The sequence below is a fragment of the Rhipicephalus microplus genome, chromosome 4, assembly GCF_043290135.1.
Source record: "Rhipicephalus microplus isolate Deutch F79 chromosome 4, USDA_Rmic, whole genome shotgun sequence".
NCBI classification, from domain to species: Eukaryota; Metazoa; Arthropoda; class Arachnida; order Ixodida; family Ixodidae; genus Rhipicephalus; species Rhipicephalus microplus.
In genome coordinates, this window is record NC_134703.1 from 60,429,301 (window position 1) to 61,537,076 (window position 1,107,776).

At 44.3% G+C, this 1,107,776-nt stretch overlaps 9 protein-coding genes, 1 long non-coding RNA gene and 1 pseudogene across 19 annotated transcripts; 9 read left to right on the forward strand and 2 right to left on the reverse strand.

The window, feature by feature from the left end:
- Positions 1 to 151,989: 151,989 nt before the first annotated feature.
- On the forward strand, positions 151,990 to 839,412 carry LOC142814287 (uncharacterized). Its single transcript, XM_075892840.1, has 4 exons — positions 151,990 to 152,196; positions 835,992 to 836,431; positions 838,442 to 838,638; positions 838,891 to 839,412. The coding sequence occupies exons 2-4, from the start codon at positions 836,042 to 836,044 to the stop codon at positions 838,988 to 838,990; spliced, it is 687 nt and encodes a 228-aa protein (XP_075748955.1). The 5' UTR covers positions 151,990 to 152,196; positions 835,992 to 836,041; the 3' UTR covers positions 838,991 to 839,412.
- A 34,878-nt stretch (positions 839,413 to 874,290) lies between these two features.
- On the forward strand, positions 874,291 to 889,885 carry LOC119172034 (serine hydroxymethyltransferase, mitochondrial). The gene is made up of 12 exons (XM_037423004.2): positions 874,291 to 874,444; positions 881,029 to 881,187; positions 881,452 to 881,531; positions 882,000 to 882,200; positions 882,325 to 882,406; positions 882,530 to 882,652; positions 882,739 to 882,878; positions 883,437 to 883,599; positions 884,133 to 884,232; positions 887,161 to 887,316; positions 888,106 to 888,213; positions 889,678 to 889,885. The coding sequence occupies exons 1-12, from the start codon at positions 874,388 to 874,390 to the stop codon at positions 889,806 to 889,808; spliced, it is 1,500 nt and encodes a 499-aa protein (XP_037278901.2). The 5' UTR covers positions 874,291 to 874,387; the 3' UTR covers positions 889,809 to 889,885.
- LOC119172033 (lysosomal acid glucosylceramidase pseudogene) lies at positions 874,454 to 878,846 on the forward strand (annotated as a pseudogene).
- A 64-nt stretch (positions 889,886 to 889,949) lies between the features above and the next one.
- meigo (Solute carrier family 35 member B1 homolog meigo) lies at positions 889,950 to 907,795 on the reverse strand. Of its 3 annotated transcripts, none has more exons than XM_075892843.1 (9): positions 907,658 to 907,795; positions 906,910 to 907,011; positions 906,513 to 906,610; positions 905,801 to 905,931; positions 901,956 to 902,150; positions 898,564 to 898,690; positions 894,607 to 894,713; positions 891,902 to 892,055; positions 889,950 to 890,200 (listed from the first exon to the last, which is right to left on the reverse strand). In XM_075892843.1, the coding sequence occupies exons 2-9, from the start codon at positions 906,990 to 906,992 to the stop codon at positions 890,151 to 890,153; spliced, it is 945 nt and encodes a 314-aa protein (XP_075748958.1). In that variant the 5' UTR covers positions 906,993 to 907,011; positions 907,658 to 907,795; the 3' UTR covers positions 889,950 to 890,150. The 3 variants fall into 3 exon arrangements, with proteins under 3 accessions (XP_075748958.1, XP_075748957.1, XP_037278902.2); XM_075892842.1 differs by having other exon boundaries at positions 907,635 to 907,767; XM_037423005.2 differs by lacking the exon at positions 907,658 to 907,795 and having other exon boundaries at positions 906,910 to 907,278.
- On the forward strand, positions 900,522 to 902,181 carry LOC142814289 (uncharacterized). Its single transcript, XR_012894900.1, has 2 exons — positions 900,522 to 900,585; positions 901,902 to 902,181. It is a non-coding gene; the product is annotated as an uncharacterized LOC142814289 (long non-coding RNA).
- A 76-nt stretch (positions 907,796 to 907,871) lies between the features above and the next one.
- On the forward strand, positions 907,872 to 920,187 carry LOC119172036 (sarcoplasmic calcium-binding proteins I, III, and IV). The gene is made up of 7 exons (XM_037423006.2): positions 907,872 to 907,992; positions 914,943 to 915,043; positions 916,399 to 916,451; positions 917,164 to 917,277; positions 917,800 to 917,932; positions 918,719 to 918,816; positions 919,782 to 920,187. Exons 2-7 carry the CDS (start codon positions 914,995 to 914,997, stop codon positions 919,950 to 919,952), a joined length of 618 nt encoding a protein of 205 aa, XP_037278903.2. The 5' UTR covers positions 907,872 to 907,992; positions 914,943 to 914,994; the 3' UTR covers positions 919,953 to 920,187.
- Positions 920,188 to 920,994: 807 nt separating this feature from the next.
- On the reverse strand, positions 920,995 to 936,445 carry LOC119172687 (uncharacterized). The gene is made up of 6 exons (XM_075892841.1): positions 936,110 to 936,445; positions 934,633 to 935,624; positions 933,715 to 933,780; positions 933,124 to 933,298; positions 932,859 to 933,052; positions 920,995 to 932,671 (listed from the first exon to the last, which is right to left on the reverse strand). The coding sequence occupies exons 2-6, from the start codon at positions 935,572 to 935,574 to the stop codon at positions 930,008 to 930,010; spliced, it is 4,041 nt and encodes a 1,346-aa protein (XP_075748956.1). The 5' UTR covers positions 935,575 to 935,624; positions 936,110 to 936,445; the 3' UTR covers positions 920,995 to 930,007.
- A 354-nt stretch (positions 936,446 to 936,799) lies between these two features.
- LOC119172038 (kinesin-like protein KIF20B) lies at positions 936,800 to 979,290 on the forward strand. Of its 5 annotated transcripts, none has more exons than XM_075892845.1 (13): positions 936,835 to 936,938; positions 938,298 to 938,345; positions 940,972 to 941,105; positions 949,367 to 949,518; positions 953,260 to 953,466; positions 953,702 to 953,923; positions 956,397 to 956,930; positions 961,116 to 961,480; positions 967,144 to 967,318; positions 969,096 to 969,223; positions 974,063 to 974,351; positions 977,768 to 977,888; positions 978,776 to 979,290. In XM_075892845.1, exons 3-12 carry the CDS (start codon positions 940,997 to 940,999, stop codon positions 977,855 to 977,857), a joined length of 2,271 nt encoding a protein of 756 aa, XP_075748960.1. In that variant the 5' UTR covers positions 936,835 to 936,938; positions 938,298 to 938,345; positions 940,972 to 940,996; the 3' UTR covers positions 977,858 to 977,888; positions 978,776 to 979,290. The 5 variants fall into 5 exon arrangements, with proteins under 5 accessions (XP_075748959.1, XP_075748961.1, XP_075748962.1 ...); XM_037423007.2 differs by having other exon boundaries at positions 940,972 to 941,075; XM_075892844.1 differs by lacking the exon at positions 938,298 to 938,345 and having other exon boundaries at positions 936,800 to 936,938.
- A 4,500-nt stretch (positions 979,291 to 983,790) lies between these two features.
- Positions 983,791 to 1,020,299, forward strand: Grp170 (hypoxia up-regulated Grp170 co-chaperone protein). 3 transcript variants are annotated; one of them, XM_075892848.1, is made up of 22 exons: positions 983,791 to 983,928; positions 984,180 to 984,277; positions 984,733 to 984,797; positions 985,178 to 985,209; positions 985,323 to 985,401; positions 986,843 to 987,074; positions 988,144 to 988,272; positions 989,207 to 989,384; positions 990,172 to 990,358; positions 990,939 to 991,073; positions 992,629 to 992,847; positions 997,226 to 997,410; positions 998,114 to 998,255; positions 1,002,199 to 1,002,288; positions 1,005,576 to 1,005,698; positions 1,006,426 to 1,006,512; positions 1,007,944 to 1,008,092; positions 1,008,372 to 1,008,582; positions 1,009,489 to 1,009,701; positions 1,013,382 to 1,013,562; positions 1,014,587 to 1,014,670; positions 1,019,916 to 1,020,299. In XM_075892848.1, exons 2-22 carry the CDS (start codon positions 984,202 to 984,204, stop codon positions 1,019,993 to 1,019,995), a joined length of 2,877 nt encoding a protein of 958 aa, XP_075748963.1. In that variant the 5' UTR covers positions 983,791 to 983,928; positions 984,180 to 984,201; the 3' UTR covers positions 1,019,996 to 1,020,299. The 3 variants fall into 3 exon arrangements, with proteins under 3 accessions (XP_075748963.1, XP_037278905.2, XP_075748964.1); XM_075892849.1 differs by lacking the exon at positions 983,791 to 983,928 and adding an exon at positions 984,071 to 984,093; XM_037423008.2 differs by lacking the exon at positions 1,002,199 to 1,002,288.
- Positions 1,020,300 to 1,023,910: 3,611 nt separating this feature from the next.
- Positions 1,023,911 to 1,058,454, forward strand: LOC119172040 (centrosomal protein of 152 kDa). 2 transcript variants are annotated; one of them, XM_037423009.2, is made up of 21 exons: positions 1,023,911 to 1,024,050; positions 1,025,314 to 1,025,420; positions 1,026,262 to 1,026,338; positions 1,026,730 to 1,026,796; positions 1,029,024 to 1,029,294; positions 1,029,776 to 1,029,913; positions 1,032,004 to 1,032,143; positions 1,035,128 to 1,035,328; positions 1,036,136 to 1,036,283; positions 1,037,886 to 1,037,977; positions 1,038,085 to 1,038,161; positions 1,039,437 to 1,039,617; positions 1,042,454 to 1,042,555; positions 1,048,628 to 1,048,758; positions 1,049,186 to 1,049,314; positions 1,050,042 to 1,050,220; positions 1,051,798 to 1,051,958; positions 1,054,638 to 1,054,709; positions 1,055,880 to 1,056,137; positions 1,057,165 to 1,057,231; positions 1,057,942 to 1,058,454. In XM_037423009.2, coding segments are annotated over exons 1-21 (2,964 nt in total). In that variant the 5' UTR covers positions 1,023,911 to 1,024,049; the 3' UTR covers positions 1,058,307 to 1,058,454. The 2 variants fall into 2 exon arrangements, with proteins under 2 accessions (XP_037278906.2, XP_075748965.1); XM_075892850.1 differs by lacking the exon at positions 1,035,128 to 1,035,328.
- Positions 1,058,455 to 1,060,233: 1,779 nt separating this feature from the next.
- Rab11 (RAS oncogene family member Rab11) lies at positions 1,060,234 to 1,101,370 on the forward strand. The gene is made up of 5 exons (XM_037423012.2): positions 1,060,234 to 1,060,480; positions 1,064,888 to 1,065,083; positions 1,068,464 to 1,068,657; positions 1,070,005 to 1,070,085; positions 1,100,646 to 1,101,370. Exons 1-5 carry the CDS (start codon positions 1,060,441 to 1,060,443, stop codon positions 1,100,786 to 1,100,788), a joined length of 654 nt encoding a protein of 217 aa, XP_037278909.1. The 5' UTR covers positions 1,060,234 to 1,060,440; the 3' UTR covers positions 1,100,789 to 1,101,370.
- The last annotated feature ends 6,406 nt before the right edge of the window (positions 1,101,371 to 1,107,776 follow it).

Sequence of the window (1,107,776 nt, forward strand, 5' to 3'; positions counted from 1 at the left end):
GCGCTCCATCCGAACCATAGAGTTTTTGAATATGCACTAGAGGGAACTCTTGCGCTAGTGTTTATGGGAGCTGCAGTGCACGGCGCTTGAGCGAGTATGGGAATGATGGGTAGTACACACATTTGTCTAGTTTTCGTACTCCTGGCCTGCTTCTGGCTCCGTGTGTGTTTGTGTGGCTTAGAGAAGTTTTTTCACGAAAAATAAATTAGCAACTATTCAGCGTTTGCAGACAACCTTATTCTTTTAGACTTAGCTTCAAAAATCGGGTCACAAAGTTCAAAAGGGTTGAATCTTTCTTTTAAAACAAAACCGAAACACAGCAATAAACAAAGCCGCAAGTACGATTCACCGCTCTCAAGTACGAAGACTAGGCAAATGTGTGTACTACCCATCATTCTCATGGTCGGTGAACGATCGCCACGCCAGAGTCCCCTCTATAGTTAACTTCAGGAAGCTCTATGATCCGAACGATGAATCATTCGCGTCGAATGGCACTTTATTTGTTGTTGTTGTTGTTGTTGTTGTTGTTGTTGTTGTTGTTGTTGTTGTTGTTGTTGTTGTTGTTGTTGTTGTTGTTGTTGTTGTTGTTGTTGTTGTTGTTGTTGTTGTCGTCGTCGTCGTCGTCGTCGTCGCTGTCGTCGTCGCCAGTCGATGAAATTGTTCAGTGCGTAACAGGTTCACGTATAACACAGGTGGTAAGAACTTCCTATGAGCACTCGAACGCGCCACCTGAGAAATCAAATCGTGCCCCACAAAATCTTGAGAGACGTCTCTGGGAGCCCACGTGCGAGCCATAAATAATTATCTTACTCCTTCTCAAAAATAACCACAACTAGATTTTCGGTTTGCGCGTGTTGATAGCTTTTACATTACAGCCTCGCTGCGCGGGCGGGGTATCCTTGTTTTATTAGCCCTTTGCTTACGCCACTCACTGCCCACCTTCAGCACTGGAAAACGTTCGATCGAAACGGCGATAAACAAACGCGGTTAATATGTTTTTCTTACCACTTGGATTCTTAGCGCACTCTTGGTTACGGCTCGGTTGAAACGGTATGTGTTCCTCGTCTCTCATTCACGAGAATCCCGGCGCCCTCGATTGGGGACCACTTCACTGGATTGAAGAAAAGCGTGAGTGCACGATGAATAGTGATTGGGGGGGGGGGGGGAGGCGAATATAGCTCAGCGAGCACCGGCGTGGCATCGGCGTTTGTTTCCTGGGGGCCTCGTTCGAATTCCGAACACGGTCGTCATTGATTCTTTTCACAACTTGCACACAGGGGTAGTAATAAAAGTGTTTGATTGGATTCACATAACGCGTGCGGTGCGGAATACCATCCTAATCGGTGGCTGATGTTTGCTGAAAAACAACACAAAAGCGGCCGCACGATTGCTGCACTATTAGGACGCCACGCAAGTTTGAGTACGTGAAGGTTGTGGCAATCGGAGCGCAATCCAATCAGGAGGAATATCACTGTCTCGTCGGCTTGACTGAATCATGGGGTCCACGCAGATTCCACTAATACATCGCAATGAAAGTGGTACTGGGCGTGGTGCATGATTCCTTGAAACAAATTGGCAACAATCGCGCTGTGTGTTGCGCAAGACAAAGGGAGAAATTATCATTGGTTAATTAGGACTAGGCCTGCTAAGGAGATTACCAAGGTCATTTTTGCTCGACAAAATCAATCAACCACCCTGTGTTGCACCTGAATTATTTTCCTACAAACTCACTCTTCCTATGCAAGAAATGAATGATTGCCTCTTCCCTCATGCGTGCTGACTCTTATGTTTATGAACAGATGCACAAGCTCGAAGTGAACGGTATTCCACAGTGGCGCGCACTTGGCGCAGCCATTCATAAAACGCCCACAAGAAACGCTTGCAGGGAGGCCAGTTCAATGTTCTATATTCACACCCGAGGTTGTTACAGGGCGACTTACATGTGTAAGAATGCGCATATGTTAGAGTGCGTGGACTTGCTAAAAATGTGCTTGGAGGGACGTTTCATGGCCAGTAACAGATCTATTCTTGACGAAAAACTCAGCAAAAGTTGCAGCTAAATCTCTATTTCAATGAGGATATTTACAGAGGAGACAGAATTACATAAAACTCCCGAGCACAATACCGTTAAATCCAATCAGATGAATAGAATGATCTTATGTGCAGCCGTCTTCGGCATGCGTTCCCCGTCCTCCTTCAATTTGCACCTGTTTATGGAAGCGCAGTGTGCGAACAACGTGCAACACACTTTGGCCAATGCTGCTATGAGTTCGGGTTTGAGAAGCGGACCTTCTCACAAATGTATGACAAAAAAAGCAAGAAAGAATTTTATTATACAATTCAATCATTAATTTGCTCATAATTACACTCATTACTGTTAACCTTAATTAAGCATTCTGCAGCACAAATTCACGCCTTTCAAAGTGGTTTGCATCGAGTCCTTTGATGTGCCGAAGAGACTTGCTCATTGTTTCAAAATCAATAAAATTTATCTACTCTATCACGTAGCACACCTGCAGAGTCACTCGTATTGCCTTCCACCCGCATGTCAAATTCATTCGTTTACGAATACATACTGACAACCACACAACTGTCGCTGAATCCCACGAATAGAACTAAACGAGACCAGTTTGGAACGTTTACCAAGTTGTGTTAGTTAGCATTTCATCAATATTATAGCCGGATTCGTGTGCTAAGCGAGCTGGCGTTTCTATAAGAGCGGCAAGTAGAAGCGCACACAAAGTAGGCTGACATAAGAGAGAGTATAAAAATAACGGAAATGCAGAGAGGTTAGTCATGGCTGAGCCCAGTAGGCTACCTTGCACTAGGGAGAGGGTAAGGGGAATAAAATTTAGAGAGAGAGAGACGGTGAGAAAATTTAATCACGCCCTCTACAAACCGGCAGTTCAACACAGATGATAAGTCACACCCGTGTCTTAATTAAATGAGCACATTGCATTACGTGACTAGTATGCGCGGTCCCATGCACCCAAATTCTTGCCGATAATGAAGCCATGATGGTGCCGCTTGAGTTCTCAAGCAGCAGACTTCTGAATATTTGCAAAGACTGGAGCGATGGTGTCAATCAGTTGCAACATGCTTAGAGCTGTCGGTGTCTGCATCTCGCTCAGCAACAAGCGCATAGCACTAACCAGGATGCTGACCATACCAATAACTTGTCCTTGTTCGTCGGTCGAGCTATGAGGTACCGATGAAGCGTCGCTTACTGACGAAATCTGATGCCTCTCATCAGGCGCATGTATCTTTGGGAGTTCGGGTCAAACGTCACCTGTATTGCTGGTAGAGGCGTCATTTTCCTTTAAAACGGCTGTGTTCTGACTGAGTAATAAGGATGAAGCGGCAGCTCCACTGCTAGCAGAAGCACCTTTGTTCTTGGAACCGACAGCGCTTAGCCAGAGTTGGGGAGGTGGAGGTGGTTTTGGACGTGCTTCGCGAGGCGACGAAGTTTTTGGTGGCTTTGGTGCAGCGCCGGCGACGGGACCGTCGTCGCGTAATGGGTGAAGCTGCTTCTCGGTATAAGATGTCATTTCTAGCCCTTTTCTTCGGTGTTGTTAGCTCCCTTCGAATCAAAGGACAGTCCTTCGAAGAGGCACCATGTGGCCCATTGCAGTTTGAGCACTTCAGAGTCGTGGCTTGGCTTGTGTCCTTGTTGTGGTGCCCAGTGCATCGGGAACAGACAGTAGAATTCATGCACACACCACTTACGTTACCTAACGTCATGTACTTACAGGACTGAAGTGGCTTCAGTACAAAATGGCTAACTGCGTGTCAGAGGTATATATAGCACTCTTCTGCATGGATGGAAGTGATTATCTGTTAAATGTAATCTTTACGCACCAAGATGTTTTGATACGACATATACTTGTAATAATGATATCTTCCGACTTAATCAAGAATGGTAGGTCCAAGTTGGTAATTAAATATTGAAAAACCCTGAAAAAAGCACAGTGGGGCTTATTTACCTCAACGTGGCTTACCAAGAACAAATGCGAAAGCTTTAGCATCTTTTCGTCTTGAGTGGATCTGCGATGTAAAAACAGCAAATGCAATCACATTATTACTTTGCGGGGTAGGTAATGTTGCAAAACAATACATGCTGGCAATACATACCAAAAGGAGCAGATTCTAGACCCTGTATTGTAACTGAAACGTGAAAAAAAATGTGTTGGTGGCGTATCTGCGTGTTTCACTAGCAAAGTTCGTCGAAAAACGATAGTCTTCCGTCTTGGGAAAGAGAGAATGAAATGTTCATTTGATGTTCTTCGTAAGAAAATCAGTCAATAGGCGCTTCATGATATATGAACGCCATCGAGCAGTAATTTGAAGAAATGAAGTTTTTCTCAAAATGCAAACCCATCAGCAGGTGTCAGCACCGTGTAGTTTTAGTGAAGCGTAGGAAACATTCGTTGTTTAACACGAAATTGTGTTATGGTGAGGTCCACCATGGTTTCGTGACGTATTTCCGTCACGCATTTGATGTAAAATATTTACTAAGAGATTGCAACGAACAAAAAAATCACAGCATTTTCCATGGACTGAATAATGACGAAAGGGGCGAAGCGTCCGTCAGTCCCCCCGTGCTTACGTTCATCCGTGCGTGCGTCCATCTAGTGAACACTCCAAGTGCTGCCATCTCGCATCTCTTCATCATATAGAAGTACCGCCATCCAACGAACGTTTTAAGGTCTAAACTAGAGGTGGCTACCTACTACTACTACTACTACTACTACTAATAATAATAATAATAATAATAATAATAATAATAATAATAATACTAGTACTACTACTACTACTACTACTACTACTACTACTACTACTACTACTACTAGGACTACGACTAATACTACTACTACATACATCGCGGACGCACGAACCACGGCATAAAGAGCTGCACCCCTAAAACGAGAAGGAAAAGTACCGTAGCGGCGCGCCGAACCAGTGACTTACGCTCCTTCGCACTCGACGCTAACCACTACACCACAAAACAACCCTTTTGGGTTAAGCTAAAGGCGAGCCATTTATAAACACCAGAGCTCAAAAACTTCAGCTCGTTTTAGTAATCAGTAGCCAGATGGCAAGGCGGGCGCGAGTTGGGCGCGCGTGGGCTCTGAAGGTCGTCGTGCCGCGCCACCCCACGTGTCGCTGTTCGTACGCGCCTCTACATGGCGCGGTCAAAGTGCCAATCGATGTTCTCTACCGTAAAGGCTCGCACGCGCAGGCGCTTATCTCGAGATTCAGGTAGTTTGTACCTCTTCTGATGGCAAGATCTTGTTGAGTTCCCGGGTTTCTGGTTTCACCTGTTTATACACTATGATCTATCACGCGTCACCTTTCAGTATTTCGAGAATTTCACATATCCTTGAACAAACGAAGGCAATGGTCCGCTGCGAAACGGCTGTCGTTACAGTACTCGGTTACTGACCAAAAGGTGGCGGGTTCGACTCCAGCCGCGGTGGTCGCATCTCGATGGAGGCGAAACCGTAGAAGCACGTGTACTATTCGATGTAAGCGCACGTTATAGAACACCACATGGTCGAAATTTCCGGAGTCCTCTACTACGGGGTCTTTCATAACAATAATTGTCTTCTGAGACGTGATACTCCAGGTATTTTTAAATTAAATGAAAGCAATGTTTGCGCATGGTAATAATGACAGCAAATCATGGCATCTGCTTCTCAAAATTTTGCGGAGAGCAATCAAACTGCAATACTAAAACATCTTTTTTTTATATTTCCAAGGAATGAGCGATGAACACTTCACAAATACCTCTGTCTTTGTATCTTCAATAATGGCCGACAAGATTCTTAAGACTCTCTACACTTCTTTTCCGCTGTCTCGTTTCTCGCCTATGGGCGACAAGAGAAAGCACGCAGTACAAAACAGTTGTATGAACAATGCGATCGAGCCCATGAATAAAATATGCAGCCGGGTGACTTACCAGCTTTGTCTTGCCTTCTTTTTTTAGTTTTTCTTTTCTGATAGAGCCCCGCTTCGTTCGAATCCTGCAATTGTTCCTCCGTGATGACTATGACGGAGACGACTCTTCGCGCACTCTCATACGCGAACGGAAGCCAGTGACGACTTAATCGCTTGTGAACGCAAAGCTACGCCCCTTTTTCATTCTGCTCTCTTTTTTTTTGTCTCATGCTCTCCCTCTATTACGGTATCTAAAATCCTGCGTGGAGTGTCGCACTCTCGGAGCCCTCAAGCATTTCACAGAGCAATGAGGCACAGAGGAAACGGCTAAGCGAACAATGGCTCGATTAAGTGCACCGGGAAAATGCGACCACCGGACAAATGGACACATAGAGAATGTTAATGACCACTTACTGCGCGAAAAAGAAGAACCGAGAATGTGGGATCACCGCGTTCATCTTTTCGTTAGTATTTTTGTTTTGCTTTGTTTCTGCTCCATTTTTATCTTGAAGGCTAAATATGCTGTCGTAATTCAAACATTTCGCTCATTTGTTTTGCTACGTAAATGAAAAGCATCAACTTAGCGATTGGCTACATCTTGAGTAATACGAATAAGTCACGATCCAAGTAAATTGTTTGAAGCAAGCACGTGCACCTCACAATAAAATCAGGAATCGTTTAAAACAATGCGCGAAAAGGATTCCTACAATCGCACTACCGATGCATGTGCAAAGTTTCTGGGCCCTCCCGTTTTACGTAATTATCCAGCGAGGCCTTATCCAGCGAAACTCTCCAACTTGACAGAAACAAACGCCGCCTCGCATCAGCAGTGATTAATTCAAGCACTCTTCGAATTCTGTATCGACACCTGCCACCGCCATGCACTATATATCCCGGATGTAGTCGAGGATAATTACAAGGCTCAATAGAGTGCTATATTACTTCATAAAGAAAAGCGGCCGCGTTACCTAGGCTTCAAGAAACAAAATATAAAGCCGGGAGATGGGTTTCGCTTCGTTCCACAGTCAGGCTACGAATACTACGCGCCTACTAATTGCCTGCTTAGTAACGCCCGTCCCCCAGTTCACGAGGGAGCGATTGTTTGGCCTGGCTGAAATCGACGGCGAGGAAGGAAATAAATTATCCAGAATACTCTTTCTGCAGCTTAGCTTCCGCGGACACTTACAGTTGTTCTCTCAAGCCGATCACTAAGCTTTTGTAAGCGCTTGTTGGTCGACGGTTACGAGCCTGATCGATCATTGACATCTGTGTGACGGGCGTGATCCCAGACGAGTATTTGATGAACGAAGGTGCAGATCATGGCACTAGCATAATGCTATGGCAGAAAAAAATACGATGCAGCAAGCATTTGTTCGCCTTTGACCTTGCTTGTGAAGCTACGTTTGTAATCTTGATGCTCTGGGCATACCTGCTTCGCAATTACTCACATGGTACCTTGTGCGTTTATTTAAGATGGCTGGAAGTCCAAGTACATTTTTCTCTCAGCCCATTGCATTGATCACCTTCCTATACTAGTCCAACCACTATGCTGGGAAGACCCACCGAGACGACTTAGAACATGAACACGCTGATAAGCTAAATAGGGATGGTTTGATTTCCGCCCTCGGCTGCCTCAATTAGAAAGGGGCGAAATGCGAAAAACACCCTTGAGTTTAAATCAAGGCATACGCTAAATAACCCCAAATTGCCGAAACCAACATGTAGTCTTCTTTATGTCTCAATCATACCGTGCTGTTGTCAGGTGAAACTCGAGAAATTGTTATTATCAATAATGACGAAGCAAACATTGAATCAGAGCTCAGCCTTGCGACTCACCCTATAACCACACCTTGAATGTCGAGAAATTTTTTCAGATTCAGTTTAGCGTTTAACATAACCTGTACGACTTCCTTCCACCTTTTTTATATTTTTTTACAAGTTGTCGTATGCTAGCAAATTACCACTACGTAAAGCTGGCACATTCTATTTCCATGACGCGTATACTTCATAGCTAGCACGATTTCGAGGAATGTTCTCTAACGTCAGGTTTACTTTGGCATACGAAACATATAAACAGCGTAAACTGCCCCGCATGCATCAAGACACCTTTATCCCGCCTTTGTTTTGGTCAGCACTAACACACTTTCCTTGAACGTTAACGTTGTAGTTAGTCGCGACGAATCTTCGGTGGCTGTATCGTCCTGCGACTGGAATCATAGTTAACCGCTTGAGCGTTCAGCAAGATGTCCTCTCTCTCTCCCCTTCTCTGGGTCAGTGCAGTCAAAAGAGGGCCATCCAGCACCGCACAAAAGCAATTAGAAACCCCCGCATGGGACAGAGCATCTATCGCAGCCCAATTTGCTACTTCCCCATTGTTTTCGGGAGTGGTTGTGGTAGTGCTCATTTTTCACCGCGATCTTTCGTCGTGTCTAGAGAGCTTTGTGAAGGAGCTTCTGATGCAACAACTGCCTCTCAACAGGAGCGTCTCATTAGGCTCCGCCCATGTGGCGAACGCTTTAGGCTGGAAGAGTGGAAAAGCACGGAAAAAGAAATGACAAGGAAGATGATGCGGTTAAAAAACGAAGCGGTGAGGCTTGGTACGCTGGTCTTGTCGGTGACAGTGGCACACTCATATGTGTAAGATCGATGCTGGTGCGTGAAAAATGGAATACAGAAAATGAAGCCTTGTATTGAACTATGAAGCAGAACGAAAAACCTGATAAATGACGTATAATAAAATATAAGAGACTTATAAAGACCTAACCGCAAATTTTCACAACGCAACCCACACACACAAAAAAAAAAGAAAATGAAAGAAGGCAAGAGCAGGCAACTTAAAAATGAGTAAATGCAGCTTTGTTATCTTTTCCTCCTGTAATCTCTATATCTTCGCATTACCTCGTTCTGTTTTTTTTTTCAGTTTATGGATTTCTACTCAGTGATACAACCCCAGCTGTTTTTCTGCTCACTAGAATATTGAAAAATTTTAGTGTGCGGACACCTGATACACACTGTTTTTTAACTCGACCCTCATTTTGCCAAGACAAAAACGTCAATATATGAAAGCGAATGAAAAAGGCAGCTCATTAATAGCCAAGTACAGGTGTTTGTTAACGCATTGCACAAGTGTCACAGATATTTTTATGACAACAAAAATTTTCTTACAAAACTGCCGCCACCAGTGAATGATTTTTTTCACGAGCTCAAGGCCCATACTAAATAATTAGATCTTAACTGGTAATCTCGTGGTCAAAATCACTCGAGTTTAAAACTCCACCACATGCCGAGAGATATGAGAATTCCTTCACCCTATAAGAGCTTAAACAATTTGTTTTCGCGTGTGACGAATTGTCACGTATCGCATAGATGGCACGTTTATACCCCTTTTCTCTTTGTAAGCTCCCCATGACGCCTTTCAAGACACCAAATGCGCGAGCTGCGTCACATGACACGAAATAATGCAGTCGTTGTTTTAATGGTAAAGACTGGCATGGCAGCCAGAGATGGTGTGTGTCATGGCAACATTAATGCCTTTGAATCCGACGTGACATTCGCGGACACAAGCGGGTCAATGCAGCGAAGAAGTTAGAGGCACTCGTCTTCGCCCCCATATGGACGATTGTTTTACTAATTTGTACTCATTTCTCCTCGTTTTGCTCAAAATTCTATCTCAATGAAACGTGATACCGCGTAATGAAAGAGGCCTGACGTCACTCTATTTGTCAAAACAAGTTCTACAGCACGCTTTTATGCTCTCCTACTCACTCGTAATGATCTCGCAATCCCTCTCCGAGCTGCCATACTGCTTTACTTCTCACTTCACCTTTAGGCCGCGTACAGTGAGAATACCGACAGAAAACGAAGCGGCAAAGATTCGGGAGGTTCGTGCGTAGTGTTCACACTGTTCTTGCAAGTGGTAAAGGCCTAATTTGACGCGAATGATAATCATGGCTTACACGACAGTAAAAAAAAAACAGCATTACGTCGCCTTGTAGGATGGAAGAATAATAAAATGCTGATAATCCCTATTGGACATATGAGCACCCAGCAGTCAGCCGATAGACTTCCCAAGAAGCACCGTACTTTTCCCGAATTAGCACTGACAAAAAGTATCCAACGGATATTGAACTTCTGATGGAGCAGTACTGATGCTAACAAAACAAAAAAAAAAACAAATCAAACCATTGTTCCTACATATTTTCTTTTCCGCACTGGAAGCAGCAATGAAAAGCGCAAGAACTGATATAGCATTGTTTGCTTAACTATCATCTGCTACGAGTCGTAGTATGAAAGGACTTTGCCACAAATGAGACTCTGTGTATTTTTTCTAGCTCTATCGGGCAAGTTTACGGACGACAGAGCAAGTCGACGGTGATGTGTTTACAGTGGCTGGTTCAATAAGGGGCGTAATGGAGATAACAGTGCCTCTGGAAAAGCAAACATGGCTCAGAGAATATATATATTCAAAACAAAAATAAAGAAAAAGATGTGCTGTACGACCACAAGTGCAAAAAATAAGAGAACCTCCTCAATATAAATAAATTGGGGAAGGATCCTTGAAAAATAAGAAGCTTTATAATACAAGGGGGAATCAACCTATTCACTCTTCTTGCCTTTTTTTTTTCAGGTCTGTATTTAATGTCTGTGGATTTTGACGACAGCTAGCGATCATAAATAAAATTTTAAGCATAATTGCTTCAAAAGATCAAAACATTAAGAAATATAGGAAGTGCTCTTACGTATAGGAAGCGCTCTCAGCGAATGCGATAGTGACACTTCCTTATCAGAAGTGAATACATATAAATTAGACAAATATATATGAGCGAAGAAAATACCTTATAAATAACTATATGGGCGAGCGTTTTTCTCGCCTATACACCCGATTTTCGTTTGTGGTACTGTCTCTAAGTGTGCCCTTCCTCTGAATTCGAAGTCCTAAATACCTTATCATACTGTTTTAAAGTTAGCGTCAAAGCTAAAAAGTTTGGCTTTAAAGGTTTCGATTTCAGCGGTGTGCCTTTATTTAACTTGATTGTACTGAGGAGCTCGTCTCGCAGTGATTCTGGCATCGGCGTCGTTAGCTCTACAGGAAATTTATCAGCTTTTGCTTGACCAAGAAATTGAGGAAAATGTAAATAAACTAAACAAATGATATTTTCGGGTCAGAGTGAAAATGGTAACCAGCCCGTCTGCTTGGAAAGTAAATGTACTCGCACAGAGTTACGATATCTGTTGAAGATACTTCGGGAGAAAAAAAAAAGACTACGTGGATGTCATGCAGTAGAAAGAGTCACCTTAACGCGTCATATATTTGTACCAGAAGCTTAGGATCGCGCATGGTGTCAATACTTGTGAACTAAAGGACGAGTGGGTGTTTTGAAGACCACCTATAACAAAGCGCTAGAACATATTTGATCATCGTCAACCGCAGAACGATCAACAAAGTGAACAGCTGCGTAGGTTCGCGTATTGCCCTACTTAAACGCAGTGGGTCTTTCGCTGATTCGAAAATGGAATAATTAACAACTGTGCCTGCAAAGGCGTCATATGGCACTTTGAAACGATCATTGTTCGGCGCACAGTTTTCTTACGCCAAGGTTGAGGTGCGCACAGAGAACCGAAGCAGGCCATCTATCCTGAAGGCGTTGCGCACGAAGCTATCGCGATCTTCGCTTGAACGCGTGGCTCAAGCAATCTTCGTTTTTCAACACACGTCGTGCATTTCATCTGGCATGTCGCATGCGCTTGGCATTTTATGTGAAATGGCCCTCAGTCTTCACCACTCATGCGTTCTTTCCTTCAATATTTAGTACACCAGTGACGAGTAGCGTGGTGCGCCCTATTTATGTGGCACTCACGTTTTGGTACGGTAACAAACGCAATGTCGCAGCTATATATAGGTTCACTATTAGAAGGTTCTCGAAATTCACAGTGACCCAGAGAAAATACCTTCAAGAAACCAAGCACAAAGCGCCTGGCAGTGACTAAAATGGAGGTACAGCACGTGCTACATCGTGCGACGCTCACACGCAAGAGAGTCCTACTTTTGCGCACGTCGCAGTCAGCAGGTGTTGGTCGACTTTCTTTTGGCGTACAAAGAGAGCGAACCAAAGTGACACGCCGGAGGAGCCTGATCACCGGACGCTGCACTGCATGCAACAATCCTTGCAAACAGCGCCCATCGATTCAGATGATAACAGTGACTGCAGAAACAAGGAAGATGCGAGAGAATGGTTGGAATATAAGTTAGAGAATGTGTGAGAAATTGGGTTCCGAGGAATGAAAGAAATGTAAGAAATTGTGAGCTGGGAACAACGACCAAGAGGTGAAGATATGGAAGCTCTCCTTGCCCGGTGGACAAGAGAGAGGGTTAGCAAGGACAGAATGGGCAAATGGTAGATGTTGTTTGGTAGTTAGGGAAAGATGAAACAATAGGAGGATGACAGAAGGAAGCGTAAGAATGGGGAGTGTTCGTCCACCGGGCGACCATTGGAAAGAGGAAGCACGGAGAAAATTGCGCATAGTAAAAGAGAGCTCTTACTTTGGTGATAGACGCCAGAGGGAGTACAAATCAAAGTTGGAAGATGGGAAAGAAGTGATCTTCTCAGAACATCGAGGCGTTAAGCTCCCGTTGCTATTTATTTACTATTGTGTTCTTTTGCATCTACTTGTTGGCTCAATTGGCTCTCATTCTGACAGCTTTTTCAGCCGCCGTGCTGGTGCACGTTCACTGAAAAGGCGTACTGTCGTGCGTTGAGAGATAAGCGACGAATGTGATGCAAAATATAATGTACATGCTCAATAATTACAGGGTCTTACCATAAATTAGTTGCTACAGTATCATCACTATAAAGCGTATTTCTCCTTAATTCATGAAACGTACCTTTCGTGTAGCCTCATTCCTGTTTTCAGGAAGTAGATCGCACATATAGGCGTGCCTTACCTTTTCCATCTTCGTCTTCCCTTATCTCGGATGACTGGGAGCAATTTGTCTACGTCTCGCTCCTCAGTTGTCGACACCTACAGCTCGTTTATCTATAGCTTATCTTGCCTGAACCTGCTTGTAGTTCGGCAAGTCGTGGCTCCCTTTGCTGCCTCCCTATCCCAAAAACCTTGGTTATCACGCATGCACTAGCATGTTTGGATGGCGAGTCCGGCTTTCTTTTGCGTTTTTTTTTTATTTAACGCTCCCACTTTCTCTTCCTCGTGTCTCCTTTGATGAGAGTCCTCCTTGGTACTTCATGTGTGAGATTACGCTTGACAATGATAGTGGCATCATTAGGACAGAGCACTATTTTGAACAGCGTGCTTTTGTTGGGTATATTTTTCGTGGCTTGTTTACTTGGCTGAAACAAGACTGACTGATGTCTGCTACTTCAGAAAAAAAATATATGCGACCCACTATTCATCAAAATATCGTGAATACTTGTTCCACAATGTGAGCTCAACCAAGTGGAAAGTCACTTGTAAGCCATTCCGGACTTCTGTGCGCCTTCCTTCTGAAATTATTTGGTGTTCGTTTGTTTTTTCTCTCCACCTTTATCTTGTTGTTTCAAGCTGCGTTTCATTCCCTTGCGTGTTTGTGATCGAAAGGGTTGGATGATAAGCCTCGTCTATCTTTCACCCACTCTATTTTGTCCATGCTATATCGTTTTCTAAGGAGGTAAGCTTTATCACCACGGCATAATGTTCGGCCTCTGGAACGTATACTCTTGACTCCACTCGTGGTGGTAGGTTCTTCAGTAAAGATCTTGCTTTGTGTAATTGGGAGTGAGAGAGGATTACCTGGCCGAAACCATCCTGCGCTTCAATATCACCGAGTTTTGTAGTAAGGAGACGCGCTTTCTTTACTTCTCTGAGATAAAGAGTTTGCGGAAGCACCTCTTTTCAAGTCATTGGTAATGGGAAAATCTCTCGCTTTATTTCATTGTTTCATTGTTTACTCATATCAAAAGGTATAGAAACTTTCGAAACACTCCGCCAATTTTAATTAACAATAAGAAAAGCAATAAACGTCCTTATAAAGTCCGCACTTTTTCCAGTGAGCACTCATATGACTATGAATCTGCGTTTGAAATTCACACAAAACAATGTTTCAACAAGCTCCTGTTGGAGATTACTTGTATCACGAGACAAACGAGTGTTTTTATTCTCAAGCAATATGTTATTCGGTCATCTGCCAGTTATTTTTCTCCCCTAGCTTTATAATAATTATATACGGGGTTGTACGTGCAAAACCTTAATATGATTATGAGGCCACAGTGGAGAAGTTCAGAAATTTCGACCACCTGGTGTATACTTTAACATGCACGGACGTCACTCGGTCCTCTAGCATAACGTCTTCATTGAAATTCGATCGCTATGGTCAAGATCGGACACGCTACCTTAACGTCAGCAGCCGAGCGCTGTAACAACTGTTCCACCAAGGTCGACACCCTCCAAGCTTTTATATAGATTTAAGACAAAGAAAAAAGCAGAAAGAGTTTCGGCTCATCTATGCACCAGCACATGATGAGGTGCCTGAGGTAAGCGTTTCGTATTCGTTCTGTGATGAAATATTAAAGAACAGTTCGTCAAAATGCCCCCTAGCTCCTTGTGCATTGTGAACCGTCCTTCCATCTTTTCCTATAAGAAGTTGGGCTGCCTTTCTCCTTAGCTTGTAACTAAATACGCTGTTTCTTGTAAAGCCATGAATAAATAAAACCAAGGTGAATAAAAACGACTGCAGTGATCCCGAAAAATACATAAAAAATAGGCGAAAAAAAAAGACTGGTTTCAATTTCTCCCTTTGTATTCATAAGGGGCCTAACCTTAATGGGTGCGTGACAAAGGCGACGCATATGCCATTCGATTCATGCTGTGCCCGAGGCGATAAATCACCCTGTGAACAGAAAAGGCCTAGCAAGGCTACACTCCCAGCCTCCTAATGATGGCACCTTATGAACTCATAATATTGCTATATATACTTTATACATGTGCATATATAACAATATGCGCGTGTCGCATTAAGGTCATCTTGCCGCGTTGGTTTTATCTTCTAGCGACGGCGGAGGGCATGCGAATCATTTTCTTCTATTACTGCTAGGCACTGTGTAGCCAGCCTATTTGGCGAAGCAAAATAAAAGTGAGCTCATTATGCCTCCTGTTTATATTTATGCGACGCATTCGTCACAAAATTTATTATTCTTGCTGCGATAGATGCCACAATTACGTCAGTATACCGCTTTTACTGAAGACAAATATGCTTAGGACAAATAACCTAACTGATCGTTCTTGCAGTAATGCTATCATTCTAGTATTGCTATATCTGCCGAGTTTTTAGGACTATAAGTTAAATGGCGTTGGTGCTCTAATGAAGGATTTATTATTGATTTCACCCATCACATTCATTAGGTTTTGTTAATATTTGTATCACTCTCTCAATTCTAATTGCGCTGGTTGGTTTGACTATTAGGTGTATTTTTCACTCAGTTAAACAATCAATGGAAAAATCAATCGATTGACAAGTAATCTAGAAAGAGGATGAAACCAAATCGGGGTCTTGCAAAAAAATCTTTATTTGTATTGTTTCCTTGCGGAGAACGCTATTCAAAAGCAAGTCATCTTTCTCCGACTCCTATAGAGGGTGAACCCCTTTGGCACAAATTTAGTAACAATACAAGCCCTCTATCAGGGAAGCAAAGCTTCCTAAAAAATTTGATTTTTTTCTGTATATAATAAACCCACATGCATATTTTTGATATGCTGAATTTTATCCCTGAAAACGGTGATTTAACTGCAAGCAGCAATTAGTACCGGCAACATTACTTGTTGATAATAGTCGAAAAAGGATTTCAAATGTATAAAGCTGGAAAAATAAGTAAAATAAAGTTCAATGCTGAATCAAATGTCTCGTCTTCATTCTTGAAAGCAGTGCTTTCGTAATACCTTCATTACGCCAAAATATTTTGTGTACACCTTTGAAAAAGATGTTTAGTCTCAAATCACGAGAGAGAGAGAGAGAGAAAAAAAATAAAATGATAGAAAGGCAGGGAGGTTAACCGGAAATTAGAGCATCCGGTTTGCTACTATGCACTCCTCATAGGCCAGAGTGGCCTATGAGGAACAAGACACAGCCAAGTAGAGAAAGCTCTTGCCATATTGAATAGAGACATTTATATTGTGCTTGATATCATTTATCTATATAAAGAAAAAAAGAGAGCGAGAAAAAAAAACTAAAAAAAAGTCTGAAACGGAAATCCAAGTAGCACCGTAGCCGAAGGTATTCTATATTCCACGTCCCTCTGACTCCGAAAACAATCATAGGCAACAAGCAACTAAATGCACACGCACAACGTCCAATTAGTTTTTATCGTCCACCACAATTCTAGAGCTTCCGTGGCAAAAGAATTCGCAAACAGAGCCACAAAACTGCAAACTGGTGCAAGCGTGGCGTGGCTCGTCGGATGTCACCGCAGCGGAAATGCGCAATGCTGTCCGATTACTTGACGGCGCTTTGTCGTATTACGGTCCTCCAAGTGGATATAGTGAAGATAGAGTGGAAGGGAGGTTGGCACGGGCTCGTAAGAACGGTGTCGTGAGAGTAAGTCTGAGCACGTGAAACTCGCAAACTTTGTGCCCAAATTCAGAGGGGTAGCTGCAGTTGCCGCTTATCGGTTACCAGTGACAAACAAGTGGGTCTCTTATGTTCCGTGTTCACTTCGATGCTTTGTATTTGACCTTCGAACAAGCGCAAATGCGATACATCTCGGGATTTGTCGGAATGGTCGCCCGGCAGCGTGCTATCTCCACTTCCGCAGCCTCTGATGCGGGTCGCCTTCACGGGGATTTTCGAACGTGACTCTATTTTCAGCCCTTTCACCTCCACTGGTTACCGAAGCATAGCAGCTTGCTGGGTGATATCAGCCACACAACAGCTTGACCATAGCATTCCGGTGTCACTTGTGGTACATTGAAATTCATTTTTCATCGCCCTCCTTTCACCTCGTCGTTATGTTCCGATCACAAGATTATTCTGGCTCTGATCTTAATATGCTGTCCTCGTTTTCGCGATAGAGGGCAGACTTCAGGTGTAACTTTAGGCCAATGCGAGAGATGAAAACAGATGAAGGGGGAAGGGAGATAGGAATGTTAACCGGTTTGCTACGCTTCATTGGGTAGTGGTAGCGGACGGAAAGGAGTCATAAGAAAAAAAGTTGAGAAAGAGAGCTCTACTCGAGAGATATTGGCACCGTGGAGTCGATCATCACGTCAACATACAACCAAAAAAGCAGTGATACATTTTTGAACACTGCTGTGCTTCGCGGTGGGTAGCTCTCAATTGCGTTGGAAGCGTGGTTGTGTGAACATGAAAATCACATGTTATGTTATCAGTTTCTTTTTTCTTTCTTCGCGGTAATATGACTGCCAATGTTAAACGGATTAGGCTCGGCGCAAAACCAGTCTATCTTTCTTGCCTTTTCATTAGTTTTCTCTTTCTGTATGGTTCCTATTTAACACCGGTGCTGTTCGAACTCACTGAAATTTGTCTGTCAAAAACAAAAATTATCATTATCATAAACTAGCACGAACTTTTGTCGTCATCATCATCACCTTTATTTTATTCTTCGCTCCTTGATCATGAGCGGCAATTTCTCTGAAGTGGACTACAATAGCCTAATGAGCAAGAAAACGACTAAAGCGAGAGAGAAGAGAAATAAAAAGAAAGAAAGAAGCAAAGACAGAGAGAGAGAGAGAAAGAAAGAAAAAAAAGAGTAAAAATCATCAGTGAAAAAGAATTTTGACAACGCGAGATTCGAACACGCGATCCCACGATGGGTAGGTGAGCGTCTTGACCACTCAGCCATCCACTTTCTTTTTTTTTTTGTTGCTTGCGCGTGCTTCAAACCACAAGCACACCAAAAACAAGCAGTGATAGTCTGACAGAAACTAAAATATCCTAAATTCTACCCTTCACAACCACTCAGGTACAATCTCTTGAGTTTTCTGCACTGCATTAAACTTGACCATACTTTCACGGAAATACATTCGTTCAGGTGGTGCATGCTGAACGCAATAAAATCTCGCTATACAGGCCCGCCATGAACAGTGAAGGCCACATAGCATAATCAAATCAAAAGACATTCCCTCTTCGTCAACTATTGGCAGAAATCTTATACCACAAGAATTTTTCCTTCTTTATCGTCCTTTGAATTACGTCCTAAATGTATACTCCTTCCCAACACTGTTAGAAAACATTGTTTATAGTTTCCGGTTTTTCACAGATAAGGCAATTTGTTCCCCAAGGTGAGTGAGAATTACGGTCCACTTCAAATGTCTGCTTCCCTTGTGTGGAAAGTGACAGGCCTTTCATCTCCGCTTGTTCACAATTTCTCTGGTGAGCCTCGAGTTGGACGTCCCCAGACAAGGCAATGAAAGTTGTGTTGTTTCTTTTCCTGAAGAAAACTTGTTCTAAACAACCTCGAGTTTCTTTAAAGCTCATTTTTACACTGCGACACTCTTTACTACATAAATGACAGACGCAAATAAGCCTTCAGCGTTCAAAAGCCCGATTCTGCTCTCCATAGAAATAAAATTTAGGTGCAATGAAGCTTGTAAGCTTGAGCATTTGGACGTTCTGCATGAATCTTCCATATGCTTCTCACATTACGACGTTAGATTTCAGGCATGTGTGTTAGCAAGTCAGCCCCGTTTTCGCAAACTTTTTGTAGTGAAGCAGTCTTATGACCATGCATCTGACCATGCGCTATGATGCGGGAAAACATTATGTGTACCTGACGTGACAACCGGTTCGTGCTTGTATTTTGAAAATTACACTGAACTGCTATCTTAAACTTCAATTCAAATTCTATTTAGCAGCACCGCAATATCTGACACGTGGAATTGAAACAAAAAACCTGAGAAACAAACTATACACAATCATTTTTCGAGAGTAACGAAGCCAAAGAGCTTACAAATGCTAATACGTCAATCTTTATTAGATTAGGCCAGGTCAGTTGGTGTGAGGGCATCTCAAGGTATATTTCTAAAGGCGTTGCATTAGAAAGCGCTCTTCTCATGTTTACGCTTCGTCTTTGTTCATTGTATTATTCTGTTCTTAACCAGCTCCCCTTTCCCACTACTTTTACTACTAAATAACGCAGAAAACCTTATAGAAATAGATACCCTCAGTGATCAATAGTTGTGGTAAGAATACCACCTTCGCACGCTTCCTTTCTCACTTGCGCAATACGCTTGGCTTCCGTACATGATCTCTCTTCTTTCTTGTAGAGTCGCTTCGCTCTAAAAAAGCACTACGTATTCGAACCAACTTGCCTATCAACGCATTGTATTCTACTCCGACCCGTTTACTGTTGAGACAACCTTCGTAGCCCGCATCACTAGCTTAACATGGTAATCGCCTTTTGCACCACCACTCGCTTCTTCCAAGCCATCGAGCGCTGTGTGTGGCCCCAGCGGTATACTAGTGGCACTCCACTTAGAAGTGGCTTCAGCAAAGTAAGTTAAATCTTACCCTGCCACCCTTATGCGTTTTTCCTTCAGGAGACCTACAAAGACGACTCGCATTCCCAGTCGTAAGGATGCTGCTCTTTTTAAAAAGTGTTGGAATCGGGCCTTTAGGTTCTATTTGTTACTCCAAGAAGACACCTTACTTTCAGCTAGTTTGTTTGTTTGTTTGTTTGTTTGTTTGTTTGTTTGTTTTTAACATGTACGTTCAACCTCTCAGGCCACCACTCCAAGATTTGTGATCATAGCAATCGCGTAAATAGGTTTTTAACGAATAGCTGAAGCATTAGAAAGATATCTGTAAATGTTCAGTAACCTAGCAGGAGCTGCATGCCTATTCATGTGCGTTGCTTATATTCGTGCGCTGACGTGTGAAAACACAGTGAAACGAGCAAAATGTTAGGTTATAGCCTAATGTTTAATTATAAACAAGCCTAATTATAAACAATTATAATTGCTTCAAGCCAGCCAATGTTGTTGCAGTCGCTGACACCGGGGCATTTTATGCTTGTAAAACCACAAACACTGGTTTCGTAATCTATAAAACAAAGAAGGCTTTAAATTCAAGCATTATTTTGCTTTATAAGTGACAACCATTTCATTCAAATAGATGCTGTAAAACGATAACGTACAAATAAACGCTGCCAGTCAGTGAAAGGCAAAGAAGAAGAAGAAGAAGATCGCGGTCGATCATGGCGACAATGACTTCTGGCTGAGTTATTCCGCGCCTTAAACGTTTTAGCATCCACATAATGTTTTAGCGTCCACAGATGCCAAGTTATGTTCAATGCTAATTCAGCATGCTTAGGTACCTGAAGCGGAGTATTGATTGCGCTAGATTTCATTGTCAACCGTAACAAACTCTACTAGTTTTGGGAGTGGTGAGGATGAGCCTACTGTTATTGCGAAGCATTGAGAGAAAGATAAAGGTTCTTCGCATACAAGAAAAAGGTTCAGAGCCGAGATGGCACACTGCTATTCTCAGCCTTGTTTGTTTGAATTGCTTTGAACGTTGTCAGCCCAACCGTCGCAAAACGTTCAGGCGCTATGATGCCATTCTTGTACAGCCTTTTTCGCAGTGTCTTTTCACACTTCAGCATCAGGAATAATGTCGTGCCATTAGGGAGACAGAATTTTGATTATTTTGTGTTTCCTTCGTGATAAAAGTCGTTCCGACTATCGATATTCCCCGTGATATAAACCGGTTAGGACGAATCAACGCGAACTGACGGGCCTTCAGGCACATCTCGAAACTCTTGGAACGGCTGAAAGACTGTCGTAAAATTCAATGGAGCGAGATGCTTTTTTGCTATCTCATAGGTCGTTCCACAGGCAGCATTTTTTTTCGAAGCATCGTACAAAGCAACATCGCACGAGAGACAGCATTTAAGACAAAGGGCCTCGGTAACATCATCAGAAAAGACAAAGAAGCAGTCTACACTTATGACAGCAAAGTCGAAATTCGTGAATCTAAGTGTCTCAGACAATAATATTTGCTCACATGGGTTAAATGGTGTTTTAGACTTAATCAGAGACCAAAATACGATAATCGGTGGTTGTGCGCATCGAATCAAACAGGAGCGAGATTGTAACAAAAAAAAAACTTTCCAGAATTCAATCGGCTACGCACAGATAGCGTTTGTTGGTACGATACACCATTTACGTTACATAACCTGGGCACGCAAGAAGTATTCGCAGTGGCGACCAACGCTAACGCAAAACTTTGCACGTACAATTCTAAAGCTGACTTGTATCTCAAAAAGTCTACAATTAGAGAAGATGGCGCTCCAACAAGATGAATCCTTCGGAGAATAATGTGCTGTCATTCGGAAAACTGCTACTTCAGGAGCTTTTCCAGCAACTAGGTCTATGGTGAAAGCCTTAGATACCACATCAAACTTCAATATTGAATGGCGTATCGCATTGGCGGAGGCAGCGTTCCATGGTGTATAATAACTTGGATCCGAGTGTAAATAATTCTCTTAGAAAGGCGAGTTGGTCCTGCGATAATCTATACTCACAATACATTATTACTACTTAGCCATGCGCCAAATTTAGTGACGTGCACTCACTTTGGACATTCATTCTGCCCGGTGTGCGCACTGTGAACGTGATGGCTTGTGGAACACAAAACAGCGAGACACTTGGACAGGAACGCACCGGTAGGCAAGAATAAAACATACGAGCAGGGCCACTCTACGAGGCCCACCGTTCTGGTTATTCTCGTTGATCGAAGCAATCCATGGTTTTACGACTGCGTAGAATCATGCCGAGTGCCATTCGGGCAGGGTACGGTGCAGTCTATAAGACGGGCACGCTGCTGATATATTTGAACAAAAAAAAAAACGCGCATGAGATTATCTGCTTTGCGAACTTCCAGTACACTAATTAGGGAGGTACGCGTCCGACGGAATCAGTATCGTGCATGCAGTAAAATATCCAAAGGCAATAGTCATTCATCGGCCGTTATGAGCCACTCGAGTCTGCGTTCGCGCAGAACAGTAAAGTGACCGACTGTGCGCGCACAGCATTCCTAATGTACGCTGTTCAGCTTCTCGTAACATTTCGCACAACCTCGAAAATACGATAATGAAAGTTGCTTCGTCATTGTCGCCGAATGGTTCATTGTTCACTCGAGGGGATGGTATTTGCCGGTTTATCTAGACTTGTGCGATATGGAAGCTATTGCCGCGCCCAATTGCCTACTTTCAGAATGTGCAGGAAACATGGCCGTCTTGAATACGTTGCGGGCGCAGCATAACGTGTGGAAAGAATCACATTTCGGCAGCTTTGAGTGCTCTCGTGAAATACTGTGCTGTGAAATGATGTTAAATGGCTTTTACGCGAAGCGTTCTATGTTCTCTCTCTACAATGCTCGGATGCTACTGCCACACGGAGCACGCGTCATCTTGGAGATGGACACATAATGACCCAGAGTCCCCCGATTGATTTGTGGTGTTTAACGTCCCAAAACCACCATATGATTATGAGAGACGCCGTAGTGGAGGGCTCCGGAAATTTCGACCACCTGGGGTTTTTTAACGTGAGCCCAAATCTGAGCACACGGGCCTACAACACCCAGAGTCCCCCAGAGTTGATATATGTCACAGTGGCATAAACAGTACAGAAGTGTCAAATGTAATAAAATGTGTGTTGTTTTCTGGACGTATACGGCATTCATTACACAAACGAAAAAAGCCGTCCGCATCTTCTTACGAGGGACACTCGAGTAAATGCGCCGCAAAGTGGTGGGGGCATCACGTGAGTATGGCGTAATTTCAAATGGTTGGGAAATTCCTAATTGTTAGTTTGTCTTTTTTATTCTTATTTACTGAATGAAGGAGAAGCGTTGCCATCGAAGAGTGGTGGGACGCTGCTGTTGCGGTGTGCACCATTACTGGTTGAAGGTGCTGTTGCTTCCATCGCATTTACTTGAGTCTAGCAAAGCGTCAAGTCAAGCGAAAGCCAAGTAAAGACACCCTTAACTGTGAATAGGTAACCAGTAAAAGAGTGAGGGATTGTGGGATGCACTGTCTGCTGCCGGCTTCCGGTTCGAGAAGAGTAGACGACAGCGAACGGCTCCACCGGAAACATCAGATTATTCGGGATTCGCGCACGTGGCCGCCCGTTTATCTTCGTCCTGATAAACCGCGGTCGGTTGTTCAGCCGTTGGCTGCTCCAATTTGAGCGTAAAAAGCAAACGCAGGTATTGATTCTCATGGAATGAAGAAAGAAAAATGAGGTGGGCCACGGCTGTGAAGAAAGCCACAGTTACGGGGAGCCTTTGGGTGCCCAACGTTGAATCCAGAGTGTGCGAAGACCATTTCATCACAAGTACGTGTATATTCCGCACTAACGAAAAGCTTACAGATGAATTCGCTGCAATTATTATATCAAGAAATAAATTGTTGCGCAGTGGCGCCTAGCAAATATATTATGAAAACGCGCGGGCGAAATCTATACCTGCCATACGAGATGAGCAACGGCCGTTGCACTATAAATATGACAAAAAATTGGCCCGAATCTACATGTTACACTGTAAATATCGTTGAAAGACGATAGTCTTGCTTGCGTCTGGAGAGAGTAAACAAAACGTTCATTTGATGTTTTGCGCAAGAAAATCGGTGAATGGTATTCTGAAGGCGCTGCGTTAGAGTGCCTCGAGCGTGTAAAGGAGGCGAACAAGCGCATCTAGGCACGTTAGACACGAGCGCCATCTGGCAGTTATCTTCGAAAACGAAGGGATGCGTGACCGCGGAGAAAAATGTGCGCCAGACATGGAGGTGATAAGGTGTAGAATGGAAAGCGATGGGCAGGTGCCACCACCGTGCCGTCGTAGCAAAGCGTTGAAAACACCTTCTTGAGCACCGCGTTGCACTGTCAGCGCAGCGCGTTAAACGCTACAGTCCTTAGAGTGTTTTGTGTGTGTCCTCTTCTAGTATAAAGGCAGACATACAAAACATAGACATGTTGTTATGGCGTCTCAGATATGCGCAATTTTTTTATTTTTCAGTTGACAATCGCACAACTATGAACGCTAAACCTCGAGCATTATTGGTGGGCGCTGCGGATGGGGTTGACCGTTCGGTGCCGTTTGAGGTATCCTTAGGGCAGGCAAACAGACAAGTGTACAGACAGACAGACAGATCAAAATTTTTCCGTCAAAGGTCCCCAAGAAAGACTATCGTCTTTAAAAATGCGAAAGCATCACTCTATTAGGAGTAAGTTTACACGAAGGGCTGGACGGGTCCATTGGCGTTTATCTAGTTCAAACTGTGTGCCAGGACGGCACACAAAGGCTGAAGTGCGTTAAACAAGCGCAGGGTTTCGATTATCCGGCAACGTCTATCTATGTCTGACTGCATTGTTTATGTGCCGCCGTGCCGCGCAGCTTAACAAAGATCAGCGTTCGAATAAGCATGTGGCTTCGAGTAAGAAATGCATCTTTTAGCGCGCTGAAGTCTATAAAAAATAAGGATATCTCAACGCGCTCAATAAGTGCTGTGCTACATCGCGATCGACTGACGATATCGGCCAAAACAGCGATCTCAAAATGAACTCTTAGCATACTGCTACAGCCATCCCCATCACCTGATATTTTTAAAATGGTAATTTTTGATCTGCAGTAACATATCCTGCAATTAAAATTGTACCGACTGATTTGCTAGCCAAACTGACAGTACCTTCCAGAACCATAAAAGCATTGCAGATCATTTTAGTGCGATAAAAAGTTTTCTTACCATTCATGGCTTTCGTAGCTTGTCAGCGTCGCAGTCACGGTTAGCATAAACAAAAAAAACCACTTCCAAAGCAATTACATTGCACGGAGAGGTGCTTTTTTCAAATGAGCGTAAAGAAATGCGCGCGTGCCTCCGCTAACCCGCGTGGTGCGTCGAACTGGAAGCCGTCGTATCCCACAGTTCCTTGCGATTGCCCAAATTACCGGTCACCTGTTCCAAACGTGCGATCTATTGCCAGTGAACGGTTGTGCAGCGTGAGCAGTTGGTTTTTACAAGCAGACGCTGCCTACGTCGGCTTTGTGAGACGATAAAGGTGGGGGGGAGCGACCATGAAAGAACAGTTGGCACGAAACGCGAGCATGCGCAGCAGGTGTGTAGATGACACCGCCGACGCGAGATTTGCGAGTAGGTGCGACTGTGAGATGCTTCGCATTAAAAAAGGCTATTTCGGAACATCACCCACCATTAAAAAGCATGATACTCGGCATTCGCCCTTAATGGGCGACATGTGGTGAGGCTGATTTCACTGTTCAAGGCGAGTTTTTGACAATACGAGTGAACATACAGGTACGAGCAATCAAGCATGCGCACCGCTGATAGTAATACGCATTATTGTTGCTCAGGTGCATGTAGCTCTACATTATAACTTTTATTTCAGTAGCTTCAAGTTAAAGCTACTGACTGCTTCTAATACCACAAGCGCGGATAGACTCGACGAGTGTTAAGAAAAATATGTTGGGTTTAACGTCCCAAGAGAGAGAGAATTTATTGCGGAAAGGCAGGGAGGTTAACCAGAAAACATATCCGGTTTGCTACCCTGCACTGGGGAAAGGGTAAGGGGAAAGGGAGGAAGAGAAGCACAAACACACATACACACACTCGCACACAGTAGTGTCACAATCGTTCAACGAGGCGGGTCGCTCGCAGAAACTTCATCAGCGCCTTCGTTGCTTTCTGGCGTGAAGCTCGATCTTTCCGACATTCCAAGATTGACTGCTCAGAAAATGGCTGGTCGTCGAGGCGAGCAAACACTGCTGAGAGGGACTGTCGCTGAGAGCTGTACTGGGGGCACTGACATAAAATATGTTCAATTGTTTCGTCATTGTCGCAATGATCGCATGTAGCGCTGTCTCTCATTCCGATGCGGCAGGCAAAAGCGTTCGTGAAAGACACCCCAAGCCACATACGGCAGAGAAGGGTCGTCTCGGATCGGGGTAGGCCAGATGGAATAGTAAGTCGTAGGCATGGGTCCAGGCGGTGAAGACGGGTGTGGAGAAAACCGGGCGTATTCCGCATAGACCTTGCGACATCCTGCGCAAGCGTATTAATCTTTGCTGCTGCGTCGCTTCTTGATAGTGGAATAGGTTCCATCACTCCATTTTCGTGAGCATTCTTAGCTGCATTGTCGGCATGCTCGTTACCGATGATGCCGCAATGGCCTGGTAACCACTGAAAAGATATGTCATGTCCTTCGTCTATTAGGTGATGGTACAGTTGTCGTATTTCGAGCGCCAATTGATCTTGAGGTCCACGACGTAGAGTATTGTGTAGACATTGGAGAGCTGGTTTCGAATCAGTAAAAATGCTCCATTTTTGTGGTGTCTCTTGGTCAATCCTGCGGAGTGCGCTGCGGAGTGCCGCGAGCTCCACGGCTGTCGATGTCGTCTTGTGTGACGTTCTGAACTGGATGGTTTCGGCTCTTGCTGGGAAGATCACAGCTCCTGCAGATCCTCCAACAGTTGTCGAGCCATCCGTGTAAAGTTTGACATGATCTTTGTATTCTTCGTGTATCATGAGTAGAATCATCTGCTTTAAAGCTGGCGCCGAGAGCTCCGCCTTCTTGCGAATCCCCGGCACTGTCAAGCGCAGTTTTGGTCGGTCCAAGCACCAAGGAGGTGTTAGTATCCGTTCCGGAGGTGTGTAGACTGTTGGAAGGCACTCACGGAAAGTCAATACTCTCTTACAGAAGGAGGCACTCGGTCGATCTTCTGGAAGCGAAGCTAGGTGGTGGGCAGGGGCGCGAGCAAGGTGTCTAATATGAGCTCTAAGCACCTCCAAAGTAATGTGCACAGTGGCCGGATGATCTTTGGCGATTGCGATGGTTTCCGCTGTTGATGTACAGCGTGGTAATCCAAGACAAACTCTGAGTGCCTGGCCCTGGGCGTTTTCTATTGTGCGTATACTGCTTTTGCAAGCGTTCGTCAGAACCGGCAAGCTATACCGCAGGTACCCCAGAAACAGCGTTTTGTACAAATGCAACATCGCGTGCACTGATGTGCCCCACGTTTTGCCTCCGAGGAACTTGAAAAGTTGTGCGATGGCCGTTAGGCGCTTCTTTAGAGTGGCCACATGGGGACTCCAGCAGTGATTTCGATCGATCGTGACCCCCAAAAACCTGTGGGTCCTGGCGTAGCAGACACTGTGTCCATTGATGGCGATGGGATATGACGTCATTGCCTTCCGCGTGAACGCGACCAGCGCCGATTTCTCAGGAGAAATCTCGAGGCCTTGTTCTCTAAGGTACGCCGATATTGAATTCGCTGCTTTCTGGAGTCTCGCACGTACCTGAGGACGTGTTACACCTGATGTCCAGGCACAAATATCATCTGCATAGAGAGATATCTGCACGGAATCTGGTATGCGTTCAACGAGACCGATCAGAACCAGGTTGAACAGTGTGGGGCTCAATACACCACCTTGAGGAACACCACGGTGTGTATAATGTTCAGAAGTCGGCCCATCATCAGTTTGCATAAACAATGATCTCATATGTAGGTAGCATTGGATCCAGCGGTACACTCGCCCACCCAAACCAACTGACTCGAGGGCGTCAAGTATGGCTTCGTGAGAAACATTGTCATATGCTCCTTTGACATCTAAAAATAGTGCGACAGATAACCGTCTGCTCATTTTCTGGTGTTGTACGTAGGTCACCAGGTCAATGACATTGTCAATGGAGCTCCGAAGACGACGAAAACCGGCCATGGCGTCTGGATATATTCTATGGCGTTCTAGGAACCACTCGAGTCTGGCAAGGATCATTCGCTCCATCAGCTTCCCTACGCAACTAGCCAGCGCTATTGGGCGGTATGATGTCAGCTCTAGAGGCGATTTTCCAGGTTTGAGAAGTGCAACCAACCGGCTTGTTTTCCACTCTCTGGGGACCGTTCCATCTCTCCAAGACTCATTGAATACTTCCAGCAAAGCATTTCGTGCTCGATCACCGAGATTGCATAATAGGCGGTATGATATGCCATCCGGCCCAGGCGATGACGATCGATTGCATGAAGCAAGAGCCACATTCAGTTCTTCCATTGAAAAAGGCAGGTCCAGGTGCGGGTCAAGTGAATGTGGCGTGTAATCAGCAGTAAGGGCTTCTGTGCAATTTGGTGGGCCCGCAATCTTCCTACAAAAATCTTCCGCTACCTCGATATCCCTTCTATTTTGGAAAAGGGCCAAGGCTTTAAACGGAAAACGTTGTTGGGGAAATGTGCGTAGGCCTCGCACGGTTCGCCATATTTGAGAAAGCGGTTTGCGAGGGTCTAGACTCGCGCAAAATTTCGCCCACCGTTGAAACTCCAGTTTGTCTATACGACGCTGGATCTTCTTTTGCATGCGCCTGGCCATCCGTAGATCTTGAATGGATTTTGTGCGTCGATATCTACGCTCCGCACGCCGACGAGTCGCACGGAGTCGCTCTAACTCCATGTCCGTTTCTGAGGGCCTTGAAGAATATGCCAGCGTGCGCATCGCACTCTGCGCTGCTTGTTTGATCGCTTGCTCAATGCCAGAGGTTAAGCCTTTTTCACAAGCGTGTTCAATGTTGGTTGTGAATGCTGAAAGATCGATCCTCCGTACGGTTTTCGGCGGGTGGTCGCTAGCAAAGCCTTCGATGGTGAGATAACTGGGGATGTGATTGCTACCATGTGTCTCGATGTCTAAAAACCACTTAACGCTTGTGGCGAAGCGACGTGACACGAACGTCAAGTCCAAACAGCTGCTGTACGTTGATCCTCGCAGAAATGTAGGGCTCCCATCATTAAGTAGAGACAGTTCATGAGTCGATACAAATGAAGCCAGCCTCCGGCCCGTGGTATTGACTTTTGAACTTCCCCAGATTGGGTGGTGGGCGTTGAAGTCCCCTATAATTATCCACGGATCCGGGACGCTCGAAAGAATGTCATCCAGTCTTTGGCAATTAAAACGGGCTGAGGGAGATAAGTAGACACCTATTAATGTGAAGGTGAGGGTTTTCTGCTTCACAGTCAGGCAAACATATTGGTTCTCATCATGAGGCGACACAGGTTGAATGATGTAGGTAAGCTCCCGACGAATATACACAATGACCTTGCTGCTTTCGTTTCGGGTTTTGGACGGGATTGATTCGTAGCCAGATAGCCTGATCGGGTTTGATAATTTCGGTTCACATATTACGATGATTGGGAAAAGGTTAGAAGACACGTACTGACGAAAATCGGAAATCCGTGATCTAAGTCCTCTTGCGTTCCACTGGATGACTGATGCTTCTCTGACGTCTTTGCGGAACGATTGTTGATCTCCTGCCATGACTCTACGCGAGGGAGGCGAGGACTGGGCTCAGCGCGTCCAACACCTGTAACCCGCTTCGAGCGGTTGGAGTTCCCAGGCTTCTTAGTATGTCTGCCATGACAGCGACGAGGGATCGTAACATCGGGATGATCTGTCGATCGACTCTTGACACATCCTCAACGGAAGTAGACTCGGTGGAAGGTGTAGGGCGGCGAGGCCTCGCAGGAGGCTCCTTTGCAGGCTGTGTACGCGGAAGCGTAGGCCACTCATCCGCAGCTGTGAGCTTCTCCACTTCTTTTCGCTTCGTGCTTACTACTTCACTCGTGCTCGGAGGAAATGGGTTATGCGCAACACTCTGTCCTACACGCCTCCGTCGGCGACTACGTCGCCGCCGTACCCTTTCAGCAGCTTCTCTGTGGGTTGAATTGTCCCTAACCATTTGTTTGATAATGGCGATTTCCTTCTTAATCCGAGGGCATTCCTTGGATGCAGCATCATGCGGACCATCACAGTTTCTGCACTTCAGACTTGTTGCCCGACATGCGTCTGCAGTGTGCGGCTCAGCGCATCGGGGGCATACTGTGGTGTTTGTACATACACTCTTGATGTGACCAATTTTCATGCAGTTATGGCACTGGAGTGGTTTAGGGACAAATGGTCGAACAGGATGTCGGAAGTGTCCCACTTTGACATGCGACGGAATGGAATCTCCTTTGAACATTATCTTTACACATCGGGTGTTTCCGAGGCGAAGTACATTCGCGATGAGAACTCCTTCGTTCGCTGGTTTTATGAGAGTTGGGAGGTCCGAGTTTGCTATGGCCAAATCAATGTCGTAGATTACTCCCGCCGTGCAGGCACCGTCCATTGGAATAACCGGTCGTACTTTGATGCCTCCCAAATCTGATACTCTGCGAAGCTTGTCTATGGCGCTGGCAGTCATTGTGTCCACAGCTAGAATATTCTTCCGCGTGTTCACCCGGATATCCTTAATGTCGTTTGGTGCTACCCCCTCAAAGTACATAGAGAGAGCTTGCCTGTTTACTGCTCGAAGGCTGATGGTGGAGTCCTCGGGCATGAAGAGGATGGTGTGCGGCCAGCATTCTCCTTTTGACTGAGACGTTAATGTCCCTGCTGGTGAAGACGACTTGATACTTCTTCTTTTGGCCTTCCTGCTTCTCACGGTCTCGAAGTCGTCATCCGACGAGTCGTCGCCAGTGGCCGAGTACAGTTCCGTGTCCTCGCTGGTGCTCGAACAGGTGCTTCGTTTCCGCGACGAGCTTGCCAAAGGTGGTCTGTGGTCGGACATAGCCGCAGAAGGCTCCACGTCCACAGCCATGATGCAGTGACTATCACCGTTGGCCTCACTGGTTCTGGGCCAGGCGCGCTGATTTACCGAGGAGCTCGCCATAGCAGACCTCTGTCTGGGCGGACCAGTGGATGACTCCGCGTCCGTCGCCTTGGGGCAGGGAGCAGCGTCTCCCGTAGAAAGCGAAAAACTTGATAACAATGCTCTGCTTTGCTTCTGCTTTCGGCTCCGAGCATTGTTATTAACGTCCCAAAACCACCATTTGATTATAGAGACGCCGTAGTGGAGGGCTCCGGAAATTTCGACCACCTGGGGTTCTTTAACGTGCACCCAAATCTGAGCACACGGGCCTACAACGTTTCTGCCTCCATCGGAAATGCAGCCGCCGCAGCTGGGATTCGAACCCGCAACCTGCGGGTCAGTAAGTGTTAAGAAAGAAAAAGACCGAATGAAGGCTTAAATATATAGCCAGCTTCATATAAAGTATGTGAATATCGGCGGCCTTGAGCGTATCTTGAGCCTGCACAACATTCACTCTGATACTACTGGGGAGACACGAGCAGTAGAACAGTGAATGGCGGACACAACTCGGGAATCGTAACATGGCGTCGTATAAGTATAAATGAACAAGTGCGAATAGAGTACTTGCCGTTGCTAGATCGGCACACTCGCAGTAGCGAAGCACCTCCTGTGTTGTCTCAGCCCTTGATTGATTGCACTAGTATATGGGCTGTGCGTGTATATGCTCCTAGCACAATCATTATTTCGAGTAGCACTTCACGTTTGTCGACGACAGGGCATCGTAAACTGCCAGAGCGGCTCTGCCCGAGACACACGCGAAAGATTCCAGCAAACAACTTACCTCGCCATAGGGGAGTACACCGGATACACAAAGGTTCCATCTTAAACACATTCATTCCACTACCCACACGGGTAGCTTTTGCTTCCAGGCAACAGGGCACGTAAGGTAAACAGTCCGGCCAAAAGAAAAAACGAGGAACTAGGGGGTTTGCCTTAGGAGTATTGAGGGGAGATGGAAAGAAAGCATTAGGCAGTAAAGCAAACTTGTGTGGTCAAGGTTCCACAGTAAACAGAAGAAGGAAATAAAAAAGGACACTCAAGAGAGATTCATGGGTGGTGGCTCGTAAAAAAGAGTGTCCCGAGTTCTCCACTATGTCGGGAAGAGTGACCTGTTCCTATTCATTCGGTGCTAGCAGGAAAAGACTCTCTTCTAGGCTCTCTCGGTGTTCAGGTGGCCACACCTGTTCACGTCCTCATTGGGGTACGTTTCCCTGTTTGCTTTTTCGCGCATCACCTCTTCTGTCTGGGGAAAGTATCGTAGCAGCGAAAAATAAAGAGAAAAAAATTGTGGCCTTCAGAAAAACTTGTCGTCTCGAAGAAGGCTAGCAGTACTTCAAGAAATGTCTCTTTTCATTGCTAACCCTTGTCTCACGTAACAGGACTTCCTTATGTATTCGGTGGTGTGCAGGCTACCATGCAATACCTATAGATTGTGCAAGGATATTTCGTTAGTGCCGGCTGCAAGTGCTCTACTGGTAACGGCAGTATTTAGCTCCACTGAAGTTTAGCGGAAGCTGAAGAGGATTATAAGGGAGCACTAGAGCGCCGGTGAAAAGCCCAAATAGTTTTGTGCAAACGCAGATTGAGTTTAACCTGGAAGGGTCTGAACTAATAGTATTGAAAGCTTTATTTCGACATTTTTTTTCTTTAGGTTGGAAGAAAACACGTTCTTTGATAAGAACTTATAAATATTTCCAGAGTCCAAAGAAAATCAGGTTCTTTATCCAAGCAAGCTCACAAGCAATTTTACGAAGGAAGGACGATTAAATATAATTGACTCTTGTTGACTACACTGCTCTGGGTGGAAAAAACAAGCGAAGGCTAACAAAGAGAAGATAAAGGTGAACGTTGATCAATGTCAGTAACTTGGTGAAAGTTCTCTGCCCTGCCTCATGGACAGTCGCCGAATCCGGGCCGACGATGCAACGTGGTGAGTTGATGCTAGTTATGTGCATGATGCACAAGTGAACGTAACTTGCTGCAGCGTGGATCTCGCTGGAGGCGTCGTGGATGAGTCTGGGTCTCTCTCATTTGCCGGTCAAGCACGAAATCTCTAAAGTGCAAAAGGGCGTCGACGCTTCACTTTCAGCTATAGCAGTCGGTAGATGAAATACTAGGCACACCTTCGAGTGGTGCCCTTGGGTGCTACGCTGTAATGAGTCAACCATGTGTGTTCTTCATTTTGACGCGTGCTAATAGTGTATAGTGCTCACGAGGCGGTGACCCTGAGGTAATCGTCACCACCGACTATCATCCTCCATTCAATGAGAGAGCACTGAAATATAAAGAGGCTTAGCGGGCTCTTGTTAAGTAACCACATGACCGTGTTTTTGATTCTCAAGAGCATATGGTTTTGAAAGACGTCTTTGGTAACCGCTTCTCTCTTCTTCGGTCTGCGAGATTCTGCGTCTATACTTTTCTTCTATTATTCAATTTTGGTTCTAGTAAATGTACTTACCAATAGCTATGGCGATCTCGACTATGCTTCTTGTTTGATGGTCTGATATGCAGTTTTGTGCTTAATTTATTATTAATATCAAGTTGCTATTGCTACCCGGTTTCTTGGGCACCTGTAGTAAGAAGCTTGTTGTGGTTATTGAAGTGTTATGCTAAATTCGCTAATATATATTTTTTTTTGCAGGTAAGCTCGGCTTTTCTTGCATGGAGCTCTACCTACGCAGCCATCATAAAAGCACAGGCTTGTGCAGCGTCATTGGGTGAGAAGGACTTGCGCTTATATAAGCCTACGGCTTCATTATTTGGTTTTGGACATAACAACGACAATCTAATGCTTCTAAAAACATATTTTATAGCATTCACGTAAAATAGTCGCCACATCCGCTCGCATCTTAAACAATTAAACAATGTCTACCTGCACGCGAACCACTATAACGTTTCCTGACGATAGCAGCTGTAGTAGCAACACACCTGAGGCACTAGTCTGGACTTAGGGATAGCGTGCAATTTGCAGGAAAAAATTGAATAAATTCGCTTGACCAAATATTTATATGAATTTCCTGAACAATCATTGGTTCATGTAAGTAACAGCACCGGTTCTCCCCTGTGTGTAGAAAAACGTAGGTTTTTCGCTCTGTCAACAACATTGTACACTGATAAATGCTTTGTACAAATTTCTGTCATCTTCTCGTACGAACTTACGTTGTGGCCACTCTTTTTCCTTAAACGTCCTTGCAATGCTCGTACAATAATATTTACAATTATAGGTATAACTAGCCTGCCATGCGTGATTTTGTAGCGTGCCGACGTTACACCAACCACCGTATCCAGATGGGTTTACATTTTCTACGTTATTATTAAGTGCGCATATCATTATTCTTGTCCTCGTTTTCGTAGTTTTTTCATTGATATATATATATATATATATATATATATATATATATATATATATATATATATATATATATATATATATATATAGAAAGTCGTCGATCAACCTCGTATTATAAGGCCATTGTGATGCGCAATAAACCGCTACTTGCTGTCCTCGCACAAATGGAGCTTGATATATATGGTTTATTCAGTTTAATTTTCTCTCTTTTGTGCATTTTCGCTTTGTTACGCGTTCTTTATTGGCTTCATGATGTTCGAAATAATGATTCAGCTAACCAATTCTGTATTTTCACCAGCTAACTATATGCCTACATGTCTATATTGTATCGGCTCCGCGCCGCCTTCCGTAGCGTGTTGCGTGTATGACACAAGCTTTGGTGAGGATATTTATACGGCATTGGTAAATAGAATTCTCGGGGGCGAAAATGAAGTTACCTTTTCCGAAAACAACGAAGAGTGGAGCCCTTGCAGAGGGTATTGTGCTATGAAGAAACAATGGTGCTAAGTGCAGAGCCGAAGAGAACCTAACGACAACAGCAAAATGCATACTACCACAGAATGCCATAAACCAGAAGCAACAACCACCTATCTGACGAAAAGCGCGAGAGAATAGAAAAACTGAACAACATCAAGCGGGTGTGCGGAATACGTTCAGAATAGAAGCGGTAGTGGATGCTGTGCGCTTGGAAACACATAGATAAGAACAGGGTATGGTGTACAGGACTGAAAATGATGTTGAGAAAGATTGCATATGAAGGTGCGATCATAAACAACGCCGTTGCGAATCTCTACGGCTGACCATCGCTTCGGGCTGCTGAAGTTGAATGGAGCCTCCCATAAAGTGTCAGCCTGGTGACATAAAAAAAAGAAGGGGGGGGGGGCTTGCAAGGGGGATTGCTTTTGTGACGAAGTTTATAAATCAGCACGAGCGAAAACAAAAGATAAGTGCCATTAAAATTCTAAATAAACAACATACATATACAACGATGCCATGTACAGACAGCAACAGCAGCGATATCAATACAAAGGCACTGAAAACAACATCAAGTTACAAGTTACAGATGCGCAGATCTTATCGAAACACGTAATTAGATTGTAGCAGGATCTACAGGGCCTGAAAACAATCATGGTTTGATTTCGGGGTTTTATGCGCCGAATCCACGATACTAACTCTCCCAGACTGGCATGCGGGAAAGGGGGTGCGAATAAATAGACGATATTTGTTTATTTGTAACTATCTTCTATTTATTGAATTTTATATTTTATGCCATACATGTCTCATGTAGTATTTTCCTCTTCAGGTTATCTCAACAATTCCTAAATACGCCACCTTAATACAGAGCAGAAGTGACTCCTTTATTTGTATTTCCTTAATGCTGTTACTCGCACACAACCCGTTAATTAGGGCTTCCGAACAAACACGTTTTGATTAAACGGCCCGAGAATGTTGGAATTATTTCAGCGAATATATATTTGCGCACTCGTTCTAAAGAATTGATCGCCGGGCTTTTTACATTTGTTTGCGCCCGAGCACATTAGGAATAGTCTTGCGGCATTTTCATTACACAAACGAAAGTATATACATCTTTTTGTTTTCTCAATTTAAAAAGGTGGAAACCAGTATTGACATCATAAAAAGGTTGTTGGAGAAGAAAGTGCATACTATTGTAGAAGTCCTCTATCTAAACTTTTCACACGCAATGTACAAACCACTGCCATGGATAAAGTCTTTTTCAAAGCTGTTTTCACGCAAATTCAGCTCAAACGCTATTGGTCGACACATCTTCGTGGTGAAAACCCGCCAATCGTCTTCGTGTGCTGCTATCCGCACGTGAAACGCCCCTCATTTCATCGTAATAAACGAACCGCAGTTCCAGTGTCCTTTGGTTTCCGTGCACATCACTGGACGCCATAGCTTTCTGTCCGAGCTTATGTGTAGTTGTTAGAACGAGTGGAGCTTCTCACTTCTCGTCGCGTCAGCGGCTAGCGCCTGAACGCCCTGTGGGAGGAGCTGCAGTGCATGGCTTCGACAACGTTGGCGACAGTCTAGTGGTCCCGCCTCACTGCAGACACCATTTGCGCGCATGCATGTACGCATGCTCAAGAAGCGACAGCGCGTTTTCCGCCTGTACTCACCGCCCCACTTTTGGCACAAACATTGTACTGGACGAAGACAGAGAAGGGAGAGTTAACAAGAGCGGCACTGCGCATAGCCTGGAAGAACGGAGTTGTCGCGGCGGTTCGCTAGACAGTGGAAAGCGCAGGGTGGCGTTCATGTCCCTTTGCGTCCGTCCATTGCCGCGGCTGCTCCCTCCGCCTAACGAGCAAGTGTGAGCCCCGCGGGGCAGTCGTACACAAAGAGCGTCGTTGTGGCGTTTCTCGATGCCAAGGCTCATCGGAATAACGGCCCGCGGCGCGTCGGCGACAGACACCACTTGCTAACGAACGAACGAGCTAATAGAATCACCGTGGGCAACGCTGACGGCGATGACTGTGAGCCGATGGTGACGCACCCAATGCATCCCTGTATGAGCACTGTCATCACAGTCCTCGTGTTAACTGGGCATATGCTTTCGCGGCAATCACATCCTGTAGCTTCCATCGTATAGAATTTCGTTTCTCCCTACAATCGGCGACAACTTTTCTTGACATTGGAGCGAAAGGATGTTCCAGACATCAGAACCCCCCCCCCCCCCCCCCCCCGACATCGTCGGGAGTTCGAGACATCGAGTAGCTCCGCAAGTATAGTACGGCAGCGTGCACCTGATTTCGTTTTTGCTCGTTCGCATTGTTAATGCGTTTAGAAATTTATATACAGAAAATGTGAATGGGCAGACATTTCGGTAGTTCAGCGTACATATTAGTGTCATGTATAGCATTTTTTTAAAATAAGCAGTGAGCTTGCGGCCGCAGAGTGACCCACTACGTTATGGACACCATGTTCACTTGGCGAATAGGTCTGCTGAAAAGGTGGTGCTGTCTAAGAAATAGGAAGGAAAGCAAGGCATCCTTGCAAAGTGAACAATAAGTGTATTTTACTTACGACCTCCCGCAACTGTCTTAGTCTCATAATAATAAACCACTATTTATTTCCGCGCGGCTAATGAGCAAGTTAAGTTTAATTGCGGTACCAATTTTTGGCAAGCAGAAGACGTGCGCTTCGGTTGTGCAGCTTCCACCGCCCTGCCCGGAAACGTTGTTGCAGAATGCAGTTACAGGTAGAGAGCGCTTGGGCAATGGTTGAGCTGATGCCGGTTAGTGATTGTGAAAATTTTGTATCTGTGACACGCTTGGAACATCGAGCATAACAGCTTTGCTGTAAAAAATAGGCACTGACATTTAAATTATATACATTTGCACAGACATTACACGTACACAGTATAATGATAACACCTTTGATTGTCATTCGAGTCAATATTTTATCTATCGCATCACAGTGTTTCTAACGCTTGGAGCAGCTTATAAATGTTAAACATGGGCACTAGAAGAACTAAGACCTTGTTTCTGTAAATTACAAGGTCATGTGTTCAGTGTTTTATGAGCCTTTTTCTTTTTTTGAATAATATCCAGCGTGAAACAACTTCTTGGTTTTTTTTACATGTTCTTATACCGGGAACGTTCTTGGAGATTAGGAACATGCTAGGCTATGTACAGTCTGCATGATTTTCCGTCTGCAGTGTAACGGTGTAACGATACGTATGTGCTCAGCGTTGCAAACGTACAGGCTGGTCTTGCCAGCTAACTTCTACCAGGCTGCTATTTTCCCGTAAACTGTACTTATGGTGCGTCACCTGATGGGTAAATGGGCAGCATTGCACTAAAATCTGAATGGACCTGCTTCATCTATATCAAAATATTTAACTGGGGCATTGTTGAGCCCGACGTCAAGCGTTAGATCCCCGACGATAGCGACTGCTCTCTGGTGAAAAAAAAAAAAATCAGAATACTCGTGGAGCGCATTCCTCGGTGCACGTCCAAGAAACTGACATGGTCAGGATATGTCCTAATACGCGCGTTGGCATGTTTCAATAGGAAGATTGCGATTTCTTTTCGGAAAATATTTATTTTCACCAGCACTAAAATAAAGCAAGCACTCGGACCATACGTCTCCTAGATAGTTAAACATTTATTGGGTACACCACAGCTTGTAGAAGAAGCCTAAATGTCACAGTATTAGAAAGCGTACCACTATATCTCCTTTTCTTTAAGAATTTCGCAAGTGCTAACAGCGGCCAAAGAGGCCATTTGCCACGGACTCTTGTCACCCTGTTCATAAAGTTTATAATATTACCTTTGCACTGCTGGTTATTTCAGATCTCTTGACTTGCTTCGAAGGTCCCCGAATTACTTCGAAATCTGCTGCCGCTGTTGTGAAAATCTACGCAGTTTCTAACCTTATTGTACGTGTTTTCAATGAATTTTTCATTTAGCGTTGTCATTCACAAAATCTAACTGTTGACCATAGGGCTATCTATATTGACCTTGACAAACAAGCACTGCAAAACGATTTACATTTAATTGCCACATAGTGTGATAAATATGAAATGTCGCTAAACGTGAAAAGAAGCGTCCGCATTACCTTTATAGAAAACTCTCGCACTACAAAAATCATTACACGATAAATAACGCTAATCTTCAGCATGTCACGGAATATAAATATCTAGGCATATTTTTACTGCTGATTTGAGGTGGTATAAACATTTCACTTATGTTAGGAACAAGGCAGTAGGAAGATTAAGTTTACTGTAAGGTAACTTCAGTAGTTTACCACAAAAACTTTGAGAGCACCTCTATTTCACACATGTCTGCAGTATGCTGTAGTATGCGTGCATCTACTGGGACCCATATACTAAAGAACTTGCAGATAAACTTGAAAAACTGCAGAATAGAGCAATTCGATTTGTCCTTGGAAATTTCGACTGGATGCTTAGTGTGCCAGAGAGCAGAAAAACATTAAATTAGAATCTTCCTGAAAACCGTCGTCGAAACCTCAGATTAAAATTGTTTATTAGCATTTATCATTCGAGAACATGGATCATCGGGCAATTGTATTTTCAACCACCCAACTATGTTTCTCAAAGACGTGATCATCACTTAAAAATACGCGAGATTCCTCTTGGGGGTGACCCTTTTCGCTACTCTTTCTTTGTCCACAGTATATGAGAATGGAACACTCTGCCACCGGAAATAGTCTGTATTGATTTAAACGATGATTTTTTCCATGCTTTATGAATGTTTTTATGTGTTTGATTATATGTACTGGACCCTCCCTATTGTAATGCCTTATGGCGAGGCAAGTCCTTAATAAATAATAAATAATAATAAAGCACACCGAGTATTTGCTCGTTTTCAGCGCAAATATATGCAAACTGACATCTTCAATGCACATCCTTACTTTCCAAGCATCGGGTTTTATTCAGCTTCAGCTGCCGGTCATGTGCCAAGCATTCGTGTAGATGGGTAAATTCAAGAAGAAGAGTGTTAAAAGAATCGTAAAACATTAGGTCTGGATGGATACACATGTCACTACACAACGTCTTCAGGGAATAAATAAATCGCAAGATATTTCTTAGTTTAATTCGAGGAACTGTCAGTACCAGAAGGTTACTTCAGTACAACCACCTTTCCTTACACAGCCCGGTCTAGCACCAACAGTGTTTTTTTTTATCGCTACGAGAAAACACTGCCACTTTTATTGTCTCTCTTTGCTGTCTGACAAGTTTCCGAACGCTAAGCCGCGAAGAAAGTTGCGTGGAAGTTCAGCAAAAAAAAAAACACCAATGAGCCCATATAAACTGACAGCACGACACTGCGAATTTTGCCTCCTCCAGTCTGAACTTTTCGAAAGAAAATGAGGTCTTGGCGCAAATCCCCATCGCACTCTTGTTTTTGCTGCACGGACTGCACGGACCGTTTCTCACCGCTTGCCGTCGGGTCCTCTGGTGCAATAATTACTTCAGAACCGTTTTACGGCTTCCCTGCTGCTCTTCGGCCTGATTTATGTCCAGGAATGTCCTCGCTCGCTTTATTGCCCACGGACGCCATTTTCCTGTGAATGTCGGAGGGCTCCGTTATTTTTACAGCTCGTAGTGTTTTCAACAGTGGGTCTGAGAACAAAGATGTGAGGTTTCATTATATTTAAAATTTTAAGAAAAACAATAAGTGCATTTTACCTACGACCTCCCGCAGTTGTCTCCGTCTCATAATAAATAAACCACTACTTCCGCAAAATTAATAATAAAATAATAAGTTTAGATTCCGTACTAGTTTTTTTTTTGTGGTATAGTCTTCACCAGGAATGATGAAGGCCATACTCTGGCCGAAACTGTCGAAGGAAACACTTCTGTTGTTACTGTTATCACGGAGGATCTATATAGACTTCACTATATAAATGTACAACGTCTTGAAGAATGGGCTGACACAATGAATACGCCAATGAATAAATGTTCAACGCTCTCCTTTTCATCCTTAATCCTTTTTCAGTTTTTACAGCCTTTACTGTGTTTTTGGTTTTATTTCGTTCTCACCTCTCTGCTAGTACGTGATGCGAGTTTTGCTCCAAAGCGATTATTACTTCACTGAGGACCGACGCCGTGCCTCCTATCTCCCAGTGTTGGCAAACTTTCGCTCGACTGCAGCTCACGCTTGATGTTGTCATTCTCTGACCTAAAGAAGAGACCGGCCACCGCGTGGCACTGAACTTTCACTGTCTGCTATTTCCGCAAACTAAATGGGCTTTGCGCTGGTTTCCACTTCTGAGCATGCGGCATCTCTACCGCTATCCCAGTCCCCTGTACGGCCCTTACACTCGTCTGCTGGTCGTTACTACAGTCCCGAAACAGACTCGACGCTTTGCTTCTAGACGTGACGCTTGCCTTGGAGGTTTACTTACTTATTTTTCTCTCTATCCGCTCGACCAGTAACAGCGCGGTAATCGACTGTCGCAAAGGAGCGAATAGGTGTCCCTGTCGGCTCGCCAGCCGATTAACGGTATTCTGCTCGATGGAAGTTGAACAATTCTGCAGAAAGTCATCCCGCCCCTGGTGCATTGCTCGATACTGAGCGCGAAAAACGTTTTTATAGCTCTGACAATCAGAGTGTAATGGGCTTTTCATTGTTACACCAGTTATGAGATCAGAAGCTTGGCGTATCAGACATACGTCAAGCTTCTGATCTCATAACTGGTATCCTGTCGAAATTCGTGCTCGACATTTTCGGGGAATAAAAGTTTACGACCGTAGAAAAACGGAGTGGTCAACCGGAATGGAAGTTCGAATGCCACTGTTCAGATTTTCAATTCAGATACGCTGAAAGTTCAGTGGCGGAGAAGAAAAAGGGAGATAACAGAATTCGCACCTCTACAATTTCACACAGAATCTTTTGAATTCACGTCACGCACTACAGGAACAACGGAAAGATGTGCTTCCCTCAAAAATTTTACCGAGGCGAGAGTTCACCCTCAAAGTACAAAGAAGTATTTAGCAGCGTGGCGGTTCGGGCTAGCTGGCAAGTCATGACGATTGTTATAGCGTGAGCTCAGAACGACGACAAAGGGACAAGAAGACAGGCTCAGCTAAATACAAGAAGTACTATAGCTAAGCACTTCTACGCGCAAGAAAGTTTTGTTCGCTGGCCTTTACATCAATCGACACGATATAGCGAAAACGTCTGTATACATTACGATGAATATAAGTGCAAATGGCATACTAAGTGCTGCTAGAAAAACAAAGTATCGTCGCCTGGCAAAGGTGCCTTACTCATTAATAAAATTCTGTGTGGTGACGTAGTGTACAAGTTCCACGTTCATCTTAGCTATAGTGAGCTCCGGTTAGGAACTTCTCGAGGCCCGGGACAGTGAAAAAAGTTGGAGCTTTTTTTTTGGGGGGTGGGGGGTGGGGGAATCAAAGATAACATGAGCCAATATCTGAAAGGAGGCTAGTTTCACCAGAAATGAGCTCGTTTCACTGAAATTCTGGCGTTAACGTCATTGTGAGCGAGAAATCATCTTCACCGTGACGAAAAAAAGTCAAGAAAAATGCCCCTAAAATATAAATAATAAGCAATTCCTGTCCGAGTCAGGAACGAACCCAGGCCCGTATGCCTGGCAAGCAACTGTTCTACCTCAGAGCTACGAGATCATTTAAAACTGCTTCAAAAAAAGACACTCTACGAATGTAGTGGATGGAGTCTCCATAACGCATCATATACTGCATGCCAGATGCGTAGAGTAGTGCCAGACGTGGAAAAGTAGAAAAAATCAATGAGTCAATGCTCGTACCACCCACCCTCTACAAATCACTCAGACATATTTCAAATTATCAGCAGCAGCACCATCAACAAAGTGAACATCTACGTAGGTTTGCGTGACGCTCTATGGACAAGTGGTGGGCCCTTCGCAGACTGGCGAAAGAAATGAATCTGGCATATCGGGCACTTAACAACTGTACTTGCAATAGGGATTATTTATTTATTTGTTTTGCATACACAGATACACAAGGACACAGAGGAAAGAGGGAGAGAGCAAGCTGGCAACTGCCACCTGGAGGGGCACAACGCCTGCTCACTTTTTCGGGAGGAGGGAAGAAACAGAGGAAACAAAGATTAGAGGGAAGAAAGAGGAAAGAAGATGAGGAAGGGAAACAATATGAAGACTTCAACGAGTATGAGTAAGGAAACATAAGTAAGAATAATAAAAAGAAAAAAAGACCATCTATCAACGGGTGGCTAGGTCCCTTTGGTTGATAAAGGTAAGGAGAGCTCGGTGGGTCTGGTCGCGCCGGGAAGCACAACCACTCGGAAAGAGATAGTCCTCTATGGTCACGCACTTAAGTCCTAGGCATTTATATTTCTTAATCAACAAATACCGCTGATGATACTTTGAAACAGTCAGTGTTACGCGCACAAAGGTTCGCTTCATACGACACGGTTGAGGCACGTACCGGAAGAAGTTTGTCAGTTCAAAAGGCGATGCGCAAGAGGCGCTCACTACTCGCTAGAACTACTTCTTTGGTCCAAATTCTATGCTATATAAACCACCGAATCATTAGAAATACTTGACCACTGTGTAACAGACTGTCTCGCTCAGTTCTGTTTTCTTCGAATCTCATGAAAGCTTCTAGAGCCAGTGACTTGTTTGGACTATGTCGACATCTATACAGGGTGTCCCACGTGACTTGAACTGGTATAGCGCATTACGGGGAAGAAGAAACGGCCGAGCAGGCCGACACAAGAGGACAGAGAGCTAGTCCTCTTGTGTCGGTCTACTCGGCCGTTTCTTCTTCTCCGTAATGCGCTATACCAGTTCAAGTACGACAAACCAACTCGCCAAATCTTCAACACTCATGGTCCCACGTGACATTAGCCAGAGTTTAACAATATGCGAGAACACGTAATTATGACGCGACCAAATGCATGTTGCTCACCGTCGCCTGCAGTTAGTCAGACTATTTTTTGTGTTCGCAAATATTGTTTTATTAGATATGTTTAATTAACTAAATTTTCAAGAAAAGGACGTAGATAAAAAATTCAATGAGAAAATTGTAGACTGGTTTCCAAAACGTCTGACTAGACAGTTTTGAACTTTATGTCTGTTAGGTATTAGTGTTTTTCTGGTAATTACAAACGCCCGCGAAATACAAAAAATACCACGTGACAAACCCGCTCGTGCGCCGGCGCGCACAATGATTCTAGTGCTCCCTAAAGTTCCGCGTACGAACGACCTTAGCATTTGTCCCATTGTGCTGTCTCGGCAGGGCCGCAACGATGGTGGTGGCTTTACGATGAACACGTTTTGCTATCGGCCACAAAAACGATAAGCGCTGTGACTGCTTATCGCTGTCGTGAACCGGTGCGAGGGAAGCGTGTCGTTCATACGCGGAACGGTAGGGAGCAGTAGAATCATCGTGCGCACTGACGCTCGAGCGGGTTTGTCACGTGGTATTTTGTTGTATTTCGTGGGCATTTGTAATTAGCAGAAAAACACTAATACTTAACAGATATAAAGCTCAAAACCATTTATTTGGACGTTTTGCTTAACCGATCTACAACTTTCTCGGTGAAATTTTTTATCCATCTTCATTCCTTCAAAAGTTAGTTAATAACACAGACCTTATTAAACAATATTTGAAAACACAAAAAATGCTCTGACTAATTCAAGGCATCGGTGAGTAAGATGCATTTGTTCGCGTCGTAATAACAAGTTCAGACATTAAACTTTGGCTAAAGTTACGTGGAACATCCTGTATATACACAAACATTATCATTCACCATAGTTGAAGCACGGTAAAAAAAGTAAACGCTGGTGCATTCGTCTCCTGTAGTGAATTTGTATTTTCTGAAATCCGACTCGCGTCCGCTGAAGACTTCCGCATTCAAGCGCCCTCGGCGCACATTACAGGTGCACAGTTATAAAGCCAACCGCTGCAACCCGTTCCGAAGTGCCACGTGGCCATTTCACCGACTCGCCTGATTTGATTGCATCCGCCGCTTGTTTGCATGGCACAGCAGGCAACCAACAGATAGGACGCCGAGATTGCTGTGAGGGAATCCGGGAGCGGAACATCCAGCTTTGTACATGCCCGCATTCTCTACTTCCTGTACTCCCGACTCTGGCCGTGACCAAAGCAGAACTTCAATCAAACGTCAACCGGATGTGAAGTTCTTCGTGTCTCACAAAAGCGCGCGTGTATGCCCGGGTAATTGGTCCCCTATGCGATTTCTGTAGCGCGTGCCTATTCCCCTGTTGACAGTTACTTCAGTGAACCGAATCAGCGACCGTCATTTGTGTGAATTCAGCCTTGCGGCCGTGCTTCATTTTCTGTGGTACCTCAGCTTTGGTTTTCATGTCGCGTGCTGTGTAGTCTCGAGCTGACTATTCAAGCTTCCCTTTCTTACTCCTCTTCTTTTCTATCTCTTTCCGTTCTATTATTTTCTTTTTCCCCCACCCCAAGTGTAGGGTAGCTAACCGAGCCAAGCTTGGTTAACCTCCCTGCCTTTCCTCTCTATTTCTCTCTCTCTCTCTCTCTCTCTCATGTCGCGAAGTAAACACGTTCGCCTTTACTAAAAAAGAAAAAACACCGCCACATGTGCACAAAGTGGTTGATGTTAGAGGAGCTTGCTCGAAAGTGCACGGAGTGATTCTTGGCGAGACGATTTCCGTAGGTAGGTTTGTTAACGAGCCGACGCATGATGTGTACGTTGAAGTCAGCGTTGTGGGGCACGTTCGCGGCCGGCACTGCACAATGTTGGTCACGTCGATCGGCACGTTACCAACATGCCCCCTTTATGCGATGCTGGCCGCTGCCAAGATTCAAATGCCTAACGCTCATAAATGGAAGACGTGGAACTATCAGACGTTCTTCAAAGAGCAGGCAGGTGACGGAGTTTGGTACGATATCAATACCCACGCGTAACACTTATCGTAGGAACTTGTCACGTGATGCCGTGCCTACGAAGCGACGAGAACGAAGTGGACGTAGTCGCGAGAAGGCAAGCGTGATGGCCATCAAAAACCAATGCCATAGGTGGCGGCGCGTCATCTAGTGAGCAGTGATTGAATCCCCGAAGAAGGCCTTTATCGGCGACGAGCGAAGTGTACATTGGCAACACGCTTGTACACGCCGGTCGCCGCCGCTGGACAAGGCGACAGCATAAGAAGCTTGCTGAGCAAGCACCTACAAAAACATACAATTTTTATTTGTCGAAGCAACAACTCATGAGAGACATTTCATCAACAAAACAAAATACGACATATTTTTCACCAGAACGACAGCCTAATGACATGTTTTTTTTACGAAAGCGAATAAAAAAGAACAAAGATTTTCAATCATGAGTGCGGGCACACATATGGAAGATAAGCTTGCGCACATGCACGTGCTTGCAATTACACTGAAAGTAAGCCATGCGCTATAACATAGCGAAAAAAAAGAAAAAGTAGTCAAGTTCCTTATGCGCACATGACATAACTTTTTTTCTCCGTGCAATCCCTCCCTGCTTAGATTCCAGCGCATTCTTAGGGACGAAAGAAGAGAGATATTCATTAAAGCGTACGACAAACATATGTAACCCCATTAGTACTTGAAGAATTTACAAATTTTTGCGGTCGTTCATTTGTGAGACAATGAACTTTTTTAGTGAATTCATTCGATGGCGGTTAGTTGGAAAAGTGTTGCAGGGTGATTTAAAACGCGAAAAAGTTCCAGCGAAGGCCCACCGTGAGGCGACTTCTCTCAAGAGTCACGAGGCTACTCGTGTGTCCACATGGCAAGCTCAGAGGCGCTAAAAACTATTAGCTAATTGCGCGAAAGGCACCGTTAATGCAACATCGAGTACAGCTACCCTGAGCGAAGTATAACAAGATTAACACGAATGTCCGCACCTGTGCCTCTTTTTTCTTTTACCAACCATCGGATGGTTCTTAGAACGCGCTTTCTTTTTGTCCGGCCATCGCCTCCCGCTCTCCACGTTTGATGAAACTCGACCCTGTGATCGAATATCGCCAAGGTGACCACTGCGCCGCAGTGGTCTGTGCGAGTTCCATGTGCACGAAAAGAGCGCACCAAGAACGATACTCAAAAGCCGATTGGTCATTTGTTTGGAGCCGTTTTGCGTTCCTGGCTTTTCAGACTTTTGCGCCTTTTCTCCGACTTTATTAAATGTTGTGAAAGTTTATGTATTGCGGCATAGTATGTTAAAGTCAAGCAGCAACTTTGTGCTCTGGCTTCATTTTTTTTCAAATTTTACTAAACATTTGGGGAGTATTCGTCCATGTGCACTACCTATTTTTGTCAAAGAATGATAGTTTTGCTGACAATGTAACGGCAAGGTTACAGCCTTGAGTTTGAAGCATCGGTGAATTCTGAACTGCCAGCAAACTTTCTGGCAAAACGCAGTGTCAACTACGTTTTGTGCATTGCAATGCATTCCTGGTCAGAAGCTTGTGTTGCATTACAGTTGTTGAACAACTTCTGCTACTCCAACGACGACCACAATGACAACGACGAAGATGGTGATAATGTACAGAACGAAGATCTCCTAGGAGACAAGACAAGACAAGGCATCAACAACAACAACGAGAGAAATGGTAAAGACCAGCCTGTACTGTTGCCCGAACAGAAGCGGTTCGCCTTGGAGCGCGAGCAAGCAAATTGGAGCCTACGTTTCAAGAGTGATAGCCAATATGACTAAAAACACCTGAGAGAAAGAAATAATCAGCATGACCAACGGTAGAGTCATAGCAGCACGGTAAGCCTAGGAAATGCCTTTAGCCGGGATGTCGCGGACCTATTTCGACACGACAATGCCGACACCAACGACAAAGAACACACGCAAGTAGTATGTGCTTTCAAAATGTTACAATATTTGCACAGGTTAATGGGAAGACAAACCTTTAATCAGTCACGGCATTCAATCTCATGTTTTCGCTGTATATGTAATTTGTTCGGAATAACATGTCCAATCTTTGATGGATTGAAGAAAGATATGAAGCACATGCAGCACAAACAAAAAAAGAAGATGCGGAAGATAGTAAGGCGAGGGAACGCCAAAGAGAGCCGTACACCTTCCGGTGCTCCTTCGTGGCTGAAAAGTCGGTCCTGACAGAATCGTTGATGTCAGGTGGCCGAAACCCCGCGACAGCCCTAGATACGGCGAGTCTCCTTTCTGAAGCTAATCGCAATGAACGTGACTTTCGCCCCGCCGTAATTGGTGTGGGCATCCCGACAGCCGTGAGGGTAGAGTAAGAGCAATTGCGCTGTCAGAATGAGAGCAGCATCTACCTGCAACACGTTCTCCGCTTCTGACATTCGCGACATAGCTAGTGCTGCTGCAATGTCGTGTACAGTGACGAATGAATAAATGTCGACCATCAGGCCTTGGTTAACGTGCCTGACTCGAACTTCTGCGAAACTGATATATAACGTGTTCCTACCGACTCGACAAATGCTAGCCCAATATATCGCTTTTATGCAAGTCAGAATTACTCCTCAGTGTTTCCACCTGCTGTCGCTTTGCATCTCACCACTTTCTGAGTCGTGATAGGGTGATTCTCTAAATGAGGCATCCAAAAGCAAGCCGGTAGCGATGCATTTACCCGAAGTGGTGGGATTATCTTTATCTACTGTTGCGCAATTGAATGCCGCAAAGCTTATATTTCTATTCATCTGAACTAAAATTACGATCGTTGAGACATTTCTTGCGGCGTTTTCGCTATGTTCAACAGCGAAAAGCGGGAGTAAAGTACAAATATGTGTAGTGTATTTTCCAACCTATTGCTTTTGAGGTGTCGATGCTTATCTAAAACATTGTTTTTTGGCCCATTCGGCTTACGTAAATGAAGATAAAAAATGTACGGGCTTTTTTGGCAATGCCATTACAAGCTTAAAGCATATATCTGCTCACAAAAATACACAAAAAGCCAATAGAAGCCTTCTAGAGGAAGTAAATACAGTTGATACGCCCATCGTTTATGCTAGAATTGCATATATACCAACCGACACCTTCCGTAAAAAATAGCCAAGCCATGTAAGCAATGAAGCCAAATCGTAGTCATATACGCATTTGAACTAATGTTGAAATGGGAAAAAGAAGCCATATATGTCGCCATCCTTTCGTTTTTTGACTCTCTGTCTGCGTCAGCCCTGACCTCATGTTTGTAGCAGCAGAGCTATCAACGGCCTTTGCAACGGTCAGCTACGCCTGCGGCTTCACTTTTTAAACGCTTAACGTTTTGATATAAAATCCTTACTTTTGTTGAAATTGGCATTTTTGAACATCATTATTTGTCTCAAAATGTTTTGTGTAGTTTCCTTCGTGTATTTCAGCGTCTGATGCCCTTTCCCGACACTGTTCTCACAAGCAGATGGCGCGAAAAAAAAAAAGAGCGTGAAAGTTACGCTGACCCGATCGCATCGCCTCGGGAAACAGACACACGCAGCACTACGACTGGCGTTTTGGTGATTGATTGATGTGTGGAGTTTAACGTCTCAAAACCACCACATGACTATGAGAGACGCCGTAGTGTAGGGCTCCGGAAGTTTAGACCTCCTGGGGTTCCTTTACGTGTACACAAATCTGGGCACACGGCCTACAGCATTTCCGCTTCCATCGGAAACGCAGCCGCCGCAGCTGAGATTCGATCCCACGACCTGCGGGTCAGCAGCCGAGTACCTTAGCCACTACAGACCACCATAGTGGCTTTTTGACGGCTGCGTGTTGAACAGTTATATCAGCTGCAGGTATGCGTGGGCGCTTGAAATGTATGCCACCAATGAGAAAGTAAATCCGCCCTTTATGGCTGTGCCCACAAAAGTGCGCTCGCATAAACTTGCTCTCGTCCCGTTCTTCGAACGCCTCAACCTAGTCGGTCCAGGCTTTTCAATGTTTTAACGAGACGCTGAATACCTGGCATTTCATACACTCTGATTCATGCTGTCGGCCATATTTCGGACTCGCTCGCTGGATTTCGTGCCGACTGGTTGCGCCCTCGCGATCTCCGACGTCTGGACTTGCCCTACGCTATCTCCTGACGTCGACAAGAGCTCTCGCCAGTGGTGCCCCGTCCTTGGACTTCTGCAACTGTGTCCATCTTTCCTGTCTTCTCCTTACTTCCGTCGTTCGCTGTCCCTGCGCCTCACTCTCTCCTTCCACTTTCTTTTTATCTCTTTACCTTTTAAACCTATTCCTTTAACCCCTTCTCTACCCCCATCCCTCGTGAGCTACTGTTGAGGTGTCCTCCCCCTGAGAGACAGTTACGGGGCTCACTTTTCTCTTCTTTTCTCTTAAAATCACCCCCCACCCCCGCGGCCATATTTTATGCTGACATTGCGACTGACAGGTGAGAGAGCAGTAGTTTAGAAAGGTTACCCGGAATAAGGGGTAATACGACCTATTTACAACTCTGTAAGTTGATAAAAGAACGTCTAAAATCAAGAATTTGTCCTACTGTTTTGCAACTCAAAGGCCATTGTGTTTCACAAGTGAAATAGCGAAAACAAGCCTGGCTTTATCGGTTGATTAAAGAACCATACCTGCGCAGAGATTTAGCGATAGATTACCTGACTCTACAAATTGTTTCGAAGATATGTTACTCTGTTCATCACTCTATTTTTGTTTTTTGTTTTGCTAGTAGACACGCTCAGTCGCTAAAGGCTAATGACGCACTCCTTGCCTTTCATGCTTTCTAATGATTTCGACTTGGGGCTTTACTCAGGCGCAAGGCAGGTGCAAATGCGGGCAAGTCGACCAAATTCGTCATGTCCCATGATGCACTCACTGACACACTGAAAGCGACCTGTCATCGTTTCTGCGCGTTCAATATCAACCTGAACTGTGCGTACGGTGTTTGTGGTATGTGCAATATGTATCTCCTCTTCCTCTCTTTCTCTCTCATTCGTCTCTCCCCCTCATGTAGGGTTGAAAACTGGACTATGTTTCGTTAACTTCCCTACCTTTCCGATATTCTTTTTCTCTTCTATTACAAGCTCGGTCACACAAGATGGTTCACTATTACAAGATGGTTCAACCCATCTAAGGCTTTCTCTTTTCTCTGTAGGGACAAGAAATTCCTTCGAGAATTCCGCTTGCATGGTCCTTTCACGCCGAAACCAAAAATAGGTGAAGTCATTTCGACTATCATTTGAACTCTTTCGCAGTAGCAAAGTCTCCTAGATATTCCTTTTTCCAACCATTCAGTCGCATTACATCCTTATTTATATATACAATATTGAGCTTAGACGTTTTTACTTGCCCAACAGCAGCTTCTGTTCAAAGTTCAAAAGGTGAGTTTCTTGTAAAGGGCAGCATCCCCCGAGCAAAGAACTTCTACTGGCTCACAGTAACAAGCGCGATGAGCAAGCCCGCTGACAAATTTGAGGGCAGAGCCGAGGAGCATTGTGCTCAGACATCTTGCCGCTTGGCCGCCTTTCGTAGAAACCGTGCGACGATCTTAATTTCATTTTGCCCGTCTGAATCGCTGACGTCAAGTTTCTTTCTTTCTTCCTTTCTTTCTTTCTTTATTTCTTTCTTTATTTCTTTCTTTATTTCTTCCTTTATTTATTTATTTCTTTCTTTCTTTCTATCTTTCTTTCTTTCTTTCTTTCTTTATTTATTTATTTATTTATTTATTTGCTTTCGTCGTTTCTGTGTGCTTTCCTTTCACTTGCTTTCTTCCTTCTATTCTTTTTTCCCTTTCTTTCTTTCTTTCTTGTTCTTGACAATATCGCAGGCTGAATCGTTCTTTATTGTTCTCTGATTTATTCTGAGTACCAATTCTTTTCCCATTTCGGTGTGCTTTTTCACTCCCGCTAGGTTAACCTCTCACAAGGTGGCGCAATTTCTTGTGCTCAAGAAAAAAAAAGAGAGAGATAGAAAACAAAACACAGCATGAAAATAAATCTCAGCCACAATGCTAAAGAGCCAGTTTCGCCCTGCAGAGCGACTACACGGCGTCTCCGTTAAGTCAACCAGGAAGGCGCGGAACGAGGATTAGTGCGCCGTGTGCAGGGGCACGGAAGAGCTTTGTCCTGTCGCCGGGTCACTTGGCACAGGGTCGGCAGCATGGTACCTTTGTTTGCCGGGTGGCCGCTCGTGTATGTTGGCGAGCCAGTCTGCCGGCATAAGCAGAACTGCGCTCGTCTGCGAAGTTTTTCTGGGAGGTCGGCGCCGGCAGTGAGAAAGTCTTTTTAATTAGAAAAAAAAACAAGCAAAAAAAGAACCAAAACTAAAGAACACACTGTACTATGGGCCGAGAACATGAACAGCTTGGTAACCGAACACAGGGTTTTTAAAGAATGAGCTTTGTAAAAGACGCGACAAAGGAGAAAAAACGCCGAACAGTAAGCCTGCATAGGTTTATTAACACGTCTTGCGAGAAACTAACAAAAAAATTGGCAGATCCCACGTACAGTGGGAATCAATGATATGCGAAGCACGAATTAGAGATGTTGATATGTCCCTTTAAAATCAGAACAACGTTACGAGGTGGAAGTAAATAATGCCTTACATGACTTCCGTGCCATGATTATCACGTTTGGATGTGTCGTTTACCTTCGCCATTAATCCACGTGACGTGATACCTAATCTAGTATATTTAGAGGTATCTAAATGGCTGTGAGCACGCTATGAGCGTGGTATGTTGCCATGGTTTTACATGACACGCGTGTCAGGAGTACCATTTTCGCACCAGTCATATACTTTCGTCATCCATTGACGTCACGTAACACCAAATTTGGTATATGTGCAGCTAGCAAAACGGCAGCGAGCGCATCATGAAGCGCCCAATATACTCATATGTAGCGTTGACGCACGCTGGGCACAGCGACACTACGTTAGCGAAACGCGAACACACTATAATCTGACGCCAGACGCAAAGGGTGCGACCAGCGTCCGTCGGCGCAGCCCGACGGAAACCACCGCGGAAGGCGACATGCTGCATTTCACACCGATGCGTTACCCAGGCACCACTGCGTCTCCCTTTTTTCCTGACGGGGGGACGCCCGACGCGCTGAAACGCGCATGTGTCAAAGCAACGCAGCGCGGCGCGCGCCTGCGAGTGTATATATGGCAGGACGAGTGCATAGCGTCGCAACCCCGGTGTGACGTCGAAATGTATATGAGCCTCGACTGTGGCATGTAGTCATGTTCTCACATGACAGGCATCTCATGATGATCAAGTTTGCACCATGCAGTCGCATACCTTCATCATTCACTGGCGTCACGTAATACAAAATTTGGCATATGTGAAGCTAGCGAAACGGCCGCGAGCGCATCATGAGTGTGGCATGTCGTGATTATCACGTTTGTATGTGTCATTTACGTATGCCGTAGGTTCACGTTGCGTAATACCGATTTGGTACATGTCTAGCTATCGAAAAGGCTGCGAGCACTTCATGAACGTAGCATGTAATTGTGTTGTTACATGACACGCATATCACGTTTATCATGCTTGCACCAGTCACATACCTTCGTCATCCATTCACGTTCCATAATACCAAACTTGGTATATGTGACACTAGCGAAACGACGGCGAGCGCATCATGAGCGTGGCATGTAGTCATGTTGTTACATGACACGCATGTCATAATTGTTATGTTAGGGTCTGTCGCTTGTGTTCGCCATGCAATCATATCATACCATACCAGTTTTGCAACATGTCATGTGAACGATACCACCGCAAGAGCTGCAGGTCCATGAAATGTAAGTCATGAGATTCATGACAAACATGTGATGATTTTCATATTATGATCAAACATGTTCTTCATACAGCCATGTTATGGCATACCAAGTTTGGTATTGACACCATTATTGAAACGGCCAAGAAAGCTAGAAGTCGTAGGCGGCTAGATAGATAGATAGATAGATAGATAGATAGATAGATAGATAGATAGATAGATAGATAGATAGATAGATAGATAGATAGATAGATAGATAGATAGATAGATAGATAGATAGATAGATAGATAGATAGATAGATAGATAGATAGATAGATAGATAGATAGATAGATAGATAGATAGATAGATAGATAGATACGCTCAAAGTCGCCAAAGTTCGCTAAGAAATGCCTCGCATCTAAAAAAACAAGCGCGGATAACTTTCGCGTTATTTTACGCACACGGTAGCGCGAAAACAGGTTGAATGATAGATCACCTAGTTTGCGTATATCCCTTATATCCCCATCACATTCTGAAGCGCCAAACATTCTCTGTTCTGCAGGAAAGAGTTCTGCTTTTCATTTCCATTATGAGACAGACAGCGGCGCTTCGATTCCGTACATGTTCTGGAAATGGCCCTCTATCATTGCAGATACCACGTTTCCAGCTAAGTAAGTGTGTAAGTGCGGATTGCCTGCGCTGTCTGCAGAGCTATCAATATCAGCGCCGGAGTTGTCAAAGCACGATTCTCTGAGTGCTTACGTAAAGGTGCTACATAAGCAAGATGCCAGTGCCAATGAACGCCCACGCTCTCGACGTACATGTATCTTAAGCTTTCATATCTTCTCGAACGTCCGAAAAATGCCTCGGAATCCCAACAGTTCTTGTTACATCGGAGCCTTCGAGGGTGTTTTGTAACACCACCTACTGAAATGCCTGGACTAACGGGGTGGATTGACAGAGATGGCTTTTCAATACGGTTGTCTCCAAACTCGTTTCGCAACGTGTGAATACCTACGCGATACTCTTTGCAATATAAAGCAATAAAGTCGGTGTCTGACAAGTTGCCTTGGCTCCCGTGGATGTATTGAACAACCACTTGCGATCACTACGAGGGTAATAACTTTGTATATTAAAATGCCTCTTTATAAACTTTATTTCGGGTGTTCGGATTTCAACCGCAAAAACTGTTGGCGATGCTTGGTTCATACTGCACCACTATGATTGGGAAGCTTCGCAATTGTGTTAGATTATTCGATTAGGATTACGCGCAGGACACGAGCAGTCAAGTTTATTTGTGAGCTTACGCGAGCACCAGCGATTGCGCAAGAACGTTCGATGACGATGATGAAATTACATGACGACTGACGGAGGTTCATGCCGCAATCGTTTACTGTGTGAATCAATTTGTTTTGTTGTATTTGTTGGTTTTTTTGGACACAAGTTTGTCCAAATAAAAAGTTTATTCTTGATAACGCCAATTGCCGCCTTCATCAACATCACGTCCACTTGACAATATCGATTACCGACACGTAGGTAGAAAAGGCACTTTGCAAAATTATGAATGCAAGCGTTTTGCTCACATTTCATCGAAGCTGAGTGATTCTGGAATGAAATCAATCGTGTTTATACTGCATTAATATACGTTTTATTGGTAAGCTTTGTTTTTACTCGCTAACTGGCCGGTACTTTCTCTACTAACACGTTCAACATAACAGAAACTGTATTATGCTAGAAACAATTGTTTCTGCTTCTTTCTGACTTCTTTTTTGTAAAATCCATGTTTATAAGTGCACATATTTTATTTAAGTCGAATCGCTTTTTTGGCCAATATTGTGTTATCTAAGTTTCGTTTTAAAAGACACATACATCATCGGCTATAATAATGAGTTGTTTTTTTTTCTCAGAAAAGTGAAATTAAAAAAACAAAAACTTGACGTGAAAGGATATACATCAATCAAGTCCGCTGAAAGGTACAATTCACAATATGTACTTTATCCTAACTTTCCCATGTGCAAATTCAGGCCAATCTTGACCAAAATTGTATTTGCGACTTTATCACCAGCATTGCTTCTGAAGACAGCCAAATGACATTAGAATGCTCGACATAAAACCAATTGTGCCGCAAGGTGTGACCGAGCCTTGTTACACATTTAAAAGGAGACGCTTCCAATACCGGCAGGGTGTCAAAAATTTAGTTTGCTAGCATCATTTACATTTAGGACAGTCTAGCTAACGCTTTCCATAGCATGACACTATGTGCAGCTCCCTAATCTACTGCCCCACCCTATTTTTGCAAAAATTAATCGCTAGGAAGCGGTACTCTGCTAGAACATTTACTGCGGACGAAACCAATGCAAGAAATCTTAAAACGAGAACAGAACATGAATAAAGTATAATTCAGAGTGCACACACACACACACACACACACACACACACACACACACACACACACACACACACACACACACACACACACACACACACACACACACACACACACACACACACACACACACACACACACACACACACACACACACACACCTCTCCTTTTCGACCAGAATGCTCAGCTGAAAACTTCAAACTTTGCCGAGTGACCACCACGCCCCACAGACCAAAAACCGCTGCGTCAGCAATCCTCCGTTGACGCTGCTAGCGCTCTGTCTCCCTCTCCTCCTTCCTTCACCGAGCTTTGGAGTGACCGTATGTCAGCTTGAGCGGAGGTCCTTGCCTTCAAAAGCGCGTCAGGGACAGGTGTTGCCGCGGCCGCCAACGAGCCAATCTCTTTTCGCGAATCGAGTGTGAACGGAGTAGAGGAGGGTGACCATCTGCGGCCATTTGGAGGGAGCTGTCGGCAATGCCGCTGACGATGATTTCCCGCACGTGGCGTCTTACCATTCTCCCCACATACCTTGTCGGCAGGGCTCGAGGAATTGCTATCCAACACACGGATTTAGAGAAGGCGTCGCGGGCTTCAATGACGCGTAATTAGCATCAACCAGCATTCGTAGCAAGGGTCCTCATTGTCCAACACTTGTGTTTTGTGGTTTGTTCTACGCTTACCTGACAGTTCTTCAGGGGATAGTCTATTCTCGATGATGGCGAGCGGAAGGAAACCAGAAGGTGAGGAAGGGGGGGGGGGGGGGGGTCAAGCTCTGCTTTGTGTTTAGACGCCTCGACACGTTAGTGAAAATTTATGTCAATAACCACGGACACGCGCGCCTTCGGAAGACATAAAGGGTAATTACAGAAAGATATACGCACGCGTTTTCGATGATGAATAAAGAACTCTAGGTACACCAGTGAATTTTGGTACATACAAGTTCCATCAATACACTGTAATTACACAACGTGCTACGTAACTGCATAACATTTTATGACTAACTTGAACTTTCGTAACCGCCTGCATCCTCTGTAGCAATGCCATTTCTGTATAGAAGGATAGGGTGAATTGGTACAAGCATACGATAATCATCAACCTTTACCGGTCCTTATCGAGAGTGTTCATTTAAGTCACCTATTTTTTCTCCAATATGTTACTTTTTAACCAAAACCGCACAAAAACAGCAAATTTAACATTACGAAAGAGAAAAAATGAAACCTAAAATACGCTTGCATGAAAATTTTGCTAAAGAAGCTTGCATGCTTCAGCGGCGAATCATCCAATATCTCTCTGGTTGGTTCTTTGAAATGCAGTTTGTCGGCTTTTTGAAACTATTCGAATACTTTATGGATGGGTTTTGGTGCCCCCACATCAGGCCCTTAAGCTTGCCGTTCAGTGTCTTGAACAAGTAAACAAAAAAAAAACTACAAGAGACGTGTACGCAGGAAAACACGCCGGTTAGATTTTTTTATATTGCGAGACCCTAATTCACGTCACGATATGCGAAAATAAGGAAAGGTTCCTTTTAGCAGCCCAATGTGGGGGCGCCCATGTGTATTATGTAAAATCATCTATGACGGGGCTCTTCAACGAGAGGCCCACAAGAATTTCGCTTGTGGCATGCAGCCCACACATGAGTACCTTCACGGACATTTTTTTTATTTGCTTAATAAATATGCTCGTCAGCTAGACAGTCATGACTCCTTTAAAGCATTGTTCTCGTGAGGCAGAACATGCGGTCACTATGTGTTTAAACATAACCATGAAACAAAAAACTGCATTTCAAAATCAGAGTCTAGATTTTTGTCATTCTGACGATCAATCTAACCATGGTGTTCGAATCCTAGAGACAAGTCTGCTTCAAAATTGACCCGTTACATGAGATGTTCAGCATGTTTTTTCAAGTGCGAATGTTTGCTGGCAATATGTGTCAACTGCTCCCACTTCCCTCTTCTCCCCGCTGTTAGCAGCTCCCCTGTGCCGGCATTTGGGGGAATAAATTGATTGACTGTGGCTTACTGGTTGAGTGTGAAGCCGTGGTCTGTGGCATTGCCTAAGCGAATGACGAGCTTTGCATTTAAAATGCAAAACAGCATATATACTTGTCCTTCTTTGTATCATTTTATTTCCTTTGGTTCGAGTGAACTAATATGAATAAAATGAAAAATTTATATGGGAGCCGACAGATGGAAACACGTAGTGGGATAGTCAGGTTGAACAGTAAATGTGCCTCAGGCAGGCTGGCCAAAGTTTCGATAGGAGGACCTATTTTCGTCAAAGGCATTTTGTCATCCTTGGCGTGTTAGTCTTAAGAGCGTTAATAGTGACGTCATCTTCTGGTGGTGGCGCGTGTCCCTGCGTCACATACAAGGATGACAAGGTGCCTTTGACGAAGATAAGTCCTTCTATCGAAACGTAGGCCAGCCTGTCTGAGGCACTTCTACTGTTCAACCTGACTATCCCACTATGATTAAATTGAGTAAACTAATATTACCGGTGCAAATATGCGAAAACTTGTTCCCCCTGAACAAATGAACCACTCAGAACCTACGCAAAGAAATGTTATTGGTATATATAAATAATTATGTAGGTCGATCAATCATACGTCTCTAATGCATCCTGTCGGCGTATATCTTTCAGTGATTACGCAAACGCCAATCTGCTGGAGGAGTGGATGGCTTTCTCACACGCATTGCGCACCCGTATATACTGCACAAGACGCAACATCGACATACGACACTAATACGCACGTCGCTAATACTACGTGTAATATTATAGTAAACATCTGATAAAATCCGCTGATTTACTAAAAATAATAATTCCTTTTTGACTTGATTCCTGATTAGCGACGCAGTGTTGCCACGCATGCCCTTAAGGGGTTTACTATCTTTGGTAATTTTCGAAATGAGGCGTTTTTTTTTTTGTTTTTTTCGGAAAGAGCCAAATGAACTTTGAGTGAAACTAAGAAAAATGCACTTTTTTTTACTTACAATTTGGTTGGGCCTGTTCAAACCACTTTTTTTCCAGTATGTTCCTCTTCCCTAAATACCACAAATCTATATTATGGCTAAAGTCTACATAGCCAAATATCGTCAGTATGGTCGAGTGAAGTTTGTATTTGGCTTTTATAGATTGGAACATTTCATTTAGCTTGTAAAGTAAGTGCAAAACGGTTCGAATGTACAGTATAGCAATCTTTTGCGATAGAAGTCATGTCATACTTGTCATTGCGCCAGTGTAGTGCTTCGACGCATAGGTGTAATAGCGATTACTAGACTTCAAAAAAGAGTGGTTCTTCGTGGCAAAAGGCACACTATTCTTGACTGTCATCAGTATTTTCTTGTTCCTGGCATCTACTGAAGGCCTTGGAAGTGTTCCAGTTAGTCTTGTGCAATGCCATTTTTCACAACTTTGTTTTCTTGAGTGATTAGTGATCTGTGAGATTATTGAAGTGCTGTGTGTTACATCCTGTATATTTCTTTTGTTTGTACACCCCGCTGAAGTGATTTTGTTACACCAGACAGTTGTACTAACCTGAAATGTTGTTACCAGTTTGCAATAAACTTCCCTGTCTTTCTCACAACTACTTCTTGTTTAGAAAATACATAGACGCCCAATATCTTTATTTCATTTCTATTTTATTTCACATATACCGTGTCGGAGTGAACGGAGGACACGATATTGCGCTAAAGCAAAAAAGAATCACTAAAATGCAAAAATAGTAGGCAAGTGAGCCTCTTACTCATTGCAATCGATTTTTGTCACTAGACACCATGTCCTTCAGTAAGTACCAACTGAGTAAGTGCCAACTTCAGTAAGTGCCAACTTCAGTAAGTGCCAACAATAAGGAATTGCTCCATTTTGATTATAACTGTTCTAGAAATTGAAGATACTTAGGCATGCTTTACGTTCCACATAAATTTAGCCTAGTTTCGGTTTCTGTATCTGGCTGTTTTGGAGAAAACAACGCCTCAAATGTAGTCAGTTAATGCTTAGCGCCTGCCCTGTGCACTGTGTTTTCTTCTTCTCCATTCTCAGTTATCTAAATTTCTACTTTTGCGCTAAAAAATATGTTCCAGGCGTCTATGAGTATACTCTCCACAATGACATCCATCACAGACGGCCACGAGGCGGCGCTTCTTGTCTCATATTTCCTCCACAGATCTGCCTCGTCTATTTGTTTTCTCGCACGACAGATCTTCGACTGGGTGAAAAGAGAGAAAAGTTACACATGGTGACAAAGCGTAGATATCACCGCATTGTCAAACAGGCGTGGCACTTCAAACAAAAGCCACCGGTCCAGAGTTGACGTGGCGCACGCTGAAAGCGTCACGAGGGTTTACTCGTCCGAGAGAGTCATCCATCTGAGGCTAGATGGATGTAGCTCTTCAGTGCCTTCAAGCTGCTGCTTTCGGCTTCACGCTTGTGCAATCTGCTTGCCTTTCCACTCATCCTAGTCAAGCGGAGTCTTCTTTCTTTTCAAATATTTGTGTGTCCGTTTATGTTGTGCGATCTATTCTTCGAAGTAATCCAGTAGAGAGAAATTTGAGTTCGTACGCGAACAATAAATGGAAGTCTGATGATGACACAGGTCACCCAACCGGCTTCTTTGTGTACTCTGCTTAGTTTGATTTTTGCCTCGTCAAACACTGATAGCAAAAAGCAACCGACACCAAGAGAGAAGTGCTCTCTCGATATATATAAAAATAAATCAATATTTTCAAATGAGTTTCAGAAAAAACTGAGAAACAAGACGACTGTAACGAATGCGGAAAGGTAGCGAAATGATACAGGTACTTATTGCGGCCGCGACAGTTGTAAATGACACTTGGCACTCTATTTTCTAGCCACGTTTAAGTTCCGCGTTGTGCTACATTATTCTATTTCTTTATACAGCAACTGGAATTTCTCTTTTTTCGGTCTTTCAAACCATCTCCATAGTCTCGTTGTTCTCGTCGTATTTCTATAGACACTTGTTTCGTGTTGACAGAACCGTCTTTCTATCCCCATTCCCTTGTTTTGTTTTTATTAAACCTCATTTTGTTTATCTATTTTCTTCATCTTTTCCTTAGCTCACGAAGAAAGTTCCAAAAAATAATAAGCGGATTTGTACTGAAACACTGTCACTAAGTTTCCCTTCTCTGCACCTCCACTTCCTGTCTGTCACTTCTCTAGCTTAACTTCTAACTCTCGCTCTTCGCTTAGACTTTCCATTCACACCTTCTTTCACAATAGCGAGCGCACTTTCTATTCCCCCTTGCAAAACACCGATTTCTCCATCAAAGTGTCATTTCTCGCCGCGTCATTCGAATCTCATTTGAGGCATCAGCCGCGGCTGGTAATAACACCGCCGATTGCGCACCTTCTCCATCTCCCTCCGATGAATTCGATCCCTTTTGTTTCTGGCACCTTTCATTCGTTGTATTTTCGTGTTCGCGCGCTTTACCTCGAATGTACTCACGCAAAGGTACCCGCGCGATGTATTCTCATACACCTTATGTTGGTCGGAATTGTTTCTCGAGGCAGCAGGGGGGGGGGGGGGCCTGTCGACTGGAAATTGTGTCGCGAATCAGAGCCCACACGCAAGCACGCCCGACAGAAAACAGCGGTTCTTTCCAGCAGAAATGACGGCGAATAAGTGAGACGATGGGTCGTTATGCAACGGTACCGCATACTTTTTCTGCGCACTCCACAGGTTCGACACTCCCTTTTCAGTTTTACTTAAATGCTTCCTCTCCGTTTTACACAGTTAAAGCCTCACCAGCGAATTCTAGCACGTCACGGCAAAGGCCCGGGCCAAGGAAAGAAACTGTACAGCTCTGTTATGAAGAGCATACAAGTTCTCTTTCAAAGCCGTCGCTTGACGTTCATTTCGTTTCGTCTGTAAGGTGTGCCCAAATATATTGATAGAAAATTTTTACAGCGAAAGCTGTTATGAGATCACGACGTGGGGTCGTATTTGGTGCCGTAGTTGTCCGTCACCGCCTGTATCCGTAAACACTATCGCGTGAAATTAAAAAAAAAAATGACAGATCCTACGTACAGTGGGAGTCGATTGTATGCGAAGCACGAATCAGAAATACTGATATGTCACTTTGAAATCAGCACAACGCTACGAGGTGGTGGTAAATGATGCCGTGCATGACTTCCGTGTCAAGATTATATTGTTTGGACGTGTCGTTTACCTTCGTCATCTATTCACGTAGATAGATATGTGAGGTTTAACGGCCCAAAACCACCATATGATTATGAGAGACGCATCTATTCCCGTCCGTGATACCAAATTTAGTATATGCGGAGCTAGCGAAACGGCCGCGAGAACGCTCTGAGCACGGTATGTTGTCCTGTTCCTAAATGACAGGCATGTCAGGATTATCATGATTGCAGCAGTCATGTATTTTGTCATCCATTGACGTAACGTAACACCCAATTCAGTATATGTGCAGCTAGCAAAACGGCCACGAGCGCATCATGAAGGGCCCAATATACTCCAATGTAGCGTTGACGCGCACGGACGCTGGGCACAGCGACACTACGTTACCAAAACGCGAGCACTCTATAGTCTGACGCTAGGCGCGACCGGCGCTACCTGCAGCATCCGTCGGCGCGGCCCGACAGCAACCGGTGCGAAATGCGACATGCTGCATTTCGCGCCGATGCGTTACCCATAAAACACTACTTCTCCCTCTTTTCATGATGGAGGGACGCCGGACGCACTGAAATGCTCATGCGTCAGAGCAACGCAGCGTGGCGCGTGCCTGCGAATATAAGGCAGGGCCGGCGCCTGGCGTGCAACGCCAGCGGGACGCGACGAAACGAACGCCGGCGAGCACGCGCACTGCGTCACGTAGAAATGCATTGGTGCCTTGACTGTGGAATGTAGTCATGTTCTCACATGACACGCATCTCATGATTATCATGTTTGCACCAGTCACATACCTTCGTCATCCATTCACGTACCGTAATACCAAATGTGGTGTATGTGATGCTATCGAAACGGCCGCGATCCCATCATGAGCGTGGCATGTAGTCATGTTGTTACATCACACGCATGCCATGATTTTCATGTTAGGGTCTGTCCCTTCTGTTCGCCATGCAATCATGCCATACCACACCAGTTTTGCATCATGCCATATGAACGAAACCACCGCAAGAGCTGCAGGACCACGAAATGTAATTCATGATATTCATGACATACATGTCATGCTTTTCATTTTATGACTTGTCAAGTATGTTCTTCGTACAGTCATGTTATGCCATACTACGTTTGTTATTGATACCATAACGGCCAGGAGAGCTAAAATCGTAGGCGGTTAGATAGATAGATAGATAGATAGATAGATAGATAGATAGATAGATAGATAGATAGATAGATAGATAGATAGATAGATAGACAGATAGATAGATAGATAGATAGATAGATAGATAGATAGATAGATAGATAGATAGATAGATAGATAGATAGATAGACAAACAGACAGACAGACAGACATATAGATAGATAGATAGATAGATAGACAAACAGACAGACAGACAGACATATAGATAGATAGATAGATAGATAGATAGATAGATAGATAGATAGATAGATAGATAGATAGATAGATAGATAGATAGATAGATAGATAGATAGATAGACATACAGACAGACAGATAGATAGATAGATAGATAGATAGATAGATAGATAGATAGATAGATAGATAGATAGATAGATAAGCAGACAGACAGACAGACAGACAGATAGATAGATAAACAGACAGACATCAGACAGGCAGATAGATAGATAGATAGATAGATAGATAGATAGATAGATAGATAGATAGATAGATAGATAGATAGATAGATAGATAGATAGATAGATAGATACGCTCAATGTCGTCGACAATTCTTCGCATTTTCTTCGCATTTTAAAGAAATTCTTCGCATTTTAAAGAAAACTACGTAAATAAGAGCAGCAAGGATTACAATCCGAGTCCCCTGCGTGCCGGAGTATACACTTTCAACTTTTCTGTCAACCAGTCTAGTAAAATGCGAAAGTTTAGCCTCTTCCCCAACGGCCAGCCATCTATATCTGGGTTTCTGCGTTCATACGTACTGACATTGTCAGTCAGGAAACAAATATTGCGCATATTTTGACGCAACATCAGTACGGGGTCTTTCGGTATTGTGTTACTTTATGTCTAAAATGCACAGATGCGTAATTCTAAAGACCGCAGTGCTGATTACGTGGCACTGACAATGCGACTCTATGACCGAAAAAAATAGGTGTTTCCTACGCTTCACTAAAGCTAGACTCATTCGAACTGAAACTACAAGGTGTTGCCACCTACCAGTTACTTTGCGTTCCATAAAAACTTGATTTCTTCAAAAAACTGCTAGATGGTGTCCACATCTCACGCAGCGTAGAGTTACTGTGAATGCTGCCTTTAGGTAGCTAAAGGTAGCATATACAGCAACTCTAACTTAGCACCTACTCGCGAATTTTCACGCGCAGAACATCAAGTGAACGCTTTATTCTCTCTCTCCGGACAGAATGCTTTCGTCTTTTGCCGACCTTTGCCAGCGAAGCAAGCAGATATGCCGCCAACATCTTTTAAAGAAACTGGGAGGCCCCAGTGTGAAGTTTTAAAACTCAACACCGAGAACTTTCAGTGGGCTAGGAATTTTTTTACTACTTTCAGTGGGCTTTCAGTGCGCTACTTCGCCATCAATCATATTCTTGTCCCGAAGGTTCACGCTAAATGTTTACATACATCGCGGTAGACATATGCACTCTTCGATTAATAAAAAAATAAAATATTTGCTAGAATTTTATGTTCCAAAACCACAACATGTTTATGAGAGATTCGGTAGTAGAAGGTCCGATACATTGTTACCATCTCCTGTTCTTTAAAGTGCACCTAAATCAAAGTACATGAACCTTCAGCAATTTGCCTCCATGAAAACGCAGGCACAGAGGCTGGGACTCAATCCCGCGCCCATCTGGATAGCAGTTCAGCCCCGTAGCCACTTGACCACCATGGCAGGTGTGTTGTATAAATAACAACCGTAGTCGCGGAATACGAGAACCTTCGTCTTCCGAAATGCCACATAGTGTATATCGACACTAGAGTTGGCATTTAGAACGAGCCAGGTCGACACTCGGGTCAGTTGTGCGGCCTCGAAGTTGCCTTAATTACGAACGGTGTTCGTCGCTTTCTGAAATGGCTGGCGTTGCGTTTAGGCTGTCATCGCCCTAACGAAGAACACAGCATCACAGTGCGTTTATGAGAAAAGAATGAAAACATCGAGCTCAACTAAAACGCGTTCCTACTGAAGTCTTGCTTCACCACCATGCAGCTTCCGGGGACCAGCGATTAACGGTCATTTAATATTAAATACGTTCGTTACCACAGTGCCACCGATTAAGCAGCCGGGCAACACGAATGCCTCAGTGCGCGAGGCGTAAAACGGCTAATCTGCGGCAAGCACGATAAGCTGCGAAATTGACGTGCCTATACCCATAATGAATTCATTCTGACACGCAGCTGTGGCGTTCAGGGATTTATTCAAAGTTTCGCAAGACCTCCTTTTACCTCTCCCCCCTCCCCCACTACCATTAAAAATAAAATAAAGAATTTACTAAGCAACAAGTGCCATGGCATCGCTTTACTGCAACGAAGGGCAGATTTTTTCGCTCCCCTAATAGATAAAATACTCCTAAAATATTTTGGCCACTTTGTTGTACTAATTATTCTTAAAAGTTTAGAGAAATCACCATTCAAGTTAATTGTATAAAGGAATTCATAGAACAAACTGATTACGTTTTTTAAACAACATTATCGTATGCAAATCGCCGTGCTCTCAGGTGTTATCACTATATGAAACTCTGTGGAGGCACCAGTGGAAGCCAATTTAGCTCAGGCGAACGTCAAACTGAATTTGGGAAGCTTATACGCAGTGATAAAGAGGCTTCTAAAGTAATAACACGCGCAGCTTATGGCGAAGACGTAGAAAAGTTTTCTTTTTATCAGCCAAGCTGTTAAGCAGAAACGGGAAAAGCCAACGTCGGCTTCAAGAAGACCCTGAAATTCTAGAAGGCGTACGTCAATTACTACGTGGCTGTAGATGTACGAGAGAGATACGGACGCTTGGTTTCAGCGCCAGTTTCAGTCTGTCTAGTTTGGACATCTGTGTCTTGTCTGTGACTGTCTGCGCTTTCACTCAAGCCTCTCTGGGCTGAAAATCAACGCAGACACAAACAAGCATCACATATCCAAAGCCTAGCAACGACACAGAAGCAACAAGATTAGTCAGAAGAATCGTAGAGTTTGGCTGTGTCAAGCCCTGTGTTGGTTGGTTGGTTGGTTGAACACAAGAGGAATGACTCAACCCACCACGGGGAATCGGCCATGAATCGCGCGGCAGTTGGATTTCGGGGGACGGGAATTCTTAAATATTTTTATATGACCAAAAAGCTCAGTTGTGCTAACAGGCAGTTATGAATAATTTAAAAATAAAGCAAATAAAAACAAAATATTAAAAATAAAATACAGTAAATAATATATGAAATAGACTAATTACAAAAATAAGCAATGAGTATATATGTACTTGTGAGATTAGCATGGTAGCCGTTTTGATTATTTGATATAGTTATATATTGCTCCATATATGTCCCTGTTGCAATGACGCAGTGCCAAAGCCCCTAGGGAGAGTAGTACCGTTGCAGACAGCTCAAGCCCATGTTTTTGGAAAGCTGGTATTAGGGATTTTTGCCTTAAATTTTAAATTTAAATTTTGCCTTAAAAATGTGCTCTATAGTTTCTGTTTGTGTACAGTAGTGACAATGGAGGGGGGGGGAGAGAAACAAAACCAAGTCTGTATAAATAAAAGTTTAAAGGTGGGATACTGAATCACAATTTAGTGAATGTCACTTTGAACTGTCTTGTTACACACCAGGCGCTGTGCTACAGAAACTTAAGGTGCTGAAAATCTGCGACATTTAGAACGGAAGAGTTGCTGTATTCCTGCTATATACAGAAATTTCGGAATCGCACGACTGTATATAGGCAGCAGGGTCTTAGAATCTTCAAGACGGGGCCCTGATTTGATTCTGCCACCAGTGTGTCCGCCACTTCATTTAATTTTATTCCAGTGTGACCTGGCACCCAAACCAATCGGATAATATGAACGTGATTGGGTATATACGTATGAAATTTTAATAAACAAGGCGATGTTTTTGGTTCTGTCAGAGCAGTGTAAACTGACAAAGAATCGGTCATTATAATAACCAAAGAGATATATGTTGGGAGCTTGCGTATGGCCAAAATCACTGCCATTTATTCTGCCAGGAATATTGGCGTGAAATCGGGCAATCGCAATGAATAAGACCAATCTAATGCTGTTGAGTAGAAGCCCGCTCCTGCTTTCTCGGCATTAACGGAAGCATCCGTGGCTATAACTGAACTTATCTGTAGGCTATTGAGCTGGTCTTCGAGCCACCCATTCAAATAATCTACCGACCAAAGTTTACCAATTTTACGAAATATATTGTCAAACTCTGTTCTTACCGTAGGATTTCGTACCTTTGAGAAACTCACATCATGGAATTTTAACCCCTAATGGCTCTAAAAGTTCTTGCACATAAACTATTCGACGTCAACGCAGTCGAGACTACTAACAATCAAAAACTATGGAAAGCTCGCTTATAAATACCTATTGGGAGTGTCTCTGTGGGGAGGCATATATGTTAAGAAATGTTTTAACAGATAGTACGCGAAACTTGATTTGTAGAGAGGGCAGATAGGCTTTATGATAAAGAACATTAGTAGTAACAAACTTAGGGAGGCTTATACATGAGCGCAATGCCTCACGCTCTATAGAAAGAAGAGGACGTTTTTTTATGAGCGGGTCCCCCACAGAACAATACACATCCAAAATCTAATATTAGGTGAACATACATGCAATATGTCATCAACAAAGCTCTTTTACGCATTCAAATTCGACCATTGCTGATGCGCTTGAGCAACCCAATCGCACATAATCCCTTAGACGCAATATACTAATATGTGAACACCGCTTAAGATTTGCAGTGTATATGATACCTAAATACTTTAATAAGTCTACCTGTGCAATGAAAGCCTGTTCGTACATCATACTATTCTCACAGGTGAACGCAATGAAAATGCAAGATGAACACTTTTTTAGCATTAAGGGACATGCGCAGGTCACTAAGCTATATTTCAATAGCATTCAAATATGATTGTAAATGTTGTACAACAAGTGCATGTCATTGGAAGCTGAAAAGAAGGCTATATCGTCTGCGTATACATATACTTGCACTTTATCGTGAGTAGGGATAGAGATTAATAATATATTGAATAAAATGGGTAAAAGAACGCATCCCTGAGGAACTTCCCTTGTTTGTTTGTATTGTTGTGATGATAGCCCATTATGCGAACAATAAAATGTGCGTCCCCTTCAAAAATCTTGACTCTATGCAAAATATATATTCTGGAACGTTGACACTTAGACGTTTACCAATCAATATGGCGTGCTCTACACTGTAGTACGCCTTAGCAATATCTAAGGTCACAAGAGTAGCGTGTTGCTTTCTGTGCCGAGCAAGCTCAATTCTAGCTTCCGGGTAATTATGCGCATACCATAGAGGGCAGCCAGGTCTTAATCCAATTTGAGATCCACTGAGTACATTATTTTGCTCTATGCATTTTTCAAGATTTCGATATAGAACGCGTTATATTAGCTTTACAAGATTACAGGTTAGGGAAATCGGCCTAATGCTGTCTGTCGCTTAACCAGCTCCCTGTTTTTAAAGACGATAGTCTTTCTTGGGGACCTTCGACGCAAAACTTTGGTCTGTCTGTCTATCTGCCTGCCTGTCTATTTGTCTGTTTGTCAGCCCTTAACGGTACCCTAAACGGCACCAAAATGACCAAATGATACTCTAAACGCCCGTGCCCATCCGCAGCGCCCACCAATATTGCTCAAGGTTTAGCGTTCATACTTGTACGATTGTCAATTAAAAAGCAATTGACAGCTGGGCAGCTGGGTAGGTTTGGGAACAAAAACAGCTGGGTAGGTTTGAGAACAAAAATCACCAAAGTTGCGGTCGCAGGCACTGGAAGACATTTCCCTCATCGTTTTAGTGCGCTACGCGTGACAGACAATAGACAGTAAAGATGTTGTCTCACATGACTTTCACAAAAAAAAGTGTTTTAAACGACTTTGTTAAACCGCTCCCTCAATTTCGAAACCGAAAGTTTTTTTTCCTGTTGTTTTTAATGCGAAGCATTTCTTAGCGACCTTCGGTGACTTTGAGCGTATCTATCTATCTATCTATCTATCTATCTATCTATCTATCTATCTATCTATCTATCTATCTATCTATCTATCTATCTATCTATCTATCTATCTATCTATCTATCTATCTATCTATATATCTATCTATCTATCTATCTATCTATCTATTTTTAGCTCTCCTGGCTGTTTGGATAATGGTATTAATAGGAAACCTGGTATGGCGTAGCATGACTGTATGAAGAAGATATTTGGCTTCTCATTACATAAAAATCATGACATTTATGTCATGAATGTCATGATTTACTTTAAATGCTCTTGCGGTGGTTTCGTTCGCATGACATGTTACAAAACTGGTATGGTATGACATGTTTGCATGGCGAACACAAGCGACAGACCCTAATTTGAAAATCATGGCATGCATGTCATGTAACAACATGACTACATGCCACACTTTTAATGCGCTGGTGGCCTTTTCACTAGCTTCACTTATACCAAATTTGGTATAACGAGACTTCAATGGATGACGAAGGTATGAGACTGGTGCAAACATGATTGCCATGACATGCGTGTCATGTAACAACATGACCACACGCCACGCTCATAATGCACTCGCGGTCATTTTGTTAGCGTCATATATACGAAATTGGATATTATGACACGTTAATGGATGACATAGGTAAATGACACATCCAAACATGATAATCACGACATGCGTGTCAAGGAACAACATGACTACATGCCACACTCATGATGCGATCGCGGCCATTTTGCTAGCTTCACATATACCGAATTTGAAATTACGTGACGCCAATGGATGACGAAGGTATGTGACTGGTGCAAACATGATAATCATGAGATGCGTGTCATGTGACAACATGACTACATGCCACAGTCAAGGCGCCAATACACTTCAACGTGACACGGCAAGCCTGCACGTTGGCGTTCGTATCGTAGCGTCACGCCGGCGTTGCCACACAAGTCGCCGGTCCTGCCATATACTGGCAGGCGCGCGCCGCGCAGCGTTGTTTTGACGCATGTGCGTTTGAGCGCGTCCAGCGTCCCTGCGTCACGAAAAGAGGCGTACGCTGTGCTGTATAAGTAACGTAGTGGGTGTGAAGTGCAGCATGTCGCATCTGACGCCGGTTGACGTCGGGCCGCACCAACGGACGCCGGTCGCGCCTGGCATCGGACAATAGAGTTCTCACGTTTTGCTAACGTATAGCGTTGCTGTGCCCAGCGTGCGCGCGCGTCAACGTTACGTTGTAGTATATTAGGTACTTCATGATGCACTCGTGGCCGTTTCGCTAGCTCCACATATACTAAATTAGGTATCACGTGACGGGAATTGATGGCGAAGGTAAACAACAGATTCAAACATGATAATCATGACACGGAAGTCATGTACGGCATCATTTACCGCCACCTCGTAACGTTGTGGTGATCTTAAAGTGACATATCAACCTTTCTCATTCGTGCTTAGCAAATCATCGATTCCCCCTGTGCGTGAGCTTTGCCAATTTTTTTTAAGGTAGCAACGTTAAAAATATATTGAATGCATTTTGACGCAGCTTCATTTTCTTTTTGAGGTTCTCTACACCAGTTTATCACTTCGAGCAAAAATATGTTAACCTATAACATTCGAGTCAAATTTTCTTGAAGAGCTGCGCTCTCCCAAAAAAAACATAGCAAGAGTTTATGAGGCCTATAATTTGCGTTAGCTCATTACGTCAGGAAATAACAAGAAGTGGTTTTTAATATCCAGCGTAGGAAACTCTTTCAAGTTGTTGTTGTTTTTCTTTTAACTGTCATTGCCCCATGTTTGTGGTTTAATGAATAACGCAGGTCATTTATTCTAATCACAGGCCCATTTATCTCTATATCGCTCACTGATTCTCCTCTTTAGGAAAAGTTTATTGTCACAGATGTCAATAACATTTCACCAGAACATTTTCTTCTTAGACAATATAACGATGGTGACAAAACACTTCATTTACATGAATATGGATATGAGATGACGTGTAAAGAACATGAACATTTGATGGTTCGCACAAACACAGCCACACCAAAATCTCCTTAAATTGAGAGGTCGGTACAATAGTTCACCAGCAAAGGTCAAGTGGTTTCAGCTTTCTTTGCGCTTTTTATGAGGAAAGGAAATCACAGCCATGAAGACGACATTCAACTTGGTCCGGCAGTTCAAGCAGAGAAAATTGTGCAGCACCGTTTTGCATTTCTGAAAGCTTTTCATTTACGCGTTATTGCATACTGGCGATCAAACCTTTAACGAATGAATTAAGACCGAGTGAAATAAGCTTAAAAGCCACGCTTTTGTTTCTCTCAAAGTGCAGATTTGGTGAAGTGCAGAGATTTTTTTTTTACATGCGCCAAGAAATTCCAGAAAACTTGTAGCTGCACCTGATAAATTTTGAAGCTCATTATGCAAAACACATTTCATTACTAGGAGCGAAGCTGCTTTTAGTCTAACCTTGTCCCGCATCAGGCGTAACCAGCCCCAACGGTATAATACATGGAAATACATACAAACTGTATAGAAATACATACAAACTGCAGTTGAGGGAGGATATTCTAGATGTCCTTGTACCGCCACTCTCCGATTGGCTGCTGTGCGAGCTGTGCCTAGGTGCGCGGGGAAGGAGTGCCTCCCTCTCTCTTACTCCTGGAACGTCGCAGTACGTGTCGGTTGGTTGGTGGGGCATGGATGAAGCGGAGCGGCGGGCGCTAAGGGCCGCGGTGGCTCGTGCTCATCGCCAAACAGACACGCGGGTGGACAACTGCACGAACGGGTGGACGCACGGACGGACGGACGCTTCGCTCCACTCATCCTCATTCACTCCGTAGATGTGTTGTGCTTTTTTTGTTTTTTGTGCACTGTTTTATGCTATAACCTTTCAGTACATCATTCTTGCGTCATTCTTGGATGCTTTCGTTCTTTCTTACGAATCGGGGTGCATGACATGAACGGATGAGTAAAGTATGCAATGCACGCGACGACGTGAGGCTGAGGTGGGATCTACCATTTATGACTCATGTATGAAAGCCGGAGTATTAGGTGTGAGGATCAGATTATAGATGAATGTGCTTGCCTCTGTGGTTTTAAAGTGATTATTACTCATTTGCTGGGGCATAGGTTGGCTTCTTCGATCTCCACCTGTTTCTCCACTGCGTTCCTCGCCGTTACGACCACATGAAATATCGGGTTCATATAAACAAACAGTAATAAATCAATCAAGTGCTACTTTGCTTAGGAACCAAGCTGCCGTAGAAGCTTTATCTTGTGTACCCCCGAATGCTAAGTTCGATATGTGACGTTTAACGTCTCAAAACCACCATATTACTACTATGAGAGGTGCCGTAGTGGAGGGCTCTGAAAATTTAGACTATCTGGAGTTCTTTACCGTGCACCCAAATCTAAACACACCCGCCTACAGCATTTTCGCCTCCATCGAAAATGCAGCCACCACAACCGGGATTCGATCCCGTGTCTTGCAGGTCAGAAGCCGCGTACCTTAGCCACTAGACCACCACGACGGGGCTCGAATGCTATGTTCATCGTCTTGCCAATCTCCTTCGTTCTCTACCGTTATGAGCCACTTTCTCGCTTGCAAGAGCCAACCAAGCCAAGCTTGGTTAACCTCCCTGCCTTTCCTCTTTATCTATATATATATATATATATATATATATATATATATATATATATATATATATATATATATATATATATATATATATATATATATATATATATATATATATATATATATACCTTCCTAACACACATATGCACGCCCCACCGCGGTGGTCTAGTGGCTAAGGTACTCGGCTGCTGACCCGCAGGGCGCGGGTTCGATTCCCGGCTGCGGTGGCTGCAATTCCGATGGAGGTGGAAATGTTGTAGGCCCGTGTGCTCAGATTTGGGTGCACGTTAAAGAACCCCAGGTGGTCGAAATTTCCGGAGCCCTCCACTACGGCGTCTCTCATAATCATATGGTGGTTTTGGGACGTTAAACCCCACATATTAATCAACACACATATGCACATACCAGCATCTGCATACTAAACGTGCGCATCTCAGCGTAACACCTTTATAATCTTGTCTTCTTTTTCTTCGAATGATGTTCTGCACTGGTGTACACTTCTAACAGTGTAGGAACACACGAAATGATGTCTCTGCATTCAGCTAAACTATGGAGTAGACAACGTAATAATGTATATCTTGAGCCCACAAAAAAAGCGCATCAATGCAGGGTAAAGTACATGGTTTCCACAGAACGTAACCAAACGGAAACATAGGTAGTTCAACACGGGAATGGCGGAGGAATCAGAGCCAAGGACTACCTTTATACCCTGGCGAACAACTTTTCTCGGCATTGATGGTTAAGCTACAGGGGCGTAGCTTCTTCACATGCACTACTATGCGGAGTATTCCGGTATATCATGCGTTCTATACCGCTGTGAAAAGCGATAGCTATGTGCGACCAGCGTTTCATGCCGACGTAGACCTCACGTGGCGTTCGAGATACGTAGAAAGGCGCGGCTTTCTCATGCGTTCATAAATGCGAAGTGACAACGAATAAATTTAAAACAATATACGTATCTTACTGATTTGAGTTGCGTTCTGTGTCAGAGAGCTACATGAAAAAAAAAACGAAGGTAGTATTTTTCACATCTCATGGACAAAATGAGCACAAAATTGTAGGAATATAATCATTAGCGGTAGAACATGCGTGATTTGACTGTGTAGCTTTCGCTGCATTGCCAAATTCAAAGAAAAGTTGTCCACGACTATACGACATTGCAAAAGAAGACATTCTTTTTTTTTCAAAAAATGGCAAGGAAAAGAAACAAGAAATATGCAATCTTTTCGAGAGCAAAGAGAATTTTACTCGATGTGAAGGCGAAATCATGGTCCATGGAGGATCGAGAAGCTGAAAATATAAAGTTTAGAGAAGCGAGAGGGGAGCAATGAAAGAAAGCAAGGGGCAGAACGACAGCCTGATTTGACTGCCCCACGGTGAGTACGCATGTCGTACCAACTCTTCGCATAGACAACGATGATACCCCCTACCTTCATTTCTTCCTTCACGCCGACACAGACAGCGATGGGGGATGGTGCCAAGCACGGTATAATTTGAATTACAAAACTCGCCCGCTCCGTGGCTGAAGAAAGGGCCACGCGAGGATAAGCATAAGTTATGGCGAAAAAGAGGGCAGAGTGTCAGCAGCGGAGTGTGCTCAAGCAAGAGCATGAGTGCGAACACAAGACGGAAGGTACGCGTACACGAATGGGCTCGGTCCAACAACGCCACGACGAGAATGAGGCCGTGATCTGGAAGGAAATGACAGATATCATGCAGGCTTCACGTACTCTGTGGACTTGTTCATCCGGCGGAAAAAGAATGGATGAATGAATCTTCGTCTATGTTTTTTTTTTTTTTTTGGCGCTCGTTCATTCGAAGGCGCGTCTTAATTCCAACCCCAGCCAGTTCTCCGGCCCCCGTTTCATACATTTGCCTGCTTCATTGTAGCGCCACATTTCTACTTCATTTGTTTTTACTCGTTGTTTCCCACTTCTCAAAGCTTTCCCTTTCCTTCGACGCGACAAACGTGACTTCTTCTTTAAGGTGTCCTGCCCGGGATCGCACTTCCTTTCGTAGACTCTATTCATTTCAACGTCACTCCACGTGCCCCACTTTCGGCCGAAGGAACTGAGTGCAAACCTGCGTGCTTGCCTATATTCCGGTGGTCGAAGAGAGGTGACGAAGGGGAAGCTAGATTAAATTGAGCTATGCGACGACTCGTGTGCACGATGTATGCACGTACCAACGCATACTCTGCCTTTCTCGAACACAATGTTCCCTGATTTGAATCTAGGCACCATGGAACAGAAATTACGAGGGAAGTTTGAAAAGCGTATGTGAAACACGTAAAGAAAACAGCCTCCATGGTTGAAGGGAGGAAGATTTGACAGCTGCGTTGAGGAATGGAAGAAGGACAGTGAGAGGGGTCAGTGCAAGGTCATTCAGCGCGAAGGGAGACTCCTCCTTGGTTCTTGGCTTGGAAACACTATTAGAAAGAAGGGCATAATTCGTCAGTATTGTCTGCAGACGTGCTTTATTGGATATATGCGGCTCTCTTTCTGAAACACTGAACCAAAGAGAGCTGTCGAAAACACTGAGCAAACCGAGGCTGTGAATATGGCACCTTTGTTTTTGCGAAAGAAAAGTGATGCATCGTGATTTTGTTCGCGCTGCGTGAGAACTGTTTCGGGATGAACAAACCAATGCCATTCGAAGGGTCATTACAAAAAAAAAAATGGCAGCATATCCACGGAGTGAATGATGGAGAGTGGGGCGAAGCATCCGTCCGTCCATGCGTGCGTCTGTGTGGCAGCCCGTGCGTCCATCCACCCGTCTGTGCGTGCGTCTGTTCGTGCGTCCGCACGTCCATCTGTGCGTCCGCACGTCCATCTGTGCGTCCGTCCATGATTTCGTCCATGCATCCACTCCTGCGTCCGTCCATGCGTTCATCCGTGTATTCAGCCATCCATGCGTCACTTCCATGCATCTGTCTGCGTGTCCGTTCGTCCACCTATTCAACACTCCAAGTACCACCATCTTGCATCTTTTCATCATATATGCGTCCGTCTGTGTGACCGTCCGTGCATCCATCCGCCCGTCCGTGCGTGCGTCTGTTCGTGCGTCCGTCCCTGCGTTCGTCCATGCATCCACTCCTGCGTCCGTCCATGCGTCCATCCGTCCGTGCAGCCATCTATGCGTCCGTCCTTGCATCTGTCTGCGTGTCCGTTCGTCCATATATTCAACACTCCAAGTACCACCATCTCGCATATTTTCATGATATATTCCCCATATAGAAGCACCGCCATCCAGCGAACATTCCAAGGACTAAACGAGAGGTGGCACAAGCACACTTTTTTGCGGCTTGCTCTTCGTGTCTACTTCCCACCTTCAACTACCTAGAGTTCATGGTATATACTAGTTCACTGTATTCATGGCTCTGCGGCCCAACGCACGCTAAAACTTGCTAAAACCAAGGAGGTTACACCCAGCGAGTATAACGTAGCCACACTTTCTTGTCAGATAGTGCTCAATGTACATGCCAATGGCTGCTAAGGGGAATGAGAGACAGGAGAATTCGGCTTTTAGTTTACGCGCACGCTGCAAATTTTTTATTGTTCGACAACGCACAGAAGAAATCTCCCACCGGCTCCACCTTGGAGGTCAAAATGGAAGACTGGTTACACACTACTACTACGACTACGAGGGACAAACGGGTGCCGCTGTAAGAAGCTTCGCCCCTAAAACACACTTTGATGGCGAGCCCTTTGGCTGTTTGAAAACGTATTATATCATTTTATGATCAAAACCTTCGGTTGAAACTAGTCTATCTCTACTGTCGAGGTTTATTTAGTCACGTAAAAGTGGCGATGTGACGAAAAGAACGATGTGACGAAACTGCCTCCAACGAAGCGGGAGATGTTCTGCCGCACTACTTTGGATGAAAGAAAGATGGCAAAAACAGGTATCAATTTTTAATATAGCTGATGAGGGATAAGCACATTTTGGAACATGTTTTTGTTTTTGTTTTTTCTACGAAGACCACATGTGTTCAGCGCCAGTGTCCGCCTACAAGCAAAGGACAATAAGAAGAGTACGAAGAAAAAGGAAGGATGAGGTAATTACGGACCAATCATACCCGCGTATCGAGAACACGTCATTTGTCACCCGTGGTGGCTATGATGTTCGACTGCTCACCGGAATGATGTGTGTTCAGTCTCAGCTGCGAAGGTCGCATTTCGGTGGAGGCTAAATAGTTGAGGCTCGTGTATTGCGCGATGTCAGTGCCCTTCAAAGAACATCAGATGGTCGAAAATCCCGGAACCTGATACTACAGCGGGTCTCGTAGTCGTATCGTGGTTATGGGACGTAACACTCGAGATATGATTATGAGAACGCGTCATCTATTGTCAAACAACAGCGAACAACAAGCTATAGGTCTCAATGAACTGATCAAGTGTTCCGAGTGCGATACAGAAATAACATCGGCTTTTGTTGCGCTAAAATAACTACCAGAATAGCAGTCAAGCTCACTAGCTCCATCACTTGCTGCAACCCTGCGTTAACAGTCGTTTTTTTTTTCTTTTTGCTGCTCACGCCGACGATTTTTCCGCCAGCCACGTGCGTAGCAGGTGTTGCAGGCTGCTGCATTTCAGTCCGTCTCAAACAGCTTGTAAATGAGCTGCTAACTAACGTCGCGCCTGCCGTTGCTAGCCAAGGCGGGATATTTTAGGGTCTCCACATGTGAATGCTTGCACAGCTTTCAGTGCCTGCTAAGTGAAGGCAGCCTGTAGTTAGAAGGGAACGTGTGAGGGTGTGGTGTCGTTAATGTGAACTCGCATCTGCATGGTAGAGTCTACACTCTATAAAGAGCAGCGGTAACATGCTCTGGATTTCACGTGTGGTGACGCAACAACAACAAATGAACTTGCGTGATTAGAACAAGAGCAGAAGCGGAGAATTTCTGTTGTCTAAGACGGTGAAGGGTGGGAAACAAGAAGAAAGTTTTTATATTCATCGATAAAAAGGTAGAGATGGAGGAAGAAATATTTAAGATGGGGGGGGAGGAAAAAGGTCATCTTAGCCTAAACATTAAAATATTGCAAAAGACGTACCCTTTTGGGGCTACAAGTAAAATCATACGGAAAGCTGTGGAAAGCTGCCATCTTTAGTGCGACGAAGTATATCAACATATACCTACATGTTAGTTCCTTGTCAGATGTGCGTAAAGGGCCTCGCTTTGTAAGAGAATAAAGATTGTGCGTCTGTTCAACTTATTTAGTTGGCAGGGAAGACATCGAAGGTAACGAAAGAAGTTAGGAGGAAGAGGATGAAAGAAAGAACATGAAGTTAGTTCTCAGACCGGCTGGCTACCCTGTGCTGGGGAGAGGAGTGAGGGGAGAAAAAAAGGACAGAAAAGAGATTTAAAAAAATAAGAACAAAAGAGAAAAATGGGGGGCAATAGTACAATAGACGACACTACTTACAGTCTGTCTCAGAGATTGTAAGAAGCGCAACAGCGCTCAGAGGATGCGCTCGGCCATGCAATGTTCTAAGAATCTTTCCTCCGAGAATAGGTGATTGTCAAGTCTACCTAAAACTCTCAGAAGTTCTGTTCTTGGCGCACTGAGGCGAAGGCTTTCACCGAGAAAACGGACGATTGTCTCTGCTTGTAAAATGTCGGGCTGCTGGCCAATCCGGTTCAAAACGAATAAACATTCGTATGGGCCACCCCGACCCACAGGCGAAACAAGAGCGTCTCCTCAGATATGGTCATTCCAGACAGAAGACGCAGCTATATATTTTGGTCCAAGTTGGGAAAATGGGCGTCGGTTAATTCCGTCAAGTTCCACTGTGTGAGTGTCAGTTCTCGCGCAAGTGAACGGCATTTCCTAGCGGCATCCGTTCTTGATAATGGTATAGCTGCCTACGGGGTGATCGCAAGCATAATGATATGTGGTCTTGGGGGAGAAAATGTTATACGCAAAAAGGAATACGAATACTAATAATGAGGGCGTTATGCCTTTCTTCTTTGCATCGTTTGCACGCTTTACCACCATTCAGCACATATAAAATACGTGCGAATGAAAATTAAGCAGACGCTTACTATCGTTAGCAAAAGTACGAGCTATGGTTTGCTATTTAATACCCTGTCTGCAATCGCGTAAGTGAAGCTTGCTGACTGATTTTCAGCAGAAACAGTCTTAGGACCAACTCTCCAGTTCAGATATTCTATTGCTGATTCGATGCTCAATGTTTATGTGTTCTTTTTTTTATGAGCCCGGGAATAGCGCTAGGCACCAGAATAACTCCACAAATTTAAAGGCACCTGAATAGGAATCGTTAAAACCGTTAGGTCATAAATGTTATTTCTTAACGCAGTACATACAACGGACACATTCAGAAAAAAAGTTCATCATATTACGCTAAGCAATTCATTAATGACAAATAAAAACATCGGCACATAGAAAGCACTTCTATAATAGCTGCAATAGATCGAAGACTTTAGCTCAGCTCACAATAAAGGCTACAGCAAAGATGTGGCTATGCAAAGCGATAAATTTATTGAACGGGTACACTGTGTATGTTTAGATTGATAAATTCTGCTGATAACTCTAATGGCACCAATTGCACTATTACAGATTGATTAATAGTAAAGAAATGAAGTTCGAAGTTTCATTTTTAAATCTTCCGCCGTAATCTGCGCACGTTACGCCGTGGATGTTGAAGGCTTCTTTTCGTATTCTGGCCCACTTAGTTCATCGAAATTTCCCAAAACTTGATATCGTAGATCCCTGGCTCTCTTTAGATGCAATGTTTTTTTGTTTTTGCCAATAACAATGCATAGTTACTGGTAGGTGGCGCCAATATCTAGGACGTCAGGCTACTGCTGTGTGCAATGAGTAAATTATTTATACGAGAAAACTCATTTTTCTCTCCCGTGTATCTTTAGCTTCACTTTATTGTGCCTAAAGAAACAATAAGTTTATGCTACGATTGAATTTTCAAAAGCAGTCCGTTGTTTTTATGTTACTTACCGTTTACATCTAGGTACTAGTCTTGACGCCCGAAAAGCCGAAAAACCTTGAAAACGATGGCTTGATGGTATGCTACTCAGTAAATGGAAACAAATAAGTTCAGTCCTCAAGATAGACTTCATAGACTAATGACCAAGGCCGAGCCAGACAACGCTGCATCGTCGCGTTGCAGTAGGGTGTTGCAATGTCGTAGGCTTAAGTGATACTCACGGCATGTCATCAGCCAAGGCCAGTTGTGTTGAAAGCAAGGTATTATCAGCACGGAGATACTTCTAAGCGTACGTAATGAATCTTTATTTATTATTATGTATTGAATTTAGCAGCAGACCTTGGCGTCCCTCATTGATTTCTATTCAGCGCTGAATAAGAAAGAACATACGCCCCGAAAGAGAATATACTGCTTGAAGGCTTCAGCCCTCTTGTCATTAGCATGGAATAAAACACATTATGTATCTGTCTATTGCGTAGCTGTTTCGCTTGCGCACGTTAAACTGGGGTTGCCAACACAATTACTCTTCCATTGCAAAACTCAGTGATGTAAAGATATATCACTTAGTAACTTACGAGATGGTATAGTGGCTGCATCGGTGTTCGAAATCAAATAACCGTGTTTCAGTGCTCCTAACTGCAAGCTACTGTTATTGACCCCGCCGTGGATGTCGCTGCATATAGATTGTCTCGTCGTCACATGTGCACCGCGCACAAAGTAACGGAGAATGGAGGAGACGCTTGACGTGTTCAGATGTGACGAAACTGTCTAGCATGCGAAGCTTTACAAGTGAACCCCTTCTCAAAAGCTTAATTGAATGTGAAAGACGATATAACTTATTACTTGTATCTTTTTCTGTCAAAAAAGCAGACAGATTGCACCATGAACTTGAGTCTCTAGGCGACTTAGGCATGACTCACACCTAACTTCTACCAGAAGGCCACAGTTCTATGAGGTCATTTCTTACGGGAGCGATTTTATTGATTCTATTATTGTTTTCAATGTTTTCATTATAAGAGAGAGAGAGAGATGAATAGTGAGGAAAGGCAGGGAGGTTAACCAAGCTTGGCTCGGTTGGCTACCCTACACTTGGGGTGGATGAAAGGGGGAATAATAGGAAGAATTTTATTATAAAAACTGCAAATGCCTTGGCGTTCGCTTCAAAAGCACCTGGCACTAAGAAAGATGTGCTGAAACAAATGATTCTTTCAATGTCTCGTAGCTTCACGTATTCACCTAACACTGTACTTATGGCTGACATCACGAACATCCCACGTTCATGCGAACCGCGCGAGGCTTAAATTTCGCGCAGGGATCAGCATTCCTCGACACAAAGTGGTATCGAGCACACAGCCGGGCCATATCAAAGAACACAATTGCAGCTAGTGCAAGTCAGAGTCCTCGAGTTCCAAGTGCGGTAAGGTGTCAAACCACGAAGCTGATGCCGTGGAAAGTGTCATTATTGACACGTACCACACAGCGTCGTCGTAAAAGCTATTGAACGGCAACTTTCTGCACCTGCTGCGCCCTACTTCGTTCACACCTTCAACTATGCCATTCAAATACAATTAGCTTTTCTCTGACTCACTCTACGTTGGCAGTACTCACAAGGCTTACGGATGTGTCCATTATAAGTTCAACGGCGCTTTTATACTCGTTCAATCATCTATCCTGTATATGAAAACAACGGAGCCTTAAGCCACCCCATTTTGTAGCCAATCGTAGTCAGTCACAAGCGGCTGTGTGGTTGAAATTGTGCTATTACATGACATAATCTGAAGGATAAAGGAAGAAAATAGCCAGTCACAAGCGGCTGTAGTTGACATTGTGCTATTAGACGACATAATCTGAAGGATAAAGGAGGAAAGGGACGAGTCATATGATTTGTAAAACGTTGTTGAAAAAGCATCAAGCTCAATGCTAAAAAAAGCTCTCAAGAAAACAATGATTAAGAGTAATGGAATACGTTGGGATGGTGATGGTAGTGGTGGGGACGACGACAAAATAAAAACAATAGATAGTATTCGCCTCAGAGTCGTCTTAGAATAATGCGTAAGGACCCTAGTGAGTTTTTATATAACTAATTATTTATGTCAGAAAACATTACGCTTATATGACATTGAATACGGCGTACCTCAGGTGTTTTCGATGAAGCGAGATGACCCGTTTATGGGACCAGTGGCCATAGCTTGCCTCTAATGCATGTGAACGAAGAAATAAGCCAGTCAAACGCTGGAACGGGAAATGGCAGTAGTAATTTAAGAATGAATTGGCTAAAGGATCAATGGGCAATTAGGCAGGTACGTCAATCTATGAGCCAACTGGTCGTTACGGCTCGCTAGGCATGATCTAGGTCAATTCACAACAATTTCTTGAGCATCGAAACCAGCCACCGCCTGTGTCTTGCGCCTTAAGTGGCGAGTTGAAATTCGGAGACTCGTCCACAGTACGTTGGCGAGAGCCAGTGGCTCCGTACGAAGGACACGAAAAGGCAGCGCAAATAACGCTGCTATATCTTTAAATGTTTTGTTCGCAGCATAAGAAGTAATAGTTCTCTGAGAGAGACGCGGGTATAAAATAGCGCACTTAACGAAAGGCGCGAAAGAACAAGCGCATTTTCTGAAGAACATCCGCGGAGTTGCCTGATATTACGACAAAGAGCACAGCAAACTACAACTACAACTTTCAGCTTTACGCAGCAACTATCGGTTAACCCAACGTATCCTCCTCATCCTTTTGTTGCATCTACGCTCAAAAGACAGGTAATTCAACTCTCCTTAGGTTGGCGTCAACAATGGCTTGGTACAACACTAGGTAATTTTCCCGAAAAAGCCAGTGAACGAAGCGCCAACGCCTACTTTCCTGAGAAGCATGGGATCCTTGTTAGCACAACTTCGCAAAGACCAAACACTACGTTCCTCCAGAAGAAGAATCCCGGAGAGACGAAGACCCACCCTGCCAACTCTCGGTGCTCAGATTTCTTTTTTGCTAACAAAGAAGCTCTTAATTTGGGCCCTGCCTTAAAATGTTGTCTAGTTTTGTTGTTATCGTTTTACCTTTTCTTTTTTACCCTCAGTTCCCGTCGTGTCTTCCTTGTCCCCTTAACGCTTCATTAAAAGTCAGGCAAACAGTAAACAAGAGGCCAACGCGTTTGCCGCACTCTGCAGTTTCTAGTCGAGGTCGAGGCCTCGTCGAGTCCCGCGGGCTTCCCATTATCACCCGCACTTCCTTCGCGTTTCCCACTTCGCAAGCCAGCGTCATCTTTCTTCACGGTCGTGTCACCTCGTGGCCTGTCTTCTTTTGCTTTCATTTCGTCCTTAACTTTTTTTTTCTCGTTTCTGCTGCTTCGTCTTCTGCTGAAGAAGTATGTTGCCTCCCTCGGCGGGATTTCACGCTCACGTATTGCCCAGGCCGGCCCTTCGTCCAAACCCAAGTTGTTGCTGTCACCTCACTCAGTGCTTCATCTCCTGGGATCTAATCTAGTCTACATGACCCCTTCGTCTATACATGGCACGAAAACAAACATGTGACACCGTCTCTAGGAACATCATGTCTGCTGTTTTTGCTCTATGCACTACCAACATAGTGTTTTCCGTGATGGACTAAATATCCAAGACCCAGAGACAAACGGCGAGTTACTTGTTTCTTTTGTTCTCTTTTTTGTAATTTTTCAGCAGATTTACTGTATTTAATGTTTCTTTTGTTGACAGAGATAACAAACTGAGGTGCTCTGTCTTGAAGGTAATTCTTCATAAACAGTTTTCTGAAGGCATCGCCATGACATTACACTTCGAGTCGGCAACACTGTACTCGAGTTATTGCGTGGAAGTGTTGTGAGTCTCTGAAGACTAGTCAGCAAACAACTTCCTATTTTTTTAGCTGTTGACGTTATACCTAAAGCTAAGCTTTCTTTCGCTCTTCTCCTGACTGGCAATTTCCGCAGTTTCGTCAAAGCGACACATTTATAGATAGATATATGCAGGCAGATTGAGTAAATATGCGCTGCCTCATGTTTTGCCGCGCAGACAATTCAGGTCCCCACAAATAAGTACCTGAACAAACGTCTTACTGCTGGCTGCCGACAAGCGTAAAAGACGACTGACAGCTTAGATAACTCAATGTTTGCCTGAACAATCAATTTGTACATCGTGTATGCGTGACTGCGCAAGTGTCACTGAAGCATGGAGCGCACGAAGCGTCGAATTAAATAGGTACCTCTCCTACGTCTTTGTGCACACGTCCCTCTTCTAAATTATTTCTTTGAAAATCACCATGCCTCACTTTCGCTTTCAATTCGTGGACAAACGGCAATAAGTAACACTAACTTATTCATGCTATCCGCTCATGCTGCTGTTCCGCTTCATGCCATTCAGGTTGTAATAATGACCTGAACGTAACAGTTTAGTACCACGCCTCTTTTGATTTGATGCAATTCCTATATCAAAGAATGAGGCCCAGAATACAAGTTATCAGATACTCGAAATAAAAAAAATAGTGCGTGGGTTAGAACGAACGTATGTAGCGCCATCATTCGAAGAAGCCAAGGGCGTACGTCAAATGCATCACAAAAGATCTCAGTTTCCCAGTTTCCTCTTCTACGCCACAAAACGCTGTGAACGTTTTTCTTGTCCGCTTTTTCGGAGCAATCTTGTTCTGCTGCCACATAATATGTCCATCACTGTTCTGAACTTTGTCAACTGTCATCGTCGGTAAATGGCTGAGAGCCATTTTGTCGGCCTATTTCCACAAAAGTACCAGTCATGGCATGAAATGACGTAAGTCTTGCTGCATCAGCCTCTTTAGGATCAAGTGCATAGGGTCGTGCAAGGCTTTCCTGCAACTGTTCTGTTCATACCGGAATTTGTTCGTTAACTCGCGTCAGGTGGTCTTCTTAAAAGTACCCCAGCACCTTGCTTTCCTGCATGGCTTATATATATATACATATACATATATATATATATATATATATATATATATATATATATATATATATATATATATATATATATATATATATATATATATATATATATATATTATTTAAATACAGTTGCATCCATACTTTTTCAGTGTCTCTATATATAGAATATTTGCGTGCAGCTTAGTTCACTGTTGCTCAATATATATCGAAAGAATATACTGGTGGATCTATACAAACGACTTTCTACAGAAATGTAACATATCGCTGTTTTCTCTTTCTTTTTTGGAGGTAATCTTGACTTCGTTCGTTTCCCTTGAAACCCACTTGAGCACGTATGACTGAGAACTCAGCACGGACAGTTGTGCCTGGAGATTACTTGTTTCTTGTCGGGTAAGACTAGCACATAATAAATTCGCCAGTGTACTGATTGCTAAAAAGTTCGTGATACAGAAATAGCGAACGCCATGAACAACAGGAAAGGTAGTTCACGCAAGAGCACCTTACTACCATTATGCAATTGAAGCATCAGTAATAATTTTTATATTCCTTTTCTCGGTCTGGTACAAGGCATCATTAATAGCAGTGGTTTCACGTGTGTTTCTAATTGTAAAAAGCCAGAAAACTTCGATAGTCGCGAAATCTTTACACGTTCTGTATCTTACCGCTGGGAATTTGGAACAAAAACAAAATAGTGTTCCTTGCACAACCTCAGCGACTTAAGACGCCATGGAATAATTTCACCATTGTTTCGCAACATTTCCCCATCCGCTAGGGTCCTGGGCTAACCAAACAATTACAACGGTGCAATTCCCGCTCCCAAAAGCAACAGCTGTGACTTATTCTCTGCGGTATTGTCAAATAAATCCTGACACCCGGAAACAAAGCACAACCGTCACGAACAAAGACGAACAAAAGGTAACAATAAATGTGTCGTCTACGTGCGTTGCGAAACTGCGTCGTCCAAAACAAGACGTAGAAGTACCGTTCAACCGTCAACCGCTGCGTAGCCATAAAGGCCAGCCAACTGCTCAAGAATGATCAGGAGCTGGTGACGCACTTCATCTTAGGAGACATGTGCAGAAGTGAAAAGCGTAAGACCTCATATCAGACAAGGAAGAAATTAAATTCTTTAGTTAATCTCTAATATAAAAAGATATTATAATTGAAAATATATATGGTATAGGGACCAGAGTGAATACCTGAAACACAAGCAAGATAATAAAATTCTCATTCCCTGCCATCCTTCAATCCTTCAATCGCAGCATCTTCCTCTTAATCTAAAGCTAGTAAGCCAGACATGAAGCACGCTTTACAGGTGACACTTTACCAACGTATAATATATATATATATATATATATATATATATATATATATATATATATATATATATATATATTGTCACGGCCTAAGTAGATGCCTGAGGATGACGACGACGAAGTGCTGAACGGGGAACGTGCTCGGACGGCAGCAGCGTCGTACGCATTAGCTCGCCAGTATATTCGCCAGTACACATTTGTTCATCAGTGTATACTTTATTCCCCGTAACATCATTGGTGGAAGGTGCGGGGTACCACTCGCTATACAGCCCAACGAGCTGGATCTTCGCAGCGGACGGTGCATTGCAGCTACCACGATGACTGACCAGGCTACTCAATGTCAACAAGATCCGTCAGCCCCGCAGCCGATCGTTGTGGTGCAACCTCGTGACCCAGGTCCATTCAACGGCACAAGTGGCATAGACGTCGATGACTGGCTTGTTCAATATGAGCGCGTCAGCAGCAGCAACCATTGGGGTCCAACGCTTATGCTGGCGAACATCATCTTCTACTTGCATGGCACGGCAAAACTCTGGTACGAGACACATCAAGAAGAGTTGACTAGCTGGGACGTCTGTAAGCAGAAATTGCGCTATCTATTTGGGAAACCCATCGGACGTCAAGTGGCCGCAAAGAAAGAGCTTGCGACTCGTGCCCAGACATCCACGGAGCCGTACATCGCGTACATCCAGGACGTGTTGGCTTTGTGCCGCAAGGTCGACAAGGACATGCTCGACGAGGACAAAGTCGGACACATCCTGAAAGGAATTGCGGATGACGCCTTCAATTTTCTCCTGTGCAAGGACTGCTCGACGGTGGAGTCGGTCATCGAAGCATGTCGTCGCTTCGAACAGGCAAAAAGTAGGCGCATAGTTCACCGATTTGACCGCCTTCCCAACACGGCGGCTACGTCCTCTTGCGAAGATTTGCCCACACTACACCAACCACCAGCGACAGAAAACGTCACCAGAATAGTCCGTCGGGAACTCGAGGCCATGGCTCCCGCTATGTCTAGCGTCAGCGCGCCAGGACACAACCTCGGTGCTGTTTCAATGATACAGGCCGTGGTTCGCCAAGAGATCGCGAATATGGGCATTTCGCCACCTCATCAAAATGCCTCTGCTACTTCCAGCTCGGCTCCAGTCGTTGCGGCTGCCACTCCGAACCGCACGTTCGCGCCACGACGAAACCCAGCTGAATGGCGCACTCATGATGATCGGCCCATATGTTTTACGTGCCATCGGATAGGACACATCGCTCGCCATTGCCGCAGCCGGTGGACCTCATCACCTCGACCGAGCTTCTATGATTGGCGGCCTCGCTCTGAACGTGCACCTTATGCCCCGTCCTACCGTGCTGAGACAGGTGCAGAGTATAATCCAGAACGTCGGACCAGCCGCTCGCCATCGCCCGTGCGTCGTCAGTCCCGCTCGCCCCAACCCCGCCGTTCTCGGTCTCCTTACGACCGTCGCTCGGAAAACTAGCCGGTGCAGCCCCCGGAGGTGACGCTGCATACACGACTTGGACTGCAAATCCTCTGATTACTCCCGACCAGCGGTGCAACCTCCTAACAATTCTCGTTGATGATTTACCTATAACGGCTCTTATTGATACCGGTGCACAAATATCTGTGATGAGCTCAGACCTCCGCCGCCGCCTCAAAAAAGTTCTGACGCCTGCGATTGCACCTACCGTTCGTACCGCGGATGGGAGTACTCCTGCTGTGCTTGGAATGTGCACTGCGCGATTAACAATTTCTAAGCATCAAACTTCAGTTCTGTTCGCTGTACTGGAAAATTGCCCTCATGACCTAATCCTTGGACTCGACTTTCTGACTTCACACGCTGCGCTCATTGACTGTTCCAAAGGTCTTCTTCAGCTCGAACTACCATCCTTTTCGGAGACCGTCTCTACCAGCCCACCTCGTCTACGCTCTGTCGATTTCCTTAGACTTCCGCCGCAAGCCGCAGTCCAAGTCCAGCTCTCGCCATATCCTGCAGTACCCGATGGTGATTATGTTGCTGCCCCGATTTCTGACGTCGCCATGACACGCAATGTTGCACTCCCCAACACGGTGGTTACCGTTAAGGACAACCGAACTTCGTTTCCCGTCCTCAATTTCGGCCTCTCAGCGCAAGTTATTCCTCGCGGCATGTCACTTGCGCATCTTACACCACTGGTCGACCACACAGTTTCCGCTCTAACCACCAATTCGCCACCCGATTTTTCATCAACGTCGTTCTCGTCACGTTCCTGTTCCGACCTTTTCAAGCCAATGCTATCTGACAAGCTCACCTCTGAACAAGTCTCTGCTTTCTGCCGTGTGCTTGCTCCTTATAAGGCAATCTTTGACTTCGGCGACCGTAATTTGGGCCAGACATCAGTAGTAACCCATCGCATCGACACCGGTGACGCTCGACCCATTCGCCGACGACCCTACCGTGTGTCAGCCCCGGAGCGTGCTATTATACAGCGAGAAGTCGATAAAATGCTTGATAAGGGCATAATCGAACCCTCATCTAGTCCCTGGTCCTCACCCGTTGTACTTGTTAAAAAGAAGGACAATAGCTGGAGATTCTGTGTTGATTACCGCCATCTCAACCATATTACCAAGAAAGATGTCTATCCCCTACCGCGCATAGATGATGCACTCGATTGCTTGCACGGTGCCAAATATTTCTCTTCAATAGACCTTCGAACAGGCTACTGGCAGATCGCTGTGGACGACAAAGACAGAGAGAAGACGGCCTTCGTGACTCCTGATGGTCTTTATCAGTTCAAGATGATGCCTTTTGGATTATGCAATGCCCCCGCGACATTTGAGCGCATGATGGACTCTCTCCTTCGAGGCATGAAGTGGACCATCTGCCTCTGCTATCTTGACGACGTTATTGTTTTTTCGACTACTTTCGACGACCATCTTACCCGTCTGTCCGCAGTGCTTGATGTTTTTCGACGTGCCAACTTGCAACTTAACTCGTCCAAATGCCGCTTTGGGCAACGCCAAATTTGCGTACTCGGCCATCTTGTTAACGCTGCGGGCGTTCAACCAGACCCTGCGAAAGTCCGAGCAGTTCGCGACTTCCCCACACCCCGCTCAGTCAAAGACGTTCGAAGTTTTCTGGGACTGTGCTCCTATTTCCGTCGTTTTGTCGAGAAGTTCGCTGAAGTAGCCCGTCCTCTAACCTGCCTCCTCAAAACGGATGTCGCATTCACCTGGGGCCAACAGCAAGCAAACGCCTTCTCGTCGCTCGTCGACATTCTCACCAATCCACCAGTCCTAGCACACTTCGACCCATCTGCTGCTACGGAGCTTCGTACTGACGCCAGTGGCCACGGCATAGGCGCAGTGCTCGCGCAGCGGCAACAAGGAATGCACCGCGTCGTCGCGTATGCAAGCCGTCTGTTGTCGCGCTCGGAACAAAATTATTCCATCACAGAACGCGAGTGCTTAGCTCTCGTCTGGGCCATTGCGAAATTCCGACCGTACCTGTATGGCCGACCATTCTCAGTTATTACGGACCACCATGCGCTTTGCTGGCTCTCCTCACTCAAGGACCCTACGGGACGCCTTGGTCGCTGGGCACTGCGCTTACAAGAGTACACTTTTTCCGTATCCTATAAATCCGGACAACTTCACAAGGATGCCGACTGCTTGTCCCGTTACCCAGTCGATCCCCCTGACACGAGGGAAGATGAGCAAGAGGCCCTCGTTCTTTCAATTACCGACTTCACCGACATAGCTGCTGAACAACGCCGCGACCCCTCTTTGCGTGCTATTATCAATGGTTTGCACTCTCCCCACCCTGACCACTCCTTACAACTGTTCGTTCTTCACAACGACATCTTGCACCGCTACAACACCCGCCCTGATGGTGCTGAGCTTTTACTCGTTGTTCCTGTGCATCTTCGCTCAGACGTTTTGGCCCAGCTGCATGATGCCCCCTCCGCTGGACACCTAGGGGTGTCACGCACGTATGACCGCATTCGCCGCCGATTCTTTTGGCCTGGCCTCTACCGTTCTGTGCGACAGTACGTTGCGGCATGCGACCTCTGCCAGCGCCGCAAGACACCTGCTCTGAGACCTGCTGGTACCCTCCAGCCCATTGAAGTACCAGATGAGCCATTTTTCCGAGTCGGCCTCGATCTTCTAGGACCCTTTCCCGTGTCGGCCACCGGTAATAAGTGGATTGCTATTGCTACCGACTACGCAACGCGGTATGCCGTTACACGCGCCCTTCGCACCAGCTGCGCTACTGATGTAGCCGATTTCCTTCTTCATGACATCATTCTGCGTCATGGTGCTCCTCGTCAGTTGATCACCGACCGCGGCAGCTGTTTTCTATCTAAAGTAGTCGACGAGCTCCTGCGATCCTGCTCTACCCACCACAAGTTCACTACAGCGTACCATCCGCAAACCAACGGCCTCACGGAACGCCTCAACCGTACCTTGACGAATATGTTAGCGATGTACGTTTCCAAGGATCACAAAGATTGGGACATCCACTTACTTTTCGTTACCTTCGCATACAACAGTTCACGTCATGATACAGCTGGATTTTCCCCTTTTTACCTACTGTTCGGTTATGACCCGCCTTTGACCATGGACACCATGCTCCAATCTGACGCCGCCTCATCGACTGCTTATGCTCGTGATGCCCTGGCCCGAGCTGACATCGCCCGCCATGTCGCCCGGGATCGTTTATGTGCCTCGCAGCTTAACCAAAAGAGTGCTTACGATCGCCGGCACTGCGACGTACAGTACTCTCCGGGGTCACTCGTCTTGCTGTGGTTACCATCACGTCGTGTTGGTCTCAGCGAAAAACTGATGTCCCGTTACGTTGGCCCCTACCGCGTCATACGCAAGGTCACCAGCGTGACCTATGAGATAGCTCCACTCCATACCACGTCAGTACCAGCTTCAGTCCCGACCGATATAGTGCACGTCTCACGGCTTAAGCCATACTTCTCACGCCCCGAGAATTGATCGCACCGGGACGGTGCTTCTGCCGCCGGCGGGTAATGTCACGGGCTAAGTAGATGCCTGAGGATGACGACGACGAAGTGCTGAACGGGGAACGTGCTCGGACGGCAGCAGCGTCGTACGCATTAGCTCGCCAGTATATTCGCCAGTACACATTTGTTCATCAGTGTATACTTTATTCCCCGTAACATCATATATATATATATATATATATATATATATATATATATATATATATATATATATATATATATATATATATATATATATATATATATATATATATATACAGGTTTCATGTTACCCATTCAGTTCAAAATGCAACATACATAGTCATTTTCTAACATACAAATATAACAAATAATAATATACGTGATATAGGGACCAGAGTAAATATGTCAAACACGTAGAAGTGAAGGAAATTCTCCCTCTTTGCCATCTTTCAATCGCAGCATCGGCTTCCTCTAAAGCTAGTGAGCCAAACAGGAAGTACGCTTTAGAGGCAGCACTTTAGCAACGTTTATGTTTTCTATACCATACAGGTTTCTCGTTACCAATCCAGTTCAGAGTGCAACATAATTTGTATGCTTCCTCTAAAGCTAGTGAGTCAAACATGAAGTACGCTTTACAGGCAGCACTTTACCAACGTTTATGTTTTCTATATCATACAGGTTTCTCGTTACCAATCCAGTTCAGAGTGCAACATACTTAGTATGCGATAATAAACAGTACTTTTTTGCTGAACTTATTACGAGGTGAAAACTTCACCTTAACATTCATGCTGTCGCTGAACGCGAAAGTATGAATCACGTCCGTTACGTAGAAGTTATTCTATTTCAAGCGCAAAGAGCATTCAAGGCTCATCGGCGTTTTCCCGTATATGAAACAGCAGCAGTATTTTGACGTCTTCAGCAAGCTCCAAGGCCCTGTCTCAGGTACAGAATGACGATGAGTGTATTACCCTCTGACGGCGATGCCAGGCTGCCTAGCAACGGCTTCACTTGCATTGTTTCACTTGCTTTTGCAGCGCGCTCATGTGAATCCAGCGTTTTCGTTGTGCCGCTACGGTTGATTTATCGTGCAGTTACGATCACGAATGTGATAATTTGAAGTTGTGGTAATCACCAACAAGTAAAAAACACGCAGCGTTCGTATGCCTTACCAGCCAGCGTCGGCCAGACGTGCGCCTTCAGCTGCCTCATCGCTGGTTGGTCTAGCGTCGATTTCAGAATTACTGCTCAGAAGACGATCAAATTGAAAATGATTTGCCACGCCACGAATTACCGTTATTCCATATTTGTTGGTGTTTCCATCATCGCTTGCGGACACTTATCAAGGCCGCGGTGACAATTGTGATGGCGAAGAGATGCCTATACGCGTGGGCGCTGAGCAGATGAAATGTCAACTGAAGGTCACGTCATCCTTTCGTGTGGCCACGTGATTCAATCACAGGGACCGCGGGTGATGACCACTTGGCAGCGTTGGCAGCGCTGAAAATTTGCAGGCTTTGCGCCTGTTTTGAATTAGGTTTTATACTGGTCATACTAATAAATTGTACACATATTATTCGTCACTCTGTTGCATTATTAGTACCAAAACGTTACTAGAGGATCAATAACTACGCGTTGACAGAAAAAAACATGACATGCCTAATGTTGACGTCGATGCTTCATTAGGTGTCTAGAAATTCATGGCATCGTCTTGTGAGATACTTTTTTTGTACCATCGTTTATTGACGCAGACCATAATATTACGACACATACTGTCCAAATTTTAGCAGCGGAATGCGCTAGTCTTTTAAAAATTATGGTGAAATCACTGTAGAGCTGTCTAACCATAACATTTGTTTTTTTTTTTTTGCTTTTCTTAGCACTTTACCCAGAGAATAACGCAAGTGAAATTTACGGCAACCATTTCACAAAGCGTGCGCGGACAATGACTCTTGCTACAGAGCGTACTTCGCAAACACTCCGCCTCTCATCACGCAATAACGACGGAGGGCTTTGCTGGAGCAACAAAACCGATACAAATTGTCATTTTGCTCTTAGTTATATTGTATTACTGCATGTCATAATAGTTCTGACACAACGGTGATTGGTACGAAAAAGAGCAGTTTATCTTTGTCGCACCGAATACCAGCAAACCCGAGCGAATCCTAAACATCACGTCATTCTTCGCCGCAGATTGAGAATGAACTTAGGAATGACCAACACAGCTCAGAACGACGAATCTAACTGGACACGCCAAAGATTAGCCGATTGCACTGATAGGAAGTTGGAGTCAGTGAACTGAACTTTAATATTTTAATACTTTCTAAAAATGTAAAATATAAAAGAAAAAATGAATATCATGAATTCTCAAGAAATAGAACTAATGAGCTGCCAATAATATAATTGTTCCCCGGTTTTCCTTACGCACTTTTTCTTCTATATTTTTCTCGTTACCTCGTAAACGAACTGCCACATAACTGGACCTGTTTAGGGCTGGCTACCATATAAAGGCATGCATACATTCTTCAGGCAGACAAATTGCTCGTCGGTTGGTGACCCCTTCCTTAACCGGGATGAGATAACCATTCAATACTAACTGCGTAAAAAATTAATGACGTTAAGAAGGAAAAGTTGTGCATCCTCTTTTCTAACCTCACTTCCTTCAACAGCATGCGATCATCTAGATAAGACAGAGGAAAATGTTCACCTATCTTTTTCAGGCTGATTAAGAAATCTTTTCTTGCGTTATCACAACCTGATTGCCTACCTAATGAGAAACAGAGCCCCACATGGCAATATAACACAGTCCTTGCCACTAGAGTTGGCGTAGTGAATGCATGTAGGCCTAATGAGAGGCCGACGAGTCTCTGTGGAGCAACGCCCGCTAATGAAGAGATGCTTTTTCTGCGCTCTCTGACATTTCGAGCAGAAATGACGATAGCAACAAACCACCGTGGCAGAGAAACTACAAGTGCATCTGTGGCTTTCGCTGAACGAAGGTCATTGATAAACCCTTCCTCCACCATTGTATCTCTACTTCATCTTTTCATATAGAATACCCAGCTTCGCAATAACGCTACGTTGAAACACAGAAGTTGCTGTTTGCGTAATCAAATTGCAGCCGTCCTTATTCTGATTTCCTCCGTGGCATCTGAAAATCACCTACTTAGCATGGAGCACCATCTCGAAGACAAGCTCTAGACGTTAGTTTTCAGTTTAGCGCTAAACAGATGAAAAAAGACAGATATATATTGGGCACTAGGTACGTCTTCAATTTAGTAAATTGTACGGCTGCGTATTGCGACACCGTAGGTTATTTCGAGAGGAGTAATTACACTTCTGTTAGTGCAAGAGTAGAGATTGCCTAATGCCCGTACGCTAGGCAATTATCGTTACCGTCGCTCTGTCTGGTCACGAGATAACGGCGATTTCTTGCACGATCGGTGCGTAGCATGTAAACTACAAGACCTTGACGACAAAGGCGCTTTGATTGCCCCTGGTTATACCGTATACTTGATTGTCCCATGCCAGCCTGTGAGAAAAAAAAAGTCACAACTATGCTATAACATGAATGACCGCACATTGCGCTCGAAGTTTCGCAACACACTTATATCTGCAACTACTCCCTAATGTAGATAGGCATTCACATCCCGCATCCTTTGTTTCCTTCTCCTCTCACTGCTTGCATAAATTGTTCTGAACACAGATTGAGTATCGGTTTTATCCGCAATGGCTAAAAATAAATAACGAATGTCACAACTCTTTTTCTTGTTGCTTGTTTTTGTGGACACCCTTACCTGCTATTCTCTTTGGGGACCTCACGCACTAATTTTGGGAAGCATTAAAGCAGCAGTAGTGTTAAATCTATGTATAACAACAGTACTACAACAAGCAGCTGTCAAAGTATACGATCACGTCATACGCGGCCTGATATTTTTCACCACTTTACAACATTTGGTCAACATACGCGAAAGTGTTGTAGAATAAGCATTCCTGCCACAAAAAGAGGGTTAATGTTATCCGCAATGTGTTGCATACTTTTATACTTGTAATTTAATAAAGCACAGAACGCATTCTCAAAAGAAACTATCTTTAGAAGATAATATTTTTTTTATTCAATTATCTGCGGTCATGTGGGCAGTTATCGAAAAGCAGTAATGTCTGTCTTAATAAAATTACATTTTCTCATTTATGTTGCTAGATAACAGAGAATTTACTGAATATAGCACGACTACATGTAAATTTTTCTTGCATACAAAGTGCGACGAAATTGAACGCTCGCTTCGGTGAGCCATTGTTTCATTTTACCTCAATGGCCTAGTATCGACTGTGATTTGGAGCGTGACCCTTGTAGTATATTTGTTTATCGAAAACATTGGCATTATTTTTATATTTACAAATGCAAAATAATGTCTAGTTTATAAAAAATGTAGTTTTGTACAGTTACATGGGTACCGATATCACGCTGTCAAGATATCAAGCCTTATTGTCTACAATTTTAAAACTTAGTATGTTATGCTATTCTTAATTACTAAACAATATACGTGCATTAGAAGGGTAGACTCGTTTCACTGCAAAAACAAATGACATGGATGAAAGACTGCTTCAAAGCCGAGCTGTGTTTAAAGTTAACAGCCATGTATGCTGTGCGTGGCACCTGCGTATTCTCAAAGTACGCAATCGTGCGAGTGACAGTCTCCCTAATTCGAGAGAGCCCCATGATTGCAAAGAACGTCACAAAGTTGGGTGCATTCCTTAGAACCATTGCGTGTTTGCTATTCAGCGCGTTCTTCTCGTTTCAAACATTCACCCGAACCCGCTGGTCTATAGCAACCATTACACAGATATAACCAATTCTTTCCCAAGAAAAGTATTAAAAACATGCAAACTTGTTCAAAAATCACTACTATTGTGAGCACGCACACACGGTGCTCACACTATTTTTTATTATAATAATATTTTAGAAGTTAAACTGAAAAATCAGACTATTTGGGTGACAAAACCGACCTGCACTTATGTGTGGGCTTGGCTTTTCTTCCTGTGATTGGTTGTAGCGAGACGTACGCTCAGAACAGCTAATAGAAACAAAATACAACTTCAGTGGTGCACGTGGAAAATTTTAGAGAATTGTTTGTCACTCCGATTGACATTGTGCCACTTGCACTTTCGACAACGTGTCCCTGCCCACCAAGGGCGACCTGGAAGCTCGCAGGGATGTGCCGATATCAAGCTAAGCAATGATTACCAGTGGTCATGTGGCTCAAGTAGCTTGTCGGTGGCAGCATTTTTTTTTTCACTCCAGGAGACATTTCTATGCATTGATCTGTGAAGCTTTTTTCGCAGCTTTCAGTCGCTTTGGTGATATGAAGAATTCCTCAGTGATCTGGTGTAGCCGCTGATCAGAGACATACCTGAAGCTGCTTGATCTTTTGTGGGCTTCCTCGTGGGCTTTTGTGGGCGGTACGAGTGAGTTACTTAAGGACAGGGTGAACTTCCTCTATATCCCCTGAGCCTGTTCAAAGGTGGTCCAACAGGGTCGCACAATAACCAATTACCAAGATCATGCTACGAGGCAGTAAGAGACATGAGGACTCCTATAGCTGACGTCTAGGCGTTGAACTCACAACACCGAGGCCACTGCGTTCTTTATGATCACATTGCGTTCTTTTTATTTCGCACAGTATTTCCTCACAACCACTGCTTCCGATTCAGAAGAAGATTTATTCCGTGTTTGTGAACAGATGAACAGGTATACAGTTCGACAAAACTGCGGTCGACTACCATGTTTTTCTGTGCATTATTTTTTTCTCTGTCTCTTTGCTGCGTCGGCCCGTCAGCTTAGCTCGTACGCATGGTCATTGACACAGAGGAGTTTCACATTTCGTTCATTACAGCTCAGGGACCAGATCGTATTCTCTTCCAAACCTCTATCGTAGACACGGCAGAGGTTTCATCCGAGTCCCCATGGTTCGGTGATCAAGCTTTAATGCACACTAGCGCCGCCAGAAAACATGCACCTTGTTCCACAAATACGCACTTTGCCCCGACACTAGCCACTCTCCACGAAAACCGATTTACATAAACAGAAAAGAGGACCACGGAACAAACCTATGGCTCCTGTTTCCAAGTTTCCGGTACCGGCGTCACAGGTGGTTTAATGAGGCACAGGGCACGAGAAAAAGAAAAAAATTAGAAGAAGAACATGAGAGCACTGATAACGCAGGAAACAATGTTCTGAATAAAATACCGCGCTACAAGGGTAGGCGCGTGCAAGACCACGATGTGTACGTCGGGAAAACAGTGCGATAAACAAAAAAAGCACGTAATATGTTCATCTCCAGGCACCATAGGGGGGTCAATAAACAAGCAAAACTAGCTTTGCAGTGTCGCATATTTCTCTAAAAACGCGTGCGGAAGATGCCCGAAATTTATTTCTCGAAGAAAAGCAGCGCACTGATAATGAAAACAAGAACACTCGCCCAGCTTGCTAGCATACCTGAAATTCATTGGTAAAGTGATACGCATATGCGCCAACGCCGCAGTGTCTGTACCACAGCACCAAATGACAGCGGTGCACCCAAAGTCAGGTAATGGGAAGCGGAAGCTAAAAAATCGCAGCGTCGACTCTTCGCAGCGTCTGCACGCAAGAAACACAAAGCTTTTGCCTGCCTTCGTTGGAAGCATAAACACATTTGCTAGAATAGGACAGGAGAGCAGGCGAACAACCGGTAATGTACTGAATGCACATAGAAGCCGCATAGTATGGCTGATTTTTATCACTGGAGAAAGATTTTGTGACCATTAGTCTATCATTACGAGTAGCCTTCGGTGACGTTACCAGAACGCACTGCCTAAAGTAATTTTCCAAATGTTTTCGGGGAAAAGAGGGTCTCAAGTAGACCAGGAACTAAGATTTTTTGCGACTCACCTTACTGGTAGCTCGAAGAGGCAAAGTACATTCATTTGTTCATAGACACCCAAGCAAAGATTGTAGCCAGCTGGAGAAACACATTTTGAAATTGAAGTTGTATCCGCCTTGATAACATGACCCTGAGGCGCTAGCCGAAGTTTTATAGCGTTTTTTAGAACTATTTCTTTGAAAGGCGCCTTTTCATATTTTCAGCATGTTTGTTTCAGAGGTTTGGCAAATAACGTCACATGGCGTTGTTGTAGAAAACTCTGTTTTTGATGCGTTCTCGCCTATAAAAACTTCAATCTTAAGCATAATGCGTAGAAATGACACTTTATCTGGTGTAACACGTATATGCAGCCAATGTCGCACAACCTCGAGTTGTGTCCGGTGACGTAGGCAGTTGCAGATGCAAGTAAGCAACCCAAATGAGAATGTCGACCATGGTGGAGCATTGCTCATGATGCTGAACTGAAGGTTGGCTGTTGAGGCTCTGATCTGAAAAAGGCTGTTGAGGCTCTGACCCAAATAAGTTCTCTTTTTGCATCTTTGGCGCAAGCTATGTCCCCTGCTCAGCGATATCTGATACCTTGAAAAACAAAAGCCCATGTCCCTCCCTACATCACCATAGTCTGACTATCATTCCCGAAAGGCAAAGTGGTCTGAGAACTGGCTAACCTCCCTGTCCTTCTTTTCCTCCTCTTCTCCTCTTTTCGTCTGCCTCGTTTCTTCACCATCGCGTATCATCACGTCATCAGAAAGAGTTGTCGTTGTGCCGATCAAAGCACCTTTGCGGACGCGTTATTGGAAACTTATTTGCTCTGTCGTCTCTAGCGAGCCGTAACCATCATCGTTTTCTCTACTTCCGCACACTCTTGCCTAACGCTTATTTCTCTATTCTTCGTACCCTCATTACCACCTTGCTTTTTTCTCTTTCTCCCACTATTCCTATTGTGCACAATTTCCCAAATGAATAGTCGGACGTACTTTTCGCGCTGGCTGCCACCGTAATTAATCTCGACTGAAGCCGTAACATTTCGCACTTCGCCGGTCTTACTTATGCGTCCCACATTCACGAAGAACGCGAGACAAACGCGTCAGTGCGAAAGCAGATATTTTGCAGTGGTAAAGCTTCTGCAAATTAGGGTGCCATTTAGGTAATGCGTTGTTCGCCTACCTTTCGTGATTTGGGTTCTTTCCTTGTGTCAGCTCTGTGTTAAGAACAAGCTCGAAGTTCAACCTTCACTCGACTGGGTATCGTACCGCTAAACTCGAGGATGCGGGTTCAATTCCTGGCAGCGGGGCATGCAGAAGAAGGCTACATGCATAAACACTCGTGTACTTTGATTCAAGCCCACGTTATAGAAAACCCCAGGCAATCGAAATTATTTCGAAGTCTTGCACCACGACATGCCTCGTAATCACTTTGTCGCTTCAACACGTGAAACGCGTGGGCTATTATTGTGAAGTCACTGCGCTGCTTTCATAATAGTGCCACAACCCTAATGAAGTTCACGTGGCGCTTCTATAGCACTGCTTTCAATTATTGCTCCGTGGCCTCCGTGATCAGCTCCGGCAGCACACAGCCGGAACCGATCGAGGAGGCCGCGATCGCTCATATTTAGTGGTCTCTTCTGCCTTGACGCGGCTATGCTGTCGACAGCTAAAAGATACCACCATACTGGTGAGCTTTCACATGATTGTAGTTTGGCCCACATGTGCCGATGAGTATTAAAGTGTACCTATAACAATAAAAAGAACACTGTCCCACATTAAATACTCTTCTACACTGTTCTTAGCAAGCCGAGTCGTTAAGAAGTTCACGTTTCAAAATTTATGCGAAAGTATAGCGCGTGGCAGTAGTACACACATTGCATCAATATATGAAACAGAACCATAAGATTTCATGCAACAAACTTACGTTATGTGTTTAAATAACAGTGGCATATAGGGCTGCGGAATCACTTTTGCAAAAGAGTATGAGTGTGACGAAATCCTAGATCCCGACGCAACGTTATCACAATAAACATCTAAGCACTGCACTCAACTATTTGATGCTGCGGTGTGGATCGTCAGCTAAATAGTCGTACAATATCTTCAGATTTTGCACCTGCGAAGTAATTCCATCAGTGTTCAGAAATGTCACTCGGAAGTCGAGAGCGAAGTTTCCTGGTAATCGAATGAATGCTCCGAGACATTTAAAGGCTGCCAGTAAGTGCGATGAGTAAACGTTTTTCCGTTCAATGTTAACAGTTACTAAGGTTTGAAACTACCCAATCCCTAAAGTCGTATAAAACGATTCTTCTAGTCTCAGTTTTTGCCCTTATTTCGGTGTCTGACTTCCCAGCCCATAACTGCGGAACGTGTGGCACAATACCCACTTTTTTAAGTGGTGGTTTTTTCCCCATAACTGTATAATTTTATGGTTTAGAGTATTCCGTCTTCAAGCGATTGAATGCCAAGATTTCAACAAAAGTGGCAGGAAGTGGTGGAAAACGGGGCGTGCTTTGTATTCCGCTCAGGTATATCACCATGTACCTCAGTGAACTGAAGACAAATGGGAATGTATTGTAAAGATACACACGTTGTTCGTGTCACATGTGGAAAGGCAGTGTTCGAGATGAACCGCACCTGCAGTGACAAAAAAAACTATTTCTCTTCGTTGCACGTGGCGACAGGCAAGAAGTGAATGTCAGGAAAACAAGCACCTAAACCTGAGCGCACACAGATATATGAGAAGAAAGAGAGCAACACTCCAAGGGCAAGAAACTTTTTTTACCGCGGTGGCATTTTTGCGAAGCAGTCGCGCCTAAAGCGCTGAAGACTGAAATCTTTTGAAGCCACCGTGACGTGTTTGCACCGGGGCTAACCCGATACGTCGTTGTGATACAGCGCTTCCAGCAACAAGGAGGCCAGACCCGTCCACAAGACAGCTGAAATTGTGCGCACCACAAGACAGAAAACGTCGCTTGTTCTGGCGTGGTACTTGCCGAAGACTCGGTACGTTGAATTATTTTGTTTAAACCACAAATCCATTTTTTTGCGTCTCGCATGCTATATTTAAAACTCTCTCTGTCTCTCTCTCTTTCTCTCCAATTATTCGTCGACAGATATGCTACGAATCACCCAGAACTTGCAGTAGCGGATTACTGGCAGACTACTCTTGACCATCGGGTCTCGTCGCAAAGCATCCGAAGCTACAGCTCTCGGTTAGAAAATCCTTGCGAGTGGTCTCGCGACCACCCATATCATCCTAATATGGACAAGAAACGCCACAGCCATTAAGTAAAAGCGACCATTAATGGGCTATTCTCGTTAGGCAAAGTCAGGTTCATGTTTTACTATGAATATGATATATGAGTTATCCCCTTCGTTTCAGCGCATAGGCAAAAACGAAAGAGAGGAGGGGGAGAAAAAATTGATGTTGAAGCACGCAGCGACAAGCGTAGGCAGTTCCTCTTTCACTGATTTTCATTCAAGTCAAGAGAGAGAATAAATTGAGAGAAAGGCAAGGAGGTCAACCAGAATTGTAGCATCTGGTTTGATATCCTGAACTAAGGGAAATGGGCGAGAAAGATGAGAAGGAAAGCGAAGCCTAAAGAGTATACATGCGAAAAAAGAAAAAAGTGGAAGTCCTATAGCCTATTCAATAGGCCACTACCATGCAAAAAGTTCAATAAGGCCTTGACTTATTTTCTGTGCGAAGACATTTCGTGTCGGCATTCGAGCACTGAGTGTCCTGTCGTCAAGGCGGGCTAACACAGCAACTAATAAAGAACGAATATTATCCTGAAGACATTCAGCCACAGTTGATGTGATACCATTCAGACATAATAATGGCGGAAACGCGCACAGCCTGTTGCGTTACTCCATTCCAAGTGTTATCAAGTGTGCAGAAAGGAAAACCGTGTCGGAGGGCATCGCATTATGCGAGGCCAGTGCAAAATCTTGTAGACACCATGTTATTCATATTATTGAGGCGGATTTTCATGTATACTAAGAAATAATATGCACAAAGTGGGTGGCAGAGAATGTCGGGGTTGCGAGGAAGCTTCGAAAATGATTTCGACCGAGGTCACGTCTGCGCATGCCCCCCACCTTTTAACCTTTTCAGTTTTGAACGGTGAGGATTCAGGCAATACGTAGCACTCGCGTGTACGTGAACGGAATGCGAGAGGACGCGAAGCAGCGTGATTCGACTCTCGAAAAGACAAAAACTCCAATCTCTCGTTGCCTACGCCGCCTCTGCACTGAACGGACGCCGCGTGAAGAAGTGGCAGGATAAAAGAAGCAATATAAGGGATGAGGCTTACGGCACAATAATAAAGAACTGCGCGCACACTTGCTAAACATTTACGAGAACTTGTACCAACATAGGGTTACGCTCGTCTTCTTGGAAGACAGTTATCTCTTCCTGTGAATACAAAGGTTCCTCCCCGTGTTGTTCGGGTTGTTTTTTCGCGTCATAGAGCCGTAGAGTACTTTTGTCCACACGAAACTCCCAGCTGCGTTCCCTCCGTCTAAACTGTCTTCTATTATTATTATTATTATTATTATTATTATTATTATTATTATTATTATTATTATTATTATTATTATTATTATTAAAGGCATCGTGCGGTTGTCACTGCGAATTCTCGAATGAACCATCACTCCGGATTTTAGCTTCCTGCTTCCCCCCCCCCTTTTTTTTATTTCTGAGCAAAGTTTTGTTCGCCATCGTCATTACTCAAGTGAAAAATCAGCTGCATCGCTCATCGTTTGTCGAAATCACAACAAGTAAGCACCAGAACTATTTCTGCGGAACCTAATGAAGCACAAATGATGATCGAGACGGAAGAAAACATCGATCGCTGACCACAAACACTTGTTGTGCTGTTTCAGTGAATTTTCTCGTTCTTCTACATAGTATGGCTCCACAGGCCTATAGAAGCACAATGCAATAACTAAGCACATTATTTCTTCTGCGATGACCGTTATAACACAATTAGTACAAATGAATGGACGAAGGCGCTCTATTGACATTCATGCCGGCAGGAAATGAAGGAGGCAGGTGGAGCAGTGCATATCACCTTTTGACCTTTAAAATGGGGGCTGGTTGATTAGATTCTAAACGGCCGAGAAAGGGAGAGAGCAAAAACTTTATTGTAGCTGTCGAGAGAACTGACATGACGACTGAATGAGATATATTGAGCGCATAGGAATACTTTCAAGCACAGGACGGCATCAAGTCACGCAGGAGAATACAACGTGGGTGACCCCGGGTGGCAGTTCTGAAGATAAAGTAAAAAGTGTTTCACAATATCAGGATAAAATAATGAGGCACGTCGTTGCGGGGCTTCAGGTTACTTTTGACCAAACATTAATTATTGATCATTTATTATATATATCTGATTGATTGATTGATTGATTGATTGATTGATTGATTGATTGATTGATTGATTGCGCTTGTATTTCCTCGGGTGGACGAATATTTAGCGTAGAAGAAGATACTTTCTTGGGCTATTATACACTGTCTTGTGCACTTATCCACAGAGGGTCAGCGCCAAGCGTCGCGTTCCTTGAACTGTTTTTTCCTAGGTTGTGCACTGTAGACGCATTGGCGCAAAATGCAAAGCATAATCTTCACTTGGTTTATGATTTTGCAGTACACGTCATAAATTGTACTTGCTCGTGCATATTGATATTATCGGCATCTGCAAGCGCCAGTATCATCCGTACATAAACTGCAGATTAATACTTACGTAAATGCTCTATTTTTACACAGCGCTGAATTTCACCGTGGCAAACCACCATGTGTAATGACCCGAAATCACGAAACCAACACGAACGGGTAACTCGTGATCCGTGAACTCTATGCACGCGCGAATTGCGCTGTACAAAGCAAGCGCAAAACCGACAATAAAATAAGTGGAGAAAGATGGCGGTAATTAGCACCGTTCCGCTTGCAGATAACTTCAGCTGTCCGTGTCTAAATGCCCAGCAGGCAGGGAGCGCGGGAGTGTAAGCCGTGATTTCGAAACTGCGGAAGCGCATTGCGCATTCCTACCGACTTAGCACCGCAGCGCGAACTTGAGGCTGCACTGGGGCTGTAAGGTTACCACGATAACCTGAGCGAGTTGTAGAGAACCCATCCATTCAAGTTAGCGATGCTTTTCTCTGTGCTATAACGGCTCCGACGGACTGTTTCACTTCTGAGAGCTTGATACCATGTTGCTTCAGTATTATTACTCCACCCGGCTTCTCACATGAATCGCCAGCACATTCTTTGTTCGCGCTGCTGAACATGGTGTTTCTATACATGTCCGCTTATACGACCACCACAGCGTGTGAGGAGAAAAACGAGGCACGACTCATCACAACCCTCAAATGCAGATTAACCTATAAAGCGTCTGTGTACATAAACTGAGTGCGTGCTGTGTGAGATAAGTGCCGACAGGGAGCAATAAACGAATGTGGATAACTACTCCCGCCTTCCCCCCTCCTTCAACCGAGAGGCCACCTATTAAAGTTAACTCTGAAAACCACTCATTTTTTTATTCTTGCAGCGCACAACACACCATGATGACCACTTCAAGTGCCTGAACACTTAGTCTGGGTGGAATAATTAAGAATTTAACTACACCGAGTAAAAGGGCATGTTGTGCATTGTTACGGGGAGTATTTATTTAGGGGCCATGAGTCTGCAGGACAGCTGGGTCACAGTGCACAGGGCGCACATAATGCCAGACAACAGGGTAACCCAGACTGAGCCCCACAACACCAACGTCATCATCTTCTTTCGTTAGGTGCCATTTCAGCTGCTCCACTGGAAAGGTATTTCCACGCCCGTGACAATATGTTCAAAGCAAAGCCTGCAAGATGTTTAAATGAGTGCGCGTGATATGCGATGGGATTCGCACCGAATAAAACAAAACATAAAACGCAAAGCAGCCATGACTTATGCAACATTGCTTTTTTTTTAGAAAAAAGAATTGATAGGACAGTTTATTTGCTATTCTGATATTATTTTTTACCAGTGCCTTATTCATCTATGCCCAACGTAACCATTATTCTCAACAAAACATAAAAAGATATTTCTGTTTCGGCCTTATCGGATGATAGCGACAATTGTCGGTTTCTTCGTAGCCCTAGGACTGCCCCGATGCGCTTCTACTTATGCCATAATCATGCTTGCCAAAGACCATCCGGTCAGGACATATATAGTTGTGGATTGCCTCAGAGCGCACATTCGACATGCTAGCCGTGTGCCCGACCACCACTTGGCCCTTCTACCTTCCGGAAGACCACGTGCTACGTTTCAGACGTCATAGCCAAGCACCTAAACAGCATTTCATCAGGATATACGCCAGCTGCGAGAACGGCATGCCCTTTGTGGTGCCTCGACCAGCCGCAAGTACGTCTAGAAATTCCGGGAATCAAAAAGAAAAGCAGTCACTCCAGAGTAGCATTGAAGCAAGCAACACTGCTAATATTACATGAGTTGTACTTAGACCGAACGCAGATATACACTGATGGGTCCGTCTCATCCAGCAGCTCATCAGGTGCCGCTGTAATTCCAGCTGCAGAAATGACAATCAAGTTGAAGTTGTCGCATATGACTACATCTACGGCATCAGAGCTTGCTGCTATAAGGGCTGCTTTACAATATCTCGTTCAAGAACGTCCAGGAAAATGGGTCATATTCTGTGATTCGAAGGCAGCACTTCAGAGTTTGCAGTCTGCCATGCATAGGAGGAGCCATGACCAACTGGTACAAGAAATAAGACATTGCCATCATGAAGCTCTAGCACGAGGGCATGATATTATATATCAATGGCTGCCTGGACATATCGGTATTACCGGAAAGCAATTAGCCGATAATGCAGCCCGCTCAGCCCATGAAGAAACCCGTGTAGTCCCGATTCCTCTATCAAGGAATGATGCAGCAAGACAACTTTACCTGCTGGCTCGAGATCTCACACGCACGTTCTGGTCGTCTACCAGCTTCCAAAGGTGTCAATTTTATAAACTGGATCCTTCGCTCAAGCTAAAGCTACCATCACAACTTTCCCGCTCCGATGCGGCCCTGTTATGCCGCCTTTGGTTGGGTGTTGCATTCACAAAGGTGTACTCCTTTCGCATTGGTATGGCAGACACTCCTACATGCGACTACTGCGGAGATAAAGAGACCATCGAACACGTCCTGTGCAGCTGCGCTTGCTACGACACACAGCGATGCCAGCTACGGATGGTTTTGAATAGACTTGACCCCGGACCATTTTGTGTGCAGAAGATACTAGGACCTTGGGCATCTGCCTCAGTTGCGCAGAAAGCAACTAAAGCACTGCTACTCTACATTAAGTCAACAAACCTGAGCGACCGCCTGTAAACTGTGTGTGCTCCCCGAGTGTGCTCGTGATTGTGTGTACCTTCTCATCTTTCTGCAACCTCTTTTCTCCCCTTTATCCCCTCCCAAGTGCAGGGTAGCAAACCGGATGTGCGTCTGGTTAACCTCCCTGCCTTTCCTTGCATCTTTATCTCTCTCTCTCTCTCTCTTGTAGCCCTCTTTTCGGAGATGAAGAAAAAGCGATAGAAAGCAAACTCGCTAAATCTTGTTTCCAGATGGCCCCTTCGGCTTCAACACGAACTTGAGAAGAGATCAAACGAATTAGAAGGGTCCAAGTACAGGAAAAAGGAAGCTCGCTTTTGCAGGGACACTCCGTTTTTTATCCCGGCCCAATCGCATCTTGATGACAAATGATAAAAAGCGCTAACCCAGTAAAAGGGTGGAAATCAACATGTGCCAATAGGAATGTGGATATAAGGTACGCATGCGTGAACTTTCGATAGCAGCCAACGAATTCGAATATACATCATGTTTTATTGATGATTGATTTGTCGGGCTTAACGTCCCGAAAGCACCATATGATTATGAGAGACGCCGTAGTGGTGGGCTCCGGAAATTTCGACCACCTGGGGTTTTTTAACGTGCACCCAAATCTGAGCACATAGGCCTACAACATTTCCGCCTCCATTGGAAATGCAGCCGCCGCAACCGGGATTCAAACCCGCGACCTGCGGGTCAGCAGTCGAATACCATAGCCACTAGACCACCGCGGTGCGGCTTGCATCATGTTTTCTTTCTACCTTCTGCTTCTCGGCTGTCGATTTGCGGCAACCTTTCGTAGAAACTTGAGCACAACAGAGAACATGAAAGCGGTTTCCCAATGGCTGCCGAGGCTAGTTGACAATCTCGCTGGTACAAACAGGACAAAAACGCATTTCGAAAAATCTTAGATCAAAAGATAAAGCTTTGCCACAACGCTGTTCAATTAAAGCTCGACATTGCACTTTTTTTATTAACTCTGAAGCCCGAAATTTCGTTGCGCGAGTAACCACCGCTTGAACTTCTGATTCTCTTTGTCTAAAACCATTTCAGTTATAGTTTTTAAATAATAAACATGTCCTCTGAATCTTTCAACAGTGATTGAAGCTTGGTCTGTTCTCCGACGTGACTGTTCAGAGGTAAAGAGTTACTTCAGACGCATATATCTACTTCATCTGCGCTGACTCATGCTAGTTCGCCAGTTATCCTGGATTAAGAGTATAAGAATACGTAGCACTGAGGTATATGTTATCCCAACTTGCAGACCTATTTCTCGGACAGCGCAATGGCTATAATGTGCTCCAACTTATATGTAAAGAAAGTATATCATGTTTCAGCGTGGCCTGCACGATGAATCGAGAGGTCACATTCATGGTGTGAGCTGAGAAAGCGCTGTGCGTCCATTCATACGAAGAAATGTCGAGACTGCAAGAAGATAGTCTAAGGCGCACAAAAAAACGCGAATATCAAAGTTCTGCAGGCAAGCAGCCAGTGCACGAAAAATTGATAAGGCGCGGCGACACCATAAGACAGAGGAATAGTCTGTTAGGACGGTGGTGGAACGAAAAGTCCCTGCGTTGTCTTCCATACTTGGGCCTATAGCCGCGTTGTCGGAGAGAAAAGAGATGCTATGCTGCACGTCCTCAGAGCATGCGATAAACTAAAGGAACAAAAAACGAACCGCCCCCATAACCGGACACATGCGGGTCATTCATCATACATCGCCGTCCGGTCTCGGCAGCCAAATAGCGCTGTATGTCGTTGCCACCTGCCGAGAGAGGTCGTGGCCGCCCACCTCTGTTTTCACGAAGCGTGAGCGCCTGACCGTGCGGACGGGCGTGCGTGTCTCGTGCTATGGTCACGCATTCACTCGCAAGAAACGCCACTCGGCTTTTAGATCATCGCGCGATTTGGTGATGTCGGTGTGAGGGTCACGTACATTGGGGCAGCGCAACATGATACGAAGAACATTCCGCTAGAAAAGACTTACAGGCACAGCGTTTCAGGAACGCTATACCTTTGCCTGCAAAATATGGCATGATGACAAGCAACGAGGCCATTACTAGTGCCGCTGAGAGCCTGTCGGTCTCATGGCAGACGAACCGACTCATTGTCCGCTAGAAATTAAAGCTCGCGATTGCGCTTTTTTATCGTCAACGAAAGTGACCGAGCAACGCGGACGCTTTCTTTCGAAATGGGCCAGGGTAATATTTTTACGTCAAAATTCAGAATCATCAATGCGCTGACGAAACAATGACTCATTAGATGATCCATACAAGATTGGATCGCTAGTGTAACATTAGATCGCTGCCGAATGCCGCCACAAGAAGCAAAATCGTAGTCCATGGTGTCCGCGTAGAAGCACTTGATCTAAATAAAGGATTTCTCGATTTCGATCATTGCATGCGTGACATATTTGATAACAGTGAATTCTTCTGAATGCACATGTCACAAGCGAACGTACCATTGGCACCTAAACTGTTCATGTCTTTATCTTCTTTGTTCAGAAGCTCAGCCTTTTTAACACTCTCCTGCTGCTGACAACCTACACCATGCTGAATGATCTTTTGCAGAGTTGCTGGTATTTGTTTATGCTAACGTGCTACACATCAGCCTATTGAAATAGTTGTTTTTTATCACACTGCACAGAAAAAAAAAGAAACGTGGGAATGCAAAATAATATCCCAGCACGAATATTCAGGCGCATCTTTTTTTTTGTATGCATCCTCTTCTTTCTAAATTTTGACGCAGTGCGTACATGAGCACTTGTGGTAAAAACACGTGTCTACAGATATCATTACGCAGCATCTAATTCGGGCTCACTACACTACAGTCGCGTGATTATAACGCAGTTAATATACCGTTTACAATTCAACCCACCATGACTGTAATATCAGCAATGCTTTATAAAAAGTGACAAACAGAACAGCAAAATTTCAGACATACTATTAATTCGCAAGCTTGCAGCGCAGTTCCCAGTTCATGTCACTACTGCGGCAAAGTGCTGCGCTCGTGTGGCTTTTCTTTTTGTGTTTTTTTTCTCGCGGTAGCACACTGACTCAACGCATGCTTCTTTCCCGCTGCGAAGGGGCGATACTGACTGCATCAACAACGCTGCACTCTGAGCTGTGAAATCCACGAACAGTTAATGTTTCAACACGATGCCCGCGAGAAGAGTGGACGATGCCAATGCACGGCTAAAAGCGAGTGCCGAAGGTGCTGTTCCTTTATAGAATTTATTATTGTTAATTGAACGTATCATTTCTATGAGTTTATCGCAGTGAAATTTAGCACTTGGATGCATAATATACGCACCAGTCTACGTTTCCGACGCGGATGAAGGTGGCTGGTAGGGAATCGCTTTCCTATATAGGCCGCATCATCGGCGCTGACATCGTCTTCGGTCTTCACTCGTACAGGGGTGACCGGCTCGAAGATGTACAGATGTACTATGAGCCTCAAATGAAACCCGAACACCGGCAAGCCTTCGCGATGGCACATTGAACACCATCCAGTTATCACCATTGACAGGCGCACGCATCCTGTTGGGCATCTCTGTCCATGTATGCGTCCCTGCCCGCAGTGATAGGCAGACGACGTGCACTGTAATATACCAAAGGCTTGCCATTGTTCGGCTTTCGTTTAAACTGATAGTAAAGCGAACTCATTACGACTGCCACAGTTCGCCATACTAATAGCAACTATCCGATCTCAAAAGATGAACCCGGCATCGCCTGCATGCCAGCGAGCGCCATCAGCTGTCCTCACCGTCCCGCGCTTGATGTCATGGAACTTCGACCAATCACAGGACGTGGCCAAACACGCAATGGCGGCCTTGGCGCCTGTTGCTTGTTTGCGGCAAAGTGAAATAATTTACAATGGTTTGTACAAATTTTCGACCTAATGTTTTAGATCTCCGCACGAAATTACGTGTCATGACTCCATAATCTCGTTTTTTTAAAGTCCTTCAGTGTTTCCTCAAGCTTTGTCATTAGGAGTTGAACGCGATAGCGATATCTAACGAAATATCAAAAGTAAAGATAAAGATTCCCGCCCTCCTCAAGAGCCTATTTATAACAACAACATACCACTACAAGTATGTAAGAAAATGTGTGCACTAATCTGTTCCCCTTGCAATGGGTGGAATGGTTGAAAGCAGCAGCAATTACGCACGTATTACTTTTTCTAAGTTTGAACACAGTCTCCACCTGTTCTTAAGGACATGCGCGCAGGTATGTATGTGTCTTTTCAAATCAGTGAGTGGCTTTAAATCACTCGCTCGTTATGGAGTTCACAAGGCCCAATGGTCACGTAAGATTTCCCCATGCTTTACTGTCATATGACGTCTCGTACTGTGACGACTCTGCACATATGACACGCATGTTTGTGACGCAGGAAAACTACTTCCAGTGCAGTTTAAATTACTCACGTGGGTATATGACAGAACACCTGCTTGGCACGCCAAAGGCCTCGGTCTGCTTTCACCTGGAGTACATCGTTTCCATCCACAGCAATTTTCAGGTCACGAACAATCATGGTTTTTCGCTCACAACCAACAATGCTAACACTGAGATTTCTGCGGAACGGTCTCTGTATCGCTCTAACGTCGATACCTAACAGTACATTTTACATGAAATGCAGACAACTTGCGCAATCTCCAGCTCCACCACTTTCCACTTACTCTATTCTCCCCTTTCATCATCATCGATCACGTACTCTTCTCGCCCGTCACATAGGTTATTAGGAAAGATAGAAAGTTGATTCGCTATTCTTCGTCCGCTATGATTCTATAGGCCCAGAATGCGTGAAGTTTGCCAATGCGTGTTATGGTGGTCAGGCCGGAGCGTGCTCGCCAAGACTCGCTATTTCTGCACACGCGAGCCGCTATTCTCGGCAGACGCAGGCCCATTGTCCCTATTTTGGGAAGAGAGGCTGACGTCGCAGCCATGGAGAAGAAAACAAAGGAAGTCTCTGAATTCAATATAAGAGGAACGTACAGGAAAAGCGAACACGCAAAAGAAAAGCGGAGCTATCAGCGAAATCTGCACGACAGCCACAACCTGTGCTGCTACAGTCATGGGTCTTCCATCGACTGAAACGTGCCTTCTTGCAGCACGGTTAAAGGAGGTCAGACTTCTTATAGCAGGTAGGGAAAATACAGATTGGTAAGGAGAAGCCAAGGCGAGAAAAGGTGAAAGGTGGGGAACGAACGCTGCTTAATGCGGATTTTCTCTTCCTCGCCACCAGGTGGGCATCGCGAAAGGGAAGTCCGAAGAAAGGAGTGCGGATAAGCAGAAATAAATGGATATTCTTGGACCCTTGCTTTCGTACTGAATGCCGCGTGAAAGTAGACAGAGCAAGTGCATTTGACGTTGGAAAAGAGTCCTTGCGTTCATTTTCACATCCTGTACCTACCGCTAAAAGAAACTCATTTGCCCAAGTCATCCGTACTACCTTTTCATTCCCCAATTGCTCACATGCTGCGTTGCTTACACGCGCCTAGAGTAGCGGTATACAATATTGCACATTGCCACAAGGCTCTGCATAAGAAAGAATATGCTGTCACTTTCATTGAAAGAATTGAAAAAAGATGGAGACGAAGAAACAGAAAGCACAAGATATGCTTTTATTTAGAAAAAAATGAGGCAATACTCTCCTTGGTTAGAGAAAAGCTGCTAAGCGCATTTTTGTTGGCGAAAAAACTTTATTGCCCTTTTTAGCAAAGATATAGGATGTAGGGGTCACAGACAGGTCTGCGACCAATTCCAGCTGTCGTGCGTCACCCTACTTGGTGTGGCGTAACATCAGTTCACAAGTCGTGCTTGGCCTCCGCTACCTCCTCAGCCTACATTAGACTCCGTCCTGGAGGGCGGTGTAGGGGCTCAGAAATAGGATATTATTAAGGTCTTGACAACTCCAAAAATGCTTTCTAGGATCTGTTCTTTAATATCTGAAAAAAAATAAAAGTTAGTGACAGGAAAAAAGAAGTGACACCTGTGAAATTAAATACGTGTCCTCATTTCTGCCGCCAACCAAACCAGAAGTTGGGGACATGGCACGAATGCACAGATACACGCGATAAGGTTGAAAAATGCTGCCTCGGAGAAGATAATGTCACTTATCAATACAATGGCTCCAGTGGCATTCTGCCTTTAATGGTTTCTTCAACGCCACAAGCTTCCATCATGCGCTGAACTTCATCCTTATTTGAATTTTCAGCGTTTAAAGTACTTTATGTCTTGGAAAAGCGTTTGCCTCAAAGTTACTTGTAAGACTTGTATTCAAAGTGCTCACCATGTCTCAGATCGTATTAAGCAAGAACGAATAAATTAGACTACTACTGGGACACTCATTTTGTCAAGTAAGGCTCAGTCCTCACATCTATGATGACAAAAGTATCTGAGATAACCCGAATCATGCACCACCTGATGTTCGGAGACCTTGCGCGGCTAGCAGTCTCAAAATGATTATGAACATACTATGCACACCTTAATTTTACTTTCCTTAATTAGAGTCAAAACATGAATGTGGTGCCAGAAGCCTTCAAACACAGAAAACACATAGCTACAAATCTACGCCTACGCCTCCAAGCCAAGCAAGAAAGCTGCCTTCTAGATGACTCTATAAAGTGTCGCCATGCTCAGCCCTTTCATACTGCTCGTGTTTCCTCCCTGCAGTTTGAACTGTGGCGCGTTCTGCGTGTGTAGCCGAGTTGTTCCTCACAGAAGCAAGACGGAAAAAAACATATTTTTCAGGAATGGCCAGCCGGAAGCTGTACATAAATCGAGCATTCGAAAACTAACGTGTCCAGAAGTGTACAAACAAGGCTTCTGTAAAGGCTCCTGGGCATAAAGACCAAAAAAAGCTGGAAAAGGGGGAAAAACGCGTCAGTCGAGGCAAAACAAAAAAAAGCCTACCCACATACTTTCGTGCCTGCAGTTTTTTATCTGAAAAAAAAACGGGGAAAAACATTTACACATAATAAATAAACTGATGAAACAAATACCAGCGATTGAGGAAGAGCTCGGAAAATTGCTCTATCTATAGGGAGCGCTCTCTGTAGTAGTTTTTCGGGCTATCATCTTTATTCACTCATCCGCAAATCTTTCGTTGCCATATTTCTTCGTTTAGTTCAAATCAAGCTGTTGCTTCCCAGGCTCTCGATGCCTACGTCTGTCGTTGTTGTGAGATCGCGGTGTGTAATGTTTCCATTGCGGATGTGTATATACGGGTGAATAAAATTCTGCTGCACCTTTAAAAGAATACCATGGTAGTGTTATAGCGACATGTGTACTCTGGGCAATAAAGCACCTCCCATAATGGTTCCAGCTTACAGAAATCTCCCGCTTGTGTTTTTCATCGCACTTTTGAAAAAAATAGTAATGAATACGCAGAAATGTTTTCTAAGATGAACCGTGAAACATTCCGGCACAAGAAGTACGTTCAATGAAGAGGGAACCAATCCGTGAAACAGCGGAATATTTTTAATTACGTGCTTAGCTATATGACTAACTTAAGCAAATACGAAGTTGGGATATTTTTGCGTGTTGATTAGGCACACTATTGTGGAGGGCTCTGTAAAATTGAAACACTTACAGCCCCTATATCAAACCAGGTGAGAGAATTCGCATATACTCTCCATTAAAACATGGCCGTGGTGTATGTAACTGAATCTGTGACCTAAACTTAACCCGTCAATGCATAGCTGTTGCATCACTTCCTCGCTGGCTACTGAATTCACAAGTTCTTGAATAGTTGTCTATCTAACCATGAATCGTACATTTTAATGCATCCAAATACATTGTACCAAATCACTCCCATCCCCCGATGCATCTGTTTTTTTGTGCTTCTGTTTTTCTATTTATACCTTCCTAACCTTCTTCTATTTTCTTTTATTAGAACCACAAATTGGTACAATGATTCTCTGGCGGGCTTTCGAAAGCTTAGGCACATGCAAACTTCCTTTATTGATTCAAACTAACAAACAAGACTTGGAACACCTTCAGGAGCATGAGTCTTCATGCCTTTCATATAAGTATTCCCGCTTCATCACCGTGGTAGTTATAGTCGAAAACAAGGACTGACGTTCCAAATAGCACCAGTCTTATTTTTTTTTTTCGGCCAGTGGCACGTGGCCTTAGGTCGTCAGAACAACGAATGGCTTTCACGCAGCACTTCCATATAGTCTACAAAACATGAATATTCAAGAGTTTTAACTTCTTCGGGAAAATGTTTAGAATTCATCATTCTTGATGAATTGCTTTTTTTATAAACTTCATTCGACACCACTCACGCAATCATGTCGACCTTTATTTCATTTCATTTATTTTGGAATAGAGATAGAGTGCAAAAGCCGGGATTACTTTTCGGACGACAGCGACTGACTGAGCTGCCATCTTCTTCATGCTTCCTTATAAACGCAAAGGTTGCTGAGCAGAACGATGCATTTTCTCAAGAATCTCGTGCTTTTTTTCGGCCAGAATTATAACAAATTTCGATTTCCTTTTTGCCCGAAGCCACACTACACATTATATTCAGGCACTCACAACCACGTATCGTCACACACCTGGCTTTCAAATCGTGACCCAAAGTGCCCTTTGACATCGGAGATGAAAAGTTTAAACATTCAGGAAGAGCCACCGTCAACCCGGTCATTGCGTTTCTTCGTCCTGCCAGCTCGGGAAGGCAAGTTATATGGCCGACTGCTGTACAGTAAGACCAGCAACAGCTGACCCGGAAACTTTTTCATCTTGGCTGCAGTCTTCACGCCCTTTTCACGCCGTTTCACAACGCCGGTGAGCCCGCATTAGAGACAGGAGAGACGCGTCACAGACAGGTGTTGCCATGGCCGTCGAAATTATTTCTCATCGCCAGCGCGAACGCCCGCTTCAAGCAGGAAGGCGACGCTGACAATGACGGCTTCCTGCCCTTCGGCGTCAACGTTGCCACCGACTTGACTTCCGCCGTCAGCGCGTCAAATATTTCGATCCCGAACTGGTGCGGGTTTATTAACGCTTCCTCAACGCCTTTGGCGCATAATTAGCACAGCGCTGTACCAGTCGCACGCTCCCTCCGTTGTCATTTTTTCTTCCATTTTTTTTATTGCGACGTATTTATTTGCGCAACATCACTTCAGTCAACTCTGTTCAGTGATTATCGCAGCACTAGAGCGCCATTTTGTCTGCCGAGTCATTCTAATTGAGTTTGAAATAATTAAAGACCAAGAAGGGTACACACTTGGTATAAGAAAGGAAAATAATAATGAGTTCCAACAGCGCATTGGTGCTTATGTTTCTCTAAACTATTCAGTACCCCATAAAAATAAAATTTGGGGACCATAAAGTTTCACCTATAGCAGTTGAAAACATTAGCGATATCCTATTTCTAGTACGTACTTCAAACATTTCGTACATGAAACATTTTCAAACTTGCTATGCACACACTACGTGGCCTTAAAAGAACAGGCACAGTAGCATGTGTGCCTGTAAATGAGGCTTGCCAACAAGACATCTCTACACAAAAAGAAAAAAAAATGATATTGATGATGAATACCTAGCTGTTGCCCATTTAATGAATTCATCAATTTACTGTTATCTCGCTGTACTTCTGCAATAGTGCAGATTTTTTTTAATGTGACGATCTCAAAACATACTTTTTGTACTTATGTTCCTTTTTCTAAGTAACCACAGTAACCATAGATTTCAGCCAGTATTTAGATAACATAAAAGGATATATGCTGAAGCAGATTTTTTTAGAAAGGGCTCTTTTGCAACATGACATCTAATATTAACTGTTATCGAATGCTAATTAGGTACCTAGAGTAAAAAAAACTTACAAAAATGAATAAATACAATTTTAACTTCTAAAATTGCTTCAGTAAGAAGACGAATGGCTCGTAATCACATTGATAGTAAAAGAAATAGTTTTGCTTTTATGGTTATAAAGAAAATGTACAAAATCTTCGGCTAAAATACATGGCAGGTATAAAGTTACACTGTTCCCTTAAATCCAAAGGGAGTTCAATGTTTATAATCTTCAAACTGAAAATGAGTTTTCTTCCTCACCCCAAAAGTACATGACGCGTTATTCCTGACTCGTGATTATTCAATACCGATGTTATTCCTTCTCTCGAGTTAGGACTGTTAATGTAGAGGCAGTGAAATATGTTGTGCCATCTCACATATGTGACTCCCCGTGGCAGAGCGAGGACCATATATAAATCGCAACTTTAATTGCCTTGATAGTGAGGAGGAAAATTAGTCATAATCATAATCAAGCTTCTACTGATCAGAAAGGATGGTCTCGCAGCGTAATTGACAGCGTATTCTTATCCATGACATTAAAAATTCTACGCAATGCTGATCACCTTTTCTACCTCTCTCTATCTGTGCCGGTAAGCTCACTTTGATTGAAGTGCCCGACCTCTTGCACACAGCAAAGACCTCCAGAGATCGCGAAGTAGCCGCGATTTTCTTACATTCCGGGTGAGACGAACCCCGCGTGCGATTGCTCCGCGAAATCTACGACCCGTTTTTCGACGGTACATTCTCATGCCTCTTCATTTCATTTCAATCAATTTTAATGAAATCCAATCTCACTTTGCCAATTTCCTGGAAGATAATAAAGTGTCTCGCGTGACCCGCAGGGTATGGGGATAAAAGAGGAGCGGATGCTAATGCTCTCTTGGCACGCAACACGACTGCATCCGGCGTTTCTCTAGCAGCGCATGTTCTCACTCCAAAAATCTTGAGAGTGACGGTAGTGTTGCAGGTGCTATTTTTGCGCTTGCTTCCATTAACCCCCTAGCAGATCTCACCATCTTTTTTTTTTTCGTACCACCTCAGCCAATGACATTCAAGAAAGCTGGGCCGATCACAATGCTCAAGGATAGAGAAAAATTCATTACCCAGCACGCCTCTTCTTTTCTTTCGTCGCTAGCCTTGTCGTCCCAACGTGCAGCCCTTAATATGGCGTGCTTTTGGTTCATCCTCATAGACGGGTGATCTTCTCTTGAGTGATAACCTGTTCATGTCGTTAGCTCCTCGGTGATGCTTTGGGACTAGGATCATTCGTTACATCTGCTACTCTCCCTGCTCTAACCTGACTCCTTTTTTTTATTCTTTTTCTTTCATTAGCCCCATCTCTTGTGCTTGGGCAACGAAAAAGGAAGTGAGCTTGTTGAACGTTCACCAACCTTTTAACAGCGACAGACAAGGAAGGGCGCGACCCAGCGTTCACTCGCGTCATTCTAAGACAAATCGTCGCCGATGCCTTAGCACTTCGGCTGCCCGGTACGGATAACGCGAGAATTATTCAAATGGTCATGACACGAAGTTTCTTGTTCACTAGCTATCCCCTATTTTGCAGAGGGCTCTAACAAAGCTCATTTTTAGGCGATCAAAGCTTCGTTCTTTGTAGGTGCGTGTGTGTGTGTGTGTGTGTGTGTGTGTGTGTGTGTGTGTGTGTGTGTGTGTGTTTGTGTGTGTGTTTGTGTGTGTGTGTGTGTGTGTGTGTGTCTGTCTGTGTGTGTGTTTTCTATCTTCCGGCACGTGATCGAACATCTGTGATATGTTACAGCGGCGGCATTACAATGCAGGTTCCTTGGCGATGTTGGCGCAATTATCCTGCGTAGGCAGCGCAACATAATGGTTCCATATTCTTTAAGTATGAAGTTTCACTTGAAAACTTCACGCATCGGAGATCATGAGCAGATAGATGAAACAAGAGATTGCTACGAGAGATAGTGAATGCCTAGACTATATAATCGATAGATCTCCCCATCAAGCAGCAAAACGATGGTTCTGAGAGATGTCGTAGCGGAAAGGCTCTGAGTTGATATCCACCATATCAAGATATCTAGCACATGCCAAGAGACCTAAATATGTGCGTGTTTTGCCTTTCTCATACCGTGGTTGCCATAATATCAACTCTACAACTCGGCCTTGCGCTTAGCAACAGGTCACCAAGGCGACCGAGTCACCACGGCGCTTCTATTACTAAACACAACACACGACTTTCCCAAATGCTGCTTCTACCAACACTCCCGAGCCACGAATGAAGACTACTACACAAGGAAGTACGTCAATCGTGACTTGTGTCTCAAAACTGCTCTGGATGGACACTATAATGGAGGTCTTCAGATTACCACGGGGCACGTACAATTCCTTTATGTCTAGAAAATATATTACACACGAATGTTTCATTCTATTTTTTTATTGTACCTTCTTCGCAATGCGGGCATGGTCACTTGGAATCAAACTCAGGACTGGATCTTCAGCACATGAGCGCTAACTAGTCACTGAGCCGACGCGGTTTTTTTTCTTTGTGGTGTCTTTTAAACAACATATTCAATATATTTTTAACAGCCAAGCTGTTCATGGTAGAGTGTTTCATGTCCGGGATCTGTAACAACGCTTGAGGGCGACATGAACAGGTGTGTGCCACAGACACTGGATTAACTCCACTACTAACCACTGGTCCACAAAAATGAAGGCAACGGTTAGCTTAACTAATAGGCATGTGTTACGGGAACTGGTCAAATCGCACTGCGCATTCCTAGCACCAAAAAAAAAGAAAAACAGCAACAGTCATCCCGACAAATGGCGCGCTCGTTACCACATTCGTACCATTGTCACGTGATACTTCGTGCGTATAAAACGCGGCGGATCTACCACCATTTCAAAGTATGATATGTGAGGTGTGACGTCCCAAAATCACCATATGATTATGAGAGACACCATAGTGAAGGGCTCCGGAAATTTCGACCACCCAGGGTTCTTTAACGTGCACCCAAATCTGAGTGCACGGGCCTAGAACATTTTCGCCTCCATCGAAAATGCAGCCGCCGCAGCCTAGATTAAATCCCGCAACCTGCGGGTCAACAGCCGAGTACCTTGGCCACTTCACCACCGCGAGTAGCCACCTCCCCATATTTTATCTGTGAGTGTTCAGTAAAGAGCAGTGATAAAACATACCTGAAAGACTTGCAAAACACAGAAACGCGTTGCCTGACGAAGGCAACACCGCCAGCTTCGCTGTTTCTCTGTTTTATCGGTGTGCACAAAATGAAGCTCTTTATTTTTTATTTGCGGTTGCACCTTGCACTTTTTCGTAAACGTTAGTGAAAACCACAAACAAACGTGAATTTAGTTCCTCTTTCAATACAACACCCCATTTGTCCAAATCATCAGAAACGTTGCATGGCACTGCTAAAAATCGGTAATATTTCGTCGCTTGCCAATTAAGTGAATTTTTTTGTCTGACTATGTCTACAAATCCTTATAATGCTTAGATTTAAAAAATACTGCTGGAAATAGCTATGCGCTCAATTTATGTGGGAGTACCTTTTAACCTATCCGTACTCTTCTTGTTTCTTGGGATTCATGAGCCGGCACTATGTACACTCTGTCGTACGCTATAAAAATACAAAACTAATCTGTTTCGCGAATGAAAAAACATGTAAAGGTCACACTTCATGTCGAAATATAACAATGGGAGTTCATCAACCTTTGTCATTTCTTTAGCTTTCAAACGCGGACTACCGTGCTCATTTTTTATTCGTCTGAAACGAACAATATTAAGAAAGACGATCACCCTATTGAAACAAATGATCATCACCGACCAAGAAAGAAGTACTGCATGAGAAGAATAAATACAGTGGATAAACAAATATGTTAAAACTTTTATAAGGTTAAACGTAATTGTCCATCACTGAAAAGAAAGAACAGTAAATTTATCACTTTGGTGGATAGAGAAAAAGCACAGGGACGTCTTCGCTGCTTTCTTTTGCGAATTTTTTAGCACCAGTGAAGGCTTATTTCAAAATACAAAAAATCAGAAAACAAAATTACCATCACGTTTGTTTGTTTTTTTGTTTTTGAGAGAGTGGGGATTTCAAGGTTTGGCTCAGGAGTTCATTGCGAGGTATGCTTCTTTGCTATTTGAGTCCATTCAAATACGGCAGTTAGGATTTCTTATGCTTGCACTGACTGACGTTATTACGGCAGCTCTTTAATTTTGTTTGTTTGTTTGTTTGTTCGTTTTTTTGTTTGTTCGTTTATTTATTTATTTATTCATTTGAAGATACTGCTAATCCCCGAGTGATCATAGGAGGAGGGCATATACAGTAATTTAATACAAGTTTGACAAATTGTGATACAATGATAACAATAAATACATACACAAAATTGCAACAAGATTGGTAGCTCGTGAATAAAAAGGAAAAGCTCTCAATTACACATGTCAACAAAAGGCAAAAAGGAAAAAAATAGAATGAGGAAATGATTGTCTAGCATAGTTTCTAGTTCGTTTCTAGTGCATTTAAAAACAGTGTTAGTAATGTGCTTTCTATGATGTCTCAGGGGAGGTTATTCTATTCTTTTATGGCCAATAAAAAAAATTTTAAAAGAGTCCGTATGAAAGGTATATTTTGTGAGCATCTGACTGTGTTATGTCTTGTAGGTCATGTTTGTAAACTTGTTATGTGGTGAGTACCATCAATATTCACTTTATTGTGAATAAGTAAGCACTATTTTGAATAAGTAAGCATTTAAGTCTAGCTATTTTGGCTCGGCGCTGGAGGGAATCTATACTAGCACTTTCCACCAACGGAGTACGTGAAATCTCAGAGTATGTTAGAGTATCTCTGAAAGTAAGTATTCCAGAAGTCCAGTACTGCCCCCTCCCCCAAAAAAAGTATACATTAGTACCGCAGGTCTTGAGAGATGATTTGGTTAAGTAATTTCACTTCCATTCGAGTACTGGGTTACTTTAAGGATCTATTTTTATCCTTTCAGCCGGCTGTTCCTCGCCACCTTAAGTCTTCTGTGCTCGTTACACAACAGGATAAAAAAAAAACGCGATGGTAACAAACTTTATTGTTAAAGTTTTCTGGTCTTCAGTCTTCTGTGATGGAGGAAGCATGGTTTTACGACCAACTACTCGGCAAGGCATCATTACAAATGGCCAGCTGCCTTTGTTACACTTGTAATTTTGAATTATCTCAATCAAACTTATTTCTAGAGGACCGTTGCTGGTTCCGAAGGGGCTTTACACAGTGTCTAACGTCCACTGAAGATGTTCGCTGGAAAGAGGAAATGAAAGGGAGCCGCTAGTTTTTAAAGAAGGCTGAGCACGGCCACTAAAGTCATTTCCTCTTTCGTTTCCGGCATTCATCGTTACCCTGCTGGATGCGAGGAAAACTTCTAACGGGAGAAAAAGTTCATAATATGATGTGGGACTCAGAGCAAAAGCCTTCCTGCTTACTAATTATCACTTCTATTACTTCTTTTTTTAAGAATTGCGCAGCGGAAGCCAGACTTCATTACACGAAGAAACTAAAAATTATGTTATGTGGCATCACTCCTTATGCACGCAGTGTTTGAAGAGTTTCGTTCTTCATCCTCATCTAGTTATCCTTCCTACCTTCCTACCCTCTCTCTCTCTCTCGCTAGTGCCAGAAGTTGTGTAAGTTGAATGTGTTGTTTTTCAACCACAACGCAAAAACGATCATGTTTGGCAAACTCTTTTTTTATACTCAGCATGCAATTCGAGTCGGACATTACGAGAAAAAAAAAAAGCGGGTCCACCGACACAGCCTGCCTAGGAACATGTGTTTGCGGTGTATGTCGTCCCGCATTTCTTTTTGCGAAGCCCGACTCGTAAAGCTTACTTCCCTGGTCGAGAGGGTCCACTCTCCTTCTCACAGAATGTTGCAGAGAGTGCAGGCCGGGACGCTTAGACCCTTACGAACGGGTTTGTACCCCAATTTTGTTTTATTTCTTAAAATTTATCCGAATATTATCACTACTAGCTCGTGCCCACGATGTGGGAAGCTAATTTATAGCACGCGCTCTGGTGATGCCCTTCGTTACTGGGCACCTATCAAGCAGACCTAGCCAAGCGATTTACCGCAATTATGAGCCCAAACAGCGTGAATCAGCTTGGTGCCATCTAGAGAGTCGACGATGTGGTGGTCCGGCTTACCATGCCGGTCCCAACTTGGAAGGAGACCACTGCGCACTATTGGCGTCTTTCAAGATCAATAAGAAAGATTCAACAACCAACCAGCTTGATACACAACCGCTGAACTACCATAAATTGTCTATTAAATTATTTGTTAGAAAGAAAATACCAGTAGTGAGCTCACACCGCTGTGGTATGATGGGATTGAACTCATTCTTGAAACACGTCCAAAAATATAAGTCTACATAAAAAATAGATCAATAATATGCGGACACGGGCTTCCGAAAATGTTTTAAACGCGGATACGAATACAGTGAGGCTTTGCATAAGAGCTCTGATACCGAGTGACTGATTCAATTTCAGTGCGATAGCCTTAAAGAACTTGTTTCGCAGAAATTCCGGTGTCGGCATCGTTGGTAGTGAGCGAAAAATTATCATCCTATGCATGACCGAAAATCGAGAAAGATAGAAATAAATGTATTAGAAGAAATCTTGAGGGAGAGTGGGGATCGAAACCTGCTCGTTTGGGCCCGAAACCAGGGTAGTTTGCGTGGCAAGCGAATGTTCTACCACATGGCCATAGGGCTGCTTGTGCATACAGTGAAAATAACTTCTTCTGCTTGGAAATTCAGTGAAAGAAAGATGCTTTACAAACGCGTCCTGTGTACATACTTCACAGCACAGCATGAGCTATCGTAGTCAAAATGTGTAGTACAAGCACCAATTTTCATCGGGTGTCAGAACATGTGATTACTACATTGACTTGGTGGTTTAAAGCCTTTATCACACTACAAAAGGCACACACGAAACCAATGCGATTTGCGAGAATGAATGAATGAGTCTTATTAATTGTGCAGTATCTTTTTCTTTTTTTTTGGAAGGGGGGGGGGGGCAACATGTGAAAAAAGTATCTTCAGATCACATGGCGACAGTTGTTTAATAATGACGAGGCGACATTTCTCGAAAGTCTTCAGCATGGTGTTGGCATGTCCTGCCAACGATCTCCACACCATGTTGATTACGAAAATCATTCAATGAGCGTCGGTGTTTACTTTCTGCCCTCGCTTTGAGGCAATTGATTGCCCGGCTGTCACCCTCATACGCACAGCGCATAAGAAAAGCAAGTGGAGGTCATGAAGATTGTCGAGGTTAGAAGAAAATTGGGCAGCCGGCGTTTTGGTGGCCGCAACAGCTTGACGTTGCGGGGAGGTGGCAGGAAAGTGAGCGGGAAAAAACAGAGAGGGAGAGAGCGTGAAGCTAAATTGGGCAAAATAGCGTGGAAAGCGTCATCGTGCCTATGCCGGTTGCAAGAAATAGCCGGAAGGGAAAGCTCCTTGTTTTGCCGTCACGCAATTGGCTAGGTTAACAGGACAACAGGGACCGTCTTTGCTGGCGTACTGGCCTGCAGCAAAGCTGTCATTGAAAAGCATGATGGCAGCGGTGAAAATGGACTCAACATCGAGCGGAACAATAATAGAGCACGGGAAAATGGAGGGAGATAGGAATTGAGGTGATAATTGAGGTTGAAACTGAAAGAAAGAAAAAGCTGATTGTGCTACAAAGTGCGCGAAGAGGGGCAATAGAACAAACTTAATTCAACTCAAGCCATCAACTTGTAATCCTGTCAAAAAGAGACCCATGGTGGCTTCGCCTTGCATCTACCGGGCTGCCAGACCCCCTCGAAATCCTTGGCTTATCTTCCCTAATCGCACACTTTACGCGGACGTCGGGAAAGCTCAAGTATGGACCATGATGACGGCCTCGGTTGTTCACAGCACACTTATCCGCAAGGCATACAGCTATTGTCGGCAGGAAAAGAAATCACCTCGCGTAAAAAAAGAAAGCCATCTTCTTCAGCTGCACTCACGACGCTACGGGGTCACACGCGCGAAACACGGTGTAACACCTCGCGAATGCTTCGAACGCAGTGTCTGCCCAGATAGCAGAGAAATACCTCCAAAGTAAACCGTGGAGCGAGAACGCTGCTGGAAATAAATCTGCCCAGGACGAGAAGGGAGAGCCGTGAAAAAAAGGCCTGTGCAGCAATTATGGCCCCGCGGGATTAAAAGGCGAGCGAGAAAGATAACGCTCCGGACAGGCTAGTCCGTATATTAAGGTGCAGTGCAGGGTCACGCCGGATATTGCGTCAAGAACGTTGCCGCAAGGTAGGACGTTCAAGCACTGGAAATCCCTTCCCTTCCCGACGGGTCTTTGTACAGTATGCCATTGTATATATTAACGCTATTACACTCATCTCTCCTCTCATTTTCGTCTTCTTATTGTGCAAACGTACTCCCAAAGCAAAGCGCCAAACTATAGGTGTAATCTGGATAACCTGTCATATGACATGACGCCAGTAACTCACACTAGTTTACCATATTAGATTATAGTACTGCGTGGGTCAGTTATCACACGTAATCATAATGGAGTTTACACAGAACAAAATTATTCATAGTGACAGCGGAAAAGCTTCAATATCTATAGTAACTGCAACATTTATGCACCAAGAGTCTGTGAATTGCATAAACAGGCCGTAAAATCTGGAACACAAGTTAGATATTCAAAGAAAGAAAGTTTACATTTATGCTTACTGAATGAATAAGGGTGACTGAGGTTTTCTCGCATTATAATAGTAAGTAACAGGCGCGAAATTTAATTTAGGAGATGCAGGTTCGTTGACGCGGAAAGCAAAACATAGCGCCAGGTTATGTTTTTTTTTCAGTTCTTTTTTTACCTTTTGCGCATTTTCTCGTTTCACGCTCCTTTATGATTAACCTAGAAGTAGCGCCTCAAGTAATGAAGCCTTCAACTTCACGTCCTGCGTCACAGGATCGGAAGAACTAATCCCTACGGCCAAGTCATTGTGCTCGGATACACTGCGAATGCAAGGACGGCATTCAAAATTAAGGGACGAACTTTACTCGTGGCTACAATGGACGTCCGGCTTGGTCGGTTCGCGCGATGCCTCAGATTCCCAGAGCAGATTGTCTGGGCGGGCATTTCGCGTCCCTCCTAAGCATTATCGACCGACCAAGTTACGCTGTAACGTGTGCATACTGCGCGCGGGGTCTCACAGCCCTACGTAGGAATCCGAAGGAGGACGGTCATTGGGCAGAACCCAGCCGCCGTAAAATTAAAATAGGCGAGACCCCGAGACAGACGCAGTAATCTAGACGCACCTCTTCCCTTCTCTGCAGTCGACAATCCGTCGCCTGATCTTCCCCGTCCAGACCAATACCGTGACATGTCCTACTCAATTTACATTCGGACCGGTAACTCGTTAGCCAGGCTCCGATTCTAAGGAAGGTTACTCAAAATATTCATTGTTCTGGTGTGAAATTCAGGCAGAGTTGTGTAATGCAGATCTCCAAGTTAGAATTCGTCGCAGTCCAGACAAAATTCTGCCACTTTCTGATAAAACCGTATTCCCTGTTTTTACTGAAATGCCAATGATGCAATCCAAAGCGTTCGAGTGATTTTAAAATATTACCCTTGCGGTGCATTAGTTTAATGGCGCATCGTGCCCCTGGAAGCTATCGGTCACTTGAATCTGCGGCTGTCTAAGTGTATATGGAACAACAAAGGCCGATTCGCCTGTCCAGGTACGTGCTTAGCAAATCATTACTCAGTTTTATACGTGTTTGCTTATTTTAACTTTGCAGTTTACGAGTCAGCTAGGTTCATTTGACTTTTCGTTTCTAGCGACATTTGAGTGAGATGTATACCCCAATTCGGCATTTCGATGCTTTTTTTTTAGGTGTTCATGCTGGAAGAGCGCTATAGCTTCAGTAGTGCTTATCAAAACATTCGAAAGTGGCAACTCTGCAAATATTCGTGTTTTTTACAACAAAGCATAAGTTTCATCGTTCGTACGTAAAATTAAAAGAAACGTTACAGAAAAGTCGTGCACGACATGTAAAATTAATTTACCACTGCTTCCCCTTTTCTAGAGATTACCGCGTGCACACAAGAATGATGCCGCCCGAAGTCATGCATCATACTTTGCTAAGAAACTTCTATGAAGGCGAGCACATCAACATTATCAATTAATAAACTCGCATTTAGAGAAAAATAAATACTGCTAACTTTCTTCGGTAGTTCTTTTTCCACGACCACATCGTAAAGGATAGAATATTTACTGATTCAAGCTTACGTGGCTAGCAAATGAGCTTCAGTCACCCTCGATAGGGTGGACGATCAATCAATGAAGCCCAAAAAGCACGCGGACCTAGACAGCGTTAAACATAGTTTTTGACAGAACAATTTCGCCAATCATTCCGACACGCTACGATACCATACACGGCTATATCAAACACTGCACGTCCGGAAATACGCATGGAAAGTCCACAGCTAAACATTCGACACCATACACTCAGAACGAAACCGTGGCTCCGGTCACCGCCATTTAGAAGGCATGTCTCCCATGAAGCCACATCCCCCTACGTAGGCAATCAAAAACTCCATGCTGCTAGCATGGCTAATATTACGCACTTCCCTGGCACACTTAATACTTCACTTTGTTTCACGAACCACAACTAGAAATTTCATATGTATATGTCATGGCAGCGGTGTTTATCGTGTTCCGACGACAAAGTATCTGCAAATCGTTCTTCCCGCCAAGAGTGCTGCTTCGGCCAAAAAGGAAGTTCTAGCGAGTCACCCCTGACAGCCTCCGTTCTCGGTCATTCCGACATCTCGAAAGCTTTGTTTGCACCGTGCTTCCTCTTCATTTGTTCCGGCAATGTCCATCTTCCTGTCTATCCCCGTGTACTGATGCCTCGTTCCTTCCCGCCGTCCTCTTCCTACATACACCCAACAGAGTTCAGACTTTTCCATCACATGCTCGTTTGCGCCCATGGATATTTTTACGTACTGGCTTATAAAAGAGCTGCAAGGCCACATTGCGAGGCACGAAAGTGCATTTGCAGGGTTCGGCGCCTTTGCGAGGAGCGTTGAGGTAACTTGTGCTGGAAAGTTGGATCTGATTATCCAGAAAAGGATGCGCGGGGAAGTCAATCAGCCGAACGTTCTTTGGGTCCGAGAGGGGCAGCGAACAAACAATAATTAGATATGCCCTCCGCGTCGATCGAAAATGGCCCTGTGGGTCAGTGGACGAAAGAACAAAGCTGGAAGACGTGAAAACAAAGGCTGAAATTTCTTTTCTGCGCCTGTCGGTCTGTGCTGTGTGTGGAAACATTGTTGCTGACCCGATGGCGTTTGGTTTTGTGCGTGAACCAAATATTCGAGACCGTTATTTTCTTTTATTTTCTTTCTTTTTTATGCGTTATAAGAATCGAAAGAACCAAAGCTCGAAATATCATCAAAAAAAAAAAACGAGGATGTCGAGCACCCGGTGCGCTACCTTGTCGCAGATAACGTTGCAACGTGACTCTTGAGAAGCTCAGGGTGCAAATGCAATGAGAAATAGTAGTAATATTATTATTATTAATAATAGTAAGAAGAAGAACGAGAATTCAGCCTGTACCGCGTAGGAAAAATTGTCGGATAGCGAATATCGAAGCAGTAAACGTAAGCTTTTGTGTGTGTGTGTGTGTGTGTGTGTGTGTGTGTGTGTGTGTGTGTGTGTGTGTGTGTGTGTGTGTGTGCGTGTGCGTGTGCGTGTGCGTGTGCGTGTGCGTGCGCGTGCGCGCGCGTGTGTGTGTGTGTGTGTGTGTGTGTGTGTGTGTGTGTGTGTGTGTGTGTGTGTGTGTTTACTCTGTCTTTACTCATGTCTTTACTCCATCCCTGATCTAGTCACCTGACCCGTGTGGTTGTTCTCCATGAGTAGCCGTGACTGTCTTACTTTTGAACGGTGGTTATGCTACGCACGCGTTGAAGAAGATGGAGAAGACGACGAAGAGAGCTCTTGCTGGTTCATGATAACCATAGTTTTCTGGTGTCGCTACATGACGCAACCGAATAAAACTTTGGCATAACAAAATGCTACACAGTTCCGCTCTAAAAGTGAAAACAAGCTTCGCAATGGACGCGAAGTACAGTCACAGCGAAAACTGGAAGAGCGGCCTTTCAGAATGCCCTTTGTGTAACTACTACAAGCACACTTGCAGTGTACCTGCTGCGCAATTAATTATCATACTTCTGTGCAGCAGGGAGGCAATCACTATGTCACTCTTTGCCATTCTTTGGAAAAGCGGGGGGCCGGCTACACACTTGCAAGGAATGTTCTGCATTTTTTCGACGCGGGAATGACGACGGTGAAGGCTTATGCCTAAAAATTTTGTAATGAGTTGGAACACTCAATGACCCACTCGACGCGCGATCCGCATTGTGCAGCTCCTGGTTGTTCCTTTGCTGTTGCAAAATGCTTTACTATTCATAATAATGCTATTCCTTTCCCGACTTTGCAACGGAGTTCAAAGCACTGGCTTGACTCTGTGGAAGAGTACTGGGATGGCCCGCGGGGGACCCGGGTTCGAATCCCATTGTGTCCTTAGTATTCTTCATTTTTGTCATTTTGCGTGATAGCAACTATGCACACCAGTGGCAGCAGCGGACAACTACGGCGGGCGCAACCATTGTTGTGATCTCAACCACTTTTGCTGTTTTAAAATAAAGCGATGACGTGGTTCTCTGAACGGTCTGCCTTCGTGTGCGGCCTTTTGAGTGGGAAGCACACATTTCTAGGAACATTTCTCAGGCGGCATTGCCATCACAGTTCTGTGTCGCCTTAGCCCTGCGCATTAAGCCAAAACAGGTTTGATTGAGCAAATGTATCAGACATACCTACGACCCTTTGGGTAATTTGTCGAGGGTGGGGCTCGTGTCCCATTCCACTTTTTTCCCCATTGCTCACGCCTTTGACTGTACCGTCTCTTCCATTTTCTTCAACGCCTGCAGCGCCACCTCATCGGTGAGTACAGCGGCGGCGTTCATTCTTTAACCCTCCACATGATGTCTGGCACAGGCGCTCAGACGGTCGTTACGTCTATAAGCTTCGCCGCCATCGCTGCCAGACACGAGTAACGATGCGCTTTGTAGGAGACTCGACTTTGTCCTCCTCGTTAAGCGAAACGAGGCAAATGAACGAAAATCGCCTCACTGGGCCCAAACCCACCGACCAGGCTGCATGACCTGGAGCTTTCGTCTTGCTTTCTTCTCCGTCGGTAGTCATTCTTTTCTGCAAAGCACGGTAAAGACTATACCGAGTGGGCGTCCGGTATACGTCGCCATATGGGATATACAAATGAAGGGACGTTAGTGACTGTGCCGGCGCGAATGCACGGAATGCGGAAATTGTCTTTCGTTGTTTTTTTTACACCCGAGAGCCGTGGATAGCTGGTCATTTCACGTCAGTGGGGAATAGACTAAATATATTCCGGCCAACAAAAGCTATGTGGCAAAGTTGAACACACAATTTCCAACTCGCCACATACTACAACGAGTCTGATACTTCATGGTAATTATTTTGTTTTCAATATAACAATCGGGGTGAAGTCGAGAAAAAGAACACAGTTCTAAATGTATTTTACTCTGAGTAATGTTGCCGCATCGCACTGTTCGCCGATCCAGTGAAAAAATTAACTACTAAGCTGTATACCTACGACTCGAGTAAACCTTTTGTTTTCTACAACTACACTCTCCATATCTATCTATCTGTCTATCTATCCATCCATCCATCCATCCATCCATCCATCCATCCATCCATCCATCCATCCATCCATCCATCCATCCATCCATCCATTCGTCCGTCCGTCTGTCTGTCTGTCTATCTATCTATCTATCTATCTATCTATCTATCTATCTATCTATCTATCTATCTATCTATCTATCTATCTATCTATCTATCTATCTATCTATCTATCTATCTATCTATCTATCTATCTATCTATCTATCTATCTATCTATCTATCTATCTATCTATCTATCTATCTATCTATCTATCTATCTATCTATCTATCTATCTATCTATCTATCTATCTATCTATCTATCTATCTATCTATCTATCTATCTATCTATCTATCTATCTATCTATCTATCTATCTATCTATCTATCTATCTATCTATCTATCTATCTATCTATCTATCTATCTAATCGTTCTTTCTCTACACCAGTGTAGGTTGGCAAATCAGATACTCGATTATGGTTAACCGTCGCTCCTGCCCCTCTCTCCCAACATTCATGACATGGTCATGGCTTATATTAGCGGAACATTTCAGTTGCGACGCTGTCCGGCGTGCCACAAAAGGGGTAAAACGCAAGAGGAACTGATTTGATACTCTCCGTGAGTGGTGCGACACCCTATTGCATCGCAAGGCGAACCACCACAATTCGTATACGCTCACTTATTCATCACGATGACTCGCGCACACGGTAGTACTCCCTGATTATGAAACCTGGAACACCGTTCTTGCGGCGAACTGATGCGCTGACCACGTATGAAGGAAACATCATGAAATTGTGTGAAATGCGAGATTTTGCACGTCAGAACGAATTATGAGGTGCACCGTATAGAGTGAGACTCGGGAGTGATTCGAACGACCTGCTGCTCTTTAATGCGCCACTATGTCACAAGGATTCACTGGCCGTAAGCTGAAGAGAAGGTAATCAGCCTTGACTGGGTTCCGCGGCCGCACACGTACATGGATAAATAAACGAGCCACATAAGAACGAATGGCGGCGCGAAGATGTGGACCAAAGCCCTGTTCTATATTAGGGGAAGATCATGCGGACCATAAATTCAAATTAAAGCTTTGTTCGTGCTTGCGTCTGATGCAGCGGACTCCTCTGGGCACTTTTGTTCGTCTCTCTCTCTCTCTCTTACTCTCGCACACACACACACGCTTGATGGAAATACACTCCTGGTGCATTCGTTATAGGTGAAATATTTTTCCAAGTTACATCACGGTGAAGCGTGTCGGTCTAGAGAGTACCGAAATAAATCATCGCACAGGACAATGCGCTATGTAAAAAAAAATATATTGTCAACTATAGATGGTGTGATTACGCTCATGAACAACATCATAAATAGCTGGCTCGCCACGAGTGCGTTGACCAGATTATCTGATCAGACATACCGTGGAGATTGTATGAGTGTCTCAATCGTTTTGACATTTTTTAGAGAGATTGTCTTTATTGACTCGCGGTGAAATATCCTATATATACGTGAAATGAAGTATCTCAGGTGGTCTAAATTTCCGGAGCCCTCCACTACGGCGTCTCTCATAATGATATGATGGTTTTGGGACGTTAAGCCCCACAAATCTAATATACGTGAAATGAAGTGCTCGTCAGACTAAATGACAGCCACAACTTTGCAAGGCTAACTCCTCCTCTAGCCACAGTCGTCATCATCATCATCATCATTAACACTATCATCATCGCATACAAGGTTGTGGTGGCCACCATAACAGAGTGCAGCGAGTGTATTGATCTGACCTTGAAATGTCGTTCTACCGAATGTCCAGAGCCTGTCCTACGAAAACCTCGGCTAAGCCTCGCGAGCGGTAGCCGACGCGTTATCAAATATCGCACGAATAGCGACAAGCTGTGGTGTCCCCAACTGGCACGTTATTTAAATCTACATCTTCGATTGCGAAACCATTTTGCATTAGAATTTCACGCTAGAGTACATTTTGTCCAATTCTAAAGCAGGGAGTACCAATATCTATGGTGATTAGCCGATGATGAAAAAAAAACACATAGCAGACGAAAGGCTTATAAAGTCGATTCCAGATGACGCCTCTGCGCGCCCATATAAGTTCATGATGACCAAACTTATAGCGGAGCAATGCATTTCAATCCCTTAGTTATGTAAAACTCGGCGTTGTTGATATGCTGCGCAGGCATACCGAATGTTTTAAGCAACATCAGCGCTGGCAGCCACGTGACAACATCGCTGGGACGTTCCCTCCCAGCAAACTTGTCGACTGCGGCCTCACGCTAGTTTCGTCGCGAGGGTTTTCAAATTTTCAGCTGCCTAGCTCACGAAGTTCGGCGCTACAAAAGCTGAGGCGCTACTTTTCTTGCAGTATGACGAAACATAAGAAAATAGCACATGCATGCCATTTGAGCTTCGAAGTTTCTTTTCCTTTCAATTTGGTGTTTCCTACACAGTGCTGCAAGACCCGTTTGCTTGGCCTTCCAAACACCACATGCTGTTATACAAGGACCAAAAGGACAAACGTTTTGGGAGTCGTTGCACGTCCACTGAACGAAACAAAATGTCGGCCTCTATTATTGTGTTATGGTGCACTCTTATTAAAAAAGTCCTGTCACTAGAGAGAAAATAAAACAGTGAACACGCAGCGTAACATTTTATAACGTTTTAGCAAACTTGACAACAAACGGGACACGATGAAAGTGCCTCGTTCGCTGCACAGTTTCCAAGAACATGAACCCGCACTAACTCGCCCAGCTTTCAACGCCTGTTACACACACTTTAGAACCTGTTAGTAGAAAATCTACCCGAAACTGGGGAGTAAATATCAAACAACTTGATATGACGTGCACAATTGCCTGCTTAGAGGCTACGTGACGTTTCTCTTCATGCGACACACATGCATTGCTAGGTCACAAACATCGTAAGATGTTCGTGCCTGTCAACGCGCTGTACCGAAGTGCGGATACGCGCACACAGTGTAACGTAGAGGCGGCGACGTCACAACGACAATGGCGATGTTTGTTTGGGAAGAACAGGTAAAGACAGGTGTGCGAGGACACAAACGAGACGCGAAATACAGAAGTAACGTAGACTTCACGCGAACAGTCATGCGAGCGAAAGCCTCATGGTGTGAATAACATTTGTTGAAGTGGGGAAAAAAAGAAAGATGCTTCACTGTTCATTTCTATAATACAGCTTTTAGCGTGCCAGCTATCTTCCACTCCGTCGCTTATCAATTCTCCCGAATCATCACCAGGCGGTTTGCCCACCACCAGCACAAACTACTGCTCATCTTCACTTCTTTGTTTTTTTGGTACTGCGGTACAAGACTAGAATCAACTGTCTGCATTCGTCATGAACCACTCCGATCCTCAATAATTCAACTGTTGTTTTTTTTTTTCAAACATTGCTTACCTGCTTATAAGTCCCATCACTCATGTACTACTGCCACTGAGACGTTTGAGGATAAAAAAAGAAAATAAATAAATAAATAAATAAATAAATAAATAAATGCACATTAAAACTGTATTGCTGTTCAGGACACCTCAACCACGCTGCTCTACAGCGTGGATAACGGTAGAGGAAAAATAGTAAAAAAAAAATGTTCAGACAGCGTGTGTCCCCATTTTGATGGGGACAAAGTGCATAAACACCCTTGTACTTAAGTTTGGGTGCCTTGTAAAGAATTTCGTATTGTCAAATTCATGCGCTGTCTGTCATGTGCCGGGCTTGTATCAAATTGCGCTTTTGACAAGAAAAACCTAAGAATGCATTTTTAGGTCCGTGATCACTCTTCACTGAAGTGACATACCTTGGACATGATAGTGGAAGTAAATAAAGAAGTATTTTGAAGGGTCCCAGCAACACTTTTTCAGCATGGTCAGTAAACGCTGTCAATTGCTAGTCGAGGCTTCCGAGAACAGCAGCGGGCGGCTCAAAATTCACAGTTCATTCTCAAAGTCAGTTGTAAATCACTCTCTTCCTTGTGCAAAACTCCATATACCTAAATGATCTCGCCAAATACCCAAATTCACTGCAACTGACTGATTTGAGCATCGTGAGGTGCTTAGTTATTCGGTCCTCCACGAGATTCCGCCACGGGAGGCTGCCAGGTGCGCGCTTGCAATCGCACTGAAAGTATGGTGTGCGTTCTAAGAAGTGCTGAAGGTCATGACACGCGTATGACGTAATTTCTCTTCTCGTGCCATCCCTCCCTACTTAGCTTCCAGCGCGCATCGGAATGAGAGAAGAAAGAAAGCAATTACAGTATGCGGCAAATCTTTGTAACTCTGCTGTCACTTGATGGATTCCCAAAATTCTAGCGGTGGCTGATTTGTGAGGGAATAAAATCCTTTCATGAAGTCGCTCAATGGTTATAAAAGTGTTGCAGGGCTCCTTTAATGGTGAGGAACCATGAAAGCGACAATTTTATGTTACCGGTTATGGAACTAAGAGCACCGTATATTGCCACCAATGGTGTAAGGCTTAAAAAACAAGACAATTGCATTTTAATGCTATTCAGTTCGGTTGGTAATGTGAAGTGCGACTTAGAAGAACACAAGATGCATACTAGAGCAGTCTGTGTTTGTGTCTCTTGCCTTTGCATCAGTCGTCCTACGCCTGAGTATGAACTAACCTGTACAAGTCAACGTGCAATTTATATTGTGCTCAGTCCCATTCCTGCACGTCTTACTTCAGCATGGTTCTGCACACAATATGTCGCAGCCGTACATTGAAACATCGTACACGAACTATGCAATTTTAGAGCAGCAGATTCGACACAGAGACAAAAGCGGGTGAACGAAGGAAAGCACAAAGTATGAAAATACAAGACGTCGTCCTCGTAAGGGCGCCCTTTATAAATCAATTCCAAGAAAAACAAAGTTGAACTGATGGCGCCGGGACCCCTGTATTTTACGGCGACGACCTTTGAGTGCTTTCTGCAGGTCCTTCTCCACATAGAGTCATGCATTCGCAACGTGCCTCTTTCTACCAGAGTGCGTCTTCGTATATACGGCATTGGTACGTGGTTCAATTTTTTATCAAAGATGGAACGGTCTTACATGCCAGTCATTTTTGTAGTGAGCGATTCTTTCACTTATTTTTCTTCTCTTACTTTATTTTTCACCAATGTTTCCTTCTTTCATCTTGTGAGTTTCTGAGGCTGAAGCAAGACATTCTGCCCTTTTGGGAAACACCATTCTTACTTTTGTAAAAGTTGCACTTTGATCTCTCGAAGATGAAGCCAGTATGCAGTGGTAAAAAATAGAGGTGTACGAAGGTGCTCTGGAAAGGGCTACACAGCTGCTCGGCAAAGCGTCGTACTTCAGGGCAAAATGTCATTGATGGAGAAAATATTCTGCGAAAATGCGAGTGAGCTGAACGCAAAATTTTCCGTGTGAAACCTCTTCCGACAATAACTACGAAATATTCACGAGACAGGCAACTTCTTCCACTCCTCGAGAACGTTTCTTCGGTACCTCAATACTTTTAGGCTTTTATGTCATTCTCGACATGCTTGTCACCCACCACTTGCGGTATTGTACTTCTATTATATTATTTGACAGGTTTTTTCACGTCTTCGTGATTTGCCGCTAGACAACCGCCAATTGTTTTTTTCTTACGTTCGTGACAGCAGCTTTTCACTTTTTCACAACACCTGTTGAAATATGCCTTGCGTTTCTCCGAAATCCTAAGCGAAGTTATATGGCGTCACAATTATAATGCTCACCATGCAATGCCTCGACTTTGTATGAGGAGCCTAGCAATGTTAAAGGGGCCCTGCAACACTTTTTCAAGTGCCCATGGAATAAATTCACTAAAATAGATTATTGCTTCACAAATTCATCACAGCGAAAATTTTAGAATCCATCCAGTGCGAGCGGAGTTAAAAATATTTGTCGCACTGTACAATAGCATTCTCTCTTCCATCGTCTCGAGGGATGGCACGGGAAAAGAAAATATGTCACGCGTGCCTCACGACCTTGAGCACTTTTTTTTTTCAAATACGCTGCTTTTCAGTGCGATCGCGCCCGCACGCGTGGACAAGACATGGCCTCTCACCGAGTATTGACAAAGCACGCCATGCTCAAGTCAATCAATGGCTGATAAAATAGTTGTAAAGACTGAATTTTGAGCTTGCATCCTAATTTATTGAGAGAAGAGAAAGCAATTTTAGCTTAGTTTGAGAATTTATTGTGAATTCTAGGCTGTGTGCTGCTCTGTAATGGCAGCGTTTTTTTTTTTTTTGATCATACACAAAAATTGTTGCAGGGCACCTTTAAAGTGTCCCTAAAATGGTTTTTCACATTCAGTTTTTTTTATTATATCACTACTAGAGCAAACCATTGGCACCACAACTCAATCGAAACAACCAATAATAATGAAGCTACGAGAAATAAACAGGTGCCCTTCGCCGCCGCTCCGCCTTTCGTCATCAACTACCTCTACTTTTCGTTCGAGCGCTCGGGGCTAAGCTCCACTTTCACGGTGCCTGTGCCGCGCGTTCCACAGCCAATCAGATCAGCAGCCATGGTGACATGAAGTGGGCAGAGCGTGTCGCTTTGTGGATGGGTGCTTCAAAACGTGTTCGGCCAATTCTCGGCGATCTCAGCTATCTGCAGGAATTGGCAGCTTTAAAGCATTGTAATAATTTACACAATTCGCGCTGAGAGCTCAAATCAGTTTGTAAGTGAGACTTGGGACTTGGTCTATCGGCCCATTTTGTTCATATAAAATTATCAAACTCGTTTTAGGGTCCCTTAGAAAGGAAGATTTACCAACTTGCCCAAATGGCCACCTTACTCTAGCACTCAGTTGTAATCTTTCATTGGGTCACTCTTTCCCACAAATTGTAGCTGTAAATTTTGTACCGGTAATCAATTAATTTCGCACCTACCGCGAAATAATAATAATAATAATAATAATAATAATTTTATAGGATAGTTGGTTCAAAAGTTGATAGTCAACGCACTAAAGCACCCTACTACTGATCGTTAACATGCCCTAATAAAAAAAAAAGGGAACAACAGCAACAGGTACCGGGCTATAGCTATTAGGTCTCTACAGCCTGTGTGCTGAGATTTGGGTGCATGTTAAAGACCCCCAGGTGGTCGAAATTTTCGGAGCCCTTTACTACGGCGTCTCGCGTAATCAAATGGTGGTTTTGGGACGTTAAACCCCACGTATCAATGGTATCAGAGCTAATAAGTCTCGTGATGAACAGAACAGTGCAACGTGCTCGCGAATTTGAGAGAAAGAGTAATAGAGGCCGAATTAAGAGGAGTCGACAGGTTAACAAGCTTAACATATGTGGTCTACTGTTCTGCCCTTTGCTTCCTTTCCAATGACTTGAATACGGTAGATCGGTGGACAGCGTGCTGTAAAATACCTTTTTTTTTGGGGGGGGGGGGGGGGGGCGGGTTAGTTGGTCGCTCATCTTTAAAAATATAATTACAGCGCGAACATGCGGCACATTCAGGCATGCACACACGCACACTCCCAGGTATCGTGCTATAACTACTTTCGTAAGGCTACGGAAACATCGTATATCCGACAAAACGGACGTAATTCATGAACACCGCGATGAATGTGCTCATATATATGCCAATATGAGCTCTTTGAAGCTCTCGGAGTAGAATTCTTATATGTCGCTCGTGAATAGACGCGCACCGACTCGCCGATGCGACAACCCCTATTGGACGTGACTCCCAGAGGCACCGGAGCACAAGCTGTCGACCATCGCCTTTCGTTTCAGCACTCGTGTCGCCCCTGTGCCTCCACGCCTTCACGAATGCTCCTCTAAATTCGGGCATTATAAAGCGCGCCTACGTGATCGACATCTGTGCGAAGGCAGCCACGAAACGGCGTGACAGGAATACGAAATGGAGCACGCCTGCAACGTCGGCACTGTCAAGGCACGTTTAGAGTGAGAGAAACAGCGAACATTGCAGAATCAAATAGTGAAAAAGTCGTGAACAAAAAGAAAAGAAAGAGACTTCGCAGCATCGTGCACAACGGACGAAGAGCACATTGCTCGAGATTAACTTGCCCTCCTATGCACACGCAAGGCAGTTTTTGTCACCTTTCTTCTATTTAGTTTTTTCGTACAGTATGCATCTGTCGATGATGAAAGTGATTCCCTGGTATAGTTTATGAAATCAGCAGCACAATAATCTTTTTTTTTCACTGTCAATCAGTTTGTACTTTATTTGAGAGAAAGGCAAGGTATAAAAGGGGACGTTTTGGCTGTCAATGTGAATATCGCAGAAAACCGGCGTGATTTTCCCGATCTTGCCGCATATTTCTTTCTTTTCTCAACATTCTACGTAAAAAGAAAAGAACTGGAAGCTATTTTGATTCCAACTTCCTCGATGAGTTCTAATTTTGTCCTTTTGAAATTAGCGTACTTTCTGTCGATTTCATTCGTACAAGCTTATTTCTGAGTACCGCGCCAATCTTGGCCAACCAACCTGTACAAATCTGTCATCAGAGAATGAAAACAAGACAGAGTCGGTAATTGCATTCTGTTTTATTTCTATTTTATTGTCTTCACCATTTTCAAAACGCTTAAACTGCCTTTAGCTAATGCTGGATACCTTTTCTTAACCATATTTGACACTTGGACAATTCATTGCGGTAATAATGAGTCATCATTACTAGGCACACACTCAAACAAGCACTGTTTGTTCAACCATAGTCGGCATCAAGGTGATCCAGTTGCAAAAGTCGAAGGCTTTTTTTTTCTGTTTCGTTTAATTCACGAACCCACTACCAATCAAACAGCTGTAACTACAGTCATTTACGCGAAAACAGCTCAGAATAACGGTTACAAGGTGGCTTCCCCTCTATTATCCGTAAGGGCTTCTCTTTTTTTTTTTGTTGCTCATTTAATGAAAGCGTAAATATGTACTGCACAGAAAAAGATTCCCATCTGCGATACAAGGACCACAGGAAAGCAAGCGTGGGACGCGTTTAAAAAAGTGAGAACGGTCAGGTCAGGAAGAGTTCGAAAAGTGGTAAGCAGCTTTCTGTGCCGGTCATTTACCAGTCCCTGTGGCATAGCGGGGGGACAGTGCACGCAACGGGAGGACACACAATAGGGGGGACAAGCTAGCTTATTTCAATGCAGAATGGATGCATAGTTTTGGGTGGGAAAATATTGGAACGGTATGAGAGTGAGAAAGAAAAAAAAAGAGAAAGGAGCGAGTTGGAAAGTTTAGTCAGTCGGTCAGTCGATGCCGGTGCGTACACATTTCCTGCGTGTTCCAGTTTATGCCGCGATCCGCCTTCTTCAGTCGATGGCGTGAAGCTTACGGGGACAGCACGATTTGCATTGCAAAGAGCGCTTGTGTTTACAGAACTCCGAGAACCGGGAGAACAGTGCATGCGTAGGACAGAAATATACGAATGAAAAATAAAGAAAAATACAGGGAGAGTGAGAATTCGTCGCTGGGGAAGTTGGTTCACAATAGTGAACAGCAGAGCGCCGATAAGGTACTGAACATGGAGCAACACACAGGGCAGTACAAGGGCTCGTCCTGCGCTGTGTCCATGTTATCTCCATTGCCTGATTAGCGCTCTGCAGTTTACTAGGGCGGGTGAGAGAACGTATGTTTGGAAATGTTCAGCTATATACTACACGCAAAGGTTAGTTAACAAAAAGCGATACGAGAAATCCGCGCGAAGGGCTTAGATTGTGAGAACCGCAGCGACTCCGGCAATTGCGAGAACTGTAGGGAGGCAAACGAGATGAACGTGGTCTCGCGAACTTTGAGAATTTGTCTCTTCTAATTCCAGCTCATATTCTTGCGCTCATCCGTGTTGGCTCTTTTACTATGACATGCCAATGCTGAGAAGACCAACGGTGCGACTACTTTGGAAAGCTGCATTCTGAGGAAAGTGAATGATGTAGTTTTGATGGCGTTTTGTCAGATCAGTATGAAATTGTTTACGTAGCTCGTCTAAACATTTGATAAATGTGACACGTGCTCTCTTTCATGCTGAAGCAGCTGCCAAGCCCAGTAACTTTGCGGACCAAACATCGCCAAACACATTAACACATTAGTGGATAGGAGTCAGGGCAAACAAAGTTCACTAAAGTGCGGCAGTATCTTTCTGTCTCTTTACATATTTCTGTTTCTAAGAGCGCCTCTTTTTTTTATTTCTGCGGAATAATAAACAAGCGATTGTCTCGCTAACTAACCTGTCTTGCCTTCATACCTCTACTTCACTATTTTTATTACGGATCAACGTACTCATTCATACTCATACCTTTTGCAAATGGTGCCCATGCTGCATTCTTGCAATAGTTATTTATTATGCACCGACATGGATTGATCTGACACCTTGTGAGAACTCGCGCGAGCACGCAAAGGCGTGCTAAGCGGAGGCAAGACATGGCCTGAATGCACAAAGCATTTTGTCGCCGATTGCATCACCACACTCGAGCTTTCAAGACTGCACATATACTAGCCTCCCAGACGACGATTCTCTGTTCGTGTTCTGCCCCATCAGCCCACCATTTTTACTGGTCGTGTGCTATATTTGTACAATCAGAGCTCGGCGATTGGGTATACCGTGCGCATGCGTAATGCCCAGTTCCCTAATGACTGGATCGGGCAAGCTAGCGCCCTGCACTTTGATCGAAAGTCATCAGTGATAAAGCCTTTTTTTGATAGTTTGTCTCACTGGCGGACTGCAGAATGGTGCACGCATGTACAGCAGTGGACAAACACGTTAGCTGTTGGCGCATTTACTGTTTCCGTAACATTCCCGACACTCGTATTCTCGGGTCACCTTCAGCCGACGCCTATTTTAAGTTGCAGTGCCATTACAGCACTCTATAACTTAGAACTGTATTCAGTCAGGTTCCTACGTAAATTTTACTGCTGTCATTTTCGTGATAACGCGAATCAAACAGATATTGCTTTAAGTGTGGAATATTTAGCAACTTTTCACACTTTGATTTTATTTTTGGAGCGGGAGACGCTATTTATTACAAATGGGGGCTACAACCTATTTTCTAGTACCTATTACGATACAGGCATTCTTTTTTAATTACATTCACTGTAACCATAGAAGAGCAACAAGCTTCATTATCTGGTTTCCGTCACTGCTTGGTAATACATTCTTTTACTCTAATATTTGAGTGCTAGTTTCACTGACTGTAAGATATCGGTCTGGCAGTGTTACCACGCGTTGAGGGTGGCCAAGCAATTTTGACTATACACTCCCCCTCCACCCCTCTCTCCTCGTCTCGCGTAGTTTATCGCATGCCAGCTCACCACCCACTCATTTCTCGGCTTTTATTGCGGGAGAGCTCATAGACGAGCTTTTAATCACTGGCGTCATTATAAATCCTCTCGCCGATAAGATATCTCTCGAGCGACCAAAGCAAGCATTGGGAAAATTGCCGTGGGACGCCCGAACGGTACAAACGCCGCCATGTACTGGGATGTGGAAAGGAGATAGCTGCAAGCACTTCTACCGCTTCCTCGTCTCCGAAGAGAGCAGTGTTTAGAGAGGGGGAAATTGAGGAAGAGGAGGAGAGAGAGAACCCTGTGGTGTGAAAGTCAACTTCCGAGCGCCGCTTCGACGCTAATTTAAATAAGGACGGACGTGAGGACATATAAACGTGTGAAGTCACGAAAGAAAAAAAATGTGTAATGCAAGAAGAAAAAAAGCACTACTGTAGCATTGGACCTGGCACACAAGTGGTAAAGAACAACTCGTACGCTTAATTACTCTTCAGCGGCTTTGTACAGGAAACGAAATAAAGTTGGGGAAGTAGGGCATCGAGGCCGGAAACAACGACATGGTGCCGAAGGATAAAAGGAAGGAAGACGTGGAAGCAACGTCATCGTCCTCTAATTTAAAGATCGTCTCCACAATGACGCATTCAAAGTACGAGGCAAGAAAAAAAGAAAAAAAGAAAAATAATAATGAGGAATGCATTCTGCCACTCTCATTTGCGGTAGTGAGGCGAGCAAACACGGAATCACGCCGGAAACATTTCTAAGTACGCCAGGATCAGCAACAACAGCCAACCACCTCGCCCTTCCTCTCACAACATTTCTTACGCATGCGTACCATGAAAATTAGCATATAAACAACGACAGTTTTCTTGACTATCAGTTGTAATAATTGCTACTTGAAAGAAAGTAATGCACTAGAACTTGATTCCGCACTTCGCATTAGGTATCAGTTGTCTGAAATAACGTTTCGGCTTGCTTCAATTAAGATCGAAATATGATGTTTGGTACCATGTGTGATCCGAAGCGTTCAAGCTTTGATTATCGAAAAACGGCTCTTTGTGTTCAGATTAGAAACATGTGGCAAATGTAAGTCAGGGTTCTTTTAGACTATCATGACAGCAGGCACTGCAATTAGCAGAAAACAGGAAAGCGTGTTTCAATAAATAAGTCATTGTGTGTACAATCCTTCAAAATGTCAATTGTTCGGATTCTACAAAGATGAAAATATTGAAATTCCCGTTCAACGTCACAGTGATTGTCTTGGTTTGCACGTACGCTTTTTTTCATGTGTGCGTGCATGTGCGTGTGTGTGCGTGTGCGTGCATGTGCGTGTGTGTGCGTGTGCGTGTGCGTGTGTGTGTGTGTGTGTGTGTGTGCGTGTGTGTGTGTGTGTGTGTGTGTGTGTGTGTGCGGCGTATTCGTGCAGTTACCTCCGTCTTATCATGAGACGCAGTTCCTAATGAGTGGTATTTTGGGGTATCAATAAGTATTAAACATGTCGAAATGCAATGACCACTACCTTTTTTTTTTCCTTGATCTTGTCCTCCGCTGGTAAGCTTAGAGCGAACAAATTCAATGTCTAAAAAAGTACATGATGCATTGAATGCCAATGAGCAAACTATGAGCATAGCTGGTCCGTTTACTTTTGATTGTCAAATAAAAAAACAAACAAACCAGTCGATTCAGCCTTGATGCCTGCATCTCGCACGAAAGAAAAAAAAACTCCTGGAAGCCCGAACAAGCCTTGCAAGTGAGTGGGACGAGCTTCATGTGCGTCTGGGCCGAGAGAGTGCTGAAATTATTTTTATTCTTCAGTATATGCGAGGAGTAGACAAAGGACGCGTATATTGGAATATATACTGCTAGGAAGCGGAATCAAAGATGAAGACGACGTGCTTTGATTTGGCGCAGACTCATCTTCATTGTGTATGCCTTGGTACGAGTGAGCCACTGTGTAGAAAACTTCTAAATACAATCTGCAACGCCTTTTGTTCCCGTAACAGCCACCGTCTTCGGTGCTAGACTATCATTCACGGTAAATAGCTTATAGAATATTCGTCACAATATTATAGCGGTATGGTCATATACAATTGTCACAACACGCCAAGAAAATACTTTTTACTACACTAGGTAAAGGAAAAGAGCAATACAAAAGGGCACGTATTAGAGCGACCAAATCAAGACTGGTGGAAGAAATAGTTCGAACGAAAAACACGAAAAACTGCAGAGAAGCACGAATAATTACAACTATTTAGTAAGTACTCTAAAATTATACATTGAGCTACCTTTTTGCGTGTTTGTCTGCGTTGAAAGAGTCTCTAAACATAAAATTGTGTGCTCGAGCCAAATTTTTGACAAATGAATTCTCCTTCTTCAAGGCTAGAACTGATTTCCTTAGCGCTAGCGTGTAAATGCTTCCTACTCTCTCCTTCATTTTCACAAAGAACGGTAAGAGGGCAACTGGAAATACGGGATTGTGATAGATGATGGGGGGGGGGGGGGGTGAGAGTTTCGTGAGGAATGGTGTGATTGAAAAGGGAAGTGCTTTTCGCGAATAAAAAGAAAAGAAAGAAGTGTGGTGGATGTGCGGGGGTAGACGTTTCGCAGAATAACGGTTTTCAACGATGTTTTATTTTTTAAGTTTTTGTGTTACAGCACATATTCCTGAAGATCTAAAATTTGTTTTGATTTCGAATACCATTACATTCGAATACTATTTGAGCTACTAACCATACAAACGTTACTCGCCAAGAACAGCGTGAAGCCGTCCCTGGCTTCTCGAAAACTGTCTCTGTTCTAGAGAATTAGTATGCCAAGAGGCTTTCAGAAATTATCAAACGTTCTACGATGAATCGACACAAAAAAAGATCTAAGAAAGTTAAAGCCGTTTAGCAACCGATATTCTGAGCGAAATGTCAGATCCAATGAAAGCGCTAATAGCAGCTATTTCGGACTGCTCCGTGACTGCACAACCAATCCCGCCTTTCTGAGCCTAATCGTAACGGACGTGCCTGAAACGGTTCCGCGGCCGTAATTGGCCCAGAGACACCGGCAACTCGAGGCTTAAGCGATGAGCAACGACGCCGTCAAAATGGCCCGCCGCGATTCCTCGCCCGCCAGGAGCCATCTCGACTCTTCCACTGCAGTGAACGAGAGTGGGAAACGGTGCGAGCACTGCATCGGTGGCGCAGGATGTGATGGAGAGTGAATCAGACTTTGAAAGTGAGTCGCAAAGTCTAGCTCGTTAGAAATTGTCCTAGAGGGAAAAGATAGAAAGTAGCGTGCCCACCATCCGAAGCCAACCACCTCTGAAGCCTCTGCCTAAAAATTGCAGACACTCGCACACTTGAACATTTCTATAGAAACAAGTGCCCCAACTTTCGACGCTTCTATCATAATGCAAAAACATCAAGACTGCGCTGATAAATTAGCATCCTTTAAGGACGTGTAATTGATTTATACATACGTGGGAGACAAGCATGAAGCTTATGTGGTAGATAAAACATTTGGCACAAGATTATGTTTTGTGCCTACTCTTTTACTGTCTTCGTGTTTTATATTATGTCTTGTGCACTGTCTTTATATCTTGTTCTCTGTGATTTACTTGCGCCCGCCAAATTTTGTATGCTTTACAAGTATGCAAATAAACGTACGTTGCAGGAATACATTGAAAATTTCGACCACCCTAAATACATCTTTAACATGGCCCAATTAGGAAACGATGAGCGCGATGCCGCTTTATACATGAATATAAAACGGCTGCATCTTTGACGTCATACCACCGCCCGTCAATGCCCGGAAAGCTTCCGTTTCATCCAATAATCCTATCTGCAATGCGTCGGCGCTCATGTCTCTCACGGAGGGCGCTTGCTGACAGGAAGCGACAAGGTTCGCATTTCAAAAGCTACCAATTGTGCCGTAAAACAAAACGAAACGAACAAAACAAATTATGAGTCGGGTATTCATCGTAGGAACTCGCGGATGTCTTCGTTACTCTGTTCGGTGAGCAATTTTAATGCAAGCGTGGCTTCCTTGAAGGAAATCAGAAAGGCGTGAGCACAGACCACGTTTCGCTTTTGCATTTTATGTAGGCTCACCTAGAACGACGCAGTGCTGAAAAATGGCGTTTTTTTTGTTTCTGTAAAAATCAGTGTTGTCACATGAGTATTCTTTTATCATGAAAGATATACTAAGTGAACATGATAATAGAAAAAAACTGTCAAAAGGTAACTGAAAGGGGAGCGTGGCAGTCTCTCAAAACACATAACTTTTTTGAAGCGTGAGGAACAGCAGGAAAGAATTGTTTGTCTACACTGTCTACACAATGTTAAGTTAGGACCTAGTACTGTTCATGCTACCAAAACTCATTCTGAAAACAACTATAAATGTGAAAAGCAAACTTAGTGCACCGAGCTTACGTGTGACTTGACCTAAGCAAGCATATTGATGCAAGCGTGAAACTGTGCAAGCTTTTAACGTACTTGAATAAGTGCGTGTCTGCGCTGCAGCACAAGCAAAATTTCACGAGTAGCGCAAAAAATCAAGTTAAGTCAACAATTACTATTTGTTGACTCAAACCGAAATAATTGAATAGTGATGTCAGTGTACTTTACTAAAAAACAAGTTCATTATTTGCCCGAAACTGGTCTTCTACCTCGGAAGTAGAGAAATAATTCAGTATATGAAATACCCAACTAAATATTTTCTTTCTTAATTACCAAAATTCTTTGCATATTTTACATCCTTCAGCAATTACAAAGACGAGTCAAGGAAATATTCCAGTACTGTCAAGAATTTCATCGATCACGCGAAAGTCAGCAAGTAGCTACAGCCAGTCGATGTAGTCGCTGACTGCGAGCGTAAAACATATATTTCATTATAAGTCATATTATTTTGTCACATTAAGACAAATTGCCTGGCTATTCGCCTGGCATGCTACTTCGGGTGCTGGATGATGACTATAATATGACGCGCTTAAATTTTTTTCTTAAGCAAGACATCAATGTTAAAAGCATTCTTATGCGACGGTTAGAACACTGGTATATGACTGCGGACTCTAAAAAAAAACTTCTTTTTCACCCTTTCAGGTAAGCACTTCAATTGCTTTAGCCATGCTGCAGCGGTGCTAATACCATGTGAGTATTGCCACGGAATGTTATAAATCACATGAATGGGTCTCTATGACACGCTCATATGAGGGCTGAAACTGACAAATACAGTGTATGACAAGATGCTGGTAGATGCACTTCCCATTAGCAAAACTGTCTCGGAAAGTTCACCAGGAGCACGCTGGGTGTTTTTAAAAGTCATGCAGCACCTGATTCCCACGGGTGCTATGCCTGGAATGCACTGGTTTGGCGCGAATCTGAGCTGCAGCCGAGTTTGCTCCGTGTTTGTACTACGGTGGTCATCGATGGAAGTCAAAGCGGAACGTGCCAAGGCCGCGATAAATAAAACAGCTGCGAGAACGCCACAGTCCAGCGCCCTAAACTAAAATACTTCTTCCAGTCTAGTGATATTATGTGGAACCGTGGACTTACGTAAAAGGTCATTTTTAAATTAGTTTTTTGCTCCCAGAGAACGAAAAACTCACAGGATCCCTTAACTGTTCACTTAAGGTGACTCAACAGCGAAAGTCATTTTTTTCTTTTCCTTCAACCAATGTATTAGTTCTGCCCCGCCACCCTTAAAGTTTTTTGCACCTGACGCGGTTTTGCATGACCTCCGTGATAGAACCACATTTGACCAAGCTACAATGTCACGCGATGACGGCATCTAGTTACGTCTCATCACACGACGTCATAATGAAGTCGTAAATGTGGCAATCTGAGACGTCATTGTGACGTCATTACATAATGATGCTTTTTTTTGCGTTTCTCGTCACCGAGACGCCGATAGTCAAAGTTAGCGTTTAACGGGGCATCTAAGTATCTCGCCTTATTTACAAAGAGAAACAAATATATTGTTATTTAAGTGTCACTCCGCAAACCACCTTGTGAGCATCAGATTGCGAAAAATTAGAAGAGACGACTGAATGCGCAACAAAGACAGCGAAGCCGACATTCGACGAGACAATAATAAAAAATAAAAGAAAACACTGGGCTGCAAAAAAGGAAGCTCCGTGCCCCTTTCTGGCTCTTCCTTCACTTCTCTTTTGACCAGGAAGAACGGTCTGTTACCGCCGACAGTCTGCAAAACGTTAATAATGGAGGCGGGCCGGAAATCCACTTGTGCCTACCGGTCCGTCAATAAAAGGCAGAAGTTCGCCCCAGACCTCCTGATAACGTACCGCCTTCGCTTCTCCGTCATCGCACTCCTCGACTTGTGGTTTTCCTACGCGAAGCTACAAATAAAAATTGCAGAAAAACTACAGAAACGTTACGCGACGATAGTTCTCTTCCCTCGAGGTCCGGTTGATTGGAGTGGTACTTGATCCTGTGGAAGAACCATCTCCTTCGTACAGAGCCTCGGCCACACTAAGGTCATTACAGTGACATCGATCAATCTTAAATCTTGACATTGTTTACGGACCAGCACGTGCTACCTTCTTTCTCTTCATCATCTTCTGTTTCTCTCTCAGAACATTTGTTGGCGTGAAATGCCAAAATCCTTATGGGTGAGAGAACGAGTACAAAGAGATATGGTTAGAAAAAACGAGAAAGACGGAATGTAGTGGCGGAAAAATAAACCTTGGAGGGGTGGGATTCACAGCCACGTACCCATGATCCAAACGGAAATATCGTAACTACTTGGCTATCCAGGCGCGCATGTGGAGGGTAACATAACCTTGTATGACATAGTATAGCAATGAGAAGAAGAATAGAAGTCAGGGTGAGAAGGAAGGAAGAGAGTAGAACATAGCATAGAGCGAAAGAAAAAAAAGAAAGTAACAAATAAAGAAAGTAACAAATAAAGGAAGGAAGGAAAAAAGGGAGAAAGAAAGAAAAGGAAAGAAGAAAGAAAGAAAAAGAGAAAGAAAGGTAGAAAGAGAGAGAAATGTATAGAAAGAAAGGAAGACAGATAGAAATGCTGAAAAAGTGAATGAAATATAGAAAGAAAAAAAAGAGGTACAAAATTTTGCTGAAGCTTCTTTGGGACAGGTGCACTTCGCGATTTTTGGGAACATCTTTGGCCCTGGGAGACATTCTGTCAGATAGAAGAGTTAAATTTTTCGCATTTCGTTCCCACAGTACACTCCACCGCGCAAAGCAAGCTTTGCCTCAAGATGAAACGTCTTGCAGCAAAGCTGCCTGTCTAAACTAGGTTGTTTTCATTCAGCAGTGAGAACGAGCTGAGCATCTTTATTCATAGCTTCAAGCGCTGTTTTCGTTACCGTCAAAACTGAAACCAGCCCAAAGTATAACGTTTTTAAAGTACGCTTAATTTGCATGTGTGCACCTGCGTGCCGTAACTTCCACTGAGTCAATGTCACTGCGAGGAGTTCTATTGGTTTCTGCGATGTCAAAGATATCACCAATAAATTCTCTCTTACGAAAAAACAGAGGTACTTTTTTTTTTTAAACGGAAGTTTCCTGCAGCGCACTTTTAAAGAGAGAGGGTACCGCTGCAGTCGCTGACTTTGGGATTCTTTTCTGCATACAACTAACCATAAACTTTTGTTTGTTGAATAAATAATGAACTGAACTGAATGACTAATCCCACGTAACCATGGCAAACAAAAATACAATTTTTAGCTAAGTACCCCTCAGGGTACAAAATGCAAAGAAAATTAAATTTAGTTGGAAAGAGTCCACTGAACTGAGTAAAATAAAAACGCCAGGCATGCGTGGAAGGCGCAGCACAGTCACAGCGAAAGCTAGAAAACGGCTTTTCGGAGCATTTTCAAAACACTCTTCGGCAACTGAACTGAACTGAATAACTAATCCCACGTGGCCATGGCAAACAAAAAAACAAATTTTCAGCTAAGTACACCCTGGGGTACAAAACGTTAAGAAAATCAAATTGCGTTGAACAGAGTTCACTGAACTGAGTAAAATAAAAATTTAAAGAATAACGATCAAACTATAACATGCTTCAAACACCAATGGACACGAAATATAACACCAGCCGCCATGGTAGCATCGGCGCTAGACTGCTGACTTGAAGGTCACTGGACCGAATCCTGGCCGCGGCGGCCACACTTTTTATAGAGGCGAAAAGGCTTGAGGCGCGTGTATTCAAATTTAGCGGCTCGTTAAAGAACTGCAGATAGTCGAGATTTCCGAAGCCCTCCACTACGGCGTCTCTCATGATCACGTAGTGGTTTTGGGACGCGAAATGCCACAAAGTATTATTAGTATTACAAGTAACTGCGTGTTCTGTACTAAACCTGCATTTTTGGTACGCAAAAACACTGACTTTCTTAGTTTCATCAAAAATACTTTTATCAAGTTTAAGCCTGTGATACTCAAACAAAGTTTCACACAAAAAGAGGGAAAAATCTACCGGTTTATTCTTGTTTATAAATAACTCATGTTTTCAGAAGTTTAGTGATACTTGAATTACAATATTATTATTTTTTCAAATATAAAAACCATTTGGGTCACTAATACACAGCTGGATTTTTAATCATCATTAAAAGCGCACATATGCATGAATACAAAAGTTTCTGGTTTTCAGAGCCCTTTCAGAACTTTAAGCTCAGCGAAGTACAGATGTGATAGGTTTGTAAAATCAATATTTTTTGAGAAGATGTACAAAGACAATCTCCGCGTTTGAATTCCATCGTTGGGATTGGCGAATCAAAACGCTAATACAGACGCGGCAGTTGCACAGTACAAGTCAAAATAATGCAAAATACATGCCGTAGACAACACTAGTCTCTATATATCAAAGGAGAAGCAGCCTTCAAATACGAGCCTAGGCTCTTATACTCGAAAAAACGGAGATTTTTTTTTCTTTTTCTTCGCATTTACGAAACCATCCACGCACAGTGCATGATGCTCTGAAAAATAAAAATAAAATTAATAGTGCTATTTTTTTGCTTTTTGTAACGTTCAAGCGCCCTTTTTGCTAAGTAAACTGATATCTTCATTAGTGCTCCTTTCAGGTGAAGCTGGAATGTACACAAAACAGGCCCTTGGTAAATTAACTGAGTGGCGAAGCACAACTAATGGATCGCCTTTACCGTCAATACAACGCCAGTCTAAGGCGAGTGAACAGCATGCAGTCGAGGAAGTTTTTTTTACGAATAGAATAAGCAGCACAACAAATAAAATAAAACGTTAAATAATAATATTTCTACGTGATATATCAAAGAGAAAGCTCAAGGAAGCGAGGATCGTGCAACGTGCACATGCTAGGAACCAAAGCGATAAAAACGTTGGTTCACGAGTGCTTAATGTAATGCGTGCCGTGTATTAGCCTAATTTTATCCTTACCACATGTCGCTCTATGCCACGTCGACCTTTCTGAACGACTATATACATCTGTGCTTGAGTATGCATGTGTCTGTTTAGGTGCGAAGCACCTTACGCACTCAAGCTGTCTGCGTCTCCTGTCATTATTCCTCATTGCAAACCAAGTGGCAGATAAGGAAGGTGTGCTCACTTAAGAAGCTCGCGAGAACGCGTGCTCGTCTGTGAGAAACAACTCCCTCTGCCTTCTCTGAGTCGCAAATAAGATGACTGGTTGGTTCTCGAGAATGCCCGTGAACTTGAGGCCCATGTGCTCAGATTAAGGTGAACAATAAAGAACGCCAGGTGGTCAAACTTTCTGGAGTCCTCCACTACGGCATCTATCATAACCATACGGATGCGTTGGGACGTAAAACCACAGATAATATTATCATAAAGCTCACGAGAACGTGCGCTCGTCCGTCAGAGGCAATGCCCTCTGCACCTCTCCGAGTGGCGAATAAGACAACGTGTTGAGTCAGACAAAAAAAAAATTGGCGCCTGCATTTTCCCACGGGGGGAGCTCGAGCAAATGCGTCGCAAAACGGTGAGGGGTATTGCGTGAATATTGCGTTATTTTTACGTCGGTGTAAATATGCTCGCTAAATGCCAAGTTGGCTCTGACGTAAATGTACGAGCCGACATTACCCATCATCAGAAAAAGCTAAAGCGGCGTAAACAAACCTCCGAGTATCCCTAAGCAATAAAGGGACGCGTTTCATTCCGTGAGCACTGCACATGGGAGTATAATATTTCAGTTACCAAGTATCATCGATTTCTATATCATCGATTTCTATATCATCGATTTCTATATCATGTATATATCTTCTATATCAAGTATCATCGATTTCTATATCATTGCTTACGACGGTGAAATGCCCAGTCGTCAGACCCCAACGTCAAGTGCAGCCTGAGAGCTTAAGTTGCTTCGCACTTTGTGCACTGTCATGAAAATCTTTTCAATCGTTATGCCTGACACCAAAAGGCGCCCGCACTACTTCTTTATAGATGCACTCTGGCTATTGTTTGCTGAAATCCCGGAGCCATTTAGGTACTGCCCAAGAACTAAGTCGTACGAGCTAGGGTTTAAAAGTGTAAATAAATATGGAAAGGGTAAATGACTATTTAGTATTAAGCAAGGAATTCACTATTAGATGTTTATGTACTTATATGCAAAGATGACAACCCGGCGTTACATTTAAAAACTGAAAATCATTACTGCTTCACGCAAGAATACGTGCTCTTCTGCAATTTCTTCACTTGCATTTAAGTGCGAAAATAAGCGATTTCGGAAATTTAAACCGATCATCTTTCATAAAAGCTTTATTTCTTTTCTCAGCTAATTCATCACCAGACGAGACAAATACCTGCGCTCAACGTACCAATTTCAAGTCGTTTTCTCTGTCCTTTCATTATTCCAATTTTACCTTAATTTTTTTCTGCAGTTCCTTAGCCGTTTTATATTCGTGTTAATATTCTTACACTCGCATCTTTATTCTACTGTATTCTTTATTATAATTATTTCTCTTTCTTGGCTGTTTTGTTGCCGAGCCCCGAACGGAAGAAAGGAGAAAGGCGTCGACCGTTCTTGTGCACTGCGCTCCCTCTCCTCCTCACAATTCGCTCCCTCCCTCCTTCTTTCACCTCCACCTAACCGATTGGCTAGAAGGTGTCACGTGGCCACTCCCTTCCAAAGATGGTTCGCGCCGGCCTCGCGCTCGGTCTTGTCGGGCAGTCGCCGCGGCGGCCGCGTGCAACAGCGTGCGCAGCTCCGGGTTGTTGTTTTCTCCGCTGCGCACTCACGGCGTGCCGCAAAGTCTCAGTTCTTGCCGTTTCTTGCGGAGCGCGCTGTTAGGAGGACAACAGCAGGAGCCATGCACGTGTGCCGAGCTTCTCCCGCGTACAAATATCAACGTCATTGGGCAAGCGTCTCATGCGTGGCATCAAGCTGTGCGTGTGTTGTAGCCAGACGGGGTCATCGCCTTCTTCAACGCAATTCGGAGGGATAAACTTGTTCTCTTCGAGCAAAGGCCGGCGGCGTAAGGTGAGAGTTTTCGCAGCTGTCGCGCTCTTTCAATGCGTGAACCATGTCTTCTGTGTTTCGGCACCTACTTAACTTCTCTATTGTCTAAGCAATGTGAAACACTCAGTCGAAACACTCTCGCCTCAATCGAAACTGCGACGGCCGCGACCGGAATCGAAGCAACAACTTTCGGGCCGGCAGTCAGGCACCGTCACTATTGTACCACCGTGGTGGCTAGGTCATGACCTTCATAATTATCGTGGCTATGAAACGCGTCATCTCAGAAGAAAAAATATAGCAGCGTAACACTGAAGGTGCGATGCCTGGAGATCATGCAGAGATAGGTGAGTTGCTTTTTTTCGCTTCATTTTGCTAAGTTTCTTTTTATCACTTTGTGTCTGTTTTTTTTTCTCTTTCTGTGTCTTCTTCTCAATATTTTATTTTTATTCCCCTCTCTCACTTTTACTCGCTATTCACTTGACTTTATTACCTCGAAAAACTTGGTTATAGAGTATCAGATAAGCTGTGTAATAACAAATGGATGTTACTGAATCATCTTCATGACGAACAATATACAGTGATTGAAAAAGTAGATGAAAACGTGATGATTGCAATGTCACGGGGAACGCCGTTCCAGTACACTACTGTGCGAAGAAAAATGACGCAGCAAGAGCAGTAGCACGTGAACGTGCCATTGAATAAGAATCGGACGTGCATAGGGATATGCGCGCCGGTGGGATGACGTTTCCAGCTTCTTTGCTTTTGTTTTTTTTTTTTTCGTTTTTTTCTGTCTTGCTCTATTTCTTTTCTATCTCTTTCTAAAGACGATAGTTTTTCCTGGAATATTTGAACACAGAAATGTTGGTCAGTCTTTTCCTCTGTCTATCCGTTACGATTCAGCCAAAGTTTAAGGACCTGCTGAACGCTGCGTTGAAACTTCTGAACATGGTCGATCAAAAAGCAAATATTACGCACATCTGATGCACATCAACACGTAAGCATTATGTGTGCTGTTCCATTGAAAGAAAATCTGCTTTTGGTCACTTCATCTATCTTTCCTTCTCTATTTCTCTGTTACTCTTACTTTCTCTTTCTTTATTTCTTATTTCGCCTATCACAGTTATGGTATCTCACGCTCGACCAATCGGCTAACGTTTTCTGGGAGCGAAACCGAAGAAGGCGAAACGCAAGAGGATGAAGAGAGCAAGTTCTGGTTCATGACAATCGTAGTGTTCAGTCAGCTCTGCGTGACGCAACGGAAAGCTTCACGTCTCCACTGTAGAATACGTTCACCGGAAGCCGTGCTCTTTTGGGTGATACTGAAAGCCTCGGCAGCATTTTGAGTTCTGTCCACAACCATCCAAATCAGTGTTACAAGGGATGTCCGCATGAAAGTCTCGGGCCAGTTCGTGATACGCAGACCCCAATACGTTCACCGTAAAGTGTCTGACGTCCGCCAGCCCAAACATTACTAGGAGTGGGAAAACGAGCTTTGAAAGGTTGAGATCGACGCGGCTTCGAGTCAATACTTCTCAGCTCTTGCGCATCTTGATTTCGAGCGCTTGGCGCGAAGCTTGCCAGAACTTCGCAAAAAATACTTCTTTAAATTTCAGATTATCGAATTCGCACCTCTTTCACAGCCATCGGAGTGAGTCCAGGCAGGTTACCTCCAAATGAAAGGCCGCTTTTCACTTACATTCGCAGCGGCTGCCTGCCAATTGTGAGAGCCCTTCTAATGCGCTCGGTCAGAAACAGGTGACGCTTCGTTAAACCATTTTTAAAGGCGGCTATACCGGCCACGCAAGGTTTTAATTCGACGTGGTCTCTGGCGAGTGATTTCGGAGCCACTGGCGTGTGCATTCAGCGATACCTTTATTTACATACGACGTTATAGAAAAGGCTCGGTTCTACTAGTCGCACGCTCATCGATCCTGATTTTTTTTCTGATGGGAGCTCTGGACGTCTTTATTCATACTCGTGACACCTATTCACGTGCCAAAAAGGTGCTGGTGGCAAAACAAAAACTCAGAAGATTGGAAAATAAGTGAGCCAGTCAAATAGCAGAAACATTTTCTTTGGGAAACACAAAAAAAACATTGTAGTTTTTCTAAGAGGTGAAGTTTCTTCAATAGAGTCTGAAAAAGCGCCTACAATTCTTGTACCACTTATCTGCATAACAGAACACATGAACTCATAACAACATTAAACTCAAACTGCACGTCTTGAAGTGAAATTTATGTGGATAATACATGACACTCATATTAGTAATAATTTCCTGAACCGGGAACGTTTAGTGCGTGTCTAATATATTTGCATTTTCCGTAGATGAAACAGAAAAGACCGCTTGTAGCTATTACGCTATTTTCGGTAACTCTGAGCTATTCTTCACCCGCATGAGACGAAGAGGATGTTAGTTAGAGGCAGATTTAAATTATCTGACATTCGAGCAATAACACTGGCTGAGAATCACGTGGGCTCATTGAAAGCGTGGTTGGTACGTTATCTCAGACAATTGAAGGCAAAGGAGAGACCCACTTTTTTGTGGTCTGTTCTGTTATAACAAACACTGTGGAAAGTGTGAGATAAATAGTAATTCGGTTACTTTATTTTTTTATGCTCTGTAAAGAATTACCGGTGAACCTGAAGTGAAGGCATGTGGCTAATTCAAATCTCGAATTGAAACAGAAAAAAGAAATAGCATGGTAACTGACAGTTTACTAGTTAGCCCTGCAAATAACGGAATCGTTCATATCTAGACAAAATTCAATCAACTTGTACAACTTTTTCCTGGCTAAAGAGAATATACTTGTACAAAAGCAAACAATAACGCGTGATGTTGATGTAAATTAAAACATAAATTAGTAGCATTTTTTTCATTATATCAATTGAAAGCATGTTTCAACGTACTGCAAACGCATGTGTTCGATCTCCCGTTCTCACCATCGATCCTTGACCCCTCGAACTGAGCGTAGCTTCTGGTTAAGTAGTTACAGGTACGAGAAAATTTCGTTTCTTATCGCCGTCTTCTAAGTTTCAAGAAATCCACAGTGAGAAAGAGAAAGCAAGAGAGAAAGAGAAGTATTTATTGTTACAGAAAAGCTGAGAGGTCGGCCTAAACTCATTTTCTGGCCTGCTACTCATTGTTAGCAAATATGAGGGGTGGAAAAGAGATGATGATGATGAAGAAGTAGGGAAAGAAATTCAATGGCCACCGTCTTGAAGAAATGTACGAAGCAGCAAGTTTCAAAAAACGTTCTGTTGAGACCACCAATTCTTCATCGACGCAATATTCTGAAAGCGCTGACCAAGTTTTGAAAAGATACAAAACTCAACAAGACTCTGTAAATTGATCCACGGTGAAGACAATATACTGGCTATACAATCAGGGTACTTGTTGGGTGTGTTTTTTGCTGGAACGGTGTGCCTGCGTCTTACAAATAATGGTAAAAAATAATAACATAAGAAAACAGTCGAGTTGTTTAAAGGCGGACGTTATTCTTTAAGCTGCAAACTGAAATGGTCAATTGATCACCATCATTCACCGGAAAACACTCTTTCCGTGCCTCAGTTCCCCATCATCACCTTGTTCCTTTTATGCTTTACTCATGTAACACATGCGCCGCTTTGTCCGGCATGTGATGTAAAGACTTTTATCGATGAGCCAAGAACCACTCAGAGAGATAAAGAAAGACGAAGTAGACACAGAGAGAAATGTTGACGTAAAAAAGTTGGGGACCCTAATGCATCGCCTTAAAAAGTTGAACGCGATGACTACATTATGTTTCTAGTGTGTATTTTAAACACTTAGTGCATGAAACCGTTTCAAATTTGCTATGTACCCACTATACGTGGCCTTAAAGGAATAAGAAAAGTAGTGTCTGCGCCTTATGTAGTGGGGTACCGACTTTCAACCACGGAGCCACCACGATAATCACATATTCTGACGCCCTTTGGAAGCGGACACTTGTACCACGCATTATTACTGCAATATGTCATGCTTCATTGTGAAGCATGTATACAGGACGCATGTGTTTGTGAAACATGAAGGCTACTTTCACTGCATTTCCAAGCAGATAAGTTCTTTTTACTGTTTTCACAAGCAGAGGCGTAGTCTTGTGGTGAGATCGTTCGTCTCCTTTTTTGTGTCTCGTTAGTTTGCGCTCCCAATATTTTATTACGAATGGGTGGAACATCCGCTTGCCACGAAAAAAACGCGGGTTAGATTCACTCAGATCCAAACAAATCTGGTTCGGTCCCCACTCTGCTCGAGTATTTTTACAATTTACTTATTTTATTTGCATCGTTCTCGAGTTCTCTGTAACGCATATTACGATACCTTTTCGCTCACAACCAATGACGCCAACGCCGACACCGGGATTTCTGCAAAACGAGCTCTTCAACGCTACCGCGTTTAAGATTCTCCCTCTTTTCCATCCTTCAATCGCAGCGACTGCTTCCTCTAAAGCAACTAAGCCAAACGTGAAGCACGCTTTACAGGCACTTTACCAACTTGTATTTTAAATGCGAAGCATTCCATTCCTTAGTAAATTTCGGCGACTTTGACTATATCTATCTATCTATCTATCTATCTATCTATCTATCTATCTATCTATCTATCTATCTATCTATCTATCTATCTATCTATCTATCTATCTATCTATCTATCTATCTATCTATCTATCTATCTAGCCGCCTACGACTCTTGGCTCTCCTGGCCGTTTCGATTATTGGATATATGCCAAAATTTTTATGGCATGACATGACTGTATCACGAGCATAAGTGACTAGTCATAACATGAAAATCATAACATGTATGTCATGATTGGATGATCTACAATTCATGGTCTTGCTGCTCTTCCGGTGGTACACACACTGTTCACATGGCATGTTTCAAAACTGTTATGGTATGGCATCACTACATGGATAACACAAGTGACACACCCTAACAAGGAAATCATGACATGCGTGTCATGTAACAACATGACTACATGTCACACTCATGATGCACTTGCGGCCGTTTCGCTAGCTTCACATGTACCAATTTTTATTACGTCACGATAACGGAGGACAAAGGTATGCGACCGGTGCAAACATGATAATCACGAGATGCGTGTCATGTAAGAACATGACTACATTCCACGCTCATAATGCTCTCACGGCCATTTTGCTAGCTTCACATTTACCAAATTCACATATAGCAAAGACGCATGCACAGACGAACGCTTGGACGAACGCACGGACGCTTCGCCCCACTCATCATCATGCACTCTGTGGATATTGCCACCTGGTGTTCTGTGCCAGCGAACAGTGAGCCAGTTCTGTGCCAGTGAACGAAGAAGATGAAGACGAGCAACCCGTGCCAGCTGAGACGTCTTTCTTTGTGTCTCAGATTTTGACAGTCGCGTCTCCTTGTACGTTTCTTCGAGCTCTTAGCGCGTGACAACTGGTGGAGGTGCTGGGTACCCTATGCACCAAACCCCTCCCAGTACAAGAAGCTCCAGCCCCATACCGGTGGTTACGCCTGTTCACCGTGACAGCCGAAGGATCCGTGGACTGGACCCCGAGTTCGGACTTCTCTCAGAGAGGATGACGGCCCCAACTATCCCAGGCAGTACCGTCCCAAGTAGCTCCAACCCAGCCGGTATGGAAGGCGCAACGCCAATGCACTATGCGCTGTTCAAACAACGAACAACGAATCCCTTTCATGGTGCTGTCCATGAGGATGGTGAGGATTGGCTAGTCCACTATGACTTCGTTGCCGCTCATAACATGTGGAATGACACAGACAAGCTCCAACATGTTTACTTCAGTTTGAACGACGGGGCGCGTGTATGGTACGAAAACCGGCCAGGTCTGTTCACGTCATGGGTGGACTTCAAACGCAGGTTTCTCGAAACGTATGCAAGTCCCGATCACCAAGAGTGAGCTGAACGTGAACTCCAGTGCCGTATGCAAATGCCAAATGAAGGCGTAGCAATGTATGTTGAGGATATGACGCGTCTTTTTCGACAAGCCGACTCTCACATGCCGGAAGAGAAGAAGGTGCGATACCTGATGCATGGAGTGAAGGAGCAGTTGTTCGGTGGTCTTGTACGCAGCCCCCCCCCCCCAAGACTACGTGAGAGTTTCTTGCTGAAGTAGTCCTAATTAAAAGCACGCTTCGGCCACGGGCACAGACGTAAGAGCGACAAGTGAACTTTGCCTCTGCTACGGACGACATGGGTGGTCTTGGGGGCCACGTCGACTTCTTTCGAGAGCTCATACGCTCTGTAATCCGCGAAGAACTGCAGAAGTTTTCAGTACCCTCGACCCCCACTGTCAGTTCTTTGTCCGGCATCGTCCGAGATGATGTTCAGCACGCACTACGAGAACCGTCCTGTCAGACAGAGCCGCGGTTCTAAATGAGTTTCCTCGCATGTCGTATGCGCAAACTCTGCTCTAGCCAGCACCACCTTTGGCTCCGCCTCCAATCGCGGCCCCTGCGATGCTTCCGGCAGACCAAACTCTGCGCCAACCTGCACCACATTTCACTCCGCCTCATACCACGGCCCCAGCCATGCTTCGGGCAGTCCAAGCGGGCCCGTACCTCAGCGACCGCCGACCGACTCCGCGAAAATCAGACGTGTGGCGGGCCCCTGATCGACGTCCTCTTTGCTATCACTGTGGCGAACCTGGGCACACCTATTAACAGTGCACTTATCGAGAGCTGGGACTTCAAGGTTTTTCGGCCAACTCCCCACCTCCTAGGTTCGGCCAGCGGCCTCCGGAAATTGCGGACTACGTTGCCCAGCAGATTGGATCGACATCTCGGCACCACTCACGTTCTTCATCACCGCGGTGGTTCTCACCGAATCATCGCACCTATTCGGGCGTGGTGCAGGGCCGGTCACCTATCCCGCGTCGGGAAAACTAGCCACAGCGACCTTCGGGGGCAAGGCCGCTCAGATTGATCATGCTTAAGGCCCCTATCGACGCGGACTGAAGCTACCAACGATACATCGACAACGACATCACCGGCTGATTGCGGAAGAGTTTCCTTAGAGATTCCAGTTCTGCTAGATGGTCGCGAAGTCAGCGCTTTAGTGGACACTGGTGCGGACTACTCCGTAATTAGCAAAAAACTGGCCGCCCTTTTGAAGAAAGTAACGAGCCCTTGGAACCGCACGCCAATTCGTACAGCTGGCGGGCATATCGTCACGCCACTCGGTATGTGCACAGCAAGTTTGCAAGTCCGCGGTTGTACGTTTGTTGCCAGTTTTAGCGTTTTCCAACAGTGCTCTCGAGACCTAATCATTGGCATGGATTTTCTCAGGGAGAATGGGGCTATAATTGACATTCGACGACGTCTAGTCACTTTCGTGACCACAAACGCCACAACAGCTTACGCTGACCCCAGCCACTCCCGAGTGTCTCTTCGCGTCATCGACGACGCTGTCACGTTACCACCCCGTGCAACTGTTGTGGTTCAGGTGGCGTGGGACGGAGTGATGCACGTTGAAGCAGTCGTGGAAAGCAATCACTTGCTTCTGCTGTCTCAGGGTGTCTGCGTAGCCAGAAGTCTTGTCGACCTTCGTGATGATCACTGCGACGTTTTTGTCACAAACTTCAGCTACGAGCACCGGCACCTTTTTCCTGGAATTGTCATCGCCTACGCCGGCCTAGTCGCCAATGTCACCGAGTGTTTTGCTTCCGAGGCCATCGGCACTGCTGAAGCACCTTTCCGCAGCGTAGACATCAATCCAACGCTTTCTGAAGCAAACAAGCAGCGTTTGAGCGAGCTGTTGCTGGAATTCCACACATGCTTTGCACGCTCTTTGAAGATACGTCAAACACCGATTACGAAACACCGTATTATCACCTACGACGACGCGCATCCCACACGGCGGCAGCCTTATCGTGTTTCGCCAACCAAACGGCACGTGATTCAAACGCAGGTTAAGGAAATGCTTCAGGATGGCGTGATACAGCCTTCAAGCAGCCCTTGGTCATCACCAGTCGTTCTTGTGAAAAATAAAGATGGCACGCTTCGCTTTTGTGTCGACTTCAGGTAGTTGAACAATGTCACAAAGAAAGACGTGTACCCGTTGCCCAGAGTGGATGATTCTCTGGACAGGCTGCGCCGCGCGAAGTATTTTTCGTCCGTCGACTTGAAGAGTAGTTATTGGCAAATAGAGGTCGATGAACGTGACCAGAAAAAGACCGCTTTTGTAACGCCGGATGGCCTTTTTGAATTCAAAGTGCTCCCTTTCGGCCTCTGTTCTGCTCCAGCCACATTCTAGCGAATGATGGACACTGTCCTGGCAGACCTCAAGTGGAAACGCTGTCTCGTCTACCTCGATGACGTCGTTGTGTTTTCAGAAACGTTGGACGAGCATCTTCATCGCCTTCGGAATGTGCTCGAAGCCATTAGATCGGCCAATCTCACACTCAAGCCTGAGAAATGTCATTTCGGCTATGAAAAATTACAATTTCTTGGTCACATCGTGAGCGCCGTTGGTGTTCGGCCTGATCCTGACAAAACTGCTGCCGTCACCGCTTTTCGAACTCCAACTGACAAGAAAAGTCTTCGACGATTTCTGGGTCTGTGCGCGTATTACCGGCGCTTTATTGAAAATTTCTCCAACATTGCGGAGCCACTATTACGCCTCATGCGTGGTGACACACCATTTGTCTGGGCTGACGAACAGCAGACTGCCTTTGCGGAACTACAGCACTGGCTCTGTTCCCCTCCCGTGCTAGGCCACTTCGATGAAGACGCTGACACAGAAGTACGCAGTGATGCCAGCAATATTGATCTTGGAGCTATTTTGGTACAACGACAAGACGGCATTGAACGGGTGTGCGAACGGGTGATAGTGTGCGACTTGCCTACGCATGTCGCACACTATCTCGCGCAGAATCTAACTATTTTACATCAGACAAAGAATGTCTCGCGGTCATTTGGGAAATTACAAAGTTTAGGCCATATCTCTACGAAAAACCATTTAAAGTGGTGACTGATCATCATGCTTTGTACTGGTTGACCAATCTACGAGACCCTTCAGGACGATTAGCACGATGGAGTCTGCGCCTACAGGAATTTGATGTCACCATCGTGTACAATTCAGGCAAAAAGCACGAGTATGCCGGCACGCTATCACGAGCACCTCTTCAATCCGCCAGTACAAGCGCAGAAGAGGACGGCGCCATCGTGGTAACTCTGAGCGGGCCGGATGTGATGTCTCATCAACGAAATGACGCCGATCTAAGAATGATTATAGATCGCTTAGAAGGTGGCAGCGCGCCCATTCCTCGTCTGATGTCGCGAACGTTGCCATCATTTTGCCTACGAAATGGCGCCCTATACAAAAAGAACACCGGTGCTGGTGACAGATCGCATCTTCTCGTCGTGCCTGCAGCCCTCAGCGATGACTTCTCATTAGCTGGCCATGACGAGCCCACATCCGGCCATCTGGGCTTCTCGAGAACTATGGATCAGGTGCGACAGCACTACTATTGGCCTGAAATGTCTGCCTGTGTCAAACGCTACGTGAAGGAATACCGTGAATGCCAGCGTCGCAAGACACCACCCTTAAAGCCTGCAGGCCATCTACAACCGATCGATCCACCCCCTACACCGTTTGATCAAGTGGGAATGGACCTCCTAGGCCCGCTTCCTTTGTCTTCTTCCGGCAACAAATGGATTATTGTCGCAACCGATTACTTGACGCGTTACGCTGAGACGAAGGCATTGCCACGAGGGACCGCAGCTGAAGTTGCCAGTTTTTTTATGCAACAAATTGTGCTGCGACATGGCGCCCCGTCATATCTCATCACTGATCGAGGGACATCATTCACAGCGAAGCTCTTGGATTATATCTTCAGGTTGAGTTATACAACCCATCGAACGACCACTGCGTATCACCCTCAGAGTAATGGTTTAACAGAAAGGCTAAACAAAACGCTAGCAGACATGATCTCTATGTACGTGGATGTGCAGCACAAAACGTGGGACGACATCCTGCCGTACGTAACATTTGCGTACAATACTGCAACGCAGGAAACTACACGCTTCGCGCCATTTCGGCTCGTTTATGGTCGAGATGTCAGAACTGTGCTAGACGCCATGATTCCGTATGAGGACATTGACGAGCTCGACCAATTAGCCCCCGACATCAATGAGTACATTCAGAACGCTGAGGAAGCACGTCAACTGGCCCGTGTGCACATCAGAACTCAACAGTGCGCAGATGCACAGTGGTACAACATCCGCCTTCGAGAAGTTAATTATGAACCTGGTGACCAAGTTTGGGTTTGGACACCCATTAGGTGGCGAGGTCTCATTGAGAAACTCTTGAGGAAGTACTTTGGACCTTACAAAGTACTCAGACGTGTGAGCGACGTCAACTACGAAGTGGTTCCAGACGGAGGCTTACCATCATCCCAGCGCAGGTTACCACGCCCAGAGACTGTACACGTCGTCCGCCTAAAACCGTACTTTACGTGGTGATGCGAATTTTCTTCGTGTGCCAGTGAACTCTTCATGGGAACAGTGAATGCTGTTTATTTCCGATTGCCGGGCCCAGGATGCATTTTCTCTCGTGCGCTACTTTTTTAAATGGTTGTTTATGTTGCCTACTTTGACCCACTACTGTGCAAACTTTTCTTGAGCATCGGGTCGATGCTCTCTTGGGGGGAGGAGTAATGCCACCTGGTGTTCTGTGCCAGCGAACAGTGAGCCAGTTCTGTGCCAGTGAACGAAGAAGACGAAGACGAGCAACCCGTGCCAGCGGATGCGTCCTTCTTTGTGTCTCAAATTTTGACAGTCGCGTCTCCTTGTACGTTTCTTCAAGCTCCTAGCGCGTGACAATATGCTGTGACTTCTTTTTTCTTAAATTTTCCGTTAAGGCATTGCCTGCCCAAATGTTCACGCTGCCAATAGTCGGCAAATTACTCCGGAAAAAGCAAACAACCTTAAGACATATGAAAACAATACATTTGCTAGTAGGGCTGTTCTATCCTACACAACGCGTGGTAAAGACGGACTAGATTTTGTTACATTTGACATCCTTGCAAGCAAAAGGAAAAACACTTGAAGAGAATCAGAGTGATTAAGCACCAAAACAGTGACGAGGTTTAGTACGTAAATACAAGTTGCAAAGCTTAATGTCAGTAAAAATTTCACGAGGTCCCTTGGGTGATCGCCTGAGACTATTCGAAGGCGAAAACATCTTTTTCTTCTCGGTCGATGTATAGATTTCTCTACCTCCGAAATATTTGTGCACCTAACGCGGTTTTGCATTGCCCCAAAGATCTGGGGCATTGCAAGCTTTCGTCACCTTGTCTGGTTTCGCACGGCCCCCGTAATCGGCCCACGTGATGACGCCACAGAGTGTGGATATGTGGCCTCCATACAGTTTCCTAAACTTAACTAGAGCGGACTCTGCCGCTGCAGTTGTTCAGCTACCACGGGAATGATGGGTAGTACATGGATTTGCCTAGTCTTCTTGCTTGGCGGCTTCGAACTCAGTTGTTGCTTCATTCATGGCAGTGTTTTGGTTTTCTTTCGAATAAAATAACGTACCATTTTGAACTTCGTGATCTGATTTAAATTGGTGAGCCTAAAAGGTTAAGGTGGTGAAGTGCCACTGCTGAACATTTGCAAGTCTTTGTTTTATGATGAAGCACCTCCAAGCCACGCGAAGCTAAATGGAGGCGGAAGTGCGAAGATTCAACAAATTCATGTACAGTACTACCCATCATTCCCGTGTTCGCTGAAGCACTGTGCTTTGCAGATCACATAGGCGCAAGCGCCAGAGTTTAGTGCATCTTTAGAAAACTCTATGGTGGCCTCGCGAAGACGTCATAGTTGCGTCATCACGTGATGACTTCTTTTTTGCATCACTTGTGTTTATGCCGCCCACGCCGACAGTCAATTTGCGTGTTAGATGAGTCATATAGGGCTTGTGCTTTAAAAATCTCGCAATATGCAAGTCGTCACGCCAAGAACGGATGTGTAACCGGAGCAGACGACAGGCAGTTGCTTAGTATACGTTTTCCGTAAAGAATCTGAAACATGTACACTACTATCCCGATCAACGCGCCTTAAAGCCTGCAGAGACAGCATTCACGACAGCTCTTCCTTTTTTTGAGCGCAATTATCTGTCAAGGCATTCGACCATTCTAATTTGACGGAGACAAGTGCCGTCTTGCTTGAACGATCCTTAAAGAGGGCGCTTCGAATCGTCTACAGCGCCTATTTTGATGCAGCTCCCCGAATTCGTAGTGCCAGATTGTTTCGAAGAGCATCATTAGGCCGTCTGTAATGCAATACAAAAGGAAGTGATGTGTAAGTAAAAACGAAAAAAAAAAGAAGTCCAACGCAGCAGGAAATTAGAAAAGAAATGTTGAGGAGCTGTTTCGGGCTGTGCTATTGTGCCGGCCGCCTGAATTCCAAGCGCCTACTAATTGCCTGCTTAGAAACACTCGTCCGAATGCTCCTGTGAGAACAATTTCTTGAGTGCGCCGCCTAGAAGAAAATGAAAGAAATAATTCAAGCAAAAGATCATCCCCACCCCTACATATAGTTCTGAGACGCTCACTTGCATGTCATTTTTGTTTTTTTTTTGTTTAATGCTGTTTTTTAGTGCCTACTTAATGTATGTGCGTCTGCGAGCTCGTTTTGAGCAAGAAGCAGGAGTGGAACTGTAATTGCGTAGACCGATTCTCCTTCGACATTCGTATTCTCCACTCTTGTTTGCTTTTTGTAAAGAGGACTTCGAGATAAGCTACGAGCAACGCTTACTTGTCTGTCGAAGTAGACGCCCCATCTATATGCGTGCTATACGATTCAAGTCAGGAACGCTCGTAATCCCGTCCTTCTTTCATGTACGTGGAACGACTGCCGTCAGACAACGTATTGCGCTTTTCTGTCACTGCGACTCACGTTTTCACTCCTAGTTTGTCTCAGTGTTAGGTCTGAGCACGTTGTTCTCATTAAAAATCTAATACAGCAACCTATGAGGCTGCTTAAACCTCTCTCTTCCATGAAATTGGCTTTAAAAGCAAAACAGTATTTGCGAACTACGCTTAGATATTTGACAAATTGTTGTCATTGTTCCTCTCTTTATGAATTAAGCATGCTTTCGTTTGTGGTTGCTAGTGCGTGCTTGCACCTGGGAAAGGGAGAGGCGGGCAGCCATGTGACGCGCACGTTTGTTTTATTCCTGCACCAACAAATGGAGTTGCAATGCACGCGTTCCCTACGCATGTTCACTCAACGTATAAGGCGTGCGACTGTCAGAGGAGCTGTGCTGCCAAAAGGGTGGTAGTAGACGCTGGTTACATGGGGAGATAAGCAATAAATGTTTAGACTATTGACACAGACAAGATAGGGCATTCACGTGGATATCGTTGTTGAGCTAGCGACTGGCCGTACAATACATGCATATATGATAGGTTTCATTGATCACGGAAAGAACCATGGACAAGGGGGCTAACGATGCTCGACAAAAGAGGCGCGGTGAAACCTGAGTTTAAAAAACGTGCTTAGTCAGCGAGTTTGACAACTCTCCGTTTAAAATGCGAAACCGATAAATGTAATCATCGTCATTTTACTAATGATGGGTGGTGGTATCCTGCCGCATCATTGCTTTAAAGTTATCCTCCTCACTTTTTCTTCACTTCGTGCTTAAAGTTCAACGATTAGCAGCAATGTGTACTTCAGCTCAGAAGGGTGGCGACTTGAACTAGTCGGTATGTTATGGTGATCACTGTGGTGCGAACTGAATAATATGACAACAAGACACACTGTGACAAGCACTGTAGCATATAGCACTCGTCCTCGTGTAGCATTCATCCTCGTGTCCTATTTCTCAGTTCGCGATACTGCAATCTTCGTGCACCTGTGGTCAACCCCCAAGCGGCACTTCGTGAGCGAATGGCCCGAACACCGGCAACTCATTGCGTTTAAAATGGATGTGCCGCATCTTCTCAGACGCCCTGTTTACGCAGCTTGTTTCCATTGTTTTATTTTCCCACCAAGTGATACTTCTCTCAGGCGCTGAGTGGATGCCATACCGGCACTGTTACGTTGCGCTCACGTTCGCGACAAATGTAGTGTGGGTCTCCAGATGAGATTTTCAGCAAAGCCTTCAGTTGGGCTGCAATAAAACCGCAATATATAAATGTACAATGACCATCGGTTGAGGTTTCTCGCTACGCCTATTGGTAACTTCATCAACAGACCTCAGCATATCCACGGAGTGAATGATGATGAGTGGGCCAAAGCGTACGTCAGCCCGTCCCTGCTTCCGTCCCTCCATTTGTTCTTGCTTGCGTCCGTCCGTGCGACCATCCGCGCGTCCATTCATGCGTCCGCCCGTCTGTCCGTGTCCATCCACCCGTACGTCCGCAAGTCTGTCCATCTGTCCATCTGTCCGTCCATCCGTCTTCTAGTCTGTCTGTCCATCTGTCCGTCCGTGCGTCCATATAGTGAACACTCCATTTACCGCCATCTTGCATCTACTGTGGCACATACCCGCTCCGCGCGTCCGTCCATGCGTCCGTCCATGTACTAGTCTGTCTGTCCGTCCGTCCATGCATCCATCTACTGAACACGTCAAGTACCACCCTCTCTCATGTCGCATCCCGGTAGTTACGTACGACAACGATGGAGCATGGACAGACCCACGCCTTTTAAGAGATGGTGAACGTCGATGATGTAGAGGAGAGATGGAAGGGGAAGGGCGTGAGAGGAGTGAACTTTAGTCACACCCTAAATCTTTTAATTTTGTACCTGTATACGTGTGTACACAAACACGCGCAAGAATGCACATAGCGGGTAAACAGACTCTCTTCACCTGGCGAAAATTTTCTGGCTGCACTCCTGGAGCACGTACTAACAATTTTCAGAAACAGTAAAAACATCTGGTTTCGCTCAGAGGTGGCGCCAGGATATTTTAACAAGGATGAACGTGAAACGCCTTCGAAAAGTGTTTGTACCCTGTTTTTTGTTGGGGTGGCAAAAGAGAAGGGTTGGCAAAGGAGTGTGAAATCACCAATGCGGGGGTGTAAACACGTTGCTCAATGTTCGCAGCTGTTGCGGTTGCGCAGTCTATGCGAAAGGTAATATCACATCTTTGTTAAAGCCCTAAATAACAAAACGTCAGCGCAGTGCTACTCGCAAATTCTTCTGCGGGCGCACGTAGCTCCACGAGTAGATGGCTTTACTCGCCCTATAGTATGTAATAAACTTGCAGATTCGCAAACAACGGCCTGCTAGGCGGACTCAAACGAATTGCGAATGGGATTACACAAATCCAAATTTACATAATCCTCGCGCAAGCGCAGCGAAAGTCTCGCGACTACGTTTTGTGCGGGCTGCTCTAGATATAGGACATGAAAGGATCACATTTGCATCGTGCTCGTCTAGGCGGTTCCAACGTGTAGCAGTCAGTGAAGTAAGGATAGGAGTACTTGCCAATGAATAATAGTTTTCTTGTACGTTTGTACGCGCGTCTTTACGTTCGCTCCTCTGTTATACCACCTGCGTACCGTAAATATGCATATTAAACTAATGAATTCTTTAACAGAAGCGTGCGATGAAGTGTTGTTCAAATCTGACGCTGCGGAACAAAGCTGACGAGGCCTAAGTTTATACGGCTTTATCCGCTCAGTGTTTGTTTGTTTGTTTGTTTGTTTGATAAACAAGCGGAGCCACATAAAGTAAAAAATTCGTATCGGAATAGAATTCCACAGCGTGCCTATTGGCACCTAGTGCATTGAATTGCCTCACGAAGAATACATCTAGTTCCTCAACCTTTGGAGTGCATAGTTGTACGCATGCATGCTTCTACAACTACCTCAAACTACCAGCATACCGCATACTTGAATGAAATTGGGGATGTCCAGAATAGAGGCCGTTGTGAGAAGGGAAGCATGTCTGATTTAATTAGAAGCTGTAGATGATGATAACGATGATGAAGGTGCAGGTTGCTGGTGTACCTAGCCTTGCCAGAGTAGCTGTGGAAATTAGCCAGGCTGCAAGCCTTTGCAGTAGCACTCTCGTTGTTTGTTGAGCAGGGATAAACACGCATTGATTAAACTAACACGTGTATGACTCATGCAATAACAGTTAGGCGTGGCGCATTTCAGACTTTCACAGAAATTTCCGCAGTACGATTTCGGCATTCCCTTCTACAACTAACCTCACTACACGGTGCGTGAAGACGTATTCTTGCGCCCCACGCCAGCCACTTTACCAGGTGAGGCTGATACGGGGCTCTATTACGGGAAAGATGACGGGTTCTCAAAGCAACCTTAGAAAAGCCTGATTGCCAGAGGCGGCGCCGCCACAACCGACGTTGCACGGCCCTCTCGCTGGGTGCCTATCGATTCCGGGCCTGCACGTCGTCAGGAGAGGAAACATGACCCAAAGAAAAGGTAAAGGAATGATCGAGAGTGAATGGGGATCGGTGGAGGAGAAGAGACATCCCAATAGAAAGATCCTCCTCTTCCTCTGAGCCAGGGGAGAAGACCCTCCTCGCCGCCAGGTGTGTGAATCGGAAGCGCGGCGCCTGTAATGGGACGGGCTCCGGGTCACAGGCGGTTCTCTCGTTGCGGCTGTCTTTTTGTTTATATCTAAACGCAATTTTTCAACGCGTTGATATCTTCAACTATAAAGCGCGCTCCTTTACTCAGAGAATCAAACCGACAGAAGAAATAAATCTGACATGCTTGAACATGCTTAAATTGTAGCTCGTTTTTGCTAGCTTTGGCGAAAAAACGACCTTTCGGTATGCAGAGATGTAGCTTTATTGCATGCCCTGATATAGGGTTAACGTTTTTACCCTACCCTACCAACGGTTATACTATAGTGCGTAATACTACCAACTGTCACAGTCACCGTTCCTTTCTTTAGCCTTTCCAGCAAGTAAAGCTTAAAGAAAGGAATGGAATTACATACACATTACAAAGGAAGGAGATTGCACACAAATCTTTCGTACTATTGTGATGCCTACTGTGGAATGCAAAATAATTTAGAACATTAGTTATATGATGTGTATGGCATGACATGCAAGGCGAGAAGACTTGCAAATATTTTATAGCTGCCAGTTCCTTCGAAAACGTCTGTGTTCTTGTACATAAAATATTTCTTTCATTTTATTCTTCAAGTAGCGTTATGCTCACAGATTGTTGTCGGCGTCCATTCTCCACAGCCAAGGTGAATCTGTCCTCTTACCTGTGATGTCAATCTACACACCACAATTAGCAAATTAAGCTAACCCTACTGAATTAACTGCTGCATTCGAATCTACTTGAATAAAAACAAGAGGATCCACCCAGAGTGAACGGAAATACCAGAGGGTGAACTTTTGTCTGACGTTGTAATACCAGAGACATCCGTATTTATCTTGCAAGTGTCCATGTTTCGTTAGCATTTTCCAGATTTTTCTCAACTGCTGCCCACGGCAATGTACGCAGGCGTGTCTTACTAGTTGCTTTTGTCACTACAAGATACCATAGGGGTCTGCAACGTACACAAGTAAAATTGGGTACTCAACGTTGTTCAGTGTATCCACAGCTACATATTTTCACTTGCTTTTTCTCTATTTGTTCTTTCACCACCTCACAGACCCCGCTATGAAAAAGAACGCTAGCCGTTCATAGCGCGTGTACAGTGCAACAACAAAACAGACCAAAATATCTTTTCGAGTCTAGACTTTAGAGCAAAGCGACTCGACCACGCTGATGATCACACTCACCTATGCGGCTGGAAGAAAAAAGAGTGCATAACAGTGACAGCTCCAGCAGGAAGCAGTGGCCAAATAAATTTAAGGGACACAAAACTGTCATCAACTAAAACGGAGACGGAAACCGAGCGAGAAAACAAAAATACGCTATCCACGTAAACTGGGGTCACGTGACTATGCTGAAACACACACAATGCGGACTCCATGCTACCACTAACCTCTCAACCAGAATTGGCATGTCTCGAGTGGTACTAGTGGCGCCCAAAGCGGGCGTAGCCCGAAGCAGGTTTCACGTTCTTCATCCTAACCCAAGTGGCTGAAGCCACTTTCGAAAAAACAAACCTGTCATCGTCGTTAGCTAGTTCATAGGTAATTCTGATTCAAATACGAGGTATGAGCAATAAATAAGTAACCATAGGTCGCTGAACTCACTCATAAATTGACTCAGTCGGACTCACTCAGACTAAGATCAAGCCGTGAGTCTGAGTGAGTCCGGGTGAGTAATATTTTGGTGAGCTTGAATCCGAGTGCGTGTGTGTGTGTGCGTTTGTGTTTGTGTGTGTGTGTTAGTGTGTGTGTTTATGTGTCTGTGTTTGTGTCTGCGTGTGTGCGTGTTTGTGTGTGCGTGTGTGTGTGTTTGTGTGCATGTTTGTTTGTGCGTGTGTGTGTGTTTGTGTGTGCGTGTGTGTGTGTGTGTGTGTGTGTGTGTGTGTGTGTGTGTGTGTTTGAGAGAGAGAGAGAGAGAACAGACAAAAGAACGAAAGCAAACATTAGCTTCATGAACTATCATAAAAAATATCAGAGCGTGGACGGAAGTCCGGTGTCCTTCCCACTCTTACCAAGACCGCTTCTCGGATTTTAGAAAGTGAAGGAGCTTCGCCGCCGGAATAAATTACGCGAAGAAGCATCAAGAAGCGATATAGAATAGGTATTACTGCACATTTATCTTCTTTCCGTGCTGCTTTAATCCTCGCTGTGCTTCTCCTCTCCATATTCTTATTTCCTGCCTCGAAACGTTCGTGAAATACCAGCCAAACCGCTTAAAGCAGCAGTCAAGTCGTCCAGATTACGCGGGAACGATCAACTGCAATGATCGCCTCGGTTATTCCAAGGCGACGAACCGCTAGGTTTGGAGTTATAGCGGAAAATCAAACTACAATGTCCTGGCTGTCCTTATTCTTGGTCACGTCATCGGGTGAATAATTTTCTAACGCTCCGCCGACGGTCAGATAAAGCACGTCAGAACCGTGTATCTCTTTATACGTCAATGAAGCGCTCCATGCGCTGAAGACCCGCAGACAGCCCCGAGGGAGGCTCCGCAGCAGCCATTTTAATATACCCTGTCGTCTCCTCATCAGCGTTTCTTTTACACGATTTTTTTTCGTGGTATTGTCTTCTAGACGGATTATTCGCTGACTTCACATCCTAATTCATCATTCACCTTTACATTCAAAGGGGGACAACCACGTTTAGGCTACGCTCATGATAGCGCTACGCTTACACTATCAAACTTTCTTTTCTAATATATATATACGCAGCACTGGCGTATATATATTAGAAAAGACCCAATAAATTGACACATAATTCTTGTGAACTTTGCGCCGGGAACGAATGCATTATATTCCATAGTTACAAAAGTCAGATATTCGAATAGGTCAGACTTACAAGAGAATTCTTTAGCACAGTCTCACGCCTCTTGCACGCGGTTTGAGCCTTTCTCTTTGCCGATCGGCAAAATTTATCATCATCTCAGCAGCGATGCTCTGCTTGCACGCACATAGAAGTGTACAGTCTGATTGATTAATATGAATGATATGAGGGGTTTAACGTCCCTAAATCGCCATATGATTTTGGGAAGTTAAATCCCACATATCATCATATCAGTCAATCAAACTATAGAGTTCTATGTGCGACTTCTATAAACACAATGTCCTGGCTGTCCTTATTCTTGGTCACGTCATCGTGTGAATAATTGTCTAACGCAATAGCGTTAAAACGAACGTCTCGCTGAACTTTCAGCGTCGTCATCGTTGGTTGTGAGCGAAAAATAAAGCGCTGTTAGTTAGTGAACAATTGAGAAAGATGCGAATAAAATAAGTAGCGAAAATCTTTGGTTCGAGTTAGTAATAAACACAGGCCTTCTGCTTGACAAGCAGACGCTGTACCCCACATCCACGACATCACTTAAAAGTGCTTCGAAAAAAAAACCATATCACGTAGTTGAAGGAGTCTCCTTGACGCATGTGATATTGCGTGAAAGGAGCGTATAATTGCGCCAGTCATCAAAACATGTGAATTGCACCACGAGCGGTTGTTTTAAAGGCCCGTACATTACAAAGCGCTTACACACACTCAGTCATCATCATCATCATCAGCAGCGTAAAACATCATCAAAGTGAGACACTGCATATGCTCGCGTGTTGCCCGACGCAGACGTTCAGTGCGCTCTTTGACTATTCACAAAAGGAACAATTATGGCGTAGCTGTCGTTCTGCAACTGCACTTGCAGTGGTCATTCTAGTATACATGTTGAAACAGCCAATGTTAGAGCACCGCCTTTTTTTTTTGGCTGCGGCATGGTTGAGGAATTCACCGAGAACCGAAGACTGGTCAGCACCTGAGAATGCCACACAGCGGTTGCCCCAATCATGCCATCGCGTTCTACTCTTGAAGGCGAAGCTAAATCGTCCTCAAACTATTTCTTAACTCTCAGCTTCCTTTCTTCAAAAAGGCTGCTTGTTACACGCACGTGCTACCACTACGGCACATTCAACCTGCAAGTACCATTCCGTGTTCTTGTCCATCTCTAATATACTGATTCTACCATCTCTACGAATTCTCTCTGTCTCTCCCTTTTTTTCTGTCTCACTCTCTTTTTCCCCCTGTTCGTTTATATTTTACCGTGATTCCTGATCTATACGCTACGTAGAATTGCTCGAGTTATAGAAAAGGGGACTTGGTCCTTGGCATCGCATGTCTTCGCTTTGGCAGTCTCTACGTTTCCCGCCGATTTCCCGGAGGTACAGACCCAGTTTCGAGCTTGGGCGGACCGCGAAACAAAAAAAAAGAACGCAAACAAGATCGACGACTAGTACGCGCAAGCACGCATAAACAAGAAAACCAGACGCTTGCACTTCAGCCGAGCAACTACCCTGTTGAAACCACCGCAGAGTTCTCCTCGCCAAAGCCCCCTGTAAGGCCTGCGGCGTGTCCACTCCCCGCATTCGTCCCATCGATCATTTTACTACGTTGTAAGATTCGCGTTTTGTGCTTTCTTGTGCCAGCTGTGCGTATATGGAAGGACATATCGCATGGGCGACTCCTGGATCCCCCCGGATCTTCTCAGCCAGCAGTAATGGGCTCTTCTGAAGACGTTTCCAGCCCGGTAGTCAAGCCTGAGTCTTTCCTCTCGGCTGACTCGGTCAGTGAAAATCGCTCCGTGGTTGGACAATTCACAAATTCGTAGTACGCCAATGCGCTTTTTTACTCCCCCTGCCGACAAAGCATCGATGTAATGGGGCACTTTTTCTTCAGCCTTGCTTCATTTCTTATGCGCGGGCGTGACATTTCCTTGTTTTTATTTCAAATCTTTGTTTTTTTAAATACTCATACCAAGATGTTTAAAATGTACCAGAACGCTTCCTCAGCGCTTCTATAGCCGAAGAATAAACTGATAAAAGTTGCTATTATTTGACTCAATCGCTACTGCAAAAACGATGCACGATAATGTCGTTGCTCATTCTATTACGTTCGCGCGACCCACAAGTTTAGAGGGGCCCTGCAACAGTTTTTAGGCATGGTCAGAAAACACTGCCGATCGGCAGTAGAAGCTCCCGACAACACGCGAGCTATATATTATAGTGCAGCATGCGGCCTGGAATTCACAATAAATTTATCAAATTCAGCTCAAAATTGCTTTCTCTTCTCTCGAAAAATGACAGAAGACGCTCAAAAATCACTTGTGGAAAGCCCATCTATCAGTTATTAGTTGATTTTAACATGGCGCGCTCGGTCGTTACAAATATCGCCGCGGGAGGCCGTGACTTGTCCGTACGCACACGCGCGATCACACTGAAGTTGCCGCGCATTAGAAGAAAAAATTTAAAAGTGCTCAAGGTCACAAAGCGCGAGTGACGTATTCTTCTTGCTCCTGCCATCCATCCCTGCTTAGCTTCCAGCGCTCTCATCTGCACGAGAGAAGAGTGAATGAAATCGCAACATGTGATAAATCTTTGCAACTCCACTCGCACTGAACGAACTCTTGAAAATTTTGCGGCGTTGAAATCGTGAAGCAATAAAGTTTTCTAATGAATTTATTATACAGTTACTTGAAAAAGTGTTTCAGGGCTCCTTTAGGCATTCTTTGCAAACACACACAAATGAATTTTTTACAAAATTTCAAAATTACATAAGCAAATGATAGTGAGCTTTTCCTTCTTTTCTTTAAGTGCTCCATCCTATATCTTACCTCAGCACAGGATTGTTGACCTGGCTTTTCCCTTGTTCTTTTCATTCATACTTTTTCACTAGTCCGACCACAAAGGTAACGAACAGTGGCGGAAGGTAGAGAACAATAACACCAAATGTGAGCAAAATGAAAATAAACGACTACACGAAAGCCACAGAAACAAAAACAACAGCGCCCAACGTCATAGGCTTCAAATTTTTTCTCCGTATATCCGTAAGGACACTGGCGTCAGCGTGACAAAGGCCATACGTGCCACTGCGCGCTGTTCCTGTCGCTTGCGATAAATCACTCTATAGCGTGCGGGCAGAAACCGCAATTTCGTCGCACGCTTTCATAATAAAGGCGTCTGTGAGCTCGTGGGCGTGCCTAACTTTGAAAGCTGTTCTTAATTATAGAGCAGTGCCTTAAAGCCTTTTGTACTGTGCTCGTTGTTAGCACGTTATTTAGGACCCAGCACAAGCGCTTTCCTGCTCCCTCCATAGAAATGTTAAAATTAAATTAAGTTACAGAATTTAACTTGACAGAGACACAGATTGAGAGAGATGCAAGGAAAGTCATGAAGGGAGGTTAACCAGACGCACGTCTGGTTTGCTACCCTGTATTGGGAGAAGAGATCAAGGGGAGAAAAAACGATAGGAGAGAGGGAAGAAAGATACACATAATAGTGAGCACACTTAGAGACCACACGCAGTCTACTGGTGGTCGCTCAGATTCGTTGTATTCAGGTACTGCAGTAGAGCTTTGGTCACCAAGTGCGCTATCGAAGCACACGTCCCAAGTCCGAGGATCTTCTTCATAGAAAATGGACTGGAATCCAGTTGGTTCAAAACCATCCAGAGCTGGAAACGCCAAGGCACGGTTAGATTATGAGGCATTTGTAGCAGGCACTCGCAAGAACCTCAAAAAGCCTCGTCAAACAAGCTCAGTCAAGTTCATACCTAAAAAATAGGTACATGATCTTTTATAATACGCTATTCGTGTATGTTTTCCGCTTCACCAACGACGCAGATCGCGCCAAATGGTACGTCTTTGAATGAAGAAATAGAATGAGAAGAGGTCATTTTTCATTATGTGGGTGAGTCTCTCTTCAAGCCGCGTCTGGGAGGCTTTTTTTTCTCTCATTCACCTCTATTTACCCACTTGTACAGGCGCACTCAGTGTAACTTGCGACACTGAAGCACGTGGCCTCACGAGCTCAAATGTTGCGCATGGCTTAAACTTGTTTTCATTTCAAAAACTGAACATCACTTGCTTAATCGGGATCATACCCAAGTGAAGGAAACAGGTTTGGTAATAGAAATAAGGGGTAGCGGGAGCAATGTGCAATTTTTGAACTCGTGAGACCACCCGCTCCCGTGCCTCAAGTCATATCGACTGTACATGAGTGTGAAAATGGAAATCAATAGATCGAACCGTTGCCTACCTCCGATCACCATCTACACCATGCTTATTTATTAATACTATCACGAAATAAGTATTGCGCTACAGTGCACGAGCCTTCTTTCGAAATGCCCTCGACAACGATTGACGCAAGCCTTAGCCTTCCCCGAGGCATTCGTCAGTTGGTGAGGCATCGAGCGCACAGGTAAACACTTAGTCTGTGTGCCGGTCAAACAAGGGGTCGTTTGAACTTGCGATCAGCCGTAACGAACGACATTGAGGGGGGGGGGGGGGGGGGGTCTGCACAATTCACAGAAATGCATTAGCTGAAGTAACAAAAACATCGACCACATCACAACAAGCCCGTTAAAGCAGAACAGAACATATCTCTGACATGCGATGAAGGATTCCTGCTTATTTTTCTTGTTGAGAAGAGGAAACAAGCAATCGCATAATATAAAAAGAGGCATTAGGTGTCAATCAGTGGTTCTACCATGGGCCACAGCCACTGTAGTCACCGATAGTGTGTCATCAGGCTCTTTTCCGCTGCAGAACAAAGTCACCGTAAGGCAGGGATCTCCTAGCTTTGGGGCGGCCCCTCCCGTTAAATGAGCCGGACACTGATCTCCCGTGCCGGTGTCCAGAAGCTAATCTGGACCTCCGGTGACAAGCAGTTCGTTAACGAGAACCAACGTGAAGGAAACCGTATAAACAACAAGTACAGCAGGCAATCCACACAGCACAGTGCACTTCCCACGAGTGAGGATCGTCGCCGCAACAACGGTGGGGAAATCGCCAATTACTCGCCTGCTCCCCGTCCAATTACGAACCCCCCTTCTCCTCGCTAATAGGGAAGAAAATCGTGAGGTAGAGAGAAAACGTAGGCGAGGGTAAGCAGGTCGCATCACAGCCTAAGGTAAAGCGGTGCTTGCAAGAGAGAGCGGACGGAAATGCCGGGTCTCCGACGGTGGTGATTGGCTGGCCTTAACAAACCCCTTCCTCCCCCTTCCACCTTCATTACGTTGGTCTCTCACTTTCCTGTGCTAACCTGGCAGCGTGCGTGTGACCTCCTGAGCGGGCCGAAATATACGTGGGGAATTTTCGTTATTTTGGCACCCTTTCGGACCTTATCTTGTCTGCCGCAGCCACTGCTGCAGGTCTTTCGCCCCGTTGCGACTGAGCCAGTGTTGTGGCGGAAAGGGCTCACTACAGTGCACGCCATTCAAGAACTGTTTGCCGAAGGCGAGTGACTGGTCGCGTTGCGGAAAAGTTCTCAGGTGTATCGCACAGTGGGAGCTGTATATGCCACAGCCGTTAAACCTGTTCCTTTTTGGTGCAATATTAAGCTTACTTTCTCCTCATAAACTAAACACTGCAAAACGCGTACATCCGGGCCGTTCCTCAAAATATAGCGATTAATTTGGAACGTCGTAGAAGCATTATTCGCCTTTCTTAGATAAGTTATCTCAGTACCTGCGTAAATGTGGAGCTCGCCAAATTTCGCAATTATAATACTCTCGTAACCGAGCCAGGAAAAAGTTCAGTCTGACCTGGAGACGTTTGCCTAGCAACAGATCTGACATGGTGCCTAATGTGAGATAGTGTGGAATGGATGAACAGGTATATCTTAGCAGTTTAGTTTAAAGCTCTGAAAATCTTCCGAAACAGAGCTTCATGTGAATCAGTCTGCCTGTTTTGTACAAAAACGCCGTTCAATTCAAAGCACGCGAAGTCTCTATGCATTTTACAAATTGTTAAGCTGTGAAAGTTTTGTGCAGGTGGCTGTTGGCATAATAAGGAAAGAACGCAAATGCTTATGTTTAACGCTCTCTTTTTTTAATGTTCTATCTAAAACGCGAATTATACTGACCGAACGTTCTAGTATTGCTCATTCAAACTGTTTTTATAGACTGTTTTTTAACGTAGTCATTGGTAAAAGTGGCAAAAAGATATTTTAGCTTTTACACATAACGTAGAGGTGATGACGGTACTGGAACGTCTTGAGCTTGCAGCGCCTTCAAGCCCACAGTTCAGTCTAAAAAAAACTAGCATCTCACACTCCATTTAGAATACGGTACAATTCAACTCTATTGAACGTCCAATGGATGCGAACGTGGGCGTGGGCAGAGGGTTTCGAGTATTTTCTGCCCCGCATTCATTACTCGCGAAGCTTGCCACTGCTCACTAGTTTCTCGAAGTTTACAAGCACCTGTGCAAACTCTTCAATTGCAAGAAAAAAAAGTTGTCCAACTCTTTTTATAGCGCACTCTTTGTACACCGGTTGCCAAGTTTTCAATGCCTCTTGCTGGCCCCCTCCGGATAGCCGCGAGCGACAATCTTGGCTTTGTCGCTGCTACCTTTTCTCCATTTACGTCTGACCCCTTTGTTCTGTGCTTCAAAGTATTGCTCAGGGCGGTGAGAAGACGTAGCTGTCCAGCACCGATAACGAAACATCGCTAACGAAGAGTGAACGCCAAGGACAGGAAAGACGCTCTACGATTCTAGCTTTACTCGAATCTCACACCCGAGCCGACAAAGTAAGTTCATCCTTGCTTTTTCCCGTTTCCCGAAGGAAACCATTTCCAGTCTTACTTCCCTCTACATTTCTTCTTTGTTATGTGTATTGAAGCCGGTGCACTTCAAAAACTTCTTTTGAAGTGAAAACGAAGTTTCCGGTTTCCACTCAGAGTTCGCGAGAAACGCACCTTTCAAAGTTCAACCCAGGAAAGTAAATATTTAAGTGATGCGCGTTTCAAAGAACCAACCTGGTACCACAGCTAAATTGGAGAGTGGCCGGAGCTATGCCTCACTACACATTTTTTGTTGCCCCCCAACGTTCTCACTTGTGTTACGTTGTGTTTGCAGTATTTCAAGAATAAATGTAGCTTTTTCTAAATCCAAATTCCAGCTCCTTTTTGTTATGCCTCGTGAAAACATTAGGTGCGCGATTTTCGTCATTTGCTATCAACGACGATAATCTTTCTTGGGTTCTGGGGATACGTGAATGCAGAAATTTTGATCCATCTGTCTGTCTGTCTGTGTCTGTCCGTCTGTCTGTCTGTCTGTCTGTCTGTCTGTCTGTCTGTCTGTCTGTCTGTCTGTCTGTCTGTCTGTCTGTCTGTCTGTCTGTCACACTATTCAGCCACCCGGCCTAAGTTTTAGCACTTCCTGAACGCCCAGCTATCTTGAACTGGTGGCCATGTTGATACTTGTGAACAGTGTTGATTAAAAAACAAATATTACGCACACCTGATGCGCAACATCGATACGTAGGAATTAGATGGTGTGTTCATTTACTAAAAAACACATAGATACGTAATTCTGAAAACCCTAGGGTTTCTTACGCTGTGCTGAAAATTCGACGCTATGCACAAAAAAGCGGTCTGCTGACTATATGGTGCTACCACCTGGCAGTGGCCCTGGGTTCTGCACAAGCGTATGTTTCCCAATGGCAACGCCAGAGGGCGTCCATATCTTATGCAGCACCTCCTCTATTTTATCTATGCCAGGATATGGTCGATTTATTCTAGAGGGGACGCTGTCTGAGGCAACGCAAAACATAAATGGCCACAAAAGACTATACAACATTTGCAGGTAAGCACGCTGATACGTGGCCAGTTTTTTTTATCTTTGCTGTATTTTGATCACCCTTCGTCTCTCTACTCAGAATAATCAAACAGGCTTATGAGCTTCTTTCTGCAAATCTTAGTTCTAAGCCAGTGGACGCCATCAGTTTTTTATAACACACGCTCTCACTAAAATAGCTTATTTTGAAGTTTAATATGTTTTGCACCGCCGTGGTGGTCTAGTGGCTAAGGTACTCGGCTGCTGAACCGCAGGTCGCGGGTTCGAATCCCGGCTTCGGCGGGTGCATTTCCGATGGAGGCGGAAATGTTGTAGGCCCGTGTGCTCAGATTTGGGTGCACGTTAAAGAACCCCAGGTGGTCAAAATTTCCGGAGCCCTCCACTACGGCGTCTCTCATAATCATATGGTGGTTTTGGGACGTTAAACCCCACATATCAATCAAATCAATCAGTTTAATATGTTGAATTGAGAGAAGCCACACGACATAGAAGGGATGACTAAAGGAAACCTTGAGGCTTATCTGCCATTACTATGGTCGTGATCACCAAGTTACCAAAAAAAAAAAAAGCCTGAGTCTTCCACCGGATGATACTTATATGGTATATAGTGTAACAGATAGAAGTTGCCACCTTGACAAAAGCAAGCCTATTTGTCGAAACGTTAATCGGAAAACAAATATTACTAGCTTGCTCTTTAGCAATGCTGCATGCCATCTAATGTGACAGCATTCGCATACTTTGTGATTTACCGTAGATCACAAAATGTGTCAGCATAAATGACTTCGAAACAAGTATTTTGTCTCAGAACTACTGGAACGCGTAATAGCAATATTATCGTTGCAACAAAATCTATTCGACGCGTTACAGGGAGCCACGACGTTTTGAGAGGTAAAGACCCAAAAAATCGTTTTCTATATTCTTATAAAACTATCACGTTCGTATACGTGTCACTACATCAAGGTTGCAACTTCCTTGAAAAATTGAACACACGAATCAATCACACCTTCTATCTGAACTATCAGAATCAAAAATAGCTGCTGACAGCTTGTGCACAAAGCATCGTTTTTTTTCAGAGTTGTATTTGATAAGCAAAACAGAAAGAAAGATTGTGTTTTTTAAGCAAAACAGGGAGAAAGTGCATAGTAAACATGAGGCTTCGTGATTGAAACAGTGAAACAGCCTGGAAGCATGGTTAAAGTGTATGTAACACAAAGCAGAAACAAAACAAAAAAACCTATAATAATGAAAAGAAGCAAAAAGACCACAAATAGTGAAAGCATGGTGCGAGAAAGTCTGTCACGTACGAACCGTGACTCCATGGTGACAATCCTTAAAAGCTTTTCCCGGTACCTCTCTCACTAGCCATCTCGTAGTGCCGCCGCTCTCCAGACAATGTCCTTTAAATTTTCTTTGTTCCACAGTTTTCGTGCTTTATTTTGTTTGCTGTAACGCTTTCTGTCTACACCATAGAGCATCCCTCCCATTGCGTCACCCTAAACAGACAATATCGTTGACTATGATGCACATTGAAGAAAATGAAAGATTAGGTTAGGTTCTTTTTTTTTCTAAAATCTCGCTATAAGTGCTTCTACCTTTTCCATTACTAGACATGATACCAAGCGGACTGAAATTTAAAGCTTATAAAGGCATTTGTATTTTCCTTAATGTTGATACGCCGGACATCAACAATATGAATGGTACCAGAAGTTACGTATGGTGTACTCCCACATTACCATGCGAGTGTCAAAAGCAAGTAAATGTAAATTAAGCGTTAAATAAAGTGGAATCATGTATCAGGCACCCACGAAGTGATTACAAGTGACAACTAAACAATAAGTGCGAATATAATATTAATGAAATAATTTAAACAATGATTAAACATGATTCAAGTATGCATTGACAGCAAATAAAGTGATGTGTTAAAGGAAGTTTAAATAAATCGAGGGTGAATCAAATGTTCTGAATTACCAGTGAATCAGAGGTGAAAGCATAGGCGTCCGCGTGCCTAGCATTAGCCAGGGTGACTGTCAATCAGTGTCATGCTTTATTCATGCGAGAATTACTGCAGTGGTTCGTCCCACCATTTCTCCCTTAGGAGGCTTCCCTCCTGAAGAACTAATATTCCTTCTCTTTCCTTTTCACCTTGTCTCTGGCCATATCTATCCAGGCAGCATAAAAAACAAAAACAGAAGCAGAGGACACAAGGTGTCAATATATTTCCCGTCCCTGCACTACACCACCAATGTGAAACCCCTGAGGCATCCCCGCCTTCGTTGTTCCCTTCGTTGGCTGTCGGGTCTGGCGCGTCATCGTTCCTCCTAATTTAGGTCTCAGTGTACCACCTCCTTTTTCTCGCCTTATTCTACTCGACTCATTCCCTCACTATCTCACACTCCGGCTCCCTTCGTTCTCTCCGAAAGAGCTACGCCGACAGTCGCAGTGGGCACTTCAGTCACATGTCTTGCCCGGTTCATTTGTCTAGGAGTGCGCCACAAGCTACTTCTCCCGGTGCTAATACTAATATACTCACCCTCAGTCGAGCCTCTGTACCCTGAAAAAATTTGTTTAACGTGACTGTTTTGCTACAATTGGCTGTGTCATTCTGTTCCTCAACAGCTGTCACTGAGTAATTTAAAAAAAAACTATTGCAGTCAGCAGTAAAAACGAGGATTTGATTGATATGTGAGGTTTAACGTCCCAAAACCACCATATGGTTATGAGAGACGCCGTAGTGGAGGGCTCCGTAAATTTCGACCACCTGGGGTTCTTTAACGTGCACCCAAATTTGAGCACACGGGCCTACAACATTTCCGCCTCCATCGGAAATGCAGCCGCCGAGGCCGGGATGCAGTCCAACGAGGAGGCAGTCTCGAACAACAGGATGCGCTGGGAGGCGGCTCTGCTTAAGCTTCCTATATATATAAAGGTAGCGACAACTACACGTGCGCCCTCTGGAGGGGTCCAAGGAGCAGCGCTAGCAGACGACGCTCCGCTCGCTCGCGTGCATTTTGCGGACGGCTGAAACCGCTCTCAGTGCGCGTTTGAACCGGTTAGTTATTGCCCTTTGTGGCGTAAGCTGCCCAGGAAACTTCAAGCAGTAGGGACAACGACTAACGACCCCGGGGGCGCGTGAAGCTTTGCAATAAAACGTTCGTACTTTCGAAGCATCTCATTCTATTGAACGGTGTTTCACAGCGGTAGTCATACGGCGCTTTTTTACGGTCGTTTGCACGATCTGAAATTCAGCTTACATTGAAGTAGAGACGATATTTGGGTCAACTGAAAGTGCTTGTTTTATAGTTCAAAAATATCGGGGGTTGTCAGCTTACCGAAACTTTCGGAAAAATTATTGCGCACTGATTGCTTCTAGTGGTGCGCAGCGAGTTACGTGCGCTCTTATCGCGTTTTTCAGTGCTCGGCAGTATTCCCGTGGTCTTTTAACGCTAACCGAATTATTTGTATACACAATACTCTAAGAGCTTTATTTCGGATAAAGGATTTCGCTGCATCTGACAATTATCAGTAACCAGATTCAGTGGCGTAGCCAGGGGGTGGCACAGCGGGCCCATTTTCCCCTCCCCCCCTCCATTTTTTTTGATAGCATACAGAACACAAAATGACAGTCGGTCACATGTGCCTGCCTGGCCCCCACTTCAGATCGAGGAGGTCCCCCCCCCCACCTAGAAAAAATAATTTCTGCTACGCCCCTGACCAGATTACCTTCTAAGATCGGGGAAATAGAGAATGCTTACTAGTGTCTACGAAGCGCCGCATTTAATTTCTTTTTTTGTTAAATTACATTTATTCTAAGCTCTCCCCTTTCTACATTCCGCACCACCTCCACTCCCCATGTACATAGCATTTGTAAGCCCCGCAGACATGAGGTTATGTTTACAATATTATCCACTTCATTTACAAATAAATTTGTGATGTATCTGCACCTGTAGGATTTGAAACCATAGCCATAAAAGCTGAGTGGGGTGGTTTGTGTGCACATGCCGGATAATAAAGGAACGTGTATTTGAAAATATACTTTTATTGCAGGAATGCAGAACACACTTTTTATTTGAAAGACTGTCAAAATGACTGTTACAGAAGCCCGCAGAAAGAGCAAATAGTCATGTTGGCTAGAGTAGATCACAGCATTAATATAATGGACAACACTAAGTATCTCCCACTTAATAAAAACAGTTCATCATGAGGAGCGTGGTTTTAATACTAACAACAAATCTTTATCTCTTTACACAACCACGAAAAATATTGCACTGCAATTTATTCACAGAAAAGCAAAATAAAACTACAAAAAACAAGAAGCACTACATCCAAAGTGAAACCACAGGTCTAAAGAAAAGTAACAGTAGCAACTATATTATTCAATGCGCATGTAAAATCTATTTACATTGAAGCTCAGTAGCATTGTATGCAAATATCCTTGCACAGACGAACATTGTGCGTTACCTATTGCACTTCGCTGCTATGTTCGTGCCGACACTTCTACTACCACACTTCTGGGTGCCCTGAGCATGTTGTACAAGCTCACGGTTCTTTTTGCTGACAAGAATGCGGACTCTCGTTCGCAAAAAATTGCCAAGATGTCATTGCCGACTCTGTGGCATGTTGGAAAGCAGCTCCCCCAAAACAGCCGATCCTGTATTTAAGCTTGCAGGTCTTTAGGGGAAACCCTGTTTTCTAGTAGGTTCTCCCGGTTGCTGCGCAGGCAGCTCTCGGCGGTTTCTGCCAGCTGAAGTACGGCAGGTGATGGAACTGCTAAGTCTAGCTTCTCCTTGTTGTATGCTTTCAGCGCAGTCAGCTTTTATTGTAAGTTTCAAGCTTTAAAGCCACCCGAAAAAGATCTGAGAATAACAGCCGCCTCTGTGTGGTTCGGGCACATGGTAATAGCACCATGAATACCTTGAATTGACAGAATAAAAGCAGCCTCTGGCACATTGACACATTTACATCTATGCTCACGTGATCTGGGAAACCTTGCATGAACAGGAAAACTGCAATAAGTTCACTTATACATGCTGTCGCATCTAAACATTATAAAAGGATGTCCACACCTGAAAAATAACTTTATGTGACACGCCCTGATGCGTAATGCACAAACGAAAGGCTGTTTCAAGCAGACGGTTCAAAGCAACTAAATGGTAAGGGGCACTCTGCATTGCTCTAGGCTTTCCTATTTAGTGCTCAGCCAACACATTAGTCGTTTACCCTTGACAAAGCTCGCATTATGATGACATAAAGAAACGTAATTGTATTGGGGTCTCGAGCTAATCACTGTGAGAAATACGGGATATGAAACGTAAATAACTATAATGCGCAAATCAGCCACATCAAGAACGCCAAAACAATAACGGCGTTGTTGAGATAATGCCCATGAAACAGTATATACACGAACAAAGCCACGCCAGCGAGGCACATGGCTGGCTGAAATCTACGACAGTGTTTACATTTCATAAAAACCACGAAGTCACTTACCTCGCATAGCCGGGTATTTTCAGTGGGCACAAAAACCTTGCGCCTGATTCTGTGGAGCCATATCTTCCGTCTGCTGATGTTATCATCACCGCGAGGAGTAGAAAAGAACTTCTTTCCATCCGTCGTATGGTTGCGGAAACCGTAGGCACAGCAACCCGGCATGCTAGCGTGTCGTGCTGCAAACGTTGAATAAAAACACGTAATTCCCGCGTCCACTCAAGGGAAAGGTAAATAAGCACTTCTACGTTGCAAAAACAACGCATCAGAGGCGCAAGAAATGTTTTTTACTTACCGAAACATCCAATTCCACGCTCGGAAACGCAAACAACCACGCGATCCGCATTCACAGCGAACGACTGCTGGAACCTTAGGGCGGGGCGCGAAGGAGAAAAGGTCACGTGTCGCCAACCGGCCAATCGCGCGGCGAGGCGGCTGGATCAAGACCTTTCGCTACTTTTCGTAGATAGAGGGACTTTAGCTCTGCTCAGTTCAGCATTAGAACAACAACTATGGGCCGTCCAGCGAGCTGAGGAAGCCGACCGAGCCCAAGGGCTCGTGGCCGATGCCTAGGCCGGGGTTCAAGCCCGCCCCGATTTATCATCGCCGTACTCTTAATAAATGTTGTTTCTCTCTCTCTCTCTCTCTCTCTCTCTCTCTCTCTCTCTCGATACAAAGCAAGCATTTGTTGCCCATCGATATCTATAGCAGTACAACAGCTGCAGATGCCAAGAAATGTTCAATAATCACCAATATGATCAATCACGCACAGTGTTTTACTGTCTTCCAAGATGCGGGAATAAACACTCATCGTTCTTTTGTCGAATAGGTATTCTAACAATGGACATTTATGTAGAAAACTTTGCAGCCGCGACGTGGTTGGTTAATTGTGGTGTCAGACAACATTTAGAGAATAATAATTTCATCAGAAGTCCGAGCTTTGCTCTGGTATCGAGAAATGTGTGATCAGAACTGTACTCTATAAGGTTGCACCGCAGTTTCTTGTAGGCATTTTTTTGTGCTGTTACTCGTTTTCCCGCAGCGTCGCAACTGTGCACTGGCGCAGGAGCATAAGCTCAATTGGCACTAGCGGCAGTAGACAGCAGTTCACCGCGATGTTACGCTGGTTGTGGTGTTCAACTGCTGACTCGGAAAGTTGCGGGTTTCATCCTGAACGTGGTGGCCACATTTCGACGGAAGCGAATTGCTATAGTTCCGTGTACTGTGTGATATCAGCGCGTTAAAAGAACCCTGTGAGGTCTAATTTGCGGAGGCCCCCACTAAGGCGTGCCTCATAATTATGTTCTTGTTTTGGTACGTATAACCTAAGCTAAGTATTCTAAAAGAGCGGACATTTTCACGGTGACTTCAGTTGTCTCCAGCTCCGCGAGTGCCTCTAAAGTCTGCACTAAGCAATAGCACACACTTCAGTATGGGTTCCTATTACTCATGAGAGTGACCTACGGGATTTGAATTTGTACGCAGTTTGTAGTAACAGCGAGCATGAATGCTAATAATGGGTGTTTTTTTTTCTTAGTCACGATGTGATGCCAAAGCTCAGCATGGCAAGGTGTGTTGGCAATGTGCAAGTGGGTGACAGACGGGCACAGCAAACACAACTAGAATTTTTGAAGAACCGTGATTATAACAACGAAAAAACAGACAGCATTGACCTCAACTTGTAAACCAGCAGCACGCAATGTCAATACATTTTTTTCCAAAAACTCACAGACCCGGCCTGAGGTATTCGATGCACGCAAATTAAAACGCCGTGGATGACGTCTAAGTAGGCATCTCATATCTGAAAATGAACGCCCATAAGTACAAGAAAGAGAAAGGAAAGCTGCTGTGAATTCCCGCGCCTTTTAGGCCTCTTTCCTGGAGAATATGTTGCTGCAGTACTTACGGACACTTTTAGAACCAAGTTCTCAACCTGTAATTGGCGATGCGTGAGTGCACACATGAGAAATAAGATCACGAAACTTTGCCCCTTAATGCGGCATTAAATACCAGAGTATTCAGTCAAAAGCTTCATGTCTCCATGCACGCAATGTATACGTACAAAAAAAGTTCTTTCGCTGGGAACTTTCTTCATTGGCTACTATATTTAGGTTGGCTACGATGCTAGAGTTCTTACGCTGGGTTCTAGTGATTGGCTACGACGCTAGGCATGCTATTTTAGTAATGTATTTTGACCAATAGCAGAAAGTGCTTACGAATCGAAAGGTTTAGAAAGCTGAACCATAGGGATGTCTCAGTTAGCTTATTACTGCTAAGCTATATTATCGTTTTGAATTAGGCTAACAGGCATCAAGCTTGAGTGACACGAAAAAACACACTCGGAAATGGGATAATCACATCATCACCTATTGCAGAGGCAATGATGTACCGCTCGCAGGGACATTTTGCTTCAAGTGGAGGCAAAATCTGCAGCAGGCACTTCGGCCACAAGATATCTAGATGTCAAAGACAAAGAGAGAAAACCAAGGAATGGGCACAAAATATAAGTGAGTCTGTATAAGTATCAAGTTGTGTGAACCTACTGAAAGAGCTCCCGAAGACGAAAGCGAACATAAAAATTTAAGATGGAAATCACCCTAATAACTAGCTCAGCAAAATCGAGAACTCATCTAAAGAGGCTCGAATGTGGGACCAAATTCGACCGCTTTTCCTTGATCTCTGCATCGAGATCTATCATCCACCGTCATCTCTCGATTTAAGGCGAAAACGATGGGAGACTTAGCGCTCATCAAATATGTCGGATTAGGAGCTACATACTTCCGCTGCATGGTATAATCGTCTTAGTTCTCGATCGAGCCGTATCATGCTGTTTTCGCTCGTCGTTTTCATTTTTTCGTCGCACCCCTATTTATAGAGACAGATAGAAAAAAAAATATCGATCAGTCATTCAGGGTGTCTTCACTTATTTTTTTGCATTTCCACGGCAGAGATGCAATAATGCAGAATTCAAGCGTTTCTATCTGATTCCCTTATGCCCGTGATATACGCACAAAGACACGTCGCCTTCTCTGAATGCCTGCAACTCCAGTCAAGAGTTCGAAGACCTTCTTGAAACGTGGGAGGACAAGGTCGTATCAGAGAGCCTGAACCGAAAGCGGCGTTTTGTCGCCAGGAGGCAGCGAAGGCCAGAAGGTCCTTGTAATGAGGATACTTCCCACGTAGGTTAGAAGCTAGACAAGCACCGCGATACAGTTTCTAGAAATAAGCCTGTATTCTTCGTTCTCCTACTCCTTAAGAGAGCGTAATAAACGTATATGAGATTGAAAATAGCCTCTAAAAGCAGCGATCACCTTGTACGTTTAATGAAGCCTGACAGCCCCAAATTACCATGTTCAAAATTTAAAACAAAACAAGAAAGTTTATCTGCAATTACAACTAGGCAGTAGCATTATTCAGTCAGCAGCTTCAAAGCTTCAGGTACTGTCTGTTCTACATGCATGACACCTGACAGCAAGAACATCAGCAAGACCATTGTCTCAACAACGGGTCAAAACTAATGCATAAAATCAGCTCCAACGACGATTCGAGCTTGTCTTTGTGGTTCCCGTTTTTAGTGGTTCACGCTTGCCCGAGAGAACTCCGCGTCAACACGTTTACCGGTTCTCTTTCGGCGTCCACATTGCCTGCCGTCGTAAACGAGCAAACGGGCACTCGAAAGACACGGTCGGCAGTGCCGAGCAAGCACCTCGCCACTTCGAGGAGGACGAGAAAAAACCCCTTATACGGTGTTGACCTCGGCGCTCCTCAACCCAGCAACACCTTTACGCCCTTTGACCGACCCACATGACAACGACACTGGTACCAGCAGAAAGAGCAAATAAAGAAAAAAAAACGACAACGTTTGCTCCCGATGGAATGGAGGGCCGAAAAGCGTAAAAATTAAGAACGGTTGTGCAGCGCGGAAGGGAGAAGTGCGACGAAAGGTGCTTGAGAAACGCAGTGAGGGCAGCTCGTAAAAAACGAAGAGCCCGCGTCCTATCCACCCATTACGGGAAGAATTGCCATCTCTTTTTTTTCTCTATCTACGCGATTCTGTGACCTCTCTGTTTGCTCCTTGAACACAACAGGCATACGGAGCGACTTTTAAAAACGCTTGCGCAACGCGCATGTCTGCCACGTTTTTATGCAGTCTTAGAGCATTCCGAAAGCGTCATAAAATACAACCGTGACCACTCAGTACGTAACCTGTACAACGGTAGATGTGGAGCTGCAAATCGGAGTGTCCATAAGCAGAGAATGTCCACAACATAATGTCAAACAGCCTAAAACTTAAAAAAAAACAGATTTGTTTGTTGGGCGAAATACGAGACTAACGGTGACTTTCACATTTACGCGTATCTTTCGCTTAATTGCATTGAGCGTAAGTGCATGAAACTATATGTTCTCCAACCGTTTAAAATATATAACCGCGTAAGTAGTCGTGCGCATCGTACCGAAAATAAAAGGCCACAAAGTGAAATGATGCAGATATTTCTTTATTATTAACTTGAAAGCCTGCCCTTAGGTATACGTGATGTACAAAATACTCATAAACATAGACGCCTTGCGCGCTACACGTGAAGTGAAGGCTCCTCTCAATAAAACTAATATATCTGGTTGCTTTGCTGACAGTATTTGAAGAAAGAAAGAGACCGTCTCTCGTCAGACGTTACACCACTACGTTTTGTGTCGCTACGAGATTTGGTTGGAGTTGTATGATTGTTTACGTTTACTCCTCACCTTTGGATGGATGCATTGCTGCGAGTTTTTTTTCACCATGGTGGTGTAGAATATTCAGGCGAAGTGTTGTAACAAACTTAGCTGTTATGTATAGTAATGTAGCGGTTGTGGCACTCGGCTGCTGAACTGAAGGTTGCGGGTTCGATACCAACCGCGGAGGTCGAAAAGCTTGAGGCCCGTGTGCTGTGCGATTCCAGTGCACGGTAAAAATTATGGGCCATCTCCCCGAAGGGAATCCTCATAGAATGCGAAGCAGCAGTGGTGCGCACGCCGTTGACCCTGTTGAAACGGGCCTCGACGCGATTGTTGGACGAACGGTCTGAAGCAGAACTCGGTGTAGCGTTTACTAGCGTAAACGTACGTTCAAAAAGCAAAGACACGCTAGGTGTTTTGGGTTTCCTGTTAGTTCGCAGATAAAGACTGTTCGCTTGATGTGCGCTCGAAGGTTGTGAGCGATGGAGAGAATGAAACGAGAGAGATGACTTGCAGCGAGTAGTGACAGGCTAGGGAGTGAGTCACGTCAACGCGCGCGCAATGCGAGGCAAGGCGTGACCTACTTGGAACCACCCCAACACCTGCGGCCGGGGGAGCGTGGTGGGGATGGAGGGACAGCGTTAGACAGGCTAGTCAGAGAGCTGCTTCACTTCTAAAAACACCAGATGGTCGAAATTACCGGAACCCTCCACAACGCCATTCCCCATGATCATATTGTTGTGTTTGGACTTTAAACCCCGGATATATAACTATTGCTGCGAGTTGAGAAACTGACAGTTACTTTTTTTATTTTGCAGGTAAGCTCACCCTTCCTGTGGTTTCCGAAGCACCGAGCAACTGGAGCGCAGAGCATCAATCACAAAGTCAGACGCGGCACCAGGTTTGCACATACTCATTAACACACGTCGTGTTTTCTCAAAACATGACGTCGACTAGTTCCTTTACCCCAAGCTTAAAGCGTAGTGAATGTCAAACTTGGTCTATCCTTCAATTGTACGTCGCCGAACTAAGCTGCGTGGCTCAGTTTCATTACAGACCTATTAAAAATAAAGCAAGATAGTTTAAGTCTACATTTAAATCCGGAATGATTTCACATCCAATTTCGGGGTTTCAAATCTTAGTGCAGCTATGTCTGTGTGTTTTATGCGTGCTACAAAAAATTATATAATAACGAAAAGTGTTTTCTTGATCATTTCAAATCACGCCAACCTTGAAGAGAATAATGTAAAGCTATCAGTTATTTTCTTCCTAAACACTTTACACAGCCTAAAAACTTAAGGAATGTAGGAAAACTAGCGAAGATTAGGTAATGCAGCAAAAAAAAAGCAAAATGAAAGAGTGTCTCACGCACCCACCTAAGAAATCTCGAAGGAGAAGGCTACCTTCTTTTCTTTCTCAGCCGGTTTATTAATCCTGCCTCGCCTCGCACCGAAAGTTGTCTGCACCTAAGGTAGTTTTGCACGGCCTCCAAGACACCTAATCTAGTTTTACATTGCCTTCGTGATCGGCACGCCTTTTACCAAGCAACAATGTGATGAGATACGTCCCCACCTGACATCCCTATGACATCGTATCGAAGTCATAAATTTTGGAGTGTGTGTCGTCGAGATGACGTCACAAGGTGGCGCCATCACGGGACAAGCTCGTGTTTACGACGCCCACGTGGGACACTCGTCGATTAACGCTATTGAACTTTCGCGTTAGTAATATTTACGACGTTGTAACGGTCAGATTATAAACAGACAATTGAGATCCAGCAAGTTATATCGCGTCGAGACGGGCAGTGGATGCGCCGTGTCTCTTCTGCGGAAGGCTTCACTGAATGAATGGCAGGAACTGAGGTCGAGAAAGCGGATAGGGATGTGTACGTGGTCGGCACTATTCGATGGCTCTGAACGCTGCGTTCGGGAGTCCTTGGGCCAACTATACAGCAGTTCGGCTTGTCGTATATGATACATCCCGCAGATCAGTCACAATTAGCGTGGCAGAACGAAGGCCGTCTCGGGAACGTGACTCTGCCGGGAGCTTCTTAACCTCCCTACTATAAGAAACTTCACTGGGTTCCAACATATGGTGCTTCAAGGTACAGCAAACGTTTTTCTGATAGGGCGAAATTCTCATGCCATATAGTTTTGCGAGTAAAAAAAACAAAAATACACGAACAAAGCCCGGCGTCCAGCTCCCAGGCATGAATAACACGAAAATCGCGTAGGCAAAGCAGAAGAGGCGAGCAAAGCTTCAAGAGGGAGGGGTGGAGGCTTAATGCACTAGTAAGTAGGTGCAAAGTTATGACAAGTTATAACTAGCGCATAAGATGAATCAAATGTAAATTAGGGCAACTCGTGAAATTGGGAATATGAAAATTATTAAGGGTTAATTGAAGGCGATTCCCGGGTGAATAAAATGTAAGTTGGAATCCAGTGTGAATTAACATAGAATCAAATATCTAGATAAATTAATGTGAATGGAATGTTAAGTAAATCAAATATCAATTAGTGGTGAATTAAAGGTGAACCAACTGCACATTAACACCTCAGTGACCAAGTATCATCACGTAGAAGCTATGGTGACGTCTGGGCAAGCGAAATATAGCAAGAAATGGAGTGAGAAAAAGGTCATTTTTTTCTTATTGAAAAGCAGATAATTTAGCCGACATGTGCAAATCACTGACTTAAGCAACAGAAAATAACACAGCAGTAGAGATAGAACATAAAAACAACTTCGCGAGTACACTGCTCGTGAGCCGTGTACTCTTAGCGTTGTAAACTTTTCGGCCTTCGCGTTTCTACTTTTTCCGATAATCGTTTGAACAGTGCGTCAATTATTTCATTCTTGCAGTGTCTTTACGATCGCCTCCCATTTCCGTATCACCACGACTAACAGCAAGCCTCTAGCAGTGTTTTTGATTGTCACGGGACTATAAGATACATTCTTACGTGTTTTCCTTCTAGCGACAATGTAAATACTCTGAAAACGGCTTTTAAGATAACAGAATTATCAAGCTTTCACTGAACCAAAGAGAGAACAGACTGAAATAATACTCTCAGTGAGAAGGCAAACGAATGACGCGCAAACTGATTAGTCGCTGGAAAAGGTGCTTGACGGAGAAAAGGCTCATTAACTTGTGCGCCCAAATATGTTCGGTCTTCTTTTCCGTATCCGGTCTTTATGTGCTAAGATAAGCGTCTCTATGTTGTCGTGTAGCGCAAATAGGTCGCTTATCCGCCAAAACAAGAGGTCATTTGCCGGTTCGCGAGGCCCGCCCATTACGAGCTCGGAACAGAGCTTAGAAAAGCTGTTTGGCTATATGGCTTCATTATTTTATAACCACCACCAGAAGCCGTTTTTGCGTCTGTTCCACAGGCATCCAGTACCGTAATGGAGTTATTATCCGCAGTATGCAAAACAACAGGAGAAAAATTGGTGATTGAGGCTAAGTGGCAGCGTGGTTTCCCTGTGATACATTGTGCTGACAAGAGACTGAAAAGGGAGAGAGGGTGCAGATGGCAAAAAAAAAAAACAGGAAAGTGATTGGCCAGCCTACTCACTAACAATGAAAGCTGATTACTATTTGTTTATGTTTTATTTTCTTTTGATTAGGCGGAGTACAGGACTAAAAGCTCAAGAGCTTGACGAGGTCCTGACCCCGTTCACAATTGCACAAAGCAGCAGGAATGGCAGACAATCATGTATAACGAATATCAAATAAACCTATGGGTATAACATCACAAAAATAATACAAAAAATTATGAAAAAATGCTAAAAATAAAAAGAAAATAGTTGAAATGTAGGGTAATAAAGTAGCATGAACATGAAAAGCTATAATAGAAAGGAAAGAATGGTCTTAAATTCTGTGAGTTGTATTATTCAGGAAAATATATCAGCTGTGCGAAGTGCTTATAGTGACAGTTTTGTTTAGAGGAAGGACCAAAATCTTCGCGGCGGTTGAAAAATTTTAACAGAGAAGGTAGTCTGTAGGACAATGATTGCTCGTCATAAAAAGCTCTTGGGGTGAGTACAGTCCAAACTTCTTCGTGCCTGCTGAGTCGAACACTTGTGTTTACGTTAAGTTTAGCAAGACTTACTGTGGTATCGATATCATGCTTAACAAACTCTTTATAACATAACATCAGCCTGTAATTGTACAAAAAGAAAACTGGAAGAATATCATATTTCGCAAAAAATACGTTTTGTACAGGACATATAGTGTTCAGCAGCAATATGTCTAATGGCTCTTTTCTGTAGTAAGTGCAACTTGCGCAAATTCGCCACACCAGTTGTGCACCACACTAAGCTACAGTACTGTAACAAAGATAATACCAGTGCATTGTATATCATAATTTTCACCTTAGTGGGAAGAATAGATCGCATACGTGCAAGAACACCAATGGCCGAGGACATCTTAAAGTGTAGATTAACAACATGTACATTACACGTAAGGTGTCGTGGAAAATATACTCCAAGAATACTAACAGAATCAACCATTTCTAACTGCTCAGAACCCAGAAATAATTTTATCTTATTTATTAAGGCTTTTCCTTTAGGTGTACATAAAATGACTCGTGTTTTGAGGGGTTTCGTTTTAGTAAATTCACTGAAGCCCAGAAATCTATAGCAGACAGTGTTTTATTAGCTATTTCTTTTATCTCTGTTTCCAAGCTCCCTGTAATAAAAACTGTTGTGTCATCGGCGTAACAGACAAATGTTGCGTTATTTGTGTAGTGTACAATGTCATTATTATAAATCAAAAATAAAAGTGCCTCCTTGTAGTCTCATAATATGTCTCTCCTGCCTGAATCGTAGTTAGTCATGGTAACTTATGAAAGAAAAAGTGGGAAAAGCTGGGAGGTGGCGAGATAGTGAAGGTGCGTGTCACGTTTATTTCTTTTCGTGTGAGCGCCCAGATGCGAGTGATTTCAACTGCTATTTTTCTCGAATAGCCGGGGCATCCAGAATCGTCCTTATGCATCTGCTGTGATGGGTCTTTAATACTCATGCGCTGTCATAAGACGCGCCTAAGTTTGAACTCAGTGTCATCTTATGGCGATCACACTGAGCTCTGCTGCAAATTTTTCGTAATTATTCCAAACAACCGGCGTCTCTCAAGTGAAGCCTTCGCTATAAGAAAACAAAGAAATAATTTTATTTTTGCTATTTATTCTGCTTGTATATGTTTGTATTCTGCGGGCATATGTAGTAAGCAGAACAATACTAACACTTCATGGTCAAAAGCTTAGATACTGGCCAATCAAATATTTTGCAAATTATGGTTGACTGATCTTGCTTAATTGAGAAAAGCAACCACGGGGGTATAATTCTTGTAGTGCTCGACAGATGACCCGAGAGTGGTGGGATAGAATCCCAGACTCGGCGGCTGCATTTTAAGTGCAGGCGAAAATGGTTAGTACTGGTGTATGTGCATGTATGTGAATGGTTAGGTGCATGTTAAGGACCTCCAGGTGGTAAATTTCCGGAGCCCTCTAACACAGCCGTCTCTCCTAATCATAATATTGTTTCGGTACTATAAACCCCAACGATTATTAATACACCAAATTTAAAACTTAGCCGGACACAAAAATGGTTCCACTCAGGCCCTGCAATAGTGATAATGTGCATTTTGGTCGCGTCTTCATAAACTATGTATACAAACTAGAAATGCTCTATAAGCTTCCCTGCTTTTTATTTATTTGTTTATCGTTTCATACTCTCGTTGCGTTCTGTGCACAGGTCACGCTATAGTCAAAAAACAGGCAGGGAGCACTGTGCTCATTTAATGAAGAGAGAGACAGAAACCTCCGCTCTTGATTTTCTTTCCTTGCCCTTTTGCGGCTGATATGTAAGCACGCCTCTCGCGGTGTTCTCTAATTTAAACGATTGAAGCCATTCTGTCTTCCTTTGCTGTAGTTTGGTGTAAACGATATCGCTGCTTCTTCATTCTCGGTCACCGCAATCGATGAGTAATTAAGCGTCCGACTCGCTGGTCGCTTGTTGCCTTCCCGGTTGGATATAACGCAGGCTCCTCTCTCACCCACTTTTTTTATCGATGATCTTACGTATCTTCTTCTGGTCATAGGCATGCCAGAGTTCGTTCCTGCTTTCTCTTTTATTAAAGTATTCTACGACTCCGCATTAAAGCCCCGTGTAGTATAGGGAGTGACTTGAATGACTGCTATGTTTATTGAGATTTGCAGCCTAGTGCAGCTTATTTGTAGGGTCCGTCTTTTCAATGTACAGGCGTTTTCAATGCAACTGAGATATCTGTGATAACACGGAAAGACAATCTATTTTGTTTTTGTTTTCTATAATAAAAAACGTTCGTACACAGCTATTGTTAGCTTGCGCTAGTCGTTGTGTAAATTTGTTATTGTATCTTTGTGTATAGTGTGCGCAATTTTTCACTATGCAGATACATGTACTGGTCAGTTTGTGTGTTAGTCTAATTATCTGTTTGAGTGTTGGTATATTATATATCGGACGTTAGTGATAATGAAAGGCTGGCGTTTCGCTGGCCATTACGCCACTACGGTTATGGGGCACACCATGGCGAAGGCTTCCGGGTACATCTAAAAATAGGTACGTGAGTATTCTCGTGTTTAGGCGCCATCAAAACGCGACCGCCATGACCGGAAATCGAGCCCACGTCCTTGAACGCAGCACCTTATCTGCTAAGGTATACCACACCATATTTATCTGGAACGTCAATCTGCTCGCGTTTATATTTATCGAAATGGATGCTAAATGTCGGATTGCTCAGTCGTGATTGGATTCAACCACGCGTTTTGTTAAGTAGGGCTATAACACGAATATTAGCTACACTTAGAAAATATGGCAGAGAGACGACCTCACAGAGTCATTTATCTTGCAAGTGTACCGTCTCCCTATTGAAGCCATGCAGCTATAGTCCGCCTCGGTGGATCAGTTGCTAGGGTGCTCAGTTGCTGACCCGAAAATCACGTGTTCGATCCCTGCCACGACGATCACATTTGGATGGAGACGAAATGGTGAAGGCTCGTCTACTGTGCCACATCAGTGCACGGTAAAGAACACGTGGTGGTCGAAATTCCCGGAGCCCTCCACTAATGTGTCCCTCATAATTATATCGTGGTTTTGGGACGCAAAAACCCTCACATATTATTATTATAAATTTATCAGCTGATGCGACAAGTACGCACGAAAGCAGAAATAAGGGAGTTGGGAGGTTGTTCTGGGAGCTCTTCACGAGCGTCGCACAGCCAAAGCACGGATAGTGTACTTAATGGACACAAGGGCACGATTTTAATACGTTGCGAGCGTTGAATGTTCACGCATATACACTTTAGTTTAAAAAGTATACTATTAGTAGTAGTAGCATTATAATAATTATTATAATTGTTGTTGTTGTATAACTACTTCATTAGGTAGTGTCGTGGCAGAACAATTCAGTTCGTGGCGAGCAACAACATAAGAATAAAAAGGACTAATTCTGCGATTATAGTCGGCGTTCCCGAATCGTTCTTGACGTAGAAATGGCGGCCTGTGGGGGCACCAACACGTATGCAGCGAACGAGTTTCAAAGCAAGTGTCCTCGCACGTACACGCACACAGCTAACCAAAGAGTGCAAACGTCCGTAACCAACTGCCGACGCCACACGAACGTCCCAGTGCACACGCAAAGCTCGCTGCGCTGATTAAAGTCCGATTCGGTACGCGTGCTGTGAAAGCAGCCAGGAAGGTTTTCAGGCCGTGCTGCAGCTCTGGCTGTTTTGCATGCGGCTGCAGGGGGTGGCAATCCCGGCTCTGTCACTGGTTTCCGACGCTACCGCGGTAATGGCGTCAGCCAACACCAGTCGATAAAACTCATTAGGCGAGTGGGCGAGCGCGAGTACGTCGACGATGAGACGGCCGCGGGGAAAACGGGGCGAAACGGACGATGAACCGAGGACAAACAACATCGGCGGATGCCCATTGCTTCAGTGTCGCCCATTCCTTGAATGATGTCCCGCCAGGCGACGGCAATGCTCCAGTATTGATTCACGGTGCACCACGCTGCTCCTGGCCTTCTGCGCACGAGCACACCCACACACGGACACACACGCACTCCATGCTTGCACGATCACATGTACACACACACACACACACTAATGCGTGCGCGTACGCGCACAAAACTGATGAGTACGAATGATTAGAAAAACTGAAGGATAATCTTGAATGAATATGGTGTAATGAGAATTTAAGAAATCTACAAACAGGGTGCAATAAGTAACTTTTCTAATGGCTCTGTAATGTGAAAATGTAAAAAACCATCTAAATACAATATAAAACCATTCAGTGCACTAAATTGTAAGCACTCAAACCAGAAGACCGACGTTGTGACTGAGAAGGCAATAACATGCACTGTGACATGCGTTGGCCCCGCACAAACGTCACACGATCCAACGTTTCTCTCAGTCTGAAGAATCGAATGCGATACCCCGTCGGACTTCTCGGATGGTAGAATTGAAATTAGGGCGATCCCCAAAGCATCAGGCACACTTGTCCTCGGGAAGCGAGTCGCCATTTCCCCAGTTTCAACGCTGGAATTTTAAATTAAACCTAGAAAACAGCGTACTAAAATGAAAGTCGGAAATAGGGTGCCATTTCCCTCCGAAGTCGATGCAATGATCCTCTGTTTAGGAATGCTGTTAGAGATGTCACACTGCGAAGCGCGCGCGCTCGTGTGTGTGCGTGTGCGTGTGCGTGTGTGTGTGTGTGTGTGTGTGTGTGTGTGTGTGTGTGTGTGTGTGTGTGTGTGTGTGTGTGTGTGTGTGTGTGTGTGTGTGTGTGTGTGTGTGTGTGTGTGTGTGTGTGTTTAGAATGCCCAACCAAATGAAAACTCTCTCTTTTCCACCCGCTGTGCTTTTCTTCAGCTCATTTTTTTTAACGACTGCTCCCAAAATACACGGTCTAGCCGCTCATTGCGCTCCTTTTTTTTTCTCATTCCATCCCGTTTTGACACCCTATCATACTCTATCCCTTTGCTCTATGCACTCAACTTTGCTTATCCACGCCATGGCCTCCGATAGCCGTTTCCGTTTAACGGCTTTACCACCCACACGAAGACAAAAAAAAAAAAGAAAAGAATTCCTTTCAAATAGCATCTCCGTTTCCGGACCAGTGCGTTTTTATCCATATCCTCCATTTCCCTCCTTACTTTCGCACCAAACCCAGTTGTCGTTTTATTCGCCACCCATACGCCCGAGCACCAGGTGCTTTTTATTTTCCTTTTCTTTCACTACGTGTGCGCACTCTCTAATCCCACATGTGCGAAACCGAATAGCTCCGCATCCTATTCACACTAAACAGCGGCAAAACTGCAGCCAGCGCAGCAACATCCGGATTCACACTCATAGGAGTTGGTTTTCTTTGAGCCGCTGTATAGCAGTCTTGAACTTGTCATTTCACGCCGCGGAAATGGCGCGACTGGGTTCAAGAGAAGGGCAAAAGATGTGAGAGGAGGAGAGGAAATAAGGTATTTCGGAGCAAGCGCCAGTTTCTATTTGCCTTTCTCATACCGTGCCATTTCACAACTCATCGAGTGGACCTCTAGGTTCTATCGGAGGTCGTTGCCCCATTTTCGACATTCATCTTCAAATATTCTTTTTCGGCCAGCGTATACACTTCAACCTCATCCGAGCTGTCCTGGCGAGCCATCGATGGGCCCCGGAGAGAGTCAAGGCAGATTCTTACGCAAACGCATTCCATCGCCGTTCTCCCAATCTAATGTCCCTATTTATTTTCTTTATTCTTTCTTTATTCTTTATTCTTTATTCAAAAAAACCTTACAGGCCCCAGAACAGGGCATTGGGTAAGGGGGGGGAGGAATCGGAATGGTACAGACAGGTAACGTTTACAGGCAGGATCAGTGCAAAAACAACGAAAACTATGTATATATATAAATGAGATCACATTTTAGGCTATACAGGGTGAGGTACATTTGAGGGAATACAGCACTTGTTGATATGAACATGGCGACAGAGGGATACATTTTTAAAATAAAAGACAAGGGGAATATAAAGCACCGTTACGCAATGCACTCAAAATACAAAAACAGGGTCACATGGTGAACAGAGTGAGTAGCTGACGGCGAAATGTATCGGAATTAGATATGGAGGCTATGCAATCAGGGAGGTCATTCCAAAGACGAACGGCCCGAGGCAGTGGTGATGAATTGAATGCATTAGTTGACCCGTATATGCGCATGAAGCTGAACTGATTATGCAATCTGCGTGAAAAAGAGTGAGGTGTTTGAAGCTGAAGCCGCGTTCGTTTATTAGAGGTAATATATTTCTGGAACAGACAGAGAAGAGCAATATTGCGACGGCTATCCAATGACGGCAGCTGAAGGTCTGATTTAATTTGCGTTACGTTTGACGTGATGTCGTAGTTTCGTGATATGAAGCGGGCACCTCTATTTTGAATACTTTCTACCATAATAATCAAGTAGTTTTGATGAGGAGACCAAATTGCTGAGGCGAATTCTAATATTGGCAGAATAAAGGTAAGAAAGGCTAGGTTTCGAATATTAGTAGGGGAATTTCTCAAGTTGCGGCGTAGGTAGCCCAGTGAACGTGATGCTTTGGCACAGGTAGACTCGATATGTGACCGTACCACATCTATATAATACCGTACCACATCTGCCCAGCTTGACCGCCCCAGCAGAGCAGTGCTCGGTTTTCGAGCCGAAGCTCCCGGCCACGGTGGTGGCATTTCGGACGAGGCAAAATGGTTCAGGTCGGTGAACTGTGCGATGTCAGTGCACCTTAAAGAACACCAGATGGTCGAAATTTGCGGAGCCCTCCACTACAGTATCCTTCATAATCATAACACAATTTGTGGACGTAAAACATGGGATATTATTATATTATTATTATTATTATTATTATTATTATTATTATTATTATTATTATTATTATTATTATTATTATTATTATTATTATTATTATTATTATTATTATTATTATTATTATTATTATTTGCACAGCTTGTATGACAACTACCGCAAAACGCGAGTGTCCAATCAGCATAAACATATCACTTAAGCGTTTACAGTGCGTTCGTAAGAACTGCTGGAAGCGGTATCGCTCACCTGCTGTCAAGTTTTTATAAACCACGTTTTTTCTTTTTTTCAAACAAACTAGTGAAGCAGATCATCTACCACGTACACTTTACGGTGCGAAAGGGGTACATGACGACGAGCAAACACGAGTAACGTAGTCACGTGGACTTATTGTGGAAACACCGTGAATGGATGCTCAGTTAAAGTCGCGACAAGAAACATCTTGTGTTTCTTCGTGTCGCCCCTAACTCATCCTTCCCTACGCTTTGAGTCTCACACATCTACAGCCATGGTAATTAAAGACCTAGCCCTGAAATCCTCCGCAAGGGTTTAGACGCCTTACGACGCTCTAGTTTCACTTCTCTGGCAGCCTAATGAGAAACGCTGCAGCCCGCTTCGGAGGCAATAAGTCGTCATTAGGCTTCTCGTCACGTTCTTACCGCTCTTGAAGTCTCGTATACGTAGGCCCGTTTCATCTGAAACTCACTTCGCGAGCGAGCGTGTCGTTACCTCTCGTGTACAAGTGGGAAAAAGAAGGAAAAGGGTAAAACGAACCCGAACGCAGCGTATCACGCGACAACAGGCGGTTAGTGGTGGCAAACAGTGAAACGGCGTCGTTAGCTCGACAGGAAGAGTTTCGCGCCGGAGGCAAACGCCTGCCTATTAGGCGGCCCCTGCTTATTGCAGAGTCGAAGCAACTCCTCGTGCTAGGCGGCGCGGCCCACTTTAGTCACCGTCTGTGCTATGCGAATTGGCGAACTCGTCGGCACGCACTTTTTTTTCTCCGCAACGTTATTAACTTTTTTTTTCTCTCCCACGTGCACGCTCTTTCCACCAGAGGTAAGCAGTGAAAAATGTGAGCTTGCGATGAAATGAACCCTTTCGCTTTTCTATGTGGATACCTGAAGTTTGTCGCTCGCGAGACGGAGGCTGCGCATACAGTACACAAGCGTACAGGTGTGATCAGGCACATTGTTGTATAATTGTTGCCGTTCGTTTATTCCGAGTCATTACGCTAACGATTCGTTCAGAGATGATTACTCGAAGAGCTGGATAATAACACGAGAAGGGCTTCATGAAAGAAAACAAACAGCCAAAAAAAAGTGGAGATAAAGGTGAGGGAGGTTGAGAATGGAATACCGGGGAAAGGAATAGCTGAGAGCGCTACCTTCGCAATAAAAAGGCAGGATCTGTATTGCTGCATAAAAGAGGTTTCACATGAGGATACAGTAGGGACACAATGCATTCAAGTCGGAGTGGCGAAGAAGAAATTATATAACGTGCAGTAAAAGTAAATTAGTCATGACCATGCATTGTGTCACGTACGACTGGGCATGCTGAATGGGACAATTATTTATGCACTCCTTGGAAGACGGGAGAGGGAGAGTGTGAGAGAAACTCAGCGAACTATGCAACTCGCGAAGCAACACAGGGCGCGACTACTAACGAACGAGGACGATTCTACTGTGAGGGGCTGTAACATCCCATTATTCCGATCCCATGTAAGGACGGACTCACGCATGGACAGACAGACAGACAGACAGACAGACAGACAGACAGGATAGATAGATAGATAGATAGATAGATAGATAGATAGATAGATAGATAGATAGATAGATAGATAGATAGATAGATAGATAGATAGATAGATAGATAGATAGATAGATAGATAGATAGATAGATAGATAGATAGATAGATAGATAGATAGATAGATAGATAGATAGATAGATAGATAGATAGATAGATAGATAGATAGATAGATAGATAGATACGCTCAAAGTCAAGAAGTTCGCTAAGAAACGCTTCGCATTTAAAACATACACGTGTTGCCTTAGGAACTGCATGAACAACGCTTTTGCTGGATTCATGTATGAATCCGCAGCTGGAGTGCACCCGTGTTTCATTGAGCATGTTTGCAGCTACTGTTTAGTGTATGCATCCACGTGCTTCTTTTTTGTGTGTGTGGTCAGATTTTCTCGCTCTTACGGTTTCCCCATTCTCTTGCTGTAAGATGTTCTCAGCGCACTAAACCATACGCACTGTAGTGGTGAAAGAGGCGGCTACTGTTCGTTTACGAGTCTGATCATGAATCGCCACGGCGTCCTTCCTTTCCACGCATGCCTGACTCGTGGGGATGCTTTGAATATGCCAGCACATACTGGGAATTGAAAATGGCAGAAACTAGAGAAAGCACGATTCCCTAAAAGAAAAAAATCACACTTTAACCACAAGAGCAAAGCAGTGAGTGGGATAGCAACAAATCGAGATAGCAGCAATTGCGATAGCAACAAAGGCTAACACCTTTTTTTTTCTTTTGCATCTGATATCGCCTAAATCAACAACACACCGGTGTACAAGAGAATTTGGCCTCTCCAGGGAGAAATGCTCTTTTCGCGCAGTCGCCTCGTGTCGAAAGCGCAGCACGTAAGGGTATTAGCCAACCGCTCACGGCTGTCAAAACAGCGCACGCGCGTGCCCCAGCAATCGTTACTGTGCTTTTGGAATCAAAGTTCAGAGTTTCTACTTGAGCGAGACCCTCTCCTCTATCTCGCGTCCATTCCTTGTCGTCAAAGACGAGCAGGGCGTTGCCTCTGCTTGCGCATTCTTCAGCAGGTCCTACGGATTGAGAGAAGGCATGGCATCCGTTATCCGAGTGACGGAAATGGACTGGCTCGTTCGATCGCAACATATGCCACACTATACGCCATTTTCACTGTAAGGGCTGACGTCATTCTACCTTAAAAACAATGGAATGCCAGTTCGATGGTGCCAAATAGAGAGTCTAATTACATCCGTATCTACTCATGCAAAACCGTAATCCCAGGGAAAGTGTTCGCATAACACGCGAACACTTTGCGGACGTGACGCGAGCATGGAGGACTTTTGGCGTAATCTTAAACGGAGCATTCTCGTTTTCCCGTGGTACATATGGCATGGTGCAATGCGAGGGCTTACTACCTGCGGAAAACTACAAAGGAGTAGGTGGCCTGTGGTTACGCCATATCAAAGAATGCTGCGTCACAAACATGACTGATCTGTTAGGAAAGCTTCCATTCAGCATTTGTCCGCCTTGATGGATCAGCGGCTAGGGGGCTCAGCTGCTGGCCCGAATGTCGCTGGTTCGATCCCGGCCATGGCGGTCACCTTTCGATGGACGCGAAATGGTAGAGGCTCATGTACTGTGCGATGTCAGTGCATGTTAAAGAACCTCAGGTGGTAGAAATTTCCGTTGCCCTCCACTACGGCGCCTTTCATAATAATATGATGGCTTTGGGACGTTAAACTGTAGGTATTAATATTGTGTGATCTATTCAGTATTTTCTTCACCGTTGTTGCATCGAACGTCCGCTCGACTCGTTTTACAATTATGAACGGGTGACACAGGGTGGCAACACGAGATATTGGATATAAGATTTAAAAACAAAAATCGTTTCTCGCCATCGATGCTTTTAATCAAACAAGCCTTATCTAACCATGGCGCGGGCTAGCGGTCATCAAGCAATACATGCTCATAGGTGTCTGTGCACGCTCCCCTTCATTCTTGTTTACTGATTAAGTGAACGTTTACTACAATATATACGAGCCTATATGATCGTAAGCATTCATTTATGTTCAAGAACAACACGACACGGTGACTATCGTGCCCGACTGCACACCCCAAAATCGCGGTATACAACCCCGGCCGTGTCGCGAAGCAGCCTGAATGCTGGGAGGCTCGTCTTCTTAGAAAAAAGAGGCACTTTAACGAACAAAAGGTGGTCGACATTTTCGAAACCCTGTACACTACGACGTCGCTCAATCATATTGAGTTTATGCAACGTAAAAGCCGTTCGATTGATATGTTTTCAAGGACAACGTTAAAGAACCCCAGGTGGTCAAAATTTCCGGAGCCCTCCACTACGGCGTCTCTCATAATCAAATGGTGGTTTTGGGACGTTAAACCCCACAAATCAATCAATCAATCAATGTTTTCAAGGACAAACTACGGAGCCAGTTCACACAACATCACAAAGATAGCAGCACCGAAAACCATGTCCTATGATTATCTGTCGGCGCCGGTGTGTTTTTCAACGCTTCAATATGCGTGATGTTTAGTTTATTTGTAGCCGCTAATCAGTACTTGCCTTTCGAGCGATACTGTACGACCATTTTTGGGTATATCTGGGATGCCAGTAGGCAGATTCTAAGGCAGGTTTTGTCAACTGCAAAGAGTAATTCTGCGCAGTTTTTGTCGGAATAGGCAATCAAATGCGCTTCTCGAGAAAGCGGCATAGCATACTCGTTGATGGGAGGATGCTCGGCCGTATACCGGTAACACGCTCTAAAGAGTATTTGTGTACTGCTGGCAATTTAATCGAATGCTGCGAGTAATTGGAGTCTTCGGTTATTTGTTCCATCAAGCATAGTATAGGACTGTAAAGAAACGCAACATTCGCGGCTTCAGTTGACACGGTGTTACGTTTGGTTAAATGTGTAGTGGCGGAGCAAGACAATCATCAGTGTGACCGTCTCTTGGTACGAAGAGCGAGTGCTGAGCGCGAGTTGTGGACGCCGAGCCCATTCGACTGTTTCTGTGTGTACCGGCTGTTTGCCTGCTACCAGACGTTGTTGATAAACGTCCTCTCTAATGTTATGAACCTGGTATGTAGCAGTGTCGAGTACCAAAGGCTTGCGCAAATGCTGCATGCATCACAACAAATATAAATCAGTTCTGCAAGATCCCGCAAGGCGAGGCAAGGGTTTTGTAAGATAAAATTCGCCTGCTTCTACTTCATATCTTTACACTAAAATTCTTAATGTTTTCTCTGAAATAAAGATGTCCCAGCCGACTCAAAATTATTTCTGGTCCAGCGATCGAACCATTATGCTGTTCTCGTCCATGCAGTGGCGTTGTAATTCAACGAATGCAGAATCAAAAGCTCTTCTTCCTGGCATTTTTTTTTCTTTTTCCATTTTTCACGAAGTACACTGCGGACCTAGAGCCTTTCTGATATGCGCCGACGTGATGTCTTGCCTGCAAGTAAACAACACTTTCATCATAACTAGACAACTTTGTAAGAAGCTGTTTTATTCAAGAAAAAAAAAGTTTCTGCTTTTTTGACGTGCCACTACCAAGTCATCGCGCCAAGAAAAGAGAAAGCAAAATAGCACACAAAATAACAAGGGGGACAAATATTGAACTGAGGCCTCGTATTTCTCTTTGCATCTCGAGTAAGGAAGACTGCAGTACATTTTCTACACACAGGGTCGCACGTTGTATACTGTTGTCGAGAACACGTCGTGGTGCGCATGACACAGCGCGGAAACTTTCGCGTTGCACCTAGACTTGCTTAGAGGTCGTTGGCATTCAGGAGAAAATATGAGGCTCGGCTGCGTGCTCGTAGAAATTGGTTTCAAAAGGATGCTTCTCCAGCGAGTGGTCTTTTGTCATTCTTGTTGTCTTCATGTCAACCACTGCTCCGTTTTCATTTTTTTTACCATTGATTCAAAACAACCTGGCAACGCTATGCGTCTTTTTAGAAGCACCGCATTGATGTTATATGCAGCGCTGTGTAAGCTGCCAGTATACGTGCCGGCTTGCCCTGCGGCATGCTCCGTGTCTCTCTCGTGTAGCGATAGCCTGTGGACATTGCGCAGGCTGTGTGCGTATAATGATAGCCTTCGACTGTCTGCCCTTGCAATTTAACACCTCATCATCTTTTTTTTGTCAGATGAAGACAGAAAAACAGGCTACTTATTACTTCGATTTCAAATAGGTATATTGCACATACGACACTTAGAGTTCGCATAGCGCTCTTCACCATCTCTTCTCCACTTGCTGAAGTCAGCCCGCAAATTACTGCGAAACTCGTGGAGGTCGCCCGAGCAAGGGTTCCCAGATGCGAAGCGTACGTGGACAAGCAGAGAAACGCTGGTTTTCGGGCATTCGATGCCCGCTCCCAATAGTGCTGTGCCCGGTGTAAGGTGCAAAACGAACTCTTTTAACGCATCCGCTTTGCCTCGTGCCATCACATTGTGGAATGATCTTCCCGATAACTTGGTATCTGACACTAACCCTGTTTCCTTCCGCAACAAATTGGTCTTACATTTTGGTTGATAATTTTATGTTCACTGCTTCGTTCTTGTATGTAATGACATTCATAATGCTGTGCAAAAGGTTTTTTTTCTAATGCGCTTATTGCCCCCTTATTTTTGTGCTTTATTTTTGTTTGCATAGGACGAACTGTTCACACTTCCTGCAAGCGCTCTCATGATTTTCCCAGTGTATTATGTCACAATCTGTGCCAATTTAACTTACACGTATTGTACACTTCCTAACTGCTGCGTGCCATGAACTGCATCTTTCCAGTTTTTTGGTAACGATGTATGATGTCAATTTATACTTACTTATTTCTTGTTTATTTGTTACTCATGTCTCGAGCTTACGTTTTGGCACCTTTCGCCCTTTACTTGTTGTACATGTCTTTGTTAGCCCCCCTTACTCAATGCCCTAACCAAGGGCCTGTAAGGTACGTGTAAATAAAAAAATAACAATATAGTAGGAGGAGGAGGAAGTAAAGTTTTAGTACTAGTCGTAGTGTACATAGCAGTAGCAGCAATAAATAAGAATATAATATTAGTAGAATTATTATTATTAGTTGTAGTAGCAGCAGTAGTAGGAGTAATAGTAGTAGTAATTATATTAGGAGTGATGGAGGTCACGTGGCCATAAGGGGGGGGAGAGAGTGTGAATGAAGAAATGAAATGAAATGATGACGGTGAGCTAAATAATGGCGGTGATGATGATGCTCAAAATTATGGTGTGGTGATGATGACGACCTGCGTGACTTCGTTAGCGAAATCACCTACACTCGCGCACTTACAGCTTCGCTTTCCGACGTTTGTCAGGGTGTGAAACTGACTTTAAAGTGCTGAGCACTTTACGGGCCCGGGAATTCGTGATACTGTAGTACGCTGTCATTGCATGCTGTCGTAGTTTTGCCAAACGCGGATTAAAGTACGTACACTATATCCATCTGTAGCGTTTTGAGCGCGTGCTTGCGCCAAACAGAGGTCGTCTTTTTTTCCGGTATTCGAGTCTCTTGATGGTGCTAAGTGTGGAACACTCTTGGGGTGCCAAGTGTCGTATATTGTCGCATGATGTCATCGCTGCGCGTAACGCAAGCAATACCACATATAAAAATAAAGATAGAATAGAATAAATCAGGTGAGGAATAAAGAGACAAAGAAAAAAGGAATAAAAAAGAGAAAGAAACAGTGAACGAAAGAAGAAGCAATAAATAGAAATAAAGAGAGAAATCGTGACAGACAGACGACAACAAAAATGGGAGAGGTAACGAAAAAAAAACAATAGAAACAACGTATGCTGTACACCTATGCACTTCCTTCAGGCTTCACACACCTAGTTTAATAATGCCTGGATTTCTTTATTCTTGTGGCATCTCATTTCACACCCGTACAAGTTAATATATTGAGCGTGTGTGTGTATGCACACATGAAATGAAGTTTTGATGATGTGACCGCGTCATCCGAGAATCGTCTTTCTTTCTTTCTTTCTTTCTTTCTTTCTTTCTTTCTTTCTTTCTTTCTTTCTTTCTTTCTTTCTTCCACCTTTTTCCGCACCGTGTCGGTCGCGGAATGAAATAGATACAAAAGCCGGACAGAGGGGATGGCTTTCAAGGCATGACCATGTCCAAGGAAGAGCAACAATTTCTAAGCGACAGAATTACAGAGGAAGAGAGAGAAAGGGCTCCCAAGAAAAAAAAACACGGGCGGGAAAACGAACATTCAACCAACGAAGGGTGGACTGGAAGCACTTGCGGGTCTCGCGACAATTGTAAATGACACTTTGCTCTCGCTTCTTTGACTACGCTTGGTGTCTCTGTGTTCCTTTTTTTCTCTTTCTGTACGCCTCTCTTGAACTGTTTCTTCCTGCTTCATTGCCATCTTTTTTTTTCCTTTTCTTTCTGTTTCTATAGAAAGCTGCTTGCCCATGTTCCTTTTCTTCCTTGTCACACTCCACTTTCAACCTTTTCACGCACTTTCGAGCTTTTCGGGAAGGATCATCCAAGTGTGAAGAGCTCAAGGGAAGACGAAGAAAGGGACGCGATGAAAATACACACACGAGAGTCTCACGGGCGACTCGCCACCGCATAGCGGTTTTCGTCTCCTCTTCCTCCCTACTTCCTCCATTTCCTTGTTTCTTGCCCTCTTCCCTCTGCTCATCGTCGCGACTCACTCCTCCCACCTGCCATCGGGAGACACCAGTGTCTCCCGATCAAAGCGTCATTTTGGGCCGTGTCATTCGTATGTCATTCGTGCCAGCAGCTACCAGCGGGTAATAACCAGCCTTCCAGCTTCACATCCCTTCTTTACTAATACTTACGGCTTGCGGTAATCTTCCACCCCCTTCTTCTCCATCCACTCATTTGTTCACGCCTTTCGTCACCATTGCTCGCTTTTCATCTCTCTCTCTCTTTTTTTTGTGGCGTCGAGGAAGAAGAAAGAGTGAAAGGAAAACGGAAAGGAGAGAAGAAAGAAAAGGGAAGCGTGCAAAAAAACAGCTAGTTGTAACGAAAAACAAAACAAAAACGGGAGTGCTCGATATGCACACTATAGCCATTTTAGGCGCACACAGTTAATTTTACATGTGTCATCGTTCTTTTTGTGATGGCGATTGTTGCAGTAATTGCCTTTACAGAGGTGAAACGCGAAGGAACATAAACCTTCTTTGACATGACAGTGTAGGTCATGTCACACTTTTGACACCTTTGACAGATCAGAGAAGAAACATGTCATGAGTAAAAACAGCAGAACAAGACGCCTGTCTTCATGCGTTGGCATTCCCGAAATACAGTATGATTTCTGCGGCTTTTTGCAGCATTTATTAGTTTTATTTGCTACTTCAGCATCCTGCTTGAACGCATTTTCAAACCACAGCAACAACGTAAAAGGATAAATGAAGAAATGTTTTGATAGCGCGGCTTTACCGTCAAGGAATTCAGTACACAGTTATTACGACGCTCGATTCAGTTCTTGTCCGAACCAGCACTCGAAAGAAAAATAAAACTGAATAAATAAATTGCTTTGTCGTAACATCCAGCGGTTTGGTCGAGTAATGAGAGATGACGCTGGGCTTTTCCCGCTACTTACGTTTTGCCCCCTCGTTACAAAAACCATAGTAGAACTTCCGCTTTAGTGCTCCAGGTGCTCTTTGTCTTCTGATTTACTTTCCTCAACGCCTTCGCTGCACGCGGAAAAAATTAAGCCCCCGTCCACACCCCTTGTGCGCAGGTCTGCGCAAAGGCGATGTAGGCTTTGAACTGTGAACCCTCACCCTTTCCCCTCAAGCTTCCTCATAATCATTTTTACGTGAGCCCCTCTGTGGTGGTCTAGTGGCTAAGGTACTCGGCTGCTGACCCGCAGGTCGCGGGATCGAATCCAGACTGCATTTTCGATAGAGGCGGAAATGTTGTAGGCCCGTGTGCTCAGATTTGGGTGCACGTTAAAGAACCCCAGGTGGTCAAAATTTCCGAAGCCCTCCACTACGGCGTCTCTCGTGATCATATGGTGGTTTTGGGACGTTAAACCCCAAATATCAATAAATAAATCATTTTTGCGTGAACCAGGGGTCAGAACGGAGCTTTCTTATTATTATTTTTATTAGATGGAAGTGCGTCAATTGTCATGAATTTCCGGGCACAGAGCACGGCACTGCAAACACGCCCGTAAACTTGATGTCGGAAGATTTCTGTAGGCTCAGAATCCGGGATGACTCAACGTCTGCCCGGGTTCTCAGTCTAAAAGAATTTGATTAGGTAAGAGTGTTGGGGGAAGGACTGGTATCCGTCCTAGTCAACGTTCAAAACTTCAAATGAGCAAGTGAACAGTGGGGCTAAGACCTGGTAAGACATACCGAAGCTAACTTTTTCAATTGCGCTGTCATCATAGAAGCACGTGCATTCTCGTGTGTGGAACCTGGCTTTGATACTGCGTCATTCCGACGGCTCTAGCTAGGTTTTGCCTGCGTGACGCCATACATGCTACGCCTCATGCGCTTCCTTCCTTCTTTTTATTCTGCTCACCTTAAAGGGGCCCTGCAACATTTTTTGAGCATGGTCAGAAAACACTGCCGATCGGTAGTAGAGGCTCCCGACAACACGCGATCCAATTATTATAACACAGCACGCGACCTGGAATTCACAATAAATTATCAAAGTCAACTAAAAATTGCTTTCTCTTCTCTCGACAAATTACGTTATATGCCCAAAAATCACACGTGAATTACCCATCTATCAGCCATTGGCTGATTTGACCATGGCGCGCTCGTTCGTTACTGAGGTCGCCAAGGGAGGCCGCTACTTGTCCACGCATGCGCGCGCGATCACACTGAGAAAGCCGCACATTCAAAGAAAAGGAAAGAAAAAAAGTGCTCAAGGTCGCGATGCATGCGTGACGTTTTTCTGTGGCCCTGTCATCCCTCCCTGCTTAACTTTCAGCGTTTTAGTCGGGGCGAGAGAAGAGAGAATGCAATTGCAGCATTCGACAATTCTTTGTAACTCCACTCGCACTGGATGAAATCTTAAAATTTTTGCGGCGTTGAATTCGTGAGGCAATAAGCTCTTCCAGTGAATTAATTCCATGGTTATATAAAAACGTATTTCAGGGCCCCTTTAACATCGCTCCTCGTCCTCATTTACTTTTGCCACCCCCTTGCTACACATGGCTCCGCTGTACATGACTATGCTGCCTTGCTAGCGTGACGCCAAGCGCTGGCATAAGATGACGACATACAATGGCCGCATATTCCATTTCTTCTACAACTTCTTTCCTCATCTTACCCCTCACCTCAGCCTTTCTTTCCTTTCCCGCCACCTCGCTGTAAACGGCTATGCAATAGATGGCTACGCTATACGTCGTTCTGCCTGCATTAGGTTACGCGATATAAGGTAATGGCATCATACGACAGCATGAGCTCCTAAAATGCCCTGTGCTTATAATAGCATAAAGCGGGGACATTTTACGCTGGTGAGAATAAACGATACAACACGCACGACCACAAACGTTCGATCTCCCTTGAATATCCTGGTGTTGCCTGCACGTCTTGGTTCACTGCATCAAACACCTTTATACAAGGAAGCCAACTTTACAAAAATATTCAAACGTGTTTCAAGAATCATAGCTGGAATACATTTAGGTAATTTTTTTTACAATTTTGACACGACACTTTAGACTACGATCGGTATTCACCGAAAAAGACTATAGCTCAGCTGCTATCATTTTGATTTTAGATGTTAAGCAGCTTTTTGACTAGCCTGTGTATAACGCTGTCCATCCGTGTCTCCGTGCCAACGCACCACGCTCCCGTCGCCGCAGGTGTTGGGTTGGTGCAAAGTACTTCACGCCTTCTCTCGTAGTGCGTGGTGACGTCACTCTCTCCCTCGCCTGCCACACACTCGCCGCGTGTCATCTCTGTCACTTCACCCTCTCCACCGCTCGCAACTCGAGTGCACATCGAGTGAACACTCTTTCCGCTCGTTTATCTGCGATGGAGAGGACGCCAGAAAGCGAACCTCCTTCGCCCGCCAAAACAAGAGCGGATGCGATTTGACCTACCCTGGCCGTCGCCGGCATTGCGACCCTTAGCAGAGCCGATCGTGTTCGCGAATGGCGACAACACCGACGAGGCGCGAGTCAGGGAAGCCGAATGCAAGATTCGCCAGCGGAAGACCAACGACACCGACGAGGCGCCGCTCAAAAACGCTGATTGCGTCCATGCGCAACGCTGCTGCTTCGCATCCGATCAGGGTTCCCTTTGGGAAGATGTTATGTTTTCTCATCCGACCAGATGATAAACATCTACTTGAAATGGCAATGGTTGTGACCAAATTAAACTTTCCTTGTGTACTTCGAAAATCAGCACATTCAATAGTGGTTACATTACCTTGCTGATTCGCATATGCGTTCACACGTTTTTCTTTTAAATCCAGTTAACAAATATAACTTTAGTATTCTTAGGCAATGTATCTTACTCCAACTTTTATGGCTTTGAGTGCAGGTGTGTACGTTCAAACATGAAAGGGGATGGCCAATAAAAATGGGGACACATGTTAATCTCTTTCCTAACCTAATATGCAACTTAAGGTGTCGGTATAGTGGTCTAACATTTCCGGTAATCATATTACCATTACACGGCGCACGTAAAAATACTAATGCCTCGAGAATATCACGGAGATGTGCCGGGGAAACTCAGTAGTTTTCGTATTTTCGAAGGATGAGTTTTTTTACTGTATATTGGTGCAATGAAGATGGAAAGGAAGTTTAACTGAAACTCCATCGGATCCTGATCATGTGGCCGTCATAAGCAAGTGAAGTTCTTGAAACACGTGTCGTTTCGACGTCAATTTAAAAATGTCATTGAACTCAATTTTTTGAGGTCGAGTTCAACACACACACACACACACTCACACACGCACACACACACACACACACACACACACACACACACACGCACGCACACACACTAACACACACACACACACACACACACATATATATATATATATATATATATATATATATATATATATATATATATATATATATATATATATATATATATATATTGAAAGCCTCTTCCTGAATTCAGTCGAGTTATAAGTCATCAGATGAAGTGGACGAGCAAACGAAAAAATGATGATTTATTTGCCAACATTACGGCCGCCTTCGTCAGGGCATACGCTCGTCCGCTTCATCTGATGACTTATATATAAAGAGGAAATATAGAGAATGCACAACTGCCTACGCTCTCTTCAGATTTAGTGGTAAAAATAAAGTAATTTAATAAGCTATAGATTAGAATGTCAATAGAAGCAATCGGAAACCAATTGAATTATATACCATACAGAATTTTCGCCCTATAATAATAATATTAAAAGCGCTTTGCACGTCTGTGTCGAAAATAAAAATGACCAGCATATTGCAAGCTCCAGTGAAGATGTTACAACCACTCTCAGGTCAAAGATAATAAAAAAAATTAAGTGAAAAACAAGCTTCAGTCGAACAACAAGTTGTTCTAGAGTTTCAGACAGGACACAACGGCTATAAAAACGAATTCACGACGAAGTGCTGCAGACGAGGAGATACCGTTAGAAACCTCTCTATCTTCCCTTCGTATCTTATGGCAGTTCGAGCAAGAACGGGACAGACAGCTATAAGTTATTGACATACATGAAGCTCACGAAATCCTGACGCTGTGTGCACGTGGTCCCCACCATAAATTTCTTCCATATTTATTTGAACGTTAGAACATGAATATAAGGCGTAAGGTGAGATATCGAACTACGTTTTCCTTTTTCCTCTGTCGGTATCGCTGTCTATAAAATTATGATTGATAGCTCACTTATTCTTAGTAAAGCCAGCAATAGAAAGCGTACAAAACATTCGTTCAGTACGCTTTCTGGGGACTAGGCAGAGGGATGAAAACGCGATATACAAACCGCTATGCGACTAAATGTACACATTTTTATTCTTGCCGGATTTTTTTGTCACCGTTCAAGCGTTAACGCATGTTACGCGAACTGCACATGCGCGCTAGCTCCGTATTATTCGGGCGTGTCCACTGCTTTTGTCCATCTCCGTTAGCTGATGAGTAAGACGGTGGCTCTGTCTAGCTGCGTACGTAGAACAAGGCAGCGCTCTACTTTATCACTCACAGTAAGTACGTTTAGGTACATTGAGAGCCACTCATCTGCTCCTCGAAGAAAAGCGAAATGAAAACAGAAGATAGCTAAGGTCTGCAAAGTCGTTCCCACGACGACAGGACATATAAGGAGGATAAACGCGCGGTGAAGATCAAGTCATGGCCCCGCGGTGAAAGATATTATACCTTACACAGTATTATTACGACGAGCACTACAGCACAGGACAGACTGCTGTAAAAGAAAAGAATGGCATTTCCTACTTCTCTCTCCGGACCAGTTTCGAGATAAGTAAGGCTGCAGGAGCCAATTGTGACTGTAAAAGACCCTGTTGTCTACCTTTTTTCTTTAGGAAAGATTTGTTTTTCATTTACCTTCTTTCCTTCTCAATTTATTTTTTCCCCTTTTCGTTATAATTTTTTTGCCCTATTCAATTATTTTTATTGCTAGACGCCCGTTATGCTTGTAGTGCGGGCTGGGGTATTTTATTTATTTTTGTATTGTCACCCCATAATAAATGTATATATGTGTGTATGTCAAGAAATGCAACAATATAAGTGCGTATGGGCGACTTTTTACGATTGACGCGGTAGTGTAACCCTCACAGTATGCGTCGAGCTAAGAGTGCGCTGCTTTTCTAAGCGCGTCCTACGTATTTAGAAAACGTCGTTAACAATTTAGAGTAATTGATGCTCTACTATGGGAGAGCATAAAGCTATCCTATACATGGGCCTCCCATTTCATGAGGCCGCGTCGACAAAAATTACTCCGTGAACGAGTACATGGCCTACAAAGCACAGACGGTGTTTACGCACTCGATGCACGACACATAGTGAGCTGCAGATGATTCAGGGTCTTCAGAGAGGTTGGGTAAATTGTTAACGTTTCAATGCTTCTTCGTTGAACTCGCTGACGTGCCACACATCATGTCATTATTTTCTTTTTTTTCTGCCTACGCGTAGGTGCTTTGTATTTCCAAGTGCAAATGAAATTGCAATTCCCACGGCACACTGTTGTCCCTGCAGGTTTGCATAACTTTAATTCGCAATATTACTATGGGCTTGTAGATATCTCTTTCTCGCGCATTTCTCGTTCAAATAAAATAATTTAGGCGTAGTCCCGAGCATTATAAATGAAGCCAGAACACTCTGTGGCACAAATCTTCCTTCCACGTTGCCTTGCTTGCCACCTTTTTAAACCTCCAATCATGTTGTTTTATTAGTCCTTCCACGATACTTGAAAGTACGATTCTTGAAAAGAACTTAGCTTAGTGCTAGTCTGTAGCCACGCTGCTCATCACTTGTGAGATGGGAATTATACACCCTCCTATTTTCTCTCCCTTTTTTAGTCTCTCGTTTCCTTCCCCAAGCGTAGGATAGCAAACCAGATCAGTTAGCTTGTCTGCCTTCCCTCGCTTCCACCAGCCCTCTCTCTCTCTCTCTCTCTCTCTCTCTCTCCAAAGGAAGTACTTAAGGTGAAATCCTTGGCTGTCTTTTCAAACGCGAAAAGTCACGTCGTTGTCTACAACCTATGCCGTCGCTGGTCACCAAAATTTGTGGCGTCGTGAAGACGTCACAGGATGACGTCATTGTTTGGTCAATTGTGAGCCGACTAAGAAGGCAGGGCAACACCTTGTCGGCAAAGTAAGATAATTTTTGTATACAAGTCATCTTCGGTATAAGCAACCTCGTGACTTGTGTTAGAAAAAAACCCGAGAACGATCACTGAAGATGGCTCCACAACAGCTACCGTACAGGAAGGGTTACGTGTCATTGAAGCTTCACCTTCAAAGCAGAAACGCCTCTGAGATGTCGCAGTTCTCCGCAAGTTCACAACGTCACCATATAAAGCAGAGTAAAGGTAAACGAAAGTAAAGCCAGATGTACGCGAGCGTCATTTTGCATCGTCGACTCGACGAGGCAGAACCCTTATTTACGGTTTTCACCCAGGGTGTCAGGAGCGCTCTGCATGGATAGCACTCGCCTCCACACTTTTCCTCGTATATCATATCATTTCAATAATTTTGCGTTTTTTAGACATTGTTTATGCGTTATCTCTCAAATCGGGGTCGGGCTTGAACTTCCGAGCGTTTTCTTGTTGTTCTGATGCGTTTCTCTGCTCACTCCAGTACATAAAATTGAAACAGTGGCGTCAGCTACCTCTTGTTCGCAGTAATCACAGACAAACATTCTGTTTGAAGACATGAGCACTGCCACTGACCCCTTTCACCCCCTTCCATCTTGTTTTTCCTCTTTATGCATTAAACAACACAGCGTTATGTTCTAATCCATGCTCTTACTTTTCGTTGACATTCGTCGGGCTTTGTCAATTTATTTCCATCGGCAAGTGGTTGATTTGTTTTATTTTTAGTATCACTGCTTTGCTACCTCACCTCCGTTCTTTTTTTTGATTGTTGCGCTTTCGCGACCTACTTTGGCTGTCGAGGCCAGAAGGTCCCCTAAATTACGGCGTTGGAGAAGCGCAAGGACAACGCTATTCATCAATCATCAATACAAAGTGAGCCATAACAGACTATAGGTTCTTGTCTTGCTTTATTGTTGATTTTTTATGTACTCTTGAATCAGGATCACTGCATAAAAAAAAACTTCTTTCAGTGTAAAAATAGGTGCTAAGGTAACGGCAAAACTTGGCCTCAATGCAACGCACGAAGTGGTTAATATAAAAAAGATATACAACCTAAATATTAGACTAATAGTAAAAATACAAAGTTATATCTCCTTTGTGTTTTCATTTCTCTATCGTCATCACTTATCACTCCAGTCGTCGAATTTCCGGGTAATACCTAATTTCCGTAATACAGCTTTTCTATGATTTGGACTTCTCTGGACAGCGTACTTTAGGTGAGAGGTTGACTTCCGGTTTCCACTTCATTATTTGCTCTTATTCAGTTTCAACTTCCGGGATTCAGTCTACTACCAATTACACTGTATACACTTCCGGGCTACACACGACAAATTTTGTTCGCGGCATTATTGGCGAGAGCCTTCTCTTTTCAACATTCCATCCACAAGGCTTCGGTGTTCCTTGCGCTGACTGTTACAACACCCCATGAGACGAAGTCCCTCGAACCGTCTTAGGGTAAGCTGCTTTCTAAAGACTGCCGATAGCTGAGGCACTGAATCTTACGTTTACTCGATTGCGTATTTGTTTTTCCTCGTGGCACGTGTGGCTTTTCTTTGCTATTTCCCCTCGGCGACCAGTACAATTACATTCTTAGCATTCATAAGAAGGCTGCAGGAAAATTCGGTGATTGCTAATGATGTCTTACGGTCTTTTTTCAAGAAGGAATAAAACAAATGATATGAAGAACTTTACGTGACATTGTTAAAGGCTCATTTCTCCACGCCAAAATCCCAGCCATTTCGGCGACCATCTCAAATGTATTAAAAAACATCGTGCTCATTTACTGCATTGAAAATAGTGAACTGCTAGAATATTTCGCAGATAAGCTTTTTTTTTTTTTGGTCACGCGGCTGCCTTCTTAACTTCTTGGAATGTCGTTAGGGTGTTTTTATGGCACAAAAATGTATTTTAAAATTACTGCTCTTTTTTTCTTTACCGAGTTTGCTCTACATGTCAAGTAGAGGTGCTTGTGTAAGGTGTTTGAAGCTTGTAATAATATGCAATTGTACTGGCGCAAACGCCTCCAAGATTTTAATCAAGATGTGTTACGTTCGTATTTTTCTATTGCAATACTGCACTTTATATGAATATCTGAGTAGTGAATACATACTTCACGCGTCTCTCATAATCACATGGTAGTTTTGGGACGTTAAACCATACATATCAATCAATACTTACTCCACGAAAGGTATATTTTGTGGAAAAGTATTTTTAGTCTTTTCAAGCTGTTAAATTTCACGAAAAAAAAATCACAAATTTCAAGAAATTGTCATTTTTGTCCATATTGAGAAACAATTTGCAACATATGGTGGTCCAGTTAAAAATCCCCTTTGTACTAAATCGAAATAAAATGAACAGATCTTTTTATATGGCAAATCTTATCATGACATTCTTTGTTTTAAGGAAGAAAATTATTTTTAAACTTTTCCATTGGCGCCTATCTTCCCATTTGGTCATACGACAGCTGCCGCCTCAAAATTCCCCATTACCGTCGATGGGAAAGTTCAGAAATAATTGCCTTCTTTAAAACGACAAATCTAAGGATAAAATTTGCCATATAAAAAGAACTTGTCAGAGCTGGCCAGAGAACCTTGTGGATGTGTGTGGGCACCTGGCAGTTTCGTAACAAAATTTCGCTTCGGAATTGTCCGCGCTTGCCAATAAGCATTGCCCAAACTTGGTTGATGTACATGCTGAATGAAGCCTACCAATCAGCTCCATTTCGAAGCTAGGTAGTCAAAGAAACACTGAGACGCTCGACGTCTTTCCATTCCCACACGTACGCACAGGACCCGTTAGCTTGACGAGCGTCGGTGACTCCTTCTGCGGCAACTTTCGTAGCATTCATCAAGGTATCCCTCATTAGCACCACTATATCACTTTCAGTACTAAACAAAACTACATAGACGCAAAAAAGCTCCTAAATTTTATGATCCGTGGTAATAAATTATTTAGGTTTACGTCCCAGAACCACGATACGATTATGAAAGGCGCCGTGGTGGAGGGCTCTAGAAATTCTGACTATCTGGTGTTCTTCGACGTGCACCTCAATCTAAGTGCACGGCACTCGAGTATTTTGCCTGCATCTAAACGCGGTCACCGCGGACGGAATTCGATCACCCAAGCAGGTGGGTCGGCAGTCGAGCCGCGCAGTATATGACAACATTCTAATACAGAGTTCCCGCTTAAAGTTCTTTTTTTATTTCTTTTCTAGTGAATTTCTTATGGCTCTGGACTCTTGCGCGGCCGGGAAGTTCTAGCCTTCACGCTGACAACATTGCGTAAAAGTTTTGCCCAACTCTCGGTCGTCGCAATATGCTTTCCGCCCGAATATGCAATGCCACTACTCCCTCCATCGTTGAAGAGCTCACGCTGGCTGACATGAGCTTCGAGGTGCGCCGTTTTTAGCGCCCTCCCGCCGCACCGTGTTTGTAGAGAGTAGTGATCTGCAGCGCTCCAACGAAGGCGCGATGATGGCACAAGCTTCTATACGCACGCAGCCTGGCGCTTCGAAAAAGTGTGTTTGCGTCGTGGCATTTTCTTCCGCTTCATTTGTTGTTTCTACGGTTGTGTTCTTTCTTCCGGCCTGGCACATCTCTTTCCTTTTTTTTCTTTTCCCATTCGCGCCTTTTCCCTATCTTACCCAAAAAAGTTTTCGAACTGTTTGCACTCTGGTCCTCCTTAACACTCTTTCGTGTTCAAGAGCTGTGGGTGAGGAGCCCTTAACGGAAAGGGACTGCATTTGCGTAAACTATGGTGTCATGCGGGAAACAGGGTGGGACGCTGTTATCGCGAACGAGTGTTGAGTGCGACCGAAGAGTTGTTTGAGTTTGGTTGGAGGGGAAGTGAATGAATGGTAATTAGATGAACCCTCTACGTCTATTTGGGAAAGTTCCTGGGTCACACGCCGGTAAGGGGGGGGGGGGGGGGGGCTCGTTGAGTCTTTTTTCGTATCATAGTTTGGTCGGCGTGTTCATAAATGTTAATGCTCTAAGTCTTACTTTACTCGGGTGAGCGTTGGCATGTTACATTAGGTGGTTAGTAGCTCATATAGAAATGCGTAACGCCGCCTGTACGACAGTGAGAAATTTACTGCTGTGTTTTGATAGATAACAAGGTTAGCTGACGTGTTCGTGAGGATTTAACGCACAAGTTAACTTTTTTTTATTATTTAACACACACACGTGGTCAGTCAGTCACTCTTGCATGGTATGGAACATTGCTATCACAACTGCTAGTCCAAGTTGTTTTCTTTTTTTTATAAAAGCACAATAGTGCCTTCGTCGTATCGAATCGTGACGTATTCTGTTGACGCCACGTAAGAATAGCTTCAACAGGCATTCGTCTATTGTCAAGGCGCGTTAGAATAGACGCTGGTGACTGTGAACATTACATACCGGACAGCCACACAGGATGTAGTGTAGAGTCTCCAACAATAGGCATCGCAGAGAGCGCTGTGGTGCGAAAGAAACAAGATTTCATGAATGCCATCTCTGGCCATAAGCGATAAAGCAACGTAACCTCCCTATTCGACGTAGTCCAGTTGGCGTACAGAGAGGCATCAAAGGGGACAGGTGGTAGTGACTATCAATCTAGTTGATCTCGCTACTTGTTGGGTATCGTAGAGTGAGCGTGCTATCTTTTACAAGCCTTCGCAAACTTATGGTGACGCCACACCTCGGAAGTCGTAAAACTCGGGTCGTAAAGCTCACAGGCTCAAATTTCTTTTTCTTTTGAATAACAAGTTGTCAGTAAACCGTGATTTGTATCTGAAACCGCTTATGAAAAGTCAAACCCGGCATCGACAAACTCATTCATTAACACCGTATTTCGCCAGAACAAACATTTTCAAATACTCGTTCTTTCCTCGAACCATAAATGACTGGAACTGCCTACCTCAATCATAAACCGGCTCTGTAGAGGCACTTCAGCGTATTTAACCATGACCTATGATATATCTTTTTGTATCTTTTGTATATGATGTATTTTTATTGATCTTGCTGTTTTACACCTGTGTGCAATGCTATGATCTTGCACCTCCTGCTGGGGCCCTTAAATGGGCCGGCAGTACTCTGTGCTCATGAACAAATAAATAAATAAATGGCCTCTTCCTGCGTCACTTCAAGAGCTGCCCGAGAAGCCTTACAAGCCTGTTCGTTTTCTAAGGCACCGTATTGACTTGGCCGCCACTGATACAGCAGATGGGCGTGGCATGTCGCTGTGGCCTATTGCGACGGCCACAGCAGCAATTATATGCCGTGTCGCCGCGTGCCCATTTTCACCACAAGCGGTGGTGGAGGTCGCGTTCGTTCGTCAACGAGGCCTCTGTGTGCCTGGTGCAGGCGCGCCGCTGGTCATTATACCGATAAGTGCGCGTGTGTTTCGGAGGCCTGCCCCACCAAGGCGAGTTAACGGCGCTCTTTATGTCGCAGTCCTGCCCCCGCGGGGCTTCTCTATCTCGTAGAGCTGGCGTTTGCATGAAATGACTGGGCACGCAGGCAAATGAGCTAATTAACCAACCTTTTTTTCCGTTTTTTTTTCACTATCAAGCCTTCCTTACCACTGCCTAACTTTAGTTCTTTCTATCTATCTCCCCAATTCACACTTGCGTAGTTTCTCTGTCTTTCACCCTCAGAGGAGAGATTAAGCAGAGAAAAAGATCAGCTCTAGGTCCCATGCCGACGAGAGAGTTGCTACTACTGCCTTCCCACTTCCTGGGCGTGAACACAACTTTCCTACAACCTTTGAGCACTCCGCTTCCTGACGCCACCACATGTGTGCATGTGTGCAAATGAAGGTAGCATAAAATGTGGTGATCGTGGCTTTTGTAGTCGGCGCAGCTAAGGGAGTTGTATTCCGGGTTTCTGTCAAATGTCGGCAAAAGCAAGAGTGACTTTATTATTATAATAATGACGCGAGTGGGACCACGTGAACAACGCGGTGGAAGCATGCCGCCGGTGTGACATGAGGCACAGATGCTTCGTGCGTGGGAGCTTGCTCTCGGTGGGGTTCATGTGACGAAAATAAACAAAAAAAATTCAGGAGTGCTCCCTCAATAGTTTTTTTTTTCTTTTACCGGCGCACATGCTAATATGAAGCAAATGTCTAATTTCTCTTGCTAACTTTGCAATTGATACAAGCGTGGCAATCATTGAATGCCTGTGACTCGCATCCTTCCTTTGAGCTCACAGTACAATTAGTTCTCAATAAATGTCCACCGAAGTGACCAGCAGGTTGAATCAGTCAATGAATGAATGAATCAATTAATCAATCAATCAATCTTTTCGCTTTATATTACCAGTTATGACCAACTTTGCCCATAAGAGTCCTTGTGATACTTGGTCCGCCTCGGCGGATCAATGGCTAAGGTGCTCGGCTGCTGACTCAAAGATCGTGGGTTCGATTTCGTCTGCAGCAATCACAGTTCGATGGAGGCGAATTATAGAGACCCGTGTGCTGTGCCATGTCAGTGCACGTCAAAGAGTACCAGGTAGCCGAAATTTCCGGAGCCCTCTCCTACAGCGTCGCTCATAATCTTATCGTGGTTTTGGGATGTAAAATCCCAGTTATTTTATTATAGTTATTCCAACGGTACTTACTTGCACGTTTATCAAGACAACCTACGACGACGAGATAGACGTGTTAAACTAAAGAAACATATAAAAAAAACTTGGTGAACGCTTGAGCTTCGCATTCAAGAATAGAACGCAATAGCGAAATCGGGCTCCGTGCTCATCGCCTACTCAACTTCTCGCCTAGCTTCGAATCTCGGTTCATGCGCCGTAAGGAAATTAACGACCGTAAAAAAAGATGAAGTAGCGCAGCCATTGTGCGAAGTGAAGTGATACTTTCTTCTGTCCCCAAATTACTTGCATGGCAAGATTATGCGGAAGATGAAACGATGAAAAGAAAGTCAGAAGAGTAAATAAATATAAAACACAGTCAAAAGGGAGTGTTCGTCGACATTGCTGAACAAAAGGGAAACGAGGTGTGCGCTTGGCACAACAGCCAATACAGAAGCGATTTAAACAGCGCCTCAGACTGGAGTTGTCGCGGCTGTGAAGCGCAATCAAAACTTACCAGTTCTACTTTCCATAAACATGAAATAAAGAAACGAGAAAGTAGATAATATAGATAGATGCGAAAAGGAAGAACCGATAATACATGAAAAAGCAAGCGACGCAAAGCTGGTTGTAAACAGACACGAAGCGACTATGCTTGTTCCTGTGGTACGCGACAAGTGCGCCGGATGGCAGGAGTGGGCGTGGAAAGGAAGCATGATGTGATCGCGTTCTTTGCGCCTGACCCATCCATCCACTCAGTCTTCTTTGGACGGTGAAGATGAGACGCGTGCATTGTTGGATGCTTTACTTTTCCTCAAACGTCTCCTACGTTAGTCTCTTCTTTTTATTCATATCATCACCAAAGTGCAGCCGGTTCTGAGGACAAGGTGAAAATCAATGCGTGAAGGCAAAAGAAACGAGAACAGGACAGAGATGAAAAAAGTAAGGTTGAGTAAACAAAGTCGGGCCTCGAAGAAAAGGTACCCCGCTCTGAGCACGAGCTTCCACTGCCTCGCTGAGTTCTTGTGACTCCTTTTACCACGTGCAGAAAAAACGTCGTCTGTGCCACTTCTCTCAGTTATTTTGTGCACTTGTTTTGTCTCGTTCTGTTGTTTTTACATCTAGTAAGCTTGCCTTTTTTTTTCGGCTTCATTCGCATCCATGAGTCAAGCTTGCAGCCACTCAAGTCTGAAAGCGCTCTCTCCCGTCAACGCTGTTTCACCTTCACCTCTTCTCAGCCATACTTCGTAGTCTTGCTCCTCTGCACTATTGTTGCCGCAATCCCTACTGCTGTCCTTTGTCCAACAACTACTGAACAAGGAACGTTTAGAAGTTTTAAACTCCGCTATCTGCGGCTACCGGGTGATGTGACGCTCCTGAGCAACAACTGTCACAGTGGCTTGGCATACGGTGGCCGCAAAGGAAATCAGCGCCTTTTCGGTTGCCAGGAAAACCGGCCACGTGCGCTACTCTTGTTTGTCCACGTGCCGCAACGGTATCCGGTCATCCCAATTTTATTGCAGTAGCAGCTTTGTTGATTACTGTCGGCTGGTTTTCGCCGTCACTGTCACCGCCGCGTTCCATATAAAGTCCACATTGGTAACACCACCCAGCGGATCGTATGTTCTACGCGCGGGTAGAAAAACACAGAGCGATGGGGACGAACGTGGCTGATGCAGAGATGAAGCTAGCTGGCTACCTCACTCACGTGCAGGACGCATGCGATAACGTCACTCAGCGTGCGAGGCCTGCCATCTATGACTGCTCAAGCAAAGTGTAAATGCGCCACCCATCTGTCGTCAGTTGAAGAAGCACGAAAGGGCGCCGGTGGGGGGTGCTGCATAGCTCCAGCAGCAACTGCGAACGTTGATCAACAGAACGTGGTCACAAGCGCTTGCGCGTGCCCGCTATCGTATTAGTTGATATATGACAGTGTCGACCTTTTCACTCAATGCTCCATGGGTGCCGCCATAGTCGTCTCTGGGCTGTTGTTAGTGCACGTGACCCCCCTAAAAATGCCAGGGCTGTGACGTCGCCTTCTGTACTCTTGTGCGACAGTACAGAAAGGAGGAAATCATCTCCCTAAAAAGGTGGATATGCGGCTAGTATATCTTTGTACAGGCAGCGTTTTCACCACTTCGCGTTTGGGTGACGGGCAGCACAAAAAGGCGGATTGCTTCCTGAAGCAGCCATTTTCTCCTACACCAGCGTTTTGTGGGGTTTTACAAGGTCGGATCCAAAAGAGTTTTAGCTATCAGCTTTACTTCGTGTAACACTTCAATTTCTAATACATCACATCCACTGCTTCACCCTTGTGGTGAAATTGTGATTTTTGTTTTGGTTACGACAAGCGCAAGGCGCCGCCACTCTGTCTCCGTCACCGCATACTGCTTTCGTAACGTTACCTGGGACGGCCGTGCAGACAGCAGTTTCACCTTCTATACCAGCGTTTTTCTTTTCTACTTCTCTCTCGCTCTCTCTCCTCGCCTCCTATACATCCTTGTTCCGCAAGCGGAAAGGGTTGCTAAAATAAAAAAAAAACTAGCAAACACAGTTTTTTGCATTGACACTGAATACAGACAATAGTCTTCACGAAAGCGAATGGCCATCATTACCTATCATTCAGCCATGCACCAGCCGACGTTATTCAGTATTAACGAGAGGTGCTAACAAGCAATTAAGTAGCCTAAACACTGTAGTGAAAGTCACGTCTTTTTTTTTTTACACTCTGTGAAATCGGTCAATTCAACGGTATCTAATAAACAAGTGCTCCAAGTGTCTGATAGCATGGCAGTCATAACAATAATACAATGCAAACTCGTCGAATGATAAAAACGTGGTGCGAAAGAAGGCCTGGCTAAGGAAAGACAGTATGGGAACTAGACGCCATAGGTCCTAGTACAGCCTACCATTGTCAGCTTGTATAATTCTCGCTTCTCGCGTTACCATAATCAGGAAGGCGCAGACGGCGTTGGAGCGTCATGTGTAATAAGGAGCAGACTATTGCAGCGGAAGCTCCTGATAAACTCTGATTAATATGTGAGGTTTAACGTCTCGAAACCACCATGTGATTCCTGATAAACTCTGTACAGGTGACTTACTAGCCCCTCTAATATCAGATCACCATATCAATGTCACTTACGCAATGCAAAAGCTAGATTTCACGCTTTCTTCTTTACTGCTATCAACTGCGGTACCATGAGGTGTAACGTACATTCTCCAAAAAAAAAAATACAATACTGGAGCATCTCGTCACAAAAAGTAAGAATTTATTTGTATTTTAACTTCTAAATCAAACTTTTATGTTGGTAATGTACTGAAAAATAGTTCAAATTTAACTTCATTTAGATAAGTAGGCACTCCTATCTGTCCAATACATCCTTTACATTCTTCCTTATCGCCCACCCCTGCAATCGGTGGATCCCGGTAATAATATGGGTGCCAAAACATTAGAACCACTGTGGCCGGTGGCAGAAAAGAATAACATTAAGGACACAATTGTTACGTTATTCCAGGCCAAGCTGAGTGTATTTTACCTCCTTTTTTTTAATAAGGCTGCGCTTAATGAAGGGTCTAAGTTTTTCATTCCACGCGCATACACTCGCAACGCGCGTATAGACAGATGCATGCACACATTTACAAACAGTCGGAATGAAGAACCTAATCGCTACCAAAATTTTCGCTTGTAGCATAATGAACTTCGCGTTGTAAATACGAGGAAAGCGTGAGCGGCTCCAACAGACGTTTGTATTAAACAGAAATGTACCTTGCGGGCAAGCACAGCGGATAACAAAGCTTATAAAATTTCACCATCCGCATCCCATTTTTCAAACTTTGACTCACAGCAGTGAAACGCCACCGTAGCCCATCGGAGCAGAACGCACGCCGCGCAGTATTCGTCGATAAACATGTAGCGCAGACGGAGAAGTAGAAAGAAACAAAAAGAAACAAACAAAGGCTAAGTCCAAGAAGAGGTGATCGCAAACGGACGGGGGCTACGTGCATTTTACGTTTTTTTTTTCCTTGGATTTACATTCCTTCAGCTCATCGCTTTTTTCACGTCTTCGCCACAGACGGAATTTTCCTGGGGCATGAATCTTTCAAGAACGCCAACGGTGGTCTGTATATAGCTCTCTTGCTGTATTACAAAGCGAGTCCGAAGCTACGATCCACGGTGGCCCGGTTCAGCCTATCCCTCCTCTCTCTCCTATTACCCTCTCCCTACACTTCGTATACGTATGCGTTGCTTCTTCGCTATCCTATCCACCTTACGTCTCCCATTACCATTTTCCAATTGTAGGTTAGCAAAGTGACGTTTCTGCCTGCTAACCTACCTTTGTTTTCCTATCTATCTATCTATCTATCTATCTATCTATCTATCTATCTATCTATCTATCTATCTATCTATCTATCTATCTATCTATCTATCTATCTATCTATCTATCTATCTATCTATCTAATTATCTATCTATCTATCTATCTATCTATTTATCTATCTATCTATCTATCTATCTATCTATCTCTGCCTCCCTCTCTCTCTCTCTATCTCTCTCTCTTGCCATCCTTTACGTCAATGAACGTTGTGCTTTCCTGTTTATATTACTCGCTGAGAGCATCGGAATTTAGAAAAGAAAAACGAAACCACTGCCTCAGTTTATTTGTTTTTGCAATCTTCGCAGATTATCGTTTCTTTTCCACCTTTTCACACGGCCCCAGGAGCTGATGGCCACGAAGGAGCCGCGATACCTGCCAAAGTTCGCGCCCCAATGTGGCGTGCTCCTTTCGTCGAAATTCTAGAGGAAAGAAAGAGAGACGCGTGCACGCCGGTGTGGGGCGGCATCGGCTATAAAAATGCGTCTAAACTGCCTTTCTTCATCCCTCAGGTTTCGGCTCGGACGATTGCCGTCGTCTCCGTGTAAATTCGCATGTGATGCTCCATGGTCGTCCTTCCCGATCATCCGAATGCGACGCGGAGACCATCTATACACATCCTGCCGCTTTTCCTGCGTGAACGTTTTTGCTGCCTTGACAGCGGACATGATTTGACGTATAGTGGAGGTTTGAGGGGCGCCGTGCATCAAGGGATGAAAAAGGCAGGAAGAAACGCGCGTTTGGCGGTGCCACGACGAAGCAGCGAGCGGGTGGCCGGGCAAACAGAGCGAGCCTGCTCCTCAGATTCGCCTCAATTTCACTGCTCACCGTATATCACACCCGGGTATTCCTCTTTTGCGGCCCATGCCGACAGCCAGATCTGGTTCCGCGAGCCTATGTTGAGGACGCAAGATGCCGGTGCCGAAGCACGCGAGGGGCGGGCTGATATTTTGCCTGGATTCTTTCGTGCTGAATACGTTTTGCCGTACGTTGTAGCACGCTCGAAAATGCAAGACGGCGGTCAGCTGCAATTCCCCCCAACCCTTTTTTTGTTCCCTTCTCCATCTTTTTTTTCTTATGTTTATCTATATTTTATTGGTCTTCTTCAACAGCTTTTTATCCGGTGGAAAGAAATGCTGTTCAAAAAAAGGCGACACACGGCGAAAAAGAAAAAAAAATGAAACAAGAATACAAAGATGACCGTGAAAGGCAAGCAGCTGCTTCGATATCCTCGTCGCCACACACGCGAACTGGCGGCGGCAACTCCTCGAAAAATCGCAGGTGCTTCCTCGGTGTGTGGGATTGCGTAGTCAAGAGACTACTCGTTTTCTAGACCAGGCTCAGCCACCCGATTGTTTTGCTCGTTTTTGTATTTGTTTTACTTGTTTCGATATTGTATTCGAATATGTTGTTGGTTTGAGATCCTCGCGCGCGTACTGAATGTATACTGGCACCAACGACGGGCTCGAGGCTGCTAGCGTCAATATATTCGGCAACACTCGGATGAGTGTTGCGCACATGCTGAGCTCGTAGGAAAAGAACAGCCTGTCTGTCTGTTGCTCAGATTGAACGCAAACTTTTCGGTGTGTGTGTGTGTGTGTGTGTGTGTGTGTGTGTGTGTGTGTGTGTGTGTGTGTGTGTGTGTGTGTGTGTGTGTGTGTGTGTGTGTGTGTGTGTGTGTGTGTGTGTGTCACTTGTAGCTCGTAGCTCACTTGGAGCTTGTGTCTTGTAGCTCACTGTTTGGTAGTCACGTCTTTTACTGCACTTCAGCGTACGTGTGCAGCTTCTGAGCGCTCCAGATGCGCCTTCTGAACATCTCGATTCCGGCGACCCAGGTTACAACTCGCGCATGGTGCATGCGCAACTTGAAACGGCGAATCTCCGAGCACGCTCACTTCTATAGCGTGGAGCCGGCACAAGAAATGCAAACGTACGCGTACTAAAAAACCGTGACAGACCACGTACGACTGGTAAGCAAAGGCAAAATGTCAAAAAGCCCCTTGAGATATCTTCCACATTCAACAGCATCTTTCCAGTTGTGACCACTTCACTCGGTATACTTGTGATTTGCCAAACCACTCCGAGGCAAGGCGCCCCTGCAAGCCTTTTGTGAATCGTCCATTCTATTCGAAAGTAGTCTCTCGTCTCAACAACCAGCGCGTACGGCACGTATTCACCCCCGAGGCAAGGTTGGTACAAAAGCTTAAATTATGGATATGCGCATTCTACACACCTTGATGCGTCTTTGAGCACCTATGTGTTTCACTGAGAGACGACGCGATGCGTCGACGACATCTCCAGGTCCGAGCCTACGTTTTGTTTGCAGCTCTTGATTCGTTCTGTTTCCAAAAGAAGCACCTGCCTCTAGTTCTTCTTCGCATCCAGTCGTTTGATTCGGAACCGGCGTTGGTATACCTTTCTCGTTCCTTCGGCATTGTTCACTCTCGAAAGATCTCTCGTCGTGCTGTTTATGGAAGCATCCCCAATACGAACCCAACACACGGCTGAAAGCAAGGTTATGCGGTGCGATGCAACGGCTTAGGTTTGTTTGCTTGTACCCCCTTCCATTGTCGAAGCCTTGATTTGGAGTGGAATAAACAACGTATAAGTGAAGAGTGGGATAAACCGTGGGTGCTGAATCGAGCAGGCAAACGAAAAACAAGAAAGAAGGAATAAAAGAAAAAAACTGCGGCGTTGCCGTAAAACATAGAGAGCGTAACTAGAGAGAGCGAAAAACGACAACAGAAACAGCAACTCGTCGTTTGCGCGCTCGCAGACACCCAAGGCGTGCATCTTCGCCTCCTACACGCACAACCTTTCCCTCACCCCGCCTCTCTCTTTCTTACAACTCTACGAAGCAACCGCGACTACCAATATCGACTGCAGCAACAGCAGCAATTCCGCTCTCGTTTCAATTTAAAAACAGCCGCTTTGTTTGATTCCCCGAGGGGTGCTTCGGAAAACGAGACTCAAAAGTCTGTGGATTCGTTTCTCGTCGTGTCGGTCTTTACCTCCTCCTTCTTCTGCATCCTCACCCTCTTCTATTCTTTTTTCGGCAACGGCAACCGACCGAGTCTATTTTCCGCCCCTTACCACGCTCGAATAATGGCCGCCACTCCACGATGCGCGAGCGCGAAACGAGCGACAAAACACAGCGGCACCGACAAGAACACTGGAGATAACGTGGTCTGGAGCCACTTTTCATAACAGCCCCGCGTTCCTTCTCTTTCTTTTCCATTTTCACTGTTTCTTTGTTTTCATACATCTGCCCTTCTTCTCTGTTTCTCTCTCAATGATTCCGCAGTAGGGGCGCTTGGTTTTCGCAGGAAACCAAGAATCAAGAAAAGAACCCCGCTCTGTTTTATGTCGCATCCGAGATGCACTCAGTGCTTCCCAATTTATTCCCTAGGTCCTGCTTCTTCCCTTCCGCCGCCTTGTTTCTCACCACTGCTCCCACAAACAAAGGAAACACGAGTTGAGGATACGCGTAGAGATAAATGTCCACAGTGCCCGCTGGTGGCCGTGGCGCAACATCTGTCGCCGTTCGCACGTCGTGACGACACGGAGGAATCTTTTCATGCGCATACTGACCACTGGCAGCCTGGTCCACGCGACTACGACAGAAAGAAGCCCTCGCATTCGCGATAGTCGTATTCCTGCATGGTTTCGCACGCATTTGAATGCGCCCGATCTCCGCGGCTAGCCTTTTGCGCATCCTTAATGCAGGCTCAGATGCATATATACTGCTGAAGTGTACGCAAGGCGTAGTCAGTATGCAATACTGGAACGATCAATTTTTGGTGAACAAACGTTATTTTTCCCCGCCTTCTCACAACGTAACTTGCACACGGTGCGAAATTGTTGTGCTGCATGCCAAACGCACTGCTTCAGATTATCGAGTTCTTTTTTATTCCTCTTCTTTCTACGCCAGTCATTGTCCGTGATGTCGAATTTATAGTAGCGCCATTTTGGCTTATCTTCGGCGATAGAGTCTCATTCGTCTGAGAGATGTGCGTAAAAATCTACTAGTCACTGTTGAAAGGAGAAAGACGTAGATTCCTCATCAAACGGGAAATGTGACCGTGACCAGCGACAGTCCCGAGGCTTCGAACACGAAGCATGAAAAAAAATTCAAAATCAGCTGACGTCATCGGACGTCACATGAAGTCATGGGATGCAACATCACGCGATGTGTAATTTTTACGGCGGCGAACAAAACTGGAGAGCACGTCACGTTAGGAGACGAAAATGAAGACAGCGCTTGGCTGAAAACAGGTCAGTTTTCAGTCTAAAATCACCTTAGACAATTTTTTTAACTTTCATGTTTTGTGTGAACACTTAAATTGGCGTGATTACTTGTGTTTTTACAAACCTTGTGTGGTGTGGACACACTTCTATGTAGTGTGGGCGCATTTCTGTGTGTTGTGAACACTCAGTATTCAAAAACGTGGACTCATTGCGTAAGCGTTGTGCTACGTACATTTGTGTAGCCTTGTGTTTGCTGCAAAATATGCGATGTCGACTTTTGTGCAAGAGAAGAGGAATAGCCGGCGCCACGCGTTGGCATTAACCTCTCCTTATATACCTTTGATAAAAAAAAAACAGGCAGCCAACTTAAGCCCTTCGCGGTCCTGAACTTTGTTTCCATGAACATTCGGGAAGGTGACAGCCATCGAGTCACCTGAGGTAAATGCGCAAGAGAGTCAATGAGTCTTGTTGTTACGGTGAGAAATCTGGGACAGCTCGTGTTGTCTAACATTCACCTGACGACATGACATGAAATATTCGGTTTCGAAGTACCAGAGGGTGTCGACAAATCAAAGTTTCATACGGCTACAGAGGATGTTGAAGGTGCCGTAAAACGAAATGTCAGGTGGCTACAGCGTAATATTTCGAAAGACAAATTCTCGCTTAATTGTTCCTCATTTGCAGAAAGGTGGCAGCCATATATGATATTGCCCTTCAATCATATTGTTTTCTCTTTTTCCTTTCTTCCTTCCTTCCTTACTTCCTTCCTCCCTCCCTCCCTTCACCCCTTTCTTCCTTCCTCCGTTCAGAACACACTTTCTGTCCCCATAAATATTTCAGCACGTAGCTTTCGTATTTAAAATTTTTATAATTTAAAGTCAGTTTCATACCCAATGACAAAAGGCGAATATTCTGGCTTGTGCGTCATGATCGAGAAAACACGGTGGGGAACACTGGTCACCCTCAAACGCTGATTCCAATCTTCTGTCTTGGGTGACGGGTCAAAGCCACATACGTAAGATGCATGTGTGAAAATTCGGGCAGTTTGCCTCCCGAAAGAGCAAGCAGACGTTGTTCCCCCCTAGGTGGCAGTTGCCAGCTTGCTCTCTCCCTCTTTTCCCTGTTTCCTTGTGTATCCGCGTATGCAATCAAATATTGCTACAGGTCACGCGAAACTTGGCTCCGGCAAACACGGACCCGTCGCCGGTTGTACTACCCGTCGAGCTCTTGCTTCGAAATGCGCGGCTGTTTTTTCTTGGAAATATGAACTTTCTTAGTACGCCCCGTAGCTCTCTGGAAACGATCGGGCGCAGCCAGACTATGGAGGTTGCGCGCAGTGTCTCCTTCGGTGGGCGGGGCTATTGCGCATCCGCGGCTTTGCCATGGGGTGCAATATCTAATGACTAGACGACGTGATCATTGCTTCCTCTATCTTTTTTCTCTATATATGTATATAATAAAGACGATGGTCTTTCTTGGAGACCTTCGACGCAAAAGCGTTGGCCTGTCTGTCTGTCTGTCTGTCTGTCTGTCTGTCTGTCTGTCTGTCTGTCTGTCTGTCTGTCTGTCTGTCTGTCTGAACATTTGCCTGTTTGTCCACCCTCATCGCGATCCGGGTACTCTAAACAGCAGCAGCCGATACCCCGAACGGCCGATTCCATCCGCAGCGCCCACCAATGTTGCTCAAGATTCAGCATTCATACTTGTGCAATTGTCATTTAAAAAAGCAAATATTGCGCATGTCTGGGGCACCATGACAACACGTATATGTTTTGCATGTGCGTCTTTTACTAGAAAAGGCATACAAAAGTAACTTTAAGGACCGCAGCGCTTATCATGCTGCGCGGACCATGCAATGCTTGCACGAAAAGGCGAGTGTTTACAACGCTTTGCTAAGACGACACGGTGGTGGCACCTACCCATCGCCTTGCGTTTTACACCTTATCACCTCTGAGACGGGCACGCACACCCGTCTCAGGGCCACGCGCTTCGTTTTCCTAAAAAACTGCAAGATGGCGCTCATGTCTAACGTGTGACGTGACTTGATGCACTTGTTCACCTCCACTGCACGCTCGAGGCACTCTAACGCAGCGTCTCTAGAATACCATTCAGCAGTTTTCTTGCGCAGAACATCAAATAAATGTTTTGTTCACTCTCTCCACACGCAAGACTATCGTCTTTCGACGACATTTGCAGATTACCATGCAGATATGGGGCCAATTTTTGTCTCCCTTTCGTTGATGTTTTTTTTTTTCTATCTCGTATACGCATTACTCTCTTCCCTCCCTTTTTTACCTCCTCACGCTCAGTGTGTGCGTATAGGCGTCAATCTTTAGCAAGAAAAGCAAAGTTTTTGCTAGACGTGCTCCATTATAAGTATTGCTAGACTTGTCTAGACATTTCACGTGACTACCTGTTACGTGATGTCATGATTTCAGTCGTGCGATTAGCTATAACGAGATTTTTGGCAAGAGCGATTAGGTTTCTAGCTGTTACGTCTTTCACGGCGGAACATGTCACATGACGAGCTACTACGCGATGCTGCTTGTGTTTAGCGATGCGACAGAATACGTTAAGAGATTTTTAGTCACGGGACTGCTTATTGCATGATGTTACGTCATTCCAGTTGCGTGAGTAAGGTTTAGATACTACACGCTATTTTATTCCCATTGCTACTAGATGCCGCATACTTTTATTCACGCAGCACGCTCACCCACCATTGTAATCACACTCCGTGCCGGACAAATCGGCGCGCGTGTTGTAGGAGCGAAGCAGTAGCTCAAGAAGAGGACAGACAGATGGCGTGCCGGTTCATGGTGAGGATGATTTCTGTGTGCATTGCCCGATGGATCGCAAACGCTTAATGAGCGGCGTTCCTAAATGTGAGATATGTGTGATCCAATCTGCTATGGCACGTAGAAAGAAAGATTATACGAAAAGACTAGGTCGTATCTGCTAGGCCGCATTTGCTAAGAGTCAGCTTGATGATGCCGTGTTAATAATAATTTATGGAGTTTCACGTCCAAAAATTACGCTATGATTATGAGAAATGCTGTAGAGTAGGACTTCGAGACTTTTGACTATCTGCATGTTCTCTAGCGTGCATCGACATCGCACCATACACGGGCCATCACCATTTCGCCCCCGTCGAAATGCGAGCGCCGCGGCCGTGATCGAAGCCGCAAACTTCGGGTCGACAATGCCGTGTCTAACGTGCTGTACGTTCGTGTTTACTTGTGAGGTGACACATGGGGACGAGGCACAAAAATAACAAGGCCTAAAAGAAGTCCTTTTCATTCTTGTTGTGCCTCGTCCCCGTGCGCTGCTTCACAAGTAAACATTAACTATCATCAACTCGCCCAACTTTCGACGTCATTGCACTGTACATTGTTTTATATTATGACTCGGGTTTATGGGTGAGAGATTATTTTGTACACGGCCTTCAAAATCGGTGGAGAAGGAAATGTAAAGACAGCAGTCGTGGAAGTAACCAAACAAGAAGTTATCGCTCGTGCTTTGCCGGACTTTCAATCACTGAAGAGTAGGCCACATTGCCCTTGAGACGTTGAGTCTGTTTTTATTAAATCTAAGAGCTAAACTTGGACGGATAATTGTTCTTGTCCTTGTATTCATACCCATCAATACAGAGTTTCATCGAGAGAGAATAAGAAACTTCATTTAGGAGTAAGCGATTATTATTTTGGGTGGAGGGAGGGAGCCTCTGTTGTGGGCCTCAATAGATTTAGCCGCCCATTCAACCTGCACTGTCAGCGCTTGCTGGGAGGCAAAGTCTGAGCTTGACGGTGCGCCTCCTTCTGCTCCAACGTATGAGCCATTTCTGTGTGTGCAAGGTGTGGGGTATGATTTGAGCAGCCCCAGCTGATATAATAAAGTGTAGTACTTCTCCCGCACGTTGATAGCACGTTGGGAACATGCCGTGTAATCTTTTTTTAAGTAAAGATCAAAAATATTTACTTTCAAGTCACAGATGAGCTGCTACAGCGAAAGCTGTTATATTGAGATCGTAATACGGCCCGATGTTGGAGCCGTAGTTGTCCGCCGCTGGCGTTCGTAACACCTATCGCAAGAAATAAAACAAAAACTAAATGAATACGAAAATTCTGAGGATATAATGAGACTCGAGCCCGTTGCCTCCAAGTGGAAGCCTAGTATTCTACCACTCACACACACCGGTGCTTGAAACTGCGTTGCAAACTAATCCTATGCAGACTTCATGTCGGCTAAGGAGTCGCGTTAACGTTTGTTGTAAAGCGGTTGAGAACAGTAAAGTAACAACCAGGCGTCAAATAATGTGAATTGCGTAACGAGTGGGTCATTAAACGTTCCAACCCCATTACGAAAGCCTCGGGCACAATTCTCCGTCATCGTCAACCACAGCATCAACATAGTACCATGTAGCGTATAGCCAGTACCATTGGTATTCGAAAAATGACAAATAATGGCAAAGTATACGCTCTCATACTATGCAAAAATTGTGAGGATTCATGTTGTAGTTAGTACCATGCAATTAGGTACATGTGTGTGGTAGTTTTCCCAGGAGTGTTTAAAAAAGGCCATTGGCTGTTTTTACAGCTTTCGCTGTGACTCTGCTACGCTATCCTTGAAGGCCTGGCTGCTTTTTGTCTACCCCTTTCAGTTTCTCCGCTAAAAAGAATGGTGCAGTTTCGATTTGTTACAGTAAGCTGGACGGGGGAAAGAATGCTGATTTTCTATTACATGCAAGTGTGATGTACCTTGCCAATGATCAGAAGGGGTGAATTGCGAATTGACAGAAATACAACTACTCCTCAGTTCAATAACCAATTCTGTGAAATACAGAAAACTGCAATAAAAATATTCAAGACGCTACTGTTGCAAGGAACCTATAGACATTCGCTTAAAATAGCCGTGATGTCTGTAATAAATTAACGTTGCGCAATCTGCCTTTGCCGTGCGCAAGCTCAAAGGCATTGCCGTGCGAAAGCTCATTTTCCTACAAAGAGCTTAACTATATTAAAAAACTGACATATTAAACAGCTCTTCAAAAACCGATAAAATGAAACAGATTCGACTGAAAAGCAAACACCTCGATTGTGCGAACGCTTCCCTATATTAAGCGATGATGAAACAGGACGTGCTTTATTTTCGAAGAAGAAATTTAATTTTTCAACAAGACTATACCGCGATCAAAACGAAGTTTTGAATCGACATCGAAAAAGTGGTGAACGAACTTTAACTTCATTAATTAGGCTTTATTGCGACATCGTCGCTGCACTGGTTGAAAAGTCAAAAAACTAATTTAGCCCCATTTTTAATAGATAAATGGCTTTTCAGAAATCACGCACATCAACGAGGCAGCGGAAGGGGGACTAGTAAATCAAATGAACGAGTATCGCAAGTGAAAACAAAGAAGGTTGAACACCAATGTTCGCCCATAAGTCTGTGGAGCGCCCAAACATTGACGCTGTGCAAACTACGCTAAGCAAAACGAGGGAAAGATATCGGAAGTGAGTGAAAGAGCAAAAAACAAGACGGGAAAGGCAGAGGGAAGAGCGTAATAAAAAATTAAACCTCAGCTCACCTCTGCGGTATTATGAAACGAAATCAACCCTGCATCGTATATCGAAGACCTCTGCCGCAGCGGTGAAGTGGATAGAAAGGAATTGATTAAAGACGGCATATTCCAGGTGCAGTGAAAAATAAAAAGACGTAAGGAGAAATATAGAACAAAATAAACGTTCGAACTTTTCTTTCGTAAGATAAATTAAGAAAAAGGAAAGTTATTCTCGTCACTTGTACTCCTGAAAATAGATGAATAAGCCGGAAAACGTGGTTAAAATCCGAGCCAACACCGCCACCGCCGCCGGCTTACGATATACCGGCCTAAAGACAACGCTGAAACGGGTACAACTTGGCCTGCGCTCGGTTTTTTCACCGTCTTTTGCTCCCGCAATCAGCAGAGTGATGAATCGAGTACGAACAAAAGCGGCCTGAGGGTTCTCTGGGCACGCGTGTTCGGCTAGTCTCCTAGACACGGGCGCTGCTCTTCACGAAACTGGATTCACAACAAAGAGGCTTAGGTCGCGTCTATTTGTTTCTGCTTTCTTTATTTCTTTGCCTTGTACGCGTGTTCATTTCTGTTGCTGTTCCCCAACACACAGCCTCCCTCTGCTCTCGGCTATACCGTCACCCCTTCAACAAACCCGTTCAACATTTTCCTCCTCCGTCGCCACCATTTGTGATTAAAATTCCGGAAGCGTCGTCGGAAGCGCGGAGTTCCACCCAATGCCCGAATTATTCCTCGATCGAAGAACCCATTACGAAAGAGGAGGGCATCCGTTGATGTTGGGCGGCTTCTGTGGAGCGGAGTGTTACAAAACAACGCGGTGCCCACTCCCGCATCTCTCGGCACTTTCCTGCTGAACCGTGCACCTCGTTTTCGAATTCGAGCGCGTTCACGCACCTGCGCGCCCGACGGTTTGAGGCTCGGGCTTGTGACCTCACCATGCCGCGCTCAGAACGCTGTAATTTCTTTCTTGCTTCTGCACGCACGCACACCCACATGCACACGAACGGATGCACGCACACACAGACGTGCGCGTCCTCGCCTCTCAGTTTCTTTTTGTAACTCTGAGACCTGAGGTTGAAACAGGGATGATGCAGGGCAACTTCTCGGCTCGAGTCTGTAATTGGAAAGGTACGAGCGAACTGAACAGAGTCAAACTGTGGAACGAAATCGGACCACCACCTTCCGCGGGACGCTTTTCTGCACGCGAAGAAGGTTGGGTACCGTGTAATTGCGCACATAGCATGATTCGCACTGAGACAGGCTTGTGGCTTGTTATATGTACCACAAGCCGAGTAGTTTCCCGTAAATGGTTTCACTTATTCTTTTCACGCGCAATGCTCAGGAATTTCTATATCTAACCTTTAGCAGAGCTAAGCTTTCATCTTGCTTCACTAAAATGTCTGTCACGTATATGTCGATCGTGTGTGTGACATTGCTGATTACGACGGAATGAGGTCATACTTATACATGAATGACATAAACAGACCATGCGTGAAAAGAGGAGAACATGTCTATAGGGAATGTAAAAAAAAGATATCGAAGCTTGCGATAAGCGGCGCAATGCTTGAAACAGAGAAACTGAACAAATTTAAAGCCTAATCTTGTTGCTTAAAGGCTGTTTTTAGGCCTTTCCTAGATGATGCTGATCTTAGGTTGCTTCTAGGTTGTTGCTGTAGAGTTTAGCGAGGTTGTTTCTACGCTGGTTTTTAGGGCAGGGCTAGGTTCGAGTTTAGCCACAGACAGTCACGGAGACGAAATGGTTGTCCAAACTCCAAAGACAAAAGCTTGCGTTGAAACCAAGCGTTGGCACCTCTCATAGAACTACGGGCCCGTTGTCGGTGGCGTTAACCTCCCTGCCTTTCCTTCTCCAGTGCAGGGTAGCAAACCGGATGTGCGTCCGGTTAACCTTCCTGCCTTCCCTTGCACCTTTATATATATATATATATCTCTCTCTCTCGTCGGTGGCGTAAGCCTTCCATCGGTTCTGGGCTTTCTCGCAAGTGCCGTTGCCTTTCCCATTCCGTAGTATCATTTTCCAGTTGTATACGTACTCGGGGAGGGGACTTCGGTTCGCCATTGTCGCTTCACAGCATTGGGTGGGCAAACTGTTGTCCTCGTTTTTAGTGAATCGTACGTGAGTAGAGGGAATTAGCCAATTTTTAGTGGCAGATATACCCATAAATGATGATGATGACAGTTTTCTGCGATCGACTCACATGGGACGATTTCCTGAAAGCTTCTCTGTTAAAATCTGACCGAACACAGTCAGGATGCTTTCTGCTTAAAACCGCAACTACAACGCGGGATTGATACTAAATACTGGCAATGTATTTAACAGTCATAACTAAACTACTCAATTTTGTGTGTACTGCGCAAATTTTTGTATGATTGATTTGAACCTTTACTGATTTCAACATCAAAAATTACGTAGGCAATTCAGTGAAGATACCTGGTAACTAATTTTTTAAACCAATTTTTATTTTAGGTGTTCTCATATAACGCTTCCGAGTGACGCATTGAAGATTGACTGATATTTGCAATGCCCAAAACTATAGGTGACGTGCTGTACGATTCAAAATACCGCCCGGAGGAGGGTCAATAGTTTTGCTAGCATAGAAACAGATAGGACTTGTGGACGTACGGATCTGGCCACTTTCATCGAATAAGGTCATGAGCTGCACTTAAATGTGTATGACGCCAAGATACCTCTGAAACCATGGAAGCTCGCCACCTGATCATTCGCCGTGGTGTGAAGGTTATATTTCAGCTCCGTTACAATACATGAACGACAATTTCGGAAATCCTGTGCGCGCTACAGAAAACTGCATTAACTACAATTGACGTATGAACTGAACTGCACTCTAAGGTCTATGAATCGAGCCTGCCTGCTGATGTGCCGCAGTAGTAGGCCGCCAGCGAGTAGCGTTATCGCTCCTGCACGGGGCCGAATTGATGTTTAGCGAGGTGATGGTTGGCATACATATTGCACCGTCGTCATTACTTGTGCTGTCAGACTCTAGCCGTGCATCATTCACTGCACTCGAATGTTGCAGGTTCGGCCAGCGTGATCGAAATGTGAATATCGGAAAGAATGCACACCTATACTTTCCGCAACTTCGCAATTGCGAAAATTCCTCGAACAACGCCGTTCGGAAGGCACCAGTAGTACAGAAGTTAGCAGAGAGGCATGGATATTTGACGCAACTGCAAGTTTCACCACTCTAACTATTTCGCGTCACTGTTCGAGCAAGAGTGGGTTGGTGGCATGTCGCGCTCTATAATATCCACAGTAATGGCACTACATGCAATGCACAAGAAAAACTATGCTTTTATTTTGACCTCGCTCAAGGATATGATGCAATAAATACAGCGAAAGTGACTTACGAGCGTGAAGAATGAAGTGCAACTCGCTTCTAGAGAGTCCGCAGCTGATCGTTCATCGGCGCTCTCACTCTCGGTGCGCTGACGCCTTCTACGTCCAGGTAAATACCCTCGTCGTCAAGGTGATTTCTTTCAGCATCACTGCTGAAAGCAATCTGAGGAATCCCGTTCACCGAGCGACTTCAACAACACCAACAACACCACGCCACCGCGTTTATCTGGGCGCGCTGAACACTTCGCTAATTTCGCTATGAAATCCGTTAACAAGCTAATCGCTTACAGTGTGCGACCATATACCAACAAACGGTCAAAAACAATCGTTGCAGCCCTGGCCAATTTCAGCGAATTGCGAGCCCACGTGATATTCCGCGTACAATGTTATGGGATTCACGCACTACAACAGCACTGACAAATGCAATAAACATGTGAAATGAGGGGTGTTTCAAGTAAATGGTCAGACGATTACATTCAACTAACCTACGTGACTACAGAAAACCTCACGAAGCTGATATGCGTACTCTGAGGGCAACAATCGAAAGCGCGAGCTGCCACTAATCCCCACAAAAACTTCGCGTGTCGCAAGAATGAATCAGAGTTATCATGTCATGGAGGGTCCGGTTTGTTCACTGATGATTGATTGATTGATTGTTACGTTGGGTTTATTGTCCCAAAACCACCATATGCATATGAAAGACGCCGTAGTAGGGCTCCAGAAATTTCGACCACCTGGGGTTCTTTAAGGTGCACCCAAATCTGAGCACACGGGCCTACAACATTTCCGCCTCAATCGGATATGCAGCCGCTGCAGCCGGAATTCGAACCCGCAACCTGCGGGTCAGCAGCCGAGTACCTTAGCCACTAGACCACCGCGGCGAGGCGTGTCCACTGATGCAGGAAACGTGCAAAGTGGTAGTGTTCGTTTATTGCTAGCACGTTAACACTGAGGCTAGCGCGGATGAACAAGGCAGTGTCTGCCTGCTGACTATCCTTGAGAGGACGCTCTCGAATTTCGCTCCGCGGCGAAACACTCTGCAGGAATTGCGAGCAAGTCCAGCCGATTTGTTAATACTCCTCAATATGACGAGGGATGGCGACCTTAGCCCAAGTTCTGCGTCTAATCAGCATTGCTTTTCTGGCTGTCGTAACACTTTCTGCTTACGCTCTAGCCGTCAACTACTGCAGCTACCTCAAAGTTTTTTTCATTGATCGTCAACGTTATTCGTTGGGGTGAAGGTGTACCACCAAGTGTCAACGTTGGTGCTTGCACGGTGCGGTAGCAGCCGAACAACAATAGGCATTGTACGAGCTCTCTTATATCAGTAACTTACAGTAAACATTCAATTACTGAAAAAATGAATTCTACTTTCATGTTTTACTGATTTCTATGACGAAGGAATCGAACATGTTTTTTTTTTCTTTGGTGTGTTGCATTTTTTCATACCGTTACACCGAGTGTGAATAAATTACGCAAGAAATGTGTTTCGTTGCATTCTTGTCACTTTATAGCACTTCATGATTGTTTTATGTTCTTGCGTCATCTGAAACGCTACTATGGTGGGTCATAATAATGAGAAAGAGAGCATCAAAGATAAAGGATGTGTATCCAAAAGCGCGTGTGATTGAGCGTCCTGTAGTAATCTTGCTATAGAAAGAGGAGGGTGTACAAATAAAGTGAGTCGCGGTTAGAGTACGTTGAATCATGTGTTGTTTTCAATGTTTCCATTGCATGCTAAAATCTGGAGTAGCTGCAGCACTGCGAACTTTTAGGGTATGTGACAGTACGTATTCTACTTTTTCCCCTCCGACTTTCTTTTTCATTTCTCTACGTATTGATTGTGTTATTTCATTCCGTAGGTTTCTCTGCGCCTATAGGGAATACACAGATGCAATACGCAGAAACTCACAGAAGTTACAGGAAGAAGTAAGTCATGGGGAAAAAAAGGCTGTTTGCTCTCGACATTGCTTTTCCTGTGGCTCTGCGTACTACGTACTCTGCAGACCACGCCACTGCATCTTGCAATGTGGGAAACGACCGCATGAGTCAGAGTCCATATAAGACATACGATTTCAGCGCGTTTCCTTTCTATCCCTTTATCTCTCCGTGCGTGTTCACCCGCTTTTGTAGAAGTTCTCTTTTTTTAAAGACGACAGTCTTTCTTGGGGACCTTCGACGCAAAAACTTTGGTCTGTCCGTCCGTCCGTCCGTCTGTCTGTCCGTCCGTCCGTTCGTCTGTCTGTCTGTCTGTCTGTCTGTCTGTCTGTCTGTCTGTCTGTCTGTCTGTCTGTCTGTCTGTCTGTCTGAACATTTGCCTGTTTTTCCACCCTTATTGTGAACCGGATACTCTAAACAGCAACAGCCGATACCCCGAACGGCCGATTCCATCCGCAGCACCCACCAATGTTGCTTAAACTTCAGCGTTCATACGTGTGCGATTGCAAATTTAAAAGCAATTAGTGCGCATATCTAAGGCACCATAACAACACGTATATATTCTGCATGTGCGCCTTTTACTTGAAAAGGCATACATAAGTAATTCTAAGAACCGTAGCGTTTATCACGCTGCGCTGACCATACAGCGCTTGCACGAAGGAGTGAGTGTTTCCTACGATTTGCTAAGAGGACACGGTGGTGGCACCTACCCGTCACCTTGCGTTCTACACCTTATCACCTCTGTGACGGGCACGCACGCCCGCCTCAGGGCCACGCGCTTTGTTTTCCAAAAAAAAAAAAACTGCCAGATGGCGCTCATTTCTCACGTGTGACGGGACGTGATGCACTCGTTCGCCTCCGCTGCACACTCGAGGCACTAACGCAGTGCCTCCGGAATACCATTGACAAATTTTCTTGCGCAGAACATAAAATAAATGTTTTGTTCACTATCTCCACACGCAAGACTATCATCTTTAGACGACATTTGCAGATTACATGCAGATACGGGGCTATTTTTTTTTGCGGTGATGATTAAGCAGTCTGTCGAGTCCACTTGGCCCTTCTTGAATATACGCTTCAGTTTCTCTAACTGCGCCCGTTGACTACCACGCTGTTATTTATATAGTTAAATATACTTCGCTACATGGTGTAAGTGCTGTCATCAGAAACCACACAGCTGAGTCAGACAGAATTTTAAAGACGGCAAAATAAAACAAAATGTACCGTATACATCAGATTGACTTTTTTTACCTGAGATCAATTTTTTGCGGTGTGGACATGTATGTATGTATGTATGTATGTATGTATGTATGTATGTATGTATGTATGTATGTATGTATGTATGTATGTATGTATGTATGTATGTATGTATGTATGTATGTATGTATGTATGTATGTATGTATGTATGTATGTATGTATGTATGTATGTATGTATGTATGTACTTGTACGTCAAAGGCGTTCTTCAGAGACGTCAATGAAGCCCCTGAAGACGCCCGGCTGCACCGACACCACCGAAGTGTTATAAATCTGTTCCTCGGTGTGGTGGTCTCATGTTTGGCTCATATGCTCGTTCTAGCAACTTCTTGAGAATAAAAGCAAAAAAAAGAAACATGCTTCAATGTAACCGTGCCCAGCAAAACAACCTCACTGAAAGCAAATGACATACAACAAGAGCATGACCTTTTTTGAACTTCTTTAGCAGCAACGCATGTCGGAGACCCTTCATCAACAGCTGGAAGAATAAAGTGTAAACGCTATACCTCAGAACCGAGTGACACAGGCAGAGTGACAATGCACATAACAACAAACTTAGACGAGTGAATGCTACGCCACCACATCAAATGCCTACCACCGAAAACTCAGGACTAGCGATTGTCCACGCTTACCTGGCCTTTTCATCGCTGCTCCTTGCAAAACACCAAGAAGAAAACAACGAACAAAGGAAAACAGATCTTTCGTGATCCTTCGCCACGTTATTTCCTCGCTTCAAATATCGAACGACTGGACAAAGCTGGCTGGCTGGCGTCGCTGTCGATGGCGGCAGCCTGAAGGCGCACGCTGATGAGCCTCGCGGGCAGGAAGTGATTGGCGCCCTTTGTTGACACTACGCGCCCAGACCACGAACTTGTCCTCGGCTTCTTGCTCAGGAAAGCGTGCAGTGTTGATGCTGTTGTCCGGGCTGTCGTCAACAGTGGGCCCGTGTTGCCGCAACATCAGCTGTCAGCGGCAGACGTGCCTGCTCTTTGCCGGCAAAAGTGGAGTTGAGCGACAGCCAGCCACTATCATAGCTGAGGACGGATCACTTAGGGCGACGCGCGCATGGCCACTGAGATTTATATGCACCGCATTTTTGTGCGCACATTATGTACCACTTTCGAGACGTTCAAACACTCACTGAGGAACAGGAATTTGTGGCGACGAGGATTGCGATGATTGAACGCACTTGTCAGTGTGTGCACTATACTCGAAAGATGAAGAGGTAAGAGGAGGTTCGCTTTGTACAGCGGGAAACACACTTGTATAACACGTCCGAGCATCGAGCTCTGGACTGCACGAGCAACATCTACCGATAACTCGTGCCTTCGGATCCTCCGCATCTGATCATGCGCGGCCCCCGATGATGCGCCTGCCTTGACGACAATGATCATGATGAAAAACATTCATACAAGTTATGTACAGGGAGGAAGGTGGGGAGTGGTCCTAAGGGGCCGCCCCGTCCATTGGCGTCGACCGCGGCCTGGGCGGTGTAACTCTCTCTCTCTCTCTCTCTCTCTCTCTATATATATATATATATATATATATAGGAAAGAAGAAAGAACTGTATACTCAAGGGCTCGTTTTTCCGTGTTTGACACAATATTGATGACCTCTAACAGACAATAATGCCAAGGAAAGTATAGAAGCAGTTTTTAGACCTAATTTTAATTTAAATGTGAAGAAAGAATCGGGGGGGAAACTATAACTTACCGTGCGCAGGAACCGAGTTTGAGACCTTCGAATAACGCGCTTGATGCTCTAACCTAGACTGGCTGTATATTACGCCACAAGAGGTGGCTACGTCTACAAGAGGTGGCTATTCAGAGGTGACGTAACGGTCGACTCGAGGGTATACAGTGAACGCGCACCAGAGCCCTCTGGCCACCAGCCGAACGTCCTCTTCTTCTGCCACCACCCTGTTCCCCACTACACATATGCACATACCTAAATCACATATGCGGTAACTATATATATATATATATATATATATATATATATATATATATATATATATATATATATATATATATATATATATATATATGTATGTATGTATTCCGTCTACAACAATGTTATTCACACGCAATCACATGCCTTACCCCTCCTTTTACATATAACAAGCATACAATCGTTTACTTTTTACTTAACAGTGATCACAATGATGTGTGCCTTACTGGAAGGTAAGTACGTACAAAGCGATAATGAACGCTCTCAAGAGTACTTGAACGTCATCATGAGACACGATCAATAGACTGAGGTATGCGCTGACGCAATGGCGCATTCGGATTTAGAATTGAAGATTGGTGCTTGGACTTTGTCATTGTTCCACTGTAAAACTGTAAACAAGTGACTTCTGTTCTGAAAGCACTCAGTAAGCAGCGTAAATGTAAACAAAAGTTGACCGAGTGTAATATCTGAAAATCTTTGATTTTCACTGGCAGATACCGAACTTCGAAGTTGCACATATGACGCTGCACTACACATAAATACAGTGCTCGTTGAGTATGCGTTGGGTATTCCGGCTGCGTTGTTTTTATACGTTATGCTCAAAAATAACGAGGGATTTGAATTGCTTATTGCACCATCGAGCACTCATCCGCGAAGTTGCATCGCCGGAATGCGAGAAGCCTTCCTTGGATGGCGAGAGGCGGCCACCGACGACTTAGCTGTCCAATATCCCTCGAATTCCGCGCCGAATATCCGCGGAATCGAAAAATCGCGTAATGTGCGATGCGATGTTGAGCGCACCGCGAGCCATATATTGGGCCTGCGCTCGCTCCGATGGGCTCGGCCAGATTGAGGACAAGGAAAGTGCTTCCAATATATCGGCTTTTCGCGGCATTTGATTTGCGTGGATGCCCGTCAGCTATGCAAGGGGGATCCCGTGGTATTGACGCATACCTTTCAGGAATTCAAAACTCACATCGACGATGCCAGGTAATGACATCGACGATGCCAGATCATTGTAAAAAACGGTACATTAATTGGAAACAAAGGCTTGAACAAGCGAAAAGCAACAAGCGCAAAAAATAGTAGTAAAGTTATCAAAATACAAGAAACAAAAATATAACTAATAATACCCAATGGTGTTTACAAATTTCAAGCGTAACTTGAGTGATGGACAACAAAACAGATCAAAATCAGTTAATGTGTAATATTTAAGAAGAAAGGCAAAGTATGCAACAAGCGTTGCAAGGAAGGGTTTAAGCACGCGGCCACTACCATTCATTTTTGCCCTTTTTGTTTCACATGATTTTGTTCTTTCTTAAATGCGATGCATTTTTTAGTGAACTTCGGCGACTTTGGAGGTATATACTGTTACGTAAAATGAGACGGGACATGACCATTTGCCAGTGTATTTACACCGGTAAAATCGGAGCACAGCACACAGAGCGGGCAAACCAGTCCTCTTCGTCGTCTTCTGTCCGCAGAATGGTCCACCCTTCATGCGATTGCTACGTAGCATTACCCCCCGGTTATAAAAGCACCGGATCGGTGCATTTTATACGTGTTTTTTAGAAGGAGGGTGGTATGGTTTCAACCTACTGACGTGGACCACGTCACGGGGGGTGTTTGCAGACAGGTTAGTCCCGGAAACTGCAATTACTTCATAGGTAAAGTCATTTACTCGTCGAATGGTATAGTAAGGTCCCTTGTACGGAGATAGGAACTTCTCTGACAATCCAACACGACGAACTGGGCACCAGAGAAGAACTCGAGAACCAGGTGAGAAGTCAACGGCGACATGGTTGCTGTCGTAGAGAGCCTTCTGGGTTGCTTGTGAAGCCAACAGCCTAGAGCGGGCAATCTGACGTGCGTGGTCTGCACGAGCGATAGCATCACGTGCGTATTCACTCGGTGGAGGTGTAGTAGTCGGTAGTAGGGTGTCCAGTGGTAAGGTCGCGTTATGGCGATAGAGCATATAAAAGGTGAATAACCTGATGTATCAAGCCGAGATGAATTATAGGCGAACGCCACGTGAGGTAACGCTAGATCCCAGTTATGGTGGTCAGATGAGACATACATCAAAAGCATGTCCGTGAGGGTGTGATTTAGGTGTTCGGTAAGGCCATTTGTTTGAGGATGGTCGGATGTAGTCAGTTTGTGTTGCGTTGACAAAGAGTGCAAAAGGTTTTCGAGTACGCGCAACAAAAATGCACGTCTACGATTGGAGCGATCGCCGAGGAGCGCCATGGTGTAGAATTACATCGTGGAGCAAAAAGTCGGCAATGTCAGTGGGAGTGCTGGTGGGGAGCGCTCTAGTGATGGCAATTCTGGTCGCATAGTCTATAGTAACGGCAACCCACTTGGTCCCAGAGTTTTTTTCAGGGAACAGTCTGAGGATGTCTACACCAACATGAAAGAAATGTTCTGTAGGGATTGAGATCGGGTGAAGGAGTCCAGCAGGGGGTGCGGCAGGTCGTTTTCGACGTTGGCATTTGTCGCAGAAGGCCACGTAGCGTTGAACGGACCATGCGATACCGCGGCAAAAGAAGCGGGGCCGGACGCTGTCGTACGCCAAAGTGGCCGGCAGTTGGTTCATCGCGAAGCTCATGCAGGACCGCTTAACGGAGATTGTTAGGCACGACAAGAAGTAGCTCAGGGCCATCTGGCTGGACACTACGACGGTACAGCATGCCATTTAAAAGAACGAACATGCGGAGTGACACATCGTTAGTGTCAAATTCTAGACGGGCAATGAGTGACCGCAAGGAAGGATCGCGACACTGTTCGTCACCAATCTGAAGAAACCTAGACATCGACATGACGCTGGGGCTAGGCTCATCGATTGATTCATCTGGTTGGTCAAGAGGGTAGCGGGACAAGCAATTGGCGTCCAGATGTAGGCATCCAGACTTGTAAGCAACTGGGTAGGAGTACTCCTGAAGACGCAATGCCCAACGACCAAGTCGTCCAGAAGGGTCCTTCAGTAGAGAAAGCCAACAGAGGGCGTTATGATCTGTGACAACAAGGAACGGGTGGCCATACAAGTAAGGACGAAATTTCCAAACCGCCCAGACAAGGTCAAGACATTCTCGTTCTCTTATAGAGTAGCTACGCTCTAATTTTGAAAGGAGACAACTTGCAAATGCAATTGCATGGTCGGTGCCCCGCTGAGTTTGGGCCAAAACTGCGCCGATGCCACGACCGCTAGCGTCTGTCCGCACTTCTATAGAAGCATCTGGGTCGAAATGTGCAAGTATCAGTAGTGTCGTTAGAGCGGTGATTAGTCGAGAGAAAGCGTTAGCTTCAAGAGGACCCCAACAAAACGAGACATAGTGTTTGAGAAGCTCCGTGAGTGGGCCTGCGAGTGCCACACAGTCTTTCACGAACCGATGAAAATAAGAACAGAGGCCCACGAAACTGCTAGCATCATGGATAGAGCGCGGAAGGGGAAAGTTTGTTACTGCGCGTACTTTTGCCGGGTCTCGTCGTACACCGGAAGCGTCAGCAAGGTGGCCCAACACAGTAATTTGACGAAGACTGAAGCGGCACTTCGAGGAATTCAGCTGGAGGCCGGCATGTCGGAATGTTGATAGAATTGTCGAAAGGCGTTCAAGGTGTGTGGCGAAGGTGGGTGTGAAGATTATCACGTTATCTAAGTCACACAAGCAGTTCGCCCATTTAAATTCTTGAAGCAGCGTGTCCATCATTCTCTCGAAGGTTGCTGGGGCGTCGAAGAGACCATATGGCACGACCTTGAATTGGTAAAGGCCATCGGGGAAACGAATGCAGTTTTCTCACGATCCATTTTGTCTACAGCAATTTGCCAGTAGCCAGATCGGAGGTCGAGAGATGAAAAAAAGGTGGCGCCATGAAGACAGTCAAGTACGTCGTCAATACGTCGAAAAGGACACACGTCTTTCTTGGTTATTTTGTTGAGGTGCCGATAATCAATACAGAAACGCCAGGAGCCGTCTTTCTTCTTTAGCAAGACCATTGGGGAGGCCCAAGGGCTTGACGATGGTTTGATTATGTCTTTCGAGAAGTTTCTTTCTAAGTACTCAGGACCATTCGTCATTACTCAGTGCCTAAGTGACATCACTTATGCTGTTGTGAAAGTGACAGCTCAGAACCCGCGTTCGCGCAAGACTCAAATTGTGCACATTGCCCGATTGAAGCCATACAACAAGCGATCGCTTCTACTTGCTCGGTGAGCTTCGTCTGGCCCGGAGAGAAATGTAACGTGGACTGAAAGAGCGAGGAAGAAGAAGAGATCGGACGCTCTCGAGGAATGGTGATTCGGCAGTGACGGTAGAGCGCTGACATTTTTTCAGTGTAAATAAACCTATCACATCCGTAACAATATATATATATATATATATATATATATATATATATATATATATATATATATATATATATATATATATATATATATATATATTGTATGTAGTTTCATGTCACATTGCATGGGCTGTCGGCTCTTCGCTTTCGTATTCAAACATAATGTGGCAGCTTTAAGCCTAACTAAGTAGTAACTCGACCTTTCTAGCGGGTCACAATTAGAATAACAATAGGTGTAGCATAAGAGACGAAAACAACAGGAAATGTTACGACTGTAACGGTATATCATATTCATGGTAAGGTTAATACCAACACCGTAGCTTAGTAGGCTGCGCAGTAAGTATATACCTAACATAATTAACCATCGGCTTATCCGGATGCTTGAGTGAGTGTCGCCGGAAATTATGAGCTTCCCGGACTTCTATTGAAATATATGCAGTGGATAGATTAGCTAATTCGCCGGCAAAATGAGGGGTTAGGTTGACGCACGGAAGGAATAATTAGAGGATCTTTCAGAAACCAAAGCTTTTTTACGATGTTGGTTGACTAAACAAGCTCTGCTATGCATCGCCAGATGCATAAAACGTGAACTAGCAAACACAAATTAGATTATTTTTCGGGAGTAATTACTCGTTATCATAATCTCGGCTTGCCAGTGATGGGGTTACCAAAAATGGTTCCCTCTTCAGATTAAGCAAGTCAGCCGAAAACATGCTGGCATTACTCGTATTCGCAGAAACAATAATGAGAGAACGAGTTTTAACTAACATTTTTTTTACTTTTCATTTAACTATCCGTGACTTAATAAATAGCACGCCTGCTTGGCGAAACTTCACCTACGTGAAACAGGAAGAAAGCAGAGATGGAAGTATCATCGACTATAAGACGATGAACACATACATATAGCGATGAAGACTATCGCATGTGCGCTATGCCTATAGCGCCGTGGTAGTCTATGTGACCGCTTGTCATGTTCTTACATGACAAGCGTGTCAGGAGTATCATGATTGCACCAGTCACATGCTTTGTCATCCATTGACGTCATGTAACAGCAAATTTGGTTTATTTGGAGCTAGCGGAACGGTCGAAAGCGCATCATGAACGCCAGACACGCTGAATGCCGGACACGCTGAAACGCGCACGCGTCAAAGCAACACAGCGCGACGCACGCATGCGAGTGTATGGCAGGACCGGAGCCTGGCGTGGCAACGCTGGCGTGACGCGACAAAATGAACGCCGGACGCGCACCACGTCACGTCAAAACGTATTGGCGCCTTCACTGTGGCATGTAGTCATGTTCTCACATGACACGTATCTGATGATTATTATGTTTGCACCAGTCGCATACCCCGCCGCGGTGGTCTAGTGGCTAAGGTACTCGGCTACTGACCCGCAGGTCGCGGGTTCGAATCCCGGCTGCGGCGGCTGCATTTCCGATGGAGGCGGAAATGTTGTAGGCCCGTGTGGTCAGATTTGAGTGCACGTTAAAGAACCCCAGGTGGTAAAAATTTCCGGAGCCCTCCACTACGGCGTCTCTCATAATCATATGGTGGTTTTGGGACGTTAAACCCCACATATCAATGCACCAGTCGCCTACCTTCGTCATCCATTTGCGTCACGTAATACCAAATTTGGCATATGTGAAGCTAGCGAAACGGCCGCGAGTGCATCATCAGTGTGGCATGTAGTCATGTGTTTACCTGACACGTATGTCGTGATCATCATGTTTGGATGCGTCATTTACCTATGTCGTCCGTTCGGGTCACGTAATACCGGATTTGGTACATGTGAAGCTGGCGAAACGGCCGTGAGCGCATCATGAGCGTAGCATGCAGTCATGTTGTGACATGACATGCATCTCATTTTTATCATGTTTGCACTAGTCACATACCTTCGTCACCCATTCACGTACTGTAATACCACATTTGGTGTATGTGACGCTAGCGAAACGGCCCCGAGTGCATCGTAAGCGTGGCATGTAGTCATGTTGTTACATGACACGAATGTCATGATTTTCATGTTAGGTTCCGTCGATTGTGTTCGCCATGCAGTCATGCCATACCATACCAGTTTTGCAACATGTCATATGAACGAAACCACCGCAAAAGATGCAGGACCATGAAACGTAAATGATGACATTCATGGCATACGTTTCATGATTTTCGTGTTATGACTGGTCAAATCTATTTTTATACAGTGATGTTATGCCATTCTAAGTTTAGTATTGATACCATTATCGAAACGGCCTGGAGAGGTAAATGTCGTAGGTGGCTAGATAGATAGATGGATAGATAGATAAATAGATAGATAGATAAATAGATAGATAGATAGATAGATAGAAAGATAGATAGATAGATAGATAGATAGATAGATAGATAGATAGATAGATAGATAGATAGATAGATAGATAGATAGATAGATAGATAGATAGATAGATAGATAGATAGATAGATAGATAGATAGATAGATAGATAGATAGATAGATAGATAGATAGATAGATAGATAGATAGATATAGATAGATAGATAGATAGATAGATACGCTCAAAATCGCCGAAGTTCGCTAAGAAATGCTTCGCATTTATAAAAGAGTAGAAGCCAATCGCGTTAAGCGCTTTAATCACGCTTGCTTGCTTTATTGTACTTGCTGAGGCATACGGCACAGGTTAAGGTATAAAATGAAGGGAAAGAACACGTAGAGTCCCGCTTCGTGCAGAATTGCGTTTCCATGCCACAGTGAGTCACTGAAGTCGGTACGAGTCAGTTTCTAAACTTGAACACCTTTGCCAGCATGCGTCGCTGGTATTACTAGGCATCGTAGGTGCCTTTGCGGTAGTGACTGCGTAGAAGTTATCAATTGCAATGCATGCTAAATTACCTGAAAATCCAGTTTTGTGTAGTGTGTTGAACAACCTTGCTTGCACAATGCTCGGCGAATACCGAGTTGTGACACAATCACATGTCCTGGATCACGTAATTGAGATGCTCCCCAAACTATATATGCTGGCTTGTTAGCAATTAAATAAAGGAAAAAAATTGGTGGCCGAGTGGTCAGAGCACAGGCCTTGGTTAATGTATTATTTATGAATATTTATTTATTTATTTATTTCCTTATTTATTTACAAGTGTCATTTCCTTCTTTCACCACTAGTTCTGTCTATTCGCTGTCTGCGTCTGCGCCCATGCTTCAGGCTTCCGATCGACTAAACCCAGATTTTTCGAGTGTGTCGGTCCCAGAGCATACGGTACTTTTCCTAACGCAAGAGAAAAACAAGCTGGCTTATCAAAAATAAAAGATGCCTTCAGATGCAAGTGCATTACCGTCTCGTTGGTTTGTTCTTTATTTCGGTTGATGTTTTTCCAAGCGACACGGTACACAGTCTGCCGATGCCTTTGCAAAGGGCTCATTAAAGCTTGAACGAAGAGAAAGAGTATCGCGTGGAAAATGAAGATGCAATTAATCATACACGCCTGTTCTTCGAGCGTGTAATGAGGGGGACTGAAGCTTGCCGAGACTACGGTTTCCCCATGCTGGAACGCCACTGAGAAATTTATCGCTTCATTTCAATCGCTCACGCTTTACGTTGCACTTTCATGTTTCACACAGTGACGATTCAGCAGCCACCCTTCGTCGTTTTCGTGTCGCTTCGATATGATGTAGACACGACAAAAGAGAGCACGAAATTAAGCATTATGTTTCCGGGTCGATGGAATGATTCACGGCTCTAATATACTAGCCGAAACAGCATGTTGCGCTGGTCAGTCCAAATTATTGTCATAATTTTTATTACCGCCTGACTTGTTTTACACGCGCTTGCTGCGTTTTTCTCTGAGTTCTGGTTAATTTTTTAAGCATTTTGTTTGCAACAGTGCCATTGTTTATTCATTTACTAAATTTTCATTTATTTATCATCACTCCAAGGATGGAAAGTTGGAATGATGACGAATAAATAAAAATTTAAATTATAAAGTCCTTCAGTGGTGAGGGTCGGCGAAACGACAACCGCATGTCTGACATTGCAACAATCCCCGCCCGGACTGTGATATTTTACAACACTAGGCGTGCTTAAGTAAAAACTAGACGCCTCAGCATATGTGCTGCATATGAAGTGCAGGATATAAATACCGTGAGAATATTATAAGTGCAAAAAACAAGAAGAAATGATGAGACACAGATATATTTGAAATAACACACGCACGCACACACACACACACACACACACACACACACAAATCTGTTAAGGTTATAATAGGTGGCAAGCTCGCGAGAATGGACCAGTAGGATGTAATGGTGTGCTCAAGCGTTTCGCAGATGTAAGGGAAGGTATTCAGGCACGGTGAAGGCTGGTGTACACAAAATTAGGTTAGAAAGCGCTATATGAAAGAAGTAAAGTTGTCCTTAATCACAGCTTATTGAATTACCATCCTGAAGGTTTTGTCAGTGACGTATGAGAGCAGTAATCAAGTATCAACAGTCACCAACTATAGACCCTTTATTTTTGACAGCCCACAAATGTTTTTTTTTGCAAATCTTTGGAAAAAAGAAAAAGACAGAAAATGGTCAAGCAGGTGCATTACGCTTTCTCCGAACACTTAAAATCAACGAGCTGCAAGCCTCCAGCCTCGCTCCTGTGATCGCAGTCTTCCTCGAAAAACAGCACACTCGTCTTGTCATGGTTTGATTAGAATGGAACTCACCTACCGCATGCCTGGCGCACTGTGCGACAGCATGTATACACTGACGAACCAAATCTCACGATCTCACACTCCCAAACCAGAGCTGGTCATTAGCTGTAACTGACTGGATTCCCAGGGAAGGCAAACACAGGAGAGGGATACAGAGAGTTAGGTGGGCCGATGAGATTAAAAAAGTTCGCAGGTTTGACGTGGCCGCAGAAAGCACAAGACTGGGTTGATTGGCGTATCATGGGGGAGGTCTCTGCCCTGCAGTGGGTGTAGTCAGAATGATGATGATGATGACGACGACGATAATGATGATGACGACGACGATGATGATACCGCATGCCCGGCGCACTCTGCAACAGCATCTATCTGCTCACGGACCACTGCTAATTTTCCCCACTCGCTGCGAGCACTTCCGTGTTTACCATCTGTTAGCGTGTCTGTGTTTGCCGTGAGCTCGTAACGTGCTTGCTCTCAATAGATGGCGCTGGTTCAGAAAGTCCCGCATTGTATGTTCGTTCGTGTGTGTGCGTGCGTGCCTGTGTGTGCGTGCGTGTGTGTGTGTGTGTGTGTGTGTGTGTGTGTGTGTGTGTGTGTGAAAGAGAGAAAGTGCATAACCATTTTTGAAGTCCGCCAACTGTGAACCGCCGGAGAAAACTCAATTATACAGCTTTTTCCTCGGACACCGACAAGCCCACAGCGTCGAAGTGTCAACAACCGCGCGGGGTGATTTTGCAGTGCGTGGATTTCATTAGCGCGATCACGCACAAGCCAGCAGCAGATGAGGCCTTTGTGGGATCTCGCTCCTCATTCAGCCCTCACGCAGACATTACACGAAGATGAGTTAGTGCGCCGGCGTCGATTTCAAAGTAGTCGTTATTTATTATTTCTTATTCCATTCTAATTTTTTGTCACGTTTTAGTGAAGTATGCTCTGCCTCTATAGCTGCACCTGTGCTAGTAGAGAGTGCGTTTTCCTAGACCGTGGTGATTATATTTAAAGTGAATTGTTTTCGGGCTGACGTGGGTATAAACAATCGGCGCCCTCCCATACTTTAGCGTCATGCTAACTTCCAGTTTACATGTGCCGACAGCATGCTCTATAATAATAGTGGAATGTGTACAGTGCATCGCCTTCCTTACCGTGTACATAACATTATGAACTGTTTGAAAGCGCTGTTAAAAGGATGGTCAGGTTGCATTAACTTTATAAAAAGCGTGACACTACAAGGTCGCGCGACACGACGCATAAAGAGATAAAAAGGAAGAGAGAGGAGTCAAATTTTTTTATTGTGCAGAGATGACACATATCTGTGGTTTTTCTACAATGTATGTTTGCGTGCTATAGTGACAAATAAATTGTCTTACTTGCCTTTCAGCTTTACTGCTATGGCAGACAGTATGGCTAAATAGTGATGAAAATATTTTCTAACTACAGAAAATGAGATGTTCCCTCATGACCACTAAGAACAGTCTAAAAAACACTGTAGTGTGTTTCATTAATCGAAAAAAGCTTCTGTTTAAAGTGAAGCAGAACACGACGAAAGTATGTGAGCTGTGCAAAAGTAGTAACAACAATAACAACGACGACGACGACGACGACGAGGACAACAACAACAACAACAACAACAACAAACTTTTTATAACATATAAAGTATTTTAGGATAACTTTTGTCCGACCAATGACCAAAGATTCGTAAGGAGGTGATCCAAAATCATAATTTACACCCAGCACAAATTATGCAAATCAGTCTATACCAAGCACGAAATGCATGCATATCCGACTTCACATCTTCAATTTTATGTGTGAAGCATCTCTTTGACTACCCTAAGTATTGGTGTCCCTCCGTCCCCACCGCGCTCCCCTGGCCGCAGATGTTGGGGCGGTGCCAAGTAGGTCACACCTTCCCTCGCAGTGCACGCGCGCTGACGTCACTCTCCCCCTGGCCTGTCGCTGCTCGCCACGTGTCATCTCTTTCGCTTCACCCTCTCCAGCGATCGCAACGTTCGAGCGCACATCAAGCGAACAGCATTTCTCCTTTAGGAATCCTCTACTCTACGGAGCGGACGCAAGACAGGTGTATGATGTGACAGCTGCATACAACCAGGGTAGTTCCACGGTATGAAATCATGGAGCGTGCGCGCCTCTATCTCTCCTGCGCAACGCCGTGAAGAGCGCCAGCATCGACGCCACTGCCAGTGTCAGCGTTAGCGCTACCACAAGCTCTCAATAAAGTACACTTTCTCCCGCTCAAGCGACAAATCTTCCCACTGATTCGCATTCACACATCGTTCTCTTTAGCGAAAGGTGGCTTCTTTTATTTTTATTTAGGTTTGAGCTTTATTCCCACATGTCCAGCACAGTGGATGATTGGTTAAAGTGCGTGGCTGCTGACTCGAAGGTCGTAGTTTGGATCCTGGGCACAACGTTCAAAGTTTGTTAGAGGTCATATGGTAAAGGCCCATTGACTGTGCGATGTGAGTGAACATCAGACAACACCAGACGATCGAAATTTAAGGAGCTATTCACTACGTCGTCCCTCAAAATCATGTGGTGGTTTCGGAACGTTAAATCCTATGTATCAATAATGTATTATTTCAATAGTACGTGTGTTCATGATTTCTTCACTCACGTTTGCCTTGAGCCATTATTACAAGTTAGGGTACTACATTGTGGTATCCGCACAATTAGGGTATCTATGCATATTCTTGAGTTGAACGTCTTCCTTTGTATTTCTAAGCACAAGTACATTCTTGAGCGTCTATCACTGCCTTGTAAAAACAGGTGCCTTCAACTCCCCATAAATAAACAGTATAGTGGTAAAGACCGAGAAAATGAATGAGTCTTAGTAAAAACCATGAAACCTCTATGAACAAGTGCGAAGGTGCAACGAAATACCTTTATCACCCAAGAAAGGACAAAACTCGACGCATTGATGCGTGCACTGATTGTATTCACATTTCAGGCTCGCTAGGGGGGCTTGAGTCATCCTTTTGTCCGAATCCAAATTCACGCTGCTTTTTCCAAGCTCATTTGCAAACAAGTGTGATAAAAAAATCGCAGCATATCGACGAAGTGATTGATGATGAGTGGGGTGAAGCGTCCGTTTGTCGGTCCATCGTATGCGTGCTCTGGTGTGATAGGAGTGGATGGACGGACGGTCGGACAAACAAACAGGCAGACAAGCAAACACACACACACACACACACAGACAGACAGACAGACAGACAGACAGACAGACAGACAGACAGACAGACAGACAGACAGACAGACAGACAGACGGACGGACGGACGGACGCAGGGATTGACGCTTCGCCCCACTCATATTCATTCACTACGTGGATATGCTGTGAATTTTTTTACATCGAAAGCTGTATATGGCTAGGAGAAACGAGAATCCGTTCAGCAGGCAGCGTGTCACAAGTGGTCTCCATTGGCAGTGTTATCATTTACGTCGTTCCCCAGCACGCGCGCCATTGGCTGCGTCATGAGTGACGTCGTCGCAGCCGTGGCGCCGAGCCCACGCGCAACAGTGGCTCCCGACACCTCCCCGCCTAGTTGGCTCACGATGTCATACGCTTGCAACAACGTGGCGTTGCGACGTCAACGTGATAATTGCCGGAGTATCTTCAGCAGCACATTAGCTTTGGCTGCGACGTTTGTGACGACCTGTAGTTCGAGAAATACCACTGTGATTAACGCATTGCGGAACGCATTTAACCGCTCATTGCATTCATGATTCCTCCATGGTGGATTCCGTGCTGAACAGTTGTGCGGTCCGCTATCTCCGACGACAGCGTAGCTCTCGCCGATCGGCTTGCCGTCTTTGCGCTCCTGACACCGTGTAGCTCTAGGCGAGTGGTGCCCTGTCCTCGTACTCCTTAAACCATGTTCCAGTCCTTTATTGGCGAAGCTCCTCTTAGTCGGACCTTGTGCTGCGTCAGGCATAACCAGCAGTATATCACGAGCCGCAGCGGCTCATGCTCGTTGACAGACAGACAGACAGACAGACAGACAGACAGACAGACAGACAGACAGACAGACAGACAGACAGACAGACAGACAGACAGACAGACAGACAGGCAGGCAGGCAGGCAGGCAGGCAGATGGACGGACGGACGGATGGACAGACGTTTTGCCACTCTCATCATCATTCACTCCGTGGATATGGTGTGATTTTTTTTTCCTTTTGTGAAACTTTACTTCTTGCTCGATCCCTTTTAATTCCTTCATATTTCATTCCTTCGAAAGCTACAGCTGAGATGTCGCACTTAGCTTCAGACAGTTACGGGTCTCACTTCTTTCTTTTTTTTCCCTTCTTTCACGAAATTACTTGCTCCCCGTGATCATGAAGACACAATGTGAGACATGTGAAATTAGCACTGTGGCAAACCCGAGCGAAAGATGTGTTTTACCAGTAATTGTGAAATGCTTCAGTGCCAAGTGGTGTTGAACCGCCGGATAAATAGCGGTGCCACACATTCCAGCTTTCTCTGGTTAACCATATATGTACGGAGTGCTTGGGTGGTGAATTTTTTTTTGTTTTTTTTAGGGAGGGGGATCTTGTTCAAATTTCGAACCCTCTCCACGTTCATTTTCACAGCGCCTACAAAGACCTGGTATTAAACACGTCCAATAGCGTTCGCGTAGATTGTCCGCCAGGGACCGTTCTGATTGGCTGAGGGTGCCTGATAAAGACAACTTGCGCAGAGAGGAGCAGCAGGGGCAGCTTCCGCGCCCGCGCAACCAGGAAGAATAAACGACAGTGGCGGTCGAATCGCAATCCAATCAGGAGAAATAGCGCTTACTCATCAAATGGAGTGAATGAAGGTGCCACACGGTGCCTCTCTTTGCAGGCACCATGAAAGGCTGGTGCCGGTGAGTGTGGTGTATTGCCTGAGAGAAGTTGGCGTCGATTATGCGCCGTGTAGTAAAAGTGAAGGCACGGAAGGAATTGTTAATGCAAACGAGGCGCGCCAATCAGATGAACGTGGTTGCATTTATTTGGACAAAGTTAACAACCCGCCTTGTGGTGTACCTCCTATGCTCCCTTATGTGCCCGCTCTGTGTATATGCCATATAAATAATTGCCTCTCCTCCTCTGTTGCTCATTCAGTCTTTATTTTAAGACCCCGGCTAGCGGTTATGAGGAGTCATCAACCTATAGCGAGCAATTCGGTGCTGCCGCTCATAAAACGTTCGCAAGGAACGCCTGCAGATAGCGGAGTTCAATGTACGATAATCCTACGAGCAACGTCTGGAGGGATACGTTGATTTATAAGGCTGATCTGATGTAGCCCTTGGAGGGACATTATTTGGCAATCAGCATATCGGCATCGTAACCAGTTTAGCAAGTTTGCAGCTTAGTTTGTCCTTGGAAGAGAGCTCTTGACTTCCCCTGTCCAACGTTGGTAATGACCCCCTTCTGCATGCATCATCAGTTCCTGTCTGAACCCGTAAGTCGGCATGGCCTTCACGAATAGCCACTGAGCCTAAATCAAAATGGACAACAATATTCGAGGAAAGGGTACTGAAACACTGTCAGAGAGCTTTAAGCAAAGAAGGCGCTGAAGGCGTTGTTGCACTCTTCAGGGACAAGTGCTCTCACACTGTCACCATCACTCTCTCTCTCTTATCAATTTCCGGACCAGTCTGTCCTAGCGTCCTCTGTAGTGGTTTCATTCCGAAACTTGTATTAAATTACCGGCCGTGTGAAAGAAACGTGATAAATGAGAGGAACAAGCAGACGCTTATGTATAGAAAACTATATCATTATTATAAAAGAGCTCTGCAACACTTTTGATATGACCACCGAATGACCTTATCAAAGGAGTATATTGCCCCACGAGTTGACTCCCGCGAAAACGTTGAAGATCTGTGGCAATCTGGAAACGAGGGCCAAAATACTGAAACAAATGTCCGATCAGAGCTGCCATATTTTTGGATTTAGGAATCGTGTTTCATCACAGGAGAGAACAAATAGAGACGGCGTAATATACCTGTAGAAAATGGCCCTACTCATAATTATTATTTTTTTCACCCAGTTTCAGCCACTCTTCCTGGCAGATGTCTCACAAGACATTAGTAATTGCCCCTTTTGTGCGTGATATAGAGCTCACTATTATAAAAAATTGCCAACAATCGCTTGATAACATTATATGCCCGCACTCTACTATTTCGTATGCCCTTCAGCAGATATGTGACGCCCATTCCTTTATCATAACAGACAACTTCTTTTGAACGTTAAACCAATTATGGTAGTACCGTGTTCTTCTGCTTAGTTTTAAATTGTATGCACCAGTCAGTTCGCTCTTTCTGCTAAGCTAACGAAAGAGCACGCATTTTTGTATGCGTTCTCAACAGTAAAGAGGCAGGTTGTTTGCGAAGCAAGCTTACATCTCTATTAAGGACTCTTCAGCGCAATATAGAAGCGCACACAATGCCGGCTGACATGAAAAATTGAGAGGACCGGAGAACGAGATTAATGGAGCTTTTTTTTTAACGTAGAGCAACCAGTTAGATGAATTGACAACGTATGTAAGGCGTAAAGCATCTTTCATTGTGGAGAGAGCAAACAAGGGCAAAGTAAGGAAGACAAAAAGAAATGAAATGTTCATATAAAGAAGGCAAGACTATGTTCCATAAGTGCAGAACGGAAACGCATTTTTTACTTTACGCAGATACATGCATGCGCTTGTACTTCGTCATGCGTGGTACAGAATTCCATCATCATAAAAAGCCGATTGAGTGGTGTGTGAGCTGAGGATCTGTCTAGCCTGTATCTTGGAAACGGTCTTTCGCGACTCATCGGATTCGAGCAATTCGCTGTTGCGGGGGTACTGTCGTTACGCATTGCTAGATTGATGAGTCGTAGGTCGCGGGTTCTATCCCGACGCAGCGGTCATTTCCGATGGAGGCGAAAGCGCCAAAGGCCAATGCACCGACATTTAGGCGCGCGTCAAAGAGTCCCAGGTGATACATATTTCCGGAACTCTCCTAGCCTCGTTAACAAGTTCTGGTTCCGGTGTGTAAAAGCGTAATAATCATATTTATTGAATAAGAAGTGATAAAAAAGAAGGCACGAAAGTGAAAAAAAAACGGCAAAATAAACAGCAAAATAGCGTTAAAATGGGAACCTCTATGTCAGCGTTTACGTTATAGCTAATATAATTTAGGATATATAACAACATACACGCAGGCTTTCAATATTACCAGTTGAAACTTTGACAATATTGATACCTGAAACTATTCAACCTCAGAAAAAACGATGGCAAATGTATTAATTTGTTTAAACGTATTGCTTATGACCTCAATAATTGCTGCAGAGTTAATTAGGGTATTTTATTGTGCACAATTTATTATATATATATATATATATATATATATATATATATATATATATATATATATATATATATATATATATATATATATATATATATAGTATATACAAAAGTTCACTTTCAGCTTTTGTTATTGGTGAACCTTTGATGATATAATCACAAGCGTTCCTTGCTTCGCATAAAGAAGGTATTGTAAACGGGTACATGTAATTTTATCCGCGAAGCGAGCGCTTCACCAGCGCATTATACACATAAGTTTTGCAGCCGCACCAACCGACACGCTTACTTTTCACCTCTTCCCCGAAACGAAGTAACAGTCAGTACCGCGGAACACACCACGAGGTACCGCGCGGACGTTAACGTACGAGGCTGGGATCGGTCGGAAGCAACGTGCACGGGTCCGCTTCGATGGTGACGCGAGTGCATTACATGGCGAGCGACAAAGGAAATCCGACCTCCTTCCGGAGCTCGTCTTCTCTGGACTCGTCTAGCTCACGACGTTGTACCACGCTGAAACGGCCGCGGTTAAAGGCGTCTCGTAAAATGTAAATGTTTACGCGTGCTCTTTCCTTACGCATAGCGAAAGGAGGAATCTTGAGGTAGAAAAAAGAAGGAAAGAAAAATTCGTGCAAGTTAAATTACGGAAAGCACAAAAAGAAGACGTTGAAGATCAAGGCGAGGAAGTTTAAAACGGAAGACGAACGATGATAGTGTGGTAGGAATATGAATAAAAGTGAAATGCAACCAAAAGGTGGCCCGCCCGTTGAGAAGACGTCGTATTTCTCGCCACGAAAGAGAGAGAGAAAGGACGAGAGAGAATTGATGTCGTGCATAGAGTCGCCTCGGAAGTGGAATATAAATAATGGCCGGCAAGATTCTCGTGACTCCCGACTCCTCTTTTTTTCGTTTCTCGCGCCTCTGGGTGGCGAAAGACGGCGCGCAGTACAAGTGAGTCGTACGCGTAAAGTAAGCAGCGAGCCCACAAATAGAAGACGGCACCACCCGAGTACCTTGCTGGAGGTAATGTCTCTTTTCTACCCCCTTCACATTCACCCGCTTTGCGCGAGTCGTCGTATACATTCGCTCGTCCACGACGACTACAACGACAGCGCCATCTCTTCAGACTGCGAAGCGAACGAAGCTGGTGACGGCTTAATTGCTTGTAAACGCAAAGCTACTTCGCACATCCTCCTCTCCCTTATTCTTTCTCTCTCTTTCCGCTTTTTATTCCGGTATCTAGCATCGTTTGCGGAGCGTGGCCCTTTCGGCTCCACTCGAGTGTTTGTGAAGGTAATTACTAAGAAACACAAACAATATTAACGAGAGAAACGCGGATGCACATTTCTGCATATAGGGTTCGTTTGTCGCTCGCTTCGTGGAACGACCGGGCGAACAATAGCCGAGAATGTAAATGTGCCAGAAAAATGCAGTTCCCAGACAAATAGAGGAGGTGAATGACCATTCACTGCTGGAAAAGAAATGCACGCACGAATGTATATGGTCCAGGCGTCAATGTTATTTTGTTTCAGTTTTCTTCTGCGACTTCAGTACTAGGTTGAAAATTTTTCCGTGAAGCGGTAAGTTTCTTTACTGACCAATTAAGTAAAGACCGGCTTTGACCTGACTATGCATGCTAGATTGTTTATTTTAAGACAAAAACAAACGAGAAAATAAGAAAATTAGATTCCTTTTTCTAGCTGCGCCTGCTTTTCTGGTACCCATTTTTGCACTTTCATTCGTTATGCCTTTCTTGTTTTTTTTTCTGCCAGCTGGTGCAGTAATAAAGGCTTATATTTCGCGCCTTTTCAATAAAATTCAAGTTGAGAGTCGTCGTATTACCCTGTTTCCTCCCGTCTTTTCCCAGACTTGTTTCTTAGCGCTATTTGAAAGAAATATGTTACACTAAGCACTCACCCCATATTTCATGCTTTTAGGTAGCTTAAAGTTGCGCGAGAAATAATTCCATTGCTCGATGCGTAGGTGTTCTTACCATTATGAGAGATCGCGTACTTTCATGTGGCCATCTAGGCTGCGCAGCACCTGCACTTGAAAAAATATTCATAAACTGCGGGTGTTTGTAAAAAAAGAAAAAAAGAAAAGTGATACTCCGAATGTCTGAATGAGCGAAATAGAGAAACAAAAAGGAAAAAAAGGAGGTTAGCCAAGCTTTTGTTTGTGGTAGAGAAAGTGGGAATAATAGAAAAAAAAATGTAATACATTTTGCACCTTACTCTGTTATCTAACTAACATTTGTAAAATACCACTGAGAATGCCACAAAACTGTGATGACAGACCGGGACAGAGTAAATAAAATTGCTGACAAAAACGCCAAAAATCGATTCAAAGTCCATGCGTCGAGGGCACGTAATTTCAGCACCATGCCTTTATTTACAGCAGCGCCATTCAAGACTACCGTCTGCCCGCTTTGCGTAATTATTCGACGAAGCCTTGAAACGCTCTAATTTGGTTGAAACAAATTACCCCACACATCAGCAGTCTCTAATGCGAGCACTTTTCGATTCTTCTAATGGCAGCTGCCACAAGCATGCGCTGTATTGCCCGGACGTAGTCGAAGAGGGTTACGAGAAGGCTCATTAAAGCGTTACATTGCTCGACAAAGAAAGGCGACCGCCTTGCCTAGGCTACAACGAACGGAAAGAAAGCGGGGAGATCAGTTTCACTTCGTTCTACAGTCAGGCTACGAATACTACCCGCCTACTAATTGCCTGCTGAGTGAGGCTCGTCCTCACATTCACGAGGGAGCGATATTTCAGCTCGGCTTGAATGGACGGAGAACAAGCAAATAAATAATATAAGGCAGTGCTTCCAAATCTTGCGTACACAAGCGTGACTGCAGTTCTTCACTCAACACGATGACAATGCTATTGTTTGCGCTTGTCAGGCGATGGAGGATATTAACAATAAAAATTTTTGGTATTTAACGTCCCAAAACCACCATATGATTATGAGAGACGCCGTAGTGAAGGATCCAGAAGTTTAGACCACCTTGGGTTCTTGAACGCGCCCCTAAATTTAGGCACACGGGCCTCAAGCACTTTTGCGTCATAGGGAAAAGCAGCCGCCGCAGCCGGAATTCGATCCTGCGATCCGCGGGTCAGCAGCCGAGTGCCTTAGCCACCACACCACCGTGGCAGGTAGCCTCTGAACGAGTCTAATTGCTAGCTGTCTTTCTGCAATGTGCGCAATCCCCGATTAGCATTTGATAGACGAAGGTAACGTGTGAGGCAATATATATAGTGAGGCATTATTGAGCCCATCGACAATCTTTTCCTGCGAAGGCGTGGTAATAGTTAAAAAAAGGAACTAATTTTACGGTCAAGTGCATTATTACAATTTACCAAGAGTACTTTGACAGGGCAGTAATAGATGTAGAAGGCGTGTTTTGAAAGCCTACGAAGCGTGCCATCGTGGCGCAATGAATAGCGTGCCCGGGAGCTGTTGTCACCGACCGAGAGGTCGTGGGTCGACTCACGAGACGGACCTTTTTGTCTTCTAACGTGTTAAGCTTTGGACGTCATTTCCATCGTCACTGAAACTTTGGTGGACATGGGCATGAAACACTTAAAAAGGGAAAAAGAAACTCGCACTGTTCTCTACGCATTCACCTAAGACATGTTGAACTCGAAAGCCATCACCTCTTTAGTATTAGCCAAAGCATCGATGTGGTCTCACCACCCTTCTAGAGATTTCTGCACCTAACTTGATTTTTCACTGCATCCGAGATTTTGGTGATCTGAGACGCCGTATGGTGACGTCATCTCGTCATTGCAACACTCTGAATCACTTTTTCGACGCCGCGGGACGGCGACAGCCAAACTTTGCGTTAGATGAGTTATCTAAGGCTTTCGTTTTCAAAAATATATATATGCGAGAAAATATGCGATGACAAACATTATTCACCTTGGGTATTTCTTGACAAACAGCTTATCTAATGTGCATGCTTCGGATACCAGCTCTGCAATCGGCGTCTAATATAAATCCATCGCAATGTCACGGCAGAATACAAATATTCAGGTTTCGATAGGCGTGAGTCGGCACGAAATCAGGGTGTTTTTTTTTGGCTACTGTACAAATTATGTCGTGTAAAAACCACAAAAGAAACAAAATTGTCTAGAAAAATAAGAGAAAAGTTGTCTTATTGCTTTCAAAAAGCTACGAAACCACTGAAGTTCTGCTTTTATGGAAGGCGTTTATACCATGAAGAGTATAAGGGTTCAAGCGCCGCGTTTAGCATGTAAATATCAATTAACATATCAGTGCCAAATGTGATTTCATTCACAAGATTAATAGCCCACTCACTTCATATTACTAATCTAGAAAAGTATTGAAGGAGCATAGCGCGTTCGCTATGTATAATTTTCTGTTATTGATACGCTCATTACTTCGTATACAGGATAGTTTCTAAGTTAATTATTTATGTGCAGTGCGCGTACTAAGTAAACTCAGTTTGGAGATTTTTGAACCACTAGTAGGCGACTGACCAATACATGTTGCTTTTTATCAATAATATATCTTATTAATCATTCGCTGCGCTACGCAGTACGGATTTAAGGACGCAGGTATGGGCTGTTCAACGGGCCTGTTGCAAAGTGTGTAGAAAACGAGGAGCGAAATTATCATAATCGGGGATGAGACGATCAGTGTTAGCAATAAAGAAGTTACTAACGGGTGGGCTTCGATGGGCATGGCGGCTCATCCTTTTCTCTACGTTTTGGTGCCGAAACTCGGGATCGAACCAGTGCCCACGACGTGGTGTAAAGGTTAGGCCTATCTGTCCCGACGTGGGAGCGGCCCGCTACGGGCTACTTCACGTCCCGACGAACTAAAATGAACTGTTTCCATACCATACCACCCTATTATTATTTCTCACCATATAAAAATAATTGTACTACGCTTCTACCTATATGCCACCAAAGCATACGTTATAGTGGGGCTTAGTGTTATAGATCATCACAAATATATGTTTTTAGTTTTTACGAACATGATTTTGGTTCAGTTTAGTCGAACAATGCTTGTAGTGCTTGTTTACTTAAGAGATCTTGTGTGGTTGCAAACAAATCCGAAAATAAAACTTGTATTCCTTCAAGATCTTGCATGAGTCACAAACAGAGCTATCTCGGTCAGAAGTTGTCGAAGCTGTGTTTGTCTTAGAGTAGCAAGCACGTTAGAAGCATAATAAAAAAAAACCTCATACGATGTCACGAACGCCTCAAAACTAATTCGTGCCGCCACTGTTTTAGCGGCCAGCACTTTCACTGAACGTTAGCATTGTGGTTTGTCGCGACCAACCTTCGGCGGCTGCCTTGTTTTTCGAGCAGAATCGTTGTAAATCGCTCCGGCGTCTGGTAACACGTTCGCTGCGCAGACCAGCGCCGCTAAAAGGGCCCCAGCCGGCATCGCACAAAAGCAATTAGAAAGCACCGCACGAGACAGACCATCTATCGCAGCCCGTTTTGCTGCTTTCCCTTGTTTTCGGGAGTGGTTGTGGCGGTGGCCATTCTTCACTCCCATCTTACGTTGTGTCTGGAGAGCTCCGCGAAAGCTGCTGACGCAACAACTGCCTCTCAATGGAAGCGTCTCATTAGGCCCCGCCCACGTGACGAACGCTTTAGGCTGGAATGGTGACAAAAAAAAAAAAGAAAAGCACGGAAGGAGAAAATATACGAGAGCCTGAGATGTGGTTAAAATCGATGCGGTGAGGTATGGCACGCTGCCCTTGTCGGTGACAGAGACACGCTCATATGTGTAAGATCGATGCTAGTGCGTGGAAGACTAAATACAGGAAGCGAAGCCTTTAAATAAACTATAAGTTCAAACGAAAAACTTGATATACAACGTAAACGAAATAATAAGTGATTGTCAAAAATGTGACCACAAACTGTTGAATGAGATTTGCCAGAAACATAAAAATAAAAAAAGGATAAATTTTGAACTGCGAACAGGCAAGGAGAATGCGGCTTTCGGTGAGTTAGGTCATCAGTTGACCACCTGTCTGACTTCACGACATTTATCCAGCAACAAAAGAGCATATTACTGGCACTATTTTCCGGTGTTAAGGGGGCATATGATAACGTAACACATGATGCCATTTTTGAGTCGTTGTAGGCTGTTGGAATTATCGGTAGGATGTTCCAGTAGATGCAGGATTATTCGACAAGAAGGTCATTTTCTGTACAGACAGAAGATGGTTCACTGCCAATTAATACACTTCTCATGGCATCCCTCAAAGTGCGGTAGCGAGCCACAATTTGTTTAGTCTCGTGATGGTAGGCCTTCGTGAACTTTTTCCAAGCACTGTTCACATATTCATATATTCTGACGATAACTGTTCGTGTTCTTTGAGTGTAACCCACCTGCGAGTGCGTGCATGAGTCTAGAAGGCTGCCACCCTGACATGCTCGTATTTCCGCAAACAAGGTCTTCTGCTCTCAACAGAGAAATGCACAGTGGGCGCGTTTACTCGCAGGACCATGACACAAAAATTATAGCCAAAGGACCAACATTTACACCGATGGACCAGTCTCGCCTGACATGTTTACAGGTGCTCTTGTTATCTCTGGGTGCCAAGTGACTATAATGTTCAATATGTTCCACAGGATGACATCTAAAGCAGCAGAACATGCCACCTTGCATGCTGCTATAGCTGCTATACTTTATATTACAGAAGCTCAGCCTCGAAAATGGGCTGTTTTCTGTGACTCTAAGGCATCGCTTCAGAGTTTGCAATCAGCGTTACGATGAAGGGCGCATGAAAAGCTAGCAAAATAAATGAGAGAAATTCTTAAAGTTTTATATAAGTTACATGACGTGGTGTTCCATTCGTTACCGGCACATTGTGGCATTGCCGGTAACGACCTTGCTGATGATGTTGCCCACTCCACCCACGAGAACATCCGCACAAATCCAAATACCCTTGTCGAGAACCGAAGTTGCAAGGGCCCTTCACTTGTTCACTGGCACAATGTCAGACATTTGGCTGAGTGACTTGGCTCAGTGTCGGGAACCACCGCCTACGAAAACTGGACCCATCGAGGGATCCACAGGTCGCGGGATCAAATTCCGGCTGTGGTGGCTGAATTTCCGATGGAGGCGGAAATGTTGTAAGCTCATGTGCTAAGATTTGGGTTCACGTTAAAGAATTCCAGGTGGTCGAAATTTACGGCGCCCTCCACTATGGCGTCTCTCATAATCATATGGTGGTTTTGGGACGTTAAACCCCACATATAAATTAATCGAGGAAGTTTCATGTATTATTGGACTTCTGCCGCCGAAAGCAACTTTACTGTGGCGCCTGTGGTTAGGAGTGGTCAGGGATGAAAGATACCTCTAGAAGTGACTCGTGCAATGGTGACTATACAATAGAATACCTACTGCGTTCTTGTGATGGTTTTGCGGGTTAAGGAAACTTGCTATGCGAAACGCTGAACAAACTAGGTGACAGACATTTTTCCAAAAATAAGTTCCTTGGATTGTGGATCTATGTGTCTCAGGCCAGCAAATCGTCGCGGGAATTTCTAGGTTTATTATAGTCGACCGGACTAAGCGACCGAATATAAGCGTGCAACGGACAGGCGCACATGTACCCACACGGTGCCCTGTTAGCTGTCCTCTCTTTCTTTTCTCTTAATATCTTCACCCCGTCCCTCAGTGCCGCGTAGCAAACTGGACGCGCGTCTGGTTCACCTCCCTGCCTTTGATTTCTTCCTTATTCCTCCTTCTCCTCCTCTTCCTCCTCCTCCTCCTCCTCCAAGTAGGGCTAATAGTAATGCTTAATATGAATAGATAATCTATAGTTTGGCAGAAAGAAGGGGCGCTCACTCTGATTAGTGCACTCAAGAAATATATCTTGTGCTTTGCACGCACGAGGACAGACTCACCAAACTTTGGCTGAGCCGAACTCACTGGCACTCACACTCACGAAAAGTTTCTTCAAGTGGACTCACTCGGACTCTAACTCACCACAGTATTTCTCACACAGATGCACTCAGACTGAGGCTCACGGCTTGATCTGAGGGAGTCCGAGTCACTCAACCCTTATATCATGAGTGACTTCGCCGACCTATGGTTGTGCCAGGATTGCGTCATTTTATACTTTCGTTACTTCACCATTTAGGAGCCGTCAACAATGACGAATGGTCCAGTGCCACCTAATGTTGTTATTGCTATCAAGAAGAGCCATGTCGTCGTGAATATAAACATACGATAGCCGTTGGTTGAATCAATTTATCGATGTATAGGATACGCCGCAAGCCTTCACTTCTGCAACACGTACCTAGGGTCCGTGTAGGCTGTGTGCCTCATGAAAACTTCGTGAGGTACTTCATGTACTTACTTCCTCGGATTCTCAAAGTTTTCTTAACACACAATGTAGTTATCTATTTAGTTGCGGGCGAAGCAGTTGAGTTATTACAATAGGCCTAGAGTCTTTTGTCACTGGTCGACTGCCTTCGCTAATATTATATGCGTACTATCGAGAATTGGCTGACTGCTATCCTTTAACAAATTCTAGCCTAAGATATTTTTTACGTCGAAAGTATTAGAGGCCTCATCAAACATGAAAAAAAATCGCAGCATATCCAAGGAGTGAATGAGCGAGCCGAAGCCCCCGTCAGCCCGCCCTTCCGTTCGTACTTGCTTCCGTTCATCCGCGCGACCATCCGTGCGTCCATCTATGCATCCGTCCGTCTCTCCGTTCGTCCATCCGAGAGTCCGTCCTTCCATGTGTCAGTCCGTTCGTGCGTCTGTCCATTTGTGCGTCCGTTTTCTAGTCTGTCTGTACGTCCATCCATGCGTCTATCTAGTGAACACTCCAAGTACCGTGATCTCGCATCCCCTGTAGCACATACCTTCTCCACGTGTCCGTCCGTCTGCCCGTCCGTCTGCTAGTCTGTCTGTACATCCGTCCATGCATTCGTACATGCGTCTATCTAGTGAACACTCCGAGTACTGCCATCTCCCATCTCGCATCCCCTGTGGCACATACCCGCTCTAGAGTGGGTTGGGTGAGAGCCACCGGTAGCCATAGGTACGAAAACATCGGAGAGTGTAAAGACCCACGCCTTAAGGAGCTTCACCCCTAATTGACCGGCGGGACGTCCCACGTAGGTCAGTGCCGACAATGGCGTCAATCCGAAAGAAGCAAGTAATCATGATGAGATGACGTGAAATTTGTGAAGCTACTGTGAGGTCACGTGAGCTGTCGTCACATGACGACGTCGTGGCATGATGTCGTAGCTTAGACAAATGTGGGCCGATAACGGAGGCAGGGGAAAGTCCCGCCAGGGTGCGGAAAGCTTTCGCAGGGTGACGGGGTTGGATCGACAGAGTAAAACAAAAAAAAAACAGGTTTTTTTCGCCTTCCAGGCGTTTTAGCCGAATGAATAAAGGATACTGTGAGTCTTCTTATCTACAGGCAGTCAAAACTGCGTTCGGTAGAATTACGGTCGTGTCTAAAGTAGATGTTTTCTCGCGTCTGTTCTTGAGCACCACAAATCCGAATAGCGATTCTCGCGCGTGCAAGGCGAACTTAAGACGATTCTTCATGGAGCATTTTTTCACAGATAGAAGTGCGAATTTCATTTTACTTGGAATGACAATCTCGCTAGACCCCAAATAATTGTGGAACCTTCGCATGCAGGAAAAAGTACATACCTTAATTTTAGGGGCAAAGCTCCTTATAACGGCACCCATTCGTCCCTCGTAGCCGTTGTAGTATGTAACAAGTATAACATTTTGACATCCAAGGTGGTGCTGGTGAGATATTTCTTCTGTGCGTTGTTGAACAATGAAAAATAATGCTCAATCTACACGCCAATGGCTACTAATGGGTAATTAAAGACAGGAGCATTCGGCTTTTAGATAACGCGCACGCAGCGATCCCTATTAGCAGCCATTGGCATGTACATTGAGCACCATCTGACAAGAAAGGGTTGCTACGTTATACTCGCTGGGTGTAACCTCCTCAGTTTTAGAAAGATTGAGCGAGCGTTGAGCCGCAATGCCATGAATACAATGAACTAGTATATGCCATGAATGAACTCTAAGTGGTTAACGGTGGGAAGTAGATACGAAGCGCAAGCCGTAAGAAAGTAAAAGCAAAATTCTCCTGTCTCTCATTTCCCATTAGCAGCCATTGGCATGTACATTGAGCACTATCTGACAGGAAAAGGTTGCTACGTTATACTCGCTAGGCGTAACCTCTTTGATTTTAGAAAGGTTTAGCAAGCGTTGGGCCGCAGTGCCATGAATACAGTGAACTAGTATGTACCATGAACTCGAGGTGGTTAAATGTGGGAAGTGGACCCGAAGCGCAAGCCGTAAGAAAGTGTGCGTGTGCCACCTCTCGTTTAGTCCTTGGAATGTCCGCTGGATGGCGGTGCTTCTATATGGGGAATATATGATGAAAAGGTGCGAGATGGTGGTACTTGGAGTGTTGAATAGATGGACAAACGGACACACAGACAGATGCAGGGATAGATGCATGAACGGACGAAGGGGCGGATGCATGGACGAACGCAGAGACGGACGCACGAACAGACGCACGCATGGACGGGCGGATGGACGCATCGACGCTCACACAGACGGACGCATGGACAGATGGAAGCAAGAACGAATGGACGGACGAATGCTTCGCCGCACTCTTCATCATTCACTCCACTGATATGCTGCCATTTTTTTTTAGTTTATAGGGTAATGGTGGGCTAGTTGTCTGAACACTGCGTTTATGTCGGCCTTTAGTTTCGAGGCGTCTTTTTACTCGGTGTGCGTTAGTAGACGCTTGATTCTTAGCCAATTTTTTTCTAAATTTCTTATATCAGTGTCAGCTGCGGTGTGTTAACAGCGAAAATATTCATTTATCAAACAAAATATTGATTGAATATTATCTGGGGTTTAATGTCCCGAAATCACCATATGATTATGAGAGACGCTGTAGTGAAGGGCTACGAAAATCTGTACCACCTGGGGTTCTTCAATGTGCACCCAAATGGGATCACGCGGGCGTACAGGATTCTCGCCTTCATCTTAAATGCAGCTGCCATAACTGATATTCGATTCCGCTGCCTGCGGGTCAGCAGCCAAGTACCTTAACCACCGGACCACCACGGCGGGGCAAACAGAATAATGGGGCTTTGATCACTTGTCAGGTCATGACACCATTCGACGGGCACTGCTTTTATTCTTTGTGTATTTTTCCCTTTCACAGTGTTTATAGTACCGAACTGATTCGACTGATCTCTAATATAACTACACGCTGAATTTGTCATCTATATTTTCTAGTTTACGTGTTAGTGATGCAATGCCAGCTGCCTTTCTGCTTGCGTTATAGATAGCGCAAGTCGGCCTCCACTACGCTTCAGCGGCAATCTATGACCACGAGATCCATCGCAACATATGCCACAAAAAGAATAGAGTAAAATTGTTTTTGCAAGGTCCCCACAAACGTGCTTATCGTCAATGCTTTTATTTTCGTAGGATTTAAAGATAATCGAGAAAAAAAGAGTGAAAAGAAAGGTCGTGTCGAGCCAAAATGCTGCTGTTTTCTGACATGCTGTGCGAAGGCGGTGGATGCATTAATCAAAATGTAAATGAACTCAGAGATTGCTTTGCTGATGGAGCAGTCGACATTATGTATACCAATTTCCGGGAAGTAGATGTTCAAACTCGAGGTTCTTATTACCCACGGCTTTTTCTGCCTAATACGTACGAAGTGTTCAGCGAAATAATACACCTCGGTTGTGTTACAAGTTGTACAGCGTTAGCATTGCTCCTTCGAGAGAAGTGGCTGCAGGGTCGGCTTTTTCGAAGGGACCTCTGTTGATGCAATAGGGTGCATACATTTGCCGATGCCAGGATGAATATGTTACATGCTCTGACTGGTAGAGGGGCCTCTCGCAAAGCCTCATTTACATAATCCGCCGCAAATTCAACGAAGTTTCCACAAATTCTGACGGAAGGGACGGAACCGCCAAAAATACTGGGCGCCTAGCTATAGCAACTCTGTTGAGCCAGCGACCGGAGAAATCGTGTTGCAAAGTGAACGATAATGACGGCTTACCCGTCAATAACAAACCCAATTTCACGGGACCTAGTATTTATGCCGCGAGGATAGCAATGACAAATATTTGTTCGATCTACAGTTTGAGTGGAAGCGGCTTTCAGATGGACGACGTTTTAAAATGACGCGCAGTTTCAGAATTTGGTTTAACACAAAGTGTAGAGCACTGCTTATCTGAGAACACTGATAATAACTTTCTGACTCAAAACCAGCGTTACAGTGCCTGCTATCAGTTCTCCGACGCGGATGCCACGACCAGTTGACCTACCAAACCGTGAAACTTCACCACCTTTTATTACAAAAAGGCCACAACATCGTCTTTTGTGGTTACCTGGGCATTGTGGTATAGGCGGAAATGATTCTGCAGATCATGCCGCTCGCACGTCCCATGAAGAAGGAAACAGCATTCCGATTCCGCTTTCAAGAGCGGACGCGGCGAGGCAGATTTGTCAACTGGCCCGCAGTCTCACACTGACTGAGTGGAACACACCAAGCATACGACGTACAAGACTGCACGAGCTTGACCCTTCACTACCACTCCAGCCCCCACCCGGCCTACATCGACGTGAAGCTTCGCTTCTCTATCGCCTTTGGCTGGGAGTTGCTTTCACGAAAGTTTACACCACGTTAATCAGAATTACTGACAGTGTGGCGTGCGATGTTTGCGGCACCGACGAAAATATCGAACACCTGCTGTGCCACTGTCCTCAATTTGCCTCAGATAGACAAGTACTTGCCAACGCAATGCGGCGACTAGATGATCGGCCTCTTTCTGTGCAGGTGCTATTACAGCAACGTCCACATGCCTCGATAGCCCACAAGGCAGTGAAAGCCCTGCTTTGTTTCCTGAGAAAGACAGGCTTGTGTGAACGCCTCTGGCAAGCGGTAGAGTTCTACACGCTGCAGTGAAATTACTGTCAGTCCCCCCATTTTTTTATTTTCCCTCTATTCACACTTTCTCATCTTTCTTGTCCCCTTCCCTAATCCCCCAGTGTAGGGTAGCCAACCGGATGTCTTTCTGGTTAACCTCCTTTGCATCTACTTTTTCTTGCTTCCTCCTCCTCCTGCTAATAACTGGGGCGATCACTTTGCTTGGACCAACTGTCCGTCCCGAGCAGTCGAATCTTTGACAGACAGACAGACAGACAGACAGACAGACAGACAGACAGACAGACAGACAGACAGACAGACAGACAGACAGACAGACAGACAGACAGACAGACAGACAGATATATGGATAGATAGATAGATAGATATACAGACAGATAGATAGATAGATAGATAGATAGATCTTAGTTAAAAAAAGAAATTGTTGCATGCGTTGAAGCCATGACTACATCCTTAAGAAATACAATATTATCACCGACTAACAGGCCTGTGGTGGCGGGAATACCTGCACGTAAATATTACAAACTCTCAAGTCGCTAACATAAAAGTGGTGATTCTGTGTTTTGTGGCACCTAGTTTCTCCGCTGAATGATAAATAATGCCATAGTAGGTACCTGCCTACTTCTAAAAACTGTGACAATTTATCTCACAGTCAGTCTCAGAGTGTGTGAGCTTCTTAGAATACGTTTTTGAGCTGTAAGGTCGCATTGGGCGCGAATCCGCGGAGCCGACGCCACAGGGGGTCGCCGGTAGAGGCGGCTTGAAGCGAACACACCACAGCTGATTTCGGGAAGGCCAGGTGAGTGCCATGGTCCGGGCCATGTGGCTGAACGGACCAAGGAGCAGAAGCGCGAGATCAGGTTACGTGCCGTCGACTATAACGGCCAACGCTGGTGGTGCACCCCTAAGAGAGAAGAGCGTCCCCAGAAATTCCTTTTCTCCTTGCTGAGAGCAAGAAAGATGGGGAGTGCATACACTGTATTTGTTTATGATTGTTTTTCAACTGCGCGGGAATGTGCGGTTGGAAGACGGAATGGAGAGTTCGTTGGGCGCGGCCTGAGTGGACAGTCGTGCAATAAACGCTGCCTTCAACCACACTCTGGCTCTTCCTTCGCGTTTCCAGCGTGCGCTTTGGTCACCAAGGGGCTGTCGATACCTACAACATCACAACATTGAAACATGCATAACTCTCACAATGAGTATCTGGCAACTGTACTTGTAATTACCCCAAGAAAGATAACGATGGCACTGAGAAAGGCCACTCTTCTAGCTTTAATTCTGACTGTGCTGCAAGTACCGTGCAGCATGGAGTTTCCTACGAGTACACAAAAGGGAACTCTGGCACTTGCGTCCATGGGAGCTGCAACGCACGGCACTTCAGCGAGCATGGCAACGATGTGTAGTACACAAATTTACCTGTCTTCGTGCTTTTGGCTCCGTTTGGCTTCACGGGGTTTGGAGCTGTTTTGTCAAGAAGTGACATTCAGCCAATGTTGAACAGTTGCACTTCACCAGCTTAACCTTTTAGGCTCACAATATCAAATCAGGTTACAAAGTTCACTACTGTTCAGTCTTTTAGTCAAAACACAGCAATAAACAAAGCAATAAACAAAGCCACAAGCGCGTTTGAAAGCAGCAAGCACGAAGACTAGGCAAGTTTGTGTACTACCCATCATTTCCATGGTCGTTGAACGATCACAGCGCCAGAGTTCACTGTAGTTGATTTTAGGAAACTACATTCCGTCCACACCCAGCGTTTTTTTTTTCGCACAACTGCAGTAAATAGTGTCAATTACTTCACAATGAACAACGCTTAGTGCTTGGAGAATTATGCGACGTAGTTGCAGGGCGCATGCCGCCCGAAATTAGCAAAGGTACTAATTTGTTTTCGCAGTCTGTATTGGTGTCTTCACCTCTTTAATGGTACACTAGCAGTGAAGCACGCTTAACAAAGTGTGAGAGAACAAGTGTATCGCGCGTAATCTTTTCAATGATAGGGGATTGAAGGCGGCGATGTGAAGAACTTGTCATTCTACACAACGCTGGACAAAATGAACTGTCTCCGATTTATCATTTTCACACTTAGCGCGTGAAATAAATCAATTGGATTTTCCGCAGAAAGGTGGGTAGGGATCTGGTTCAAGTGTAACGTGTTGCACCACGCTATCAGTGCTGGTGTGTCAAGGCGTAGTTTGTGCTTATAAAAATTACGTGGTCATAAATATGAGGTGCAAAATCTCCGGAAAAGAGCCCATTGTTTTCCTGCTAGCCTTTCAAGAGAACAGACACCAATCCACTATAATAGGTTCAGTAGAATGAATACGGGAGCTGCTTGCGTTCATACTTTTTTACACGATGCCCGAGAAAAAGAAAAAAAAAGAAAAAAAAATGTGGTAGCTACGCGCCAGTCAGCAACACTAATAGCCATGGTGGTGAGTTTTGAACACTCTTTATCTGCCTGTTGCACGTAAGGTAACACGTGAACTTATTATGAGCTGGCAGCTGACCAATAATCCCTCGTATATCACTTGAAAGCACAAACTCTGCCTGAATTAGACCATCGCTATGAGTGAAAAAAAGGATGTCTACCTATTTTAAAAGCTCGTTTTTTTCGGTAGACGTAATATAATGAGATATAACAGCAATCGTACCAATGAAAGTATAGGGGATGTTGTCAGAAGTACTTGTAATGTTGTGTGAAGAAAGAAAATCGGACGAAAAAAATGACTTGCCATGTTAAGCTGCCAGCTCGTATTACGTTCACTTGCTACGCGACTCCAAACAGGCAGATAAAGAGTGTAAAGAGTGTTCTACACTCTCCGTCATGACTAGTGACGGCGCTGACTGACGCTCCCACATTTCATGCACATATATTCCTTATAAAGGGAACGGGACCGGGGGGGGGGGGGCAGCCGCTGCCGTAGCTAAGTTGTTCGAGCATTGAACGCGTTATTCAAAGGTTGCAGGTTCGCTACTTGCACACAGCAAGTTATCTTTTCGTTCACTATTCTTTCTTCACATTCACATTACAATTACTTCTAATGACATCCTCTATAATTTCCTTGGGGTGATAGTCTCTTAAATCACATTATTATTTTGTCTACCAAAAAAAAACAAGAACTAGCCCTTAAATGTTCTTTCTTCAATAATACCTAGAGTTTTACGTCTCAAAACCATGATAATGTTACGTAGTTTCGGCTGACTGTAATAGGGCATAGTGGGACATACCCAAAAATGGCGTCTCAGACTAAGAGTGAAGTGGACGCTGTTGCCGAGCTGTGCTGTGGCTGCGAACTGCCTGCTGTTATTTCCACGTAACAATATGATTATGAGAGACGCAGTAGTGGAGAGCTCCAGAACTTTCGGCCATCTGGTGTTCTTTTACGAGCGCTAACATCGCACAACACACGGGCCTCCACCATTTCGCCTCCATCGAAATTTGGCCTCCACGGCAGGGATCCAACCCGCGACCTTCGGCTCAGCAGCCGAGCGGCTTAACCACTGCTCTACCCCGGCGAACAAATTGCATTGTATGGGGTAAGTCTCGGGTAACATACGGTTACTCACCAATACAATACCGAAAGGTTCGGCCACTTGTCATGATTCAATTTGTGGAGATTCAAGTTTTTTTTGTTTTAAATCAAGGATGTCGAAAAAAAAGGCGATGCACACAGTACATGCATTAATGTGACTCACTGTCAGCTTGACGCAATGAGTCCTTTTGTAGATTTGCGCTTGGAAGAGTGTAACTATAGATTTGTATGAAAAAGCAGCTCTGCCACAGCATACGAAACATACCTGTACGAAGAGCATGACCATTAGATATTTTGTAGTGCTGTCCAGCTGTTGAGTGCAGTTCTAGCGCAGCTTTCTGAGCCCCATTTCGAGGGGATCACAACATTTCGGGACAGTGAATACAGACCCGCGAATCGGCTTTCTCACGCTGCAAAGAAAGTTATCATATAGAGTAATTATTACTCGATGCTGTGAAACTATCAAGAAACACGCCAGGCATAAATGCACGAGGAGTAGAGGGACCCCTGATATAACGCATGCCGGCTCGTGTGACGTTCACCTTCCAGGGGGCGCCACTTGGCCAAGGCGTAGCGGCTAGCCGCCGTTGGTCGGCTCTGTGTCGAGGCGAGCCGGCGGTGAACGGGCCGCTGACACACCCGAGGAGCCCGATCGCCGGAGGCGGCACCGCTGCCGCCCGCAACACGCTTTCCAAGCAGTACCTTAGCACAACGCATATCGATTCAGGTGCGAGCAGTGGCTGCGGACGCGCAGACGAGAGGAGGGGATGCTGCGATGAAAGAGGGAAAATGGGAAGGTCCGCCAGGAAAGACAAGTTGGGAAGCGAGATGTGGAGAGATGACTGAAGAATGAGAAGATCTCTCCGACAGGTGAACGAGAGCGAAGGGTAAACGGGGAAGCGTAGTAAGGAGAAGTAATCGAACGGTAGTGGAAAGAAATCGAAAGGACAAGGGAGAAAAGGAGGCGAGAGAATTGGGAGTGTTCGTCCTCGTTACCAGGTGAACATCGGCAAAGGAGAGTGCCGAGAAAGTGGCATTGGGTCAAAAGGAGCTCCCCCTTTAGGGAAAGACGCGAGAGGAGAAGAAATCAATGGGCAGAGAGGGAGAGAGAAAAGAAGAAAAGAAGCAATCTTCCTTGGGGTATCGAGACGTTGCGCTCCTGTTGTTATGTGTTGTGGCGTTCTTTCGCTTCTTGCTTGTTGGTTCAATGGCTTCTCATTCTGGCGACGTCTGGCGCCGCGCTGGCACACCTTCGCTGAGGAGGCGTTCTGTCGTTCCAGGGGACGAACGCAATGTGAAGTACATTATTCCAGCTGCCGCAGTGGTGAAGAGGTGCTTTAATATATCAATTAATAATTATATGATGCATGTCTTTCGGTACAATACCTGCATTGCGCAATACTGTAACCATACTAATTCAGAATATTCAGGCTACAGTCTGAAAACAGTTGCATACATCTGGGTGTAGTTTTTTCACGGAAAAATAATGAACACCTATTTTCTGGCGTTTTTTTTTGTTCTTAAAAAGCCTTTTCTGGGAACTTTCCAATCAGTGTCGAATTATTACCATGACCAGCAAACTAACTCCTGAATCGGCTTCTCAGTATCACTCAGACTGAGACCAAGCTGTTAGTCGAGTTTCAGTCCAAATGATTCCAGTTCAATTATAATAACGTTTATAAGGTTTTACGTTACAAAACTACAATGTTTACGAGAGGCGCCGCAGTGAAAGGCTCTGTATATTACAACTATCTGGTATTTTTCAACCTACGCAGACATTGCACCTTCCATGGGCATCTAGCATTTCACTTCCATTAGAATGCAACCATGGCGGCTGGGATAGGGGATCCGGTTCAGAATTTTGGTGAATCTGGTTGTGTATGAGTCTGGTTGGGTAAATGTTTCGTCAGTCCAAGTGTGCCCTAATCGAAACATATATTACGTGAGTGAGTTTGAGTGAGCCTCACATATTACACAGAGCTGTGATTGTGTCACTCTCATAGCACGTACTTCGTTCATGGCATGGAAATAGTGAGAGTGCCTTGGACAACGCATATTATAGACTACAATCATTGTTGTGTGAGGAAAAAAAAGGAGTCGCAGCAGGGTGCAACTATAATAGCTGATCGCATGACAGAATGGAGCTTTAGAAAAAATGCACTCCCACAGTAATTGCATATATTGATAATATTTCGTCAAAACATGCTTGGAAATCGAAAACACTACCTCTTTATTCACTACACTGCTAAGGTATCAGTACGAAAAAGTGAATACAAATTACAGATAATGGCGCAAAAAAACAAAAAAGGAGAAGGTTGCACTCTCTTTTTCTGTTCCAACTATCAACGACTTCAAGAACCAATCTACCACAAATGGGACGACCTCTTCCCTTCTGATCCGACCGAAGGTGCTCAGTACTGCACTGCCCCGCGTATGTTGTGCCTTGTTGCTCATGCCCTTTCACTTGCGCCCCTTGCGACAGGATCGGCGCTGCTCTTTGATATAGAGATAATTATGCCTTGAGTTTCATTATAGTTAAAATGGCTGAACAAAGCTTCCACTTGCTCAGCCGTATTTACAAAAGTGGCTCATAGACACCCTTACCACTGAAATCTCCTGTGCTTCACTCGCACAAATGTGGACGTCTGCCTAAATGGACGGATGAAGGAGGAGAAGGAATGAAAGAGGAAAGTGCAGGTTCTCTAGAGACAGGCGACCCTTTTTCTTGCCACACCAATAGTTCAAAGTGTTCTAATTTTATTGTATCCTTAGTTTTCTTTCGCCTTTTCTGAGCACGATGTTTGCACCTCATGAACAGATTTTTAAGGTAATACCTCCCAATTCACCTCATATTAAGTATTAAATTAGCTTTCTGCGTGGTGGAGCAGTGCTTATGGTGCTCAGCTGCTGACCGAAAGAACACCAGAAAAATAAACATTTTCAGAGCAGTCCACTACGGCATTTCTCCTTATATAGTAGTGGTTTCGGGACGTAACATTTCAGATATTATTATAGATTATTAGGCATTACAGTGAATACGTAGTTCTTGGTGATGATGTACATGCCAGCGTTTAAATGGCTTGAGCATTTACACATTTCCACCTATTCGCTTTGAAACAGATGAGCTAATGTCTAACTTTCCAGAGACTTTTGATGTGACTGCTTGTATGTTTTTATTGGATAAATTGTTTTATCGCGTACAGAGGTTATCGCGTACAGAATAAATCGCGTACAGAGGTTATCGTCACATGATCCGGCACGCTCTCTCTTCGTCCTCTTTATCTCCTGCTTCCCTTACAGGAGATTTGTGCAGCGTGGGATGCAATTACTCTGATGAGAGAACGAGTTCTAAAAGAAAGAAAGAAAGAAAGAAAGAGAGAAAGAAAGGAAGAAAGAAAGAAAGAAAGAAGAATAGACAGAGGAAGGACGAAATATATCGTTTGCGAAAGTTTCTTGGTGAGGCGGGATTCGAGCGCGCGCACCCACAATACGCTGGTGAGCGTTGTGTATAACCACACAGCTGCCCAGGTACGCTAGCATAGTATAGCATAGCCTTGTAAATAGAAATGATTGTGAGAAATGGAAGTGAGAGTGAGGTAAAAGGGAATGAAGCAGGGTGAAAGTAAAGCATAGCATAGCCCTGTATAGTATAGCTAGGAAGTGGGAATGGAAGTGCGGGTGACGATGAGGGTAAGAAGGAAGACAGCCATTAGAGCATAGCGTTCTATAGTGTAGCATGTAAGGGGGTAGGAAAAGGAAGGGAGGCTGAGCAGGAGCAAAAGGAGGAACGGACAGGCTGAAGCATAGAATAGCCATGTGTACACCGAAATGCCGTTTGGCTCCCTTTTTTTTCTTAGACCTCACAACAATAGTGCATCATCGTCCCCCCCCCCCTTTTTTTCGTTTTCTATTGTTGTTGTGCAGAAGTGACTTGCACACGCAAGCGTGGTATACGTTTTTCATCTTCTTATCTCTTATCTTCAACTACTAGGCGTAATTTATCATCGTCTCCCTCCACAACAGGAGATACCCGCATTTGGTTCACATATGTTTGATTTTATACATTGACGCACTTTTACTTCGGCAGGTCATTGCACCTATTTTGTCTTGCCTTCGAAACAGCTGGGAGCTTCCGTCGCTGACATGCACTCACATGTCCCGGTACCAATTCCCATTTTTTTTCAGTATTGACTAAAGCCCTTGCTATCTCTTATTCATGTCTTGCTTCCTCTGAGACAGCTTCACCGCATGGTGCTTTGAGACGAGGCTTCATGACGGCGTTGGCGTCGTCGTCAGCGGGACAAAACTGTTATTTAGAAGGTCTGTGTACTCGGCATCTTCATTTCTTACTGACTCAAGTGCGAGACTACATCGAGATGAACTAGTAAAAACAAGTTTACATAAACAAATGGAGCCCGCTATCCGCTATCTGGAACTTTGTCGCGGTTCCACGGATGGTAATTCGCTTTCAGTTGACGTATTCGCTTCGTGTGGCTAGGCAGCGATGGCTGCTGATCCTTCCAATATCATTTTTCGCTTCAATAATGTAGTGCCGTGCAATAAGCTGAAGTGTGTTTTTTTCTTCATCACCGAGACGACGAGTTTGCCGAATAAGCACTGTATCCACAGCAGTGTTTTCTCAACAGCCAGAAACTTTTTTTTGTCATGTATTCTCATCCCACCTTCTTTATGTTTGCATAGAGAAACGAATAGACTGCATTATTATAAGCCACGGGATGGAACCACCATGTGTGATGTCAAACGCGGAACTGCTGTTACATCGACGACAACAGTGACTGTTCTTTTCCTCACAATTTCTTCTCCACTACCCTTTCTCCAACGCAGGGTAGCTTACCGGGCTCAGCCCTGGTTAACCTCTCTCTCTTCTATCTTTATTCTATCTGTAATAGCGAAGTGAGGAAATGTTCTTGAGTTCTTTAGGCTGTCTCATTCTGAAGAAAGAAGCAAAATGTTGCGCACATCAATGAGTTCTCAATTTCTCAGCGAAAATTCTTATAGGTCTTACGCCTACATTCTAGTGTATTGAGTGACTGAATATTGAGTTTCATCGATTTCTTGACCTATACTGCTTGCATCGCGAAGCACAAGATTTTCTTCTTCGCTGCCTTTGTCACATTTCACCTCGTGCACGTTTTCTTACTCTCTCTCTCTCTCTCTTTTGCTTCACACTTTCGGGGTTGAATGAGAAAGGTAGCAATATCTCAAGATGCGCTTCAACCAGGTATTTTTATACTCACTCAAAACCTAAGCAAGTTCATCACATTGTATGCAACACCCTTCCTCCCTTTCTCTCAAATTTGTTTTTTATAGCGTCAAATCCTGCTGCTTTTATTACTTTTAACGAACCGTCTCTGACTTGAAACTACGCAAGTCATTTTTTTCAGACCAAACAAGAAATAGATTCCAAGCCAACGAAACAGCTGCAGCAAAACACACAGTAACCTAAATAAGATATATGCGGAAAAGAAGCAGGCTCTGGTTTCAATTTTTGCCCTCATATTCATGAGGGGCCTAACCTTAATGGATGCGTGACAAAGGCGACGCATTCCACTCATATGGTGCTGTGCCCGAGGCGATGAATCATACCGTAATGGGAAAAGACCAAGCAAAGCAACGTACAGCCTCCTAATGATGGAACCTCGTGAACTCGTAGTACAGCTAAATTGATTCTGCGTACACGCATATATGGCTATGTGCACGTCGACGTATTAAGGTCATCGTGCCACGTTCACATTAAGATCCGGTATGCGGTGGTGTGGTGTGCGAATAGTTTTGTGCCACTAAAGAGAAAGAGACAGTGACTGCAGCCATCACAATCAATGACAAAAACGAATCGCATTATGTGTTGCGTTTTGAGATATTAGGTGTTCGTTGGGTTGTCGTTACTACTTAACCTCGCTCACAGCCTGCTTTGATGGAAGAAAAGTGCTTCTGAGACACAGTGAGAAAACTGGCCATATTTTAGTATAATGGTCTTGTTGCAATATTGTGACGTTTCAGAGTTCTTTAGACATTACATTTATTAACCTTGACGTTGTGGAACAAACATGCACGAGGTATTTATTTTGTTTTGTTATTTTTCATTCGTTTCTTCTCTCAGGTCATGGAAGCATTGTACGCACGCGTCTATGCTGAATATTTGTTTGACCTAATAAAAAACGATATATCAATCAATCAATCAATCAATCAATCAATCAATCATACACAAGAGAAAGAAACATGTCACAAAAATATTTTCACTTCTGTTGCTTCCTCTCATAAAACGCTATTGAAAAAAAAGCATCCTTTGCTTTATTCGCCTAGCCTGCGACACGATTGGGCGTGGAACTTGCAGCAATTTCAACTGTAATTCATGAATTACTATGAACAGACTCATATCTCTTAAATAAACAACGCTTCCAGCATAATTTTTACACCGTGAATTGGACACATGCTTATAAAAATACTACAAATTTGACACCGGAACTGTTACATAAAGCTGTAGAAAGTACAAGGTAAAGCAACCGAAAATTGAGCTGGTGAGGATTGGAAGAAGAATGAACCAAGGTGAAATGTCTCGCATGGGTTTTCGAGGGTAAGACTTTACTAGTCTAATGATTCATTACGGCGAAAATGTTTGATGCATCGTTGGACAAAAAAAAAAGTTGAATGTCTCATAAAAAAAGAAATGAGAATCTTAATGTTAGGTTTCACCAAGACTGGGCCGTATTGCTACACAAGACCATCTCGTTAGTAGCTTTGAGATACTGTTGAGTATACTGACATATACCCAATTATTATTTGCCCACATTGTGGCGAAATAGCTTCACTAGAACATACGCTCTGGCAGTGTACCGAATTTGCTCATTTGCCGAACATCCCCTCTGTCAAATTGGAGGCAGCAAACCGGAGCTCGTCTTTGCCAGATCAGTTCTAGGCTGCCCACCAAGCCCGCTAGGCGGCCGAGGAGCTCGGCATCACAGTTGCTACATCGAAGTGGCCCGTGACACAGTGATTTGTGTTTTGGAGGACCCATTAAAAGTTTATCCAATCTAATCAAATACAATCTGTATTTATGTATCAAGGTACGCTTTAAAAATGCATTTTTGACTCTGTAGTGAAATACATTTTCGATGGATCGATTATATCGTAATACTGAACACAACAAGTGCATTTCCTTACTTTTAAAAAATGAACTGACGTGTTTACAAGGGAGAATGAAAAAGCTTCCAAGAGGCAATTCAAGCGAAGTAAAAGAGCGTCACAGGTTGGCGACAAAGAGGTGACCAAGGGTTTCCCGCGAGCACACAGTAACACGCGTGGCAACGCATCCGATGCCACATAGGGCAGTGCTGTCGGCCTCTGCCGACGAAATTCGCCATACCTCAAGACTTGTGCAGCACCCCTAACGTTTTTCGGGCAGCTTGTCATTCCTTCACGATGATGCTGTCTAGCAGACAGCTTATCTGTGAAGTTGCAGTTGCTTCTGAGCAATCAAGTGAACAACCTTCGCAGCAAAACACTGCTATGTTAAGAGCAATATGACTACTTAAAATTGTCCCTACCCTGCAATATTATTTACTGTACTTTGCTGCGTTTAATATTTGTCTTCGCAGATCATCGGCATCTCCTAAAACAAAAAAAAAAACATTTCAGTGCATGTATTCCTGCATCTGTTTTCCGCGATAGTCCACCTCGGTGGAATAGCGACTACAGTGTTCAGCTGTTGACGCGAACTTTGCGGGTTCGATTTCGATGTAGGCGAAATCAGAGTGACCCCTGTAGTGTGCGATGTTAGTGCACGTTAGTACCCTATACGGCATCTCTCATAACTATATTGTGGTTTTGGGATACTTATTTTGTCCATTTAAAAAGGTATCTCCCAAACATTCTGTTGCGTCAAAGACAAATGTACCTCAATGTCTGTTTTTTGGACTACAAGCACTTGTATGTCGTTAGTTGTACTGCCGAAAAAATTTTTGAGTATGTTTGCTCAGCCCGAAGTTCAGCATAGTGAAGGAGAACACCGTGGTATATAACGCGAGCCATTTTGCACAAACGCATGCATCTGCGTTTCTCAAACAATAAGGGTCAGATGGAGGAGGTAGAAGAAAGAGAAACGAATGTTATTGGGAGGTAGCAGCAACAACGTGACTGTTAATGGCTGTGCTTCCTGAATGATATCTTGCATAAGTACTAATTCAGGTTCGTCACCTCCGATTCAATTTACTTTTCCGGTCCATCCTAAACTTGGAGCTGGCTGACTTGACAAAAACAGAATGCTAACAAGGCCGGAAAACCCGCAGACTGCTATAAGAGGGGCGCGACCCTTACGATGAGCATCAGATGTCACCGCAGCAAACATAAGCAGGCCTGACCAATTACACGACGACGCCTCGTCGAATTACAGCCCTCCAAGTCGAGATAGCGAAAGGAGAGAACGGTGGAGAGAGAAGATAATGAAGGTGGCGTTGGAAATAAGGACAGGACATTCCCACAAAAGCTCGGCGACCGAAAACAGGAGGGCTACAGCCAGCGGCCGCTTATCGGCCATCAGTGACAAACAAGCCGGTTGCTGTGCTCCCTTCTCGCTCGGCTGCATTCACGTCGACCTTCCAGCGGGCGCAAATGCGATATATCTCGGGATTTTCCGGGATGGTCACCCGGCTGCGCGTTATCTCCATCCACGCAGCCACTGCTGCGGGTCGCCTCCCCGGGGCTCGTCGGATGCGATGTTATCCCTGAGCACTTTCACCTTCGTTGGTTGCCGAAGCATGGTGGCGTGAGAGGCGGCGACGGAGCGCTGAGTCGGTGACATTGTCCCGAGAGTCCCGTGACCGTATGCCGCTCCGTTGCCCCTTGCGGCGGTGCGAAGCTTGTTTGCTTTGTCTCTGTCTCATCTTGGCTCGTAAAACTTTTGTGATACCGGAATTATCATAGTGCTATCCTACAACACTGTCCTTGCTTTGATAATGAGAGCGAAACTTGGCGCGTAGCTTTAGAGAAATCAGATGAAGGGGGAGAAAAATAACAAGCAAAAAGACAGACTAGAAAATAGACAAGAGAATAGAAGTTATAAAATACAAAAAACAAGAAATAGTCATAAGAAAAAATGAAAGGGCGAATATTATCGGGTCAGAAGAAGAAAGAGATATATTAACGAAACGAAGGCTCTAAAGATAAGCAGTTTTCTGATTTTTTTTAGTGGAGGAAAAATAGGGGTTGTCGACGCAAAAAGGCGAAAAAGAAATGAACAAAAAACGAACATCATTAACAAAAAATACTGGAACCATGGACTCCGCCTTTGCCTACAGAGAAAAACACCAGAATACTACTCGAATATTAAAAAAAAAGTCGACTGGACTTTGTTGGCTGTTTCACTGCTGTTTTCATACTGCTGTTTGAACACGAGCGCCCTTGCTGAACTTTTTGGACAGCAAGAAGAAATAAACGTCACGAGCGCTTAACCTCAATGAAGCGTTTTTTAAAAGGCAAAATGTATAAAAATGAAAGAACAAAAACAAGAAAACCTACAAGAAAGCTCACCTGTCACACCAGTCATCACTCATCCACTACTTCCCAACACACCATCCAAAAAGCGAAAATGCTTCCGTGTAAGGGTGATAGACTATGCACTCACACAATTAAAATTGCAATGTTTCGTTTCAGCAGCTTCAGTTATCAATCTGGTTACAATCTCTGTCGCAACATAAAATAAGAGTGTTATCAAGGCTCACCACGCATCCCGAATCCTTGCAGTGGATAGTCAGGTGACCATGCGCGGATTTTTGCACCTTAATATATGTTCCTTTATACGCTAACTGATACACCTTTCATTTCTTCCAACGTAGGCGTGACCACACGGATGGTTGTATATATAATTCCCATGTCATGTCCTCTGAAAACCATCGTGATTCGTTTCGCTAGTGCATGAGGGCTTTCGTCAGTTCCGCCACCACTCCTTGCTTATCCAATCCCCGAGTCGTATTCTGTCCCAGAGGCATAGACTGCGTTCCGCTCCAAAGAGTTGCTGCAAGATGGGCCAAATCTCAGCGTGCCACTCGTGTGGATTGCGCCGCTGCAGGAGTGCCTCAGAAAGGGCACGGAAAGAAGAACTTTTTCTGCAGTCTCTCTCTCTCTTTTGTTTCCTCATCTCGAACACACACAAACACAGACAAAACACACATGCACACACACATGCACGCACAAAACTAGCGCCCGCCCACATTGTTGGGACAGAGTTTTTATACTTTATTCACTGCTTTGGAAAAACAGACCACATTCCTTTTGTTTACTGACCGTTATCTTAAGCCAATCTTGCAAAAGTGTGTGACTCTCTATTTCGCAATCGTTGCGCAGAGACGCCAGTAATGAATAGATCGGGCTTACAAGAAGGCGTAAAGGCTTCCACCACCGTGAGACAGCATGTGTTACTCATTCACCTCTGTTACTTGCTTCTATATTCTGACGCGTTCTGAGAGAAAAATGCTTGAGGCCCGCGTTCTTAGGTCTTGGTGCGCATTGAAGTACCCTAGGTCGTCGATTTTCCCGTCGCACTCCTATACAGTGCCTCTCATAATCACATCATGATTTATCGACGACAAGTCCAAGTGATCATTATAATAAACATTCAGGCCTACAATGTCTGTGCAATGTATGAATCTTTCATATCACTAGGCTCATGACCAATTATACAGCTAAACGAGACAAAAAAAGTGAAGTGAAATAGAGGCTTCTTTCTTCTCACGAGTAAGACGCAACTCCTTGAGACTGACATTTTCGAGTTGAATGCTATGGAACTGTAGTGTGTTTAGCTATACGTAATGGAAATGTTGTCGTGAAGGTTTAACTGCGTAACAACGGTTGCTGCAAATTTCGTTGGTGTCGTCAAGGTTTGTCTGTGAATACTGTGAAGCCCTGAGGCAGAGGAACACTTTTACCCCTAAAAGAATAATGTTATAAACTTAGATGATGCACTGCGTTTCCAATACTTCACTTGCTATCATGTCAGCCTCACCGTTGAACTACGTTCAGATGCCATAATTACAATAATAATGGCTTTTTCTTTTGCTGCGTGCTTTAAGATTCTTTAAAATGGCTAACAACGTCATTGAGCTGACGTCTTAGCGCGTTCCGAAAAACGATGCTCTTGGTGATATAAACCGGTTAAGGAGAATCAAGGCGAATTGATGGGCCTGTACAGAGCAAACATCGATACTTGGAAGACGGCAGTAAGACAGTCGTAAAGTTTGACAGAGCAAGAGGATTTCCACTGATCCACAAGCAGTTCAATCTCTTTTAGGAAGCGCCATACAAAGAACCAGCGGACGAGGTACAAAACTTACGGCAAAATAGTCCAAAAAAAATGATCAAAGCTAGGAAAAAAGCGAAACAAACATATTTTATCTTCACGTAGACGAGCCCAAAGAGGCGATTCTTAAGTGCTTCAGACGATAACTTTCGCTCGCGTGAATAAAACGGCGTTTCAGACGGTAATCCTTTGAGTGCGTGAACGCCTTCGTTTGTTGTGCTTCCGCGTTGGAAAGGGGAAGTTGCCGGAATTTTCGGGCATTCTCGGTGGGGCCGAAAAAAATATACATAAGTGCAAAGACGGAAAGAAGTGGGCGAAGGCGCCTCTACTCGAATACATTGACAGAGCGAGTGTTTAGAAAGGTAATGACTTAAAGGATGTGCGCGCATATCATGACGGATCATGAATGTCAAAATTGATCAAGATATGGTAAAGCTTTCAGAATAAACAGGGAAACAACTGAGCAAGAGACATCCGTATTTGAAATGACAGTGACGGTGATAGCGTACTTACACAAATTTCGCCGTATCCGGACGACGCTCTTAGTTTTTGAACTATATATAGCGGCGAACTGTTCGGGAGGCAGACAAAAAAAGCTCGATTCACTTCACAAAGTGTGACTCGACGACTGAATGAGAATTTATTCGCCTGGTGCGAAAGAAATAAACTACAGTCTTTTAAGCAGTGCGCTTCCCGTCGGGCATTTACGAATAACACCGGTGGGCTGCCACCTACGCTTCGGTATGAATTGTTTGGTGGTGGGAAACATGTGATAATGTGGACGGATAAAAAACAGATGAGAGACAGTGACAGTGTGCATAAGATTGAGCAAATGCGAAAAAGCAAAGAATGAAAACAAAGCCAAACGAAAGAAAATAACAGATAAAAGGCATGTAAGAGCATAACAAGTAAAGGAATGGTTCTATAGTGTTTCGAAATAAGAGATCCTGTTGGGAACAGACTGTCATATGGAAGCCTGCTGCTCTAAGAGCTTTTCCAGGTACCACTTTTGTTCCCCATCACGCGGCTCCATTGAACGTGACTGTTACTTGTTAATTTTTTTTGCTTGCTCTCTAAATTGCTTGATTTGATTTAAACTCTGCGTTTGACTCGTCCAGTCTGCCTTTTTGCTCGTTTCGTTTCGTCCACTTCATCTACGAGGTATTTTTTCTGGCGTGGTTTTGATATTGACCGGAAACAGGCGAGGCACTCTGAAGGCACTATCACGGCTAGAGCGGCAAAGGCTGAAAGCGGGGGTGTGCACCTGCATCGGCGAACGTTGTAGCCAAGTACGTGACGCCTTTCGTAGAAGCTAGCTATTTAGGAACGACTGGAAAGAGCGATGGCTCGCAAAATATTCCCGAGAATGAATGAAATAAAAGTGATGACCATGTTGTAGCAGAAAGTTGATGCATTAGGTGTGCTTTCTCTTATAGCCGAAACACAATAAAAAGGCGAACAACTGCGAAAAAATATTCACGCTATAGACACAGTGTACTGGCTGAGCCCCCCAGTAGCTTTGATGTCCCCCAGCAAAGATACTTATGCTTAGAATAACAAAGGAGAGCTGAGAGCTAATTGGTGTATTCATGTTGAAAGACATGGCATGCTAACACGGACGCAACACAGTAGTCAAGACAACTGGTGTTCGTGATGTATTGACCTTCTCTCTTGTGTGCGTGACAGCATGCCCTGTATTTAACCATGCGTATGCTGCTAAAGTGCGTCCGCACCAGGACTAGGCGAAATACTTTGAAATCATATCGCGATTTAACACGAGATACTCGGACAAGACGTATTTGAGTTACAAATCGTATATATACTCCCGGAGTCGTTGTATCATACTTGACACTAACCAATTGTATCATAAGATGCTTCAATACATTCTCCAATTTACTACTATAGATCGATATAATCATGCAGCAAACGCCTGTGTACAGAAGTGTTTATTTGAACATACCTGTTGGAAATTGTTTGGATGCTTCACATGAGAGCTCTTTATACGCTGAGCTGTCAGTCGTTTTTGCTTGACAGTTTTGTAATTGATGACTGACACTGCTATATTGGGCTAGTTGCCGTTTGCCTTCTCCTTGCGTAATTAAAAAGTGCCCGTATGACTGCGCTAATAGAGCTATGCAGTCTTACCTCGTCCGTGAGCGTATCACCTTTTTTTGTAACACCGCATCGTTCGACCAGTGGTGCAGAGCCGCTACAACGGTGGCAACTACGTAGTCAGCGCTTACAATTCGCTGAGGACATAAAACTTCAATATTAGTTTATGTTCTATTTATCTGCTGGTGTAAAGCGTTCGTTAGCAATATATTCACTAATGTGAAATATATTATTATTTTTTCTTCGAGAACACTTGTGGCCCCCAAAAACGTTTCAGACGCATTGTAGTGGTACAAAGCGTCGCAGGATGTCATTGCTAGCCACACTATTGCCATTTCTAGCTCTTCTCGCCTGCTAAATCATAAAAGTAAAAAAAAACACATTACGGATATTTGAATAAAGTCACGCCATCTCGCGCTTAAGGCAAGCATGTGTGGATGCGAAGCAGCGGGTAGATGGTGAACGGCACCCACAGAAGCTCGTCTCCTTAATCAGGTGAAACAACATTCAGAACCTCTACCTGACTAACGCTGCCAGTGACCATGACTATAGCACTTCCAAACAGCTGGTCTCCAAGCAAACACACAAGAAGCACTCAAAATGATCCCATGGTAACCAAAGCAAACGTGCTTTGTCTCACGGAAACGTGGAAAGCCGCAAGAACGACGATCAACGACTGCAAAGTGACCGTGTGTACTGAGGAAGCGACTCGTTGCCTTCACCGCTGAGTCAGAAGACAAGAGGAGAGCGTTGGAGAGGAGAGAGAGGGGACACGCGTGCGTATTGGGGGTGGACGCCACGCCACCGGAGGGAAAGATTGACGGACTAAGCCTCCGACGTAACATGCTTCGCATGTAGAAGAAATTAATATCCCTGTCATTCGGCAAATCTAACGTCATCTACAACAAATAACATTGGGTGAAGCTAATGCCATCTTACATACCAGCTCTTACACGACGAAAATACATATAATTTGAAAATGACGACGATGCCCTTCAACCCGCTAAGCCGTGAGTTCGGGAGAAATAAAGATCTCTTAAACATTCATGTAACATGCGCATATCCTCAAAAATATTTTTTCACCGCCGAAAAAAGTGCTCGAAGCATTGAACGCAGCCGTTTTACACGACTTGCCACAGCTGCACATGACAGACAAAGGGAAGCTTAGCGACAATCTTAAGCCAACATGGTCGATGATACGACCAGGCATGAGTATTCAGTGAACTGAAGCGTGTGGGGCCCGACTGACACCCCGGCTACTGAGATAAGACGGCGGCAGCTAATTCGTATTGTCACCACTTTGATCACTAAAACACGTGCAATCGGACGATCACCACCCGCAATACAGGCAACCGAGACAACACAACGCAAATTAAACACGGCTGGCGTCGAGCCACTGTTGTTGAGGGTAGCTCTCGTTTAGGAAGTTTTGCGCGCCCTATTAATTTAACAAACCAGTCATAGGGTAATCTAGTGAAGAATAACCCATTTACATATTACAAGAGTTGCTTACAAATAATTCAATACCCTCAATATCCTTTTCCGTAATAGGGCCCTCACTTTAAGACTACGCATTCGGTCCAACTCAAATGCTAATGTGTTATGAGAACTCATTCGACTGAAAACGTCGCTTTCATCGAACGGCATTAGCTTCCTCGTGTAAAATAGAAAAAAAAGTCACTTCAAATGAATGACAATATATATGCTGCGTGACTTGGGCATAACTCAAATGGCGTGGTGGGTCCGTAATAAATAATCAAAGTGAATGAGCTAGTATATAGGTTTTTTTTTACGTAGGCAGAACCAAGTAGGTAGAACCTACTTGGTTCTACCTACGTAAAAGGTAGTTCTACGTAGGTAGTTGTACCTACGTAAATTTTGGTTCTACCTACTAACGTAGGTAGAACCAAAATAACTGGTTAGCTGTGATTGAATAGAACCAACCGCATATGGTTTACCGTCATATGGCACTCGCTATATGTTTTATTATTTCGTTTAATTGGATGGTTAACTGTGGTCAATTATGCAAAATATTTAATGTGCACTAGCACCAAGTGTGTGTCGTCGCGTCATAGTGGGCATTCCAAAATGACCTATCCAAATTTTTGTAATGGCGTACGTGCCGTGTGGAGACATTTTCCCGGCTTCTAAAGAGAGCCCGCAAAATACGAAATAAAACTACGTGACGGCACTCATATGCTATTGCACTGCAGCGCTCTCATAAGTGGTGCGAGTTAAATAACCTCTGCGGGGACCGTCAGCCTATCACTTTTCAGGGACGAAGGCGTCTTGCTTGCCGCATGCGGCCGTCATAACTGTTTAACCACTGTGGAGCCACTGCAGCAGCGGTCGCTCAGTCCGTCTCGGGTCCATGTGCCATTTGTTTCATTCGAATAACGTTTGAAAGCGCTGCACAATGGCAGCGCACAAGGACGGCAACGTGGTAATATTCCTCCGGCTTTATATAAATGCCAGAAAAATCACTGCGCAGTTTGTACGTTTCCGCATAAAATTCGATTGGTCGTTTTGGAATTCCCGTACAATGTAGCGAAACGCACTTCGCCCCGAATATTATAGAAGAAAGGCTTTATGATTATTCTTAGCTAAATAATATATTAAGTAGAACATAAAAATACCTCAGTGGAGACCACCTGATGGTAAACCCCGTCATTTATTTTATTCAGTTGAGGTTAACCACTTCGTTGTAAATACGTGGATCCAGTCACGTGACCACCCTGTAGAAACACAATGCAGGTGGCACCCCTAAAAACTACGACAATAGAGCATAATGAATCGTCAACGTAGATGTTAAGCGCAGAGAGGAGAAACCTCTGTGCCCATGTAAACACCATAAAGGACTTGTGCAACTTCGATACTGCCCAGCCGTGGTTTGTACACAGTGACGTACAAAGAGTTTTCCACAAGGGAGTGGATTAGTTCCATGGCAGAGACCCTCCTCTCCTGCGTTAGCAGAGCATTAAAAATAACCTGTGGGCTATGTATGAAATAATAATAATAATAATAATAATAATAATAATAATAATAATAATAATAATAATAATAATAATAATAATAATAATAATAATAATAATAATAATAATTGTTGTTGATGATGTGCAGATTCAAAGCTATACATGATGTTTTCATGTGCACATACAACTCTTGCAGGGCCTGCAATCACGCCCATCGAAAAAAAGGAATAATTCTTGTAAGCATCTCGCCCCGCGCTTAATATAGACCTTGCGTATATCCTTCTATCCAAAACGATACAAGATGGCAAACGCAGAAAGGATAGCAGAAATAAAAATACAGTCATGCTTACCTAAAGGGTATATGTCTAGGAAGAAGAAAAACCAATTAAACAATCATCTTTCAGCTATCTAAGCGACGTAATTATAGCCCCTACCACTCTGATATCAAAATGAAATACAGCTAGCTGGAGCAACCGAAATAGAATTCACAAGCGCCCCGAAAACAGAACCATTGGTGCCACCCACGTTCTATACGATATAACACATGGCCTGCTCGCAATCTTTGCCTTTTAAACTACGTAGCTGAGTGCTATATAGACGGTGTCTGGCGTGCTTATGCTGTGGTAGGAATTCAGACGCGGAATTCTAAATGTTTTTCTTTCCCATGTTATTTTTGTAATTGCATATGCGCAGTGTAAGAAGAGAAAACTTGCTGTTTCAAACAATCATAATAGAACACATTCTTGCGAATGCACTCGCAGAGCGCGTACTAACAATCACATTTCGCAAGATAATAGTTCTCCCGAAAAAGAAAAAAAAAGAATCAGACTATCACGATTATGAGGGTGTTCTTAGCGAAACTATACGTGATATAGAAAAGAAAACCTAACCAAGAGAGGCTTTGTGGTTCGGGCCACATTTTCAGGCGCGTGTACGCCCACTCGATCGTTCCTTCATTTTTTCTCAACCCTTAATATCGGCCTCTTCCCGTTATGAAGTTTTGGCCCACCAGGCGTTGGGAGTTTCCGGAATATAGCCGTCACGCACAGATGTTGGCGTGGTCAACGTCGCAATTTCTCGTCGCGAGTGTAAACACCCGGCGCAAACAGAGGCCGACGACAATGCCTGCTGTGCGAGCGTTCGACGCCTTCAGCACCGGCTCCCCTTCCGGCCGTATATATAGAAAGCCGAGCGATGTCAGAGCCTCAGGAATCTCTATCACCGAACGCGACCGCGGCTTTATTAACGGATGACGGGCCATTCTGACACGTAATTAGCGCCTTCCGTGCCGCACCTTCGGGTCTGCTCGTTTGGGTATTGCTTTATTACTTTGTTATTTTTCCTGCGCCTCGCACTGACTTCCTATATCGAGATTAACGCGTTATTATGCGACCCCTTTGTCCAGCCAGCGATGAAGTCGACACATGACACATCACAGAGTCCACGTAAGATGACGATGTGTCTTTTAGATGTTGGCAATGTCGTGAAGGTTCAGCGTTCTTACAAACAGGAAGATGCAAAGAGTCTAGCGAATAACAGTGCTCGGAGATCGATCATGACCCAACCGCGGTAGTCTAGTGGCTAAGGTACTCGGCTGCTGACCCGCAGGTCGCGGGATCGGTTCCCAGCTGCGGCGGCTGCATTTCCAATGGAGCCGGAAATATTGTAAGCCCCCGTGCTCAGATTTGGGTGAACGTTAAAGAACCCCAGGTGGTTGAAATTTCCGGAGCCCTCCACTATGGCGTTTCTCATAATCATATGGTGGTTTTGGGATGGTAAACCCCACATATGAATCAATCAGTGATCGATCATGTTCGGTCATGTTTGCTAGAAATCAGAAGCTTTGTCTTCAGCAGATTACCTCGACAGAAGTGCTTCATTGTTGGGCGTTAACCATCACTCTGTTGGGACCTTAGCAGTTTTATCGGCACATACGTCCCTGCCCGGATGCGTAGTACTGACATGCCGCTATAGTTCACGCACTTTGCGTCGTGGGTGTTATTGTTCGAGCTAGCGTCCTAATTAGCAAGCTGGAGCTTGGATGTCGGCCATGGCAGCAGCATTATATGTGCTTATTTTTTTATTTTTACAGATGCCCAAGAGGAAACATTACGATAGTTCAATTATTGGCTGCCCAACAGTGAGAGCGTTTCAGTGACTGACAACACGTCGGTGTCGCTCCAAATGAAGGCAGGAAGAAAAATAAAGAAAGAGAAGGATGACGACTAAAATGAAGAATTCTGGTATACCTTGGATCTCGTCACTATATTTCGCAATCACAACAAAGAAAACACCGGTATACGTGAGAAAAAAGTAAACAAAATTTCAAAGAGTTTATGACTTTTCACCAGCGGAGCATCGCTAAAGATCACTCCTTCCACATAACGCACGATGACTCTTCACACTTTGTTAGCATCGGTATCAGCACCTTAGCTCTACGCCAATGCTTGGAAGGAGATCAGTGCCGGGCTTTCCTACGAACATTGGTCTCCGAACAATAACACAACGGGTTAAGCGTAGGGCGCCGCTACTCGTATTCGATCACGAAGGCACGCCTATCCACAGGCGCCCCGGTTACATTCACTCCTAGAAATGTTTACTTCAGCTAGCAATAACCCTATTATGAGGCATAATGCACGATGAAAAACAAGCACTTGGCCACCAGCCGTTCTACAGTGATAGAGATTAGCCTAAGAAGTTAATGGGAAACTTCTTAATCTACGTGTTGCCTTCGTGTAGCACCTATGAAAGGATGAGAGACAGAGAAGATATGTCAATCTCATGTGATAGAGCATAAAAAAAACAAGATGAAGTGAGAGAAAGAAGGAAGCTAGGCGAGAGAGAGAGAGAGATGGAGATGGCGAAAATGAGGATTAATAATAATTATAGAAGACGCCTGGCTGGGCCGTTCATATCTGGCAGTGTTGACTGCATAACACCGCGCACTGATGGGATTCTCAGAGCTAAAGAACAAAAACCGAGCTCCTTGGTATTATCTCACGCAGTAAGTTCTAAAGGACTTTGGGCAGGACTGGAATCTGAGTCCCGAGGAGGATTTAGAGCCTTGACCAACAGGATTTACGTGGGTCTTAAAGCGAGCGCTGGACTTCCCTGCGACGCCACCTGTCAAGCAGGCTTCACGAAAGGGCTTAGTTGCACTTCTGCGCCGTATATTCGAAAATGTCGACGAAAACGGGGCGTATATGGCCGAGTGGCTTTGTATGCGTAATAAAGAAGCGGCGCTGTCTGAGCTTTCATCACTACTGATAAAGATCGCGTTGAATACGGCTTAACTTACCTTGCCCAAACCATGAAGACATTGTAAGCACAAACGCTTGTTACACCAGGCGTCGTTGGAGCATTATATTTTTTTTGATCGAGACAAAGATTCTATTGTGCTCTTTTTGTGGTAATTTTAGTCAGCTGCTACACTTACAGTAATTACGGCGCTCGCTTGCTTATCCCAGTGGTCGCGCGTTAAGTCGTGGTCGTGGCAGTCGCATTTTGATGAAGCCCAGATGCTAGTCCCGTGTACTGCTGAATAAATCACAAATATTATTTTAATATAATAAACTTACTCTTCAATTTCGGATGAAGAGCCACATTTAGTTTGCAGTACAATGAAAGACTGGCGTGATACAGCAACGAGCAGGTGATATAAATGCAACGACTACATGCGGCAAGTGCATTGGTCCGACGACACAACTGCCCTTCATTTTTTCCCTTTTAAGCAAGCTGTAATACAACGAGCTCATTCAACAAAACACAGTATGATTCAACTCGAAATTCGTAACGCAATTGAATAAACTCTACTGGATTACTTTTCGAGCACGAGATGCATCACAATGGAGTCCAATCATTGTGTAATTGTGAGAACTTGAATAACTAAAGCTTTAAAGAGCTTGCGATGTTTCCAAAGTTTCAAAGTTTTGCAGGAAAAAAATACAAAAACTTCCCTGCGGGAGGCAAAGACTAAAGGCTAAATAGCCTGACGAGGTCTTGACCTCCTGATACAGTCTGCATCAGTGCCATATTACACATATTCACACATCAGTAACATACATATACAAATAAGTGACATTATACATATCTTATTTAGTTACATAGCTTATTTCTACATGATATACATTCAGAATATGTTTTACATAAACAGGAAACAATTTTGGTATCAAACGATTCTGTTTAAGTATCATTGTTCACAGTAAGAAAAAAAAAATCAACTCAGTATACAAGTATTCCTAAATATAAAAGCCTATGGATCTACTATGTCTTTAGTCAAAAGAAGAAAGGATTTATGATGACATTTAAATGGTTTAGTTTTCAGAGTAAAGTCTATATTCGATTCGTGAAGGTTTAGCAATTGTATGATCTTATAATCAATAGCCTGCTTGCCATAGTTCGTGCGTGTTTTTTTAGTTTTGCGGGTAGAATTTCTGAAGCCATATGTTGTTGATACAGTGCGTGGAAAGGAATCCTGTAGTTTATGTTTGTGGATGTGTTGCATCAGTTTAAGATTATATACTTTCCTAGCAGATAGAATTCCATGTTTAAGAAAAAGCGGCTGAGTGTCTAAGTCTTTGGGGTGACCTTTATATTTTTCTATTACACGGAGCGCGCGCTTTTGCAAGATTAATATTCGATCGTAATTGGTCTTAGTTGTTGTTCCCCATACAAGCATTCCGTATAGAAGCTTGGAGTAAAACATGCTATAATATAATGATTTACATAACCATGAAGGGAGGAGGAAAGCAATTTTACTCAAGCACCCTACAGAACGAGCTAGATCTACCAAGAGACTATTTACGTGCGGTGTCCATGTTAAGTGCTCATGAAACCAGACTCCAAGGAATTTTTGTGTGCTGACTTGTTCGAGTCGCTGATTGTCAAACAAGATTACTATATTATCACTGATGTGCTTGTTAATGGGCCTGAACATAATAAATTTTGTTTTTTGTGTGTTTAATTTTAGTTTGTTTTTTGTTAGCCAGCCTGAAAGTTTCGAGAGATATACATTTGTCGAAGCTTCTACTTCCTGAATGGTGGAGCCTGTGAAAAATATACTTGTGTCGTCAGCGAACATTTTAATTTCGGGTGTATACTGAACCTCTGTAATATCATTTATATATAAGAGGAAAAGCACGGGGCCTAAAATGGACCCCTGCGGAACTCCTTTCTTTACGCTTAAATAGTCTGACTTTTTACTGTCTATGCTAACAAATTGTGTTCTGGATGATAAATAGCTTTTAAATAAATCAGAGACTATTCCACGAATTCCATAGCGGCTTAATTTCAACAGTAAGATATTATGGTCAACAGAATCGAACGCTTTACGCAAGTCAAGGAAGACACCTAACGTGAACATTTTATTTTCAATATTTTCTATTATGCGGCTTTTTACATCAATTAGTGCCTCTTCCGTGGTTTTATTTTTGCGAAAACCATATTGATGCGGTGATAAGATATTGTACTTCTCAAGATATTTCATAAGGCGCGTATTTATACATTTTTCATAAATTTTTGAGAATACAGGTAATACGGATATCGGACGATAGTTTGTTAATTCAGTAGTGTTGCCACCTTTATGAATGGGTGTAACTTTGGCCACCTTAAGTTTTGTTGGAAAGATTCCAATAAGAAAGGAATAATTTACCAGATATGCTAATACGGGGCTAAGTATAGATGCGACAGCCTTAACTGGAGCCACCCTTACGTCATCATAACCACTCGCAACGTTTGTCTTTAGTTCTTTTATATATCGGTAGACTTCCTCGGGTAATACTTCGTGTAGTACGAGAGAGTTCATGCAACTACTTGTTTCATCTTCATATTGTGTTGAGTCTTCATCATAAACAGCCACATTTACAAAGTATTGGTTAATTGCGTTTGCCAGTTCCTTACCCTCCAGAATGATATTGTTGACTTTTACTTGTTTAGGTGTATTTGACGTTGCTGTTCTCCCAGTTAAGGAAATAACTTGTTTCCATATTTTTGCCGGTTCTGATTTTATACGTGAGAAGGTGGCTTCATAATAGGCAAGTTTAGCCTTCCTAGTGTCACTATTTAGTTTGTTGCGGAATCGCTTGAATTCACGCAATATTGCAATATCTCTAGTAGCAAGAAACCTGTGAAAAAGCGCGTTTTTCTGCTTGATTCGTTTCAGGAGGTCACTGTTTATCCATGGTTTTCTGTTCTTACCCTTTCGTGTTCTGATCTGTTGTATCGGGAAAGCAATATCGTAGCACTCAAGGAAAATAGCTAGGAAAGTATTATATGCGCTATCTGGGTTGCATTGCACATACACAGGTGACCAGTCAGCACGTTCAATTAATTCGGTAAACTTAAGCAGTGATTTGTCATCAATATATCTATACCGCGCGATATTTGGACATTTAATTTTGTGCTGCAGGTTTTGTGTAGAAATGTAGATAGGTAGGTGGTCACTTAGGTCTGAGCACAGTATGCCCGAGGTGTAATCGCAGCTATTTAGGCTTGTTATACAGACGTCAAGTGACGTGGAACTATTGTGAGTAATACGGGTTGGATATATAATGGCATTCCGACATCCATATGATGCTACAAGGTTTTTCAAGTCAAGCGCGTACAGCTCTTCACTCATCATATTAATATTTACATCACCCATGATAAAATATGGTTTTTTTATCTCATTAAAACAATGCATGAGGTTTTCCATATGACTGAGAAAATGCCTCTTATATCCAGTTGGGGGTCTATACACCACGGCAAGTACAAAAGAATTTGTTTCTATTGCTAGGCACTCTATGTCACCATTACTCACAGAAAGATCATCAAGCATTTGAAAACAATATCGCTGCCGCAAGTATATAGCCAACCCTCCACCTCTTCCTGCGCGATCCAAGCGTGCTATATTATAGTTAGTGAACTGAGGAGACATGTCAGTATTACACAGCCATGTCTCTGTAAACAATATTGCATCGATGTCCACGTGAAGAGAACTCATAAAGACATCAAATGCTTCATGCTTGTCCCAGTATCATGTCGAACAAGCACTGTCAATTGCAATGTGAATAATGTGCATTACCCCAACACTATATATCACAGTGTGTAGGTCCACACCATGGCAAAGGAAGTGTTTCATTTTGGCGTGTACTTTTATACTGCCGTGAAGCTCGAACACTCCCAATGTATACCATACAAACGTGATCACCTGCCTGCGCGGAACACGCAGCAGTCAGAGCGAAACCCCAAAGAAGGGCCTTTCAGAGCCTTTATTTAACACTCTTTGAGTAACTACTTGAAGAACACTGGCTGGGTACCCACTACACAATAAATAACCATAATTTTTGTGTAGTAGGCTGGCATTCGCTATGCTATCCTTCATCATTCTTCGAAGAAGCGTGGTATCCACCACAAACTTTCTAGGAATATTGTGCAATATCTTTATGGAGTGGCTGACGACCATTTCTCGCTCAAGAGGACCATGACGCAATGTGAAGCTGTACGGAGGGTGCACACCGTGCGAGAGGGGCCGACGATCAACGACTACAAACAACGCAGACGCGCTGTGTCTCACGGAAACGCGAAACGCATTTCCACGGGGTGTGTAGGAAGGGGGAGCGCGGGAGAGGGCCGAGGGGGGAGAGAGACGCACATGCGCAGTGGAGGTGTGGATGCAGCACTGCTTACAAGGCGTTTCATTGCCTTCGCCGGTGACTCGGACCAGAGTGGGGAGCATAGGAGAGGAGCGAAAGCGGGAACGGCGTGCATGCGCTGTAAGAGTAGTCACACCGCACACCGGATTGAACTCGACACTAAGAAACTTAGCATCCAAAAGTTGTTGCAAAAAAGAATTTTCGCATTGTGATTAGCTGCGTGCACTGTGCATTCTATTGTCGTCACAGCTCACTGTGGCTGATGATCCTGCGCACTATATAGTTATTAGCTGTTAGGAAAGCGAATAATCGCAGAGTGCGGGATTTTAGTACAGATGCAACTGTAGGCGCTTGCACTGATAACGTACCGCATGCCCCGACCACACAGGCGCTATCAGATGAGAATAAGTTTTGAAAACTTCATGACTACCTCACTGTAGCGAAATACTTATACGGATCGTCAATGGTCTCGATAAGAATATTTAGGCGCGAAGCTGCTTATGCCGTGGGTCGTGCGTTCACGTAGTAGTAGCTCGTCATCGTAGTAGTAGTAGGTAGCCACCTCTCGTTTTGTCGTTGGAATTTCCGCTGGATGGCGGTACTTCTTTATGATGAATATATGCTGAAAAGATGCGAGATGGCGGTACTTGGAGGGTTCACTAAATGGACGGATGGAAGAACTGATGAACCCACGGACGGACGAACGGATGAATGGATGGACAGACAGACAGGCAGATGCACGGATGGACGGACGGGTGGACACACGGACGCATGGGTGGATGGACGAACGCATGAACGATCAGACACACAGACGGCCGCACAGACGAACGCAGGAACGCACGCATGGACGGACGCACGGACGGATAGATGCACGGACGGACGGATGCACTGATGGCGCACAGACAGAGGGACGAACGCACTGAAGGATGAACGGACACGCGCATTGACCCACGAACGGGCGCACGGATAGACGGAAGCAAGAAGGAACGGACGGACGGAAGCGTGGACGCGCTGACGGACGCTTTGGCCCGCTCATTATGATTCAGTCCGTGGATAAGCTGTGATTTCTTTACTGCCAGCATCATGTGTTATAAAGTAAGTAATCAGTGGGAACAAATATGAAGCCAAGAAACACTTTTAATAATATCAGTTGCGCAGTATTTAGCAACATCTTTTGTCGGGGAGCAACAATCTCATAGTGCATTCAGCATAATACCGGGTGACTCACAAAATACGGGAGTCGCAACATCACGTTGGACAAATCGAGGAGTTCGACTAAACCACGTGGCATCGGTATCGGCAATCCCGTGAAAGTGACAGCCCGCCTTAGTGACCTTTTTACTCTCTCAGCTCTTGTTAGGCAACATCCGTCCGTCCGCTGCGCCTATACTCCTAGCACTTTCATTCTTTCGAGCAGCACTTGATGCTTGTCGACCGGGCATCGTAAACGGGACCAAGTAGCTCTGCCGACGACACGAGCGAAAGCTTCGAGCAAACATCTTCCCCCGCGACAGTGAGGAGAACCGAGGAGCGCAAAGGTTCCGCCCTCTTACACTGATTCCACCCACGTGCCTTGCTTTTGCTCTGGTCTAGCACAACAGGGCACGTAAGAAAAACAGGCCGCGGATGAAAATAAAAACGAGGAGCTAGGGAGTTTACTTAAAGAACAAGAGGAGAGAAATGAAGAAAGAATCAGGAAGCAAATGAACCTCATGTGGTCAAGGATACACAGTGGGCGGTGGCAAAAAACAAAGAAGGACACTCAGTGGGGATACAGGAGCGGCGGCTCGTAAAAAGAGAGTGTTCCGAGTCCTCCACTCTGTTGGAAGAGTGACCTGTTCCTATTCATTCAGTGATAGCAGGCAAGGACTCTCTTCTCGGCTCTCTGGGTGTTCAGGTGGCCACACTTGTTCTGATCCCCATTGAAATACGCTTCTCTGCTTGCTTTTTTTAGCACGCTCCCTGCCTGCCCAAGCCAAGTACCCGTACAGCAAAACTAAAGATAAATGTTGTGGCATTCTGAAGAAATCGCCTTCTTGCATAAGGTTGGCAGCACCCCGAGGCAGTGTCTGTTTATCGCCGACCCTTGTCTTACTCCAAGAAGGGCTACGTGTGCTTTTCCCGAAGTGCAGTCTACGATGTGCTACCTTACTTTGTAAGTGCATGTCTCTCTAGTTCGTAAACTTGTCGTGGACTGTACATCAAATTACGATGCGTTTTTTATCTTAGTCTAGGCTTACTAGAAATCGCGCAAATCAGACGCAGGCACCTTTTCACTATGTGTTTCACATGCGGGAAGTTTTAGGCTAACCTGACACTGAACCAATCCTTAACCGTGTCATCAATATATAGTGATTTAGAAACATACTTTTACGTAATTTGATTTATACCAATTCCGTAATTGCACCTTTCATTGGCCTCAGTGTCCAACAAAGAACCATGGATACTTCAGAAAAACAGCTTGGGAGTGAAAGACATAACAGATACGATAGGAGGGGATGCCTTCTCGGATATTCTTCCTGGTTCGACAGCCTTTCTTTTTATTCCATCGTGCCTTTACCTCTCTTTCTCCCTCCATTTCATGGCATGGCACGTGTCGTGGACGAAAGGAATGAAAAACAAGTGCATGCAAACGTAAACGTGCTAGTCCCAATCTCGAACCACTATGGACCAGCTGGCTACCCTGTGCCGGAGAAAGGCGGTAACAAAACGGTTGACAAGGGAGACCACTACGTGAAAAACAAGCCTGTAGAAAATGAAAAATAAAAACAACACCATGCGTAATATGAATACGGTATAACTCGAAGCAATGAGAGGGACGAAAAAAAAAACAAGAGGACGATAAAAAACACACCAAACAGGACGAGCGCGAGACCGCTAATTGAAATTTTGTTGGAAATCAACACTTATTTCTTGTCACAAAAAGCAACATAAAAAAATGACAGTAATGAGTATTTCTTACACGGATAAGTGTTTATCTAGAAAGCTTCCCTCATGGGTGGTGACACTGGGTGGCGCTGCGCGGACGCAATTATCTTCAGCCTCATTTTTTTTTTCGCGCTGCTTCAAGCTATACGCGACATAAGCCGATTCATCCGAACCAACAAGTTGTTGCTATGAGTATGGTGTAATGCTCGACTTAACTCGCAAAGTGTACTCGTCTACGAAAGCTGCAACAATGAGCTCAGTGCGCCATGCGCTAAAGTCGATCTAGAAAGCGTTCCTATCAAAGCAGGAAGGATAACAAAGATTCAGTCAGGTTAGCTAACCAGCATGCACCGAGAAAGAAAGAAGAGGAAAGAAGGAGGGCGACAAAAAAGATTAACAGCAGTGTTGATCGATGTAGCCAAAGTTCTCTGCCCTGCAGCGCGGGCAATATAGTGCGTTAGAGTGAAATATTCTCCGATATGGGACGCGGTGGAAAGTGAGCTGATCGCGGAGACTGAAATCCACTGTCGCGTGGATAATTCGGTACTCGCGGAAGTGGTTTGCGGGTCTCGCTCTCTCGCGTGACAGGCGCGCTACCCGCTAAGCTGTTTAACACTTCGCAGGAAATAAATAAATGCAAATCCTTTACTAAACCAGCTTCATAATAATGATATACTGCGACAATCTGAGCCCGAAACTTGTGTCGAATCTAGCGTATATGCTCTTTGTTGTTCGGAGATATTGGTATACGAAGAAACTAGTGGTCCCGACCTAATGCTGTAGCTTTTATCAACATCGTTTTCACTGGTACATATATACAGTCAGGAGCCCCTCGTGCTAACTAGCACCTCGAAAAATAGTTAACGCGCACCACCGGGCGACTATGTTTTCCATACGAATAGTCTCAATTGCAGACTAGCCGAATAAACTATTTTTACCTTTTAATACTCCCCTGCCTATCGTTCTCCCTTTTCTATCTGCGCAACCGGGATCTTAGAATGAGGCATGGAATTCGTGCTGTAACTTTTGAAAAGCCTTTGCTGCGCTCGTGCAGCTTCGCTAGAATTTGAAAAGTGAACGCACTTAGAGTGATAAAATTCGATTTAGAACCAGAGTTTCTACGTGGAAAACATTCTTGCAAAAATACCAACCTACATATGTATGCTAAACGTGCGCCAAACGCGCTAAATATTTTGCTAAGTTTCAAGTCAGTGTAATGTTTCTCTTGCACTCGGGCGGCACTCTTGTACGTTAACTGTAGGTCAGTAATTATTGCGTAGCTGTAAAAGTGACCAACTAGCCGTACTGCACTGTTTGTTTGATGGTAAAAGAAGTCCTGTCCCTGTCCCTACTTTTTGAACCAATTCAAACTTGTTACGGTATGTTTCGGTATATATGTTTCGGTATATTTATGTTTCGGTATATATAGAAATATATTTATCTGAGTATGGGAAGAATATTCTACGTGTGCTTATATATTCAGGTGAGCTTGCTGTAGCTTTCATCGTATTAAGTCGGTAGCTGTACACGCGCCATACATTCGTCATCTAAATGCAAGCTCGTGAGTTGCTTTCCTTTTGGTAGGAACAGCTGCCCTTAAGTACGGCTTATTCTTCGGTTTTTTTGTACTTAGCCACCATAAACAAGTGTCTTTTACAGTCTTTGTGTTACGACGTACATTGCATCACGTTCTGTTTATTTCACCTTAAAAACTGAAATGCACCCTTACAACTTTTTAAACCAAAATGCCAGTACAACACAATGTCACATTTAATTGTTATTAAATTTTGTGCTCGTGATTATAAAGTCATTGGTGAAAAAAAACTGCTACTATAAATGTAATATCCGCGGTGCGTTTCGGCATGATGGCGTGGCTTGCTGCAGGAGCTCATCTCGGAGGCCACGGGTAGCACCGAGCGCGATAACGCGACGACAGCCTTGATTTCCACGCCCAGCGCGAAAAACCATTTGCATACATACTCGCATGCATCCTCTCAAGAGGGTAGTGAGTTTGATCTGGCACTGTAGTACACCACCCAACGCTTAGCACCAAGCTAACCCTGCACAAGGGAAGCGAAAACCCAAAAGAAGTTAAGAACAACGCAGAATAATTGAGCGATGGCGGTCATCCGCTAGACAACGAGTACACAGAGTTTCATTCATTCGCTTGAGCGTCCACCCATTGTGGGGCCTTCTGCCTCTTTACGAGCAAGTGTGAGACCCGCGGGGCAGTCCCGCACACACAGCGTCGTTGTGGCGTTCTGGATGCCTTATCGGAATAACGACCGGCGGCGCGTCTGCGACAGACACCACTCGCTAATGAACGAACGAGCTAACGCTGCCGGCGGCGGCGGCAGCGTTGATGAAGATGGCTGGCGCGCCGACGGCGACGTAGCCACCACCCAGGCGCCATTACAAGATGAACACTGTCATCGTTGTCGTCGTGTTTTCTGGGTATCTGCTTAGTGGTTGCTGCTACTTCTAAAGGCTTCTACGACGCATGATATCTATCCTTGTCTTACTCTTTCCTCTTAGGGAGTATCGTCAAAGCGTTGCATCCTGAGGCTCCCGTGACCACAATACTCACTGGGTCAAAAAATAAGCAATACAGCCAGTGCTGCTTTTGTGAACGTTTGCGATTACCGACTCGATGTGGACGCAATGCGCGGTCTGCACAAGGAGAAGACGAAGGCATATTTAGATGTCGTCTGAGACGTGGACTGTCGGCAAGACCACAGAATAGCGCTACCTTTTTTGAATTCGAGTCGCGGCAATGCCATCCTGTGTTACGAAATTCCTGTCCTCCAAAACAACAGATCGAGAAAATAGAGGAAGATAACTTGGCGTTAGACGAATGAAACAGGTAACGTCCGTAAACTGGGAGCAAATACTGATGAATCAAGAAGAAGAAATTAAAGGCCACCTACATGGATTTGGACCATTGATGATCGCTCACAGTGTACCTAGCACCTGATGATTATGTTTCTCTGGAAGTCAGCACAGTATGCTGTCGTCACAAGCGATGTCACTTTTAACGCGATTGGTATTATTTTGTTGATCTTGCTTCATTCAGCGTCCTCAATTCTTCTCTTTGCACTGGTAAAAGTATTGTCTATCTGTGTTTCTACTTTGCATGCACCCTCTTCCGCTATCGTCTTTTTATTTTATTGCCTGCTACCAGAGGGTGGATTAGCCAACCAGTAATCACGTTAGCCAACCTTCCACCATATCTTCTTTCTTTTTCTTCTTTCTTTCTTTCTTTCTTTCTTTCTTTCTTTCTTTCTTTCTTTCTTTCTTTCTTTCTCCTTTTCTTTCTTTATTTCATTCTTTCTTTCTTACTTTCTTTCTTCCTTTCTTTCTTTCTCCTCCTCTTTCTTGATGGCGATACAGTGCATTTGTTTCACAGCTGACTGCTTAAACAACCACTTTTGTTTTCTAAATGGTGGCACAATAAGGAATAAATAAAATTTCCCACCCGCAGGAATTCTTACATCATTGATTACTTAGGAAGGAAGGATCGAGGTTAGAAAAAAGAAAATTCAGCAGATCCCATGTACCTGGGAATCGACGTTATGCGAAGCATGTGGAGGGAAGGTGACTGTGTTGCAATTTTTTTTTATTGAACGGCACGACATGAAATTACGTTTAATATATGTGCAAATGTTGCATGCACAGACATATGTTGAAAAGTTGCAAATGTTTATATAACCAGTTGTTCGCACTTACGCCACGATGGCAACTGGAACATGCGTATTAGCAGCACCGAAAACTGATATGAAGCGCTGGTGCTCGCGCGGATGGTAGCTCTGGACACTGCTACATAAATCAATTTCAGTGCATGGCAACTAACTACAATTAATGCTAACTCGACGTGACGGCTGCATCAAAGGTGTACATATGCATTGCTTATAAAATTGGGTAGGCAGCCCCGCAACCATTATTAATTCTTCATGAAGATTAGCGTCTATTTGAAAAGCAGTTCCGAGACCAGGCGTAGCTCTGTGGTAAAATGCTTCATTGCCACGCAGAATGGTTATGTTCGATTCCAGTCACGTTGACGCTACTGATGTCTGGTATTTCTGAACGCTGGCGCGTTGAAATTGCCAATGAGTGCTCTCGTCGATCCTGCATGAATGCCAAGTACCAATAATTTAAAAAAGGCACCCATGACAGTGCATTTATAGCAAGATGGTATCTGCGTACATATTTAGAAGAGACAGAGTAACCTGAATGCACTATACTCTTTCGTTTGGCTCAAAGTGTCATCTACCAGTTCGTAATTCAGTCTTGTTTTGTAACACGTACGTGTGGAAGCGTACGCGCAAAACAATGACGCTTTCCTGTTTCGGAGTTTGTCGTGTAAACAAAAAGTTATCTTTTAACACAACCAATCAGCGGTGCTTCTTCTGTTGGCTTAGAAATGAAAAAGATTAACGTGGTCGGTGCGCTTTCTCCGCAAGAATCGGCATCGCCATCACGCATCAACTGTAAATCTTGATTGAAAGGGTACTGCTGCGTTCTCTCTTCTGATAGGCAACAGTAGATGGGTCGTAAACCGCTGTACAGGGGGGACATGCGTTTCAGCGAGATTGCGGGCAGCACAAAAACCACTTCTCTCCCTGAAGCAGGTGTATTCCCTTACACCAGCGTTTTGAAGAGTTACGCGAGTTTGAATACTACACAAGTTCACTGTTGGACTAACTTCGTATAAGGTTTAGTTTGTCGCCATCGCTTTCATTATTTTGAACTTGCGGGTGTAACTTTAATTTTTTTTCGTACCACTTACAGCATCATATATGAGCCACTAGGATTTGCCTTTTGCTAACACTTTTTATTCTTAAAAAGCAACACAAGTTTCGCAATGCTTATTTACCGAAATCACATTTGTACTCGAGAAAAAACACATAAAACTACCAACTGTGAACCTTCACCAACTTATTACCTACACCAATGAAGCACCTTTGTATTTCCACGTTGCTCAACACGTGGCCGTAGATCCATTTGTTGGTCGTGGCCATCATGCATTTTTCTGGAAAGAAGCGTTCCCATATATTCTTTGAAAAGACTTTGAAAATGCGGTCATCGTAATCCCTAGTTCACGCGCGTGCCCGAAAACGAAATCAAAGTTTTACACCTAGAGTGTAAGACTTTCTCAATTGCTTTCAGTATCGATGCGGAAAAACGATGTTCAGATTTGCGCACCCCAGATAAAACCAACATATTAGTACCCCTAACAATATCTGAGGTCTTAGGTGTCAAAACGACGATACGTCCTTCTGGCGCATCGTATATTAAGAAATTTTTACAATTTGGTGTTCCTTTATGAACACTGATAATGCACAGTACACGAAATATACTCTAACATCCCGCATTTAACGGTATGAAATCGCCACGGCTGGAGTCAGACCCACGACTTTCAGGTCAACAGTCGAGCGCCGTTGCCACTGAACTACTGATGTGAACAGGATTATAAAGAAGAAAGTGAAAAAAGAAAGCCAGAGAGAGAGAGAGAGAGAAAAAGAGAGACGGGGTGTGCAAAGTGACCGTGCACTGGAAGAAGCATCACGGTCTTTTCGTTTTTGCCTTTGCTCCGCGTAGCTCGCTGCTAGTCGTCATCCAATAAAGACTCGTGTATAACTTTTTACAAAGAAAACACTCTTTCACGTGACTGGCTACATAAAATCACATGCGGCTTGTCTTAATCACATTAGTGTTTTAGTTGAATAGTTAGTGAACTCACTAGGTAGCTTTAGGGTGTCGTCGTTATTGTAACCTACACAGTTGTGAAGAGTGAGTTCTCTTTAATGGTCTATTTGTAGTGAACGGCAAACGTTGCTGCTAAGACAGACTTACGTATTCAAATTGTCAAGGAATCCATACGTGAGTGACTTCGAGGCACGTTTTGGTTTCGCAGATGTCAGGCCGTATTGAGTTTTATACTTTTCATCGTGTACCAAAAATTCATACAAATTCGCACATTTTAAATGGAGAATGTGAGAATAAAAGTGGGAAATAACCTGTCGGTGGATGCATTTACCATGTGACTATCTCTCCATCATGTAAACAAACTGAAGACATTGATTAACACTGAGTTGGTGGGCTGTCAGAAAGTTTCTTACTTTTGTCCAAGAGGACGCTTTTGCTTTTGTCGACAACCACGTCCAGATCTATCCAGTGATTTGGACTATGACTTTATGTGCTACGAGAAAAAGCAGTAGGTGCCTGATAAGTTTCCCAACACTGAGCCACGAAGCAAGTTCTTCCGCGGTAGAATAAATGGTCACCAAGGGATCAATATAAACTGCCAGCACGACACTGTGGAACTTCAGTGAGACCTTTTAGAAAGGAAGTAAAGTGTTAGAAAAAATACCAGTAACAGTCTGGTTGGCACTCTGAGCATTTCTCACCGTTTGTGACAGGCTGCTTTGGAGCAATCATTACCGCTTTACGGCTTCACTGGGTGGTCCTCAGCTTGATTTATGTCCAGCAGTGACCGGGCTCACTTTATTGCCCACGACACTTCAACCCGTTTTTGCCTCTAGATTGCGCGGTGGAAGTCTGGAAGCCCATTCCATTTACAATCTATAAAAAATTGTAAATGATTGTGTGGTGCAAAATATGTATGGTAATTCTTTTTACTTACACTTTACAAGGTGCTTTGCGTAGTGCTACGATATAGTGTCACGTCATACAGTTATCACTAATATTGCTTCTAACAAAGAAAACAAAGAAAACAAGCCCTAAAGTTTACCCTTCTTTAAGACGTTTTTGGGGTAATACCAAGGAGGCAACATCTTCAAGCTTCGTTGACATGTTGAACAGAAGCAAATACTGCCGCAGAGCTGATGGTTTTTTAGGGCGACAATCCAAAGCCAACCAGAAGTACAGTGCAGGCATTGGGCATAAGTCTGCAGCAACGACTACCGAGCCATTGGTTGATGACACCGAGTTTGTTTTCGATATTGCCGGTTTTAGATAATCGTGTGTAGCAACCGTGGTAGACGGACACCAGCAGCAGCAACAACAACGTACTCTGTGCGAGGTAATTTACGAGACCACCCTCTACGTATTGAACTCGGCACTCAGACTGTGCTAGTCCATGATACGCGTATATGTAAAGTCAACCACACAGGCAAATGTACCACGGGAGCGCGTGGCCAGGAGTCTCTTCGCGACACTTTCCTACGTCATCGGCAATCGATATGAGCGCAGCGCCTGAGACGCATACCTCCTTAATTCATTTGCCTGTCTGTTTCTGACTGCACGTAAATATTTTTCACCTTGCACATGTTACCACGTCACGCTCTTTGGCAGCCACGGCTTCTGTCTCGCGAGCAGTCGTTCAGCATAACTGTTGTCAGTAACGATCTTTCTTGCCAAGTAATATCTACCCTTTTCGAATAGACTTTTCGAATAGACCAGGTATTGCATAATTGTTTATTAGAACAGGAACATACGTGTTGATTAAGATAGAAGTTGAAGCTAAATGATGAGATACTATAGAATTTTAGTACAAAGTTCTCCGGAAACCCGCATGGTTGAGAAAGGGTTAGTAATATGAAAAATTTTCATCCGCCAGTTCTTGGCAGGAAGCTACAGATTATTCACAACATGAAAAACTTGATAGATAGGTATAAGAATAAGACATTACCACACTATTTATATGAGGTACTACCAGTTTAGCACATAAATGAAAAATATTAAGAACATATAAGTGAAATGAAGCATCATATCTGCCCCAACAAAAGCCTAGAATCACCACCCTCCAGAAAGGTAGGTCACAAGTACAATTTCAACGCCATGATGTCGTGTTTTGCGACTACTAGGTGATGATCAATAATGAAGCTAAAGGCGTAAACATAAACAAGCAAGTACCACGATTACGGAACAAACGCCACAATATAGACAGCATAAACAAAATGATGCCCACAACTAAAATCTCCGAAATAACAAAAACAAACTGGCAAACAAACGTTATAGACTCATTTCTTCGGCCCAATAGACGTTTCTGCTTGCATTACATTTTGTTCTCGACTCGCAACTTATTTCTGACGGACGACCTCCTTTGCAGCGTCCATTACGCGGCTGAGGAGTGACTCCACGTTTGCTATCTTCTGCCCGCTAACTTTTGCTCGACTTTTGCACAAACTTTCGCTCAGCCATTGTCACGTTCTGACCGCTGGACAGGGACCAACCACAGTAAGCAGAACTTTGGCCGTTGTCTATTTCCGCAAACAAAGTGGGCTGCAAGTTTGTTTCTGCTTTACGGCGTAGGACATTTCCATCGAGATCTCCTCCCTATACCTCTAGCTGCACTCGTCTGCTGGTTCCTTTCCCACAGTCCTGAGACAAACTCGCTGCTTTACTTCCTGACGCCTCACTTAGTGTCAAGGTTTACTTATTTGTTTCCTTTTGCTCGGTTTGAGCAGTGACAGCACGGTAATCGACTTCCGCAAAGGAGAAGAAAATGGATGTCTTGGTAAACTCAGCGATTTATAGATCTCTGTCCAGTGAAAGTTGAACAGTGGCGCTGCACCCTCGTCTTATCGCACCAACCATCCATTGCTCGATTCCAAGAACGGAAATATCAATGCTCTTGCCAGCTGTATCTTTCCTTCGTCATCTGAGGAGCCAAATTATAATCAGCTTTCTTTCGTTATATCTGCGCTCAGATCAGAGGGGTCGGCATTTCTGCCAATTTTTCATCGCCTTCGGAGGTTGATCGGCAACAGCTTGGAGCAAACATGCCACATGTGAACGCTGACTTCAAGTCCAGCATTGATTGATGCAGTCGATAAACGAATGACACCACCCTGACACCTCCTGAATCTCGTCTACGACGTTTTGTGTTTAGAATACGTTGCGATGGAGATTCGAATTAGAGGCGTGATGGTATTGCCTAGGAACAGAATACAGAGCCACGCAAGGCTTGAAACACCAAAACGGGGTGACTCTGAAGGCTATAGTGTCTTGGCTTCTAGGTTCTTTCGAAGTCATTGTTATGCTTCAGCTGGGATATGTTAGGTTTTTTCTACGTTGGTTCCCAGTGCAGGGGGGTTCGACTAAAACCACAGACATGTAGCCACAGACATGGCGCGGATGTTCAAGCTTCAAAGACAGAAACTCGCTGGGACACTAAGCGTGTGTAACCCCAACAGATCCACGGGCACGTCGTCATTGACGTAGGCCTCCCTTCGCTTCGTGGTCTTCTCACAGCCGCCGCTGTCTCTCCCGTTTCCCTGTGTTCTCTCGTTGTAAGTACTCGGGGTGTTCGGCTCGCCGTCGTCGGGTCGCAGCCACGAATATGTTGGACTAACTGTTGTTGCTCCCTCATTTTTAGCGGACCAGAAGGGAGTAGCGGAATATACTCAATTTATGTGGCACATGACTATTTGCAACGGTTATTTTCTGGCAAGCCGCACATACAAATTACTTCCAGCTTGACCGGCATCGGTGCTAAAATAGACATGAAAAATACGCGTACAAGCAGAGGGAACTCGGGAGCCTTTGATAACGCCTTTTAACAAATTTTAGCTTCAGGACTTAACGAGCGCAAATGAAACATCGTTAAATGCATGACATAGATATTTTGAACACGTTGTAGTTGTTTTATACAGTTTTCTGGAGGGGTAGATATAATAAGTAAAAGCTAAAGCGAGTGGTTAACGTGATGACCGGTGCTCGCAAAATATTCATAAAGGCGTGCTTTATATCTTACTGCCACAAAACTCTTCAACCAAAAAAAGAACAGAAAAAGTCACGCACATGCTTGCTTCAAAATGTCCATCGTTAACTACAGACATGATTGATATGTGGGGTTTAACGACCCAAAACCACCTTATGAATATAAAAGACGCCGTAGTGGAGGGCTTCGAAAATTTTGACCACCTGGGGTTCTTTAACGTGCACCCAATTATCATTAACTAAAGACAAAAATGAAGCTAATGCACATCTGACTGTCGAATGATAGGTGATTGATATTGATAACATACGTCATCTGATTCGATTTAGAGACGCTTGGGTTGCCTAGAAATGTACTCGCTGAAGTACTCCCCGAAGAATTGCTACCCTTAAAAAATACGTTAATCAACGGTCATTTTACAGGCCGCACTCTATGATGACTACGCGTAACAATAGATCTGTCTTGACCATCTAAGCGTGAAACTAAGGGTACACTTGACTGCTTGTTTTTGAGCGCTCCGAAGGCAATTAAGCATTCATACTAATACAATCAGGTCGCCCCGCCGCGGTGGTCTAGTGGCTAAGGTACTCGGCTGCTGACCCGCAGGTCGCAAGTTCAAATCCCGGCTGCGGCGGCTGCATTTCCGATGGAGGCGGAAATGTCGTAGGCCCGTGTGCTCAGATTTGGGTGCACGTTAAAGAACCCCAGGTGGTCAAAATTTCCGGAGCCCTCCACTACGGCGTCTCTCATAATCATATGGTGGTTTTGGGACGTTAAACCCCACAAATCAATTAATACAATCAGGTCAATGCATGATAAGGAAGGAGAAGCATGACATACGTGCCTGATTATGCTCGGTGGAGATATTTAAGGCTGTTAAACTCACCTTAATGGCATGATTTGGCCGCAGAAGAGACACACACAAGAAAAGGAACACTCAAACGACAAGCACAGGCGGCACTTCCAACTAAAGCAGACTAGGTGCAGACCCAGACTTAAGTACGAAAATATAGACATGCGCAGTCTTCATACAGCCTTACGCTATCCAACAATCAAACAATCTTGTCTCCGAAGCATACAACGTCACCGACGGTTCGCTGATACACCTTTCACCTTTCTTTTTAATGTAATAGGCTTCCATCAGCTCACGCGCAGTTTTGTACCTGCTTCTACCCAGAATCTTAAACTCATTAAAACGTGGTACACACCCACAGGCTTTACAGTGCATAGGCAAATGCGCCAAGCCATCGTTCATTAAATTTAATTCGTGCTCCCTAACTCGTTCATTGATGCAGCGCCCGGTAATCCCGATGTACGAGTTGCCACACGAAAAGGGAATCTCATAAACAACGCCTTTTGCACATCTCCCGTACATCGTGGCGTGTTTTTTGCCGCACCCTTGACGGCTCGCCTCCACCTCCCGAGCAGTTCTCGGGCACAGCTGAGCCAGCTTTATGGGCGCAGCTGTGCCCGAGAACTGCTCGGGCACAGCTGCGCTTTGATCGTACATCGGGATTACCGGGCGCTGCATCAATGAACGAGTTAGGGAGCACGAATTAAATTTAATGAACGATGGCTTGGCGCATTTGCCTATGCACTGTAAAGCCTGTGGGTGTGTACCACGTTTTAATGAGTTTAAGATTCTGGGTAGAAGCAGGTACAAAACTGCGCGTGAGCTGATGGAAGCCTATTACATTAAAAAGAAAGGTGAAAGGTGTATCAGCGAACCGTCGGTGACGTTGTATGCTTCGGAGACAAGATTGTTTGATTGTTGGATAGCGTAAGGCTGTATGAAGACTGCGCATGTCTATATTTTCGTACTTAAGTCTGGGTCTGCACCTAGTCTGCTTTAGTTGGAAGTGCCGCCTGTGCTTGTCGTTTGAGTGTTCCTTTTCTTGTGTGTGTCTCTTCTGCGGCCAAATCATGCCATTAAGTAAATACCAACTAGGCCAACAATCAGTATTATTACAATAAACTCACCTCTTCCACACACAGCCAGAGCACTGTGAAGCGACTACTCAAGTTTGCGATAAGCAACATAGCGCCTCTGTTGCTAGGTTCTTCATTGGACGACTGACGGGGTAAATATTCCACGCAAGGAAGAAGACAGAACAACTTTATCTCATGAACAATATTCACACTTGTGCTATCACCTATCTCGCGAAGTTGGTCTTGTTAGAGAGATTAAGAACAATACAATACTTTACAAGTGGTTTCGCGGCTATAGGAAATACGTAAAACGTACTTCTATAACCGTAAACGCGCTAGTGGTTTACTTATGGTAGTCGCGAAAGCTCCACAATAATGTTATTGACCGTCTGCTTATTAGTTGCTACGCCTTATCAGGAACTCCATGCTTGTTCCGCACGAAACACGAAAAACACCTAAATATATGTATAGCTCCCTGAATTTAATTAACAGAGATCGGAGCAGCTTACTCGCCATGATCGTTTCAATACACTTAAAATAGAAAACGATGCATCCTGTTCTAGCAGGAGCAGGTACTCACAGTGGCGTGCCGGTCAGGATGGCTTCACTTCGCACGGAAAGAGCACTTTGCCACGGAAGGCCACCATGAGACCTCTCGAAAATAAACACAGATATTCGTGATGGACGTCGAAGTTGCTCAACTTTCTATCTTGAAATTTTAAGGGGCACGACCAGTGCATCAGTAAAACTTCTTGGGCAGGAGGGGATTGGGTGCGTTTTAGTCTCCCACTTTGTCAAGCTTAGCCGGCCCAGCGCACGAACTACATTAAATAGACAAACTTTTGAAAAGCATGGCTTCGGTTCGTGTTCGTGGTGCTTTGGCCTTTTGCTACGCAAGAATGAGTGAGAAGTTTTTTCCGGAAGTACACATAAATTGCCGTGGTTAGAGCGTTGGTGGACGGCAAATTCCATATTTGTGCCCATTTCGTGCGCTTCGATCGGGCTACTTCGAACTTTCTTGTTTTAAGTTTGCTAAAGGCGTCGTAAATAATATATGCATAAAAAGGACAATACGAGAATATAGAAATAGGTAATTTTCAGTAATTTGTACATTTCGCACAGCAGTACACGGGGTATCAATAAATTGTTTCTTGTAATAAAAGGACACCTCTTCAATATTCTTGGCTGATGTTGCAGGACTTGGTGAAGAAGAAAAGAGACGTAGGGAGTGGGAAAAATTTATAACAATTATTACAAAAACTATATGAAGGTACGCACGATGCTTACAAGAAGCCCGATGTGTTTTGTAAGTTAAAAAAAAGTATTTTAACAGCGTTATACTGCGAGCAAACAGAATGCACAATCATACGACGTTTTAAACAGGGAAGTGATCTTTAGCACAATAGACGCCTGTAATTTGTACAAAACAAAAGAGTACGTCAACATGTACGGTAAGCCAGTTAAACATACATACACACACGCACATACACGCGCAAATGCACCTGCCCCCCCTCTCAAAAACACGCACACACAAATACGCGCACATGTGCGCATGCACGCACGTACGCGCACCTGATTCGCCAGGTGGCACAGTGATACCAGGTGTTCGCACTCGATATTACGATAATATGCTCACTCACATCAAGTAGTATACCACTGCTTGCATAAATTGTACGAACATTACACTTCTTTCTCACATTGCTCTTTGCATGCTAGAAACATAATCACGTGAGCAACAGAGAAAAAGAGAGAGCATGAGTGTGTGTACAGAGGTAGCGAAGCTTTAGCTTCAACAGCATAACTTCTAATAAATGAATTCAAAGAATAATTCCGTATAATAAAAATTGGCAGATCCCACGAACAGTGGAAATCGATGATGTGCGAAGCACAGATGAGAAAGGTTGATATGTCACTTAAAAATCAGCACAAAGTTACGAGGTGGAGGTAAATGATACCCTACGTGGCTTCCGTGTCATAATTATTATGTTTGAATGTGTTCTTTAACTTCATCTATTCACGTCACGTAATAGCAAATTTACTATATGTGGAGCTAGCGAAACGCCCGCGTGTACGCTATGAGAGTGGTATGTTGTCATGTTCTTACAAGACACGCGTGTGAGGATTGTCATGTTTGCATCAGTCATATATGTCGTCATTAATTGACGTCACGTAACACCAAATTTGGTATATGTGGAGCAAGCAAAACTCCAACGAACGCATCATGAAGGGCCCAATGTACTCCAATGTGGCGTTGACGCGCGCGCACGCTGGGCGCAGCGACGCTACGTTAGCAAAACGCGAGCTCTCTATAGTCTGACGCCAGGTGCGACCGGTGCTACCAGCGTCCGTTGGCGCAGCCCGACGGCAACCTGTGCGAAGTTCGACATGCTGCATTTCGTCCGGATGCGTTACCCAGACAACACTGCGTCTCCCTCTTTACGTGACGGAGGGACGCTGGACGCGCTGAAACGTGCATGCGTCAAAGCAACGCAGCGCGGCGCGCACCTGCGAGTATACTGCAGGAACGGCGCCTGGCGTTGCAACGCTGGCGTGACACAACGAAATAAACGCTGGTGAGCACGCGCACCACGTCACGTCGAAATGTATTGGCGCCTTGACTGTGGCAAGTAGCCGTGTTATCACAAGACACGCATCTTATGATCATCATGTTTCACAAGTCACCATTCACGTCACGTAATATGTGAAATATGTGAAATGCGGCATATGTGAAATGAGCGGAACGGCCGCGAGTGCATCATGAGTGTGGCACGTAGTCATGTTGTTACACGACACGCATGTAGTGATTATCATGTATGAATTTGTCATTTACCTATGTCGTCCGTTCGCGTCGCGTAATACTGAGTTTGGTACGTGTCAAGATGGCGAAACAGCCGCCAGCGCATCATGAGCGTAGCATGTAGTCATGTTGTTACATGACACGCGTCTCATCTTTATCATGTTTGCACCAGTATCATACCTTCATCATCCATTTACGTCCCGTAATACCAAATTTGGTATATTTGACGCTAGCGAAAAGGCCGCGAGCACATCATGAACATGGCATGTAGGCATATTTTTACACGACACGCATATCATGATTTTCATGTTAGGGTATGTCTCTTGTGTTCGCCGTGCAATCATGTCATACGATACCAGTTTTCAACATGCCATGTGAAAGAAACCACTGCAAGAGCTGCAGGACCATGAAATGTAGTAAATCAGAACATTCATGACATACATATGATGATTTTCATGTTATGACTAGTCATATATGTTCTTCATACAGTAATGTTATGATATTCCAAGTTTGGTATTGATAACACTATCGAAACGGTTAGGAGAGCTAAACGTCGTAAGCGGTTAGATAGATAGATACAGCCATTGCAGAATGGAACACTTTGCCAGACTGTGTTGTCGTTGAGCGAAACCCTATTTCGTTTAAGCAGTTGCTCACTGATCATCTTACGCTGTAAAATTCTTCTACACTGTTCTTTCTTTTCGCCTTTATATGCCTGATTCAAATTATAACATTTTTTTGTGCTTTTAAATAAGTCTGCATTGCTATGTGTTATGTTTCAGTATTGTGATTCGATATGTTTTGTAACTCTTTAGGTAACCTCCCCCCCCCCCCTTATGTAATACCCCGAGAAGGGCCTTTAAGGGAAAAATAAATGATGATGATGACGCTCAAAGTCGCCGAAGTTCGCTAAGAAATGCTTCGCATTAAAAAAATGCACCAATGATAGCGATCCCTAATGAAAATTGTCAACGCATCTTCGTGTTGGGGCCAGACCAGCTAGCTATGTTGAAGTTCTGGCTCTCCGCAAGGTGTCGACTGCACAATAAACCATAATTCTAGTGAGTTAGGACCGCACTCATTGTGCTTTCATTTGCTTTTGACGATTAGTTGATATGTGGGGTTTAACGTTCCAGAACCACCATACGATTGTGAGAGACGCCGTAGAGACGCCGGCTCTGGAAATTTCGACGACCTGGGGTTCTTCAACGTGCCCCCAAATCTGAGCACACGGGCCTACAACATTTCCGCCTCCATCGGAAATGCAGCCGCCGCAGCAGGAATTCAATCCCGCGACCTGCGTGTCAGCAGCAGAATACCTTAGCCACTAGACAACTGTGGCGGGGCTTTTATTTGCCTTTCGGCGGATAAGCGAGGCAGCCGCTACACATCTGTACGGTATTATGACTTTGTTTGTTTGTGCGGTATTTGACTTATGACGATGAAGAATTACGGCCGAGAAGTTTGCAGTGGGTGGAAATAATTAAATCACTCATTCGCTGTACAATTAGCGCTGTGTGAACACAGGTTGTTATTTTAGTCTTTGGCCACGCTATATTAGTTACACAGATTAACAACACGATAATTCACCCGACATGATAGCCGCATACTCCTCTTCCAGGGAGACGGCCCGGGTTTGAGTCCCATTCCGATGGAGGCGGAAATGTTGTAGGCCCGTGTGCTCAGATTTGGGTGCACGTTATAGAACCCCAGGTGGTCGAAATTTCCGGAGCCCTCCACTACGGCGTCTCTCATAATCAGATGGTGATTTCGGGACGTTAAACCCCACATATCAATCAGTCGGGTTTGAGTCCCAATAAATGCTGGGCTTTTATTTAGTCATGTATATCGGCTGCTTTTTCCATCAAGAATATTTCAACCGCACGAAAAAAAAAAAAACATGAGCGGATGAAAAGAGAGCTTACACAAACTTTTGGTTACGCCATCGACGGCAAGACCGCTCAATGCATGAACAGGTGCTTAAGAGCTCCGCACTAAAAACAAGATAAGTTCGCACTCGAGCGATAAGTAGAAAAATTGCCTAAGCTGCAAAAATCTGCCTTTTCTTGCATGTCTACAATCTGCAAACTTAACGCCATAATCACCATAAATGTTTAGCTAAATAAAATGACGGGAATAGCACACGAGAAAGGGGTAGGGGGGGGGGGGGTTGGAAGTGTGAGGTTTTGAACATCAATAAAGAGACACCGAAAATTATCAGCATTTAAGATGGCGCTTCAGAATTGCGTAATGCAAAGTTTTTTATTGCTTTACGTGGCTCATCTATATATAAGCAACGTACCTCTTCACGAGAGCCGTTAAAGGTGCAGGTAACGTTATCGTCTCAAACGAACTTAAAACCACCCCTCTGAGGCGTTTTACTGGTATGATAAAACGGTTCTACTTGGCACACACCGCGACGTGCCTCAATTGAGATAAGCAAAAAAGAAGTCATTTCTTTCTATATTTTTAAAATATTTATACTCATACGTCTACAGCACCAATACTCAGCAAACGTTGAAATAATAATACCAAAAAGATAGTATGAAAATGATAAGCGCCTCCACTGGCGCAGGTATGTTCGTTGACTCTACGGTGCAGGGCATGAATTGGCTGAGCTATCCCACCACAACAACGTTTTAACTTTATTTTTTTACGGCTCACACTTTGAGCACCACTTAAACAGTTTGATCAAAAACGAGGACCATTTATCCTAACCGAGGGCCAATATATTCTGTCTTCTGCTTCCTTGTTGCTGTTCAAAAATGAAAATGGTAGTTATATCAAGAAAAATTAAAAGAATAAAAAAGACAACCTCGCGTATCAACCCGTATTACCAATTTTACTCTTTGATGTCGTTTTTGACACGAGTGATAAAGCTGCTCTAGCGTTGCGAAAGAGACCACTAAAGAATGAATGAATGAACGTATTAGGACATAAATAAATAAATAAATAAACTTGGCAAATAAATAGACAGTTTTTATGAAAAACTGCGAAATTCTTTAATTAGTATCGCTAGAGCATGGAATGGCGAAAATATTTGCACTGAGATTTCCGCACCCGTTGACGTGTTGAGCGTAACTTCTGACTTTATCAAACAAATAAACCATCAGAGCACTCGTATTCCGTTATCGCTATTGCTGCCTGACAAGTCGGTTCATACTTGCCATGAAGTAAGGCTTTTTGACATGTGTTATTATCATAATGACACGAAATACTGTTAAAATAACGTAGCTTAGAAATGCAAACCGAACGCAAGATACTTATTGCACTAACCTCAGTGTCTTGGCATGAGCAAGGGCATGCAGGCTTGGGCGGTGTGCTCGTTCACTTTATGTCCTCTGGTCGTTTGCAGTCGAACTTGTTTTAAAATTTGTACTGGTGAGAGAAAGAAACAAAAATAGCGCTTAAGAGACGAGGGCGACAAGGAACGACAGACAATGCACTACTAACAACAATTTTCATGGCGTCAAGGCAATAAATAAGAAAAAAAGCCTAGTGGCACTTGCGCACACGCCTTCGTCACAAAGCTGCAATGAAATTGTTAGTAGCGTAATTTTTTGTTGTTTTTTCTTTTTGTTATGCAGTATACAACAGGCCCAAAGTTGTTCACTTTCATAGGGCTGGTACACTTGCCGTTTTTTGTGTCTGCCGTTCACGTTGGCATGATAATATTCAAATTTCTTCTCCCATTCTTGGCTATTTCTTGCTGCATGTGTTTTCTCGCTTGTTTGACTCCCAACGTGGCTGTGCATTAAGCCGCGCTTCACCGTTTCTTTGAACTGAGTGCACCACTTTAGTGTCCCGTACTCTGAAAGTACTCTGCCTTTACCTCTACGGCAGGTTGTTTATTTCTTTCAAAAAAAAAAAACTGCCTTAAGTAATGCGTGTTATTGCGCTGGAGAAAGTTGTAAAAAAATCAACGGGGGTCCTTTTATGCGTTCACCAAAGACGACTTGAATGAGAAATTCGTTTTATTTTTTTTCTTGGTCGATGTACTGATCCTACCTCGCATAGAGTTTCCTATGAATACATTAGAAGAAATTCTGTGTCTGTGGGATCTGTAACGCATGGCACTTCAGCGAGCATGGAAATAATGGGTAGTAAACGAATTTGCCTAATCTTCGTACTTTACGTCCTGTCTGGCTTCGCATGACCTGAAGCTCCTTTGTCACGAAATAACAATCAGCAATAGTTTATCACCTACGCTTCACCACCTTAGCCTCTTGGGCTCACAAATTCAATTCAGGTTGCAAAGTTCACTACGGTCTGTTCTTTTATTCAAAACAAAACCAAAACGCAGCAATAAACAAAGCCACAAGCACGTTTGAAGCCCGAAAGCACAAAGAACATAGGCAAATTTGTGTACTACCCATCGTTCCCATGGTCTCTGTACGATCGCGGTGCCAGAGTCCCCTGTAGTAATTTTAGGAAACTGTATTCTGCCTCGCCACCCGCCGAGAGCTTTCCGTGCTGAGCGTAATATTCATTGCCTACAAGATCGAAGGAACCTCTCCTAATTTTGCAACTGCCTCCGTGATCGAACAAGCGATGTTGTCCCGCGCAGACGCCGTCATTCGATGTCACAAACTGTCGTGACATGTGACGTAATGGTGACGTCATAGTTCGACGGCAACACGTCATCACGCGAGAAAAAGAAATATCTTGCAGCGTTGCTCTTACAAAAAAGAGTAAGAACTGTGACAAGTTCATGCCTGTCTTGTGTACGCCTGTGAGGTCTTTCCGAGCGTCCGTCTTTGTGCTTCCGCGGCGCGCTGCAAGTATTGAGCTGCTTGTCGTTCTTCGTGTTGCGTTCCATTTTCTTGTTATCACATTCATTGCTCCCCTCTTGAGGCGAAACAAACCTTTTATTTTTTTTATGTTACCGGCCCACTGCGCGTGTAATTACTGCCTTGCGCAACCCACGCGAGAATATCTGAGAGCATTCCAGACTATTTCGTGATCCCTTGTTGGGCTTGAGTGCGCGAACGCAACAGCTAAGTTTCTTCTCGAAAAAACGCGGCCGCCATCGATAACGCTCGAATGTTCGATGCCGCATGTATACAAAAGCGCACGCGCCTTGCCGCAGATCAGAACAACCGATAGCCGACGCTTTGCTCTTCGCTATCAGTGCACAATGCGTATTGTTCGTAGTGTGACTTTCCATTACCCGGCCGTAAGGTTGGCCAAATAAAATGTTTCCTCATAGATCCGCTGACTGCGACGTTCTTCAACATCCCGATTACACGACAATCTTTTAGGTTTGATGTACCGAAACCACTATATTGGATCGTTTTGGTTTGGCGTTCTTACGCTCCACTCAGCAGATAAGCAGAGCAGGGGCGCGAATGTGCATGCGCTCTCCGCTTAGTCGAAAGCGAGCTAGCGGTGCGAGGCCCAAGCTCCGCTAACAGGCAACCCAAGCGGAGCGTGGTGGCTGTTTCCGGTCCAAGGGGTGCCGACTGCCCGAATTTTCCAAGAGCCTTCAGTGCTCAACGCGCTTCCCACGTGCACGGTGGCTTCATGTTCGTCTGCGAGGCGAGATTTGCGAAAGCGTTCTCTCATAGACGTACATTTGTGTTTACTTCAAGTCGCCGAACGAAGAAAAGTGAGACGAAGTAAACAAGATGGTGCAGCTGAAAAAAATATCGCTCATGCGTTGGCACGCAAACGGATTGAACTGGCTCTGGGATGCAACTTCACTGATTATCGCGTGACTATCATCAGGTCGACGCTTTATTTTTCCGCGACGAAATGGCCTGGTAACGCACTGTAAAAGAAATTCTGCAGAATGAATTCGTGGGCGAGAAAATTATGTACACTTGTTTTGCACCGTAAAAGTCAACGAGGCTCAATTCGCCCAGAGGGCGCTACAACTGTGAAAGTTCCGCTCCGCAAGGGAAAACGCATAACTAAAGCGAGAAAATCGTCCAGCGCTCCGCTGCAGCTTAGCAGGACAACTCGGAGTGGGGCGGCCAGTAAAAACGTCAAGCTAAACACAGCAATGCCACGTCCCTGTTCGTGTGGGCCCTACTGGAGGGCCTGCATAATTTTCGGCCACCTCGTGGTTTGTTTTGTCATGCACTACATTTGACGTTTCCCCTCCATCAAAAAACGACTGTGATCGAACCCGTGACCTTCGGCTCAGCAGCCGAGTGCGGCATCGTGGCGCACGTGACGTTAAGAGAATTTCGCTTATATTATTACAGCGTCTGTAGATGCATACTTAACAGGTCAGACCGAGTGGGACGTTTAGATACGTGGGCGAAGAAAAACTGCGGCCAGTCTACATGTTGTTACATAAAGTGCGTGAAAGAAAAGAACAGCAATATTCGTAAATAAAACGAGAACGCTGCCGTTGGAATCAAGCGGCGCAGTGGGCACAAATGAATTTGATAAATGAAATAATATTGTTGATGAACATTAAACCGGACTAAATTAGGAAATGTGGAGATAAAAGAGGAAGTTGGGCCAGAAATGGGATAGGCTTTATGGGCAGGTGTTTCAAGCATGGAAAGAAAAACGATACATTGAACGGAAAAATCAGAAGCTACATGTCAAAATAACTGAACAAAGTGACCGAAAAAAGGTGCGACTGTGAGGCGATATCACACTCTTGTTAAAACAAACAAAACATAGAAAAAGAACAGATGAAAAACGAATCACAGTACATACTTTTATTTGGCAGAACAATATGAAGCTGAAAAATAACGATGCCAACAAATGCGTAGAGAACGTAACTTATATATTTTTTATGGCTGTTAAAGTGAGATACAACTACACCAATAATTTCTTTCTTTCTTTCTTTTTTTCTTTCTTTCTCTCTTTCTTTCTTTTTTTCTTTGTTTCTTTCTTTCTTTCTCTTTCTTTGTTTCATTCTTAAGAAGTTTTGTGCTCCGTGGAGGGTAGCGAACCGGTATAGCTGGCACTACAACACCCACCAGCCGTTCGTCGGCATCGCAGCGTCAGTGCATTCTCGGCTGTTGCACGACGACCTCGTCCTACTGCCCATCCAGTTTTGCATGAGTGGTCGTTCAAAATGAAATAACCCTTTGAGGAGCTATGGAGACATCAGCAAAATCGCTGCTCCTCTACCACTGATCAACACACCACCAGCGAAACAGCATGCGGTGATGAAAAAGAAAAGCCTAGGAGAGCAAGGGGTGACTGAAAAGGGTAATAAAGAAGAGAAGGAAAGAGAAAGAAAGATGGCAACAGCGATGACGTGATAGTCAACTCATGCAGGCGGGGACAAGCTTTATATTCCGTATATTAAAACAAGCATGAACAAAGGTAACTTCTTTTGTTTCGAAAAAAAAAGGAAAAAAAAAGCGACAGTCTGAAATCGAGAAATGAAGAACTTAGCAGCAACAAAAGTATCAAACTCAGGGCAGGCGGGAAGCCAAGCGATGGGAAATAAGTCGGACGCTTAATTATTCATCGATTGACACGGCCTCAACAGACTCGCAAAGAAAGCAAGAAAAAAAAACGAAAATGGGAGGAGGCAGATGACGGTAGAAGCTGCATCGTTGGGACGAAAAGAAAATTAAAAGTGAGCGGCATCGTTTAATTAAGAAACGTGGCGGAAAATAAACAGCTTCACTGTTGCAGCCACAGATCAACCAAACGAGAAAAGATGAGACTGAGAGGGTACTTTCCGCCACAGAATTTTCGAATTTTCTCGTTAAGGTAACCCTGTATGCAGCACTAGAACAAATCAGTTTTAAACGCAATCGCTGCGCTTATGCAATGTGAGGTATTGGTTCGCAGCGTATTATACTAAATGAGTAAATATTATGAAAGAATGCGGCGAAGTAAACTGAAGAAATGCAAGTTTATGATGCCCCATTCCACAATGGTAGAAAGAAAACTAAAAATATAGCGTACGAAAACACACACAAACACACACACACGCACACGCAGGCACACACACGCACAATAAATGTGTTAAGTATACGAGAATAAATTGAGTGATAGATACGTGGGGTTTAACGTCCCAAAACCACCATATGCTTATGAGAGACGCCGTAGTGGAGGACTCCGGGAATTACGACCACCTGGGGTTCTTTAACGTGCACTTGAATCTGAGCATACGGGCCTCAGCATTTTCGCCTCCATCGAAAATGCAGCCGCCGCTGCCCGGAATCGATCCCGCGACCTGCGGGTCAGCAGCCGAGTATCTTATCCCCTAGACCACCACGGCGGGGCAGAAGTACGATTATAGAAACACAGTCTAGTATGAATGTCACATAGAAGGCATTACGTGCGCAAGCTTTTTTTTAAGCATCCCTGGCAGCTGAAGATGAAGCCGCGAAGATTAAGAGACAACACAGCATAATTTCATCTTTTAGAAATGAACAATTTTTTTTTTAATTTATATATGCCAAAAAAGAAAAGAAGATAGAAATGTCGACTACACGGGAACCGGCTATTCAATCAACAAGATAGTTGTATCGAAGAAGCCCGCGAAAACAAGAAAAACCACAACGACGGTAGAAATATTGCAAAAAAAAAAACAATACGAATCGGAAACTCTAATACATATGCTATATGTGGCGTACACGCATTTTTCCTGTACAATGGCGGCGTATCATTGATCAAAATAGTCTCAGAGCATAAACCAATATATACAGGATGGTCACAATGATGGCTTACTTTAACCTGTGCAATGTTGAGTTGGATACCGTCTTACACGCGATTAGATTAGATATATGTAGCACATGCACCTTCTTTGGGCACTTTCTCTCTTATGTGGATATACCAACGGGAAAGTTGAAGATGCCGTGCAGAAATTTTCTAAAACTTCGAAGACACTCAGGTTGTAAATCATATTTTACTTCCATTTTTCTTATGTCTTAAATCGCTTTATTTTTTTGTTCAAATTCTCAACATCGTTATTCATATCTGTGCATTTACTTAAGTTTGTCTAGCGAATGTTATAAATTTTTTTGTTTTTATTTTCTCTTTCATTTTTTTTAACTTTTTATTATATTCTGAAGAATAAAAAAAACTGCTCAGTTCTTGGCAACTTAATGTGGGTGTGTCACAAATGAAACGACTCTATTTTATTCTACTCTAATGCCTCAACCACAGAAGCAGCTCCACTCAAGAGTCGCAAGCCCGCTCGAGTGCCGCACACGGCAAGGTCAGGAGCGCTAAAGACGATTCCCTAATTGCGCCGAGGGCGTCATTAATACGACGTCGAGCACAGCCGCATCGAGCAGGCTAACGAGTTTAACATGAATGTCTGGACCTGTCCACACCTGCGCCTCTTTCTTTCACACGCCATCAGAAAGCACTTAGCATTTGCTTTTTTTTTTGCCACAGCCATCCTCTATGCGCCCAAAATGGAACCGGGGCTTGCGATCGAAAATCACCCGAGTGACCGCAGCGCCTCTCCGACCTGCGCAAATACCACGAACTCAGAAATAACGGTCAGAAGACCATGCTTAGAGGCTAATTGGTCGCTTTCGCTATGCTCAACACGGTTCTTCGAGCCGTTTTATGTTTCTGGCCTGTCAAGTTATTTCACTTATTTGTTTTTTCTACTTTGCGATATATTGGGAAATGGTGTAAGCAATGGCTTTTACGATTTCTGTTTGCCAAGGCCTAACTATGTACTTTAGATTTTTCTGCTTTCGGCCCCGTCCGGCCGCGGTGGTGTAGTGGCTACGGTACTCGGCTGCTGACCCGCAGGATCAAATCCCGGTTGTGGAGGCTGCGTTTTCGATGGAGGTGAAAATGCTATAGGCCCGTATGCTCAGATTTGGGTGCACTATAAAGAACCGCGGGTGGTCGAAATTTCGGGAGCCATCCACAACAGCGTCTCTCATAATCATATGCTTGTTTTGGGATGTTGAATCCTACATTTCAATAAATCAGTTTCGCCCCATCATCGCTCTCGAACTAGGCCACATTTAGATAGCGTTGTTCTGCTTTTATTTTAAACGAAGATATTGCTGAATGAATTGTCGCAAAGTATGGCCTTGTAATTTAAACTTTGATGACTCGCTCTGTGTTTCCGGCACATGAACTATCGGTGTCATCGGTAATTTCTGCCCTCTCACGCTTTCACGCTTCTGCAGATGTGTCACATTGCGTTCAATTGATGCAACGGTAACAAAGGTGAGGAGAACAACTACAACAAAAGCGACTACTATACTACGGCAACGAGGAACATCAACTTCTATGAAATCAATGGTCACGTTCAAGCTCCTGTGATACTAGAACAGATGCAACTTCGCACTGAGCCAGCTATCCAGTTTCTAGCACACATGTGCGGGAATATTCAAACGAACAACCTCCGAAGATATCCCGCTACGGCCTAAAAGCATAATAAGAATGGTGACAGTCGTTATCAAGGTGTGAAACACAACAGTTTAGGATTGCGTAATGCAAGTAATTTCGTCTCCATCGTTTTCAGTTAGTGTCATATTGATGAAACAATTAATATGTTACACCTATATTAAAGGCAACTTTAGTGACCTCACTACTAGCGACATGAGGCGGTCACCTTGCGCAGCTGCTATTACCATTCGTTATATTGATGTCCTTATGTCATGCTTCCATCAGCGATTGCTGTACGTGCAAGCCTGCGGCAATTCCTTTAATGGGAACACTGTGGAGATGCGGGAACGAAGCACATTCGGTAACAAGAATACGTTGTCTGCATTCTGCAACGCCACGATACTGGTGCCTTTTTCACTGATGTTAGCACCTTCGTCAGCCATAAAAGCAGTTCCAAAATTTACGCTGTTCCCGCCATATGTTTGGAATCACGAGTTCGATCATTGATGCTTAACAGGGGAGAGAGATGCATCATAGATTAGTGGGCGAATAGGAAGGCGAGGGAAAGACAAAGCCGTACGACTTTCGGCGTTGCGCTGTGGATGAAATGTCAGGCCGGATGGAGCCGGTAACGATAGGTAGACGAAACCCCGCCAATGTCCTGGTTACCGAGGTCGTCGTCCGGAAGCTAATCGTAATAGACGTGACTTCCACTGTGTTGTAATTGGTGTGGACGTAGCGACAGCAGCGAGGGCGTTGGAGGAGCTATCGCGCTGTCCGAACGCCTCATCTTGCAAGAGTGTTTCTTCAATCTCGCGTTTAGCGGTTATTCAACGGTAGTCAGTTGACGTTAACCAAAAATAGATAGATAGATAGATAGATAGATAGATAGATAGATAGATAGATAGATAGATAGATAGATAGATAGATAGATAGATAGATAGATAGACAGATAGATAGATAGATAGATAGATAGGAAACACGGAAAGCAACATTGTGCTCATTGTTTATTTCTTCCTTTCTCCATGTATACCTTCACGTTAGGCCTGCCCGCATGTTTGTAGCATTCTAAGCGCTGCCAAGCTTAATATGTGCGTTTGACATGCTTGATGATGTCTATAGACAGCATGGATGTACAGAGATTTACATACAAGCACGCCATTTTTGTTTAAGTGTTACGAAGAAGAGCTTCCTTTTTTTCAATTTTTGTTGATTTAGATCTCTTATACACTTCTCAGAAAATGGCTGGCACAGTAAAAAGGTTGAAGCTGGCCTAAACGCTATCACGTGGCTATAAAAAGCCGAGCCAAGCAGAACGCTGGTTTATGACTGATATCTCACGAGTTTGTTTCGAATAATTTGCCCAGTTAGCCCGTGCAGCCCTCGTCTAGAATCTAGGAATAAACAAGGAAATGACCAGCTCCATAAAAAGTACAGGACCGTAGGGCGTTTTCTCAATGCTCTGCTTCATCATTCGGATCAATTTGAACCATAACGCACTGAGTAAAGACCCGCGTTTGTTTTTTTTTCGGCAATCACGATTCAGGCGAAGAAAATAATATAGGAACTATGGTTCATGTCCATCTAAACTCTAATGTGAATGCAATGTGTACTGCTGTGCCCACAAAAATAATAGGTGAAACATTTTTCACTCACGTTCTCTAAGTTTTCAACATTTTTCAGCATGGTCACAAGACAAAGACGTTTTTTTTTTAAATGTGAATGCATTTCTTAGTGGGGCTATGTCAGGCGTTTGTCGGCGTCCGCGAGCCGGTAGGTGTTCTCTCCACTCTGACTACTTCTCCCTTAGCAACATTTGCGAGGGCACGCACTTATCTTCACTCCTAGCAACCGGAGCAGGTGGTGTGGGTAGACACAACGCCGACTAAATTTCAAGGCCGAAAGGCTGCCGCAGTGACGTCAGAGGGTGGGGGCCCAGTTACGCCGCGAACGCGGCGGAAAGCCTGTGTTTCGTTCACGTTTTAGGAGAACCAACGCTCCCGCTCTCGCAGCTGCTGCAGCTTGATTGGGCCGAATAAAAGATGTGCAAAAAAAGTCTTACTGAGCATGCTCATTTGAGCAACTGGGCCCCCAACCTCTGACGTCACTGCGGCAGCCTTTCGGCCTTGAAATTTAGTCGGCGTTGGTGGACAGCAAGTGGAGAGAAGGAGAATGATCTGGCGTGTAGGAGCGCTCGCATTGTGGAAGCTCGCAGCGCTCGCATAGCGGGAGCTCGGCGGAGCTTTCGCGATGCGACTCGGCGCGCAGACCCGATGAGTTGAAGTTGTTCGGAGTACAACCTTTGTGGCCGATGTGAGTGAGAGGCATCACAGACGTGACCTATTAATCACGAATAAAGTTCTTCATAGATGGTGCAGCTGGAGACGAAATTAAAACTTAGACACGGGATTATCACACATGCACTCAAAGAGTGTCTGATAATCTCGGCCGTTCCGCCGGTCAGTCGGTTTTACCGTCCCAAAGCGACCCGAGCTTTGACAGACGCCGCAGTAGAGGCTGTGAATAATTCCGACCACACAGGGCACAAAGAAGCACACTACATCATGGTCTGTCATCTCCACTTGGTCTAAACGTCATCACTGCAACAGGAATCGACCCTGCGTCTTTCGGGGCATCACATGAGCACCGTAACCCTCAGACCACCACAGCAGCCCCAGGCATAAATATTTCTTCGAGTTCGTATCACATGTTCTCTTGAAAAGTAACTTCAAGATTTTACAGATTCTTTCCCAGAGACTGCGTTCATTGTCTTATCAATGTAAACTTTACCTATACTTGTCCAGTGTACACGAGCGATCAAGCGAGCGAGAGAGAGAATTAAAAAGAGGGAAGGAGGGCAGGAGAAACATGCTTAATTATGGTGCGTCTTGCCTTTGAAAAGAAAGCATCCACTTTGAAATTTGGCTGTCAACTACAGTCATTTCATCTGTTTGAAGTAATTATGCTTCACTACATTTATTTCGACCCAGCATGTGAGATTTTCTTTACTCTAATTGAACGTCCATGTCCAAGAATACTGTATATTTATCCACCTGCAATGGCACTGGCTTTATTTCGCCATCGCTTCTACCACGTTTTATGCTGGGCGTTTTATGCTGGGCTTCACCAAAACTCACGTGATGTATTTCGGTCACGGAAATGACGTCGCAAAAGTGTAGAAGATCACACGGAAAAAATATATCTGTCCACGGGTGTTGAGCCCACGACTTCTCTGTCCGCAACAGCGAATGCAAGGTATTATTCACTGCGCCACGGTCACACACTTTGTTGTCTTTACAAACCCACCTTTTATGTCTCTCATTTCCCTCCCAGTTTACTTTTCGTTGGTGGAAGGGTGTCGTCCTCTGGGAGCTGTAATGGGAAGTAATGTGTCATCACCGTTGCCTCAACGATGAGTTCCTGCAAAATGTCGTTGCTATGCGCCCTTCCCAAGTTTTTCGACGTCTCAACACACTGTGAGGTGGCGACCTTAGCCCAAGAGTCGCCAAAAACATCTATTTATACCAAAAATAACTGCGACGCACGCCGACCTTGCCTCAGTGTAGCACCACTTTTCCCGATAACGCTCGACTTGAGAACGATCGCGGCCAGGCTACAGAAGACATCCGACGCGCGTTACGTTACCCTCTAGTCTAGTCGTGGCATTTCAAGGTTACCCTCTAGTCTGGTCGTGGCATTTCAACTTTTTGAAATTCCGCGGGATGATGACCTCATCTGAGCATGTGCTTTGAATTTGCTTTGCAATACGGTTTGTCCCACCACTTTATTCTGATTATGCTCTCACCAGCTACAAGAAGGGTTTTTTTTTTATATTTGATCGTGTACGTTACTCGTTGGAATAAAGATGTACCAACAAGCGTTAACGCTGTTGCATTCACGTCCAATGGGGCTATAGCTGCCAAGCACCACGAGACATTCTTCAAGCTATTTTATAATATTATACAGCAAACGCTATATTACTTCTGGGAGCTGTAAGGACACTCTGTACTTTCATGTTATACATATCCTTATGACGAACGGATGAACTATCTCAAACTGAAAACTGCGGGCGAAAACAACAAACCAAGAGAACACTTGGCTTTGTCTATGCTCGTTCTCTCGTTTCTCTTGGGTGCCGTTTCCAGCGGTGAAACTAAATTATGGGTGGCTCGTTTTTTTAATGTCGTAGCTTCATTCGTGCCCTTTTCTGGCTTTCTTTTCTGCCCGTGTGCCAGCTGCAGGAACAGTCTGATAGTTCGGGATAAATAACTGCGCTCTTATAGCGAGTCCATATATAAGTAAAAAAAAAAGATCCGAGTGCTGTTTTGTCGTTTCTTCGTCTTTGGCCTGGTCACGCACGCTCGCGCATTTTGTCGTCAATCGCTGTGTGTGGCTGCGGGAGCTTAGCAGTTAAGTCTGTGGTGGCTTAATCCCTTGTAACTGCCTCTTACTCCGAGCCTATGCAACATTTAGGAGTGTCGCTTGTTGGTCCAAAGTGAATGTCATTATCCTGTATGTTAAACGAGAGCGGAAGAGAGAAATAGCTAAAGGTTACTAAGCTTGAAGACTCTATGGGTGTGTTCGTAAAAAGTGGTTGAATTTAGATGGCGCTAGAATTCCACGGGACACTCACTAAATATACGCACACACCAGATCTATTGGGTTTCCTTAACGCTTTCTTTTGCGTGTGTCTGTGTGTGTGCGTGTGAGCGTATTTTCTGAATGTCCCGCAGAATTACTGCGCCAACAAAACTTGAGCGAAACAGGTGTGTTAATCCGGATTGTAGGACCACGGTAAGAATTGGTTGCGCGGCAATTTTAGTTTGCTTTTATTTGCTTTGTGTCGAAGGCTTGACGAGGAATGTAGCCCCTGGCAGGCAGCGCTGCTTTAGTTGCACTCGGTCGAAGCGTGCCCGACCAGATTAGCCGTCAACGCAGAGACAGTCTGGCGTCAGCATGGTACCCCGCGTAGTTCTGCAGCACCAGAGAAGGCCGAGCGCTTCGAGTTCCTGTTAACTCAGGGAAAAGAAGCCGACCTTAACGGGCGCAGCGTGGATTAGAAACGTCATTGTGACGGCCCTCTAATTGCCTCACGGCATTGGCAGCCGACGCATCAATCGGCATTTTCCGAGACAGCGCACCACGGCGACTCCTCGCATCGGTTCGGCTTATGGCACGGCCGTCTACTGTTTGCGCGCCTGTAAAATTGGTGGCGCGCATTGCGAAACCGCAGTGATTGCCATGAACCTTGCGTTCTGGTCCGGTGGGGCAGCTGTTGCGGAAGCTGGCGGGCTCACGACAGGTCGGCACCTGGGGTGGCTATTATTGAATTGGCATGTCTTCGACTTCTCCCGCGTTAATTCTTGCAAATGAGACTCGCTCGCTGGATTTCGTGTCGACCGGTTGTGCCCCCGCGATATTCAACGACAGCGCAGCTCTGGCCGACTGGCGCACCCTACGCCATCTCCTGACGCCGACAAGAGCTTTCACTGAGTGGTACTCCGTCCTCGGACTACTGCGACCGTGTCCGTCTTTCCTATCTTTTCTTTATGTGGCTGTCCCTGCGCCTCCATCTCTCCCTACTCATCTCTCTATCTCTGTACCTTTAATTCCTCCCTATCCTTTTAATCCCTCCTTACCTTCATCCCTCGTGAGCTACTGTTGAGGCATCCTCTCCCTGAGAAACAGTTACGGGGCGCACTTTTATCTTCTAATCACTTCCCCCAAAAGAGCTCGTAAGCGGAACCACGGGTGGTCAGTGGACGGTTCCTCTAACAGCGAACAGGGGACAGTTGGATTATCGCCCCGTCGTCAAGAAGTTGCCGTGTTACGGGGAAGCTGTTCTATGGCCGCCGAAACCCAATATGTGTAGCTCTAAGTCTAGATAGTTGTGCGCCGTGGAGCTGGCTCATGCTTGTAATGACTTTTTATAGTTTTGTGTTATTTACATTTTGGTAGTTGCGTTATTTGGGGCAAGGGGCATGAGACCTTCACGTGCACGAGAGTGACGTCATTGTAGCGAGTTTTTGATCGGCCAAGTACTGTCCTATCACAGGACAAGCAGGCGATGATTCGCCCAGAGTTGTGCAAGGGCGGAGCACCGAGGGAATAAGAAGAGGCCCCGGAGCTCTGCCAAGCGTTCTGAACCGGGCTTGAGGTGTTAGGCACCGTCGGTTCGGTCGAATCTCACAGGGGCGCCCTACAGAAGTCGGTTTATTTCCAAAGTATTTTCTTTTCTTTTTTATTTGTAACGTTGAGGTCCGTACTTATGTAACTTTCGTAGAGTCTGTAAATACATGATTTTCTCAGCCTAATAGAACTTCTCCAGCGTTTCCGCTTCATCTTCCAGCGACCAGCAAGTCAATCGCTGCTATTGGAATAGCGGCAGCACGTTTAGTCTCCACTTTGCTATACCACCTCAGGTGGCGCGTCTAGGGCGCCTAGTGGTGAAAGTTGGTTTCTACAACATCGCAAAAAACCTGGACTTCAGTTGGATATTGTCAACCTCCGCCCTGTTGCCAGATTCCACCATTGGTAAAATGTGATTGGCTCAGAGAGCTGCAACGGCCTCTCTGATTGGTTTAAAATAGCACTATTCTGAAATATGAAATGTTGGAAGAATTTGACATAGTCAAGAATAGCAACTAAAAAAAAAGACCTTCCACACTTGCTGAAGATTTCCTTTAACATTTTTATTCTAAGATTTCTGGTTCGGCTCTTCACTGCAGACAAATAGTATGTTTTTCTGTTCCTCCATCTTTGATTCCTACTGTAGGAGTTTAAGTCACCAAAACGCCAAAGAAACGGGGAACTGTTGAGCGGGGCTCGAAATCTGATTACGCTATCCTAGGTTCCACTGCACCAGAAAACCTAATTAAGTCTGTCTACCAAGAGGGACAAGAAACCTCATATAGAATTCTGTTTAACAGGCTCTGATGTTGCCTTTCATCTCTAATTCCAAGGAGTGTCGACGTCGTGTCACAACTGCGTTTAACTCATTCGCGCCAACCGTCTCCCCTGAACATGCTGTTTCCTTCCCTATATTACCGTTGCTCTCCCCGTACATGCAGCGTTCAGCTTGGAAACTTTTATCCCCATGCCACTAGCTTACGCCAGAGTTCAAAACGTTAGCTTCTTGTAAAGGGCAGCATTCTCCGAGTGCGAGAAGTTTCTTTAACTGGCTCGCCGTAGCAAGTGAGCGTTCTTTCCTCGCTGACAAATTAGAAGGCAGGACAAATATTGTGCTCGAACAACCCTGCTCCGCTTGGCCGCTTTTTCCTGACTTTTGCCAGGAGCTGCTATACTATATTCCAGAACCTTGTCTTTCTTTTTTTCTTTCTTTCTTTCTTTCTTTCTTTCTTTCTTTCTTTCTTTCTTTCTTTCTTTCTTTCTTTCTTTCTTTCTTTCTTTCTTTCTTTTTTTCTTTCTTTCCTTCTTTCTTTCTTTCTTTCTGTCTTTCTTTCTTTCTTTCTTTCTTTATGTACTACTCCTGAACTGCTCCGTGTCCTGCATGCGCTACCTTTTCACATATCTTTCATTCTTTTTCTTACTAAATCTCACCATCCGTTGTTTTTCAATTCCTGTAGTCTGCTCACTTCCGCTCGGTCGACCTCTGGCAAGGTAACGCGAATTCCAGTGCTCGGAAAGAAAATACACAGAGAGGTAGAAAAAGAAAGCAAAAATACGACAAATAAAGACAAAAGTAAAACGGGTCTTATTGCGCAGCGCTAAGGAGCCGGTGTCTCCCTGCCGAGAGACTGCAGCGTACCTCAGCTAACTTAACCAGGGAGGTGCCTAACGAAGATTAGTGCGCCGTGTGCAGGGTCACGGAAGAGCTTTGTCTTGTAGCCGGGTCGCATGGCACCGGGCGAGAAGCGTGATGCTTTTGTTGGCCGAAATGGGCGCACGTGTACGCCGGCGAGCCGTCAAGCTTGCAAAAGCACGACTTTTCTCATTGCCGAATTCTGTTTTGCCGGTAGGTGCTTGCAATGAGAAATTCACCTCGGTAAAGGAACAAAATCCATTAGCAAAGGAACACAGTGCAGGAAGTTCCATGAATCTTTCTTTTGTTAAGCGAACACCTCTTGAAGGTGCTGTAGAGTACTGCAAGACAAGCGATTTCAGAACATGCTAAGCGCTGTCTATGTATCGCTTGAAGTTTATAAAGTTGTTGTCTGTTTCGCACTGTTCCTTTTAGGCATCAGTTCTAGGCATATGATACTAACTAGCTGCGAGTGGTTGAGGTACGATCGTAACTTTAGTTTTTTTTCTGTAGTTGTTTTCGATGGTTCCATGGTAGTCATTCGTTCCCGTATATTTTTTTGCAGCATAATAGAAATAGAAATTACTCCAATGTACCAAATTTCACAACCCTCGGCACTTCCCCAGTTCAGAGTCAACCTTTTTGCACTGTGAAAGGGCTGGTTAGCCTGCCCGTTTTCCTTTTCTCAATTTTTTTATTTTATTGGCTAGCTACAAATGCTATCTACAAACGGAAGTTTAAGACTGAAGCACAAAAAAAGAAAAGCTACGAACGGAAGCTCAAGATGGAGGTACACACGCACACACACACAAACACACACAAACACACACACACACACGCACGCACACACATACACACACACGCACGCACGCAAAGCGTAGAATACTAGAATACACAGCGTTGCTCAATGCCTCACCAAAAAGAAAACACGGAAACAGTGCTTACTATACAACCTTCCGAAGATGCAGTGATGTAAAAAGTTTTCGCCGGTAGCCCTTCGTTAAAGAAGCCACGTTCACTAAACTTCATTTTTTTCGTTCACTTTTTGCTATCGCTCTTAATTATTTTTCCCAGCACGCTTAGTGCTGTTCGTTCCTTAATTTCTTGTTAGGAGCATAATACTGAGCTATTCAAGAGGATAAAAGCTAGTTTTTGCGTGCCTATTAGATTGAAAGGAAAAATAAATTCGTTAGATGCCATGTACTATAACAATTGATGTGATGAGAAGCATGTGAATGGAAGGTGACTATGGTGATGTTTCCTTGAGTGAAACGTTACCAAATGACGCTAAACATGTCTATACAGATGCGATACGCTCAGACATGTATGTTGAACAGTCCGATGTGTTTTATATAACCAGTTGTTTACAGTTACGTAACGACGAAAAGAACAACATGGGCATTATCGACAGCAGACGCGGTATAAGCTGAAATGTAGCACTTGTGCTGGCCAGCAAGGTAGCCCTGCATAGTGCTATACGTGGGCCAACTTCAGCGGATGGCGCTTAACTACAATTAACGCTAAGCTGACGTGGTGCCTGTATCGTTGGAGCACATATATGTAATGTTTACAAAATTAAATATGCAGCATTGCTATCACAATCAACATTTTACCAACATTATACGCCTGCATAGGGTCTTCTTCTAAAGCAGTTGCGAGACCTAGAGTGGCCAATACTGATCGCCACGCAAAATGCTGCTGGGACCATAACATTTATTCTTTGTATTCGCCGTTGAAGCGATGCTAATGTCGGGATTTCTTAGCGCTCTCGCATTTAATTGACCAATGTCTGTTGCCACCATTCTTGGGCAGATGTAAAGGCTCAATCACCTATGGCGCTGACGTGCATACTACAGCCCATGGGTATGGGCCATACGTGTCTTGAGAAAAGTGTATGACGACGTACGTGACCGAATTTTCACGCTATTTATCTCACGACCAAACAGTCATATTCGCCGAAACCTCTTACCTTCTTACATTATTTCGGTTCACACCTGTTTCGGAGGCAATCACGAGAGCACTCACACATAAGCAGATAGATAGATAGATAGATAGATAGATAGATAGATAGATAGATAGATAGATAGATAGATAGATAGATAGATAGATAGATAGATAGATAGATAGATAGATAGATAGATAGATAGATAGATAGATAGATAGATAGATAGATAGATAGATAGATAGATAGATAGATAGATAGATAGATAGATAGATAGATAGATAGATAGATAGATAGATTTCACATCGCGATAACAGAAGTTAGAATTTCAGTTCCATCGAAGTGTGACTCTCACAGCCGGGATCCATCCTGTCACTTTGCGGTCAGTGGCCGAGCACAGTAACCACTACACCGTATAGGGCAGCCCTCCTCCGAGCTCAACATCTGTGCCAGTGGTCATGTGATCATAGAGGGCGGTGGCGAGAGTAAGGATGTGCGGAGCCTACGTGCCGCGGAGCCTACGTCCCGCTCCACTACGTCGACAGAGCCTATCCTACCACTGTTTACAAACATAGGATAGGTATATAAAAAAATGGGTTTCCATTTCATGCAGCCAGACATGTACGCAAGCACTGTCGGTGCTCAGCGAAACAGTCAGCGGAGCATCGATCAAGATTAAACATCTTGTAAACAAGGTAGGCGTCTCTGGTGACACTATACCGGGGGGCAGGATGGCCGTGAACAAGATGACTCAAGAGCTTTCAAAAGAAGTAACTGCTTGCTTTGGAAACATATAGTGGATCGTGAATGATCATTTATTGCATTCACTATTGCCTGGTGGTGTGTGGTGGCGATTCAAAGGAACGTAAAAGAATGCTTGCGAAAACTGCAGCCAATATAATTGCACATTGTTCACGCACAACATGATTTCACCTCATTCTTCGCTTCAAGAACGTTTATTAGGCATATTTCATCGGCTTTCCTATACACAACGCGTTACGAAAAGTCAACAGCCAATCAACCGTCCTTCACAACAACATAACGTTTGCAGACTTGAGTGGTTCCTCAGTAAGACATTATATAGTAAAAACTGAAATCACTTGAAACAAGAAATAGAGATAGAGAGAATAAAATTAGGGAAAGGCAGGGAGGTTAACCAGAAAATGGAGCATCCGGTTTGCTACCCTGCACTAGGGGAAGGGGGAATGGGGAAGAAAGATTGGAAAGAAAGCGAAGAGGGAAATAGACGCGCGCGAGAAAAAAAAAAGGAGGGGGGGGGGAGCTGGGGTGCTACAGTCTATACAATAGGCCGCTGTCACGCAAAAAGTTCAGTAAGGCCTTCACTGATTTTCTGTGAGCACACAAATCATGTCGTCTTTCCAGCACTGATTGTTCAGTCAAAGGTCTGTCGTCAAGGCGAGCTAACGCAGCAGCTAGTTGCCGTCTTTGCACGCTGTAACGAGGGCAGTGACAGAGAACGTGCTCTATAGTTTCATCGCTGCCGCAATGACCGCAAGCAGCACTGTCTTCCATAAACAAGAAATAAAATAACTACAACATAAGCAGCATTTTTTCTGAAACTTTTTTTCTATTTAGTTACCATTCGTGGAGATCAATTGTAACGATGTACAGACTCGCCCATATAAACTTAAATAAGTCCTGTCAGAAAACAAAAACAAAAAAAAAACTTAGCTAACAAGAGCGTTTCTTTCTGCATTTGTAACATCGCAAACACGCGTTGAAAGTGGTCCTACTTGAGGACGTCCTCTGTGTCTCATCACATCCACAAGCGTGAATCATTCTGCGCTCTTATGAAAACCAGCGCCTTGCTTTTTCTTTTCATTATGTGAGAGATTTAGGTGCTGCTGCTATTGACGAAATGCTCCAAAAATGTTCCTTCTTCGTGGTAGATGCCGTGTTACTAGGTAGAAACATAAAACGAGCATTAGCTCCACCGCCTACAGATATATCCATGCCAGCACAGTTGTTGTCAGCGCACGACTTTGAAAATATTAGGGAGTTTTAGAATAGCGCACCGCGAGCCCTTGCGGTGTGGTCGCTGCCACTGCGCATGCGTCGTAACGCGAGTCGGCGTTCGCGTTCACGGACCGAATGCAAAAATCCGAAATCGCGTGCGGTCATGGCGGCCCGCAAGCGCTGGTTTTGAGACTACGCGTGGTGATGGCGGCTCGCATGTGGCCCGCAAGCGCTGGTTTCAAGGCTACGGTGTCGCTGCGATCGTGCATTGCGGTTCGCAGCAGGGCAAACGCTATTCTAAAGCTCATATGGCGCCCGCTGCGTCCGCAACGCCCGCAGCGCTTACAGACGGTATTCTAAAACTTCCTATTGATGTATGCTTGCGTAACAGGACTCTACAAACAGCATGCCAGGGTCGATAAAGGCGTCTCCGTGCTCTAGTCAATATCCATATCCCTGTCTCGAAGGTGTTTTTTTTTTTGCCATCGCAGAAGTCTGAGCAAAGCCTCTAAAGAATTCAAAGGCGGCGCTTTGCTTTGAATCAGCCTAGCATACATTACTCTCAAATTCGTTAAAGCTCTTTCATAATGACATATGGTGAAGTGGCTTTTTGAGCTTACGGTGCGCAATGACAGAGGCACGAGAGCACTTGCGCGCTGTGCTGTCGCATACGACGCGGTAAGTTACTCATCTTTGCTGTTATCGCTTGCTCCTGTGGAAATTTTGCTTCATGACATATCATGCGTTTCCTGCAAGAAACTTCAACTCAGGATACCAGCTGCGAACACATCGATGGGCAACGAAGTCAAAAACAAACCATTCGATCGTATCTTATTGAAAATGCAGAAAATTAGAATGAATTTTAGCGTACTCTGGCCGAAATTAATTTATATTTTGCCCACAGAGCTATTTGCGATTGACAGGTTGTCGGGATAGAAAGCAGGGTTTCAGCATTCTTAAAAACATGCCTAAGATCTGGGTGAAAGAGTAGTTTAGTATTGGTAATTGTGTATGCGTGTGCCTGCTAGTGGCATGTAAATGCATAAAAGTGCCTGCCATTGATACTGAACTGGTTTTTTCTTCCATTCCTCTGTTTTTTTTATTGGCTTTACACTTACACAAGCAGAAAAAAATGTGCAGTTCTGGCATGGAGGACTGCAACTGCAAAGTATCACACGCAACTGCGACTATACTACGCCTAGTGCTAAATCCGTATAGATTTACTCTCTGTGACCCGTGAATCCAATAGAAGGGATTGCTGATCGACTCAGCATCTGTACAAAAAAAAAAGATGACTTCTGCCTTCAAATTGCTTTCAGCAAAGTCATAAGGGAGTGCATGACGTTTTATTCTTGGCATCCGTCGAGATTTTTTGCTCGCAAAAAACCACAGCGACACGACAGCACATTTTATGGGACATGTGCTCTACAACGCTATCGTGTCACTAAATGTTTCAGACTTGCGCAAGCTCACTCAGCTAGTTAGTTCAAGTCTTCCCCACTTTTGTAACCTTATTTCAACGATCAGGCCAATGCGCTAAAACTCTTAGAAAGGAGAACCTTTCCAAAGCCGCGGCCAATTAAAGAGAAAAGATTTATTCGTAGTTCTATGCTCTTACAGCGTGCGACAAATGATACGGCACCATGGATTTCAGTCATACGTTCTAGTGTGTCTCCAGGTTACGCAGCGACAAGTACAACATTGAACAGCGGTGGGGCGCAGCTCTATGCGGTCTTACATTTGAGTTACATTTATGGCCAGTCCTACGAGCCCGCAAAGCAGCTGAAAAATTAAGCTAGATAACTAATGCAACTTACTGGACCTATTAAAGTTCTTTCATCCATCCACCCATTCCCAGATGCACTGAGCGGCGCTACCCCATGGGCCACAGTAGACAGCACTAGCTCTCTTCGTATAACCATAACGACTCCAAGAGAGAGAGAGAAAAAAAGAAACTACTTTTACCTACGTTCTTTTCACACCAGAAGTAATAAAAACAATGGCTTAGATGAACGAACAGAGAAGACACGAGAGCATAAAAAAATTGCCCGCAGCTTCCCTCGGGGGAACACTGAGGAAGATGCGGAGCATATATTTGGTTAACGGGGAGTTAAAGTGCGACTTACTTGGGTCGATGGCTAAATTGGTTAACGTGGTTGTGAAATGGGGTGTTAAATTGCAACTTACTTGGGTCGCTGGCTAAATTGGTTAACGTGGTTGTAGGAGGGGTGTTAAATGAGTGAACACGTACACACGTATGCGAAAGGGCGGCGCTGGTCGAAGGGACGTCGATCATTGTGTTTGTGAATTCGTTGGAATTCATTTCACCGCGACCTTGGACGTCCACGCGCCGTACAAACCAACCGACGAGCGGCAACTGAGCGAGCGAGCGCCGACCTTGAGTATATATACAGCGCGACGGTGCATGCACTGTCAGCTGTCAAATGTTCGAGAAGGGGAGAAGCGCAACGGCGCATGCGCGCGCTTCAGCTGCCGATGTTTTCGATGCGCGACGGCGCATGCGCGCGCGTCAGCTGCCGATGTTCTCGAAGCGTGACGGCGCATGCGCGCTACATTATACAGCTAGCAAATGTTCGTGAAGAAGAGAAGCGCACGCGGTGTGTAGAGGAGGAAGGGTGCACAGATGGTGGAGGAGTGAAGCGCGCGCGGTGTGTAGAGGAGGAAGGGATGCACAGATGGTGGAAGAAGGAGGAGGAAGCTTGCGGACGGCGCCGCACTACAAGCCTCGAGTATTAGATGCTCCGCATCTAAAACGTGAGAGTGAGGAAACAAGAAGACAGTTCCTTCGTGTTCATTTATACTATCTATACAATGCTGCGTCCGAACGTACACTGGTGTAGAGATGCAAGCCCAGGGTTGGCACCTAGCGGTGCAACTGCCAGCGTGCGTGGTGCACCTGCCATCGACAATGCCGTCGCGCTTTTAGGTGTGCGTCGCCGCGAGGTCAAAGTCTACGAATACACTACACTAGCGCGCTACTCCAACCCTCTGTTCCCATTATTTTACTATTTTCGCTCCCCAGACACCCGGGGGACATACATATACATGGTACGGCACAAACACCTCGTATACATAATCGGCGAAAGTCGGCAAGCGAGGGAGCAAAATAAAGCATCAATGTCAGAATAAAGAAAGATGAAAGAAATCGAAAGAATAGTACAGTCGAGGCAAATGTGCTTTCGAGAGGGTTGACGAGGAAAGCATAAAATGACGCGAAATAGGGCTGTTCAAGGAGGTCTAATAAAAAGGAGAAAAAAAAGTGGCGAAAAGAGATAGCAAACACTTTCTTCTTTCCTTCGATTGGTTGGAACTGGCATCGACCGGGTGCGTTAACTGGAACGCCAGACTGCCCCGCTTCATACCTCACCTCCCTGCGCAGCCGACTTTTACTTTCTTTTTAAATTTTTAGTTTCAGTCATCTTGGCAAATACTGTAATCTCCACCCTACAACCAGCTTCCGGTGCACAGTACATAAAAGCCAATTTCCGGGTGAGATACAGAAACGCTTAAATAGACTTTATGGACTGAACTTAGCTTTTGTCAAACGTTGTGATTGATTGATTGATTTGTGGGGTTTAACGTCCCAAAACCACCATATGATTATGAGAGACGCCGTAGTGGAGGGCTCCGGAAATTTCGACCACCTGGGGTTCTTTAACGTGCGCCCAAATCTGAGCACACGGGCCTACAACATTTCCGCCTCCATCGTTGTGATATACAGTGTCAATGTGTTAATGATAGTTACTGCACTAAAAGTTTCTACAGCTGAATTTATTATGATGGTAGCAATTATGAGCCACAGTCGCACCATTTCCAGTTTGTTCTTTACTCTCCAGAGCGGCGGGCAATTTAGAAAATTTTTCAAAGGGCAATAGAGCAGGTGGGTGGTGTCACACTCACCAAAGGCCAGCTGCAGATGTGGACATCAGAGAAGTCATAAGAAGCCCATATATGAGAGAGTAAGAAGCTCATATATAACTACCGTTGCTGCTTTCAGCACCAGAAGTGTTGAGCTGGTCGACACGTGGTTCAACGCTCAATTCCCAGCATGGAGGAAGAAAAAAGTTATGAGTAAGCATTGCGCTATGCGAAAGAAAGAGAGTGAAAATAAAGACAGAAATTAAGAAAGAGAGATAAAAAAAGATTAGAAAGAAAGATTAGAAAGAAAGAAACAAAGATAGAAAGAAGCTAGGCAAGAAATAAGGGAAGAAATAGGGAAAGATATAAAAAAGAGGAAGATGGAAAGAAAGAAAGAAAGAAAGAAAAAAAGAAAGAAAGAAAGAAAGAAAGAAAGAAAAGTGGTAGTTCTGACACGCGCACCCCATGGTTTGCTTCCCTCCATTTTCCCGGAAGGGAAAACACTGTAGTGTTTCCCTTCTGTTTTCCGATACTGCCGTGACAGACTGTATTCTGGAAAGTGCGGTAACCCTATGGCGGCCGTGGTAGTGGGGCCATCATCGGGTCTGTTGCCACGCCGTCTGGCGCGCACACTTTGATGGTCGTTGCTCTGCGGCGCTGATGAGAACGAATTCACCGACCCCGACACGTTGGGAGGTGAAAGGAGCCACGCTGCCCTCGCCAGTGTGAGGCTGCGAGCACGAAACGATTTGGTCTACCTCCTGGAAACAGCGTTATGCCCAGCCTACACGCTTACGAAGCGGATGCTTTCCGACATGCTAGTTCATGCGTATTGTTTCCTAAAATTTTCTTTGTGCGATTTTCAAAACAGTGAAATGATGTGCAATGTTAGAAAAAATAGAAGAGACAGAATGAACAGAGACTTTAAGTATTTTTTTCTTATTTTACAAACTATAGCGATTTGTGGCATGGCTCACCTCGGCTCTCTTATTGCAATCAAGGTGAACGAGGAAGCTCTCATCTTCTGTTTGCAAACGATGATACTTTTCACTTCGGGTCAAGTTAAAATGTAATAGTTTTGATAGGGCTCGTTAAGATCCGGAACGCGCTAGTACGATGAACACACCTGATAAATTTCATTTATTACTGATCGCATATGCTAGTGTGTTCAAAGTATTGATTCTCCGCTTGTGTGCCTTTGTGCGTAGGGCATTGTATAACGTCTAGCTATATCTCTCAACTACGTATTGAGATAGAGAGGGCAACCTGCTCTGCTTCGCGGACAGTGACGAAACAATGAAGCTGGCGTCGTACAGTGGGGTTGAATGAAGTAGAATGAAGTGGGTGAGCGAAGTGGAAATAAGGTATAACGAAGTGGGAGAAGTAGTGGGAGCAGAGTTGGGCGCAGTTACGAGTTGTGGGAGCAGTGCATTGTTGGTGTGGTGGGAGGCATGATACTCTAGAGGGAGCTCCGGCGCTAATTTCTAAGGGAGCTGGAACGCACAGCACTTCAGCGAGCATGGGAGTGACGGGTAGTACACGGAATGGTCTGATCTTTGTACTTTTGGCTCCGTTTGGGTTCTTGTGGCTTGAAGCTGTTTTGTCACGAAACAAAAAGTTAGCAAACGTTCAGCAGTTGCGCTTCACCACTTCAACATTTTAGGCTTACAATTTCAAATCTGTTCACCAAGTTCGAAGGGGTTCGTTCTTCTCTTCAAAATAAAACGAAAACACAGCTATAAACGAAGCCAAAAGTGCGAGTCGAGGCCCACAAGTATACAAAGACTAGGCCAATCTGTGTACTGTACCCATCATTTACATGGTCGCTGAACGATTGCAGCACCAGCGTCCACTCTAGTTGATTTCACGAAACTGTACAATGGGAGGATTCGCCCATATCTATAGTGGGACTTGCCCACTTCCTATGGGTAAATCTCACTACAATTCACGATGGGCGCCGGACATGAAAAACTCGAGTAAACACAGCTTCTCTGTTAAAAGAAATCTTAGCACTTAGTGACACCTACCAGAGTTGTAGTTATGGTTGGCCTATACAATTCCCAAACGCTTCTTGCCCTCTTGGAGGTGCATGATTATGTGGGCTAGAACAGCAGCGATGGCTGTTGTGAATATGATTAATGTTTCGTGGTCTTCTTCTGTTTATGAAGCTGAAAACGGCCTGTGCATGACAAATACAAATTGAATTTAGTGTAGTCGACTGCTACAGCGAAGAAGATCGTCAACGAAACGCAACAAATGGACCATCGTGAACACCCAATTTTGACTAATTAGCTTTTGCCGAAATGAAATATTTCACAATTGTTTCCACAAGTTCATTACGAGCGGGTTCTTTAAGACTGCTTTGCTTGACTGTTATCTATCAAGAATTACAAAGACGTGCACGTGTTAGTTTTTAGCCATCCGTGTATTTAATAATTCTGGCTTGAAAGTGCTTCGAAAATGCTTGCGTTAACACTCTCCTCTTCTCATTTTGCAGGTAAGCCATACTTCGCGTACTGCGCGTGTTTGCAAGCGTCACACTTTCAGCCTTGTTGCCGTAGACGACAAGTGCCACGGAGTCATCCATCTTTGGTAAGAGTTTTGCGTGGATGATCGAGTGTCGCTACAGCATAATAATATTCGGCAATGACGAGGTCGTTTTTCTTGTCAGTATTACATTGAGAATAAAACAGGTTTAATTTAAGTTTGTCAACATATTTATTTTTCTTGAACATTCTTATTCAAGAAGAAGATGAGAGATCACGATGACTTTGTGAATTCTTGATTAGCGAAGGTAGGGTAACCTTTGCTGACCGTCAATTTGCAATGTGTGTAAATTACACGGCACACCGAAATAAGTAACATGAAGAGCTGCTGTCTCTCTTTTTTTTGTCTCGTGTACTCTTGCGATTACCTCTGCTAATCATGAATGATCAACACTCTTTGAAGTGATGTAGGGAAATCTCAAGGGTCGTGTTCTCACGAAGTGAGCCATAGCTATGTGCAGCACAGGCTAAAGTTGAGCTTTCATAAACGCTTCTCTTTATTTCCTCTTCAATTTTAGATGATTATATAATCGACGTATTTGGGCTTGGGCAACCATTAAAGACGAAATTGAACATATGATTGTCATTGAAGCAGCTGCATATACCATGTGGAATTTTGAAAAAAAAGCTCTAAGAGTTTAACTCTAGTTGTAAGACAGAACCATTCCGAAAAATAACGTGATTACGTCAGCCCCCTCTGAATAACCGTGACACCAAGTGCGGTGTACTCATAATGATATATCTAGTGAAAACTACTCTGTGCGTATATCTTGAGATCTTTTGTGAGAGAATGTGCATGTGTAGGCCTACACAACGCGGCCATTGCCGAGAAGTAAAACTTCAGAGCGGTATTCGGTTCTGTCTTGTTTCCTTGTCGGATATTTTTGGCCTAACAACATGTGCTGTAGATGTGTGGAAAATGAATACCAAAAGGTATTTCGCTAACGACACTAATGGGACCACTTGGAAACATTACACGGTATAAAAAAATCAGAAAGTCACGTAGCTCTGGCCACCGAATTTATTTGCCGCTTCTACCTGTTTGTTCGAGTCAAGTCGAAAACGTCCGGAGGGTGCAGGTCATACATCATTTATCGCTGTTTCCGTGCTCTTAGAAAGCGCTGGTGCGAGTCCACGCACTACTTCGCCCCCATCGCATCCGAATCTTTCACAAATTTTCCTGAGTGCCACTACGCTGTGCTGCCTCCGAATTCTCGTTGCAGCCACCACAGCACAGGGTCTTGGGCTCTGCGGTATTGTCCGATAATTCAGGTCCCTCACGACAGGAAGCCGAACAAACAGGCAAAGGTAGAAGTCGTACGCGAACTAATTAATTACAGCTTTCATGATCAAGCGGTAGGTGGCGAGGGCGAGAGAGGAAGAGAGCAGGGAACAGAGTCTTGTCCGTCATGGCCAGCTGCTGAATCGAGGCCGCGAGCAAGAAGCAGTGGGGAACGAGGAAAGAAGTATGTAAGTGAAATAGGTGCCCGATTGAGGACCACAACAATTGGGTTAATGAAAAAATCGCTCTAGGAGCAATTAGGTCACGTTGACGACATCGGTAAAGAACAACGAGCGCTCCACAAGAACGAGCTGCGATGTGGTGCACAGCAAGTGGGAAAGCAGCGGGTGGCAAGGAAGTACAGTTGCCCTCAGTATGAATTGCAGCACGCCAACCATTGTAGAAGAGTTCCCAATCCAGAAACTTAAACCTGGTAAAAGTTAGTTTAGAGCATACTATTCACCAAAATAGTGTCTAGATCAGCAACCTTTGATATGTCGACGCCGTTTTGAAGTGTCGCGGTACAGACATTTTTCAACTGATATTTGACTGTGCACACTGAAGTCTATAATTACAATGGCCACAAAAACGTCGGCCTGAGGCATGTTCTTTACTTGATATGCTTGAATTTTTCATGTGACAAAAAATAGAAATTAGCGTTTATTGTTTGGTGGGCGCAATCAGTTGCAGTTACAAACCCAGGATCAGTACATACATACATACCTACCTACCTACGTACGTACGTACGTACGTACGTGCGTACGTACATACATACATACATACATACATACATACATACATACATACATACATACATACATACATACATACATTACATACATACATACATACATACATACATACATACATACATACATACATACATACATACATACATACATACATACATACATACATACATGGGAACACCGCAAGCACTCATCACGCCGCAGAGCGGCGGAGATCACACTAAGAAGCCGAAGTACATTGCAATGATTTGGTGGAGCACGCACAAAGCTGATGCCTCAAGGCATAAACGGGCATACGGTGCCAAACATGTGCCTCCGTCTCTTACCAAGGAAGGCAGCCCCACAGGCGCGGTCGGAAACAAAGGATGTCGCTTGTTCACGATGGTTGCTGCGCTTATCGGCAAAATGACTATCAGCACGCCAGCGCGTAAGAGCACATGTAAACGAACGCACCTGACTGCCAGCACTGATGAAGATGACAGCGTGACGACATCGAGGTCAGTGATGCCTGACTGCTGGAGCGACTGTCAATGAATGGCCGTTGTTTAATGGTGTCGATTACTGGCTCTAGAAGACAGATTTTGCCTTCTCTGGAAGTCTGTGTTTTCACACGGTCATTACCTCTGGATATTATTATTATCTTAATGATGCGTTACCTATTAACTTATCTTGTCTGTTTCCGATGTCACAAAAAGACTTTTCCGATTTTCACATCGGTGTGTCAGGCAATATAACGGTACCCAATCATCACTGCTGCCTTTATTATTTTTTATTATTTTATATATTGTTGTGAAAAACACACAAGATATACTTGACTGGTACCTCATCATATAGCATCGACAGCCTTTCAAAATAGATACTGCTAAATACTTTCCATAGGTCACTTCAAAATAATTGAATTGGAGATAACAATATCACAGTAGTGCCCACCTAAGTATAGTTTTGACAGTGTGTACCTATTCAGCCATAAAGCCAATAGCACGTCTACAGTGGAGTCAGTAACATTTTCGAAAACTAGACTGCTATGTAGACGAATATCGAGACAATACTAATAACTAGACAGCTTTAAAAAAACACCTGGTACGCCCACAGAGCAGGGTGCACCAAAAATGTAGATTGGTAACGAATATTTTAACGTGTACATGGCATAAAAACATTACATTGGTCATGAAATACGTCTGGCAAACAGTGGTTAAAAAAGTCTGAGTGTATAATTCAGAAACTGCCTAAGCCAGGTTCGTTCCTCTGAAGATACGTTCTGGAATGACGTCGCCAAGAGTCACTAAGACCGCTGCTCAGCTCGTACAGGTTCCCCAACCCGAGGATTTGTCTATTTGTTTCATTGCATAGCAGATCTTCAAGTGGGTGAAAAAGAGAGAAGAGTTACATGGGCAAACAAAGCGTGAATATCGCCGCTTTGCCAGGCAGGCGTGGTACTTCAAACAAAAGCCACCAGTCCAGAGTGGACGCCACTCACATAGACAGCGCCACAAAGGCTCACCCATGCGCGAGAGCCATTCGTCTGAGGGTAGATTGATGTAGCTCCGCAGTGCCTTCAAGCGGGTGCTTTCACGCTTCTACGAGCTGCTTGCCTTCCCACCCAGATTCACAGAGCACAGATGCTACCTTATTTTCTGTTTAAATACGCGTGTGTTTTTATTTCTTCTATTTCATTTAATCTTTAACGCAATCGAGAGGAGAAATGTTGGTTTGTACGTGGACAAAAAAAAATACAAAGTACGACGTTGGCACAGGTCACCGAACTGTTTCCTTTCTCGTCTTTTTTTTATTCATTGGATTCCTTACGACACAAAGCGTTGATGACAAAAAGTAACCGACACCTGACTCTAGCAAAAAAAACAACCACGAGAAAAAGAAATCAGCGGTTTAAAATATTGTTCAGGTTGGAGGAACGGTAAGAAAGGACGACGAATGAGAAAAGTAGTAAAGCGACAGAGTTGCGTATAGCGGTCGCGCCAACCGTAAGTGACCCTTGGCACTCTGTTCTGAGGCCACTTATGGCCACCACGTTGTCTTTCATTTCGTTCACACTGTTATTTAACGCCGGCTATTACTCATTTTGTTTCAAGCCATCAGCCCTTTTTTCATTATTTTTCTCGTGGTCTGATTACTATTGTTCATTTCTTGGTAAATTTCAGCTTCCTCCCATTTCCTCCTTTTTCCCCAATCTATATTCGTCGATTTCGTTCTCGTCTCTTCGCTAACGCTCTCCTTATTCTTCTCTGAAGGAATCACTGAAGCGCGAGGGGCTCATCGCGAAGAAATAGGGGTTGCGAAGAACAATGTTCACACTCGTATCGAAACACTGCCGTTGGGTTTCTTTACTCTTCAATTTTTGTTCCCCTCCTCTATCATCTTTCGTTTGACTCTTCTTTCTCGCCACTTACTTACGTTTCCCATTCCCATTTACGCCTTCCTCTGCGGTGCCGACCACGTCCTACGATCCCCATCGCAAAACTCCGACGTCCCGATCTCAAAGTGTCATTTCGGGCCTTGTCATTTGAATCTCATTTGCACCATCGGCCGGAGATAGTGATAGCACCACCAAAGGCGAATAGTTTCCTCCTGCACGTCGCTCGGATCAATTTCACCTCTTTTGTTTTCTTCACTGTTCATTACCTTTCTTTTTATCTCCCCTTTCTCCATCTCGTACGTGCACACACTCGCGCGCGTGCGAAGTCACGCGCAATATGTTTTCATGCACCCTATGTTGATTGGAACCATTCCACCCGGCAACTATCGTCGTTTGGACTGGCGATTACTGCGGGCAGGAAAGGTATACACAAACTGCTCAAACTGAGGCAGTGTTTTTTTTTAGGCAAGAATGACGACAGATAAGAAAAAATAGGGGACCGACTTTTAACATCTCCGTACAGCTATTCTGTGTTTCTTACACGTTAGACATTAGCTTTCAGGTGTTACCGAGTGTGTATTTGTTTTCAGAATTCGTTTAAATTCCTCTCAGCGAAATGTAATGCGCCTGTAATGGCAATACGTTTGGAAGATAAATATACAAAGAACGCACGTGAAAACAGTTATATGTTTGCTGTTGTAATAACAAATTAAAGTGATAGGCGTTCAAAAGGCTCTACATTAGAAAACAAAGGTCCGGGTGGAGGGGGAGGGATCCAAGTTCTAGAAAGTGCCCCCTCCCCATTGTATCGTCCAATACCGAAAGAAAACAAGCTCTGTAATAGATGTAAAAATGAAAATAAAGCAACAGCCTTTTGATAACAACCTGCTTTTGCTCTTTTAATATCCTGAGGTGATGAAGGATAAGCAGTCCTTGAAGGGCAATATTGGAAGTCATTGGTGACTCTTATCATGAGGCACCTGCATAGTCATAACCTGACACTCGATACAATTAAAGGACAGGGTTCGGCTGAACAAAATTAGTGGACAGACTTGGAACCCTGCTTTAATAAATAGCAAGACATGATTTGTGGTGTGACGATGTGAATATAACACGCAAGTTTTGTGAGCGTGTTTCCCGGCACCGAGCAGTGTTTGAATAAAGCTCGCTGATTCATAACAATAAATGTAAGGCTTATTAACAGATACTAAATTGGAACCACTGCTGACGTTAACCCGGCATAACATTTCTTTTATAGGTGTACATACGTAATGTTTATTGCTTTGTTATCGTGTTAGATAGCCAGTACTACAACCGACCGTATACGCCTGAATAGTGCTTTTTTCCAAATAAGTTTTAAGAGAGTATACGGGGCTCAGAATCCTACTGAAATCCTGACTTTTAATCTTTCCACTTGTCGGGTCTACGCAGGCGATGTCAGTTTCTCTTAACGCTCTCACATTTATGTTACTAATGTGTCCTCGTCATTCCTGGAAAGATACAATATAGACTGTCAACCAACTTTGGTGCATACCCGCTTGCTGCGGCCCGTGGTGTTCGGGTGTGTGCCACACCTGTCTGAAAGAAGAGGTGTGACGACGTACATGAGGAAATTCTCACATTATACATGTCGTGACCACACAGTTATATTGCTATAACTCTCCTATCCTCCTAAATCAATTTTGCAATCACGAAATTGGCCATATGTAGGCGGCTAGCTGGCTGGCTAGCTGGATAGATATATGGCACTCAGATGAATATATATATATATATATATATATATATATATATATATATATATATATATATATATATGTATATATATATATATATATACTCGAAGTGCCTGCAGTACGAAACGCTTTGTATTTAATATTTTGTATTTGTTGACTTATTCCAGCCCATCTTAATATAGTCTAAAGATGCGTTCATATTCCCACGGTAATGAATCTACGCTGCCCCAGTGTAGATTCGTTACCTTGGAAACCCAGAGTGAAGAGATTATATAATTTTAGGAAGGGTTTTAAGAAGAAATATTGAGTCCATGTAGGTTATCCTAGATAAATACTCTTTTATTCGCTTCAGCGACTTATTAAAACATGGTAATGAGAGCGAGCGTCAAGGACAGATGTGCGTGAAACAGCTAAGTAGGGGAAAAAGTTGTGTTTTTTATCTACTTTGCCCTCTCCTATAACACACACACACACACACACACACACACACACACACACACACACACACACACACACACACACACAGACACACGCACACACGCACGCATGCACGAACACGCAGGCGCACGCGCATGCACGCACACACACAAAAAACACGCACACACAAAAGTGCGTGAAGCAGCTCAAGTATTCAGCGGTATGGACTCAGATTTTTTTTCCTTGTAGAAATTTTCCCTTCCTATAACCTGTTTATTCAAAACTTCAGACCCATTTATTTTAATTACAGGTTCGTTTCTGTCGCAATTTCTCACTGATTATTCTCCAAGATGGGGTGCTGCGGTATTTACTTAGCGAAAATTAACGGGCACAAGCTTTTTTTTTTTCAGATCGTATGCTGACGTTTTTATGAGCACAAGGAATCACACTTAAAGAACACGATTCATTTATGCTGATTTAAGCGGGCATGTTAGCAGAGCGATGGGGCACGTTTCTGGAATATGTGAAGTAATAGACCAAAACCACTTTTAACTTAATATTTGTGAAATGGTGCGGGTGCATTATGCTTGTCAAATATATATATATATATATATATATATATATATATATATATATATATATATATATATATATATATATATATATATATATATATATATATATATATATATATATATATATATATATATATATATATATATATATATATATATATATATATATATATATAATAGAGAAAGAGAGAGCGAGGGAAATGTAGAACACATTATAGAAAATACGAGATGTCGACGCAGCTTTGTTTTATGCGCGGTATTCACGAAATTCCGATAGTTTGTGTCGAAGCAATCTCTTCTCTGTGAACGAAATCAAAGTAAATAAAGCTGCTTTGCAGTAAACCTTTTATAGCGGTTGCTCACAAAGTGATACTTTTATTTCTTTATGTAGCTGAACAGAAAGCTCTTGAAGACGTTTTAGTTTATGGCTAATTGGCTTTGGACTTTCCTTAAATTGCTTTTAACGAAAGACTCTACATTTTCTTTATCTCAGCACAATTGGCTTGCGTGTCATTCTTTCATATGCAGCACACACAATTTAAATAAATTAAATAAGATTAGCTATGATGTTATCTTTTGTTTTCTAAAACCATGCTCTGATATATTCGTAGTTTCATTTGTGGGCTTAAATAAAAGCTACAATTTTTATACAAGTGCGAATAAATGAATGCGACAGCAACAGATTGTGAGGCTAGCAAGTCGCTCTTTTTGATTAAATCTTGAAAACTCTACAAAACGTGGGTTAAAGTGAATATAGGTGCTCCAGGGAATGAAGTGGCGTTCGTGAGGTCTGTTGTCTTTACCCAATGTAAGCGCTGACAGCACACCACTTGTACGAGCCGTATAGTTATCTCAATCGAGATAACATGTGTGCCAACAATTGCGTCCTCATGATCAAAGATCGTAATAGTTGCTAGATTAATGCAATACAACTGATCGTAATAAAACAGATCATTTTAGGTAACATTAAGGAGCGTGCAGGCGAAATACTACATTCGTGCAAGATGCGCGTTAAACTACCGTAATTTAGTACCATTTTTGTTCACATTGCATGACGCAAAACTTTTTTGCTCATAATTCATTTAAGTTAAAGCCTCAACATACTGGTTATTAGTCTCATATACTAATAATTTTAAATGTTCAGTGAACAAAGCAGTGTTGAAAACACGGTCTTTTGAACGCTATGTACACTTGCTATTCTTGCGCCGATTCTATCTTACCATCACCCACTGCCCCTACGTGAAACTGAATCTCTATATGTGTTTATACCTACATAGGTAATCAAATCAAATGAAATCAAATCAAATGGTACACAGTCGCCTCTAAACTTTTTGTGCCTGTCACCACGGTGTTTCACCCTGCTTGCGTGCTTTTATGAGCATTTTTAGAATAGCAACAAGTAAAAAATAACCTCTTTCGTGCATAGCTAAGAGAGTAAAAATATAAACAAATATTCTAGAATTATATCATTCTCATCGAGGTCAAGGCAAGTGCAATTCAATGCGATAGCGAGCCTTGGGTAACCGGAGACCAGGACGAGCTTAAGATAAAAAAAAAGAGATGGTAGCATAGACCAATGTGATGAGGAGACAGATAGGATGATTATGGTTGCTTCAACGCACGCACACTTGTCATGCAGGCGCTTCACTTAGACAGTGATGATACCTCCTCTCTCCTGCTTCTCTTTCATGCCGACGCTTGCAGCAGAAGTGAACGGTACCGAGACGGAGTAATTTGAATTACAAAACACGCTTCCTTGGAGGTCCGAGAACTCGTCTTGGAAGGAAAGGTGTAAATTGTGTTAGAAGAGGAGAGACCAAGTGTTATCAGCGAGGCTGTACGCGAGCGAGAGCTTCAGTGAGGAAGAAAGAAAGTGATCGTGTACATGAAGGGTTCTGGCTGGACGCTGCCGCGAAAAAATTAAGCCATGAGCTGAAAAGAAACGACGAATTCTCCGGAAGGCCCCACGCACTATTCTTACACGCATTCTTTATGCATATTCTTTGTCCACTCTTTCTGATTTTGTTCGTATTTTTTCTAAGTCCCTCCCTAATTCTGATCTTCTTCAGTTCTCAGACCCTCCGTGCATATATCTGCTTGCCTTGACGCTGCAGCCTGTGTACTTCCTTCGCCTTTTCGTACCAGTTGCCGTTTTGTTTTGGCTTCCCGATGCCTCTCTTTACTTTCCACAGACGCTACACTCGCTGCTTATCTCCTGAAGTTCCCTTTTGAGGATCACGCTTCCTTACTTCATTCTCATTCATGCCCGATTCCCTACTCGTGCCTCGCTTTTGGGCCGAGGAAAAAGCGTACGAATTGCTCGCGTATGATTCATTAACTGAAGAGAGGTGAATAAAAGTTGGCCTAATTAAATTCAGCTCTGCTAAAACTCACGCGTGCTATGTATTGATCCCCGTCTGCTCTACGTTTGGCGACAGCAGGGTTCGTTTTTTTTTAATTTATGCGCCAAAAAACAGAAATCACGCGAACAGTTCGAGAAGTGTGTGAAAAAAAGCGCAGCGACCGAATTTAGCTGGTTCAGTAGATGAAGATTTGAAACATGCATTGAGGAGTAGACAGAGGATGGTGAAAGATGCCAATAGAAAGTTATTCTGCGCAGTTAGAAACGAGATTATTATCAGTGCTTGATTTGGAAACGGGATTGGAGTGTCACAATATAATTATTGTGAATATTTTTTGCAGACGTGTCGTATCATACGAAAACAGTGACATCTTTTTGAGCCACAGAAGCAAAGAGACGTGGAAAAAACCGTATACACAGTGGTGACCATGGAACGTTTGAATTATTTAAAAGACGTGATGCATATTAGCCCTATTCACACTGTGCGATATCTGTTTGAGAAATGAAAACATTTTGCTGGGCTGTAATCTTAATAAAATGTCTCACTGCGAGTACCTTCACTTTGATTAGCCTTATTACATTATGACGACATTGCGTCACTACTATGCGCCACCACGTTATGACAGTGTGTTGCTTCCGCCAAGGATTCAATTATAGTGCCACTCTTCCCCTTATCCTGTTGAGTCTAGTGACATGTTCCGAAATCGAATCGAGCTCATTTAGGCTCATCTACTGCTACCTTGTATTCGTTGTCATGGCACCCACTCACCACCCCGCAAATAGGTACTTCGCAAAACTAGTGCTTCGTGAATGCAGAGGCGCTAAAGCTGTCCCCTACGAAAACACTACGCATGAATTACTCCTGAAAGCCTTAACCTCATTAAAATGAAAAGAGCATGTATTTGAGGTCAAGAGGATATTTGATCTGGAACCTCAACTCATAGTTCTTGGATTCTTAAGCATGCCTCGTCTGTGAATTGGCCTTTGTGTTATGGTGCTATTTCTTCCCAAAATATTTTATCCGATTCGAATTTCAAATTATACACCTTTACAGGCCAAACGCGCAACTATAAAATAGCTTGCCACGGAAAAGGTTATAGGCACCCCAGAAGGCACGGTTAAAAGTCGTCGCCTCACATTAAGGTGACTATTCTTCTTACTGGATACAGAGTAATGTAGTAATGTAAAGAGGATAAGTAATGTAGCCAATTCCGCTAGTTAGAACATACTCGTGACTGTCAGCGCAAGACAAGGATGCGAAAAAAAATCTAATACTATACGACTAATATGATGGACGTGTCACGTTCATGGGCACAGTAGTGGCACTCAAATTTCCTGCAGTACACAACGTTTCATCGTCCAGAGTGGGATCAAGAAGATAGCTCTCGTTATCTTGCTCCGCTGATGCGCCATGCGCGGCAAGGTCGCGAAGCCTGACACGATTCGCTAATGGCGCGGAAGGTGCCATTAACACCACACCGTGCGCAGTCTCGCCGGGCAAACTAACGACGTTAACAAGAATTGCGACATCCTTCTGCGCATGACACCCCTTTCCTCGGTCTTGCACTCACGCTTCTCGACGTCACTGAAGCGCATTCAGCGTTCTCCACTCCCCTTCCTCAGAAGCATGCATCTCGGAAGGCTCGCGAACTACGTGGTTGGTTCAATGGCGGCGTTGTCGGGTTTCAAGCATGCATTGTGTCTATGAATGCAATATAACCTCAAGCCGAAGCTTTAGGTAGCTAATGGAATTCGTTTAGCTGGGCTTTGATGTAATGGTTCACATTACGTGGCTATTTATTTCGCTGTAAAAACAGTAACACCAAGAGCATACAACTGCGAGGTGGCAAAAATTAGTGTCTTATGTGATTCCTAAAGAGAAAAGGAGAGAAAAGTGAGCCCCGTAACTGTCTGCATCAGAGGGCGACACCTCGACAGTAGCTCACGAGGGATTGGGGTAAGGAGGGATTAAAAAGAATAGGATTAAAGGTAAATAGAGAAAGGAAGGAGAGAGTGAGGCGTGGGGACAGCGAACGACAGAAAACGGCGGAAGTAAAGAGAAGATAGGAAAGATGTACACGGTCGCAGGAGACGCCCCGCCGTGGTGGTCTAGTGGCTAAGGTACTCGGCTGCTGACCCGCAGGTTGCGGGATCAAATACCGGCTACGGCGGCGGCATTTTCGGTGGAGGCGAAAATTCTTTAGGCCCTTGTGCTCAGGTTTGGGTGCACGTTAAAGAACCCCAGGATATCGAAATTTCCGAAGCCCTCCACTGCGGCATCTCTCATAATCCCATGGTGGTTTTAGGACGTTGAACCGCACATATATATCAAATCATCATGAATTCACACCAACTAGCCTAAGCTTCCACTCTTGTGTATGTAATGAAACAACGCAGCAAAACACAAATATCATGAAGAAGTTCCAGAGGAGTGCACAAAGGGGGATGGAGGCGTGTGTGTTCACGCTCGCGTGAGCGCTAGCCATCTAGCGGGGGGCACCCCCCTCCACCCTCCTTATTTGCGCTGCGTTCTTATTGTAACGGCCTCAGTGGCCCGAGGCTGAGAACAAAGCTGGAGGAGCATTGCGGTGAGATTACGACCCCTTACCCCCTTTTATGAAAAAGTCAAAGCACGCCCATGGGATCTAACCAAGCTACGGTGGGATGAAAATGCAAGTGAGTTGCATTAAGAAAGCCCTAAAGAAATGCATGCCGACGATGTAAAGAAGTAGGAGGCTTTCATTATCAGGAAATGAAGACGAGACGAGCGATGTGATGTCTAGGGTCACGTTCATTGTGTGAACAAGTTTTTGCGTCTATATTATACGATGTCGTGTCATCAGTGTTTGTCTTCACGAGAGCAAAAAAAAAATTACTGCAGTAGTGTTTTCAGTCTGATGTCAGTATTTCAATTGTGGCATCGTATTACCTTGAATGAACTGTCATGAACTTTTTCTGTGTTCCTTTCTTGTGAATAGGTCCTAAATGAAGTCTCAAAAATGTAGTATTGTTCGTGTACTCAAGTGGATGAAAGAAGATAAAGATGGTTGATGTGTAAGGCAGCTTGCAAGGTAGCCAAAAAACGCACACAATTTTTTGAGACCTGTGGTTTTAAGGGATAAAACTTAGCTTGCATTTACACTGGGTTGTAACATTTTGATACTGAAAAAACAATGTAAGGAGTGTGAGCTTCATTGAAATTTTGAAATTATCGGAATGCATTAGCCCCAGATATTAGTTTCATATGAAAGAAACATTTTCGCTTTTGCTTTTTTATATGACAAGCTGAATAAACCTCTTAGTTCCCCTTCTTGTTCAGAGTGGGTTTTAGTTGCGCTGGAAGCTATGTAAACATTTCCATTAGGGCCTAATTCATGCTTTTAGAAATGCTCGCATCGAAAACACCCATTAAAAAGGCCATCACCGAGGTTCAATACACAACAGACGGGTATATAAAGGGGCATATGAAAGAGACACGGTATTCTAGAATGAGTGTTTTTTTCATCAAAGTACCTCAGTGGAGTACTTGGGAAATATGAAGTAACGCTCGAAGTTTCTGCTAGCATCAAGAATTCTGGAATTTGTTCGTTTTCTCTCTCTATTCATGAACACTTCACATGGGAGTACCCAGGAAGTTTGTGAGCTTCCGTATATCAGAGTTACCGGCATATTTTTGTCATCATAACTCATTAGCGTTCGTATCATGCACGCTTGCTGAACAACCCTGTATTTTTTTATATTTCCTGCTCAGCCTTCTATTTTCGCTTTTGCTTGCTTGAGAACTCTCGAATCAAAGCGCGAACGTAAGCAATGAACGCGGAATACCGCTAATTGGTCTGAAGCTACGTCACTGTATTTCCGCAGTGCTTACAAGAAACAGTGCACTACGATGTCATATATTTATATGCCCTAACAGCAATTAGTGCCACCGACAAAGTCATTTATAAAAGTCTGCAGCTGCCTAGAATCAGCAGGTCTGCCGCGACATCATCCCACAAATGCTGCGACAGTATCTTCGCAGCTTTGTGGTTGAACAATTCTGCCGCGACATTACGCCACAAAGCAGCGACATTATATAGACCACAGAGCTGAACAAAACAAGGTGATTTATTCTGGCGACGTCCACGTGCTTCCTGATAGTTGTTCATGCGATACAACGAAATGGTCGTAGTTACAGCAACAATTTCGTAAAAACTAAACGCTCGGACACTCGTTCGTCCACTTGTTCTTTGAAGACTAAGCTAGGCCCACGAGTGAAAAATGACTGAGTACAAAAATTAGACTAACTTGAACAAGCCGAGTTTTTGTGGGGAGATGGCTGACGGAATGCCGTGGTCTACAAGGAAAAAAAACTACACCATCTTTGACTAAAGAAAACTATGAGTAGCATGCGAAGCAGCGTATGGGGTCGACCTAAAGTTCCGTTCATCAAGGGGAGCTTGCCCAATGTTAACGTGTCCTTGCAAGCGGAGCACACCACGAATTCAGCGTAGTTTCTGTTGCTGTCACTCGTACCAAACTGTAGTTCGAACACGCCAGGGGGGTTCATCGCCCCCACCACGTGGGAGCACGTAGATTAATCGCGCGTAAGCAGAGCCTCCTGCCTCGACGCCATCTGATGATTGCTGAGAGAGTGTAAGGGATAGAAGCCACATCGTCTTTTCCAGTACCTTACATAGGCCGGAACGCGCTAGCGCATGAGCGCGTTCTGACAGTGGTTGGGCCAGCCGTTGCGCATGCGCAATACGGTTGGTCACGCCGCACACCGCGTTGAACTCCAGCAGCTTCGCATCTAAAAATGTAGGCGCAGCTTGTACTAAGTTACGTATGGCTGGGTGGCAACAGCGCTGCTGGCATCTAGTTGGTCCTGGCTTGACCCTTTCGTCTCTCGCTTTCCCGCCCCTTTCTATACTATAGAATACGTGGCTATGTTTGCTCTCTTTTCTTTCGACCATGTCTGTTTTTTTCTACGCATTCCTCTCTGTGTATCTTTATTTCTCTTTTTTGTGACTTTTTTTAGTGTCACTTCCTCTTTTTTTCATCTCTATCGATGCAGGCGAACTGCTTGAAATTCCAGTGCATATATTTAGGTTGTAGAACCATACTTGGTGAAATTTCCGCGCCCTTTAAACACGATGACCTTATAATCATACCATTGTTTCGAGACATGGAACGCCACCAATAATGAGAAGACTGAAAGAAAGGGCTTTTTGAGGGAGGTGGAATAAATGAGGTCTGAGCGGAGCACTGATTGCTGTCATTTGCTTCATTGGTCTGTGTGCCGTCGTAGGCGTTGTATAACGACGAACAAGCTACAACGCGATCAGGCTGCGAAGCGTACATGCACGGAAAGAACTCTGCAGGCACCTGAACTCAAATGTTTGAATGAAGGCACGTGCGTTTATTTCAGAAACGTCAGCTTGAACTTGTCCAGATGAAGGAGGCAGAGCACCGAATCCTTTTTATGGAGCACTTCCAACGCTGGCGCATTGCCATATGAAGTTGACGAGCATGCTTTGATTTTCCATTTGATTATTATGTCGTTCTTTCGGACTTTCTCACGCATCCGCTGTAGTAATAGATGATGCTTTACTTCTTAATAGGAGGAGGAGTGCCTACTTTCCAGTCGCAGTGACCGCAGTAAGATAAAAATAGTTAACGAAAATATTCAGTTATTTGTATTTATAGAGACTCGTGTTTTAAGTCCGTTTATTCACGTACTGACGCGGTCTCTTAAAATTGAGCTGCGCCGTACTGGGCTCACCTTGCCAGGACATTCACAAGTTGCAACGCCGCAGTCTGCATTTACATAACCAAACCTCATACCTCTCCTTGTTGCACCACCTACCGTGCTCTCCCATAGTTTCCTATTGTCTCCTGCCCGCCACTCTCCGCCACCTGGTGTCACTAGAATACCCCCTCTTCGCTGGGTGGTTTCATTAGGTGCTCTCACACGTCAAACAGAAATATTCAAGGGTGCCAAGGATCACTCCGTTACAACGTATTACATGTACGCCCCTTATGCTGATTTGTGTCGTAATACAAATTAAATAAATTAATAAATAAATAGATAAATGAATGAATCACTTCACATTTCAGGAATTTACAGCCGACTTTGTCTGAAGCTAGACACTGTCATTTTGGCATTTATTAAAATCATCATTCCGAGACTCGTTTTTAGGCGAGTTCAGTGAAGCGACGTGGAAGTCATTGTTATTACTTCAGTGTGAGACAGGCGGCAAACGCAACACAGAGAATGACGCTGTAAAGGACAAAAGCTTACAGAATCTATACTATCTTGTCAATTACGTGATCTCAAACAAGAGAGAGCTGCAAGTGCAAAAGGAATCGCCGAGGGTTACTCTGCCGAAGTGCCAAGAGCTCTGTTCTTTGTGATACGTCGAATGGCTTAGTGTCTCTTTCATTCTTCGCAATGTCTAAAAAGTAATGTTTGCTCAGAAAAATGCCCAGGGCAGTTTTTCGCCCAACTTACGACACTATTATTTTTCTGTTTTTTTTTCTTCTCAAGCCACCTATAAAGCCCGCTCCCGGTGGCACTCAGCGTTGCCATATTTTCTTTTCTCGTTGTCAACCTGCCTTCTTAGTTGACAGTTCGTAGTCTATATATTGCTGAGCGCTGTGTAACATTGTGGAAACATTGCTAACGAACTAGAAACACTCGGGGCTGTGACGGTTTAGTTCTTCCAAACACTATACCTTCCAGGCAACATTCCATCTCCTCAAAATAAAAGAAACTAAGCTACGATTCCCTTTTATGGCTCTTGAGCAAAACTACTAGCCTGCTTTCATGTTAGTAGTTTCACTTACTACTTATTTCTTATAGCGCACAGTAAAGGTTTTTGTAAAGACAGCAAAGCTTCTGGATGCAGGTGAGTTGGCAGATTACTCTAACAAGTCATCTGTGAGAAGAAACTTTGAGGCAACTAGCGTAGTACAAGAACAGCTGCAGACTGCGAATAAATTGCCAAGGCAGCACTTTTATGGTGCGCACACGCCAGAGCCTCCGTTGTCACTGTTCTTGCACTTTTTATTCGATGATTATTTTCTTCTCCGAGTTGCGTTACCTTACACTCGCATCAGTCCTTGATTCATTATTTCTTAACGAGGAGTTATTTTTACGTATTTCTTTTAGTGGTCTGTCGAATGTCTTTTAAAAGCGTCATCAAGAAGCTCCTAGTTTCTAGCCTAATGGTAGATATAGTTGCATGCACCCGAACATTCGTACTTGAGTAGATTAAAAAAAAAATAAAATCAATCTAGTTCCACGACTTGAAAATCGTAGAACAGCGAATCTTGAAGAGCGTGAGTCTGTGTGGCCGAGCACACTCGTAGTTGTCATTTCGAGCATCATCGTCATCATCACTGCAATTTCGATCATAATCATCATTGTTTCGCTTCATTTGTTTATTCACTCCAGCCTTTCCTCCTGTGACCATCGAGACACCTCCTCCTCCTCCTACTTCTACTACTACTACTACTACTACTACTACTATTACTACTACTACTACTACTACTACTACTGCTGTATGTAAAAGATATTAGGATGCATTTTATTGAAGTATTCACATGAACTTTTATTTCTTAACACATACCGCAGACATTACGTTGAAGTCTCAGTTTAGGAATTTTTCGATATCAGAAGAGTCGATCGAGACGTTTCCACGACCGAGGGTCACATAAATCACAATGACGTTGAAAACTAAACTCAGTGCGTGAAATAAAGCACCATACAGTGCAATTAACACGCGAAAGTTACCATATGAGTGTTGGTCAAAATACAGAAAATTTTTCCTCCGCCGCACGCAGTACCAAATACAATCAATTGATCTAGTACTTACAAAAAATATTCGAAGAAAAATAGCAGCTTGTGAGCGACAAAAAGAACTTGCGAACGAAATATTCTCCGAATTCGAACTCTGCACGAGATGAGAAAGGGGCACTGTGAACCTTCTTTAAAAGCGCTGCACTTGAGCACCATCGAAGGTCTAGTCTGATACGTGTGACACGTGGTACGGTAAACTACTACTACTTATATACGCACGGTAATAACCGGTCAAAGTATCTCGCCTGTTCCTCACAGCCATCAAGCTGTGCTAAAAAAAAACGGGTACTCTAACTTGCGCCCGATCGACATTGAAAGCAGCTCCAAGCAACGCAAGCCAATTTTCTTTGAAAAGCTAATGAATGAAGGTTCAACACCAACGTTTGACAGCTGTGCGGCGTCCTTGTAAACACAACTTTGCAAACGCTGAACACAGCGTTCCTCCTCCAACTAGCACAAGAACCCCAGAGAGACGAAGACCCACCCTGCCAACTGTGGGTGCTCAGATTTTCCTTGTGCTCACAGAAGAAGCTCTTATTTTGGACCTTGTTACGAAACCTTCGTTTTATTTCTCATACGGGAGTTTTATATTTTTTTTACTACTAGAATTTTTTGCGTCCTCCTTGTCCCCGTAAAGCTTCATCGAAAATCAGGCAAACAAATGCCAAACAGGAGACCAATAGATTTGCCGCACTCTGCAGTTTCTAGTGAAGGTTGAGGCCTCCTCAAACCCCGAGTCTTCCCCACTATCCCCCACACCTTTTTTGCTTTCTCAGCTTCACAAGCTAGCGTCATCTTTCTTGCTGGTGGTGTCGCCTCATGGCGATGTTTTTTCTTCTATGATTTTTAATATTTTTTCCTCTAATTTCTGCTGGTTTGTCCTGTGCTGAAGAAGTATGTTGCCTCCCTCGGTGGTATATCAGTCGTACGCATTGTCGGGTTTTCTGAATCTAGTTGTTATTCTTGTCACCTCGCTCACCGCTTGTTCTTCTAGGATCCAATCTAGTCTTAGTGACCGCAAAGTCACAGGACGCTAAACAAGGCATCTGAATTTGCCCCAAAAAAATAATGATTGCGACTAGAGTTGCAAAGAAATTTTTATCGCTTTTGTCTACAAACTTGAGACAATCGTAGAAACCATTAACTATATTTTACGAGTAAATATTCCTGTAGAATTTTACGCTATATTTAGTGCATTTTATGTAAGCGGTATTAATAGTAAAGTCACAGGCTAAATATGCCTAGCTCGAATTTATTTCTGGATAGGCAAATATGTACAGTCATTAATAGTATTACCATGCCGTTACGCTTTGCGTCGACATCACCTTTTTACTTTATTAAGAACAGTGCAGTGATAGATGTCCCGGCTTTTGTCACTTTATTTAACATGAAAGTTTTATGCATGAAAGTTTTATACCTGAAAGTTTTATACCAGCGTCTGCCAGGCTTGAGTAATGTCATTACCACCGCGAAAGCGACGTCAGTATTTTTACCATAAAATATTGGCAAAAGAATTTTGGTAAATGTATACGACCGGGAATTTGAACCAACGAGCATGCTCTCTGACTGCAACGGTAGGTGCTAGCTGCTCCACCCACTGCGCTTCCAACGCACATGCACGAGTATCCACAAGCACGTATTTTATCTCTCACACCTCCTTTCCCTCGAAGTGATTTTTGTTGCCGGGCACGTTGTCACCGTCTGGGTGTGGCGCAGTGAAACAGTGCATCATGACCCTAACAAGAAGTGACAGGGAGCGGTTCTGTAGTTTCGGTGCATTACTGTACGAAAGTCTACGGTCACTGCAATGCGCTGTAGATGGCGATTGGTTTCAATCACCACACAGTACGTGTTCTGCCTTTCGCGTCGTGCTAGCGCTAGACACCTATTTGTCAGCTATAATGTAGCTGCGACATGCACTTACGGTGTTGCCATGCCGTCTTCTGCTTCGAGTACGATAGCATCAACCTACAAAACCACTGCAATAATCAACGCGGGATGGCAATCACATCGAAGGTCAAATGTCGTGCAGTGAGTGCTCTGTGCAGAGATAGAGGTGCCAGCGGCAAGCAGAACGATTTCCACGTTCATGGCTTAAACTCTGAACTCTGCCTCTCAACTTTCCTGAAGCGCTGTGTTATGGGGAAAAGCACAGGCGTTGGTTACCTATTACTCGGGAGGGCACACATTGACATTTCCCTCGTCTTATAAATGCATGCAGACTATAAATGTTCATTGTGTGCTTGTTGGTGCCACATTTACGCGAAATTTACGATACGCAGTGTTCAAGGTAAATAAACTAATTAGGCTACCACTAGGGTTAAAATTCCGATCATGGATGTTAATCATCAAGATGATGTGCTAGTAGGCGTCGACGTGGCCGCATCCACATCAGATGTTTTATAGGTGCCAACCACTAATCAACATCAAGAAAATTCTTCTACTCCATTGTACAATAAAAACCAACAATACCCGTGAAGACATGGTGCATTTTTAGTTGTACTGATTGATATTACAAAGGGATCGGCTATATTAGGGGCGGTACTTTTAAAGCCGCGAGTCTGTCCCTCCTAGCTCGTACGTGACCACCTAGGTCGATGACTTACTCAGCACGTGCGGAATTATGGGCGGACGGACGAACAGACAGACAGACAGACAGACAGACAGACAGACAGACAGACAGACAGACAGACAGACAGACAGACAGACAGACAGACAGACAGACGGCGTCTGAAGGGCAGACGAATAGTCGGACGGACGATCCTCGGTTTACTGATAAAACTCTCCGAAGCTTCGCCCCACTGAACATCATTCACTCCATGGATATGTTCTGATTTCTTCCTTATTAAGCAACACCGAACTTTCATGTGATATGCGAACCTCTGTAACTCAACAATTCCCTCCTAACATTTCTTTCTTTTTCTCATTTATTTCCATGCTTTCTCCTCACCTCCTCACCTTTTGAGGTCAAGAGAGAGTGAGCAAAACACGTATAAAACCGCTGTTAAGAAAGGCACGTGTTGCCTTCATGAAGACAAGTTCTCTTGTCGAATCATTGGCTCAAGTGATATTCTCTGCTCAAAAATGATTTATCATCTGAAGCTTCCACTATTGCCTTGAAGTGATATGAGCCTTGGGACAGGAGAAGAAGCACGAGAGCCGGAGCAGGAAAGAAAAGAAGGGTGAAGTTAGGAATAAAGCAGATTAAGGTAGACGCCAGTTCCATACTGAGGCTATAATGCAGTTGCGTTCTTTTAAGTAGGAACCCTACATCCCTTAAACATCTCCACCACGCCCTGTCTTGTTTTAAAACGTACATACATTCGTACGTAGGTACGCATGTTAACAGGCACGTAATTGTGTATGTATGTATGTATGTATGTATGTATGTATGTATGTATGTATGTATGTATGTATGTATGTATGTATGTATGTATGTATGTATGTATGTATGTATGTATGTATGTATGTATGTATGTATGTATGTATGTATGTATGTATGTATGTATGTATGTATGTATGTATGTATGTATGTATGCATGCATGCATGCATGCATGCATGTATGTATGTATGTATGTATGTATGTATGTATGTATGTATGTATGTATGTATGTATGTATGTATGTATGTATGTAGGTATGTATGTATGTATGTTTGTATGTATGTATGTATGTACAAAAAGAGACATGATATAGACAGACAGACAGACAGACAGACGTGCCGGCAGAACACCCCCCAAGTATTCTCATCCTTCAATTGCATTGTTGTCTTCTCCGCAAGCTTGTAAGGCAAAGGTGAAGCACGCTTTACAGGCACTGTTTTGATAGGGCTCAGTGAAACAATTTTATTCGTTGCACAATAGACGCGAGTAGATGCAACGTCACCTGGCTAGGCCCACTGGCGGGCTATCAGGTTGAATCTGACAGCGCTCGCGCGGGTCCTCTCGACGACTAGAGTATGAGAGGTCAGGCCCTGGGCCTTAATGAGCTTCTTCATTTTCTACACTCGATGATGTTTTGTTGCTGCACTAGTTTTGTTGGTGCGCTAAGAATATGAACACTAATTTCCACTTGAGCACTGAAAGCCGGTTCTCAACTCAATCATAACAGGCTTTCAGTGCTACGTCATCAGGAACACTTATTGCCGAAAAAAGTACAAATGAATTGCAGTCGCTCTCACCGGTAAAAGCCGGGTTGTCGGAAAGTCCAAGCCTCGTTGAGCGCATTAAAACTGAAGTGGAAGCTCCACTTGAATAAAGGAGCCTGCTGCTCGAGCTTTGTCCTAATTATGAACCTCGCGCAGACATAGCCTAGTTGGAATGAGACGCACAAGGGGTATGTGTAAAAGTACAAACAGGACATCTAGTGAACCCATAATGATATTCGCATAACTAGACAACTAGGCATACGCACGTGAACTAATTCCACAGAATTTAATTGTAATTGAGCTTCGATTCTCGACGTTCTCAAAGTAGATCAGGCATCCACGTTTTTGCTACCAACCTAAAAATATTCCGATATTTGAGCAGCATCATTAAGCAGACGCATATTTCTGCTTTTCAAGTATGACCTACCAGTGTTCCCCCTTGCTCCTTCATTGATTCTTTACTTCCTTCGTCCCATAGAAAGACAGCCTACACCATATAGTCTTACTTCATAATTTCTCAGCGAGCAATAGACCATGCTACACTACCGACGGTAGAAGATCTAGCTGTCGCTGCTATTGGCTTTTGCGCCACTGTATTTCTATTGAACCATGTGATGCGACGGTGTGTGCAATCGCTCAATTCTTAAAATCTACATACGTACACCATAGAGTTCAGGATAAGGAGGATGATGAAAGCCGTCATAAGTAGCCCAGCAGAAAAGGACACTGGAGCCAATGTTTTGACAAATTGCCTTCCATAAAGCGGCAAGAAGAAAGCTGCTGACTTGAAAGAACACTAAATGATTTTTTGTATTAGTAAATTACTCTTTCACAACATAGCAACCACCACGTATGCCACGAGAAGACGCTTGGTAGGCAAGCAAATGACCAAAAAAAATTGAGTGACGATGCCGCATTGAAGATTCTGCCCTAAACGTTGTGACGTCGTATATTTTACGGCATACACAAGCTCCAACGTACTACGTAGTTCCTAACCAATGAAAATGAAGTACATTGTCTTCAGAAGGGGGCTTAATATACCAAGTCTCACGATGTCCATATCGCCAAAATAAGAATTCATCGTGAAATTCGTGGCATCACGCTCGGAGATTCCGGCGCAATATTTAAAATGAACTTCTCACCTTGATTTGTCTCATTTATCAATAAAGATGGGACGGTAGAATTAGCAACAAGAGTGTTGTAAAAAACCGATTTACAGATTATACTGACTTATTGTTCTTCTTTAGTGTTCTTTCAATGAAAACTGGTTCACTCGTAAATACGTTGGCTGCACAGACATTCCATGCCCAACGAAGTACACAAATTATTTCATAGGGCAATTTGAACTTACGGGCCGTTAATGTATATCACGTGTATGACATCCAACGCGCCTCTCCCAGTTAACTTTCTATTTGTCTACAACTTCTTCTCACCCTGCAGAAGCGTTATAACAGAGCTGCGGCCAAATACGATTACAGATAAGCTTTTCATTTACCCTTCTCTGAATTCGCGCTAAGCACGAGTCCATTCGCTATGTCACGGACCCAAAGCCTGTCGCAATTGCCACAAGGCAGCTAATTCGGTTCAGTCCGTACTTCCTCCGAAACTATTATCACATTGACAATGAGTAGCTCTGGAAGCCTCGGCCTGTTTGGTATCTATTGCTTGGTATAGGCAAGCTCAACTTATGAAAGCACATGACCTCAATTACCGAGAATTACCCTTGTTGTGTAAATGCACGATGTGCCATAATTCCCACTTCTGTTCTCGAAACATAGGTAAAATAAGAGTAAAGAACAAACCAATAACTCGCACCAAGTTACCGCTAAAGGTGATTAAACAAGGCGCAGGGCATGACAAGGTGAAAAAAAAAATCATCGGAAAAGTAAAACGTGAGACAGATTAAGCACAGGCTAATAGAATGCGCCAAACAAATTTTTCAAAACGCCGCGTGCCTAAACAAACATGGTGTGCAAGACCCCGAAAGACGTGTGGGCAGAAAAATGCGATAAACAGCAAGAACAGATTGTGTCTTTTTCTCACGCGTTGTGTGTGTGGGTAAAGAAGGAGCGAGGTCCGTGAGAGAAATTGCCGCATAGTGTACCTAATGGGGGAGTGCCTGCCCTAGATGTACTAAATTGCTTAGTACCGCGATAAGGATGTGCGCCAGCGGCACAGGGCGTGACAAAGGATGCTACGACAGCGGTTATGCGGAGGTCTGGAAATGTGAAGCGGAAGCCATGTGGCTCCAGCGTCGACTTCAGGAGCCAGCGGACCAGAAACATTAAAACTTTGCCTGATTTTCATTGAAAAACGTTGTCTAGTACGAAAAAGGCGTACGGCCCCGTGATCAATAATATTCTACGCGTATGGTCTGAATGAACTTCGTTTGCTGGCGCAGGCAGTCAGACCGATTGTTAAAGCTTTGCGCGTTAATCTTGGTGGGGCTACACGAGAGCACTTGCTAACGTGATTGCCAAAATCTCTGAGATGCCTCAAGTAGACAGCATACAGAGTGTATTGGCAATTTTTTTGATTGATAGGCTCGATCCTAGGGCAGGTTAAGTTAGTTCATATGCTTGTAGACGCCGGCATTGGACACTCGTTGGGAGTAAAGAAGTTCTGTCAGCCGCATATGGTGGAAATACTACCGATTTTAGAGGCAAGCAACATCACTGGAAGCGCTAATTATCAGTTTTTTAGCCGGCTGGACACATGCTGTGCCCCATTCCTTGAAGTTAGGGCTTTATATATCTGTAGTTCACCTCTAAACCAGCAATGTCTTCTTTTCAATGTCGACCAATTTTTCTTATCGCGTTTTCGTCAAAAAATTCGTATTTCAAAGTTTGACAACCATTCGACATGCAAGGTTTTTTTTTCAGTTTTGTTTGCTACACTGGGGAGAGACAGTTTTTTTTACGCTATTTGATGATTTATTGAATCGCCGAAACGTGATTGCCATGCACAAAAAACTTGCGACAGAGTACACAATAATGCATAAATATTCAGTCAAGGCTTAAAATTATTTTGCCAGTTTCAACAACATCAACTTCCCAATCATCATTCACACACATAAAGTAGAAAACAGCTGTTTTACCTCTCTGCTATTTGTTTTTTCTTTGTGTATACTGGCTGGGACAGGTTGTCCGCCACCCTGAGGCATGTGAGAGTAGGCAACGTGAATCTCATTTGTTTTGCCTGCCGTCGTGGTGCTATCAGTCTATTTGTACTTGTCAACCTAACGTCATGCTTCGAAAAGAGTAGTGACGCCGTATTCGCCTTACAAAAAAGCCTCAACTATCTCCTTTGATGTAAAGTGTGCAATTTTTATAAAACAGGAACGGCTTGAACAGCGAACGACAACCATTGTTCCCGCCTTCACGGTAACTCAAAGTACAATAGATCGAACGATGCTTTTTACTTGCAAAAAACGTGCACGCTCCAGTCCACACATCACTGCGCGTATTGTCGAAAAGTGTTGCATTTTGTTCCTAAAATATCAACATATATCCGGAGTCGTATAAGGTAACCCAGAACATAATGAAAGATATACTCCCTAGATACGTACAGCGCGCCGAAAGTCATTATTCACGCTCTTTCATGTATCCACTTAAAAGAAGACTGTTTCTTTTCTTTGTACGATGCTTCATACAAGAAGTGAATGGTAGAGAAACAAGCGTCTGAAGACGTGCGCAAAAGCATCATGACGAAGAAACAAAAAAAGAAGACAAACGAAGGCAAAAAAAAAAAACGTTGCTTACCATAACGACATTTCTACGAAGACTTCAACCCTAAACCACTGGATTTGGGTATTTTACAGCCACCACGACGTGCTTGCCCTGAGGCTAAATCGACGTGTCTTTACGATACATCGTTTCCAGCAACCGTGAGAGACGCTCGCGTCCGTGGAACGGCGATAATGTTGGCTGTTAAGTTGCGTTCACCTCTGTACAGGGGTGATTTGTATTTGTGGTGTAAAACTAGCACACAGATTACATATGAAACCATTGCTTTCAAATCAAACTTTGAACTTCCTCTGACTTTGTGCCTGCTATTCTGATGACTCGCACTCTATGTAATACTACCTAAGGTGTTATATACGTCCGAAAACCATGATACTATTATAAAAGAGGCCACAGTGAAGTGCTCCGCGAACTTCGACCATCTCATGTTTCTTCACGTGCACTGTCACTGCACAGTACACGGACCTCTACTATTTCGCCTGCATCGAAACACCACAGCCGAGGGGATTGAATCCGACAGCTCGCACTCTCGGTAATGGTCCCGCTGCGCCATGTCTTAAGTTCTGCGTCTAGAGAAATGACATGAAGTTTGGAGCACATGCTGCAGCTCGTTGTTTACAGACGAATTTCGGCCACCGGAGACTAATCACTATGCAACGAATGCTTTGGTTGCCTGATAAAATGATTTTCGAGCAGCTTCGCAATCTCAACAGATCCAAATATGGGTGGAAAATGTTGTAGCCACTTAGTAAGAATGACTGGTACTGTCACATTTACGTGTGGCAAATTCAAGTTTGTGCATTAATATGAACGTTTTATATTACTTATAGACTTTAAGTGTTTAGTAAAATGAAAAGGAGGGAGAATTTTTTCATGTAGGTGGCAAGAGAGGTGAGAAGTTCCTTTTACATAGCGCCACTTATTATTTTAATCGAAACAAATAAAAGTAGTTCATTAACCAGGCAAAATTTGGAGCCATTATAACGGAAGCTCTTCGAGGAACGAATGGCGGGGACGCACACAACCTGCAGCGTCACCACAGTTGAGATCAACCATAATATACCGATGGGTACAGCTATTAGGACGTCGCATTATGAAATTTTAAGTGCAAATTCATGTCCCAACGACATTATTCCCATGCTCTCGAAGTGGATTTCTTTAGCACTATGGAAGCAAGTACGCATATACACAGAGATTTTTGTTGTTTCCACGTGGCTTTCTAAAACGATTTTAAAAGAGATCAAGTCTGCGGTTGTCTTCCGTCGTTTTGCCTCTGCCTCCTGAAATGATGAGAATTCCGGCATTATGAAGCACTCGTGTACGTGAACGGCATGCGAAAGGACGTGTAGCAGCGTGATTCGACTCTTGAAGAAGACCCGCATGCCTGTACGCTCTCTCGAAAGACCCACTCTGTCATCGCCTCTAGTGGCTCTGTACTGCACAAGCACCGTGTGAGGGGGTGTGGCGAAAAGACAAGCAACAAAAGGGGTGGGATCTTATGATGGAAAGGAACTGTGCCAGCGCATGCAATAGGGTCAGAACATGAATGAGCATCAGCTTAAGCTTTTCTTCGCGAATGGCAGTTCTTCCTTTTTTTTCCCGAACATCTCTAGCTCGAATTACAGACAATCATTACAGTGTTGTTTCTTTCACTCTGTAGTTAGCATGTTATCATTATTGTTTTTTTAGCACACAACAACGCATTATCTCTTTCACAACGTATGATGACTTCGCATTCTACTTAATTCTCCTCGGGCGTCTCCTTTTCATTTTCTTTATTCTTTATTGTAGGACTCACGCCTGTCACTGCGACTTGGACCAATGAACCGTTTCTCCAGACTTTAAGCTTCTGTTTTTTTACGTCCTAGAGCTTTATCTACCCCCATCATTACTCAACCGAATAATCAGATCCATCGCTCATCGTTTGCCAAGTCACGACAAGCGAACACCCGAGCTGAATCTGCGGGACCTAATGGTTGGTGCATAAGTGACACTCTCTTAGACGGAACGAATCACCGACTTCTCAAAACAAACGCTTGTTGAGCAGTGTTTAGCTTCTTGCGTTTTCTTGTTGTTCTGCATGATATAGTTTCATAGACTTACGAGCTCACAGTGCTACGGAGACATGTGAACTTCTTACTTAGGATGATGAATCATAGCAGAAAGATAAAGAGACTAAAGGTGGTAGCGTAAATAAGTGAGTGAAGGTAGGCCACTATATTTGTTTGGCATTAAAAGAGAAGTTGGCACAAAGAGGGCGTGCCGTTTCTGCATAATTAAAATAAACGGTTGCTAATTAGACTTTTACTAAGTATTAGTAAAAATGAAACGTCCAAGAAGAGCGCCCAAGCGTAAGTAAAGTGATCTTGCTCGAAGAACTCTGCATGCATACAACGGCTACAGATCACGCAGGCCGGCGACAATTGGAGATCCCTTAAACTAAGTTGTTCTACTAGGATACAGTCAAGCCAACTGACTGATTGGTTAGCTGTATGACTATAATATCTACCAATTATTGATTGATTCTTTGAGTGATTGATTGATTGAATAACTGATTTATAGCTCAATAACTGATTGAATAATCGAACAACAAAGTGATATGTGCATTTGTTGTCACATTTGGGTAGGATTATGTCGGAGGCAAAGTGACCAATAAAGCTTTTACAATGATCTATACTACTGTGTCAACACCCAACGTTGTGTTAACAAGAAGGTATTTCGTCCAGACTGTGCGTTAAGGACGTAGTCGCTCATAAAACGAACCGTGACATCCGCCAGCATACACGTCAGCTTTCTGAAAACGCTTCATATGAGAAATACTCACAACCCTCGTCATTACTAGCAACCAGAGGGCCAGTGTATTTTTAGTAAATACTGCTGTTTAGGATTCACGCAGATTTTTCACTAGTCTCAATATTTGTTGCTGGATTATTCTTCCGTACTTTGTAATTACCGCCATGTGTATGACTTGGAGCTCACAACCCAACAGTAAATAATACACTGCCTTCTGGAATCAAGTGTGGTGGCAGCATGTACCGTACCTAGTAAAATAGAAGGAATGAGAAGACAAGGAAGGGAAGAAAATTTGCGAGGTTGAGCTTTTTTTCCCCTCGCGAGCACCTTCACTTGTTGCTGCCTCATTTCCCAGTGCGTATAAAGACTTATACGGACGTGTAAATAGCTAATGAGACACTACAAGACGCGTAATGTGCAATTATCAAGTTTGCGACGCTAAATTCAACTACTAAATCTACGTTGATTGTTCAAATAGCGGTCCGGAAACCTCTTTGTGTTACTTTTGTGCCAAGGAAGTGCTTTCCTAACTCTTTCCTTACACCTTGTTGCTATGATCATCCTTCACGATAAAAAAAAAGAACGCTTTATTTTTTGTGTTCGATAGATCTGCTGGTACAAGACTGATAATCTATGTGCCCAGTTTGTGTCTTTTTGATCCATATCCGACAATATGGTTTCTTTTCCTCCCATCGCTGTCACGAATTCAATAATCTTGGTGAGGAACACGAAGTTGTTTCGCACTACTTAGTGATGGGAAATACTATGCGTGCAAAATGCACCCAGTGCAAAAGGCCTGGGTTGCTATCCAGGATCGGCCGTGTTTAGCAAAACTCGGGGTCTTCCCGAGTTCTGGCGACACCCCAATATGAACGATCCAACAATGCGAAAGAGTAGAATCCACCCATCAGCGCGCTGTGTTTCATTGGTTACGATGTAACCAGTCATCGCGTCAAGAATGGTCGACCAAGTTGGGCAGTGTTTTCAGACCAGAGGCATCTTCTTTCATTCGTTTGTCGCTCCACTGAGGGCAGAAGTGCACCCTGTCACGGCTGGTGACTGGCAGTGCAAGAGACGCCCATCAGCTGAGCTCTCTCAAGCGGTGCTCGTCGACGAGAACGCTGTCTGCATCTCACAAGAGCACGAGAACACTGCCAAGTGCACTGCAAGGAACGGGCACCGACGTGCCAGTGACCCGCGGTCCGCGTGACACACGAACGCTGTGACACGCAGTCGGCGTTTCAGGAGAAGCGCATGCACGGACAGAGGGGGATAAAAACTCCCAAGCATTTCCCCGAGGGTGAACATGGTTAAGTGCGAATGCACAGGGTGATGCTATGAGGGGGAGTAAAGTTAAAATCCGTTGGCATTCATCAGTGAGTTGACGCAAATTCTCCCGTGTGATCACATTGCAATTCCCAGGAACCATTAGACGCTCTCGGGAAATCTTGGTGAGTTTACGCGCATATGTGAGAGTGAATCCGCACTATAATGATGTTTATGGGTTTTTATTCGCAGGATATGTGTATTGTATATATATTTCATACTATATGTTATATTTATTTATTTCATTATTTTATTCGCAGTATATATATTATGTATTTAATATTCGCAATATTTATTTATTATTTCACACTATGGTACCATACGGTCTAATGGTTCCTGAGATTCACAATGTGACCACACGGGGGAGTTTACGTTAACTTACTGGCGAATGCCAACGTATTTTAACTTTACTCCCCCTCATAGCATCACCCCGTGCATTCGCAATTAACCATGTTAACCCTCGGGGAAATGCTTGGGAGTTTTCTTACTGATGATGATGATGATGATTAAACTGTGAATAATGAATTGAAGTGTTGTTTGTCATGATGCATTTTTATACACACACATCTACACACGAAGTAATATTTATTTACACTTTGAAATTTCCTACGATGCATTAAATGTACACATCGCGACACGTCACACACACACGCACACACAGCACACGTCACTACAGATCAGCACCTATTGGTGTTATCATTGTAGCTCACAGTTACTATCAACGCTTTATGGTCGGAGCCATGCTGCACAGCGCGCCGTGACGTCACGGCACGGAGAGTGGTGCAGGAGCCGGCGCGGGCGCGCGCAGCCATGAAGCGTAGGGCGGAGCGCGCGCAATCACGTTGTGTGTGACGTTGCTGCGCCGTTGCTACAGACGATCCTCTCCACTACTCGCGCCGTTGCTAGGGGAGATGAGGAGGCGCACCACGGACGGCGGATTCAGGGACGCTTATTAAATGCATTCGCACTTAAAAAGCACTTCACATGTGCAGAGGGGTGCTCTCTCTCTGTGGCCGTGTGGCGTTCACCGCAACAAACGCTTGACAGTCACACCGGCACCATCACAGTCATGAGTTGAATTCGGGCCTTCTCAGAATCAACGAGTTTGTATCTGAGTTCACGCGTCCATAAGCTTGATTGACAGACGCCCGCGGTGAATATCGAGTCCGCCCACCACTTCTGCTCTTGCCGAGGAGCAGTGCTCACACCGCAACACCAGCGAGCACACGGTTCATCTACCAGCTTTATCGCGCTGACTGTGCATGCGCGCACGCAGAAGTAAAGGTTATGTCCCGCAGTGAGCCCTTGCGGTGCAGTCGCTGGCACTGCGCATGCGTCGTAACGCGAGCCCCCGTTCGCGTTCACGGCCTGCCCACAGAAAATTCGAAGTAGCGTGCGGTGATCGTGGTCCGCGAGGGCCGCGAAGTGCTGCGTGTAGCTTCCGTTCATTTGGGTTGGCGATCAGCGCGAAAGTCCCCAGACTTTTCCGTAGGGGGAGCAAACGCTATTCTAAAACACATATGTTGCCCGCAACTAGAGCAACGCCCGCAACACTTGCGAACGTTACTTTAATCTTCCCTATGTCACGTATTCAATTTCACCGCGCTCACGACATATCCGATCTCATCCGCGTCGCCGACAAGAAGCGAGTGCCCCTGGTGACCACCTATCCTTACATTTATCTGCAATAATTGATATAAGCGAAACGAGCAGCAGGAGAGTGCTCCGTGTGCAGCTTTGCTGCCTTCGAGAGAAGAAATTTCCATGCTGCAAGTGCTACGAAAAAACCTGTGCGAAAGAGGACATACGCCCACGAACATGCCTGTGGGAGACGCGTGTTGAGTTGTCAAAAATAGAGCACTACAGTCACCCTGCAGGCCGTCGATGCACTGTTAAAATGTTGACGGAGTGGCGGTGCTGACGTGTTCTCACGCAGTGTTCCTTTGGTAACCACCGGAAATCTCCCACATGCGTTTCCAACGCCACGCGCATTGCTGTAGCCACTTTTATCAAAGCTGCTGTCACGCGCTCCGCACTGTCTTCATGCCATGGCCACCGCAGAGCAACCTCGAAGCAAACTCGTCTGCGGAGAAGCTCGGGACATCCTGCATCGCACCCCTGAACTCGTCTTGCGTGTTGAGGAGAAGGCGAGAGATAGAGAGAGAAACGAAGGGGAAAGATAGGGACTTTAACCAAGAATGGGCTCCGTTGGCTCCCATATACTTGGTAAGGAGAACAAATATGTGAGAGTGAAGGAAGGGGACTTCAAGGAAGCAAGAAGCCTGTGGTACAACACGGATGCTATTTGAACGCACTCACGACAGTGATTATTTATGGGAGACGCGGGACCACCGTTTGTTCCTATTTCGGGAAGACCAGCAATGCCTTACTCAGAGAGGAAAAACGAGGTAAGTCTCGAATTTGACCACAGAAAAAAATCTCTTAGAAAGAAAAATGGTGGCGCGACCAGTGAAATCTGCACGGCAGCTACAACCAGCAGCCTTACAGCCGCAGGGCATCCATCTATTCGCGTGCGCTTTCTTGCTCGGCGAGACTTCCGATGACAGGGAGAAAAAAGAGAGATTGCCAGGGATATCCAAGTATGGAAGCGGAGGGAGATGGGTGCTTCCAGCTCCCGAATGAGCAGGCTCTCTTCGTAGCCACCAGGTGGGCTTTGGGAAAGGGAAGTCAGAGAAATAGAAAGAAGCCTGGACTGGCATAAGTAAACGAATACGCGTGCTCTCTTTCGGGCGCTTTGAACGTGAAAGTGAGTTAGCCTGAAACGGTATGTTTGACACTGGTAGAGGAGCGCTGCACTCTTCATATTCCTGGAAAAACGATGAAAGAAACTCCTCCACTTCTCTCCCTGTACGCCCTTTTGCTCCCCCTGCACACACATATGGCTTCACAGTTCCTTGCGTGTCGATGGGCTTTTCTCATTTCCCATTTCGGTAGCACGTCTAGAGGGCTAGGCTCCACTTTTGTATTGCAGGACATGTATGTATGTATGTATGTATGTATGTATGTATGTATGTATGTATGTATGTATGTATGTATGTATGTATGTATGTATGTATGTATGTATGTATGTATGTATGTATGTATGCATGTATGTATGTATGTATGTATGTATGTATGTATGTATGTATGTATGTATGTATGTATGTGTGTGTGTGTGTGTGTATGTATGTATGTATGTATGTATGTATGTATGTATGTATGTATGTATGTATGTATGTATGTATGTATGTATGTATGTATGTATGTATGTATGTATGTATGTATGTATGATGTATGTATGTATGTATGTATGTATGTATGTATGTATGTATGTATGTGATCTATCCACACATCTTTGGAACAAACGCACGCCTCTGGGCTCTTCAAGCTCTATTGCTGATTGTCAAGGTGATACTCATAAGCATTGCACCATGTCGGTTTTTTTAGGTTCACAGGATGGCACGCAGTTTAATCTTTGGCTGGCTAATCCTTTTTCTCGGAATAACAACCGCTGTTTTCACCCTTCCTCCGCGCTTCTCACTTGTTGCCCATATAAAGGCGTGCGTGTTCAAGGATGTTTAATTAGCGAAAACGAAACAATCTAAAGCTTTCCGTCTGACGCACCGATGGTGATACATTGCTGATGAATACAGACTTTGAAAGAGGTGATCTCAGTGTACGCATCTTTTTTTCTTTTTCTTTGGGCAGCGTAAATAATAATAGGACACAGCGCTGGGTTCTGCGTGCTCGTTGCTGAGTTTTATGCGCTGTTCTGTTCAGATGCCCACAAACCCACCCTAAGAGCCATTGTGAATTATTGCAGCTTTGAGGCTCTCGTTTATCACTCTCGGTGCCACTCGTTGGCGTTTGGTTGTTAAGTTTTGAGACTAGATCTATCATTGTTTTTGTTTACCGTTACCTTTACTATGCTAGCGCTATGAAAAACTTTTTAGAAAGACACCCGATGTATGGGTTCCCCATGAAGGTTCGCAAAAGGTTAACCTGGCAAAGTGCTGCTCTCGAGGAAAAAATTTCGACTGACTGACGTAAGAAAAAAACTTCCAGGATTGCGGACAAAACTAAAAAGCCGTTGCACTGTGGAGGTCAGGTAAAGCAACAACTTTTTTATATCGCCAAGCGTTTCTTCGCTTATTACTTGTGCTTTATTTTCTTTTACAAAATCCTTTCCGTTTGTATATCACTTCTGTTTAGTTCTGTTTTCTTTCTGGTCATTTTTGCTTCTCTTTTTAAGTCTTACAGACCCGTCAACTTCCTGCGGTGTCTAATTTAGCTTCTATATTTGACGGGAATACTGCTGTTCGAGGCAGCCAGTTACGTTCATGACAGGCATCAGGTATAAAGAGAAAAAAGAAAATGCTAACGAAAAGATCAATATGCTCCCGCGGTAGCGCTGATTTCGAGCTGGCTAGCTGTGACAGTGAGTAGGCCTGGCAGCACATGCGGCTAGATTGTGTTGATCTTTCTCTCTGTCTATCCTATTTATCTGTTAATACTTTTTTGCGATGGTGTACACGGCATCATTCGTGTGTTACTTCAACTTTCGAGATGCGGCCACATCTGCCACCGCAACCGGAGTCCGCGTGGTGCGCCGAACCCGCGAGTAAACTTCCGTGCACTAAAGCTGTGTGGAAGAATACAATATGTAACATATAACGGCCCACTTAAACATCGCAGAGCCATACGCGTAAGCAAAGGGGGAGGAGGTTTGCGATCATCTCACCTAATGATTTACTGGAGCGTCAAGCCATCCTATCATATTTACTCCATCTAACCTGTTTGGCCCTTTCACCATTAGGAGCTACGTATAATCACTATTTGTCCAACCAATTTCGTCACTGTTTAGTATTCAGGGTTACAGCGATGCGCATTTTTGACGGTAATGGCAACCGATGACCGCTGAGTTTCTAGAATGGTTTACTGTAGACCAATATAGCCACCTGTAATGACTGGTACCAAGGACAAGACGTCGTTGGCAGCACAATTATTGCTTCAATGTCACTGTTGCGTACATTGCCCAGCTTAGTTTCTCTTGGACTCATTCAAATGGGAAAAAGGGTGTCGGACCCACCCAAGAGAAGTCGAACAAAATAACTCTGTGCAGTACACATTCTGCTCCCATGAGCTTTTGAACATCGATACACCTTATGAGTGTTTTGAAAACTTGTGCGAGAAATCAGAAGTACTACGTCCTCATCTCTCAATTTTTCGTAGACAGTTTGAAAAAAAGTTAATTTTTGAAGCGTTGGTAGCTGTCTTCATACTGGAGTAGCAATAAAGTGGCACAATCTCTGTAGGATTATATAACGGAAGTTACTTTATCTCCCTCTTCTTTTGTGGGTGACGCGAAGCCTTCGAGAAAGGAGACCTTAATTAGCACTTTGAAGCTGAGGCCTCGAAAAAATATTTACGAAGGCTGTGGCTGGCTATTATTCCGGGCATCACGTATTGCTTCATCGAAAAGTTAATCAAAACACGGCGGCGTCTCGTGCGGATGAGCAAATAACGGCGGATGTATTATTCATTTTTTCGAGCGTATATTTTTGAGAACATTTATTTTAGTAGGACAAAGTTTCTGTGTCCACTGCCGACAAAGTTCTGTAGGTTATTTGAATATCTTATCTTGTTAAATTAAGCTTCGACTTCTATACGAATTGTAGTGTTATTTTTATAGTGAGATAAGGCTGCTTTTTACCTTCATTATTTTTATGCATGTATTGATTTATTTGACACTTTCTGGCAATCACGAAATAGGAGGAACACAGAACGCTTATTGAGCTAGGCACAAGATTAGTCATTGTTAAGGACTCACGCGAGACGAATAACAAATGTAAAGAAAAGGTGGACAAAAAATTAATAAGGGGCAAGACGTTTTTTTTATTTTTGTAAAAGAATTATCAATATTTAAACGTAAACAAAATTGCTAGCTGGCCAAGTTGAAACAAATTCCTCTTCATCGTGGTTAACAGCGCGAAACACCCGGACAGGAGCGATAGAAGGACACGGTACAGCGCTGACTTTCAACTGAAATTTTTATTGAAAACACGAGAATATATATATAGACAGAACAGAAGACCTCGTGACCAAACCAGCCCCCTCAATCGATAAAATTATACACGGCGACAAGGCTTTGTCATGTGCACGCAATCTTGCCACAAAAATAACACATACTTCAAACTATAAGATTCCAATGTCGCCAAGAAAACCGGGCATGAGCAGACGAATGAACTTTAGCCACTATCTAACAAAGATAATTCATTACCAAGTAAGGCGATAGACGGCTGGCTAACGCATTGAGACCCTTTCTTATTTATAAAAAATGCCTCCATAATTTCTCTTGAAAGCTTGTCTGGGTGCTTGAAGAGTACTTTTGTTTTTTCAAAAAGTGGGTGGCATCCACATTCGCGGCAATGCAAAGACAAATGTGAATGCGCAAATCCTTTCAAGGAACTGTGGTGTTCCCTTAGCCGTATATTGACACAACGCCCGGTCTGACCAATGTACTCTCGCCCGCATGAAAATGGGGTTGAGTACACGACATTCTGCATGCACGGGAGAAACTTCATAGTATGTTTGATACTACACTGCTGATAAATTCCAGTCTTCCTGCCTTCTATGCGAGTGTTTACTGCCTGGCAAAGTCCCTTAAGCTTCGTTCTGCTTGAAAACCCAACGTTTAATCTGAACTTAGATGCTACTTTCTTTAATCTGTGCGAAAAAGAATGAACATATGGAATGTAGACAGAACGGCTAAAATCTTTTTCTTTCACTCGGGAGGACTGCCCCTTGACCTCACGCAGCAGCTTATCGCAAGTCGTAGAAATGATAGAGTGAGGAAAGCCTGCATCACGCAGCCTCGCCACCTGATAGTTAACGCTGTCAAGCATACGATGGGGACAACTCTTATTGAGGGCGGGGAATTTATCATTGGGGAATTTATCAGCAGTGTAGTATCAAACATACTATGAAGTTTCTCCCGTGCATGCAGAATGTCGTGTACTCAACCCCATTTTCATGCGGGCGAGAGTACATTGGTCAGACCGGGCGTTGTGTCAATATACGGCTAAGGGAACACCACAGTTCCTTGAAAGGATTTGCGCATTCACATTTGTCTTTGCATTGCCGCGAATGTGGATGCCACCCACTTTTTGAAAAAACAAAAGTACTCTTCAAGCACCCAGACAAGCTTTCAAGAGAAATTATGGAGGCATTTTTTATAAATAAGAAAGGGTCTCAATGCGTTAGCCAGCCGTCTATCGCCTTACTTGGTAATGAATTATCTTTGTTAGATAGTGGCTAAAGTTCATTCGTCTGCTCATGCCCGGTTTTCTTGGCGACATTGGAATCTTATAGTTTGAAGTATGTGTTATTTTTGTGGCAAGATTGCGTGCACATGACAAAGCCTTGTCGCCGTGTATAATTTTATCGATTGAGGGGGCTGGTTTGGTCACGAGGTCTTCTGTTCTGTCTATATATATATTCTCGTGTTTTCAATAAAAATTTCAGTTGAAAGTCAGCGCTGTACCGTGTCCTTCTATCGCTCCTGTCCGGGTGTTTCGCGCTGTTAACCACGATGAATGCTCACCAACTAGCCCAGTTTTCCATCTTGCTCAACGTTATTTCTAGTACAAAGGGCTCTTTTCCATGTTCTAATGACTTCTTGACTAATCCCGGCTTTTTGACGTCGATGATAGCCGTTTACGTGTGCAAAGCAAGAGTAGCGTCTTGGTATGCCAGGAAGTCGCTATGCCCTCCCGACCTGCAGTCTTTGTGTGGGTGGATGACTCCGTCTGAGGGACACGCTCGGAGGATGTGCCGCATTTTACGCGCGGAGTGGTGGCATCACGTGAGGGTGTACAAGGATCTTTTGCGTTTAGCCTGTGCGAAAGAGGCTTCCGAAGCGCGAAGACGGCTTCTCCTGAAGGAGTGGACTAAAGTGTCCTACCACGCTACGGAGTTCTTATGGAGTCAAGTTCGACCTTCGCTACCTAAGAAGAAAGAAGTGAAAGGAACAGGGAATGTGACCATTATCGGGGACCAAGTAGTACCAGACAAGTTTCTACAGGTCCTTCAACTAGGGCCCAAATTCTGTCTCGAGCCGCGTCTGAAACAGCTGGATAAGGTCGTCTTAGCCAGGACAGTGGCTCACCGAGCTGAGGAGGAGGACAGACTAAGGTGTGTGTCTGAGTGCGTCGATGTGTTGTTGAAACCGTCGAAGGATTCTAGGTGTTCGAGAAGGTTAGGACCTCTGATTGATTTCTGTGCGAATAGTAATTTGCGCATTCTAGAGTCTGACAAAGAAGGACATTTTGTTATTATTCCGGAAAACTTGTATTTGGAAAAAGCAACCACAGCAATGGATAAGAATTTTCGCGAAGTTTCCGTTGATCCCTCTAAGATTAAATCACGTGCTTTGGCTTTGATGAATGAGGTTGGATTAACGAAAGTAGCAAACGAAGTCAAGCGAGAAAAAGGGCTCCTTCTGCAGGCCTTCTTCAGTGTAAAGACGCATAAGCAGAACTATCCTTTCAGGACCATCGTCTCGGAAAGAAGGTCATGGTTAAATGTTATTTCAGGGTACTTGCAGACTAATCTCGCACAGCTTAAGCTGGAGGACCCTTTCGAAGTCGCCAGTTCTAACTGCGTAGTTCAAGTTCTGCAGAATAATAACCCTGGCGGTTGCTTTGGATTCAGCATAGACATAGAAGATCTTTATTATTCCCTGCCTCATGTACAGTTATTGAAATTCGTGCAACAGACCATCGAGGGACAAATGAATGAGTTAGGCTTCGTCGAGAGTTGCAAAATACCGGTTGCTAGCTTCCTAGAGCTTTTGGAGTTTTACTTGAAGTCCACGATCGTTCAGTGGCAAGGAAGGACAGTTATCCAAAGGGCAGGAGTGTGCATAGGTTCCTGCGTAGCGCCAGTACTAAGCAGCATCTTTTTAAGTTTCGTTGACCGCAAAATAAAAGATAACCTAGGTGAATTAGCTTTGAGAATTTTCCGCTTTGTGGATGACTATTTGGTTTTCGTCAATAGGCTAAATTTCCAAAGATCGATTGTGGACGTCGTAAAGTTGTTTAATGAACAGGGACAAGGTCTTAGGTTTACTATTGAGGTTCCTGAAAAGGAGGAGTTGCAGTTCTTAGACCTTAGACTGTCTTTCAAAGCGGAACATGTGTGTTGGACCTATCAACCGAGGTCAAAGAAGTCTCTTCTTGATTTCAGATCAGGGCACTCGAAATTGATTAAACGAGGTATAGCCACTTCCGCTATAAGGTCCGCCCTCAATAAGAGTTGTCCCCATCGTATGCTTGACAGCGTTAACTATCAGGTGGCGAGGCTGCGTGATGCAGGCTTTCCTCACTCTATCATTTCTACGACTTGCGATAAGCTGCTGCGTGAGGTCAAGGGGCAGTCCTCCCGAGTGAAAGAAAAAGATTTTAGCCGTTCTGTCTACATTCCATATGTTCATTCTTTTTCGCACAGATTAAAGAAAGTAGCATCTAAGTTCAGATTAAACGTTGGGTTTTCAAGCAGAACGAAGCTTAAGGGACTTTGCCAGGCAGTAAACACTCGCATAGAAGGCAGGAAGACTGGAATTTATCAGCAGTGTAGTATCAAACATACTATGAAGTTTCTCCCGTGCATGCAGAATGTCGTGTACTCAACCCCATTTTCATGCGGGCGAGAGTACATTGGTCAGACCGGGCGTTGTGTCAATATACGGCTAAGGGAACACCACAGTTCCTTGAAAGGATTTGCGCATTCACATTTGTCTTTGCATTGCCGCGAATGTGGATGCCACCCACTTTTTGAAAAAACAAAAGTACTCTTCAAGCACCCAGACAAGCTTTCAAGAGAAATTATGGAGGCATTTTTTATAAATAAGAAAGGGTCTCAATGCGTTAGCCAGCCGTCTATCGCCTTACTTGGTAATGAATTATCTTTGTTAGATAGTGGCTAAAGTTCATTCGTCTGCTCATGCCCGGTTTTCTTGGCGACATTGGAATCTTATAGTTTGAAGTATGTGTTATTTTTGTGGCAAGATTGCGTGCACATGACAAAGCCTTGTCGCCGTGTATAATTTTATCGATTGAGGGGGCTGGTTTGGTCACGAGGTCTTCTGTTCTGTCTATATATATATTCTCGTGTTTTCAATAAAAATTTCAGTTGAAAGTCAGCGCTGTACCGTGTCCTTCTATCGCTCCTGTCCGGGTGTTTCGCGCTGTTAACCACGATGAATGCTCACCAACTAGCCCAGTTTTCCATCTTGCTCAAATTCCTCTTTTAGCTACTTTGCACGACACAAAACTAGAACGAAGAAAGGAGATGAACAAACGAGAGCAATCTCACTGCGTGGGGTTATATAACGCTCGTTTGCTCATATCCTTTCGTCGCCTCGTTTTGTCTCGCGCAAAGTGGCTGAAAGACAATATTTAAAACTTGTTTAATTTCGAATCAACTTGTGATGCAATTTCAAGTATTCATCGAGTGTGTATTATTCCAAAGTACGGAATGAGTGCCTTTTGTAACCGTTTAAAGCTCCCTGTGTCTTGATTAAGCCTTCATTTTAGCGCTGTATTTCCCGATGTGACAGTCAGTTCACATGTCACGTCTCATGCAGTTTTGAGTGACAACTCTGCACCACGTGCTTTTTACATCCATCACAAGATATTTTTTTGTTAACCATCATTTTTCCTTTTCTCCATGCTGAAAGTGACCTCGGGAATAAATCGCATCGTATGCCACCTGCGTAGCTTTAGGTGCCAGTATGCTTGTGCGTGTGGAAATAAAGGGATCGCTGGTATTTATTTCAAATCTTTCAATTTGCCATGAAGATTTTCTATATCCTATTTCTTATTATTTAGTCCGGATATGATACGCTTTTCTTATTATGGCGACTACATGATTATGGTCACATAATGACGGCAACAATGTTAACAATATTCGGGTCCGCTCAAAACGAATACCAATAGGAGCCCATTTTGAATCATTCTGCAAAACATCTAGTAATGTTGCTTGTTTTACTGATGCTCAGAAAAATTTAGAATGCACCTGGAGAAACCCGAGCCCCCCTGGCAAAGGTCAGAACGCCATGGGCGATGTAAGACTGCTCGGCGCAGCTCACCACCCGAGATATTGCTACAGTGGGCTGTGCCAGAGGGGTCGCCCAAGCACAAACGTACCCGAATATTTATGGCGGCACGAGGGCCAATTATTATCTTGCTTTATTTCTCCTTTTTTCTCTGATCACATGATTCTCTTATGAGTCAATAAAGTTGTTTACCTGCCAACCTGCGCGCTTAACATAAACATCCGAGTTTCTAAGTATTACGAGAAAAAGATTGTTTATACTTAAAAGTATAAACAGTTCTTAGCTTTACACGTATCAAAACACGCGAAAGAAAACGCACTTGTCCAGGAGTCAAGAAATAACAAACGCAGAAACGTTCTGCTGTAAAAGACCGAGAAGAGTTGTAATAAAAACAAAGCGCGTCAGTCTTGGTACAACCAACGAACATTGCGCTTCGCATATTTTCTTTGAGTATGAAGGTTAATGTTTGGGAAAGAGAAAAACAATTTGAATCTACTGATTGAAACAAATTTTTTGAAGATTTTGGAGGACCTCACACACAAAGTTTCATTTATACACAGCGCCCACCTTAAGAGCTTTTCGAGGCAGTACCCTTCTTTTTTTATTCATCCGCAGGTGTTCCGTCATCATATTTCTCCGTTTATTTTTGATCAACTAATGGATTCATATTTTTTGATGCTGCTGCTTTTTTGTCTCTGTGTGTAACAGTTATAATGCACGTGTTTGTATTCACGATCGATAGTTTGTGATGCTTTGAGGAAAACGGATAGGCTTGACAGTAGCCAGCTATTGCTTCTAGATTCAAGAAACTTCAAATAGTTTAGTCGTTGGAAGTTTTCCCGCAGCGCATTAACGAATAGTACGACAGAGTAAGCGCACATAGGAGCTTTTTGTTTTCCTTTTACAAAAGAACAATAAGCGAAAATACCCTAACGCTGTTAAGCATGTTTATATGGCAATAAGGCGGTCTAAACACACACACACACACACACACATACACACACACACACACACACACACACACACACACACACACACACACACACACACACACACACTCCGAAGGAGGTGGCCGCATGACGTTCTCAGTGAAATCGAGAAGTTAAACCAGATAACTTGATTAAGTGGCTGCGAAAGACCATGATCTAATTTTTAGGCGCGCCGCTGTGTAGGACCTTGTATGATTGCATTCATATACACGCTTATTTACGTGAATAGAAATATATTTGAACGTTCTTACATTTTGTGCACGCCGTAAACCGAGGCCATTGCAGCGGTCATCAAATCACGACTTCAAGCTTAGTAACGCAGCGCCATGGTGATTGCATGGCTACCACGGCGAATCTCAGAACACATGAATTGTCTATTTCACGACTACACTCGGGCCATTGAATACCTTTATTTAGAATAGATGAGTAACACATATATACGCAGCACGTGTTGTGTTTCTGTCTGCCCTTATTTCGACCCTTTTTTTGTCACTTTCTTTCGCTTTGGTTGGAACTAGCAAACGCTAATGTGGTGCGATGATGGGGTTTAAAACTTAGGGCAGCACGCATTTGCACATTATTCACGGATACTGTCAGTGAGTGCTTAACACGGCTTTAACGTCATGAGTGCGTGCGCACCCTTTTATGTTTTTGAAGTATTAGATAACGTTATTCAGTGAAAGAGTTTGCAACGGAAACTAAGATTCATGCTCCAAACTTCACGTTTTCATTTTTTCATAGGCTCATGGGACGATATTTCCAGTGTTTTGCAAGACAGTCATTGGGCTTCGTGAAGTAACTCGTAACTCAACGTCAATAGTTAGGAGCCTAATAACTTCTCCAAAGATATACAGTGCATGCGACGCAGCTATTTCACTTCTTCTAGGGAAATGGAACTTCATCTCAGAATATAGAAGTGTGTGAAACTGGCATCAGTTTATGCTTGAAAAGTAGTGGCTGCACTGCCGTCAGCAATGCCTAATAATGTCTCTTTATGTACACATAATATATGAAATAAAATATTTATTCAATCACATAACTCACTAATAATAATATGTAGTAATTTATTTTTCTGCTATATTGCGTAAGATGTTTTAGGCGACATGGTTACACGACTGCTGTTTCCAAGGCAACAAAGCTCCACCAGGCGGTAGAACTACAAGTGGCAATCCACAAAGTACGTTATACATTGCCGGCTTTTTGTGAACGAAACCACACTGTTTTACAACGGGGAGTATTCTGTAGGGCAGTAAACGATGGTTTAGGACCAATCTATTAGGTCAGTCCAATACATGTTTTGCGAGCTGGAATGGGGAAGAACATGTCTTAAGATGTAAAAGAGGAGATATTAACAATCATGTGAATTCAGCGTGAATTATACAATAACACTTTATAAAAATGAATGGCTTGTCTGAAATCTATCGTATTTGCCGCACACGCACCGGCTAATTATGCATTAGAATAACTGTTCAATTTTACGGCTAGATAATAAGCTAGTGCGTGCATGTACTACATACAGTGCAGCTGACATACTCATTAACTGCGTCTCCCTCTACTGTGGTTACCGTTAAATATATTCGCCTTATTGCTAATTTTTAATCAGTCAAAACACAACTTAAGGGACCAGATCAACGGAGTAAATATTCTATTTGCGCGTCCGGCTTTAGTACAACAATTGGTTTACGCGCGTATCGGGCTGCGTCCTCAACTAACAAGGAGGTTGGTTACTAACCTTCCTTCTCCCTAAACTTATGCACGCGTGAAATCGGTAACAAAGAAAGAAAACAACAACAGAGAGATGGTGCATTTCTTCAGCGTTTCTACGCTTGCTGGAGCAGCAGTGCTGTAAAATTTGGCTATATTGTGCACGTTGCTGAAAATCATTCCATCCGCCACAGTATAGCCCTTATGGTGCTCGAATGCCGTACCGAAGGTCGCCAGACATAGTCCCAGCGGCGGCGACCACACTTTCCACGGAGAAGAAAGTGCTAGAGAGGCCCGTGTTTTTAGGCTTAGGTTCACGTTCAAGAACTGCAGGTGGTAGAAATGAAAAAGCTTTTAACTACGGCCTCCTTCGTGTCATATTGTGGTTGTTTTATGGTGTCGAACCCCAGCAAAATATATTACATCCGTCGAACTAATCTTCAAGTACACAAATCTTCATACTGATACACACCCGACTTTCATATACTGACGAAAAGCGGCCGGTTGTGACAAGCGTGAATTGTTCGGACGCCCAGTAAAGGCTATACCAATATGTGTCTCGCGTATTTTTTCCCAAATGTCCAATCAAGTCACGTCATTTGTTATATTTTTATATATGTGACCGGGTGCTGTATAGAAACACTGCCCGAGGACAGCTCACTTGGGATTCGATTCGGCCATAGTTGCTGCCTTCCTCTTTTGCACGGCGTTGGGCAACATCAGCGCTCCTGAATCAGCGACAGGGGAGACATGTCACAGACAGGTGTTCCCGTGTGCGAGGGAAGAGATTTCTCATCGCCAGCTGGAACGCGGAGCTCAGATAGAAAGCCGGGAAACGCGGACAACGCCGGGTGGATGAAGCGTCGGTGTCAACGTCGCCACCGACATGACTTCCGCCATCAGCGCTTCGGAGATTTCGATCACCACCTTACGCTCTTTATTAACGCTGCCTGAACGTCCGTTGCACGTTAATTAACACAGCATGGTACCCGTCCCACAACTTCGTTTAAAAACTTTTTCTAGATAATTGCTCTTACGACCTCACTCGGCCTGCCACCATTCTGTAATTGACACGTCAATGGCGCGCGCCCTTTTGTCTGACGAGTCATTAATTAGTGCGTCAAGCCATACTATTGACCAAAGCTTGTTGTTGTTTTGCGATGTCATGCCAGTACAAGTCCATGTTATTATGGCACAGAAAAATTAGAAAAGGATGAGAGAAATAATATAGAGACTATGTATAAAAATATCATGCAAACCAGAAAAAGAAAGCCCTAATTATGAATATAGATTGCTTTCCGCCTTGAAAAACAAGACGAAAATATGTACACGTCACATAAGAGGGTCATATAACCGAAAGAAAAGTGCCGCCACATCCATGAAGTGAATGAATATGAGTGGGCGAAGCTCCGGAGGTAAACCTGGTAAACCATGAATCCTCCGTACATTTTGCCCACCCGATTTTATTGCAGCGCTCCCCCTAGCGTACGTCGCCGCACTATATCGAACGATGACACGCGCCATATGTGGCATCATTCCTATTTTATAACACCTCGCATCTTTCATAATCAACTACACGTACCGCCGTCTAGTTTATAACATCTTGCATCTTTTGGACGGATGGATGGATGGACGGACGGACGGACGGACGGACGGACGGACGGACGGACGGACGGACGGACGGACGGATGGATGGATGGATGGATGGATGGATGGATGGATGGATGGATGGATGGATGGATCGATGGATGGATGGATGGATGGATGGATGGATGGATGGATGGACGGATGGACGGACGGACGGATGGACGGATGGATATGGCTGTACCCTTTAGATCGGGCGGTGGCTAGCGTAATACTTAATGCCGTCAGCTACAAGTACCGCCATCTAGTGAACACTGCAAGAACTGAACGAGAGGTGGCTACATAGAGGGGACGCACAGCCCACGCCTTAAGGAGCTTCGCTCCTAATAAAAGTTGAATGTGAAGTGCAAGCACAAGTTTCCACTACGAAAGAGAGTAAATCAATCAGACATCATGCCCTCGAATTCTCTCCTATATCATGAAGCATGATTGTGTTCTATTGAACCAAATGGGACTGCTTGGGACAAAACAGGATGCCTCAGGGTTACGTTACGCACATTTATGTTCTTATTCATGTGAGGGAACTGGAATTGCATTCCCTGAGTTGTCGTCAAATTACCTAAGCCGCAATGAGGAAACAAGCGTTAGCCGCATTCCACGCTCCCTGTGATCCTGTGAGACCAGCCCCTGTTTCCAAATGGTCTTCAGGTATTTACGTACATACTTATAGTAACCGTGCTGCGCGCACACACACACACACACACCTATATATATATATATATATATATATATATATATATATATATATATATATATATATATATATTTATATGCGTGTGTGTGTGTGTAAAGACTAGTAGTAACATATCTATTTTTATTTGTTTTACTTGTTCATTCACTTTACCTTACAATTCCATTAAAGAGCAAATATACTGTAAGTGAAAAACAAGTAAGAGATGCTCGGCGGATTTCGCGGCTGACGGTTGTGTCGTCCGCAATGTCCTGTCTTCAACGACAACTCGCCGATCCTTGCCCCTTCCGCGCTCTAGCCGTCTCTCATTTTTTTTACTTTCCTCTCAATACTTGTTATCTCTCTATTCCTTTCAGTCCCTCCTTATCGCTTCCCTATTGAGCTACTGCTGAGGTGTCACACTTTGCGGCAGATAGTTGTGCGGTTCACTTTCCTCTTCATTTCTTCTTTTTAATCCACTACGTGTCTGACATAGGTAAATTATGTACATAGGACACAGTAAAAACATAAATAATGCAGGAAACACAAATATGGCAGTAACTTATGAAAAATCCTCCCAGAAAAGACCTCCTTTTATTATAGAGGTTATGCGTTTGTTTTCCGCATTCACAGAGGGAGAAGTAAACGTTTGTCGCCGAAACAGTGTTCAGAGCGATGTCCGGCATCACAATGAGGTGGGAGGGCTCTCTAATGCCCTCCCACCTCGGCTATAAATGCCCTCTCACCTCTAATGCCCTCCCAGTCGCGGCTATAAATAACAATAGCACTCGTTTTCTCGGGCTTGAACTGCTACTAAAAGGAAAATGAAAGAACTGCAGCTCCCCGTTTGTTCTTCACAGCTTTATCTTTCAATCCTATACGAGCCAAATAAAATCTAAATGAAAGATTTGTCGTTTATATTGATGATAAAACAGAACAATTTTGATCAACTGTGACTGATTGAAAGGATTTTCCCAAAAGTATAGGGCGCTCTGCCCCGACTTTGCGAAAAGTACCGGACAATACTTAGCCCCTGTTCTCTCTTTCTCTTCCGTGCAGGTAAGCTGACTTTGTTTGGACCTCCAAGTGCCTAACCGTTCACCTACAGCAAACGCGAACATCCGTGAAGAAGTGCTTGCACCTTTCTTGCTATCTGGTGAGACTTGGCAAGAATACAATTGATATCACTATTAAAAATTCTGGGATGGTGGATGCTTGAGTCGTTTGTGCATAAGGTAAAAACAATAGTGGATGTGGTGGAAATAGTAGCGGATATGCTGGAATCTGTAGTTACCATAATGGTTGATGATGGTGAGAGTGGGAAAATTATGGACCAACTCCCCAAAAAGAACTTGTTCAGATGCGAAGCAGCAGAGATGCGCATGGCATTGACCCGGTCGAAACGGGCGTCAACGCGGGTGCTTAAAGAACAGTTTGAAGTGAAACTCGGTGTAGCGTTTCCTCGAGGTACGTTTGTTTAAAACGCAAAGGCACGGGAGGCGGGTTGAGTTTTGTGTAAGTTTCATCGAAAATAAATAAACCCAGGGAGTGTTTCCACTCAACGTCCGGTCGAGCATTGCAGGTGGTGGGAAAGGTGAAGCCAAAGAGAAGTGTGTTGCGAGCAGGCGGAGGAGCTGGCAGCTGCGGGCACTGCGGCGAGCATGCTGCGGGTGAGGAAAACAGTAACGTGAGCACAAACCCTCTAGAAAAGTGGGCGAGGGGAGCGCGACGTTAACGCGCCGCTGCGTGGTGACCTACTTGGCACCACTCCAACACCTGCGGTAATGTGCTGGTCGCAAAGCTCTAGTATGGTCAATGTCTTTCGTCATCAAGTATCTTCTCTTCTGAATATACATCTTCTACAGTTCAGGTCGCTAGCCTTGTCGTCTAAGCGTGCACCTCCAACAATGGCGTGCTCAGAGCTCATTCTCTTAGACGGCCAATCTTGTTCCGGTTGCGTGCTAGTGTGTGCACTTGTCGTCAGCTCCTCGGTGATGCTTCAGTGTCAGCATCATTTGTTACGTCCGCTGTACTTCTCCCTGTTACCTCCTGACAACTTTTTTTCACTGACTTTTGTGCTTCTTTTTCCCCCACATTCCCGCTGTCCAATGTATGTCAACAAAAAAACAAAGCAAAACGAGGTATCTGAACCTCGACCATCCTTTACCAGCAACAGACAAGTAATGTGAGCAACCGAGCGTTCCCTTTGACACTTTAGTATCGAGCATTGCAAGCGCGAATCACTCCGTATGCTAGGCGTGGATGAAGTTAGAATTATTCAAATAGCAAACAATATCTCAGACCGAGACGGGAAAGTTTCTTTTCATTACAACTTGGTAGCACTTCACTTCTTGTAACGCAGAGCAATGAGCGAGAGAAAAAGCAAGAGAAGCAAAGGGGGATGTCGTGAAGGTCAACCAAGCATGGGCTTGGTTGGCTACTCTACGTGTGGGTAAGGAGAATCTGAATAAAAGAAATAGTGAAGCATTCACCTTTTGTAGGAGAACTTTTCAAGTTATGTACATTTTCTTTCTTTAGTTTTTTATAGATACTGCGATCTTTCCACAAGATCTTGCCAGTGTGATACATAACAAGTGAACTCAACAGAAACATAACAATGGAAAATAAACTTAAGAATATTATTCACAAGCGCTTTTGTGAAAAAAAAAGAAAAGCGACGTTATTTTAACAAATTTCAAATCAAGCGAACAATCCACTTAGCCAAGTGAAAAAAAAGAAAAAAGCACATGAAAAATCTCAGCTAGACAAGGAAACTGATTACTGTTACACCTGTGACTCAAATTGTGATAGTGAGTCCTGTGTCACAGTTTCATGAGACAGTTTGTTTCAATCGACTATCGTTCTTGGAAATAAAGAGTACTCTTAACAGTAGACACGTGTAGTGAATGGAGTAACGGCTTTAAGTTTGTGTGCTTGGTAGGGTAACTCTTCGTATATGCTAGATGTGCCGAATCTATCTTGTACTGTCCTTTTCTCAACTGAAAAAAAGAATTTCAGACGACACACTCGATTTCAATTACTTATAGCAGGTAGGCAGCTTTGAGATACGAGGTTAGTGACTTAAGTGCGGGCAAACATATTGTTGATGAATCTAACAGCTTTTTTAGATGCGGAGCATCTTATACTCGCGCCTTGTAGTGCGCCGTCCGCGCCGTCCGCGCCGTCCGCACCGCTTCTCGAACATTCGACAGCTGACGCGCGCGCATGCGCCGTCGCCCACTCTTCCACCATCTGTGCATCCCTTCCTCCTCTACACACCGCGCGCGCTTCACTCCTCCACCATCTGTGCACCCTTCCTCCTCTACACACCGCGTTCGACATCTACAACTCTCCTGATTCTCCAGTGGACGCGCATGTGGCGTCGCGCTTCGAGAACATTCAACAGCTGACAGTGCATGCGCCGTCGTGCTGTATATATACTCAAGGTCGGCGCTCGCTCGCTCAGTTGCCGCTCGTCGGTTGGTTTGTACGGCGCGTCGACGTCCAAGGTCGCGGTGAAATGAATTCCAACGAATCCACAAACACAATGATCGACGTCCCTTCGACCAGCGCCGCCCTTTCGCATACGTGTGTACGTGTTCACTCATTTAACACCCCCTCCTACAACCACGTTAACCAATTTAGCCATCGACCCAAGTAAGTCGCAATTTAACACCCCATTTCACAACCACGTTAACCAATTGAGCCATCGACCCAAGTAAGTCGCACTTTAACACCCCGTTAACCAATTATATGGTCCGCATCCTCCTCAGTGTTCCCCCGAGGGAAGCTGCGGGCAATTTTTTTCTGCGAGCTTTCTAATCTTGCTTTGTCAGTTTTAGTGAACGGGTCCCATATAATGACAACGTATTCTAAAACAGGGCGGGCGAATGTTTTATATGCCAACAAAAGTACTGCTGGTAATACGATTTTAATACAGGCCTTAAGTAAAACAACTTACGTCTGCAATTTCCTAGCACCTTTTTGGGTTGTTTTGACCACGAGAGATCACTTGATATGTGGAGGCCCAAGTATTTATACTCAGTCACTTTTGATAAAACGTCTTTCATGCCATAACAATATATTTGTGGCTTATTTTTGATGTCACCCGCATGTACACGGTTTTTTCAAAGTTGATGCACATTTGCCATAGCTTACACCATCGAACTACCTTATAAAAATCTATGTTTAACCTAACCTGGTAATCCTGAGTTGTTATTTACTTATATAGCAGGCAGTCGTTTATACTTTGTATTTGCAGAGCGGCGTCAATCAAAACTATTCCATTTCTTGAATGGACAGAAGTAAAAAAGAAAAAAAATAAAGGTGAAAACACATTATTAGCGCACTCGAAATAAAGAGATAACTGCGCCATTTTGTCAGCTTTTCTTTTCTTCGTACGTGGCTCTCAGCAAAGGCCTGACTTACTCATTTTTATTCGCCTTAAGCGAGCGATATTGAGAAAAATGATCACCCAATAAGAACAGATGGTTTTCGCCGGGCAGGAAGCAAGTATTTCGCGGGAACAGGAAGAAGGGAGAGTAAAAGAACATACTCAAGTAACATTGCGTCTAATTTAGGTGCAATAGTTATTCATTGAAAAAAAAAGGACAAAAATATATTCCTTCTGTGGAAGTGTACAGAGGAGCGGGGCCGTTCTTGTTTTTACATTCCTGTTCTCCAGCTCCTAAATCAAAGCTTACGGCAAAATATCAGGGTCAATGAAATGGAAAATAAAAACTGAGTGACAAGAACATCTGCTTTAATTGTAGCTCAGCTATGCCGTGGTACGTTAAAAATTGTACTTACCAGCCGCTTGATTTTATCCAGAGAGCCACTATCCACATCTATTACGTCCATGCAAATAATTTCATTACCATAGTTCCAAATTGATTTCATAAAATATTTCACCACGCTGCAAAGTGCGGTATGACAATAAACAAAACAACCCCAACGCCATGCTTCGGGCTTCGCATGAGTGCGTACAATCCAAATCGAATACTGAGCCTCTTCAAGCGGTAGTTTTGATTATTTTCATAATTACTGCTTGTTTCAAAAGAGATCACGTTGACTTTACTGCGTTATGTTTGAATTGAAGTAACGTGCTAATATCAAACTTATTTTTTCGTAGAAATGTGCATAGAGACCGGCGTCTTTTGTAATCGCGCCGTGGTCTTGATACGTCAAAGCGCCACAAATATTATTTTCTTCTTTCGGGGGCATACTTATGGTGCCGCTTAAAAAATATACGTGCTAAAGTTTTAACATCTAAGTCGAGCTCTGCGTAAAGTGCGTGTTTGTTTGCGACCATGCCCGAAAACAATCACGATCAACGTGAGCTAACACCAGCAATTCTACAGTACTGCGCGCTGCTCTGGGAACAGACACAAGAGCTTAGAAGTTCTAGCAAGGCCTTGTAAGATACCTTGAAACAAATGGCCTCACCTAGCTAAGGCGTAGAAACAACCAGATCAGTAGAGCAAACTATATTAGTCTTCAGAATCGTCCAGTATCGTTGCCTTCAGGATCGTCTAGCTAGCGCCATTTAGCGCATATTTCACAAAATATTATTTCCAGAGCAATTTTATGGACACTCTCAGCCAGATTTTGCCGCCGGCATCGTCGACGTCACTCACCATATATATATATATATATATATATATATATATATATATATATATATATATATATTTATAAAGGAAAAAAGTGTATACCTAAGGGCTCGTTTTTCCGTGTTTTAACACAATATTAATGTAATATAACAGACAGTAATGCCAAGGAATGTACAGGGGAAGTTATTAGAACCAATGGAATGTAAATAAGAAGAAAGAAAAGTGGTTGAAAAAATAACCAGCCGTGAGCAGGTTACTTAACCAGTCCTGCTCACAGCTGGTCATTTTTTCATCCACTTTTCTTTCTTCTTATTTACATTCCATTGGTTCTAATAACTTTCCCCCCTGTACATTCCTAGGCATTACTGTGTGTTATATATATATATATATATATATATATATATATATATATATATATATATGTGTGTGTGTGTGTGTGTGTGTGTGTGTGTGTGTGTGTGTGTGTGTGTGTGTGTGTGTGTGTGTGTGTGAGGGTGTGTATACATACAAATACAACGAAGGAAAGAAAAATATTCCAGGGAAATGCTCTTACGTATAGAATCGAACGTCCGACATTTCGTTCGTTAGCGCATGGCGTTAGCCACTGAGCCACGAAGGAGCACCTCTTTCAACGTTGAACGGGCAAGCTATTTATATTTACCACGGGAGAAATAGTGTGTTTTCAGCATTACCCGTGAGATGACGCGATGAGCACGCTGAACTTGAAACCTCTTAGCTGAACTTAGCTCAGTGCAAAAGTCGGCGTTCAGCTGGTCGCGATGCGCCGATGCGTGCTCATCTTCCATGCGTACTTTGCTCCGCGTAAGGAAGGGGCCTTATCCGCGCACTTATCCTGCGGAGGGAGAGCATCGCGTGCCTTCGGCTTTGATCGGAACAATTGGGTTTAGTTGGCAGGAGCACAAAGATTACTTCTCTCGCAGGACAAGCCCAGTTTGCGAAAAGTGTGCACTTTTCAAATACCGCGAAGGAACAACTTAGAAACTTGTTAGTTCGCACTCATAACTGTACAAATGATTACGTTTCGTCCGTCATTTACGTTCAAACAGCGCATTAAGTGTCGAGCTGATAACGTTGTTAGTTGGCTCTAGTTTTGTGTGCGTTGTTTTCGTGCGTCATTTGTGCGTAAGCAGCGCGCTGCACGTTTCGATCTGCTTGCCGTTCACAGCGTTACGTTCCAAGTTGGTACTATCGCATTCATTTATTCGCCCGTGTGGCTAAACTGCGACTTTTTTTTTATTTCAGACCTTTGAGATGTTACGCCCATCAACACTGATCCAACAATGTACAGAAAAAAATTGATAAGTATGTTCGCATTTTACGTTGAATAAATAGACTATACTAAGGCAAAGAAGTCTCTGTCACACTGATGTAAAAATTTTATGGCAATGGCTATGACGGTTGAACCAAACTGCAATCCAGGTATGCTAGCGGAGCTTTGTATCGTATCGTGTTGCAACGGCTGGGAAAGTAAAGTGAGGAAGAGGGAAAAGGTCAAGGGAAAGAGTGAGGCGTTGCACAGAGGGAATGAGAAAGGGCGAAATGAAATCTGAGGAGGAAGCCGCGCACCTCAAAGCTATACTTGTACGTGACGGGCCCGTGCCAAGCTTGTCACGAATTAGTGCAAAATTCCCGCAGTTTCTTTAATTATCGTCCCGACACACTTATTTTTAAGTTTATAAACGTTTGTATCTGGAACGTCGTTCTAGCGTTCTCCAAAGTGAACTGCAGTATATTTATGGCATTAGCACTCAATAGAAAACACGCGCAAAATTGGTATCTTTGCGACATGTATTTGTAGAGCTAAATACTATAAGAGCATGACATGCAAATACCTTAGTGTACTCCATGACCGTAGTCGATATTATGCCCCCTTCATATCTAACCAATCAGCAATTAAAGGCTAAAAATAACCATTCATGAGAAACTCGATAACAGATACTGCAAATGCAGAAAAACCTGGTCAGTAATAAAAAAAAGCAATGCCAGAAATAAAATAAAATCATATAGGTGGTCTGGTTTGCAGCCTGATTTATCAGCTTTTTTGGGTGTAACAAGGGAAATAAAAACTATTAAATTCGTGTTCTCGAAGAGCCGCATTAATTAAGGGGTTTCTTTTCAATACACCCGCATGCGAATCGGACTTGTGCTACTAATGGTTTGAAGTGTGTAACTAATGTTTGAGAAATCAAAGTTTAACGACGAAGTCGTCAACACGGATCTATAAAAAGCGATGCATCTTCCTTACAATTGCAGTTTCAAAAGTTCTTACTAAAACTTATTTCCGGCCCACCTTCTCTTCGTTACAGAAGTGCTTTGCGCAATGCCTGGTTGTCCACGGAATATGTTGGCCCGAACGAGGAAATGAAAAGGATTCAACAGTGTTTCAAACAAAAATTCTGAGAAAGATGTTCACGCTCATATCCTATTTCGTTTCCGGCACGCATGGTTACGCTGGCAGATACGAGAATAAAGAAAACCTTAACGACGAAATGTTCGCCGTGAGGTGCGGAACAAAGACGTGCCCGCTAACGTATTTTCATTTTTGTCACTTAGTTTTATTTCCTCATTTTTTCCTCAGGCAGTGCTAACAGGCATTCAAAAGTTTTATTATTCACATTTTATCATATAACCATGTGTCTTCCTAATTATCTCTCTCTCGTTAGTGCTTCAAGTGACTAAGGGTGGAAGTTACTTGCTCTTCTGAAGAAATGCTGAAATGTTGGCGCTTATCGAGCGCCTTCCTACACTTTACGTGCAGGTATTTGTTATAATGGTATTGCGGCAGGTTAAAGAAACAATTATACACAGAGCGTCTCTTTCCACTCAACATAATATTAGTCTTTTTGCTAAGTCGAAAAGCCAATTGACAATTGACAATGATGACTTCCACCTGTGCTTGTGAGAAAGCGAAGGTTATTACTGCTTTTTCGGCTTTGTAGGAGGTTACTTCGCGGAATCGTTGTACTGCATTGACGTTTGTTATTGACGATTACGGCATCTGTCACGGCTACTAGTCCCTGACATCTGTTCAGGTGGTGAAGCTACAAGGTTGACACACGTACTGCTTGCGAATGGCACTGGGCTCCCTTCACTGTTTGTGGTGCACTGGAGGCATGTCGTGGATTAGAGAAGCGTACCGTTTCCTTGGGCCTTCATCAGCATGACAGGTATTTTCGATGTCGGTAATGGCCCAGTTATCTAAAATCAGCTGAAATTATACGTCATGCGTTTTGTCAGTGAATGGAAGGTAAAAGTTTCTTATTTTAGGCACTTAAGTTTTATAATTCAAGACGTACAGCGGACACTAGGAAGAGGTGAACAGTGGTACCTGTGACACAATGAACGTCGTGGCAGATGAAGTCACCACTGCGTTGGCAACATTTTACGCATCTTAAAATGCGTTTCCTTGATTATAGTGTGTAACATCGATCGCACACAGCGTTTACGTATACACTGGTCTGGCTGTTAGGCGACCACAAGCAAGTCACCGCGTTAGTTTTCGTTTTTGTTTGTGATAAAATGGTTTTGTAAAAATTTACAGCAGAAAAAAAAGAGCAATGAAATGAATACATTTCGTAAGCAAGCCGGGTGGACGTGATTTTTAACAAGCGTAAAGCACTATATGAAGTCGCTGGAAAGAAAAAAAAAGCATCTTTATTCTGTCTTCCTGGGGCTGAGGCCCGTTATTTAAATCTTGTGTATCTTGCTTTAAGGCCGACTTTGCGTCAAATTTTCTTTTAATAACACTGAACTAAGGAATACACGTTAGAGAATACGTATATTTGAAGAACACATGTAATTTGCACAAGGACCAATGCATAGAGTTTCTGCTAAACCGCAAGCATCCGTGACCATCTTATGTTTCGAGCCGAGCACAGCACTAACAGTATAGGTATTTTGATAAAAAGCGATGAAGGCTACCCATACCAAACTAATGATTGTTTTGCTGCTGTGAAAATTCCTATTTGAAAGTATTCTTAAAAGGGAAAGTGAAAAAGTTTGTTTAGAAAGCAATTGCGGACATTACTGAAAGCAGTTTCTATCAGTAATGTTTTCTACTCATGATAACTGACGTGTACAAGTCTTGCCATTGTGATGTTTAAATCAAAATGATGTTTCCTGAAACCGGAAGTTTTACAAGGCTAGTTAACGAACATGAACGCGTAAATATTGATAACTTATTAGCAGTTGCTTGAAGAGAAAAAAATGAAGGTGATGCGAGAAAGCCTAAGTTTTTACAATGCCACGAAATATGGACGCTGCTTACCTCAACACTCCCTGCCTCATGACAATAACAAAAAGGCACTTTATTAGGACGAACAAACAAGCTACGGTTGTCCGTCCAATAAGGAACGATCAATCAACGACGCAACAATTGAGCGCCGCTCCAGATCCCACCATATCAAGTTTGCGCCAGCACCGTTTTGTCAATTATGCTTACGTACTGTAGCACCATATACCGTTAAGGCCTAAGACCGTTATGGCCGTGTTAGCAATAGGCTAGGGCTACGTTCACAGCTTCACACTCCACGAAAATTCACGCTTCTCTTCCCGCCATTTGGCAGGAAGGATTTCTTTTAGGCTACGAACGAACATCAAACCAGTAGCACGAAGGCAATAAAACATGTGTTACTGGCGGGGAGAATATTTGGCACCTAGTTCAGTCCCTACCACACTGACGTGTAACTCGCTTCCTTACGCCCAAGAGTCTGTTGTATGTGCGTGTCGCAATGTCAGTGCTTATCATGTCATGGGTGCCAGGTTTTGGCCAACCTTTCTTGCCTTCAAGAGATGCAGTGCCAGCCGTGTCATTTTGTGTCTTGCATCTCTGCATTTTCCCGCCGCTTATTGGAGCGCCGAGCAGCAATGTTTGCGTGTCTCTTCCATACCTTGATGCTGTCTCGGACACGAAGGAGGTTTTCGACCGTTCCGTCATCTCGAAAACTTTGTTTGCGTCAGTGCCTTTCCTTCCTATTCCTTTGTTCTCTCAATGTCCTCCTTTCTGTGTGACGGTTTCCTAGCGCTTTGTTCTTCAGCTCCTACATCTTCCTGTTTACGCCCCGAAAAGTTCGGCAAAGTGTTTGCTGGCGCGCACCTCCTGAAGGGCTGGCTTGTATATAGAAGAGCAGTATCTCTGGTGTAGCGTGGCGCGAAAGTGCGTTTGCAGAGTTCCGCGAATTTGTGAGGCACGGCGAGGTTGCGTGTGCCAGAAAGTTGGACGCGATTATTGGGAAGCGGATGTGTGGCATGAAATCGAGGGGAGAGGAGGAAAGGCAGGCAGCTGAGCGCCGCTCGGATTCGGGAAGGGCAGTGTGAACAAACAGTAATTAGATACGCCCTCTTCGTCGACAGAAAACGGCCTTTCGGGTCAATGCCCGAAAGATGAAAGTGCACGGGCTGAAAACCGCGGCAGCCATCGTCGCTGGTGCATCAATCATTCTGTGTGTGCGGTAATATTGGCGAATGTCAGACCTGTCGCTCTTTTATTTTGATTGCCCACTGTCAAAGGTGCAAAGAGAAAATGTTTTAAATGCGACGCACCTTAAAGCTGGCATATCGTAATATTGTTCCGAAGCTAATAGTGTCAATTAAAAGCGAAAAATTGATGGAAATGTCGATGAGAAAACTAGAGCTACTGTCACACGAGCGTACGTTTTTTCAGCTCAGGCTGGGTTTTATCTGCACAAAGCGCTAAACTTTGGCTTAAGTTTCGCATTCCGCTTACCTGTCTGGTCAAGGTACGGAAAACGGGGAAAACAGTGGCCGCGTTTTTCACTCTAAATAGTGCAGTGAAAATTCACTTCTTTTTTTGCGGCCAGATGTGTTATTGTGCGCAGTGGGAAGCAGGGTACATTCAGAGTTGCATAGCACACGGACCATGCTAGGAGGTCCCCTAAAAACGCGTTCATCTCGAGTGTCAGCAATTTACAATCAGGAAAATTTTAACTGTGATAAAAACGAGATGGCAGTTATAATTTTGTGCAGTTATGATTCTCCTAAATGTCTTACCAAATAGCGCCCCATCATACGCTACTCGAGCAATAAACAGGGAGGTTTTAAGCCTTCCCGCAAACGGCTCATCGTGATCCTAAAACCTGAAGCCCCAAGTTCATGCTTTCTTTTTTTTGTGCTGTTTGCCTGATTCCTTACAACGGTCGCCAGCGTAACTCGATACACGCATTTACGCTACTTACGTACAAAAACATCTATCCAGTTAATCTTTCTTGTTCTCAAGAAATCCACATGTTTCCACATTGTGGTAGTCCCGCAAGATATACTAACTAAAGAAGGCAACACAGGGACACTGACCACAAGAGAAAAACGTAAATACGTTCTGGTTTTCCTCACACCAGTTTTGTTCTGCTCGAAGGGACTCTAAAGTCGAATAAAAATTCTCGTCAGAGTGTAAGCTCCATATATCACGTCTAAAACGACAATATCATTAAACGCAGTGCCATACTTAGCGAGAAATTAAGGTAAATACACGAGAACACATGCGCAAGAACACAGAAACACTTGTTCGTTTCTGTTTGATACATTAAAAAAAGAACCTCCGGACATTACTTGGGGAATGGCGTGAGTTGTTCAAAAGTTCCATTTTCGTTGGTTAAACTGGACAGGTCGTGCCCTCTTGGGGAGCCTAGTTGAGCCAAGCATGTCTGCCATCTCCTAGGCCATGGTTGCAAATTGTTCAATAGCCGTTGTTGCTGCTGTGGCTCCCACTACTTTCGTTTTGCTGCTACCAGTTTCTGCGGCTGCACAGTACACGATAGTTATAGCGCGAGAACAAAATGACGACACAGAGACAAGAAGGACACGAAATACACGAGCGCGTGTCCTTCTTGACTCTGTGTCGTCATTTTGTTCTCGCGCTATAACTATCCTCATGCCATACCAACTAGCCCAAACTGCCACACTACTATGCACAGTAAAGCCTGGCAACTTTGTGCTAGGCAGCAGTGACGTGAGATGTTTCGCTTGAGGTGGGTGAATTGAAGTGCGCTGATTCGTTGCGAACCAATAAAATGTGATAAAATTTCAAAAACAGCACTTCCCTAGCACAAAAGACGCTACGAGGTTTGTGGACCACTGTTTCAAGAATTAACGGTGACTTAATAGTTTTATTTGCGTTCCTTTAACAAGGCTGCCGTGAGAAAGTCGAAGTACTTTTTTAACTTTTATTTTGGGGTTAGGGTGTTTGTTTCGGGAACTCAAAGTGTCTCTTCTTTATACTTTCTAGGTTGGTGTTCTTTTACTTTTTAGGATATAACATCCCGACCAGTTGGGCTTCTGTCCAAACACTGACTTCAAGTATTTGAGTATGCATTTGAGTATGCAGGAAGGTAGCTTTTGATTTATGGCATACATCCTATTTCAGTAGTGGCCAGAAAGGGAATATGACTATAGTATGATGTTGAGGTAACTTGGAGAGGATGAGCTTCAATTATATAGGTCTTTTTTTTCTTATTCACAATCACAGAGTGAGTGCTCTAAGAGTTGCGATGGGAGTGCATGGAAACTTTAACACAAGCAGACTTGTATTTATCATGGCAGCAACAGATTTACTTATATGATGCTGAGGAAAGCAGTTGAGGTCATTTAAAAGGACAAGTGTGATTGTCGAACCACTGGCTCCGGCGACACCACCAGTTACAATTTTTTAATTGCTCCTTTGTTTATGTATTATACGCATCAAGTTGCATTATGAAAATTATTACTTATCATACTCCGTTGCATTTTTATTTCAACGCACGGTGCAACTTCTCCTCCCTTCAAATTGAATGTAATGTTGACAGCGAACAATACAACTGCCTTAACAACAAAGAAGCTATAGAGTTTCGTACTTGATACTCTTTGAAAGGAGCTACATAAGAGATGACATATTTAAGCACCAGCAAGGGAACCACAGTACCATATAGCGCAATTAACCGCGGTAATGCATGGTAGAAAACACTAAAGGTAGGAAAGAAAACATTTCGTGTATGGTGTTGCCACCTAGGTTGACGTCTCACTTCCGCAATTTCGCATACCACGCCCAACAGCAGTGACCGAGGCATAGCGCACACGAGGTGCAATTCACGAATGACGCATCAATTCAGGGAGACAGGAAAGTATTCAAAAAGAAAATTATATGTCGCACAAAGACAAAAGGTTGCCCCAACAGACAGGCCGTTTAAAAATTTATTAAAAAAAAACCATAGACCCGCGTCGCCAAGCCATGTGCACGTGAAAACGACTACCAAGCACCCGCCCCCGGAATGCTCCTTTTCCACGTAGAATCATGCATTCGCAATGCCCCTCCTCAGACTCAGGTGGGTCCCCTTATATATGACATTCGTACGTGGTTCGATACAAGTCAAGAATGGAACGGTATTCCACACAAGATGGCGGAGCAACAAATTCCTTTTCGAAAAATAAAATAAAAACGAGTTGCCTTTTACATAACGTTTTCTTGCTACATAGAAACCTGTCAAGTTGAAACACGATTTTCATCAAAAAGAGAGCAACATAGAGAGAGAGAAAAAACATTTTTTCTCTTCTTACAAAAGCTTTTATAAAATAAAATATAATATATATATAAAGAATAAAATATAAAATAAATCTAAAATAAAATATAAAGGCAGTGCAGTTTCGTCAAGGGTTTACACAAAGTGGCGTTGGTACGTGGTGCACATTTTGGGCACGCGCGATATGTACTCGTAATAAATGCAAATATCAGCGAAATAGAAAATATAAAATGCAAGAGAAGAAGGCTACGCTGCCGTAGTTTTGTGTGATATCATCTGCGGATTCTATCTTTTCAAAATTTGTGAGCAATTGATCGTCTGCATACTTCTTATTACATCTTGGTGAATGCCGTTCGATCTCCCGTTAGACATCTGACAACCTTCAATCATTTTTCGGCTTTCACTTACGCCCACGATAGAAGTGTTCATTCGCCTCCATATCGCCTTCAAGTTTGCCTTTCACCTTTATAGTAGTCTACATCAACATTACATTACCTCGAATGATCCCATCAAATAACGACTTGCCAAGCTCAGCAATCAGTCACCTTTGCTTTCTCGATTTTTCTTGTGGCCATTGTGAAGTATACTGTAAGAGTCACAAGTTGTTTTCCCCATCACATGATACGAACAGTCATGCTGCTAAGGTATATTCGCCGTCACGTTCTGCGTATTTTTGGTATGAATGTGACACGTAATCATCACATGTTCATATTACGTTCAGGGAAAGGTTAAGATGTGATAGACGACTTCACGATCTGTTTCTGTTCTCGCCATGATAAAGTTATGTACATGAAGCAAGAACAGCTGTTATGTATGCGACACAACAACAACAACAACAACAACAGCAACAATAACAAGTCGGATTTCATTCCATTATAAAGTTTAAAAACTGGCTCAGCCTATACATCAGTATTCTCAATTATGTATTATATTTATCGAACTACAACATGTTGATTGCTTTATTTGCTTCGTCACAGTACAGTGTAACAGGAGGCGGAGGGAAAAGCCGTAATGACGGCTTGAGGGATCCTCCGCCCCCTTTGAAAATAAAAGGTATGGCTTTTCAACAAAAGCAACCGTCAATGCATTAATTTTTAATCAGCATTAAACATATGAAACCCTGCATAGGAAACGAGAGAGTGATTCTACTGATGCATGAAAGCACTTCCCTTTATTGGGTCGAAAACAAGAGAGTGCACGCATGACCGCACGCAACAGACAAATTCAGAACGCAGCGCACTTTTTTGTGTTCTAGACAAATCACACATACTCCCAGAACTCAGCTGGAGACGCGCTCACACATGTCTGCCGCGACTAGCTCTTCGAAGCTCTCGAAGTGTAATTTCTGCGTCTGCTAAACGGACATGCATCGACGCACCGATGCCGCGACCGTACGAAACGCGCAGATACGCCGCGGGGCGCAAGCTTCTGACCCCTGCTTTCGATTCAACACTCGCGTCATGCCTGTGCCTGCACAGTATTACCCTTTAGAGTGCTCCTATAAATTCGAGCAATACGAAGCGAGAGTACGTGATCGACATTTGCGCTGAGACAAGTGCCAAACAGCGTGATGGGAGTAGATAATACAGCACGCCTGCGCTGTCGGCACTGTCAAGGCAAGTTTGGTGCGCGGAAAAAAAAGAAAAAACTGGAGGAACAAATGTCCTAAATGAAACATAAGCCTGTCGTGAACATGCAATATAGATGAAGGAAGCGAGACTTCAAATGAGCTTACGCTAGTTTGCACAGGCAAGGCAGCTTCCGCGAATATTTTTATTTTGCTGTAAGGATTGCATCTGTTCTTGCTGAACAAGGTGCATTCCTTTCTTTGCTTGTCATGTGAAAAGTATTATCAATGCCGTCACACATTTTCAATTATGCCGGATATCGTCTCACTGGTGCGTTTCCTCCAAAAAGGTGCAAAGTCAAGTATCAAAGCGAACAAACTGACTTTGTTGGCTCTTTGTCTGTCTTCTCCTTTCATTGCTTACATTTTTACGCAAAAAGAAAACGACTGTAAATAGGGCTTCAAAAATATCTAATTTAGAAATGATGTATTCTCACATGTCCTCTCGAAAATTTATGTTAATATGTGGAATGATTGATTGATATGTGGTGTTTACCGTTCCAGAACAACCATATGTATATGAAAGACGCCATAGTGAAGGGCTCCGGAAATTTTCATCACCTGTGGTTTTCTACCGTGCACCCAAATCTGAGAAAACGGGCCTAAACCATTTTCGCCTCCATTGAAGATGCCGCAGCCGCAGCCGGGATTTGATCCCGCGCATATCTGTAATTACTTCTATCTCAATATTATACGAATATTGTCCATCAGCTCTCGGTATGTAGCATAAGTGAAGCGAAACCAAACCAAACCAATCACTATCAGTTAGATTTAAAATATTCAATACCGAAAAGCTTAAGTACTGGAGGTTTTTCTTTTTTTGTCTTGCTCCCCATTTCATACTCTATTTGGTTTTCTAACTGTTCTGGCTATAGTGGCAAGCTTAATTGTTTAAAACTTACAGCGTAGGATAACAGTCTGCAATCGCTACTACTTGATGCCTATTTTTGACATTTTCCTTAAGGTTACAAACTTGACAACTGTTCAGCAAGGTGCCTGCCGAGAGGTTATTTTTGGCGCATCAGTATTCAGGGATATCGTACAGAGCGAATTCCGTTATTTTGAAGGTTTAAGCAGCCACATTGGCCTTTTGTGTTTGCATCTTTATCACTATACATCGGTAGATCCCTAAACGTACAAAGCCACTTCAAACTGTTCTATGTATGGTTTTATGAAAAGTACCTGCCACTACCGCATTCAAGTATAAACATAACTAAACAAACTCTCTCAGCGTTGAACTGGTTACATTTACGACAGGGCACCCGCCCGGGTCTGTACTGCATCGTCCTAGTGATGGTCGCACATGCACACCATCTAATACGGGCATGTCCAGGCTTATTCGGAACGTTTTTTTTCCCTAGCAAAAGTGGGCCTTCGCTACACCGTCACGACCACCTATCACCACTGGGCACAATATAACAGATTCAACAAGGCACTGCTTCAATTTATACACAACTCAGTCCTTACAGCTCACATATTGTGCTCAAACAAAGCAATATGCCTCAACGACAAGCCTTAACAAAAAAAAACAGAAACTCAGTACAGTGTGGTTATCACAAAAAGAAATACAATAGAAACACACATATAGTAAATAAATATATCTAAATTCAATGACGTTACAGGTATGCAAAATATTACAACAGATCAGGTATAGGTAACCTGACACTCGTTCAGTGATGCTTTCTGTTGGAGATTTAGTGTTTATATTGGCGCAACGCATACATGTTGCGCAAAATCAGGCTGCCATTTGTTCATCTCTCGTTCAAAAGCGCCTCTTTTCCTATGTTCTGTAGCGACGTAGAAAACAGTTAACTTGCACTAAAAACACTACCCAATTGCCGCATTGTTGAAGCATTCCTGACACGTCTTGTAACAATCAAAACTCATTGGCTCTTCTCTGGGCAAGTAAACAGCTGACGAAAGCAACACGTCTTAACCAAAGGTGCCAACTACGCAAACTAACCACAACGTAGATCCGACACAAAGACAAACTCACCCAACAAACGCTCTTTGCTTCTGGTCAATGTGGTCAATAGCTATAAAAATATAGCTATTGATAAGAAGCACCAGTTTTCCCACAAATAAGTCATTCTTATGTAGAAAACGCGTGTAAAAATATGCATGCATTATGCATGTCTTTGCCTTTTATAAGCCGAAGAACTTCGAATTTTGCTTGACTTGCTTCGCAGGTATCACGTTTCATTCCAGTTTTCCACAGAAGTACGGGGAGGAAAGTGCTGCAGGACAGCATACATACAAAAAAAGCTAACACATTTTTTTTTCATTCACCTAAGAAGATTAGAACGTGAAATCATATTTTCTTCTTGATCAATGTATTGATCATGTCTTTGCCTACCGCCAGCTTTCTGCACCTCCGCGATCAGAGGTGTCTCACCTGGTTTTGCGGTGCCTCCGCGATATCATGTGATGACACCATCGTCTGACGTTACACCTTGTGACGTCACAGTTGACTCATAATGACATGACACTGACGTCGCCAGTTCTGTCAACATGTGACGTCATGGTAATTTCCTATGGTGACGTCATTAAGAGGTGACCATTTTTTGCATCCCTGGTGCCCCACGACGCCAACAATCAATTTTCGTGTTTAATGATTACTGTGGGGCTTTAACCATAAAAACATGACACGGGCAATATGCATAATGACGACAGTGGAGAAAATGCGAGGAGAAAATTGTAAAAGAAGGGCAGCGAGCCAGATAAGCTTCGTGCTCTTCTGAACCACGAGTCTCATCTGATAAGAGCGCGCGCAGTCCGTAAGAGAATGTCCCGTGGCGGCTCGCTCAAAGAAGTGTGAGAGGCGCCCAACATGAGGTCGTCACGCCATCTCGCTGCTGATAACGAGTTTAGGAGCTCTAAGGACCACCAAACGGTGTATGATGCATATAAATCGCTTTCCGTTAGCATCTGCGACAACGTTCTCTCCGTGGCATAGTGGTTAGTGCTGCAAATCAAGACGTTGCCGGTTCGACACCGCACGACGGAATCTTTTCCTCTTGTTCTTTTTCTTTGTCATCTTTGTGTTCTACTACGTCATATTTATGAAGGAATTACGTAAGCAGAGCCATGGTAGGACATAGGCATAAAACAAATTTGTGTTAAAAAAAAAAAGGAGAGTTGAGTCGGCAGGAGGGTCGTTCGTTGTCGGTCGATACTCATGCACACACATTTCCTGAATACTTGAGTTTATGCCACGATCTGCCTTCTTCAGTCAGTGGTTTGGAGCCTGCGAGGACAGCATGATTTGCATTGCAAAAAGAGCTTGTGTTTACAGGAAGCAAAAACCGGAAGAGTAGTACACGTGTTACGTAGAAAATATAAATGTGAGGAAGAAAAGGAAAAGAGACAAAAAGACAGAATTATTTAGAGATAGACGAAGTGCAATGCACGAATTGCTTCCATTGAGAGAACTACAGTAACTCTGGAAAACTGCGATCACTATAAAGAGGCAAGTCAGAAGAAGATGGTCATTGTCGACTACTCTTTATGTATTCAACTGGGTTTTCGTCCAATCCGGCTGCAGCGCTAGAACTTGCGCTCATTCGTATTAGTACTCATGGACAATTATTTCCGACACTCGGTAAGAACAGACCACCAGTGCGAATAGAAGAACCTGCGATCTGACGAGCGTTGATGGCGTAGTTTTTCTAACGTTTTGTTAACCTCCTGAGAACTCATTTCGGCTGTATTTTGTTTACGGTTGCATTATGATGCGTCGCGCATCGTAATTGCGCTTCGTAAAGCATGGCAGCTGTTGCAAAGCTGGTGAGTGCTAATACAGCTGCAGAGAAAAACAAGTGGTTCAGGCGAACAGACCGCGACAAACCAAGCAAGTTGTGCAATATACCTTAGGTGCATGCAGCTATGTGTGTAAGTTCTCACTTTAAGTGGTCTATGTAAACTTCCAGGTGACTGCAATGTGCTCTGCTCGAGTTGTCCAACGCCAGAAATATCGTGAGTTAAATTTTCGAAAGAGTATTGGGAATCTAGATGAATCTGTTTTGGTAGTTCAATACCCAGTTGGATGCTTTTTCGCACCACGTAAAAGTGGAAGAGGGTTCTTGTTTTCAGTGAAGAAAGAAGCGCCTTGACCGCAGATGATTCACCTATACCTTGTAGTATCGTCATCGATAGTTCATACTTTGCGTCGTTAGCACAACGACGACACAGCTCGACACAGCTGCGTTGATGTTTAAGCAAGTCCTTACAGTTGGGAATATCTCACTCATCTTCATTGTGTTTGTAGCATATGTGCTACTGCGGGAAGTGTTTTTATGCCCGAGTATCCTTGTATTTTTCTATCTTCCGTGCCCAGAAAGACATCACGACTGAACGGCTTCTAGCTTGGCTGCAGGCGTTTACTCGGTTTTATCCTGCAGACCACTCTACCACGTAATCTGCTCATGTACCCTCGGTGTAGAATCAAAGCTCTGCAGTAGAGCGTATATATTCACTGGGCATACGCGAATCGCCCACTCTCCTAGTGAGTTTTATCGACTTGACCAGTCTGGCTATAGTTCTCTGCGCTTTGGTAAAACGTCACCTGTGACAAAGTCTGTTCAGTGGCAGGCCTCGTGGCTGAATGGTGAACAGCGAGAAATTAACGCATTACACTTATACCGCCTCTTTGTAGGGAGTGGCTATGGTTCTTTGATAATCTTCACATTCGGCTCTTGCAATGAAATATAGGTGACCACAACTTGGAAACTTGGTGCGAGTACACTACCGTTCAACACTTAAGTGGAACATTTATTCACTTTTGTCACCTTTGACTTGCCGAAATTGCGATGCCATGATAATGCACCTCGTAGGGGGTGCTAATGTGACTTCTCTAAATGGCTTATACAGGGTGTCCCACGTAACTTTAGCCAGAGTTTAAAAATATGCCGGAACACGTAATCGCGACGCGACCAAATGCATGTTGCTCACCGTTGCTTGGAGTTAGACTATTTTTTTGCGTTCTCAATATTTTTTAATTAGATATGTTTAAGTAAATAACTTTTCAAAAAACAAAGATAGATAAAAATGTTCGATAATAAAGTTGTAGATCGGCTTGCAAAACTTCCGATTAGACAGTTTTAAACTTTATATCTGTTAGGTATTAGTGTTTTCTGCTAATTGCAAATGCCCGCGAAATAAAAAAAGTACCACATGACAAGCCCGATCGCGCGTCAGTGCGCACGATGATGTTAGTGCTCCTTAACATTCCGTGTACAAACGACACGCTTCCCTCGCAACGGTTCATGACAGCGATAAGCAGTCACAGCGGTTATCGTTTTTGTGGCCGATGGCAAAATGTGTTCGTCGTAAAGCCACCACCATCGTTGCAGCCCTGCCGGGACAGCACAATGGGGCAAATGCTATGGTCGTTGGTACGCGGAACGTTAGGCAGCACTAGAATCATTGCACACACTGGCGCACGAGCGGGTTTGTCACGTGGTATTTTTTGTAGTTCGTGGACATTTCTAACTAACAGGAAAACACTAATACCTAACAGATATCAAGGGCAAAATTGTCTAATCGGATGTTTTGTGAACCGATCTACAGCTTTCTCATTGAAATTTTCTATCTATCATCATTTCTTGAAAAGTTAGTTAATTAAACATATGTCTGACTAACTCCAGGCAACGATGAGCAACATGCATTTGGTCGCGTCGTAACTACGTGTCCCGGCATATTGTTAAACTCTGGCTAAAGTTACGTAGGACACCCTGTATAGCCCCATTACGTATTCGATTCAAACGAATGTTGCAAGAAGAAATCCAGCAAGATTAGTTTCCCTTCTTTTCTCCTTAGGATTATTATTGAGGCAATTGTGTTAAATTGTATTGTGCGAGTTCATGCACTATCTCTTAATGTAGCACAGGAAGTACACTGGAAACCGTATTCCGACAGTAGAAGCTAGCATCGGGTAGTCACATCAATCGCTTTACGGTCTCTGGCCGCGCTCTTCTCTGGTACCCTGAAGCTGACGAACGACTCAAGAAAGATCAAATGGAGGAGAAAAACAGGGTTGAGAAAGCGGGCATTCCTCCCGATTCCCGACATGCCTTTCACTTTCCTTTCGTTCAGGGAGCAGGGCATGCTGCCGCTGAGAGCCTGAAAAACTTTAATGGTGCAGACGGGCAGGAAATCCACTTGTGCCAACCGGTCCATGGATAAAAGGCAGAAATGTGCCGGTAGCCCCCCCGATAACAGACCACGCTCGCTCCCAATCGCCGACTTGCGGCTTGCCTACAAGAAGCTAGCAAGACCGCGAAAAAAAATGACACTTCGATACAAAACTGAAATACTGGTGTTCTATTTGCTCCTGCGGAGGGGACGTAGACTTTTTCAGCATCCCAGGCACCCTTACGGCGGCGCAGTGCCGTTTTAAATCCGTAAATTTCGTCTTTACGGGCTCTGGATACTTGTTGAGAAAAGCAGCATAGACATTTATTAAGTGAATTAGTACAAAACTTTCACGTTCATGATGATTGCGCTAGCGTGATAACATCAGAGGAAGACAATCAACACGAGCAGTGAAAACCGAATCAGTGAAGGGCAGGAAAATGGCAAATATTTAAAGCGAAAGGCAGAATGATAGATGAGAAAGAGACAAACCAGACATTATCGTACCACACGTGTCTTCCATCTTCAACACTTCATGTTTCCTGAAGGTATTGTCCTTTTTTTTACTGATTTCTTAAACTACCGTGATGACCCCAAGACTCTCATCAAGTTTCTCAGTTTGGACCTTTCCTGACTTCCGCGTCCAGTGCAATCGCCATATCAGATAATGCTTTGATACTTAGTGTTTTCACAATGTTGCTCTCTCTCTCTCTCTTCAGAACATTGAAAGTGAAAAAAAACAAGGGTTGATTAGAATATCACACACGCTTGTTATAACGAAAGTACTGTAGCGATATCAAAAACTGGGCTATTCGGTACTTGTTATGTTGAGCGTTTGCTACGTACTCTTTATTTCGTCTCTCCTTGCGTGTTCTTAATTTAAAATGGTAAGGCAACTCAACATGCATGGCGTGCGAGAATGTCATATTAATACGTTACATATTTATGCATTGAACTTTTGTCATTATTGACATTGGTGGACAAACTCAAATGAGCTACTGCAATAATAAGAATAAGGATACGATATCAAATGTTCAGCGCACGCGCAAGCTGCTAAAAATGCTTGGCCATATAGTTGCTTTTTTGTGAAGGGCTAAACGCGACAGCACCGTAGTGTCTCGCCGTAGGTTCCCGAAGCCAGAACAGCGCTCGCAACTTCGATCCAACAGCGTCTGCCGTAATGTCATCAACCAGGGCTTGAACCTTCGTCGATGGGCAATTCCGGTTACTGTAGGCATTCCCTATCCTTTCACGGCTGTTTCCTCGCACGATGACCGCAAAAAGAGCGGAGAACAGATGTGCTTTTTTGGGCGTAGGCCTTTGTGATGTTGCGCGAGTAACTTTGCTGTTGGAAGCTCTCGTTTTTCTCATTGAGTCGCTTCGTTTCGTTCTGAATTTGTCCTCAATTATTTTGTTTACTTGTGCTGGTCTCTTTTTTGATAATCTGTGACTATCTTCACACCTGTAAAGCTAAGTCAACTTGCCAACTTTCTAGACGAAGGTTCTCAGTTCTTTGAAGTATTCAGCATTCAGTAACTAGTTAGCCGTGCCTTTTGTCCTTGTCTTCTGACTTAGTTTCGTAACTGTCCTCTCTTGTTTTTCTTTACATGCTTCAATTCTTTCACTACTATTTGTCGCTTATTTATTTTTATTTTCTAAGTGCATTGTTGCTTAGCATTGATTACCCGAGGGAAAAAAACCATTCCATGTGCTACACTCCCCTTTCCCAATAAAAAAAAAGATCACAGTTTCGCCGGAAGGGCGATGCATTGAATGCGATAGCAACAACTTGAAAGTAACCCTGAAAAATGCAAGAAGATCGAAATGTGATGCGTGCTGCTAACGCACAAATGACGGATGAAAAGAACATACGAGAGAAAAGAGCGAACTGACAACGTTTACCACTCGACACTTAACGAACTGTTTAAACAAAAATGGCGCACGAAACGTAATCACAAGTACAGATGAGTGCAAACTCAGAAGTGTCCAAGTTGTTATACTTCACTGTGTGTGTAAAACCCGCTCTTTTCGCAAACGGGGCCTGCGCAGTGAGTTAAGTGACCTTTGTGGGGCCGGCCACTAGCGCAATCGCTCAGGTGAAAGCCGAAGGCACACGATTCTCCGAAGGATAAGCGCGTGCGCACAAACAGCGGTGTTTTTATGGGCGTGGCTGAAAGTGTCATCCAGAAAAAAATCTATATGTTATTTCGTACTCGTGGTGTGTTTAAAGAACAACGTGGGTATCATCTTCTTTCACGCAATTCAGAGGAATATTTTTCTCCCTTTTAGAGGAATGTTTGCCGCCGTACTAATAGCTTCTGCAAATACCATAATTGCTCAGTATATCAGCCATGGCTCTGTGATCACTATGCTGGTGTACTTAAAAGCTCCCGAACCACTTCGAATTCAAAGACCAGTGAATCTAGGTTCTCGCTACCCTTTGCTACCTTTCTTACGGGCTCTATCTTTTTCTTTTTCTAGACACTTACTAAATGCGAAGCATTTCTTTGCGAACTTAGGCGACCTTGAGCGTATCTATCTATCTATCTATCTATCTATCTATCTATCTATCTATCTATCTATCTATCTATCTATCTAGCCGCTTACGTTTGTGTGCACTCGTGGTCAATAATTAACTTGGCGTGAACCAAAATTAGCATGAGAGGGTAAGATGATTTGATGAATAAGAGGCGCTTGTGAAGACATGAATGATATAAAAATCCCATCGTATTTTTTTTCTTCATAAAACACGCGGATGATCTCAGCACTATGCGCCAAGCTTACTAAGATTTGGCGTTTACTGGCAACACGCCACCACACAAGCCAAGCTTGATCACTGTACCTGCCTTTAGTTTTCACGCCATTTCCTCCCTTTCGACTGCTGACTCGCAAGTCAGCAGTGCGACTGTCACAATCTTGATAGATGTGAAAGAATGCTTGAAGTCATGTGCTCATTTAGGTGAACATTACACCATCTTAGGGGCCAAAATTTTCGGAGACCTCCACAATGGTGTCTCTCATAATCATACCATGGTGATGAGATGTTAAACAATAATATATATATATATATATATATATATATATATATATATATATATATATATATATATATATATATATATATATATAGTACATATATATATATATATATATATATATATATATATATATAGTACATATATATATATATATATATATATATATATATATATATATATATATATATATATATATATATATATATATATATATATATATATATATATATATATATATATATATATATAAACAAAGTGACTTCCTCTGATCGCACCTGGTGGTCAAATGAGACAAAGCAGGATGGGCTCGGACTGGGCATGGCAAAGCATAATACGAGACACTTCAAAGTTACATGATCCCTCACACACAGATCATTCGAGAGCTTGCTTACTTATGACGTCACGTGAACAGACTGATGACACCAAGAATTGTGCTGAAAAGAAAGAAGAAAGAAAGTGCCAGGAGTGAATAAAGTGCTAGTTCTTAGTATGTTCAGAGGTTCCTTAGGGGTTTTTTAGCGTATCCTTGTATCTATTTCGCCTCTCACGTGCAATTATCTATCATGGCCTTACAACATTCTCATTTGACAGAAACAAGACCGTCTCGCTTGAGTAGTCCTTGATGAACGCACTTTGAATTGTCTACAGTGTCTGTCCCAACGCAACGCCCCGCCTGTACAGACTCGTGCTGTAGGGAAGAGCACCATGAGACAGTTTGCGTTGCTTGAGAAAGAAAACATGTTAACTAAATAAACAAAAAGGCACAGCTTGCTAAATATAAAAATGAAACCAAATGGGAAGTATGTTTTATGGGCCGTTCCTTAGTGCCGGCTTTGCCAATTCTAAGCGGGTGCTAATTGCTTGCTTAGATACACTCATCTGAATGTTCCTTTGAGAATGATTCTTTGAGCGCTACATCTCGAACAAAGTAAAAGAAATAGTTAAGAACCATCATCGCACCTAATGTAAATTTGAGAAGCTCGAACGCATCGTGCCTTTTTGCTGAGATAGGGAGTGTAAGCCTAGCAGATTTACAACGCGGGCTTTTACTAAAGTACTTTAAATTCTCATTTCTGACTTGAGTTTTGTTGCGAATTTTCGTGTTTAATTTCTCTTAACTACACAGAAAGAGTTTTATGGCAGCATCTTACCATCCGCGTCCTGTGCCCAGTTTTTGAACGAAAAAAAAAGACATATTCAGCTACAAATTTTTCTACAAATCAAAAGGTCCGTTTTTTTTTATTATGGCAGCAAGATAATAGAATCTAGAGATTATGAAGTCAAGGAGGGGCATTTTTCGCAGTTTTATTTTAAAAGCAGTGATTATACGATGATACATTTATAATAGTGGGTGAAAATGCAGGTTTTACTGATCGTGCCGAACTCGCATACTTTGATTACATTTCAGAACACAAGTACAAATTTATGACATGTGCTTCAAATTCAATTATGTTTATGTAGGAGGTGAACTGCTATGTTGTCCTTCCATGTGTTGGCTCTTTTTTCTTTCGCTAATTGACATGGTGCACTATAGAAAAACAAAAAAGGACAGAGTGGAAGATGAGGTGGGCAAGGCCAAACAGAACATTGGCGTCACTTTGCGAGCACGAAAACCAACAACAAGAGTGCACCCATCCTCCATTCGGGTAGTACGTGTCATAGCCGAGTGAGGAGCTTATTACTCCATCTAGTTGACACTGCGTCGTGGCAAGCTCACTCATTCTGAGCGCCTTTTCCCCAAGAGTTCCCAAGAAAAACTTCGTGCACATCCTAGCGCTTCATCAATCTCGATGACTTGGGCGTGGCGCGTGCATTTATGTGGACTTTCTTACCACATCTGGGTCATCTTCGTCCTCCTCCGAACTAACGACAAAGTGGCCGCTGTCGAGATTTCATTTTATGCCGATCATCATCCACCCCAGAAGCCGGTCGGGCGCCTGTCCTTGCGTTGTCACGTCTCTGGCAAGACGTGCCAATATCCCTCGGCTAACCGTCTGGCAGTATTTTCGGGAGCATTCGGTGAAACAGAATAAAAGTAAACAGGAAATAACAGTATTTCTGCCAACCGAGTGGGAACTGCTTGGTCCCAAACGAACGTGCGTCTTCCAGGGTAACATTTGGGCAGCTTCAAAACTCGCGGCAGTACATACTTCCTTTTATTGTTGTCGAAGTATGGTATTGTTTGTGTTCCGGGTGCAAGATCGCATCATGCTGTTCTCACGACGCGTTAGCCATCGCGAGCGCATAGCTGCATCTTTTTTTTTCTGGGTGGAGGACTAGGCCATACTTTATATATGTCCAAGCGTGCGTTGGTACGTGTGCCTGTATATAAACACGTGCAAGATTCAAAAGTTTTGAGGAGAGCTGAACACCCCCTCCACCTCTAGGAGCGCCAGTACTAGCCGTGTTCATACGGCTGCATCACGGCGTGCATATCACTTTATGTTCATGGAACATTTTCCTCGTCTCGTTTCTTTGTTGTTGCTGTTGTCATCGTTCTAGTTGCTTTGGGGCTGAACTTTGTTCACCCTGTATACAATAGCCACCCAAGGCATCTGAAAGTCTACTGAACCAGCACGCAGATTGCGCTTTGGGCTGAATCAAAGCACAAAAACGTAGTCGCCATCTGAAATAAAGAATCGAAAACTCGGAGACAGATGAAATTTTCAAGTGTGAATTACGTTTTGTGAACGAAGGAATGATGTTAATAATAATGACGCATTCATTCTTTCTGTTGTTAAAATTGTTTCTTGTGACCAAATGCGACGCCGTCTAGGCACCACATATCCCGCTTAAAAACGTGGTCACAAAAAACGTGCGCTGAAAACTCTTTCAAGACCTTTTTGATTTTAATACATTAAATGTTGAGATGATAACGCGGGAAGAAACGAAATGAACAAGACCAAAATTTAGCAGTATGCGGATAAATATTCCCCATCCTCAACCCCAGTCCTCCTCCCAAAATGTCGGATAGTTACTTATTAAGCTTTGAAAGCAAGGAACCTTCTCTGCCTGAATAACAAGGAGCGGAAAACAAGGGACTAATAAGAACGATTATGATCACATATTTGTTGCTTCGGTTAGTTTTTTTCTGTATTTTTTCTTGCTTTTCTTGCTTTATATATTACCTTAAAGTGCTCGTGAATATTATATGGCTGTTTCAGGCAGCAGCCCTGTAATTACAGCGAACCCGAGCGATTAAAGACAATAAGCGCCCCGGGAACCCGGGAGACAGACCTTTTCCTGCTGCGTTGGAAAGAGGGGATGAAATCATGCGAATATATATATATATATATATATATATATATATATATATATATATATATATATATATATATATATACGCCGCACATACTCGCACACTGTCCTGAGGGGGGTGGAAGGTAGAGGGGAGTCCGTGGCTATGATTCCAAGGCACCCCGTCATGTACTCGTGCATCGCCTCTTTTTCGTCTCTCGCCGTGGTGCTCTCTCTTTTGTTCCCGCCCATTCAACGCTGTCTTCACTGCCGATTCATCACTCTTTGTCGGATACCTAGCCACGAGGGCCGGGTTTTTAATACGGTCATAATGGCCCTCCGATGTGAGTGATCCTTTCCTGTGTACTATGCTCTTGTAAGTGCGAAAAAGTCAGTATAAGAAACCTTTGAACCTTAGATCGGGAGCACGTTTTTTTTTTTGCACCCAGATGTAGCAAAACTCAACTGAATGGCTTTTATAAGACGAGTGGTGATTTAAAAGACCAGCAGTTTATTTGTTTGTTAACGCCTCTCCATTTCTTGTAGTACAGCGTCGTAGTATATACGAAACAACCCCGTCTGGTGCCTGCGTGCACCACCAACATAGCTGTACTTAACGAAAATTGATTCATCATCATTCATTTCACACATTGACTACTAACCCAAAAAGCGTTGTGAACCTTTTAACGCGATAGTGTTAAAACGTTCACAAAGCTTGTTTCGCTAAGATTGCGGTATAAGTTATTTTATCAATCAAGGATATTTTATGTTCACGCTGACATGCACAGGTACATTTTAGCAGAAACGTGAAGCTTCTCTGCGTGTTATTACGTCATACGAGCGTCAAGAACAGTGACCTAATCTCGGGTCAGTGTAATTCGTCTCGACGATATCACACTGACCACGTCGGGGTTTGACCCGACTTTGCTCGGCCCACAAGGCAGTCAAAGCCCTCCTGCGCTTTATTGAGGACTATGAGCCTATGGGAACGCCTCTGATTTTTCCAAAGTACCACCGCTGCATACGCGCCACCCACGCACTGACAACTTTGTCTTCTCTTTCTCCTTTGTTTAGGAAAAGTGGGTGACGAATAATGATTTCGAGTACTAGGTGCTCTACTATGGGAGAGCTTAAAGCCGTCCCTGAGACGCAAAAGTTTCGGTCTACCGAGCAGACAACTACAGCTGCAATGAGCAACGCCTCCTCTATATCTAATCTTTATACTCCCCTTTCTCATTCCTCCGGGCGCAGGGTAGCCAACAGGGCGTGTGCATGGTTAACCTTACTGCCTTCTCTCTTGTTGTTTTTTCTTCCTTCCCGGATCGCTACCTTCAAAAACTTGGCAAGCATTTGAGGAACATTTTGTTGCACGTTGTTTCCATCTATTTTCTAACCCTTTATTTGCATTGTTCATTTTTTCCCTACTTCTCGTAAGATGAATTCTGAGCCGACCTTCATTTCTGTACTTCTCTAAGAATGTCACATGCTCATGTCCTTGCACCTTCGATCTTCTCGTTTCAGGTAATTAGAATCAAACAATTTATTACCCTGTCAGTTGTCAACCAGTGACACTCTGGCTGCACGCTGGCATATCTCAAATCCGGGCTCATTTTACTGTACTCGGCTGACGCTATCCTTCTGATTAATTTTTCTATCTTCTTTTCTCTACAAAAGTCACTTCCGTTTCTAGTGCAAGTATACACGTTACTACTCCGTGCAATCACAACGTTTCCCTTTTCGTTATCAATAAAACTGGCCTCCGATATCTAAACTGCAAACACTTTTTCTGACCATTCTCTTATTCTAGCTTCCTACCCATTCATCAGGAGCGAAACTCCTTTGAACTGCGCTACGCCGTCGCCGTCGCCACCGTCGAAGCTCCTTGCGCTAGTTAGGCGCGCCGAGCAGAACAACAATCGGGGGACCCTTAAGATTCGCCTTTAACAGTTCAACGCGATAGCGAAATCCGGCCCCTAGTGCACCCTTCAACCGCTAAGTGCATACATGTTCAAATGTTTTGTTACATACACACGCACGCACACAAACACGCACTCAGTAGATTGGACCAGTGCCCTAATATCGCCGAATGGGCTCGTTTTCGCCGTGACACCTGTCAAACAAAATGCATTAAAGGGGCCATGAAACACTTTTTCAAGTAAACATGAAATTAATTCACTAGAACAGTTTATTGTTTTACGAATTCAACGCCTCAAAAATCTTATGAATCCGTCCAGTGCGAGTGGAGTTACAAAGGTTTGTCGCATGCTGCAATTGCACTATCTCTTCTCTCGTCCCGACGAAAGCACTGGAAGCTAAGCAGGGAGGGGTGGTAGCGCAAAGAAACTGCCGGGCCTCGTGACCTCGAGCACAGTTTTTTTTCTCTTCGAATGCGCGTCTTTTTCAGTGTGATCACGCGCGCACGTGTGGACAAGTAGCGGCCTCCCGCAGTTATCTCGGTAACTTAAATTTTCGGTCACAGACGCCCAGACGATTTTTCGCTCATAACCAACGGGGCCGACGCTGGCGGCGGGTTTTCTGCGACACGAGCTCTTCACTCGAAAAAGTGTTTCAGGGTCCCTTTAACGCATTTTGTTCGACAGGTGTGATGACGAAAAAGAGCCCATTCGGCGATAATAGCGCGCGCTGATCTAATCTACTGGTTGCATGTTTGTGTGCGTGCGTGTGTATGTAACACAACATACGAATAAGAATGCACTTAGCGGTTAAAGGGTGCACCAGGGGCTGGATTTCACTATCGCATTCAACTATCAAAGGCGAAGCTTAAGGGTCCCCCAATTTTTTCTCGTCGATTCCTGATGTGATAATTGATTGAGATGTGGGGTTTAACGTCCCCAAACCACCATATGATTATGAGAGACGCCGTAGTGGATAGCTCCGTAAATTTCGAACACCTGTGATTCTTTAACGTGCACCCAAATCTGACATTCCTGATGTGGGAAAGATGAGGATGTGAGAAAAGTTCCTCCGTTGTTAACATTTCACATATTTGCTTCGGGTTGGCAGGTACCTTTTATATTTACTCTCACTTTCTATCAGGTACGAAAATGAAGTCAACTAAACAAAACATACACGCACACAGACACACACACTCACACACCTAAATGAGAATATAAGGCATCTTATTCTGTTTTTTTATTTTCGTTATGATGGCCAGTAGATGTTTGCATTGACTCCATGCCAGGGCGCTTTTATGGTTGAAAGCCACCGCAGAGTTCCTCTCCCCAAAGTGTCCAATAAAGCCTGCGGCATGTCCACTTCTCGGTTTCGCCTCATCGATCCTTTTGCAAGGTTGTAAGGTTCACGTTTTGTGCTTCGTTGCGCCCGTGATGCGAAGTCAGGGACATATCGCATGCCTGACTCCCGGACCCTCTGGATCTGCTTGGCCAGGGGTAATAGGCTCTCTCGCTGACGTTTCCGTTCACATAGTCTTGTCTGACACTCTCCCCTCGGGCTGCTCGCTCAGTGAGAATCGCTTCATGGTTGGACAATCCACACGTTTACGGTCCACCGATGCGTCTATTTTTTAATCTTTGCCTTGCGACAACGAATTTCTGGAAAGGCCAGCGGCTCTGAATTTTTCGACGCTTTAGCGTTAGAAAGCTCGTTTCTCTGAAAGCACGGCGTTGGTGTCGGCGTGGGCATTATTGGCTGTGAGTGAAAAATAATCATCGTCTTGTGCGTGATTGAAAAATTGAGAATGATGCAAAGGAAAATGAATAGCGCAAACTTCCAGGTTGAAGTGAGAAACAACGCAGGCCGTTTGCGGGGCAAGCAGCTGTCCTCCTACCACATAGTCATGCCTCGCTTGTAAATACAGTTAAAAGAACTTCCGATGGTTGAAAAATACAGTCAGTATAACGTACACGTTTTAGAAACACCCGCGTCCAGTACACAGGCTTAACAATATCGCGGTAATATTGCGTGTCATATATGTATATACGATCATAAACTGCTATCGGACGTAAGAACATGTGATTTCTATAATGACTTCGTGATTTAAAGTCATTAAACCCATTAAGAACGGTCACTTTACTGCGAATCTTTCCTATGAGACCACGAGAATGGCGCATAGGAAGTTGGAGCAGATTTCACTCGCAGAATTGCTCGTTGTTTAAAGCATGATAGCCATTACGCAGAACGCAGCCATATGAGAAAGCTTCACTGACACAAGCAACTCTCAGCTTTATCGATTACACTGTCATAATCCACTCTTTAAGCTTCTCGAGTAATGCGCCAAGTGGTTGAAGTACGCACTAGGGATGGAATGTCACTATTCCCTTCATCCATTAAAAGCGAATTTTAAGGATCCCCCAGTTTTTCTTAACGTGAAGGCGTTGAAAAGCTTGTATTGCTGAAATTCCGGTGGTGGTGTGGGCGTCGTTGGTTGTGAGTGAAAAATGATCATCTTGTGCGGGGCCAAGAGATCGAGAAAGATGCAAAGAAAAAAAAATAATACATATTTCTGGGTCGGAGTGATGGTCGAATTCAAACCGTTTGCTAGGTAAGGAAGCGTTCTACCACACAGCGAAGCGTCTGCTTGCAAAAGTGAAAATAAAGTCACTCAACTTGGAAATGCAGTGAAAATAACTTTCATGCTTTACAAACACACGTGTTTCGTATGCGGGCTTTACAACTCAAAATGTAATATCGCAGTAACATTGTGTGGTGTAAACGTACATTGACATCAGGCGTCAGAACATGCAATTATCATGATGACTTTATAGTTTAAAGCGAGCCACTCATTTCAAAAGGCACGCATATTACTGCTCGTATTTCCTTAAGACCACATAGTGGGTGCATAGCAAGTCCAGAGATTCCACGCGCATAAATGCTCGTGGTTTAAAGCATGCTGTCCATTACACACAATGCAGCCGTGTGTGGAAGGTTCAATGACACAAGTCACTTTCAGCTTTATCGATTAGATGACCGCAATCCATAATTTCAACTTCTCGGGTAACATCATACAATAAAAAATATGCACTAAGTGCCTGAAGTGTGCACTGGGGACAGAATGTCGCTGTCGCGTTTAACTCTTAAAGGCGAAGATTTAGAATCCCCCAATTATTTGTCTCTTTTTACTTGTATGATACGGTTAATGTCTTTGCCCTTATAATTTGGTCATTTCTGTCAGATCTCCCCCCTAATTCTTTTGAATGTTTATTATGTGAGGCACTGAAATATTTTCGAAATACCTGCTTTTTTTGATCAGTAAGTCACAAGCATCAAATTGGTTACGACTTGTCTCAATCCCAGATTTGAAAACTATGTGATCAAATTTTGTCAACCCTGAGAGACATTTTCAGAGAGCATTAAATTAGAAAATGTTGCAAATATTCTGTCCTTTTTTGAACAAATCCGACGTAAAAGAATGTGTGTGCAGTGCCAATTTATTCTTTAAGCTTCCGTCGTTTGCAGAAATTAGGCTACACAGTTACCAATACTGCATGATAGCTTTTTATTTTTAAGGTGAAAGCCTTAGAGGTGTATGTTTTAAAACTGTGTGTAGGCCTAAAGGAATAGAATAAATACAAGACAACTGTATGAGCCAGATACACCAGTAAATCATTCGCAATGACCTTGCGGCGTCAGCGGCAGTAGAAAAAAAAAAGCTGATTCCTAAACAAGGCTGCTCATTTATAACTTAGGCAATAGCGACAGCTTATGACTCTGGTTCTATACGTACGCAATCTAGACGGTGTTCATAGAAACGCCCAGTCTTTGCTTTATCTTTGGAAATGTTTTAGTTAAATTACAGGATATGACGTGTCAAAAATTGTGATTAGAATATTAGGCACGTCATAGTGTATAAGGAAGACAGGGTAGGCTCCATGTAATGCGACAATACATCAAACCTAAACTAGTACTGACCGTTAAAGTAATGTCAATAAAGTAAAGTTTTCTACTAGCGAATCAGTCTTCGTCCGAGAGAGAGAGAAAATAAGGAGAAAGGTGGGGAGGTTAACGAGGGTTCAGACACGGTATAGCTACCTTGCACATGGTAGGGTAGAGGGGGAAGGAAAGTTTTTGTCAGATACTTCTTATGAATTTACGTCCTTGTGTCAAAATTTTGACTGCGAGCAGATTGTTCTCGTAGCCATTCTTTGTGATTTAAAAACCCACCTTTTTCGTAGAACTCTGCTCTTCGGACTTGGATCCGATCACGTGAGCCTTCAGAAGCTCACACGCATACCGAGACATGTCCAGCTCTCATCTTCAAAATAAGTGCATCATTAAACGACGAATTCCGCTGATAATTTACTCTGGTATCTTCGCAACGTAAATTGTTTACTCTATTTCATCGGAAAAAAAAGTCAATCAATAGAAAGTTTCCTTGATTTTATGCTTCCAATCACACTCCTCCCGATGCCGAAGTGACAAAATATTGACTGGAAGATTAGCGTGTCACATTTAGCGAGTTCCCTTTTCCTGTCTGAAACACGCAGTTCAAAATGATATACACAAACCATAGCCTTGTTCGCACTCTACCACAGTTAAAGAAACAGCACACGTACGAATGTTCAGCCTGTGCGACTAGGATAGCGGTCTATGACACACTCCTTCGAACACATGACCATCACTGACAAGTATAGCAGCTCGCATCTCGCTGAAATGCAGTTACGACTGCTTTCTGTGCATAAGGGAAGTCGATGACGCAGCCAAAAAAAGCAGTTGCGTAATGAAAGCTGAAAAAAATGCCAATTAGTGACCGCTTCTGCACCCGTAGCAAATCAAGCCACTGAAAGTGTGCTTTCAGCAGCCGGAGTTCCCTAGAACACTGCAGCTGAGGCTCTCTAAGATGCGGAACAGCCTCACCTATAATGTGACCCCGTGAGCGATCACTCGCGTTGGAGTTCAGAAGGTAATCTCGATCCGCAGTGACAACCAGATCGTTAATAAGAACCCATCCGTAGCGAGTTGGTGTACATTGCAAGTAGACCAGAGAGCATGCCACTATGCTTTCTCTATTTTACGTGCCAATGTAGTCACCGCAACAACAGTGGAGAAATCAATTAGCCACCGGCTCCCTGTTCAATTACGGATCCATCTCCCGCATCTTGACCCTCACGTGCCGTTTTATGTAGAGAACAAAATCGGAATCTCAGCGGTTTAAGCCCGTTGCATAGGGCCTAACGGAAAACTAACAGTTGCAGGAAACGAGAGAGAAAACAAAAATGCTGAAGCCGTGACGGTGATGATGAATAGAGCCGAAAAATCTCACTCTCCTAATGCATCTGCTTCATTAATTACGCAGCTCCCTCACCCGTCTACGTATGTATAGCTGTGAGCGTGTGACCTTTCTGGCGGACACAAGTACAATTCATTCAGAAGATTTCCGAGATAGTTTCACGGAAAGGAGCTTATCTCGTCCATTACAGCTTTTGCCTCTGGTCGGTAGCTCTCGAAAGTCCACTTCTGCCTGCCACTGAGCCTAACATGCACAGGAAGGGGCATGCTACACTGTCCCACATCTAAGAACTGCATGGTACGCACACTCAAGGCAGTGCTGTCAGATTCTATCGAGCAAACAAGCGAGAACTCATCCCAAAGTAAGCCTGAAACAAGCAGAAACAAAATGAAATCTTGCATTTTTGCAAATATCTTTAATTGTAAGAAAAATATGTCACACAAATACAAACGAAAGTGTAAAAGATAAGCTAAATGTTTCGTACATCAAACATCTCTCAACGTTTAACAAAAGCATGCACACAGATGTTTTTATCATTGTCTCCCGGGCAGTCTCCACTGGCCAAATGCAAATATCTGCTGGACAAATGCAAATAAGCCCAACAAACATCAACGTGATAGGCGACCGGAAGTTTCACAAGAGGCTTGGCGAAAAAAGAAGCTGCTTATTACAAGCGAAACTGGCAACACTGACGCCGGGAAACGGAGCTCCCAGACAGCCGCGAGTCTTGTAGCACAAGAGGCTGTGGTGTTCTCACCGGAGTTTTCAGCTTTTATTTTTTTCCTTTCTGCTACCGAGCTTATCTCTTGCGACTAACTATTACATCACTCCTACGCTTACCATCAGTGCGCAGAATAAGCTGTTAAAACGCGAACATCATGGGGTTCATATTTTTCATTGTCACCTTACTCCACGTGCACGGATAGCTGACGTCAAACATCTGCCGCACAATATTGAATTTTTGAAAATTTCAAGGCAAAAAAAAAATTAGCGCTACTCGCACTAAGTCACGCAAGGCTTTGTCAAAACAAAACTGGTGAGCACCTAGCTCGTCTTGGCTTGGTTTCCACCATCTCACCTTTATCATTCTTTCCATTATTGTAATATACTACACTATACTATTCATGACTTGTTTTTCTCTTTCTAAACTAGTTCTTCATTCTGTCTGTTTCTCTCGCTTTCTATTCCTGCAGGCAAACCTCGACCTTAACATTCTCGATGTAAAACCTCTATATCTTATAGCGGGTGCCATAAAAATTGAGCTCGCCATACTGGTCCATTAAAGATTAACGAGGGACTTTAAACCGTTGGCGTAGACCGATAAGGGGCCGCACGTTTCAGACTCTTTAGTTAACCATTTGTACAGAGTGCTTGGACAGCGATTGGGCGGGTTCGGGTTCTTGACAATCATTTTTATATCTACGATACATGAGTGACCTCGAACATAACAGCTATGCTGTTAAACGTCCATCGATATCTGAGGCTACTAGCACACCTGTCACGCTACTCTGTGAATATAGTCCGGACTGAGAGACAATGTTTTAGAAGTTTTTAGATCGGCAGTTAGTTTATCTGTAGCTGGTAGGTGTACACCCATCGTCAAAAAAAAACAAAAAAAAACAAAGCGGAGTAGACACGGGCATGGCGTGCAGAAGTGTTGTCTACTTTTTAAATGATATTACATCCATATCGGCATGCCTTACATTCCGCTCTGATGTGATTAGCAGGTGAGTTCACCATCCTGCAAAGCTTGTGAAGCTGAGCCTCATGTGTGTCATCCTTCTCACTTTCCCAAGACTGCAAGTGCAGCTCAGTGGAAGTAAAAGCAGTTTTCTGTATTGCGCGCGTTGTGCAGCAGGGTCTAGTACTTGTACGTCGCTTGCACAACAGGACGCGAAGGTATGTGGTCTTGATGCAGACGTAGTGGCATTTTAATTAATCATTTCCTTCAATTATTCACTTCCCTAAATAATCCATTTCTTTCAATTATGTCAATACTTCCTATCCTGCAAACATGTAAACAAACAATAAAACAAACAAACAAATAACGCCGATTTTGCACACAACGAAAATTTGAAAGAGAGACACTGCAGGACGTATTGGGTGCTACGTTGACGTTGTGCTGTAATATCACATTTGTAACTCATTATGAAAGTCTTTCATCTCATACCTAATCTCATTCACGCACTAATGCAATACTAGTTAACTAACATACTTTTGAGGCAATCAGTGAAGGTATGAATTGAAGCTTTTTCCAGTTGGCGTTCATTGATTCACAGCATGTAGGCTTGTCACGGGTTATACTTTAATGCCCGAAAGCCTTCACACAAGTTCTTCCTTTAAAGAAAATACTCCTTTGTTATTCAAATTTGGCGTACTAACAAGCTCGACTTGCAACTGCACTCGATTTTTAAGAGCTCACTCTTAGTGCAGGGGTTGCGCTTCTTGAAAGCCTCTCCCCGGCCAATTCTAAATAGCCGCGGAATACAGCGTTGGTTTGTCGCTGCTCCATTTGCGCGTTTGGCTCTCTTGTTCAGTGCTTCAATAGCTTCGCTGAGTGCAAGTAAGAACACGTCGCTGTCCAGCACCGATAGCGAAACAATGCTCACGAAGAGCGAACGGCAAGCACAGAAAAGACTCTCTACAATCCTAGCTTTACTCACATTCGAGCCGACACAGTAAGTTCATCCCCGCTTTTTCCTGGTTCCCGAAGCAAACTATTTCCAGTCTTTGTTCTGTCAACGTTTCTTCTATTTTTGTTCGTACTGACGCCGTTGCCCTTATAAAACATTTGTGGAGGTGAAAAAAAGCTTTTTTTTTGTTTCTACTTAGAGTTCAAGAAAGACGCACCTTTCAAAGCGCGACAACGGAAAGTAAACTTTTAAGTGATACGCGTCTCAAAGGACTGTCCAGAAGCCAAGGCTAAATTAGAAGGTGGCTCGAGCTATACTTGACAACACATTTTTGTGCAGCCTCCAAAAGGTATGACTACCATTTCTTTGCGTTTACAGGCCTTGCACTAAAAGCGCTTCTATTTGTATTTGCAGCAATAGCTTCTTTCCTTGCTGCTCCTAAAGAAGCAACAATATACTTTTATTAGACTGTGATTTATCTTCCATTTGATCATTTTGCAGCTCTCAGCACTGTGCAATATCTCGCTTTAGGAAACAAAAGCTCAACGCAATTAGAAAAATTCTTCTGGGGACTTTAAACTTCCAAACAAACGGTTAGATACAGTTCTTGAAGTTCGGGGTAGCGAACCGGTAGGGATGACAATGGTTCTTGGGTCTTCAAGGGCACCTTGTTTCCTTCGTTTGTTATCGAGGCTGGCGTCACTTTCCTGATTTCGGTCGCAGTAGGCACTTTTCTTCTCTTCTCCTCATTCTATTCTTTCCAATTCCTTATTTTCTGCCGTTACTGCTTTCTTCGTTCTCACGTCCACAGTGGAGGCTTGAGTCACACCTCTTGCATTGTTCTTCGCCTAGAACTACGTTACAAGCTTCGTCCACGCCTTCCATCGAATTCTCGGCAACAGTCGAGCTTCTATTCCCTAAGCAACGGGAATGTACGTGACCTGGCGCTAGCGCAGTACGTGCAATGCTTTATTAAGCAGCGCTGTTCAACTTAGTTTCTCGATCGTGTTTTTATAATCATCGATAATCAACGTTAGCCGTCAGCATGGAGATGCATCACCAAGCGTCAACGCGTGAACACTATGCGGTGATGTAGCTGTAAAACAAAAAAATCACAGCATATCCACGGAGTGAATGATGATGAGTGGGGCGAAGCGTCCATCAGCCCGTCCGTGCTTCAGTCCGTCCGTTCGTTCTTGCTTCCATCCCTCCACGTCACCATCCATCCATCCCTCCACGTCACCATCCATCCATCCCTCCACGTCACCATCCATCCATCCCTCCACGTCACCATCCATCCATCCCTCCACGTCACCATCCATCCATCCCTCCACGTCACCATCTGTCTGTCTGTCTGTCTGTCTGTCTGTCTGTCTGTCTGTCTGTCTGTCTGTCCATCCGTCCGTACGTCCACGCGTCTATCCATTTGTCCGTCCATCTGGTAGTCTGTCTGTCCGTTCGTGCGTCCATCTAGTGAAAACTCCATATATCGCCATCTCTCATTTCACAACCCCTGTGGCACATACCCGCTCTAGAGCAGGTATGTGCCACCGGTGGCTACGTACTACTGCATACATACAAGGGATGGACATACCCGCGCCTTAAGGAGCTTAATCCCTAAAACATTGTACAAGCTCTCTTACATGAATTTGCAGCAAACATTCAACTACTTCTCTAAGGACACGTTCTACTTTTCTTGCTATGGCGACTCCAACAATTGAAGGATCAACCATGTTTTTTAGGTCTTTCGGGGTGAGAACTAGCACGCGGTGGGTCTCTGCAGCACATCGGCACCGAAAGGCGTAGCTTCTCCGCCAGTACTTATTGGTAGGCTTGGCAGCACTACACAATGTATGAGTACTGACAACTTTGTTTGGCGGAGCAAGATATGAATCAAAATATGAAATCAAATATGATTACCGCATCTAAATGTCCCCTGCGATGTACTGTATTCAACGCGAGTGCAACAATGATAGTGAATCTGTAAAGTAGCTGCGGAACTCGAAAGGAATGCAACTTCACGCAATGTGGTGAGATGTGCAACAGAAATTATCAATTGAATTATGTGATATGATGCACATATATGGTGAATGAGCGCAGAAGGCATATGCGCGATGTGCAATGATGTTTCTACCTCCAAACCCTTTTATCAGCCGTGTTGCTACTGACGGGCACAAGAAAAAAGTAAAATGAAATGTTATCTTTTATGTCGTAATACCTTTTAGTTTAGAGTAAATTGGTTACGGGGTTCTTGTTATGAACTTGGCATTGGTTGTCCTTTCTTTTGACCTAATTGCCCTTCTTCAAGTTTGATAAACTGACATCAAGTATTTTTTTCACTTTCTTACGCAGGTAAGCTCACCTTTACTTTGTATTCCGATACACCTATAGCAAACGAAGCACAGAACTTCGACTACGTTGCAAATGCGGTATCAAGTCTGTTCACACACAGTAGTACAAGTCATGCTTCGTTTAAGAGATGACGTCTAATTGATCTTCCACTGGCTGATTTAGATTATTTTATCACCATCGGCCGTTTAAGCTGCATAGCTTTATTATTTACCATATTCGTTGAACATATAGTAAGTACAAGCTAAGTATTCCACATACTGCCCTTACCACCCATATTACGAACCTCCCTTTCTGTAATTGTTAGGTTTCAGAGGTGGCGCATATCCTGTTTATGGTTACTATCATGAGTTGCCACTTGTCTTGAATAGAGAGAGAAAAATGTAAGGAGGAAATACAGTGATGGTAATTGGAAAATAGTTACTCGGTGTCCATTTTCTCTTTAGTGTATGAACTCCATCAAACTTGAGCTCCCATGTCTTTATATAAACGCGAAGCGTATCTAGGTGAACCAACAGCACTTTGACCATTTCAATTTATTGATATATCTATGTAGCCGCCTATGTTTGGGCACACTTATGGTCGCCTCGTTAGATTGGTACGTATGAAAATTGGTAGATGAAAATATCGGTGTATAACTAACATGATTGATATGTCATTTCATGAATAACATGGCATTCCTGTATCGTATGTCAATAAACCGTTTTCTGCCGCCACGTGTCACACAATGTTGCACGCCACGGTTTGTTACGCAGATATGCGGCACGCGTGTTTCACAGTCTATATCAGCCTAGGAACAGCGGTTGTGCACAGTGAAGACTATAAGGCACTTTCAATTAATCAACAAAAAGAAATACCGTTAGCTATAGTTGGTGATTTTAATGCAGCAGACAAACGCTAACAAACACACTGCAAGGACCCTTAGCCCGATATCACGTGGTGCCCATCTGAAATAAAGGCACTACATCAACGGTGACCTGACATCTCTCCAGGTATTTGTGTGTGTTAAAGGTCAACTGTAGATAAGGCTTCAGTTAAACGCTTTCTTACATTCTAGTAAATACTACAAGAGCATGCCTTGGACCCAGCGAGCTAGAGTTTTTCTAGCGTTGCTACACCATGCAGAAATACATCAACGAATCGTTTTGATGTCTATGACGTGTGACTTGTAGCCTGAGTGCCGATGTTACATCGGACCTCTTATGTGTATGTATCCGACGAGCCTGGTGAGCCCGAGATATGTGCAAAACTACCCATATTACACAAAAATGCCGATACGACTGAAATGGTTTCACTCAAAGCCGAAGTTTTGCCATAGGCAGCTGCCAAAAAGATAGGTGCTCGCATTATGCCTCGCATGACAATCCATTTCATTGGGAATTCGCGAGGGCTATTCATAAAATTAACTTCGTATTTTCAGATTTCATAGAGTCGAAAACTTGACTGTCTCGCACGATAATAAGAGAACTCAAGAGAGTCATAAAAAAGGATAACGTTTGAAGCAGATGATTTGTTTCTCAAGAGACTAAACAGCAAGAGAGGGAGGGGCAAAAAAAAAAAGGAAAGCGAAAGGTACCATAGCAGTGTAAACTGCCGGACTAGGGAGTCGCTTTTCTGTTGTTAGCGGGCAATACCACTCTTTCTCAAGTCAGGGACGCGCACTGGGTGGTAATATGGATCCGAGTCGTGGCTCACTATATACAATAAACACAGCCAGCCAGCCGCTCTGCGTGGCTTCGAATCTATTGATACAAATTGAGCCAGATTCACAGAGACTGGTCCGTTCATCGTCCTCGGGGACTGGCTCTCGTGGCGTCCTGCCGTCCACAGCTTTCGCTCGCTCCCTCTCCTATTCTCTGCGGCGTTCTCGAGCTCTGTCTTACTCTGACTCTCCCTATCACCATGTGTGCTATTCTCCCTCAGCCCCCCACTGTTGACCGACGTCTTTTTAGCTGGGAAAAACAGCGGGACTGAGGACGTGTGATGCGTCGCACATGTTCTAGATATCGTCTCACTTTCCACGTGGTCCAGCGACTGTACTCCAAGTCTCGCCAGCACTGTCACACGCAATTAGTAGTGGCTCTGAATGCGTGACTTCAGACATACGATGGGCCTGTGAAGTCCCGTATTCGATAACTTGACCCCTTACGCTTTTACCGTCGTTGTTTCTTTTTCTTACGTATCGGCGGGGGACAATTTTCTCAGTTAAGTTGATTAGCCATTGAGAGAGAAGAGTTCCAACACTTTAATGGACCACTTACGAAAAGCCAAAACATAAGGCAATTTGCTGGCTAGTTTCAATACTAAGCGTTGACGCGTTTACAGCGCTCAAGTGGAAATAAAAAAAAAAGAAACGCAAGGACGGAAAACAATATGGGCAGTAAAAAAACAGGGACCTTTCTTCTACTAACAGTATTGTTACTGTCCTCTTGTCGTTTCATGTCTGAATTTTCTTAGTTCAGTTGTTTTTTAGCACGTGGAGTTTTCATGCCGGGCGCCACGAAGAGTTGAGTGACTTATATATATATATATATATATATATATATATATATATATATATATATATATATATATATATATATATATATATATATATATATATATATATATATATATATCACTTATATGATGCTCTAAAGTAGTGAGAGATTACAAACAAAAACTTGAAAAAGTCTCGTCACTGGGAACCGAACACGTGACCGCTCGCTCTGCAACGCGCGACGCTAAACGACCAGGCAACAAGCGTACGTTCTCGAGCATACTATATAGGTGAGCTATTCGTATATATCATTTACATTTGGCGGCATTATTTAGAGCTGAGTGGCACTTCAGCGTATTCTCATTCTCACTAGCGAGATGGCGCGGAGTGCCGCAAGGTGCGCCTTAAAGGTCGTCGCCCCACTCGTTGCGGTGCGCGCGTGCCTACTGGCTATAACATCTCCACTTTGCCCCACCGGGCATTGTCACCCGCGCCTATCTAGTGATGGCCCGGTTTGTACGTCTTGTGCTTTGAAAGCGTAAGTTACAGGGCACGCGAAGGCCACATCGCCCATTGCAGCATCCGCGTTTGCGAAAGAAGCGCGCTGCTCGAACATAGAGAAGAAAGAACTGTGACTGTTGTTAAATCGTCCTTATCCTCTTAAAACTTGTGCGCTCGTTTAGTGCGCCCCTGTTTGTGACTAAGCAGTTTGCTTTGAGTGTCGGCATGTGACAGTTGCTAATCCGCGCTCATCCTGTGTGTGTTCTTTTGCCACGTCCTTTGTGCTTGAGCAGAGTGCTGCAAGCAAATTTTACTTGCTGTTCTTCGCGTGACGTTTAAATATGTAGCTGTTGCATACATTTCTTCACCCTTTCACCGAAATTGTTACTTTGCTGTGTGCTTTTCGATGCCAATATTCCGCGTGGCTCGCGATATGCTGTGTCCAGGTATAAACTGTTACCTTAAGCTAGCACGACGGTTAAATGATGATCACTTATGTTAGTGATGAGGGCGGAGATGCGCCAACGTAGGCGCATTGACGGCAAACAGTGCTAAATCCCAACAGACATTGTACAAGTTCTCAAACATCAATACACAATAAACGGTCAACTACCTCTGCGTTACACTTTGTTGTTATGATGATTCCCATGACGGAGATATCAGCCATTTTCTTTTACTTTTTCACTTTTCCGATGTAATTGCGTAAAAGGTTATGTCCTAGCTTGCTAATCTAAGCGTGTATGATGAAGAGTCAAGTGAAATACGGAGGGTGCTACCAGTAATAAATTTTAACGCGAACAAACCACATCACTCACCAAACAAGCATTTCATACAGACCAATGCCTCTAGGGATGTTCAAAATTGCCTCAAGAGGTACTACGGGAGAGTGGACCTTGAAGCACAGAGAGAACTGTAAATGTAGTCTAGAAAATGTTTGTAATTTCGTTCATTTGCAAGCACAAATCACAGCAGTTTCCCGAGTAAAATACAACCAGTGGGGGTAGAGTTCCATCAAAATAACGTCGCTTAGTTGTGTTAGCTGCCATACAGGTACATACACACGCACTTCTCGGAATAACTACCAGAGGCACACAGAGCTCCGCCAACGAGGTACATTACCTCTGCTGATAAGAATGGCAGTAGCGTGACACCACAGATACCTGCCACTACGGTCATCGTTAGATCGGCGTTGCATGTGCTCGTCAACGTTTTCTGGACTACTGTCTGTTCTCACAGTTCCAGTCATAGTCACCCTCGAAGACCTTGCCATTCACTGCTGCGGTTTGCGATGACCTTTTGATGCCCCACCAAACTATTCCACAAGCAAGCTATTACACCTTCGACATTCGCGGAACGACTCCATCTTCGCCAGTCTGCCCTGATTAATGTCCCGTCTTTGACAGTCATCTATTCACACGACGCTGTAGTTTGTGATCTTGTAACGAAACACCCAATGCAGAGCCGACAGAATCAACAGAGACCAGATACTGCACTATAGATGGCAAGTGACGTGCTACCTTGGTCACGTGTGCTTAAAACACCGGTATTCTTGGGATTACGTAACAGATCACGCTATCGCCTTTACGCCAATACAGTTCTCCCAAAATGCACGCGACATCAGCTCTGGCACTAAAACTCTCCGAAATTTCTCTCTTTGTGTAGCAAAGTAGTTGGAATCACTTTACCGATAACAACTTTAACAAACAATGTATTGATAGATTCGCAACATTTTGATTACCACCATTTTGGCGTGAAAGGCTGATTGTTTTATGTTTTTGTTTATGTGTAAAGGACAGAAATCAATCGAAGCCAAACATAGAGCTGTATCTTTCTTGATTTGCGCGTTGTTCTGCTCTTGAAGACTAGGAAAACTCGCAATGAATATGAACTTCGGCACTTGTCATCTTTTCTAGTTTTGATTTCATCGCATGCCATTTGCCACTTCTGGCTGAACCTTGACGAAAAAATGAATTTCGGACACTAATCCCAAAACGACGAACCCGGTGCCTGTTTACGTAGGCCATTTCCACTTCGCCCTTCTTCTTTTTTGCTGTATTTTCTCACTTCATTGTTATTTTCTCTCTTCATTGTCGAATGGAACAATTGCAGACATCGCGTTGATGACCGCTCTCCTTCAGGCGAATATCAGGTGACTGGATGATATCAGGTGACCGGATATCAGGGACGTGGAAAATAAAAGTATGTGCCAACGAGTGATGTTCCTGGCTGCACCAAACGCACTATAAAGAGAGTCAAAAAGAGTAATCGATTGTAGCTGTTCTTTTCGCCTCATGGTTGGTGACCCAGAAACTTTCCCAAACGAAAATAGATGACATTTTTAATTACCTGTCATGCACATCTTCTCTGACCAGCTTTTCTACCACGCTGAACACTTGTTTGTGATAACCGTGGCCAACCCCATAGTATCCTAGTCAGTGCATGTTCAGCACGGCTTCGCTGAATGCACTTCCCCCGCAGCTCTTATTCCCGCAAGCACGCTAAAATGGACCGAGGCGCAAACACGCACACGCACGCCCAGAAACGTTTACTTGTGGGCTGACGCAGAGCATGAACGGGAAAACAGGGAAGTAAGGAGGAGGCTAAACCGGAAGGAAGAAAGGAAACCACAAGAATAAAGGAAGTGGAAGAACACTAATACACAATCTTTTTTTTTTTTGAAGAACATCACAGCGCGTTTAGAAATAGGCGCCAGAATCCCGCCTTCGTTGGAGTGCCAGAGGACAAAGCTCAAGCAAACACGAAGCGGCGATAGAGTGCGGCGCTTGGGGCTCCACACAACTTAGCTACGCGAGCATGAATGCAACGAAGGAAGGCGTGCCGGCGGGAGAATATTGCGAAGAGCGATCGAGAGTTGGGTGGAACACCTTCCGCAATGTTGTGAGGAGCAACGCCTACTTTTTGTGATCGTGGCGAAAACATTGAAAATATATAATAAACTGTCTAGAAAAAAGAGGAAGAAAAGCGTTTGTAGAGTTTCTACCGGAATAGCAGCCGCTTATTCGAGGGGGCGCAACGCTACTGGGGATAGCGTTGCTGAAGCACTAGCAATGCCGGAAATTATTTGAGTTTCTTATAGCTGGAAGTACGACCAATAACTTGGAAGTACAAAGAGAGAGAGAAAGAGAGAGCACGAATTGATGATCCCCTCGCTAGTTTTTTTTTGACGACAAGTGAAGAAGTTTTATTTTAAATATACTGTATCAAATGGCCACTATTTTTTTAATAAGGAGTTTTTACTAACTCTTTATCATGCAGCTGTATACTTTCCCAAGCTCCCAAGTATTTCCGTCATTTTAATCAAATAGCTCTCCTACGCGCAGAACCCGGTCGCGAGAAACGCTAATCTGACTGTACTTTCCCTGGTTTTATTTTACTGGACATGCATTTAATGCTTATTGAAGCACCAAATAGGTAACTCATTATTAACGTTATAGTACGAGTGACTTATGGCACGCGACTGCCATTACCCTGCCGGTGGCACACATATACAATAGCATCGCGTGTTTACATTTTACATTGCGAAGCAACTGAATTGTAGCTACCCCCTTTCGGCATGTGGCTCTCCACAAGTGGCTTCCTTGGAGACTGGTTTTGGTACCGCAAATTATTTCTGGGGCAGTAGTCAATAAACGAAAAACGCCATAATGCACCAAATGGCTCTGGACACTGGAAAATGCTGAAATAAGTGAATAAACCCGCTGCCAGAGCTCGTACTCATGACGAGCTTTGCCACTGCATTTCACCGAAGCCATAATTGGGGTACTTTCTCTCTCCCAAAGCGGAAGTGGATCGGCAGTGCTCGGGAGAAAAAAAGCAATTACATGAAATGGATTCATCAAATAGCAAATATAGAGCTTTTCAATATACCATAAATGACTTTTGAAAGCCCTAAGGTGGATAATAAGAAGCAGAAGCATATATTTTAACCAAGGGTAGCGTTCTGTGGGTCCAAGTGAGGGGGAAAAAAATCTGCCAGCTTCGCTTGGCAGCCTGAAGAAGCCTTCACTTTACCGATTATTTTAGGTGGTTGAATGAAGTGGGATTTTAATACAAGTGAGGTTGAATGAAGTGGGCATGAAGGTGGTTGAACGGAGTGGTGTGAAGTGAGAATGAACTAGAATGATGTGGAATGAATTAGGTGAATGAAGTGGCGAGAGTGGCGGGAGATGTAGTGGGCGTAGTGGTGAGTGGTCACAGTAGTTATAGTATTGACACATATTCGCAGTCGGATATACCCCTTTCGCACATACCCGTTTGCGATCTACCACGGCTACCGGACATAAAAAGATCGACTTAGATAATAATAATAATAATAATAATAATAATAATAATAATAATAATAATAATAATAATAATAATAATAATAATAATAATAATAATAATAATAATAATATAGTAATAATAATAATAATAATAAGAATATTATCATGGGATTAACGTGCCAAAACCACCATTACTATATGAGAAACGCGTTCGTGGAGGGCTCTGGAAACGACGACAACCTGGGGTTCTCTAACGTGCGCTTGAAGCCAAACGCTGCTGTTTTACTGTTCACTGAACAGACCCGATGAATGTTGCAATACAGCTGCATGCGACCAGATCAGTCATCCCCACGTGCTTGAATTGATGTAGCTCTTCACGCCCGCAAACGGCGTTACCGGAATCTCATTTTTCTCAGAACCGCTGTGAAAGAAAAGGAGCAGGAACACGTCGCTCTCTTATTCCCCACCACCCGCCCTTTGCGCACAGAAGATATTGGGCGTGTATTTACACAAAGAATGAAGTCTTGGTGATGACACCAGGCTACCCAAGCGTCATCGTCCATTCGTTCTTATTCTTCTTTTCCTACCACATATCGCGCCGCGTGAATAGCCAAAGGAGAAGGTTTTCAGAGTAAGGCTATGCTTCGAGGAGAAGCATTACGAGAAGCAAATTTGCACGCCACCAACGTACGAAAAAGAGGCTTCCGTTGCGAGAGCAAATACAGAGAACGGAAAAACGAGCGCGCAACCACCCAAGGGTGGACGAAAAGCACTTGCGGCTTTTGTGACAATTGTAAATGGCACTCCGCTCTCGCTTCTTTGACCACGCGTGGTAGCTGCTCTTTTTTTTCGCTCTTTTCCGTTTCGCTCGTGCGGCTTTTGAATGCTCGTTTGCGTCATTTTGTCCCTTTTTTTTTACTTTTCTCTCTGTTCCGTTGCTCCTAGCTTGCTCGTTTTTTTTTCGCGCTTCAGTTGCCGCCCTTTCACGCTTTTGGCAACTTCTTCTCTGGGCGAAGCGCCCAAGTGTAATGCGCTCAGCGAAAGAAAGCAAAAGGGGTACGGCGAAATACAGAGACCTCCAGCAAGGCAGCTCGTGCAGAGGTTCTTCTTTAATCCTTGTCGCTTGTTTGATCGCCTTCTTTTGCCCCCTTTGTATTCCCTCTCCTTCCGTATCCCCATCTCTTACATCGTGGCACCTCGCTTTCACCAGCCATCGGAACTCACTCGTGTCTCCCGATGAAAGTGCCATTTCTGGACGAGTCATTCGAATCTCATTTGTGCCAGCAGCTACCAGCGGGTAATAACACACCGTTCTTATTCCTACTGCCTCGACTTACCTCTTACGCATCTCCCCCACTCATTCATTGTCGTCCACAATCGTAGTTCATTGCTTCTTCGTCTCGGTGTCTTTATGACTTTCGTACACGTGCCCACAAGCACTGGAACTATTCTTCGCGCCTCGTGTCGATTGTAAACTTTTCGTTTTCACCCAGCGCCTACATCCTTATATGCTTGATGCGGTTGCGGGCTCTATGCTCTCGACCAAAACTACAGCTCTCACGACAGCGACGGCAGCCAGGGAGGCGCTCAGGTGGTGCTCAGGTATATATATATATATATATATATATATATATATATATATATATATATATATATATATATATATATATATATATATATATATATATATATATATATATATATATATATATATATATATATATATATATATATATATATATATATATATATATATAATAAGGGAAAGAAGTGTATACCTAAGGGCTCGTTTTTCCGTGTTTTTAACACAATATTAATGAGGTCTAACAGACAGTAATGCCAAGTAATGTACAACGGAAGTTATTAGAATCAATGGAATGTAAATAAGAAGAAAGAAAAGTAGATGAAAAAATAACCAGCCGTGAGCAGGAACTCAACCCGCGACCTTCGAATAACGCGTTCGATGCTCTACCACTGAGCTACCATGGCGGCTATCCTCCCAGCCACTGTATTAGGTATATATGTGTATTTAGACGTGGGAGTGTCAGCGCCACCGGTAGCCATGGCGGCGAGTGTTGCACCCTCTTTATGAGCCTGTTTGGCGTCACGTAGCACGTGAACGTATTACGAGCTGGCAGCTGACCCTCAGGTACAACCTCAAGGCATCAAGTCTGCCAGTACGAGACCCTCGTTAATGAATAAAGAGAAGCAGTGTATACTTAAGGGCTCGTTTTTCCGTGTTTACGGAATAAAACGTGCATTGTTGCCACCTTGACAAAAACAAAGAGAAACAAAAGCTTTCTAATGATTTTTGAAACGTATAGTAGCGAATACGGGTAAAAAAATAAAAAATACACAGAACTATGTACGGCAATCTCTTATTCTCGTACGTACTATAATATTTGAACTCCTACTCTTGTTTCTGTTTGTATAATTGTGCAAAATGGCAACATACGTTTCCTGAACAACCTATGCTTAACGTAACTCATCAGGACGACAGCATTACGAATGCATATGCTTGAGCGTGGATATTCACTCAAACACGCAAATATAGCGCCGTATGGCAAAGTGGGTAGTTTTTTTTATTCAATATTTCGTCGATATTTCAGAAGAAGATTAAAGGAGATAGCACGAGTTTGCACTTGCTAGTAAAAAAAAATCAGGAACACTTGAAAAAAACTGTCTGCACGATTAACGACATTTGAACGTGTGTACTTGTTAAGGTAGACGGCATCCGTGAAGTTTAACGAAGTTACTACTTTTTGCCGTTGTTCGTTTCGTTCCGCATATATTTATCACGCTCGACATGGTCTGTCGACTTTAACGCAAGCATAACACGGTCTAACTCATTGAAGTACCGCGCACTACATTTTGCTGATTCCGCTTGAAATCCACTGTCTTGCTTTTCTATGCCATCACAATAGGCTTCTTTACGGTGCATTCATTCTGTGCTACGTTTATTGTGACGCAAGTTTCTTTCGCCGGCATAGTGTGCTATTCTTTTCGGCGTTAGCCATTCTTCCTTGTTCTTTATTTGATATTTAAACGTTGATCTTTCCATTCTAGTCGAGCCCTTCGCGCAATCGGAAGCCGTTTGCACTCGCATTCAGCTCCTTTCGTAATCTCCTCTCAACGACTGCTCAGAGTAATGACTCGGTACAAATGAACAGCAACAGTCAGAGAACCATAAGCCCCGCCACGCGTACACGCTTACTGTATACTGTATTCGTCTCTCTAACGATTAACACCGGGTACTTGTGAAATCGGGAGGAAGTTTGCTTAGCTCGCATGAGCTGACGTTTATCGCTGGTTTTCGGCTCCGTTGCCTCTGCTACGAGTGAATAGAGTCGTTGTCGCTTGTTGCGTGGAAGTGTACAGGTGCGCGGACGCTCTACTCTTCTCAATTCTCTAATTCTCCTGCTCTTTTCATGGTGCCGTTCAGCTGTAACCTCACATAAGGTTGCGAAAAACGGGCTGTGGCCTAATTCACTTAGGCCTAGGTGTGGGTATCTAGAGGTATGGTTAATCTTATTGCTTAGCTTGTTTCTATATATACAGTTACGTTTCCCGAGACGTGCGACTCGTTGTTCTTCCTCTTGGTTTTGTTCCGACGACAAAGCCTGGCTTCTTTCAGTTTCTCTGACTGACTTTCCATATTTGCCGATGAATCTTTCCTTTTCTATGTATACGGTGCAACGCTGGCACTTCCTCTATTACTGTAATGCGGTTTCACCGGTTCCTCCTCTTACGTGCCAGATGGCACGACGAGCGGCGCTGCCAGCTGCGGTGGTTGCTAGGCAACCGCTAAGCTACCGGTACAGCCACCGGCTATAGCGAAACGACGAAATAGGGCCAGCGTAGCTCTCGCTTAAAAAACAAACTAAAAAAAATGACACTCTTTATTTCCTGACCATGAATACTCCCTCCCGTACCTTCAAGCTATGGAAACGAGCGAAAAGTCCATGTGAAAAAAAAAAAACACGTACTACCGTTTAAAATGCGGGACAATCCACTTAGTTAATTGACATGCCGCCGAGCAGAGGGCGCCTATATTCTAGGCTACTCTACACGGCCCACGGAGTGACTTTAGGGCCACGTCAACGAGGGACGCCAAGTAGGCAAGTGTTCCCCTTGAGGTTGGAACTCTTCCTGCCGAGCTAACGATACCAGTTCCTTGGCCGCCAACCCTAACGTCGTGTGGTCGCATGATGAGCCAGCATTGGCTGCGTTTAATTGCGCTTTTCTTGTTCACAATATGCTACAACGTGCGCTAGAGAAAGGAGGTCCAAGTAGCAAGCGCGTACGTGTACAATCTTGAGAGCGGTGAAGACGTGGCACCAAGCCTATTGACGAATCGAGGTACAGCGCTTCTTATTAAGCGGTCGAGAGAAGCAGGAATCGAGCGCTGTCCAACCTGCAACCCTTAAAAACTGAAGGGGAGGGGTTGGTGGTTGTGGTGGCTTCAGCATAAGGTCCTTGGTTATGCCGGCTAGGTTCGCTCTGCTTAAAGCGTAGTTAAGGACGTGTAAAGGTTCGCATGAAGAAACAAAAGATGTTTTCGTAATATCTTATGCCGAGCATATAGCTTCGATGATTCACTGATTAGTCCCCATCATCTTATTACTCTTGTTGTGCAAGATTCTTTTCTTGCTTTGCAAGGAAGAGGCAATAAAGAAGCTTCTTATATGCTTTGTCGACAGAGCGCTAGTTCTGAAGAGTCCCCAGAATTTTAGCGATGACCCTTCAGCGAGTGTTTCTGCGATGTACACTGCAGAGTTCAAGATAAACAATTTAAGTGGTGCATCAAAGAAAGCCGACACAACAACAACAACAACAACAACAACAACAACAACAACAACAACAACAACGACGACGACGACGACGACGACGACGACGACGACGACGACGATGACGATGACGACGGCCGCGACAGCGACGATGACAACAACAACAAAAACAAGTCCACACGTGCACAATGTAAGGGTAAGGAATATGATTGTTTCAATGTTCTTATACATCGTTGATTATCAGCCGTGAGTGTTATAAGATTGAGGAACAAAAATGCAGGCGCCAAGGGATTGCTGAAGTGCATTCCCAGAAAAGGCAATATTAACGCATGAGATGCTTACCAGATGCTTGTTAATATAGGAGTGTTGAAGAAAGTGGAAAGGGGGCGGTGAAAGAAAGGGTCAGTGCTTGATCGATCTGCAGGCGTCCGTATATATACGCGTACTTCCTGCGCTGTCGAGCTTAAACAGGGCAATTCAAGCATAAATACACGCAAAACGACCGCGCGCTCGATCACATCCGAAGGCAAGTACGCGCACAACTGCAACCTGTACAGGTACGATCAAGCTATGGCACCGCAGACTGGAGGAGAGTAATTTGAATTACAAGAATAGCCACACCTCTGGAGAACAAAGTCGGAGAGAACTTCATAAAATGAAGTCTAGAATGTGAAGGAGATACATAGCAGCTCAGGGAAAGATGCGTCGGAGAATCTTCGTTTACCTTGACGTGGTTGACCAAGGAACGCGCACATCTTATAGCTATGACCTTTCAACTATGGTGTCTTTGCTAAGCACAGTACTGAAATGCTTATTTGAAGATTGGTTGATTGATTGGCAGTAGATCTCACTCAGTGTTGTCAGATTAACATAATGAGCAACGTCCTTTATTACGATGAAGATGGCTGAATAGTGTACATCTTTCACCACATGCGGCGCGCAGCTACCGGGCAGTGCTGTGCGCTGTTCGTGTGGTGTCGCACTATGTATGGCGCTTGCCGGTAGGTGCAACACGACCAAAAAAAATTAAATGTTTCAGCTACGACACGTTTCTTCCGTAGTGCAGCCGTCCAGTGACGCCTCAAAAAGTTGTATATCTATGACTGAAGACCCAGGTGAAGCGAGTGCTGTCAGCAACCCCACTACCGGCATTGACTTGCAGGTCAGATGCATCAAGTTGGAAATTAGGATTCAAGCGTGAAGAGAACGATAGAAGGAAATTTTTGCAAGTAGCGTCTCATCATTCGCAAGCGGATGCATGAAAGGTCCATTGACGACTCACTATAGACACATGGAGACATGCACACGCTGCACATGTACAAGCTACCCGACAAGCTACCCGACATGTACAAGCTACCCGACAAGTGAATACCTTGAAGTGAAGAAAGTTGAGAGTGAGAACGCTAGTGGTGGAATCGGGAATATGTCCAGTCGATGGACGCTCAACGAAAGCCATATCAGAAAAGAAAACCAATATTTCCACTTGCCCAGAAGTACGTTATTTTCAGGCCCCTCACACATCCTTTACCATTGTCTTCGACTGGATTACTTCACTTCCGTGGCACTAAATGACAAGCCCAGAGAGCCACAGCGACTCGAAGAAAACATCACAGACATGACCCTGTGATGGAGGCTGTAGTATTATCAGTCGCAGTTTCGCAGTTCTGGGTGAATAGGACGCGAAGCTATTCGCTTTCGCGAAAAAAAATATATATAGGCTTCTTAGACTTCAGTGCACATGTGGGATTGCGGTATTTACGCGTGAGACAAAAATGAGACGAAAACAAAACAAAACAAAAAACCATTGAGTGGTCTGGCGTATCCAAGGAAAATAAGACAGAAACCAGGCTAGATGGGTATACGAGGGCAGAGAAGGGAAGATGGAGATAAAATCCCGCTGGTCCGGATATGGAGACGCTATTTGAAAAAAAAAGCCTTTTTCTACGCGGGATGCAAAAGCCACTAGACGGAAACGACTAGAGCGCGTCGTAGTGTGGATAAGAAAAAAAAAACTGACTGAACAGAACATGGGGAGAAAAAAGGATATAGGAGTTATAACTTGGATGAAGGAGTAAGCGAAGAGACTGGCTGTAGATATAGCCCAGTTTTGTTTATGCAGTCGTCCAGGAAACGAGGAGAGGATAAACAGAAGTGAAAGAAAAGGGAACCTGTTTGGAGGATCCGGGTTGTGCTGGACCTACGGAGCTCTCCTTCGATGGAAATTTTTAAGCATTTGCGGGTGGTGACGGTATTTTTTTTACTGCGTTCGAGGCGTGCGCTTTATTGCAGTTGCTCTGTAGAATTATATGTACATCATCTCTACGATCTTAAGTTATCACAATTGGCCTCCTAAATTTCACTTTTTTTGTTAGCACATAACTTCTTTCAGAAATACAGCTCGCATCCGTAAAGAAAGGACGCTCGCCACCTTACGAGTTTGATTTCAATTTTCTCTTCCGAGAAGGTGAAAAGGGCGAAGCCTCAAATTTTTGTATGAAAAAAAAAGTGCTGTGGCACTTAAGTATGGTGCGGTCAAAAGCATGCTCACTGGAGTGCCTAATGTTCTATTGGTGTAAACGAAAACGTGTTCACCTGACGTTTAGGGAGAGTTGAGAATACGACTTCTCGCATATTCATATTTGCTCTATATCCGTAATGATTCAGAATTCTTGAGTGTTGCAATTAGTTTCACGACAGGTGTCTTTACTATAAACCTCCTAATGTTAGTGGTGTCGCTGAGTTATGATACGAAACGTGCACGTCACACTGCCCCAAAATAATTTTGAGTTTTATCTTCCTGCCAAATAGTATACCTTCAACCTACTAGCGAATGAAAAATCACTGGAACAGGGGGTTTCACTGGAGTCAGTGTTCTGACAAGCGGGATCATCTTAACATTTTTGTTCTCGGTTACGTTTGCTTTTTCTCAGCCCTGGCCCACATTCTGCTGCCTTTTATAGAATGTCAGTAGTTAATCTAACAATAATACACAACTTATCAAACTCAATTTCATTACTCTTTGTCGTGAAGGCGTGATACATTGTCTTGAAATCTAATATCACTGCTTTATTTTTTCCCACAAAGCTCCCACAATGTTGTTATTAATCACCCATGTCCTTTATTAAGGTTGTCTAGCTTCTTCGCTAACCACCAAGTTTGGGAATTCTATGTTACTACAAGCAGAGTGCAACAATCGTTCACCTGTCTTGTTTTTTTTTTCTTCGTACAGCGCATATGTTATACATCTCGATGCATTGTTGTTCGTGCAAAATGTTAGTATTACCACGGCTCCTGAACTTAATTTCCGCTCATTACAATGGCTATGTGTTCACATTTGTCACTGTCTCTATTGTCTTCATAAGCATTGAGCCCCCACGTAACAACTGTCAGGGAGCAACTGTCGTGCCACTGAGTTCCTTCTTAACGCGTATGTTTATGTGCTTCCTGATTTGATATGACCCACGTGTAAAGTTTCGGCTTGATATCACCCCATATTGAGAAGCGATTATAGCATGCAGGCGCCAAATGGTGCCGGAGTGCGACATCGAAACGAACGCAATTTCGTCGCCAATCGGCTATCAGCCAGGGCTGGTGACTCTGTAGAAATGAGCGTTGGCCGGTGTTGTTCCTCCCTCGCTCATTGTCCATTTCTCGCTAGTTTTCCCGAGTGATCGAAGTCCGCCGCTGCCTCATCGTCAACGTACTTGCCTCGTCCACTCGACTAATGAGATTTATCGACTGGCGTTGGCCGACGTCATTGCCCCGTCGTATCGGAAACCACGGACGAGGCCGCGATTGCAGACCCTTCTACCGCATGCAAAACAGCCAACACTGCTACACACTGTGGCAACTTTACTCGCCACTTCCGTGGCATCGGTACTGCATTGGGCTTTAATAAGCACCGCGGACGCAAGGCGTTCCTGTGGGACGTTGGCAAATGGGCCCGGAAACTCACGCTCTTCGTTATTGCTATTTGTATATATGGATACATACATGCAATGACGTTCATTCAGTGTTGACACGTTCGGCTCCTACGACACGGAATTGCAGGGCATGGCAATGGGATGCAAATATGGATGTAATCAGTCACATAATTAGTCCTGACCAAGCCCGAGTTGTTACTCATCATAAAACAAAATGCTTTGTGGGCTCCCTAAATCATCGTCATCATTTTCAAGTAAGCAGTATTTTGGATAGTATTGAACAGTCCATTAGAGTCGTGTCCCTTAAGTGTGTTATTAGAGTGTTCACCTTCTGTGTCTTTGCAAATGTTTCCCTGTGCTCGTCGTTCAAGGCGGTTTCAGGGTGTTCGTTCACACTGTTGCACATGTTTGATACATTAAATAGACTGACTTAATTGTAATACGTACCAATAAAGCCAAGCCATTATGAGGTACTAATGTTTTAGCACGGATCCTATGTTTAGGACTAGTGTCAAGCATTATACCGGCAAGAATTTTTTTTCTTTTTTGCAAGCAGTTTGCTCGAAGTGGACATCCGTGTAAAGTGATATAGGCTTTGCCTGATAGGCAATTCTGGTTACCGTCAATGTTTTGTTCGGGGGGTCTTAAAAGCGCGGGCCCTGCGCAGAACTCGCAGCACAGTCCAAGCGAAAGCTGGAATAGCGACATTTCAGAGCCTTCTTGAAACACTCTTTGAGTAACTGCTACAAGTACACATGCAGGGTAACCAATACGCCATTAATAATTATAATTTTTGTAGACTAGTGTGGCATTCATCATGTTACCCTTCATAAGCACCCGCTACACACTTGCAAGGAATTTTGTGCAATCGTGCAGGCAGGCAGGCAGGCCTGCCTGCCTGCCTGCCTGCCTTACGCCATATTCGTTTCATGGATATGGCGTAATTTTATAGTATTTGTCTCGTCTTTGGTCGACTGCGCAAAATTCCAGGAAGATTCGTGGTACACAGATGTGCCTCCAGAGCTTCGCCGGCTCATCATCATTCAACCCGTGGATATGCTGCGATTTTTTTATATATGAAAAAACGTGAAAAAGTAGGCTACCTTAGAGCCGGCTCTCTCAACATCATGGTAGTAATATACAAAATACACAAAGATGTAAAACCGAAGTACAGATATTCAGGGGGCACTATATATACAGTACATGGCATATTAACCCATTCACTGTTTACAAACAGAGGCTCTTGATGACATTCTGTGCTGTCCACCGCTGTGCCTTGTGAGCGTCTGTGGGTAAGAAGAGCGCTAAAAATAGCCCGCTGATTTTCTACACTTTCCTTCTTTTATTTGGCAAATTATATTCAAATCACTGTTATTTTGAGCTACATAAAAGTTTTAAGAGGTTCCTTTGAACATTACGCACGTTTTTTAATCTCAAAAAACTACTTGGAGAATTACCTAACCCTTGAAGAAACGTGAAAACGTCATTTCAGTGTCGACTTTAGGAGCTGGTAAATGGGGTAACCGGAAGTTTTGTTGGGGGACAACGCTTGCAACATTGAAACCGTCTAGGCGGCATAAGAAGTGAGGTGTGTACGCAACACCTAATTGTAGATGGTGCAGGACTTAGCACAATCGTCGATCGATCTTTTGATTTCGTTGAGTTTATTGCGTACGCTTTACATCGCGAATCTGGCTTTTCCGCTAATGCACTCTTAACGTGGTGAAGCGTTGTCATTAGCGTGTGGGTGGCCTCACTAGCCATGCTTTTATTGGTTTAGTGTTTTTCGTTTAGGACGCCGGCCAACCGGTGCTTTATCTGTTCGTAAAGCGAGGCGCACGAAATTCATTAAGAACGGAACATTGAACTGTCAATGACGTGGTACCAGTGACCTCTTTTCAGGCTTCGCCTCCGCATCCGGCTTCACGAAGCGTGGCCTTAAATGCACGTGCGTGTCTCTGGCTAAACGGTGTCACTTAAGTCTCTCAAAACCGCACAGTATCATGCCCGGTGACACAGCAGCTCAACGGCGGTGGCAAAAAAAGGGAGAAATAAAGAAACAAGAGAGCCGTGTACTTTTTAGACGTGTTATTAAAGTATCGATCGCAAAAGTGGCTGAGAAGCCGTGTTTGCATAGGGCGGTTGACCATCGTTTTCACGCGGCTTGCAGAGCGTAACAATTGTCGAGCCGATGTTTGCTTAACGCCCAACTTCACTCCTTTATCCTTTATGTTTCTTTTTTTAAGTGGTGTTCTCGCAAAAGAAAGACCATAATTACCTCGCATCAGCCGAGTGCCCCCTCCCCTCAAATAGATAGATAGATAGATAGATAGATAGATAGATAGATAGATAGATAGATAGATAGATAGATAGATAGATAGATAGATAGATAGATAGATAGATAGATAGATAGATAGATAGATAGATAGATAGATAGATAGATAGATAGATAGATAGATAGATAGATAGATAGATAGATAGATAGATAGATAGATAGATAGATAGATAGATAGATAGATAGATAGATAGATAGATAGATAGATAGATAGATAGATAGATAGATAGATAGATAGATAGATAGATAGATAGATAGATAGATAGATAGATAGATAGATAGATAGATAGATAGATAGATAGATAGATAGATAGATAGATAGATAGATAACGTGCATCGGTGACTGATTCATTCAATGCCGTACGTACTTTGTGAAACCACAATAATGTTCTCCCGTTCTTCGCAAGTTGTAGCTCTACCGCTTCTTTATGGTCTGCGTGTAAAAAGTAACTCCGTAGTATTCCCGTCATTACGCTTTTCTCTCGCAAGTGTTGTTTCACCTTTAGTGCGTCTATAGTGCGACGTCACGTGACCTGCTACAGCGTACGTATTCTATTCCCAATTCAACCACGTAACGCGGCAAGATTTGTCAAAAAGAAGATAATAGTTTTACTTCAGTTTAACTTGATCTTTTTTTCTAATCAGAGTTTTATTTTGAAGAACAGCCGCTGAACAATCTTTTTCCAATCGTGATGGTGGGGCTCTTTCGCGGACAGGAGTTTCTTAACGTTGTTGATTCCGCAAGGTAATCATTTGCACAATTATGTTGACTGTGAGTGTCACGACAGCTGAATTGACTGTACATTCAATGAATGGAAAGCTGTGCGATGGAGTGCCGTGTATGGCAAAGAACTTTGCCCATCGTACCACCATACAAAAAAAAAACGTTATTGCAAAATGCTCTTAGATTTAAATTCTTCGTGACAGAAAAGTCTGACCCCTACACAAGACAGACATATCAGTCTGTTCAGCATAATGGTTGGTACTTATCGTGAAGGAAGGCTTCGCAAATGTAGACCGTGAGTTCTACTGTACTGTACCCCTACTCCCTATTTCACTTCTATGCATACAGTGTCGCATTCAAAGTCCCAGCGCATCATAGACACTTTGAAGTGCATAGGCGTCGATTAAGTGAGAAGTGCCATTCATAGAAAAGAGCTAGTTCGCCCTCGTCTTAAAACATTTGTGACTTGATGTGTACGTGCCACATATCTCAGCCGTCGCACATGAGCGCTGCTCATGGTTCTTGGTCGAAGCAGGTCTGCTGCAGAGCTTTAGCTCAAATGTGATACTTCTGTAAGGCGAGATGTGCCTTTAGAACATCGCACATCATTTTGACCCTCGAATTCGCAACTTGCACCTACGCTTCAGCGCATACGTAATTTGATACACCGCCTCGGCGTGTAGGTTTGTCGCGTGGAAAGCACATGAATAGAACAGCACTTACGCTCGCTATATAGACACGGTGTCGGATTGCAGGCGAAGGGGGAAAAAAAAGCAACGGCGAGAGTTCATATGGTGTTCATCCCAAACTACAGCTTTTCAGCGGAAAGTGCATTGTTTGATCATTATAGGTGTGTTTCGTCAGACCAGTTCGATGTAATGTACACATGTACGAAGCGCTAAGATCTTTTATAACTTGTATATTCAATTCAAAGTGACCCCTCACCTTAACAAGCACGTACAGCGTGAATTCGTCTCAACACGAGAGCCAGAGTTGACATAAAAGTTTAAATTATAAATATGGACTCCTGAGAGCCGGTTTTGGAACACTGACATAGTAGGAAAATGCTCGAGCAACAACAATGAAAACAAGCCAAACAAAACAAAAACGCTGTGATTGCATGTATATCTAAGTATATAGAGACATGAAACAGCATGTGGTAAGTTTGCTTGTTTGCGTGCTTGTTTGAATATTTGCTAGATTGTTTCTTCGTTTGCTTGTTTGTCTATTTGTTTGTGCAAGTGAATGTCAATTTTTGGGCATATTTCTAGGGCATGCTGCAGGAACAAATTGAGGCTTTTTTTCATTTTCAGGGGTTTGTAGTGAGACTGGTCCTACTTTTTTGGCACACACTTGTTCATAATGATTATTGCTTTTTTTTTCTGTCAAAAGTTTTACCTCGACCTTTAACAGCTTTTCAGCTGAAAACTGTCGCCACTCGCCAGACAAAAAAAGAAAAAAAAAACAAACCACAGAATTCTTATGTTTGCTCTAGTAAGAATGGATAATTTAAATCCTAATGGCATACTCCATACAGTTTTTATTATGTGAAAACGAGTAGAACGTGAGAGAGTGGAAGGAGAGAGAGAGAGAAACAGAGAGGACGGAAGAAAGCTTAGAGTATAGTCACACAGAAAATCACACCACTGCTGATCTTTACAGTGCAACGAACCAAGATCCATGCTCCTGCATATACAACGATCTGTTTCGAAGTGACTAAGTTGACGAAAACAGAGTGATTGAAGACAGGAAGTAGCAGGCACACGGAAAAACAGAAAGAAAACCCGTTGCAGTTTTTGTTTAGTAGGACAAAGAATAGAAACACTTTTCTCCATTCACGTCGTTTCCTCACGCTGTATGAAATCGATTGATAAGCTGGAAAATTCAGCCAAAATGGGAGCTACCGCCACCGCTGACTTACTGTACTCCAGCCGAAAGACAACGCCAAAACGGGTACAACTTTGTCTCCGCTCTCTCCCCGCTGTCTCTCGCCGGCGCCAATAGCGGAATGATAAATCGAGTATGAGCAGCCTAGGAAAAAGCGTTGGATCATCGCAAAACAAGGAGAAGACGTCGGTATGCTGCTACATAATATCTGAAACACGGGCGCAGCCCTTTAAAAAAAACTGAATTCACAACAAAGAGGCTCAAGTCAGATCACTCCCTCTCTCTGCCTTTTGCGTGCATTTATTGCTGCTGCTATTATTCAACAACACGTGGCCTTCCTCTGCCCTTAACAACGCCTTCTTACTCTTTCAACAACTCCACTCAACTCCTTTTTTCTTGGGCTCCTCGTCATTGCCATTTGTAATTAAAATTCCGAAAGTGCGGTCCGCTTAGAAAACCCAGAGTTACAACCAATACCCGGGATATTTGCCGATCGAAGAACCCATTACGGAAGAAGAGAGCTCTCCTGACCTTGCCTGCCTGTGTGTATAGCAGAGCGTTACGGAACAACGCGGCGCTTCCTGCAGCGCTCTACCTTCTTTCCACGCATTGCAGTCGAACCACCTTGTTTGCGGATGCGCGCGTGAGTTCACGCACCTGCGCGCACGACAGGCACGGGAGTTTCCTAGGCTCGCCTTAGCTCAGTCGGAATGACGCTGATGCAATCCCTTCCCTCGCCCCACACGCGCACACAGGAACACGGACACACATAGGTGCCTCTTAGACATGTTGCTCTTCCAGCAAGCGAGTGAAATGGCGATTTCCCTTGGAATCAGAGGAGACAGAAGGAGTGACAGAGGGTGAGTCCTCGGTCCTAGCGCGGAATCGAAAACGAGCGAGTGAACTGAAGAGGACGAAGATGTGAAACGGAATGGCACCTCCACACTCCGCTAGGGCGCAGTTCTATATGCAAACACAAGGGGTTACCGTACAACGCTGCATGTTATACGAACGGCAGTGAGGTATTCTTGTGGATGTGACACGTGCAAAAGGCAAGGTATTTGCTGAGGTAATGCCATGGTAGGCGGGCACGCGCGTCTGCGCATGCACGCACGCACTCACTCACTTTATCTCTCTCTCTCTCACACACACACACACACACACACACACACACACCTGTTTATTTTGAAAGCAATAAAAGATGTCTCACTGATGTTAACGGCGTGCCACTCTGTCATGCTGGTGTTGCTACAATGAATAGACAAACTTATCTGTTACTGAGGGCCTGTGTGCGGAAGAATAATTCGCATGATTCTTTTATCTTAGAAATCTAATAAATATATGTTAAATTTAATGCTTATGTGTGATATTAACGACAGGATCTAGTCACATTGCATTAAACTGCACTTGCGTTTAAAGTGGAAGGTCACACACACACACGCGTGATTTACAGGCATCGACATAGTTCAAGCGACAGGGGCTGGGCAGTTCCAATGCCAGAGATGTCTTAGGAATTTCTTTCTTCTGACTCGGGCTCATATGTAGTCTCTTTTGCAGTAGTGTAATGAGACATTCATGCGGTGACACTTGTCTCGGGCAATTTAGTGACAACTAGGAAGGCGATGCGAAAAGCGCTACCCTGTATGAAACGGGCTACCAGGTAAGTCACAAGAACACGCATCCTTTGGGAATGAATGTTGATGAGTAAGCAGCACAGCGGTGCACCAAAAAAGCTGGAACCGCAGACATATAACTAGCAAGTAAGCACACTCAGCTAGCTTTCCGTCACTTTTCTCTGGAAGCGACCAAGATAAAAGCTACAAGAAAAAAATATAAACTTTGTTATCAATCGCAGCGTGTTTCTGTGGTTCGAATATCGAGAGAGTGGAAAAAGCGAGCTGGCTGGCATCGCTGGCGACGACAGCAGCCCTAACGCACAAACGCGGTTGCCCCAAGAAGTGATCGACGCCCTTTGTTGAGGCTACGCGCTTGGACCGCAAACTTGGCCGCGATTGCTACTGGGTTGCGCAGGAAAGCCTGCAGCGGTGATGCTGCTGCTGGACGGGCTGTCGTCAAAGGCTGTCACGCAGTGGCGCAACGCGAGCCACCAGTGGCAGACGCTCCCGCTATTTGTAGACGGCGAGGAAGGTGGAATTGAAAGACCGCGAGTTGTTCTTCTCGCTAACGTGGTCGCTGGATAAAAAAAAATTGGCAGCATATCCACGGAGTGAATTATGGGGGAGTGGGGCGAAGCATTCGTCCGTCCATTCGTTCTTGCTTCCGTCCGTTCCTGCGTACGTCTGTGTAACCGTCCATGCGTCCATCCACCCGTCCGTGCGTGCGTCTGTTCATGCGTCCGTCCCTGCGTTCGTCCAAGCATCCGCGCCTGCGTCCGTTCATGCGTCCGTTCATGCGTCCATCCATGCATCTGTCTGTGTGTCCGTTCGTCCATCTATTCAGCACTCCAAGTACCACCATCTCGAATCTTTTCATCATATATTCTTCATATAGAAGCACCGCCATCCAGCGGACATTTCAAGGACTAAACGGGAGGTGGCAAATGCACACTTTCTTACGGCTTGCGCTTCGGGTCTACTTCCCACCTTTAACCACCTCGAGTTCATGGTATATACTAGTTCACTGTATTCATGGCTATGCGGCCCAACGCTCGCTAAACCTTTCTAAAACCAAGGAGGTTACACCCAGTGAGTATAACGTAGCAACCCTTTCTTGTCAGATCGTGCTCAATGTACATGCCAATAGCTGCTAATGGGGATCGCAGCGTGCGCGTTACCTAAAGGCCGAATGCTCCTGTCTCTCATTTCCCCTTAGCAGCCATTAACATGTGCATTGAGCACTATCTTTTATTGTTCAACAACGCACAGAAGAAATCTCTCACCGGAACCATCTTGGAGGTCAAAATCGTAAGGACCGCTATTTCGGGTATGCGCCACTTGTGGTTACGTACTACGAGGGATGCACAAGCCACGCCATAAGGAGCTTCACCCCTAAACAAGTGTCGCTAAGAAGAAGCCAGGTCAGTCATGCCGAAGCGTGCACGGCCGTCGACATTTGTGTGCCCCGTACATGTACTGAAATACTCTGCGGTGGGAAGCGGGAAATCAAATGTATCAGCTCTATCTTTTCTAACATCATTATCATCATCATCATCATGAGCCCGACTACGCCTACTGCAGGGCGAAGGCCTCCCCTACGTTTCGCCATTCAGCCCGGAGCTGTGCTTGCTGGTTGATTGAATTCACACGGAAATCGTTTTTATAATCTCATCGTGTCTACTGGAAAATTCAAGTCAGGTCTCGCGTTGCTATTTGGCTTCCACGGCTGTCGAACCGGCTGTCGAACGGCTGTCGACGTCGCGTGACGTGACTGAGGTGAGCCTATTCAAGACAGCGGGCTACGTCCATTCGGATTAACAGCCGAGATAGGGTGGGAAGGGCGAGCGAGAAACCAAAACTAGCAGAAGTGGGTCGTTTCTCTATCTTCCTTATTATCGCGTTTATTCGTGAAGTTCTGGGGTAGCATTTTCACGTTGTACAAGTATGGAGCTATCGCTTCATCTCACATTTTGTATCATAGTTTATAAGATGTTGCAAATCAAAACATACTAACTAGCTTGATGCCTGCGGAAAGGTTGATCATGATTTGCCTGCACAGCTTTTCAATTTTGCATTTGTATCTCGTTTCTCCTGGAGAGTCGTATGAGAAATAAGCTAATCTTAATCATATCAAGTGGGGTTGCCCTAAGCACTCCCCCCTCATTACTTCGAACCGTATTAAGTAATGACGAGCAGTGGGAGGCTGCCTGGCGAAGATTGAAATCCGAGGTTCAGGAGGTCACTCTGGGTTGGGCAGAGAGGGTTGTAGAAGGGTACAATATGCAGCAAATTCTCTCGTCCTTATCCCCTGGCCCTATTTTTTTTTTCAAAAGAAATATTGAAGTTTTTACCTACCCAGCTAAGTATCACTCGCTTTCCAAGATGGAACGTCAGCATGAGCAAATTTCGGAGGCTCGTCAGGACAACATTGAGTCCCTTTTGCGTCAATTGCGACTGTATGATTTTTTCCCCTCTAGTTTATCGCATTAACGCTAAGGGCTAGGCATACCGTACACATCTCGGTTCTGCGATTACAAAGATCATGAGTGTGCCATGTGTTAATTGAACGGAACTTCATATGAGGTGCGTTTTCGTCATTTAATTTGAATCGTTGACTTTTTTCGCATTATATAACATAGCGAGAATTTACAATTTATAGCTCCTCGTTTATATTATTATACCACACAAGAAATCTTTTAATGAAGTTCTTCATACCATTCCACACAAAAAAAAACTTTTTAAGGTTACGAGAATATCAAGAAACAGCAAACCGCAAATGGGTGAGTGAAAAAATATAAAATAACCAATAAAACATGAAATGCAATAATCCTACATTCTCGATTCTTCTCTCTTCTCAGCAGTAAGTGGTCACTAACATTCTCTATTATCCATTTGTCTGGCAATCGCATTCTTCCGGCGCACATACTCTGGCTATTGTTCACGCAGGAGTTTCGCTTAGCAAGCAACAACGAATGCTATATGAAATGGGACACGCCCGCGTTTATTTTGTTCTGATCTGATTTCACTATAGTCCTTCATTGCTTTCTCGAAAGCGCCAGTGCTCCCGAGAGGGCGACACTCCATACAAGATTTCAGATACAGGAGTGGAAGGAGAAAAAGGACCAACTAAGAGCTGAGGGGAAGGGGAGTCACATTGCGTTTACGAACGATCAAGTCGTCGCTGAATTTCGTTTACTTGCGAACCCGCATGAAGAGGCGTCATTGCCATAGCGGAGGAACAAATGCACGTCGCACGCGAAGTGTGACTTCATTAAGAAAAAAAGGGGGATTTAAGAGCTAGTGAGGCACCCGGCTGCATTCTCTATTTATGGGCTCTTTGGCATGATTCATACGATTCTCTGGTGCTGCGCGCCGTCTCTCCTCGCTCATAGGCGAGACCGAAGCGATGAAGTAGAAGAGTAAGGCATCACGAAAGTCTTGTCGGCCATCATTTAGATTCCACTTTCGAAACGACTGACTGGACGCGGGGGAATCACCGTCTCCCTTTCTCGACGCGAGAAACATGACATTTTTCGTCGTTATACTGTACTCTTCCTTTACACATTTGTGTTTTAACAGAGCTGTTTTAGCGTTGTGCCATGAATAAAAAAACGGTTAGCTTCATTATAAACGGGCACGCGCTCGATGACTGACTACCCGAACATACTACGCAAATGGTCAACATGAGAAGTTGAAACGTGCCCGCCAGCTCAGTTGTGGTTATGCCTTGTGGGACTTAGTGGAAGTTTTGCCGTATTTTAAACACGATAGTCTTTCTCGGGGTACTTCGACGCAAAAGTTTTGGTCTGTCTATCTGTCTGTCCGCCTGTCTGTCCGTCCGTGTGTCCGCCGTAACGATACCCCAAATGGCACCAAACGGTATCCCAAATGGCCAACCTCATCCACAGAACCCACCAATATTGCTCAGGTTTCAGCGTTCATACTTGTCCGATTTTCAATTGAAAATCAATTATTGCGCATATTTGAGGCACCATAACAACACGTCAATATTTTATGTGTCTCTCTTTATACTAGAAAAGGCATACATAAGTAATTATATGTACCGTAGCGTTTATCACGCTGCGCTGACAATGCAGCGCGATGCTCAAAAAGGCAACTGTTTCCAACGCTTTGCTAAGACGATACGGTGGTGGCACCTGCCCGTCGCCTTTCTTTCTACTCCTTATCGCCTCCAAGACGAACGCGCACGCCTTCTTTCGTTTTCGTAGATATCTGCCAGATAGCGCTTGTGTCTTAACGTGCCTCGATGCGCTCGTTTGCCTTCGCTGCATGGATCGAGACACTAACGCAACGCCTCTAGAATACAATTCATCAATTTTCTCGCACATAACGTCAAATAAACGTTTTTGTTTACTCTCTCCAGACTCAGAACTATTGTCTTTCGACGACATTTACAACGAACCATGCAGATACGGGGATAATTTTTCGTCATTTTTTTTCGCAATGTCATTTTGTCTCGACGTTCCAGTGCCCTCGCCCCCTTCGTCTTAATCGTTCTTTTCAAGACAATAGTCTTTCTTGGGATCAACGCCTAGGAGGCATTCTTAGGATACTTCAACGCAAAAAGTTTCGTCTGTCGATCTGTTTGTCTCTCTGTCTGTTCAACGATTTAGCCACTAGGCGAAAGTTTAAGTCCATGCTCAAAGCTGACCCATCTTGATCTGGTGGCTGCGTTCGTACTTGTGAACATTGTTAATCAAAAATGAAATATTACGCATATCTGAGACGCAACATCAATACGTAAGTGTAACGCATTGTGTCTTTTTATTTAGAGGTTTCATGATACATAATTCTAGAGACTGAAGTATTTATTACGCGGCGCTGACAATGCGACGCTATGAACACAAAATCGGATGTTTCCGCCTACGCTTCGTTCAAAAATCCAGGGGTTTTAGCTAAAACAATCTGGTACTGCCACCTACCAGTGGCTCTGCGTTCTAAAACAATTTTCGTTTCTTCACAACACTGCCAGACAGCGCCATATTTCACGCAGCGCCTCCAGACACAAGACTATCGTCTTTCAACGTCTTTTGCAGCGAAGCACGAAGTTATGCGGCCAATTTTCATTTTTTTGTCTTTTTTACCTTCTCAGACTGCATAACTTCAATTTGCTTACAATTGGTGGTTCCTAGCCACGCACAACGAACTAACAAAGAACATTTCCCTGACGAGGCAAAAATATCCGTGGCCACACATTAAATTGAATAGGCCTCCGGCATTGACAGTCAGAGTCTTGCAGGTCGGGGCATATTCCAGTCGCACACTCTTGCAGAATGTCTATCGCCAAATTCAGACGTCAAAGACTTGCATGGTTTGCTCAGACTTCGTTACCCTAGACCACTTGCTCTGGCGCTGTCACGTGTTACCGGTTGACTAACACGGTACATCGCCCAAGTGGGATGTTTTGCTACGCACTCCGAACTCGAAAACACGACTATTGGGTGTCCAACAGGCCCCCGGCGTTGCGGATAGTCTAGGGCCTCTCTTTTTTGACGTAAAATTGGCCCCGCTACGTGCTAGTTCATGCCCCGGCGGACCTGAATAATGTTTTCTCTACCGCACTGCATTTAGTTTCATCGCGCTTCCTATTATTTTGTGTTCACACCAAGCACGCGTAAACATTTGCTCCTTTCTAGGCGTCTTAAACCGCATGCACGCGTTGGCAGGTAGTACAGCGTCGAGTGAAGGGAAGCCTTACGAAGCTAGTGTCGGAAAGGCGTAGGTCTCTGCTTTGGCTCGCTGTGTTCAGTCATTTATAAATGTCGCGTTTCTACTCACGCTAACGCCCAAAAGACGAGAGAGAGATAAAGATGCAAGGAAAGGCAGGCAAGTTAACCAGACGTACATCCGGTTTGCTACTCTGCACTGGGGAAGGGATAAACGGGAGAAAAGAGGTTGCAGAGAGATGAGAAGGTACACACAATCACGAGCACACTCGGGGAGCACACACAGTCTACAGGCGGTCGTTCAGGTTTGTTGACTTTAGGTAAAGTAGCAGTGCTTTATTTGCTTTCTGCGCAACCGAGGCAGATGCCCAAGGTCCTAGTATCTTCTGCACACAAAATGGTCCGGGGTCAAGCTGATTCAAAACCATCCGGAGCTGGCATCGCTGTGTGTCGTAGCAAGGGCAGCTGCACAGGACCTGTTCGATGGTCTCTTCAGCTCCGCAGTAGTCGCATGTAGGAGTGTCTGCCATACCAATGCGAAAGGAGTACATCTTTGTGAATGCAACACCCAACCAAAGGCGGCATAACAGTGTCGCATCGGAGCGGGAAAGTTGTGATGGTAGCTTCACCTTGAGCGAAGGATCCAGTTTATAAAATTGACACCTTTGGAAGCTGGTAGACGACCAGAACGTGCGTGTGAGATCTCGAGCCAGCAGGTAAAGTTGTCTTGCTGCATCATTCCTTGATAAAGGAATCGGGACTACACAGGTTCCTTCATGGGCTGAGCGAGCTGCATCATCGGCTAATTGATTTCCGGTAATACCGATATGTCCAGGCAGCCATTGATATATATTATCAAGCCCTCGTGCTAGAGCTTCATGATGGCAATGTCTCATTTCTTGTACCAATTGGTCATGACTCCTCCTACGCATGGCAGACTGCAAACTCTGAAGCGCTGCCTTCGAATCACAGAATATAATCCGTTTTCCTGGACCTTCTTGAACGACATATTGTAAAGCAGCCCTTATAGCAGCAAACTCTGATGCCGTAGATGTGGCCATATGCGACAACTTAAACTTGATTGTCATTGCTGCAGCCGGAATTACAGCGGCACCTGATGGACACCCAAAAGACGAAGTGAACTAAGTACACGTGCAGCGGGCGCGCTCGCCTCTTTTTTGAGATCATATGCATTGGACCACACATGGCCTTGAAACATAGGCGTTGAGTGCTTTCGCCTTAAAATACAGTTAATGAAAGGTATGGTCTCGGCAACAATGGGATGCAGAATGTGCAGCAGCGTGCCGTAATGTATGGCAGTACCGCTCAAGTTTGTCGACTGCCGCCTTCAGTAATTATCCATCGAGAACTTAAAGCAGTTCAACTTGAAGGAAACAAACGTCGCACCGCTTCAGCAGTCTCTAATGCGAGCAATGTTTGAATCCTCTAATAGCATTTGTCACAAACGTGTACTAAAACTATTGCCAGGATGAAGCTGAGGACAGTTAGGACACGGCTCATTAAAGTGTTATATTACTCGATGAAGAGAAGCAACCACCTTTCTCAGGCAAAAGCAAACAGTAAAAAAGTGGGGTGGTGAGCTTCGCTTCGTTCCGTTTTCCGGTCACGAATACTACACGCTTACTAATTGCCTGCTCAGCAACGCCCGTCTCCGTATTCACGAGGGAGCGATTCTTCGGACTAAGATGAAGGAAATAAATTATCTGAAACAGTCTTTCCGTAGCTTCCGTTGATAAGCGCACTTACAGTTGTTCGTTCAGCCAGTTGCTTATGCTTTTGTTAGCGCTTGTCAGTCTATAGAGAAGTCCATTTGCTCGCTTTCATCTGCACGATATGCTTGATCTCCTGCGAGTGTTTGATACACGATGGTTTAAAATAATGGCGCTACCATAAACCGATGGGAAAAAGAATCCTACGATAAGCGTTTGTTCGTCGATAGCCTGTCTTGCCGAACGCCTTTCATAACCTTCATGCTTTGAGTACCTGCTTTACGATGAGTGTAGTATGACGTCTGATGGCGTTGTGTCAGCACAAATGCACAATGCTCGGTTCTGATCATCTGTTTTATAGCGATCATTGATAGTTTGAACTTTTGAAGCCTTGCAAATCTTCTTTTAGAACTAAGACAAATTCAAAGGGTGTTTGTTTCGCATGCACAGAACAAGAAACTGCGTGGCCGGAATACATTCTAAAAATAAATGTGCAGTTTATTCCAACTCTTCTAAATCAAAGATATAAAATATATGTAATTTCTAACACGTATTTCACGATTGCGCACTAGATTTTAGGTCACTGTCCTAAACCCAAATGTAGCTTTTTTTTTACTGCTCTGAGTAGGCAAAATCACCCACATGTACCTTTTTTTTACTGCTCTGAGTAGGTTACTTTCAGTCAGAATATAATTTATCAGCTGCTTTAAATATAAGTCGTCATCACTCAACTATTCGAACCACAATGCAGACGAGCAGAAGATCACAGCCGAGCACAGGCGAGCACAATGCAGAAGATCTCAGCATTAGGGCTCTGTCTGAACACCTCCTTTGAACGTGAGTGAAGTGTTTTGGATTTAATTTTGGGTAAAAAACGCTGTTTTTTTGTTTCGTTTTAAAATGGCACGTAGGAGTAAATAAGCGCTCTGGTAAATAAGATTTTTTTTAAAATACAACAAATGAATATAAACAACACCATATTTATGATACTTAAATGAAATAATGTCCATTCGAGTGTATAGAATACAGTATGTTTTTAATTCCATGCGTCCCAAAACCACAACGTGATTATTAGAGACGCCGTAGCTGAGGACTCCGAAATTCACGACTACGTGGAGCCCGTTGAAAAGCATGTGCCTACGTATGATGCGTTTTTTGTTTTTGTTTTCGAAGAACCAAATGCAAAAACCAAAACAGGGCTATATCTTACGGGAGCATAAAGTGTGCCTAAGTAGCTTTAACTTCTAAAACAGTTGTAGTTAATGTGAGGCAGTTCCATATTGTAACTGGAACTCAGAGAGTCATTTTCTAATAGAAAATGATTCAAATACTGCAATTTACTCAATCAAACTGGCCTACATTTTTTAAACCATCACTGCGTCAACAATCAAGACCAAAATAACTAACTTGGTCTCATTCAATCTGTTTTAATTGTGTACCAGTTGCTTTACTATCGTGCTTACAAAGAAGAAGAGGCTGAATCACTTTTCGAGGCATTTGGTTGCGCCAGGACTCTGAGGAACAACCAAGCAACCAACCATCAATGGACTCTAAGAACAAGAAAACACTGCCGACAGTGCAGGATAGCGCGTATTTTGCCAGTCATGACCACTCGCTCTTCAAGTGAAGCAATCGCCTTTACGTCCATGCGGTGAAGCACGGCAGCGTCGGAAGCACAAGGATGAAGTTAATTTCATCGCAAAATACTGCTATAATGTACATTCGAAACATTCTAGAGTTATTCAACGAAAAAATTCTAGTCTAAATGAAACGTTTCAATCTGTATGACCGACATACGAGCTTTACTCCTGCATACCGATGGTATTGCGTATATATGTATATTTCAGCCACATTGCAGATTCAAGGTATTAAGAGGAGAGAAACATACTGGGAAAATGTTTATTCAGCAGGCCCTACCATATTGTGAGTATGAAAAATTTTTTCTGAGTTTCAGTTTAAGTGCATTTGGCTCTTCTAGAAAACAAAAAAAAAACGTTTTCGCCTCCAAAGTAGGTGCAGCCACCGTTGCCAGCATTACGAATACGACGCCATGAGTGTAACAAGTAAAACATCGCAAGCTGCCACGCCCGCATCAAAACTCTCACGGGTCAATGTTCTGCTCGTGTACAACAACTCATTTTCCTTGAAGGTTAACAATGTAGTTAGTCATGAGCAACCTACAATGGCTGTCTCGCCCTTCGGCAGCGATCATTGTAAATCGCTTGGGCATTCAGCAACACGTACTCTCTCCAGGCAAGCGCAGCCGAAAGAGAGCCGTCTAGCATGGCACAAAAGTAATTAGAAACCATCGTACGTCACAGACCATTCATCGAAGCCCGTTTTGCTGCTTTAGCCTTGTTTTCGAGAGTGGTTGTGGCGTTGGCCATTCTTCGCTCCAAACTTCCGTCGTATCTGGAGTGCTCTGTGAAAGAGCTGCTGACGCAACAACTGCCTCTCAGAGAGAGCGTCTCATTAGGCCCCGCCCACGTGGCGAAAGCTTTGGGCTGAGAGAATGGAAGAAGCACAGAAGAAAAAAAGGCGAGGAAGATGATGCGGTTAAAAAACGACGCGATGAGGAATGGCGCGCTGGTCTTGTCGGTGACAGAGACACGCTCACATGTGTGAGATCGATGTTGGAGCGCGAAAAATCAAATGCAAGAAGTGAAGCCTTCGACTTAGCAGTGAAGCCGAATGAAAAGTTTGAAAAGCAACGTCGACGAAAACATAAATGGGTTAACAAAGACATCACCGAAAATGTTGGCGAAAATACGCTGTAGAAAAAGAAAGGGTAATATATTATTTTGAAACAGGCGATGTATCAGTGAGCGCAGCTTTGAAGGGATTTCCCGTCTTTTGCTCTCTATTGTTGCACATCCCACGTCTTTTTTTGTTTGGTTCTTTGGATGGCGTCGCAGTTACAACAACTCTGGCTGTCCTCATGCTTCCTAGAACGTTCCCAAATGGTCATCGTCGAAACACCGCGTACACAATGCGTTTCTTTTTCTTTTGCGTGCTTTTTACTTTCTGCTCTTTTTTATTGCGAAAGCTTAGGTGAAGGAAACGGAAAAAAAACAGAGCATCTTTAGCTGAGTTGCCCGCGTTTTCTAACCGCCTGAACAACTGTGGTGGATATATTTAATAAAGTATCAACAAACACAGCATTAGAGAGTCGTAGAAGTAATCGGCATTACGGTTACCAGTTTCCGCGGAAGCCGGTATTCCGACACGAGTTTCCTGGTGCCAGCGTCTGTTCATGCCTTATACGAAGTGTTATGAGAATTCGTACATTTCCGCAGCATTCAGAGCTGTACGCCGTCGTCATTTTTTTCCCTCGCGAACGACGCACCATTGCTGCATTATGCAGCGTCGGCTGCCTCGAAAACGCTTGTATTGAAGCAATGGGGTGCATACATTTGCCGATGCCAGCCGGAACAGGGTACAGTCTTGAACCAGCCCTTTTTCGCAAAGCCGCATTTGCATAGTTCACCGTGAACTCAACGAAGTTTTCATGAATGCAGACGTAAGGCATTGCACCACTGAACATCTAAGAGGCCCGGTCACAAAATTTACGTTCCGCGCGTAGACGGCGAATGCGTGTTGCAACGTGAACGATAATGATGACTCATTCGGCTTGCGGCTTCACGCGGCATAGTTTGTACGCAGCCAATATTGGCCTTATTAGCGTATTGAGTGCCATTTGGCTGTAAACCGAACGACTTTATGATACGAAGTGTACATGGTGAACTTCGGGAAGCGTACAGCTTCTGAATTCGGTTCAATCGAAGGCATCTGGAGGAGAGTGGACTCGTGATAAAACGTTACGGTAACCAAAAAAAAAAGACAAATTAAGAAGCTTCTGAATAGGTATATTTTTTTGCACTTAAATCATTTATGAAACGCCCGTAAAACTTACTTACTCAGCTCTCACCGGAGAGGAGTGTGATAGGTGTAGCCTCAGAAGACAAAAAAGAGCATAGTGGGTAAGGGAAAAAAACCAGGGTTAAGGATATAATAGTTGAAATCAAGAAGAAGAAATGAACATGAGTCGGGCACGTTGCATGTAGGCAGGATAACTGCTGCTCGTTAAGAGTAACTTATTGCATACCCAGCGAAAGCAAGCAGGTGAGGCGGACACAGAAAGTTAGGTGGACAGATGACATTAGAAATTTTCTAGGTATAAAGTGACAGCAGCAAGCACAGAACCGAGTTGACTGGTGGAACATGGGAGAGAGCTTTGTCCTGCATATGCGTAGTCAGGCTGATGATGATGATGATGATGATGATGATGATGATGATGATGATGATGATGATGATGATGATGATGATCAGGGAGGAGTGTCATCATGAAAACACCGCAGCATAAATTAAGCTTTCTACGGGGTTTTGCCAGCAAATTTGTTTGATAGTAAGGATGGAAAAAAAGGCGACAGTAAAGTGTTTACATTGACAGCCTGAATAAGTGGCGTAATGGAGAATAGAGTGTGCATACGAAGGCAATCCAGGCATCAATTCTGAGACAATACTTTAATAAAATGTGTTATCAGCAGCGTAGCCACAAGCTCAAGAAGAGAGAAAACCACCTCAAGGCAACAGGTCTGTTCAGGAACCCCCAGGAATAGGAAGCTTTAGAATGAACCGGGAACGTTCTTTATCCACTAGTGTCCCCGTTCCGTTTCATAGTGTTGATTTAAAGGTTCATCTTTAACAGCTGTGTTTAAATGATAGCCAGTGATCCTGAATAGAAGAGCGTTGGCTAAGGTGAACTAGGAAAGAACCAAATATCAGTGCGACATGAAGTCTTTTCAGTCTTAAAAGGGTCGCAACAGTGGCACTTTTAAAATAAACATAGAAGTGAGAGAGAAAAGCATGAGAAAAGATGGTAATTATTAACTGGATTGAAAGGCGCATGCGAATCGCCACTTGCCACCACGTGGGGTCAGTCAGCGCACAAAAAAAGCAAAATAAAAAAGAGTCATGGAATCTTTCCTTTCTTATGTAGACACGGCCAGGCTAGACTTTCCTTACGGCCTCCTTTCCTCATAGCCTCCTCACCCGTCACGAATACAATGGGAAAGTTTCTGAGTATGTTTCGCCACCAGTCAGCGGTAGGGGTGCAGTGACCCTGAGATTGCATCTTTTGCGCCGCGAACATAGCACAAAAGCAATTTGTCGATGTAAAATCATGGAATACGGGTTCTCGACGAATAGGGAGAGGGGGATTGTTGAAGAAATCGAGGATAGAGAGAGGATCGCCTACTAAAAGAAAACCAGAAATTTACCAGACAGCTTGCTGCCTAATGTAGGCATGTATGTGCTCGTGGATAATACAAGCTGAAACTCACTGAAAATGCGAAAGAATCGGCTAATGAGAGGCATAATTCAGAAGGCATAAAGCACTGGCAACGATCAGAGAGGTAGAAGAACAATGCTGCACATGTTCTGCAATCAGAGAGCACTAGACACCTTTGGCCCTTGGTGTCGTCGGACAACAACGTTGCAATTAAGAGAGGTCGCTCACGGAATGACAAGTGCACCTTCCCTTTTCTAGCTATTTTCTGTTTTTTTTTTAATTTTTCCCAATACGTTTAGAGTGTTTCAGGGCTAATATCTGCTGTCTGCAGCCTGACAAATATTTGAAACATGTACGTGTGTTGTATAATTATTGGCTAAAAAACTGTGTATAAGGAGAAATAAAGTAAAAAAAGAGAGGGCCCTTTCTGCATAATAACGTCTTCGGACGGAGTGCACAGAGAGTGGTGGTGTGCATTGTCGAGGTATTAACACCACCTGGAAATATCGATTCCGGAGACCCCAAGCCCTTTTAGCATTCCTTTGTACTGCAAGCCACGTCCATGAAGAATGCGAACGAAATACGCAGCTGCATGCTTACGCTCGCAAGCCGCTTGCCCCGGAACTAGAACTGTAGTGCAAGTGACTTCTGCGCTGTCTTTCTAGTTCGTAGAACAACGTGTTTAGAAATATAAATTGACAACAATACAACTTCTCGGCAGGTAAGCAGCTGTTTTTCTAAAACAAATTGTATCAATTTTCTTGCGGCTTATTGCTACGAGCAGTTTCTTGTGAATTGCCGTTTATCTCAATTGCGGCTTGCTTTATTCTGGTATTGACCTATCACGGCTACATTTCATTCGGTGCTTTGTCAGTGTTAAGTCTTCAGTAATGTTTTGAGTCGAGAAAGTAGTCGCACAACCTTCAGTTCACGCCTTACGCTCATGCAGATATAATAGCTGCGTGAAGGTGTATCGCTGTGTTCCGTTACGGCCGCTTGATCGCCATGGTTCCGTATCGCAAGTCTCGTTCGGAAAAAAAAAACACCCGGTTTCCCTTCTCACCAATTCCCAAACACTACTGAGATGTGTGGCAAGTGAGAAAAGAATGTTGCAAGAGACAACCTCATCGCAAACGACAAGCCTGCATCGACAGTCGCGTGCAGCAGACACTTGCACGATGAAGACTATGTGCCTGAGTTCCGCGTAAGAAAGCTTAATCCTGGCTGTGCGCGCACCTACCGTTTTCGAGAACTATATTTTCGAGAACAATGTTGCAACTTCACAAGACGCTTTCACTGAATAACAAGCAGCAGGTGTTTGCACGCAAACAATAAACAAGGACGTTCATCGGGCGGGTCGATACTAGGCTATGATAGGACGATTGCGCTCCCAAGTGTCGCTCCATCGTTCAAAATGTGAGAAAGTGCAACGATTGCTGAAAGAAGAACTAAGTGCGCGCCAATGATCGTGAAAGCACCACGCATGCGTTAAGAAAATCGCACCAGGCGCACATAAAGGAGAGAAAAAGGCTGTGTTTCTTTTGCATTACCTAGAATGTGATGGAAAAAAGCATTCAGCGTACCCAGACAATTTCGTAAGGGGTGTGTGGTACGCCGCTTTCTGTCACAAAGAGGTTACGATCATGCGCGCATGTCGGGGCTTGTGACACTGCCAGCAAAGTGCACTCTTCAGAGGTGCATAGGTTCAAGCCCAGCATCACCAGGTATGAGCAATGCCATAAACCATGTGTGCATCTTCAATGATTAGGCAACTTGTTTTTCAACGCGTGGTGAGTGGAGAAGTGCGCCTGAACTCATGCGCTGGCGTTGCGCGCGCTGTACGGAGTGGCGGAAGATGGCAGGGTCACAGCGCACCCCTCAAAAGAGTGGCGAGAGGCATGTACTACACCCGTTGCGAAGGCCGTAAGGGAGCGCGCAGGTGCAGTTTAGCCCGGCCGTGACGTAGAGTGTAAGTTCACGCTAGAGAGTGGCCCAGTCACCGTTGGCCGGCATTATTTCGGCGGTAGTGATGAGCGGGCCACTGACATGCCGAATGATCCTGGTCCTTGCCCGCAACTAGCCTTGCAAGCAGTGCACAGCACCCATCTTTTCAAATGAAAATGGCGCCTGCAGTCGCACTCTGGGGAGTAGGGAATGCTTCTGGCGAAAGAGAGCAAGCAAATTAATGAGGAAAACGTCGAGTTGTGCCACGCAAATAAAAGTAGGAAATGTAAGATGGAGACAATAGACAAGGGCTAAAGAATGAAGAACCTGTCCCTGACAAGTTTAGCGAGAATGAAGTCTAGGTAAGACCACGTTGAGAAGCCTACGAACAAAAGTGAGAAAAATGTAGAAAGGCCAGGGGTGAATAAGGAAAAGGCGGAACGATGGGTAGTTTCCCGCTTCACCATCAGGTGAGCATCGGGGAAAAAAAGTGCCGAGGAAGTGGCGGCTGGTCAGAGGGAGCTCTCACAATAGGAAAAGAAGCATGAAGAGAGGAAATTGAAGATGGAATGAAGAAAGGAAGGTGATCTTTCGGGAGCTCCAGGCATCGCACTCCGGTTGCTGTTTTTGCGCTGTCATATTCTCAAGATCTTAGTGGTTGGTTTCTGGGCTGCTCGTTCTGGAAGCTTCATGCGCCGCGCGCGCTGTTGGCACCGTCAATAGAGGGTTCCGTTCTACAGTGTCAGTTTTTATGAAAGGAAACACGGGAGCGTGTGTCCTGCTCGCTCCGGTGGCTGCTGGCAGCGCGTTCAAGCGAGAGCGAGAGCAGCCACAGTCTATTTTCGCGTCATCTCGCGGCGAGCAAAACAACCATTTGTTGCTTATATGAAACCAGCGGCAAGATTGTCCCCTCTCCCCCTTCAAGGCGGTTACTCGAGAGCCCATAATCGACTTGAAGAGGGAGGGGTTGCAATCTTACCATTCTATATCAGGAAAGAATGCGCCGACGGACCTTTTTCGCGCCTGGCGGCAGGCTATAGAATGCTCGCGTTTTGCGAACGTATAGCGTCACTGTGCCCAGCGTGCGCGCGCGTCAACGCTACATTAGAGTAGATGGGGCACTTCATGATGCGCTCGGGGTCGTTTTACTAACTCCGCATATACCAAATTTGGTGTTGCATGACGTCAGTGGATGACCAAATATATGACTGGTGCAAACATAATATTCCTGACACGCGTGTCATTTAAGAACATGACAACATACCACGCTCATAGCGGGCTCGCGGCCGTGTCGCTAGCTCCACATATGTTAAATTTCGTATCACGTGACGTGAATAGATGACGAAGGTGAACGACACATCCGAACGTGATGGCCATGACACGGAAGTCATGTACGGCATCATTTACCTCTACCTCGTAACGTTGTGCTGATTTTAAGGTGACATATAAACATTTCTCATTCGTGCTTCACATATCGTCGATTCCCACTGTCCTTGGGATCTGCCAATTTTTTATTCATTGCGTCGTATTCATCAGGGACCTTACTAACGAGTGAGAGGCAAAGGCGACGTATGCTATTCGGCAATAGTGCTGTGACTGAAGCGAGAATTCATTCAGAGAAGAGAAGAAGCCTGGAAGAGCTGCGTGAAGCCTCCTTATGATGCGACTTCAAGAGCTCAAAGTACGGCTACAGTTTGTCGCACGCATACGTAAGAACATGCGCGTGTCGGATTAAGGTTCTCGTGCCTCGGTAGTTTTATGCTTCTGGAGGCGGTGGTGGAGTGCGCAAATGATTTTATTCTATTATTCAGAGGAACCCTGTAGCTTTTTTATTTGGTGGTACCAAAACATATAATTCATGTTTAAATAGATACGATGCCCTCGTCATAACAATATTTAATAATGTTGTTATGACTTTCGTAGTCTGGACAGTGTTTCACTCCTACCGAAGTCGAATACACCTAGGACAAATCGCATTAACGTTTGGCACAGTGCTCTTAGTGCAATGTCTTTAATAACGGTAACGTCGCGAGGAAATACATTTAGTTTGTCATTGTTCAGTCCCTATCTATCTCATATACTTATATATATATATATATATATATATATATATATATATATATATATATATATATATATATATATATATATATATATATATATATATATATGGTTGATGAATTGATTTGGGCCAAGTTTCGTAACAATGTTAAAAAATGGTTAAGGCAAGATCTCCTAAACAATTTGTTTCACTTTCAAATACCTATACATAAAATCTAACACGCTGAACTTTGTACCTACATATTCTGATCGCTGCAGCGATCAGAAAAGAAACATGCAACATTATTAGACATTTAGAATGAAATTTAATCAAACTAACCTATCTCGCACCAATTATATATATATAGACATTTAGAGTCATCTTATAGAAAACACATTTAGTATTGCAATTATTTTAAATGCGAAGCATTTCTTAGTGAACTTCGGCGACTTTGAGCGTATCTATCTATCTATCTATCTATCTATCTATCTATCTATCTAGCCACTTACGTTAAGGTGCTCTCGTGGTCACCTCCATAGCTTTGCGTGAACCAAATTTACCATGGGAGGGTAAGATGGTTTGACGAATATGACGCACTTGTTAAGACATGATTAATGTCACAATCCTATCGCGCACGCCGTCAAACACTTCCCACCAGACAGTCGCACATACACATGGGCCGGTATGTGCCGCTGGTATGCGGTTATGTGCCACAGGTGTATGACATTTAGTATCTACCCAGGAACGACGAGAACACGCATGGGCAATTGTAACGCGCAAACGTTAAGAAATACGTGATATCGGTAGCGTCAACTCGACTAATGCAAATAATAAATTTCATGGTTCCAGCTGGAATCGAACCCAAGCATTCTGCGCGGCAATGAAGCATTTTACCACAGAGCAACACCAGCTCTCCGAACTACTTTTCAAATAGACGCTAACCTTCGTGAAACGTCAATAGTAGTTGCAGTGCTGCCTACCTGATTTTATAAACATTACATATGTACTACTTTGATACAGCTGTCACGTCGGGTTACGTCAATTGTGGTTAGTTGTCATGCGCTGAAGTTGATTTATGTAGCAGTGTCCATGACCAGCATCATCGCGAGAATCAGTGCTTCATATCAACTTCTGGTGTTGCTAATACACATTGTCCATTTGGCATCATTGCGCAGGTGAAAACTACTGGTTATATAAACATTTCCAACTCTTCAACTTATGCCTGTGCGTGAAACTTTTGTACGTGCATTTAGCGTCATATTTTATGACATGTCGCTGAATAAAAAAATTGCACCACAGTCACCTTCGCTCCTCATTCTTCTCATAACGTCGATTTCAAAGTACGTGGGATCTGCGGAATTTTTATTAAATGTATTTTGACACAAGAAATCCTGAATATTTATTTACGAACAATGTGGTTGGATAGCCGATGCGAAATGGATCATTGTCAAGAAAGTTTCTCCTATGTTTTACAACGGACTACATCTTGCGTCTAACACCCAAGTCAAGGTGAAATAGCAACTATCCAATGCGAAATTATTATCAATAAAATGAAATAATTAAAATAAAGAAACCATAATAACCTCTGATTTTTCTCTTGCATAATGACTCTGCCGTGTAAGTGATTCTTCACAGAGCAACGAGGTATGCGCACTCCCGCCTCCATCTATCTGCCTCCACTATCCAACTCTCATCTAAAGATACCATGGCGAAACAAGCCACTGATAATGACAGCAACCCTCACAGTGGTATACGAGTGAGTGGCATGACTTTTACGACAAGCATCAGATGCCACTTCGACTAACATACGTCACGCCCTCCAAGATAAGCAACATAGCACATGAAGGGTGGATAGGAGAGAGGAAGGGTTCGTAAGGACGGCGCCGTTTGATTAAAGGGATAAAACACGTGATTTCCACGAGAAAGCTTGGCCCTGAAATCCCGAAGGGTGCCATGGGTTCCTTATCGGCCAACAACGACAAATCAGCCTGCAACTACATGCGTGCTCTCTTGGCTGCGTTTGCGTTGACTTTACAGTGGACGTAAATACGATATATCTCAGGATTTGCCGGGATAGTCGCGCGCAGCGCGTTATCTGTATCCACACAGCGTCTGCTGCGGGTCGCCTCTCCAGGGCTCCAGCTATATGTGCTGAGATCCCGAGCCTTTTCGCTGCCATTGGTCCCAGAAGCATAGCGGCGTGCCAGGCAACATGGTCGGTGCCTTAGTCCCGAAGGCAGCTTGACCATTTTAGTGCCTCTTCCAGCATTGTGAAACTCACTTTCTTTGTCACCCTTCTTTTCTCTCTCTAATACGTTGGAATATTTCTATATGACGTCTCCATTTTAACAACAGAATGAAAACCGGGCGTGCTACTTTACGCACACTGAACGACAGGTGAAAGACAAAAAGTATAACGAGGTTGACCGCTCGGCTGGCCCACATTAGAGCTAAAAAGAAGCGAAGAACATAAAAAGAAATTGAGGAATAGGGTGTTTACCTACGGCATGGGTTCTCAAACGCGGTTCCGCAAAGGACACCTTAATGTTCCTCGAGCTGCCAGAACGAGTGAAACCAGCACCCGCTTAATCCTCATTAGCAACTCATTTATTTGTTTAAACAAGCAAACTTGCATGGCATTTCATTCAAGTCGGTTCAGACGACATTCAAGGGCACCTCAGAGAGCGTTACTCGCCGCTCATGGCGCATCGGCGATCACGTGATGCAGTTTGCATACATGGTGGTTTGTCACTTCTCTATTTCGGTTTTAATTAAAACGTGTAACACGCTTTCTATGTGCGTATGAGGCGTTGCTTTTCATGGTGGCTGTGGGTGAGCCCGGCATTTAGGCTCATCTTTACGACCGGTGTATCGGTCGACGGCCGTTTCACTGTGTGACTGGCATGTCCGGCGCTTCGTTTCAGTGCACACAATGATTGCGCTGCGCGGTGTCTGAAGCATGAAGCGTTAGCCATTTGGGTTATTAAAAGCCGGACAGTTTGAGAAGCTCTGGCGTAAGATACCGGGGCTGTGACCTGGATTACCATCCGTACGCAAGATCATATAAGAAGTGCTGAATTTCGAAACACTCCTCTAATAGTCGTGCCTATCTCTAGTTGTCCTCCTTCCCCTGCTCTTTCAAGCAACGCTTTCGGCCTACAAATACTACTAAACAATAATAAACACAGTAGAAAACTTCAGCAGTTCAATAGGAATATCTGACGTTTAACGTCCATAAGGCCACGATATGGGCATCAGAGACGCCACAGGGTTCCCGGAATTTTTGACCACTTGGCTTTTTTAACGTCCATCTAATTCAAGGTAGACGGGCCACAAACATTTCTGCCTCTATCGAAAATGTAGCCACCGTGGCAGGGATTCGATCCCACGACCTCCGCTTCAGTAGTGGAGCGCCATAACCACCAGACCATGGCGGGCAACCTCGACAGTTCAGTAATGAAAAGTAGTTGTATGAGCCAAGGCTTTTCGAAAACTGGGCTGAAGTTAACGTCACTTCCACGACCCACCTGTCCAACCAACACTGATACCACTAGCGAAATACTTCGCTTGTACTCTGCTTTTTTCATTTGGCAACTCCTCCCGTCTTCGGCTCGCTTCGCGTTGAGGGAATCTTTCTTTCTCGTCTCACTATTGTTTAGGATGGTAGCCATCTTATGAATCATGCCTTTCTGCTTTCCCAACCATCCAGTGCCGTGCGTGGTCCCAGCGGCACTGGCGGTGTTCCGCTTCGGAGCGGTTGCTGCAAGGTGAGCCGAATCTCGGTGTGCCACCCGCGTGCATTTTACCTTTTGGTGGCAGCTCTCACAAAGGACTCTCGAAGCAAAGCTGTATATTTTTTGTTTCTTTATTTTATTAGAAAGGGGGCGTTTACGTCCTATACGCTGCTTTTAGGATGTTATGAGCCCTTGTATTGTTTGCCTCTTCTACTTGTACTCTCACTTGAGTGAAATTCAAGGAACCCAAAAATATAGTTCACATACCTGAAGGTTCACTAAACTGCATATTCGCTAGAATGCGGAACTGCATTGCACACACACAGGGAATATCAAGACAAATCTGTGAAATACAATTTATCTTGTAAATAATTGTGTAGTTTTCATTCGAACTAGCACCTTTAAAGCGGAAGGAAATACAAAGTTGTCCAGAGAGTCTAGGTGGTCTCCACTCCTCATTGCAGAAACCCATTGGCGTTCAACGCGATTCGAGCTCGATTGACCAGGGCCTTGTGGCTCGCCATGTTGGAGCCGCCGAGCAGGGCTGCCTCCTAGTTCTCCCGGGTCGGGTTCGGGTTTGGGGTTAGACGAGGGGTTGACTGGCAAGCCACATCATGTGGACGCCGCTAGGAATATCGCTATTCAGCAGAGTGACTTGTTTGGGCGAGTTGGTTCTTTCCTAACGAGCTTATGGCGCTTGTCCTTCTCTCGTAACGAGTTTTGCGCTTGTCCTTCTTACGTAACGAGTTTCGCGCTTGCTTGTCCTTCTCTCGTGTTTTTTTTTCGAGCCATAAACTCGTTAAGAATATCGCTATCATCTTCAGGTCTTAAAATTTTAAGGTTCTCTCAATTTTTCTTACGTAATTTGTGTTGACAGCAAACAACAGAGCGCCAAAATGCAAGGAAGTGAGTGGCGTGTCACTGCCGTCATACAGACGGGTAGAAAGTGAGCTAGCATTTCAAACAATCTACACGAGTATTAAATGTGATAAACTGTAAAGACCGAAGTATATCAAGCAAATGAAAGAAAAAAATTGGCAGCATATCCACGGAGCGAATGATGGAGAGTGGGGCGGAGCATTCGTCCGTACATTCGTTCTTGCTTCCGTCCATCCATGTGTCCGTCTGAGTGACCGTCCATGCGTCCATCCACCCGTCCGTGCGTGCATCTGTTCGTGCGTCCGTCCCTGCGTTCGTCCATGCATCCGCCCCTGCGTCCGTTCATGCGTCCATCCATGCATCTGTCTGTGTGTCCGTTCGTCCATCTATTCAACACTCCAATCACCACCATCTCGCATCTTTTCATCATATATTCCCCATATAGAAGCACCGCCATCCAGCGAACATTCCAAGAACTAAACGAGAGGTGGCACACGCACACTTTCTTACGGCTTGCGCTTCGGGTCTACTTCCCACCTTTAACCACCTCGAGTTCATGGTATATACTAGTTCACTGTATTCATGGCACTGCGGCCCAAAGCTCGCTAAACCTTTCTAAAACCAAGGAGGTTATGCCCAGCGAGTATAACGTAGCAACCCTTTTTCGTCAGATAGTGCTCAATGTACCTGCCAATGGCTACTAATGAGAAATGAGAGACAGGAGAATTCGGCTTTTACTTTCTTACGGCTTGCGCTTCGTATCTACTTCCCACCTTTCAGCCCCTTGAGTTCATTCATGGTATATACAAGTTCATTTTATTCATGGCACTGCGGCTCAACGCTCGCTAAACCTTTCTAAAGCTAAGGAGGTTACACCCAGCGAGTATAACGTAGCAACCCTTTCTTGTCAGATAGTGCTCAATGTACATGCCAATGGCTGCTAATGGGGATCGCAGCGTGCGTGTTAGCTAAAATCCGAATGCTCCTGTCTCTCGTTCCCCATTAGCAGCCATCGGCATGTACATTGAGCACTATTTTTTATTGTTCAACAACGCACAGAAGAAATCTCTCACCGGCACCACCTTGGAGGTCAAAATATTATACTTGTTATATACTATAACTGCTACGAGGGACGCACGGGTGCCGTTATAAGGAGTTTTGCCCCTAAAAATGCTGCATGAGGGAACGATGACAAATCAATGCACGATATATCTGTTGTGCTCGATGAAGACTCATACTATTTTCCCACCCATTTTCTTGCGTTCAGTCTTAACCGACAGCAGTGTCTCAATTCATGCCGGCAAGAAAAAAATAGATTTCCCTACAAAGAGAAACTCGATGACAAAATGACAATAAAAATGTGGATCAGAAAATTGAAAAGATAAAAAAAAACATATACAAGGTAGAAAGTCTAAGCTGCAGATGCTTAGACTCCGCCGCGATTGACGATCGTTCACAGCGGCAAGAATACGGAACAGTAAACACAGAACTTGCCCTTTGGAAACCAGAGCGCCTACGGTATTCTTATTCTATAACAAGTACCCCTTTTCGTTATGTAGTTCGTCTTTATTGACAATGAGTCAGTGCCTCTGCCTCTAGTGGTGTATACACTGCGTAAATGTTCTTGCATTGCGGGTTGTCGGCGGGACGGCATTTTGCACTCCCATAAAAAAGTACAATGTACTCTAAATCGGTAATCACTTTTTCTAAAGACACAGACCATAGTAGAGTACCAAGTAGAGCGTATCAAGCCTTACTTACCACAGTTGAGTACGAAGTACTCGAAATCGTTAAACATTCTTTCTAAACACAGTAGAGTACCGAGTACTCTAAGTAAACATTGAGGCACACGGGACGGCTTTAAGCTCTCCCATAGTAGAGTACCCTGTACTCTAAATCGTTATCGTTCCCCACTTTTTCTAACCCCCCCCCCCCCACACTCTGAATCGTTAACCACTTTTTCTAGACACACAGACCCACAGCCTAGATTATTGCCACGGGACGGCTTTGAGCTCACCCATAGTAGAGTGACTAGTACTTTTAATCGTTACCCACTTTTTCTAAACACACTTATCGCAGGAAGCTGCTTCATTCAGGGGTCTATCAAGCTGCGCTGACGTACCTCCGTCACGCATGAAACGTCGGTAAAATACCCATTTACGGATGACAAAGAAAGTAATTGGCTGGGTATCTGCGTACTTCGCTGCAAATGTCGTCGAAAGACTATAGTCTTTTGCCATCTTTCGTTCGTGCACGGCATTTCATTTTCAGCACAGCGTAAGAAACACTACAGCTGGTATAATTACGTATCTATGTATATTTCCGTAAAATAACACACCACTGAATACTTACGTACTGATGTTGCACCTCAGATATGCTTAAGACTCGCTTTTTTATCGGCATTTTTCACGATTATGAACGCAGCCACCAGTTCAAAATGGCTCAGAATGGCTGAGAATTTCGACTGAGTGGTTGAGCTGTATGACACAGGCAAACAGAACAAAAAATTTTGAGTAAACAACGACATCGAGATCCGCGGGACGGCTTTAAGCTCACCCTTAGTAGAGTACCTTGTGCTCTAAATCGTTACCCACTCTTTCTGAACAGTCGACTGCTGCATGCAGTTGCATTCCTTGCATACGGGACGGCTTTATACTCTCTCATAGCAGAGTACCTCGTACTCAAAATCATTAACCACTTTTTCTAAACAAACGGCTTACCTGAACAACTCGTAGTTAATGTCCAGATGTTCGTATTTTGGCGTCGGGGCTGTTTAGCCGAAGCCCGCCGATGACCCCAGCAAGCTGCACATCCAGCGTTACAGAACAGTAGATTAGAATGATCATGGCTCAGTACCTTACCGAACAGTTAGAAACGCCTCCATCGCCCCGCCGCGGTGGTCTAGTGGCTAAGGTACTCGGCTGCTGACCCGCAGGGCGTGGGTTCGAATCCCGGCTGCGGCGGCTGCATTTCCGATGGAGGCGGAAATGTTGTAGGCCCGTGTGCTCAGATTTGGGTGCACGTTAAAGAACCCCAGGTGGTCTAAATTTCCGGAGCCCTCCACTACGCCGTCTCTCATAAACATATAGTGGTTTTGGGACGTTAAACCCCACATATTAATCAATCAGAAACGCCTCCATCAGAAAGTGGCATATACGATGAGGAATGGGAATATTGAATTTCCTCTACTCTAAAGTGTTGAAAGTCACTGGCAAGGCAAAAAGTATGTTGCTTTACTTTACAAATAAGTGATTATGTTCACACTTAGTGCTTTTTGTGTTTCCTTTTTTGTTTATCTCATTATACGTGATCTGTTAGGGTACTGTAGCGCTGTAAGCCTCATCGTGCTCGCTTGTTTTTGCAAAATACTGAAGTAATTTTGTTACACCGGACCGTTGTACTCACCTGAAGTACTGTCACTAGCATGCAGTGAACTTGCTTATTTGAAATATCCTAAGAAAGACTATCGTGTTTAAAACAAGTGAAATAAACCAGCGCGCATTTTCAGGTGGTTACGAACAACAGTTCAAGAATTCAATTTGTGTTTTTTTAATGCAAAGCATTTCTTAGCGAACTTCAGTGACTTTGAGCGTATCTATCTATCTAGCCGCTTACGTTTGGGTGCTCTCGTGGTCACCCCCGTAACTTGGCGCCAACCAAAATTAGCATGGGAGGGTAAGGTGGTCGGACGAATAAGACTTGCAGTTCAAGACACAAATAATGTCACAATTTTGTCGCGTACCTCGTCAAACACTTCCCGCCAGACAGTGGCACATACCCACTGGGGTGTATGTGCCGCTGGTATGCGGGTGGGTATGTGCCACAGGTGATTGACACTTAGCATGTACCCAGGAACGACGAGAACACACATGCGCAGTTTTAACGCGTGAGCGTTAAGAAATACCCGACATCGGTAGCGTCGACCAGCTAATGCAAAGAATAAATGTCAGGGTCCCCGCTAGAATCAAACTCAAGCATTTTGCGAAGCAATGAATCATTTTACCACAGAGATACGCAAGGACTCGGAACTACTTTTCAAATAAACGCTGATTTTCAGAAACTTCAATAGTGGTTGTAGTGCTGCCTACGCAATTTTTTCATCATCACTTGTGTATTCTTTCGATACAGCCTTCACGAGAGGTTAACGTCAATTGTGGTTAGTTGTCATGCGCTGAAGTTGATTCATGTAGCAGTGTCCAGGACCAACATACTCGCAAGCATCAGCGCTTCATATCAGCTTCTGAAGTTGCTAATACGTGTGTTCCAGTGGGCATTGTTTCGCAAGTGCAAACAACTGGTTTTATAAACATCTGCAGCTCTTCAGCATATGTCTGTGCGTGCAACATTTGTACATGTAATTAGCGTCATTTGATAACGTGTCGCTCAATAAAAAAAAATTGCAACGGTGGTCCCCTTCGCTCGGCACGCTGCGCATAACGTTGAATACAGGTACCTGGGACCTGGCAATTTTTTTTTGTTGTTGGAGAATAACATGACGTAAATTATTTGTTGGTACAGTAAAACGCTCTATACCACGTTCGAATGAAGAGCAAGCAACAGTGGCAATGTCTATCACACCAAATAAAACAGAAAAGCTGAACAAAAAAAGAAAGAAATGAAGATAGCTTAGAGAGATAACAACTGAAGAAGCCAGCCTACAGCATTTCGGCTGGAAGCATTCTTAGAAGAATGAGCCGTCATTCGAAAGGCGCCTGCTTTAAGAGCTTTTCCAGGTACCACTTTCGTTTGGAGTCGTGTGGCGCCCTAAGACGTCACTTGTTTTCTTGATTACCATTCTTCTCTGAATCTATTGGAACGCTGCCTTCGACTCCTGCAAAGTGCTGTTTGATTTGTTTCATTCCGCCTATTTTCCTCTTACGATGTGCTGCATTTTGTGCTGCTCTTTCATGAAGGAAACAGCGCATGGTACTCGGATAAAAACTCCCAGGGTGCATTGGCCTGACATGACATGGAGGTGGAAGTCGTCGTATTTTTATTTTTCTTGCGATTCCATCGCATTGATCCCCTCGCCCTCGAAAGTTCCCTGATTTTGAAAGCTTCTTCAATCTTAAAAAGGACAGCTGACCAAACCGACTTGCATATTCTTCGCGTAACTTTTAAGCGACAAATAATGATGTTGCAGTCTCACTGAGTGATGCAGCCATCAGTGTGAACGTTAGTGTACCTTTGGCACCTATACAGCCCTTGATTGAACTTGTATTTGGCCATGCCTATATATTCTTAGCACTCTAATTATCTGGAGCAGCACTTTACATTTGTCGATGGAACACAGCAAACAGCCCAAGTAACTCAGCTGAAGACACAAGCCGGCAAACATCCTGCTACGCGAGAGGGTGGAAAACCAAGGGCAAGAAGGTTTCGCCCTCTATTCACTTCACACACACGCCTAGCAATTGCTCCGATCCAACAGGGCACGTAAGAGAAACAGTCTGTCCGAAAAGAAAAATGAGGAACTGGAGAGCTTCCCTTACGAGGAGAGAACGGAACAAAAAATAGAAAGTAAAGAACGCTGTGTGGTAAAAGTTACACAGTAGGTCGAGGAATGAAGTAAAAAGGCAATGAACGAAAATAGTGGGGTCGCGACTCATAAAAGGTGAGCATCCAGGGTCTTTTGCGCTGCCGGGAAGAGTGACCTGTTCCTATTCAATCGGCGCTAGCAGGCGAGAGCTCTTTTTTTTTCAGGTATTTCGTCGTTCGAGTGGCTGCATTCGTTCAGGTTCTCATTGGAGTATGGCTCGCCTCTTCCTTTTAGCACACCACCTTCTTTGCCTTAGAAAAGTTCTCGCACAGCAAAAGAGGAAATAAATAGTTTGCGACTCTCAGAACTTACCTTCTCGAATAAGGCGGGCTGCACTCCAGGCATCGTCTCTTTATCGCCGACCCATGTCTGCCCTTAGGTGTACTATGTTTATCTTTACGGGGTGTAAAGACTACAATGTACTGCCTTTTCGTTTACACCCACTGTGCAGTGCACCTCACTTTAGGCAGCGACAGGCTCTTGCTTCGCCCAAGGTTAGTAGACGCTGTGCAGTGATTAGAAGCAAGCGTTTTTTTTTTGTTGACAGAAACGCTAAATAGCTTTGGCCAAATGAATATGACCCGGCCAGGTCGCTCTGAACAAGGATACCGAAAAGTTTTTTTCGAGAGGTTGTACCTGTGTACTGGTTTATAACCAGCGCCCCGAAATCGGCCCCTCATGATTTCTACAAAGAAAGGTTAGGTGCTCGAGCAAGGCAAGTTCACAAGCTATTACTATTGCTCCAGGGAGGTTATGTACCATTACGCTCAATTGTCTGCCCTGCACTGAAAAAGAGCCCAGAAATAAGCAAGCTACAGAGTGAGGAAAGAACAGCGTTCATGGGTGTCACAAACCCAGTGAAAGTTATCTTCTCTGTGTTACGAACAGTCATCAATCTTTGCGGACGATGTGATTGAGTTTCATAAACTCGGAGGTGAGCGTGACGCAATATAACCATCATTCGTTGTCACGTGCGTGGATCCCATCGGAAGCTTAGTGGACATGCCTGCGTCATAAACGTTTGCACATCAGGTACTAACCCACTACGTACTAGAAATTGAATGGCATCATAGCGTTTGATTACCTTCTTAGTAAAATATTAGTAATACCCTTCTGGTTCTTTTTTTAGTTATCAAAAGTATATTTGAGATAGACGTCGTTGTAAACTGCAGCCCTTTTGCTAGTATTGTGTAGACCTGCGTCTACAGTGCATTGTTCTGCATTGTTCTGACTGAATTTGAGAGTTGCTAGACGATACAATGAAACAAAGGTAACAAAGTAAACTGGATTTCTTCAGTGATTCACAGTTGGCGTAGTTTGGTGCAGACTGTTGTGATTACCACTTTCATTTTTGCTTTTATGTTTCGCACATAGAGTAAACATCTTACTGTTGTTATTGAAAATAAATGCTGCATGTTCTAATGTTCGATTGCCTTTTCTTTACTTACAGGTAAGATTGGCTTTCCTTGCCTCTTTAGCTGCTTGCTGTGTGCGGACAACTCAGCCACCACGAAGACACAGGTTTGCGGCATCGCCATCGGTTAAGAAAGGCTGTCCTTATCTGAGCAGGTCAGCTATTATTGGGCACAGCCTATAGGAAACCCTTTGAGATGCTCAATATTAGCGCATGCGTACAAAAGTATGTATCGCAATATTCTGTTCCTCAATACTTCACTTAAGTAATTAAACTGTCTACTAATTAAGGAGCGTAACGCAGGTCTCACTCAATTTCAAGAATCTCTCAAAGGTGTCGAATTGGCACTGTTTAATAACGTCGTGATAGTAAAAAATAATTTGGCTTACATAGAGTTATATGACTTTCCCAAAGCACATTTGATAATTTAAGCAATGCCATGGCGTTCTTGTAAAATACGCAGCAGCGTATTCCTTTGACAAACAGCACTGACCATTGAAATATTTCTGTGCAATTAGCAGAGTGACTTTCTAGCGCAGGTTTACATTGTGGCCGCTAGTCTTCACTTCACCTTCGCAGCAATGCTTATAGTGGCGACAGTGGTAGGTAGTACGAGCTCGACCTGCGAGGTCTTAGTAGCACGTCGACGTTGCCTCAACAATAAAATCTGCATGCGTGACGTATGCTGAATGTGATATTAACAAGGTGAATATTTCTTTTTTATTTGTTCTCATTTATTGGAATATGCTGGACGTACATATAATTGATATTCTCATTTGTTACCAATCTACCAGTTTTTATTTTTCTGTCTCTCTTACTAGTGCGAAAAAAAACTGTATTTCAAAACTATGCGAACTTCTCTGCTGTGGGCTATTAATTATCAACGGCATCATATAAGCTACAATGAGTGGAGTCACACATTACATTGATGGTTGCATATGAGACTAGTGGTGCTCGTCACCAGTTCTCTATAACCAGCTGGTGTAGCACTTGGAGTTTACTGAGTCAGCTTCATTTTTCAATCACAACCACAAATTCACCGGGGAGGTATTTGGATGAATGCTGTTACTTTTTCCCCATTAAGTTTTTACTGCAGTGGCAAGCAGATAAATGGCTTCATTCAGAGGCTGAAAAGGACATCTACTTCGCCTCCTATTTCTGGCACCCAATTCAGCCTAGTCATTCTGTCACAGCATACTGCATCACTATGTCAGTGCACGTTTAAGAACGCCATATGGTAATGATGATGACGCATTCAATTGGTTATGATAGAATGAACAATTATGTGAGATTTCGTGTCGATTGGCTGGTCCCGCGTAGGTACTGTGATCGAGTGACTATGATCGGGCTACCAAGAACAACAGATAATCTAAATTTCCGAATCCTTTCACTACGGTGCGCCTCATGATCACATCGTGATTTTGGCACGTGAAGCCCCAGATAATATTAGTAGACTTCATCACTTTCGAAATGAACCTTCTAAATTCTTTACGAACTCTCTTATAATCGCAGTCAACTACCCAGTAATATATTGAACGCCGTGGTGCCTGTTTCAGCTCTTTGGTTTCCAGCACTATTATTCCGACACATGCAAAACGTTAGGACGTTAGCAAGCCACTCAAGTACGATATCGATGTGAGAGAAGGTGATGAATATAATAAGAACAGCTGTGAGTGATGTTGACGATCTAGACCTCAGGATGATGAAAAAAGAAGGAGAAGTAATGAAAGCAAGAACTAAGGGGAAAAAGTAAGGAGCATAAATGTAGTGAGGGTGGAAGGGGGCCATTAGTTCAGGACAGATACTCCAAGGCAGTATTCGCCAAGCGTCAAACACTATCCTTTATCTAGATAGTGCAGCTAGCGTGCAGAAAGGTGGTTTTCAGTCATGGCCAACTATAGAGAAACGGAGCTGACCAGAACTGCTGCCACAGCCAAGCCAATATTGATATAAATTAAGCCAGACATGGTGTTTATGGCTCACACACTAAATCTTGGGCTCCTGAAAGGCTCGATTGCAGTTATAGCTGCCCTATCTGCAACTCGGCTTCATTCATGACTAGAGCGTTGGTTAGAGTAAGTGTTTAAAACAAAGTACCATCAATGGGCTGCTTCAGACTAAAACGGTGGAGTGAATTTGACTTCATCACTCAAACATGTTTTATTACAAAGCTTGCTCTCGTTATTTTGTACATTTCTCTTCTCAGGCCGTAAACATACATCGTTTGATTCATGTGTCTGTTCCCTTATGTAATACCCTTTTTTAAGGTGTCTAGGGGTATTATGAAATAAAAAAATTAACACAAATATTTCAGCATGGACCATCTGTATACATCGATGCAAGCTAAGAATTATTTATTTTTTTTACTGTGGTGAGAATGTTGTGGACATGGCAGGCGTGTCTTCACCACCGCTGGCGGGGCTAATGAAAGCGTGCGACCGCAGCTGGATTTCGCGGCTGAAGCCTAGAGCAAAGGCGTGGACCATCTACCACTTAGTAAAAGGTTCATGAAAGCTCCTGAAGAATAGCAGTTTCTGCACAAACTCGCGTTCTGTTGCAAATGGCGAATTAGGTGTCGCGTACACGCAAACAGCAGGGGGCACGCTGCTGGAGCTGCCTTTTTTATGGAAACCCAAAGGAGAACACACGAGCAGTAAAAGTATGCTAAAAAGTAACTACAATGTGGCTAGGTGGAACAAGCGCACCACTTGGTCGTCCCCCGCACGACAGTGGCAGACACATACTACGACAAACCGCCATAATATAGACAGTATAAAAATAATGTAGCTAACAAGAAATGCAAAAAAAAAGAGAGAGAAAAGCTGAACAGTATTCGAGTGAACATGCAGTGTAAGTTCAAAGGTAATTGATAGATATGTGGGGTTTAACGTTCCAATAAGTTCAAAGCTAAAACAAGAATGGAATATGCTATGCGCTTGTAAAGGCAAAGAGAAAAAACAAGGCGCGGCGTACAGAACTGAAAGTAGAATGGATAGAGTTTACGTGTGAACGCGCAATCATAAACATTGCCAGTGGGAAATCTTTGCGACTTCCATTCACCGTTGCCTCTAGCGATAGCGGAAATTGAATAGAACGTCTCAGCAACGTCGGGAAGTGTGACACGAAAGAAAAAAGCCTTCACCGACAAAAATATTCGTTTCTATTGTGAATTCGTTCATTCTGCGGTCAAGTACAAAGAGTTGGACAAAATGTATAGATTGTTAAAAGAGGTGTCCGAAAATGCGCGGGTACAGAAGGAAATGAAGCTTGGTCGAAAACGGTGAAACCGACGCATTGGTGTATAGATCAGTGCAAAAATGAAATAGCGATTATGATAAGAACGTTCAAACAAAGCCTGAACGAGAGGCCCCACACCTCTGAATATTTTGCATTTCATTATTTTAACTACCTTATACTTTCACTCCAATCAGTTCTATTAACCAACAGCAGTGCAGAAAGAACGTTGGTGAAAGGAAGCCACTTGAATCATTGATGAAAACTTGCGATCAGCTTCAGGTCTTTTGAAATGCCGTCGAAATTTATTGTGTGGCAAAACCATATCATACAGGGACACCTTGGAAAGTAAGTGAGTGTGCGGAAGGAAGGAGAGGAAGCAGTCTAGAAAAAAACTTGACCAATCACACAAAGTAGACGGGTGCGCTTTGATAGGGTGAAAAAATACCGAGTTCTTCCTGACTTAACGTCACTGATTTCACACCCGAAGAACGAAATCATGAAAAGCGACCACTTTCTCCTGACCTTTCTAGGGACATTGTCCATGTCAGCTCACCTTGAATTAGAAAATGGTTAAAACCTTTTAGTGTTTAAAGCAGTGGCGGTGTTAACGAGAACAAACATAAAATAATGCGAAAGGGAGTATAGGAGACGTTATTTGTAGTAAATCCGCTCCCTGTTCGTTTCTCTATAGAGGGGACTGGCAGATGTATTAGCATGGGGCTAAGAAAGCTTATGTCGAGTCCAAAAGGTCGCCCTAGTACGTATATAGCACTGCATTGCATTGAGTGTGCATGTTCAAATTGTTTTAATAATGCTACCTCAGAATGTAGGCATTGAAACCGAACTTCAAGACAAATAGCGTGAGCCTATTATATCGATAAGCTGTGTGGGCAACTGTGGGCGCAGGTTAGCCAGATGAGGACAGAGGACGTTCGAGGACGAGATACTTTTATATACACGAAGACGGACAAAGGGATACACACAACATAAACCCACACATATATACACGCGTTCACGGTCCTACGCGAAAGGGAGTTAATGTTCTTGTTCGTCCACTCACATTCTACTCTTGGGGCGTGAACGTTGCGCTGGACCTTGAGCTCTCTGGTAGTCAGGAGGCGGTGTGCCTTGTGCTTGCGGAGTTCGTACCGAGGCGGGGCCCGGTCTAGAAGATAACCGCCAGGAGCATCCCAGTACGGTGGTCAACGCCTGGGCTTGCCTGTACACCACCGAGAACAGCGTACCACCGACTGCCGCGAACAGACCTGGGACAGCGTCGCGCTCCGAGACCAGAACAGCAGCTGGCCGTGACGAACGTTGCTTCAGACTAACGTGGGGGTGAGGTGGGGCGATGCCCAGTCCAGGAGGCACCCGAGGACTTCAACACCGGGACGAGGCCCGGACACGGAGGGTAAGAACGAGCAGCCGGGGCGTGTCCCGAACTTGTCCTTGCGCTCTGCTCTCTGGGGTTAGCCGAGCTGTCCCCGTGGCTCGGGAGCTTTTCCACGTGGTACGCGCACGAGCACGCGCATAGGCGCGCTCATAGTTTTACCGCTATCACCATCATGATGATTCCCGCGCACCTTGAAATACTAAATCGGCCCCGCACACCGATTTTCTACGTCAAATCATGACGCACACTCTCCAGGGCAGTGTTTTTTACCACATCTTCCCCCCAGTTCAAGAACAGCGAAACGGTGGGGTAAAAAGGGTAGGCATGTTCATAGAGTAGACAACGTATTACCCGCGTCATGAGTTCTTTGTGTACACACACACACACACACACACACACACACACACACACACACACACACACACACACACACACACACACACACAAAATATATTTACACGGAAAAAGCAACTATTAATTGATCATCTCTAACATGGTCTGTCAAATGCAGTTCTATGCGAAATCTCTCACTTAGTTAGATGTCTCTCGCCGTTTTTTGATTGAGCTTGGACGCCGATCGCTCGCATGACATGTCGTCTGTCCCGTTGACGTCTTCAACATGAGTTGGCCCACGCCATCTCACGGTCTTCTGCCGCCGTAGCAGCAGGAGGGTAGCGGTCGCTTGGAAGCTCCGCCCTCGAGCAACAGCTCTCAGCCGCCGCGTTCGTCCCAGTAGCACACCTGGGTCGTGCCAGCCACCCGGAACGGCAGCAGGATCAGCGGCCCACAGCAAACGGGAACTCGTAACCACTCGGGACGGCAGCCGAAACAGCGGAACCTCACCTGGTCCCTGGGCCAGTCACCAAGCCGGAGTCGAGGCGTCATTCACCGGTTGTGCAGCTGTCAGGAACGGCAGCCGGAACAGCAGCGGATCGCCTGGTTCCTGGGCCAGTCACCCAGCCGGAATCCAGGACAGTACAGAACCTAGAGGACGTCTCCTAGTTCCCCGGACCGGTCGTCCAGCCAAGAACCGTTTGTCCTTGCCCGCTTCGCTGCTTCGAACGCTGTCACGTGCTTCCCGGTAATGAAGTGTTGAAGAATATAGGAATGCCTTTAGCTTGGTACCTTTGTTGTTGTTATGCATCTAGTTCGAAGTCCATTGTCGTGTCGCAGTTCAGTTCGGAATCAGTCAACCAGGTTTGCACTCTTCCTCCTTTTCTTCCACGTACTAGTGCAGAACCAGAGTTCTTTCTTCCTATGTGCTTCTGTGTACCGCGGTGGCTTCTCGATGTTCATATAGATGGAGCAGTATTCAATCCAAACATTTGGGTCCAAGCGCCAAGCTACGCAGTCCAAAGCACGCCACATCTTTCGGTTGTCTTGAAGTTGGTGCGCCTCCACACGGTACGGAGTACCGTGTTGTGGGCTGACAGCGTTCCTACCTCCACTACTACGTTTGGAGTTCCGGCCCCTCTTGCTCGAATTATGATCATCTTCTGGCTCTATTTTAGGGTTTGTCATTGCCACTCGCTTTTCGTTGGGCTCCGAAGCAAGAGTCTCAGATACGCATGACGTGCTCTTTCTTTGGCCGAGAGGTTTCACCTGACCACTGCAGAGGCCATGCTGCTCCATACTTCTGTCACCTTCAATGCCATCACGTATATGCTTAACACATTCACTTGCAGAATGTGTACACAGAGCTACATCATCATTTTCTCCGACATACACTTTTTCGAGTGTGTCTGACAGACTTGTCTCAACATTATGGATAACTATCTCATCCTTGAGATTATTGACTTGGTTCTCTTCATTAACCTCCTTAAGCGCTACCCTATTTGCAATCTCTCGGATTTCCAAAATAGCTGTGCTGATCTCAGACAACAGCTTCTCTCCTTCCTGTCGCAAACGCACACGCTCATTGTCATTTTTGCACATGTACCGCAGTTCGAAATCAATTCTCTTTTGTTCCTCATCAATGTCTTCTTGCAACATTCGCTCTAAGTCGGCGCAAGACCACCCGACCTCCTCTCCAATACAAAGCAGTCTTTGCACGTTTACAGGCATCCTGTGTGCGACCAATTCTCGCCTGAAAGATGTTGAGTGCCGATCCTGGCAAGGCCCATGTCCGTTCCGATCGCGTGCAATTTCTCTAAATCCATCGGTTCGTCCCGCCCGTCTGGCTCTCGGCAAGAAGGTAAGGCCGATCTATCCTGGCAGGCTCGCCAAAATTTGTGGGCAACTGTGGGCGCAGGTTAGCCAGATGAGGACAGAGGACGTTCGAGGACAACGAGAGACTTTTATATACACGAAGACGGACAAAGGGATACACACAACATAAACTCACACATATATACACGCGTTCACGGTCCTACGCGAAAGGGAGTTAATGTTCTTGTTCGTCCACTCACATTCTACTCTTGGGGCGTGAACGTTGCGCTTGACCTTGAGCTTTCTGGTAGTCAGGAGGCGGTGCGCCTTGTGCTTGCGGAGTTCGTACCGAGGCGGGGTCCGGTCTAGAAGATAACCGCCAGGGGCATCCCAGTACGGTGGTCAACGCCTGGGCTTGCCTGTACACTACCGAGAACAGCGTACCGCCGACAGCCGCGAACAGAACTGGGACAGCGTCTCGCTCCGAGACCAGAACAGCAGCTGGCCGTGACGAACGTTGCTTCAGACTAACGTGGGGGTGAGGTGGGGCGATGCCCAGTCCAGGAGGCACCCGAGGACTTCAACGCCGGGACGAGGCCCGGACACGGAGGGTCAGAACGAGCAGCCGGGGCGTGGCCCGAACTTGTCCTTGCGCTCTGCTCTCTGGGGTTAGCCAAGCTGTGCCCGTGGCTCGGGAGCTTTTCCACGTGGTACGCGCACGAGCACGCGCATAGGCGCGCTCATAGTTTTACCGCTATTACCATCATGATGATTCCCGCGCACCTTGAAATACTAAATCGGCCCCGCACACCGATTTTCTACGTCAAATCATGACGCACACTCTCCAGGGCAGTGTTTTTTACCACAGCTGAAAGAAAAGTGTTGGCCAGCCATCGGTTGCCTTTATTGAGAAAGAAAGTTGAATCTTGCTTGATGTTCAGTGAGCATGTGACCATAAGTTGTGCAATGTGCGCAGCTCAAATGTTTTTTGGGACCATATTACGAAGATCTGAGGGTTCATATGGAACGTTTTAAAAATAATAATAAACCAGTTGTTAGATTGAGCCCTTTTGTGTGTCTTTTCCGTGTCCCTGTGTGCCTGCGCATTTATTTCAATATGAATACGTTCCAACTAGACTGAATCACAGTTTTGCTTCACTTATAGCTGTTTACAATGTGTTCATAAAACGTAGTTGCTAAAGTATTTATCTGCACCAAAATTCAATTCAAGAGCTACCCGTCGACACCTTGTTGCAACAGTTTGTGAAAACGTGCAGTGTGTGTCGACGAGCAGGCAATTGCAAGTGACACACCACTCTTTCTACCGCATAATTGAACCACAGTTTCACTGCCTTGTGGTCTTCTCAGGCTACTTCGAACATAGCCTGTAGTTCTGTGATTAACATTTTATGGCTTCTCATTTACCTCTGATGGACATATTCACACGTTTATTTTCAAGACTTCTGACTTGACGCGATGCGCATCATCTAGTGGCTACCACTGAAACATCCAGTGGAGGACAGGAACGCCTATAGCATAAATCATGTGCACGTATACTCTCAAGAGGCCAGTAATTGTTTGAACTAGAATTATAGCCACCGCTCTATGCTTAGCACCAGGCTATCGCCGGATGAGGAAAGGGAGAAAACCGAAGGTTAACCAGAGGGACTCATAGCGTGGAAGAACGAAGTTATCGTGGTCGTCCGACAGCGAGTGCACATGGTTGCGTTCATTTGCCTGAGCGTCTGTTCGTTGCGGCGGCTTCTCCCGCTTAACGAGGAGGAGAGCTCCGCAGGGAAGTCGCACACAATGAGCGTCGGTGTTGCGTTCTGGAAGCTAAGGCTTATCGGAATAACGACTGGCGGCGCGTCTGCGACACACACCACTCGCTAACGAATGAACGAGCTAACGCCGCTGCCATCGCCGTGGGAAGCGCTGATGAAGATGACTGCACACCAGTGGCGACGCAGCCACCGCCCAGGCCATCACTAGATGAACACTGTCATCACTGTAGTCGTCTTTTGAGGGTATATACTTTCTCGATGATTGCGGCCACATCCGCAAGCTTCCACAGCCCGCCATAATTTTCTGTATCTCTCTAGGAGTGCTTGCGAAGTGCCGTAGTCGCCGGCTCCAGTCACAGCAATATCGCCGAGCAATCACAGTTACAGGCGGCGCTGGCCTTACAAAGAGACTACCAAGACGGCCTCTGATTGTCGTACGTGGAGTGTCCGATAGATCCTAGAAATGCTCACGACTTCAGATTCTTTTGCAAGTTCGTGTTGCTGCCATGCCGCAGAGCGCAATATAATACAACTGTCCGCAATATATACTGACCCCCAATATAATATACTGACCGCAATATAATACAACGAAATAACACGACGTTATACGGGTGAAACATGCAACCTTCGTTAGATGACAGTGGCAGCTTACAAGTGGTAGGCGGCGCGCACACGAAGGCTCCCTAATAAGTGGCAGAAGTCCTGGTGAGTTAGAGGCACTCTTAATGTTCGTAACACAGTTTCGTCCTCAAGGCTTAATGATACTACTCCGCCCGTTATTCACACAAGAAGTGTTTAGCGAGAACTACAAGGTATATCTGAACGAAATATTCCGTTCTTGAACACGATCAGCACTATTTAGCTACAAGCCCTGTTTTGCTATGCTATCTCACTGCTATCTCATGAACATATGGTCGCGGACTAAGTCATCAGCAAAACGACAACAGCCAGACATGAATGCCAGGCATGAAGTAATGGTTTCCAACTTCGGCGTGATTATCAAATACTTGTACTCGGTGCTGTCTTACTGGCCAAAATTAGCTGGTTCTTTTTGCTAATTCAGAACATCACGCCGCATTCCAAAAGAAACAGGGTGCGCAAACAGGCACACAAGAAGGGAGGAAGAAGGGTGGAACGACAACTGAAGAAGCACACGACGATGAAAAAGAAAAGAGGCACGAAGAATTACCTTCGCATGTCCATGCAGTATCGGAACCGTCGATTAGCTTGCACAAAATGATATCAAATGCCTCGACAGTTATTTTTCACGCAGACCACCATGCGTGTCAGGTTGATATGCAAGATGCAGCGTGAAACCAAAGGTTCCACACTGCATGGGCATGCGCAGATAAGTCTTCGTACCTTGTTTTTTTTCCGCCACCATGTGCTTCTTCAGTTCTTAGTACGCGATTGGTGTGTCACCTTACATCTTTTAGAATGAATACGCACCAAATAGCTCCATAGAAGGAGGACAAGAACAACAAGAGAGGAGGTTAACCAGGCATATGCCCGGTTTGCTACCCTACGCTGTAGGAATGGGAAGGGGGAGTATAAAGAAGAGAGGGAGAGAGAACGGTAGCTCTCCATTATTCTAATCATGTGGCAATTTCAATCGAAAGAAATATCAAAGGGTGGTGTTGAACATGGCTAACTGAGCAAACCAGAACCTTTATTGCAGTTATAGAAGTAACCGCTGAAAAAAGAAAATTCATCATACAGAAAGCCGAAATTATTCGTTTTGCTTTGAGGCTCGCCTGAAAGAACGTCAGATATAATGTCCCTAAAGCGACAGTCTTCGTGACAGTTTATTCGAGAATCTCGTGAAAAGTACTCCACTTACGACGAATCAGCCGCGCGATTAGGTTGAGAAGGTGGATCAACATGCATTTTCGCTACTATCAGCAGATGTGCGTATGCCTTTAAAAGTATATATGCGCAATATTGTAGCGCCTAAAAAAATAAAGCCATGCTTTGAACCAGCTAATAAGACTACTCAGAAGGTTCAGAATAGTTTTTCACCATTGCGAAAACCTGTACAACTTGTAACATTAAAGTAAATCTTATTGTCACCAAAATCTTCTTTCAAAGTGGTCAATCTCGCTACCGAACGACTACTCACAACAAGGAGACTGACTGCGGGCTCCCTCAAAGCGCCAATCAATCTAAACGACGTCTCTTATACAGATTTTCATTTTCCAGGTGTGAGGCTATATTCAGCTTCAGGCGCTTTTTCGTGTATCAAGAATCCATATAGGTGTGCAAAATTTATGTGTAGGCTGTCAAAAGAAAAGATGAAATAAACTCTAGATGAATAGATGGTGTCATCGCTCTCCAGAGAATAAAACAACTGGCGACATTGATCACATAGACTTGAAGATCCATCGGAAAAACTATTTATTGTTTTTGTTCAAGGAGATGCCTTCGATTATGTCGACAACCGCGACCACTCACATCGAATGACCTAATTTTTTTCATATATGTAGCTCTAATAAAGCAACGCTGCTTTAATTACTTGTCCCTCTCCGCTTTCTGACAAGTTTCTGAACACCAAGCCCCAAAGAAAGTTGTGTGGCACTACAATGAGGAGGTTCCAAGTGGTCTATATAAACTGCCAGCACAAAACTGCGACATTTCGGTTCCTTCAGTGAGTTCTATAACAAAATGAAGACCGGGCGTAAATCCCCATGGTACCCTTGCGTTGCTGCACGTGCTGGCTGACCGTTTCTCAGCGTTTGCAATAGGGTCCCTCTCTCAACACAATAATTACTGGCGAACCGCTTTACGGCTTCACGGATGCTCTCTAGTCTTATTTATGACCAAGAAATGAATGTCTTCGCCCACTTTATTGCCGATGGATGCCACTGTCCAGTGGAAGTCTGAGGACCTCATTGCTTCCACAGCCCGAGCTGTTCTCGATATGTGTGCTTAAAAAAAGTGAGAGTGTTTTATAACTAATTATTGATATGTGGGGTTTAAACGTCCCAAAACCACCATACGATTATGAGAGATTCCGTAGTTGAGGGCTCCGGAAATTTCGACCACCTGGGGTTCTTTAACGTGCACCCAAATCTGATAAGACTGCATTATTGAACTTATCTTTATAAAATGCGCTTGTTCGTACTCGGCAATATCGCTTGTGAGATGCCATGCTACTACGATGGCGTATTTTTATTTTATTTTCCGGACAATAAGTCCACTTACCAGAGGTGACTTCATATTACTAGACGTGACCGGCAAAAACCAACCGATGGTTCTTTAACGCGACTCTTCATATCTATCTGAAAGTTCTCGTTAAACCTGGATACTAACTCTAGAGCTGCTAACAGGAAGTGGCTGTTCTGTTCTGTTCTGTTTTAACTGTTTTGCTGTGGAGAGGTTGAGATAGTCTCGCGAAGAAAGCATTGAAGGAAGGACGGGATTGCGCAATCCCTATGTCGGGGGTGGATATTCGACATTTTATATCGCAAGGAGCTAACCATTGTTCGATGGAGAAGTGGTTTGAGAGCCCTAAATCAAAGGAAACGGTACTTTATGAAGTTGATCCACACAGAAAATTTTCCATAGTGACAGACCATAGTGACAGATCCAACTCACCGGAATGCCATTGTGGTCATGCAGAAGAAAATGTTCGCCATATTCTTTTGTAGTGCGTTAAATACGCGAATGAAAGAGAAAAATGAAAGAACAAACTAGCAAGTTTGGACAGACGGCCCCTCACAATAAAGAAACTACTTAGACCATGGCCTGAGATGCATCTCCAGAAAAAGGCAATAATCTTCCTGACAGACTTTAGTGGACACCGTACTGGACAAGCGCCTATGACTGACAGCCAGAGATGGATATTATATAAAATGTGGTCATGTATATACTGACATTAGATTAGTAAGGTGTGCGTGTAAGTAGTTTATGACTGTGAACTGCGCGAAGAAAACTGTGTATTGGCATGATATTTGAACTGGTTTCAGTGTGCTATTATGTTTTTTTTCTTTTTCGTATTTTTAATTTTTGGGTACCGTTCTGTATTATTATTTTATTTTTCGCTGCAGAACTTTGTGATATGGAGTAGCCGAGGCAATAGGCACAGGAAGTGGCTGTTGATGGTTCGAGCTATTGTTTTGTTCATTGGGCTTCTGTAATGGGCGTTTTCATTTTGAGTAATGGGAAAACGTAGAAGCACAACAGTGAAGAACAGGCCACAAAACAAGATCAAAAACAAAACTAAAGAAACAAATATTGCATCTTTAGAAGTGTCAGCGAAAACACAAGACAGATGGTCGAAGGCAGAGGTGAAGACTACTGCGTTATGAAGCGCGTCATCAATTTAAGTTATAATAACTATACGAGCCCTAAATTGTGAATAATCATAGTTTTTTTAACATTGCTTAAGGGTATCAGTCATCCCCCCCCCCAACACTACCCCTCACTTTGCAACATTCTTGAACTAACACCCATAATCGAATTGATTGTCAGGGGTTATGAACATGGTCTTAGTGTTCCTCAAATGCTTCCCTTTTTATTCCCTACAAGCCGAGTGATCAGTAGGAGAAACGATTAAAGAGAACGTGGAGCAGCGAATAAGAAGCCAGAATCGCTTTGTATGAGATCTCGTGAAAGCAAACTTATGTTATATTACAAAAAAATCAGAATGACTGAATTCACACCAACAACCAAATGCTTCAGACTCTCATACTCGTGCCATCATTCTGCTTGCTTTTTTTTTTTTTGCGTCCTGTTCTCAACTTCCAATTTTTGCCTTCGTGTACGTTTGTTACTCCACTGGGCCCGAAAGTGGCGTTGTGTCGCCTATCTTCGTCCCTGTACAAACTTTTGCTCGGCTTCTGTTCACCCTCGCCACTGTCATTTCCCGGTCACCAAAGAGAAACCAACCACCGGGCGCAGAACTTTCGCTGTCGGCTATTTCCGCGAAGAACATGGGTCTGCCTCAAACTTGGGGTTATACGACATCTTCATTGCGATGTTAGTCTCTGCACACACTCTGCACACTACCACTGGCCTCTATCAGAGTCATAAAACAGGCTCGGCGCTTTCCTTTCGTCACATGGCATTTGCCTTCAAGGTTTATTTATTTTTATTTTATTTTTCTTTTCTCGGCATGAGTACTGTCAGCGTGGTAATTGACTTCCGCAAAGGAAAAGAACATGAATGTTTCGATTGACTCGTCGATTTACGGTCCCTTACCGAGAGATTGGTGTACGGTTTGGCAGTAACTGTCCTGCCCTTGTCCTGCTCACCGTCCATGGCTCAATACAAAGTCAGGGACATGTTTTCATTGATTCGCTTCAGAATGATATGCTTTCCATCAGTATATATGTTCTGAGGTCAGAACCCTGGTATGTTGGTCATTATATCGTAAGGTGTAGTGAGTATTTTGTGGTACATTGTTAAAAAAACTATATACATATAGGCAGATATTAATTGCAGTATAAAAGAGGAGAGCTCGGCCGAAATGAAAGCTTTGACTTGCTCAGTTTTTGCGAAGGGGATCGGGTGTATGGCCATGAAGCTGATATAATTAGTATGATGATGGCAGCAAATGAACTTCAGTCTCCAAAGATTGTTCGCACTTTGACATTCAGTTTGCTTCTCTGCAAAGAATATGACACGAGTGTCTAAGATATGACCAAGCACCCAATAAACAATAAGCACAAAATGATTTTCAGAAAAAGTTTGATGCGAGTTGTATCAACTATAACATTTGCACAGCACATAGCTGGCATACATATTTTCCGCATGAACGAGAATAGTCTCTGCCGGCAAAACAAATCAGCTTGTCTGAGCTCTCGTTGATTTTCTGATGTCTTCGCAGTACACAATAGATGAAGAACCGGCTTGAAGAACCGGCTGTTTTCAACCACCCCAAACTATCTTGTCAAGCTCGTAGCCACATCAACAGGACATTCAGCTGAACAGTGGTTAATTTCTAGTAAAATTTTTTTGAAATTCAGACAAACGCATATCAAGAATTACGCAAATTACTGAATTTCGAGCTTCAGGAAAGAAGCGTGACAATCATCAGAACATGATAAGACAATTTTTCTGAAGTACCTTATGGAAATTTTCATTGATTGCAAAGCTTGCGTAAATGATCAAGGTATTCTTTCGAAGGAAGATTGAATGCGCAGGTAATGTCATCATCTCGTATGAGCTTAAAAACAGCGTGCGGAGGCGTCTTAGGATAAAAAGGCTCCATGAACGTACAGCGCAATGTGCTTAAATTGAGATAACGGGGAAGAAAATATTTCTTTTTTTCATTCTTTTTTATTCGGAAGTCAATATTTTCTCATCAAGGCAACAAGGAATCCTATGTTCGAACAGACAAAAACAAAGTGCTAATATGAAAAAGTGTATGCGCCTCCACTAGTAAAAGTCTGTTCACCGACCTGTCAGCGAAGGACGTGAACTGAGTAAGCTATCAGCCCACGAGACTGTTTAAATTTTTTAATACATTTTTCATGCTTAGTCCCTAGCACGAAAATGAGGGCTACCAATCTTAATTTTAGCCTCTTTTTGTCCCCTTATGGATTCGATGTCGCTATACAAAATAAAAGCGGTGGTCCCATGAAACCAAAAATTACATAAAAGAGCGACTCTCGTATCATAAGGTCACTGTAAGATTTTTTTTTTTCAGGCACTGGTGTTCAGACGCGTGATAAAACTTTCTTCGAGTTGCGAAAGTGACCGTTACAGAAATAAGCATTATGTAGGGGGTATATGACAATAACTGGCATGAAAGACCATGGCGAAAACCATACATAGATTGGTGTACTCATAATTAACGTAAATCACTTTAATCTAAAGTTAGCTTAGACACAAAAAAGAAGTTAGGTACACCAAGATTTAACAAAAGAATTCGCCATGCTAGCAAGACGAAGTGAGCAGGCAGCTCGTGCCTCAAGCAACATTTTTATTATTTTTTAGCTGTTCGTGGTGTTGAAGGTTCGCAGGAGTTTTTCACTAATTAAAGATACAGGGATACCGCCATACCAGCTGTCGAAAAGGCGTCGCCGTTGTGGCCCGTCGGTTTCGTTAAGCACTTCAAACTGCCTTTCATGCACCCTGAAAAAACAAGACGCAGAGTCTTCTGCTCTAAGCTTGTGTGTTTGTTCTCTATCTCTTTCCTCCTACCGAAAGTAAGCAAGCGTTGCACCCCCACCCCCACGTATTAGTTGCCAGCTTGCTCTCTCCCTTTTCCCTGTGTCCTTGTGTCCATTTGCGTATGCAGATCGAATAATAATAATAATGATAATATTATTAATAATAATAATAATAATAATAATAATAATAATAATAATAATAATAATAATAATAATAATAATAATAATAATAATAATGACGTAGACATAGAGAAGTCCTCCGTAAAACAGCGCACTGAACACTGACAACGACAGGCGGAATGATCTGCGCAATGCTGCTTGCATGAAGGTATTTAGTTGAAAGAGACACGCAGGGTTCTCCGAAAGACACAAGAAAGTTATTGTTGGGGTCGAGAACTCGGAGCCTTTCATTAACCTTGGAGCCCTTAACCTTAACTGTCGCATTTCAAAGTTACGGTGGGCGAACGCACTCAGAAGTCAGAAGCTTCGTCTTGTGTCTGTAGGAACGTATATCTTTGAAGAACAGCCAGTGATGGTCACCGCAGAGCGGAAGCGCGCTTCAAAGACGCTTTTAAATGCAGTCGAAATGAACCTAGTCTGTTATTGACGCGGGTGTTCCATTTGTCGCCGTCTGTTGCCTTAATTAACATCAGACCTCTGCAGGGGCAGAAGGCAAGTGTACAGTATCTCAGGCGCATAGCTTTGAAGTAGTGATTTGATTCTATGATATGGGGGCTTAACGTCCCAAATCGACCATATGATGGTGAGAGATGCCATAGTAGAGGGCTCCGGAAATTTTGACCACCCGCAGTTCTTTAACGTGCACCCGAATCTGAGCACACGGGCCTACAACATTTTCGCCTCCATTGAAAATGCAGCCGCCGCAGCTCTGAGGCTATGAAGTGTGGCAGCTTGGGCAAGTTAGTATGACATGACGATAGTTATAGCGCGACAGCAGAACGACGAGACAGAGACAAGAAGGACACGTGTCCTTCGTGTCCTTGTCTTTGTGTCGTTATGTTCTCGCGCTATAACTATCCTCTGAGGCTACTCGAGTGCCACCCACGACACGGTCACGGAGGCTAGAAATGATTCGCTAATCGCGCGGAGGGCGTCGTTAATGGGACAACTGCTTCGAGCGGGCTTACGAAGCTAACATAAATGCCCGCACCTGTCCGCGCCCTTGTTTCATTTTTTCCTTTACGCGACATCAGGAGGCTGTTAGCACCCTTGTCTTGTTTGTTCTGTGTTGCTTTTTTCTCACCGTCTGTTTTACACCCTGGAGAGCGGGAACTGGGTTCTGCGATCGAAGGTCACTAAAGTGACCACATTGCCTCGGTTCTCGGCGAGAGTATAAGATGAAACATTGAAAAAGAAATCCAGCCAGCTCCTGTTCGCGAACACAGCGATGCCTATGCGTGTGCCTCATCAGGCTGTATCGTACATTTTTCAAGTATTCCATTCGTTGGCGCTTCGCCTTCTCTTTCGGGAACATCGCCGCTGGCTCGGCGATGCCACGCCCGTTCTCACGTCAACTCTCGCTGACGACGCTCGCATCGGGCCGCTTATTCATCTGGAGAATGAGAGATGTTCACCATCTTGAAAGCGCATTCTCCTAAACACTGACATTTACACGCTACCTTGTGAGGCAGCTTGCTCTGCCGTCACCCCATTGTGGCTCCATTGTTCATTTCTCGACATCTTCCACGTTCACCTTTCTCGGCACACACAGCCCTGCCCTTCTTACCAAGGGCCACTTTTACAATACGAGGTCACGTGATCAGCGCTACCACAATGCCGGGCAAGAAAACTTCGTCTAAGAAAAGTTTCGCTGTTAAAGCGGTGCCACACTAACAACTATTCGAAGCCAATTTACCAATTGCTTCAGGCGCGACACTAGTGCTTCGAGCCTACTTGCGTTTCAGTTCGAAGTAGTATTTGTCTATGCTGTGCCGCTACCGGCGTCACATCAGAAGCAGCACTAGTAGCCTCCTCTGATACCAAAACACGAGCGGCCTTGTAATATAGTACGTGATCAACATCTCCCGCCTCACCCGAAAGAAACTACCAGGCTTTGATTAAAGTTCATTCGTTAATTTATTGATTCACTCATTTCATAAACATAATCACAGTTCACCGAAGAAAACTGTGAGCAAAAAAAATCGAATTTTCGGCCCCAGCGCGGCAAGAACGGAGGCTAGCCTGTGGAAATGTTATTGGCAGGGACGTCCCAACGCGTTCAGTACAGGACCTTGTGAACAACTGAAAGACACGAAGCGTCAGCTTTCCGTGATGTTGTCATAGTCGCAAAAGCTAGTTGGAATGGCAATTTCACGAGTCATGGTAGTCATTCTGGTTGCTTTCATTGTATATGTATTATGTACGGGGTGAAGTGTTCAACACCCAGTGGCTTTTAAAAAAGTGAGGAAGCAGATGCAGTACAAAAAAGAAAGAAGGGGAAAGGGCAGGGTGAGTGGAAAGATAAGGGAATGTCAAAGAAAGCCGCATGTCATTCGGCGTTCTCTTGTGGACGAAATGTCTGGCCCAATAGAATAGCTAATGATAGGCAGCTTCGCGAATGCGCTAGTTACCGAGGTCTTTTTTCTGAAGCTAACCATAATGGACGTGAGGTCCGCGCTGTAGTAATTGACGTGGGCATTCCGGCAGCGGAGAGGGTATAGTACGAGCAATCGTGCTGTCAGAATGACAGCAGCCTCTTTCTGGAACAATTACTCCAAACATGACATGAATGACATATCGATTGTTGCTTCAATGTCATGATTAGTGCACTGTGACAAGCGAACGAACGTCGGACATCAGAACTGCGTAGACGTGCTACACTCAAATTTCTGAAAAACAGATACACGACTTACTCTAAATGGTTCGATGACTACATGCCCCGAATAACGTTTCAGGCGAATAAAAAATGAATGTTTTATTTACCGTCTCTCGTCATTCTAAAAGTTCTTAAAGGTTTCCCGGTGGTTGATTTTCAAGACAATGAGTCGTTTGCAAGCCAGAGTGAAATAGAATGAATAAAAATGCTGTGTATGCTAGTGGTAAGACATTCATGTGTCTGGTCACCTAATATAATATTCAGCTAATTAATAGACTGCTAAAGGTTATTTTATAATGTGCTTCTGTGGCGAGAGAGAGCGAAGCAAAGGAGAAACACACGAAGGTTAACCAAGCTCTGGCTGGCCACCGTACATGGGGAGTGGCGAAAAGGGAGAATGAAAAAAAAAGCTTGAAGAAGGTACTAGAGTAGGAGAGAGAAGCTTGAACAGTTACTTTGAAGCCACATAACACGAACTCGCGCTGTTAGTTCACAGGCACTCGGCAAGTCCAGTCAATTTCAAGAAGCACTACAAGGTTTTCGTCGCCTCGTCTAGGTACGAAACCATGAGCCAACGTCCTAAGTTCTTCTCATCAGATAGTGTGTCGTGAATCCAGACGATGGAGCTTGGCTCCAGACCACGCTGCTTAGTGGGATTTGCAGTGGCATACAATGTGCTGAAGCGCCTCCTCAAAGGCGCTTAAGTTGCATGCTGCACTGCTGGCGAGTGCAATGATATACAATTACGCATTCGTTAATGCCTTGCCCATCTACATGCTACACAACAAAGTTTCTTCGCGTCGTGAGAGCCTGCATTACAAATGAATTAGCAAGTTGGGGTGAATCTAATACAAGCGTGAGTTTGAAAAACACTGTGTATTTCATTGCTGAAGCGTGATGCGACTAGTGTGGACGAATGAGTAGTAGAGATAAAAATGCATTTCTGCCATGATCAAATTAACTGCCCATTTTGTTTACATGAGGATAGTAACAAAATGCCTGTTCTGGTAATGGTGTTACAAGCATGAAACCAATAGCTGGACGCGATTTACATAAAATGACAGCAGGAGATATTTGCTAGACAAAAAAAATACGTTTAAAAGCACGGTAGTGGTCAATGGCAGGTTGACACAAATACCGACACCGCTCTTACAAAATGTCAAAGACCTGTAAGGAATCAAGCTAAGTCCTAGTCATATGAATGCAGGTGAATTAAAATTGAAGAAAATAAAGAAGCCAGAGCTGTGTCTAGCCTCTCTTTTCCTGCCTCTCTGTGTAAGTTCGCCCTGTCCACTTCTTTGTAGCATGCGCTGCTTACGGTCTCTGCAATGCCGAGAATAATATATGGCTTCTCGTTAGAAATGCTTGGTTTCGTCTATAGAGAGCTCAACCTAACTGAAGTTTGTATTGAGGGGCATAATATTTTGCCAAAATAATGCTTTTGCTGCGCCTGCTCGACAGGGGCAGCAATTTGCTCGACAAGTTTGTCTAAATTTAGTTCACAAATTCATTAGTTTAGTTTTCATTTTAAAATACTGCAGCCACACGTTAGGCCCATGTGGTTTGAAATTGAATACAGTTATCGAATATTTCAAGAAAATTATGAACGAACGCCAGAAGTCGCGCCAGAAAGTCGGTCCGTCTGCAGTGCCTCTGTGATTCTCTTTTCCCGTTTATTTTCAGTTTGCAGCCAGCCCTTTTTAGCTTTTGTAAACAATGATACCACGCAACAGTGCTTAGGAAGCACCGCAAATGTCCGGCGATTTACTGCTCGTTGCTTCTGGTTGCATAGACCAGTATAAACGCTCTTACGCCGTTTTGCACAGCGCCGTTTACCATCCATCATCTCATATCGCAAGCTCATACAACTCCTGATGCGCGAATTGCTTCGGAACGTCACCACCTCTTTACGCTGCGCTGAGTGTGGATAGATACACTTGTCACTAAAGGAAGATTTAAAGTGTAGTCTATGAAGTGACAGGTAAATTTCACTCGTCTGTCAAGAACGTGCCAATATTTGTGATATATATATGCTGTCTAGGGAAAAGAAGGAAGGACTCAAACGATACAAGAAAATTAAAGACAGTCGATTGAGGATCATTAATTCCACATGAGTAGGTTGGGCCGAGAAGTCAAAAAGTGAGCTTTGGTAAAACCGGTGAGTGAGCGTCGAAAACGGGCACATACATAGCGAAAAAAAGAAAGACAACGGCGAAATTGACAATTTCGAAGCAATACTTTGAGTGCTTACTGCTCTGCGACGGGAGGCGCAATTACTCATCCATGGAATTGGAAGCGACGTTGTAGGTTGGTCCTTGCCGCGCATAGAGAAGCAGTCTCGTTGTCTATTTCGCCAGTCTCTCGGCGTGGTGTGCCGTCACCGCAGCGCACTCATTTCTCCGTGATGCTTTGTCAAGCACACATAAGCTATAGATTGCATATTTGGTGAAAAAAAGCGGCGCGCTCATACAAACCTATACTCGTCAATTTGTACGAACGATAACAAAAAATAAGTTGGCGAGAAAAATGTAAGCCAATATTTCTTGCCGTGTACTCAAACTACGATAGCCGCGGTAGTGGTGGTCTCCGTAAATTTCGACCATCTGGTGTTCTTCAATGTGCACAGACATCGAGCAACATACAAGGCGCTCTACCAATTCGCCCACTTCGATATTTGACCACCGCGGTCAAGATCGAACCCGTACCCTTGAGACTGTTACCGAGCACTGTAGCCACTGCACCACCGTGGTAGACGCCACTGCTTACACCAAGCTACCCAATCGCTGGCAGCGGCTCCTTTGCTGAATCCCGCGCTTTAAGTCCTCTTCCCATAGAGGGTCCACCGATTCAACATTAAACGGTAGTCGTCGCTTTCTTGCATGCTGACAAGAAGATTTGTCATAGAAAACGAAGGGAACGTGAACGTGAGCAGTCGATGAAAAAATGTGCAGCTAAAGATCAAGGGAAAAGAACGAAGCTGTTGGCATAATTGTCACATTTCTTTTTTCACACAGTTTGCTACAGTTGATCAGTGGTCATGGAGCTCGACTTTTGACTCGAAGGTCACGGGTTCGATTCCGGTCACAGTGGGAGAATTTCGGTTAAGGTGAAATGGTAGAATCTTCTGCACTCTTCGATGTCAGTGCACGCAAAAGAACACCAGGTGGTGGAAATTTTCGAGGCCTTTTAATACGGCGTTCATCACAATAACATCGGGAGTTTGGGACGTAAAACCACACGTGTAGTATTATTACCTTCCTTTTCGTAGTTATAAGATGAACATTTGAAAGGCGGAAGCTAGAAGGAAAGCACTGCCGGTTCAAAAGTAGCTCTGCTATTTCTTGGCACACTCCGGACGCAATATATTGGAGGTTCGGGATGAACGCAATGTGCATGACGTGTGCCGTGCAAGCACTTTCTCTGAGAAACTGATTTCACCGATTACCGTACAACGGGCTACATCACTCGTTGCGCCATCGCTTCCCATTTTGTCGTACTGGTTCAAGTCGGCACACTGCTTTATTGCAAGCTGTCTATGTGACCCGCTTCGCGTAAGCTCTTGGCGTGTAGCGTGCTCTACCGTAGTTGACTCAGATTAAATCGACCTTTGAGGTGATGGTCGAGGCGCCCAGATTATATATAATGGCATGTCCTGTCCGACCTTCGCGACTTTTCATTATTTTGTAAGTGTTAAACGGGTACATAGAAGCGCGAACTTGGAGAAGAAAAATTTGAGAAATAAGTAAAAAGAAGCAGAAAGGTCGGGCATCCCCTGAGGTAAAGATATTAACTGACTCATGGTAGCAAAATCACGTGGCTTAGACCCTCTGACAAATACCGACGTGCATTGTGCTCAGACATTTTTGCCACTTCGCCCACATTTGTACTTTTCCCTCTGTGCCAGAATAAATTTTTACTTTGTCTGTCTCAGCAATTCAGTGGATATTTCTTTCTTTCTTTCTTTCTTTCTTTCTTTCTTCGGCATCTTGCAAGTTTACTTTTTCCGTATCGATTCCTTAATTAAATTTTAGAGGCAGTTGTTCTCCTCTTCCTGCGTGCTTCCACTCGGTTGGCCTGTCGCAAGGTGACACAATTTATCCTGCTCCTCACACAAAAGAGAGAGTGAGAGCGCGCGAGAAACAAGACCATATAAAAATGACAAACAAAGAAGCCTTACTGTGCAGGGCGAAGGAACCGGTGTCGCCCTGCGAAGCGACTACGCAGAGGCTCTATTAACTTAACCAGGATGGCACAGAACGAGGATCAGTGCGCCGTGTGCAGGGGCAGTGAATAGCTTTGTCTTGTCGCCGGGTCTCTTTGCACAGGGTCGGCAAAGTGGTGCTTTTGTTTGTTTGGCAAGGAGAGTGCTCCAGTACGTTCACGAGCCGTTATGTCTGCATAAGAACGAAACACGGCGATTGATTGACATGCGGGGTTTAACGTCCTAAAACCACCATATGATTATGAGAGACGCCGTAGTGGAGGGCTTCCGAAATTTAGACCACCGGGGGTTCTTTAACATGCACCCAAATCTGAGCACACGGGCTTACAGCATTTTCGCCTCCATCGTAAATGCAGCCGATTCAGCCGGGATTCGATCCCGCGACCTGCGGGTCAGCAGCCGAGTGCTTTCACCACTAGACCACCGCGGCGGGGCAAAAGAAGGTGTCATCAGCGCTCGGTGTTCTCAGCTGGTCTCCCTCCAAAGGAATGACCGCGCCCAATGCTGCTGAGCTTTGGTGATCGAATGAGAACTAGCGCATTCAGCACGGTATGGGCGATGGCGAAACAAGACGAAGTGCGAAACTCTCGTCTACAAGAACAACCAAAGTCAGCAGCAAAAAAAAACATAAAAAGTATCAAGAAAAGAGCAATAAAGTGAGGAGAATTGAAAAGAAAAAGTGCATGGTCGAGGCAATTGTGCTCTCTACGGAAACGACAACGAAAGTATAGAAAAGAGGAGAACAACACCGTTCAAGGAAGTGCGATAAAATGGAGCGAGAAATAGAGAGAAGAGATGGTACACACGCACACATGTGGCTTTCTATCGCTTGGTTGAAACAGGAACCGAATGGGTACGTTATCGGGATGTACAGTGTGCCTTGGCTCAAACTACAGGTTTATGAAACCTATTTTTTATTGTTGCTCACGCCTCAAAATCTTTTTTTTTACTGCTCTTGCTTGCTGTTTAACGAAAGCTAATCATCATGAGCATGCGCAGCATTCTAGGTAGGGGAACATGTGCATTAGCGTATTATGTTACATTTGGGCAGAATACTGGTGTAATTTTCGTCCAGCACTTAATTACTGTCGAAGTAACAACAGATCGTAAAGCGGATCCCCACAAGGTTGCCACGTTTATTTCTTTAGACCGGTATCTTCACTTTGCAGAGAGATATAAAGTTGGGCCAACTTACTTAACGTGCCTGTTTACTCGAGAACAGGAGCTAAAACATCGAAAAATATAATCTAATATTTCCTCCTTTTCTTCTATTTTGCTACAGGTAAGCCACATTTCTTGTTCGTTCGTTCCTAGGCGCCACACTCGCAATGTAGCACGTATTCTCGGTAAGACATCTGTGTTCACCACGAAATACTTTTGTCGCAAGCTTGCATCAAGGGTGAATAAAAAACCCGTGTAATACGAACGCTAGAATTGTACAAAAATTCCAAGTTGGGCCCATGTGGTACGGTGATTGCGTGTCACTTCCGCATCATGCGGTGTGGTTGCCGATGATGCTATTTTGTTTTCTTTTTAACTATATCATGTGCAGGGACGGTAAAAACACAGAATATAATGCACTCTCATTTAACCAACCTGACGTGGAAGTGTGATCATGCCGAGAAGGTGGCATTGATTTGGAAGACCATGTATGTTTCCGCATACTCCATATATATATATATATATATATATATATAGATAGATAGATATATAGGGGAAAGAAGTGTATACCTAAGGACTCGTTTTTCCGTGTTTTAACACAATATTGATACAAAACAGCCGCTAAGCACGGCTGCATGAAAGAGGAGGACGAAGTGGGTTTTTCCGTTGGATGCTGGTCTGGCGCCATCTTACTCGTCGAGTTCTGTGCGCTGTAAAGAGATCATTAAAAAGTTACTCGTAACATTATTGGTGGAGGTGGGCGACCACTGTACCTCGATGGAGACGCGCAGCGGTCGCACCATCGGCGAGCTTTCGACTGCTTCGACTGCTGGTACTTCCTCTACGCCGCCCTCGTCAGTCCAAGCCACCACCTACGTCACGCTCCCGCACCTCCGGGATCCCGGCACTTTCTCCGGTGATGGTACGATCGATCTCGACACTTGGCTGAAGCGGTACGAGCGCGTCAGTGCAACTGACCGCTGGGATCCCACGCTCATGCTCGCCAACGTGCTTTTCTACTTGGACGGCACTCCCCGAACATGGTTTGAAAGCCACGAAGCCGACATAACGAGCTGGGATCTCTTCAAAGAAAAGATACGTGACCTGTTTGGCGATTCATCTGGTCGTCAGCTCGCTGCGAAAAAGACTCTTGCCACACGGGCCCAGTCTTCTACCGAATCGTACGTCTCCTACATTCTTGACGTTTTGGCCCTTTGTTCCAAGGCCGACCAGTCCATGTCCGAAGACGAAAAGGTTAACCACGTCTTGAAAGGCATTGCCGACGATGCTTTCAACCTGCTGGTTTTTAACAACATCTCGAGCATCGACAACATCCTTAAAGAATGCCGACGTCTCGAACAAGCTAAAGCCCGCCGTGTAGCCCAAAACATCGTGCGCCTTCCGAACACAGCGGCCACCTCTTCGTGTGACGACGTCTTCCACCAGACCCCTCCATGTGACAACCTCACACGCATCATTCGTCGAGAGGTCGAGGCAGCACAACCGGTAGCCACGCCACTACCGACGCCTACGCCTTCCCCGACCACGATTTCTTTGATACAAGCCGTCGTTCGTCAAGAGCTATCGAATGTCGGCCTACATCCTGTACCTGCCGTATACTCTGCGGCGCCTTCTTTTCGTCCCCCTTCTGTTCCTCGCATACAACGCAATCCGTCCGAATGGCGTACCCTTGATGACAGGCCCATATGTTTCAACTGTCGACGTGTTGGTCATATCGCACGTCACTGCCGCAGCCGCTGGGCTCTACCGTCCCATTATGCACCTCAGTATTACACCACTTCTACTCGCGAATAGTCCCCACCACTTTCTCCATCAACGCCGACCACATTTTCCGCTCCTACAGCACCTCTCAGCAGACCTCGCTACGACCGGTCACCGTCCCCTGCTCGTCGTCAGTCCCGATCGCCCCCACAACGCCGTGCTGCCTCCCCGACCTATTCTCAGCATCTCCGACCGGAAAACTAGGCGGTGCAGCTTTTGGAGGTGGAGCTGCGTTGACGACCTTCGTAAGAAATCCTCGATTAACGTTAACAACGAACCGGAACCTTTTGGACGTTACTGTCGACAATGTTCGTGTCAGTGCGTTGATAGATACTGGCGCGCATGTGTCCATTATGAGTGCTAACCTTCGCCGCCGACTTAGAAAAGTTGTCACGCCCGCCCTCAACCGAGCTGTACGAGTCACCGATGGAGGAACTGCCGCAATTCTTGGCATGTGCTCTGCGCGAGTGTCTATTGGGGAGAGAAGCACTGTCGTTCTTTTCGCCGTTATCGAACATTGCCCTCATGAACTCATTCTCGGTATGAATTTTCTAGCCACGCACTCTGCCCTCATAGACTGTTCATCTGGTTCTCTCCATCTCGATTTACCCCTCTTTTCCGAAATGCCTAGCCCACCGCAAACCAGCCTCTGCTGCATTGATTTCACGCGTCTCCCTCCTAATTCCGTCACACATGTCGACTTATCCTCCACGCCGCCAGTATCTGATGGTGATTACATGGTGGCCCCGATTCCTGCAGTGATGCTTACGCATGAGGTTGCTGTGCCGCATATGTTTCTGACGATTAAGAAAAACCGCACCTTCCTTCCACTGGTCAACTTTTCACTCACCACCCAAGTTCTGCCACAGGGTATCTCCCTGGCCAAAATTACTGCTCTCCAAGATGACCACGTCGAGCCCTTCAGAGTTGACGATTGCTGCAGCTCAGTCAGTGGTTCCACTCCATCACGTTCTTGGGGTGCCGACATTGAGCGAATGGTGTCATCGGACCTCACGTCTGAGCAAGCTTCAGCGCTTTGCCACGTTCTTGAGGGCTATCGTAGCATTTTCGACTTTGCCAGCAACTCTTTAGGCCAAACGACCATTGTCACCCATCGCACAAATTCAGGCCATGCAACCCCCATTCACCGACGCCCCTACCATGTGTCGGCGTCGGAGCGTGCAATATTATAACATGCAGTCGGCAAAATGCTTGCGAAAAACATTATCGAGCCTTCATGCAGCCCCTGGGCTTCTCCAGTCGTCCTTGTTAAAAAGAAAGATGGAACATGGCGCTTTTGTGTCGATTACCGTCACCTTAACAAAATTACCAAAAAAGACGTTTATCCTTTACCTCGCATCGACGACGCCCTCGACTGCCTGTATGGTGCCACCTATTTTTCAACTATTGACCTTCGGTCAGGGTACTGGCAGATAGCCGTCGACGAGATGGACCGCGAGAAGACCGCATTCATCACTCCTGATGGTCTTTATCAGTTTAAGGTGATGCCCTTTGGACTCTGCAATGCACCAGCCACATTTGAAAGAATGATAAACTCATTGCTCCAAGGGTTGAAATGGTCCACCTGCTTGTGTTACCTTGACGATCTTATTGTCTTTTCGCCCACATTCGACTCGCATCTTGATCGTTTGTCAGCTATTTTGGACGTCTTTCGTCGAGCCGGACTCCAGCTTAACGCCTCCAAGTGCCACTTCGCTCGTCGCCAAATTTCCGTGCTTGGTCACCTTGTCGATGCCCAAGGCGTGCGTCCAGACCCAGAGAAAATTCGTGCAGTCACGAACTTTCCCGTTTCGAGGACCACAAAGGATGTCCGCAGTTTTGTGGGGTTGTGCTCGTATTTCAGACGCTTTGTTAAGGACTTTGCGACCATTGCACGCCCACTCACAGACCTCTTGAAGAAAGACGCCTCGTTTACCTGGGGCCATGATCAAGCGTCATCGTTTTCGCAACTTACGACACTGCTTACAACGCCACCAATCTTGGCTCACTTTGATCCATTAGCCCCAACCGAGGTTTACACGGACGCCAGTGGACACGGCATAGGAGCTGTGCTATTGCAGCAACAACGCGGACACGACCGTGTTATAGCCTACGCAACTCGACTACTATCTCCAGCCGAGCGCAACTATTCCATCACGGAGCGCGAGTGCCTCGCCCTTGTATGGGCAGTCGCCAAGTTTCGCCCATACCTGTACGGGCGCTCATTCCGTGTTGTCACGGATCATCACGCGCTCTGCTGGCTAGCCTCCCTGAAGGACCCCACGGGACTTCTCGCTCGTTGGGCTCTGCGCCTTCAAGAGTACAGGTTCTCTGTAATGTACAAAACAGGGCAATTACATCAAGATGCGGATTGTTTATCCCGCTACCCTGTTGACGAAGCAACCGATACCGACGCTATCACGGACGTTTTTTCCGTGTCACAGCTGTTAAACATTGGCGAAGAGCAACGTCGGGATGCTTCTTTACGAGCCATCATTGACAAACTGGAGACAACGCCACGCAACCCGTCCCTACGAATGTTTTTGGTGAAAGACGGGATCCTATATCGCCGAAACCTTGATTCCTTCGGATCAGACTTACTTCCTGTCATCCCAGCGCACCTGCGTTCCTCTGTCCTGCATCAACTCCATGACGCTCCCATAACGGGCCATTTGGGCGTTTCTCGCACGTACGATCGAGTACGACGTCGGTTTTTTTGGCCTGGACTTGCCCACTCTGTTCGACGCTATGTCGCCGCTTGTGAGCCCTGTCAGCGTCGCAAAACGCCGTCTGCCCTCCCAGCCGGCTACCTTCAGCCGATCGACGTTCCCAACGAGCCTTTCTTTCGAGTTGGTCTCGACCTGTTGGGCCCTTTTCCACTCTCCACAGCCGGAAATAAATAGATTGCTGTTGCCACGGACTACGCGACGCGGTACGCAATCACACGAGCACTCCCGACCAGCTGCGCTACCGACGTTGCGGACTTTCTGCTGTACGACATAATATTAGCGCACGGTGCTGCCCGTCAACTTCTCACCGACCGTGGCCGCACGTTCTTATCAGCTGTCGTTCATGAAATCCTGAGGTCTTGTCATACCAAGCACAAATTTACTACGTCGTACCATCCCCAGTCAAATGGCCTCACGGAGCGCCTTAACAGGACCCTAACCGATATGCTTGCCAAATACGTTGCGCCAGACCACCCCGATTGGGACATTCATTTGCCGTATGTGACGTTCGCCTACAACTCATCTCGTCACAACACTGCCAGATATTCGCCCTTCTATCTACTATATGGCCGGGACCCAACTCTACCTTTAGACACGTTACTACCTGCGGCCACTGAATATGCTGGTGAAGCCATTGCCCGCGCCGACCACGCGCTCCAAGTCCTCGTAACCGTCTACAGGCTTCACAGGCGCGCCAAACACAGCTCTACAATTCTCACCATAGGAACGTGTGCTTTTCTCCGGGTTCTCTCGTGCTCCTCTGGTCACCTACTCGGCGTGTGGGACTGTCGGAAAAACTGTTGTCGCCCTACACTGGACCATTCCGTATCGTTCGCCAAGTGACAGACGTCACGTATGAGATTGTTCCAACTGATCCAACAAAGTCATCGTCAGCTCCGAGCGACATTGTTCACGTGGCTCGGCTAAAGCCCTATTACCCCCCTTCGACATCATCTGCGTAAATTTAGCACCGGGACGGTGCTTCTACCGCCGGGGGTTATGATACAAAACAGCCGCTAAACACGGCTGCATGAAAGAGGAGGACGAAGTGGGTTTTTCCGTTGGATGCTGGTCTGGCGCCATCTTACTCGTCGTGTTCCGTGCGCTGTAAATAGATCATAAAACAAGTTACTCATAACAATATTAATGAGATCTAACAGACAGTAATGCCAAAAAATGTAGAGGGGAAGTCCTTAGAGCCAATGGAATGTAAATAAGAAGAAAGAAAAGCGGATGAAAAAATAACCAGCCTGCTCACGGCTGGTTATTTTTTCATCCACTTTTCTTTCTTCTTATTCACATTCCATTGGCTCTAATAACTTCGCCTGTACATTCCTTGGCATTACTGTCTGTTAGATCTCATATATATATATATATATATATATATATATATATATATATATATATATATATATATATATACACAACAAAAAAGAGAAGACATACTTTTACAGAAACTGCGCGTATCTTAATCACTTCAATGCATCCACTTTTTTTTTCATTCCGATGCCCACAGAAATTCGAATACTTAAAGGCAGCCATTCAGCCCTCCTTTACCTCTTCCAGTGTCACAACAAATATACCCTAAAGGCTCTTCATGTCGCTAGTTATTTTTCGTCATTTTCCAGCGCGTAGAAATCGTTAGCACGCGTCAGCACTACTGCACCACCATCACAGTCGTGTCCTCCCACAAGTCTTCCCGAAAACGCCAGTATAGCCTTCCTTCTGATTCTCTTTGCCGCCGCCAACAGCACAGGGTTTTCTTCTCGACGGTATTGTCCGATAGGTCGCGCCGCTCGCAACAGGGAAAGCACACAGACAAATAAGAAAGCCGTAGGAGGACTATCATCTTTCGTGGGCGAAGGGCAGAGAAGGCAAAAGTAGCACACGTCTCGTCCGTGAAGCTCAGGCACGGAAAAAGAGACCGCGAGCACGAAGGCACAAGAAAACGAAGAAATACTCAAAGAAACTATGCCCGAGCGCGCCCTCTAATAGTGAGGCTAATTAAAAACCACTCTTGCTGTAATTTAGTTCCTTCTTCGTGTCTGGTATCGAGCAAGGAACGCACCAAAAGGTCGTCCTGCGGAAGAATTAAACAGCAATCGGAAAATGAGCAGGTGTGAAAACATTCTATTCTGCAATCACTGAAACGTCGCTTTCACGTTATGCATATTTAGTTTCTTCGCGTGACATTCTTCATCGCAAATAATATAAATAAATAAATGAATGAATAAATAATAATTCAATTAAAAATTGTTAAAGGCGCAAAATTAACAATATGCCCACACCGCAGGTGGTTCGAACTATGGAGCATACACACGAACTGTCCCAACCACCTTTTTTATGAGTCTATGGGCCACGAAAACGCATAAAATGCCGCTTGACACCGCTAGAGAACTCATATTTCTTCCGCAGCTCTGTGTCGCTGACTTGTTTTCTCGCATGACAGGTCTTTAAGCAGGTGAGAAGAGGAGAGTTACACTTGGCGACAAAGAGGGGATATCACCGCGTGGAAGAACAGGCGGGCGACTTCAAACAAAAGCCACCGGTGTCGAGTTGAATTCACTCACACCAAAAACGTCAGAAGGGTTCGTTTTTCCGAGAGTGTCAGCCATCTGAGGCTAGATTGATGTGGCTCTTACAATGCTTTCAAGCTGCTGTTCCCAGTTTCCTGCTTCTGCGAGGTGCTTGCCTTTCCACTCATCCTCGTCGAGCTGAGACTGTCTTCTTTCTTTAAAAGTACGTGCATACGTGTGTCTGTTTCTTTTGTTCAATTTAATCTTTAAACCAAATCTGAAGAGAAAATTTTGAGTTCGCATGTGGACAATGAATGGAAGTTCAATGATGACATAGGTGCACTCACTCGGCTTTTCCTTCTTTTTTCGTAAATAGTGACAACGGAAAGCAACGAACACTAGGCCCTAGGAAGCAATGTTCACGCCTAGTAGATAACAGTATGATAAAAAAGGGTTGCCGAATAAATGAAAGTGTAGATACCGTAACCAATATCAAAAAAGAAAGGAAAAGCAGGGTGGCCCCTATTACTCCAGCGAATATTTTAAATGACTCTTCAATCTGTGTTCTCTTGTTACATGTGGTACCCAGGTTACCTGTTACATTGCTCAATTTTTTAAAATAAATGACCTTCATTTCTTTCTTTTTCGTTTCTTTTCCCTCTGAAACCATCACAGCTGTCTCGTTTTTCTTGTAGTCCTCATACCTACTGTTCATTTGCTGACAGAACATTAACTTGCTACATTTTTTTTTTTCAAATCTCAGGGTTTATTTGCGGTTCTTTTGTCGACCTTTTCTTAAATCTCTCACACATTTTCCCCGAGGCAATCACTGAAACACGAGGTGCCCAGTACTAAGGAAAAAAAGAAGAAAAAATAGCTGTGACGAACAATTCATGAATTAGTATAACACTGTCACTGAGTGTCCCTTCTCTTCCGTCGTTCTCTCTTTCCCCTCTTAACTTTCTCATTATTCGCTTGCTTTTTTTTTCATTCGTGCCTTCTTTCACGGTGCCTAACGCCTTCTTTATCACCCTTTGCAAAACTCCGATTTTCCGATCAAAGTGTCATTTCGTGCCGTGTCATTCAAATCTCATTTACGCCATCAGCTGCGGCTGGTAATCACACCGCCAATGGCACTCCTCCTTCTCCTCTGTCTCCCTCGGATCAATTTGATTCCTTCTGTCGCCTACACATTTCGTTACCTTCCTTTTCATCTCCACTTTTTCTATCTCGTATGCACATACGCTCGCGCATACCCGGACGCACGTGCAATATGTTCTTTGTACACTTTATGTTCATTGGAATCGATTTTCTCGGCAACCGCTGTCATTTTGTCTGACAATTGACTCACGCGGGAAGAAATTCCGTGCATGAACGCACTCCACCAAAAATACTGCTTTTTTTCTGGCAGGGAGGGTGGCAAATAAGTGAGACAATGACGCTGGCTGTAATGTTACGGCACCGCGTAACCGTTCTACTATCTTCACACACTGAAAATCACCCTTTTCGTTTTTTTACCTAAATACTTCTGTTTTCGGTCATCGTTATAGATTCGCCCGCGTGGTGTGGTGTATACTGCTCCACATGGTCGATACAGGTCGAAGAAAGAAAGAGAAAAACATTAATTGTTTTTTCGAAGAGGTGCCTGTGAACCTTTTTTTGTTTCTTCTATCAGACGTGCCAAATGGACTGATTGCTTGAAAGCTTTTTATTAGGAATTGTCATATGAGGTGTTGCCAGGCCACAAAGCCGTCCACAGTGTCTTACGATATTTGAGTTTGCGCATCCAATTGTTCTAACAGTATACTAAGTTGTTCTGAGGCGGTGCGCGGTCGAGAAAAGGGTGTATTATTAGTTTCCATAATATTCATTATTACGTCGCTCATCCATGTTGTGTTAATAGCTGGTCGTTAGAATTCGTAAGCCTGCCTTCATGAAATCTTGTATACTGCAAAGCCTGTGCGACTATTCATACTTTATCGGACGTAAAATATTGTCATAATAATTTATGAAGGTCTGCGTGGTAGCGCCACTGTGAATGCATGTCAATGCCGTGGCATATAGTTGTCATTTTGTGGTAGTGTGTGCAAGCTGAAATTGCAATGACCTGATTGAAGGAGTCTTCGTGAAAATGTGAAAGGAGAGACTTGCTCAAAAGGAGGGAAGTAGTGTAACTTGACTTCGATTACTTCAGGTAGGCCGCAGGGACGTACCCGCATAGTGCGTTATGGGTATTGAGGCAGCGATTTCATGCATGAGCCTATTCAGGTTTATCCAGTGATGAGTGGGGGCAACGACAAAGCAATTTTTTTTCCTGCGGAAACAACATCAGCGTCTTATTGCTGATCAATAGACTTATTTTTCAGGAGTTGGCTAAAAGATTAGCAATTTCATACGGTTGTTGGACAGATCTATTTCTGGTGCCAGTGAACGGACCTGCTAGAAATCGCCCCGTAGACTCTCAGCCATCGTGAAACATCTAATAACAGGAAAGATGTGCCAGACAGTTATTATTGTCGTTGTTTCGACAACTGCACACTTGCGAGTAATTGTGAAAATTTTCAGAAGACGGTAACCGCCGAACGACTGGCCGTGGGCTGCCCAATGGCGTATAAACCTTGATATGACAAGGTTATGATGTGTCGTTGAGTATTTCTGCGTTTCATTATTTATAACACCGAGTACAGCGGTATGCGTCCCGTATCGATTGCAAAGAGCAGCAATTGTCTTTTATCGAACATGCGCAGATTGGTGGTCACTGCCTGCTCGATGCGAATATGCACTTTGGTGTAGTCGACAGTCACCCCTGGCCTTATCTTTATCATGGCTCAAGAGCTGCCTATGCGTGTTCTTAAGAGACGATGCGCACATGTCTACGTCAAGTGCGCACAGATTGCCGTTAACTAATACGATTAAACGCCAAAGTACGTATAGTGCACCAATATGGCTCTTATCACGAGCAGTAATTTGAAGGCAATCGTTACTTGCGTAAAATCTAAATATCACATCTCCTTCAAATAAAATCGGATAGGACATTTTCTCCTGTGGCGTCTGCGATTGCCTGCTCCGGACTATTATGAACACGTTGTGTAGCTGCGTGAACAAAAACTTTGCTTTATTGGTGCCGACTCACCCGTCAGGTGCGCAGTCTTTTTGGGATCGCTTGAAGTCGGTATAGGCGAGCACGTTTCTTTGACCCCCGTCGTCCCAAGGTTCCGTCGTTCTGGTAGACGAGGTCGCAGCCACATCGGAGGCAGCAAGCCTGTCAGACAATTCCGGTGAAAGCGCAGACTGTGCCACACTCACGGTCTCGCTTACGTCAAGGAAACTTCAGAAGTCACTGGATTTCGAAGGGAGGCTCGTGTATTGGCTTGGAGGGCGTAAAATCAGAGCTGGTGTCAAACGAGCCGGGAGCCGCACGCTCACCAAGCATGAATGGCGTGGGCGCACCGTCAATTGGGCATGCCAGGCTTGTCCGTAGCGTCATGACAAGCTTAGTGTTCTCAGTTCCAAAAAAAAAAAAAACTAATCAAACAGGACAACATTTGTCTGCGAAATACCGGCTTGGTGACGTAGGCTCACCACGTTGCAGGTATTCTGTTCTTCAGGAAGAATCAGCAACACGTAAGCAAAAAAAAAATATTGGCTAAACCAAAAAAAAAACATGAGCTCAGACGATGCACGTCTATCACTGCAAGTTGTGCCATCATGCTCCGCAAGCTGAAAATGTGGCATCACCTGAACAACAACAAAAAATTGAGTGATATAGTATCTTGGCACAAAAAAAAAGAAAAATCGTTTTGAAGCGCTTGTTATCTTGAAGGTCCAACCAAAAATCTCTGATGCAGATTCGTGTGTGCACTTTTCTAGATTAGCAAGATTACAATACTTGACTTGTCATTACTTTTCATTCGCACCGGCAATCACCACGAAAGCTGGAACAAAGCACGGACGTTTGCCCACATTCACTGTAATGATCATTCCTAATCTTTCACGTCCCAAAACATGCGATTATTAGAGACGCGGTAGTGCAGGGTTCCAGAACTTTCCCCTTCTGGTGTTCTTTAACGTGCACCGACATCTATGTACACGAGCCTCTAGCATACAAAACACCAATGCCATAACGGGATTCGTAGCCGGGTCTAACGCGTGCCAACCCAGCATTCTACCACTGAGCTACGCTGATGCTTTGATCTCCGTTGCAAACTGCCCTTAAGCAAGCTTCATGTCGGGAAAGGGATCGCGTTAATATGAGTAACGAAGCGCTTTAGAACAGCAAAGGATGAACAAGACGTCACGCAAGACGAATTGTGTAACAAGCGTGCCATCGAATGCTCCTTCCCATTACAAAAATCTGGAGTAATAATTCTTCAGTCACAGTATTGAACCTAATCGCACATCTGTAGCGGGCATCATGCTTCTGCAAATAATGACGAAAAATAACATGTTGACTTATTTGTACTTCATTTTAAATTAATGTATAAACGCAATTGCAATGCTCAAAAATTACGTAACGTTTTTTTCTCTTAGAGTGGGTACGTGCCGCATTCTAGAGAAATCAAATCAAATGAATTCCCTAATACACAAAAGTTTAGATAATTTATGGCAAAGTGGGTACTCCACAAGTGTTTCTGTGCCATTACCTAATAATTGTTAAAAATAGGCATTAGAAAGGCGGCTTTGCCAGCTTTCGCTCTGAATGTGCTGTGCGTTTAAGGCAGGCCTGCCATAATTTTTTTCTTAATAATTCGTTATCTTTCAATACACCCACAAGAATGTGCCATCTGCACGTGCGCGAGAAAGCATTTAGTTAGCACTGTTGTTATTTTTTTTTTTTGCTGGCTGTGTGCTACTCTAAGTCGGGTCCTTGTCACGTGCATACCATTACTTTTCGAGACACTCACACACTTATCGCTGTGTTCATCGAGAAAGTGCAATGAGAGAAATTGCATGGTCCTACTAAATGTTTATATCCTTTAATGTCCCGTCTCATCCTCGATAAAAAATAACGCCCACAATAATGATAGTCGAGACTCGTGTGGTATATTATTCTGCATAGAAATTACTGCGCCTAAGCAATTTATGATAACTGGGACGGCGTCAAGCTAGAAATAGATGTAAATCGATGTTGTCAATAACGAAAACCTGACAAGAACAATTGATGTATTGAAAATTAGCATGCCCCTACTTTATGGTCCGGCAGGCTCAGACAAACATAAACTAACCTTCAAAGTACTCTTTATTTGTGGAGAACTGTAAAGTGGGTTTTTTTTTTTCATTGATGTGATACATAAGAAAATGTTGGCACACAAGTATGGCGCCGGCTACTTCTTAGCTCTTGAGTGAAAGTTGAACACGTATCCTAAAAGAAAACACACGAGACAGTGTCTAGAAAATAGAACACTCGAGCACACATATGCAAAAACACATACGCACATATCACAACACAATGATAAGGAAATGTGCAAAAGCCAACGAATGAAGTTTATAATAATGTCCCTCCTTTATATTTGTTCCAACCAGCACAAAACAGCACAGCACACGTCTGGTCCTTATGAAGATGTATTCGCTCGTGTGTACAATGCAGTCGAAATGTCATTCACTTAGTTGGTGTTCATTAATCTTGACAGGTACGCTTAGTTAACACAAACACAGGGGGAAAAAATACAGGTCACAAGACATCGAATGCTCGACATATCGGAAAATGAACTCTTTATTAACGTTAAATTATGTAGTTTCAAATGAGTTGGAAATCTTATCGCTGTACACTAGGCATACCTGATGCGTCCTTAACGTCTAAAGCTGTTTCCCAAAATCGAGGTAAATTTTGTGGTAAAAATACGTTATGGTAGGTTAATGAACAAATCAGTCGTACAAAACGCATGCGCAAGTCTTTCGAAACATCACACAGTGACAAGTATGGTGAATGAAGTCTGCATTTAAAGAAGATTCATCTACGGCACTGCGAAGGGTTAGGTCCCGACGTCGTCTTAACTACCGGCGGCGTCCTAAACTCACAATTTCCGGCATTGACGTAAGGTGTCTGTCGTGAAGAGCTTAAAAAAGAAATCAGTCTCTGTTCATAAGTCCGAGAACGAGGCGGAAAACAACTTAGCCGACCTTAAACGCGTTTCTGCTTGTGTACTCATCAATCCCCGCCAGTGTAGATCGTTGCTTGATTTTTAACACATTTTCTAGCGCAGTGCCACAGACAAAGCAGTAGAGAGTCAGGATTAATTTGACGCGTAAAGCGTAGGTGGGCCTATCTGCAGGCAACGCGATAAGCTGCAAAATTTGTGCGCTTCAATCCACAATAAGCTTATCTGAGAACACAGCCCTGGCGTTTAGCGAAGTCAATGCCTCCTGCTGACGAAGTGTACCAAGTTATCTAAGAACTACAAAACGTTTTTAAACAACTCTAAGGATGGCACTGTTTTACAATTGCTACGGGTACATCTTTCATCACGGTTTGATACAGAGCTCCCGAATATATTCCAGCAGGCTTGCTTTTTTAAAATATTATTCGAAGGTTAGAAGAATGTTGACTCACACAAACTGTTCCGGCCTAATCACAAAACATACTGGTTCATTAGTATTTCAAAGAGCGTTGTCTTATGCAAATTACTGTGCTCTTAGCTCTTATCGCTGTCTGACATACTACCGAGTTTCAGACGTTCACCAGCTTATTTCAGGCTAACGTGAAATTCTGACCACATTCCGATAAGAATCCGTACATGAAATAATGAATTTAGGAAACAAAATTGAATGCGTTTTTGCCTTATGCTGTGTCTGCTCTTGGAACGCACCACCAAAATGAGAACCAGTTTGGTGGCCTGCTTTTATACTTTTTTTCATTTGACTTTACTTCATCGGCTTAAGTGGTGTAATGAATACTGTACGTCAATTATTTTAAACGCCAGCTCATTATTCTCAATTTCTTTAACTAATTGCTCCTAAATTGAGAGTGCAGTGCAGTGTGAAATATAAGGAAAATTTAGGCAAGTATAGCCTTCTTTAATTCGCACGTTCTTGTCTTTCTGGGTGGTAGAAAACGCGGCTTTTAAAATAGCTTTTGCCTCGACAAGCTGCACTAAGCGGAAACGTTTACGCAGTGCTTGCTGCTTCAGGTTTTCGAAACTCGGGAAAAAAGGAATGCCTGTAGACCAGTGACGTCGACATAATCAGGGGAATGGAGCATGCTGAGCATGAACGTACGGACCGCACCTTCAACAGCGGATGTATTGGAAGCCGTGCGTCAGTCCATACTTATCGAACAGTAAACTATAATCATCGTGAACCAGCATTCGCTCTTTTCGTCCTCTTCTGCTTCACTCCAAGAAAAAGTTCGCTGAATTAATCAGCGTGGGATGATATCTATGATGATTGAGACAATGAGTACCGATAGAGATAGAAAGAGAAAAGGAGAAATTCTCAAGAGAACTTATCGGTGACGCGAAGTTTGAACACCTGTACCCTACACGCGAAGGTAGAGGTATTAACCACTTCGATATCCAAGCACGCTAGCGCACAATAGCATAGCCTTGTATAACACAGTAAAGTAAGGACATATGAAGCAGGAGTGGCAGTGAGGAGAAGTTAAAAGAAGAGGGGACAAAATATAGCATATTAAGGAAAAAAGAGAGAAATAGAGAAAAGAAAAAAAAGACAGAACTATGAGGAAAGAAAAAATAGAGTGGGAACAGAAATCCCAAAAAACCCAAGCATTTATAATAGCCTAGTGACTAAGCTGATGGCACGGCCATGATGTTCGAGCTTCTTTGTCTCTTCGTTTATTACGTGGACGCCAGGTACACTGCCCACTGCATGCTATATTCGCTCGCTTCACCACAAACGAATGTATTCTCTCATTAAACGCATGCATGCTGAAGCATCTAAACTAAACGTGTGCACATCTTCATAATGCCTTCGTGATCGTCTTCTTTTTTTACTGTCCTGGTATTACACTGGTGGAAACTATCAGTTTCGCGAAGATGTACCAAACAGAGCCTGCAGTGCCCGATCTACCTGTTGGTGATCAGGATTGAAATAAAAAAGGATGTGTTGAAATGGTGTCCCTGCAGTCAATGAAAGTGACAAGGCGACCTTATAAGATATGGCTTGCAAACACACACACACACACACACACACAAAAACACACACACACACACACACACACACACACACGCACGCACACACACACACACAAGAATTCATCAATAAGAGGTAGAGTATTCTGCTTCTAGCTAAAGTGAACGAGATAAACCTGGGCGGCTTAAGAACTAAAGGAGAAAAGAATCGCGGGGTTCTTTACGAACCCTTTGACTATACCAGTCTCGACCATTGCAAGAGAAAAAAAAACTAGGGTAATCAACCTTTCGGAGAGCAAGGCACACTTTATTCGACGAGAATGCGGAGCCACGGTCACCGGAAGCTAGAGAAGCTGAATATACGAACCATAAAGAAGGAGGCGAAAACGTAGGCACGAAGAAGGGAGTATAACGGCATGCTGATTTGGTTGCCTCGCCGCGCGCACATTTTTTTCGCCATCCTATCGCATAGACAGTCATGATACCCCTACTTCCTACTCCTCCTCTGTTGTGCCCGTGTACGCAGCAGCAGCGGCGGACGGTGCCGAGGACGGGGTAATTTGAATTACAAAACTCGTTGCTCCTAAGCTAGAGAGCAGCTCACGGGAGGAAGAAAAAGTGTAAATCATAGCGAGAGGTGGTATTAGATGGAGAAAGGGACATGTGTACGACGAAAAGAAGGAACCTCTACGTACACGAGGAGGTTGGTTCGGGCAGTGCTGCGACGCGCATGAAGCGGTGAGCTGGAAAGAAACGACGGTTATTCTGCAGGAACCACCTACTGTCCCTACGTGTGCATTTGGCGTATTCTTCATCTGTTCTTTCGTTCCTTAGTTCGTTCGAAGCCCCTCCCTAATTCTAATCCTCACTGGCTCTCCGACCGTTCTTTCACATATTCGCCCGCCTATAGTTGTTGGCACACACCTCTTCCTCATTCCCTCCTGTTCCTTCCTTGCTTCTTCTACATCGTTTGTTCTTTCAAGCAGTATTCTATATATCTCAACACTCTTTTTTTTAACTTTTTGTTCTCGACCTGACACTCGCGACTTATTCTTGAGAGGTCCTGCTCGAAGGTCCTTCCTCGGTTCTCATTCCCTTCCGCTTCACTCCTCGCGTTTGATGGAAAGAAGTGAATGTGTCGTGCGGGCTTGCGCACTGTACAGCGACTGAAGAGAAGTGCAAAAATCAAGTGGGATTAAATTAAGCTGCGTGCTAATTCCGGCGCGCAAAGCATAAATCAACGCATTGCCCACATTTCTCGAGAACAACATTCGTACGTTTGAATGTACGAGCCAAAGAAGACGATTCTCGAGAACAGTTTCAGACTTTCGTGAAAAATGTGCAATTAGATAATCTCGTTGGTGCAAAAGATGAATATTGGAATCTCTAGTTGTTCAGGAGGGTAAAAGCGGTGAAAAAATTTCATGGGAAGTCATTTAGCGCAATTCTCATTTGTGCTTGGATTAAAGACGTGAAGGGAGGGGGATGTAACGATGTCAATTAGGGCGCAATAATTATAAAACGCGCATGAAAACAGAAACAGCTCTGTTTCCTTGCTGAACAATGAGCGAAGAGAGGCGCTTAATGAAAGACGTTTGTTTGCACTAAACGAACCTGAAGAACGCTATATCATCGTGCACGCTGCTTATAGCATTTGTTTTGAGAAATAAAAACGAAAGCATACGAAGTACTGTATACCAAATAAACACTTTCAAAGCAAACTCCTTCAGTTTCTACAAACTTATTGCATTGTTTTCTGGCTGCCGTGCTGCATTAGCACAACCTAATGTTTTCTGGCAACATTCATTAAGTGGTGCCATAATATGCAGGACTTCACTGGAGAACCTGCCGGAACAACTTGATATAACGGTAGCTTGGGCTACTTGGCGATCTGGCATTGACATACTTGGACAGCGCAAAACGAACGAAGGCAGATGAGAGGGTGCCATACAGGCACCGTGAAAAACGCGCGTTGTCCTCTCATTTGTTCCCGTTCGTTTTTACGCTTCGCAAACATCTCGATGCCTGATCAAGCCAGATGGGATGCAGAACATTAGATAACCAGGCATAGAGTGTTGTTCCCACTATTTGCGATGTATTAAGGCTAATAAAATTATTTACAAATGCTCAATGAGCTAAAATCAAAACAACAGCATTTAGAAAATGATGCCTCTTCTCTACAAAGAGAAAATGTGGCGAGTGCCTGTCTCTGCATAAAGCACTGTGGTGAAAAGGGAAGGAAAGTGGCTTATGTTGTTCCGGACTGATCCCAGCACACAGCGATGACGTCTCACTTATTGCTAAAAAAATATGAGCAACAACTAACACAGAAAAAATGCGATAATTTGACGTCGCATTCTGGATGCAATTCAAGAATAACCTGCACCTTTGTCTCTCCAGAAAACCTCTCAAAATAGCCGTCGCCCTGCTAACTAGCTCATTCGTTTTCGGCAGCCTTGCGTAAACAGACGCTTTTTTGTTGTTGTCTGCGCTGAGTGTACGCAAGCCAGCCATCTGTGGAGCCAGTGTGGCACGCTGCTGTACTCTAGTCGGTAGTCAACCGTTCATACCCGAGCCGATAATCAACGCCGCGCCTGTACGTACTAAGCAACACAGGATATTTCGGGTAGTGATTGCATGAACAATTGCGAGGCGCTGAGCGCCCGTCAACCAAAGGCATCTTGCGGTGAGGTGGAAGGGAGTGTTTTGGGGTGTGAAAGCGAGCAATGGTGTATTAATTAACTCACAGGTGCGTGGTACAGACTACATCATAGGCTGAGAGAGAGAGAGAAAAAAGTAAGAAAAGTGGAGGACCATATGGTTGGACGATGAGCACGGTTCTTTCACCCTTGTGATGACGGCATCGCGTTCCATCTTGTCCAGCTTTCCTTTCATTAGTTCTTAAAGGGTGACAGCAATTCTCCTTGCTGGTTTGATGGTTGGGTGTACACCAGGATTTAGCTGCACGCAATAAATTATAGCTACAAGGGGCCCCATAGGAGAACTGGAGAAATTTAAGTTACACTCGAGAACTTCAGCACTTGCAAGACAACTTGAGCACCTACCGAGCTTGTTTTAGTCTGGGGATTTAGTTGCCTTAGTGGCGCACTGGTCTTGGTAAGGAAGATTCTTCTAGAACTTTTTTAACAAGCGAAACCTACCACTACATTTTACACCGTGAATGACGAATTGTAACTTGGATGCACGTCCCCGCTACGTGGGCAAGTGCTTCACTGTACCAGCATTAAGAGTGTGGAGAGCTCGCGAAAGTAAAGCTCTACCCCGAAAAGTTGTAGCACGATACGATGTAGTTGTCCTTCAAAATAACCACCAGTAAAAAAAAAATGAGTCAACGGACTTTACCAAAACCGTGAAAATGAAATCTTTCAAGCGCACTACTTCAGCAATGACCAACGCGTTGCCTGATAAGGATGACAACGACTAAATCAAACTCTCACACCCACTTTTTCTGCACCAAAATTACCGGTTACAACAAACCCCTCCTCTCATTTTCCTTCTTTTACAGCGAAAGCTGTTATTAGGGAACTTTTCGGGTCCCGCGCAGTTGTTGTCCGCTGCCTCCGCCACCAGTGTCTGTAAGCACATCGCGCGAAATTAGAAAAAAAAAACTTGCGCCAATGACACAGCAGGGCTTGAACCCGGGTCCGCTGGGTGGCAGCCCAGCATTCTACTACAAAGCTAAACCGGTGCTTGTGACTTGCTGTCACACTTGCCTTAGGCAAGCTTGATGTTGGGAAAGCAATGGCGTTAATACGACTTTTAAAGCATTTTACAACAGCGAAAGAACAACCAGTCGTCGCACAATGCGAATAGCGTAATGAGTGGGCCGTCCAATGCTGCAAACCATCACAAAAGCTTGTTCTTGTTCGCCTATTAACTGTAACGCATACTAACTTCAGCCATAATTCCTCATCGTCGTCAGCCACTGCATGAACAATTGGCACAAAACTCCTTGCAAGTGTTTAGCGGATACCACGCTTCTTTGAAGAATGACGAAAAATAACATAGCGAATGCTGGCCTACTACCAAATGTTTATTATTAGTGCCCTAGTGGGTACCAAGCAAGTGTGCTTGCAGTATAGTTACCCAATGATTGTTTTGAAAATGCTCTGAAAGACCACTCTTCTAGCTTTTGCTGTGACTGTGCTGCGTCTACTACTCAGGCCTGGCGTTTTTTTTTTCACCGGCCTTATAAAACAGGTAATTCAAGTCTACTTTGGCCGACGTCAACAGCGGCTTCTCCCAACGCTAGGCAATTTCCTGCAGAAAGCCAGCGAAGCAAGGGTCAGCGCCAACTTTCCTGAGAATCAGGCAGTCCTTGTTAACACCACCTCGCAAACACGCTCTTTCGCCAACGAGGAAAATAACCGAGAAAGACGAAAACCCGCCTTGCTTACTCACGGTGCTCAGGTTTTTCTTCTCCTCACAGAAGGAGCTCTTAATTTGGTCCTTGGCATAAAACCTTCATATTTTTTTTTCTTAACTTATTACTTTTTTTTCTTCTTTCGTTGCTGGTAGAGCACGTCTTGTCAACCGTGCTCCTTTGACGCTTCGTCAAAAGTCATGCAAACAAACCATAAAACTAGAAGCCAACGCGTCTCCCGGACTGCAGTTTCCAGTCGGTGCCGAGGCCTCCTCGAGTCCCGAGGGCTTCCTAGTATCCCCCGCACTTCCTTCGCTTTCTCCACTTCGCAAGCCAGCGTCATCTTTCTTACCGGTCGAGTCACCGCATGACTTGTTTTTCCTCCTTTAATTTTTTCTCACTCTTTCTTTCTTTCCTTCCTGCTGCTTTGTCTTTGACTGAAGAAGTACGCTGCCTCTCTCGGCGGGATTTCAGTCTCACGTATTGTCGGGTTGGCCCTTGATCCGAACCCACGTTGTTGTTCTCATCACCTTACCCACTGCTTTCTTTTCTAGGATCCAATCTAATCTCCACGACCGCGTTTAAGCATAGCGCTAAAAGAGCTACGTAACATCAGCTCTCAGAACGCGATGTTTGCCGTTAGTGGTGTTCCCAATAGCAACATGGTATCTTTTGTTGTTTTTGTGAACATGTTAGACATTACGACAAACCGAGCACAAACAATACTTGTTTATAATATTATTCCGCTATTACTTTCTCTGTTTACTACAGTTAGCGTATTAATGTTGGCAGATACAATAGGCTGCAGCCTTTTGCCTCGAATATGATTCTCAGCAAACAGCTGTCTGTAAGCATCGTCATATGCCTCACGTAGAGATTTACTGTTTCTTGCCTATCAGAAACAAGCGATGGGGCTCCCCAGAAGAAATACAACACGCTATTTTCTTACATGAGGATGTTACACGGATGATTATTATAATATAAAGTGAATTATATAAATGATTTCAGAATCGCCAAGGCTACTTTCTTGTGTTCCAATCTTAAGGCCCACGAACAAGACGCCCTCCGAACATGATACTGAACGGGCTTTCCTTCCTTTGTTTTTTTTTCAATTTGCTTGGGTTGTGTTTATCGTCTGCGACGTGACGCTATCGGTCGGGATTTTTATTGCAGTAGCTCTTGGATAAACGATAGACGTATCTCAATGCTAATATTTCTAGCCATCAACTACATATTCCTAAAATTATGCATAACTGCACTCACTCGAAGAAACCTGGCTGCTTCATTGCATTCTTCCTTCGAACTGGGAGTTGAGTGAGGTTGGAGTGCGAGAAAAAAAAGATCCATCAAAGACTGCTGCTTCGATAAAACATTCTTGTTTGTTTTTACGGGTGTAAGAATGGATGCTGCAGACATCGTTTGAAAAAGAAAACAGTAACAAACGAGGAATGCGACTACCTTTCATTCTGCTAACAATGACATCTCAGTTATGGTCTCTTCCGAAATGCCCTTGAAACGTATCAATAATTTTACATAACTAAAACCTGTTGTGTAGCCATTTCCATTTGCTGTCAATTACGATAACGGTGTAAACTGTTACTGATACAGACTTTTTGTAGATAATACTATTTATTTTATCCCTTATTGACTATAGATAAATTCTGTGAACTATGGTTACTTCAGTAGTGTATTTACGCAGCCCCTTCTCTGCCGAATTCTCCGAAGTTGAAGGTGGCCTTGTGGCATAAGTAAGCTACAATTACTGAAAAAGCATTTTTGTACTAAGACACGCCCGAATTCTGACAGTAGCTTCTAAATGTTCTTATTGTATTCGAAGCAACTGCATTACGTAACCATGTCTGAAATACTTTTGTTTGCGGGTATTTCGCACGTCGTACGGTGTGTATGAAAACTTGGCGAGGTTGTGCATATCTAAGTATATCATTAAAACGAATTTGCAAAATACCGTATACTGAGTAGGGACATCCTATTGCATCTTAGCGCAAGACCAAAAAGCTTGTTTGCTTGATAGTGAAAAATGTTTTCTCTGGTTGTCAGAGTAATTTTCTTCCTCTAGTGCTCGTAAGCCAAACGTGAAGCACGCTTTACAGGCAGTGCTGTACGAGTGATATTTTTTTATGCCGTGTGGTCCGTTGATTACACATCCATCTGATATAGCAACAACATTGGCGTATGAGATAATGTACAGTATTATTTTACTTTATTGGCAGCATGGTGTCCAGGTCTTTTATTTCTTGCAATCTGACTGAATTAGAATAAAAGAGACAGCTTTGCCGTAAAGGCGAAGCAACGAGCGCGATAGCAACAAATTGTAAGGTCTAGCGCCGTATTGCAACCAAATCGAAACGTGCGGTAGAATGATTTCCACGGTTGAATGATTGACTGATATTTGGGGTATAACGTCCCAAAACCACGATATGATTATGAGACACGCCGTAGTGGAGGGATCCGGAAATTTCGACCACCTGGGGTTTTTTAAGTGAACTGAAAATCATCTACTTTTCTGTGACTGGAAAAATCTGAAGTAAAACCAATAATAAAAATATTGGCTTTGAGTGACAAATAAACGAAGGCCGTCCGTGCCTGCTCTAATTTTGGGAGTTAACTGTAATCTTTGTGTTTCGGATTGGCAGTAATGACAGATTTTAGTATTTATGTTGAATGCGGTTCAATAAAAGGCGTGATTCTAGAACTTTCTTAAAAACTATCTGCAACATTTTTCGAAATAACCATTCAATGGCTTCAATGAAAAAGTTTATTATCTCAATAATCGATTCTCACGAGAACATTGATTCCTTCAAGAACCGGCAATGTTACCGATATTAGCTGCACGCTTTGAGCACTGTCTCTCCTCTTTCCTTCCAACGAGCGTAATTAAAGTTACGCAGAGCAGGATGAAAAAGGTTAAAGAAGATCCGTCTGTTCATCAGCAAGCGTCTTGTCGTTGAGCCCCCTTTTTTTATTTTTGAACACGTGGCTTACTGTCAGTAAAAAAGCAAGCGAGGGTGCGGGCACGTGGCGACATCCCGCGGTGGCCACTGTCACTATGCAGCTTGGTATCCTCAAAGCAACCAATGGCCGTAAACTTTTGATGTATGGTGTCATTATTAGAGTTTTTGTGATCGCTTCTGTATAGTAAAAGCGAACAGTTCCTAGATGACTTCCACAATTAAATGTAAATTTCAGGCTGCATGATGTGCTATAACATGTAAAGTAGCAGGCTAGACGTAGTCTAGTTATTCTCCTTACTTTTCCTATTTTCCTTCTTTCTCTCTCTCTCTCTTGTGGCGCATGTATTCGGGAACCTAGGCAACCAACCGACAGCGTTTTCTGACCATGCTCGAAAGGAGTTGCATGTTCCCTTTGAGAAACAAAACTGCATTTTACTGTGTGCCCACACAGTACTTTTCGATGTTTACCGGATACGAGGAGATAGACAAACAGTATACCCGTGACCTGACTCTAAAGGCGAAAGTAGTTGTCTTGAATATCCACCACCTTTCTTTTTTCATGCTTATGGGTGCGTGTACTATAAAAGCAATAATGAAGAAGGATATGGTCGAGACATACTTACGATCAATTATTGGCCAACCACACATTGCTGTAATTTTCGAAATGGGCTATTCTATTCGTGATCAGAAAATCTGAGGCGGGGGTGTCAAACTCATCTGAGCTAGCAGGCCGCACTTACAAAATTTAGGCCTGCAAGGGTTGGGACATTGAAAGAGATAAGAATGCAGGGAAGATTTAGTTTGAGCAAATTGTCAGCTAACGTTATCATTTGGAAACAAAGAAAAAAAAGACTTTTGCCATATCTCACATACGGATCATTCCTCAAGGAGATTTTGGGCATGCACTCCAACTACGTGGTGACAGCTTCAACACATGGCCATGGAATGAGTTGACTCACAAAAAAAAAATGCTTCGGACCAGGTATGCCTATGTGGCGTAGATACATACTTACTATGAAAATAAAAAATCTGGGATGAAAACAGTGGTGTGGGGTCAGCGAGCCCAAGCCACAGGTTCGCGGGCTGCAGAATACCCGCGGGCCACGTGTTTGATAACTTGTATCACAGACGTCAAATGACTACACTACATGTTCATCATTTTAAAATAGACACTGTTTCAGCACCTGAATATTTTTATACACCGTAACTATGGAAACGCAGCAGCGAAATTAATTAAATGAATCAGCGCTTTCATTTGGTAAATGAGGCAATAGAAGTGATACTAGGGGTCATCTTTACAGCTAATGTTATTAAACAAAAACCATATTTTATTTTAAATAATTGTGAAGAGGAAATATTGTTGTCTAATAGCACTGATTATTGTTAACACAGAATTATACGACAAAAAATGTTCTACTTCACTTTTACTTTGATAGAGAGTGTCAGTTCAACCCAAATCAAACAGGTCAGCCAGCTTATCAGCAGTAAGCGCAATTATTGATATCAAATTGCGTTATTCACCGACAAAATGATTGAAGGGGAGCAGCTGCATTGCGTAAGAATAAGTTACAAAGAGTACCCCAGGCGTTATTGAACTTCTTAACGTTTTTTTTTCAGTATTGTTAGACCTGATTTAGCTACGTTTATTAATAAAATAAATAACAGATCATAATACTCATTGTGAATAATTCTCAGATTAGAATATCTGATTAGCGGTGGCTTAATTCAACAAAGTTAGTCAAAATACACGATAGTTAGTTTGTTATGTACTTATCCAATCCACTAATGACAGGTGTAAAGGGGCGATAACGTCATTTGACAAAGTATTATTACTACAGTAGCTTTTAATGTCACGTATGATGCTCCCGCCTGGGGAATTTCATTTCTTCTGCATTCAGACAATAAGTTGTTTATTTTTGCTCGTTTTAAAGAAACACCCGGCGTTGTTTTTCATCGAACTTCTACAATTATTAGCATTGCTGTTGCATCGTATATTAGGCTTACAATGAATTTCAGAGTGCATTCAGAGTTGCGCCAACTGTCTCTTATGGCATCCATGTACAATGAGTTCCGGCATATAATGCAATTCACAAGAACTCTGCCTCTCCCGTACCAAAAGAAACAACACAAAAAACATATACCATGAAGCTTTCTAAACAGACAGCGGGCAGGCTCCACTGGATGGCAGGCAGCTTGTAGTGCGGCACGGAACAATGCTTCTAAGGTAACAGCAGTCAAATATAATAAATCGAGAGAACAACTGAGCCTTGTTCTATTAAAAGCAGCTCAACGAAACTAAGTGGCCTCCAAATGATATTGTTTTCCGTGCTGTGATAGTAACACTGGTCCGAATGAGCGCACACATAACGACTCCAACTCGACTCAACATTGATGGGTTAACTGATTCAATTACCGGTACAGTTAGAAAACCAGGTCCCTATGTTTTAAAGACTGTCATAACAGCAAAAAAAGGGAAGGAACGATATAAAAATTGCGGATTTCTACGAAATGAAACAAATCAGGTTCAAATGATATCAAAATCGTGATTTCGTTTTCTTTAAGAGCAGTTCACTTTGTTCTCATTATCTCTGCTTCTATTCACAAAAATGATGTACACGCGCGCAAGTATTCACCATGCCAAGCATTCACTACTTATTCCGTGACCTCCTTGTGAACCGCTATCGACAAGTTATCAGATACGAAATGTGTAACAAGGCAATGTCAAGAGAGGCGATGAAGATTGGGATGGGCGACAGAGCAAAGCATGCGATAATCTAGTTAAGACTGGGGAAACTGTCAGCGATTCTTTTATGGTCCAACCAGGCTTCGTTCATTCGCTCGGGCGACCCGAGCGTCTTCACCTGCTTAATGAGAAACAGAAGCCTGCAGGACGACCCAGCAGTGCATGCATGTCACCATAACAAGCGGCCAGCGAGCCTGCGTGGGGCAACGCCCGCTAATGAACAAACGCTGTACCCGTTCTTCGTGACGCTTCCAGAAGACATAAATAATATCATCACGTCGCGGTTGCTAACAGACAATAAATGCAGCTGTGTATGTTGTTGTTGAAAAGAGGTCGTTGGTGAGCCCTTATATTTTAACGCTCTGTTCCCTTTTTGTCTCTTGGTAAAATATACTCAATTTCACAATAACTGTAAATTATGGTAGCGGACCTGCAGCTTGCATCACCAAAATTCACGCGTGATTCATTTAATTTCCCCCGTGGAGTCTGGGAAGCGCCAGCTTGGTGCCGAGAAACAGCTTTGAGCACTATCTCGATTCAACTTTGAAAGCAAATCTCAGTTTAGCGAAACACCAATGAAAAACAGAGACCTTGGTCAGCAGGCGTGCCTTGATTCTTGTAACCCATTTACACGGCTGACCATTGGGATACCGTTTACGATTCCGAGAGGACCCATCAGACTTCGGCAACGCAAAGAGAGCATTGCCTAACACTTCGTACATTAGGAAAGCATCGTTATGTTCGCAGTGCCTGAGCTGCTGGTCACGATAGGATGGCTATTGTTTGATCTGTCCATAAGGCGTGCACAAAGGCACCGCACGGCAAGCGCACTTTGATTGGGCCCGGTGGTACCCTATGCCGAATCGCCACATGCCAGCTTACAAGAAAAAGAAAGAGGAGTTGACGTTTGAAAAGAGGTGCATTGCAAGCGTTTCCGCTAGCTAACTTCGCAATACACTTGCTTCTCCAACTATTCCCTAATGTAGAGAGACATTTACGGCCCACATCCTACCCTTTTCTTCTTTCGCTCCCACTGCGCACATGAATGGTCGTTCTCTCCACAAACTCAGTATTAGTGACGTCAACACTACTATAAAAAAAACAATTATCAAGACTTCTTTTCTTCCTCCTTTATTCCTTAGGCAGTGTTAGCCGCTATGCCCTAATCTCAGGAGACGTTAAGGCAGCAGCTCTTCACTCACTAAATGTACAACACTGATAGTATCTTAGCATCACTTACATATATTAAGTGCTATAAGGGCCTAACATTTCTTCTTTCACTCTTTGGGAATATCTGATAAACACACGTGACATTGTTATTAAAAAAAATGTCCGTACAAGAAAAAAATGGTCATTCGCGATAGAATTTATATGTTTTATTCGTTCAGTTAAGAAACATAACCGTTGGAGTTGCACATTGCACGCGGAAAATGACTCATTTTTTGCGGATAATGTCTACCTTTCTTTCGACCTGCGCAGACTGACACAGTCGTCAAAGAATATTGATGATTCCCTAATAAGCTAATTCCCCAGATTACCAGGTCGTCTCAATTACATTGATACATAGGGCGACACCCATCGAATACAGCACAATTCATAGTGCATGACTACAAATCCGTGCACATCATCGCTTCGGCCAGCAGTTGTTCTTTTTTACCCCAGTGGTTTAGAAGACACTGTGTCTTGTGAAACGCAAGGAGAATGCTCGTTTTTTTAATTTTATATAATATTCAGAAATATTAGGTGATGTCTCGTTCACAAAAACTTCGATCGTGTAGAAAATCACAGGTGTGCGACTTCAGCTATAAAGCCTTATTACATATAATATAACAGCATGCCATGCTGTCCCACAGGTGCTAAAATATGTAGAGTTTATGAAATAGATAGCTCGGAAAGACTAAAGACACAGAAGAGGCATCACAAGTCGTCCCTGCGTCACAACAGAGCTTATGACTCTTACTGAGAACAGTGCCAACGTATTATCAGTGAACACAGTCATGCCTTCCGATAGGTGATCTCCCCATTTCTTGAGTGGCAAACGGTTGAAAGATTACCTCAAAATTGCGCACCGCCTTTAGAATTGTTGGGCGTTTAATATTGAGCATGCTTTTTGTCGTATCACCTCCTGTATTTTCACAATTAACACAACGAAATTGCAGTTGGCGCCCGCGTTTTTTTTAGCTTTTTTTATCTCTTCCATGCGTTGCCTCATCACATCAATTTGTTCTCATGGTCATTGACAGAGAGGAGCTCCGCGATTCCGGTACTAGGGCTAATTACTTCGGGTTCAGATCGTATCCTCTTACAAAGCGTTAGCGTATTCACTGTGCATATTTGAGCCTCTTTCGTTAGTCCATGTTGGTCGGTAATCAAGCTAAGCAGCCTAATGCGCACGACTCCAGTTACCGAACATTCGCCTTGATCGGCAAATACGCGCCGCAGCCCGACACAAGGCATTCTCGGCCAAACGCAAAATAAAAGAGGAGCGAGGAATGAGCAACGGAGTCAAGCTTAGTTTCTGGTGGACCAATCAGGGGTGGTTGAACTAGGTGCGGGGGCACAGCAGTGAAAAAGAAATCAACAAAAGAGGCATTAAAGCAAATGCGACGCTGAAAGCAAACTGTTTGAAACGCCGCAAGCAGAAACAAACATTGCGTATATAGCTAGTGGCGTGCAAGACGCCTACGGGCATGTCAACAACAAAAACAGCGATAAACAGTGAACTGGTACTGTGGTTCCCTGCAATCACGGTGCACGGGTGAACTAGACACTATTACATGAGCACCGGGAAGGATGGCGTCGCATTTCTATCTGGCAATGCATGTGGCAAACACAATAAGCTATCGAGTTTCGTGATCAGCACATAGGCCAACAGCACTGCGCGCAAGTACTAGTAGTAGTAGTAGTAGTAATATACTTTTATTCAGCCAAATTTACAGGCCGAGCAAATTACTATAGGTAACACACCATTCAGTGTTAGTGCTATGTCCCAAATCTGGGAATGTGAAGCGGAAGCCAAGAAACTTAAGCTTCAGCGCACAAAACACACGCCTTTTGCCTACTTTTCGTTAAGGCAATACGTTTGCTTGCACTTAACAGGTGTGTCGATCAACGGCCGACAATTTACTACGTGTACATGGAAGCCATATGGTCTGGCTGACTACTATGAGTGGCATAGGCCTTCACAGTCATTGGTTGATTACTACGTGTTAGACTTAATGACGCTACAGAAACAAGCTGGCTGATGTAATTGCCAATATGTTTTGGGGAAAGTGAAAACCTCAAGCACACCTAAAACTGAAGATTTAAGCGGTTCCTCTGACTAATAGCTCGTTGTTGGAAATCGCAAGGGCTTTTCTAGGCGTTTATAGATGTCCAATGCGAACATCTTAGCCACTTGGTGAGATAAATTATCACATAAATATCGCATACACCATAATAACATACCTTTCGCAATATTTCGAACGTTTCAGGAAGTAAGAGTACGTTATTCAATTGCGCCTATTTGTGCTTGGAACGTAAGTTTTAAAGTATTATTCACTTACGTTAAATGCCGTCAAAGACGTCACAAGGCAAGCATGGGCTTTTTGCCTAACATTCAAGGCACTCGCTTTCGAATAGCTAGGGGCCTTGGTTCAAGTAACAGCACCAGAAAGAAAATTTATTTTGTTTTATTGATTATTTCTTTCGTGCGAACTCAGTTGTAAGTTATCAGGGCTTTTGTACAACGAACAGCTACACAGGCCAATCAATACATGCTTCCCTTGAATAAAATCTGGTATTTGACGTTACAAAACAGTGTTACGACTATGAGGATCGATGTCGTTGGGGACGACCCGAGAATGATTTCTGAACGCGACAAGATTCTGCACCCCAACGCAATGTTGGCATAGTAAAAATTGAAACACAACACTCAACTATGGGATGCTGAGGTGCGGATCGTCAGCGCACATACCCACCACTATCCTCAAGCATTTTGTGTATCCGAAATATACTCGACTCGTGCTCCAAATAGCGGGAAAAAAGCTCGAGGGCAGAGTTTGCTGCAAATTGAATCAACGTTTTCAGACACTGCTGAAACACAAGCGCGGCGCGTTTTCTTTTTCTCCAATGTTAAGCACAAATGTGTTTGCACGTAGACCCACTCTGAAAAATTTCACGAGAGCCCCCGCCGTGGTGGTCTAGTGGCTAAGGTACTCGGCTGCTGACCCGCAGGTCGCGGGTTCGATTCCCGGCTGCGGCGGCTGCATTTCCGATGGAGGCGGAAATGTTGTAGGCCCGTGTACTCAGATTTGGGTGCACGTTAAAGAACCCCAGGTGGTCGAAATTTCCGGAGTCCTCCACTACGGCGTCTCTCATAATCAAATGGTGGTTTTGGGACGTTAAACCCCACATAACAAAAATTTCACGAGACAAGTATCTAGCTGACGTTTTGGTTCCTATTTTAGATTATCAGGTTCCAGCCTTTAGCTGCAGAACAGCTCACCTAAGGCTATTTCCCGAACATTGCTGTTGCTCATCATGAGCATTCCAACCTTTAAGTCATGCTACATTCAAACAATTTACTGCACAGCCTTCAACAAGGCTGACAGAGCATGTAAAGAACGGAGTATTATATTGTATTATTTTTATTCTATTTGCCGTGGTACACCTGAATGAGCATCATACAAAGTGAAGAATATTGCAAAGATATTGTTTGTATCCCACGAGAAAAGCCTTATTACTCACGTTGCGACTTGCCTGCGCTGCCGGGGAACCAATTTCTCTTTGTTTCGCCAGGCGACAGAAAAGCAAAAATGTGGATTTCAGGAAAACAGGTGGCTAGACCTGCACACAAGAAGCTCACTGTGAAGAAAAAAAAAACCAGCTAACTCCCGAGGGCGAGGGGCATTTGTAACCACGCTGGCCTTTCTGGGAAGCTGGCGCAGCTAAGCCACTGAAGTATGAAAATTCTTTAGGCAGCGGTGATGTGTTTGCCCCGAGGCTCACCCGATGCGCGAGAGTGACACTGCGCGTTTACTGCAACAATGAGAACATGCTTCCTCCGCTTAGCAACATTGATGTCGGCCGTAAAAGTTGCGTGCACTATAGGTCTGCTCCTGATGCAATACTTGCGAAGGAACGAAATTTCTTCTACGTCGAAACATTTTATTTGAATGGGACGTTTTTTGAACATTTTTTTTTGTGTTATGCGCGCTATTTTTTACTTCTAGAGCTCACGAGGTTTCGCGGCACTCAGTCTTGAAGTAATGCTTCAACCAAATAATAATAATAATAATAATAATAATAATAATAAAAATAATAATAATAATAATAATAATAATAATAATAATACAGATTTTAAACCACTATATGTCAATGAAGCACCCCATAGTGCAGGGCTACAGAAATGTGTTTATCACGTGCAATTACATTACACTGTACACGGGCTCCTGGTATTCCACCTTGGTCAAAATGGGACCGCCACGGCCGGGGTCGAACCTGGGACCTTGGGATTAGAAGCAGAGCACCACAATCAGTGCACTACTGTAGTAAACAACTGATTGATAGGGTACATTTTTTTTATCGCGATTGCTTCATTAACGAGTGCTGAAAGTTTCAGTTACCCATCAGCACGTTTTTGCAAGCGGTCTAGCGACTAGTTTTTAATTATATAGGAAATAATGTCACATTGATCTTGCATGAGCGAGTTAAAAATGCTACTTTCGTTCGGGAATTTCAGTTCTGTATTTCGTATATGTTATATTAAGTATCACCGTTCTTTCAGTTCTTCGCAGGTGAAAAGAAGAAGGGATCGTTTATAATCGACCCACCAATGGCTGCACATGATTGCTCTTTTACTATACCACCGATTATAAACAAGAAATCAATCGAAATGTGGAATAGTCTGAAACCGGTAGCCATTCAAGTCAGGCTTGATGTCGTTTACCAAAGATAAGGACTGCCTGGAGCACACCGACTCAGATAGTTTCAAATGTACAAATAGGGAAGCTGCGTCTATTGGCGTCACGCTATGCAAGGCAAGTTCAGTCATCTCGCCACCATGCCATCCATGATCTCGAGACGTATCTTCTTAACACTGCAGAAGAGCAAAAGGTAATATATACAGTGATTGGTGCCATGAACTTGACGCGTAGATAACGTCTAGAACCGAGCTCAGTTCTGCGGTTATCCCACCACCGCCTCTCTACTACCCTCTCGAATGGCAACAATTCAGGCATTACGAAACGCTTGTGCACGTGAACAGCATGCGAGAGGACGCGAGACAGCGTGATTCGACTCTCGAAAAGAAAAGAGAAGCTCCACTTTGTGATAGGTCCAACTGGCTCTGCACTGTACCGAAGCCATGTGAGGCAAAGACGCAAAAAAGAACCAACATACAGTCGAGGTCTCGTAAAAATAAAAAATAACAGCACGCATGTATACACAAGAGTACTGACAATGTATATCAATGGCAGCTTACGCTCATCTTCAAGCTTTCGGTTCTGTGAATCTCATTCTACATCATTACAGGGGTTCCTACCAGTTCTCTTTTGTGTGTGTGTGTGTGTGTGTGTGTGTGTGTGTGTGTGTGTGTGTGTGTGTGTGTGTGTGTGTGTGTGTGTGTGTGTGTGTGTGTGTGTGTGTGTGTGTGTGTGTGTGTGTGTGTGTGTGTGTGTGTGTGTGTGTGTGTGTGTGTGTGTGTGTGTGTGTGTGTGTGTGTGTGTGTGTGTGTGTGTGTGTGTGTGTGTGTGTGTGTGTGTGTGTGTGTGTGTGTGTGTGTGTGTGTGTGTGTGTGTGTGTGTGTGTGTGTGTGTGTGTGTGTGTGTGTGTGTGTGTGTGTGTGTGTGTGTGTGTGTGTGTGTGTGTGTGTGTGTGTGTGTGTGTGTGTGTGTGTGTGTGTGTGTGTGTGTGTGTGTGTGTGTGTGTGTGTGTGTGTGTGTGTGTGTGTGTGTGTGTGTGTGTGTGTGTGTGTGTGTGTGTGTGTGTGTGTGTGTGTGTGTGTGTGTGTGTGTGTGTGTGTGTGTGTGTGTGTGTGTGTGTGTGTGTGTGTGTGTGTGTGTGTGTGTGTGTGTGTGTGTGTGTGTGTGTGTGTGTGTGTGTGTGTGTGTGTGTGTGTGTGTGTGTGTGTGTGTGTGTGTGTGTGTGTGTGTGTGTGTGTGTGTGTGTGTGTGTGTGTGTGCACACTCTAGAGCTGGCTAACACTTTTTTTACGTGAAACTCGTCGCCGCGTTCCCAACGCACTCGTTTTTTCGTATTTTCTTCTTTAAAACATGCACGAAATCTAACTGAAAATTGTCGAGCAAATCGTCTTTCCGGAGCTTCACTTCCGGCTCTGTCACTTCCCTTCTACGAGAAAACGTGTTCACCAGCACCATTAGTCATCCAGAAAATCAACCTCACCACTCATCATTTGCGAAGATCACAACAAACGAGCAACGCAGCGGAATCTTCTGTGCCTAACGGTGTATGAAGGATTCCCCGCGCGAAAAAAAAACAAACATGCCGATTGGTGACAAAAACGTTCCCAGCGAAGTGTTAAGCTTGTCGCGCATTCTGGTGATCCTCCATGATATCATCTCATAGGATTACAGTGGCACAATGTACCGCCTGTATATGTACTTCCTTCTATGATGACATGGGACACTTGTAACACTAACAGTCCGAAAGCAGGCAGTACATGAATGAGTGAGCGTGGGCAGGTCACAGACGTGGTAGTTAAAAATAAAAGAAGCTGGCACAAACAGGGCGTGCCGTTCTTTGCCGTTCAATGAAAAATGTCACTGATTATATGAACTAAACATCAATAAAACATGAAACATTGTCAATTGCCGGAACGGTAGAGAGCATCAAAAACTTTACGAACGAAGTGATGTGATTATAGCTAAAGTGGTGATGTCGACAACGTTGCCTATATTATTATTATTATTATCATTATTGTTATTATTGTTATTATTATTATTATTATTATTATTATTATTATTATTATTATTATTATTATTATTATTATTATTATTATTATTATTATTATTATTATTATTATTATTATTATTATTATTATTATTATTATTATTATTATTATTATTATTAATGGTAGTAGTAGTAGCAGTAGTGTTACGATGCTTTATTTCTTGTTTTCATACCTTCATTGTGAACTTGATTGTGTGTGGGCTACTTCTCTATCTTTCAAACTCTAATGCTTTTGCCTATTGTAAAGCAGTATTGGTTGCCTTATACTGGTTAACATTCCTGCGTTATCTTTATCTTCAATTATTTCTTTACAACCCGTGGCAGTAGAAAATGTTTTGTTTTGACCACATTGGATGATAGTAACAGTCTCCGGTCAATACTCAGAGCGTCCGTCTAAAATTAAAAATGAAAAAAAAAGGAATTCAACAAATTAACGCGTGGAGCTTTCTTTTCGGGTTCTCCTGCAGAAATGAGCACCAACCTAGAAATCAAATCGAACGGAATAGAAGAGAGTAAGTTCAGAAAGGGCTACGCTCGGTCCTGTCATTTCGACCAAATCTCTTCTTTGTGATATATTGTGGAAAACATTAACCGCATTAAAGGACGAAAATCAATTTGTGCTGACCGGCACGTCAATGCAGCGCCGGAAAGTTTCACCCTTAATTTGATAACAGGTAAATACTTCAGTGATATAACCCGTTCGATTTTGATCATCAGTATCCGTCGATATGTGGTTCTCTTATGCATGAATGGAAACACAGCAGAGAACGCGAACGCAGCCTGACAACTGGCAATGCTACTAGACAGTCTTACGGCTGCAAAGAGCAAGAGAACGTGGCCAAAGGAGAACGACTCAAAGCTCAGACGACGAGAGAAGATGGCTCAAGTCAGCTGTTACGTTATCGCCAGAAAGTCTTCATTAAAAGCTGAAGCTCATATCGCGAGTTTTGTTTTCTTATCCACTGTAGCGCGAACGTCTACAAACAAATACTCCCTGAACCTCTGGTTATCTATGTCTAGTGCCTCCTTTCTACAAGTAGTTCCAGTTCCCGCCAATAGGCACCTACACCAATCACTTTAAGCGTGACTGAAGCTGAGACAGTGCTCGGACATTAAAGGTTACCGATAAGCGTTATTTAATACACATCTGGCTATTTCATCTGCGTTAAATGAAGACTGCTGGCAAGTTTCAACGAGATAAGAGCATATTAGAACAAGCAGCGCAGAGGTAAACGTTCTCCAAACATGCAAAAATATTAGCCGGTCAGCACAGTGGCTGAATTACACTCGAAACATGCATCAAAGAAGAATATATCACTTTATGTTTAGACCTACGACAAAGAATAGGTCCTTTTTTTAGGCCGCTTCATTGTAGTGAACCGCCTTCATTCCTGCGAAGAAATGTAAGCGCTGAGAGCAGTTGAGAGTGCTTGGAATGAAATAGTAGAAGACCAAAAAGAACAGCGCGAAAATGGAATGTCTGCAAGGACGGAGCCTGACAACAAGAAAGTGATAAGGCGCCGAGACAATGTAAGGAGGAGGAATATTGTGCTACGACGATAGGGGAACTAAAAAGTTCCGTGTTGTATAGCACTCTTGGTACTAGCCGGGGCATAGACGGTCTCTTCGCGCAGTCTCTAAGGAGCAAGACGGAGTGGTTTAGCTATCTCGCTTACAGAGAGAGAGGACATGTTATGTATAGCGCATCTTGCGAGTGCTTGGCGAAGCGAGCAAACAGAAGATACAGCGCCCGTAACGGGAAACACGCCACCATTCATCATGCGTCAACATCTAAGCTTGTAGCTGAAAGAGCGCCGTAGGTCGTTACGACCAGCCGCCGGAGGTCGTAGGTTGCGCACCGGTGTTTGCGCGGCCCTTGCCTTGGACAGGCGTGTCTTGGAAACAGGTCACATGCTCGATCGCAACAAATTCCACTGCGCTCCTCGCTCATCGCGCGTTTGGGTGGCGTTGGTGGCAGGGTGTTCTCATATCGCAACGCACATGTGGCAGAAAACCATTTGCTTTGAAAAGATAAGTAATAAATATTCAAAATTTCACCAACATTGCACTTTTACGCACCAACGTGAGCAGATTTTTTAAGAAAAAAAATGTTAGCACTATTAACAGGGCAGCTAGTTCAAGAAAAAGCACACGTATAAAAAAAGGAGCGAATGATGCGTTTATGTTGCTTACTCCAGGATAGGGTGCTCCAGAGAATTCCGGCTTTAGCGCAGGCCTTTGGAAAAATTCAAACATCTACTAACCGCCTTAACGAACAAACATCTTTTTCTGAGAATTCTTTCGAGAGTTTTTGTATTTCATCCATATCATCATGAAGTTCTTTCGGGTCGAATAGAAAACGCGTAATTTATGTCAGCAGAGCAACACCATACCCGTTCGACAGCTGCCACTTTGAATGCGAAACATCGTAGCCACGTGGTGATATCAATTTTACTTCTGCGTGCGTCAGTGCATAGTCTACACGATAAAGCTGATAGATAAATCGTGCTGCTGACGTGAGTACTGATCTTCGGCAAGAGCAGACGTGATGGACGTACCGGATCTTCGCCGCGGGCGTCTGCCAATCAAACTGGTTAACGCATGAACTCGGATACAAACTCGTTGATTCTGAGAAGTCCCGAGTTCAACTTGGGACCGTGATGGTGGCAGCGTGACTGTCAAGCGTTTGACGCGGTGAACGCTAAGCGGCAGCTTCTCTGCATATAAAATATTTCGGTGAGCTACTATTTGTGCAAGGCTGGAGCCATGGAGGAGAGTGTGATAACTTAGCTTCTTGCATCTTTTCAAGTTGGTCGTCTACTCATGTGAGTGATCGGCTTCGAAGTGAAGGCCACATCAGCTCACTTTTGAGTTTGATTGAAATAATTGGCTGAAGCTTAAAGACCATTACACTGAGCTGTCTTGTCTTCATTGATAAGGCTTCAATTAAAAGGCAATTATCTCAGGCGCAGTTAACAAGGCCATGAGCAGTACGAACCTAATAAACGTAATTCTCATTAGCAGGTTACTAATTGCCAAAACATGAGTAATGGCTAATTAGCATGGTCTTACTTAGCGTGCTAATGAATAACGTGACGTTAATTAGCATAGTATAGTTAGCTCCTACACTAGCACGCTTTCGTTAGCCCGGTTATAGATTTACATGGCTTTATCAGCACGGTCTTCTTATGATGTGGCGTAATTACCTCAGCCTTACCATGGTTTGGCGTAGTTAGCTTGGTCATAGCATGTCCTGGCCTAACTAGCGAAGTATACCTTCCGGCCAAATAGCTAATAAGCCGGCAGCACGTGCTAACGTGCTAGCAGGTGATGACAACAAAGACGACGCACACCGGCCGACCAGCGCGCTAGAAGGTACAGGCTGACACGCGGCCTCGCTAGAATCTACAGACCGACACGTGCTCCCGGGTTTAGCTGCGGTCATAACGTTGTAAGACGCTCGGCCGGTACTGACCTTAGAGGCCACCGTGCTGTTTATTCTAAAAGAGACTTAGTGTAGGCATTAAAAGCTTCAAAATCAATTTAAACACCTCTGCCTAAAAAAAATATCACGAAAACTTTTTGACACTTTTATTGCGTGGGTGCATTTCTGCACTCAGTCGAGCGACAAACAAACGAAAGAAAATGCCTCTGGTTCGAAAACACCGCCAAACTTAGTCGACTATCCTAGACGCGATGGCTGGTTACATCGTAACCAATGAAACGCAACGCGCTGAGGGGTGTACTTGAATTTTTCGACCTGTCGGCTCGTTCATAAGGGGGTGTCGCCAGAGCTCGGGAATATCCCGAGTTTCGCGAAACTTGGCCGATCCTGCATAGCACACCTACTATAGGTTTAAGAACCCTTGATTAGTTCTCTATGTAATCTTGACGTATGCTTCTCAATGCATTTTACTATATTACTCCAAATGTCTACTTTTCACAAAGCTTCCTAGTCATAATTCTTCATAACTATCATCATCAGCAGCAGCAGCAACAGTAGCAGCACCCATGGCGTCAACAGATCGCATACATTGAATTTTGTCTAACAGAACAGCAGTGAGTACTTCGTAAAGCGGCATATTTGGAATCCTAAAGCACACCTGACAGTCTTTCAATAATTATATGCACATTGGAATACTTGACTCTACGCTTTGTACTTGTACGTGCACTGACAGTCTTTACAACAGGCACTTCAAACGCCGTTCCTCTAGCTTATGCTGTGCCTGTGGTGTTCGTTGTACGCTAGGAAAGAGTCTTAATTTTTTCCCTCGTGATAATCGTTCTATCTACTTTACTTTGACCTTTTTTATTTTTATTAGGGCATTCATGATCCGCAAAAAGCACGTATAATTGCACGCCTGGCTTTCAAATCTTAATTATTGTGAAATGCCCCATGACAGCGGAAATTAAAAAGCTGATACATCCACGAAGAGCTTGGCAAGCGTGCGCAGTGCGTTTTGCACATCTTGTCGAATCTTGCAACGTCGTGCTTCACTCAGTTATAAGACCGTCTGCTGCATAGGAACCCCATCCAGCGACAGCTTACTCGGGGATCGTTTTATTCTGGCTTCTGTCTTCGCGCCCCATCGGACGTCGTTTCGCAACATCTGTGCACCTGCATCAGTGACAGTGAAGGTGTGTCACAGACAGGTGTTGCCGCGGACAGCCAAGAGATTTCTCATCGCCAGTGTGATACCCGAGTCCGAACAGCAAAGTGGCACTGACTGCTCCGGCTGGCTGAGCGTCACCGTCAACGTCGCTAAGGAATGTCTGGCAATAATGTGTGGGGTTTTACGTCCCGAAAACCCGATACGATAACGAGAGGCGCTGTAGAAGAGGGCACCGGTAATTTCGGCCGTGTGGTGTTCTTTAACGTGCGCTGACAATGCACAGTATATGGGCACCAATTATTATTATTATTATTATTATTATTATTATTATTATTATTATTATTATTATTATTATTATTATTATTATTATTACAGGGGGCTCCGGCTGGATAATTTAAACCACTTCGATTTATTCGGCGTGGAGTTAAGCCCACACAGCTCTGGCATTTCATCTACGTTGAAATGCTACAGCTTATGGTGGGATGAAATTTGTGTCTCTGGGATCATTGGAACGCTATAGTAAAAAAGGCGGAATAACAGAACTTTACTGAGCAAAATAGTAATAGCTTGATAAATGTCTCGGAACGACATTTCTGAAAAAAATGGTACTGGTGGTCTGCGTCCCGAAAACAATACCCACATCGCCAAAATGTGTGTTTGGCGCAAAAAGCGTCGATGAGCGTGGCGGTTACTTTTTTTTCTCGCTCCGCGGCAATCGATTGCCCGGCTGTCACCCTCGTACGCACAGCGTATAAGAAAAGCAAGTGGAGGTGATGGAGGTTGTTGAGGTTAGAAGGAAATTGAGTACTCGGTGTTCTGGGTGACAGCAACAGCTGGATGCTGCAGGACGTTAGCAAAACAGTGAGAGAAGGCGAATGGAGGGAGTGACGAGAGAACGCGCAGCCAAGTCAGGCAAAGCAGTGCGGAAAACGCCAGGATGCCAAATTTGCTTGCGAAAATATCCGGAAGCGAAAGCTGCATGCTCTGCCGGTTATGTTATTCTCTACGTTAACAGGGCCACGCTAGCTTGCCCACCTGCGGTAATGCTTTCACCATAAGGAGACACGAGGATCTTGGTGACACTTGCTCGGCTTCAGAGAAAGCAATAAATGTGAGCCTGGGAAAAGAAATGAGCGAAGAAACTGAAGTGAGAATCGAGCATGAAGCACTTAAAGAAGCAATGCTATGTTGGAATGGAGAGCGAGCAGCGGAGGGGAAAGAGGGAATGAAAGAAACTCAATTATACCCAAGACATCTAGCTGGAGTTCTGCTGAAAGAGACTTATGGCAGCTCCGCCTTATCTCTTGCAGGCTCCCACACCCATCTGAATTCTACCTTGATTTTTCCAAATCGCGTACTTGATGCTGACGTAGGGGTAACTTAACGATGGACCACCATAATGGCAGCCCTCTTTGTTTACGGCACTTTCACCCTCTGACCCGACGAGATTGTTCGCAAGCTAGGACATCACTTCGTAAAAATAGCTAGTTTTTTTCTTCTCTTACCGCAAGCACGATGATGCGGGATCACATGCCTGAAACACGGTGTATCGCCTCGCGGCTACTTCGAACGCGGGGACTGTCCATGCAGCAAAGGAACAACTCCGAATGGGAACCATGGCACGAGAACATTGCTGGAAATAAATCAGCTGAGGACGTGAGTGTCGTGTCGTAAAGAAATGATGCGGGCGGTAATTGCGTGCCTGCCATATTAGAGGGCGGGGGAGCAAAGAATAGAGAGAGTTCGATAGGCCATGCCGTACATTGAAGGAATCCGGAACCACCCCGCGAGCTTAGTGAACAAACACATACAGCGGAGTGCAGATTCTATCGTGAACAACTCAGTGAACTCCTGGAATCGTGCATGGCAAGAAAAGTTCGCAAGCGCAGCCCGATCTTGTCACAGACTTGATCAAATCTGGTTTCAAAGGACCAATCGCCACCCCGCGTTTAAAGACGAGGGTGTGATTTTCTCATGTCCTTCATATACACGATGCATCCTCCTCGCCCCTTAGTTCTTTCATGCACGTGAACAATATCAACGCTAGAGCCTATCAGGATTTCACGCTTCTCGGCTGCACGCTGTTATCGCCACTTGCGCTGTTGTAAACACGAAAAATGAAGCTTGGTCGGTTCATTGTGCACAATATTCATGCAAGAAAAAGAAGAACGAATGGGCAGCAGCATGAAAAAGCAGTGCAGGAGGCAAATCACATGTTATATTTCGCGTATATCAACGAACCGAGAGCATGTACGCTGTAGACGTCACGAGAACTACTGTCTACGTCACAGTAGTGCGCCAAGAAGGGCGAGAAATATCAGAAAAGAATATTGCACTCTTTGTATTTGGGGAGTCTGGTGAGTGGACCTTTAAGATCACTTTTGATTGAAGGAAAGTATTCGCAACACATTCAGATGAGATGTACAGAATAATTGTTGGGGTGCTTTAAATTAACAAAATCAAAGCTTGTGTGATCTGCCAATCTCTTTCGTTGTCTGAAAAGGAGAAAGAGTTCTTGTCGCGGTACTGGTAGTGCAGATTCTTTAAAGAGATATCTGGTGTGATGGTGATTCCGACGCGCTTTCCTTCTTTTTTATGCTTTGGTTTTTATGCTGTTACACATTTGGAATGAACAACAGTTCTTAATAGCACTGTGTTCTTACGTCTTACTTGCGTCTTGTTGTTTCCTGGCGCAGAAACATTAAATGATTGCTTGGAGCCAGCACTTTCTGTTTTTGGGATAGCGGCACCCGTTCGTCCCCCGTAGTATGTAACAAGTATAACATTTTGACCTCCAAGGTGGTGCCGGTGAGAGACTTCTTCTGTGCGTTGTTGAACAATAAAAAATAGTGCTCAGTGTACATGTTGCTAATGGCTGCTAATGGGGAATGAGAGACAGGAGCATTCGACTTTTAGTTAACGCGCAGGCTGCGATCACCATTAGCAGCCATTGGCATGTACATTGAGCACTATCTGACAAGAAAGGGTTGTGTCGTGTTCCAGGGCTTCCGGGTATGAAGACGCCACCAGTACTCAAACATGCTTTATTCGCATGCCAGAACATAGCGATAACCAAGAGTGCCGAAGAAAAAGTGCCCCGGGCCCACCGCGCGCCAAGCGCTTTTATTCACATCGTGGGCGAGGGTGTTGCGATATGGGCCGCGTGACAGTGTATCGCACAAGCGCGCGTGTACAGATATGCGACAGGTTGGTACGTTATACTCGCTGGGTGTAACCACCTTAGTTTTAGAAAGGTTTAGCGAGCGTTGAGCCGCAGTGCAATGAATACAATGAACTTGCATATACCATGAATGAACTCGAGGTGGTTAAAAATGGGAAATAGATACGAAGCGCAAGCCGTAAGAAAGTAAAGCCGAATTATCCGCCTCTCATTTCCCATTAGCAGCCATTGGCATGTACATTGAGCACTATCTCACTGAAAAGTTTGCTACGTCATACTCGCTGGTCGTAACCTCCTTGGTTTTCGAAAGGTTTAGCGAGCGTTCGGCCGCAGTGCCATGAATAAAGTGAACTAGTATATACCATGAACTCGAGGTGGTTAAAGGTGGGAAGTGGACCCGAAGCGCAAGCCGTAAAAAAGTGTGCGTGTGCCACCTCTCGTTTAGTCCTTGAAATGTCCGCTGGATGGCGGTGCTTCTATATGGGGAATATATGATGAAAAGATGCGAGATGGTGGTACTTGGAGTGTTGAATAGATGGACGAACGGACACACAGACAGATGCATGGATGGACGCATGAACGGACGCAGGGGCGGCTGCATGTACGGACGCACGAACAGACGCACGCACGGATGGGCTGATGGGCGCATGGACGGTCACACTGGCGGACGCATGGACGGACGGAAGCAAGAACGAATGGACGGACGAAATCTTCGCCCCACTCTCCATCATTCACTCCGTCGATATGCTGCCATTTTTTTTTTGCTTGGTGCATCCTGCCTGATGAATAGAATGATTGCACCTCATACAATAAGGTCTTCAACGTCACGAGCTGTGTCGCAGGATTGGAAGTAATCTTTGTGGCCGGGTCATTCCACTAAACAGGGCGTTCAGAACTAAGGTGCGAACTTTATTCGCGGCTGCATCGGACGCCTGATGCTGAGACAGCTTGAGATACCGCTGCTATGGCGTACTGGAGTCCTTGGGTGCAGACGTTGCGTCATTTGTAACGCCATCTTCTGCCTCTCTTTCTGGCATTTATTTGTTGCGCACGTGCACGGCTCTTAAGCTTGACGAAATTGTCCGTATGAGAATGGTAATTTTGACGAAACCTAGACACCGTAAAATTCAAATAGGTGGCACTTGGAGACGGTAATGATCTCTAACGAAGTCCTTCACGCCACCGTAGTCGAAAATCATTCGCCTCGTCTGCGCAATGCAGACTAATAGCCCCATATTTCCTACTCAGGTTACATATATGCTGGCTGGCCACTTGTTACCACGGCTAATATTCAAGGAGCAGTCACTGCGCATACTTATTGTTGTGACGCCAATATCAAGATGTCCTAATATAGGGAATGGTGTTGATTCAGAAATTTATACGCCATCGGCCAATATATCACCTAGTCTGAAAAACTAATTAGTTTGGTTTGCCTATTACTGTAAAATCCAAAGTAATAATATAGGATTTTATTATTATTATTATTATTATTATTATTATTATTTTAAACTATATTATGTGTTGCACGCAAAAGCTAATGGTTCTATTGATGTGTTGCACTCAAAGTTAAATTAAATGGGCGCTGCATAACTTACTAAGCAAGGTCAGAAAACGCTGCCGACTGGTAGTAGAGGCTGCCGACAACACGCAACCCAAATCATATAGCACAGCATGCGGCTTGGCATTAACAATAAATTATCAAACTCAGCAAAAAATTGCTTTCTTTTCTCTCGACAAATCACGTTATATTTCCAAAAATGACATGTCAAAGAGCCATCTATCAGCCATTGGCTGAATTGAACATGGTGGTATCGGTCATTACAAAGATTGCCGCGGGAGACCGTGACTTGTCCATGCGTGCGCGCGCGATTACTCCAACAAAGCCGCGCATTCGAAGAAAAAAAAAATTAAAAGTGCTCAAGGTCACGAGCCGCGCGTGACGTCTTCTCTTTGCACCTGCCATATGTCCCTGCTTAGCTTCCAGTGCTTTCGTCTGGACGAGAGATGAGCGAATGCAATTGCAGCATGCGACAAACCTTTGTTACTCTAGTTGCACTGGACAGATTCTTAAATTTTTTGCGGGGTTGAATTCGTAAGGCATAAAGCTCTTCCAGTGAATTCATTCCATGATTGCTTGAAAAAGTGTTTCAGGGTTCTTTAAATTACAAATGCAGATTTATTTTTTTTAGATCTCGTTGCTGGGAGAGTTAAAGCTAAGCCAAATTCGCTTTTATTGATTATTTTTATATGAACCGTATGTGTCACAGCAACATATGTCTTATTTTCATTTGAATGAGTAATCATTATGGGGACTTGCGCTTTGATACTTCACCCATTCTGAAGCTTCCTGTCCCATTTTTAAGTGTTCAAGCGCGAAAACTGCCCGCTTTGGATGTGCTGATAAGGAGCTTTGAAAGCGTCCGTTCAGCAATGTTTTCTTCAGTAGAGAACGTTTCCCAGAAGCTGAAATGAGGGCGACGTTTACAACGCTGTCATGCACAACACTCCGAATTCATGTGCGCTCGTATCATCTCTCATTTAGGGAGGCTTCATAAAAGCTCTCTGCTCTTATTTAGTGACCTGCGCCATCTACACTGTATTTGCGCGAAAAACAAGCGCACACTAAGTCACACGACACAGCTTGACCGCGGCGTCAGGGTGGTCTAGCAATTTGTGGCAACACGTGCTTTCCCTCTCGTTCTTGCACTTTTTCTAACTCTCTTTTCTCCTTACATGTGGCTTATAACATAGCGGCTTACCACTCAAGCACCCTGGCTTTACTGCAGGACAGCTCATAAATGAGCTCTTAATCACCCGCGTCCCTGTAAATCCTCTATCTGATCAGATACCTTTCGAACAGCCAAAGCTAGCAGCTGAACAACTGTTGCGAATGGTACATGCCTCGAAAAGTACCCCGCGCCATTCAGAGGGGATCAGCACGCAATCTCCAGCGTCTCCCTATTGGCTTCGAAGAGAGCAGCGTTCATAGAGTCGAATATCGAGAGATGCAGAGAGAGGAGAAGGGAGAGAGACCGCATATATGTGAAACTAAACTTTCTAGCTCCCCTTCGACGCTAATTTAATTAAGAAAAGACGTGATAACATTACAGCTCTGGCGTGAAGTCTCCGGGAAAAAATAAATCAGTACTCGAAAAAAAAAAGCGCTACTCTGGGTAGCATTGGGTCCGGAACAAAAGTGATGGCGACCGAGTCAGACGCTTAATTACTCTTTGGTGGCTTGGCCCGGGAGACGGAATAAAAGTTTGGGAAGTTGGGCATCGCGGCCACTTGTAACGGGATGCTGCCAAGGGATAAGCGGCAGCAAGACACGGAAGCAACGTCATGGTCTTCTAAATTAAAGATCGCCGCAGCAAGCACTTCACACGCTCGGAGCACTGGGTAGGAAGGGGAAAAAATTAAGAAATTGAGTAGATTCTCTTCCCATTCACTGTTCTTCAGCTTCTAGGCGAGAAATAACGTCAGAAAACACTGTGAAAAGCGGGGATCAACAGTGCCTGACTCCTCTCGCCGCCTATACCAAGCCCGACGCATGCGCACTAGTAAAATTAGCTTATCAACCACGATGACGCTGCTAATATCCCGGCAAAAGAATGCTATTTAAAGAAAAAAATATGTGAGAATTTAGTCGTCTCAGTATATTTATAAAGAATGCTTGAGGATCTCCCCGCTTCCTTTGTTTGTAATCGTAATATGTAAGAGCCATCTGTAACGCAGCGCGAGCATGTCATTCTTTCTTTGACGTTTACCATTTATTGCTTCTGCTGGTAATTTTTATTCTGTGATACTCCCGAGATTGCTTGGCAATAGCTAGAACCGTTTCTTCAAAGCACGCGCTTTCGATAATTGAAGACCTTTCCGCTGTCATCTCTTCGCGTTCAAATGAAATACGTTCGCTTAAAGATAAAGTACGCGCTCAGTGACCAGCCCGCCTGCAACCACCGTAATTAAGAAAAAAGATGACACCTATTTTCATTTAGGACGCTACAGATTTTGAATTACTACGAGTTTACAGAGATGAAGAGCACTGAAATCCGCGTTCAACACGAACGTGCTCGTCTGCAGTACATTCGACATTCGCGTATCGTACAATGTCCACGAGCGTACTTCTCCAATGCGTCTGTGTCGCTACGAGAAATGGCATTTTTTAATTAATGGTACGATGAAGCTGCGACAATTGTTCCTACCTGGCGAAATACTACGAGCGTGACGTTTTGTTTATGTTGTTCAGCCATTTTAAGGCTTAAATTACAATAGGAATTGTATTAGTGCACTAGAAAGCACATCTTACGTTCAATATTTGCAGAAATTATAGCGGCTATGAGAGCCCAATAGACTCCGTAGATGTGGCATAGCCATGCTCTAAAGTAAGCGTGAATTGAAGCTAGGGCAATGCGAATAAAATGCAACGGCACGCCGATCAGCGCTTTCAGCCATACCAACTAGGCGAGGGAGTGTGGGTGTTACGGAACTCGGCTGCTGACACGCAGGTCGCGGGATCGAATTCCGGCTGCGGTTGCCTCGTTTTCGATGGAAGCGAAAATGCCTTAGGCGTGTGTACTAAGACCTCTGCGCACAGAAATGAACCCTAGGTTGTAGAAATTTCTGAAGCTCTTCACTACGGCGTCTCTCGTATCATATGACGGTCTTGGGTTGTTGAAGCGCGACACTCACTGTTATTGACTTTTCTACGACAGGTCTTTCTGATATGTTTTCCAGCGAAATTCAATGACTACATATTTCTGCGTAATTTTATATCTGTGAGTGCATGCATCGATAATCTTTCCCCATCGCTATTGCTGTTTATGAAAAAAAACAGTCTGATAGGAGCCTGTGATGATATAAAGCATAAAGTAATTATAGCATAAAGTGACTATGTTTTTTTGCAATCACGCAAAACACAATTAAACTTCACTGTGAGATATCTCGGAGCGCAGACATGATGTCACGTGTAACTGTGTGTGTAACTGGATCCAACTTTTCAATACAAATATGCCCGCTTGCTGCAGTCACTGAAAGGGTTATTATTAAATCTTAGTAAATTGGGCCACTGACAGCCATAAATATTGCCTCAGTTTGTATCCAAATAGATACATAATCTGCAAAGGTGGTTTTCATGTTCTTCCTAGAGCTCAATATTGTGCATAAAGCTTGACTTTGAACACCCGGTACTATGACAGCGATATGTTTCGCAATAAACCATAAAAAAACATCAATCGCAGTAACTAGCGGGAAGGCCCTACTGCTGGAGTATCCAATACTGAGTACGTTCAGGAAAACTAATACATCAAGAAGCGTTCGAAAATACCAGATGCTGTACGGTAAGCTAAGAGAAAGAAAGAAATAATAAAAACAACATCTGTCTAGTAATTGATGATCGGGAACGGATGATATGTCAGATCTAGTTAAATTGCTAATAGCGGCCATTTCGATCTTCTCCATGACTGCGGAACCATCGGGGTTTCTGTAGCCGGCACGCTAATTGTATCTGACGCTCTCTGGGGAGACGGTTCGCTTGCCAAACTTGGGCCACAGAGATCGGCAACTAGATGTACGGGCGATGAGCAACGACGCCGTTACAATGCGCAGCCGTGATTCTTCGGCCGCCAGGAGCCAACTGGCCTCGGTTCTGCTGCAGTGATCGAGGGTGGGAAGAGGTGTGAGGACTGCATCGGTGGCGCAGGCTTGGATGGAAACCGCAGCAGATTTCGAAAGTTATCCGCGAAGCATAGCGCTAGCTCTTGGGAAATTATGGGAGCATGAACGCCCGGCTGCTACACGCATTCAGCCAATTCTGAAAGGCCTGTAGATTTCTTTATTACGGTTAAAGAAATGTGACCTCAAGGCTGCCTAGGGTCAGTTTGCGAAGGAGTTTGCAACTCTCTTGCACAGTATATGGGGCTCTCGAATGGCTGTATTTCACTCTGAGCCTGACAGGAGATCAGCAAGACGATATTTTATGGAAATCATATCAAGGTTTCTAGAGTTAAGAAGAACAATTGAATGCATTTCTTTATGGTTAGAAAAGATAGAAGCTTTGCTTACTATGAAGGTGCGATGTGCTTTAGCAGTGCTTGACAGCCGTAGTGATGGTTCTGCCATGCCTCATGTGTATTGTAATGTATTTATCTTGTCCCCCGGTGTGTGATGTTTAACAAAAAAACAAATAAAACGCCATGGGCTAGTGTTAGAACATTGAACTGGCACACAGAGGACCCGGGTACAACTTTCATCGGGACATCGGTGTTTTTTTTTTTCAGTAACTTTTTCCTCAGTTTGAGTGATAGTGGTTACAGACACCGCGGGCGGCAGCGGCGGACAACTACAACACACGCGACCCACGCTGTGATCTCATAACAGTTTTTCCTGTAAAATGAGCGTAAGTGCAAGAGAAACGCCGGCGGAGTGCTTCGCGGTCGCATTCTTTCATGCTGCATCAGCTTTGGCCCACGTTCGAACACTTTGCAGGCCCCTGAATAAGCCTTTCTCCCTGGAATAATTCTCTAATTTTAAATCCTCCGAATGAATCCTAGTACCCAATCTAGGAACAATGAGCGCAATGCCGTCTTATGCCCGGATCAAACATGGCCGCGCTTATGACGTCATACGGATCCGCGCGAAAACTCCGAAAGCTCCGGTCTCACTCGGTAATCCTATTTGCAACGTATCATTGCTGGCGCCTTTCTCGGAGTGTGCACGCTGACACCGGTGGGCAAGCTTCAAATCACGGGAACCACCGAGCATGTTACAAAAGAAGATATTCGGAGGCTGGGTAAGGAAACTCTCGCGTTTCTTCGTAAGATGAGCAATTTTCAGACAAGCGTTGCTTCCTTAAGAAAAATTAAGAAGGCATGCGTGGAGACCGTGCTCAGATTTCGGCATTTAATATATAGGCTCGCTTACAATGACGCCATGCAGGGGGATGATTCGTAGAAATAACGCTTTCTTCCTTTGAAAATCAGCGTTTTTATTGGACCTTTTGTTGTCTGATGAACAAGAACATGGTCTAGAGAAAACGTTTATGAGCAAACAACTGCAAAAGAAAAAAGCCGGTAACCTACAAAATACGTAGTCCTTTTAGCGCTAGAATCAGTATGCGAAAACGTTCATACAAAACCAAGTACGATTCGAGTCTAAGTAGTTTTCATATCACCCCCGTAAAATCTGACAAAAAATTACAACTATTAAAGAAAATTTCGCCCCGCCTCGGTGCTCTAGTGGCTAAGGCACTCGGCACTGACCCGCAGGTCGCAGGATTGAATCCCGGCTCCGGCGGCTGCATTTTTTGATGCAGGCTAAAATGCTGAAGGCCCATGTGCTCTGATTTGGGTGCATACTATGAAAAGCTGGTGGTCGAAAATTCCGGAGCTCTTCACTACGGCGTCCTTCATATGCATATGGTGGTTTACGGGCGTTAAAGCTCACATGTCAATCAAATCAAAAACAAATTTAAAGCACACAGTGCATGTGTGATTGATATGCGTTATATAAGCTTAAAAGTAATAAAGTTGTAGGTGTGGAATCACTCTAGTTTTTCGCGTATGTGTATGTGCGCGTGCGTGGCGTAATACATGCGAAATAGAAGCGACTGGGGCAAGAATAAAAAATAGCAGCTAGTATAGAAAAGTAGTAAACACCACTGGTTAAATATTAGGCTAAAATAATTAAAGACTGACGTTGCGAACTTCTACGAAGGACTACCTAAATTTTTTGTGTTAAACTCACTGCTAAATATAACAGATGTGGAGCTCTCATAAGTATCAAACACGATTGATTCATGCACGCTCGTGCTTGTAAAGGTGGTGAAAACAGGAACAGTCGTCGAACTGAGAGTGTCGGCAATAACTAATTCAGAACAGCTTTTTTTTTTGCACCTGAGTGCGTACTATCTAAGTATAACACAATTTAATGTGGTTTCCTCTGTTTAGCCGCTCCCGTACGCCGCCAACGTACACAGTAAATAATGTTGCCCCTAACAAAAGTGTAAAATAGAGTCTGTTTGCTATCTGATACAGAAAAACAAATTTCAGGAAGCTTCATGTGAAGGTAAGGCCTTTACACCGCTTTATTTGCACAGTGTTCATTCGTTCGTTCGTTTTTTCGTTTGTTTGCTTGTTGAACAAGTGGAGACGCAACAAATAACATTTGGATTGAAATACAATGGCAAAATATGGATACGTTTGCGCATGGCACTCACTATTAATTGTATTACGCAGACGACTTCTAGAGTCTTAACCTTCTGAAACGTGCGCACATAAACGCCTGCATACTTTTCTGGCGAGCTCAAAGCGCTAACAAACATGAAGCATTTCTACGAGATTGACTTCAAAGTATCTGCAGTAACACTCATTGAAAAATTGGGCGGGAGATGTTGCAAGGTTGAATTAAAAGCTATTCACATTAGGCGTGATGCCGGTTCTGCATGGACAAATTACATGAATTGAACAAAGAAGCAAACATCTGGCTCATGTGTCCATGTTTATGCGTGACACATTCGAGACGTTCATAGCATTCTCGAAATGCCAGTGGAAAGTAACGCCCCAGAAATAACCGCACTACGCGGCGCGCGCTTTATTCTGCACTAATGCTAGCCATTTTGCCAGGTAAGGCTGATACGGGGCTCTCTTTCGGGAAAAGAGCCGGGTTCTCATGCAACCTTAGAGGAGCCCGATTGCCAGAGGCGGCGCCGTCGCAACCGACGCTGCACGGCCCTTTCTCTCTCTATGGGCGCCTATCGATTCCGGAGGAGAAACATCACCTATAAAAAAGGCGAAGGTAGCATCGGGAGTGAATGGAGATTGGCGGAGCAGAAGGTACTCCCCAAAAGAAGTTTCTCCTCGCCGCCAGGTGAGAATCGAAACGCGGCGCCTGTAATGGGACAGGCGCCGGGTCTCAGAAGGTTGTATCGTATTCTCTACCTTTTGTTCGTACGTAAACGCAAGTTTTCAACACGTTGATATCTTGGAAGACAACGGGGGCTACCTCTCTCGGAATTCCTGCACAAGGAGAAAGTTACAATCGCTGGACAACTGAGTAATTGCAAGTGCTGTGAATAAATAGAAGACAGCGTTGCATATATAACAGCCAGTGTGTTCTCACCCCTTTTTTTAATTAAGATGGAGTTAAGAGATGATGGCGCACAGATACGGCGCTGGCTACTGATCAACTCTTGATTGCATAGGACTTACAAAATATATGATTTATTATCACATATGCAACAACTTTCTCGCAGTATATAGCATAGGGAGAGCTCAAGTACTGTTATTAGTACTAAAAAAATTGACAAATAATGAAGATGGAGAAATAAACATCTGACTGACAGGAGCGAAAGGTCCAATCATATGACAGATACTCAATTGATCATATGAATTCAATCATATGACAAACATTCAATAGACATTTAATCATATGACAGACATTCAATATGACTTTATTGTAGCATGTAACATTAAAACAACAGCGTGCCACACACTATAAAAGCTATTGTGTGACATATTAGGAACTATCATTAGCACAGCTACCTGTAACACTAATTTACCGCATAGAAGACGGTCTGTAAAAACGTTGCGTATTCCTTTACTGCAATTCACAGACTACTAAATAAATTTGATCTCGTTTATGTGATGTATACGGCATTGCCTGCAATATGAGAAATCAGTGCTGACTAATATCTCGCAAAATTTTAGTCTTAGTAGCACGTGTGTTAGGTTCTAATTAGCTCGAAAGCTTGTGTGACCTTTTACATCAATCAGTCAGTCAGTCAGTTACAGCGTCAGTCTCTGAATCACAAATAACAAGATAAAGCCCACACCGCTTCATTCATGTATGCCTTCACATATATTTCAATAAAGTAAAAGAAACTGTTCAAATAGAATGTAAACTACTGAATTCGTGCTGTCCTAGTGTTATTGCGAAAGCGACGTCTGCATCTCTCTTGCAAGTGCTCACGTTCTATTCGTATTTCCCAACTTTCCCTCGACTGCAGCCCACTGTCACGTACGCAGGCCTATTTTACTAGGTGCTTCTCCAACAAGGCATCGGGCTTTGCTCCGTGCTCCTGTGAACCTTGCTATTCAGCTATGATCGGTGTACACAGCCACTACGTATCTCCGCATTTCTTTCCTTATTGTCCTTTCACCGCCTCCTTAACTTCACCATGAGTGACGAAATAGCCAAAAAAGTTCATACTGGGTGCACAACAAAGCTGCAAAATAGGCTAGAACATCTTTACCAGGCTCATCTTGAGTGTAAAGTCACTCGACTGCGCAGCCGATCACGTTTACCTACACGGGTAAAAGAAAAAACTAGCTGCACTGGACAACAATCCCTGTAGGAGGAACAACTCCATCATGAAGTAGTGGTTGAGAAAACAGGTAAATGTGGAAACGGAAGTCGAGCAAGAGCATAATAAGGTGCCAGCGTGCGGAGTAGGAGTCACGTGATTACGCCGATTAACACACACTGCTGATGCAATAGTACCAGTGAGTTATCCACTAGAATTTGCATGTTTCGAGCGGTTTGGGGATGGAGGGGGGTGGTGTGAAACACGCGCCAGGGGAAGCTGGCTGCACCTTTAATGGACCGACGCAGCCATACAAAAAAAAAAAAGACACGATAAAACCGTACTCTTGGTTACCTATTACTCAGGTGAATCAGTGAGGAAAAATGAGCAGCAATATTATTGCCACACAATTGATGCGAATCATCCGCGGCACTCTAGATGTCTGGAGCGTGACGCCATTCCACAAAACCTATGTATATATATATATATATATATATATATATATATATATATATATATATGTATATATATATATATATATATATATATATATATATTTATATACATATATATATATTTATATATATATTTATATATATGTATGTATATATATATATATATGTATATATATATATATTTATTTATTTATATTTATTTATTTATTTATTTGTTTATTTATTAAAGGCTTTTATGCAGAAGAATAACTTCGATTGCCGCAAGGTTATAAGTATAAAAGTAGATGCGCTTTCACATTACAGCTTATAGCTCGTATACGTTCGCCTTTGTTGAGTTCCTGTTCCTTCCCAATCCCTCCATGCCCCTCTTGCTTCTTTCTAACGTTTCTTCCTCCTTTTTTTGTTGTGATTATTTTTCTTCTGTCCCCTTCGCTCCTGTCTCAAGAAGCTATAAGAAGGCACGAAAATGTGGAAATAGTATTATGCCTTGAAAAAGACGGCGTGCCCGTCAAAACGTCGGCTGAATAAACAACTTGTTATGAGAAAGCGCATCTACGTTTATACTTATATATATATATATATATATATATATATATATATATATATATATATATATATATATATATATATATATATATATATATATATATATATATATATATATATATATATAGTCACACACAATTATGAGAGGTAGCATGATACGTGCAAATTCGTATCTCGACGCTCTGCCGATAATAAATAAAGTTCTAGAAAAAGACCACGCACCAAGATAAACCTTACGCGAGAAAACGTGACGCTGCGCATGAGCGTTGCTTCTTTCTATACCCTTGTGTAACGAAGTTTTTTTGACCAACAAAACAAACCCTTACATTGCGTGAAGTGTACCTTGCAAATCAATATTGCACTTGTATATATAGCAGAAAAAAGAAACAGTGTACAATAACACAATTAACGCCGTGCCATGTCGTTTTTGAGCTTCCGAATTTCACATCGTTCCAGCTTTAACCTTTGGGATGTACTCTATATCTACATTTACTTCATGACACACATCCCGAGCTTATAATTCGACTCATTCTTTTCGTACATCAACCTTGGAGTCACCACTCTGTACAACGTAAGAAGAGGTTGAATAAACGCATTGTTTAGAAACTTCAAGTTCCTATAATAAGAATAACAAACACATGCCTGTGCAGATGTTTATTAAAGCATCCATCACTAGTATACCGAAGGAGGAAGCTATTACTTTGTGCTTGTGGGGTAACGTTGATTCTGTTCGCCACTCCACACGCTGCCCGTAATCGAAAAGCAGTCACATTGTTTTGCGAGCGAGAAAAATTATATTATGTAAAAAACCATGTCACTCTTTCGGTTGTACATGAGCTCGAGTAAAAAGCTTCTTCAGTTGACGCTCTGATGTGGAAAACTCACTAGCTTAGATCACCAACCCACAAGGCACCCCAAAGAGAAACTATGCGCGCTTCCGAGCGGGTCATCAATCACGATGGATTGGGCTTAGTGTGTAGTTTTGCGCACTTCATTCTCACGTCCTGGTTTCTTTCGTTCGTTTGCGAACGAGGAAGTGACAAGCAAGGTTTCATTTTAAGCCGAGCATCATCCGCGTCAGAGACGCCGGGCGTACGCCTGTCTTGGCAACGTCATTCTGTGGCAGGGCGTGCCGATATCCTCAGGATATCATCTTACAGTAATGACAGCTTACTTCCCGCTATCCAGCTGTCATGGTGTGACGAACTGTAAAAATAAACAAACAAAAATCAACAAGATATGAGATCAATTTAGTCAACCGAGCAGGAGTTGCAGCTTCCCGAACGATCGTGCATCTCCAAGGGTATCATCACATGGGGTTTGCGTGACTCGCAGCTGTACGTACATGGTTAGGTTATGCTGTAACGTGTAATGTTATATTTGTTCCGGGTAGCAGTACGCACTGTGCTGCTCTTGCGATAGGCTGACCACGTTGGCATCGCATAAATATTTTGCACCTATCTTTTTTCGTGTCTTCGTCATGTTCTTTCTCATACATGGACGCCCCCTGTATATGTTGTTGTTTGAGATTGATCGCCTTGTACGATATAACAACTAATTCAATCTCAGCTCACATCTGAACGAAACAAACACGACCACGGTACTGCGATCACATTTCGGCCCCGTCTACTTCGTATAACGCCTGAAAGTCCCTCTTGTGATGCAAATGCAGAGAATGCAAGTTGGGGCCGATTCCCAAATGACAACTGTCAGCTATCTAGTTGACTTTGCTGAGACAAACGCCAAAGACATTTTCGGAAATAACGGAAGCCTGCAAAATTCGTGCACCTGCACGTCACCCTCAGCGAAATATATTGTTAAAACGCCCCATAGTAGACACGTCCTGTAAGTGAACACCTAACAAAATATCTTTTACTTAGTACTCGTTTACTCCTGTTGTAGTATACCCTAAACGAAACTCACCTGTCCCTTCCACATACCACTGTCGCTTCTCGCAGAAACATGACTACACCCTGGTTGTACGTATAGCTCCCTCCAAAGCTACTTCCATATTTGCGGCAAGGATGCGATAAATAAGTTCCTCGACCATTCGTTTTCTTCTAGTGGGCTCCTCATAGCCTTTTTTCTCGTTTCCCAGTAGCATCCATACTACTATTAGTCGAATGACAATTTCTCATATTGGTAGCAAGTGTGCAATGTTTTTATCTAGAAGATCGAATTTGACGATAGGCGATATCTGTACACTTGTACTCTGCGAGATCCTCTCTATTCACAAAATGTTGCCACCTCAGAATTACGACTCTTCGACAACATGCGAAGTTAATTTTGTAGTTTTTGTTCTATTTTGTTTTTTCATTTGTAGAGCTTCCTTTAGACCATTTGTTTTAACAAGGGGTCGTCAAGCTGAGCCCTGCCGGCTGCATATGGCCCACGTGGCAGTACTATGCAACCCCCAGCACGACCAGTCAACACCCCCTCCTCCCATATTTTCCTTAGTCACTGACTGCCTGAATGCCAACATTGCAGTTTTGATTTAAAATGGGATGTTTGTTTGTAACCTATATTTGACTGCAGCTTTGTGACATGCATGCTGAAAATAACCACAATTTGTTATCTGGTTTTGCAAAATATGTTGATTTCGCCGAACTTCTACGCTTCTCCTGCAAATCCCCTATCTCCTCCAATTCACCGACCGGGCCCACGATGTGTGGGCTACATAAAACTTTGCCCTGCGCCTCAAAAAGTTGCCAACCTCTGGTTCAAACAATCCATGTCAACGGTGATTTTGCTTGTTTGTTTGTTTGTTTTTTGCCACTGCATATCATGTTTACTTCTAAAGAGGTAGTTTGAAAGTAATCTCCAACCCCTCTTCTGGTTTGCCACGGTGTATAAGCGGCTAAAGTGCTCAACCGATGACGCGTAGGTGACGGGTTCGATCACAACCACGGCGGTCGCATTTCGCTGGAGGCGTAATAGTGTAGGCTCACGTACTCTGCAATGTCAGTGCACGTTGAAGAATATGAGATGGTCTAAATTTCCGGAGCCGTCAACACATAACCATGTGGTCTCTGCAATAGAGGGAATCATACAAAGTTGCTGAACATGCCTCAAAACTTCTCTATTGAATATTGCCCATTATCATATCACGCGTGTTTATTTGCGTTGCTTTGATGTGTTCGGCCTTCACCCACAAGGACGCAATGCTTGACGCAGACCACGACGCAGTGTTTGAGAGGCTTCGCGACTTTTCAAGATCATTATGTTAACGTAACGTGCAGGGGGCAGATAGTCAAATTTAGGTGAGAATTTATGACCACCAGCTATAAAGCTTATTTATGAACAACCCACTCGACGGCCGATGGCTGTTCTCGCCGCTATCAGTGCAAAGCATGTATCGCGTGTATTTTCACCTTCCATTTCCCGGTCACATTCCCAGTCTTGCTGCAGCCGTCTTTACCATCACTACCACGTGACAATATTTACTATATTAAAAGTTCATGAGCCAATATTTGTTAATGTCCCAGGTTGGCGTACTTTTTATTTCGAAAGTATGTCCCTAGGCATATTAAGTTTGATTCATAAATACACATACAAGTTTTCTTCATGTATAAAGTACAGTAGAGAACAGTGGTGTGGTCTATGAAGCCAGCCGTCAAAGTCGGGTGGTCGGCGAAGCCTGAGACCTGTTGCACGGAGGTGCGGCGATGGCTTAATTGTAGACCAGTGCAGGTCCACAGTAAGTGTAAGGCAGGTACATCTTGGATTGGGGCGTCACAAAATGGGCAGGATGTACCATGCGGGCCTCGCTACTTTTGCGCGCAAAGGGCGGTCACGTATGGGGTAAGCGCAAACCCAACACGAAGCCTCCGCAACGTAACCTCCTCTCGGCGGGTTGAATCAGCAGGGAGGTCTGATCCACACGGAGCTATAAGAGCTCGTGTGGCACGTCTGAGGCTTTCTTTTTCCCGGAGCATCTCTCCTTGACTGTCCCCAGGAAAAAGTGGTAGCGGCTATGGTGTAACTTGAATGTGGGTTGCCATATCAGCTTTTACAAGGTCCGGCAAAGCGGCCTGCGGAACCCACTGAACACGTATTTGCACAGGTTCGGAGGCGGCGAGAACGTGAACAGTATCCGATAGTGACATAGAGCGATACACTCGTCGTATATTGTGAATAGCTTGCGTCGAGTCTGTACGATTGATTGCGTTCGTCCATGCATCCGCGCCTGCGTCCGTTCATGCGTCTATCCATGCATGTGTATGTGTGTCCGTTCGTCCATCTATTCAGCACTCCAAGTACTATCATCTCGCATCTTTTCATCATATATTCTCCATATAGAAGCACCGCCATCCAGCGGACATTTCAAGGACTAAATGGGAGGTGGCACACGTGCACTTTCTTACGGCTTGCGCTTCGTGTCTACTTCCACCTTTAACCCCCTCGAGTTCATGGTACATACTAGTTCTCTGTATTCATGGCACTGCGGTCGAACGCTCGCTAAACATTTCTAAAACCAAGGAGGTTACGCCCAGCGAGTATAACGTAGCAACCCTTTCTTGTCAGATAGTGCTCAGTGTACATGCCAATGGCTGCTAATGGGGAATGAGAGAAAGGAGAATTCGGCTTCTAGTTCACGCGCACGCTGCGAATTTTTCCTTCTTCAACAACGCACAGGAGAAATCTCCCCCTGGCACCTACTTGCAGGTCAAAACGTAAGACTGGTTACATAGTACGGCTACGATGAGGGACGAACAGGTGCCGCCTTAAGGAGCTTCGCCCCTAAAACCGTCCGGTACAGTGGTGTCACGAGTGGTCTCCGCTGACTGCGCGATCACTTACGTCCTTCTCAGCGTCGCACCCAAGCACGCGCATCATTCGCTGTGCTGTGAGTGACGTCGTCCATCCCATCGCAGCTGTGGCACCGAGCACGCATGCGTCAGTTTCTACGGAAGTCTTCCACATGGACAACTTTAAAAGAGTGCCGACGGTGGAAACATAAGATACCGAGCCGATGCTGTGGTCCGGACATAGGTACAGGCCCGGGAGGCCAAGGGCCGGCAGCAACTGCGAACCGATGGTCCGGCAGCCTTCCAAGCCCGCACTAAATCGCGAACTAAGAATGCAAGTGCCGGTGGTGGGTGGATCCTGCGAACCACGCCACTGACTTAGCTCGCGATGCAAAACGCTTGCAACAACGCCACGCGTTGCGAGTACAACAGCGTCGACGTGATGACTGCGAGAGCGCGTTCGCCGGCGCGAACACCTGCTTACGGTGGTAGTTTCTCCAGCGTCACTTTGGCTCAACGTCCGTGACTGACTGTGGTTCGAGAACAATTATTGTTATTAGAGAGTTTTAGTACTGCGTACGCTGCGTACGTGGCGGCGTTGCGTACGTAAGGACGCCAGGTTCTGCGTAGTGCGCATGCGCAGACCGCAACGCGCACGTATCGCGTTACGTACGCAGCTGCTACGTACGCACGCATGAGATGCGTGCGTACGTACGTATGAGGTGATCGCGCCGCTCTCGAACAAATTCGCGAAAGCGCGAGACTTCGTTTCGCAAAATGGCGGCATCGAATGCAAGCACCGACTGGCTCTGTGGCTTAAAATATGGCCATAATCTGGCTAAAGCACTTGGATTCGCTCATTGGCTGTCAACAATACGTGCTTCTATTTTGATCTACCAGATGGCGCAACACGCTTCTCGCTCGTTACGTACGCGGGTACTACGGCGTACTAAAATTCGATTAGTGGCAAACGACGCCACGTAACGCAAGGCGTTTGCGTGGTGCGTACGTAGCACCATTCCGCAGTACTAAAACTCTTAAGTAACACGTTGCGCAACGCATTTAACCGCTCATTACACTCGTCGATTACCGTGATCATGGGATGCACAATATGTGGCACGGGAACTAAACACTGTGGTAAACACAAGTCAAACGGGTGTCAAACCTCATTAAGAAACATGAACGCGTAACCATTAATTGTGAGAGCTTCAGTGCAGCTTCGGGTGGAACCCACTGAAGTGCCGCGCATTTCAGCCTTCGCTGATAAGTCATTTGTAGGGAGTGCTTGAGCGGTGAAATTGTTTTGAATTATGACTGAGCCATGAAGTTTTGCTTTGTGTTTAAGATTACATTTTCATTTTGGGACACACCGTAGCACATGGGAACCGTTGCGGGATCAGTCCAGCCAGCTGGTTATTGCTGAATTTTACCCATACCTTCCTAATTTTATTAGTCACTTGTGCATGGCCGAATGCCATAAAAGCAGCGTTTCGTTCAGAACACTCAACTTGTTCATTTTTTTTTCTTTGGAAGTTATCTCAACAACATGAGCCACATTATTTGAATTTCGCCTTAGCTTTAGAACACTCAGGTCATGCGACTACAATTACAGCATGACGAACAAACAGTTTATTTGGCAATGAGTTTAGTGTTAGTGAATGGCGTATCATGATTGATAGATATGTGGGGTTTAACGTCCCAAAACCACCATATGATTATGAGAGACGCCGTAGTGGAGGGCTCCGGAAATTTCGACCACCTGGAGTTCTTTAACGTGCACCCAAATCTGAGCACACAGGCCTACAACATTTCCGCCTCCATCGGAAATGCAGCCGCCGCAGCCGGGATTCGATCCTGCGACCTGCGGGTCAGCAGCCGAGTACCTTAGCCACTAGACCACCGCGACGGGGCGAATAGCGTATCGGATTCCGTAATCTATGGTGAAGGCTTTCTGCTTATTTTCCTTGCCTAAAATTCAGCAAGTTGAAACAGGCAATCGGTTAATCAACTAAAGCAGTAAATGCCAATTAGCGGTTATATAATGGGCCACAGCCAGTGCGATCACCGATATATAGTGCACCTTCTGTTTTTATCTTCTAGAAAGAGTTAGAAAGAGCGAGAACACACCGCAGGCGGGTATCTCAAACTCTGAAGGGACCACGCCGGTTAAGTGAGCCGGTGACTAATCGCCTGTGCTATACGACACAGAAGCTAATCTGGACCCTCAGTGACAAGCAGTCCACTAACTAGAGTCACCGTGAATGGTGGCGGTGTATACAGCAAATACAGACCGAGGCACACGACCTAGCTTTCTCTCACGTATTTCGTCGCCACAACAACGGCGCGGGAATCACCAATTACTTGTCTGCTCCCCCGTCCAATCACGGACACACGCTTTTCTTCTCTCTATTCTATATAGAGAAGCAAAAAAAAACGATGTAGAAAGAAAAGGTACATGGGTGTAAACAGGTCGCCTAAGGGAAAATTGACGCTTGCAGGAGCAAAAAGAAATCCCGAGTCCCTGAAGGTGGTGATTGGCTGACCCACTCTTCCCCTTTCCACATTTATTACGCAAGCCTCTCGCTCCTTCATACTGACATGTTAGCATGCGTGGGACCTTCTCAGCGGGCTTAACTATACACAAAAGAAATTTCCGCGATCATCGCGCCATTTCGCACCTTATGTCGTCAACCACAGCCGTTGTTGTGGGTCATTCCCGTTAGGAAAATTCCTTCACCCTGCGACAGAAGCAAGCTCCGTCAGTGTGTGTTGTCTACACTATTTGTACTATAAGTTTTTTGCTGGACTCAAGAGAAGGATCCGAGTACGGGAACGAAATCCTCAGTCATGCCACGCTAAGGAGTCTCTAATCTCGACGTTTCCATTCAACCTGTTTCCTTCTACCGTTCCCTTCTAACCGGTTCGTATTTGTTATTAAATAATTGCAGCAATGTCGCTATATTGAGGTCATCCGTTAGATTACAATGATAAATTTAGAACGTCGACAAAGCGTTATTCGTCTTTTTTAAATAAAAAAATCAGTCTCACCGCAAATGTGCACCAACTAATACGACAGCAACAAATTCTTATGTTATACGATGGAGTCCCGGTGGCTAGCTCTTCTGCATCCAATCTCGTTGAACCTTACATTAATGTGTGGCTTTCAATCACTCGACGTCGGAAAGACCAATTTAAACACGGGGGAGCTGAGAGGAAGCCTCCGCGATTGTGGGCATGGCTCATCTCTAAAAAAAAAAAAAAAACTCCTCTCCGCTTTACCACCTGCATGCCTGTTACATTCAACTAGCCTCCCTGCTCCACTCGCTTCCAAGATACTATGCTATATACACACCCTCCTACCTTCCTTACTCCTCATTCTCCGTTCCCTTTTGCAGTAGTTTCTGTACTATACTCTATAAACAACTATGCTATATATGACATATATAGTGCGTGTTTCTATATTACTGCTAGTTGTCTTCGCGCCGTTTGAAAAGGCGAAATGGTTTCCGTTTTGCGGCACGTTGTATACTTCATAGTTTATATATATATATATATATATATATATATATATATATATATATATATATATATATATATATATATATATATATATATTGATACGAGTGACTGTGTTTATTCAATTTACAACAGTTGAGGTGAAATGGCGTTGTGAAATAGCAGCGTACTTCTGAGACAGACCTAGAACGCTTCCACCCAACCACACAGTCCAGGCGCCGCTCCACTACCCTTCTTCTACTTCCGCGCCCCGTAGGCTCGCGCGTCTTCGTTTCATTTCCCCCGGCGGCAGAAGAAGCTCGCCAAGCGAGTTAAATTGGCCTATGATGGTACTGTTTGAGGCGGGCTACGTGAACAATTTGCGTAGTGCGCGAACGCCGGTTATTGGCTGTGACTCGGGCGACAACGTAATTCACAACACTGAGACGAGTGACTATCACAAATGGACCGGAATAGTTTGCTAGAAACTTCCGGTACAATCCTTTTCTACGAACAGGAGTCCGCAGCCACACGTAGTCACTAGGAGAAAACTCTACGGGGATATGCTTGGCATCGTAGCGACTCTTGCTGTGTTCTTGCGAAGACAATGTTCGAAGGCGCGCTAGTTGACGTGCTTCTTCAGCGCGACACAACGTCTGAGCGATGGAAAGATCTTCCTGATGCGAGAAAGGTAATAGAGTGTCCAGAAAACTCTGTGGATTTCGTGCGTAAAGCAGAAAGAAGGGCGAATGTCCAGTCACTTCATGCTTGGCGGTGTTATACACCGCCAAGCATGCCAACAAACGATCAGACGGCGTCCCAGTTCTTGTGGTCAGCATCAACGTACATCGATAGCATATTCGTGAGAGTTCGATTTGTTCTCTCAGTGAGTCCGTTAGTTTGCGGATGGTAAGGGGTGGAGTGGCGATAAGAGGAGCCACAGAGGCGCAAAATTTCTTCAACCACATCAGCCATAAATTGTCGTCTACGGTCACTGATGACAATCCGTGGAGCACCGTGACGCAGTATGACCCGTTGTAACAGAAAAGAAGAAACAGCGGCTGCTGTGGCTGATGTCAGTGCGTCCGTTTCCGTATAACGCGTTAAATAATCCACGCACACTATAACATATCGGTGGCCCGATGGGGTCTTAGGAAGAGGTTCGAGCAAGTCAATGCCGACTTTTTCAAAAGGCGATGTCGGAGGCGATGTGTGGAGGGATGGGCTGCAAATAACCTGCCGGGGCAGTGGTGGATCGCTTGTGGCGCTGACATGTAGCGCAGCTGGTGACTTACTGTTTTGCGGTCTTCCACATTTTCGGCCAGTAGAACCTCTCACGTAGTCGATGTAGCGTACGTGTGAAACCGAGATGACCAGATGTTATGTCATCGTATATATATATATATATATATATATATATATATATATATATATATATATATATATATATATATATATATATATATATAGTTTCCTTTTTTTAAATTAAATTCCTACATAGTATTCGCATGCTCTTGAAATGACATTGTCGTATAAATCATTAACTATACGGCTATATATTCACACATGGACGCACACACCAAGAGAACTGTTTCCTTGAAGTGCGCGAGCATGTATATGGCACCTGAGTCTAAATTATAACTCATGATATACGGCTCCTGGTCAGCTCCTGCACAACGTGGCAAGCAATACGCCAAAAAATACGCCCGAGAGCGTAAGCAGTCGTGAACTAAATAATAAAACATGTTGACAAGACAGCCAAAGTGTATCTAACTCTGCTCTATATTAGAAAAAATACTTTAACGAATGATGCAAAGACAGTAAATAGCCAAAACAGATTGAAAGGAGAAAGTTTGTCACTCAGGAACCATCACTTCATGGCGTGCTGCATTAAAAGCTTTTCCCAGTAACACTCCTCTTAGCCGTCTCCCTGTGTCGGTGGTCTCTAAACAATGTCTCTCAGAAGTTCCTGCCTTTTATAGTTTCTTACACAATAAGCACTTATACGTTCCATCTCACTTAGCGTTGTCTTTAAACCTACCGGCATGGATCGCGAGCTGAATCAGAGAAAATAAATACTTCGTTGTTCTCGCAAAGACCTCGCTACTAAAATTCATTGGCACTAAAATGAATTGGCAATGATGCGCAACGCGTAGAAAGTGGAAACATGCTAAAATCATTCATACTGCTTTTCGAAACACCGAAAGAGCGTGATTCCGAAAGACCTCTTATCGTAGGAATGCGGATGATACAGAAAATGGAGCTGAGCACTACGAGTCATTTTTTCCCTCTAACTTCTATTTTGCCCCACGTTGTGTCAGCAATTACAGAGAAAACAACAACAAATTGTTGGCACGTCATTATGGTTCATAATTACGATCAGTAGCGACAACAGCTTGATTACGTCCACTGCAGGACAAAGGGGTTTTTTTTTTAAGTGTGACCAACTCACCTGGTTTTGTGCTTGCTTCAACCACACTCTTCCCGAGAGAAATCGTCCAGTTTTTTGCCTTCTTTACGCTTGTCTTAGCATCCAGACTGTTACTCTTAATATAGGGTTCGAGGTTACCTTTCTTTCTTGCTACGTGTCATATTCATGCTCATTTATTCTTCTTACCTTAGATGAAAATGTCGCTAACACGCGTTCACTGTGTTTACACGTAAACATTACTATATCCAGGGCAAAAAACAATATGGCAAAAGTTCAAGCTCAAGTCACCGTGCTAATCACTTATGAATTTTCGAATGGCCCTTGAATCATGGTAAAACATATAAGTTTAAATCTCTCATATAGTAACATAATATTTGGTTTCACAAAAATGTCTACCTGCGATTACAAATAAGCCGAAGCAGCAGTTCGCCGACAGTGTCAACATTGCATTATGTTTTTGTTACAGCATGTCTTTTATGTGCATGGAACTTTGCAGCTGAAACATCGAGAAAAGAATCACTCCAACTTCAGGTCAAATGCAAGGAGTGATTTAGATTCCTCAAAAAACGACTATTTTTGTTTTTTTTCTTGCTGAAGCTTTTAGTTGTTTACGCTTGGCTGTGGGTACTCCACGTCATCACATATCAAGTTCTTCTCTTGGCTTTTACGGCGCCTATCATCGTGAGCGAGAAACTTAGCATTCGAAGGACGTGGTCACCAATGCTGTGCATGCACCTCGCTCCTCCTTGCAGGGCGAGAGGTAACCCTTTTTAACGGTGTTGACCTCGGCGCTCCCTAACCGAGCGACACCTTTACGCCATTTGACTGATCCACACGAAAATAACACCATTGCCGACAAAAGAAGTAAATGGAAGACGAGGACATTCGATGGCATGGAGCGTAGATAATAATAATGGCTGTACAGTGCATAATGAAGAAGTACCGAAAAAGTACTTGAGGAAGAGCAGCTCGCAAGAAACAACGAGGTCGCGTCCCACATAGCTCTAATGGGAATGATGAATGCTTGCTTTTGTTTCTCGTTTTCTCATTTTGTCAAGCCGAGATTCTGTGAAACTTGCGTTCGGGTCTCTTCAGGTCACCGTCCTTTTTATCCAGATGAAATTGCAGATCGTGTATCATTGCTCGTTTTCATCGCATTTCAGCTTCTTCTTCCCTTTCATCATTCCTCTCTCCCATTAACACAGCTTCTCTTTGAAATAATACTGGAACACAATAGCTTTTAGGACAATCACGCATGCTCACCTTGCTTGCTTGACTTCGCTTGGTAAATAATACAAACCAGACACCGACGCCCCGCTATGGTCCGTGGTACGAGTCCCGGACATATATGTATATTTTGTAAACTGGAACGTTTTCCTATAATTATGTGTAGAATATTTTCTTAACTTGTGGTTATACCAGGTGAATGCCAGTTCTTTTGCATTCGTGAATTCTCCACCTCGTGATCTTTGCCATATATTTTTTCTCATAGTCACCGATAGTACGTGTGGTTATTTCTTGATACACGGAAGTGGAAGCATTGCAAATTTATTTTGAAGTAGAGATATATCTCAAAAGAGCTTAAAATGGCTAATTTTACACGCGCATATGCTCGCATGAGGTATCAACGCAAAAGCAGAGCCTGGCGATGAATGCGAAGGCGATGCAAATGGGGTGCGTTTACGAGATCGTGGTCTACTCTTAATCGCGACGTTTAAACGTCCTCCAAGCAATTGTTTATGTTATGACATTGCTTTTTTTGTCAAGTTCTGGTAAGCATGTGATGTTATTACAAGTCTTGATAGGCGTGCGTTCCTTGGCATTCCTTACTAAGTTGGCTATTATTTTTGTTGCAGGTAAGCTCGTCATTCCTGCTTCTAGACGCACCTTGCAACTCAAGCGCAAAGCATCGATCACGCAAGCAGTCACATCAGAAGGTCTGTGCTAACTTAATATGAACGGCGTGTGTTTTTGAAAACGTGACACCTACTTCGTATATCGTATGGTTTAGGATAAGCGAGGGTCAAAGAAAATTGGCCGATCTGCGTTGTTCGACTAAGTTGTGTAAATTATTATAATTTCAACAGCCTAGGGTAAAAACTTTGAAGTCTACCCTCAACTTCGGAATAGTCTTTCAACAATGATTGGTGATTGAAATGTTACAGTTACGACTGTCCACTATTCCCTCCTCCATGCATTTTTCGCACATAACACTTTCCGCTTTGCTTTCGGAGTTGACACAGATTGCGTTTCGCAGCAAATGAATGAATGAATGAATGAATGAATGAATGAATGAATGAATGAAAGTTATCAGACATACAAGTAGACAATGAACCTTATTCACGTCCACAGGGGTGACTCCCGAAACCCTCTTTAGTGGAAGGAATCAGAACAAAAATTTACGGCAGTGACAAAGCCGCTGTCTTGCGCAAAAATAACGGTTGAAAAAAAACTCGCGAAACTTAACCAGGTTTGAAAAGGATCATTAGTTTCTCTGGGGACTAGACTGCAAGAGTAAAAAAACACAAAGAAAGCGAAGGAGGCCAGAGCTGTGGACACAGCCGGGCTAAAGATTCGCTTCCCGGCTCTAAGTGGACACTATCGGTCAAGTCAGTGGTGCACTCTGGGCGGTAATGTGAATCCAAGTTGCGGCTGACTATGATAAACACAGCCGGCTGGCAGCTCTACGCGGCTCATGCTCAAATGATATAAATGAAGCCAGGTTCAGCGTGCCTGGTCCATTTTCTTGTTCCCAGGGGCTGGAAACCGCAGAGTCCTGCCGGCCAAAAACTTCTCTCGCCCTCCGTCTCAATCTCTCCGTCGTTCTCGACATCTGTGTCGATCTCACTCACTCTCTCGCTGTATGTTTCGTTTTCTGGATCTCGCTCACTGTAGACCCGGCAAGAGTATGCAAGCTTGACGTGTTGCGCGTCCTCTGTCTAGCCTCTTGGACTTCAAGAATTTTCGAGACAGTGTTTTAGGCCTCGCCGGCTGTGTCGCGCATTCACGCGTCCTGATTTTAAACCGGTATAAGTTATGCTCAATTTGAATGCGTGACTTCTGATATATGTAACATCCATGAAATCTCGTCTCTTTTGAATCGGCCCCCGTTCTTGACCATCACTTTTACCTTCGCTGTTTATTTCAATGACGCTCCGGCACTGAAGTTGAGTTGATTACGAAAGAATAGACACTATTCTTTGTTGTTCAAAGGAGAATGGGCAAATTGCTAAATGAAAAAAGTTCTCCACGTGGCACTCTGTTAAATAAACACCGCGAAGGATGATCACTCGTGCTGTGACAAAGACCAATGCTTACACGCCATAGTGACGAACCGGAAGTTTTATTGTTACGGATGTTCTGAGATTACTACAAAAATGTTTTGCTCTAGCTCAGCTCTGGAGTTGAAAGTTCTAAGCTCAGATCTGGAACAATGAAGGTTCAAAGCAGCTGTGACTGGGTAATCCAAAAATGATAACAGGAAAGCGGCATAGGTGTGCCTTGCCGGATAAATTGACAATACTTCTAATATTTGCTGGCACTGATGGCAAAGAAGTAGTGCTACGTCCTTTGTTCTTCGTCACGCATGTTACTGTAGAAACTCAACATCGTCAGCACGCATCTTCGAATAATCAGTTTATGCGACAATGATATCCTGAGTATGCGTCTGACGAGAAAACGCTCTTTATTTTCCCGGGTTATGTATTGATCTGCCACCGCCAAGTGAATTTCTATTTAATATTGATGTCTTAAAGGCACTTCTGATCATGGTCAAGGTATATCCGGATGATATATCTTGATCACGATCGAGAATAACTGCTGCTACACGGCGCCAGCTAATCCAGATCGAGTTAGGCGCACATGTCAGTGTAATCGCGATCTGGACGCCAGATCTCGATGCGCAAACCGCGATTGTCTTATCCAGATCGAGCCCAATCGCGGGGAAAAGTCACCGGGTATATAAAGCTGCTTAGGATCATGCTTAATGCAGATCACCATTGATCGCGATTAAGGTTCCATTGTGAGACCCGTATTTCAAAATCACCTATTTCAAATGCTCAAGAACGTATTGCTAAGATGCCTGTCTTTCGAAGCTTCATGACCGAGAAAACTGATTGATTCATATATGGAGTTTAAAGTCCCAAAACCCTCGTATGATTATGAGAGACGCCATAGTGAAGGGCTTCAAAAATTTTTACAGCCTGGGTTTCTTTAACGTTCGCCCATACCTCAGAACACAGGCCTACAAAATTCTCACCTGCATCAGAAATGCAGCCGCCGAAGCAAGGATTCAATCCCGCGACGTGCGAGTCAGCTGCTGAGCGCCTTAGTCGCTAGGCCACCGCGGCGGGGTAATGACGTAGAAAAACGCATTAATGGTATGTCGACATGCAATCATCACATGTCCAACGCACACGAGATTGCCTGAGCAGTCTTGAATATCACAAGACATGACTACGCGTTCATCAACCTCTAAGCAGAAACTGAAAATGCCAGTGTCTTCCTGGCGTTCTCATAGCACTCTAACATTTGCTCCCTATTCTCGTCTGCTGGCTTTGGGATAATAACGCGAAAATTATACAAACAAATGTGATCAGTATGTACTTCGACGAGAGGCTTCTTTTTCTCGTACTATCCTTTCTGACTACACCCGCTGTTCCTCTCATATCTTGACCTTCTGGCGATGAATGCATTACAGTAACGTAGGACATCGCTCTTGTGAGTATTATTGAAAAAATAGGCAAGTACGTAACAATTCATGATTGATTGATTGATATGTGGGGTTTAACGTCCCAAAACCACTATATGATTATGAGAGACGCCGTAGTGGAGGGCTCCGGAAATTTAGACCACCTGGGGTTCTTTAACGTGCACCCAAATCTGAGCACACGGGCCTACAACATTTCCGCCTCCATCGGAAATGCAGCCGCCGAAGCCGGGATTCGAACCCGCGCCCTGCGGGTCAGCAGCCGAGTACCTTAGCCACTAGACCACCGCGGCGGGGCCGTAACAATTCATAGCTGGTCGAAGTAAACAGCACAAAAAAAACAACAACCGAAGACAGAGTACACGAAGACACAAGACGTCCTTCCTTTATTCTGTCTTCGTTTTTTGCGCTGTTTACCTCGTGCGTTCTTGTGGACCTTTTGTGGACTCTTGTGGATCTTTTGGCTTTCCACAACTCACGTGGGACCGTAGTGGCGAGGCTCCGAGCCACCGCAGCTTCGACGCCACTATGCAGCGGATCGCGTGAACTGACGTCACGTCTGCCACACTTGCGCTCCAGCAGCTCAATATCATTGCGACTAGGCGTGACAAATGTTCTTGGGAGACAGAATAATAGAACTTTCTCTCTAACATTTCTTTCTCTATTTTATGAAGGCGTTTAGAAGTTTTTAATTTTTCGTGAATGGCACGGTTCTCTACGAAGTCTGCATTGGCATATTAAAGGGAGAACATAATCACTTTCACGTTATAAAGCACACTCGCGCTATAGTCATTCATTCATACCTACTCATAGTTTACCTAGCTGTGCGCGCTGGTAATAATGAGCAGTTAAGTTCGGTTGACGTTCAGCCTCCCAACCCTGTGTTTCTTTCGCGGTCTCAGTCCAAGACGCATGAAGGAAACCTTGCTAAGAGTTCCGTTTATCTTCCCAGCAGAATCTTCTCTCTGTAATCTCATACAGTATTGTTGTGGAACAGTAGGCGCAATACTAGTAAAAAGATAACGTTTTTGGGCAGTGTTAGCTACCTAAATTGTTCGATCCTTTTGTTTGAACGAGATAGTTCTCTACGGGTACAATGCGTGCCACAAAGTTCGCAATGCAAACGTACGTTTGCAACAAGTTTTTCATCCCAGAAACAATCGTCTTGCCAATTTTTTTCAGCTCACATGCGCTATTCTACTAAATGAAGTCTGATTCTTGTCTTTTACTAGCTTATTTAATTTTTTGTTTATTTATTTATGTATATATCTTTTTACGTATTTATTTATTCATATATTTATTTATTTATTTAGTATACTCTGAATGCTCAAACGCATTAGAGAGAGGAGTGGTTGCGTATATGTTATAATGTTTCGCAGCCCACGAAGATCAATGATGCGAGCTTCCGGTGACCAAAGGGTGTATATTGTTCTATTCAGACGCTGTATTTGCGTTGAAAAATAGGTTAATATGGCACCTTGGTACTCGTTCATTGAAGTTGTTGTCGTTTTCCTGTGAATTAGAAATGGATGGCATGTGGCTGTTCTTTCATTTATTTTTTACTTCTGGGTTAGTAAAGCATAATTTTAAAAGACGGATAACCGGCGTAGCTTAATTCTTTATGATAGTTCTGACAAATCGAGGCTAGTTGTGACGGTGGACATACTGGCAATGCTGGAATGATCGCATAAAATGAAACGTACGGTCGGTTTGGAAAAAGCCATGCTTCATTAGCACAGCTTGCATAACACGCTTTAAAAAGAACAAAACAAGAAAAATGAGAATGCACAATATCTATAGCAAGAGGGACAGGCGACACTCTTTCTCAGCACGGTAAAAAGAGCCACAAGAATTGTGTGAGATGCAGTAACGTAATGCTCACAATGGTGTTCCTTTTCTTCGAGGCTCGACTTCGTGAATTCTATCTTTATTTTTTCTCTCCCTTCGTTTGCCATCCCACCTTGACTTTCACCCGGTCGTCAGAACCGGCAGTATTTTCCCGTTGGTAAAAACAAAAAAGAATAAATAACTCAAAGGGCGTTTGACAAAAACTGAAGCAACCAACGCTGCACCTATCATCTTGTGCGCCCAAGGAAGACTGACCGCATGGCTGGGTCAGGCCTGAAGAACAAGATCGTACCGGGCTTCTTTTACACACCCGCTCCTGCCATCTCGCTGACTTTCCGCCTGCTTCAACTCGCTTCGCAGGAACAAACACTGGTGCCTTGCATCTGTTTACAGCAGCTTTTCCGTGACTTGTTTTTTTATATTATCGTTTTTCTTTCATATCTTTTTTTGTCTGTCTCTCTTTTTTTCTTTTACTTGCTTTATTTTTATGTAAAGAATATATAGCATACGCTCGCCACACACCATCGCCATGATAATTCTAGTAGGCAGTTTAAATCAATATTCTACGTTGTGGCTGTGGTGCCAAGCGCGCACCTCATTTAGTTTCATGTTCAGCAAATGCCGACAAAACTGTACTTTGTCTAGATATATTTTTAGCTCTTTTTTTCTGGCTTCCCATACACTGTTGGTTCTTCCGCATAATCTAGTCATGCGGGTAATTTGAGGACGGGAGAAAATATCGTTTGGCTTCACACCATAGCGCCACTACTTATTCTTTTGTGTTTCAATTGCGTTATCATTTTTGACAGCCCATCACTCTTCAGTTTCCTTTCACTTATGTGCACGATGGCGCCAAACTTTTGAGTTTCCCCCTCTTTTTCTCTTTTAAAGACGATAGTCTTTCTTGGGGACTTTCGACGCAAAAATTTGGGTCTGTATGCCTGTACATTTATCTGTTTGTCCACCCTTAACGGTACCCTAAAAGGCACCAGACGATACCCTAAATGACCGACCCCATCCGCAGCGCCCACAAATATTGCTAAAGAATCAGTGTTCCCACTTGTGCGATTGTCAATGAAAAAGCAATTATGGTGTATATCTGAGGCACCATAACAACACGTCAATATTCTGTATCTGTGTCTTTTTACTAGAAAAGACATACATAAGCCATTCTAAGGACCGTAGCGTTTATCACGCCTCGCAGACCATGCAACGCTTGCACGAAAAGGCAAGTGTTTCGAACGCTTTGTTAAGACGACACGGTGGTGGCACCTACCCGTCGCCTTGCGTTCTACATCTTATCACCTCCGAGACGGGCGCGCACGCCGCGCGCTTCGTTTTCCAAGATAACTGCCAGATAGCGCTCATGGCTCACGTGTGACGTGACTTGATGCACTCGTTCACCTCCGCTGCACGCTCGAGGCACTCTAGCGCAGCACCTCCAGAATACCAATCACCGACTTTCTTCCGCAGAACATCAAACAAACGTTTTGTTCACTCTCTCCAGACGCAAGACTATCGTCTTTCGACGACATTTGCAGTGTAACATGGAGAGACGGGGCCATTTTTCTTCTTTTTTGCGTAATTTACCCATGACTGCGTGACATAAACACTGAATTGTTTTTTTTTCTTCTGCGGTTCTTAATTATTAGGCTAGGAGATACCATTGCACCATCAACACAGCATGCCATATTCCGCACTACAGAAGCAACATGTTGTCTTCCGGCCTTTTTTGCGTAGGCTTATTATTCGTTTATGTCATGTTTCAAGTCCTTCACATGGATGGTTGCGAACCGACACCTTTACTGTCTACTTGAAGGTCGGATGAGCATGTGAAAAGGTCGGATCTACTGACACTAGCGACGAACAGTCGCTGAAAGGCGATTATACTATCTTGCGTGCACTGTGTAATTCAACGAGATTAAGCGTCTGCCTCATAAGTTCAATGAAGTTGATAGCCAGCAGCAGACTTAACAAACTGCGAAACGTATCTTGTTGACGTTGGGTCACCCAGGCGAACCTGTTTGTTCCGGTTCCAGACACCCTGCTTATCATTGTGTTAACAGCGCCCAAAAATCCCCTTCGTGATTTTTCTGATGTGAAGAAGCTTGGTTGCGCCTGAATGAGCTGGTCTTCTCTCTCTTCGTCCAGTCGCATCGTGATCGCGTACACGAAGCGACAGTAATTTGTCTGAGAGTTTACATGAAGTCGAATCTAAGACGTCTTGAGAGTGCCCGATGCAAACAACACCGTCTATAAACACCGCCTACATTTACAGGCTTGCTTTGATACCTATATTACTCATACCCCTACGAGAATAGTACACAACAGCAACGAGCTCGTTGCAATCTTCACGTCGTTTCCTTCATTATATTGCCTGCATATTGTCTCCCGAAACATTCCTGGGCTTTTAGCCGTGAATTATGGGGCCTTTTTCGAGAAGCGCAATAGACACCGACGAAAATTGTGGTTCCTAAGGAAAATGAAAAGGAAACTGCGCAAGTGTGACTTAGAGAGAGAGATAGAAAGAGGGAGAAGAGAGGGACGCAGGCAATAAGACAGCGGGTGGGGGGGGGGGGGGGGGGTATTATGAAAACAGAGGAAGAAAACATCAGTTACTTCGGTCATTTGCCTGCATGCGCCGTCATTTTGTGCAAACATTGCACCAGCTCAACGAAAAACAGAAGGACTCCGGGAGCAGACCAACGTTGCAAAAGGGCGCCGTTAACTATCCTTAGCCTTCGTCACACACTCACTCACTTATCGGCATAACGACCGGCGACGCGCCTGCACCAGACACACGCTGCTCCTCCGCGAACGAATGAACGCCGCCGCTAATGGTGAGAATGGCTGCGAGGCGACACGACGTATAACTGCCGCTGTGGCCACCGCTATAGACGAGCGTCGCATCTCGTCATTGTCGTATGCTGGACCGTTGTCTGCCCTCCTACGTCTCATATTCATCCCCCGTGGTGCTTATCGCTTATGATTCGGCCCTATCTCACTTCCCGAATGCTTATTGTTGCCCTCGCCAAACTAGTTCCCAAGCAAACTGTTACACCCTCGGTATTTAGATAACTGCGCCAACTTCGACGGTCAACCCTTATCGACGTCCCTGTCTTGACGGCCCTACCCTCGTAGGAAGCGTGCTATGTATAGCTCGGGTTCTGTTCACAATGCACGTAATACAGGCTTGAGGAAATGACCAGAGGCCATACTCACAACCTTCTACGAAGAGTCTGTAATTAAGGTGCTAGAGCGGTCTACAGCATTGTATATTATTCGTCATTAACGTGTAAACAAAATGAAACGGTTTATAAATGCTTCACCAGACACATTTTGAGTAAATAAATATGATTATTCGCAGCCTTTCTCAGTCCAACTCTGAAACCTGAAATGAGAATGAACACTCATTTCTCATGTTACACAATCGCCATTTCTGCCTCCGCAGTCTGCCACATCAAGCCAACATTTGCCAAAAAAATAGAGATCTGCTGCTAGCCGCAAACGCTAGACTACGCCTGAAGCAAGTTAGTGATTATTAAATGTGAAGAGTTTCTTTTCGTACTGGAAGCAATTTCGGCGTCTGCCTACGTACCTATTTATCTGTCTATCTATCTAGCCGCTTATGGTTGAACGCTCTTGTATTTGATTGATATGTGGGGTTTAACGTCCCAAAACCACCATTTGATTATGAGAGACGCCGTAGTGGAGGGCTGGAAATTTCGACCACCTGTGGTTGTTTAACGTGCACCCAAATCTGAGCACACGGGCCTACAACATTTCCATGAACGCTCTTGTAATCACCCCCTTAACTTGGAGTAACCAAAATAAGTAGGGGAGGGTAAGATGGCTTGACGAATTCGACTTGCTGGTCGTTACATGAATAATTTCCTGATCCTATCGTGTACGTCATCAAACTCATTCCTCCAGACGTTGGCCAATACCCGCAAGCGGGTATGTGCCACAGGCGGGCGGGCATTTGCCGCAGGTGACTTACATTGCATATCTACCCAGAAAGAGCGATAACACACATGGATAGTTTTAGCGCGTGAGCGATAGAGGAAAAGCTCACACAGATTTTGTTGACCCTACGAATGTAACGAAAAAATGTCAGGGTCCCAGCAGAAATCGAACCCGAGCATTCTTCGTGGCAATGAAGTATTCTATCGCAGAGCCACGTCAGTTCTCACAACTGCTTTTCAAATAGACCGTAAAATTCGTGAATCAGCAGTTAACGATGCACTGATAGCTATCCAATTTTATAAACAATACGTATCTAACTCCTACAATACAGCTGTCACGTCTTATTAGGGCAACTGTACTTAAGCACAGTGCATTGAATGTAATTGACAGTTTATATCAACTAAAGAACAGCGCCCAAGAATTCGAGCGTTAAGGTAAATCTGTATATCCCCATGAAGTGAATGACGACGAGTGGGCGAAGCTGTAGGTCCTAAGGTCTTCAATGTTTACGTTGAAGTCGCCGACAAGTATAAATGACGGACAGACGGACGTATGCATGGAAGGATGGACAAGTGGACGCAAGGATGGATGGATGGACGCAAGGATGGATGGATGGATGGATGGATGGATGGATGGATGGATGGATGGATGGATGGATGGATGGATGGATGGATGGATGGATGGATGGATGGATGGATGGATGGATGGATGGATGGATGGATGGATGAATGGATGGATGGATGGATGGATGGATGGATGGATGGATGGATGGATGGATGGATGGATGGATGGATGGATGGATGGATGGATGGATGGATGGATGGAGGAATTGACAGACGCTTGGACGGATGGACAGATGGAACGATGCATGGACGGACGGCCGAAAGTATGGTGTGGGTAATCATGCATTTTGCTGTCGTATCGTTGATTACACGTAAGATGGTTGTTTACGCATATATTTTCATTTTTATTGTGCAGGTGTTCACTTTTGATTAGGGCTTTGTGGGTCGTTATAGACGCCAACTGGGTCGGTCCTAAGGAGCATGGCCCCTAAGAACTGGCATAGGCAGCGTTAAGCCAACGAACGCATAGAATAAATATCTACCAGCAAAAATCAAACCCCAGCATTCTGCGTGGTGATCAAGTATTCTACCACAGAGCTACGCTAGGTCTCGGAACTGCTTTTGAAGCTCATTTTTCGTTCGTGAAAGGTCAATTGTGCTTGCAGTGCTTGATATCTAATGCTATAAATAGTACATCCGTTACAGCCGTTACGTCAGACTAACGAGAATTGTTGTGAAGCACCATCCAGAAATGCTCATTTATCTCTAGTGTCCAGGGCTGCCATCCTCGCTGGCAGAAGCACTACATATCAGCTTATTGCTTCTGGTGTTGCTAATACCCATGTTGCTGTTGGCATTGCTACGCAACAGTAAATATGCATCTGTTCAACGTATATCTGTGCGTACGACATTCGTACCTGTCTTTAGCGTCACTTCGTAACGTTTCGCTCAATAAGAAAAATTACAACATAGTCAACTTCACTTCGCTTGCTTCGCAAAACATCAATTCACAAGGTACGTGGGATGTGCCAAATTTGTTTCACATTAACTTTATGGTTCTCGCAGCACTGAATCAACTCGCACTAACACGTCAGTAGACCTTGTGATTCTCCCGGCTGGGGCGGTTCCTTTTTTGAATGGTAATGTAACGGAAGAGGCCCGTGCGCTGTGTGATGTCAGTGCACGTTAAAAAACACCAGACGGCCGAAATTGTTGGAGCGCTCGACTACATCGCTCATAATCATATCGGGCTTATGGCACGCGAAGCCCAAGGTATTAGTATTATTATTATTCTTGCGATTTGCAAGAACAAAACAGCTGTCTTTTCACCTCATACAGACATATCCCAGACGGAACGTGTAATCGAATTCACATGTCAACACGCACGAAAGTAGCATGAAGCGTCGCAAGAACAGAATTATTTATGAACGTGGTGACCATTCTATGAACCGGGAGAGACAACTAGCCGTTATTTGACCGCGCGCCCCTTATCCCTTCTTGGTCTGCGAAACTTTCCCAAATGGAAGTAGAGGGTCTACCTAATTACCCCTCATTCACATTCCCTACAGCCAAACTCAAACAACTCTTCGATCGCGCTCAACGCTTGTTCACGATAACAGCGTCCCACGCTGTTTCCCTCGTGACCTCGTATAGTTCGCGCAAGTTCAATCCCTTTCCATCGAACACTCCTCACCCACAGCTCTTGTGCACACAATGGTGGTAATGAGGACCGGAGCGTAAACAGGGGACGAGCGCGTTCAAACAATTTTTTTTCATACCTAAAAGAAGCAAATAGGTGAGTGGAACGAGCATGCTGAAAGAAATAGGAAGAGTGGAGGGATGAAAAACTAGGAGGTACGCAATAAGTGGAAAAGGGCGCGACGGGACGACCACACTTTTCCGCAGCGCCATACTTGACAAAAAAGCAGGAGAGAGCATCGTGTTTTCATCGGAGTGCCAGAATGCAACGCCGCCTCAAACACGATGCTGCGCACGCGCGCAAATCTAGGCCCTCAGTGCCCCTCAAATCAGCTATAACACGAGTGCACTGAAAGGCTGTGCCGCCATTACGTGATCTGGGGAAGCATACTGCGACTTTGGAGAGTCTGGCAAAACTTCTGCTCAGTGTTATGAGCACGATGGGCACAAATCCTTGGCATTGCGAGGCTCTAGCAATAGAAGAACTTTGCTAGAAAAGAAAAAAAAATATGCAGAAGCTCTTTATTGTGAAGTTCACGAAATAAAAGGAATGGACAAAAGGGTTCTGTTTTTTTATATACACAACCTAGCGAACACAGGAAACGTTTAAACATCGGAAAGTATAGGGGACACTATTTGGAGTGCTTAACTGTAGTGCTTTCGCTATTGTGTAAACAAAAAAAAATGAAAGTGCACGAAACTCTCTCCTTTTTCAGTCTTGCTTATCTATCTATCTATCTATCTATCTATCTATCTATCTATCTATCTATCTATCTATCTATTTATATATATATATCTATATCATCTAATTCAAATCTTCTCATCGTATGCAAATGTAAGCGAGCCGTGCGGTAGGCAATGCACGCGCCCACTTGTCTCTAAGGAGAATTCATTAACTTTGCTACAGTGGGCACCGAAGATGGTAAAACATCATTAATATAAGTCCCCCATTGGCAGGAGGAGTGACGTAATGGTGACGAGGAGGGAGAGTAAGCAGATAAAAAGTAAAGCGCGGCATAGCCTAGTGTATTATAGTATATAGTGAGGTGTGGGAAAGGGAAGTGGGGTGAAGAGTGATGTAGAGCCGAGGAGGAGTGGTGTGAGGAGGGTGGTGTGTAGCATGTTATGGTGTAGACGAGTGGAAAAGACAAGCGAATTGAAGGTTGGAGACATGCAGTCAATCAGATGAAGAGTGCTAAGCCATGTCAATGTTCACCTATGTTTCGATAATACTGCATTTCATCGCCCATGCTTTGCCTCAGTTCCACTGTTGAGTGGGCTCCATGATGTCTACTCAATTAAAGCGACATATGATATTTAGAAGACAGCTTACCTGTAGGGGCGTCCATGGGACATCTCCTGTGGGGCTGTGAAACAAGTTGTAATAGCGGAAGGAACACTTAGCGAATGTAGCGAAACAAAAGGAAGCACCAACGGGTGAATAGGCTCTAACGAATAATGCTCAAAACTGTTTCTGGGGCAGCACATTACCAAAGTGTAACAGGAAGTTGACGGACCACCGAAAGTGAAAGCGAAATAAAACTGAATACTGAGGATGATACCGGCACTGGCCTTCTCAAAGACAATCTGCACTTGGTAGTCAAGTCAGATACCAAAAGTGGCATCACGGGAGCTAGGTATGTGTGTTTAGAACAAATATTAGACGATTCACAGTACTCTGTACTGTACTTGGTGTTACCTAGAAACCGCATGAATGAAGCAACAAGTGATGCTAAGAGAGGGGGGGAAGCGCGACGTAAATGTGACATTGTGCTCAGTCTAAGTTCTGCAGTTAGGTTGCCTGCATTTGTTATCTCTATATTGTCCTTTATAACGCTGCTACTAAATTGTGCTTGTGCCTTGGCACTTATTTTTCTTCGACAAAACTTTGATACGTATTGGCCTTGATGAAACAGTACACAGGCAAAAAAAAAACTATTATTTCTTGGGAGTTTCTGCATTGATGATTGATGACTGATCCCACGTCTTTCCAAGGTAGTACTTTAGGAACCTTCTGGCCTCTAAAGCGGGAGTAGGTCACGCAAGCGGGATAAGAGGTAAAAGCATAGAAAAAATAAAATTAAGTAATGTATCGACCAAAAAAAGTGCAGGCAACCACTTGCCAAAAGAAATAAATCGCCGAAGCCAGAGACACTTCACGGAAAATTGAAGCCAGCAGTTGGAACAGAACAATGTGTTTTCAATGCTAAGCGGTAAGAAAAAAGAAACAAGAACGGGAGAGGTAGGTGGGAAGGTTCACATTTTCCACCGGAGTGTTCGTCTGTGGCTCCATTGGGAACAAGGCGTAGACAATGCCACTGTTTCGAATCCAAGCCCTGGGTGAGCAGCCAAACACGGCAGAACAAAAATGTTTGGAAGTTTAAGCTGAATGCATATTTTAATACTAAAACGCCAGAACATTGACAAAAACGAATGCTGCAATGAAATGATATACACGAAAAAGTGGTGGTCAGTTATCCAGCAAACCATTGCTGGAACCCTCTAATACTGAACCCTAAACAACTAGTATAACTCATCGACTCAATCATGCTAAACGAGGCTCCCACATATTAGGCATTTATCTTTATTTTGATTTTCCAGCAACATGTGAGCTTGTGCGAACCTCCTCGAAGCAGTGGGGCATCTTAGAGTCACTTCGAAAGGTGAAGCTGCAATGACACCTCCTTTGATGTCAGCTGCTGGGAAGCCAGCTTTAGACGATCGGTCTCGGAAGTTTTTGAATGACACTTCGTTAAAACCAACCCACCTTCTTTTATTCTTTTTTTTTCGCAAAACGATGAATCTGGACTTTATTCTCCTGAATAATTGATTGAGAAAAATTAATGTGTTTATTTTGAGAAAACTTGGTAAATGAAGATAAGGCAGAGATGTTCACTAGACTTGGTCCAGTTCACTACCCTACACGTGAAGAGGGGAACAACGAGATGAGCAACAAATAAAAGTGATTAGCGCCGATGATTCATAACTCGCATACATGATGCATTGTAGCTAGAGACGAGCCCTAAAGACTCACTAAAAATAAGTTGCGTGCTTATTTCTTTACAAGCATTGCAGAATAACTCGTTAGACTACTTCATTGGATCTTTAAAAGAAGACACGTAAGCAACCAGGAAGTAAAGAAACAGGTAACAAAAAAACACCATAGTTTGAGGCATATGCGCAGTCGCGCTTTATATGAGGAGCAACACGCCGTCTGTGCACAAAATAGCACCAACACTGCAAAACGGCACCTACGTAGTTAATATATTGCAAATAAAACGCTCTAAGTTAGTGGCACTTCTGAACTAAGTAACCGTTTGTCGGTTTCATTGATAAGGCTTGTGGTCACTTTACCTACATCCAGCGTGTTGCAACGCATACTGAGTGCAAATACACAAGTGTAAATAACAAGCGCCCGCTGACTAACTACTAACTTACCCATATAAGATTTCGGAAAAAAACAAGTACTCCAAAGACGCTGAACCACCTGCCGTACCTGCACACGCCTGAAGCGTTTAAAGCAGAAAGTCGCTTTTAACACGACACACAGTCTGCATTACAGCACAACTTAAATTGATGTGCTTACATCGATGCAACTCTCCATAGCCGCATTGAGCGCCAGCAGCCTGACTTTTCTCCGAATTTCTCCCGGAAAGCGGCCGAGAAAAACACGTCATTCGTTTTTTTTTTTCTTTCGTGACACAATCGCACAATGCCTACGTCGAGCTTGTATGTACACAAAGAATGAAGTTTTGAAGAAGACCGGGTTATCCAAGAATCATCGTTCCTTCTTTCTCTCTGTCTTTTTTTTTATGGTTTATTGCACCATGTCGGGGTCTGAACGAAAAAATAGGAAACCGGCAGTGAGGCGAAGGCTGCCAAGTAAAGGCTATGTTCAAAGAGATGTGCGACTTGTCTTACGCCACAAAATCAAAGAAAAACGAGCCTCCTCCCTCTCCCAACTAAAAAAAAACGAAAACAATGAAGAAGCAGAAAACTAAAATGCATCTCACCAAAAGTGGGCAGGAAGCACTTGCGGTTTTCGTGACAATTGCAAATGACACCCCGCTCTCGCTTCTCTTACCACGCCCTGTACCTGCCTGCACTTTCTTTCTAGCTTTGCGTACGCGTCTCCTGGACCTTTCTTCCTGTCCAAGCGTTCTTTTACTTTCTGCTTTATTTTTTCTAGAAATCTGCTTCTCTAAGTTTCCTTTCTTCTTTCTCGCACTCCACTTTACACCCTTTCACGCCTTTTCGAGCTTCTCGAGAGGGATCACACAAGTGCGAGCTTCCCAGCAGAATTAACGCGAAAAAGGGGGTGCGGTGAAAATACACGCATGCAGGTTCGGTGCAGAGCTCGCCACCACCACGCACAGGTTTCCTCCTCCTTCTTGCTTCTTCACCTTTCTTTTTTTACCCCTCGCTTTGCCCTTGTGTATCTCCTTCTTCCCTTTCTTCAGTGGTCGTGCCTCTCTCCCACCAGCTATCGAGAGACACCGGTGTCTCCCAATCAAAGCGTCGTTTCGGGCCGTGTCATTCGAATCTCATTTGTGCCAGCAGCTACCAGAGGGTAATGACCAGCGCTCTCATTCCTGCTTTCTTGACTTGCCTTTTCGTTCTCTCATTTCTCCCACTAATTTGTACCCTTTTTTGTCGTAAATTGCTGCTCAATCTCTCTTTCTAGCTTTCATCTACGTGTGCACAAGTACAGGTTATATTATTCTACGAAAACACTCTTGTTGTGACAAATCTGGGCTTCTTCTTTTGTGTGTGCCAGTGCCTACATCTCTATACGCATGGTGCGGTACCGCATTTGCAAGCAATCGAAGCAAACTCGCACGACAGAAACTACGGCTTTAACTACAACGAAGACAGGCATACGGTGTGTTCACGCCCACCTCACCGTGGTCTTTAGCAACTTGAGAAGGCGCGTTTTGACCCTTCCTCCCTAAAGCTATTTTTTCTCCCTCTTCTTGCTCATTCTTTCCCTTTCCCTTTTTCAGTTGGGGGTATCACATCGATACTCTTAGCAATCATGCGCGCCTAGTCACCGCCATACACGCACTTTTATTACCTTCTAAAACACCGCGTTCTTCTAAAAATTGGCGATGGTCTTCCCCTACTAGGTAAGCGTGCAACAGTTCTTGTAGTGCATTTTTTCTGAAGTCTTGTGTAATGCCAAGTGTGTGTGAGAACATCATCGTGCGCTCCGGCATTTACTGCAAAGTACAGTGTGTCACCATGTGGAAGCAGCAGACGTTTGCGTATAGGACTGGTCTATTACCAAGTCCAGGCTGGTGCCCCATCTGTTTTAGATCTAAGCTCTTTGACGCCAATTCCTTCATGGAGCTGTGTCCCCGTTGTCATTGCTGTTAGCACCAGCGTCTGTGGCGTAACCAATAAACATGAAAAAAAATAAAGAAAGTCAAAACTACCTAGAGTCAAATGAAGTTTGAAACCGGGCACTTTGCAAGATACTCGTGTATTCTACTAGGGATCGATGGTGGTGCTTGAAAAAAAAATTTCAAAACGACTTTATACAGGCGTCATCTTGGTCAAGCAATCGCATTGACCAGTAGAATGGTAAAATAACAACCAGTTATCGCACAGTGCTAATTACGTAACGAGTGTGTAATTTAGGGCTTCCCGCCGACTGCAAAATGATCAGGCATAATTTCTCACCTTCATCAGCCACATGCCACACAAGCAGAATGCCCATAACACCTTATAAATGTGTGTCGAGTACCTCGCTTATTCACCACAAATAATTTCGTAATCGCTATTGTCATAGTTCGAAAAAATCATGATTTATGGCGCAGTCTATACCATGCGGAAAGCAAAAACATCAAGCACAGTTGGTCTTGCCCCAACACGAAGCTGCGGTCAGAATTTGCGCTAGGCAGTATCCTAATCGACGTTTCATTTTAAATGCCTTGGAATTTCTGTGTCTATTCAATAAATATTGTGCTGTCCTGGGTTGAACTTCTATAGAAAGCCCCAACCATAGATGTTTCTAGAATAACGTATGTGTCTCTCGGGCGTCACATAGAAATTAGTAAAAAGAAATCCTGCATTCCTTTGCACTTTTGTAAATCATACTTTCCTGCAAGCATATCAATAGTGTGGTGAAACATCTTGGTTGTCGGTTTGGCTGTTCATTGAGAATGCAAGCCACAAAGTGCATTTCCTGCAAGTAGGACAAGACGCAGGAAATGCGTTACGCACGGAACATTGAACGCTCAATGACGCGGAACTAGCGACCTCCTTCCAGCTTCTACTCCGCATGTGGCTACACGAAGCGAGGATCTAAACGAGCGCGTTCCTGACTAAGTTAAGCCATTACCTCTCGCGATACTCCAATCATGAACGGCGAAACAGTGCCACAAAAGCGCCGGCTGAGGGAGAAAAAAATAAAGTGGAAAGTATCTGTCTTCTCGGAAGCCTTATTGAAAATATCGATCGCAAGATCGCCTGCGAAGCTGTGTTTGCATAGGGCGGTTGACCACCGTCTTCGCGCGGCTTGCCGAGCGTGGCAATCGTCGAGCCAATGTTTCCTCAACGCCTTACTTGACTTTTTTGTTTGTTTTTGTTTTGAAGGCACTGTGCTTTAAGAAGAAATCTTAGTATGGCCATCACTTAACTTCGCGTCCGAAGAGTGCCAAAAAGAAAATAAACGCACAGGCAACTGTCTTGTTCTTCCATATGCATACGTTGTGAAACTGCAAGTTTATTTCCTTCATTATTCAGTGGTTGTCGCCGTTATGCCGTTGCTTCTAGCTCTGCATGTACCATTTAACGCGTTGCTCATCACGCCATCTATTTTTCTCCTAAATCCCTCGCTTCTTCTTTAGTGTGTCAGCAGAATATATAATATTGACAATATTCATAGGAAGCCTAACAGAATGTTTAACTTGATTTCAATGAAAAATCTAACTGAAATACGGCTTTAAAGTTCGACAAGACATCAACACTTGTTTCAACGTAAACTTCTACAGCACTCCACCAGAGTGTTCATCAAAGCTCAGCACATCAAGAAAAAGTTCCACAACAGGAGCAAGCTTTTGCCTTGGGATTCTTAGAAAGCGCTAAGCATCCACCGATTTTTTCAAGTATCTTCAAGTGCGCAGTGATCGATTAATTAGAAGTGTGATTCGTGAGACAACACAAGTTCACACTCGTCTGGAAGCTCGCTGTGTAAATGCTGCATGGCTTATCTATCCCGCATGAATGGTGCCCGAAACAAGCACCTGGAGCAAAATGTTCACCAAACTTTCACGTACATGTGCCACTTCTGTTAGCGGGAAGTGTACCTTCCGAACATCGTGTGTCATTATGAGCGACTTGCACGTAGATTACAGGGCTAACTTCATTCGAAACAATGCCTCGTCCTGCAAGCTTGTCGCGAGAAACAACACAAAGATAGACCAAAGCTAGTTTAAAATATGGTGACAGAATAAATGTAACTGTAAATAAAAAGACAAGAAGTAAAGACGAATGAGAAGGCAAGTATTACAAACAGCACGTCGTGAGCAATGAGTGCATGTTTCCGTGAGTAGTTGTGGTTTGACAGACCACTGTGAATGTAAGGCATCAAATGCCGAAAGTGAGTACACAGTGTGTATTTAGAAGAAAGTGGGTGTTTGTTTAGAAAAAAATTATTTACAGCATGTACAGCACACAAAGGCTTCATACCAATCCAGTAACAGGTCACATACACTTCGGCGCATCTATATTTCACGACTAACATCACTACGTTGCAGTGAAGACATTTGCTCTAATATACATGACAATGTTGGCATATATGTACACAAGAACTCAATGCGATATCAGGATGCAATGGTATAACGATACAATAGATGCAATGAAACACGATATGTAACAAACGAAATCATATAAAACAACTCAACGATTTGAGGCACCTTCGACCGTCAATAAAGCCGAGCTTTTGTTGGCCTGCTACTGCACAAGTTAGCGTCAAAAGCCTTCACCATTACTCAGGTTAGAGAGAAGAGCATGGCATCGTATCTCTTTAAGCTTCTAGGCTTACGTATCCTAAATAACTATGGCTAAATGTGTTTAACTTTCCTCTATATTTTTTATTTCTTCATTTACAAACGCAAGGTAAACGTCTGCGAAAACTTTTACTGATAATGTGTAAGCGTTCGCTACTCACAGATGGCAGAAAATGGGGGAGAAAAAATTTCGATCGCAGTTTAGAAAAAGTGTGACAGAATATGCATAAAGTTTAGCTTTAAAGTAACACTATAATAACGAAGTGAACGATGATGAAGGAGCTTACTCCAGAAATTAAATCCGGTAAACCATGAAATATCCGCTCGATCATCATACAAAGACGTGGCACGGGAACGGCTGAACATTTGATAATGTTTTGTAAAGGGCTCCACTCCCATTCAAGGTACTGGCGCAGAATTTTTTAAAGGATTGGGTTTTACGAACAGTGCAGGCAAAGTAGACTTTAAACTGGTAGAAATAACCAGGACGAGGCTAACTGATTGGTGGCTATAATCAAGGCGCAAGTAAAATTCAATCCTTGACACATAGTGATAGTACTTAACCTGAAGGTTAGGTGGCGTTAGTCGCCACCCAATCTAAAGGGCACAGCCGGATCCATCCATCCATCCATCCATCCATCCATACATCCATCCATCCATCCATGCATCCATCCATCCATCCATCTATCCGTCCACTCAACCATCCGTCCATCTGTCCGTCCGTCCATCTATCCATCCATCCATCCATCCATCCATCCATCCATCCATCCATCCATCCATCCATCCATCCATCCATCTTTCGTACATCCATCCATCCATTCATTCTTAGCATGTGCGTGCGGCGCGCGCCACGCTCGCTCTCAGCACGTGATCTCGCTCTTCGACAGCGAAGACCATGAAGCACTCGCCCCCGGCGCGTGCTCCAAGTTTGAATGGAGACCACCGGGGGCGCTGCAGTGCCGCTCGCTCTCTCTTGACGTATCAAGCTAAGTTTTGGAAGAGCAGTGAAAGTGGGAAGGAGACAAGATGAGCAAGTACAGGAAAATTTTTATTCAGAAAGGCAAATTGAAATAGCCACTAAACAAATCGAGAAAGTAATCACGGAGGATAATCAGACAGTGTGGACATACACGAATCTAATTAGACCCTTTGAGCAAGAGCTAAGACGCGTAACAAGGCACCCCGGAAAAAAAAGACACAAACCCAAAAGTTGGTGGGATGAGGAAGTTAAGAGAGCCATAGCAAAACGTCAGGAAGCCTCTAGGGAGCATAGACATGCTAAGCAGTGGGGTGAACCGACAGATGATGTTGAAAGAAAATGGGAAACCTTTCTAAGCTGTAGAAGGGCTGCATCCCTTCTGATCAATGAAAAGATTAGAAGAAAGGGAGCTCAGTGGCTGGCAGAAGTACATAAAAAAGATAGAAAGGCAGCTGCGAAATTTTGGAACCATCTAAACTCCCTAAGAAATGAGACGAGCCTAGAGCAGAGTTTTATAACTACAGCCCAAGGTGCCAGGCTAGAAGGGGACGAAGCTATTGAATATATAAGAACAAGGGTGACAGAAAAATTTCAACAAAGAAGTACTTTATGCACCACAATAGACAAGGACGAATCAAGTGGTGCAATGGCTCCATTTTCACAACGAGAGTGGGAAAGGGCTGAGAAAAGGGTTCCTAGTAGTACATCAACAGGCCCAGATGGCGCTGCAATTAGACATTAGGTCCGAAGTCTAAGCAGGCTTTAAGAGAGGCATTGAGCAAAATAATAATCGATGGTGAAGTTCCCGATGAATGGAAACTTAGCAGGATGAGCATGATCTATAAAGGAAAGGGGGACAAAGCTGACATAAACAACTACCGTCCTATAACAGTGACATCAGGGGCCTACAGGCTGGCGATGCAGATTATAAAGGAAAGACTGCAGGCATGGATAGAAGATGAGGGGGTGCTGGGGGAACTGCAGAATGGGTTTCGGAAACACAGGAGGTTGGAAGACAATCTGTTCTCACTGACGCAGAGCATCTAAATAGCAGAAAAGGAACACAAGCCCCTGTGGCTAGCATTCTTGGATATCAAAGGAGCGTACGATAGCGTGGTTCAAGAGGAATTGTGGGGAATACTGGACACACTAGGCGTGGAACATGTAGTCACTAATCTTTTAAAGGGTATCTATAAAGGTAACAAGGTAGTTATAAAGTGGGAAAAGCAGGTATCCAAGCCTGCAGAGGTAAAACGGGGGCTTAGGCAGGGGTGCCCCCTGTCACCCTTATTATTCATGATGTACCTACAAAGATTAGAGGCAAAATTAGAGGGAAGTGGGCTGGGCTTCAACCTCTCTGTAGTCAAACAAGAAAGACTTATTGATCAGGCACTACCAGCATTAATGTACGCAGATGATATAGTGCTAATGGCCAACAACAAGGAAGATTTGCAGAGATTGATGGACATCTGCGGTAATGAGGGAGTTAGCTGAGATTTTAGATTCAGTAAGGAAAAATCAGCAGTCATGATTTTCAATGACAACGATGGTAGTGAGCTTAAGATACAGGAGGTCACGCTAGAGATAACAGATAAATACAAATATGTGGGCATATGGATAAACAATGGGAATACCTAAGGGAACACGAAATATACGTGACGACTAAAGGTAACAGGAATGCAGCAGTGATGAAAAATAGGGCACTGTAGAATTACAATAGGTATGATGTTGTGAGAGGAATATGGAAAGGGGTCATGGTTCCTAAGCTGACGTTCGGCAATGCGTTCTTGTGCATGAGATCAGAAGTTCAAGCAAGATTAGAAATTAAGCAACGTGGAATAGGTAGCCTTGCCTTAGGAGCTCACGGGAATACACCACATAAGTGAGTGCAAGGTGATATGGGGTGGACATCATTTGAGGGCAGGGAAGCTAGCAGCAAGATAAAATTTGAGAAGCGATTGAGAGAAATGGTGGAGGAGCGTTGGGCTAGGAAGGTTTTCACCTACTTGTACATGAAGAATGTCGATACAAAATGGAGGAAGCGAACCAGGAAGTTGACTGGTAAATACTTAGAAAACAGCAGGTGGCCAAACCAAAAAGAATTATCGGTTAAGAAGGAAGTGAAGGAAACGGAGTCTGACATGTGGAAAATGGGCATGATTAAGAAGTCCGCACTGAAGATCTATCGAACTTTTAAGCAGGAAGTTGCCAAGGAAAGGATCTATGATAATACTCGGGGTAGTTTTCTACTGTTTGAAGCAAGGACGGGAGTACTGCGAACCAAGACATATCGGGCCAAATACGAAGGGGTCGACACAGTATGCAGTGCGTATGGAGAGGAAGAAGAAACTGCCGAACACTTGATAATGTTCTGTAAAGGGCTTCACCCTATAGTTCAGGATGATGGCGCAGAGTTTTTCAAAGCACTGGGGTTTAGGGACCGGGAGGGCAAAATAGACTTTAAGCAAGTAGACTTAACTAGAAGGAGGTTATCTGATTGGTGGCTGAAGTCAAGGCACGAGTGAAAATTAAACTCTTCACTGCAAAGTACGAATCCTCAAACTCACTTTTTAAGGAAAAAAATAAATATAGTTTTGGGTTCATTAAGTATTACGGCTTGGTGGTGCTAGCCACCGCCCGATCTAAGGGGTACAGCCATATCCATCCATCCATCCATCCATCCATCCATCCATCCATCCATCCATCCATCCATCCATCCATCCATCCATCCATCCATCCATCCATCCATCCATTCATCTCTAAGGGCCCTAGATGAAGCTTGTTTTATCTAGGGACCTTAGCTCGCTCTAAAGCTTTATCTCGCTCTTTAGCTCGCTAGAGGTGGGTGATCTCTCTCTCTCTCTCTCTCTGTCGATTGATGATTGATGATTGATTGGTATGTGGGGTTTGACGTCCCAAATCCACTATAGGATTATGAGAGACGCCGTAGTAGAGTGCCACGGAAACTTCGACCACCTGGCATTCCTTAACGTGTACCGAAATCTGAGCACACGGACCTACAACATTTCCGCTTCCGTCGAAAATGCAGCCGCCGCAGCCGGTATGTGATCCCGCGACATGCGGGTCAGCAGCCGAGTACTCTTTCTGTGTTCTACAGCAAAGACAATGAAAACAGGGTGTCAAAACTGCATGCGTACCTGAGGGCTCGGAGAGCGACTGCCGCACGGAAACGCAGACAAGCGGATACATAGTTGCAGGTTCGCGAAGCAGCAGTGACATGGCAGCCCAGACAAGCGAGCACGAAAGCTATAAGGGCTCGCGAAGCTGCGGCGGCACGTCTACGCCGGCAGGTGGACCCCGAGGCGTCGAGGGAAGTGGCGCGAAACGCCGAAAGCGTTACGTACGACCACCCATACCCCTTCACTCACCCGCTTTGAACCACGTAGAGGAAACATAAAAGAACCTTTGAAACGTTTCCTCTACGTGGTTGAAAGCGGGTAAGTGAGCTCCGTGCTTCGCTCACTAATCATCGTTCACTTCGTGAATATACGGGGACTTTTTTTACATTAAAATGCACCGCCGGCACAACGCATTCATATACTTTGGGTATATTTGCATGCAGCAAAAATGATTGCTTTATCCTCAATAAACTAAAGAGTAAGTGTCCAATCGGGTTGTTGAAAAATCCCACCCTCGTAGTGCCATGTCCCGGATTTAAAACCAATCAAAGATATTTGTCGCGTGCATTTATTGCTACATAGCGACGATAATCTTTCGTGTCAAGGGGATGGATGGCCAAATCTCATATTTATTATACATATAAATTCTTTTTCCTTTAAATTTCTACGTGTCAGAGTACATGCCGAAGCCCGTTTCTTTTCGCACATGCAAGAGCTGTGAGTGGATTCTGAATGCGTCCTGCAAACTTAATGCCACGTTTTATGCAAATCGGAGAGCTAAATGAAGCCGGCGAGGAGTTGCATACTTCGGGCACGAATGTTTACGCATCTCGTCTTTTCATCTTGTTTCTGTCGTTTTTTTTTTCTACAGGTATATAGGGCGTCACTGCGTGTGCTTTGACGAACCGCTTATTAAGAAAAAAAACAGTGCCGCACGCTCAGTGAAGATGTGATTAATCATGCATGCTCACTTTTCAAGCCTGTAGAGAGGAGTACTCAGGCTTGGCCAGTTGAGTGCTGAGAAATTTGTCACTTCATTTTAATTTCGTATGCTTTACGATGCGCTATTGTATTCCTCGCTGTGGCAATCTAGTGCCCTCCCTCCTTTTCCGTTTTTTTTTCTGTCATCGCAAAGTAATTCCTGCATAGAATACGGCAGCATCAAACTAAGCGTTACGTATATTGATGGAATCTCACATGACACAACTTTATTAGAGCTGTGATTCGTACTGGCCTATATAAATTAATACTGCATACTTTGATATCACCGTATGCCTTATGTTGCGATAACCATTTTTCGTGCAGTTCCTTAGGTCATGCCCCAACTTTTCTTGTTTCTTGTTGAACTCCACATCATCCACGCGCAGTACATGTACGACGAACATCCACACGAGGGTTTTATGTCCAGCCACTGCCAGAGTGTTATTTGATAACTTCTGCAAAGACTTTCAGCAGAGGCGCTGGTTAACACTTCTTAGGTTCGATATGTATTACACGTGCATCAATGGACATCAAAGTGAGCTGTAAATTGGCTAGATGTCACATTATCGCGCACTTAATGCGATGACTAAGGTTCTGAGCCCACCCGCGGGGATTGTTTTCTTGTCATCTTCACCTAACATTTGAATGAATGAATAAACATTATTTAAAGTCCGGCAGTTTTACTGAGCAAGGTGGGGAAATAGGGAATTAACCGCTGTCAATGATCATTTTCGTAACCATACAATGTTTACAGACATGTTTCTATAACTTTATTGCACGTTGGTGGCGCATTTTTGCTACTGTGTATTCATGTACGTATTCCTAGCATATATTCATGTACCGCTGTCTCTTACACCCTGCAAATTTTTCTTGGCTCCGAAGAAAACTTTTTCAAGGGTTTCCAAAAAGAACTGCAAGAACATGGGCGATTGCTCCAAAGTATTGCATTTTTACTGATGAATCGAAAAGCATTGATGTTATGGCAGCCTGACAAACTTACCTCGTACGCCTGTTCTTAAAGTGGGTGGGTAATAATACTTTGAACATTTATCCATGCTTCAAAAAACAATGCCTGTTGCCGAAGTGGCTCGTGAAGCCTTGTGTTGTCATTACGACACTGCTGCACATAAAGCAGACCTAACTTCTTTTTTTTTCGGAGTCGAAATAGAATTATTGCGCACTAAACGTAAACCCTATCCCACCAATTTTTTTCCCTCCATGCATCGTTCACAACAAATGACTTTTCATAGATCGGTAAAAAAAGAAACAAGAAATTGCCGTGGTAACCAAATGTTTCTGACAAAACGCAATGCTTCCGCATTCCCCAACTTGACATAGACGCGCGCACACACACAAACACGCTCACCCACGCACACTATACGCACACTATTTTCGTATAGGTACAGAGGTTACTATAGTCTGCGGTGAAAAAACACAATCGTCTCATCATGGTTTTATTATGTTACGATCGGGTTTCCCTGCCGTATCACATGTACGATACAATGACACAGAAGATCTATACACGTACGCCGTGTAGATTCACTCACCGCTAATACCTGTCATTCGTAACGAGTTGGTTGTCAGTTGTCTTGTATTTGAATGTCGGCGCCTGCGTGCTATACATAGTCGTCCGAGGGCGTCCTATTCGTCACTTATTTTCTATAGATTGGTAGCTCAGGAAACGTAGCCGTGTGTGCTGCCGCCAGGAAGAGCGACAAAATGTAGAACCACTGTCGAGGCCCATCAGCTGTTAGCGACGCACTGACGAAGGCCAAAAGTCAATTATACAGCTTCCTGTTCGCGCTCCGACAAAGCAACACCGCCTACGTGTAAAAAAAATGCATGGAGTGACTTTGCGGTGCGCTGCTTGCATTACCAATCGTGTGCGAGCTAGCGCTGGATGATGCTCGCGTACGCTACCGCCAACGCCGTTCTACCGCCTCTCACTTCTCGTCCGCGCAAGCACAGCGAGGGGCGAACTTAAAACGCCGACATCGAAGCAGTTGCCATTCATTTTAATTTGGTTTTTTTCTTCATTTGCTACTGTGTTAAAATTCTCCACGCCCTTCTAGCGGACACTTCCCAATTCCATGGCGTGGTTTCATAGGTCACAGTAATTAAATTGCGAATGAATCGCTTTCGGGCTGCATCGGTGTAAACAATGTGCGTGCTCTCCTGCTTTTGTGTCGCACAAACTTCCCGCGGGTGAGATCAGTTTGTTCGTCGCCACTCGTAGTGACCCGTGAACAGTGCTTCTTTTTTTGCGTCGTTTACCTTATATAAATTTCATACTTTGCTTTCGACTGTTTCGAGGCTTTCAGAAAGAGACAAGCTTTCTATTGGCCTGACATCACGTAAACATGACGAAAACCAGTGAAAAGGAATCTACATAATGAGATCAGACGCGAAGCGAGACACAGATTGATTGAGAATGTATTTTTTTGTATGTTTGGCAGAACATGGCAAGGTAGGCTACGTTATAGCTGGCTATCCCGACATTATAGCGGTAATGCACCATATAAACACACAAAAGTGCAAAATTATGAATAAAATACGAAAGAAAACTAATCAAATGCAGTATGTACAATACTATATACATTATAGGGCTTATAATGCATGAGTGAGCACAGTATGTGTGGTCATAGCCCAGTTAATATATCTGGATCACATTGCTGAAAAAGTCTGTACAAATAGCGGCAAGGTATAATATAAACTAAAGACATTTCATTAGATTTGTGTCCATTAAGAATTGTGGGGGGCACTCAATGTGCACCTTTGATTATCCCAATGCTGCCATGGTCCAAGTATTTTTGTTATCGTAAATGGTCGTCTGTCGAGTCTGTTGAAGCGATCCCTCAATTCAGCACGTTGTTGTCGCAGACATTATAAAAGAATATGCTCCTCTGACGTATCGCCATTATCGCAGTAGTCACAGTGCGAGGAGTCTTTTCTTTTTATGTGGCATAAAAAGTGAAGTGCGTAAAAAACACCTTATTGTAGATGGTGTAGTAGTGTGTCAAATAGTCTATCGATCATTTCATTAGAATTCAGTCGACTTTATTATTTCATGTTTTTTATTGTAAGCATAGGACAAGGTAGGTGTTTTGATTTGGTGCTCTAGAATGCATGCGTCAACGCTGCAAATGCAGAAATGTTTTTATGGTGTCTTTGAATATTGCGCGAAGGTTCGTGCGGTATCACTTGCTATGTATCTTAATAGTGCTTGATTTCACGCATTTTTATCCAGTATGAGTGTCCGCTTCAGAACACACAAAAAATGAAGGCTATACGGCTAGTATGGCTTACAATGGGCTTTCTAATTAGCCTTCTAAAGTACAGTTCCTTAAAGCAATCGCAAAAGTTGCCGCATGAGGTTATCCATAATCAGGACTAAGAAACGCCCGAGTGAGGATTAAAAGCAGCATGAAGCTTTTAGATTATTATTTTTATTTCTATAACAATTTAAGGTGGGACTTTCAATAGCTCATAATGGCATCAGCTCATTGGCTTTTACGTGCAATGAGCAGCGGTCTCTGCGCTGCATCCAAACGATGAAGCCCTCATGTCGAATGGCACTTTATTTGTTGTTGTTGTTGTTGTTGTCTTCGTCAGTCGATAAAATAGTTCAGTACATAATAGGATTACCTAGAACAGGTGCTAAGAACTTCTTATAAACTGTTCGAGGTATACCGCTCTGTTCTTCTCTCTGCCCCGTCCTCTGTCCCGTCCTGGATGCGCTATACTTCGAACAACATAAATAACCAACAAGCCCACTATGCAACCTTATAAGCATTCGAACGCACCAGCTGAGAAATAATCGTGCCACACAAACTCTTGAGAGACGTATCTGGGAGCACAAGTGCAAGCCATAACGAATTATCTTACTCATTCTCAAAAATAACCACAACTAGATTTTCGGTTCGTGCGTGTTGATAGCTTTTACATTATAACCTCGCTGCGTGGGCGGAGTGTCCTTGTTTTATTAGCCCTTTGCTTACGCCACTCATGGCCCTCCTTCAGCACTGAAAAACGTTCGACCAAAACTGCGAGAAACAAACACGGTTAATGTGTTTTTCTTACCACTTGGATTCTCAGCGCACTCTTGGTTACGACTCCCTTGAAACCGTATGTGTCCCTCGTCTCCGATTCACGAGCATCCCGGTGCCCTCGATTGGGGATCACTTGATTGGATTGAAAAAAGCGAGGGTGCACGACGAATAGCGGGGGCAAATAATGCTCAGCGAGCACCCGCGTAGCATTGGCGTTTGTTTCTTGGGGGCCTCGTCCGAATTCTGAACACGGTCGTTATTGCTACTTTTCACAACTTGTACACGCAGGTTGTAATAAAAGTGTTTCATTGCATTCGCACGAAGCGTGCGGAAGACCATCCTAATCGGTGGCTGCTGTTTGCTAAAAAACAACACAGCAGCGGCCGCACGATTGTTGTACTATCAGGACGCCACGCAAGTTCGAGTACGTGAAGGTTGTGGCAATCGGATCGCAATCCAATCAGGAGGAATATCACTTGCTCGTCAGCTTGAGTGAATCAAGAGGTTTGCGCAGCCTCCACAAATACATCGCAATGGAAGTTGTACCGGGCGGGGTGCATAATTCCTTGAAACAAATTGGCGTCGATCGCGCTGTGTGTTGTGCAAGACAATGGTAGAAATCATCATTGGTTAATTAGGACTAGCTCTGCTAATGAAATTACCAAGGTCATTTTTGCTCGACAAAATCAATTAACCACCCTGTGTTGCACCTGAATTATTTTCCTACAAACTCACTCTTCCTATGCAAAAAATAAATGATTGCCTCTTCCCTCATGCGTGCTCACTCTCATGTTTATGAACAGATGCACAAGCTCGAAGTGAACGGTATTCCACAGTGGCGCGCACTTGTCGCAGCCATTCATAAAACGCCCGCACGAAACGCTTGCAGGGAGGCCAGTTCAATGTGCTATATTCTCACCTGAGGTTCTTACAGGGAGACTTTCATGTGTAAGAATGCGCATATGTTAGAGTGCGTGAACGTTAGCTTGGAGAGACATTTCATGTCCAGTAAGAGATCTGCCCCTTGACGAATAACTCGGCAACAGTTGCAGCTAAATCTCTATTTCAATGAGGATATTCACAGATGAGACAGAATCAGATAAAACTCCCAAAGACAATACCGTTAAATTCAATCACATGATTAGGATGATATTATGTACAGCCGTCTTCGGCATGCGTTCCCTGTCCTCCTTCAATTTGCACCTGTTTATGGAAGCGCAGTATGGGAACAACGAGCAACACACTTTGGCCAATGCTGCTGTGAGTTCTTCGGGTTTGAGAAGCGGGCCTTCTCGCAAATGTATGACAAGAAGAACAAGAACGAATTATCATTTCAATCATTAATTTGCTCATAATTACATTCAATACTGTCCGTCTTAATTAAGCATTCTGCAGCACAAATTCACGTCTTTCAAAGTGGTTTGCAACGAATCCTTTGATGTGCCGAAGAGACTTGCTCATTTCAAAATCAATAACATTTATTTCCTCTATCACGTAGCACACCAACACACTCACTCGTATTATTTCCACCCGCATGTCACATTCATTCGTTTACGAACACATGCTGACGACCACACAGCGGTCACTGATTCTCATAAACTGAACTGAACGAGACCCATTTTGAACGTTTACCAAGTTGTGGTAGGTAGCATTTCATCAATTTTATAGCCATATTTGTGAGCGAAGCGAGGTGGCGTCTCCATAAGAGCGGAAAGTAGAAGCGCACACAAAGTAGGCTGACATGAGAGAGAGAATAAGGATGAAGGAAAGGTAGGGAGGTTAGCCATGGGTGACCCTTGTAGGCTACCTTGCACTGGGGAGGGGGTAGGGGGAATAAAAAATAGAAAGATAGACGGAGAGAAAAGTCAGTCATACCATCAACCAACCGGCAGTTATGTTCTTAACAACACAGACGGTGAGTCACACCCGTGTCTTGATCAAATGAGCACATTTGTTGCATTACGTAACTTATATGCGCGGTTCAATGCCCCCACAATCTTGGCCATTGGGAAACCGTGATAGTACCGCATTAGTTTTCCAGCAGCATACTTCTGAAGGCTTGCGACAACTGGAGTGGTGGTGTCAAGCAGTTGCAACACGCTTCGAGCTGTCAGTGTCTGCATCTTACTCAGCAGCGCGCGCATAGCACTAACCAGGGTGCTCACCATGCTGATAACTTGTCCTTCTTTGTTTGTCGAGCTATAAGGTACCGATGAAGCGTCCCTTACTGTCGCAGTCAGATGCCTCTCATCAGGCGCATGTATTTTTGGGAGTTCGAGGCAAGCGTCACCTGTATTGCTGATAGACATCGCTGTCCTTTGAGACGGCTGCGTTCTGACTGGGTAGTAAGAATGAAGCGTCTGCTCCACTGCTAGCACAGGCGCCTATGTTCTTAGAACCGACAGCGCTTGGCCTGAGTGGGAGAGGTGGAGGTGGTTTTGCACGTGCTTCGTGAGGCGACGAGGTTTTATACGCTTTGGTGCAGCGCCGGCGACGGGACCATCGTCATGTATTGAATGCAGCTGCTTCTCTTATGAGATGTAATTTCTAGCCCTATTCTTCAGTATTGTCAGCTCCCTTCGAATAGAAGGACAGTCCTTTGAAGAGGCATCATGTGACCAATTGCAATTTGAGCACTTAAGTATCGTGGCCAGGAACATGTCCTTGTTATGATGCCCAATGCATTGGGAACAGACGGTAGAATTATTGCACACACCCCTTACGTGACCTGACATCATGTACTTACAGTACTGAAGTGGCTTCAGTACAAAAGGGGTGAACTGCGTGTTGGAGGTAGCCTTCTTTTACGTGGATAGAAGTGATTCTCCCTTATGTAATATTTACGCACCGTGATGTTTTAATACGACATATACCTGTAATAATGAAATATTCCGAAGCCAGCCTAATTAAGACTGCTAGCTTCCAGTGGGTAATGAACTATTGAAGAAAACCTGAAAAAAAACAGTGGGGCTTGCTTACCTCAGCGTGGCTGACCGAGAATAAACGCGAAAGCTTTAGTATCTTTTCGTCTTGGGTGGATCTGCGATGTGAAAAAACAGCGAATGCAATCACATTATTGCTTTGTAAGGTTGAGATAATGTTGCAAAAACAATACATACTGGCAATCGATACCGAAAGAAACCGATTCTAGACACTATACTGAAACTGAAACGTGAGAAAAATGTGTTGGTGGCGTATCTGCGTGTTTCGCTGGCGAAGGTCGTCGAAAGACGATAGTCTTCCGTTTTGAGAGAGAGAATAAAATCTTTATTTGATCTTCTGCGTGAGCCCCGCCGCGGTGGTCTAGTGGCTAAGGTACTCGGCTGCTGACCCGCAGGTCACGGGTTCAAATCCCGGCTGCGGCGGCTGCATTTCCGATGGAGGCGGAAATGTTGTAGGCCCGTGTGCTCAGATTTGGGTGCACGTTAAAGAACCCCAGGTGGTCAAAATTTCCGGAGCCCTCCACTACGGCGTCTCTCATAATCATGTGGTGGTTTTGGGACGTTAAACCCTACAAATCAATCAAATCATGATCTTCTGCGTGAGAAAATTGGCCAATAGGCGCTTCATGATATATAGATACCATCTAGCAGTAATATGAAGAAATGAAGTTTTTCTCAAAACGCAAAGCCAGTGGCAGGTGTCAGCTCCATGTAGTTTCAGTGAAGCGTAGGAAACATCTGTTGTTTAAGACAAAATTGTGCTATGCTGAGGTCCACCACGGTTTCGTGACGTATTTACGTCACGCATATGATGTTTTAAACTATTTACTAGCAGATTGCAGCGAAAAAAATCACAGCATATCCACGAACTGAATGATGATGAGTAGTCCATCTAGTTAACACTCCAAGCTCTGCCATCTCGCATCTCTTCATCATATAGAAGTACCGCGATTCAGCAAACGTTTTAAGGACTAAACGAGAGGTGGCTACCTACTACTACTACTACTACTACGACGACGACGACGACCACAATGACTAATACCACTGCTGCATACATCGCGGACGCACGACCCACGGCATAAGGAGCTGCACCCCTAAAACGAGAAGGGAAAGTATACCGCAGCGGCGCGTCGAACCAGTGACCTCACGCTCCTCCGCGCACGCCGCTAACCACTACAGCACAAAACGACCCTTTTCGATTAAGCAAACGGCGAGCCATTTATAAACACCATGTACCACTGGCAGTCGCCAGAGCTCGAAAACTTCAGCTCGTTTCAGTAATCAGTTGCCAGATGGCGCGACGGGCGCGCGTTTATCACGCGCGAACTCTGAAGGTCGTCGTGCCGCGCCACCCACGTGTCGCTGTTCGTACGCGCCTCCACATGGCGTGGTCCAAGTGCCAATTGATGTTCTCTACCGTAGAGGATCACACGTGCAGGCGCTTATCTCGGGATTCATGTAGTTTGTACCTCTTCTGATGGCATGATCTTGCTGAGTTCCCAGGCCGCTGGTCTCACCTGTTTATACACTATGATCTGAAAGTTTGAAAGTTGAAAGTTGAAAGTCGAAATTTATTTCACCACAATGATACACCGTGATTTACACAAACAAGAAACAATTGTGGCATGGAAAGTAGGAAAAAAGCTGCGCTATAGCAGCTTGACTAGCCCCACCTCCTATTTGTACAAGGCAGCAGAAACAATGGCACACCAAACTCCATACAGTGCTCACGTATGATTGAAAGAAAAAAGAAAAGAAAATAACATTCTAGTGGTTGTTTATGACGTACAGAATAGATGCACACTTGGGTGTTTACAAACAAACAATTATTGGGAAAAAAGGCAACCAAAATAAGACGCTATAACAGAAAGGGGTACACTTAAAATTTCATGCATTTACAAGTACTGGGTGTAATTTTTCTGGGTTTATGACTCTTTATACAAACAGGTTTAATATATCACTACTTGAAAGGAGACGCAATTGCTGTTCTGTGAGCTTGAACTTAATTAGTATATGGGGAACAGAGTGCTTTAGCATTTGGAGTCCGTAATTTGTTCGCGGTCGGGGGATGTGCCAGTGTTCAGAACTCCGCATCGGGCGCAACAAAATTTTCGGCTGTAAATGTGCTAAGCCTCTCAGGTTTGCGCAATTCTTTCAAATTTCAAACCTCAAAGACAACAACAAGTTATGTTCATAAGCAACGCAAAATTTTAAAACTTTAAACTTGACAAATTAATGGGATGTGTGTTCTCTGTAACCTATATTTGCAACAGCCCGCAAAGCGCTTTTTTGAAGTGTATACAACTTTTGTTTTGATGTTTCAGTTCCAGAAGCCCATACCAACTGACAATAGCGTAGATGAGAACAAAAAAGCGTATTAAAGATAAGTTTCTGGGGGAGCGGTAGAAACGACTGACACCTTTTCAGCACGCCAAGGGCTTTTCTTAGCTTAATACACAATTGTTCAGTGTGAGAATTCCAGAACATATGTTGATGAAAGATGACGCCCAAAGTTTTGACAGTCTCTGAAAGTTCGATATTGAAATAATTTAGCATCAGTTTTTGTGTGTACGTACATGTTATTCCTTTCGCACGGAAAAGAACGGCCTTGGTTTTAGAGCTGTTGATCTGTAACGAATTTTGGCAGGACCATTTCGAAAAATTGACTAACGTTTTATTAGCTGCTTTTATCAAATCGTCTATATTTGTTCCCGTAAAGAATAAGCTTGTATCATCTGCATAAATAATGTACGTTATTGAGTGATCCACATTTACAATATCATTGATATAAAGGTTAAATAGAAGAGGTCCTAATATGCTTCCCTGTGGTACACCGCGTTTGATTTTTTTGGGCATAGATGTTTGCCTATTTATAGACACACACTGGTACCGATCACTAAAGTAGCTTTCTATTAAATCGAGCGTGATGCCTCTAATCCCGTAATAAAACAATTTTTCTAACAAGGTTTGGTGATCAATTCTGTCGAACGCCTTCGTAAAGTCTATGAATACGCCTAATGTTAGCTTTCTTGCTTCAATGTTGCCCAGTATCAACTCTTTTTGATGCAACAGCGCTGTCTCCGTCGATACGCCAGACCTGAACCCATATTGTGCTGTTGTAATCACAGAATGCGAGTCCAAAAATTTATACAATCTAGTGAAAATGATTTTTTCTAGAGCCTTTGAAAATATAGGTAATACCGATATTGGCCGGTAATTACTCATTTCATTTTTGTCACCACCTTTATAAAGCACTGCAACTTTGGCATTTTTCATCCGCTTAGGGAACATACCTGTGCTTAAAACAATATTATAAATATGCGTCAGGCAGGGTGATTATAAATCAATAACAAAGTATCTATCACGCGTCCCCATTCAGTATTTCGAGAAATACGCATATCCTTGAACAAACGAAGGAAATGGTCCGTTGCGGAAGGGCAGTGGTTACAGTGCTCGGTTGCTCACCCAAAGGTGGCGGGTTCGACTCCGGCCGCCGTTGTCGCATCTCGACGGAGGCGGAATGGTAGAAGCCCGTGTACTATGCGATGTCAGCGCAAGTTAAAGAACACCACATGGCCGAAATTTCCGGAGTCCTCTACTACGGGGTCTTTCATAATCATATCTTGCTTCTGAGATGTGATACTCTAGGTATTTTTTAAATTAAATGAAAGCAATGTCTGCGCATGCTAATAATGACAGCGAATCATGGCATCTGCTACTCAAAATTTTGCGGAGAGCAATCAAACTGCAATACAATAACGTCTTTTTTTTATATTTCCAAGGAATGAGCGATGAACACTTCACAAATACCTCTGTCTTTGTATCTTCAATAATGGCCGACAAGATTCTTAAGACTCTTTACACTTCTTTTCCGCTTTCTCGTTTCTCGCCTATGGGCGACAAGAGAGAGCGCGCAGTACAAAACAGTTGTATGAGTGATGTGATCGAGTCCATGAATAAAATACGCAGCCGGGTGACTTACCAGCTTTGTCTTGCTTCTTTTTTTAGTTTTTTTTTCTAATAGAGCCCCGCTTCGTGCGAATCCTGCAATTGTTCCTCCGCGATGGTTATAACGGAGACGTCTCTTCGCGCACTCTCATAAGCGAACGGGGAAGCCAGTGACGACTTAATCGCTTGTGAACGTAAAGCAACGCCCCTTTTTCATTCTGCTCTTATTTTTGCATCCTGCTCTCCCTCTATTACGGTATCTAAAATCTTGTGTGGAGTGTCGCACTCTCGGAGCCCTCAAGCATTTCTGAGAGCAATGAGGCACAGAGGAAACGGCTAAGCGAACAATGTCTCGAGTAAGTGCACCGGGAAAATGCGACCCACGGACGAATGGACACATGGAAAATGTTAATGACCACTTACTGCACGAAAAAGAAGAACCGAGAATGTGGGATCACCGCGTTCATGTTTTCATTAGTATTTTTGCTTTGCTTTGTGTCTGCCCTATTTTTATCTTGAAGGCTGAATTTGATGTCGTAATTCAAACATATCGCTCATTCGTTTTGCTACGTAAATGAAAAGCATCAACTTAGCGATTGGCTACATCTTGAGTAATACGAATAAGTGAAGATCCAAGTAAATTGTTTGAAGCAAGCACGTGCACCTCACAATAAAATCATGAATATTTTAAAAAAATGCGCGAAAACAATTTCCAAAATCACACTACCGATACATGTACAAAGTTTCTGGGCCCTCCCATTTACGTAATTATCCAGCGAGGCCTTCAAACTCTCCTATTTGATAGAAACAAACGCCACCTCGCATCAGCAGTGATTAATTCAAGCACTCTTCGAATTCTGTATCGGCACCTGCCACCACCATGCACTATATTGCCCGGACGTAGTCGAGGAGAATTACAAGGCTCATTAAAGTGCTATATTACTCCGTAAAGAAAGGCGACCGCGTTGCCTAGGCTTCAAGAAACAAAAAATAAAGCCGGGAGATGGGTTTCGCTTCGTTCTACAGTCAGGCTACGAATACTACGCGCCTACTAATTGCCTGCTTAGTAACGCCCGTCTCCCCGTTCCCGAGGGAGCGATTGTTCGGCCTGGCTCAAATCGATGGCAAGGAAGGAAATAAATTATCCGGAATACTCTTTCTGCAGCTTAGCTTCCGCGGACACTTACAGTTGTTCTCTCAAGCCAATCACTATGCTTTTGTAAGCGCTTGTCAGTCGACGGTTACGAGCCTGATCGATCACTGACATCTGTGCGACGTGCGTGATCCCAGACGAGTATTTGATGAACGAAGGTGCAGATCATGGCACTAGCATAATGCTATGGCAGAAAAAGATACTACGCAGCACGCATTTGTTCACCTTTGACCTTCCTTGTGAAGCTACGTTTGTAATCTTGATGCTCTGGATACCTGCTTCGCAATAACTCACATGGTACCTTGTGCGTTTATTTAAGACGGCTGGAAGTTAAAGTAAATTTTTCTCTCAGCTCATTGCTTTGATCACCTTCCTATACTAGTCCAACCACTATGCTGGGAAGACCAGCCGAGTCGACTTAGAACACAAGGTGTTGCGCTGATAAGCTAAATAGGGATGGTTCGATTTCCGCCCTCGGCTGCCTCACTTCGAAAGGGGCGAAATGCGAAGAACACCCTTGAGTTTATCTTTAGGCATACGCAAAATTACCCCGAATCGCCGAAACCAACATGTAGTCCTCTTTATATCTCAATCATACTAAGCTTTTGTCACGTGAAACCCGAAAAATTGTTGTTTCATCAATACTGACGAAGCAAAAATTGAGTCAGAGCTCAGCATTGTGACTCAACCTATAATCATACCTTGAATTTTAAGAAATATTTTTCAGATTTAGTTTAGCGTTCAACATAACCTGCACCTCTCCCTTCCACCTTCATTATTTCCATTTGACAAGTTCTCGTATGCTTGCAAATAAGCACTACGTAAAGCTGACATATTTTATTTCCATGACACAGCTAGCACAATTTCACGGAATGTTTTCTGACGTCATGCTTACTTTAATATACGAAACATATAAACAGCGTAAACTGCCACGAATGCAGCAAGACACCTTCAGCCCGCTGTTCTTTTGGTCAGCGCTAACACACTTTTCTAGAGCGTTAACGTTGTAGTTAGTCACGACGAACCTTCGGTGGCTGTATCGTCCTGTGACTGGAATCATAGTAAACCACTTGAGCGTTCAGCAACATGTCCTCTCTCTCTCTCTCCTCTTCTCTGGCTCAGTGCAGTCAAAAGAGGGCCATCCAGCACCGCACTAAAGCAATTAGAAACCACCGCATGGGACAGAGCATCCATCGCAGCCCGTTTTGCTACTTCCCCATTGTTTTCAGGAGTGGTTGTCGTAGTGCTCATTTTTCACCGCGATCTTTCGTCGTCTCTAGAGAGCTTTGTGAAGGAGCTGCTGACGCAACAACTGCCTCTCAATTGGAGCGCTTCATTAGGCTCCGCCCATGTGGCGAACGCTTTAGGCTGGAAGAATGGAAAAGCATGGAAAAGGAAATGATAAGGAAGATGATGCGGTTAAAAATACAAAGCGGTGAGGCTTGGCACGCTGGTCTCGTCGGTGACAGTGGCACGCTCATATGTGGAAGATCGATGCTGGTGCGTGAAAAATGAAATACAGGAAATGAAGCCTTGTATTGAACTATGAAGCAGAACTAAAAACCTGATAAACGACGTATAATAAAATATAAGATAATTATAAAAACCTAACCGCAAATTTTCACAACGCAACCCATAAAAAAAGAAAATGAAAGAAGGCAAGAGCAGGCAGTTTAAAAATGAGTAAATGCAGCTTTGTTATCTTTTCCTTCTTTCATCTCTCCATCTTTGCATTACCTCATTCTGTTTTTTTTTTATTTATGGATTTCTACTCACTGATACAACCCTAGCTGTTTTTCTGCTCACTAGAATGTTGAAAAATGTTAGTGTGCGGACACCTGATACACACTGTTTTTTCACTCGACCCTCATTTTGCCAAGACAAAAACGTCAATATTTGAGACCGAATGAAAAAGGCAGCTCATTAAAAGCCAAGTACAGGTGTTTGTTAACGCACTGCACAAGTGTGACAGATATTTTTATGACCACAAAAACTTCCTTACAAAACTGCCGACACCAGTGAATGCTTTTTTTTTACAAGCTAAAGGCTCAAGATAAATCAAATAAATTTAAGCTTGCAATCTCGTGGTCAAAATCAATCGAGTTTAAAAACTCAACCGCATGCCGCGAGATAACAGAGTTCTTTCACCACATCACAGCTTAAAGCAATTTGTTTTCACGAGTGACGAAATGTCATGTATGGCATAGATGGCACGTTTCTACCCCTTTTCTCTTTGTAAGCTGCCCTTGACGCCTTTCAAGACACCAAACTCGCGAGCTGCGTCACATGACACGAAATAATGCAGTCGTTGTTTAACTGGTAAAGACTGGCATGGCAGCCACAGATGGTGTGTGTCATAGCAACATTTATGCCTTTGAATCTGACGTGACATTCGCGGACACAAGCGGGTCAATGCAGCGCAGAATTAAGAGGCACTTGTCTTCGCCCCCATATGGATGATTGTCTTACTAATTTGCACTCATTTCTCCTTATTTTGCTCAAAATTCTATTTCATTGTGGAAAGTGATGCCGCGTAATGGAAGAGGCCTGGCGTCATTCTATTTGTCGAAACAAGTTCCACAGCACGCTTCTATGTTCTCCTACCCAGTCGTAATGATCTCGCAATCCCTCTCCGAGCTGCCATACTGCTTTACTTCTCACCTCACCTTTGGGCCGCGTACAGTGAGAATACTGACAGAAAACGAAGCGGTAAAGATTCGGGAGGTTCGCGCGTAATGTTCACACTGTTCTTGCAAGTGGTAAAGGCCTAATTTGACGCGAAAGATAATCATGGCTTACTTGACAGTAAAAAAAAAACACACACACACAGCATCACGTCGCTTTGTAGGATGGAAGAATAATAAATGCTGATATTCCCTATTGGACAGACGAGCACCGAGCAGTCAGCCAATAGACTTCCCAAGAAGTACCGTACTTTTCCCGAATTCGCACTGACGCAAAGTATCCAACGGATATTGAACGTCTGATTGAGTAGTACTGATGCTAACAAAACAAAAAAAAACAAATCTAACCATTGTTCCTACATATTTTCTTTTCCGCACAGGAAGCAGCAATGAAAAGCGCAAGAACTAATATAGCATTGTTTACTTAACTATCATCTGCTACGACTGCTAGTATGAAAGGACTTTGCCACAAATGAGACTCTTTTTGTATTTTTTCTAACTCTATCGGGCAAGTCCACGGACGACAGATCAAGTCGACGGTGATGTGTTTACAGTGACTAGTTCAATAAGTGGCGTAATGGAGATAACAGTTCCTCTGGAAAAGCAAACATGGCAGCAGAGCTCAGAGATTATATTATTTAAAACAAAAACTAGGAAAAAAATGTGCTGTGCGATCTTAAGTGCAAAAAATAAGAGAACCTCCTCAATATAAATAAGTTAAGGAAGGATCCTCGAAAAATAAGAAGCTTTATAATAGAAAGGGGAATCAACCTATTCACTCTTCTTGCCTTTTTTCAGGTCTGTCTTTAATGGCTGTAGATTTTGACGACAGCTAGCGATCATAAATAAAATTTTGAGCATAATTGCTTTGAAAAAACAAAACATTAAGAAACATAGGAAGTGCTCTTACGTATAGAAAGCGCTCTCAGCGAAAGCGATAGCGATACTTCCTTATCAAAAGTAGTGACTACATAGAAATTAGAGACATATATATGAGCGAAGAAAATACCTTATATATAACTATATGGGTGAGCGTTTTTCTCGCCTATACACTCGATTTTCGTTCGTGGTTCTGTCTCTAAGTGTGCACTTCCTCTAAATTCGAAGTTCTAAATGCCTGTTCATACTGTTTTAAAACTAGCGTCAAAGCTAAAATGTTTGGCTTTGAAGGTTTCGATTCCAGTGGTGTGCCTTTTTTTAACGCGATTGTGTTGAGAAGCTCGTGTCGCAGTGATTCTGGTGTCGGCGTCGTTAGCTCTACAGGAAATTTATCACCTTTCGCTTGACCAAGAAATTGAGGAAAACGTAAATAAACTAAACAAATGATATTTTCGGGTCGGAGTGAGAATGGTAACCAGCCCGTCTGCGTGGAAAGTAAAAGTACTAGCACAGAGCTACGATATCTGAAAATACTTCGGGATAAAAAAAAAGACTACCTGGATGTCATGTAGTAGAAAAAGTCACCTTAACGCGTCCTATAATCGTAAAAGAAGTTTAGGATCGCGCATGGTGTCAATACTTGTGAACTAAAGGACGAGTGGGTGTTTTGAAGACCACCTATAACAAAGCGCTAGAACATATTTGATCATCGTAAGCAGCAGAACAAACAGCAAAGTGAACAGCTGCGTAGGTTCACATATTGCCCTACTTATACGCAGTGGGCCTTTCGCTGATTCGAAAATTGAATAATTAACAACTGTGCTTGCAAAAGGCGTCATATGTCACTTTGAAACCATCATTGTTCGGCGCACAGCTTCCTCACGCCAAGGTTGAGGTGTGCACAGAGAACCGAAGCAGGCTATCTATCCTGAAGGCGTTGCGCACAAAGCTATCGCGATCTTCGCTTGAACGCGTGGCTCAAGCAATCTTCGTTTTTCAACACACGTCGTGCATTTCATCTGGCATGTCGCATTCGCTTAGCATATTATGTGAAATGGCATTCTGTCTTCACCACTCATGCGTTCTATTCTTCAATTTTTAGTACACCAGTGGCGAGTAGTGTGGTGCGCCCTATTTATGCGGCACTTACGTTTTGCTATGGTAACAAACGGAATGTCCCAGCTATGTATAGGTTCACTATTAGAAGGTTCTCGGAATTCACAGTGACCCAGCCAAAATACCTTCAAGAAACCAAGCACAAAGCGCCTGACAGTGACTAAAACCGAGGTACAGCACGTGCTACATCGCGTGACGCTCACACGCAAGAGATCCCTACTTTTGCGCACGTCGCAGTCAGCAGGTGTTGGTCTACTTTCTTTTGGCGTACAAAGAGAGCGAACCAAAGTGACACGCCGGAGGAGCCTGATCACCGGACGCTGCACTGCATGAAGCAAGCCTTGCAAACAGCGCCCATCGATTCAGATGATAACAGTGACTGCAGGAACAAGGAAGGTGCGAGAGAATTGTTGGGATAAAAGTGAGAGAATGTGCGAGAAATCGGGTTCCGAGGAATGAAAGAAATGTAAGAAATTGTGAGCTGGGAACAACGACCAAGAGGTGAAGGTAGGGAAGCTCTCCCTGCCCGGTGGACAAGGAAGACGGTTAGCAAGGACAGATTGGGGAAATAGTAGATGTTGTTTGGTAGTTGGGGAAAGATGAAATAATAGGAGGATGTCAGAAGGAAGCGTAAGAATGGGGAGTGTTTGTCCGCCAGGTGACCATTGGAAAAAGGAAGCACCGAGAAAAATGCGCATAGTAAAAGAGAGCTCTTACTTTGGTGAAAGACGCCAGGGGGAGTACAAATCAAAGTTGTAAGATGGGAAAGAAGTGATCTTCTCAGAACATCGAGGGGTTAAGCTCCCATTGCTATTTATTTGCTACTGTGTTCTTCCGCATTTACTTGTTGGCTTATTTGGCTCTCATTCTGACAGCTTTTTCAGCCACCGTACTGGTGCACGTTCACTGAAAAGGCGTACTGCCGTGCGTTGAGAGCTAAACGACAAACGTGATGCAAAATATAATGTACATGCTCAATACGTCTGGGGTCTTACCATGAATTAGTTGCTACAGTATCATCACCATGAAACGTGTTTCTCCTTAATTCATGAAACGTACCTTTCGTGTAGCCTCATTCCTGTTTTTAGGAAGTAGATCGCACATATAGGCATGCCACCTTTTCCATCTTCGTCTTCCCTTATCTCGGATGACTGGGAGCAATTTATCATCGTCTTGCTCCTCAGGTGTCGACACCTACAGCATGCTTATCTATAACTTATCGTGCCTCAACCTGCTTGCAGTTCGGCGAGTCGAGGCTCCCTTTGCTGCCTCCCCGTCCCGAAAGCCTCGGTTATCACGTATACACTAACATGTTTGGATGCCGAGTCCGGCTTTCTTATGCGTTTTGTTTTTTTTTGTTTAACGCTCTCACTTTCTCTTCCCCGTGTCTCCTTTGATGAGAGTCTTCCTTGGTACTTCATGCGAGAGAGTATGCTTGACAATAATAGTGACATCATTAGGACAGAGCATTATTTTGAACAGCGTACTTTTGGTGGGTATATTTTTTCTGGCTTGTTTACTTAGCTGAAACAAGACTGACTGATGTCTGCTACATTATAAAAAAATATATGCAACCCACTATTCATCAAAATATCGTGAATACTCATTTCACAATGTGAGCTCAACTAAGTGGAAAGTCGCTGCAAAAGCTTGTAAGCCCTTCCGAACTTCTGCGCGTCTTCCTTCTTAAATTATTTGGTGTTCGTTTGTTTTTTATCTCCACCTTTATCTTGTGGTTTCATGCTGCGCTTCATTCCCTTGCGTGTTTGTGTTTGAATGGGTTGGATGATAAGCCTCATCTATCTTTCCCTCGCTTTATTTTGTCCATGCTATATTGTTTCCTAAGGATGTAAGTTTTAACACCATGGAATAATGTTTGGACTCTGGAACGTTGTCTAGACTCCACTCATGGTGGTAGGTTCATCAGTGAAGTTCTTGCTTTGTGTAATCGGGAGTGAGAGAGGCTTACCTGGCCGAAACCATCCTGCGCTTCAGTATCACCGAGTTTTGTAGTAAGGAGACGCGCTTTCTTTACTTCTCTGAGATAAAGTGTTTGCGGAAGCACCGCTTTTCAAGTCATTGGCTTTATTTCATTGTTTCAATGTTTACTCATATCAAAATGTATAGAAAATTTTCGAAACACTCCGCCACATTTAATTAACAAAAACTAAAGCAATAAGCGTCCTTATAAAGTCCTCACTCTTTCCAGTGAGCACTCATATGACTATGAATCTCGATTGAAATTCACAAAAAAACCATGTTTCAACAAGCTCCTGTTGGAGATTAGTTGTATCACGAGACAAACGAGTGTTTTTATTCTCAAGCACTATGTTATTCGGTCATCTGCCAGTTATTTTTCTCCCCTAGATTTATAATAATTATATACGGGGGTTGTACATGCAAAACCTTAATATGATTATAAGGCCACAGTGGAGAAGTTCGGAAATTTCGACCAACTGGTGTATACTTTAACATGCACGGACGTCACTCGGTCCTCTAGCATAACGTCTTCATTGAAATTCGATTGCTATGGTCGAGATCGGACACGCTACCTTCACGTCAGCAGCCGAGCGCTGTAACAACTGTTCCACCAAGGTCGACACCCTCGAAGCTTTTATATAGATTTAAGACCAAAAAAGGCAGAAAGAATTTCGGCTCATCTATGCACCAGCACATGATGAGGTACCTGAGATAAGAATTTCGTATTCGTTCTGGGATGAAATATTAAATAACAATTCGTCAAAATGCCCCACTAGCTCCTTGTGCATTCTGAACCGTCCTTCCATCTTTTCCTATAAGAATTCGGGCCGCCTTTCTCCTTCGCTTGTAACTAAATACGCTGTTTCTTGTAAAGCCATGAATAAATAAAACCAAGGTGAAGAAAAACGGCTGCAGTGATCCCGAAAAATACATAAAATATACGCAAAAAAAAGACTCGTTTCAATTTCTTCCTTCGTATTCATAAGGAGCCTAACCTTAATGGGTGCATGACAAAGGCGATGCATATGCCATTCGATTCATGCTGTGCCCGAGGCGATAAATCACCCTACGAACAAAAAAGGCCAAGCAAGGCTACACGCCCAGCCTCCTAATGATGGCACCTTATGAACTCATAATATTGCTATATATACTTTATACATGTGCATATATAACAATATGCGCGTGTCGTATTAAGGTCATCTCGCCGCGTTGGTTTTATGTTCTAGCGACGGCGGAGAGCATGCGAATCATTTTCTTCCATTACAGCTAGGCACTGTGTAGTGAGCCTATTTGGCGAAGCAAAATAAAACTGAGCTCATTATGCCTCCTGTTTATATTTATGCGACGCATTCGTCACAAAAGTTAATATTCTTGCTGCGATAGATGTCACAATTACATCAGTATACCGCTTTTACTGAAGACAAATATGCTTAGGAAAAATAACATAACTGATCGTTCTTGCAGTAATGCTATAATTTTAGTATTGCTATATCTGCCGAGTTCTTAGGACTATAAGTTAAATGGCGTTGGTGCTCTAATGAAGAATTTATTATTGATTTCACCCATCACTTTCATTAGGTTTTGTTAATACTTGTAACACTCTCTCAATTCTGATTGTGCTGGATCGTTTGACTATTAGGTGTATCTTTCACTCAGTTAAACAATCAATGGAAAAATCAATCGATTGACAAGTAATCTAGAAAGAGGATGACACCAAATTGGGGTCTTGCAAAAAAAATCTTTATTTGCATTGTTTCCTTCCGCAGAACGCTATTCAAAAGCAAGTCATCTTTCTCCGACTCCTATAGAGGGTGAACCTTTGGCACAAATTTGGCACAAATGTCGTAACAATAGAAGCCCTCTATCAGGAAAGCAAAGCTTCTTAAAAAATTTCATTTTTTCTATATATGATAAACCCGTATGCATAATTTTTGATATGCTGAATTTAATACCTGAAACGGTGATTGAACTGCAAGCAGCACATAGTACCGGCAACATTACTTGACGATAATAGTTGAAAAAGGAATTCAAATGTATAAAGCTGAAAAAATAAGTAAAATAAGGTTCAATGCTGAATCAAATGTCTCGTCTTCATTCTTGAAGGCAGTGCTTTCGTAATACCTTCATTACGCCAAACTATTTTGTGTACACTTTCGAAAAAGATGTTTATTCCCAAATTACAAGAGCGAGAGAGAGAATAAAATGAGCGAAAGGCAGGGAGGTTAACCAGAAATCATATCATCCGGTGTGCTACTCTGCATTCCTCATAGGCCAGAGTGGCCTATGAGGAACGAGACACAGCTAAGTAGAGAAAGCTCTTGCCATATTGAATAAAGAAATTCATATTGCGATTGATACCATTTATCTATATAAGAAAAAAAAGGGAGCGAGAAAAAACAAATTAAAAAAAGTCTGAAACAGAAATCCAAGTAGCACCGTAGCCGTAGGTATAATATATTCCGCGTCCCTCTGACTCCCAAAAACATCTTAGGCAACAAGCAACGCAATGCATACAAATGCATACGCACAACGTCCAATTAGTTTTTATCGTCCACCACAATTCTAGAGCTTCCGTGGCAAAAGAATCCGCAAACAGAGCCACCAAACTGCAAACTGGTACAAGCGTGGCGTGGCTCATCGGATGTCGCCGCAGCGGAAATGCTCAATGCTGTCCGATTACTTGACGGCGCCTTGTCGTATTACGGTCCTCCAAGTGGAGATAGTGAAGATACAGTGGAAGAGAGGTTGGAATGGGCTCGTAAGAACGGTGTCGGGAGAGTAGGTTTGAGCACGTGAACCTCGCAAACTTTTTGCCCAAATTGCAGTTGCCGCTTATCGGCCGTCAGTGACAAACAAGTGGGTCTCTGTGTTCCGTGTTCACTTCGATGCTTTTTGTTGACCTTCCAACGAGCGCAAATGCGATACATCTCGGGATTTGTCGGAATGGTCGCCCGGCAGCGTGTTATATCCACTTTCGCAGCCGCTGCTGCAGGTCGCCTCCCCGGGGCTCTTAGAACGTGACTCTATTTTCAGCCCTTTCACCTCCACTGGTTACTGAAGCATAGCAGCCTGCTGGATGATATTTTCGCCGACATCAGCCATACACCAGCTTGACTATGGCATTCCGGTGTCACTTGTGGTACAGTGAAATTCATTTTTAATCGCTCTCCTTTCACTTCGTCATTATGTTCCGATCACAAGATTATTCTGGCTTTGATCTTAATATGCTGCCCTTGTTTTCGCGATAGAAGGCAGGCTTCAAGTGTTACTTTAGGCCAATGCGAGAGATGAAAACAGATGAGGAAGGAAGCGGGATAGGAATCTTAACCGGTTTGCTACGCTTCATTGGGTAGTGGTAGCAGACGAAAAGGGGTTATAGAAGAGTTGAGAAAGAGAGCTCTAATTTAGCAATATTGACACCGTGGCCTCGATCAATACGTCAACATACAACCAAAAGAGCAGTGATTCATTTTTGAACACTACTGTGCTTCGCGGTGGGTATCTCTTGATTGCGTGGGAAGCGTTGTTGTGTGAACTTGAAAATAACATGTTATGTTATCAGTTTGTTCTCGTTTTTTTCTTTCTTCACGATAATCTGGCTGCCAATGTTAAACCTACCAGGCTGTGCGCAAATCAGTCTATCTTTCCTGCCTTTTCATTAGTTTTCTCTTTCTGTATGGTTCCTGTTTAACACCGGTGCTGTTCCAACTCACTGAAATTTGTCTGTCAAAAACAAAAATTATCATTATCATAAACTAGCATGAACTTTTGTCGTCATCATCATCACCTTTATCTTATTCTTTGCTCCTTGACCATGAGCGGTGATTTCTCTGAAGCGGACTACAATAGCCTAATGGGCAAAAAAACGACTAAAGAGAGGGAGTGAGAGAAAAGAAATAAAAAGAACGAAAGAAAGAGAGAGAGAAATAAAGAAGGAAAGAAAGAAAGAAAATTCATCAGTGAAAAAAAAATTTGGACAACGCGAGATTCGAACACGCGATCCCACAATGGGTAGGCGAGCATCTTGACCACTCAGCCATCCACTTTCTTTTTTTTTTTGCTTCATTGCCTGTTTTTATGCGCGTGCTTCAAACCACAAGCACAACAAAAACAAGCAGTAATAGTCTGACAGAAACTAAAATATCCTAAGTCCTACCAAAGGTTCTACCCTTGACAACCACTAAGGTACAATCTCGTGAGTTTTCTGCACTGCATTAAACTTGACCATACTTTCACGGAAATACATTCGTGCAGGTGGTGCATGCAGAACGCAATAAAATCTCGCTATACAGGCCCGTTATGAACAGTGAAGGCCACATAGCATAATCAAATCTAAAGACATTCCCTCTTCGTCAACTATTGGCAGAAATCTCATACCATAAGAATTTTTCCTTCTTTATCGTCCTTCGAATTACGTCCTAAATGTATACTCCTTCCCAACACTGTTAGAAAGCATTGTTTATAGTTTCCGGTTTTTCACAGATAAGGCAATTTGTTCCCCAAGGTGAGTAAGAATTACGGTCCGCTTCAAATGTCTGCTACCCTTGTGTGGAAAGTGACAGGCCTTCCATCTCCGCTTGTTCACAATTTCTCTGGTGAGTCTCGAGTTGGACGTCCCCAAACAAGGCAATGAAAGTTGTGTTGTTTCTTTTCCTGAAGAAAACTTGTTCTAAACAACCTCGAGTTTCTTTAAAGCTCATTTTCACACTGCGACACTCTTCACTACATAAGTGACAGACGCAAATAAACCTTCAGCCTTCGAAAGCCCGATTCTGCTCTCCATGGATATAAAATTTAGGTGCAATGAAGCTTGTAAGCTTGAGCATTTGGACGTTCTGCATGAATCTTCTATATGCTTCTGACATTATGACGTTAGATTTCAGGCATGTGTGTTAGCAAGTCAGCCCCGTTTTCGCAAACTTTTTGTAGTGAATCAGTCTTATGACCACGCATCTGACCATGCGCTATGATGCGGGAAAGCATTATGTGTACCTGACGAGACAAACGTTTCGGGCTTGTATTTTGAAAATACGCTGAACTGCTACCTTAAACTTCAATTAAAATTCTATTTAGCAGCACCGCAATATTTGACACGTGAAATTGAAACAAAAAACCTGACAAACAAACTATACACAATCATTTTTCGAGAGTAACGAAGCCACAGAGCTTACAAATGCTAATACGTCAATCTTTATTAGATTAGTCCAGGTCAGTTGGTGTGAGGGCATCTCAAGGTATATTTCTAAAGGCGTTGCATTAGAAAATGCTCTTCTCGTGTTTACGCTTCGTCTTTTGTTCATTGTATTATTCTGTTCTTAACCAGCTCCCCTTTCCCACTACTTTTACTACTAAATAACGCAGAATATCTCATAGAAATAGAGATCCTCAGTGATCAATAGTGGTGGTAAGAATACCACCTTCGCACGCTTCTTTTCTCACTTGCGCACTACGCTTGGCTTCTGTACATGATCTCTCTAAATTCTTGTGGAGTCGCTTCGCTCTAAAAAAGCGTATTCGAACCAACTTGCCTATCAACGCATTGTGTTCTACTCCGACCCGTTTACTGTTGAGACAATCTTCGTAGCCCGTATCACTAGCTTAACATGGTAATCGCCTTGTGCACCACCACTCGCTTCTTCCAAGCCATCGAGCGCTGTGTGTGGCCCCAACGGTATACTAGTGGCACTCCACTTCGAAGTGGCTTCAGCAAGGTAAGCCAAATCTTAACTTGCCACCCGTATGCGTTTTCCCTTCAGGAGGCCTACAAAGACGACTCGCATTCCCAGTCGTAAGGATGCTGCTCTTTTTAAAAGTGTTGGAATCGGGCCTTTAGGTTCTATTTGTTACTCCAAGAAGACACCTTACTTTCAGCTAGTTTGTTTGTTTGTTTGTTTTTTTGTTTGTTCGTTTGTTTGTTTGTTTGTTTGTTTTTAACATTTACTTTCAACCTCTTAGGCCACCACTCCAAGATTTGTGATCATAGCAATCGCGTAAATAGGTTTTTAACGAATAGCTGAAGCATTAGAAAGATATCTGTAAATGTTCAGTAACCTAGCAGGAGCTGCATGCCTATTCGTGTGTGTTGCTTATATTCGTGCGCTGATCTGGGAAAACACAGTGAAACGAGCAAAATATTAGGTTATAGCCTAATGTTTAATTAAAAACAAGCCTAATTATAAACAATTATAATTGTTTCAAGCCAGCCAATGTTGTTGCAGTCGCTGACACCGAGGCATTTTATGCTTGTAAAACCACAAACAGCGGTCTCAAAATCTATGAAACAAATAAGGTCTTAAATTCAAGCATTATTTTGCTTTATAAGTGACAACCACCTCATTCAAATCGATGCTGTAAAAAGATGACGTACAAATAAACGCTGCCAGCCAGTGAAAGGCAAAGAAGAAGAAGAAGAAGATCGCGCTCGATCATGGCGACAATGACTTCTGGCTGAGTTATTCCGCGCCTTAAACGTTTTAACAACCACATAATTTTTTAGCGTCCACAGATGCCAAGTTATGTTCAATGCTAATCCAGCATGCTTAGGTACCTGAAGCGGAGTATTGATTGCGCTATATTTCATTGTCAACCGTAACAAACTCTACTAGTTTTGGGAGTTATGAGGATGAGCCTACTGTTATTGCGAACCATTGAGAGAAATATAAAGGTTCTTCGCATTCAAGAAAAATGTTCAGAGCCGAGATGGCGCACTACTATTCTCAGCTTTGTTTGCTTGAATTGCTTTGAATGTTGTCGGCCCAACCGTCGCAGAACGTTCAGGCGCTATGATGCCATTCTTGTACAGCCTCTTTCGCAGTGCCTTTTAACACTTCAGCATCAAGAATAATGTCGTGCCATTAGGGAGACAAAATTTTGATTATTTTGTGTTCCCCTCGTGATAAAAGGCGTTCCGGCTATTGATATTCTCCGCGATATGAATTGGTTAGGACGAATCAACGCGAACTGACGGGCCTTCAGGCACATCTCGAAACTCTTGGAACGGCTGAAAGACTGTCGTGAAATTCATTGGAGCGAGACGCTTTTTCATATCTCATAAGTCGTTCCAAAGGCAGCATTTTTTTTTTGCGAAGCGTCGTACAAAGCAACATCGCACGAGAGACAGCATTTAAGACGAAAGGGCCTCGGTAACATCATTAGAAAAGACAAAAAAGCAGTTTATACTTATGACAGCGGAGTCGAAAATCGTGAATATAGGTGTCTCAGACAATAATTTTTGCTCACATGGATAAAATGGTGTTTTAGATTTAATCAGAGACCAAAAGACGATAATCAGTGGCTGTGCGTATCGAATCGAAGAGGAGCGAGAGGGTAACAAATGAAAACTTTCCAGAATTCAATCGGGTACGCACTGATAGCGTTTGTTGGTACGATACACCATTTGCGTCACATAAACTAGGCACGCAAGAAATATTCGCAGTGGCGACAAACGCTAACGCAAAACTTTGCATGTACAATTCTAAAGCTGACTTGTATCTCAAAAAGTCTACAATTAGAGAAGATGGCGCTCCAACAAGATGAATCCTTCGTTGAATAATGTGCTGTCATTCGGAAAACTGCTACTTCAGGAGCTTTTCCAGCAACTACGTCTATGGTGAAAGCCTTAGATACCACATCAAACTTCAATATTGAATGGCGTATCGCATTGGCAGAGGCAGCGTTCCATGGTGTATAATAACTTGGATCCGAGTGTAAATAATTCTCTTAGAAAGACAAGTCGGTCCTGCGATAATCTATACTCACAATACATTATTACTACTTAGCCATGCGCCAAATTTAGTGACGTGCACTCACTTTGGACATTCATTCTGCCCGGTGTGCGCACTGTGAACGTGATGGCTTGTGGAACACAAAACAGCGAGACACTTGGACACAAGCGCACCGGTAGGCAAGAATAAAACATACGAGCATCGCCGCTCTTCGAGGCCCATCATTCTGGTTATTCTCGTTGGTCGAAGCAATCCAAGGTTTCACGACTGCGTAGAATCATGCTGAGTGCTATTCGGGCAGCGTACGGCACAGTTTATAAGACGGGCACGCTGCTGATGTATTTGAACAAAAAAAAAACGCACGTGAGATTATCTGCTTTGTGAACTTCCAGTACACTAATAAGGGAGGTACTCATACGACGGGAGCAGTCTCGTGCATTCAGTAAAATATTCAAAGGCAATAGTCCTTCATCGGCCGTTATGAGCCACTCGAGTCCACGTTCACGCAGAATGGTGGAGTTAGTGACCGTGCGCGCACAGCATGCCTAATGTACGCCATTCAGCTTCTCGCAACACTTCGCGCAACCTCAAAGATGCGATAATGAAAGTTGCTCCGTCATTGTCACCGAATGGTTCGTTGTTAACTCCAGGGGATGGTATTAGCTGGCCTATCTGGACTTGTACGATATGTAAGCTATTGCCGCGCCCGGTTGCCTACTTTCAAAGTGTGCAGGAAACAAGGCCGTCGTTTCAATACGTTGCGGACGCAGCGTAACGTAAGGAAAGAATCACGTTTGGGCAGCTTTGAGCACTCTCGTCAAATACTGTGCTGTGAAATGATGTTAAATGGCTTTTACGCGAAGCGTTCCATGTTCTTTCTATATACAATGCTCGGATGCTACTGCCACACAGAGCACGCGACATCTTGGAGATGGACACATATTGACCTGTAGTCCTCCAATGTTGATATATGTCACAGTGGCATAAACAGTACAGAAGTCTCAAATGTAATAAAATGTGTGATGTTTTCTGAGCGTATACGGCATACACTACACAAACAAAAAAAGCCTTCCGCGTCTTTTTACGAGCGCCACTCGAGTAAATGGGTCGCAAAGTGGTGGGGGCATCACGTGAGTATGGCGTAATTTGAAATGGTTGGAAAATTCTTAATTGTTAGTTTGTCTTTATTATTATTATTTACTGAATGAAGGAGAAGCGTTGCCTTCGACGAGTGTTGGGACGCTGCTGTTGCGGTGTGCACCATTACTGGTGAAAGGTGCTGTTGCTTCCATCGCATTTACTTGAGTCTAGCAAAGCGTCAAGTCAAGCGAAAGCCAAGTAAAGACACCCTTTGCTGCAAATAGGTAACCAGTAAAAGAGTGAGGGATTGTGGGATGCACTGTCTGCTGCCGGCTTCCGGTTAGAGAAGCGTATAGACGATGGCGAGCCGCTCCGCCGCAAGCCTCAGATTATTCGGGATTCGCGCACGCGGCCGCCCGTTTATCTTCGTCCTGATAAACCGCGGTCGGTTGTTCAGCCGTTGGCTGCTCCAATTTCAGCGTAAAAAGCAAACGCAGGTATTGATTGATTGATATGTAGGGTTTAACGTCCCAAAACCACTATATGATTATGAGAGACGCCGTAGTGGAGGGCTCCGGAAATTTAGACCACCTGGGGTTCTTTAACGTGCACCCAAATCTGAGCACACGGGCCTACAACATTTCCGCCTCCATCGGAAATACAGCCGCCGCAGCCGGGATTCGAACCCGCGCCCTGCGGGTCAGCAGCCGAGTACCTTAGCCACTATAGAACACCGCGGCGGGGCGGAAAACGCAGGTATTGATTCTTATGGAATGAAGAAAGAAAAATGAGGTGGGCCGCGGCTCTGAAGAGAGCCACAGTTACAGGTAGCCTTTTTAATTGACAATCGCACAACTATGAACGCTAAACCTCGAGCATTATTGGTGGGCGCTGCGGATTGGGTTGACCGTTCGGTGCCGTTTGAGGTATTCTTAGGGCGGACAAACAGACAAGTGTACAGACAGACAGACAGACAGACAGACAGACAGACAGACAGACAGACAGACAGACAGACAGACAGACAGACAGACAGACAGACAGACAGACAGACAGATAGATAGATAGACAGATAGATAGATAGATAGATAGATAGATAGATAGATAGATAGATAGATAGATAGATAGATAGATAGATAGATAGATAGATAGATAGATAGATAGATAGATAGATAGATAGATAGATAGATAGATAGATAGATAGATAGATAGATAGATAGATAGATAGATAGATAGATAGATAGATAGATAGATAGATAGATAGATAGATAGATAGATAGATAGATAGATAGATAGATAGATAGATAGATAGATAGATAGATAGATAGATAGATAGATAGATAGATAGATAGATAGATAGATAGATAGATAGATAGATAGATAGATAGACAGACAGACAGACAGACAGACAGACAGACAGATCAAAATTTTTTTCCGTCGAAGGTCTCCAAGAAAGACTATCGTCTTTAAAAACGCTAAAGCTTCAGTCAACAGCGAGTAAGCTTACACGAAGGGCTAGACGGGTCCATTGGCGTTTATCTAGGTCAAACTGTACGCCAGGACGGCACACAAAGGCAGAATGGCGTTAAACAAGCGCAGGGTTTCGATTATCCGGCAACGTCTATGTCTGACTGCATTGTTTAGGTGCCGCCGTGCCGCGCAGCTCATTCAAGATCAGCGTTCGAATAAGCATGTGGCTTCGAGTAAGAAATGCATCTTTTAGCGCGCTGAAGTCTATAAAAAATAAATATATCTTAACGCGCTCAATAAGTGCTGTGCTACATCGCGATCGACTGACGATATCGGCCAAAACAGCGATCCCAAAGTGAACTCTTAGCATACTGCTACAGTCATCCCCATCACCTGAGATATTTAAAATGGGGATTTTTTTATCTGCAGTAACGTATCCTACAATGAAAACCGTACCGACTGATTTGCTAGCCAAACTTACAGTACCTTCCAAAAGCATAAAAGCAGTGCAGATCATTTTAGTGCGATAAATAAGTTTTCATACCGTTCATGGCTTTCGTAGCTTGTCATCGTCACAGTCACGGTTAGCATAAACAAAAAAAGCAACAACTTCTAAAGCAATGACATTGCACGAAGAGGTGCTTTTTTCAAAGGAGCGGTACAGAAATGCGCGCGTGCCTCCGCTAACCCGCGTGGTGCGTCGAACCGGAAGCCGTCGTATCCTACAGTTCCCTGCGATTGCCCAAATTACCGGTCACCTATTCCAAACACGCGATCCAGTGCCAGTGAACGGTTGTGCAGCGTGAGCAGTTGGTTTTTACAAGCAGACGCCACCCACGTCGGCTTTGTGAGGCGATCATGAGAGGTGGGGGGAGCAACCATGAAAGAACAGTTGGCACGAAACGCGAGCATGCGCAGCAGGTGTGTAGATGATACCACCGACGCAAGATATGCGAGTAGGTGCGACTGTAAGACGCTCGATATTAAAAAAGGCTTTTTTAGAACATCACCCGCCTTTAAAAAAATTGCCCGCAGCTTCCCTCGGGGGAACACTGAGGAGGATGCGGAGCATATAATTGGTTAACGGGGTGTTAAAGTGCGACTTACTTGGGTCGATGGCTAAACTGGTTAACGTGGTTGTGAAATGGGGTGTTAAATTGCGACTTACTTGGGTCGATGGCTAAATTGGTTAACGTGGTTGTAGGAGGGGGTGTTAAATGAGTGAACACGTACACACGTATGCGAAAGGGCGGCGCTGGTCGAAGGGACGTCGATCATTGTGTTTGTGGATTCGTTGGCATTCATTTCACCGCAACCTTGGACGTCGACGCGCCGTACAAACCAACCAACGAGCGGCAACTGAGCGAGCGAGCGCCGACCTTGAGTATATATACAGCGCGACGGCGCATGCACTGTCAGCTGTTGAATGTTCTCGAAGCGTGACGGCGCATGCGCGTCCACTGGAGAATCAGAATTGTAGAATGTTCTCGAAGGGGAGAAGCGCACGTGGCACAGATGGTGGGTGACGGTGCATGCGCGCGTCAGCTGTCGAATGTTCGAGAAGGGGGAGAAGCGCAACGGCGCATGCGCGCGCGTCAGCTGCCGATGTTCTCGAAGCGCGACGGCGCATGCGCGCGCGTCAGCTGCCGATGTTCTCGAAGCGTCACGGCGCATGCGCGCTACATTATACACCTAGCGAATGTTCGTGAAGAGGAGAAGCGCACGCGGTGTGTAGAGGAGGAAGGGTGCACAGATGGTGGAGGAGTGAAGCGCGCGCGGTGTGTAGAGGAGGAAGGGATGCACAGATGGTGGAAGGAGGAGGAGGAAGCTTGCGGACGGCGCCGCACTACAAGCCTCGAGTATTAGATGCTCCGCATCTAAAAGCTTGATACTCGGGATTCGCCCTTTAGCCGACATGTGGTGAGGCTGATTTCACTGTTAAAGGTGAGTTTTCGACAATACGAGCGAACATAAAGGACGAGCAATTAAGCATATTTACCGCTGATAGTAATGCGCATTATCGTTGCTCAGGTGCAAGTAGCTCTACGCTATAACTTTTATTTCAGTAGCTTAAAATTACAGCTATTGACAGCTTCCAATGCCACAAGCGCGGATAGACTCGACAAGTGTTAAGATAGAAAAAGACCGAACGAAGGCTTAAAGGCTTAAATATATAGCCAGCTTCATATAAAGTATGTGAATATCGGCGGCCTTGGGCGTATCTTGAGCCTGCACCACATTCACTCTGATACTACTGTGGAGACACGAGCAGTAGAACAGTGAATGGCGGACACAACTCGGGAATCGTAACATGGCGTCGTATAAGTATAAATGAACAAGTGTGAATAGAGTACTTGCCGTTGCTAGATCGGCAGGCTCGCAATAGCAAAGCACCTCCTGTGTTGTCTCAGCCCTTGATTGATTACACTAGTATATGGGCTGTGCGTGTATATGCTCCTAGCACAGTCATTATTTCGAGTAGCACTTCACGTTCGTCGACGACAGGGCATCGTAAACTGCCCGAGCGGCTCTGCCCCAGACACACGCGAAAGATTCCAGCAAACAACTTACCTCGCCATAGGGGAGTACACCGGATACACAAAGACTTTACCTTAGATACATTCATTCCAATACCCACACGGCTAGTTTTTGCTTCCAGGCAACAGGGCACGTAAGGAAAACAGTACGGCCAAAAGAAAAAAACAAGGAACTGGGGAGTTTGCCTTAGGAGTATTGAGGGGAGATGGAAAGAAAGCACTAGGCAGTAAAGAAAACTTGTGTGGTCAAGGTTCCACAGTAAACAGAAGAAGGAAATAAAAAAGGACACTCAAGAGAGATCCATGGGTGGTGGCTCGTAAAAAAGAGTGTCCCGAGTCCTCCACTCTGTCGGGAAGAGTGACCTGTTCCTATGCATTCCATGCTAGCAGGAAAGGACTCTTTTCTAGGCTCTCTCAGTATTCAGGTGGCCACACTTGTTCATGTCCTCATTGGGGTACGTTTGTCTGTTTGATTTTTCGCGCATTACCTCTTCTGCCTGAGGAGAGTATCGGAGCAGCGAAAAATAAAGAGAAAGAAATTGTGTCCTTGAGAAGAACTTGTCCTCTCGAACAAGGTTAGCAGTACTTCAAGAAATGTCTCTTTTAATTGCTAACCCTTGTCTCACGTAACAGGACTTCTTTATGTATTTGGTGGTGTGCAGGCTACCATGCGATACCTAAAGATTGTGCATGGCTATTTCGTTAGTGCCGGCTGCGCACTTCTCTACTGGTAACGACAGTATTTAGCTCCACTGATGTTTAGCGGAAGCTGAAGAGGATTAGAAGGAAGCACTTGAGCGTCGGTGAAAAACCCGAATAGCTTTGTGCAAACGCAGATTGAGTTTAACCTGGAAGGGTCTGAACTAATGGTATCGAAAGCTTTATTTCGACATTTTTTCTTTAAGTTAGAAGAAAACACGTTCTTCGATAAGAACTTATAAATATTTCCAGAGTCCAAAGAAAATCAGGTTCTTTATCCAAGCAAGCTCACAAGCAATTTTACGAAGGAAGGACGATTAAATATAATTGACTCTTGTTGACTACACTGCTCTGGGTGGAAAAAACAAGCGAAGGCTAACAAAGAGAAGATAAAGATGAACGTTGATCAATGTCAGTAACTTGGTGAAAGTTCTCTGCCCTGCCTCATTGGCAGTCGCCGAATTCGGGAAGACGATACAACAGGGTGAGTTGATGCTAGTTATGTGCATGAGGTACAAGTGAACGTAATTTGCTGCAGTGTGCATCTCGCTGGAGGCGTCGTGGACGAGTCTGGGTCTCTCTCATTCACCGGTCAAGCACGGAATCTCTTAAGTGCGAAAAGGCGTCGACGCTTCACTTTCAGTTATACCAGTCGGTGGATGAAATACTAGGCACAACTTTGAGTGGTGCCTTTGGGTGCTATGCTGTAATGAGTCAACCATGTGTGCTCTTCATTTTGACGCGTGCTAGTAGTGTATAGGGCTCACGAGGCGGTGACCTTGAGGTAATCGTCACCACCGACTATCCTACTCCATTCAATGAGAGAGCATTGAAATATAAAGAGTGCTTAGCGGGCTCTTGTTAAATAACCACACGACCGTGTTTTTGATTCTCAAGAGCATATAGTTTTGAAAGACGTCTTTGGTAACCGCTTCTCTCTTTTTCGGTTTGCGTGATTTTGTGTCTGTACTGTTCTTCTATTATTCAATTTTGGTTCTGGTAAATGTACTTACCAATAGCGATGGCGATCTCGACTATGCTTCTTGTTTGATGGTCTGTTATGCAGTTTTGTGCTTAATTTACTATTAATGTCAAGTTGTAATTGCTACTCTGTTTCTTGGGCACCTGTATTAAGAAGCTTGTTGTGGTTATTGAAGTGTAATGCTAAATGCGCTAATATATGTTTTTTTTTTTGCAGGTAAGCTCGGCTTTCCTTGCATGGAGCTCTAACTACGCAGCCATCATAAAAGCGCAGGCTTGTGCAGCGTCATTGGGTGAGAACGACTTGCGCTTATATAAGCCTATGGCTTCATTATTTGGTTTTGGACATAACAACGACAATCTAATGCTTGGAGAAACATATTTTATAGCATTCACGTAAAATAATCGCCACATCCGCTCGCATCCTAAACAATTAAACAATGTCTACCTGCACGCGAACCACTATAACGTTTCCTGACGTAACCAGCTGTAGTAGCAACACACCTGAGGCACTAGTCTGGACTTAAAGATAGCGTGAAATTTGCTGGAAAAAAATTGAATAAATTCGCTTGACCAAATATTTATATGAATTTCCTGAACAATCATTGGTTCATGTAAGTAACAGCACCGGTTCTCCCCTGTGTGTAAAAAAACGTAGGTTTTTCGCTTGGTCAACAACATTGTACACTGATAAATGCTTTGTACAAATTTCTGTCATCTTCTCGTATGAACTTACGTTGTGGCCACTCTTTTCCCTTAAACTTCCTTGCAATGCTCGTACATTAATATATACAATTATAGGTATAACTAGCCTGCCATGCGTGATTTTCGTAGCGTGCCGACGTTACACCAACCACCGTATCCAGATGAGTTTACATTTTCTACGTTTTTTATTAAGTGCGCATATCATCTTTCTTGTCCTCGTTTTCATATGTTTTTTTCATATATACACAAAGTCGTCGATCAACCTCGTATCATAAGGCCATTGTGAATGTGCAATAGACTGCTACTTGCTGTCCTCGTACAAATGGAGCTTGATATATATGGTTTATTTAGTTTATTTTTCCTCTTCTGTGCATTCTTGCTTTGTTACGCGTTCTTTATCGGCTTCATGATGTTCGAAATAATGATTAAACTAACCAATTCTGTATTTTTACCAGCGAATGATATGCATACATGTCTGTATTGTACTGTCTCCGCGCAGCCTTCCGTATTCCGTGGCGTCGCTGTATGACACGAGCTTTGCGGAGGAGATTTATACCGCATTGGTAAATAGAAGGCTCGGGGGCAAAAATGAAGTTGCCTTTTCCGAAAACAACGAAGAGTGGAGCCCTTGCAGAGGGTATTGTGCTATGAAAAAACAATGGTGCTACGTGCAGAGCTGAAGAGAACCTAACGACAACAGCAAAACGCGTACTACCACAGAATGCCATAAACCAGAAACAACAACCACCTATCTGACGAAAAGCGCGTGAAAATAGAAAAACTGAACAACATGAAGTGAGTGTGCGGAATACGTTCCGAATAGAAGTGGGAGTGGGTGCCGTGCGCTTGGAAAGACATAGATGAGAACAGCGCGTGGTGTACAGGACTGAAAATGGAGTTGAGAAAGATTGCATATGAAGGTGCGATCATAAACAACGCCGTTGCGAATCTCTACGGCTGGCCATCGCCTCGGGCTGCGGAAATTGAATGGAGCCTCCCATAAAGTGTCAGCCTGGTGACATAAAAAAAAGAAGGGGGGGGGGGGGGGACTTGCAAGGGTGATTGTTTTGTGACGAAGTTTACAAATCAGTACGAACAAAAACAAAAGATAAGTGCCATTAAAATTCTAAATAAACAGCATACATATACAACAATGTCACGGACAGACAGCGACAGCAGCGATATTGATACAAAGGCAATGAAAACAACATCAAGTTAGGGCCAAACCACATAAGCGCGAAAATGCACGCGACAGCGACGAGCGACGCTATGAGCGACGAAACAGGGCGTTCGCGCGACGTGTCGCGTGCTCGTTTTCGCGCGATCGCTCGGTTCTCCAGATTTGGAAACCGTCGCTCATCGCCCGGAAGTGCTGGGCTCAAGCAGCCAATAGCGAAAAACCGGAAAAGACAAAGACTACGTAGGTGCACGTGACCCTGCCCGAGTCACGTATGCGCAACAAGAAATAACGCAATGTTTATTACGCATGTGCATATAAAAAGTGCTGCAAGGCAATAATAAACACTTCCCGTTTTATTACACAACAATATATCTTATTTTTAAATTGCATACCGCTCGCTACGCAGTTTTCTTGGTGCGAGTAGACGGCCTCATGCCAGCAACAGTGAAGTTCGCTCGCCGAAGCCGTCGCGTGAATGAGGTTTGCCTGCGCTAGCGACTGATCGCGCGAAGACGATCTACGTTGCGTCGCTCGTCGCTGTCGCGTGCATTTTTCGTGCTTATGTGGTTTGGCCTTTACAATTGTGAACGTGGTGAGGGGGTTCAAAGAAACCATCGGAACAACAACTCTCCACATCTTTAATTACACTATATTCAGCTCAGTCTGGCTTAAAACAAACAACATTCAAGACAAATACACTTCAGCAAACGAAAAGTCGGATAAATATGATGTGCTTAGAATTAGTTGCTGACAATTCAGAGTACTTCGTACTCTACAACGGGACAGCAGGAACCCGTCCCACAAAGAAATTTTAGACACCAATAAACTTTCAAGGACAGACCAGATTCGCAGATCTTATTGAAACACGCAATTAGGCTGTAGTAGGATCTACAGTGCCTGAAAACAGTCATGGTTTGATTCCGGGGTTTTATGCGCCGAAGCCACGATATTAAATCTCATAGACTGGCATGCAGGAAAGGGGGTACGAATAAATAGACGATGTTTGTTTATTTTTAACTATCTTCTATTTATAGAATTTTATATTTTAGGCCATACATGTCTCATGTAGTATTTTCCTCTTCAAGTTACTTCAACAATTCCGAGGGACGTCGCCTTGATACAGAGCAGAAGTGACTCCTTTATTTGTATTGCCCTAGTTCTGTTACTCGCACACAACCCGTTAATTAGGGCTTCCAAACAAACACGTTTCAATTAAACGGCCTGAGAATGTTGGAATTATTTCAGCGAATATAGATTTGCGCACTCGCTCTGAAGAATTGATCGCCGGGCTTTTTACATTTGTTTTTGCCCGAGCACATTACGAATAGTCTTGCGGCATTTTCATTACAAAACCAAACTTATATATATTTTTTAATTCTCAATTTAAAAAGGTGGAAACCAGTATTGTCATCATAAAGAGGTTGTTGGAGAAATTAATTGCATACTATTGCAGAAGTCCTCTATCTAAACTTGTCGCACGCAATGTGCATACCACTGCCATGGATAAAGTCTTTTTCAAAGCTGTTTTCACACAAATTCAGCTCAAAAGCTATTGGTCGACACATCTTCGTCGTAAAAACCCGCCAATCTTCTTGGTTTCTTGGTGTGCTGGTATCCGCAAGTGAAACGCCTCTCATTTCATCGTAATAAACGAACCGCAGTTCCAGTGTCCTTTGGTCTCCGTGGACATCACTGGACGCCATAGCTTTCTGTCCGAGCTTATGTGTAGTTGTTAGAACGAGTGAAGCTCCTCACTTCTCGTCGCGTCAGCGGCTAGCGCCTGAACACCCTGTGGGAGGAGTTGCAGTGCATGGCTTCGACAACGTTGGCGACAGCCTATAGTGGTCCCGCCTCACTGCAGAGACCATTTGCACGCATACATGTATGCATGCTCAAGAAGCGACAGCGCGTTTTCCGCCTGCACTAACCGCCCCACTTTTGGCACAAACCTTGTACTGGACGAAGACAGAGAAGGGAGAGTTAGCAAGAGCGGCGCTGCGCATAGCCTGGAAGAACGGAGTTGTCGCGGTGGTTCGCTAGACAGTGGAGAGCGCAGGGTGGCGTTCGTGTCCCTTTGCGTCCGTCCATTGCCGCGGCTGTTCCCTCCACCTAACGAGCAAGTGTGAGCCCCGCGGGGCAGTCGTACACAAAGAGCGTCGTTGTGGCGTTTCTCGATGCCAAGGCTCATCGGAATAACGACCAGCGGCGCGTCGGCGACAGACACCACTTGCTAACGAACAAACGAGCTAATGGCGTCACCGTGCGCAACGCTGACGGCGATGACTGTGATCCGACGGCGACGCACCCAATGCATCCCTGTATGAGCACTGTCATCGGAGTCGTCGTGTTAACTGGGCATATGCTTTCTCGGCAATCACATTGTTGTAGCTTCTATCGTTTAGAATTTTGTTTCTCCCTACAATCGGTGACAACTTTTCTTGACATTGGAGCGAAAGGGTGTTCCAGACATCAGAACTCCCCGACATCGTCGGGAGTTCGAGATATCGAGTAGCTCCGCAAGTATAGTACGGCAGCGTGCAGCTGATTTCGTTTTTGCTTGTTCGCATCGTTATTGCGTTTAGAACTTTATATACAGAAAATGTGAATGGGCAGACATTTCGGTAGTTCAGTGTACATATTGTGTCATGTATAGCATTTTTTTTAAATAAGCAGTGAGTTTGCGGCCGCAGAGTGACCCACTACGTTATGGACACCATGTTTAATTGGCGAATAAGTCTGCTGAAAAGGTGGTACTGTCTAAGAAATTGGAAGAAAAGCAAGGCATCCTTGCAAAGTGAACAATAAGTGTATTATACTTACGACCTCCCGCAACTGTCTTAGTCTCATAATAAATAAACCACTATTTATTTCCGCACGGCTAATGAGCAAGTTAAGTTCAATTGCGGTACTAATTTTTGGCGTAGCAGAAGACGTGCGCTTCGGTTATGTAGCTTCCATTGCCCTGCCCCGAAACGTTGTCGCAGAGTGTAGTTACAAGCAGAGAGCGTTTGGGCGAAAATTGAGCTGATGCCGGTTCGTGATTATGATAATTTTGTATCTGTGACACGCTGCGAACATCGAGCATAACAGCTTTGCTGTACAAAAGAGGCATTGACATTTAAATTATATACCTTTGCACAGACATTAGACGTAAACACTATAATGATAACACCTTTGATTGCCATTCGAGTCATTATTTTATCTATCACAGCGCAGTCTTTCAAAAGCGTGGAGCAGTTTATAAACGTAAACATGGGTGCTAGCGGAACTAGGACCTTGTTTCTGTAAATTACAAGGTCTTGTGTTCAGTGTTCGATGAGCCTTTCTTCTTTTTGGATAATATTCAGCACAAAACTTCTCGGTTTTAAATGCGAAGCATTTCCTAGCGAACTTCGGTGACTTTGAGCGTATCTATCTAAATGTCTATCTATCTATCTAGCCGCTTACGTTTGGGTGCTCTTGTGGTCACATCATTTACTTGGCGTGAACCGAAATTAGCATGAGAAGGTAAGATAGTTACACGAATACGACGGGCTTGTCAAGACATGAATAATGTCACAATCACGTCACGTACGTCGTCAAACACTTCCCGCCCGACAGTGGCACATACCAGCGGTATGTGCCGCTGGTACGCGGGTATGTGCCAAAGGTGATTGACACTTGGTATCTGCTCAGGAACGACGAGAACACACATGGGCAATTTCAACGCGCGAGTGTTAAGAAATACGCGACGTCGGTACCGTTGACCCTACAAGTCCCAGCAGGAATCGAACCCAAGCATTCTGTGCGTCAATGGAGCATTTTACCACAGAGCTAGGACAGGTCTCGGAACTAATTTTTAAATAGACGGTAATCTTCGTGAAACGTTAATAGGGGTTTCAGTGCTGCCTACCCAATTTTATAAACCTTACATATGCACTATTTTGTTACAGCCGTCACGTCGGGTCCTACTTATTTAACGACAGATGTGCTTGATTGCCATGCGCGTAAGATTTATGTAGCAGTGTCCAGGGCAAGCATCCTCGCGAGCATCAGCCCTTCATATCAGCTTCTTGATTGATTGATTGATTGATTGATTGATTGATTGATCGATCGATCGATTGATTGATTTGTGGAGTTTAACGTCCCAAAACCACCCTATGATTATGAGAGACACCGTAGTGAAGGGCTCCGGAAATTTCGACCACCTGGGGTTCTTTAACGTGTACCCAAATCTGAGCACACGGGCCTACAACATTTCCGCCTCCATCGAAAATGCAGCCGCCACCGCGCCGGTATTCGATCACGCGACGTGCGGGTCAGCAGCCGAGTACCTTAGCCACTAGACCACCGCGGCGGGGCTTCATATCAGCTTCTGGTCTTGCTAATAAGCATGTTCCAGTTGGCATCGTTGCGCAAGTGCAGACAACTGGTTATATAAACATCTGCAACTATTCAACATGTCTGTGTGTGCGACACTGGTACAATAATTTAGCGTCATGTCATGACGTTTCGCTCAATAAAAAAATTGCAACGCGTCACCTTTCTTCCGCATGCTTCGCATAACGTGAATTCCAAGGTACGTGGGATCTGCCGATTTTTTTACATGTTCTTATACCGAGAACGTTCTTGGAGATTGGGAGCACGCTAGACTTTGTACAGTCTGCATAATCTTCCATCTGAAGTTTAATTGTGTAATAATACGCGTGTGCTCAGAGTTGCAAACATACAGGCTGGTCTTGTCAGCTAACTTCTACTGGGCTGCTATTTTCCCGTAAACTGTACTTACGGTGCGACACCTGATGGGTAAATGTGCAGCAACGCACTAAAACCTGAATGGACCTGCTTCATCCATATCAAAATACTTAACTGGGACATTGTTGAGCCCGAGGTCGAGCGTTAGATTCCCGATGACGGCCACCACTCACTGGTGAAAAAAAGAAAATCAGAACACTCGCGGAGCGCATTCCCCGGTGCACGTCCAAGAAACTGAAATCGTCAGGATGTGTTCAAGTACGGCGCGCTGGCATGTCTAAATAACAAGGTTGCCATTTCTTTTCGGAATGAATTTATTTGCACCAGCACGAAAAAAAAAGCACTCGGACATACGTCTCCTAAATATTTAACCATTTTTTGGCCCGACACCAGAACTAATAGGAGAAGCTTAAATGTCACAGTAATAGAGAACGTTCCATTTCTTCTAGAGTTTCGCAACTGCAACCAGAATTCAACGAGGCCACTTGCCATGGACTCTTGTCACCCTGTTCATAAAGTTTAAATATTACCTTTGCACTGCTGATTATTTCAGATCTCTCGACTAGCTTCGAAGGTCCCCAAATTATTCAAAATGTGCTGCCACTGATGTGAAAATCTACGCAGTTTTAAACCTTAATGTACATGTTTTTAAATAAATTTTGCATTTAGCGTGGTCATTCACAATATCTAACTACTGACCATGTCGATGCCCACCGAGAATTTGCTCGTTTTCAGCGCTAATATATGCAAACTGACATCTTCAAAGCACGTCGTTACTTTCCAAGCATCAGGTTTTATTCAGCTTCAGCAGCCCATCATGTGTCATGCATCCGTGTAGATGGGTGAATTCCAGACGAAGGGTGTTAAAAAAAGCATAAAAAATTAGGTCTGGATGGATACACATGTCACTACACAAAGTCTTGAGGGAATAAACAAACCTGAATACATTTTTTTTTAGCTTGACCCGAGGAACTGCCAGTACCAGACGATTGCTTCAATACAACCACCTTTCCTTTAACAGCCTGGTCCAGCCCCATCAGTATTCTTTTTTTCTTGTGTTATCACTGCGAGAAAACACTGCCACTTTTATTGTCTCTCCTCGCCGTCTGACAAGTTTCCGAACGCTAAGCCGCGAAGAAAGTTGCGTGGCCTCTCAGCGAAAAAAAATAGCAATGAGCCGTTATAAACTGACAGCACGACACTGCAAATTTTCGCTCCTCCATTCTGAGCTTTTCGAAAGAAAATAAGGTCTTGGCGCAAATCCCCATCGCACTCTTGTTTTTGCTTCACGGACTGCTGACCGTTTCTCACCGCTTGCCGTCGGGTCCTCTGGTGCAATAATTACTTCAGAACCGTTTTACGGCTTCCCTGCTGCTCTTCGGCCTGATTTGTGTCCAGGAATGTTCTCGCTCGCTTTATTGCCCTTGGACGCCATTCGCCAGTGAATGTCTGAGGGCTCCGTTATTTTTACAGCTCACAGTGAGATCCAATTTATATTTTTATGAAAAACAATGGGCGTACTTTACCTACGACCTCCCGTAGCTGTCTCGGTCTCATAATAAATAAACTGTTATTTATGTCTCTAATAATAATGATAAAATTGTTAGTTTAGGTTAGGTACTATTTTTTGGTGCGGTATAGTTTTCATCAGGAATCATGAAGGCCATACTCTGGCCGAAACTGACGAAGGAAACACTTCCATTGATACTGTTCTCACGGAGGATCTATACTTCACTATATATATATATATATATATATATATATATATATATATATATATATATATATATATATATATATATATATATATATATATTTATATATATATATATATATATTTATATATATATATATGTATACATATATATATATATATATATATATATATATATATATATATATATATATATATATATATATATATATATATATATATATATATATATATATATATGAAAGTAGATGCGCTTTCACATAACAACTGTTTATTGTACCGACGTTTCGACAGGAACCCTGTCTTTTTCAAGGCATTATGCCTTGAAAAAGACAGGTTTCCTGTCGAAACGTCGGCACAATAAACAGTTGTTATGTGAAAGCGCATCTAATTTCATATTTATAACCTTGCGGCAACCGAAGTAGAACGGACTGACTTTATTAATATGCCAATAAATAAGTGTTCAACGCTCTCGAGGTCTTCCCTTCACCTTTGCGCCTTTTACTGTTCTTATAGCCTTTACAGTGTTTTTGGTTTTATTTCTCTGCTTATACGTGACGCGAGTTTTCTTCCAAAGCGATCATTACTCCACTGAGGAGTGACACCGTGCCTCTATCTCCCAGTCTTGGCGAACGTTCGCTCGACTGCAGTTCACCCTTGCTGTTGTCCTTGCTGTTCACCCTTGCTGTTGTCACCCTTGCTGTTGACCTAGAGAAGAGACCAACCACCGTGCGGCGCAGAACATTCCCTGTCTGCTGTTTCCGCAAACTAAATGGGCTTTGCGCTGGTTTCCGCTTCTGAGTATACGGCATCTCTACTGCGATCCCAGTCCTCTGTACGACTTTTACACTCGTCTGCTGGCTTGTACTACAGTTCTGAAAGAGACTCGGTGCTTTGCTGCCAGACGTGACGCTTGCCTCGGAGGTTTATTTACTTATTTTTCTCTCTATCCGCTCGAGCAGTAACAGCGCGGTAATCGACGGTCGCAAAGGAGGAAATAGATGTCTCAGTCGGCTCGCCGGCCGAATAACGGTTTCCTGCCCGATGGAAGTTGAACAGTTCGGCAGTAAGTTATCACGCCCCTGGTGCATTGCTCGATACTGAGTGCGAAAAACGTTGTTACAGCTCTTACAATCAGAGTGTAAAGGGCTTTCCATTGTTACGTCGGCAATGAGATCAGAAGCTTGACGACATACATCAAGCTTCTGACCTCATAACTGGTATCCTGTCAAAATTCATGCTCTACTTTTTCGAGGAGTAAAATTTACCACTGTAGAAAAATGGAAAGGTCAACCGGAGTGTACGTTCAGATGTCACTGCTCAGATCTTCAGTTCAGATACACTGAAAGTTCAGTGGAGGAGAATGAGAAGAAATAGAACAGAATCTGCACCTATACAGTTTCACATAGAATCTGTTCAATTCACGTCACGCACAACAACACAACGGAACTATTTACTTCCCTCAAAGGTTTTACCGAGGCGTGTGTCCCACCTCAAAGTACAAAGAAGTATTTAGCAGCGCGGCGGTTCGGGCTAGCTGGTAAGTCATGACTATTATTATAGCGTGAGCTGAGAATTACGACAAAGGGACAAGAAAACAAGCTCAGATAAATACAAGAAGTACTTAGCTGAGCACTTCTTTGTGCAATAAATATTTCTTTGCTGAGATTTACTTCAAGTGACGTGATATAGTGAAGACGTCTGTATACTTGACGATGCAGATACGTGCAAATGGCATCCTAAAGGCTGCAAGGAAGGTAATGTATCATCGTCTGGCAAAGGCGCCTTACTCATTAGTGAAATTCTGCGTCACATTTTATGCCATTGCCCAGCATACCAGTCTGAACGACGTACTGTGGAAGCCAAGCTCCGTCAGCTGAATTCACGGCCGCTTACAGAAGAGGAGATCCTAAGACCTTGCCGACGGTTTCCTATACACGCAAAGCCACGAAAGCCCTCTTGTACGTTCCGCGTACGAACGACCGTAGCATTTGCCCCATTGTGCTGTCTCGGCAGGGCCGCAAAGATGGTGGTGGCTTTACGATGAACACGTATTGCTATCGGCCACAAAAACGATAAGCGCTGTGACTGCTTATCGCTGTCATGAACCGTTGCGAGGGAAGCGTGTCGTTTGTACACGGAACAGTAAGAAGCACTAGAATCATCGTGCACACTGACGCGCAAGCGTGTTTGTCACCTGGTATTTTTTTTTGTATTTCGCAGGCATTTGTAATTAGCAGAAAAACACTAATACCTAACAAATATAAAGTTCAAAACTGTCTAGTCAGACGTTTTGCGAACCGATCTACAACTTTCTCATTGTAATTTTTTATCTATCTTCATTCTTTCAATAGTTAGTTAATTAAGCATATTTCTATAAACAATCTTTGAAAACACAAATATACTCTCACTAATTCCAGGGAACGGTGAGTAACATGCATTTGGTCGCTTCGCGATTACGTGTTCGGGCATATTTTTAAACTCTGGCTAAAGTTACGTGGGACATCCTGTATGTACACAAACATTATCATTCACTATAGTTGAAGCGAGGTAAAAAGTAAATGCGGGTGCATTCATCTCCTGTCGTGAATTTGTATTTTCTGAAATCCGACTCGCGTCCGCTGAAGACTTCCGCATTCAAGCGCCCTCGGCGCACATTAAAGGTGCACAGTTATAAAGCCAACCGCCGCAAGCCTTTCCAAAGCGCCACGTGGCCATTTCAGCGACTCGCCTGATTTGATTGCATCCGCCGCTTGTTTGCATGGCACAGCAGGCAACCAACAGATAGGACGCCGAGATTGCCGCGAGGAATTCCGGGAGCAGAACATCCAGCTTTGTACATGCCCGCATTCTCTACTTCCTGTACTCCCGAGTCTGGCCGCGACCGAAGCAGAACTTCAATCAAACGTCAACCGGATGTGAAGTTCTTCGTGTCTCACAAAAGCGCGCGCGTATGCCCGGGTAATTGGTCCCCTATGCAATTTCTGTAGCGCGTGCCTATTTCCTTGTTGACAGTTACTTCAGTCAACCGAATCAGCGATCGTCATTTGTGTGTATTGAGCCTTGCGGCCGTGCTTCATTTTCTGTGGTACCTCAGCTTCGGTTTTCATGTCGCGTAGTAAACAAGCTCGCCTTTGCTATTAAAAAAAACACCGCCACATGTGCACAAAGTGGTTGATGTTAGAGGAGCTTGCTCGAAAGTGCACGGGGTTACTCTTGGCGAGACGATTTCCGTAGGAAGGTTTGTTAACGAGCCGACGCATGATGTATACGTTGAAGGCAGCGTTGTGGGGCACGTTCGCGGCCGGCACTGCACAATGTTGGTCACGTCGATCGGCACATTACCCACATGCCCCCTTTATGCGATGCTGGCCGCTGCCAAGATTCAAATGCCTAACGCTCATAAATGGAAGACGGGGAACTATTTGACCTTCTTCAAATGGGTTGAGAGCAGGCAGGTGACGGAGTTTGGTACGATATCAATACACACGCGTAACACTTATCGTAGGAACTTGTCACGTGATGCCGTGCCTACGAAGCGACGAGAACGAAGTGGGCGTAGTCCCGAGAAGGCAAGCGTGATGGCCATCAAAAAACCAATGCCATAAAAGGTGGCACGTCATCTAGTGAGCAGTGATTGAATCACCGAAGAAGGCCTTTAGCGGCGACGAGAGAAGTGTACATTGGCAACACTCGTGTACACGCCGGTCGCCGCCGCCGGACAAGGAGACAGCATAAGAAGCTTGCCGAACAAGCACCTTAAAAAAACATACAATTGTTATTTGTCGGAGCAACAACTCATGAGAGACATTTCATAAACAAAAGAAAATACGACATATTTTTCACCAAAACGACAGCCTAATGACATGTTTTTTTACGAAAGCGAATAAAAAAGAACAAAGATTTTCAATCAAGAGTGCGGGCACACATATGGAAGGGAGGTAAGCTTGCGCACATGCACGCGCTTGCAATCACACTGAAAGTAAGCCATGCGCTATAACATAGCGAAAAAAAAAGAAAAAAGTAGTCAAGTTCCTTATGCGCGCATGACGTAACTTTTTTTTCCTCCGTGCAATCCCTCCCTGCTTAGCTTCCAGCGCAATTTTAGGGACGAAAGAAGAGAGATATTTATTGCAGCGTATGACAAATACATGTAACTCTATTAGTACTTGACGAATTTTACAAATTTTTGCATTCGTTGATTTGTGAGACAATGAGCACTTTTAGTGAATTCATTCGATGGCGGTTAGTTGGAAAAGTGTTGCAGGGCCATTTAAAAGGCGAAAATTTTCCAGCACAGCTCACCGCGAGGCGACTTCTTTCAAGAATCACGAGGCTACTCGAGTGTTCCCACGGCAAGGTAGGGGGCGCTAAAAACTATTCGCTAATGGTGCGAAAGGCGCCGTTAATGCAACCTCGTGTACGAGTACAGCCACCCTGAGCGAAGTATAACGAGATTAACACAAATGTCCACTCCTGTTCACACCTGCGCCTCTTTTTTTTTCCTTTTACCCACCATCGGGTGTTTTTTATAACGCGCTTTCTTTTAGTCCGGTCGTCACCTCCCGTTCTCCACCTTTGATGGATCTCGGCCCTGCGATCGAATATTGCCAAGATGACCGCTGCGCCTCAGTGATCTGTGCGAGTTTCATGTGCACGAAAACAGCACACCAAGAACGATACTGTGTCGGAAGCTGATTGGTCGTTTGTTTGGAGCTCTTTTGCATTCCTGGCTATTCAAACTTTTGCGCCTATTCTCCGACTTTATTATATGTTGTCAAAGTCTATTGCGGCATAGTATGTTAAAGCAAAGCCGTAAATCTGTGCGCTGGCTTCATTTTTTCCCCTCCACATTTTACCAACCATCTGAGGAGTATTCCTTCATGTGCACTACCTATTTTTTTCAGAGAACGATAATTTCGCTAAGAATGTAACCACAAGGTGCATCCTTGAGTTTGAAGCATCGGTAAATTCTAAACTGCCAGCACACTTTCTGTTAATGTCGACTGCGTTTTGTGCGTTGCAATGCATTCCTGCTCAGAAGCTTCTGTGGCATTACAGTTGTCGATCAACTTCTGCTACTACAACGACAACGAGGAAGACGGTGATGATGTACACAACGAAGGCAACAAAAACAATGAGAGAAATGACCAGCCTGCACTGTTGTCCGAACAGAAGTGGTTTGGCTTAGAGCGCGAGCAAGCAAATTTGAGCCTATGTTTCAGGAGCCATAGCCAATGTAACTGAAGACACCTGAGAGAAATAAATAATCAGCATGACCAAGGGTACAGTGATAGCAGCACGGTAAGCCTAGGAAATGCCTTTAACCGGGATGTCGCGGACCTATTTCGACACTACAATGCCGACACCAACGACAAAGAACACACAAGTAGTATCTGCTTTCAAATTGTTACAATATTTGCACAGGCTAATGTGAAGACAAACCTTTAATCAGTCACGGCATTCAATCTCATGTTTTCGCTGTATATGTAATTTGTTCGGGATAACATGTCCAATCTTTGATGGATTGAAGAAAGATATGAAGCACATGCAGCACAAACAAAAAAAAAAGAGATGCGGAAGATGGTAAGGCGAGGGAACGCCAAAGAGAGTCGTACATCTTCCGGTGCTCCTTCGTGGCGGAAACGTCGGCCCTGACAGAATCGTTGATGTCAGGCGGCCGAAACCCCGCGACAGCCCTAGATACGGTGAGTCTCCTTTCTGAAGCTAATCGCAATGAACGTGACTTCCGCCCCGCCGTAATTGGTGTGGGCATCCCGACAGCGGTGAGGGTACAGTAAGATCAATTGCGCTGTCAGAATGAGAGGAGCCTTAACCGGCAACACGTTCTCCGCTTCTGACAGTCGCGACATAGCTAGTGCTGCTGCAATGTCGTGTGCAGTGACGAATGAATAAATGCCGACCACCAGGCCTTGGTTAACGTGCCTGACTCGAACTTCTGCGAAACTGATATAGAACGTATTCCTATCAACTCGACAAATGCTAGCCCAATATATCGCTTTATGCAAGTCAGAATTACTCCTCAGTGTTTCACCTGCTGTCGCTTCGCGTCTCACCACTTTCTGAGTCGTGATAGGGTGATTCTCTAAATGAGGCATCCAAAAGCAAGCCAGTAAGTGATGCATTTAACTGGAAGTGGAAGGATTATCTTTATCTACTGTTGCGCAATTAAATGCCGCAAAGTTTATATTTCTATTCATCTAAACAAATATTACAATCGTTGAGACATTTCTTGCGGCGTTTTTGCTATGTTCAACAGTGACAAGCGTGACTAAACTACAAATGTGTGTAGTGTATTTTCCAACCTATTGCTTTTGAGCTGTCGATGCTTATCTAAAACATTATTTTTCGGCACATTTAGCTTACGTAAATAAAAATAAGAAAAATGTACGGGCTTTTTTGGCAATGCCATTACAAGCTTAAAACCTCTATTTGCTCGCAAAAACACACACACACACACAAAAGGCCAATGGAAGCCTTCTAGAGGTGGTAAATACAGTTGACACGCCCATCGTTTATGGTAGGCTTGCACATATACCGACCGACACCCTCCGTAGAAAATAGCCAAGCCATATAAGCAATAAAGCCAAATCGTAGTCATATACGCATTTGAACTAATGTTGAAATGGGAAAAAGAAGCCATATATGTCACCATCCTTTCGTTTTTTTGACTCTCTGTCTGCGTCAGCCCTTACCTGATGTTTGTAGCAGCAGAGCTATCAACGGCCTTTGCAACGGTCAGCTACACCTACGGCTTCACGTTTTAAATGCTTAACGTTTTGATATAAAATCCTTACTTTTGTTGAAATTTGCATATATTTTATATCTCTCTATATCTATCCCCTTTCCGACCCTTTTCCCCACCCTCGTACAGGGTAGCAAACCAGTTCGTCTAGGTTAACCTCCCTGTCTCTTCCTTTTAATTATTTCTCTCTCTCTCTGTCTCTGCATTTATGAACATCATTATTTGTCTCAAAATGTTTTTGTGCAGTTTTCCTCGTATATTTAAGCGTCCGATGTCCTTTCCTGACACTGTTCTTACAAGTAGTTGGCGCAAAAAAGAGCGTGAAAGTTACGCTGACCCGGTCGCATCGCCTTGGGAAACAGACACACGCAGCATTACGACTGGCTTTTTGATGATTGATTGATTGATGTGTGGAGTTTAACGTCCCAAAACCACCACATGACTATGAGAAACGCCATAGTGTAGGGCTCCGGAAGTTTCGACCACCTGGGGTTCCTTAACGTGCACCCAAATCTGGGCACAAAGGCCTACAGCATTCTTGCCTCCATCGATAATGCAGCCGCTGCAGCTGGGATTCAAGCCTGCGACCTGCGGGTCAGCAGCCATGTACCTTAGCCACTATAGACCACCGGAGTGGCTTTTCGACGGCCGCGTGTTGAACAGTTATATCAGCTGCAGGTATGCGTGGGCGCTTGAAATTTATGGGAATAAAGAAGGGAACAGCCCCTTCGTCTTAACTTGTCATAGGCTCATTCATCGCTCCATTCACACAAGCAAGCTGAAACGAAGCGCCCCGAGACGAGAGGGCTGCTCCTCTTTCGACAGCCACACTGCGCACGCGTAGTGTAACAGAAGCGGCACTTCCTCTTCGCCCAACATCAGAAAGTGAATCCGCCCTTTATTGCTGTGCCCACAAAAGTGCGCTCGCCTAAACTCGCTTTCGTCACGTCCTTCGAATGCCTCAACCTAGTTGGTCCAGGCTTTTCAATGTTTTAACGAGACGCTGAATACCTGGCGTTTCATACACTCTGATTTATGTTGTCGGCCATATTTCGGACTCGCTCGCTGGATTTCGTGCCGACCGGTTGCGCCCTCGCGATCTCCGACGTCAGCGAAGCTCTAGCCGACAGGGCTGGCCCTATGCCATTTCCTGATGCCGATCTTCGACGACAGCGTAGCTCTGGCCTACTGGACTTGCCCTACGCTATCGCCTGACGCTGACGAGAGCTCTCGCCAGTGGTGCCCCGTCCTCGGACTTCTGCAACTGTGTCTATCTTTCCTGTCTTCTCCTTACTTCCGTCGTTCGCTGTCCCTGCGCCTCACTCTCTCCTTCCTCTTTCTCTTTATCTCTTTACCTTTTAAACCTATTCCTTCAGTTCCTTCTCTACCCCCATCCCTCGTGAGCTACTGTTGAGGTGTCCTCCCCCTGAGAGACAATTACGGGGCTCACTTTTCTCTTCTTTTTCCTTAAAATCAACCCCCTCCCCCAGCCATATTTTATGCTGACATTACGACTGACAGGTGAGAGAGCAGTAGTTTAGAAAGGTTGCCCGGAATAAGCGGTTATACGACCCATTTACAACTCTGTAAGCCGATAAAAGAACGTCTAAAATCAAGAATGGTCCTACTGTTTTGCGACTCGGAGGCCATTGTGTTTTACAAGTGAAAACGCGAAAACAAACCTGGCTTTATCGGTTGATTAAAGGACCATACCTCAAACTCTGCGCAGAGACTTTTCGATGGATTACCTGACTCTACAAATTTTTCCGAAGATATGTTACTCTGTTCGTCACTCTATTTTGTGTTTCTGTGCTAGTAGACACGCTCAGTCACTAAAGGCTAATGACGCACTCTTTGCATTTCATGCTTCCTAATGATTTCGACTTGGGGCTTTACTCAGGCGCAAGGCAGAGGCAAATGCAGGCAAGTAGACCAAATTCGTCATGTCCCATGATGCACTCACTGACACACTGAAAAGCGACCTGTCATCGTTTCTGTGCGTTCAATATCAACCTGAACTGTGCGTACGGTGTTTGTGGTATGTGTAATATGTATCTCATCTTCCTCTCTTTCTCTCTCATTCTTCTCTCCACCTCATGTAGGGTAGAAAACTGTACTATGTTTAGTTAACCTCCCTACCTTTCTGATATTCTTTTTCTCTTCTATTACAAGCTTGGTCATCTCTTCAACCCACCTAAGGCTTTCTTTAAGAAATTCCTTCGAGAATTCCGCTTGCATGGTCCTTTCACTCCGAAACCAAAAATAAGCTATGTCATTTCGACTATCATTTGAACTCTTTCGCAAAAGCAAAGTCTCCTAGACATTCCTTTTTCCAACCATTCAGTCGCATTACATCCTTATTTATATATACAATATTGAGCTCAGACGTTTTTACCCGCCCAACAGCAGCTTCTGTTCAAAGTTCAAAAGGTGAGTTTCTTGTAAAGAGCAGCATCCCCTGAGCACGAACTTCTACTGGCTCACAGTAACAAGCGCGATGAGCAAGCCCGCTGACAAATTTGAGGGCAGAGCCGAGGAGCATTGTGCTCAGACATCGTTGCCGCTTGGCCGCCTTTCGTGGAAACCGTGCGACGATCTTAATTTCATTTTGCCCGTCTGAATCGCTGACGTCAAGTTTATTTATTTATTTATTTCCTTCTTTCTTTCTTTCTTCTTTATTAATTTATTTATTTATTTGCTTTCGTCGTTTCTGTGTGCTTTCCTTTCACTTGCTTTCTTCCTTCTATTCTTTTTTTCCTTTCTTTCTTTCTTTCTTGTTCTTGACAATATCGCAGGCTGAATCGTTCTTTATTGTTCCCTGATTTATTCTGAGCACCAATTCTTTTCCCATTCCGCTGTGCTTTTTCACTCCCGCTAGGTTAACCTCTCACAAGGTGGCGCAATTTCTTGTGCTCAAGAAACAAAAGAGAGAGATAGAAAACAAAACACAGTATGAAAATAAATCTCAGCCACAATGCTAAAGAGCCAGTTTCGCCCTGCAGAGCGACTACATGGCGCCTCCGTTAAGTCAACCAGGAAGGCGCGGAACGAGGATTAGTGCACCGTGTGCAGGGGCACGGAAGAGCTTTGTCCTGTCGCCGGGTCACTTGGCACAGGGTCGGCAGCATGGTACCTTTGTTTGCCGGGTGGCCGCTCGTGTATGTTGGCGAGCTGGTCTGCCGGCATAAGCAGAACTGCACTCGTCTGCGAAATTTTTCCGGGAGGTTGGCGCCGGCAGTGAGAGAGTCTTTTTAGTTAGAAAAAAAACAATAAAAAAACCAAAACTAAAGAAGACACTGTACTATGGCCCGAGAACTTGAACAGCTTGGTAACCGGACACAGGCTTTTCAAAGAATGAGCTTAGTAAAAGACGCGACAAAGGAGAAAAAACGCCGAACAGTAAGCCTGCATAGGTTTATTAACACGTCTTGCGAGAAACTAACAAAAAAATTGGCAGATCCCACGTACAGTGGGAATCGATGATATGCGAAGCATGAATTAGAGATGTTGATATGTCCCTTTAAAATCCGCACAACGTTACGAGGTGGAAGTAAATAATGCCTTATAAGACTTCCGTGCCATGATTATCACGTTTGGATGTGTCGTTTACCTTCGCCGTCAATCCACGCCAGGTGATACCTAATCTAGTATATGTGGAGGTATCTAAACGGCTGCGAGCACGCTATGAGCGTGGTATGTTGCCATGGTTTTACATGACACGCGTGTCAGGATTACCATGTTCGCACCAGTCATATACTTTCGTCATCCATTGACGACACGTAACACCAAATTTGGTATACGTGCAGCTAGCAAAACGGCAGCGAGCGCATCATGAAGCGCCCAATATACTCATATGTAGCGTTGACGCACGCTGGGCACAGCGACGCTACGTTAGCAAAACGCGAACACACTAGTAGTAATAGACTTTTATTCAGCCAAATTTACAGGCCGAGCATTTCGACCGCCTGTGCGATCAGTCGACGCTGTTCTTCTTCCCCTTCGGCGCCGATCCAGTCGAGCCAGGAGGTGATGGAAAGGGATGGGGGAGGGTAATAGCTGGATTGCTGAGCAGTTGGGCAGTAAAACAGGCAGTGTGACAGGTCAGCGTATGGGGAGGGACAATTAGGACAGCAGGGGTTAGACCTATATTTATAAAGGAAAAGGCGAGAGGGGGTTATCAAGCAGTTCATTTGGATGTGCCGTAGAGTTCGAGCCTCGAGCGCCGTGAGTGATGGATGAGGGGGAGGGTAAAGACGCTTGTCGAGCCGGAGCTGGAGATATACCTCCTTGATAGTGTGACGCAAGGAGATCTGCCCATTGTTATTCGCGGAGCTCTCACTGTCTTCCGAAGGTGTGGGCCAGGGAATGAACGGTGCCCGGTGCAATATATCGCGGGCAAGCTGATGAGCTAGCTCATTGCCGTTAATACCCGAATGCCCAGGAACCCAACGGAGGAAGACAGTGGAGGGTTGAAGAGCAGAGGCCGCACGCTCGACCTCCTGTTGAAGAGCAGGGGGCAACGTGTTGTTCTGTATGTGACGGATGGCGGCGTGAGAGTCGCAGTAAATCGTGTACTCGGGAAGAGAAGGGAGGGAGGAAAATGACTGCATGGCGTGGACCATGGAAAGGACCTCGAGCGAAAGTACATTTGGCGGGTGTAAGTATGGCCCGCTGGTGTGCGTGTCAGGTGCCGAAAGGTGTGGATGGTAGATAACGTAGCCACACGAGCCCCGAGGAGCCATGTATGAGGCATCCGTGTAGGCAACTCCCTGTGTAGAGAGAGGAGGAGAATGATGCTGTGCTGCCGCATGACGCGGGCCGGCGTGAAGAACGGGAGACATATTGGATGGGAGGGGAAGGATGCGAAGGTTAGAAGCAGCGGTGCTAGCAGCAGAAGGCAAGGTGGGAACGGAAACGGGAATGTGAGGGATACCAGCTTGGGCTAATAGCCATTGGCCTTGACGAGTGAGAGAAAGACGGGCAATCTGAGAGTCGTGGTGCAGAGTAATAAGAGAACGTAATGGATGGAAGAGGCCTGTGGCAAAGAGCTTAGTGGTAGAGGTAGTGAGAGGGAGGTTTAGAGCTGCCTTGTAGAGGCCTAATAGAGCTCTTTCGAGTGTGTTGAGTTGCGTTTCGGTGAAATGAACGTAGGGTACAAAGTACAAGAACTTGTTAAGGACAAGCGCATGTGCAACCCGGCACGCATGAGCCTCGTGGAGCCCCGACTGCCGAGTGACAACGCGTCGCAGGAGGTGGGTCACCGAATGTCAAGTCCTCACAGCGTGATGTAGGGCCTGCGCGTTCTTTGTTGTCGCGTGCAAAGGGAAGCCAAGAACTTTGCATTGCTGAACAGTGGGGATGAGAGAGCTAGAAAGATGTAGGGAGATGAGGGTATTGTGGGAGCGCTGGTACGCAGACCGGTTTAGCAAAAGTAGTTCACATTTCTCCGGTGCAGGGGACAGGCCAGCAGTAGCGAGAAAGGAAGCGATAAGGTCCAGGCCACGTTGCAAAGTATCCTGCACGTGGCCGGGACATCCAGACGTACACCAGAGAGTGATGTCGTCTGCATAAAAAATATGGTGGAGGTCAGGTATTTGGGACAGTTGGGAGGCAAGGGGGGCCATAGCCATATTAAATAGAGTAGGAGATAGTACGGCACCTTGAGGAGTGCCGCGGGTGAGGGAGTGTGGGTTAGACAAATTAGTATCGACTCTGAAGCGAGCAACTCGATTGGAAAGAAATGATCGGATGTAAGAATACATGCGGAAGCCACATGACAGGGAGGAGAGCTGAGCGAGTATGTGGTCATGACTCACGCCATTGAATGCCTTCCGTACATCGACGGTTACAAGCGCATGGATTTGACTACGAGAAGGTGAAAGAAAAGTATGCTGAAGAACAAGGAACATGTCCTGCGCACAAACGTGGCGTCGGAAGCCAATAAGAGAAGGAGGGAAAAACTCTTTCACCTCAATAAAATCAGACAGTCGAGTCAAGGCCATTCGTTCAAGAGTCTTGCCAACGCATGACGTCAAAGAGATAGGGCGAAGGTTAGAGAGAGATGGAGGTTTGCCGGGCTTCGGAATCATGCAAATTAGAGATGATGTCCAAGAGCTTGGAAGACAGCCGCTGTTCCATGCTTCGTTGAATGTGTGTAAGAGAAATTCCTTCGCGTTGTCGGGGAGATTACGTAATGTAGTATATGTTATCTCATCCTCACCGGGTGCCGAGCGGGTAGATTGAGTGGCTAAGGCAGCTTCCAGCTCCCTGAGCGTGAATGGGCGGTCCAGGTCTGGGTTAGCTTCGCCACAGTAATCTGGGTAGGAAGGTGTGAGGTGGGGTGGGAGATACAGAGATTTTAAATTTTCAAACACATCAGATGGAGTCCCTTGTGTGAGAGCTTTAGCTAGGGTGGGAGCAGCGGCAGGCTTGGTACCTAAGAGAGACCTAAACAGAGACCATGTAGAGCGCGAGTGCAGTGCGGAGTCAAGGCCGTCACACAGCGTGTTCCAACGAGAGTGCTCGAGAGAAGTGCCGTAAGCGATAATTTCAGCCCGCAGAGCATCAATTCGTAAGGAAAGTTGGAAGTTGTGTGGCTGCGAGCGGAGAGCGCGTTTCAAACGTTTATGACGTCGCCATAATCGGAGGAAGTGAGGATCAGGGTCAGGAATGGGGAGTTGAAAACGAGCGCGGCGACTACAGGATGTCATTGCTGCGGAGATCCGCGACGTCCAGTCGCCGTAAGTTTTAAATGAGTGAGACAAAAGGTTATTACGGAATGCTTCCCAGTCAGTGTGAGCGACTCGTTGTTTCCGCCTATTGTGGGAAAGAGGGGTGGTGATGTGTATGAGAAAGTGATCACTGAAAAAATTTTCAGCAGAGACCTGCCAGTGAAAAGGAAGGGAACTCCGAGAGAACATGAGATCGGGTGTAGTGGAACGCTGTGAAATAGTGCCCGCTCGAGTAGGGGTGTCAGGAGTATTAAGAAGGGTGAGATGGCGTTCCTGGGCGAGGCAGTGTAGAAGGCGACCTGGTTTGAGTGTTTGGGGGTAACCCCAGAGCCTATGAGGAGCATTAAAGTCACCCCCAAGGAGGATATGGGTGGTCGATGGAAGGGAGTGCAGGAATTTGCCAAGAGCACTAAACAAAGAGGACGTGACAGGGGGGTTATAAAATGACATCAGAGCGAGAGAAATACGGGTAGATGGTTGGTAATAGACCACACCAACTAAATGTTTCAGGAGGGGGGAGGGTACGTCTAGTGGTTCAACGAGAACGTCATTGCGTACATAAATGGACGCAAGTGGCTTTCCCGTCGTAGCGTGATATGCACGGTAGCCTGGGACGGCAAGGGCCGCCCGAGTCTCCTGTATAAGGAGAAAATGGGGTAATGTTTGGCGGGTGAGAAGATATTGGTGGAGAGGGGTCCTATTATGACGAAAGTTGCGGCAGTTCCACTGCAAAATATCGAGGTCCTTTTCACGCGCCATCTAGGTCTTTGGAGTAGAGGAAGCGCCTACGCGTGCGCGTTCCTTCTTTTTTTGCCGGGGGAAGTGACTCCTGCAGGGAGTTAAGCATATAGGTGAAAGATTCCAGTTGCTTAGATTGGGTTTCGAGGGTCGTAAGAATCCGGACAATTGAATTTTCTAGCTGGACCAAACGAGTGTGATGTGCAGTGGTGGTGGTTTCGACCATGTCGGCCAATTTGGTTACATGGGAGCTGGAGGTCGGGGCGGTGAGTGTGGTGAGTTGCTTATTTAGCTCCGTGAGTTGAGAGGTAAGAGAGGATGTGGTAGTTGCGAGTGTCTGTGTCAGTGCAAGTATTTTCTGTTGTAGCTTATCTGAGACGCGTTGTTGCTCGCGCTGGTTGCGCTCCAACATAGCCAGTCGCAGATCGAAGGAGCGGCTCTCGTTACTTGAAGTTGGTGAAGGTGTGTTTGATGAAGAAGTGCACATGGGTGGTGTTCCCTTAACCTTAGCGGCGTATGAGCCCGGGGGGGATGTTGCGGGAGGTGATAGGAGCTCATGCGCTGAAGAGGAGGGCGGTGAAGGCTGAGTGGCTCGGCGCATGGCTGTGCGACGGAGAAAAGCTGCTTTGGCGCAGTCGCGTTGCTTAGCTAGAAGGTAGGGGCAGGTGGAGTCGAGAGATGAGTGGGTGTTGACTTGGCAATGAATGCACCAGGGTTGGGCGCAAACGTGAGCATCGGGATCTGCCGGTAGAGGAGACGCACAGCGGCGGCACTTGGCTGGAACGCTGTGTCGGGGTCTTTGATGAGCACGGTGCCCTATAGCAAGGCACCGAGTGCAAGTAGGGGGCTTGGGTTTGTGTGGACGGCATCGGAAAGAGACGCGTTTGAAGTACACAAAGCGAGGGATGATGGTTCCAGCAAATGTTATGAGGACGGATTCAGTGGAGCCCATCATACGTGCAGCGAGTATATCTGAAGTAAAGGATTCGAGGTCATGCAAGAGCTGAGATGTTGTGAAGTGACCACCGACGTTGTGTATGACGCCGAGACATGATATTGGAGGACTGAGGGCATAGGGCTTAATGGTGATCGGCTTACCATTAAGTTCCAGACTTGTGAGGGAGAGTAGGAGGTGGGCAGTGAGAGGTGAGTGCGTTTTCAGAAACACAAGGCTCTGAGCAGGTTTGGCTTGAAGGGTGACCTCCGCACTGGTCTTGGGAGAGAGATTTGCGGCGGCTGTGATGGTAGAAAGCAGGTCATAGAGAGGCAGTTTCGGCGTGAGTGTTCCGGGTGGAAGTTAAATTCCGACGGTGATGAGCTCGGAGCGGGGGCGGGCGGTCGAGGCAGGTTTTCGATTGGCACTAACGGTGTTCCAGCTGCCTTCAGGGGATAGCGTATTGTCTTCGTTGACTTGCGATGCCGTGAAGTCCATTTCCGTCGATAAGTCGTCAGCTGAATTGATGGAAGGCAAAACTTCGGCGATGGAAGGAACGACGCTCGTCGAAACGCGCTTGTCGACAGACTCGGAATTTCCAATGGGTAGGCCAGACGCAGATAAGGTGGGGAGAGCAGCAGGCGTGGTTGATTGCAATGCCAATGCTGCATTACGGCTCTCGGGCTCCGGCGTTTGCGTGGCTATGAAGCTGAGAGTAGCAGAGACGCCACCAGCGTTGCACGTTGCTGGACCGTGCGCGCTGTTGAGGAACGCTGCCTGTTGCTGTATTGTTGTCGGCGCGGGGCTGGTGACATTGCCAGATGGTGACAGCGGAGGCACGGCTGTATCAGGCGTACGACCGGAGGAGGCTGGGCTTACCGAAAGGGCGTAAGTTGTCGTTGGTGTCGAGTGCTGGGCTGGACTCTGCATCGTGGAGGTGCAGGCGCAGGCGCGGCGCGTTAGGGTTAGCGCGGCGCCGCGCCGCTTCGTACTTTTGAAGGGGCCTGGGGGGCCAGCCTGCGGTCGGACCGGGGCCCGGATGTTGTCGGCGTGTCCCGGAAGTCTTCCAGAAGGAATAGTGAGCTTGTCCAGACACGGGCGGGGCCCGGTAACGGGCCAAGAACACGTGAAAGTGGAGCACTGTATGCGGCCAGCCAAACAAAACGGCGCCAGCTGGCGGTCCCCGAACACACTATAATCTGACGCCAGACGCGAAGGGTGCGACCAGCGTCCGTCGGCGCAGCCCGACGGCAACCAGCGCGGATGATGATGATGAAAAACATTTATTGTAAAAGAGAGAGGTACGGGGCCAAAGCATGACCCTGCTACATTGTCGGCGTCCTTAGTCCGGGACACCGCATGACGAGGCCCCTACTCGCGCCCGTCTCACCAGAGCCCGTTGAGACTCTAGTGATGAGCTGTCGAGGAGGGCAGTCTCCCATGCCTCTCGGGAAGGGGTAGGGGAAGGGGGTAGGTGGGGATTTTTCGGACATGCCCATACCATGTGGAAGATATCACACGTCTCCCCACAGTGTGGGCACCGCCCATCTGTGTTCGCATCGAAATGCTTTAGGATTGCAGGACAGAGTAGAGTACCTGTCTGCAGGCGCCTTAGAGTTCGCTCTTCCGCCTTACTCAGCCCCTTTGCAGGAGCCGGGTAAAGGCGGTGAGTGTCACGATAATAGGTGAGAATTTCTTTGAACCGCAGCAGCGGTGTATTGGCCTCCGAGTCATAAGAGCCAAGGTGAGGAGCCCGGTGGGTAAGCGCTCGGGCGGCCGCGTCAGCGGCCTCATTACCTCGTAGGCCCTGATGGCCAGGAGCCCATACGATGCGTTTCGGGGCTGGATCAGCGAGAGCCCGTTTTAGAATTTGGCTGGCTAGGGGGGATATCTCTCCTACCAAGTAATGAGTACATGCTTTCCTGGAGTCCGTGATGATAACTTTCGAGTTGGGGTCCGCAGCAGCAAGCGCTATCGCGACTTCCTCAGCGCGCTCTGGATTTTGTGCTCGGAACGAGAGCCCATTGACATGCTTTTCCCGGTGAACTACAGAGGCCGTGTAAAATCCCGTGGGCGAAGGCCCTGCTATATCTACGTAGAATACACCAGGTCGGGAGCCATGTTGCCTCTCAAGCGTCCGAGCCCGCGCCTGTCTTCTGCCCAGCGCGGAAGGCGACATGCTGCATTTCGCACCGATGCGTTACCCAGGCACCACTGCGTCTCCCTTTTTTCCTGACGGGGGGGACGCCCGCGCGCTGAAACGCGCATGTGTCAAAGCAACGCAGCGCGGTGCGCGCCTGCGAGTATATCTTTGGCAGGACGCGTGTATAGCGTCGCAACCCCGGTGTGACGTCGAAATGTATTGGCGCCTCGACTGTGGCACGTAGTCATGTTCTCACATGACAGGCATCTCATGATAATCAAGTTTGCACTATGCAGTCGCATACCTTCATCATGCACTGGCGTCACGCAATACCAAATTTGGCGTATGTGAAGCTAGCTAAACGGCCGCGAGCGCATCATGAGTGTGGCATGTCGTGATTATCACAGTTTGTATGTGTCATTTACCTATGCCGTAGGTTCGCGTCGCGTAATACTGATTTGCTACATGTCAAGCTATCGAAATGGCCACGAGCACTTCATGAGCGTAGCATGTAATCATGTTGTTACATGACACGCATCTCAGGTTTATCATGCTTGCACCAGTCACATACCTTCGTCATCCATTCACGTTTCATAATACCAAACTTGGTATATGTGACACTAGCGAAACGGCCGCGAGCGCATCATGAGCGTGGCATGTAGTCATGTTGTTACATGACACACATGTCATAATTTTTATGTCAGGGTCTGTCGCTTGTGTTTGCCATGCAATGATATCATACCATACCAGTTTTGCAACATGCCATGTGAACGATACCACCGCAAGAGCTGCAGGTCCATGAAATGTAAGTCATGAGATTCATGACAAACATGTGATGATTTTTATGTTATGATTAGTCAAACATGTTCTTCATACAGCCATGTTATGACATACCAAGTTTGGTATTGACACCATTACGAAACGGCCAAGAGAGCTAAAAGTCGTAGGCGGCTAGATAGATAGATAGGTACGCTCAAAGTCGCCAAAGTTCGCTAAGAAATGCTTCGCATCTGAAAAAACAAGCGCGGATAACTTTCGCGTTATTTTACGCACACGGTAGCGCGAAAACAGGTTGAATGATAGATCACCTAGTTTGCGTATATCCCTTTTATCCCCATCACATTCTGAAGCGCCAAACATTCTCTGTTCTGCAGGAAAGAGTTCTGCTTTTCATTTCCATTATGAGACAGACAGCGGCGTTTCGATTCCGTACATGTTCTGGAAATGTCCCTCTATCATTGCAGATACCGTGTTTCCAGCTAAGTAAGTGTGTAAGTGCGGATTGCCAGCGCTGTCTGCAGAGCTATCAATATCAGCGCCGGAGTTGTCAAAGCATGATTTTCTGAGTGCTTACGTAAAGGTGCTACATAAGCCAGATGCCAGTGCCAATGAACGCCTACGCTCTCGACGTACATGTATCTTAAGCTTTCATATCGTCTCGAACGTCCGAAAAATGCCTCGGAATCCCAACAGTTCTTGTTACATCGGAGCCTTCTAGGGTGTTTTGTAACAACGCCTATTGAAATGCCTGGACTAACGGGGTGGATTGACAGAGATGGCTTTTCAATACGGTTGTCTCCAAACTCGTTTCGCAACGTGTGAATACCTACGCGATACTCTTTGCAATATAAGGCAATAAATTCAGTGTCTGACATGTTGCCTTGGCTCCCGTGGATGTATTGAACAACCACTTGCGATCACTACGAGGATAATAACTTTGTATATTGCAATGCCTCTTTATAAACTTTATATCACCAGCGACTTCACAAATGGGACCCGGAAATGAGGTTCCGCATGCCTCCTAAATTGAAACGGCAACTCACAAGTATGATCCACCGCATTCGTCTTGGTGTAGCGTACACTAGACGTTACGCACACATCATCGGTCGCAGTGACACCGGTCCTAATTGTGAACACTGTGATGTGCCAGAAACACTTGAGCACATATTTTGTGTCTGCCCAGCATACGCACGTGAACGACAAACACTGATTTCTTCTACTGAACAATATGCAGTAGGTCAACATGGTCTCATCAACCTGATGAGACCATGTTGGGCCCTTGGCCAGACACCAACAGTGCAACTGCGGTCACAAGAGCAGTTATTGCCTTTTTAGAAACAACTGGACTATGTGCGCGGCTATAAAATGTGTCTCAGCTAGAAAGAACACTACATACTCACCTCTCTATCTCACCATCGTCATCCATTAATCTTTCTTTTCCCCTTTCCCTTCCCCCAGTGTAGAGTAGCAGGCTAGAGCAAACTATCGCTCAGGCCGACCTCTCTGCCTTTCTGTAAATAAACATACTTCCTTCCTTCCTTCCTTATTTCAGGGTGTTAGGATTTCAACCGCAAAAACTGTTGGCGATGCTTGGTTCGGACTGCACCACTATGATTGGGAAGCTTCGCGATTGTGTTAGATTATTCGATTAGGATTACGCGCAGGACACAAGCAGTCAAGTTTATTCGTGAGCTTACGCGAGCACCAGCGATTGCGCAGGAACGTTCGATGACGATGATGAAATTACTTGACGACTGACGGAGGTTCATGCCGCAATCGTTTACTGTGTGAATCGATTTGGTTTGTTGTATTTGTTGTTTTTTTTCGGACACAAGTTTGTCCAAATAAAAAGTTTAGTCTTGACAACGCCAATTGCCGCCTTCATCAACATCACGTCCACGTGACAATATTGATTACCGACACGTAGGGAGAAAAGGCACTTTGCAAAATTATGAATGCAAGCGTTTTGCTCACATTTCATCGAAGCTGAGCGATTCTGGAATGAAATCAATCGTGTTTATACTGCATTTAAAATACGTTTTATTCGTAAGCTTTGTTTTTACTCGCTAACTGGCTGGTACTTTCTCTACTAACACGTTCAACATAACAGAACCCGTATTATGCTAGAAACAATTGTTTCTGCTTCTTTCTGACTTTTTTTTTGTAAAATCCATGTTTCTAAGTGCACATATTTTATTGAAGCCGAATCGCTTTTTTGGCTAATATTGCGTTATCTAAGTTTCGTTTTAAAAGACACATACATCATCGGCTATAATAATGAGTTGTTTTTTTTTAGAAAAGTGAAATTAAAAAAAAAACTTGACGTGAAAGGATATACAGCAATCAAGTCCGCTGAAAGGTACATTTCACAATATGTACTTTATCCTAACTTTCCCATGTGCAAATTCAGGCCAATCTTGACCAAAATTGTATTTGCGACTTTATCACCCGCATTGCTTCTGAAGACAGCCAAATGACATGAGAATGCTCGACATAAAACCAATAGAGCTACCTTTGATCTGTGCCGCAAGTTGTGACCGAGCCTAGTTACACATTTAAAAGGAGACGCTTCCAATACCGGCAGGGTGTCAAAAATTTAGTTTGTTAGCATCATTTACATTTAGGACAGTCTAGCTAACGCTTTCCATAACATGACACTATGTGCAGCTCTCTAATCTACTGCCCCACCCTATTTTTGCGAAAATTAATCGCTAGGAAGCGGTACTCTGCTAGCACATTTACTGCGGACGAAACCAATGCAAGAAAACTTAAGACGAGAACAGAACACGAATAAAGTATAATTCAGAGTGCACACACACACACACACACACACACACACACAGACACAGACACAGACACACACACACACACACACACACACACACACACACACACACACACACACACACACACACACACACGCACCTCTCCTTTTCGACCAGAATGCGCAGCTGAAAACTTCAAACTTCGCCGAGTGACCACCACGCCCCACAGACCAAAAACCGCTGCGTCAGCAATCCTCCGTTGACGCTGCTAGCGCTCTGTCTCCCTCTCCTCCTTCCTTCACCGAGCTTTGGAGTGACCGTATGTCAGCTTGAGCGGAGGTCCTTGCCTTCAAAAGCGCGTCAGGGACAGGTGTTGCCGCGGCCGCCAACGAGCCAATCTCTTCTCGCGAATCGAGTGTGAACGGAGTAGAGGAGGGTGACCATCTCCGGCCATTCAGAGGGAGCTGTCGGCAATGCCGCTGCCGACGATTTCCCGCACGCGACGCCATACCCTTCTCCCCACATACCTTGTCGGCAGGGCTCGAGGAATTGCTATCCAACACACGGATTCAGAGAAGGCGTCGCGAGCTTCAATGACGCGTAATTAGCATCAGCCAGTATTCGTAGCAAGGGTCCTCATTGTCCAACACTTGTGTTTTGTGGTTTGTTCTACGCTTACCTGACAGTTCTTCGGAGAATAGTCTATTCTTGATGATGGCGAGCGGAAGGAAACCCGGAGGTGAGGAAGAGGGGGGGGGGGCAAGCTCTGCTTTGTGTTTAGACGCCTCGACACGTTAGCGAAAATTTATGCAAATGACCACGGACATGCGCACCTTCGGAAGCCATAAAGGGTAATTACAGAAAGATATACGCACGCGTTTTCGATGATAAATAAAGAACTCTAGGTACACCAGTGAATTTTGGTACATACAAGTTCCATCAATGCACTGTAATTACACAACGTGCTACGTAACTGCATAACATTTTATGACTAACTTTAACTTTTGTAACCGCCTGCATCCTCTGTTGCAATGCCATTTCTGTATAGAAGGATAGGGTAAGTTGGTACAAGCATACGATAATCATCAACCTTTACCGGTCCTTATCGAGATTGTTCATTTAAGTCACCTATTTTTTCTCCAATATGTTGCTTTTTAACCGAAACCGCACAAAAACAGCAAATTTAAGATTACGAAAGAGAAAAAAAAATGAAACCTAAAAGACCCTTGCATGAAAATTTTGCTAAAGAAGCTTGCATGCTTCAGTGGCGAATCATATAATATCTCTCTGGTTGGTTCTTTGAAATGCAGTTTGTCGGCTTTTTGGAACTATGTCGAATACTTTATGGACGGGTTTTGGTGCCCCCCCATCAGGCCCTTAAGCTTGCAGTTCAGTGTCTTCAACAAGTAAACAAAAAAAGCTACAAGAGATGTGTACGCAGGAAAACACGCCGGTTAAATTTTTTTATATTGCGTGACCTTAATTCACGTCACAATATGCGAAAATAAGGAAAGGTTCCTTTTAGCAGCCCAATGTGGGGGCGCCCATGTGTATTATGTAAAGTCATCTATGAAGGGGCTCTACAACGAGAGGCCCGCGAGAATTTCGCTTGTGGCATGCAGCCCACACATGACTACCTTCACTGACAATTTTTTATATGCTTAATAATTATGTTCGTGAGCTAGAGAGTCGTGGCTCCTTTAAAGCTTTGTTCTCGTGAGGCAGAACATGTGGTCACTATGTGTTTAAACATAACCATGAAACAAAAAACTGCATTTCAAAATCAGAGTCTAGATTTTTGTCATTCTGACGATCAATCTAACCATGGTGTTCGAATCCTAGAGCCAAGTCTGCTTCAAAATTGACCCGTTACATGAGATGTGCAGCATGTTTTCTTTCAAGTGCGAATGTTTGCTGGCAATATGTGTCAACTGCTCCCCCTTCCCCTTTCTCCCTGCGGTTAGCAGCTCCCCTGTGCCGGCATTTGGGGGAATAAATTGAGTGACGGTGGCTTACTGGTTGAGTGTGACGCCGTGCTCTGTGGCATTGCCTAAGCGAATGACGAGCTTTGCATTTAAAATGCAAAACAGCATATATACTTGTCCCTCTTTGTATCCTTTTATTTACTTTACTTTGAGTGAACTAATATGAATAAAATGAAAAATCTATATGGGAGCTGACAAATGGAAACACGTAGTGGGATAGTCAGGTTGAACAATAAAAGTGCCTCTGACAGGCTGGCCGACGTTTCGATAGGAGGACATATCTTCGTCAAAGGCACCTTGTCATTCTTGGCATGTTAGTCTTAAGAGAGTTAATAGTGACGTCATCTTCTGGTGGTGGCGCGTGTCCCTGCGTCACACACAAGGATGACAAAGTGCCTTTGATGAAGCTAGGTCCTCCTATCGAAACGTAGGCCAGCCTGTCTGAGGCACTTCTACTGTTCAGCCTGACTATCTCACTATGATTAAAATGAGTAAACTAATATTACCGGTGCAAATAGTACGAAAACTTGTTCCCCCTAAACAAACGAACCACTCAGAGCCTACGTAAAGAAAGGTTATTCGTATATATAAATAATCATGTAGGTAGATCAATCATGCGTGTCTCATGCATCCTGTCAGCGTTTGCCTTCCAGTTATCACGCAAACACCGATCTGCTGGAGGAGTGGATGGCTGTCCCACACGCATCGCGCACCCGTATATACTACATTCGACGCAACATAGGCATACGGCACTAATATGTACGTCGCTAATACTACGTATTATATTAATAGTAAACATCTGATAAAATCCGCTGATTTATTAAAAATAATAATCCCTTTTTGACTTGATTCCTGATTAGCGACGCAGAGTTGCCACGCATGCCCTTAAGGGGTTTACTATCTTTGGTAATTTTCGAAATGAGGCGTTTTTTTTTTTCGGGAAGAGCCAAATGCACTTTGAATGAAACTAAAAAAAATGCACTTTTTTTCTACTTACAATTTGGTTGGGCCTGTTCAAACCACTTCTTTTCCTGTATGTTCCTCTTCCCTAAATACCACAAATCTATATTGTGGCTAAAGTCTACATAGCCAAATATCGTCAGTATTGTCGAGTGAAGTTTGTATTTGGCTTTTATAGATTGAAACAGTTCATTTGGACAAGAATTAGCTTGTAAAGTAAGTGTAAAACAGTTCGAATGTACAGTATAGAAATATTTTGCGATAGCAGTCACGTCATACTTGTGATTGCGCCAGTGTAGTGCTTCGACGCATGGGCGTAATAGCGATTACTAGACTTCAAAAAAGAGTGGTTCTTCGTGGCAAAAGGCACACTATTCTTGACTGTCATCAGTGTTTTCTTCTTCCTGGCATCTACTGAAGGCCTTGGAAGTGTTCCAGTTAGTCTTGTGCTATGCCATTTTTCACAACTTTGTTTTCTTGAGTGATTAGTGATCTGTGAGGTTAATGAAGTGCTGTGTGTTACATCCTGTATATTTTCTTTTGTTTGTACACGCCGCTGAAGTGATTTTGTTACACCAGACAGTTGTACTCACCTGAAATGTTGTTACCAGTTTGCAATAAACTTCCCTGTCTTTTTCACAACTTCTTGTTTAGGAAATACATAGACGCCCAATATCTTTATTTCATTTCTATTTTACTTCACATATACCGTGTCGGAGTGAACGGAGGACACGATAATATTGCGCTAAAGCAAAAAAGAATCACTAAAATGCAAAAATAGTAGGCAAGTCAGCCTCTTACTCATTGCAATCGATTTTTGTCACTAGACACCATGTCTTTCAGTAAGTACCAACTAAGTAAGTGACAACTTCAGTAAGTGCCAACAATAAGGAATTGCTCCATTTTGATTATAACTGTTCTAGAACTTGAAGATACTTAGGCATGCTTTACGATCCACATAAATTTAGCCTAGTTTCGGTTTCTGCATCTGGCTCTTTTGGGAAAAAAACGCCTCAAATGTAGTCACTTAATGCTTAGCGCCTGCCCTGTGCACTGTGTTTTGTTCTTCTCCATTCTCAGTTATCTCGTTTTCTACTTTTGCGCTAAAAAGTATGTTCCAGGCTTCTATGAGTATACTCTCCACAATGACATCCATCACAGACGGCCACGAGGCGGCGCTTCTTGTCTCATATTTCCTCCGCAAATCTGCCTCGTCTATTTGTTTTCTCGCGCGACAGATCTTCGAGTGGGTGAAAAGAGAGAAAAGTTACACATGGTGACAAAGCGTAGATATCACCGCATTGTCAAACAGGCGTGGCACTTCAAACAAAAGCCACCGGTCCAGAGTTGACGTGGCGCACGCTGAAAGCATCACGAAGGTTTACTCGTCCGAGAGAGTCATCCATCTGAGGCTAGATGGATGTAGCTCTTCAGTGCCTTCAAGCTGCTGCTTTCGGCTTCACGCTTCTGCAAGCTGCTTGCCTTTCCACTCACCCTAGTCAAGCGGAGTCTTCTTTCTTTTCAAATATATGTGTGTCCGTTTCTGTTGTGCCATCTAATCTTCGAAGTAATCCAGTAGAGAGAAATTTGAGTTCGTATGCGAACAATAAATGGAAGTCTGATGATGACACAGGTCACCCAACCGGCTTCTTTGTGTATTCTGCTTAGTTTGATTTTTGCCTCGTCAAACACTGATAGCAAAAAGCAACCGACACCAAGAGAGAAGTGCTCTCTCGATATATATAAAAATAAATCAATATTTTCGAATGCGTTTCAGAAAAAAATGAGAAACAAGACGACTGTGACGAATGCGGAAAGGTAGCGAAATGATACAGGTACTTATTGCGGCCGCGACAGTTGTAAATGACACTTGTCACTCCATTTTCTAGCCACGTTTAAGTTCCGCGTTGTGTTACATTACTCTATTTCTTTATACAGCAACTGGAATTTCTCTTTTTTCGGTCTTTCAAACCATCTCCATAGTCTCGTTGTTCTCGTCGTATTTCTATAGACATTTTTTTCGTGTCGACAGAACCATGTTTCTATTCCCATTCTCTTGTTTTTTTTTTCCTTAAACCTCATTTTTATTTATCTCTTTTCTTCATCTTTTCCTTAACTAAAAAGTAAACTTCCAAAAAATAATAAGCGAATTCGTACTGAAACACTGTCACTAAGTTTCCCTTCTCTGCACCTTCATTTCCTATCTGTCACTTCTCTAGCTTAACTTATAACTCTCGCTCTTCGCTTAGAATTTCCATTCACACCTTCTTTCACAATACCGAGCGCGCTTTTTACTCCCCCTTGCAAAACACTGATTTCTCCATCAAAGTGTCATTTCACGCTGCGTCATTCGAATCTCATTTGAGCCATCAGCCGCGGCTGGTAATAACACCGCCGATTGCGCACCTTCTCCATCTCCCTCCGAAGAATTCGATCCCTTTTGTTTCGGGCACCTTTCATTCGTTTTATTTTCGTGTGCACGCACTTTAGCTCGAATGTACTCGTGCAAAGGTACCCGCGCGATGTATTCTCATACACCTTATGTTGGTCGGAATGGTTTCTCGAGGCAGCAGGGGGGGGCCTGTCGACTGGAAATCGTGTCGCGAATCAGAGCCCACACGCAAGCGCGCCCGACAGAAAACAGCGGTTCTTTCCAGCAGAAATGACGGCGAATAAGTGAGACTACGGGTCGTTATGCAACGGTACCGCATACCTTTTCTGCGCTCTCCACAGGTTCGACACCCCCTTTTCAGTTTTACTTAAATGCTTCCTCTCCGTTTCACACAGTTAAAGCCTCACCAGCGAATTCTAGCACGTCATGGCAACGACCCGGGCCAAGGAAAGAAACTGTACAGCTCTGTTATGAAGAGCATACAAGTTGTCTTTCAAAGCCGTCGCTTGACGTTCATTTCGTTTCGTCTGTAAGGTGTGCCCAAATATATTGATCGAAAATTTTTACAGCGAAAGCTGTTATGAGATCACGACGTGGGGTCGTATTTGGCGCCGTATTTGTCCGCCACCGCCTGTATCCGTAAACACTATCGCGTGAAATTAAAAAATGCCGCCATATCCACGAAGTGAATGATGATGAGTGGGCGAAGCTCCGGAGGTAAACCTGGTAAACCATGAATCCTCCGTACATTTTGCCCACTCGATTTTATTGCAACGCTCCCCCTAGCGTACGTCGCCGCACTATATCGAACGATGACACGCGCCATATGTGGCATCATTCCTATTTTATAACACCTCGCATCTTTCATAATCAACTACACGTACCGCCGTCTAGTTTATAACATCTTGCATCTTTTGGACGGACGGACGGACGGACGGATGGACGGATGGTTGGACGGATGGACGGACGGACGGACGGACGGACGGACGGACGGACGGATGGACGGACGGATGGACGGACGGACGGACGGACGGGACGGACGGATGGATGGATGGACGGATGGATGGACGGACGGACGGATGGACGGATGGATGGACGGACGGACGGATGGACGGACGGACGGACGGACGGACGGACGGACGGATGGATGGATGGATGGATGGATGGATGGATGGATGGATGGATGGACGGACGGATGGACGGATGGACGGATGGATATGGCTGTACCCTTTAGATCGGGCGGTGGCTAGCGTAATACTACGCTAGCCTATGTAGCCACTGTATGTAGTCCCCTGTATGTAGCCACGAGAGGTGGCTACATACAGGGGACGCACAGCTCACGCCTTAAGGAGCTTCGCTCCTAAAACAAATGGCAGATCCTACGTACAGTGGGAGTCGATTGTATGCGAAGCACGAATCAGAAATGCTGATATGTCACTTTGAAATCAGCACAACGCTACGAGGTGGTGGTAAATGATGCCGTGCATGACTTCCGTGTCATGATTATAATGTTTGAATGTGTCTTTTACCTTCGTCATCTATTCACGTAGATAGATATGTGAGGTTTAACGGCCCAAAACCACCATATGATTATCAGAGACGCATCTATTCACGTCACGTGATACCACATTTAGTATATGCGGAGCTAGCGAAACGGCCGCGAGAACGCTATGAGCGCGGTATGTTGTCATGTTCTTAAATGGCACGCATGTCAGGATTATCATGTTTGCACCAGTCATGTATTTTGTCATCCATTGACGTAACGTAACACCCAATTCAGTATATGTGCAGCTAGCAAAACGGCCGCGAGCGCATCATGAAGGGCCCATTATACTCCAATGTAGCGTTGACGCACACGGACGCTGGGCACAGCGACACTACGTTAGCAAAACGCGAGCACTCTATAATCTGACGCCAGGCGCGACCGGCGCTACCTGCAGCATCCGTCGGCGCGACCCGACAGCAACCGGCGCGAAATGCGACATGCTGCATTTCGCGCCGATGCGTTACACATAAAACACTACTTCTCCCTCTTTTCATGACGGAGGGACGCCGGACGCACTGAAATGCTCATGCGTCAGAGCAACGCAGCGTGGCGCGTGCCTGCGAGTATAAGGCAGGACCGGCGCCTGGCGTGCAACGCCAGCGGGACGCGACGAAACGAACGCCGGCGAGGACGCGCACCGCGTCACGTAGAAATGTATTGGCGGCTTGACTGTAGCATGTAGTCATGTTCTCACATGACACGCATCTCATGATTATCATGTTTGCACCAGTCACATACCTTCGTCATCCATTCACGTACCGTAATACCAAATTTGGTATATGTGATGCTATCGAAACGGCCGCGAGCGCATCATGAGCGTGGCATGTAGTCATGTTGTTACATCACACGCATGTCATGATTTTCATGTTAGGGTCTGTCCCTTCTGTTCGCAATGCAATCATGCCATACCACACCAGTTTTGCAACATGCCATGTGAACGAAACCACCGCAAGAGCTGCAGGACCACGAAATGTTATTCATGATATTCATGACATACATGTCATGCTTTTCATTTTATGACTTGTCAAGTATGTTCTTCGTAGAGTCATGTTATGCCATACCACGTTTGGTATTGATACCATAACGGCCAGGAGAGCTAAAATTGTAGGCGGTTAGATAGATAGATAGATAGATAGATAGATAGATAGATAGATAGATAGATAGATAGATAGATAGATTAGATAGATTATACAGATAGATTAGATAGATTATACAGATAGATAGATAGATAGATAGATAGATAGATAGATAGATAGATAGATAGATAGATAGATAGATAGATAGATAGATAGATAGATAGATAGATAGATAGATAGATAGATAGATAGATAGATAGATAGATAGATAGATAGACAGACAGACAGACAGACAGACAGACAGACAGACAGACAGACAGACAGACAGACAGATAGATAGATAGATAGATAGATAGATAGATAGATAGATAGATAGATAGATAGATAGATAGATAGATAGATAGATAGATAGATAGATAGATAGATAGATAGATAGATAGATAGATAGATAGATAGATAGATAGATAGATAGATAGATAGATAGATAGATAGATAGATAGATAGATAGATAGATAGATAGATAGATAGATAGATAGATAGATAGATAGATAGATAGATAGATAGATAGATAGATAGATAGATAGATAGATAGATAGATAGATAGATAGATAGATAGATAGATACGCTCAATGTCGTCGAAGTTCGCTCAGAAATTCTTCGCATTTTAAAGAAAACTACGTAAATAAGAGCAGCAAGGATTTCAATCCGAGTCCCCTGCGTGCCCGAGTATACACTTCCTACTTTTCTGTCAACCAGTCCAGTAAAATTCGAAAGTTTAACCTCTTCCGCAACGGCCAGCCATCTATATCTGGGTTTCTGCGTTCATACGTACTGACATTGTCAGTCAAGAAACAAATATTGCGCATATTTTGACGCAACATCAGTACGGGGTCATTCGGTATTGTGTTACTTTATGTCTGCACAGATGCGTAATTCTAAAGACCGCAGTGCTGATTACGTGGCACTGACAATGCGACTCTATGGTTGGTTGCGAAACTTTATTGAATGCGACTCTATGACCGAAAAAAAATAGGTGTTTCCTACGCTTCACTAAAGCTAGACTCATTCGAACTGAAACTACATGGTGTTGCCACCTACCAGTTACTTTGCGTTCCATAAAAACTTGATTTCTTCAAAAAACTGCTAGATGGTGTCCACATCTCACGCAGCGTAGAGTTACTGTGAATGCTACCTTTAGGTAGCTAAAGGTAGCATATACAGCAACTCTAACTTAGCACCTACTCGCCAATTTTCACGCGCAGAACATCAAATGAACGCTTTATTCTCTCTCTCCGGACAGAATGCTTTCGTCTTTCGCCGACCTTTGCCAGCGAAGCAAGCAGATATGCCGCCAACATCTTATAAATAAACAGGGAGGCCCCAGTGTGAAGTTTTAAAACTCAACACTGACAACTTTCAGTGGGCTAGGAATTTTTTTACAACTTTCAGTGGGCTTTCAGTGGTCTACTTAGCCATCAATCATATTCTTGTCCCGAAGGTTCACGCTAAATGTTTACATACATCGTGGTAGACATATGCACTCTTCGATTAATAAAAAAAATATTTGCTAGAATTTTATGTTCCAAAACCACAGCATGTTTATGAGAGATTCGGTAGTAGAAGGTCTGATACATTGTTACCATCTCCCCCCACGCTACACAGTGGCAATAAATGTTTCTACCACCACCACCACCATCTCCTGTTCTTTAAAGTGCACCTAAATCAAAGTACACGAGCCTTCAGCACTTTGCCTCCATGAAAACGCAGGCACAGAGGCTGGGACTCAATCCCACGCCCATCTGGATAGCAGTTCAGCCCCGTAGCCACTTGACCACCATGGTAGGTGTGTTGTATAAATAACAACCGTAGTCGCGTAATACGAGAACCTTCGTCTTCCGAAATGCCACATAGTGTATATCGACACTAGAGTTGGCATTTAGAACGAGCCAGGTCGACACTCGGGTCAGTTGTGCGGCCTCGAAGTTGCCTTAATTATGAACGGTGTTCGCCGCTCTCTGAAATGGCTGGCGTTGCGTTTAGGCTGTCATCGCCTGCGTTTATGAGAAAAGAATGAAAACACCGAGCTCAGCTAAAACGCGTTTCTACTGAAGTCCTGCTTCACCACCATGCAGTTTCCGGGGACCAGCGATTAACGGTCATTTAATATTAAATACGTTCGTTACCACAGTGCCACCGATTAAGCAGCCGCGCAACACGAATGCCTCAGTGCGCGAGGCGTAAAACGGCTTATCTCCGGCAAGCACGATAAGCTGCGAAATTGACGTGCCTATATCCATAATGAATTCATTCTGACACGCAGCTGTGGCGTTCAGGGATTTATTCAAAGTTTCGCAAGACCTCCTTTTACCTCTCCCCCTCCCCCACTACCATTAAAAATAAAATAAAGAACTTACTAAGCAACAAGAGCCATGGCATCGCTTTACTGCAACGACGGGCAGATTTTTTCGCCCCCCTAATAGATAAAATACTCCTAAAATATTTTGGCCACTTTGCTTTACTAATTATTCTTAAAAGTTTAGAGAAATCACCATTCAAGTTAATTGTATAAAAGAATTCATAGAACAAACTGATTACGTTTTTTAAACAACACTATCGTATGCAAATCACCGCGCTCTCAGGTGTTATCACTATCTGAAACTCTGTGGAGGCACCAGTGGAAGCCAATTTAGCTCAGGCGAACGTCAAACTGAATTTGGGAAGCTTATACGCAGTGATAAAGTGGTTTTCCATAGTAATAACACGCGCAGCTTATGGCGAAGACGTAGAAAAGTTTTCTTTTTAACAGCCAAGCTGTTAAACAGAAACGGGAAAAGCCAACGGCGGCTTCAAGAAGACCCTGAAATTATAGAAGGCGTACGTCAATTACTACGTGCCCGTAGATGTACGAGAGAGATACGGACCTTTGGTTTCAGCGCCAGTTTCAGTCTGTCTAGTTTGGACATCTGTGTCTTGTCTGTGACTGTCTGCGCTTTCACTCAAGCCTCTCTGGGCTGAGAATCAACGCAGACACAACCAAGCATCACATATCCAAAGCCTAGCAACGACCCAGAAGCAACAAGATTAGTCAGAAGAATCGTAGAGTTTGGCTGTGTCAAGCCCTGTGTCGGTCGGTCGGTCGGTCGGTCGGTCGGTCGGTCGGTCGGTCGGTCGGTCGGTCGGTCGGTTGAACCCAAGAGGAATGACTCAACCCACCACGGGGAATCGGCCATGAATCGCGCGGCAGTTGGATTTCGGGGGACGGGAATTCTTAAATATTTTTTATATGACCAAAAAGCTCAGTTGTGCTAACAGGCAGTTATGAATAATTTAAAAATAAAACAAATATTTCGGTCGGTCGGTCGGTCAGTCGGTTGGTTGAACCCAAGAGGAATGACTCAACCCACCACGGGGAATCGGCCATGAATCGCGCGGCAGTTGGATTTCGGGGGACGGGAATTCTTAAATATTTTTTATATGACCAAAAAGCTCAGTTGTGCTAACAGGCAGTTATGAATAATTTAAAAATAAAACAAATAAAAACAAAAAAAATTAAAATAAAATACGCTAAATAATATATGAAATAGACTAATTACAAAAATAAGCAATGAGTATATATGTACTTGTAAGATTAGCATGGTAGCCGTTTTGATTATTTGATATAGTTATATATTGCTCCATATATGTCCCTGTTGCAATGACCTAGTGCCAAAGCCCCTAGGGAGAGTAGTACCGTTGCAGACAGCTCAAGCCCATGTTTTTGGAAAGCTGGTATTAGGAATTTTTGCCTTAAATTTTAAATTTAAATTTTGCCTTAAAAAAGTGCTCTATAGTTTCTGTTTGTGTACAGTAGTGACAATGGAGGGGGGGGGGAACAAAACCAAGTCTGTATAAATAAAAGTTTAAAGGTGGGATACTGAATCACAATTTAGTGAATGTCACTTTGAACTGTCTTGTTACACACCAGGCGCTGTGCCACAAAAACTTAAGGTGCTGAAAATCTGCGACATTTAGAACGGAAGAGTTGCTGTGTTCCTGCTATATACAGAAATTTCGGAATCGCATGATTGTATATAGGCAGCAGGGTCTTAGAATATTCAAGACGGGGCCCTGATTTGATTCTGCCACCAGTGTGTCCGCCACTTCATTTAATTTTAGTCCAGTGTGACCTGGCACCCAAACCAATCGGATAATATGAACGTGATTGGGTATATACGTATGAAATTCTAATAAACAAGGCGATGTTTTTGGTGCTGTCAGAGCAGTGTAAACTGACAAAGAATCGGTCATTATAATAACCAAAGAGATATATGTTGGGAGCTTGCGTATGGCCAGAATCACTGCCATTAATTCTGCCAGGAATATTGGCGTGAAATCGGGCAATCACAATGAATAACACCAATCTAATGCTGTTGAGTAGAAGCCCACTCCTGCTTTCTCGGCATTAACGGAAGCATCCGTGGCCATAACTGAACTTATCTTTAGGCTATTGAGATGGTCTTCGAGCCACCCATTCAAATAATCTATCGACTAAAGTTTACCATTTTTAGGAAATATATCGTTAAACTCTGTTCTTACCGTAGGATTTCGTACCTGTGAGAAACTCACATCATGAAATTTTAACCCCTAATGGCTCTAAAAGTTCTTGCACATAAACTATTCGACGTCAACGCAGTCGAGACCACTGACAATCAAAAACTATGGAAAGCTCGCTTATAAATACATATTGGGAGTGTCTCTGTGGGGAGGCATAGATGTTAAAAAATGTTTTAACAGACAGTACGCGAAACCTGATTTGTAGAGAGGGCAGATATGCTTTATGATAAAGAACATTAGTAGTAACAAACTTAGGGAGGCTTATACATGAGCGCAATGCCTCACGCTCTATAGAAAGAAGAGGACGTTTTTTTATGAGTGGGTCCCCCACAGAGCAATACACATCCAAAATCTAATATTAGGTGGACATACATGCAATATGTCATCAACAAAGCTCTTTTACGCATTCCAATTCGACCATTGCTGATGCGCTTGAGCAACCCAATCGCACGTAATCCCTTAGACGCAATATACTCAATATGTGAACACCGGTTAAGATTTGCAGTGTATATGATACCCAAATATTTCAATAAGTCTACCTGTGCAATGAAAACCTGTTCGTACATCAATACTATTCTCACAGGTGAACGCAATGAAAATGCAAGATGAGCACTTTTTTAGCATTCAGGGACATGCGCAGGTCACTAAGCTATAATTCAATAGCATTCAAATATGATTGTAAATGTTGTACAACAAGTGCATCTCATTGGAAGCTGAAAAGAAGGCTATATCGTCTGCGTATACATATACTTGCACTTTATCGTGAGTAGGGATAGAGCTTAATAATATATTGAATAAAATGGGTAAAAGAACGCATCCCTGAGGAACTCTCCTTGTTTGTTTGTATTGTTGTGAAGATAGCCCATTATGCGAACAATAAAATGTGCGTCCCCTTAAAAAATCTTGAATCTATGCAAAATATATATTCCGGAACGTTGACACTTAGTTTACCAATAAATATGGCGTACTCTACACTGTAGTACGCCTTAGCAATATCTAAGGTCACAAGAGTAGCGTGTTGCTTTCTGTGCCGAGCAAGCTCAATTCTAGCTTCCAGGTAAACATGCGCACACCATAGAGGGCAGCCAGGTCTAAATCCAATTTGAGATTCACTGAGTACATTATTTTGCTCTATACATTTTTCAAGATGTCGATATAGAACGCGTTCTATTAGCTTTACAAGATTACAGGTTAGGGAAATCGGCCTAATGCTGATTTCTGCGGCCTAATGCGGCTTAACCAGTTCCCTCTTTTTAAAGACGATAGTCTTTCTTGGGGACCTTCGACGCAAAACTTCTGGTCTGTCTGTCTATCTGCCTGCCTGTCTATTTGTCTGTTTGTCCGCCCTTAACGGTACCCTAAACGGCACCAAAATGACCAAACGATACTCTAAACGGCCGAGCCCATCCGCAGCGCCCACCAATATTGCTCAAGGTTCAGCGTTCATACTTGTACGATTGTCAATTAAAAAGCAATTGACAGCTGGGTAGCTGGATAGGTTTGCGAACAAAAACAGCTGGGTAGGTTTGAGAACAAAAATCACCAAATTTGCGGTCGCAGGCACTGGAAGACATTTCCCTCATCGTTTTTGTGCGCTACGCGTGACAGACAATAGACAGTAAAGATGTTGTCCCACATGACTTTCACAAAAAAAAAAAGTGTTTGAAACGACTTTATTAAACCGCTCCCTCAATTTCGAAACCGAAAGTTTTTTTTCCTGTTTTTTTTAATGCGAAGCATTTCTTAGCGACCTTCGGTGACTTTGAGCGTATCTATCTATCTATCTATCTATCTATCTATCTATCTATCTATCTATCTATCTATCTATCTATCTATCTATCTATCTATCTATCTATCTATTTTTAGCTCTCCTGGCTGTTTGAATAATGGTATCAATAGGAAACTTGGTATGGCATAGCATGACTGTATGAAGAACATATTTGGCTTGTCATTACATGAAAATCATGACATGTATGTCATGAATGTCATGATTTACATTAAATGCTTTTGCGGTGGTTTCGTTCACATGACATGTTGCAAAACTGGTATGGTATGACATGTTTGCATGGCGAACACAAGCGACAGACCCTAATATGAAAATCATGACATGCATGTCATGTAACAACATGACTACATGCCACACTCATAATGCGCTGGTGGCCTTTTCGCTAGCTTCACTTATACCAAATTTTGTATAACGAGACGTCAATGGATGACGAAGGTATGAGACTGGTGCAAACATGATTACCATGACATGCGTGTCATGTAACAACATGACCACATGCCACGCTCATAATGCACTCGCGGTCATTTTGTTAGCGTCACATATACGAAATTGGATATTATGACACGTTAATGGATGACATAGGTAAATGACACATCCAAACATGATAATCACGACATGCGTGTCAAGGAACAACATGACTACATGCCACACTCATAATGCGATCGCGGCCATTTTGCTAGCTTCACATATACCAAATTTGGAATTACGTGACGTCAATGGATGACGAAGGTATGTGACTAGTGCAAACATGATAATCATGAGATGCGTGTCATGTGACAACATGACTATATGCCACAGTCAAGGCGCCAATACACTTCGACGTGACACGGCAAGCGTGCACGTTGGCGTTCGTATCGTAGCGTCACGCCGGCGTTGCCACACAAGTCACCGGTCCTGCCATATACTTGCAGGCGCGCGCCGCGCTGCGTTGTTTTGACGCATGTGCGTTTCAGCGGGTCCAGCGTCCCTGCGTCACGAAAAGAGGCATACGCTGTGCTGTCTGGGTAACGTAGTGGGTGTGAAATGCAGCATGTTGCATCTGACGCCGGTTGACGTCGGGCCGCACCGACGGACGCCGGTCGCGCCTGGCATCAGACAATAGAGTTCTCACGTTTTGCTAACGTATAGCGTCGCTGTGCCCAGCGTGCGCGCGTCAACGTTACGTTGGAGTATATTAGGTACTTCATGATGCACTCGTGGCCGTTTCGCTAGCTCCACATATACTAAATTAGGTATCACGTGACGTGAATTGATGGCGAAGGTAAACAACACATTCAAACATGATAATCATGACACGGAAGTCATGTACGGCATCATTTACCTCCACCTCGTAACGTTGTGGTGATCTTAAAGTGACATATCAACCTTCCTCATTCGTGCTTAGCATATCATCGATTCCCACTGTGCGTGAGATCTGCCAATTTTTTTTAAGGTAGCAACGTTAAAAATATATTGAATGCATTTTGACGCAGCTTCATTTTCTTTTTGAGGTTCTCGACACCAGTTTATCACTTCGAGCAAAAATATGTCAACCTATAACATTCGAGTCAAAATTTCTTTAAGAGCTGCGCTTTCCAAAAAAAAAATAGCAAGAGCTTATGAGGCCTATAATTTGCGTTAGCTCATTACATCAGGAAATAACAAAAAGTGGTTTTTAATATCCAGCGCAGGAAACTGTTTCAAGTTGTTGTTGTTTTTCTTTTAACTGTCATTGCCCCATGTTCGTGGTTTAATGAATAACGCAGGTCATTTATTCTAATCACTGGCCCATTCATCTCTATATCGCTCACTAATTCTCCTCTTTAGGAAAAATTTATTGTCACAGATGTCAATAACATTTCACCAGAACATTTTCTTCTTAGACATACAATAACGATGGTGACAAAATACTTCATTTATATGAATATGGATATGAGATGACGTGTAAAGAACATGAACATTTTATGGTTCGCACAAACACAGCCACACCAAAATGTCCTTAAAGTGAGAGTTCGGTACAATAGTTCACCAGCAAAGGTCAAGCGGTTTCATCTTTCTTTGCGCTTTTTATGAGGAAAAGAAATCACAGCCATGAAGACGACATTGAACTTGGTCCGGCGGTTCAAGCGGAGAAAATTGTGGAGCACCGTTTTGCATTTCTGAAAGCTTTTCAGTAACGCGTTATTGCATACTGGTGATCAAACCTTTAACGAATGAATTAAGACCGAGTGAAATAAGCTTAAAAGCCACGTTTTTTTTTTTCTCTCAACGTGCAGATTCGGTGAAGTGCAGAGATTTTTTTTTACATGCGCCAAGAAATTCCAGAAAACTTGTAGCTGCACCTGAGAAATTTTGAAGCTCATTATGCAAAACACATTTCAATTACTAGGAGCGAAGCTGCTTTTAGTCTAACCTTGTCCCGCATCAGGCGTAACCAGCCGTATCTCCCCAACAGTATAATACATGGAAATACATACAAACTGTATAGAAATACATACAAACTCCAGTTGAGGGAGGATATTCTAGATGTCCTTGTACCGCTACTCTCCGATTGGCTGCTGTGCGGGCTGTGCCTAGGTGCGCGGGGAAGGAGTGCCTCCCTCTCTCTCTCCTGGAACGTCGCTGTACGTGTCGGTTGGTTGGTGGGCCATGGATGAAGCGGAGCGGCGGGCGGTAAGGGCCGCGGCGGCTCGTGCTCATCGCCAAACAGACACGCGAGTGGACGACTGCACGAACGGGTGGACGCACGGACGGACGGACGCTTCGCTCCACTCGTCCTCATTCACTCCGCAGATGTGTTGTGCTTTTTTTGTTTTTTGCGCACTGTTTTACGCTATTACCTTTCAGTACATCATTCTTGCGTCATTCTTGGATGCTTTCGTTCGTTCTTACGAATTGGGGTGCATGACATGAACGGATGAGTAAAGTATGCAATGCACGCGACGACGTGAGGCTGAGGTGGGATCTACCATTTATGACCCATGTATGAAAGCCGGAGTATTAGGTGTGAGGATCAGATTATAGACGAATGTGCTTGCCTCTGTGGTTCTAAAGTGATTATTACTCATTTGCTGGGGCATAGGTTTTCTACTTTGATCTCCACCGGTTTCTCCACTGCGTTCCTCGCCGTTACGACCACATGAAATATTGGGTTCATATAAACAAACAGTAATAAATCAATCAAGTGCGACTTTGCTTAGGAACCAAGCTGCCGTAGAAATTTTATCTTGTGTACCCTCGAATGTTATGTTCGATATGTGACGTTTAACGTCTCAAAACCACCATATTACTATGAGAGGTGCCGTAGTGGAGGGCTCTGGAAATTTAGACTATCTGGAGTTCTTTACCGTGCACCCAAATCTGAACACACCGGCCTACAGCATTTTCGCCTCCATTGAAAATGCAGCCACCACAGCCGGGATTCGATCCCGTGTCTTGCAGGTCAGAAGCCGCGTACCTTAGCCGCTAGACCACCACGACGGGGTTCGAATGCTATGTTCATCGTCTTGCCGATCTCCTCCGTTCTCTTCCGTTACCAGCCGCTTTCCCGCTTGCAAGAGCCAACCGAGCCAAGCTTTGTTGACCTCCCTGCCTTTCCTCTCTATTTCTTTCTCTCGCTCTCTCTCTCTCTCTCTTTCTACCTTCCTAACACACATATGCACATAGCAGCATCTGCATACTAAACGTGCGCATCTCAGCGTAACACTTTTATAATCTTCTCTTCTTTTCCCTCGAATGATGTTCTGCACTGGTGTACACTTCTAACAGCGTGGGAACACACGAAATGATGTCTCTGCATTCAGCTAAACTATAGAGTAGACAACGTAATAATGTATATCATGAGCCCACAAAAAAAAGCGCATCAACGCAGGGTAAAGTACATGGTTTCCAGAGAACGTAACCAAACGGAAGCATAGGTAGTTCAACACGGGAATGGCGGAGGAATGAGAGCCAAGGACTACCTTTCTATCCTGGCGAACAACTTTTCTCGGCATTGAAGGTTGAGCTACAGGGGCGTAGTTTCTTCACATGCACTACTATGCGAAGTATTCCGGTATATCATGCGTTTTCTACCGCTGTGAAAAGTGATAGCTATGCGCGACCAGCGTTTTATGTCGACGCAGACGTCACTTGGCGTTCGAGATACGTATAAAGGCGCGGCTTTCTCACGCGTTCATAAATGCGAAGTGACAACGAATAAATTTAAAAAAATGTAAGTATCTTACTGATTTGAGTTGCGTTCTGTGTCAGAGAGCTACATGAAAAAAAAACGAAGGCAGTATTTTTCACATCTCATGGACAAAATGAGCACAAAATTGTAGGAATATAATCATTAGCGGTACAACATGCGTGATTTGGCTGTGTAGCTTTCGCTGCATTGCCAAACTGCAAGAAAAGTTGTCCACGACTATAGGACATTGCAAAAGAAGACATTCTTTTCTTTTTTTCAAAAAATGGCAAGGAAAATAAACAAGAAATATGCAATCTTTTCGAGAGCAAAGAGAATTTTACTCGATGTGAAGGCGAAATCATGGTACATGGAGGATCGAGAAGCTGAAAATATAAAGTTTAGAGAAGCGAGAGGGGAGCGATGAAAGAAAACAAGGAGCAGACCGACAGCCTGATTTGACTGCCCCACGGCGAGTACGCATGTCATACCAACTCTTCGCATAGACAACGATGATACCCCCTACCTTCACTTGGTCCTTCGCGCCGGCGCAGACAGTGGCGGGGGATGGTGCCGCGCACGGTATAATTTGAATGACAAAACTCGTTCGCTCCGTGGCTGAAGAAGGGGCCACGCGAGGATAAGCATAAGTTATGGCGAAAAAGAGGGCAGAGTGTCAGCAGCGGAGTGTGCTCAAGCAAGAGGATGAGTGCGAACACAAGACGGAAGGTACGCGTACACGAATGGGCTCGGTCCAACAACGCCGCGGCGAGAATGAGGCCGTGAGCTGGAAAGAAATGACAGATATCGTGCAGGCCTCACGTACTCTGTGGACTTGTTCATCCGGCGGAAGAAGAATGGATGAATGAATCTTCGTCTATTTTTTTTTTTGCGCTCGTTCATTCGAAGACACGTCTTAAGTCCAACCCCAGCCAGTTTTCCGGCCCCCTTTTACTACATTTGCCTGCTCCATTGTAGCGACACATTTCTACTTCATTTGTTTTTACTCATTGTTTCCTACTTCTCAAAGCTTTCCCTTTCCTTCGACGCGACAAACGTGACTTCTTCCGTAAGGTGTCCTGCCCGGGATCGCACTTCCTTTCGTAGACTCTATTCATTTCGACGTCACTCCACGTGCCCCGCTTTTGGCCGAAGGAACTGAGTGCAAACCTGCGCGCTTGCCTATATTCCGGCGGTCGAAGAGAGATGACGAAGGGGAAGCTAGATTAAATTGAGCTATGCGACAACTCGTGTGCACGATGTATGTACGTACCAAAGCATACTCTGCGTTTCTCGAACACTATGTTCCCTGATTTGAATCTAGGCACCGTGGAACAGAAATTACGAGGGAAGTTTGAAAAGCGTATGTGAAACACGTAACAAAACAGCCTTCATGGTTGAAGAGAGGAAGATTTGACAGCTGCGTTGAGGAATGGAAGAAGGACAGTGAGAGGGGTCAGTGCAAGGTAATTCAGCGCGAAAGGAGACTCCTCCTTGGTTCTTGGCTTCGAAACACGATTATAAGGAAGGGCATAATTCGTCAGTATTGTCTGCAGACGTGCTCTATTGGATATATGCGGCTCGCTTTCTGAAACACTGAACCAAAGAGAGCTGTTGAAAACACTGAGCAAACCGAGGCTGTGAATATGGCACCTTTGCTTTTGCGAAAGAAAGGTGATGCATCGTGATTTTGTTCGCGCTGCGTGAGAACTGTTCTGGGATGAAAAACCAATGCTATTCGAAGGGTCATTACAAAAAAAAATTAGCAGCATATCCAAGGAGTGAATGATGGAGAATGGGGCGAAGCATACGTCCGTCCATTCGTTCTTGCTTCCGTCCGTCCATGCATGCGTCTGTGTGGCCGCCCGTGCGTCCATCCGCCCCTCCGTGCGTGCGTCTGTTCGTGCGTCCGCACGTCCATCTGTGCGTCCGTCCCTGATTTCGTCCATGCATCCGCTCCTGTGTCCGTCCATGCGTCCATCCGTCTGTGCAGCCATCCGTGCGTACGTCCTTGCATCTGTCTGCGTGTCTGTTCGTCCACCTATTCAACACTCCAAGTACCACAATCTCGCATCTTTTCATCTTATATTCCTCATATAGAAGCACCGCCATCCAGCGGACATTCCAAGGACTGAACGAAAGGAGGCACACGCACACTTTCCTATGTCTTGCTCTTCGTGTCTACTTACCACATTCAACCACCTAGAGTTCATGGTATATACTAGTTCACTCTATTCATTGCTCTGCGGTGCAACGCTCGCTAAACCTTTCTAAAACCAAGGAGGTTACGCCCAGCGAGGGGTAATGAGAGACAGGAGAATTCGGCTTTTAGTTTACGTGCACGCTGCAATTTTTTTATTGTTCGAGAACGCACAGAAGAAATCTCCTACCGGCACCACCTTGGAGGTCAAAATGTAAGACTGGTTACACACTACTACTACGACTACGAGGGACAAACGGGTGCCGCTGTAAGGAGCTTTGCCCCTAAAACACACTTTGATGGCGAGCCCTTTGGCTGTTTTAAAACGTATTATATCATTTTATGATCAAAACCTTAGGTTGAAACTAGTCCATTTCTACTGTCGAGGTTTATTTAGTCATGCTATAACGTAAATGTGGGGATGAGACGAAAAGAACGATGTGACGAAACTGCCTCCAACGAAGCGGGAAATGTTCTGCTGCATTACTTTGGATGAAAGAAAGATGACAAAAATAGGTATAAATTTTTAATATAGCTGATGAGGAATAAGCACATTTTGGAACATGTTTTTTTTTGTTTTTTCTACGAGGACCACATGTGTTCAGCGCCGGTGTCCGCCTGCAAGCAAAGAACAATAGGAAGAGTACGAATAAAAAGGAAGGATGAGGTAATTACGGACCAATCATACCCGCGTATCGAGAACACGTCATTTGTCATCCGTGGTGGCTATGGTGTTCGACTGCTCATCGGAATGATGTGTGTTCAGTCTCAGCTGCGAAGGTCGCATTTCGGTGGAGGCGAAATAGTTGAGGCTCGTGTATTGTGCAATGTCAGTGCCCTTCAAAGAACATGTTGAGGCTCGTGTATTGTGCAATGTCAGTGCCCTTCAAAGAACATGTTGAGGCTCGTGTATTGTGCAATGTCAGTGCCCTTCAAAGAACATCAGATGGTCGAAAGTCCCGGAGCCTGATACTACAGCGGGTCTCGTAGTCGTATCGTGGTTACGGGACGTAACACTCGAGATATGATTATGAGAACGCGTCATCTATTGTCAAACAACAGCGAACAACAAGCTATAGTTTTCAATGAACTGATCAAGTGTTCCGAGTGCGATGCAGGAATAATATCGACTTTTGTTGCGCTAAAATAACTACCAGAATAGCAGTCAAGCTCACCAGCTCCATCACTTGCTGCAACCCTGCGTTAACAGTCGTTTTTTTTTTCTTTGTGCTGCTCACGCCGACGATTTTTCCGCCAGCCACGTGCGTAGCAGGTGTGGCAAGCTGCTGCATTTCAGTCCGTCTTAAACAGCTTGTAAATGAGCTGCTAATTAACGTCGCGCCTGCCGTTGCTAGCCAAGGCGGGATATTTTGGGATCTCCACATGTGAACGCTTGCACAGCTTTCAGTGCCTGCTAAGCGAAGGCAGCCTGTAGTCAGAGAGAAGGGAACGTGTGAGGGTGTGGTGTCGTTAAATTGAACTCGCATCTGCATGGTAGAGTCTACACTCAATAAAGAGCAGCGGCAACACGCTCTGGATTTCACGTGTGGTGACGCAACAACAAAAAATGAACTTGCGTGATTAGAACAAGAGCAGAAGCTGAGCATTTCTGTTGTCTAAGACGGTGAAGGGTGGGAAACAAGAAGCAAGTTTAATTATTCATCGATAAAAAGGTAGAGATGGAGGAAGAAATATTTAAGATGCGGAGGGGGGAGGAAAAAGGTCATCTTAGCCTAAACTCTAAAATGTCGCAAAAGGCGTATCCTTTTCGTTGTACAAGTAAAATCATACGGAAATCTGTGGAAAGCTGCCATCTTTATTGCGACGAAGTATATCAACATAGACCTACATGTTAGTTGCATGTCATATGTCCGTAAAGGGCCTCGCTTTGTAAGAGAATAAAGATTATGCGTCTGTTCAACTATTTATTTAGTTGGCAGGGAAGACATCGAAGGTAACGAAAGAGGTTAGGAGGAAGATGATGAAAGAAAGAAGATGAAGTTAGTTCTCAGACCGGCTGGCTACCCTGTGCTGGGGAGAGGAGTGAGGGGAGAAAAAGAGGACAGAAAAGAGATGAAAAAAAATTGAGAAGAAAAAAGAAAAATAGGGGAGCAATAGTACGATAGACGACACTACTTAGAGTCTCTCTCTGAGATTGTAAGAAGCGCAACAGCGCTCAGAGGATGCGCTCGGCCATGCAATGTTCTAAGAATCTTTCCTCCGAGAATAGGCGATTGTCAAGTCTACCTAAACTCTCAGAAGTTCTGTTCTTGGCCCATTGAGGCGAAGGCTTTCACCGAGAAAACGGACGATTGTCTCTGCTTGTAAAATGTCGGGCTGCTGGCCAATCCGGTTCAAAACGAATAAACATTCGTATGGGCCACCCCGATCCACAGGCGAAACAAGAGCGTCTCCTCAGATATGGTCATTCCAGACAGAAGACGGAGCTATATATTTTGGTCCAAGTTGAGAAAATGGGCGTCGGTTAATTCCGTCAAGTTCCGCTGTGTGAGTGTCAGTTCTCGCGCAAGTGAACGGCATTTCCTAGCGGGATCCGGTCTTGATAATGGTATAGCTGCCTACGGGGCGATCACAAGCATAATGATACGTGGTCTTGGGGGAGAAAATGTTGTACGCAAAAAGGAATACGAATACTAATAATGAGGACGTTATGCCTTTGTTCTTTGCATCGTTTGCACGCTTTACCACCATTCAGCACATATAAAATACGTGCGAATGAAAAATAAGCAGTCGCTTACTATCGTTAGAAAAAGTACGAGCTATGGTTTGCTATTTAATACCCTGTCTGCAATCGCGTGGGTGAAGCTTGCTGACTGATTTTCAGCAGAAACAGACTTAGGACCAACTCTCCAGTTGAGATATACTATCGCTGATTCGATGCTCAATGTTTATGTGTTCTTTTTTTATGAGCCCGGGAACAGCGCTAGGCACCAGAATAACTCCACAAATTTAAAGGCACCTGAATAGGAATCGTTAAAACCGTTAGGTCATAAATGTTAATTCTTAACGCAATACATACAACGGACACATTCAAAAAAAAAGTTCATCATATTACGCTGAGCAATTCATTATTGGCAAATAAAAACATCGGCACATAGAAAGTACTTCTATAATAGCTGCCATAGATCGAAGACTTTAGCTCAGCTCACAATAAAGGCTAGAGCAAAGATGTGACTATGCAAAGCAATTAATTTATTGAACGAGTACAGTGTATATGTTTAGATTGATAAACTCTGCTCTGAGAACTCTAATGCCACCAATTGCACTATTACAGATTGATTAATAGTACAGAAAATGAAGTTCGAAGTTTCATTTATAAATCTTCCGCCGTAATCTGCGCACGTTACGCCGTGGATGTTAAAGTGTTCTTTTCGTATTCTGGCCCACTTGGTTCATCGAAATTTCACGAAACTTGATATCGTAGATCTCTGGCTCTCTTGAGATGCAATGTCTTTTGTTTTTGCCACTAACAATGCATAGTTACCGGTAGGCGGCGCCAATATCTAGGACGCCAGGCTACTGCTGTGTGCATTGAGTAAATTATTTATACGAGAAAACTCATTTTTCTCTTCAGTGTATCTTTAGCTTAACTTTATTGTGCCTAAAGAAACAATAAGTTTTTGCTACGATTGAATTTTCAAAAGCAGTCCGTTGTTTTTATGTCACTTACCGTTTACATCTAGATACTAGTCTTGACGCCCGAAGAGCTGAAAAACCTTGAAAACGATGGCTTGATGGTATGCTACTCAGTAAATGGAAACAAATAAGTTCAGTCCTCAAGATACACTTCATAGACTAATGACCAAGGCTGAGCCAGACAACGCTGCATCGTCGCGTTGCAGTAGGGTGTTGCAATGTCGTAGGCTTAAGTGATACTCACGGCATGTCATCAGCCGAGGCCAGTCGTGTTGAAAGCAAGGTATTATCAGCACGAAGATACTTCTAAGCTTACGTAATAAATCTTTATTTATTATTATGTATTGAATTTAGCAGCAGACCTTGGCGTCCCTCATTGATTTCTATTCAGCGCTGAATAAGAAGGAACATACGCCCCGAAAGAGAGTATACTGCTTGAAGGCATCAGCCCTCTTGTCAATAGCATGGAATAAAACAAATTATGTATCTGTCTACTGCGTAGCTGTTTCGCTTGCGCACGTTAAACTGGGGTTGCCAACACAATTACTCTTCCATTGCAAAACTCGGGGATGTAAAGATATATCACTTAGTAACTGACGAGATGGTATAGTGGCTGCATCGGTGTTCAAAATTAAATAACCGTGTTTCAATGCTCCTAACTGCAAGCTACTGTTATTGACCCAGCCACGGATGCCGCTGCGCATAGATTGTTTCTTCGCCCCATGTGCACCACGCACAAAGTAACGGAGAATGGAGGGGACGCTTGACAGATCTCGATGTGACGAAACTATCTAGCATGCGAAGTTTTACAAGTGAACCCCTTCTCAAAAGTCTAATTGAATGTGAAAGACGATAAGATTTATTACTTATATCTAGCGCTGTCAAGAAAGCAGAGAGATTGCACCATGAACTTGAGTGTCAAGGCCTCTTAGGCATGACTCACACCTAACTTCTACCAGCAGGCCACAGTGCTATGAGGTCATTTCTTACGTGAGCGATTTTATTGATCCTAATAGTGTTTTCAATGTTTTTATTAAAAAAAAATCTATATGCCTTGGCGTTCGCTTCAAAAGTACCTGGAACTAAGAAAGATGTGGTGAAAAAAAAATATTTCTATGAATGTCTCGTAGCTTCACGTATTCACCTAACACTCTACTTATGGCTGACATCACAGACGTCCGACGTTCACGCGAACCGCTGCAAGGCTTAAATTTCGCGCAGGGATCAGCATTCCTTGACACGAAGTGGTATCTAGTACGCAGCCGGACCATATCAAAGAACAGAATTGCAGCTAGTGCAAGTCAGAGTCCTCGAGTTCCAAGCGCGGTAATGTGTCGAACCACGAAGCTGATGCCATGGAAAGTGTCATTATTGACATGTACCACACAGCGTCACAGTAAAAGCTATTGAACGGCAACTTTCTGCACCTGCTGCGCCCTACCTCGTTCACACCTTCAACTATGCAATTCAAATACTATTAGCTTTTCTCTGACTCACTCTACGTAGGCAGTACTCGCAAGGCTTACGGATGTGTCGGTCCATTATAAGTTCAACGGCGCTTTTATACTCGTTCAATCATCTATCCTGTATATGAAAACAACGGAGCCTTAAGCCACCACATTTTGTAGCCAATCGTAGTCAGTCACAGGCGGCTGTGTGGTTGACATTGTGCTATTACACGACATAATCTGAAGGATAAAAGAGGAAAGGGACGAGTCGTATGATTTGTAAAACGTTGTTGAAAAAGCATCAAGCTCAATGCTAAAAAAAGCTCTCAAGAAAACAATGATTAAGAGTAATTGAATACGTTGGGATGGTGATGGTGGTGGTGAGGATGACGACAAAATAAAAACAATCGATAGTATTCGCCTCAGAGTCATCTTAGGCGAATGCGTAAGGACCCTCGTGAGTTTTTATATAACTAATTATTTATGTCAGAAAACATTACGCTGATATGACATTGAATACGGCGTACCTCAGGTGTTTTCGATGAAGCGAGATGACCCGTTTATGTGACCAGTGGCCATAGCTTGCCTCTAATGCATGCGAACGAAGAAATAAGCAAGTCAAACGCTCGAACGGGAAATGGCAGTAGTCATTTAAGCATGATTTGGCTAAAGGATCAATGGGCAATTTGGCAGGTGCGTCAATCTATGAGACCACTGGTCGTTACGGCTCGCTAGACATGATCTAGGACAATTCACAACAATTTCTTGAGCAGGCGAAACCAGCCACCGCCTGTGTCTTGCGTCTTAAGTGGCGAGTTGAAATTCGGAGACTCGTCCACACTACGTTGGCGAGAGCCGGTGGCTCCGTATGAAGGACACGAAACGGCAGCGCAAATAACGCTGCTATATCTTTAAATGTTTTGTTTGCAGCATAAGAAGTAATAGTTCTCTGAGAGAGACGCGGGTATAAAATAGCGCACTTAACGAAAGGCGCGAAAGAACAAGCGCATTCTTTGAAGAACATCCGCGGAGTTGCCTGATATTACGACAAAGAGCACAGCAAACTACAACTTGCAGCTTTACGCAGCAATTATCGGTTAACCCAACGTATCCTCCTCATCCTTTTGATGCATCTACGCTCAAAAAACAGGTAATTCAACTCTCCTTAGGTTGGCGTCAACAATGGCTTGGTACAACGCTAGGTAATTTTCTCGAAAAAGCCAGTGAACGAAGCGCCAACGCCTACTTTCCTGAGAAGCATGGGATCCTTGTTAGCACAACTTCGCAATGACCAAACACTACGTTCCTCCAGAAGAAGAATCCCGGAGAGACGAAGACCCGCCCTGCCAACTCTCGGTGCTCAGATTTCTTTTTTGCTCACAAAGAATCTCTTAATTTGGGTCCTGGCTTAAAACGTTTTGCTTTGTTGTTGGCTTTTTACCTTTTCTTTTTTTATCCTCAGTTCCCATCCTGTCTTCCGTGTCCCCTTAACGCTTCATTAAAAGTCAGGCAATCTAACAGTAAACAAGAGGCCAACGCGTTTGCCGCACTCTGCAGTTTCTAGTCGAGGTCGAGGCCTCCTCGAGTCCCGAGGGCTTCCCATTATCCCCCGCACTTCCTTCGCGTTTCCCACTTCGCAAGCCAGCGTCATCTTTCTTCACGGTCGTGTCACCTCGTGGCCTGTCTTCTTTTCCTTTCATTCCGTCCTTAATCTTTTTTTCTCGTTTCTGCTGCTTCGTCTTCGGCTGAAGAAGTATGTTGCCTCCCTCGGCGGGATTTCACGCTCACGTATTGCCCAGGCTGGCCCTTCGTCCAAACCCAAGTTGTTGTTGTCACCTCGTTCAGTGCTTCATCTCCTGGGATCCAATCTAGTCTACATGACCCCTTCGTCTATACATGGCACGAAAACAAACATGTGACACCGTCTCTAGGAACACCATGTCTGCTGTTTTTCTTGTATCCACTAACAACATAGTGTTTTCCGTGATGGACTAAATATCCAAGACCCAGAGACAAACGGCGAGTTACTTGTTTCTTTTGTTCTCTTTTTTGTAATTTTTCAGCAGATTTACTGTATTTAATGTTCCTTTTGTTGACAGAGATAACAAACTGAGGTGCTCTGTCTTGAAGGTAATTCTTCATAAACAGTTTTCTGAAGGCATCGCCATGACATTACACTTCGAGTCGGCAACACTGTACTCGGGTTATTGCGTGGAAATGTTCTGAGTCCCTGAACACTAGTCAGCAAACAAATTCCTATTTTTTTAGCTGTTGACGTTATACCTAAAGCTAAGCTTTTTTTCGCTCTTCTCCTGACTGGCAATTGCCACAGTTTCGTCAAAGCGACACATTTATAGATAGATATATGCAGGCAGATTGAGTAAATATGCGCTGCCTCATGTTTTGCCGCGCAGACAATTAAGGTCCCCAAAGATGTGTACCTGAACAAACGTCTTACTGCTGGCTGCTGACAGGCGTAAAAGACGACCGACAGCTTAGATAACTGAATGTTTGCCTGAACAAACAATTTGTACATCGTGTATGCGTGACTGTGCATGTGTCACTGAAACATGGAGCACACGAAGCGTCGAATGTAAATAGGTACCTCTCCTACGTCTTCGTGCACACGTCCATCTTCAAAATTCTTTCTTTGAAAATCACCATTCCTCACTTTCGCTTTCAATCCCTAGACAAACGGCGATAGACAACACTAACTTATTCATGCTATCTGCTCATGCTGCTGTTTTGCTTCATGTCATTCAGGTTGTAATAATGACCTGAACGCAACAGTTTAGTACCACGCCCCTTTTGATTTGGTGCCATTCCAATATCAAAGAATGAGGCCCATAATACAAGTTATTAGATACTCGAAATAAAAAAAATAGTGCGTGGGTTAGAACAAACGTATGTAGCGCCATCATTCCAAGCAGCCAAGGGCGCCTGAAATGCATCACAAAAGGTCTCAGTTTCCTAGTTTTCTCTTGTACGCCGCAAAACGCTGTGAACATTTTTCTTGTCCGCTTTTTCGAAGCAATCTTGTTCTGCTGCCACATAATATGTCCATCACTGTTCTGAACTTTGTAATTTGTCATGGTAGGTTAATGGCTGAGAGCCATTTTGTCTGCCAATTTCCACAAAAGTACCAGTCATGGCATGAAATGACGTAAATCTTGCTGCATCAGCCTCTTTAGGATCAAGTGCATAGGGTCGTGCAAGGCTTTCCTGCAACTGTTCTGTTCATACTGGAATCAAGATTTGTTCGTTAACTCGCATCAGGTGGTCTGCTTCAAAGAACCCCAGCACGTTGCTTTCCTGCATGTCTTATATATATATATATATATATATATATATATATATATATATATATATATATATATATATATATATATATATATATATATATATATATATATATATATATATATATATATATATATATATATTCTTTAAATACAGTTGCATCCATACACTTTCTGTGTCTCTATATATAAATTATTTGCGTGCAGCTTAGTTCACTGTTGCTCAAGATATATAGAAAGAATATGCTAGTGGATCTAGAAAAACGACTTTCTACAGAAACGTAACTAATCGCTGTTTTCTCTTTCTTCTTTGCAGGTAATCTTGACTTCGTTCGTTTCCCTTGAAACCCACTTGAGCACGTATGACTGAGAACTCAGCACGCACAGTTGTGCCTGGAGATTACTTGTTCCTTGTCGGGTAAGACTCGCACACATTAAATTCGCCAGTGTACTGATTGCTAAAAAGTTCGTGATACAGAAATAGCGAACACCATGAACAACAGGAAAGGTAGTTCATGCAAGAGCACCTTACTACCATTATGCAATTGAAGCATCAGTAATAATTTTTATATTCCTTTTCTCGGTCTGGTACAAGGCATCATTTATAGCAGTGGTTTTACGTGTGTTTCTAATTGTAAAAAGCCAGAAAACTTCGATTGTCGCGAGGTCTTTACACGTTCTGTATCTTACCGCTGGAGATTTGGAACAAAAACAAAATAGTGTTCTTTGCACAACCTTAGCGACTTAAGACGCCATGGAATCGTTTCACCATTGTTTCGCAACATTTTCCCATCCGCTAGGGTCCTGGGCTAACCAAACAATTACAACGGTGTAATTCCCGCTCCCAAAAGCAACAGCTGTGACTTATTCTCTGCGGTATCGTCAAATAAATCCTGACACCCGGAAACAAAGCACAGCCACCACGAACAAAGACGAACAGAAGGTAGCAATAAATGTGCCGTCTAAGTGCGTTGCGAAACTGCGTCGTCCAAAACAAGACGTAGAAGTACTGTTCAACCGTCAACCACTGCGTAGCCATCAAGGCCAGCCAACTGCTCAAGAATGATCAGGAGCTGGTGACGCACTTCATCTTAGGAGACATGTGCAGAAGTGAAAAGCGTAAGACCTCATATCAGACAAGGAAAAAATTAAATTCTTTAGTTAGTCTCTAACGTAAAAAGATATTATAATTGAAAATATATATGGTATAGGAACCAGAGTGAATATCTGAAACACAAGCAAGATAATAAAATTCTCATTCTCTGCCATCCTTCAATCCTTCAATCGCAGCATCTTCCTCTTAATCTAAAGCTAGTAAGCCAAACATGAAGCACGCTTTACAGGTAATAATTTACCAACAGATAAATATATACATATATATATATATATATATATATATATATATATATATATATATATATATATATATATATATATATATATATATATATATATATATATATATATATATATATATACGTGATATCGGGACCAGAGTGAATATGTCAAACACGTAGAAGTGAAGAAAATTCTCTCTCTTTGCCATCCTTCAGTCACAGCATCTGCTTCCTCTAAAGCTAGTGAGTCAAACAGGAAGTACGCTTTACAGGCAGCACTTTACCAACGTTTATGTTTTCTATACCACACAGGCTTCACGTTACCGATCCAGTTCCGAGTGCAACATAATTTGTATGCTTCCTCTAAAGCTAATGAGCCAAACATGAAGTACGCTTCACAGGCGGCACTTTACCAACCTTTGTGTTTTCTGTACCATACAGGTTTCTCGTTACCGATCCAGTTCAGAGTGCAACACAATTCGTATGCGATAATAATCGGTACTTTTTTGCTAAACTTATTACGTGGTGAAAACTTCACCTTAACATTGATGCTGTCGCTGAACGCGAAAGTATGAATCACGTCCGTTACGTAGAAGTTATTCTATTTCGAGTGCAAAGAGCGTTCAAGGCTCATCGGCGTTTTCCCGGCCATGAGACATCAACAGTATTTGGACGTCTTCAGCAAGCTCCAGCGCCCTGCCTCAGGTACTGAATGACGATGAGTGCACTACCCTCTGACGGCGACGCCAGGCTGCCTAGCAACGGCTTCACTTGCATTGTTTCACTTGCCTCTGCAGCGCGCTCATGTGAATCCAGCGTTTTCGTTGTGCCGCTACGGTTGATGTATCGTGGAGTCACGATCACGAATGTGATAATTTGAAGTTGTGGTAATCACCAACAAGTAACAAACACGCAGCGTTCGTATGTCTTACCAGCCAGCGTGGGCCAGACGTGCGCCTTCAGCTGCCTCATCGCTGGTCGGTCTGGCGTCGATTTCAGAATTACTGCTCAGAAGACGATCAAATCGAAAGTGACTTGCCACGCCACGAATTACCGTTATTCCATATTCGTCGGTGTTTTCATCATTGCTTGTGGACACTCATTACGGCCGCGGTGACAATTGTGATGGCGAAGAGATGCCTATACACGTGGGCGCTGAGCAGATGAAATGTCCACTGAAGGTCACGTCATAATTTCGTGTGGCCACGTGATTCAATCACAGGGACCGCGGGTGATGACCACTTGGCAGCGTTGGTAGCGCTGAAAAATGGCAGGCTTTGCGCCCGTTTTGAATTAGGTTCTATACAGGTCACACTAATAAATTGTACACATATTATTCGTCACTCTGTTGTATTATTAGTACCAAAACGTTAATAGAGGATCAATAACTAGGCGTTGACAGAAAAAAAAACATGACATGCCTAATGTTGACGTCGACGCTTCATTAGGTGTCTAGAAATTCATGGCGTCGTCATGTGAAATACTTTTTTTCTACCATTGTTTATTGACGCAGACCATAATATTACGACACATACTGTCTAAATTTTAGCAGCGTAATGCGCTATTCTTTTAAAAAAACATGGTGAAATTAATGTAGAGATGTGTAATCATAACATTTGTTGTTTTTTTTGCTTTTCTTAGCACTTTACCCAGAGAATAACGCAAGTGAAATTTACGGCAATCATTTCACAAAGCATGCGCAGACAATGACTACAGAGCGTACTTCGCAAACACTCCGCCTCTCATCACGCAATAACGACGGAGGGCTTTGCTGGAGCAACAAAACCGATACAAATGGTCATTTTGCTCTTAGTTATATTGTAGTACTGCATATCATAATAGTTCTGACACAACGGTGATTGGTACGAAAAAGAGCAGTTTATCTTTGTCGCACCGAATACCAGAAAACCCGAGCGAATCCTAAATATCACGTCATTCTTCGCCGCAGATTGAGAATGAACTTAGGAATGACCAACACAGCTCAGAACGACGAATCTAACTGGACACGCCAACGATTAGCCGATTGCACTGATAGGAAGTTGGAGTCAGTGAACTGAACTTTAATATTATAATACTTTCTAAAAAATGGAAAATATAAAAGAAAAAAATGAATATCATGAATTCTCACGAAACAGGACTAATGAGCTGTCAATATTATGATAATTGTTCCCCATTTTTGCTTACGCACTTTTTCTTCTATATTTTTCTCGTTATCTCGGAAACGAACTGCCACATAACTGGACCTGTTTAGGGCTGGCTACCATATAAGGGCATGTATACATTCTTCAGGCAGACAAATTGCTCGTCGGTTGGTGACCCCTTCCTTAACCGGGATGATATAACCATTCAATACTAACTGCGTAAAAAAATTAATGACGTTAAGAAGGCAAAGTTGTGCATCCTCCTTTCCAACCTCACTTCTTTCAATAGCATGCGATCATCTAGATAAGACAGAGGAAAATCTTCACCTATCTTTTTCAGGCTGATTAAGGTATCTTTTCTTGCGTGATCACAGCCTGATTGCCTACTTAATGAGAAACAGAGCCTCACATGGGAATATAACACAGTCCTTGCCACTCGAGTTGGCGTAGTGAATGCATGTAGGCCTAATGAGAGGCCGACGAGTCTCTGTGGAGCAACGCCCGCTAATGAAGAGATGCTTTTTCTGCGCTCTCTGACATTTCGAGCAGAAATGATGATAGCAACAAAGCACCGTGGCAGACAAACTACAAGTGCATCTGTGGCTTTTGCTGAACTAAGGTCATTGATAAACCCTCCCTCTACCATTGTATCTCTACTTCATCTGTTCATATAGAATACCCAACTTCGCAATAACGCTACGTTGAGACACAGAAGTTGCTGTTTGCGTAATCAAATTACAACCGTCATTATTCTGATTTCCTTCGTGGCATCTGAAAATCACCTACTTATCATCGAGCACCATCTCGAAGACAAGCTCTAGACATTAGTTTTCAGTTTAGCGCTAAACAGATGAAAAAAGAGAGATATATATTGGGCACTAGGCACGTCTTCAATACAGTAAATTGTACGGCTGCGTATTGCGACACCGTAGGTTATTTAGAGAAGACTAATTACACTTCTGTTAGTGCAAGAGTAGAGATTGCCTAATGCCCCATACGCTAGGCAATCATCGTTACCGTCGCTCTGTCTGGTCACGAGATAACGGCTATTTCTTGCCCGATCGGTGCGTAGCATGTAAACTACAAGACCTTGACGACAAAGGCGCTTTGATTGCCCCTGGTTATACCGTATACTTGATTGCCCCATGCCAGCCTGTGAGAAAAAAAAAGTCACAACTATGCTATAACATGAATTACCGCACATTGCGCTCGAAGTTGCGCAACACACTTATATCTGCAACTACTCCCTAATGTAGATAGGCATTCACGTCCCGCATCCTTTGTTTCCTTCTCCTCTCACTGCTTGCATAAATTGTTCTGAACACAGATTGACTATTGGTTTTATCCGCACTGGCTAAAAAATAAATAAGGAATGTCACAACTCTTTTTCTTGTTGCTTGTTTTTGTGGACACCCTTACCTGCTATTCTCTTTGGGGACCTCACGCACTAATTTCGGGAAGCATTAAAGCAGCAGTAGTGTTAAACCTATGTATAACAACAGTACTACTACAACAACAAGCAGCTGTCAAAGTATACGATCACGTCATACGCGGCCTGATATTTTTCACCACTTTACAACATTTGGTCAACATACGCGAAAGTGTTGTAGAATAAGCATTCCTGTCACAAAAAAGAGGGTTAATGTTATCCGCAATGTGTTGCATACTTTTATACTTGTAATTTAATAAAGCACAGAACACATCCTCAAAAGAAACTATCTTTAGAAGATAATATTTTTTCTTATTCAATTATCTGCGGTCATGTGGGCATTTATCGAAGAGCACGTCTGTCTTAATAAAATTACATTTTCTCATTTATGTTGCTAGATAACAGAGAATTTACTGAATACAGCACGACTACATGTAATTTTTTTTTGCATACAAAGGGCGACGAAATCCAACGCTCGCTTCGGTGAGCCATTGTTTCATTTTACTTCAATGGCCTAGTGTCGGCTGATTTGGAGCGTGACCCATGTAGTATATTCGTTTATCGAAAACATTGGCATCATTTTTATATTTACAAATGCAAAATAATATCTCGTTTATAAAAAAACTTAGTTTTGTACAGTTACATGGGTATCAATATCAAGCTGTCAAGATATCAAGCCTTATGGTCCACAATTTTAAAACTTAGTATGTTATACTATTCTTATTTACTAAACAATATACGTGCATTTGAAGGGTAGACACGTTTCATCGCAAAAACAAACAACATGGAAAAGAGACTACTTCAAAGCCTAGCTAGGTTGAAGTTCACTGCCACGTATATATGCTGTGCATGGCACCTGCGTATTCTCAAAGTACGCAATCGTGCCAGTGACAGTCTCCCTAATTCGTGAGAGCCCCATGATTGCAAAGAACGTCACAAAGTTAAGTGCATTCCTTAGAACCATTGCGTGTTTGCTATTCAGCGCGTTCTTCTCGTTTCAAACATTCACCCAAACCCGCTGGTCTATAGCAACCATTACACAGATATAACCAATTCTTTCCCAAGGAAAGTATTAAAAAATGCAAACTTGTTCAAAAATCACTACTATTGTGAGCACGCACACAAGGCGCTGACACTATTTTCTTTATTCTAATAATATTTTAGAAGTTAAACTGAAAAATCAGACTATATGGGTGACAAAACCGACCCGCACTTATGTGTGGGCTTGGCTTTTCTTCCTGCGATTGGTTGCAGCGAGACGTACGCTCAGAACAGCTCATAGAAACAAAATACAACTTCAGTGGTGCACGTGGAAAATTTTAGAGAATTGTTTGCCACTCCGATTGACATTGTGCCACTTGCACTTTCTACAACGTGTCCCTGCACACCAAGGGTGACCTGAAAGCTCGCAGTTATGTGCCGATATCAAGCTAAGCAATGATGACCAGTGGTCATGTGGCTCAAGTAGCTTGTCGGTGGCAGCATTTTTTTTTTTCACTCCAGGAGACTTTTCTATGCATTGATCTGTGTAGGTTTTTTCGCAGCTTTCAGTTGCTTTGGTGATATGAACAATTCCTCAGTTATCTGGTGTAGCCACTTATCAGAGACATACCCGAAGCTGCTTGATCTTTTGTGGGCTTCCTCGTGGGCTTTTGGGGGTGGTACGAGTGAGTTACTTAAGGACAGGGTGAACTTACTCTATATCCCCTGAGCCTATCCAAAGGTGGTCCAACAGGGTCGCGCAATAACTAATTACGAGCAGTGCAAGATCATGCTACGAGGCAGTACGAGACATGAGGACTCCTATAGCTGACGTCTAGGCGTTGAACTCGCGCCACCGAGGCCACTGCATTCTTTATTATTGAATTGCGTTCTTTTCATTTCGCACAATATTTCCTCACAGCCACTGCTTCCTATTCAGAAATAGGTCTATTCCATGTTTGTGAACAGATTAACAGGTATACAGTCCGACAAAACTGCAGTCGACTACCATGTTTTTCTGTGCATTATTTCTTTCTCTCTCTCTTTGCTGTATCGGCCCGTCAGCTTAGCTCGTACGCATGGTGTTGACACAGAGGAGTTTCACATTTCGTTCGTTACAGCTCAGGGACCAGATCGTATTCTCTTCCAAACCGCTATCGTAGACACGGCAGAGGTTTCATCCGAGTCCCCGTGGTTAGGTGATCAAGCTTTAATGTACACTAGCGCCGCCAGAAAACATTCACCTTGTTCCACAAATACACACTTTGCCCCGACACAAGCCCCTCTCCACGAAAGCCGATTTACATAAACAGAAAGGAGGACCAAGAAACAAACCGAAGGCTCCTGTTTCCAAGTTTCCGGTGCAGGCGTCAGAGGTGGTTTAATGAGGCACAGGGCACGAAAGAAAAAAAAATTAACAAAAAGAACATGGAAGCAAGAATAACGCCGAAAACAAAGTTCTGAATAAACTACCGCGCTACAAGGGTAGGCGCGTGCAAGACCACGATGTGTACGTCGGGAAAACAGTGCGATAAACAAAAAACACGTAATGTGTTCATCTTCAGGCACTATAGCGGGGTCAATAAACAAGCAAGACTAGCTTTGCAGTGTCGCATATTTCTCTAAAAACGCGTGCGGAAGATGCCCGAAATTTATTTCTCGAAGAAAAGCAGCGCACTGATAATGAAAACAAAAACACTCGCCCAGCTTGCTATCATACCCGAAATTCATTGATAAAGTGATACGCATATGCACCAACGCTGCAGTGTCTGTACCACAGCACCAAATGACAGCGGTGCACCCAAAGTCTGGGGAATGGGAAGCGGAAGCTAAGAAATTGCGGCGTCGACTCTTCGCAGCATCTGCACGCAAGAAACACAAAGCGTTCACCGGCCTTCGTTCGAAGCATAAACACATTTGCTAGAATAGGACAGGAGAGCAGGCGAACAACCGGTAATGTACTGAATGTACATAGAAGCCGCATAGTGTGGCTGACTTTTATCGCTGGAGAAAGGCTTCGTAACCATTAGTCTATCATTACGAGTAGCCTTCGGTGACGCTACGAGAACGCGCTGCCTAAAGTAATTTCCCAAATGTTTTCGGGGAAAAGAGGGTCTCAAGTAGACCAGGAACTAAGATTTTTTGCGACTCACCTTACTGATAGCTCGAAGAGGCAAAGTACACTCATTCGTTCATTGACACCCAAGCAAAGATTGCAGCCAGCTGGAGAAACACATTTTGAAATTGAAGTTGTATCGGCCTTGATAACATGACCCTGAGGCGCTAGCCGAAGTTTTATAGCGTTTTGTAGAACTATTTCTTTGAAAGGCGCCTTTTCATATTTTCAGCATGTTTGTTTCAGAGTTTTGGCAAATAACGTCACATGGCGTTGTTGTCGAAAACTCTGTTTTTGCTCATGGTGCATTGCTCATGGTGCTGACCTGAAGGTTGGCTGTTGAGGCTCTGATCTGAAAAAAGGCTGTTGAGGCTCTGACCCAAATAAGTTCTCTTTTCGCATCTTCGGCGCAAGCTGTGTCCCCTGCTCAGCGATATCTGATACCTTGAAAAATAAAAGCCCATGTCCCTTCCTACATCACCATAGTCTGACTATCGTTCCCGAAAGGCAAAGTGGTCTGAGAACTGGCGAACCTCCCTGTCCTTCTTTTCCTCCTCTTCTCCTCTTTCCGTCTGCCTCGTTTCTTCACCATCACGTATCATGCCCTGATAGGCCTCTGTCGTCAGAAAGAGTTGTCGTTGTGCCGATCAAAGCACCTTTCCGGATGCGTTATTGGAAACTTATTTGCTCTGTCGTCTCTAGCGAGCCGTAACCATCATCGTTTTCTCTACTTCCGCACACTCTTGCCTAACGCTTATTTGTCTAATCTTCGTACCTTCATTACCACCTTGCATTTTCCTCTTTCTCTCACTATTCCTATTGTGCACAATTTCCCAAATGATTAGTCGGACGTGCTGGCTGCCACCGTAATTAATCTCGACCAAAGCCGCAACATTTCGCACTTCGCCGGTCTTACCTGTGCGTCCCACATTCACGAAGAACGCGAGACAAACGCGTCAGCGCGAAAGCAAATATTTTGCAGTGATAAAGCTTCTGCAAAAATATGGTGCCATTTAGGTAAAGCGTTGTTCGCCTACATCTCGCGATTTGGGTTCTTTCACGGCGTCAGCTCTGTGTTAAGAACAAGCTCGAAGTTCATTCTTCACTCGACCGGGTATTGTACCGCTAAACTCAAGGATGCAGGTTGAATTCCTGGCCGCGGAACACTCGTGAACACTCGTGTACTTTGGTTTAAGTTCACGTAATAGAAAACCTCAGTTGATCGATATTATTTCGGAGTCTTGCACCACGACGTGCCTCGCAATCGCATTGTCGTTTCGGCACGTAAAACCCGTGAGCTGTTATTGTGAGGTCACTGCGCTGCTTTGATAATAGTGCCACAACCGTAATGAACTTCATGTGCCGCTTCTATAGCACTGTTTTAGATTACCGCTCCGTGGCCTCCGTGATCAGTTCCGGCAGCACACAGCCGGAACCGATCGAGGAGGCCACGATCGCTCATATGCAGTGGTCTCTTCTGTCTAGACGCGGCTTCGCTGTCGACAGCTAAAAGATACCACCATACTGGCGAGCTTTCACATGATTGTAGTTTGGCCCACATGTGCCGATGAGTATTAAAGTGTACCTATAACAATAAAAAGAACACTGTCCCACATTAAATACTCTTCTACACTGTTCTTAGCAAGCCGAGTCGTTAAGAAGTTCACGTTTCAAAATTTATGCGAAAGTATAGCGCGTGGCAGTAGTACACACATTGCATCAATATTTCAAACAGAACCATAAGATTTTATGCAACAAACCTACGTTATGTGTATAAATAACATTGTCATATGAGGCTGCGGAATCACTTATTCAAGAGAGTATGAGTGTGACGAAATCCTAGATTCAGACGCAACGTTATCACAATAAACATCAAAGCACTGCACTGAACTATTCGACGCTGTGGTGTGGATCGTCGGCTAAATAGCCGTTAGGAAGAATAGTATCTTCGAATATTTTGCACCTGCGAAGTAATTCTATCAGTGTTCAGAAATCTGACTCGGAAGTCGAGAGCGAAGTTTCCTGGTAATCAAAGGAATGCTCCGAGACATTGAAAGGCTGCCAGTAAGTGTGATGAGTAAACGTTTTCCTGTTCAATGTTAACCGTTACCAAGGTTTAAAACTACCCACTCTCTAAAGTCGTATGAAACGATCTTTCTAGTCTCAGTTTTTGCCCTTGTTTTGATATCTGACTACCCAGCCCATAACTGCGGAACGTGTGACGCAATACCCACTTTCCCAAGTGGTGGTTTTTTTCTCATAGCTATATCATTTTATGGTTAAGGGTATTCCGTCTTCAAGCGATTGAATGCCAAGATTTCAACCAAATTGGCAGGAAGTGGTGAAAAACGGGGCGTGCTTTGTATTCCGCTCAGGCATATCACCATGTACCTCAGTGAACTGAAGACAAATGGGAATGTATTGTAATGATACGCACGTTGTTTGTGTCGCATGCGGAAAGGCAGTGTTCGAGATGAACCACACCTGCAGTGACAGAAAAAACAATTCCTCTTCGTTGTACGTGGTGACAGACAATAAGTGAATGTCAGGAAAACAAGCGCCTAAACCTGAGCGCACACAGATATATGAGAAGAAAGACAACAACACCCCAAGGGCAAGAAACTTTTTTACCACGGTGGCCTTTCTGCGAAGCAGTCGCGCCTAAAGCACTGAAGACTGTAATCTTTTGAAGCCACCGTGACGTGTTTGTCCCGGGGCTAACCCGATACGTCGTTGTGATACAGCGCTTCCAGCAACAAGGAGGCCAGACGCGTCCACAAGACAGCTAAAATTGCGTGCACCACTAGACAGAAAACGTGGCTTGTTCTGGCGTGGTACTGTACGCCGAACTATTTTGCTTAAACCGCAGAAGCCATTGCTCTCACACTGGGAGTGTTTTCGCTTCTCCCAAGCTATATTTACAACTCTTTCTCTCTCTCCAATAATTCGTCGACAGATATGCTACGAAGCACCCAGCGCTTGCAGTAGCGCATTACTGGCAGACTAATCTTGACTATCGGGTCTCGTCGCAGAGCATCCTAAGCTACAGGTGCCTGTTTGAACGTCCTTGCGAGTGGTCTCGCCACCATCCTAATATGGACAAGAAACGCCACGGCCGTTCAGTAAAAGCGACCATTAATGGGCTATTCTCGTTTGGCAAAGTCGGGTTCATGTTTTATGATGAATACGATATATGAACTATCCCCTTCGTTTCAGCGCATAGGCAAAAACGAAAAAGAGAAGTGGGAGGAAAAAATCCATGTTGAAGCACGCAGCGACAAGCGTAGTCAGTTGCTCTTTCACTGATTTTCATTCAAGTCAAGAGAGAGAGAATAAACAGAGAGAAAGGCAGGGAGGTCAACCAGAATTGTAGCATCCAGTTTGATACCCTGAACTAAGGAAATGGGAAAAAGATTAGAAGGAAAGCGAAGCCTAAAAAGTAGACACCCGGAAAAACAAAGAGAGTGGGGGTCCTATAGCCTATTCAATAGCCCACTATTATGCAAAGAGTTCAATAAGGCCTTGACTGATTTTCTGTGCGAAGACATTTCGTGTCGGCTTCCGAGCACTGACTGTCCTGACATGGGCCTCTCGTCAAGGCGGGATAACACAGAAGCTAATAAAGAACGAATATTATCCTGAAGACATTCAGCCACAGTAGATGTGATACCATTCAGACATAATAATGGCGGAAACGTGCACAGCCTGTTGCGTTACTCTCTTCCAGGTGTTCTCAAGGGTGCAGAAAGGAAAACCGTGTCGAAGGGCATCGCATTATGCGAGGCTAGTGCAAAATCTTGTAGACGCCATGTTATTCATATTATTGAGGCGGATTTTCTTGTATACTAAGAAATAATATGCACAAAGTGGGTGGCAGAGAATGTCGGGGTTGCGAGGAAGCTTCGAAAATTATTTCGACCGAGGTCACGTTTGCGCATGCCCCCCACCTTTTAACCTCTTTAGTTTTGAACGGTGAGGATTCAGGCAATACGTAGCACTCGCGTGTACGTGAACGGCATGCGAGAGGACGCGAAGCAGCGTGATTCGACTCTCGAAAAGACAAAAACTCCAATCTCTCGTTGCCTACGCCGCCTCTGCACTGAACGGACGCCGTGTGAAGAAGTTGCAGGATAACAGAAGCAGTATACGGGATCGGGCCTCCGGCACAATAATAAGGAACTGCGCGCACACTTGCTAAAAATTTGCGAGAACTTGTTCCAACGTTGGGTTACGCTCGTCTTCTCAGAAGACAGTTCTCTCTCCTTGTGACTACAAAGGTTCCTCCCCGTGTTGTTCGGGTTGTTTTTTCGCGTCATGGAGCCGTATAGTACATTAGTCCACACGAAACTCCCAGCTGCGTTCCTTCTGTTTATTCTTTTCTATTATTATTATTATTATTATTATTATTATTATTATTATTATTATTATTAAAGTCATCATACGACTGTCACTGCGAATTCTTGCATGAACCATCACTCCGGAGATTATCTTTCTGCTTTTCGCTGCCCCTCCCCTCTTTTTTATTATTTCTGAGCGAAGTTTTGTTCGCCACCATCATTACTCAAGTGAAAAATCAGCTGCATCGCTCATCGTTTGTCGAAATCACAACAAGTGAGCACCAGAACTATTTCTGGAGAACCTAATGAAGCACAAATTATGATCGAGACGGAAGAAAACATTGATCGCTGACAACAAACACTTCTTGTACTGTTTCAGTGAATTTTCTCGTTCCTCTACATAGTATGGCTCCACAGGCCTATAGAAGCACAATGCAATAACTAAGCGCATTCTTTCTTCTGCGATGACCGTTATAACACAATTAGTACAAATGAATAGACGAAAGCGCTCTATTGACATTCATGCCGGTAGGAAATAAACGAGGTAGGTGGAGCAGTGCATATCACCTGTTGACCTTTAAAATAGGGGCTCGTCGGTTAGATTCTAAATAGCAGCCGAGAATGAGAGAAAAAAACCTTTTTTGTAGCTGTCGAGAGAACTGACATGACGCCGGAATTACATATATTGAGCGCATAGGAATACTTTCAAGCACAGGACGGCATCAAGTCACGCAAGAGAATACAACGTGGGTGACCCCGGGTGGCAGTTCTGAAGATAAAGTAAAAAGTGTTTTACAATATCAGGATATAATAATGAGGCACGTCATTGCGAGACTTGAGGTTACTTTTGACCAAACATTGATAAATTGATTATTTATTATAATTACCCGATTGATTGATTGATTGATTGTTTGATTGATTGATTGATTGATTGATTGATTGATTGATTGTGCTTGTATTTCCTCAGGTGGGCGAATATTTAGCGTAGAAGAAGATACTTTCTTGGGCTATTATAAACTGTCTTGTGCACTTATACACAGCGGGTCAGCGCCAAGTGTCGCGTTCCTCGAACTGTGGTTTCCTAGGTTGTGCACTGTAGACGCATTGGCGTAAAATGCAAAGCATAATCTTCACTTCGTTTATCATATTGCAGTACACGTCATAAATTGTACTTGCTCGTGCATATTGATATTATCGGCATCTGCGAGCGCCAGTATCATCGGTACATGAACTGCAGATTAATAGCTACGTAAGTGCTCTGTTTTACACAGCGCTGAATTTCACCGTTATCTCTCGGCCATCGGTGACAAACCACCGTGTGTAGTCAACCGAAATCACGAAACCAACACGAACAGGTAACTCGTGATCCGTGAACTCTTTGCACGCGCGAATTGCGCTGTACAAAGCAAGCGCAAAACCGACAATAAAATAAGTGGAGAAAGATGGCGGTATTTAGCACTGTTCCGTTCGCAGATACCTTCAGCTGTCGGTGTCTAAATGCCCAGCAGGCAGGGAGCGCGGGAGTGTAAGCAGCGATTTCGAAACTGCGGAGGCGCATTGCGCATTCCTACCGAGTTAGCACCGCAGCGTGAACTTGAGGCTGCACCGGAGCTGTAAGGTTACCACGATAACCTGAGCGAGTTGTAGAGAACCCCGCCATTCAAGTTAGCGACGCTCTTCTCTGTGCTATAACGACACCGACAGACTGTTTCGCTTCTGAAAGCTTGATACCATGGTGCTTTAGTTTATTACTCCACCCGGCTTCTCACACGAATCGCCAGCACATTCTTTGTTCGCGCTGCCGAACGCTGTGTTTCTATACACGTTCGCCTATACGACCACCACAGCGTGTGAGGAGAAAAACGAGGCGCGAACCTCAACTCATAACAACCCTCACTTGCAGTTTAACCTATAAAGCGTTTGTGTACATAAACTGAGTGCGTGCTGTGTGAGATAAGTGCCGACAGGGAGCAATAAACGAATGTGGATAACTACTCCCGCCTTCCCCCCTCCTTCCGCCGAGAGGCCACCTATTAAAATAACTCTGATTACCACTTCTTTTTTTTTTATTCTTGCAGCGCACAACACACCATGATGACCACTCCAAGTGCCTGAACACTCAGTCTGGGTGGAATGATTAAGAATTTAACTACACCGAGTAAAAGGGCATGTTGTGCATTGTTACGGGGAGTATTTATTTAGGGGTCATGAGTATGCAGGACAGCGGGATCACAGTGCACAGGGCGCGCATAATGCCAGACAACAGGGTAACCCAGACTGAGCCCCACAACACTAACGTCATCATCTCCTTTCGTTAGGTGCCATTTCAGTTGCTCCACTGGAAAGGTATTTCCACGACCGTGACAATATGTTCAAAGCAAAGCCTGCAAGATGTTTAAATGAGTGCGAATGATATGCGATGGGATTTGCACCGAATAAAACTAAAACATAAAACGCCAAGCAGCCATGACTTATGCAACATTGCTTTTTTTAGAAAAAAGAATTGATAGGACAGTTTATTTGCTATTGTGATAATATTTTTTACCAGTGCTTTATTCAGCTATGCCCAACGTGACCATTATTCTCAACAAAACATAAAAAGATATTTCTGTTTCGGCCCTATCGGATGATAGCGACAATTGTCGGTTTATTCGTAGCCCTCTTTTCGGAGATGAAGAAAATGCGATAGCAAGCAAACTCGCTAAATCTTGGTTCCAGATGGCCCCTCGGGCTTGAACACGAACTTGAGAAGAGATCAAACGAAGTAGAAGGGTCCAAGTACAGGAAAAGGGAAGCTAGCTTTTGCCGGGATACTCTATTTTTCATCCCGGCCCAATCGCATCTTGATGACAAATGATAAAAAGCGCTAACCCAGTAAAAGGGCGGAAATCAACATGTGTCAATAGGCATGTGGATATAAGGTACGCATGCGTGAACTTTCTATAGCAGCCAACGAATTCCAATTAACATCATGTTTTATTGATGATTGATTTGTGGGGCTTAACGTCCCAAAAGCACCATATGATTATGAGAGACGCCGTAGTGGAGGGCTCCGGAAATTTAGTCCACCTGGGGTTCCTTAACGTGCACCCAAATCTGAGCACACGGGCCTACAACATTTCCGCCTCCATCGGAAATGCAGACGCCGCAGCCGGGATTCGAACCCGCGACCTGCGGGTCAGCAGCCGAACACCATAGCCACTAGACCACCACGGCGCGGCTTTCATCATGTTTCTTTTCTACCTTCTACTTCTCGGCTGTCGATTTGCGGCAACCTGTGGTAGAAACATGAGCACAACAGAGAACATGAAAGCAGTTTCCCAGAGGCTGCCGCGGCTAGTTGACAGTCTCGCTGGCACAAACAGGACAAAAACGCATTTCGAAAAATCTTAGATCAAAAGATAAAGCTTTGCCACAACGCTGTTCAATTAAAGCTCGACATTGCACTTTTTTTATGGACTCTGAAGCACGAAATTTTGTTGCGCGAGTAACCACCACCTGAACTTTTGATTCTCTTTGTCTAAAACCATTTCAGTTACGGTTTTTAAATAATAAACATGTCCTCTGAATCTTTCAACAGTGATTGAAGCTTGGCCTGTTCTCCAACGTGACTGGCCAGAGGTAAAGAGTTACTTCATACGCACATATCTGCTTCATCTGCGCTGACTCATGCTAGTTCGCCAGTTATCCTGGATTAAGAGTATAAGAATACGTAGCACTGAGGTATATGTTATCCCAACTTGCAGACCTATTTCTCGGACAGCGCATTGGCTATAATGTGCTCGAACATATATATAAAGAAAGTATATTGTGTTTCGGCGTGACCTACACGATGAATCGAGAAGTCACGTTCATGGTGTGAGCTGAGAAAGCGCTGTGCGTCCATTCATACGAATAAATGCAGAGACTGCAAGAAAATAGTCTGAGGCGCAAAAAAACGCGAATATCAAAGTGCTGCAGGCAAGGAGCCAGTGCACGAAAAATTGATAAGGCGCGGCGACACCATAAGACAGAGAAATAGTCTGTTAGGACGGTGTTGGAACGAAAAGTCCCTGCGTTGTCTTCCGTACTTGGGCCTATAGCCGCGTTGTCGGAGAGAAAGGAGATGCTATGCTGCAGGTCCTTAGAGCATACGTTGAACTAAAGGAACAAAAAACATACCGCCTCCATAACCGGACACACGCGAGTCATTCATCATACATCGCCGTCCGGTCTCGGCAGCCAAATAGCGCTGTATGTCGTTACGACCTGCCGAGAGAGGTCGTGGCCGCCCACCTGTGTTTTCACGAAGCGTGCGCGCCTGACCGTGCGGACGGGCGTACGTGTCTCGTGCTATGGTCACGCATTCACTCCCAAGAAACGCCACTCGGTTCTTTTATCATCGCGCGATTTGGTGATGTCGGTGTGAGGGTCACGTACATTGAGGCAGCGCAACATAATACGAAGAACGTTCCAGTCGAAAAGACCTACAGGCACAGCGTTGCAGGGACGCTATAGTTTTGCCCGCAAAATATGGCGTGATGACAAGCAACAAGGCCATTACTAGTGCCGCTTAAAGCCTGTCGATCTCATGGCAGACAAACCGACTCACTGTCCGCTAGGAATTAAAGCTCGTGATCGCACCTCTCGATCGTCAACGCAAGTGACCGAGTGGCACGGGCGCTTTTTTTCGATAGGGGCTTGGGTAATATTTTTACATCAAAATCTAAAATCATCAATGCGTTGACGCAACAATCACTCATGCGATGATCTATACAAATTTGAATCGCTAGCGTAACATTAGGTCACTGCCGAATGTCGCCACATGAAGCGAAATCGTAGTCCTAGGTGTCCGCGTAGAAGTGCTTGATCTAAATAAAGGCTTTCTCGATTTCGACCATTGCATGTGTGACATATTTGATGACAGTGAATTCTTCTGAATGCACATGTTGCAAACGAACATACCGCTGGCATCTAAAGTGTTCATGCCCCTAGCGGCCTCTTGCACAACACTGTTCTGTTGCTGACAACTTACAGCATGCTTAATGAGCTTTGTCATGGCAGAAGTGCTGATATTTATTTATGCAAACGTGCTACACCTCAGCACATTGAAATAAAGGTGATATATTTATCACACTGCACAGAAAAAAAGAAATGTGGGACTGCAAAGTAATATCCCAGCATGAATATTCAGGCGCGTCTTTTTTCGCGTATGCATCCTTCTCTTTCTCAATTTGGACGCAGTGCGTACATGAGCACTTGTGGCGAAAACACGTGTCTACAGATATCAGTACGCAGCATCTAAATCGGGCTCACTACACGACAGTCGCGTGATTCCAACGCAGTTAATATACCGTTTACAATTCAACCCACCATGACTGTAATATCGGCAATGTTTTAGAAAAAGTGACGGTATTTTAAACAGAACAGCAAAATTTGAGCCATACTATTCATTGGCAAGCTTGCAGCGCAGTTCCGAGCTCATGTCACCACTGCGTCAAAGTGCGGCGCTCGTGTGGCTTTTCTTTTTGTGTTCCTTTTTCCTCATGGTAGCACGCTGACTCATCGCATGCTTCTTTCCCGCTGCGAAGGGGCGATACTGACTGCATCAACAACGCTGCACTCTGAGCTGTGAAATCCACGAACAGTTAATGTTTCAACACGATGCCCGCGAGAAGAGCGGACGCTGCCAATGCACGGCTAAAAGCCAGTGCCGAAGGTGCTGTTCCTTTATAGAATTTATTATTGTTAATTGAACGTATCATTTCTATCAGTTTATCGCAGTGAAATTAAGCACTTGGATGCATAATATACGCACCAGTCTACGTTTCCGACGCGGATGAAGGTGGCTGGTTGGGAATCGCTTTCCTATATAGGCCGCATCATCGGCGCTGACATCGTCTTCGGTCTTCGCTCGTACAGGGGTGACCGGCTCGAAGATGTACAGATGTACTATGAGCCTCAAATGAAACCCGAACACTGGCAAGCCTTCGCGATGGCACATTGAACATCATTCAGTTATCACCAATGACAGGCGCGCATATCCTGTTGGGCAGCTCTGTCCATGTATGCGTCCCTGCCCGCGGTGATAGGCAGACGACGCGCACTGTAATATACCAAAGGCTTGCCATTGTTTGGGTTTCGTTTGACGCTGATAGTAAAGCGAACTCGTTACGACTTCCACAGTTCCCCATACAAATAGCAACTATCCGATCTCAGAAGATGAACCCGGCATCGCCTACATGCCAGCGAGCGCCATCAGCTATCCTCACTGTCCCGCACTTGAGGTCATGGAACTTCGACCAATCACAGGACGTGGCCAAACGCGCAATGGCGGCCTTGGCGCCTGTTGCTTGTTTTCGGCAAAATGAAATAATTTACATTGGTTTGTACAAATTTTCGACCTAATGTTTTAGATCTCCGCACGAAATTACGTGTCATGACACCATAATCTCGTTTTTTTTAGGTCCTTCAGTGTTTCTTCAAACTCCGTTATTAGGAGTTGAACGCAATACCAATATCCAACGAAATATCAAAAGTAAAGATAAAGATTCCCGCCCTCCTCAAGAGCCTATTTATAAAAACAACACACCACTACAAGTGTGTAAGAAAATGTGTGCACTAATCTGTTCCCCTTGCAATGGGTGGAATGGTTGAAAGCAGCAGCAATTACGCACGTATTGCTTTTTCTAAGTTTGAACACAGTCTCCACCTGTTCTTAAGGACATGCGCGCAGTAATGTATGTGTATTTTCAAATCAATGAGTGCTTTAAATCACTCGCTCGTTATGGAGTTCACAAGGCCCAATGGTCACGTAAGATTTCACCATGCTTTACTGTCATATGACGTCTCGTACTGTGACGGCTCTGCACATATGACACGCATGTTTGTGACGCAGGAAAACTACTTCCAGTGCAGTTTAAATAATTCACGTTGGTATGTGACAGAACACCTGCTTGGCACGCCGAAGGCCTTGGTCTGCTTTCACCTGGAGTACATCGTTTGCATCCACAGCAACTTTCAGGTCACGAACAATCATGGTTTTTCGCTCACAACCAATCATGCTAACACTGAGATTTCTGCGGAACGGTCTCTGTAACGCTCTAACGTCGATACCTAACAGTACTTTTTACATAAAATGCAGACAATTTGCGCAATCTCCAGCTCCACCACTTTCAACTTACTCTCTTCTTCTCCCTCTCCATCATCATCGATCCCGTGCTCTCCTACTCACCCATCACGATCACATAAGTTATTTTAAAAAAATAGAAAGTTGATTCGCTATTCTTCGTTCGCTATGATTCTATAGGCCCAGAATGCGTGAAGTTTGCCAATGCGTGTTATGGTGGTCACCGGAGCGTGCTTACCAAGACTCGCTATTTCTGCACACGCGAGCCGCTATTCTCGGCAGACGCAGGCCCATTGTCCCTATTTTGGGAAGAGAGGCTGACGTCGCAGCCATGGAGAAGAAAACAAAGGAAGTCTCTGAATTCAATATAAGAGGAACGTACAGGAAAAGCGAACACGCAAAAAAAAAGCGGAGCTACCAGCGAAATCTGCAAGACAGCCACAACCTGTGCTGCTACAGTCATGGGTCTTCCATCGACTGGAGCATGACTTCTTGCAGCACGGTGAAAGGAGGTCAGACTTCTTATAGCAGGGAGGGAAAATACAGATTGGTAAGGGGAAGCCAAGGCGAGAACAGGTGAAAGGTGGGGAACGAACGCTCCTTAATGCGGATTTTCTCTTCCTCGCCACCAGGTGGGCATCGCGAAAGGAAAGTCCGAAGAAAGGAGTGCGGGTAAGCAGAAATAAATGAATATTCTTGGACCCTTGCTTTCGGGCTGAATGCCGCGTGAAAGTAGACAGAGCAAGTGCATTTGACGTTGGAAAAGGGCCCTTGCGTTCATTTTCACGTCCTGGAACTACCGCTAAAAGAAACTCATTTGCTCAAGTCACCCGTACTACCTTTGCATTCCCCGATCGCTCACATGCTGTGTTGCTTACACGCGCCTACAGTAGCGGTATACAATATTGTACATTGCCACAAGGCTATGCATAAGAAAGAACATGCTGTCACTTTCATTGAAAAAATTGAAAAAAGACGGAGACAAAGAAACAGAAAGCACAAGATATGCTTTTATTCAGAATAAAAAAATGAGGCAATACTCTCCTTGGTTAGAGAAAAGCTGGTAAGCGTGCGTTTGTTGGCGAATAAACTTCATTGCCCTTTTTTAACAAGAATAGGGGCTCTAGGGGTCACAGGCAGGTCTGCGACCAATCCCAGCTGTCGTGCGCCACCCTACTTGGTGTGGCGTAACGTCAGTCCACAAGTCGTGCTTGACCTCCGCTACCTCCTCAGCCTACATTGGACTCCATCCTGGAGGGTGGTGGAGGGGCTAAGAAATAGATTATTAATAAGGTATTTTCAACTCCAAAAATGCTTTCTAGGATCTGTTCTTTTAAATCCAAAAAATAAAAGGTAGTGACAGGAAAAAAGAAGTGACACCTGTGAAATTAAATACGTGTCCTCATTTCTGCCGCCAACCAAACCAGAAGATGGGGACATGGCACGAATGCACAGATACACGCGATAAGGTTGACAAATGCTGCTTCGGAGAAGATAATGTCACTTATCTATACAATGGCTTCAGTGGCATTCTGCCTTTAATGGTTTCTTCAACGCCACAAGCTTCCATCTTGCGCTGAACTTCATCCTTACTTGAATTTTCAGCGTTTAAAGTACTTTATGTCTTGGAAAAGCGTTTGCCTCAAAGTTGCTTGTAAGACTATATTATTCAAAGTGCTCATCATTTCTCAGATCGCGTTGAGCAAGAACGAATAAATTAGACTACTACTGGGACACCCATTTTGTAAAGTAAGGCTCAGTCCTCACATCTATGATGACAATAGTATCTGAGATAACCCGAATCATGCACCACCTGATGTTAGGAGACCTTGCGCGGCTAGCAGTCTCAAAATGACTATGAACATACTATGCACACCTTAATTTTACTTTCCTTAATTAGAGTCAAAACATGAATGTGGTGCCAGAAGCCTTCAAACACAGAAAACACATATCTACAAATCTACGCCTACGTCTCCGAGCCAAGCAAGAAAGCTACCTTCTAGATGACTCTGTAAAGTGTCGCCATGCTCAGCCCTTTCATACTGCTCGTGTTTCCTCCCTGCAGTTTGAACTGTGGCGCGTTCTGCGTGTGTAGCCGAGTTGTTCCTCACAGAAGCAAGACGGAGAAAAAAAAACATCTTTTTCTGGAATGGCCAGCCGCAAGCTGTACATAAATCGAGCATTCGAAAACTTACGTGTCCAGGAGTGTACAAACAAAGCTTCTGTAAAGGCTCTTGGGCATGAAGAGCGAAAAAAAGCTGGAAAAGGGGGGAAAACGCGTCAGTCGAGGCAAAACAAAAAAAAAGCCCTACCCACATACTTTCGTGCCTGCAGTTTTTTATCTGAAAAAAACGAAGAAAAACATATACGCATAATAAATAAACTGATGAAACAAATACCAGCGATTGACGAAGAGCTCGGAAAATTGCTCTATCTATAGGGAGCGCTCTCTGTAGTAGTTTTTCGGGCTATCACTTTTTTTCACTCATCCGCAAATCTTTTGTTGCCATATTTCTTCGTTTAGTTCAAATCAAGCTGTTGCTTCGCAGGCTCTCGATGTTTTTTTTTTTGTTAGATCGCGGTGTGTAATGTTTTCATTGCGGATGTGTCTATACGGGTGAATAAAATTCTGCTGCACCTTTAGAAGAGTACCATGGTAGTGTTATAGCGACAAGTGTACTCTTGGCAATAAAGCACCTCTTATAATGGTTCCAGCTTACAGAAATCCCCGCTTGTGTTTTTCATCGCACATTTGAAAAAATAGTAATGAATACCCAGACGTTTTTTGTAGGATGAACAGTCAAACCTTCCGGTACAAGAAGCACGTTCAAGGAAGAGTGTACCAATCCGTGAAACAGCGGAATATTTTTAATTACTTGATTAGCTATATGACTAACTTGAAGTACGTGGTTGGGATATTTTCGCGTGCTGGTTAGGCACACTGTTGTGAAAGGCTCAGTAAAATTGGAACACTTACAGCACCTATATCAAACCAGGTGAGAGAATTCAGATATATTCTTCATTAAAACGCGGCCGCGGTATATGTAACTGAATCTGTGACCTAAACTTAACCCGTAAATGCGTAGCTGTTGCATAGCTTCCTCGCTGGCTACTGAATTCGCAAGTTCATGAATAGTTTCTATCTAACCATGTATCGTACATTTTAATGCATTTAAATACATTGTGCCAAATCACTCCCATCCCCCGACGCATCTGCTTTTTTGTGCTTCTGTTTTTCTATTTTTATACCTTCCTAACCTTCTTCCATTTTCTTTTATTAGAACCACAACACTGTCAAAATTTGGGCTTGTTGGTGCATTGTGACGACAGAAAATAGCGCAAAGAAACGGGAACACAAGACGAGGACACACGCCTGTGCCGTGTGTCCTCGTCTTGTGTCCCCGTTTCTTTGCGCTATTTTCTGTCGTTAGAACCACAAATTGGTAAATTGATTCTCTGGCGGGCTTTCGAAAGTTTAGGCACATGAAAACTTTCTTTGATGATTCAAACTAACAAACAAGACTTGGAACACCTTTAGGAGCATGAGTCTTCATGCCTTTCATATAAGTATTCCCGCTTCTTCACCATGGTAGTTATAGTCGAGAACAAGGACCGACGTTCCAAATAGCACCAGTCTTACTTTTTCTTCGGCCAGTGGCACGTGGTCTTAGGCCGTCAGAACAACAAATAGCTTTCACGCAGCACTTCCCTATAGTCTACAAAACGTGAATATTCGAGAGTTTTTACTTCCTCGGAAAAATGTTGAGAATTCATCATTCTTGATGAATTGATCTTTTATAAACCTCATTCGACACCACTCACGCAATCACGTCGAGCTTTATTTCACTTCATTTTGGAATAGGAATAGAGTGCAAAGGCCGGGATTACTTTTCGGAGGACAGCGACTGACTGAGCTGCCATCTTCTTCATGCTTCCTTATAAACGCAAAGGTTGTTGAGCAGAACGATGCACTTTTTCAAGAATCTCGAGCTTTTTTTTTTTTTTGACCAGAATCATAACAAATTTTGATTCCCTTTTTGCCCGAAGTCACACTACACATTATATTCAGGCACTCACAACCACGTATCGTCACACCTGGCTTTCAAATCGTGACCCTAAGTGCCCTTTGACATCGGAGATGAAAAGTTTAAACATTCAGGAAGAGCCACAGTCAACCCGGTCATTGCGTTTCTTCGTCCTGCCAGCTCGGGAAGGCAAGTTATATGGCCGACTGCTGTACAGTAAGACCAGCAACAGCTGACCCGGAAACTTTTGCATCTTGGCTGCAGTCTTCGCGCCCTTTTCCCGCTGTTTCACAACGCCGGTGAGCCCGCATTAGTGGCAGGAGAGACGCGTCACAGACAGGTGTTGCCATGGCCGTCGAAATGATTTCTCATCGCCAGCGCGAACGCCCGCTTCGAACAGGAGGGCGACGCTGACAATGACGGCTTCCTGCCCTTCGGCGTCAACGTTGCCGCCGACTTGACTTCCGCCGTCAGCGCGTCAAATATTTCGAGCACGAACTGGCGCGTGTTTATTAACGCTTCCTCAACGCCTCGGACGCATGATTAGCACAGCGCTGTAGCCATCAAACGCTCCCTTCGTCGCCATTTTTTTCTGTTTTTTTTATTGCGACGTATTTATTTGCGCAACATCAATTCAGTCAACTCTTTTCAGTGATTATCGCAGCACTGGAGCGCCATTTTGTCTGCCGAGTCGTTGTATTCAATGCTTCACAGCAAAGTACCGAGTAATGCTGATGAGGCAACGTAATATTGCAGCGTTTGGGGCTGTTTCTAATGAGTTTGAAATAATTGAAAACCAAGAAGGGTGCACACTTGGTATAAGAAAGGAAAATTATGATGACTTGAAACAGCGCTTTGAACCTTAGAATCTTCCTCTAAAATATTCAATATCCCATAAAAAATTTAGGAGACCCTAAAGCTTCGCCCTTAGGATTTGAACATGATAACGATAACCCGTTTTTAGTGCGTACTTCAAACACTTAGTACATGAAACCTTTTCGAACTTGCTATGCACACACTACGTGACCTTAAGAGAATAGGCACAGCAGCATGTGTGCCAGTAAATGAGGCTTGCCACCAAGACATTTCAACACAAAAAGAAAAAAATGATATTGATGATACATATCTAGCTGGTTCCTATTGAATACATTCATAAATTCGCTGTTATCTCGTTGTACTTTTGCAATAATGCAGATTACTTTAAACGCGACCATCTCAAAACATACTTTTTTGTACTTATCCTCTTTTTTCTCAGTAACCACAGTAACCACAGATTTCAGCCAGTGCAGTATTATTTCTTGTGTGAGTAAGGGCTCTTCTGCAACACGACCTCTAATAATAACTGTTATCAAGTGGTAATTAGGTACCTGAAGTGAAAAAAACTTACGAAAATTAATAATTACAATTTTAACTTCTAAATTTGCTTCAGTAAGAAGAGGAATTGTTCATAATCACAATGATGGTAAAATAACTATTTTAGCTTTTATGGTTACGGAGAAAAATGTACATAATCTTCGGCTAAAATACAAGGCAGGTATAGGGCTTGCCCTGTTCCCTTAAATCCAAAGAGAGTTCAATGATTACAATCTTGAAACTAAAAATTAGATTTCTTCCTCCCCCCCAAAACTACATGACGAGTTCATCCTGACTCGTGATTCTTCAATACCGATGTGTTTCCTTCTCTCAAGTTAGGACTTGTTATATTTTGTGTTTTCTTTTGTCGCCCCTTTTACTTAATGTCCCTGCGGGAACCTGTAAGGTATCATGAATAAATAAATAAATAAATAAATAAATAAATAAATAAATAAATAAATAAATAAAATAGACTGTTAATGTAGAGGCAGTGAAATATGTTGTGCCCTCTCATATATGTGGCTCCCCATGGCGGAGTGAGGACCGTATCTAAATTGCAACTTTAATTGCCTTGATAGTGAGGAGGAAACTTAATGCATCATAATCAAGTTTCTACTGATCAGGAAGGATGGTCTCGCAACGTAATCGACGGCATATTCTTATCCATGACATTAAAAATTCTACGCAGTGCTGATCACCCTTTCTACCTCTCTCTATCTGTGCCGGTAAGCTCCCTTTGATTGAAGTTCCCGACCTCTCGCACACAACAAAGACCTCCAGAGATCGCGAGGTAGCTGCGATTTTCTTACTTTCCGGGTGAGACGAGCCGCGCGTGCGATTGCTCCACGAAATCTACGACCAGTCTTTCGACGGTACTTTCTCGTGCCTCTTCATTTCATTTCAATCAATTTTAATGAAATCCAATCTCACTTCGCCATTTTCCTGGAAGATAATAAAGTGTCTCGCGTGACCCGCAGGGTATGGGGATAAAAGAAGAGCGGATGCTAATGCTCTCTTGGCACGCAACAAGACTGCATCCGGCGTTTCTCTAGCAGCGCATGTTCTCACTCCAAAAATCTTGAGAGTGACGGTAGTGTTGCAGGTGCTATTTTTGCGCTTGCTTCCATTAACCCCCTAGCAGATCTCACCATCTTTTTTTTTTCGTACCACCTCAGCCAATGACATTCAAGAAAGCTGGGCCGATCACAATGCTCTAGGATAGAGAAAAATTCATTACCCAGCACACCTCCTCTTTTCTTTCGTCGCTAGCCATGCGGTCCCAACGCGCAGCCCTTAATATGGCGTGCTTGTGGTTCATCCTCATAGACGGGCGATCTTCTCTTGAGTGATAACCTGTTCTTGTCGTTGGCTCCTCGGTGATGCTTTGGGACCAGGATCATTCGTTACATCTGCTACTCTCCCTGCTCTAACCTGACTCTTTCTTTTTTTTATTCTTTTTCTTTCATTAGCCCCATCCCTTGTACTTCGGCAACAAAAAAGGAAGTGAGCTGGTTGAACGTTCACCGACCTTTAAACACCGACAGACAAGGCAGGGCGCGACCCAGCGTTCACTCGCGTCATTCTAAGGCAAAGCGTCGCCGATGCCTTAGCACTCCGGCTGCGCGATACGGATAACGCGAGAATTATTCAAATGGTCAAGACACGAAGTTTCTTGTTCACTAGCTATCCCCTATTTTTCAGAGGGCTCTAACAAAGCCCATTTTTAGGCGGCGATCAAAGCTTCGTTCTTTGTAGGTGCGTGCGTGTGTGTGCGTGTGGGCGTGTGCGTGTGTGAGTGTGAGTGTGAGTGTGTGTGTGTGTGTGTGTGTGTGTGTGTGTGTGTGTGTGTGTGTGTGTGTGTGTGTGTGTGTGTGTGTGTGTGTGTGTGTGTGTGTGTGTGTGTGTGAGTGTGTGTGTGTGTGTGTGTGTGTGTGTGTGTGTGTGTGTGCGTCTGCGTGTGCGTGCGTGCATGTGTGTGTGTGTGTGTGTGTGTTCTATCTTCCGGCACGTGATAGAACATTTGTGATATGTTACAGCGGCGGCATCACAATGCGGGTTCCTTGGCGATGTTGGCGCCATTATCCTGCGTAGGCAGCGCAACATAATGGTTCTACATTCTTTAAGTATGAAGCTTCACTTGAAAACTTCACGCATCGGAGATCATGAGCAGATAGATTAAACAAGAGATTGCTACGAGAGATAGTGAATGCCTAGACTATATAACCAATAGATCTCCCCATCCAGCAGCAAAACGACGGTTCTGAGAGATGCCGTAGTGGAAAGGCTCTGAGTTGATATCCACCATATCAAGATATCTACCACATGCCAAGAGACTTAAATATGTGCGTGTTTTGCCTCTCTCATACCGTGGTTGTTATAATATTAACTCTACAACTCGGCGCTTCTATTACTAAACACACGACTTTCCCAAATGCTGCTTCTACCAACACTCCTGAGTCACGAATGAAGACTACTATACAAGAAAGTACGTAAATCGTGACTTGTGTTTCGAAACTGCTCTGGAGGGACACTATAATGGAGGTCTTCAGATTACCACGAGGCACGTACAATTCCTTTATGTCTAGCAAATGTAGTACACACAATTGTTTCGTTATATTTTTCTTTATTGTACCCTCTTCGCAATGCGGGCATGGTCGCTTGGAATCAAACTTAGGACTGGATCTTCCGCACATGAGCGCTAACTAGTCACTGAGCCGACGAGGTTTTTTTTTCTTTGCGGTGTCTTTTAAACAACATATTCAATATATTTTTAACAGCGAAGCTGTTCATGGTAGAGTGTTTGATGTCTGGAATCCGTAATAACACTTGGGGGCGTCATGAACAGGTGTGTGCCACAGACACTAGATGTACTCCACTACTAACCGCTGGCCCACAAAAAAGAAGGCAACAGTTAGCCTAACTAATAGGCATGTGTTACAAAAACTGGTCAAATCTCACTGCGCATTCCTTGCACAAAAAAAAAGAAAAACAGCAACAGTCATTTCGACAAATGGCGCACGCGTTACCACATTCGTATTATTGTCACGTGATACTTCGTGCGTATAAAATGTGGCGGCTCTACCACCACCTCAAAGTTTGATATGTGAGGTGTGACGTCCCAAAATCACCATATGATTATGAGAGGCGCCATAGTGAAGGGCTCCGCAAACTTCGACCATCTGGGGTTCTTTAACGTGCACCCAAATCTGAGCGCACGGGCCTAGAACATTTTCGTCTCCATCGAAAATGCAGCCGCCGCAGCCTGGATTCGATCCCGCAACCTGCAGGTCAACAGCCGAGTACCTTAGCCACTTCACCACCGCGAGTAGCCACCTCCCTATATTTTATCTGTGAGTGTTCAGTAAAGAGTAGTGATAAAACATACCTGAAAGACTTGCAAAACATGAAAATGCGTTGCCTGACGAAGGCAACACCGCCAGTTTTGCTGTTTCTCTGTTTTATTGGTGTACACAAAATAAAGCTCTTTATTTTTTATTTGCTGTCGCAGCTTGCACTTTTTCATAAACGCTGGTGACAACCGCAAACGAACGTGAATTTAGTTCATCTTTTAATACAACACCCCATTTGTTCAAATCATCAGAAACCTTGCAGTGCACTGCTAAAAATCGGTAATATTTCGTCGCTTGCCAATTAAGTGAATTTTTTTGTCTGACTAAGTCTACAAATCCTTATAATGCTTAGATTTTAAAAAAAAGTGCTGGAAATAGCCATGCGCTCAATTTATGTCGGAGTACCTTTTAACCTATCCGTACTCTTCTTGTTTCTTGGGATTCATGAGCCGGCACTACGTACACTCTGTCGTACGCTATAAAAATACAAAACTAATCTGATTCGCGAATGAAAAAAACATGTAAAGGTCACACTTCAAGTCGAAATATAACAATGGGAATTCACCAACCTTTGTTGTTTCTTTAGCTTTCAAACGCGGACCATCATGCTCATTTTTTATTCGTCTTAAACGAACGATATTAAGAAAGACGATAACCCTACTGAAACAAAAGATCATCACCGACCAAGGAAGAAGTACTGCATGAGAATAATAAATACAGCGGATAAACAAATATGTTAAAGCTTGCATAATGTTAAACGTAATTGTCCACCACTAAAAAGAAAGAACAGTAAATTTATCACTCTGGTGGATAGGGAGAAAGCACAGGGACGCCTTCGCTGCTTTCTTTTGCGAATTTTTTTAGCACCAGTAAAGGCTTATCTCAAAATACAAAAAATAAGAAAACAAAATTACCATTACGTTTGTTTTTTGTTTTGTTTTTGTTTTTGAGAGAGTGGGGATTTCAAGGTTTGGCTCAGGAGTTCATTGCGAGGTACGCTTCTAAGCTATTTGAGTCCATTCAAAATACGGCAGTTAGGATTTCTTATGTTTGCGCTGACTGACGTTATTACGGCAGCTCTTTAATAATTTATTTGTTTGTTTGTTTGTTCGTTTCTTTGTTTGTTCGTTTATTGATTTATTTATTCATTTGAAGATACTGCTAGTCCACGAGTGATCATAGCAGGAGGGCATATACAGTAATTTAATACAAGTTTGACAAATTGTGATACAATGGTAACAATAAATACATACACGAAAATGCAAAAAGATTGGTAGCTCGTGAATAAAAAGAAAAAGCTTTCAATTACACATGTCATTAAAAGGCAAAAAGGAAAAAAGTAGAATGAGGAAATGATTGTCTAGTATAGCTTCTTGTTCGTTTCTAGTGCATTTAAAAACTGTGTTAGTAATGTGCTTTCTATGATGTCTCAGGGGAGGTTATTCTATTCCTTTATGGCCAATGAAAAAAAAAAAGAATTTTTAAAACAGTCCGTATGAAAGGTGTATTTTGTGAGCATCTGACTGTGGTTATGTCTTGTAGGTCATGTTTGTAAACTTGTTATGAGGTGAGTGACATCGATATTCACTTTATTGTGAATAAGTGAGCACTATTGTGAATAAGTAAGCATTTAAGTCTAGCTATTTTTGCTCGGCGCTGGAGGGAACCTATACTAGCACTTTCCACCAACGGAGTACGTGAATTCTCAGAGTATGTTAGAAAATCTCTGAAAGTAAGTATTCCAGAAGTCCAGTACTGCCCCCTCCCCCCAAAAAAGTATACATTAGTACCGCAGGTCTTGAGAGATGATTTGGTTAAGTACTTTCACTTCCATTCGAGTGCTGGGTTACTTTAAATATCTATTTTTATCCTTTCAGCCGGCTGTTCCTCACCACGTTAAGTCTTCTGTGCTCGTTACACAACCGGATAAAAAAAAACGCGCTAGTAACAAACTTTATTGTTAAAGTTTTCTGGTCTTCAGTCTTCTGTGATGGAGGAAGCATGGTTTTACGACCAACTACTCGGCAAGGCATCATTACAAATAACCAGCTGCCTTTATTACACTTGTAATTTTGAATTATCTCAAACTTATTTCTAGAGGAATGTTGCTGGTTCTGAAGGGGCTTTACACAGTGTCTAACGTCCACTGAAGATGTTCGCTGGAAAGAGGAAATGAAAGGGAGCCGGTAGTTTTTAAAAAAGGCTGAGCACGGCCGCTGGAGTCATTTCCTCTTTCGTTTTCGGCATTCATCGTTACCCTGCTGGATGCGAAGAAAACTTCTAATGGGAGAAAAAGTTCATAATAGGATGTGGGACTCGGAGCAAAAGCCTTCCTGCTTACTAATTATCACTTCTATTACTTCTTTTTTTAAGGATTGCGCAGCGGAAGTCAGACTTCATTACATGAAGAAACTAAAAATTATGTTATGTGGCATCACTCCCTATGCACGCAGTGTTTAAAGAGTTTCGTTCTTCATCCTCATCTAGTTATCCTTCCTACCTTCCTACCCCCCCTCTCTCTCTCTCGCCAGTGCCAAAAGTTGTGTAAGTTGAATGTGTTGTTTTTCAACCACAACGCAAAAACGATCATGTTTGGCAAACTCTTTTTTTATACTCAGCATGCAATTCGAGTCTGACATTACGAGAAAAAAAAAGCGGGTGCACCGACACAGCTTGCCTAGGAACATGTGTTTGTGGTGTATGTCGTCCCGCATTTCTTTTTGCGAAGCCCGACTCGTAAAGCTTAATTTCCTAGTCAAGAGGGTCCACTGCCCTCCACACAGAATGTTGCAGAGTGCGCAGGCCGTGACGCTTAGACCCTTACGAACGAGTTTGTACCCTAAGTTGGTTTTATTTCCCAAAATTTATCCGAATATTATCACTACTGACTCGTGCCCATGTTGTGGGAAGCTCATTTATAGCACATGCTCTGGCGATGCCCTTCATTACCTAACCAGGCGATATACTACCACTGGGAGCCCAAACAGCGCGAATTAGCTTTGTGCCATCTAGAGAGTCGACGATGCGGTGGTCAGGCTTACCGTGCCAGTCCCAACTTGGAAGGAGACCACTGCGCACTATTGGCGTCTTTCAGGGTCGTTAAGCAAGATTCAACAACCAACCATCTTGATACACAACCGCTAAACTACCATAAATTGTCTATTAAATAATTGTTAGAATGAAAATACGAGTAAGGAGCTCACACTGCGATGGTATGATGGGATCGAACTCATTCTTGAAACATGCCCAAAAAGGTAAGTATGCATAAAACATAGACCAATACTATGCGGACATGGGCTTCCGAAAATGTTTTAAACTGGGATACGAATACAGTGAGGCTTTGCATGAGAGCTCGTGTCGACAGTTAGGTGCCTGTCTAGCGAAGTGACAGAGAAGTGACAGTCTATTTTCGCATGAGTGTAGATATAATTACAAGAGCATGAGCAGTAACGGATGACCGACGAATCCGCTGAATTATTTATCTACCGACTGACTGATTCAATTTTAGCGCGATAGCGTTAAAGATCTCGTTTCGCCGAAAATCCGGCGTCAGCATCGTTGGTTGTGAGCGAAAAGTTATCATCTTATGCATGACCGAAAATCGAGAAGGATAGAAGTAAATAAATTAGAAGAAATCTTGAGTGAGGGTGGGGGTCAAAACCTGCTCTTTTGGGCCCGAAGCCCGGGTAGTTTGCGTGGCAAGCGGATGTTCTACCACGCGGCCATGGGGCTGCTTGTGCATACAGTAAAAATAACTTCTGCTTGGAAATTCAGTGAAAGAAAGATGCTTTACAAACGCGTCCTGTATACATACTTCGCAACGCAACATGAGCTATTGCAGTAAAAATGTGTAGTTCAAGCACTCCTTGCCATCGGGCGTCAGAACATGTGATTATTATATTGATTTGGTGGTTTAAAGCCGTTAACTCACTAGAAAAGGTCACACGGAACCAATGCGATTTGCGAGAATGAATGAGTCTTATTAATTGTGCAGTTTTTATTTGGGGGGGGGGGGGCAACATGTGAAAAAAGTATCTTCAGATCACATGGCGACAGTTGTTTAATAATGACGAGGCGACATTTCTCGAAAGTCTTCGGCATGGTGTTGGCACGTTCTGACAACAATCTCCACGCCATGTTGACCACGAAAATCATTCAATGAGCGTCGATGTATACTTTCTGCTCTCGCTTTGAGGCAATCGATTGCCCGGCTGTCACCCTCATACGCGCAGCGCATAAGAAAAGCAAGTGGAGGTGATGGAGATTGTCAAGGTTAGATGAAAATTGGGTAGCCGGCGTTGGCGTTCTGGGTGGCCGCAACAGCTTGATGTTGCGGGGAGGCGGCAGAAAAGTGAGCGGAAAACGACACAGAGGGAGAGAGTGGTGAGAGAACGTGAAGCTAGATCGGGCAAAATGGCGTGGAAAGCATCAGCGTGCCCATGCCGGTTGCGGAAATAGCCGGAAGGTAAAGCTCCTTGTTTTGCCGTCACGCAATTCGCTAGGTTAACAGGACAGCAGTGACCGCCTCCGCTGGCGTACTGACCTGCAGCAAAGCTAACATTGAAAAGCATGATCAACATCGAGCGGAACAATAAAAGAGAACAGGCAATTGGAGGGAGACAGGTATTGAGGTGACAATTGAGGTTGAAACTGAAAAAAAAAGCTGATTGTGTTACAAAGTGCGCTAAGAGGGGCAATAGAACAAACTCAATTCAACTAAAGCCATCAACTTGTAAAGCTCAAGTATGGACCGTGATGACGGCTTCGATTGTTCACAGCACACTTATCCGCAAGGCATACAGCTATTGTCGGCAGGAAAGGAAATCACCTCGCGTAAAAAAAGAAAGCCATCTTCTTCAGGTGCACTCACGATGCTATGGGGTCACACGCGCGAAACACGGTGTAACACCTCGCGCATGCTTCGAACGCAGTGTCTGCAGAGATAGGAGAGGAATACCTCCAAAGTAAACCGTGGAGCGAGAACGCTGCTGGAAATAAATCTGCCCAGGACGACAATTGCGAGCCGTAAAAAAAAAGGTCTGTGCCGCAATTATGGCCCCGCAGGATTAGAGGGCGAGCGAGAAAGATAACGCTCCGGACAGGCTAGTCCGTATATTAAGGTGCAGTGCAGGGTCACGCTGGATATTGCGTCAAGAACGTTGCCGCCAGGTAGGACGTTCAAGCACTGGAAATCTCTTCCCTTCTCGACGGGTCTTTGTACAGTATTCCATTGTATATATTAACGCTATTACACTTTTCTCTACTCTCATTTTTGTCTTCTTATCGTGCAAACGTATTCCCAAAGCAAAGCGCCAAACTATAGGTGTAATCTGGATAACCTGTCCTATGACATGACGCGAGTAACTCACACTAGTTTACCATATTAGATAATAGTACTGCGTGGGTCACTTATCACACGTAATTAAAATGAAATTTAAACAGAACAAATTTATTTATAGTGACAGCGGAAAAGCGTGTATATCTATAGTAACTGCAACACTTATGCACCAAGAGTGTGTGAATTGCATAAACAGGCCGTAAAATCTGGAACACAAGTTAGATATTCAATGAAAGAAAGTTTACATTTATGCTTACTGAATAGATAAGGGTGACTGAGGGTTTCTCGCATTTCAATAGTAAGTGACAGGCGCGAAATTTCATTTAAGAGATACAGGTTCGTTGACGTGGAAAGCAAAACATAGCGTCAGGTTATGTTTTCTTTTCTTTCTTTCAGTTATTTTTTTTTTACCTTTTCCGCATTTTCTCGTTTCACGCTCCTTTATGATAAACCTAGAAGTAGCGCCTCAAGTAATAGAGCCTTCAACTTCACACGTCCTGCGTCACAGGATCGGAAGAACTAATCCCTACGGCCAAGTCATTGTGCTCGGATACACTGCGCATGCAAGGACGGCATTCAAAATTAAGGGACGAACTTTACTCGTGGCTACAATTGACGTCTGGCTTAGTCGGTTCGCGCGATGCCTCATATTCCTAGAGCAGATTGTCTGGGCGGGCATTTTGCGTCCCTCCAAAGCATTATCGACCAACCAAGTTACGCTGTAACGTGTGCATACTGCACGCGGGGTCTCACAGCCCTACGAAGCAATCCGAAAAAAGGACGGTCATTGGGCAGAACCCAGCCACCGTAAAATTAAAATAGGCGAAACCTCGAGACAGCTAGACGTGGTAATCTAGACGCACTTCTTCCCGTCTCTGCAGTTGACAATCCGTCGCCTGATCTTCCCTGTCCAGACCAATACCGTCACATGTCCTACTCAATTTACATTCGGACTGGTAACTCGTCAGCCAGGCTCCGATTCGAAGGAAGGTTACTCGAAATATTCATTGTTCTGCTGTGAAATTCAGGCAGAGTTGTGTAATGCAGATCTCCAAGTTAGAATTCATCGCAGTCTAGACGAAATTCTGCCACTTTCTGATAAAACCGTATTCCCTCTTTTTACTTAAATGCCAATGGTGGAATCCAAAGTGTTCGAGTGATGTTAAAATATTACCCTTGCAGTGCATTAGTTTAATGGCGCATCGCAGCCCTGAAAGCTATGGGTCACTTTAATCTGCGGCTGTCTAAGTGTATATGAAACAACAAAAGCCGATTCGCCTGTCCAGAAACGTGCTTGGCAAATCAGAACTCAGTTTTATACGTGTTTGTTCATTTTAACTTTACAGTTTACGAGTCAGCTAGGTTCATTTGACCTTTTGCTTCTGGGGACATTTGAGGGAGATGTATGCCCCAGTTCGGCATTTCGATGCTCTTTTTTAGGTGTTCACACTGGAAGAGCGCTATAGCATCAGTAGTGCTGATCAAAACATTCGAAAGCGGCAACTCTGCAAATATTCGTGTTTTCTACCGCAAAGCATAAGTTTCAGCGTTCGTACGTATAAAAATAAAAGAAACGTCACAGAACAGTCGTGCATGACATGTAAAATTAATTTACCACTACTTCCCCCTTTCCAGAGATTACCGCATGCACACAAGAATTATGCCGCCCGAAGTCATGCAGATCCCTTTGCTAAGAAACTTCTATGAATGCAAGCACATCAACAATATCAATTTAATGTACTCGCACTTAGAGGAAAATAAATACTGCTAACTTTCTTCAGTACTTCTTTTTCCATGACAACATCGTGAAGGATAGAATATTTACTGGTTCAAGCTTACGTGGCTAGCAAATGAGCTTCAGTCACCCTCGATAGGATTGACGATCAATCAACGAAGCCCAAAAAGCATGCGGACCTAGACAGCGTAAAACATAGTTTTTGCCAGCGGAATTTCCCCAATAATTCGACAAGTTACGATATCATACACGGCTATATAAAACACTCCACGTCCGGAAACGCGCATGGAAGGTCCACAGCTAAACATTCACAACCACACACTCAGAACTAAACCGTGGCTCCGGTCAACGCCATTTAGAAGGCATGTCTCCCATGAAGCCACAACCCCTACGTAGGCAATCAAAAACTCCATGCTGCTAACATGGCTAATATTACGCACTTCCCTGGCACATTTAACACTTTACTTTGTTTCACGAACCACAACTAGGAATTTCATATGTATATGTCACGGCAGCGGTGTTTATCGTGTTCCGACGACAAAGTTTCTGCAAATCGTTCTTCCCGCCAAGAGCGCTGCTTCGGCGAAAAAGGAAGTTCTAGCGAGTCACCCCTGACAGCCTCCGTTCTCGGCCATTCCGACATCTTGAAAGCTTTGTTTGCACCGTGCTTCCTCTACATTTGTTCCGGCAATGTCCATCTTCCTGTCTATCCCCGTGTACTGATGCCTCGTTCTTTCCCGCCGTCCTCTTCCTACATACACCCAAGAGAGTTCGGACTTTTCCGTCACATGTTCGTTTGCGCTCATGGAGATTTTTATGTACTGGCTTAAAAAAGTGCTGCAAGGCCGCGTTGCGAGGCACGAAAGTGCATTTGCAGGGTTTGGCGCCTTTGCGAGGAGCGTTGAGGTAACGTGTGCTGGAAAGTTGGACCCGATTATCCAGAAAAGGATGCGCGGGGAAGTCAAACAGCCGAACGTTCTTTGGGTCCGAGAGGGGCAGCGAACAAACAGTAATTAGATATGCCCTCCGCGTCGATAGAAAATGGCCCTGTGGGTTAGTGGACGAAAGAACAAAGCTTGCAGACTTGAAAACAAAGGCTGAAATTTCTTTTATGCGCCTGTCGGTCTGTGCTGTGTGCGGAAACATTGATGCTGCTTCGATGGCGTTTGGTTTTGTGCGTGAACCAAATATTCGAGACCATTATTTTCTTTTATTTTCTTTCTTTTTTATGCGTTATAAGAATCGGAAGAACCAAAGGTTGAATTATTATCCAAAAGAAACGAGGATGTCGAGCACTCGGCGCGCTACCTTGTCGCAGATAACGTTGCAACGAGATTCTTGAGAAGCTCAGCGTGCAAATGCAATGAAAAATAGTAGTAATATTATTATTATTATTATTATTATTAGTAAGAAGAAGAACAAGAATTCAGCCAGTACCGCGTCGGAAAAATTGTCGGATAGCGAATATAGAAGCAGTCAACGTACGCTTGTGTGTGTGTGTGTGTGTGTGTGTGTGTGTGTGTGTGTGTGTGTGTGTGTGTGTGTGTGTGTGTGTGTGTGTGTGTGTGTGTGTGTGTGTGTGTGTGTGTGTGTGTGTGTGTGTGTGTGTGTGTGTGTGTGTGTGTGTGTGTGTGTGTGTGTGTGTGTGTGTGTGTGTGTGTGTGTGTGTGTGTGTGTGTGTGTGTGTGTGTGTGTGTGTGTGTGTGTGTGTGTGTGTGTGTGTGTGTGTGTGTGTGTGTGTGTGTGTGTGTGTGTGTGTGTGTGTGTGTGTGTGTGTGTGTGTGTGTGTGTGTGTGTGTGTGTGTGTGTGTGTGTGTGTGTGTGTGTGTGTGTGTGTGTGTGTGTGTGTGTGTGTGTGTGTGTGTGTGTGTGTGTGTGTGTGTGTGTGTGTGTGTGTGTGTGTGTGTGTGTGTGTGTGTGTGTGTGTGTGTGTGTGTGTGTGTGTGTGTGTGTGTGTGTGTGTGTGTGTGTTTACTCACTCCTTCATCTAGTCACCTGACCTGTGTGATCGTTCCCCATCAGTAGCCGTGATTGTCTTCCTTTTGGACTGTCATGATGCTATGCACGTTTTGAAGAAAATGAAGAAGACGACGAAGAGAGCTCTTGCTGGTTCATGATAACAATAGTTTTCTGGTGTCGCTACATGGCGAAACCGAAGAAAACTTTGGCATAACGAAATGCTACACAGTTCCATTCTAAAAGTGAAAACAAGCTTCGCAATGGACGCGAAGTACACTCACAGCGAAACTTAGAAGAGTGGCCTTTCAAAATACCTTTTGTGTAACTGCTACAAGCACACTTGCAGTGTACCTGCTGCGCCATTAATTATGATACTTGTGTGTAGTAGGAAGGCAATCACTATGTCACCCTTTGTGATTCTTCGGAAAAGCGGGGTACCGGCTACACACTTGCAAGGAATGTTCTGCAATTTTTCTATGCGGTGAATGACGATGGTGAAGACTTATGCCTGAAATTTTTGTAATAAGTTGGAACACTCGATGACCCACTCGACGCGATATCCACATTGTGCAACTCCTGGTTGTTCCTTTGCTGTTGCAAAATGTTTTACTATTCATATTAATGCTATTCCTTTCCCGACTTTGCAACGGAGTTCAAAGCACTGGCTTGACTCTGTGGAAGAGTACTGGGATGGCACGCAGGGGACCCGGGTTTGAATCCCATTGTGTCCTTAGTATTCTTCATTTTTTTATTTTGCGTGATAGCAACTATGCACACCAGTGACGGCAGCGGACAACTACGGCGCACGCAACCCTTGTTCTGATCTCAGAACCACTTTTGCTGTTTTAAAATAAAGCGATGACGTGGTTCTCTGAATGGCCTGCCTTCGTGTGCGGCCTTTTGAGTGGGAACCACACATTTCTAGGAACATTTCTCAGGCGGCATTACCGTCAAAGTTCTGTGTCGCCGTAGCCCTGCACATTGAACCAAAACAGGTCCGATTGAGCAAATGTATCAGACATACCTACGACCCTTTGGGTAATTTATGGAGGGTGGGGCTCGTGCCCCATTCTATTTTCCTTCCCCTTTGCTCACGCCTATGACTGTACCGTCTGTTCCATTTTCATCAACGCCTGCAGTGGCACTTCATCGGTGAGTCCAGCGGCGACGTTCATTCTTTAACCCTCCACATGATGTCTGGCACAGGCGCTTAGACGGTCGTTACGTCTGTAAGCTTCGCCGCCATCGCCGCCAGACACGAGTAATGACGCACTTTGTAAGAGACTCGACTTTGTCCTCCTTGTTAAGCGAAACGAAGCAAATGAACGAAAATTGCCTCACTGGGCCCAAACCCACCAACCAGGCTGCATGACCTGGAGCATTCGTCTTTTGCTTTCTTATCCGTCGGGAGTCATTGTTTCCTGCAAGGCACGGTAAAGACTATACTGGGCGTCTGGTATACGTCGCCATATAGGATATACAAATGAAGGGACGTTAGTGACTGTGCCGGCGCGAATGTACGGCATGCAGAAATCGTTTTTTTTTTTACACACGGGAGCTGTGGATAGCTGGTCATTCAACATCAGTGGGGAATGTACTAAATATATTTCGGCCAACAAAAGCTCTGTGGCAAAGTTGAACCCACAATTTCCAGCTCACCACATACTACAACGAGTCTGATACTTCCTGGTAATTATTTTGTTTTCAATATAACAAACGTGATGAAGTCAAGAAAAAGAACACAGATCTAAATTTATTTTACTTTGAGTAATGTTCCCGCAAGGCACTGTTCGCCGATCCAGTGAAGAAATTAACTACTAAGTTGTATAACTACGACTCGAGGAAACCTTTTGTTTTCTAAAACTAAACTCCCTATATCTATCTATCCGCCCGTCCGTCCATCCATCCATCCATCCATTCATACATCTATGTATCTATCTATCTATCTATCTATCTATCTATCTATCTATCTATCTATCTATCTGTCTGTCTGTCTGTCTGTCTGTCTGTCTGTCTGTCTGTCTGTCTGTCTGTCTGCCTCGTTGTCTATCTATCTATCTATCTATCTATCTATCTATCTATCTATCTATCTGTCTATCTATCTATCTATCTATCTATCTGTCTGTCTGTCTGTCTGTCTGTCTGTCTGTCTGTCTGTCTGTCTGTCTGTCTGTCTGTCTGTCTGTCTGTCTGTCTGTCTGTCTGTCTATCTATCTATCTATCTGTCTGTCTGTCTGTCTGTCTGTCTGTCTGTCTGTCTGTCTGTCTGTCTGTCTGTCTGTCTGTCTGTCTATCTATCTATCTATCTATCTATCTATCTAATCGCTATTTCTATACACCAGTGTAGGTTGGCAAATCAGATACTCGATTATAGTTAACCGTCGCTCCTGCCCCTCTCTCTCAACATTCATGACATGGTCATGGCTTATATGAGTGGTACATTTCAGTTGCGACGCTGTCCGGCGTGCCACAAAAGGGGTAAAATGCAAGAGGAGCTCATTTGATACTCTCCGTCAGTGGTGCGACACCACATTGCATCGCAAGGCGAACCACCACAATTCGTATACGCTCACTTATTCATCACGATGACACGCGCACATGATAATACTCCCTGAAATCTGGCACACCGTTTTTGCGGCGAACTGACGCGCTGGCCGCGTATAAAATAAACACCATAAAATTGTGTAAAATGCGAGATTTTGCACGTGAAAACAAATTATGAGGCGCACCGCGTACAGAGCGAGACTCGGGAGTGATTCGAACGACCTGCTGCTCTTTAATGCGCCACTATGTCACAAGAATTCACTGGCCGTAAGCTGAAGAGAAGGTAATCAGCCTTGACTGGGCTCCGCGGCCGCGCACGCACACGGATAAATAAACGAGCCACATAAGAACGAATGACGGCGCGAAGGTGTGGACCAAAGCCCTGTTCAATATTAGGGGAAGATCATGCGGACCATGAATTCAAATTAAAGCTTTGTTCGTGCTTGCGTCTGATGCAGCGCACTCCTCTGGGCACTTTTGTTCGTCTCTCTCTCTTACTCTCGCACACACACACACACGCTTGATGGAAATACACTCCTGGTGCATTCGTTATACGTGAAATATTTTCCCAAGTTACATCACGGTGAAGCGTGTCGGTCTAGAGAGTACCGGACTAAATCATCGCGCAGGACAATGCACTATGTAAAAAAATATATTGTCAACTATAGATGGTGTGATTACGCTCATGAACAACATCATAAATAGCTGGCTTGCCTCGAGCGCATTGACCAGATTATCTGATCAAACATACCATTGAGATTGTATGAGTGTACCAATCGTCTTGAGATTTTTTAGGGAGATTGTCTTTATTGACTCGCGGTGAAATATCCTATATATACGTGGAATGAAGTGCTCGTCAGACCAAATGACAGCCACAACTCTGCAAGGCTAACCCCTCCTCTAGCCACAGTCGTCGTCATCATCATCATCATTAACACTATCATCATCGCATAAAAGGTTGTGATGGCTGCCATAACAGAGTGCCGCGATTGTATTGATCTGACCGTGAAATCTTGTTCTACCGAATGTCCAGTGCCTGTCCTACGTAAACCTCGACTAAGCCTCGCGAGCGGTAGCCGGCGCGTTATCCAATATCGCACAAATAGCGACAATCTGTGGTGTCCCCAACTGGCATGTTATTTAAACCTACATCTACGTTCGCGAAACCATCTTGCATTAGAATTTCATGCAAGAATACATTTTATCCGATTCTAAAGCAGGGTGTACCAATATCTATGGTGATTAGCCAATAATGAAAAAAAAACACATAACAGACGAAAGGCCTATAAAGTCGATTCCAGATGACGCCTCTGCGCACCCATACTAGTTCATGATGACTAAACTTATAGCGGAGTAATGCATTTCAATCTCTTGGTTATGTAAAACTCGGCGTCGTTGATATGCTGCGCAGGCATACCGAATGTTTTATGCAACACCAGCGCTGGCAGCCACGTGACAACATCGCCGGGACGTTCCCTCCCAGCAAACTTGTCGACTTGGGCTTCACGCCAGCTTCGTCACGAGGGTTTTCAAATTTTCAGCTGCCTTGCTCGTAAAGTTCGGAGCTACAAAAGCGGAGGCGCTACTTTTCTTGCAGTATGACGAAACATAGGAAAATAGCACATGCATGCTATTTGAGTTTTGAAGTTTCTTTTCCTTTCAGTTTGGTGTTTCCTACACAGTGTTGCAAGACCCGTTTGCTTGGCCTTCCAAACACCACATGCTGTTATACAAGGACCGAAAGGACAAACGTTTTGGGAGTCGTTGCACGTCCATTGAACGAAACAAAATGTCGGCCTCTATTATTGTGTTATGGTGCACTCTAAATGAAAAACGTCCTGTCACTAGAGAGAAAAGAAAACAGTGAACACGCAGCGTAACATTTTAGAACCTTTTAGCAAACTTGACCACAAACGGGACACTATGAAAGTGCCTCGTCCGCTGCACAGTTTCCAAGAACATGAACCCGCACTAACTCGCCCAGCTTTCAATGCCTGTTACACATACTTAAGTTCGTGGAAAATCGACCCAAAACTGGGGAGTAAATATCAAACAACTTGATATGACGCGCACAACTGCATATTTTGAGGCTACGTGACGTTTCTCTTTATGCGATAAACACGCAATGCTAGGTCACAAACATTGTAAGATGTTCGTGCCTGTCTACGCGCTGTACCGAAATGCGGATACGCGCACACAGTGAAACGTTGAGGCGGCGACGTCACAATGACAATGGCGATGTTTGTTTGGGAAAAACAGGTAAAGACAGGTGTGCGAGGACACAAATGAGACTCGAAATACAGAAGTGAGGTACACTTCACGCGAACAGTCATGCGAGAGAAATCCTTATGGTCTGAATAACATTTGTTGAAGTAGAAAAAAACAAGAAAGATGCCGTATTCTTCACTTGTATAATGCAGCTTTTAGCGTTACAGCTATCTTCCAGTCCGTCGCCTTCGAGTCTCCCAAACCACCATCAAGCGGTTTGCCTACCACCTGGAATCAACTGACTGGAATCAACTGTCTGCATTCGTCATGAACACTCCAATCCTCAACAATTCAAGTGTTTTTTTTTCTCAAACATTGCTTATCTGCTTTATGTCCCATCACTCATGTACTACCTCAACTGAGACGTTTGAGGGATAAGAAAAGAAAATAAATAAATGCACATTAAAACTGTATTGCTGTTGAGGACACCTCAGCCACGCTGCACTACGGCGTGGGAAATGATAGAGGGAAACTAGGAAAAGGGGAACATTCGGGCAGCGTGTGTCCCCATTTTGATGGCGACAAAGGGCATAAACACCCTTGTACTTAAGTTTAGGTGCCTTGTAAAGAATTTTCTATAGTCAAATTCATACGCTGCCTGTCATGTGCCGGGCTTGTATCACATTGCGCTTTTGACAAGAAAAACCGAAGAATGCATTTTTAGGTCCATGATCACTCTTCACTGAAGTGACATACCTTGGACATGATAGAGTGGAAGTAAATAAAGAAGTATTTTGAAGGGTCCCAGCAACACTTTTTCAGCATGGTCAGTAAACGCTGTCAATTGCTTGTCGAGGCTTCCGAGAACAGCAGCGGGCGGCTCAAAATTCACAGTTCATTTTCAAAGTCAGTTGTAAATCACTCTCTTCCTTGTGCAAATGACTCCATATACCTAAATGATCGTGCCAAATACCCACATTCACTGCAACTGACTGATTTGAGCATCGTGAGGTGCTTAGTTATTCGGTCCTCCACGAGAGTCCGCCACGGTAGGCTGCCAGGTGCGCGCTTGCAATCGCACTGAAAGTACGGTGTGCGTTCTAAGAAGTGCTGAAGGTCATGACGCGCCTATGACGTAATTTCTCTTCTCGTGCCATCCCTCCCTACTTAGCTTCCTGCGCGCGTCGGAATGAGAGAAGAAAGAAAGCAATTACAGTGTGCGGCAAATCTTTTTAACTCTGCTGACACTTGATGGATTCCCAAAATTTTAGCGGCCACTGATTCGTGAAGTAATAAAATCCTTCTATGAATCACTCGATAGTTATAAAAGTGTTGCAGGGCTCCTTTAATAGTAAAGAACAATGAAAGCGACAATTTTATGTTACTGGCAATGGAACTGGAGCACCGTATATCGCCAGCAATGGGGTAATGCTTGAAAAACAGGGCAAGTGCATTTTAATGCTATTCAGTTCGGTTGGTAATGTGAAGTGTGACTTAGACGAACACAAGATGCATACTAGAGCAGTCTGTGTTTGTGTCTTTTGCCTTTGCATGAGTCGTCCTGCGCCTGAGTATGAACCAACCTGTACAAGTCAACGTGCTATTTATATTGTGCTCAGTCCCATTCCTGCACGTCTTACTTCAGCACGGTTCTGCACACAATATGTCGCAGCCGTACATTGAAACATCATACACGAACCATGCAATTTCAGAGCAGCGCACTCGAGACAGAGACAAAAGCGGGTAAACGAAGGAAAGCACAGAGTATGAAAATACAAGACGTCGTCCTCGTAAGGGTGCCCTTTATAAATCAATTCTAAGAAAAGCAAAGTTGAACTGATGGCGCCGGGACCCCTGTATTTTACGGCGACGACCTTTGAGTGCTCTCTGCAGGTTCCTTCTCCACATAGCGTCATGCATTCGCAACGTGCCTCTTTCTACCAGAGTGCGTCATCGTATCTAAGGCATTCGTACGTGGTTCAATTTTTTATCAAAGATGGAACGGTCTTACGTGCCAGTCATTTTTGTAGTGCGCGATTCTTTCATTTATCTTTCTTCTCTTACTTCATTTTTCATCAATGTTTGCTTCTTTCATATTGTAAGTTTCTGAGGCTGAAGCAAGACATTTTGCCCTTTTGGGAAACACCATTCCTTATTTTGTAAAAGTTGCACTTTGATCTCTCGAAGATGAAGCCAGTATGCAGAGGTAAAAAATAGAGGTATACGATGGTGCTTTGGAAAGGGCTACACAGCTACTCGTCAAAGCGTTGTACTTCAATGCAAAATGTCATTTATGGAGAAAATATTCTGCAAAAGTGCGAGTTAGCTGAACGCAAAATATTCCGTGTGAAATCTCTTCTGACAATAACTACGGAATATTCACGAGACAGACTTCTTCCACTCCTCGAGAATGTTTCTCCGGTACCTCAATACTTCTTGCCTTTTAAGTCATTCTCGACATCCTTGTCACCCACCGCTTGCGTTATCGTACTTCTGTTATATTATTTGACAGATTTTTCTACGTCTTTGTGATTTGCCGCTAGACCACCGCCAATTGTTTTTTTTAGTTTTCTTACGTTCGTGACAGCAGCCTTTCACTTCTTCACAATACCTGTTCAAATATGCCTTGCGTTTCTCCGAAAGCCTAAGTGATGTTATATGGCGTCACATTTATAATGCTCGCCTGCAATGCCTCGACTTTGTATGAGGAGCCTAGCAATGTTAAAAGGGCCCTGCAACACTTTTTCAAGTACCCATGGAATGGATTCACTAAAATAAATTATTGCTTCACAAATTCATCACAGCATAAATTTTAAAATCCATCTAGTGCGAGCGGAGTTACAAATATTTGTCGCACGGTGCAATAGCATTCTCTCTTCTATCGTCCCAATGAAGGCGCTGGAGGCTAAGCAGGGAGGGATGGCACGGGAAAAGAAAATATGTCACGCGCGCCTCACGACCTTGTGCACTTTTTTTTTCAGTGCAATCGCGTCCGCACGCGTGGACAAGTCGTGGCCTCCCACCGAGTAACGACAAAGCACGCCATGCTCAAGTCAACCAATGGCTGATAAAATAGCGGTGACGACTGATTTTTGAGCTTGTATTGTTATTTATTGAGAGAAGAGAAAGCAATTTTTAGCTTGATTTGAGAATTTATTGTGAATTCTAGGCTGTGTGCTGCTCTGTAATTTTTTGGCTCGCGTTATTTCAGGAGCCTAGACTACCCATTGGCAGCGTTTTTTTTGATCATACACAAAAATTGTTGCAGGGCACCTTTAAAGTGTCCCTGGAATGGTTTTTCACATTCAGTTTTTTTTATTATATCACTACTAGAGCGAACCATTGGCGCCACAACTCAATCGAAACAACCAATAATAATCAAGCTACGAGTAATAAACAGGTGCCCTTCCCCGCCGCTCCGCCTTTCGTCATCAACTACCTCTACTCTTCTTTCGAGCGCTCGGGGCTAAGCTCCGCCTTCACGGTGCCTGTGCCGCGCGCTCCACAGGAAATAAGATCAGCAGCCATGGTGACATCAAGTGGGCAGAGCGTGTCGCTTTGTGGATGGGTGCTTCAAAACGTGTTCGGCCAATTCTCAGCGATCTCAGCTATCTGCAGCAATTGGCAGCTTTAAAGCATTGTAATAATTTACACAGTTCGCGCAGAGAGCTCAAATCGGTTTGTAAGTGAGGCTTGAGACTTGGTCTATCAGCCCATTGTGTTTGTATAAAATTATCAAACTCGTTTTAGGGTCCCTTTGAAAGAAAGATTTACAAACTCACCCAAATAGCCACCTTACTCTAGCAATCAGTTGAGATCTTTTCTTGGGTCACTCTTTCCCACAACTTGTAGCTGTAAATTTTGTACCGGTAATCAATTAATTTCGCACCTCCATCAAAATAATAATAATATTAATAATAGTAATAATAATTTATAGGACAGCTGGTTCTAAAGTTGATAGTCAACGTATATTATTACCAAAGCACCCTACTACTGGTCGTTAACATGCCCTAAGAAAAAAAAAAGGGAACAGCAGCAACAGCAACCGGGCTAAAGCTATGAGGTCTCTACAGGCCTGTGTGCTCAGATTTGGGTGCACGTTGAAGATCCCCAGGTGATCGAAATTTCCAGAGCCCCCCACTACGGCATCTCTCATAATCATATGGTGGTTTTGGGACGTTAAACCCCACATATCAATCATACCAAGGCCATTAAATCTCGTGATGAACATAACAGTGCAACGTGCTCGCAAATGTGAGAGAAAGAGTGAGAACAAATTAAGAGGAGTCGACAGGTTGACAAGCTTAACATATGTGGTCTACTACTCTGCCTTTTGCTTCCTCTCCAATGACTTGAATGCGGGAGTTCGGTCGACAGTCCGCTGTATACTTACTTATGGTTGGGCTAATTGGTTGCTCATTTTTAAAATGTAATTAGAGCAAAAACACAAGGCACATTCAGGCATGCACACACGCACACACCCAGGTATCGTGTTATAATCACGTTCGTAAGGCTACAGAAACATCGTATATCCGACAAAACGGACGTAATTCATGAACACCACGATGAATGTGCTCATATAAATGCCAATGTGAGCTCTTTGAAGCTCTTGAAGTAGAATTCCTATATGTCGCTCGTAAATAGACGCGCACCGACTCGCCGATGCGACAACCCCTATTGGACGTGACTCCCAGAGGCACCGGAGCACAAGCTGTCGACCATCGCCTTTCGTTTCAGCACTCGTGTCGCCCCTGCACCTCCACGCCTTCACGAATGCTCCTCTAAATTCGGGCATTATAAAGCGCGCGTACGTGATCGACATCTGTGCGAAGGCAGCCGCGAAACGGCGTGACAGGAGTACGAAATGGAGCACGCCTGCGACGTCGGCACTGTCAAGGCACGTTTAGAGCGAAAGAAACAGCGAACATCGATGAATCAAATATTGAAAAAGTCGTGAACAAAAAAAAAAAGAGACTTCGCGGCACCGTGCACAACAGACGAAGAGCACATTGCCCGAGATTAACTTGCGCTCCTATGCACACGCAAGGCAGTTTTTGTCACCTTTCTTCTATTTAGTTTTTTTTTTGTACAGTATGCATCTGTCGATGATGAAAGTATAGATTATAATACCAGCAGTGCAATAATGCTTTTTTCTTACTGTCGATGAGTTTGTACTTTATTTCGGAGAAAGGCAAGGTATAAAAGGGGACGTTTTGGCTGTCAATGTGAATATCGCAGAAAACCGGCGCGATTCTCTCGGTCTTGCCGCATATTTCATTCTTTTCTCAACAATCTACGTAAGAAGAGAAGAACTGGAAGCTATTTTGATGCCAACTTCCTCGATGAGTTCTAATTTTGTCCCTTTGAAATTAGCGTACTTTCTGTCGATTTCATTCGTACAAGCTCATTTCTGAGTACCGCGCCAATCTTGGCCAACCAACCTGTACAAATCTGGCATCAGAGAATGAAAACAAGACAGAGTCGGTAATCGCATTCTGTTGTATTTCTATTTTATTGTCTTCAGCATTTTCAAAACGCTTAAACTGCCTCTAGCTAATGCTGGATACCTTTTCTTAACCATATTTGACACTTGGACAATTCATTGCGGTAGCTATGAGTCATCATTACTAGGCACACACTCAAGCAAGCATTGTTTGTTCAACCATAGTCGGCATCAAAGTTATCCAGTTGCGAAAATCGAAGGCTTTTTTTCTGTTTCGTTTCAATTCACGAACCCGCTACCAATCAAACAGCTGTAACAACAGTCGTTTACGCGAAAACAGCTCATAATAACGGTTACAAGGTGGCTTCCCCGCTATTATCCGTAAGGGCTTCTCTTTTTAGGGGCGAAGCTCCTTAGGGCGTGGGCTGTGCGTCCCCTGTATGTAGCTACCTCTAGTTTAGTTCTTGCAGTGTTCACTAGATGGCGGTACCGTCTCCTGTATGTAGCCACCTCTCGTTTAGTTCTTGTAGTGTTTACTAAATGGTGTTACTTGTAGCTGATGATGAAAAGATGCAAGATGTTATAAACTAGAAAGCGGTACTTGTAGTTGATGAAAGACGCGAGATCTTATAAAATAGGAATGATGTCACATATGGCGCGTGTCATTGGTTGAAGGCAATCGTTCGATTTAGTGCGGCGACGTACGCTAGGGGGAGCGATGTAATAAAATCGAGTGGGCAAAATGTACAGAGGATTCATGGTTTACCAGGTTTACCTCCGGAGCTTCGCCCACTCATCATCATTCACTTCGTGGATATGGCGGCACTTTTTTTTTCTTTTGTTGCTCATTTAATCAAAGCGCAAATATGTACTGCACAGAAAAAGTTTCCCATCTGCGATACAAAGATCACGGGAAAGCAAGCGTGGGACGCGTTTAAGAAAGTGAGAACGGTCAGGTCAGGAAGAGTTCGAAAAGTTGTAAGCAGCTTTCAGTGCCGGTGATTTACCAGTCTCTGCGGCATAGCGGGGGGAAAGTGCACGCAACGGGAGGACACATAGTAGGTGGGACAAGCTAGCTTATTTCAATGCAGAATGGATGCATAGTTTTTGGTGGGAAAATATTGGAACGGTGTGAGAGTGAGAAACAAAAAAAAAAGAGGAAGAAGCGAGTTGGAAAGTTTAGTCAGTCGGTCAGTCGATGCCGGTGCGTACACATTTCCTGCGTGTTCTAGTTTATGCCGCGATCCGCCTTCTTCAGTGGATGGCGTGAAGCTTACGGGGAAAGCACGATTTGCATTGCAAAGAGCGCTTGTGTTTACAGAACTCCGAGAACAGGGAGAACAGTGCATGCGTAGGACAGAAATACATGAATGCAAAATAAAGAAAATTACAGGCAGAGTGAGAATTCGTTGCTGGGAAAGTTGGTTCACAATAGTGAACAGCAGAGCGCCGATAAGGTACTGGACATGGAGCAACACGCAGGGCAGGACAAGGGCTTGCCCTGCGCTGTGTCCATGTTATCTCCATTGCCTGATTAGCGCTCTGCAGTTTACTAGAGCGGGTGAGAATACGTATGTTTGGAAATGTTCGGCGATATACTACAAGCAAAGGTTAGATAACAAAAAGCGATACGAGACGTCCGCATGAAGTGCTTAGATTGTGAGAACCACAGGGACTCCGGCCATTGCGAGAACTGTAGGGAGGCAAACGAGATGAACGCGGTCTCGCGAACTTCGAGAATTTGTCTCTTCTAATTCCAGCTCATATTCTTGCGCTCATCCGTGTTGTCTCTTTTACTATGACATGCCAATGCTGAGAAGGCCAATGGTGCGACTACTTTGGAAAGCTGCATTCTGAGGAAAATGAATGATGTAGTTTTGATGGCGTTTTGTCAGATACGTATGAAATTGTTTATGTAGCTCGTATAAACCTGGGATAAATGTGGCAAACGCTATCTTTCACGCCGAAGCAGCTGCCAAATCCAGTAACTTTGCAGACCTGACATCGCCAAACACATTAACACATTGGTGGATAGGAGTCAGGGCAAACAAAGTTCACTAAAGTGCGGCAGTATCTTTCTGTCTCTTTACATATTTCTGTTTCTAAGAGCGCCTCTTTTTGTTTATTCCTGCAGAATAATAAACAAGCGATTGTCTCGCTAACTAACCTGTCTTGCCTTCATACCTCTACTTCACTATTTTTATTACGGATCAACGTACTCATTCATACTCATACCTTTTGCAAATGGTGCCCATGCTGCATTCTTGCAATACTTATTTATATACACCGACATGCATCTATCTGACACCTTGTGAGAACAAACCGCGCGAGCACGCAAAGGCGTGCTAAGCGGAGGCAAGACATAGCCTGAATACACAAAGCATTTTGTCGCTGATTGCATCACCACACTAGAGCTTTCAAGACTGCACATATACTAGCCTCCCAGACGACGATTCTCTGTTCGTGTTCTGCCCCATCTGCCCACCATTTTTACTGGTCGTGTGCTATATTTGTACAATCAGAGCTCGGCGATTGGGTATACCATGCGCATGCGTATCGCCCAGTTCCCTAATGGCTGGATCGGGCAAGCTAGCGCTCTGCACTTTGATCGAAAGTCATCAGTGACAAAGCCTTTTTTGATAGTTTGTCTCACTGGCGGACTGCAGAATGGTGCACGCATGTACAGCAGTGGATAAACACGTTAGCTGTTGGCGCATTTACTGTTTCCGTAACATTCCCGACACTCGTATTCTCGGGTCACCTTCAGCCGACGCCTATTTTAAGTTGCAGTGCCATTACAGCACTTTCAAACTTAGAACTGTATTCGTTCAGGTTCCTACGTAAATTTTACTGCTATCGTTTTCGTGATAACGCGAATCAAACAGATATTGCTTTAAGTGCGGAATATTTAGCAACATTTCACACTTTGATGTTATTTTTGAGGCGGGACACGCTATTCATTACAAATGGGGGCTACAACCTATTTTTAGTACCTATTACAATACAGACATTCTTTTTAATTTACATTCACTGTAACCATAGAAGAGCAACAAGCTTCATTATCTGGTTTTCGTCACTGCTTGGTAATATCTTCTTTTACTCTAATATTTGAGTGCTAGTTTCACTGACTGCAAGATATCGGTCTGGCAGTGTTACCGCGTTGTGAGGGTGGCCAAGCGATTTGTGACTATACACTCCCCCTCCACCCCTCTCTATCTCTCTCCGCGTCTCGCGTAGTTTATCGCATGCCAGCTCACCACCCACTCATTTCTCGGCTTTTATTGCGGGAGAGCTCATAGACGAGCTTTTAATCACTGGCGTTATTATAAATACTCTCCCCGATAAGGCATCTCTCGAGCGACCAAAGCAAGCATTGGGAAAATCGCCGTGGGACGCCCGAAGGGTACAAACGCCGCCATGTACTGGGATGTGGAAAGGAGATAGCTGCAAGCACTTCTACCGCTTCCTCGTCTCTGAAGAAAGCAGTGTTTAGAGAGGGGGAAATTGAGGAAGAGGAGGAGAGAGAGAACCCGGTGGTGTGAAAGTCAACTTCCGAGCGCCGCTTCGACGCTAATTTAAATAAGGACGGACGTGAGGACATATAAACGTGTGAAGTCTCGAAAGGAAAAAAATGTGTAATGCAAGAAGAAAAAAAGCACTACTGTAGCATTGGACCTGGCACACAAATGGTAACGAAGAACTCGTACGCTTAATTACTCTTCAGCGGCTTTGTACGGGAAACGAAATAAAGTTGGGGAAGTGGGGCATCGAGGCCGGAAACAACGACATGGTGCCGAAGGATAAAAGGAAGGAAGACGTGGAAGCAGTGTCATCGTCCTCTAAATTAAAGATCGTCGCCACAATGACTTACACGCATTCAAAGTACGAGGCTGGAAAAAAAGAAAAGATAATAATGAGGAGGGCATTCTGCCTCTCTCATTTGCGGTAGTGAGGCGAGCAAACAGGGAATCACGCCGGAAACAATTCTAAGTACGCCAGGATCAGCAACAACAGCCAACCACCTCGCCCTTCCTCTCACAACATTTCTGACGCATGCGTACCATGAAAATTAGCATATAAACAACGACAGTTTTCTTGACTATCAGTTGTAATAATTGCTACTTGAAGGAAAGTAATGCACTAGAACTTCATTCCGCACTTCGCGTTAGCTACCAGTTGTCTGAAATAACGTTTCCGCTTGCTTCAATTAGGATCGAAATATGATGTTTGCTACCATGTGTGATCCGAAGCGTTCAAGCTTTGATTATCGAAAAACGGCTCTTTGTGTTGAGATTAGAAACATGTGGTAAATGTAAGTCAGTGTTCTTTTAGACTATCATGACAGCAGGCACTGCAATTAGGAGAAGACAGCAACGCGTGTTCCAATAAAAGAGTCATTGTGTGTACAATCCTTCGAAACGTCAATTGTTCGGATTCTACAAAGATGAAAAATATTGAAATTCCCGTTCAACGTCACAGTGCTTGTCTTGGTTTGCACGTACGCTTTTTTTCATGTGTGCGTGCATGTGCGTACGCGTGCGCGCGCGCGCGCGTTTGTGTGTGTGTGTGTGTGTGTGTGTGTGTGTGTGTGTGTGTGTGTGTGTGTGTGTGTGTGTGTGTGTGTGTGTGTGTGTGTGTGTGTGTGTGTGTGTGTGTGTGTGTGTGTGTGTGTGTGTCGAAATTAAATATGTCGAAATGCAATGACCACTACTCTTTTTTCCTTGATCTTGTCCTCCGCTGGTAAGCTTAGAGCGAACAAATTCAATGTCTAAAAAAGTACATGATATATTCAATGCCAATGAGCAAACTATGAGCATAGCTGGTCCGTTTACTTTTGAATGTCAAATCAAAAAACAAACAAACCAGTCGATTCAGCCTTGATGCTTGCATCTCGCACGAAAGAAAAAAAAAAACACCAGGAAGCCCGAACAAGCCTTGCAATTGAGTGTGACGAGCTTCATGTGCGTCTGGGCCGAGAGAGTGCTGAACGTATTTTTATTGTTAAATATATGCGAGGAGTAGACGAAGGACGCGTATATTGGAATATATATTGCTAGGAAGCGGAATCAAAGATGAAGACGACGTGCTTTGATTTCGCGCAGACTCATCTCCATTGTGTATGCTTTGGTCCGAGGGAGCCACTGTGCAGACAACTTCTAAATACAATCTGCAACGCCTTTTGTTCCCGTAACAGCCACCGTCTTCGGTGTTAGACTATCATTCACGGTGAATAGCTTATAGAATATTCGTCACAATATTATAGCGGTATGGTCATATACAATTGTCACAACACGCCAAGAAAATACCTTTTACTGCCCTAGATAAAGGAAAAGACCAATACAAAAGGGTACGTATTAGAGCGACCAAATCAAGACTAGTGGAAGAAATAGTTCGAAAGAAAAACACGAAAAACTGCAGAGAAGCACGAATAATTACAACTGTTTAGAAAGTACTCTAGAATTATACCTTGAGCTACCTTTTTGCGTGTTTGTGTTGAAAGAGTCCCTAAACAGAAAATCGTGTGCTCGAGCCAAATTTTCGACAAGTGAATTCTCCTTCTTCAAGACTAGAACTGATTTCCTTGTGTAAATGCTTTCTACTCTCTCTTCCATTTTCACAAAGAAAGGAGAGAGGGCAACTGGGAATATGGGGTTGTGATAGATGAGGGGGGGGGGGGGTGAGAGTTCCGTGAGGAATGGTGTGAGTGAAAAGGGAAGTGCTTTTCGCGAATAAAAAGAAAAGAAAGAAGTGTGGTGGAGGTGCGGGGGTAGACGTTTCGCAGAATAACGGTTTTCAACAATGTTTTATTTTTAAAGTTTTTGTGTGACAGCACATATTCCTGAAGATATAAAATTTGTTTTGATTTCGAATACTATTACAGCAACAGTTTGAGCTACTAATCATACAAACGTTACTCGCCAAGAACAGCGTGAAGACGTCCCTGGCTTCTCGAATACTGTCTCTGTTCTAGAGAATTAGTATGCCAAGAGGCCTTCAGAAATTATCAAACGTTCTACGGTGAATCGACACAAAAAAAAAGATCTAAGAAAGTTAAAGCCGTTTAGCAACCGATATCCCGAGCGAAATGTCAGATCCAATGAAAGCGCTAATAGCAGCTATTTCGGTCTGCTCCGTGACTGCACAACCAATCCCGCCTTTCTGTGCCTAATTGTAACGGACGTGCCCTCGTGAAACGGTTCTGCGGCCGTAATTGGCCCAGAGACACCGGCAACTCGAGGCTTAAGCGATGAGCAACGACGCCGTCAAAATGGCCCGCCGCGATTCCTCGCCCGCCAGGAGCCATCTCGACTCTTCCACTGCAGTGAACGAGAGTGGGAAACGGTGTGAGCACTGCATCGGCGGCGCAGAGTGTGATGGAGAGCGAAGCCGATTTTGAGAGTGAGTCGCAAAGTCTAGCTCGTTAGAAATTGGCCTAGAGGGAAAATATAGAAAGTAGCGTGCCCAGCTTCCGAAGCCAACCACCTCTGAAGCCTCTGCCTTAAACATTGCAGACGCTTGCACACTTGACCATTTCTATAGAAACAAGTGCCCCAACTTTCGACGCTTCTATCATAATGCAAAAACATAAAGACTGCGCTGATAAATTAGCATCCTTCAAGGACGTGTAATTGATTGATACATACGGGGGAGACAAGCATGGAGCTTATGTGGTAGACAAAACCTTCGGCCCAAGATTATGTTTTGTGCCTACTCTTTTACTGTCTACATGTTTTATATTATGTCTTGTGCATCGTCTTTATATCTTGTTCCCTGTGATTTACTTGCGCCCGCCAAATTTTGTATGCTTTACAAGTATGCAAATAACCGTACGTTGCAGGAATACATTGGAAATTTCGACCACCCTAAATACATCTTTAACATGACCCAATTAGGAAACGATGAGCGCGTTGCGGCTTTATACGTGAATATAAAACAGCTGCACCTTTGACGTCATACCACCGCCCGTCAATGCCCGGAAAGCTTCCGTTTCGCCCAATAATCCTATCTGCAATGCGTCGGCGCTCACGTCTCTCGCGGAGGGCGCTTGCTGACAGGAAGCGACAAGCTTCGCATTTCACAAGCCACCAACTGTGCCGTAAAACAACACAAAACGAACAAAACAAATTATGAGTCGGGTATTCATCGTGGGAACTCGCGGATGTCTTCGTTACTCTGTTCGGTGAGCAATTTTAATGCAAGCGTGGCTTCCTTGAAGGAAATCAGAAAGGCGTGAGCACAGACCACGTTTAGCTTTCGCATTTTATGTAGGCTCACCTAGAAGGACGAAGTGCTGAAAAATGGCGTTTTTTTTGTTTCTGTAAAAATCAGTGTTGTCACATGAATATTCTTTTATCATGAAAAATATACTAAGTGAACATGATAATAGAAAAAAAACTGTCAAAAGATAACTGAAAGGGGAGCGTGGCAGTCTCTCAAAACACATAACTTTTTAAAGCGCGAGGAACAGCACGAACAAATGTTTGTCTACACTCTCTACACAATGTAAAGTCGGGACCCAGTACTTTTCATGGTACCAAAGCACATTCTGAAAATAACTATAAATTTGAAAAGCAAACTTAGTGGACCGAGCTTACGTGTGATTTGACCTGAGCAAGCATATTGATGCAAGCGTGAAACTGCGCAAGCTTTTAACGTACTTGAATAAGTGCGTGTCTGCGCTGCAGCACATGCAAAATTTCACGAGTAGCGCAAAAAAACCAAGTTAAGTCAACAATTACTATTTGTTGACTCAAACCAAAATAATTGAATAGCGATGTCAGTGTACTTTACTAAAGAACAAGTTCATTATTTGCCCGAAACTGATCTTCTACCTCGGAAGCAGAGAAATAATTCAGTATATGAAATACCCAACTAAATATTTTCTTTCACAATTACCAAAGTTCTTTGCATATTTTACATCCTTCAGCAATTACAAAGACGTGTCAAGGAAATATTCCAGTACTGTCAAGTATTTTATCAATCACGCGAAAGTCAGCAAGTAGCTACAGCCAGTCGATGTAGTCACTGGCTGCGAGCGTAAAACATATTCCTCAATATTAGTCATATTATTTTGTCACATTAAGACAAATTGCCTGGCTATTCGCCTGGCATGCTACTTCGGGTGCTGGATGATGACTATAATATGACGCGCTTAGATTTTTTTTTCTTAAGCAAGACATCAATGTTAAAAAGCATTCTTATGCGACGGCTAGAACACTAGTATATGACTGCAGACTCTAAAAAAAACTTCTTTTTCACCCTTTCAGGTAAGCACTTCAATTGCTTTAGCCATGCTGCAGGGGCGCTAATACCATGTGAGTATTGCCACGGAATGTTATAAATCGCATGAATGGGTCTCTATGACACGCTGATATGAGGGCTGAAACTGACAAATATAGTGCATGACAGGATGCCGGTAGATGCACTTCCCATTAGCAAAACTGTCTTGGAACGTTCACCAGGAGCACGCTGGGTGTTTTTAAAAGTCATACAGCACCTGATTCCCACGGGTGCTATGCATAGAATGCACTGGTTTGGCACGAATACGAGCTGTAGCCGAGTTTGCTCTGAGTTTGTACTACGGTGGTCACCGATGGAAGTCAAAGCGGAACGTGCCAAAGCCGCCATAAATAAAACAGCTGTGAGAACGCCACAGTCCAGCGCCCTAAACTAAAATACTTCTCCAGTCTAGTGATATTATGTGGAACCGTGGACTTACGTAACAGGTCATTTTTAAATTAGTTTTTTGCTCCCAGAGAACGAAAAACTCACAGAATCCCCTAACTCTTCACTTAAGGTGACTCAACAGCGAAAGTGATTTTTTTCTTTTTCTTCAACCAATGTATTGGTTCTGCCCCGCCACCCTTAAAGTTTTCTGCAACTGACGCGGTTTTGCATGACCTCCGTGATCGAACCACAATTGACCAAGCTACAATGTCACGCGATGACGGCGTCTAGTTACGTCTCATCACACGACGTCCTAATGAAGTCATAAATTTGGCGATCTGTGACGTCATCGTGACATCATTACGTAATGATAATTTTTTTGCGTTTCTCGTCACCGAGACGCTGATAAGCAAAGTTAGTATTTAACGGGGCATCTAAGTATCTCGCCTTGATTAACAAAGAGAAACAAATATATCGTTATTTAAGTGTCACTCCACAAACCACCTTGTGAGCATCAGATTGCAAAAAATTAAAAAAGACGAGTGAATGCGCAGCAAAGACAGCGAAGCTGACATTCGACGAGACAATAACAAAAAATAAAAGAAAACACTGGGCTGGAAAAGAGGAAGCTCCGTGCCCCTTTCTGGCTCTTCCGTCACTTCTCTTTTGACCAGGAAGCACGGTCTGTTACCGCCGACAGTCTGCAAAACGTTAATAATGAAGGCGGGCCGGAAATCCACTTGTGCCTACCGGTCCGTCAATAAAAGGCAGAAGTTCGCCCAATACTTCCTGATAACGTACCGCCTTCGCTTCTCCGTCATCGCACTCCTCGACTTGTGGTTTTCCTACGCGAAGCTACAAACAAAAATTTAAGAAAAACTACAGAAACGTTACACTACGACAGTTCTCTTCCCTCGAGGTCCGGTTGATTGGAGTGGTACTTGATCCTGTGGAAGAACCGTCTCCTTCCTACAGAGCCTCGGCCACACTAAATCTTGACATTTTTTACGAACCAGAACGTGCTACCTTCTTTCTCTTCATCATCTGCTGTTTCTCTCTCAGAACATTTGTTGGCGTGAAATGCCAAAATTCTTATGGGGGAGAGAACGAGTACAAAGAGATAGGGGTAGAAAAAACGAGAAAGACGGAATTTAGTGGCGAAAAAATAAACCTTGGAGAGGTGGGATTCACAGCCACGTACCCATGATCCAAACGGAAGCATCGTAACTACTCGGCTATCCAGGCGCGCACGTGGAGGGTAACATAACCTTGTATGACATAGTATAGCAATGAGGAGAAGAAGAGAAGTCAGGGTGAGGAGGAAGGAAGAGAGTAGAACATAGCATAGAGCGAAAGAAAAAAAAGAAAGTAACAAATAAAGAAAGTTACAAAGAAACGAAGGAAGGAAAAAAGAAATAAAGAAAGAAAAAAAAGAAAAGAAAAGAAAAGAAAAGGAAAGAAGAAAGAAACAAATAAAGAAAGAAAGGTAGAAAGAGAGAGAAATGTATAGAAAGAAAGGAAGACAGATAGAAATGCCGAAAAAGAGAATGAAATATAGAAAGGAAAAAAGAGGAACGAAATTTTGCTGAAGCTTCTTTGGGACAGGTGCACTTCGCGATTTTTTTGGAACATCTTTGGCCCTGGGAGACATTCTGTCGGATAGAAGAGTTAAATTTTTCGCATTTCGTTCCCACAGTACACTCCACCGCGCAAAGCAAGCTTTGCCTCAAGTTTAAACGTCCTACAGAAAAGCTGCCTGTCTAAACTAGGTTGTTTTCATTCAGCAGTGACAACGCGCTGAGCATCTTTATTCATAGCTTCAAGCGCTGTTTTCGTTACCATCAAAACTGAAACCAGCCCAACGTATAACGTTTTTTTTTAAATGCTTAATTTGCATGTGTGCACTTGCGTGCCGTAACTTCCACTGAGTAAATGTCACTGCGACGAGTTCTACCGGTTTCTGCGATTTCAAAGTCATCACCAGTGAATTCTCTCTTACGAAAAAACAGAGGTAGTGTTTTTCTACATAAGTTTCCTGCAGCGCACCTTTAAAGGGAGATAGTACCGCTGCTTTCACTTGACTTTGGGATTCTCGTCTGCATACTACCAACCATAAACTTTTGTTTTTTTTTTTTATAAATATAAACTGAACAGGGTAACTAATCTCACGTAACCATGGCAAAAAAAACAATATTTAGGTAAGTACACCTCTAGGGTACAAAATGTGAAGAAAATTAAATTTTGTTGAACAGAGTTCACTGAACTGAGTAAAATAAAAAAGCCAGGCTCGCGCGGAAGGCGCAGCACAGTCACAGCGAAAGCTAGGAGAGCCGGCTTTCAGAGCCTTTTCAAAACACTCATTCGGCAACTGAACTGAACTGAACTGAATAACCGATCCCACGTGGCCGTGGCAAACAAAAAAAAAAAGAATTTTCAGCTAAGTACACCCTGGGGTACGAAATGTTAATAAAATAAATTGTGTTGAACAGAGTTCACTGAACTGAGTAAAATAAAAATTTAAAGAATAACGATCAAACTATAACGTGCGTCAACCACCAATGCACATGAAATATAACGACACCCGCCATAGTAGTATCGGTGCTCGACTGCTGACTTGAAGGTCACGGGACCGAATCCTGGCCGCGGCGGCCACACTTTTTATAGAGGCGAAAAGGCTTGAGGCGCGTGTATTCAAATTTAGCTGCTCGTTAAATAACTGCAGATAGTCGAGATTTCCAAAGCCCTCCACTACGGCGTCTCTCATGATCACGTAGTGGTTTAGGAACGCGAAACGCCACAAAGTGTTATTAGTATTGCAAATAACTGCGTGTTCTGTACTAAGCCTGCATTTTACGTGCGCAAAAACACTGATTTTCTTAGATGCACCAAAAATACTTTTATCATGTTTAAACCTGTGATACTCGAACATAGTTTCACATAAAAAGAGAGACAATCTACTGGTTTTTTCTGTCCATAAATAAGCCATATTTTCAAAGTTTAGTGGTACTTGAAAAACAACATAATTATTTTTCAAATACAAAAAATCATTTAGGTCACTAGTACGCAGCTGAAACCTTGACCATCCTTAAAAGCGTAGCTATGCGTTTATACAAAAGTTTCCGATTTTCATGGCTTTTTAAGAACTTTCAGCGAAGTACAGATGTGATAGGTTTCTAAAATCAATATTTTTTTAGATGTCCAAAGACGATCTCCGTGTATGAATTCCATTGTTGGGATTGCCGAATCGAATCGCTAATACTGACGCAGCAGTTACCCAATACAAGTCAAAATGGCGCGCAATGCATGTCGTAGACACCACTAGTCAATATATATCAAATGAGAAGCAGTCTTCAAATACAAGCCTAGGCTCTTATACTCTAAAAACGCACATTTTTTTTATTCTTCACGTTTACGAACCCATCCACGCACTGTGCATGATGCCCCGAAAAAGAAAAATAGAAATAATAAAGCTATTTTTTTTGCTTTTAGTAAAGTTCAAGCGCCCTTTTTGCTAAGTAAACTGATATCTCCATTAATGCTCCTTTCAGGCGAAGCTAGAATGTACACAAAACAGGCCCTTGGTAAATTGACTGAGTGGCGAAGCACAACTAATGGATCGCCTTTACCGTCAATACAACGCCAGTCTAAGGCGAGTGAACAGCGTGCAGTCGAGAAAGTTTTTTTTTACGAATAGAATAAGCAGTATAACAAATAGAATCAAGCGTTAATTAATAATATTTCCTTGTTATATATCAAGGAGAGAGCGCAAGAAAGGGAGAATCGTGCAACGAGCACACGCTAGGAACTAAAGCGAAAAAACGTTGGTTCACGATTGCTTAATGTAATGCGTGTCGTGTAGTAGCCTAATTCTATCATTACCACATGTCGCTCTATGCCACGTCGACCCTGCTTAACGACTAATATAAACCTGTGCTTGAGTATGCATGTGTCTGTTTAGGTGCGAAGCACCTTACGTACTCGAGCTGTCGGCGTCTTCGGTCATCATTCTTCACAGCAATCCAAATGGCAGATAAGGAAGGCGTGCTCACTTAAGAAAAGCTCGCGAGAACGCGTGCTCGTCTGTGAGAAACAACGCCCTCTGCCGTCTCCGAGTCGCATATAAGATGACTGGTTGGTTCTGGAGAAATCCCGTGAACTTGAGGCCCGTGTGCTCAGATTTCGGTGAACAATAAAGAACGCCAGGTGGTCAAAATTTCCGGAGTCCTCCACTACGGCATCTATCATAATCATACAGTGGCGTTGGGACGTAAGACCACAGATAATATTATCATAAAGCTCACGGGAACGTGCGTTTGTCCATCAGAAACAATACCCCCTGCGTCTCTCCGAGTGGCGAATAAGACATGTTGAGTCAGACAAAAAAAAAAATTGCCGCCTGCATTTTCCCACGGGGGGAGCTCGAGCAAATGCGTCGCAAAGCGGTGAGGGATATTGCGTGAATGTTGCGTAACTTTTACTTTGGTGTAATTATGCTCGCTAAATGCCAAGTGTGCTCTGACATAAGTGTACGAGCCGACATTACCTATCTGAGAAAAAATTAAAGCGGCGTAAACGAACCTCCGAGTATCACTAAGCAATAATGTGACGCGTTTCATTCCGTGAGCACTGCACATGGGAGTATAATATTTCAGTTACCAAGTATCATCGATTTCTATACTCTATTGGAGACATCATTGCTTACGACGCTGAAATGCCCAGTCGTCAGACCCCAACGTCATGTGCAGCCTGAGAGCTTGAGTTGCTTCGCACTTTGTGCACTGCTATGAAAATCTTTTCAATCGTTATACCTGACACCAAAAGGTGCCCGCACTACTTCTTTATAGATGCACATTGGCTATTGTTCGCTGAAATTCCGGAGCCATTTAGGTACTGGCCAAGAACAAAGTCGTACGAGCTAAAGTTTAAAAGTGTAAATAAATATGGAAAGGGTAAATGACTACTTAGTATTGAGCAAAAAATTCACTATTAGATGTTTATGTACTTATATGCAAAGATGACAACCCGGCGTTACATTTAAAAACTGAAAATCATGACTGCTTCACGCAAGATTACGTACTCTTCTGCAATTTCTTCACTTGCATTTAAGTGCGAAAATAAGCGATTTCGCAAATTTAAACCGATCGTCCTTACATAAAAGCTTTATTTCTTCTCTCAAATAATTCATCAACAGACGAGACAAATACCTGCGCTCAACGTACCAACTTCAAGTCGTTTTCTCTGTCCCTTTCATTATTGCAATTTTACCTTAATTTTTTGTGCTGTTCCTTAGCCGTTTTATATTCGTGGTAATATTCTTACACTCGCATCTTTATTCTACTGTATTTTTTATTATAAGCATTTCTCTTTCTTGGCTGTTTTGTTGCCGAGCCCGGAACGGAAGAAAGGAGAAAGGCGTCGACCGTTCTTGTGCACTGCGCTCTCTCTCCTCCTCACAATTCACTCCTCCCTCTTTCTTTCACCTCCACCTAACCGATTGGCTAGAAGGTGTCACGTGGGCACTCCCTTCCAAAGATGGTTCGCGCCGTCCTCGCGTTCGGTCTTGTCGGGCAGTCGGCGCGGCGGCCGCGTGCAACAGCGTGCGCTGCTCCGGGTCGTTGTTTTCTCCGCTGCGCACCGGCGGCGTGCCACGAAGTCTCAGTTCTTGCCGTTTCTGGCGGAGCGCGCTGTTACGAGGACAACAGCGGGAGCCATGCACGTGTGCCGAGCTTCTCCCGCGTACAAATATCGACGTCATCGGGCAAGCGTCTCATGCGTGGCTTCAAGCTGTGCGTGTGACGTAGCCAGACGGGGTCATCGCCTTCTTCAACGCAGTTCGGAGGGATAAACTTGTTCTCTTCGAGCAAAGGCCGGTGGCGTAAGGTGAGAGTTTTCGCAGCTATCGCGCTCGCTCCATGCGTGAACCATGCTTCCTGTGTTTCTGCGCCGACTTAACTTGTCTGTTGTTTAAGCAATGTGAAACACTCAGTCTAAACCCTCTCGCCTCTATCGAAACTGCGACGGCCGCGACCGGAATCGAACCCGCGACTTTCGGGCCGGCTGTCAAGCACCATCACTATTGTACCACCGCGGTGGCTAGATCATCACCTTCATAATTATCGTGGCTACGAAACGCGTCATCTCAGAAGAAAAAATATAGCAGCGTCACACAGAAGGTGCGATGCCTGGAGATCATGCAGAGATGGGTGGGTTGCCTTTTTTCGCTTCATTTTGCTCTGTTTCTTTTTATCACTTTGTGTCTGTTCTTTTTTGTGTGTATTCTTCTCACTGTTCTATGTTTATTTCCCTCTCTCACTTTCACTCGCTATTCACTTGACTTCAATACCTCGAAAACCTTGGTTATACAGTATCAGATAAGCTGTGTACTAATAAATGGAAGTTACTGAATCATCTTCTTGACGAACAATATACAGTTATGGTGATTGAAAAAGTAGATGAACAAGTGATGACTGCAATGTCGCGGGGAACACCGTTCCAGTCCACTACTGTGCGAAGAAAAATGAAGCAGCAAAAGCAGTATCGCGAGCACGTGCGCGTGCCATCTAATAAGAATAGCACGTGCATCGGGATATGCGCGCCGGCGAGATGACGTTTCCCGCTTCTTTTTTGCTTTTGTTTTTTTTTTCGTTTTTCTGTCTTGCTCTATTTGTTTTCTATCTCTTTCTAAAGACGATAGTTTTTCCTGGGATACGTGAACACAGAAATTTTGGTCAGTCAGTCTGTCTTTCCCTTTGTCTATCTGTCAAACGATTCAGCCAAAGTTTAAGCACCTGGTGAACGCTGCGTTCATACTTCGAAACATTGTCGATCAAAAAGCAAATATTACGTACATCTTATGCGCATCAACACGTAAGTATTAGGTGTGCTGTCCCATTGAAAGAACATCTGCTGCTTTTGGTCACTTCCCCTTTTGTTTTCTTGTTCTCTCTTTCTCTGTTACTCTTACTTTCTGTCTTTCTTTATTTGTTATTTCGCTCATCATACTTACGGTATCTCACGCCGGACAAATCGACAGACGTTTTCTGGGAGCAAAACAGAAGAAGGCGAAACGCAAGAGGATGAAGAGAGCGCATTCTTGTTCATGACAATCGTAGTGTTCAGTCGGCTCTGCGTGACGCAACGGAAAGCTTCACGTCTCCACTGTAGAATACGTTCACCGGGAGCCGTTCTCTTTTGCATGATATTGAAAGCCTCGGCAGCATTTTGAGTTCTGACCACAACCATCCAAATCCGTGTTACAGGGGTTGTGCGGAGGAAAGTCTCGCGCGAGTTCGTGATTCGAAATCCGCCAGCCCAAACATTAACAGGAGTGGGAAAACAAACTTTGAAAGGCTGAGATCGGCGTCGCTTCGAGTCAATACTTCCCAGCTCATGCGCATCTTGATTTCGAGCGCTTGGCGCGAAGCTTGTCAGAACTTCGCAAAAAATACTAATTTAAATTTAAGATTATCGAATTCGCACCTCTTTGTCAGCCATCGGAGTGAGCTCAGGCAGGTTTCCTCCAAATGAAAGGCCACTTTTCACTTACATTCGCAGCGGCTGTCTGCGAATTGTGAGAGCCCTTCTAATGCGCTCCGTCAGAAACAGGAGACGCTTCGTTAAACCATTTTTAAAGGCGGCTATACCGGCCACGCAAGGTTTTAATTCGACGTGGTCTCTGGCGAGTGATTTCGAAGCCACTAGCGTGCGCATTCAGCGATACCTATATATACATACGATGTTATAGAAAAGTCTCTGTCCTACTAGTCGCACGCTCATCGATCCTGATTTTCTTTTTTCTGATGGGAGCTCTGGACGTCTTTATTCATACTGGTGACACCTATTCACGTGCCAAAAAGGTGTTGGTGGCAAAACAAAAACTCAGAAGATTGGAAAATAAGTGAGCCAGTCAAATAGCAGAAACATTTCCTTTGGGAAACACAAAAAAACACTGTAGCTTTTCTAAGAAGTGAAGTTTCTTCAAGAAAGTCCAAAAAAGCGCGCCCAAATCTTTTGCCACTTATCTGCATAACAAAATGCATGAACTCATAACAACATTAAACTCAAACTGCACGTCTTGAAGTTACATTTATGTAGATGGTACATGACACTCAGATTAGTAATAGTTTCCTGAACCGGGAATGTTTAGTGCGTGTCTACTATATTTGCATTTTTTGTAGATGAAACAGAAAAGACCGCTTGTAACTGCTACGCTATTTTCGGTAACTCTGAACTATTCTTCACCCACATGAAGCGGAGAGAATGTTAGTTGGAGGCAGACCTAAATTATCAAGACATGCGAGCAATAGCACTAGCCGAGATTCACGTGAACTCATTGAAAGCGTGATTGATAGGTTATCTAAGACTATTGAAGGCGAAGGTGAGAACCGTGTGGCTTTGCACTATTCTGCAAATATTTACACTGTGGAGAGTGTGAAGTAAATAGAAATTCGGTTACTTTTTCATGTTCTGTAGAAAAACTACCGCTGAACCTGAAATGAAGGCATGCGGCTAAATTAAATCTCAAATTGAAACAGAAAAATATAGCATGGCAACTGACAGTTTACTAGTTAGCCCTGCAAACCTCGGACTCGTTCATACCAAGACAAAAATCAAAGCAATTTGTTGAACCTGTTCCTGGCTAAGGAGAATATACTTCTACAAAAGCAAACAATAGTTCGTGAAGTTGAGTTATATTATACGTCTATGAGTAGTTTTTTCTCCTAATATATCAACTAAAAGCATGTTTGAACGTACTGCAAACACGTGTGCTCGATCGCCTGTTCTTATCATCGATCCTTGACCCCTTGAACTGAGCGTAGCTTCTGGTTAACTAGTTACAGCTACAGGAAAGTTTCGTTTCCTTTCGCCGACTTCTAAATTTCAAGAAACCCACGGTGAGAAAGAGAAAGCAAGAGAGATAGAGAGAAATGTTTATTGTTGCAGAAAAGTTGAGAAGGCGTTTTAAATCTATTTCCTGGCCTCCTACTCATCGTTGGAAAGTGGGAGGGGCGGGAAAAGAAAGAGAGAGAAGGTGTTGATGATGATGAGGAAGAAGGCAAAGAAATTTGATGGCCACCATCTAGAAGAAATGTACGAAGCAGCAAAATTAAAAAAAAATGTTCTGTTGAAACCACCAACGTTTCATCGGCGCAATAATCTGAAAGCACTAACCAAGTTTTGAAAAGGTACAATACTCAACAAGAGACTATAAGTTGATCCACGGTTAAGACAATATACTGGCTACACATTCGAGGTACTTGTTGGGTGTGTTTTTCGATCGAGAGTTGTGCCTGCGTCTTACTAATAATTGTAAAAGAAATAATAACATAAGAAAACAGCTGAGTTGGTTAAGGCGGCCGTAAAAACAGCTCAGTTGTTTAAGACGGTCCTTATTCTATAAGCTGCAAACTGAAATGGTTAATTGATCACCGTCATCCACTAGAAAACGCTCTTTCCGTGCCTCAGTTTGTCATCGTCACCTTGTTCTTTTTATGCTTTGCTCATAAAACACATACGCCGCTTTGTCCGGCATGTGATGTAATGACTTTTATCAATGAGACAACAAGCACAAACAAAGAGAAAGAGAGGTGAAATAGACACAGAGAAATATTGTGGCGTAAAAAAATAGGGGACCTCTAAGCTTTCACCTTTAGTAGTTGAACGTGATGGCGACATCCAGTTACTAGTGCGGATTTCTAACACTTAGTGCATGAAACCGTTTCAAATTTGCTATGCACCCACTATACGTGGCCTTAAAGGAAGAAACGCAGTAGCGTCTATGCCTTTTGTAGTGGGGTACCGACTTTTAACCACGGAGCCATTTTATGATCACATATTCTGACGTCCGTTGAAAATGGACGCTTGCACAACGCAATATTACTGCAATATGTCATGTTGCATTGAGAAGCATGTACACAGGACGCATGCGTTTGTGAAGCATGAAAGCTACTTTCACTGCATTTCCAAGCAAAGGAAGTTCTTTTTACTGTTTTTACAAGCAGAGGCGTGGCCGTGTGGTGCGATCGTTTGTCTCCTTTTTTTGTGCCATTAGTTTGAGCTCCCAATATTTCATTATGAATTGGTAGAATATGCGCTTGGCACGCAAACAACCCGCGTTCGTTTCCCACTCGAATCCAAACAACTCTGGTTCGGTCATTATTCTGCTTTAGTATTTCTTATAGTTTATTTATTTCATTTGCATCGTTCTCGAGTTTTCGGTCACGCTTAATACGACTAATTTTCGCTCACCACCAAATATACCGACACCGACACTGGGATTTCTGCAAAACGAGCTCTTTAACGCTATCGCATTATAGTTCTCTCTCTTTGCCATCTTTCAATCACAGCATCCGCTTCCTCTAAAGCTAGTAAGCCAAACGTAAAGCACGCTTTACAGGCGGCACTTTACCAACCTAAATATTTTAAATGCGAAGCATTTCTCAGCGAACTTCGGCAACACTGACCGTATCTATCTATCTATCTATCTATCTATCTATCTATCTATCTATCTATCTATCTATCTATCTATCTATCTATCTATCTATCTAGCCGCCTACTACTCTTAGCTCTCCTGGCCGTTTCGATTATGGGATATATACCAAAATTTTTATGGCATAACATGACTCACAAGCCTAAGTGACTAGTCATAACATTAAAATCATGACAATGATGTCATGACTGTCATTATTTAATATTCATGGTCTTGCTACTCATGCGGTGGTATATGTCACATGACATGATGCAAAACTAGTATGGTATGACATGGCTGCATGGCTAACACAGGCGACACACCCTAACAAGGAAATCATGACATGTGTGTCAAGTACCAACATGACTACATGCCACACTCATGATGCGCTCGCGGCCGTTTTGCTAGATTCACATATACCAATAGTTTTATTATGTCAGGTGAATGGAGGACGAAGGTATGCAACCGGTACAAACATGATAATCACGAGATGCGTGTCATGTAAAAACATGACTACATGCCCCGTTCATGATGTGCTCGTGGCCGTTCTGCGAGCTTCCCATTTACCAAATTCACATATATCAAAGACGGATGTACGGACAAACACACGGACGCTTCACCCCACTCATCATCGCACACTCCGTGAACATGCTGTGATTTATTCTCTCTTGTTTTGTTTTTTCTGTACAGGCATTGCCTGTCGTAATCGCCACGCTGCCAATAGTCAACGAATTACTCAGGAAAAGGCTAGCAACCCTAACATAAAAGCAATACATTTGCCCGTGGGGCTATTCCAACCTACGCAATGCGTAGTAAAGACGGACTAGATTTTGTTACATTTGACGTCCTTGAAAGCAAAAGGAAAAACACTAGCAGAGAATCAGAGTGATTACACACAACAATAGTGACTACGTTAAATACGTAAAGATATGTTGCAAAGCTTAATGACAGTAAAAATTTCACGAGGTCCCTTGGGTGATCACTCGAGACTATTCGAAGGCTTAAACTTTCTTTTTCTTCTCGATCGATGTATAGATTTCTCTACCTCCGAAATAATTGGGTTCCTAACGCGGTTTTGCATCCCCTCAAAGATCGGAATCATTTCTGCACCTCGTCTAGCTTCGCACCGCCCCTGCGATCGGTCCACGTGATGACGACACAGAGTGTGGATATGTCGTCTCCATAGAGATTTCTAAAATTAACTAGAGTGGACTCTGCCGATGCAATCGTTCAGCGAACATGGGAGTGATGGGTAGTACATGGATTTGCCTAGTCTTTTTGCTTGCGGGCTTCGAACGCAGTTGCTGCTTCTTTTATGGCAGTGTTTTGGTTTTGTTTCAATTAACAGAATTGACCATTTTGAACTTCACGATCGGATTTAAATTGGTGAGCCTAAAAGGTTAAGGTGGTGAAGTGTCACTGCTGAACATTTGCAAGTTTTTTTTTTTTTTTTTACGATGAAGCACTTCCAATCCACGCGAATCCAAACGGAAGCGGAAGTGCAAAGATTCAAAAAATCCATGTACAGTACAACCCAGCATTCCCGTGCTCGCTGCAGCGCCATGCGTTGCGAATCACATAGGCGCTAGCGCCAGAGTTCCCTCTAGTGCATTTTCAGAAAACTCTATGATGGCCTAGCGACGACGTCATAGTAACGTCATCGCGTGATGACTTCTATTTTGTATCACTCGAGTTTACGCCGCTGACGCCGACAGACAATTTGCGTGTTAGATGAGTCATATAGGGCTTTTGCTTTAAAAAGCTCGTGATATGCAAGTCGTCACGCCGAGAACTGATGTGTAACCGGAGCAGACAACAGGCAGTTGCTTAGTATACGTCCTCCGTATAGAATCTGAAGCATGTACGCTGCTATTCCGATCAACGCGCCTTAAGCCTGCAGAGGCAGCATTCACGACAGCGCTTCTTTTTGGGCGCAATTATCTGTCAAGGCGTTCGAGCATTCTAATTTGACAGAGACAAGTGCCGTCTTGCTTGAACGATCCGTAATGAGGGCGCTTCGAATCGTCTACAGCGCCTATTTCGATGCAGCTCCCCGAATTCGTAGCGCCGGATAGTTTCGAAGAGCATCATTAGGCCGTCTTTAATGCAATACAAAAAGAAGCGATGTGTAAGTAAAAACAAAAAAAGAAGTCCAACGCAGCCGGAAATTACAAAAGAAATGTTGAGGAGCCGTGTTGGGCTGTGCTATAGTGCCGGCCGCCTGAATTCCAAGCGCCTACTAATTGCCTGCTTTGAAACACTTGTCCGAATGCTCCTGTGAGAACAATTTCTTGAGTGCGCCGCCTAGAAGAAAATGAAAGAAATAATTCAAGCAAAAGATCATCCCCACCTCTATACATAGTACTGAGACGCTCACTTGCATGTCATTTTTGTTTTTGTTTTTTTGTTTAATGCTGTCTTTTAGTGCCTACTTAATGTATGTGCGTCTGCGAGCTCGTTTTGAGCAAGAAGCAAGAATGGAACTGTAATTGCGTAGACCGATTCTCCTTCGACATTCGTATTCTCCACTCTTGTTTGCTTTTTGTAAAGAGGACTTCGAGATAAGCTACGAGCAACGCTTACTTGTCTGTCGAAGTAGACGCCCCATCTATAAGCGTGCTATACGATTCAAGTCAGGAACGCTCGTAATCCCGTTCTTCTTTCACGTACGCGGAACGGCTGCCGTCAGACAACGTGTTGCGCTTTTCTGTAACTGCTACTCACGTTTTCACTCCTAGTTTGTCTAAGTGTTAGGTCTGAGCACGTTCTTCTCATTAAAAATCTTATAAAGCAACCTAGGAGGCTGCTTAAACCTCTCTCTTCCATGAAATCGACTTTAAAAGCAAATCAGTATTTGCAAACTACGCTTAGATATTTGAGAAATTGTTGCCATGGTTCCTTTCTTTATGAATTAAGCATGCTTTCGTTTGCGGTATCTCGTGCGTGCTTGCACCTGGGAAAGGGAGAGGCGGGCAGCCATGTGACGCGCACGTTTGTTTTATTCCTGCACCAACAAACGGAATTGCAATGCACGCGTTCTCTACGCATGTTCACTCAACGTATAAGGCGTCCGACTGTCAGAGGAGCTGTGCTTCCAAAAGGGTGGCAGTAGACGCTGGTTACCTGGGTAGATAAACAATAAATGTTTAGACTATTGACACAGAAAAGATAAGGCATTCACGTGGATATCGTTGTTGAGCGAGCGACTGGCCGTACAATACATGCAAATATGATAGGTTTCATTGATCACGGAAGGAACCATGGACAAGGGGGATAACGATGTTCGACAAAAGAGGCGCGGCGAAACCTGAGTTTGAAAAACATGCTTAGTCAGCGAGTTTGACAACTCTTCGTTTGAAATGCGAGACCAATAAATGTAATCATCGTCATTTCACTAATGATGGGTGGTGGTATCCTGCCGCATCGTTGCTTTAAAGTTATTCTCCTCACTTTTTCTTCACTTCGTGCTTGAAGTTCAACGATTACCAGCAATGTGTACTTCAGCTCAGAAGGGTGGTGACTTGGACTAGTCGGTATGTTATGGTGATCACTGTGGTGCGAAATGAATAATATGACAAGAAGACACGCTATGACAAGCACTGTAGCATATAGCACTCGTCCTCGTGTAGCATTCATCCTCGTGTCCTATTTCTCAGTTCACGATACAGCGATCTTCGTGCACCTGTGGTCAACCCCCGAGCGGCACTTCGTGAGCGAATAACCCGAACACCGGCAACTCATTGCCTTTAAAATTGATGTGCCGCATCTTCTCAGACGCCCTGTTTACGCAGCTTGTTTCCATTGTTTTATTTTCTCACCAATTGATGCTTCTCTCAGGCACTGAGTGGAGGCCATACCGGCATTGTTACGTTGCGCTCACGTTCGCGACAAATGTAGTGTGGGTCTCCAGATGAGATTTTCAGCAAAGCCTTCAGTAGGGCTGCAATAAAGCCGCAATAAACAAATGTACAATCACCATCGGTTGAGGTTTCTCGCTACGGCTATCGATAACTGCATCAACAGATCTCAGCATATCCACAGGAGTGGATGATAATGAGTGGGGCGAAGCGTTCGTCAGCTCGTCCGTGCTTCCGTCCGTCTGTTCGTTCTTGCTTCCGTCCGTCCGCGCAACCATCCGTGCGTCCATCCATGTGTTTACCCGTCTGTCCGTGTGTCCATCCGCCCGTACGTCCGCATGTCTGTCCATCTGTCCGTCCATCCGTCTTCTAGTCTGCCTGTTCATCTGTCCGTCCGTGCGTCCATCTAGTTCACCGCCATCTTGCATCCATCTATTTTACCCCCATCTTGCATCCACTGTGGCACATACCCGCTCCGCACGTCCGTCAATGCGTGCGTCCATGTACTAGTCTGTCTGTCCGTCCGTCCATGCATCCATCTACTGAACACGTCAAGTACCACCCTCTCTCATGTCGCATCCCCGTGGCTACGTACGACAACGATGGAGCATGGACAGACCCACGCCTTTTAAGAGATGGTGAACGTCGATGATGTAGAGGAGAAATGGAAGGGGAAGGGCGTGAGAGGAGTGAACTTCAGTCACACCCTAATCTTTTAATTTTGTACCTGTATACGTGTGTACACCAACACGCGCAAGAATGCACATAGCGGGTAAACAGACTCTCCTCACCGGCGAAAATGTTCTGGCTGCACTCCTGGAGCACTTACTAACAATTTTCAGAAACAGAAAAACATTTGGTTTCGCTCAGAGGTGGCGCCAGGATATTTTAACGAGGATGAACGTGGAACGCCCTCGAAAAGTGTTTGTACCCTGTTTGTTGTTGGGGTGGCAAAAGAGAAGGGTTGGCAAAGGAGTGTGAAATCACCAATGCGGGGGTCTAAACACGTTGCTCAATGTTCGCAGCTGCTGCGGTTGCGCAGTCTATGCGAAAGGTAATATCACATCTTCGTTAAAGCCCTGAATAACAAAATGTCAGCGCAGTGCTACTCGCAAATTCTTCTGTGGGCGCATGAAGCTCCGCGAGTAGATGGCTTTACTCGCCCTATAGTATGTAATAAATTTACAGATTCGCAAACAACGGCCTTCGAGGCAGACTCAAACGAATTGCGAATGGGATTACACAAATCCAAATTTACATAATCCTCGCGCAAGCGCAGCGAAGGTTTCGCGACTGCGTTTGGTGCGGGCTGCTCATGATATAGGACATAAAAAGATCACATTTGCATCGTTCTCGTCTAGGCGGTTCAAACGTGTAGCAGTCAGCGAAGTGAGGATAGGAGTACTTGCCAATGAATAATAGTTTTCTTGTACGTTTGTACGCGCGTCTTTACGTTCCCTCCTCTGTTATGCCGCCTGCGTACTGCAAATATGCATATCAAACTAATGGGTTCTTTAACAGAAGCGTGCGATGAAGCTTTGTTCAAATCTGACGCCGCGGAACAAAGCTGACGAGGCCTAAGTTTATATGGCTTTATCCGCTCAGTGTTTGTTTGTTTGTTTGTTTGTTTGTTTGTTTGTATGTTTGTTTGTTTGTTTGTTTGATAAACAAGCAGAGCCACATAAAGTAAAAAATTTGTATCAGAATAGAATTCCACAGCGTGCCTATTGGCACCTAGTGCATTTAACTGCCTCACGAAGAATACATCTAGTTCCTCAACCTTCGGAGTGCATAGTTGTGCGCATGCATGCTTCTACAACTACCTCAAACTACCAGCATACCGCATACTTGAATCAAATTGAGGATGTCCAGAATTGAGGCCGTTGTGAGAAGGGAATGAAGTCTGATTTAATCAGAAGCTGTAGATGATGATGACGATGATGAAGGTGTAGGTTGCTGGTGTACCTAGCCTTGCCAGAGTAGCTGCGGAAATTAGCTAGGCTGCATGCCCTTGCAATAGCACTCTCGTTGTTTGTTGAGCAGGGTTAAACACGCATTGATTAAACAAACACGCTTATAACTCATGCATTAACAGTTAGGCGTGGCGCATTTCAGACTTTCCCAGAAATTTCCGCAGTACGATTTCGGCATTCCCTTCTGCAACTAACCTCACTACACGGTGCGTGACGACGTATTCTTGCGCACTACGCCAGCCACTTCACCAGGTGAGGCTGATACGGGGCTCTATTACGGGAAAGATGCCGGGTTCTCACTGCAACCTTAGAAAAGCCCGATTGCCAGAGGCGGCGCCGCCACAACCGACGTTGCACGGCTCTCTCGCTGGGTGCCTATCGATTCCGGTGGCGGCTGCCTGCACGTCGTCATGAGAGGAAACATGACCCAAAGAAAAGGAGAAGGGATGATCGGGAGTGAATGGGGATCGGTGGAGGAGAAGAGACCTCCCTATAGAAAGATCCTCCTCTTCTTCTGAGCCAGGGGAGAAGACCCTCCTTGCCGCCAGGTGTGTAAATCGGAACCGCGGCGCCTGTAATGGGACGGGCTCCGGGTCACAGGCGGTTCTCTCGTTGCGTCTGCCTTTTTGTTTATATCTAAACGCAAGTTTTCAACGCGTTGATATCGTGAACTATACAGCGCGCTCCTTTACTCAGAGAATCAAACCGACAGAAAAAATAAATCTGACATGCTTGAACGAGCTTAAGTGGTAGCTCGTTTTTGCTAGCTTTGGCGAAAAAACGAGCTTTCAGTATGCAGAGATGTAGCTTTATTGCATGCCCTGATTTAGGGTTAACGTTCTTACCATACCCTACCAACGGTTATACTATAGTGCGTAGTACTACCAACTGTCACAGTCACCGTTCCTTTCTTTAGGCTTTCCAGCAAGAAAAGCTTAAAGAAAGGAACGGAATTACATACACATTACAAAGGAAGGAGATTGCACACAAATCTTACGTACTATTGTAATGCCTACTGTGGAATGAAATAATTTAGAACATTAGTTATATGACGTGTAAGGCATGACATGCAAGGCGAGAAGACTCGCAAATATTTTATAGCTGCCAGTTTCTTCGAAAACGTCTGTGTTCTGGTACATAAAATATTTCTTTCATTTTATCCTTCAAGTAGCGTTATGCTCACAGATTGTCGGCGTCCTTTCTCCACAACTAAGGTGAATCTGTCCTCTTACCTGTGATGTCAATCTACACACCACAATTAGCAAATTAAGCTTACCCTACTGAAATAACTGCTGCGTTCAAATCTACTTGACTAAAAACAAGAGGATCCACCCAGAGTGAACGGAAATACCAGAAGATAAACTTTTGTTTAACATTGTAATACCAGAGACATCCGTATTTATCTTGCAAGTGTCCATGTTTCATTAGCATTTTCCAAATTTTTCTCAACTGCTGCCCACGGCAATGTACGCAGGCGTATCTTTCTAGTGGCTTTTGTCACTACAAGATACCATTGGGTTCTGCAACGTACACAAGTGAAATTGGGTACACAATGTTTTTCGGTGTATCTACAGCTACATATCTTCACTTGCTTTTTCTCTATTTGTTCTTTCACCACCTCACAGACCCCGCTATGAAAAAGAACGCTAGCCGTTCATAGCGCGTGTACAACGCAACAACAAAACAGACCAAAATGTCTTTTCGAGTCTAGCCTTGAGAGCAAAGCGACTCGACCAGGCTGATGATTATCCTCACCTATGCGGCTAGAAGAAAAAAGAGTGCATAACAGTAACAGCTCCAGCAGGAAGCAGTGGCAAAGTAAATTTAAGGGATACAAAACTGTCATCAATTAAAACGGAGATGGAATTCAAGCGAGAAAACAAAAATACGCTATCCACGTGAACTGGGGTTACGTTACTATGCTGAAACACACACAATACGGACTCCAAGCTACCACTAACCTCTCAACCAGAATTGGCATGTCTCGAGTGGTACCAGTGGCGCCCAACGCGGGCGTAGCCCGAAGCAGGTTTCACGTTCTTCATCCTAACCCTAGTGGCTGAAGCCACTTTCGAAAAAACAAACCTGTCATCGTCGTTAGCTGGTTCATAGGTAATTCTGATTCAAATACGAGGTATGAGCAATAAACAACTAACCATAGGTCGCTGAACTCACTCATAAATCGACTCACTCGGACTCACTCAGACTAAGATCAAGCCGTGAGTCTGAGTGAGTCCGGGTGAGTAATATTTTGCTGAGCTTGAATCCGAGTGTGTGCGTGTGTGTGTGTGTGTGCGTTTGTGTTTGTGTGTGTGTTAGTGTGTGTGTTTATGTGTCTGTGTTTGTATCTGCGTGTGTGCTTGTTTGTGTGTGCGTGTGGGCTGTTTGTGTGTGCGTGTTTGTGTGTGCGTGTGTGTGTGTATTTGTGTGTGCGTGTGTTTGTGAGAGAGAGAGAACAGACGAAAGAACGAAAGCAAACATTAGCTTCACGAACTATCCTAAAAAATATCAGAGCGTGGACGGAAGTCCGGTGTCCTTTCCACTCTTACTAAGACCGCTTGTCGAATTTTAGAAAGTGAAGGAGCTTCACCACCGGAATAAATTACGCGAAGAAGCATCAAGAAGCGATACAGAATAGGTATTACTGCACATTTATCTTTTTTCCGTGCTGGTTTAATTCTCGCTGTGCTTCTCTTCTCCCTATTCTTATTTCCTGCATCGGAACGTTCGTGAAATACCAACCAAACTGCTTAAAGCAGCAGTCAAGTCGTCCAGATTACGCGGGAACGATCAAATGCAATGATCGCCTCGGGCATTCCAAGGCGACGAACCGCTAGGTTTGGAGTTATAGCGGAAAATCAAGTAAGGAGGGGCTCCGCCGACGGTCAGTTAAAGCACGTCAGAACCGTATATCTCTTTATACGTCAATGAAGCACTCCATGCGCTGAAGACCCGCAGACAACCCCGAGGAAGGCTCCGCAGCAGCCATTTTAATATACCCTGTCGTCTCATCACTCAGCGTTTCTTTTACACGCATTTTTTTTTCGTGGTATTGTCTTCTAGACGAATTCTTCGCTGACTTCACATCCTAATTCATCATTCACCTTTACATTCAAAGGGGGATAACCACGTTTAGGCTAAGCTCATGATAGCGCTACGCTTACACTATCAAGCTTTTTTTTTCTAATATATATACGCAGCACTGTCGTATAAATATTAGGAAAGACCCAATAAATTGACACATAATTCTTGTGAACTTTGCGCCGGGAACGAATGCATTATATTCCATAGTTACAAAAGTCAGATATTCGAATAGTACAGACACTCAAGAGAATTTGTAGCACAGTCTCGCGCCTCTTGCACGCGGTTTGAGCCTTTCTCTTTGCCGATCGGCAAAATTTATCATCGTCTCAGCAGCGATGCTCTGCTTGCACGCACATAAAAATGTATAGTTTGATTGATTGATATGAATGATATGAGGGGTTTAACGTCCCAAAATCGCCATATGATTTTGGGAAGTTAAACCCCACATATCAATCATATCAGTCAATCAAACTATAGAGTTCTATGTGCGACTTCTATAAACTACAATGTCCTGGCTGTCCTTATTCTCGGTCACGTCATCGTGTGAATAATTTTCTAACGCAATAGCGTTAAAAAGATCGTCTCGCCGAACTTTCAGCGTCGTCATTGTTGGTTGTGAGCGAAAAATACAGCGCTGTTAGTGAGTGAACAATTGAGAAAGATGCGAATGCAATAAGTAGCGAAAATCTTCGGTTCGAGTTAGTATTAAACACAGGTCTTCTGCTTGACAAGCAGACGCTGTACCCCACATCCACGACATCACTTAAAAGTGCTTCGAAAAAAAAAAGCCATATCACGTAGTTGAAGGAGTCTCCTTGACGCATGTGATATTGCGTGAAAGAAGTGTAGAATTGCACCAGCCATCAAAACATGTGAATTGCACCACGAGCGGTTGTTTAAAAAGCCCGTACATTACAAATAGCTTACACACACTCAATCATCATCATCATCATCATCATCATCATCATCATCATCATCAGCTAAAACATGAACAAAGTGAGACACTGCATATGCTCGCGTGTTGCCCGACGCAGATGTTCAGTGCACTCTTTGCCTATTCACAAAAGGAGCAATTATGGCGTAGCTGTCGTTCTGCAACTGCACTTGCAGTGGTCATTCTAGTATACATGTTGAAACAGCCAATGTTAGAGCACGGACTTTTTTTTTTTTTGCTGCGGCATGGTTGAGGAATTCGCTGAGAACCGAAGACTGGTCAGCACCTGAGAATGCCACGCAGCGGTTGCCCCAATCATGCCATCGCGTTCTACTCTTGAAGGCGAAGCTAAATCTTCCTCAAACTATTTCTTAACTCTCAGCTTCCTTTCTTCAAAAAGGCTGCTCTTTACACGTACGTGCTACCACTACGGCACATTCAACCTGCAAGTACCATTCTGTGTGCTTGTCCATCTCTAATATACTGATTCTATCATCTCTACGAATTCTCTCTGTCTCTCCCTTTTTTTCTGTCTCACTCTCTTTTTCGCCCTGTTCGTTTATATTTTACCGTGATTCCTGATCTATACGCTACGTAGAATTGCTCGAGTTATAGAAAAGGGTACTTGGTCCTTGGCATCACATGTCTTTGCTTTGGCAGTCTCTACGTTTCCCGCCGATTTCCCGGAGGTACAGACCCACTTTCGAGCTTGGGCAAACCGCTAAACAAAAAAAAAGAACGCAAAAGAGATCGACGACGAGTACGCACAAGCACGCATAAACAAGAACACCAGACGCTTGCACTTCAGCCGAGCAACTGCCCTGTTGAAACCACCGCAGAGTTCTCCTCGCCCCCTCTAAGGCCTGCGGCGTGTCCACTCCCCGCTTTCGTCCCATCGATCGTTTTGCTACGTTGTAAGATTCGCGTTTTGTGCTTTCTTGTGCCAGCACTGCGTGTATGGAAGTACATATCGCATGGGCGACTCCTGGATCCCCCTGGCTCTTCTCGGCCAGCGGTAATGGGCTCTTCTGAAGACGTTTCCAGCCCGGTAGTCGAGCCTGAGTTTTTCCTCTCGGCTGACTCGGTCAGTGAAAATCGCTCCGTGGTTCGACAATTCACAAATTCGTAGTACGCCAATGCGCTTTCCTACTCCCCCTGCCGACAAAGCATCGATGTAATGGGCCACTTTTTCTTCATCCTTGCCTCATTTCTTATGCGCGGGCGTGACATTTCCTTGTTTTTATTTCAAATCTTTGTTTTTTTAAATACTCATACCCAGATGTTTAAAATGTACCAGAACGCTTCCTCAGCGCTTCTATAGCCGAAGAATAAACTGATAAAAGTTGCTATTATTTGACTCAATCGCTACTGCAAAAACGATGCACGATAATGTCGTTGCTCATTCTATTACGTTCGCGCGACCCACAAGTTTAGAGGGGCCCTGCAACAGTTTTTAGGCATGGTCAGAAAACACTGCCGATCGGCAGTAGAAGCTCCCGACAACACGCGAGCTATATATTATAGTGCAGCATGCGGCCTGGAATTCACAATAAATTTATCAAATTCAGCTCAAAATTGCTTTCTCTTCTCTCGAAAAATGACAGAAGACGCTCAAAAATCACTTGTGGAAAGCCCATCTATCAGTTATTAGTTGATTTTAACATGGCGCGCTCGGTCGTTACAAATATGGCAGCGGGAGGCTGTGACTTGCCCGTACGCGCACGCGCGATCACACTGAAAAAGCCGCGAATTGTAAGAAAAAAATTAAAAAGTGCTCATTGTCACAAGGCGCGAGTGACGTATTCTTCTTGCTCCTGCCATCCATCCCTGCTTAGCTTCCAGCGCTCTCATCTGCACGAGAGAAGAGTGAATGAAATTGCAACATGTGATAAATCTTTGCAACTCCACTCGCACTGAACGAACTCTTGAAAATTTTGCGGCGTTGAAATCGTGAAGCAATAAAGTTTTCTAATGAATTTATTCCACAGTTACTTGAAAAAGTGTTTCAGGGCTCCTTTAGGCATTCTTTGCAAACACACACAAATGAATTTTTTACAAAATTTCAAAATTACATAAGCAAATGATAGTGAGCTTTTCCTTCTTTTCTTTACGTGCTCCATCCTTTATCTTACCTCAGCACAGGATTGTTGACCTGGCTTTTCCCTTGTTCTTTTCATTCATACTTTTTCACTAGTCCGACCACAAAGGTAACGAACAGTGGCGGAAGGTAGAGAACAATAACACCAAATGTGAGCAAAATGAAAATAAATGACTACACGAAAGCCACAGAAACGAAAACAACAGCGCCCAACGTCATAGGCTTCAAATTTTTTCTCCGTATATCCGTAAGGACACTGGCGTCAGCGTGACAAAGGCCATACGTGCCACTGCGCGCTGTTCCTGTCGCTTGCGATAAATCACTCTATAGCGTGCGGGCAGAAACCGCAATTTCGTCGCACGCTTTCATAATAAAGGCGTCTGTGAGCTCGTGGGCGTGCCTAACTTTGAAAGCTGTTCTTAATTATAGAGCAGTGCCTTAAAGCCTTTTGTACTGTGCTCGATGTTAGCACGTTATTTAGGACCCAGCACAAGCGCTTTCCTGCTCCCTCCATGGAAATGTTAAAATTAAATTAAGTTACAGAATTTAACTTGACAGAGACACAGATTGAGAGAGATGCAAGGAAAGTCATGAAGGGAGGTTAACCAGACGCACGTCTGGTTTGCTACCCTGTATTGGGAGAAGAGATCAAGGGGAGAAAAAAAGATAGGAGAGAGGGAAGAAAGATACACATAATAGTGAGCACACTTAGAGACCACACGCAGTCTACTGGTGGTCGCTCAGATTCGTTGTATTCAGGTACTGCAGTAGAGCTTTGGTCACCAAGTGCGCTATCGAAGCACACGTCCCAAGTCCGAGGATCTTCTTCATAGAAAATGGACTGGAATCCAGTTGGTTCAAACCATCCAGAGCTGGAAACGCCAAGGCACGGTTAGATTATGAGGCATTTGTAGCAGGCACTCGCAAGAACCTCAAAAAGCCTCGTCAAACAAGCTCAGTCAAGTTCATACCCAAAAATAGGTACATGATCTTTTATAATACGCTATTCGTGTATGTTTTCCGCTTCACCAACGACGCAGATCGCGCCAAATGGTACGTCTTTGAATGAAGAAATAGAATGAGAAGAGGTCATTTTTCATTATGTGGGTGAGTCTCTCTTCAAGCCGCGTCTGGGAGGCTTTTTTTTCTCTCATTCACCTCTATTTACCCACTTGTACAGGCGCACTCAGTGTAACTTGCGACACTGAAGCACGTGGCCTCACGAGCTCAAATGTTGCGCATGGCTTGAACTTGTTTTCATTTCAACAACTGAACACCACTTGCTTATTCGGGATTATACCCAAGTGAAGGAAACGCGTTTGGTAACGGAAATAAGGGGTAGCGGGAGCAATGTGCAATTTTTGAACTCGTGAGACCACCCGCTCCCTGTGCCTCAAGTCATATCGACTGTACATGTGTGTGCAAATGGAAATCAATAGATCGAACCATTGTCTACCTCCGATCACCATCTACACCATGCTTATTTATTAATACTATCACGAAATAAGTATTGCGCTACAGTGCACGAGCCTTCTTTCGAAATGCCCTCGACAACGATTGACGCAAGCCTTAGCCTTCCCCGAGGCATTCGTCAGTTGGTGAGGCATCGAGCGCACAGGTAAACACTTAGTCTGTGTGCCGGTCAAACAAGGGGTCGTTTGAACTTGCGATCAGCCGTAACGAACGACATTGAGGGGGGGGGGGGGGGGGGGTCTGCACAATTCACAGAAATGCATTAGCTGAAGTAACAAAAACATCGACCACATCACAACAAGCCCGTTAAAGCAGAACAGAACATATCTCTGACATGCGATGAAGGATTCCTGCTTATTTTTCTTGTTGAGAAGAGGAAACAAGCAATCGCTTAATATAAAAAGAAGCAGTAAGGGTCAATCAGTGTTTTTACCATGGGCCACAGCCACTGTAGTCACCGATAGTGTGTCATCAGGCTTTTTTCCGCTGCAGAACAAAGCCACCGTAAGGCAGGGATCTCCAAGCTTTGGGGCGGCCCCACCCGTTTAAACAGCCGGACACTGATCTCCCGTGCCGGTGTCCAGAAGCTAATCTGGACCTTCGGTGACAAGCAGTCCGTTAACGAGAACCAACGTGAAGGGAAACCGTATAAACAACAAGTACAGCCGGCAATCCACACAGCACAGTGCACGTCCCACGTGTGAGGATCGTCGCCGCAACAGCGGTGGGGAAATCGCCAATTACTCGCCTGCTCCCCGTCCAATTACGAACCCCCCTTCTCCTCGCTAATAGGGAAGAAAATCGTGAGGTAGAGAGAAAATGTAGACGAGGGTAAGCAGGTCACATCACAGCCTAAGGTAAAGTGGCGCTTGCAGGAGAGAAGGAACGGAAATGCCGGGTCTCCGACGGTGGTGATTGGCTGGCCTTAACAAACCCCCTCCTCCCCCTTCCAACTTCATTACGTCGGTCTCTCACTTTCCTGCACTAACCTGGCAGCGTGCGTGTGACCTCCTGAGCAGACCGAAATATACGTAGGGAATTTCCGGGATGTTGGCACCCTTTCGGACCTTATCTTGTCTGCCGCAGCCACTGCTGCAGGTCTTTCGCCCCGTAGCGACTGAGCCAGTGTTGTAGCGGAAAGGGCTCACTACAGTGCACGCCATTCAAGAACTGTTTGCCGAAGGCGAGTGACTGGTCGCGTTGCGGAAAAGTTCTCAGGTGTATCGCACAGTGGGAGCTGTATATGCCACAGCCGTTAAACCTGTTCCTTTTTGGTGCAATATTAAGCTTACTTTCTCCTCAAAAATTAAATACTGCAATACGCGTACATACGGGCCGTTCCTCAAAATATAGCGATTAATTTGGAACGTCGTAGAAGCATTATTCGCCTTTCTTAGATAAGTTATCTCAGAACCTGCGTAAATGTGAAACTCCACAAATTTCGCAGTTATAATACTCTCGAACCGAGCCAGGAAAAAGTTTAATCTCACCTGGAGACGTTTGCCTACCAACAGATCTGACGTGGTGCTTAATGTGAGATAGCGTGCAATGGATGAACAGAAATATCTTAGTAGTTTAGGTTAAGCTCTAAAGATCTCCCGAAACAGAGCTTAATGTGAATCAGTCTGTCTGTTTTGTACAAAAACGACGTTCAAGTCAAAGCACGTGATGTCTCTATGCATTTCACAGATTCGGGAGCTGCGAAAGTTTTGTGCACGTAGCTGTTGGCATAACAATGAAAGAAGACAAACGCTTAAGTTTGACGCTCTCTTTCTTTAATGTTCCACCTAAAACACGTATTATACTGACCGAACGTTCTAGTATTGCTTATTCAGACTGTTTTTCTTTTACGTAGTCATTGGTAAAAGTGGCAAAAAGATAATTTAGCTTTTACACTTAACAGAGAGATGATGACGGTACTGGGGCGTCTCGATCTTGCAGCGCCTTCAAGCCCACAGTTCAGTCTAAAAAAACTAGCATCTCACACTCCATTTAGAATACGGTACAATTCAACTCTATTGAACGTTCAATGGATGCGAACGTGGGCGTGGGCAGAGGGTTTCGAGTATTTTCTGCATCGCATTCATTACTCACGAAGCTTGCCACTGCTCACTAGTTTCTCGAAGCACCTGTGCAAACTCTTTGATTGCAAGAAAAAAAAAAGTTGTCCAACTCTTTTCATAGCGCACTCTTTGTACACCGGTTGCCAAGTTTCCAATGCCTCTTGCTGGCCCCCTCCGGATAGCCGCGAGCGACAGTCTTGGCTTTGTCGCTGCTACCGTTTCTCCATTTACGTCTGACCCCTTTGTTCTGTGCTTCAAAGTATCGCTCAGGACGGTGAGAAGACGTAGCTGTCCAGCACCGATAGCGAAACATCGCTAACGAAGAGTGAACGCCAAGGACAGGAAAGACGCTCTACGATTCTAGCTTTACTCGAATCCCACACCCGAGCCGACAAAGTAAGTTCATCCTTGCTTTTTCCCGGTTCTCGAAGAAAACCATTTCCAGTCTTACTTCCCTCTACATTTCTTCTTTCTTATGTGTATTGAAGCCGGTGCACTTAAAAAACTTTTTTTGAGGCGAAAACGAAGTTTCCGGTTTCCACTCAGAGTTTGCGAGAAACGCACCTTTCAAAGTGCAACTCAGGAAAGTAAATATTTAAGTGATGCGCGTTTCAAAGAACCAACCTGGTACCACAGCTAAATTGGAGGGTGGCCGGAGCTATGCCTCACTACACATTTTTTGGTGCCTCCCAACGTTCTCACTTGTGTTACTTTGTGTTTGCAGTATTTCAAGAATAAATGTAGCTTTTTCTGAATCCAAATTCCAGCTTCTTTTTGTTATGCCTCGTGAAAACTATAAGTGCATGATTTTCGTCATTTGCTATCAACGACGATAATCTTTCTTGGCTTTTGGGGATACCTGAATGCAGAAATTTTGGTCCATCTGTCTGTCTGTCTGTCTGTCTGTCTGTCTGTCTGTCTGTCTGTCTGTCTGTCTGTCTGTCTGTCTGTCTGTCTGTCTGTCTGTCTGTCTGTCTGTCTGTCTGTCTGTCTGTCTGTATGTCTGTCTGTGTGTCTGTCTGTCTGTCTGTCTGTGTCTGTCCGTCTGTCCGTCCGTCCGTCCGTCCGTCTGTCTGTCTGTCTGTCACACTATTCAGCCACCCGGCCTAAGTTTTAGCACTTCCTGAACGCCCAGCTATCGTGAAATGGTGGCCGTGTTGATACTTGTGAACATTGTCGATCAAAAAACAAATATTACGCACACCTGATGCGCAACATCAATGCATATGAATTAGATGGCGTGTTCATTTACTAGAAAACACATAGATACGTAATTATGAAAACCCTAGGGTTTCTTACGCTGTGCTGAAAATTAGACGCTATGCACAAAAAAGCGTTCTGCCGACTATATGATGCTGCCACCTGGCAGTGGCCCTGGGTTCTGCACAAGCGTATGTTTCCCGATGGCAACGCCAGAGGGCGTCCATATCTTATGCAGCACCTCCTCTATTTTATCTATGCCAGGATGCGGCCGATTTAATCTAGAGCAGGCGCTGTCTGAGGCAAGGCAAAACATAAATGGCCACAAAAGACTATACGACATTTGCAGGTAAGCACGCTCATACGTGGCCAGTTTTTATCTTTTCTGTATTTTGATCACCCTTCGTCTCTCTACTCAGAATAATCAAACAGGCTTATGAGCTTCTTTCTACAAATCTTAGTTCTAAGCCAGTGGGCGCCATCAGTTTTTTATAACACATGCTCTCACTAAAATAGCTTAATTTAAAGTTTAATATGTTGAATTGAGAGAAGCCACACGACATAGAAGAGATGACTAAAAGAAACTTTGAGGCTTATCTGCCATTATTATGGTCAAGATCACCAAGTTACCAAAAAAAAAAAAAGCTTGAGCCTTCCACCGGATGATACTTATATGGCATATAGTATACAGATAGAAGTTGCTATCTTGACAAAAACAAGCCTATTTGTCAAAAAGTTAATCGAAAACAAATATCACTAGCTTGCTCTTTAGCAATGCTACATGCCATCTAATGTGACAGCATTTGCATGCTTTGTGATTTACCATAGATCACAAAACGTGTCAGCATAAATGACTTCGGAACAAGTATTTTGTCTTAGACCTACTGGAACGCGTAATAGCAATATTATCGTTGCAACAAAATCTATTCGACACGTTACAGGGATCCACGACGTTTTGAGAGGTAAAGACCCAAAATATCGTTTTCTATATTCTTATAAAACTATCACGTTAGCATATGTGTCACTACATCAAGAATGCAGCTTCCTTGAAAAATTGAACGCACGAATAAATCACACCTTCATCTGAACTATCAGAATCAAAAATAGCTGCTGACAGCTTGTGCACAAAGCATCGTTTTTTTTCAACCAGAATTGTGTTTTATAAGCAAAACAGAAAGAAAGATTGTGTTTTTTTTTAAGCAAAACAGAGAGAAAGTGCATAGTGAACATGAGGCGTCGTGATTGAAACATTGAAACAGCCTCGAAGCATGGTCAAAGTGTATCTAACACGAAGCAGAAGCAAAACAAAAAACCTAAAACAATGAAAAGAAGCAAAAAGACCACAAATAGTGAAAACATGGTGCGAGAAAGTCTGTCACGTACGAACCGTGACTCCATGGTGACAATCCTTAAAAAGCTTTTCCCGGTACCACTCTTCCTAGCCATCTCGCAGTGCCGCCGCTCTCCAGACAATGTCCTTTAAAATTTTCTTTGTTCCACAGTTTTCGTGCTTTATTTTGTTTGCTGTAACGCTTTCTGTCTACTGCAGAGAGCATCCCTCCCATTGCGTCACCCTAAACAGACAATATCGTTGACTATGATGCACATCGAAGAAAATGAAAGATTAGGTTAGGTTTTTTTTTTGCTAAAATCTCGCTATAAGTGCTTCCACCTTTTCTATTACTAGACATGATACCAAGCGGACTGAAATTTAAAGCTTATAAAGGCATTTGTATTTTCCTTAATGTTGATACGCCGGACATCAACAATATGAATGGTACCAGAAGTTAGGTATAGTGTACTCCCACATTACCAAGCGAGTGTCAAAAGTAAGTAAATGTAAATTAAGCGTTAAATAAAGTGGAATCATGTATCAGGCACCCACGAAGTGATTACAAGTGACAACTAAACAAGAAGTGCGAATATAATGCAAATGAATTGATTTAAACAATGATTAAACATGAATCAAGTATGCATTGACAGCAAATAAAGTGATATGTTAAAGGAAGTTTAAATAAATCAAGGGTGAATCAAATGTTCTGAATTACCAATCAATCAGAGGTGAAAGCATAGGCGTCCACATGCCTAGCATTAGCCAGGGTGACTGTCAATCAGTGTCATGCTTTATTCATGCGAGAATTACTGCAGCGGTTCGTCCCGCCAGTTCTCCCTGACGAGGCTTTCCTCCTGAAGCACTTCCTTATTCCTTCTCTTTCTCTTTCACCTTGTCTCTGGCCATATCTATCCAGGCAGCATAAAAAAACAAAAACAGAAGCAGAGGACACAAGGTGTCAATATATTTGCCGTCCCTGCACTACACCACCAATGTGAAACCCCTGAGGCATCCCCGCCTTTGTTGTTCCCTTCGTTTGCTGTCGGGTCTGGCGCGTCATCGTTCCTCCTAATTTAGGTCTCAGTGGACCACCTCCTTTTTCTCGCCTTATTCTACTCGACTCATTCCCTTACTTTCTCGCACTCCTGCTCGCTTCGTCCTCTCCGAAAGAGCTACGCCGACCGCCGCAGTGGGTACTTCAGTCGCACGTCTTGCTCGGTTCATTTGTCTAGGAGTGCGCCACAAGCTACTTCTCCTGGTGCTAATTCTAATATTTTCACCCTCAGTCGAGCCTCTGTACCCTAACAAAATTGTTTAACGTGACTGTTTTGCTACTATTCGCTGTGTCATTCTGTCCCTCAACAGCTGTCACCGAGTAATAAAAAAAAACGATTGCAGTCAGCAGTACAAACGAGGAGGCAGTCTCGAACCGCAGGGCGCGCTGGGAGGCGGCTCTGCTAAGCTCAGCATTAGAACAACGATGGGCCGTCGAGCGAGCCGAGGAAGCCGTCCGAGCCCAAGGGCTCGCGGCCGATGCCTGGGCCGTGGTTCAAGCCCGCCCCGATTTATCATCGCCGGACTCTTAATAAATGTTGTTTCTCTCTCTCTCAGTACAAAGCAAGCATTTGTTGCCCATCGATATCTATAGCAGTACAGCAGCTGCAGACGCCAAGAAATGTTCAATAATAACCAATATTATCAATCACGCACAGTGTTTTGCTGTCTTCCAAGATGCGAGAATAATACTCATCGTTCTTTTGTCGAATAGGTATTCTAACAATGGACATTTATGCAGAGAACTTTGCAGCCGCAACGCGGTTGGTAAATTTTGGTGTCAGACAACATTTAGAGGATATTAATTTCATCAGAAGTCCGAGCTTTGCTCCGGTATCGAGAAATGTGTGATCAGAACTGTACTGTATCAGGTTGCACCGCAGTTTCCTGTAGGCATTTTGCTGTGCTGTTACTCGTTTTCCCGGAGCGTGGCAACTGTGCACTGGCGCAGGAGCATAAGCTCAATTGTCACTTGCGACAGTAGACAGCAGTTCACCGCGGTGTTACGCTGGTTGTGGTGTTCGACTGCTGACTCGAAAAGTTGCGGGTTTTATTCTGAACGTGGTGGCCACATTTCGACGGAAGCGAAACGCTATAGTCCCGTGTACTGTGTGATATCAGCGCGTTAAAAGAACACTTTGAGGTCTAATTTGCGGAGGTCCCCACTAAGGATTGCCTCATAATTATGTTGTTGTTTTGGTACGTAAAACCTCAGTATTCTAAAAGAGCGAACATTGTTCGCGGTGAATTCACTTGTCTCCGGCTCCGCGAGTGCCTCTAAAGTCTACACTAAGCAATATCTCAAACTTCAGTATGGGTCCCTATTACTCATCAGAGTCACCTACGGAATTTGAATTCGTACGCAGTTTGTTGTAACAGCGAGCATGAATGTTAATAATGGGTGTTTTTTTTCTTAGTCACGATGTGATGCCAAAGCTTAGCATGGCAAGGTGTGTTGTCAATGTGCGTTTGGGTGACAGACAGGCACAGCAAAGACAACTTGGATTTTTGAAGAACCGTGATTAGAATAACGAGAAAACAGACAGCATTGTCCCCAACTTGTAAACCAGCAGCTTACAATGTCAGTACATTTTTTCCAAAAACTCACAGACCCGGCCTGAGGCATGCAATGCACGCAATTAAATACACCATTGATGACGTCTATTAAGCATCTCATATCTGACAATAAACACCCATATGTACAAGAAAGAGAAAGGAAAGCTGCTGTGAATTCCCGCGCCTTCTATGCCTCTTTTCTGGGGAATAAGTTGCTGCAGTACCTACGGACACTTTTAGAACCAAGTTCTCTACCTGTAATTGACGATGCGTGAGTGCACACATGAGAAATAAGATCATGAAACTTTGCCCCTTAATGCGGCATTAAATACAAGAGTATTCAGTCAAAAGCTTCATGTCTCCATACACGCAATGTATACGCACAAAAAAGTTCTTTCGCTGTGAACTTTCTTCATTGGCTACTATATTTAGGTTGGCTACGATGCTAGAGTTCTTTCGCTGGGTTCTCGTGATTGGCTACGACTCCAGGCATGCTATTTTAGTAATGTATTTCGACCAATAGCAGAAAGTGCTTACGAATCGAAAGGTTTAGAAAGCTGAACCATAGGGATGCCTCAGTTAGCTTATTACTGCTAAGCTATATTATCGTTTTGAATTAGGTTAACAGGCATCAAGCTTGAGTGACACGAAAAAACACACTCGGAAATGAGATAATCACATCATCGCCTATTGCAGAGGCAATGATGTACAACTCGCAATGAGATTTTGCTTCAAGTGGAGGCACAATCTGCAGCACGCACTCCGGCCACAAGATATCTAGATGTCAAAGACAAAGTGAGAAAACCAAAAAATGGGCACAAAATATAAGTGAGTCTGTATAAGTATCAAATTGTGTGAACCGACTGAAACAGCTCTCGAGGACGAAAGCGAACACAAAAATTTAATATGTAAAGCACCCTAATAACTAGCTCAGCAAAATCGAGAACTCATCAAAAAAGGCTCGAATGCGGGACCGATTTCGACCGCTTTCCTTTGATCTCTGTATCGAGATCTATCATCCACCGTCATCTCTCGATTTAAGACGAAAACGATGGGAGACTTCGCGCTCATCAAATATGTCGGATTAGGAGCGACATACTTCCGCTGTATGGTATAATCGTCTTAGTTCTCGAACAAGTCGTATCACGCTGTTTTCGCTCATCGTTTTCTTTTTTTCGTCGCACCCCTATTTATAGAGACAGATAGAAAAAAAAATATAGATCATTCATTTAGAGCGTCTTCAGTTATTTTTTATTTTTTTTGCATTTCCACGGCAGAGATGCAATAATGTAGAATTCAAGCGTTTCTATCTGATTCCCTCATGCCCGTGATATACGCACAAAGACATGTCGCCTGCTCTGAATGCCTGCAATGCCAGTCAAGAGTTCGGAGACCTTCTTGAAACGTGGGAGGACAAGGTCTTATCAGAGAGCCTGAACCGGAAGCGGCGTCTCGTCGCCAGGAGGCAGCGAAGGCCAGAAGGTCCTTGTAATGAGGATACTTCCCACGTAGGTTAGAAGCTAGACAAGCACCGCGATACAGTTTCTAGAAATAAGCCTGTATTCTTCGTTCTCCGTCTCCTCAAGAAAGCGTAACAAACGTGCATGAGATTGAAAATAGCCTCTAAAAGCAGCGAACACGTTGTACGTTTAATGAAGCCTGACAGCCCCAAATTACCATGTTCAAAATTTAAAAATAAACAAGAAAGTTTACTGTGATTACAACTAGGCAGGAGCAGAATTCAGTCAGCAGCTTCAAAGCTTCAAGTACTGTCTGTTCTACATGTATGACGCTTGACAGCAAGAACATCAACAGGACCATTGTCTCAACAACGGGTCAAAACTAAGGCATAAAATCAGCTCCAACGACCATTCGAGCTTGTCTTTGTGGTTCCCGTTTTTAGTTGTTCACGCTTGCCCGAGGGAACTCCGCGTCGACACGTTTACCAGTTCTGTCTTGGCGTCCACAATGCCTGCCGTCGTAAACGAGCAAACGGGCACTCGAAAGACGCGGTCGGCAGTGCCGAGCAAGCACCTCGCCGCTCCGAGGAGGGCGACAGAAAACCCTTTATACGGTGTTGACCTCGGCGCTCCTCAACCGAGCAACACCTTTACGCCCTTTGACCGACCCACATGACAACAACACTGGTACCAGCAGAAAGAGCAAACAAAGAAAAAAATGACAACGTTTGCTCGCGATGGAATGGCAGGCCAAAGAGCCTAAAAATTAAGAAGGGTTGTGCAGTGCGGAAGGGAGAAGTGCGACGAAAGGTGCTTGAGAAACGCAGTGAGGGCAGCTCGTAAAAAAACGAAGAGCCCGTGTCCTATCCACCCATTACGGGAAGAATTGCCATCTCTTTTTTTTTTCTATCTACGCGATTTCGTGACATTGGAACGCCTCGACACTTGCGTTAGGGTCACCGCAGGTCGCCGCCATTTTAGTCCAAATGAAACTATACAGGTCGCCTCTTCTCCTTGCCTTATCCGCTTCTCTTCGTCGTATAGTCTCGTATCAACGCAGCCTCTCTGTTTGCTCCTTGAACACAACAGGCATACGGAGCGACTTTTAAAAACGCTTGCGCAACGCGCTTGTCGGCCACGTTTTTATGCAGTCTTAGAGCATTCTGAAAGCGTCATAAAATACAACCGTGACCAATCACTACGTTACCTGTGCACCGGTAGATGTGGAGCTGCAAATCGGAGTGGCCATAAGCAGAGAATGTCCACAACATATTGTCAAACAGCCTAAAATTAAAAAAAAAAGATTTGTTTGTTGGGCGAAATACGAGACTAACGGCGACTTTCACATTTATGCGTATCTTTCGCTTAATTGCATTGAGCGTAAGTGCATGAAACTAGATGTTCTCAAACCGTTTAAAATATATAACCGCGTAAGTAGTCGTGCGCATCGTACCGAAAATAAAAGGCCACAAAGTGAAATGATGCAGATATTTCTTTATTATTAACTTGAAAGCCTGCCCTTAGGTATACGTGATGTACAAAATACTCATAAACATAGACGCCTTGCGCGCTACACGTGAAGTGAAGGCTCCTATCAATATAACTAATATATCTAATTGCTTTGCTGACAGTATTTGAAGAAAGAAAGAGACCGTCTCTCGTCAGACGTTATACCACTACGTTTTGTGTCGCTACGAGATTTGGTTGGAGTTGTAAGATTGATTAAGTTTACTCCTCACCTTTGGATGGATGCATTGCTGCGAGTTTTTTTTCACCATGGTGGTGTAGAATATTCAGGCGAAGTGTTGTAACAAACTTAGCTGTTATGTATAGTAATGTAGCGGTTGTGGCACTCGGCTGCTGAACTGAAGGTTGCGGGTTCGATACCAACCGCGGAGGTCGAAAAGCTTGAGGCCCGTGTGCTGTGCGATTCCAGTGCACGGTAAAAATTATGGGCCATCTCCCCGAAGGGAATCCTCATAGAATGCGAAGCAGCAGTGGTGCGCACGACGTTGACCCTGTTGAAACGGGCCTCGACGCGATTGTTGGACGAACGGTCTGAAGCAGAACTCGGTGTAGCGTTTACTAGCGTAAACGTACGTTCAAAAAGCAAAGACACGCTAGGTGTTTTGGGTTTCCTGTTAGTTCGCAGATAAAGACTGTTCGCTTGATGTGCGCTCGAAGGTTGTGAGCGATGGAGAGAATGAAACGAGAGAGATGACTTGCAGCGAGTAGTGACAGGCTAGGGAGTGAGTCACGTCAACGCGCGCGCAATGCGAGGCAAGGCGTGACCTACTTGGAACCACCCCAACACCTGCGGCCGGGGGAGCGCGGTGGGGATGGAGGGACAGCGTTAGACAGGCTAGTCAGAGAGCTGCTTCACTTCTAAAAACACCAGATGGTCGAAATTACCGGAACCCTCCACAACGCCATTCCCCATGATCATATTGTTGTGTTTGGACTTTAAACCCCGGATATATAACTATTGCTGCGAGTTGAGAAACTGACAGTTACTTTTTTTATTTTGCAGGTAAGCTCACCCTTCCTGTGGTTTCCGAAGCACCGAGCAACTGGAGCGCAGAGCATCAATCACAAAGTCAGACGCGGCACCAGGTTTGCACATACTCATTAACACACGTCGTGTTTTCTCAAAACATGACGTCGACTAGTTCCTTTACCCCAAGCTTAAAGCGTAGTGAATGTCAAACTTGGTCTATCCTTCAATTGTACGTCGCCGAACTAAGCTGCGTGGCTCAGTTTCATTACAGACCTATTAAAAATAAAGCAAGATAGTTTAGGTCTACATTTAAATCCGGAATGATTTCACATCCAATTTCGGGGTTTCAAATCTTAGTGCAGCTATGTCTGTGTGTTTTATGCGTGCTACAAAAAATTATATAATAACGAAAAGTGTTTTCTTGATCATTTCAAATCACGCCAACCTTGAAGAGAATAATGTAAAGCTATCAATTATTTTCTTCCTAAACACTTTACACAGCCTAAAAACTTAAGGAATGTAGGAAAACTGCGAAGATTAGGTAATGCAGCAAAAAAAGCAAAATGAAAGGGTGTCTCACGCACCCACCTAAGAAATCTCGAAGGAGAAGGCTACCTTCTTTTTTTTTTCTCAGCCGGTTTATTAATCCTGCCTTGCCTCGTACCGAACGTTCTCTACGCCTAAGATGGTTTTGCACAGCCTCCAGGATGGGGGGCACCTAATCTAGTTTCACATTGCCTTCGTGATCGGCATGCCTTTTACCAAGCAACAATGTGATGAGATACGTCCCCACCTGACATCACTATGACATCGTATCGAAGTCATAAATTTTGGAGTGTGTGTCGTCGAGATGACGTCACAAGGTGGCGCCATCACGTGACAAGCTCGTGTTTACGACGCCCACCTAGGACACTCGTCGATTAACGCTATTGAACTTTCGCGTTAGTAATATTTACGACGTTGTAACGGTCAGAATATAAACAGACAATTGAGATGCAGCAAGTTATATCGCGTCGAGACGGGCAATGGATGCGCCGTGTCTCTTTTGCGGAAGGCTTCCCTGAATGAATGGCAGGAACTGAGGTCGAGAAAGCGGATAGGGATGTGTACGTGGTCGGCACTATTCGATGGCTCTGAACCCTGCGTTCGGGAGTCCTTGGGCCAACTATACAGCAGTTCGGCTTGTCGTATATGATACATCCCGCAGATCAGTCACAATTAGCGTGGCAGAATAAAGGCCGTCTCGGGAATGTGACTCTGCCGGGAGCCTTTTAACCTCCCTACTATAAGAAATTTCACTGGTTTCCAACATATGGTGCTTCAAGGTACAGCAAACGTTTTTCTGATAAGGAATTCTCATGCCATATAGTTTTGCGAGTAAAAAAAAACAAAAAATACAGGAACAAAGCCCGGCGTCCAGCTACCAGGCATGAATAACACGAAAATCGCGTAGGCAAAGCAGAAGAGGCGAGCAAAGCTTCAAGAGGGAGGGGTGGAGGCTTAATGCACTAGTAAGTAGGTGCAAAGTTATGACAAGTTATAACTAGCGCATAAGATGAATCAAATGTAAATTAGGGCAACTCGTGAAATTCGGAATATGAAAATTATTAAGGGTTAATTGAAGGCGATTCCCGGGTGAATAAAATGTAAGTTGCAATCCAGTGTGAATTAACATAGAATCAAATATCTAGATAAATTAATGTGAATGGAATGTTAAGTAAATCAAATATCAATTAGTGGTGAATTAAAGGTGAACCAACTGCACATTAACACCTCAGTGACCAAGTATCATCACGTAGAAGCTATGGTGACGTCTGGGCAAGCGAAATATAGCAAGAAATGGAGTGAGAAAAAGGTCATTTTTTTTTATTGAAAAGCAGATAATTTAGCCGACATGTGCAAATCACTGACTTAAGCAACAGAAAATAACACAGCAGTAGAGATAGAACATAAAAACAACTTCGCGAGTACACTGCTCGTGAGCCGTGTACTCTTAGCGTTGTAAACTTTTCGGCCTTCGCGTTTCTACTTTTTCCGATAATCGTTTGAACAGTGCGTCAATTATTTCATTCTTGCAGTGTCTTTACGATCGCCTCCCATTTCCGTATCACCACGACTAACAGCAAGCCTCTAGCAGTGTTTTTGATTGTCACGGGACTATAAGATACATTCTTACGTGTTTTCCTTCTAGCGACAATGTAAATACTCTGAATACGGCTTTTAAGATAACAGAATTATCAAGCTTTCACTGAACCAAAGAGAGAACAGACTGAAATAATACTCTCAGTGAGAAGGCAAACGAATGACGCGCAAACTGATTAGTCGCTGGAAAAGGTGCTTGACGGAGAAAAGGCTCATTAACTTGTGCGCCCAAATATGTTCGGTCTTCTTTTCCGTATCCGGTCTTTATGTGCTAAGATAAGCGTCTCTATGTTGTCGTGTAGCGCAAATAGGTCGCTGATCCGCCAAAACAAGAGGTCATTTGCCGGTTCGCGAGGCCCGCCCATTACGAGCTCGGAACAGAGCTTAGAAAAGCTGTGTGGCTATATAGCTTCATTATTTTATAACCACCACCAGAAGCCGTTTTTGCGTCTGTTCCACAGGCATCCAGTACCGTAATGGAGTTATTATCCGCAGTATGCAAAACAACAGGAGAAAAATTGGTGATTGAGGCTAAGTGGCAGCGTGGTTTCCCTGTGATACATTGTGCTGACAAGAGACTGAAAAGGGAGAGAGGGTGCAGATGGCAAAAAAAAAAACAGGAAAGTGATTGGCCAGCCTACTCACTAACAATGAAAGCTGATTACTATTTGTTTATGTTTTATTTTCTTTTGATTAGGCGGAGTACAGGACTAAAAGCTCAAGAGCTTGACGAGGTCCTGACCCCGTTCACAATTGCACAAAGCAGCAGGAATGGCAGACAATCATGTATAACGAATATCAAATAAACCTATGGGTATAACATCACAAAAATAATACAAAAAATTATGAAAAAATGCTAAAAAAAAAGAAAATAGTTGAAATGTAGGGTAATAAAGTAGCATGAACATGAAAAGCTATAATAGAAAGGAAAGAATGGTCATAAATTCTGTGAGTTGTATTATTCAGGAAAATATATCAGCTGTGCGAAGTGCTTATAGTGACAGTTTTGTTTAGAGGAAGGACCAAAATCTTCGCGGCGGTTGAAAAATTTTAACAGAGAAGGTAGTCTGTAGGACAATGATTGCTCGTCATAAAAAGCTCTTGGGGTGAGTACAGTCCAAACTTCTTCGTGCCTGCTGAGTCGAACACTTGTGTTTACGTTAAGTTTAGCAAGACTTACTGTGGTATCGATATCATGCTTAACAAACTCTTTATAACATAACATCAGCCTGTAATTGTACAAAAAGAAAACTGGAAGAATATCATATTTCGCAAAAAATACGTTTTGTACAGGACATATAGTGTTCAGCAGCAATATGTCTAATGGCTCTTTTCTGTAGTAAGTGCAACTTGCGCAAATTCGCCACACCAGTTGTGCACCACACTAAGCTACAGTACTGTAACAAAGATAATACCAGTGCATTGTATATCATAATTTTCGCCTTAGTGGGAAGAATAGATCGCATACGTGCAAGAACACCAATGGCCGATGACATCTTAAAGTGTAGATTAACAACATGTACATTACACGTAAGGTGTCGTGAAAAATATACTCCAAGAATACTAACAGAATCAACCATTTCTAACTGCTCAGAACCCAGAAATAATTTTATCTTATTTATTAAGGCTTTTCCTTTAGGTGTACATAAAATGACTCGTGTTTTGAGGGGTTTCGTTTTAGTAAATTCACTGAAGCCCAGAAATCTATAGCAGACAGTGTTTTATTAGCTATTTCTTTTATCTCTGTTTCCAAGCTCCCTGTAATAAAAACTGTTGTGTCATCGGCGTAACAGACAAATGTTGCGTTATTTGTGTAGTGTACAATGTCATTATTATAAATCAAAAATAAAAGTGCCTCCTTGTAGTCTCATAATATGTCTCTCCTGCCTGAATCGTAGTTAGTCATGGTAACTTATGAAAGAAAAAGTGGGAAAAGCTGGGAGGTGGCGAGATAGTGAAGGTGCGTGTCACGTTTATTTTTTTTCGTGTGAGCGCCGAGATGCGAGTGATTTCAACTGCTATTTTTCTCGACTAGCCGGGGCATCCAGAATCGTCCTTATGCATCTGCTGTGATGGGTCTTTAATACTCATGCGCTGTCATAAGACGCGCCTAAGTTTGAACTCAGTGTCATCTTATGGCGATCACACTGAGCTCTGCTGCAAATTTTTCGTAATTATTCCAAACAACCGGCGTCTCTCAAGTGAAGCCTTCGCTATAAGAAAACAAAGAAATAATTTTATTTTTGCTATTTATTCTGCTTGTATACGTTTGTATTCTGCGGGCATATGTAGTAAGCAGAACAATACTAACACTTCATGGTCAAAAGCTTAGATACTGGCCAATCAAATATTTTGCAAATTATGGTTGACTGATCTTGCTTAATTGAGAAAAGCAACCACGGGGGTATAATTCTTGTAGTGCTCGACAGATGACCCGAGAGTGGTGGGATAGAATCCCAGACTCGGCGGCTGCATTTTAAGTGCAGGCGAAAATGGTTAGTACTGGTGTATGTGCATGTATGTGCATGGTTAGGTGCATGTTAAGGACCTCCAGGTGGTCAAAATTTCCGGAGCCCTCTAACACAGCCGTCTCTCCTAATCGTAATATTGTTTCGGTACTATAAACCCCAACGATTATTATTACACCTAACTTAAAACTTAGCTGGACACAAAAATGGTTCCACTTAGGCGCTGCAATAGTGAGAAAGTGCATTTTGGTCGCGTCTTCATAAACTATGTATACAAACTAAAAATGCTCTATAAGCTTCTCTGCTTTTTATTTATTTATTTATCGTTTCATACTCTCGTTTCGTTCTGTGCACAGGTCACGCTATAGTCAAAAAGACAGGCAGAGAGCACTGTGCTCATTTAATGAAGAGAGAGACAGAAACATCCGCTCTTGATTTTCTTTCTTTGCCTTTCGCGGCTGATATGTAAGCACGCCTCTCGCGGTGTTCTCTAATTCAAACGATTGAAGCCATTCTGTCTTCCTTTGCTGTAGTTTGGTGTAAACGAGCGGTGTCGCTGCTTCTTCATTCTCGGTCACCGCAATCGATGAGTAATTAAGCGTCCGAATCGCTGGTCGCCTTCTGCCTTCCCGGTTGGATCTAACGCAGGCTCCTCTCTCCCCCACTTTTTTTATCGATTATCTTACGTATCTTCTTCTGGTCATAGGCATGCCAGAGTTCGTTCCTGCTTTCTCTTTTATTAAAGTATTCTACGACTCCGCATTAAAGCCGCGTGTAGTATAGGGAGTGACTTGAATGACTGCTATGTTTATTGAGATTTGCAGCCTAGTGCAGCTTATTTGTAGGGTCCGTTTTTTCAATGTACAGGCGTTTTCAATGCAACTGAGATATCTGTGATAACTCGGAAAGACAATCTATTTGGGTTTGTTCTATAATAAAAAACTTTCGTACACAGCTATTGTTAGCTTGCGCTAGTCTTTGTGTAAATTTGTTATTGTATCTTTGTGTATAGTGTGCGCAATTTTTCACTATGCAGATACATGTACTGGTCAGTTTGTGTGTTAGTCTAATTATCTGTTCGAGTGTTGGTATATGTTATCTCGGACGTTAGTGATAATGAATGGCTGGCGTTTCGCTGGCCATTACGCCACTACGGTTATGGGGCACACCATGGCGAAGGCTTCCGGGAACATCTAAAAATAGGTACGTGGGTATTCTCGTGTTTAGGCGCCATCAAAACGCGACCGCCATGACCGGAAATCGAGCCCACGTCCTTGAACGCGGCACCTTATCTGCTAAGGTATACCACACCATATTTATCTAGAACGTCAATCCGCTCGCGTTTATATTTATCGAAACTGATGCTAAATGTCGGATTGCTCAGTCGTGATTGGATTCAACCACGCATTTTGTTAAGTGGTGCTATAACACGAATATCAGCTACACTTGGAAAATATGGCAGATAGACGACCTCACAGTGTCATTTATCTTGCAAGTGTACCGTCTCCTTATTTAAAACATGCAGCTATAGTCCGCCTCGGTGGATCAGTTGCTATGGTGCTCACTTGCTGGCCCGAAGGTCACGTGTTCGATCCCTGCCACGACGATCACATTTGGATGGAGACGAAATGGTGAAGGCTCGTCTGCTGTGTCATATCAGTGAACGGTAAAGAACACGTGGTGGTCGAAATTCCCGGAGCCCTCCACTAATGTGTCCCTCTGTCACAAAACGAGCGCTCAAAAAAAGGGCGCGCCGCCAAATTCTCACGACGGAACGCCGGAGTGGCGCCGCGAAGTCAATGATAAAAAAAAGAAAACAGACATCTAAACACTCCCCGGGCGCACGACTCTCTCCCCTCGGAAGCGTAGGTTCGCCGACGAACCTCCTCACCCCACATCGGCGGCCGAGCAAGCTCTCGAAATTTCTAGATGGAAAGGGGCGTGGTGATGCCGGGTTGAGTCATCCGTCGCGGACGGCCCTCGTGTCGTCTCGACCTTTCCCCCAGCCTTCGCTGCGCATCGCGCCGACGAAATGATGAGAACTTTCTGGAATCTCACGCGGAAGGTATTTAATTGAGCAGCGGAGACGAGAGATCAAGAGGAGACGGAAGTTAGCGCCAGAGCGCGTAGGGATTCCACCGTGTAGCCGGCGAAGGTTTTGTCCGTGAAGACAAAGCAGGAGAAGAAGATGATTTCCACCTGAGGGGTGACGACTCGAGCTACAGGCAAGAGTGTGTGTTTACCGCTATCGAGCGAAGACGCGTGGCAACAGCTGCGTGTGTGAAGCCGACGTATTTCCGGCGAAGAAGTTTGAAGCTTGGAGAGTGGCCTATTGAAGACGGGAGGTTTCCTGGAAGAGAAACTTTGGGAGCACTTGAAGACGCGAGGTTTCCTGGAAGAGAAACTTCGGGAGTACTTGAAGACGCCAGGTTTCCTGGAAGAGAAACTTCGGGAGCAGCAGAACGACGGAGGTTTCCTGGAAGAGAAACTTCGGGGGCAGCGGAACGACAACGAAGCTGGACTTAGAGTGAGTGATTCTCGGAAGAGTATCATCCAGACTTTTGTTCCAAGAACTTTGGACTGAATAGGTTTTCTATCTCTTTAGTCTTTAAGTGTCTTGGTTGTTCAATGCATGCGACTGCATTGTAGTGCGTATTGTTGTCAGTGTCCATTGTTTCGAGTGTGGCTGATTGTACTGTGTAGTACGTTGTTTGATTGGTGACATGTTGTGCTCAACTATTGTGGAGTGTGCATACTTGTGTATTGTTTTTGATCTGCCATTATTGAGAATATAATTTTGTTTGTTTATCAACTCTCGGCTCTGACTTGTTCTTTGGGCCACAACCGGCGTCCGCTGGCGCGCCAAAAAGGACCACTTCTAAATTGTCCACGCTTTCGTGGTGCGGTTCGGGGGGCCGGTACTTCGGCCCTTGGAATAAGCCCGGCGATCGCCTCCCGAATTACCGGGACCCGTGACACCCTCATAATTATATCTTGGTTTTGGGACGCAAAAACCCTCACATAATATTATTATAAATCCATAAGCTGATGCGACAAGTACGCACGAAAGCAGAAATAAAGGAGTTGGGAGGTTGTTCTGGGAGTTCTTCACGAGCGTCGAACAGCCAAAGCACGGATAGTGTACTTAATGGACACAAGGGCACGATTTTAATACGTTGCGAGCGTTGAATGTTCACGCAAATACACTTTAGTTTAAAACGTATACTATTAGTAGTAGTAGCATTATTATAATTATTATAATAATTATAATTGTTCTTGTTGTTGTTGTCGTTGTTGTTGTTGTTGTTGTTGTTTTGTTGTTGTTGTTGTTGTTGTTGTTGTTGTTGTTGTTGTTGTTGTTGTTGTTGTTGTTGTTGTTGTTGTTGTTGTTGTTGTTGTTGTTGTTGTTGTTGTTGTTGTTGTTGTTGTTGTTGTTGTATAACTACTTCATTAAGTAGTGTCGTGGCAGAACAATCCAGTTCGTGGCGAGCAACCACATAAGAATAAAAAGGACTAATTCTGCGATTATAGTCGGCGTTCCCGAATCGTTCTTGACGTAGAAATTGCGGCCTGTGGGGGCACCAACACGTATGCAGCGAACGAGTTTCGAAGCAAGTGTCCTCGCGCGTGCACGCACACAGCTAACCAAAGAGTGCAAACGTCCGTAACCAACTGCCAACGCCACACGAACGTCCCAGTGCACACGCAAAGCTCACGTTCGCTGCGCTGATTAAATCCCGATTCGGTACGCGTGCTGTGAAAGCAGCCAGGAAGGTTTTCAGGCTGTGCTGCAGCTCTGGCTGTTTTGCATGCGGCTGCAGGGGGCGGCAATCCCGACTCTGTCACTGGTTTCCGACGCTACCGCGCTAATGGCGTCAGCCAACACCAGTCGATAAAACTCATTAGGCGAGTGGGCGAGCGCGAATACGTCGACGATGAGCCGGCCGCGGGCTTCGGCCGCGCGGGGAAAACGGGGCGAAACGGACGATGAACCGAGGACAAACAACATCGGCGGATGCCCATTGCTTCAGTGTCGCCCATTCGTTGGATGATGTCCCGCCGGCTACGGCAATGCTCCAGTATTGATTCACGCTGCACCACGCTGCTCTTGGCCTTCTGCGCACGAGCACACCCACACACGGACACATACGCACTCCATGCATGCACGGTCACATGTACACCGACACACACACACACTAATGCGTGTGCTTTCGCGCACAAAACTGCTGAGTACGAATGATTAGAAAAACTGAAGGATAATCTTGAATGAATATGGTGTAATGAGAATTTAAGAAATCTACAAACAGGGTGCAATAGGCAACTTTTCTAATGGCTCTGTAATGTACAAATGTAAAAAAAACATCTAAATATAATATAAAACCATTCAGTGCACTAAATTCTAAGCACTCAAACCAGAAGACTCACGTTGTGAATGAGAAGGCAATATTATGCACTGTGACATGCGTTGGCCACGCACAAACGTCACACGATCCAACGTTTCTCTCAGTCTGAAGAATCGAATGCGATACCCCGTCGGACTTCTCGGATGGTAGATGAAATTAGGGCGATCCCGAAAGCGTCAGGCACACTTGTGCTCGGGAAGCAAGTCGCCATTTCTCCAGTTTCAACGCTGGAATTCCAAATTAAACCTAGAAAACAGCGTACGAAAATAAAAGTCGGAAATAGGGTGCCATTTCCCTTCAAATTCGATGCAATGATCCTCTGTTTAGGAATACTGTTAGAGATGTCACACTGCGAAGCGCGCGCGCTCGTGTGTGCGTGTGTGTGTGCGTGTGTGTGTATGTGCGTGTGCGTGTGTGTGTGTGTGTGTGTACGTGCGTGCGTGCGTGCGTGCGTGCGTGCGCGTGTGTGTGTGTGCGTGCGTGTGTGTGTGTGTGTGCGTGTGCGTGTGTGTGTGTGTGTGTGTGTGTGTGTGTGTGTGTGTGTGTGTGTGTGTGTGTGTGTGTGTGTGTGTGTGTGTGTGTGTGTGTGTGTGTGTGTGTGTGTGTGTTTAGGATGCCCAACAAAATGAGAACTCTCTCCTTTCCACCCGCTGTGCTTTTCTTTTGCTCATTTTTTTTTAACGGCTGGTCCCCAAATACACGGTCTAGCCGCTCCTTGCCCTCCTTTTTTTTTTCATTCCATCCCATTTTTACACCCTATCATACTCTATCCCTTTGCTCTATGCACTCAACTTTGCTTATCCACGCCATGGCCTCCGATAGTCGTTTCCGTTTAACGGCTTTACCACCCACACGAAGACAAAAAAAAAGAAAAGAATTCCTTTGAAATAGCATCTCCGTTTCCAGACCAGTGCGTTTTTATCCATATCCTTTATTTCCCTCCTTACTTTCCCACCAAACCCAGTTGTCGTTTTATTCGCCACCCATACGCCCGAGCACCAGGTGCTTTTTATTTTTCTTTCCTTTCACCTCGTGTGCGTACTCCCTAATCCCACATGTGCGAAACCGAATAGCACCGCATCCCATTCACACTAAACAGCGGCAAAACTGCAGCCAGTGCAGCAACATCCGGATTCACATTCATAGGATTTGGTTTTCTTTGAGCCGCTGTATAGCAGTCTTAAACTTGTCATTTTACGCCGCGGAAATGGCGCGACTGGGTTCAAGAGAAGGGCAAACTATGTGAGAGGAGGCGAGGAAATAAGGTATTTCGGAGCAAGCGCCAGTTTCCATTTTCTTTTCTCATACTGTGCCATTTCACCACTCATCGAGTGGACCTCTAGGTTCTATCAGAGGTCGTTGCCCCATTTCCGATATTCATCTTCAAACATTTTTTTTTCCGACCAGCGTATACACTTCGACCTCATCCGAGCTGTCCTGGCGAGCCATCGATGAGTCCCGGTGAAAGTCAAGGCAGGTTCTTACGCAAACGCATTCCATCGTCGTTCTCCCAATCTAATGTCCCTATTTATTTTCAACTTGGTCCCACCGCTATGCAAGTGAATATTGGTGGTGAGGTGGATGATCGCGGTCGTGCCTCTGGGGTCATTAGTCGCCGATAAATCCCTCTTCAATGAGTCTCTGGCCGGCTGATGCCGCGAGGACATACGTAATGACTGACGTCATTTGCTTGCCCTGCTCGCGTAACACCTACCAGAAAGTGAAACGTAAGGGCATAGTACCGTATCACGAGCGCTGCCAAATGGTTGACAGAACTTACCAGTAATGACGCACTGAAAGGTACATTAACTTCTTGACTTTTACGTCAATGAATAGATCAATCAAAAAAAGATATAGACACGCAGCTCAGCGAATGGGCCAGCTGGAGAGCCTCTAACACGCATATCACAGCGCCGTAAACGTACTTCACTTTTATTTTCTCGACAGTGCGTGTATGGCACGTGCGTGTGTGTGTGCTGTTGTTTTAACTTGACTGCTAAAGTTCCCGAGGTTCAGGATTACTTCCGCACGGTCCCCGAGAGATGCAATAAGCACTACCTTCTTCTCTGTTTGACCAACCTTTTTCTATTGCAAAATTATTATTTTTTATTGCAATGGCAATCATATGGACACTCTCGGCTGGATTTTGCCGCCAGAGTCGGTGAGTGCCATCATTCAACGTATATGTAAATGCATCTATATATATGGAAACGTAAGAAAGAAAAATAATCCAGAAGAAGACTCCGGCGCCCAGAATCAAACGTCCGACCTCTTGCTTGTGAGTGCATGGCGTTAGCCACTGAGCCACGAAGGAGCACCTTCTTCAACGTTGAAACGGCAAGCTATTTATATCTACTACTTAACGCTGGCGGTGCCCCTCCCAGGGGAACTATTGTGTTTAAAGCATTACCAGTGGATGGCCTAATGAGTGGGCGCGCGTTGCCAGATTGTCACGACGCTGCGACGCGCATTCATGCGTTCATCTTCCACGCGTGCTTTGCCCCGCGGAGGGGGGTGGGTAGACACTCACGTGTGGGCGCGCTTATCTCGCGGCGGGGAGAATCGTACGTGTTGGGCTTTCACCGGAACTATTCTGTTGCATTTACTTGGCGCACAAAGGTCACTGCGCTCGCTCCGCGTTCTCTATTTGCGAGAAGGCGTGCTTTTCAGATGCAGCGAAGCAACAACTGAGACACTTATTCGCATTCATCAGTACCTGTGAGTACGGTTCGTGCGTCATTTGTGCGTGAGCAACGAGGGTCACTATTCGATCTGTCTGCCATTCTGCTCGTGACATTCCAACTTGTTGCTACCGAATTCATTGCGTCGCCTTTGCGGCAAAGCTGTGACTTTTTTCACACCTTCCAACAGCAATCTGGTCCGCCTTTGGATCATTGAAATTGCTTTCATCTGACAAGTCACGGTTCGTGTCCTCCCGTTAATACACAGCGACGGAATTATACGCGCCGCCACTGAACTGACGGGAAAACCTCTTATCAAAGCTTTAGACATGTTTTGCAAACGTAAAAATACGCATATTGACGCGCGGTTTTGCCGTTTGCTGCAACACATGCAGTTAGAGAAATGGCCACCCCTTGCCCTTGCCGAACTGCAATACCGTACCACATCTGCACAGCTTGACCACCCCAGCAGAGCAGTGCTCGCTTTTCGAGCCGAAGCTCCCGGCCACAGTGGTTGCATTTCGGACGAGGCGAAGTGGTTCAGGTTGATGTACTGTGCGATGTCAGTGCACCTTAAAGAACACCAGAAGGTCGAAATTTTCGGAGCCCTCCACTACAGTATCCTTCATAATCATATCACAATTTGTGGACGTAACACATGTGATATTATTATTATTATTATTATTATTATTATTATTATTATTATTATTATTATTATTATTATTATTATTATTATTATTATTATTATTATTATTATTATTATTATTATTATTATTATCTGCACAGCTTGTATGACAACCACCGCAAAACGCGAGTGTCCAATTAGCATAAACCTATCACTTAAGCGTTTACACTGCGTGTGTAAAAACTGCTGGAAGCGTTATCGCTCACCTGCTGTCAAGTTTTTATAAACCACGTTTTTTTTTTCAAACAAACTAGTGAAGCAGATCATCTACCACGTACACTTTACGGTGCGAAAGAGGCACATGACGAGCAAACATGAGTAACGTAGTCACGTGGACTTATTGTTGAAACCCCGTGAATGGGTGCTCTGGTAAAGACGCGACAAGAAACACCTTGTCTTTCTTAGTATCGCCCCTGACTCATCCTGCCCTACGCTTCGAGTCTCACGCATCTACAGCCATTGTAATTAAGGACCTAGCCCTGAAATCTTCCGCAAGGGTTTAGACGCCTTACGACGCTCGAATTTCACTTCTCTGGCAGCCTAATGAGAAACACTGCAGCCCGCTTTGGAGGCAATAAGTCGTCATTAGGCTTCTCGTCACGTTCTTACCACTCTTGAAGTCTCGTATACGTACGCCCGTTTCATCTGAAACTCACTTCGCGAGTGAGCGTATCGCCACCTCTCGTGTACAAGTGGGAAAAAGAAGGAAATAAGTAAAACGAACCCGAACGCAGCGTATCACGCGACAACACGCCGTTAGTGGTGGCAAACAGCGAAACGGTGTCGTTAGCTCGACAGGAAGAGTTTCGCGCCGAAGTCAAACGCCTGCCTATTAGGCGGCCCCTGCTTATTACAGAGTCGAAGCAACTCCTCGTGCCAGGCGGCGCGGCCCACTTTAGCCACTGTCTGAGCGAATTGGCGAACTCGTCGGCACGCACGTTTTTTTTTTCTCCGCAACGTTATTAACTTTTTTTTCTCTCTCGCACGTGCACGCTCTTTCCACCAGAGGTAAGCGGCGAGAAATGTGAGCTGTTGCGATGAAATGAACCCTTTTGCTTTTCTATGGGGATACCTGAAGTTTGTCGCTCGCGAAACGGAGGCTGCGCATACAGTACAGAAGCGTACAGGCGTGATTAGGCGCATTGTTGTATAATTGTTGCCGTTCGTTTATTCCGAGTCATTACGCTAAAGAGTCGTTCAGAGATGATTACTCCAAGAGCTAAAGAATAACATGAGAAGGGCTACATGAAAGAAAACGAACAGCCAAACAGCCAAAAAAAAGAGGAAATAAAGGTGAAGGAGGATGACAATGGAATACCGAGGAAAGTAATAGCTGAGAACGCCACCTTCGCAATAAAAAGGCAAGATCTGTATTGCTACATAAAAGAGGTTTATCATGAGGATACAATAGGGGCACAATGCATTCGGATCGGAGTGGCGAAGAAGAAATGATATAACGTGCAGTGAAAGTAAATTAGTCGTGACCATGCATTGTGCCACGTACGACTGGAAATGCTGAATGGGGAAATTATTTATGCACTCCTTGGAAGACGGGAGAGGGAGAGTGTGAAAGAAAGTCAGCGAACTATGCATCTCGCGAAGCAACACAGGGCGTGACTACTTACGAACAAGGAGGATTCTACTGCGAGGGGCTGTAACATCCCATAATTCCAATCCCCTGTAAGGACAGACAGACAGACAGACAGACAGACAGATAGATGGACAGATAGATGGACAGATAGATAGATAGATAGATGGACAGATAGATAGATAGATAGATAGATAGATAGATAGATAGATAGATAGATAGATAGATAGATAGATAGATAGATAGATAGATAGATAGATAGATAGATAGATAGATAGATAGATAGATAGATAGATAGATAGATAGATAGATAGATAGATAGATAGATAGATAGATAGATAGATAGATAGATAGATAGATAGATAGATAGATAGATAGATAGATAGATAGATAGATAGATAGATAGATAGATAGATAGATAGATAGATAGATAGATAGATAGATAGATAGATAGATAGATAGATAGATAGATAGATAGATAGATAGATAGATAGATAGATAGATAGATAGATAGATAGATAGATAGATAGATAGATAGATAGATAGATAGATAGATAGATAGATAGATAGATAGATAGATAGATAGATAGATAGATAGATAGATACGCTCAATGTCGCCAAAGTTCACTAAGAAATGCTTCGCTTTTAAAATATACACGTGTTCCCTTAGGAACTGCATGGACAACGCTTTTGCAGAATTCATGTATGAATCCGCAGCTGGAGTGCACCCGTGTTTCATTGAGCATGTTTGCAGCTACTGTTTAGTGTATGCATCCACGTGGCTCTTTTTTGTTTTTGTGGCCAGATTCTCTCGCTCTTACGGTTTGCCCATTCTCTTGCTGTAAGACGTTCTCAGCGCACTAAACCGTACGCACTATAGTGGTGAAAGAGCTGGCTACTGTCCGTTTACGAGTCTTACCATGCATCGTCACGGCGTCCTTCCTTTCCACGCATGCCTGACTCGTGGGGATGCTTTGAATATGCCAGAACATACCGGGAATTGAAAATGGCAGAAACTAGAGAAAGCAAGATGCCCTAAAAGGAAGAAATCATACTTTAACCCCAAGAGCAAATCAGTGAGTGCGATAGCAACAAATTGCGATAGCAGCAAATGCGATAACAACAAAGGCTAACAGCTAATTTTTTGCGTCTGATATTGCCTAAATAAACAACACACTTGTGTACAAGAGAATTCGGCCTCTCCAGGGAGAAATGCTCTTTTCACGCAGTCGCCTCGTCGAAGGCGCAGCCAACCGCTCACGGCTGTCATAACAGCGCACGCGCGTGCACCAGTAATCGTTACTGTGCCTTTGGAATCAAAGTTCAGAGTTTCTACTTGAGCAAGACCCTCTCCTCTATCTCGCGTCCATTCCTTGTCGTCAAAGACGAGCAGGGCGTTGCCTCTGCTTGCGCATTCTTCAGCAGGTCCTACGGGCTGAGAGATGTCATCGCATCCGTTATCCGAGTGACGGAAATGGACCGGCTCGTTCGATCGCAACATATGCCAAATTATACGCCATTTTCACTGTAAGGGCTGACGTCATTTTATCTTAAAAACAATGGAATGCCAGTCCGATGGTGCCAAATAAAGAGTCTAATTACATCCGTATCTATTCATGCAAAACCGTAATCCCAGGGAAAGGTTCGTGGCATAACACGCGAACACTTTGCGGACGTAACGAGAGAATGGAGGACTTTTGTGGTGTAATCTTATACTGAGCATTCTATTTTTCCTGTGGTACATTTGGCATGGTGCAATGCGAGGGCTCACTCTCAGTGGAAAACGACAAAGGTTGTGGTGGCCTGTGGTTACGCCAAAGCAAAGAATGCTGCGTCAAACACATGACAGATCTCTTAGGAAAACTTCCATTCAGCATTTGTCCGCCTCGATGGATCAGCGGCTAGGGGGCTAGGGCTGTTGGCCCGAAGGTCACGGGTTCGATCCCGGCAGCGGCAGTCGCCTTTCAATGGAGGTGAAATGGTAGAGGCGCGTTTACTGCGCGATGTCAGTGTGGGTCCAAGAACACCAGATGGTCGAAACTTCCGGATCCCTGCACTACGGCGCCTTTCATAATCATATCGTGGCTCTGGGACGTTAAACTGTAGGTATTAATATTATGTGATCCATTCAGTATTTCCTTCACCGTTGTTGCCTAGAACGTCCGCTTGACTCGTTACACACCTACAAACGGGTGACACAGGGTGGCAACTCGCGATATTGGATATAAGATTTAAAAACAAAAATCGCTTTTCGCCATCGGTGTTTCTAATCAAACAAGCCTTATCCAACCAGGGCGCGGGCTAGCGGTCGTCAAGCAATACATGCTCATAGCTGTCTGTGCACGCTCCCCTTCATCCTTGTCTACTGATTAAGTGAACGTTTACTACAATATATACGAGCCTATATGATCGTAAGCATTCATTGATTTTCAAGGACAACACGACACGGTGACTATCGTGCCCGACTGCATACCCCAAAATCGCGGCATCCAACCCCGGCTGCGCCGGCCGCGTTGCGAAGCAGCCTGAATGCTGGGAGGCTCGTCTTCTTAGATTAAAGAGGCACTTTAACGAACAAAAGGTGGTCGAAGTTTTCGAAACCCTGTACACTACGACGTCGCTCAATCATATTGTGTTTATGCAACGTAAAAGCCGTTCAATTGATATGTTTTCAAGGACAAACTACGGGGCCAGTTCACACGACATCACAAAGAAAGCAGCACAGAAAACCATGTCCTATGATTATCTGTCGGCGCCCGTGTGTTTTTCAACGCTGCAATATGCGTGATGTTTAGTTTATTCTAAGGCAGGTTTAGTCAACTGCAGAGAGTAACTCTGCGCAGTTTTTGTCGGAATCGGCAATCAAATGCGCTTCTCGATAAAGCGGCATAGCATACTCGTTGATGGGAGGATGCTTGGACGTAGACCGGTAACACGCTCTAAAGAGTATTTGTGTACTGCTGGCAATTCAATCAAATGCTGCGAGTAATTGGAGTCTTCAGTTATTTGTTCTATCAAGCATAGTATAGGACTGTAAAGAAACGCAACATTCGCGGCTTCAGTTGACACGGTGTTACGTTTCGTTAAATGTGTAGTGGCGGAGCAAGACAATCATCGGTGTGACCGTCTCTTGGTGCGAAGTGCGAGTGCTGAGCGCGAGTTGTGGACGCCAAGCCCGTTCGACTGTTTCTGGGTGTACCGGCTGTTTGCCTGCTACCAAACGTTGTTGATAAACGTCCTCTCCAATGTTACGAACCTGGCATGTAGCAGTGTCGAGTTCCAAAGGCGTCGCAAATGCTTCATGCATCACGGCAAATATAAATCGGTTCTGCAAGATCCCGCAAGGCGAGGCAAGGGTTTTGTAAGATAAAATTGGCCTGCTTCTAATTCATTTCCTTACAAGAAAATCCAAGGGTTTTGTAAGATAAAATTGGCCTGTTTCTAATTCATTTCCTTACAAGAAAATCCTTAATAATATCTCTGAAAGAAAGATTTCCCAGCCGACTCAAAATTATTTCTGGTTCAGCGATCGAACCATTATGCTCTTCTCATCCATGCAGTGGCGTTGTAATGCAACGAATGCAGAATCATGAGCTCTCCTTTTTGCCAATTTTTTTTCTTTTTCCATTTTTCACGAAGCACACTGCGGACCTAGCGTCTTTCTGATGTGCACCGATGTGATGTTTTGCCTGCAAGTAAACAACTCTTTCATCATAAGTAGACAACTTTGTAAGAATAAGCTGTTTTCTTCAAGAAAAAAAAACTTTCTGCTTTTTCGACGTGCCACTGCCAAGTCATCGCGCCAAGAAAAGAGAAAGCTAAATAGCACACAAAATAACAAGGGGGACAAATATTGAACTGAGGCCTCGTATTTCTCTTTGCATCTCGAGTAAGGAAGACTGCGGTACATTTCTACTCACAGGGTCGCACGTTGTATACTGTTGTCGAGAAAACGTCGTGGTGCGCATGACACAGCGCGGAAACTTTTGCGTTGCACCTAGACTGGCTTAGAAGTCGTTGGCATTCAGGAGAAAATATGAGGCTCGGCTGGGTGCTCGTAGAAATTGATTTCAAAAGGATGCTCCTCCAGTGAGCGGTCTTTTGTCTTTCTTGTTGTCTTCGCGTCGACCACTGCTCCGTTTTCATTTTTTTACCATTGATTCAAAACAACCTGACAACGCTATGCGTCTTTTTAGAAGCACCGCATTGATGTTATATGCAGTGCTGTGTAAGCTGGCAGTATACGCGCCGGCTTGCCGTACGGCATGCTCCGTGTCTCTCTCGTGTAGCGATAGCCTGTTGACTGTGCGCAGGCTGTGTGCGTATAATGATAGCCTTCGACTGTCTGCCCTTGGAATTTAACACCTCATCATCTTTTTTTTGTCAGATGTAAACAGAAAAACAGGCTACTTATTACTTCAATTTCAAATAGATATATCGCACATACGACACTTCGAGTTCGCTTTGCGCTCTTCGCCATCTTTTCTCCACTTGCTGAAGTCAGCCCACAAGTTACTGCGAAACTCCTGGAGGTCGCCTGAGCAAGGGTTCCAAGATGCGAAGCGTACGTGGACAAGCCGAGAAACGCTGGTTTTCGGGCATTCGATGCCCGCTCCCAATAGAGCTGTGCCCGGTGTAAGGTATAATATCCTTCACCGCGGGGCCATGACTTGATCTTCACCGCGCGTTTATCATCCTTATGTGTCCTGTCGTCGTGGGAACAACTTTGCAGACTTTAGCTATCTTCTGTTTTCATTCCGCTATTCTTCGAGGTGCAGACGAGTGGCTCTCAATGTACTTAAACGTACTTACTGTGAATGATAAAGTAGAGCGCTGTCTTGTTCTACGTACGCAGCTAGACAGAACCACCGTCTTGCTCATGAGCTAGCGGAGATTGACAAGAGCAGTGGACACGCCCGAATAATACGGAGCTAGAACGCATGTGCAGTTCGCGTAACATGCGTTAACGCTTAAACGGTGACAGAAAAATCCGGCAAGAATGAAAATGTGTACTATTTAGTCGCATAGCGGTTTCTATATCGCGCTTTCTTCCGTCTGCCTAGTCCCCAGAAAGCGTACTGAACGAATGTTTTGTACACTTTGTATTGCTGGCTTTACTAAGAATAAGTGAGCTATCAATCATAATTTTATAGACAGCGATACAGACAGAGGAAAAAGGAAAACGTAATTCGATATCTCAGCTTACGCCTTATATTCATGTTCTAACGTTCAAATAAATATGGAATAAATTTATGGTGGGGAACACGTGCGCACATTTTCAGGATTTCGCGAGCTTTATATATGTCAATACATTATAGCTGTCTGTCTCGTTCTTGCTCGAACTGTGTCATAAGATACGAAGGGAAGATTGAGAGGTTTCTAACGGTATCTCCTCGTCTGCAGTACTTCGTCGTGAATCCGTTTTTATAGCCGTTGTGTCCTGTCTGAAACTCTAGAACAGCTTGTTGGTTGACTGAAGCTTGTTTTTCACTTAATTTTTTTTATTATCTTTGACCTGGGAGTGGTTGTTAATGTTAACACCTTCACTGGAGCTTGCAATAGGCTGCTCGTTTTTATTTTCGACACATACGTGTAAAGCGGTTTTAATGTTAGTATAGGGCAAAAATTCTCTGCTGTATACAATTCAGTTGGCTTCCGATTGCTTCTGTTTACATTCTAAAATATAATTTATTAAATTACTTTATTTTTACCACGCAATCTGAAGAGAGCGTAGGCAGCTGTGCATTCTCTATATTTCCTCTTTATATATAAGTCATCAGATGAAGCGGACGAGCGTATGCCCTGACGAAGGCCGGTCCCCGGCGGCTGTAACGTTGGCAAATAAATCATCATTTTTTCGTTTGCTCGTCCACTTCATCTGATGACTTATAACTAGACTGAATTCAGGAAGAGACTTTCATTATATATATATAATATATATATATATATATTTATATATATATATATATATAGGCAGGCATGGTGGTTGAGTGGCCGTAGCGTTGCATATAGTCTAATAGGTCCTCCGTGAGCGGTCACAACGTGGTTTATTTCGACGTTTCGGCTTAGAGTCTGGCCTTCATCATCCTGATGAAGGCGAGACTCTAGGCCGAAACGTCGAAATAAACCACGTTGTGACCGCTCACGGAGGACCTACTAGACTATATATGTATATATATATATATATATATGCGTGTGTGTGTTTGTGTGTGTGTGTGTGTGTGTGTGCGTGTGCGTGTGCGTGTGCGTGTGCGTGTGCGTGTGCGTGTGTGCGTGTGTGCGTGTGCGTGTGTGTGTGTGTGTGTGTGTGTGTGTGTGTGTGTGTGTGTGTGTGTGTGTGTGTGTGTGTGTGTGTGTGTGTGTGTGTGTGTGTGTGTGTGTGTGTGTGTGTGTGTGTGTGTGTGTGTTAACGCGACCTCAAAAAATTGAGTTCAATGGCGTTTTTAAATTGATGTCGAAACGACACGTGTTTCAGGAACTTCACTTGCTTATGACGGCCACATGATCAGGGTCCGATGGAGTTTTAGTTAAACCTCCTTTCCATCTTCATTACACTAATATACAGTAAAAAAACTCATCCTTCGAAATACGAAAAAAACTGAGTTTCCCCGGCACTTCTCCGTGATATTTTCGAGGCACTAGTATTTTTACGTGCGCCGCGTAATGGTAATATGATTACCGGAAATGGTAGATCACTATACCGACACCTTGAGTTGCATACTAGGTTAGGAAAGAGATTAACATGTGTCCCCATTTTTATTGGTCATCCCCTTTCATGTTTGAACTTACACACCTGCACTCAAAGCCATAAAAGTTGGAATAAGATACATTGGCTAAGAATACTAAAGCTATATTTTGTTAACTGTATTTAAATGAACAACGTGTGATCGCATAAGCGAATCAGCAAGGAAATGTAACCGCTATTGAAGGTGCTGATTTTCGAAGTACACAAGGAAAGTTCAATTTGGTCACAACCATTGCCGTTTCAAGTAGATGTTTATCATCTGGTCGGATGAGAAAACATAACATCTTCCCAAAGGGAACCCTGATGAAATGCGAAGCAGCAGCGTTGCGCACGGACGAATAGGCGTTTTTGAGTTGCGCCTCGTCGGTTTCGTTGGTCTTCCGCTGCCGACGCTTGCATTCAGCTTCCCTGACTCACGCCCCGTCAGTGTTGTCGCCATTCGCGAACGCGATCGGCTCTGCTAAGGGTCGCAATGCCGGCGACGGCCAGGATAGGTCAAATCGCATCCGCTCATATTTTGGCGGGCGAAGGAGCTTCGCTTTCTGGCGTCCTCTTCATCGCAGATAAACGAGCGGAAAGAGTGCTCACTCGATGTGCACTGGAGTTGCGAGCGGTGGAGAGGGTGAAGTGAGAGAGATGACACGCGGCGAGTGCGCGGCAGGCGAGGGAGAGAGTGACGTCACCTCGCACTACGAGAGAAGGCGTGAAGTACTTAGCACCACCCCAACACCTGCGGCGACGGGAGCGTGGTGTGGCGCGTTGACATGGAGACACGGATGGACAGCGTTATACACAGGCTAGTCAAAGAGCTGCTTAACGTCTAAAATCAAAATGATGGCAGCTGAGCTAGAGTCTTTTTCGGTGAATACCGATCGTAGTCTAAAGTGCCGTGTCAAAATTGTAAACAAAACATTACCTAAATGTATTCCAGCTATGACTCTTGAAACACGTTTGAATTTTTTTGTAAAGTTGGCTTCCTTGTATAAAGGTGTTTGATGCAGTGAACCAAGACGTGCAGGCAACACCAGGATATTCAAGGGAGATCGAACGTTTGTGGTCGTGCGTGTTGTATTGTTTATTCTCACCAGCGTATAATGTCTTCGCTTTATGTTATTATAAGCGCAGGGCATTTTAGGAGCTCATGCTGTCGTATGCTGTCATTACCTTATATCGCGAAGCTTAACGCAGGCAGAACGACGTATAGCGTAGCCATCTATTGCATAGCCGTTTAGAGCGAGGTGGTGGGAAAGGAAAGAAAGGCTGAGGTGAGGGGTAAGATGAGGAAAGAAGTTGTAGAAGAAATGGAATATGCGGTCATTGTATGTCGTCATCTTATGCCAGCGCTTGGCGTCACGCTATCAAGGCAGCGTAGTGATGTACAGCGGAGCCATGTATAGCAAGGGGGTGGCAAAAGTAAATGAGGACGAGGAGCGATGTTAAAGGGGCCCTGAAATACGTTTTTATATAACCATGGAATTAATTCACTGGAAGAGCTTATTGCCTCACGAATTCAACGCCGCAAAAATTTTAAGATTTCATCCAGTGCGAGTGGAGTTACAAGGAATTGTCGAATGCCGCAATTGCATTCTCTCTTCTCTCGTCCCGACTAAAGCGCTGAAAGTTAAGCAGGGAGGGATGACAGGGCCACAGAAAAACGTCACGCATGCATCGCGACCTTGAGCACTTTTTTTCTTTCCTTTTCTTTGAATGTGCGGCTTTCTCAGTGTGATCGCGCGCGCATGCGTGGACAAGTAGCGGCCTCCCTTGGCGACCTCAGTAACGAACGAGCGCGCCATGGTCAAATCAGCCAATGGCTGATAGATGGGTAATTCACGGGTGACTTTTGGGCATATAACGTGATTTGTCGAGAGAAGAGAAAGCAATTTTTATTTGACTTTGATAATTTTTTGTGAATTCCAGGCCGCGTGCTGTGTTATATATTTGGATCGCGTGTTGTCGGGAGCCTCTACTACCGATCAGCAGTGTTTTCTGACCATGCTCAAAAAGTGTTGCAGGGCCCCTTTAAGGTGAGCAGAATGGAAAAAAAGGAAGGAAGCGCATGAGGCGTAGCAAGTATGGCGTCACGCAGGCAAAACCTAGCTGGAGCCGTCGGAATGACGCAGTATTAAAGCCAGGTTCCACACACGAGAATGCACGTGCTTCTATGATGACAGCGCAATTGAAGAAGTTGGCTTCGGTGTGTCTTACCAGGTCTTAGTCCCATTGTCCACTTGCTCATTTGAAGTTTTGAACGTTGAATAGGATGTATACCAGTCCTTCACCCAACACTCGTACCTAATCAAATTCTTTTAGACTCAGAACCCGGGCAGACGTTGAGTCAGCCCGGATTCTGAGCCTACAGAAATCTTCCGACATCAAGTTTACGGGCGTGTTTGCAGTGCCGTGCTCTCCACCCGGAAATTCATGACAGTCGACGCAATTCCCTCTAATAAAAATAATAATAAGAAAGCTCCGTTTTGACCCCTGGTTCACGTAAAAATGATTTATTTATTGATATTTGGGGTTTAACGTCCCAAAACCACCATGTGATCATGAGAGACGCCGTAGTGGAGGGCTTCGAAAATTTTGACCACCTGGGGTTCTTTAACGTGCACCCGAATCTGAGCACACGGGCCTACAACATTTCCGCCTCTATCGAAAATGCAGTTGGGATTCGATCCCGCGACCTGCGGGTCAGCAGCCGAGTACCTTAGCCACTAGACCACCACGGAGGGGCTCACGTAAAAATGATTATGAGGAAGCTTGAGGGGAAAGGGTGAGGGTTCACAGCTCAAAGCTTACATCGCCTTTGCGCAGACCTGCGCACAAGAGGTGTGGACGGGGGCTTAATTTTCTCCGCCGTGCAGCGAAGCCGTTGAGGAAAGTAAATCAAAAGACAAAGAGCGCCTGGATCACTAAAGCGGAAGTTCTACTGTGGTGATTGTAACGAGGGGGCAAAACGTAAGTAGCGGGAAATGCCCAGCGTCATCTTCCATTACTCGAGCAAACCGCTAGATGTTACGACAAAGTAATTTATTTACTCAGTTTTACTTTTCTTTCGAGTGCTAGTTCGGGTAAGAACTGCATCGAGCGTCGTGATAACTTTGTACTGAATTCCTTGACGGTAAAGCCGCACTATCAAAACATTCCTTCATTTAGCCTTTTACGTTGCTGCAGTGGTTTGAAAAGGCGTTCAAGCGGGATGCTGAAGTAGCAAATAAAACTAATAAATGCTGCAAAAAGCCGCAGACATCATACTGTATTTCGGGAATGCCAACGCTTGAAGACAGGCGTCTTGTTCTGCCGTTTTCACTCATGACCTGCTTCATCTCTGATCTGTCAAAGGTGTCAAAGGATTCAAAAGTGTGACGTCATGGCAATGAAGGTTTATGTACCTTCGCGTTTCACCTCTGTAAAGGCAATTACTGTAACAATCGCCATCACAAAAGGAACGGTGACACATGTAAAATCAACTGTGTGCGCCTAAAATGGCTATAGTGTGCATATCGAGCACTCCTGTTTTTGTTTTGTTTTTTTTTTGTTTTTCGTCACAACTAGCGGTTTTCTTGCACGCTTCCCTTTTCTTTCGTCTCTCCTTTCCGTTTTCCTTTCACTCTTTCTTCTTCCTCGAGGCCACAAAAAAAAGAGAGAGAGAGAGAGAGATGAAAAGCGAGGAATGGTGACGAAAGGCGTGAGCAAATGAGTGGATGGAGAAGAAGGGGGTGGAAGATTACGGTAAGCCGTAAGTATTAGTAAAGAAGGGATGTGAAGCTGGAAGGCTGGTTATTACCCGCTGGTAGCTGCTGGCACGAATGACATATGAATGACACGGTTCTAAATGACGCTTTGATCGGGAGACACCGGTGTCTCCCGATGGCCGGTTTGAGGAGTGAGTCGCGACGATGCAGGAGAGGGAAGAGGGCAAGAAACAAGGAAAGGGGAGGAAGTAGGGAGGAAGAGGAGACGGAAACCGCTATGCGGTGGCGAGTCGCCCGTGAGACTCTCATGTGTGTATTTTCATCGCGTCCCTTTCTTCGTCTTCCCTTGAGCTCTTCACACTTGGGTGATCCTTCCGAGAAGCTCGAAAATGCGTGAAAAGGTTGAAAGTGGAGTGTGACAAAGTAGAAAAAGAACACGGGCAAGCAGCTTTCTATAGAAATAGAAAGGAAAGGAAAAAATAAGATGGCAGTGTAGCAGGAAGAAACAGTTCAAGAGAGGCGTACAGAAGTGAAAAAAAGGAACACAGAGACACCAAGCGTAGTCAAAGAAGCGAGAGCAAAGTGTCATTTACAATTGTCGCCAGACCCGCAAGTGCTTCCAGTCCACCCTTCGTCGGTTGAATGTTCATTTTCCCGCCCGTGTTTTTTTTTTCTTGGGAGCCCTTTCTCTCTCTCCCTCTTTAATTCTGTCGCTTAGAAATTGTTGCTCTTCCTTGGACATGCTCATTCCTTGAAAGCCATCCCCTCTGTCCGGCTTTTGTATCTATTTCATTCCGCGACCGACACGGTGCGGAAAAAGGTGGAAGAAAGAAAGAAAGAAAGACGATTCTCGGATGACGCGGTCCCATCATCAAAACTTCATTTCATGTGTGCATACACACACACGCTCGATATATTAACTTGTAGGGGTGTTAAACGGGATGCCACAAAAATAAAGAAATTGAGGCATTATTGAACTAGGTGTGTGAAGCCTGAAGTCTGTGCATAGCTGTACAGCATACGTTGTTTCTCTTGTTTTTGTTTTTTGTTTCGTTACCTCTCTCATTTTTGTTGTCGTCTGCCTGCCACGATTTCTCTCTTTATTTCTATTTATTACTTCTTCTTTTGTTCACTGTTTATTTCTCTATTTATTCCTTTTTTCTTTGTCTTTTCTTCCTCACTCGCTTTATTCTATTCTATTTTTATATTTATATGTGGTATTACTTGCGTTACGCGTAGCGATGACATCATGCGACAGTATACGACAGTTGGCGCCCTGAGAGTGTTCCACACTTAGCACCATCAAGGGACTCGAAGAACAGAAAAAAAGACGACTTCTGTTTGGCGCAAGCACGCGCTCAAAATGCTACAGATGTATATAATGTGCGTACTTTAGTCCGCGTTTGGCAAAACTACGACAGCATGCAATGACAGCGTACTACAGTATCACGAATTTCCGGGCCCGTAAAGTGCTCAGCACTTAAAAGTCAGTTTCACACCGTGACAAGCGTCGGAAAGCGAAGCTGTAAACGCGCGAGTGTAGGTGATTTCGCTAACGAAGTCACGCAGGTCGTCATCATCACCACACTATAATTTTGAGCATCATCATCACCGCCATCATTTAGCTCACCGTCATCATTTCATTTCATTCCTTCATTCACACTTCCCCCCCCCCCTTGTGGCCACGTGACCTCCATCACTCCTAATATTATTACTACTACTATTACTACTACTACTGCTGCTACTACGACTAATAATAATAATAATATTAATAATAATTCTACTATTATTATATTCTTATTTATTGCTGCTACTGCTATGTACACTACAACGACTAGTACTAAAACTCTGCTTCCTCCTCCTCCTACTATATTTTTATTAGTACTATTACGACGAGCACAACAGCACAGGACAGACTGCTGTAAAAGAAAAGAATGGCATTTCCTACTTCTCTCTTCGGACCACTTTCGAGATAAGTAAGGCTGCACGAGCCGATTGCGACTGTAAAAGACCCTGTTGTCTACCTTTTTTCTTTAGGAAAGATTTGTTTTTCATTTACCTTCTTTCCTTCTCAATTTATTTTTTCCCCTTTTCGTTATGATTTTTTTGCCCTATTCAATTATTTTTATTGGTAGACGCCCGTTATGCTTGTAGTGCTGGCTGGGGTATTTTATTTATTTTTGTATTGTTACCCCATAATGAATGTATATATGTGTGTATGTCAAGAAATGCAACAATATAAGTGCGTAGGGGCGACTTTTTACGATTGACGCGGTAGTGTAACCTTCACAGTATGCGTCGAGCTAAGAGTGCGCTGCTTTTCTAAGCGCGTCCTGCGTGTTTAGAAAACGTCGTTAACAATTTAGAGTACTTGGTGCCCTACTATGGGAGAGCATAAAGCTATCCCATACATGGGCCTCCCATTTCATGAGGCTGCGTCGACAAAAATTACTCCGTGAACGAGTACATGGCCTACAAAGCACAGACGGTGTTTACGCACGCGATGCACGACACATAGTTAACTGCAGATGATTCAGGGTCTTCAGAGAGCTTGGGTAAATTGTTAACGTTTCAATGCTTCTTCGTTGAACTCGCTGACGTGCCCCACATCATGTCATTATTTTCTTTTTTTTTCTGCCTACGCGTAGGTGCTTTGTAGTTCCAAATGCAAATCAAATTGAAATTCCCACGGCACACTGTTGTCTCTGCAGGTTTGCATAACTTTAATTCGCAATATTACTATGGGCTTGTAGATATCTCTTTTTCGCGCATTTCTCGTTCAAATAAAATATTTTAGGCGTAGTTTAGAGCATTATAAATAAAGCTAGAACACTCTGTGGCACAAATATTCCTTCCACGTTGCCTTGCTTGCCACCTTTGTGAACCTCCAATCATGTTGTTTTATTAGTCCTTCCACGATACTTTAAAGGAGCTTACCTTAGTGCTCGTCTGTAGCCAGGCTGCTCATTGCTTGTGAGTTGGGAATTTTACGCCCTCCACTTATCTCTCCCTTTCGTAACCCCTCGCTTCCTTCCCCAAGCGTAGGATAGCAAACCAGATCAATTAGCTTGTCTGCCTTCCCTCGCTTCCACCAGCCCTCTCTCTCTCTCCAAAGGAAGTACTTAAGGTGAAATCCTTGGCTGTCTTGTCAAACGCGAAAAGTCACCTCGTTGTCAACAACCTATGCCGTCGCTGGTCACCAAAATTTGTGGCGTCGTGAAGACGTCACATGATGACGTCATCGTTTGGTCAATTGTGAGCCGATCCAGAAGGCAGGGCCACACCTTGTTGGCAAAGTAAGATAATTTTTGTATACAAGTCATCTGCGGTATGAACAACCTCGTGACTTGTGTTAAAAAAAAACCCGAGAACGATCACTGAAGATGGCTCCACAACAGCTACCGTACAGGAAGGGTTACGTGTCATTGAAGCTTCACCTTCAAAGCAGAAACGCCTCTGATATGTCCCAGTTCTCCGCAAGTTTACAACGTCACCATATAAAGCAGAGTAAAGGTAAACGAAAGTAAAGCCGGATGTATGCGAGCGTCATTTTGCATCGTCGACTTGACGAGGCAGACCCCTTATTTACGGTTCCACCCAGGGCGTCAGGAGCGCTCTGCATGGGTAGCACTCGCCTCCGCACTTGTCCTCGTATATCATATCATTTCAATAATTTTGCGTTTTTTAGACATTGTTTATGCGTTATCTCTCAAATCGGGGTCGGGCTTGAATTTCCGAGTGTTTTCTTGTTGTTCTGATGCGTTTCTCTGCTCACTCCAGTACCTAGAATTGAAACAGTGGCGTCAGCTACCTCTTGTTCACAGTAATCACAGACAAACATTCTGTTTGAAGACATGAGCACTGCCACTGAGCCCTTTCACCCCCTTCCATCTTGTTTTTCCTCTTTATGCATTAGAGAACACAGCGTTCTGTTCCAATCCATGCTCCTACTTTTCGTTGACATTCGTCGGGCTTCGGCAATTTATTTCCATCGGCAAGTGGTTCATTTGTATTACTTTTGGTATCACTGCTTCGCTACCTCACCTCCGTTCTTTTATTATTGTTGCGCTTTCGCGACCTACTTTGGCTGTCGAGGCCAGAAGGTCCCCTAAATTACGGCGTTGTAGAAGCGCAAGGACAACGCTATTCATCAACCATCAATACAAAGTGAGCCATAACAGACTATAAGTTCTTGTCTTGCTTTATTGTTGATTTTTTTCTTTATTTACTCTTGAACCAGGATCACTGCATTAAAAAAACTTCTTTCAGTGTAAAAATAGGTGCGAAGGTAACGGCAAAACTTGGCCTCAGTGCAACGCACGAAGCGGTAAATATAAAAAAGATACGCAACCCAAATATTAGACTAATATTAAAAATTCAAAGTTATATCTCCTTTGTGTTTTCATTTCTCTATCGACATCGCTTATCACTCGAGTCATCGAATTTCCGGGTAATACCTAATTTCCGTAATACAGCTTTTCTGTGATTCGGGCTTCTCTGGACAGCGTACTTTAGGTGAGAGGTTGACTTCCGGTTTCCACTTCATTATTTGCTCTTATTCAGTTTCAACTTCCAGGATTCAGTCTACTACCAATTACACTGTATACACTTCCGGGCTACACACGACAAATTTTGTTCTCGGCATTATTGGCGAGAGCCTTCTCTTTTCAACATTCCATCCACAAGGCTTCGGTGTTCCTTGCGCTGACTGTTACGACACCCCACGAGACGAAGTCCCTCGAACCGTCTTAGGGTAAGCTGCTTTCTAAAGACTGCCGATAGCTGAGGCACTGAATCTTACGATTACTTACGATTACTCGATTGCGTATTTGTTTTTCGCCGTGGCACATGTGGTTTTTTTTTTTGCTATTTCTCCTCAGCGACCAGTGCAATTACATGCGTAGCATTCATAAGAAGGCTGCAGGAAAATTCGGCGATTGCTAATGATGTCTTACGGTCTTTTTTTCAAGAAGGAATAAACAAATGATATGAAGACCTTTACGTGACATTGTTAAAGGCTCATTCCTCCACGCCAAAATCCCAGCCATTTCGGCGACCAACTCAAATGTATTAAAAACATTGTGCTCATTTACTGCACTAAAAATAGTGAACTGCTAGAATATTTCGCAGATAAACTTTTTTTTGGTCACGCGGCTGCCTTCTAAACAATTTGGAATGTCGTTAGTGTATTTTTTATGGCAAAAAATGTGTTTTAAAAGTACCGCTCCTTCTTTCTTTACCGAGTTTGCTCTACACGTCAAGTAAAGGTGATTGTGTAAGGTGTTTGAAGCTTGTAATATTATGCAATTGTACTGGCGCAAACGCCTCCAAGATTTTAGTCAAGATGTGTTACGTTGGTATTTTTCTATTGCAATACTGCATTTTATATGAATATCTGAGTAGTGAATACATACTCCACGCGTCTCTCATAATCATATGGTAGTTTTGGGACGTTAAGCCCCACATATCAATCAATACTTACTCCACGAAAGGTATATTTTGAGGAAAAATATTTTTAATCCTTTCAAGCTGTTAAATTTCACGAGAAAAAATCACAAATTTCAAGAAATTGTCCTTTTTGTCCATATTGAGAAACAATTTGCAACATATGGTGGTCCAGTTAAAAATCACCTTTATACCTAAAATCGAAAGAAAATAAATAGTTCCTTTATGTGGCAAGTCTCATCATGACATTCTTTGTTTTAAGTAAGAAAATTATTTTTAAACTTTCCCATTGGCGCCTATCTTCCCATTTGGTCATACGACAGCTGCCGCCTCGAAATTCCCCATTACCGTCGATGGAAAAGTTCAGAAATAATAGTCTTCCTTAAAACAAAAAATCTAAGGATAAAATTTGCCATACGAAAAGAACTTGTCAGAGCTGGCCAGAGAAACTTGCGGATGTGTGTGGGCACCTGACAGTTTCGTAACAAAATTTCGCTTCAGAATTTTCCGCGCTTGCCAATAAGTATTGCCCAAACTTGGTTGATGTACATGCTGAATGAAGCCTACCAATCAGCTCCATTTCCAAGCTAGGTAGTCAAAGAAACACTGAGACGCTCGACGTCTTTCCATTCCCACACGTACGCACAGGACCCGTTAGCTTGACGAGCGTCGGTGAGTCCTTCTGCGGCAACTTTCGTATCCCTCATTAGCACCACTATGTCACTTTCAGTACTGAACAAAACTACATAAACGCAAAAAAAGCTCCTAAATTTTATGATCCGCGGTAATAAATTATTTGGTTTTACGTCCCAGAATCACGATACGATTATGAAAGGCGCCGTGGTGGAGGGCTCTAGAAATTATGACTATCTGGTGTTCTTCGACGTGCACCTCAATCTAAGTGCACGGCGCTCTAGTATTTTGCCTGCTATATAATAAAGTTTTCTACTACTACTACTACTACTACTACTGCCTGCATCTAAACGCGGACACCGCGGACGGGATTCGATCACCCAAGCAGGTTGGTCGGCAGTCGAGCAGCGCAGTATATGACAACATTCCAATACAGAGTTCCCGCTTAAAGTTTTCTTTATTATTTCTTTTCTAGTGAATTTCCTATGGCTCTAGACTCTTGCGCGGCCGGGAAGTTCTAGCCTTCACGCTGACAACATTTTGTAGAAGTTTTGCCCAACTCTCGGTCGTCGCAATGTGCTTCCCGCCCGAATATGCAATGCCGGTACTCCCTCCTTCGTTGAAGAGCTCGCGCTGGCTGACATGAGCTTCGAGGTGCGCCGTTTTTAGCGCCCGCCCGCCGCACCGTGTTTGTAGAGAGTAATATTCTGGCGCTCCAACGAAGGCGCGATGATGGCACAAGCTTCTATACACGCGCAGCCTGGCGCTTCGAAAAAGTGTGTTTGCGTCGTGGTGTGTTCTTCCGCTTCTTTTGTTGTTTCTATGGTTCTGTTCTTTCTTCCGACCTGGCACCTCTATTTCCTTTTTTTTCTTTTCCCATCCGCGCCTGTTCCCTAGCTTACCCAAAAAAGTTTTCGAACTGTTTGCGCTCTGGTCCTCCTTAACACTCTTTTGTGTTCAAGAGCTGTTGGTGAGGAGCCCTTAACGGAGAGGGACTGCATTTTTGCGAACTATGGGGTCATGTGGGAAACAGGGTGGGACGCTGTTATCGCGAACGAGTGTTGAGTGCGACCGAAGAGTTGTTTGAGTTTGGTTGGAGGGGAAGTGAATGAATGGTAATTAGATAGGCCCTCTACGTCTATTTGGGAAAGTTTCTGGGTCACACGGTGGTGGAGGGGGAGGGGGGTTGGCTCGTTGAGTCTCTCTTTGCGTATCATAGTTTGGTCGGCGTGTTCATGAATATTACTGCTCTAAGTCTTACTTTACTCTGGTCAGCGTTGGCATATGACATTAGGTCGTTAGTAGCTCATGGAGAAATGTGTTACGTCTGTATGACAATGAGAAATTAACTGCTGTGTTTTGGTAGATAAAAAAGTTAGCTGACGTGTTCGTGATGATTTAACGCACAAGTTATTTCTTTATTATTTAACACAAACACGTGGTGAGTCAGTCACAATCAGTCACTCTTGCATGGAATGGAACATTGCTATCACAACCGCTTGTCTAAGTTCGTCTTCTTTTATTTTTTGAAAAGCTTCGTGATATCAAATTGCGACGTCTTCTCTTGACGCCACGTAAGAATAGTTTCAACAGGCATTCGTCTATTGTCAAGGCGCGTTAGAATAGACGCTGGTGACTGAACATTACATACCGGACAGCCACACAGGATGTAGTGTAGAGTCTCCTCGCAACAACAGGCATCGCAGAGAGCCTTGTGGTGCGAAAAAAACAAGATTTCATGAATGCCATCTCTCGCCATAAGCGATAAAGCAGCGTAACCTACCTATTCGACGGAGTCCAGTTGGTGTACAGAGAGGCATCAAAGGGGACAGGTGGCGGTGACTATCAATCTGGTTGACCTGGCTGCTTGGTGGGTAGCGTAGAGTGACCGTGCTATCTTGTACAAGCCTTCGCAAACTGCTGGCGACGCCACACCTTGGAAATGGCCTCTTCATGCGTGACTTCAAGAGCTGCCCGAGAAGCCTTACAAGCCTGTTCGTTCCCTGTGGCACCGTAATGACTTGGCCGCCACTGAAACGGCACACGGTACTCTTCTTCGTGTGATGTATGGAGACGACATCGAGTTTCATGTAAAAGCTGTTCCTATGGCCCGCAACGCAGAGCTAACAGCCAAAATTGTAGGACTGCCTTTGAGTCACTAAAGATGGACCATTGCTGAGGGGGCTCCCGATGACTATACACAGTGCAGCGCGCAGAGCAGCTAGCCCTGCTGTTGTAGACGTCGCGGAGTAGTCAGTCCTATAGCTGATGGCAATAGCTCTAGAATGGTCCTCACACGCCTCGAATGGTACCTAGAGCGCTACAACATATACCCAGAGGCTATGGCTGGTTTTCAAGGAAGCCGTTCTTCTATAGACAATGTCATCGACCTTGTGACCTCTATGCAACAACAGAAATCTCTCAAGCGTGTATCTGTTGCTATGTTCCTCAACGTGAAAGGGGCCTGTGACAACGTAATGCACGACGCCATTCTCAATGCCTTGGAAAATATCGGAATCGGTGGAGAAATGTTTAAATGGATTCGGGGCTACTTATTCAAGAGATCCTTTTTCATGCACTCTGCAGAAGGCCACACCATAGACCATTACACCTCTCGTGGCGTCCCACAGGGTGGTGTTTTCGGCCCTACTTTGTTTAACCTCACGATTATTGGACTTGCCCGAGTTCTGCCTCGATCAGTCAACCTTTCTGTGTACGTGGACGACATCTACATCCGGGCTTCGGCAGTGACGAGACCCCAGGTGCGGGCAAAGCTCCAAAAAGCAGCGACAACAACGTCAAAGTGTATCCGTGCTCGAGGGCTGCGGATTTCCCCCGAGAAATGCGTCTTAGTCCCTTTCAATCGCAAGGCGATGTTCTGGTATCCCGTTTCCATCGAGAATGTCAGAATTTTGTATGCGAGACGTCCTCGATTCCTGGGCATCATTATTGACAGAGATCTTTCGTGGAGTGCTCACATCATGCACTTGAAGAGGCTCATCTCTATCGCTTATGTAATGAAATTTCGCGCCGGTAAAACTTGGGGACCATCCGTGTCAGCCATGCTTAAACTGTACACAGCGCTCTTCTTGGGGTATTTCCGGTATAGCACACCCGTGCTTTAAAACGCCGGAAAAACTAACATCCGGGTCCTGCAAAAGAATTAAAGGCCAAGTTCTTCGCACATGCTTGGGATTGCCTAGGTGTGCTAACACGGTCGCAACTGCCGCCATTGCCAAATGCCACCCGATTACGACCTATGTAACTGTCGACACACTCCGGGCACGCATTAGCCATATATCCAGACCACCTAACCACCACCTTGCTAGCCTGCCACTGGAAACACCGAAGGCAGAGTTCTCCAGAGTGGTGGCGGCTAACCAGCATTCTATCTCCTGGAGATTCTCACCAGCAATCATACCGCAAGCACCCAGAGTGGTGCTTGCAAAGACTACCTGTACACCTTGACGTCCCGGGGATAACCAGAAAGGCTAGCCTGTCATCTGCAGCCCTTAAGCAGATTCAATTGGACCTATTGCATATATCATATGAAAACTCAACTCATATCTATACGGATGGTTCAGTCTCGGGAAGTTCGACGGACGCTTTTGTGATTCCATCTCAGTCAATCACCGTCAAGTTTAAGACTTCACACGTCACTACATCTGCGGACTCCGAGCTCGCCACCCTTCTAGCCGCAATTATATTTGTTATGTGAGAATCTCCTGCTAAGTGGGCTATTTTTTGCGACTCCAAGGTGACCCTTCATTGTATGCGAAGCCTACGACGCGGGAACTACCATCAGATCGTATCTCAAATCAATGAAATCTATCATCCCGCCACTAACAAAGGACATGAAATAATTTTTCAATGGCTGCCTGGTCACTGTGGGCTTGGTGGTAACGACCTCGCCAACAACGCGGCCCATTGTGCCCACGACGGAGCACCCACACTGCCCATACCCCTGTCAGGGGTTGACGCCGCAAAAGAACTTCTCCGTTTCGCGCATAATACCACACTTATGCATTGGAATCATGCACTAAACTCCACTCGACGCCCACAGAACCTCGCTTCATTACTCAAATTACAGCTGCCATCAAAGACTTCGCGACGGGACGCTACAATACTGTGTTGGTTGTGGGTCGGCGATTCCTTTACCAATTCATTCAGTTATGGCACTGGTATGGCTGACTCCCCGGAATGTGATAACTACCATTGTGTAGAAACTCTCAACCACGTCTTGTGCCATTTTCCAGAATTTGAAGAAGATCGCCGGACTCTCCAGTGCGCCTTAAGGAGGCTGGATGACCGACCCTTTACTCTGGAGAAGATCTTGGGAGCGTGGCCTTCACGTACTTCAGCCTAGAAAGCCACACGAGCCCTTCTACAATTCTCGAGGGCAACGTCACTGCGCGACCACTTGTGAAACCTGTACTGTGTGTGCGGTGTGTGTGTTATGTGCAATGTGTATCTTCTCCTCTCTCGCTCTTTTTCTCCCTAATTCCCCTCTCCCTCTTGTACGGTAGCAAACTGGACTTCGTCAAGTCTAGTTCGTCAAGTCTAGTTAACCTCCCTACCTTTGTTATTTTTCTTCTTCTCTAGCTGGGGCAATCACTGCACCGGATGAACACTGAAGGTTTATTGAACAACCGGTATACGTATGCACATTGTCCACATATATAAAACAAGCATAGACTGTTCTTTTATGAAAAAATCCCCGCCGCGGTGGCCTAGTGGCTAAGGTACTCGGCTTCTGACCTGCATGTCGCGGGATCGAATGCCGGCTGCGGCGGCTGCATTTCTGATGGAGGCGGAAACGTTGTAGGCCTGTGTGCTCAGATTTGGGTGCACGTTAAAGAACTCCAGATGGTCGAAATTTCCGCAGCCCTCGACTACGGCGTCTCTCATAATGATATGCAAGTTTTGGGACATGAAACCCCACATATCAATGAATTGTTTCGTGAAGAAAGAAGAACAACGCTTGGTCCTATACAAACAAATTACGAGTTTTCATTCTTTTTAATTGAGTAAGCAGCAGAAAAAAAGCAGCGTCCTTTTCCATATAGGATGTGCCCGATCATGTGGTTTCCACGACTCGAAAAATTATCGGGTCGGAAGACGTAATGCTTCGGTGGAACACCAGTGGAAAACGATAGAAACTTAAGTTTCGTGTTTGGAATTCAAAGATTCGTGTTGTTCCAACTTAAGAGAACAAAGAACACAAAACGTCGTGTCTTCCGCACCCGAAATCTTAAGTTCTCGAAAGGATCCATACGTAATTTTCTCGTGCAATTAGCGAGCACTGTCTGTGTGCGCTAAAGACTGAGCCATTTCAGGGTGTTTTAGCAGAGTGTAGTTACTGACAAGAGCACTTCAGAACATGTCACTCATACTCGCGGAAAGACGGCAGCCTAATTCCTCGCGTAATCGCATGAAGTTGCGGGGATAGTGCACGTATGATCAAACTGACACAACGCTGGCGACAGTGCAACCTGGTCTCCGGTGATTTACTCAGGCCAGTATTGCGTGCGTCGAGAACAGATTCCGAGTTATACAGAATGCTTTCTACAGGAGAAAGCAAGAAGAGGACGTCGATAAGGTTTGACCACCAAACTTGGCGCTTTTAGCCAAATGACGATGGTGTAACAGTTTATACAAGCGGAATAGTTCAACGGCGGCAGCAATACGATATTGGAAAGCGACATAGGGTGGAAGCAGCGACCGCGAAGACCATCGGGGATGAATACGAGAAGTAGGAGGGCAGAGAGCGGCCCCGAATACGATGACGACGACATGCTATGCTCATTTATAGATGGGCACAGCATGTCGCTGTGGCCTATTGCGACGGCCACAGCGGCAGTTATATGTCGTGTCGCCGCGGGCCCATTTTCACCACAAGCAGTGGTGGAGGTCGCGTTCGTTCGTCAACGAGGCCTCTGTGTGTCTGGTGCAGGCGCGCCGCTGGTCATTATGCCGATAAGTGCGCGTCTGTTTCGGAGGCCTGCCCCACCAAGGCGAGTTAAAGGCGCTCTTTATGTCGCAGTCCTGCCCCCGCGGGGCTTCTCTATCTCGTAGAGCTGGCGTTTGCATGAAATGGCTGGGCACGCAGGCAAATGAGCTAATTAACCAACCTTTTGTTTCCGTTTTTTTTTTCACTCTCAAGCCTTCCTTACCCCTGCCTAACTTTAGTTCTTTCTATCTATCTCTCCAATTCACACTTGCGTAGTTTCTCTGTCTTTCACACGATCTTCCACACTACGTATGTACATAGGACCCGCAGAGGAGAGATTAAGCAGAGAAAAAGATCAGCTCTAGGTCCCATGGCGACGAGAGAGTTGCTACTACCGCCTTCCCACTTCCTGGGCGTGAACACAACTTTCCTGCAGCCTTTGAGCACTCCGCTTCCTGGCGGCACCACATGTGTGCATGTGTGCAAATGAAGGTAGCATAGAATGTGGTGATCGTGGCTTTTGTAGTCAGCGCAGCTAAGAGAGTTGTATTCCGGGTTTCTGTCAAATGACGGCAAAAGAAAGAGTGACTTTCTTATTATAATAATGACGCGAGCGGGGCCACGTGAACAACGCGGTGGAAGCATGCCGCTGGTGTGACTTGAGGCACAGATGCATCGTTCGTGGGAGCTTGCTCTCGGTGGTGTTCATGTGACCAAAATAAACAAAAATAAATTCAGGAGTGCTCCCTCAATAGGTTTTTTTTTTTCTTTTACCGGTGCACATGCTAATATGAAGCAAATTTCCGATTTATCTTGCTCACTTTGCAATTGATACAAGCGTGGCAATCATTGAATGCCTGTGACTCGCATCCTTCCTTTGAGCTCACAGTACAATTAGTTCTCAATAAATGTCCACCAACGTGGCCAGCAGGTTGAATCAGTCAATGAATGAATGAATGAATAAATCAATAATTCAATCAATCAATTTTTTCGCTTTATATTACCAGTTATGACCAACGTTGGCCATAAGAGTCCTTGTGATACTTGGTCCGCCTCGGCGGATCAATGGCTAAGGTGCTCGGCTGCTGACTCAAAGATCGTGGGTTCGATTTCGTCTGCAGCGATCGCAATTCGATGGAGGAGAAATTATAGAGACCCGTGTACTGTGCCATGTCAGTGCGCGTTAAATAGTACCAGGTGGTCGAAATTTCCGGAGCTCTTTCCTACAGCGTCGCTCATAATCATATCTTGGTATTGGGATGTAAAATCTCAGTTATTTTGATATAGTTATGTCAACGGTACTTACTTGCACGTTTATTAAGACAACCTGTGACGACGAGATCGGCGTGTTAAACTAAAGAAACATATAAAAAACTTGAACGATCGGGCTTCGCATTCAAGAATTGAATGCGATAGCGAAATCAGGCTCCGTGCTCATAACCTACTCAACTTCTCGCCTAGCTTCGACTCTCGGTTCATGCGCCGTAAGGAAATGAACGACCGTGCGCGTAACATTTGGCCATTTCAAACTGTCCTGGATTGCCTACTGCAAGTACAGTTGTGCCCACTACGCTGCAAGTTTTACTTTTGCGAATATTCGATGGGCCCATTACGTGTATATGTTGGGCCCACTACGCGACGATGATCGAATGTATCTGAGCTCTTTTATGATGGATTCGCCTTTAAAACACCTACTCGTTACATTATCCACATGTTTAGACGCCTGGCGTGATCCTACGCTTCTTCCACACGATCTTAGAAGCGTTGAGGAGACTCCCTGCGCTATACATATAGCGCATTTTTTTTATGAGGCAGTTTCAAGCACTATCGTGGCCCAAAATAGAACACCTGTTTACATCGCACACAGCCTCGCTTGGAATCTCACTCGAACCAAATATGTTTATTTTATGTGCATCCCTCTAGATTTTTCGGTCACGAACAAGGCAATGAATTCTCGCTCACAGTGAACGACACCGTCAACGACACCCGAACTTCTGAGAAAAGACATCTTCAATGTTATCGTGCTAGTAAGAACAACAGCGGTAATTAATAACGGTTCATCGGTGCGTAACGTTGTAACGTAATTAGGTATACTGGCTCCTAACGGACTTAGTGATCTCGCCTGCGCGACTTCTGTAACCTGAACGCAAGTTTACATTTTCGTGCGCCACGTTCCCGAGGTACGTAGGGCCCAGAAGGTTTGTCATACTTTATTTAGTTTTTTTATTCTAGTCTTTTTTTTACTTTTCGTAAATGAAAACTGATTTACCGAGTGATTGTTGATTTTTATAAAGAGAGAAAGAGAGAGAATAAACTACTTTATTTAGAAGGTAGTGTACAAGAAGCGTCCTATAGTCAAGCCACTCAGTGCATACACAGCGTAACTGCGTCAGTGTTACCGCACGCCACACGTGTCAGCATACGAAACATTGGCGTTCAGGTGAACATAAAATAATCGGCATACGTGAAGCAGCATTGGTTTACCTTAAAAAAATGTGACATCACTGAAGCGAGCATTAACACGAAAATGACCAAGTGATCAAATGATTGTGGTTGTGTTGCAGTACACTATAGACCTAACAAGACTAAAAAAAACAGACCTAGAAGTTTAAATTCTCAGGAGAAAAAACGGTTCAGCGCTTGTTTCACTTCATCTCATCGCAGATGAAATAACCAGGATAAAACAAACAAGTGAGGCTCTAAAATTTAAAGCTGTCGGCCATTTGTAAGCAAATGGAGGCCGAAGAGTGATCTTCTGTCAAGGATACAAACGCCATTAAAAAATGATTAAGTAGCGCAGCCATTGTGCGAATTCAAGCGATACTTTCTTCTGTCCCCAAATTACTCGCATGGCAAGATTATGCGGAAGATGAAACGATGAAGAGAAAGTCAGAAGAGTAAGTAAATATAAAACACAGTCAAAAGGGAGTGTTCGTCGACATTGCTGAACAAAAGGGAAACGAGGTGTGCGCTTGGCACAACAGCCAATAGAGAAGCGATTTAAACAGCGCCTCAGACTGGAGTCATCGCGGCTGTGAAGCGCGATCAAAACTTACCAGTTCTACTTTGCATAAACATCAAATAAAGAAACGAGAAAGTAGATAATATAGATAGATGTGAAAAGGAAGAACCGATAATACATGAAAAAGCAAGCGACGCAAAGCTGGTTGTAAACAGACGCGAAGCGACTATGCTTGTTCCTGTGGTACGCGACAAGTGCGCCGGATGGCAGGAGTGGGCGTGGAAAGGAAGCATGATGCGATCGCGTTCTTTGCGCCTCACCCATCCATCCACTCAGTCTTCTTAGAACGGTGAAGATGAGACGCGTGCATCGTTGGCTGCTTTACTTTTCCTCAAACGTCTCCTACGTTAGTCTCTTCTTTTTATTCGTATCATCACCAAAGTGCAGCCGGTTCTGAGGATAAGGTGAAAATCAATGCGTGAAGGCAAAAGAAACGAGAACAGGACAGAGATGAAAAAGGTAAGGTTAAATGAACGAAGTCGGGCCTCGAAGAAAAGGTACCCCGCTCTGAGCACGAGCTTCCACTGCCTCGCTGAGTTCTTGCGACTCCTTTTACCACGCGCAGAAAAAAACGTCGTCTGTGCCACTTCTCTCAGTTATTTTGTGCACTTGTTTTGTCTCGTTCTTTTGTTTTTACATCTAGTAAGCCTGCATTTTTTTTCGGCTTCATTCGCCTCCATGAGTCAAGCTTGCAGCCACTCAAGTCTGAAAGCGCTCTCTCCCGTCAACGCTGTTTCACCTTCACCTCTTGTCAGCCATACTTTGTAGTCTTGCTTCTCTGCACTATTGTTGCCTCAATCCCTACTGCTGTCCTTTGTCCAACAACTAATTGATTGATATGTGGGGTTTAACGTCCCAAAACCACTATATGATTATGAGAGACGCCGTAGTGGAGGGCTCCGGGAATTTCGACCACCTGGGGTTCTTTAACGTGCACCCAAATCTGAGCACACGGGCTTTGTCCAACAACTACTGAACAAGGAACATTCTGAAGTTTTAAACTCCGCTATCTGCGGCTGTCGGGCGATGTCACGCTCTGGAGCAGTAACTGTCACTGATGTGGCATACGGCAGCCGAAAAGGAAATCAGCGCTTTTTCGGTTGCCAGCAAAACCGACCACGTGTACTACTCTGGTTTGGCCACGTGCCGCCACGGTATCTGGTCATACCAATTTTATTGCGGTAGCAGCTTTGTTTATTACTGTCGGCCGGTTTTCGCCGTCACTGTCGCCATCATGTTCTGTATAAATTCCAAATTGGTAACATCACCCAGCGCATGATATGTTCAGCGCGCGGATAGAAGCACGGAGCGATGAGGACGAACGGAGCTGAAGCAGAGATGAAGCTAGCTGACTATCTCAGTCGCGTGCAGGGTGCATGCGATAACGTCACTCAACGTTTGAGGTCTGCCGTCGACGGCTGCTCAAGCAAAGTGTAAATGCACCATCCATCTGTCGTCAGGCGTAGGGGCACGAAGGGGCGCCGTGCCAGTGGGTGGTGCTGCATAGCTCCAGCAGCAACTGCGAACATTGATCAAACGAACGCGGTCACAAGTGCGTGCGCGCGCGCGCTATCTTATTAGTTGATAGATGACAGTATCGAACATTCCACTCAAGGTTTCATGGGTGCCGCCGTAGTCCTCTATGGGCTATTGTCAGCACCCGTGACCCCACCCCCCCCAAAAATGCACTGCCGGAGCTGTGACGTCACCTTTTGTACTCTCGTCTGACAACCCAGCAAGGAGGAAATTCTCCTCTCCATAAAAGGGTGGATAGACGGCTGGTATATCTTTGTACACGCTGCGTTCTGACCACTTCACGTTTGGGTGACAGGCAGCACGAGAAGTACATCGTTCTCTCTGAAGCAGCCATATTCCCCTACACCAGCGTTTTGTAGGATTATGCAAACTCGGATCCAAAAGAGCTTTAGCTGTTAGCTTCACTTCATATAGCATTTCAATTTCTAATAATGTCGCATCTACTGCTTCACCTTTGCAGTGAAATTGTAAGTATTGTTTTGGTTTCGACTAGCGCAAGGCGACGTCACTCCGTCTCCGTCACCGCGTACTGCTTTTGCGACGTTACCTGGGACGGCCACGCTGACAGGATTTTCACCTCATATCCCAGCGATTTCCTTTTTTATATTTCTCTCTCGCTCTCTCTCCTCACCTCCCATACATCCTTGCTCCGCAAGTGGAAAGGCTCGCTTTCAGTAAGAAATCTTAGCAAACACAGTTTTTTTGCATTGACACTGAATACAGACAATAGTCTTCACGAAAGGGAATGGCCATCATTACCTATCATTCAGAAATGCACCAGCCGACGTTATCCAGTATTAGAGGTGCTAACAAGCAAGTAGCCTAAACACTGTAGTGAAAGCCACGTCTCTTTGTTACACTCTATTGACTCGGTCAATGCAACAGTATCTAATAAATAAGTGCTTCAAGTGTCTGATAGCACGGCAACCATAACAATAACATAATGCAAACTTGTCGAGGAATCAAAACGTGGTACAAAAGATGGGCTTGGTTAGGCAAGGCAGCATGGGAACTAGACGCCAGTGGTCCTAGTACAGCCTACCATTGCCAGCTTGTATAATTCTCGCGTAACCATAATCAGGAAGGCGGGCTACAATAAGGAGCAGACGACGTTGGAGCGTTATGTGTAACGTTAGGAGGCAACGTCCTTTTGTCTCTCGCTGTTTAGAGGTCGACGAACGCTTAATCGTCTCATTTTCTCTTTCTCCTAAGGCGATGCGCGCTAAGTCGTGCGCATTAAGCTTGTTTTCATATCTTGATGTCGGCTCATTATTATGTACTTTTCTGCGTCTTTGCACGTCAAAAGACAGGCATTTCAGTAACACACTCTTTTTGCAACTGTCCCGCCGCAGTTGTCTAGTGGCTAAGCTATACTCGGCTGCTGACCAACAGGTCGCGGGATGAAATCCCGGCTGCGGCGGCTGCATTTTCGATGAAGGCGAAAATGCTGTAGGCCCGTACGTTCAAAGGTGGTCGAAATTTCCGGAGCCCCCCACTACGGCGTCTCTTATAAGCATATGGTGGTTTTGGGGTCGACGTTAAACCCCACATATAACCTTTTTGCAACTGGCGAGTCATGTGCTGCAATTTGGTCGTTAAACACACACACACACACACACACACACACACACACACACACACACACACACACACACATATATATATATATATATATATATATATATATATATATATATATATATATATATATATATATATATATATATATATATATATATATTGTGATGACAACCGTGGATATCAAGGAGACAATCTTGAACCAGTGTGTACCACATCTGCAGTCATTGGCCGAGTTTGCGAGCTACATCGCTGCGTTCCAGGCAGAGAGAGCCAGCATTGGCCTTTCTGGCAACATGATGTACGATCTTGCCGACGACGACAAGCACGCCATTCTGACTCACAACGTACAATCTGAACGTCGCGCAGACACCCATGAAGTCGTCACCATGAAAATGGCCCCTGATTGTTCAGGCCATGACCAGCTCGGTCAAAACAAGAGCGATAACAGCAAGGAAGCTGCGGGCACGTCGCATCATGGTTGTTTCCAGTGGCCTGTGAGTGCTCTTCCTCGCCCTCTGTTGCACAAGCATTTGCCGGCTCGGCATTCAAATGCGCATAAAAACCACACCACCCCACTCAGACGACATAAATGTCTACTCGGCAAGCAACGACTGCTCCAACATACCCATTGTCGCCCACCAAATCGCTACACCATGTTACAGCGTCGTAAAGACAAACCACCGAGGTACAACCAGTTTCATACCCCCGAGTCTTCATCGACCAAGGTGCGAGCGAACGCCAATGCCCAACGCCAACAACGACACTGTGGCCGACCAAGGCAACAAATACAGTCTCAGCGTGCCAAGTCACAGCCTGGACGGGTCCGGCCCAGGCGAGGAAGTCAATGCCACCCGCCACAACTGTTTTCACTAAGTCTTCCGTCACGTCGAACCTTGGACGAGATCAACCGCAGTGATAGAACTTATTCCGCCCGTCGGGAAACGCACTGGAAGCGTCGCAACATGGCCGAAGTTATAGACCACCGCAACAGAAAGTCGTAAGCCAGAGTCGCTATCGGCCGAAGTTTACGCCGAACACCAGCAAACCTCGGCGTCTTAACCGACATTTCGAACAACCACGGCGACACATTCAATGTCGGCCACTGGATTTTGCTCCAAAATATTTTCAGACGAAGTTCAAGCGTGGAAGAGTCTGACCACCACGATGCAGCCAGCCGCGCCCACATGAAGCACTGTCGGCAGCTCCACGCACTCGCACTCATGGCCGAGTGTGATGAGCACTGATGACTAAGAGCAGCGGAATCGGGGCTCTGGGCGCGAGGAGCTAGCTGGAAGAAGCAGAGGAAGACGAAGTACAGAATAAGAACAGCTCGCCCAGGATCGGGTGTTGTCTCTTGTTCTCTGTCTCGCTCATCACTATATATATATATATATATATATATATATATATATATATATATATATATATATATATATATATATATATGCACGTCGAAAACAGCGTGATTTTTTTGCGTTTCATTTGTGAGACCAGCCTTCATCAGAACGATCTTCTTTTCGTTCATAAGTTTTCCCGGCGTATAAGACTCGCATAATCACCGGTCCGGTCCACGTCACACCCACCTAAGACTAACCGTTCTTCGCTGTGTTATATTAAAAAACGAGCCGCGTGGAGCATCTTATTCCTTGCAGTTGGCCGTTCGCCAGTTCCGGAGCTCTTAGACAACCGTGACTACTGTCTATTCTTTCGTAATCAACTTAGGCTCAACACCAAGGCTTCGCCGAAACGTACGGCGATGGCGACTTTGACGAAGGAAAACGGGAGCCCAGTCATCGCGGGCACAGCACACTTTCCGGACGTCACGTATTCAGAGCGAGCACAAATTGCCGTTTTTAGCGGGAAGCGTAAGTTGTGCGACTCGACCGGCGAGATTTAAAGCATCATCGCGGGAACGCCTGGTGTCCGCGAGGACGAATAGAGGGCGCGCGACGCGTCAAGCGTGCTTACTCCCGCTCTCTCTCACGGCTAGCAAGGCACCGGTTTGCGGCGAGTGTGATAGAGAGGACGAAACGTACGGCGAGAGAAATGAGTGAGAGTGAGACAGAGGTCGAGAACGGCGAAAAGAATATACGACAGAGTACGAGAGAAGAGGGGAGTTTGAACGACGGTACTCTGCGAGTGCCAGCCCCTGGGAACGACGGACGGACCGCGCAAGCTGAATCTGGCTCGATTTATATCAATTGTGCCTGAGCCGCGCGGAGCGGCCGGCCGGCTGTGTTTATCGTAGGCAGCCGCGGCTTGGATCCACATTACCGCCCAGAGCACACGGCCGACTTGAGAAAGACCGATGGCGCCCGCTAAGAGCCGGGAAGCGACTCCTTAGCCCGGCAGTGTCCATAGCGCTGGCCTTTTTCACGTTCCCTGCTTATGTTTTTCGTTGTTTGTTACTGTCTAGTCCCCAGGGGAGCAAATGATCCACTTCAAACCTTGTCCAGCTCCACGAGTTTTTTTTTTTTTTTTTCGCTTGCGGTAAATTCGGTAGTTGAACGAGTTTGCATGTAATCAAATTTTATTATAGAATGAAGTCCCGACTTTTATTGAGCAATTATCAACAGAGCAGATAAACCGTAGTGTAAATAAAGTGACTGTGAATTACTTGTTGCTACATCAATGTTGTTGCGATTCCCTTCAGCGTCACATTCAATGAATTGTTGTAGTCAATGCAACAGTTCGCGAAATTCTAAAGGAACACCCGCGTATCGTTCTATGGCCTGAATTTGCTCTCTTTTTTATTTAGTGATTCTTCTTAAAATCATCATCTAAAGGGAAACATCGTTTTTTATCATACTGTACTTTTCTATTTGTATCATCAGAACTTGCTCTTTCGTGGCCCATGTAACCGTTCATACGCGAAAAGCAAACGATATCTACAAGCCGGAAAAACATACGCGATGGCGGAAGGAAGAGATTACACGTCCAATCTGGCTTGAACTGGCAGTGTTAATCCACGACAGGCCTAACAGGTCATCCGAGCATCGAAGACACAGGAAGCGTCAAATCCGATCGCAATCTTTTCCGATCGTCAGCCCTGCAACACAACGATGGGTCTGCGTGTAGACGAAGATTAGCCACAACAAAGACAAGAAATAGAAATGTCAAATCCGTTCCCCTTCAGCGATCGCCTCGTCGGTTAATGGTGAATCTACGAAGGGGGGGCCAGCGTAGAAGAGCGCCAAGTGCAGCTATCGTCGGGCTGCTGCAGACTGGAGTGGATCCGCACAGGTTCGGCGCAGTCATGTTCGCGGGTTCGCAAACGCCAGAGAGAGCTCCCAGGCACTTCCGAGAACAGTTGTTAGATTATTCTTAGCTACAAAACACTGTCCAAGTCATTTTTTTTTCGCTTGGAACTGACCCGGTCTCTTTATTGCTCTTGTCTCTTGCCCTCTTCCTTCCTTCATTTGACCAGAGTGAATGAGTAAGTGAGTGAGTGAGTGATATTTAGTTAATGAAATAGATGTTGCATATCGCGAAATTTGGCGAAAAGTCAAGCTGCACAAGAAAACAATATCAATATGAACGGAGGAAAGAAACTTTAAAAAAGGATGGAGGTAATTACTACAAGAGAGATGCTTTTTGGCAAAGTTGGTATATGGTTATACTGGAAAGGAACCACTAAAACGCACCCACTTAGGAGGAGGCCTCTTTTTTTTTGATAATAAGTGCCAGTTGCTCGTAGCCACCTTTGTCTCTGCTTCTCCCTCTGAACTTTTTCTTATTTCCTCGTTTTAGTGGCTTTTTTCGAGTGAGCTTACCGCAATTTGCGTTTTTTGGTTTTTACTTGACACTTGCCGTCCGAAAGATTGTTTGACAAGGAGTAGAATAAAACGTAGTTCGTATACGAATGCCTTGAACTATACGCGAATTGAAAAACGTACAAAATTATTCGGCATTAAGCTAGTAGAGCGTTTAACCTGAAACCACGTGCCGGCGTGGAATACTTACTTCTTTACCGCGATGAATTCTGCATACTCTCGTATTTTTGTGTTACCTAGGGTATACCACGAGTGCAGTATCTGTCACAAAAGCAGTTGGCGCATCAACTCAGACAAGGCTCCTCCACCGAAAACCATCTTCACGCACAGCGTTCACACAGTGTAGATCAAGACATTTGTGTACGCTCGGAGAAGCCCCTTAGTCTATGAATGCCTTGACGTAGCATACACCACTAATCAGTTGGTGTGTAGCTGCTAAGTTGGCATTATGGAATGGCAGTTATGAGGGTAAGATAAACTACAGAATCTTGCACAAAAAAAAGAAGTGGGGATCCAGAAGTAACATTTCGTGCGAACACTCGGTCTGTCTAGGAGGCTGCCTGCCAAAACTACGTCCGAAGTCTGCCTCAGTAAACTCTATGCTAGTGGATCCGTATAGGTTCGGCGTAGTCAAGCGGCAACGTTGCAAGTAAAAATATAGCGAGGAACACTATTGGAAAAGATGGGCAAAGCCCAACTCCTCTATTGTTCCGCCTCTTTGGTGGTGCCCGCTCCGAACAAGAATCCAAGAACAAAATAAAAAAAACGCGAAGACGGTGTAGAAGGCAGGAAATCTACTTGTGCCTACTGGGCCGTGTATAAGTGGTGGCCGAAATACGCTTTTGCCTGATAACGGGTTCGTCCGCCCTGACTCCTTGACCCCGCAGCTGCAGCTGCAGAAACATCTACAGTGTCTGCACAAGAATATGTGAGCGAAAAAGGGGGAGGCACGCCTCGAGACCGCAACTCCATAATGAACTCGCAAAGCTCATTTCACTGAATAAATGACCAGTGAACTGTAGCAAAGTGAAGTGGATGTGTTGTCGTATCTGCAAAAACACGTTGCTGGTAAATGGACAGTTTTAGGAACCCAGCAGTAAACGCGTCATTTGTCAGTAGACAGGGCATCAAGGTGGAAGGATAAAACAAGGAGGGAGCGCCAAGTGACAACCTTGAAGCCTGGTCATGAAAAAGGTCACAGTCCATGGTCACGTCACATGTGTGCGCTAATTTTAGACAGTTATAGTTTAGCGTTGGCGTGATAGCGTAGGTTAAGGGAATGGCGCTACCGTGCAGCAAACGTTCGTAGTAGGCAGCGTCTTATAGTTTAGCGAAATAGCGCTTACGTGGTTTAGGTGCCCCCAAGTGGGATGGTGGCGCCACCTATTAGATGGTTAATAAGTTAAACAGTGAAAATGAAAAGAAAACGAGAATGTTTGCCTATGCCACCGTGCGAAGCATTGTTAGAAGTTTATTTTAATGATAATAAAAGTAAATAAATATGAACCACGTACAAAACGCGAAAACATCTACGTTGCCGATTTGTTTACATTGATCTTGTAGTTAGGCCTAGGGGCGTTCGAAAAGGGAAGCTATCTCAAAAACTACGCCAACTTATCCGTAATACTCAGTCATCGAAGCTAACTGAAGGCAAGTGAAGCCACTTTGAACAGTCGTTTGCTGCGAACAAGGTTAATCTTTCAACAACTACGCCAAAATCACTTCGTAGCGGGCGTCCGAGAGCGCCGCCATGTTTACGTACACTACGTGCACCTACACTACCCTAAAAAGCGGTACGCGTAACGTACGTATCTGTGCATGCGCACTTCGATTCCGCATCACGGTACGCCCGGTATCACGGTAAGCCCGGTATACTATAACTCTTTATTGGCCGGCTTGCTACGGTTTCGTGTGCTGCGGACGCTGAAGGGGCTTGATCTTACCCAGGAGGCGCCCGCACACTAGCCGGGAGGGGCGACGTCAGAGGACGTTGGTCACAGGATGATGTTGAGCTCAACTGTACTGCGCGAAACTGTTCGTTGCAAATATTTTATGAGCCCTATTCAAGTGTCACTCTTTAGTCGCTGCAACAGCCTAATTAGAATTGTCCAATGTAGTGGCTTTTTCTCATTCTTCCACAAGAGCTAACTGACAGTTATAAACGTCTATCGCGCATTGTGGTTTAATAAACTGGGTCAAGGCATTTTGCAGACCTCCATGGGCGTGGTCAGGGCAAAGCATGACTTTTGCCGGAATACATTCGCGTTTGTCCATGACTATGTTATCAAAAGCATGCCACACCGAGGCAACGCGTCACCGTTTCTTAATAACATTATACTGCTAAAAAAGCAAGTACGTTTAAAAGTATTGAAAGAGTGGAAAGAGCGTCACGCATATGTATCAAGAATTATATTTGCGTGAACCGCAGAAACATAAGTAGAAGAATGCTCGTCTGGGCCTGATTGATATGTGGGGTTTAACGTTCCGAAACCACCATATGATTATGAGAGATGTCATAGTGGAGGGCTCCGGAAACTTCGACCACCTGGGGTTCTTTAACGTGCACCCAAATCTGAGCACATGGGACTACAACATTTCCGCCTCCATCGGAAATGCAGCCGCCGCAGCCGGGATTGGATCCCGCGACCTGCGGGTCAACAGCCGAGTACCTTAGCCACTAGACCACCGCGGCGGAAACACGTCTCGGCCTAAACATTGTAAAACGTAGTAAAAAAAAAAAGTTGTCCCCACACACAGTACACCTGATGGGATGTAAGTCAACGCAGCTGGTCACCTCATGATTAGGCGTCTGCTATTTGCACTGGTTCATCCGTGTGTCGAGCAAGTTTCACGTTGCTCTCAACAGTGGGTCACTTCGCATCACTTCCAGTGTTAGTGCCCGTTCAATTAACACAACTGAGCAAACCCGTACTCTGAACCACTGGATGTCAAGTCTAGAATGTTTACTTAGGCTAAACCTCGAGTTCGTGTCATTGCAGCGGCAAAATAAAAGAAAAATTGTGAAGTCTGGGGAAGTACGTCGCGCGGACACTCGGTGATTCCCGTTCGTAGGGTCCCCTCTGCTCCATTTACCAAAGCATCAATGATGCCAATGTTTGGGGCAAGCATGCAGGGTTTCACCGGTGCGAGTAGTATCTTCCCAGGCAGATTACTCGGCGTGCGACTTCTGCGCTACTTTTTGCCGCGCTTTATTGACTTCAGCCAGCTTGTTTCCCCCGTCGAATGCAATCGCGTAGCGACGCAGAGCTGAGGCGGTGCAGGGGATGGGACATTCGCTCGGCAAGACGGTAGGGCCCTCTAGTGTGCGCTGCTGGAGCCAGCCCTGTGTTTGCTAAATGTTTTAGTGGCTTTAAGTTAATTAACGAGGCTACTTTCTGGCTGTTTCTGTTCAGTATAGTACTTTGGACCTTGCTCGTTTATTTGTAGTCAGATTTGATTGCTTTTAACCTCGGTATGCCCTGTAGCGAGCGCTTTACCCTGACCGTAGTCACGTCACGTGACATGTGTGTATGAATGGCAAGCCGGACCCCTGAAGTGGTCCGCACCTAAAAGGCGTAAGAAATATCTAACTTTTTTTTTACTTCATCTGCCGCAGTTCACGCAGGTTTTCCCACGTTTTACTCCAACTAAAACTGCGTGCCGTCTATGCAACGCAACTCCGCAAGACAGGACAGCTGTTCACTTTTAGCACGTGCCTTCAGCAGTCGTGTGAGATAGGGTTTGCTTGAAGGCTATTCTGCTTACCGTAGACGCGTATGCCTTTCTCTCGACAATTCCTTGTTCGACAACTGTATTAGAACCAGTCAAGAAAAAGCGCTTTTTTTTTTAGAGGGAAGTGTTTTTCCGTAATGAAAACAAGGTATTCACCGTGTCGATTTTTTTATTCTCGCGTGAGAGCATTGCGGGCTTTCTTCCCGACGTAATTTCCCAGTGCTTTATTTTTAGTCTCTATTTCTTTATTTTACATTAGTGTAAGACAGTGATTTCCTAATAGCAATGAAGTCCGTGTGGGATTGCAACAGTGATAGGCTCTCTTCCACAGCTTGTGTAAAAGAAAAAGACCGCCAGGCCTGCGCAGAATGGGTAGCACTGTCACAGCGAAAGCTAGAAGAGCAGCCTTTCGTAGCCTTTTTAACACTCTTTGGATAGCTACTGCAAGTGCATTTTCAGGGCACCATTAATCATTGTGTAGTAGGCAGGCATTCACTATGCCATCCGTCGTCATTTTTCGGAGAAGCGTGGTACCCACTGCCCACGCAAGAAATTTTGTGCAATTTTTTTTTATGCTGTGCTTGACGATGATGAAGAATTACGCTAGACGCTTATGTAAACCGAGGCAGAATCTCCGATTCGTGGCACAATCCCCATGCGCCATATTTAACAGATGAACAAGATCAAGTTTTTGAAATGAGTTGGAGCATTCGACGACCAACTCTTTGCGCGATTTGCTTGATTTGGCACCTGGTTGTTCCTTTGCTCTTCTAGAACGCTTTATTACACATATTAACGCGATTCCTTCCCCGACACCAAGCCTGCCTAAGGCCTATTTGAGAAGGAGTCTGAAGCACCGGCGTGGCTCATGCCCTACTGACCATGAAGAAATTTTAGGACGTAATGTTCGACCGGCCTTACTGAACGGTTGTAGCTAGGACGCCCTTCCTCTGTGTGTTTTCGTTTTCGCGTGAGTGCGCGTGCGTTTTTTTTTTCCTCTCTATCTACCCCCCCTTTCTTGCCCCTATTTTCCCGCCCCCAGCGCTGGATAGCCAACCAGATGCCAATATTTGGTTAAACTCCCGGCCTTTCCTCTTCCTCTCTCTCTCTCTCTCTCTCTCTCTCTAGGACGTAATGTGGTATAGTAATGCTTGAGGGCCGTAGTTATTTTTTGTTATGTCTGTTGTGTATTGTATTACCTTTACCTTAGCACCCTGTGTGTGAAGTTTAACCGTAAAAAAGAAAAAAAAACCAGCGTGGCTCAGCGTTAGAATACTGGGCTGGCACGCACGGGACCCGGGTTCAAATCCTTTTGTGTCCTTAGTGTTTTTTTTTACTTTGTGCGATAGTTGACATGGACACCGGCGGCGGCGGACAACCACGGCGACGCACGCGCCCCATGTTGTGATCTCATAACAACAGCTTTCGCTGTAAAAAGCCGATCATAGTCAACAAGTTCGATTTGGATCATGTCTGATTGCAATCATAAGTGACGGTGTGACACCAGTATTGGTTTCGTTACCTGTACTTTCAGTTGTGTCCTTTTTCCTTACGTTGTGTTGACGTATCATTCATCGGAGGGACTGAACGAAGTTTGTTTTTTGTGGGAAGCGCTTTTACAAAAAACATACCAAATACACTATAAAAGTCCTGGAAATGACAGCTTATGGAGCACAAGGCATTGAAAACGTGTCTAGTGAGTGCACCAATGTAATTATAATATGAATGATAATAGCACTCGTGCCTATTTAGAAGAACAGATACCTGGGCGACTTTGCAATGATTCACGATGGTAGTTTTACACGCAAAACACACAAGACAACGTAGAGTTTGTTCTACTCTCCAGTTCTTTCTACTGTGTCTTGTTTTTCTCACAAGTACCATCATGAACTCATACCTGGTTTCTTGAGCATATTTTACATGATGAGGCACGTATTAAAGGAAGTTTCAACTATGTCGTGCATTCATTCAAGCACATGTTTCTATTCGTGTTATCGCCCGCTTTAAAACTACCACCCAAGAGCACCCATCACCCACTATAGGCACCTAAAAACACACTGGAAACTTCAGAATTTCTCTATTCTCTGCCATGGATATCTTGCTTTGCCGTTTAAGAACCATTTATGCATCCAGAAGCCTCGCAGTTCACCGAACGCAAACTCCTTTCTAAAGATTTTTTTTTTTTTTTTTGTAGATCAGGCTTTTCCGCAAACACACTGTCTATGCGGCGAAGCCTCATCATTTACCGACCACGTACACGGTCGGTACGTGTGCCTGTCCGGCTCGCACGCAACCGCGTATTCATCGGCTCGGCTTGTCACTTAGGATGCCGGTGCATTTTCCGTAAGCAAGGGCGAGAAGTGAGGGACTCGCGCAAAATGCGTTACGGTCGGAACATTGAACTCTCAATGATGCGGAACTAGCGGCTTCCTCCCAGTCTTCGCTTCCGGCTTCACGGACCGTGGCACGAAACGCGCTTGTGCTTGGCTACGTTAGTCCACCGTACGCCTCGCTACACGTAGCCGCCGCAAAGCAGCGAACGAAGGCTCAGAGAAAGAGAGAACACAAAAAATATGCGGCCTTCTTGGAAGCCTTATTGAAAGTATCGATCGCAAAAGCTCTTGAAAAGCCGTGTTTGCATACAGCGGTTGACCATCGTTTTCACGCGGCTTGCCGAGCGCCGATGTTTGCTCAACGCCTTAGTTCACTCTTTCTTTTTCCTCGTTTCTTTTTCTTCTCTTTTTTGAAAGCGTCCGCTCTTGAACGGTAAACGTCAGGACGGCAATCATTTAACTTTTCTTCGGCGCATTTCCAAGAAGGAATAAGCGCATCACTGACTGTTTTTTGTTCACCATTTCATGAAGATAGTGAAACTGCAAATACGTTTCGCACTTTGTTCGCCCGACGCTTCACTTGTCGTTGCGTAGTGTAAAAAGTGAACCCAGCTTTCACCGCTGTGTTCTTGTGTGCTGCTGTGTTGTGCCAAGGCAAACAATCGTGCACAAATAGGCATAGTTTGCGCAAATGAAGAAGTGATTACTCAGCACTTCTTATGTCGTTATGTGTTCATTTTTACTCCTTTGTCTTATTCGCAGCTGCGCTTTTGAAGATCTAAACATATTTCTGTGGCGCAACCAAATGAGCTCAACAAGCATTTAAAGCAAGGAAAGCACATGAGACATAACTTTATTTAACTGTATTGTAGTAATTATAACGTCAAGTGAAGCGAACTGTAGTGGACAAAAATAACCATTTTCTTTTCTAAACAATCTATAAATTTGGTGTCTGATCGTCAACCAATTGAACTACGACAAAATGTGCTTTTCCGCCCACTTGATTGGGCATTTCTGAACCTGTAATTCCTGGGATTTTTAGCCACTCGTAGCCAGGGCAGAGAGGGTGATTTTCTGTGCACTTTAATTCATTTAAATTCAAGTAATAATTACTGTGCTCTGGTTAAAAAAAGGAATAAAGAACTCCTAATATATCCTTGTTTCCATTACCTGTTTAATTCATTTGGTTATGTCCTACACAGATACGAACACCTCTTTTTTTTCGTGCATGTGACAATCACACATACACAAAAAAAACGTGGACTACGAAGTAGGGAAGACTGAAAAATGTTTCGAAGAAACATGACTCTCGCTCTTCCCATAAGTTTTCCACGCCGTTAATCTGGCACAGGGCGAGTGGCCGTCTCCGTTGCGTAGCGACAACTGGCAGGATTCAGATTCGAGCCCTCGGTTCCGGTTTGGGCACTTCGCTTTCAAGCAAGTTTTTTTTGCGGCCATTCTCTCTTTCATCAAAATGTTTCGACACGTGCGCCTTCTCTTTCACATCGTTCTGCTTTCGATCGCTCCTCCGCGTCGGGGTGGCGAGTTTGATGGAGCGAGCTAGCCGGAAACGCCGGGCTACGCGTACAGTATACGTGCTCCGGGGCCATCTATCACGGCTCCGCGTATTCGACGGGCTCGAAAGTGTAGGCGGTGTTACAACGGCTAAAACACGAGCTTGTGGTTGCGTCAGAAAAAATAAACAAATCGGTCGACCACGGAACGCCTACGCTTCTTATTTTATTTCTTCTTTTGGCCGCTTTCGATGCTTTCTCAGATAAAGCTTGTACAGCGACGCAGCGAAACCAGGCTGCCAAGTAGGTGTTTACGTTACCGAGAAGCAAGCGCGCAAGAGCGAGCCGAACAAACAAGAAATAAAATCCCTTAGGCGTTGCCCGCAAACGCTGCATGAGTAAACACGGGTATACCTTGTTTGTTTTTCGGGCTCCCCCTAAAAATTGCGGCCTCTCGCTCCCTTGTTTTGCTTACCGTAGGCTCAAGTGTACTCGACACTTTCATTCTCTCTCTCTCTCTCTCTCTCTCTCTCTCTATCTATCTATCTATCTATCTATCTTTCTTACCAACCACAAAATTTTCAACTTCTTTAAAATTTCCTCAACTCTGTTATGTTCAAAATGCACGTGGCTTCAGGCTTTACAAGGCACAAAACACTTAACGCTAGAATGGCAGCAGCGGAGCAGCTGTCGGCCGTACACCACCGACAGGCCGTGGCACGCGGTGCATATGCAGATTCGTTGAGACAGAAAACTGCAAACGCATTCTACATCGTTTGCAGTTGGCCAAATACGTCGCAGTTCTCGAATATATTTTGTGGCGCAGGGCTAACGCGGAGGTTTCGCTCTAGCTTGGCTCTACGTTTGTTGTTGAATGCGTACGAAACGTCGAACTGTCGTCAACTCACAAGTTCTGTACCTACTTGGCTTAAACGTAGCTATTTGGAGGGCGCTTGCTACTGAACGCGGCGAAAATATTCAAGCGTCACTTCGTTTTATAGCTGTCGTAACGTATTGCCGAGAACAAAGCCACATGTGCGCAACGGATCTTCGGTTACACTTATAAGATCAACTTGTGTTTCGCATCGCCAATATATATTCGGAACAAACTACGCATTTGTACGTTCCACGGCGAGTCGTGGGAACTACAGCATTATAGCAGCTCCTCGTGAGAGGCCAGTTGTCACTTGAAGCACCTCTTTATAATAAAGCCTACACGAACCCCGACTCGGCTTCACGTAGCGGAACATTTTCTGCGACAAAAATTCTCGAACCATGGACATATCTCAAATGTACGGAAAGCCACTCGCGTCCTGCAGCATTTATTTTTTTTTCTAAACACTGGTCTCAATAACATATTGTAGTTTTGTGCGTCGTGGGCGCATGCACTGTTCATCCCTTATGTTTTCCTCTTAGGCTAAATCGGTAAATATACCTTGGAGCGGACAGACAGCTCAGCAAGAAAGAGTAGGTTCTGAGGCGAAAGTTACAGACGAGTTTTTTTTTTGTTTTGTGTTTTCAAACTTCCTACCTTACAACAAGTGGCACTCAGAAATTTTCCGGTCCCAGTGAAAGCTTTATGATGAGGCAGCGAATTTGGTTCACATGGTGGGCACATGGTCCGAGTCAGAACAATGGTTCCCACCCTCTAGAATCCTAAGAGGCACTGCTTTGTAGCCCAGAACACAACGTCCAGCAGAACATCATCAGTCATGTCCTTGTTGCTGCCGTGTCTCAAGATATTCCGGCCGACGGCTAGATTGATTGATGGATTTGTGGGGTTTAACATCCCAAAACCAACATATGATTTTGAGAGACGCCGCAGTGGAGGGCTCCGGAAATTTCGACCACCTGGGGTTCTTTAACGTGCACCCAAATCTGAGCACACGGGCCTACAACATTTCCGCCTCCATCGAAAATGCAGCCGCCACAGCCAGGATTCGATCCCGCGACCTGCGGGTCAGCAGCCGAGTACCTTCGCCACTAGACCACCGCGGCGGGGCACCGACGGCTAGAGGCGACTGGCAATGCCTGACGTGCTTGCCTAATTTTTATTGGGTTTTTCTCTCTTTATCTCTCTCTATGCACCACAGTGAGTTAACTATAGCGTCTGTTGTTAACTATAGCGTCTACCTGTCTGTTGTTAATCTGTTTGTCGATACATCTATCCAACTGTTTCTTATGCGAGTTGAACGAGTCCTCTCCTCCGCATTACAGCCCAGGCGCCCTGAGGCTCCGCTTCAGCCCGGGATGATCCTGCCCGCGGCATGGAGCCAGTGCCCGTCGATGACTGCCGTGCGTGCCAGCAGCAACAACTGCAGCTACAGCTGCAGCAACAACAGCAGCAACAGCAGCAACAGCAGCAGCAACAGCAGCCGTCGTCCCCCGCCGACGGTGGAGAGAACGACGAGGAAGGGGGCGAGGACGAAGAGAAGTCCATCCCGGTGGCCTTTCCGCGCAACATCCTGCGCTGCCTGGTGCTGCTGCTGCCCGTGTCGGTGCCAGTGGTGGTGTACGTGCGGGACGCCGACTCTACGCGACGCCTCTTCCTGGTCGCCTTCGCACTCTTCCTGCTGCTCGTCTTCTCCTGCGTCACCATGGCGCTGGTGCGGTCCCGCAGCAGGGCACATGACGACGACGAGGAGGCTGCGCCCAGGGTCAGTTCCAGAGCGCAGCCTCGTCGTGCTCCCAGCGCATTTTTGGCAGCGAAGATTTTTTTTTTTTGCTTTAGTCGACCCTTAGGCCACGCCGGCGTAACGCTGGTCACTTGGTCTTGTGGTATGGCGACAGTGAATCTCTGTAGGAAGGGAGGAGGGCTGCGCCGTGCCATGAGAGGTGTTGCGGAAGGCAGTGCCTTTCTGAGAGGGGTGAGAGTGAAGCACGGTGGAAAGGACGAACCGATGAGAGTCAGCCAACGGGACGCAAGAGGGGCAACGGTGAAGCTGGGCGGAAAGGGCAAGTTAATCAGAGTGCGCCAATAATAACTGTTGGGGTTTAACGTCCCAAAACCACCATATGATTATGATAGACGCCGTAGTGGAGGACTCCGGAAGTTCCGACCACCTGGGGTTCTTTAACGTGCACCCAAATCTGAGCACACGGGCCTCGAGTATTTTTGCCTCCATCGAAAATGCAGCCGCCCCCGCAGTGAGGGTGCGCCAAGTAGGGCGAGGTCGTAACGAGGCCGAAACCACGTCAGAACCTGTCTCTTTGCGAGAAGTGGGTAAGTGAGGATCTCGGTGGAGTATGAAGGGAAGTGTTGGTTCGTCCAGAGTTCACCCTTCGAGAATCAACACTGCTCGTGCCACTGAATAAGAAGCTGTGCGACGTAGGCAATAGAAAGGCAATAGACCAAGGGCGTAGCCGGAAACTTCTTTTTTTTTTTTGCGGGTAGGGCGTCTTAATCATACTTTGTGTGCGTGTATATCATTATCATCATCAGCCTGACTACGCCTACTTCTGGGTGTAGTCCGGCTGATGTATCCCCACAGGGAAGCTGCCGTTTTTCGGCAGCATGAGGAGATTTGATCTGAACAAATTGTCTTCGCATTTAAAAAGATACTGAAGCTGTAGAGGCTCTGGGTTATTGTGCGAACTGAAACAGCTTGACAAGAAAAACAACCGACCAATTTTTTTTTTCTTGGCGCCATAACATTTTTGTTTACAAACATGCAAATTAGTAACCCCTGTTCGTCGCACTCATTCAATTCTATATATCAGAAAAGAATTTGTGTGTTATATACAGCCCGATGGATGCAATCGCACAAAACTTCCGATAGGCGCTACTGGTAAGACAACAGCTCCTTACAAGCCTGTTTGCTGAAACGTTGACTTCAGCGGCCCCCCTGTTCAAACAGTTTCATCACTTCAAGCTTCTAATAACAAGTGGTTTGGTGTTTACTGTAGCTAAGGTCATTTCACCCCACACCGACTGTGTGCTGTATGTGCTTTTACAGAAAATGACACATGAAGAAAAAAACGTAAGGCGTTAATGGTATCTTCGAGGCAGCATCCGTCATTTACAGAATACACGCTGGATGACGCCGCAAAAAAAAAAAAAAAGGTTTCAGATAAGATTACTCAAGCCACTGATGACGATGAGCGTAGCTTGATTCCTAGAGTCAAATTCCAAATTAACGGCCATCTCGGAGGGACATAAGGCAAGGGAGGTTCAGGCATTTTTCTTTAATTCTTGAGTTTCTTTTTACCACAAGTGTACAGCACACATAAACAACGAAGATGTAGTGTAAAGGCTGCACATCGGCAGCTTTACAAGTCCCACCTCCCCTCGAAACACAAGCAGCATGATAGCAAAAATGTCATATACGTACACTTGAAGTAACACTGAAAAAGAAATACATACAACAAAACAACATGCGGAAATTTAGAAGTTCTAAATGGACAGAAATGTATTTGTCAAGATAGAAGTAAGAAAGGTCACACTGACAATAACAGTTGGAGCGATGTGCTTTTAAGAACCAAACCACTCACTTCACCAAAAGCACCATAAGCAGTTTGAACCCCAGGAATAACTAGTTGTCTCGAGCCAAATCTTCGTGTTTCGATTCAAATGTCTACACGTGATCAGTCCACGCGTAACGCGTGGTGCACGCGTCGAGCGCTTGTCGAATACGCCTGTGCAATAACTTCCGCCTTTCTGTTGACAGGCCGGGCGCCCGTCTAGCCGAGGCCTGCCTTTCCTTCGGGCCATGCCGTACCGCGTGGGTGCGCGGGCCCCTCCCCGCTACCCGGGCTACCGGCTGGCAGGCCACCAGCAGCTGAGCGCCGCCCGGTGTGCAGCGCTAGCCGCGGAGGACCCACCGCCCTGCTACCTGGACGCCCTGCGCTGCCCGCTGGCGCAGACGTGCAAGGCGCGCGACACCGAGACGCCGCCACCCGCGTACGAAGCCATCTCCTGAGACTTCTGGCGCGCCGTCAGCGAGCATGGAAGAGGCGCGACAAGCGCGCACTTAGTGGACCAAGCATCCTGGGCTGCCACTGGGCATCTCGGAGGACGAGGCATGGCGGTGACCGAGAAGGTGCGATGCGGCCCATTAGCTCCGCCGGTCGGGATAGCCGAATGTGCGTGCTTCCTGTGAAGCCGGGGGCGTGACAGGGCTATGGACACGGATGAAGACCCAGGGTTTCCAGCACTTCGCGCCGAGTTGCGCGAGAAACCGGTGCTTGCGTGTGTGCAACGTCAAGAGTGGTCTTGATCTGCGTCGGAGAGTCGGTGCCTGCGTCTTCAACCCACGAGAGGTTTCGGTGTCACGGCGTTGTATACCGTGCGCCGATCCAGGACGAATGATTCCGGTTCGAAACGAGTGGTGCGGTATCCATATCATCACAAATGGAAGCGAAAGCGCTTCGTATTCCCAAAGTACCATCTAGCCTCCTCGTGTTTCCGAGCTGGCAGGTGTGAGTCATCATCATAACAGTAGAACAACTCCTGCGAAGCCAAGTATGACTAGCATGTGAAGGAAGACACTGAATTTTGTTAGTGAACGGCACCGAGCTCACACGGTCACAAAGTGTAGTGAGGAAGAAGTGATTTTGCTTTGTGCGCGGTGGCGAGCTCGGCGTATGCGCAAACGGTTGCGCATGCTCGCAGACTTCGTCGGGGCTAAATATACGCCACACCCACGTGCATTGATACGACGTACTGCAGTGGAGGCAAGCGATGACAGCATTGTGACACCGACAGAGACCGAATGTTTGTGTGTGCGCGTGTTTACAAACGGCATTGACGCGTGTACATAGATGAGCGTCAGCGCCGCACGATCGCGATGCAGTTTTGACGGGTTTCGCTTTTCCTCTGTCGCTGGTGACATTGCGGTGTAAGGGTTCGTCCGCAACGTTACCTACTGCAGTGCTGCCGAACCGGGCAGTGCTTAACGTTATTCCTTATGTGTTCCTCGCAGCGAACACAAACGACAAGTTGCACGCACCTCCTGCCGCGAAAGAGCTGGGCAACCAGCGCGAGTTTAGAGTACCCACGGGTCTTCAATATCAAAAGTCAGCCGAGTGCTTTAATATCGACAAAAACTGCCCTTGTACAGAACCGAAGCAGTCCGACGAATGCCGCTTAGATGCTAAAATATATATTTCTTTTTCTCGCGGCACTTCTTTGAAACAAAAACCGCACTCCCCTTTCCCCCAGCCCCGCCCAGAAGCTTACGCCGTAAATGCGCTGCCAGATCCTTAGCGAACGTGTCAGTTGCAACTTATGCAGAGTGCGTTTTGTGGCGTTTGGATTTGTAGACCAATGTGTACACGTTCATTTTCAGTCGTTAGGTGCCTCGAATGTAGTTTGTATGCGTTGACTATTGTTAACAGTCGTAATAGTATCGTAAACACGTAGTCACGGTTCACTTGTTTTCGCTGCGCGCACATAAGTGGTCTTGCATCTTTAGTCGGCCTCAGGAGTGGACTCACGCAGTTACCTTGCAGTATGAAAAAAAAATCGCACGGGTGACCGGTAGGGCGATGTTTTCACTCTTCGCCCTGCATCGCCGATTGTACAGTTCTCTCGTTGTGTAAAACAAAACAAACGTTAATAACGCCGTACACTTAGCACGGTGCGCGAGGTCGCGATATATTTTCGCCTTTTTTGCACCGTACCTAGTCAGGCGCACTGAGTACATCGGCACTGCGCAGTTTATGGTGATTTAGTTTCCTTTCGCGTCCCTATTAGAGCAAACTCTTCGTAGCTTTAGAGACCTCTATAGGTTTGCGTTACTCGACTCGAGAGTTCCCCAGATCCAGGCTTGGAGGCACACTGCCACACGCACAGTATATAGGTTGAAGGCTCCGTTCAGTTGGTGGGAAGTCTGGACAGTTGGAGATATTGTCCCGTAAATTGTGTATCATGGTTTTTTTTTATTTCTTTCCTTCCTTTTTTTGTATTGTCACGATCGCTTAGTAAGGGCGTCAGCGAAAGGTGAAACACTTTCGTGTCAGTGAAACACTGTGGTGTTTTCTTATTAAGCACAAAAAGAAAGGACAACACACTTTGTTTTCGAAGACAAGTTTTGTGTAAAAACACTGTTCCCGGCGAGTTCTCAGGCACGTATTCTTGAAATCAAATGCACTTAGATGCTGCGAAAAAGAACTGTCCTGGTTTGTTGCAACAAAACCTTTTGATCGAATATATTACAAAATTTGAAAACGGCAGAACCTCAAATTCGTGCGAATTCGTGTTTTAAAACATTTCTCTCTTTTCTTTTTTATACAATTCGCTTCTTCCGAATTCATTTTTTTTCACTACTTCCATATAATGTCGTTCATTGATTGTCATACTGCAGGCCTTACCTAGATTATTGTAACACTCTTTGATGCGTTTTCCCTGTTTCCTAACAAAGAAAGATAATTCCAAACCTTACTACTTCTCCGGTGAAGCGGTATGAAAATTTACACATTTATAAAATAATCATTTACCCATAATTTGCCTAACGTGACATCATATGTCTACGTCGTCTCATGCGAATCAATGAAATAAAAATGTCTGCCGCGCCGGGGCTGTTACATCAACTCAAATACTCAACTGTTACGTAAGTGCAAAGTAGCACTGAAAGCATAAAAACCGTTTATTACTAACAGTCTTACCTATGTGTATAATTATTTTGCTTTCTTTTGTATACATTAGTAAAAAAATACCGATATTACTATATCCTTTCTTGATGAATCAGCGTGCACAGGGTTAGGAGAGAAGTATAGAGACTCGGTTCTCTCCTAAAGACTATATGCGGCCTGCAATCTGCAAAAGCCAAACTCACTCACTCAGTTAAGTTTTCCTGACCACAAAGTACACAATTCAAGTGCGAAAACACCTAAAGATTTCGGCAAGGGCTAGCACAAGGAACACGGACGAAGTGCAGTTTTAAACGTTCATGTAAGCACGTTGTCGCATCGGAAACTTTAGCTCGATTTTCCTCCTTCTGTTCTGCTAAAAAAATTTGTTGTTGCCCAGTACATTCACGCATGAAGTTTATATTATCAAAAAATGGTATTATTTTGCAAAGACATGGCATTCCTTTTAATTGCCGTTTTGTGACGGGGCAAATGAGGTTACGAACGAAATACATCTTATTTTACAAGTATTTCTACTGCGTGCCCGCCTAGTTTTATTCTCAGGTATTCGTAAATGTCAAAGTTGTGAAGGCGATTTTTTAAAGCGGCGTTATTTGTCAACAAAATAAAAAGCGAATTTTGTTTAAGTTTGTAAGAACACGTAGATAATGTACACTTGTTATTGGCTTCTGTTGTTTCTCCCCACGGAGCTAATATCAGCCTTGTTTCGCTCTAAACTAAACGCTGATGCCAGTTCCCTGCTGCCAAAAGAAAATAATAATACAGATTTAGGTTATTTTCCCCTAATGACGTCAAGTACATAGTGCGGAACAAAATTTGCATTGTAATTGGTGTATTTACAAACTTCGAATTAGTGTTTAAGTACTTTACATCACAGATATTTATTTAGATATGAATCCCCCTTCCCCCTTTAATTACATTCAATCAAACATTTCTCTTTGAAACAATCATTTCCCTCAATGCTCACTCCAAATTTTCTATATCAACCATTGCAATTGTCGAAAATCCCAAAGTAAGGTTCACCTGAACCTCAATGCACTGCCTCTGCACGTCCGAAAGTATTCGACATCTAACATACTCAATTTGTGTTATACCAGCCTCGCATGTCTCGAAATGCAAGAAATCACGAGCGGATTCAATTTAAACAAAAGTTTTATTATGCTAAAACAAACATTTGTAATGCTGGGTAGGCCCATACGTTAATTTTTTTTAGCTGACGTGTCCAAACAAAAACAATCACGCGTTCTCTTCAAGCAAATAATAATCAATACGCCACAATTTTTAGGTGACAATGTTTCATTATTGCCAAAAGCAACACCGTTACCAATTTATAAAACCTGTTGCATGTTTACCTTTCCTTATTTAAAACTGACAGGCAGTAATTCTCTTACAACACAAAATAGAATAATGATTGACAGTGGTCTTTTATTAAATGCTTCGGAGTATATTCAATGCCGTTACAAATCCTTGCATTATTTCGGCAAATGTATAGAACGTGCCTACAATTTACAAGTGACGTACAACACCCGATGAAACCCGAAAGCACAAGGCTCTAAAAAAAAAAAAACAGGCGCTACTTGTACCTCAGGTGTGAATGGACAACGACTTTCGAAAATATTGCCGGTCAACTATTGTGTTATTAGCCACGCGTCACCCAAACCCTTGAAAAAAAAAATGTCCTTCGTTTTCCGATATTTGTTCGTGTGTGTAGTAATTTGTGTCGTAAGCATTAAACGATCGTTTAGTTTTTTTTTTTTTTGTTTATTCTCGTAGATTATGACTGATAGGGTAAGCGAGATTGGCTGTCAGCCAGTCAGCAGTGACATGCGAATCACCTGTCAACATTACTCTATATGGATACGGCCCTACTGTGAATGTGGGTGCCTCAAAGAAAGGGCACTTCTCTAATATACTTCCGAGTGGTTTGAACACGGTCATATAATAACATCCGAATTTTTGGAAAAAAAACAAGTGAATAACGTTTTTGTATGGGCAGTTCCAGTATTCAAAGTATAGTGCAAGGCTTCGCCGCAGTAACAGGCGAAACAATGCATTCCAGGTTAATGAGGCTTAACGCCTGTAATCAACACTGCGGTTGCGTTTCTTTAATTACTATCAGTATTTGTGTTCGGCCAGTGCTTAAGGGCTGCTGCTCATATACTCCTTACCTAGCTGATGAGCATAAAAAGCAAGTGTTATACGAAATCATTACAAACAGCAGTTGTGGACCTAATATTAAAACACACACATACACACGCAAGCGCACACAAATGCCACAAATGTCAGCTGGGCAGTGATCAAATGATATATTAATTTATATTAAAAATTAAATATTTAAAATAAAATATTAATTTTAGTGTGGGTCGAATTGATATGTTTTTATAAGTGTCATGTTAAAGATGTTATCCTCTATAAAACCTCGTTCAAAGCAGAGATGATAGTAAGATTTATGTGCATAGCAAGAGAATCGTGCTCTTTTTCGAAGCCTGAACAAAAGGTTCCAAGCAAAACGAATAAACGTTGAATCGTTGTAGAGCAGCAAAAAAAAAAAAATGTACAGATTCGTGGGTCCCTAGGCCAACCATCAGGAAAAACAGCTAGAAGAACTTGCGCAAACATACTTGAATACAGTAGGTAAGGATTAAGGTTTACACGTAGAATTTATTTTACTCGCAACCGCAGAGGCGATGGCGAACACCGTAAAAAAGGCAATATTAAAAAACAGAATATTCAAACAAAAATCAAAACTATGAAAAAAAATACAACAGTACACTTTATTACAGAAACGGCATGTATGGTTCACAAATATACTGATACAAAAATAACCAAGACATTCGTAGGATTCAAAAAATTGTATGTGGCGCCATCTCTCGGCGGCAGCGGCGACGTTTTGCCGTAACTGAACGAGAAATTAGCGAAAAAAATGATATCTGACGAAAAAAAAAAAAAAGAAGCCAGTTACCAAAAAAGAACAATGCAGCACAGACTCACTATAGCAACTTGGTAAAATTTCATTCTAGTAAAATTCTGGTAAGTTTTGGTTTTGGTAATTAGCTTTGCCTTAATATGAGTAATAAAGCGTTTTAGAACATTAAAAAACCAGCCAAGCGTCACACAATGCGAATCGCGTAACGATTAAACGTCCAATGCTCCAACCCATTAAAAAAACCCTGTTCTTGATCACCTATTATTGTGACGCATACCCACTTCAGGCATAATTCTTCATCGGCGTAAGCCACTGCATAAAAAAAATTGAACTGAATTCCTTGCAAATGCGTAAGCGGATACCACGCTTCTCTGGAGATTGCCGAAGGATAGCATAGTAAATGCCGGCCTACTACTCATAGTTATGATTATTTATGGAGTAGTGGGTACCCATCAAGTGTGCTTGTAGCAGTTACCCGAATAGTGTTGGAAAAGTCACTGAAAGGACTCTCTTCTAGCATTCGCTCTGTCTGCACTGCGCGTTCCACGCCGGCCTTGCGGTTTTTTTTGTTTTTATCCATGCCTTCCCTAAAAAGGACCAGTTCGCACCCACGCCATAGTAAGAAGTAAATAAATCCGTTTTTAAAAACATATTTCTACGTGATTAACTTATAAATGGAGCTCGAGGAACACTCCTTCTGGTCCTTGGCTTGAGTCCTGAATCATTCATATTACAGGCAGAATTGTCGTATCTATTGTGTGCATTTAGAATACTTCAGCCCAGAATTGAACCTATCACCTCAGAAATCGTCATCGTCATCAGAAACACAACACCACCGGAAAACATTTAATACGAATGCAACATTCTCGTTTCATTATGCATGATCTTCGCATATATAGGTTGCTTACTGAGTATACACAATCTATAACTGATTAATTGCTTGAACGAATGTGAAACAAATAGACCCGGAACAACGTAAGAATCTATAAAAAAGAGAGATGACACAACTTCAAGTTTTATGCACAGTAGTTTGCCGATCACAGAATTCTACGAGTGAATATTGTAATGATTCAGGCTTCACTATGACTTACTAAAAGATACTTCTATAACAGATCACAGATGAAAACAAAGATGCGTGGGAAGTAGGGGAGCGTGGGAGGCTCCCCGACGCGCTGTGTTTGGAGGTAGCTTAGCAGCTGCTGTGTCAGTTGTCACGTGATCATAGAGGGCGGTGGCGAGCTTCGGGCTGGGGCGGAGCCTACGTGCCACGACGTCGCCACAAAGCGCCTCAGTATGTCGACGGTGCCTACCGCTGTTTACAAAGATGGAATAGGTCTATAAGCTACCCCAGTTCGTGAGCAAATGGTTAAGTCATTCGTCCTAACGTACCTCCTGGCAATCATCTTTGATCAGCGTCGTATGGAAACATCAATGCAAGAAAGCGACGAACCAGCCAGCTCGTCCCATAAAGTTTTGATCCCTACGGGAGTAAACGAACTTTACTCGGTGGTACAAGTTAGGCGTGTACTATTAAGTTCGACGATCAGGGGAAGCGCCTCGATGCAGTTTCGGCAGCAGAAAGAACGCGAAGCCTGCAGTCGCCAGAGTGAGCAGCACTGGTGCTCAGCACCGTTGCTCTCCTGTCTTCGCTAGCTTATTTCGGCGAACAACCGCAGTAACCGAAGCGTGAAATTGGGAAGCGTGAGTAACGCGTGGTCTACCGGCTGGGCTTGGGCTTATCCACTGAGAGGGAAGTTTTTATTTCTTCTGTTTAAAGAAAACTCGTCGAAAAAACGTCTAAGGCCTTGGTTTCTCTGTACAGGGACAAAAAAAAAACAAGAAAAAATTCGTGAAAAGGGCAACATCAAGTGCACTTGCCAGTGTCGCAACAAACACGCACCAAAATGAACAGCTATTGATACTGAGTTATTTATTGATATTGATTTTGGAAGACAAGTCAAAATGAGCATTTATTGGTGATTTTTCTAAAGTTTACTTACCTGAAATTTTAATTTTTGTTCGCCATAGTTAGTAGGCTGTTATGAACTCGGAGGATTCGTTAAAAAAAAAGGGGGTGTGGATTATGATTTACGTATGATTATTTTTTTTTCGGGTACAGAATCGCGGCAGAAACTGTAGTGACGGCTTCTGCCGTAAAATGAAGACACCGCGGTTATCTTTGCCACGCCAATTCGTCGGCCACCTTGTTGCAGTGGAACGTGTTACACGGAAAAAGATGCGCAAAAGTTCTCGGGCGGAGAAACTTTCTTCGTCGGTTCACTTCCATTCCTCGCCTTGTGCACACACTCACCGCACGACGATCAAACCGCGTGGTTAGAAATCAGGGGACGAAAGTCAGCGCCATTTTCTACAGCCCGTAAAACGGTATGGTTAAGCACTACGCGGAAGAGCAAGCGTTATTAATAATACTAATTTGTGAAGTTTTATGCGCCAAAGTCAGAATATAAATATCAGGTCTGCCATACATATATATGCTCGAAAGCTTCGGAAATTTCGACTCACTGGGGTACCTAAAGGTGCATCGAAATCTGAGTACATGGGCCTCTGAGGTCCCGTGGATGCAATAAGTGGTGTCAAAATATCATTAGCACGTAATTAATAGCAAAGGTTATTTGATAAGCAAATAAATGCGGGATACTCTATCTCAGAGGAGCCACTTTTGAAAGAAAGTATGCGAAAAGTCTTCTCAACGTTTGGTACTCCACAGCTATTCTTGGTAAGGGGCCGATCTACCACCAAGACGTGTATGCCTTTCCGGTTTAACGAAACGTACCCCTCACTGCCTTCCATATATATATATATATATATATATATATATATATATATATATATATATATATATATATATATATATATATATATATATATATATTAGGGAAAAAGACTACGTTCGAACGAAGCATCGACAAGCAGGCACTGTATATTTCATGCATTGAGCGCAATCAGCAACGACGCGTCATGTCACAAGCATCGCAACAAGTCGCTGTGCCCTTTCTTGACTTTCTTTTCGACCCTTCGAGCTCATTAATTCCTCATCGTTCAGCGCGAGGGTCTTTCACTTCGCTCTCGCATACGTCACGAGTTTGACTCAAGACAAAGTAAACGCCATGGACGCTGGCTGGGCTCTTCGAAAGTGCAAAGCCGTCGCCTGATTGGTGCGTTTTAACCCGCTGGCACGCATACGACACGAGTTTGACTCGAGACAAAGTAGACGCCACGGACGCTGGCGGGGCTCTTCGAAAGTGCAAAGCCGTCGCCTGTTTGGTGCGTTTTAACCCGCTGGAACGGTAGACGTTCCGTGCTTCAGGCTGTTACCAGCGCTGTCTCCAAGCGAAACGCGCATGACTGAGAATACGGAAGGATGACCCACGAGCTTAGCATGCGAGCGCGTTTGTTTCTCGATTTTTCAGTGGTAAATAATGAGTCGCGAGCGTCAAAGTAGCGTGCGCGGGACAGCTACAGGACATGATGAGCATGAGAAAATTATTAAATGATAATAATAATATTTACATATGGTGTTTCACGCCCCAAAACCACCACAAGATTATGAAGGATGCCACAGTGGTTGTCTGCAAATTTAGTTCATCTAATGTTATTTAGCGTACACTGACGTCGCATAATACGTGGGCCTCTGCAATTTCGCGTCCACTGAAATGCGACCACCACAGCCGGGATCGAACCGGCGACCTTCGGGCTGGCCACCGAGCACCCTAACCACTGCAGATATCGTGACGGGTATGATTAAAGGAAGAGCATGATGATTCTCTAGACGAAGGTCGTTCACTTTCTGTTGAAATTACAGATATCTCATCATGAACGACAACGTTTAGACTTGTTAGCCGACTAATTGTTGAAAGGTCGCTCGATAGCACCCCTGTGACTGCTGATTACATGCTTTATGAAGTATAGTTCTAGACAACTTCAAGTTTTCATCACGTGACATGAGTGCGCGTCGTTGTGGGAGAAATCCGGACAAATTTTGGCTGTTTGGACTTTACTGGCATTCACCCTAAAACTCACTTCAATTGCGTTTTTATGCTTTTCTCCCAGTCTAATTACTGTGGCATGCCATGGCCCGGGAATCAAACCAGCGCCCTCTTGCTAGCGTTAGTTAAGTAACTACAACCCCTGCGCCACGCCATCGCATTTAGAGAGAAAAGAGATATTGTTTTCGTGAACAAGTTAATACAGATCATGCTGAAGTAGGATTATCGCAACATTTCGCTATCTATAGCGCAATCGGGAAGTAAACTTTCGTTAACACACATCGGGGTCATCCTGTAGTCCTCTCTATCTTACTTGCTCTGTTGCGCAGTTCGCGAGCAAAGTTAAGTTATAGTCAGCGCTAGTGCAGATTTCTCGCATTGAGCAATCAAGCCGGAAGTTGCTGGCCTACGGACTTTTCCTGTGCTAATGGACTTATAAGTGAAGAAGCAGATGCTGTAATGCGCTTTGCCACATCTAGCTGTGTTCCTTGGCAACTCTTCGGTCTATACCACTGTCGGTTGACCCATTCTTTGTTTCTTGAGAAGGAATATTGCCCCAGCTGTACATCGAATGGTTCGATTAGCCATGCATCTGCACTCCAATGACTCACTGCCGTGTATTTATATTTCTCCAACAAATGTGGACGCGTGTTGTACAGATATTCTTCTTGGTTCCTCGCACAATGGTTCGGTTTTCATTACGTTACTTGGGAAGGACACTGTGACGAGTTCGCTAAATTATGCTGTGCTGTTCGTCATTTTAAGCCTATACACGCAGCTATTTTGTCTCGGGAAACGATGTACTTATCAGATTTCGGAGGGGTTTTCTTATCTCATAGACTTTTGTATGTTTATTCGTTTCTTTCATTATTCTATTCTTTCTTTCCTGAGCCCCCACTCCCTACGTACATGGGCGGTGCATATTATTGTCCAGAGAAAAAAACTTTTTTTTTCCACACCAGGTACCTTAGGAGAATCGCAACTGTGAGGAGATGATGTGATTGCGGAATGTAAAGATGTCGATAAACATATTCTGCGTGTACCGGAAATTTTGATATCCCGTCTATTGAGGATGAATAATATAAAGAAGACTAAGCGCGAATAGGCCAGACACAGAAAGAAACACACACATGTTTTTCCTCATACAGAAAGGAAGCAGTACTCAGAGGTTCCCCTTGAATAGGGCCTTTGACGCCTGTATGCACGTGTGGATGTATATGTTGAGACTAAGTAAAAGGACATTACGTAGATTCACACCCTGCCTCCTACAGTCGTCTAGTGGGCAGTCACCACGTCGAGCCGCGCTGTTTTTTTTTATACGCAGTCGTGATGAATTCGCGCCGCAATCAACACGTTCACCCCCGACACCTTTCGACCTTACTCACCCCACACCCTTTGAAGCACGCGAACCTCTTCACACAGATTGTCTCACGAATCGAGAAGCCGTGCCGTATATAGGCCGGCACATCTCACCATAGTCCTCGTAGCTACTGTGCACAAGTGTCGCTTAGGTCCGGGCGATGCGAATTTAAAGGGAGAAGATAACGTGAAATGCTTTACATGCAGTGTTTGCTTGTACAGCGGCTCTGCGATTAGCGGTTTGGTGTTTGTTGATGCACGGTGTCGTCGTCACCGGACTTGCACAGAACCGAACGCCTCGGTGTCTCGCCGGGTGTCAACACGTCGGGCAAAATAAAAAGAAGCAAAGTACACTTCGTTAAACTGTGTGTCTCTGTCTTACTGCCGAATCCCGCTGCGACCTCTATAGCGTCGCAAGCGCGATGACCGCTAACCACATCATGTGGCGCTGCCCTGAATAAACACCCTCTTCCTCCTTACTTGAAACGCCTAATTTCTAGTGAGGAGCAGTGGGAGGCGGCCTTGCACGGCTCGAGGCCCAATATTTAGGATAGCATCGAGGAGTGGGCTGAAAGGGTATAGACGAGGCCTACTTCAATAGTTCCTCCCCACCACTCTTTGTACTATTGCGCTCTTGCCTTTAACACGAGACAAACAAAGTTGTTCGTCCGTTCGTTTGTCAATCAATGCTCGTAGTTAATTACTGTCAAAATTTTCGGAGCCACTTCGTACATCAGAATATATGTCGCAGCTTGGGCTCCAGAGGAAACACTCCTGGTAGCGCTCTCCAAAGCGCCGAGGAAGAAGAAGCATCGTCTTGTAACAACGAACAACAAGAAACTTCGGATGTAGCATTGCAAAAGGTCCCGTAGCCCGGGCTTTCTTTTTTTTTAATAAAGCTGCACGCACTGAGACCAGTAGTACATGTATGACTCATGAAGGCGTAATTACCCACCGTTATAGCTGCAACGATCGACTCATATTTGATGACAGATGTATCAATCTATAATTTGTTTGTTCAACAAACAAATTGCTTGTTCAACAACCCCTGCTTGTTCAACAACCCGTTTCATCATGTTTAATGCAGACTTTATTTTAAAAGTTTCTTTCAAAACCAAGTATCCTATTTCTCTCTTGACGATCATATTTTGTCCACCCACTAAAACAGGTACCATAAAAATACACTGCTAAAATTTGCAAGCAACACAGGCCTTGCAGTGGACATGCAATGTATATGCCAACGTAAACACCTTTAACAGATATTTTTGGCTAATTTTTTTTCTGCGGGTTCAAATAGCATCATCCCTTCTTCCATCGACGCTGTCAATCAATGAGGAAAGGTCCGAACGTGTCCTAAAACAAGAGGATTATCTTAATAAATGGTGCCGGGATTATGCCCTACAACAAGCATCCGTCTGATTAAAAGGTACTAGTATGGCTTCTTTCATATACTTTGCTTGCTTGTTTATTTTGAAATCCCCACCCTTACACCTTCTTACATATCAGCATTATAGCTTTGTTCTTTTTTCTGTTATTTTCTCTTCTTCACTGATTTGCGTTTCCACCTACTCTCCAACAACGGCAAAGGAGATATGAAAATCAAAATATAGAGAGGAATGAGCTCGTCCGGGCTCTCTGCTCTGGCTTGCCAGCGGCAAAAGAGAAAAGACGGAGATAAAACAGTTGAATAAAATGTAATAATATAACAATTATATCCGAAATCTTGCATCCCAAACACACGACATGAATATGAGAAACGCCGTAGTGAAAGGCACTGGAAATTTCGGCTATCTGGTGTTGTTTACAACGCACTGACATCGCGCACTGTATACAGTACATGGCAGTAAAAAAAAAAGGAGTACACAGTAAGCCACAATCCCACATAGGAGGAGGAGAGTAAAAAACGCTGCACACAACACGCTGGATGGATTTAACTAATAAGAGAGAGATATTGAAACATTTATTTGCGACCAAGGAAGAAATGTCCGTGAGTGGGATCCTTAGTCCGGGATGCCATTTGCACGGGCCGCTGTCCTCGCTCGTCTCACGAGGACCTCTTGGGTCTTCGGATCCGAGCTGTACAGAGTTTCCCACCACCCTACAGTGTTTTGTTGTGCTCTGGGTTGCAGAAGTGGATGGCGTGGGCATTCCCATACCAAGTGGTACAGGGTGGCTGTTCTATTGACGCAGAAGCTGCACTGTGGTGCGTATGTGTCGGGATCTATCTTGTAAAGTATGTACGGATTGGGGTAAGACAAGGTCTGCAGGCAACGCCGTGCTACCCGAGATTCTTTACTGAGCTTTTAAGCTTTTAAGATGAACTGCTGGCGCCATCTTGGGCAGCACTTCCGAAACGCGGTGTCCCTACGATCCCCAAGTGTCCGCGGCTCGGGTTGTTTGTTTCGGCTGCGCATACGGCCTTATGAAATGTTTCTACAAAACAGAATATCGCATGAGTGCTTACAAGTATTTCTTCGCCGTTCAATCCATGCTTCTGCCAACTATTGTGAGGCGCAAAAAGTCGTTCCACGTGTAGGAAAGAAATTGTCAGATTGTGTCACTGCCACGCATACGTCTCAGGAAAGTGCCTTTTCGGACACTGTGAGACATCGTTGCAAGCTTCCTTTGTCTTAACCTTTTAAAGGCAAGTGAACAGTGATGTTCCTGTTGGCGTGTCGGCGTGTCACTGTTTTTTTTTTTCGTGTGGGCATTCTTGTTCTGTAATTTACGATAGACACAACGTATTAAGCCGTTCGGAGTACCTTCCGCTCTATAGCATCGAACTGGGCTCAGTTATTTTCCTTACCATGATATATCTATCTATCTATCTATCTATCTATCTATCTATCTATTCTAAGGCACGTGATTTCGACTCAACACGAACGACACGAATTGAAAACTTCTTGCTTGTTAGGGAGAGTCTATTCGCACCTCTACAGCTCGGGGTCACGTGACCCAAAGTTGAACGTCACATGTTACGTTATTGGAAAAGCAATCGGCTTCAAGTGACCACGCCTTGTCAAGCAACTTTGAGGTCAAGTGACAAAAAAAAACTGGGTTGGGAGATTTCTTCACGGGAGAGACGAAAGAGGCATTTGATATTTGATTGATATGTGGGGCTTAACGTCCCAAAACCACCATATGATTATGAGAGACGCCGTAGTGGAGGACTCCGGAAGTTTAGACCACCTGGGGTTCCTTAACGCGCACCCAAATCTGAGCACGCAGGCCTCCTTCATTTCCGCCTCCATCGGAAATGCAGCCGCCACAGCCGGGATGCGAACCCGCGACCTTCGGGTCAGAAGAGACGAAAGAGGCAGGGAAGGCGCGTTTTGTTGCCATCAACACGCTTCCACGCTGTGTGCCCTGTCGGATTAAAGAGCCCGGTAAACGAAGCCCACGTAGTCGAAGTCACTTCTCAGTGGCGCTCGTGCACGTGTCATTTGTGGTTGTGTAGGTATGAGAGTAATGAGTCTTGTCGGGGTGAGGGCCAAGTGTGTTGTGTATGGGGAGGCTACATGAACGACCAGTCCTGCGTACGCCCCGTTGTGTGGCGGGCGGCAAAGATGCTTAGGAACATGCTTGTCGGCATTCGCTGATACGACTGTTAGCGTCATACACTTTACATCAAAGGAATCTACTGAAGTCTACAGGTGTACAGCCCGGAGTCTTTCAGATGGCCTTTCGGTTGCCTCGCGGCTTCTAATTTTACATACATACACATAATACATGGCACACTCTGGCACCATGTATTCCCATATCTAGTTGTTGACAGCCCACTATCAAGCATTTAACCTTGGCGGCTTTGCATATGCGAGAATTTTGGCTCTTTCAAAATAGTGGCGATCGGATAACGCCTTCAGTGCAGTTCGGAGCGCGCCTTTTCGGTGTTTCAAACATATGGGTTGACCAGTGAACTGTACTGTACCACTTTATGCACGGCAACACACTCGCCAGTGAGACGAGCGCTTGCTCTGGTCCCTTGCCTATCTGCTGATCGATCTGAAAGTGTCGCGGGGCAGAATCCGTGGTGGTAGCATTCTCGATGGAGGCAAATATGTTTGAGACTCGTGTGCTCAGATTCAGGTGCCCAGTAAAGAACCCCAGGTGGTCGAAATTACCACAGCCCTCCAATACGGCGTCCCTAATAATGTGATCTCCTCTTGGGATTTTAAACTCGGACAAATATTATTACTATTCGGCCGAGTTGCGACGCGTTGTGAATTGGTGCAACACAAAAGAAAACTGAATACCGCGGCGCAATGAAGCAAACTCTAAATCAAGCCACCAAGTTAACGAACTACGCAGCATGGATGATGACCACAAGAATGTAAGATAACTTCAAATAGTGCAAGCGAACCATAATGTAAACAAAACGGGTCTTTTTTTTTTTTTGTCACGTGGCCTCAAACTCGCTTGGCAAAGTATAGCCAGTTCAGTGCCACTTGAAGCCGATCGCTTTACCAATGAAGTCATATGTGACGTTTACATTGTGTCACGTGACCCCAAGCTGTTGAGGAGCAAATAGGCTCTCCCTGCTTGTTAGCTCACCACCCGAGGTCACCTGCACACCTTGACAACTCCGCTATTTGTGATGACAGATATAGCATAGAGAATTCTGTTACAGGACCAACAGAAGAGTAGGAGTGCAGAGAACCTTGATCGCGGCAGGTCATGCACACCACATAAAAGGAACGTACTTAAAAGGCGTGTTCCGAATATGGGAAACCTTCACTTGTAACAGAAACTTCAACATACACAAGCTCAAGTTTCCAGAATTCACAGCTTTTGTCTGTCGGTGCCAACAATGTTTCTTCATCTACAGATTAATTTTAATATGTTCTCCGACAACACTCTTCTCATTCCACAAATCCATCGAGGGCTAATGAAAAAATAAATGTTGTTATCTTTGTGGAATCGCTTTACTTCACGAAGCGTTTTCAAGCGATGAACAACATTTAGCGCGTTCGTTTTTCTTTATACCGGTGGAGACATATACTGCTCACGCCGACAGTACAGTTTCCTTAATTGCCTCTGTCCTCCGCGGTAGTATACAGTGATTAAGGTGCTTGAGTAGCTACCAACCCGAAGGTCATGCACGGGTTCAATCCCAGCAGCAGCGGTCGCCTTTCGACGGAAATATAATGTTGTAGAGGCCAGTACATGTACAGTTGTGTGTCAGTATACATTAAATAAACTTAATGTCAAAATTTCCGGAACCCTCAACTACAGCGCGACTCTTAATCATAGCGTTGTTTCAGCATGCCAAAACTAACATATTACTACTTTATCTAAATTCCCTACGTCCTGGCTCACATCTTTTTTTTTTGCCCTTCAATCATATCTACCTATCTACTTTTATTTTTCTTCTTACTACCATGCAGCTTTCATTCATCAACACTTTAACACTAAAGTGTTTTATGCTGGGGTCCACCACGGCTCCTCTGACGAATTTCCGTCATGGAAGTGACGTTGAAAAATGTGTACAAAGAGGTTATAAAGAAAAAATTCAGAAGGCAAGCATCTTCACGCCGAATCGAACCAGCACCCTCTCAATTCCCAGCGCACGGCGCTACCACTACGCCACAGAGCGTACGTTGTCTATAATGCTAACGGCAAGCCAATTCATATATACACCATACACCATTTGGCAGTCGTCAGAGCTTCGAAACTTATGCGCGTTTTCGTTATCAGTGGCGATATGGCGCGGCAGCATTTTAACACACATATGGTGTACAGTAGCGTAAATTCGACAGGACACAAGGACAAGAAGAAACGCGACAGGCTGGCGTTCGGCGTGCTATACAGATCGTCGCCTCCACGATGCGTGGTCTCGCCGTGCGCGCGTTCATCAGACTTACTTCTGTTGAGGAAGGCGTTCACTTATAGCGCGCTGCCGCGACCACGTTTACGAAAGGAGCGCGCTGCTGACACACGACGCAGGAATAATTGTGACAGTTGTTCGCGCTTGTCCTGTGTATACTTGTGCGCTCGTTTCGTGCGTCCTTCTTTCTGTTTGAAGAACACGCCTTAAGTATCGAGCTGCGACAGTTGTTAGTCCGCGCTTGTCTTGCTTGTGTGTGCTTACTTCGTGCATGCTTTCTGCTTGAGGTCTCGTAGTGCACTGCCCCACATTTGCTACGCAGCGGTCTTTGCTGATTAAGGAATATAAATTCCTAGGACTTAAGCGCGCGACTCTAGACGACTACTTCATTGCGAGTGCATGGTAGTGCTCCCCGACGCGACCAGGCCCACCGAGCTCTCCTTACATTTATCTACCAAACGGTCCTGGCCACCCGTTTATAGATGTTCTTTTTTTATTATTTTTATTCGTGTTTTTTACTCATACTCGTCGAACTCTTCGTCATTTTTTTCATTCCTCGTCTTCTTTCCTCTTTCTTCCCTCTAATATTTGTTTCCTCTGTTTCTTCCCTCCTCCCGAAAGAGTGAGCAAGCGTTGTGCCCCTCCAGGTGGCAGTTGCCAGCTTACTTTCTCCCTCTTTGCTCTGTGTCCTGGACGACGACGAAGTGTCTATTTCATAGAACGCTTGTACCCTTGTCTCAAATTTTCTTTTCGTTTTACCACAAATTCTGGGAGCTGCCGCTCCCGCCTTGCGAGAATGGATGAAGAAGCCTCTCAGGATTTTCGAGGTGGACAACCGCTACGTCTGGCAGCGGCTAGGAAACGAGGGACCACCTCAAGTGGCACAGACAGCGAGTCAACGGAGCTCTATTCCGACGGTTTCGAGTCATCGGATGACGACTACACAGTCGTCATGAACCGCGATGCAAAAAGAAGACTGCTACGAACATCGTCGTCGACGAGTATATCCACCGTGCAGGCTACCGCGCAGCGTTGGCCACACACTATACTCTTCATGGCTGTGGACCCTTCAGCCAACCTACGGCGGCTTAACAGGCAAGTCCTCTTTGCATACCTCGAACGACTTGCTCCAAATGAAATTAAAGACGTCAGGATCAACTCACGGAAGAATGTTCTAGCAGTTGATGTTCTACACCGTAGTGCGCTGCAAAGCCTACAGAACATCTCGGAAATCGACAGAGTTACAGTTAAATCAGTGATCCCCACTGACTGTAAGGGCAGTGTTGGCGTCATTTATGACGTGGACATTTCCATTCCCGCTGACGATTTTCCAATCTTGATAAAGCCAACTACAGACGACGTCCTCATCAAGCACATCACAAGGCTTGGTCAGTCACGATGTCTGAAGATTGTTTTTGAGGGAGACAGTCTTCCCCCACACGTCAAAGTTAGCCACGTTCGCCATCAGGTCCGTCCATACATACCGAAGCCCCTACAATGCTTCAGATGCTTCAAGATGGGACATGTCAAAGGAGTATGTACCAGCAATGTCGTGTGCCCGCGGTGTGCCGAACCTCATTCAGAAGACACCTGCCACGCAACTGCGTTCAAATGCTCCAATTGCCACGGCGCTCATAAAGCGTCGTCTAAAGATTGCCCACGAGTGAGAAATGAACGCGCGGTGCTGAAACGCATGGTGCGCGACAATTCAACGCACAGGGAAGCCGCTGCTACTGTCAGGCGACGTCGGCGTCACCACAGAAGATCATCACGCAACGTGACATCTGCCGATAGAGACCCGTCATCTCAAGCAAGAAGAACTGGCCCCCCATCGTCAAGCTCTGTGAAGACGGATACACCGAAAACAGAATCAGGGTCAAGACTCCCACCTCGTGAAGAGTGGCCATCACTTCCACGAACACAGCCTGTTTCAGAGGTGCATCGATCCCCGCCAACCTCGATGCCATCACGAACCACTGATGAACAGACAACTGAGGATCGCCAGGTCATCAACATGTTGCAGACCCTTATGAGCGCAATGTGCATGCTCCTAAGCAACATGAACACCCCATCAGCGCAGAGCGCACTCCAAGTGCTGGACACTTTGAGTCCGGTGCTTGCAGCTCTAAGGTAAAACGATGGCCCGCAACATGTTGTCCTTTCGAGAGGAGGTCAAGAACGCATCTGTCCTTCAGTGGAATGCCAGAGGACTTAGGGCGCGTATGTCCGAGTTCCGGCAATATGTATTCACGAACCAGTTCTCGATAATTGTGATTTGTGAACCGAACCTGTCAGCTCAAATGAGACTGTCTGGATATGAGTGCTTTATGTCTTCTACCCACGGAGAGCGCAGCAAGGTCGTTGTGTTCATACGGCACGACTTTGCTTATGTTCATCACCCTGTACCCCCTGACGAAGAAAACCAGTACGTTTGCCTAACAGTAAAAAACAAGATGACCACATTCACTATCATCGGAGCCTACTTACATCCATCAAGTCGTCTAGACCGTGAGCGCTTGCGCGGAATTTTGAATTCAACTTTCCAGCAATGGGTGATAACTGGTGACTTCAATGCCCACCACTACTTATGGGGGAGCTCCAGGGTCAACACTAGAGGTAGACAGTCAGTGTCTTTCGCTTCTGAATGTGAACTTATCCTCGTGAATGACGGCAGCCCTACTTATCTGCGCGGATCGGCCTATAGCAGTTGCCTGGACTTCACTTTCGTCTCACGCTCGTTCACACGCAGAGTGCACTGGTTTTCGGATTTGGAAACAAGGGGTAGTGACCACATCCCAACATACCTGAAGATTGACGGCTTTCCAAGTCTCAAGTCCTCCAGGGCCGTCCAGTGCACCGATTGGCAAAAATACAAGTTAATCATGGAAGACTATGTTGGCGCCTCACCTTTCAACCTAGAGGACGCAATAAAGAGTGCCCTACAGTCAACGACGCGTTCGCTTCCGGTGAGCTCATCTCGCACTGATATGGACATTGATCTCGAGAAACTCCGAGCGATTCGTCGTCGTGCAGAACGACGTTATAGACGCACGAGGTCACTTGATGATCTGAGAGTGGCCAGACGCACACAAAAGAAAATACAGCGTCACATGGACAAGTTGGACAAGTAACGATGGGTATCTTTTTGCGAGTCTTTGGATCCCAGAAAGCCTCTGTCACTAATCTGGAGAACTGTCCGGGGTCTTCGTACAACCATTACTCAGCGCTACCCATTAAAATCTCTGGCACTTCACTTACGCTGCAAAGAGATTGATGTCGCAGATTCTTTCTGTCGAAGGATTGCCTGCGGCTCAAATTCAACTGAGACAAAGACGCCCGACTTTTCTGTATCCTCACGTGATCCCCGAATGGAGATTTCGTTTTCAATGGACGAACTAAAGGCTGCGCTTGCTTTGTGTAGACGTTTTTCAGCGCCAGGACCTGACGGCATCACTTACCGCGCTCTGTGTCACCTAGGAGATCAAGCTCGGCAGGCACTCTTGCAGCTGTATAACGACTCCTGGCAAACTGGCATGGTTCCACAGGAATGGAAGTCAAGTCGCCTGATTCCACTTCTCAAAGCCGGCAAGTCACCCTTGGACATTTCCTCTTACCGCCCGATTGCCCTCGCGAGCTGCGTGGGAAAAGTTATGGAAAGGAGGATTTTAACGCGTCTGGAATGGTACTTAGAGTTCTACGAAATATATCCAGATGCCATGTCCAGGTTCCGACGAGGCCGCTCGTCAATTGACAATGTAGTTGACTTGGTGACATATGTAGAACACCAGAAGGCCTGCAAACGGTTATCTGCTGCTCTGTTTCTTGACGTTAAAGGGGCATACGACAATGTCACCCACGAAGCCATTCTCAGCGCACTAGAAGGAGTGAGACTCGGTGGCAGGATATATACGTGGGTTCAGAGCTACCTACAGAATAGATCATTTCACGTGCAGGCAGAGAATGGCCCGACACCCAAGTATTACTGCAGCCGAGGAGTCCCGCAAGGCGGAGTGCTAAGCCCGACGCTGTTCAACCTAACACTCATTGAACTAGTCGGCAAGCAACCAAGCAGTGTACGACTTTCCATCGATGCTGATGACATCTGTGTGTGGACATCAGGTGTGACTCGACTTCAACTTCGCGCTCGACTTCAGAAGGCAGCATCAGTGACATCGTACCACTTACGCAAACAAGGGCTTGAAATCGCAAGTGAGAAGTGTGCAGTCGTGGCTTCCACCAGAAAACCAATGTCCACTTACGGCATATCAATTAATGGGCAGTTGGTGTCATGCAGCCGGAGTCACTGGTTCTTGGGAGTCGTAATCGACCGAAACCTGTCTTGGACACCCCACGTAAACTACGTGAAAAAGCGGCTGACTGCCATTTGTCACTTATTCAGGTTTCTTGCTGGGAAAAGTTGAGGAATGTCTGTCGAATCTATGTTACAGCTGTACAAGGTATTATTTACTGGATTCCTGCGGTATAGCCCACCTGTTATATCTAACACGTGCAAAACGAACCTGCGCACAATCCAAAATATTCAAGCCCAAGCGCTTAGGATATGCCTTGGTTTACCCCGCTGCGCATCGACAGCTGAAACAATTGCCATTGCACAGGACTACTCGATCATGACGCACATCACCATTGAAACGATGCGTACGTACCTCAGGCAACATGCTAGGAATCCTTCCCACCACTTGGCAATCCTCGCTACTGAGAGGCCCCGCACGAAATTTAGTGCAATTGACTGTGCTCATCGTGCGTAGTTTACGTCAGGTTTTACGCCTGCTGAGAAACTGGTGTATCCTCCGTGGTGCCTGACACTTCCACAAGTACGTGTTTTAATTCCAGGAATACAGAAAAAAAATCAAATTTGCCTTCATCAGCCCTAAAACAATTGAGCTTGAGCCGTCTGCATGAAATGTACAACAACCACGTGCACATATACACCGATGGTTCAACCACAGCATCTGGTTCTGGTGGTGCGGTGGTGATTCCAGCTAGAGGAATCACTCTGCGAATCAAACTGTCACATGTCACTACGTCCACAGCGGCAGACCTTGCGGCTTTGCGTGGCGCCCTAGAGTACATCAAATCCCAAAGACCAAGTAAATGGGCTGTGTTTTCAGGCTCGAAACCAGCCCGACAGAGCATGCAGTCAGTCCTTCGACGAGGTTGCCATGAACAATTAACTTACGAAGTTGTCAAGCTTGTTCACCACGTCACAGAAACAGGCCACGAGGTCAAGTTTCAGTGGCTTCCTGGCCATTGTGGGATCAGTGGCAATGATTCCGCAGAAAACGCGGCTCGCACATCGCACCAAGAAAAACACACCCTTCCGATTCCTTTGCCAAGAACCGACGCTGCAAAGCAACTTTGTCACCTGGCACGTAGTCTGAGTCTGCAGGAGTGGAACACCCCAAGCATAAGACATACGAGACTATACCAAATAATCCCTCGACTGGAACTTCGACCTCCATCCGGACTTCGTCGACGTGAAGCTTCACTTCTTTGTCGCCTTTGGTTGGGGGTTGCCTTCACAAAAGCATATAGAACCCTCATCGGATTGACCGACAATGCGGAATGCGACGTCTGCTGCACCAAAGAAGACATCGACCATCTGATATGCCATTGCCCTCGATTTGCCTCTGAAAGACAGAAGCTTACGGACGCATTGCGACAATTGGACGATCGGCCACTCTCTGTGCAGATGCTACTGGAACACCGTCATCGCCTTTCGTCGGCTCAAAAAGCAGGCAAAACTGTCTTGTGCTTTTTGAGGACTACAGGCCTATGTGACCACCTTTAACTTTTGTGTAGTGCCACCGCTGCATACGCGCCAGCCGATTGACTGACAATCCTCCTTTTTTTCTCTCTCTCTGTTTCTCTTCTCTTTCCTCTCTCTCTCATCTTTATGCCCCCTTCCTATTCCCCCAGCGTAGGGTAGCAAACCGGGCATGTGCCTGGTTGACCTCCCTGCCTTCCTTCTTGTTGTTTATCCCCCCCCCCCTCTCTGTGTTTTTGTGTATCTGTGTATGCAAATCAAATAAATGAATAAATGATAAATGTGCACTGGAAGTTTCAAGCTGCTTGCCATTCTTAGCGTGAAATTTGTTACTGTTGCTGAACCAATGCACAATAAACGCTTAACTATTTCTGTAAAGACATGTTTCACTTTCGCGTTATATCGATTCGTGTATAGGGGGTCAACCACGTTTTTCTCTATTATTTTGTCCTAAGGAGAATCCACACACTCCGGCAACCATTCGCCTGAATCAGCGCATCTCTTACTTAACGTCGTCGTCATTCGTTCTGACAAGACAGAAACAAACAAGCGGGCATAAACAACGCCGACGACAAGAACCGCAAGTTCGTGCGGGCTGTGCACGACGAGGAGACAACTGAAGACGCTCCAACAACCGCTGACTCGAGGTTGCCCGAGACCGGATGCTGAGCCAGCGAAAGGAGATATAGTCCTCACACACCGACGACGGGAAGGCAACGGGAAAGCCACGAACAACGCAGGAAACGCTGTCGTCGCTCGCCGCAAACATCACGACGGCGAGCGGAGATTCGCTTACTCACGGCGCATCCTGTTCCTTTCCGGCCGAAAGTGCATCGCGCGTCGTAGACACGAGGTCTAGGCGTTCGCCACATACGAAACAACCCTTCTTAACGGTGTTGTCGTCGACGTGGCGAAGACGCTCGCTCGCTTCGCAGCAGCCTCGTCGGCAGCGCAACCTAACTAAGAAGCCCGAGTCGAAGTTTTGTTATTGGTTAAATCTCGTACCACGCCAGACAGCGAATGATGCACAAGGAGGGGGTTTAGTCAGGGAAACTTAATAGACGAAATGCGCGAGCGAGGTGGGGACGAACGAGCAAACTGCGCGTGCGGTGTACACGGTTTCGGCAAAACGATGTGTCTATAGTAATCACGTCAGAACCAACTGCGTCTTGTGAACTACACAAACTGGCGAGACTACACAAACGATAAAATTACGTGTTAAGAAGATTTTGAAATCGTATACGCATTTGAAGCTGCCATGACAGTGCAGGAATGACGTATGCGAATTTCATCCCATGCTTCTACAGCTTAACTATAAAAACTCGCAGCGTCCCATATGCATGCAGCTAGAACCACTCAAAGGTGAAAGCTGTGTTCTTTTTGTTATCAATCAGTGTTTTGAACCTTCCCCCTTCTCCTCGAAAGAATTCTTCACCTAACGTAGTTATGCATTGCAACCGGGCTCAGATGCATCCCAAGCTTTCTGCGCACCTCGTCTGGTCCTGCACTGCATCCGTGATTGGCCCACCTTTGACCAAGCGACGACGTCATGTGATGACGTCACCGCGTTTGTGACATCATAGTCACGTCACCTCGTATGATCACATTAGGATCACCCGCGTCGACGCCGACGGCGAATTTTCGCATTTGGTGAAAAACTCAAGGCTTTCGCCTTAATAAGTGTTAAGCGATGAATAAATGATTGCTTGACTTAGACGTGCCTTGGATAAATGTGACACGGGTCGTAGCACTTTGTTTAAAGTTAGAACTGCAGTTACTCAGTTACTGCCCGACATGTTTGCCTGTAGTGCGCGATAATGATGTACGGTGCATTTCTGCACATGACCACTAAAATTAGTACGAGTTTGAATGCATATGAAAACTGACCTGGAAGTAGCATATACAAACAGCTTCCTGCGCTAAATACACCGATCTAGCTTACCGTCGTCGCGAAGATGGAAACGTTGGGCATTTTCTTTTGGTGTGCGTAATGTACGCAGACGAAAGAGAAAAATTAAGCAAGAAACCATCAAGTCTAGACAGGCGTCCCCCTCACATTACAGAAATTAGTTACCCCATGGAATGAAATTCATATTTAAAAAAAGGAGAACATGTTTCTGAAAGATTTCTTAGTAGACACCAGACTAGATAAGCGCTTGTGATATACAGCTCTGAGTTGTTATATACACAATGTTTTCATATACTGTGGGCAAGAACTAGAAATGTTTGCGAGGGGGGGCTTTATTGCCCTGTGAACTTCTGCGTGTGAACTGCATGCATTACCATGTTTTTGTTGTTGTTTTTTTAACGTGATGTGTGTGTTTTTAGCTGCTCGTTGTACATTTTGAGTAACCATTATTTTTTGTCACTGCAGAACTTGTATAAGTGCAGCAGTCAAGGTGATACAAACCTTAACTTCTCCACGGCAAGACAGAACAAAACAGAAAACCGACATCCGCCTAGCAGACTTTCAATGCGTGATGCTTCTAAGCAACAGGAAATCTTCGAGTATAAGCGTTGCCAACATCTCCAACATTGCCATTTTGCAATGTGCGCGACGGCCTAAATATCTAATAAGCTTATACGCAAGCGTTTTCTGGCATAGAACGCTGCTCTGAAACCGGCCCCAAACTAAGTGAGTAGACTAATAAGTGTTTCTGTATAATCAGCTTGTTAGAGCATATTATGTATTCTATAGGAACAACGGTCTTGACTCCACGCATATCGGAATAGCTGCTCGCGGTCACGCTCATTACACGTATGTACATGAGTATGTAATGAGATGCCATCTCTCATAAGTTCGCTAAAAAATGTGAAGGTCACTCAATAAATGTATGTCGCGCTTCAGGCTTATAAAATGTCCCTCACCCGGACTCACTTGCACTCACGGCTCGATCATACAGTGAGTCGACTCATGAGTATTGGCCTCAGCTAGGTTTTTCGGAGCATGTTTTTAATGTTCTTTAACATCAATACTACCCGTAACATGTGCACTAAGTGGTGCCTTTCGATCTCATACCTTGAAGTACTAGTTATTCGTGGTCGCAATGAAGTAAGGACATTTTTATTGAGATAGAAATTATATGGGCCCTCTCGGCTGGATGTTGCCACCGGCGTCGGCGTCGTTCACCGTATATATATATATATATATATATATATATATATATATATATATATATATATATATATATATATATATATATATATATATATATATATATATATATATATATATACGTGTCCACATATGAAAACGCAAGAAAAAAAAATGATCCAGATAAAAAATGACAGCTTATCCACGGAGTGAATGACGATGAGTGGGGCGAAGCGTCCTTCAGCCCGTCCGTGCTTCCGACCCTCCGTGAGTCCATCTAGTGAACACTCCAAGTACCGCTACCTCTCATCTCGCAACCCCTGTGGCACATACCCGCTCTAAAGCGGATACATACATACATACATACATACATACATACATACATACATACATACATACATACATACATACATACATACATACATACATACATACATACATACATACATACATACATACATACATACATACATACATACATACATACATACATACATACATACATACATACATACATACATACATACATACATACATACATACATACATACATACATACATACATACATACATACATACATACATACATACATACATACATACATACATACATACATACATACATACATACATACATACATACATACATACATGCATACATACATGAGATGGACGGACCCACGCCATAAGGAGCCCTAAAAGACACGGCGCACGGAATCAAACATCCTACCTCTTGCTCGAGAGTGCGAGGATCCGATAGCCACTCAGCCACGAAGGAGACCCACTTTCAACGTTCAAACGCAAGCTTTTTGTATCTACCACTTACCGCTGGCAACGCCCATCTCGTGGGAACTATCGTGTTTTCAGCATTACCAGCGAGATGGCGCAATGAGCGCGCGTCACCAGATTGTTACGACGCGGTGGCACATGCTCTCATCTCCCACGAGTACTTTGCCCAGCAGAGAGGAGAGGAGGGTGGACGCTCACGCATGCGCTCGTTTATTTAGCGGCGGGGAAAATCGTACGCCTTGGACTTTCAGCGGAACGATTATGTTGTAGTTACCGGGCGCACAAAGGTCACTGCGCTCACTGCGCAGTCTCCGTTTGCGAAAAAGGGCGTGCTTTTAACACTCAGCTAAGTAACAACTGAGACACTTATTCGCGTTCATCTGTACCTGTGAGCACGTTTTGTGCGTCATTTGTGCGTGAGCAACGCGGGCGTATGATTCGATCTGCTTGCCATTCTTCACGTGACATTCCAATTTGTTGCTATCGAATTCATTGCTTCACCTTTGCGGCAAAGCTGTGACTTTTTATTGGAATACGGTATTCCCTCGAAATACTTTATCAAGAAGCTCCCGATAAGGAATTAGCTAGGGCAGAAGTGGTTGTCAAGGCATCCGCCCTCCTGAACGTATGTCTCTGACCAATTATTGCTGAGCTGGCGTATGAACACTAGTGGGTTGAAGTATGTGTAAGTAGACGACTATAAACGGGAGCCGACATAAGGGGTAATAGTGGTGCTGAAGTTGAGTAGATGGAACTATGTGTCGGCAGAAGATGTGGAGCTCACTAAGACTCGCTCAAGAAATATATTTTGTGCTCTGTACTCACTGGGACTCAGAATCACCAACACTTTTCTCAAGAGAATTCAACCGGACTCAAACTCGTGGTTCGGGTCTGAGTCAGTCGACTCATGGGTTTTTAGTAATTTTGCCGACCGATGCCTGTGAGTGAGGATAAGAAACGAAATATAAAAGAACTTTCTTAGAGTACAGTAACGCTCACGGTCTTCAGTAAAGGCACGCTGTTGCATGCGACGTTCAGCACTTATTTTCCTCCCTGGTGACGCTGAAGCAACGCCAGCATTCTCGAACATACCACGTGGCTGGACATCTCTCTTTTTCTTTTCGGGCTTGCTTTCTTAACAAGTTTAAGGACGCAAGAAACGAAGTTACTTCGTCAGAAGCCTCTCTCTCGTCTCGGTCTTTCTCTTGATCGTTACGCAGAAACACACTTAACGAGTTGCCAGAGGAAGGAGGGAGGCCTGGTCATGGAGGGGGGGGGGATCAATCTTGCCCTGGGGGCAACTGTCCTTTTGTTCTAAGGCGATAAATTGACTTTATCGCGCAGCCGCTCTGGCTCTGAAAGGTTGCTGCTCAGCGCATGGCACGCAACTCTCGCGAAGCTGCAGTCTCTGAGCTCCTATTGTCTTGGACGACAATGAGCGCGTTACAAAGTCGAACACTCTCCGGGGAGCAAGAAAAGTTTCTTTGTTCACGCGTCCGAAGATTGGTGTCAGCTTATTCTTAGGGTGGGGGGGGGGGGGTACGCGAGTACACGTCACGTTATAAAAGTCCGAGAAACTTTATACGTCCAGTGATGCGATATGTATTTTTAAACGCAGATGCTTTTGGTGGAACTGGTGAGAGTCCCGATTTACACGGTGGCTCTATCTGCTTGTATTCTTCGTCTCGAGGTCAGGATTACCGATGCCAGGTCCGAACAGCGTCTACTATAGAAACCATAAAACGAGAAGCACGTGCGCAGTAAGATTCTGGCCAGACAGCCCCCGTCATGGAACTACGTGAACGCTTAGTGCAGTGGAGTCGTGCGGGGATGCTGGGACGTACTTGCCTGAATCCCTTGGTTCAATAAAGTTTTACCTCCTCCTCTCATCATCATCATCAGCCTTACTACGTCCACTGCAGGACAAAGGCCTCTCCCATGTTCCACCAGTGAACCCGGTCCTGTGCTTGCTGCTGCCAATTTATACCCGCAAACTTCTTAATCTCATCTGCCCACCTAACCTTCTGTCTCACCCTAACCCGCTTACCTTCTCTGAGAATCCAGTTAGTTACCCTTAATGACCAGTGGTTATCCTGTCTACGCGCTACATGCCCGGCCCATGTCCATTTCCTCCTCTACCCTAACAAAAAAGAAACACATATAGACAACTTCTTTGTGTAACTTAATGCACAGGCTGTAATATAGTTGTCGGTAGGATTGTTTCTTGGGAAGGGAGGCATGGGTTGCAAAACCGTGTTGCTTCGCGGATTGTCCTGGAGATGTAGGTGGAGGGGGGTAAGCTTGGTGTAACTTGGAAGAAGAGGGTGCAAGTGACCTTTCTGCAGCCCCCTGCCAACACCCATGGGCTGTAAGAAGCTGGCTTCAAATTTAAAGCTAGCAGTTAGCATATGAAAGCACTCTATTAGGAATAACTTTGTTTCAGCGCAACACAGCAAAGAACAAGGAAAGAACGTACACCGCGGCATTGACTCTCAACTAATGTTTCATTGAAGAATGGTGAAACACATGTGTACGAAGTGACATGCGAGGATGCAGAGATATATCAAGGCAGCATTGTCAAAATCTTTGTCATTAAAGAACAACAGGAGTAAATCAATTCATTTTTATGAAGAGCGACTGTTGGTTCACTAATATAAGTCTTGTGCCTAATCGTTATATCGTACGCCTCAGCGATTTCTCTTGTCCAATGGTTCACAAGTTTAAAAATTACGGGGATATCTTAAAAATGGAACGACAACCACAAGTCCGGCAATGGTACGGTAGGTGAATACCTGCAACCCCTTGAAGTGATAGCTCATGCTCTCTTAGTAGAACATCCACACAGTGTTTAGTTTGTCCAACGCACTCATGATGAAATCTTGCTGCAATTGAACATAAATCCGGTGCAATTGAACATAAATCCGGCGTGCTCCAGAGAAGAAGTGAATAAATATCACAACACATCCATGAAGTGAGTGATGATGAGTGAGTCGAAGCGTCCGTCCGTGCGTCCAGAAAGACGGACGGAAGCACGGACGAACAACGCACGGAAGCATGAACGGACGGAAGCCGCACGGTCACGCTCTCATATGTTGACACGGTACAGTGATGGTGGCGCCATCTGGTAGACAAACCTGCAAACGCTCCTTTTCGCACGTGGTAAATTGGATAAATGACCGTAGTTTCTTTCCTAAATGTAGTTGATGTAAGCATGTTACACAATTTACGTTTTTTTTTTTAATACGAGAACCTGCTTGTTTATGATTTATAGTGCGAGAAATTGAGTGTTTTCAACTGCTGCATTTAGCGCTTATTTAAAGGTTTTTTTTTTTATTATGGAGTTAGAAAAGGAGAGCAGAAAGGTGGGTCTTAAAATTAATCTGCAGAAAACGAAAGTAATGTACAACAACCTCGAAAGAGAGCAGCGCTTCGAGATAGGTAATAGTGCACTTCAAGTTGTAAAATACTGTGTCTACTTAGGGCAGGTACTAACCGCGGAGCCGGACCACGAGATTGAAGTAACTAGAAGAATAAGAATGAGGTGGAGCCCATTTGGCAAGCACTCTCAAATCATGACAGGTAGGCTGCCACTATCCTTCAAGAGGAAGGTATATAACAGCTGCATCTTGCCGGTACTTAGCTATAGAGCAGAAACCTGGATACTTACAAAGAGGGTTCAGCTTAAATTGAGGACGACGCAGCGAGAAATGGAAAGAAAAATGGTAGGTGTAACCTTAAGAGACAAGAAGAGAGCAGAGTGGATTAGGGAACAAACGGGGGTTAAGGATATCATAGCTGAAATCAAGAAGAGGAAATGGACATGGGCCGGGCATGTGGCGCGTTGACAGGATAACCACTGGTCATTAAGGGTAACTTACTGGATTCCCAGAGAAGGCAAGCGGGTTAGGGGGAGACAGAAGGTTAGGTGGGCAGATGAGATTAAGAAGTTTTCGGGTATAAATTGACAGCAGCAAGCACAGGACCGGGTTAACTTGTGGAACATGGGAGAGGCCTTTGTCCTGCTGTGGACGTAGTCAGGCTGATGATGATGATGATGATGATGATGATGATGATGATGATGATGATGATGAAAGTATTTTAATGGCAACAATGACAACGTTCGAATATGTCTACGCTCTGGTGGTTATAGCTCCCCCAGCAGAGCATTTCCTCCAAAGTCTGTATATCAACTCTATGGAAATTATTGATTGGCCGTTGTTGCTGTTGTGGCTCCCGCTACATTTGTTCTGCTGCTATACTATTGTCGGTGGCGGCGCCGCAAAGCCAGGCAACGTTGTGCACGGCAACAGTGACGTGAGACGTTCCGCTTGGGCGGGTAGTTTGAAGAGCGCTAATTCGATGCGGACCTCTAAAACGTGATTTTGTTTTTAGGTGAGCACTTCCTTGACACAAAAGTAACACTACGAGGTTCTTGCACCGCTATTGTAACAATCAATATCCATTTAATAGTTGCCTTTAGTGCCATCACACGTTGTTGTCCCACAAATACTGTTGTAGTTGTGTGACTTCAATTTGGGCCCGTGGACTGTCCTACAACCGCGTGGAAGATACAGGCGATGGTGTGAGACACGCACTCACTCTATGAGACATTTCTCGGCTTGCTTGCAAAGCGCGATCTACCAACGGCGCGCCTCATCCAAGCATCAGAGCCATACACTTCTGTAGGCTCTGCCAACAATCGAAGGCAGCGGGCATCTATCGGCGGTATGAAGAAACCACAAGAGGTTTTCGGGGCGAAGCTCCTCAAAGCGGCACCCGTTCGTTCCTCGTCATAGTGCGTAACCAGTCTTCCGCTTTGACCTGCAAGGTGGTGCCGGTGGGGGATTTCTCCTGTGCGTTGTTGAAGAATAAAAAATTCGGAGCGTGCGCGTTAACTAAAAGCCGAATTCTCCCGTCTCTCAGTCCCAATTAGCAGCCATTGGCATGTACATTGAGTACAATCTGACAAGAAAGGGTTTCTACGTTATACTCGCTGGGCGTAACCTTCTTGGTTTTAGAAAGGTTAGCGAGCGTTGGGCCGCAGTGCCATGAATACAGTGAACTAGTATATACCATGAACTCGGGGTGGTTAAAGGTGGGAAGTAGACACGAAGCGCAAGCCGTAAGAAAGTGTGCGTGTGCCACCTCTCGTTGAGTGCTTGGAACGTCCGCTGGATGGCGGTGCTTCTATATGCGGAATATATGATGAAAATATGCGAATTCGGCTTTTAGTTAACGCGCACGCTGCGAATATTTTATTGTTCAACAACGCACAGGAGAAATATCCCAACGGCACCACCTTGCAGGTCAAAACGTAAGACTGGTTACACACTAGGACTACGACTACTACGAGGGACGAACGGGTGCCGCTTTAAGGAGCTTCGCCCCTAAAACGTTACCAACAATTAATGTACTACTTTGAATAACGAAGCGAACTGACCTTTGGCGAGGCAAACAGCTTGTTGTTTCTTGCTGATTCGCTGATCCGTTCTTCTGACGACGTATTTTCTATGTGTTTAGCTACATCTTCCCTTCGCTAATTGTACTCGGGTCAATTCGTATGGAGTCGCCATTACAGCGGAGCCACCACCACACACCCTGTCGACACGCTCGTTGTGGACCGGTCGTTGAAGAAACCCGCACAACGCTAGAAAGACGTGGAAGGTAACGCTTCCACGCCTTTGGGTTAGTCGGCGGACAAATCCAGTGCAAGGTACAGTGGACCATCAACGTGCCTTCCGTTCCAGACAACACCACCGCACAACTGACGAGTGACGTTGTTCGGCTTCAGACGGAATCGGCGTCACATTTCAATGCAGTTCATTAGAGCATACGTCAGCCTGCACGTGGGGCAGTGGGAAGCGCACCACGATGACAGCGCACAGCAGTCGAGGCGAACGAGATCGCAAGCCTGTAAGTGGTTCACAAGTGCATCGAATACTTTTCTAAGCGACAGTTCCGAGCGAATGCACTTCAAAGGGATGTCGTCCCGCCATATAACGACAATCGTCACCTAGGTCGCTCGCGCTTCCTTTCTCCAAAAAACTGCGCGCTCGTTCCTTTTTCTATCCAGAGTGCTATGTCACGCTGTTCGCCGTGCACGCGCCCTTCGTGATAGCAACTCGCCGGGCGCGCGGCGATAAAGCGAGGAGAACACCTGAGATATAGACACGTGCAGTCAGCCCCGGTGTAACAGTGACTATGGTTCTCGGCTGCTGACCAAAAGGTCGCGGTTTCCATCCCAGCCGCGGCAGTCGCATTTCAATGGAGGCGGAATGGTACAGAGGCCCGTGATCTACGTACGTATGTTGTCAATGCACGTTAACACAAAATGGTCAAATTTTCCGCAGCCCTCCACTACGGCGTCTCTCATATTCATATGGTGGTTTTGGGGCGCAAAACCCCGGATAATAATTTAATGGAACTATATTCGTAGCCTGGGTTGGTTACGTCTTCTTTCCTGACCACTCGTTCCTCGCCACTCTCCTGACAGGATTGGATTGGATAAACTTTTATTTGGTCCTCCAAAACACAGATCAGGAATGCTGCATCAAGCTCATAAAGTGCATGCTGTTCGTGGTCTGGATGTGCCGGGCGTGCGGCGATAACTCAACGGCATGCACGCATTTGTTAAATGACGATTATTGTTTAGGGACAAAAAGACGCCCCATTAACAGCGGAGCTCTATGGGAGCCGTTAGTTGTAATCCGTCATTATAAAACTATCATGAACCGGTACCCGTTATCAGGGGTGTCGCCAGAATTATCTTTTTTGGGGGGCAGGGGGTTTCAGCCGTAGATATATGTATGTTCACGTGTGCGTGCGTATGTGGACGCGCATATTACACAAGCAAATTTTACCCATGCATGTTATGTACGTACTCTTCTCCATCTTTTGCTTCGCTCCCAAATGCGTGCGCTGATTTGTCCAGCGTCGAACGGAATAACTCTGATGGGTGAGAGGACGAGTGCAGAGAGAGAGAGAAATAGGCAAGAGGAAATAGAAAAAATTAGAAATTCTTCGCGAAAAAAAATCCTGATAAAGCAGAGATCGAGCACGTGTACTCGCGAATCGAAGGTGGGCATCGTAAACATTCGGCTATATCCCGACACGCTAGCACAGCGTAACATAGCCCTGTATTGTTTAGTATACGAAGGGGATGGGAAAAGGAAGTGAGGTTGCGAAATGATGGAGAGAGGAAAGCATATAGCAAATAGAGAGAAAGAAAGAGAAGAAAAATGGGAAGAGAGAGAATCAAAAGGAGGCATAGACAAAAAGGGAAATCCGCTGGCGGCGGCATGTTGTCTTTTCATCCACCATCCTAATCTGTATCGTAATAAATATTATACGGTTAATGGAGTACGATTAACGTCCCCTATACTTTCCTTGGCTTAACTGTATGTTGGTTTTTATTGAAGACACACATGTGCAAAGATAAACATGTGAACTATTTTCTTGTTTCACAGCTTTACTCATTTCACTAACTTCCAGTTGAAACCCGTTGGTGTATCGGCGAAAACTAATGGGAGGCAAGTGGCTCAACTTCCGTCTCACCATAAAATTCTCAAATAGTAATTCGATCAATCTGACCCCTAATTGATTGATATGTGGGGTTTAACGTCCCAAAACCACCATATGATTATGAGAGACGCTGTAGTGGAGGGCTCCGGAAATTTCGACCACCTGGGGTTCTTGAACGTGCACTCAAATCTGAGCACATGGCGATAGTTATAGCGCGAGAACAAAACAACGACACAGAGACAAGAAGGACACGATGGAACCAGCTGGAAATTGTTATACGGGTTGAATTAGTGTTTTGTAAAACAGTTTCAGTTCGGCCTCGTTATATGACCAGTCGGGATTCATTCCTTACATATTCATGGCGAGATGAGGGGTCAGATTGCCCCACCGTGGTGGTCTAGTGGCCAAGGTACTCGGCTGTTGACCTGCAGGTCGCGGGATTGAATTCCGGCTGCGGCGGCTGCATTTCCGATGGAGGCGGAAATCCTGTAGGCCTATGTGCTCAGAAGTGTGGCAGCTATAACTATCGTCATGCCATACCAACTAGCCCAAGCTGCCACACTTCTGAGCACATGGGCCTACAGGATTTCCGCCTCCATCGGAAATGCAGCCGGAATTCAATCCCGCGACCTGCAGGTCAACTGCCGAGTAGCTTGGCCACTAGACCACCACGGTGGGGCAATCTGACCCCTCATCTCGCCATGAATATGTAAGGAATGAATCCCGACTGGGCATATAACGAGGCCGAACTGAAACTGTTCAACAAAACACTAATTCAACCCGTATAACAATTTCCAGCTGGTTCCATACAACGTTGTCAAATTCGAAGGCTTGACTCGTAATGGTCTTCAAACATACCGAACCGAAGAACAATTTTTAGCGCGGGTTTACTCAACTGTGATTGCGCACTTAGCTGTACTATCGAACAATCCACTAGGATGTCCAAATGAAAGACTGTACATCTATTTTCATGGCAAATTCTAACTCTCAATTCTAATTAATCTATCCCCTTGAAGTGCGAAAATTCATTCAAACTGGTGGTCATGGCTAACAAGTAGACCATTAAACAACAATTTTTTTTTTTTCGACTGCAATGTTTTGCAAGCGGTTTGCCACTGAACTTGAGCAAGAACGCTTCACCCGAAAGATAGCTGACGATTGTCTTCATCAAAAACGAGTGGGGTGTCAGTTGGCAAGGAAAAAGGCCAAGTTCTTCACCCTGAAATATCTGACGTACATTAATTGAGTGCGTTATATAGGACACATCATGCGTAATGTGTAAATTGGAGGGTGTAAACCGTGTAAACGTCACGCTCCCCTTCCGATCACCAGAATGAAATCCGTGCCGTGGTTCTGCGCAGCCATGTAAGTACGTATTGCCTCAAAATTATATTTCACGACGTAAAATACTCTCGCCGTATCCTACGCTTTGTCATTGTGTGACAAAGGGGTACAAGTGGCACGAGACCGCACCTCTTTCGAGGCAAGAAACATCGTCGCCTGCCTCCCGCTATTATCTCTCCGAAAAGATAGCGTCACGGGGCAACGAACACGCACGCAGTCGCCAAGTAGGCCCGAATCAAATTCACCCCACACACGCGGCGGCAGGGGATAAGGGCGAACGAGATAACCGGCGATAACCCTCCCTGATAGGTGACGCCACTTACGTCTGGCTTCCGACAGACAGCGCGGGGGCAGACGTGCTGCACTCTCCAGGCATGTCAGCGTTGTTGTGCAAAGTGCCCCGAGGGCTCACAGCAGCATGTGCAATCACGGTGAGTTCATTTACTGGGAAAAAAAGAAATGCGCTGTTCGCGTGTGCATGGATTTGAATACTTGAGCTATTAACGGTATCATATTTGGAGTTACGCCTATAACGGCGTCGTAAACAAGGTGAAACAATATTTTTCGCGCTCGCTGCATCGCCTAACTTGCTTCCTGCGCGTACAACAAATGAATGTGTCGTATGTTTAGAGTTTTTCCCGAAATCCACGGCACACAGGGGCACCAATACTGTAGCTGTGCCCTACGTCTTTCGGCGCAGTAAACAAGAAAGAGGTTCTCAGTGTGTTTTTGAGAGGTGGTGAAAAAATTGTTCCTCAAGCGAACAACAGATGTCGCAGCGCGTGCTAGCAGACGATTTTGTTACGAAACCCAGCATGCGTATCTAGCTAAAAACGAGCGAAAAGTTCGTAATTTTGGTTCTATACGGTGTTCCTTTCAAATTTTTGGACGTTAAAGGGTTCACCAAACGGCTGCACGCGCTTGCCGTTGTGGTATCGTTGCCAGGTGATACTATGGCGATTGTAAACCGCGCGGACCGCGCGTCCCCCACTTCAAAATTTCCTAAAATTAGGTCAGTTACGAGGTCGCCGGGTCACCTCGTCCTAGAACCGATGACATCACTGGGACTTTGCGGTAGACTTTCGGAACGTCAACGTCTCCCGGTGCCCTCGAATCATGGCGAAAATTGCGATCGTGGCAGCGCTGCTCTTCGCCTTTCACGGCCTCGCGAGGAACGCTTGTGTGCACAGGAACTACGGCAAAGGCAGCACCGTGTGCGTGTGCACCGAAGAACACTGCGATCTGCTCGGAAGTGTGGAGAAACAGGAAACTGGCGTCGCTGGCGTCTACGAAAGCAGCAAGGACGGATCTCGATTCCTCTCGACCACCATCGAGTTCTCGCAAGTCGACATAAATTTCACCGCTCTGCCTCGGACGCACAGTGTTATTCGCGTAACGCCGAACGTAACTTACCAGGAAATAATAGGCTTCGGCGGATCATTCACCGACGCTGCCGGCAGCAACCTGCTTCGCCTAAGAGAACCGCTTCGCACCCGACTTCTAGAAGCGTACTACTCGGAAGAGGGCCTCAACTACAACCTAGGACGAGTGCCGATCGCAAGCTGCGACTTCTCGATGCGCGTGTACTCCTACGACGACGTTTCCGACGACTTCGAGCTTGCCAATTTCAGCCTCGGACCCGAAGACATCAACTTGAAAATCCCCTTTATCCAACAAGCCCATGAAATGAACAAAACGGACCCCTTATGGCTCATAGCGAGCCCATGGAGCGCTCCGGCTTGGATGAAAACAAACAGTGACATGAGTGGAAGGGGTACGCTCCGAGGAAGCCCGAACGGTACGTATTACAAGACGTGGGCACAATACTTCATCAAGTTTCTGGATGCCTACAAAGATCACAATGTAAGCTTCTGGGGCCTCACTCCTCAGAACGAACCGACATCTGGCTTCGTTCCATTCTACCCTTTCCAGACAATGGGTTTCACTGCTGCTAGCCAGCGTGATTTCATAAAGTTTGACCTTGGCCCCGCTCTTGAAACAGCAGGCTATGGAGCTGACAAGGTGAAGTTGTTAATTTTGGATGATCAGCGGGCCTTTCTCCCTTACTGGGCTAACGTTGTCCTCGCTGACGCTGAAGCTGCAAAATACGTCTCCGGTATAGCCTTTCATTGGTATTGGAATCACATAAGGGGTGCCCATGTGCTCACGCAAACTCACAGGAGGCACCCCGACAAGTTTCTTTTGGCAACGGAAGCATGTGAAGGGTCGTCGTCTCTCTCAAAAAACAGGGTGATCCTTGGGAGCTGGAAGCGTGCTGAAAGCTACGCTTTGGACATCATCCAAGACTTGCACCACTGGACCACTGGCTGGATCGACTGGAACCTCGCTCTGGACACCATGGGCGGCCCAAACTGGGCTCACAACTACGTTGACGCTCCGATCATCGTGAACGTGACATCCAAAGAGTTCTACCAGCAGCCGATGTACTACGCTTTGGCACACTTCAGCAAGTTTCTGCCACGAGGTTCGAAAAAAATTGAATCTGAGCCAGCACGAAAACTTGACACTATAGCGTTCCTCAGGCCAGACAATGCTATAGTGTTAGTGATTCTAAACAGGCAATCTTTTCTGAGAACTTACACTATTGTGGATGAACAGCTTGGTAACCTGAATTATAGCATACCAGGAAATTCTATTCAGACTTACATTTGGTGGTTGCCCTAAGTGTAACTATCTTGACTTAGTAACTTATGAAACTGTCTTGCGTTTTAGGTGTATGTACGTTATTATATGTTGCATTTCCCGAGTTGCTCAAGCAAGAATATTGTGAAATTTCAACGGGAGGCTTGCTCCATGACATTTTTGTGTGCCAGTCCTTCTTTGTAGTTTGTTTGCATGGCAAGAGAAAGGGAATATTCATTTACTAGCTCACTATAGCCCTCTAAAATAGGTGCATTATGTTTAGGCAAGTTCCGTGTTCAAGGTTGGTGCCAAATTCAACTACCGCACTTCCTTCAATATTAGCTTGCCTGATTGAGGTAGATTCTTGTTATTAAGTGTCCTTTTAAAAAGCCTGTGATGTTTCGACTCGTGATAGTTAGACCCGTATTGGGGCTCCGAAATGTTGATTCTGTTGTTTTACCATTTTTTTAAATGGCGAGCGTACATTTTCTTGAACCATAATTTTTCCTCACCAGAAGAGTTTATGTGAAATCCTAGACTTTTATTAGACTCATTTGATATATTGTTGAAGTTTTATGTCTTGAAATACGCACCATTCTAGCTTAGTGGATTGATAATAGGGGCAGAGCAATGCTCTGACCACTCACAAAGCCCAAAAAGGCACTGCATTGGCAAAAGCATTGCTGCAACATCGCAGCTCTTGTTTCAATAGCCACATTCCAAAATACTTTGAATGCATTAATACTCATGCACAATAACCCAAGTGCAAATAATTTTGAGCGATCATAAGTGTTCTGTGTTAGCCTTCTACTATGATGAATATAGTAGCATCGATATTCACATAGCTGCTACATTGAGCAACAGCCATCATTATGTGTAAACAAAAACAAAAATCTGCGTACCAGCTTGGAGAGAGCTGGCTAACCGTTTATAAACATTCCATATTCTGCAGCAGCACAACTTTTGTGATTAGAGTTTGTAATTTTAGTTGCAGCTTTCTGTTATCCAATTGTAATAACTACATTGTGTCACAATTTTCACCTGATTAAAAAGGTTTATTTAGTGAACATGCACATTACTGTCATTAATATGGCTCTATTCCTTCAATCTTCGTGTGCAGTGTTCACAAAAATTAATAGGGCAGCAAAATATATTTAAGTGTAAGAACTGGTACGTGCTGCTGCTTGTGATAATCACCTCATGTCATTTTAAGTCTGGCCACTAAAGATTATCAGGGCTCTGATAAAAGTGAGTGAGCAAAAATTGTGTTTATATGACACCAATCAACGATGGTGGAAATAAAAAGTATGTGCAATATTACTAGGCTCGGTCCCTGCTGCCGGCAATTTATTCTTTCATCCACTCTACCTCGTTCAAATTTATATCATAACTACTTCAAATAACATCCTCTATACTTTCCTTGGCAATATTGTCAATTAGGTCTGTTAGTTCTCATTAATATTGCATCTAATAGAGAAAAATGGCTGAATAAAATTCCCCTTCTTTCCTTCCTAACCCCTAATTGGAGCATCTGATTTTGTAGGCACAGGACTAGTGCTCAACAAACTTTTTTTTTTTTTTTTTTAACACGAAAGTGTTTTATGTCGGGGTCCACCACGGCTCCGCTGACTGATTTACGTCAAGGATATCACTTTGTAAGTTATATACTAACAGATTTCAGAGAGAAAAAAAACACGAATTAAATGTTCTGTCATTGGGCATTGAAACAGCAACCTCTCAATCTGCAGTGCGTGGCGCTAACGACTTGGCCACGAAGCCTACATTGTGTAAACTGCTAACAGCAAGCTATTTATACACATGATATACTATTTGGCTGTCCTCAGAGCTCCATTACTTCAGCACGTTGTCATCATCGGTAGCGAGATGGCATGAAGAGCTCGCGTTTGGCCCGCCCGCTCTAAAGGTCGTCACCGCTCGCATTTCGCTAAGGGCCGCCTCCACAGGTCTCTCCTGTGCATGGGTTGATCATATTTGTGATATAGGAGAGCACGAAGGTCGCTTCGCTCACTGGCGCGGCCGCGTTTATTGAAGGAGCACGCTGCTCATACACGAGCTAAGAATTGTGACAGTAGTTTGCGCTTGTTCTGTGTATACTTTTGCGTTTGTTTTGCGAGTTTCTTTCTGTTCGAACAGCGTGAATAAAGTGTCGAGCTGTGACAGTTGCTTGTTCGTGCTCGTCCTGTGTATGCTCATTTCGTGCGTGCTTTGTGCGTGAGGTGCGTGCTGCAAGTTTCAAGCTGCTTGCGGTTCTTCGCGTGACTTTGCATTTTGTTGCTGCAGCATTCATTTCTTTGCCCTTGTGGCAAAACAATGCACAATCAACGCTCAACTATCTCTGTGAAAACACGTTTCACTTGCGTGTTATACCAATTACTAGAAGAAGGGATCAGTCGCATTTTTTTAACGTCATGTCAGCAAGCCCAAACAGCTGCACTGATGTGATTCTAGCATGGCAACTGGTGACACACACATACACATACACACACACACTATATGTAGAATGTCAGCTGCATTCAAGACTTCGTCCTTAACTGAAGCCAAAAAGCATTTCAAAATCTACACTAAAATAATTTTGGCAGATCAAATTCAGCCAAAAAGGAATGAGAAACATAGCTGGGAAAATTAGTGCATAAATCAGACTAAAGCAGAGGCTGAGGCATAAGCTCGAGAACTTTTCAACTGAGCGTCTGATGTTGAGAATACTAGAAAGAAGGCCGTGCATTTGCATGCACATGTGTACACAGGCATGCAATATGATATACATATATAAGAATATATAAATGAATACTGTAACCATGAGAACTATGACTAGTACATGAATCCGGGATATTTCACAGCTTGGTCTATAAATACCATGATAACTTCTCTTCTTTTATTTCTTGAAGGACTCGTTTTTGATGACATGAAGCATTTTCACAATGCTTTAATAAGTTTAAGTGATAACCTGCAACATTTATAAAAATGAATAACTAACTTTTCCTAAATCAAATGGGCTGTTGTCTGTTCTTGACTTAACTTTTTGTTGTCACTTTATCTAGCACATTCCTAATTCAGTATTTCGTGTGCCTTATGTAATGCCACAAGCATCCTACTATAAATTGTATCTGGCTAAGAGGTGGAAATAACACGTGCTTAACATACAGCTATATTACCAAAGCTGTTAACAGCACTCAAACTGGGTCTCAATTTACAGTCTATGTTTCAAGTACACTTACTTTATTACCCTGAGAAATTGCTGAGACCTGCAGAAATTTGAAACCAGCTAAAATTGATGTTCTAATCCCCATAGCTTTCTTAATATAGCACATACTCGCAAAATCCTTGCGGCAGCACGTTCACGAAGCGAAAGTGTACATCATTTTCTTAATAACAATTTTTGAACTGCGGTGTTGTTTACTGGCCCTTTAAAAGTTGTAAAAAACACTTCACAAACGTCATATTTGAAGGCAGCACTAAAGAAACCTTGTCTGCATAAGATAAAAGAAAATCTCACGAGGCAACTGGACAGGCTCAAGTGGACCAGTTTTCCCGAGAATCATTTTCCATGATGGAAAAGGTTCTGCAGGACATGAAAGCAAAGGCAGGAGGCTCTGAGCTCAGTGGGAGAAAGATAGTACGAGCATGTATGGATGCAGAGTTTTATTTTTTCGGTTGTCAGCATTCGCACATTTTAGAGAGCAAGGCCAAAGGAGAGGAGCAAGACAACAGGTCAAGCACTAGGCCAAGGAGGTTGAATGCACTGGAAGTGTTACATTGGGCAAACTGGGCATTGTATGAATCACAATATGCTGCTGGATCATAAAGCTCCACCAAAGGGCAGCCATTTTTCAAACTGTCTTCACACTGTAGAGAATGTTGCTTGCTGACACGGCAGTGCAGTGTAATCTCAAAGTTAAGGTAATAAGGGTAACTAAAGAAGCCTAAATGATTACCAAAGCAAATGTCATGTGTCAGAAAGCCCTTGATCATGTTATTTGCCGCTGGGTTAGACTTCCTGGCAGTGCATCATTAAAATAATTTTTGCCTGCTCGTGATTTTTTTTTTTTGCACATGTTAATTTAACCACTCATGTATGCCTGTTTGTTTCAATGAATTTCAGAGTTGATAGCTTGCCCTGTATGTATTTCTTCACCTTTTAACAAACATCACTTGTTCTTGGACAATAATAAAAAAAATGTTCAAATTGCCAATATGTTAAATAACCACGAATAGGGAGTAAATAATAATTTTACATTTGTAATGGTAATGTTATTGACACAAGATACAATAACAAATCTTACGATGATAGTAGTTAATGGGTCATGTACGCACGTTGTCCCTAAAGCACGATTCTTTCCCCTGCCCTTTCCAGAAAACTGTCACACGAGGCACCATACCTGTGCTACAGAGGCTGTCTCATTCGGCAGTCAGTCATCCGACACAGCTTCAGCAAGAAGACCCAGAAATGTGGGAGCTACTCAAGGAAGAGAAACAGCGCCAAGTCTCTGGCCTAGAGCTTATTGCATCTGAAGTACGTTCCTTGCAACCGTTGCTCACAGTGTTTGTTCTGCATCTGAGGAGTTTGGCGCCTCTCTATCGTTTATAATATTAGCCTGTTCAGCATGCATGCTTATTGTAATTGGTCGTTTCTTCATGTACTCTGGCTTAGTGAAATGTTTGTGCAGCAATGAAAAATGTGCTATCCCGCATCACATGTTTGCGCATGTGGGACTCAAAGCTTCGCGGACGTGTAGGTTATCTGCTTTTGTAACCCTTGCTGTACAATTACTTTCAGAACTTTGCTAGTCAATCTGTCCTCGAAGCACTGGGATCTTGTCTGAATAATAAGTACTCGGAGGGATATCCTGGCGTAAGGTATGGTTATTTCACTTTTATGCGATGTTGGCTTTCAGTGAAAACCTAATGAACTTACGTAAATACGTTTAAAAGAGCCAGCACTGGCAATTCCCTTGCACTTGTATTTGTAAAAAGTAAATACCTATGATCCACTGAGTGTTAAGTCTAATGAAATAGTTTATGAATAGGGTTTGTTACAAGCGATAATTGAAAGAGAGAAAAGGAATAAAGGAAATGTAGAGAGGTTAACGAGACTATGTTCAGTGCACTTCCCCACACATTGGGAGGGGTATAAGGGTGCAAGAAAGAGAAATTTGCACTATGAGCACCAATTGTCCTAGTGATGCGAGGGAAAAGGCATGTCTTGGAAAACATTTTATGGTCAGTTACATTTCAGGTAGTATACTGCATTTAATTTTTTTAAAATATGTCCAGTGTTTATATATGCAAAGACTCGAAAGCATCTTCACGAATGCATACTTGCAGGTACTATGGTGGCACAGAAGTGGTGGACAAAATCGAACTTCTCTGTCAGAAGAGGGCCCTCGAGGCGTTCAGTTTAGACCCAAGCAAATGGGGCGTCAACGTCCAGCCATATTCGGGTTCTCCTGCAAATTTTGCAGCCTACACTGCCGTGCTGCAACCACACGACAGGATCATGGGACTTGACTTACCCGATGGGGGACAGTAAGTGCACTTAGGCATTGTTTTTAAAGTAATTATTGCTATACATGTCTTAGCATTTCGTTTTTTGTAAGGAAAGCATGTTTACTGGTGGTGTACAATGTAATTATCTTACTTCCGTTACCAGCCTTACCCATGGCTACATGACGGACCAAAAGAGGATATCCGCAACATCTATATACTTTGAATCCATGGGTTACAAATTAAATGTGAGCTAACCCTTTGGAACGTCTCATTTTTGTATGCTTTAAGAACGCTGCTCAAAGGCTGTGTATCTTGTTTCATAGTTTAACATTTTGTTTTACGTTCTCACCCGACTTTTCATTCCATAGAAAGAAACGGGACTAATCGACTATGAGAAGCTACATGACATGGCGCGGCTGTTTCGGCCGAGGTTGATCATTGCTGGAACAAGCGCTTATGCTAGGTTACTGGACTACAAAAAGTTCAGAGAAGTAAGTAAGTGTGCCGAATGTGAGCACAGCATGTCTAAATGCATTGATATTAACAAAGAACTACTTGTCCTTGCATGTGAATTTAGGTGTGCGACGACGTCAAGGCAATCCTCATGGCCGACATGGCCCACATTAGTGGGCTCGTAGCAGCAAAGGTGATCCCGTCTCCTTTCGAATATGCCGACTTGGTTACCACCACGACACACAAGACTCTTCGAGGTTCAAGGTCAGCCGAATTGTGATTTCACTATGTACAAGGCTGCTTTTTGATTACTCCCGAAATTCACCTCAGCCGCAATCATAGATTCCCAAGGCATTCCCTCCGAGCATGTGCTTATCTCATTTTTCAATGGCGATGCACATGTACAAGCCGAGTATTTTGGTGAATTATATGTAACTACAAAATCTAATCTAAAAACTTTAATGTTACGTACCAAAGTTATATAACACTCCAGCATAGGTAAGTGCAATGTATTAAAAACAGGCATTCACATTTAGTTTTTACTTACAGTTACAAAACTTTAATTGGGCAGTTCATTTGCATTCCTGTTACTATGTGAAAAGGAGTTCTGGTCAAAGTGTTAATGTCTGTGCAATTTGCAAATAAAACCTTGGAAGGCACAACTTTCATTACACGATTAGACACCTGTAAACATAACATCTGTTCAAGACCACACGTTCCTTTGCGATCCATCAGTGGGTTTCAACAAAGAAAACTCTTCGCGTCACCTGTGTATCATTGTTAAGAAAAAGCGAATGTGACGGAATTGTTCATTTATTTCAGAGCGGGCCTCATCTTCTTTCGCAAGGGGTTGAAAGAGGTTGACAAGAAAGGGAAAGAAATTATGTACGACCTGGAGCAAAAGGTCAACTTTGCAGTGTTTCCATCACTTCAGGGCGGACCCCACAACCACGCCATTGCCTCTGTTGCTGTTGCTTTAAAACAGGTGTGGCTCAGAGCGCAATAGTTCTCGAGCATAACAAAAAATATATTGTTTTCAGCAAAGGCAGAACGATAGGCCTAGCATGTTACACTGTAGTATGCTATTGTACCGGCATTGGTGTAAAAAAGTGACATAGCTTAGATATTACTGTTCACTCAATGTAGTAACTGTAAAGGGTGCATAGAAATTATATAACATATCTTCGCTGCTTAGGCATCGTTTTCATAGATCACTTGTTTTTGATAGAGCTATAATGTCAGTGCAAACTCATTAATAATTTAGGCATTAACTGTTTTATTACACATCATTTTATCATTATTAATGTCACTACTTGACGCAGTGGTAGGACTTTCTGTATTTTTACTTAAGAACTAATTTTTACGATGAAAAAAACAATAGCTACATGCAAATTTCACTTAAACTAGCCCTATGAACCCTGAATAATCCTGGTGCGAACAGCTTCAGTGACAAGTAGCTATCCTTTCCTTCGAAACAGCTGCTGTATATTAATTACCACAATATTAATCTGTTTACAGGCAACAACGCCAGAATTTCGTGAATATCAGGAGCAAGTGCTCAAGAATGCCAAAGCGATGGCGACTGCACTGGTGGAGAGAGGCCACACCATTGTCTCCGGTATGTGGGGCGGCTGACAAAAGAGCATAGTAACACTGAATGTTCACTTTGACCGGTCATAACAAACTTAAGAGTACTGAACGCTGGGCGAGTTGGTAAATCATCACTACAAAACTGCGCGAAAAATCGACAAGAAACAGAGAAGGCACACACACAAGCGCAGAACTAGCAACTGACAGTTTATTGAAAGAAAACACTTATATACCTAAAGAAAAACATGACGTGAAAGATTAGAAGTTGGCAGTGAGATAATCAATCTCTAGTTGGTGCAAAGTCACCGAAGGCCTCGCAACACACGTGTCGCCATACTTGTGTATATAAAAAGCCTCCGCAACTTCTCTCGCTGTCCTATCCCTGTGCCGTGACAACACCCTTGTTTCGTGAAATAAAGGGGAACACTTGCAATCCCTGCAATGTAGGCACAGATTCGACGAAGGGTGAGCCTTCAGCGATGCCCTGTGATCCATTAGTCGATTGTTCAAACATCTTCCAGTTTGCCCAATATAGCACCTACCACATGATAAGGGGATAAGATACACCGCACCAATTCCACACTCTACAAACGTTTCCCGGTGTTTGCACACACACCTGCGCAGGCACACACACCTGCGCTTGTGTGTGTGCCTTCTCTGTTTCTTGTCGATTTTTCGCGCAGTTTTGTAGTCATAACAAACACGGAATCCATGAATTCACAAAAAGGAACAGCCTTCTTTCTGTAAAATGGGTCTCTAACACAATGACACATGCGGTCTCAACTTTCGCACAATGCCTGATTGCATCTCTTCCACGAGCTATCAATGCTTGAAACACTGGTGGGAGTACAGGAGCCAAAAATAGGTGCTCAAAATGCACTACACAGTTCACTACATTGGTTTCGCCACCGTGGTGGTATTGTAGTAGCTCTGCTCAGCTGCCGACCTGAAAGACATGGGTTCCTAGATGTGGAGGTCGCATTACAATGAAGGAAAAATTGTAGCGGTTTGTGTAGTCAGATATTAGCACACATTGAAAAACCCGGGCAGTTGAATGTATCTGCATCCATCTACTACGCTGTGCCTCATAGTCACATTGTAGCTACCGTAATTACTCGAATCTAACGCGCACCTTTTTTCCGGTTAAGCCAGTTCATAAATCGCATGCGCGTTAGAATCGAGTACGAACAAAAAAATTACGGTCAATCTATTGCCATCGGCAAATCCAAAATGGCCGCCCCCTACGTGCGTCGGCATGGCGCGTCGGCCATTTCTGCCTATGTGTTTCCCATGTGCGGCACTTCGTACGTGTGCTGAGGAGTTCGTCATCTAGTAGTGCATTAGCATCGACGGCGTGGAAGGGCCGACTCAAAAACTCGAGTGCACCACGATGCCACTTTTAAAAGAAAAGTCATCGCGTGTGCAGAAACGGACGGAAATCGGGCCGCATCGCGGTCGTTCAGAGTTCCTGAAACGTGCGTGCAGGACCGGCGGAAACAAAAGCAGAAGATTGTCGACAGCAAAGCTTCACGCAAAGGCTTCAGTGGACCACAGCAGGGTCGGTTTCCGCAAATTAAAGAGCTGCTCGGCGAGTATGTGCTTGAGCAGCGAGCAGCACAGCGGTCCGTGACGACAGAACTGCTCCAAGTGCGGGCTATGCAATTAGTCTTGGAAAAAGGTCTAATGCGGAGCCAGTTTAAAGCGAGCAGGTGCTGGCTAACTAACTTTATGAAGAGGAAAGGCTTTTCCCTCCGAAGGGGAACATGCATATGCAAAAAGTTTTGCGGAGGAGTACGATGAAAAGCTTCACAGTTTTCAGAGGTTCGTTCTAAACTTGCGGCGCAACAACGGCTACCTGCTTGCGCAAATTGGGAATGCCGATCAGACGCCTCTTTACTTCGACATGCCTGGCACCACAACCGTCGAGAAGAAGAAGCAAGTTCGCGTGCTGACATCGGTCCACGGTAAAACTACAGTGACGGAAATGCTCTGTTACACGTCAGATGGGCACAAGCTTCGCCCGTACTTCATATTTAAATGGAAGACGCTCCCGAAAGGAGTCGTTTTTTCGAGTGGTGTGACCGTGCGGGCCAGCGAGAAAAATGGGTTCGCGCTGCAATCGATGTCTTACTTTTTTTTTTTTTCGCGGTGGAAATCGGGTGCGCGTTACAATCGAGGGCACGGTAGAATCGAGTAAATACGGTAAGTCTCGGATATCTGTAAAGGGCTGGCCTCCCTACCGTCTTCTAGAGGGTCATTCTCTTTGGCTCCTTTCTGAAGAGAGTTCGTGTTCCACCTTGGCCATCACCATTGTACATTGTTGCAGAGTTCTACCCAATAAACACCTTTACATTACTATGGCTCTGGCTTAGACCTAAACCCCAAGAATTATTACATTCTTTTTAAAGAAGAGCTGGTGCATAGCAGTGGTGTAGCCAGTTCTCCATCAAGTGGGGACAGGTTTCACAGACGCTCAACAACAGTGCACTTTTGTACCACGTGATCGGCGCAAACTTGTAACGCAACTGCTGTCATCTAAAGCCCCTTCATGCAGACTGTTGTTGTCAAAGCAGCAATAAGCTCAAGTTTGTGCTTCTGTGGGAGCAGCTTCAAAATGGCATACTGCAAAACATGTCATTCAGCGATTGACGAAAGCACTGGCCGTTGAATGGCTGGTTACTTTGCACCATGAGGTAGATCGTATGTGAGGTACACTGCTGTCGAAGGCATCAGAATGATTTTAACCACTCAAGTTTCAAGTAAGCTTGTATCGTCTCTGCATGCTTTCATATTCTGGTGTCGACATATAGTCGCTATGAAAAGGGGTCCTGAACGAGTGAACATGCTGAGCAGATAATCTCGACCACAAAGCTTTTGCAGTCAACTCGAAATTGCACTACTCACTTGCTTAGCATCCTTTTGTGTATAACAACCTCTCAATTTCTTTGTTGTTCAGGTGGCACAGACAACCACCTTCTGCTCTTGGATCTGCGACCAAAAGGACTGGATGGTGCACGACTAGAGGCAGTCATGAATGAATGTAACATCACTGCAAACAAAAACACCTGCCCAGGAGACAAGTCGGCCCTTGTGCCGGGAGGTATCCGCCTTGGTGAGAGTGTTTCCCACTGAATTCTGTTCTCAAAGTTGTAAAATCACTTTAACAATCTCATAGCTGTATGGTGGGACAGGCATAGGTTATGGTAAAAACGTGATGCCAGTCATGACCGCACTAATATTGTTGTCATGCATGCATTTTCTGCAGTTGTTAGCTGCTGTCACCGGAAATGGCACGCAAGTGACAGCAGTTTTCAAAAGCGTTACAACATTAGCAATTTATTCTCACTCTGTACAGCACTTATAGTTTTTCATCTGTAGTCTTATTGACGGTTGTATTTGTTGGAGACACCAAGCATGTGCACATAAAAATGCCACAAGGTCTTATCATTTCACTAAATACGGAAAGTCCATGCAAATTTGATGCGAGGCACTACAGGTAACAACTTCATTGCATAGAACTAGTGTCAGCAGCTTAAGTTGTCTTTGACTACAGCAGAGAGTAGTGTCAATGCCACAAACAATCCAACCGGCTTCCAATAAATATTTGCTATGTTAACATACAATATATTTAATGCAACATCATATTACAAAATGCATACCTACACAGTCTTTTTATCATATTTTATCCACTATTTTACACCAGCATAGCATATTTTATCATTTTCCTCACAGTTTGTGAACAGTACGCTGCAGTGTCCTGGTGTGCTGTATTGACTCATTTACTGTGCTAGTGATGGCTAATTTTGTTGGCTAAATGATGTTCTTGGTAATGAATACAGGGAGCAAAAGAAGCCTGCTATGTATAACACAGTGCATCTGTGAAACCACTGAAACATTACAGGTGCACCTGCCCTGACGTCAAGGAACTTCAAGGAGAAAGACTTCCACAAAGTTGTAGAGTTCATTGACAGAGCAGTGACTATAGCCCTTGAAGCCAAGCCAAAAGCAGGTGATCTCTTTTTTTTTTTTTTCATAGGCATACTGTAATTTGTATGTACCCCTACAATATTTACGTCAAGCCATGATCCTGCTGGTATCATTTACACTGCACGTCAGTTCGTTAAGCAAATACTGCCTCCTTAACCAAATAGTGGATGCTTGAAAACATAAGAGGTAAAATCGATTTCACTTGTATCATATTGGTCTTATACAATACCAAAAACACCACACTTGGCAACCAAAAAAAAAACGTAAATGGCAATGCAATTCTTGAGGTTCCCACTTCAAGAATGGCATTGTCAAACTCTGTGAACCCATTGTGGCCTCACAGAGTTTGACAGTGTCTGCTAGAGCCTACATACTATTTGAGTGAAAATTAACAACCATGCTGTGTTTTAAATCAGCCATAGACTTGGCATTTTAAGTTGTGGAAAACTCTACTGAACCAGTGTGACCAACATATAATATAGACATAAGAATCCATTGTGTCACTAGGATTTATGTGCTGTGGTTTCAAAGTGAAATTCAAAACTTCTACTTCAATTGTGCTTAAAAATAATGAGTCCTACAGCAAGTTTCTCGGAAAATAAATTAGTCTTCGTGTTTAGACCTCATTGGCTATACATGGTTAAAACTCCTAGGCTAGAGACAACAAATAGCAAGTGCCGACTACACTTCTTGTACGAAACTTTATCACATGCGAATTCGTGAGGATGAAATTTCGTTCATAGTAAGTGCTCTTCTATTGGTTTGTGTACACCTCTGTTCTATAAACTGCAATAAATTTGAAGAGGAATTCTCTATACATGGGTTTTGCAACATGAGTAGTACGGCAGTCAATACAGTAGAAGAAACTTTATTCCACCAGGGTGTACCGAGACCCATGAAAGTAAATTTGCACATACTGGAGCTTGATACCGCTCATAAATGCCTTGTTACTCCAATAACTACTAACAGGGCAATAACCATAGAAAAAAATTTAACCCTACAGCAATATGTCTATCGTATTTATCATAAGACTGTAATATTCAAATCTTCCAGCTCAGCGAGTGGAGCTCGCAAGAGTGGAAGCTTGGGCTAGTTGGTGCGTAGTCATAATTGCAAGATTGTTTCAGCGCGCGAACAATGGAAAAAGGACAGGGTAGACAGAAAGAGCGCAGCGCTCTTTCTGTCTACCCTGTCCTTTTTCCATTGTTCGCGCGCTGAAACAATCTTGCACCAAGTGGAAGGTGCAAAAGCTGCTTTTAAGTTCATGATGCATGATTGTGAATTCTTAATACAGTATTATAACCTCTTTGCATCCTGTATATATTTCGGTGCTGTAGCTCAATTGTGTTACGCAGTATAGAGTAGTGAAAGCGGTTCTCAACGTTTGAATTTATGAAAAGATCTGCAAACCACTAAACTCTTGCTTCTGTTTTTAATACCACTCACTTTTTGCATTCACTTGACACAAAATATCCTTTTTCATCAGGGAAGACAGTGAAGGACTTCAAGGAATTTATTTCAAATGACGACGCAACCAAGCTTAAAATGCAGGAGCTACGGAAGGACGTTGAAGCTTTTGCAGTCACATTTCCGATGCCTGGATTCACTGACCACTAGTCACACAAATTATTCCTGTACATAGATGTATAAGACTTGTAGCGACACTTGAATAAAAAGTTGTAGTTTTTATTTTATTTTTATGTATAATTAGCATTACCCAGCATAATGTTGCTCATACCGAGCTGGAACAACAAAAGATAAGGTTTGTGAATAGTTTTTATTTTAAGACCATAAATAACACTCCGTGCTGTGGAACTGCAAAAAAAAAAAAAAACATTCCACAAGACATGCTTTCCCCAATTAAATATGTGTGCTCCTATGTACAAACAGTCCATGAAATGGTCAAGACCTTGGGTGTTCACTTGGTGAGCAACTTGTGTTGTGGCCATTTTGTAACATTTACTTCTTTGCTTTGCTACTCTTGCTAAAGTAGGCATCAGCTATCAGGCCTGAAAGAGAGAAAACAAACTTGCTTCAGAAAAAAATTTTGACATACTGTGTAACTTTATAAAAGCCACCAGAAATTCAATGACTCCAAGACTCAACATTAAATCTGTACATATTTAGACAAGGATATGAGTGCAAACAGAAGCAGCTTTAACCCTGAGTGGGTTCATGTATGTTTTTCTCATGGTAACAAAGGGCATGCTTGCAGAAAATACAACTAACATACTTAAAGATAGCATGAAGCAATTTTCAATATACGGCCATTAGTTTACGACAAAGAAGCGAGACGTGTGTCCTATCGACCAGTGATTGACCTTTGTAGACGTAGGACAGCACCTGACCCACTGCGTCATGAACACACCGAGCTTTTTGCCAGATTTCTCGCATGAAAAGGGTACTGAGAGGCACTTCATAGACCGTGCCAAAGAAACTGTGGTGGAACTCGTTTCCGGTTGTGGTGTGCAATGGGCGCATGCACCTGTTGTGATGTGCCAGCAACTTTGTCTGGCCTGTTCACACACCAACCATTGTAGCTCGTTCCTGTTTCTTGTGTCTGTGCAGATAAGGACAAGCATTCCAGCTGTGCTTGTCAGGCCTGTTTGTGCATTATTGAAGCGCCTTTCTGTTTCTTCTGTTGGTGTAGATAAGGACAAGCACTTCAGTTGCACCAGAATACCCACACATGGATTAAGTTGTGGCTATGAACCAACGCGAGCCACATCAATGTGTATCTCCGACTGCACTCTATTCTGCAAATCCATTTGTGAACTCTGTGTATGCCTAAGGTATTTCCTCTTCTCCTAGATCTGCTATATTTGTGTTCTCTTTCACTTCCTGACTGTCTAGAGCATCAATTTTGCCATTCTTTTCTTGGCTCTTAATTTCATGAACGTCCTATCCACAGCTTTTTGCCTCATTGCTACAGACACTGTAGTAAAAAAAAGTGGAGCAGGTTCATGTCATTATTTAGATGAGTGTAAACATAACATCTGTTCAAGACCACACATTTCTTTTCGATCCATCAGTCAGTTTCAACAAAGAAAGCTCTTGGTGTCACCTGTGTATCATTGTTGAGAAAAAGCGAATGTGATGGAAATGTTCATTATTTTCAGAGCGGGCCTCATCTTCTTTCGCAAGGGGGTGAAAGAGGTTGACAAGAAAGGGAAAGAAATCATGTACGACCTGGAGCCTTCATGTCAAAAGGCTAAGCATTTTGCTATTCAAAAACATCAAATGGCCAAATACATTTAATTATCTTGATAATTAAGTGCTCAGGAGCTTATAATACTTTCATAGATAGATAACGTCATTGCAAAGATTATGCATTATGGCATTTGCAATGTAGCCAGAACATAAAACGTTCGTTATATTGGCCACTGCGTGGTGGAGGTGTTGAACTGTAATTATGCAGTTTGTAAACCAACTTATCTGGCATAATCTTATTAACCTCTTGCGACAAACGCTCTTGTGCAACTAGTAAAACATTTCTATTGTGCACAGTTACGTCAACCAAACAACAGGAAATACAAACTAGTTTGCCAAAACATGGCACAACATGATGAAACTTATATGCCCCATGTGCACATGAATTAATAAAAAGCAGCTTCACCAGGAGACAAGCAAATCTGTTTCGTATTAAAATGCAAAGACTGTGTGTGCGACATCAGTGAACTTTTCCACTACATCAGCAACTCAATACCCACCTGAAAAAACGAGTACAACGCCGATCCATTGTCGTGTGCCAAGAGGATTGTTAAATATTATCACAGATCCAAGAACTGTAAAGAATTTTCTTGTCGTCGTGACAACTGAGCAAGGCAGTGGCCCAAATTCACTCACTGTTCGGAAGATCAAAGTCTGAAAGCAAGAACATAACTTTTGGCTTACGTACGGTAGTACTCGAACACTACGACATTTATTTATCACAAAAACCGTAGAGGCCGAAAAACGTTACAGAAGGGCTACCGAAGCAGAAATTTTGGCCTCACATTTTTTTTGTTGCAATGCGTTGCAGAAGACCAGATGACACGGCACATCGTTTGCTGCAGTGCCCAACAGATAATTAATTACAAGCTCCTCATTACCACTAACCAGTCTCGATTCTGACTTGGAGAGCTCTAAAAACAACGAGCTGCTGAGTGCAACTATCACCACCTAGCAAGTGCAACATTCAACTATGTCAGCACTCAGAACTGTGACGCACCTCTGCACAGTCCGCATCCTTATGAACAAGAAACGAAATAGCAGTGTTGCTAAACACAAAACTTTCAACGTGCACCATGGCCAGGGGCTCGCGAGCAGTTGCCGAGTAAATAGACTGCTGGTGCAAATGCGGCAAAAGATAAATGGCGGCTACAGCATCATCATAACTTGTTGCAGAATGGTCACATAAGGTAAGTAGGGGGTAACCAAGGGTCACCTTAAAGGGTGTCAATACCGCGAAGGAGTCGATCGCTCACGCAAACTCCAAAACTAATTTACAATACCTTCCTAGCTCACTGTTCATATTTTGCATTCCCTGTTGATATACTGCAGGCATACGCATTTTCACGAGAATCTATCCCATAAGCTATGTCAGTCGCAAAATTTTGTGATGGAATTCCTTAAACTTCTCAGCCTGTTAGCAGATATTTTGTTTACAGACAGCAAAACCGAGATAAACAAGGCTCTCTGTGTGTGTGCATGCATGCATGTGTGTATTTCTCTCTCTCTACCACTCCTTACTCTCAATCTCTATCACATACATGCCCGCATGTGTGTTCCTTCTCTTTATAAGTCCAACCTCTTTATAAGACACTGAAGTAACAGACAAATGGGTATAAGAGACACTAGTATGCCTGCATGGAAACAGAAGATAATAAAAATGCATATATGGTGCCCTGCTTATAAGACACCTCATTAAAAGTCGGGAATTGCTCCCCGGTGCGTCTTTTTCATCAAGAGATTCTACTGCATTTTGTTTTGCGACACATTTCAGGTGGTGGCATTACACTCTTTTTTTATCAATTAAGTAAGCCGCCTCTTACAAACAAAAAAATAAGACTGCACAGCAGTGAACTTAAGTGATATAAATCAGCAAGCTTATATTAGCCCACGAGTATGCAGCATGAAACCACGATTTGATTATGAGCCCTGTAATGGGGAACTCTGGGCAATTCCTGACCCCTTTGGGTTCTTCAATATGGTGGTGTGTACAATTGTACACATCAACTTCGGAGGCGCCTCGTGCGCTGCGTGTTTCCTCAAATAGCTTGAAACTTGGTACGTACTTTTGTGGAGGCTTCCTGCATTGGACAAATAACAGTAATTTAACTGTATTCTGCGCCACATTGCTTCACAAGGTTACTTTGAAGGAGAAAATACCATGTTCGATAATCGTTCGACATGGCGCGTTCCAGTATCAACGTTAAGAGTTTATTTTGTTCTGTGCTGAAAACTAATTGCAGCATAAAAAAACAAACTGAATGCCTTTTGGGCCTAATGTAGCTCTCTAATGCAAAAATAGTACTTGAGTGATTGCACTATAATTAGGTACTTAATTTCATGCTAATTGTTACTAACTACTAAAACTCACAAAAAAAAACAATGCCTTTCTTCATTTTCTTTTTTAGAATATAATACCAAGTGCCTTAAAATCAAGTCATGCAAATTTGACGAACATGCAGGCAGTGAATCATAATTTACGCCTGAAGGGTATATATGTACCTACATCTAGATACGCTGAATGCTTTCGAAATTTCGGCTTATCAGAACTATGCTTCAGTAGCCGGTAAGTGAAACCATAACCTCAAACTTAGCATCACAATAGCTTGGCCACTTAACCACTACAGTGGGCATCTTATATTATCAGTGATATTTACGTTTTGTCGGAGTTAAAAATCTATTTGTGTGGCTTGCCAGTGAAGCAGAATTTCGAACTATATACTCCTACATTTTAATATGCATCAGTAGATCCACAAATGCCCACCTTTTTTTTTTTTATCCAGAAGAAAACAAGATATAGAGAGAAGATACATGCTTGTGGTAAAAAATGTGTGAACAGGGTGTGCTGGAGAAAGAGTTTCGACAAGCGAACTTTTCTCCAAGGTTGCTGCTGCTTTCGTTAGCGCTTGTGCATATATGCTTCATACCCTCTCGTACAATCCAAACAAAAGAGGGGAGGAAGGCAACTGTGAATGTGGGGGTTAGATTTCGCTTGGTTTCGCTTAACGCACACACTACAGAAATCTGCCGCAGCCTTAAAGAAGACAAGTCCACTTGTCAAAACATGTGTTCCAGAACATCCCCTATTTACGAGTTTTTTATTATGTATAAACATAGTTTATTTGGGCCCATTACAACACAGTTTATGCAAATGAGTTTTATGCAAACCAGACTTTTTTATGACACAAGATCAAACTTCACTTACCTGTCCTAGAGCCCCCGTGATGGAAAAGAGTAAAATGTTTGTAATGAGTGATGGGTACTTCTGAATAAAATGTATGAAGTCCAAGATCTCCCATGTAAATAGTTGAGCTGAAACAAAGACGAGAGAGGCTAAACGCTGTGGGCTGCCTTCATCCAGAACAGAAAGCACATCAACCCACCATATGGCACCCTAATCAAATGTATCAGTTACTTTCACTCGCTCCATGCATGCTAAAAACAGACAAACACTGGAGTTAAGATTGGGTGATGGAGGTAATCATGATGGTTTGGATGATCACGACGACATGTAGACAGGCCCGGTTGCTATGTTCCAGGCAAACTTCAGTTTATTTACACAGCGACACCTATTTACAAGCAAAGGCCAGGGCGGCCTCCAAACCAATCGCAGTGCAAGAACTGAGCTGTATCCATGCAGGCCTTACTTGCCGAGCCCTTAGTATACTGCACACGTCGACACCAACTTCTCGATGTAGTATTCCATCCCTCGATCAGAGTCGGCACCAAGCACGACCTCTGTTCACCCTTCCTGATCTTCTTCTCGAGCACTAAGCTCCCCTCTCCTCCATTTCTCTCCGTTGAAAATCTCTCGTCACATCTGAGACCGCCTCATGGAATGAAACCCATCTTGATGCTCCACCAATGAAGCAAACAACTCTCCTTTCCTCAGAAGTGTGTCTTCGCCTCTGCGTTCCCATACTTTGCTGCCCTAATCCTTCAGGAAATCAGCTAAAGAAGAAATCCGTCATTTTTTCAAAGTACTTTCATGCAACAACAAGCCTTTGTTTGTACACAAGATGCTGCCACCTGTCCACACTTACTGCGAAAGCAAACCCCCACATTATCCTGTCGGGAAAGGTGTAGCAACAGGGACCACTTCAGACTGGTGTCCCATGAGAATGCTTCCGCCGTGCGGGCGACTCACCAGGGCAAGGTGCGGGAAACAAAAGCTCACAAGATTTGGCAACAAAGGCGCGTGCAGGAGCGAACGGTTTAGTGACCCATCTGCGAAGCTGCTTTTCATTATCTCCCCTTTTGGTCAGTGTAACAAACGACTCCAATTTTCGGATCATCCTTGGGCCCCATCTTCCAAGGAAGGGCGCTTTAATGTTGGGAGGATGACATTCGGCGGCTAACGACCCAGCGTGGCGCTGGCTCGTCTTCCCTGCACCTGTACCAAAAGGGGCACGGGTGGTCTAAAAAAAAAAGGGGGAAATTACCTCCCGATGAGACAGGAGCATGCGTACGCCCCTGAAAAAGTTAGGACTACATCGGAATAGGCACTTGACATACAGACAGCAACAAGTGCGGTCGTCGGTGTCGCGAGTTTCGCATAGGCGGCGAGCATGGAGTGACCCACGCAACGTATTGAGACGGCTGCAATTCTGGGCATCCTCGTCATCTACCAAGCCGGCGAGATCTTCAGCGGCACCCGTCAACTCCCCTACGTGCACCAAGAGCTGGCCTGGTCCGTATGGAACTATTTATTGTGACTTTTTTTACATCGGTAATTTATTATAACCAGCTTTTTTTTAATATTTGTATACTTGTGTGCGCTGCATCGCACGTAGAAATTCAAAAGCGTGACCCTAATCTTCTTGTAATTTTTTTTGTATCTCCTTCGATTCATGTCATTAGTTTGTTAACATTCCGCGTACTTGTCTCTGTTTGTACCTCTTGTGGTTTTCTTTTAGAACATAGTTTGTTACACAGCTGTTCTTTCCATCGCGCATCAGTGTTATTCCTCCTCTACTATTTTTGTAATCTCCTGCCTTTGCCCTTGTTTCAATTAAATGCTTGTTCGTTTTGTATAAAATCTCCGTGTCTGCTCTATGAGTGCATCGGTCGGACCCACACATCACCACACGTGCAACCCCGCACGGGTCGACAGACCTGCAAATAAATTTGAAATGTGCCACTCTGAGGCCTTTCAGGCGTCGCAGGCCGAAGCATAAAGTGGAAGCCTGCGAGTCTGCCTCACGTCGATGTTGGATTGGCGGGGCTTCACCTGAAGTGTGTGACAGCACTCCTCTTTAAGTCTGCATTGTTCTTTTTTGACGACATTATATAACTCCTTGCCTACAAAGCCAAACCCCTGCCCTGTTCAATAAGCTTATCAATCTCCGTGCCGTCCATTGTTAAAAACAGTTGTCCAGCCACAAAACAATAGAGGGACATCTACATACTGCACGCTCAGAGTTACGTCAGCCTCCCAGACATCACCACGCGGTCGGCCAGTCCTATCGCGGACGCCAGATAATGTCACACACTTCGGGTGAGGCCCCGCCGATCCAACATCGACGTGCGGCAGACTCGCAGGCTTCCACTTTACGCTTCGGCCTGCGACACCTGAAAGGCCTCAAAGTAGCACATTTCAAATTTATTTGCGGGTCAGTCGACCCATGCGGGGTTGCACGTGTGTTGATGTGTGGGCCCAACCGACGCACTCATAGAGCAGACACGGAGATTTTATACAAAACGAACAAGCATTTAATTGAAACAAGGGCAAAGGCAGGAGATTACAAAAATAGTAGAGGAGGAATAACACTGATGCGCGATGGTAAGAACAGCTATGTAACAAACTATGTTCTGAAAGAACACCACAAGAGGTACAAACAAAGACAAATACGCGGAATGTTAACAAACTAATGACATGAATCAAAGGAGATACAAGAAAAATTACATGAAGAAGACTACGGTCGCGCTTTTGAATTTCTACGTGCGACCCAGCGCACACAAGTGTACAAATATTAAAAAAAGGCTGGTTATAATAAATTAACGATTTTAAAAAAATCTACAATAAAAAGTTCCATACGGGCCAGGCCAGCTCTTGGTGCACGTAGGGGAGTTGACGGGTGCCGCTGAAGATCTCGCCGGCTTGGTAGACGACGAGGGTGCCCGGAATTGCAGCCGTCTCAATACATTGCACGGGTCACTCTATGCTCGCCGCCTACGCGAGACTCGCAACACCGACAACCGCACTTGTTGCTGTCTGTACGTCAACTGCCTATTCCGATGCAGTCCTAACTTTTTCAGGGGCGTACACATGCTCCCGTCCCATTGGGAGGTAATTTCCCTGTTTTTTTTTTTTTTTAGACCACCCGTGCCCCTTTCGGTACAGGTGCGGGGAAGATGAGCCGGCGCCACGCTGGGTCGTTAGTCGCCGGATGTCATCCTCCCAACACAAAAGCGCCTTTCCTTGGAAGATGGGGCCCAAGGATGATCCGAAAATCGGAGTCGTTTGTGACAGTCAGGCACTCTCTACCGAGTGGACATCGTTTACTTGCCCCAACCTAACTACTGGAAGAACAAATTTTTATGTGTCCACTGGTTAAGCACAGCATGAATATTTACACAGTTCTGAACTTGCCTCCTCCATAAACCTCATTTGAATTCTGTGACTGGATGGAGAGTGTGAACAGGCTGGTACAACATTTAAAGTCCGTGAAATTTCCTTCTCAGAGGTGGATGCACAAAAGCCCGCACCAATAGAAGTGCACATTAGACATGTCATGAGCCGCAGAGCCGGTGACCCCGTCTTCAGAGAACAATGCCGAGTACACGAGCCAGACTGCACATTTCTTCAGTTGCGAAGTCAGTGGACTACTACCGCAGGCAAGTGCCGGGTTCTTCTTGTACTGAACTACGCTATAGTATTCAACTATAGCACAGTTGTACATAAGCAATTAAACAATGAGTGAACTTACTCAGACAACTTAGCTAAAGTTTTGCATTTACAGTCTTTCTTGAAAGTTATTTCTATGCACACTGCCTCATAATATTTCATGTAGCATTTTTAAAAGAGCATTTAGTACTTTGAACTTTTATAAAAATTGCAACCTGCAAGTACGCCACTCCATTACCCCAAGTATGAGGAGTACAGGCTGTACAAGTCATCATTGTTCGATAATGCTGGTAAGACAAAAGCAGTTAAGCTTACCTATGACAAGGTAAACAACTGACCACAAATTGGTCATGACCATCATGTGACCTGACTTTGTCTGGTGCTCAGACTTCATACGTTCCTGCACTGCTCCTGTCAGGCCATCTAATGCCAGAGAAACAAGCTGCAAGATACAAAAAAATGTGGTTGTGCAAGGCATGCTAATCACATTTTTAACACAAGTGCCCAGAACACAGTGCTTTATGCATAGACAAATATAAACGTTAGTGACATAAAAACATGCAGGAACTTCTGGAGTCTACAAAGGTTCAGAAGTCTTTGATTGATTGATTGATTTGTGGGGTTTAACGTCCCAAAACCACTATTTGATTATGAGAGACGCCGTAGTGGAGGGCTCCAGAAATTTCGACCACCTGGGGTTCTTTAACGTGCACCCAAATCTGAGTACAAGGTTCAGAAGTCAATCTACAGTGGTTTAAGGGTCAAAAACATACAAAAAGACAGAAGGACAGGAGTTTACATCCTATTTGCACACAATTGAGAGGTCCCAAGTAACCACGGATATCTGCTGGCTGTCCATTATGAATAGAAACGTCTGGCCGTATGGATATCCAATACGGACAGCCAATGGACATACTGTGAATATCCATGTCCCAGGTGGCTGTTTTCTGGACGTCTGCAATGGATGTCCGAATGGACATTAAATTTTGAACATTGACTGGCTGTTTATATAAGGACAAGCCAAGGATATGTGCATTTGCTCATCAATTATTATAAAATTAGAATGTAAAAAAAACATGTATAGACCTGTAGAATCCCGGATGGCAATCTTGTAAAATTTCATTAAAAATGCCCCTTAAGTTCATTCAAATTTCGGCACACGCATTTGATTCCAGGATTGCTTCCTGAGGCAAAACAATCTGGTTGATTCAATATGTGTATCGTATTTAGTGTTATTATTATCACATGTGAACTGACAAAAATGTGGATCGAGCGGGTCATAGCAGTCGTCATGTAGGCAAACTTTCATGCGCCAGCCTCGACACTTCTCTAGAAGTGGCGCACCGTAGTTGCTCAGATTCCTCGAACGTAGACGTCATGCTAGCCATGTCTCTAGATGTGTTGAAAAAAATGCGTGCCATTGTGCCTATTGTCCTGAAACCTGCTTGACCAGCGGTGCGCACTGAGGAAAGGAGCACGAGAAAGTAAGTTGTTCGTGTCGCGTCGCATGTATGTGCGCTGAGGCGGTCTCCAAGGCTCCGAGTGGCAGAAGGCAAACCTTTTTTTTTAAGTGCGCCAATGTGGACATCAACAGCAACATGTGAACTTACGAAGGACCACTTTTCTACAAGAAACATTAAAACGTGGCACAAGCCCACCACTGTTTTCAGCAGGAATTACCGCGGCAAGCAGCAGCAACCCCTGCTTACTCGGATGACACAGATAAGGCCACGTGCTACATTTATGTAGCACCTGGCCTTATCTTTATGTTCTTTATGTCTCATGTGGAACATTTGTCTGTTATCATCATACAATAACTATCGTCCGTCATTTGTATAAGCCTACTAATACGTGGCATGTTTCCAGTTTTTGATTTGCTCGCATATTCCTTGCTACTAACCAATCTAAGACGAGCAGGTGGTCAGTGCCTGTGCACCTTCTTTAGAAGCATGTGCTACACCCATTAGTTTTTCTCCTGTTCTTGTCTGTATGTACGTATTGCGGTTACTAGAATAACATTGTGATAAGGAAGCACACGTTGGAATTGTTGTTACTAATTTAATAAACCTGCAAAGAAGCAATCACTGCTGCCTAAGAAGTCACCGCACTTGAAGGCGGAAGGACATTGAACACTAAAATCTTATAAGACTACGTACACACTGTCAATATTGCGGCTGTGGACTGTGGGTTATGTGCTTATTAGCCTTGATATATGTTGATGATAAAGGTTCGCTTGCTCTTAAAAGCCCGCTTAGACTCTCTTTTTTTTTTTTAGAATTCTTTTACAGTAGAAAAGCTCCTGCAGAAAAAAGACGAGCTTCCGAGTGGGCTGTGTGGGTATGTTGTTCACATATATATGGTTTTTCTTGAATATGCACTAGCTATACACACACAAAAATTATGTATGTATATCTTCTGAAGGGCCTGTCAATGTCCATGTTGGCTGTCCTAGAAGAATGTCGAACAAGTGTACAAACTTATTACCTTTGTACATCTGATGTAAGTCCATCGGACGTACAGTGTACATTCATGGACATCTGATAGATGTCCGGAATATTCAAAATGTAGGTCCTGTCATATGCCTACCGGATATCAATGGTTACTTGGGGTATTGACATGATGTGACAGATGTGCTTCCCTTTTCCTGAGGCCATTTCTTTAATTAACTTTCAGTAAGCAGCACAGAATGAGACAGATAAGTGAATAAGTAGCACCACAGCTAAATTGCAATACATTAAATAATCCAAGAGCCATTTGCTCAGCTGACAGAATTGCTGCAATGCTTTCAGTTTCTTTTGGCAAAGTGCAACACAACGCCTTACCGTAACAACAGGAACCAGGAGAGTCTATGACATTCCTATCACCTCCACCATCAAAATGTGCCCAACCATCCTTTTAAAACTGAGCTCAGCATAAGTTTCACTTGGACTTCAGCACCACCCGTCCTTTCTGGCCAACCATTCCTTTCATAGAAAGAGCAGGGTGTTGAGTCTTGTGCAAGGGTGATTGAGTAAATTTGCTAATATTTGAAATCATTTTCCATTCAGTGTCCACTTAGAGGGACACTATTGTGAAACAATGAATTGGTTTAGGTTGATGAGTTCTACTCATAAAACTTTAATGAAGAAATTTTCACTATTGTATGTCTATTATCTAAAAGAAGTAAAGGTAAAAGTTTCACTGCCATATTTTGTGCCTAAGTCCTCACACATAACGTTATGTATTTTAAAGTGAACTTTTTGTATTTTGTCAATACTGGCTCAATGAAATTTCTCGAATCTTGGTACATTAAGTCTCTGGCCTTCCCCTGAGGACAGTGTAATTCACTTTTACCGATTAAGAATGACGTACACCCTAATGACCAGCGTCACAGTCTGTGACATCATTAAGTCTCTGGCCTTCCCCTGAGGACAGTGTAATTCACTTTTACCGATTAAGAATGACGTACACCCTAATGACCAGCGTCACAGTCTGTGACATCATGGTAATTGGTGCGGAAATTTCAAAGTGAGTCACCACCTTCATTATTTTTCTGGGCATCCTCTAGAGTGCCAAACACCTACTTGTAGCAAGCATGGCGATTTTGGTACTGTGAACGAGTAATTTACTAAGGTGCAAAAAATTTCTCTTCTCTACGATGTCTCTTCAACTAGCACCACGAGTGACGGCGTCATGTCACGAAGTCAACGAGGCTCCGCGCTACACACCAGCAACAGCTCTCCTTTTCCCATAGAGCCTTGGGAGGATGTCTTGGCCGCGGCCTTGCCGTCCTTATAGATGAACAGTGCCACACCCAGCACAACCACCAGAATGGAGAGGTACTTGGACAGGGCGTACCGCTTGCCCCCAATTAGCACACCCAGAACCATCACCGGGATGGGTTTGCAGGATTTTCCTACCACCTGAAAGAAATAAAAGGGGGAACTGCCATGATTGCGATTGACAACTACTTAATCAACTACAAATGAAAGAACAACTTTGTAGTAATTACAGCACAGCCGTGCACACTGAAAAAGCCATAGGCATAGCCTGAAAATTTTTGGGGGGGAAGGAGGGTGGTGTGTTTAATTAACCTCTACGTATATTTGTGAATTTGTATGTGTGCATGCAAGTATGCACGTGCAAGGCATAAATACTTGTGGGAGGGGGGGGATGTTAACACCTAGGGAGCATAGACTCCCCAGGTTATGCAAGCAGAGCAGGGGTGTGAATTCGGTTGTATAACATTATTTTGCAAACAGCACATGAAAGCTCCCATATCTCAGTCGAAATGACGGTAAAGAGGCCTTAAGGGGGGGATGAAAGGCAAAGAGGACTGAATAGGCAATTTTTCAATTTTCATGACACAATATTTCAGCATAACGGACAACTGCTTCCACAAAGTGGCGAGTCCTTGCTTTCAGTGGAAAGCATTTAAAAACAAGCCTCAAACACGCCTGATGCTATGTCTGCACTGTGGCACCTTGAATATTAAATGATGCTTTTTCCTAACACTACTTTTCATCAGAAAAGAAACATTTTATCTGTAACCGTTTAAGCTATCAAATGCTAACTTTTGTTACTTTTTTTTTTATTAATACCATGCACACTTCCTGAAGCAAAATAATGTTGTTGCCACAAGAGTTGCATTTTTTACCGAAATTTTTCATCAAGGAAACAGTCCCATAATTCTAGTCTTTAAACATTTACATTTTCAATTAAAAAATGGTCATGTCTACAATTGGTATTTTGGTTCAAAAGGATGCCCTGGGCAAATGTAGTAATCAGAGGAGATTTCACCATTTTACATAAAAAATCTTTTTTCATAAATGTTCCTTCAAAAACAAAAAACAGACAATTCCTTTATTTATTAATTTTTGAAGGGCTTTGTATTTTCTTGCCAAAGTGACAAACCTATAGCAATATCCCCATTCAAAAAACTTGCAAAGTTTTGTAAAGTTTGCTTTGAAAATAACAGAGAAATGTGCAGTAGTATTTGTACACTTGTTGGTGCTATCCATCCCCTCTTAAAATATTTTAAATAAAATGCGCGCATGATACCACGAGGGGGAAATAAACATTCTAGTTTTTCTTCAGGAAATGCTTCTTGCGTAACTAGCTTGAGAAAGCTCTCTTGTGAGGTCCCATTGCAACTGCAGTAAAATCTGCGTGTTGAAATGGCTGTTGCACTGGAAGTGGGCACACTGATGATTGTTGGGGTTTAACGTCCCAAAACCACCATATAAATATAAGAAACACTGTAGTGGAGGGCTCCAGAAATTTCGACCACCTGAGGTTCTTAAACACGAGTACACTAGAAAAGGGGACTCCGCACACACCTATGATAAAGTGTGAGCAAACAATCGAATACCGAATATTTCTCCAACAATCAGCACAAATGCGAAAACCCCAAAGGAATGAAGTACTGAAACAGCAAGAAACCATTTCTTTTTTCTAAACATTCGATTACCAAAATATAACTATGATGACCAAGTTTTTATAGGGATATCAACGCTATATTGTATAGTGGATGAAAGAGTTTTTTTTTCCATATTCTGCTCAGTGGCCTTGGCACCAAGCAGTCCTCACAGTTTACTGGCAATGTTCTCGGTAAGTTACAAGTAGCCAGTGCTATTTATCTCATGGGATAATGTTATCTACATAGGTGGCTTACTTAAACTTTTTTTCATTTTCATAGAAAACAAGCACTCATGCACTACTTCCAGTGATTTCATTGATGTGTTTGTCTTAATCTGTTAGGCTTCATTAGGTAAATTTTTTACTATGCTGCAGCTGCACTGCATCAGACTGTTCTTGTCTTCATCTTTTAATAACTAAAGCTCAAGAATATGGCTGCATTCAGCTTCAGAAGAGCCACATTTATACATAATTACACGAATACAGCAAACGCAAGTGTCACATTCATGCTAATTGTTCTTGCTGGTACAGTGTTCAATGCTGCTGCTTGGGTGCAAAGGCCCAATTTGCGATAACTACTCTATATATGTTTTGTTACATATTTAGCTGTATCTGTGCAGTTTGGTTCAACATTGTAGTCACTGCTGTTTGCAAAGTTACGTCAGTTTAAGGTTGTGGTATTTTTTTTTTTTTTGCTAAAGGTAACCAAAATGCTTCTTTGATAAAGCTTGTGAATTTCTGTTTCAAATGAAAAGTGAAATTCCAGGGCTGTTTCGAAATAGTTTCCTTACTACATAAAAACTCAACTCATGGCATGACTATAATACTTACATTTGATTCGATTCTAAAATTTACTATTCGTGCACCCCTACCTACGATTTATAATAATATACATATTGTTGAGATATAAGAAAAATAAAGAAAATGGCAGACTTGGGCAATCCTTTCATTTTTGAACTGGTTTACTACGACAGAACATTTTCTTGCAGTGAAGATAACATGATACGGCTATGTTGGGTTCCGAATACTCTTGTGGTCAGCTTGAATCTCAAGCAAAGGATCACATCTGAAGTCTGCAGCTTCACAAAGATTACGTCCCAAAGTGGTACAGAAAATTTGATGGCTACCTCCTCTTTGGTAAAACATGTCACACTACCAACGTACTTCATTCTAAAACAGTAACCTGTATTACACGGGGAGCCCCACCGACCCCTACAGTAACAAGTGGGGCACTCTAAACTATGACAATGAAGCATGTATTATTCAAATGGCCAATATACGGCAATCATGGATTTTGTATTGAGCACCAAGATGCACTGCAATTTGTCACACTTGGCTAGTGTTATATAGTATCTCAGGCATTGTGTTTTGCTCTGTTTCAATGTGTCACAGAAATCAGCCATCCTAAATATGCTTAACCGAGGCCATCTTCATGACAGAGAAAGACACGAATTTTTTTTTTCCATCATCTCACATATAAGTGTGGGAATCAGGATTGCATGCACAGCCTCCTCTCATACACGCCTTGTCCTCTCAGTTTTCTACACAGACTGGCATGTCAGCTTCTTTTAAGTTATGAGCCAAGTAACGAAGGCAAACAGAATTTAATTGCACAGTGTTCCACAGCATAATACTATTCCCATTCTCTTATGCCTACAACATTCAGAGTCATTCCTGATATCAATCAGCCTACAGGAAGCAGTTCAAGATGAACAGGTTGTGCGCATGTGCAGAATAAGGTGTTTGAATATACATGATGCATCAATAAAGTGGTTGTAAGACCGGCAACTGTTAATGAATAAATGTACCTCTCCTGCATCTTCGCCCCGAGTTTCGCGTTTTTTTTCCTTCTCGCACGTAAATATGAACCGTCAGCCTTTGGTGCTTCTAAAGATGAACAAGTATACCAGACTGTTATGAATTGAAATATATCATGCTGGCCTAGATCCCTCTACACTGCAAAGAATAGGTCAAAATAATCATTGCGATTTCATAAAGCTTTGAGAAGCGAACGAGGTCATATTCACAGACAAATTACATTGCCTTCCCAACACACATGATTGTAGTAAAACCTTGGTTAATTCACACCATACTTAGGCACAAAAGTCAGTACTGCCCAACTCATCATGTAAAAAAGCTGAATTAACTTACTTACCTGTGTGGTGTAATTCACAAACTGCAAGCATATTGTGCTCGCAAGCATGGCGCCTAAGTAAGTGAAAGATGATATGATGTAGTAGGATCTCCTTGTTGTATCGACTCCTTGCTTAAGAAAAGTGGATAACACTAGAAAATAAAGCAAACAAGCACGTTGTCCAAGTCAACACAAGTAGCAGCAAGAGCCTGGTAACAAAAGAAACAAGTAAGAAATTTCACTCAGTTTTATTCCTTATTTATGCATGCAGACATGTACTTAATTCATTCTTATTGCATGCAGAAGACATGTACTTGATTCAACTGCAAGCATATGTAGATAAGGTAAACAAAACAAAAAGGATTGGTGAATCAAGAAAACATGCTCTGAGGAGTTCTACTCTCACAACAAAACACGTGCATTAACATTTTACATACTAAGTGTGTCATTTATTATCAGTATTATCTAAATTTTCTTTTCTGACTATATCAAATATACGTTCAACGCTTTTTTTCTTTTTTTTCATATCTCTAGCGAGATAACACAGAAAAAGCGGGCAGTAAAACATCAGCTGCAGGCGGCAATTAACGTTCAAGTATTTAATTAACTAATTTTTACGATGTGTTAAATGCCAGCATCATATCATTTCATATTCGGCCTTGATCAATGCGCATGTGGCAGGCTAATCACTATGATGATCGCAATACGAACAATCAAAACCACAAAAACTCACTCAGTTTTGCAAAGAGGACATTCATGACGCACGAAAACAAAAGCAGCGACTGCGCATGAACAAACATTTCTTTCTTGGGCCCATACTTGGTCCTGGTTCTACAAGAGTAAGAAAAACGCAAACACACACACGAATGAATGGTGCGAACAACCATCGCACCGCGAGATACTGTCAAAGTTCCACACGCTCACATCTCGCAAGTGAACATCAACGAGATCGCTCAAACAGCGCGAGTAGCGTTAGCAAGCTCATTACAAGAGCAGGAACAATAGCCCAAATTAACGAGCGTTTTCGGCACCTACGTTGTGGCATATGCCGACAATGAATGGTGCCCGATCCTGAAGAATCAAACGACACGTGTGAAAAAACGATGGTAACAGGGTAAACATAGACTTACATCTCTTCGTGTAAAACCCCGTAGTAGAAGTAGGTCAGGAATATGCCTCCAGCATAGAAGAAAAGCTTGACGGGGTTCCCCATAGGTTGTGACAGCGGCCCCCTGAAATCAAACACGTTCGATTTCGTCTGCTCGCGCACAACCGTCACTGCTACGTTGGCGGCACCTTGAGCTCCGATAGAAGGCACGCTCATCAAAGAGATGCTCGCTAATGGAGCGCCACTTTCCAAGTACGGGTAAACTGGAAATTAAAAAGCCTTGCAATAAAAGCTGCGATTAGCATCAGGCTAACAACAGCATCGCATGGATGCGTGCCGATGCGCTGTACAACAGCAGCTTGCGAACGGAAACGTCGTTCGCTGACGACGTCCGCCGGTGGCGCCTTTGAAGTTCAAGGCGTCCACTACGTGCGCTTGCGCGATTCGTCGATGCAACGTGTAAAAACGGCGTCACCGACACACCGCGTGTTTCACAGCCTTCGAGCTCAAAGTTTGGCAGAATACTTTTGTCCCATGTATACTGCGAACATGTCACACCTCACCGTGTAGGGCGTTCGAGTTTGACAAAGCGTTGTATGTATCGTACGAAAGGAGGTCATGGTACAGACGTACAAGTTCTGGCGCGTGATTTGAAAGCCCTTTTAAAATGCATACAGGTAATACATGCAACTACCGCGACGCTACACCTCTGCATCAGTCGTAGAAGAAATGCGAGTCATTTGGTACCTCACAAAGCGTGCTGTAAATACCTCGCAGGCAGAGAATCGGCGCGATCGCTGCAGTAAGTTGTGTTGCAATCGGACAAGCACCGCTAGGCAGTGGATCACCGACGTGGTTACTCTGTTGCCATTCGGCAATTGCTACCGCATCACCAAGGTGTCGCACACCGTCGCAAGCGTTCGGCGAAAAAGCCAAAATCTGAGCAAACGGGCGGAGAATGCACGGGGAGGGTCGCGGAACCAAAATAAACTCCCCGAAATAAGCACGCCGCCTATCCGCAGCGGTAAGGCAGAGCTGAGCTCGCTTGGAGAGCATTCGAAGCTCAGTCGCAGCGCGGAATTCATCCAGCTACGGAAGATCCACAGTAAGTCCACCACTACGCGAATATTTTCTTTTCATGCAAAGTAGCAATTTGTGTTCACGGGTGAGTCATGTACCACTAGTACTGCATGTTTCGCATTTTAAAGAATTTCTTTTAGAGTTCTCAAAGTGCTGTAAAGAAATAGTTCCCATGAGTTTTGTTTTTCAAAAAGATCAAGTTGTACTTCATGTTTCTACATTAGAACCAATAATATAATTAAACAATGGCGTTTACGCAAATTGTCATTCATTAGACATTTCCCTCAGAATAAGCTTAAGGCATTTTAACTCCAGAAGCACGTGTTTCAACTGAACGGCGTATGTCAGGCCAAGCTGCCCATTCAGTCCATTTGATGCGCGTTCAAGTGGAAGGTGCCATTTTCAAGTACCTGAATTGATTCTGACCACTTGGGTTAATTATTTCGACAACAAAAGCGCGCTAAGGCATGCCGACGGAGCCTTCTAACAGTTGCTCCAACTAAACCGCACTACAGTCTCCGAAACTGCGTTATATATTCAGAAACCCGGCGTAGGCGTATGTGTGATGGCTAGCGTATGAAGGAATGTTCGGCGTACGTGAACTAACCGCTGATTGTCTGCTTAAATTTAGCTCTCTCGCAGTTACACTGAAAATTCTGCGCGTAGACTGTCCAAACGTTTATTAAACTGTTCAAATAGGATCATATGAGAATTGCCACATATTTTCCTAATCCTTCCTCTTTCGTGAGTTCATGGTTGTAAATTTGAGCAATCGTGATAGTCGCCGGCTGATTGACTGAACACCCGTGATCATCGCAGTTTCTTGCGTCGTGCAACGTAGATGGTCCCGAAGTAAGGCAATTTGTGAATGACTGTGCTCAAAAATGTACAAGGAATGAAAAAAGTAATAATGGCACGTGAAGGGTTCTAGCAAGTTTCAAACATGTAATCATGTACCATCGCGCCCAGAAAACCCACCTGCTATAGAAGCAATAGTTTCTTCTTCACCAATTTGCTGATTAAAATATCCAGCTTGTTGACATGCACCGTAATAATTCAGTGACTAACGCGTGCATTTATGACTGCTTTAAGATGTTTAGAGGTATACCATGATATCCACTGTTCTTCAGTTGCTATTGTTACGTAGGTTGTTCCGTGCATGCACGGGAGCGGAACCAAAAGCAAGGCTGACTGTGTCGCGATTCGCCTTAGCAACTGTAGTTCTGTGCAGTGCTACGCAAGCGTGAAGCCTCCTACGAGGACGTTTATTCATACGAGCGGTGGTGTAAATACAGGCAAATCACAAAAGGAGACGGAAAGCTGAGCACGGCGGCCATTTTGTTTTTTTTTAAATATTGGTTGTATATTTAGTTACTTATTAATTCATGCTTTGAAACAAGCTTTTTTTAAAAATGAACCTCGGGTCCAAGCTCAAGCAAATGCGTTGTACTCCAGTCTTCCTTGAACCAGTCGCGTGGCATTTGCGATTTTCATAGTCCCAACTGAGGGTTATTGAACACAGATGTAGGGCTCAATCTAAAGATAATAAGCTCGAAAAAAGTTGAATGCGCTATCCTTAACTGTGAACTGATTGAAACATGGGACGCTCTAAACTGATTCTCGGGGGTGGGGGGACACTGTGAAAGGGTTCCTTCCCCCCGAGCATAAGGGGTTCCGGACCCCCATGACCCCCCCCCCTTATAATTTACACCAATGCAACAAGCCTTGAAAGAAGCAATAAAATAGAAGTATTTTGCTTTCAAACCGTATTCGTTGTGCCAGTGGGTTCCAGGAAGACCAATTACAAGCCTACAGGCATGAATTAAAAAGGACAAATAGATCGAGAGTCCCGTTGTTTAAACAATACGAAGACAAGAGAAGGAAAGCACGTGTGATGTTATTTGTAGAGAACGAAGCAACGGGGATTGATCTAGTGCCCGTTTTCCTTGTGATGTACAACCTAATGAAAGTAACATACAATGACGGAAGCAGGGTACATTATTTGTACCTTTAACTATGTATATAAGTGTCGAGAAATTAAAGTGGATGAAACAAAAAGGGACGAAGCCTTCGGATAACGTGGAGTGTACTTGAAGTGTAGCAGTGATGATGTAAACGGAAATGCAAGTAAACGAAAGAAGCAACACGCTACCGGCCGGACGCAAACCCGCAATCGACGCATTACGCGTGTGAAAACCCCTGGTCAGTTTTTTTTTTTTTTTTTTTTTTTGAAGTGACATACGTCGAATGGCTGACTCGTCGCCTTCAGATCGTGGTAAACACACAAGCGGGTTGCTTGCTCACGAAAAAAAAATCTATTGCACGGAATCTATTGCACGGAATCGCTGAACGTGCGAGTGGACGCGTGCCAAGGGCCACGTCAGGCCTCCATGGTGTGACTGCGAGGCGCGGCTGGTTGAATTTCTCGTGTCGACAAGGCGCCGAAATACAAACGCACACAAAATCACCGCCCGCCGAGGCGAGATTATTCCTGGATCGCGCGTTCTGGGTGGCGCTAGCGATGCGAAACATAAGCACCCTGCCTTTCGTTTTTTTCTCCTTCTCAGATTCAACCTACGTTTGTTTTCACGACTCGAACACGGTAAACTTACCCTGGCGCGCCATTTAAAAAAACGCATGCATCCCGTAAAGCACATGTCCAAGAGAGAAAATAAATGGTAGAGAAGGAAAGGTAGGAAGGTTGTTCAGTCCAGGACAGCCGGTTTGCTATCCTACACGTGAGAATGAGAAGAGGGAGGTTGAAAGAGAGAGAGGAAAGAGAAAGACATGCAGTCACATGTCCAAGCATTTCCTAATAACATAACCTATGTTTTTTTTCGTTTATTTTTAGACAATACAGAATTTAAAATAACAAATTGACTGTGACAGTCATCGAGTTTGGTTACAAGAAGCGACGGATACTTTCCGAAAAATCTATATACATAAATTGTAAGAGAGTTGTTTCTTGGGCGAATACTTGGGACGAGCGCTTCCGTTGCTAAAACACTTCCGTCTATGTGTCAGTGCGCTTTTCTTTCGTCCATGCCCACTAGCACTAACCTTCCAATCAAAATACATATAATCTACTAAGTAAGTGATATATTCGCGGTTAACACCGTAACGTAATCACGTTACGGTACTTGTTGCAACTGACAAATTGTAGTTGATGAGATTGCAGGGGCATGCGCTCACCGACTACACAATTAGTCCTAAAGCTAGTTGGGATGCTTGTGAAATGAAGTAGTAATTTAGTTTTGTGCGCCTTCAGACATAAGATAAAGAGGTAAACCATTCCTTCGGTTACATTTTTTAATGAACTGCTGTTTTCTGCACAAAAGCATTGAGGTAACATTGACACCCACCTACTTTGCGAGTCAATATGTCTAAACCAGTGACATCAATAAATAAATAAATAAATAAATAAATAAAGTAAATAAATGTTTAAAATTAACAAAACAATTGCTCAAGTCGAACGTGCCCGAAAAGAAAGGAAAGAAAAGGACTGAAACGTAAGTCAACACAAACATGAAAACACAATGCGAAGTGCTTAATAAAGGTAAATGACAGGTGCACGAAAGGGCCACAGTCTACGGTAGTTTATAACAGGCTTCAGTGCATTTGCGCGTGATTCAACTGAGTAATGACTGCTATATCTGCTTCAAGCAATCTATTTATACAGTGCTCGGTGTCAGTGTGAACTATAAAATAATAATAATAATAATAATAATAATAATAATAATAATAATAATAATAATAATAATAATAATAATAATAATAATAATAATAATAATAATAATCCTGCTTTGAGAACCAGGCAAATTATACGATTTGCAGGCATGCCGTACTAGCTGACTTTGGATCGATTTCAACCACCTTGTAGTCTCTCTCTTTGTTTTACGTGCACGTAAATCTAGCACATGGCTTTTCTTTTTGCATCCCCCCTTCCCCCATTGAAACGTTGCCACCATACCCAGCATACAATCTCGAGCACACGAGATCAACAGCACGATGCACGTGTTAGGCTACCGCGGTGAGTCAACTGAATGATAGCCAACTGCTAACAGAATTATGCACACGAAAGTTGCGCGTGCGTAACCCGTTACAGAGTCAGTAAAGCTGGCTTCTCCACACTTAGGCTTTGTGTGAGGAGAAGCACGCTTTACTATCATATTTCGACGCGTGCGTGTGCAAAGCGAATGTGCTGCCATGGCGACGGTGAACATCGCCACAAGTGAAACGTAATCAACGAAAGCACGGCGATTTTACTGACCCCAACCCTCGCACACATGGAATGGGATGATTGATTGGATTGATTGATATGTGGGGTTTAACGTTCCAAACCCACACGTGGCATGGGAGCCTGACGCGCATAGGATGTACTATGCATCACTTTGATGATATTGCCACGTGCTTGCGGCAAGAAAGACGATGAGAGTTATGCATGTGCTGTAACAGACTACAGAAAGAACGAAAAAAAAGAACTCGCTTGCGCGTTCTGTTAAAGAGAACCACCTGCTTGTGGTATCTTGATCTCTGCGGCAAGACCTCTATTCGACGTCGTGGAAATATATGTGGAGTTTATCGTCCCAAAACCACCATATGATTACGAGAGAAGCCGCAGTGGAGGGTCCCAGGAATTTCGACCACCGGGGGTTCTTTAATGTGCACCCAAATCTGAGCACACAAGCCTACAGCAGCTACGCATCACCTTAACGGCGCAGTTCCTCATTCAGAAAAAATGCAAACCCCAGACCTTCTTATCTAAAAGGCACTTCTATTCCATATTCTCTCTGATCCATATACCCACATATTCCTAGCGTAAATAATTTGGTGCCCCGGTTTTTTGGCGCACGGTCACATTTATAATGTTGAAATCTGGCACATAAAATAGGCTGCTATACTGTAGCGGCGCCTCTTACAAAGATAATTCCTTTTCGTGGTTTCTACGCTCTGCCTTTGATTAGAGCGACGGCGCGTTCACCTTATCATATTAGCCGGCTGTGAATCGAGCTCAACCTATCAGCACAGTATACTGGCCCTAACTACTGTTACACGTCTGTTCTGGAGTTACGCGACGTCTCTTAAGTTAGCGAATTATTACGCATTAAAACACCATGTAGCTTTTAATGAAGGAAATAAGTGTACACTTGAGGGCTCGCTTTCCTTGTCAGACCTAATAATGATAAGATCTAACTGGCAATCATGCCAAAGAAAGTATAGAAGATGTTATATGAGGTAGTTGTAATGTAAATGTGAAGAAAGAAAAGTGGACGAAAACATCACTTGCCGTGGGCAGGGAGCGAACCTGCTACCTTCGAATAACGCGTCCAATGCTCGACCAACTGAGCAAACACGGCGGCCATCCGCCATCTCCTTTCTTCGGTATATATGTGAATTAAACGTGGGAGCGTCAGTCAGCGCCACCTGTAGCCATAGCAGCGAGTGTGGAAGACATTTTTTGCCTGTTTTGGCGTCACGTGTAGCCCGTAATTTTATTACGAGCCGGCCGTTTTGAGTCACTTACAAGTTTCATCATCATGACTCTTACTGCGGCCAATGCAAGGCAAGGGCCTTTCCCATGTTTCGCGAATCGACCCTTGTTCATAGAGGGCCATACAGTACTTTTGCAAACAATTTTGTGCGCATGTCGCACAAAAACCGTAGTTGATAACATATAACAGCGCCTGCAGTCACTTTACGAGACACAAGTGAGAAATCATCATTCATCGCCAGCGTTATTTTTCCTCATCTGTTTTAGAACATGAGTGGCTGCTCCCTTTTACAAAAACTTGTGATAGCTGCGTTGGCAACTTACTACTATAGAGGCTGGAACTTCTAGCCTCTATACTACTACTATGCGCGTCCGCCGTCAACACTCATGAAGAAGCGGTTGCAAAACCGTCAGTTTACAGATGGTCGTTCGAAACTCGAAACGGAACACTGTTACCTCATTATCTCTGATGCGACAGCAATGCAAACAGTGAAGTCAGGGCTGGCAGGTCTGGCTGCTGGCCACGGTATACTCTGGTTCTTTTTGCCAGCTCTACTGCTATTTGTGGCTTAGATGTCGCACGGTCCGTCCAGGAAAGCAAACCGTGCACACAGTTTGCGTGGGACGCTGGAGCACTCCTTGGACTGTGGCACGTTGCAACAATCGCGGTGTGGTTAGCAAATGGCATGAACACGCAGCATCAAAAAAACCGAGGCCTCGACAGAGACCGTGAAAACCCGTTACGACTCTGCAATGGATGGTTTTTCAGCGTTCAACGGCATATCACTCTTTCCATGCATAAACACGAGGGCACGCGTATTTTAAGCATTACTCATTGTGCGTCTTTCTTTATACGCTTACGCCAAGTTTTGCGGATGGTGAAATGAATGCTTAGTTTGCACACCTGACAATTCTTATCTCGAATGACAGAGTCAGACACCCTGTTTATAGACGCGCTCTAACTAAACAGTCCGTCTGATTGCGGCAGAAACTCAAACTACTGGCACATCTCCAAACGTGCTTTGTGTGCCGCAGTTGCCACGGGCATTTGAAAGCTAGGTACGCGGCTAGCTGCGCGGCTCATACCCTTGTACGTCTTTGGGGGCAAAGCGCATGAATGCAGCGTCAAATTGCCATGGAAACGCAGTGGTTGCCATAGGAACGGAGCGCTGGCTCTCGCTGTGAGGAGGTTTAAATGTGTACAAAAGCAACTTCTTGCGTTGCTATTTCGGTTGCTTAAGTTATAGTTGCTCTTTTGTTTTGTCATGCAAAAAGGCAAAACGGAAACGACAAGACAGATTTCACGCTTGTTTCACGTGGCTCTTGCTTAAATCTGTGCCCATTTAATTACTCTAAATAGTCACGATTGGTAACGCAAACGGTATTCTCAGTGATGCTGTGGAAATATCCAGGTGGCCACACGAGCAATTCTATCTTAAACAGAGCGGCGTCATGCTTCGTTTTTCTGTGTCTTGTACTTCCAGATACCACTGTTCCGGAAAATATCGTTTGGTGTGATTCGCAGGCTCTGCCGACATGTCTGTTTTCAGGCACCGACATCTGTACACGTTTCACAATTTCTGGGGTGAGTGACTCTTCAATTAAACGAAATATGCGTGCGCACTCGCACACGTTGGATGTTCGACAGTTGTTCATACATATGCGAACCGCGGAGTACACATACGGACGGAATGCGCACTCTTATGCAACTTAGCGAAAACGAAAGGGTGCGGACATGCGCAATCAAAACTGCAATTTAGGTACCAATCACGGTCAAGGCATTCGGGACACTGAGTAGATTTTAATATTTGAGGCCATAATTTAATACTTGGAGCGCATAATTAGCTTTGCGATATTTTGATTGACTCAGCTTTGCCTAGCTCTTTCCGACGTGTAAAAATAGCAACGAATGAAATTTGTAGACCGGCGTGAAACACGCAGTCGCAGAGTAAGCCGTAGGAGCAACTCATATGAGCCTCCACCCACCACCCCCGCACAAACATGCGTTAATTTGATACGACTGCTCCCCTTTCTTGTAATTAAGCTCTGCTGCCTAATTAGGTACGCTGAAGCAACGAAAAATATCACAATAAATCAAATCGCCTACGCTCGGGAATTAGAATTGCCAGCTGATCCTGTGTTGTTGCGTGTTGCATTTTTCACTCGTGCCATTGTGGCCAAGAGCTCAGCAATCGATATTATCGTGAAACGCTGCACGTTAATCCGATCTGCTTATGATCTCCTGCTAGATTATCTCCAAAAGCGCGCGAGAGACATCTAACGTACTATTATGACTATCGTGATGCCACAACATAACAACATCTGAGATTTTACGTCCCGAAATCCCGATATGATTGTGAGGGACACCGTTGTGGAGGGCCCCGAAAATTCCGACCATCTAGCGTTCTTTAACGTACACAGAGATTACACAGTAGAAGGGAATTTATCACTTCATCTCCGCGGCTGAGATCGAATCCGCGGCCAACGGTCCAGCAGCCGAGCAGATTAACTATACTAATCCACCATAGCGGACTTTCGCGTCGCCACATGCTAGCCACTGTGTTAATTTTTAAAGAGAAATATTCTGAACGTATTTACGAAAAAAAAAAAGTCGACCAACTTCGCAATTTTCATTGGTAGATCACCAATACTATAGGTACCGCACTGTTCTTTAGTAACTCTATTCGGTACAGGTGTTCAATAAAGAACTAATCTGCCACGTTAAAACAATTTCCGCGCTTTTGTTTCTCGATGTCACGTGCAAATCTTACAGGCGTCAGCACTGACGGTGTATTCTGGACGTCCTTCGGTAACTGTTACATCGCGCATATAACTGCAAGCTAATAATACATGTTGGCCTAATATGAAAGTTTGAAGCTATCAAAACTACAGTCACCGGGTGTTTAGTGCCTGCATTTATTTATTCGTTTTGTATTTCAGACTTTAACAAAGACGGAATATTGACATGGGACGACTTCAACATTATTGCCGAGGTAAGCCGGCACAAAACTTGCTCCGAGTGACAAAAATGTGATGCTATCGCAATGCTTCGGAAAATGTAAAATCAAAATCCGATGGCCGATTTGCTATCAGATCCCTTTTTTTTCTCTTTCATTGCGATAGAAATTGATGGATAGTCTCGACGGGTTTCTGCCGTCATGTCGCGTATAAGGTCCAAATTGATAAGATCCCCCAGCGCATCGTATGTTCTCCCCGCCGTTAACAGCGCACGAGCCGGAATGACGAACGAGCAGCCACTGAGACGTTTGATTTTACGAGCGCGGTCGTCTCAGGCGCGCGTGTTATCTGCAGCTATCTCGGCAGCGGTCAGCGAGCGTCTCGCGCCTCCGTGCCACGTCTTGAGCGCAAAGATACGGTGCGAAAAGCGTGCCTGGAGCGGCTGTACTCTCTTACAACAGCGTTTTGTTAAGTTGCGCGAAATCACATTCAAAATAATTAGCGGACAGCCTCACTTCGCATAAAATACAATTTGTGGCTATCGCATTCATTGCTTCATTCTTGCGGTGAAACTGTGACAAGTGTGCCTGGAGCGGCTGTACTCTCTTACAACAACGTTTTGTAGAGTTGCGCGAGATCGCACCCAAAATAATTAGCTGACAGCCTCACTTCGAATAAAATTACAATTTGTTGCTATCGCATTCATTGCTACATCCTTGCAGTGAAACTGACTTTTTTCCCCCTCAGTACTACACCAAGTTGCAGCGCCACGGCAAGCTCGAAAAGGAGGTCTACGAAAGGTGGAAGTCGATTCTCGAACGATGGTGGAACGAACTGACGGAGCACGCAGACTTTAACAAAGTAGGTTGCCTCGCAAAGAAAGCGAGAGTGCTGTAACTGTCGCTTTCCCTCAACAAAACCAATGTTGCGGGAAAGAATGCTCGCGAAGAACGATTTCGGGAGAAAATGCGCATGAACTACAGGCGTACGATTAGGATGTGTTGCGCACGCCCCTTCACTGCGTCCTTTACGCGCACACCGTTCTATCGAACCAGCGAATCTTAGCAAGTGCAACTGAACGAACACAAAAAAGACAGGACAGCCTGCGTTGAACCTGTCTAAAGTTCTGGAATAAAATCGATAATTTAGGAATTAATAAATCATTCCAAATATGTTGGTTCTCAAGTAAAAGCTGAAAGAACACTCAAAACAGCACGTTATATACGTAGTTCGAGCAACTATTGACGCTCGCAAGGAATTCAGCGACATAGAAGTGTAACTTTCAGCAATGAATATCATGGTCTACTAGCCGGGTTAAGTGCAGTCGTTCAGTCATTTTTATAGCGCAGTCTAAAGCGCGTCCAACGCAACTCTTTCACGCAGGACCGCATCGTGGAATTCGACGAATGGCTCAAGTTTTTCACTAATCTTGGAAAAAGCACCAAGAGCGTCAAAGACCTGCCGGACTTTTTGCAGAAATACCTGCATTTGTTTTTCCTCATCATGGACTCGAACAGTAAGGGCGGACGTTACTCGTAGTAATTGCCTTTAAGTGCTCGAAACAGTAGTGTTATCGAAGCGTGATAATAAATTGTAGCGCAGACAAAGGGCAAGGACACAAGAAGGCGCATGCAAGACAACGCCTTCTCTTGTACGTGCCCTTTGTCTGCGCTACCATATATTATCATGCTACCATAGCAACAAGCCCAAATTGCCACCCTCACTGACGTTATTGATGCGATTTTGTTACACACTACGGACTCTGATTCGTAGAGTAATATATAACACAACGAACGGCAGCAGTTCCACGGCAGCAGCTCAACAACTCATAGATTGGATGATTACTCAAGCCTTCAATGTTTTTGTTTTTTTATCAACTATTCCTGTTGCAACTATTCCAAAACAGCCAACGATGGCACCTGTACGCCTTTATGGACATAAAGAGTGCTTGTGACAGGTAGGATAATTAAAGTGAAAATTAACATACAGTGGCAATGATACAACGCAGAAAATCTTAGAAAAGAGCTTGCAAATCATAGAAACACTTGGAAAGATTCTAAAAATAATAAATTTTCCTTACGAAGGGAGACATGATCAGCTTTTGGCAGCTTGTGTGCGTGCGTTTGTGTGCGTGTAAAATGCACGTTGACGCAATGTAAACTATTAATCAATTCATCTTTTATACATTTTCAAAATCGGACAGACGCACAGGAATACCCCGCATTTCAACTACGTAACGTGATTAGATAATCACCTTTTTAAAAATTAGTTAGAATGACATACTCTTTTTTTACATTTCCAGAGGACGGCCTAGTATGTGCCAAGGACTACAAGAAGTACCTCAAAACTCACAATCTCGACATAAGCAGAGCGGATGAGTGCTTCAAGGAAATGCTCAATGTGAGTGCTTACACCTGCTACAAAACTCCATCCATTCATATAAAAGTCATTCGGCACCAAGGCACAGCCTTTCGACCACCTACTCTACTTTGCAGCGTGAGCAACAATGTAATGCTTAGATAAATCATTGCACACTGAAGTCAACCCACAGGTCGCGGGATCGAATCCCGGCTGCATTTCCGATGGAGGCGGAAATGTTGTAGGCCCGTGTGCTCAGATTTGGGTGCACGTTAAAGAACCCCAGGTGGTCGAAATTTCCGGAGCCCTCCACTACGGCATCTCTCATAATCATATGGTGGTTTTGGGACGTTGAACCCCACATATCAATCACACTGAAGTCAGCACGTTAAATAGACTACACTTCATGAGCTCTAACCATTGTGGTTTGGAATGTAATACAGAACTGTTCTACTTTATTGCTTCCGTGAGAAACGCTACCTTTTTTTTTAGCTTGTTCTCCGCCACAGAATTCTCAAGCAGTAGTTTTTATGAACCTTAGTTCCGAGAATATGTAGATATGTGTATGATTTCTTAGTGCTATCACAGTGAGGTGCCTCGTAATCAACATTTGAAGAACGTCTTTCCATTTTTCAACACATTAAATTCCACAAAAGGCTTTCCCGGTTATGTAAAAATGACGAACGCATGTGTATTCATGAAAACATTTCATTAAAGCATACAGGACCGTATCTCTCAAAGGTTTTTTGCTGTCATCTTCAATTTTGCTCTGGGACCGAGCAAACAACCCCTTCAAACCTTGTCCGATTATCTTTCACCATAAGGGGGGGGGGGGGGGGGCTTGCTTGAAGTTTTACATACACAATGACATGATGTGGCACCGCAGTAAAAACGTGGAATTGCGAGAATTCAGATGTTTTTAGTCCAGGCTGCAAGTTAGCAACATGTTTCTTTGTTGGTGCTCGATAACCTTACACAAATTTGAATTTTTGCCTTGGTTGGCGCAGGAGGAAGATGCTGAGAACGGAAACGCCATGACGTCGGATCGTTTTACGGCCACCGTCTACGAATGCTGGGTATCACAAGACAACAATTGCAAAGGGAAATACATCTGCGGACCCTACGACTCAACACCCATGGAAGAGCTCGAAAAGAAGAACAAGAAGCGACCAGTCTGAATACTGCCGTACTTCTTACCATTATTATTTTGCACAAGTTCTGCCTCGCTAGCCAAATGCTTTTTCGCACGACCACTCTCGCATTGGCTTCACTTTCTCGCACCGAGGGGCACCTCTTTTTAAGAAGCACACTTTATCAAGAACGACTGCGAAATAATCAAATAAAAAAGCTTCCACGACTGCTCACAGTGGCCGAAGGCTACTGTGCTTGCACGAGTACAACGAATCCTCCCAATTATTTTGTTGTTGCTTCCTTAAACGTTTGAGTGACAAGGCATTTAGGGTTTAATTTGGAGTCATGCAGAGCTAAACCTCCAAATATAATGCAATCAGCCCTCTCCCAGAAATTTTTAAAGCTCAGCCACATTGCAACAAGGCGTTGCAGAAAAGCTAGCTTCTAGATACCACGGGGGGTGGAATACAGACATGTATTCATGCGATGTGTGGTATTACGCAAACAAACACCAAGACGTGAGTAATGGGGAAAGTGACCCTATACATGTATGTACCTGTTGTGGCCCATCACAACTGGTTCTATTGAAGCGTCATGTCCTTTAAGAACTAGTTCAGTGACAGTTCCTTGCAGAATCTGCCAGGGACTTTGTGCAAAACTTTTAACTAATGCAGGAAATGCTGCAAACTAATTCAGCACCTGGCTTGCACTATGCGAAACAACTGGCGGTGACATACATATAACGCCACGTCGCATTGTGGTGAAACAAAAAAACAAGGTTGAGCACTTACTAAACTACAGTGAAACGTTGCATTGATGTTAAGTAGGCACTTTTCAAACTATAGTTGCAAAAGTGCCTCAACTCAATGAAACATTTCATTACAATGCACATACTACTCACTGACACTTACCCAAGTGCTGGTGGACAAAAATAATGACCTGTCATGTAGTAATACCTCCGCTCAGTATGATGCGCATCAACGCAGTCATACTAACAAGAGCAAACACACATCACTGTAGCCGACCGTGCACCAAGCGTCATACTCCACACTCGATGAGCATGTGTATGCATAAATAAAAAACACACGGTTGATACAAAATATGTGTATTTAATCGCTGCTACAAAAAGAGCAAAATCGTGTAGGCATAATATAAATAACGAAGCAGTTTGTTCTTGAGGGTTATGTATATATACAAGGTCTTGATGCTGATTCGAAGATATGAAAAACAGGTGTATAAAAAAACATGAGTGGAGACTGATGAACACATAGGGCATATGCATGCATGCACAATGTTTACACAATCTTTTTTTTGTCACATCCGGTTTGTTTCCAATACTACACAAGCAAGCACCAGATTCGCATAGATAAATCGATGCAAGATATTCTCCCCAAGGCTTTAAATGGTACGATGCTCAGTCGACATGATGCACACAATCCACTCACAATGATGTTGACGTACTTGGGTATCGTTATTTACACAGTGCTCAAGAACATAATAAAAAATGGGCAAAATGTGCCTGCTGTTGTGGAATTCAATGACGAATGATGAAAAGAAGTACTGTGAGACGTTAGTAATAACAGTGAATATAAATTAATGAAATAATAAACACAGATGAGTAAATTGCTATGACAAAACACATACATCATTATCTCGTGCGATTCAAGTTAGAAAAGTAGTGCTCGTGTTAACAAATTGCAAAGATAGCAGATCTACTCGTCACAACCCTGCATACTTGCAATAATGCTAAAAACATCAGGGTACCAGCTTGTGAATGCGCTGTACAGTTTTTTTTTGTCGATTCAATCCCTTGTTTCATTCAAAGAAAGTTTCCTAGTCAGATCGTGGAATAATAATTCGTTTTCCACTGGAATAAAAAAAACACGAGAAACATGGCGGCCCTGGCAATGGCGAATATATCAAAAGCCAAAGTTTTCCTTTTCTGAACTCTGTGATTTATGAAAGCTGTTACTTTAGCAAAAACATGCATGTAGAAAATTATTCCAGGAGTCAAGTATTACCAGAGAGTTAATTACTGTGTCAAGAAACAGGTGCCCATTGTGCAACATTAATGTTGAGAGACTTACAATACCTTCTTGCTTCACACTTTCATTTTTACAAGCTTTCCCTGAAGTTTTACAAGCTTGATCGTTTCATTGTTTGCAGGAGTGTGAATGCCGACCATGCCCATTGCCGACAGCCTTTCTCTCGCTCTCTTGTATTCTCTTGTTCCCCTACTCTCTTATCCCTATGAATTAAAGCAAACATTGCCATCATTTCCTAACAATAACCACTTTAACCCATCAAAAGACACCTGTATATAATCCTTTTCTAATGTTTCTGTCTGTACCGACTGTCTACCTGCTACTAGACGTCGCTAATAAACCTCCTTGCAAAGTGGTGGAAGTGCGCTAGGTAGTTAAATCTAGAACTTTGAAGCTGGAAGTTGCCCACTGCGCCGACAATACCTGATCAGATCACTGAGCAAGGAACCGCCTAGCAAAAAACGGCCCAATCTCCACTGGTCATCGTGCCTATTACGCTGCGCCAACGTGACTCCCTCTTCTTCCGCGGGTCCAAGGACCAAGATGTGGAAGGTTGGCTGCTGCTCTTTGAAAAGGTGAGCGCTGCCAACGAATGGGACGACCTCTCAACGTTGAAGTATGTCCCATTTTACCTCAAAGATGCCGCCAGCTTGTAATTCACAAACCACCGTGTCAAATTTTCCACTTAGGCCGCATTCAAGACCGCTCTTGCAGCTGTGTTTGGTCGCCGCACAGTGCGCAAGCTCCGCGTCGAACAGTGCCTATGCGGACGTGCACAAAGGCAGGACGAAAACTTCATGAGCTATATTGAAGATGTCATTGGTCTATGCAGGCGCCTGAACCCCGAGATGGCCAAACAAGACAATATCAGGCATATCTTGAAAGGCATACACGATGACGCCTTTTAAATGTTGCTGGCGAAAGGCCCATGTATCGTGTCCGAACTTGTAAGCTTGTGCCAGAACTTCAAAGAACTTTGCAAGCAACGTGCCTCAGTTCGAAGGTCGACGACAGCAGAACGGGCTCAGCGTCCACAGCCCGTGCACAACACTTGCTATTCGCACCCAGAGACGGTCCCACTGGTGATCGCCTTGCTCCTTCACCCTTACACTTTATGATAATGAGCATTTATCCACTTAATAGTAACTCTCGCCATGAATTACCTTGAGTGTCTTGGTCATGACTAAGAGCCCTCGTTTGAACAAACACATACCAAGCAAGCTATGTAGGAAAATGTTCAACATTTCAGAAGCTTGTGTAGAATGTACAATATCCAGCCAAAATCACAAAGTGCGCAATAACCAACACATTGTGTTTACTATTGCCCTTATCAAATGTTGTTAGCTTCTTATTTGCACTAGTTTTATTTGAAGAGCAACTGAAGTCAGGCTAGATTATTTTTAGAAACTAAGATCGCTTATAGACTTGTTGAATTCACGGCATTACTTTGTGAAATGGGGAAAAAACTTTCCTGCGGTTCATGCTTCGTGCAATGACAAAGAATATTGTATACGGATTCACTCAGGAGTATTTCCAGTGATGTCCTACTCTCATGAACAGTTCCTGCAAAGTTCAATTATCAATTACTTAGAAATTTTTCAATTATTAATACCTAAGATTTTATGTCCCAAGACCATGAAATGATTATGAGATATGCTGTAGTGGAGGGCTCCAGAAATTTTGAGTATCTGGTGTTCTGTAACATGCACCGACATCACACAGTACAAGGGCTTTTAGAATGCACCGACACTGCACCGCCACGGCCAGGATCGAACCAGTGACCTTTGTTACATCAGGGTCAGCAACCAATCAAAAAATTTTTCAAACGGTACTGCAACAAGAACATGCACATGAAAGTGTGTATACATGTTGGTTGCTCTCCGATATTTAACTGGAACAAATACTTTTGCATCATTAGGGGTGCCTCTGCTAATAAGCATGAAAAATCAGATCAAGGATGCAGCAACAAGCACACCTCAAAGGAAGTATGTATAATACATATACTAGAACTTCGCCGCCGCTGATGTAATTGCTGCCACTTTTGTAAGGTTTGCATGTGTGCACTGATATATGTTGGCCTACCATCGATCGTTTGCATGTGCATGAATTAACGCCTTTCTCAGTCGCAGCAGCTGGTCTGCTTCCGTTAAATTTCCTTTCGTGTCCTTTGTATATACATTTCTGAAAATGCAGTCATATAAAAAATAACTGCTGGCACAAAATGCATTGCCTCCATGCCTTTTTTTTCTCTAGAGACATATTTCTGCAGTATTGCTAAATTCATTATCCTAACGGCATGTCACAGTGTGCACCTTTCTCATGTTACTCGCTTCTACAACAGCCTTATGCATTTCTTATGCACAAGGAAGTTATAGTGCCTGTATCATTTGTTACCAGGCCTTGCTGACAGCAAGTCTGACTAAACTGAGTTCATTGTGTACTGTTTTTCAATGTGAATGAATGTGATGTGGAAACAGGACACCTTATAGGGACACTAAAGAGAGACAATGACTTGTTTTAAATTGGTAAGCTGCCCTCTGAAAACTCCAATGCAATAAGTTTCACTATTATAAACTCATTATTAGCAGAGAAAAAGGTCGAAGTTTCATCTTTTAATTTCATGCCAAAATCTAAGTGCCTGAAATTACAAATTTCACAATGTATTTTTTACATTTTCAGGACATTAGAAGATTGAATTTTCTAGCATTTTGTATGAAAAGTCTATGGCACACACAGATTACAATACACTTCAATTTTATCGATTAGAAGCTATGCAAGACCCACCAAACACCTTCAAAATCTATGACTTCGTGGTGTTTGGTATGGGAATCTCAAGGTAGTGTGGCAACGCAAAGCGGTGCTTCTGTGCGCGGTGCAGAGAGCGCATGCGCCCGCACGAGAAAGTTATATTCGAGAGGAAGGGTGATAATAAAAGTCAGTTGTTGTTTGGGATGCGACTTGTTCACTTGCGCAGCTCTGCCGAGCGACGCGTATCAACATTGGTGACCCGGACTCGGAATACAGACACAGCGACTGGAGTGTCGAACCAGCCGCAATATGGATTCAACGTCCACGACCGACGCCCCTCCGACAGTCTCCTCAGTCGACGGTAAGCTGCCCCCTTTTTGGACTGCGGACCCCGCACTTTGGTTCATACAAGTGGAATCTCAGTTCGCAGCCAGACGAATCACCGCAGACCTTACGAAATACCACTACGTAGTCAGCAGTCTGCCGCCCGCCATAGCCAGTGAAATCAGGGATCTGTTTCTCGCACCACCTGTCGAAAACGCATATGCAACGCTAAAAGAAACCTTTATTCGCCGAGTTACGCCCTCCGAACCACAACGACTGCAGCAATTGCTTCGCGGCACGGAACTCGGCGACCGTACTCCTAGTCAGCTTTTGCGGCACATGCAACAGTTGCTTGGCGGAACATCAAACACGATAGATGGAGTATTGCTCCGAGAACTTTTTTTGCAAAAGTTGCCTGCAGCCGTCCGCATGGTCATCGCGGCCTCAGAGCACAAGGATTTAACCGCAGCCGCCGAACTTGGTGACAAACTGGTAGCAATGACACCGCCCACACCGATGGCTGCCGTGCAAGCGCAACAGCCTCTAAACGAATTTTAAGAGATGCGTGAGGAGATTGCTCGACTTGCCGAAACAGTATCAGCTTTGCACGCTAGCAGGAGGGCGCAAACGATAACCGAGCCTAACACGCCGCTATTGCAAAAGCAGCATGAGCATATCTGCTGGTATCATCGGAGGTTCGGAAGTAGTGCGCGTAAATGTGTCCCACCGTGCGCGCACTCGGGAAACAGCCGCGGCAGGCACTGAGGGCGACCAGTGCTACTACGTTGCCTCCAAGTCGTCCCTCAGTATTTTTTATTACCGACCGCAACAACGGAGTACGTTTCTTAGTGGACACAGGCGCCGAGGTGAGCGTTATACCGGCGTCACAAGCTGAAAGAAAGAAACCTAGTACATCGCCCTTGCAAGCTGTCAATAACACGGTGATAACAACATATGGCCATCGTTCACTGTCGCTGAACTTCGGTTTCGGCAGAACGTTTAGCTGGGTGTTCATAGCTGCTGATGTGAAATTCGCCATACTAGGCGCAGACTTTCTCCAGTTCTTCGGTCTGTTGGCCGACGTCCGCAACAAACAGCTTCAAGGTCCCGTTTCTCGGGGAGCGGTACAAGGCAAGCCGTGTTGGCACCCCCCTATCAGCCCGGCCTTGCTTAGTCCGGCTGGAGAAGCATACTTCACCGCAATACTACAAGAGTTCCCAGAGCTGACACGACAGCCACAGGCATTTCCAGAAGTAAAGCACGGCGTTCTGCATCACATCGAAACCACAGGCCCACCGGTCTATGCGCGACCACGGCGCCTGTCACCCAAGAAGCTGCGGTTGGCTCGACAGGCGTTTGCCCACATGATGGAACTCAGGATAGTACGTCCTTCATCCAGCCCATATGCGTCACCTCTTCACATGGTCCCAAAATCAACAGACGGTGATTGGCGCCCTTGCGGGGACTATCGAGCGCTGAACCGGGTAACCGTGCCAGACCGTTACCCAGTCCCGCACATTCATGACATGACCTCCTTCCTGCATAGTGCTACCATTTTCTCTAAAATAGATCTAGTGCGAGCATATCATCAGATACCCGTAGCACCGGAGGATATCCCCAAGACCGCAATAACAACGCCGTTCGGAATGTTCGAGTTCCTACGCATGCCTTTCGGCTTACAGAACGCCGGCCAAACTTTTCAACGGTTTATGGATGGCGTTGTCCGTGGCCTCAACTTTTGCAAGGTATACCTCGATGATCTTCTGATTGCTAGCAGCACTCCTGAAGAGCACGAGCGGCATCTGCGCTACGTACTTCAGCGACTGACAGAGAACGGCATCGTTATCAATACGGCAAAGTGCGTGTTTGGGGTACCGACACTATCATTTTTGGGCCACAGCATTTCAAGTGCCGGAGTACAGCCCCAGAAGGACAAGGTGGAAGCAGTATGGCAGTTTCCACAGCCGAAAAACCTCCGCCAGCTTCGAGAGTTCCTGGGACTCGTGAATTTCTACCGTAGGTTTATCCCGAAATGCGCCAACATCCTTCACCCTCTCCACAGCCTACTTGCGGCATCTGGATCTAACGCAACTGCCATTCAGTGGAACGACCAATCCACACAAGCATTCCGGATGATAAAGGAAGCTCTCGCAAATGCTACCATGCTCACGTACCCGCAGCTGGGTGTTCCTCAGTGCGTCATGGTGGACGCCTCCGATGCAGCGATTGGAGCCGTGTTGCAGCAGAGGGTGAGCGGAGTGTGGCGACCAATTTCCTTCTCCAGAAAACTGAGCCCGTCCGAACGAAGGTACAGCACCTTCGGTAGGGAACTCCTGGCCATATACGCGGCTATCCGGCATTTCCGACATTATGTGGAAGGACAAGAATTTTTTGTGCTCACAGATCACAAGCCACTCACCTACGCATTGCGCGCGAACTCCGATTCTGGTGCGCACGTGGCACGGGAGCTCCGCCAAATGTCGTACATCGCAGAATTCACGACAGATATACGCCATGTTAGTGGCACGGATAATGCTGCTGCCGACGCTCTTTCCCGCAGTCCAGTGAATGCCATCAGCCTGCCGAGCGGCGTAGACTTCACCACACTTACGACGGCTCAACGCAGTGATGGAGAATTGAAGCGTCTACTGACGTCTTCAACCAGCGCCTTGAAGCTGCAATGGTTGGCAGAACCCACAGGATCCGTATGCTGCGACATGTCTACAGGCAAGGCCCGACCGTTCGTCACCTCCGTCGCAGCATTTTTGACTTGCTGCACAGCCTGGTGCATCCCGGGATTCGAGCCACGCAACGGCTATGCACAGCGAGGTTCGTGTGGCCAGGAATAAACCGGGATGTCCGATACTGGACACGAGAGTGCATCGCATGCCAGCGCTCCAAAGTTCAGCGACATACTGTGACCCCCTTGGGATCCTTCCCTCTGCCGGACTGTCGATTTGCCCATGTGCATGTTGACGTTGTGGGACCACTGCTGTTGTGCCAGGGGCAAAGCTACTTGCTAACCTGCATCGATCGCTTCACGCGATGGCCGGAGGCCGTGCCCATTCCAGACATGACTGCTGATACCGTCGCCCGCGCATTTATCTTCCACTGGGTGGCCCGCTTCGGAGTGCCGGCAACCGTGACTACGGATCGCGGAACACAGTTTGAGTCCGCCCTATTCGCAAGCGTCACCCGACTCTTGGGTACTCACCGCATCAGAACAACTGCCTACCATCCGATTAGCAACGGTATAGTGGAAAGGTTCCATCGCCATCTGAAGATGAGCCTGACGGCTACTGCGAGTCACAGTTGGGTAGAGACGCGGCCGTTTGTTCTGTTGGGTGTTAGGACGGCTCTGAAAGCAGATATTGGATGCTGCTCCGCTGAACTGGTGTACGGAACAACGCTTCGCCTCCCAGGGGAGTTTTTCACTACCAGTAAGGACGAAAACGTGTACGCGAACGCGGACTACGCCGTGCGACTGCGAGACATCATGAGCAAGCTACGCGCTGTTCCTCCGCGTCCGCCCGCAGCCCGGCCAGTCTACGTGGACCGGGAACTCTCCTCCTGCTCTCACGTGTTTGTGAGGCACGACGCCGTACAGCCTCCACTCCGGCCCCCGTACGACGGGCCTTTCAAGGTGCTGCGACGGGCAGACAAGCACATTACAATCGACAGAGGTGATTGATTGATTTGTGGGGTTTAACGTCCCAAAACCACCATATGATTATGAGAGACGCCGTAGTGGAGGGCTCCGGAAATTTTGACCACCTGGGGTTCTTTAACGTGCACCCAAATTTGAGTACACGGGCCTACAACATTTCCGCCTCCATCGGAAATGCAGCCGCCGCAGCCGGGAATCGAACCCGCGACCTGCGGGTCAGCAGCCGAGTACCTTAGCCACTAGACCACCGCGGCGGGGCGACAGAGGTGGTCGTCACGACGTGGTTTCTCTAGACCGCGTAAAATCAGCACACGTGGACTCCGACAGCAAAGCACCTGCACCACCTCGAGCTCCATCTTTGCAGGCACCCCCGGCAGACCACGTAGCGCAGCCCCAACAAGTCCTCAAACGGTTTACGCGGAGTGTACGGTGTACGAGACTCCCCGTGCGCATGAACTTATGAACCGCAGTGGGTCGTCCGAGTGCAGCCGTTGTGCGCGCACTCACTAGGGGGGGGAGTACTGTGGTGATGCAAAGCGGTGCTTCTGTGTGCGGTGCACAGAGCGCATGCGCCCGCACGAGAAAGTTATCTTCGAGAGGAAGGGTGATAATAAAAGTCAGAGTTTGTTTGGGATGTGAGTTGTTCACTTGCGCAGCTCTGCCGAGCGACGCGTCTCAACAGTAGCATCTCTACGTGCATTTTCTTTCCGTGACTTTTCTCACTTATCAAGCGTCATGTCATGATAGGAGCGGTTTTTCGGGATTGTGAAATTGTACTTCACCAATACATGAAAAATTGTTTTGCTTTTTAGTGTCCCTTTACACGAGTGTGCAGATTCTAGTGCTTTCCTTGTTTGTAAATAACTACAGATTTCTCATCCTATCTGTTGTGAAACAGGAACACAATAAAATGAAAAAATATGCCCTCATAAAACAATATACAGATGAACCCCTTTATAAGAGACATGCACAAGGGAACAATTCCTGTGCTTTATATAAGGTGCGGCTTATAAGCAGGGCACCCCGTATGCACCTTCTCAAGTGTGTGCACCTTCTCAAGTGTGTGTTATACCCATTTGTCTGTTACATCAGCGTCTCTAACAAATGGGTTCGACTGTACCAAGAACGCATTGTAGGATAGCAAGCAGCACATAACACAATTCCTAAGGTAAGCGCAAATGACCAAAGTACAACCTCTTGAAAGGCCACTTCTCTAAACTTCAGTCATCTAACCAATCGTGCAGGCCCCATAGTGGTTAAATTAACCGCAGCCGATTGCACCAAGTCAAGGACAACGACGTTCCACCAGTTTTTGAAGTTATGTAAAGTCTTCTTCGTCCACATCCGGCAGAAGCTCTGCTCTGCCGACCATGTCATCCTCATTGGGATCTCCAGTGAGTAGGGTACCAGTAACTGCAAAGCTTTTCTGCACTGCTTCGTGGCTCGTGGCTTGCAAATGGCGCCAGGCTGCTGCAATGCACTCCAACATCTCTTGGACTGTTGGTATGCTTCTTGAAGAACCTCTGTCAACTGACATCTTGTTGACTAAGGCCTGGAACTTCCGTCTCAACCAAACAAAAACGGGGTGAGTCTGTGACGAGCAAGCCGGTGGTGTTATGGCCACCTTGATGTCGCTGCCAGCCGAGGCAGCGAACTCGTTGTGTGGCTCAAACGAATCCAAAATGAGGAAGCTTGGCGATGGCACAAAACGGCCCCAGACGTGGTCCGCCCAGTATTCGACAGTACTCCTGTCAACTTTCATTTCTTCCTGACAGAGGACGAACATGCCATTAACTTCCGATGCACTGCTGGAGCCTTTGAGAACAGCGAGAGGTGGCAAGACGCCGCCGTCGGAAAGACAGGAGAGAAACACGATGGCCTGTGACTGCTCGAAGCCGCACCGGCGAACAAGCAGTGAACCTGTGCCTGTCCCACCACCTGCACCGGAGGAGAAATAGAGAGGCACTTCGTCCATGGCGCCAATAGCTGCGCTGGTCACACCGCACTGCTCCTGGAGCCTCTGAACTTCCAGTCGGAAGGAGGATATCTTCTGTTCGAGAACCGCTGGAAGTGGGGTGTCCAATGTAGGCATCTTCTGCAAAAGAGCCTGATGCCGCTTACAAAACCGAATAGGCCAACCTGCGGAGCACTTGAAACCTGCTCTTGTTTGAGATAAAGTTGCTATGGCACGTGTCTGGATCTCATTGTGCGTAACGCTGCGGTTTTGCTCCAATTGAGCTAAGACCCACTCGAGAATCTCATCGTCCTTTTCATATCGCAGCTGTATGCCAAAACGTCGGGACCATCTAGAGTACCAGCCAATGCTGCATTTCATTGTAGTGTCACCGTACTTTCGGTAAGTTTCTGCTGCTTTGGCACGAACTTCGTTAGGCCCTGGCTTGAAGCCACTGCTTCTGCACTGCTGGTACCACTGGTAAACCTCTTTTTCAGCCTCTAAGGCCTTTTTACTTTTTGACACCTCCTTTTTTCGCACTTTGCCTTCTTTGACCATTGCCTTGAGTTTTTCCTGGGTCTTGCTCCAGTCTGATAAACTGTTTCGATCAATCTGAAAGTACTTTGAGGCCTCACTGAACTTGAGCCTCTCGGCTACCTTGACGATTTCTAGCTTGACAGCGGGAGGAAATGCAATACGGAATTCCTTCCCTGAACTAGACTGCAGTTCGGGAAGGTCCTCAATCATTTGTTCCATTTCAAGTCGCTTCTTGTGCCACACGTACAACCAACGGCAGTTTGTTCTAACTTGGTCTTCTCCAAAGTATCGAATAATTTCTTTCACCTTTTCCTTCACCTGAGCAGCATCTAGCTTCGCGTTTGTTGCATTGCAGTCATTAAGCCACGTTATGAACATTTGCTCTGCAGGAGATACGGTGGAAGACTCTGTGCTCTTGATGAGGCTGCCTTTCTCATGCGGGAAAAGCCGCTCCAACTTCTCCCGGTCACGGCACCATTCAGCTACTGTTGAATGGTGAACACCAAAGTGCTCGGCAGTCTTTTTAAACGTTGACTGCAAGGCATACTTGACAACCTGCAACTTGAAGTCGGGCAGGTATCGCTCGTTCTTCTTTTTCTGTGAAGCAGCATTGCTGCTGTTGTTGCTGCTGGTACTCTCCACAGCAGGAGGGGCTGACGACGACTGCCCATAGTCTGTGTAGGGTTGGTTAGACACTTCCAAGGTGCACGCAGGCGTCATGGCATGGTCATAATTGGCATAGCCATCATAAAATGGAGGAGCAACAGGCTGCCTGCCATCCCCTTTGTGCATCTCACTGCCTCTCATATGAGTCTGGTCTGTCCAATACGAGCCGTAGAACATGTGACTGTTCTGGACAGGCGGTGGTGTCATTTGATGAAGTTGGTAGAACGGGCGCGAGAGGCGCTGAGGGTCCAATCCCATGTCTGGAGTAGAATACGGGGGGCCCGCGTGCTGTGCGTGCTGCTGAGATTGGCTACATAACGCAGTGTAGTGTGGATTACACAGTGTAGCGCCGTGACAGCTACCTCTATCAAGTGGAGGTTGCACAAGATGGGGGCTCATCTGCTGCGACGTGTGGACCATTCCTCGTGGTGGTTGTGACGATGTAGTTACCAGAGTATTTCTCATTTCTCTCGGCAGTTGGACTGATGTAGTTACGGGATGCATGTGGTGAGATGGCGCAACTGTGGGATGCACCGGCTGACTTGATGGAGTGTGACAGTCTGTGCGTGTGTCAGAAACGGCACGAGGCTCGGAAGCGGATGATTGATGAACTGGTCGATCAGGCACAGATGGATGGAGGACTGGGTGAGGGGAAACCATGGCTTGGGACTCGGCAGAAACGGGAACAGTAGCGGCGTGTTGATCCATGCCACCTTGTTCTTGGTCTGTAGCACTGGGCTGATGATGTTTTTCTTGGCTCTGTTCTTTGGCGGGAGCTACAGTGGCATCTGGTTTCTCGGTTGAATCTTGACTCTCAGCATGACCCTGCATTAAAAAAATGCAGACATTCAACGCACTACCTCAACCCTCACATGTCCTCAAAAAATAGCACTGAAAAGACAAACTTCTCTAAGATCAACGCTTTGTACAGTCACAAGCCTGCACAGAAAAAAATAAGCAGACACTGACTAAGGAGGCCAAATATGGAAGTTGCACAATATTCTGTACTCACATGTGAAGCCGTGCTCGATTCGTCTTCAACATCCACTTCCTCTTCCTCTGCAGAAAAGTCCTGCGGATACATTTGCTCACAGCGTCGCTTCCACGCTCGGTGCCAACCGTCGCCTGCTCTGAACTCGGGATGACCGTGTTTCTGGGACAGACGCTGAGCACGAGCGCACACGATAGCTTTCGTGAGCTTTCGGCCTGAAGAAAGAGGAAAAAGAGGTAGCAAGATTTAACAATAAACATTAGACAAGTTTTAGCAAATGCAGTACCTTTCTTTTGCATTTTCTTGTACCATGTCCACAGTTCCAGATCGATTTCACTCGCACCTCTTGGTCTCGATCGCCTTTGCCTTAGTAGTGGGGGAGGAGGTGTTGGAGGAGCAGGTGGCGGTGATGCTGGTGGTGGTGATGAGGGTGCTGCAGGGGACGTTTCTTTTGCTCTTGGCTGTTCCCAAGAAAATGGTGCGACTAATTAGGCCAAGTGGCCCAGTTTCCACAAGTAAAAAACCACAACTAACGCACAAGCAGTATTAGCCAAGCCAAAATAGTAAAAATGTGGAAGTTACTCATGATTGAGTATTAAATAAAAATATTGACAGGTAAGAGAGATAGAGATAAAGAGGGTCAAGAACACAAGTGTTACCCCAGACATACCATTTCATAAAAATAGAAATGCAATACATAATCAGACCTTGATATAATCTACATAACTTGACCTTTTCGCTATCGCTGTCGAATATAGTCGACATGAGATTTTGTAACAAAATGACCAATGACAACTACACTTACCATCATCAAACATTGGTCCCACACGAAACTGTTGTGATAAGCACAATAAAAAAAAAAATGAAAGCTTCTCACCCTCACACATGGCGTAAAACATGTCATTTCTGGAGGCAACTGCAGCAGAGTTACTTCATTCAGCTCCTGATGCACATGCGAAAAAGAGGCAGATTAGAAATGGCAAGACGCCATCAAATAAGTTGCAAACACTTTGCTGTATCTTGTACAAAATTTACACCATGCTACAGCCTTTTCATATGCTTCACTGTGGTCTATATTTCAGTTCTGCTGATCGCTGAGAGATGCCAGGTTTTTCTTATGAAATTACAAAGTAAAGAGAGAGACAAAGAAATATTATAGCCCTAACATACTTGTATAAGGCCAATCACTAAATTTACCCGCAGGTCGCGGATCGAATCCCGGCTGCGGCGGCTGCATTTCCGATGGAGCCTGAAATGCTGTAGGCCCGTGTGCTCAGATTTGAGTAAACGTTAAAGAACCCCAGGTGGTCGACATTTTCCGAGCATTCTACTACGTCGTCTCTCATAATCATATAGTGGTTTTGGCACGTCAAACCCCACATATCAACCAATCAATCAATTAATAAATTTATTCTTAGAAAAAGATCCTGACAACGTAGACACAGAACGTTCGCTTAAGCCACTTCTAGCAGACCTTCACATTAGAGCTGGCTAAACAAGACATGATAAACAGAAATAATAGATTACTGGCTAATACAAACACAACTACATTCTTCTTTTCTTTCTGCATGTGCATGATAAGATTTTTTGCTAAAAATCAATTTAAAAAGGGAGTATGTTTCGTAGCTGTCAACAGTTTACAGAAGAGTAAAACTAGCACAAACTTGACTGTTGCAATGACAGCAGTGTTCATCTGGTTGAGCCGTGGATCCCCAGGTGACACTACTAAACAGGCTGTAATTCACAATAACGCTAGGTTCACAAACTAGAACTCTTCAGTGCGACAAGTGCCTACCTTTAACCCACTTAGGCGGGAAGTTCCCTTGAACAGCACTCCAAATCGCTCACACCATCGCTGCGCCCACTGCAAGTCGATCTTTGTCTCGTCCACCTTTAGCGACTCGCCCCTGAACATTAGATCGGACACACTTATTTCGTGGCCCGCAAGTGCGTCTCTTCGGACACCAACAAACACATCTGTCTCCCACTGCGGAATGTTCTCAGAGTTTACTTTCTGGCTTATTTCCCGCTTCCCTTTCACCCAGTGTTCCATGAGGCTTTCGTCAACAGAAAGAAGCATGCTGGCTTCCTTGACACTTTTCTCTTCGGCCACAGCAATGGAGAAAAACTTGAAAGAGGCCGGGAAGGGGTCGGGAGGAGCATTGCAGGTTCTTTTAACCTCGGGTTTCGGGGCTGGCGGGGGTGCTACGTTCTGGTCAGCTTTCAACCAGTGCTTGACTTTGTGCACTGGCACTCTAAACTTTTTCGCAGCTTGGTCAACCGTGTTAGCTCGAGCGTAGGAGACAATCTCTTTCTTGAGTCCTTTCGGCGTGCGACTGCTCTCGTATCCCTTGGGCGGTGGTGGCGTTTGGGCTTTTGATTTGGTGCTCTTGCGGGAGTTGGACGCGGACTTCCTCGAGGAAGCAGCGCGCTTTTTCCTGCGCTTCTGCGCCCTGGCAGCCCGGGGTGAGAAAGTTTCATCGTCGGCGCGCTCCACATAAGCTCCCTTGCTGCCACTCCTTTTAATCTTGAGCTTGACGAGCAGCCTTTTCTGGCCTTGGGACCGTTTCTGCCTTGCTTGTGAATTGTTCGACGAGGCACTTCTAGGCGTGGGAGTAAAGTCAATGTCTAGTATGTCACTGGGCAGGTCATCGTCCGAGTCGTCGCCGCTGCCTTCGTACTTTAGAGGCACAGCTTGTTTGCGTCTCGGTCGAGTTGGCAACGTCGATTCCGACATCGCCGTTATTTTTTTTTTTCCTCGTGTGGACGTGATCACGTGCCCATTTCCTGAAACATCAAAAATTGGAACGAGCTTGACACTCGATGCACATCAGATCGACACAGAATCGCTGATTTCTCTACTTTCTTGCACAGATAGCAGCAAAATATACCACTCGTTGCCCAGAACACGGCCTTTTATTATGAAGCACGTAAACAGTAGCGATTACTTGTTATAATTGCAGCGTAAAATTGAGGATCATACAAAGACGGGTGCCGCATTTCTCATCGTACAATAAGCAAGCGATAAAACGTTACGCTAACTGAATCGGAAAAAGAAAATCCCTGTAAGCGTAAGGTAATAACGCTAGCCTCGCCTTAAAGGTGCCTGTGTCAGAAATTTGTCTCTAAACAAGGTCCCCTAGCGCACCAAAGCTCCCGTCAGATGACAACGAACAGCGCCCGTCACAGACGCGATGTATCGAGCATTCCTCCAAGCAAAAAGCAAGCACAGTACAATGTCGGTGAATATTTCAAAATTTTTTGTGCTTTACCGTAACCGCCACGGCGCGTCTGATGAGAACACGGCGTATAAACACTGGCATGGCGGATTTTTGAAGCGACAACACTAATGGCGCTGAGGCCTGTGTGCACGAATATACGGGACACACTGAAGCTGGAACACAGTGTTTTGAATAGCGACGCTGAAAAGAAAGTTTCAGTTTACGTTGCTGTAGCGCAAAGATATAGATAATGTGCTTGAAAGAGCTGCAGAACAAACCACTATCGCAGTCACGAGGAAAAGCAAGAAAATTGCGATGACAGAGTGCAAAGTGTGCATGTGAAAGTCTCAATTTTGTGATGTACGTTAGTATTCTGATCATGAAATAGTATTTGGCTTCAACAAAGAAACAAATATTTGCAAATGAACTCAAAAGTGACTGCTGCAAGCTGAAGTTGATGATGGCTTAAGCACAGAGATAAGCCCTCTGGCAACTTAAACTTAAGATAAGTCATCTTTAGCGACATAAATAATCCATGCTAGCAACACTGTTATAGTATTGACTTTATAGCCTTTGAGATTTAGATTTATAATCTGAATGATCTGAATAATCATCTGTAACAGCCACGGTAACAACAACAGTTAAGCAGGTACTGCCCGTGTACATGCCCGACCATTTTATCTCAATGTCGCTAGTGTAGCCAAAACGATAGAACCAATCACGGAAAAAAAGAAAATGGCCAATCAAACGAACTGCGACAGGTCACGTGGCTTACTGGGACGACCGCGTGCATTTAACTGTAGCGGTTTGACCAAGCTAAGTGACGGACCGCCTGGATCGCCTGCGACCACGTCAACGACGCCCCTGACCACGTCTTTGGGTGAGTGGTCGAATATTTAAACCGCGGTGCGTTACCGCAGTCGTGGTGCTGATGGCTGCCGAACCGACCCTTTTGGGTAAACCTGGCAGATTTCCGCAACGTTTCGGTTTCGTGCGATTAACACGGTATGTGGGAACTGCTTTAAACGAAACTGTTTTTTGTATAATGTAAAAGCCAGGCAAAAAGCGGTAGCAGCGTCGGGACAGAAGCAGCAAGAGCTGGCCAGATATACGGGCGTCGTCACAGCAGCAACCAGGCAGTCCTAGCTTGCGCCAACGTGTCGATGTCGCTGCGGTAGTGGCCCTTCCTCTTCACTACATTTGTTTCTCTTTACGTTTGCGAGAAACGTGTTTTCGTTTAGCACCCATTTCTAGGCATTTCAGTGCGTGAAATTGGCCGCCTGCAATGGAGACGAAGCACGGGGTGGATTAACACCACGGACTCGTCTGGGCCAGGAACCAGAGCATATATTTTCTTTAACTTTGAGCTTGGTGATCAGCCTTTTCTGACCTTGAGACCGTTTGTGCCCTGCTTGTGAATTGTTTGACGAGGTACTTCTAGGTGCGGGAGTAAAGTGGAATCAGACTTGTCTATAACGCCCAGCCGGCTGCTTCAGCTGCCGTTTTCCGTAGAAAAGAATATGTAAAGACCGACGCCATAATCTGATACCGTGCTCATCGTGCTCGGTTAAGCATGAACCGAAGCTTGTTGCTAACATGAGAAGTACAAGCCACGGCCAACAACAGTGTCGACAGCCACGCGTTTTGGTGCTCTACACAAATGTGATTCTATCTGTACTACGTACACCCTCACCCCTCTGATTCTCTGAAGGCCCTCCACTTGCGAGGCGAAAGTTTGCTTAAAGGGTGGTGTACCATGTAATTTAAGGCTTCCTTAAGACCCATTTTCTCTGGAACCACTGCATGTGAAGAGTTCAGGTATCTTATTCGTTTACGTCTCTTCTTGCAATGGAACTATAATTGGTTGGAATCTAAATCATCTCCCAACTATAATTATATTTCAAATATTTATATTTCTGCAATCTTTTTTCCGCAAGGATTGAAAAAATATTTTTGTCATGTCTTTTTTTTTTTATAAAATAAGCTTCCAAAACAATGAACTGATCCACATACATACACCTTTCCAGTTCAGTAGCTTCGTATTGATGTTTTCTCTTCTGGTGAAAAATCAGCAGTATGTTTCTCCCTGGTCTGTTTTTTCCAGTTCTTTTAACAATGGGGCAAATGTAACAAAAAAACGATTTTGAGATTATAATAGTTAGAGAAAAAACAAGCTTATTTCATGTTTTGTTCAAAAAGATGTGCTGCACAATTTAATTAATAACAACATTCCATGCAGCCACCCGACAAATCAGCTTTCCACTTCTTTTCTTGGTTCCCTGGCTAGGTATGTCATATCTTCTGTCTCTCTATTGGACAAATATTGCGAAAGGTGGTTGATATTTGTTGCAAATTGTGTAGAGGACAAGGAGGCAACAATATTACCCAATCATATGACACTGTTGCACCTCAGTGATACGCCAAATGGTCTTTAAAACGCCTACTAGGGCTATGCAGGCATTTCGAAAGTTAGGACTGCTTAAAAGGTGGTAGTTTTGGGGGTTTTACTTCCAGAAAACGCAACTATGTTCTCAGAGTACCAAGGTTTCTTCGCATTCCATGCATACAATTGCTCATAATTGCAGTTTATAGCAGCTCCACATTAATCAAAGCATAGCCATTGTCATTACAGTTAACATTTTGTCCTTGTGGTGATGCATAACGAGGGCAAATCTCACTTGCTGAAGAGCTCGCATGGGTGTCTAGTCTTACTTTTGTAAGTAGCCAAAGCATGTCAATTTCAAATCATACTGCTCTTTTTAAACAGTTGCTTTGATTTGTCAACACGAGACTATATTTTGCCGTCACAAAATCATCAAAGACAGAACTAAACTTTAACAAATGAATGCACATGTCACACGCACGAGCCTAGTAGACTCTATAAGTGCCGCCCATTCTAAAATATAATAATAGACTGCGCCGTGTGTTATAAGTGCAGATGCTGGACCAATCCCAATTGTATAATTACTCAAAACGTATCATAACGGAATTGTTAAAGAAAGAAAAAAAAAGGGAAAAAAAGAAGAGGTCTGCGGATGTGGCCTCTTTGGCGGCCATCTGCCGGTAATGCACTCTCTCACCAGAGCAGGATTGGCCATCATGGTACAGTACTTGGCCACCACCTACCTTATGAACGTACCAATTAACTCTTGGCCCTCAGTCCCCTGCAACTGTGAAGCAAGTGTCCAAGACGGTGATCAGACTTGTGATGCAGCAGAGGGTGCTAGGAATCTCTGGGTCCGGACAGACTGCCATTGGAGTCTGAACTTGGCTACGTTCATCGCTAGAACGCTATCTTGTGAGGCTAGTCTAGCTGTGCCATTTGATGAATTGGAGATTGTTAATCTGTAAATTATTAAGTTCAGTGGGCCATCAGCGATGCCCTGTGATCCATTTGGATAAAGGCCCACCCTTAGTCGAATCTGTGCCTGCATTGCAGAGATTGCAAGTGTCGCCCATTACTTCGCAAAACAAAGGTGTTGTCCCGGCACACAGATAAGACATAGAGAGAAGTTGCTGACACTTTTATGTCCACAAGTATCGTGACACGTGTGTCGGGAAGCCTCCGGTCAGATTTCACCAACTGCAGATAGATTATCCAACTGCCAACCTCTAATCTTTTACGTCACTTTTTTTTAATATTGATATATGTATTTTTTAATAAACTTTCAGTTGATAGTCTGTGCTTGTGTGTGTGCCTTCTTTGTTTCTTGTATCTTTTTCGGGCAGTTTTTGTAGTTATGAATTGCCAACTCGCCCAGCATTCAGTCCTCGGTGGATAACATGCCCAGCATCTTTTGTTGCAGACCCAGAGGTTTGGGTTCGATTTCCGTTGACAGAGCCTTTTTTTTCTTTGTATTCTGATCGTGAATAGTTTTTATGCATCATTTTCTTAACAGAAATACGTCACTGAAATCTCGGTGGACCACGGCATAGACCACTTTCGTGTTAAAAAGTAAAAAAAATCAAGATTTCAATTTTCAGAATTGTACCCTACCTTTCATCCTTAATGGAGCCATGAGGACGTGGGTACACTACCTGTGGTCATACACATTTGTCTAATTGTGTGCAGCAGCCATTAATTCTTTAATTATGTTCTGCAGCTTTGTGTGTTCATACGTACGATCTTATTTCTACATAGAGTGCACATGCATCTATTAGCAATCCCAGTCACGATGTTGGAGTCAATATTGCTAGTTCTACACAATTTCGGACATGAAAAAAAAAAAAAAAAACTCTTCAATATAAATATATTTCTCGAGCACTTGTACCCCTTCCACCTTGACATTTAGGCATATCCCTCAACTAAGGGCCCCGTCGCTGTGGTCTAGTGGCTAAGGTACTCGGCTGCTGACCCACAGGTCGCGGGATCGAATCCCGGCTACAGTGGCTGCATTTTCGATGGTGAAAATGCTGTAGGCCCGTGTGCTCGGATTTGGGCACACGTCAAAGAACCTTAGGTGGTCGAAATTTCCGGAGTCCTCCACAACAGCGTCTACATAATCGTACGGTGGTTTTGGGACGTTAAACCCCACATATCAATCAATCCCTCGACTAGAGTAGTTTCATAGTCTACACATCGTAAGCGAACACCTTCTCCTTGAAGCATTTCCGAAAGTACTTGGTCGTGCTCGTGATAATGCGGGCAGAGCCATCTTTTTTATTGTGGCTGTTTTTCTATGCTTTGCGATTTCACCTTTGCAAGTGCACCCTTTTGTTCCATGTCCGCGATGCTTGGCAGATAGGCAAGGAAATCTTTACTTTGAACAACTTCCCAATTTCAATTATGTACCTTTTCTCAAAGTGGGCTTTTCTGTTAATGTTTACTGTTAAAATATGCGCTAGTGACGACTGTGACTGACCAGCACAGCACATATACTTTATGCTGATATGCTTCAAATTCTACTTTGCAGTTACTACATACTTTTACTACATGACATGGATGTGCAAGCGAGCAGTTCCAAGGATTCAGAAGAGTCTGCACAGAGTGACGAGCTGCCGTCAATGGAGACCGTTTGTAAGGAGCTGGATGACAAATTTCTAGCGAGTGTGTTTTCTCTTTTGCTACTAGATCTAAAGTTGTATGAGCCTAGATGGTCTGCACCTTGCACAGCTTGGTGTCAATGAAAGCGTAAATGGTTAGTGTGAATGGTCAGAGGCATTCCTATGTGAGAAAAAACCCGAAAATGTCCCTTCTCTTTTTCTCTAAAGCAAATGTGGAAAACCTGCACCTTTCTGACTAGTGACTTAGACAAGACAATGGCACCTGTATAAGTCTGTAGGTGGCCAATGATGTTGCATATGGAAGGCGAAACGGTACACATTTGGAACTGAATATTTGCTAGTAAAAAGCACCAAAAGTTAATTTTTTACCACGGGCTTTTTTATTGATCCTAAAATGCCAAGGTAGTGACTTCAGCCAATGAGCATTTAATATAGAGTCTTGGTTACGTTGGGACTTTCATGAATGGGTAATTAAGGAGGCTCTGCATTTTCAATAGTTTAAACCAGCAAGACACTGCAGCACTTGTCACCCCGACCTTTTTTTGTAAAGCTAGACAGAGTTTGTTGGAAACTTCATGGCTGACAGACAAGTGTTTATCTCTGTATATAGTATGAACTAAAATGCAATAGCAAGCAGCATTCACTGCCAGCAATGCTTTGCATATACTTACTATTGGACACCACAGTCATGTTACTAAGTTTAATCATAATTTCAATCGTACATCTGGAACTTCTCACTCGTTCACAATTCCTACACGGCACATGGAGATCTTTTATTTTGGTAGTTTGGTTTTGGTGGCAGTTGTTATGGCAAGTAAAACCAACAACTTAGAAGACGCTTGAGTTTTGCTTCCAAGAGTCGAGTTCGATACTGTAATTGGCCACTGTATGCACCACCTTCAATCATGATGCGAGCAAAGGAACGTTCTTGCATTTAACATTCGCAGTTTCAAGCTATCCCAGAATATCGCAAGTTGCGATGTGCCCACTATGGTACAATTCTTCCTTTTTCGAATTGGCGATTTATCCCCTAAGCGTTCATTACGCGACGCTTGCTCCCGCACAGTTGCACACTTTGTGTGCATGATTGATGCAGTGCTACAGGCGAAGACGAAAGGAACACGGAATGCACTGGACAAGCCCTGTCTCGCAGATGGAAGATTTATTTTGAAAGACGAGACCTGAAAACAATGCTGGGCATAGCAAACACGCACATAAGTAAGACAGTAAAACATATCGTTTAGCAATAACATATGTGCATCCTTAAGAATATTCAAACATGTCACTTGATATCGCATGAGCCAAGCAGATAAGCAAACATCTTGTCTGTCAAGAAAATCGACGCATGGCTCTCTGTGCACTTTGCAGTGGGCGGGCAGCTTTAAATCGCCCGCTCCTTGTACGATTCACATGTTTTGATACATGGTGAGATTCTAACATTCTGCCATACCAAATTACATCTGTTATTTTTATTGCATTTTTCTACAAAGCAGCTTCAAAAAATGGTGCAGCTGTGTTGTTGCAGACCTAGGTTGTGTTCTCACTTGGACCAAAGATATTTTATTTGTTTGCACCTATCTCGAGTTTTCACTTACCGACAATGCCAATTTTTTGCTCAACCAACTATGTCAGCACGAGACCTTCTGCACAACAAGCTCTTTAAGGCTATCGGGTTAAAAATCTTTTTCATTGCATATTGTTCATATCTAATGACATGTTACAGTATTAGCTGATTTCACAGTTCAATGCTTGAACTGCTTTCCCATTCCTTTACTAAACTCAAATTGGTTTCCTCAGGTGTCATCTACTCATCTCTCAAAGGCTAATAACTTCCCTTTACCCAAACCCAGGACCAATTATGGCAAATTTACCATAAAATTTTCATGTGTATTCTTTTGGAATTCTTTACCTTTGGAGATAAAAAGTAGATCCCTTGTGATGTTTAACAAAGGCTCGCATTCGCACTTACTAATTCTATAGTGCTTATTATTATACAGAGTATTTTATTGCATATTTTTGTTCTTTTGTGCTCATCTGCATTTTTTGTATGCATCGTGCTTATCTGTATTTTACATATCTCAATTTATTTTCATTAAAGTCATAATGCTTGATATTGTCAAATGTCACGTTAAAGAGACAGGAGACGTTTTTAAGGCGTCCTCACAAAAGTCCGAAGAGCGGTCGGCTCAGCGCAGCCAAAAACAGAACAATGGCACGAGAGGAACTGCCACTTCGTCTGCCTCTTTTGCGCTGGCAGATCAAGCGCGCGGCACTGCCCCTCCTCCCTGAAGAGCATCGCCTCGATGCTAAACGAAGCGTGTATCGTAAAAAAAAAAAAAAACATTGTCACAGTGTGTGGTACGGTTTTAACCGCACCACGTGCACAATCTCGGGTCGTAGCTGTCGGCGTCGGGGTGGTTGGCTTCCGTCCGGAAGGACTTCGTAATTGACGTCGCTCACTTGTCGTAGCACTTTGTACGGGCCAAAATACCGACTGAGAAGCTTCTCAGAGAGACCTTTGCAGCGCACAGGGGTCCAAACCAACACCTGGTCACCTGGTTTATAATCGACTTGTCTGTGGCAGCGGTTGTAGCGCTGTGCATCGACGCCTTGTTGTTTCTTGATGTTTACGCGGGCTAGTTGACGTGCTTCCTCGGCTCGTTGCACGAAACACTCAGCATCTTCGTCGAGATTCTCGATGTTGTCAATGTCGCATGGGAGCATTGCGTCCAACATCGTCTGAACGTCCCGACCGTATAGAAGACGAAACGGAGTGAATCGTGTGGTCTCTTGCGTAGCGGTATTATACGCGAATGTTACGTAAGGCAGTATTTCATCCCACGTCTTGTGCTGTACGTCTATGTACATAGACAGCATATCAGTCATCGTTTTGTTAAGCCGCTCGGTCAGTCCATTTGTCTGAGGGTGATACGCTGTTGTCTTGCGATGCGTGGAGTAACTTAACTGAAAAACATGTTCAAGGAGCCTTGCTGTAAACGCTGTTCCTCGGTCTGTGATGACACAGGATGGAGCACCGTGGCGTAATACAATTCTCTCGATGAAAAACTGAGCAACTTCACAAGCCGTGCTTTTAGGAAGCGCCTTAGTTTCAGCATAGCGGGTTAGATAATCTGTAGCGACGATTATCCACTTGTTGCCGGAAGATGACAAGGGAAACGGACCCAGGAGGTCCATGCCGACTTGATCGAAGGGTGTTCTGGGTGGCTCGATAGGGTGAAGTAATCCCGCAGGCTTAACAGATGGGGATTTTCGGCGCTGGCATTCGCGGCAGGCTTGAACGTACTGTTTAACGCAAGCGGCAAGTTTCGGCCAGTAGTAAGACTTTCGTACCCTAGCGATGGTTCGGGTGATGCCCAGATGGCCCGATGGAGGCTCGTTGTGGCAGGCAAATAGAATTTCCTCACGCAGCTCTGCGGGGACGACCAACAGGTAAGTTTTGTTGCTGGCGGCTGCGTTCTTCTTGTACAACACGCCCTGTCGTAAGCAGAAGGATGACAATCCGCGAGTTATATGCTGGGGCAGTGATACGTTGCGGCCCTCTAGATGTTCAATGATAGGTCGCAATTGAGCATCTGCTCGCTGCCGTAAAGCCAAGTCTGTTACGCTTACGGAGCCAAGGAAAGGGCAGTCCTCTTCGAAGCTCTGAGCGGCAGGCTCAACTGGCGCGCGTGACAACGTGTCCGCATCTTCGTGTGCACGACCGGACTTGTACACGATAGTGACGTCGTACTCCTGCAGACGTAGGCTCCACCTTGCCAGTCGTCCGGAGGGGTCTCTGAGGTTCGCAAGCCAGCACAGCGAGTGATGATCCGTCACTACTTTGAATGGACGGCCGTAAAGGTAAGGTCGAAACTTAGCAATTGCCCACACGACAGCAAGGCACTCCTTCTCCGTGGTACTGTAGTTTGACTCCGGGCGTGTTAGGGTTCGGCTTGCGTAGGCGATAACCTTTTCAATTCCCTCCTGCCGTTGGACGAGTACCGCGCCCAGACCGACGTTACTGGCGTCGGTATGAATTTCTGTTTCGGCTTCCTCGTCGAAATGTCCAAGAACAGGTGGTGATGCCAGGCGAAGCCGAAGCTCTGTGAATGCTGATTCTTGTTCAGCACTCCAAACGAACGGCGTATCGTCTCTAGTGAGTCTAGTTAATGGTTCGGCAATTTTCGAAAAATTGCCTATAAAGCGCCGGTAGTACGCGCATAGACCAAGAAACCGCCGCACACTTTTCTTATCGGCAGGAGTCGGGAAGGCTGCGACAGCGGCGGTTTTCTCAGGGTCAGGACGGACACCTTCTGCGCTTACGACATGTCCAAGGAACTTTAGTTCTTCGTAACCGAAATGGCATTTTTGCGGCTTTAACGTAAGGTTAGCCGTCCGAATCGCCTCAAGTACTTGTCGTAGTCGCTTCAGATGTTCGGAGAAGCTGGTTGAAAACACGACCACATCATCCAAGTACACAAGGCAGCTTTGCCATTTTAAGTCAGTCAACACAGTGTCCATCATGCGTTGGAAGGTAGCTGGCGCAGAGCAGAGTCCGAACGGTAGCACCCGAAATTCGTAGAGGCCATCCGGCGTGACAAAGGCGGTTTTTTCGCGGTCGCGCTCATCAACCTCAATTTGCCAGTAGCCACTCTTTAAATCCAGGGAAGAAAAATACTTCGCTCGTCGTAGTCGGTCAAGCGAGTCATCAATACGCGGCAGCGGATAAACATCTTTTTTTGTGACGTTGTTGAGCTTTCTGTAATCTACACAGAAGCGAAGCGTACCGTCCTTCTTCTTAACCAGAACGACCGGTGAGGACCAGGGACTGTTCGAAGGCTGGATAACGCCGTCGTCGATCATTTCTTTCACTTGCTGCTTGATAGCTGCGCGTTCTGTCGGCGAGACGCGGTATGGCTGTTGGTGAATAGGTCTTGCGTCGTCGTAAGTGATTATCCTGTGCTGTGTAATTGGCGTCTGACTCACTTTAGACGACTGAGCAAAGCACGCCCTGAATTCAAACAATAGCTCTCGCAAGGCCCTCTGGTTCTCTTCTGGCAGTGCACTGTTCATGTCAACATCTATTACGGTTTGTCCATTGCGGCTACTGTCTTCACAGGCAAAACACTCAATGACGTCCTCCAAGGCTTCAGCGTAGGCGACCGCAGTACCCCGGAAAAGGTGACGATGCTCATTGGTGAAATTTGTAATCATGACCTCGGCTGTACCGTTCCGAATGTCAATGATGCCTCGTGCCACAGAAATTCCAAGCGCCAGCAGCAGGGAGACGTTGCACTCTGCCACTGTTTCACCGTCACTGGTTCCTTCGGAAGTCACCTGAATTAGGATACTTGCACGAGGTGGTATTGTGACACTGTCGTCGGAAACACGGAGGGCGGTTGTACGGCGGTTGGAGTCCCTTGACGTAGCGTTGACTGTCGAAAAGGAAATGCAGCGTCGCCGTAGGTCGATTACGGCGCCATATTCCCGAAGAAAATCGAGGCCGAGAATTAATTCGCGGGAGCAGTCACGTAGCACGATGGAGCTGACCAAAAACGTGTAGCCTCGTATTTGTAGCCTGGACGTGCACAAACCAACCGGCGTTACAACATGTCCGCCAGCTGTACGTACATGCGATCCTGTCCAAGGCATTATCACTTTCTTCAAGGTACGTGCCAATTGTCCGCTAATAATCGAGTAGTCAGCACCAGTGTCTATTAAGGCAGTTAAATTGCGACCGTCGAGCAGCACAGGTATGTCCATTGAAAAGTCGCTCAGCTGGGATACAGGCGCCGGCGTAGTCGAATTTCCGTTGGTCCGATGTCGCGTCGATTGTAGGGCGAGGTCTTCATCACGTCGAGAATCAGCGGCCTCGCCTCGAAAGGTCGCTGGCGTTAGTTTTCCAGGCGAGGGCTCGGAGACCGTCCTTGCGGCCTTCGATTTCCGTTGCCTGAATAAGATGACGACCGCGGTGACGGTGAGCGCGACTGACGCCTGAGTGGGACGTTCTGCCGAGCGATAAAATCTTCAATTTCTGGTGGTCTCTGTCCAAACCGGGGGCGGGGTGAATTGGCAGGAAAACCCTGCAGCCCAAGTCGGCGGTACTGGCAGTCTCGGTAGAGGTGACCCGCTTCACCGCAGTGGTAGCAAAGCGGTCGTCGGTCGGGCATGCGCCATATGTCGGATTTACGCATGACGGGTCGAGTGTCTGCAAAATAAGGGACCACCTGTGCGGACTGCAGTGTGGCGTACGGGGTTGCGGCTGGTAGTGGGACTGGTGCAGGTGCGTTGTGTTCGAACGTGTCGGTATAAGTGGTGCGCTGGAAACCACTCACTGGGGATGGTGTCGTGGACGACGGAACGGTGCGTCTCAATACGTCTGCGTAGGTCACCCCTAGAGGTTCACTTGAAGTTGCGAACGCCTGAAGTGGTGCAGCAACCTGCGTTGGTGTCTCGCGGCGAGGTGTGCCGAGCGCATGCTGAACTTCGTCACGTATGATGGTGGCGATGCAATTCGTGGAAGGCTGCTGCTGCGCCTGGTTCAGCTGTTGCAGCTGTTGTAGCTCGTCGCGAACAACCGAACGTATCAGCTCGCGAAGCGCTCCCACGTCGGTCGGGAACGAGCCTAGCCCGGTGGTATAGGTAGCATTCACTTGCCGATCGTACTGGTTCCGCTGCTGCAGCGCCTTTTCCATGGCGACGGCTTCAGTGAGGAACTCCGCGACCGTTCTAGGCGGACTACGAATGAGTCCAGCGAAGAGCTGCTCTTTCACACCTCGCATCAAGTGTCGCAGCTTCTTGTCTTCCGGCATGGTTGGATCAGCGCGAGTGAACAGATGAACCATATCCTCCACGTATGTAGCCACACCTTCATTAGGCATCTGCATGCGGGACTGGAGGGCCCTTTCAGCGCGCTCTCGACGATCGAGACTCGAGTACGTTTCGCGGAGCCTGTGACAGAACTCATGCCACGACGTTAGGAGGCCCTTGCGGTTCTGGAACCATGTGCGAGCACCATCCAGAAGACTAAAGTACACATTCTTGAGCTTCGCTACTTCGTCCCACCCGTTGAAATCCGCTACGTACTCGTACTCAGCCAGCCAATCTTCCACATCTTCATAGAGGCCACCACGAAAGGGACTCGGAACACGTGGTTTTTGTAGCGTGTAATGAGTGGGTGCAGCTGCGGGTGCAGCGGTTGGAGCAGCGGCGGCTCCAGCGGTAGGGGAAGCGGTGACAGCAACAGTATTCTCCATACCAGTCGACGTACTTGTACTGTGAGGCACAAACTCGGGGGACAGTCCTCGAATCCTCCGACTGAAACGGTGTACCGGCGTAAGCTCTGGGTTTTGGGTCACGTTCCGGCTGCTAGAAGGAGTCTGTTGCATAGGTGAGGTTACCCAGCACCTCCACCATTAAAATGTCACGTTAAAGAGACAGGAGACGTTTTTAAGGCGTCCTCACAAAAGTCCGAAGAGCGGTCGGCTCAGCGCAGCCAAAAACAGAACAATGGCACGAGAGGAACTGCCACTTCGTCTGCCTCTTTTGCGCTGGCAGATCAAGCGCGCGGCAATATTATACTGAGTTAATGTTATTGCATTTTTGTATTAATTTATTTGTGCTTATCTACATATTTTGTATATCTTATATTTGCTATTTCATACATATCTGTACATGTATATATCCTTATCTTTATATCGCTACCACTGTTTACTAGTATTGCGTTGCCTCTCTGATGAATGATTTTTTAGGAGGTATCACTCACAGTCTGGCGACTTTGAGGCCTCCTTCTGTATTTGTATTCAACACATGTAATTTAGCACTTGTATTTCAATTTAAAATAAATAAAGAAGCAGCATCATAGGAAAACTCCGTTTTCATGTTGTGGTGTAACGACAGATGTTTCTAGAGCACTAGATTTCTTTCAAGTGAACATCATTTCTATTAGATGTCGTTTATGATAATCCCCTTTACAGCAAGCATCTTATCACTTGTATATGTACAGTTACTTTAATGAACGTCGATACTGTCACCTTTGTCATATGTGCATCTACCTGTTGGCCGCAGAAAATATGTCAACTCGTTTCTGGTTGCACTTTATTGTTTCTGATAGCTCCATGCGGCATGCAGGAGATGTGCAGTATGATGCATGAATCTTGGGAACCAGTTCAGAAATCTAATCTATTTTGAAAAGGCCTATAATTTATTTGGGAAAAGGCACTGTATACAAGGGCAAACAGTTTTTATTACAGTCTACTCCGAATTTTTTATGTAGTTTAAACATTGGATTTTTTAAATTTCAAGGTTCAGCTTTGAAGGTCTTTCTGCGTATCCGACCTCGAGTTGGAGGGCGGACATTCACAAACCCGGCATTCCAGCCTTGCGATGACAGAACTGTGGAATCCACAGCGGCAACTCTGGAACATCAGCACCAAAAACGATTTAGCTTCACAAAGGTTTGTTTCAGAGCCTGTATATGCAGAGTGCATAACATCGCTGTGTATTATAAATCATATACTTTGTGCATGTCTGCATGGCGTTGCTTATTTTCAGTGGTACTGTTGTTTTTGTCTGGGAAGTTGAATATAAATTAGTGTTATGGTTTAAGAAATGGATTTGGATTACCACATAAATATTGCTGTCTGCCACTGCTACTGCTAGCACTTTTTACGCAGGTTGTAAAACACTGCACAGGGGCAAATCTTTTCTCCAGTGTACTGAGCAATAAAACTTTAGTCAAGGGCCTGCTATGTTAGCCGTTTGTTTGTCACTAAGGTGGAAGCACATTCTAGGAAGGTTAGTTGCTATACTAAGTTAACCTGATGCTGCAACAGTGAATTTTAAAAAGCACAGGCATTTTCGTATCTGTCATTTTCACGTCGAATCCATTGAAGGATCGAGAAATTTTTACTTTAAACACTTCTGTCACCGAAGTGAATGTGTACTCAGTGCACCATCATAACGAGAGTTATGTTCTTTTATGAAATATCATTAAAGCTTTATGTCTACGTGTTGTTTAAAAGCTGTTGAGCCATTTCATGCCAAACGACCAAGCCATTTTGATGACAATTGAAACGTATTGAACAAGTCTGTCTGATTTCTTGCTTTGAAAACTGCGAAAACATACAATAATTTAAATAGAACAAATTTTTTGGTCCCGTAGGAGCCTTCTTAATTTTGTAAAATGTTGTCGGTGTGGTTTGTTAAAAAAAATTTAAGAGTATTGATTCTTGTTTCAACACAAAATTTAGTTTAGCCACCACGTAAAGGCGTTTGTGCAAGGTGTTTGAGGCTCTATAATCTTACTAAAATTTTTCGTGCTCCAAAAGTTCTCACAATATTTTCATTAAAAGTTTGCACATTTTTTCCTGATCTCATGCTATACATGAATATCTGAGTAATAAATATGTACTCTATGGAAGATATGTTTTTTTTAGTAAAAATGTATTCAGGCCACTGAAGTTCCTAAACTTTACGAGAAAAAAATTGCAACTTGGAGAAAATTATCGCTTTGGGGGTCCACGTTGTGGTGCAATTTACAGCGCAAGGTGCTTCAATTAAAATGTTTCATACATAAATAAAAAGAAAATGAATAGTTATTATATGGCAGGCTCTATAAATACAAGTTTGGCTCTAAGGAAGAAAATTTAAAGTTGCCTATTGACAGTAATTTGAAACTTGAATGAGAAAACTGCAGTCGACTAAATGGGAAGATAGATGTCAATAGAGAACATCGAAAATATATTTCTTGTTTAGAAGAAAAGTTGTAATGAAGTTTGCTTTTTAAGAACTACCTATTTATTTTTCCTTTCGATTGAGGAGTATAGTTATAGAGATAACATATTTCGCAGAGCTTTATATGAAGTTGATTCTTAATTGGAGTACCACATAGTGTAGATTGCACCTGAATGTAGATCAATATGATTTAGAATTTTTGTTTGGTTTTGTCAAATTTAGTAACATAAATGGCCTGTAAACATATTTTATGCAACATATTTAATGCAACATATCTTTTGTACTGTATGAATTCATTACTCAGATATCCATACATAATGCAATTTTATAAAAAAACATATAAATAGTTTGCAAAATTTTTGAAAGCATGTATGACTGAAAAATTGCAGTAATGCTCCTGAGCCTTGAACGGCTTATACAATCACCTTTGCTTAATATTTAGACTTAATTTGGCTTTGAAACTGATATTTTTGAATAACTGATAAAAAACACTTGGACGGCTTTGTACAAAATTTGAAAAACTCCCACATTGCCAAAAAAAAAATTCTCTGAAATATTCTAATAAATTGTTGCTTGCCATGTAAGAAATCTACAAGATTTTTTTATAGATGCCAGGATGGCTGGGATGTTAGGTATGGAATTGCCCTGGTGACATACTACCACCTCAAACATTGAATTAACTACTATATTCATCCTACATCGTTTACTCTATATTGCTAGCCACCTGAACATGCCAGTCACTGCTGTATCTGAGCTTCCAAATTCACAGAATAGTGGTATCTAATGTTACTTTGTTAAAAATTGTGAAAGTCTGTGAATATTTATTTGAAATAAAAAGTTATACAATTCCAGGCTTGTCTTTAAAATTGTTGCCTACTCGAATAGAGTCCGAGAATTATTCCTATTTTATTCTGTTCTAAATTTTACTATTCATGCAGCATTAGATACTTAAAAGAAATATGTATTACACGAGAAAAATAGTTGTGTACTTGAAATTGGTATGTAATGTAAATGGACTGTGTGACAATCAAAGCGGGAAGCGCGGCATTTCTGGAATCCTGTGTAAACTTTCTTGAGCCACTAAAGCAAGTATGCTTGCAGGGCATTCACTACTCCGAAAAACACAATTTTCGTCATGCTCGGAAGCAACCACTATGCCATTATTTTTTATTTTGTGGAGAGGCGATGTACCCACTACATTAGTATGTGCACTTTGTTGAAGCAGTAGCTTATGACAAAGAAGGATTATTTGTAATGAGTTGGAAGCATTAAACGACCCAGTTGTTGCACAATTTGTATTGTGTGATGCCTAGTTACACAATTCGCATTGTGACACCTGGTTGTTAGTTTACTCTTCTACCATGCTATATTACATCTGTTCATGATTCTTGCCACATATAATGCATGTATAGGGCCTTTTAATAAAGCAGTTTCGTGCACAGTTTTAGTTTTGTGGTAGAATACTGGGCTGTTACAAAGAGGGCCTAGGTTAGAACCCTGTTCCATCCTGGAGATTTTTTTTTGTACGATAGCGGTTACGGACCAGCGGCAGTGGAGGACAGCTGCAATGCCTGAAATGGCCCTTGATGATGATGAAATGGCCCTTCATAACAGCTTTGGCTGTAAAAATACGTAAGCTGGAAAAGTTTAACAGAAAGCTTGCTAAAGAAAAGTCCGAATCTTGTTTGAAGTATCACACCAGCAAGGGGACCTGCAGGTTGCGGGATCGAATCCCGGCTGCGGTGGCTGCATTTTTGATGGAGGCAAAAATGCGGTAGGCCTGTGTGCTCAGATTTGGGTGCATGTTAAAGAACCCCAGGTGGTCGAAATTTCCGGAGCCCTCCACTACGGCGTCTTTCATAATCATATGGTGGTTTTGGGATGTTAAACCTCGCATATCAATCAATCAATCACCAGCAAGGCGAGAACACGACAGAAGTGAATGAATTTTACTCTTTCTTGCCTTCCATTGTGCCCTGTCAGTTTATGCTATTTGAGTGCACACAGCATTTATCTCTGCAGTATGAAGAGCTTGGCCATCGTCTAGCTGCAAAACTTGGTAATCAGACAAATCATGTCTGCAGCTGTGGTGCAGAATTCTTAGTGTTTTGCTGCTGACTTGAGGGTCACCGATTGAATCTCTTCCATAGTGGTCGCATATCAATGGAAGCGGAATGCTAGAAGGCCGGTGTACTGGTGTGATGTTGGTGCACGTTAAAGAACACCAGACAATTGAAATTCCCAGAGCTCTTCAACACAGCGTCACTCATAATCATGTCATGGTTTTGGTACGTACAGCCCCAAATATTATCACCCCTCTGCTTCACTTGCATTTTTTTTAACATTTAGGAATCAGGCCACAATGTGGAAATTGGAAAATTAAGTTGTTCCTCAGTTCTCCTTCCAACAGTAGATGTCCCGTGTTGGCATTGTTTTCTTATTGTTCTCCTCTATGTTCCCAGGTGTTCCCAGAGGGCAGCAGTCAGCAGGAGTTGTTTGAGGAGGCTGTGCGAAATCCTGTGGATGCATTCATCGATGGGGCTAATGTGCTGCTCTTTGCATATGGGCCAACTGCCGGTGGAAAAACATACACCATGCAGGGCACTCCAGCTAACCCAGGAGTGGTGCCTCGTACACTGGACAGACTTTTCAAGGCACTTGGACCTCAGGTTAGGGGCTCTCTAGGAGCTTCATGATTTCATCCGTGCTGATTATACGCTACAGAAACTTCTAGAAGCCAACTCCATAAGTCTAAACACTGGTTGCAAAGAACACTAGCTGGTCAAAATTAATCTGGTCCCTCACTGCTGTGTCCCACAAACATTTTATAGCTTTGTTACAAAGACGCCATTGACCATTTTTTTGGTATCTGATTGTCTAAATGTCTGTTGCTTTTTCCTTCAGGTGTGCAAGGGGGCACCAGCCCGTCCTGAATGCTTCAACGATGTTGCCTTACTTAGCACAGAAGAGGAGGCCTCTGCATTGCTGCTGAAAAACAAGTTGCTGGGTGAGAAGGGAGCTCGTGGTGCTGAAGATTTCAACACCTTCAATCTGCCCGCAAGTGACAGTGATGGTCCGCTGACGCTGTCACGCGATAGCAACTACAGCTACGGTGGCAGAGTGCAGGTGTGTTGTATAGTGGTGGTCTCAGTGTTATTCTGTGTACTCCGACTCTGGCTAAAATCAATTTTAGGCAAATCTGTGAAGTACAGAAATACAAAAAGAAAATTGGGGCATGTCCCTGGTGCGTATTTTATATTTCATGATGTCACTCGAGAAGCCTAAATTGTGGATTGCTGCAATATGATTGGTAAAATCGGAAGTGGCTTGTGTCGGTGAAGGTTCCTCATATGGCTGTATTCTGTGTAGTGGGTAGCATGCTTTAAATCACGAGCACTTTTGCGCATGAAACGGTTTCAAACTTTCTAGGCACCCATTACGTGGTTTTAAGGGAATATGTGCAGCAGTGAGTGTGCCTTTTATGGCTGGCTTTAAACCATTAAGTTGTTATCATAATCACATCTTGTGAAGCCCTAAAGCAATGTATGCTTGTAAGCATGCAATACTACTGCGATATTGTTGTATTGTGAAGCCTGTATACAAGTCGCGTGTGTTTGTTAAGGCTGAAAGTTATTTTCACTCTATTTCTAAGCAGACGCATGGCTATGTATTAGAATAGCTATTTGCCACGCAAACGGCCTGGGCTCGATCCTCACTAGAACTTGGAAATTTTTATTATTTACTTTATTTGCATCTTCCTCGATTTATCGGTCACGAACAAGATTATTTTCCGCTCACAACTAAGGACACCGCCAGAATTTCTGCGAAGTGAGATCTTTAATGTTATCACATTAAATAGCACACATTGAATGTAGGCCGAAAAAAATTAAGCGAAGCACTGGCAAACACAGACAGCATTTATGCTGATCACCGCCAGAATTTCTGCAAAGTGAGATCTTTAATGTTATCACATTAAATAGCACACATTGAATGTAGGCCGAAAAAAATTAAGCGAAGCACTGGCAAACACAGACAGCATTTATGCTGATCCTAGATATATGGAGATGTGAAGAAACTCTTAAAACAGTTTAATTGCGAATATAAAGTATGCCTGACTGAAACATGCATCAGAATTTTGGGCATCTCACTCTCTGAGATAATTTAGTAATTTACCAATTTGTTTCTGTACGTTCGCATTGTGAAGGTAAAAGTCATTGCATTTTTCGCTCGTTCCTTGTGGAACAAGTCTATCAGACTTGTCTTTGAAACATGGTAGGCCTTTCCAAGAAAGAGTGCCACAAGTATGCTTCATTCACTGTTGTTGGCCCTCTCTATCTGTCATCTTTGGTGTTATATTAGAGTAAAACCTTCATAGTACTCATTTTCGAAGAACACACCAAATTTGTGCACTGCCAGCGTGGGTACCGAATAAATAAGTACAAACTTGACCGTGCTCACCTGTACCACCACTGCACAAAAAATCGCAGCATATCCACGGAGTGAATGACGTTTGGTGGTGCAAAGCTTTCGCCAGTCCGTCCGTGCTTCCGTCTGTCCATTCATTCTTGTTTCCGTCCGTCCATGCGCTCGTCTGTGCACCCGTCCATGTGTCCGTCCATCCGTGTGACCGTCGGTGCGTCCGCCCGTATGTTTGTTCTTCCGCCTGTCCATTCGTTTGTCTGTCTGTATGTCCATCCGTGCATCTGTTCGTGTGGCCATCCCTCCGTTTGTCAATTTGTCCGTGCGTCCGTCCCCCTGTCTGTCTGTCCATGCGTCCGTCCGTCTATCTAGTGAACTCTCCAAATACAGACGACTCACATCTTATCATCATGTATTCATCATATGCAAGTGCTGCCATCTAGCGGACGTTCTAAGGACCGCTCTTTCGGGTATGTGGCACCGGTGGTTATGCACTACAATGTGCACTACACACACAAGCCACGCCATAGGAAGCGTTGCCCCTTAAAAAATGTTATTTCATTGTAAATGATACCTAAGGTGTCTGCTATAAGGCTTGAAATGTTGCAGCCCTCTTGCCTGACCATGCAAGAGCGCAAAATGGCAACACCACAAAGCATTTTGACTGTGTAATGGGCAGTGCGGGCAAGGCATCCAGATTTTTGTGCATTTGTTCAGAAATCTGCCATTGAGTGAAACGGGTGTCGGTTCACTGGAAAGCGGTAAATAATCGTGAAATTGACGGAATATAGAAATATGACTTTCACCTTAGTTTTTCTCAGAAATTCATAAGTAACTTTCAGAACTTATATCGTGAGTGGCAGGACTGGAGTGATCATTCTTCTATTTCCATTGGCTACCAGCATGACTAACAGTGGCTATGACATGGCTTTTCTGTAGACGGCACTAGATGTATGTCATTTTTCTCACTTCCGATCAGACACTGGTAATATCTAAATCCTCAAATCTGAGCTGGCCATGAAATTACTAGCCCACTTTCAAATGTAAAAGCTATACTAAGCAATTTGTTTTATACAACAGTGGACTGTTTTCCGAAAACATTTTTGTTATTTTAGATGTGAAACATTGATTATAAAATTTGATGCTGATGGCTCCTTTGTAATTTTCTTACCTTTGGCAGGTGTTGATTTGGCTTTCATTTTATGAAATTTATAACGAGGGCATCTACGACTTGCTCCTCCCATCGCTCGAGGCAGCCACAAAGAAGAAAAGGGGCCAGCGACGCCCCACTCTTAAGCTGGGCGAAGACCGGGCTAAACGCTCTTTTGTGCGTGGGGTCATCGAAGTGCCTGTTCAATCTGCCGATGAAGCGCATCGTCTCCTCTGTCTGGCTTGCGAAAACCAGAGCATTGCAGAGACTCAGCTGAACCACAGTTCGAGCCGCAGCCACTGCATCTTCACCGTGCGGATTGTGAATTATAATGTAGACAGTCGTGACGGCAGCAAAAGCTGGCACGTCAATACGTTGATGCTGTGCGACTTGGCGGGTTCGGAAAGGGCCTCCAAATCGGGCACTGATGGGCAGCGGCTTCGTGAAGCTGGCCGCATCAACACGTCCCTTTTGGTTCTCAGCCGCTGCCTGGAGGGCCTACGCAACAACCAGGACGCACCGAAAAAGGCCCCTGTGCCCTTCAGGGAAAGCAAGCTGACAAAGGTACAGTCATACTATTATGGGTTTACAGGGTAGCTCACATTTTATGTTCCCGTCGTTTCAGTCATGCCTTGCTTGAAATAAAGCAACTTTGTCAGTTCTTGCTCTTAGCAGCATGAGCAAGGACAAAAGGGCAGTTGGTTTCTTGCATTGCGAATGTGAAATCTGAGTGTGGCAGGAAAGCACGTGCTGCATGTGTACATACATAGCGTATGTATCGACATGTGATGGCTAATGATGCCAATGTTGTCATAATTTCGGGTTCAGTGTTACTCATATTGAGAAGACCGTGATGCTGGAAAAAAGTTTGCAGGCTACTAACCTCACTGTTATTAGATTTCCTCGCGGCTGACAAGAAGTGCCAGGTTGTTCTGTTGCTCCGACTATGCCTTACTACTAACGCCATGTTTATGTCTGCCATTCGTAACAGATGCGGTATATCATAGCATCAGTACACATCGGAGAATGTCTTTCATGTCATGCTGAAATGACATTTTTTGCACTGTGTGCTTGCAGGCTTAGACAAACCAGCATCATATATAAGCTTTAAAGCTGCATCATGGCCACCAGTGCGTGCCCGCGCTGCTGTTGACACCATTATTATGTTTATTGCATTGAGATAACAATTAGATGTTTGACAGATGGCTCGGGTGCGTCATCGATTCTCAGCGAACAGACAGATTGTCATGATACATGTCATGATACATGTTGTTTGTGGTCTGTTTTTTATTGTGGAGTTTAACATGGTAGAAATTTGTTAGGATGCGTATATGAATTGCTTCACTATGCATATTTTTCAAGCATTTCATGCGATATCGCTGCCACATTCACAGGACAAGCTCGTGTAATGTGACCATCCTCTCCCCCCTCCTACTTTTTTCTTTAACTTGTGCCCCAAGCAGGACACACAACAAACTCTCTAGGTTCTCCCGAAAACAGATTCCTTTTCAGAAGAATGCTCTATCAACCTGTGCGTGTAATTGAATGTTAAGATTCTTTTCTGTAGCACTTTTTGTAATATGCAACTAAAAAAATAAAAAATGCTGTTCCAGCAAATGCATGACATTCGACCTTTAGTGCACCATCATTGGTTATTCCCTGAAACGGTTTCGCGAGCATTCAACCGATGATACAAAGCTGCCTTCCTGCAATGGGTTGAAATTAAGGGGCCAGTAGGCACAGAAAGGGATGATATGAACGCATTTATTCTTGGCGTATCGTGTTACTAATGAACACATTTTGCAAAATATATTAAGAAAAATACCTACTGATTGGCACTTACTTCTTGGGGAAACTAACATTTTTGATGTTCACTTTTCACGTGCATGAGAAGCAAATCATTTTTACGTTTTAATCGTGTGGCAAGTCTACGATAGCGGTATAATTTCTGGTTCAAAAATGAAAAAGGAGACGTTTTATACAAAGCCAGACGCACAATACATTAGGTCGACGTAGGCTGTCTGTTGCCAAGTACGCTTGAAATAGCCAGCAGCACTTACTTAGGTAGTCATCGCTGTGTCTAGTCTTAATGGGCACTAAAGCCTTCTCCCAACAATTCTATCCTACACGCATGAAACTCGGATAACCTGCAACGCAAAGCTTCATTCTCAATTATGACAGGCTTACTTGCGACTTGACGACAGACTTGCACCTTCTTCTCATTTGGAAGCAGTTCTTTACACATGATAATTATCAATGCAATAACTGGGATGTTCCGGTAACACTAACGTGTACCTATGTACTCATTTGGCATTTTCATGCCCCAATGGCCCGTTTTTAAAGGCAAGCAGCGATAGCAATATGATTTAGACACAAGCATTTAATACGATGACGGATCGGTAGCTTTGCAAGACTCCGACATATTGCAACAACATTGAATCAGGTTTTTATACGAGATGTCTCTCATAAGCACGGTACCATGTATGCATTTTTTTGTTGTCTATTTCGCTGTGCGCAGACTGTTCTCTCTTATACTCAATTGTTTCTTGCATCTGTGTCTCTTATAAAGGGGCTGACTGTAATTGGAAATCGACATGCTTCTGCAAATAGAATCAAGACCAGCAGCTCGCATGCGGGCACTTTGGCAAGCAAGCTTTGTCCTCATTTTGCATTGCCATAAGGACAAGATATTATCTCTAGTGACGATGGCTATGCTTTGATGCAAAGGTTCTGCAAATTATGGTTATGATTAACTGTCTGCACGTAATGCAGAGGAAACAAGGTATTCGTAGAGAACATAGTTAATCGTGCTCATTGGAATAGGAACCCTCAGAACTGCCACCTTTCAAACCGTTCTATCTTTCGAAAAGGTTTTCATAACCTGAGTAAATGTTCGCAAGGCTGTATGGCACATTACCGAGGTGCAATGCATAGATGTGGCTGGGTGAAATCAACCGGTATCCATAGTATTTGGTCAATAGAGAGACAGAAGATCTGACAAAACAAACTAGTAAACCAAGAAAACAAGAAAAACGAAAAGCTGGTACATTTGGCAGCTATATATGGCAGGTTGGTTGAAATTGTTCAGTATATTTTCTTTTTTTTTAACCAAACGTGAAATAATTTTTTGTTCTTTTGAAATCATAGTGTATAGATATCGATCTTTTTTTTGTTAGATTCAATTATCCAAACTACTTGAGCCAACAGAAGGCTGATTCTTTCACTACAACAAATCGAGCATCAATGTTTCTCTCCATTGGAAGAGACGTCGACGACTCAAATGAAGCAAACCTGTACGTTTTACATATATAGTGGTAGTTTCAGATTAAAGAAGCCTTGAAAAAGATGGTTGTCTAAAGCCTACTCTATGCTTTTAAGCAAATGTAGATTCAGTTTCCAGGAAAACCTGAGAAGTAGCTGCTGATGTCATCTGCAAGATGACAGGCTTATTCAAATTTATGGTGGTAATCTTAAAACCTGGCTTTCTCGTGCAGATACTTGAACTCAAGTTATAATCCTTGCATAGATTGCGCATGTTGCAGAGATCCACACATCATGAGGTTATTGTTATGCACCACATACAAATCTTTACTTTCAAGGGGCTATAAATAAACTCGCTTGCTTTAGTCTGACAGAGTATTTCTCTGAGCTTTATTGTTAATTTTACTGTCATATACTTGCAAAGTGAAACACTCGTTCAGTTTAGTCTGATAGAGCATTTTTTGAGAGCTTTATTGTTCATTTGACTATGATATATTTACCCTGGAAGAGAGAATGATCGGTTCTGTTCTTGAATTTCATGCTAAATCTCCAGCCCCTGAGTGCAATCGCGTGTTTGTCTCGGGAATAGTTTGGTCACATTGAGGTGTGTTTCACAAAACTTGAAAGGACCCCTGATCCACCGTAGACATATTTCACATTTCAAATAAACGCTTCTGTCAGGCTCAAAATGCAGCCACAATCCCTCATACAGAATATAACAATGCTGTGTGCCACAAGAGTGCCATATCAAAAAATATTTCCATGCTTCTCCTGGTGCTTTTTCAGCGGCACCATTTCTCATAGCTCCATCAACTGGCACATGTGGTGGCGTGACCAGGTACAGAACCTAGTCGACTGGTCAAACGAGAGTTCACAACTACTGGCGACTCCTTTAACGAGTCTCTGTGTATTGATTGCATGCTTCTTAAACCTCATTGCTTGCTTATGCACAAAGTTTGCTATTTGTACTGCCGCATCACTCGCACTTCAGTTACATTTAATCTTGAACGTATTTGTGATTGTTGGAGTAATTGGGGAGACTCCCAATACAACTGCTCATTGAAAGCATGGTAACATTTGCTGCATCCTATTTGCAGTTTGCAATGCGACAGTACTTCAGATTGAGATTGGTGAAGTTTTTATGCCCAATCTAGACTTGGTGCACTAACGGGAAGAAGGAAGAGAGAATACAGTGTACAGGCAAATGGTCCTTAAGCTATCCTGTGCTCTATCTTCCGTTTAGTCTTTCTGCTTGTGGAGCAAGTCAATTTCACTATGAACCAACTATTCTGCAAAAATGTATTGCTGCAACAAATTTCAGTGCCAAACAGAGGACGGAGTTCATTTTATTTCCATAGCATTGAAAGAAAAAAAAAAATCGAGACTCCATCGCTCGATCGCTCTTTGCCAACTGCTTTATTTCATATAGTAGCATTTTTATTCCAGGTTGTCCTGGATAATAATTTTTTTTTGTCTGGGCTTTACCAGGTGATGCAGGCCTACTTCACAACAGGTGGTCAAGTCTCGCTTATCGTCAACATCAGCCCAGCCTTGTCCACACTGGAGGAGTCATTGAATGCACTGAAGTTTTCGGCTGTTGCCATCGAAGTTGTGCCACAGCGGCTGGAACTGCGGCGCACTCGCTGCAAGGAGGCAGCCCGCCGGCTGACCGAGCGTTGGAACCTAGGAATGTTCAGTGCCACTCCATTTACACCTATTCCAGACATGGACGTGGCGGCAACTGGAGCCTTGGATGCAGGCGAGGCCGAAGAGCTCTTTGAGACCATTGAGGCACAACGAAGGGAAATAGAAGCACTTGAGCAGGAGCTCAAGGACACCCGAAGCCAACTTGCGTGCGTGTTTGTTTGATTCATCCTGCTGTGGGTTTTATCACTTGAGCCATTGTTGTTTAAGGGGGGACACGGGTTTTAAAAGCCGAAAAATCGTCAAAAAGTTGATTTTTTGGAAATGGCAGTTTTGCTATTTCCATCCAATATTCTACCATTTCGCCAAGTTTTATGCAGTTTGAAACGATATCTTAGCCGTAATATCAATTTTAGCACCAGTGCCAGCTAAATATGAGCCAAGAATTTGGTAAATAAAGCGCCTTTTCCGTGACACGCGACGGCCGTCATATTTGTCCGACAGCCGCGAATCATATATCGTTTGAAAGCGCAGCCTCTCGTCTTGATTTTCGCGCCATTTTCGGCTCCGAGCGCGCGTTGGCTGTGAAGATATCCCGATTCAAAAAGAAGTCCCAACACGCGCAGTAATTGGCCAGTTACGGCACGTGACCCGCAGCGGGTCACGCCATTGGCCTGACAGGCATCGTCTGCATCACTCCGCGGCGACTGTGCGCACACCGTACGCGTCAACTGGTTTTCGCACGTGAGCAACGATGTCGACGCCGTCGCCGAAGTTCGCTACGAAGTACAAATTCGGAACAAAAAGGAAGAGGAAGACTCCGTACAACTTCCAGAAATGCGCTGCTGTGCCACCACCAGTTCCTGACCATGCGGAGAACGGCGTGCTTCCCGAGTCGAGCGGCGCCGATGCGGGCGTGTTAGGCCTAGTCCCCCAAAGCGCTCTTGACAACCGCCGCGGGTCTTCGTCGTCGTTTCGGCACGACACTGCAATGTTGCAGCCAGAAGATTTGCGGCGTATAGAGAGTGAAGCTCAAGAAAAACTTAATGTACTTGCTTCAACTCCTGCTACTGCCCGAAAATCTGACTTTTTGGATCGTGATGACGCTGCCACACAAGCTAGCAACGATCTCGCTACAAGTTTTTTCATCGCTAGTTACGACTCGATGAACGCGCTGCTGGCGTCTACCAGTTGCAAGTGTACAATTTGTGGTGGTAACCTCACGGTGCGAAAAGGTGAGCGGGATTTTGGCCTTGCTGTGAAGTTTGTTGCCGAATGTGCGATCTGCGGCGATAATGTGCAGGGATGGAGCTCGCCGCGCGTGAGCGGCAAAGCAAAGCTCAGGCCTTTTGTCATAAACATCCTTGCGGAGCGTGCAATGCAGAGCACCGGAAACGGGCAAACCGCAATGAACGACATTTTTGCGGCGATGAACATTTCGGAGAGAGGAATGCACAATAAAACATGGCAGGGACACTTGAAAACGAAACTCGTCCCCGCGGCAACCGATGGGGCAGAAAAGTTGATGGGGACATGTGCACAATTAGTGCGCGATTTGTACCGTGACCTAAATATAAACAGCCCGGACAACATCGCTATATCGTTCGATGGCACATGGATGACGCGCGGCCACTCGTCTCATATCGGCGTCGGCACCGTAATTGAGCTCTACACAGGATTTGTGCTCGATTATGTAGTGCTCAGCAATTTCTGTGCTGGGTGCGCACGGGCACCAAAAGAAGTTGACCCTGCCTACCAGGCTTGGAAGGAGGCACACGCATGCCAGAAAAACACGGACAAAAAAGCTGGGGAGATGGAGGTGGAAGCGGCACTGATCCTCTTCCAAAGATCGCTGCAGAAGCATAAGCTGCGGTACACGACCTTGTTGTCGGATGGTGACAGCCGCGCTTACCTTGCTCTTCAAGATGCGAAAGTCTATGGATACATACCCGTGGACAAGGAAGATTGTGTTAACCACATTCACAAGAGAATGGGCACAGCACTGCGAAATCTAGTTTCCAAGCAGAAGTCCTCTGGTACAGAGAGTCTCGGTGGGAAAGGAAAGCTGACTGGTGAGCTTATCACCAAGCTCAGCAGCTACTATGGCTGGGCCTTGAAATCGCACAAAGGTGATGTCAAGGCCATGCATAAAGCAGTCATGGCCACATACTACCACATCACCTCAAACGATGTCACTTCTAACCACACTCTCTGTCCAGAGGGCCCAGATTCATGGTGCCGCCAAAACGCAGCAAAGGCCAAAGGTGAGCCTGCTCCAAAACACCGCCACAATCTGCCACCCCATGTATGTGAGGCGCTTCTTCCAGTTTACAGACGTTTGTCTGATGAATCGCTTCTTCGGCGATGCCTAAGAGGGAAGACCCAAAATAACAACGAGTGTCTCCACTCAATTATTTGGGCACTGGCGCCGAAGGAGAAACATGCATCATTGTTTGCTGTGCAAGCTGCTGTGGCAGAGGCTGTAATGAAGTTCAATTCTGGGTATGAAAAAGCTTCTACAGCCATACTTCAAGAACTTCAGCTAAACCCTGGCCAACAGTTGACCAAGCGCATGAGTGAAAAAGATCGCCACCGTGCTGAAGCATGCGCACGCAAGCATGCTTCTGCAGAAAACTTGCAGCGTGTGCTACGAAAACAACACCGAAATGACTCTAAACAGACAGACTATGTTCCTGGAGGGTACTGATGCTAGGCCATTTGTGAACATTGTAAATAGTTTGTGATTTTCTGTATTAAATATGAGCCTATTTTGTTTTTTGACGTTTTCTCAGAATGTCATTTTCGATGTTTTTGAAACTTGCCAAAGCGATATCTTGGTCTTGAGGTCACATAGAGCCACAATTCTTGTGGTGGCATGTAGCTACATATGTCTCCTACACAAATGTAGGAACAGATTTTTCAATCTAGTCTTTCTAAATTTTTATTCTTGGTACTAATTTAATCGCTTGATAGAGATATCTGGAGATTAAACTTCAAATTGCTATAAAATTGGTAATACTTGTAATATTAAAAAAGTAATCCTACATTTGTGTTAATTACACTTCATAGTATCTAGCCATATGTCAATATTAATATTCTGGCCAATAATTGCCTTTCCATTGTTCTGATAAACAATATAGGATTAATTTTAATTATCTCTGCAACTGGCCAACCAATTTCAAAAGCAATTATATTTTTGAAATCAGCTTGAAAAACTCTGTCTGGGTTACAATTTTCATTGAATTTGGTCAAGAAATATAAAAAAAAAATTTAAAACCCTCTTCCCCCCTTAAAGGGACACCAAGGCAAAAAAAAAAAAAAAAAGAATTACCTTCAACTGGTCAGTTATACTTTAAAGACTTTAGTGAAGTCTGTTGAACCACCTTGGAGTCATTAATAGATAAAAAAAAATCTGTCGACAAGTATCGTTTCCAGATTTACCACAAACCTCGAACGGTGACATCATGAATTTAAGTGTTCATTTTTTGGCCACATTAGCTCAGCAAAATTTTCTTGTACTCAGTATGTCAAATCTCTGGCTCTTTCAGGAGACAATGTACTTCATTTTTACAGATTAGGAACTGCGTAAATGGTAGACACTGTTCATATCTACGATGTCACAGCAGATGGTGTGTTTGGGGTCAAGAGAAAATAATTTACTCGTACAAAAAAAAAAAAATTTTTTTTGCAGATGTTAGGCAGTTTTTGAAATGAGAAGCAGCTCCATTTTGCATTTCTGGTTTTTCTAGGACAATGTATTCGTCCAAACTCTCCAATTTGTCTGGATGCACTCGTGTTGCACTCTTTGTAATTTTAAGCCCTGTCAGGGCTTGAACAATTGTCCTATATTATTTGTGATGCCGTAAATGTAGCAGGTGGTATATGTAGTGTGCCCATCCCAAAAGAATTGAGAACATCAGTATCTTCAGCACAGAACCAACACCGTGCATTTCTGGAAATTCTGGAAAAGCAGGAGAATGAAAACCAGGAAAATAGAAATGTTGCATTGAGGAGGATATCGAAATGTTTACAAAAAAGGAAAAGAAGCTAGAAGCCACTGTTAAGGAATTAACAAATACAGCATATGCAGAAAAGGCAAAGACAGTGACTTGACATGCATCACCAAGTCACAGCTTTAGGAAGACGGTCAAGGCCAAGCTGCAGGAGATAGGCAATATTTATATGAAAATTGAGGAAAAGCAACTTGCATAATAATTGTTTCATAGTTATGCTTATCTGAATGAAAGTTTGCAACTTATCACACTGAAAGTTATCACCTATGCAGCTTTAAAAAACTATGATGAAAGCTTTCTAGGCAGAAAATGTCATTGGAGCTATGTTTTTGACGTTTGCTCCAATTATGGTACCTTTTTTCAATGAATTTGTTATTTCGAGCATTTATATTCTCTTGATTACGTGTCAATCGGGTTTATAACAGACGGTGTGTTCTTCGAAATTTTGCACACGTAGCCTTGAAAGTCCTTGAATTTCGGTCATGTGAATGAGCATGAACCTTGTGGTAATTGTTAGATTCCGAAGACATTGTTCTTACTGTTATCATACTATTGCTATATTATTATGAAATATAATAACTGCACATGTGACACCTAGAACGAGAGCTTAATGTATAAATAGGCTGCATTCTTCCTTTTATTTTCTTAAAGGAATTCTAAACCACGTTTTCAAGTAACCATCTAATGACCTCAGTATTGAGAGTTTATGGCCTCGTAAATCGACTTCTTCACGAATTTTTTAAATCTCTAGAGAAAGAGCAGAGTTAGCGTGACTGTTGTACGCTTAAGGACTTTCATCTGAAGCTTTAATAAGCATGCTGGAAGCTTCACAGAGATGGGTGACACGGGGGGAAGGGGCTGCATCAGTACGTGTGATGACCAAGTTTCTCTCTGTCAGGATTCCTTTGTGCACCAGTGTTTCTACTGTGTAATTTTATTTATTTATTTACTTATTTATTTATTTATTCACAATACTTCACAGGCTCCTTATAAAAGCATTGTTTAAGGGGGGGCAATACATGGTAAAATATGACGTGTGATAAATACAGAAAAAGATGAAATCTAAATTATACAGTCTAAAAAGTGCACTGTGATGTAAGCGAGTGCCAAAAAAAGGAAGAGTAACCCCCAGGTAGAAAAACTAAACAAAGGAAGAGCGTGCACGAAACACGAACTTAATTAACATAGACAGTCACTGATTGAAAAATGAAGCAAATTTAGCAGCATTTACAATACTACAATGTGACATACTACAATGTTACACAATTTAAAACATATAAGATAACACATCTAGAAAGAACTAAATGAGAAATAGCTACGTAAGCTTGAAATGTTCGAGTAGGCGGTCGTGAAAGGCTTTGTGATTTGTTATAGAAGTGATATCGCCAGGAAGATCGTTTCAAAGTTAGCAAGTCGTAGATCTCGGTGTCGGCCCGTGGCAATACCCTGTGGCAAGAAGTGTACGCAATCTGTTTGCTGATAGTAACCGATGGATGACGTATCGAACGCAGCAATCTGCTGTTTGATGTCATGCAGCCTGCCCACCGAAGTTAAAACGGGCCTTCTGTATGAGAGAGGGCCCTTGAGAAAATGGTAACGTCACGCTCCACTTGCAAACTGAATAAGCAATGCACGATCACAAAGTTTGGCTGCACTGTTCATTGCAAAGTTTGCCGTTTGCGGAATGATTTCTCACAAAGCCCGAGGGGTGGCTCAGGGCTCCGTCAATAATGTTTTCACAAGATTCCACATAATGCAAGGTCATGTGGGGTTAGTGTGCAAATGCTGAACACCTATTGTTCTAGTTGCCCTGGCTTTTTAGCAGCTTCTCGCGTGAACATTGAACGATTGTCTTGCAGCTGGGAACGGAAGATGGTTGCTGCACACAAAGCCGAAGTCGGTGACTATGAGGACATCGTGAAAAGCTTGGAGAAGTCTCTCCACACCCAGCGTGAACGATTAAATCATGAGATGGCCGTCCGCATTGAGAATGCTTGTGAAATCACACGGCTTCAGATGAACAAAGAGTTGAAGGTGATCATGCCGTGTTTTTTTGAACATCTCTTTGCATTATCCAAACACTGTACACGGCTTGAATTGTCAATGCAATGCATGTTAAAAGTTTGTCACTCATTTACATCTGCTAGTGTAAACCTGTAGGCCATACTTTTTATTAGTCCAATTTTTCATCTACAAGCAATTTCAATATTGAGAGTTGAGTTTGCTGTTGATCTGTGGTCATTATTTTGTTTGCCAGCATTTGGCCACCATTCTTTCAAGTTCAATGAGTTAACATCTGGACCATGAAATAATCTTGCCCAAAAGATTATAGCCTATATTTTGGTGTTCCTTGCTGAAGTCCTGGGGTAAATGCACTATGTATTAATTAGCTGGGACTCCAGATTCATAACATTTCACAAATAAACTAGTCCATATTGTTTCACTCATGACTATTCTAAGCAATTTGAATCTAAATTAGGAGAGGTATTAAGAAGGTATGCATGATTCACATGTAAAACAAATTAAGCAGAATGCAATTTTTGACCATGCTAAGCATGTCTGCACCATTGTAAACACTCCATAAGTTGGGTTGGTTAGTTGCAGTTTTGAACATAAACATACCTGCCAACTCTCCCGAATTGTTCAGAAGACTCCAGAATTTTGACCCAATCTCCTAATTGTATGACTTCTGTCTCGAATCTCCCAAAAAGTGGCAGCAACAGCAGAGGCATTTTTTAAAATTCATGTGCATATGTCGGCTTTTTCTGCTGTGACAGTTGCAGTACTGCAGAAGAGCACTTGTCACAAAATTTTAGTTCACTGTAACCATACCGCTAAGCATGTACCACACATCTGGGCGAAGGCCGGTGGCCGCGGGACATAGGCTGCTGACCCGCAGGTCGCGGGTTCGAATCCCGGCTGCGGTGGCTGCGTTTCCGATGGAGGCGGAAATGTTGTAGGCCCGTGTGCTCAGATTTGGGTGCACGCTAAAGAACCCCAGGTGGTCGAAATTTCCGGAGCCCTCCACTATACAGCGTCTCTCATTATCATATGGTGGTTTTGGGACGTTAAACCCCACATATCACATATCAAGACCTATAGATACGCTGCCAGCCTAAGCATCTTTGTGTTAAGTGGTTGGGGGGGGGTTGCATATTTTCCAGAGTTCAGTGGGAAAGTCGGTGGTGATGTCAACAGCAAGGAAGTAGTACTTTCAAGCATTTCTCGACTCATACACAGCCGAGTTTTCGTGCTTCGCGATTTCGCAGAAAAGTGACAAGTGCGGATTTTGTACCACCTGCATCTGTGATGCAAGAGTTTCGAACGGTGGCAAGTCGGTCTTAAAATGCACATCACTTCACAGGAGCATCAGAACTACAGCCGAATTGTGGAAGAGCAGGGTAACATCGGATGTTTCTTTCAAAAGAGCTGCCAAGGCAGTGCGATCCGTGCAGAATGCTTATTCATGGGAATTCTTTTGAACTCGACTTGCTGCTAAGCGTTACTGATCACGTAGGACTGTTGTTTCGGAAAACGTTCACGAAGATGCGAAGCAGTAAAGGTGCGGACGTACTAAAACGATGCCATCGTCGAGAAAATAGCTGCAGATGCCGCTCTTAAACGCCGTGCTTCGCAATAGCAGCAGACGGAAGCAACAACAATGGGTCTCAAACGCCTCAGTTTGAGTGATTTTCAATATGCATGAATTCAATAAGTACGAAATCATTTTATTTTGCAAAGCCGAACCGTTTAGGTGTTTGCAAACTGAATTGAGTTCCCCTCCGCATTATTTATTTATTTTTTGTTGAAGGCTGAGCGAAACTCTGTTATGGAACTTCTTGAAAGCCTTGAGAAAGCGAACGACCGGATTACCGAACTTGAGAAGGCGCTCACTGAACGGAGAACTGCTCGGGATGACTCAACAACTGAAGATGGCTGGTAAGTGCGACCCATCTGGATTGTCATTCTGGGGCTTCTGTGACCCATTTGTTGGTTGATTACATGTAAGAGCTAAACTTTAGTTCAGTGGGGTTGTCTTTCATAGCTGCAGTTTTTTTTTAGTTTTTTATCATTTGAAGAGAAGCAATTTAGTATTGAGTGGTGTTGGCTACTAGTGTTTGTCACCTGGCAACAGCCCAATTCTAACAAAATCCAGTGTATTACGGAAAGTTGAAAAAGCTGAAGAACTGCCGCATTGTTTGCAAAGCACAGGTGCTATTCATAACTTTCACATTATGTGCTGCCACTTATGATAGCAATTCGGAAAAGTGGGGCGTGAAAAATCAATATTGACCGCCTCTCTCAATCAAATATACCTTTGAAATGCTTAAGCCTTTCAAAACCCTTTATTAAGTGGGCCATTTTGAGATTGCTAGGGTGCTGGAGTTGAAGATGGTTACAGGGGTGGCGCTAGGGGTGAGTATGGGGAAGGAGAGCTCCAGACCCCTCCTACCCCGTTTTCCTCCAAGAAAGAGGTAACGTCAGTCAGAACACAAGGGCTAAGTTCCCCCCCCCCTGCCCCCCCCTGAAGGAATTTGCTTATCGTGGGTTCTCCCCCCCCCCCTCTCGTTAAAATACTCCTGGTGCTGCCCCTGTTTGGTTAGTGTGCACATAAACTGAGACCTCAATAGTACGAGCTTGAATATAACGAAACATTGGTTACAACAAAGTCAATGAAAAATAGTATTGCACTAGATAGTATTAGGAATAACCTTGATAACGAATTTTGGGATAAAACAAACTTTATTTCTTTTAATGTGCAACTTTGCTTTATTAAAAGTTGTGCAAATGCCTTATCCTCGGCTAGAATGACCGCACATCCAGTGACTTAGAGGACTGCTCCGCATTGATGGCTGTTGTCTTGCATCTCTCTAGACACTCAAAAATCTTGAAAAATGAACTGAAGTTTACACTTTGTTACTATTGTGTTACTATATTTCAGCAGTGCTTTAAGTTCAGCTACATCTGGCCACCCTGTTTCAGGACATGTTGGGTGCAAGCATTTTGTGCTTAACGTCGTGCACTTAAAGTTCTCAGCAAGTGTTTTGGGTGCCAGCTATAGAAGTGACATTTAGACAAGAATTGCACCATTAGGTAAAAGAAGCAACGTTGAGCACTCCTGATGCTTTTGATCAGTAACTTGTGAAAACTAAGCCACAGCTGCTTGCTGTGCACCTATAGATTAGTTGGCGAATCTTTATGCTGATGTTGATAACTTCATTTAGTGTTGAGTGTTATTAAAGTGCTGTGTAAAGTAACCAGTTGATACACATGCGCATTTAGACGTAAATTTGTATCCTTTACTCTGTATATGTTTTTTAAGATGACAAAATATTGCATCACGAGTTGAAAAAAAAAATGCCGGTTTCTTATTGGGCTGTGTCGATTCCAAGTACAGTCAGCGTGTCCCACATTTCAATAGTCGGAAGGTGGGCATACTATCCACAGTCGATGCTTGACGTTAATGGTCTTTGTTCAAACTGTAATTGGAAAGCCTAGAGTAAATTGGATAGTTTGTGTGCCATGCCTGTCTTGCTTTCACCTGTGCTCAGATTGCGGTCAGTGTGCTTGTAATTTTATTGTGCCACATGAATGTGAGCCACTAATTATCTTTGACGCATGGTGCAAAGGTACAATAAAACAGTTGAGTTTTGACACAAATAACCAAATAAAAAATTAGAAATAATTAAACCAAATAAAAAATTAGAAAAAATAACCAGAGTAAAGGTGTACAATTTTCAGGCCGCAGATGATACCTCAATTCTTGATTACTTAGAAATGGCTTTTGACGCTATCCCGCCTACAGATGATGTAAATGACCTCTGGAAATACTTTAAGAAGGTAGTAAACGACTGTTTGTCACGTTTCGTTCCCCAAAGAGAAAAGAGAACTGCAAAAGCTAACCCATGGATTACCAGAAGTATCATTCACCTAAAACGACGACTATGTCGCGCCCGTCAGAAAATACCAAGAAACTCGTCTGTTATTGCTCACATTAGTGCTCAGGTACGAAGAGAAGTCGAACAATCTAAAAGTAATTTTCTAACTAATATATTGTCTGAATACATATCCAACTTTCCCCAGAAATTTTGGCGGTACCTGTCTAGTTCGCAGTCTGAAATAACTGGGCTTTCTATAGACGGGACCTCCTATAGCGAACAGATTCAGATTGCCGAAGCACTCAATCATTACTTCAGTACTGTTTTTTCTCCAAGTATTGATCATTCAAAAAAAAGGCTGTACGTTCGATGATACTAGTTCCAATTTTCTTACTGTATCTAAAGAGGGCGTAATGGCATTACTGCTTGAATTGGATCATAAAAAATCACCTGGTCCGGATATGATTCTCAACGAATTTTTGAGGCGCTACTCTGATTGGGTTTCTAGTTTCTTAGTTAAAATTTTTAATTTATCTTTGTGTACTGCCGCTGTTCCGATTGATTGGTTATTAGCAAGAGTTGCACCCATTTTCAAAGCTGGTGACCGCCTTAATGTTTGTAATTACCGTCCAATTTCTATCACATGCACGGCGTGCAAAGTAATAGAATATATAATTTCAAAATATATATTTCAATATATAGAAAACAATAATCTGTTTTATAATAAGCAACACGGTTTTAGAAAAGGCCTTTCAACCGTCACTCAGCTTTTTGAATCTGTTCATGCTTTCGCTACAGCGATAAACTCAAAAGAACAAGTCGATGTCATAGCAATTGATTTCTCTAAGGCCTTTGATAGAGTATGTCACCAGAAACTTATTCAAAAAATGTTAATACTTGGTATTGATCCCGCAATTGTAAGATGGGTTGAAGCGTACTTGCGCAATAGGTTGCAGTTTGTTGAAATAAGTGGCGCACGTTCTTCTCTTTTACGCGTATCCTCAGGTGTGCCACAAGGCTCCGTGTTGGGACCTCTACTTTTTTTAATTTATGTGAATGATATTGCAACGGTTGTGCCTCCTTTTGTTGATGTAAGGTTATATGCAGATGATTGTTTCTTGTTTTGTCATGTGAAAAGTGTTTCTGATCAAATGCTCCTCAATGATGCTCTTCGATGTATTTACAACTGGTGTGAAAAATGGGACATGAAAATTAATTTTGATAAAACTGTTTGCATGACAATTTCAAATAAAAAATCCCCCCTTAACTATAAAAACACAATAAACAATAGAGAAATTAAGAGTTCTAATAAGTTTAAGTACTTAAGTGTTACTATATCCAGCAGTTTAAAGTGGGACAAGCATATTGACAACATTACAGGACTGGGGAAGCGAAAGCTGGGTTTTCTGAGAAGGAAACTCCGTAATGCAACGTCCTCTGTTAAATTGTTGGCGTATAAGACTATTGTTAGACCAACGCTGGAGTGCGCAGCTATCATCTGGGATCCGCATACTAAAACTGAAATTAACAAACTTGAACGAGTACAAAGATTGGCCGCGAGGTTTATTTATTCAAATTGCATGAGAACACAGTCTGTATCACTTTTGCTTGCTAGGGCTGACCTTCAATCGTTAGCTACACGTAGAAAAATAGCTCGCTTAAAATTTATTTATGACCTGTATTATAAGAACTACAAGCTGGATCCCAGTGTATACCTGCGCCCCCCAGGACGAGTGTCGGCTCGTACCAATCACTCATTTTCTGTCCAAGCTTATGTACCGCGGGTGGATGTATTTAAGTTTTCGTTTCTGGTACGATCTATTGTTGACTGGAATGCGCTTCCTCCCGAGGTACTTACAGGATGTAGATCCTCACAGGATTTTCAACGACGGCTGGACTTGTTCTTTGCCTAACATTGTTTGTGTATTGTTCACCTGTTCACCTCCCACCCCTGCTACAGCCCGCAAGGGCTAGCAGTATTGTAAATAAATAAATAATAAATAAATAAATAAATAAATAAATAAATAATGGTGCAAAGGTATAATAAAACGGCTGACCAGGTTTGTGCATTTCAAATAAGCATAATGTACAGGCCATGCTGTGATGATCGATTTTGCCTCTGCCTCTTTCTGTAGGGGCAAAGGGTGAACATTACTGACTGGTTGCTGCGGAGAAGGAAGCTAGGCAGGACTTTGTTCTCTGCAGCAACTGTGGCACAATTTTTTCAGTCATGAAAAACCAACTAGCCCAATACCTTGCTTTGTGAACATTACCCAATTTGAATAGGACTGCCGTTCTTCTAGGAAGGGCCGCTGTCTCTAAGCTACCTTCTAGAAAGCGTGAAGGGCAGCCAATCTCTGTGCCAGCACTTGGATGTTGTAAATGCAAAAATACACAAGACATGCCTCTGCTCATGTGGGGCATGTACAGTAGAGCGGCTTGTGCAAACATAAGGTTTTATGGAGGATGAGTTGATATTCTTGGAAACCATTTGCAGCGATGTCACAGTGCACTTATTTGAGATCATCGACATTGTCTTCTGGTACTGTCTATATCTATCTGGTTCTGTGCCTAAAAGAATATGACCATTACTATCTTTAAAAGCAAGTGCAGATTCACTATCTTAAAAGCAAGTGCCTATGTGTGGACCTTGTATGCATACAAGAGGTTGAAGTTTCCAGGTAGTGTGCAAAAGAGAACTTGCCATTTTCCTCCTCATTGGTTGATTGTAAATTTCTTTCTTGAGAAAAAAAAAATGAATCACGAGATACCACTAGATAGAAGCAAGCTAATGGATGACTCTACCATCACTTTGCATTGCTTGCTTGTGGTAGCTGTGGGTTTTGACGAATGGTTGAACAACCCTGCATGTTTCTGTAATGTTTCACTTTTTTTGCAGTGAGGAGTTGCAGCATGTTGACATCGCAGCAGTGGAAGCAAAGGAGGAAAAGCAGAGTCACCTGCAACAGGCTTTGAAGTCCGCCGTTGAGCATGTTGAAGATGAGGGTGCCGACGAAAACTGCCCGCGCCGCTCAACGCGAAGTACTCGGCGTGCTATTCGAGCCACGTGGTCGATGGCCACGTCAGGAGCACCATCCGAGCTATCGGACAGCTTTGCCCACTTCAAGGCTCTGCGCCGCACCACAAGTTGTGTGAAGAAGTCAGTTTTGACCCCAGATGATGCACTGGTGAGCAGCTGCCCTGTTTTGGTTTGTCACCGACTTTAAAAAAAACTGAAGCTTATAAAAAAAAACATACACCGATGCCTAAAGCTCGCCGTAACAGGAAAGTTTGAATATTTGTAATGTTAAACTTTGAACAACATGAGCTGTTCAAAGCCAGTCACGGCCATCGTGACTGGCTTGGCGTTGTGGGAAGTTGCAAAATGAAATGAAAAGAAACAAAAAAGGTCTCGCACCACGTAAGTATTTAGCACATTGAATTCATTGCACATAGGAAGGAGTACTAAATAATCTCAAGTCTTGTAAAAGGCTTTGCGGTGAGGGCATATTTCGGGAGTGGAGTTGCGGTAAAAGCTTCCTTATCCAAGGAAACTTTTCACATCGTGACGTAATTCGGCAAAAATATAGGAGCTCGCCCAGACTCACTCAAAAAATATATTTCGCTTTGAGGGCTCACTCACTCTCATCAAATGTTTCATCCGGACTTAGGCGGACTCAACTCATCAACATATTAATCAGCCATGCTCACTCAGACTTAGACTTCGGTTTGACCTCAGTAAGCGAGTCTGAGTGAATCCACTCATAAGTTCATGAGATAAAAGTGATTTTTTGTTTGTGTCCATGCCCTTGAACGCCAATATTATATCTGACATAATCTGTGCTCTCCTATATGCCTCTTGATCTTGTACTTTCAAGTACTGGTTATCAATACTTTCAATCCAGTAAGGACATTTTTTATGAAATACGCCACTCACAAGAAACATGCCAAACTTCCTGTGAAAGATTTTATAAGGAAAAGTCTTGGCTTACCCCCCCCCCCCCCCCCCCCCCCAGCTCAAGCCTCTTGTAGGGGTGACACATGAGCACTTGTCCATTGAGATCTGTATGAATAGACTTGAGTGTAAAACGTGATTCGATATAAGGCTGATGGTAATGCTAAAGATGAGTAGATAATACCACAGGTTGGCACTAAGAGATGGAGCTCACTGAGACTCGCTCAAGAATGTTTTGCACTTGGGGCTCACTTGGACTCTGAATCGGCAATATTTTTGCCAACCGAGACTCACTCGGACTGGCTACATGTTTCCTTCACCAAACCCGCTCGGACTCGCTCGCAGCCCGATACGAGTTCGAGTATGAGTGAATCGACTCCTAAACTTATAAGTTAGCTTACCGACTTATGCATCGTGGACGTTTTGTGCCTTTAGTTAAAACAATCTTGGGAGACACCAAACCAGTAATTAAAGGTGCACATGTAGTGCTAAGAGATTTTGTACGACAAACTGAATGTACTAATGCTGTTTGATTTGGCACTCTTCAGTATTTTCTAATAAAAAATTTGAGCTGTGTTGTACCTTGCATAATCAAAGTTGCAAGATCAAAAAAGAAATAATTCAAATGTACAATGAAATTCTCCCCATATAGTGTATGAAACTTTGTGCATGCTAACTGCAATGGGCTCCCCCTTTTTTTCAACCAGGAAACATTTTAGGGCCTTTTTGTTGTGCCTCCAATCAAATAGTGTGAAAATGTAGCACTTAGCTTGTTATATTTGATACTGCCAGAAACTTCTATATGGTTTTCAGACCTAGTGTAAGTTTGAAATTTACTGTAGCATCGTAGAAGAAAATGTCAGCTTTGATTATTGCACAAATCATACCCAAAAGCCTTAAAGTTTTTTGCTATTCAATAATTATAACTTGAGGCAGTGCATTAGATTGTGCTACGGTTGCAGGCAAAAACAAACACTGGTTGTTGAAGTTTAGTGGGAAGCCCCCCAAAGTGGGAAAGGTTAGTGTCAACACAAAATGGCACTTTTCATCGAGGCAACGTCATTAGTGTTGGATCAAACTGGCAAGATTTCTGAGTTGATGTTCTTGAAAGATAAGTGCTTCTGTTGGCTATGACTTTCTTCAGTCTAGCCTGTGTCACAGTTACAACAAAATTGCTACTGTTTTTAACGTTGGTGGTTGATTTGTGAGCTCGTAGACATGAGCTCACAACAGCTTTTGAATTATAGCATTCTCAGCGAATTTATTGCCACTAAACTTCGTAACGGTATTTGGAAAGCATACATGCACATATCTAGGTGAAAACTTTTGTTGGCATATTTGTCCCGTTGTAGCTCTTCTTTTTCGCCACTGTAATTCTCCACACACAAGACACAAACGGCAAGCTCGAAATCCTATAATAAACAAGCGTAGCTCTGCTATAACAAACGCCAAAGTCCACAGGAGCGGAGGGAACCCGCTCTTGCATGATTGAACTTTTTAATGGACTTTGTTCAGTTCCACTGGTCTTTGACATTTGTGGTAGCAGAGCCATGTTTATTTTTACAGGGAAAGCTTTCGTGAGATCACGGCAAGGAAGCCATAGTTGTCCACCGTTACCGCTATCGGCGAAATACAAAAAAAAGATTTAATTAAGAACAAATATCTGGAATGGGGCAGTATTCGAACTTGGGTTCTCTCGATAGAAGCCCACTATTTTACCACGAAACCATGCCGGTGCTCAAAACTCCTGTGCACTTAAAGGAACTGCGTTAACATACGCAAGGTAGCATGGTAGAAGAGTAAAATAACAATGTGGTGTCGCAGAATACGAATTGTGTAACCAGGCGTCGCACAATATAAATTGGTTGACCAGTGGGTCGTTAAGTGCTTCCAACTTATTATAAAGGGCTCGGCCGTAATTCTTCACTGTTATCAGCCACCGAATCAATTATTGTAATGGTGGGTACCTTGCAAGCATACTTGTAATTAGTAGCAACTGATTCTAGAAATGGTGCAATTTCGGCTTTCGCTGTGACTGTGCCGCTTGTTCTGCACAGGCCTGGCTTTTTTTTTATTCACTGAAAGAAATTGCTAAGCGAATTTCGGGTCTATTCTTTTTATTCCGCTGCGAGAGAAAAGGGCCGCCAAAGTGAACAAGCAGGCAATTCAAGTCTAGATGTACGACTTAATATGCCCATGCAACAACAACACTGGAATGCTGGCACAGTGTTGCAGCGCCACCACAGACACGTGCATTTGTCCAAGGGTGGTTCTTAAGCACCTGTGGGGCAAGCCTCGCTGCCACTCGCAGTGTCCCTCTTCATGTGATGCAGTGATGTTGTTGCGGAGCACTCGGGCCTTCGCTCATTTAGGCGTTCTGCCACAACGCCGCTCTCTTCTCCACCTCGCTATGCTACAGTATGCTATTGTAGCTTGGCGTAAACTGCCCAAGACTACATGAGAAACTTCTAACAGCTCTGCTACAAAACCTTGCCTCCTACATAACTTGGCTCGTGCAAAGATGTTTGAGCCACAAGAATGGGCTGATCATATTCTAAAGCTCAAATGGCACAGACAGCATACACTGAGGTGCATCTCTTCGAGAAAGATGCGCTAGTATTTTATGTGCATTCGATTCTTCCTGCCCAGGAGGAGGAGCAGCAGCAGCATGACCACCGTGCTGTCCTTGCTGATGGCAACGCTGAATCGTCGCCACTTAAACGCCTTGCAACTTCGTAGCTGGCAGGCTGTCTGGGGGCACGAGTGGCAGGTGAAAAATTTTGCAAGTTACTTTCGAAGCTTTTTCTTAAAGGAGCAATGTCACTTATACAGTACTAGTGCACATTAGAGGCCTTCGTCTTGAACAGTGAAAGACTGAACATATTCACATTAACTTGAAAAAGAATTCTAAATTTTGGGTGGGGCCATACAAGATAAAAGTATATTTGCTACAGGGGTGAGTGCAAAAAATAGAATGTCTTACTAGTATTATTTTTGCCATGCAACATATGACCAGGCAGGGGTTTCTTTTCACAAAGATGTGATCATTACTGGCTACTATGATTCTCCATAGGTTACAATGACAGTAATATGTAACTCAATATTGCAGCCAGAGGGGACCTTTCACAGTTGTGTGGAAGCAGTTAGTGACTGCTTTCTTTTTAGCAACGTGTTTCTGAGGAAATTCGTGGAAGTCTTGATCTTGTTGAATCGAATCTAGCAAGGCTGTCCACTAGTCTCCTGGTTAGCTAAACGTGTCCCACAAATGCTCCAATAAGGCATAGACCCTTGTCCTATTCGTGGAATGTAAAACCATTTTTTTTTTCAACCTTGAAGCTTTGCCGTGCAGAAAATTCATGTGCATTTCCTTCACAAGTTTGTGCTGCAGATGAGTGGCGGATGTTATTTTTTTCGGATTGTCAACCCTCGCAGCACCTTAAATAATTAAGTACATACAAGTGTTTCTACTAACAGTTTTGGTTTCAATTCTATTCTGTACTATGCCTTGACATTGTGATGCAGGTCACTGCATGGTAGTATCAGCACATTGCAGCGTTTTGATGCTTGCTGTAGCCTGCTTTATCGTCTTTATTGTTGACAGTTCATTGTTGTATTTCCAATTGTGAATAACCCGCCTCAAACATTACTTACGTGCAGCATTGCAGCAAACCGGCTCCACCTGATTCCTGCTGACTCGGGTCATGGAGCTCCATGAACACTTGGACAACTGTGTGGAGAAAGGCCAAGCAGTGACATCAGGTTTTAGTCACATTAAATTAGTTTTAGTTGACATGCATCCTAATATGCATATTGCATAACACTTGTGAGGTAATGGTGCATACCTCTGGTTTTTAGTTGTGCTGAACAAATCTTGCTATGTGCGTGATTATATGTTTGTTGCATAATACTTTTAATTTAAGAACAGTGGACACTGCTTCTTTTTATACCCATAGTTAACAAGTTTTGACTGCAACTTGAATGTAATGTATAATGTGCAATACCATTCAGATTGCGATTGGGCACTGTTTCTACAAGAGAACGGTAGCCGCTGGCAGTCTCCCTTTGAGCTAGGTAGAGCATTGTTCACTTTAAGTAGTGTTGCATATTAGTATACTTTCATTGAACTCTTGAAGCTGTTTTTAGCAATGTGTAACCCGATATTTTTCACATTAGCCAGTTCTCAATGGCTGTCACTGAAAAAAAGAAGTGTCTGTGTATCATTTTTATGGGAAAGTACATGATTTGGCACTGGCCAAAGTTCCTAGTCGTTCCTGCGCACTACTACAGTGTGTTGGTACACCAGTAATTGTGAATACATTACACTGGTAGGCAGGTATGCTAATCATGGCCGCTTGGTTTATCTCCTTTTTTGTAGCTTCTCTTTTTATTTTGTTTTACCTTGACAAATGGCCCTCCCATAATATGCGTGAAAAGAAGAGTTGCAACTTCTTGTATGTGGTTTCTGTTTCAATTGTGCTATATCTTGATCTCATGTACCAACCAGAAGCATGTTCATAATGGTTGTGCAGTGCTTTATATACACTGCTGCATGTGCTACCTTCGTTTCTACTCTATTCTTGTGCACTTTATATGTTCCAAGACGCTCTCGGTCTAACGAGGCTAGGTTTTTACTTGTGTGTACATGGCGGCCAGTTGATGGGTACGTTTGCACGTTTTGGTGACTTTGGGAACAAAACATGCTGTTCAAAGCCCATGAAATTATATCCTAAGCCTAAATAAAGTATTTAAACCTTTTTTCTGTGATATAGCAGTAGCATGCGTTTAGAGAAAAGCTTGTGTCGACGGCATTGTTGCATGCATCTCCAGTGGCAGCTCTCCAAAAAGTTGTGTTGAGAATGTGTGTCAGTTTTTTTAACTGCAATGAATATCAATGAACTACGATGATACATGTACGACAAATTTTAACGATACCTTGTTGTGTGCTCTTTACAGCGTATGTAAACAGTGCAAGCGACGAGGATGACAGAGTTTTTTTCAAACCCTCTATTGCCTCTGTGCACTATTGCACATCTGTTCATCCTAAAGCGGATAATTGGTAAACTACGTTTTGGCATAATTCCTATTTTTATTGTCCGGATCAAGATTTGTTTTAACTTTTATGATGGGACCATTTCTTTTTAAGTGCTTATCCAGGAGTGAGAAAGAAAAAAATATTTTCTGAGGGGACAAATGCATGTTGTTGAACTAGTTTCATGACCTTGTATTTATCTCTTAACTGCGAACACATTCGCAGCTGTAAAAGCTCGCGTAGATAATTGACAATAGGTGTAAGCTTATTTGCATGCTTGCGAGCTTCTTAAGTGGTCGCTGATCTAGTGATGTTAGTTTGGCTCATGACAAGCACCTTGTCATTGGTGCGCTTGTGATACTCTACTACATTTTAATTATATCTGCAGACATATTTGCACAGTTTTGTTGCGTTATTAAAGGATGGTTCACGCATCAAAAAAGCTAGGCATTATTGACACCTTTCTGAAACAGCTCTTGTTGGCTGGGTTGTAGTAAACCAATTCCGAAATAACATGGTTACTGTGGATTAATGTTATTTTCTGGGATCTTACTATTCAAAGCTACAGCATGGTAGTGGGGCATGATTGGGTGGGAGACTTGTCGGCCATGTTTTTTTCAAGAGTGTCAAAAGAGTGCTGGTGGCATTTAATATTGATCTGCAAGTGTCAGGTCTGAATGTTTCACAATTATGTTTAAACCCCATTTGCTGGTGCGGTTTTAATCATTCTCAATATGTGATGAATACTTTTTTCTTGAGTGCACATTAAAGAACATCAGATGGTTGAAATTTCCGAAGCCCTCTCCTATGGCACCTCTCATAATCATATCGTGGTTTTGTGATGTAAAACCCCAGGTATTATTATTTATTATTGATTTTAATCATGTTGCAAACTTTTTATTGTGCATATCCACCATAGAATACACTTCTGCTGCTCTTGTGCTCAGCTAGTGTATTGTGTGAACCGTTATTCTTGAACTGTGATATTTTTGTGCCATCATTGTTCACATCGGCATCAAATATATTTTACCATAGTGACCTATGTTTTGTCGTTTAATGTCTGGATGGGAACTGGTATTGTACGCAGTGCTCCGAACTACACCTATGCATGATTTTGGTGCACACTTAATGCTGGCTCTACAGAAAACACAGGCTTTATTATATTCATTGTAACTGCAAATTCACTATGTTACTGTGGAAAATAAAAACTTCCAGAATAAACTACTCCACAAATAAGTTATCCTACATAGTTCCTACATTACTTAATAAGTATGTGAAAGCTGGCATAGATTTCTTACACTGTACACAGACTCAATTGTGTGATATACACGTTTAGTTTTTAATATTTTCTTGCAGTTGCTGTATTATCATGGTTGTTATTTTTATTTTTGGAATTCGGACTTGATTTTTTATATTTTTTTTTATTTATTTGGTTGTTGTTGAGTTCACATTGCTGACTGTCACTGCTGTCATGCTGAAAGGTGGCTGTGGGCCTTTGTAAAGCTGCCTCTTTCGGAGAGCAACTTTTACCTGCAGCTGTCCTTCATCAAACTATTGATGAAAAATAAAACATTATTATTATAATGAGGTTAAAATGTATATTATATTCACAAGGCCACACTGTACAGCGCCATGCTGTGCTGATACATATAGACGCAATTGTTTGCAGTCATTGTGGGCTAGTGTCTGTGGCCACGACACTATGCAAGTCTGAAAGCTTGCTAAGCTGGAATGAGCCTTTTTTTTTAGCTGAACGCCTAGTCTCGTTGCGGCCAAATGCCATCCACTCTGTGCCGGATGCTGTGGGTATGGTCACGCAGTGTGGAGGTGATCGTCTCTTGATGGAGGCTGTGGAAAACTTGCGACCGCTAGCGTTAAAATAGGCACAGGCAACCTTGTCTGTGCCAAAATATAATCAAATGTAGGGTGCTCGGTGCCCGCCTTTAGAGCATTGCTATTGGAAATGACAATGCTTAATTGTACAAAGAGGTATACAGTTTCAGCGGAGTTGGGAACTGACATTAAGGAACTTGGAAGCAATGTTTTAATGGTGAAGCTGTTCAGGCTGTCGGTGACTACTGTTCTGTAAAAGACTATCATCATAATGAATAGGCATGTGCTTTCTTGATTCTCTCTGCAGTGAGGCTGCTTAAGGCATCTATAACTTGTGCTCCTCCTGCAAAACATGCAAGTATGTGCCATGAGAATCGAGCAAGCACCACTACCGTGTGAAAGAGATACAAAGCATTAAAAAGCGGAAGAGGTGGGTACGTAAATAAAGAGAATAAAGACAAAGGTATAAATAAAAGCAGAGGAAGAAAAACTACGGAAATGGCCAAAATGTACACATTAAGGCGAGAGAAAGATGGGAAGAGGATGTGATAGAAGTAAAACAAAAATGGAAATGGGGCATTCTTCTTAAAAAGAAGGGTATTGTAGAGCGAGGAAGGAAAAAAAGTATAGAAAGGGTAAGAAACAGCGAGAAAGAAATTTAATGCTCGCGCATTAAAATTACCAATGTGTGTTCTTGTTGTTCCTGGGTAGATGAGTGTGTATCACCTGTGGCACATACCCGCATATCAGTGGCACATATACCCGCCCGCGGGTATGTGCCACTGTCCAGCGGAGAGTGTTTGACGACGTAAGCGACTGGATTATGACGTAATTCATATTTTGACAAGCGCGTCATATTCATCAAACCATCTTGCTATCTCTTACTAAATTTGGCTCACGCCAAATTTTTGCCCCCCTCCCCAAATGCGGTGTAATTATTTCCTAAATTCGGTGGCTCAGTCGCTGCCTGCCTCGCGCGTGCATAATGTGGAGAGACACCATATTTCACAATTTGAAGAACCATGCATATCTGCATGCATGCGAGTTTTGGCCCTCTTCAAAATCTTACGCCGGGTGGTAGTAGTGGTAATGGGGTGGGAGGGGGGGGGGCAAGTGCTGCGATAAACATTTGGGCCCTTCCCTCCCCCCGCCTATGGCTGTCTTCACATTGTCACCACGTAAGTATTTGTCGTCAGCGTTTGCGAGAAAAACAATCTTACCCGCAATCCAAAAGCAAAATCTGGGTGCCTCTTGGACCTGTAGAGTACTAAATTTTTTTTTCAGGGTCGGGAAGAGGTAAAATCTTTGTGTATGTTCGCGCTTGTGCATTTGGGGGAGGGGGGGGGGGTGAGCTTGGACTCCACCCCCTACTGGCTACGCCAGTGTACATTCAAAATTCCCGCGCCAAGTCTCCAAAGGCTCAGCGCTTTTATTAACAGGCAAAACGAACTGCCCAGTTTAACTTGTGGTATAGTTATATTAGATTATCTTCTTTCGCAAACTCCGCTGCTCTTTTTTTGAAGGTACAAGCGTTACAGTTCTTGATGCTCCAGTTCTTTGTTTTGTTTACGTCGCTTTACTTTCGCTTGGTATTTTGTGTCCTACAGCCTCGGTACCAAGAGCAAATGCTCAGACATTTGACGTTAGTGTAGTCGCTACGTCATCTTACGAGTTCTGGAAGCAAGGGACAAATCTGCTGATAGTTTGCAGGCGTGATGCAAGAGCTGCGGAGACGCATTCAAACATGCATTCAAACATTCAAACATCGAGTCCACGTGTCGTTCTACCGGATATCCGGTGGCGAGAGCCCAATCACCCATCGCCACATTAGCGCCACATTGCCCGGCCATCATTAAATACCCCCGAAAATCGTTCGCCGGTGCTTCGGGTCATGTGCATAGTGATGAATAGAATCGTTTAATTTCAGCCGTACACATAGAGTAGTTAGGTAAGTGCTTCGCGTTACTATTTCATGTGCATGCGTGCGCGTAGCTCGCGCGTTCGGCGGCGATAACGTGGTTTCTAAAGCCGGTGTTTCACTCAATGAATGAAAGGGGCCTGCTGTTCGCAGCTGATTGTCGCGCCTTAACCGTAGCTCCTGTGGAATACATCGGTATTATTCACGTTGTAACAGTTCTAGGCCGTTCAAGTGTGAGCCCGAATTTACGGTCACGTTTTTCCTCCATGGACTCGTTTCAGGTTCCACTCTAAATCAATAGCAATGGCCTTTTCGCCTATCTCGCGGCTGCACCTCTCCTGGTGCGTCGTCGCGTTGTCAATAATTAGCATGTACAAAGGTAAGTACAAACATTGCCTATTTTATTAATTTGGTCATTTTTAATATTTCGTCTTCCGCGACAGTAAGGTTTACGTGCTGGTGCACCGCCTGGTGTGTTTACACGAGTCGATCGGCGCTTAATTGCTCGCGCGTTGAACGAAACCCTGTTCAGTTCACAAACTTGACGATGTCCGAACGCAGCCTTAGGCATATAATTGCCTTGAATTTATTGCCACAATCTGCCCGAGTTAGTGGACACCTGTCACCCATGTTGTATCCCGCACTCTGCGGACATATGTTCGACAATGTTTCGTCATACTTAATGCGCATTCAGCGTTACGTGTTGTAGACGCTTTTCTTTTTTCCAACACACGAAACAAAATCTGTTTTATTTGTTTCGTCTAGAGTGTATAAGATGTTCACGACAGCCGTGATATCATGCCTGCATGTTTAAACTTTTTTTTTTCTCCCCAGTCGAATGTATTGCAGTCATGTCTGTGGACCTTGGTGTCGAGTGGATGAAAGTTGCCATTGTGTCTGTGAGTTTATAATCAGACTACTGTTTTCTTCTATTATCTTTCAGCAATGTTACTCGTTTCCTAACTAACTCTCCACAAAGTAGTGCATGGATGGCATCGCTAATATTGTTCAGCAATGTGGCTTACTAGAAACTATTGTTCTCAACATGCAAAATAGTCCTCTCAGTACTGTTCTTTACATGGAAGCGCCATACAAGACGAGGTATAAGTTATAAAATTTGATTGGTGCCAAACGCCACCATTCGTCTGCATAGGCTGCTGAATTGACTGGGCATTATTAGATAGTTGTTAAATATAAATGCTCCTTTATTAGTTCTGTGGCCTATTGGAATGGTCCAGCAATGGTTGTTACCAAACTAAGCACGCAATCTTTTTTTCAGCCTGGAGTTCCTATGGAAATCGCTTTAAACAAGTGAGTTCCTTCTTCAAAGTTTTTCGTCATTGGTGGTTGCTACAGATTCATTGCATGCTTAGAGGTTATGTATTGAACTTTGAGCTTACATGGTTATTTTGCCTCTGCTTTAGAGATTCACAGAGAAAAACACCTGTTGCCATTGCATTCAGAGATGGGGAACGACATTTTGGTGAACAAGCCGTCTCTACTGTAAGTGTTTCTTGCTACGTATGTTTAGGTCGAATTTTCTTGTTACTTTTATTTTAATACTTGTTCTAGCCCTATGACTATAGCCTGTTTGTTAAAGATGCCATATAGCATTGAAGTTCTTGTAGAAGTGCTGAATTTATAAAAGAAGCTTTTACGTTTGAAATCTGGTACTGCCTCATGATGAGTGATATTATGATGCTGTTGTAGCATTTTCAAGTGGTCTTGAAACTAGCAAAGCAAAAAGCAACACATCTCACGAGTATGCAGGTCAAAACTTTCATTAGTCTCCCTGAAAGTGGTAAACGCAACCTAATGAACTTCTAATAGTTAGTTTCTATGCTGTTCATTGAAATGTGAATAAAGCCTTGAATTAAACCAAAAGAAGCTGTTTTTTAGCACGTTTGTATGTGTCCTTGGTCATTTATATAATTATCAACTTTGATATTTGAGTATTGCAACGACACCTGTGCTAACAGTTTGATGTAGCCAAATCGCATTCCACACGCATTCCATGATGTCCACTCAACATAACAAGTAGTAAAAGCTAAATTTCCTGTTAAGATATTCAGTGGCAAGCTTGATCGCGGTTAACTTTAGGAGGTTTCACTTCGCAGCATATGTTTTCTTAGAACTACCACGTGTAATATATATACTTTGACCAGAGAGGCGCATACAGTTCAATTTCCTGTTTGTGCGGCCAACTTTTTGTGAGCTTTCGGCTGCAAATGCATTCTCCGAGCCATACAGCTGCTGCACTGCAAACAGGCTTGAACAGATGCCAGGCACAAAAAAATTGTGTGTTATAATATCGTATTTTATTATATAATTTATTCTTATATTTGTAATATCATGCATATTATTAACTACTGCTGTTACAAATGTAATATGTGAATTGCATTTATTTTATGAGGATAAAGCTTTATCAGGTCTGTCTTCATTAATTACACAAAAAGTATCATTTCAAATGTAGAGCATGCTCATTTAGTTGCTTTTCTTAATTTTCCGTATTTTGGCCAAGTATGAAAATCGGATTGCTTTAATCTTGTATCATTTATAAACTGCATCTTTAGTGGCAGTTATACATCATTGTGATTAATTTACCACTTTGTTGTTTTTATATAATTTCTGCTGCAAGTACTAGGTAGTATTACAAAATGTATAGAAATTATAGCTCATCTTCGATAATGTTCAACATCCATTTGCTTAATTATGTTTCTTGCAATTAGTACTGGTTGTGTTTGTGCAGTATGTTTATAGTAACTTCAATGCAGGATATTTTGCCATCTGCTCCAGAAACGTCAATAGTTGCTTCAAACTACCATTTTGGTAGTTTTTTGGCAGCTTCAAAGCAGCATTTTTTACTGCTCCAGAATCTTCTCTAAAAAAAGCAAGATGTGTCTTCTGTCACTGGGCATGTCACAACTTTGACGTTGTTTTGCAGGGCGTCAGGTTCCCAGACAAGAGCTACTCTCACTTCCTTGACTTGTTGGGCAAGGACAGGAACAACCCTGTGGTGAAGGAATTTGAACGTCGCTTCCCGTACTACCAGCTAGAGGCTGACCCCAAGACCGGCGGGGTCTTGTTCAGGCACCCGGAAAACATGACCTTTAGCCCCGAGGAATTGCTTGGCATGATTCTGGCCCACGCGAGAGAATTCGCTTCGAATGCCGCTGGTAAGTTTTGCCGAAATTCATTCAGCATCTGCGATTCATTTGACTGTGAATAAAGACTTGTAGGACATTGTTGTATGCAACAATGGATTGGCTTCTGGAAACCCATGTACTTTTTCTTTTAAAAGAGCAGCGATTTTGTTTGTGTTGGTAATTTACTTCCCCACAGTACAGACAGCACCACTATTGCTGTGAGAAGCTTGACAAGCCAAGGAACAACTTGAAAGAGTGGGGAAGTTGCCTCGAAGTTTCTGCATTAATTTTTCCATCACTTTGCTGACTGATAGCACCTTCCAGGGCCTAAATTGAATTGCACGGTACTCTAAATTAAGCAGACTTGACACGAGACATCTCTGTAGATGCGATATGGCCAAAATACAACAAAAAGAAATGAAATTGGTGATGCCATACTTATTTGTGATCCACAGCGTGTTTGGCATGAAATTCAAAAATTTAATTTCGATGTTTACTTTTTTTATAAAAGTGAGCCTATTGTGAACTCGATGACATTACAGTACTCAAATACCGACTTCTCAGTTGAAACTGACCTACAATTTCATTTCAATGCCTCGTTATAATCGCGATGTGGCATACTGTATTGGAAAAAATTGAATCTAACTGCCCTTTCAGTAATGTGTGGCAGTAGCAATGTTAAGCTTGTATAATTTGATTGAGAGAAATGAAGCAACTTGATGTATCCTCCAGAATTTTCTAATTCTAGAATTTTTGTACACTTGCCCCGCCGCCGTGGTCTAGTGGCTAAGGTACTCGGCTGCCGACCTGCAGGTCGCGGGTTCGACTCCCGGCTGCGGCGGCTGCATTTCCGATAGAGGCGGAAATGTTGTAGGCCCGTGTGCTCATATTTGGGTGCACGTTAAAGAACCCCAGGTGGTCTAAATTTCCAGAGCCCTCCACTAGGGCGTCTCTCATAATCATATGGTGGTTTTAAACCCCACATGTCATTCAATCAATTTTTGTACACTTAGATGCTGGCATGTGCAGCCACATTGCTAGCATTTGTTGTCAATATTCACTGCGCAGTGGTCAAGTTCTTTTTGCATGGCTTTTCCAGGGCAGACAATAAAGGATGTAGTTATCACAGTTCCTGTATTCTTCAACCAAGCCGAAAGGAGGGCACTCGCTCAGGCTGCTAACCTCGGAGGTCTCAAACTACTTCAGCTTATTGGAGCCAACACTGCCGGTAAGATCTGTCTATTTCGGGGCTTATATAAAATTCTCCTGTGCAGTTATATTTTTCCAAGGTCATCTAGTAAAGTTAAACTATCGCATTTGAACACCTCATGCTTGCGTGACAACTACCATTGTGGCTGGTTGTTTTTGGCATCCAATTGCCAAGTCGTAACGGAGACCAGTCCTAAGTGTTCTTCCACGAAAGAGGTTCAGAAGAGCAAAGCATTTTTATTTTGTTCATGCTGTAGGGAATGCCTGTCTTGTGGAGGACAACATTGATGGTAGCCAAAGTGGAAAAAATCAAAACGACACGACCTTTGCATGAGACCGTATTTTTAAGAAAGGCTACAGCACGCATATAGACAAAGACGACAGAAGCGCACTCAAACCTCATTATAACGAAGTTTGTTAAGTTTATATCCAAAAAAATAAATGTTTGTTATATCTGAAAAATTTTATTGATGTATATTTTTAACACTGTTTTTTGAAAGTCTATTGAGTTGCATCATTATAACCAATATTTTGTTATATCCAGATTCGTTATAGCATACACGTCTCCATCTATAAGTGTCCTGCGACCTTTCATGATTTATTACTAACTAGCCCACCAAGCCATCCTTTCATTTTTCAGATTGTAGCTAACGTCCCTATGAGCTTTAAAGAACTTCTGGTAACTTTTTATTACTCGTATCTTCTTGGAATCGCCAGGCCTTATCTGACTTCATGGTACTTTACGATAACTTGCAATATGCAGCTTTGTTTGCTGCTCGATAAACAACAAATGCATTATTCCTCAAAACAGATTAGGGTATGCTCCTTAAATTCAGAAACTTCAATGTCTTAGCCTTCTTGTTTAAAATAGAAATGACAAAAAATGGGATATAAATGCAGCGATATCTACCAGCTAACCTGCAAACAGTCTTGTTCTCATAACTTTTTCGCAGCTGCGCTGAACTACGGTGTTTTCCGCCGCAAGGAATTCAACGACACCCCAGTCCACATTCTGTTTTACGACATGGGAACTGGCAGCACCACAGCCACTATTGTGGCCTACCAGACTGTCAAGACCAAGGACAAGATTCTCGCAGAGCACGTGCCCCAGCTTTCCATTAAGGGCGTCGGGTGAGGCTGCTTTTAAGTTGCTGGCGTAGACTATGACCGATTATGCTGGTGGGTACTAGTGCCTACAAGTGGGACATTTTTTATGGTTAATGTATGCATTCTAAAAATAGTTTTGCTATTCAGGACAAACGTGCCATGGTAGCTTAGCTCGTAGGGTGTTGCGTTGCTAAGCTTGAGGGCACATGTTTGACTACCAGCAACAGGAGCTTCATTTTGATTGGGGTGAAACGCAAAAAAACAAGCCTATGGGCTTAGAATTAAGTGCACTTTAAAGAACAGCTAGCTAAAACTTAATTTGGAGTTTTTTACTACGGTGTGCCTCATGATCGTATGGTAGTAGTGGCAGGTGCCACCCCAGCAGTTATTAGTATTATAATTACCATTCAGGACACCTTTTTGTTGAGCAATAGTGATCATTGTCTAACTCGCCTGCATATAATTTCCTGAATGCTCTGCGCTGGCTACATTTCTAATAGGGATGCCACATGGCACTAATGGCATGCTTATTGAAAACTTGCAGACAATGATGCCAAGAAAAGTATAGGGGATGTTCTTAGAAGTAGTTGTAATGTAAATGCGCAGAAAGAAAAGTGGACAGAAAGATAACTTGCCGCCGGCAGCGACCTAATCTGCAACCTTCAAATGTGTTGTGCAGCCCAGAAGACTTTGTCCTGCAAGTAGCTTAATAACAATGGTAATGATTGTTAATGAACATGACAAATGTTTAATTTGATGATGGGGCACTGAAGCAGTGAGCATTTATAGTTGGCTGTTCTCTTTGAGACAGGTATGATCGTTTCCTGGGTGGTCTGGAGTTCAAGCTGCGGTTGGGCGAGAGGTTTGCCCAGGAGTTCAGTGCACTCAAGAAGACAAAGCAGGATGTGTTTGACAACAAGCGTGGTCTGGCCAAGCTCTTCAAGGAGGCTGATCGTGTCAAGAAAGTCCTAAGTGCCAACACTGAACACGTGGCACAGGTGCGATCATCAAGCCCTTTTCTCTTTTCGAGCTTATAGAACTTTTGTGTCTGGAATAAAAGTTAATAATTTATGTATTTAACAATACAATAAATAAGTAATGGCAGAAGAACAAGAAAACATAACGTTATTTTCTGGCTGGTCAAAAACCGCATTTGAGGCCTTGAAGCAAATGGGCTCAATTAGGGAGGTCATCAGTCAGAGCTTGAGACCGCAGTGTAGCAGAAAGCCTTCTGTGCTACTCCAGATAATTTAAGGCAGCTGACGTTCTGTAACTTCAGTGTGAAATAACAGAGTTGTAGATTTTTATTTTTGTGAAAACGAACTTGCCAACATTCTTGGGCTCTGTGCAACGTTTTTTTCAGCCCAGTGTAAATTCATCTTGAGCATTTGCGCAAGAACATGGGCACAAGTGAAAGCAATTAGGCCGACTCGCAGTGTTGAGACTTCAGTGTTACTTTTATGAATTATTGGACTCTTTTTTAACAGCTGATCAACGCAGATTTCTTCGTGTTCGCTGTCCCTTAAAAATGTGCACTCTCTCGTCTGAGGAAGAATCCATGGCTCTCTCTTGCTGCAGGTTGAAAATGTCATGGAAGATGTGGACTTCAAGCATCCGATCACCAGGGCTGAATTTGAGGAGATCTGCGATGACCTGTTCAAGCGTGTGTCTGCACCTATCCACATGGCTCTGTCATCTGCTGGCATGACTTTGGTGAGCTACAGGTTTTAATGCCGGAGCACGATCGTCCCCATAGTTTGAGCTAGTGTAAAAACTGCTTTTGCTTGAGTGACATGGCTGTTTGCCACTTCTTTCAGCCTTAAAAAGCAAGAGTAACTTGCGCTGTGATTAGGAATTTTCATTGTTCCACAGTGTAGACCACTTATAATGTAACTGCTTGTAGTGCAGAATTGGTTACCATGCTGTCTTTTTTGACTCCTGTTCATCCTCCCATAGGACCCAATATATATGCAAATCGCTTATTGTGCAGTCCCCCAAGATAAAAGCGCGGTTGTACTGCAGTTGCCGGCAAATCTGTGGCAATCGCGGTAGCAAGTTCGCGTCTGAAAGGAGGCATGCTGGGTGTGCCACTCAGGAGTGAGCGGAGAGGTTGTTACAGAGGAGGAGGAGGAGGCACGGCTTGAGCGAATGAAGGGCGGAGGGAAGAAAAAGAAAAAAAAAGGACAGCAGCATGATGTGCGGGCTCGCCGAGGAAGGCGGTTGCCTTGGCGACAAACAGGCCTTTGCACCGGCGCTGACGAATTAGCGTCACTAGCGTGGCTTCGGCCGGGCACGGCGCAACATGGCAAGTGTGATCCAGTCTTTATAAACTGCACCTAAGTTTCCTGTCGGAAAAAGCGTCATCGTTATCGTGCTTGCTACAGATATTGCATTAGCTTCCTAGTCAGTAAATTTTAAATATTCAACGGCTTTATGATGCGAGCTTTCGCCTTTGCTGCCAGTGCGCGCAGTCTTACGTAAGCTTGGCGGGTTTTCGTCATTGTTGATCTCCCGGCCGCGAACGCGATCTTCGTATCACACATGCTGTTCTTGGTTCAGTGCTTGAGTGCGATCTTTTCGAACCCTATCTCAAGTCTTGGACAAACTTGCCACAACAACATACCGAACAGCAGGCTAGGCCTAATTGGCATTGGTTGCGTCTAGATACAGGTCGCATGCGATTTGTTACGGAATCGACGGCACCTATTGCGGTGGCTGCGCTTGACGGGAAGGGATACATATCATTAATGAAAACCAGGGTGGCACGTGTAGCAATCGAATGGTGGCTCGCTACACGTTGCTTCCTCATATGGGTTCGCATTCAGAGTTCGACCAGCTGCAGAAGCACATCGTTCTTGCTGCGTTATCAGCTTCCATTTGTCAACATAGTTGTCTGCGAAATCGTGTGACACCAAATCTGTAAGAAAGTGTGGAGCATGCTTGTGGCAGGAGGGCTACCATGTGCTGCAGTGTTCCGGTACAGCCAAATGTAAGCCACACTTTGATTGGAAGCTGCCACGATCGGGCTGGGCGAGTGAATTACGAAAGGGTATGTCAGTTTCTGTTGTTTGCTTTTATATTGAACTCTGAGGTTCAATAACTTCTGTTGGTGTGGGTATATCTCCAAAATTTTTTGGATTCATCTTCGGAAGATTTAAGAAACGCGTTGCACTGTGTAACTACGATAGTGAAATTTGAGTGTGGGACCCCTTTGAGGAAAGTAATGTTTATACAGTACCTTGTTTTAATTATTGCGCATTTTCTCTAGGGTGAAATCGACCAAGTGATCGTGGTGGGTGGCAGCACCCGCATCCCGCGCGTGCAGCAGGAGTTGCACGCTGCTCTGGGAAGCAACAGGGAGCTGGGCAAGAGCATCAACGCGGATGAGGCAGCAGCGCTCGGTGCAGCCTATCAGGCCGCCTACCTCAGCAAAGGTTTTAAGGTCAAAGTTTTCCAGGTGAAGGAGGCCAGTCTGTTCCCCATTCAGGTATGTGTGGCCTTTCTAGTTGTGGTGGGTGTTTTGTATGTCATTCGAATAAATGTGGAAGTGTGGAGTCTCATTGCGAGCATGATACTTCCACATTTTGTTGACTTGTACTGTGTCTTTCGCTCTGTGTTTTGTCAACTTATCACAATGCATGCGTAATGCTGTATCTCCGAAATACCGCATTTCCATGCATATAACCAATCTCTACATGTAGCCTGCAACCCTGACTTTAAATACAAAAATAAAAAATCAAGCATGTCACCCCTGCATAACACCTGCACCCTTACTTTTTAAGCGCATTTTATTATTCTTCGATGGGGCTCATATGAGAGAAAATACAGTAATAATTTTGTGCAAGGCAAAGAGACAAGAGGTACAGGAAAAAGCCTCTTGTTTCATTGCCCTGATTTGCAGTGTTACATTTTGCTCAGCCTGGACCACCTAGTCGGACCGCGTGTTTTAGTACAGTGGTCTAGTGGCTAAGGCGCTCGACTGCTGACCTGCAGAATCAAATCCCCGGATCGAATGCCAGCCACACCGGTTGAATTTTCGATAAAGGCGAGGAAGGTTGAGGTCCATGTGCTTAGATATATTTGCACGGTGAAGAAGCCCAAGTGGTCGGATTATCCGGAGCCCTCCACTAAAGCATCTCTCATAATCATATGGTGGTTTTTCGAGGTTAAACCACAACAATTATTGTTATATTAGCATGTTTTAGTAATGCCATGTGCATGCATTGCCACAGTAAAGCATGTTGTATGTGCCTTACCTGTACAAAAATTTGCTTGGAGTTTAGTATAATGGGGCTGATATTCCGATACAGTTGCTCTCCTTAAGGTCGAAACTCTATGTATTATTTTAGGGCCTATAATCGGGTACAGCTTTAGAAGGCAGCAGTATATTTACCTCGAAGGTGGATACACACAAGTCTGCGACAGTGGGCTCATGTGCTATACTTGCCATTCATTCTCGTTGTCTGAAAATGTCGTGGAGTATATTGCCAGGATTATTTCTAACGGCAGAGACAATCGGCTGCTGCTCCTCGGCTTCTTTACGGTGCATTAGACTATGAGCAAGGTCAACTGATATGTGTGATCTGTCATATCCAAAAGTACTGTATTCAAATGTATAAGGCTCGCATCTTGTAAAACTTAACCACTTGAAGGTTCAATAACTTTTGGTGGTGTGTGTATATCGCCAACATTTTTTTGCAATCGTCCTCGGTCATCTTCGTCATCAGCTGCAGGCCTTGCAATATTGTAGGGTACAGTAACTAGTACCCCGTAGTAATGCATCGTGAAAATTGACTAGCATGCAGATATGCATTTGTTTTTGGTGAACAGTATCTTCTTACTTTTCACACTTTGAAAAGGGGCTCTCTCTGTTAGTAGGTATGGTGTGTGTTTGGTACAAATTCAGACTAAAGGGCACAATCAATAATTGAATTATTGGAGCAGCAAACGTAGACCTGGAAAGCCTTATACCAGAACTTTATACCTTCTAATTTGATTTTCGTTTATACCGAGGTGGTCCGCTGTGTGCGACAGCCAAAATTACATTGTCTACTTATAATATCCTAGAAATAGTACTAGCCAGCATTAAGTTGCTTCCTTTCTAAGCGCTGTGTATAAATGGAATATTGCGGGAGCTATAAAGTATTAGGATTCACAAAAGTAGCCTTTTGACCTTCTGTTGCATATGCATGCCCAGGTGTTCTGGCTTGTTGTCGTAGTACATTGATAATGCCAGGTGGGGCAGCATTGATTGATAGAAAGGTCACATGTGCTGCCATTCTTCATATGACTTGACTGAAAGTGGGACGGAAAAAAAAAATTTCTTGCTTCAAAACTTGAAGATCTAAGGCCATCTGATACATTCGGACTACCAACTTTGCAGTTGCTCAGCATGTAGTTTTAGACATTTGGCTGACCAGGAATAGCTGGCAGTTTTTGCTCCCAAATTTTGTCATTGCTCTTGCATCAATCTTAAAGAATGTAGAGTTATTTTCAAAATGGCTACATCTTCTCACTTCAGTTTGAGCTTATTTGTTGATATTTTGCATGTCGGAACCATTTCTTGCATGTTCACATCATTTGTAATGTTGAATGCTTGTCAATTAAATCAACATTGTGCTCATTTACCTTCTAGCTCTACAAAAATCTTAGTGAGCACTTCATAGCTTTGTCAGTTACCCTCTGAAAGCTTTCGTTGCTTGAAATTCATCTCTCTTAGGTGCAAAAGCTGGTGCACCTTTTAAGAAGTGCTTGTTCTGGGTGTATTTAATGCCCACAATGTCATTTCTGAATCAATTATAGCTATCAGTAATTTGTATTTAATTTGAGAATTTGCTATTCATAACTCTTGAATGGTAATTTTTGCCAAAATATTAAAGGAACATAAAGTACATGCAGCATATAGCTTTGAAGTTATTGAAGAGAGACCAGTGTGAACAGACTGTTTCGAATTATTGCGTGCCAGAACTGTAGTTCATAGCAACTGTGGTTTCATGGCTCCAGATTTAATACACAAAGGGGATAATATGACATCTGCCCATTAACTACAGATAATATGCCAAAAAATGGACACATTTAAAGCATTCAGAAATATTTCATAATCTAAAAGGAAAAGCAGAATGAGTTTATCTTCACTTTCTTTTAAATAACACAAATATGGCTGTTGGAAACTGCACAGAAAAATAGAGGTAAAAAAAAAAAAGATTAAGGGGAGATGCGAGTGGAAAAATGCAAGTTTTTTGTTTTCTAAAATTACCTATGCTTCGTTTTTATTCGCTTTTCCTAGTTCAGTTTCTCTACTTTCACACACACACACACAAAAGAAACTGAAGACTGTAGTTAAACTCAAAGTAGGTTCAAATCTCCTTTAAAGAGCAAAAGGTGGCTATGACAACTAGAAATATTTCACTGTTTAGGGACCCCTGGAAATTGTTATCTGGCTGCTTGCCATTGCATTTCACATGAGGAGTTCATCAAAGCCACATGCTCAAAATAGAAATGATTGTCAGAATCTCATGGTGGAAGAAATAATTAAAAAAAAAAACAAATTTTTGTCACATAGATCAGCTTTGACTTATGCGTCTAAAATGCATTTTTCTCTAGATCCATTTTCGAGCAGCTTCTTGACATGTTTTTGGTACTACTTCTGATTGCCAGATCAAGATGAAATTTTGACCAGATATTCCTTAACATGTGAACAGTGCAAGTGTCTTAAAACTTCATGTCTTGTGTGCTCTTGACAGTTATTTGCATTCTTGGAGCAATATGAGCCATTAATGGCTCAGAACCATAAAAGTTCAATGGTCATAAAAGTTTGTCCTAAACAAACTCTATTTTGCAAATTGTCATGGCAGAAAATGAAAACTGTGCAACTTGCTATAAAACTAATTATATATTTGAAATCAACATAAAAGCCTGTATATAATGCAAAAAAAATTTATTGCTGTAAGCTACAGATTAATGAAACTTTTGTGTGTTTTTCGAATCGCATCTTCCCGTAAGGTACCCTGAAATGATCTTTTATAGTTTTGTCAGCGTTTAGATTAGAGAATCGTCAAATGATTCGCAGCTTAAATTAAGCGCTGCTCTGTGTACCAGCGGTGCTTGGACAATTGTATATCTATGCTCTCCTCTCCACTGCCTTGCCTCCTCAACTTGCGAGACGCACTGGCGATAGCAGTGCGCTTACGAGCGCACTCGACGGTTTGAGCCTCACCTAGTCATGGATTCCAATACTGCGTGCCTTCGAGGTTGCCTGCGATCTAAAAAAAAAAAAAAAACCATGGCCCTGTGTACCTGGCAGCCTGTCGTCTGGCAACAAAGAGGAAGCTTGCGGAGTGGTTGATTTCAACTGCCGCAATATTTATACGAAGTTGTAAAAAGTGTTTCAGGGTCTCATTCAGCTCAAAGCTATGAAAACGAAGTTCCGAATGAGGCTGGTTAATTTTTTATTTGCAAGATGTGGCCTTGTGGCTGTCCTGAGCTATGGTCTCTCCTCCTTGTGATGATTCAAAGTGCTGAGCCAGGGGAAACCTGCAAAACTTGTAGCTTGGTAGCTTGACTGAGTGAAGTTTTCTCAATTTTTATGGCATATTTTGTTCCAATATTTTAGATGATGTGAGGGAAAATTTGAGGGTCTTGAAAAATTGAGAAATAAGATTTTGGGACCAAATTTTCATTACCCCCCTTCAGTGGTACTGCACGCATGCATCAGACATAACATAAAGGATGATTTCATGTCAAGAGTCTACTTTAACTCGATTTTTCTTTCGTTAGAGACAAAAGAATTTAGTTTTCTTGCAAATCTCGCTGTATTTGAATGTAGCCCTTCAATCCGTGTTTTATTTGATGCTGGCTGGGTGCAGGTGGACTTCAGTCGAGATGTTGACACGGACGGCGTCAAGAGCACGAAAGTGGTGCGGCGTGTCCTGTTCAACAGGAATAACCTCTACCCTCAAAAGAAGGTCATGACGTTCTCTCGATACGCAACAGACTTTGACTTCGATGTCAACTACGGAGACCTTAGTTTCCTACCCCACGAGGAGCTTGGGTAAGACTTTTCCCCCTGCTTTTCATTGCTTTGTTTAAACTGTTGTTTTGGACTGGTGGCTGTTGATTTGAACCAGGGTTTCGTATGGCAAAGCCATGTCACAAAGCAAAGTTTCAACATTAAAATAACTTTACCTGATATTCATTGATAGGCATCTGTCCGTAACATAGTAAGAGTAATGAGACAATTTAATTTTCTTTCTTAGTGTTTTGTCAGTGTTTGCTAGGTGAAAGTTCTGCAGCATATACTGAGTTCGTTCAGGTCCTTGAAATCCTTGAAAGCCTTTGAATTTGAAAAATGCGTTTTCAAGGCCCTTTAAAGTCCTGTAATTTTTTGCCATCCTTGAAAATTGTTGAATTTCCCGAGCAGTGCACTCTCATATTGACATCGCGACATATCTTGTGCGATTCACCAGAGATTAAAAAAAAACTAACTAAGCACTAAGGTGTGCTTTTTTTTCCTGGTCATTTCTAGCTTCGCTCTGGTTCAATGCTTAACTGCTCTGCCGTAGGCTATTATTGTTCTGATTCACCAGAGATTAAAAAAAAACTGATTAAGCACTAAGGTGTGCTTTTTTTTTCCTGGTCATTTCTAGCTTCGCTCTGGTTCAATGCTTAACTGCTCTGCCGTAGGCTATTATTGTTCAGTGTGCGAGTACATATTCATGCACATCAATACCCTGTTCCCCTTCTTTCTGTCGCAGCAACTTTGGATCGCTGAATATCAGCAAAGTGTCTTTGACTGGAGTGGCAGAAGCAATTCAAAAGCATGCTGACAGTGCTGAGCCCAAGGGCATCAAAGCTCACTTTAGGCTGGATGAAAGTGGCCTGCTTCACCTAGACTCTGTAAGTGCATTTTTTATTTCACACAGAACTGGGCCATGCTTTCCTGTGGCAAATGGCATAAGGGGCATGTGGTGTGAATCTCTGGTTACTGCAGCCTTTTTAACCTCCTGTGTATCCTGTTGAAACAAACTCTATCAAGGTAGTCTTTTATATATTTGCAATTATGTTTAAACGTATGGTTTGTTTTCTTTAGACTTTTTGTTTAAAGGCAAAAACCGTGTTTTGCTTCAAAGTTCCGTGTACTAGCCAGGACTGGTCCTCTTCGATATTGGCAATCCTGATAGCTGGCCAGTTTTGGTCGCCAGAGGAGGTGGAAAACATTGTTCTAGCACATGTGGCCGTGAAGAAATCCAGGAAGCTGCTTGGCCAAACGTGCCTCGTCATAACTGTCCTGTTGTCCCAAATAAAAACGAAGACGTGTGGGTCCGTGCAACGATTTACCTAACAGCGGGGAGCAGCAGTGGCAGTATCGGTAAAATCGTGCGGATTGCCTGAAACAGCTATTTTCCACCCAATACATTCTCCCTTCCTAATTTTCTTCCAATTGCAAATATGTTTCATTTGCTTTTTTTCGTGTAGATGATATTTGGATATGTATACGTAGCCGACGTGTTCTCACTTTTTGAAAGGAAACACTTTTAGTTTCTTATGTTAACATGTTTTAATGGCCTTTCTTTAGTCTGTTATGGAGTGTGCATGTATCTGTTATTAAAAGGATACTAAAGTGAAATGCTAACTTGATTTAGATTGTTAAACAGTACTCTGAGAACTCTATTTTCACAAGATTCCCTGTAATAAGTTCATTATCAGTGGAAAAAATCAAGGTTGAATTTTTATTTTGAAATTTCGCGTTGAAATGTCCGTGTGCGACATCATGAAGTTCGAAATGTATTTTTGGGATTTTGGCGACATAGGCTTGATGAAATTTTTGGACATTTCGTGCATTAAGTCTCTGGCACCCACAGATGACAATGTACTTCATTTGGACTGATTAGAAACTACACAGGACCCAGTGCACGTCGTCTCAATCCATGACTTCACGATGTTTGATCGGGGAGTCTCAGGGTGGCATCTCCACCCGCATATTATTTATAGCATGTTTTTTCACTTGCCAAGTGTTTTCTCGTGGTAAGAGTGGTGTTGTAGAGATTGTGAAATATTACTTCAATGATATGAAAAAAATATTTTCTCTTTACTGTCCCTTTAAAGGAAGAAAATAACGCATCTTTACTGATATAGCTTCAGGTGCCTGTTGCTAGCCAACTGGGTTGTCAGCAGTTGCTCATCCGATCAACTGGGCTCTTTAAAAAATGCCAAATTTATCATGTAGTGGCAGAAACTGATAAAGTTGTTCCTACTTCCCTTCCTTATTTTTTCTAATTTTAGAAGCAATGGTGTACTATTCATATTTCATTTTATTATAAAGTTTGTGTTATTTCATGGGATGTGCGGTAATGGTGAATTTCGAAATCTTATCAAATAGTGACGACACTGAATCGAATACCTTACAAAAAGTTTAGGAATAGTAAGGCAGCTGTTTTCTAAGATGCTCTAGAATTCTAGAGCATTTCGAGATGAATATCCACAAATTTTAACAAAGCAGTACGACGGGTACATTCCACCTCTAAACACACACCACAGTTTAGTAAATTGAGGCAAGCTTGTGTCCTGCAGCAATGATAGCGTCGGTGATATTTTGCAATTGTAGGACAAGATACGTTGCCATAGAATTAAAAGTGGTATTTTGTCGCTAGCCTTTAAGTAAAGCTGAGAGGTAAAAATTAAACAGCGTTGAACTAAACGCCAGGCATACGGCTAGATGTATATTGAAACAAACACGCTAGATATCGCACTAATGGCCCCAAGTGCCGATGGCAGGTAAACATCAGTGTTGAACACTGCATCTCTACGAACAACACACACAAACACAATATTTACATCTTTTGTTACTCATGTTCAAAATTGCACTTTTTTAAGCAGAGTGCAGCTGTCTCTACCTTTCTATGATGATGACAATTGGCTGAACTTGGGTGCAGCACAGAAAAAGACATAAGGACAAGGAACCAACAAAGATGGGTGCTGCCGGTTCCTTGTTTTTTCGTCTTTCTCTGCACTGTACGCTAGTACAATATGAAGATACCAACTAGCCTGTATCGATACACTACTTGAATTGGTTCAGGACACTTTCACTTTTGCAACGATGCAGCTTTAGAGGACGCTGTATTGTTGCTATCTTGATGACCGGACAAAAACGCATTTGTCCAGTCCGAATAGCATTCATAGTCCCGTAAAAGCTTGGGGCTGCTTGGATCTTGGTTGCTATGTGGGCTTGTTGGTTATTCGGCTCGCTATAAAAAAAATTTTGCGAGTGTTCACACACTCCAACAATTTCAACATCCCTGTTTATGAAACTGTGCACTCATGCATGTGCTATGGCCTGAATGAGGTAATGATTATGTTTGATGATGTTTGCTTCTTATTTTGTAGGCATTAAAGAGCAAGGCAAAGATTGGTGTTGCTAAATTCTTGCACTTGATTTATCCTCTTCTTGCTTTAATTTTTCTGTCTTGCGTTTTTGCTTGTCATGCTTGGCTGCACCTTCAGTTGCATGAAATGGAGCACACATTAGGATTGCTTCGTATTTCATTTCCTTGCTACTTGTCTTCCCTGTTTGTTCTGTGCATGTGAAATCGCTGTGCAGTGACCTGTGTGTTTGACTAAACGAAGCCAAGTTCATAGTATTGCAGCTTTTTTTTTCCTCATTAAAGATGGCATCGTGTAATCATACACGCTTACTTGGTTTGTCTATCAGATTGTGTGATTGCTTAACCTAAGCTTTTAGTCTGTATTGATGAACCAAGGAAATAGTGAATGTTCAGAGTGTATAATGATGTCATAAAGTTTTATCAAGAAAAAGGCACTTTGTGCAATGCTACACTTTTCAGTGTTTAAAAGAACACACAGGTCAGCACACATATAGCTTGTGCATCTCACTTGTGCCTGCTTTGCTTGCCTTCTGTGCTTCCTCAAACGTTCTTACATGCAAGTTCGTACTATCTGGTGGCTGGTTGGCATGAAATATAAGGAGTGGATAATACCTGTGTCGCACGGGTGTTTGGAAGGCCTTTCAACCAAAAGTATAACATGGGACATTTTTAAGGACGTCGAAGCAATATACTCTCTTGAGTAACCGGAGCACCCCACAACTCTATCGAAACCTTGATAGCCACTGAGCAACGGAAGCTGAAACAGCATGAATATGTCCTTTCGTTCAGTGTGCTCATACTCTCGAATAGAAAGAAAAAAGTCTAAGCGGTATGCCTTAAAAGCAATACTATGGAAGCGTTGTGCATGATTTAATGAAGAATTTATACCACTCAAAATGTGCACACTGCACCTACTATTGGCAACAGCCGCGTTACCGTGTGCCGCATTACAATGTTTCACTCTCCACAGTTTCACTGCTCACCAACTAAAGAACTAAATATGCATTCATAATCACTAATAAACATGCTACTAAAATGTTCTAAGAAGAACAACTGACGAATTCAGTTTTTTAATATATTTAATACATTCAACGTTGGGGATGGTGGGGGGAGGAGAGGGGGGCATGTATATGAAAATAATTATTTGCAGTGCCACAAGATTTCTGTGAAAAATGCCTAAACCACTTAATGGCTGTTCAAAACTGCTGTGTAGCAGCGAAACAACTTTGTCGAGTTGGTAGAGTTGTGGCATTTCGGTGGCCATTGACTGGCCTTTCAAAAGGGCTCACGTGACACAGGTGTAGAAGGGTGTGGGGATATAAGCCAAAGCAGCAAATGGTGACAAGGATGCATCGAAGGTATGCAAACGAAGTGGAAACAGTTTCACCACTGTTGGTACTACTCGGAAGCACGCACTAGCTTCGCTGCTCACTCTTTCACCATTTCTTCACGCGCAGGTCAGTTACCTTTTCGACAAAACGATTCCTCTTCCTGGAGCTCCGAAGCAAAAGGTTATTAAAAAAGACCCACCGCCTGCTCCCAAGCCGGTAAATTGTTTGCGAGTGTGTGCGTTTGAAGAGGCAGCGCAGTCTTTAGACATGTTTACCGCTTGGGGATGAAGACGCCAAGTGCTCTTTTGTACATTCGAGACAAAAAGTTGTAGCTGTAATTATTTCGGAAGTTTTATTTATGTTGGCGTACAATGTGGTGATGTCTTCGTATCTATAAGTAAAATTAAATTTTTGGTACCCCTGGAACTAAGTTTCTATGCACGGGATTTACTACTGTGAATATTTGCACAAAGCGAACGCTCTTTTTAAAGTTGTGATTTAACAACTTGCAAGGAATGCACGCTGTCAGTCTTTGTGAGCTATCCATGTAACGAATTTAAGATTTTTTTTTTTTATGCTTCAGTATGATGCATGTATTAGGTGCGATAGGAAGGCATCTATTCAGAGAGACATTACTTTACTCAGTAAATGCAAACGAAATGATGCTCTGTGTAACTAACGCCAGCATGCTTGCAAGGGTCTGCTACTTCTATGTTCCTTGGGTTCTGGGCATTGTACTCCTCAAAGGTAACATTGGTCTGGTTGTATTGACCTGGTGGTGTACTGGTTCCTTTGAGATGTTGAGTTTCAACAACAAATCCAGCAAACCATTTTGGAAAATTGTAAGATGAGGTGCACTTACTAGCTCAAGATTCAATGCTGTGTGCAGTAGGTCTGAGGAGCTTCATTTCCAGGAAACATTTTCTCGCACATGGCAATACTCGAAGCTCATGGCACTACTCGTAGCTGTTACATTATGCACTACTAACAACAGCACCGTGTGGTGACGCTTGCAATTAATATGTTGTGTTGTGCTGAATTGTTGTGCATTCGTGAGGTATTTCTGTTCTTCATAGATTTGATAGCGTTGAGATTCTGCAGCAGGAAATCTGTGGACGTGACGCTTAGTAGGAGGATTGTCATTGTGACAATTCTCCTACTTGCAGGCAACACATTGTGGCATTTGTTGCTACACTTACAATGTCAAAACATCATACTAATTATTATGGAACAGGCCTTAGTATATAAGTATGCTTGTGTTGCTTTTCTCTGGAAGTGTATTGATTTGTTTATCTTAACGATGAAACTATTTTTTAGACATTTCCTTATATATGGACCTGAAACAAATCTAGCGTGTCTGCTTTGGACTGAGGTTCAGCTAAATGAAGCATATATCCTTATGGAAGGCTGCATGCTATTGGGAATTTCTACATTTGACTGAAACAACTGTGCGTGAAATTTCAGCTCTTGTAATTGGAGTAATTAAACATGCTAATTGTATATATTTACCAAACTTGAACCAACACTTTCTTAGGCTCCTTCATATGGGATGACCTATCGTGTTAAAGGCCAACTCTGGCGATTTTTTTGACCATGCCAAGATAATGATGCTTTTATGTTCCTTAGACACTCTTCTCACACGCCCAATAACCGAAAGGCTCAAAAAATTTGAAAATAATTTTTAATTACCGAAAAACCGCAAAACTGAAACCCAACCGAGTGCGCTTCGGGTGACATGAAGATTAGCCTGACGCTGCCGGAACCTGCCTGATTGCACATAATGCACGTCGGATGGTACTACCTGTCCACGCCGTCCGCGGCGATCAGCTAAAACGCTTACACTGTTATGGTGAATATATGGCGAATCGTGTGTGGCTCACAACGGAACACCACCTGGCACCTATCACACGCCCACCAACACGGGAAAGGAAATCGCACGCTCAACCAAGGAAGCATCGGCCAAACCCACACAATCCATAGCAGACAAGCAGACGCTGCAGTGGCACATCAGTTCGTTGCTTCTGCCTGGCAAAACTCAACACCAGACACACAATGTGGCCATGAATTCTGGCAAGCGAGGTGAGCGTTTCGAGGCAAGCTATAACTCGTTTGAAAAAAATCTGCGAAACTCTCAAGTCTTCAATTCGACCCAGTGAATTTCATTGACCATGAAAAATTGCCGGAGTTGGCCTTTAAGTAGCGTCCACCACAGTGGCGAGCGGTCACGGTGCTTGGCTGCTGACACGAAGGTTGTGGGTTCAGTCTAGGCTCTGGTGGTCACATTTCAATTTATTTATTAATTTTATTTTATTTGGTTACATACTGCCGGCCTCCCATGAAGGCCTTAGGCAGGAGTGGGGCATCAATAAGCAACACAACACTAGCTCGGAAAAAAGAAGATAAGAAAAAGAAGTACATGAAGTGATATATTGTGAAATAGTGACATTGAAAGATGTGCAAAAACAAGATGAAACGAACTTTGTGGCATTAAGAGGTTACAAAGCCCAAACCACCCATACTACAATAACCCACACAGCATAGAGCCCATACAAGCACTGATCCCGTACTCGCATGGCACAAAAAAAATTGAGGCACAATGCTTGAGGCCTGTGTGCTATACAATGTCGGTGCTCGTTAAAGAACACCAGATGTTCGTAATTTCCAGAGCCCACTGCTATGGTGTGTCTTATAATTGTATTGTGGCTTTGGCATGTGAAACAACTATTATACTAGTCTTAAAAGGCCAGTCAACAGGCTCCGACTTTTTTGTTACACCCCCCAAACAAGCTCGGTAATAGGTAGAGTAGACCGCAGCGATCACGTTTTTTGAATACTACAGAGCTGCGCGCCGCGCACAGCCTTCATTTCAGAAAACAATTCCTGCGCTCCTTTCCTACGCCTGACCAATCTCCTTGCACACGCAGTGACGGCAACTCTGCGATCGGTGATGTGACACAGCACGTCGATTGGTCTAAACCAGGTCTGGACAAACAGTAGTGAAGTCAACGGCAGTTCCCGTTCCCACCCACAGCTACAACAGATGCGTTGCGACTGATTGAGTTCGCCGATGATGTCAATCGCTCACGTTTTGTCACATTGCCGAAGTGTGCAGAGTCATGATGATGGGCCATGCCTTCCCCTTCCTCTGAAGGAGAAGGGTGGCGAGACCGTGCGAAAATTTGAAATCAGCCGAACTTCTAGCTTTTATAACTTCCTTAATATAACACGTATTTGTCAAATTCCGGCGGCAGCATGTTGACGAAGTAAAAGTGCCTATTCCATTTCTCTTTACAATTTTTGAACCTTGGGGTTGTTTACTGGCCCTTTAAATAGCGGTTTTTATCATAATCATTAGACTATGTCGTGAACTGTGGCTTTATTACAATTTTTTTTAAGAGCAACTTTCTGAATTTTTTTTTTTTTTTTGTGACGCCACGAAATGATAAATTTAACTCGCCCCCAATATGAGTTAGTCATTGTTCTGCTTTATCTGGGGTTTACAGGCAGAGGCGACCTTTGAGAAGACAGTTGAGGAAGTGGTTCCTCCCGCCGAGGAGTCGACGCTGTCACGACTAGGAAGCACCCTGGGAAAATTGTTTTCTGGAAGTTCAGATGAGTCTGCAAAGGTGAGAAAACTGCTGCTGTTACTTGCTGCTGCGGCAGCCCAGAGGCTATGGCATTTGTTGCGATAAGGAAAAAGCATGAGGGCATGGGTTTGATTTCCGGCCACGGTGGCTGCATTTTGATAGCGATGAAATGTGAAATGGGCCTGTTTACTTAGGTTTTAGTTCTCAACCCCTGGATCTTCAATGGCACTTAATCACTCAGTCTTGCCACGAATGGTGCATGCACTTTAGTGCAAGAAAAAGGCGGAATGCAGTCATCTAGTAGACACGGTGAGACGGCAGGCTGTGAAATCTTCAGCGAAGGCGAAATTGTCTGCTTAAAACACTGTAGATAAGGTGTGGCAGATTAGCACATCTAGAGAAACTTGCAATGCATGGAAGCATCCAAAGATCAAAGTTACTGCAGCTACTGCCGTGGCGGAACAGAGGTCCTGGTGCTCGGCTGTTATGCCGAAGGTCCCATCTCAAATTCAATAAAACACAATTTGCATGGTTTTTGTGAAACCAATGTAAACATACCTTTCGCACGTGACAGCTACGTTTATAAAAATAAAAATTTGACCACTTTTTTTTTTCATTGCTGTGTGCATTCTAATTGTATTTTGGTTTCGGCATGTAAAGCTGAAGAATTGCGTTTATCTCCTCGTCAATGAGTAAGATGCTTGTAGTCATCTGTGCAGTGGCTTGCATCCATGTCTCCTGCATGTAAAAAATTTCTTTTGTGCAGGAGGAGGGTGGCCAAGAAGCGGACAATAATACTGCACAGGCCCACGAGAACACCACTGCCAGCCATGATAGCGAGAACAGGACGCAGGTAAAGTGCTTGGTGCTTCCGGTTTGACCGTGACTTGTTCTGACCTTCTCGGATCTTGTGGGAGGGCCTAGTTTCACTAGTTTCATTGCTGCTTAATCTATGGGCTATGATGCACCATTTTCAGTGTAATTGTTTCATCTTTGTCATACCATTTTCAGTGTAATTGTTTCATCTTTGTCATAGTTTATAGGAAAGACTTATGGTGTGTTCTTTAGGAAGATGTTGGGGGGGGGGGGGGGGGAACGAGACCGTGATTTCATTTCATCGACTGAGTGAATTATCAAGTGTAATCTTTTTGCTGCCATGAACTTGTGATTAACTCTTTCCCTACTATTGACGTCTATGGTCATGAGGTTTCGTATCAAAACGACCGGTTACAACTAAACTCGTCGCCGGCAAAAACCGTTCTCTCACGTTACCAATGATTACTATACTTTTCATAGTTGTGTTACTTGGTGCTAGATAGCTGTACTTGTCCATTTGTGTCTCGGCTTTCATTAAAATGAAAGCCGAGACACCAAATATGGTGTATTTTGTTTGAGTTATTCTTTGTTATTCAATAGAGAAATAAATGAACCCTATTGTTGAAAGGATGGTATCATTTCATTCAGAAAAAAAAAAGCTGTACCAAATGAGCAAAAATTTTTTTTGCTATCGTTGGTACCACTTTCTTTTTGGTAGTTGGGAAAGGGCTTTGAACTTTTTAAATTTCAGTGTGGAAAATGTTCTTGAATTTCATATTCAGTCTACTTTCTTCAATTTTAAGTCTTGGCTGAAGTTTGAATCATCTATAGTTGAATAAAATGTGGTGGTTAGCGTAATTATTGGTCCCGTCAAAGTACACAGCAGTAGGAATTATGAAAGTGTGAGCATGTGTTGGCTTCTTGAAACCACGTTGTCATTTGTGAGCTGCCACAATCTTTTTTTTTTTTTTAAACAATGCCCATCTGTCTTCGCGAAGCCAAAAAGTTAAAAAAACTGGAACCCTTGTTTGACTACCTGACTTCAGCTATGTAAGCTTTGAAGTGTGCTCAAGTAGGTGAATCATATTTTGAAGTTTGTTTGAGATAATGTTGGAACTGGTGTTAAAATTGTTGCTTGCAATCTGCACTTGTCTTTGGTGAGGATTGGTATGTCATAAGAGGTAATTTGTTTCTAATGAGTACGGCACCTGTGCCTTCTCCCGAAACTGTCGGAAAACAGAAAATTGGTAACTGGTGTATTATATATGGTGTAGTTTGAAAAAGTAAAGGATTGCCCAGGAAAGTCAAGTATGCTAGTTCAGAAGCATCTAGGGGTAAAAATGCTGCTGAGAAAACAACTTGTGAAATAAAGAAAGCTAATTTTCCTTTCAGTTTGTATCGCATCGTGCAGAAACTTGCAATGTGTTCGTTTGCATGTTTAATGCATATATTTTCTAAACGTATACAGGCTGAGCAGAGAAGCTTGGATGGGGATGCTGCCGGCAATGAAACTGTCAAGACTAAAGTGGTCACAATCAAAGAGCCGGTGGCCATTCGCTTGACTCTAGTGGACCGCATGGAAATGAACGCTGAGCAGCTTGCCGAGTCCATCAAGAAGTAAGTGTGCAGCAGTTTGAGCGAACAGGGAAGTGATAGTCATGGTACAAATGCACGGCTGTTCAACTAAAATGCAGGCTACGGGGTTTATAGATCAAGACTGTGGTTCTCCAGTAGCCACAGCAACAGTTTAGGGCATCTCGGCGCGAGTGAACAAGATGTTCTCGGGTTTCCTTTTAACAACTTTGCCGTAAAAAGGGCCCACACGTGCGGCTATGTCAAGAAAGAAAGGAAGTACGAAGGTTTCAAAAGCTTTATCGGACGTGTGTTCGTTTGCAGGCTCTCTGACCTGGAAAACAAAGATAAGGCAAAGCTTGCAAGGGACCACGCAAGGAATGCCTTGGAGTCGTTCCTGCATGAAACCAAAGACAAGATGTACAGCGAGGAGTACGAGAAGGCCTCCACCGAGGTGGAGCGCCAGAACATCATTGCCAAGCTCACAGAGGGTTCGGAATGGCTTGAGTACGAATCGGACAATGCCGAGACCAAGGCAAGAATGCACTTGCTTCACAGTTTGGTTGTCGAAGTGATGCGTTGTCTGTTCTGGTACTCTTCATGTTGGAGCACCTCAAGCATCAAGATAGGAGCTGTTGGTTGTGTAGCAGAATGACGAAGCTTGCACTAATTATTCTGTTGAAACACAGACCTGCTTAATGAAAGGTGTTTCATTCAGAAGGCGAGTTTTGCATATGCATTTTAAGAAAAATGTGTGTATATTATGTCTCCACAATAAAGAAACCCTTCTGTGTGGGGAAGATTTAATAAGACTGTAGTTGTAGTGGCACGACTATAAACTTTGGCACTTGACATCTTCACTGCATGAGAGAGAGAGGTGTAATAATTTAATGTGAGGTGTAGTTGCAGAGTAGGGTAAGTGACTACGGAGCTAGGTTTTTTCTGTTTTATGCTAAGCCTTGTGGTTTATTAAGAAACAGATGGTTTCCCCCTTTTGATTGTACACTCAAACCTCGTTATAACAAACCTGGATATAAGGAAATATTAATTATAATGAAGTAAGTGAAAAAAGTCTTGCAATAGTGCTAAATTATACCTTTATAACGAATTTTTGGATATAGCAAACCTATTTTTCTGCAAAATGTAATTTTGTTGTCAGGACCTTTGAGTGTACTAGTATTTAGATATAACAAACTTACTTTGTGTGAGATGAAATTTTGTTATAAGGAGGTTTGGGTGTACTAGTCTGTTCTAGTTTTGATTCCTGGGAAACACTCCGAGTTGCAGCACCTATAATAAACTCGAGGCCGTGATATTTTTGTGCATTTTTCATACATTTGTCGCAGAGTTTCATTCGTAAAATATGGTCTGAAAAATTTATTCGAATGTGTGCATTGTGGGTGCTTGGCTGAACATAAGCAAGATATTGTTTTTTATGTAGGCATTCAAAGAGAAGCTGTCTGGCTTGACACGGCTTGTCAAGGACCTGTTCGACCGTGTACAAGAACACCGGGAGCGACCAGGAGCCCTGGTTGCTCTGAACAACATGCTGAATGCCAGCGAGGTGTACCTGTCAGCCATCACTGGCCTCCAGGACCAGGTCTTCACTGTCGTGGAGATTGAAACGCTGTCTAGGATCATCAACGAAACTAAGGTGAATATAGTCTGTTGATTAATCGTATTGTTGTGGCATTCTGTCTTGTCCCGCCACGGTGGTGTAGTGGCTAAGGTACTCGGCTGCTGACTCGCAGGTCGTGGGTTCCAATCCCGACTGCGGCAGCTGCATTTCCGATGGAGGCGGAAATGTTGTAGGCCCGTGCGCTCAGATTTGGGTGCACGTTAAAGAACCCCAGGTGGTCGAAATTTCCGGAGCCCTCCTCTACGGCGTCTCTCATAATCGTATGGTGGCTTTGGGACGTTAAACCCCACATATCAATCAATGGCATTCTGTCTTGGCAAGATGTGTAACATCTACACTGCCCATACATTGAAACCAAACTGCAATATAGTTAAGCCTGCTTATAACAAATCTCCATATAATATTCCACGATATAATAATGTTTTGCTATTCCCAGCCATTTCTCCGTAGGAGCACATGTATTTGCAACCTCTATGTAATAAAGTAACAGCTGGTGACAACCTTTATATAACGAATTGTCCCCACAGAAAACCTATAGAGCGAACAAGAAAACGAAGTGGTCGCAAGTTCTAACACCTGCGAGAAGACTACTATAGACTTACCTTAACAATAAAACCAAAGTTTTAGCACGAAGCAAAATTTATTTCAGACACTAAAGCCGCAAGCAAATAGAGAAATACTGTATGCAAAGCTTGCAGCGCTGCAGCCATTGCGCTAGCGTTTGTCACTCAACAGGAGCATGCGAAAGGCTAGTGTGCGACGTCGACCTTGGGCTGATGGCCATCTGACACAGAATTGTCCAACAGTTGCCTTCTAGCAAAAAAAAAAAAAAGCTTTACCATCCATTTCAGTCTCAGGCAGGTGAAAGGCACAAAGCATCTTGGTGGCTTTCAACTGCTCGTGCTGCCGTCGCCAGTAGCAGACACAAACTCGTCGACTCCAAGGTGCTTACAAGCAGCCCTGTGGCCATTGTTTAGTGCATGGTTAATCACTTTCAACTTGAAAGCGGCCGTGGAACTTTCGTGTCGCCCCATAGCGTAACCACAGAACTAACCATGCTAGAGGAGGTCATGGAACGGACACAATGTACTACAATACACATGGCAACGCGCCTCTTTAGCTTAGCTTGAATTAAACGGTGGCTTGTGTCATGACCTCTGAGATTGGCAGCACGCGCCTTTATCTCGGAGGCCATGCTTGTGCGTTGATAGTACGTATCATGCTTAAGAGATAGTGCCAGGATTTTGTGCACTATCATCATTAGTTGTTTGAAGGAGCAGACAACATTTCTTCTCCAATTTTTGGGGGGTGCGATAATTGCTCGCGGGAAAAAGAAATCGCATTTTTGCTGGGCAGTGCGAGGGGTGCGAGAATCATGCGAATGTAAGGATTACATGAGTAGATACGGCGCTAGTAATTATTATAATTTAGGAGGTAATTAGGGCTGCAGAAGTTGCTCTTTTACTTTTCTCAACCTCTCTCTCTACGCTATCTCCAGTTTATGATTGTTAGTCCTGAAGCAATCGGGCTTAAGGGGATTACCGTACTTACTCGATTCTACCGCGCCCTCGATTGTAGCGCGCACCCGATTTCCACGACGAAAAAAAAAGAAAAAAGTAAGACATCAATTGCAACGTGCACCCATTTTTCTCGCTGGCCCACACGATCACACCACTCGAAAAAACAACTCCTTTCGGGAGCGTCTTCCAATTAAATACGAGGTACGGGGGAAGCTCGTGCCCATCTGACGTGTAACAGAGCGTTGCCGTCACTGTAGTTTTACCGTGGACGGATGTCGGCACGCGAACTTGCTTCGCCCCCTTCTTCTCGACGGTTGTGGTACCAGGTATGTCGAAGTAAAGAGGCGTCTGATCGGCATTTCCGATTTGCCCTAGCAGGTAGCCGTTGTTGTGCCGCAAGTTTAGGACGAACCTCTGAAAACTGTGAAGCTTTTCATCGTACTCCTCCGCAAAACTTTTCGCATATGCCGGTTCACCTTCAGAGGGAAAAGCCTTTCCTCTTCATAAAGTTAGTTAGCCAGCACCTGCTCGCTTTAAACTGGCTCTGCGTTAGACCTTTTTCTAAGGCTAATTGCATAGCCCGCACTTGGAGCAGTTCTGTTGTCACGGGCCGCTGTGCCGGTCGCTGCTCAAGCAGATACCAAGCAGTTCTTCAATTTGCGGAAAGCGACCCTGCTGTGGTCCGCTGAAGCCTTTGCGTGAAGCTTTGCTGTCGACAATCTTCTGCTTTTGTTTCCGCAAGTCCCACACGCACGTTTCGGGAACTCCGAACGACCGTGATGCGGCCCGATTTCCGTCCGTTTCTGCACACGTGATGACTTTTCTTTTAAAAGCGGCATCGTGGTGCACTTGTCGAGTTTTTGGAGTCTGCCCTTCCATGCTGTCGATGCTAATGCACTACAAAATGACGAAGTCCTCAGCACACGTACGAAGTGCTGCACATGGGAAACACATAGGCAGAAATGGCCGACGCGCCATGCCGACGCATGTAGGGGGCCGCCATTTTGGAAATACCGATGGCAATAGAATGACGGTATTCATTTTTTTTCGTACTCGATTATAACGCACATGCAATTTATGAACACGCTTAACCGGAAAAAAGGTGCGCGTTAGATTCGAGTAATTACGGTATCTTTACTACAGTCGAATCTCGATAATTCGAACTCGTAGCGGCCCGAAAATTTGTTCGAACTAAAAGAAGTTCGAATTAATGAAAGCTAAATAAACAGAGCGCTCTTTATGCAGTGGCGCATGTGCATTGAGCTAACACACGAGGGGGAAGTTTCAGAAGACTTACATTTATTCACAAATCACAGGACATCCAAGTAATCGGTCATGCGTCTGCACACGTTTGTTTTGCAGCGAGTCAATCAATTTTGCACGCAGCTTGCAAAGCATTTCTACTTCGGCTTCAGCATTCTCCTGGCAAGAGAAGTTATGCGCGGAAATGTCCAATGTCGACACTTTCTAAAGAGGACGACAACGATGACTGCGTAGCGGACGCAGGGAGAAGCAGATCGGCATTTGAAAAAAAACCAACACTTCACGGCAGCTTTTTTTTTCTCTCTCTCTCTTCGCACGTGTCGTTGAAAGGAGAAAGGCTACATGGCACGGATGGGAAAGGGGGAGTGTGGCACCAGTGCGTGAAAGACCCCCTCACCCTTAAAGCGCAGAGCCGTGCTCGCGCAAGGGGCAAGGGCTGCGGAAGATAGTGCCTTTTTCCTTTCCTTCAACCACAGATTCATTCAACCCAGCGACAGCTTTTTTTCTCTCTCTCTCTCTTCGCGCACAGCGCTAGAAGGAGAAGGATCTTTACGTGGCAGGGACGGAAAAGGGAGAAGCGTGGTACGGGCACGTCGCAGATCGGCATTTGAGAGAGAGAGCAAACATTCCACCGCAGCCTTTTCTTTCTTTTGCAGTTCCTTCGCGCGCAGCGTTTAGATGTTGCAGGTGCTGCCGCGGGATTGGGCGGGGTGCTGAGAGCATTTTTGGAGCGTGGTATTTTCGCCCATTGGTATACACATAGCTTTGACGGGACCTCATCGTGAGTTCTAATTAACCGAAAGTTCAAATTAAGCGTGTTCGAATGAATGAGATTAGACTGTACTATACTAGGCTACCACTGTTTACAGAAATTTATGACGTGATTGTTACATTTGCTTCTTCCGATCACAGGACTGGCAAACGGAGCATGTGACACTGCAAGAACAGACTCCGCTGCACGAAACCCCCAAACTGACTTTGCGCATGATCTTCGACAAGATCCAAATTTTGGACCGAGAAACCAAGTACCTGTTGAACAAGGCTCAGCGTGCACCACCGCCAAAGCAGACGACCAAAAAGCCTGAAATGCCAGGCAAGTTTCGTAACATTGACGATGGCACGTATGGTCTGTTTGGCAGAATTGAGGGCTACTTCTACTGCCACTCCTAACTGTACCAAAATATCTTGTGTAAAGAGAACTACTTGTGTTAACTAATCAGCACTGTTTTGGTTAGGGTCCTGCAGGAACAATAAGCACAATGTGTTTCTTGAAATACAATACTTGCTTTAAAAATTTCAACCTACCTGAATGTTTGCTACAAATCGCATAAAAATCGGAGAATTTTCAACAAAAGTACAGCCCAGTGAAATAGGTCAGTTCTAAATTAATTGCCCTGTACTACCTGAAAGGACTATACGTCTAATGAAGTGTACAACCTGAGAGTGTATATTTCTCTTAATCATGTTTAATAGTGTGTAATACAGCAAATAATTACTCTGGCCTGTTTGTGGTTCACCTAGCCTTTTTTAGAGCCACTTATGCCCCAGTTGCGCTATTTTTTAGTAGGCTTTGAATTTTCACTGCAAGCTACTTTAATGTCGATAATAATTAACTTCTCCTGCGTTAAGGATGATCTTTGCGGGTGTGAGTCTTCTAGTGAAGTTCCATCGACGAGTGCAGCTCTTCAGCAGCACTTTCCCCTTTCTCACAGTGCCATGGACAAACTGGCTTCGTGTCTATGCTTTGGGGTGCTTTATTAGATATGGTAGTACATACCCTGTTTCTCAGCTGAAGCAGGAGGAAGTTAGTTCGTGAGGAGCACTTGAAACATGTTAGTACAAAATGAACAAAATCTGCCCTTTTGGTCAGAATGTGGAATAATAGCATGAAGTTGTTAACGGCTTGCTCTCGCCAACTTCTGAAAAGAGCAGAAAACTATGCCACAACTCTTCCGATATAATTTGTTGGACCACCTTCTCGCCTCGGTTGTAAGCATCGCTGCTTATGACGTGTTAAAATTTGTGGCTCGTGGTTGCTTTTGGTGCATTTTTCCACTGACATAACTGTGGCTTAGCTTGCACATTGTTCACCAGTTTCTTATTTTTGCCCCATTTAGAACCCACGAAAGAGGCCGAGGAGGAGGTTGTGGCAGACGTGGAGATGCCCGAGGGACCAATACCTGTGGAACAGCCGGCAACAGGCGAGTTCTCCTGAATGGTTGAAGATTGGCCTCTTCGAAGTTTATAGATGAGCTTGAATTAGGAAAACATGCCAATCTAAACTACAGTGTTTTCCACACACACACACAAAATTGAAGAAATAGTGCTTGCCTAAAAGGTGTGCAGGTAAGTGGAAGATGTTTCAGCTTTTTTACACCTGAGCACAGACACACAATGACAAAAGTGAGTTCCAGTCCCTGGCTACGATGGCCTTATTTTCAACAGGACGAAATGCAAATATGCCCGTGTCCTGGATGTTACATAGTGGACATCGGAGAATATCAGCTGGTCTAAATGAATTTAGAGCCCCCTACACCATCATGCTCCATAACCTTGTGTTGTTCTGTGCTTGTAGAAACCCTGATTATTTTTCACGTTGACACAAGTGCTTATGAGACACTACCTAAATATGACAGTGAAACGCTCTGCACACTTATAGAATTCACTCCACGATGCTGCAAACGCCGATGCTGTCATCCTCGTGAGTTTTTCATACCCTTCGAAGTAGTAACATAAACACATGAGCAGTTGTATTTCTGCATCACTTTGATACGCCTAGTAGCGCTCTTAGGTGTAAAAGTTAAGAATGCAACAACTGTCTGTGGTACAGCAGTGAGCATGAATGTATGCCTACACATGCAGATGCCTGTTTTTCAACAATGAAAGGCATGCGAACGATGCGAACTGCATTTGTAACTGTGCACTGTTCGGCATTTAGACTACAGTGGAACCCCAATTATACGACTTTAAGGGGACCACGCAAGGCAGTCGTATAATCCGGGCGTTGTATAATCGAAAAACTAAGAATATAGCAATGACACTCAGCCTTGCCCCAAAAAATGGGTATAGACCGCCTGCATAAGCCCACGGCCTAACCTAGTGCCTCTGCTAGAAAGGTAGATTAAATTATTCTTGTCAGCTACAGCTAATGGCAGTGTAACTTAGTTGAAAGAAGTGCGAGTGAATCTCTATTCTCAAGCTTAAAAAGAATTGAATGCAACACGCATCCTTCTACCGATAAATAGAATCCGAAAATTGCCTGCACGTGAAAGTGAAAATGAAACCGTGTTGCCAATAGCCTCCCGTCAGAAGAGTCGGACACAGTGTCATCACTATCGCATATGGCAACCGACCACAAGTGCATAGAATGCCTTCGTGTGCGACTGAGCTATGCACATTGCGATTTGTGGCCTTGTGAAGTGCAACTAGTGATGTCCCGCTGTTAGTATGAACGTCGACGTGAAGTGAAAGTAATCTTTCACAGTGAAAACAGCTGCGTCGTGCCCTTATGTGTCCACAAGACTGTGACTGCGATAAAGGCGGGAGATCAGCTGTATGTCGACCAGAATATGTTTCCATGGACTGAAAACGTGGAAATATCAGCTTTTAGGCCGCTGCAGCTACGTTGTGTGGATAGAGCTTGACTAGGTAGCGACCCCAGATACGTGCACACGCGATTGCGCCGTTTGTAGAAGCACATGAACTTCCAGGAAAATAAATTTTCCATTCTAAGAAGACGTTCGTCTCGCTCTCTACTTTTCCAATCGTCAACCTAGGGGAACGCAAGTTTATATTTTGCACTTGTGAATAATTTGGTCCACGCTTGATTCGACTAAAGGCGTTCTTTTTCCTTTTGGACGAAATCTGAATGTCGTTGTAAGATGCGAGGTCGGCGTAAAACTGCGTCGTATAACGAAGGTAATACATTATTCCTATGGGGATTTCGCCGGGACCTAACCGATTCACCGTAAAGTGTGGGTCGTCGTGAAACCGGGGGACATATAATCGAAGTTCCACTGTATTATGATATTGTGACGCATAACCAGCTGTGCCGATTTAGTATGGTAGAATGTAATAACGAAGCTTACCAGATTACACTCAAACCTTGATATAACAAACCCGGATATAATGAAATACTGGTTATAACGAAGTAAATTAAAAGTAGTCTTGCAATAGATATTGTCGAGAATACTATACCTTTACAAAGATATAAAAAAGCTAACTTATTTTCGTGTAAGATGCAACTTTGTTATAATGAGGTTTGTCTCTACCTGTGCCAGCAACGAGTGGGCACTGTAGACACTTCGTTCCTGTAAATTTTCATTTGATGCCCATCAGAAAGTTGGCTGCGAGGAAAGTGTACCATAGGCAAATACATCATCATCATCAGCCTGACTACGTCCACTGCAGGACAAAGGCCTCTCCCATGTTCCGCCAGTTAACCCGGTCCTGTGCTTGCTGCTGCCAATTTATACCCGCAAACTTCTTAATCTCATCTGCCCACCTAACCTTCTGTCTCCCGCTAACCCGCTTCCCTTCTCTGGGAATCCAGTTAGTTACCCTTAATGACCAGCGGTTATCCTGTCCATGCGCTACATGCCCGGTCCATGTCCATTTGCTCTTCTTTATTTCAGCTATGATATCCTTAACCCCCGTTTGTTCCCCTAATCCACTCTGCTCTCTTCTTGTCTCTTAAGGCAAATACAACCTAAGCTAAAACGACGACTCCGCCCACAGCCATCACTTTCCTTCCTACAGAGAATTTGCAGAGGGGCTCTGTCCAATAGGGCTTGCTCGTTTTTTTGATGTCAAGCACTTGAAAGTTTCAGATATAGATGCAACCATGCGTTTGTGTCGTGGGTTTTACATCAGAAACTAGTGTCTCGGTAAGCTTCGTCGAGGATTCTGACATCGCTGCTCAGCCAAACGTAACTTTTTTGATAGCAACGATGAACCTTTAACTCTTAATATGCGTAGTACACTCGGACTTTATTACAGTCAAACCCCTTTATAAGAGACACTGATATCAGAGACGAATGCTTATAAGAGGCACCAGTGTGCCTACAGTAAATTACAGGTGGATAAGAAAACTCATACGAAGTACCCTGCTTATAAGAGACGTCTTATATAAAAGACAATTGCTGCTTGAAGCATGCCTCTTATAAAGGGGTTCAACTGCATAACGAAATCGTATCTTACACGAAAATAGGTTCCTTATATCCCAAAAATTCGTTGAAAAGGTATACAGTTGAACACGGATATATTGAATCGTGAATTGGTTCGATATATTTAATGTTCGATATAAAAAAATAGAGGCCGTGAGAGCTTACCTGTAGCTGATCATCACCTACAATAGGTGCATTCAAGAATGACAACTCTTTCCGCACCCACGCCACAACAAAATCATTTATTTGCGTGAAAAAAATCGCTGTGTTGGCCTGCTTCTTCGATTTTATAATGTTGAAGACCCTAATCTCGATTTTATCAAGGCTGTCTAGGTGCGACAGCCTGGTTCTCTTCATGCGACCAATACAACGGTGAAGGACGCTGAACGCTGTTGCCACTTCAGCGACGGAGTACGCACGTATAGCCAGTGCCTTATCTGGACAAGCTTCCTTGTCATGTGAGCTGTCAGCCTGGACATTGCAGTTCGCTCCCACGAATTCATCCGTGCACTTCGTGTAGAACTGCTGCCGGGAAGCGGGACGACAACTCGCGAAACGCATCGTCTATGTTCTCGTCGTCGTCTTCACCGGCTTCCGCAAGTTCCGCCGTTTTGAAGCCTGCCTTGCTGAAGCAGTTGACCACTGTGTCTGTCTTCATGTCTTGCCAGGCATTGAAGATCTCTGCGGCAGAAAACTTCGCAGAGATTTTGGCCACTCCTTCGTCATCCATGTCCTGGCTGCTGACAGCTTCGCTTTCACCAGAATTGTTTTGCCAATGATGTAGTGCTGCTTAAATCGTTGAAGCTACCCGCTGTTGTCGGCAAAGTTGATTCACCAATTGCAGCAGCAAACCATTTGGCCTTTGTGATCAGTATCGGTCCGTCCACCGGAATGTCCTTCACGCGCCCTTCTAAAAACCAGGCATAGAGTGCCTTTTCTACATTCCCATGGGCAGAAGCGCACACATGACAGGTTCCCAACGTTCGCTGCTCCACCACCTTTGCCTTCATTACCTGCCTTGTATTTCAACAAGGTACTCGAGTGCTCCGTGGTATCCTGAAGTCATTCGCGAAACGTTTCTCGCCCGCCTCAACACACTGAATAGCCTTCGACTTCGTTGCTAAGTCAACGGTCTTGCGCTTCTTGATGCTTGCTATAGCTACACGAGAAGTCGACAATTCAAGGAGTCTGCAGAGGCTTTGCACACCGCACACGCAAAAAAGTAATGCTGCACATGCGGTGCTGCGTAGGGGCCGAAAGCGCTCGCGAGGCAATTGCCGCCTGCGAGGGCAACAGCAAAAGGCGCGAGTTGTGGTTTGAGTGATCAAAACTCGCAAAACAGAAAAAAAAAAGTAAAAGGCAAAAGGGGGAGGACATCTGCTCCTTCGTTCCTGCTCTCAGAGTTGACGGGTATGCGAAGAAAGCTTGAGAGGGAGAAAGAGAAACGAAAAAAAAAAAAGTTGTTTGCAAGTTGGAGATTGTGCAGTCCGAGCCCTCTCGCCCTTACCTTTTTTCGAGCGTTTCGAATTTTGGTGGAGGCGTGGTGCTGCGTGGAGGTCACCGGTGCTGCGATTCCCAAAGCGCACCCTGTAACTCGCGCACGGAGCCGCGCTGCTGCGGAGATTGCGGAGGGAGTGTGAGCGGGGGGGGGGGGGGGGGTGTGAAGTGCACTTTTAGCTCGCGCAGTGTTCGGTATATACGAAGGTGGGTAAAATTACCGTTTGATATAAACATGCTAATTTCTATATTTTTACAAAGGAACTTCAAGGGGATAACTTGAGAGTTCGATATACCCAAAAATTTAATCTATGTGGGTCCGATATAACAGTGTTTCACTGTATTCCTATTGCAAGTCTATTTATTTGCTTCGTTATAACCGATATTTCGTTATATCCGGGTCCACCATATTGAGGTTTGAGTGTACTTCCATTAGCCGAGAAAAAGCACTTACGATAAAAGCAGAAACCAGCAGCTAGCACGACTGTATTACACAGGCATGCCAAGATTCTGTCAGAGGAGCTTGCATACTTTTTAATACAGAATGTAAGATTGTTTTTGATTTGTCGAAAGGCAAAGATCCCTTTTTTTTTTCTTAACTTTGACTTGGTGGTGCCTTTACCCAAGGGAGGGCAATTTGGTCAAGTTTTTTGAACAATGAGTATGAAGCCCACTCTCATTTGCTGTATCACTCTATGATTACACAACTGTCCGTAACATTTATGTTGCTTAGCAGGTTGTACTTTCACGCGCACTGAAATTCCCTCTCGCTCTGGTATTGCAGAAGCCGAAGGTGCTGTTCCCTTGGAACCCATTGAGCCGACACCTGAACAGCCCGAAGACGGCCCACACACCGAACTTTGATGGATCACAGAACACTGCACTCTAATTTATAGACTCGTCGCTCTCAGTTTGCGGCTCATTGGCAGCCCAGACAAAACTGTTGGAGAGAGGGTTCCCTTTGTTTTTCTCCTCCTCCATTGTGGAAGTTGTTTTGTACATATATAGCCAGAGTTATTTAATGACAGTGGGGTGTGAGATTAGCTGCGTGCCCATTGAAAAGCGCAGCAGCAGGAGAATGTTTCCATGAAACAGTCTCGGTGCTAGCTTCTCCAGAGGTGTATTGCTCGGAGTGCTTGGGAACATCACATCAGAAAATGCAGTAGGAGTGTTGAGAATGTGAAAATTTCATTCTTTTTTTCTCTTCCTCATTTTTAGTGTTAGTGATAGCAGCTGCCAGCAAGCTGATATTGATCACATTCTTGTTAGTGTTTTGTGCAGAAATATATTTGCTGGAAGCCCCCACGACATTTTGCATCTAGCTTGTACATTGACGAGCTGTGCTGCACGAAGATTTGTAATGTTGCAGTTATGCGTTAAGTGGAATAGGTGGACAAAATTGTAGAAAACTTTTTTTATGCTTCCGTGCGTAGGCGACTGTTCAAATAGATAGTGACAGTTGAAAAATGTAGCGGGTGAAGGAGCGCACGTCGAAGCATGATTTGCAGAACCTGGTGAAAGTGCTTTCTGGTTATCCGAACCAGCAGCAGCCGGTGAGCTAATGTAATCTTTGATAATTTGTAGGCCCTAACTGTCGAAGTTGGCAGCACTTTACAAAAGACCCTGTAGACTAGTACTCAATGGAGTGTCATAAATATTGCCACAGAAACATTCATTTTTCATGTTCAGTTAAGCCAAGGTGCATTGGACCACTTGTTTGCGTTGGATGTGCTGCTGAACAGTATATAGAGGCATGCACAAAAGTGTGTTTGTTATTTGTGTTCAATTTTTTTTTTATGGTGTTGTCATGGTGTATAGAGAAAAAAAAAATTTTTTTTCGAGACTTTCAATTTTTCATTTTGTGTATGGGCTGGTAGCTACTCTTACAACTTATATTATCTGTTTTCAGGCAAGTATTTGATCAGGGAGCCTCAGTTTGCGATATGTGGCACTTTTTTTTTAGTACTTGCACATTTGATTGCACATTGCCTCTTGTGTGAGATATCATTTAAGAGTGGCAGTCATGGAAATGAATTCCTTTCACATGTGTGAGTACAAAGAGCGTCTTCGAAAATTTCATTTGCATATGAAAAGTGCGGTGGCCACAGAAGCGTGTTGTTGAAGCGAGAGAGACCACGAGCAAGACTGAGTGAATGACACCCCCCTCCTTCCTCCCCTGACCAGATGCAGAATGCTGGCTGCTGTGTATTTTCTTCAATGTTGGTTCTCTACACCATGTACATATTGAACGACAAATGTCCTGTTTGCAAATAAAGGCTTGTGGTCTCGTCATATCGGTGACATTTTTTGGCTTTCTCATGACAGCTATGGTGGGAATTGTAAGGTCTCTTCAAAAGTGTTTTAGAAAGTGGAGTTGAGAGATATGGATGATGACCTATTTGATAAGCCTAAGGCAATTTTTACAAAATTGTGGAGTAGTATATGTTTTACTAAGATTGGTTAGAAGGAGCCAACTTGATAAAGTTCTGCGATGCATACAGCTGAGAACTAGGTGCAGTAGTAGAAATCGCTGTTAGGCGTAAAATAGTTGTTGCATGTGTGAATTGGTCAATTTCGCACCAAAAATAACGACCACACAAAGGATTGCCTGTCCTGTCTGTGTTTTCTTTCTTTGTGTAGTGATTTTGGTGCGAAATTAACTATTTAATTCACAATAGGTGCAATATTTATGTAACTTGAAGACTAGCTGTTTTTTTTTTCTTTGGACAGGTAACTTTGATAAGAGTTTGGGTGAGGCATGCTTAACATGCTTTCTTGTTTGATGAGGCCATCCCTCGGAATTAATCATATGGATGAAAGGGTAATGAAGTGGGTTTTATGGGTTTAGCATTTGGTGATGGTGAGTGATGCAAACCAGAGGAGCATCTGTACAGATTTCGGGGAAAACGTTGAGGCTTTGGACATGGTTATTTGAACCATTTTTAAACACAAATCTGGCCGGTAAAGGCTATAAATTATGATACAGTGGATGTAAATAATGTTAGTGTCTTGCTTTGTTTCAGCTTTAGATTGGATTTGGCTATTATGCTGTCTGTGTGTGTTGCAACCAAGGAATTGTAAATGCCTGGATATCGCATGTGGCATTATATTCTCTTAATTAAGCCCCCCCCCCCCAACTCCTCTTATTTCTTGTATTTATTTTCTTCTTGTATTTTCTTCTTGTATTTATTTTCTGACACCAAAGCTGTTTAAGCCCACTGTTTATTTTTTTTGGAAATTGAAATGATTGTCGTGATACGTCGTTTTAGTCCACTTCTGCTTCTCTGTCCAGAACACGTACCTCGATTTCTCTGGCGTGCTTTAAACACTGATGGGCTAGAGAATGAGTGCACAGATAGAAGATTTCTTGGCCAAAAAAATAAAATAAAAATAAATCCTTCATGAGAGTGGATTCAAAAAACATGCATGCCCTTGATCTGTAGGCCATATCCTGACTACTTATCTACCTAGGCACGCTAGCAGAGCAAAGCACAGCCTTGTATAGTTCATCAAGGAGTGGGATAACGAAATGTGTGCGAGGAGGTGATGAAGAGAGAAGAGAGACAAGCACAGCATGAAGAAAGGAGAAATAAACAGTAATGAAGAAAGAAGGAAAGAATGTCATTGAGTAAGAAAGATATAAAGCGAGAGACAGAGAGGAAATGACAGAAGCAAGAGAAAAATAGAAAGAAAAGAAAGAGGAACAAAGAGAAAGATTGAGCAAGCAAAAGAGATAAAGAAATAAATGAAAATAAACAAAAACACAATAAAAAGTAGGAAGAAATGAGAAAATTTACAGAACTCAGCAAGAACCAGCTCTGCTGGCTAGCATTCTTCTTCTTATTATTATTATTATCGTTATTATTATGTTTTAATTTTTTAAGGAGGCATAATGCTAGGAGCCCATGGGCTTATGTCATAAGGTGGCCTTGGGCTTAAAACCTCAACTATATTGATTTGATTTAATGAGTTTTTTTCGGTTGTCCCTTCGAGGGGCATACTGCCGACCTGAAACTTTATTTCAGTCAACATGTGTATCATTTATACGGGCCTGAATGGCTGATAGTAACCTGAAATAAATTCGGCTAACCGCTGAAACCTGGCGCATCTCGTTCATCCTCGTTTTATGAGCACGTATACCGCTGTCAGGTGGGATTAAAACGGCGGCAGCTGCGTAGAGTGCCTCTTGGAATGCGTTTTTTTTTCCTTCTCACGCACAGATTCATGGGTGGTTGCCCTTTGAACGAATTGGAGTGCTACTTTGAGAAGTTTAGCAAAGGAGGAGCTTCTATGCAATCGTCTGCTATTTTAGGAGTCATGTCGTGGCTTCCGAGATCACTGTGAGTATAACAACCATACAGTTTCCCAATATTTGAGAAACTCTATGATAACAACGAGACATATGAGCCATAAAATGCAAGCAAAAAGATTGATCTAGAAACGTCGAATTTAGCATTTTTGCCAGCTCGATATTGTTAAATTGACATCTCAAACAGGCTTACAAACACACTTCTCAAAGACCACATTTTTGCTAACTTTTATATATTTTTAAAAAGGCCTAGTATTTTGTATTTAAAATAAATAAAAAAACGTTTGTTAGCATTAAAAGTTAAAAATAATACAGGACAGGCAGGTGTACGTAACTTTCGCGTAAGTGTCTGTGACTTCGCGGCTTCACCACATTTCGGCGTCTGTTTTGTTTGTGCGGGCGCGAGCGGCAGGCAGGTTAATATTTTTGTTTACCAAGTTGATGCGGCTACCGCGCAACCAGCTCCTCGACGTTGTTACGTTTTTTTATCTCGTCCGGCTGTCCTCGTTCGGGCTTTCCACAGATGGCACGAGTTGCTCGAGACGGCAAGCCTGCTGCCTAAGCTCTGCGAGCGGTGTGTGCCCGCCATCGGGCTGACCGGCTGCTGCAAGTAAGCGCGCGTTGCCTGTAACCGATTGTGTCGCACGTCTGTTGGCGTCTCAAGCGTGTTTCCTGTGCGTTGGCCGACCATCGACGATGCTTCTCACGTTCTACAGTGACGAGGAGTCTGCTAGGTGCATCGATCTAGGCGAATCCATCCCAAACACGCTGGCGCGTACTTACCGTTGGTATCTCTGCAAGACGTGAATGAACCCTTCGTACCTTACTCCCACTACATTGCGAGAGATTTTTGATAACATTCTTCAAGATCTTAATTGGTTTTTCTGTCGCAGAGTCGCTGATCTTCGCGGTAAAACGAACACCGCGAACATATGGGGCCGAGTTATCCGAATCAGTTGTTGTGCAGAGAAAACAGCCGCGGCTACAGGTGGGCATACGGCGGTCGTGTTCAGGAATGGAAGGCTGTGCCTTCGGACGACTCGCATAGAGAGCCGACTTCGTACTTCAGCAGCGCTTATGCAAAACACGATCGGCTGCACAACGCTGAAATTCGCAACGATGCCGAGTGATCGTGAGCAGCACCGCGCGTGCCGTGATACTCGTGCTTCGTACGTGTTTTCACGTAAAATTCGGTAGGTTCTATTTATTGACTCTGCGTTGAAGAAATACATCAGTGAGGATCCGTAATTTATAATCGTAAACTCGCTTTTGAGAACTGGGCATCTGTGCAAGAAACTGATCTATGCTACACACACCTGCTGCAGTTTCGGAACATGTTTACTAAAGAAAAAAAAAAAACGACTTATTCAGCCAAATGTCGACAAGCTCGGCTGGCAAAGTTTACGTGAAGTAGACTGGTGTTGCGTGGTATTCCACTTTCATATGGTTTTCTGCATTGTTAATATACAAGCAAAGTAGTCGACTTGTGTTGCAGTTTGGACAAACGAAGCATATAAAAAATCAATAATCATCCTGTGATTATGACTTGTGTAAACTTTTTGACTTTCGCGCTCCATGGCCTCAAAAAAAAAAAAAAAAGATCACCTTGACAAACACTGACATTGTATTGCACTGAAACTGCACACCAAGACCTACTTTTGGGTCCTGTGCAGTCATCAGGTCTGTTGCAACAGCATGCTATCAAATGTTGCCTCGCTAAAATACGTACATATGAACCTCTTGTAATAGTATTAGATCTGTTAGCGTTATCTGTGCATCTACTCCTTGTACTCACCAATGTGATATACCATGCCATATGTCGAAATGACATGCCAACACAAGTGCTTACCTGGTGTTTGATGTTCACTTTTAGTGGAGCCGGGCATGAGCTTGCTTGGTGCCGCTGACGAACTGAAGTTCGACATCGACCATGATGAAGAAGACGAGGCTTCTGCCGAAGTTAGGAGAAAAGCAGAAGAGGTCTGTCTATCGATTTTGGTATAGTAAGGAACCGAATATGTATCGGGCAGCTGCTGTATCATAAATATGCAGAGCTTAGCCTACACCATAAGAAAAAAAAAAAGTTAAGCATTTGTATATAATGAAATACTTGTAACGCTGTTCGAGACGGAAGGTACTTTGTGTAACACTGTTTATCCAGTTTACTGGCAAAATGTTGATTCTATGGCGAAATTCTGGTCAGTTTGGCTGAAATACCAAAAGAGAAACTGTTGCTTGGGAGCAGGGTTGACTGCAAAACTTAAGTTTATTCTAGTTTCTGGTTATAGATTTTACGAGCCTCTACTAAATATCAGTAAAGAATGACTACAATGTTCTAAAAAAAACTAAATGCTTAGTAAGTTTCACGAGCTGCTCTTACACTGAAGCAGTTCACAACAAAAGAATACATTCAACTCCGTCATTTCTCGTAGTGGTAAAACTTGTTCATCTGGCATAAAAGGGTTTGTTGTTCAGCATGCACTGACCGGTAGACACAGGATGGTCCACTATGTCAGCGAATACTTCAAGCTCTGTGAAATCTTGGTTGGAAATTCATTCCAATCATGTTTTCACCATTTTAGACGTGAGAAATGCACATATTAATGATGTTTCGCTGTAAAAATGAGTACTTGTAGCACTTGTCATTTGTGCATGTTCGAATATTCAAATTTCTGCAAATCGTTGCCTCCTTAACTACCTGTTTGGTCATGGCTGAATATTTGGGAAAATCAGAATATGAATTTTGGTATCAAATGTGTTTCGAACAAAGAAATTATTTTTGTACACCCCTACTGATAACTGAATTTAATTCTCTTTATAGCTGCAACAAGCAGTTGCAAATGGCTTTGATGACTTGGAGGGACTGTCAGATGATGATGAAGACCTTTCTGCTGACCAGTGAGTTGTCTTGGCTTTTCTTTGCAACCAGCATGATCAGCAAAAGAGAAATACTATTGTAGTTAATCTTGTTTGATGTGATAGAAAGTTGATGGAAATGTTCCTGTCATTTTTTTTCTTAGCCAAGTGTAAAACGTTGGAATGCATGTGCATGAAAGAGCTTATGTGCAGTGTGCACTTGGTCATCTGTGTTTTGTCATGTATTGTTGTCTTAGTGGTCCCATGTTGTGGTGTTGTTTTTTTTTAAATTCCTACGATGGTTTTATCAATGCACTTCACGCAGCAACAGCTTATTCATGACCCTTGTGGTGATTTTTTTGTGATCTCAATTTTACACATAAAACTTGAAACTACCAGATTCTGTTTGGTTACCAGAGTCCTGCATTTCTAGGTACTTCAAGCCCCCTGGGGTTATTGGTTATGGTGCGACAACCTCTACTCCGAATCAGGACGGACAGGTAAGATTGTTGCTTTTACATTAATAACAATATTTCATTCACTAATTATTTAAGAAAAAGAAAGTCGTGAAAGAACTGGTAACTGGCTAGTTGGTTCTGTAACTTGCCTAGTTGGTTCTGAATGCTTTCGATATCGCGTGAAAATGGTTATTCTTCATATGTCTCGGGGAAAATAGCTCTTGCCAGTTTGAAAAGTACTCCAGCATGCATTGCAGCATACCAAAGTTTGCACAATGAGCTTTCCAAGAAACATATGTTGTGGAGCAACGGAAATATGTTGGAATGAATCGAAATGTGAAAAGTTTTGTTTGCCAGCTGGTAATTGATCAGCGAAGCTCCCGAGAAATGGGACGAAAACCACTATGCGCGTGATCTCGCTGCTGGCTTTCATGAATTAGGTCGAGTGGAGAGCTAGTGGTGGGAGGATAAAGTATGGTAAACAGTGTAATAAAAAGCGCTATATATGCAAAAATATTTAAAACAAAGAAAATTTAGAATATACATATTGAAGATAAATGACCCAGAAACAGTATGAAAATTCTACACAATGTTTTTATTAACATCTACAAAGAAAATCGGAACCAAGGTGCTTCTTCATTGGTCGTGCCATGTGGTCGGGCATTACATCTTTTTTTTTTTTTTTTTTTTTGAGATACAGGTGAACTCGTGCACTTCTCTCATTAACTTCTCTTTTTATGATAAGAGCCTGCAGGTGTTATAATATAAATGCATGTTTGTAATGCGAACAATCCCTCCATAGATCAAATATCCACTGAATCACTGAATCAAACGTCCACTGTTTGTTGTGTTCCATACCGTTTAAAAATTTTGTTTACGTACTGTGAATGTTAAATGTTATAGTTATATTTTTTGTTATGTTATTGTACACTATCACAGAAATGTCATTAACTGTACTGACTTTGTATGTACCCCCCCTTGCAGTAATGCCACTGCGGCGTTGCAGGGACTATGTAAATAAAATAAAAACTTGACCAGTCTAGCATCACCTCTTTCCATTGGCCACCTCTCTCTGCATAGGTTGGCGTTCCTATACGAGCATTTAGGTATATTTATTTGTACTTCTGCAGATAATTATGAAGAAAAAAAAGAATATCACACACAGTCCTAAAACGTCTTGCGGCGCTCCGTAGTATGAAACCGAGATGTGCTCTGGCGGCTTTCCTGTCATGAGGGGAGGCTGTGCTGCTGGCATCGGCACACCACACTACGACGTGTGGGCCTCGCACGCAACCAGAGGCACGAATGTCAGCAGCCATGCACTTGCGGGGGAGGAGACATCTTAAAGAGGCCGTAAACAAAGCAGACCCATGAATGACTGCGGATGTCTTCGGTTGATGCAAAACATCGTCGCCATACTACTTTAAGTCGAAGTGTGGTAATTCAGATGTGATTGCAAGACTGTTTCGGGCAGTGCATGTTTTTTTGCAGCACAGGTGTGCATCTATGCAGGCGTAACGACGACGGCATAGAAGCGACTAGTGACACTAGACGCGGCCCTGTGTCTGATATAACAATACAAACGAAACAAAAGCTGCTGGAAACTGGTTGAAAAGGCCACCTCAACACTTTACACATGCGGCGGACCTTTGGAAATATTTTTTGTTAAATAAATTTTCCCCTACTCCAACCAACAGCTCCCTGTTGAATAGCTGGCATACATTTCTGGCAGTAATTACTGCTCAACACTATCAGATTTTGAAGCTGACACCTTCATTTGATATTTGACTTGAAAAGGTTCTTTTTATTACAGAAATTTGATGTTACTGCAACATAACCACGAGGGGCAAGCACTTCTGTCAAGTTTGCCAGCCAAGTGCATTCTCCCAACAACATACACACATTTGCTTGCACAAAGGTCTGTCGGAAATCACTATGTTGCCAAAATGGGCAAATTATAACTGATTATGAAAGTTGAGTGGCTGGACTAACTACTAGAAAGTTCTCGGTGCACGAGAAGCAAATTCAACATGTTAAAATCAATGATCCAAAGCGACAATCACCGGGGATTGATTTGAATAGGTGTAGTAACGAAAGAGTTAAGCTCATGACTGCTTAAATTGTGCTGGCACTACAGGCACTGGCAGGTGCTTTCTGGGTCAAATGCATTAGTAATCGTATTTCCATGCGTCTAATGCACTACTTCCTTCGGTGTCTTTATGCTGACCATCATAGACAATAAAATTGCTTGCCATTAACTTTGCTGCAGAACTACGTGGGGAAACCTTTCTCCACACCATACTATGGAATGGGCACCCACCAGAATGCGCCCACAACTCGTGCAACTCACGTCCCGGAGCTCAACACGTATTCCGACAACTACACCAATGGCCTGGATCTCGGGAGTCCTATGCTACAAGGCTATGGCATGGGTGATGGCTTGAATGGAGGAAGCAACGGCATCCACCAGAATCCTGCTATGCCCCCAAATGGTCAACACCCCCCTCATTCTCACGGGACCGCCTTCACAAAGCAGTCAGGTGAGTGCAGTGTAGTTATTGATGTATCCAACTGCTGGCTTTTGTTAACTAACGTTGGCTCATGTTGGCTGCTAAGGCAGTTGAAGGTAATTAGAGGTGGTCAATGTATTGGTAATTTATTTCTCTCTGATGTACCACTAAATACCTGCCAAATCTTTTGCAATCATTGGTCATGCTTACTACCAGAAGGTTTGCACCCTACCACAAATCGTGAATCCTTTCGGAAAGTGAAAATCATCAGCCACGGCCTAGTATTTATTTTCCTACCTGTTTTACATGTTTGTATAGTTCTTTTAAATGTTAATCTAACATTGTGCATATTGACGAAAACCAACTATTCTGAATTATTGTTATTATAGGTAGAGTACTTGCCTATACACTCTGTTCATGTTACCAGGTAGTTTCCTCAGCAGCGCCATGTGCTCATTCCAGGCATAGAGAACCAACCACAGAAATGTAAAATGTGCCGCATTTTTTTCAGATGAGTACGTTCAGCTCGAAGTGATGTACAAGGCGCGAACGAGGGAAGTCGAACGACTCAAGTTCGAGCTGGAAAATCTTCGAGAGTCATCTAGAGCAGAGATCACCTCTTTGCAGGACAAGGTGACTACTGTGCAAGGTTTGTGGCAGCTCGTATCCTCTCCTTGCATTGAGTAGCCCCAGTAAAGGTGAATTTGCACGTGCAGGACGTGAAGGGGAAATGTACAGAAGTGCTTTCAGGTTGTTTTGGGCCTGTATCTCCCTTGGATCAGTCTTCATCTGAGTATTTATCATATGTTCCTGTAAGGTCCATCGTTTTTTCATGATTGGGTAAAGGGCACTCCTGCACAGGTTAATACAGTATGTTCTGTCTAGCACAATAAATTTGGCAAGTTAACTAGTAGAAGAACGAGAGTGTGAGTACAGTACACTTAACTGTAGAAGCAGTGATAAACCTGATATAATAAATGGATATCTTTGTCTTCATTGAAAATAGGTAAGCGGTGTAATTCATCTGAAAGCCTTCGCGTCATGTCTTTGTAAAAATTAATGGCCAAATATTGTATGCACCTTTCTTTTAAAACTAGAATTTATCATGTCTTGATGCACTCTATAGTTCATTAGCTAAATAAATTTTGTGAATACCGGCTAGGAGAGATGATTTCATGTGTATGCAAATTTGCCATTTTGTGAGTTCTTTTTTTTTACCTTTACCTGCTGGATTAAGTGTGAAATAGATTACAACGAATATGTCAATGTGGCACAGCCCCTCAAACATTTTTTTTTTCATTATGGTGTCATCTGTATACTTCTTACTGCTATATCGTCTTCTGTAGTGGTGTGTACAATGGTACACATCAACTTTGGAGGCGTGTCACACATCGCGTGTTTCTTCAAATAGCTTGAAACGCAGTGTGCATATTCGTACGGGCCTCCTGAGTGGGCAGCTAGCAGTCACATAACTTTATTTTGCTGCATGTTGTTGCAGAAGGTCACCTTGCTGGAGACACTACCATGTTCAACAACCGTTCGGTGTGCCGCGTTTCAGGACCAATGTCAAGAGTTTTCCGTTTTTTTTTTCTTAGCTCTAAATGAATATGACCAGAGAACAAACTGTGATGGCATTTTGGGTATGATATCTGGATTTTTTTGACGCAAGGATTGAGGCTGACCGCTTTTGGAATAATTAAGTAGTTGATCACATTAACTACTGAAACTCGCACAAAACAATGTTCCTTCATTTTCTTTCTTGGAATGTAATACCAGGTGCCTTGGAATTATTCCACGCGAATTTCATGCATTTGCAGGCAGTGGATCATAATTCGTACCTGAAGGGGACTTGACAGCTTGCCCAAAAAAGTGTAGTTTGTTGGCTGATTCATGAAGTGAAGTAACTGAGCTAAGTTTGATAGATTGATTGATATGTGGTGTTTAACATCCTAAAACCACCATATGATTATGAGAGACGCCTGAGGGCTTCAGAAATTTTGAGCATCTGTGGTTCCTTAACGTGCGCCCAAATCTGAGCACATGGGCCTACAGCATTTCTGCTTCAATAGGAAATGCAGTTGCCGCAGCCGGAATTCGATCCCGCGACCTGCGGGTCAGCAGCCGAGTACCTTAGCCACTAGATTACAGAGGCGAGGCAACTGAGCTAAGTTTATCGAATAACTTGCCCCCATGCTGAAATATGCAAGTCTGATATGTGGGGTTTAACATCCCAAAAGAAATATGCAAGTCTCCTGGTTAGCTCAGCTTGGCAACTCCTTGGCACTGAAGGATATCTGTGATACTCGTGTGTAGCCGCCATGTAACGCTATGTGCATCTTCCTAATGGGAGCATCATAAACATAACTGTTTTGTCATAGCGCAATACCACATAATTTCAATAGGCTATTCTATCCCCATTCTGCTACGTTTCTAGACAACTCTCAAAGCCTCTCCTTTTGGACACTGCTTTAGGTTAACATATGTAAATCAAGCATTTTGGCGGGATCAGTCTGTCTTGATGCAGTATAATACCGCCACAGGCATGGAACATTTTCCAAAATATGATATGTGAAGAACTTCAGCTTGCCTACTCACCTATTTTTTAATTCCCACATTTAGTTTTTTTGGGGCCATTTCTGCATGCATATCTGGCAGAGTTCGAAGCAGTGTTGTACTGACAGCAGTGTTATTGAAAGAGATTTTGTCATGTGCCTCATTTCTGTCCTGTTTCCTGCACAGCCAGTGCAAAGATGTACATGGAGAACTGGAACCAAGCAAACCAGGCCTTGGCAAACAAGACCACTGAGAATGCCGAGCTTTCTGTCAGGCTTTCCACACTCCAGAACCAGCTGGAAATCGAAACTAAATGCAGAGAAGAGGTTAGTTTCATTTGTGAAGCTTGGAGAACTGATCCTCTGCTGCAGCGCAGTAGAGAATTGATATAAGACCTGTCGATATGTTTTCGCTTAGGTGGAGCTTTCTTCAAAATAACGAGAACCAAAAAGATTATGTTTGGTACAGTAGGCTGTCAGTAAACAGAAATTTCTTAAAATGAACAACTGACTGTTATGATTGATCTTGTACTTGTATTTTGCACCTGTGTTCATATCACAGTAAATGGAACTCCTGTTAAATAGAAGAGATTTTCCTGGTCCGCTCAGGTTTTGTTTAATGAGAGTCTACCATTCATTGCACTGTTCGCACGACTGGGAGAAGTTGTGTAAGATGCCAGTATGCGGCATTAGCGATGGTCAGATCATAATTTTGTGTATTGACAAATATTTAGGTGTATTTGATCACAACGATGAGACATTGAGACGTCTCGCAGCTTATTTCCTACATTATTCAAATACCTGCCAACTCTTTCGATTTTTCCGTAAAATGTACTGATTTTGACCGTGCTTTTGATTTTACGAATCTTGCCTGAAATTTTATAAAAAATATATCATTTCCGACAAAAAAAAAAAATAAATAAAGTGTGGCCTTCGCGATTGGGTACGGTGCATTGCTGTAGCTAGTCGCAGAGGCCATATAAATGGCGTTGTGCTATATTCCGCCACCAGGAGAGAACAATATGTATTGGTGTTATCATCATCATATACTTGGCAAGTTTCTCGTTTGTACGGTTGCCATAAAAATCTCTCGGAAATTGAAATTTGTGTGCGAGATCTGGCCTCATTGATTAAAATGCAGGTCAGTCCATTCCAGGCTTTTTCCGAACCCACCGCATTTTATTATCATCGAATTTGAAAGGCGCACATCTAAACGTGCAGTAGAGTTTCAGTGATGTGAAACCGCGGCAAATACGAATTCGTGAAATTCCCAGCCAAATTCATATCTCAACACGGCCGAAATTCGAATGTTCTGAACACTTTTTTCTGATCGCCGCGTGTACTATGAACTTCAGTTCCGAAACCATCGAACCAAGGCCGATCGAGAGCAGCGTGCTCGAAGCTTCGGAAGTATGCGTGCGACCAGCGCACGCATTGTCTTCTACAGTGCACGCGGTTGTCATTGCCACAACCGCTGTGGACGAAACCGTGGTCGTTTGACGCGGTCATGTTTGGTAGAGTGCCTCAATGGCGGCGCCCGAACTAGTGCATTGAGGCACTCTAATGTATTGCTGACAGAACTCTGAAAGTGTGTGTGCGGCCAACGCTCGACTAGTCCAAGCAACGCTGCTTTCAGCAAACTCTGTTCACAAAACTGTGGCAGTCGCGATCATAGATAGCATAAAACAACTTAGTTGTGAAGGCACGTGGATTGAAAACAAAACTACCGTTTGCTGCAACCGCCGAGCACAAAACCGTGATCTGCGATGGGATAGCAATCTACGAGCTATGAGGGCATGTGGCTGACAAATCGGTAGATCAAAAGCAGTAAAGATGTAAAAAAGGCTTGAAGCATTTTGGCGTTCTTGTTCAAAGAATCTAGTAGTGGCGAGCAAAGCCAAAGCTATCACCTGCGCTTTCGTGGCAGCCAACTGCGCCGTCCCATCCGTTCACTCATGAAGACATATGCGAATTGTTTTGACGGAAATAGATTTTTTGCTAGTTGTTTTGATGACGCGAAATTTAGGGAGCATTTGCGCTCCCCCTTTTGAGACTCTCACCTTAGTGAGGAACCCTACCTTTGTGTGTTCGGCCACTTCAGGTCATTATGAGACTGCAACGCCGATGACGCCGATGTTTGGGCTTGTGTTTGGGGGACTCTCCCCCCACTCTTGTTTTTAACAATGTTTTTTTTTTCTTTTGGTGTGAGAAATAGGGGAAAATAATTCAGCGAGTCAATTTGACTTATGGTGGCAAAACATTATTATGCTTGTCACTAAAGCCAAATCTATCACAGCGACAAATTAAAAAAAAAAAACGGTAACCACCCACCCCCTTCTCCTCCCGGAGGTTTTACAAATTTCTCTGTTGCCAGGTTGGCAGGTATGTATTCATGTTATTCAACTGGCTTGAGAAATATGCGTCCTGTGCATTATATATGTGAGCTTTCTGACAGAGAATTTTGTTTACACTGGTAATAATTAAATGAGTAAAACAATTACTGAACACTACATGTGAATTTTGGTTCCATTAGTGTGTATAATTTTCGTGTTCAGTATTAGCTCTCCTGTCTTGGGTCAGGGAATTGGTACTAATGCCTCATTTTCTCTTGCATTTTTAAATACGGATGTGAGGATTGAAAGGGTGCTACAGTGAAATGTGAGGTTCGACCATAGATTTTTTATGTTTGCCTGTATGGTTCTTATATATGTGTATCCTTCAGTAAACTTTCAGTTGCTAGTCTGGGCTTGTGTGTGTGCCTTCTCTGTTTCTTGCTGCTTTTTCGCACAGTTTTGTAGTTATGAATTACCAACTTGCCCAGCATTCAGTACTCTTATGGTTCTTTTAATGCACATTTGGACTGCCTTACAGTATTATTTACTTGATAGTCAGTTAACATGAGCATTTCGGCAGCGTTGGAGTAATTGCGGCACGAGGCTGCAAAATCGATTGCTTATCCTTGAAGTTGCATTTCAGTTGAAGCTAATTGAAAATACACATGCATAATGCACATACACAATACATGGATTTAGATGCATGTTAAAAAACTTTGGTTGGTGAAAAATAACTCAAAGCCTTAGTTAAATGAATTAACTAATCAGTTTATGGCGTGTCTAAAACTGCAGGAAACAGCATTAAGATGTGTAAAAGCGTCACTTCCATTCCATTGTAATTGAGACGATAAGCTATCCAGAAGTACTGACAGGTGTCTCGAATCGTTGAGAGAGCTTGCGGTGATAAAGCAGAGTTTCCATATTTAACTTTTGCTGTTGACACTTAAAACAGGTTTTTATGGATGCATTCACTTGCAGCACATTGAGAAGATGAAAGTGGCAGAGGCCACCATCAGAATGCTGCAAGAGCAGGTTTCAGAGTTGAGCAGTTCAGATGCCCTCGTGCACCTGAAGAGAGACTACGATAATTTGCTGCAAACGCGGAAGCAGAAGCATCAGGCCGAAGTGTACAACCTGAACGAGAAAATTGATGAACTGAGCAGAAGCTTGGCCGCAAAAGTGACCTTTTTTTCCTTCTCTCTTTTTTTGACACCCTCTGATTGACTGTGATGAGTGCTTTTAAGTCCATCTTCTTCATTTGCCGCATTTACTCTATGTAACATGGCCACAGTTGTAACGCGAGGGGGGACGTTTTATTGTGTTAAAAAAAGTGAAAATGAAAGAAATGTGTGTATCATTGAACTTTTTAGACAACTTGCATTTCGATATTTGCTTGTAACGCGAGGGTCGACCTCAGGTAGCGAAAATCTGGAGAAAAGCTCGCAATAACTTTAAGTAAATATGGTAGTTGCGAGTTTCGCTGCTGTGCGTCATTCATCGTCGTTGACACCAGCTTATTTCAATCCCACTTCCAAGGTTTTGGCTCCTCGCAGAATGCCATCAACAACATTTGTCCTTATTTACTGAACCCTCTTGTTGGCTCTCACAATTTCTCATTTTGTCATCCTTGCTGGGAATTTATTACTTTTTTCAGAGAGTCCACAATAAATCTTTTTTTTTTACTCATCATGGAGAGTGACCTCTGTTATGTCCAGAAACAGGCAGTGACGTGCTTTATATTGAAGTTCATTACACCAAGGTTTAACTGTGTGTGCCAGCAGAGCCATATTGTTGCCACTCTTGATTGCAGCGTTTGCCCTTCGAAGTTGCACCTCTCGTCCACCTGCAGTAATGTCAGTAGCTGAATGTATCCATTTATCTTCTTTACCTATTTCTGTTAGCACCCCAGAACAATTCGAAGACTCTGCTTAGACGTGCTATTCTCTTTGCCTTGGTTACAAATTCTGGCTATGCTTGTTGTTGCAGGGTGACGAACTGCGGATGTGCAAGGCTCGTTTCGAGGAGCGCGAGAGGCAGTTTGAAGCGACGCTTTTGGAAAAAGCTGACACCATCAACCAACTTACGCAATCCCTGAGCAGCAGTCAGAAGCAGTGCCAAGAACTCTTGGAAAACCGTGAGTGTGAGGGCTTTTGTGCTTCCAGAGGCTTAACTGGGTTAGCCTCTATTCCACAGTTCAAAATTGATTGATGATTGATATGTGGGGTTCAACGTCCCAAAACCACCATATGATTATGAGAGACGCCGTAGTGGAGGGCTCCGGAAATTAGGCCACCTGGGGTCCTTTAACGTGCACCCAAATCTGAGCACACGGGCCTACAACATTTCCGCCTCCATCGGAAATGCAGCCGCCGCACAGTTCAAAATTGGATCAATGCTTGACTGAACATCAAGAGAGCTGTATTATCTTTGCAGTCATTTCATACTGCCACTAAAAATGTACACCTATGTCCAAGCTATACTGCTCAAGGCATTTAGGTGTTGGACATCTCAGATGGCACAGGTGCTGCTGAAAATTAGATGCTCGAGACAGTTAAGGGGGTCACTGCATCTGAAAACGTTTTGAAAACTTCTTTATGGATTCATATTAAACTCGCTGAGTTTAAGTATCATTGTGTGCTGATTTCAAATATGCAATTATTTTCCTAGTACTATATGTAGTTTTTAAATTTAAAGCCACAGTCATCCTAAACTGAAGGAGTCGCAAAGTAAATAGCATGTCGGAATGACCTGGAATGAGTAGACAGTGTGAGAAAATGAGAACGGATGTTGTGAGCCCATGTGAGCAAAACTTACGGTACGTTAAATATTTGTGATGAAAAACCATTTGTTTAAATGCGTTTAGATTATCCATTATTGTTTTCTTGCATTAAGTGCTCGTTTCAAGTTGTTTTGGATTGCTTATTTACTGTGTAACTCTCAGTTTAGGCAAACTATGTCTCCCAAAAAGCATATCAAATGTTTAATATTTAAAAAAACTGCATATTATACTAGAGAAAAATAATTGCACATTTGAAATCTGCATACAAATTCACATAAACTTAGCAAGCTTCACCTCAATCGACAAAGAATTAAAAAAAAAAAGTTTCAGGACCTACGTTCTCTCTTAATAGCGATGTAAGGTTCCAGCAGTAGAGAACAGAAGTGCTTGGTCAGCACTTCAGCAAAGGTACCATAAATTTTGTTTTTCAAGGTTTGAAGAACCGCTATTTATTTCTCTCTTGCTATCAAAAGCTAAAGAGTAACAGCATTGCATTGCCCCACCACGGTGGTCTAGTGGCTAAGGTACTCGGCTGCTGACCCGCAGGTCGCGGGATCAAATCCTGGCTGTGGCGGTTGCATTTCCGATGGAGGCGGAAATGTTGTAGGCCCGTGTACTCAGATTTAGGTGCACGATAAAGAACCCCAGGTGATCGAAATTTCCAGAGCCCTCCACTACGGCGTCTCTCATAATCATATGGTGGTTTTGGGACATTAAACCCCACAAATCAATCAACAGCATTGCATTTATAACTGGAGTGCACATTATGATCAAAGATGCTGCATCTTTAATTGCTGTCCATGAGCAGCAGTCAAGTGCACGTAAGAGTGAAGTAAATGCAGTAACTTGATGGGCTACTGTAAAGTTCCTACTCGTTGTGATTTTAATCATCCAAAATAAGCTACATGCTTTTCGTTTGCCTTGTATACACGTAATCGATGATTTTCTTGTATCAAGGCACACCCCATGAATCAAGACAGCTCCTTGAACAGTTCCAGACCCTTCAAGAGGAAAGGGGCAAGGAGAGACAGAGATTGAAACGACTAGAGGTTGGTAATCACTCTTTGTCACGCCTTCCAATAGTACCTTTGCCACTGCATCTTCTGAAACGCACATTTGAAACTTGGACATTGAAGCCTTTTCGTAACTATTTCAGGAGGGAGTTGATGACCTCTATCAGCTTCTTGTACCCAAGGCAAACATGGCCCTCTGCAATCCTGAAATATCAAAGAGGTGAGGAGGAAAATGGACTTACGGACGGTGCACTGGTGTTTGATTCGCTCGGCACATCAGAGCCCGCCGTAATGTCATTTTACGTATCAGATTATCTGTAGACTTGTCACAGGAATGGACCTCAAGTGGGGAAAAAAAAAAAAAGAAGAAAAAAAGTGAAAGCATTGCACTAGCGGTGCCAAGCCTGTAGGAATAGTGGAACTGAGTGGTCTTTATTGTTTATTTTTCTCTTTGTTTTTTCTTCCTCTTTTTCTCTCTCATTGTTCTATTTTTATCTAATTTTTGTCATTTTTTCTATTGCCTTGTTGTCTATATTTCTTGCTCTTTGTATTCTTTTGTCTTTCTTCCATTTTTTGCTTCCTCTTTCTGTCTCTTCCTCCCTCTTTATTTCTTTTTCGCCTTTCTTCCCATTATTATATTGCTCTCTCTCTTTCAGTGGTGACTCTTGCTTTGTCCTCTCCTTCCTCCCTTGCTTCCATTTCCAACCCGCCTGTGCTATACTATACAACGTTATATAATTCTCTGCTAGCAACCCTAAGTAGCCCGAGTGGTTATGGTGACCTTTAGATGGTGGGTACACGGTCTCAAACATCACCTTGTCAAGAAATATCATTACAAAGAATTTTTCTTTTTATATCTCTTTCTGTCTCTCTCCTGTTCTTTCTCTGTCTCATTCTCTCACCCATCGGAGTTATCAGAATCGTCCGTCGGACAGATTGGTGCAGTGTTCTGTGACTAGCACAAGAAGAGGATGAATGTAGTGTGTGCTTGTTCATAATGTTGATAATTTTCTGGAAACAGATTACGACCAACGGCTGGTGTAAACAGCTTTGCTGTTAGAAGAAATGAGAAAATGTTTTTGTGTTAAATGCTTTTTGTTTAATCTTCAGACGTAAAAAAATAAAAATAAAATGCAGCACCAAGTGCTTCATGCATTCTTCTCAAACCCTGTCCATGTGGACGAAATAACTGTGTAGTTTTCTCGAACTGGTCGCCACCTTCGGAAGATGTCAACACTTCATCTCATTGTTGGCAACTAGTTATCGCATTAGGAGGTGCTTTTTGGTGTCAAAGGATTCTGTCATGAATGTACTTGTCATTTACAATGTATCAGCATGTTGGCTAGACAAGTGGAGGGAAATGACTATAAGTGTGGTTGAGGTGGATTGAACGCTTCACAAGGCTCTGCAACCCACTGCCCGTGTGTCGCTCCAGGCTGGTCGATCACTCACCGGTATGTTATAATTTGTTTTTTTTTTTCACATCTATTTGCAGCGATGACAGTCTAGCAGCTCGGTCGCTCAGTAAGCCTTCCTCTGAGGATCCGATGTGGAAGGTCCGTCTGTGCTGCCGTGAGGTTGGCCACCTTCGCTCTGAGATCCTGAGGGCGAGGGATGGGCTCTCGCTCGCTGACAAAGAGCTTGACCAGCTCAGGGGAAAGCTGCAAATGGCAGAGGTATCTTGTTTTGTTTGTCTTACATTATTGCTTCTAACAGGAAGCCATGTATGATATAATAATGATAATCAGGGTTTTATGTCCCAAAACCTTGATACAATTACAGCCGCACCCCTTTATCAAGACGCGCACATGGGAGTATTTCTTGCCCCTTACATGAGGTGTCTTACAAGCAAAGTACCACATTCTCATTGTCTAATCAACTCCTATTGTGATGCTGAACACGGTAGTGTCACTTAAAACCAGTTGTTTCCCACATCAGTTGCTCCCATAAAAGGGTCCAACTATACGAGAGACGCCATAGTGGAGGGATTCGAAAGTATCGACCACCTGGGGTTCTTGAACATGCACCTAAATCTAAGTACTGTTAAGACGTTTATTAGCGGACACTCGGCGATGATGCACGACAGCGACAGTCAATGTGGGGACCGACTCTCTGCACGAGCTACTCTTCTTTTCACGAAAAGAGTGATTCACTAGAAGGCACTGGAGAGGACGACCCACTGTTCAAAGGCTTCGCTACAACAACCCCGGGTACGAAAAAGGAGCCGCCTGGTGACCTAACAGCTGGTTACTATGAGCGAATCATGGTAGGCCTTGAGACGCTCCACGTTGACAATGTCACGCCCTCGACGGCGCATGTCCGAAGATGGTTCGATGGGTTCGATCGAGTAGTTTACAGAGAAAGTGAGTTCGACAACACGGTAGGGGCCTTCGTATTTGGGCAACGGTTTTGAAGATAGGCCAGTTGCAGTGGTAGGGATCGAGAGCCAGACGAGCGCTCCAGGGAGGAACATGGGCGCAGTAGTGCTGGCGTCAACGCGAATGCTTTTTTGCCGCTCTTGATCATGCACAGTAAAGGTCTTTGCAAGCAACTTGACATTTTTCAGCAAGCTTGGCTTTAGCAGAAATAGGCGCACAGTCAGACGGACCTGACTTGCATGAAAGTATCGTGTCGATGGTGTGCGACGGGTGCCTTCCATATAATAAAAGGGGGAAAAGCCAGTAGTGCTTTGAGGGGCGGTATTATATGCATAGCTGAGGGCAGAATGGCATCCTAATTTGTGTAATCGGCAGCGACGTACTTGGAGAGCATGTCGCCGAACGTACGGTTGAAGCGTTCGGTGAGGCCATTCATCTGCGGGTGTTAAGCAGCAGTTTTGCGGGGAACAACGTTGCACTCTTTGAGAATGACTTCGACGACTTCAGACAGGGAGACGCGGCTTCGATCACTGAGCAGTTCCTGGGGTGGACCATGTCACAGCATGAATGGTTGGAGCAGTAAGGAGGCCACATCGCTCGCTGTAGCCGCGGGGAGAGCGGCATTTTTGGCGAATCGCGTGAGGTGGTCCATAGCGACAATGGCTCAGCGGTTGCCAGCCAATGTTGGTGGAAGTGGCCCATACAAATCGATGTCAACCCGCACAAACGGCCTGGCAGGGCAAGGTAGAGGTTGCAGACCTACTGGCGACAGGTGCATTGAAGTTTTGCGGCGCTGACAATCTATGCAGGAGCGAACGAATTTCTGCATGCAGCAGTACATGCCGCGCCAAAAGTACCGTTGGCGAACGTGGTGGTAAGTCTTTACCCCAGAGTGCACACATTGCTTATCAGAATGAAAGCACATGTCATAGCGCAGACTGCAGGGGGTATGACTAGTAGCCACTGGCGGCCGTCACCATTGTAATTGCGTCAATGGAAAAGGTCGTCGTGAACGGCGAACTTTGACCTCTAGCATGTTGTCGCTGTTGAAATGTGGCTGCCATGGCTGGGATTCAATCCCGCGACTTTAGGTTCAGCAGCTGAGTACGATGACCTCTAGCAGCAGGTGTGATCAGGTGAAACCGGGACAGTAAATAAATGGCTGCTTGGAAAAGGCTTTTTTGATTGTTTATTTTCTAAAGATTTGTATACTGCATAACTGCATGCTTCTTAATGTGATGGCCTGTAAAGCGATCATGACATGTGTAGGCTTGAATGAACATGAATGAGTTTTATTTCTTTTTCTCAGTTTTCTGAAAACATGCTTTTTGGTGACTTTATTAGTTTGTCGGATTGATATCTTGCAATCTAGAACAGCTACAGCAATAATTTTTTCATTAACCTAATGCCCGATCTGTGTATTACAAAGTGCTGAGAGTAGAATTTCCATTTGCTTCTCATATAAATTTAGAAGGTATTAAATTTCTTTCTAAGTGATAACCATGAGATGACTCCTCAACTTTCATCATCTGCAGAATCACTAGTTTTTCTTTAATTTGAAATCTGCTTGCAGCATTGCATTTATTGCTAATTGCACTGTATAGCTATGCAATAATATTTACTTTTTGATAAGCCCTTTCTTTTCTATAGTCTCCGAAAACAATAGAGTGGCAGCATTGTGTATCTTCTAAATTATTTGACCTACAATGAAATTTTTTTGCATATTTGAAATCAGCAGGAGAAACTACATAAGCATGTATATTTTCATCATATTTGGTCCACAAATACAGAATATATGTCCACACACCATGTCCCCCCTTAAACAAAAATTAACGTGTTTAAAACGCGTCGGACTGGAAACCACGAGCCTGCTTAAAGAACAGAGCGTGAGGTTCCTTGCAAAAGTTCAGCCCGCAATGCAGCCAGCATGAAGAGTTCTTTAAAGAAAACCACCTAGGCACATTAAAGACTGGTAGGTTTATCTACACGAATCAAAGGTTTTGCCTCCATCATGCCTAAAATCAATTTACCTGGCACAAAAGATAGGTTAAATTAATCAATCTGAAAGTGCACTGAGCAGCCTATTGTTTGTAATATGTATTCCATAACCCCTTTTTTTCTTTTCTCCTTTCAGAATGAAGTAGCTAGGTTACAGGAAAAGCTCCAGGGTAGAGATGGTTCGGAAACAGAGTCCCAGTTTCAAGACATGAAGGATGAACTGACAAGGCAGGTCCAGGTAAGAGTTTGACTTCAAGTGTACATACTCATTGGGAATGCACAGAGCATCCTTACAACCACAATCTAAGGTTAGTCAGGTCTTTCCCCCGAGATGTAACAAACCATTATCGTTCTGCAAATAGCCTATAATACAGCATCCAAAAGGTGGATGGGCCGTTCATAATTCACAGCAAAGAATTCAAACCATTGAGGGGCATGAAGCTAGGGGTATGCTCCCTGTGAAACAACCATAGAATAATTTGTAGTACTTTTACATTCTTGTGTTTCGAGTAAACGTCTTGGTAACAAGAGGCAAGAACAAGATAATAAAGGTATTAGAATGTTACGCAAACTGATTTTGGATGCCAAAGAATGGCAGGTATACATTACTTTCAGCCAATTAGTATAGACTAAGGAGTCCTGCAACACTTTTCCAAGTAACCATTAAATGATTTCACAAAAGAAATTTATTGCTTTATTAATTGACCGCCACAAAAATTTTGAGAATCTGTCACGTATAAGCGGAGTTGGAGCTGTGTCACTCACTGTATTTGCTTTCTCTCTTCTCATCCTGACGAAAGCACTGGAAGCTGAGCAGGGAGGGATGGCACGGGGTAAATAAGTCGCCATGTGCACGTTGTGACCGTTAGCACTTTTTTTTTGGGGTGGGGAAAGGGGTTAGGATCATGAGTGTGATGTGTGGTGCGCGTTCAAAGTGCGCGCCTTCGAAAAGTGCGCGTCACGGAAAAAAAAAAAAAACAAAAGGAGAAATACCAGAGTGCACGTGCGGTGCTGCTTAAACAAGAATGACGACGTTAAAGAGCGTCAAGCACGAGGATGCGTGGCAGGACGTGAAGTAAACAAAAGGTAAAACATCCAATGGGCAGCGAACACGGAGATTTCAAGGCCCAATGGCTTGACACCACGAAACAGCAGTATCTCCAATGAGAACGAGACAAGTGGGCCAGAGCTGAAGCAGGAGCCTGGGGAGACCAGAGCAAGGGGAATTCGAGGCAGGAGTGCAAGCGGCAGGTCGTCACCGGACCGGGCGCTGAAGATGGGCCGTTGGGTTCCGGACCCGAGCCTACAGGACTTCCACCGGCCGGGGCCTCCTGCTGTCGGGTTCCCGCTCCAAAGGACCGTGGCCATCCGGTCCTGAACTCCTTTCCAGGGCCTGCGGACTTTGGTTCCGGCAGGCGAGCTACAGCCGTCGGGCTCCGGGCCCGAGCTGTGCGCCCAGCTGCTTGACTAGGTCGACCCTAGTTCCCGGACGCGTCGCCACCAGCCTGCGTTCTCCCGTCTCCGACGTGTCCACGCTCCTCAAGCCGAAACCATCACGATTTGGTAGGGCTTTTCGACGTGTCGCCAGCAGCCAGCGTTCCCTCGTCCTCGTCCAGCCCACGCACTGACGCAGGAGTCACGGCGTTCCGGTTTCTCATCACCGCCGAAAACCAACTTGTGGGTGAGACTGCACCGATACTCTTGCGCTACTCCCATCACTCAGCCCCTTTCGAACGTTAGGTTTAGTTACTGACTTTGAACGTTCTTGTTGGGTGTTTACAGATGTGTTTCGTCATGTCCAGTCAACTGTTTATTAAGTGTTTTGTTTTTGTGAGGAATCTTTGCCTTTTCACTTTTCAATTAAACTTTTTGTGTGTTTCTTGGAAACCGAACGGCTTTGTCCTTATTAACAAAACTCTCTGAGGCTCAGCCCGGGAGAAAAACAAATCAGAAACAAGAACCTTGCATCACAAACTGGCGTCCGCAGCGACAGGACAAAGTCGTTTGTTTTTCCAGTAGATTTTTTTGACGCGGTTAACACGATGACGAACACGTGGGAGTTAATTGAGTTGGCGGATAAAATGGGACTGACGGGAGCGGAGTTTAGAGTATGGTACGAGGAGCGGATGGAGAGGGAGCGTGAGCAACGGGCTGCAGAACGAAAGGCGGCGAAGGAAAAGCTTGAATTGGTGCTTAGAGCTAAGAAGGAGGAGCTAGAGCGCGTAACGCGTGAAAATAAAGTGTTGCTAGAGCGTCAGACACGCATACTGAAGCAGCAGCTCCAATTAGAGAGGGTGGACTTCGAGCGGCGACTCGAGCTTGCGATGGCGAAAAGGGGGCAGCTGGCGATGCAGAAGGTCGAGCAAGCGGTGAATGTTTGCTCCGATAGCAGCGTTTGCTGGAGGGAAGTCGATTCCTGCAAGGTTGGCCTCGAGCCTCGCGACAGCCTTACTTCGGAGCGAGAAGCTCAGATAGAGGAAGGCAGAGAGGTGGACAGCCAAGAAGGCAGGAGTCATGAGGAGTTTGTTGAAGCGACGGAAAGCTTCTCTGGCTGGGAACATATTACTTCCGTTAGCTGCTTGGGGACCTCTGAGAGGCCAAGCACCTATGAAGAAGAGCGCCTGGATATGGGCGACCTAGAAGCTGTGGAAAATGTTGTGGAGCAAAGCTTCGATAGCAGGGAACAAAGAAGTTCCATTCAGAATGAGGTGTGTATCAGAACGTCTCAAAGGCCGAGCACATTTCGGGAAGGGGTAGGGCTACCTCTCAATAGCTCCATGGAAGGAGCGCTAGAACGTCATTGGGAAGATGGCAGCGAATGCCATGAAGGCTCTGATATAGTGGCCACTGATTGTTTTGTACCGACAGAGGTAGCAGCAGGCACCACGTCAATGGTCCTAGACCATACGTATATCTCACTCAGAGAGAGAGGGGATTCTAGTTCACAGGATAGCGTAACTGCTATTTGTCCGAGAAAACACGAGGGGAGTGCTGAAGCACTCTTCAAAATAAACAGTATCGAATCGGAGGTGGGCTCGATAGTAGGTATGGAGAATGCCAGACAGGGTCTTGAACCTGAGAACGTGATTGGTTTTGAACCTATAATTAAGTCCACTCAAGATGAGCTGTATAATGACCGAGCACAACGGCATCCCTTCTCAAGAATCCAGGAACCTCACACGCTTGTCGGAGCGTTTGGGCTTGCTGAGGGCACCCCGAGCTTGTGTTCATTAGATGGTGAACTAAAAGAAAGCATTTGTGTGAGAGATTGTGGCATTTGGACATTCGTGTCTCAGTGCGTTTCGTGTCGACGCCGACGGCTCGAGACCGCGCCCTGTTCCTCTGTGACCGGTAAGCGTTCATGTGGCCGGCGGGGGCGCAGACACGCGTTTCAGCGAAAGTGCATAAAAGCATGTTTGCCACAGTTACTTTTGAAACGTGTGAGAAGGGCAGTGCGTCTGGTTTGGGACGACGCGATAACCTGAGTGTAGGGTTAGAAAACCGGTAGCTCTTTCTGGACTTCGACTTTTAGATGCGGACACAAGTAGCTTTGTCCATAGTCGATTTTGTAGTAAAAAGGTTTATTCCGGGTTTCAGAACTTTTAAATGCAATTGGGTGAATCTAAAGTTTAAGTGTGGACATTTGGACGATGTAGCGAACTGTAGCCCGGTGATGTGTTGAACTGCGTGGTGCAAATATGTGGTTTAATTGTGACGTAGTGCAGAACGCGCACTCATCGGCAGTTTTTTTTTTCTAAAAAAAAAACTTGAATAAAAGGGGGGCGTATGTGATGTGTGGTGCGCGTTCAAAGTGCGCGCCTTCGAAAAGTGCGCGTCACGGAAAAAAAAAAAAACAAAAGGAGAAATACCAGAGTGCACGTGCGGTGCTGCTTAAACAAGAATGACGACGTTAAAGAGCGTCAAGCACGAGGATGCGTGGCAGGACGTGAAGTAAACAAAAGGTAAAACATCCAATGGGCAGCGAACACGGAGATTTCAAGGCCCAATGGCTTGACACCACGAAACAGCAGTATCTCCAATGAGAACGAGACAAGTGGGCCAGAGCTGAAGCAGGAGCCTGGGGAGACCAGAGCAAGGGGAATTCGAGGCAGGAGTGCAAGCGGAAGGTCGTCACCGGACCGGGCGCTGAAGATGGGCCGTTGGGTTCCGGACCCGAGCCTACAGGACTTCCACCGGCCGGGGCCTCCTGCTGTCGGGTTCCCGCTCCAAAGGACCGTGGCCATCCGGTCCTGAACTCCTTTCCAGGGCCTGCGGACTTTGGTTCCGGCAGGCGAGCTACAGCCGTCGGGCTCCGGGCCCGAGCTGTGCGCCCAGCTGCTTGACTAGGTCGACCCTAGTTCCCGGACGCGTCGCCACCAGCCTGCGTTCTCCCGTCTCCGACGTGTCCACGCTCCTCAAGCCGAAACCATCACGATTTGGTAGGGCTTTTCGACGTGTCGCCAGCAGCCAGCGTTCCCTCGTCCTCGTCCAGCCCACGCACTGACGCAGGAGTCACGGCGTTCCGGTTTCTCATCACCGCCGAAAACCAACTTGTGGGTGAGACTGCACCGATACTCTTGCGCTACTCCCATCACTCAGCCCCTTTCGAACGTTAGGTTTAGTTACTGACTTTGAACGTTCTTGTTGGGTGTTTACAGATGTGTTTCGTCATGTCCAGTCAACTGTTTATTAAGTGTTTTGTTTTTGTGAGGAATCTTTGCCTTTTCACTTTTCAATTAAACTTTTTGTGTGTTTCTTGGAAACCGAACGGCTTTGTCCTTATTAACAAAACTCTCTGAGGCTCAGCCCGGGAGAAAAACAAATCAGAAACAAGAACCCTGCATCACAATGAGCAAGCATGCAGGCATGTGGCGGTCTCTTGTGGTGGCTGCAGTAACTATGCAGTCCATGATGCTCAATTCAGCCAATGGCCATGAATTCGGGTACTCACACCTCATTATAACAAAGTTGCACTGTACATGAAAGTAAGTTCATTATGTAAGAAACGGCAACAAAATATTTCCGGATCTCCGGCGAACGTTCATAAAAGCCCATGTATTACATATCTCGCGGCAACGAAATGTTTTTGGACAGCGATCCCACATTAACGAATTTTCTACCACGGTTCGGGCCTTATTTTACCCTCCCACCAAAGGTTAATTGTCAAAAATATGCTCGTATGCGCACTCAAAATTTGTAAACGTCTGCTTTCGCTGCGCTAGCGTGGGTACCGCCATTTTTGTTTACTTAAATCGGCGATGGAGTCTCTGTCCGGCAACACGCCTGGCCACACTGCAGCAAGCGATGGCAAATGATCATGCTGCGATGGCAAATGATCACGCGGGCTTCACCACCACTGTGCAAGCATCACGCACGGATTGCGCTTCGGCCTCACCAGACGAAGATTTGGACGAAGGCGCACCTGACGGCGAGATTGGTGGCAGTGCAGTGCCTCTATCCCTGACCAACGCCTGGGGGGAACTTCGAGTCATGGACATCGACATCCCAGATGAACTCACCGTTGACGCGTTCGTTCGCGCCGATGACGACGTATTCGTGTGCGAGGAAGTGACCGACGAGGCCATTATCGAAAGCGTGCGTGAAGCTGACGGACACCGAGGACCAAGAAGAGACGCAGGTGGAGAAACCCAAACCGCGGGTTGTTTTGGATACGCTGGACACCCTTCGCTCCTTCTTTGGCGTACTTGACGACGACGTAGCAATGGACCACTTTTTTCAGTGCCAAGGGAGAGCTTTGAAGTTGTTGCATGGCAAGGGTCGGCAAAGTAAGTTGACCGACTACTGGCAATAAATTTTCGTTTTGCTGGCTGTATGGCTGTTTTTATGTCTCACACTCACGGCAACGAAATTCTCGCGAAAACGAAATTTTTCGGTTTCCCCGGCGATTTCATTATTGCGGGTTTCGACTGTATTTGCATTTGAGTATAGTATGGTCTGGTCGTTTGGGTATATAACACCATTTTTTTAAAGTGAAGGGATCAATTTCTAGCTGACTAAGAATTAATTGTGAATTCTGGACTGTGTGCTGCGCTGGAATGTTTGGCTGGCATCCTCTCGGAGCCTCGATTACTGATTTGCAGCGATTTCTGACCATGCCAGAAAAGTGTTGTAGGGCCTTTTTAGTGAGGCTTTTTCATCCACAGATTAGAGCCAGAAATTGACAATTTGCCCCGAAAGTGATGGCTTTGACACCTATTCAAGGTCTTCTACTGTACAGTATACCAATGAAGTTTGGTGTTGAAACTGTTGCTTCTGAAGTTCGTTGATGGACTCGTTTCCTTCCATCTAGACCTTGGAGGCCAAGCTGTCTCAGGCCGAGGCTGCCTGTGAGCATCTGAAACAGCAAGAACGCCAGCTCCTGCTTGAAAGAGAGTCTTTGCTAAGGACCTGTGCCGAAGACAAGGCTCAGGCGATTGAAATGTAAGCAAGATCGCACTAGCTCTTTTTACAGCTCAGCTGTTGTAAAGCTTATTTCTCTATACCTTCATGGTCCTGAATCACGGCACATTTTTCCAGAGATGTCATTAAAAGAAAAAGTTTACTGAACCCAAAAGAAAAGATAGAGAGATGTTCTTCACACATACATCAATAAGCATATGCTGCCTTTGTCCCCGCCAGCGTTGTGATATATCTGTCAGCGAGCATGCCTTGTTTGTCTGCAGATAAATTTTTCGTTCTGTTCCCATCAAGTGGAACTCTGTGCGCCAAATTGAAGAAGAAGTTTTGAGAAATTTCTCGGGAACAAGTTCAGTGGCACCTGCTTTTAATGATAATTCACAGCTGTTGAATGGCTTCAGCACTGCTTTACTACTACTACTATGCTACATGTTTTGATGTTGATGTTCAGGTGCAAGAACTCGATCCTGGAAATGCACCATGGTGCGATGAAGAGGTTAAGGGAAGAGCTGCTGTCCTTGTCGGAACGTGAAAAGGAACAGGTCATCCAAGAATACGAGGCAAGATTACAGGAGCTGAAGTAAGTTTTGTCTTTTCTTGACGTTAAATCCAAACAACAGAGAAGTTCTGGGAAAGATTGGAGTTCAAAAAGGAAAAAAAATCTTTGAGCCTACATTTTGACAAGTTGGCTTGTCTTCATTCGCTGTGGGCAAGTCCATTTGTCAAAATCTTTGCTTCAGGGACACCCTCCTCCCCATTTTAAGAATGTTTTCTCTTCATAAGTTTAGATGCCTAATATCAGACATTCTTAAAGGCAGTGCTAAAGGATGCTTATTAGGCCTAAAGGTAGTTTTAAAGCAATACAGTATCCTTACACAGAGTGCTAAAAGAAGGTATTATCCTTTTAATGTTTGGTTCTTGTGATGATTTGAGTTGACCATAATTGGTTCTCTGGAAATACATTTAAAAAAATTTTAATCATGTATGCTTCCCAACACTTCCTGGGATTTCATAAAGTATCAGGAACTGTATATCAACTAAACAGTGTTGCAGATACAACATAGAGCAGAAATTTGTTAATACCATGGCATCAGGAAATATATTGATATAATTTTACGAGAGTTCTACAACCGATACGGTGTGTTATATTGGTTGACTTCACGCACATATGCTTCATCACCTTTTTCAGTTAGCATGGCCAAACTTGAAAGTAAAATTGAGCAAAAACTGTAGCATTGCAGTATTGTTGGCATTTGTACTTACGCTTGCAGCTATGGGAGTCATTCATTTCTTCTTTTCATTTCCAGCTCCAATTACAGTACCTTGCAGCAGACCATCAGTGACGTGAAAGAGCTTTACATACGGAGTTGTGAAGAAAAACGTATGCTTGAGTCCCAGATCCAAGATCTGACTAGGAGAGAGCAAAATATTAAGCAGGACACTGAAGAGAGGCTTCACAAAGAGTTCAAGGAAGTCCTGCAGAACGGTGATTACCTGATCTCAGATTTTTGTCCGAGAAACTTGACTTGAATCAGGAGCTAGCAGACACATTTCTCTCTGTCCTTGTCTGCTGTTGACTTCCATGTAGTATTTACATTCATGTTACATATTCATGTTACTATACATACATGTCAGCTCATGAATTGACAGTAAAGTTTGCGAATATTGCATCGACTTTTTTAAATGATCTGGTCTCAGAAATGCTATGCTCCTTGGTCTCCAAATGTTTCGTTGTAATGTGTGTATAGTCAAAGAACATAGCAACAGTACTTGCTTTGAATGAGTTTATGCAGTAAGTTCTTTAAATAGAGTAAAAACTGACAGCAGTTATGTGAGTAGTATGCAAAGACTGCACAGCAAGAACCATGACTTTGTGTCCACGTCTTAACACCCAAGTTTTTTACATTGTGAACCCTGTCAACTTGTGTCTAGATTCTGTCATTATAAAGAAAGTGTGTCTTTTTCCCGGTCTGTGCTGTTCCAAGTTTCCTAGCATGTTATGTCATAAGGCAAACTACTGCTAACGAAATGTGTGTGTGTGTGTGTGTATCACACAAAGGTGATGCACTGAGGACAATTTTTTAGAGCATGCTTTCCCCCTTCCTTTTCATTGTTACAACTGAAGGGTTTTAAGATTTTTACCATTCACAAATTGATAGGCATGAATGTACATAAAAGTAAGTTTTTAACCGTGTGGTTACACTTTGGCACTTTTGAACTTAGTCACAGGTATATACGTCAAAGGCATTTCAAGAAATGTATCGAAAATCTTCTAAACATCTGGGAAATGCAATAGTTTTTTTATGCCTTCAGAATTACTTTTGTAGCTGTGGGTGTCTTGAAATAATTAAGGACATCACTTGGGACAGTAATCAAGAAAGCTATATTAATTCACTTTGTTAATTAGTACCCTGGCAGCAGCTTGCATAAGCAAAGATGCTTCTAGGGCCTAGTGTTGACACCTGTCATCTCTTACGGGTAGTCGAGCTTCCCACATTTTCAGTAAGCGTGCTAATTTCAGGGGCAGTGCTCGGACCCCGAGCACATCCTGCACACATGCCTCACAGAGTGAGGAAATGCGCACACAGAGTGAAAGAATATAGTGCACGTTCCAGTACCCTGGCTTTTTAGGTGAACGAAGGAAGTGTGCTGTCAAAAAGGCTTGTAGAACCCGACCTTTGCGAATGAAGACTTGGAGATTGGCATCGCAAGACGTTTCGGAAAGATCATGAAATCTAAACTTTGTGCCTGGAAATAGCGCATATGCTTTCAGAAAATGTGGCCAGCACACGCTGTCATAGCAGAGGACGTGGTCTGAGACCTCTTCTCAAGTGTTTGTGCATGTTCGAGCTGTTGCTGCTGGCATTCGCCGCCTCGCAATGTCGCGTACTCCAAGTTCCCCATAAGTGTGAAACAGCCTGTACGTGACATGGAAGGCATACGTTTACGACATAAGGGGTCTACTTTTTTGCGCGATACCTCACGAGCTGGTTTTGTTAACCATCAGCCGTTACAATAACTCAAGCAATGTGTATTTTCTGTCTGCTTGCCTTGTTTTTTTAGCTCGGCCGGTGTGGGAGGAAGAGATGATGAAAGACTTCAAGCAGCAGCTCGAGCAGGAAAAACAAAAGTGGCGGAAAGACTTTGACGCTGAAAAACAGGCTGCCCTGGCAGAACTGACGGAGCGGCTTGGCAGAGAATATGGGCAGCGCCATTCTGAAAGGGTACAATTTCTGTAATGCTTCTTTTTTGTAGAGCGATAGTGCTATTCCTTCTGGTACAAATCCAGAAAATGATCTTGTGCGTGCTTTTGACATTGAAACTCGCCAAAGCCAATTTTCTCCTCTTCCTCCTTATATTTCCATTGTCATAGCAACAAGCCTGCCCATTGTTTCTTTGCTCTCCTCTTTCGCGGGCTCCTCTTAGTCAGTTAAGCTCCGAAGTGATGTGCAGGCGCCCTACGGGCCATCAGCTTTTGTTACATGACTCCTGTTCCAGCATTACAAAGGTAAATGTAAACAGCGTGCCTCTGCTTGCCATGGAGGAATACCGGCACAGGAATGATGCCATGGAATGCTTTCCAGGGTTGTCGCTACTATGCTGGACGTGTTTTTTTTTACCATGTTCAAATTCAGCGTTATCTTTTTCCCTTCAATCATATGCTCCCAAAGGGTAAGCGAATTTGTTAACACAGTTTGCAGTGAAGATGACAGAAGTTGACTATAAGCGTCATCATCAGCATTAGGCAGTCGTTCGCCACTTGTGCTCGGACTTAGTGTTGTGTTCCTGACTGGTACATCAGTGGTTCCTAAGTCCTAGTAAATATGAAACTGCTTCACATGTCATTGATCTTTAGATGGTATGGTGGGCTCAGAAGCTTACTCTCCTGGTCATCTAATGCTTTTAAGAGTTGTTAGGATGAATGAGAGGAAGAATAAAGTGTTCTTGGTATATTCAAATGAATTTACTGAAAATTGTTCTCACATGACTATACAAGCTCATTACCTCGAATTTCACGGGACCGGAAAAAAAAATGTCCGAACTAGCCGAATGCCAAATTATCTAAAGTATAAAAAAAAACAATATAGATGTCTATTACATCAAAGCACTTTCATTTTCCTAATGAGTACGTAAATTGTGTACCAAGTGTGCATAAGATATATACAGAACTCATTATTTTTGTCAACCTGTGACTTCTTTCAAAACGTGATAATGGTTCAGGACCCCATGTTTCAACTAGCATAAAACCTGCTTGGCACCTCTCCCTTATTATGTGCAGCGACCACCACCAACACTACCATGCGCACGTGATGATACGTATCTCGGCAATAAAATGGCTGGCAACTGATCGTTCGTCTGTCGCGATGTAGCAAGCTCACGGACTGTGGCTGAAGTTCTTCATCTTCAACAGCCTCTGTCATGTTTGAGTTTTTTTTTTTACACTGCGCGCTCATCGCCCCTAGTCAAGACAAAGCTGCTAACTGCTACCTCGGTCGTGATGCCATTATGGTATCCACACACTTCTGAAGGCATGGTGCAGTCTACACTCGGAGCAGAAGCAAAACTGCTCTGCCGTGGAAGAAACGCGACTCGTTGGTGCCTAATCATGGGTGGCAACAACGCAGCCTGAAAACAATGCAGGTGGAAACAAAACTACTGCTTGGCGCAGCTGTGTCCTTAGTCTCTATTTACGTGAGTGTAGAGTCCAGGTTGTTCACGTATGCTGAAAAGTTTGCCGCAGCTATTGAAGCCTCAATTGGTCACCAACGACGTGATTGTGAATGGTGACCATGCCTCTCTGAAGGCCTGCGGCCGTTTCAGTTGTGCGTGAATGTCGTTTTCGATCCTTTGCGTTGCACATTTGCAGGTGCTTCACACTGCAAGGTATGTCCGGAATGACCTGGTTGCAGCCAGATATGTCCTAATTAACGAGAGCTTGATATTATTAAACTATGCACATGCTTCTTGTGACCAGAGAACATGTTTTAATCATCTGACTTTCCAAATGAATGTAGGTTGAATTAACAAGCTTTTACTGTACCTTGCCTCCTGCCTTACGGGCTTCCACAGAAATGATTTACTCTATTCCGAGAAAAGTGTTCCACAGCGTAGAAGTTTTAAAGCTGAGTAGAAAGACATGTTTCGATGGTTTGGTGTGATGCATGTCTGTTACGTGTGTCTGGTGACGAATGTCTTTATGTTAGATCAGTGGTTCTAAATTGGGGGTTCGCGGATCCTAGGGGGCCCATTTCTAAGATCCGCGAAACCCCAGCCCACTTTTTGTCTTGATTTTTTTATTGTTTTTACGTATACAACTCTGTTTAAGCGCAACTGTGCCACGTATTGGTGAACTGTCCAAAATTAAGTGATGTGGCACACTTGTTTGATGTTTTGGTAGCAATAAAAGGCACCTGTTGCATGCTCTGGTTGTGTTAATTTACGTATGTACCCTCTCCTCCACTGCAAGGAGTCCCCCCATCATTTCGACCAGTCCACAAGGGGTCCTTGACACATCCATGGCTGAGAACCACTGTATTAGATGATTTTTAATTATATATAAACATCTTTAGCACATTCTGACAAGAAAGAAGCAGCACATGTTACAGTCTTATGACAGGTTTATCTTTTAAAATTGAAACTGTGCTGTAACATACAAGGTCATGAGATGTCAACCAAAAGTGACTCAGTGCTGTGTCAGGAAATGAAAAGCTTAGCAAGGAACGCCCTCTTGGAAAGTTTTGGCTTCATCTGTGTCGTTTATCATTGAGTCATTACTTTTGTTTCCAATAGTAACTCAACTTGTGCTGATCGTGAAGGACCCCGGGACGGGTGAATTGCAACTTAGCCACATTTGGATGGTACTGTATGTCTTTTCTAACTCGTGACTGTGCACTAATGTTCAGGATGAAAAAGGTGAAAAACAAAAGGAAGCATTGGATCAAGAGAGAAACCAGCAGATTCACCACTGGAAAGAGGTACGCTCGTGTATCATGTACACAGCTTCATATTCCTACAACTTGCAGTAACATGTCAGAATAGCAATGTGCAATATCTCACCTAATGCATTGCATGCTAATGCATATTTAAAAATGAATAAATATGTGCACTTCCACTACTTTGGCAATACTGCTGGTGTTGATAATTGGCCAACTCATCGTTAATAGACAGTCATGTTGAAGAATTGCTAGTTGGCATATTGCTACCTGTTGATGAAGTCTGTGTTAGTTTAGCCATTCATCGCTTTCTGGTTGTAATAAAGCAAAAAATGTTGGTGTGGTAAATGGCACCTAGATTTCGCGAGTGAATTTGCCTGAATGGTGTTAACAAGCAACCATATTTCAAAGCAAAAAGGAGGCTATTTTTAAATTATTATTTTTTATGTCGCACACTTTCAGCCAAGTATAGGGCATCTTATTCTTTTCTCTTGGTTGTTACTTATTACTGCATTGTGATTTTTTTTTATCAAGTGAGTTTTGTACAACAGTAAGTACTGAACTTACTCAATTCACTGCAACAGTAAATTAAGTCAGTATTCGGAATTCTTCTCTTGTGTGAGTAGCATCCCTGATTAGTCATTAGGATGTGATCATGTGGCCACGTCACCCGTTATTAGTCAATAATCTCGCATAATAGATTTTTGTTTTTGAAGCCCATGTTATGAACTGTGTCCATTTTTGATATTCAAGACAAAAACATTGCTTTTGAAGAAATTCGACAGCTTACTCATAATCTTAAGTTGTCGCCATCAGCCTATTGTTTTTAAATGACCACTGCGGGAGAAAGACCTCTCCTGATGATGCAGGCTGATTTGATTTTCAAATCTAAAGTATCTTATTTCTGTTTACAGTAGTTATTTATGAAGCAGAGAGAGACAAAGAATTTTTCGTGATATGCATATCTGCAATGAAAAATGACTGACACAAGTGACTGAGGAGCATGATAGAAAAACTGCAACATGTGATGCTCTTGTTCCTGTGAACACTTGATAGGCACTCTCATTATCAGAGTTCCTGGGAACAAGTGTGCCACATGTCACAATTTTCTCTCTCTCTGGTCGTTGGTCACTGTTGCCAGTTTGTTTTTCGTTGCAGCCGTTCAGCGAAGATGAATAAAGCTTACCATCTCGTAAAACTGCTGGTTTTCAGACGGTTTCTAAGCTGCAAACTCTGGTTGATGAAAAGGATGGTGAGCTGCAGCAAGTTCTGGCTGCATCAGCAGAGAGGGAGTCACAGCTTAAGCAGAAGCTGCTGAAGTATCATAAGAAGGTGCAGCAGCAGAAGCGCGAGAACAAGGAGGAGCGGCTTGCTCAGGAGAGGCAGCATGCTGACAAACTGGCGACGCTCACAGCGCAGCTGCAGCAGCTGCACATCCATCCGCACGACGGCCTCACTAGTAGCAATCAGGTACGTTCTCTTTGCTCCTTAATTCAGGCCTTAGAAACGACAGTGGCTAGTTCAAGTACTGAAACTCGTCAAACAAATGCACAAAGCAAGAAGTATTTGAGGACAAGAATCTGTTAGTTTGCAACAACATGCACAGATGGCACGATAGTATTGTGGCAGGACAAGAAGGAAGCTTAGGTTTTATCACTGCATTGTCAGATGGTGCGTTCGGTGTGCTCCAATTGTTGACGCGCTCTTCCACGAATACTACGCATGATGGTTGCCATATCGTCTGTCTTATATGGCATCTTTTCCCCTGATTTCATTCGGTGATCCCAAGAAACATGCCACAGACATTTTATTGATAGTGATCACTAATTATATCCCTAAATCACATACTGAGCTAGCAGCAACAACTATAGAGCAGGCAATGACCACCGATTAAATAGCACTGAATGGCCTTCCATTATTGAGTTAATGGAAAGTTTGATTTACTGTTTTTGCGAGCTGACTCTCAACAAGGCATGTAGTGGCACCATGCCTATTTCCGTGTCTTCATTGCTCAAGCGACGGCTGTTGTGTGTACAGAGTATGTTCAGTAAATAATGGTGTGGCGCATTCGACGTGACATAATAGCAACAAAGAAACTTTCTCACACACAGAATTAACTTTCAACAACAACAAAAACAAGTAAAATTTTAGTGCTCTGTGAGAGAGTCACTTAACACATGAGGTTTCTTGGAAAGCTTGTGCTAATTATGGCATATATGACAAGGGAAGGACAAGAAACACTCCTCTTCCCTGTCATGTTGCTTTTTCACAGCATTTCACTTTTTGCAGAAAAAAAAAAAACAAATTATATTATTTAAATTGGTGCAGTCCTAGTGCACGGTTATAGCATGAGCTTGATTTGCAGTTGGTCCTTTCTTGTGTATGGGTGCGTTTGTCCAAGCTGCAGTTCAATGCACTGTGAGTGAATGAAGTGTTATGTAAAACACATTTTGAACTACTGCATAGTATTGGTGATGTCATCTCTTCTTTCTTGCAGAAGAGCATGGTGGAAATGATAGATAAATGGAGTGCCTGGTTTGTAGAGTGCCTGGAAAATGTTTACAGTAAGTGAAACGTCACTTTCTTTCTCTTCCCTTCAATCATAGCTCTCGATAACTTCTTTTTTTCTGGCTCAATGACGATCTCCATTGCAAGTAGTAGTGGATACACCAAAAGTGAACGCTTTTTTTCATTCTTTTTATTAGAAGCCTTATTTTCATGTAATTTATTATATATATTATACATGGCTAAGGTGAATTAATTTGTCACACTAATTGTACATTCTTCTAATATTTTTGCACTGATGTTAAGACTAGACGTGCACACACGGACACAAGAGATATGTGTAGACCGCACTTCTCTTGCAGCATGTGCCTTTACATTTCTACTTACCCTCTTGAAGTGTTTGATAGTGGATTACTACTAGAGAGAAAAAGGTCTATGATGAAAAAAAAAAAAGCTGAGAGGTAGACCTGAATCGGGATTAGTAGTAGTAGAAGTAGTAACAGTACTACGTATTAGATGGGGTGGCGTAATTCAACATTAAGTCACAAGTTCAATTTTCAGTTTTCTGCAATCACGTGTTGATACTAACATAATGGCAAGAACCACTGGGTACGTATGAAAGAATCTCAAATGGTCAGAGCTAACCTGGAGTACTCTTAATAAGACACTTCTCATAGCTGGTAAAATCAAGTCAACAAATAATTCTAGGTGGCGGGAAAAAACTGCAAGTTGTGATGTCCAATTCCATCCATGTTTCCTCTTTTTACAGAGGACATTTGCATTTACACAGAGCAAGTGGAAAAAGCAAAAAGTTCCGAGATGCGTCAGCTTCTCCACGGCTACCATCAGTACCTTCTCACGCAACGATTGCAAAGTGAAGAAAACATTCCACCAAGACCAGCGATGACACCGCCGTTGCAACGGTTGCAGCCGCAGCCACACACCACGCCTCCAGAAAGACTTTTCACCGGGAAGTCCGAGCACACATGCCCGACATTTCCCTCTCGTCTCCCCTCCAGGAGTGTGAAAGACTCTGCGGTGAAGTCACACTGCAAGCCAGTGGACTTGGACCTTTCCGGTGTTTCGGACGGAAGTGTGTTCCTGCCACCGCCTTCTCCCGTCAAAACGTCGTAGTTCAGCGTTAGAGCGTCAGCTTGGGTTCCCGCAGTGCGTGAAGTGCTTGCGTGTGTCCAGAATCCCGACTTCGCTTCTTGCTTTCCTGTGCACATTTCTAAAAGCGTAGTACCGAACAATACACCTAATTGCAGTTTCTGGAGGTCGTAGATGCGAAATCGTGTGTGATTTCCATTCAAGGAATAGAAATATGCAGCTATGACAATGTGTGGTGTTCCATTTCATTCGGTGTGATGAGTGATTACCCTGGTGCCAAGAAGGTCATCGCACTCATTGAACAAGTGCCACGAAGCCTGACGTTGTAAGTTGAGTGAGTACAAATGCATTGGTACTGCCTTTTGAGCAGGCTGTTTGTTGTGCATAGCTAGCTCGTGTAAAATGTCTGTACAGCCGCTGCACAGTTTTGCCTCTCTGCCATGGTTTCTGTGTTGGTTGCCAAGCATAGTTAATAGCATTGTACATATGGGCAGCCGTTATTTATGACATTTTTATATAAAAAGAAAAAAAAAAGTAAGCCTGAAATGTTCACTATTGAAGCAGTTCCTATTTCCTGTTGTATGCTGCACTGTATGGAAGGAAGGTTCCGGTTGGCTAGCATGTGTGATTGTAAATATGCTGATGTTAAAACACCACTGTCATATTCTGTTTGGCATAGAACATTAAGCACTCCCATTTTATGACTGTAAAAATGTATTATGGAAACTGTGATCAAGCTGTGTGCAAACCTGGTGATGAGCCATTTACTCACTTTCTGTAGTTCATCTGATCCTCGTCAGTAACGTTCACACATTTCTACTCCTGTGTCATTTCCTTGCACATATTTTACAAGACTACATACTCATGGGGGCTCCTAGAACATGTGGGTATGTTCACAAGGCCATATTAATGACCCATATTTTGCATTGTACTTGCATAGTTTTCTCGTTTTACTGTATCTCGGTGGTGAACTGAACTAGTTTTACTTGTTCACTTTATGTGTAAGACATGTGCTCACATTTCCTTATTTATCACGTGTACTTTAGGCACTATACTGAATGCATTGATCAGTTTGGTGCCAAGGGAAAACCCCTTATTCTAGTACTTTTATGTCTAAACCCTATGTTGTACATACCTTCTTCTACTATTTGTACATGCTTTTGTCTTTATTGTCAACTATCGGGAGTTTTAAAATTTTTGCTTTACACATTTCCCTGGTTATCTTTGGGCTTATAGTTATAAGTTGTGGGAAAAGCAGGTGAATAAAATAACATTAAGAAGATGTTTCAATTTTTAAAATGAGACAGGTAGATCTATTTTTTGCTTTTTTGTCCGTATCAATGTTTAATACAGGGATCACAGGATATTGTGCATGTTGCGGGTTTTATGCTTGAATACGCACACTAGTTTGCCAGTTTAAAATTCGTAAATTAGCAGTATTAAAAATAGTTGTTTGCTTCCACATACACTCATTGGATCACCCTATGTGCCAAATTTCACGCATTTAAAGCCGCGAGTGCAACGCTTTACGAGTACTTTTTCATTTAAAAAAATGATGGTATGTAATGCCTTCTTAATGCCATGGTCACTGGTTTCGGTTTTAGTTTACAGCCAGGAAAAACAAAAGTGAATGGACTGCGCAGTACCATTTTAGATTTACTTGCTTGTGTTTGCGGCTCGACGTGTATGAATAAACTATTGTTACGAAACTTGCCAAGCGTCCTTTCTTTTTCCCGCCGCCTGGAACGCGACATAAAGTGCCCAAATTTCTCACCGAGTGAAACGGAAGTTCGGATTGCAAGAAAATATTCGTTCTGTAGGCAATCAACGGGAGGCCGGCATCAGCTGGGTGACGGGAGCTCACGTGCCACTATTTACATACGGGCACTTTGAAATCAACTTCCGGTCGTGTACATCCGTTTTGTTCGGAGAGTGCGCAGAAGCTGGGGGCGTCGAACGCGTAGCCATCTTGGTGTTTTGGGTGTTGTTGTAGGGTATTATATCTGTGATAATCGGCCGGCAGCGAAGCGCTGTGCGTTCGTCCGAAGTGTATTTTATGATTTGAGAGGCTACTCGTCGTCGCGAGATATTTATTGCAGCTGATTTCAGCCTCATTGTTCACTCGTCGCCAGTGGGGCACAGGAGTCAGCGGCTTAGGATGGCCAATAAAGATGATGAATACGATTATCTTTTCAAAGGTAAGCCAATTTTCTGCTCCGCTTACCGTTGCTAGTCAACAGCAGCGCGTAAATTGTGTGCCTCTGCCGCGCTTTCTAATTTTTACTTTCGTACCTGTCCTCGTTTGCCGGATCTGCTCCCCGAGTCCGTTCTCAACTGGGTGAGGCTTCCATAGGCTTAATTTCGTGGCCCAACTTTTATTTCCTTAACTTCCCGAGTGCTTCTATGCTTTGCTTAATTCACCAGTCGTCCCTGACTTCACCTCTCGACTTTTCCGTCTTGGTGATTTTAATTTCGCTGCGCCGTTTCCCCGTGTTATGAGTGGGGCGGACAGTAGACGGTGACGTTTGTAGCAGGCGCTGTTTGACTGTGTCATGACTTATTTCGGCTACAGCGGCAACTGCCTCTTAAACAGAAGCACAGTCGCAACATTCGTTTCGCGTCCCTTACAGCGACGATCGTCGTAAACGCTCCCCTTGTTCGTTTAGCGACGATGTACGCCTACTTGTCCATAAGCCTAGTTCGCTCGACTCGCTTTGACGTTGAGTGTGTGCGTGTCGCGATTCTGCCCGTTGATGTCATCCTGTGCGGAAGATGACTGTGTGGTAGTTGCTTGTGCGCGGCCGTCGGCAGCCCCCACTTTTTTGTGGTCAACTTTAATCTACCGCGCCCGTGAAACATCGGCCCAGTGCTGTCGACCGGGAAACCGCTTCATTCGCTGTGCTCATTCAAGGACACGACTGAAGGAAAACATTGAGGACGTTAGTCGGTTTCGCTCCGCGTCTAGGCGGTAGTATACGCGACGATGGCAAGGTTCGTATCGGAAGGAAGATCTGCTGGCGTTGCCACCCACCGCGCTTTGTGGGGGTCGTATGAAGTGTGCCAGGCGAAACCGATGTGAGACGTGTCAGTTTGGCCATCAAATGCGTCTGCCCATACATTGCCTGCCCTGCTACCGAGCTTACGATGTGGTACGAGGGCTCAGGTTTACTCCCACAAAAGTAGTGCCGGAATTCCAACTGTATCGCTCCTGATAACGCGCCCCCACGTCATCTGAATTCCGACATTCGCTCCTGGCACATTACCGTTTATCAGCTGCTGTTCGTGCCACAGTACAGACCGATACTGACCTGCTGACCCGAAAATCGGGCTGTGAAGTCGAAAGATACGACCCAGCGCATACACCCCTCGTGTAGCATTTTAATTTAATCACCTCTGATAACATGTATTTCATTATTGACGTGCGATGGCATTTAAGCATCGTACTCCCTCACCAGAATGATTGTCATTTGAGTAAGGTGCACACAGTCCTATCAATTTATAATCCTTTGATTTGAACCTTTCAACGTAATTCAAGGGCGATGTGTCAAATCGCGCACAGAACACGTCACTAAAAGATGACGTCGTTGGTTTTTTACTCTTGCTATATTTGTTGGCAGATTGTGCAACTTCTGGGCCTGTGAAATACACTTTAGAAGCGGGAGCTGTTGATGCTGCCTGTAAACTGTTCACTGTTGAGCAGGGTCTTGCACAGTACAAATGACATGCCCTACTTTTGACATGTCAGTCGGCCTTTGTAGCTCTAATAGCTCCCACATTCTCATGTTGTGTGACTTAGTAAAAGTTTTTTGCTTGTGTAGAAAATGCTATGCAGTCGACAGTAATAGCCAAGGCTTTCTTGCCCAAGAACATGTCATTTTGTTGTTCTGATGTGCTGGCCTTGAAATGTGAGTGAGTGCTGTGAAAGAACTTCAGTACGACTGCACAACAAAAGCAGCCCCGCCGTGGTGGTCTAGTGGCTAAGGCACTCGGCTGCTGACCCGCAGGTCGTGGGATCGAATTCCGGCTGTGGCGGCTGCGTTTCCGATGGAGGCGGAAATGTTGTAGGCCAGTGTGCTCAGATTTGGGTGCACGTTAAAGTACCCATAGGTGGTCGAAATTTCCAGAGCCCTCCACTATGGCGTCTCTCATAATCATATGGTGGTTTTAGATTGTTAAACCCCACATATCATGACAATAGTTATAGCGTGGTAACTGAATGATGACGCAGAAACAAGGACACGAAGGACAACAGCTGTCTGTGTCATTCTGTCCTCACGCTGTAACTATCGTCATATCATCCCAACTAGCCCAAGCTGCCCCCCTTTTAACCCACATATCAATCAAATTAACAAAGAATGGCACGTACAGCGAAAACTGTTTTTCTTTTTTTTTTTTTTTTTGATCTGCAGTTGTACTGAAATTGTGGCCAATTTGTCTGAAATGCTGCTTTGCAAAACTAATGCAATGTTTAGGACCTCTGTCTGCTAACAGCAACACCAGGCCTTGATACTTTCACAACATATTCTACAATTTCAAAAAAGCCTCTTGGAGAGTTCTGCCAAACGCGCTTCATTTGGTTGTGCTACATCTAAATCTGTGCTTTAACCTTTGCACAGCGATCATTTCCATTATCAACAAGAAGGCAGACTCTTGAAACATTAAAGCTCTGAAAAAAAAAACAAAAAACAAAAACTAAGCTTTGGTTTGTAAACTTCTGGTCCAAGGCCCACGAACAGTCGAGGCAACATATCATGCTCTTGCACTAAAGCTGCCAGAAAGTGGCTGTGTGTGCAACTGGGTTTTGTCAGCGGGTCCTCCAATCATTGACATCATTTCTTCTCGCCAAATTAACCTTGCTCATAATTTCGTTTCATTGAACTGTTCGCACTTTATTTTGACTTCCGTAGCTACTTGGCTAATTTCTGTGTGTGGCTATGTACTGCATGGTTGGATGTAAAGCAGCGATGTGATGATGCGAGTTGTCGCATGTTAATTCTAAGTACTCGCATCAGTATACTGACAGTGTGAGCATTGTAGCAGCGACATAGCTTAGGGTGCAATGATGATGACTTGATTTTATCAGTATATTTTTCATTTTGGAAAACTAGCTCTAGTCACATGATGTGTGGGCCTAGGCTTCTCAGCTTGTAGAAATAATTCTTGAAAAGTGTCGTAGTACTGGCGATGCAGCTGCTATTTTTTTTAATTTTGGGTAGGGGGGGTCAAATACTGCAATAATTGTTGCATATATCAAATGTTTAACTGTGATTACTCGTTTCATGCCTATTCATATATTAAAATTTCTTGCTAGAACAAGAACTCGCCAGAGTGGTCTAGTGGCTAAGGCACTCAGCTACCGACCCACAGGCCACAGGATCGAATCCTGGCTGCTGCAGACACATTTTTGATAGAGGCAAAAATGCTGGAGGCCTCTGTGGTTAGATTTAAATGCATATTAAGAACCCTGAGGTGGCAGAAATTTCCGGAGCCCTCCACTACGGCATCTCTCATATGGGGGTTTTGGGACCTTAAATTATTATGCTAGAACAAACAACTGAATTTATATGCACAGTGAAACATGAGTAAAAGACAATGCTACCAGCAATTTGACTGCACACACGGTTGTTTCACACCATTGTGAGGTATGACATGGGGCAAGGATGTATGGGAGTCATTTTCTGGAAATATTCGTGTTTTAGAAATGACCATTCCACGTCCACTGTTCCTTGAGTGGTTCCTTGAGCTGCCTTCTAATTGGGCGTTACAAATAAATAAAATTTTAAAATGCCATTCCATGTTGACCTAGAACATGTGAACAGGAATGCCATTTTATGTTGACCTAGAACATGTGAACAGGCATGCCAGTAATTAAGCTGCTGGAATCCATGCAAAGTGGTGCTGCCTGGCTCATAATGTCTACCTACGGAACATACAGTATGAAGGAGTTGCTTGAACTGCAATCTGTAGACATCATACAGACATCATCTTTCATAAATTGTATTACTACTTTCCCAAATTCCATGGCTCCTTTCTACTGCCTTTGGCCCATTATTCGCTTCATCTATCAGCGTCCAGTCACTTTTTGGTAGAACCACGTTGGACAAATAATTTCGTTCTTTAACCAATGAGTATTCAATCTGCTTACCTAAATTGATTGTTCTGGTGTGCAACCTACTGAAATTGGAGAAATAACGAACCATTCTTGTTTTAAACTGCGTTAATACTCCCCTCACACACATTCCTCTCATTATCTATCCAACATTTATATACATTTATAATTGGCCTTATTTAAGCGTTTCAATGATTAATGTGTCACTTTTGGAGCTTTCAGTTGAAACTGCGTTAATACTTCCCTCATTCACCTTTATCCTATTATATACTTGACATTTATATACATTTATAATTGGCTTTATTAAAGTGTTTCAATGGTGTGTTACTTTTCGAGCTTTCAATGCACACACGTTTTTTGTGGCATTACTTCCACTTAAATTGCTCTTTTTTTTTGTGCTGATCATGTCTTTTTCTTTTTTAGTTATTGCTGCAATTTTTCTTCTCTGATATGAGTGTAGGCACTGGGCATTAACTTGCATAATACTCCTTTGCAGTGGTCCTGATAGGGGATTCAGGTGTCGGCAAGAGTAACCTTCTTTCAAGGTTCACGAGGAATGAGTTCAACTTGGAAAGCAAGAGCACCATCGGGGTGGAGTTTGCCACGCGCTCGATCCAGGTGGACAACAAGACAGTCAAAGCTCAGATCTGGGACACAGCAGGCCAAGAACGCTACCGTGCCATCACTAGCGCGTGAGAATTTGACTTGCACCTAAAGCTGTGCTCAGATTTAAGTGTTCTTGTGTATCGGTCCAGTTCAGGCCGAGTGGTTGTAAACCATCTGTTGTAAAAGAGTGAACCACAGGCTTCCTATAGCCTGTGAGCTGTGAAGTTGTATTCTTATTACTGGGGAACTGTTCGTGATTGGGAGAGTTGGTATGGATTGGTACCTTACTGGCAGGTGGAAAGATTCAAACAGGGTGGAGATGTTTAGTTATTAGGTGAGGACATTTCAGATGCAATTGACCAGATAATGCAACAGTGCCTGCACCCTTTAGTCAGGTACTTGTAGTGGATGTTTATCAGCAATGTGGCTCCACTCTAAGACGGAAAGGCATTGCCGTAGCAGCCAATGTGTCGTGGCAAACCTGAATTTCCTAGTCGGCAAATGTGCCTATGGTACTCGCAATTAAAGCTGGAAACCCATCCAGCCTTTTTCGTGAAGAAAGCAACAAGGGGCAAATGCTGGTGCAAATCGCTGGTCACGTCTATTGCTGTAGCAACAGTGAAACATATTCTCTTTTGAAGTTTCTGCTTGTAGACATCCACTGCAGTCACTGGACCAATGCACCTGTGCCATTTGTGGTCGGACGAACCTTGCAAACAAGCAGAGAAGCGGCTTCGCTTAGTGCGTATCTAACGCTATGTGCTTAAAAGTACAAAGTAAAGAAAGCTCCTCATAAGTGCCGACTTGCCACTGTGTCTTTTGTGAATGCCACATGTACAGACTGGCGTAACCATGTGCCAATATTTTTGTGGTGAATACGAATCGGCACGCTCTGGCACTACTGACTAAATTATACTTATCGTTGAAGATATTGATGGCTCACTTGCTTGTGTCTCATCACAATATTAGTAAAGGGTGCATATGTTTCCTCTTTGCATCACTTTTCTTTAACCCGATTCGTACTTGATAATGAGATTTGTTACTCTGAAGCCATTTGTTCCAATCTCTGGTTGTTTTCCAAAACGTGGATGAGAATTCTGACCTCGAGGGCGGCACTTGTTAACGTTAATTGCAGCAGTGGCAGGGCTTGTTTTACTCTTTTATAGCTGTGCAGCATTCATGGGCAAAATAGTGTCGGCGTAAAATGAGAAGCAATGCTGTTTTTGCTGACTAGTCTTGTTTTCTTTGTGTTGCTTGCATATCTGAAGCAGTAATTTGAGCAAGAATGTGCATTACAGGCTCTTTTTTTCCAAGACAGCACCCATGAAACCCCTTAGGTTTCACCAGCATCAAATAGCAGAAGTTTCTGTGCAGTGTTTTTAGAACTCTTAAAGAAAAAATTAGCTGCTGTATCTTTTTGCAGGCTATTTTGAAGGCAATTAGAGACTTGAAGGTAATCAAATGTTAAAGCATAAGTGCTAATGCTTCATAATGTTTAAAACACCAAGGCATCAGGTTTCATAATTGAGGGATGTGTGCGAACATAGCACATGACTTGTGCTACCGGTTCAGCTTGGTTGAAACCTGCCCTGCATCTACAATTTTCAATGCGCATATTTGATTGCTCAGTTATGGAGCAAGTTTCTTGTTTCACTTGGGTGTGAGGTTATAAGTATAATTTTTTTCTTTATGTATTTCCAAATAGAACTCGGATTGCACACTTTCGAACCGATCTGTGATTATGTGGTGTATAATGCCCTTTCTATGTACCTATTGTATAGAAGTAAACAAATACGAGTGGCTGCCCACAATTAGTGCAGTGGGAGCATAAGAAAGGGATAAAAGGAAAATAGTGTTCGCAGTAACTACATAACTTACTGGACGAATAACTTGCGTTAGTGATGGTTTCCCGCAGCGGTGAGTGAACGCTGGCACATTTGAACTTGTGAGCTAATGGCCTTCTCCTTTCCACTTCTTCACCGTCGCTTATGGCCAGCCGATTCGCCACTGCCGCTCTGGGTTAAGGGCCAGCAAAGCGGGTGCAACGCATAATTCGCACCGCCCGTTTCTCTCTTTTTTTTTTTTCCCCTCTGAGGCACTGCGCCGTGCCGCCTTGCGGCTGACAGAAATTAGGTGCCTTTTTCTTTATTCAAGAATCGCTACTACCACCGTTTCTCGCCGTAGGCTGCAGGACAACATCCGCCACATCGCGGCCGCACTGCCGAGGAGAAGGCCGTGGCGCTTTGGAGCAGTGGCGGCATCTAGTTTTGTGTAGACAAACTAGCTGCGGGAAACAGTTATTACACTCTACTCAAGAAAACTTTATTTTCATGCATACGACTATTGATAATTCATCTTGATGATCACCCGGCGATGCGGCCGCCTTGCCGTGCGCAAGATCTGTGGCGATGCAGTAGGTAGTGAGCTATTTGGCTAAATACACATGACCATCCTTGTACCTGTAGCCTACACTGTAGGATCTTGTTAGATTATCTAGTGATGTGTCGTGTGTGTTAGTGTAGTACCCTCTCTGAACTACTTCATGCAAAAGTGCCTCGTTAATCAAAACACCTGCCATCCTCGAGAAGTAGAACTCTAGCGATTTTTAGCACAGGAGCATGGAGGCCCATTGCAAGGGGCCTTCAGTAGTAGCTTTTTCTTGATGTACATGAGGGGGTGGGGGGGGGGGTGGAAAGAAACTCGAGGAGAGTAGCATGCTGTTTTTATCGCGCTCTGTTCTTGGTGGCTATAAAAAGATCCTGGATGGGTCTTGGTTCATCTATGACTAGTGGCTTTTAAGCACTATCCAGGTTGCAACTACTTGAAAACGAATTTAGAACAGTAGATGATGTTATCACATTTTCGCGTTGCTTGCCATCCCCCTGTATATGCACAGTTAAGTGATCTTGCTGTTCAGTTGTCAGACATTGGATTGTACTCATTGTCACTAGACGGGGCAGTAGGTATAACTGGGAAGCACAAAAAAATTTGAAACTGCATGAAATTTTCAAAGCTCTCTCGGCACTGTTTCTCCAATTAACCTGAAGAATGCAGCCTCACAAAGTGCTGATAATGTGCATGTCAGTGCACTTCTAGATGCCTTGTTTGGCAACATGATGGATACATTCTGCATGGTGGGTCCCTTGAGGGCTTCCCCAGTAACCGTGCATCCTTTGCTAGTGTATGTACTGTTTTTATATCGTATTGCATTTAGCCTGTGGTGCATTGTTTAAATCGTTGTGCTTCAATCACTATGCAGAAACAGTCTACATGTGAAATTGACACACCAAATTTTCAATTTTCTGCGGGTAATTTAATCTGCATCACCTGTTTGCACTTCTGTAGAGTTTTCTTATGAGCCCACCTATATTGGGGGGGAGGGGTAATTTTTTCAGTGCTGCTCATCACTTCGATGCAAATGGATGCCCGTTGCACTTTTTCATGCTTGGACGTGTGCTGTGCACAGGTACTACAGGGGAGCTGTGGGTGCACTGTTGGTGTATGACATTGCGAAGCATCTGACCTACGAGAATGTGGAGCGCTGGCTCAAGGAGCTGAAGGACCACGCTGACCAGAACATAGTCATCATGCTTGTGGGCAACAAGAACGACCTCAGACACCTTCGGGCTGTGCCTACTGACGAAGCGAAGGCCTTTGCTGGTCAGTGCATGTATCTTGAGTCATATCTAGGAGCCTGAATCTGTAACTAAGCCAGACATCGCAGTGCGGTTGCAAAAATGATTGGTGCTTTGATTGACTTAAGCAGAAATGTCAGAGATTCATTCAAAACTGATCAGTAGGTTTATCTATAGTCAGTATTTTCTTTTTTTTTTTTCAGGGGTTAAGCAACATACACATGAAGATCGAAAAGTAGCATACACATTAAAAAGAATGTGCCGCAGCTATGAACTAGATCAGCAATTATAAATGTAAAGGCCCTCATTGTGGCCGAAAAAAGAACTGCTGCTGAGCAAAGTATGCAAAAACAGGTTTTGCCCTCTTTGTCTCTTTCACGTATATTCCTTTCATTGCTTTTTTTTTTTCATTTCAACTGATCGTTTTCTGTGGGAAGTAAGGTAGCAACTGCATGTATATATGTAAATAATTCATGTGCAGTAAAGTAATATTGCTGGATAATAAATTAAATATTAAGTTATTATTAAATAATATAAATTATAACATTCTTTTAAGTTGAGCATTTCTCAAGGAGGCGACCAAGTTCGTATGCATCAGTGCATTCTATTTATTGAGTGGATGGAACGGCGATTTATGTGCTTGATATCCATGCTTCCCGCTGGGTGCCTTGTACACATAAACTTGAGTAAAAGAAAAAAAGCCTATGACCACGCAAAGTGGGGTGACAAAATCTTCAGTTGGTCATTTTAATATTTTGTGTGTGTGTGTGTGTGACCTGTGTGCGACCATGCGGGCATTATTAGTATTATGAAGGTTTTTAAAAAAGTTAGAAGTGTCATTTGATGGTCCGTGGTCATTTTGTGTGAAAAGGAATTTTTTGGAACATCCGAGTAAAAATCTTGCAGTGTTGATTTGTGCGGGCAAGCTTTATTAAATGTTGTGTGTGTGTGTGTGTTTAGTCAAGGGGATTGTAATTTCATCACTCGTAGTATAGTGAGCATCTCCTATCTGTAGGAACGACTTTGTCTTCTTTTGGATGTGTTGAATGTTTAACAAACCTCATTTCCGCCTAGCTTGAAGGCGCCACTTGTTGGCGTTTTTCCTGTGGTCATTTTGTTTGCAACTTTCTCGCCTGTCAACCATTTTGCTAAAGGACCCTTTGCACAATATGAATTATGCTTGGTAACCACAGAGGACGGAGCTTTCTAGGAGAAGACTATCAATTTGCCTGCTCTTGACTGTGCCTCTGTCATTATAAGTGGCCTTGGAGTGAGTCAGTGCTTCGAGTGTAGCTTTACTTTTAAGCAGACGGGAAATTGTGTAATTATATTGCTTATTTGGTTAAGTGGTCCCTCCATGTTTTTTGTGCAGAGAAAAACAAGCTCTCGTTTATTGAAACATCGGCGTTAGACTCCACGAATGTAGAAGCAGCGTTCCATCAAATATTAACAGGTAAGGCAACTGATTCTTATTTTTCATGTGAAGATGCCGTTCATGCTTGTCCCCTATTTCGTTTCATGAAAGTTCGTGCTCTCTGTAATCACATGTGTGTGAACTTAAGAATATCTAAAATCTTGTTCAAATGTCCAGGTAAACAGTTTTGCTTGATAGATCTGAGCAATATGGTAAGAATTGGAACTGGGAAGGAATACTTTAAATTGAAACTGCACAGTGCCTATATGAAAGAAGAAAATTATGCCTTTTGGGACTCTTCTGCGCAAACTTTCATATTTTGCTATACACTGGATACTGTATAAAGCTTTGCCATGTGCAGCTTTCATGCCATCTCAATTGGAGAAGACTTGCTGCAAAATTGTTTTGCACAGTCTTAAAGGGGGACGCGGCCTTTGAAAACCGAAAAATCGCGAAAAAGTAGATTTTTGGCAAACCACATATTCGGGCAGTATGTGTCATAAACTACCTTTTCTGTAAATATCAAAGTCTAATTCGTCGCAAAACCATTTGAAATAATGTTTAGAACATGCCGCGGCGGCCCTCGAGTGGGGCGCGAGCGCTCAAAATACCCCAACTTGGCTTGATCGCAGTTTCTCGACGGAGCGCCGCCATTTTGGTGTTGTTTTGTTTGTGAATTCTTGCTCTTTCTTTCCCCGCCACGTGCGTCGCCGGCGGCAGCGCAGGAGAGGAGCGAGCCGCTCATGATTGGAGGGCTAGCTTTCAAGTTTCCCGCAGCTGAGGCGCGCAGCTGGGATTGGGCGAAGCGCGCGCTCCCCAAGGACGCGGGGGAGCCCGCGACTGCCATTGGCTGCTGCGCGCAATGACGTAGCGCTCTTGCGCATAATGCGGCCGATGCGGCCGCTCGTCTGCTGCTCCTCCGTCCGGCGTCTTTGTGTTCCGCTCGCTTCCGTGTATCGTTGCAGCCGTTCGCATACTCTCCACGTTTCAACTGTCTTCGAAACGATTTTCAACCGTCTTTACGAGACGATTTTCAACCGTCTATACGAGACCGTTGTTGTGTTCGCTCACGATGCGCCCAACGAAAAAGAAGACGCTGCAATCGTTCGGTGCAAGGAAGCGAGCTATGAAGCTTGTCTGCGCGGCGAGGCTCTCCGCTCGCACGTGCGCCGACGGTGATCGCGCCGACGGTACCTGTGGGGCAGCTTCTGCTTCATCTACGCAAGAGAGTGGTCGCATCGACGTGCCTAGCAACGGGACTCCTGCTCCGCCGGTGCAAGGATTTGTCGTTACAAGTGCGCCTGGTGTCTCGTGCTCATCGACAGTGGCTTCCGCATCTTCTCTTTCATCGGCCTCGAGTGCGATCGCGTCGTCAACTGTGCATTTGCGAACAAGTTTCCTGACGACAAGTTGACAGATTATTATGGCTGGGCCCTACGGAATAATTCCGATGGTGTGGCTGCAATGCGGCGGGCAGTGATGGCATCGTACCACCATGTGACGTCGACGGATGAGGAGCCGCACCACGACTTGTGCCCAGAGGGTGCAGACTCCTGGTGTCGTCACAATGCCAGCAATATTACCGGTGTTCCACCTCCGAAGCATTCGTACAAGCTGTCACGCTATGTTGCAGATGCACTTCTACCCATTTATGAGAGGCTCTCACAGGCTTCTCTTCTGCAACGCTGCCTGGGAGCAAAGACGCAGAATGCATCAGAGTCCTTTCACTCTGTGCTGTGGTCCCTCATGCCCAAAGAGCAGCATGCGCCACTGATTGCTGTGGAGACAGCACTGCATGATGCAGTGCTAAGATACAATGCTGGCTGCTACAGGGCCACCCAAGAGCTAGCTTCATCAGTGGGGCTAACGCCTGGCCACCTGGCCATTCAACGGGCAGCCGAGAAAGATTCTCTGCGCTTGAAAAAGGCTAAGAAGCGATCCCTAGAGAAGATGGAAAGGCGGCAAAGAGAGTGCCAAAGGACACCTCCAGTTACGCTGCAGGTTCATTTTAGAACTGCCTATGTGCTCAAAACTTTCAAACGTTGTTTTCTCAATGACTTTTTTGGCTAGTGAGGCTGCTTATTCCAGCCATATCTCTGGAACCACTCATTGGATTTCCATGTCTTTTTTTATTATGTACATGAATAAATTTCTGAGGGGGTGACAAGCCCATTTTTTCAATATATTGTGTGTGTTATTTATTATATTTAATCAAAATTTGATTGATAATATCCTAATCACGAACACAAAGTTTGATGGTCTGCTAAAACTTTTCAGCAAGGAAATTCAAAAAAAGGCTCTGTTACCCCCTGGAGAATCAATCTGGGAATCATCATAGTTAATTTCACAGTTCCAGCACCTTTTAAAAGTTCTCCAGGCCTGGAATAAGAGAACCATGTGCACTACCCTGATATTCTGCTGTAACTTGAAAACCAGTGAACATAACTTGATGAAATTTTGTAGTTCTTCTAATGCTTTTGCTATAAGTCTATCCTGAAAATTTCATTAAGATATCTCAAATATCTCAAACAAAAAAGTTGGTATCCAATGGTAGCTTCCCCTTTGAGGGGAGGTGCGGGTCGAAAAATCGCGTTTTTAGCGAAATTTCTCGTATTTCTGATTTTTATTGCATTGTAATCTTCAAACCTTCTTCTTTCGTCTGTGAAAATTCTAAACTAAATTCGAACCGCAAAATGCAAAAAAATGTGTATGAAGGCATCGCGGTGGCTCAAAATTTCGTGAATTTGCGCCGATATTGGCCATCTTTGACTGCGCGCTGCTCCCCGTCGCAGTGCCGCCCGCCATCGCGATCGGTTGGGAAAGTTGCGTCCGGCCTTCTTCTTACAGCTCCGACGACCGCCAGTTTCGTACGTGGGCAAAAAAAATAAATAAAAAAAAACGAGGCCTTTTTATCACGTGGTTTGAGCGGTTTGAAACGTGCGGCACCCTAAGCCGCATCGCCATTGGCTACCGAGGCATTGTCAGCTGTGTTGGTGGCGGCCATCGGCATTTGGTTCGTCTGCTTTTCTGCGCGTCTATGCATATTTCCGCGATGACAAGCCCGAAAAAGTGCAACGTGAGACTGCAGAAGTTTCGAACGAAGCACAAGTTCAAGGGAAGGCGGCGTAAAGTGCCCCGAACGACGGCGACGAACGAGAACGCGCCTACGTGTGCTAGGCCTGACGGCGGCATCGACGAGTGCGCGAGCGACAGTGGCTGCGATGAAGGGATTGACGCTGCGCTTTCTTTCGTCAGTGCTTCGGAAAAGAAGCTCGGCTTCTTTGAAAAAGGCGAAAGACAGCGCGATGAGGTTTGTGCAACGACAGTTTTGTGTGACACCCTCTTGCTGACGCACTTGTGGCAGGAGCAGGCATGCCCTCCTTGCGGTATTCAAAAACTTGCCGTTCGGGAGCCGGCAGAAAAGCGCAAGGGACTTTCGTCGCTCCTCGAACTTCATTGCGAAAACAGCGAATGCTCAGCGACTGTTCTTTCGTGCTCCTATACGTCACTGTGTGTTACGGCGGACGGCAGCAGCCGAGTGAGCCAACGATACGACAGTGGGAGCTCCCGAGATAGTTTCGCTGTAAATGTGAAGGCGGTGGTGGCTGCACGCGCTGTCGGCATTGGGCATGAGTAATTGTCAAGATTTTGCTCCATTATTGGACTCCCAAAGCCAATGCACCACCGAGGATTTTTTCCGATAGCAAAGAAGGTGCACACCGCTGCCATGGCAGCTGTGAGTGAAAACTTGCGCCGATCCAGAGAGTTGACGAAAGAAGTAGCAGGCGTAACTGATGTGGCTGTTATGTTCGACGGCACTTGGCAGAAGAGGGGCCACAAAAGCCACAACGGGATTGGCGCAGTTATCTCCTTAGATACTGGCCTCTGCTTAGACTTCGAGGTCATATCAAATTACTGCCTGACATGCAGTAGGCATAAGAATATGGGCCCAGACGAGGAAGTGTGGCAGGCATTCCATGGCCCAGTCTGTGAAAAAAATGCAGACTGTTCCTCCCATGCCATGGAAACGGAGGCTGCGATGCGCATTTGGCAGAGAACATTGACTTATGACACCCCACTGCATTTCATGACATTCTTGAGTGACGGTGACAGCAAAGCATATAGTGCAGTTGCAGAGTCAAAAGTCTATGGTGCTGTAAGTATAGAAAAAGAAGACTGCACTAATCATGTGGCCAAGAGACTTGGCACCGCGCTACGGAAGCTGCATGTGCCATTACCACGAGGGCAGAAAATGAAAGAGCCAGCCATTCAGAAGCTCCAAACATACTATCAGATTGCCATAACAAGCAAGCAACAGGGGGAGTGTACGGGATATGTACACTGCAGTATGGGCTTCGTACTTCCACTCATGCTCTACTGACAATGCTGGCAGCCACAAGTTTTGCCCTGCAGGAACAGAGTTGTGGTGCAAACATCAACGCGCTGAAGCACTTGGTGAACCTGCACCATGCCACACACCTCTCCTGACAAAAGCACAGGGATTGGCTGTTTTGCCCATTTATAAGCAGCTAACGGATGAGAAGCTCCTTGCTCGATGCATCAAAGGGAAAACCCAGAACGCATCGGAATCCCTGAACAGCAAAATTTGGCTACTTTGCCCCAAGACTAAGTTTGTCTCCCGAACGGTTGTCGAGACTGCCGCAGCTATGGCAATCCTGTGGTTCAACAAGGGTCATGCTACTTTCGAGCACATCCTGGAAGAGCTCAACATACTGCCATCTAGAGATCTAGTTACTTTCAGTGATTCCCGCGATGCGCGGCGCATCAAGAGAATGTCCGAGCGTCTGACAGCAGAAGCAAAAGCCCACCGTCGTCGTGGAGTGAAAAGGGCACGGCTAGAAGAGAGTGCTCGCAAGGACCGTGAGGGCACAACCTATGCTGCAGGACAGTTCTAGTAACTTTCAGTGCTTTTCAAAGTTCTGTTGAACATTATGACCAAAGATTATGCATTTCTAACAACTCTGTGATAAAAAAAAAAAAAGGGTTTCGAACTTTCAAATGCGTTTTTCTCCTTTTGCAGTTTTGTGTGATCTGTGCTTCTTATACACGCTAGTTCGTATACTTAGAATTCTCATACCTCTATGAAATTTTGCACATAGCATGATGAAGGCCCATAGAGTGCAAGTATCTATTCAGATTGTCAGTGCTGCTTTATTATGTTTTTCAAAAATTACATAACATTGAAAGCCCTTGGCTACTAGAGCCATAGTAAGTTTTTCTATTTTATTGTTGTATTTTACCTTTTTACACACAAAATTTATGTAGTTTTTTGCACTCTACAGTTCCAAAGGATCATAGTCAGCTTTATCTGCATGCTTTATCTCAAATTTTTATAGGTCAGAATTGTTGCATAACAACGGCCATAATTTTGCAGTATCTGACCTGCAGAAAGAAAACCAAGCAATCTACATGAAAATAAATGCCATATTTGAAAAGAGGAGAAAAAACTCTATTAGCATGCCAATTTGTGTTAAATTCAGACTCTTATTAAGAAAATCGTTTTTCGAGTAGCATCACCCCTTAAAGGGACAGTAAGGGCAAATATCAAGTCGATGTTGATTGTTCAAATAGCCGTCCAGAAGGAAGTACTTATATTGAAATAAAATCGCGTTTTAATGGCCCGCATCGCGTTAGCGCTCTTTAAATCACCCGCCTGGAAGCGCTTTTTCAGATGTCACTGTTACTATGCCCAACGTTATCCGCCTGTACTATGCGGCCACCGACACCAGTAGCAGCAGAGCGAAAGTAGCGGGAGCCACAGTAGCAACAATGGCCATTGAACAACTTCTTGCCATCGCGGCCATAGTTCTGCTTGCCTGGTTCAACTGGGCCGCACCAGATGGCACCACCTGTTCAGCCTAACCAGATGAAAACAGCTTTTAAACCATTTCCCCCTTTCCACATAGTAATGCCAAGTTTTTTTCTATGAATCAAACAAATGGACAAGCAGGATTTTATTACATTTCTTGATGCACTGAAACACTGAAAGTATTTTATTGCAGCTAGTTTGATTACTAGTGAATAATAGTAGACAGTCCATTTAGTTAATGAAAATCAACTATGTGGTGGTAATTATGACATATTAGTGAAGAAATTAAGTTGAAGAAAACACAACTTGCTTACGATAGTAGCTGAATTTAGAACCTTTCAATAATGCGCATACTATCGAATGAGATACCGCATTGTTTGTTTTGTTCACTTTATCAGGTGTTTCTGTGCACGTAAGCTGAGGCCTGCTAAAAGAGTACTGACAGGGGTTTCAAGCAAAACTTTAAAGGGGCACTAAATACGGTACCCCGAAAGAAATGCCGTATGTTCTCACGTAACAAACCCACTTTCATTTCAGAAAAGTTGACGCCGATTTAGAGGGAGGGTTCATTATGCGGGAGAAAGTCCTGCAAGTTATAACAGCGAAAATTTCGGGTGACAACTTTGTTTTTACACATGAAAATGCTCGACAAATTTTTTTTGTAGCCCGAAGCTCTTTTTGTTTTGTCGCGTATTGAAAGTGCATGTATCAACGCCGAAGTGTCGTCCAGCCGCTCGGTTCCGATGCTCCAGCGCATGCTGTTAGTAACCAGCCGTGTAGCTAGGTTACCGGCGAAACGCATCCTGCGCAGCAGGTGTCCCAACTAAGTTCACAATGACAAACCCAACAATGAAAATGCAGCTTCGAATGGTGGTGCACAAACGCTGTATTAGACGTTGCGGGTGCACAATGCGCTGTCAGCACGGTGGGTGCGCCGTGTTCCATGATGCAACGCTAGTGCCATTTTGGACGCCATGGACTTTGTTTTTGTGCCGCTGTGTTTGCGTGGCATTCTCATGTTTTTGTGCCGCTGTGTTTACGTGGCATTCTGCATTCGACAGATGGCGCTTTGCCGTACATCGACAGATAGCGCTTTGCCGCTAAAGTCCCTGAAAAATAAACTAAAGTAGCGCCAACCGCACCCTTTCGCCTCTACCTCCTCTCCCAGCAGCCACAGCAGCGCCTCTAGTGTCCACAAGGAAACTACGAATGCGAAAGCACGCGCCTCAATTGCCGCCTCAATCGAAAATGCAGCCGCCGCGGTCGGCATGGATCAAGCCAGAGACGCAACGTTTACACGGCACTAAACGCGGCACGCGTTTCAACTGGCATGCACGTTTACCATCGACGTGGTTACTCTCTTTGTGTGATGCTCGAGCTTGACAGTACCGCAACACTGTAAACACGAATACAAACGAAACGATAGTTTAGCTCGCCGGTACTCTCCTCACAAAGCCGCTACGATACAGGGTCCAAGTCAGTCCTTCCGATACGCTGGAGCCACACTTCTTGCCGAGCGGCATTGTCTTTTCCTCGCGGAAGCGAAAATAGCTTCTTTCCTCTGCTGTACCTGCTTTTGCAACTGCTGGCACAGCAGGTCGGCATCCCGAAACGTGCAGGATTACCGTGCACACACTCACGCGCGGTCGAACTCCGGCTACACAACAATACCAAGCGCGCACGCCTAGCCACAAACACCGCGAAAGTGGACAAACAAAATGGCGTTTGCGATACCTTCACAAAGGCTAGTGCGTCATGCTGCAGATTCTTAGCACCGCCGAGTTTATTTCACGGACAGCAGTGGCGCTGCCATCGAGAGCGTCACCGCTGAGCGCGTCTGCATGCAAACGGTGGGCTATCGCGTTGAGTATTGCGTGCTTGCGGTGATGTCTTTTGCCACTGCATGCCACTTGCTTATATACACGTCATATCGTCATATTTAACGTTACTTTTTATATATTTTTTCTTTCTCAATCACTCTTCGGTGCATCGCCTAGAACCGCAGCGCCCAGATGCGCTTTAACGGAAACATGAGCACAAGCTCATCTTTGCGGCCAGGAGCCATACAGCCCCTCAACTAGCGTCATTTACTATCTGCAATGCACGCGAGGGGAGAGGAGTCTGCACATTGACACGAATGGCGCTACTTTAGTTTATTTTTCAGGGACTTTACAAGGCGCGGCTTTCAAATTTTAATTGACGTCCACGCTCTCACTGCTCGCAACTGTTTAGCATGATTGCACAACTCTTTGGCTTTCATTGCGTTATTTTGTCATATAATGGCTTGATTTAATGTTGTTTTGATCATTAATGGCACTGGCTATCAAACCGGAATAAAATGAACAGATACATTTAAAGTTTTTTTTTCCTTTTTTCAAGGATCAAGGTGGGTTCATTACGCGAGTAAATACGGTACCTTGTTTCCATGGTGTGCACTGTCAGTGCTTTCCACACACTGGAGCCTGGCAACAGGTATAAAATATCTTGCCCTGATTTTAAAGGGGTACTGACACAAAAACATTGGCCTCGTGTTTTTCTGTTGCAAAGTGTTGCTTGGGGCTTGTTGGTCATGACACGACACGTAGTTTGCTGGAGCACGCGACAAATAATTACATGCCCCTCATTATCTGTCAATTTCAGTTTTGGTTCGAGAGAACTCCAAATACTGGGTGCAACTGTTGCCACCTAGCGTGTGCAGCTGCCCCGCCGCGTTGGTCTAGTGGCTAAGGTACTCGGCTGCATTTCCGATGGAGGTGGAAATGTTCTAGGCACGTGTGCTCAGATTTGGGTGCGCGTTCGAGAATCCCAGGTGGTCTAAATTTTCGGAGCCCTCTACTATGGCGTCTCTCATAATCATATGGTGGTTTTCGTACGTTAAACCCCACGTATCATTCTAGCGTGTGCAGCTCTTGACCACGTCAGCACACAGAGCTGTGACATACTTCTGCACGGTGCGCATGAAGAATTACTTTCAAATAGGAAACGGGACTGCAGTGTCGCCAAACACAAAACTTTCTAAGCGTGCGCCATGACCACTCATTCGCAACCAGCTGCCGAGAAATATATATACTGCGGCAATAAACGCGGCAAAAAAAAAAAAAAATAGCGGATATGACGTCATCATAACTTGTTTTCTTTTGTTGACTCGTGCGTAGTGGCGTGAGCGAAGTAGGGGGTCCCCAAAGGGTCCCCTTCAGTGGCGTCAATGGCACGATATAGTCAAAGGCTCGTGCAAACTTCAAAATTCTTTTCAAATACCTTTCCAGCTATATTCGCTGTCAATATTTTGTAGACGACATACGAATGTTTCTGAGAATGGATCCCACAGGCTATCTCGGCTGCGAAATTTTGTGTCGGTGCCCCTTTAAAGTTTTCGTCACCCAGCATCTGCAAGCCAGCCCCACCCACCACAATGCACATTATCACAAGGCAGCATGATTCACTTGGTTTGCAAAATCTGTCCTGCACGAAGCCTAAATTGTGGAAATTGGTGTCAGGCTCCAGACTACAATTCACCTGTCATTTTTATCGACCACGTGCCACTGACAGAGAACTGACAGCTGTTACTAGCACGTCGAGTTCCCGTGAAGTCACACTTGTATCGATATATGACTGCGAAGCCACCCGCTAAATAATGAAACCGAAATTGCTGGTTTAAGCTGGTGGTAATGAAAGTATTGTAAGAATTCATTGGACTTCATTTCTCTCATCTGTAAATAACCTTCACCAGACTTTGTGCCATCCCTCTTCGTCGTTGTACGCCGTCGTCCCAACAGTCTTTTTGGCCGAGCGCTAGATAATCGAGGATAACGTGACCGATATGCTAAAAAGAAACATCACATGGCCCTCTGCCAGCTCTTGGTCATGGCCCGTTGCGTTGGTACAGAAGGATGGATCGGTACGATCTTGTGTTGATTACTGCGCCCATCACGATTACTTGAAAATATGTATTTCCGATGCTTCGTATAGATGATGCACTCGACTCCTTGCAAGGCACCCAATACTTCTCCGCCCTTGATCTTCGGTTCGAATATTGGCAAATTTCAATAGACAAAGCAGACTAAGAAAAGACCACCTTTTCTACAACAGACTGTCTTTACGAGTTTAACGTAATGCCATTCGGCCTATGTAATGCCTCCGCCACATTTGAAAGGGTGATCGACACTTTCTTTGCGGCCTCAAGTGGAAAACTTGTTTATGCCACCTTGATCATATCGTCACATTTTTCTGCATTTTTGCTGACCATCTGCAACGCCTAGATGAAGTGCTCACATGCCTCTCTAATGCTGGACTTCAACTAAACACAAATAAGTACCATTTCGGTAACACAGCTATAAAAGTTCTAAGACATCTCGTTAGCAAAGATGGCATCCAGCCAGATCCGGCCAAAATTTTTGCTGTACTCGATTTTCCGTGCCCCTTTCGTTCCAAAGAACTACGCAGCTTCCTTGGAGTCTCGTGGTACTTTCGTTGCTTCATTTGCAACTTTGCCGCTTCTCTCCACAAGCTCCTTGCTAGTACCAGTTTCATCGATTGGAATGATCAGTGCGAAGTGTCATTATTGGAACTCAAGCACGCACTGACATACCCACCAGTGCTTTATTTCAACGATAAGGCACCTACGTTACTACACACTGATGCCAGCGGACAAGGAATCTGCGCCGCACTTCTTCACCGCAACCATGCATTTCGCGAGAAAGTTGTCACATGTGCAATACACTCTGACCTTTGCAGAAAAGACTTACAGTAAAATTCCGTTAATTCGGACTTCTCGGGACTGGATAGAATGTTGGAATTAACTGAGGGTACGAAATATCGCGAGTAAGAACGAAACACTTGAAAAATGTCTCCTACATCATCACATTTATTTCTTAAAAAAGCCTGTGATCGCAGTTTGCTTCACAGTCGCAATGTGCAACGAAATCACAATTTTGCGAAGCTCCTGCAGGTGGCTTAGTCCGCGCACACTGTCTGAGGAAAGCATGCATATGTCCTCCAAAACTGCCAACGCATGCGCAGCCTCTGTCATGGTGTGGCCTGGGCGCTCATCAGCATCACTTACGTCCTCGTCAGCCGATTCTCCTTCGCCGTCCCAGCGACGGCGATATAGCTGTCGGTCACTGTGTGGGCCATGGCAACATCGCTGTCAATTGCGAAGTAATCGTCCAGGGGCACATCAGCTGGCATGATGCTCACATAGCGGCAGTCTTGCTCTTCGCCGGTTTCCTCATTGGCCACCACCCCCGGATCAGCAGCGTCATGCACGAAGCCGCAATACCTAAAGCAGTTTGCGACTACTGCAGGCGTTGCGTTGCTCCACACGTATGTCGGCATGTGGATTGTGCCTAGCCGGCTTACTTCGTACCGCTTGCCCGACTCCATGCAGAGCAGCATCCGCTCGAGTACCTACCGTCGATAGCGGCTTTTCACGAACTGTATGATTCCCTAGTCCATTGGCTGCAGGAAAGCTGTTGTGTTCAGAGGCAGGGATGTTGTGTTCAGAGGCAGGTCAATGCACTCGATCCTGGACACCTTCGTGTGCGCACTACAGTTGTCTAGCACGAACAACACCTTCCAAGCCTTGGCCGCAAAGCGGCGGTCGAGCTGACGCGGCCAGGCTTGAAAGAATTCGGCAGTCGTCCAAGCCTTTCTGTTGAACCGGTAGTCGACAGGCAGCTGATTAATATTCTTAAAACATCTTGGCTTTGCAGCCATCCCGATCACCAGCAGCGGCAGCCGCTCTGTTCTGGTCATGTTAGCAGCCAGAAGAACTGTTACGCGCTCTTTACACCGTTTTCCACCAACGCACGGGTCCCCCTTAAACGCGATTGTCTTGTCAGGCAGAGCCTTATAGAACAGCGCTGTCTCATCAGCGTTGAAAATGTTGCACGTCTCGTACTAGAAAGGCACGCGGATAGTTCAGACCGCCAGTCCTGCACAACACTTTCGTCAACTGCACCTCTTTCACCACACGCGTTGCAGAACACCAGCTCATGTTGCTTCGCTTTTTGAAGCGGTCGAACCAGCATTCCAACCCATTGAAGGAATCAATATTCATGTTCACCGCGAACTTCTTTACTTGTGCACAGATAAGAGGGTCGCTGAAAGGTAAACGCGCATCGCGCGATATGGCAATCCAGCGCTTCTTCTAGCTTGGGATGTGCTGCCGTTCGAGGCCTCTTCCTTTGGTCGCCAAACATGTTCCTGTCATACGCTTGCATAATCTGCTCTTCGTTCTTCACGTAAGTGCTCAGCGTGCTTTTCTTCACATTGAACTTCTCCATCACTTCTTTTCGAGATGCTCCCGCTTCCAACGCCTTCAATACTTTCACCTTTGCTTTGTACTTCGCCCTCTTCGCTGCAGAAGTTGGGGCTGTTGGGGCCGCAGGAGACGGAGGGGAAGCCATCCCGGCATCGCTCGCGCAGTGGTCACGCGCGCGCACATAGGCGCACTTTTTCTTTCAGAAAATCCTTTCAATAGGCGAATTTCTTTCAATAGGCGCACTTTTTCTTTCAGAAAATCCGGCTCGAAGTTAGGGGTGCGTCAATTACGCGGGGTAAAATTTTCGAAAATTTTTTCAACTCGGTTCTCGCGCTTTAAATCTGCACACTTGTCAAGTAAAAGGCGACTTTATCGTTTACCAATTAATTCAGCATAAAACAAACATACCTACGTACCTTTTAATGAACAAGCGAGAGCCGTCAACTGCACACACACACGTAAAATTTATTTACACAAAAGTCTCAGCTGTTCCTCCTTTTCCCTATTCGGAGTCCGAGTTGGAGATCACACATTCATCTTCGCCGAGCGGGGATTCGTTTTCGGTGTCCGAATCATCCGCACCCCACAACATGTCATCCTCACTCGCATCCAGTGCGTTCGAGATACCCGTCTTCTTGAAGCTTTTCCTGACGACTTCGTCGGAGATCGCCTGCCACGCTTCTACGATCCAAGCGCACAGCATTTCCACAGGCGGCCTCTTAATCTTACCACCTGTAGACAGCTGATGTTGTCCTCCAGCCATCCAGGTGGTGTACAGTCTTCGAACATTGTCCTTGAAAGGTTTATTCAAGGACACGTCCAAAGGCTGTAGTATCGATGTGAGGCCGCCCGGAATCACTGCCAGATCTGTGCGCAGCTCCTTTAGCTCATCTCGTACGCGGTCTACTAGGTGTCCACGAAAACTGTCCAGGAAAAGCATGGACGGCAATAACAGACCACCCGGCCGCCGACCCCAGACTGTTTTCACCCAATCCACCATGAGTTCCGCGCTCATCCAGCCTTTTTCCTGGACTCTGACGTAGATGCCTTGAGGGTATTTTGCCTTTGGGAGCGTCTTACATTTAAAAATAACGTAAGGCGGTAGCTTACGCCCATCCGCTGTCACCGCCAGCATTACGGTGCATCGTTGTTTATCAGCGCCAGACGTTCTGACGATGACGCTCTGTGCACCTTTCTCCTCCACTGTCGTGTTCCACGGCATATCAAAGCAAAGGGGGTTCTGATCAGCGTTGCCGATCTGGGACAAAATGAAGTCTTTCTGCTGTCAGAGCTTTATAACAAAACTGTGGAAGTCCACCACTTTGTCCTCATATGCTGCGGGCAAGCGCTGGCTCAAGGTGGTCCGCCTTCGCAGTGTGAGGCCATGGCGCCGCATGAAACGAGTTGTCCATCCGGAGCTGGCTTTGAACTCTTTTGCTTCGATGCCCTGCGCTCGGGCTATTCTGCGCGCCTGTCTGCACAATATCCAACGACACAGCACAGCCGTCTTGTCGTAGCTCCCGTATATGCCGGACCAGTTGCTCTTCGACGTTCGGATACCTGCCGGTCTTGGCACCGCGGAAAGCCCATCGTGTCTTCTTCATTGCCTTAAGTTTTTCTTCTTGGTCCCTTAGTACCGAATACTGGTTTCTCCAATGCCGAAATGCCTGCTTGCAGCCCGGTTGCCGTGCTCCAGCGCGTACTGCACTGCCTTCAGTTTAAACCCAGCCGTGTAGCTCGCGGACTTCCCCATGGTGGAACCAAAGTTCAATACACGACCACAACATATGCACACCGCTTGCAAAATGGCGTTTCTTTCTTTTTCTCTGATGGTGGTGATGGCGATCGAGCCCCCGGCGTTGTACACGTGACCTCCAAAAAGCGCGGCGATTTGGGGGGTATCGGTAATTGATGGAACAGCCGTTTTTTTTTTTCCCCCGCTCATGGACGCTTTTTTTTTTTTTCAAGTTTTATTTCGACAAACACGTTGGTTAGGTCGTTGCACTTCGAATTTTTTTTATTTGCTCGTCGATTTGCCTTCTTTTTTTCTTCAGGGTACGGGGACCGCGTTCCAACTGTACCGCTGGGGGGTAGAATCGTTTCTGATCACGGCCAAGTTCGGGGTGCGCCTATTATACGCGGGAAAAAAAAACGAATTTTCCGCAACCAAACTAAGGGTGCGCCTATTATGCGAGTGCGCCGATTATGCGAGTAAATACGGTATTCTTAAAATTAAAAAAGCGTCTACTGCTTCCTATTCTTTCCCAGCAGCATCAGGGCGCGATTTAGCCGTGCATTGCGAGGTCATGGTGAAAACCACACTAAAACAACCCCTCGTTTTCATGGACATACCAAACAGTTGCATTAACATGATAAAGGGACCGACAACTGACTTTTTTTGATCCAGTTTTTTCCTGCGCGACAGAAAGCTCATCTTTAGTAGTGATAGTAGCTGCAGTAGTCCCAAGAGCTCGTAGTCATTTTATAAGCAGTATTTTTCGATCTGAAAGGCTCTGACCACGACAGTGCCTTTCCATCCGGCAACGCTGAGTATTGATAGCGATGCCGGTAGCCTTTCCGGTGGCCTATGCATGCTGTCCTTCTTATTTCGCAGTATTTCCTGAAACTATGCTTAACCACGTTCATTTTGTGCTTTACAACCATTTTTCAAAACAAGCCGTTACAATGAGACAGTGCGGCTCTATAGAGCTTCCCTACATTTGTACCACGTCACCAAGCCAAGTAATCGAAAACGGAACTGCACATATGTCACACAAAGGCAACACCACTTTAATGCGTACCACTAACACAAGCTTTATCAAAACATTATCTTTTGCTATAAAGAATCAATCAATATTTCAGTACTAATCAAGAAATTGTTGACCGTGTACATTAACACAGTCGCATGACAGGGCATTCATGATAGTTTGTTTTTGCCACCAGATGCACCACCGGCCATTTTTCGCGATTTTCAATGAAGAAATAAAAACAAAAATCCACTTCTCACAAGAAAAACAGTTGGTTTGAGTTGCTATAAGGGACAATCTTTCCATCTGTGCAGTCATCTCATTTCATGTTCCGGGCAGTTGTCAGTCACTTAACACCAGCAGCTGCCCCGCCGTGGTGGTCTAGTGGCTAAGGTACTCGGCTGCTGACCCGAAGGTCGCGGGTTCAAATTCCGGCTGCGGCGGCTGCGTTTCCGATAGAGGCGGAAATGTTAGAGGCCCGTGTGCTCAGATTTGGGTGCACATTAAAGAATCCCAGGTGGTCAAAATTTCCGGAGCCCTCCACTACGGCATCTCTCATATGCATATAGTGGTTTTGGGACGTTAAACCCACCATATCACTCAACACCAGCAGCTGTCTGCTGTCAAAGTGTATTCGACAACGCCGAGATGGAGGCAGGGTATCGTGGAGCGGTGACTTTTGCCTTATTCTGTGCCATTCTTATCATTCATCACTCTAGGCTAGCGGATTTGGTTGATGATGCAAACGAACAGCCGCTCTGGCCAAGCGCGAATAAAATAAGCATTAGAGTCAGAAAAGGCAACGCTCCACGGTTGCACCCAGCAGCTGCGTGAAGGAAACCATGAACTGAGCTTCAGCTTCGGATCATCGGCGGATCGAAAGCAAGCCAGTGGCAAAAGCAGGGCAGTCTCATTGCCATCGCTATCGAGCAATGGTGGCACCCATGCTTGCTGAACAGCGGTGGTTTCTGGTGGTGCAGACGTGTGTTTTATGTGAATTCAAATGGCAGATCCAGACAGTTTTTTTTGCTCTGAGCGGAGCAATCATATTCCAATGGCTGATTGGGAGCGTGAATTGTGGGTTTCAATGGCAGATTGAGAGCAACCACAGATCAAGGATTGCTCCATAAAGCAAGAATTCTTGCTCTGCCGAAATTGGCCGATTTGACCGGAAATTCAAGTGACGTATTCAGTGCGCCCGCCTTTCGTCCAATCATCGATGGATGTCCAGAAAACTTTTTGCACTCTCGCACCCTCTTGTGCTCCCTCGCTAGATTTCCGCTCACCAACAGCTCCTGTCGAGACGCGCGTTCCGATTGCAGATTTGGTAAGAGCAATCCCACTCAGATCTGCGCGCTTCATTCGCAATCCGGCCCAGCACTCGCGATCTGCTATTGGAATTCAACATTAGACTTCGGTGACATATTTTCAGGTTCTGAAAATGCATCAAAGTGTTAGATTGAGTTTCTTGTATAGCAATAAATATCTGAGCCTGGAATCGCATCATGAAATTTCGTTGAAGTGGGACTGCAGAAGAAAAAGTGTTCGTTGCGGCGACAATATTTATGCATTGACTCCTATGAACTGCTGACGGAGAACCGTAAATTTTTGTTGTAGCAGAAATTTCGTTGAAGCGGCGTTTGTTGCAGTGGGGTTCGACTGTACGAACGTAGTTGCAAGGTTTTTCTCACACTGCAATTACTTTCTCTCTTCTCTAATCCTGATGAGCACTCTGCATGCTTAGCAGGGAGGGATGGCATGGGGAAAAGATACATTATGTGTACGTTGTGACCTTTAGCACTTTTTTTTTCTCCAAACATGGCTCGCGCAGTTCACATTGTTCAAATTGGCCAATTGGAAATTTGAGTTTCGTTATCATCATTTGGGTATTTGGAATCATTTGTAGAACTAAGAGGCAATGATTTGCTGTGTGCTTTGAAAATTGTAAATTTCAGGCCACGTGCTACACTATACAGTGAAACCCTGTTAGTACGTACCTGGCGGGGACGACAGCATGACTGCGCACTAAACGCACTACACATTAACTACCAGCTACAAATTTGCATCTTCCGACATGTGCCATCGCCGCCGACGAAGGAAGAAACTTTGCCAGGGAAATTTTTCCTAAAGTGCCCATCGCAAAGCCATTTTTCTTTTTATGAAAGTGCCGAAGTGCTGCCGACTCTAGCACAGCCGCCCGATAGCACGCAGTGGTGACACTGATGAGCGTTTCGAAACTACTGTGGTGTCCAGGATACGCAGCGTGGTACAGCGACAGAACGAACACAATCAGCTGTCTGTGATACAGCTGTTCTGCGACCTGCTTCTAAGTGAAAACTGGCAGGTTTTCAATTGTTGATGCGGTACGGTCGCAGATAGCCAAATTGTTTTCTGCACGGCTAATTGTGTGCAGCGCTTCGCTCATTCGGCACACACCGTGACTGATGTGGTGGGAAGCCTGCTGGGTTAACGCAGCGATGAAGAGCTTTCCGCATACAATGCGCTCTCAGCGATGCTCTAGCAGTCCTGGCAAGGAACGAATGCATGCATTTGGGCTGTCGCTGTATAAAAGCCTTCAGCATGGTTACAACAGCGCTACGCTTGCTGTACAGTGCACCTGTTGGCATAATATAGCAAGGTTTCTCAGTGCCCGCGACCCGCAACGTTAAAGTGTGGGCCAGCGAGCTGCTTGCGTTTCTGTAAAGCGGTGCGCGCTTGAACATGGTCCCGCACAACGAAACGGCAGAGATCGGTGGCCCAGGGCATTCAGGTAGTCGCCTACTAAAAGTGTGCAGTAGGCCAAAAATGACTCCACGCCACACGTGTGCCTGAGCAGATAACTGGGGGATGCTTGCTGTGATATACAGTATGGTCCACTGTTAAAGAGAACACTTGAATGCACACCATCTATATTCCTGGCCCTCTAAGAGCAAGTGGATTAAGTAACATTCTTCATGCAAGTCAATAGTCTCTCTCAAGAGGAGTCGGAACTTTCAACCAACAGTCGTCTTATGCATATCTATGCCGCTTTGATTCCATAAGATAGCGAAATCTAACAACCCGCAGGGGCGCCTGCGCAAGTAGGCGTTTGGTGTGTAGCGACACCACGGACCCGAGCTAATGGGGGAGTTCTACTCCCTCCAACGCCTAGCCGTGCGTGGCTTTGCCGTGTCCGGGGAAAAGGGGATCCTGGGGGTTGAGCCGACGCTGGGTGATTGGACCTTTAAGGCCCCCCGGCAGGGGCAACACACCCCTTTGGCCCCGGCTTCACGTAGACGGCACCTCTGGGCTGACCCACCCAGGGGAAATCGGCAGTCGCCTTTTCCTATCTCTCTCTCCCTATATCTTCGTCTTTTGTTCTCACTTTACATCTTTCCTGTCTTCTCCTCACTTCATTTTACTTCCAATTTTTCCTGGCGGCAAGGGTTAACCTTGTGTGGCTATCCAAACTAGGGTAAACCATATTGGGTTATAGTAACTGCGTACTACTGGCGTTGCGCAGACATGCCCACATGCCCTGCCACGTCCCCTCGTTGGACTCCGTGGTGGGTGGTAGGCGCCGTTACCGAAAAATACACACTTTCTTATGGGATCCCCGACCCCCTCTTTAACTGATCGTGCTTCGAAAAGGGTACGCACCGATGCAACATTCCTACTTTGGCCCAAAAACAAAGAAACTTTTCCAAAATACCATGTCCTCCACTGCGAACAATCATCTACAAAAGCTAGAGCAATCTCACCCTTCCTTGTAGCCAAGTGCTTGAGAGAGACCATTGGAACCGGTTATAAGGCCACGAAGATGGCAAGTGGAGATCTGCTTCTCGAATTAAAAGACAAGGAACAGTACAATAAACTCTCGCACCTCGTGGCCTTTGGTAACATCCCTGTCTCTGTGAGCGCACACCGTACCATGAATACAGTGAAGGGCGTGGTATCGGACGAAGATTTGATGACACTGAGTGAAGAAGAGCTCTTTGATGGATGGAAGGATCAAGGTGTAATACAAGTCCAGCGCATCAAAATCAGACGTAACAACAATGAAATAGCAACAAAGCACTTGATACTCACCTTCAACTCAACCACTTTACCCGAGACTCTCGAAACTGGCTATGTAAAACTCCATGTCCGACCCTTCATTCCAAACCCGAGGCGTTGTTTTAAATGCCAGCGATTTGGTCATGCATCCCAGAGCTGCCGAGGACAGCTGATGTGTGCTAAGTGTGGCACAACCGGCCACAGTGCTGATGAATGTAGTCATGACGAGATCCTCTGTGCAAACTGCAAAGGTAGCCACCCCGCATACTCCAGAGCGTGCCCAGCCTGGAAAAGAGAAAGAAATAATAACTATAAAAGTTAAGGAAAATATCACATTCAGGGAAGCAAGACAACGAGTCTCGTTATCATTAGCACTAAAAACACCTTTTGCCGAAGTGGTGCAACGAGGGGCGGCACCACAAAGGCCCTTGGCACTTGCCCGGACCACGCCTAGCGTGCCGAGGCCAATGCCACACGCCCCTGCGGCGGGAGCAGCCAGCGCTGCCCTGCCCACTTTCAGCCTGTCCACACCAGTGACCTCTACAAGCTCTGGCAGCAGCCAGGGCAATCACGAGGCCAAGGGGGCTCCATCAACCCCCAGCTCGGTGAGGACAAAGACTTCGTCGATCGAGGCGAAGTCTAAGCGACGCACAGATCGCTCTTTAGAGCGGGTGTCCAGTGCCTCGCAAGAGGCTATGGACACCAGTTCAAGCCAAACGGCGCAGGAAGCGCCGAAGGAGCGGCGAGCTTCGCTCGACCGCCCCAAAAAGGACAGAACGCCGATTACAGGGCCTGACAAAGGCCCTGTAAAATGAGTTAATCCCCGTCTTCTTTGCACACAGCACTTTTTCCCTTTTTTTTTCCACTATGGACAAAATCATACAGTGGAACGATAGGGGAATACTTAGAAATTTAGATGACGTCCAAGAACTTCTGTGTAAGTTTAACGCGAAAGTGCTATGTGTGCAAGAAACGCACTTAACTCCTAAGCACAAGGACTTCCTACGACAATATATTATTTTCCGAAAAGACCGGGAGGATCCTGTTGTACCATCTGGCGGTGTAGCCATTATAGTCCATCGTAGTATAGCATGCCAGCATTTGAAGCTCCAAACGGCCCTGGAGGCAGTGGCCATTCGAGCTGTACTTTTTAACAAACTTATTACCATATGTTCTGTGTACATACCACCACATCAACAGCTACACAGACGTGATCTGGAATCACTAATAGATGAACTCCCAGAGCCATTTCTGGTTCTAGGTGATTTTAATGCACACAATGTCCTGTGGGGCGATGCTCACTGTGATGCGCGAGGACGTCTCATTGAGCAGCTCCTTTTCTCTTCTAGTTTATGTCTTTTAAATATGAAGGAGCCTACGTATTTTAGCCTTACAAGCAACACATACTCCTCCATAGATCTTAGCATTTCATCACCGTCCCTTTTACCTGTTTTTCCCCGCAGGGGCGCCTGCGCAAGTAGGCGTTTGGTGTGTAGCGACACCACGGACCCGAGCTAACGGGGGAGTTTCTACTCCCTCCCACGCCTAGCCGTGCGTGGCTTTGCCGTGCCCGGGGAAAAGGGGATCCTGGGGGTTGAGCTGACGCTGGGTGATTGGACCTTTAAGGCCCCCCAGCAGAGGCAACACACCCCTTTGGCCCCGGCTTCACGTAGACGGCACCCCTGGGCTGACCCACCCAGGGGAAATCGGCAGTCGCCTTTTCCTATCTCCCTCTCCCTACATCTTCGTCTTTATCTCTTACTATTTATCTGTCCTGTCTTCTACTCTCTTCTATTTACTTCCAATTTTCCTGGCGGCGAGGGTTAACCTTGTGTGGTGGTCCTACCTTGGGTACACCATATTTGGTTATAGCAACGATGTACAGTTGGCATGGCAGGGCTTGCTCCATCACAACCTCTGCCGTGTCCCCTTGTTGGGCTCGGTGGTGGGTGACTGGCATTGTTGCCGAACAATGTACTCATTTAATGGGATCGTCCAACATTTTCGCAAATGATCGTCCCCCGAAGCGGGGGCGCACCGATGTAACCGCTGAAATCCTCCAGAAAAAGAAAGACACCTTCCCCAAGTATCACGTCATCCACTGTGAGAACACCGACAAAAAAGTCCGTAACATTTCACCTTTCCTAGTGTCAAGGTGTCTCACTGAGACCATCGGAAGCGGCTACAAAGCCACGAAGATGGCCAGTGGGGACCTGCTGGTTGAAGTTAAAGATAAGTCGCAATATCAAAAATTGACGAACCTTGTAGCGTTTGGGGACCAACCGATAACTGTCACCGCCCACAGAACAATGAATACGGTGAAGGGTGTCGTGTCAGACGATGACCTCATGGACCTTACTGATGATGAACTCCTGGCCGGCTGGAAGGATGAGAATGTTGTACAGGTACAACGAATAAAAATCAGACGAGACAACAGGGAAATACTCACTAGGCACATAATCGTCACCTTCAACTCTAGCACACTCCCAGACGAAATAGAAACAGGCTACTTGAAGTTGCACGTCAGACCATACATTCCGAACCCAAGGCGCTGCTTCAAGTGCCAAAGGTTTGGCCATGCATCACAGAGCTGCCGAGGGCAGCTTACTTGTGCTAAGTGCAGCGCTACGGGACACTCTGCTGATGACAACTGCAATGCTGAAGCTCACTGTGCAAATTGTGATGGTGACCACCCGGCGTACTCGAGATCCTGCACAGCTTGGAGACAAGAGAAGGAGGTCATCACTATCAAATATAAGGAAAACATAAGCTTCCGCGAAGCCAGACAGCGTCTCTCACCATACCTTGCTAAAAAGTCATCATTCGCCGAAGTGGTGCAACGGGGGCCAGCACCACAACGGCATCAGGCGGCCGTCCAGGCCACGCGTAGTGCGCTGAGGCGACCGCCCCTCGCCCCCACGGTGGGAGCAGCCACGGCTGCCCTACCCTCCCCTAACGTGGCCACACTGGAGGCCTCTCCTAGACCTGGCACCAGCCGGGACAGCTCAGAGGCCAAAGAGGTCCTGCCGACCTCTTCTCTGGTGGGGTCAAAGGCCTCGTCTGCCAAGACGAAGCCAACACAACGCCATCATCGCTCGCTAGAGCAACTGTCCGACGTCTTGCACGAGGCGATGGACACTACTTCTGGCCCAGCGGTGCAGGCAGCGCCTAAGGAGCGGCGAGACACTCTCGACCGCTCCAAAAAAAGCAAAACCCCAATTACAGGGCCAGAAAAGGGCCCTGTAAAATAAGTGAACCTGCACCATTTTGGAACTCGCATTTTTTAGTTCTTTTAGAAGCAAGTCACCTCCATTCTACTATATCCTACTCACTTGTCCTTCGATTTTTAAACTTTTACATTCAACATGGCTTTTATAATTCATTGGAACTGTAGAGGGCTTTTAAACAATTTTGGTGACGTAAAGGAAATACTACACGACTTTTCTCCTGTAGCCTTGTGCCTTCAGGAAACCAACCTAGGTGATCGATATCAAAACATCCTAAAAGGCTTCACTGTTGTGCGGCGCGATCGTACGCAGGCAAGCCGACTGTCGGGCGGTGTGGCTGTTGTTGTTAAAGGTGGTATAGCAGTGAGAGAAATTCATATTAATAGTCATATAGAGGCCGCCGCCGTTACCATTGTAGCGCACAAAACCATCACCGTCTGTTCCCTCTACATTCCACCGCACACGCAATTCACCGTAAGCGATTTAGAATTAATTTTAGACCAACTACCCGAACCTTTTGTGATAGCAGGTGATTTTAATGCACATAACACGCTTTGGGGTAGTAAAACAGTTGACTCTAGAGGACAAACACTTGAAGATTTTATTTTAGCCAACGATGTTTGTCTTTTAAATTCTGGCGCTGCCACTTACTGCTCCCCAAGTTCAGGAGCTATGAGCTGCCTGGACCTTGCGCTATGCTCTCCAGCGCTGTTCACAGATTTTAAATGGAAGGTAATAGATAATCCATACGGTAGTGACCACATGCCTGCACTCATCAGTCTAACCACAGCACTTCCTACCATACCCTCCAGACCACCCCGCTGGCGACTTCATTTGGCAGACTGGGCTCTCTTTACCGATCAAGCCAGTCTGGATAAAGAGAGTCTAGATAATCTGAGCGTAGATGAAATGAATCAAAGGATTACAACGTGTATAATCGCGGCAGCAAAGAGAGCTATCCCTCAGTCTTCTGGTTGCTTAAAAAAGAATTTGAAGCCCTGGTGGACGCACGAATGTACAGAAGCCAAAAAACTCCAAAATAAAGCCTGGGGTATCTTCCGGAGGTACCCGACGTACGATAACCTCATCTCCTTCAAAAAGGCGAAAGCGAAAGCTAGATATGTTCGTAGGCAAGCCGAGAAAATCTCCTGGCAAAACTACGTTTCATCCATAAACAGCTCGGTCACATCCAAAAGAATGTGGGATCAGGTTCGCAAGTTTAATGGCAACTACGCTGCCTATACCATCCCCTTTCTTTCAACAACAGGTACTCAGACATCCCTACAGGAACAGGCAGACCTATTAGGGCTTCACTTTTACAACATATCTAGCTCAGCAAACTATTCAGAAACGTTCCTAAGGCACAAGCAATCTATAGAAAAACAAAAGCTTCCTACAGCAGGTTTCTTAGACTTGCCATACAATGCGCCTTTAACCATCCATGAACTGAACACAGTACTTTCCACAGGTAAAAAAACAGCGCCTGGTCCTGACACAATACACTATGCAATGCTCGCCCACCTGTCGCCAAAAACAGTCGAGGCCCTTCTGTTTTTCTTCAACGTTATTTGGCAAACTGGTCGAATGCCCACGGATTGGAAGAAGGCCATTATAATCCCATTCCTAAAAACGGGAAAAGATTCTACATTAGCAAACAGCTATAGGCCAATCGCACTTACAAGTTGTCTTGCAAAAACCTACGAGAGTGTCATTAACATCAGGCTTACGTACGTCCTCGAAACAGAAAACTCACTAGATATCCACCAATGTGGGTACAAAAAAGGTTGTTCAACAATTGACCACCTAGTTCGGCTGGAAAACACAATACGAGAAGCTTTCTTACACAAACAACACTGCCTAGCAGTCTTTTTTGATCTTCAAAAAGCCTACGACACCACTTGGAGGTATGGTATTTTACGAGACTTGGCGGATCTGGGAATCCGCGGCAGAATGCTTAACTGTCTCTCCGACTTCTTGTCCAACCGAACCTTCCAGGTCCGCCTTGGCGTGACACTCTCTCGTGTATTTACTCAAGAAAACGGTGTACCTCAGGGGTGCGTTCTGAGCACTACACTTTTTGTTGTGAAAATGAACTCTGTAAACAAAGTTATACCATCCACACTGATGCATTCTCTGTACGTTGATGACCTCCAGATTGCGTGCCGCGCGTCTAACATGGTAACATGTCAACGACAGACTCAAATCACGTTGAACAAACTAACACAATGGGCGGAGAAAAACGGCTTCTGTTTCTCCGGGGAAAAGACAGTTGCCGTAGTGTATTCTCAGAAAAGAGGCTTGCAGCCGGACCCAATTCTTGAACTGAATGCAACAGTCCTACCAGTTAAACAAGAGCACAAGTTTCTAGGAGTCATATTTGACAAGAAACTTAACTTTCTATCACACATTACCAGTCTAAAAATTAAAGCGACTAGGGCACTCAATGTCCTCAAAGTTCTGTCGCGGAAGCGGTGGGGCGCTGACCGTAAGTGCCTTCTGCACATATATCGTTCATTGGTGCGTAGCAAATTAGATTATGGAAGTGTAGTTTACGGGTCAGCGAGACAATCCTACCTCAAGAGACTCGACCCCGTACATAACAAAGGGATACGCTTGGCAACCGGTGCATACCGGACCTCGCCGCTTCCCAGCTTGTACTCCGAGAGTAACGAACCGGCACTGGACAGCAGACGAACGCAGCTAATGCTTACATATGTCCTAAGAGTTCGCTCATCGCCAAACCATATATGCTACAACATTATCACACACTGTGACAAACGACTCCATTACACAAACAAACCAAACGCAATAAGGCCACTTATACTCAGATTCGAAGAAAAATGTCGCGAGTGTAACGTCCCTACAGATGCCCTTTCTGTTACTAAAAGGCCAAGAAGGCTGCCTCCCTGGAAAAACTTTACGCAATTTCTTGACCTCTCATTGACACATCTCAAAAAACAAGGTACACCACGTGAACACATATTGCAAGAATTTCGCATCGTTCAAGAAAGGTACAGCACATACAAAGAATTTTACACTGATGGCTCCAAAACGGCTAGTTATGTCAGTAGCAGTGTCGTCCAAGGTGCGTGGGAAGAAACAGTCAGATTACCACGGTTTGTTTCAGTTTTTACTGCTGAATGTTATGCCTTGTGGATGGCAGTAAAAAGAATTGAAAGTGCTAGATACAAGAAAGCAATACTTTTTACGGATTCCTTGAGTGCATTGAAGGCCCTCCATATACGCTCTCAATACGAACCCTTCATCGGCGACATTTTAAGCGTATTATCGCGTCTAAGTGAAGGACAAAATATCCGGTTCTGCTGGGTCCCAAGTCACGTCGGGATACCCGGAAATGAAAGGGCAGATCAGTGCGCAGCAGCAGCAAAGAACTTAAGTATCTCGCAAGTAAATGTTCCCGTTAGGGATAGTATCCGCGCAATCCGTACAGCGCTAACATCTAAATGGCAACGGGAATGGAATATGACAGGCAACAACAAACTTCAACTAATCAAGCCATTCCTAAATGAATGGAAGTCATGTTACCACCAAGAACGTTTTATCGAAGTAATCCTGTGCCGTCTTCGAATTGGTCACACGCACATCACTCATAATTACTTGTTAAAACAAGAAAAACAGCCAACATGTGATAAATGCGATGAACCTCTAACAGTGTTGCACATCTTGCTTACATGCGCACATTTGGAAGCACATCGAAGAAAACATTTTTACACCTTGTACAAGTTACGCATTCCACGTCACCCCATGTTCCTTCTAGGAGATGACGCGCTGATACCCCTAACCGACGTTGTCAACTTCCTGGATGACACCAAATTTCTAAATAAGTTATAAGAAGCACGCCATCGCATTTGTACGGTACAGATCTGCAAGATTCACGAACCTGTGTGGCCACAGCACGGCCTCTTGCGAGAGGTCAGTGCTGTGACAGCTTCTTTTGAACACAGCACTTACCTCCTGGTCCTTGCGCACAAGGACACAGGTGAGGCGGGAGTGCTGGAGCGATCCCCTCACATTTTTTGACAAAATCACCTCACGCACATACCATACCCATTGACCACGCCATGTACCATGTCCATAATTTTAAAAGTATACACATTACGCGATTGGTTTTAGGTCTCTATACAGCCGCACAACATTATTCATTTTATTCCATTAGTCATCGTCAACCGCGCATTCATAGTCATGACCATTGTAAAGGAAAAATCACCTGGACGACGAAGCACATTTTCCCCTGACTGACGGATTTACTCCCTCAGAGAAAATAGTTTTTCAATCAGACTTTCACAGCACAATGTATGCCGAGCTAACTAGTGACGTTTTCTTTTGCTCTTTTTTCTCTCCTTTTTTTCACCATGTGGCTGGCGCAGCATAGCCTTAGTTGCTTTTGCGCCACTAAACCCAACATAACTAATTTTACCTGTTTTTAAATGGAACGTTCTTAAAAACCCTTATGGGAGTGATCACTTCCCAATCATCCTGAGTGCGCCGAACAAAGATCAACTACCCCCGCAGGTTCCTCGATAGAAGATTGACTCGGCTGATTGGGAAGGGTATAGAACTCTTACACACATGACATGGACTGAGCTGTCTGCCCTGACCATAGATGACGCTGTCACGTATTTTACAGCTTTTATACTTGATGCCGCATCTAAATGTATTGCCAAAACGAGTGGCATGTCTTCTAAACGGCGAGTCCCATGGTGGAACGACGCATGCAGGAAAGCACGGACCACTCAGAACAAAGCATGGGCGTTGCTTCGCGATTCCCCTACAGCAGAAAACCTGGAAAATTTCAAGCGGGTCAAATCGCAGGCACGGAGAACGCGTCGACAAGCTAGACGAGAGAGCTGGACAAAGTTTATATCGAGTATCAACTCTTACACAGATGAGGGAAAAGTGTGGAATAAGGTAAAGAAAATTAAGGGCCAACAAACGTATTCTCCTCCACTAGTAAATAGCCTCGGGGAAAGCTTGGAGGATCAAGCCAACTTTCTTGGCACACATTTCGAACACATATCGAGCTCCTCACACTACTCCGAATCCTTCCAGAATTACAAGGCACGAATAGAAAAACAAAAGTTAGAAAGAAAATCCCCAAGAAATGAGGCATATAATGCACCATTCTGCTTAGCAGAACTGCGAACAGCACTCAACTGCTGTAATACATCTACCCCAGGTTCTGACAACGTAATGTACGCGATGCTGAAGGAACTACCCTCTGAAACTAAAGAAACCCTCCTCTCTCTTTATAATCGCATATGGTTTTCAGGTGTGATCCCCTCCTCCTGGAAGGAGGCTGTTATAATTCCAATTTTGAAGCGGGGAAAGGATCCCTCTACTGTATCAAGTTACAGACCTATAGCGTTAACAAGCTGCCTCTGTAAGCTATTTGAAAAAATGATTAATTGCCGCTTACTCCACTACTTAGAAACAAACAATTTGCTCGACCCATTTCAGTGCGGGTTTCGAGAAAGTAGATCCACCACAGACCACCTTGTTCGTATTGAGGCACAGATCAGAGACGCCTTCGTCCATAAACAATATTTTCTCTCTGTGGTCCTCGATATCGAAAAGGCTTATGATACAACATGGCGTTTTGGAATTCTAAGAGACCTGTCCCACCTTGGTGTGCGCGGAAGAATGTTTCACATAATTGAAAGTTACCTGTCAAACCGAACATTCCGTGTCCATGTGGGCAGTGTTCTCTCCCGAACATTTGTCCAGGAAACAGGCGTGCCACAAGGTGGTGTACTTAGTTGCACACTTTTTATTATCAAAATGAATTCCTTGCACTTGTCCATCCCCCGCAATATGTTTTATTGTACATATGTCGACGACGTTCAGCTTGGCTTCAAGTCATGCAACTTGGCAATGTGTGAGCGGCAGGTTCAGCTGGGTTTGAACAAGGTCTCCAAATGGGCTGATGAAAACGGATTTCGACTTAACCCACAAAAAAGCACCTGTGTCTTGTTCTCTCGAAAGAGAGGCATGCATTCGGAACCTGACATTGAACTGAATGGTCAACGTCTGTCTGTCAATGCGGAGCATAAATTCCTAGGCTTAATCTTGGACAAGTTGACCTTCGTACCGCACATCAAGTATCTAAAAACAAAATGTTTAAAAGCCATGAATGTTATAAAAGTGTTGTCACGTACTACGTGGGGTAGTGACAGGCAATGTCTCATCAACCTGAATAGAAGCCTCATTCGCACCCGCTTAGATTATGGGGCCGTTGTTTATCAGTCTGCGACTCAAAGTGCTTTGAAGATGCTGGACCCTGTGCGCCATTTGGGCATCCGCCTTTCTACGGGTGCTTTTCGCACCAGCCCCGTAGAAAGCCTTTATGTCGAGTCAAATGAGTGGTCGCTTCATCTGCAGAGAACTTACATGTCCTTTGTATACTTCCTGAAGGTGAAAGCAGACAAGAAACACCCCTCATACTCTACTATTAATGATCTGTCGAGCTCCATTCTGCTCCAAAACAGGCCTTCAATGAGGCAGCCCTTTTCAGTACGCCTGAAGGGTCTAGCTGAAGAAACTGGAGTGTCACTTGAACACAGTTTAATGGCTCCTGTAGCATACCCGCCACCGTGGCAGTGGCAGATTATAGACTGTGATGTGTCGTTCCTAGAAGTTACAAAACATGCGCCTATTGCCCATATCCGAACATACTTCCTGGAACTTCAACACAAATACACACGTCCTGAGTTTTTTACAGATGCCTCTAAGTCCAACTCCTCTGTGTCCTACGCTGCTGTTGGCCCATCCTTTTCGGATGCTGGCCCTCTACATCCAGGCACAAGTATCTTCACAGTGGAAGCCTATGCGATACTTGTGGCGGCTAGACACATCAAGCAATTACAAATACAAAAAGCAGTAATTTATACAGACTCCCTCAATGTGGTAACGGCTCTGCACAGTCTTAAGAAACAAAAAAACCCTGTCCTCGTTTCACTTTACTCCATTTTATGCACCCTCTACACACTCAACAGACATGTTGTTGTGTGCTGGGTGCCAGGGCACCGTGAGATTCAAGGCAACGTGATGGCGGATCAGCTTGCTGCATCCGCCCACGAAAGCACCGCCATTACACCGACATCAATCCCGGCCCTTGATCTTAAGCCGTCTCTCAAACGAACACTCGGGGACTACTGGCAGAGCAAGTGGGATACACACACACAAAACAAACGACATGTTATCAAGCCACAGCTTGGCCATTGGCCACCAGTATCAAAATCACTTCTAACAGAGGTAACACTAACAAGACTCAGGATAGGACACATATACACGACACACACACATCTTTTGTCCGGTGGTGATCCACCATTGTGTGATAAATGTGGTGAGGCATTAACAGTTCTTCACGTTTTAATTAAATGTAAACATTTAGACAATCTAAGAAGACAACACTTCCCACTATCCTACCGACAACATATACCTTTACACCCTGCAATGTTCGTTGGTAGGGAACCGCTTTTTAGTCACAAATCATTGTTAGCGTTTTTAAAGAAAATTCATAATTTTCATATCATATACCCGGGCATACCGTAGCACGACCTCTCTAGAGAGGTTTTTGCTGCGGTGGCTACACAGGAAAGCACTTGCCTCACGGCCCTTGCACGCAAGGGTACTAACGTGTGAGGTACTTGTGCTAATGCCATACATGTCCACCATCGTTTTTCATTATCGCCAACTTTTGTCACCTATTCACACCACACACACCTTTCACGGCATGGTCATGATTTTATTACTTGTATGTTTTTACCCGCTTTACTGCGAGGAATTTTATGGCCCTTATACAGCCGCTAATCACAACCATTGTCCACATTCCTGTCTCATGAACTGGCGCTCTTTGGCCATCAAATGGCCCTTGCGCCAAAAAAACACCATATATCATCAGCGAAATCTAACATGCTGCTCACACAGGTGTTCTCTTTAACAGTGGACCCGTCTGTACACTGTGATTACATTAAAATATGTCTGTGTAAGGAATTGTTCATAGTTGTGTAATAAATTGCTCAATAAATTTTTAGTTTTTACATTGTTGAGCAGTGAAACTGGCGAGCGATACATGGCAAGATAGTACAATGAAGACAAGCACGTTGCTTTTGTCAAGTAGAGAAGATTTGCATATTTCAAAAGGCAAGAATACTTCATGTTATTCACAACGCTACACTGCCTAATTTTAAAGCATACTCATTAGATTCCTTTGCTCAAATCATGACTATGGGCACAATGTAAGCGAAAGGTTATGTGTGCACTGCTCCAGTTTCTGTAGAGTTGTGGAGTGCTTCCTTGACTGAATAGACTGCTGACTAGTTGATTTTCGAAACATCTTTTTTAGCAGCTTGGTAACTGTACCGATAATCTATTGATCACCGAGTCGGTTGACTTACTGGTGTGAAGATAGTCCGAACGCCCATGTGACATGCATATGAGTTCTCAAGGCACACTCTGCTACCTCATTTTTTGTGCAGACATCTACCACATCGTGTCACAAAAGCAGATACGGAGTGAAGGGGACAATGATCCGTCTCCGTCTCGAGACAACATCCCCATCACAATTGCCCCCACGGACCCAACGGACAACCGCAAGAAGTCGTGTGCCTGCCAGCAGTAGCGTGCTGGTTGCCGGATACAACACTTGGCTGTGCAGGGCCCCTGTAAAGTAGGAGGGACAAGAGAAAAAAAGAAGCGAGGAGGGCACAAGAGCACTCCTGCACTGTGGCCTTTTTCTTTCTCCACTTCTGTTCTTTCCAAAACGAAAAAAAAAAAAGAAACAACTGCCCCTACTATTTTTTGAACAGTGCCCTATTAGTAGACCCTTTTTTTTCTTTCTTGTTCAGATGACCTCCCCAGCTACTGCTCCTCCCCGTACCTACTTTTTTTTTTTTAACCATGGAAAGGCCTACTTTTGTGGCATTGCTACATTTAGCACCAGTGTTGCTCTTGTTTAGACATCCTCGGTGTTGAACTGAAGCAGCATTGCTCGTGAACTGTGCTACAGCGGGCCGAACATACTGGTGCATTCGAGTCATCTGCTCAGTGTGTCCCTTCGGTTACTGCTTGGAGGGAACTGTCAGATCTTCTAGTGAAAGGTACAAGCTAACTTTCTTTCAAAGACCAATCTTGGCTTTTTTTTTTCTGCCATTCCCAATGCTGCTGTATGCTGTGAGAATAAAGAGGACACTTGTTTATTTAACGCAGGTGCACTTCTGTTGAGATAAAGTTGTGCTGTTTACACTACTCTGTACTGGCTAGATTTCAGAGTATTGCGTTCAGATTTTCTTTGTTTTGGTATCTTTGAGAAGGGAAGGTGAGCGTGGGGCACCAAATTTAACCTTAACGTGTTTGTGGATGTAGGGCGGTACTTTAAGCTGCTCTCCTCTTGGTAATTCAGCCTTGAAGTAATTTAAAAAGTGCCGGGTGTTTTATTGTGAAAGCGTGCTGCTGTCACTGGTCCCTAACTGCGGCTTGGCCCAAGCAATCTTTCCATTTTGGTGCGTGCCTGCACAAAATATTTGCTGGAGGCTCCTCGCTTGGGTGGTCCCCCCTCTTCCTCCCTACCTTTTCTTTTTGTAATTTTCACTCGGTTGTCATAGATGTTCTGTAGTCAGCCGTTGCTGCAACAGATTGAGAGTGAGAAAGTTTTTGTGGAAATGATCAATTTGTACTTCAATGACTGTACAATGGATGACGTCGTTGATTGCGTGGACGATTTCTTGGATGCCATACGAGCGCGTGCGAGAGAGAGGAACCTGCTATGCATCTGCAGTGCACCAGCACTGGCTGCCTCAGCTGACTGTCCCTGTTTTGTGCATGTCGCCCCTTAAGCAAGTGACGTGGCAGTGAGCGCTGGTGCACGTAGAGGCCCTGTCATCCCGTGTATATATATATAATTACCAATAAAGTCCCCAATGTCTTCGCTTATAGCACTGCTGCCTTTTTCCTCTGTGGCACTGTCATGCTGAGTCACTTGCTAGTCTCATGATGGCCTCGGGCCTCCCGGCTGCACGCTTTTGTTGCTTGGATGTCTGACACAGTGGTGCGTTGTCAGTCCAGTGCGTTCAGTAGTATATATTTTGCATACTGGTGGCTACTATTTAATCATTCGCCGTAAACCGTGCCGATGAGGGCACGAGTTGGCGATTGCATTAAGTCGAGTGATTGCTCTGTTTTTGTGACAAGACTTTATTAATTAGCAATTTGAGGTTTTATGAAGAGTATTTTCAGTTAACACATGGCTACGCTACTTCCAGTAGCCAAGTGCTAGTGCCATTGCGAAAGACTGCCCCATGCAGAAGTTGCATATCAACAGCCGAGTAGATTATGTGTTTGACTCTTCGCCGATGACACTGCGGGACACAATTGCAATCTTCAGCATCATAGTTTCAACACTAAAAAGTTGTTAGCCAGATATGCAAAAGATCAATTGACCTCTTGCCAATGCTGGTGCCAACTGCCCTAACAAGGACCGTCAAGCGCTGCAGTTTAGGACAGCGTAGAGTTAATGTAGTGCTACCTTTATCGTAGGGAGCAATACAGTAACTAGGACAAGAAAATCGCTGCTACAGAATCGTTCCTACCCAAAGAAGAGAAAAGTGCATACGAATAGCCGGCGCCCAGCGCAAGCACTCAAGACTTCCGAGGCACATAGCCACAGTACAATTTACAAAGGGAGCACGCCCTTTCTGACATGGCTGAGTGGTTACGGTGCACCTGAACTAAAAGACTCGGATTTGATCCTAGCCACTGCGGTTAAATATCGGTGTACGTGATATGTCATCGGCCGTGTCTCTGCATGCTGAATGACCTCGGTCTTAGTCAGCATCTTGGGATGTTAAACTTCATAAACCAGCCTTGGCCACCGTATCAGTTGGCCTTGAGCACAACTCTGCTGCACCCCACTGTAACCTGGCCAAAAGAAATGCTTTGGATTTATACTTGCGGGGCTCGAGAACTTGATCAGACTGCTTACTCCGAATAGCATGGCTTTCTACAGCATGCATCTATTTTCTTAGACACCCTATTGCCATCTGCTGCTACCCTGCATATTCTGCTGTGAAAACGGTCGATCGCTCTTCGAGCACCTGCCGGTGCAGTTTATACGTTATGCATGGGTGGGGCTGGAGTGAAAACGTTAACGCTTTGGCTAAGGCACTTATTCTTACTCTGGCTAAGATCACACTACTAATTAGGAAGCGTGACAGTACCGTTGCCGCTGATACTGTGGCCCTGTTTCATTAATCAAGTATGATGGTTGTCGTTTAAGCGTTTCTAGTCTGAAACAGCAAGATGGGTCTGAGGCAGCAGTTTTGCTGGTAAGGGTACGCGTGATGTAGCGATGGTCACTTGCAGTTTGCGAAGGCAAGGTTTGCGTGAACGGTTGCCCGGAAGCAGTCGATAGAAGGGACGCAGAGGACATAACCGTAGAGGTGGGAAGCTTTTATTGGACTTAATAGTGTATGAGGATAATGAGCCTTCATTCTCAACAGACGAGGTGAACCGTTCATTTTGCGAATGCTGGTGGTAATGGTTAGTCCGCGCTTGCATCCAGCTGTCTGAGTGTCGCTAGTCCCGTTGATAGGGGGTCAACCGCCAGACTGATTCCAAGGGTGGACGTGTTGGCCCCCCGAAACGCACCACAAATGCACGGACAATTTAGAGTTGGACCTTTTGGTGCGTCAGCGAATGCCGGCTGTGGTCCAAAGAACGAGGGAAAGTAGAGTTTGTGACAACAAATACATATTTTCTGATAAGGCAGGACAAACACAAACGTTGGCAGTTATCAAATACAACTCGCAATGTAATCCAAAATACATGCAATACAACGGGCACAAACACCGCTCGCGCTACTACGCAGTCTCGTGCATTAAATAACCAAGACAGCCTAAAAATGTCCGTGGAACGGATTCAGCCCAAAGCTTTTGGAATCGAGCTTGAATGCTTCTTTTCCAGGAAACACTCGCCTTATATCCAGTGCCGGTTGTCGTCCTGCTGCTTCCGAGGTTTCTCTTCCAGGGTTGATCCGAGGGGTTTGGTCCAACGTTTATATACTTGTATCTGTAAACGTTAGTTTGGTCGGTGGGGCGGCGGCGTTTTCGGGGGGGGGGAGAAAACGTGCGCGTGGCGTTTTTTGATGCTTGTTTCTTCGTTGCGCCGGCTTTTGTCGCGTCTGCCTGGTGCCCGACTTTCTTGAGCGTTCGTTTGTGACACGCAGGCAGGGTCGAATTAACAATGCGTAGGGCAGGGTTCAAAAAATAAGGGGGGCCTCTTCCCCTTTCTTTACCATCTGGTCAGGCTTGAGACTTGACGCTTTTCAGATTTAGTTGCAAAGGACACAAACCATATTCTAAGCCTTTACGAAGTGTTTAATACGACCTGGGCGTTTTCTTACTTGCGGAGCACGTGGAGAGCTTGTCATCGTTATAATTATATGAGGACACGAAGACACATGGGCAGCATTGAGATTCATCTTGTTCGTTGGATCATACTGAAAGAAGACTGAACTGAGCGAGAAGTTAAAAATAAAAGAAAGAATGCATACGACACTTATTGATTGATTTGTGGGGTTTAACGTCCCAAGACGACGATTATGAGAGTCGCCGTGGTGGAGGGCTCCGAAAGTTTCGATCACCTGGGGTTCTTTAACGTGCACACTAATCTGAGCACACGGGCCTACAACATTTCTGCCTCCATCGGAAATGCAGCCGCCGCAGCCGGGATTCGATACCGCGACCTGCGGGTTAGCAGCCGAGTACCTTAGCCACTAGACCACCGCGGCGGGGCTGCATACGAAGTGGCTTTGAAAAGAGGAAAAGGAAGAAATAAGCGCAGTTCCGTTATTGCCTCTCTCAAAAGAGGGCTCCTCCACAGTTCTGCGCAGGGATACGGCACTTAGAAGTGCAGTTCAAGCACCGTGTGTGTTTCTTCCAATCGTGTTGACCTATAGTGTTGTTTACCCTTATTTCAATAGAGGACATCTCCCCTCAAGAACCGCTGAGCGCCTTAGTAAAAATAGCTTCATCTATTTACTTCAGCTTCACCGATTCACTACCGCACGCTTTGTTTTCGGCGCGCAAGCACTGCCGAAGTTGGACAGGTGAGCCTTTTTCAGAAACTGTTCGCCCGTACTTACAGTGAATACGCTACCAATCGTTTAGCTAATTTTGATTTCATACAACACACATTAAAAGGGGTATGGTAGGGTAACCCCCCCACCCCCACAAATGAATTTGAAATTTTGGCGCCAAAAGATCCACTGTACCCTGAGGAACTAACTTGTGGAAGCCCGACGTCAAGCGGCCGCTTCAAGTGTTTCAAATGTCGCGCTGAAGTGCACCACGCGCCCTCTAGCGTAAGCACTATGCTCAGGTAAAACTTTGTTTTTTTTTTTTTTGTTTTCAAATTGCGTTTTTTAATAACATTTTCATGTTCATTGTACCTTTTCTTAAAAAGGTGAATTGATTTCGGTGCAACTTAGTATACGCGATAGTTACAGTAAGTTAGAAATAATCTCACCTACAATATGGCGATTTCATAAAAAGTGAAGGTGTAAAAATTACACAATACCCACCCTCTGTGGCCTTGTGCATGCAGCAATTTATTTTTTTAACAAAAAGTTCACGGAAAAAGTAATATTTCTTTGTTTCAGATGTAACTTACGAGTTTGTAGAATAACACGACTGAATATCATTACATTTCTTTCAGTAGTTGCAGACGAAAGGTACATTGAATGAGTGAGCCCACATTAAAAATTGTGAGAGGGCCATAGGAAGGATAGGCAACTTAGGCATAAAAAAAAGGGTGTCCCTTGATACCTAGCGCTGCGCTGTTCTCCCTATCGGGCTGCTGAAATCGGGCGCCTTCTTCCTCTTCTAACCACTACCACAACCACCATTCGATACCCGTGCTCTCTACCGGGCCACAGAAATTAGGCGCCTTTCTTCCTCTTCTAACCATTACCATCACCGCCATACCTCGTGGCATTTTTAGTGAGCACGTAAAATTTTATAGAAATACTTGCAGCCGTTTCCAATATATTACACTAAAACTGACATATACCATTTATCCTAACATGCCACCTTGAGCTCTTCTAAGGCAGCATTTCGATATAGTGCTATTATGTATTTTATACGCCTACTGATCACGACAAGCAATATAGATGGTTTAAAATTTAAATATTCGGTATCGGGCACATTAAATATTGAACGCACTAAACGATATTTCAAGCAGGAACCACTGTCTATGCGCCTTTGCATTGCTTGTTGGACCGTAGCTGCTACAATCCTCGTCAGGCTGCTCAGTGTGTCCGTCCGCTGGATCAGCTCCTTCACTCCCTCTTCACGATGCATGGTGTTGGGCAAGTGAAAGGTTTTTACCACACGCTGCAGAACAACCTCTTAGAAGCATGTATATTGATTACTGAAATAAGGAATCTGTTTCTATCGGGGGGCTTCCAGCAGGGAGGATAAACTGTTTTGAACAAAACAACGAAGTCGGCCATTTTTTCTGGTCCTTGGGGAAAGGGGGGCGGGGGGGCTAAAACGGAAAGGCCCGGTTCATTTGAACCCTGGATAATCCAGCCCTGCACGCAGGTGTCATCGCCGAAGCCGGAAAACATTTTGAAGCAACTTGACTTTCAGCAGTATGTTACCAGACGCTTCTTAACACGAGTTTCTAAAGTCGCGGGATCAAATCCCGGCTGCGGCGGCTGCATTTCCGATGGAGGCGGAATTTTTGTAGGCCCGTGTGCTCAGTTTGGTTGCACGTTAAAGAACCCCAGGTGGTCGAAATTTCTGGAGCCCTCCACTGCGGCGTCTCTCATAATAATATGGTGGTTTTGGGACGTTAAACCCCTTATATCAATCAATCAATAACACGAGTTTCTGCCTGCTGGCGTGGTCGACACATGAGCTGCGGATTTGGTTGCCTCACATCATATGGCGAGCACTGGCGGCAAGCACAACTAAAGAAACCAGAAAATGACAGGAAGGTGCATGGAGATGGAAGCTTACTTGCGACGAAAAAATCCTCGAGGAAGACGAGTCCACTTGTCGAAACGTTGGCTTGAGCACACAACCCCTGTTCGCAGATTTGTTTTCCATCACTAAAAACTAGGGCACATTTGGGGCTTTTTGTCGCAAAACCATAATAGTCATTTATTTTTGCATTATAATTTCACTATCGCGGCGTGCTCTACACTTCAGGTCGAACGATGTGCACTCCACTGACGTGAGAGGTATTCCTGCTTGGCAAGTTGCAAGCGCATTATTTGCAAAAAAAAAAAAAAATCCATGAGGACTCAGCAATATGTAACTTTTCATTTGGCCGAAGTTTTGGCCGGGAAACAGGATCGTTAAAGTGCAAGCGAGCAATGCACGCTGCATGTATACACTGTCGTCCTTTATGAAAGGGAACACGCGAACGCGTGGCCTGTGCTCTGCGGTGGCTGCCTACAGCATAATCAACCCTCAACCGACAAAAGAAGAAATCACGTTCGCTTTTGGCATCATCTATGGCAAAGCAAGTTAACGAGTCATGGCCGGTAGGCAAGCGCTGCTAGATTACGTTCCCTCACCACTCGCGCGGCGAGCGATATCGGGCGA

What these genes read in the sequence shown, in the direction of transcription:
- LOC142814287 (XM_075892840.1), top strand. Translation starts at nt 836,042, where the DNA reads ATGGAGCCAGTGCCCGTCGATGACTGCCGTGCGTGCCAGCAGCAACAA. An exon ending in ACGAGGAGGCTGCGCCCAGG is followed by an intron (nt 836,432 to 838,441) that starts GTCAGTTCCAGA and finishes TTCTGTTGACAG; the next exon opens with GCCGGGCGCCCGTCTAGCCG. An exon ending in CGCTGCCCGCTGGCGCAGAC is followed by an intron (nt 838,639 to 838,890) that starts GTGCAAGGCGCG and finishes GGGGCGTGACAG; the next exon opens with GGCTATGGACACGGATGAAG.
- LOC119172034 (XM_037423004.2), top strand. Translation starts at nt 874,388, where the DNA reads ATGTCAGCGTTGTTGTGCAAAGTGCCCCGAGGGCTCACAGCAGCATGT. An exon ending in GAGGGATATCCTGGCGTAAG is followed by an intron (nt 881,532 to 881,999) that starts GTATGGTTATTT and finishes GCATACTTGCAG; the next exon opens with GTACTATGGTGGCACAGAAG. An exon ending in AGGCCACACCATTGTCTCCG is followed by an intron (nt 884,233 to 887,160) that starts GTATGTGGGGCG and finishes TTTGTTGTTCAG; the next exon opens with GTGGCACAGACAACCACCTT.
- meigo (XM_037423005.2), bottom strand. Translation starts at nt 907,103, where the DNA reads ATGAGCGTGCCTTCTATCGGAGCTCAAGGTGCCGCCAACGTAGCAGTG. An exon ending in TGTCCTCTTTGCAAAACTGA is followed by an intron (nt 905,932 to 906,512) that starts GTGAGTTTTTGT and finishes TTTATTTTCTAG; the next exon opens with TGTTATCCACTTTTCTTAAG. An exon ending in TTGTGAATTACACCACACAG is followed by an intron (nt 902,151 to 905,800) that starts GTAAGTAAGTTA and finishes TATTTCTTTCAG; the next exon opens with GTGGTAGGAAAATCCTGCAA.
- LOC119172036 (XM_037423006.2), top strand. Translation starts at nt 914,995, where the DNA reads ATGTCTGTTTTCAGGCACCGACATCTGTACACGTTTCACAATTTCTGG. An exon ending in ACTTCAACATTATTGCCGAG is followed by an intron (nt 916,452 to 917,163) that starts GTAAGCCGGCAC and finishes TTTCCCCCTCAG; the next exon opens with TACTACACCAAGTTGCAGCG. An exon ending in CCTCATCATGGACTCGAACA is followed by an intron (nt 917,933 to 918,718) that starts GTAAGGGCGGAC and finishes TTACATTTCCAG; the next exon opens with AGGACGGCCTAGTATGTGCC.
- LOC119172687 (XM_075892841.1), bottom strand. Translation starts at nt 935,574, where the DNA reads ATGTCGGAATCGACGTTGCCAACTCGACCGAGACGCAAACAAGCTGTG. An exon ending in CAAGAAAATGCAAAAGAAAG is followed by an intron (nt 933,053 to 933,123) that starts GTACTGCATTTG and finishes CTCTTTCTTCAG; the next exon opens with GCCGAAAGCTCACGAAAGCT. An exon ending in AATCGAGCACGGCTTCACAT is followed by an intron (nt 932,672 to 932,858) that starts GTGAGTACAGAA and finishes TTTTTAATGCAG; the next exon opens with GGTCATGCTGAGAGTCAAGA.
- LOC119172038 (XM_075892844.1), top strand. Translation starts at nt 940,997, where the DNA reads ATGGATGTGCAAGCGAGCAGTTCCAAGGATTCAGAAGAGTCTGCACAG. An exon ending in GGGAAAGCAAGCTGACAAAG is followed by an intron (nt 956,931 to 961,115) that starts GTACAGTCATAC and finishes GGGCTTTACCAG; the next exon opens with GTGATGCAGGCCTACTTCAC. An exon ending in GACACCCGAAGCCAACTTGC is followed by an intron (nt 961,481 to 967,143) that starts GTGCGTGTTTGT and finishes ATTGTCTTGCAG; the next exon opens with CTGGGAACGGAAGATGGTTG.
- Grp170 (XM_075892848.1), top strand. Translation starts at nt 984,202, where the DNA reads ATGGCCTTTTCGCCTATCTCGCGGCTGCACCTCTCCTGGTGCGTCGTC. An exon ending in ATTCGCTTCGAATGCCGCTG is followed by an intron (nt 987,075 to 988,143) that starts GTAAGTTTTGCC and finishes TGGCTTTTCCAG; the next exon opens with GGCAGACAATAAAGGATGTA. An exon ending in TATTGGAGCCAACACTGCCG is followed by an intron (nt 988,273 to 989,206) that starts GTAAGATCTGTC and finishes ACTTTTTCGCAG; the next exon opens with CTGCGCTGAACTACGGTGTT.
- LOC119172040 (XM_037423009.2), top strand. An exon ending in CAAGGTGACTACTGTGCAAG is followed by an intron (nt 1,029,914 to 1,032,003) that starts GTTTGTGGCAGC and finishes TTTCCTGCACAG; the next exon opens with CCAGTGCAAAGATGTACATG. An exon ending in GCAAGATTACAGGAGCTGAA is followed by an intron (nt 1,049,315 to 1,050,041) that starts GTAAGTTTTGTC and finishes TTTCATTTCCAG; the next exon opens with CTCCAATTACAGTACCTTGC.
- Rab11 (XM_037423012.2), top strand. Translation starts at nt 1,060,441, where the DNA reads ATGGCCAATAAAGATGATGAATACGATTATCTTTTCAAAG. An exon ending in ATACGATTATCTTTTCAAAG is followed by an intron (nt 1,060,481 to 1,064,887) that starts GTAAGCCAATTT and finishes ACTCCTTTGCAG; the next exon opens with TGGTCCTGATAGGGGATTCA. An exon ending in TACCGTGCCATCACTAGCGC is followed by an intron (nt 1,065,084 to 1,068,463) that starts GTGAGAATTTGA and finishes TGCTGTGCACAG; the next exon opens with GTACTACAGGGGAGCTGTGG.